Source organism: Lagenorhynchus albirostris, chromosome 2 (genome assembly GCF_949774975.1).
Source record: "Lagenorhynchus albirostris chromosome 2, mLagAlb1.1, whole genome shotgun sequence".
In the NCBI taxonomy this organism is placed as follows: domain Eukaryota; kingdom Metazoa; phylum Chordata; class Mammalia; order Artiodactyla; family Delphinidae; genus Lagenorhynchus; species Lagenorhynchus albirostris.
The window spans coordinates 56,502,365-57,593,039 of NC_083096.1; the positions used below are offsets into that span (position 1 = coordinate 56,502,365).

Consider the following 1,090,675-nt stretch of genomic DNA (forward strand, 5'->3'; position numbering starts at 1 on the left):
CTTGAGGCTCTGCCTTTGGATTCTCCTTGCTTTTTCATGAAGTACCATGTGTTTGTAGCTAAATACTTTTATCAGCCTGTTTCCTGCCTGTAGAGTTTTAGAAGTCCAACTATCTTCCATTTTATTCTCTATCTATTCACTTCAGTCCAAGTGGACAGTGTTTCTGTTGGTATAAAACTTTCCGGAAACTCGTGTTATCTCCTCTGTATGTCAGGGGATCTACTCCATTATACAAGAGACCTCTCCATAGATCTTCCCTAGATAATCCTATTTTTATTTTTGGCTTCTGCTGAGGTGGCTGAGGCACTCCAAAAGTCACACCTCTAATTTCTTCAGTGACCCCTGTATGACTGAATACTGTGATATCTGATTACTTTCAAGGCACTAACAAAAGGTTGCCTAGCCACATGCTTGGCTTTCTCACCAGAGTAGGTTTTCCTGACAGTGACTCTTCTCATTTTAGCATATTTGTCAGTTTGGACAGACTGAGAATTTCCCAAATCATCAAGTCTTCTTTCCTTTTCAATTAACAGTTCTTCCCTTAATTTATCTCTATCCTCACCCATTTTACTATAAGAAGCCAGAAGAAAAGAGGCTGTACCTCCAACACTGCTTGGAAATCCCAGCTAAATTTCCAAGTTCATCACTTACAAATTCTGCTTCCCACATAACTGCAAGGACACAATTCAGCTAATCTTACTGTCATTATATAACAAGGATCCCCTATTCTCCCATTTTCAATAACATGTTCCTCATTTTCATCTGAGTCTCACCAGTAGCACTTGTAATATGCATATTTCTATGAAAAGTCTGTTCATGATGATTTAGGTATTCTCTAAGATAATTAATGTTTTTTCTACCATGCTCCTCACTTCTTTCTGAGTGCTCATTAGCAGAGTCATTAAAATCCATATTTCTACTAACAGTCTGTTCAAGGCAATATAGGTTTTTTCTATTATGTTTCTCAAAATTCTTCCAGCCTCTGCAATTGCCCAATATTAAAGCCACTTCCACGTTTTAAAGTATTTGCTACATCAGGATCCCAGTTTTGGTATTAAAATCTGTGTTAGCAGCAAAGGAAACCATAAACAAGACCAAAAGACAACCCTCAGAATGGGAGAAAACATTTGCAAATGAAGCAACTGACAAAGGATTAATCTCCAAAATTTATAAGTAGCTCATGCAGCTCAATAACAAAAAACAAACAACCCAATCCAAAACTGGGCAGAAGACCTAAATAGACATTTCTCCAAAGAAGATATACAGACTGCCAACAAACACATGAAAGAATGCTCAACTTCATTAATCATTAGAGAAATGCAAATCCAAACTACAATGAGATATCATCTCACACCAGTCAGAATGGCCATCATCAAAAAATCTAGAAACAATAAATGCTGGAGAGGGTGTGGAGAAAAGGGAACCCTCTTGCACTGTTGGTGGGAATGTAAATTGATACAGCCACTATGGAGAACAGTATGGAGGTTCCTTAAAAAACTACAAATAGAACTACCATATGACCCAGCAATCCCACTACTGGGCATATACCCTGAGAAAACCATAATTCAAAAAGAGTCATGTACCAAGATGTTCATTGCAGCTCTATTTACAATAGCCCGGACATGGAAACAACTGAAGTGTCCATCATCGGATGAATGGATAAAGAAGATGTGGCACATATATACAATGGAATATTACTCAGCCATAAAAAGAAATGAAATTGAGCTATTTGTAATGAGGTGGATAGACCTAGAGTCTGTCATACAGAGTGAAGTAAGTCAGAAAGAGAAAGACAAATACCGTATGCTAACATATATATATGCAATTTAAGAAAAAAAATGTCACGAAGAACCTAGGGGTAAGACAGGAATAAAGACACAGACCTACTAGAGAATGGACTTGAGGATATGGGGAGGGGGAAGGGTAAGCTGTGACAAAGCGAGAGAGAGGCATGGACATATATACATTACCAAACGTAAGGTAGATAGCTAGTGGGAAGCAGCCCCATAGCACAGGGATATCAGCTCGTTGCTCTGTGATCGCCTGGAGGGGTGGGATAGGGAGGGTGGGAGGGAGGGAGACGCAAGAGGGAAGAGATATGGGAACATATGTATATGTATAACTGATTCACTTTGTTATAAAGCAGAAACTAACACCATTGTAAAGCAATTATACTCCAATAAAGATGTAAAAAAATAAAATCTGTGTTAGTTTCCTATTACAGCTGTAACAAAATTATCACAAACTTAATGACTTAAAACAAGACAAATTAATTTTCTTACTGTTCTGTAGGTTAGAAGTTTCATGGGTTAAAATCAAAGTGTCACTAGGGCTGCTTTCTTTCTGGAGGCTCTAGGGGAGAATATATTTCTTTGCCTTTTCCGGCTTCTAGAGGCACCTGCATTCCTTGGCTTATGATTCCTTCCTCCATCTTCAAAGTCAACAGCATAGTATCTTCAAGTCTCTCTCACTGACACTTCTGACTCTCTTTTATAAGGACCCTTGTGATTACATTGGGACTATCAGGATAATTTTCCCATCTAGATATCCTTAACTTAATCACTTCTACAAAGTTACATTTGCCATCTAAGATAACATGTTCACAGGTTCTAGGGAGCCATTATTTTGCCTACCACAAGATGGAAGCTTAGATTATTTATTTGAGATCTTGTTTTTTAACCTTTTCTGAAGTATTCATTTAGTGCTATAAATTTTTCTCTCAGAAGTGCTTTAGTTGTGTCCTATAAATTTTGATATGTTGTTATTTATGTCTCACTCACTTTAGTGTGTTTTTTTTAAATTTCCCTTGAGATTTCTTTCTGACCCATGGGTTATTTAGAAACGTGATGTTTACTTTGCAAGTGTTTGAAGACTTACCCTTTATCTTTCTGTAACCAATTTCTATTTTGTTTGCTTTGTGATCAGAGAACACATTGTGTATGAGTTAAATTTTTTTTAATTTATTGAATTTGCTTTCTGGCCCACGATATGGTCTATCTTGGTATATGTTTCCTGGGTACTTGTAATGAAGCTATGTTGAGTAAATTGTTCTACAAATGTCCATGACAGCCTGTTTGTTGATGGTGTTGAGTTCTGTACCTTTGCTGATTTTCTGCTTAGTTGTCATACAGATTTTTGAGAAAAGGATGGTGAAGTTTCCAACTTGTAACTGTGGATGTGTCTATTTCTTCTTTCAGCCCTATCAGTTCTTGCTACACATATTTTGCAGCTCTGTTGTTTGACACATATATATTTAGTGCTTTTATGTCTTACAGATGGATTGACTCTTTACACACCCTTTCTCTGGTAATTTTTTCTTAGAAGTCTAATTTATCTGATATTAACATAGCCACTCCTGCTTTCTTTTGCTTAATATATGCAAGAAATTTTTTCATTCTTTTACTTTTAACTTGCCTATATCATTATATCTAAATTTCCTGTATGAGTTTCTTATAGACAGCATATATTTGGGTTATAATTTTTAATACACTCTGGGAATCTCTGACTTCTAATTGGTCCATTTAGATATTTACATTTAAAATAATCATGTATATTTAGGGCTTTATGTCTGGCAGTTTAATTTTTGTTTTCTGTTTTCCTCTCTGTTTTTATCTCCCTGCAGGTTGCTTCAGAATTTTTTACATTTCCATTTTGATTATCTATATAGTTTTTTATTGTATATTTTTGTATAGCTTTTTAGTAGTTTCTCTAGGTATTACACTATACATACATAATTTATTACACTGGCATAGTGTAATAAATGACTACACTGGCATAGTCATTTACCAGTTCAAATGAAGGGTGTTAGAGTTAAAGTGTTAGAGTTCTCCAGAGAAACAGAACCAACAGGGTATATAGATATAGACATAGATATATAAGAGGAGATTTATTATAGGAATTGGCTTATGCAGTTATGGAAGCCAAGAAGTCCCACAATCTGTTGTCTACAAGCTTGGGACCCAGGAAAGCTGGTGGTATAATTCAGTCTGAATTTGAAGGTTTGAGAAAAAGGGGGCCACTGGTGTAAGTCCTAGAGTCTAAAGGCCCAAGAACAAGGGGCTCCAATGTCCAATGTTAGGCAAGGATAGACGTTCTACCTTAAAGAAGAGAGAGAATTTGCCCTTCCTTCACCTTTTTGTTACATTCAAGTCCTCAAGAGTTTGGATGATACCTGACCAAACATGGGAATTGTGAAGAGTGAATATCTCTACTCAATCTACTGAATCACATGTTAATCTCTTCCAGAAATACCCTCATAGGCACACCCAGAAATAATGTTTACTAGCTATCTGGGCATACGCCAGCCCAGTCAAATTAACACATGAAGTTAACTGTCACAATTCTTATCTCCCTTTATGTTCCATTATCCTCCCTAGTTTATACTTTAGTTGTCTTAAATATTTTCTCTCCATACATTTAAAATGTTACATTTTTGGCTTCAATTTTCAAATATAAGTTACAAAATTCAAGAGGAGAATAAATGTCTAATGTATTTACCCATATTTTTGTTTACTGTGCTCTTTCTTCCTTCTTGATATTCCAAGATTTCTTTTTGTGCTATTGCTTTTATGTTTAGCGAACTTCACTTAGCCTTTCTTTCTTCTTTTTTTGAGGTTTATAAAATAATCATTTAAAAATTTTTTTCTTGCTTTACTGAGGTATAATTGACAAAAAATTGGAACACAGTTAAAGTGTACAATGCGATTATTTCTTATACATATATATTGTGAAATTATTTCCTAGCCTTTTTTGTACAGTAGATCTACTTAAAACAAATTCTCTTAGTTTTCCTTCATCTGAGAATATCTTGATTTATCTCCTATTTCCTGAAGAATATTTTCACTGGATATAGGATACCAGGTTTATAGCTCTTTTCTGTCACCACCTGAAAAATGTACCACTTCCTTCTAGCCTATGTGGTTTCTGATAAGAAATCCATCATCATTCAATTCTTTTCCCCTAAGGCTAAGGTGTTGTTTCTTTCTTTCTGCTTTTCAACTTTTTCTTTGTCTTTAGTTTTCATAAGTTTTACTATACTGTGTGTTGAAGTGAATTTTTAGAGGGTTCATCCTGTTTGGTACTCCCTTTATTTCTTGCATCTGTAATCTTTCTTCTCCTGGGGCTCTAATGACATGAATGTTAGATATTTTGTTATAGTCCTACAGGTATCTAAGGTTTTGCTTGTTGTTTTTCTTTCAGACTTTTTTCTCCCATTTTTTTCAGATTTGGGTGATTTTTATCATTCTGTCTTCAAATTCCCTGATTCTTTCCTCTGTTCCTTGCAGTATGTTACTGAGCCCATCCATTGAGATTTTTTTGTTGTTGTTGTTATTGTATTTTTAAATTCTAAAGTTTCCATTTGGTTCTTCTTTATGTTTTCTAATTCTTTGTTGAGAGTTTTTTGTTTGTTTGTTTTGTTTTTCTTGCTAAAGCTCCCTATGTTTTCATTTGGTTCAAGCATGTTTATAACTGCTCACTGAATAATTTTTATGATAGTTGTTTTAAAATCTTTGTCAGATAATTCTAATATCTGTCATCTCAGTGTTTGCACCTATCCTTTTTTTCTTCAGTTTGAGATCTTCCTGGTTCTTGTTATAATGAGGGATTTTTTATAAACATGGCCATTTGGGTAATTATAAGACTCTAAATCATATTTAAACCTGGTGTAGCTAGCTTCCATTGATACTAGTCTAGTAAGGGAGGAGGAATAATCCACTTTACTATTGCCAGGTGGGAATAGAAGTTCAGGTTGTTCACAAGGCCTCTGTTGATACCCAAGCAGGGAACTCCTCATTACTGATGGGATGGCTAGGAGTCTTGCTCCTCAGTGGCCTCCACTGATATTTCCCTTGCTAGAAGTTGTAAAGTGCCTTATTACAGTTTTTCTTGTGGTCTCCATTAACACCACAGGGGAGAATATGGTCTTACTTCTGCCTGATAAAAAGTCTTGGCTCCCTGCTCAGCTTTCCTACTATATCTACTACTCAGCCTCCCTAATGCATCTACTAATCCCTACTACACCTACTACTCAGCCTCCTTACCCCCAACCCTAGGGAGAGGATGGTGTGTGAGGGTGGTGTGATGTGGCAGTGGTAAGGAAACCTGATGTGGCAGTGGTAAGGAAACCTTGCTACAGCCTGATGAGTGTTTCAGCCTAGGCTCCCCATTCAGCGTTTTTTCTTGTTGTTGTTGTTTGGGGGAAGGCCACAGTTTTTTCTGTGATATTTGGCTGGAGCATAGCAGTTATTGTACAAAAGTTTTCTATATCACTAGGTTGTCCCTTTCTATTCCTTTGGATGAAGATAGCAGGCTTTTCTTGGGGCTTTTTTGTCTGTGCCCCTCAGCATTTGCAGTTTACTGCCTTCTTCAATTCCAAGTCTGGGATATATAAGGCAAGGGAAAAAACCCTGGAAACTTACCACTGTGACGGACCTTCCACAGTCCTGAGGTTTCCACTAATTTGCCTTCTTTTCTCAATCTTTCTTATGTTTGCTCTATATATACTGTCCATGGGTTTTAGTTATACTTAGAGGAAGGAAGAGGGAAAATTATGTCTACTCCATCTTCTCAGAAATTGAATTACTAATAAGCAATTTCATAGTTATTAAAAGAAAAAAAACTCCAAATTGAACTTTTACTACATGGAAACTACTATAGATGTTCTTTCACAAGTACAATTTAAATAACTGAACTTTATCAAAATTTAAAAATTTGCTCTGTGAAGAGCACTTGTAAGCAAGTGAAAAGATAATCCACAGTCTAGGAGAATTGAACCATTGCATGACCAGATAATAATGAATGTCAATGTCTCCATAGAAAATTAATCCAAGATAAAATAGACTTTAAAATAAAGAATGTTACAAGAGACAAGAAAGGACACTACATAAGGATCAAGTGATCAATCTAAGAAGAAGAAATAACAATTATAAATATATATGCACCCAACATAGGAGCACCTCAATACAGAAGGTAAATGTTAACAGCTATAAAAGAGTAAACTGACAGTAACACAATAATAGTGGGGGACTTTAACACCTCACTTACACCAATGGACAGATCATCCAGACAGAAAATTAATAAGGAAGCACAAGCTTTAAATGACACAATAGAACAGATAGATTTAATTGATATTTATAGGACATTCCATCAGAAAACAGCAGATTACACTTTCTTCTCAAGTGCACATGGAACATTCTCCAGGATAGATCATATCTTGGGTCACAAATCAAGCCTTGGTAAATTTAAGAAAATTGAAATCATATCAAGCATTATTTCTGACTACAACACTATGAGATTAGAAATAAGCTACAGGGAAAAAAAAGTAAAAAACACAACACATGGAGGCTAAACATTCTACTACTAAATAACAAGAGATCACGGAAGAAATCAAAGAGGAAATCAAAACATACCTAGAGACAAATGAAAATGAAAACACAATGATCCAAAACCTATGGGATGCAGCAAAAGCAGTTCTAGGAGGGAATATTATAGGAATACAATCCTACCTCAAAAAACAAGAAAAATCTCAAATAAACAACCTAATCTTACACCTAAAAGAACTAGAGTAAGAAGAACAAACAAAACCCAAAGTTAGTAGAATGAAAGAAATCATAAACATCAGAGCAGAAATAAATGAAAAGGATATGAAGGAAACAATAGAAAAGATCAATAAAACTAAAAGCTGGTTCTTTGAGAAGATAAGCAAAATTGATAAACTTTTAGCCAGACTCATCAAGAAAAAGAGGGAGAGGACTCAAATCAATAAAATTAGAAATGAAAAAAGGGAAGATAAAATGGACACCACAGAAATACAAACCATCATAAGAGACTACTACAAGCAACTCTATGCCAATAAAATGGACAACCTGGAAGAAATGGACAAATTCTTAGAAAGGTATAACCTTCCAATACCGAACCAGGAAGAAATAGAAAATATGAACAGACCAATCACAAGTAATGAAATTGAAACTGCGATTAAAAATTTTCCAACAAAATTCCAAGACCAGAGGCTTCACAGGTGAATTCTATCAAACATTTAGAGAAGAGCTAACACCCATCTTTCTCAAACTCTTCCCAAAAATTTCAGAGGGAGGAACATCCCCAACCTCATTCTATGAGGCCACCATCACCCTGATACCAAAACCAGACAAAGATACTACAAAAAAATTACAGACCAATATCACTGATGAATAGAGATGCAAAAATCCTCAACAAAATACTAGCAAATAGAATCCAACAACACATTAAAGGGATCATACATCATGATCAAGTGGGAATTATCCCAGGGATGCAAGGATTCTTCAATATATGCAGATCAATCAATGTGATACACCATATTAACAAATTGAAGAATAAAAACCATATGATCATCTCAATAGATGCAGAAAAACCTTGTGACAAAATTCAACACCCATTCCTGATAAAAAATTCTCCAGAAAGTGGGCATAGAGGGAACCTACCTTGACATAATAAATGCCATATATGACAAACCCACAGCAAACATCATTCTCAATGGTGAAAAATTGAAAGCATTTCCTCTAAGATCAGGAAAAAGACAAGGATGTCCACACTCACCACTATTATTCAACATAGTTTTGGAAGTCCTAGCCACAGCAATCAGAGAAGAAAAAGAAATAAAAGGAACACGAATTGGAAAAGACGAAGTAACACTGTCACTGTTTGCAGATGACATGATACAACACATAGATATTACTAAAGATGCCACCAGAAAACTACTAGAGGTAATCAATGAATTTGGTAAACTTGCAGGATACAAAATTAATGCACAGGAATCTCTTGCATTCCTATTCACTAACCATGAAAGATGAGAAAGAGAAATTAAGGAAAGAATCCCATTCAAATTTGCAACATAAAGAATAAAATACCTAGTAAACCTACCTAAGGAGGTGAAAGACCTGTACTCAGAAAACTATAAGGCACTGATGAAAGAAATCAAAAATGACACAAACAGACGGAGAGATATACCATGTTCTTGGATCGGAAAAATCAATATTGTGAAAATGACTGTACTACCCAAAGCAATCTACAGGTTCAATCCAATCCCTATCAAATTGCCAATGGCAGTTTTTACATAACTAGAACAAAAAAATCTTAAAATTTGTATGGAGACAGAAAAGACCCCGAAAAGCCAAACAATCTTGAGGGCAAACAACAGAGCTGGAGGAATCAGACTCCCTGACTACAGACTATACTACAAAGCTACAGGAATCAAGACAATATGGTACTGGCACAGAAACAGAAATATATATAAATGGAACAGGATACAAAGCCCAGAGATAAACCCATGCACCTATGGTCAACTAATCTATGACAAAGGAGGCAAGGATATACAATGGAGAAAAGACAGTCTCTTCAATAAGTGGTGCTGGGAAAACTGGACAGCTACATGTAAATGAATGAAATTAGATCATTCCCTAACACCATACACAACAATAAGCTCAAAATGGATTAAAGACCTAAATGTAAGACTGGACACTATAAAACTCTTAGAGGAAAACATAGGAAGGATACTTATTGACATAAATCACAGCAAGATCTTTTTGACCCACCTCCTAGAGAAATGGAAATAAAAACAAAAATAAGCAAATGGGACCTAATGAATCTTAAAAGCTTTTGCACAGCAAAGGAAATTGTAAAGAAGACGAAAAGACAGACAACCCTCAGAATGGGAGAAAAAAGACAACCCTCAGAATGGGAGAAAATATTTGCAAACAAATCAACAGACAAAGGATTAATCTCCAAAATATATAAACAGCTCATGCAGCTCAATATTAAAAAAACAAACAACCCAATCAAAAAACGGGCAGAAGGGCTTCCCTGGTGGCGCAGTGGTTGAGAGTCCGCCTGCCAATGCGGGGGAGACGGGTTCGTGCCCCGGTCTGGGAAGATCCCACATGCCGTGGAGCGGCTGGGCCCGTGAGCCATGGCCGCTGAGCCTGCGCGGAGCCTGCGCAGAGCCTGTGCTCCGCAACGGGAGAGGCCACAACAGTGAGAGGCCCGCATACCGCAAAAACAAAAAACAAAAAACAAAAAACAAAAACAGGCAGAAGACCTAAATAGACATTTGGCCAAGAGACATTTGGCCAAGACCAGATGGCCAAGAGGCACATATACAGCTGCTCAACATCACTAATTATTAGAGAAATGCAAGTCAAAACTACAATGAGGTATCACCTCACACCAGTTAGAATGGCCATCATCAGAAAATCTACAAACAACAAGTGCTGGAGAGGATGTGGAGAAAAGTGAACCCCCTCGCACTGTTGGTGGGAATGTAAATTGATACAGCCACTATGGAGAACAGCATGGAGGTTCTTTAGAAGACTAAAAATAGAGTTACCATATAACCCTGCAATCCCACTACTGGGCATATACCCAGAGAAAACCGTAATTCAAAAACGTCATGTGCCACAATGTTCACTGCGGCACTATTTACAATAGCCAGGTCATGGAAGGAACCTAAATGCCCATTGACAGATTAATGGATAAAGAAGATATGGTACATATATACAATGGAATATTACTCAGCCATAAAAAGGAATGAAATTGGGTCATTTGTAGAGACATGATGGACCTAGAGACTGTCATACAGAGTGAAGTAAGTCAGAAAGAGAAAAACAAATACCATATGCTAACACATAATATGTGGACTCTAGAAAAATGGTACAGAGGAACTGGTTTGCAAGGCAGAAGTAGAGACACAGATGTAGAGGACAAATGTATGGACCCCAAGGGAGGAAAGCGGGGGTGGGGTGGTGGGGGGTGGGATGAATTGGGAGATTGGAATTGACATATATACACTAATATGTATAAAATGGATAACTAATAAGAACCTGCTGTATAAAAATAAATAAATTAAATTTTAAAAAATAATCCAGCTAAAAATGAAAACAAAATGATATAATTAGAGCATCGTTTTACAACCTTCAGTGTACTAGTGAATATAGGTATCTGACCATTAACAGCTGCTAATATTGGAAGAGAATAAAAACAAAGGTTAGATTCATCCTGATGAAAGAATATAACGTTATCTATAATCTTGCCAAGCTAAACAAACCTGAGTTTTATCAAGCCTCTGGATCCAACAACCAAATTTCAGAAAATACAAAAGAAGAGAAATGTTGAAATACACCATCAGTGTGTAATCAGCAAAATCTCATCTATAGGAAAATCTGCAGGTCCATGGCCCAAGTTCTGCAACAAATACATTTTAAAAGACATATCAAAAGGACAAAGGGAGAGGAGAAAGCAGAACAAAATTTTGGAAGCTGAAAATTAGATGAGTGAGTCTTAATCTATGGTAGACAAGAAGTTTAAACTTAAACCAGCAGTGGGCAAACTGGTTCAGAAATTAGTGTTATTAAGCTATCCCTGAAACTGGGGATGTGGATAGGGCCGAAAATAAGAGGACTGGCTGAAAAATCTGTTCAAGAAGCAGTAAAGTCCAGGTACCCTCTCATACTGCACATGGATGGGAGCCAGCCCCTTGTCTCTTCCAGAAGAAAAGTAGATGTTTATTCTCTGTAAAAAGTTTAACAGAAAAGATGGATGATGGATAATAGACATGACTGAGTGTTCTGTACTAGCTCAGAGTTGAGTAAAGGTCTACATCTTGAATGATGAATCCCCATCCTGGTTTTCCATACACCTCCCCAAATGCTAACAGCCAGGCTTATACAGTAAGTCCCCTACATATGAACCTTCAAGTTGCGAACTTTCAAAGATGTGAATGCGCGTCCGCATGTCCAATCGTGTTAGATCATGTGTCTCGCATACATTGTCACGTGCGTGCATCCTCTACAAGTGGTTGTGCTTTTGTGTACTTTACTGTACAGTACTGTATAAAGTACGGTAGTATGTATCTTTATTTCAAGCTAGATCTGCAAGAGGACAACTTCATTGAACTTCCTTGCTGTGCGACACAAGAGGCTTACTAATGAAGACCTGATGGAATTGGAGGTCCAGAGAAAGGACAAAGAGAGACAAGAGGAAGAAGTAACTGAAGAACCAAAGAGATTCACGACACAGGAAATGGCAAGGGGATTTTATTTATTTGAGGAGGCACTGTTAGTTTTTGAGGCATAGGACCTGAATGTAGAATGGTACACGAAGGTTGCAGCAGCCGTTCAGAATGCAATCCAGTGCTACCGTGTCATCTACGATGAGAAAAAAAGAGCTACTTCCCAGACATCACTGGATCGTTTTTTCAAGAGGGTAAATAGAACTGAATTCAAAGAGGAACCAGAACCTGTGCCATCAACGTCAGCTGTGAGTGAAATTGCAGCTTGCCCGGCATCTCCTGTTGCTGACGATCCTTCACCTCTACCATCTCCCACCTCTTCTCCCTCCTCCAGTCAGTAACTCTTCTTGCCTGTTCACTCGATGCCAGCCCCTGTATGCCAGCTGTTGTACTGTACTTTTCAAGGTACTGTACTGTAAGATTAAAAATTTTTTTAAAATTTTTTGTGTGTTTGTTTTTTATGTATTATTTGTGTGAAAAGTATTATAAACCTATTACGGTACAGTACTATAGAGCCGGTTGTGTTAGTTGGGTACCTAGGCTAACTTTGTTGGACTTACAAACAAGTTGGACTTATGAACTCACTCTCAGAACGGAACTCATTTGTATGTAGGGGACTTAGCGTATGCTCTATGTATAAGAGGAGAAGATTCTTAACTGAATATTCAACCCAACCCAATAAAAAGGATCTAAAAGTACTGACAGTTGGTGGGTCCCCCAAAACACAACCAGGTCAAGTCACCAGGAAGTGAAACTGAATTGTCAACAAACCCCACCAATGTCCAAAGAGCTTCCAATCAGTTTGCTAGTATCCTGTTCAAGACACTAGACATCCAAGAATTATCAGATATTTAAAGAAAGCCTTCAACCTCCAAAACAGACATCAAATAATTTGGAAGAAATCCATTTCAAATCATCACTAATATTCTCTGAAATATAAAAGAAATTATATACAAGAAGCATGAAATGATGCTCCAAAAAAAAAAAAGAAACATCTGGGGGGAAGAGAGCTCTTTGAAAATTAAAAACAATAGCAGAAACAAAAAGTGCAATAGCAAGTTTACAGGATAAATTAAGAAAACAGGAGAGAAAAGTTTAGAGTTAGGAGAAAAGTAAAAGATGCCTAAAATCTGAGTAGCTTGAATTCTAGTAAAGGCAAAATGAGAAAAGAGTGGAGTGGGAGTATTATCAAAGAAATAATTCAATAAAATTTCCCAGTAAGTTATATGTTTTCAATTTGACCTGTCCTACCAACTACTCAGCAAACATTTCAGAAGAAATACTCCAAACTAAGACGCATCACCATGAAACTTCAAACTCTGGCTGTAAAGAGAACACTCTAAAATCTTCCAAAGAGAAGAAAACCAAAGGTCACATACAGTAATTTGATATTAAAACAACATTGCATTTCTCAACAACAAAGCTGAAAGCTAGAAGACAGTAGAGTAGTAATCTCAAGTTTTTGAGGGAAAATGATTTGTAACCTGAAATTTTAAACCCAGTATAAATAAAATTTGTAAGGGTAGTACTAGCTACTGTAACAAATAAACCTCCAAATTGCAGTGGCTTAATGCAATAAAAGTTTACTTCTTATTTATGTAACAGAGCAATATAAGTGTTCCTGTTTGGAAAATGGCCTTCCATTTGTTGATTCAGAGACCCATCATCCTAAAATTTTATGATTTTTTCCCTCCTCATGGACTTTGCAGTCCTCTGCCTTCAGACTGTGGATGGGAAGAGGGAAGAAGTGGGGGGGGGAGGAGAACACAGACTTATTAAATAAGCTCATTGACCTGGAAGTGATGCACACCACTTTTCTTCACATACTGTAGGTGAGAACTAGTCATCTGTCACCTCCTAAATGCCAGGAGTCAAGAAAATATACCTCCTGGGTAGCCAAGAACTTCCATCAACGACTCTTCACAATGAAAGGAAGAGCACAAATTCCTGGTGGACAGCCAGTCATTTCTGCCACACCAGCCAAAATGTCAGTTGAATGTAAAAAGATAAAAATATTGTTTAGACATATGAGGTCTCACGTAATCTTTCTTCTGTGTACTCAGGAAGCTCCTTATAGAGCTACTCCAACAGAGGAAGGAAATGAAGACATGAATGGTAATCAGGGATTTAATGCAGAAGAGAGGTGAAGAAAATCCCCAGGGTAATAGGAAAGGAAGATCCCAGGGTGGCAGGTATGCAGTAGGCTTAGAGAACAACTAGTACAGATTTGGGCAGGCATTCAGAGGGCTCCAAGAAAGAGATTTCCAAGAAGATAAAACTAATAGAAAGTTTGATGGTTTACAATTATGGGGAGGATTTATATTTATGGTGGAGAATCTTAGAAAACCAAACAAACATACCAAAAAAAGACAATTACTAACTCTAGGGAAAACAGAAACCAAAAAGTTGTACAAGAAAAGAGATGTATTTAGTCGCAGTTTCCTACATGGAGTGATATAATAAGAAATACATTTGATCTTTGTCCGTGGTTCCTGGCACAGAGCTTCCTGAGAATTTCCTTAGTGATAGGAGTATTTTTTGTCATTCATAATAATCCCCTTTTAACCATACCTGAGCTTACACTAATGAGGTGACTATTGGTGAGTCTCTAGAGAGCTTCAGGATGGTGGTTGGTAGCCAGAAGATCCAACCATTTGATTAGAACGTTAGAATTTTCAGCTGTACCTCCCAACCTCTGAGGAGGGAAGAGGGGCTGGAGGTTGGGTTTAATCACCAATGGCCAATGAATTAATGATTTGTGCCTAGGTAATAAAACTGCCATAAAATTCCCTGAACAACAGGGTTTAGAAGGCGTCTGGGTTGATGAACACGTGGAGGTGCTGGGAGGGTGGTGCTCCCAGAGGGGCATGGAAGTTCTGCTCCTCCACTCTTCTCCATACCTTGCACTATGGAGTTCTCCCATTTGGCTGTTCCTGAGTGCCATCCTTTTTAATAATCCAGTAAGGGTAAGGAAAGCACTCTCCTGAGTTCCTTGAATTATTCTAGCCAATTATCAAGCCTGAGGAGGGGATTGTAGGAACCCCTGGATTTGTAGCCAAGTTGGACAGAAGTAGAGGTAACTTGAGGAACCTAATACTTGAGACTAATGTCTGAAGTGAGGCCAGTACTGTTGTACTGAGCCCTCAAGCCTGTGAAATCCAATCCTAACTCCAGGAGGTGGTGTCAGATTTGGCTGATGTCAGGAAGGACAGAACACCAGACACAGCTTGGCTTTGAATAGTGTTCAAATAATTATAATAACATAAACTGAATATTGATTTATCAAAATTACAATATAAATATATAAATACAATTATAATACAAAAATAATCGAAAGAGAATTTGTGTGTGTGAGTGTGTGTGTGTGTGTGTGTGTGTGTGTATGTCTGTTTGTGTTGGAGTGGAGCCTCAGTAAGAAAGCACTAAATCCTCATCTTCCAAGGTGGAAAGTCAACAGATAATGCCTGAAACTGAAACGAACAAGACATAGCCATATATGAATGCTTTTAGAAATATGAAGGTAATGCAAAAAAATAGCCTGTGAAATGCAGGAATGGGGTTAGATAAAGGAGGGAGTGGCAGAACCTACTTTATTGTATAAGCAGTTTTCTAGAATGTTTATGTCTTTTAAACTATGTTATATGGGTAACTTTGATTAACATGAAAATAAATTTATTTTTGAAAACTTACCTACACAATATCACCCTACAGATATCCAGAAAGGAGAACAGATTGAAATCATAGGAGATGGAAGGCAGAGACTAGTTAAAAGCCTACAGCAGCAGTTCAGGAAAAGAGATAATCTGTACTGAATGAATGCAGTTTCAGTGAGAACAGAGGAAAAAGGACAGATATAACATGTTCACAAATCAATTAGGGAAGAAATAAAAGCAAGAGAGGAACATGTAATAACTGCAACATTTTTATCTTTTATAATTGCATCTATGGCAGTGCCATTCTTAGAGAGAGGAAATGTAGGAGCAAGAGCAAATTAAAAAGAAAGATAATGAGATCAGTTTTGGATGTCATGGATATGGGAAGCTGACTTCTAGAGCCCAGAAGAGAGATTAGAGGTATGGATCTAGATTTGCCAAGAGCAGAATATCAGTGTTAAATAATTAATGCCAAGGTTGACACAGTAAAGATTGCTCAGGATAGAGCTTTCAGAGTGATAAGGAAGTCAACAACTCAACTCTGGTGAATGCCAACATTCAAGAGCAAAGAAAGAAGAGACACTGCACAAGAGAATGAATAGAGATAGAGGGAGACGCAGATGCCAAAATACAGTGACGTCTCAGAGTCCAGGAGGAAGAAGAGTGTCAACGTGAGATGAATCTGCAACGTCAGTGTGAAAGAGAAGTTAGTAAAAAAAATCATTAAAGAGTGTTATGTTTGGCAGAAGTGGTTTAAACATAGTGGGAAGTTCAAAGTAACATTCTGTTGAAGAAAGTAACTATGAAGGGAAGGCAAGAGAAATGACAGAACCCACATGGGGAAAAGGGTCCAAGGAGGGCTGTTTGTATGTTCACTCAATATCTTTTTTATCTGATTACAAAAGTAAAATATGCTTTATAAAGAAATTCTGGAATGTTATTCAGCCATGAGAAAGGAGCATAACCTGCCATTTGCAACAACACGGATGGGCCTCGAGCACATTATGATAAGTGAGATAAGGGAGACAAAGAAAGACAAGCGCTGTATGATATCACTTATGTGGAATGTAAAAAAAAGTCAAACTCATAAAAAACAGACAGTAAATGGTGGTTACCAGGGGATGGGGGCTAAAGGGACAAAATGGATGTTGTTTAAGGCTATAAACTTGCAACAAACAAAGCCATAGAGATCTAATGCACAGTATAATCAAGGTAGGCAACAATAGTGTACTGTAACTATATAATGTGATAAATGTCACTACAAGGGCAATCATGTTACAATATACAAATGTATCAAAGAAACATGTTGTACACCTTAAATTTACACAATGCTATATGTTAAATTTATTCAAAAATAGAAAAAGACAAAAATTTATAAATAAATGCAGAGGTCATATTTTGATATACATATTATCAATGTATTTTTCACTTCCACTCCTTGTTAACTATGTCTTTTTCCTCATTTAAACTAAAAGGCAACATACACATTTTCTCAAGAGAAATAAAATACTTTAGAAATGGAGAGAAAATTATTTGGGGTTGGTTTGAAAACTAAAGATTTTGCAAGATTTTTTAAATTGCCGAATATTTTGAGATTCAAGAACATTTTGCCTTACGGAATTCAATGCATCTACCTTGTGCCATAACTAAAAAATTTGGGAAAATATGTGATATATAAGAATAAATTTTTCCCCATCCCCACAACAGATAAGCCTCCAGACTTGGAGAAAGGAAAGGAAAAATTAAAGAACTTTCTACCTTTATATATCCCTGAGACAGGGCCCTCCCCAGGAGCTGCATCTAGTTCAGAATTGAGGGAGCGGGACATGACAGAAAATCCAGGTGAGTGTGAGAGATCCCAGAGAAGAGGAAACCGGTGCCTGGTTTTCTACATGTAACCTGAAAAAATGGTAAGTTTTTTGGAGTTTCCCTGGGCCTAGCATGGCATGGGAGCAGTGGAGGAGACATGGCTACATGGACATTTGGGATTTACACAACCTTATCAAATTTCTTGTGCTCTGGGTGGCACAGGAACACCCAAGAGGAGGCCTTGCAGCAAGAAAGCACAGCCATGAGCTGTGTGAACTAACACCTGGAAGCCAGACAGGAAATGATAGCCAACCTTCTGCCAATACAGTCAGATGATGGCAGAGAGCCAATTGGTCCCCAGAGTCCACAGCCTTGGCCTGCTGAATATCCCTGGAACTTAGTCACAGATCCAGGAACACTATGAATAAATTTCTACCTCCCAGTTCAATTGAGGGCTTGAAATATAACTTAGGTTTATTTGTAGAAAAACTAGAGAACGTTGTATTTTTTTTCTTCCCTCTGTTTATGGACTGAGATTTGTGCCCACTACCCAAACAAAACCATGAAAATGAAAATAGAACCCCCCCCCATAATGCCAGCACCGAGAGATACCTACTGTTAGCATTTTTGGTGTAAGACAAAAAAAAATCACCTCTTATTTTAATGTAACAGTGTCGGGGGAGATGGGCCCTGCCCTTTGATGGTAGAGATGGGACAGGGGAGAGGAGATACTTATGAGAGTATCAAGCTGTGGTCATACGGTTAGACTGCTGAGATACATATCCTTCTTGCTCTGCATTCAAACATGCATGAACTCTTTGATATTGTTGGGAACCCAAATTTTTAATGGAAACTAAACATAGTGTAGGAAAGGTCACTAATACCACATGTGGTATCAGCCACATATACCTCAAAAGTTAATGACCCAAACCAGGAGACCCTCCTACTTAGAACTGAAGAAAAGGTATTAAGGATGGTGGGCTTTTGGTATTACTGCTTCCTTCTTTGTTTTACCACACTCAATACATAGAATCTCTCCTTTTCCTAGGACCCTGCGTTCAATTTGAAATTGGCTCATGCAGATGGAAAGGGTAGCCATTTGTTCCTCTATTCCCCCATTTCTCTCCAATAATATCCTCATTTTTCTTTGGAGAATTCAGTCCTCCCCATTCTCAGTCATACTGCTTAGATAAGATTGACTCCAGCCCAGGTCCAGAAGTGGGTCCTAATTGGCTTAAGCCAATCAGCACTTCATTTCATTAAGCTAAGGAATTAATTTAGAATTTATGAAGTAGCTACCAGAAGAGATACTCCCTTGTTCCCTGGTTCTATAGTGTGAAGAAATGAAATATGCACCATGGATATGCTGGATGGGGAAACACTGTGATTTCTCAGAAAAAAGCTGACACCATGGAAGACAGAACAGAAAAACAGAAAGAAACAAAGTCTGTAGAGACACAATTCGAGCCACTGTATCAGGCCTCAGCTGAAACCAGTTTTGATGTTTTCCATTATGTGAACAAGTATCTTTAAACTTTTAAGCAAGTTTAAGGTTGGATTTTCTGATCCAAACAATGAAATAATACCTAACATCAATGATTTAGGGAGGATTTGGATGAGACATTTCCATTGGACTTTACTTTCTCTAGCTGACTGAGAACCTCCTTAAACATGGATTACTATCATTTACTAAAAGAATCACACATTGACATTTAGGTTTGGAAAGAGACACAATTTTTTTTAATAGTAAAATTTCCAATTTTCCCCCCTAAGTTATATTTCAAGATAGAGGAGAGCTGGGGGCTAAAAGAAGAGTCATGGACATATATACACTAACAAACGTAAGGTAGATAGCTAGTGGGAAGCAGCCACATGGCACAGGGATATCAGCTCGGTGCTTTGTGACCACCTGGAGGGGTGGGATAGGGAGGGTGGGAGGGAGGGAGACGCAAGAGGGAAGAGATATGGGAACATATGTATATGTATAACTGATTCACTTTGTTATAAAGCAGAAACTAACACACCATTGTAAAGCAATTATACCCCAATAAAGATGTTAAAAAAAAAAGAATATTTGCATATTGTCAAATTACCTTCCAGGAAGGTGGTCCCCATGGCCATTTATAAGTGGGTATTGCAATTCAGTGAGAGGGAGTTGTTTATGCCTGTAGCTATAGTTGTTGCTACATATTGGAGAGATCTGAACGTTTGTAGGCTTTAAAGATTTAATTCACAGAGAAGGAGACATTGAAAATGCATGATGGGGAGGATGCGACTGATGAATAAAAGATCCAAGTCCTGGAGGAGACAGAAGAGGGGATTTAGAGTATAGCAGCAAGATTACCATTAGGCAAATTTTTAGACAGATGCCTCCTACTCAAGAGTAGTAGGAATGGAGTCAAAGATGTAAACAGAAGTAATGAAGTTTCAGGTTGAAGGGATAATGAAAATTGAATAAATATCAAATTATCACTTTCCTACAGCCAAGGCCATCAGCTCTGAGTAAGAATGATGAGTGAGGGTTAAGAAATTTAAATGAAAAAGATACGAAATAAATTCCTTTAGAGCAATACAAAGAAGGAGCGGGTCAAGTCCACAAAAGAAGATTGCTAAGCCACACTCAGCTCCGTGTGAAGAACAACAGTTGTGATTTTTTCTCCAGCTGAATGCAATAGCTCAGGGGAAAGTGGTGGATAGATCCAATGTCAAGGAATTTTGAAAAACAATGGAAAAAGGACAGGGCAATGAGGATGGTGGGTTTTCTGGCAAGATAGCAACTGAGGTGATGCATCCCGGGGTCTAGGCCAAGTCGGAAGGAGACAATTTGAGAACAGGAAGTCGTTAGGGCCTGAATGCTGGGATCTCTGTAAAGTTTAGAGACATGAAAGGAAAGGGGAAGTTGTGAAAAACTAATGGAAAGAAAATCCTGAGGTACACCAAAATGCAAGGAGCAGAGCAGCCAGAGGCAGATCAAGAAAGAAACAAAGTCATAGAAAACGAATCAAGGAGAAATGAAGTCACAAAAGTCAAAGAGGAAGAGAAGAGAATGGTCAACAGTTTGAAGAATGAAAATAGAAACCTGGATTTGGCAATCTGGGTATTAGTAATTGAAGGAACAGCAATTTCAGCAACATGGGAGAGTAGAAATCAGATCAGTAAGGGCTCGATAAATAGAAACAATTAGTGGAAACGACTGGTTCAAGAAGGTTCCTGGTGAAAGGTGAAAGAATGGAAGTGTCATATATTGAAAAGCAGGTAGTTTTCAAATTCTTTTTCAAATTATTTTCCCAATTAGGTTGTTACAGAATATTGAGCAAAGTTCCCTATAGAGAACCTATACAGTAGGTCCTTGTTGGTTATCCATTTTAAATACAGCAGTGTGTACATGTCAATCTCAAACTCCCTAACTATCCCTCCCTCAAGAATAGATACATGTATAACTGAATCACTTTGTTGTACACCTGAAACTAACACAACATTGTTAATCAACTGTACTTCAATGTAAAATAAAAAGTTAATAAATAAAATACAAAGAAAAAAAATGAAAAGCAGGTAGTTTTGAGGTAGAGCCTATCTAAGGAGGGGCAGAAATTGAAAGGCTGGTAGGCTGAGAGGAAAAACCTAGTAAAGATGAATAGACCAAAGATACAGGTGGCAATGGGGCTTGATGAATGAGCAAGATCTCAGGAGAAACAGAAGGCATGGCTTGTAGTCACAGATGGGAGTTTAGCCTCGGAGAAGATACACCTTTCCCTGAGACAGGAAAAAAGGACTCTATAGGTAAGTTTGGAGGTAGAAGAAAAGGAAGTTGAGGGAGTCCTGACATTTTCCTCCTATAGGAAAATGACTCATAGTAGGTGCTAAATAAAAACGATAGTGAATTTCTGAGTTAAGAGTTTCTAAAATATCTCTTCAAAATAATAGTATATTAAGTTTATTAATATTCTTTTGAGAGCTGGCATTAATCTCAGAAATCATGGAGTAGAATAAATTTATTTGTTCACTCTTTGACTAATCATTACATAATTATTTTGATATCTCCTCATATTATGTAAACATAAATATTTTATTATAACTTACATGTCAAGCAGACTATCAAAATATGTAAACTGATTTATTGCAAATGTCTCTCATTCAATCATATCTAGCACTTACTGTTAGTTTCCCAGTTTTTTACAGAAAGCTTTTAAAAATCCATACACTTTGTGTCTGAGTGGTTTGCCAAAATAACTTCCCAAGTATGCCACATTATAGAAAAAGAAAAAAATTATATACATTAACAGAACATCAAATTCAAGACTCACAATAATTCTATTTTTCTCATCAAAATATCTTAATTCAATCAGAATTAAAATTTCATATTTGTAGCTGGGTGAAGACATCATAATGGTGAGACTGAAAACTTTGAGCAACAGTTTTTGACCTTCAAAAGCCATCAGCAGGCATTGTCTATAAAGGGGCGGGTAGTAAATATTTTAGTCTTGAGGGGCAGTGGGTGGGCCATAAAGTTTCTGAGTGCTCAACTCTGCAATTATAAACAGCTGTAAACAATACTAAATAAGTGGGCTTGGCTGTGTTCCATTAAACCTTTATTTACAAAACAGGCAGCAGGTCAGACCAACCTCCGTTCTAAACAAGAATACTTTCCACAATCACTTCACTTTTTTTTATGCTGATGCAACCCTAGAGTCAAACAATGTGTAAATTAGCTTAGATGTACAGCCTTAACCTTTGACTTTATTTCATAATGTCCTGTGCAACTACTGATTCCTTTGGCACACGCTCTATGACAGCACAGTCATTTTATAGTCTTTTACAGAAGAAACTTTTTCTAACATCTTTATGGGAATATAATTGCTTTACAATGTTGTGTTAGTTTCTGCTGTATTATAAGGTGGATCAGCTATATGCATACATATATCCCTATATCCCCTCCCTCTTGCATTTCCCTCCCACCCTCCCTATCCCACCCTTCTAGCTGGTCACAGGGCACTGAGCTGATCTCCCTGTGTTATGCAGCTGCTTCCCACTAGCTATCTATTTTACGTTTGGTAGTGTATATATGTCCATGCTACTCTATCACTTCGTCCCAGCTTACCCTTCCCCCTCCCCATGTCCTCAAGTCCATTCTCTACGTCTGTGCCTTTATTCCTGTCCTGCCCCTAGGTTCATCAGAACCTTTTTTTTTTTAGATTCCATATATATCTTAGCATACGGTATTTGTTTTTCTCTTTCTGATTACTTCACTCTGTATGACAGTCTCTAGGTCCATCCACCTCACTACAAATAACTCAGTTTCGTTTCTTTTTATGGCTGACTAATATTCCATTGCATATATGTGCCACATCTTCTTTATCCATTCATCTGTTGATGGACACTTAGGTTGCTTCCATGTCCTGGCTATTGTAAACAGAGCTGCAATGAACATTGTGGTACATGACTCTTTTTGAATTATGGTTTTCTCAGGGTATATGCCCAGTAGTGGGAATGCTGGGTCATATGGTAGTTCTATTTTTAGTTTTTTAAGGAACCTCCATACTGTTCTCCATAGTGGCTGTATCAATTTACATTCCCACCAACAGTGTATGAGGGTTCCCTTTTCTCCACACCCTCTCCAGCACTTTTTGTTTGTAGATTTTTTGATGATGGCCATTGTGACTGGTGTGAGGTAATACCTCATTGTAGTTTTTATAACAAATTTCTTCACTGTAGCACTGGGAGCTGTACCTCTGACAACAAACTTGTGTCTCCTTAATTGAATATTGACTTGAAAGAATTAAACTTGAAAGATAGTACCAAAAGAATTAAACTTGAAAGATAGTACCAAAAAAAACCTTCTTATAAAAGATCCTATTAATAAGTTGATTTAAAAAAATAAAATCTGTATCTTAAATAAATAAGAAGCCAAAGCTTAAAGAGATAAGAAGCTTAAAATGATACAGGAAAAGATAAAAGATTACGATTAAAAACATTCCATCAATAATGTAAAAGATTTAAAAGGTGAAAAAAAATGGTTTTACAAATTAAACAAAATTGAAGGCTAACAAAGGAATTAAATAAGAAAAACAGGTTAGATTAAAAAATGGAAAGTAAATATGAACAGAAAGTTTAAAGTTTAGAAGTCTAGGTGAAGGAGGAAGAGGAAGCCAGATGGAAACTGTCAGAAGTGAAGGTCTGAGGTTTCCTTGAGACTGGTCTTCAGCTCAAGCAATGAGAGTGGGAGCTGGGGTCTCCCTATAACTTATCTCCTTTCTCCAATTCATAATTTATACCACCCTCAAATAAATATTCTGAATAAACCAGTTCCATTAAGCTTTAAACTACCTACATAATAAGATCCAAAGCTCAATAGCTGGACATTCAAGACCCTCTGGAATCTGTCTTGAGATAGGACTGTCTTTCTAATCTTATCTCCAGTCCTATCTTTCATGTCTTCCCAACACAAACCCTCTTCTCTGTGAGGCTTTAATTTCTCATCACATTACCACAGCCATGTCGTGCTCACATCACCTCCCCTGCATGGAATAGACTCTATATTCTTCCCAATAATTTCTTGATGAACTTGTTCCTCCACTGCCCTCAGTATCCATGTTTCCTACTGCAGTTACAAGGCTACAGAAAGTGACTCTGAGGGACATGCCTCCTATCCATGGACAACTTTTGCATCACGGTATATTTTTACTAACTATACCACTCTCTTTTCTTGAGTACTCCAGTGCTCTCATTTCACCATCTTTTCAACTCCTATAGTTTCAGCATCACCTGGGAACTCATTAGCAATGCAAATTCTCAGGCCTCACTCAGACCTACTGAATCAGTCTGTGGGTGGGGCTCAGCAATCTGTGCACTAACAAACCTTCAGAGGATTTTGATGATGCTAAATTTTAGGTTTTTAAGACAGAAGAGGAGGGAGACAAGATGGTAGAGTAGAAGGAGTTGAACTCACCTCCTCTAACAAAAAAACCCCAAAATCACAACTAACTGCTAAACAACCATCAACAAAGACTAGAACCTACCAAAAAAAAGATATTCTACATCAAAAGACAAAGAAGAAGCCACAACCAGACTGTAGGAGGGGTGCACTGGTGATATCATCAATCCCATACCCTCCGGGTGGTTGACCCACAAACTGGAAAATAATTACATCACAGAGCTCCTCTGACAGGAGTAAGAGTTCTGAGCCCTACATCAGGCTCCCCAGTCTGGGGGTCTGGCATCGGGAAGCGGAGCTCCCAGAGCACTTGGCTTTGAAGGTCAGCACAGCTTGATGGCAGGAATTCCTCAGAACTGGAGGAAACAGAAAGGAGTGTGCACACAGGTCTTGTGCACACTGGGACCCTGTGAAAAAGCAGTGACTTCATAGGACCCTGGGCCAGACCTACCTGTTGTCCTTGGAAGCACTACTGGGGAGGTAGGGGGGTGACTGTGGCTCACTGTGGGGACAACGACACTGGTGGCAGAGGTACCAGGGAGTACTCATTGGCATGAGCTCTCTCAGAGGCTGCTATTTTGACACCAAGATCTGGCCCCACCCAACCGCCTTTAGGCTCCAGTGCTGGGATGCCTCAGACCAAACAATCAACAGGGCAGGAACACAGCCCCACTGATCAGCAGACAAGCTGCCTAAAGTCTTCCTGAGCCCACAGCCACCTCTAAACACAGCCCTTGATATGGCCCTGCCCACCAGAGGGACAAGACCCCCCAGTGGGCAGGCACCAGTCCCTCCCATCTGGAAGCCTGTAAAAGCCTCTAGAACAGCCTCACCCACCAGGGGCAGACACCAGAAGCAAAGGGAATTATAATCCTGCAGCCTGCAGAATGGAGACCACAAACACATAAAGTTAGACAAAATGAGATGGCATAGCACTATGTCCCAGATGAAGGAACAAGATAAACCCCTAGAAGAACAACTAAGTGAAGTGGAGATAGGCAATCTACCCAGTAAAGAATTCAGAGTAATGATAGTAAAGGTGATCCAAGATCTCAGAAAAAGAATGGAGGCAGAGACCAAGAAGATACAAGAAATGTTTAACAAAGAGCTAGAAGATATAAAGAACAAACAACAGAGATGAACAATACAATAACTGAAATGAAAAATACATTAGAGGGAATCAATAGCAGAACAAATGAGGCAGAAGAATGGGTAAGTGAACTGGAAGACAGAATGATGGAAATCACTGTCATGGAACAGAATAATGAAAAGAAATAAGGACAGTTTAAGAGACCTCTGGGACAACATTAACCACACCAACATTCACATTATAGGGGTTCCAAAAGGAGAAGAGACAGAGAAAGGGCCTGAGAAAATATTTGAAGACATAACAGCTGAAAATTTCCCTAACATAGGAAAGGAAACAGTCACCATAGTCCAGGAAATGCAGAGTCCCATACAGGATAAACCCAAGGAGGAACACAATGAGACACATGTTAATCAAATTGACAGAAATTAAAGACAAAGAGAAAACATTAAAAGCAACAAGGGAAAAGCAACAAATAACATGCAAAAGAATCCCAATGAGGTTATCAGCTGATTTGTCAGCAGAACTCTGCAGGCCAGAAGGGAGTGGCAGGATATATTTAAAGTGATGAAAGGGAAAAGCCTACAACCAAGAATACTCTACCCAGCAAGGCTCTCGTTAAGAGTTGACAGAGAAATCAAAAGCTTTACAGAGGAGCAAAAGCTAAGAGAATTCAGCAGCAGCAAAAAAGGAATCCAGGGCTTCCCTGGTGGCGCAGTGGTTGAGAGTCCGCCTGCCGATGCAGGGGACACGGGTTTGTGCCCCAGTCCGGGAGGATCCCATGTGCCATGGAATGGCTGGGCCCGTGAGCCATGGCCACTGAGCCTGTGCATCCGGAGCCTGTGCTACACAACGGGAGAGGCCACAGCAGTGAGAGGCCTGTGTACCACAAAAAAAAAAAAAAAAAGAAAAGGAATCTAAACACAACACTAAAGATAGTCCTCAAATCACAAGAGAAGAAAAGAGAAAGGAAAGAAAAAAGACGTACAAAAACAAAGCCAAAACAACTAACAAAATGGCAATAAGAACATACATATTGATAATTACCTTAAAGGTAAACAGATTAAATGCTCCAACCAAAAGACATAAACTGGCTGAATGGATACAAAAACAAGACCCATATATATGCTGTCCACAAGAGACCCACTTCAGATCTACATACACACACAGACTGAAAGTGAGGTGATGGAATAAGGTACTCCATGGGAATAGAAATCAAAAGAAAGCTGGAAAAAAAAAAAGAAAGCTGGAGTAGCAATACTGATATCAGACAAAATAGATTTGAAAATAAAGACTATTAAAAGTGACAAAGAAGGACACTACGTAACGATCAAGGGATCAATCCAAGAAGATATAACAATTGTAAATATATATGTGCCCAACATAGGAGCACCTCAATATATAAGGCAAATGCTAACAGCCATAAAAGGAGAAATCGACAGTAACACAATAACAGTGGGGGAATTTTACATCCCACTTTCATCTTTAGACAGATCAGCCAGAGAGAAAATCAATAAGGAAACACAGGTCTTAAATGACACATTAGACCAGATGAACCTAATTGATATTTCTAGAGCATTACATCCAAAAGCAGCAGAATACACATTCTTTTCAAGTGCACATGGAACATTCTCCAGGATAGATCACATGCTGGGCCTTAAATCAAGCCTCGGTAAACTTAAGAAAACAAATCATATCAAGCATCTTTTCTGATCACAATGCTATGAGATTAGAAATCAACTACAGGAAAAAAAAAACTGTGAAAAACACAAACATGTGGAGGCTAAACAATTTGTTACTAGACAACCAATGGATCACCAAAGAAATCAAAGAGGAAATAAAAAAACTGCCTAGAGACAAATGAAAACAAAACCTATGGGGTACAGCAAAAGAAGTTCTAAGAGAGAAGCTTATAGCAATTCAATCTTACCTCAGGAAACAAGAAAAATCTCAAATAAACAATATAACCTTACACCTAAACCTTACACCTAAACCAAAAAAAAACAAACAAAACCCATAGTAGAAGGAAAGAAACCATAAAAATCAGAGCAGAAATAAATGAAATAGAGATGAAGAAAACAACAGACAAGATCAATGAAACTAAGAGCTTGTTCCTCAAAAAGATAAACATAATTGATAAACCTTTAGCCCAACTCAGTAAGAAAAAAAGGAAGAGGGTTCAAATCAATAAAATTAGCAATGAAAAAGAAGTTACATTACGGCTGACACCACAGAAATACAAAGGATCAAAAGAGACTACTACAAGCAACTACATGCCAATAAAATGGACAACCTAGAAGAAATGGACAAATTCTTGGAAAGGAACACTCTCCCAAGACTGAACCAGGAAGAAATAGAAAATGTAACAGACCAGTCACAAGTACTAAAATTGAAACTATGATTAAAAAATTCCCAACAAACAAAAGTCCAGGACCAGATGGCTTCACAGGCAAATTCTATAAAACATTTAGAGAAGAGCTAACACCTGTCTTTCTGAAACTCTTCCAAACAAATTGCAGAGGAAGGAACACTCCCAAACTCATTCTATGAGGTCACCATCATCCTGATACCAAAACAGACAAAGATACCACAAAAAAGAAGAACTACAGGGCAATATCTCTGATGAACATAGATGTAAAAATCCTCAACAAAATACTAACATCTGAATCCAACAATACATTAAAAGGATCATACACCATGATCAAGTGGGATGTATCCCAGGGATGCAAGGATTTTTCAATATCCACAAATCAATCAATGTGATGCACCACATTAAGAAACTGAAGACATTAACATATGATCATCTCAATAAATGCAGAAAAAGCTTTTGACAAAATTCAACACCCATTTATGATAAAAACTCCAGAAAGTGGGCATAGAGGGAACGTACCTCAACATAATAAAGGCCATATGTGACAAACCCACAGCTAACATCATACTCAACAGTGCAAAACTGAAAGCATTTCTGCTAACATCAGGAACAAGACAAGGATGTCCACTATTTCCACTTTTATTCAACATAGTTTTGGAAGTCCTAGATATGGCAATCAGAGAAGAAAAAGAAATAAAAGGAATACAAATTGGGAAAGAGGGAGTAAATCTGTCACTGTTTGCAGATGACATGATACTATACATAGAAAATCCTAAAGATGCTACCAGAAAACTACTAGAGCTCATCAATGAATTTGGTAAAGTTGCAGGATGCAAAATTAATGCACAGAAATCTAACACTAACACTAACAATGAAAGATCAGAAAGAGAAATTAAGGAAACAATCCCATTTACCACTGCATCAAAAAGAATAAATTACCTAGGAATAAACCTACCTAAGGACATAAAAGACCTGTGCTCTGAAAACTATATGATGCTGATGAAAGAAATCGAAGATGACACAGATGGAAAGATATACTATGTTCCTGGATTGGAAGTATCAATATTGTCAAAATGACTATACTACCCAAGGCAATCTACAGATTCAATGCAATCCCTATCAAATTACCAATGGCATTCTTCACAGATCTAGAACAAGAATTCTTAAAATTTGTATGGAAACACAAAAGACCCCAAATAGCCAATGCAATCTTAAGAAAAACGGAGCTAGAGGAATCAGGCTCCCTGACTTCAGACTATACTATAAAGCCACAGTAATCAAAACAGTGTGGTAGTGGCACAAAGATAGACTTATAGATCAATGGAACAGGATAGAAAGCCCAGAAATAAACCCACACACCTATGGTCAATTAATCTATGATAAAGGAGGCAAGAATATACAATGGAGAAAAGACAGTCTCTTCAATAAGTGGTGCTGGGAAAACTGGACAGCAACATGTAAAAGAATGAAATTAGAACATTCTTTAACACCATACACAAAAATAAACTCAAAATAAATTAAAGACCTAAATGTAAGCCTGAACACTATAATACTCTTAGAGGAAAACATAGGCAGAACACTCTTTGACATAAATCACAGCAATCTTTTTGGATCCACCTCCTAGAGTAATGAAATAAAAACAAAAGTAAACAAATAGGACCTAATTAAACTTAAAAGCTTTTGCACAGCAAAGGAAATCATAAACAAAACAAAAAGATAATCCATAGAATGGGAAAAAAATATTTGCAAACAATGCGACCGACAAGGGAAAAATCTCATGCAGCTCAATATCAAAAAAACAAACAACCCAATCAAAAAATTGGCAGAAGATCTAAATGTCTAAATGGACATTTCTGGACATACAGATGGCCAAAAACACATGAAAGGATGCTCAACATCACTAATTATTAAAGAAATGCAAATCAAAACTACCATGAGGTATCACCTCATACTTGTCAGAATGACTGTCATCAAAAAGTTGACAACAGGGCTTCCCTGGTGGTGCAGTGGTTGAGAGTCCGCCTGCCGATGCAGGGGACATGGGTTCGTGCCCCTGTCCAGGAAGATCCCACATACCGCAGAGTGGCTGGGCCCGTGAGCCATGGCCGCTGAGCCTGCGCATCTGGAGCCTGTGCTCCACAACAGGAGAGGCCACAACAGTGAGAGGCCCGTGTACCACAAAAAAAAAAAAAAAAAAAAGTTGAAAACAAATAAATGCTGGAGAGGATCTGGAGAAAAGGGAACCCTTTTGCACTGTTGTTGGGAATGTAAATTGGTACAGCCACTATGGAGAACAGTATGGAGGTTCCTTAAAAAACTAAAAATAGAGTTACCATATGATCCAGCAATCCCACTCCTGGGCATATAGCTGGAGAAAACCATAATTCACAAAGATACATGTACCCCAATATTCATTGCAACACTATTTACAATAGCCAAGACATCTAAGCAACCTAAAAGTCCATCAGTGAATGGATAAAGAAGATGTGGTACATATATACAGTGGAATATTACTCAACCATAAAAAAGAATGAAATAATGACACTTGCAGCAACATGGATGAACCTAGAGATTATCATACTAAGTGAAGTAAGTCTGACAGAGAAAGACAAAATATCATATGATATCACTCATGTGGAATGTAATTTTTAAATATAATATAAATGAACTTATTTACAAAACAGAAACAGACTCACAGATTTTGAAAACAAGCTATGGTTACCAAAGGCGAAATGTGGCGGGGGGGGATAAATTAGGAGTTTGGGATTAACATATACACACTACTATGTATAAAATAGATAACCAACAAGGACCTACTCTATAGTCCAGGGAACTATCCTCAATATTTTGTAATAACCTATAAGGGAAAAGAATCTGAAAAAGAATATATATATATCTGAATCACTTTGCTGTACACCTGAAGCTAACACAACATTGTAAATCAACTATACTCCAATGTAAAATAAAAAGATAAATACTTCAAAAAAATTTTTTTAAATAAAGTTTAAGAGTGACTAAAGTTTAAGGTCCACATTATCTGCATTATTTCACTTTCACTTAATCAAATATGCTAGAATGTAGGCTCTAGAGTCAGACTACCTAGGTCTAAATCCCACCTCTACCCTTTTATGACCTTGACAACACTCGTTTACCTCACTACACCTTAGGTTCCTCATTTGTTAAAGGGAGACAGCATCCTAGCTCCTAGGACCCCTGCCTTCTGTCTCTTCCCTCTCCACCCCTACTTCACAGAGCCAGTAGAGTTGTATTTCTTAAATGGATTTTTGTATGTACTTCACTGGCTCTCCTGTACTTTCAAAAACCATTCAAACTCTCAGTCATGGCATTCAAGTCAAGTCCCTCTTGACTGTTCAGCACATTTCCTACCATTTGCCCTCTCGCTGCTCTATTCCAGCAGAACTAAATCCCTTGCAGCTCTCCAAATGCCCAGGACAGCCATATAATTTCACATTGTTATTGTTCAGATATGCGGCTTGCTCTGGAACCCATCTCTACCACTCTGAACATAACCAGCAATCCCTTCTAGACTCACCTCTTCAGTGAAGCCCTCCCTACACCCCTCCTCTCTCTCCCCCCCCCCCCCCCGCTCCATAAATGGTCAATTCTTTCTCTGAATTATCATCTTATCTGACACATAAACCAGTTGTGTGTCAGAGGAGCTTCAGCTCCTCGAGGGGAAGTGGCACTCGCCTGGAACTCTAACATGAAGCACAGTATCTGACACATGGAAGAACATGCTCATTGAGCTCTTCCTAAGTGGGGGGAGAAAAATGGAGGGTGAGATGCCAGTTTGCTTGCCTGAATCTCCCACTAGACGATAAACTCTGTGAGAGCAGTGATATTGTCTATCACGTTTCATCACTGTATCTCCAATCCTACCCCAGTGCCTGCCCCGTACGCAGTGCTCAAGTGTTTGCTGGATAAATGAACAAGTAGAAAGCTAACAATCAACAGAGAAATAGAGTAGCTTCGTCATAAAAAGGTAGGAAATAGAAATGGAAGAGAAATATTACCTGTTGTGACATCAAGCACTGTCTAAAATTATCTCACTGAACCTCACAGTATGTGAAACTTGGAATGTATCATCCCTCTTTAAAGAGAGGATAAAGCTGAGACTCAAATCAGTTGAAGTAATTCACCCAAGGTCAAACAGCTAGGGTCAGAAGTCACATATGAACTAAGGTTGGTCTGATATCAAACATTCTATTAAACGGCTTCGATTTCTTTTTTCCTTAAGAAGCTCGTTACTTAAATAATAGAAGTAAGGGACAATGCCAATAACTGGGTGCCAGAGGAAAGATGTGACAGTGATGACAAAAGGAAGAAAGTCAGGGGAGATCTGGGTATTTGGGCAGAGAGGTAGTATGGCGGAAAGGAGACATAGAAATGGAATGGGGAATGTCATAGCATGCTAATGAGTAACATTGAGAAAGAAGACTGTGAATAATCAAAATGAATAATAAGGAATAAGGGAATGGAGCCCAGGAAGGACAGGCAATGACCAAAAAAAAAAAAAAAAAAAAAAAAAGAGTTCAAGGAGACTATTAAACAAGGGCAGGAAATGCTAAACAGTTTTGGAAACAATGTGAACATTATCAAAAGCAAACCCACAGGGCCTTTCTGCATCTTCAGCAGCTCCAGCTGCTAAGTGAGTTACAGTAAAATCCAGAAGTAGGGCAGAAGAACAGCTCAGCGTGGGAGTTCAAACCACGTCAGCTCCAGGCCCGGGGGGATTGCCCTGGGGCACAGCCAAGGACCTCTCCATGGTTTGAGAGTTTCATCAGAAGCAGGCCGTGACAGGGTCCCTGTGGGGGCAATCAGCTGGAGCTGCTGGCCATCTTTACTTGAGAAGTCTGGAGGGACTCACTGGAATGGTGAAGGAGCTTGTAAAAGGAAAAATAGAAAGTGAAGGTGATGTATAGGCAGCAGCTTTATGATTCTATGGCTTCAAATACAACTTAAGCAAAGCTTTGAAGGGTAGGAAAGATGTAGGTGAGCAGAGAGGGAAGGAGAGGGTATTTTAGGAGGGGAAACTCCCTGAGCAAAGACTCTCAGGCAGGAACTGGCATGCGATTGTGTGTGTGTGTACATTCGTGCAAGGAGTGGGGAGGCCCAATAAAGGGCCACTCTACTTGTACTGGGAAATAAAAGGAGATAGGATTGGATATATATATTTTTTTTCTCTAGTTAAGTCTGGACTGAAGTTCTGCTTGGAATATATCTTTCAGATCACAGCATCATTTTAAGACCAAAGAATCTCCTCACAGACCACCCCCTATAAAATGGAACCAGTGGGTTTATGTAAATTGATCGAGGAAGTATGAAAAAATAAGACCGACAGCACATTTTCTGTTGTTAAATGATACATAAATTCAAGGATAATGCAATTTATTACAAGGACATTTTTGAGAAGTACAAGGCCTCCCTCCATCCCTCCCTTCCTGCATACCTGGCTATCCTCCTGCCTCCCTCCTTCTTTCCATTACTACTTACTAAATACCAACTGTATGCCAAGCACAGTGTAAATGAACATGACTGACATGATCCTTGCTTTCATGGAGCTTACATTCTGTGGGGAGAGGTGAGAGGGTGGGATCTGGGGAGACAGAAGGGGCAAGGCTGCCTTGGTCTGGTTCAGTAAACTGGGCCTGATTCTTTTGTCCCGAGTAAAAAGAAATCGAGTGGTTTGTATTCAGTTTCTTCTATTTCCTGAGTCCATTTCTAACTTTTCATAAAGATAGCTAAGTCTGACAAGAATTAACATGATATAAGTAGTTTATAGATTAGTAAACATAGTGACAAAACATGTGGGAAAGTTTCAGCCTTTGTAATAATTAAAGAATATAATTTAAAACAAGTACAAGGCACTACTGTATATTTACCAAATTAATGTAAAAATACATTTATATTTCATAAAATAATGAAGTCGTTCAATCACTTTGGAGAGCCATCTGGCAGTACAGAATAAGAGCTATAGGATTTGTCTTATATTATGATTTAGTCTTCTAATTTTGACCTATATATTTCAAGAAAAGAGTCTACAGAAATACCTACTGAAATGTCACCAGATATAACAATCAAAGTTCTTTTAAATGACTGACAAGGTAAAGAGAAAATAGGATTTTAGGATCCTATACAGGGGTTCCTCATCCTGTTATAACAGGAACAGCTCATGGTGAGAGTCGCCAAGGCTATGCACATGGGGAAATGAACCCTGAACCTGTATTTTTCCTGAGGTTGTTATGCAGACAATAGTTCTGGGAAATGTTAACAGGTGTCTCTTGGGGAAAGGATCTGGGCATCAAATTAGTCTGAAGAAAGCTGAGAAGTACAAAGGAAAAAAGGTTTTATCCCATAGGATTTTATGTTCTGTACATTTCCAAGAGGGTAATTTCTATAGAAGCCGTTCATAAACTAATTTGATAAAGAAATCCTGTTTTCTAGAAGCATCTGGAGAGTTAATTTTGATAGAAGACATGTAAGGGAACATTGAAGTTTGTTTTTAATTAACTTTTTAAGAAAAACATCCTATAAAAGTTTAAACAAAAGTGAATTGCATTATTCAGTTCTGTCCTTTGGTCCTTAATATTTTACATAAATATAGTCATTGTATACATATTATTTTATACTGCATTACTTACTTCACATTATCTCCATTATTTCCAATAATTGACACAGTTGACATTATCATCTGATGCAAATGATTATCTATCTATAATTTTGAAATACCATGAAGCACACAACCAATTCAATTCAATTAAACAAATGTGCAATATTACTGTTTCAGATCTGGGGTTCTCAACATTTTTCTCACGTAAAAACATCTCAGGGATAAAATACATTCTCATCAGCAATTATGGCTCATTTTGGTGATTGTTTCAGAATCTTCCGGGAGAGGGGGATTGGGGTGGGGAAGGTTGTAATTGTGAGGAAATTCATCCATGATTTTCATTGGCCCTCCCCACCTCTGTCCTTGTTGGAAATCATTGTCTTAGACCCTGTGAATTAGACACAGTTCTAGTCCTTAAGAGGCTTACCAAAAATCATCAGTTACACGTGCACACACATACACACATAAAATAAACTATAACATAAGGCTGGAGGTGCAATAAAATCATGCCATAAAAAAACAAAAGTCCTAGGAGGTTACACAGAGAAGGAAGACGATTTATGCTTGGGAATTCTGAAATTCATTTTAAGGAAAACCTAGTCTTTGCCTTGTCCTTTTTCTTCATCTGACAAATCCAAGTCATCAGCAAGATCTATAGGTACCACCTCCAAAATCTGACAATAGAGAACACTTACTGAGTGTTTACTACGTACCAGAGACTTTCTTTTCTTTTTTTTATTGGGGTAGAGTTGCTTTACAATGTTGTGTTAGTTTCTGCTGTATAATGAAGTGAATCAGCTATATGTATGTATCCCCTCCCTCTTGGAACTCCCTCTTCCCCCCAATCCCACACATCTAGGTCACGACAGAGCACCAAGTTGAGCTCCTTGCACTATACAGCAGGTTCCAATAGCTATCTGTTTTACACATGGTAGTGTATATATGTCAATCCCAATCTCCCAATTCATCCCACCTCCCTTTCCCACCATCCCCCATGTCCACATGTCCATTCTGTACGTCTGCATCTCTATTCTTTATTTAGTACTCACAATATCCCTATAAGTACATATTAGTAGTCTAAATGTATAGAAAAAAAAACTGAGGCACAATGAAGTTGTTACCAAAGTTCCCACAACTGGTAAGTGTTCGAGCCAGGATGATGAACCCAGGGAGTCTTGATTCCAGAACCTGCATCAATCACTATGCCACCCTGCTCCCATCACTCAGAACCCTCTGCTTCTCCTCAAATCCACTCCCTCTGCTCTAAATGAAGCCCCATCATTTTCTGTGGACTTTGGCAATGGCCTCCTAAATGCTCTTCTACTTTCTCCCTTTGTGAATCCATTCTCCCTACATTGTCCTGAGTGATCTTTCTAAAATATAAATCAGGTGTCCCTCCTCACCTAGAGTAAAACCCAAAGTTCCTGCCAAGATAGAGTGAACAAAGCCCTGAGTGATCAGGCCCCTACTCAACTTTCCCACCTCATCTCACACTAGGCTCCAGGCACTTTGTCTCCCTTTCTCTTCCAGAACTTTCTGTCCTCAGGGACTTTGCACTTGCTCCTCTCTGCCTGGAGTAATATTCCCCAGATTCTTCAGCTGACAGGCTCCTTTTCACCCTCCAGGCCTCAGCTTAACTGTCCTATCTCCAATAGACCTTCCCTGCCCTTCCAATTAGAAATGCTTCTCTGTTTTCCACTCTCACAATATCATATTTCCTCCATAGCACTTTTCTCTGAAAAATATTTATCTCTTCACTTATTAATAAATTGCTCCCATGAAACTAAAAGCACCCTGAGGACAAGATGCTTGTCTGCTTATTCATTCCCGTTTTCTCAGCAACTCACACAGCTCCTGGCACAGATTCAATGCTCAAACAGTATTTGTTAAATGAATGAATGAATGAAGAGTAGAAATCTATAAATAATATGCCAAATTGAAATCTCATGTGCCCAAGTGGCTTGTGACTGCCGCAGATTAATATAATATAATGTAATATAATAAACAAGGTGAAAAGACAAGAAATGCAGCAGTCTCACAGATGCTTCTAGACTGTGTTGCATAGTGTTGTCATGGAATAAAAAGGTAAAATGAATGTTGGAAACCTAGAGCTTCAGGATTTGCTTGGTCATTGACTTACTTTAGAAACTATAACAAATAATAATAGGAAAATGAAGAGGAAGGAGAAGGTGAATGTGCAGAAGAAGGGAAAGATATGCTAACATTTATTAATTAGGCCATGTTCTAAATGCTTTTTATGTATAAACTCACTTAGTTCTCATAACAACTATGCAGGTTCTCTATTGCAGCATAATTAGCTATCTCCAAACTTAGTGGCTTAAAACAAATAACATTTGGTTATATCTTACAGTTATTTAGGTCAGGAGTTTGGGCATTTGTCTGTTTCACATGGCTTGTTTAACTGGTGGTTTGATTGTTGGAGGGTCTAGGACAGCCTCACTCATGATTGGTGCCTTGGCAGTGATGGCTGGGAGGCTGGGCTCTGCAGACCCTTTACCTCCCCCCTCCCCACGTGGTGTCTCCAGAGGGTAGTCGAACTTTCTACGTGGAAGCTCAGAATTCAGAAACTTGGAAGAACATGTCAGTTGTCTAAAAGGCTTGGGTCAGAGTTCACATGCCATCACTTCCAATCTACTCTATTGGTTAAAGCAGTCACAGACCAGCCCAGATTTAAGGGAAGGAGAAATAACCACCAGCTGTTGATGGGAAAAGCAGCAAAGACTTTGTAACCATCTTCCATCTGATATAATAACCCTATGAGGAAAGGGTACCATCATCTCCAATCTTCAGCTAAGACCACTGAGGCACAGAGAGTTGGCAGACCCAGACAGGTCTCTGCCTTAATTTCTATTGTAAACTGGTTAAGCAGGGATAGTTAACACCTTTCCTAACTATGTTTTACAGAGTAGAATAGTGAATGACCATTGAGTAACAATCATGTACAAAACACTGTGCTCACCATTGTGAGAGGGAAAAAGAGGAATAAAAACCCCAGTTTCTTGTTCTATATGAGAAAATTATTTGAAAATAAAAAACCATAATGGGGCTTCCCTGGTGGTGCAGTGGTTGAGAGTCCACCTGCCGATGCAGGAGATGCGGGTTCGTGTCCCAGTCCGGGAGGACTCCACATGCCACGGAGTGGCTGGGCTCGTGAGCCATGGCTGCTGAGCCTGCACGTCTGGAGCCTGTGCTCCGCAACGGGAGAGGCCACAGCAGTGAGAGGCCTGCGTACCGCAAAAAAAAAAAGCAAACCTCTACTGGATGTATGGATAGATAGATAGATAGATAGATAGACAGACAGACAGACAGACAGATAGATGTAGACAGAGATATGAGGAACTGTTATCTGATGTATTCCAAGTAACCCCGTGGAAGCAACACCAGATTTAGCTTCAGATCAAGGTGCTAAAAATAACTGTTAATGACTATGGGACCAGGAGAAGTCACTTAACCTTCTTGGATCTATTCATCCATAATGAGGGATTACCCTAGATAACTGCTAGGTTTCCTCCCAAATTTGAGTATCTATGATTCAAGATTTTAAAAGTGCTTTTGTGATACTATATACATGTGTTATGGTATAGCTCCCCTCACCTGAAACAGTTATTTGATCCTGGTTCCTGCAGAGAAGTCTTATCGGCTGTTCTAGGTTGGAGCCACCCTTACAGGAGGAAAAGTTCTCTGATTTCCCCTTCATGACAGGTACACTTCATTCAATACAAGGTGTCTGTCTTGGTCAGCTCAGCTGCTAGTGGGTTATCTCAGCACAGGAGGTGTATGGTGAGAAGAGGGATAATAGTGTTATACCAGTGCCAGAGTCAGAAAGTAATATTCTTTCCTATGAGTCTATATATCCTGGGGAGTTTAAATGCCAAAGCAGCTCATTCACAAATAGCAAACACCATCTTCAGCAGTTGCTATAACAAAATACCATAGACTGGGTGGCTTTAACTGCAGACATTTATTTCTCATAGTTCTAGAGGTTGAAAAGTCCAGGGTCAAGGTAACAGCAGATTCAGTTCTTGGTGAAGGCCCTCTTCCTGGCTTGCAGACAGCCACCTCCTCACTCTGTGCTCACGTAGTCTTTCCTGGGTACATGAGAGACAGCTCTCTTCCTCTTCTCATAAAGGCAGTAATCCTATCATGAGGGTCCCACCCTCATGATTTCATCTAAACCTAATTATCTTCCAAAGGCCCATCTCCAAATACCGTCACACTGGGACTTAGAGCTTCAACATATGAATTTTGGAGGGACACAAACATTTAACCCATAGGAGTGTTTTTGTCTAATGGCACCAAAAGTCAAAACATCCCCAAGAGCTATGGAATCCTCATTATCTCAGGAAATGTGCACTACACAAAATTCTCTGTTTCCTGCTTTTCCTCCTCTCTCAGGAGTATAACATTGGAAGATCAAAATAATTATCACAGAAAAACAACATCAAACTTTCATTTTCCAAGCTAGTCACCACAACAAACACACATTCTTGCCTTGGGCTTTGAAGAGCTCCCTTCATTTCCTCTGTTACTGGCTATCAGTGGGTTTGGGTATGACATGGTGATGGTTGCACATCACCCCAAAAAGCCTTAGTTATCACCTCCACCCCAACCCCAGCTCCCAGCCTCCAGCCCTTGGCAACTGCTAATCTACTTTCTGTCTCTGTAGATTTGCCTATTCTGAACTTTTCTTATAAATGGAATCACACAATATGCAGTCCTCTGTGTCTGATTTCTTTCACTTAGTGTAATGTTTTCAAGGTTCATTCATGTTGTAGCATGTATCAGTACTTCATTCCTTTTTATAGCCATATAATATCCCATTATATGGAAACAACACATTTTGTTTATCCATTCATCAGTTGATGGACATTGGGGTTGTTTCCACTTTTTGACTATTACACATAATACTAATATGAACATTCATGAACATATTTTTTCAGGACATAGTTTTCATTTCTATTGAGTATATATCTAGAAGTGAAACTGCTAGATCATTGGCAGATGGGGTTTATATATGGAAATATTTTAGCTTACAGGGCATTTGTTATGATTTATTCAGGAAATGAGACACACTAATTGAAACAAGATCTGTCTCACATAAATTGTTGCCAATTCCTCCAAGGAGGAATTTATCAATCTCGGTTGAACTGGCTTTAAGTCAAGGGCCAGTCCTTGTCATTTTCCTGTTGTAGACCTCCCCATATTTCCCTGGTACACCTCTCCCTCTACTCAGTAAATCCAAGGAATGATTCTGAAAATGCATATTTAATATGGGGAACTTCATGGAAGGAAAAAATCTCTGCTTATCTATCTATCATCTATCTATCTCACTTCACACTTCCTGAAACAGGTTCTTAAAGAGATTTGAGCCACCTGGATAATCTCAACAAAACTCTACATTCTAAAGTTCTGAATAAAATTACTAATTATTATAACCAGCAGATTGTTTTAGGTCAAATGTAAGAAACAGTAGAGATATAATTTATGTGTTATAGAGACACTTTGTACTCTATTGCAATCTTTTTCAGATTCAATGTGAACCCTACTTTGGGTCCATTTTATACAGCCTAGAATGTGGCCTATTTTTTAATTATAATAGAACTTTATAGTTTATATACCCCTATTTTCAAAAATCATCTAGTAATATGTTAGACTTAGTTGATATTTAGTACTTGATCAGTAGGACAACCTTCACCCCTCAATGTGTAGCATTGTTAATTTGGCAAAATAAGATCCACTTCATATGCTTTATGTCTGCTTTATGACATAATTTCCAGGAACTCATTGTGGTGAAAACTGGGGACTTTCTGCACCAGTGTGTTGGACTGTACCCTCCTTGACCTCACCATCAGCTATGTTAAAGTTGACTCTCCCCAGTTGTGTTATCAAGGTAGCACTGGTAAGAATGTGCTATGGTGACTCCCAGAATCACGGCCAGACTCTCAGCATTCTGCTTCACCAAAAAGCACCTGCTAGTGATAAGACTGTGCTCTTCATATCTCTCTCTTCAGAGAAAAACTGAAGGTCTATGTTAACTGCTATTTACCAGGTTCATTTAAGCCCCCAGCTGTTGATCTTCCAAATTTGATAATGCAACTGAAAAGTCAGTTACTTTTCTTTGCATTTAATCCTCTGAATGGCAGACTAAGACCCCGCTGATTCCTAAACTCTTAGTTCAATTATGTTATGACTTTTACACTAATTATAACCCCAGTGCCTGATAAACAACTAGAACCTACTCTACAGTGCAGGGAACTATATTCAATACCTTGTAATAACCAATACTGGAAAAGAATCTGAAAAAGAACATATATATATATATATATAACTGAATCACTTTGCTGTACACCTGAAACTAACACAACATTGTAAATTAATTATACTTCAATTTTAAAAATGGTTTAAAATAAAATAAAAATAAATAAAAATAAACTTTAAAAACCCCAGTGCCTTCTCAATTATAAACGTATAAAATATGATCAGTCAGCCCATTTTATGGTCAGGATTATTATATTCAATTCCAAGGTCATGTAATACAGGGAAAGATGAGGACTTTGGAATGCCTAGACTCAACCCCTCGCTTTTCTATTTGCAAAATGAGTAGTCTGGATAAATCATAATCTACCAGAAGCTCAGTTTACTCTTTTATAAATTGGAGGTAATTATAGTATGGCAGAGCCAACACATGTGTTCCCCAAACCCTATCTTATTTTTCTCTTCCTAATCAACAGAAAGATTGCATTTTTCAGTCTTCCAAGGAGTGACCTAGAGGCCATTAGAAGTAGGATGTGGACCCGGAGATGTGAACTTTAAGAACATCTCATGGGTACATCTGGCTCTCTCTTCTTATGCTATAGTAAACTCAGAGGCCATGTGTTAAGATGTGTTCTATGCTTTCTTAGAGTCTGTATTTGTCAATGTGGTATCCATTAATCAGAACCAAATGAATGGCCAAAGTTGTTTACATCTCCCCTGTGACCCAGCTTTTGTGGGTGCACAAAAATCATATTACAAACCCTCCAGCCAATCCCAAGTCCATATCCCCAACTGCCTTCTTTATCTAACTCTCACATACCAAGCCAATATTTCCCCTGCCCTAAAACACTCAGGGCCAGGTACCAGATAACTAGAGACCACCCCTATAGCCCAGAGCCCACCAACATTATTCAAACCAGTCCTAAGCAGTTTCCCTGCCCTGCCTTACCCTCCCCACAGAAAATACCCTAAAGGGTCTGGACCTATGCTTTTTCCCTTATTCCTACTTCTGCCTTCTAACTAACTCTGGCGCTTCCCCATGTCGGGGGAAAATGGTAAGTCATGGTAAGTCATGCCTCTTATTTCTAGGGGAACTGGGAATAAGCCCTTTGTATTTTGATATGGGTTTTCGTTTGAATTCATTGTTGTTTTCTGTCTGTGATGTCTAGCACAGGGAATGCCCCTCCCAAGGAATGAGTCTTTTGTTCGTCTGTTCATGTTTCCAGTTTCTGAAGAGGGTGACTCCCTATCTCTTAGAACAAACTGCCAAAGTGTATTTTTTGGTACATCACAATCCCTGTTGTGAGTCAGTATTTCAATCGTATGCTCCACATTCGGTGAAAAGCTGTTTTGCTATTTTCACTTGATGGAGTAATAAATAGATCATACTTGCTTTATTTTCATACATTACTTTTAGACATTGCTGAGTCATCATCATAACAACTACCTTTTTTTTTTTTTTTTTTTTTTTTTGCGGTACGCGGCCCTCTCACTGTTGTGGCCTCTCCCATTGCGGAGCACAGGCTCCGGACGCGCAGGCTCAGCAACCATGGCTCACGGGCCCAGCCGCTCCGCGGCATGTGGGATCTTCCCAGACCGGGGCACGAACCCATGTACTCTGCGTCGGCAGGCAGACTCTCAACCACTGCGCCACCAGGGAAGCCCTTATGTAGTTTTTTGACATAGAGAGAACTGACCAAACAAACAGACCAAAACATTCTAGCTCACCAGCAATTGCACCTTCCATTATAACTTAATACATTGGCTGCCTATTTTTAAAATCAGTTGATTTGAGTGCTTAGGACAAACAAATATACCTGAGTCCACTATGAATCCAATAATAAACTTTGTTTTTCTGGACACTGATGACCACTTCCTAAGACACATGACCGTGAGGTTATGGTAGAAGGCCAACATGATATGTCTGGATAATGATAACAAACACTTATTAAGCACTTAGAGCAAATAAATGTTTGTCTCTATTAAGTAATTTAATTCTCATAAGTCATATTATTATTCCCATTTCACAGATGAGAAAACGAAGGCAGAAAGTCATTAAGTAACTTGACTAAGTTATGAGGTGACAGAAATAGGGTTTTAATCCAGGCAGTCTGGCACGAAAAGCCACCTCTCTTGACCACCTTGCTATATTTCTTCCATCCTGTCTCTCAATAATTGTTACATATTAGCCTCTTCCTCTCTATTTCCCGCCCCCATCATTTTTGGATTAAATTCAAAAACATTAACAGACCTAAAGTATCAGGAACTAGAGGTCTTGGTATAACCAAGAGATTAAAGCTCCAAGCCTCAGTAAGAAACTCTTTCACCTATGTGGCTGAGGATGCTCCCCTGGGGCTTACAGGTTAAACCACAGATATGCTAGGTCCTAAAGAGATATTCTCTACTTTGCACCTCCTTGGATTTTCTTCCCCTGGTATTGAGAATGGAATGGCACAGAAGGTAAGGCTGGATAGGGCCAGGGAAGGGGCAGGAGACAGAGGTGACTTTGGTGGGGGCTTAGGCAAAGAGGAGTCTGTAACTCCTTAACAAGTAGCAGTATTGGGGTTTGAGCCAACAGTTCTATAGAAATACTAAACGTGCTTTGCTTTACTTGGACCTCCATGGATATATTTCTCTTGGGACCATCCAGGAAAGTGGCTGTGGCCACAAAGAACTCAAGGATTTGCAACCCTAGATCTCTGGCCAAATACCAGTATTATCCACAGGACGAGCACAACAGAAATAGCATGTCATTTTACAGATTAAAAAAAAAAAAACTGGTAAACTGTAGAATAAAGATCTTTACCTCCATTCCTGTGAGATGGGCAGAATGAACCCGGAACAAGTTCTCTAAGGCGTCTCCTAGAACCTTTGCAGTCCTCTGCTACAGATGACTAGGATTGTCCAGTGACTTGTCCTTGTGACATCAGATAAGTGATTTGCAATCTTTTCTCTGCCTGCCCAGCACACATTTCCATAGGCTACAGTAATACTTCAAATGAGATTTGTATAAAACTACACAACTTCCTCAACTTCAATGGGGTAACATCCCCATAAATCCATCATAAGTTGAAAATATCCTACGTGAAAAATGCATTTAATACACCTAACCTACTGAACATCATAGCTTAGCCTAGTCTACCTTAAATGCACTCAGAACACTTACATTAGCCTACAGTTGGCAAAATCATCTAGCACAAAGCCTACTTTATAATAAAGTGTTGAATATCTCATGTAAGTTATTGAATACTGTACTGGAAGTGAAAAATAGAATGGTTGTCTGGGTGTACAATGGTTGTAAGTGTATTGGTTGTTCACCCTCTTGATCGTGTGGTTAACGGGGAGCTGTGGCTCATTCCCACTGCCCAGCATCATAAGAGTATATTGTATTGCATATTGCTAGCGAAGAAAAGATCCAAATTCAAAATTTGAAGTAAGGTTTCTACAGAATTCGTATCACTTTTGCACCACTGTAAAGTCGAAAAATTCTAAGTTGAACCATCGTAAATTGAGGACCGTCTGTACATGTTCCTGCTCCCTTCAGTACAAAATAATGAAGTCATGTTGCTCAGTACTTTTAAGATGCTTTTGGAAATATGCTAAATACATGTCATTGCCCCAGGGAGAAAAAAAACAGTTCAGTGAAAATGAGCAGCAGTGTGAGACTTCAGTATAAACTTAAACTGAACTTGAACATGTAACTAGTTCTAACATGTCTAATGAATAATAACTGGGCTTTTTTTCCTTCCTTGTTCTTAGCAATATCAAAGAGACAGAGACTGATCAACAAGCAGTAACTAATAACTGCAGTGACTTACCTCATTCTATGCTTGTTAGAAAAGTAAAATAATTTAGTTTGTTATATATTTATAATTTATTTAACGAATCTCCCAATGTTTCCAAATATTGCTATCTATCTATCTATCTATCTGTCTGTCTATCTATCATTATCTAGAAAACATTAGGATACCTTCCCAAGAGTTAGGAGGGAGTGGTTTCCATATGATCACCCCAGCAAATAAAAATAGTAACATTTAGTGTTAACTAAATTCTTTATAAGTACTGATCATGGCAGTTGATGGGTTTATTCACTCTTTACAAGGGATTGTACAAGCCTCTAAGTGTGTATTTACTTAATATTTTTTAGAAACTAGATTTAGAATTCTCAAAAACGTAAAGTTAAACAAGTCGAGCAAGACTGTTAACCATGTGTGTCCCGAATGCCCCTGTTCCAGGCTTTGGCCCCTAGAGGGGGAGGTACAGTTGGGGAACACTGTGGGCAGGAGGAATTGCTTATTGCCTGCTCCCCACTCAAGACTTGGAGAATAACTACCTCTTGCACCAACCTGGCACACAACCATATCAATTAGGAAGCCCAGAGTGGAGGGAATCTCAAAAGTTCAGCTTTCCAAAGCAATCCTTGGTTCCCATGGGCTGTGGGGGGCTGAGGCAAGATCCACAGATCAGACACTGATTCCACAGTGGACAGTGACCTTATTACAGAGACTGATGTGGACCTGTGGGCCAGTGGACCAGCAGGAGGATATGGTGTAGACCCAGGCCTGCAGCCAGTGGGAACCAAGCCCAACCAAAGTGCCACGGCCGGGTTCTGAGCAGCCAGGAGAGAAATGGGGCAGCAAGATACTAGTCACCGACTTCACAGGAAAATGCCAGCAAAGCAAACAGCAGCCAGGTAAACAGGAACATCACCTGGCTCCAGAGAACATGGGACCCAAAGACACAAAGTCTTCCTCTCAGACCTTCTTCCTCACAGGTATATATATCAGCTCTGGGAGAAACACAGGAGAGGGGAGCAATCAGAGAGAATGCATTTACCGCCCCCACTAGAGAGACTGAGCATTACCTGAAGGAACTGATTAAATTATCAAATATTTTTTCCCCCCTGATAGCCAGCAGATGAGTCCCACTAAAGATCAGATGAGCTCTAGGCAAAAGAAAGAAAGAATATTCGGGAAGGATCCAGGTTAGGGGCTAAGGTGGATGATTTAACACACACATCTATTTTCACTCCTTCCTAAAATCAGAACTGCAGAAAAGGAAGCTTTGAAGAGACACAAATCCACAAGAATGGGAGAACAGAAGAGACCCCAGCAGCACATTCTGGAAACTGGAAAGAGATGGGAAAGTGACAACTAACTCACTAGGTCTGAGAAAGCTGAATCCCAGATGTAGGCCAAGCTGCAGAGAACCAACCCAATTAACATCACAAAACCTTCAAAGGTCTTGGGAACTGGAAGTCCCAAGATCTCTGGAACTTGAAGGGCCTCTGAAATAAGAAGGCCCGAGTGAATACTATTTCAGAAGCAGTTAGAGTCCCTAGATTCCCTCGTCTTCTCTGTGTTTCCCTTTTCCCAGTTTGACAGAAGTCTGAAGATTTGTTCTCTGAAAAGGGTGATAGAGGAATTCTGGATCTGGAGGACACAGGTGCAGTTGCGGGTGTTGGTACCTGATCCAAAATATCGAGTGAGGGGCTGTGCATAGTGAATGCTGAATGTGACAAACTCTTGGCATCTTCCCCCGGCTCTGCTTTGAAAACTCGAGCAGAAAGACACTTACACTCCTGGCAGGAAGTTGGAATCCAGCCAACTAGTCTAATTCAAGCAATGTGGTGCAAGACGCAGACATGATGAGGACTGTCTTCACTACGTCTCTCATCTCAATTGAACCATCTTTTTAAATTGAGTAGAGACTATGCTAGGGAGCCAGGTCCACATTCATTCATATCTGTCCCTGGCTTGTCGTGACCTTGAGCTGATCAAAGTTCCTACGATCTCCTCTACTCCTTCAACTTTAGCCAGCTGAGGATGCTTCTTTCATACCAAAGAATCCCCCTGCATTGCCCTAGTCCGGAGGGCTACACGTAGGTGGTGAGATGCAAAGCAGAAGATACAAAGCAGCTATTCCATTTGACCACATTTCTATCAGATGCCCAAAGCCTGGTCCACATGACAGCCCTGCAGATTGTGGTGACTATGGGGTCAGCTATGTGGTTACTCCTACGTTTCTCACTCACGATCTTGCCCATTGACTTACCCAAGGGGATCTTATAAACTCTCAGGAAAACTAAAACCAAACCATGATCCAGAGACTCTACTGAGCTTTTCATCTCCTGGGAACAGTCACAGTACTGGCAATATGGCTCTTTCTATACACCAATAGATTTGTGTGTACCACTCAGATTTTCAAAAACTACATGACGCACTGTTTATGGATTCACACACCATTGTGAACTATAAACCTTAGTTGCCACAGGAAAGTAAAGATATGAATGCGTGCAGCATGGTGGCTGCTGCTGAGGTCGCACCTGGTCTAGCCCATGCATTCATGGCTGTAAGTCAAACCGAAGACTTAGCTAACCCTCTGGGAAGCATGAGGGCACAAGCAATACCTCTCCGGGGTGCTTCTAAAAGAGAGGAATACAAAGAAAACAGAGGCCTTCTCTTCCACATTGATGAAGACCACCCAGCTCCGCCACCTAAGGGCTTCGAGGCCCTAGTTGTGTTGCTACTTGACAAGAACGGGATTTCTCTGTGTGGGAGCATATAGGAAACATCCCTTAAAAATTGCCAAGTGTACTTAGGTGACAAGAGTGGTAGAGAAAAATGGTCAAGAGATTGGGCTCTCAGATGAATTCAAACCGAGACTCCAAAACCTACTAGCTCTCGCCTTAGTCAATTTACGTAACATCAGAATTCAATCTCTTTATCTGTATAATAAGATGGTCACACATTTTTTTTGTTCAATCAATACCATTCACACATTTGTTGAAGAAATACTTTTTGTGCATTTATTCTGTGCCAGGCACTCTATTGGCACTTAGGATGCATCAGTTAAAAAGAGAGAGAGATTTATCAAAACATTCCCTGCCCTTACAGTACTTGTATTCTAAAGGAGAATATAAACAAAAAGTAAACGCTAAGTAAAGGTAGTAAATATGTAGTATATTAGAAGGTAAGTCCAAGGAGGAGAAAAAGCAGGGAACTGGAAGTTTGGCGGGGTTTAAATAAGAGGTTTAAAGTAAGCTTCAACAAGAAGAAAACAATTGAGCAAAGACTTAAGGGAGTAACATAGGGATTACATGACACAGTGCAATTAAATGCTCTTACCATACACCTCTCCCGGCATAGCAGGTGCTCAGCGAATTATGACAGTGATGTTGGGAGGAAGAGGAGAAAGAGGAATGGCAAGAGGTCAAGGTTCCAAGTGGGCAGATGAGTGGGAAGAGCAGGATGTAACATATGGACTATTCTTGTGAAGATGACACTCTTTAATAATAGTAACTATTATTTATCGAAATTTGCCTATGTGCTAAGCATAGTGCTAAATTTTAAAATATTTTATCTCATCTAATACTTGTAAACAGCCCTATGAGGGCAAACTGAGGCTGACAGAAATAAGTCATTGGCTCAAGGTCACACAGCTAGCCGGCAGTAAATTAGAGGTCGCCAGAACCTTGGCCAGGTGCTTCTGCTACTGGTACTCTTGGTCCCCTTAATGCTCTGCTTCCCAGGTTTGTTCTCAGGCACGAGTGAGACTAGTGGAAGCGTGGGTCACAAGTAAGAAACGGAGGCATGTATGGAGTGATGGGGTCAGGACTATGCCGCTCTCTGCATCTGCACTGGATGAGCTGCCTGGCTGAGCACTAACACCATAGAACTTAGAAAGTCTGCTAGACAACAATCCTCCCTGAACAGAACAGGGAAAGACACTGTGGAACCACCTAATTGGGGGGGGGGGTTAAATAATAGATTAGAACTTCTTCAAGCCAGACAGCCTCTCCCAAAGTGTGCTTCTTAGCAGCCCAGGCCCCAAAGATGCTACACAATAAAAGAATAATTGGTAGTCCAGTAGGCATGAGGCCCCTTGTCTGCAGCATCCACCCAGGGTCTGGTCATGGAAAGACTCAATGACGCACATGTGTTGACTGACTCCAGAGGAAGCTGTGCAATTGGGTTAATCCAGTGCTCCTCAGACACAGTTGATTACAGAAGCCACCTGACCTGCGGGAAAGCTAGTCTGCAGCTCTGAGGCATGCCCTGCACATGGAGAGGAAACCAGTGGTGTTTTCAAGATTCCTCTCAAGCTAATGAGAAAATATAGTTTAAACTTAAGTTCAAATCTATGCTCAGAAAGCAAGCCCTCTCATGCATTAAAATGTTGAAGGGAAGAGAGAAAGGCCTTGGAACACGAGAAAACAAAACTGAGAAATTTTACACCATGCCTTGGTTTCACAAAGAGCAGAAACTGAAACCAACAGACATTTCTGTTAAAGGGTTCACCTTCTGGAGCCCTGCAACCTGGCAACGATCTCATATTATCTAAAATAAGCAAGAGGTTTCCCACCACAAAGCCAGAGGGCAAAACAAGTCGGCCAGGCCCTTCAACGGACACAGCAGCCTAAAGGGCTCACATCAACACAGGCACATTTGAACAGAGAAGGGGAGACAATGCGAGCCACCTCCTCTACCACTTTCTCTGAGGCTGTGAAGTCTGCCACTTGCCGCATGAGTGGCAACATGAACCTGGGCAGCTCCAATATACCAAAAAAAAAAAAAAAAAAAATGGGGGAAGTGACACTGGGTGACATTCTCCATGAGAGAAATGAGTAATAGTGTCAAAATAGTGCATGGTCTACTGCCCCTAGAGACTTTAGCATGACACCTCCCCCACCGAAACAGTGAGCCAGCAACAAATAGCAAATGTCACAGAAAACAAACCTCTTGTTTTTGGGTCCCCCCCTCAGCTGAGGCTTGGAAGGGAGGAAGCCAGCTGAGAACACAGAGGTGGTGAAAAGTCACACTATGAAGCCCCTGTAGTGCTTTTATTCACAGGCAACATAATTGAGCATCCCTATGTGCCACGGTCATGCTAAGTTTTCTTAAAACTATTTTATTGCATTTAAATGAATATCCAGGGTAGCCACAATCAACTTTGTTATTAATCTAAACATCAGAAGCCACACACATCTCCCTTCCCAATCTACTGTATTATAAATAAAGAGGAAATTTAGAACAGGTTCAAGCCAGCCTGCCTCGCCTGAATACCAGTAGAAGCAGAAAGGATATGCTGAAAACAGATAAGCAAATAGGTCTCTTCTAACATTATCCCCATCCCCCCATGGATGGTACCACCTTCTCATTTCCCCTTCTGCTGCCGCTCGAGTCACTGCACAGCTCTGATCACATGACCCTGAACGTGGCAAAACCAAACATGGGGCACCAGGGGAAGCAAAGTTGTAGCAACTACAAAAGAATTTTGTCAGGTCAGGGCTTCATTATAATATGGGATTAATAAGGCTATCCCTGTGATAATGCTTCCATCTTTACTACCATCTGCACTGCCACAATTTCCTCCTTGTCCCCAAACAAAGAGACACAAGTTAGAGGAAAAAGATACATTCTATTTCTCCTATTGTTCACTGACTAGATCCCCAGTGCCTAAAGGACATATCTGGCATATAGTAAATTAAATATCTGTTAAATAAATTTGTTGCTAAACAAAAACAGTCGTCTTTCCCTAGGAGGTAAGATGGGTAACAAATCACTTGAAAATGTGGTCAAGTTTTTTACATTTATGTAAATAAATGAGATGAAGAGATGGGTCCTATGAATGTGCTTCAGAATGGGTCTATACGTTTTCTTGCTTTGTTATTTTTGGTGTGTTTTTAATTAACCCTTATATGCCATTAACTAGGAATCCATAGGTTGTATATGTTATTCTTACCAGGTATTTATTCCCACAGCACCTTGCTGCACACGAGTATTAGAATACTACTCCATAACAGAACAAGGTGGGAAGGGAGAGAGGTCCTTGGATAGAACAGAATTCTTGGAAGAGTTGTTATAGGAAGAGATACTAGGTGCCTTTAGTCTCTCTCCCTTGTTAATCCTTTACCTCACTTCATAAGCTAACAAGTCTGTGCTTTTAGCTTGTCTTCACACAGATCAGGAGCCAAAGACATTTTTTACTTTCATGTCACCATAATCCAGTGACCATTTTTCTCCCAGTCTTCACCCTTTTCCATCATTGACTTTTGATCATTTCCTCAACCATTCCTTCATAGCTGCATAATATTACACTTTTCTTCTTTCTTTTCATTTTTTCAAGGTCCTCATCTTTTGCTCCTACCCTGTGCATTTCACAGCCCCATTTGTTCATCCCATCTTTATTTCACACACTCATTCTTACTCATTTTGACTTCTGTGTTTGTTCTCCTTGTGGGATTATTCATATTTTCTCTTACTTTCTTCTTTCCATCCTCTTCCAACCTCCCCCACCCTTTTTTTAAACCTTTTTTTTTTTTTTCTAAAGTTCCACTTCCTTGATCTTCTGTCTAGGTTACTGCCCCTCTCAAATTATATAAAGTTTGGCTTCTGCATTCTTATTTAGAAGGAACATTTTATAATTCTTAAATGTCCATTACTTGTATCCTCAGATTTTCTCTCATACCCTTTTGGTTTCTTTTAGAGTTTGTATAGACCAACACTGATGTGTAGCAAGATCTCCTTGTTTCAAGCTTCTTCCCTTCACCTGTAACCTTTTATTCACTATAATAAAGGAATACACATAAGCCTTAACAGGTTAGGAGGGGCAAAGTTGGCAAAATTCTAGAAGAGTCACCTTTTTCTTCCTCTTCTATCTCCCCCTTCCTCACAGTTTCTTCTCTGGCAAACTGTGCACACATTTTATCTACGTGAATTCTGATAACTGGTGACTATTATAAAAATCTATATTCCTTAATGACTATATGTTGATTAAATATATAAATTTTTGTACTTTCCTTTTCCCTATGTGTACTTGTATTTGTATATACTTATGTATATAGGTCCCAGTGACCAATAAGTGGAGCTTTGGAAAATCAAGTGTAGAGACAAAAAAACAAATCATTAAAAGGAAAAAAAAGACTACTACGTCTATCTAATACTCAGTAGATGGTATTGAAAATGACTAGAAAAATGATACCATGATATCAACTCTAGAGGAAGCTATAGAATAAAATTATAAATTAAAAGAGTAAAAAATTTTCTTGGGAATCCAGAGAAGATATGGAGCAAGCTGTACAAGTTTCAAGAACAAGATAATTTCAATTTTTTATTCCATGTTTAGGGGAACCCAATACTTGTCTCTTAAACAGGCCAAAGCTGAACAACTTACCTAATTTGTAAAATATTATGTAGTCTCATAGATCTTGACACCTATGGCTAATTAGAGTACACGGTGTGGACTGGCATGTGAATAACTATTTTTAAAAGATAGGGAAGTACAGCAAATGAAGGATAACCTACGTTTTCTTTCTCCATACCATTGTTTCTCTTATTATCTGACCACATCACTTCATAATTTACTACACATGATCTTTAATTATTGCATTCCTTCTTCTCTTGTCCTGACATTAACCATATAGTTCTTGAGAAAACAGTCTGTATCATGTGGGAGGGAGAACAGAATAATAATTGTTTATTAAGTGTTTACTATATTTCAGGCACTATGCTGCATGCTGTAACGTTGAGTTGGCTCATTTTACACTGACAATCATCTTGTGAAGTACATATTGCTGTTCCCACTTTACAAAAGAGGAACTTGGGCTACAGAAAATTTAAATATCTTGTCCCAGATCACGTGGACAGAAAGTGGAGAGACTGAGATTCAATCCCAGATTAATCTCTCTACTATCCTAGTCTTCCTACCTGCATAGTCTCTATCTCACTTCGAGGCATGTGGTAGGTATTCAGAGAATGATCCCCAACATTTAAGGTAATAGCAGTAAAGCCAAGCAAAAGGTCTCTCTCCTCATCTCATATTTTAGGACTGCCTCAAAGCTTACTACTTTTTATTACTACTTGTACTGCCCCTCTCACAACTGGCACTAGGGCTTGGTATTCCCATGCTTCCCTTGTGCAACAGTCCTCACTTGAAAATTCTCTTCCCAGCATCCCTTGACCTTAGGATATCTGGGCCTTCTTGGGGGCCATACAACTAATACTTTATACATGTGCACATGAAGGGAGAATCTCTTCTGTGTCCCTTGTTTCTCCCACTGCATCTAGCATAGTACTGTACTGCATTTTCATCATTATTGTTGTCGTCATTGATGGTTACACTGGTGTGTTCACTTTGATGTGTATACTTTTCTGTATCTAATAGATAGTTCTATTTTAAAAATTTGCCTAAAATATTAAGAATAAAGGATATGTTTGGACACCCTGTTCAACTCAGCATTCACCCTCATGTAAAACTGAAAACATGTGTTAACAGGTTTTAATACTAAAAAGTATAAAAGGAAACTTTTAGGAATTTATCCTAATGAACTAATCAGAGATACAGGTTAAGGATGCACAAGGAAATTTGAGGCAATATTTTTTTAATTTTTTGGCTGCGCCTCACAGCATATGTGATCTTAGTTTCCTGACCAGGGATCTAAACTGTGCCCCCTGAATTGGAAGTATGGAGTCTTAACCATTGGACCACAAGGGAAGTCCCTGGCAATAGTTTTATAATACTGAAAAATTGGAAATTGTGTAGCTGTCCAATGTGACAGAACTGTGTCTTACTAAAATATAACTACTTGATGGAAACATGGGCTTCCAAATTAACTTAAAAACATTCAGAAAATGTTCATTATATAAGGAAAAAGCATAAACCCCCATATGATAGCAATTTGTTTAAAAATACACTCACACACAGACACATGTATGTCTGTGTGTATCCATATAAGTGTGTATGTGAATGTATAGCTATAAGGTGTATATTTTATAGACATATTCATAGAAACAACAGAAAATAAAACACCTCAATATATCACCAGTATTTATTTCTGGAGGGTGGAATTAGTCATTCTAAGTTTTTTCCTTACATTATTCTGCATTTTTCAACTTGAATTTACTTCTTCCTCAACTCTACCTTCTCTCCAGCCACCAAGTACAATATTCTCCTCTCCTCAAACTTCTTTTCTACTCCACCCTTCATGACTACTTCATTCAGGGAAAAAAATTAATAAATTTATGGAAATATATAAAATAAAATCTAGAAGGAAAGATGCTTAAAGTGGTGATGAACTTATATTTATAGGTGACTTTTTAATTTCTTCATGCTTTTATGTACTTTCTAAATTTTATTCTATAATCAGGAGAAAAAGAGAGTTTGAAATATTAGGAAAAGGGAACATTTCCAGGATGGCATTGCAAGGGCACCCAAAAATCTGCTCCTCCATAAAAGCGATGAGACTTTGGGGGGAAAATGTCAAAATCAAATTTTTTGGAACTTTGGAAATTAACCAAAGTTGTACAACAATCAGAGGGGCATTTATTAAAAAAAAAAAAAAAAAAAAAAAACAGCTGAATCTCAGTAAGAACAGTGAGCTTTGTGACATTTTAACTTATTCTATTCCCATGGCCCTCTCCACAGCTCCAAGCTAGCCTTGAAATCCAGCAACCCTAGAAGCATGGTAGCTGTGAGAACCAGCAGCCCAGCAACCACTGGAGGGAGCAGAATGGTTTTGAAGTTCCCCAGAAAGCCCCAACCCCAGAGAATCATCATTATTTGACCTGTATGGCAATTCCTCGGAAAAGTCCTATTCACAAGGTTTGTTGTTTTTTGACCTCAGTGCTCACTCCTTAACAAAAGTCCTATCCTCAGGGCATTTGCTGAAAGCAATCTGGTAATTGTTTAACATTGAAGTGGCCTGTGGCAGTGATACCAGCTGGGGCAAACAAGATGCTGGTCAGAAAATCTGGGGAATGAAATCTCTATAGGGGGCTTTAAAAATCTCCAACATGTTCCTGGGGGTCTAGAAGGATGCTCACATTTGAGGACGATGTGCATACCTAAGAAAGATATGAAAAAGGCTCTAATACCTCACCTGTCCAAACTAGAAGATCAGCACAAGCAGGAAGAAAGGGCTAAGGCAGAGTCATAAACTTTCAGAGTGTTGAAGGCCTGTCCCAACACACACAAAGAACCTCACAGTAAAGTGTAGGAGACTTATTGATTCAAGGAATTTAAGGACATTTTCACCAAAATCTTAGCTGATCGTTAAGCTAAATAAATAGATATACATCAATTACTTCACACAACAAAGGATACAGACTTTATAGAATTCATCCAGGAAAGTTAATAAGCAAATAGCAGGGGGAAAAAAAAAAAGGAACAACAAGAACAACAACAACAAAAAACTAGGGAAGAGGGGAGTCTGATTTCCAGAATTGTCACATTATATTATTTTTAATGTCCAATATTCACCAAAAAAAAAAAAAATGCAAAGAAACAGTAAAGTATGGCCTGAACACCCAAAAACAGCAGTCAATAGAAAACATTCTTAAGAAAGCCCAGGAATTCCCTGGGGGTCAGTGACTAGGAATCAGTGCTTTCACTGCTGTGGGCCCAGGTTCAATCCCCAGTTGGGAAACTAAGATCCCACAAGCTATGTGGTGCAGCCAAAGAAATAAAGAAAGAAAGAAAGAAAGCCCAGATATTAGATTTAGTAGACAAAAACTTTAAGTAAGCTGTTTTAAATATGTTCAAAAATTAATGGAAACCATATCTGAAAAACTAAAGGAGACTGTAAATGATTGTCAACCAAATAGGAAATATCAGTAAAGATATAGAAAGTATGCGGGGGGGGGGGGGAATCAAATAGAAATTCAAGAATTAAAAAGTACAATAATAAAAATAAAATCTTTAATAGAGGGGCTTAACAGAAGATTTGAAATGACAGCAAAAAGAATCTACAAATTTGAGATAGGTAAATTGAGATTGAAATTCAGGTATTCAGTTTGAAGAACAGAAACAAAAAAGCATGAAGAAAAATGGACACAGTCTAAGAGTTCTGTGGGACACCATAAATTATACCGCGTACATATAATGGGAGTCCCAGAAGGAGAGGATAGAGAGAAAAAGACATAAAGAATACTTGAGAAATAATGACTGAAAACTTCTTGAATTTGATGAAAAACATTTATTAGCACACTAAAAATGTTCAACAAATTCCAACTAGGATAAACTCAGAGATACACATCTATGCCTATCATAGGCATACTATAAAAAGACAGAGAGAATCTCAAAAGCAGCAAGAAAAATAGAAGCCTCATCACAACCAAGGTATCTGCAATGAGATTAATAGCTGACTTTTCAACAGAAACTTTTATGGAAGTCAAAAAGTGGTGAGACAACATATTCAAAGTGCTGAAAGAAGAAGACTCTCAAACAAGAATTTCATATCCAACAAAACTTTCCTTCAAAAAATAAATGAGAAAATAAGATATTTTCAGAAAGCAAAAACAGAATTAATTGCTATCAGATCTATACTATAAGGAATAACAAAGGGAGTCCTTCAGGCTGACTTAAAGGACACTAGACAGTAACTCCATTCACACAAAGAATTAAAGAACATAAGTAAACTTAAGTATATAGGTAAATATAAATAGCAATATAAATGTATTTTTGTTTGTAATTTTTGTTTTCTCCTATCTGCTTCAAAAGACAATTGCATAAAGCAGTAATTATTAAATTGAGAGGTGGGCTAATGATATATAAAGATGTAATTTGTACAATAACAGTACAAAGGAGGGTGGAGGGAATGAAGCAAGTTTGAACAAGATTGTTTTAAGTTAAGATATTAATTGTAAGCCTCAGGGAAACCTCTATAAAAACAATATGAAAATATATAATCAAGAGAAAACGAGGAATTAAAATGGTACACTAAAAAATAACATATAAAAAACAAATAGTGGGCTTCCCTGGTGGCGCAGTGGTTGAGAGACCGCCTGCTGATGCAGGGGACACGGGTTCATGCCCCGGTCAGGGAAGATCCCACATGCAGCGGAGCGGCTGGGCCTGTGAGCCATGGCCGCTGAGCCTGCGCGTCCGGAGCCTGTGCTCCGCAGCGGGAGAGGCCACAACAGTGAGAGGCCCGTGTACCACAAAAAAAAAAAAAAAAACAAATAGCAAAAGGACAGATGTAAATCTTACTTTATAAGTAGTTATAGTGAAGGTAAATGGATTAAACATTCAATTGAAAGGTGGATACTGGAAAAATTGATTAAAAAAACAAAAACATGACCCAGCTATATGTAGTAAACAAGAGACACATTTTAGATTAAAATACATAAATAGGTTGAAAGTAAAGGCATGAGAAAAGATACACCATGCAAACAGTAACCAAAAGAGAGCTGGAGTGCTATACTAATGTCAGACAAAATGTATCCTGTAAAAAAAAAAAAAAAAAGAACTTTTTATAATAATAAGGGTCAATCCATCAGGAAGGTGTAACAATTAAAAACATCAATGCATCTAACGATGGAATACAATAAGAAAAATATAACACAAAAACTGAGAATTGAAGGGAGAAATAGAAAATTCAACAATAGTAGTTGAAGGCTTCAATACCACCTTTTCAGTAATGGATATAGCAATAAGACAGAAGAACAATTAATTAGAAGGCTTGAATAAAACTATAAACCAAGTAGACCAATCAGACATCTATAGGATACTCCTCCCTCCACCCTGCCATCAACAGCAGAATACATATTTTTCTCAAATTCATATGCAACAGTCTACAGGATATACCACAATATAGGTCATAAAACAAATGTCAATAACTTCAACGGGTTGAAATTATACAAAGTATGTTTTCATACCATAAAGGAATAAAAATAGAAATCAATAACAGAAAGAGATTTGAGAAAATGACAATACATGGGAATTAAACAATGATTTCCTAAATAATTAATAGGTCAATCACAAAGTCAATTTGAAAATACTTTGAGATGGAATGATAATGAAACACAACATACCAACATTTATGGGATGAAGCTGAAGTAGTGCCTGCTGGAAATTAATAGTTGTAAATACCTATGTTAAAAAAGAAGAAATCTTTCCCTAATCTAACCTTCCATCTTAAGAAACTAGGGGAAAAAAGAGCAAATTAGATGCAAAGCAAACAGAAGAAACAAAATGGTAAGGATTAGAATGAAAATAAATGAAATACAGAATGGGAAAATTCAATGAAACCCAAAGCTGGTTCTTTGAAAAGACCAACAAAATTGACAAACAATTAGCTAGACTGACAAAGAAAAAAAAAAGACAATACTAAATCAGGAATTAAAAAGAAAACATCACTGCCAACTTTACAAAAATAAAAGGATTCTAAGGGATTACTGGGAACAACTGTACACCTACACACTAAATAACTTAAATGAAATGAACAAATTCTTAGAAAGATACAAACTACAGAGAGTGACTCAAAGAGAAATTGAAAATCTGAATGTACTATATCAAGTAACGGTACCAAATTAGTAATTTAAAAACTTCTCTCCACAAAAAAGCCCATGTTCAGAGGGCTTCACTGCTGAAATCTATAAAAGTTTTAAGAAATAATTAATACCAATCATTCATAAATACTTCCAAGAGACAGAAAAGAAGGGAGCACTTTCCAAATTATTGTATGAGGCCCATGTTACACTAAAACAAAAACTAGACAAATATATCACTAGAAAAGAAGACCAATATACCTCAGTAATACAGAATCAAAAATACTCAGCATAATACTAGCAAACCAAATCCAGCAACAAATAAAAAGAATTACACACCACAGCAATGTTGGATCTATCCAGGAAGGCAAGGTTGGTTTAGCATAGAAAAAAATCAATGTAATACATCATATTAATAGAATATAAGACAAAAGCCAGATGATCATCTCAATTGATGCAAAAAAATTTGAAAAATCCAACATCCATTCATATTCAAAACATTCAATATACTATGCATAGAAGAGACGTTTCTAGATCTGATAAAGGCCACCTATGAAAAACCCACAGGTTACATTTTAACAGTGAAAGGCTGAACGCTTTACCCCTGTGATCTGGAACAAAAAATATCTGCTCTCACCAATTCTATCCTACAGTACACTAGAGGTTCTATCAAGGCAATTGAGAAAGAAAAAGAAATAACAGAAATCCAGATTGGAAAGGAAGAAGTAAATCTATCTCTATTTGCAGATTATATAATATTGTATATAGATAATCCTAAAGAGTCCCTGAAAAAGCTATTAAAATGTATAAACAAATTCAGAAAACTTGTAAGAGACAAAATAAATCTGTGAAAATCAATTGAATTTTTATACACTAACAATAAACAATCTGAAAAACAAATTAGAAATAATTTCATTTATAATAGCATCAAAAACAAAACATTAGGAATATATTTAACAGAAGAAGTGTAAGACTTTTACACTGACAATACAAAACATTGTTGAAAAATATTTTTAAAAGACATAAATAAATGGAAAAACAACCCATGTTAATGGATTGGAAAACTTAATATTGTTGAGATGGCAATAATCCCTACATTAATCTACAGATTGAACACAATGCCTATCATATCAAACACAGCTTTTGGAAGCATGAATTAACAAATTGATTCAAGAAATTCATGTGGAGGGCTTCCCTGATGGCGCAGTGGTTGAGAGTCCACCTGCCGATGCAGTGGACACAGGTTCATGCCCCGGTCCAGGAGGATTCCACATGCCGCGGAGCAACTAGGCCTGTGAGCCATGGCCACTGAGCCTGCGTGTCCGGAGCCTGTGCTCCGCAATGGGAAAGGCCACAACAGTGAGAGGCCCGTGTACCGCAAAAAAAAAAAAAAAAAAGAAATTCACGTGGAAATAAAAATAAATCAGAATAGACAATTATCAAAAACTATCCTCAAAAAGAAAAAGGCAAAGAAGAACAAAGTTTGAGGACTCATGTTTCACAATTTCAAAACTTACTACAAAGCTACAGTAACCAAGACAGTGTATTAGCATTAGGATAATAGGGGTTCCAAGAAGAGAAAAGAGAGGAAAGGAGATCAAAAGTGTATTTGAAGAAATTATGACTGAACATTTCTCAAACCTAATGAAGGAAACAGATATCCAGGTACAGAAAACACAGAGGATCCCAAACAAGATGAATAAAAACAGAACCACCCAAGACATATTATAATTAAAATGGCAAAAGTTAAAAATAGAGAGAGGATTCTAAAGGCAGCAAGAGAAAAACAAAAAGTCAGTTACAAGGGAATCTCCATAAGACTATCAGCTGATTTCTCTGCAGAAACTATGCAGTCCTTTTCAGATTTTGATATATTCAAAGTCCTGAAAGTGAAAACCCTGCAACCTAGGATCCTCTACCCAGCAAGATTATCATTTAGAATAGGAGAGAGAAAAAATTTCTCAAGAAAAAAAACTGTAAAAGAATTCAGCAGGGCTTCCCTGGTGGCGCAGTGGTTGGGAGTCCGCCTGCCGATGCAGGGGACACGGGTTCGTGCCCCAGTCCTGGAAGATCCCACATGCTGTGGAGCGGCTGGGCCCATGAGCCATGGCCGCTGAGCCTGCGCATCCAGAGCCTGTGCTCCGTGACTGGAGAGGCCAAAACAGTGAGAGGTCCACGTACCGAAAAAAAAAAAAGAATTCAGCAATACTAAACTTAACCTAAAAGAAATATTGAAAGGTCTTTTCTAAATAGAAAAGAAGCAAGAATCTATATGAAAGCGAAAATCATAATAGGAAAGGCAACCATACAAAAGGATTGAAGATCACTTAAATAAGCCAGTATAAAGATTTAAAACAATAAAAAAGTTTGTAAAAGTGATTATAACTACAATTAACAGCAAAACAATAAGCATGAAGATGTAAAATAGGACATCAAAATCAGAAAATGCGGGGGAGAGGAGGAGAAACATGTAGATTTTTTGTGTGTTTGAACCTGTATGACCATCCGTTTAAAGCAAGTAGATATAGTTATGCGTGAAACATACTTGAACTCCTGGGTAACCACAAATCAAAAACATAAAATAGATTCACACAGAAAAAAAGAAAGGAACTCAAGCATACTACAAAAGAAAACCATCACACTACAAAAGGAAAAACAAAAAGAAGAAATGAGCAAAGAAGAACTACAAAAACAACTGGAAAACAAGGTTTAAAATGGCAATAAGTACATACCTATCAATAATTACTTTAAATTGCAATGAACTAACTGCTCTAATCAAAAGACAGAGTGGCAGACTATATTAAAAACAAAACAAAACAAGAATCTACAATACGCTGCCTACAAGAAACTCACTCAGCATGAAAGACACACACAGACTGAAAGTAAGGGCTTGGAAAAAGATATTTCATGTAAATGGAAATAACAAGAAAGCAGGGGTAGCAATACTCACATCAGACAAAATAGACTTTAAAACAAAGGCCATAAAGATAGAAAAAAAGGACATTACACAATGGTAAAGGGATCAGTCAACAAGACGATATTACACTCATTAACATACATGGCACCCAATATGGAGCACCTAAATATATAAAACATATTAATAGACATAAAGGGAGAAATCGACAGGAATACAATAATAGAAGACTAGCACCCTACTGACATCAATGGACATATCATCCAGACAGAAAATCAGTAATGCAACAGAAGTCCTAAATAACACAATAGACCAGTTGGACTTAGTTGATATCTATGGTCAACAACATACAAAAAAACAGACTACTCATTCTTTTCAAGCATGCATGGAATATTTTCTAGGATAGACCCATACTAGGTCACAAAACAAGACTCAACAAATTTAAGAGGATACACACTTTTTCAAGCATCTTTTCTGACCACAATGGTATGAAACTAGAAATCAACCACATAAAGAAAAATGGGAAAAGAACAAACACAGAGAGACCAAATAACACGCTAAAAAAAAAAAAAAAAGAGTCAATGATGAAATCAAAGAATAAATCAGAAAATACCTAGAGGTAAATGAAAATGAAAACATAACCTTACAGAATCTATGGGATGCAGCAAAAGCAGTTCTAAGAGGGAAGTACATAGCAAGAAATAAGAAAAATCTCAATTTCTAATCCAAGAAACAAGAAAAATCTCAAATAATCAACCTAACCTACCACCTAAAAGAATGAGAAGAAGAAGAATGCACAAAACACAAAGTCATCAGACGGAAGGAAATAATAAAGACAATTTTAAAAATTAAAAAGCAGAGATCAAAAAATAATAGAAAAGATCAATAAAACCAAGAGTTGGTTTTTGAAAAGATAAACAAAATTGACAAACCTCTAGCCAAGCTTACCAAGAAGAAAACAGAAAGGACCCAAATAAACAAAATAAGAAATGAAAGAGGAGAAATAACGATACTACAGAAATACAAAAAATCATAACAGAATACTATGAACAGTTATATGCCAACACATTGGACAACCTAGAAGAAATGGACAAATTCCTAGAAACATACAGCCTGCCAAAACTGAGTCAATAAGAAACAGACAATTTGAATAGACTGATCACTAGAAGTGAAATATACTCTGTAATTAAAACACAAACAAAAAACAAACAAAAACTTCCATCAAACAAAAGTCAAGGACTGGATGGCTTTAATGGAGAATTCTACCAAACATACAAAGAAGAACTTATACACGTTCATTTCAAACTATTTCAAAAAACTGAAGAGGAGGAAACACTCCAAAATTCATTCTGTGAAGCTACCATCACCCTAGTACCCAAACCAGACAAAGACACTACAAAAAAAAAAGAAAATTAGAAGCCAATATATTTGATGAATATAGATGTGAAAATCCTAAACAAAATATTAGCAAACCAAATCCAACAATACATAAAAAGGATCATATACCATGATCAAGTTGGATTCACTCCAGGGATGCAAGGATAGTTCAACATACACAAATCAATCAATGGGATATACCATATTAACAAAAGGAAAGGAAAAAAACACATGATCACCTCAATAGACACAGAAAAAGCATTTGACAAAATTCAACATCCATTTATGATAAAAACTGTCACCAAAGTGGGTATAAAGAGAACATATCTGAACATAATTCAAGATATTTATGACAAACCCACAGCCAACATAATACTCAACAGTAAAATGTTGAAAGCCTTCCCACTAAATTCAGGAAAAAGACAAGGATGCCCCCTCTCACCACTTCTAGCCAACATAATATTAGAAATCAGCCACAGCAATCAGACAAAAAGAAAGAAAGGAAGGAAGGAAGGGAGGGAGAGAGGGAGAGAGAGAGGGAGGGAGGGAGGGAGGAAGAAAAGTTATACAAATTGAAAGAGAAAAGGTAAAACTTATTATTTGCACATTACATAATACCACACATAGAAAACCCTAAAGACACCATCAGAGAACTACTAGAGCTTATCAATGAATTTGGTATAGTTTCAGGATACAAAATTAATATAGAGAAATATGTTGCACTTCTATACACTAACAACAAATTCTCAGAAAGAGAAATTAAGGAAACAATCCCATTTACCATTGCATCAAAAAGAATAAAATATCTAGGAATAAACTTACCTAAGGAGGTAAAAGACCTGTACCCAGACAACTATAACACAATGATGAAAGGAATTGAAGATGACACAAACAGATGGAAAGATATACCATGTTCTCAGATTAGAATAATTAATATTATTAAAATGACTATGCTACCCAAGACTAACTACCCAAAGCAATCTGAAGATTCAATGCAATCCCTATCAAAATACCAAGGGCATTTTCACAGAACTAGAATAATTTTAAAATTTGTATAAAAAGACAAAAGAGGTTGGATAGCCAAAACAATACTGAGGAAAAAGAACAAAGGGGGAGGAATCACACTCCCTGACTTCAGACTATACTTCAAAATTACAGGAATCAAAACAGTATGGTACTGGCATAAAAACAGACACATAGATCAATGGAACAAAATAGAGAGCTCAGAAATAAACCCATGCACTTATGGTCAACTAATCTACAACAAAGGAGGCAAAAATACACAATGGAGAAAAGACAGTATCTTCAATAAGTGGTGTTGGGAAAATTGGACAGCTACATACATGTAAAACAATGAAATTAGAACATTCTCTAACATATACAAAAATAAACTCAAAATGGATTAAAGATCTAAATGTAAAACCAGAAACCATAAAACTCCTAGAAGAAAACATAAGCAGAACACTCCTTGACATAAATTGTAGTAATATTTTTTTGGAACTATCTCCTAAAGCAAAGGAAATAAAAGCAAAAATAAACACATGGGACCTAATTAGGCTTAAAAGCTTTTGCACAGCAAAGTAAACCATCAACAAAATGAAAAGACAGGGCTTCCCTGGTGGCACAGTGGTTGAGAGTCTGCCTGCCGATGCAGGGGACACGGGTTTGTGCCCCGGTCCGGGAAGATCCCACATGCTGCAGAGCGGCTAGGCCCATGAGCCATGGCTGCTGAGCCTGTGCAGACAGAGCCTGTGCTCCGCAACGGGAGAGGTCGCAACAGTGAGAGGCCCGCGTACCGCAAAAAAAAAAAAAAAAAAAATGAAAAGACAACCTACTGAATAGGAGAAAATATTTGCAAATGATAAGACCAGTATGGGGTTAATATCTAAAATATATAAACAGTTCATACAACTCAACATCAAAAATAAACAAACAACCTGATTACAAAATGGGTAGAAGAATTAAATAGACATTTTTCCAAAGAGGGCATGTAAATGGCCAGCAGAACACAACAAATGTTGGTGAGGATGCGGAGAAAAGGGAACACTCATACACTGTTGGTGGGAATGTAAATTAGTGCAGCCACTGTGAAAAGCAGTAGGGAGGTTTCTAAAAAAACTTAAAATAGAACTACTATATGACCCAGCAATTCCACTCCTGGGTATATATCTGAAAAAAGCAAAAACACTAATTCAAAAAGATACATCCACCCCAATGTTCATAGCATCATTATTTAGATTTCCATCAACAGAAGAATGAATAAAGATGATGTGAGACACACACACACATACACACACACACACAAAATGGAATACTACTCAGCTATAAAAAAGTAAAATTTTGCCATTTGCAACAACATGGATGGACTTGGAGGGTATCATGCTAAGTGAAATAAGATAGACAGAGAAAGACAAATACTGTATGATATCACTTATATGTGGAATCTAAAAAATAAAACAAACTATTGAATATAACAAAAAGGATACAGCCTCACAGATGTAGACAACAAACTAGTGATTAGCAGTGGGGAGAGGGAAGTGGGGAGGGGCAAGATAGGGGTAGTGCATAAAGAGGTACAAACTATTATGTATAAAATAAATAAGCTACAACATAGGGAATATAGCCAATATTTTGTAGTAACTATAAATGGAATATAACCTTTAAAAATTGTGAATCTATATGTTGTACACCTGTAACATGTAATACTGTACAACTATACTTCAATTTAAAAAATTAAAAATTAAATTAAATCAAATAGAAAAAACCCCAGCAATTCCTAAGAATTTAAAAACAGAAACCAATTTTACTAATTGCTTATTGTTTGTGAAAGTAATTATCTTAAGTGACTTAAGAACACAATTTTTTAAATATAAATCCATTTTTGGAATACATTCTGAAGACAAATAAATGTACAAAGAATCAAAAAAAAAAGTCTACAGATAATAAATGCTAGAGAGAGTGTAGAGAAAAGGGAACCCTTGTGTATTGTTGGTGGGGATGTAAATTGGTGGAGCCACTATGGAAACCAGTATGAAGCTTCCTTAAAAATTAAAAATAGACCTACCATGTGATTCAGTGATCCCACCCCTGAGTATATATCCAGAAAAGACAAAAACTCCAATTTAAAAAGATACATACACCCCAACGTTCATAGCAGCACTATGTACAAAATAGCCAAGGCATGGAAACAACCCAAGTGCCCATGAACTGATGACTGGCTTAAGAAGATGTGATACATATATACACACACACACAATGGAATAGTACTCCGCCATAAAATAGAATGAAATATTGCCATTTGCAGCAACATGGATGAACCAAGAGAATATTATATTTAGTGAAGTTAGAGAAAGACGAAAGTCACTTATATATGGAATCTAAAAAAATAGTACAAATGAATCCATATACAAAACAGAAACAGGCTCACAGACATAGCAAACAAACTTATGGTTACCAAAGGGGAAAGGGGGGGATAAAGTAGGCATATGGAATTAACAGATGCAAACCACTATATGTAAAATAGATAAGAAACAAGGATTTACTGTACAGCACAGGGAACTATATTCAATATCTTATAATAACCAATAATGGAAAATAGTCTGAAAAAAATATATATATAACTGAATCATTTTGCTGTATACCTGAAACTAATATAATATTGTAAATCAACTACACTTCAATTAAAAGAAAAAAAACGAGGGACTTCCCTGGTGGTCCAGTGGATAAGATTCCATACTTCCACTGCAGGGGGCATGGGATCAATCCCTGGATGGGAACTAAGATCCTGCATGCCCTGTGGCATGGCCAAAAATTAAAAACAAAAAAAACAACCCAGTGAGATAACATCTCATTCCCACTAGGATGACTAAAAGCAAAAGGACAGAAAGTAACAAGTGTCAGCAAGAATGTAGAGAAATTGGAACTCTCACTCACGGCTAGTGAGATTCTAAAATGGTTCAGTCATTTTGGAAAAACCGTTTGGCGGTTCCTCAGAATATTAAACACAGAATTACACATGGCCCAACAATTTTATTCCTAATTACATACACAAGAGAAATGAAAACATATGTTCTCGTAAAAACTTGTATAAGAATGTTCCTAGCACCATTATTCATTATAGCCAAAAAAGTGAAAACAACCCATATGTGTATTACTAATGGATAGACAAAATGTGATTTATCTGTGCAATGGAATATTATTCAGCAGAAGAAATGAAGTACTGATACATGCTATAACGTGGATGAACCTTAAGAACATAATGCTAAGTGAAAGAAGCCAGGCACAAAAGACCATATATTGTATGATTCCACTTACACAAAATGTCTAGAATAGGCAAATTTATAGGAACTGAAAAGAGATGTGTGGTTTCCAGGGACTAGGGACAGGGGAGAATGGGGAATGACTGCTAATGGGTAATTTCTTTGGGGAGGGGTGATAAAAATGTTCTTGAATTAGACAGTTGTGATTGTTGCACAACTCTGTAACTATACTAAAAACCACTGAATTATATACTTTAAAAGGGTGAGACTTATGGTGTGTAAATATCACTTTAAAACTGTTATTAAAAAAAATATTAGGGGGGCTTCCCTGGTGGCGCAGTGGTTGAGAGTCCGCCTGCCGATGCAGAGGACACGGGTTCATGCCCCAGTCCGGGAAGATCCCACCTGCCGCGGAGCGGCTGGGCCTGTGAGCCATGGCCGCTGAGCCTGTGTGTCCAGAGCCTGTGCTCCAAAAATTAGGAAAGACGTAACAGGCAAAAATGCCCACACTTCACTCTCCCCCACCCAGTCCCCTGCATTCCCCTGCGCTCCCTCCTATTCACACTTCTTTGCTCTCCCCATCTGTGCTTTCCTTCCTCTCTCTCTGACCTGTCCCTTCCATCTCACTCACTCACTCCCCTGGAATTTGTGGTCTGGCTCAGACTGGGATTAGAAGGTCCCCTGCTGCACACCCTTGCTTGGCATATGACGACTGCATTGATGGGAGGAGTAATGAACAACCCAAGGAGTTAAGGAGTGATAGTGCCAGGGAATCTACAATGAACAGTGTTCTCTCTGTGGCCCCTTGGGGCTTTCTATTCAGCTAAGAGAGGAAAGGTCTTTCTATTCCCCTCCTTCTGGGACTTCCTAACCCACAAGTTAACTTCAAGTTAACCTTTCAACCTGGACTTCCTTATTCCTGGGCTCCCTCTTCCTCTCTCCAGCCCCCCATTTCAATCCCCCCTTCTCCCCAAACCTCTCCTCTCCCCTTCACCCTTTCCCACCACCTTTCTCCATCTTCTAACTCTAGCAGCTTTCCTTGAAACCACTTCTCTGCCCCATTTACCACCCCCCATCCATTCCCAGGGTCTCTGCTGCTGCATCCCCAGGGCCCAGCCTCCCACATCTGGTCACAGAGCAAGAATATATAGGCCATCTGAGCCATGTGGTAGTCTCTCAAAGAATTAAAGTTCATCATCAAATTTCCCTGCAAGATATAAAATCGATAAAAGGGTATGGATACAATGGATATAATGGATAACATGCATTGTTAGCTCCTGAAGACTGAAATATCTTTATTGCTCGCACACTCCTCATCTTCCTCCTAATGCCCTCAAGCTAATATGAGCAGTATCTAACAAGGGAAGAAGGAAGGTCAAGCTTTTGCTTCTCTGGTAAGTGAATAAAAGAGGTAGATAAATCCTCTTAAGAGCTTAAAAGTTTGTTAAGCAGAAGAAATTAACTGAGACCATGAAAGTGAACATTTTGCAGCATTACAGACCACACTCATACCCACAAATATTCTCTAATGATTAGTATTACTATACATTTTCTCCCCTGTGGGTGACCTTCCCTCCTACAATTATGAGGATTTCCTACAAACTGATCAAATTGATTGACTGGGTTAAACAGTTCTAACCCAATTTCTCTTCACCTCCCTTCAGAGGTGGGGCTGTCTGACACTTCACATTCCCAGTCTCTAGGCTCCCAGGGAGCCCTGGAAGTAAACCCACATGGCTCAGTTAGGCTCAGAGATGGAAAGAACAGACAAGTTGGCATCAAACCAACAACAGAAGGGGCTTCAACACTTCCTCGCTCCCACTGCCCTAGGGCTGGCAGCAGGGCCAGCTTTACAGCTTTACTGTGAAGTTGCAGAGAGCCGTGTGCTTGGTTTAATGCTCTGATGTTGCTGTCTTGAAATTCTTAATGACGTTTGAACAAGGGGTCGTGAATTTTCATTTTGCACCGAGCCCTAAAATTATGTAGGCAGTCCTGGCAGGCAGTTACCCATGAGAAGAGTGGACATGTGCTAAGTCAGCTTTGGTCATCTTTTCCTTCCCTTCCTGTCTGGCAACCAGTTTCCCTGGTCTTCTGCTCCTGACATGGGGGATAGAAAGGGAAAATGTAAGGGAGAATTGAAAAGGATTATTTTTCCCAAGTACATAAGTAATTGGTTCAGGGTCATTATTCTGCACTTCCCTAGGAAAGATGAAGGTTTTTCAGGTTTTCTTTTTAAGGAGGGAAGAGACAATCATGTAAGATGCAAGGACATGTGTGTTTGTGTGTGTGTGTGTGTGTGTGTGTGTGTGTGTGTGATGTGATGTGTGTACATGTATGAAAGAAGTAGCATTTACTGTGTGTCAGACCCCCCTTGCATCAGGAAATGTATGTAAATCATCTCATTCATTCCTCAGAACAAACTATGAAGTAAATACCACTATTATCACAACTTACAGATGGAGTAAATGATGCTTAGAAGGATTAAATAACTTGCCCGAGATCACACTGCAGGCGAGGAGCACAGCTGGGTTGACTGTAGATCCAGTCTAACTGTGAATCCCATGTGCTCCATCACTAGGCTGTGCAGCCTGGGCTGCGGGGTAGTTTGCATGTGATTTCCATGGGAAATAGTCATCAAGTGCTGATGATGTGCCAAGCATTTTGTGTCTATGAACTCACTTAATCCTTGCACTGTTCTGTGAGTAATGCTTTTATCCAGATGAGGAAACTGAGGCAGAGAGAGGTTAAGTAAACTGTCAAAGACCACACAGCTAGGAAGTGCTGGAAACGGATTTTTTAAATCACACTTTCTGGCTCTTGATTCTGAACTTTTAACCACTACCTTATTCTGCCTCAACATAGGAGAAATTACCTAATAGAAAATAACCCAAGTTCTCTCCTGATCATAAAGAAGTATGGAAAAATTACCAGATTCTTCACTTAAAATCAGCCCTTTTCCTAAATTCACTAAGGGATATAGTATTCTGACATGAGAATGTCCTGATGTATTTCCCAGGACCCACCACTCAGAGGCTGACAATCAGCCTACCTCCCCCCACAAACAGTCGCCATGTCTTTATCTCACTAATTCCCCTCCAGAATTCCTGTACTATTCCATGAAGATATGCCTTTTTCCCTTCTCCCTCAGTCTTCAAGGGTCTCTTAGCAGCAATACTTGGCTCTGTTAATATAAGAGACACAAGAAAATGGGTATCCAGCCCACATATGTTGATGGCCATCTCCTCACTTCCTGCCACCAAGCCATACCACCCTTCCTCAGCCTGGAACCTGCTCAGCTAGAACAGGTCCAGCTTACTCAGAACAAGAGCCTGGAGGAACAGTGGCCAACAGGAGAATTTCCAGATGAATAAGATGACCTTCAGGTCCTCCTGTGTTTTCTCAGCCCACCCTCTCTACTTAGTCTTTTCTTCAGCGAGCACCTTTTTAAACAAGAAAACAGTGTTGATTTCTCTCCCCAGAGTAGCCACAGTGGAGGAAACCACACACTGACCTATACATAGAGAAGACCTTGACATATGTGGTTTTGAAATGCACTAGTTAAGCAGGGGTTGGGTCACTAATCTTAGCAGTATCGCTGGATTACTTCACTGGTTCTTCATGCAAGTTCTAGAGATAGGAGGGGTTTTTCCCTGACAGGGTGTGGAGGAGAAAGAAGAATGAGGAAGGGGAATTACTTGTGACATTAACCTTCCCACTCTATCAGATGATTTGGTAAAATAATTTCAAAGAACACCGCTCAATAATATTAAGAGTTCTGATGCCCAGAATGGACTGAACTGCTATAATGTAGTATTCAAAAACAAGGTTGGATTACTTTTCCTGCAAAACACCTAGAGTATGCCTAAAGAAGTTTCTCGATAAGTATCTGAATTAGTACCGACTTGTATTTGTTTGTATTAATTTCATAGATGGACTTTTTCTCCCTACCTCCCCAGCTAGACTATAAGCTCCTTAAGGGGAGGAACACTTTCATAATTCTGTTGCACAGTTAGTTACACATTTCACAATTCTGAGCATATTACAGAAATCCACAATCAAAAATATCCAAGAAAAATCTAGGAGAAATAGATTTCACTAAGAGAACATCCTTCCTTGAAGCACTTGGGATAACAGAACTTTTTCAGATTTCCAGGGGTACAAACTATTAGTTTCCTAAGCTATCTTGAGATGGGGCAATGCTGTGTTTGGGGTTTACTATAAGAAAAGGAAATCACATATTAGGTTCTTCAAATCAGACATTTAACTGTATATGAATTATAAGTGAATAAACAAATTTAAGTATGTGTACCCTTTAAAAGGGAAATATCACCCAGAGAAACTTGGATTTGGCAAAGTTCTGTTCTCTTGAGGTGTACTCTACATCCTTGGGACCTAAATGAATTTAAAAGAAGTAAACGTTAACTCTCACATCCTACCTTTTTATAAAATTATAAACTCTGGGCTTCCCTGGTGGCGCAGTGGTCGAGAGTCCGCCTGCCGATGCAGGGGACACGGGTTCGTGCCCCGGTCCGGGAAGATCCCACATGCCGCGGAGCGCCTGGGCCCGTAGCCATGGCCGCTGAGCCTGCGCGTCCGGGGCCTGTGCTCCGCAACGAGAGAGGCCACAACAGTGAGAGGCCCGCGTACCGCAAAAAAAAAAAAAAAATTATAAACTCTTATATTTGCATACAATTTTCTATTTTTCAAAGTGTTTTCATATCCATTATAAAATTTGAGTTCATGGGGAATTCCCTGGCAGTCCAGTGGTTAGGACTCCATGATTCCACTGCAGGGGGTACAGGTTTGATCCCTGGTCAGGGAACTAAGGTCCTACAAGCTGCATGGCATGGCCAAATAAATAAATAAAAATAAAATAATTGAAATTGAATAAAATTTTTAAAAATAAAATAAAATTTGAGTTCATGTTGATCCAATGGCTAGGGCAAGGAAACACACATCCAGAGAAATTAACTTGCCAAATGTCAGAAAGTTCAGGGAAACTAGGATAAAAAACCCAGAGGGCTTCTAGGTGAGTATTTTTCCTCCATGGTCATCCACTTCATTGACAAGCATTCTTTTATGCAACCTGTTGACAATAATGCTTTGAGTCTGAATTTCAATATTTAATAGTTTACAAAGAACATACATCATTTCATTGTACATTCCAAAGTATAACTGTGTTAGTTCATTCTTATTGCATTAATCTCCCCAGATTCCAATGCATCTTATTTCTTTTCTTCTTATTCTTGACTGTAGTTCACAATAACTTCTAATTTACCATCTCTCATCTTACTTATAATTTCTATTTTCTGGCTTTGTGTTTCAGTAAGTTCTTTGTTTTTACTCAAGTTATCTTCCACTTGTTTAGACCAATCTGAGTGTGGGATATGTGTGTTTCTATGTGTATGTGGTGTTTGCGTGCGTGTGACTTGACAGCTATCTAGGTTTTTTAATTTGGTTTTTGGCTTATTTATGGTTTCTCTTCTTACAAAAATATGGATTCTTTTATTTTCAAATAGTATGAACACATTTTGCATTAGATTTTCATGCCCCAAGGGGCTTTTTTTTAATGGTTCTGTCTTAGTTTGGGTTACGTGGAAGCAGAAGCACTTAGGTACAGGTAGTTTATTTGAGAAGTGATCCCAGGGAAAGTGAGGAAAATAAGACAAGAAAAGGAGAAAAGCCAATAAAGAACGTGTTAACAAGTGGGTTATCATTGTGAGCACCTGGGGCTGATCTCCCCTGAGGACTTGCTGAGAAAACATGTAATGCATCTCAGGATCATACCCCTTTCCCTAGACACATACACACATGCATGTGCATGTGCACGCACACACACACACACCTCTCTAGGTAGCACTTGTTTGCTGTGAAATGAGCTCAGAGATAAGGAACAAGGCCAAAGTCAGGAATCCAGATGGTGCTCATATTTGTCAAAGAAGAAGTTCCAGTATGAGCTAATAGGTATAAAGAAAACTTTACCAGAACTGGAACATATCTGCTTCTTCCCTCAAAGCCTAAATGTCTTACATGGCGATAGAAATACTCAATGCTGTTTTATGACTCATGAACAGAAATCTGCCCATTCTCAGACTCAATCTTCAAGTGGTAAGCCAAAATCAAGATCAAAGAATTATTGAGAACTACTTAAAGCCAAACCAAGCGCAATACCATTTAAAAATAAACTCACGGTAGAGAGGAGCTTCAAGACGGCAGAAGAGTAAGACACGGAGATCACCTTCCTCCCCACAAATACATCAGAAATACATCTACATGTGGAACAACTACAGAACACCTACTAAACGCTGGCAGAAGACCTCAGACCTCCCAAAAGGCAAGAAACTCCCTACGTACCTGGGTAGGGCAAAAGAAAAAAGAATAAACAGAGACAAAAGGATAGGGACGGGACCTGCACCAGTGGCAGGGAGCCGTGAAGGAGGAAAGGTTTCCACACACTAGGAAGTCCTTTTGCGGGCGGAGACTGGGGGTGGCGAAGGGCAGGGAAGCTTCGGAGCCGTGGAGGAGAGCGCAGCAATAGGGGTGCAGAGGGCAAAGCGGAGAGATTCCCACACAGAGGATTGGTGCCGACCGGCACTCACCAGCCCGAGAGGTTTCTCTGCTCACCCGCCGGGGCGGGCGGGGCTGGGAGCTGAGGTTCAGGCTTCAGTGGATCACAGGCAGAGGACTGGGGTTGGCAGCGTGAACACAGCCTGAACACAGCCATAGTGCACCACGGCTAGCCAAGAGGCAGTCCGGGGAAAACTCTGGAGCTGCCGAAGAGACAAGAGACGTTTTCTTGCCTCTTTGTTTCCTGGTGCACGAGGAGAGGGGATTAAGAGCGCCGCTTAAAGGAGCTCCAGAGACGGGCGCGAGCCGCGGCCAAAAGCACGAACCCCAGAGACGGGCATGAGACACTAAGGCTGCTGCTGCCGCCACCAAGAAGCCTGTGTGCGAGCACAGGTCACTATCCACACCTCCCCTCCCGGGAGCCTGTGCAGCCCGTCACTGCCAGGGTCCCATGATCCAGGGACAACTTCCCCGGGAGAACACACAGCGCGCCTCAGGCTGCTACAACGTCCCGCCAGCCTCTACCGCCACAGGCTCACCCCGCACTCCATGCCCCTCCCTCCCTCCGGCCTGAGTGAGCCAGAGCCCCCGAATCAACTGCTCCTTTAAGCCAGTCCTGTCTGAGCGAAGAACAGACGCCCTTCGGCAACCTACACGCAGAGGCGGGGCCAAATCCAAAGCTGAACCCCGGGAGCTGTGTGAACAAAGAAGAGAAAGGGAAATTTCTCCCAGCAGCCTCAGGAGCAGGGGATTAAATCTTCACAATCAACTTGATGTACCCTGCATCTGTGGAATACATGAATAGACAACGAATCATCGCAAATTGAGGAGTGGACTTTGGGAGCAATGATTATATATTTTCCCCCTTTTTGTGAGTGTGTATGTGTACGCTTCTGTGTGTGATTCTGTCTGTAAAGTTTTGCTTTTACCATTTATCCTAGGGTTCTGTCTGTCCTTTTTTTTTTTTTTTACTTAAAAAAATATTTTTTTCTTAACACTTATTTTTTATTTTAATTATTTTATTTTATTTATCTTCTTTCTTTCTTTCTTTTCTTTCTCCCTTTTATTCTGAGCCATGTGGAGGAGAGGTTCTTAGTGCTCCAGCCAGGCGTCAGGGCTGTGCCACTGAGGTAGGAGAGCCAAGTTCAGGACACTGGTCCACAAGAGACCGCCCAGCTCCACGTAATATCAAACGGTGAAAATGTCCCAGAGATTTACATCTCAACGCCAAGACCCAGCTCCACTCAGTGACCAGCAAGCTACAGTGCAGGACACCCTATGCCAAACAATTACCAAGACAGGAACACCACACCATCCATTAGCACAGAGGCTGCCTAAAATCATAATAAGGCCACAGACACCCCAAAACACACCACCAGACATGGACCTGCACACCAGAAAGACAAGATCCAGCTTCATCCACCAGAACACAGGCACTAGTCTCCTCCACCAGGAAGACTACACAACCCACTGAACCAACCTTAGCCACTGGGGGCAGACACCAAAAACACAGAAACTACGAACCTGCAGCCTGTGAAAAGGAGACCCTAAACACAGTAAGTTAAGCAAAATGAGAAGACAAAGAAACACACAGCAGATGAAGGAGCAAGGCAAAAACCCACCAGATGTAACAAATGAAGAGGAAATAGGCAGTCTACCTGAAAAAAAATTCCAAATAATGAGAGTAAAGATGATCCAAAATCTTGGAAACAGAATGGAGAAAATACAAGAAATGTTTAACAAGGACCTAGAAGAATTAACAGCAAACAAACAGAGATGAACACCACAGAGATGAAATTAACAATTCTCTAGAAGGAATCAATAGCAGAATAACTGAAGCAGAAGAACAGATAAGTGACCTGGAAGATAAAATAATGGAAATAACTACTGCAGAGCAGAATAAAGAAAAAAGAATGAAAAGAATTGAGGACAGTCTCAGAGACCTCTGGGACAACATTAAATGCACAAACATTCGAATTATACGGGTCCCAGAAGAAGAAGAGAAAAAGAAAGGGACTGAGAAAATATTTGAAGAGATTATAGTTGAAAACTTCCCTAAAATGGGAAAGGAAATAGTTAACTCCAGGAAGCACAGAGAGTCCCATACATGATAAGACCAAAGAGAAACACGCCAAGACACATATTAACCAAACTATCAAAAGGTAAATACAAAGAACAAATATTAAAAGCAGCAAGGGAAAAACAAGTACCACATAAGGGAATCCCCATAAGGTTAAGAGCTGATCTTTCAGGAGAAACTCTGCAAGCCAGAAGGGAGTGGCAGGACATTTTAAAGTGATGAAAGAGAAAAACCTACAACCAAGATTACTCTACCCAGCAAGGATCTCATTCAGATTTGACAGAGAAATTAAAAGCTTTACAGACAGGCAAAAGCTAAGAGAATTCAGCACCACCAAACCAGCTTTACCACAAATGCTAAAGGAACTTCTCTAGGGAGGAAACACAAGAAAAGGGAAAAACATACAATAATAAGCCCAAAACAATTAAGAAAATGGTAATAGGAACATACATATCAATAATTACCTTAAATGTAAATGGATTAAATGATTCAACCAAAAGATATAGACTGGCTGAATGGATACAAAAACAAGACCTGTATATATGCTGTCTACAAGAGACCCACTTCAGACTTAGGGACACATACAGACTGAAAGTGAAGGGATGGAAAAAGATATTCCATGCAAGTGGAAATCAAAAGAAAGTTAGAGTAGCAATTCTCGTATCAGACAAAATAGACTTTAAAACAAAGACTATTACAAGACACAAGGACACTACATAATGATCAAGGGATCAATCCAAGAAGAAGAGATAACAATTGTAAATATTTATGCACCCAACATAGGAGCACCTCAATACATAAGGCAAATACTAACAGCCACAAAAGGGGAAATCGACAGGAACACAATCGTAGTAGGGGACCTTAACACCACACTTTCACCAATGGACAGATGATCCAAAATGAAAATAAATGAGGAAACACAAGCTTTAAATGACACATTAAACAAGATGGACTTAATTGATATTTATAGGACATTCCATCCAAAAACAACAGAATACACATTCTTCTCAAGTGTTCATGGAACATTCTCCAGCATAGATCATATCTTGGGTCACAAATCAAGCCTTGGTAAATTTAAGAAAATTGAAATCGTATCAAGTATCTTTTCCGACCACAACGCTATGAGACTAGATATCAATTACAGGAAAAAAATTGTAAGAAATACAAACACATGAAGGCTAAACAAAACACTACTTAATAATCAAGAGATCACTGAAGAAATCAAAGAGGAAATCAAAAAATACCTAGAAACAAATGACAATGAAAACACAATGACCCAAAACCTATGGGATGCAGCAAAAGCAGTTCTAAGAGGGAAGATTATAGCTATACAAGCCTACCTTAAGAAACAAGAAACATCTCAAGTAAACAACCTAACCTTACACCTAAAGCAATTAGAGAAAGAAGAACAAAAAAAACCCAAAGTTAGCAGAAGGAAAGTAATCATAAAGATCAGATCAGAAATAAATGAAAAAGAAATGAAGGAAACAATAGCAAAGATCAATAAAACTAAAAGCTCATTCTTTGAGAAGATAAACAAAATTCATAAACCATTAGTCAGACTTACCAAGAGAAAAAGAGAGAAGACTAAAATCAATAGAATCAGAAAAGAAAAAGGAGAAGTAACAACTGACACTGCAGAAATACAAAGGATCATGAGAGATTACTACAAGAAACTACATGCCAATAAAATAGACAACCTGGAAGAAATGGACAAATTCTTAGAAATGCACAACCTGCTGAGACTCTACCAGGAAGAAATAGAAAATATGAACAGACCAATCACAAGCACTGAAATTGAAACTCTGATTAAAAACCTTCCAACAAACAAAAGCCCAGGACCGGATGGTTTCACAGCCAAATTCTATCAAACATTTAGAAAAGAGCTAACACCTATCCTTCTCAAACTCTTCCAAAATATAGCAGAGGGAGGAACACTCCCAAACTCATTCTACGAGGTCACCATCACCCTGATACCAAAAGCAGACAAAGATGTCACAAAGAAAGAAAACTACAGGCCAATATCACTGATGAACATAGATGCAAAAATCCTCAACAAAATACTAGCAAACAGAATCCAAGAGCACATTAAAAGGATCATACACCATGATCAAGTGGGGTTTATTCCAGGAATGCAAGGATTCTTCAATATACGCAAGTCAGTCAATGTGATACAGCATATTAACAAATTCAAGGGGAAAAACCATATGATCATCTCAATAGATGCAGAGAAAGCTTTTGACAAAATTCAACACCCACTTCTGATAAAAACCCTGCAGAAAGTAGGCATAGAGGGAACTTTCCTCAACATAATAAAGGCCATATATGACAAACCCACAGCTAACATCGTCCTCAATGGTGAAAAACTGAAACCATTTCCACTAAGATCAGGAAAAAGACAAGGTTGCACACTCTCACCACTCTTATTCAACATAGTTTTGGAAGTTTTAGCCACAGCAATCAAAGAAGAAAAAGAAATAAAAGGAATCCAAATCGGAAAAGAAGAAGTAAAGCTCTCACTGTTTGCAGATGACATGATACTATACATAGAGAATCCTAAAGATGCTACCAGAAAACTACTAGAGCTAATCAATGAATTTGGTAAAGTAGCAGGATACAAAATTAATGCACAGAAATCTCTGGCATTCCTATACACTAATGATGAAAAATCTGAAAGTGAAATTATGAAAACACTCCCATTTACCACTGTAACCAAAAGAATAAAATAGGAATAAACCTACCTAAGGAGACAAAAGACCTGTATGCAGAAAATTATAAGACACTGATGAAAGAAATTAAAGATGATACAAATAGAGAGATATACCATGTTCTTGGATTGGAAGAATCACATTGTGAAAATGACTCTACTACCCAAAGCAATCTACAGATTCAATGCAATCCCTATCAAACTACCACTGGCATTTTTCACAGAACTAGAAAAAAAATTTTCACAATTTGTATGGAACACAAAAGACCCCAAATAGCCAAAACAATCTTGAGAAAGAAAAACGGAGCTGGAGGAATCAGGCTCCCTGACTTCAGAGTACACTACAAAGCTACAATAAACAAGACAATATGGTACTGGCACAAAAACAGAAATATAGATCAATGGAACAGGATAGATAGCCCAGAGATAAACCCATGCACATATGGTCACCTTATCTTTGATAAAGGAGGCAAGAATATACAGTGGAGGAAAGACAGCTTCTTCAATAAGTGGTGCTGGGAAAACTGGACAGCTACAAGTAAAATAATGAAATTAGAACACTCCCTAACACCATACACAAAAATAAACTCAAAATGGATTAAAGACTGAAATGTGTGGCCAGAGACTATAAATCTCTTAGAGGAAAACAGGCAGAACTCTATAACATAAACCACAGCAAGATCCTTTTTGACCCACCTCCTAGAGAAATGGAAATAAAAACAAAAATCAACAAATGGGACCTAATGAAACTTCAAAGCTTTTGCACAGCAAAGGAAACCATAAACGACACCAAAAAACAACCTCAGAATGGGAGAAAATATTTGCAAATGAAGCAACTGACAAAGGATTAATCTCTAAAACATACAAGCAACTCATGCAGCTCAATATCAAAAAAACAAACAACCCAATCCAAAAATGGGCAGAAGACCTAAATAGACATTTCTCCAGAGAAGATATACAGATTGCCAACAAACACATGAAAGAATACTCAACATCATTAATCATTAGAGAAATGCAAAGCAAAGCTACAATGAGCTATTATCTCACACCAGTCAGAATGGCCATCATCAAAAAATCTACAAACAATAAATGCTGGAGACGGTGTGGAGAAAAGCGAACCCTCTTGCACTGTTGGTGGGAATGTAAATTGATACAGCCACTATGGAGAACAGTATGGAGGTTCCTTAAAAAACTAAAAGTAGAACTACCATATGACCCACTAATCCCACTACTGGGCATATACCCTGAGAAAACCATAATTCAAAAATAGTCATGTACCAAAATGTTCATTGCAGCTCTATTTACAATAGCCAGGATATGGAAGCAACCTAAGTGTCCATCAACAGATGAATGGATAAAGAAGACGTGGCACATATATACAATGGAACATTACCCAGCCATAAAAAGGAACAAAGCTGAGTTATTTGTAGTGAGGTGGATGGACCTAGAGACTATCATACAGAGTGAAGTCAGTCAGAAAGAGAAAGACAAATACCGTATGCTAACACATATATATGGAATCTAAAAAAAAAAAAAGAAAAAAAAGAAAAGAAGAAACAAATGATCAGAAGAACCTAGGGGCAAGATGGGAATAAAGATGCAGACCTACTAGAGAATGGACTTGAGGATACGGGGAGGGGGAAGGGTAAGCTGGGACAAACTGAGACAGTAGCATGGACATATATACACTACCAAACGTAAAATAGCTAGCTAGTGGGAAGCAGCTGCATAGCACAGGGAGATCAGCTCGGTGCTTTGTGATCACCTAGAGGGGTGGGATAGGGAGGGTGGGAGGGAGGGAAACGCAAGAGGGAAGAGATATGGGAACATATGTATATGTATAACTGATTCACTTTGTTATAAAGCAGAAACTAACGCACCATTGTAAAGCAATTATACTCCAATAAAGATGTTAAAAAAAATTTTTTTAAGTAAAATAAAAATGAACTCACAGTAGAAAAACCTAACAGTGAACTTAGCAAAGTCATCTTTAAGATGTTTGACTTTATGGAAAATAGCTTGACTCGTCCCAGCCTGGACAATGTTTTCTTGATACCTATTAGCTAGTGCTAGAGCTTATACCTGACTAATATGAGCACCATCTGAGTTTCTGACCTTGATCTTTTTCCTGACATCTGAGATCCTGATGGATGATGTGGAGTGATAAATTTAGTTGTTCCTAGTACCTTTTGCAGATAATGTATAATCTTGGTAAATATTGCCTTGTTAGGTTTTTCAGTAGTTAAGTTTTACCCTGCATCACCCATAGATCCTTATGTGAAGCCCCTTCTGTTAGAGAGCCTATTGTTTCTAATAACAAGATCAGCTGAGAATCTTGGATTTCTTTTCTAGAACTTATGCTGGTTTCTATTTGAAAAGTGACATTTATTTACCCCCTGTGGAGCTCTAATCTTACTATAATATCTCACTGCCACATTAACATAAAGGTCAGCACTTAGGGGGAAAGGCATGTCACAGGTATCTGACAAAAAGCATCAAAATAAAAGAAAAATGCTGCCAGGACAAAAACCATTTCCCTCCCAGAATTAATCAGAAAATAGTAACAAAGAAAGTAACCAGATGCTAACAAGTGCTTACACCCACAGGTAGCATTTACACAAAAAAAGAACTTTGCCATCTGATGTAATCCAAGGCATTTCAGGAAAATATGTAAGTGTGAGCTCTGCCTTAGAGGACCCTACATGAGCTACCACATGTCTGTTTCAGTTTCTAAATCTGATTAATTACAAACTGAGTAGCAATCTACTGGGTAAGGTATTTTTCATAAATACCTTATATAATCCTCATAAGAACTTCATGGAGTAAATTTTATTGCCTTGATTTTACAAATGATAAAATGAAGTTCAAAAAAGTTAGATGATTCACCTAAAGTCACACAGCCTATAAGAGGAAAATCTGGAACTTCCTCTGGGATTTTGAGATCCAAACTGAATTCCCTTCCTAATGAACTAGGACTGGTTTCCACACATGAGGGCACAGTTCCTTTGTGTCCAGACAGATGTAAGCAGACTACTGCTCAAGTTGTGACTGAATAATTTCAAATACGGGCACAAGAAACGGAAGAAAACGAGTAGAAGAGGGAGCAATGTGGCAGAAAGGACTTTTTTAAGTTTAAGAACAGTAATTAATGGTTTCTAAAAAGTTGAATTAAAGATAATAGCAATTTTCTTAAAAACTTTCTTTGTAATAGTTCTACATACTTCATTGTCTTTATCTGTCTTATTTATTCAAATTTCAGATCTTTCCATTTCTAACCTGGTACACCAATCAGGAAGTAACTGGTATCAATTCTTAAGTGGAAAAATATTTATACAGTATGAAATTTAGATCATCATATACTTGTAGAACTGTACTAAGTTTGTCTGGAATTAAGTAATTCTCACTCTTGGATGGGTACAGGTTGAAGTTAAATTAAGCTCTCTGAAGCCTACTTTGATAACGTCAAGTAACCAAACTTGGCTGAGAATCATTTCTTTTATAGTTGCCCCTAATTTCTTCCGTTTCTTTAATCATTTCCACATGAAAAAAATTTTTCTTCTGGTTTTTAATGATAGAAAGCATCACTGAATATTAACATAAAACATCACTGAATATTAACAATTTACTAGATATGGTGCTATGAATAGAAGGAAAATAAGAAAAATTGGAGAGAAGATAGATTATGAAAGATCCAACTCAAACTACACTCTAAAGCTATGTTCTCTTTACTGCATCGATGCATCCTTCAAGGCTGTTATGCCCGCATCACATCTTTTGTCTGATTTCTCTACCCCTGCATATCATAGTCACTTCTCAGTCATTTCACCCCCACTTCCAATTAAAAATCACAAAAGAATCACAGAATCTAATAGTTTTGAGTCAAAAGGGACCTCTGAGATGTTATCCGCTTCCATGATGCATATAAAGGTAGCAGCGATAGCTATTTGTTGCAAGATTTGTAAAGTTGGGATTTGAATTTTCTTCTTTTAAAGAAGGTGTAATTCAGAGATGGCAAATTAGGGTGAATCAAGAATCCCTCTGAAAACCCTCACATGTAAATTCAGCTTGTTAGAAGGAAAGGGATGAGATAAAGGGAAGGGAAAGAAGCATATCCATAATTTCCTTACATGTCGTGAGTTACTATAAAGTACTGAAGGAGGGGAGACGTGTGTATCATATAGAGAAATACCTATTATAAAATGGCCATTAAGAGACTTCATGGCTATAAGTAATGTTTTAAGTTTGCTTTTGGCTCTGCTCCCCCTTTCTGTAGGATACTGTTTCTATATTGATCCAGACAATGAAAAAAAACAGCTTGTTGACAGCTGTCAAGTGTGTGGTAATATAGAAAGGAGAAGAAAATGTTTACATAGCCCAAGCCAACTCTCATATTTCAAAAGGAAAATAAAAAATATAACTTTCAATCAATACCTCATCCAAATCCTCTCATCTAGCTTCTCAAGTAAAAGTACACAGTCCTTTCAAAGACTATTTTAGAATACCTCACTTTGATTAGGCCTCTTTCCACCAAGAAATGCTCACAGAATACATCTGCTGGGTATGCAGTGTCCACATCAGATAAATGACAATGTTTATGAAGCTTACCATTTTGAAGGAGTTGGACACCAGATGGTCTGTTATTCCTGGAGTCAGAAGCCCTGTGTAGTGATCAGCTGGATTCTTCCCCTCTGCCGCCCTTAACAAGAAGAAAAGTCTCTTCCTTCTCAGCACCACTCTGACGTTCTCTCTTCCCTGGTTCTCATCACCACCTCCCCATCTTATTTCTCCATCTTCACTCTTTACCTTCTTTTCCGCCTCCTCCATTCTCCAAAGCAGCCACTACCTTCTTCTCTCTGCCAAAACTCAACTGACACACAATATTTCAGTGAAGTCCATATTGATTACCTGGTAACAAAAAACAAAATATAAACAATGCAGTCATGTTCCATTCTAGAGAAGTTAGGTCATTCATTGAATTTCAGCAGTTTATGAGCTATGCCTCTCCAAATGTCTGCGGTTACTTCAATCTCAAATGTTAGAAAGAAAACAAATCTTTAGGGCTGGCCTTGCATGAAAGCAGTGGACCCCTTCAGTGTGATTTGGGGCCCTAAAAGAGATGGTGGGGATTGTGGGAGGATGTCATGGATCTGAAAAATGGAAGAATAAATAATGTGGAATCACAGAGCTACTAGAAACTTCAGAGATCACCTGACCCAACTGCTTAATTTTTACAGATGCGAAGACAGAGTGCCACAGACTTTAAGAGATTTTTCAAGATCACCTTGCTGGTTAGAAGTTGCCAACTCTACAGCAGAAGCTAACACAACATTGTAAAGCAACGATACTCCAATAAAAATTAATTAAAAACAAGAAGCTGCCAGGAGTTAATTCTCCAATGCAGCAATATTTAGGCTTATTTTTTAATGATATTACTTCTGCAAAAAAAAAAAAAAAGTTATACTATTAATACCACACCAACCATATGCTATATACCATAAAATCAAATTCCTTTTTCTTTTACCCTAATAACTAGACCTTGTTTTTGACCCACTTTATATCTTACCATTCTCTCTTTTATCTGGAATACATGTGACCTCCTAATCTTCTCATTTCATCTCCTTGGTTTAATGAATTTGGAAGTGACATTCATTCCCACACTGGGCTCTGACCTTGTCCCTGCTATTCATTCACTCTCTGCTTAATCTTTCAGCTCGACATACAATGCCCCAAACAGCTTCCATTTTCCATCTCCAACTTTGTTTCTCCATTCACCTCATGGGGCACTCAGAAATAAGTTAGGTAGAGCTCTGCTTCTCTACCAATCTCTGTCTGAGCTTGCAGAAAACCTCATAGGATGGGCGCTACATTTGAAAGGATTCAGGGAGATAATGATCAGCGTGGATTCCTTGCACGGGAAACAGCTCCTGGATTACAGACCCCTCAGAACAAGGACCTCTACCCAGAAGTCCTAGTGTAAGTTTGTACACCAACAACTCTGACCCCAGAGCCAATGCAATGGAGACGCACAAAAATCTGAGTTGCCACACCCTCAAAAATGTAACCTATCCCAAGCTGTGACTGACTCTAAAAGAATGCAAGTGCCTCTTCCCCACAGGTGTCTCTCCAGAAGGCATCTTGGGAACAGTTATCTTCACCATACTGCAGCCCACCATACCTATCATTTTTGGTATCCTCTCTTGTGTCCTAAGCCCCTTCATGATTTAATCTCTTCTATACCTCCATCATTGGAACTGCTCTGTGCTTCCCCTCCTTTGTGCCTTCCCTAACGAGCCTTTCCACAGGACCTCTCCTCATTGTCAGTCACTACCTAGGCACATCCACAACTGTGTCCCTCAGAATTGCTCCAGGTTCAAAAGATTAAAGTCAGTCACCCCAGTCTCTTTTACTCTTCCTTCCATTTCTCTCACTCAGTTACCCTCCTTATACCTGCTTTTTATCCTAACCAGATCCACCAATCTAAAGACCCTCTCAGCTTTCTCCCAGTTAGCCTTTCCGTCTCATGTCCTTCCTTATCGGGCACATTGCTCTAAGAATAAAAAAACATTTTTTAAATGCAGCCCACTATTCCTGGGCAATCCCATCCATTCCTATTGGATGAGACAATATCAAATATTTTGTCTCCAGCCCAGATATCCCTCTTAAACTCTAGGTTGATGCATTAAACTAACTGGCCTTTTCTTGCTGAAGATTTCATAGACACCAAAAATTCAACATCACCATAACTGAACCAAGTAATTCCCTAATAGACTTGTTTTCCTGAAATAGAGTGAGGATCTGGCATCCAATAGGGAGAAAACTGCTTTCATCAATACAATGACAACTGCCTGCCTGTTGAATAACGTAAATAGAAAATCCAAATCATAAAGTATGCTTCATGACTGCCTTCCACCGCTGCTCATACCTCAAGAATGCACAGACTCAGATCCTTAGACAGTTATCGCAATAACTCTTAAGTAGGGCTGCTTTCAGACAATAGTGATAGAATTAACCAAAAAGATTGCAACTGTAGGGCTTTCCTGGTGGCGCAGTGGTTGAGAGTCCGCCTGCCGATGCAGGGGACACAGGCTCGTGCCCCGGTTCGGGAAGATTCCACGTGCTGCGGAGCAGCTGGGCCCGTGAGCCATGGCTGCTGAGCCTGCGCGTCCAGAGCCTGTGCTCCGCAACGGGAGAGGCCACAACAGTGAGAGGCCTGCGTACCGCAAAAAAAAAAAAAAAAAAAAAAAAGAGTAGTTATGTAAGAAGAACAGGGAGAGATTTAATTAGGTGGGCCCTAATCTGACTGGTGTCCCTATAAGAGGAAGAGTTTAGGACACAGACATGTACAGAGGGAAGACCATGTAAAGAAACATGGAGAAGATGGCCATCTACAAGTCAAGGAGAGAAGCATCAGAAGAAATCAACCCTACTGACACCTTGATCTTGGACTTTCAGCCTACAGAATTGTGAGAAAATAAATTTCTGTTGTTTAAGCCACCAATCTCTAGTACTGTTTTGGCAGCCCTAGCATATTAACGTATCATGTAAACAAATTTTTAAAAAGAAAAATTTAGATGGTGAAAATTGCTATGAAGGAAATAAAACCGAGAGATTTGATAGCAAGGACAAAAGTTCAGAAACAGGGACCAGCCTAGCACATTCTAGGGGGGAAGAAAAAATTGGGATAGAAGGTCAAGATGGCAGGAGGTGAGGTCAGAGAGAGAGGCAGGACCAGATCCCAAGAGGCTTTTTTGCCCATTTTTCTACTTAAGGTTTTCATCTTTTTTGTATTGTTTTTAGGATGATTTGAATATTAATTGTATTAATTGTCTGTTATGACAGTCAAACCCAGCCATCTTTTTCTCTGTGGATTCTGAATTTAGTGCCAGGCTTAAGAAGTCCTCTGTGTTACCCTAAGATTATAGAAATATCCATAATGCTGGTGACCAGAATGGGCTAATCCCTGTCCCCAACCCTTCTATGGGTTGTAATCATTGAGTAAATTCATGGTGAGCCGAATCAGGAGCAAATATTTATTAATGAATGCCCAATAACTCCCACAGTACTGAGCTCCCTGCCAAAACACTCATCTTGGACCTGAAGCCCAAACGGGGCTTTTCTAAGTCCAGAGCTTGGGAGAGTCAATCAAGTCTGTTAAGAAGATGACATAAATTCTTACCCAGCTGCCAGCTGCTCCACAGGCCCATCAACTGTAGGACAGAGAAGCCAAGAAAGCCCAGGAGAGCGAAGGTATCTCTGGGCCTGCTCCAGAAAGCAAACTCCAGCACTGACCCAGCTACAGCTGTTATACAAAAGGGGGAAGCGGAGGGAGCACACTGTCCTTACCTACCCATGTTGTAGTCAGTGCAGGAGAGAGGACCCAGTCCAGAGGACATCAGACTCTTACCCGTAAGATTAGCTACTCCTCCTCCCTTGGAGATGAGCATGTAAGGGATGGAAAGAAACACAGAAACCCCCTCTCAGGTACTTCCCAGAAAGGATGGAAGGGTTGGTGGTACTTCCTTTTCAGAGGGGCCACAGAAGAATATGGAGCAGGGAGTAAAAGAGTCTTCTGCTAGAATCCACCTAAATTTTCTGTTATTAACTTCAGAAATGATCACACTTTCAGGCTTTATGCTAATAAATAAACATGCAGGCACATTCATCCCACTCCACAAAGCTGCGGTTACCTGGTAGGTTGAGGCTGATGGGTGGGAAAAGGTTGTGAGCCATCCTGAAGGGCCATTTCTATAAGCTAGGTGAAATTGGCTATTTTAAAAGACTCTGCCGCACATAGAACATCACAGGCCCTCAGAATCTGCTTGAAACTTACATAGACTTGAGCCTATGTGGTTCATCAGCAGCCATAGCCAGAATAGCAACAGCAGCAGAAACAGCAGTAAACTTTTATGGACCATCGACTGGGCGCAGGTGGTAGGGTGCTGGGGAGAAAAGAGTGTCAAGTTCTGTCCCCAGCTTCAAAGTCTAGTCAGGGAAATCAGTGTGCTCGCAACCTGCCTTGTTTATAGATTTTTCTCTCTTAGGAAGTAGTTTTTTTTATACCAGCAAACCTACTGGCCTTTACTACAAGATGAAAGGGTGCAAGGCAATTTTCCAAGAAATTATCTGGTGCACAGATGTAACTGAAATCCATATGGTAGGTAGAATTCTAAAGATGTGCCTCCTCCCACCCCAAGATCCATCCCCTGGCTATTCGACGCTAACTTAGGCACTGCTATGAAGAGATTTTGCAGATGGAATTGAGTTTATTCATCAGCTGACCTTAAAATAGGAAGATTATCCTGGATTATCTGGGTAGGCCAAATGTAATCCCATGAGCCCTTAAAAGCAGAAGTGGAGGTAGGAGAGTCAGAGAGGTGTGGCGGAAGAGGTAAGCAGAGACCAGATGACGCAGAAGGGAAGGTCAGAGAGATTAGAGACATGAGAAGGACTTGACCCATGGTTGCTGGCTTTGAAGATGGAGGAGGGGCACCATGAGTCAGAGAATGCAGGTGGCCCCTAGAAACTAGTACACACTCTGTCCGACTGCCAACAAGGAAACAGATACCTCAGGCCAACAACTACATGCAACTGGACCTGGCCAAATCCTGAATGAGCCTGGAAGCAAGCTCACGCCCAGAGCCTCCAGATGCTTGCTGATGCCTTGTCTGAGCCCTGAGAGACTCAAAGCAGTCTTGGATGCTGTGACTGGATCTCTGTGCTACAGAACTATGAGATAATAAGTGGGTGCTAAGCTGCTAAATTTGTGATAATTTGTTACGGCAACAGGAGAAAACTGATACAGCGCAAGAAAGTTACTCAACCAACCTAAACCCAACCCTAAGCTGGGTTTATCTGGAACCCAACTAAATCTCTCAGTGTTGGTCAGGATGGGCCCCAGGATGTCTGTGTATGTGAACGAAAAGAGCTTTCCGCTAGAGCCATATCCACAGAGACCAAGTATAGATGAAGAACCACTGCAGAAAATGGAGGTGTCTGGACCACCAAGGGCATCACTGCTGCACTGGACAAGCAGCACTGCAGAGATGTGCAGGACTGGTCTTCCACAGCAATCCTGAGTAGTCGTGGGCAAGGAACTGACCAGACCCCAGTTCTCTCTATATTTAGCATTGGAAATGGGCTGAGTCCCTCTTTGCACAGAGCTAACCCTGAAGTTCCTAGGCAATTTAAGTAGGAGAACCTCAAAAGAAAAATTTTGGTCTTCTTGCTGAGAAAATGTGTAGCAGTTCAAGCAAACAATTAAAAAGCAAAACTATGTCCCACATTTGAAAACAAAGTTTGTTGAGTAACCCATTCTGATGAACTGAAGAGAAAGATAGTAGGAAGATAATGGACAGAGGAGAGGAAGGAGAGCTTCAGAATGGAAGAAATCTAACATGAAAAAGTAAACGATTTATTTATGCTAATTTTGATTGTTCTTTAATCAATAACCCCCAGCCCTGCAGCAATGCAAGCCAGTTAGGTCATCTGGCCAGGAGAGCAACCACTGAGAGGTAGATGGTTTTATGTGAGGTGATTCCACTTTAGAAATTCAGAGCCTGGAGAACAGAGCAGCATTTCTGCTCTGTGTACTGAGTCATGGGCGGGGGTGAGAGGATACCCTTCCAGTACGTAATTAAAGCACCGTGGGGGTGTTTGATCAAACTTCTTAGATAAACAGGATCTACATGTGAGAACACTTTCAAAGCTTGCATGTGGAGCTGTGCTAGAGGCAGAGCAGCAGGTGGGCAGCCAGCCAACCACTCACACGGGACTGGAACTGATGATGTTCTGAAGTCTATGGGGCTCCTTGCAACTTCTCCCATTCGCTCAGCCCACTCAGACACAAACCTAAGTGAGGTGCCTCTCACCTGTGGGCTGCTACTACACAAACCCCAACTGCACATCTGATCTAATCTGCAGAGGGCCTTTCATATAGAGAACACGCTTGCTCAAGCACACCTCCCTCATGGGAAAATGGCATCTCTGCTCAAAAGCATGATTTTCTCTTGGGAACTCTCAAATTGTCTGCTCTCACTACAACGATAGAATCATGGACTTGTTTAGAAAGCTGACAGCCATCTCTATCTATTCATCAAGTCAACTGTTTGACCCAAGGGATCTATGAGTATTGTGATCATCCAGTTGTACTCCAGGTCCCCGTCTGCCCACGACGGATAGCAGTTAGAGTGCCTTTGATCTCCTCAGCCCCTGAACTTTGTTGACGTGGGCTCCAAGCCCTCAAGTCTTACCCTTTCCCTGGTACCCCGGGGTCTCCTGTTCCACTGAATGGATGCTGACCTCTCTCTCACTGCAGACTCTATCATTATAGTTGTTGCTCTGCTCAACACAAGTGTGACCACTTGACAGTGAGCCCTTGCTCCCACCAGAGCTAAGAAACCAGCCCTTGGCAGCTGCAAGCCTGGCCATTATGACTTCTACTTCCCTACCCCTGTCATTGCTGATTCACTGCTCCAGCTCAGAGTCAATCCCCAAAGAAGGCCTGGTATTGTAATTCACAGTGTTCTTTACCAAAGAACCAGGGAAATGTTTCCCAAGGCTAGGCCAGAATGCAGAAAGTAACACCATCTTGAGATCAACCCCAAAGTGATCCTCCCGGACACCCTAGGGAAATAGCCTTCCTTTACATTGTACCAGGCATTGTTCTACTCTTGTCTAAAAGTGGTAGGCATTCATGCCAACGAGCAGGCAACTTCTTGAGCAAGCGTGGTGTTAGAGATGCTCTAGATTACAGCACAAAGTAAGGACAGTTTTTGGTAAACCATAATTGTTGGAAAGAACCAAGGAATTCCCCAGCTGGGATTAGGGGGAACACCTCCTAAAGCCTTACTGTGGATTCTTTTGATTGAGCTTAAAGGAAAGGGAAAAACAGAACTGTTCATTTGGTTATTTGGTTTTCCCTTCTGACAAGCTGCCAGATTACTTTCATGAAGCATTTGCTGTCCCAAGGTAACTATGCTTTCTGTGTAGAACCCTAGAGAGTGATAAGTCTAACTGCAAACAAAACAAGAACCTTCATGGAAAAAAAAGCAAAAAATTAGCTGAAATAATCACATTGTATCAGCAAGCAAGTTTATAACCTAAAACAGTAAAGGTTGAAAGCAAAATAATATATTAAGTTAATAACATGGAAAAGCTTTGAAGTAGTTTAGTCCTGACAATGCCCCAGGGTACTCTATTACAAGAAAACACCTAGGTTCTTTAGAAATTTCCCAAGGTCAATGGCAGAACCAAGAAAAAAACCTCACTTTTATCATTTATGCATATGATAAATCTGGGAAATACTGGATCAAAAACCTTTCACATCTCTTCCTTCCTCCCACCTTCTTAAGATGTAGGTCTTATGGAAATAAGCATGTTTGGAAGGACGTGGCAGTGGATGGATGGACCTGAGTAACCCTGAAGGTCTTGTTTGTTTTTCTGAAGGTATCTGAATATGCCAGTGTTTTCCTAAACTGAGTGGGAAGCTAGAGGAGCTATGAATATAGCTAGGAGGAGAGACGTTGGTATTGATCAAGACTGGCAAAACAAATAGATTTCTCAAGCCTATGAAACGTCCTTGGACTACTGATCTCTGGAATTCAACTGCAGGTCACCCTATTGTCCTGCTTAGAGTTTATACATGGCTACTAAATGATTCTCCCTAGACAATATGGGGTCTCTGTTAGGCCATATCTAAGCTTCCCCTATTACGGTTTCTCTGCTACCTCACCACATGTTTCTTCCATTTAATACAGAACACTCCACCTTCTACTATAAGATAAAGGTCAGAGTCAAAACCAAAAAGTTTCACAAAAACAATAATTGCCTTGTTCCCCACAACCTCTATCTACCCCATAACCTCCCCAAAGGGAAAAAAATGCAAGAAGGGAGCTTGGTTTGAATGGAAATTGATTAAACTATTTTTTCCAGTTTCAACACTATTTTTTTTTTTAAACTCTTGGTTTCTGGTGACCTTTCAAATACAGAATAATTAAATGCTGAAGTTGTTATAATTGAAAAACCTAAAGTTAAAAGCCATCTAACAATTTTGCCAACTCTTATTTATGAGCCCCCTATTGGATGCCCCTTCCAGGTATGTCCCCCCATCTTTCATTTTCTGAACCTCTCTCCCAGGCTATCTACAGATCAGGCTATCCTCTCACTTTGTTATTCAGAGTAATTCACCTCTCCCTTTGTTTTCCCTCTCCCCAGGATACTCACCAAAAAGGCCCACCAAGGTAATTTTTCTAAGCAAGACACTATTTACCTAAGATGGACTTTTGCTATGCCAGGGAAGGTAGAAGTGGCTGTAGTTGTTTTTTGTTTTGAATAACATTCTTTTTCTTTTTTTACTACACACACAAGCATTAAAAAATATATATGTATACATATATATTCAACTATTAAACATATATTCAGCTATTAAAGATATTGTCCTTGACAAGTGGAATTTAAAGTGAGGAGCGTTTCTTTTTCTACAGTGTGTGTCTGTGTATGTTGTATGAGACTGTTTTTAATGATTAGGTTCTACTTTACAATTAAAAAAGAAAAAAACATTGTCAATGGAAACAGAAATCTGGGACTAATCCTTCTTCTTCTTCTGTTTCCCCACATCCTATCCATCTGTAAGGCCCACCTCCAAAATGTCACACCCCATCCACTTCTCTCTTTCTCCACTGCTACCCTCGTTTACGACCCACCACTTCTTTTTTCTTTTTTTAATTTTTATTGGAGTATGTTTGCTTTACAATGTTGTGTTAGCCTCCACTGCACAACAAAATGAATCAGCCGTACACATACAGATATCCCCTCCCTTTTGGACTTCCCGCCCACTTAGGTTATCACAGTGCCTCAGGTAGAGTTTCCTGTGCTATACAGTATGTTCTCATCAGTTGTCTATTTTATACATAGTATCAATAATGTATATGTGTCAATCCCAGTCTCCCAATTCCTCCCACCCCACCCTTTCCCCCTTGGTATCCATACATTTGTTCTCTATGTCTGTGTCTCTATTTCTGCTTTTCATATAAGATCATCTACACCATTTTTCTAGATACCATATATATGCATTATTATACGATATCTGCTTTTCTCTTTCTGACTTACTTAACTCTGTATGACACTCTCTACAACTCACTACTTCTAACTTGGATGGCACAATAGCTTCCTAATGAGTGCACGCTTTCACTCTTACAATTCATTCTCTGCATAGCAGAGAGATTTTTAAAACATGCCATGACACCTCCCTACTTAAAATTCTTTGGAGGCTTCCCAAGAAAACCCAGACCCCTTCCCAAGGTGCTGCAGGACCTGGTCCTCACCTCCTCTCTGCCTTCACATCCAGCCACGCTCCCTCTTTTTCACTGCGCTCTAAGCACACTAGTTGGAGCACATCAAACGCATTCCTTGCTTATCCTGCTTCATGGGGCTGGTTTCTTCTTTACATGTCTTAGCTTCAGTGGCATCTCCTCAGTAGGCCCTCCCTAAGCACACTATCTGAAATAAGTCATGATATTATTCTCTACTGAGGTACTAATAACAACCTCTAACTACTTGATTACTCATTTATCTGTACCTCCAATGGAATGCAAGTCCCATGGGGTAGAGACCACGTTTGTTTTGTTCTCTGCTGTATCCTCTACAAACTAATATAACATGTGGCTAAGAGCAATGTATGGATGAATAAATGAATGTATGAATCACCTTCTCTTTGGAAGTTGTTGTGCTAGGAACTTTACATATAGGCACCCTCAAACAGGAGGAATAAGACTTGTGATTAAATAATGACAAAATGTTGTAGGAACTCAGAAGAGGAAGAAATGCTAGCTAAGATAACCAAAGGCTTTGTGGATGAGTGGGTAGTTGAGATGATGGGTACTGAGGGACGGGTAAGATCTCACAGGATGCAAATTGCAATATTCCAGGCAGAATGAGCAAAGACACAAATACATAAAGTACAAAGCACACTTGTGTAGTGTGGGTTAAGTGGGGAGAGGCAGACTGGGGCCAGATTTTTGAAGGTCATGAATACCAGAATAAGAACTTTAAACCTTCAGTTTTTCAAGAGGATATTGACATGATCAAAGTAAATTTAAGCAAAGGGAATCTTGCAGTGGCATATAAGACCAACTGGAAGGTATATTCATTTACTGGAGCTGCCATAAAAATGTACCACCAAAAAGTACCACCTACTGAATGGTAGGTGGTACTTTTTTATGGGAAACAGAAATTTGTTTTTTTCAGAGTTTTGGAGGCTAGAAGTCCAAGGCCAAGGTTTTGGCAGGTTTGACTGCCTTCTTGCCATTTCCTCACATTGTTGTCTCTCTATGCATGCAAGGGATGGGCCGCTTTCTGTGTGTTCTAATCTCCTCTTATTAGGACATCAGTCCCACTAGATTAGGGCCCACCCTAATGAACTCATTTTAAGTTAATCACTTCCTTAAAGGGGTCCTGTTTCCAAATACAGTCACATTCGTAGGCTCTGGGCATTAGGACCTCAACATATAAATTTTAAGGGAGAAACAATTCAGTCCATAAGAGAAGGTAAGGGAGGAGAGGGAATAATCTGGGGAACTGAGCATCAGGGTGTGTCATCTTTCCTTTCCTGGTGTCATGAGGCCCCCTCTTCCCTTGTTGATGATGAAGAAATCTTGGAGGGGTCTTGGGTATATTCAAGTAGGAAAGAAACCGTATAATTCTAAAGTAAGGAAATTGAAGACCCTGGTTTCTGATTAGTAAACATCCTCCTGCTTCCCTCCTACGTTGAAATTCTTACAAAAGTTGAAGTCAAATTTTTAAATTCTGAATCTTTATCTATGAAGACACTGAGGAAAAAACTTTCCATGGCCTTAGTATTAGGAATGGTTACTTTCCTCCTACACCACAGATTGATTGTTGCCTAGGGAATCCTATAAATTTTGTCAACAATCATGTTCGCTTTTCTGATTAGTTCCTAGGCAGGCCCAATTCCAATGAATGTAGTGAACTTTGTAGCATAAATTTTATGTTCTAACTTGACTCCTGGCTTCATCTAGTATTCCCACCCTTCTTCTCCCAGTGTCTCATTTGTCTCACTCATTTACTTTTTTTTTTTTTCACTTTGTAAGCTTTGTAAGCTTTCTTAAATAGTCTTTGCATCAAGGTTGGATTTTTTTAAAAAAATAAATGTTGAATTAAAAACAATGGCAAAACCTGACATTAAATTTAATAATTTTATTCCATAATAGAAGTCTTGCAAACTTCTAGTTCTCACTAGATATTTGTCCATAGCCATAAAACTAACAGTAAATTGACAGGAAGAAAGTGAGAGAGAGGAGAAAGAGGAGATTCTCCTATTCTTAGAGCCTATGTCTACTGGTCAGATTCTTCCCCACTCCCCAGAGCAGCTGGTTTCTATAATCCTCCAATGATCCCCAACTACTAACTCCATTTATATGCTAAATCATCTCCTCTCTTCATTGCCCCTCACTATCAACCCTGGGCTCATTTTCCTGGATTCCTTTAGCCAGGATCTATCTCTCTTGGTCAGAGCCTAGGGCCTAAATCCTGGCAGTGGTTACCTGGGTGACATTCCAGTGAATACTAAGAAACCACCAGATCACATTCTGATTATACCTAACCTTTAGAAACATCCTGTCTAATGTTAGGGTCTGTTTTATGATTATATCTTGTCTCTCCAAGTAGATCATCAATTTGAAGGAAAGACTCATCTTACTTTGTGTGAGCCCCTCAACTACATCACAGTGCTAAGAATATAGTAGTTCATCACTAAACACTTGTTAGTATAAATGAATTCAGTGCCTCTAAAAAGGGTAGAAATAGCAACAGCAAAAGGAGAAAGGGAAGCTGCAGGTCCAAGAAATACCCTCAGTTAACTGTGTCTGTTTGGGGTCTTTGCCATGAGACCAGAGCAGACTGAGTGGGGCTGACCACCGGACACTTAAGAGAAAGGAATCATGTGGGAGGAAGGAAAGGAGTTATCGCTTTCAATGCTATTTGGAGAAATATTCAGCCTCAAAGAAAACTGGAAGTCACAAAAAGTCATAGCCTATAAAGGTAGGGAGAACATACATGAAAAATAAAAAGGATGGGGAGAAAACACACATTAACGGAGCACCAGAGCCAGGTACCATGCTAAATGTTTTACATATACTATTTAATCTTCTCAACTAGCATGTGAGGTAGGCACATAAGGAAACAGGCTACAAGAAGATAACAACTCCCCTGAAGTCACACAGCTTGTAAGTTACAGAGCTGAGAGCTGGGGCTCAACCTATAAGAAAGCCCAAGCTCATGATTCAGTACTGTACACTGGGCATTAGACATGAGGGGTTCAGACAGCAATGTAAACGGTAGGAGATCAATAAGTCAAGAGGGAAGGATATTAAAAGAAAGTAGTGAAGTGAAAGGCAGAAGTTTCAGGATAAAAAGTCATGAGCGCCAGACCTGTGCAAGAATATACATGTCCCACTAGTATGCGGCTACTTCTTAGAAGACACCAATCACCCCTATGATGTCCACTTTATTCCATGAAATTTGATATTCACATAATGTTCCTTTTAGTCCCTGTGATAATTCTCTTTCAGTTCTCATAGTTCAAAGAACTTAACTGTTATCACCAAAATAAAATGTCCCTGTCTTCCTCTTTCATAACATTGTAACTGGGCACTCCCAGAAAACGAAAAAAACTACTTATTTGTGTAACACACCTAGTTTTAAAAAGACAATCCCTTAAGGGATTGAAAAGACAAGCCACAGATGAAAAGAAAACGTCTGCAAAACGGATATCTGGCAAAGGAATTATATCCAAAATTTATGAAGAACTCTTTTTTTGCGGTACGCGGGCCTCTCACTGTTGTGACCTCTCTCGTTGCAGAGCACAGGCTCCGGACGCGCAGGCTCAGCGGCCATGGCTCACAGGCCCAGCCGCTCCGCAGCATGTGGGATTTTCCCAGACCGGGGCACGAACCCGTGTCCCCCGCATCGTCAGGCGGACTCTCAACCACTGCGCCACCAGGGAAGCCCTGTAAATGTGTAATTATACTACAACTAAAGTCTATTAATTTAAGAAAAGAAAAAATGATACCTAAACATGTATGTCTACTAGGCTCAACAGCTAATGGTGTGAAAATTGAACCTGTAAACTTGTATACATGGACATTTTGGTAAACTTTGGCAAATTTAAATTTTCCTTTGTCCTTTGAGGCTGTGTTTTACATTTGAAACAAATCTTAAAGCTATCTGTCACTTTAAAATGCTGCTTATGATGAATGCATCTTCTTTTTTATACGTAGTGAATCTACCAAAATTAACTTTCGTCTTACTCCAGATTACTAGAAGTTTAATTTTAGTGCTTCAAGTTGTTTTAAGACAGAGACCACATTCTATTTCACAATCATGTGAATAAAGGGTTGTTCCTCGCTGAAGAAAATTCATCTTTTTCTTGTTTAAAAGACAAATACCTCTTTTGAAAATCATCTCATTTCATCCTTATCCATCAAATTTGTCACTAAGGTTCAGGAACTAATTACCTTTGTAGTACCAAGACAAAGAAAAATGAAAAAATGAATAGTGATTACATAGCTCCATTAGAAATACAGTAAACTTGAGACAAATTCCACTACACCCTTTCCCAAGACACACAGAAAGAACATAATTCTAATGTCCACGCTGGAGAATTATCATTGGCTTGTTATGACTTTATGTGGTTTTATAAAAGGCAAGGGAGAGTCATTGTGTCGCAGTGTTTGTAAAAACAGGGAAGAAAGAAGAGGAAGCAACAGAGCTCCAGGAAGCTACAGCCCAAGTGGGGAGTGAAACTCAGTGGGGGCTGGGATGCTGGGGAAATTCCTCCAAGTCTGGAAAGCAAAAACTGAGAGGACACCAGATTTCAAATCCATGGTTAACAGCACATTCAAGTTAGAAGTAGAAAAGAGTGCTGGTATAGCAGTGAAATATTTGCGTTCAGGAGTCCTCTCTCACAATTCACTCCTTTGGACAGTTTTCCACTAATGATAGATGTTTACTTCCTAGTTCATGGTGGTGTTCTCAGCTGTATGTAGTTAAGTGATAAACAGAGAGAGATTGCAATTCAACATTCCATTGAGAGTAGTTAAAGCTCTGTGAGACCATTTGAATTGAGACTGTCAATCCCTTTTATAATTCTAATCCATTCTAGCAGGTTCCAGTGAGATGATCCATTTGTCTCTGGAACCAAGAAGCCAACTAGGCAAAATATCAAGAGATCCACCCTAAGAATCATAAGTCTCTACATTGTTCCCGTGAACAGGAGGAGCTAGATAACAACTGGCCCTCCTCAGCCTTTCAGTAATGCCCTTGACTCAGCTCCTACATCCCCATCAGGTAGCCAGTCTATCTGCCTCCCACTCAAGTCTCTGGGTACCCAAGGTTTCTCCATTTTCTCCTCCTGTCTCAGACCTCTGTCTCCCCTAAGGAACTCTATGCTGTATTCTAGCCAGCTGACTAGGATCTACTGGATGTCTAGGTACTGCCAGGCATTGCCTCCAAATTCTTTGTGTTCATTCTGAAATAAGGAAGTGTGAAGTAATCAAGTACATGGAAAGAAAAGTAACTCCATAAATATTAAGCAGCAGATTGGGAGGAGTAAAATAAAGAATGCAAGGGCTAAAAAAAAAATAATTTAAACTGGTAGTTCTCAAAATGGAAAAGCATCTCTAAAATAAATCTGTTCAGACATCATCCCAGGTCCAGTGAATAAAAATGGCAGGGGGTGGAGAAAGGGGTGTAATTTTTAAAAAGCTCCACAAGTGATTTTGATTTGCAACTGTGTTTAAATACAGATAGAATTTGTAACTGAGCCAGAGCATTTATTTTTGCAGCTATTTTCTTTGTGTTCATTTGGAAATAAGGTGTGAAGTAATCAGGTACAAAGAAAAAGAAGTTATTCAATGCATATGATGCAATGAACTACCACTCCTGTACATTTTTTAACTGAACACATTTTCTTTTTGGTTCAGTAAAACTGCTTCTAAAACTGTCTTTTTAATTTAAGAAAATATGAGAATACAAGAAGTTTTACATTAAGAAATCAATTAACCCAAATACATAGAGAAGAGAATTACCAAGTTAATTCTATAGTTGATCTACAGTTAACTCCTCTTCATTTAAATTTTTATTGCGCTAATATTTCTGGCATTCAGAAGTATAAAACAACCAACAATCAACTTTTTTCAGGGTTATCAGTCTGAATATTAATGATCTCATATATTGACCATACATGTAGGAATAGAAGGTTTGGAGAGTGAACTGAATCTGGATTGATCCCCCGGAAGTTTAATTTTGTCAGTAGGCTTTTTCTCCTAAAAATGAAATGTCTCCAAAAATGAGTTAACTGATAATTCTTTTTTGGGGGGGGGGTACGCAGGCCTCTCATTGTTGTGGCCTCTCTCGTTGCGGAGCACAGGCTCTGGATGCACAGGCTCAGCAGCCATGGCTCACGGGCCCAGCCGCTCCACGGCTATGTGGGATCTTCCTGGACCGGGGCACGAACCCACGTCCCCTACATCAGCGGGCGGACTCTCAACCACTGTGCCACCAGGGAAGCCTCTGATGATTCTTTTAAGTTGCATACTTATTCATGAGTATTTACTGCAAATGAACTTCAGAGGGAAGCTGCCATATATATGTGAGGACTGCTGGTGAGTACAAGTCAGTTGGCACAACATCTATAGGGGCTGCCCCCATAGATGTTTTAATACCTGTTAAACATTCTGAAAATCCCATAGGGCTTTTAGCCTCCTATAAGGTGTGATCCTAGTCAGAGGTGAGTTTACTGGCATCACCCAGACAAAAAAGGCAGTTTCTGTGTGGGAGTCGAGGGGTAATTGTCAAGTATAACTGGAGACTTGGGGGGCTGAGGAGTTAAAGCTGTGGTTTAACTAACAGTTTCAGTTTTGAGTTGTTGGGCACCCCCTGAGCACTAGAAAAACTATACTTGGGGGAGAGAGTCTGCCAGGCATTAGTTCTGAAGACCTCCCACCAGAACCCTCAGATCACCTAGAAGCAGGAAATGCTCTGGTAGAAACATTGGCACCTAAGAGTCTCTGGCCAATTTCTTAAAGGCCACATGTTACAGCCTGAGTCAGGCTTCTCTAATGTTTTCTAGTTCTCAACCTAAGTTTTCTTCTCCCCCAAGTCTAATCAAGGTAATCAGAAAAATAGTTTAGTCTCTGCGACTTCTAACACTTATTTCTCGGAGTACGTTGAGTTTTTAATTTATAATAACCCAGCTGTCAGACTTTTATTCAATTCTCTAGGACTCTGTTCAGGTTTCACCCACAGTCTAAAGCTTCCTCTAACTACCCCCAGTAGCTAGGCTGTTGAATTTATGCATATCTTCATTACAGAAAAAAAAAACACACTACATTGAAACTTATCTCTATCCCCTTGAGGCAAAAGTCAGGTTTTATTCATATAACATCTCTATTCCTTGGTTGGTTCTAAGCTCAATAAACATTTCTTGGGAAAAATAAAATGTGATAGAAAAAGGGAGCAAGGAGGGGAGGAAGAAAAAGGAAATTACTTCTTTATCTTATATTCAAACAATTATTTCTAGATGACAAAAATTCAGTTCACTTCGTACTCACACAAATAGTTACTGGAATGAATCAAAATACACTTTCACACAATATAGGAGAAAGACTAGGTCAACTTTTCTTCCCTTGAGGCCATACCCCAGTAGTAGTTTCTGTCTTAGAAATGCCTCAGATCACCATATCTGGTAATTTTGTAATTCTCTCCTTAGGTCTTTCCAGCCTAAAAGCCCTGAGGAATAGGCATCCAAGTAAATAGTAGTACAAAACTCTACATTTAGCACCTGCTCAATAAATACTTACTAGTGTCACACAGGAATGCCTTGAAGAAAGAGAAAATTATGCTGCAGGGAATTATATTTTCTCTTGAGTTTAAAAAAAAAAAAAAGGCATAGCAACTGGTCTAGAATGACTGAAGATAAGCCTGGACCCAGCTCCTCAAGTCAGAACTGCTGGCTGCTGCTCTTCCAAGGAAAAAATGAATTCACAGCGAATAAACAGCTGGTTTTAGCAGACCTGAAAAAATAGTTTTAGAAGAGAGTGATCTTCAAAAGTTACGACCATGAACTTGTATCTGAGCTTCTGAAGACAACTGGATAGAAGTTCAGAAACTTAGAATTCTAGTTCTGTTGTTGACAGAATATAGATGGCCGACTTTAGCCAAGTCATTTCCATTTTCTTTGCCTCAGTTTCCTCATCTCTTCAAGAAGGATAATAATCTCTGCTGTTTCTCAGGGTTGTTGTAATTCCAAACTGGTATGTGATCTACTTCTCATTGCTACTGGGATCCGGTCGTGGTGACTGGAGCACAGTGATGAGAAGTGTCTTGAGGCTACATCCTGGCTCAGCATGAAAGACTGCTTATTGAGGGCACTGAAGTGGTGACATGATTGCTTCCTATCTTCCATCCTGGCTTTACATATTTTCATGAAAAATTAACCAAAAGGAACCACAAAGCAGAGTTAGCCTAGAAGAAAGCCCTTCTTCTGTCTCTTGGTTGACTCTTTACGAGTTCAATTTTGATTCTCAACAGGTGTGCCAAGATTTCTTAGGACCTTCATGAGTGGCCCAGTATCATGAGCTTGTTAGTAGACACAAGAATTAAAGATGTAATAATAGCAAATAACCCTCTTGGAAAATTCCCCATCAGGTACCAGCTGATCAAATGTAAATTTATTTGAGTCCATCTAGAGATCCTGAGCTCTTTAGCCATCAGCATCACGCCAGTTGATGAGTGAGAATAAAGAAAGACTTCAAACCTTGGCAAATATTCAAAGATTCACAACCAAATGTCTCTTCCTAGTTTACCTTGCTTACAGAGATGACACATACCACTCCCAGAAACTAGTGACTACCTACAGTGGTAAACACTCTGGCCCTGGTGGCCTCTGGTGTTTCTTCTTTCTAGTCATATAGTCCTTTTGAGCAAGGGTCACTCTTACTCCCAAGAGGAAAGTCAACATGACTCACTTGCAGAAACTGAAAGTACACCATGTCCACATGAGCAGTGCTGCTTACTGTATAACCACAAAACCACATCAGAAGTAGTAGTCAGCTGCTTAGGAAGGAGAAGAGGCAGTGGGCTGAACAAACTCATCCCCCATTCCAGACAGCCAGGCTTCTGGAGGACCCATAGGCTCTTTTGCTAAGACTTGGAGCAGAGGACAAATGTTACCAGCAAATGCAGTCAGGGTCCTTGGCTTCTGGTTACTGAACATAGGGAAACACGGGCCCTCCCAAAGCCCTGTTGTGAAGCAGTGAGGGTTTGGCCTCATTCTTCTTTCCCTTTCCTTGGGCATGTTCTTCTCCTATTCTATCCTCTTCCTAAGCATCCGGTGCTATCTCACCAAACCCTGTGTTAGGTGATTTATGAGGAGGATTTAAGGAAGCAAGGCCTTGGTCTGGATGGGATGCTTTCAGGATTCTATGATTGGGTATCCTAATAATTCTTACCTAGAAGGTACGAGTAATGAAATATGGCCAAAGCTTTAATTGGCAAAGAAACGGCACTCACTCACTCATATTAATCAGAATAGTGGCATGTTTGGTCACTTTTATGGTCACTTTTAGACACTGCTCTCATTTTTATCTGTGTTCAGATGTGATTATGGAGTAATGTTATTTTGCCTCGCTCCACTGTGGTTGCAAACTGGCCTTGTCAGATGTCGGGAGTTTTGTCCAATTGTTTCTGTTCAACCGGAGAATACCAAGGCCCAGCCGAGAGCACAGGGTCAGTCCCAGCAACACCAAGGCCTAGCTGATAGAGCCAAGCCAGCTCCTGGCCGTCAGTCAAAATGATGAGTGACAGTTTGCCCTAAATCCCGATCCGGTGGTATAGACTCTAATTCTTCTGATTAGTTTATGCCACTTTGAAAGAGTGAATTGTCCCAAGGAGGGAATGAGAAACAGAATAGTTTTAAGCCAAAGGTGGAGGGAAGGATAAATCTCAGTTAACAAGATAACTGAGAAGATTTCCCTCCCTTTCTCTCTTCACTGGAGAAGAGAGAAAGGAAGGGAAAGAAACTTCCTGTCCCCTTCCTGAGCCCACATCCTGTGCCCCTCCATCCTCCATTTCTGAGGCACCTTAGTGCCCTTGAACCAGATTCCCAGATAAATCTCAGTTAACAAGAGTTAAATTTTTGTCCCAAAGGGGTTGGAGAGATGTCCTGTACTTACAACAGTGACCTTTTACAGACAAAAGCTAACCCAGATGAGCCATAACGGTGAGACTGGGCTAAACTGTGGAAGAGAACCCCTTCACGACTTCACCAGGTAAATCAGACAGGCAACTGGTTCCTCTGCCAACATACAGAGCTGGCCTTGCATTTCATTCCCACGGTTGAACTTCCACATAACCAACTCAGTGAGGCACCTTCATGTCACTCCTGTGTTGATTTCTCCAAGCATCGCTCCCCTCACACTGAATCTCCTCTTGTCCGGCTGACCAGACTCTGCTAGTTTTTACATGGCGATGGTTTTTTTGAACTCATGTTGGAGCTTGACTTGCCAGCTCTAATGAGTTGCTTTCAGAATGATAATGACTGTCCTGAATAACCCACCCTCTCTCTCTTTTTTTAGTTACCTTACTCTTTTTTTATTGAAAAAAAAGAGTAATTGATTAACAATGTTGTGTTAATTTCTGCTGTACAGCAAAGTGATTCAGTGCTGCATACATATACATTCCTTTTTATATTTTTTTCCATTATGGTTTATCTCAGGATACTGAATATAGTTCCCTGTGCTATACAGTAGGCACTGTATAGCCAACTACAGTGTTTTTCCATTTTATATGTAATAGCTTGCATCAGCTAACCCTGTCGAAATACTCATGTCAGACAAAATAGACTTTAAAACAAAGGCCATAAAGAAAGATAAAAGAGGACACTATATAATGATAAAAGTATCAATACAAGAAGAGGATTTTACACTCGGCAACATATATGCACCTAATATAGGAGCACCCAAATACATAAAACAAATACTAACAGACATAAAGGGAGAAATCGATGGGAATACAATAATAGTAGGAGACGTTAACACCCCACTGACATCAATGGACAGATCTTCAAGCCACCCTCTCTTGCCTGTCTTTCCTCTATTCTGCCCGCTGAGTAGGACATTGAATCCTGTGATTTCTCGTCATAATACTCTGCTGCCACCTGGTGAAAACTCATAGCTGAACAGGACACGAGTCACCATTGACTTTCAACCTCTACACATGCTCATACATACACACACGGGAAGTATTTATCGCTGTGGTGTAAGTGAAGCTGGAATTCCTGAGGACATCTTGTTGATTCTTCAGTTTTGTCTATAACTGGTCTTTAAAAATAAATGCTGTGGCAACATTCATATTAAAGAAACACACACACAAGAAACAAATACCCATCTGTTTACCTTCTGCTTACATTGGTTCATTTTATTTAATCTTCAAAATTGCTCTATGAGATAACGTATTAATATCCCCACTTCACAGGTGAGGAAACTAAGGCACAGAAAGGCTAAGCAATGTCCACAAAGTCACCTCGCTTGTTAGGAGAAGAACTGGGATGGAACCTCGGAGAGTCTGGCTTTAGAAACTGTTCTTTTCTGCTGTAATTTTCTGACTCTTACTACGCCTCCTGGAGCTCTGATCACTGGAGAAGACAGAAAGGGAGGGAAAGAAACTTCCTGTCCCCTTCCTGAGCCCACATCCTGTGCCCCTCCATCCTCCATTTCTCAGGCACCTTAGTGCCCTTGAACCAGATTGCCAGCTTCTGTGGACTCAAGGAATATGGAACACTGATCACCCTTTGTGATTCAGATAGCTATAATAAGGCATCAGCAAGAGAAGCGCAAAATCCCAATTCTTCCCCAGTTCTAGTAAGAATAAGTGATTAAAATCTGTATGTAGATATGTAAGTAGACTATATTTAGACTATTTTAAATGTAACCTAAAAGCTTAAAGAAGCAATAGATTGAAAAAGAAAATTAATTTTGAAGACCAGAGTAACTTCTGAATGATATCTTCTGAGCAAAATGAACCATCAGGGTTATCGTTAAAACTTGTACTGATGCACGTGAGACATAAGAAGGACACCAGGAATAGAGTGCTTTGCATGCTGGCCACCTCCCCCGGGTGGCTTTCACACAGAGGAGAAGGTAGAAGGGTGGGGTGGGCGGAGTTGCTCTGAGAGACACTGTTGGGAAACCTTTCTACACACGGAGGGGGAAATTAGGAAAGAGGAACTCCCTCCATAGACACTTAGGTCTGGATCTCAGCCTTGCCAGAGACCAGGAAAGGAACCCGCAAGCTGACTCTCCGGAATAGAAGTCACGAAGTGACTGCCCAAGGGCCCATTCCAGCCCACAGATTTTTGATTTTGTTTTGATTGGCTCACTCGGTGCTTTCTAAACCATGAGTCAGTTCCAGCATTTACAAATCAGGAAATTTCACATAAATTTGGATTTCCGACCTCTCTTTAAAAATTGGAAGACCTAGTGATACTGGGCCCTCATCCCCACATGGTAACAAGCTGAGTTCATCCAGGCCCTTCAGAGAGGTCAAGTCTGGCAGGGTGCCCACCCAGCCAAAACACTCATGTAGCCTCCCTCTGGGACCCTAGAGCCTTTGAGTCTTTAACTTCTGATCCAGCAGTGGTTGCCCAGGGCCCTGGGACAGGATGCTCCACCACAGAGGACTGTGGCTAAAAACTGTCAGCCCACCCAGCGCTCAGCCCACAAATGGGGCATGAACACAGGACTTAAAGAGACCACGCCCTTCACCCATATAAGAGCTCCCATAATGTGATGACGACTCAGCTTCCCAACTTAAGTTCCCATGATTTCCTTCATATACCCTATGCTGCAGCCACACCTCAATATTTACTGTTCTCTAGATAGTCTTCCCAAATTTGTACCCTCTATTTGGAACACCTCCTCCTCTCTACCCCCCGCTTCTGGGTCCAGCTCAAAAGTTGTCCTGTGAAGGCATCTTCAATTTTGTAGTCAGAATTAATCCCTCCCTCTTGTCTTACTTTAATATTAGTTTGTTTCTACTGTAGGATTACCATAATCTGATTTATATGATACTCTTTTTTTTTTTTTTTTTTTTTTTTTGCGGTACGCGGGCCTCTCACTGCTGTGGCCTCTCCTGTTGCGGAGCACAGGCTCCGGATGCGCAGGCTCGGCGGCCATGGCTCACGGGCCCAGCCGCTCCGCGGCATGTGGGATCCTCCCGGACCGGGGCACGAACCCGTGTCCCCTGCATTGGCAGGCGGACTCTCAACCACTGTGCCACCAGGCAAGCCCTATATAATAGTTTTAACTTGTGAACTCCTGAAAGGCAGAAATTGCCTCTTTCTTATCTTTGTGCCCACCCCCTCTCCATAACCACTCCTCTCAGCTCCTAACAAAGTACCTAATCTATAGTATATTGTCAATAATTGTTGAATATGTTTTTAAATGATCACGAAGTAGGCATTGGTTTCTACTGCCATCTAGTGACCGTAATGTAGAATTATGCCTAAAACCATTTCCATTTTATAGGAACCAAACATTCCAAAACCATCCATCCGTTTTCCTTCTTTCCTATATTTCTTCTTCCTTCCTTCCTTTTTCTCCTTTCCTTTTCTCCTTTTCTCTTTCATTTTTTATTCATTTATCCTTTCATTCAACAAATACTCTTTGAGCACCGTCTAGGTGACAGACACTGAGCAAATAAGAATCAGTGCAAATGTGAATAGATGTGAAGGACTTCCATTGCCAGCCAAGGCGGAGCAAGCCCACTGCAGCCTGTATCTCCCACTGATTACATAAAAACTGTGGACAAAACACACAAAAGCAACTACCTGACAACTCTGGAAAGTTAAGAATGCAAACAGATTAGGGAGGAAATCTAAACTTAAACTCATTTAGGGGTGAGTTTCCTTAGTATTTTTCCTCTTTTGTTTTCCCACTTTGACCCAAGGGATTCCCACTGGTTTCTTCTATTTTTTCTTCCAGTCCTGCACCAAGGGCAGCCCAAATTATGAATCTGTAATGTAGTAGCCATTACTCCAGCACCAAAAACCCTGAGAAAATCCACGTTTCTGGCCAGAGTAACCCCCCAAAAAAAGGAACCTTGTGGTACAAAGAGTGGGGAAATGACTTATGTTTTTTCCTCTCTCCTTCTCTTTCCTCTCACCACTTGTACTGAGGGTTGCCCCAGTCATACAGAATTATGGGTAATACAATCACTAGAACTTCAAGTTAAACCTTATCTTTCTAGTCAGATGATCAGGAAAAGGAGTTCTTGGAAGCCAGAGTTCAGGGGATATACTGCGGAGAAAGAGCCAGAGAGGAAGATCTCTGAATTCTGTGGATAAAGCAACATGTCCTGAATTCATCTCTGAGCACACAAGCTCAGGACAGACCTGAAGCAGGATAGCAAAGACCTTAAAAGGCCATCCAGAGAAGAAGAAAGAAAACTCGCAATCTAAACTTAATAATATTGATTAACTACAAAAAATAAAACAATAACAAAAAAATCAACCTTCTCCAGAGGATTTTAATAGGACCTGGAGTCTCAACCTTTTCCAGAGGATTTTAATAGGATCTAAAGTCTAAATATAATATCCAAAATGTCTGGATACAATCAAAAACTACTGACAAACAAGGAACCAGAGAAATCTGAGAACTTCCTATAGGAAAAGAATCAATGGATGTCAATCCTGAGATGATACAGATACTGGAATCAGACAAAAACTTTAGACCGGCTATTATAACCAAATTCCGAGAAGCAAATACTCTTGAAATAAATGTAGAGATAGAAGCTCTCAGCAGAGAAACAGAAACTACAAAAAAAGAGGAAATTTTAGAACTGAAAAAATATCTGAAATACAAAATTCACTGGGTGGTCTCAAGGGAGATAAAAGAGGGAAGAGTCAGAAAGTTACTACAGATCAACAGAAACTATTCAATCTGAAGAACAGAGAGGGAAGACATTGAAAAAGAATAAACAGAGCTCCAGGAACCTATAGGAAAATATCAAAAGTTTAACATTTATGTCATTGGAATCACAGAAAAATCTGAGAAAGGGATTGACACAGAAAAATTATTTGAGGAAATGATGGCTGAAAACTTCCTAGACTTGGTGAAAGAAATAAATTTATAAATTCAAAAGGCTCAGGAAAACCCAAATATGTCAAATTCAAAGAAAATCATACCCTCGTACATCATAATAAATTTGCAGGAAAGCAAAGATTAAAAAATGTTTTGAAAGTTACCAGAGGAAAATGACACATTACAAAGAGAGGCAAAATTATACAAATTACTGTGGATAATGAAAACATGGAGGCCAGAAGATAGTGGAACAACACCTTTAAAGTACTATAATAAAATAACTAGCAAACCAGAATTCTGTATCTAGCTAACAAAATACCTATCAGGAATTATGGTGAAATGAAGACATCTTAAGATGAAAGAAAACTAAGCGTTCGTAGCAAAACTGCTCTAAGAAAAATGCTAAGGAAGTTCTTCAGCCTAACTGAAAATGATACAACAGGGAAATTTGGAACTTCAGGATTTAAGGAAGAGCAATGATACAATAAATAATAATGATAAATATCTAGATAAATATAATAGCTTATTTTTTCCTCTTAGATTCATTAAAGTAGGTATGACTATTAAAAGCAAAAATTATAATATTGTTTGATGGGATTTTCAATGCATGTAAATGTAATACATATAACAACTCTAACATAAAGTGAGGGGAAGAATAAAGGAAACTACATGATTAAAACTTCAACCCTTATTTTAGGTGGTAAAATAATAACTCTACGTAGGCTTTGAAGGTTAGATATGTATATTGTAACACCTAGAACAGCAACTAAAAAATACAAAGACATAAATCCAAGAGATAAATTAAAATATAATATTAAAAACATTGAAATAATCTAAAACATGACAAAATGGTGAATGGGGAATAAAAACCAGAGAAAGGAAAATCTAAAATAAATAGAGGGTAGATCTAAATCCAACCGTATCAATAATTCCATTTAAAGTAAGTGGTCTCAGGGCTTCCCTGGTGGCGCAGTGGTGAGAGTCCGCCTGCCGATGCAGGGGACACGGGTTCGTGCCCCGGTCCGGGAAGATCCCACATGCTGCGGAGCGGCTATGCCCATGAGCCATGGCCGCTGAGCGTGCGCGTCCGGAGCCTGTGCTCCGCAACGGGAGAGGCCACAACAGTGAGAGGCCCACGTACCGCAAAAAAAAAAAAAAATTATATATATATATATATATATATATATATATAAAAAGTGGGCTCAAGATACCAATTAAAAGACAAAAGTTGTCAGATTGGAAGAGCAAAAAGGCTCAACTATATGCTGTCTAAAAAACTCACTTTAAATATAATGATATATAGGTTAAAGTAAAAGGATGGAGAATGATAAACCATGATATCACCTAACTAAAGAAAGTGAGAATGACTATGTTAATATCCAAGTAGATGTCAAAGCAAGGAATATTATGGGGGAAGAAGGAGGGGGTCAATACACCTAGAACACATAACAATCCCGATATGTATGCTCCAAACAACAGGGCTGCAAATACATGAAGCAAAAACTGATAGAACTAAAAGGAAAAAGTACACAAATCCACAATTATTCTTGGAGACATCAAAACCCCTCAGTAATCAACAGCACAGTAGAAAATCAGCAAGAACTGAGAACACCTGAACAACATTAATGCTCAGTTTGACCTAATTAATATTCATAAAGTATTCTACCCAACAACAGAATATACATTTTTTTCAAGTGCACATGGAACATTCACCAAGGTAGATCAAGGATCAGCAAACTATGACCTGCAGGCCAAACTCGGCCCACCATCAGTTTTTATAAATAAAGTCTAATTGGAACACAGCCATGCCTATTTGTTTGCATAGTATCTGTGGCTGTTTTTGTGCCACAAAGGCAGAAATGAGTAGCTGCAAGAGAAACTATATGGTCCTAAAAGCCAAAAATACTTACTATCTGACACTTCTTTAAAAAAAAACACATTGTAAATCAACTATACTCCAATGAAAAATTTAAAAAAGATAACCTACTGACTTTACCCACCCACCCCCAAAATAAAAACATGTTTACACGAAAACCTATTTGCAAATGTTTATAGCAGCTTTATTCACAATCACTAAAAACTAGGAAAAAACAAATGTCCTTCAACAGGTGAATGGATAAACAGATTGTGATACATCCATATAATAGAACACCATTATTCTATTCTGCAACAAAAAGGTGCATATTGCTGATACACACAACAACATGGATAAATCTCCAAAAAGTGAATTATGCTAAGTGCAAAAAATGCCAGGGTGAAAAGGCTACGTACTGCCTGATTCCATTCCTGTGACTTTCTGGAAGAGGTAAAACTGGGAACAGAGTGGTTGCTACGGGCTGACGATGGGAGGAACAGTTGACGAGACATGAGTTGTATGAGAAATTCGGGAGGCGAGGAAAGCATTCTGTATATTGATTGTGATGGTAATGATATGACTTCATGCATTTGTGAAAACTCAAAAGTATATACTAAATAGGGTGAATGTTAATGTTTGTACATATAAGTAAAATAGGGGAAAAGGGAGCGGATATAATTGTATCACTGAGTTTCTTCAATATTAGAAAGAAACTTATCACTGGGATTTGAACAATCTTTATTAAATAAAATGAGCTGGTTTGAATACATAGTCTTTAGTGTCCATTTTAGCTCTGAAATTCAATTATTCTATAATTTGATATTGTATAGTGACACCCTCCCCCCACCATGAAGGAGGACAAATCAAGGAGATCATTATTTTTACTGATAATGATGATGAAGATGACATATTCTCTCTTTGGGTAAAGTAAGTACAGCAACTCTTAATAGATCAAAATCTTTATTATTCAGAGTGGCTTAGAACCCGCACAATTATTCTACTCCACATTTTTGGGTCTTTCTGTAGAATTTTTCCAATAGTTTTTATTTAAGAATTTCCTTCTTTTATCTAAATAAATATAATTTGGAAAGGGTATCACTTTTTTTTCTGGGTAAGCATTATATTAGTCTAAGACTCCTATATAATATTTTTGAAATACTGGGTATAGAGATAAATTAGACCAACAAACATAGCTTCTACATAATTCTTGACAAATTGTAACCTCAATAAGAACTCAGTATAAAATATAAGAAAGCATTTAATCTACTTGTGATTATAAGCCACATTATTTTACATAAGACATTTATGCAGTTTTGACACTAGTGTTCAGAGGATGTGTAGAAGAGTTCCCAAAAATAAATTTAACTGTGAAAATGAGCTGTGAACCAAAGAGAACCACAGAGAATCATGCCAACCTTGATGATTATCTGGTTCAAATGCTTCGATTTACAGATCAGAAAACTGAAGCCCAGAGAAGGAAAATGACTGTTTTGTCAAACTTACACATTGATGGCACCAGAACTTTAGAAATCAAATCAAACAGACAAGCGCTTGCAAATTTTAACAGCTCAACATAGGAATCTCAAGACAGCTTCAATTAAATTGACCAAGGCACTTCGAAATTATTAGTCTTAATTTTTGATTTTAAAGTCAAATCACCAACAATATCTAATAACCTCCCTTCTTCATCACCGTAAGTATAAATCAGACAAAATCACTCAGAACTCTTAATGATCACGTTAAAATGATCAAAAACAAGATTCTGTGTGACCTTATTTCACTTTAACTCTTGTTTCATCCATTTACCACATATTTTCATCTGGTGATCTAGCAGGTAATTAAACTCATATATCCGATTGTTTTTTGTGTTTTTTTTTTTTTGCGGTACGCGGGCCTCTCACTGTTGTGGCCTCTCCCGTTGCGGAGCACAGGCTCCGGACGCACAGGCCCAGCGGCCATGGCTCACGAGCCCAGCCGCTCCGCGGCATGCGGGATCCCCCCGGACCAGGGCACGAACCCCTGTCCCCTGCACCGGCAGGCAGACTCTAAACCACCGCGCCACCAGGGAAGCCCTGTCCGATTGTTTTTAATGCTCTCTTTAATTTCAGTGCCCTCTTCAATTTCCCTGAGCTGCCTCATTCATATGATGGAGATAATAATTCCTACATACCAAGGTCACAGATTAATAGCCTCAGTTGTATTCATGCTGAAAGTCACTTCTGTCTGAATATATCTGTAGAATCTACCAAGTAACCTCAAATACAAGGGAAGGAAGTTATCCAAACACAGAATGACTCCATGTGCCTGAGCCTGGTGCACGGGCAGGAGAGACAGAAGTGTGTGTCTGCTAGTCGGGTGACAGGTCATGCCAGAGTCTTTGAGGGAGGGCTCTAATAAAGAGAGGGTTAAAAAATGTATCATTTCCCCCAACTCTCTGCTGTTTCACTGAGAGTACAAAAGATTCTGATTTGAAACCCATGAAACAAAACAAGGATAAAGGGGACTTTCATAATCCTTTTTTAATTGAAAAATACAATAAAGTAAAAGCCACTCATAATTTCATCACATGAAAATTATATAAATAATTAAAAGACGTCTTGTGTTCCTCCCATTCCCAACACCCTTTTAGCCTACCTCTATCCCTACTTGTTCCAAGTACATTCCTTGAGGAAACCATGGTTAACAGTTTGTTGTGTAACTTCAGACATACACACACACACACACACACACACACAGAGTTTTAATGAGATCATGTTATGCTATTGAACTGAAACTGCTAAAAACATATCATAGTCATGTTTTCAGGTCAGTATTTATTTTTAGCAGTTCCTAGTATTTTGTAATTTATTCAGTCATTTCTCCATTGATAGACACACGGGTCATTTCCAACCTCCTAACTAAAGGTTCTGGCTAAGGAGGAGGTTCCTAAAGGTTCCTAACAAGGTTCTAGTTCCAGAAGAGGAATTAGAGAAGCCCCCTCCTGAAAGGAGGTGTTTGAAAGCACACACAAAACACTCATGAAATGAGCAAATGGTGAAGAAGAATTTAAGGAAGGCTGAAATGTATTAAAACCAGACCTAACTCTACCTCAAGCTTTTTTGTGAGTAATAAATAAGATTACATATACAAAGCATTTAGCACATCTAATGTTCAGCTACATTAGTGGTTCAAAAAATGTCAGTTTCCTTCCTGATTCTTTTTTTTCAGTGCCTACAATTCTTTTCTTTCAGCCTAGCGTGTAGAAGTTTTTAAATTCCTGGGTTTGGGGCTGGAGGGGATTGAGGTACCCTAGGACCATCCTGGAAGCCACTGATTACCAACAGATAAAAAGTGTCCCAAGATAAAACACATGCCCTCTTTCCACACAACCACGGCGTGATTTTCTTACCATCCTGGGGAATTCCCCACCAACCTCAGAGATGGACAAAGATATCCTTTGCCTCAAGTCTGTTTCTCAGGATTTCCATCTTTATGCCCCAAGAATCGTGATCTCTTTACAATTGTTACCTGAGGGGCCTGGGGCCACCATACCAGGAGGATTCCTGGGAGCTTTCCCTGTTATTTCAGAACTCTGAAAATGATCACTGCTGTATATATACATGAAAAGGTTTTCTATCAAGTTTTCCTTAACCCCCTTTAGGAAGAATAAATTGTCTCTTCAAATGTTTCCCAAAGAACGTATACTGCTTACACGTTTATTATATCTCTCATCACATTTGTTTAGTAGAGCTGGTTAGTTTCCTGTTTCCTCCGCTAGACTATAAAATTCTTACTGGAAAAGACCTTCCCTACTCTTCACCCCTGAACTGCCGAGGGACTTGAATAGGGCCAACCAAGCCGTATATCTGAAAGAACATGGGGTGGGGAGTAAGAAGATCTGGATTTTACTCCTTACTCTGTTAATAACTTGCATCTGATCCCAGAGAATTCTCATCACCTGTCTGGATCTCAGTTTCCTCACCTTTAAAACATCTTCACAGTAAACGAATGGAATGGATCGTGTACTTTACGGCCCCTTCAAGCTCTAACATTTGATACTCATATCTGATATTTGCCACCAGGAATCATGATAGCAAAGAGAAAAATGCTTACTATCTTGATATACTTTTTGACACTAAAATGTACATTTTAATCTGTAAAAATGAGTTACATTTAACTTTTCTTATTTGTACTTGTATATTTCCTAAAGTCACATCAGCAACACAGAAATTATTCCTCAGAGTGGGCTACTTTTACAAATGGCTTAGCAAAGTGTAAAACTTATCAGTTGACTTTCATTATTTTCTTTTTCCAATGGTGACTTTTCTTGACCTTCCCCTTAATTATAGGTGTTTCTATACTCTACATTGGCTAATTATTCTACAATCACTTCAAAGTATTACTACTAAGACTACTAATAATAGTACTTTTTTTTTTTTTTTTTTGCGGTACGCGGGCCTCTCACTGTTGTGGCCTCTCCCGTTGCGGAGCACAGGCTCCGGACGCGCAGGCTCAGCGGCCATGGCTCACGGGCCCAGCCGCTCCACGGCACGTGGGATCCTCCCGGACCAGGGCACGAACCCGCGTCCCCTGCATCGGCAGGCGGACTCCCAACCACTGCACCACCAGGGAAGCCCTAATAATAGTACTTTTAGTGTATATATGTCCATGCCTCTCTCTCACCCTGTCACAGCTCACCAAACGTAAGGTAGATAGCTAGTGGGAAGTAGCGGCATAGCACAGGGATATCGGCTTGGTGCTTTGTGACCGCCTGGAGGGGTGAGATAGGGAGCAGGGGAGGGAGGGAGATGCAAGAGGGAAGAGATATGGGAACATATGTATATGTATAACTGATTCACTTTGTTATAAAGCAGAAACTAACACACCATTGTAAAGCAAATATACCCCAATAAAGATGTTAAAAAAATAGTACTTTTAATAATAATTGAGATATTTACATGATGCTTTAAAGTTAGTGATCTTTCACACATACCTCTTTTGATTCTTAGAAGCAGTATGTTAGAGGGATATAGTAGGTAATATTACTTTGATTTCACTGCCTAAAAACCCTCAGCTAGAGAGATTGGATAAATCACCCAAGTTACAAAGCTAATAAGAAGAGCCACTGCACCAAGTCCCAGGCTCTTTGCACAACAAAGAGTTACAACTTCCCCACCAGTGGCAGTTAAATAGAGCTGGATTGTTAAAGAAAATTCAAATGACGAAGCTTAAGCAGACAAAGGACACAGTAGTAGTGTCTGATCAACATCACAGTCACAGGGTCTCACAGAAAGGGGCCTGGAGAAGCCATGTGCCGGCTCTCACTGTCCTCCCTCCCTAAGGGCTGTGGCCGGATGCACTTTCTCTCTCCAATGACAAATGCACAGAACAACTTGGAAATAATCTCAACTGAGATTTTTTTTTAATATTTTGCTGATCACTTGGACATATTCCTGCTATGTAACCAGCCCAAGTTACAGGTGCAAATCATCAATCTCACTCTTATCAAATGCTGATAGGCCAGTACAAACTAACCCAGAACTCCCTCAGAGCAACACCAGTAATCAGTGTGTTCCATGCCTCCATCAGGTTAGTGTCTCACAGAAACCTTTTAGCAAAACAGCTCAGGCTACTTCCAGGCCTGCTGGAAATAACCCTCAGAGCACACGTCCCTCTGTTGTATTTGCCACCTAGAGGGCAAAAAGAAATGCTGACTGTCTTGGAAAACTAGAGCAATCCTGCGTTCTAGCCTTTCTATTACCAAAGTGCTTGGACTTGGGAAAGGATTTATTCCTGTTCCAAAAATTGATAGGAATGCTATAAACAAGTACTATTTCAAAGTCTTTGGAGCTTCAGTATATTATCAAACTTCTACATTCATGCAAGCACTGAGATACTTCTTTGGACACATTTTTGCATCTGAGGATCTGACCAATAATGGTCCCTGTTCTTGAAAAGCTGGGGAGCTGTCTTATTTGTCAATCTCATCTATCAGCTCAATAACCCCCACTCTCCATCTTATGCTCCACTCAGTTTTTCGGGCTCATCTGACCAGCTCATTTTAGCTTGTTAAGGTAATAATGACTAATTTGTTATAAAATTCCAGTCCCTGGAACCTGGTTTTGCCCATTAAGCTTCCAGGAGGCAAAAGAATTAAAGCACTATCAGTTCAGGTTTCTTCTGAGCTCCCTCAACATTGAGCCTCACTCCTGATGCTCTAGAGCCGGATTGAGGCAGAATTTCAACTTCCAGGACTCAGTTTGGTTTCAGGGATTGGACACTTCCTTTAAAAACTGGTGCCACCCCATTTTGATTACTGTAGCTTTTTACTGTATTTTGAAATCAGGAAGTGCAATGCCTCCATCTTTGTTCTTCTTGCTCAAAACTGCTTTGGCTATTTGGGTCCTTGAGATTCTATATGAATTTTAGATTTTTTTCTCCTTCTGTAAAAAAAAAAAAGTTATTTGGATTTTGATTGGGATTGAATTGAAACTGGAGATTACATTGGGTAGTGTAAACATTTTAATAATAGTAATTCTTCCAATACGTGAACATGGGATGTCTTTCCATTTACCTGTGTCTTTTTAAATTTATTTCATCAATGTTTTATAGTTTTAAGTGTACCAGTCTTTCACCTCCTTGGTTAAGTTTATTCCTAAGTATCCCACTCTTATCTTGAAGAGGTATCTGCATTCCCATGTTCACTGTAGCATTATTCACAATAGCCAAGATGTGGAAGCAACCTGAACGTTCATTGACAGATGAATAGACAGATGGATAAATAAAACTTGTGGCTTTTACATACAATGGAATATTATTCAGCCTTAAGAAGGAAATACTGTCATTTTGTGACAACATGGATGAACCTGGAGGACAATATGCCAAGTGAAATAAGCCAAACACAGAAGAACAAAATACCACATGATCCCACTTACAAGAGAAATCTAAAATAGTCAAACTCATAGAAGCAGAGAGTAGAATGGTGGTGGGGAGCCATGGGCTGGTGGGGAGAGGAAAATGGAGAAGTATCAGTTAAAGTTTCAGTTAGGCAAGATGAATAAGTCCTAGAGATCTGCTGTACAGCACAGTACCTCTAGTTAACATTGTATTGTATACTTAATTTGCTAAGAGGGTAGATATTATGTTAAATGTTGTTAATCATAAAAAAAACAAATAAAGAAGACAGGAAACTTTTGGAAGTACTGGATATTTTTATGGCATTAATTGTGGTGATGCTATCACAAGTAAGTATATACGTTTCTCCAAACTCAGATTATATACATTAAATATGTACAGCTTTTTATATGTCAATCATACCTTAATAAAATGGTTTAAAAAAAAAAAAACTAATGCCACTATCAAGCTTAAGCAATACCTGCAATTGCCACTAGGTAGTACCAGCAAGCCAAACATGTATGCAGGAGCAGAAAAAAAATGAAAAGAAACAGAGAAGAAAAGCATGAATGGATATAACGAAATTAGTTGAATATTTACAAATTATTTATAACAGACCTATATGAGATAGAATCAATCTGGTAGGGGAGGGGGAAATGTGCCCTCTGATTTCACATTATGATATATCCATGCACATCCTCCTAATTTGACTTTCAAAGCCCTCAATTTAATCTCTCACTATCCCTGAAGGAGAAATGTATGTAGTCATCAGACAAGTGAGAGACATTAAAAATGAGAGCAGATGAAATCACCAGCATAGATTTCTAAATACAAGTCACTGTTCTATTGACTCTACCACTGTATAAACTTTAACTTGTGCCTCACTCCAACTCTATCACATTTATGTAAGTCAAGCTTGAAAGTCAGATATTATTTACCACTCCTTCCCTTGTATAGTAAAGGGGGTTGAGGCTTGAATAAAGTTGCCCACAATCATAGCACTAGCAGAGCTGGAATCCAAATCCAGATCTGTCTGACTTTAAAGCCTTTTGTCTTTAAATTAAACCATGAAACTGGGGGACAGGGTTCCTGAATCATGACTACCTTTATGTAAGGTTTCCTGGGGAGGGGGATGCAAAGAAAGAAAAAGGCCACTTTATTTCTAGAAAGGTACCTCAGCTCATATTTCGTCTGAAATTCATTTCTGACAAATAGGAAATGAGTGACTTGGCCGAGACCACCCAGCAAGTCACACACACAGCTACAGCTGCAGTCCAGTTCTCTAATCTTGCTAAATAGGAGAGGCAGGCATCACAGGTGAAAGAAGAAAAGGTGAGGCAGCACTTCTAGGCAGAAAGTGATTTTTAGTATGACACCAACATAATAATCATTGCTTATATTTATCTATTCCTTCCAATGGTCAGGAATTCTGCTAAGACCTTTACAACCACCATCTAGATACTGTTGTTGGTTGCCTATCCTAGAATCATTTTCTCCCCTTTTCCTGGAACAATAGGCATATTTTCCTTTGGGGAATGGCCTCTGCTATATAGCCTTTGAGTGGTGGTTGATGTGGGTTTGACCTCACTCTCAGCTCTAGAACTGACCCTTATATCTATCATCCCACCCCTTTTGCCCAGTGATTGTTCAGAGTGTATTCATGAGCGAATTCAGGCCTTTGAGACATAAGGAGACATCTGTTGAGGGCTTTTTGGAAAAAAGGTTCTTCTCCGTTCCATGGGAACTACCAGAAGAGAAACTCTCTTCTTTTAGATAGTGGGATATGAGGATGTAAGGTCTAGAACTGCCACAACTACTGTTGATCCCCTGAGGTAAGACAGCCTGAGGGCACAGCTGATGCAAGAAGGAAGACACAGCAAGAGAATTGTAATGAAATACAACTAGAGGCCCAATGAAATTGTATCTGGACCAAACCACACCTGAAGCTGACATACTTCAAGACTTCACAGATACACAGGCCAATACATTTCCCTTAAACTACCTTGAGTTTTCTATTATTCACAACCAAAGGCATCTTAACTGATTTGCATAAGTACTAGTATTATCCCTGTTTTAAGAATAAGAAAATGGGGACTTAGAAAATTGCCCAATATTATACCGTTTGTAAGAAGATTTGACCCAGAACTTTGTGAACTGAAAACCTTAGCTACTAATCACAAATTACAGCTTTCACATGCTAACATTCCAAAGGGAGGAAAACGCCTCTTCCCCTCTGGCTTTAGCTAGGAGCTCCTCCTTAGTCCTTCTCCTCAATCCTCACTTTCTATGGAACTTTGTTAAATAGCCTCAACTAGTCACACATTCACTGGACTAAGATGTTACTAGATTGATAATGTGAGCTCACAGGAGCAAATAAGATTGTTCTATTTGATTTCAGACGTGAGATATTAGAATGACTCCCAGCCCAGGTGTCTTCACTATGGATTTCTGATTGTTTCCTATACTTAGACACAGTCATTTCGGTGTCTAGTCATTGACATTGCTGGACAAAGCAGAGTCAAAGAAAACATTGTGGCAGTGGCTGTGTAAACACACTACTGCTCAGAGTACACTTCCCCAGAGGGTGAGAGGGTGATCACAGACAAACCCACAGCATCATTGCAACACCTGTGTGATGCTGGTTTGGAACTTCTGTCTCCACTCAGATTCCACCTAGAAAAGATTCCCAAATGTCCCCACCCCCAACTATGCTCAAATTGGTCTTTGCCCACTTAACCAAACCTATAAAATCACCCTTTTCAGTGGTACCAAAAACAAAAAGCCTGTGGAAGGGAAGATCATCAAAACACTTTCCAGTGGGATCCACCAGAAAGACATTCCAGAAGTATCTTCTCACAAAGTAAAATGCCAATAAGAGGTCACATATGCCTCTTGGAAGCTAAACTCTCCATTCTCTGTGATGGAAATACTCTGTCTCACTCTCTCAAACTTGGTATTCAAGTTGCTTTTTTTTCACTACCAATCTGACCTTTTCTATCTTTCTGTAAAGATCTCCGCCTCTATAGCCTCCTCCCTGTACATGGCCTCCCCAGTTAATAGAATTTGAAAGGAATACTCCGACAACTGGGCTTTTGAGGTGGGTTTTGCTACATGGTTTTCTTATTGACTATTCAAAATAATTTCAGCTATTTTTTTCAATCATTATATCTGGTTTTCTGTTTGTACTTTAGAATCGGTTTCCCCAGAGAGTGGCAAAACAAGACGAGTCTGCATTTTTCCACCACGTGACAGCAGGTCGCAGGGAGGGAGAAGAGGGGGTGAGGATAGGAAACCCTGCAGAGGCATGAGTGGAGGAAGATGAAAGATAAGGCTCTAAATAGCACCAACACAGCTTATGCCAAGAGGGAAAGAAATAATGCCTCTTAGGGGTTTTTATATGGCTCTCTGGAGTAAATCCCAAAGTCTACAAATCAGTAACTTACCCCTCAGTAGGCTAAGTGATACTCTATAAGAACAGTTACTGCAGTATATTAAGAAGTTCAAATGCTGAATCATGGGCAAATCAGTTGACTCTAACTGTAACTTTCACGACAAACCCTGGATGTAGTCCGTGTCTGCCAGTTGACCTTCAGGACTGTTCTGACTCTACCTCTTTCCAGAGCCCTACTCTGATGAAGTAGTAACTGGATTTTGCTTTAGACGCACTGCCCAGGTGTCTCCCTGGAGGCACACAGAGGAGTCCATCAGGAGAGGTCACTGCTGAGCCTCTAAGCCCCTAGGTGAGCCATGAAGAAGTGATACTATGGAGGCAGACCTCAAATAGAAGAGCAAGATAAGGGTGGACTCCTTAAAATCACAAAACCCTTATTTTCCAGTTAAAGAAATGAAGACCCAGAGGTTAAAGTGACATGCCTATGGTCACAACCCTAATATATTCAAGACCAAGAGCAGAACCTAAACCCACATTTTTCCCACCATGCCTTGCTTCTTTTTATCAGTTTTGGCAAATTTCTATAAATCAGATTACAAGACTGAATTTCCTAAAATATAATCTGAAGTTTTGGAAAAGAACTTAAGGTCAACTGATCAAACCTTCCTTGCTGGAGTCTATTCTATAACATAACTCTTAATTTCTGTCCTGTTTGTGCTTGTATACTCTCAGGGATGGGGAACTTATTACATCCCAAAGCAAAATATTCTGTATACAGAGACTTCGAGTTGGTTAAAAATAATTCTTCCTTGCACTGAAGAGAAATCTGACTCCTTGCAACTTCCCCCTGTGAGCCTTAGTTTTGTTTCTGGGGTTACATGGGGGCAAAACTAAACCTTCTTACATCACAGTCCTTTAGTTACTTGAAGAGGTCTATAATGTCTCCCATTACTCTACTCTTCTCCAGGCTATACCCTCTAGTTCTTTTAAACACTCTACCTACCTAAGGGTTCCAAATCTCATCATGTATCCTGATCATTCTCCACTGGACATGCCAGTTTGTCCAGGACACTCCCACATGGGACTTACTGAAACAAATGTGAGCTCCAAGTACAGTCTAACCAGTACAAAAAGGAGAAGACCACTTCCCTTGTTCGGGTCAACAGAGCAGCCCCTGGAACCACATTTGGGTCAGCAATATAAAAGTGCTCTTTCTAACTTCCCTCCACAGCCTTCTCCCACAAAGGCGTAAAATATCTAAATGTTATCATCCACTGAACTGATATGCAGTTGTCCTTAGTAATCTTTCAATTCTAGACCAACCAAATCCAGATCAGGAGAGAACTGGCAGTCTATGGAGATTATAAGAAAAAAGGGGAAGCCAGTCAACAGCCATTTAAGACAGACTTTCTTCAGTTTCGCATGGTTAAAAGACAATTGATAAATGAAGGAACTTATCAAAGAAACCTTGAACATCATGAAATAACAGAAGCAACTAGGAGTGATGTTTCTGGGGATCAGTTTCTGGGGATTTATTAAAATATGAACTGATACCCATCTATGCATCATCACTGAGGCAGTGTGTGTAAGAGGATGGATGCTGTTATACTTCTCAAAGTCTCTTCCAGCCAGTTTACAAATGTCAAATTGGTAAGTCATACTTCAAGACACTATACTTTGAAGTGATGCTACATTAAGTCCAAAAAAATGACAAAGGTTTAAGGATAATGTAAATTGACTAATTCTTAGGATGAAGAGTCTAACCTGTAAAAACAGGAAAGCAGACCATTCAGATGACTGATAGAAAGGAATTATTATCATTCTGAAACAGATGGTTTCTCTAATATTTAGGCCTCATCCCCCTTTAAATCCCAATGGTTCCAAGAAAATGGTCAGTGCCTGAATTAACTGCTCTATAGACAGTTTTTAAATTGTTGAAATGTCAAATGAAATGCTTTTCATGTGACAAATTCATACCACGTGTCTAGAAGATAAGCTGAATGGTGGTGAAAAAGTTCAGCCCTGTGTGGTTTTAAATGTTGACTTTGTAGGTAAAAGGGAGACCAAAGAGGAACTCTAAAGCCATCAATTATTTTGGCTTCAAAATAAAATTTCAAAGTCTACTGTTGTGTTTTTAAATTTTTATTTTATTATTAGGGGGAGGTTTTTAGTTTACCTCTATCTCATGAATTTCATTGTGTGTTCAAATAGAGTCATACCTATCTAATTTTGTTTTACTTTTATGTTTACATTTAAGGAAGCTTCGTTTCTGATCATGGTGTGTGGAATATGACTAGAGAGATGGCTGGATAGGGAGGGATCTTTCAGTGTAGTTTGGTATGACCTGGGAATTAACAGAAGTATCATGGACTGAAAAATAGCATGGAAAAGTGCTCTAGAAAATATCTAGGTGAGTGAAACTGTTTTGGACTGCTTAACTCAAGCTTCACAGAACGTCTTCATAAAATGGAAAAATGGATTTTTACCATGGCCAAAGTAAATTTTGCTGACAAAAGAAAAGGCAATATCATAGAGAACTTGCTTTTTGAAAGCCAATATAAATTATCTGGGAGTTGGTTTTATAGTTCTTCCTCTCTGGATAACATAAATGACACGGCATATAGCCGTGGATAAAAAGCTCCCCCAACACACTCACATACTCAGGATGAGCAGGAGAGCTTGCTTCTACCCATTCTCTTTCTTTTAAGCTGAAGAGAAGAGCATGAGGCCCCTGCAAATTAACTCAGGAGTGCTGCCTACCATGCTTCCTTGCTAATAATTGCCTGAAAGGAAGAAAACATTTAACCTATTGCTTGGCCAAATGTTAAAATTCCTGAATTCCAGTGCATTAAGTATATTTGTGAGTGAAACAGCAGATTTTCTTTCTAGCGTGGGGGGAATGGAATTAGATTTACCTTGCCTTAGCAAAGGTCAAGCAAGTTTTGCTCTCTCATCAAAATCAGTGGTTCTCCAACTTTAAGGGGCATTAGAACCACTTGGAAAGCTAGCTAAAATGCACAGTCCTGAGTCCCACAGGGATTTTGACAGAGTAGGTTGGGAGAGACGCCCAGAAGACCGTACTTGAAACAAATACCACAGATGGTCCTTGGTCCATACTTTACAATAACCCATTCTAGAAACCCCACCACTCCACAGATATACACAAAACAGCTCCAAGTGGTCCATGAATGATGGCTTGACAGTGAATGTTCAGCACAAATAGAGATTACTTTCCTTTTTCTCCTCCCACTCTTCCTTCTCACCACCCTTTCTGCTTTCCCCTTTGTTTCCTTCCCCTCTGTCTTTGCATTCTCAGCTATGAATCATGGAAAAGCAGAAGAAAGGGTGAAGAAGAAAGGGTAAGCAGAAAAAAGGCCTCACTCTGCTTGATTTTCTGAGCACCAGACTGTCATTTGTTGGTGTCCTTCTTAAATTCAAGAATTGTCCATGAGTCCGGTACTGATGACACAACTTCCTTATCTTTCAGATCCATGATTTCTCCTTTCTTTTTCCACTGATAAAAGCTTTGGAATCTCCACAAGCCAATAAATTGAGAGGTAAAATGAAAGGAAATTCCATCTAATACATTTTATTTATTACAATACTTGTTAGCAGCTCAGAGATTTACTGAAAGAATTGAAGCTAGAGAACAAAAGTATCAAGAACAAATTTGTTCATTCATTCTTTTATTTATTCTAACATCTATCTTTTGCCAGGGCATAAGAAAATTAGGTAAAATAGTTTTCATTGTTGTTAAAGAGCTGTTCAGGAAATAATTAAAAATAAAGACATCGAAGAAAATCAACCAGAAGACTGAAAAATGCTTTCATAATATAACATCAACTTTGTTTCTCATTTTCTAAAGATGATGGATCTCCCTTCATTTACAAAGAATATCTTTACTTAAGTCAATCAATCTTGGATTGACTCATTAAGCTCCTGACAAAAACAAATGAAGTTGAGTACTTTCCCTATTTTCAATTATTCTAAGTCATTGGTCATTAACATGGTGTCCTTGGATCCCAAGGAGCCCGTAGATAGAATACAGGGGATTCATGAACTTGGATGAGAAAAAAAAAATGCGTCTTGATTTTCACTAACTTTGAACTGGTATTTAACATATCTTTCATGAATGTAGGAAATAAGCCACAGTAATATTAGCAGTATCTGTGACTATTAATAGAGATCACAGATTTTTCTTATATTACAGTTGCACAAATGTTGAAATAGTGTTTACATTCATCACTATATTAAACTACAGTAGTTTGTTGACCTGCTGATATATTGTGTTACTTATTATTAATGCAACACAATTTTTTGAACGTATCAATCTGTACTTCAATATAATTGATTTCATTATAATCCTATGTACTTCATTTCACGTATATAAAACAGTACTTTAAAAATAGGTCTATAGCATAAGAAAGGTAAGAACTCCAGCAATAAACTCTCAATACTCTAATTCTGTGTCAAATTAAATAATCTTTAAACAAAACATATTAGGTTAGGACTCCATACAGGTTCCTTAAGTGAGCACAACTTAATATTATGCCCTTGGATTCTGAAGGATCTTGAATGTAAGAGACATTTACTCAGGACATTTCTGCAGACATGCCCATTTCTTTATTCATTATCCTTTATAAAGAAACCCACTAAGTTAATTTCTCTTAGGAATTCAATACCAAAAAAAAAAAATACTCCAAATGGATTTTTATGATTCCCTTTATCAAATAACAAGAACTATGTCTCTGTTTTTTAGTTGTTCTTGTTTTGCTAAGGCTGCTAAGAAGATCAGAACCAAATTTAATATCTGATTTTATTGACAATATCATCCCAGTTTTGGTGTAAAATTACCTCCTTTCACTTAAAATAGTTTGCTGTGCTGTTTTAGCTGACCTATGCTGTAAGGTCTTTTTTTAATTATAAGTTGACATAAAACATTTTTTGAAGCAGGAAAGATGAGAATTATGAAAAATGGTTTCAAAGAAATATTTTAAGTCCTTCCATCTAGATATTTTCCGAGTTCTCTCTTATCCTGGGGAAAGGAAGATTTTTTTAATAGGGACTTTACTTCCCTCATGTAACTTCTAGATGCATTCTGAGTCAGTGTTCATGAGCTCTACAACCTCTAATCAACTGCCAGAAACGAAGGCGCTTCTGTACCGGATGATGGAAGTTGTTATGTTATGGGGGCTCAGCAGGCCAGGCCCACCACAGAAAGATTCCACCAGTCTTGATAGAAATAAACTGCCCCCATGACATTCCAGTGATTCAGTTCTCCCAAGCATTAACGAGCTGTTATGCAAATACTCATGAACTGCAGAAAGACTCTGTCTTATAAGGAGTTACTCTTGAAAGCAGCATCTGATTTTTTAAATCAATGTAATTGTCACCCACCCACTATACTGTTCCTCCCTCTCCCATCCTCACTTCCATCGCCCCATAGCCCAGGTTCACTCACCTACTCATGTAACCTCCCAGAGGCTTCCCAAGCTTCCAGAAAAGTCAAAGGAATAAAGGTTCTGAGAGAGAAGTGTGAACCTATTTGGGTCACTTCAAATCAGGCATGAGATTCCTTGAGATTTCACCCTAAATGAAGCACCCATTCTCTCCACGCACCAAATGTGGACCTTGGCCTGACCCGCTGTTATTGAGAAGAAGAAACAAGTTTTCTTAGTGAGTTCCTGATAAAGAATAAAGAGAGCTAAGGGCTGTAACTTCAATTCTGCCCTTGACCCTCTGAAGACCCTAAACTATTTTAGGCAACAGTTTCCCAACAGATGCTAAATGGTTGAGCTCTCCTTTGAAAGTACCCTGACCTCTTGAGACGAAAAACCATAATCACAACCCACATAAGGGCTTGACTTATGGTAGCAAAGCGTAGGAATGATTTTCTGCTTAGGGAGTAGTGGTCAACTGAAAAAAAAAAAAAGAAGGGGAAAAAAGGCAAAACAAATCAAAATGCTAAGGCTGAGGCTTAATTTCAAAATTGTCCTTGCACATTGTGTTTGAAGTCTATTTATCACAATGATTTGAGTTGCATCTTAGAGTCATAATTCCTCAATAAAAATGCCATCCTTGAGTAATTGACAGATGGCTCTCAGGCATTCAGAACAGGGAAAAGAACATTAAATCCTTCAACAAAGAGATAATAAATAGCTACTGTGTGTCAAGCCCTGAAATAGAAATCAGGTATATTTTAGTAAATAAAACATGGACAACTTTTTGGTCACTTTTTAGAAGGTTAAATATACATCTACCCTGTGACTCAGGAATTCCCCTTCGAGGTACTTGCCCAAGAGAAACGAATACATATGAGCATAAAAATACTTGTACGAGAATGTTCATAACAGCCTTATTCCAAAACAACTCAATGTCATCAACAAGAAAACGGAGAAACAACTTTTAGTATCTTCATACAGTAGAATGTTAGTCAGCAATAGAAGGAGTGAACTGATATCTGCAGCAACATGAGTGAACCTCATTAGGCATTACATTAAAAGAAGGCCAAGAATAGGCAAAACTGAACTAAAATATGTTACTAAAAAATAGTCATGTAGACCAGAAAATGGTTACCTTTGGTGAAGAACTAACGAGAGAGGAGCATAGAGGGAACTTTCATGGATAATGAAAAGACACCATCTTATTATGAGTGGTGGTTACATGGGCATACATAATTGTCAAAGTCATCATACTGAACATTTAAAATCTTTCCTCCTTGTTTTATGTAAATAAATAATCTATAATGAATTATTTCTTCTAGATCATCTCAAAAAACAAAAGAAAGAAAAACGAATAGGCATAGCCCTTGTGGTACAATAGGGAGAGACTGACAATGCCCGAGCAAATAAGCAAGTTGATAAGTACATGAACAGGATGCAGTAGTAGTAAATAATAGAGGGACCTCATTAGTGTGGCTGTGGAAGAGAAGACAGCCTAAGAGCCAAAGGGTGAAAAGAAACAGCTGTGTAAAGAGCCCACAGGAGAAGCATTTCAAGTAGAAGAAATGGTGTGTGCAAGGGCCCTGAGGTAAGAGAGGGTGATGGTTCCAGGAAATGAAGGGGCCAGTTTGGCTGAAACGTAGTGGATGCTGAGGAAGCTAGCATGGGGAGGTAAAAAGGGGTCAGAAGATATTGGTCAGGAAGGCCATGGGCAAGAGTGGATTTTTAACTTTAGAGCATTGGAAAGTTATGGAAGGATTTAATACAGGTGAATGGTGTGATCTAATTTATGTTTTTAAAATATCACTCTGATTGCTAGGGTGAAAATGGAGGAGCACATGAACTATGTAAACCAATTTCTCTCTTAAAAGCTATTAACCTGTTTCAGAATGAATTTTGTTCAATTATACAGAGCAATTTTACTCTATCCTATCAGTCTTCAAGGCTTGGGTGTCGAGTGTAAAAGAAGGATAGTTCTCTACTAAATGAAACAAGTTTGCCTTTTTTTATCCTTTCATTTTATCCTTCAACCTGAAGGGAAAAGTACTCAAATATTCTTCACTACAGAATGAAGCTTGTCTATTGGGAAAATGCAGCCCCAGCTGTTGAGGTTGAAGCTTCAGGAGGGGGATACAAAGAGCAACTATAAACAAAGAAGTTACCCCAATCAGCCAGTCCCACCTGCTGAATCAATGAGTCCCAGAATCAATGAGTATGCATGTGGGGAGAGGCACAGACATCAAAGCCAGATTACCCTCTCAGGCATTCTGCAGCTATCTTTTAAAGGCTAGGTTAGCAGAAAATAAAAAAGCAATTTTCTCATCTCTTCTCCCCCACACCTCCACCTTTCAACCTCACAAAGAGGAGACAGCTCAACCTGCAAAATTAACATGAAAAATACCCATCAGACCTGCAGCTAAGGAGCCCCAGAGACACAGTTATTTTCATCACCTAGGACTCTGCAAACATTCTCAAGTTATCTGATTATGCACTACTTGGAACAATGAATAAGATTCCACCCCCATGGGGTTGCCTGATTAAACAAAAAGTAAAAGTTGACAAATAGAGGGAAAGAGTGACACACTCAGATATCTTCTATCTGCAGTGGAAATCAATGCTCAGCAAATGAGGTGGGGAAATACTTCATAATGGGAGCGATCAAAAGAAAAAGCTCCAGCAGTTTACTTTGTTTTCAGCCTGTCAGCTGAAGCAGGTGCCTTCTCACTCAGAAATCAGTAGAGCAGGGAATACCCATGGTGACCCCCGCCTCTTCCTCCCACTCGGAGAGAAAACTTTTACTTGAGAAGAAACAAATTTCCCCAATATCTTTAAAGCGCTGAATTGTTTTAAAAACAACAAAATAAACACAGGTAGAAAAGAAAATGCAGTCTAATCGAGTTATAAGCAGGAAAATTTAAAAACTGACAAGTCAGAGAGAATGAGCTCTAATTATAGACATATTCAGAACCTGATTCCCATATTTCTGGCCAGGAATACTTTTTTTTTTTTTCCGATAATCCACCAAGCAAGGATCTTCATTTACTCGACTATGTTATTGTCTGAGAGTAAGTCATTCAATGAGAATTAAGTCTTAGACACAGTACTTGCCACTTTTTTATCCCTAAAGCCAACTGCTGATTTACTATTGAGATCTCCCCACCCCCCTTTCTCACCTCATATACAACTCTTTTTAATTTAAATGTTTTGCCGAAGTAAAGGATCTGTACGTTCGGTAACTATTGGTTCCAACAGACTCTTGGAAGAGCATTAAGTCTCTTCTAACTTAAAACATGACGCTTAAACTCAGTATACTTAAATTCGAAGTATTTTGAATTTACCTAAAGGAGAAAATAAATGCTAAGTACTGCTTGTTTCGATTTAGAACCTAAGCATCTCCGTATGATTCTAAAACGAACACACCATAGTATTTTAAGTGTCTAGAGCAGCCAAACATTCAGGAAGCCTCCGTACCTCTTTCAGGAAAGGTGAAGCAGGCCAGTGACGGAGAAGGACACGGAGGGGACTTAACCATCGGCTGATCTGGAAAGTAGATCCGGGCGGTCAAAGACTCTTCACCCCCTCCCCTGCCCTTGCAACTTATATCCGCCCACAGTTCCCACAGCTGGAACCGTTTTCAAGGACGAAGCCTTGAAAGGGTAAGGTGTTATTGAGACCATCTGGATTGAATACGTGACTGCACCTCATTAAGGCCTCATAAACTTTTATAGGACCTAGCAGGGAGGCGAGAGAGCTACTCAGTTGCAGCCGTCCAAGACAAGTCTTGCAAGTTCCCTTGCTTATTAAATTAAACCTACCGCCTACCAACCTGGAGTGGTCTGTCTCTTTCCTCCGTCTCCCCTTTTCCAACGTGTAGGGGGCCTGTTTATAAACGAGCAGTCCATTAATAGCTCTCCTTGAAAAGAGAAATTTCTCGAAAGTGCTTGAATTTGAATCCTTGGGAAGAATGGGAGCAGCCTGAGGGGCGAGTTTGCTGTCACACTCATTTTCTTTCACTTTTAAAATTTTAATTATTTTTATTGAGGTATAATTGACATACAATATTATATTGGTTTCAGGTACACAACACAATGATTTGATACTTGTATGTATTGTGAAATGATCTCCATGAATTATTTATTTGATAACAGGGAATTTTGAACTTTGTGACCCCCCTTCACCTATTTCATCCATTCTCTATCCCCCCGACCCCGACCCCTCTGGCAACTACAAATCTGTTCTCTGTATCTATTAGCTTGGGTTTTTTTGTTTTGGGGGGTTTTTTAAAGGAGGTCTGAGAAAGCCCTCACTGAACGAAGAAAGTGATGGTCAACACTTTATTTAAAAGATAAAGGACAACATCTAAGTGCTAGTTTTTATGGAATCTTGTCAGGGGGGCGGTCTTTGAAACCATAGCTGAATTAGCAGCACAGGAGGCAGGGAGCGCCATGGTCAACATTTGGAGCTATTTCTACTCTGGAGGTCCCAAGCCTGGGTTCCCTGTAAAGTGTCCATGATTGTGGTCACTTCCTTCTCAGCCTGGCTGAGCAGCGAGGCAGACTCTGGGAAGTATCTGACAACCACACATGGCAAGTGACCCAAGAAGAAGCCCCACAAGATAGGAAGCAGAGTGGAGAGGTCACTTACGACCCATTTGGGCTGCTAAATCAAAACAAGTCTGAAGGCTGCCCTGACTCTGAACGTTCTAATACGTGAAAGAATTACAAACCGTATTTTAAAGGGACATTTGAGTCTGGGAATGCTGCTACTTGCTGGCAAACCATCCAGATACAGGGTGTCAGCATTAAGCAGAAGATGTTTTTTTTGGTTCTTCCTGTGTGTCAGGCACAACCCCAGGCACTGGGTCCACAGCAGTGAAAAGTAAAGGAACTCCCCTTTATGGAGTATACAGTCCAGTGGAGAAGGTACAGTCTAAATACACAAACACAATTCAGAAAGTTCTGATGTGCAAATACTGGGGCCTAGAGGAGCTAATAACTAGGGGGCCTAACAGTCTGAGGAATCAGAGAAGTCCTTCCTGAAGAAAGTGATGTTTAAGCTGAGCCCTAAATAGCAAATGGGAGTTATTTAAGCTGAGAGTGTATGTGTGTGAAGCTGAGGGGGAGGGAGTAATGGTTGATAATTTCCAGGTAAAGGGAGGCCTGGAGGCAGTGAGAAACTATCTGTCATCTGTCATATTTAAGGAATTGATAACCATCAGGTACTGCTTGGAGCAGAGAGCCTGGGAGATTCACCTGGGGCTGGAGGGTGATAGTGTAGCTACACAGGGAGCCGGAGACTCGAGCAGTAGGTAAGCCGTGTTAAGAATTTGAAGCTAAACTCTAAGTCAGTGAAAAGCCATAGTAAAGGAGTGAGTGGCACAACCAGGTGTGTGATTTTAAAAGAATGCTTCAATAGTAGGGTGATGAATGGCTTGCTGGAGTTCAAGAGTGCAGGAGAAGGACTTCCCTGGTGGTGCAGTGGTTAAGAATCCACCTGCCAATGCAGGGGGCAGGGGTTCGAGCCCTGGACAAGGAAGATCCCACATGCCACGGAGCAACTTAGCCCACACACCACAACTACTGTGCCTGTGCTCTAGAGCCCCTGAGCCACAACTACTGAGCCCGCGTGCCACAACTGCTGAAGCCTGCGTGCCTAGAGCCCGTGATCTGCAACAAGAGAAGCCACCACAATGAGAAACCCGTGCACCGCAACGAAGAGTAGCCCCCCGCTCGCCTCAACTAGAGGAAACCCGCGCGCAGCAACAAAGACCCAACTCAGCCAGAATTAAGTAAGTAAGTAAGTAAATAAATAAATAAAAAAAAGAGTGCAGCAGAAGAGCAGGGGAAAAAGGACCATGAGGGGAAAGTATCTAAAGGGATGGAAAGCATATAAATGGTGGACTTGATAATGGGTTGGATGTAGGGGTGATGGAGAAGTAGTCATCAGAAATGACCCCAAGATCTCTGGCCTGGGCAAGTAGGGAGAAGGCAAGGCCATTTACTGAAACTCAGGACAGGGAAAGTAGAGCAGGTGACAAGCAGGGGGAGGAGGACCTGAGCTCTGTTAGAGGTGCATGAGAGACAGTAAAGTTTATTCTCTCTGTAGAAAACTACGTTGATCAAAGATTAAGGGGGCTCAGAAATCTGGGGACCTAATTTACAACAGTGAATCTGGGTACTTGGGTTAGTTAGACACAGAACTGATCCCCCCGATCAACCCACCCACCCGACCCTTGTGGATTTCCAGCTGACGCAGCAACTCAGCTGGGTGTGGGGACCCGTAGCGTGCTGCACGTCCTCTTTCCTGAAGATCATCGAAATGACCACAATACAGGGACTCTGCACTGCTGAGATGACTGCAAGTGATCTTCAATGAGGTCAAAAATTAAAAAGGAACCTAAAATGGACTCTATCCCACTGCCTGAGCTTCTCATGTTCAATACAGGTTATTTCCCTCCATGAAAGTCACACCATCTTGACAATCATTGTTTATTCTGTTCCAGAGGGCATCGCAGGCCATCTCAGCATGTTACCTTTCATTGGTCCCACTGTTCAGATCCACACAGGAAGACAGAGTAGCCACAGAAAATGGGGTGGACACTTCACACTTTCTCTTGGGAGTGTTCACTGGCACAGTTAAAGAACATGTCTATTGCATCAAAGAAACTCAGTTTCTAGAAAAAAAAAATTTCCCAGATTTAAAAAGAAAGTTCGTTTATCAAATAAAAGAAGCAAAATTGTAATATTTGACCATGCTAGTTTTTCATTACTCACATAATTATACATATGGTTTTTCAGAAAAGTGATTTCTAAGATTAAAATATTTACACCCAATTTCTATAATTAGTTTCTCTAAAGAAATGAAACCATAAAAGTTACTATTTCGAAGATAAATGTTCAGTTTCTAGTAACTGGAGTTGCCACATCTATTCTGGCTGAGAAAAGGAAGTATAGATTAAACACCTCATCTAGTTTTAACAGACTTTGTGTTTTAATAGCAGGTCAGTTTACTGGGATTTATTTAAAATAAAATTATAAAGACAAATCATTAATTTTATTCGCAAATCAACACTTAGATTTTTTTTCCTGTGTGTTTCCAGAAGTATTATCTTATGCAACCATTCAGAGCATCTTCATGCATAAAACAAAACAAAAGAAACAAAAAAAAATGTCTATACTCTCAGGTGGGGAAAACCTATGTCATTTATATTTGCCGCTGTATATATTTAATAACTATTGATCACTACACAAGGCACAGGGACACACAAATGACCTGAATTATGTTTTCCTTGAGAAGGAAAAAATTGAAAACAACCATCAACCATGTTAAAGTGTTACAAAATTCCTCTAATCTAGCCATCTGAAAGGAGTATCCTTATTTATGGCGTATGTTACTTGGAATCTAATTGGGTTTTTGTTGTTTTTTGCGGTACGCGGGCCTCTCACCGTTGTGGCCCCTCCCGTTGCGGATCACAGGCTCCAGACGCGCAGGCTCAGCGGCCATGGCTCACGGGCCCAGCCACTCCGCAGCATGTGGGATCTTCCCGGACCGGGGCACGAATGTGTGTCCCCTGCATCGGCAGGCAGACTCTCAACCACTGTGCCACCAGGGAAGCCGGAGAGATACTTTTAAAACACAAATCAGATCATATCACCCTATGATCAAAAGTCTACAGTGGCCCCTATTTCACTCAGAGCATAAGCCAAAGTGCTCACCGAGTCCCACAAGGACCTACCTGAATAGTTCTTCGCCTGCTCCCTTACCTCTCTGACCTCACTTCCTATGACTTTCTTTCCTCATCCTTTATTTCACTCTAGACACACTGACCTCCTTGTGGTCCCTGGAGTATTCCAGCCACTCTACTGCCTCAGGTCCTTTATACCAGCTGTTGCCTCTGTCTGGCAACATGCATGCCCCCAGATCTGCCTGGTTTACTCCCTTACTCCTGTCAAGTCTCTCCCCAAATGTCACTTTTTCAATGAGACTTGCTCTGGCCACCCTATTTAATATTATAACCTGCTTCCACCTCATAGTCCCATATTTCCCCGACCTCATTCTACATCTCCTTTTTCCTGAGCCCTTATAAACTTGTAGCATATAATATACTTATTTATTTAATTTACTATTTGTCTCCACCAGCTGCAATAAAATCTCTATGAGGATAGAGGTCTTCTTTGTTCACCAATGTATCTCAAGTCTCTGGAATGATGCTCCCACAAATACGCTGAATGAATGGATGAATGTGTTCAGGAACCCCCTCCATTCCAGAGCAGTAAGGAACTGTCTGCTGCATATGGCCCTAAATGAGAAAAGTCAAACCCAAAAGAGACTTGACTGTTAATCAAAGTAGAAGTTCAAATCTTAGGCTTTCATTTTCCCTTTTCTTCTCCCACATAGGTGGCCTATCACTCTCTTCATGTGGGTAACTATACAGGAAAGAATTTTTACTTTCCTGGAATATGGACTCCACTCACTTACCCCAGAACTGGGAAGGAATGAAAGACTGAGACTATGAATTTTTACCTACGCTCCCAAGCAAGGACCAATTCTCTTCCTTCAATAATCATTGAGCTCAACTCTGTGCCAGGAACTGGAAACGTGTTGGTGAGAAGGACAGGAAAGGACCCTAATCTCCTGGAGATTAAATTCTAGTGTAATTACATATCCATACCAAGGTCTGTGCCCAGATGCCAGTTATAGAACTTATTTCCCTTCTTGGGGAGAGAAGAAAAACCTAGGTATTCTACGTTACATTCACCCCTTAGAACATGCAGCTCATAGTGTGGTCCCCAACTAGCAGCATCGGCTCACCTGGGAGCTTGTTAGAAATGCAGACTCACAGACCCTATCCCAGGCCTATGAATCAGAAACTGCTCTTTGAATAAGAGCCCCAGGTAATTCTTATGCACAGGAATGTTCGAGATGCACTGCCTTGGAGCTCTCCACTGACTGCGAGCCCATCGGTATCACATGAATTGTGGCCAAAGGAATTGGAGGCAGAGAAAGGAGAGAATTCAGTTCATTTTCCCTTTTGCTAATAAACAAGGACTATCACTTGATGCCATGGATGATAGTAGGAATTGTAGTAGAAGATTCTAGATTAATGTCCTGGATTATTTAAAAATCCACAGCACACAAAGCTGATCTGAAATAAATACATGAAAATCATTTGCTCACACTTTGAGCTTTCAAACACGTTCAAGAGGCAGTAATTAAAAGTCTTCAGTAAATATGTTTGAGTAGAGGTTCTGAAGCCAGACACCCTGATCTCTAAGCTGTCACTCTATCATTAGTTGTGTTTCCTGGGCCAATTTGCTTAGCTTCTCTTAAGTTTCAGTTTCCTCTTCTATAAATTAGAAATAATAATAGTACTTACCTTCTACATTTATTATGAGGCCTACATAAGGTAATGCGTATAACGAAGTAAGCATGCAACATACATACAAACTTTCAGTTATAAGATGAATAATTTCTAGAGATCTAATGTACAGCATGGTAACTGTACTTAATAGTGTATTGTATACTTGGAACGAGTAGATCTAAAGTGTTCTCACCACACAAAAAAAAAAGGTAAAGAAAAGAAAGAAGCATAATGCTAAGCATACAATAAGCACTCAATAAATTTTAGCTTTTATTATTATTTTGTTATTCTGATCAACATTTATTCAATAAATATCGAATATGAGTATGAAGAGCCTACTTAGATTAGCTGATCGAACAAGACCTCTCTGGGGAAAGAAGGTTTACATGGAAACCTGGAGGATAAGAAATAGCCAATCACATTAGGAGTCATAGAGTCAAGCCGGGCAAGGGAAGAGCAGTTCAAGAAAGATGCAGATCATATGGGGCTTCAGAGTCCAGAAGAGGGGGTTGGAATTTATTCATCATCAGTGGAAAGCTACTGAATCCTTTCAGACAAAGGAGTGAATTAAATAAACATAAATGTCTATTGAGGTGCCACTGGGGGCAAAGGTCCGGGAAAAGTCCCTGGGACATATGAAGATGAATCAAACATGGGGTCAGCTTCTAAGGAACTGTCATTCTAATAGTCTGACTGGAGACTTAATGCCAAAGACTCCTCCTCTCATGTCCTCCCGCCCTTCCTTTTGCTCCTGAGCCTTCCTCATTGAACACTTCCAGGGACCCGCTCACACTTAGATCCTTTCTGGAACTTGGGCGGACCTCTGTCGCCTGCACCCCTGGTTCCTCCGTCTGATCTCTCAGAGCACCTGGCACACACCTGTGGAATAGAGCGTCTATCTCGTGTGGTTGTAATTAGCTGCATTCCTTTCTATATTTATTTAAGGCTAAATCTACGCTTTCCATTTCTGTAGTCTTACTACCTGTTATGATGCCAATTGGACATCTCCATAGGAAAGTCTCCCTGAACCTCAAACTCAACGTGCTCAAAGCCAAACTAATTACACGCACTTTAAAACTGGACTCTGTGCCCTCAAAACTCACTAGACTCTGAAATTCAATATTTCTAAAATTAAATACATCATCTTCCCTCATAACTAGCTGTTTATCAGAACTTCCCCCTTTCTGTTAAAGGTCTGAACTAAGTGGATGAGTGTCAAGTCATAATCTCAGCAAAGGAAATAACACTATCTTTTTCCTTTCTTGTTTGCATAAAGTAATTCATTCTGGTTTGTTCCTCATGAGAACAGGAAGTTGCTCTGAAATGTTGGTTGGGAGAGAGAGCATCAGCAACCACTTCATGAAGTTTGGTTTACATGCAATTCTGTGGCTGTCTCTACCTAGACTTAGAGCAGAGGCTCCAGGCCCCAGTAGAATGAAAGCATTTTTGTGGTCAGTGATGCTACTGTGATTCTGGCAGTTAACAGGAACCATGGCATTTAAAAGATGAACACTGTATCACTGTGTTGGGACACAAGAGCAAAAACAACTGTTAACCCTCTTCTTAGTACCTCAAAGAATTAGAAAGTGTCATTAAAAAAAGGAGCAGAATGGTGGAGTTCAGGCAGAAGAGTTCAAGGAGAAGAGAGAGGAAGAAGAAAAGGAGAGGAGAGGGAGTTGGGAGGAGGGAGAAGAGGAAAAGAGAGAATGCTAAAATAAAACAGGAACCTCCAACTTTGCAGAACAAAATTGATTTTTCAGTGGCCTAGAGCAAAAAAAATAAAATCTTCTCATCTGAATATTGAGGAAAGAGAAATAGAAAGTGACTAATCAATCTCAAAGATTGACATACAGAATGGTTTCTAATGGAAATTGACCTGGAAGTCTGGAGAGATGTTTTGTTATAGAGGCAAAATCCAGCCAAGCAAAGAAGCTGGAATATAAAATCAAAAGAAGTAAGAGCGAGGCCTCCCTAATGGCGCAGTGGTTAAGAATCTGCCTGCCAATGCAGGGAACACAGGTTCGAGCCCTGGTCCAGGAAGATCCTACATGCCGCAGAGCAGCTAAGCCCTTTGCCACAACTACCGAGCCTGTGCTCTAGAGCTGACATGCCACAACTACTGAAGCCCACGTGCCTAGAGCCCGTGCTCTGCAACAAGAGAAGCCACCACAATGAGAAGTCTGTGCACCGCAATGAAGAGTAGCTGCCGCTTGCCACAACTAGAGAAAGCCCGCACACAGCAACGAAGACCCAACGCAGCCAAAGATAAATAAATATTAAAAAAAAAAAGGCAGCAAGAGCAATTTACCTTTAAAATCAAAATATTAAGACCTACATGGGAGAGAAAGTGTCTTATTCAGAAAAAAAAATTACAGATTGGTATTTTATTTTATCTGGGTAATCCAGAGTCCATGTGTATATTACAGCTCTAAGTGACTGGGTAGCATATACAGATAATTCTTATAGTAATATATATCCTCATGTATGTTTTAAATTAGATAATATCATCACAGAGCAAAATATCTTCAATACTCAGAACGAAGCATGTCCAAATGACAAATTGTCAGTATGTTAATAATTCCCAGGGTTCTGTCTTTGGTCTTTCTTTTATTCTATTCTTTTTCCCTTTGTGATCTTCTCCTCATTTTGAGAACTGCATATCTACATCCATACTGTGTATTTTCATGTGTGTGTCCCTCAGGGTTTTTGTTTCCATCGTATTGCCACATAACAAACTACCATACATTCAATGGTAAAGAAACATTGATTCTCAGGCTCATGAATCTGCAAATTGACTGCAGTTCAGCTGATCTAGAATGGGCTTGGCTAGGCAGCTCTGCTCCAAGCTGAGGGTTAGGCTCAGATCTGCTCCATATGGGTTTTGTTCTGTGACCCAGAATGAAAGGGGTTTTTATTTTCATGGCAGGCATTAGAAGCTCCTTCTCTGAGTGGTGGAAATATACAATGCCTCTCATGGCTTAGGCTTTGAAAGGGCAGCTATCATTTTCATTCACATTCTGTCCGTCAAAACAAGCCATGCACCCAAGCACACCATCAAAGGCTCAGAGAAGAGCAGTTTTCTCATAGAGGCTGAGAAAGAGGAAGTGAATATTTGCTGAATGATATTTAATCTGCTAAACTCAAACTCACTGTCTCCAAATCTCTCATCCTCCTTGTTGTTCTCCTTTATCTAATGACTGGCACCATTATCCACCCAGTTAGAAAACCAAGAGTCGGACTTCCCTGGTGGCACAGTGGTTAAGAATCCGCCTGCCAATGCAGGGGACAGGGGTTCCAGCCCTGGTCCAGGAAGACCCCACAAGCCATGGAGCAGCTAAGCTCGTGCGCCACAACTACTGAGCCTGTGCTCTAGAGTCCGTGAGCCACAACTACTGAGCCCGCGTGCCACAACTACTGAATCCCGCATGCCTAGAGCCAGTGCGCCCCAGCAAGAGAAGCCACCACAATGAGAAGCCCACGCACTGCAACGAAGAGTAGCCTCCACTTGCCGCAACTAGAGAAAGCGCGCGTGCAGCAACGAAGACCCAACTCAGCCAAAAGTAAATAAATAAATAAATTCTTTAAAAAAAAAAAAAGAAAACCAAGAGTCATTCTAACTTCTGCCTACTCTCAGTAACTGTTTATCAAATGTTATTGATTCTCATTTTTACATTTTTAAATTATCTGTACTTAATTTAGGCCTGTAGTGAAAACTATAATGATTTCTCTGATTACTCCTACTGTCTCATTTCATAGCTGGTTGTTCTATTACCCTAAAATGAAAAATATTAGAGAAAGCAAGTAAACCTAGATGATCATTAAAAGCTCTTTTTTAGAGAATTCCATCTAATAAATGTGGAAGAAATGATAAATTTATAAATCCTTATGAGCTATTGACTCAAGGAAAGATCATCAATAGTTGAAGCCATTAGATCAGGGGTTCTCAACCTCAGCACTACTAACATTTCTCATCATCAGACTTCTAGTCTTTTTTCAATTAACTGACAGCACTCAGCCATCTAAGTTCATTGTCCTTATAATTTCACATCCCTTGGACTTCTCAAATGCTTGAGATACTGCACCTGCCAGCACATTCCCTTCACCTGTATCCCATCCCAGTTCCCAGAAAAAGTTTTAACAATTCTACTCACCACATGCCAGAGTCTATCAGAACACTAGCGATGGGATCCTTATTGCCAGCTGGTCGGTGGGCTGTCCAACTCTAAAATCCCATTTTGTAGTCTGCTTTCTCAGACCAACTTTCTTAGGTTGAGTTCTCTGGGAATAGACACCAAGAGAGAGATCTGTGGAAGATCTATTTGTTAGGGTTAGCTCTCAGGAGCACCACATTTGTGGGATTGAAAGAAGCAGGACTAGACAAAGGGAGCAATCAAACTGCAATGAAGTTGCAACAAAGGCCACTACCTATCCCCTGGGAAGTTCTAGAAGCAGGATGGCCCTTCAAAGTTGTTCTAAATTGTGGCAGTGACATTGTACCATCACATCAGCCAGTCACTGGATGCAGGCGCCTACAGGGAGGGTGTGAAACCTTGCACAAGGCAGCAGCCTTCAGCTGAGGGCAGTTTCTCTCAGCTGTGAACCCTCAGTGGCCAACATTCTCACTGCTGGGAAATGAGTGCCTTGGTCCTGAAGGGAAACGGGGGCAGTGCACTGCATTATCCACAACACATGTAAGCGTGCTGTAAGGTTTGGACAGAATCAGATTCAGCATGTTTTGGGGGGCAGGGGTGAAGGGCATATTACATCAGGACAGCTGAGGCACATAATATCTGCTTGTTCCACCCTAAAAACCTTTTATCTCATGCACTGGTTCTCTACAGTCAATTTTTCCCCCACCAGGGAACATTTGGCAATGTCTGGAGACATTTTTGGTTGCCACAACTGGGAGGGTGGGAGTCGAGGTTGCTACTGGCCTCTGATACAATGCTGCTAACCACCCAATGGTAAACAACACAACACCATCCCCAACAAAGATTTATCACGCTCAAAATGTCAATAGTGCTAAGGAGTGAGAAAGTCAGAGGACCTACTGGGCAACATCAAAGAGACTCTAACCCCTGAAGCTGGAGGGCAGAAAAATCTGAGAATCAGGTTCCAGACTTAATTAGTATCTTGCAGAGCAGTTTAAAATCTCTGGCAAGTCCACTATGCCAGAGGAAGGACGCTGGTTAGAAAGGAATGGTACCTTGAGACTGGGAAATGGGACATTTGGGTCAATGCACTCAAAAGCCTTGAAATATCAGATTCTCTTGACCTTTCTGGGCCTGCAGAAGAGGCCCACTCCTCTGTATTAAAGGTTAACATCCCACATTGCTTGAAGATGACACAGAAGCCTCTGCCTTGCAAGAAAAAATTACTTTCAAAAATCAAAATTTACTTCCACCTCCACCTCTTAGCCACCATCATCAACAACTAGGGTCATTCACAACATGGCATATTATGGTGGGAAGACCAAACTCTACCACCATCACCCTTCAGCCAAGATAGTAAATCAAAACAATCTCGCGTGCTAGTGGGTGGAATGGCAGGGGTGGTATTCCTCATCATGTTTCCACTGAATTCACCAGTCTGACTCATAAAGAAACCATATGGAGCCTAGAGAATGACAATGGACTGCTACAAACTCCATCAATACTACCTGTAAGTGCAGCTGCCGTGACAGATATGCCATCTTTGTTAGAGCACATTAGCACTGTCTCAGCTACAAAGTACATACCATTGATCTGGTCAATGAATTCTTTTCCATCTTATCAAGACAACAGAGCAGAAACAGTTCATGTTCCCATGGAAGAGACAATAGTATGCATTTATGGTTTTCCTCTAAGGCTATATTAACTCTCTCCCTCTGTCATAATATAGTTTAAAGAGACTTGGACCATCTGAACACACATTAGTGTATTCTACAGATGGCACCATATTAATCAGCCAAGATGAGCAAGAAATGGCAAGTATCTTGAAGGCCTTGGTAAGATACATGCACTCCAGAGGGTGGGAGATGTATCCCATGAAGATTCAGAGGCCTGTCTCATCACTAAAAACTTGTAGGGGTCTGGTGGCCTGGGGGATAATTTAAACAACTCCTTTACTAGGATCTTCATCTCCCCTTGTCCTTTTATCCTTCCACCACAATTCATGCAGACTTCCAGTCACCTCTGTTCTTTGTTTCATGAATGACACCAAAAGCTATGTATCCAAAACTGAACTCATAACTTTCCCCAGAGACCCTGGCTCCACTCCTGTATTGTATCTCTTGGTGAATGTCTCTACCACCCATCCAACTACCCTATATGCCCCAGCTTTATCTCTCCCTTTACCCCAAATCCAATAAATCACTGAGTCCTAAACATCTCTCAAGTCAGGCTTCTTATCATCTCCTCCACTGTTATTACTCTAATTCAGGCCTTCAGCATCTCTTTCCTGGTCTGACACTGGAGACAAATATTAGAGTGGAAAGAAAACCAATTTTGGAAACCTGTTGGTCTATCGACCTAGGTTTTAATATTCACTTTACCCATTCTCTGCCTATATGAACGTGGACAAGTAAATTAACCTAACACTTAGTTTCTTCATCTATAAAAAGAGGTAACAAATATCCACCTCATAGGTTGGTATGAGGAGAAAAAGAAACTAATTTGTAAATTGCCTGCCATAGAGGTCAGCATATTTTCCTAGAAGGGTACACTTCATAGTGTAAAGCAGTCATATTCCCCCAAAAAATAAATTATAATAAATTTTATGTAATTCCAATCAAAAGTCCAGTAGGATTTGGCAGGGAAGTGGGTGGGGGGAGAGGCATTGGAGGAGTTGATTATAAACTCTATATGAAGAGTATATATATATATATATATATATATATATATATATATATAAAGTGCCAACACAAAAAAGTCATAAAGATGCAGTTATTAAAATACAGTGACTAGTCCAGTAACAGAGAAGAAGATCAAAGGAACAGAAGAGAGAGTTTAGAACTGTTAAAAAATAAAATTCAACTGAGTAAATTTGCTTTCTAATTAGCTTTATTCAACAACTCATGAATTGGGCAGCATACCATCTAATAAACAGAAGGATTTTCCAAGAAGCTGTACGAAATGGAAGGCTTTTACAGAAACAGAGCAGTACAAGGAGGTTATTAGCAAACGAAAAGAAAGTTTCAGGCAAGGTTACCTCACTAGTACTGACCAAAAATTTCCAGAAATTCCACTCCTGGGAGAAGCGGAACCTGCAATTAAGTCTTGGTTTGCTGTTCTGGGGACAAGTGGTTCCACCTTGGGCCTATTGATTCTTTTTCCTTCCTTTTTATTTTTTTTTTTAACAGAAACAAACCCAAGCATAAAGGGAGCTTTGTCTAAGATTGTGCTGTCCTTTCAAATAAGTGTGAAATTAAAAGATGGTGTTGCTTATGTTATCCACTATCTATTTTGAAAAAGTTGTTTACTACTTATCTCACACTATATAAAAGTAGATTTTTAAATACATTGTGGAGCTAAAGCACAATGAAAGTTTTATATTCTAAGAAAATAGAGAAATATATACCTATAAGCATAGGGTGAGGGAAGTCTAAGTGTGACAAGAGCTATACAGGAAACAATACATTTGCTTTTAAAAATTAAATATTTTTGGGCTTCCCTGGTGGCGCAGTGGTTGAGAGTCCTCCTGCCGATGCAGGGGGCACGGGTTCGTGCCCCGGTCTGGGAAGATACCACATGCCGCGTAGCGGCTGGGCTCGTGAGTCATGGCCGCTGAGCCTGCGCGTCCGGAGCCTGTGCTCCGCAATGGGAGAGGCCACAACAGTGAGAGGCCCACGTACCACAAAAAAAAAAAAAAAAAAAAAAAAAAAAATTAAATATTTCTGCATGGAAAAAGTTAACAGACAGATGACACAATGGGAAGAGGTCTTTGTAATACATGTAACTGACAAAGAGTTACATTCATACCACATAAAGAGCTGCTATAAACCAGTAATAAAAAGACAGCAGCTTAATTTTTAAGAGTAAATTATATGAGGTAATTAACTGAAGAACTACAAATGGCAGTAAATAAAACCAAAAATAAAAGAGTTTCAACTTCAAAAAAAATATATATATATATATATATATTTTTATTTGCGGTACACGGGCCTCTCACTGCTGTGGCCTCTCCCGTTGCGGAGCACAGGCTCCGGACGCACAGGCTCAGCGGCCGTGGCTCACGGGCCCAGCCGCCCCGCGGCATGTGGGATCTTCCCGGACCGGGGCATGAACCCGTGTCCCCTGCCTCGGCAGGCGGACTCTCAACCACGGCGCCACCAGGAAAGCCCCCTTCAAAAATATTTTAATGAAAATTATGGAGACCGTTTTTTGCCTGCTGGTGTTGTAAAAATTTTTACAAATGATCATATAAACAGGGCTTATAGTATAGAGAAAAGGCACTCTCACCTGGTGTGGGTAGGAGTGAAAATCAGTACAACTTTTCACAGAGCAATTTGATAATACTCATTGAAAGTCATAATATATAGCTTATGCCTAGACCTTCCAATTCTATTTTTCTATCCTAGAGAAATACTAGCAGAAATACACAAACATGTATATAAACATAGTCATTATAGCATTTTTTTTTTGAAACAGCAAAACTTGGGGAACAAATTAAATGTTCCTTCGTAGAGACATGACTGAAGATGTGCTGATGGTCTATGCGCCCAGCCATTAAAAAGAAAGAGGTAGGTCTGTATGTATGGAGGAAGAGATATTCATATTGTTCTATTCAATCATTTTCTCAACACACTTTCATTGAGTGCCAGAAGAAAAGCAGACATGGATCTAATTGGAAAAATACACAAAGGAAAAAATGTCTAGGAAATCATTACAATAGGTGCTGTAAAGGAAACAGAGTAGAAAATAGTAGGTGTAGTCCTTGATTCATCTCTTTTCCATGCACCCAACACCCAATCAACAGACCTGAAAATTCCACTACCAAAAGTAATAGATCAAAATTTTCCACTTCTCTCCAATTCTCCTTCTACTATGCTTTTCAGTGGCTTCCACTAGAACTAACAATAAAATCTAAAGCCCTCACTGCAGTTTAGAAAGCCGTATGTGATCTGAGTCTCTATTAATCTCTCTAGCATTATCTCTTGCTGTCCCCAGACTCCAGCCCTGTGGTCTTTCATGCTATTCCTGCTACATGCCAAGCTCATTCCTATTTTAGAGCCATTGCTTTTGATGCTGGTTTTCAACAAGCAGGGAGGAAGGAGCCACCACAGAGGGAAGTCTGGAAATGTTTGGGGGCTATATTTGGTGGTGTGAAAGGATTTCAATCTAAAATGGAACTGGAGGGTATGCAATGAAGAACCTCACCTATGCGCCCTCAATGGAATGGAACTTAAGAACCGAGAGACTGAGTTCCTCTAAATGCCTGGTTTATGGAAGACTGAGTCTTGTCTCCTGACCAATGAACGTCTGCCGAGAATCTCTCTCCATCCTCAAGCCAAAAAACGTACTGCTTGGACTCTGCCTGAACTTCCTCCTCTTTGCACTGCTTGCTCATAAATACAGCCCACCCCAAACCCTCGACAGCCTTGCCTGTAACTTGCTACAGCACGTGTTTCCTGAATAGCAATTCCTCCACTATTCTCAAATAAACCCGATTTCTGGTAACTTGAGTTTGCCTCAGTTTACCTCTTTATTTAGGTTGACAGTCGTCACAGTGACTAGTGGACCTACTGGCATTTAAGCTCTTAAGAAAGCTCAGCATATTGCTAGGTGTATTATGGTTTCAAAATACCATAAGCAAGCCATAAAAAGTTGTTGCCGGGGCTTCCCTGGTGGCGCAGTGGTTGAGAGTCCGCCTGCCGATGCAGGGGACACGGCTTTGTGCCCCGGTCCGGGAAGATCCCACATGCCGCGGGGCGGCTGGGCCCGTGCCATGACCGCTGAGCCTGCGCGTCCGGAGCCTGTGCTCCGCAACGGGAGAGGCCACAGCAGTGAGAGGCCCGCGTACCGAAAAAAAAAAAAAGTTGTTGCCTCTGCTTGCAATGCTCTTTAGCTTAATCTCTGCATTCCTGGCTCTTGTTACTTTAAATGGTACCTCCTCAGAAAGGCCTTCCCTCTGATGTAGTTTTCTAGGCTCTCTTTACCTTATCACCTTATTTTAATTCTCTACATGGTGCTTATCTGATAATTTATGTATTTATTTGTTTGCTTGCCTGTTTATTTTCTCCACCACCCACACCCCCAATTAGGATGTAAGTTTAAAAGAAGCAAGGAACTTGTCTGTCGTGTTCACCACTCTATCCCCTAAACAATGCTTGGCACCTAGTAGGTGCTTAATAAATGTTTGTTGAATGAATGAAGGGTATGGGTATTATAATGGGGTAGTATGACTTTGCTTTAGGTAAGAGTCCTTGGATCGTAAAAGCTTGGTCTTGAACCCTGGCTCTGTTACCCTGTGACTTTGGGAAAGTGACTTAACCTCTCTGAAACTAAATCAGTTTTTGGTCACTTTCAAAATGGACTTGTGGAGCTGTTGTGGGGATTAGTAAACATAAATGTTGGGTGCTTTGCATAATCCTCACAAAAAGGAGTCAATAAATTATAACTACTGTGGCTATTTATATACTTCATGGTTTGGCTTAGGGCAAGAATAAGTCCTGTGACAAGCATCCCATTATTTTTAAATAAAAAGTTGGGTATTCTTACCCAAGATGGGCATCCACCTTGTGAGCCATAAGGTATGACAGTGTGGACTTGGCTGTAGAGCAGAAAAAAACATATTCATCCCCTCTTCAAATGTTCTTCCAGCTACCTGGCCACTGACTGTACTCCCGCTTCCTTCCCAGAGCAGAGCAGTCTTTCCGTGTTCTTCTGGAAAGTAGGAAAGAGCCAATTTGCCATCCTAAAGGAAGTATCAACCACCTCAGCCCCTGCCTGGTGTTCTTCTCTTTGCCACCCTCCCAGACCCCTGCAGAAGCCTCCGGAATTTCTTAGAAGCCAGAACACAACCCACCAAATGATGCAAAGAGGATGCTGAGGTTTGAGCTGTCTTCCCTTGTAGCTCACACTTTAGAGTTCGTTTAACACCTTCGTGTCTCTTTCTCACCATCTGAGGCAAGGCTGTTTTCTCTTCTCAATGAAGACACGGGGTGAGGAGAAAAAGATGCATTGCATGTTATAGGAATCCCCAGTTTCTTCAAGCTGCAGTCTTTAATCTGTTACGAAGGTCTAGAATCTTAGTTCATTTACTTAAGGCCAGAGACCTTTGTAGCTTCCTGAATCTTCCACCTGCCTTCTCTTCCAATCAGGAACAACTTATAGAAACTTCCCTTCCAGAAAATGTGTACCAAGTTCCCTTCCACAGACTGGAAGTAGTGCAGGCGTGCTGCTGCTAGGGTGGGGTGTGTGAGAAAACTGAGATCTAAACCAAGTGAAACTAGAAGATCCTTTGCCCAGAGAAACTTTTGAGACACCAGTGATGCCTCTCCAACTCTCCAGTCTCCTTTGCAAAGGTTCCTGTCTTGCCTACGGTGTCTTACATGTGCGGACACTTTCAGAGTTCGATAACGTCAAGGGTGCTTCTTACTAGCTCATGGTCTTTGAAGTGGTTCACCCACAGAAAGCCAGGGCTACGACAGAAGAACCAAGAGGTTCTATCCCCTCTGTGATGAGCAGCCAGAGAAGGTGGATTTCCTTAGTGGCTCACATCTCTTGAGGCAACCCTGAGTTAAGCAGAGGGTTTTAGCTATAGATAAGGATAGCAAAGAGCTTAAAGTGTTATATCTCACCAGTCAAAAGTTTACACATCACTCTATTTCATTGTATTTCAGGATTTAAAAAATAGGCATCAAAATGGATCACACTAGGCTGTGAACATAGTGAGCACAGACTATATTCGATATATTCAAATAACTTTTATAGAGAACCTGACACATGCCAACTGCTTTTATGTGTATTACGTCATATATTTTTTAAAAACAATAAAAGCAAGAGGCATGTGAGAAAATGTTTTAAAGGCTATGAAAATGTAAGATATTATTTCATTTTTATACCTCAGAATGAGATTTACCTACATGTTGTTCCTCATTAGTAGTTTTATGTGTGATGGGATTCATACAAAATATAGTAGGATTATGAATAATCGATTTTGTAAGGATTTTTTTCACAGTGACTTTATCAAGAAAGTTGCTGAGGGATATGACAATTCCACTGACTAACCGTCAGGAGCGATTTTCCAAGTCACAAAGTAGCCTCACTCCATTTGCCGTTAACAACATTCCAAAAAAATCATAGGAAAAGGAATTGGCATCCTTATTTTACAGAGGAGACAACTGAATCTCAAGATATTCATGTCACTTACTTAAGGGCCCACATACAGCTAGTTGAGCGGCAGAGGCTGAACTCAACCCAGACTTTCTGACCCGAAGCTCAATCTCTTTCATTCTCACCTTATTAATACCAGGATGCTATTTGCTGGTAGAGGGACAATAAGGGCAATTCAGATGGAACACAGTAGAGAGAAGAAACAAAAGAAGAATCTAAGAGAAAGTCTCAACACTGAAAATCTGTGACCTCTATCTATAGAATTACATCTATATATATATATATGTTATATATAATATAACAATAAATATAATGCAGAGTATTGGTAATAGGCAAAGTGAGACTCACACTGAAATGCCAGGAGCTAAGGAAACACTGAAAATTAATGGGATGAGGCTCATTTTGAGCACCATTATATAAGATACAGTTCTAAGAAGTCTCTTTGCATGTGGAAAGAACATAAGACATACGGTTAGACAAATAGAGTTAAGTCCCATCCACCATTTCTTAGCCACATCACCTTGAGCAAGGCTCACAACTTTTCAGTGTTTCAGTTGTTTTTTTGTGTAAAATGAGGATAACAATCTACCTTACAGGGTTTAGTGAAAATTAAACAAGATAAGGTACATGAGAGAGCTTGACAAGCCATAAAATTCTATAGGCGTATTAAGCAGCAAAGACTTATGACAAATGTGTAGAGGATTTCAATTAAATCTAAGAAAGAACTATCTACAATGTGATATAGGCCAGTACAGAAATGGGTTCCCTCACAGTTCAGGGAGCCCTCTCTTCCAAACATTTTCAAATAGAGAATATGTTGGAAATGGGTTCCACTTGTTGGAAATATGGCAAAGAGGACTTCTACCTTAGAATAGAGGTTGCCTTATATTATTTCTAAGATTACTTATAACCCAAGATCTGTGATGAGTAATTTTTGGCAATGGGGGCAGTCTCAGGTTTATATATGGCAATCTTAATACACACAGTTTCCTTCCTTCTTAAGGCTGGTATAGAGAACTTCTATCCATGAGAAGAACTCAAGCAGAACTCTAAGGCTGGTTGGACTCTGTGCCTTTGGCTATTAGTGAAGAGTTGGCCCTTGTTGGTACAAACCCAAGGATGTGCAGCAAGAAACAAGAGTTTTCTTCCTCTGTCACAGACTGTGCCTCTTACATGACAGCAGCAAAACTATAATACAGTAAATGGCACCACCAGCCCCCCAATTGCTCAGACCCAAAATGAGAGAATCATCATTTCTCTCATGTCCCACATCCAATCCATCAGCAAATCCGTTTAACTCTAACATCAAAATGACTCTCAATACCCTGGTTCAAGCCATTGCCATCTCTCATCTGGAGTGCTGAAGCAGCCTTCTACTGGTCTCCCAACTCAGAGACTGTTCTCCATAAACTAGAGTGTTCCTTTTAAATTGTAAATGAGGTCACATCACTCTCTGTTCTCTGTTCCCAGCCCTCTAACAACTTTCTATGACACTTAGAAGGAAATCCACACTCCTTTCCGAAGCTTCCAAGGCCCTACATCATCTGGCCTCTGGCTACCTTTCCAACCAGTTTTTATCAAGCTCATTCCACTCTAACCATATACCAAACATACCAACCACATCTTTGCATTTTCATTTCTCTACTTGATATGCTCTAAGTGGTGTGCCCTCACCACTTATCAAATAATCCCCTCCTTCTTTACCACTCTCTACCACCTTACCTTGCTTAAATTTTCTTCATTAACACTTACTACCATATGACTAATTAGGTATTTATTTGCTTCTTTTTTGTTGTCTATTTACCATCTCTCCATTAAAATATAACTCCATATGAGGCTTTATTTTTCATTGTATTCACAGTACCTAGGGTAGTTTCTGGTATATGGTAGATATTAAATAAACCGTTTTTGAATGAATGAGCTTATGCTTCCTTTCAAGTACTAGGGTTTTGGGTGACACACTTATGGAGATAATTGTGGCAAATTTGGGGGATGATAGTGATGTCTAACACTCAATTTTAGGTATAACTTACACTGTGTGTGTAGTGTAATCTCTATCCATTACCCCCAAACCATCAATAAAATTTGTCTACACCCAGCAAGTTGTGGTAGTAGTGCCTTGAGGGAAATACAGGTATTCCACAATGGGAGTACCTTAGAGAACATCCACTGCCAGAAACCAGGTGAGAGCCAGGAAACCCATTATCATGTGGACTGCCCAAAGAACGGAAGTATTTCCTGAAAATTTCAGAAAACTTAGAGAGAAGACAACTTTCAACAGAATGTGATTGAGGTTCATGTCGTTTTACTGAGAAGGAGAAAAAATGGTGGCTCTGTAGAGCTGAGGGAACCTCCAAATGAGAGAGGAGAGACATGTGCATTGCACTTTTCTCTAAAGATGTATCAGTCAGAATGGTGAATAAATGTCTCCCAGCAAAGGGAAAGCTTTAGCAAAAGGAAGAAAGTCATCACTGAGGTGATGCTTTTCTACCCTCTGGGTGAATTGTAAGGAGCAAAAGATACCCACTTAGCTGTCTGTATTTCCAAGGCTGGTTGGCTTCTAGATGAATCCCAAAGATTCCTGGCTACTCTCAATAGTTATATTATTTCTGAATAAGGTCCATTTTTGAGTCTGAAAACCCTAAGGAATTGGCTTTAATTTGGCTCTCCTAGGATCGCCTCATTCTGCCTCTGGATGATCCAAAACCCGGGGAAAGAAACACACACACACACACACACACACACACACAGAAAAAATTTATCTCTACTGACATCACAACTTAACCAAACTCCTATGAAAAAATGTTATTTAACATGTGTAATTTAACATGTAATTTAACAGCACACTTTCTTAGATAAGGACCAGGGAATGTCTACGGCTTAACCTCCTTAAGGAAATCTTATAGTCTGGCTTTGAGGAACCAGGCTTCTCCCCACAGTTCAACCTCTTCCAATGATCTGTTGTTTCAAATTAGTCATTCTCACAGTGATGATTCCAGTAAAGCTTTTTTTCTGTTAAGCTGTGGTAAGTCAAAACCTACTTCAGAGAATACAAAGTCACCACTCTGGGGGGCGGTGGGGGCTAAGAAAAAAACATGGTTTTCTGTGTTTTCAGTTGTTTAAAAAGAAAGAAAACCTCAAACTACTAAACCAGAAGTGACCTTTTTTTTTTTTAAGTGGTCTACTTTGGGTTTAACATTTCATAAAGGAACAATGATTGACTCTACTTTTGATGAGCACATTCAAAAGGTTTTGGGGTTTTGACATTCCTTGTGTTCCCTCTTAAAGAAAAATAACTCAAGGAACTGTTAATATCTCTTCCCTGAAACCAGTACTTAAAGCATAGTAAGCTACAACCCTGTGTTCAGAAAATCCTGAAGGCATCCTAGCAGAGCTCAGAGTTAGACAGATAAAAGTACCAGTAGTACCACAACTAGCTAATGGCATCAGTCATCACAGGATGCCCAGCACCGTTCCTACTCCTCTTTGCTCTAATACCATTATCTAGGAGGGCCCACTGACCCAAAAAAATGGTCCCGCAAACTTCCTGTGACCATTAGAACTGGTGTACTTGGATGGATGGAGTCATATGAAGAAGAAATGGATGAGGAGAATTTCATTGTGAGGGTTGGGAATACAGACCGTCGGCCAAAAGAAGGGTGACTACCTCTCTGACTTTCTCCATGAAGTACCTGGTCAGAAACCTGACCACATAGAGCAGATTAATCAACAGAAGAGTTTCAAGGAGAGCAGGTGACACATTCCAACCTGGACTTTTAGTTTTGTTCATTAATTTATTCAACAAACATGTATTGTGTATCTTCTAAACGACAGTTTCAGCTTTAATTACCTAGAATTTTTCCTCAACAGTCTCCCAAAAGCTCCTGGTAATGCTAACGACCAAATAGCTCTTTCTTTTTTTCTAATTCTATGAGTTAGGGCGCACTATATTTTTTCATCTGTAGCCTCAAACCCCCATTGAATAATCTAGTCAAAGCTGGATAAACAAGCACACACGTCCTTGAGGCAACACAATTATAGATTCACTACTCTGAGAAACATACCCATTGAAAGACTTTTGCCTTATACTGAAAGTTATTTAGTCAACAAATATTTATTGAGCACCTAATATGTGCCAGGCACTGGGTTAGGTAGTGTGAATACAGTGGTAAACAAGGCAGAAAAGGTCTTGCTTTTGGAGTTTTTTTTCTAGCAGAAAAAAAACCCCAGATATTTTTAAGTGGTTAAATAAATAACAGGCAGATTCCTGGCTTTAAAAATGGAGCCCATGTGTGTGGAGAAAACCTTCTCAGTTGTTTGTCTCTATGGGGAAAATGAGAAATGCAGCCATTTCTGGAGGAAGAAGAAGGCTAAAGAAAGGTTTGGGTTTTTTTTTTTGGTTTGGTTTGGTTTGGTTTATCTTTCAGTGACAGGGGATACTTGAATATATGTACATGCCGGTGGAAGTTATTTCATAGAACTAGTTTGAAGATTTAGAAGAAAGAAGAAAATTTTTAAACAGGTAAAATAAGGAAGAGGAAATTAGTGCACACAGAAGGTCCTCTTCCTCCACGTATCAGATGGAAGAAAGAGATCATTCAGATACAAGTGGGTTTGTGTTTTGGTGGTAAAGTGAGGTTCCATGGTGGGAGGAGGGGAGGAGGTTGGTTTATAAAAGGAAAAGACATGATGTAGTTGTCTCAAACAGTGAAAAAAACATGCTTACCAGGGAACTGGAGGAAAAGTGCTGGGCTGTGTTGAATGCCTATTTGAAATCTGTGATCACTAATGTAAAGCAGTGGTTCTCAGTCAGGAGTGATTTTGTCTCCCCACCTTCAGCCCGGGGACATTTGGCAATATTTGGTGACATTTCTGGTTATCACACATGGGGGCAAGGGCATGCTACTGGCATCTAGTCGGTAGAGGGCAGGGTTACTGCTAAACATACGACAATGCACGGGCAGGACAGCCCTCACAACAAAGATTTGTCCAGCTCATAACGTCAATAGAACCGAGGCTAGAAAACCCTGATGTAAAGTGATGTCATATTTATGTATAGATCATCTCGGAAAAGCTACAGAAGGAGACAGTGATCCTCCTTGTGGGCAGAGATGGAGCCACAGGACAGGATGAGAAAAGGACTTATTTTCATCCTATATCTTTGTGTACCTTTTAAAATTTGTGCTATGTGCATGTATTACCTATTCAAATCTATCAAAAGACAGAAATAATTCACTGATAAATAATTGATTTGGCCTTCCTTGGTGGTGCAGTGGTTGAGAGTCCGCCTGGCAATGCAGGGGACACGGGTTCGAGCCCTGGTCCGGGAATATCCCACATGCCATGGAGCAACTAAGCCTGTGCGCCACAACTACTGAGCCTGCGCTCTAGAGCCCGCGAGCCACAACTACTGAGCCCATGTGCCGCAACTACTGAAGCCCGCATGCCTAGAGTTCGTGCTCCGCAACAAGAGAAGCCACCGCAATGAGAAGCCCGCACACGGCAACTAGAGAAAGCCCGCACGCAGCAACGAAGACCCAACGCAGCCAAAAATAAATAAATTAATTTATTAAAAAAAATTGATTGGATGACTTAAGTAGATGATAGATAAAAATAAAAATAGTCAATCGGTTTGTGTCATTTTTCTGCAGCAACATCCGGCTGCTAGGATGCCAGCATAAAGAGAATGGGATTTTTACAAGAGGAAAACAGGGACGGTAACAGAGTATTTTGGAATTCAGGGTCTTTCCAAGGTTCTGATTGTAACGACAGATCGTGGAACCTAAGCTGGATAGAGAAAAGAGTGAAGATAGAGAAGGAGCTGATGGATATATAAGAAAATGATAGCATTTATTAAGTAGATGTCACAACACAGTAAAATATATATACATATTTTTAGGAGAGAAAATGTTGGACCAACTGAGTTGGAAAAAGGACATGATGTTGTGAAAATAAGGTGTCTGAAATCAAATTCCAGAGGAGATGTTGTTATTTTTAATGATGAAAAAGTCTAGGGAGAAGTCATGGTAATGAGCATTTGGAGAAAATAGGAAAAGGTTATTGTGAGACCAAGGTGAGAAGGCAAGAAACCAGGTGTTTGAATGGATCCCTCAGAGCAGTGGCTTCTTCTGGAGAATGAAGTGCCTCCTATAGAGTGGCTTATTAATAATGGCAGACACTATTGTTTGACATTCTACGATGTGTTAGATACTATAAGTCCATATCAGCCCCTTTTTGTCCAAAAAAGTCAAGTGATCTGCCCAGTGATTGCATAGTTAATAAGTAGAGGAACAAAGATTCAAATTCAGGTTTTTTAGTCCAAAGTCTCTGCCCTTTCCACTATGCCACATCTCTGCCCCCAAGGAAGAGACAAATTGTCATCAGATCTATGGGAAGTTGGGTGAGCTTAACACTGGCAATAATATTGGCAATGGAAACTCTGGATAGTGGGAGATGGAGGGGAAAGAGAATATAGTGAGGAGAGGAGAGGCTGGCGAAGATGCAAAGATTTGCCTCACAGCTCTTCTCACCCTAGTAAATTCTTCTTAAAGTGGGCTTAAGTCATAATGAATGAGGAGGCCATGGAAGAAAGAAATAATAAGGAAAAACTCCAGATCTTAGTGATTTCCAAAAAGGACACTCATAATGTTTATCTGTATTTTAACATAGTTTTTGTTACATGTATTCTGTTCATTAAAAATGCACAAAATAGGGCTTCCCTGGTGGCGCAGTGGTTGAGAGTCCGCCTGCCAATGCAGGGGACACGGTTTCGTGCCCCGGTCTGGGAAGATCCCACATGCCGCAGAGCAGCTGGGCCCGTGAGCCATGGCTGCTGAGCCTGCACGTCCGGAGCCTGTGCTCCGCAACGGGAGAGGCCACAACAGTGAGAGGCCTGCGTACCGCAAAAAGAAAAAAAAAACCCACAAAATATATATAAATATTAGTTATATTATGGGGAAACAGCTTTAATAACTGACAATCAAAGAGTTTTGAGGACTATTAGAGTTGGTTGCCCAAAAAGCATTCAAAATCTACCACCAAATGCAGTCCATATTTTCCTAACATGTCCTTCCCAATCTCCACGTTCTCTCTACTTACGTAACTCTTTTAGTCACACGCGCGTGCACACACACACACACCCCTACAATTGCACTGGAAATATACATGCTGTATAGGGAATGGACTGAGTCCTCAAAAGATCTCCCTTGCTTCTCTGTTAGCATCACCTGATGGCTCAGGCTATGCATTTAGAAGTAAAGATGCTGCCAGTGGGACACTGGCCTTTTAGTCTCTTTAGCTTATCATGTAAGCCTAGTCCTCTTTTCCCACCCCTTATACACTCATGTTGCATCCATATACGTGAAAGACAGCCTCCCCTGAGGTAGACAGTAGACCCACCCCAAGAGGTGAGTTAAAACGTGCCATTTTCAGTGTACCAAAGTGTGCTAGGCCACTTAAGATGAGTGTAGAACACCCTGGTAGCTGCTTTTCCCTGTCTCTGCAGCTTCACATGGCAGCCCAGAGTTTCGTGTTCATGTCCTCCTCCTGTCTGGCTCGTGGACCTTAGGTGAGATGAGGAGCTGTAGAACTGCTGGACCCTGTGGTCTCAAGATCCTCTTGGTTCATGTCTTCTCTCTTGACCTCAAGTGGACTTAAGAAGACCCTCATTCAAGACAACATTCTCAGTGCCTATAACAAGAAACCATAATGGAGAGAATCCCAAAGTGCTTTTCTTAGAGCTTATATAAGCCAAAAAATGTCTTAGATTCCTCAAAATTGACCAGAGAGGGCTCAGATACATTGACATATAAATGGTCAGCATTGGTGAGGTTGAACACAGCCCCCAGGTAGCTGCTGCGGGCCCACATCTGGCCAGTAGTGCAGTAGTCCATCATCTTCCCCTCCATGAGCACCAGGTCCTGGGGGTACCTAAAATTCCTCATGTAAACCTTGTGGTTCAGGGGCTGCTTGTTGCAGGACTGACCCCGGAAGTACACTTTGGAATACACAAAATACAGCCCAGTTTCATTGATCACAAGGCTGCCTTTCTTATACTTCACCCCAGAGACCAGGGCAATTCCATAAGTGTCTTCCCATTCCAGAGGGATGGATCTTGAGTTGGGCTTGCCTGAAACCAAACCAGAGAGGAGCTTTCAGCCAGGAATGCTCATGTATCAACAAACCAAGCTTCCAAGGCAAAATTGTGGACCATGCCTTGAGCAAATGCTTTTTACCCCAAATGACATAGCCCCTATTGAGCCAGGTGACGGATCAGGCCTGACCTGTTACTGAATTTCTTCACACCTTTATCAAATTGACGTCTTCAATTTTATCATCCACACAACTGGGACAATAGCATATACCCCTAATCAACTGCAGTGAGAAATGATTGGGATGATTTTAGCTCTCTGGAACAAAGGTTCAGAACTAGTACCAAAACTACTAGGGTTTGAGGTCCCTTCATGAGGTGAAAAATCAAATCCAAGGAACTTTGAAGTTCTAAAGTTGGGAAGGACCTTAGGGATCATCTAGTCCAATCTTTACCTGCACTAAGGATTCTTCAGTGTGGGCGAAAATCCCCTTTCATTTGTATCCCCACAGCATTATGTACATTCTTAAGCAGAGAATGCTGGAATTATTGCTTGTGCACCTGTCTTCCCCTGTTAGATTGTAAGCTCCTTGAAGGCAGGAGCCGTGTGTGGTTCATCTCCATGTCCCCCAGGCTTGGCACACAGCATGTGCTCAAGAAATGTCTGTTTATCTAAATTGGATCATTTTACAGCCTCTGCTGAAATAATTTCAGGGACAGCAGCATATCACTTTCCATGATACTTATCCACTTTTCAGATATTTGTGGACTTTACACTGGGAATGCCCATACCACGTTGCTATCAAATCGTTTCACTCCACTACACGACCACTAGTGCCAGGACTGGGCCTCCCCTCTCCTTTTTCTACTCATGGAGAAAGCAGAGTAAAGCTCTTACAGAAAACCAGGGAAACACGTACTAAAATAATTCATCATTCCCCATCTCCCCAGCTCTCACCGCTTGGATCTGTGCCCCAAATTCCCTAAGGGTCATTGGAGTGAGTGAAAAGAGTGAGCTCCTTATGGGCAAGGATCACGTCATAAGCAGCTCCATTTCTCCAGTTTAGAACAGGGCCTTGCCCAGAGTAGGGGCTCAATGTGTGTGTGAGGTTGACCTGACTAGAAAGATGTAACTACTCTTGGGTTTCAAATACTGTCACTGGAAAGTATCAACTACTGCAGAGCACAGTCATGGAGACCAACCAGCTCTTCCGCTTTCTGCCAAAGGCTTTCCCAAGCCCATCTTCCAGATACAGACCTGTTAAATGAGCTGCCTTTCTCAGCTCCGTTTTCTCAGAGGATGGATTGGGGTGACCTGTTTCATAGAGAGATGAAAGATATATGTAAAAAATGACATAACGACTATTCTTTCTGTGGGACTCTAAGCAGGGCATTTAAATAAAAGAAGTTTTATAAGCATAAATGGCAACAGTCTAACATAGCCAACTCATTCAGGTCCAAATTGTAGGAATTACAACAGCCTGTATTTCAGAAACAGAGAGGTAAAAAGGAACTAAATTAAAATAGACACATGCATAAATTATAATGCTACAATAAAATAATAGAAAGCTTAGTTTATAAAGATGTGCCATATAAGCTATTGCATTTATAACTGGCCACAACTCTTTGAGGTAGAGATTACTGTCCCATCTTATAGACGGCAAAACGAGCTTAAAAGTTGGGTGACTTGTATACGTATAACTGAATCACTTTGCTGTACACCTGAAACTAACACAACGTTGTTAATCAACTATACTCCAATATAAAATAAAAAGTTATTTCCTGATAAAAAAATAACAAGTTGGGTGACTTATCCAAGAAGACCTGTTTACTCAGTGTCAGAGTGGGACTGACACTCAGGTCTCCTGAGTCCAGATCCAAGGCTCTTTCCTCTCTGGCTCAGCTGCCCTTAGGACTCTGCAGGACAAAGCCTGAAGACTGCTAATCTCCAGGCCACTAGGTCTTCCCCAATGGCATTCTACAATCTGCCCCAAATAAATTATCCTAAGATCTCAAACACCTCGAATGCTCCTCATTGAACGTGTAATTATGTACAAGTGTCCCCAACCATGTGATCTCTGCCTATCTGTCCAGCCTTATCTTGCTTACTCACCCACACTAGACATAGCTGTACAACAGTTCTGAACACACCCAGCTTCCCTGCCTCTGTGCCTTTGCCCATGCTGTTCCTTCTGCCTGGGATGCCCTCCCAAACAGATCTCTGTGCTAAATTCCTATCAACCCTGCAAATACCATCTAAAATACCTCTTTTCTTGCGAAACATTCCCAAGCCTTTCTAATCAAATATGCTTGTTTCCGCCTTTGAAACCTAGAAGCACTCTGTCGTCACCTCTCTTGTCAGTTTTGACTCCCCTTTTTCTGTGGTAACTGTATGATTCATCTTACTCCCCAAATAAATGGCAAATTCCTTACTATATGTTTAATCCACCAGAGTAATTAGCTCGGTTTCTACCACAAGGCATGTGATCAGTACATGTTTGCTAAATTAAATGGAAAAATTTAAAATAGACATCAGTTCTCAAAATAGGTACTAGTTCTCTGACTTTAGATATTTCAGTGGAATAGCTCTACCACTTAACTAATGAATTTAGCTAAGATGTTCAAGAAAGTTTCATAGAAAGGCACTCATCCACATCAGGCTCTTCATGATTAGCCTGTAAAACTCTATATGGCCTGAGAGTGCTCCAATCAGCTGAGGATATGATGTAAGCAATGATTACCTCTGTAGCCACCCAAGACCACCCACCATGAACGAGGTGAGGTGTTAGTGAACAGGAAAGGCAAAACTGAGTCTCTTCTATATTCCTACACCACAAACCATCTGTGCAGCTGATCTGGCATTCAGCCATGAACTGACAGGAAATGGAACAGAGAATCACATGTGATTATTATGAGTGTTATTCTCATAGAAGGTACTCAATAAAAATATCTGCTGGATAAATGATGGAATAAATAAATGGATAAATGATGGAATAAATAAAGTAGAAATATATCCTATATATATATATATATATCTCCTATATATCCTATATTTTGGTGATGACCGTAGCCTGCTCCAGGGTCTCTGCACATGCCATTCTCAGTGCTGGAATGATGTTCCCAGTCTCCTACCCACCCATACACATACACACATCCACATTAACAACACCTCCTTAGAGGGGACTTTGCAGACCACTCAATCTTAGGTCACACTTAGTACAACTTAAAAGTTTGTTGTCTGTTTGCTTGCTTTTGTTTATCTTCTCTAGCATGCTAAGAGCTCCATGAGGGCAAGCCACTTGTCTCTCATTCTGTCATCACCCACTACCCAACACCCAGCCTGGCACACAGGAAATACTCCAAGAACATTTGTGAATGAATAAAAGATTTAATGAGTTAACTGTGGAAAAATGAAAGTGAACCAAATAAGAAAGTTTAAATAACCTACAATAGTACCTTCCAGAGAAAAATCACAGTTAACCTGTTGGAGTATAAATCCTTCTAGATGTTTACTAAGAATATAAAAATATGCATATGTCAATATTAAACTAAACACACTGCTTTATAACTTGTCTTTTATCCAACAATATAGAATGCACAATCTCTATGGCATTAAATGTCCTTCTAACATATAGCTTTTAGTTGCTGCGTATTATGCTCTCATCTGAATACACTGTAATGTATTTAACTAATTTCCTATTAAGAAGCATTTAACTTTCTTCTGACTGGTTTATTATAAATAGCCTTATAAGGAAGTGATGAACATCCTTATTATAAATTTTCAGGCACATTTTGATTATTTTCTTAAATAATAAAGCCTTAGTGATGAGATCACAAGGTAAATTAACAGTTTTAATCCTGTGATATTTTTTTCCCAACTACTCTTTAGAAAGGTGTAGCAATTTACATGCCCACTGACTCTCAACTGTTGAAGCAGACCCTTTTCTCTCACATTTTTGCCAAGCTGGGGTTTTGTGTTTTTTTTTAAACTTCACTAATTTGATGGATAAACCTGGGTATCCCCCTTTTCAAATTTGCATCTCTTAGCTCATTAGTAAAGTTGCTAATTTGATTTCTGTGTGATAATTCACCAATTTCTGGTCCATCTGGGTTGATCTAGGAAAGATACTTGATACTTGTTTAGTGGGACAAGTGGACCTGACTTATCTGTTCACTTGACTTTTAATTACTAAAATGACTCCAGAAAGTGGGTGAAAGATGAGTAATTAGGTACCCATTTTACCAGCCACGTTCCACTGATTTTCAAATCTATCTTATTTTAGAAATCCTCCAGAGGCTTTATTTTTCTAACTGACGTTTTTACTCTGCTTGGGTATATCTGGAATTTCTAACTCTTTAGGGACTCAGACCCAGAACTGGAAACCAGAGGATTCTATGGATGGCTCCTACAAGAGCCTACCTGCTAGGGCAATAGGGTGACTTGGGTCTCTCAGGCATATCCTAAGAAACTGGAACAGCCTCCCCTTACTGGGTAGCCAGTGCTGTCTTCTGTTTTCTTCCCAATTTCTAAGGATGAGATTTAACTATTGTCTTTGCAGAGGCATCTTGCTTGTCATCTTTATTCTCATTCCATGGCCATCAGAAAAAGACAGGAGTTTCCCTGTGTCATGAGGCACCAGAGCATGTACTGGGAAGCACTGTAAGTGACAAGGCATTAGGAGCCTATGTTCCTTCACACCAGTAGTGTTGGGCACATCACCTAATCTATCTGGTGTTTTGTTTCTCTTCTGAAAAATGAGATGACTGGACCAGATGTTCTCTAAGCTCCCTTCCAACTCTTACCAAATCTAAAGTTCAGTGAATCTTAGTTTAATGAGTTGCAGTATTCTAAATCTATCTGTCCACAGTTTCCAAAACTATGTCCTGAAACTTTAGAAGGTCAACGTTCAACATTTTCATCTTCTTCCCGTCCTGGATCTCATACACAGGGTTTTCCTTTATTATCAAAGGTAGCTCACGATTGCCTCTGTGAGTGAAGTGGGACTACCCTTTGAATAATGGCAAAAGTCTTCCCCCAAGCTTTCCAGTGGATGCAAAAGAACCATCCTAATGGGGATGATTGGTTGCCCACTTTTTAAAAGCTTAAATATATCCTATGGAAAAATTTTAAATAAGGTCTGACTCTTAACTAATCTCTTATAGAGATTAAATAGGAGAGCACGGGTCTTTCCCAGCAGCAGCTTTCTCTGCCTTTACCCCCCCTTCTCTCCCGAGAAGTTATAGCCACAGCCCTGTGCATGGGAACCAGGAGGCCTGAGGAAGGGGACAGGCCCGGAGCCAACTGCTAAGGGGCAAAGGTCCAGGGTTGTATATGTGTGTTGCTTTTTCCAAATTCAAGCAGAAATTATTTTTACTTTTGTGTGATACTCAGCTACACTAATTTTGAACAATTAAATTCACTTCATATTTTAGGGCAGCTCAAAGAACCAAAATGACCAGAGATTCAGCATTGGTTAGGATTCCTCTTTCATAGTATACATATGCCCAGGAATGAGATGGAATTCAAGGCATTCCCCCAACATGGTTCAGTGCTAAGGACTATCTTTCTAACTCATGTACATGCATGAAAGGACTCACCTATTTGCTTCTCCAAAGACGATTCTGTATGCCTTTGGCTGGTGGACTGGTGAAACAAAAAGAGAAAAGGTATATAATAAATATGAAGTTCTTTAAGCAAAGGAGGCAGAATTGTCAAATAAACTAAGCACTGGAAAGGGAATCTAAACACCTTAGAACCTCTGCTAACTCAGACTCCGGCCAAGTTGTGCCTCTCCATGCCTCAGTTTTGTGATTTGGAATAGTTCCAATATTTTTAAGTATTTTCAAGGAAATTTAGTTTGTCCATTTGAACAAATTCACTTGTAAGCAAGATTCCAAGTTCCTTTTCTTTCTTGAATCACTGAGTATAAGGTAGGTAGCAGCCAACTGAGAAAAGAAGAACTCTAGTTACCAGTCCTAATTTGGCTCTGATCCTTCCCAACATAGATAATATTCCTTCTGCTCATTTGAGCCCCCATTTCTCTGCATAGAGAACAGGATGGCTAGAGCGATTCATTTCTAAGACAGGAAAAAAGGATTGTGAAGTACTTTGCAAGCAAGACTGTGGTCCACATGGATCACTGTTACCTTCCTCCCTCCACTACAGCAGGGCTGTCTCACACCCATGCCTTCAGGGCACAGCAACCCACAGGGCAGCTTACCTCTCTGAGTTCGGCCAGTTCCTTCTGCAGGTGGAAGAGCTGAAATAGTCCCAGTCCCAATCCAACCAGGGCCACCAGAACCATGAAAAACATCACAAGGAGACACAGGCCTGTGTTGTGGCCCCTCCTCTTCTTCAGAGGTGGTGGTAGTGGCGGTGGCCTCCTTTGCCCGGGCCTTCCTGGCACAGAGGACGGACAGGGGAAGACTGACCCTGGAGAAGCCCAGGGGGAGCTGGCACTGCTGTCCACCCAGAAAATCTGGGGGTACGGGTAATTCAAGGGCTGCTGCATGGCAGCCAGTGCCTCGGGCCAGCCCCCAGCCAAGGGTTTTTCTCCTTCTCAATCCTGGGGAGTCCCGGGTGTCAAGGACGGGACTCCTGTTTCTGACTGCTCGAGAGAGAGGAGCCGGCTCTCTCTTTATAGAGTTCCCAGAACCCAGGGAAACACCTCTCTTTTGTTCTGTCTTTCCCCCTTTCTGCTTCTCAAAGAGACACCCACTCGCTTTGTATCTGAAGCTGAGAAGCCTCAAGAAGCTCAGAGCAAACCCGGGGCAGTTTCCGCCCACAATCTACTGATAAAAGCTTTCAAAACCCCAATTGCTGCTGCCTTGCTGCCTGAAAGGCTGGTAGGGCAGGCTCGTCTCCTCAGGCCCCGCGAGAGCAGGTAGCAGCAGCACAGCCCTGTCGACTTCGGCCATTGCCCGGCTATGGGGAGAGTGGCCAGTGGGGCTCGCTCAGGCACTGAGGGGCGAGAGCACGGAGTCGTGGCCAGGGAAGCCGCTTCTATGTCTCACCTTTTGCAGGAGGGAATCGTCCCCCTGCTGCCAGCCCTTCCCCACACCCAAATACTATTCACCCCGACATAGCAAAGCAACATAATTTACAGGTTACAAACCTGCTCCACCCACTTTGTAGAGGTCAGATCAGAGGTTACAAACCCATCACCCATATGCCTTACGGAGCCCACAGACCTGCTTTGCTTATGCCTCACAAGTGTTCTTTCTACTGATTGTCCCCTTTAAAAATGTGGATATTCCATATATTTTTAAATTTATATTATCTTTGTATTATGTTTTGAACCGCTAGACTATTGGACCGTCTGGAGACCCTCTCTGCACAACCAACCAGCTGGGCAGCAGCTGCTCTTGGGGATGGGACACAGATGTTCCAGGCTGCCCAGCCTGCACACCCTCCACTATATTTCTCACGCACCTCACTGTGTGAAACGGCTTTCCTGGTCCCTGTAGGCCTTTCAGTTTGCCATATCTGTTATGGTCGTCAGATGGCGCCCAGTTAAATTTGGATCTCAAATAATAACTAGTTTTTAGGATAAGTACGTCTTAAACATTGCATGGAATATAGTACAAATGACTCCATTTTTATCTGAAGTTCAAATTTAACTGGTTATCCTAATTTTTTTTTTTAACTAAAGATGGGACTCTACCTAAACTTATTTCACATTTTCTCTGGCTTCAAATACCATTTACAGTAATTTTCAAGTGCTCAGCTCCACATAAATCATATAAACCTCTCATAAATCCCTATTTTCCATTTTATTAAAGGGTTCTGCCTTTGAAGTTTCATCAGTTGTTATATCATGTTTTGGCATTTCTATGACTATCATTCTGGCTCTCCACCTGAACCAGACCAACACCAAACTTATTTCCCTGCCCCATTCTGCCCACCCCCGTTCCCAATACAACCCGTTTCACCTGAGGTCACTCTTTATGGTGACAAATTCCACTCCACCTCTTCCCCTCCTCCAGCACTGCACTAGTCACGCAGGACTGTCGATTTTACCTGAGCCATGTTTGTCACATGAGCACGCTCCCTCCCTACTGTCATTGCCTGAGGTCAGACTTTTATTATCTCACCTGAAATATTGCAGTGATACTCTAACTGGTTTCCAGGCCACCAGCCTTTCCCAAGCCCAAGTCACCCTGCATAATGCTGCAAGAATGATGTTTTTAAAAACATATTCAGTTATCTCACTTCCTTGCCTAAAACGTTCTGTCAGAAAGTTTGATTCTGGGAGTGGTCCAAATGCCTTAGTGTGACACACAAGGCAGTCTGTTGAAATCAGACTCCAACATCTGTCACTATCCCCTCTCCAGGCACTTCTGCCCACATCCCAGTCTCCATGCATGAAACAGGGAGACAGATGAAATCAGAATGACTGCACAATGTTCTCACTCTCTTTTACAGATGGGCAGAGGTTACGTGTTTTAGAACTCACATACGGCTTTCTTCATAGTCGTGAAAAATGATGTTTATAATTAATAATCAGAAAATATAATTTTAAGAATTCCACCATATGTACAACCAAAAGCACAACCCTTAAAGTATCCTGAAATAACTCTTAATAACAACTGAATAGAATCATATTTTTTAAACTATAAAAATTTTCCTAAAAATGACAAATATTCAGATAAATGGAAAAAATACACCATATCCTGGATGAGGAGGATAGAAGGAAAGTGTCACATGATGGTTAGGGTGTGTGCTTCTGGAGTTAAACTGCCTGGGTTCAAATCCCAGTTCTTCCATTTATTAGCTGTGTGAACTGGACAGGTCACTTTCCCTCCTCTGTGCCACAGTTTTCTCATCTATAAAAATGGGCATGATCACAATAGTACCTATTTCATAGGGCATTATGAAAATTAAACGAGTCAAAACATTTGATACACTTAAAATAGTCCTCAACATCAAAGTAAGCACTCAAAAAATGTTGCTGTTCTTGTTGTTGTAAATACAGTGTATCTTCCCACAAATGATTCATCTGTAGACTTCATGTAATTTACCTTCTTTCACTAAGGATAAAATAAGGTAGAGGGGGTGGAGATGGGGGAGAGATGTTGCAGGGAAAAGTACAAGTCAATGTCTGACATCAGTATCTAAGTGGTTGAGTCCCTTGACACCATGATGATCTTACCCTATGTCCTCATCTCTACTTGGTATTATCCACTTTTCTAATTTTTACCAAGTGCTAATATTTTTTCTGATTCCTTGTGAGGTTGAACATCTTGTCATATTTTTGTTATACAAATGTTTTCCCTTTTGTGTATATTTCCTGTTTTGTACACCATGCCCATTTTTCAATTGGGTTTCTTATCTCTTTGTGTTTATTCACAGGATTTCCTTGTACTTTATATTCTAGATATTAATCTATTGTTACTTTTAGACATTGAAAATATGTCACACCATCGCAGATTTCATGTATAGGCTTTAACCTATCTGGAGTTCATCTTTGTTTGTGGTATAAAAGAGTTCATCTTTGTTTTTCTCCATGTATGAACCAGTTTTCCCAACACAATCTATATTTTCCCCAACTGAATTACAGTGGTATATTTATCATATATGAAGTTTATACATGTAGTCAGGTCTTTTTCTGGGTTCTTATCTCTGTTTCATTGATTTATTTCTCTATTCCAGTACTAGGGTCACACAGTTTCACAATTATGGCTTTCTAAAATGTCTTGAGAGCTAGAATGGTAAAATTTTCCCTCTTTGATCTTCTTTTTCAAAATTGACATAACTATTTGAGTATATTTAATCTCTCCTATATGTATTAGGAAAAGAAAAACTATCATGGTCTTAAAATGTTCTACTGGACTATTAACAGTAATTGCACTAATTTAGGGGAAGTGTTTTCTTTACAATGTTTTTGCCCTATCCACAGTTTTCCATGTGTTCTTTATGACTTTTAAAATTTTTCTTCAGGATGGTCTTATCCATTCTTTCTCAGATTAATTGCTTGATACTTTGTAATTTTGTTGTGATTATAAATGTTGTAATTTCCTGTGGCATTTTTAGATTCTGCGGTAAGCAACCTCTAAGATGACCCCAGTGACCCCCCCCCCACCGCCTGGTATTCATGCCCTTTCATAATTCCCTCCTCTTGAGTGTGGGCTGGACCTACTGACTCACTTCTAACTAATAGAATACAGTAGAAGTGTTGGGATAGCACTTCCCAGATTAAGTTATAAAAAGACTGCAGCTTCTGCATTGCAGATGGCTGCCTTCTCATTGTATCCTCACATGGTGGAAAGAGAGAGGAAGCAAGCTCTCTCCTGGCTCTTATAAGGGTAATAATCCCATTCATGAGGGCCCCACCTTCATGACATCATCTAATCCTAGTTATTTTCAAAAAGCCCCACTTCCTAATACCATCACATTGGGACACAGAATTTTAAGTTATGAATTTGGGAGGGACACAAACATTCAGTTCCATAACACCCACCTAAACCAACCTTGAATTCCTGACGACAGGAATTTTAAGATAAATATTTTTTATTTTAAGCCATTACGTTTTGGGGTCATTTGTTATGCAACAATAGATAACTATTACAGATGACTATAACTGGTTTAAATAAATGTTCTTCACTTTGTAACAAATAACCTTGAATCTTACAAACTTGTGGAACTCTCTTTTTATTTCTGATAGTGTGTCTATTGATTTCTGGGTTTTTTTCTATATAGATATACATTATCAGTGGACAAAATGAGAAGTTTTAATCTTCCCTTCCAATCCTTATGCCTCATTCTTTTACTTTTGTTTTTGTGTTGTCTCAAACCTCAAGAAGAACTATATAAAACAGTAACTGTGATTGTGGGTATCTATGTCTTGTCCCTAATCACAAAGAGACTGTACCTAAAGTTTCTCACAGTAAGTATGATGTTTTCCTAAGGATTTTGCTTTTTATATATCACTTTGGTCAATAAAAGTTTCCTATTGTATCATCAGCATCTCATCAGCACACAGATGAAACACAAATTAGGATAGCTTGAGAAGGACTTAATAAAAAGGACTGTTTACAAACATAGAGGTAAGGTGTAGGGAAATCAAAAAGGATAGTATAATATTCTAGCAATATTATAAGGAACAGGGTCGTTATGACCATTAGTCAAGGGGAAAGGTAAGCTACTGGAACCTAAGAAGGAGAGAATTGTGTGGAGAAGACAGCCTAAACAGGAATTGTGACTTCCAGTCAAGAATTGCAGCCAGCCCTAGATGAGCCTGGAGAATAAATACCCTGTCCTACCACCTTCCCCCTTCCCTCCTGCTGGGGCTCCACACTAGGCAAATTCAACCCAAAGCCAGAAGGTGAGGAAGTCCATTGATGTAGTCCATACAGGGTAAATTCACAGGAGAGAGAGCAAAATAGAGTCCCATTCCCCACCACCACCTTCATCATGTTCGTACTGCCTAAAATGTTAATTCTGGCTTGTGATAGAGTCTTTTGGTCCCTTTTTACCAATATTTAAATGGTAATTTAATTGGATATATATTTCCGAATCTGATGTTCTTTATCTCTCTTTTTTTCAAAATTTTGCAAATATTACTCTTTGTCTTCTCACATCCAGATTAGTGAGAAGTCTGTGGTCAAACCAACTCCTATTCTTTTTAGGCATTTTTCTTTTTCCCCTCCAGAAAGTTTCAGAATATTCTCTTTGCATTATTAATTTCACTAAAATGAATATATATCACTTGGTTTTTCCAATATAGCCTATGTGGTACTTTACAAGCCTTTTCAGACTAAGGTCTTTTACCTTTCTTTAATTTGGAGAAATTGTTTAAATATTTCTTTCTCTACATTTATTTTGTTTTCTTCTGGAACTCCTATTACAAGGATGCTGACACTTCAATTTCTACTCTCCTCGCCTCTAAGCTTTTCTTTCAAAATACTTTTCTACTTTTTTGATGCTTTGCAGCGTTCAGAAATCTTCCAGCTCAGTAATACATTCTTCAGCTGTATCGTTTCCACAACTTAACATATCCATTAAGATTTTTATTTCAACTATTACATTTTTCAAACCCAATATTTCCAATTAGTTCTTCTTTGAATTGTTTTTCTTGACTAATGTTATCAGTATTTCACCTTTATATTTTTTGAGGGTATTTCTCCTGCTTATTTTAAACTTATTTTCTCTGGTCTGTTCATTTTCTCTGCCTGGTGTATTTTGTTCAGTATGTTGTCTTTCTTATAGAGCAGTGTGCTCCTCGTGTGTCTGATCACTTTTCCTTGCGAGCTTGTACTCACTCTCCTGGGAATGTCATCTATCATGGAGGATAACGTGCAGCATGTATGTGGGAGTTGGAGGTCGGGAGAGGTGAAGGTGGCTAAAGCCCAGGGATCCAGGAGTACCTTGTGCCCTTCCTAGAGAGCTTAGGGAGTTGGCAGATGGTCACTCCTTCGGAGGAAGAGCCTCTGGCATTGTACTCTGGGGTCAGTCATCCCCTGTTTGTCACCTACCTACCTTACCAAGTAAAACTTCCCGAGTTTCTGCCTGGCATTGCTCTTTTTCAAGAGATTTCTTCCTCAGTTGGAGTCACCTGCCTATACCTGCTGTTGACTCTTCCTCATCTCAGCCAGATTCCAGCACTATCTTGATATTCCCCCCCAGTGCTGCTGGGCAATCACTGCTGTTTATCTGCCTCAAAATGACGACCAAGCAAGATAGGAAAGAGAAACACACAAAACCATAAACCTCTGGCCCAACCTATCTTCCTATGACATCTGACCCCCTTCTCCCGTGTGCTGCTGTAAACATATACCCACATGTACACTGAGAGCCAACAACCATCCTTTTCCCCTCACGAGTTTCTCATGCTTATGTCAGTTTTTCAGGCCCATCAAGACACATCCTCTTTCTTGGAGTTGTTTCAAGGGACAGAGTCAGAAACTCATGTTCATATGTCAACTTGTCAGGCCTGCTATGTTCTTTGCATCCGTTGCCTCTAGCATTACTGTGGGGATTAATTAAATGAGTTAATTCTCGTGAGGCACTTTAGGAGAGTGTTTGGAATATAGTACATGCTCTATACCTGTTAGCTGCAATTATTATTTATCATCATCATTATTAATATACATAATAAGTCTATGAAAATGAGTATATTATCTTCATAGATGAGTAATTGGATTCAGAGGAGAAAAGTAACCCTGGTAAGAGTTTGAACCAGGGTTCAGTCACATCCAAGTCCATTGGATCTCCAAAGAGTGTGCTCTTCCTACTGTTCTTTTTATAGATGGCCCTTTTCTACTCCCACCTCACAAGATCTGATTGGCTCAGGAAAATTTGCAAGATGTTGAAGGCTTTTTAATTCACTTTCCTAGGTAGATGACCACAACTTTCTTTGTGCTTCAATTTGATCTCTTGTCTCCAAGAGAAAGGCAACTTTGATGTTCTTTTCTAGTATAAAAGAATGGATTGGGGAATAACCTATCAAGGGGAACTCTTGTTTCTCCAGGCCACAGCAAGTTGAAGGGGGAAAATCAGGAAGCTGTGGATGACAGTAGCAATGGGGCTAAAATTATCCTTCAGCCCTGCCACCCCATGCAACACTATTATTGGATGTCAAGACTACTGTACTGTCCTTTGTGTATCAGTTGGAGTCTGGTCAGGGAAACAGAAGCCACTCTAAGTACGCAAAGTGGGGAAGGATTAATACAGGAATTAAAGACTGGACAAGCAAAGGTCGGGAAGGACAGTTTTAGGAAAATTTGAAGTGCAAAACCTATGCTACAACCAATAGTTTCAGCTTCCAGCAGCACTGAAGTTGGTGATTCTTAGGAGGACAGCAGAAAGCTGTAGGAAAACCCCACACTACCTCTGTTGTCCCCATACCACACCACACATCAGTAGCTGCTGTGACAACTAATGGCTTCTCCTTTACCACCTTCCAATTCTCATGCAGTTGTTTCTCATTGGTGGAATCTAATTGGGATCCCACTTGCAATGGAGTGTAGGAATTGTAATTTCTAGGCTTTATGCTCCTAGGAACAGAAAAGAGGGTAAAAAGACAGGGATAGTACTGAGTATTAACAACTTACATGTGGTACACTGTGTCTATCTTGTTCAACATCACTGGGTAAAAACTCAACGAACATATACTGGCTGAATTAATCAGTGCAGGAGGGTCCCAGGGCAGGCAAAGCACTCTTTGGTGGGAACTGAGATGCTTCTGCCACCTCATTCAGTGATGCTATGGGCTCCACCTCCTGATGATACTCTGCACGTGCTATTGGCCTGCTCCTGACTTATTGTAGAAGCATGGCAACATTGTATTTCTTCACCTTCCACTGAGGTGGGCCATGTCACTTCTTCAATTGTCACTGATGCAAATGTAAATCTGATCATGTCAATTTGCTTCTTAAAAGTATCACTTCAGTGGCTGCCTATTGCCTTTAGAACAAAATCTGAACTCTTTATCATGACTTCCAAGCCCTTGCATTATCTGGGTTCTTCCTAACTCTCCAACTTAGCTCTTTCTACTTTCTTCTTCTCTCACCACACTAAGGCCACACTGACTTTTCAGTTCATCAAATATGGCCAGTTCTTTCCTACCTCAGGACCTTTGCCTGCGATGCTGCCTGGAAAGTTCTTTGCCCCACTTATATTTGACCAGGTGCTAGAACGCTTCAATCCTAAACTAAATATCACTTCCTCAAAGAGGCCTTCACTTGTCACTCCATCTAAATTAGATAATTACTATTTTCTTAATAATACTCTGGGGGTATTTTTCCTCTTCTGGTACTTATCACAATATCATAGGTATAGATATAAAATCCTGTCTATACTCTGCACTTGATTGTATACCCAGCCCAGCACAGTGCCTGACAACTAATATGCACTCAATAAATAAATGTTGAAACTCTTTGCAGACTCCTCATAAAGTAACTTTACAGAATGCTCAAGTTACAATTTACTTCCTCAATTTCTCTTCAATTGTTGGCTTTTAAACCCTGAGACAAGTCAGAAGGCATTTGAAAGGAAAAACAGACTTACTCCTAAAGTCATCTACTACCATTAATAATCCAATTGGATCCCAAGCATCCTTTGGTCTTTCCTGCCTCCAGATGACCTTCTTCACACCCAAAGTATGTCCCAAGAAGCCAGGAAGATACTCTTTCCTCCCTCCTGGCTCAAACGTTTTAATACCATTCAGTGCATTACTATTTCTCTCAGGAGGTTCATCATGTTCTCCTGCAGTTAGAACCTGGGTGGCTGACCTTGACATGGTAAGTTAGGTATGGCCTTGTAGATTGACCATCTTTTATTCTCAGTCCTTGTATGCGAGCATGATAATACATTGTGTACAACAGGGAACAGTGTCAGAGGTCATACATTGGTTACCTAAATTTTGTCAGTGACTAATTGTTTTAATTTCTCGAAGAGAAATGGCTAAACATGAATTCTAAGCCTAGAATAGTGCCTTGTATTAGGGGCATTCAATAAATATCTATTGATTATATGAATATAGATGAAGAAACTGACACTTAAATAGGTTAAGTGACTTGCCTAAAGCCACACAGACTGTTGGTGTTTGAGCCAAAATTCTAATCCAAAAAGGACACAATGTGAGAGGGATTATGAAACAAGAATACTCAAGACTACACTGTGAGCAGTATTCCCAAGTATATAGGTCTGGGAACCCACTGTCTATAGGGCAGTAAGTAAGCAGGATAGAGACAATATCTATTAAGAATGGAAACGTCTGAAGAAATGTAAAGATCAGAGCAGAAATAAATGAAATAGAGACTGAAAAAACAATAGTAAAATTAAACTAAGAGCTGGTTCTTTGAAAAGATAAACAAAATTTATAAACCTTTAGCCAGACATCAAGAAAAAAAGAGAGAGGGCCCAAATCAATAAAATCAGAAATAGTAAAGGAGAAGTTACAATCAATACCACAGAAATACAAAGGATCATAGAGATTACTACAAACAGTTAGACACCAATAAAATGGACAATCTCCCAAGATGGAACCAGGAAGACATAGAAAATATGAACAGATCAACTACCAGTAATAAAACTGAATTAGGAATTTTTAAAAAAAACTGGATGTGATGGCTTCACAGATTAAATTTACCAAACATTTAGAGAAGAGTTAATGCCGATCCTTCTCAAACTATTCCAAAAAGTTGCAGAGGAAAGAATGCTTTTTAACTCATTCTATGAGGCCAGCATCACCCTAATACCAAAACTAGACAAAGATATCCACAAAAAAGAAAATTACAGGCCAATATCACTGATGAACATAGATGCAAAAACCCTCAACAAAATTCAACAATACCTCAAAACAAATTCAACAATACATTAAAAGAATCATACACCATGATCAAGTGGGATTAATCCCAGGGATGCAAGGATGGTTCAATATCCACAAACCAATCAATGTGAAACACCACATTAACATATTAAAGAATAAAAATCATATGATCATCTCAATAGATGCAGAGAAAGCTTTTGATAAAATCCAACATCTATTTATGATAAAAACTCTCACAAAGTAGGTATAGAGGGAACATACCTGAACATAATAAAGGCCATGTATGACAAGCCCACGACCAAAATCACACTCAACAGTGAAATGCTGAAAGCATTTCCTTTAAGATTAGGAAAAAGACAAGGATGCCCACTCTCACCACTTTTATTCAATACTGCTCGAAGTCCTAGGCACAGCAATCAGACAATAAAAAAAAATAAAAGGAATCCAAATTGGAAAGGAAGAAATAAAACTGCTACTGTTTGCAGATGACATGATACTAGACACCACCAAAAAACTACCAGAACTCATCACTGAATTTGGTAAAATTAATATACAGAAATCTGTTGCATTTCTATATACTAACAACAAAGTATCAAAAAGAGAAATTAAGAAAACAATCCCATTTACAACCACATCAAAATAATAAAAATAAATCTAAGGAGAAAAAAGAACTGTACTCAGAAAACTACAAGACACTGATAAAAGAAACTGAAGGCAAGACAAACAGATGGAAAGATATCTCATGTTCGTAGATTGGAAGAATTAATATTGTTAAAAAGAGTATACTACCCGATGCAATCTACAGATTCAATGCAATCCCTACCAAAATATCAATGGCATTTTTCACAGAACTAGAACAAATAATTCTAAAAATTTTATGGGAACACAAAGACCTTAAACAGCCAAAATGATCTTAAGAAAGAACAAAGCTGGAGGTATCGTGCTCCCTGATTTCAAACTATACCTCAAAGTTAGAGTAATCAAAACAGTATGTACTGGCACAGAAATAGACACATAATTCAATGGAACAAGATAGAGATCCCAGAAATAAAACCACACTATTATGGGTAATCAATCTATGACAAAGGTGGCAAGAATATGATAGAGAAAAAACAGCCTCTTCAACGAATGATGTTGGGAAAACTGTACAGCTACATGCAAAAGAATCAAACTGGACTACTCTCTCACATCATGCACAAAAATAAATTCAAAATGGATTAAAGACTTAAAAATAAGACCTGAAACCATAAAACATCTAGAAAAAACCATAAAGCACTAAGCTCTTTGGCATTAGTCTTAGCAATATATTTTTGGATGTGTCACCTCAGGCAAGGGGAAAAAAAGAAAAAATAAACAAACAGGACTACAGCAAACTAAAAAGCTTTGGTACAGTGAAAGAAACTATTGACAAAACAAAAAGTCAGCCTACTAAATGGGAGTGAAGGTGAGAAGATATTTGCAAACAATATATCCAATAAGGGGGTAATATGCAAAATATATTTTTTTAAAAAATCATACAACTCAACATCAAAAATACAAACAACCCAACTGAAAATGGACAGAGGATCTGAACAGACACTCTTCCAAGGAATACATACAGTTGGCCAACAGGAACATGAAAATATGGTCAACATCACTAATCATCAGGGAAATGCAAATCAAAACCACAATGAGATATCATCTCACACTTGTCAGAATGGCTCTTATCAAAAAGACAACAATGGAAAGATATACCATGTTCTTGGATTGGAAGAATCAACATTGTGAAAATGACTCTACTATCCAAAGCAATCTACAGATTCAATGCAATCCATATCAAACTACCAATGGCATTTTTTACAGAACTAGAACAAAAAATTACACAATATGTATGGAAACACAAAAGATCTCAGATAGCCAAAGCAATCTTGAGAAAGAAAAACAGCTGGAGAAATCAGGCTCCCAGACTTCAGACTATACTACAAAGCTACAGTAATCAAGACAGTATGGAACTGGAACAAAAGCAGAAACATAGATCAATGGAACAGGATAGAAAGCCCAGAGATAAACCCACGCATATATGGTCGCCTTATTTTTGATAAAGGAGGCAAGAATATACAATGGAGAAAAGACAGCCTCTTCAATAAGTGGTGCTGGGAAAACTGGACAGCTACATGTAAAAGAATGAAATTAGAACACTCCCTAACACCACATACAAAAATAAACTCAAAATGGATTAAAGACCTAACTGTAAGGCCAGACACTATAAAACTCTTAGAGGAAAACATAGGCAGAACACTCTATGACATAAATCGCAGCAAGATCCTTTTTGACCCACCTCCTAGAGAAATAGAAATAAAAACAAAAATAAACAAATGGGACCTAATGAAACTTAAAAGTTTTTTACAGCAAAGGAAACCATAAACAAGACCAAAAGACCACCCTCAGAATGGGAGAAAATATCTGCAAATGAAGCAACTGACAAAGGATTAATCTTCAAAATTTACAAGCAGCTCATGCAGCTCAATATCAAACAATATCAAAAAAGCAAACAACCCAATCCAAAATGGGCAGAAGACCTAAACAGACATTTCTCCAAAGAAGATATACAGATTGCCAGCAAACACATGAAAGAATGCTCAACATCACTAATCACTAGAGAAATGCAAATCAAAACTACAATGAGGTATCACCTCACACGGGTCAGAAGGGCCATCATCAAAAAATCTACAAACAATAAATGCTGGAGAGGGTGTGGAGAAAAGGGAACTCTTTTACTGATGGTGGGAATGTAAATTGATACAGCCACTATGGAGAAAAGTATGGAGGTTCCTTAAAAAACTAAAAATAGAACTACCATATGACCCAGCAATTCCACTACTGGGCATATACCCTGAGAAAACCATAATTCAAAAAGAGTCATGTACCACAATGTTCACTGCAGCTCTGTTTACAATAGCCAGGTCATGGAAGCAACCTAAGTGTCCATCAAGAGATGAATGGATAAAGTACATATTCCATGTATACAATGGAATATTACTCAGCCATAAAAAGGAATGAAATTGAGTTATTTGTAGTGAGGTGGATAGACCTAGAGTCTGTCATACAGAGTGAAGTAAGTCAGAAAGAGGAAAACAAATACTGTATGTTAACACATATATATGAAATCTAAAAAAAAAAAAAAGGTTCTGAAGAACTTAGGGGCAGGACAGGAATAAAGATGCAGACATAGAGAATGGACTTGAGGACATGGGGAGGGGGAAGGGTAAGATGGGACGAAGTGAGAGAGTGGCATGGACATATATACACTACCGAATGTAAAATAGATAGCTAGTGGGAAGCAGCCACATAGCACAGGGAGATCAGCTTGGTGCTTTGTGACCACCTAGAGGGTTAGAAAAGGGAGGCTGGGAGGGAGACCCAAGAGGGAGGAGATATGGGGATATATGTGTATGTATAACTGATTCAGTTTGTTATAAAGCAGAAACTAACATACCATTGTAAAGCAGTTACACTCCAATAACGATGTTAAAAAAATAAATAAAATATAAAAAAATAAAGTTTGGAAGAAAAATAAAGCAGATATAATTAAATATGTAAAAAAAAAGACAACAAATAACAAGTTCTTGCAAGGATGTGGAGAAAAGGGAACCCCCCACCATGCACTGTGGACAGAAATGTAAATTGGTGCAGCTCCTATGGAAAACAGTATGGAGACTCCTCAAAAAGTTAAAAGTAGAACTACCATATGATCCACCAATTCCACTCCTGGGTATTTATCTGAAGAAAAGGAAAAGACTAATTTGAAAAGATATATGCACCCCTATGTTCATTGCAGCTTTATTTACAATAGCCAAGATATGGAAACAACCTAAATGCCCAGCAAGAGATGAATGGATAAAGAAGATGTATATAATGGAACATTACTCAGCCATAAAAAAGAATGGAATCTTGCCATCTGTGACAACATGGATGAACCTGGAGGGTATTGTGATAAGTGAAATAAGTCAGACGGGGAAAGGCAAATGCTGTCTGATTTTACTTATTATGTGGAATCTAAAAAACAAAGCAAATGAACAAATATAACAAAACAGAAACAGAGTCATAGATAAAGAGAACAAAACAGGTGGTCGCCAGAGAAGAAGTCAGTTGGCGGCCACGGGGGAAGAAATAGGTGAGGGAAATTAAGAAGTACAAACTCAGTTGCAAAATAAATGAGTCACGGGTATGAAATGCACGGTGTGGAGAATATAGTCAAGAATTATGCAATATCTTTGTATGGTGACATATTGTAACTAGACTTACCATGGCGATCACTTTGGTATGTATAGAAATACCAAATAACAGGCACTACCATAATGTTGTAGGTCAATTATACTTTAAAAACAAACCAACTCATAGAAAAAGAGATCAGATTTCTGGTTACCAGAGGCGGGGGAGGTTGGGAGTGAAATTGGATGAAGGCAGTCAAAAGGTACAAACTTCCAGTTATAAATAAGTCTGAGGGATGTGATGTACAACATGATAACTATAATGAACACTGCCATATGTTATATATGAAAGTTAAGAGAGTAAATCCTAAGAGTTCTCATCGCAAGGAAAAGAGCTTTTCTATCTCTTTAATTTTGCATCTATATGAGATGACGGATGTTCACTAAACTTACTGTGATAATCATTTCATGGGGTGTGTAAGTCAAATCATTATGCTGTACACCTTAAACATATAAAGTGCTGTATGTCAATTATAATTCGATAAAACTGGAAGAAAAAAAGCCTGGAAAGGCCTGGGTCTTGTGGGCTCTTTTATTAACCCATTATTGATGTTTGAAATGTTTCTTTGCAAAAACATGTGTCTTGGTAGGTTTGTGGGAAAGTCACATGCACTAAGGACTGACGTAAATGTCAAAGTCGTTGTTTTTGTCACCCACTGTTTCCTTTGAGTGTCTACCAGATGTGAGTTAGGTCTCTGCAGCTGGATGCCTCCAGAGCCTTCCATCCTCAGGGTCTGATGAGAAGAAACTTTTGAGCACACAGCCTCTGATCCTGGGATGTGGTTCACTGTCTGTTACGGACCTTGAGAGAGCCCCAGTCCAGTGAGTGAAGAGCCCTAGGCCTTGTACCAGTTCGTTATTTGACAAATGAAACGTTGCCCGCTGAACTTTATTTGCAAACTAGCTGCAGTGCTGTCTTACCAACCTAAAACCTTACAGGGCTCTAGAATCTCAGTGCCGGAATAGGGAAGAGATCACTCTGTCGTGTCCCTAATTTTACAGATTTGGACCTGGGCTCCAGAAAGGTGAGAGGATTCTCCCGGGGCCACAGCCAGTGTGTGGAAGAGTTGGGAAGAAAACCTGCTCTATCTCCTTAGTGTTTCTCCAGCACAACTTTCACATGTGGAAATGAAACACAGTAAACATTTGTTTCTGTTCAATTCCATCCATACATGTCTTGAGCACCTAACAGGTGCCACGCAGCATGGAAGGTACAAGGACACAGCCGTGGTCACACACAACTCCTTTAGGAGCTCTTAGTTTGGTGGGTCCTGCCCCTGGTGTCATCTTCACATCCCCTGAAATTCATCCAGTCTTTTCTGTCCCACCCTGGTCAATCATTAATGTTCTGTTGGGATGGGTGGGAAGGAAAAGGGGAAGGAAAGAAACATTTACTTAGCAACTACATTGAGCTAGGAACACTATACATTACCTTATTTGACGCTCAAGCAGCCTTCCATGATTCTTATCTCCATTTTACAAGTGATTTGGAGAAGCTGAAGAACCCACAAGGAGGCTGAGCCTGGATTTGAATTCAGGTCTTCCCACCAGACCACACTGTCCCTCTAGCTTTTACTTCACCTCACAGCTGTCTCCTCCTCCCTGAAAATTCTCACGTGCCTTTAGAACTCCTTCAACAAATAAGTTCCCCTCCCCAAACACATGCCATCAAAATCCCTACTTGTCATTCTAGGGAAACTGAATTCCACATGGAAACTTCTCATTGTCACTTCCCAACCCCTACGCTCCCAAGCCCACACTCCTCCATGCCTCCTGGGTTTATGAGGTCCACCTGCCTCTGAAGCCACACTCTCAACTCCTAGCTCTACTTACCTCCCTAAATGCACTGTATTCTAGAACTGAGACCTGGACTGAGCTACTCAAACTCTACCCTCTACCCTCCCTACCCACCACCACAGGACAGGCAGCCCAGTATTGTCACTTCCTCTATCAACAGAAGAGGTAACGGGAGCCCAGCAAGGCTGTGTCCTTCCACAGCAGGAACTCCTGGACCCCTACACCTCTACTCCTCAGGGTGTCTGCTCCCAGACCTCCCTGACCCACCCTGTGGGGAGGGGTCCCATGTCATGTTGCATGTGATTGTTTTTTCCATCTCCTGGGGATCTCTCTATCATTCCAGCCCATTTCTTCATTCCCTCTATCCGCAGTTAACTCTATTTTATCTTAGTCTAGCATCCTGGGTTAGCCCAATATCCCCGAGTTATGCCTGGTGAACTCTTCCTTCCCAAGTCAGCTCAGACATCACCTCCTCTGTGACGCCTTCCCAGGCACAGCAAGTCCCTCCTTCTTCAAGGCTCCTGTAGCCCGTTTATTACAGCACTTCACATACCAAATCATTAGAAATCTCTTCTATTTCCTAAACTCAAGCATCTTAACTCCTGGGACACTTTCATGTCAACTTCGCAATCTAATCTCTAGCCCAGAGGCTGGTACACAGAAATGTTCAATAAATATCCCGAGTATTGCTTGTCTAGATAGACCCTGTGGAGTAGAACTAGAACCAAACAGTGGAAGGTTCTGCTCCACTAGACTCCAAATGCCTCAGAGGCGGGGGGGAAAATCTTCTTCCATCAGTGGGTCCCTACCGTGTTTACAGTCACAGCGCTGCGAACACAGCACGAGCCACCCTGGGCTGGGGTCAGTTCCCAGTTCAGGAGATGCCTAAGCTCGGGATAATGATACATCAGCAGAGATTTGGGGCAAGGGCTGCACTAAATGTTCTGAGGTCCCTTCGAGCTCCAAAACCATGGTTCCATGATGAGGGAGAGGTTGGTTAAAAGATCAAAAGACAGATAAGAAAAGTGGTAGACAGAGGAAGGTAGAGGTGTAAGAGGCACAGGGCAGAAAATAAGGGTCAGTGAAGAAAGGGAGGCTGAAAACTGGAGAAAGAGAGGGGACTGGAGGGACTAGGCAAGAAGGAGGACAAAATGAGGGAGTGGGGCCTCACTAACCTCAGGTAGGTGCTCGCACACTGGGCATGATCAGATTCCTGAGATCCCACTGCCCGTAGGCACAAAGTCATAGAGAAAAGCTGAAATGCTGAAAGCTGCTGCACTTGGAAATCAGTCTGAAATGGACTTAATGTCTCTCCCACCCAAACGGGAAGCTAAATCCTAAGAAAATCAGCTTCAATAGACAAAAACCAAGCCACACGGGAACACAGTTAAAGCACTTACTGCCCTGCGCCATCTGGCCCTTCTCCATGTGTCGCAGCCTGGCCAGCCCTCAGTCAGCATGCCGGGAGGACCAGTCCTCAAGCAACGAGGCTGCAGGGAGGGCAGCCCACCCCGCCAGCTCTGGTGACCCACTGGCTCCATAACCCATCCACCCCCTTTGCCCAAAACTTATTGCACGTTACAAATGGTGACACTGCAGGCCGAGCTCTGGGACCAGACCGATTTCTGAATGGGAAATAACAGGCGCCCTGCACTCTGGTCACCCTGGGGCTGAAGGTCCTGCTCTAACTTCATAACCTGGTTCTTATCAACAAGCAACCATCTGGTGCCCCTAGGAATGTTTACCAAGAATCATGAGTGTCAATATTTACAGAATACCCATGCCGTCCAGATACTGAATCAGATCCTTTATGTGGATTACCATGTCAATTCCTCAAAATAACCCAGTGAGGTTAAATATCCCCATTGGCAGATAAGGACACCAAAGCTCAGAAAGGTAAAATAATTCTTCCAAAGTTATACACACAATTATTAAGTGGCAGAGTCTGGATTCAAACCCAGGCTGTTGAGCTCCTGTGTCCATAACAAACTGCATCCAGCAATAGGATTTTGTTCCTCTATCCCTGAGGCCCTGCCCATGTGCCTGTTGCTCTCATGCTCGGGCCCTGCTTTGCTCACTACTGTCTTCCCCAGGCCTGCTCCCCTGCCCCAGACTCTCCACCCTGGGCCATGAGCCTGGCACCTGTGCTTGTGTCCCCTGACGCAGCCCCGTGACAGATGCCCCATCAGCCTACCGAGGCACCTCCCCGGCTGTCTCCTGTCCCATGCCTCACTGCAGTGGAGGCCAGCCTGCCTGCCTTTTTATTGCCAGCTTCAGAAACCCGCCCCCATCACCACTACAGAGGTTAACCTCTGCATCTGTCCGTCCACAGCAGGTCTGTCCTTCCTCTGACAGACTGGTTTTCACATACACTGAGACACCTAAATGCATGCCCAGGACAGTGATCGACAGCTGGCTGAATCAGCTTCCTCTCTGCAGATATCTAACCCACAGGAACCCGGATCCTACAATCCACATCATCTTTACACATCTCATTGCTCACACATCAAGGTAACTTGACTGTAAGGAAAGGGAGATCTCAGCCCTGGGCCTGGCACTCCTCAGGCTCCAATCCTCAGGGTGGGGATTTTGGCTGAGTGAGCAAACGTGTTGGGGTTTCCTTCATCTCGCAGCTCTGCACCTCCTTATTCTTGCACAGCAAGTACTGCTCTCACAGCTGCATCCTAACCTGTGTGTGAAACCTACATCCTGACGTGTGTGTGTGTGCACACATGAGTGTGTGCAACAGCTTGCAAAGGCACTGCTAACTCTCCCTGGGCTCATGTAACCCACACAGGACAGAGGGAGGCCCCAGAGAGGGTCAGGCAGAGCATAAAGACACCGACAAGGACCCAGTGACTATGGCCACTAAAGCAGTTTCATTTCCACGGCTCCTGCAGTTGATTCTGTTTCAGCTCCAACTCCATAGAGCGAAGAGTGGGGAGCAGTGGGGCGGGTGGGACACTGAGGAAGTGGTCAGCGTGGCAGGAAGCATTTCCTTTCACAGGCCTTGGGGGCAGAAGCTAAGCATCATGACCTCTTGGTTCAAAAATCTCTTCTCCTGCCCCACAGCCCCTTTCTCCAGCTTATAGACACATATTTTCTGTGTTCTCCATTTCTTCACATTTTCCTCGACCTATGTACTGTCTTCCCTCCTGAAGACAGATCCCTGTGTTCATGGTCACAGAGCTGCAACTGAAATTCATCTTAGCACTCAGCCATCAGTTCATTCATTCATTCTTTCTTTCACTCTGCTTCTACCACGTGCCCCTGTGCCAGGTATGGACCCTGCCTTGGGTTTTAACACAGTGTGATCATCCAGTATAACTTTCTCATTGTCCAGTTGGAAATCTGAGATGAAAGACCTTCCCAAACTGAAATGAGCATCATGGTTGGCAGCATATCATTTACATTAATTAAATATCTCAGAGCGCTTAAATATGATATATGTTGAATTCAGAGGTTTCCTGTACACAGATGTCTCTCTCCTCCCCTGCTTCATGTCCTCCAGGCTTCAGGCGCACAGGAGGCATCTGCTTATTTCTGTGGGGCAACTTCATGTCACAAGGTCAGTGGAAAATTAAGAGTTGGTTGACTGTGTTCCAGAAACTAAGTCTAGTCCACACTGGATCTGAAGATATCCGTGACCTAGTGACCTCTCTTGTCCTGAAAGAAGGGTTGAACGTTATTGTCACTTACACTCCTCTTCTTGAATCAAGCAGAAAGGTCTTCTTTAAATTTAATCCTACAGTGCCTAAGTTGTGCCATCTACAAATATGGGGGATGTGCAACCCAGAATATTATGGATTTTGAATGTCAGCCAAAAATCAAATACTTTAGAAATAAAATGGAGTACACTAGAGAGAAAACATCTAGTTGTCCAAACCTAACATTAAAGGTGAGAAAACCGGGCTTCCCTGGGGGCACAGTGGTTGAGAGTCTGCCTGCCAATGCAGGGGACGCGGGTTCGTGCCCCGGTCTGGGAGGATTCCACGTGCCGTGGAGCGGCTGGGCCCGTGAGCCATGGTCGCTGAGCCTGCGCGTCTGGAGCCTGTGCTCCACAACGGGAGAGGCCACAATAGTGAGAGGCCCGCGTACCGAAAAAAAAAAAAAGATGAGAAAACTGAAACCCAGGAAAAAAGTGAATGACTCAGTCTCACCCAGGTTATAAGTGGCAGAGCCAGGGCCAAAACCTCCAGTCTTCCAACATCCGTCAAGGCCAGGTGCAGGCTCCAAACACTCTGATGGCCCTGGAGATAGGGCTCAAACCACATGACTTATGGGTCCCATTCAGATAAATCTATGATGCTCTTTTGTCCCCAGATAACTGGTTTTAGAAACTTTGTGTTTGCCCTCATTGAGGAGCAGAGATTGTGCTTCTTGATTGTTTCACTGGATTGAAAAAAAAATGAAATGTTATTTTTCCTCTTGATGAATGCCCTCCACAAGAAAATATTCAACTATCTAAAAAAAAAAAAAAAAAAGAAAAAAACCCAGCTCCTATATGGAACCAGGAGGGTTTGAGGAGAATGGGGAGACCCAATTTTAGAAGCCCAGCCCTTAAAGCTTAGATGGAGAGAAATGTTTCTGTATGAACACTCTTGCTTGTAGGAAGGATGCAGAAGTCGTTATAGAGTGACTGCACTTGTTCATTGTGAAGTAAATTTGCCCTGCAACAATCACCCCATTTTTGGTAACAACGTTTCAATTTTCTTTGAGAAGTTTTCCTCCCTCTCTGTCCATGTGGTTCAGTTGCAGCCAATCCCATCTAGATGCCGTCCTGCTCCAGGACTCAGACTCGGTCAATAAAACCATGAATCTCGCTGGCTTCAGTGACTGGGTCAGAGCTGGCCAAGGGCCCCAAGCTGGGCCATTACTGAGCATCTCTGGAAACTTTGCTGGTGCTGCTGGGAAAGAAGCGCTCTTGTTCCGCAGGGCTTGTTAATAACGCAGAGGGGAGGCCTGGCCCTGCTTGTCTAGTCATCTACATGGGAGCGTCTAAGACAGCTGAGCTGAGAGACGGGCAAAGATAGGTACTTGACAATATCACCTGAGTATATGATTCCAGCGGGGCCTAAATTTTATAAACTGTGGGGGTCAGAACATTTTCTTTCTTTCTTTTTTTAGTGTAAGCCTATTGGAGTTGGGTTTCTGTCACCTGAAACCAAAAGAGACCTAATAAACCCACAGCAAGGATACTGAGGGGATGCTTAAAGAGAATAAGAGTTTTAACGAACGGGCACTGACAATGTGTGGGGCAACTGGCCTGAGTCTGGCCAGCCCCTGAGAAGAGGAAAGGTCCACCCCACTCAAATAATCAGGGCTGCCGGGTGGCAGAGCAGAGCTCACCCGGAGAGAAGAGCTCATCCTGGGCTGACATCTAGACCTCCACCCACCTAACCTTCCAATGAGATTCAATGTGAGAATATGAAACTGCTCTCGATGAGGTTCACCTCCTTTAACTCCCACAATGCTTTCCAGGTCCCCAGAACATAATTTTTATTTTAGAGGCACCCAAAGATGTCTGCTTTATTAGGAAAAAAGCTAAACGGTGGAAAGGGGGAAAGACTGAGAAAGAACACTTGTGTGTGTGTGTGTGTGTGTGTGTGTGTGTGTGTGTGTGTCTGTGTGTCTGTGTAAAATGAGGATGGTGGTGAAGGAATCCTTCCCAACCCTAAGTTCCATGAATAAGAGGGGGGCAAGATGCTGCAGCTCTCGTGACCCTGGTCAGACTGGCAGTAAAGGAACCGCTAAACTGAAGACATATGGAGGGCAGAGGTCAGGTCTACCTTATTCGCTGTTGTATCATCAGCACCTAATTAGAGAGTTTAGCAATCAGGAAATATTTGTTGAAGACAGGAAGGCAGAGCTTGCTATATGCCAGCCAATGATGGGGGTGTGGGGGGAGGGAAGAGAAAGCTGAGACAAAGGGAAGGAGGTAGGAATCTGAGAAAGAAAGAGCACCAATGGTGGTGAGATGGGACTTGAAGAATTACCGCCACTCACTTATTTTAATTTGATGTCTTTAAAAAAAAGTTTGGGTCCATTCAACCGAAAGCTCATATGAAGCAAGTAATCAATTCAAGGAAATTGCAAATCTGATCTGTGACCTGAATCCTCCTTGCTCCGTGTCATCAGAATCCCCCAGGCATTCCTGCCAGCCTGACTCAGCCTGTTTCCTGAGCAGTGAGATCAGCTGCAGTTGCATCTCTGACCGTCCTGTCCATGACCAGCCCTCCTCCTCCGAGGTGAGGCACACACAAGTGATGCCCGTCGGTGGGCCTTTCCCCACAGCCGCCCTTCCAGGGCACAAGCTTCCCAGACAGCCACCTGTTGCCCAAGGCTTCGTCTCCCTCCTACTGCCACGCACAGTTCAAGCCTGGTCACTTTCTTCTGGAGCGGCTCTGACACAGCTTGAAAGTCAGGGTTTCCAGAGATGAGACACATCAGAGGCTGCTCTGCCCACAGCCCTCTGTGGTCTGAACTCTAGATCTCAAGCGTTCCAGAGTGCAGTGGAACAAGTGTGTGCTCCGCCTCAGAAACAGAAAATCAATCCTCATCTTGTTCCAGGGGGTGGCAACACATGGGTAGAGGGAGCCCCAGCTCTGGGTCCTCTAGAAAACGAGCCAGCCTCCAGGCACACGGGCCAGGGTTCTCAGAATGTTAGACAAAGGAAGCTTTAACCACGGAAACTCAGGCGGCAGGAGCCGTATGGAACCGCAGTGGCACAGCAAGTCAGAGATGCTGGTCAGTGATGGGGCTGTGCCAGGAGCAGCTTTTCGTGTTTGATGCTTGTCAATCATAAATATGCATCCTGTTTACCTAAGTTGTGTAGCGTAAGTTCACATGGTTAAGTCCCAGCCTGTAGGCACAGGAGATATATTCCTCATCTGCTGATGTGTGCATGAATACGCGAATATGCAGATAGGATGGGTATATCAGCATCTGTTTCACAACCAGGTAAAGTCAGCTTTGGCTCTTTTGACCCACTGATAATACAAGACAATATTTTACACTCATTAATAAGCTGTCCCTAAACCAAAGGACACAAACAATGTCCTTTAAGTTGGTTTTCCAAGTAATCACATGCACTGTTCTGTGTTTTGACAACAGAAGAAAGTGCTTTTCTTACTGGAAAAGGGCATGAAGAAAACAGAGCAGGAGAATTCCCCTCCCACCCAGTGGCTTCCTCACTGAAGATCTTCACAAAGATGTTCCTTTGATTGTCAAAGATTTATAAAATTTTAAGGAGGGGCGCAGTGGTTGAGAGTCCGCCTGCCGATGCAGGGGACACGGGTTCGTGCCCTGGTCCGGGAAGATCCCACATGCCGCGGAGCGGCTGGGCCCGTGAGCCATGGCCGCTGAGCCTGCGCGTCCGGAGCCTGTGCTCCGCAACGGGAGAGGCCACAGCAGTGAGAGGCCCGCGTACCGCAAAAAAAAAAAAAAAGCCCTCGATTTACTACACACTATCTGGTGGGAGATATTGAAAAGTAAATACAAACTTAAAAAACAGTTATAACCTCATGGTGAGAGTACGCACAGTGGCATGGAAGCCAGGAGAAGGGTCACCAATCTTCCACAGGCAGGATGGGGGTCAGAGAAAATATTTCAGAGGTTGTGATGCTCAAGCTAAGTCTCAAGCAGCTAAGCCGCAAGGGAGGGAGCATCATTCCCAGCAGACGAAGGAGCAGGACAGGAAAGCAAGGAATGTCTGCGACCCGCCTCGCAAGAGCTCGCCCTGCTTTGTTTCTCTCTATAGTACTTAGTGCCATCTGCCATTTTATACCTTTATTTGTGTATTGTCTGTCACCAGCAACTAGAACATAATTCCCCCGAGGGCAGGGACTTCGTTCTGTTTTCTGCGATAATCCCTGCACCTAAACATGTTTAGCATGTAGTAGGAATCAAATACTTGCTGAATGCATGGATGTTGGCAGGAGTGAGAAATGAAGCTGGACAGTCAGGCAGGGTAGCCTTGCCATCATGAGGGCCTTGTATGCTCTGCTAGTGAGTGTGGACATGAACTTGGAGACTTAGTGCAATATTTACAAACTGGCAGCCCATAATTTACAAACAGTTCATGCAGCTGAATATCAAAAAAACAAACAACCCAATCAAAAAATGGGCAGAAGACCTAAATAGACATTTCTCCAAAGAAGACATACAGATGGCCAAGAGGCACATGAAAAGATGCTCAACATTGCAAATTATTAGAGAAATGCAAGTCAAAACTACAAAGAGATATCACCTCACACCAGTCAGAATGGCCATCATCAAAAAGTCTACAAACAATACATTCTGGAGAGAATGTGGAGAAAAGAAAACCCTCCTACACTCTTCGTGAGAATGTAAATTGGTGCAGCTACTATGGAGAACAGTATGGAGGTTCCTTAAAAAACTAAAAATAGAGCTACCATATGATCCAGCAATCCCACTCCTGGGCATATATCCTGAGAAAACCGTGGTTCAAAAGGATCCATGCACCCCAATGTTCACTGCAGCGTTGTTTACAATAACCAAGACATGGAAGCAACCTAAATAAATGTCCATTGACAGATTAATGAATAAAGAAGGTGTGGTATATATATATATATATATATATATATATAATGGAATATTACTCAGCCATTAAAAAGAATGAAATAATGCCATTTGCAGCAACATAGATAGACCTGGAGATTATCATACTAAGTGAAGTAAGTCAACAGAGAAAGATAAATATCATATGATATCGCTTGTATATGGAATCTAAAAACATGATAAAAATGAACTTACTTACAAAACAGAAACAGAGTCACAGACTTAGAAAACAAACTTATGGTTACCAAAGGAGAAACCTTTGGGGGGGGAGGGATAAATTGGGAGTTTGAGATCGACATATACACACTACTATATTTAAAATAGATGACCAACAAGGACCAGTTTTTAAAAAACTGGCAGCCCTTGGGCCAAACACAGGAGTGTTTTGCTTGACCTATACTGTGCTTTTTAAATTAGGGTATTTTTAAAAATTTTTATTGGAGTATAGTTGATTTACAATGTTGTGTTAGTTTCAGGTGTACAGCAAAGTGAATCAGTTATACACATATATATATCTACTCTTGGACATATACATACTATATATAAAATAGATAGCTCATAATGACCTACTGTGTAGCATAGGGAACTCTACTCAATACTCTGTAATGGCCTATATGGGAAAAGTATCTAAATTAAGGTATTTTATTTAAAAATAAAACCTAGATTTCTAGCTTCCCTTTAAAAATCAGAGGGTACAGTAATATGGGCCCTGTAGTCTTTCCAGGCAAAGTCAGCTTATGCTGATAGCAGGTAGCCTCTTAGTAAGACCTGTGCTCTCAAGTTCACCGGGTTCTTCTCCAGTCTCAATTGTCTTGTGAGGGCTTCCTTCCTCACATGTCACCCGCTGTCCCATCTAGATAAATGAGTTTGCAGCCTCTAGCCTGAGTTCAGAATGTCTGGTTTAAAAATTCCAACATGATAGCAAGTCTCCAAAATAATCTCCCAATGGCCCATGCCTTGCAGTAGTTATGACCTCCCACAGTGAATCTGAGCTGGTCCTGTGTAACGAATAGAATGTGATGGAAGCAACACTTGTGTGGCTTCTAAGGACAATTCATAAGAAGCTAGTCACCACACAAAAAGTCGGACTCCTCTGAGGCTTCAGTGCTGTGAGGAAGGCCGAGCTAACAATGGGGAGAGGCCATGTACACAGAGAGAGTCCCCAAGTGGTCTAGATATCCCATCTGAGATGCCAGACATGTGAAAGCCATTTGGACACCCAGGCCAGAACCCATCTAGCTCCATACAAACATGTCCATCGTACGAGAGGCTCCAAGAGAGACCCATCCAGCTGAACCCTTTCAACCCACAGAACCACGATAAATATTAGTAAATTGTTTTAAGCCACTGTGTTTTGGGTGGCTTGTTACAGAACAAAAGGTAACTGAGTCACATACACTACCACTTATACAGAATGTGGCCTTAAGCATATTAGTTAGCATCTTTAAGCCTCAATCTCTTCATCTTTAAAATAAGGAAAATAATAGTACTGACTTCAGAGTTTTTGAAATTCGAATTATATTATGAATGGGATGTACTCAGCCTTGAAGCTAGCACATCAGAAGGACTCAATGAATACTAACCATTATTTAATTTCACTTCTCATTATTACTGCTGTTGAAGTCTGCCTAGTGGGTAGCATATTTCACAACCAGAATACTGAAAAGGGAGGAGACAGGGAAGGTAAAGATGGGCAGATCAGGGTCAAGGAGAGTGTCGTGGAGAAGACATTTCTCAGTGTGGTAGGTATGTCTTGCTCTCCCAAAGTCTAGAGTGCCAGGAAATTGGCTATTTTCCCCACTTGGGTATCTGCAGTAAGGATTCTGGAAACTCCTATCGAGTCAATTTATTAATTCATAACCCATTCAAAAAGAGCACTGACTCTATATGTCAAGCTCGGTACTGAGCATACAGCAGTGCACAAAACAGATAAAGGCCCCTGCCCTCATGGAGCTTCCATTCTAGTGTAGGAGAAGATATCAAACAAATAAATAAAAGACGTAGTATGGTAGATGGTGATAAGTACAATGGAAAAAAATAAGTAAGTTAAGGTGATAATGAGTGTGGGGTGGAGGAAACTGGCTTGTAATCGTAAGTAAGTTGGTCAAGGAAGGGCTCCCTGAGTGTAGTAGAAAGTGAAAGAGGTATCTGGGGTGGGGAGGGACTATCATACAGAAAGATCCATACATAAAAATGAGCTGAAGTCTCATATTGTTACATCTACTATCAATCACTGATGAATATATGTCTTCTCCCAATAATTCTGTGAGGCAAATTTAATATATGTTATCCTTAATTTACTCAGTTACTTTTTTATCCTATTGCGCTCTATTTCTCTTTAAGCTACTTTAACTTCTTTTTGGAACAAGGCAAGATGATGTATTAGTCATGTTAAGTTAGGTTAAGCAACAAACACTCCCCAAATCTCACTGGCCTCACACAACAGCATGAGTCCACAGTGGCTGGGCTCCATCATGTCTTCATTCAGGGACTTTGGTCAGCTGAGGCATCACCATCTACACTGTCAATCACAGCACCAGGGAGAAGGAAAGATGGAACACTGGCACCAGCTCTTCAGCACTTCTGCTGGAAGGGACACAGGTCATCACCTCTCCTCATTTTTCACTGGCCAGAGCAGGTCATGTGTAGCTGTGTATGAGTGTGTGTGTGATCGTCCTAAATGCATAGAAGTAAAAGGAAATAGATATTGACGAATAGTTTGTCTACCATAGATAGATGGAAATGATAGATGATAGCGGGTAATAATTGGTGAAAGAAAGAGAAGAGAAAGACAGAGAGAGAAAGAGAAAGATAGATAGATAGATAAAGTAGATAAAAGAAAAGAAAACCGAGGCTTAGAAATGGTCATTTGCCCATGGTGAAAAAGTTTGTAAATAGCCAGGTCAAGATCGGAACCAAAATCTACCTGGGTTTCATACTGGTTTTGGAGACAGACTACCTGGATCTCTGGTGCTGAGCAGAGTCCTTTGGTATAGAGTCAGATGTTGTTTCATATCAGGTCAGGCACTGAATGTGCCTCTCTGACTGGGCGTTAAATGTATCTCTGAATTTTGCTTTCATGAAGCACAATTTGAGACCCTCTGCACTTTTTTTCAGCAAATTTTAAAGAATATCATTATTCAATAACCACCACAAAGGACCTCAGTCAGCTCCACACACACTACTGTCCCATGGGAACATGGTTTGAGAATCACTACGATGAAAGTCTCACTCTGGGGTATTTTCTAACACCAACAAGCAATTCTCTGAATCTCCAGACACCAACTGGGTGTTCAACAATTCGGTTAAATTCTGACACTAACTTCCCAGAGTGCCTCACAGTTTAAGGTCTCCATCCCACAGACTGCCCCCGACTTCAGGTGTCAGTCAAAAGTCCTGGGTCTCCCATACTTCTGACTGACTGGCTATAAATCAGGGGTTCAAGCTTCCATGCCGTGTCAGGTTACACCACCCTCCTAGCACCTTGATGTGTCTACCAACCTGCAAGCTCTCCAAACTCCGTTGTTTAGGGGTTTTTATGGAGGTTTCATTACACAGGTGTGACTAAGTAAATCACTGACCACTGGTGATTAATTCAATCTCCAGCCCCTCCACCCTCCCCAGAGATTGGGGGTTGTCTTTCTGGCACCAGCCCCCATCCTGAAGCTACCTAGGGAACCCTAGCCAGAGTCACCTCATCAGCATACAAAAGATACTCTTATCATTCCAGAGATTCCAAAGGTTTAGGAGCTGTATGCCAGGAACCTGGGATAAGACCAAACATTTATTTTTTTATTATATCACATTCACCGTGCTCAGACTAATTTCATTCTAGAATAGTCAAAACTTGCAGCTTTGGGCTTCCCTGGTGGCGCAGTGGTTGAGAGTCCGCCTGCCGATGCAGGGGACGCGGGTTCGTGCCCCGGTCCGGGAAGATCCCACATGCCGCGGAGCGGCTGGGCCCGTGAGCCATGGCCGCTGAGCCTGCGCGTCCGGAGCCTGTGCTCCACAACGGGAGAGGCCACAGCAGTGAGAGGCCCGCGTACAGCAAAAAAAAAAAAAAAAAAAAAAAAAAAAACTTGCAGCTTTGAATGTGGAGACAATTTGTAACTCTCAAGAAATGGAAACTAGGAGTGGGAGACATCTGAGAGAAACACATGTCCTCAATATTTTAAAAATTGTTCAATTGAATTTATTCTGGATATTACTGAAACTATATTTCAATATCTGGATGATATGATTTTATTAATAGGTGGTGTGTGCATGGTTTCTAGAAAATACTTTATTTGTTGAGTTGCAGAGATCTGTGTATATATATGTGTGGAGATATATATATATGTGTGTATATATATATATATATAAAATACAGATGTACAATCCTTCTTCCATAAAGGCCTGAAAACTGGAAGTTTTTCATAACTTACTTGGCAGTGGGCCCTAAATTGAATTCATTCGGTGACAATATTTGACCTGAACTGCCATGAGGCTATTTAGAGTCGATATATAAAGTCTTTGTACAGAGTCTCTTTTCCCACTAGTGTGAATATTCATAGAACCGTCAAAATGTGAATTTTGATCAAATATTAGTTTGATCATGGAAACCTGATCCAGACTGGGGATGTCACCTCATAGCAAAATATGTACTATGTTACCTTTCTAAAATGAAAACATTTTTAAATTTTGAAATACTTTGGCCCTACAGATCTGAATCAGAAATTGTAACCTAGATTATCATCTTTCTTGCTGATAAAAATCATCAGGTATTTTGCCCATTGAACCAGTTTGAGAGCCATACTCTCCCCTGTGTAGGGACGTCTTTTCTTACCTCCCCAGGCTGAGACAAGACACAGTTTTTCTGCCGGCTCTCTGCCACCAGTGAGCTATGTCACTTGTTGCTGGTGTCCTGATCTCGTTTGTTTATCGTCCTTTAGGGAAAAAAAAGAGGTCATTGCAGTTTGATGTTGCACTTTTGCAAGCTTTGCCTCATGGTTTCCTCTTTGCTTTGGCCTTTCTTTTCAGAGTCATACTTATTTGTGTCACTCTTCTGTGTTCGTGCACAAAACCTCCCGCTTCTGTACGGGTTCAGTTTGTATCCAAGCTAGTATAGAAATATGGGCCTCTGTAGATGTTGTCTCCCCATTTCTTGCTCATTAGGATAATTCGTGAGTTATTGCCAGAATTTTGAAAGCAGCCAGGTTAAAAGGGTTCTGAAGTGATTTTTCCTGGTTCCTTCAGATCTCTCTTTAGGGAGATGTGATGTAACATCAAAGGGAAGCTCCACCAGTTTTTGTTCCCACCACCAACCCCCCCACCCCCCGCAAAAAAAAAGGTGGGGTGGGGGAAGGAAGGACTTAAAACATTGTATCAAACTTGGGGTTTTAAACATGCTTGAGAGTGACAGACTCCTTTGAGAAATTGACAAAAGACAAAGACAAATAAGAATAAACTCAAAATTTTGCACAGAATTTCAGGTTCCTCAGACTCCTTCTCTAAGCCCAGATGAAGAACTTCCATCCAAGACCAGTGCTTTCCAAAGGCTAGGGGCCCTGGGAGATCCCTCAGATCCCTGGGCAGAGAGGTTCAAATTCGACACCACACGTCCCCTTACTCACCTGGAGCCACCATTGAAGAAACCTTTGGAATAAGGGGAAACGGGTCCCACATGTGTCTTCAATCTTGAGCTACTCAAGAAAAATAATTCTTCCAGGTGAGTCACCTCTTTGATGTGAAATATTTTTTCTGCAAGCGAGTGTCATTATGGAAGAGGGAAATTTTCCTGAAATAAATACCTATCAGGATTGATCTGGTCCATGATCCAGACTTCTGAACTCAATCTTCCTGGTCATTTTGTGTCTTTAGTTTTTTTCCATGCCAATTACTATTTAAAAATTAAGATTTTTTCTTATTTTACTTTGGAATTTTTTTTTCTTTGGCCTCCATGGAGAAAAGCAATGAAGAATATGAGGAAGTGACTCGCTTTTCCCTACCCCTTGCCTGAAAGGGATTAAAAATGCCTGGGTTGCCCATAGGGTATAGATATATGTTAATTCAGTTGATTAGCCCAGAAGAGAACCAATAAAGACCCATAAGGATCCACTATCACAGCAAAGCCTACTTTCTTAATCCCAGCTGGTCATCATCTCAAACATAAGCCTACAGCAACAATGTAACTGAGCAGGACCCTATGGGGCCTTCCCAGGACAGACCCCCTCCCCCATATCCTCTGCTTTAGCTCATCTCCGAAGTACCTAGGTAACAGTATCTGACGCACATTTTCTGAGTTGTTTTACAGAGGCCAAATCCACCACCAGATGGAAGAAATTAACTACTCAATGATCATAAGCACGTAGGCCCCAGACCTCCTGGCACCTAAGGATTGATGATGTTAACCCCTTTGACTCTGCCCTGTTACCTCACCATCAACCAATCAGAGAACTATGCATGAGCTGATCACATGTCCGTGACGCCCCTCCCTCAATTTGCCTTTAAAAATGCCTTACTGAAAGCCATCCGGGAGTTTGGGCTTTTTGAGCACTAGCTGCCCTGAACTCCTTGCGTGGAACCCTGCAATCAACACTGCATTTTCCTTCACCGCAACCTGTGGTCTGGAGATTGACTTTACTGTGGCAGGCAAGCGGACCCAAGTTTGGTTTGGTAACAACAGAGGAGAGACGGTATTTGGAGGTCCCACACCTACTAATTAATCTCCATGAGCAGAAAAGCTCTTAATGATCGTTCAGTAAAGGCATCTTCATATCATGAAAGAAAGCCAAGAGTACAGGTAAGAATCTGATGATCTTTGCCCTGGGAGAGAAATTGAAATCCATCTGATTAGTGACCAGCTGTGGTTATGAAGCTCGTTGCACTTTATGCCTCTAGGCTTTTTAGGGCTTTTTGTGGATGAAATGCCCACCTGACGGCCAGTCTTAATTCCTACCCTTCCCCAACAGTGTCTACCACCACTGCTTCCATTGCCTGGTAAACTCCTACTCATTCTTGCAGACACAGCTCAAAAGGCAAAGAAATTTCTCTCTGAAATCTGCTCTGCCCAGGCAGTGGTATACCCTCGGTGTTCCTACAGCTTTTCATCATGCCACTACTAGAGCACTTAAACATGATATTATATTAATGGCTGGCTGTTTGCATTTCTCTGTCTACCCCTGCTCACTAGACTATGAGGTTCCTAAGATTAGGGGCTGTGTTAAAACAGCCCTGCCTGGGCTTCCCTGGTGGCACAGTGGTTGAGAGTCCGCCTGCCTATGCAGGGGACGCGGGTTTGTGCCCCGGTCTGGGAATATCCCACATTCCGCGGAGCGGCTGGGCCTGTGAGCCATGGCCGCTGAGCCTGCGCGTCCGGAGCCTGTGCTCCGCAACGGGAGAGGCCACAACAGTGAGAGGCCCGCGTACCGCAAAAAAAAAAAAAAAAAAGTAAAAAAAAAAACAGCCCTGCCTGGGCTTCCCTGGTGGCGCAGTGGTTGAGAGTCCACCTGCCGATGCAGGGGACGCGGGTTTGTGCCCGGTCCGGGAATATCCCACATACCGCGGAGCGGCTGGGCCCGTGAGCCATGGCCGCTGAGCCTGCGCGTCCGGAGCCTGTGCTCCACAGCCGTGAGAGGCCCGCGCACCGCAAAACAGCCCTGCCGGAAGCCTTTGCATTTGTTCTTGGGGGAGCTTCAGAATTGCAAAGTAACCCAAATAAAGATGTTTCAGACAGAGATCTTAATTAGGAAAACATTAGTTAAGATTTGTAACTGAACTAGGCATATCCTTTGGCATTACTCTAAGACTTCAATCGCAGAAACCTCACAGTTCTAGTGAGGAAGAGGAGACACAGATGTCTAAGTAAATTGTTGTCATTATGCTACTATGGTCAAATGTTAGAATAGAGGAATAAGTGGAGGGATGAAGGTTGTTAGAACTTTTTCTAAATGTATACTTAACCTTCATCTGAAAGTTATGAGGTTTGTTTCCTGGAAGGTACATGTACGTGCACAAGCAAGTGTGTGGATGCCCACGTGGACTTGTCCAAGCTGTGCCCATGGGAGACTGGAGCAGGCCCAGACTAAGGTAGGAGGTCAGGTAGACCTGACCTTTTCTTCTCAGGCCACACCATGAAAGAAAATGAAACAAGACTTGACACAGCCCAGCAGCACCTGGATAGGGTCTGCTTGGCCCTTCCAAAGGGTTCCTTATGTTAGGAGAGTGTATTCTTGGATTATGAAGATTTTAAAGAACTGGATGCTGTGCTACTCAGGAAAAGTTTTGAAATGGGTCAGGCAATAAAGGATCTTCTGATGGGTCCTTTCTGAGCTAAGGGTAATAAATCAGTTAAGTTATTCGATTCCACAGAAAGAGCCCTAGACCTATAAAACTTGTGATGAAAGTCAGTAGATTACAGGTGTGGGGGGAATTAGTCCATCTAATTACCAGTGGAAGTTTGTGTATCTGTAATTCCTCTTGTAGGAAGTATGAAATATATTAGCAATTAATGTTCCTCAGTAGAAGTCTTGAGGGCAAATCATTTCCTTAAATTTCATTTAATTGTCTTTTAGTTATGACTCCTCTTTCATGAATATCGCAGAATGGAAATACCCACAGCCACTTTTCAAAGACAGATGAATTGATCATTTCCTTACTGTAAATAATAGTCTCTGAATTACTTTACAGAGTCACCCTAGAATTGACTAAAACTGAGCTCGTTAGTACCAGGTTCAGACTCTCATTCCTGATAACATACAAAGAGGCTTACCTATTTTTACAATCAAATAGCTGTTAGAGATAGCTCTAAACTGATCTATACTATAGGAAAAAAAAAAGAGTAAACACTAAAATGCCCAGGTTTATCTATTTGCTATAACTATAATTAGGCAAACAATGGCCAGGTCTAGCCTGGGATAGGCAATATGGCCCTGTGGTAAATATTTAAGGTATTTCTGAGTGACTTGATAAACTTGGTCAATCTGGGATTCACAGAAACATGCAGATCAGAGCTAGCAAAACCCTAGTGGGGCTCATGCAATACATGTGAAGGGTGCTATGGGGTTGTAGGGGGAGATCAGAGACTCTTGGGGGAGAAAAGAAGAGCCACAATTTCCATTCTCTGCTGTGCTACTAGTTGTTATTTTTAAGCAGAGTCTCTTTGATGTGATACACATTAGCATTTCATGCCCCCTCAAATCAATATTCTTTTTCATGTGGGGATTTTGAGTCATTTTTGTACTTGTTCTTTTAAAGTTCCATAAACCCCAATAAATAAGAATTCTGATTGCCTGCTCCTGGGGAGAGCAGACTTTTCTTCACCAGTGATAAAAATACTGTTCATTTCTCCTAAATGCTGCATGGTTCTTAGAATTAGACTGTGTAAACTTCCTTATGCCTTACAGTTAAGGGTTGTGGCAGTCCATCCCTAATACATGATGATCAAAAAATACTTATTTTACCTCGTTGAATAAAATACCTCTTTGAAAGGACTCATATATCCTTTTTTTATTCTTTTATTGAAGTATAGTTGATTTACAATGTTATGTTAGTTTCAGGTGTATAGACCAGTGATTCAGTTATACATATATTCTTTTTCAGACTCTTTTCCATTATAGGTTATTACAAGATATTGAATATAGTTCTCTGTGTTATAAGTAGGTCCTTGTTGATCTATTTTATGTATAGTAGTGTGTATCCCTTAATCCCAGATTCACAGTTTATCCCTCTCTCTACGTCTGTGAGTCTACTTATGTTTTCTATAGGTTTATTTGCATTATTTTTTACATTTCACATTTAAGTGATATCATATGACATTTGCCTTTCTCTATTTGACTTCCTTCAGTTAATATGATAATCTCTAGGTCCATCCTTGTTGCTGCAAATGGCATTATTTCATTCTCTTTTATGACTGAGTAATATTTCATTATATATATTATATATATAATATATATATATATTTACAGTCCCACCAACAGTGTAGGAGGTTTCCTATTTCTCCACACCCACTCCAGCATTGATTATTTATAGACTGTTTAATGATGGCCATTCTGATCAGTGTGAGGTGATACCTCATTGTGGTTTTCATTTACATTTCTCTTAATAATTAGCAATATTGAGGATCTTTTCAGTTGCCTATTGGCCATCTGGGAGTCTTCTTTGGAAAATGTCTATTTAGGTCTTGTGCCCATTTTTTGACTAGGTCGTTTTGTTCTTTGATATTGAGCTGTATGAGCTCTTTTGTATATTTTGGAGATTAATCCCGTGTTGGTGGCATCATTTGCAAATATTTTCTCCCATTCCTTACGTTGTCTTTTAACTTTTTTTATGGTTTCCTTTGCTATGCAAAAGTTCTTAAGTGTAATTAGGTCCCATTAGTTTTTTGCATTTGTTTCCATTACCCTAGGAGACGGATTCAAAATATATTGCTGTGATTTATGTCAGAGTGTTCTGCCTATGTTTTCGTCTAGAAGTTTTATAGTATCTGCTCTTACATTTAGGTCTATAATCCATTTTGAGTTTAGTTTTGTGTAAGGTGTTAGACAACATTCTAAATTCATTCTTTTTTTTATCATATGGTAGTTTTATTTTCAATTTGTTTTTACATCTTTATTGGAGTATAATTGCTTTACAATGGTGTGTTAGTTTCTGCTTTGTAACAAAGTGAATCACTTATACATATGTCCCATTTCTCTTACCTCTTGCGTCTCCCTCCCTCCCACCCTCCCTATCCCACCCCTCCAGGTGGTCAAAAAGCACCCAGCTGATCTCCCTGCCATGCCGCTACTTCCCACTAGCTATCTACCTTATGTTTCGTAGTGTATATATGTCAATGCCTCTCTCTCGCTTTGTCTCAGCTTACCTTTACGACTCCCCATATCCTCAAGTCCATTCTCTAGTAGGTCTGTGTCTATATTCCTGTCTTACCCCTAGCTTCTTCATGACATTTTTTTTTCTTTAATTCCATATATATGTGTTAGCATATGGTATTTGTCTTTCTCTATCTGACTTACTTCACTCTGTATGACAGACTCGAGGTCTACCCACCTCATACAAATAGCTCAATTTCGTTTCTTTTTATGGCTGAGTAATATTCCATTGTATATATGTGCCACATCTTCTTTATCCATTCATCCGATAATGGGCACTTAGGTTATTTCCATATCCTGGCTATTGTAAAAAGAGCTGCAATGAACATTTTGGTACATGACTCTTATTGAATTATGGTTTTCTCAGGGTATATGCCCAGTAATGGGAATGCTGGGTCATATGGTAGTTTTATTTGCAGTTTTTTAAGGAACCTCCATACTGTTCTCCATAGTGGCTGTACCAATTCACATTCCCACCAGGAGTGCAAGAGTGTTCCCTTTTCTCCACACCGTCTCCAGCATTTATTGTTTCTAGATATTTTGATGGTGGCCATTCTGACTGGTGTGACATGATATCTCGTTGTAGTTTTGATTTGCATTTCTCTAATGATTAATGATTTTGAGCATTCATGTGTTTGTTGGCACTCTGTATATCTTCTTTGGAGAAATGTCTATTTAGGTCTTTTGCCCAGTTTGGGGTTGGGTTGTTTGATTTTTCATTATGAGCTACATGAGCTGCTTATAAATTTTGGAGATTAATCCTTTGTCAGTTGCTTCATTTGCACATATTTTCTCCCATTCTGAGGGTTGTGTCTTGGTCTTGTTATGGTTTCCTTTGCTGTGCAAAAGCTTTGAAGTTTCATTAGGTCCCATTTGTTGATTTTTCTTTTTATTTCCATTTCTCTAGGAGGTGGGTCAAAAAGGATCTTGCTGTGATTTATTTCATAGAGTGTTCTGCCTATGTTTTCCTCTAAGAGTTTGATAGTTTCTGGCCTTACATTTAGGTATTTAATACATTTTGAGCTTATTTTTGTGTATGGTGTTAGAGAGTGATTTAATCTAATACTTTTATATGTACTGTCCAGTTTTCCGAGCACCCCTCATTGAAGAGGCTGTCCTTTCTCCACTGTAGATTCCTGTCTCCTTTATCAAAGACAAGGTGACCATATGTGCGTGGGCTTATCTCTGGGCTTTCTATCCTGTTCCATTGATCTATCTTTCTGTTTTTGTGCCAGTACCATACTGTCTTGATTACTGTAGCTTTGTAGTATAGTCTGAAGTCAGGGAGCCTGATTCCTCCAGCTCCGTATTTCGTTCTCAAGATTGCTTTGGCTATTCGGGGTCTTTTGTGTTTCCATACAAATTGTGACATATTTTGTTCTAGGTCTGTGATAAATACCAGTGGTAGTTTGATAGGGATTGCATTGAACCTGTAAATCGCTTTGGGTAGTAGAGTCATTTTCACAATGTTGATTCTTCCGTACCAGGAACATGGTATATCTCTCCACGTATTTGTATCATCTTCAATTTCTTTCACAAGTGTCTTATAATTTCTGCATACAGGGCTTTTGTCTCCCTAGGTAGGTTTATTCCTAGATATTATATTGTTGAAGTTGCAGTTGTAAATGGGAGTGTTTTCTTGATTTCACTTTCAGATTTTTCATCATTAGCGTATAGGAATGCCAGAGATTTCTGTGCATTAATTTTGTGTCCTGCTTCTTTACCAAATTCATTGACTAGTTCTAGGCGTTTTCTGGTAGCATCTTTAGGATTCTCTATGTATAGTATCATGTCATCTGCAAACAGTGACAGCTTTACTTCTTCTTTTCCGATTTGGATTCCTTTTATTTCCTTTTCTTCTCTGATTGCTGTGGCTAAAACTTCCAAAACTATGTTGACTAAGAGTGGTGAGAGTGGGCAACCTTGTCTCGTTCCTGATCTTACTGGAAACGCTTTCAGTTTTTCACCATTGAGGACGATGCTGGCTGTGGGTTTGTCATATATGGCCTTTATTATGTTGAGGAAAGTTCCCTCTATGCCTACTTTCTGCAGGGTTTTTATCAGAAGTGGGTGTTGAATTTTGTCGAAAGCTTTCTCTGCATCTATTGAGATGATCATGTGGTTTTTCTCCTTCCCTTTGTTAATATGGTGTATCACGTTGATTGATTTGCGTATATTGAAGAATCCTTGCACTCCTGGCATAAACCCCACTAGATCATGGTGTATGATCCTTTTAATGTGCTCTTGGGTTCTGTTTGCTAGTATTTTGTTGAGGATTTTTGCATCTATGTTCATCAGTGATATTGGCCTGTAGTTTTCTTTCTTTGTGACATCCTTGTCTGGTTTTGGTATCAAGGTGATGGTGGCCTCATAGAATGAGTTTGGGAGTGTTCCTCCCTCTGCTATGTTTTGGAAGAGTTTGAGAAGGATAGGTGTTAGCTCTTCTCCAAATGTTTGATAGAATTTGCCTGTGAAGCCATCTGGTCCTGGGCTTTTGTTTGTTGGAAGATTTTTAATCAGAGTTTCAATTTCAGTGCTTGTGATTGGTCTGTTCATATTTTCTATTTCTTCCTGACTCAGTCTTGGCAGGTTGTGCATTTCTAAGAATTTGTCCATTTCTTCCAGGTTGTCCATTTTATTGGCATAGAGTTGCTTGTAGTAATCTCTCATGATCTTTTGTATTTCTGCAGTGTCAGTTGTTACTTCTCCTTTTTCATTTCCAATTCTATTGATTTGAGTCTTCTCCCTTTTTTTCTTGATGAGTCTGGCTCATGGTTTATCACTTTTGTTTATCTTCTCAAAGAACCAGCTTATAGTTTTATTGATCTTTGCTATCGTTTCCTTCATTTCTTTTTCATTTATTTCTTTCTTTTAAAGCTTTGATGTAATAAGTTTTATTATGTACATATTACATGAAAAATGTGACACTTGTACTCCCAGAGTAAGACAGATAAAGAATCTTATGAATTATTTTAGACGAAATTATCTTGAAAAGGACATTCTCAGTGGATCTTGAAATAAATTCATTTCTTTTGAGTGGGATATTCTATTTCTGCTGTGACAAATTATCACAAACAAAGTGACTTAAAACAATGCATTTACTTCAGGTGTTCAGCAAAGTGTATCAGTTATACATGTACGTATATCCACTTTTTTTTTTTTGAGCTCTTTTCCCATACAGGGCATTACGGAGTACTGAGTAGAGTTTCCTATGCTATACAGTGGGTTCTTTTTTTTAAAAAAAACCTCTTTATTGGGATATAATTGCTTTACAATGGTGTGTTGGTTTGTGCTTTATAACAAAGTGAATCACTTATACGTATACATATGTTCCCATATCTCTTCCCTCTTGCGTCTCCCTCCCTCCCACCCTCCCCATCCCACCCCTGCAGGTGGTCACAAAGCACCGAGCTGATCTCCCTGTGCTATGCGGCTACTTCCCACTAGCTATCTACCTTACGTTTGGTAGTGTATATATGTCCATGCCTCTCTCTCGCTTTGGCACAGCTCACCCTTCCCCGTCCCCGTCTCCTCAAGTCCGTTCTCTAGTAGGTCTGTGTCTTTATTCCTGTCTTACCCCTAGCTTCTTCATGACATTTTTTTTCTTTAATTCCATATATATATGTTAGCATACGGTATTTGTCTTTCTCTTTCTGACTTACTTCACTCTGTATGACAGACTCGAGGTCTACCCACCTCATTACAAATAGCTCAATTTCGTTTCTTTATGCGGCTGAGTAATATTCCATTGTATATATGTGCCACATCTTCTTTATCCATTCTTCCGATGATGGACACTTAGGTTGTTTCCATATCCGGGCTATTGTAAATAGAGCGGCAATGAACATTTTGGTACATGACTCTTTTTGAATTATGGTTTTCTCAGGGTATATGCCCAGTAGTGGGAATGCTGGGTCATATGGTAGTTCTATTTGCAGTTTTTTAAGGAACCTCCATACTGTTCTCCATAGTGGCTGTACCAATTCACATTCCCACCAGCAGTGCAAGAGTGTGCCCTTTTCTCCACACCGTCTCCAGCATTTGTTGTGTCTAGATTTTTTGATGATGGCCATTCTGACTGGTGTGACATGATATCTCATTGTAGTTTTTTTTTTTTTTTTTACATCTTTATTGGGGTATAATTGCTTTACAATGGTGTGTTAGTTTCTGCTTTATAACAAAGTGAATCAGTCATACATAAACATATGTTCCCATATGTCTTCCCTGTTGCGTCTCCCTCCCTCCCACCCTCCCCATCCCACCCCTCCAGGCTGTCACAAAGCACCGAGCCAATATCCCTGTGCCATGCGGCTACTTCCCACTAGCTATCTACCTTACTGCGTTTGTTAGTGTGTATATGCCCATGACTCTCTCTCGCCCTGTCACAGCTCACCCTTCCCCCTCCCCATAACCTCAAGTCCGTAATCTAAGAGGTCTGTGTCTTTATTCCTGCTTTACCCCTAGGTTTTTCATGACATTTTTTTTTCTTAAATTCCATATATATGTGTTAGCATACGGTATTTGTCTCTCTCTTTCTGACTTACTTCACTCTGTATGACAGACTCTAGGTCTATCCACCTCATTACAAATAGCTCAATTTCGTTTATTTTTATGGCTGAGTAATATTCCATTGTATATATGTGCCACATCTTCTTTATCCATTCATCCGATGACGGGCATTTAGGTTGTTTCCATCTCCGGGCTATTGTAAATAGAGCTGCAATGAACATTTTGGTACATGTCTCTTTTTGAATTATGGTTTTCTCAGGGTATATGCCCAGTAGTGGGATTGCTGGGTCATATGGTAGTTCTATTTGTAGCTTTTTAAGGAACCTCCATACTGTTCTCCACAGTGGCTGTATCAATTTACATTCCCACCAACAGTGTAAGAGGGTTCCCTTTTCTCCACACCCTCTCCAGCATTTATTGTTTCTAGATTTTTTGTTGATGGCCATTCTGACTGGTGTGACATGATATCTCATTGTAGTTTTGATTTTCATTTCTCTAATGATTAACGATGTTGAGCATTGTTTCATTTGTTTGTTGGCACTCTGTATATCTTCTTTGGAGAAATGTCTGTTTAGGTCTTTTGCCCACTTTTGGGTTGGGTTGTTTGTTTTTTGTTATTGAGCTGCATGAGCTGCTTGTAAATTTTGGAGATTAATCCTCTATCAGTTGATTCATTTGCAAATGTTTTCTCCCATTCTGAGGGTTGTCTCTTGGTCTTGTTGATGGTTTTCTTTGCTGTGCAAAAGCTTTGAAGTTTCATTAGGTCCCATTTGTTGATTTTTGTTTTTACTTCCATTTCTCTAGGAGGTGGGTCTAAAAGGATCTTGCTGTGATTTATTTCAGTGTTCTGCCTATGTTTTCCTCTAAGAGTTTGATAGTTTCTGGCCTTACGTTTAGGTCTTTAATCGCATTTTGAGCTTATTTTTGTGTATGGTGTTAGGGAGTGATCTAATCTCATACTTCTACGAGTACCTGTCCAGTTTTCCCAGCACCACTTATTGAAGAGGCTGTCCTTTCTCCACTGTACTTTCCTGCCTCCTTTATCAAAGACAAGGTGACCATATGTGCGTGGGCTTATCTCTGGGCTTTCTATCCTGTTCCATTGATCTATCTTTCTGTTTTTGTGCCAGTACCATACTGTCTTGATTACTGTAGATTTGTAGTATAGTCTGAAGTCAGGGAGCCTGATTCCTCCAGTTCCGTATTTCGTTCTCAAGATTGCTTTGGCTATTCGGGGTCTTTTGTGTTTCCATACAAATTGTGACATTTTTTGTTCTAGGTCTGTGAAAAATGCCAGTGGTAGTTTGCCAGGGATTGCACTGAACCTGTAGGTCGCTTTGGGTGGTAGAGTCATTTTCACTATGTTGAATCTTCCAATCCAAGAACATGGTATATCTCTCCATGTATTTGTATCATCTTTAATTTCTTTCATAAGTGTCTCATAATTTCTGCATACAGGTCTTTTGTCTCCTTAGGTAGGTTTATTCCTAGATATTTTATTCTTTTAGTTGCAATGGTAAATGGGAGTGTATTCTTGATTTCACTTTCAGATTTTTCATCATTAGCGTATAGGAATGCCAGAGATTTCTGTGCATTAATTTTGTATCCTGCTACTTTCCCAAATTCATTGATTAGCTCTAGGATTTTTCTGGCAGTACTTTAGGATTCTGTCTGTATAGTGTCATGTCATCTGCAAACAGTGACAGCTTTACTTCTTCTTTTCCGATTTGGATTCCTTTTATTTCCTTTTCTTCTCTGATTGCTGTGGCTAAAACTTCCAAAACTATGTTGACTAAGAGTGGTGAGAGTGGGCAACCTTGTCTCGTTCCTGATCTTACTGGAAACGCTTTCAGTTTTTCACCATTGAGGACGATGCTGGCTGTGGGTTTGTCATATATGGCCTTTATTATGTTGAGGAAAGTTCCCTCTATGCCTACTTTCTGCAGGGTTTTTATCAGAAGTGGGTGTTGAATTTTGTCGAAAGCTTTCTCTGCATCTATTGAGATGATCATGTGGTTTTTCTCCTTCCCTTTGTTAATATGGTGTATCACGTTGATTGATTTGCGTATATTGAAGAATCCTTGCACTCCTGGCATAAACCCCACTAGATCATGGTGTATGATCCTTTTAATGTGCTCTTGGATTCTGTTTGCTAGTATTTTGTTGAGGATTTTTGCATCTATGTTCATCAGTGATATTGGCCTGTAGTTTTCTTTCTTTGTGACATCCTTGTCTGGTTTTGGTATCAAGGTGATGGTGGCCTCATAGAATGAGTTTGGGAGTGTTCCTCCCTCTGCTATGTTTTGGAAGAGTTTGAGAAGGATAGGTGTTAGCTCTTCTCCAAATGTTTGATAGAATTTGCCTGTGAAGCCATCTGGTCCTGGGCTTTTGTTTGTTGGAAGATTTTTAATCAGAGTTTCAATTTCAGTGCTTGTGATTGGTCTGTTCATATTTTCTATTTCTTCCTGACTCAGTCTTGGCAGGTTGTGCATTTCTAAGAATTTGTCCATTTCTTCCAGGTTGTCCATTTTATTGGCATAGAGTTGCTTGTAGTAATCTCTCATGATCTTTTGTATTTCTGCAGTGTCAGTTGTTACTTCTCCTTTTTCATTTCCAATTCTATTGATTTGAGTCTTCTCCCTTTTTTTCTTGATGAGTCTGGCTCATGGTTTATCACTTTTGTTTATCTTCTCAAAGAACCAGCTTATAGTTTTATTGATCTTTGCTATCGTTTCCTTCATTTCTTTTTCATTTATTTCTTTCTTTTAAAGCTTTGATGTAATAAGTTTTATTATGTACATATTACATGAAAAATGTGACACTTGTACTCCCAGAGTAAGACAGATAAAGAATCTTATGAATTATTTTAGACGAAATTATCTTGAAAAGGACATTCTCAGTGGATCTTGAAATAAATTCATTTCTTTTGAGTGGGATATTCTATTTCTGCTGTGACAAATTATCACAAACAAAGTGACTTAAAACAACGCATTTACTTCAGGTGTTCAGCAAAGTGTATCAGTTATACATGTACGTATATCCACTTTTTTTTTTTTGAGCTCTTTTCCCATATAGGGCATTACGGAGTACTGAGTAGAGTTTCCTATGCTATACAGCGGGTTGTTTTTTTAAAAAAAAAACCTCTTTATTGGGATATAATTGCTTTACAATGGTGTGTTGGTTTGTGCTTTATAACAAAGTGAATCACTTATACGTATACATATGTTCCCATATCTCTTCCCTCTTGCGTCTCCCTCCCTCCCACCCTCCCTATCCCACCCCTGCAGGTGGTCACAAAGCACCGAGCTGATCTCCCTGTGCTATGCGGCTACTTCCCACTAGCTATCTACCTTACGTTTGGTAGTGTATATATGTCCATGCCTCTCTCTCGCTTTGGCACAGCTCACCCTTCCCCGTCCCCGTCTCCTCAAGTCCGTTCTCTAGTAGGTCTGTGTCTTTATTCCTGTCTTACCCCTAGCTTCTTCATGACATTTTTTTTTCTTTAATTCCATATATATATGTTAGCATACGGTATTTGTCTTTCTCTTTCTGACTTACTTCACTCTGTATGACAGACTCGAGGTCTACCCACCTCATTACAAATAGCTCAATTTCGTTTCTTTATGCGGCTGAGTAATATTCCATTGTATATATGTGCCACATCTTCTTTATCCATTCTTCCGATGATGGACACTTAGGTTGTTTCCATATCCGGGCTATTGTAAATAGAGCTGCAATGCACATTTTGGTACATGACTCTTTTTGAATTATGGTTTTCTCAGGGTATATGCCCAGTAGTGGGACTGCTGGGTCGTATGGTAGTTCTATTTGTAGTTTTCTAAGGAACCTCCATACTGTTCTCCACAGTGGCTGTACCAATTCACATTCCCACCAGCAGTGCAATAGTGTTCGCTTTTCTCCACACCCTCTCTAGGATTTATGGTTTCTAGATTTTTTGGTGACGGCCTTCTGACTGGTGTGAGATTGTAGTTTTGATTTGCATTTCTCTAATGATTAATGATGTTGAGCATTCTTTCAGGAGTTTGTTGGCAGTCTGTATATCTTCTTTGGAGAAATGTCTATTTAGGTCTTTTGCCCACTTTTGGGTTGGGTTGTTTGATTTTTCGTTATTGAGCTGCATGAGCTGCTTGTAAATTTTGGAGATTAATCCTCTGTCAGTTGCTTCATTGGCAAATATTTTCTCTCGTTCTGAGGGTTGTCTCTTGGTCTTGTTTATGGTTTCCTTTGCTGTGCAAAAGCTTTGAAGTTTCATTAGGTCCCATTTGTTGATTTTTCTTTTTATTTCCATTTCTCTAGGAGGTGGGTCAAAAAGGATCTTGCTCTGATTTATGTCATAGAGTGTTCTGCCTATGTTTTCCTCTAAGAGTTTGATAGTTTCTGCCCTTACATTTAGGTCTTTAATCCATTTTGAGCTTATTTTTGTGTATGGTGTTAGGGAGTGATCTAACCTCATAGTTTTACATGTAGCTGTCCAGTTTTCCCAGCACCCCTCATTGAAGAGGCTGTCCTTTCTCCACTGTAGATTCCTGCCTCCTTTATCAAAGACAAGGTGACCAGATGTGCGTGTGTTTATCTCTGGGCTTTCTGTCCTGTTCCAGTGATCTATCTATCTGTTTTTGTGCCAGTACCGTACTGTCTTGATTACTGTAGCTTTGTAGTATAGTCTGAAGTCAGGGAGCCTGATTCCTCCAGCTCTGTATTTCGTTCTCAAGATTGCTTTGGCTATTCGGGGTCTTTTGTGTTTCCATACAAATTGTGACATTTTTTGTTCTAGTTCTGTGATAAATGCCAGTGGTAGTTTGCCAGGGATTGCACTGAACCTGTAGGTCGCTTTGGGTGGTAGAGTCATTTTCACTATGTTGAATCTTCCAATCCAAGAACATGGTATATCTCTCCATGTATTTGTATCATCTTTAATTTCTTTCATAAGTGTCTCATAATTTCTGCATACAGGTCTTTTGTCTCCTTAGGTAGGTTTATTCCTAGATATTTTATTCTTTTAGTTGCAATGGTAAATGGGAGTGTATTCTTGATTTCACTTTCAGATTTTTCATCATTAGCGTATAGGAATGCCAGAGATTTCTGTGCATTAATTTTGTATCCTGCTACTTTCCCAAATTCATTGATTAGCTCTAGGATTTTTCTGGCAGTACTTTAGGATTCTGTCTGTATAGTGTCATGTCATCTGCAAACAGTGACAGCTTTACTTCTTCTTTTCCGATTTGGATTCCTTTTATTTCCTTTTCTTCTCTGATTGCTGTGGCTAAAACTTCCAAAACTATGTTGACTAAGAGTGGTGAGAGTGGGCAACCTTGTCTCGTTCCTGATCTTAGTGGAAACGCTTTCAGTTTTTCACCATTGAGGACGATGCTGGCTGTGGGTTTGTCATATATGGCCTTTATAATGTTGAGGAAAGTTCGCTCTATGCCTACTTCCTGCAGGCTTTTTATCAGAAGTGGGTGTTGAATTTTGTCAAAAGCTTTCTCTGCATCTATTGAGATGATCATGTGGTTTTTCTCCTTCCCTTTGTTAATATGGTGTTTCACGTTGATTGATTTGCGTATATTGAAGAATCCTTGCATTCCTGGTATAAACCCCACTTGATCATGGTGTATGATCCTTTTAATGTGCTCTTGGGTTCTGTTTGCTAGTATTTTGTTGAGGATTTTTGCATCTATGTTCATCAGTGATATTGGCCTGTAGTTTTCTTTCTTTGTGACATCCTTGTCTGGTTTTGGTATCAAGGTGATGGTGGCCTCATAGAATGAGTTTGGGAGTGTTCCTCCCTCTGCTATGTTTTGGAAGAGTTTAGAAGGATAGGTGTTAGCTCTTCTCTAAATGTTTGATAGAATTCGCCTGTGAAGCCATCTGGTCCTGGGCTTTTGTTTGTTGGAAGATTTTTAATCAGAGTTTCAATTTCAGTGCTTGTGATTGGTCTGTTCATATTTTCTATTTCTTCCTGACTCAGTCTTGTCAGGTTGTGCATTTCTAAGGATTTTTCCAGTTCTTCCAGGTTGTCCATTTTATTGGCATAGAGTTGCTTGTAGTAATCTCTCATGATCTTTTGTATTTCTGCAGTGTCAGTTGTTACTTCTCCTTTTTCATTTCAAACTCTATGATTTGAGTCTTCTCCCTTTTCTTCTTGATGAGTCTGGTTCATGGTTTATCACTTTTGTTTATCTTCTCAAAGAACCAGCTTTTAGTTTTATTGATCTTTGCTATCATTTCCTTCATTTCTTTTGCATTTATTTCTTTTTTTAAAGCTCTAATGCAATAAGTTTTATTATATACATATTACATGAAAAATGTGACACATGTACTCCCACAGTAAGACAGATAAAGAATCTTATAAATAACTTTAGACAAAATTATCTTGAAAAGGACATTCTCAGTGGATCTTGAAATAAATTCATTTCTTTTGAGTGGGATATTCTATTTCTGCTCTGACAAATTATCACAAACTTAGTGACTGAAAACAACGCATTTACTTCAGGTGTTCAGCAAAGTGAATCAGTTATATATGTACATATGTCCACTCTTTTTTCCTTTTTTTAAACTCTTTTCCCACATAGGCCATTACAGAGCACTGAGTAGAGTTTCCTGTGCTATACAGCGGGTTCTTTTTTTTTTCTTTTAAACATCTTTATTGGGGTATAATTGCTTTACAATGGTGTGTTTGTTTCTACTATATAATGAAGTGAATCAGTTATACATATACATATGTTCCCATATCTCTTCCCTCTTGCGTCTCCCTCCCTCCCACCCTCCCTATCCCACCCCTCCAGGCGGTCACAAAGCACCGAGCTGATCTCCCTGTACTATGCGGCTACTTCCCACTAGTTATCTACCTTACGTTTGGTAGTGTATATATGTCCATGCCTCTCTCTCGCTTTGTCACAGCTCACCCTTCCCCCTCCCCATATCCTCAAGTCCATTCTCTAGTAGGTCTGTGTCTTTATTCCTATCTTACCCCTAGCTTCTTTATGACATTTTTTCCCTTAAATTCCATATATATGTGTTAGCATACGGTATTTGTCTTTCTCTTTCTGACTTACCTCACTCTGTGTGACAGACTCTAAGTCTATCCACCTCATTACAAAGAGCTCAACTTCGTTTCTTTTTCTGGCTGAGTAATATTGCATTGTATATATGTGCCACATCTTCTTTATCCATTCTTCCGATGATGGACACTTAGGTTGTTTCCATGTCCGGGCTATTGTAAATAGAGCTGCAATGAACATTTTGGTACATGACTCTTTTTGAATTATGGTTTTCTCAGGGTATATGCCCAGTAGTGGGACTGCTGGGTCGTATGGTAGTTCTATTTGTAGTTTTCTAAGGAACCTCCATACTGTTCTCCACAGTGGCTGTACCAATTCACATTCCCACCAGCAGTGCAATAGTGTTCGCTTTTCTCCACACCCTCTCTAGGATTTATGGTTTCTAGATTTTTTGGTGACGGCCTTCTGACTGGTGTGAGATTGTAGTTTTGATTTGCATTTCTCTAATGATTAATGATGTTGAGCATTCTTTCAGGAGTTTGTTGGCAGTCTGTATATCTTCTTTGGAGAAATGTCTATTTAGGTCTTTTGCCCACTTTTGGGTTGGGTTGTTTGATTTTTCGTTATTGAGCTGCATGAGCTGCTTGTAAATTTTGGAGATTAATCCTCTGTCAGTTGCTTCATTGGCAAATATTTTCTCTCGTTCTGAGGGTTGTCTCTTGGTCTTGTTTATGGTTTCCTTTGCTGTGCAAAAGCTTTGAAGTTTCATTAGGTCCCATTTGTTGATTTTTCTTTTTATTTCCATTTCTCTAGGAGGTGGGTCAAAAAGGATCTTGCTCTGATTTATGTCATAGAGTGTTCTGCCTATGTTTTCCTCTAAGAGTTTGATAGTTTCTGCCCTTACATTTAGGTCTTTAATCCATTTTGAGCTTATTTTTGTGTATGGTGTTAGGGAGTGATCTAACCTCATAGTTTTACATGTAGCTGTCCAGTTTTCCCAGCACCCCTCATTGAAGAGGCTGTCCTTTCTCCACTGTAGATTCCTGCCTCCTTTATCAAAGACAAGGTGACCAGATGTGCGTGTGTTTATCTCTGGGCTTTCTGTCCTGTTCCAGTGATCTATCTGTTTTTGTGCCAGTACCGTACTGTCTTGATTACTGTAGCTTTGTAGTATAGTCTGAAGTCAGGGAGCCTGATTCCTCCAGCTCCGTATTTCGTTCTCAAGATTGCTTTGGCTATTCGGGGTCTTTTGTGTTTCCATACAAATTGTGACATTTTTTGTTCTAGTTCTGTGATAAATGCCAGTGGTAGTTTGCCAGGGATTGCACTGAACCTGTAGGTCGCTTTGGGTGGTAGAGTCATTTTCACTATGTTGAATCTTCCAATCCAAGAACATGGTATATCTCTCCATGTATTTGTATCATCTTTAATTTCTTTCATAAGTGTCTCATAATTTCTGCATACAGGTCTTTTGTCTCCTTAGGTAGGTTTATTCCTAGATATTTTATTCTTTTAGTTGCAATGGTAAATGGGAGTGTATTCTTGATTTCACTTTCAGATTTTTCATCATTAGCATATAGGAATGCCAGAGATTTCTGTGCATTAATTTTGTATTCTGCTACTTTCCCAAATTCATTGATTAGCTCTAGGATTTTTCTGGCAGTACTTTAGGATTCTGTCTGTATAGTGTCATGTCATCTGCAAACAGTGACAGCTTTACTTCTTCTTTTCCGATTTGGATTCCTTTTATTTCCTTTTCTTCTCTGATTGCTGTGGCTAAAACTTTCAAATCTATGTTGAATAAGAGTGGTGAGAGTGGGCAACCTTGTCTCGTTCCTGATCTTAGTGGAAACGCATTCAGTTTTTCACCATTGAGGACGATGTTGGCTGTGGGTTTGTCATATATGGCCTTTATAATGTTGAGGAAAGTTCCCTCTATGCCTACTTCCTGCAGGCTTTTTATCAGAAGTGGGTGTTGAATTTTGTCGAAAGCTTTCTCTGCATCTATTGAGATGATCATGTGGTTTTTCTCCTTCCATTTGTTAATATGGTGTTTCACGTTGATTGATTTGCGTATATTGAAGAATCCTTGCATTCCTGGTATAAACCCCACTTGATCATGGTGTATGATCCTTTTAATGTGCTCTTGGATTCTGTTTGCTAGTATTTTGTTGAGGATTTTTGCATCTATGTTCATCAGTGATATTGGCCTGTAGTTTTCTTTCTTTGTGACATCCTTGTCTGGTTTTGGTATCAAGGTGATAGTAGCCTCATAGAATGAGTTTGGGAGTGTTCCTCCCTCTGCTATATTTTGGAAGAGTTTAGAAGGATAGGTGTTAGCTCTTCTCTAAATGTTTGATAGAATTCGCCTGTGAAGCCATCTGGTCCTGGGCTTTTGTTGTTGGAAGATTTTTAATCAGAGTTTCAATTTCAGTGCTTGTGATTGGTCTGTTCATATTTTCTATTTCTTCCTGACTCAGTCTTGGCAGGTTGTGCATTTCTAAGAATTTGTCCATTTCTTCCAGGTTGTCCATTTTATTGGCATAGAGTTGCTTGTAGTAATCTCTCATGATCTTTTGTATTTCTGCAGTGTCAGTTGTTACTTCTCCTTTTTCATTTCCAATTCTATTGATTTGAGTCTTCTTCCTTTTTTTCTTGATGAGTCTGGTTCATGGTTTATCACTCTTGTTTATCTCCTCAAAGAAGCAGCTTTTAGTTTTATTAATCTTTGCTATTGTTTCCTTCATTTCTTTTTCAGTTGTTTCTAATCTTTTTTTTATGATTTTTTTCCTTCTGCTAAGGTTGGGGGGTTTTTTGTTCTTCTTTCTCTAATTGCTTTTGGTGCCAGTTTAGGTTGTTTATTCGTGATGTTTCCTGTTTCTTAAAGTGGGCTTGTATTGCAATGAACTTCCCACTTAGAACTGCTTTTCCTGCATCCCATAGGTTTTGGGTCGTCGTGTCTCCATTGTCATTTGTTTCTAGGTATTTTTTTATTTATTCTTTGATTTCTTCAGTGATCACTTCGTTATTAAGTAATGTATTGTTTTGCCTCCGTGTGTTTGTATTTTTTACAGATCTTTTCCTGTAATTGGTATCTAGTCTCATAGTGTTGTGGTCAGAAAAGATTCTTGATACAATTTCAATTTTCTTTAATTTTCCAATGCTTGATTTGTGTCCAAGATATGATCTATTCTGGACAGTGTTCCATGACCGCTTGAGAAAAATGTGTATTCTGTTGTGTTTGTATGGAATGTCCTATAAATATCAATTAAATCCATCTTAATTGTGTTTCCTTATTTATATAATATATATATTATATATATAAATAAGGAATAAATATTCCTTATTTATTTTCATTTTGGATGATCTGTCCATTGTTGAAAGTGGGGTGTTAAAGTCCCCTACTATGAATTTGTTACTGTCGATTTCCCCTTTTATGGCTGTTAGTACTTCCCTTATGTATTGAGGTGCTCCTATGTTGGGTGCATAAATATTTACAATTGTTGTATCTTCTTCTTGGGTTGATCCCTTGATCATTATGTAGTGTCTTTCTTTGTCTCTTATAATAGTCTTTATTTTCTAGTCTATTTTGTGTGGTAATGAGAATTGCTACTCCAGCTTTCTTTTGCTTTCCATTTGCATGGAATATCTTTTTCCTTCCCTTACTTTCAGTCTGTATGTGTCTCTAGGTCTGAGGTGGGTCTCTTGTAGACAGCATATATATGGGTCTTGTTTTTGTATGCATTCCGCCAATCTGTGTCTTTTGGTGGGAGCATTTAGTCCATTTACATTTAAGGTAATTATCGATATGTATGTTCCTCTTCCCATTTTCTTAATTGTTTTGGGTTCGATATTGTAGGTCTTTTCCTTCTCTTGTTTTTCTTGCCTAGAGAAGATCCTTTAGCATTTGTTGTAAAGCTGGTTTGGTGGTGCTGAACTCTCAGCTTTTTCTTGTCTGTAAAGGTTTTAATTTCTCCAACAAATCTATATGAAATCCTTGCTGGGTAATCTTGGTTGCAGGCTTTTCTCTTTCATCACTTTAAATATGTCCTGCCAGTCCCTTCTGGCTTGCAGAATTTCTGCTGAAAGATGAGCGGTTAACCTTATGGGGCTTCCCTTGTGTGTTATTTGTTGTTTTTCCCTTGCTGCTTTTAATATGTTTTCTTTGTATTTAATTTTTGACAGTTTGATTAATATGTGTCTTGGCATGTTTCTCCTTGGATTTATGCTGTATGGGACCCTCTGTGCTTCCTGGACTTGATTAATTATTTCCTTTCCCATATTAGGGAAGTTTTCAACTATAATCTCTTCAAATATTTTTTCAGTCCCTTTCTTTTTCTCTTCTTCTTCTGGAACCCCTATAATTCGAATGTTGGTGCATTTAATATTGTCCCAGAGGTCTGTGAGACTGTCCTCAGTTCTTTTGATTCTTTTTTCTTTATTCTGCTCTGCAGTAGTTATTTCCACTATTTTATCTTTCAGGTCACTTATCTGTTCTTCTCCCTCAGTTATTCTGCTATTGATCCTATCTAGAGTATTTTTAATTTCATTTATTGTGTTGTTCATTGTTGCTTGTTTCAACTTTAGTTCTTCTAGGTCCTTGTTAAATGTTTCTTGCATTTTGTCTATTCTATTTCCAAGATTTTGGATCATCTTTACTATCATTATTCTGAATTCTTTTTCAGGTAGACTGCCTATTTCCTCTTCATTTGTTAGGTCTGGTGGGTTTTTATCTTGCTCCTTCAATTGCTGTGTGTTTTTCTGCCTTCTCATTTTACTTATCTTACTGTGTTTGGGGTCTCCTTTTTGCAGGCTGCAGGTTTGTAGTTCCCGTTGTTTTTGGTGTCTGTCCCAGTGGCTAAGGTTGGTTCAGTGGGTTGTGTAGGCTTCCTGGTGGAGGGGACTAGTGCCTGTGTTCTGGTGGATGAGGCTGGATCTTGTCTTTCTCGTGGGCAAGTCCACATCTCTTGGTGTGTTTTGTGGTGTCTGTGGACTTATTATGATTTTAGGCAGCCTCTCTGCTAATGGGTGGGGTTGTGTTCCTGTCTTGCTAGTTATTTGGCATAGGGTGTCCAGCACTGTAGCTTGCTGGTCACTGAGTGAAGCTGGGTGCTGGTGTTGAGATGGAGATCTCTGGGAGATTTTCGCCATTTGATATTATGTAGAGCTGGGAGGTCTCTTGTGGACCAGTGTCCTGAAGTTGGCTCTCCCACCTCAGAGGCACAGCACCGACTCCTGGCTGCAGCACCAAGAGCCTTTCACCCATACGGCTCAGAATAAAAGGGACAAAAAGGAGAAAGCAAGAATTAGTAGAAGTAGAAAGAAAGAAGGAAGGAAAGAAAGAAAGAAAGGAGGGAGGGAGGGAGGGAGGAAGGAAGGAAGGAGGGAAGGAGGGAAGGAAGGAAAAAAGAAAAAAGATAAAGTAAAATAAAATAAAGTAAGATAAAATTAAATAAAGTTATTAAAATAAAAAATAATTAAGAAAAATTTTTTTTTAAAAAATGGTCATATAGAACCCTAGGACAAATGGTGAAAGCAAAGCTATACAGACAAAATCTCACACAGAGGCATGCACATACACACGCACATACAGACTCACAAAAAGAGGAAAAGGGGAAAAAATCATAAATCTTGCTCTTAAAGTCCACCTCCTCAAATTGGGATGATTCGTTGTCTAAAGGAGGAAAGGAAGGAAAGAACAAAAGAAAGAAGATAAAGTAAAATAAAATAAGCTAAAATAAAATTAAGTTATTAAAATAAAAATAATTATTAAGAAAAATAAAATTAAAAAATGGATGGGTAGAACCCTAGGACAAGTGGTGGAAGCAAAGCTATACAGACAAAATCTCACAGAAGCATACACATACACAGTCACAAAAAGAGGAAAAGGGGAAAAAATCATAAATGTTGCTCTCAAAGTCCACCTCCTCAATTTGGGATGATTCGTTGTCTATTCAGGTATTTCACAGATACAGGGTACATCACGTTGATTGTGGAGCTTTAAGCCGATGCTTCTGAGGCTGCTGGGCGAGGTTTCCTTTTCTCTTCTTTGTTCTCACAGCTCCCGGGGCTCAGCTTTGGATTTGGCCCTGCCTCTGTGTGTAGGTCTCCAGAAGGCGTCTGTTCTTCGCTCAGACAGTATGGGGTTAAAGGAGCAGCTGCTTCGGGGACTCTGGCTCGCTCAGGCCAGAGTCAGGGAGGCGTACGGAGTGCGGGGCGAGCCTGTGGCGGCACAGGCCGGCGTGATGTTGCAGCAGCCTGAGGCATACCGTGCGTACTCCCGGGGAAGTTGTCCCTGGTTCCCGGGACCCTGGCAGTGGTGGGCTGCACAGGCTCCCCTGAAGCAGGGTGTGGATAGTGACCTGTGCTCGCACACAGGCTTCTTGGTGGCGGCAGCAACAGCCTTAGCGTCTTATGCCCGTCTCTGGGGTCCGCGCTTTTAGCTGCGGCTCGCAGCCGTCTCTGGAGCTCCTTTAAGCAGCGCTCTTAATTCCCTCTCCTAGCGCACCAGGAAACAAATAGGGAAGAAAAAGTTTCTTGCCTCTTTGGCAGGTCCAGACTTTTCCCCAGACTCCCTCCCACCTAGCCGTGACGCACTAACCCCCTGCAGTCTGTGTTCACGCCGCCAACCCCAGTCCTCTCCCAGCGCTCCGACCGAAGCCCGAGCCTCAGCTCCCAGCCCCGCCCACCCCTGCAGGTGAGCAGACAAGCCTGTCGAGCTGGTGAATGCCAGTCGGCACCGATCCTCTGTGTGGGAATCTCTCCGCTTCGCCCTCCACACCCCTGTTGCTGTGCTCTCCTCTGCGGCTCCGAAGCTTTTCCCCTCTGCCTCCCACAGTCTCCGCCCGCGGAGGAGCTTCCTAGTGTGTGGAAACCTTTCCTCCTTCACAGTTCCCTCCCACTGGTGCAGGTCCCATCCCTATCCTTTTGTCTCTGTTTATTCTTTTTCTTTTATCCTGTACGTGGGGAGTTTCTTGCCTTTTGGGAGGTCTTCTTCCAGCGTTCAGTAGGTGTTCTGTAGTTGTTCCACGTGTAGATGTATTTCTGGTGTATCTGTGGGGAGGAAGGTGATCTCTGCATCTTACTCTTCCACCATCTTCCTGGAAGCCTCCTAAATTCATTCTTTTATATGTAGCTGTCCAGTTTTCCCAGCACCACTTATTGAAGGGATTGTCTTTGAAAAACCACTGTATATTCTTGCTTCCTTTGTAATAGATTGATTGACCATAAGTGCAGGGGGTTATTTCTGGGCTTTCTATCCTATTCCATTAATCTATGTGTCTGTTTTTGTGCCAGTACCATACTGTTCTTATGACTGTAGCTTTGTAGTATAGCCTGAAATCAGTGATTCCTACAACTCTGTTCTGCTTAAGATTGTTTTGGCTATTTGGGGTCTTTTGTGTTCCCAGACAAATTTTAAAATTTTGTTCTAGTTCTGTGAAAAATGCTATTGGTAATTTGATAGGGATAGCATTGTATCTATGGATTGCCTTATGGATTGGGTAGTATAGTCATTTTGACAATATTGATTCTTCCAATCCAAGAATATGGTATATCTTTCCATCTGTTTCTGTCATCTTCAGTTCCTTTCATCAACGTCTTATAGTTTCAGGAGTACAGGTTTTTTGCCTCCTTAGGTAGGCTTATTCCTAGGTATTTTATTCTTTTTTATGTGATGGTAAGTAGGATTGTTTCCTTAATTTTTCTTTCTGATCTTTTCTTGTTAACGTATAGGGATGCAAGAGATTTCTGTGTATTAATTTTGTATCCTGCATCTTTACCAAATTCACTGAGCTCTAGTAGTTTTTTGGTAGTGTCTTTAGGATTTTCTCTGTATAGTATCATGTCATTTTCAAACAATGAAAGTGTTACTTTTTCTTTCCCAATTTGGTTTCCTTTTATTTCTTGTCAATTTCCATGGCTAGGACTTCCAAAACTATGAATAAAAGTGGTGAGAGTGGACATCCTTGTCTCATTCCTGATCTTAGAGAAAATGCTTTCAGCTTTTCACCATTGAGAATGATGTTAACTGTGGGTTTGTCATATATGGCGTTTTATTATGTAGAGTTAGATTCCCTCTATGCCCGCTTTCCGGAGACTTTTTATTATAACTGGATGCTGAATTTTGTCAAAAGCTTTTTCTGCCTCAATTGACATGATCGTACAGTTTTTATTCTTCAATTTGTTAATGTGGTATATCACACTGATTGATTTTCAGATACTGAAGAATCCTTACATCAGTGGGAAAAATCCCAGTTGAGTGTGGTGTATGATCCTTTCACCAAATTGTTGGAGTCGTTTGCTGGCATTTAGTTGAAGATGTTTGCCTCTATTTTCGTTAGTGATATTGGCCTGTAATTCTCTTTTTTTGTGGTATATTTGTTTTGTTTTGATATCAGCATATTGGTGGCCTCATAGAATGGGAGTGTTCCTTCCTGTGCGAGGAGTTCCAAATGGATAGGTGTTAACTCTTCTCTAAATGTTTGATAGAATTTGCCTGTGAAGCCATCTGGTCCTGGACTTGGGTTTGTTGGAAATTTTTTAATCACAGTTTTAATTTCAGTGTTTGTGATTGGTCTGTTCATGTTTTCTATTTTCCTGGTTCAGTCTTGGAAAGGTGTACCTTTCTAAGAATTTGTCCATTTCTTCTACGTTGTCCATTTTATTGGCATATAGTTGCTTATAAAAGTCTCTTATGATCCTTTGTATTTCTATGGTGTAAGTTGTAACTTCTCCTTTTTCATTTCTAATTTTATTGATTTGAGCTCTCTCCCGTTTTTTCTTGATGAGTCTGGCTAAAGGTTTATCAATTTTGTTTATCTTTTCAAAGAACCAGCTTTTAGTTTCATTGATCTTTGCTATGTCTCTATTTCATTTATTTCTGCTCTGGTCTTTATGATTTCTTTCCTTAACTAACTTTGGGTTTTGTTTGTTCTTATTTCTCTAGTTGGTTTAGGTGTAAGGTTAGGTTGTTTATTTGAAATTTTTCTTGTTTCCTGAGGTAAGATTGTACTGCTATAAACCTTCCTCTTAGAACTGCTTTTGCTGCATCCCATGATTAGGTTTTGGTTTGTTGTGTTTTCATTACCATTTGTCTCTAGGTATTTTGTGATTTCCTCTTTGATTTCTTCAGTGACCCATTGCTTGTTCAGTAACATATTGTTTAGCCTCCATGTGTCTGTGGTTTTTATATTTTTCTTCCTTCTGATTGATTTCTAATCTCAGTGTTGTTGTCGGAAAAGATAGTTGATATGGTTTCAATTTTCTTACATTTACTGAGGCTTGACTTGTAGCACAGATGTGACCTATTCTGGAGAATGTTCCATGTGCACTTGAGACGAATTATATTCTGCTGCTTTCAGATGGAATGTTCTATAAATATCAGTTAAGCCCATCTGGTCTTATGTGTCATTTAAGGCCTGTGTTTCCTTATTGATTTTTCTGTCTGGATGACCTGTCTGTTGATGAAAGTGGGGTGTTAAATCTCCCACTATTATTGTGTTACTATCGATTTTCTCCTTTTATGGCTGTTAGCATTTGCCTTATGTTGAAGTGCTCCTATGTTGGGTGCATATATATTTACATTTGTTATATCTTCTTCTTGGATTGATCCCTTAATCATTATTCTTTTTCTCTTGTAAGTCTTTATTTAAAAAAATATTGTTTACTTTATGAGTAAACATATGAGTATTGTTACTCCAACTTTGTTTTGATTTCCATTTGCACGGAACACATTTTTTCCATCCCCTTACTTTCAGTCTGTATGTGTCCCTAAGATCTGAAGTGGGTCTCTTGTAGACAGTAAATATACGGGTCTTGTTTTTGTATCCATTCAGCCATTCTATATCTCTTGGTTGGAGCACTTAATCCGTTTACATTTAAGGTAATTATTGATATGAATGTTCTTATTGCCATTTTGTTAATTGTTTTGGATGTGCTTTTGTAGGTCTTTTCTCTTCCCTTCCTCTCTTGATTTGATGACTATCTCTAGTGTTGTGTTTGGATGGGTTTTTCTTTTGTGTGTGTGTATCTATTGTAGATTTTAGGTTTGCAGTTCCCATGAAGTTTTGATATAGCAGTCTGTATAGATACAAGATAGTTTTAACTTGGTTATCTCTTAATTTCAAATGTATTTCCAATATCCTGCATTTGTACTCTCCTCTTCTCATGATCGCTGGTTTTGATATCATATTTGTGTGCAGATGATTTCATACCTTTACTTTGTTTGCCTTTACTGGTGAGCTTTTTCATTTGTAATTTTCTTGTTTTTAGTTGTAGCCTTTTCTTTTCCTCCTAGAGAAATTGCTTTAGCATTTGTTGTAAAGCTGGTTTGGTGGTGCTGAATTCTCTTAGCTTTTGCTTTTCTGTAAAGCTTTTCATTTCTGCATCAAATCTGAATGAGAGCCTTGCTGGGTAGAGTATTCTTGGTTTTAGGTTTTTCCCTTTCATCACTTTAAATATATTGTGCCACTCCCTTCTGGCCTGCAGGGTTTCTGCTGAAAATTCAGCTGATAACCTTATGGAGATTCCCTTGTAATTTGTTGCTTTTCCCTTGTTACTCTCAATATTTTTTTGTCTTTAATTTTTGTCAGTTTGATTAATACGTGTCTTGACGTGTTCCTCCTTGGGTTTATCCTGCATGGGACTCTCTCTCCTTCCTAGACTCGAGTGTTTCCTTTCTCATGTTAGATAAGTTTCCGGTTATAATCTCTTCAAATATTCTCGGGCCCTTTCTCTCTCTCTCTTCCTTCTGGGACCCCTATAATGTGAATGTTTGTGTGTTTAATGTAGTAGTCTCTAAGACTGTCCTTATTTCTTTTCATTCTATTTTCTTTTTTCTGTTCTGCAGCGGTGGTTTCCACCACTATGTTTTTCAGCTCACTTATTCCTTCTTCTGCCCCATTTATTCTGGCATTGGTTCCTTCCAGTGTGTTTTTCATTTCAATTATTGTATTATTCATCTGTTTGTTTATTGTTTAAACCTTCTAGATCTTTGTTATACATTTCTTGCATCTTCTCAGTCTGTGCCTCCATTCTTTTTCTGAGATATTGGATTATCTTTACTATCATTACTCTGAATTCTTTTTCAGGTAGATTGCCTATCTCCACTTCACTTAGTTGTTCTTCTGGGGTTTTATCCTGTTTCTTTGTCTGGAACATATTTCTCTGCCGTCTCACTTTGTCTAGTTTTCTGTGTTTGTGGTCTCCTTTCTGCAGGCTGCAGGATTGTATTTCCTCTTGCTTCTGGTGTCTGTCCCCTGGTGGGTGACGTTGGTCCAGAGGCTTGTGCAGGGTTCCTGGTGGGAAGGACTGGTGCCTGCCCACTGGTGGGTGGTGCTGGGTTTTGTCCCTCTGGTGGGCAGGACCATGTCAAGGGGTGTATTTAGAGGTGGCTGTGAGCTCAGTACAACTTTAGGTGCCTGTCAGCAGATGGGTGGGGCTGTGTTCCCCCCTGCTGTTTGTTTGGCCTGTAGTTATCCCAGCACTTGAGCCTGCAGGCTGTTGGGTGGGGTTGGGTCTCGGTGCCAAAATGGAGACCTCCAGGAAATCTCATGCCGATTAATATTCCTTGGGACTTCCGCCACCAGTGTCCTTGCCCTCAGTGAGCCACAGCTGACCCATGCCTCACCAGAAGACCCTCCAAGACCCACAGGTAGGTCTAGCCCAAGCTCCTATGGAGTCACTGTTTTGTGCTGGGTCCCAGTGCACGTAAAATCTTGTGTGCACCCTCCAAAAGTGGAACCTCCGTTTCCCCCAGTCCTGTGGAGCTCCTGCACTCAAGCCCCACTGGCCTTCAAAGCCAAATGCTCTGGGGGCTCCTCCTACTGTGGCCAGACCCTCAGGCTGGGGAGCCTGATATGAGGCTCAGAACTCACTCCTGTGGGAGAACCTCTGCAATATAATTATTTTCCAGTTTTTGGGTTGCCCAGCTGGCGGGTATGGAATCTGTCTTATATCGTGGAAGTGCCCCTCCTACCGTCTTGTTGTGGCTTCTTCTTTGTCTTTGGATGTGAAGTACCTTTTCTGGTGGGTTCCAGTCTTTTTTGTCAATGGTAATTAAGTTGTTAGTTGTAATTTTGGTGTTTTACTGAGAGGAGGTGAGTTCACGTCCTTCTACCCCTGCCATCTTGTCTGGAATCAAGGGGCTGCTTTTAGTTTGGATGATTGTTGCCTCTTTCCACAGTGTGTGTGCTGGCTCTTATCCTCTTGATATGACGTGTGCAGGCACGGTGGCCTGTGCACACTCCTGGTATGGCGGGGGCATTGATCAGCACCCGCTCCCGGGTCTCCCAGTGGCAGCAGTGGCCCATGCAGTCCCAGGACAGTAGGGGCAGCAGATGGCACCTGCTCTTGTGTCTCTTAGCAGCAGCAATAACCTACCTACTTGCAGGACAGTAGGAACAGCAATTGGTGCCTGCTCATGGCCTGTGCGTGCTCCCCATATGGTGGTGGCAGCAATCGGCGCCCACCCACGGGTCTCACAGTGGTAGTGGCGGGCTGTGCAACTCCCCCCGCCAGGACAGCAAGTGGCACCTGCTTGCCGGTCCCTTAGCTGTGGCAGTGGCCCATGTCTGTCTCTGGAGCCCAAGATGGTGGCAGCAGCTTGCACCTGCCCCCAGAACTTGTGTAAGTGGTGCCTTGTTGCCTGAGAGCCCACAGGTAGGAAAAGAAACTCCTATGGCAGTCCTGCCCATCTTCTCAAGTGGTGTTTTGCCTCTCTGGTGGGCCCAGGTCTCTTCTGAGTGCACACTCAGTTGTCACTCTCCAACCTTTTCAGGCTGTCTGCATGCAGCTAACCCTGGTCCTATCCCTGGGTCTGACATCTGAAGCTCGAGCTTCAGCACCCAGCCCCGCCCACACCAGCATACAAGCGTCCCAGGCTGGGGAGCACAGGGCAGGGGTACTGACCATCTGTGCAGGTCCTTCCACAAACTGGTTGCTGCACTCTCCTCCGAGGCTCTATGGCTCCCCCTCCATCCAGGCTGGTCTCCCCACCATTGAGGGGATTTCCCATGGTGGGGGAACCTTTCCTCCTTCACATCTCCCTCCCACATTTCCCATGGTGGGGGAACCTTTCCTCCTTCACAGTGCAGGTCCTGTCCCAATTCCTTCTCTTTTTCTTTTTTCTTTTGTCCTACCCGGTTACATGGAGTTTTCTTGCCCTTTTGGAAGTCTGAGGTCTTCTGCCAGCATTCAGTAGATATTCTGTGTGAATAGTTCCACTTGTAGATGTGTTTTTGCTGTATCTGTGGGAAGAGGTAAGCTCCACATCCTACTGCCCCACCATCTTGATTCCTCTTCCATTGCTGTTGACTTTTAAGGGTGTTGAGTTGAAATGGTAAAAGGGAAGTCCATCATTCAGCCGTTCTTGGAAGTCAAGGACAAAGATAGGAAGCATTGCCTTTGCCCTAATGAAGAATAAGGTTCATTTGAAAATATTTTGAAAGTCTCATTTTTTTCCCTCCCCTATAGGAAAGAGAATTTTCTTTTGAGTGAAAGAAAAGTGATTTGGGAGTGGGACAAGAAAGACCAGGGTGTAAAGGGAACTTAAGAAAGCCATCATCGTTTTATTGTTGTAGGGCATGTCTCATGACTATTGCATGGTTTTGTTTTTAAGGAAGCCTGCTTGGTTTTGTGGTTAGGCAAACCTGCTTTCTTGAGTGATCATTAACTTACAGGGGTCTCCCATACATTTTTCTTATGCTCCCTTAGTGGGATTATCTATTTAATTACCTACTTTGTCCCTTTACTCTGTTCTTATCAGTATGACCAATGGACTGTAGGATTCGGTGAAATCGAACAATTGTTAGAGTTAGGGTGTGAGGGGGCATGAGCTAGAAAAATAGGAGGTGTTCAGAGTTGGGTGCTTGAAATTGGTATTAAGGATTATGGATATTGACAGTGATAAACACTAGGATTTAATCATGGGAGTTAAGTGGCTAATACAGGCTGGAGAACAAGATCTTAGGGGAAAGAAGGCAAAGAAGTGAGAAACTAGAAAAAATAATGTGTAGACATTGAAATCAAGGATTATGACAGAAACAGTATTAGAATGACAGTGACCCCATGAATGAAGATGAGAGAGGGTGAGAGAAAACAGGGGTTCACTTGCAACAAGGAGAAAGAGTAGATGCTAGAGTTTGTCAATATAAGATACAAAGTGAGGCGTTTTAGGCACTGAAGATTAAGGAGACCATCTATTCTACCTCTAGGTCGAGTGGTATGAGGCAGTCAGGAAGAAAAAAAGTGACCTCCTGGAAAGGATTCAAGGAAAGTAGTTTCAGTTAGAATAAGGAGGTGAAGAGAAGGTTGAAAGAAGTTAAAGATTTAGGAAATTTTACTGATGACTGACTTTTGAGTTCCAGAGGGCACAGGGGAAGTGTTTTTAGGCGTCGGTGAAGGAACATGGGTCCAGAAAGAAGGATGTGAAGAGCCATATGGGGTTTCTTGTGGTGATAAAATTAATAGGAATCAAAGGCATATGAAATTTGCCTTAATGGTTTTGAGGCATAAAATTGTGGCAAGGCCTTATAACAAGGGGTAGCAAGGTCTTTCCAGGGGCTCTGCAGAGCTCTGGAGTGACTTATTGACGCCTGCAATGGAAGCACTGAGGGTGGAATCTTACTCAAGAGTACATCCGGCTCAGAGCTCCCTGCTGACCCTGCTAATGGATGGTGGTTGTAGACTGAGGCTGGAGAGGACAGTCTTACACCTGCTGGTTGATGCTCAGAGACAAAGGGATGAGATCTCACTCTTGAGCATCAAAACATTAATAGCTAACATTGTGTGTACTACATGCTAGGCACATGATAGTTTTACATGTATAAGCATGACTGATCTTCAGAACAATTATCTGAAATAGGTGCTGTTACACATATTTACAGGTGAGAAGTCTGATGCTTAATGAGATTATGACTGATTGTGATTTTGTCTAATGCCAAACTTAAGAGAGAACAAATATGAAACTAGGCAGTATGATTTAAACACCTGCTCTTAAGTGGGATAGTACACCACCTACATGGGGAACTATTCTGGGTGTAAAACTTGTGATTTTTAAGTTTATAAGGGATAAAAACCAAATGCTTCTGTTTGCTCAAAAAGACTTATTTTACAAGTTTTATAACAGAAGGTATTTGTTTGGGTTTTCAATATCTTGATTTGTCAAAAAAATGGAATGCCAAGTTGGTAATCTAGGGTGTATGACCTTATAAATGCAAGTGATGAACTCTGTTGTAAACAAATATTCTAAAGATTAATTTTGAAAGTAATAGACTAAGTGGAGTATAGTGCAGTGGAGTATAATACATGTTCCAATAGGATTATTTTTAATGTCTTAATGTCATATAAATGAATACTTGTGGGGTGGGATAAAATTTATAGTGACAGTGTTGATACATCACTAGAAAAGCTCTTAATAGCCACTTTGGTAGCTCAGACACTAAAACTGGAATGATTCAGAGAAAATAAGTATGGCCCTTACACAAGGAAGACATGCAAAGTCATAAAGCAATCTGTACATTTTAAAAGAAACTAGACAATGAAACCAAATCAAACTTGACTGGCCCTTGGTAAAGGAAGAAGGAAAGGAAAAGGAAGGAAAGAGTATGCATGTGGACCTGTGGAGAAATCTGATCATGGAGTGTGTATTAGATATTAGGGAATTACTGACTCTCAGGTGTGATACTAGTATTATGGTCATGTAGGTGAATGTTCTTATTCTTAGAAAACACATGCGTAAGTATTCAGGGGTTAAGAGCATGATATCTTTTAACTTTCAAAGGGCTCACCCAAAAAATGTGTTTAATACATGTGTATGTATGTATAAAAAGAAAACTACAAATGCTAATTGTTGAACCTGGGTAACAGTGCATGGGAATTCACGTTTTCTATGGATTTGAAATTTCTCAAGTTAAAAAGTTGGGGAAAAGCATGAGGCTTTTAAGTAACTTTGTTCTATGAAATAGAGAGTTAAAACATATTTCTAAATAGACATGTTGCTTATTATACTGTGATCTTAAATTTGTTCAACCAGGTTAACAAATATAAGTTTATATCTACTTCATATTCGTGCCGACAAGTTTATATATTCACACTGGGGACACATCAAAAACTGGCAAATCAGTAAGTGGCAAAATAAGCACAGTAACTGGAGATACAGAGTTGAAAATGGTTGCTGCTGGGGAGCAAGGAACCCTTGATGGGGGAAAGGCTGGGGTGTGAGGGACGTGTAGTGGCAGAGAATAGAGAACAGCTGTCTTTCTGTGCCAAACCTTACCTTATAAAACTATTTCATTCCTCAAATTATATAACTCTATTTTTAAAAATCCAATTATAAGAACTTTACTTTGTGTTCTTGCTCTTACAGATCCCTTCGTTTCTTCTTATTTCTTACTGTTTTAATGCTTTACTTAATATTAGAAGAAATAAAATAAAGTTGACTACCAAGGAACATTGAAAGCCTATTACATATATATACACACACACACACACACACACACACACACACACACACACACACGTATAGCTTTGCTTCTCGCCAGTCACAAATCTATTATTGGCAAGAATTTTCATGTTTTCCCCTCATGTAAGTATAATCTCAGAGAGGAAAAATAAACCCCAAATTGTAAAATGTTATGCCATGTTTATATATGGAAAAAATTAACAATTAGTAGTCTTAAAGATGGCACCTAATAAGAGAAAAGCACATAAACGTAGTCTACTAAATATTCAAAACGCTCATTTCAGTGTTTGAAATGGTGAAATTCTGACTGTATAGGGAACAAAATGTTTCTGTCAAAGTTCAATCAGTTTGTAGTTGGCTGAAATGTGACTAATTATTTAACAGGATGCTGCTGTATTTAACTTTAAAAGTGGCAAAAACAAATCTGTTCAGAGTAACAAGTTTGTAAAAGTTCTCCTTCAAAGAACAGAAGAGCCAGTAATTAATAAAGACAAGTGTTCAGATTTATTTGGAAATTCACAGTTTCTAATGGCACTACAGCTCCGTAGTTACATATTGAAAGTCTTCTTTCCACAACCCTGGATGCTGCACACAGATGGTGTAACTTCCCGCTCTACCTCTGCTCTCATCTGGACCTCTTTTCAATGGGTTTCTATACAATCAGGCCCTCTTGCTCTGAATGGCTAATTGTACAGATTGGAAAAAATTTTAAATCATCTAAAACATACTGTTAACCTAAAGCAGCAACTTAAACAAAAGAGGCTTTAAATAAGTCACATTACAACCAATACCCCCAGAAAGGTATTAGACAAGTTGAAAAACAGTTATTACTAAAAGTGCTCAATAACTTAAATCTTGCAACACAAAACGGTCAATTCTCTCCCTTTCAAAAAGAAACTTTCCACTTTCACTCATTACTGTACAAACACATACTTAAGAAATCATTTGATTCAAATACAGTCACTGCCAATTATTTTTAAAGAAAAAAGACGAAGACAAACCCATTGACATCACACATGTATATCTCTGCACATTTGTAGCCAGTACAAAGCAAACATCAAGGAATAATAATCCCTTTAGACTTGACCAATTAGACAAGGCTTGACAAACTCACTAGCTGGTTCTGTGCATATATACATAGGCAGTGATTATGAGACCTGGACTCATTTGACGAACCTTTGAATTTTCCATTTGTAAGAGAAAACAGTGATCTGAAAGTTGGGAGGATTAGTGCTTATTGTGAATGTTGAAAATGTAATGTAGCTAAAGAAAACCCTTAAAAGTGGCTAAATGTGTTTAAAAGGTGAGTTTATAAAACAATTATTTGCAAGTACTAGTTATTTTCAAGAAAAGATCCTGTCGTTTTTTTCTTCCCCTTCTCATTGAATTAGTAACCAAAGAAAACTAGTGTGAATAAGTTAAATGAAAATAACATCAAAAGCATCACCACTTACCTAAAAAAAAAGATGTAAAAATTCCATCAAGTGTCTGTTTCAAGTGAGTTTGCTAAACAGAGGTCTAGTTGGCCAAGTCTTTAGGATCTTTACACTGTCTTTACTGATCTTTACTGAACTCCAGGCGCAGATCACATTAAAGCCTTGTAGTGTTTGCAGCTTCAAAAAACTAACAAAGTTATAAAAGAAATCAAATGACAGGAAAAGTTCTCCCTCCTCTTCCAGTGGCATTATAAATAGACAAAAGGCACATAAATATGGGAAGGTGCAAGAAGTAGGAACAAAGCTAAAGGAAGAGGTTTAGGCTTTCATTCCTATCCCACCCAAGGAACTGGGCTTCCGAATTACTTTTGTCCCAGTAATTAATCTGTGAAAAAAATCTTTATAAAATGTCTACCATTGTCCTTGTAGGAAGTGATCAGCCTTGTAAAACTGCAGCTCACTAACCAAGATTGACACAATCCCACCTACTTTTTAAAAAGGCAGGAATCATAATTTCTGAATACTTTTCCCAGTAATATTTTCTCCCTCCCCCAAACCCTTCAAATACCACAGACTGTTCTTCAAAGAACAACAACAAAAGTCTCCAGTATGAAAAGTTCGATTAATTTTAAATATGTCCCGAGACTGCTGTAACACCAAGTGTTCCCACGGTGATCTCTTTGTTTCCTTTGATTATGTCATGCAGGCTTGGCAATGATCCTGACTTAGTCTGTATGAGAGTTTTTATCAATTTTCCTTGGTCTTGGACTTTAGACCGCCTTCGTTTCAAAGCCCTCTTCTCAGTTTTTGTCTTTTGGGACTGTCCATTGCACAGACTTGTGCAAGCTGAAATGCCACAAAAATAAGACTCTTCTGACTGTGATGAAGTTTCTGAGCTTCCTTCAGACGGAGGACCCTTATAAGAAGAGTGATAAACTTCTCCCATATTAGAAAAATCTCTCTGGTTCGTAAAAGGCTTTCTTCCTTTTATGTCGCCATTGGCTATAGGGTGCAATGGATGTGCTGGCTTTATGGTCTCAATTTTTTCAGTTTTGTACTTGCAGCGTTTCTTCTATAACACAAGGAAAAGAAAGGGTAGGAATTAGACCTCCAATAGTTACCTAACCAAATTCAGAGAGCTGAGCTATTGGAGTAAAGCGCCCTCTCCTGGTGGAAAGTAAAAGAGTATTATAAATAGCAAGACATACTGTTATGTTCTTTACAGATACCATAATTACCTTTTCATTTTGTAAATACTACTCAGTCAAACTCTTATCTGCCACCTCTGAATATAGATTAGGGGGCGATAACTAAAATCTGAATGCCTATTATGTGCCAGACATCATTCTAGTTGCTTTCATGTGTATCTTACTTGCTAACCCTGAAAGGTGAGTATCAATATTTTGTCCCTGGTTACCAAATGAAAAAACCAAGGTTCACAGGTTTAATTCCCTCCCCAAGTTACAAGGTAGTATGTGGTGAAGTTAGGCTTGAATCCTAGGCTATTTCAATCCTAACTTCGCCACATACTACCTTGTAACTTGGGCCAAGTTACAAGATAGTTAAGTTCTAATGGCCAAGTCCTTTCACCTGGAGACAGTTACCTCTAATCAAAATGAGGACAACTTACTTTAAGAGGCAAAATGGAAAAAGCACACACTTTGTAACCAAAAAAGCCTAAGTACAGTCTGATTTTTGCCACCTATTTAATGAGTCATTTAAAGAAGATACAAACTCTGAGTTTCAGTGTTCTCACTTAAAAAATGGGAGAGTATCGTCTTCAGGTTGATGTGAGGATTACAGGAATAGCACACACACTGAGTCATTCTTTATTATCAGTGCATGTCAGACAATCAGCCAGGGGTCAGCAAGTTTTTTCTGTAAAAGCCAGATAGTAAATATTTTAGGCTTTTCAGGTCACATACTCTCTCTCTGCATATTCTTTTTTATTTTACAACTCTTTAAAAATGGCTTCAGGCCCCTATAAAACAGGCCACAGGCCATATATAGCCTATGGGTCATAGTTTGCTGACCCCTGTAAACATTTACATCATTATCATGATTGAAAATAAACAGTAAGTTTAAGGACCATTTAAAGGTTATATTAAAACTTTCAACCTATTTCTTCATCTACACCCACATAACACACCAATATACTTAAAAGGAAACAAAACATTACCTTTTTTTCTGGAGAGAACTTGAGGGGTTCTACAATGTACAGATCATTTGGGTCTACTATAAGTAAGAAAAAAAGCAGACATAAAATGTAGATTATACTATGATTAAATACTATAAATATTATCCCTTTATGATTTTCTTAACAGAACCAATGAATTTATATATATATATATATATCTCATATATTTATACACTTGAAATTAGTAAGCCAAAAGCAATAAGTTAGGAGAGGGCACCATTCTTATTTTGGGCTTCACTGATCATCATCAAATAACTTAAGTTTTTAACTTACTGTGTTGGCTATCAGCTATCAGCCAACACAGTAAGGATCCTTGTTTGGGCCAGCTCTACCCTCTTATATGTAATGAGAAAAATCACATTCCAGGTAAGCTAATACCAAACCTATAGATCATCTGAATATTTTTCCAGAAGACTATACTGTGTTGCAAATATGGGTTAACTGTGCAACAAGCAGTTGTGACTGTATGAAAGCCAGTTAAAGGAACATACAATAAGAGATCTAAGAAGTTTTTTCTAATTGTTTATTACTATGATTTACTGCGATCAAAACTATGATTTATTGTGATCAAAACTATGAACTCCAAAATCTTAAAATAGCTTGAATATGCAGTATCAGCGATCAAGCAATAATAATGAATGAACACTCTGGCATGGTGAGTAAATTAGAAATACTGGCCTTAGGTTGCTGAAATTTCATTACTTTAAGCACATTCACGACAGCTCTATGCCACCCCCATCCTGACAAGATAAATACGCATATAAAAGAGGCACTCTGAGACTTCAGTCCTATTCAACCCACTAAAAGTAGATGATTTATAGTCTGATGTAGGCAGAAGTTTCTAAGTAGCAAACTCATTATAAAAGTTCATGTACCAGAAATCTACTAATAACATGATTCAACGAATTATAATTTTTTACATTGTCTTAGAAATTTGTTGAGAAAGTCATCAAATATATAAAAGTATCCAAAGATTCCTTTAAATAGTCATTTCTATCAGATTACTAATCTCATTCAAATTGCTTTTTTAAAAAACATGACGTGTACTTCTAGGAATGGTTGTTAATGGTTTTCAGATCAACCTCAAGCAATTAAATGAATTTAAAAAAAAATCACTAACAGCACTGAAGGGCTGTCAAGACTAAGTAAGTAATTCCAGGCCACAATTGAAGGAAAAAGTAGGAACCCAGACAGTCAAGTGGAACACAGAAGTCATTTCTGTCCTGAGAGTTTGCTGCCACTGCCCAGCATCACATATTACTAGCCTGGGAAAGGTCAAAATTCAAAGCACTATTTTAACTGAATGCATATTGCTTTCACACGTCGTGAAGTTGAAAAATTAAGTCAAACCATCATAAGTTGGGGACCACCTGTACATTATACTCCCCTTTCAACAAAAAATTATAAGGCATTTAAAACGGGGCAAACACAGTTTGAAAAGACTAAACGTGCATTAGAACCAGAGTTAGATATGGAAGGAATGCTTAAATTATTAGACCAGGAATTTTTAAAAACGATGATTAACCTAAGGACTTAAGTGGAAAAAAGTATACAACATCCAAGAACAGATAGATAATGTAAGCAGAAACATTCTAAAAAGGAATTAAAAAGAAATGCTAGAGATCAAACACAGTAACAGAAATGAAGAATGCCTCTGATGGGTTCATTAGTAGACTGAACACAGCTGAGCAAAGAATAACTGAGGCTGAGGATATGATAATAGAAATTTCCAAAACTAAAAAATAAAGAGAAAAACGAATTTTAAAAAATGAACAGAATACCCAAAAACCGCAGGACAACTACAAAAGGTGTAACATATGAGTAATGAGAATACAGAAAGACAAGAGTAGGAGAATGGAACAGAAGGAATATTGTAAGTAATAATGACAGAATTTCCCCAAATTAATGTCTGACAGTAACCACAGATCCAGGAAACTCAGAATACCAAGAAAGACAAATGCCAAAATTACTACACCCAGGCATTTCATATACAAATTTCAAAAATATCAAAGATGCAAGCTAAAATTGACGAATTGTTGCCAATAGACCTGCTTTTGCAAGAAATGTTAAAAGTAGTTCTTCAGAAAGGAAAATAATACAGGTCAGAAACTCCGATCTGCATAAAAAAAGGAAGAGTATCAGAGAACGAGTAAGTGAAGGTAAGATAAAAACTTTTCTTAATCCATAACATAACAACTTGTTCAAAACAATAATAGCAACAATGTATTTGGGTATGCTTATGTAACTATACATGCTTATATAGAAGTAAAAAGAATGACAAATTATATAAGGGATTGAAGGGAGGAATTAGGAATATTTTGTTATTATAAAATATTCATACTACCTGCAAAGTAGTATAGTGTGATTTGAAAGGGGACTTGTGGGACTTTCCTGGTGGCGCAGTGGTTAAGAATCCACCTGCCAATGCAGGGGACATGGGTTCGAACCCTGGTCTGGGAAGATCCCACCTGCCATGGAGCAACTGAGCCCATGCGCCACATCTACTGAGCCCGCGTGCTGCAACTACTGAAGCCCGCGTGCCTAGAGCCGGTGCTCTGCAACAAGAGAAGCCACCGCAATGAGAAGCCTGCGCACTGCAATGAAGAGCAGCCCCCGCTTGCTGCAACTAGACAAAGCCTGTGCACAGCCACAAAAGATCCCACGTGCCACAACTAAGACCCAATGCAGCCATAAATAAATAAATATTTTTTAAAAAGACTCCATGTAAAATAGGTTGTCAAGAGTGAAATAGATATCTACATGAAATAAGATATCTGCAACATTTAACCAACTAACAATTAGAATCCAAACCTTAAAAATAACTATAAACCAGTATGAAAGAGAGAAACAACCCAGTAAAAGAACAGGCAAAAACCTTTAATGCCCAGGAAAGTCAAATGAATAAACGGCATAAGTAAAAATGCTCAGCCCCACTAGTAATCAGGTAATGCAAATTACAATTGCAATGAGGTTAAACACTTTAAAATTTGACAATTCTAAGTGCGTGCTGGTAAAAACATAGAATAATGGGAATTCTCATGGTACTGGTGGAAGGATAAACTGATATGACCACTTTGGAAAAGTTTGCCATTATCTTATAACTTGTAGATAAGCATACCCTACAATCCAGCAATTTTACATCTAGGTAATATTCTTAGAGAAACTCATGCAACTATGTGCCGGTATACAAACAAAGGGAATGTTTACAGCAGCATTATCTGTAATAGCCCCAAACTGTAAACAACACAGTACAATGGATAACTACATTGTGATTTAGTCAGTTACTGAAATACTATACAATATTGAAAATGAAGTATAATCATGTATATGAACCTCACAAATAGAATGCTGAAAGAAAGGCAAAAAAGTATATATGGTATGATTCCATTTATCAAAAGCTCAAAACCAGGTAAAAATCAAATTATATTGTTGAGGAATCCAAACATTGATGGTAAAACTATTAAGAAAATGAAGAATATGACTATTTCAAAAGTCAAGGTAGCTATCTCTACAGGAGCAATGCCAAAAGTGCTGGCCTTGTTCTATTTCTTGATCTGGGTGTTAGTTACACAGGTGTTCACTTTATAATTACTTTGCATGTTGTACATTTCAGTTTTGTGCACTTTTTTGTATTTCACTTATTTTATAATAAAAATGTCTTACAAAAATCAAAACAATTTTGGTCCACCTGGCTGGTCAACAAAAGTGAGAGACGTAAATCAAAGTATAAACTACAAAACACTGATGAAAGAAATTAAAGAAGGTACAAAAAAATGGAAAGACATCTCACATTCATGACTGGAGAACTTCATATTGTCAAGATGTCCATACTACCAAAACGATCTATAGATTAAGCATAATCCCTATCAAAATCCTAATAGCATTCTTTTGCTGAAATGCATCCTAAAATTCATATCAAATCCCAAGTGATCTTAAATAGGCAAAACAATTTTTAAAAAATAAAAACAGAGGACTCACACTGCCTGATTTCAAAACACATCACAAAGTTACAGTAATCAAAACAGTGTGGTACTGGTATAAAGAGACAGACAGACCAATGGAATAAAAAAAAAGAGCCCAGGAATAAATCCTCTCACAAATGGTAAAATAATCTTCAACAAGGGTGGCAAGACCACTCAATGGGGAATGAATGGTCTCTTCAACAAATAGGGCTGGGAAAACTGGATATCTATATGCAAAAGAATGAAGTTGAACCCTTATCTTACATCATATACAAAAATTAACTGAAAATGGATTAAGAACCTAAACATAAAACCTAAAACTATAAAATTCCTAGAAGAAAACACAGAAGGAAAACTTCATGACATTGGCCTTGGTAATGATTTCTTGGATGTGACATTTAAAGTATAAGCAACAAAAGCAAAAATAGACAAATGGGACTATATCAAACTTAAAAAAATTTTGTCCATCAAAGGACACAATCAACAGAGTGAAAACGCAACCTACAAAATGGGAGAATATAGCTGCAAATCATATATCTGATAAGGGATTGATATCCAGAATATATAGAACTCTTATAATTAAACAAAAAATAACCTGATTTAAAAATGAGCAAAGGACTTGAATAGACATTTCTTCATAGATGATTTATAAATGGCCAACAAGCACATGAAAAGATGCTCAACATCACTAATCATCAGAGAAACACAAATCAAAAGCAAAATGAGGTATCACCTCACATACATTAGGATGGCTACTATCAAAATAGAAAACAAGTACTGGTGAGGATGTGGAGAAATCTGGAACCATTGTGCACTGTTGGTGGAACTGTAAAATGGTGCAACCACTATGACAAACACTGTAAAGTTTCTTCAAAAAATAGAACTACCATATGATCCAGCAATCCCATTTGAGTACATAGTTGACCCTTGAACAACGTGGATTTGAACTGCATGAGTCAACTTAAACGTGGATTTTTTTCAACAGTAAATACTACAGTACTACACAATATGTGGTTGGCTGAATCTGTGGATCCAGAACCTCAGATACGGAGGAACCATGGATATGGAGGGTCAACTATAAATTATACATGGATTTTCAACTGCGCAGAGACTCAGTGCCCCTAACTCCAGCACTGTTCAAGGGTCAACTATATATCCAGAAGAACTGAAAGCAAGGTCTTAAAGATTTATTTGCACACTCATGTTCACAGCAGTATTATTTCACAATAGCCAAGAGGTAGAAGCAACCCAAATGCCCATCAACAGATGAATAAACAAAACATGATTATATCTGTACAACAGAATATTATTGTCTTAAAAAAGAAGAAAATCCTGTCACATGCTACAACATGGATGAAACTTGAGGACACTATGCTAAATGAAATAAGCCAGTCAGAGAAAGACAACTCATATAAGAGGAATCATATTATTTATCAAAATATTCAAATTCATAGAAACAGAAAAAACAAAGAAGGTTACCAGGGGCTGGGAGGAGAGGAAAAAAGGGATTGGTTTAATGGATATAGAGTTTCAGATTTAAAAATGGAAAAGTTCTGGAGATCTGTTTCACATCATTGTGAATATACTTAACATTACTGAACTATACACTTAAAAAGTAAATTTTTAAGAGCAAATTAAATTTCAAGATGGTAAATTTTACATGTCTTTTACTACAGTAAGAAAACAAAATAAGACATGGACCCTTCTCACTGAGCTTAGAATTAAAAATAAGGCAAGTACAGGATGGCTAAAATCAAAGTAGACTATAATAAATGCCTTAAGAAGAGATTTAATTCAAACAGGAGAAGAAATAAATGAATTAACAAACAGTGGAATCAGAATTAAAGCCAGCTTCCTGCCTACTGTACTCAACTTTTTTTAACTGCAAAGATGAACCAAGACGACACAGTTGTTTAAAACAGAAGTAATTCTATTCTCAGGTACAAAAGGCTATTCTATCTGGCTTTGAAGAGTGACATAGAGAAAAGAAATAGTAAAATAGGATTTCAACTAATTTGAAATGAGACTAGAAATGCTGAGAAGGAAAAACATCTCAACATATTTCCTAATCACATGAACACAGCTCAAATAAGTAATGCACATACACCCACCACAACAGCTAAAAGACCAACAATACTAAATGTTAATAGAGATATGGAACAAATGGAACTCTCAAAAAGAGCCGATGGGAAGGCAAATTCATACAACACTCTGCAAAACTGTGTGGCAGTATTTACTAAGGTGGCATATACACAATCTTATGATCCAGCAATCCCATTTCTAGGTATATATCCAACAGATGTGTGTTCACGTGTTCGCCAAAAGATATGTAATAGCCTCAAACTGAAATAATCCAATGTAAATGAATAATGTATGTTTGTATAATGGGATACTATACAGGAATAAGAGTAAACAAACTACAACTATACTCAATGACATGGTGAATCTCACAATATCAAAATATGTAGTGGCTATACTGAGAGGGGATGGGCAGTGTAGAGCACAAGGAAGTTTCTGGGGTGCTAGATAATGTTCTGCTTCTTAATCGGGGTGTTGGTCACACAGGTATGTTCAGTTTGTGAAAATCCACCAAGCTTCACATACGATAAGTACACTTTCCTGTACAAGTTACACTTCATTTAAAAAACTCAGTTATAAAAAGACACATCAGCCAAAAGAAGAAAAAAAGAGAAAGAAAAAGGCAGGAACTAGGATGAAATTTACTAGTCAAAAGTAAACACACATGTAATGGATTAAGTCTGTAAAGTTTTGTGATAACAGTAAACCAGAGAATCTCAGGAATGATTGCTTAAATGATTGATTGAAACATGCTGCTCAGTTACTAAATCCTAAAGAAAGAGAATCCAATGATTAAGAAAGCACTAGTTGAAATATATCATTAATTTGGTTATTTTAATATTGCTATAAAGATAAGTCTCTCAATAAGCACTAATTACAGTACTAATTATAAAAAGTACTAATACAGGAGAACAACCACTCAGTACACACCCATTCATTTAAATTTAAGTATTCATTAAGTGTTAGACAATGGAATACTATTATAGACCCTGGGCTATGAAAAAGAGAAAGACCTGATTTATTTTTCGGAAAGTGCCTCACAGACCTGAACTAGAGACAAAAGGGGTCCTACCTGTACAGGAAGAAAAGGCAGATAAGCACAGGATACTATGGGAGCACATTCAGGTTTTCCATATCTGCTGAACTTTCTCAAATACCCCTTTCTAAAAAGAAATACTTCTAAACAGGAGCATGTGCAAATAAGGCTACCAATGGCTAATTTCACTAAGCCCCCCACCCCACCCTCTGGGCTTTTAGGAACAAAGATAGATTTAAAGTGTGGAAATGGTAAAGTGGCTTTGACACCGCACAAACAAAGGCTACTTATACCCACTGTCTGTTGCAGATGGTCTCGAACACAACATTGACATTATGCTTCTGCTAGAAGGAAGCTAGATTCACATTTCTATACACATAGTACATATCCACAAAAATCTACCTTCTTTCCCAGTTAATTGTAGAGACTTGGATCTGATAAGTGGGAATGAAGTTCTCCTTTTCAAACTCATATCATCATAGGAAGAGAAACACCTAACATTAAGAAAAAACAACATTGGGCACAATGAGTAAAATACATGTAATTTACTCTGTAGTTGGGGCTAGACAGACGCTAGAGAACTGTACATACCACATAGGACTAACCTCTAAAGTAACACTCCAGTTATTGATAACACATGTAAAAAAAATTTAAGGATCATTCTCTAAAAGGTGTTGTATTAGAATACCTATTCTCCTCCTCCCCCTTTAAATTCCACATTGAAGCATCTTTCACAACCATTTCAAGGGTTTTTATACACTTACTATCAGTGTTTTCTCTATTAGAGTCTATAGAACCTTCCAGGCATGCATAGGACCATCTCACTAGTTCCAATGATGTTTTTAACATTTTGGTTTCAGGATAATCATACGGGGAAAGAAATTATCTCAGTATCCTTTATTTGCTCAAATTTCTCAAAGGTATAAGAGGAACTGGACTTCCCTGGCGGTCCTGTGGTTAAGACACCGTGCTTCCAATACAAGGGGCACGGGTTCGATCCCTGGTCGGGGAAGTAAGATCCCACATGCTGCGCAGAGTGGCCAAAAAATAAAAAATAAAAATAAGAGGAAAACTGAAATATAATGCTGCCTTACCTTTTAGGGCTTGGATACTGGTTACTTTTAGGAAGTTTTGAAATATAATCTCCATCAAATTGAGAAGTGTTTCGACAACGCTGCATACAAAGCATCAGTCCCAAGATAACACAGAGAACCAAAGATATGACAAGATAGCTTTGTCGATCTGAAACCTGAGATGAGAAGAGGGCTTAATAATAATAATAATTTGAAAACCATATTAGAAAAAAATACAATGGGATCTAAAGTTCAAAGGACAAATCATTTTAAACATTTTTTTTCAGAGTGCTTCAAAACTGTAAATGCAGGGCATGCTCTTTGAAAATGTACTACAAAGGCAATGTTTTACTTTTTCTTCTCCCCCCTCCATTCTTTAAAAATTTTCAAACCTATGGAAAAGTTTTTAAAATAGTATAATACAATTAATATAATATGACTTTCACCAATCATTAACATGTTCTTCAATCATTATTTGCCACATATGTTCCATTTTTTCATTTGTACTATCTTCTCCTTGGTAAGAAAAAAAAAAAATCATGCTCTTACCTATCTTTCCCACCTTACAAAACTAAACCACTAATTGCCCAGTGATTTAAGCCTGGGGATCACCCTTAATTCCTCATGTCCCACATCCAATCTTTCAGCAAGGCATGTCTTTCTACCTCTAAAATGTATCCTGAATTCAGCAACTTCACAATGTTCTCCACTTCTAAAATCCTAGTCCAAGCCAACATCACATCACCCAGGCTACTGCAATTGCCTCTTTAATTGGTTTCCTCCCCACTTCCACTCTTGCTGGTCTCTAAGAGGCAATTCTCTATAGAGCAACAAACAGGGAGTTTCTCAAAGTGTTTTCAATGAGATGATCCATGTTACTTCTTTACTGAATACTTTCAATGACTTGCAGTGATTAGAATAAAATTCAAACTCTCTATTGCCTACAAAGGCCTACATGACCAGGTCTCTGCCAATTTCCTAAACTCATTTCTTACCCTTACTTCTCTCATTCACTCTGCTCCAGCCACACCAGCTTTCTTTCTGACCCCAAACACATTACACTGTTTCTAGTCACAGGCCTTTGCCCTACTTCTGCTACTAACAAGTTTGTTCTGACCCCAGGCTCTGTGTGGACGCTAACTCCTCTTGAGCACTCAGTTCTAATGCCACCTCCTCAGGCAAGCCTTCCAACATCACCGTAGCTAAAGGAGCAACACTTAAAGCACCACCAGTCCACACACACAAGTTTCACTCTCTACCCCACTGTCCGTCATATATATTTACTGTATGTATTCCCTCTCTCCCCCAGGTGAGAGGGCCCTGTGAGGCTAGTGACTCTTCACTGCTGTATGCCTCAACCTAGAACTGGACAGCTCATGCTTCACACACACCGGTAGCTCAATAAATACTGCTTAAATCAATGAAAAATTTGTTTCATTAAGCAATTAATAAGCCTATTTGAACTGAAAATGAAGTACATATTGCAACTACCAATGGTTTACAAAAGGCTTAACAGAATTGCTTTATAACTGTAATTTAGACCTAAACTATGAAAGCCGTGTTTTCCAAAAGTTTATGATAATTAATATATTTCCAAAACTTTAAAATGCCATATTCTGGTGTTCTGAAAAAGTTCTTTATAAATGACTATCTTCTTCGATTAAAGTTCTTAGATACGAAGCCTGCCTTTATGACACCATTTCCTACAATACCATCAATAACAATTACCTCATGTTTTAATTCTGCTACCGTTGTTGACAAATTTGAAACAAGCTGTGTCATGTTGGTCAGTTGTGCCTGTAGCAACTGGATGGCTTCAGTTTGCCGCTGATCCTATAATAAAGGAGGAAATAAATATTATTTTCCTTTGTGTTTCATGTGTACTTTAACTGCATTATAAATTCAAGTAAAAAATCTGGAAAAACTGTTAAATTCCTCAGGGCGGGGGGGGGGGACATGTTAATAGGAAGCTCTTAATGAATGAATACTGTAAACTTGGACCAGAAATTAAAAAAAAAAAACATAAAACACTTCAAGAATCTAAGACTATTCAACCTTCCTCCCCTGCCCTGAGCCAAAAAAAACAAAAGCCAAAAACCAAAAAACCTTTCACCATTCACTGCTACCATGTAGAATATTGTCTAACAGACGATAATAAACTGCTTTTCAAGTTAATATGGGCTCCATATGTATAAACCAGTATATAACCAGCTATACGCAGAATAGTCACTTTGTCAAGCATGCTTTTTTTTTTTTTTTAAACCAAAGCAGTCAATACAAAGACGTGTTGAAAAATTTTTGAAGAATGTTTCTGGATATCAAGCAGGCTCATACCAAGAAGGTTTTAAAAGTTCTATTTCACAGCATATTAGGATGGAACTTAGGATGTCACATAGTCAAAAAACTACAACAGATCCTCTAGTCAACCAGTGAAAAGAAATTCATCAAAAACACCCATCTTTCCAGCTCTGAATTTTAGAAACTTTTATAATCAACAGACATGTCTTTATTTAAAATATCGCATGCATATTTTAGAGACTTATGCAACATAGTCATGGTCATGAACCTACGTTAGGTAGACTGTACTGAAAATTTCAACTAACTAGTGAATTTAGGAAGAAGGAAAAGAGGGCAGAAAGAAGTCAAGGAAATCTAACACTCTAATTTAGGACCCTCTATGAAATAGCTACATAACCATTTATTATTCTAAACCTAAGTTTTTCAAACTTAGATTTAAGTAATCTTTAAGTCTCCACTGTGTATATGGGGTTGAGTAGGTGGATGTATAAAACTGTAACAAGAAGTTTCACTTACTTCCCTCACTGTGATCCACTGTGGTACTTTCTATCCTACTTCATATTTTTAAAATGCTGAATGTGATTCATTAAACTGTTTCTTTTGACTCACTTTTGACAAACACTGAGAAATTCTAGACAGTTTTAAAAGATAAGTTATTACAGTTATTAAATTGGTTAACACTTCTAATCAAGATTTACTTCCAATAGTGTTAATGATACACAAGATTATTTAAAAGTACTTAAACAAGTCATTAATAAAGCATAGATGTTAAATATAAAGAGAAAATACAGAGGGAAAATGTTAATGAAGAACTAAATAAATACTGTGTTCATGGGTCAGAGGGCTTAATACTATTAACATGTGAATTCTCCAAATTGATCTCTAAGTTCAACACAAACCCCATCAAGATCCAAACAGGTTTTTGTTTGTTTGTTTGTTTTTGGTAGCAACTGACAAGCTGATTCTAAAATCTGTATTAGTCAAATCCAGATTAGCCAAAACAATTTTGGACAAGTGCAAAGTTGAAGGATTCACTCTACCTGATTTCAAGAGTTCCTATAAAGCTACAGTAATCACAACAGTGCAGTATAAGCAAAAAGACAGATACAGATGAACAAAACAGAAGAGAATTCCAGAAACAAATCCACATGTATATGGTGAATTGATTTTCATCAAAAGCGCAAAGGAAATCCAGTGGAGAAAAGGTAGTCCTTTCCACAAATGATGCTGGAAGAAAGGAATATTCATGTTTCTCAATCCCCTCCCTCACAAAAAAGGAACTTTGATCCATACTCTGTGACACGTAAAAATTAAAATGGATCATAAACCAAATGTAAAACTAAAACTATGCAAATTCTAAAAGAAAACAGAGGAAAACAATATTTGTGACTTTGAGTTAGGCAAAGAGAAAACAGGTAAATTGGGCTTCAACAACTTAAATTCAGCTCTTCAAAAGATATGTTTAAGAGAATGACAAAACAAGTAATGGACTGGGAGAAAATACTTGCAAAGCCTGTCTCTGATAAAGGACTCATACTAAGAATATGTAAACAACTTTCAAACCTCAATTTCAGAAAGAAAAAAAAAGAGGGGTGGGGAAAAACTGTGTGTAGAACCACAATTATAACATGTCACAAACTGGGAGTAATATGCAACTAAACTCTGCAACCTGAGGCCTCCTCACCTCACCTCACCTTCCCTTAGTCCCAAATAACCTTTTAGAAAAGTTAAATATAAAATTTCTTCATGATGGTAACACACTATAAAAACTTATTAATGAACATCACATTTAATGCTGCAATACTGAACTCAATCCCTTAAAATCAACAAGACAGGGGAATGGCCACTATCAGTCCTATTGCATCACTGTACAGCTCTAGGCAAGAGATAAGAGGAAAAAAGAAGAAAAAAAAAGGTATAAGGATTAAAAAGAAATAGAGCTGTTTATTTGCAACCAATAAAACTGTCTACACAGAAAACCACAAATGATTTTAGAGTTTAACAAAGTTGCCAAAAAGTCCACTGCACTTCTACACACATACACATACATACAAATCTTGAAATGTAATACAAATAATGCTCAAGAAAATTTTCTCTTGAGCAGATACTGATGCTAACAGCTAGAAAACATCACATTACAGCTTAATCATCAGCTATCAGGGAAAAAGTGAACCAACATTACTTATCCTTCTTACCAGAGAGATCCTTCAAAATTCAATGGAAATTTATATAAAAATTAAATAAGATATGAAGATGACCAACCTGCTCCTCTGCTATTCTTGAAGTATTCTGAAGTTTTACTATTGTCATATTGAAAGCCTTTTGCATTTCTTCCATTTGTTTTCGGTACCTATGGAGTAAGAATTGATTTTAATTGGTTTTAATTTCTTATTTATTAATTTATTACTGGAAACACACTTCTGATTTCAATATATAAGATAAATCCGTATTTCTGAAAATGACTCTTACTGAACCCTGTGCGATACAGGAAAACTTACAAAGGTAAAATAAAGAGGTCCCTTGAGGTATTTGCTACCTCAACATCAATTCTATGTTCCTCACTGCTATAAAAGACTAGTCGCATATATAGTCAATAATTTATGACAAAGGACCCATGAATATACAGTGGGGAAAGGACAGTCACTTCAATAAATGGTGCTGGGAAAACTGAACAGCCACATGCAACAAAATGAAACTGGACCCCTATCTTATACCATACACAAAAATTAACTCAAAATGTATTAAAGACTTGAACATAAAACCTGAAACAACAGAACTCCTAAAAGAAAACACAGGCGGTAAGCTCCTTGACATGAGTCTTGGAAATGTTTTTTGGATTTAACACCAAAAGCAAAGGCAATAAATGCAAAAAAAACAAGTGGGACTACATCAAACTGAAAAACTTCTTACAAAGCAAAAGAAACCATCAACTTAATGAAAAGGCTACCTAGAGGCCTGCGCTCTAGAGCCCACGCACCACAACTACTGAAGCCCGCACGCTCTAGGGCCCGCGTGCTTGCAACTACTGAGCCCGCACACCTAGAGCCCGTGCTCCGCAACAAGAGAAGCCACTGCAACGAGAAGCCCCGCACCGCAACAAGAGTAGCCCTGCTCACCACAACTAGAGCAAGCCCGCGTGAAGCAACAAAGACCCAATGCAGCCAAAAATAAATAAAACATTAAAAAAAGAAAATTGGCAGAGAATCTCAACAGACATTTTTCCAAAGAAAACAGATAGATGGCTAACAGGTAATAGATGAAAAGATGCTCAACATCATTAATCATCAGGGACATGCAAATCAAAATCACAATGAGTTATCACCTCACATCTGTTAAAATTGCTATTATCAAAAAGAGAAAAAATAACATGTTGGTGAGGATACAGAGAAAAGGGAACCCTTGTACACTGTTGGTGGGAACGTAAAATTGGTTCAGCCACTATGAAAAACAGTATGGAGGTTTCTCAAAAAATCAAAAATAGAACTGCCATATGATTTAGCAATTCCACTTTTGAGTATTTATCTGAAGGAAAAAAACACTAACTTGAAAAGATATCTGTACCCCCATGTTCAATGCAGCATTATATACAGTAGTCATGACCTGGAAGCAAACTAAGTATCCATCAATAGAAGAATAGATAAAGAAAATGTGGTATGTGTATACCAAGGAATATTATTCAGCCATAAAAAAGAAGGAAGTCTTGCCATTTGCAACAACATGGTTGGACCTTGAGGGCATTATGCTAAGTGAAATAAGTTAGACAGAGAAGGACGCATATCATATGATCTCACTTACATGTGGAATCTAAATAAAAGGAAAAAAAATCTTGAACTCATAGATACAGAGAACAGATTGGTGATTGCCAAGGTGGGGGTGGGCAAAACTGATGAAGCGGGTCAAAAGGTAAAACTTTAAATGAATAGTAACAGGAATATAATGTACAGCATGTTGACTATAGTTGATAATATTGGATCGTATATTTGAAAGTTGCTAACGGAGTAGATCTTAAAATTTCTTACCACAAGGAAAAAAGAAAAGTTGTATGTGGTGATAATATTAACCAGACTTATTGTGGTAATCATTTAGCAATATATACAAATATCAAATCATTATGTTATATGCCTGAAACTAATACAATATTATATGTCAATTACATCTCAATTAAAGAAAGATTTATTAGTGATTTCTGTGGTTCCTTTAGTGGGGCAAATAGGTTGGGGGTGGGGAGAGGCAAGAACAGGTATGATGTAGGCATGCACACACACCCACAGAAAATTTGCCAATAAATTATATGTATGAATTAAGAAGAAACCCCTTTTAGGATATAATGATGACCGTAGTGACATTTCATCAGCAGCATTTTAATTTAAGAAGATTATGAAAAGGTAGCATTTCAGAAATTCTGGGCATTGAGTGCCTAGGTGGTTACAAAATGTTGGAAAAGCCCTAAGGACGCTGGATACTTAAGGAATAAAAAAAAAAAGTAAATAGGCTTAAAAAGTGGAGAACTGTGCCTGAGATCTTCATCACTGCATAAGCAAACTGGCATGGTCTCTGGCATTTTTCTAATCTTCACTTATTTAAACTCTTAAAAAATATCTGGTCATGTTCCACATAGAGCTTTAAAGTCTATAGACTAATTTTTCCCATGAGTGCTCTGGGAATCAAACAGCAAAAGTGGCTAAAGTTAAGCAACAGAAGAAAGGAGAAACTGATTATAGATAATTCAAACTTGTTATCAGCCTAATAATAGTCACTCAGTAATACTTCCAGAAAAGGAAATCAATTCTTAAGATCACTGATCAACATCCAAATAACTTTCTTTCTCTCTCCAGCTAAAATGGTGCTTATTACTGTTATACCATGAGATAATTAAATCCTCTCCTTCTCTAGTCACAGATTATACTTTGCTACTTAACTCACCGTGCAAAGTGTATTGTGCTAATTCATAATAAAGCTTACCTTTGGCTAAGTTCCTCCAGATAGCGACCACTGAGAGACATGTTAACTTCTAAGGCTTTAATACGGTTATTAAGTCTCATAAACACTGATTCCTTTTGGTTTGATCCATGTATAAGATTTCCATTAGCATATCCTAGATCTGAAGAATTTTGTAATTCAGCATAAAAATCTGTAGCTGTCCTCTGTAACCCTCTTAAAAGGGCATCTTCTGGAGACTGTTCTTCCTCTTTTGCTTCAGGTAATGAAGAAGAATCCACAACAGGAGTCAAAATTTGCTTTGGTGTGTCAGCTATGTTCATTTTGGCTTCCCCGTCTTCACTGTCTGGCACAATAGCTGTGTTTACAGGTGACACTATTGTTTCGGATAGCTTTGTGATAATTTGCATGGAGTCTTCTTTTACAATATTATCCATTACTTCATCAAGTTTTTTTGTTTCATAGATCACAGTTGGTTTCTCTATAGAACTAAAACTGTCAGACCTTTTTTCTGTTTCATTATCAACCTCAACAGAACTCTCTTGGGGAATCACTTGTGATGGTGTACGCCCTGCCTCATATTTAATAGGCTCAGATACTTCTATTTTAGATAATGAATTGATTTCTGGAGTAACATCTAAGAGAAGAGACTGAGAAAGAGTTTGAGGATGGCTTGGTTCAAGTTCAATTGCATCTAAAGTGTGATTAATCAAACCTCCCTGGTGCACACTACTTAAGTCTCCTAGAACAATAGTTTCAGCTTTCTTTTCCTTACTCTTACTGTCTGGTTCTCCAGCTGGAGGCTGCAATACTGAAACATCTACTGATTCTTCAGGAAGTACTAATGGTGATTGAGCTGACACAAGATACTCTTTTTCTTTACTCACAGCAGTTCTGCTGCGTTGCCGATAATGAGCAACTCTAACTGAACACCATTTATATATGTATTCCGAAAAACTAGAAATACAACAAATTGTGGTCAGTTCACTGCAAAATATTTGTGTCTCTGACTCAAACCAAGGTGACGTTTCATCCTCTTGTTCACCACTACCCAGAAGGGTCACTGTAGAAGGACTTGCCTCCTCTTCCTCTTCTTGAACTAGTTGTACAATGGGACCCTCTTTTGTAGTATCTGGCGATGATGGCTCTGTGTCATGTACAAGTCCTTCAGTAGTTACAAACCTAGAAATACATATCCATAATTATGTTTAAGGAAAATAAATGTATCATACATAAGGTAAAAGGAACGCTGGAAATACAGAAAACCCTCAATTTACTTTGGATGAATTATTTCCCTTCAAATCACTTTCATTATAAAAACAGTATTATTCAGAAATGGTAACAGAAAGATAATTTACCAAGTGAACAGCCAGATAATTCACCATATTTACCAAATCAAATTTTTCTTTAAACTCTGTTTAAGAGTTGTTTGTATGTGAATATTTCCATTTACTGAAAGTTTCATGTAACTTTCCTCCCATAAATATTCACCAATATTACAAGCCTCATCACCCCTTATATCAGAAATTGAGCTACCCAGAGCTAGTCCCAGAGCTAGAACTAGAAGGCAGGACTCTTATTATGAATGCACTTTGTGCTGGAATATCCTACTTTCAAAAGGCAATTACTGTTGACCCTTGAACCGTGCATGGGGAGTTAGAATTGTCGGCCTCCATGCAGTATAACTTAGTCAGCCCTCTATATCCACAGTTCCTCTATATCCACAGTTCCTCTATATCCACGGTTCCTCATCCACAGATTCAACCAACCAAAATCATCTGTACTGTATTTCATTAGTATTTACTAATGAAAAAATGCCATGTATAAGTGGATCCGTGTAGTTCAAACCCATGTTATTCAAGGGTCAACTGCAGATTTCTCAGAGATTATTTCTCTATGGATGATTTGAGGAATTTCAACATGGCATCACACACACACACAAACAATTATCTGCAAAGGGAGAAGAAACATATCCCCACTCCCCCCAGATAATCTCAGTATCACCTTGGCTAACTTTCAATTGTTGAAAGCTAAATACTTAACCATTTTAATGAAAATCCTGACTAATAATAAACTAGTAGTGCCACTAACCCAGTCCTATCTTTGGGCTCTGGAGTATGTGTGTAGGGTAGGGAGAGTGAGAAATGGAGCAGGTGGGAACAGTGTTATAAATTATAATATCTGTGGTCCCTTCCAAGATAAAGATAATGAATTTCCGGGTGCAGCCCTTGCAGCACCAAAGGTATAATTTGAGAAAAGAAAGTAATTTCAAAACCAAAAAAAAAACCTTTATATGCAAATTTTCCTACTGTGAAACACTACTAAGAATGCCAGGAAATGTCTTCAAACAAAGCCTAATATCAAAATAGCAAAAGTAAGAATAAAAAAGACAATATCTAAAAGCAGGACTTTCATCTTGTTGATAATAAAATAGTAAATGGACTAAACTAAAACATAATTAGGCTATGCTTCCCTAAATAGATGATATAGATACAGATATCAATATATAGTCACTATACAACATTTCTTACATACTCAGGTGGTATACTGCTTATTATCTACCAAATAAATTATAACAGTAAAAAGGAGGAATGTCTGAAGAAGGGGAGGGAAAGAAACTAAACTGAATTAATTTGGTAAAAATTAAGTTATATAACATATATATATATACACCCTAATCAGAGTTACACTTTAAAAAACTCAAACCTGGGAAAAGAAAGTAAGTCATCTTTTCATAACTTTAAAAGTGATACCCTATCATGGATTCTTTTATTTTCTTCAGAGGACTGCCATATAACCATCAAAAAGAATTTAAGAAAAACATACATGAAGAAACATTAAGTAAAGAAACAAACAATTATGCAAGAATATCTATTAAAAAACTCTAATATAGAAAAGTAAAAACTGCTACATTAGCCTGATGTGATACCTTTCAACAAATATTCATACATATGTATGAGGGGTGAATGTGTATAGGTATATATGTGCCTATGTGTGTATATGTGTGTAAAATGAAATTAATTTCATTTAGTTTTGAAAAATAAGACATACTATTGATATATGTTATTAACTAAAGAATTCAGTTACAAAAACCGGTCAGCTCCACATAACTAGAAACACCAAGAATCTCTATCCCAAAGAGATTTCTTAGGACCTTCTAGGAATCAATAGCACATAATGCTATATATTTCACTCTGATCACCCAATAAATATCTTTAGTCACTTTCAGGATTAATACAGGAAAATACAAATTTGACACTGTGCACTTCAAAGCACAAAAATCTCATTTTTTAATTAAGATAGTACTTAGGAATTACAGCTTGAAGCACACCCACTGGAGGTTTCATTAGTTATAACCCTGAACTACCTGCTTCTTGTTCAAATATCTTATCCCATTAAGTAGAGTTCCTCTGAGAGAAAGGGCTGTCAAAGTTTACAGGGAGTATATCCAATGAAATATATGGAAGTTACATTTGTAATAACTATATCCAAATTATCCCAATTATTGTCCCAATAACCCAAATCATTAATGAGCCTATCTATTATAGATCAGAAGTTGAGGTACCGACAAACCTTAATCACCTCTGGTATAAAGGACCAAATGAGGTTATTTCATATGTTACCTACATATATACATCCCTGCCCAAAGTGCCCACTGCACCCTGGGAAAAGACCTATATCATTCGATTTCAGAAACTGAACACTGTAAGAGTATGCTGTGTGGCAAACAAATCATTTAAAAATCACTGCTCTAAGTATTTCAGGTACCCTTTTTAGCTTTCTAGGCATAGCACAGATACTTAATCAATGCTTTTAAATTTGAACTTAATAAAAACAGGTCTTTAATATTTGTCCTCAAACTTATACCTGCAGAGTTAGGTTAATTATGTGCAACAAGGAAAAGAGTAAGTATTGTAAATAACAAAAGTAACACATAAAATCAAAACAACAAACATTTGGTCTGGAGTGAAGTGAATTCCCAGTACCCAAAAAGCAACTCAAAGATGTTTTAAGTGGCTGTGGAATATCTGTCCCATGATCCAGAGCTTTCTATAGATAATCATTTCCCACAAGTTACAAGTACCCTTTTATGTACAAGTATACTTAGCTTTCCATTTTAATAGAACTCTAATATCACAATATAACTTACTCATGTGATGGAACAGCAGTTGAAACAGGAGCTGATTCAGGCATTTTAGGTGCAGTTGTGGCAGTGGCATTCTCAGATATACTTTTATTTCCTATTTTAAGAAAGATGCCCATATTGAGTTTAATTTTAAAAAGCTGTACCATGAAAATATTTCACTATAACAAATAAAGGACTTTAGTTTCTCGAGGGAGAAGAAAAAAAGTCAAATACGTTTACTACTGCAGACTTTGTGGGTTTTTTTCATCAAAGTTCTTTTGGAAAGAAATAATCGTAGAACGTCACAACTACAAGTAGTGCATATTCTTTCTCAGCTTCTCAGATAATTAAAGCAAGTAAGATGACTACGAAATTTGTGTAATCTTACATGATTAATAAGACACCTGAGTTACTAAAAGAGAATGAGAAGAAATGGGTCATTTTAAGTTTGCACTTGGAACTAAATTTTTTTTATTGAAGTATATTTGACATACAATATTATATTCATTTCATGTGTACAACACAGTGATTTGACATTTGTATACACTGCAAAATGCTCACCACAATAAGTCTAGTTACCATCTGTCACCATATTGTACTTCCCATGTTGTACATTACAACCCCATGACTTACTTATTTTATAACTGGGACGAAGTATTTTTGAAAACAAAAAAGGCAAGATTGTTTCCCGTTGCTAATAATATTCTTATCTGACATTCTTTAAGGAAATAATTGCTTTCTTAATTGAATAGCTGTTTGATAAATAAAAGCATAGTTGAAGTACCTCTAGAGCACCAAAACCTCAGGAAAGAGATAAGGGATAAATCATTACTTCTACAGCAGGGAAGAATCAAAAAACAAATTCATGATTTTATATAGACAGGATCCTATTTATTAAAGAGAACTTGTGAAATTCAAATAAACAATGAATAATAGAAGACTGGTAAGTTCCTTTGAATGGTTTCTATATTTCTAAATGAAAAATCAAATTGCTTGGCTTATTAATTAATTTTACTAACTAGGAAAATCCCTGGAGTATCATATATTTAAAAGACCCATAAAATGATTAGGTACCTTCTGTCAGGTCTTCAGTTTTTGCTCCCAGAATATTAGCGGCAATATTCACCATATTTAGAATGGCATCTAAAACAAAATTCAATCAGAGAAAAATACCAATACACCTAAATATTTTCATAAAACTCAATATCAGATAGTCAAAAACCATTTGTAATGGTCTTTTTTCATTTTTTGGACTAATTACCTTTTTGCTTGCCTTACTATGTAAGTCCAATATAGGACACAAATTTCAGGCAAAAAGTATTACGCATAAATCTGAATTTTTATGTTCAGAAGGATTTTAAAATTTAATTATACTTTTTTGTAAAACTTCCCCAAACCTTTTAGCAAACATTACCTTCAGCATATTATAAAATTCAAGTATAATTCAACATATAGCCTGTACTGAGATAGGAAAGAAATGTGACAACCAAAATTTGTATTTTATAGAAAAGTCTTTTTTTCTTTAGAAAGGGGTTTTACAGTTTAAATCAAAAACAAGAAAGCCTGAAGAAATAAAAGGTTTTCCTAAACATGTGACTATCATAGGTAAAAATAAATGAAATGGGAAGATTATTATCCAAAGGGCAGCAGAAAGACTTTATTTTCAACTAAAATATCTAGGTAATATGCTTAAATCCAAAATGATACTGCAAGAATCATGTATTTGATAACTTTTAACAATGTTTTATGGCCAATAAATGACATAAATTCTTTAGTGAACTGGATGAGTATGGGCAAGGGCAGATGAATTGAAAGTCAAAGACATAAAACTTAGCTGGCTGGGAACAGAAGACTTCCTTCTAGTAATATAATGTAATTTCAAGGGAAATTAACTTGCAACTCCAATCTAATCTCTGAAATTCTATTAGAAGTTAATTCACCAGGTATTTATCCTATTTAAATACTAAGATCTGGCAGGGGCTACATATTAAGCCTCATCAGTTTTTTCCATTTTAGTTTCCTTTCCTAAAAGAGATCCATAGAGTTTTCATCACACTTTCATGAAAACCATAGATGTGAGAAGTACAAAAGGATCTAAAGAAGTAAAAGCTAGCACATCAGGAAGGCTAGGAACAAGCCAAGCACTGTCACCTGGCACTGATACTGTAAAGATATGCTTTATGGCAGGTAAAAGTAGTATATTTTAGACTTTTAAAAGTGCTATCTGGTAGACAGTTATTAATTTTAATCTTTACATTAACTATGATTCTATATTCTGAAAGACAATAAGCAGTGGTACTTTGTTTCCAATCATCAGTTTGACACACAAAAGCTTTATATTTGCTTTTTAAATATCTAGGATTACAGGTCAACCTTGCCCTTTGACCTGGCAAACTGTTAAACAGAGAAGCAGTCTTGGATCTTAGGCTAAAGAGATGCCTCAGCATGAGATAAAAACAGGAATGGAAACTCTATTTTCTTACAAACCAAGATAAAGTAGCAAAGGAAACTCTGTTATTTCCTCATAAATACAATTTTAATGTCACCCAATACTGCAATAGTACTATGTGATCCTCTCTTAGCCTGACAGCTGAAGTTCAGTCAAAACTGATGGCTTGGGCTTCCCTGGTGGCGCAGTGGTTAAGAGTCCACCTGCCGATGCAGGGGACACGGGTTCGTGCCCCGGTCCAGGAAGACCCCACATGCCGCGGAGCGGCTGGGCCCGTGAGCCATGGCTGCTGAGCCTGCGTGTCTGAAGCCTGTGCTCCGCAACGGGAGAGGCCACAACAGTGAGAGGCCCGCGTACCGCAAAAAACAAAACAAAAACCGATGGCTTCACAGAACCCAAATTTTGTAACCAAGTCTATATTCTAAGTCCCTTGTGCTTCAAAGGGCAATCTTACCACAGGTTTCAAACTTTCTGCATTAAAATTTTCTGGTATTATTAACAATTAAAAAAAATCTGTTATCTATTAATCTGTGTAGAGAAAGAAGCTTTAGAGTATTACTTTTTAACCTAAATTTTAATACTAGTACCTATAATAAGGAAGATTTATGCTACCCATCATTTTAAAATACTATTATCATCATTTCAGGGGGCCACTTGATAACAAAAGCAAAATCTGGCAAATTTCTTCTTTCTCAGCCCATCTAACCTGTAAGAAAGAATCTTGCTATGTTCACAGAACAATGACAAACACAACCTTTTTCTTTTGTCTTTTGAGAGAAAGGAGCTTTGTGAATTTTCTTAACCATTCTCACTTTGCATCCGAACACGTGACTGCTTGTCAGGACGATAATCTGGCCACTAAAAAGCCTTCAGAAAGGCTAAAGGGTAAAAGTATAATTTGGAATATAGTGCCAAACGAGATATCCATCCTTAATTTCTCATGGATTAGCCAACTCCTTTCTCTTTGAGTTGGGCAACTATTTATCCCATCCCATTCCTTTAGGGATGAAATTCTCCTAGGGACCAAATATCAATATGTTATACTCAGTCTCCAGCACACCAATGGTTCTTTTTGAGAGAGGAAACAAACTGCCTACGCTACAACACAAGACAAACCAATGAAAAAACTACTTCCTCCCATGTGTACTGAGCATGCCTACCTTCATTCTCTTTTCTTTCTAGGACCTTAAAATATAAAAAATACTCTGACTTAAAACAAAAACTATACTTTGTCTTAAGCATATACAGAAACATAAACAGAAACCTGGACTTTAGCAAATCTGATGATTCTAATAAAATGCAGACCACATATAGGAGTAAAGGCAGACTTGCAAGAATGTCAAGGTAGAGAGTGGTCAGGAAGAGCCACATGACCAAGCACAAGTAGAGCAAAGTGATACAAAGAATTTCTGGTGATATAAAATATTTAAATGTTCTGGTTCAAGAATGTAAACAAAAGATTCAGGCAGGGGCTTGCCTGGTGGCGCAGTGGTTGAGAGTCCGCCTGCCGATGCAGGGGACACGGGTTCGTGCCCCGGTCCAGGAAGATCCCACATGCCGCGGAGTGGCTGGGCCCGTGAGCCATGGTTGCGCGTTCAGAGCCTGCGCTCCGCAACGGGAGAGGCCACAACAGTGAGGCCCGTGTACCGCAAAAAAAAAAAAAAAAAGATTCAGGCAGAAGAGTTGCCAGAACTGGCATATGTAAAAGCCAAGAATGCTGCTCTAAAATAGTAGTTTCTCCCTTTCTGGCAGTTCAGTAAATTATGTAATATCAACAATGTCTAAATATGCAGCATGCATGCTCTTTGACAACCAAGTCCAATCAGAAGCAACATACTCTGGTGAGGTATATTTCCTATGACTACTAATTGCTCAACAACAAAAAGAAAAAAAGAGTTTCTCTTTAGATTAAAGCCACAGGATTCTGTTTTGGAGACATTACATAAATACTGAAAATAAATTAGGTGCAAAATTGGCCAATTTCAAGCTAATTTAGCAAGTGGTGATGATTATAGTCAAATTCAGGCATTCCAGTGCCAGAGACTAGCTCTTTGGCCTGATTCCACATTGTTATTTACGCCTTAAAGTTATACTACATTGGAGGCAGTAACTAGGTCAGGCTCAAAACCAGTCCTAGACTGTTCAGAGAAAACTAGAAGGATACAGGTATATAAGGCAGCAGTGTTAGGTCATGCCTATAAACTTTATGACAGCAGTCTTATCACTCAGTTACTACTGCCTCTCTTGTTCTGAAACTTCAAGAAATAGAGATCTTTTTAAACCCCATTTTTCATGCTTAGGCTCAGCTGACATCCTCCCACCCATCTTGTCTCACTACACAAAATCTTTCAACATCTAGAACACTGGAAGGTAAATGGACTGTCCTAGAAAGCCACAAAAAAGAAAAATGATGTGTTACCAAGAAACACACCTTCGAGGAAAAAGATCCAAAGAGTAGGATCTAAAAAAATTCTATGTCTCATTAATTAAAATAATATATTAGTCAGAGAAGTGATTACAAATAGGGAAATGTCCTCCACTGAAAACGTGTTAATGGTGTCTTGGAGTTAATCCCATAGGAAGATAGAAAAAGAAAGCAAGAATATCAACAGTTTTCCCTTATCTAAAACTTCTAAGTCATTACTTCTGGAAGGTGCCTCTTCCTTCCCAGTAACCATTGGATACTAGAGAGCTTTTAGTCTGGGGCTATTTTCTGACCCCATAAAATAAAAATTCCTCCTCACAGCTAAGTCAGCATTACTGAGCTATGATATGATGACTATTATATAACATAGAGTTTTTTATTACAAATTTAAGGACATGAACAATAATATTAATATCCAGATAAATAAAATAGCATCATTTTTTCACTCCTAAAAAACTATACACCATAGCAGTGAATGAGGCACCTGTTTTAATGCTATCATCAGCTAGATATAGCTAAGGAACCTACTTAAAAGTAGTCTATAATATCTAAAATGTCAGTTGACTAGCAATAGAGTAAAACAAAATATATTGAGCTAATCTGTAACAAGGCTAAATAGTACATAAAAGCATTCCCTTTATGCAGGTATTTTTAACACTCTTCTTCCTATTCCCTAAAAAGTCCACTGAAATCTATAGTCTTCTATGGAGAGGAAGAGGACACGAAGGGAAGAAAGGGAAAAAAAGATGAAAAGAAATAGAAGTGACTCAACTCCATATACTGTAGCCACCCAAATATCTACCTAAACTATATGTACTACTGGTTGAGTATCTTAAAAAGTTATAAGGACAATGTACACAGTGAGACTGGGATTCAAGCAATTCAACTCACTAAAAGAGAAATGCACAAATAGTTTTCTATTTTACTAAGACTTACTTTCATTAAATTCAATTATTAATCTCCAAATAAAAAGAAAATTCCTTCAAGTTCCATATTCTTTAGGAACAACCAAAGATAACAAACATAAAATATACCTACCTGCATTCTAACAGTAAAACTAAAGTGTCAGTCGGTAATGGTCTTTCAAGGAGTCTACTTAGTTAGCCTACCACTAAGTTCGGATAATAGGTTGGCATGACAAGAAATTAAACAACTAGTATGTTAGTCATTGTTTTTTTTAGTTTACAAAGAGTATATTGTTATTGCTATTATTGTTACTGGTTGGGAATCATCATTATTATGAATAAGAAACAGCCTTTATGTTTTATAATTAAGTAGGAACCTAACCATACCCATACATTAACAAATCCTCATTTGGTAGGATTTCATTGATGAGTACCACCTCTAAAACTAATTCCTTTCCCATCCAGTATGATTACCCAGATGCTCTTACTCATATGGTCTAGGACTTCTTTAATAATTCTTTCCCCAAGTAAATTCACAGCCCATTCTTCACTGTAAGGAATTTGCCTAAAAATATAACTGCTTAATTTTAGAAGAACCAACTTGTGCTTGCATTTTTCCCTCTCTTGTTTTCATATATTCTTCCTATTTTATTTCCACGGAAATACTCTTCAAAAGTATTTTCTTTGATTTCAACTCAAAGTTTAACACTGGGAGAGTAGGAGCCCCCTAAACTATACCACAACAAAATGTTCACATATGCCAGGAAAAAAAAGTTGAGAAATACTTTAATTTTAGTGACTGACAAAACCCAAAATACTCACTTGTAGCAGATCCAAGAAGATTTTTTGAGGATTTATCCTCCCCAGTATTATAATCCAGTGGGTAATCTGTTCAAAGAGAAAATGAAGGTACTTATGCCAAGAACTATCTCCAATATGTTTAAAAGCTCAAATTATATCCCGTCAAAGTCAGCTGACATTTAAAACAATTTTATAATTTTTATTATACATCTAAAACACATTCACAAAAAGAAAATGAAATTCACAAGCCATTTATCAAACAGATGTAAACCAAGGAAAATATTTCTACTGCTTACCAAAATTGTAATCACATTTGTAAGACTTTTATTCAACCTTTCAATGTAGTTTACCAACCCCTAGTAAATGTCTTCACTTCACTTATGGGAAAACTAGGGAAGGGAAAAATTAGGTTTTTCAGACTACAGTTTAAGACATCTTAAAACAAGAACTGGATAAAGTAGAAAGGGAGGGTATCATAAAACCTTCTCCGACCTCTGCAGGTTCATGGGAGTTTCTCAAAAACTCAGGCCTCAATATGCTTGCTCTGAGGCTAAAGGCAAATCAAAGAAATTAATTTTCAATTCTACTATTTCAGTTGCCTTATGAGTAACAGGTTTTGGGGGCTGGCATTGGGATATAACCATAATTTATAGCACTGATGTTATGGAAGGGAGTTCCAGTCACAAATAACTGATTGATAAGCTTGGAAAACAGCTCAATTTACAAAGCAGAAAATTATTTTAGAAAATAGGTTTAAGAAAAAATTAGTTACTAGGGTTAAAAACAAGGAAAAAGGGCTTCCCTGGTGGCGCAGTGGTTGAGAGTCCGCCTGCCGGTGCAGGGGACACGGGTTCGTGCCCCGGTCCGGTTAGATCCCACATGCCGCGGAGCGGCTGGGTCCGTGAGCCATGGCCGCTGAGCCTGCGCGTCCGGAGCCTGTGCTCCGCAACGGGAGAGGCCACAACAGTGAGAGGCCCGCGTACCGGGGGGGGGGGGGGGGGGGGGGGACAAGGAAAAAACTAAAGACAACCATCACATTGATTTTTTTAAGTGACCTACATTTACCCATTACCATTAGATTTTAAAAAGCAAAAAATAATACATAAATAGTCACTGTTTTAAAGTCACTTACCATAGTCCTCATCAAATAGTTCTTGACGTTCTGACTGGTACTGGGAATCAGCAATCTCTTCATATTCTTCCACCATGCTAGTGCCAAATACCCTATTAACAACAATTTCATTAAAGTCTTTCAAAACTAAACAGTTGTTAACACTCATCTCTTCATAATAAATGACAAAATATAATAACTTTGGTTATGTTTTGAGGGCCATTAACTTCTGGACTCAAAAATAATGACCACTGTTTCTCAATCCACTGTTCCCATTAAAATGTTAATCTATTTAAGGCATTTAAAAATACAATGACTGGGGCTTCCCTGGTGGCGCAGTGGTTGAGAGTCCGCCTGCCCTGCCGATGCAGGGGACACGGGTTCGTGCCCTGGTCCGGGAGGATCCCGCATGCCGCGGAGCAGCTGGACCCGTGAGCCACGGCTGCTGAGCCTGCGCGTCTGGAGCCTGTGCTCCGCAATGGGAGAGGCCACAACAGTGAGAAGCCCGAGTACCGCAAAAAAAAATAATAAAAAATAAAAAAAATACAATGACTAAGTTTTCTATCAGTCTAAAATGTTTCCATATATTTTCATCACATCAAGCAAGCTAAATCGAACACATGAAATGAAGGTTCTTTTTTCTTAAAGGAAATTTTTATATTTTTCTAAACGGTATTCAAGAGTAAGAAAGGTATAGTAGCTTATATTTCTTTTTTGTTTTTTTTTTAGTAGCTTATATTTCTATGGTGCTATCTTCACATATTAGAACATTATTTCTTCACTTTAAATATAGTGGGATTTTTATGTATCCCTTTTTTTCTTTTTAAACCACTCAGTAAATTTTTTAATTCTGTATTACCTTATAAGGCTTAATGGACAAAAGTGCTCTGATCCAAAATGTGATACCAACTCCACCTAAAGAATAAAAGCACATGAAATGGGAAGCCAGTACAGTGCATGCGAGATTATCTAACAATATATTCGTTTTTTCATTATAACATTTCTAAAAATAAAGTCCTCATTTCCCCAAAAATCAATACTTGTAAAGTTTTGCTTTTTGCCATAAATAATATGCCATGCCCTGTTATTCAATATTGCAAAAGAGAAGGTTGCTAACCTTTATGTACTTGATGAACATCTGAAGCAAGAGAAAGGAAAAGAAAAAGAAATCAGTTCCAAAGTCTGGATAACATACCATAAGCAACATTTAATATTTGTAAATTATTGTATAATTAAGGAATAGAAAGCAATGTACTGTGATGGATAACATTGTAGTACTCTTATTTCTTTGCAGAAACCAAAGCAATGATTTAAATTTTTACCAACACAACTAGAAAGTATAGTCTAACTATAATGAAATAAATTAACTATAACCTAAAATTCATTGCTGCTGTTTTATTTATCCATTAGATATGAAAGCATTCTAAAAGTAATTATAAAGAGTATCTAGAAATAACCTGTCTTATATTACTTTAAATATTATAGATATGTTATCATGTATATACCCACATATGAATTTATATATTGATACATATGCAGCTACACATATCTATGAACATTCATATTGATTAAAAAAAATTAACTAGCATAATATGAAATATTTATTCTTGCACAGTACTGTATACAAATTGTTTTAGGGAAAGCATGAATTTTTGATATGCTATGCTATTTCAAGTATAACTTATAGAAGTAGAAGATATTTATCAATACATTTTTAAAATACAAATTATTAAAAAGTATTTTGTAAATCTGGATTTAGTTCTTTTGGGATGAAGAAAACCCAGGTAAACTTACATAACATTTATCAGTATAAAATAAGAATCAGAAGTAAATATTTTTTGCTTTCAGACTTAATTCTACCAAAAAGGGCTTTTAAGAAAACCAATCATCAAAATGCTCTATAGTCTCCCATCATAAAAAGGACAAAGTAGGGAGTTTTATATGGCATTTTTTGTATCACCAATAAAATGTTTTTCCATTATTAACAAAGTAGATGATATAAAGAATGATTCTTGGAACTATTTCATAACATGTCAGTTGTCTTAATTGTAAAATTAGGTACACTTGTTATCACCTGCCAAATTATTTTTAACTTTTTTTCCTCATCACAGTGTAGAAACTGTGCTATATAAAAAAGTCATTAAACAACTGTTTCAGTATTCACTTTAAAAGAAACTGAAAATGTACCTCTGACTTCTCTGAACACAGCTGAATCATTAACTGAGAATATCAACTGTACTTTAAAAACAGCATTTTTATAAAATCATTTTTATACGGAGACTAGGAATACTACAAGTTTACCCATTTACAGAAGCCAATTTAATACATGCTTAAAAAAGACATAGACAGTAAAATCCCAAAAGACAAGTAGGTAGCTATAAGTTTTCACACTTAAAGAAGAAAAGATTAGAAAGAAAATTAGAGCTGCTGTCATTCCAAAAGGTCTTATTATTAACACAGTTGTACTTTAAGGTATGGCTGTATTATTTTAAAGAAAAAAAGGAAGAAATAAGAGGAGTAAGAAATTCCCATATTTTGTCTAAATTCAATTCAAGAGTAATTAATTCTACTTTGGTAGATAATTCCACCTCTACATTGGGGCAGGAAGCAGCAGGAATTTATTTATTTATTTATTATTTTTATTAAGAGTATAGTTGACTTATAATGTTGCGTTAGTTTCTGCTGTACAGCAAAGTGTTATCAGTTATACATACATCCATTCTTTTTTAGATTCTTTTCCCATATCGGTCATTACAGAGTATATATAAGAGTTCCCTATGCTATACAGTAGGTCCTTATTAGTTATCTATTTTATACATAGTAATGTATACGTGTCAATTCCAGTCTCCCAAGTTTTCCCTCCCCGCACCCTCCACTTTCTCCCCAGTAACCAAAAGTTTGTGTTTTGTTTCTGTTTTGTAAATAAGTTCATTTGTAGCATTTCTGTTTTGTAAATAAGTTCATCTGTACCATTTTCTTTTTTAGATTCCACATATAAGTGATATCATATGATATTTATCTTTCTCTGTCTGACTTATTTCACTCAGTGTGACAATCTGGAGGTCCATCCATGTTGCTACGAATGGCATTATTTCAGTCTTTTTTATGGCTGAGTAGTATTTCTTTGTATATATGTACTACAACTTCTTTATCCATTCCTCTGTTGATGGACATTTAGGTTGCAGCAGGAATTTAAATGGTTAAACCTTTATTTGAAATTGTTACTTAGACATAATATTTCACTTGAGTATACAAAAGGCAAAAAGCTATAATGATAAATAACTAGATATGAAAATGGAAATGATATTAGATTCTAATAATCAGAACTGCTTTAAAGACTGCAGTGACTAACTGATTTGGGTTTTAAAATATAAAGAAATATAATACTATAAAAATGACATTTTATATCAAGACTCCAAAAATATTACGAGTTATAATTTGGAATTTCATGAGAGCCACAGATATCAAAAAACTAGCCTAGGTTTCCAGTTATACAAAAGGGACTTTATTAGTATTTGTCCCATAAAATAATATATCAAGTAAGAATTGTTTTATTAAAAGGAATATTGCAGTAAATTTCCTCTTAATTTTTCTTATTTCTAAACAGGTGAGGTACAAAGTATGAATAACAGGTATGTTTCATTATAGAACATAGTTCTGCAAATATAAACATACCTTCACATATTTTGCATACATCTGTTCATCTAAAGGGAAACTCTGGACATTCCTCTCATCTCTACCATGGAAAGTACCCAGCTTAATCCATTTATTTGTGGGGTATCTAGAAAATATAACATATAAATATTCCTTTTTAGAAAATCATAAATCACATATTGAGAGGTTCCATCATATTTTCAAAAGAGATCCTATTGCATTATTTTTCCCCTCTCCAGGTAAACACACTCACTTAACATAGTTTAAATATGAGTTAAGCATCGAGTTGAATAAATACATTTTTCTCTTCCAGCTAAACTCTGACAGGTTCTTCCTTATGAGGAAAGATGGTCTTGAAAAATTACACCATTATCAAATAGAAGACAGAGGAAGACAAAAGTAGGACCAGGACTGCTTCTTGGGGTTTGGGAGGGCTTCCAAGTAAACTGGAGGTTTTAAAACAGAAAGTAGCCAAGAGATTGTTTTGGAAGAAAGAGGTACTATTATTCTTCATGTACCGATAAGTGTGTGATGACATGAAGTATAAGTACTGGTGGAAAGAGAAAAAGAAAAAATCCTTTACTATATTTGAATTTCACAGCTCTTATATAGCTTTTCCCCCTTTAAAAGGAAATCTAATGTAATAGTACAAAACTATTATTTTTACTACAGCATTTAAAGAATCCCTCAAAGTAACAAGTGTTCTCTCATCACATTAAAAAAAACACTTAAGCTGTCAAAGCTGAATATTCATTTGACATATAAGAAAATTACAGCTTAGAGAAAAGGAAATCATTTGAGCAAGATTAGTAAAAGAAAAATGAAGGAGAGATTTTGAGAATTCATTTCAAAAACTGTATATTGGCAATGCTAAGTGTGGGGTGAGGGAAGAAACACCACGGAAAACCCTTAATGATCAATGATAAAAGAATGGTAGGGCTTCCCTGGTGGCGCAGTGGTTGAGAGTCCACCTGCCAATGCAGGGGACACCGGTTCGTGCCCCGGTCCGGGAAGATCCCACATGCAGCGCAGCGGCTGGGCCCGTGAGCCACAGCCGCTGGGCCTGCGTGTCTGGAGCCTGTGCTCCACAACAGTGAGAGGCCCGTGTATCGCAAAAGTAAAACCAAAACAAACAAACAAAAAAACCAGCTTCCTACATGGTATATTATGGGCACTCAAAAAGGATTTATGGAAGGAATAAACACCTCCACAGGGAGGAAAATATCAAGTATTCATTAAAAATAATGTGTTTAAAACACAAAAGGATATTCTCAAGATGTAAGCATTAAAAACTGACTTTTTTGGTAGAATAAATGTGTAGAAAAGACTGGAAGGAATGTATTAAAATGCTAATACAGTTATCTATGGTTGACGGGATTGGGGTTCTCTACCAAATTCCTTACAACATATGTTTCTCTTATAATCACACATATATACCAAAGATTTTAAAATATACTTTAACAAAAATATACCTCATGATATAAAATGCTCATGTATGTTTTTAATAACTTTTTAAAGAAATATCTGAAAGCAATAGGTCATAATATATTAAAAGTAAGGACTTTAAAGTCATACAGATCTACATTTGAATCTTGGTTGTCCAAGTCACAAGTCATGTGATCTAGGCAAGCTACTTAATCTCTCCTTGTCTGTTTCCTCATTTCATAAGGGAATAATATCAGAGGGCTGTTATAAGCACTACATAAGTTAATGAAAGTAAACTAACAAGTGCCTTTCCTACAATAGTATTACTACTGTTCTTACAAATTGATACAAGTTGATTAAAATAAAAAATAAAATAATTAAAGTTTTAAAATGTGACCTGTTTTTAAATTTTTATTCTGAAAATCCAATATAAACTCTGTAGAAACCAGCTTTAGAATTTACCTGTCACTGATAGAAACCAGAAAGTCTTTAGGAGTAGAAGAAAATAATTCATAATTTGCAATATCAAACTGTTTTACTTGAATTGGTTCACAGAGTTCAATAACAAACCTTTAAAAAGAACACAAGACAATTATTTAGATAAACCAACCAAAATAACAGTTCATATTAAACATGACATTAACAGCTTACATAAACTAGACATGAAGTTACTCATGAAGTTACTCATTAAAAAAAATGTAAGGAAGGAAGAGGATTAGCAACCTTGGTTATAAAAAAGGAACACCCGTAAGTATTTCCCAGCCATATCATTAGTGGGAAAAAAAGATACTGATTTTGTCCTATAATATTGTTTTAGAAGATTCTTTTCTAATGACAAACCTCATTCTTGGAGAAGGAATGACTTGACTAAGAACAGCTAGTACGAGTAACCTGACCACTCTAGAGGGCAGTTTGGCCATATTGTCTCAAAAGGTACCATAGCCTTTGATTCAGCAATATACTTTTAGAAATTTAATCTACGGATACACGTCACCAAATGATCACCCTTGAATATACATCTTAATAAATATAACAAAGCACAGTTTATAAGAGCAGGGGGGGAAAGTCAACCTACATGTTTAGCACAGAGCATTGATTAACAAATTATGGCCCCACCCAGACAATGAAATACCAAACAGCTATTAAAAATGGTACTAAAAACCATACATTCCATTTACATAAAAATCTAGAAAATATAAACTAATGTATAGTGATATAAAACAGATCTTTAATTGCTATGGGGTTAAGGCTGGGAGGGAAAAATTATAAAGGGGCATGAGGACTTTTGGGGGAGACAGACATGCTTGTTATCTTCATTGTGGTGATGGTTTCATAGATGTATAAATGTCAAAACTTATCAAATCGTACACTTTAACATTTCACAATTTATTTTACATGCAGTTGTTTATGCCAATTATTCCTCAATAAAGCTGTTTTTAAAAATAAACTAGTAAATAAAACAAAAAAGCAGACTCACAGATATAGAGAACTAGTGGTTACCAGTGGGGAGAGGGAAAGGAGGAGGGGAAATAGGGGTAGGGAAGGGGAAAAAAAGGGTTATTATGGGATTATATGAAATCATGTGTATGAAATTTTTGAAAAAATGATACTTGAGATATATATATTTATGGACATGGAAAAGATGCCACAAAATATTGCTGTTTAGGAAAAAATTAAAAGTATGGTTCTACATGTGTAAAATAAAACTGCATAAAGCATGGCATTTAGGGAAAAGAAATACTCATGACATCTAGCACTCCAATACTTTAATAAACTAAGTATTATATCAAATGAGATTACATACACTGACAATTAAATGTTAAATAAATTAAAGGCACTGAAATTAACATATTGTGTTAATCCTGGAAAGCAACAGAACTGAGTTCCAGGAGATGGTAAAGACAGCCATGATTCAGAGAAAAGCTCATGAAAAAAAGGAAACTAACATTAGCTGAATGCTTACTCTGGGTCAGATACCATGGTAGATGATTCATATCCATCCTTTGATTTAATTCGTACAACCAAACTGCATAGGACACTATCTCCATTTTATAGAACCATTCAATAATCACTAATTGGTTACTTCACATTTTTCCCTTCTGCCTTTTTAGTAACAGAACCTGTCCCCCCCTCCAAAGATGTAGCCAAGCATACGGCCACCCATCAAAGACTTTTTCCCAGACTTGGCAATGTTTCTTAGTTATGAGTCATGGGATGTGAGCGGCGTGTCCAGTGCAACTTCCAGGTCAAGCCTTTAAAAAGAAGCTGCTACCTCTCCATTTGCTTTTTCCTACCTTGCAGGCTAGAATGAGGGTGTGGTAGGAAATCATCTCAGCAATGCAGGCAGAGACAACATCTCAGGGGTGGTAGAAAAACATGACAGAAGGTGTGTGGGTCCTTTCATTGTTCTCTGTTCCCTGCACCATCTACCAGCTTGAGGTTTTTATGTCAGAGAAAATTAAATACCTATCTTTTTTAAACCACAGTTATCTGGTCTCTGTTAAAGCAGCAGAATCAAGAGCCCTAACTAATAGTCATTTAGCCAATACATAGTAAAGCTAAAAGTCAAAACAAACATCTATCTGGCTCCAAAGCCTAAACATTGTCCATACCACCACAACACCCTGGGGAGAGGAAACTAAAGAAAATCAGACTCAAGACTTTGCTTTTTATTTACAATGGAGAAAATAAATCTAAAAGAGCATTAAGAAGAAAAAGCAAATTCTCCTCTACCTCCTTTTTTTGCATACAATGTGTTCTCAATTTCTAAGAAAATAGAAGCTATATTACTAACAGTTAAAATAAACTTTTGGACAAATGTATTTCCAGGTGTAAAGAGTCAATTCACTGGGCAAATTTAACAATTCTAAAACTTGTATGAAACTAACAGACTCATAAACATTAGTACATATGTAATTATTCCACATGAAAGTTGATTTTAAAATGCTTTCTTATCTTACTGCCTCACCTTTTCTATTTTCTTAGAGGCAGACAACACTGTAAATTAATAGAACTACATAAAAAGCTGACAAATCTAATTTCAACATACTTCCCTTTATTATTTATAGGTCAGGAATTTTAAAAGATCAGTAAAGTAGCAGATCTAAACATAATAGTTTGATAAAATACCATGTGTCAAAATTTAGATATGAACATACTACCCAAGGCAATCTACAAATTCAATGCAATCCAATGGCATTTTTCACAAAACTAGAACACATAACTTTAAAACGTATATAGAAACACAAAATACCCCAAATAGCCAAAACAATCTTGAGAAAGAACAGAGCTGGTAGAATCACATTCCCTGACATCAGACTATACTGCAAAGCTACAAAGAAACAATAAGAGAATACCATAAACAGCTTTACTACAAAAACTTTCAAAATGGATTAAAGACAAATTCCTAGAAAAATGTAATTTACCAAAACTAACTCAAGAATAGAAAACCTATATAGTCTCATAATTATTTCTTTTAAAAATAATTTTTAAAACTTCCCATCTATTCACACAAGTATAAAACAGTACATGCACAAGCTTATTTATAATAACTGCCTGTCATGGCAAAAGATTATAAACAACCCAAATACCATCAACAGAAGACTAGTTAAATCTTGGTACAATCATATAATGGATTTTCATGCAGCTATCAAAAAAAAAATGAGAAAGTTTTATATGAGTGAAACAGAAACATGACCAGATATTTTTAAGTTAAAACTTAATTCAAGGTGAGATAGTATAATATGCTACTGTGAAAAGTGAGAGATAAATTAAAATCTCTAATTTTTTGCATAAAGAAACTAAAAAGATACGTAAAAATTTAACACTGAATAGGAAGATAGATGACAGACTGGAAGTATATTTCTCACTGTAACTCCCCTACCTCTTTTAAATACCTTTTTGGGTTTGAGCCATGTGACTGTACTAAATATTTATTTTTGAAATCACATACTTAATTTAATTTAAAATTAACATCTTCCCAGAGGCCTGGAAGGTTTTACAGTTGAGTTCCAAACACTGAATCTTGAGAAAAATGAACAAAGCTGGAGATATCATGCTCCCTGACTTCAGATTATACTACAAACCAACAGTAATCAAAACAGCATGGTACTGACACAAAAACAGACAACAGATCAATGGAACAGGATGGAGAGCCCAGAAATAAACCCATGTACTTATGGTCAATTAATCCATGACAATGAAGACAAGAATATACAATGGAGAAAAGACAGTCTCTTCAATAAGTGGTGCTGGAAAAACTGGACAGCTAAATGTAAAAAAAATGAGATCAGAACATTTCCTCACACCATACACAAAAGTAAACTCAAAATGGATTAAAGACCTAAATTGTAATAAGACCTGAAACCACAGACCTCCTAGAAAAGAACATAGGCAAAACACTCTGACATAAATCACAGCACTATTTTTTTGGATCTGTCTCCTAAGGCAAAAGAAATAAAAGCAAAAGTAAACTTAAAAGCTTTAGCACAGCAAAGGAAACCATCAACAAAACAAAAAGACAACCTGTGGAATGGGAGAAAAAAGTTGCAAATGATGACTGATAAGGGGTTAATATCCAGAATTTATAAACAACTTATACAACTCAATATCAAAGAAAACAAAGAACCCAGTTTAACACATTATTTATTTTTATTTTTTGGCTGTGTTGGGTCTTTGTTGCTGCAAGCGGGCTTTCTCTAGTTGTGGTGAGTGGGGGCTACTCCTCGTTGTGGTGTGCAGGCTTCTCATTGCGGTGGCTTCTCTTGTTGCAGAGCATTGGCTCTAGAGCTCAGGCTCAGTAGTTGTGGCGCACGGGCTCAGGTGCTCCGCGGCAGGTGGGATCTTCCCGGACCAGGGCTTGAACCCGTGTCCCCTGCATTGGCAGGTGGACTCTTAACCACTGTGCAACCAGGGAAGCCCAACACATTACTGACCGGGGGATTTTTGCAGAAACTAACACCTGTGGCCATAATACGTCTCTGGTCAAAAATGTGTTAAAAATGGTCAGAAGACTTGAATAGACATTTTTCCAAGAATATATACAGATGGCCAACAGGCACATGAAAAATGATCAACATAGCTAATCATCAAAAAATGCAAATCAAAACCACAATGAGATATCACCTCACATATGTCAGAATGGCTACCACTGAAAAGTCTACAAATATCAAATGTTGGCAAGGATGTGGATAAAAGGGAACCCTAGTACACTGTTGGCGGGAAACCTAGTACACTGTAAATTGGTGCAGCCACTATGTAAAACAGTATGGAGGTTCTTCGAAACATTAAAAATAAAACTACCATAAGATCCAGCAATTCCACTGCTGGGTATAAAACTGAAGAAAATGAGAACATTAATTTGAAAAGATACAATACGTGCACCCCAATGTTCATAGCAGCATTATTTACAGGAAAAACTGGTGCATGAAAATATGTTCAATCTCATTAGTGATTAGGGATTGACACCTTTCTAGGATCTCAGCCTAATTCGTGAAACAATGTTATTTCTAGTATCAGCAACCTCACATAACAGGTGCTCAATAAACATAGAAAGAACGAAAGGAACAAACAAATGAATGAACAAATGGACAAACTATCAAATGAACAAGAAGGCTCAAAATCCTAAAATATCAATTATCCTGAAATTCATCTAGACATTTGATACAATGTCAATAAAAATGCCAGCATGATTCTTTTTTTAGAATTCAACAAGATGATTCTAAAATTTAAAAGAAAAAACAAAGGGACAAAAATAGTGAAGATACATCTGAAGATGAGGTATAAACTTGTTCTACCAGATATTAGGATTTATAAAGCTATAATGAGACTGTGGTCTTAATATACCCTTAGGTGGGTCAACCCAGTCAAATCAGGTGAAATCAGTAAAGGTGTTCTGAGGTTTTTTAATTATACAATGAAAAGACGCATAAATAGATGAGCAAAAAGTAAAATATACAGTAAACACATATACACGAATACATGCTGTCTGCAAAAACGTTAAAATACAGGGCTTCCCTGGTGGCGCAGTGGTTGGGAGTCCACCTGCCGATGCAGGGGACATGGGTTCGTGCCCCGGTCCGGGAAGATCCCACATGCCGCGGAGCAGCTGGGCCTGTGAGCCATGACCGCTGAGCCTGTGCATCCGGAGCCTGTGCTCCGCAATGGGAGAGGCCACAACAGTGAGAGGCCCGCGTACCACAAAAAAAAAAAAAAAAAAAAAAAAAACGGGTAGCTATGATCACTTATTCTGTAAACCAGAATAAAACAAAATGATTGCTTCATATAACTTCATCCCAGCATGTCTTTGCTTAAAATACAAAATTTTAGAGCATAAAAACTGAGTTGTTACTGACTACAGGGGCTTTTACAAACAAAAACAAAAGCCAAAAAATAACATTTTGATTATGATCTCAGATAACTATTTCCTCAAATTCAGTTTCCAGACCAAATGGCATATGGGAAAATTAAGTTTTTTAATATTATCCCTTAATACTCTTAACTAGCTTGGTGTTAATTTTCAAACTGAACTTAAATATGTATATTAACAAAAGGAGTGAAAACCAAAGGTAGAAAAGAATAAGCATTATCTTTAAAGAGTTTCTCTTTAAATTAAAAAAATGTATATATATATATCATATATATTAGTTACTCAATTTGATGGTGGTGATTTACCTCAATTCTTTTTTAAAACAGCTGCTTTTGATCAATAAAATCAAGTAATCTAATAAAATTGTTGGTATATCAATTTATTTCCCACATAAATCGGTTCCTTTGCCTATATTCTTAGTTAATGGCAGAATCATAGATCCAAGCAGGGAAGCCAAAATCAAGGGAGATTAACAGATGCCTCTCTCTTCATATCCAATTACTAACCAAGAGCTGTCAATTTTATCTGCTATACAAATTTTTCAGATTCCCCTCTCTTCTTTATCCAAATTGCCAATGTCTTAAAGCCCTCATTTCTCACCTGAGCTATGACAACAGGTTCCTAACTGGTTTCCCTGCTTCCAACGGCATTATGCTGTAGGCCATCTTTTAAGGATAAGCCTTCCTAAAATGCCAGTGAGGTCATGTCATTTCCTTACTTAAAACAAACACTATGCTCCACGGTCTTTAAGATAAACTTCAGAAACTTTTAAGCTGGGTATGTGTAGCATGGAATGGCCTGGTTATTGCTAAACTGACTCTGCTGTCTCATCTTCCATGATTACTCTAATTGTACCTCTATTCTTGTAATCACTAAAATAACTTCTTCAGGTTGCTTCTACTTATAGTTGCCCAGAAATATGCTCCTTTTAGTGCTATCCCCTTATTCTTATAGTTCCTGAATACCTCTGCCTCCCTCATCTGTGACTTCCTATGAATTCAAGGAATTCATCCTTCAGCTCATGAACTACCTCTTCTAGCAAGCTCATCCTCTTCTGCAGTTATATATCATCTCTTTTCCTATAATACCTTTGCAGCAGTACTTTTTATACCATTTGAAAACTGTTGAACTAGATCTGTCAATTTTTTTGTGTGACGTCGTCCTTAAAAGGAAAGACATTTTTGTCTTCAATTTTGTACCCCAGGACCTAAGGTAAGTACAGTACCAGCACCAACCAATCATAAATGCTTATTAAGTGACTATATGAACAAATCAATCTAATCCCAAAATAAAAGCTGAATATAATATATGTATAGAGTACACTTTATTAAATTTTATATTACTTACCAAATTTTAGTGCTGCAGGGATTCAACATATAAAGATCCATATTTTCTATAAGAATAGCAGATGTGCTCTATTTTTAGAAAGGGGGAAGGGAATAAATTACTTAAAGAAAAAGATTTATTTCAACTATCAAGCTTTCTAGGTTTTCTCTATTTTTAGATCTTAAAATACACCTAAGACTCTGAAACATTCACTTTGGGAAGAAAGCATAAAAGTAGCTAAAATTTATAAGTTTTGTCTATACTGTGCTAAGTTAGCCTTATAACAAGACATTTAAAATTAAATGTCTGTTACTATAGGGGAAAAATTACTTTTCTATTAGCTATTTCCTTCTGTAAATTTCACACAGGTTTTAAGTTTAAAAACAGAGTGTATGTCCTTCAGTAGGTGAATGGATAAACTGTGGTACATCCAGACAATGGAATATTATTCAAGACTAAAAAGAAATGAGGTATCAAGCCATGAAAAGACATGGATGAATCTAACATGCATACTAATAAGTGAAAGAAGCCAATCTGAAAAAGCTGCGTATGGTATGATTCCAGCTATATGACATTCTGGAAAAGATAACACTAGGGAGATAGTAAAAAGATCAGTGGTTCCCAAAAGTTGGGGGAAGGAAGCAGTGAATAGGTAGAGCACAGAGGATTTTTAGAGCAGTAAAAATACTCTGTATGATACTATAATGGTAGATACATGTCATTATACATTTGTCCAAAACCACAGAACGTTTAAGAGTGAACGCTAATGTAAACTATGGACTTCAGGTGATAACAATGTGTCAATATAAGTTCATTAACTGTAACAAATGTACCATTCTGGTGGGAGATGTTGATGATGGAGGAGGCTAACAGGCGTGGGGACAGGGGGTATATGAGAAATCTCTGTACTTTCCTCTCAATTTTGCTGTGACCCTCTAACTGCTCTAAAAAAATTGTCTTTAAAAAGAAAAAACAAAAATAGGGTGCAATGTATCAACCAATACACTAAGAATCCATGCAAGAAAATGTCTTTAAAAGCATAATCCTGCATTTATTAGTGGATTAGGAAAATAGCTCATGTTAAAATACAGTTCCCAGGAAACCACTGCTTACATTTAATAAAGTCACTAGTTTTCTATATGTACAGAAGAATTTTACACTTCAGTACCTTGGCTTCTGGGTTAGCTGCCAAAATTTTGGCACCACATTCTACTGAAGCATAATTATTTCGATTTTTCTGGACCTTTTTTGTGGCATGTAGACCTCCATTAGAAGATGGATGCATTGACTGACCTGCAGACAAACCTTATTATGAACATATATATATGATGATTATGATTGAAAATACCCAGAGCAAACAATCTCAAGAGCAACAGGCTGCCATCTAGAGAACAGGTTTTAATGCTTTAAATACTTCAAATACTTAATAAAATTCAAATACTTTAAATACTTAATAAAATTAATGTTTTAATTTTAAAAACCCACATGAAAATCAAAATGCTTCAGCTCAATAACTTTAAAATATCCCCAATAAACAAATTAACTACAAAAATCCACATTACTCGATTTATGCCTAGTACAATTCACAAAATGAAGCTTATCCATGAAAATCAAAACTTTTTGCATATACATTGTATTCTATTAAGGACGAATGCTATCCTTCTATCTCTAATCCCAATCATAATAATTTTTAACTCTGAGATTTAATTTACAACAAAAAGAGAGTATAATAATTTAGTTCAATTCTGTTTATAGTTTAAAGCTTTATGACTCAGAACTTTCCATGCCTCAACTTTCCTCTTATAAACTGAGATGAAAAATCACTGCTCTGCCTACTTTATTTTAGCCTCATTTAATAATTTACAATAATGGATTTTAATCAGGATTAAGACATATGCACAGGTAAATTACATGTGGGTAATCAAAGGCATCTTGGTAAGTTTCACCTTTAAAAAGTTTTCAAAAATGTTACTTTGTTTTACCAATTAAAAAGAGAACTACATATTTAAACCAGTCCCTTTAAAAAAAAGAAAAAAAGAGTCACAGTGCTTCCTTACTTTTTTCTTTTTCTACTTCCATAACTTTCTTCTTCCATTCATCAAATGTTGGTATATCTTCTGGATCTTTGGGATTTGTTACAGATGCAGGGTCAATTTCTCCTGGTTTTGTATAATCAGAACTCTGACAGAAATGTCAAAAATAAACAGATTTCAGATTTCAAAGAATATAGAGAAAACAGATTAATAAATTATAATAGTAAATACAAATGTTTCTGTCAAATAAAAGTCCAATTTTATAATGAAGGATAGTATTTTGAAAACAAAAACAAAAAATGTAAAAAGAAAAGTTTTGGTTTAACTTAAAAGTTGAGTTTCTCTTCGAAGAATTAAAATCTTCTACCTAAGCACCACAGGATGAATCCCTTCACATGTTAGCAATATTAGCACAGGCTGTAAAAAAACCTATATAATATCGTAAGCCAAAAATTACCATACAAAAACTGTACAAATACTATAATTTTAATGCATCCATCTTAAAATCTACATTAATATATACAATAAAGGAAGCTAACTAATTTTAGATGTCATATATTGTTTCTACAAAATCCTTAACAAGAAGTACCATTTACATAACTAATAAAGACCTAGTGTATAGCAGAGGGAACTCTAAATACTCTGTAATGACCTATATGGGAAAAGAATCTAAAGAGTTGATGAAGCAACTGACAAAGGATTAATCTCCAAAATTTATAAGCAGCTCATGCAGCTTAATAACAAAAAACAAACAACCCAATCCAAAAATGGGCAGAAGACCTAAATAGACATTTCTCCAAAGAAGATATACAGACTGCCAACAAACACATGAAAGAATGCGCAACATCACTAATCATTAGAGAAATGCAAATCCAAACTACAATGAGATATCATCTCACACCAATCAGAATGGCCATCATCAAAAAATCTAGAAACAATAAATGCTGGAGAGGGTGTGGAGAAAAGGAAACCCTCTTACACTGTTGGTGGGAATGTAAATTGGTACAGCCACTGTGGAGAACAGTATGGAGGTTCCTTAAAAAACTACAAACAGAACTACCATATGACCCAGCAATCCCACTACTGGGCATATACCCTGAGAAAACCATAATTCAAGAAGAGTCATGTACCAAAATGTTCATTGCAGCTCTATTTACAATAGCCCAGAGATGGAAACAACCTAAATGTCCATCATCGGATGAATGGATAAAGAAGATGTGGCACATATATACAATGGAATATTACTCAGCCATAAAAAGAAACGAAATTGAGCTATTTGTAATGAGGTGGATAGACCTAGAGTCTGTCATACAGAGTGAAGTAAGTCAGAAAGAGAGAGACAAATACCGTATGCTAACACATATGTATGGAATTTAAGAAAAAAAATGTCATGAAAAACCTAGGGGTGAAACAGGAATAAAGACACAGACTTACTAGAGAATGGACTTGAGGCTATGGGGAGGGGGAAGGGTAAACTGTGACAAAGCGAGAGAGAGGCATGGACATATATACACTACCAAACGTAAGGTAGATAGCTAGTGGGAAGCAGCCGCATAGCACAGGGAGATCAGCTCGGTGCTTTGTGACCGCCTGCAGGGGTGGGATAGGGAGGGTGGGAGGGAGGGAGACGCAAGAGGGAAGAGATATGGGAACATATGTATATATATAACCGATTCATTTTGTTGTGAAGCTGAAACTAACATACCATTGTAAAGCAATTATACTCCAATAAAGACGTTAAAATGAAAAAAATACAAAAATAAAAAAGAGTTGATATATGTATAATTGATTCACTTTGCTATACAGCAGAAAGTAATACAACATTGTAAGTCAATTATACTCCAATAAAAATTAAAATAAAAAGAAGTACCATTTATATAAAAATTTTACGGTGGATATGAAAACCTAAATGTGAAAAGCAAAGCTTAAAGAAAGTACAGAAAAACATCTTCATGATTCAGGCTATAAAAGGATTCAACAAGATGAAGAAAGAAATCATTTTAAAAAAGGCTGATACATTTGGATAGATTATAATTTAAAAATTAAATATATCAAAAGACCATAAACCACATGGTTCAAATAGCCAGAGACAGAAATAAATACCTGCAACACATTCAGCCAACAAACAATTATTACCAACTATAAAGACTGCCTACAAATCAATAATGGGGGAGAGTAAAGGAATAACAATAAACTAAGCAAAGAGAAAATACAAAATGTTCACTCTCAGTATAATCAGGGAATGCAAAGGAAAGCTAAAGATACTAAATAAATTATACTAATCTGTGGTTAAAGTGTGACAGCCTATTGAGCCATGGTACATCTATTAGACAGCTAAAGTGAGTTTCACATTTAGGAATATTAAATAAAGATATACATACCCTATGACTCAATAATTCCACTCCTATGTATAAATATCAGTGAAAACACACATATGTGCCTAAGAAAATATGCATAAGGATACTTACTGCAGCACTATGGATAACATCAAAAAAATTAGAAACAACCTAAATATCCATTAATTGAAGAATAAATTGTGGTAGAATTGAACAATGAATAGACAAAACTTAAAAACAATGTTGAGTAAAATGATACTTAAGACAAGAACGATACCATTTTACATTGTTTCAAAATATGCCAAATAATAGTATGTATTGTTTGTAGCAATGCATATTTGGTAAAAGTTAAAAAACATGCTCTACCAATGTAAAAAACACCAAATTCAAGATAGTGGTTATATCTGAAGTGGCGAGAAGAAATGTAACTGGGAAGGGCATAAAATTCAATCTGTAATTTTTTTCTTAATTGGAAGAATGTATGCAATGATGTTCATTCCATTTTTAAATTATTTCTGTACTCCTAAAACAACACATAATGTACTTATTAACAGTACCTTGAGAAGTGTACAAAACATCTATTTAGACAGCGTACTTTGGTAAATAGCACAAATCTCATACAGTATATATTTGCTGTATTAGGGCACATTTTCGAGTACTAATACTAATTAGTGTATTAGTGTAATACATCAATACAAATACCTATTATCTCCCTTTAGGAAGACTTATTAGCCAATTGGTTCCTATACAACCTCCACGTCGGAGCGTTTTGCAGAACACACTATCTTATCAAAGAAAGTATGTGGCTATTAAAAAAATACATAGCAGAAAATAAAATTAAAGAAGTAGCATTATACTAATTTAATTTAAAAATTAAATAACAAAAATCTAGTTTGAATAAGAAAATAAACAATTATTTATAAAAATTAATATAATTGAGATACTTAAGAGTAAAGCCCCAATACTAAAAGAAATACATAAGAACGTACACACACTCTGTGAGACTCAGGCAGAGCAATCACTATCGCCTCTTAGCAACAAATAAGAGAACTAAACAACACAATAAAATTACTTTGTAAAGCATTATAACAGGCAAAAGAGTGGAATTTTTAACTGTATTAATTACCTCCTAAATAACTTAATATTCCAGAAAAATTGTCAGATAATGAGCATATTATAAAATGTCCAGTAGTTTTGTATACTATCCAGTTCAGAATAATTCTGCCCTGTTAAGTTTGTGTGAGTAGGAGAGAGTTTATCCCTGTTATCTCAAGGATCTGCAAGACACTGCTGCAAATGGTTAAGGAGAACAAGCACATCTTGGACAAAACTGGCTGCCATGCTTGAGTTTTACGTTTGATACTTAAGTAGCTCAAAGAGGACATTTTTGTAATGTTTGTCTAATTTTATTTATGCCTGTGGTATTTGACAACTGAACTGTAACATATGCTTGATTTGGTTTCACTGGGAAAATTACTTCCTTCAAGATGTTGGACTAGGAAATGGGGACCTTCTATATTTATAAAAAACATCAAATAAACAGCTGGCCCAATGATAGTAAAGTCTCCAGAATGAAGTTTAGTTAGTTATGAGTGCAGATTCACAGAAAATATGTGAAAGAAAAGGTGGAGAACAGAAGATCCAAATTATAAAGAAATAAATGTGGATGTGGTACTCAGTATTTTAAAATACTCTGATTCCACGTGTTTTGAAGTGCATAGAGTGGCCTTCATCTCTTTTATTTAGCTATTTCTTAGCTGAAGGGAGCAGACTTCTCTGTCAACATTTCTTCAGGAAATTCTGTACTGGCCTCTACGTGAAGTCAAAGTAGAACTCGAAAGAAGAAAAGAAAGTAAAACTGCTACACAGGAATGAGCCCTGTCTTTATTTTAAGAACCATATTCTTTAATATAAGCTGGTCTAGTTGTAGTCTGCACACAAATAACAAAGGGTATAAAATGTCCCTTTAAAATAATTCTGGTTGAAGAGACTAAATTTAATCTTGTATTATTGAGTTAAATTTTTATTCTGAAGATACTTAACAATCATAACTTCTTCTATATAGCTCTCTTAACTGCTTAAATAAGGACTTTATGTATCTGGTTATCAAATAATAATCAATGGTGGCAAAAAACCTTTATAATTAAATATAACCCAAGAGAGTTCATACTTGGGACAACACTATGTATAAACAGTATACTGGCAATAGTTCTGTGAAGTAACCACTTGCTATCTGGGAGCACAGTTCACCTCAGTTCCACATTCATCACTAACTACTGATCCCCTGACTTTACGGCAAATACGGATAGCAAATTACAAGATTAGCTAATAACAAAAATGCATTGTATAATAAAGTAGGATATAGTGCAAGTTATTTACCTACCTCACTTTTTAAATTATCTGAAGCATTCAATGCAGATTTTGGGTCACCACCACCCTGATCACTTGATGAAACTTTTGATTCAAATTCCGATTTTGTTATCTTTCCTTTAGCATGCAAAGATGACACATTTTCTATATGCTGGCTGACAAGGCTATTTGAAAGCAAAAGGCATATTAAATAAACAAATTTTAGCTGAATAACGAGTATATGCAATCTAAACTATTATAAGTGTACATGCGTACAAAGTAAACCAAGAAAGGAGTACAAAGGGATCAGTTTCCTCTCAGTCATAAAGTGGAATTAAGCATGCACCAAAGTCTACTCAAACGTGACACTGCTGTTTATTACAGAACCATACAAAGGGCAAACAACTGCTCACACCCACCTTTCAGGTGGACTGACAAAGGATGGCTGGTCAACTGGAGTATTTGCATCAAGGGCCTCACCAACATCACAATCAGTTTCAGATTGCTCAGTTTCACTTGGCTTGGCTATAGGAACAGTACCAGATTTTTCTATTTCACTAAAATAGAAACAAAAAAGACAATCTGACAATTTAATGGATATAATGAACCATAAGTTAAAAGTGATATTACTGATTTCCAAAACAAATCTAAGCCAGAAAAGAATGCTTTAGAGCTCTGCAGACGATTTTCAAGAATTCAGATATTTTAAATCATGTAAAGATTTAAATTACGTAAACTGTTGACTCAATCTGTCAGTGCCCTTGCTTGGCCTTTAAATATTGGGTTGGCAAAAAAGTGCCTTCGGTTTTTAGGTAAAAATAAAAGACACATTTTTCATTTTCACCAAGAACGTTATTGAACAACATATTCACCCTTTTGTTCCACTACCTTCTGCCATTTTTCAGGCAACTTCATAATTCCATCTTCCCAAAACTTTTTAGCTTTTTGAGCAAAGAACTGTTCCAGGTACCTTTTACAGTCTCCCAGGGAACTGAAATTTCTTCCATTAAGAGAATTTTGTAAAGACCAAAGTAAATGGAAATCCAAAGGTGCAAACGCCTGGTGAATATGGCACATGAATCAGAACTTCCCAGCTAAGCTGTAACAGTTTTTGCCTGGTCATCAAAGAAACATGCAGTCTTGCATTATCCTGATGGGAGATTATGCATTTTCTGTTTACTAATAACAAAATGCTAATTAACAATTCCAGACGCTTTTTGTTGAGTGCTGCTTTCAGTTGGTCTAACTAGGAGCAGTACTGTTGGAATTAATCATTTGGTTTTCTGGAAGGAGCTCATAATAGAGGACTCACTTCCAATCCCACCATATACACAACATCACCTTCTTTGGATGAAGACCAGACTTTGGTGTGGTTGGTGTTGGTTCATTTCACTTGCCCCATGATCTCTTCCATTCCACATTATTGTACAGTATCCACTTTTCATTGCCCGTCACAATTTGTTTTAAAAACAGAATGTTTTCATTACATTTAAGTAGAGAATCACATGCGGAAATACAGTCAAGAAGGTTTTTTCCACTTAATTTATAAGGAACCCAAACATCAAAGCGATTAACATAACCAAGCTGGTGCAAATGATTTTCAATGCTTGATTTGGATATTTTGAGTATGTTGGCTATCTCCCTCGTGGTATAACGTTGATTGTTCTCAATGTCTCAATTTGATCTCTATCAACTGCAGCTGGTCTACCCGACCGCGGAGCACCGTCCAGCGAGAAATCTCCAGCATGAAACTTCGCAAACCACTTTTGACATGTTCGATCAGTCACAGCACCTTCTCCATACTCTGCACAAATCTTTTTGTGTGTTTCAGTTGCTTTTTTACCTTTCTTGAAATAATAAAGCATAACAGACCGAAAATGCTGCTTTTTTTCTTCCATCTTCAATATTAAAATGGCTACACAAAAATTCACCAATTTTGATGTCTTTTTTTAAATGCACACTGATATGACAGCTGTCACATACAATCTAACAAAACTGCTTCAAATGAAGTTAAAGACAACTAAGTGCTACTAGAGTCATCTTACAGAAAAAAAATGAACGAAACTTTTGGCCAACCCAATAGCTAATTACCAAATTTTAAAACAAAATATTATAGGTTAATATCTGATCTTGCCAAAAATAAGATTTTTAAATTATTTATTCTAAATGCATATTCTCTAATGTTTCATTTCTATTAGTACAGTCTACCAATATTAGAATTGTTGCCTATAGTATCAAGAAATCATCTATTATCTCAAAACGCTTCACTAAAATTCTTAAAGCACGTCTATAATTTCATTTAAAAAATATATACCTTAATATTTTTCTTTACCTCACTCCCATTTCACTAGACTGTCATGTTCAATATAATGAGAAAATAAGATGTACTGTTCAGATACACAGTATCTAGCCTTAAATTCTTTCTAAGCATTTAATATTTAAAAATGTTAAATACTATCATTATTTCTAAGCATGTCTTCTGTTACCTTGTCCCTTACCAGGGCAAACTCCTAAATGGTAACTGTAACATCTTTGTGTACAACTCCTTCAACCCATTCCCTTACATTCTTGAAGAGAATAGGTGGCTAAAAAGTGCTTGTGGTAAAAAAAAAAAAAAATAGTAGTGATGATAAAAATGATGATATTAACTGACACATGTATTTTTACTATGTGCCAGATATTGTCCTATACATTTTATATAAATTAACTCATTTGATAAAGGATATGTTTAATGTAGTATTAAGAGAAGGGAATTTTGTTTTGTTCTTTGTAGTGTTGCTGGAGCTAGGAGTATAAAAGAGATTTTCTAAATTAATGAAACCTTCAACATCACTAATCATCAGGGAAACGCAAATCAAAACCACAATGTGATATCACCCCACACCTGTCAGAATGGCTATTATCAAAAAGTTTACAAATAACAAATATTGGCAAGGATGTGGAGAAAAGGGAACCCTTGTACACTGTTGGTGGGAATGTATATTGGTGCAGCCACTGTGGAAAACAGTAGGGAGGTTTCTCAAAAAACTAAAACTATGACCCAGCAATTCCACTCCTGGGTATATACCTGAAAAAAACAAAAACACTAATTTGGAAAGATACATGCACCCAATGTTCACAGCAGCATTATTTACAATTTCTAAGACATGGAAACAACCTAAGAGTCCATCAACAGATAAATGGATAAAGAAGCTGTGGTGCATATATATATATATGCACACACACATACACACATACCCACACAAACAATGGAATACTAGTCAGCCAAAAAAAAGAATGAAATTTTGCCATTTGCAGCAACATGGATGAACTTGGAGGGCATTATGCTAAGTGAAATAAGTCGGAGAAAGATAAATACTGTGTGATATAGCTTATATGTGGAATCTAAAAAATACAACAAACTAATAAATATAATAAAAGTAGCAGACTCACAGATACAGAGACCAAACTAGTGGTTACCAATGGGGAGGTTGGGAAGGGGCAATATAGGGGTGGCAGGGTGGAAGGTACAAAGTACTGTGTGTAAGACAGGCTCAAGGATGTATTGTACAACATGGGGAATATAGCCAATATTTTGTAATAACTATAAATGGAAAGTAAACTTTAAACAATGTATAAAAATAAAATAGGCATTATTACTTAGATCTGCTATATAGCCTAAATGCCAAATTTGAGAATCAAAGAAATTTTTCTGTCATTATCTAATCATATTTTTTTTTCTTTGTAATGACTTACTCAAGCTTTGAGATTGGAGTGATCTCTGAGGTAGATGAGCTGGAAATATTTTCCACGTTTTCACTGTCCACAACTACACTGGAAGAATCTTCATGTAGATCAACTGTAGGGAGTGTTTCAATCACAGATGGACTTAACTTTTTTGACTCCGTATTCTGTTTTTAAAAAAGTCAGTTATATTTAATGTTGGGATTAATTATCTCTTTAGCTGAAGAGGGTATCATAAAATGTATGTCTCAAAAGTAACAATATAAATAATGTTCACTAAAAAAGTACTTTTATAAAAATCCTTTCTTCCAACATTACCACCCTAAGGAATCTATTTCATATTAAAATACAGGCTCTACACATTTTTCATGGCATTTCATAAAGTAGGACAAAGGAGCTTGTCTTTCTTCTTTCCTATTTTATACCAGGACCCACAAAATTTCCCTCTTACTGTAATTAATTAATGCTAATAGCAACACAGAAATCCTATATAAATATATAAAATAGTACAGCGCATAGTTTTTGCCCCTGAGCAGTTTAGAAGACAATGTGTATCAACAAATAACAACACAAGGCATGTATAAATAACATTACAAAGCAATACATGATTCTTGCTGCTCCTTCAAGGCTCATATGCTCTGGGCCATTCACTCCTCCAAAACACAAACTGAAACGTACTTAATACCTCCTCATGTTTGAAAACCTCTTATCAGTACCTCCTCCCCCACAACTAACCCTAAATAGAATTAGCCATTCCCCTTCCCCTATGCCTCCACTTGTTCTCTGTACAGACTTTAATCACAGGATCTATAACACCTCAATTGCCCTTATTTATTTCTTTCTCTTCAACTACACTATAAATGTCTTGAGTAAGGACTACGTTTTCTTGCTTTGTTTTTTTTGGTTTTTTTTTTGCGTTACGCGGGCCTCTCACTGTTGTGGCCTCTCCCATTGCGGAGCACAGGCTCCGGACGCACAGGCTCAGCGGCCATGGCTCACGGGCCCAGCCGCTCCGCGGCATGTGGGATCTTCCCGGACCAGGGCATGAACCCGTGTCCCCTGCATCAGCAGGCGGACTCTCAACCACTGCACCACCAGGGAAGCCCGACTATGTTTTCTTGATCTTCATGTTCCTAGTGCCTAGCACAGTATCTAGCACACAGTAGACATTTAATAGTTACTAAATGAATATCAAGTGAGAGGTACTCATGCTCAGTTCAAGGTAAAGAGAAACTAAGGATTACTCTGGACTAGAAGAACCAGGGTTCTGAAGAATAGGACAGCCAGTACAGCAGCAGAAAGAAAACATGAGGCAGTCAGAAGAATACAAAATAAAATGTCATCATTTGGGGAATTATTTACACTGGAACGAAAAATTCACAAAAGAGTACAAATAGTTTGCATTTTATGATGGAGACTTTTAGAAAAGAACCATTACAATATTATCAAATACTGCATTATCATTCAATATGCATTCAATATAAAAAAATTAGTAAGATATTTTACACTTTTTTTTTCTTTTACTAAGTCTCCAAAATCGATGTGTATCTTATACTTAACGGCAAATCTCAACTTCAACTATCCACATTTCCAATGCTCAGTAGCCACAGGTAGCTAATGGCTACTATATTGAACAGCACAGGTCTCTAAGATGCAGTAAGCACTTCAAAGTATTTGAACAAGAGAATACCATAATAAAGATTCAGGAAAAGAACAACGGCTGGACTGTTCAGGATACTCATAAAACTGAAGGGCTACAGAGATCACTTTTCTCTTATTCTTATGCACAAATCTTTTCCAAATGTCCTCCAGAATCCAATAAAATGAAACTTACTCTATCTCCTTAGATAACCCAATTAACTTATAAGATAACTCTGGCTACATTTTTTAAAGAGAATTCTCCCTCCTTTTAAGCTGAAATTTGTATTTGTTAATATTTGAGATATTTAGTTTTTCCTTAGTCCTACTTCCCTCCAGATCAAATATCCCCAGTTCCTTCAGTCGCTCCTGATATTAAATGGTTTCCAGATGCTTCAGCATTCTGATCAGCTTACATTCTGGTCTAGTTTTTAATATCTTTCATAAAATCTGGTATACAAAATGGAAAATAACATTTAGGATGTAATATGAGAGAAAAAGGAAAAAACACACTCAACCTATTGTTTATTAATCCATATTCCACACTAAGGGGTAAAATTTTGGTATCAAAATGCTCTGTGTTCTACATACAAATATGTTAAGTCAGAATATAATTTCCCCTGACATCTGAAAAACTGAAGAGACAAGATAAACTACAGAAAGCCAAAATGGATCTAAAAGAAAGAAGGACTTACAACCAAACCTATACTACAGAGAAAAGTCACATTTACTACTAAACCTGTAATTCCGAATTTTCTCAAAAGTAGTATTCTTAGGGGCTTCCCTGGTGGCGCAGTGGTGGAGAATCTGCCTGCCAATGCAGGGGACACGGGTTCGAGCCATGGTCCGGGAAGATCCCACATGCCGCGGAGCAACTAAGCCCGTGCGCCACAGCTACTGAGCCTGCGCGACTGGAGCCTGTGCTCCGCAACAAGAGAAGGCCACAACAGTGAGAGGCCCGTGCACCGCGATGAAGAGTGGCCCCCGCTCGCCACAAGTAGAGAAAGCCCTCGCACAGAAACGAAGACCCAACACAGCCAAAAATAAATAAATAAATAAATTAAAAAAAAAAAAAAAAAGTAGTATTCTTAGCAGGTAACTAGTATTAAGGCCAGTTGCATGGTACTACAAAAAGAAAAAAATAAAAATACACAATATGGTGACCAAACAGGTTTTCTGTTTCGTGCAGCAGTTTGAAAAGGCATATCATTAAAAATCAAAGCAACAAAGCTTACTTGTACATTCACAATGTAGTCATCTTTTAACTTGTGTTCTTCTGGAGGAACAGGTAAGCTTGAACCCACTTTTCCCGATAATTCGGCATTGATAGGTCCCTCTCTTTCATCCTATATTGCAACAAAGAAAAGGTCAACGGATAAAACTGTTTCACAAAACAGTCCTGAAGCAACATTAAAGATCATCTTTCTATACTTTACAACCAAAACACTTTACTGTGACTTTAATGTCTTTTATTTGTTTCCATGCTTATTGTCTACCTTCCTGCATTACCCTCCTTACTGCTTCACTTCAAATGTATACTACATGTGTGCGCTGGTGGTATAGTGATGAGCATAGCTGCCTTCCAAATATACACTACATCTGATTTCTTAATAAACACTTTAGTCCTACTACCCAGCACTGTGTGTCAGTAAATACTTGATAAATGAATGTACTTATAGTTCTTTGTGTCATCTCTCTTGACACTGAGTTTCAAATTAGAATTTCAGATATATTGTCCTTAAATTTATCTTCTGGCATATAAGCTTCATAAAAGCGAAGTTCATATTCATCATTATCTAAGCCTGTATAGCATATACTAGGTACCCAAATGTTTGCTGAAAGAACGTTTCCCCTTCCTTAATGCTTTGCTTAAACTCATTCTTACATTTAAGTTTTCAAATTTCTCATCAAAGAAGATATTAGCTCTAAATCTTATAGGCTGTAGATAGAAGCACACAATTATACTTTATTCAGAGAGATACCCAGCAATAGTCTTCAAAATTTTAACTGCTCCATCCCAGAAATATATCCTGTGTAACTCAGAAATTTAAATAATCTACTCTAAACACAATATCATGCCAAAAATAAAAACAGCCCAAGCATGTAATTATAAGTTTGTGCATTCACACATACACACAAACGTACACACAAACATGCATGCACACACACAGCTGAGAAACAATGCAAAAGTCTATCAATAAATAAATGCTTAATAATTGTGATATACCCAAATGACAGAATAAAAATGTAGCTATTCAGAAGAATACAGTAGCATGCAAAGGTATCCATGAGATATTACTGGGGAAGAGGGGAAATAAATTTGTACAATATTTTTTGAACAAAAATTAAAACATTAATTTGTGTGCTATAAAATGATATATCTATAACCACAGATAATGGTCTGAATGTTTTCACAAGAAACCGTAAATTGTGGTTCCTTTGAGGAGGGGAATGGGATATAAATATGAATATCTTATAGTGGGTATAAATTATATCTGTAATTTAAAATAAGTATATTGATTTGGGGGGAGGGGGGAGCCAAATCTAGCTAAAGTCAATACTCACCTTTCATCATTTAAAATGATAAAATAATAAATTATTTAGACACCATCAAATTTTTTGGACTCTGTCTATTCACTCCACACAATTATATAAAACAAAGTACATAGCCACTAATTGCAGACTTTCCCTACAATCCTCATTTCTAATAGTTTTTAATTTATAAGACTGGGGTTTCTTTAGAAACCCTTTGCTAGTTAAAGCATTAAAAAGAGAACCCTAGTTTTCTCTCTGAATAGGCACTATTTTTTCTCCTTACTATAGGACTAAGGATGTTATTACAACATTCCAAATATAAGCAGTAAGAATAAATATATAAATATCTCAGAGTCACATTAATTTCAGAATTACCTAAGTAACTCCTCATATTACAGCAAAGAAAATTACAAATCTTCACCAAAAATTATGTCATAGTATTTTTGAAATACTTTTATTCCAAATGTTTTGAGGAAGTCTCAGAAAGCTAATACACAAATTACAACTTCAACTTCATTTAAGGTACCTTTTTCTGGAATTGTACATCTTCATTTTCTAGTGCACAATTGTCATCTTGAGAGTAGTATGATGAAGCTGAAGAACTCTCTTTGCAACATACATGCCAACTGGGGAGCCTGTAAAACATCCACCGTCACCACCACCAAAAAAAAAAAGAAGAAAGAAAGAAGAAAAAAAAGTTGTTAAGCCAACATATTCCATACCTGGACTAGAATTTGAGGCAATAAACAGATGGTTCTTATCCTAATGCCCTTGAGAACTTAACAATTTAATGATGAAGACAAATGTACATAAGATAAAGATTTTTTATTTAATGTCCTAAGAAAACCATAAACAGTGTTATCAGCACTCCAAGTAAGGCATCATGAATCTCATGAAGGTAAAACAGTAAAAACTTCACAAAAGGAGTATCTGATAATTATCACAGAAGGAACAGAGAAAGTTGTCAAAGAGCTAACCTCCTCAGAAAGCATCAAATGCCAATGATATTCTAAATTCTACCAAATATTTAAGAACAGATAACTCTAAAGCTACCTAAACTATTGATATTTCAAAGCACAGAAGCCTCCAAATTATTTTTATATAGGGAACATAACAGTGATATCAAAAATTAACAGAAAGAGCACATACATATAAATACTATAGGTTAATAATATGAAATCAGACACAAAACAGCTAAAGAAAATTTTAAAAAGTCTCCAATAACATACCAAAGATATAAAATACCACTGTTTCGGTCAAGTAGAACTTAGCTCCGATATTCAAAAATGGTTCAATATAATATAACCTATTTAGTTTGCCATGCAAAAATATCAAGGAAAAACATCTCATGATTACCGTCACCAAAAGACATCTGATAAATTTACACAACCATCAAGATTTTTAAAGTCAATAAAATAGTAATAAGTAGACATTTAACATGGGAAACATATGCATAACACATAAGCCTAAAAGCCAGTATCATACTCAGTGAAGAAACCAAAAAATACCCCTATTTAGATCTGAAACAAGACAAAAATGTCCATTATCACTAGTATTACATAATATGAGGACAAAAGCAGTGTAAAATGGGAAAGGAGACAGTAACATTATCATTAATTGCAGATAATGAGTTTATATAGGTGGTAAACTAAAAAGAAACACCTATTAAAAGAAGTCTTGGGAAAAAAAAAGAAGTCTTGGGTATAAAATTATATTCCTAGGTATAAAATTTAGAAAGAAATCAACAGACTCTCTACTCAAATCATCACCACCAGTTATAAGATTTAACAGAAGAAAAGTCCCCGTTTATAATAGAAACAATAAAATACTAAATATTTTATTTAGTATTTTATAGTATTACAATATAATACTATTATTTTGTATTTTATAGTATTTTATAGTATTACAATAAAATACTAAACTTAGTGAGAAATGTTCTATACATATACTAGTACATATTCTATGTTGTTAATAGTAGAAATGGTTGAAATTGCCATTACTGACAATTCTTTAATTTGAAAAAAAGACGTCAATTTTACACAGTTTAAGGTAATATGTATGGAAGATCTGAAAACCACATACTGAAGTGGCAAAAAAGGAAACTTAAAAAATTAGACAGACTGACTCTAAACTTTATATAAATAGAATAGTCAAGAAGATTTTAACGTGGGGAAACTATAGACATCTAAGAAACCACAATAATCACAACAATATGGTAGTGAGATGAGAGAGGAAAAGGGAATCCCCAGGGTGACTGGAAAGAGAATTCCTAGGATGACAGCTGTACGTACACAAAGAACAGAGGGCAACCATACTAAATTGGAGGTCATCAGAAGCTCTGGAAGAGTCTTCTTTAGGAGGATGAAATTAACAGCACAACTGATGAGTCTGAAAATCTCAAGAACAGATTTACATAACTGGCAGATAATTTGTAATTAAATAGAAAAATAAGCAAACATAACAAAACAAGTCAAATATTAGTACCATGAAAAAGGAAAAGTAGAACAGAAAAGGGAAAAGTAATCATGTTTTACTACACAGCTCAGTTGTATCATTTATAGTCATAATATAAACACTGAATACTGATCTAACCCAAATTATGACTAAACTGTATTACTAGCATGTGCTTAAGAGAATCTGATCATCTGTAGTAAAATACCTAAAACTGACATTAAAGCAATTGTTTTAGAGACAAAGAGGTAAACATAAAACTCATCAGCCAAGAGATAAAAGTGGTTTCCTTGAAAGAAATAATGGGGAAAGAGGGATGAGGGAATGGCTTATTTGCAAAAGCAAACAAACAAAATCCTTTTAGAGCTATCTGACTTTTTGATATGAATACATCATTTTGATAAAAATTAAAACCAAAAAAAAAAAAATAGAGAAGAGCAAAGTACATAATAATATACACATATAGTATGCTACCATGTGTGCATATGTGTACTAAAGGGACCTGTATGTGCATAAATTTCTCTGGAAGAATTAAAAAGAAAAGAAAAAAAAGCACCACCTTGGTTGCCTCCAGGGTAGAAAACTGAGTGACTGGGTGACAGGATAATGGATATTCTTCACTCTATAATACTCTGTCTTTCGAACCACAAGAATATATTACTAATTCAAAATTTCATACAGATATATCATTATTTATTAAATATTTCTTTACTGATAGACTTTTGCATTGTTTCTCAGCTGTGTGTGTGTACACATGTGTGTTTGTAGGTGCATTTGTGACTGTGTATATATACACATATTTGGGACAGCAAAAAGTTTCAGATATTCAAAACTGTGGGTGTTAGAATTTTCGAGATTATACCCCCTTATTTTCTATATTCCTTTCTATACTTTCGGAATTTCTACCATGAGCACATACTAGTTTTATCATCAAGAATTCTGCATGTGTATGTGTATATGTGTGTATAAATCCTAATATTCACAGTTAATGTGAAGATGTCCAAAAGACATTTAAATCTCATGATCCTTACTTTTACTATCATATAATCAAATCCCATTACCCAAAGTTAGGAGTTTTTTGGGTGAGATTGGCATTTGAATCAGTGGACTCAGTAGACTGCCCTCCCCAATGTAAGTGGGCATCATCTAATCCTTTGAGGGCCTGAATTGAACAAAAATCAGATGAATTTGCCCTTTTTTCCTCTGCTCACTATTTGAGCTGAGGCATCTCATCTTCTCCTGCCCTTTAACTGGGATTTATATCTTCAGCTCTACTGGTTAATAGGCCTTCAGACTTGGCCTGAATTAACCACTGGTATTCCTCGGTCTCCAGCTTTTCAGATTGCAGACCGTGGGTCTTCTCAGCTCCCATAATCGTGTGACCCAATGCCTCATTTTATATATATATATATATATATATATATATATATATATAGAGAGAGAGAGAGAGAGAGAGAGAGAGAGAGAGAGAGAGAGAGAGAGAGAGAGAGAGAGAGAGGGAGAGAGAGAGAGAGAAAGGGAGAGAGAGTTGGTTCTATTTCTCTGAAGAACGCGCATACACCTGACATTAATACAGACTACATTCTTTACCTATCTACCCTATTCCTCCAGCTTTATCAATAGTATCACTTAAATACCTCTAACATATCAGTCCCTATTTAAGGACAGATATTAATTAAGGACAGACCTGTAAAGATAACCTTAATTTTGTGTATAAGAAAAAGCCTAAAATAGATAAAATTTATCACCAACTAATAACTGTCAAGGAATTTTGAATCACCAAAGTAAAATGAAATACCCCAAACCCACTCCAACTCTACTGAAGAAGAATGAATCTCTATAATGGGGTCTTTACTTTCAACAAGTTCCCCCAGGTGAATTAGATATGCATGCCCCCTCATTAAGAATCAGTGGGTCACATTACAATGGCTGAGGGCACTTTGTTGCATGATTAAATGGGTCTCATTCCATACTACTTAAGCAAGTTTCAAAAACTGTACTATGAAAATCCCAAGCCTGATGAGTTTCAAAACTTTTAAGAAGTTCAGCACCACAAATCACATCAAGATAAATGGCAGTCTGTGAGCCTCTGACACTCTCCCTCAGTTCAAAATGAGTACTCCCCTCTACTATTTGTAAGTTGATTCTGTGCAATGTATATCCTCTCTTACACTTAAACTCTTTGAGAATCAATTCCATATTCCTAACTATTGATACTTTAGCCCCTCCCTACAAAGCCAAAACCTGCAAACATTATGTGCTTAATAAATACTTATTAAATGAATAAGGGTTCTAAGGGGAACTGTTTTGTAGCAAGTAGCAGAAAGGAAATTAGGTCACTTTTCATTCCTCTTCCCATCAGCCCCATCACCTCCACCACTACCACTCCCCAACTCGCCCACCCACCCACCCACCATCCCCTCACACACACACAAACTCAAAAAATAGAATCTGTAAACTAAGAGGACATTTATCCCTTTTTGCCAATTCCTCCCCAATAATGTGGCATGGATTCACCATTCATATAGAAAGGTATTAACTTTCTGAGTAAATGTAATTTAAAGTCTTGTAAAATTCACATTTGAGTGTCATTTAGGATAACAACAGCTAACATTCTAAAGCCTGGAAACAAAATTATGCAGCAGAATAATCCTTTGGTTAAAGAGGAAACAATAGGGAACATTACAAAACATTGTGGCAGAGACTACAGGTAGAAATTGGTGGGATGCCAGTAATGCCGGTAAGAGCAGCAGGAAAACTGCTTCTGAGCACATTTGGAGACACTGAATACAAAAGAGCTAATCTTTCAACTCAAGAAGATAAAGGACTGTAAAAAGAAAAAAGGAAGACTATAAGGACAGAAATCACTGAAATAAAAAACAAAATCAGAAAAAAGCAAAGAAGATTAAGAAAACCAAAAGTTAGTTCTTCGACGAAAATATTAAAAAGATAAACCTCTGGAAAAACCGATAAAGGAGAGTTGGTGACGTGAATTAACAAAATATGTTCTAAAAGCATGAAATAACCACAAACAAAACAGATTTTTTTTAATTACAAAATATTACCAGCTATATATACTAATACATTTGAAAACTCAGAAGAAATGGATGTTTCTAGAAAAATAACAAAATTGGCACAAAGTATACAAAAATTGGAATTAATTGATGATAATTAAAGAAATTTGAGTGGATTAATCAACACCATACACAGAGAAAAAGGAAATCCCACTCTTTTTTCCCCCACTTTTTATTTGGAAATAATTTCAAACTTTCAGAAGAAATGCCAACATAGCACAAAGAACATCCACAAACCCTTTGCCCATATCAACCTACTGTTAACATTTTGACCCACTGGTTCCATCATTTGCCATTTGCTCCTGGCAAGCACATAGCCCTCCCTCTCTCCCCACTCCATGTAATTTATCTCTAAATATCTTCTGTATGTATTTCTTCAGAATAAGGATATTCTCTTATACAACCATGCCACAATTATCAACCTCAGTAAATGTTACATTGATACAATAATCTATGTCCCCAGTAGTGTCCTTACAGCATTCCCCCTCTCCCCACCTCAAGTACAGAATCGAGTGTAAGACCATATCCTGCATTTTTCATGTGCCTTCAGCCTCCTTTAACCTGGAATAGTTCTTGGCCTTTACCTTATGTGGCACTGACATTTTGAAGGACATAGTCCTTTTATTTTGAAATAATATGGTCCTTTTTTGAGGTTTGTCTGATGTTTCATCACGACCAGATTCAGGTTATGTATTCCTGGCTGGAAGCCTTCATAAGCGATGTTGTGTCTTTCTCAGGGTATGATATCCAGAAGCATGCAATATCCATCTGTTTTGGCGCTTGCAATTCCACTTTTAGGTACTTCTTAAGAGAAATGAAAACTATGTATACAAAAATGTCCCCTGTAGCTTTTACTCCTAATAGCCAAAAACTGGAAGCAGCTCAGATGTTCAACAGGAGAATGTAAACAAACTGTAGTATATTCATACAATGTACTACTTCTCACAATAAAAAGGAATGAATTACTAATGAATGAAACAAGATAGATAAATCTTGGAAGCATTACACTGAGTGAAAGAAGCCAGACACCAGAATAAATACTGTATAATTCCATTTAAACAAAGTTCCAGAATTAGCAAAACTAACCATGGTGATAGAAATCAAATCACCGGTTGCTTCAGGGAATTCTGTAGAATGGGACATGAAAAAACATGCTGGAGTGATGGAAATGTTCCGTATCTTGATGGGGTGTGAGTTACACAGATGTATGCATTTGTCAAAACTGATCCAACTATACAGTTGATAACATATGTGCATTTCACTGTATGTAAATTATTTCAATTTAAAAATATAAGCAAAAAAGTCAGTATTTTCCTCCCCAGCAATAACAAAATAGAAAATAAACTATTAGCAATAACAAAAATTATAAAATAATTTATAGAAATTAACCTTAAAAATTACAAACACTTATAGAGAAAAAGTGTTAACTCTAATAATGACCATAAAATGAAGAGACAAATAAATGAAGATCTAATATGTTCATGGATGGAATGCTACTAACAGCAGAGTAAAGACAGCAATTCTCCCCAAAGTAATTCACCACTCAAATATAACTCCTATCAAAATACCTGAAGGGGGACTTCCCTGGTGGTCCAGTGGTTGAGAATCCTCCTTCCAATGAAGGAGATGTGGATTCAATCCCTGGTTGGGGAACTAAGATCCTACATGCCACAGGGCAATTAAGCCCGCATGCTGCAACTACTGAGCCCCCACGCTAGAACGAAAGATCCTGCGTGCTGCAACTAAGACCTGACGCAGCCAAAACAAAGACAACAAAAAACCCTGAAGGATCCTTACTGTATAGGGCAGGAAACCCTACTCAACACTCTGTAATAACCCATATGGGAAAAGAATCTGAAAAAGAATAGATACATGTATATGTATAACTGAATCACTTTGCTGTACACCTGAAACTAACACAACATTGTAAATCTACTATACTCCAATATAAAATAAAAATTAAAAGAAAATCCTAAAAACAAACAAACAAAATAACCTGAAGGATCCTAATGTTCTAAATATGATATGGAAAAACCGGTCTAAGAATAACTACATTAACAAAAAAAGCAAAGACAAGTGTTTCACCTTGCCAGATAATTAAGATTTACTACAAAACCACCCTAATTCATCTGTAGTACTGGGAGTGCAAAAGACAAGCAACTGAAACAAATACTCCCAAATGCATTTGTTGGCATAAAAAGTCTCTCATTAGAAGCAGCCTGCACACAAAGGGCTTGATAAATACCCATTGAATGAATGAATAAATGACATCAGGCCTTCCTGAGGCATCTGCCACATCATTAACTACGTAGAATTCACTTGATGATTCTAGTAACTAAAACAAGCTTCTAAAAGTGTTCAGTGGAAAAAAGTAGGAAAAAGAATGAGATTAATAGCATTATACCCTGTATGTAAATTTTAAAACATATAAACAAAACATTATTTTGGAAGAAAACACAAATATATGAAGTAAATACCTGAAGGTCAACTGGAAAAACACATCAAATATACTCTAGGGTAAATGCCTAACATGGGGGAGATAGGAGTGAAAATGAAGACAGAAGATAAAAGAGTAATGATGTAAAATGGAGGAAAAAGGGGGACCCATACAGAAGGTGGCATAAACAGAGTATGATCAATCCAATCCTAAATATCTGATGTCTCTAGAAGAAAACAGTCTTTTTTTTTAGTGTGTCAGGCAGTTTAGATTAAAATATTAATCTAACTTTTACAAATAAACTAAAGCTCAGAAGTTAACTGGCCCAAAGTCACTCAATTTGTGACTACAAATCTAGACCTACCTCTCCAAAGCCTACGATCTTTCTCTAGTGCTACATTTCTTATTTAATACTCTCTGGTCAATAGATAAATGAAAAGAAAGGTGAGAAAATAACACTAATCCATTCCCTTAAGAACTGATGATGTTAGTCATGGCTAGTTACAGCAGAACATAAAAATATAAGAACTATTACAAGGGAGGGGCAATATTTACCTCTTGATTTAGAAAGCAGCCACAAGAGATAAATACAAAGCTTTGTAGTGTAGTGGCTAGGGCATGGACTTCAGAGTCAAAAGACCCAAGTGTTAATCCCAGGTGCATTCTCTTGGACAAATTATAAAACCTGTATGTCTCCACTGTAAAATGGGAAAATGAAATAATGCATGTGCAATGCTTAGCCCGGCACAGAATATGCACTCAAATGTTAGCAATTGTTATCAGCTACTATCCTTATCTTCTTTCATTTATCAAATTCCAGAGTAGTGTAAACAGTTGTCCCTAGGTATCTTGGTTCCAGGATCCCCTGCGGATAGCAAAATCCACAGATGCTCAAGTCCCTTGCAGTAGGCCCTCAGTATCCCTCCTCAATCGAAACGGGCTGAATGGTTTGAAACATACAAGTATGAGGCTACTCCAGCTTCCTGTATCCCTTCTGGCTGCGAAACAAATGTGTACGAGCTCACACTTACCACTCTCCAAATACCTTCTATTTCCACTCACAAAAACTTATCAATCACCTCTCTTGAAAACAAGGCCCTTCTCTCAATTTTCAAGCTCTTCAGGCTATCTGAGACTTTTAAATTGCTGACCATTCAAATGACCTCCTTAAACCTCTTTCCACCTTCCCTAGTTTCCGCTCTCAGAGCTTTACTTTGCTTGTCACCTTTGTTTGTTCTAGGCATCTGCAGAAACTCCATGTTCAAAGGTTCTGTTTCAAAAATGATCCCCTCTATGAGGACAGCTCCAGCCCAAATCTCATTTTCACTTTAGTCTGCATTTAAGTGCCTACGTAACGTTTCCACTAGGGTATTCTACTCGCCTCAACTAACATCTCCTTCTCCTTTAAAACTCTTTGCAACTCTTCCAGTTCTTTTTTAACACCTCCAATTCTTCTAGTTGCCCAAGTTAAAAGAAAAAAAATTAACTCCTCTTCTCTCTTTGAACTTTACTTCACAGATTCATCATTTTAGACCCTAGAATTTATTCTCTCAACCACAGTAGGCTCCAAGAAAGCAGCTACTTTTTCTGTTTTGTCTGCCAGAATCTTGCACAGAAGGCAGCACATAGAAAAGCCTCAGTAAACATCTCTTGACATTGAGATGGACAACAGAAAGGTGGTGTTGAAGACAAAGAGCTGGTTAGAGGCAAACTAAAACCCAGTTCTTCTGAATCGTAGCCCAATGCTGTTTCTACTGTACTGCATTGCCAACTTGCCAACCTATCACCAAACCAGATCATTTACTTCCTCAAAATCTCTGCTCAATGAACCCTCTTCATTTCTACTGCCAAGTCCTTGTTACGAAAAACTTCAACTATTCCAATTGCTTTTCATTTAGTATTCATCCCTCCAGCCTTTCTCCTGTAACACATGATGTCAAAATAACACTCTCCAAACACCACTTCTTTTGCTGGATCTTTACTGCCTTACTCCTTGGTTTAGCTTGCAAAACCCATCACAATTTCCAGAATACACTCAGCCCTCCGCATCCACAGGTTCCACATCTGGGTAGAGGGAGGGCTGAGTGTACTACGCCATTTTACATAACAGACTTGAGCATCCAAGGTTGGGTCCTGGAACCAATCCCCCACGGATACCAAGGGATGACTTTAGCTTTTATTTTCTACTCAGGCTTGTCTGCTATCACTTCCACCCATATCAAGTACATCGTCTCTTTTACTCATAACCTTTCTCATTTCTCCTGACAATTAAGTACTATCTGCCCACTGCAGGCAGGCAAGCAGACACACACACACAAACTAGGTAAAGGCCACTATTCATATTAGCAGCACCAGTGTATCTTATTTCAGTTCATGAAGCACCTGTATTCCACAGAAGTAAGGTATATGAACCACACATGTCATTTCTCTTAAAACCACGTCTTCCTTGACAACTCCAGTCCAGTTTTTCCCTTTTTTAAGAAACTACTGAACAATTCAGCTCTTTGTATTGTTCACTAACGCTCAAATCAGATACCTTAAAATATTAAAAGTGCAAAAGAAAAATCTCAGAATTCATTTAATTTAGCAGTAATGACTGGAATGCACAAGAGTATCCCAAACTTAACAAAATCTCCAAGGTAAGTGCTGTAGGCATGTTTGTTTTTTTTTTAAAAGCTTCATGAGTAATTCTATTATTCATTCCTTGTAGAGCCAATCCAGTCAGCCTCATTTTTTAGATTAAAAAATTGACAAAGAAAAGGTAAAGAAACTTGCCTAAGGCCACCTCCCAGCCTACAGGCAGCAGAGAGTAGTGGTTAAGAGCACAGGCTCAGATTCAGGCTACTTAAATTCCAGCTCACTGCTTACTGAGAATGTAGGCAAGTTGGTTAATTTCTTTGTATCTTTATTAATCTCTTTAAAATGCTGTGTGTATCTCAAAAGAGTTTAATTAGGACAAAATGAGTTAGTGTATATAAAACACTTAGAACAGAAATAAGTGCCCAGAAAAGCTGCTCAACATCACTAATTATTAGAGAAATGCAAATCAAAACTCCAACGAGGGGCTTTCCCTGGTGGCGCAGTGGTTGAGAGTCCGCCTGTTGATGCAGGGGATAGGGGTTCATGCCCCAGTCCAGGAAGATCCCACATGCCGCGGAGCGGCTGGGCCTGTGAGCCATGGCCTCTGAGCCTGCGCATCGGGAGCCTGTGCTCCACAACGGGAGAGGCCACAAGAGTGAGAGGCCCCCGTACCGCAAAAAAACCAAAAAAAAACTCCAATGAGGTATCACCTCACACCAGTTAGAATGGGCATCATCAGAAAATCTACAAACAACAAATGCTGGAGAGGGTGTGGAGAAAAGGGAACTCTCTTGCACTGCTGGTGGGAATGTAAACTGATACAGCCACTGTGGAGAACAGTATGGAGGTTCCTTAAAAACCTAAAAATAGAATTACCATATGACCCAGCAATCCCACTACTGGGCATATACCCAGAGAAAACCATAATTCAAAAAGACAGATGCACCCCAATGTTCACTGCAGCACAATTTACAACAGCAGGGTCATGGGAGCAACCTAAATGCCCATCAACAGACAAATGGATAAAGAAGATGTGGTACATATATACAATAGAATATTACTCAGCCATAAAGAGAAACGAAATTGGCTCATTTGTAGAGACGTGGATGGATCTGGAGACTCATACAGAGCAAAGCAAGTCAGAAAGAGAAAAACAAATATCGTATATTAACGCATATATGTGGAACCTAGAAAAATGGTACTGATGAACCGGTTTGCAGGGCAGAAATAGAGACACAGATGTAGAGAACAAATGTATGGACACCAAGGAGGGAAGGTGGCCATGATGGGGGGGGGGTGAATAAGGCGATTGGGATTGACATGTATATACTGATGTGTATAAAATGGATGACTAATAAGAACCTGCTGTACAAAAAATTTAAAAAAAGAAATAAGTGCCCAATAAATGTTCACTGTCAATACTGGAAATAAAGGATTACAGCCAAGCTCTAACTTAGTTTCATGCCCTTTCCACTACACCAGTACCTACCTATATTTTGACAAGCAGCTTGTATACTCCTGAGGGCAGAGCTCAAGTCTCCTGCTTCTTCAGCCACCCCCACCACACCAAATACATTGTTGGCAACAAAATAATATTGATATTTTGAACAGATGTATGGATTCCTACTTCTAAACTCTGATACCTCAGCCTAGGATCCTACTTCTGCCAAAGCACCCAGGATGAATGAATAATAAGAACTTACATAATAGGGCTTACTGTGAGCAAAGCACTGTTTTAAGCACTTCACACATTTTCTCCTGTTATCAATTTCAAATACTCCATAAAAAGAAATACAGGGCTTCCCTGGTGGCGCAGTGGGTGAGAGTCCGCCTGCCGATGCAGGGGACACGGGTTCGGGCCCCGGTCCGGGAAGATCCCACATGCCGCGGAATGGTTGGGCCCGTGAGCCATGGCCGCTGAGCCTGCGCGTCCGGAGCCTGTGCTCCGCAACGGAAGAGGCCACGACAGTGAGAGGCCCGCGTACCACCAAAAAAAAAAAAAAAAAGAAATATAAAATAAGCTTACTACTTATGAGCCATGTTAATGCTACAAAACATTTTCTACCAAAGCTAGCTGTTACTTTTACGGAAAATATAAAATAATTTTAACTAGTGATTCATTACAAAAACAAAGTCCTAAAATAAAACCAAATTTTCTTTCAAAAAATTCGGCATTTATGAAACTAGTCTATCGCAAAGGATTGACATTCCTATACTACAAATACTCAAAAGCAATTTCCATTCCCTTGAGACAGGTACAATTTTATTTTTGGAATCTACTTTAAAATATGGTCTTGAAAACAAAACAGGTAACATACACCTGGCACTAAAGTACCATCTGCAACATGTACGTTTTCAACAAAGAGTATTTAGTTTCTTACTAAAGTATTTTAAACATATAAATGTTTCTACCTAACAAAATGTTTGTGGATATCTATCCACAAGATATTGTGGATATCTATCAACTCTCTCCTAGTATGACTGCCACTTTAGGGCTCCCTGTCTCTAATGTCTGTCCTTTCCAATCCACTCTATCCCCCAGTGATCTAACTAAAAGATCAATCTGACCTCACTCTCCGGTTTCTCCTATTTAAACTAATTCACTAATTCTCCTCTCAGTCAGGTTAAAATCAGAGTTCACCTGCACAATAATCAAGTCCCTTCAAAACCTGGCTCTAACCTCCCTTCCCATCTCTCTCCACCAACAGGAATCTTTCCTCTGCCTGAAACAAAATTCTCCCATCTTGAACTAGACATTCTGCAAAGCATTTTATGGATGAGAACTGAGGCTCATAGAAATAATCTGTCAGAGGACACACAGCTAGTGATAGACGGTTATCTAGAATACAAAGTCTTCCTTTCGAGTTTCTAAAGACCTTTTAAACTATTTTTGGTACCTATTTGTCAAATGTATGAGAATTGTTTGAATGTCAGGCTCCTCTCATTAGCTCTATATATGAGCTTCTCCAAGATGATCCTTTCGGGTTCAGGAAGAAAAAAATAGATTTTTTTAGTCTTAAAAAATAAATTAAACCACTCTGCTGGGGGATGCTGATAATGGAGGAAGCCGTGCACGTGTGGGCACAGAGAGCAAGTACTAAAGGTAATCTCTGTACTTTCCGCTCAATTCTGCCATGACCTAAAACTGCCCTAAAAAATAAAGGCTATTTTTTAATTAATTTAGCTTTATCAAGATCAATATAAGGATTCACACTTGATCTGAAGGTCAGCTGGTCGTAACAGCAGAGACTATATAGTCAGAAACCTGAGGAAAGAACAGAAGTTCCACAAACAGTGGGCTTTACTTCCAGCACATTGTGAGGCACTGCAATTTATGTGTGCTCAATGAAGGAAATTTAGGGATTATATTATTTAGTTTTAACTAAACTGACTCTCACAACATGGAGAAGTAGCTTTGAAAAAATTCCTGCAAAGACTGCAAAGATAATAATAATGCAAGCACAAGCCAACAAGAAAATAGCAGCGCTAAGTACAAGCTATTTCATCCACATTCTGATGTAAAATAATCTAGTCAGTCAATCACACACCTCTCATCAAACTACTACTTTTTAAATAAGAACAAAAAGGTCTGTTAACATAAAGTTTTAGACTGTTTATTTTCTTTCTCATCTTTCTTAATCATCTAATTTGTGTAATTTATTATGTATACCAATATGCTATTAGTATACTAATACCATATTTACATATGTATAAATCTTATAAACAATTAATTACATATTAAAGGTGCATGCACAATGCTTTTCTGATGGGGGGGGAATACAAAAAAATTTGAATATCCACCACTTAAGGCACTTGACCAAGTCTTTTTTTTTCCTCTTTAGGGTGGTCATCAATCTTCCTAGTTTGCCAGGACCAAGGCGGGGTATGCTAGGCTTCATAATGGCCCCTCCAGAGATGTCTGAGTCCTAATCCCTGAATATGTTGCCTTACATGGTAAAAAAGGTCTTTGTAGAAGTGATTAAATTAAGGAATTTGAGATGGGGAGATAATCCTGGATTGTCTGGGTGGGCCCAATGTAATCACAAGAGTCCTTGTAAAAGGAGGCAGGAGGATCTGTCATTAGTAGATGTGGAGACTGAAGCAAGAGGTTGGAATAATCTGAGGAAGGAGCCACAGAATACAAGCAGCCCCTAGAGGCTGAAAAAGTCAAGAAGCAGACTCTTCCCTCAGAGTCTCAAGAAGGAACCAGGCCTGCTGACACCTTGACTTTAGCCCAGTTAAGACTTATTTTGGACTTCTGACCCCCAAAACTGTAAGATAATAAATGTGTTGTTTTAAGTCACTAAATTTTTGGTAACTTGTTACAGCAGCAATAGGAAACTAACATAGGGGATTCCTGGGACTTAGGACTTTCACTGCTAAAACCAGGATAAGTTGGTCACCCTATTTTCACATTTTCAATGCCCATAACAACATCTGGTACTTAATGAACATGAGAAAAATTTTTGTTGAATGACTTTATGATGAAACATACAGATAATGTACCCTTACTATTTTACAAAGATCTACCATATATGTTATCTCATGTTATCCTCCTAACAACCCTGTGGGGTGTGAATGGATTAGTTTTCCCACTTTTAGGATATAAGGACTAAGGTTTAAAGAAATTACAAAACATGTCCAAGGATGCAGATCTAGTAAGTGATGGAGCCGTATCTACAATATAGGTTTCCTGACCTACAGTCAAAGGATTACAGTAGTCAGGATCCCATGAATCAGGCGGCCTAGGTTCAAATCCAAGCTCCAAAACTTAACAGCTGCTTTACCTTAGTCAAGTTATTTAACTTTTCCACTTCCTTAACTATAAAATGTAAAAGTAAATTATCAATAATACTAATAGGGTTGTTGTGAAGATTAAAGGTGCTAAAATGTGCAAAGTACACACCACAGGTTTGTCAATAGTTGACAATAAATAATAGCTATCATAATTATTCTTGCCACAGCTATAGTACACTTATGCCTAAAATACTCTGTACTATTTGATAAAGAATCACATTAAGTATGCAAAAGGAAAAAATAGCAACCAGAATGAATAATAAGAAGGATAGGATGAGTCTTTTGTGAAAGTAATCTAATGTTAGGACTCCAGGCTGGAAAGACAAAAGGAGAGGGGAGACATAAGCAAGATCTATAAATATGTGACAGTATAAATAAAGTGATTGCAAAATTCAGTAATATTCGTAGGATGAGGAGTTTAGAAACTTATAGAGTATTGTAGTATAAACACATAGCACTCATAAATCTACAAAATGGTACGGCTTAAAAAAGAAATGGATCACAAAATCTTGGAACACTTTATAAATGACAGAAACAAAAATGACTCTTTGCAAAACTTGTCGAACCCTACAAGGGCATTAGGCTAAGGGAGAATGGAGATGTTGAGAAGTGACCTAACAGACCATCTTGTAGCAAGAGTTAGATCTCCATCTGAGTCAGTGACATAATTTAATTATTCCAATTTCCCAAGGAAGAACAGCCTCAAAAGACACAACATACCCTTTGCCAATCACACCACACACCACTTCTCTTCCCTGATGTCATCATCACCCTTCCAAAAAATTCTCAAGACTTAATATCCTATAATGCCTTTCCACGGCCTCAGTAAAGAACAATTAAAATATCTTAAAATTTAGCAGTGCAAACAAATCTCAAAACAAACTAATCCAATTGTTTCTTAAACAAAAGTTTGTTAAACTTTGCACTATTTACTTAATCCCTCAACATCCATTTTTCACTGTGAAAGTCAACAAACTTTACAGAACTTTATGACTATTATTTTCAATACTAGCCTGATTTTTTTTCTTCCCCAACAGGTCATGATCTCCTCACTACTTCCAATGAATAAAGTTGAGAAACCATATTGAGGTCAGCTTAAGCAAAAGACAGCCCGAAATTAAACAAAGTAATAGAAGTATGGTTAATTTAAATCTGCAAATGATTTTAAAAACCACACTGTAATGCTTGATTTCACTGCCACCAGCCAATTAATTTTTTTTAAATCATGTTTAAGGGTAGAAACTTGCAACTGGTAGATAAGTTAGTCCTGGAGATCACAGTATAGTGAGTATAGACAACACTATTGTATTATAATTATCAACTTGCTAAGAGACCAGATCTTAATTATTCCCACCACAAAAAGAAATGATTATGTGATGTGATAGAGATGCTAACTACTGCTACAATGGTAACCGTATTACATTATGTAAATTCATCAAATCAACATGTTGTACATCGGAAATTTACACAATGTTATATGTCAAGTATATTTCAACTAAAAAAAAAATCAGAGATCCTGGTGTTTTAAACTTGAATCAAAAGTGTAACCTCTTTGCTGTCTCAACCATTTCAGAAAGTGATGAAGAATAACATGGCCTAAAGATGGGCAAGATCAAGTAGAAAGAGGAAAGAAAAAACATATAACCTACAAACAACTAAACAGCCCCCAGAAAGAAGTGGATATGAACACAAGGTTTCTGTATCTCATGTACAAATTTAAATTTAAAATGAGGTGAGTGGACTCATCTCCTACATGCACTTCTTGGTAACCAACATGATACTAAAAAGTAGAAGGTGAGATAACATTGGTCTCATTAAAGGGTTCGGAATGAACGTCAAGAGACCAAATTTCTTGTTCTCTAAAACGTCTATCAACCTGCCAATCAAAATTGTTCAGCCAGGCAAGTGTTTTCTGTTCTTCTTATTTACATATTATTTTCTATGAACAACAACTCTACAACTTCAGTGTCTTTGGAATCCATTAGGCACCCACATAAATGAAAAAAAATTGTTGGTGTTTTGCAGAAATAAGCTGAACAAGAAACTTAGTTTATCTAGATTTTAATGTAACAGCAAATCACTTTGACTGAAGAAGCATCTTTACAGTCAGCAAATGTCACACATCTCTGAAGAAACTCCCTCGGAGGGCAGAATGGATGTTCCAAGTATCGTAGTAGCGATCCTTTGACTGACAAGCTTTCTCTTCTCCTTCAAAAAACCCCAAATGTGCCAGGGACTAACAGAAACTCCACAAACTTATAGACAAAGCACTCTTCCCGCCTTCAAAATGCAGGACTTATCCTTCCATTACTACGGGGCATTATCCAATCCACACTACCAGAAACCCCTGTACACACTACACCCTAAGACACTGTCTGCTAAACAGCTTCTTATCATCTACCCCTTGAAAAAGTGCTTCATAACGCCTCCCAAAAGTCTCGAAGAACAGCAACCCCAAGTGTACCCGAGGCCAAAGACTAGGAGAGAAAGGTCCAGGAAAACCAGTGCTCGTACATTAGTCACCTTCACGACAAGTCGCGTTTTTAAAATTGCCTGTGGGGAACACATCACATCCGACATACCTTATGCCCTTCCCACACCATGAAAACAAGTGGCTGCTACTAAGCCCGAGCAACTTGCCCAGCCTCTATCTGAACACTTCCCACACACAACCCACCATCACCAAGGGCCAGGGTAACCGGGTACAAAGGCACCCAGGCGCTTCCCTCTCCCACTTAGTCTCTGTAAATTCCAAAACGCACCACGAAAACCTCCGCAGAGAGGGCTGCCTGGCCAGCCCGCCGAGGAGTCACAGAGAAATCGGTTTGTCGCTTCATAGGAGCCTTGGAGACCCGCACCCTAAAAGCCGGGATGATTTGGGGGTGTGACCTGGGCCGCTCCCTGCTCCCCTCTCCCCTCACGGGAAACTCCCGTGTGGTCGCGGCTACTCACCAGACCAGGGAACACAGAGAGAGGAAGGAGACTAGGGCCAAGGCCCGCCGGTACTTCTTCATCTTCTCCTCCTTCTTCCCCCTGCCAGAAGGCGGCACATCCTCTCGGCAGCTGCTACTGCCGAGGCCAAGATGGAGGAGCCGGAACAGGAGAACGAGGATGAGACCGAGAGTTCGAAGGGCTGCGGCGCTGGAGGAGCGCCTCCTGAGCGGCTCGCGCGCTGGCCGCTCTCTCCCAGGGGCCCACAGCGGCGCCGACGGGTGTGCTTCACAGGAGGCTTCCGGGGACCGCCGTTGCTGCCGCGGCCGCCAGCTCGTCCGCGCCCGCCTCCTCCAGCCGCCGCCGCCGCTGCCGCCCCATATCCCCCCCGCCCTCCCCGGTTCTCGCTCCGTGCTGCCGGCGACCAACGGCCGCTGCGTACTAGCCTCTCAACAACCAATCACCGGCGGGGCCGCGACACCTCATACACCGCTGAGCTGGAAGAATACGCGTCACCCACGTCCCGCGGCGCTCGCACCCCCAACTAGCCTCCGCGCGGGCCACACCCCCTCGACGTCTCAGGCGGCTGAGCCAGAGGGAGGAGGACACAAAGCAAGAGAGGCGGGGGTGGCCACCGCCCCGCCCATCTCAAGTCCCGCCCACTTCAGGAAGTCCGACAGGAGCCTGGTGACCCTCAGCCTTCTTCGTACGATGGCCCGCCCTCTAGCCCAGGGCGCGCCGAGTCCGTGCAAGGGCCCTTGGGAGCTGTAGTTTTCTCTCCGGAACCCTTCCCTTTCCCTTTCCCTGTCCTTCCCAGTATAACTGTTTTGACGAAGAGGTCTGTGGTTTCCCTTCTCACTGCAAGACTGGCCAGCTTTGGAATTGTTACATCCAGTTGTCCTTTTTTGACCACAGTTTGTGGCAAGGCCTAGAATGACGTTGGGGGAAAAGCTATACTAATAAAATTTAAAAGACGTTTTCCGGGTGTCAGTGGGCCGGGCCCATCAAGCTAGGTGCTGATTGGCTAGCGGAAAGAGGTGTGCCAAGAATTCCTCTCATCTGATTGGTTGGAGTGAGAAGTCTTCCGCATCTTTTCCGCCTCTTGGAGAATTTCGCTCCCCGCCAGATTCCTCCATTGGGATCGGCTCGATTGGTCTTCAGTCTCTTGGATTCGTGCTTTGGGTTCGCTGCGGTGGGGCCGGAAGGGAAAACTGCGGCTCCTTATGGGGGAGCTCCAAGTTCTGAGGTTCACCGAAAGCGGGGAAGCTGGTCGCGTACACACGTCTGTTGCTACAGTCTGAGACAAAAAGTGACCGCTTCTCAATCTTTAAAACGAGCAGTGTGCCCCCCGCCGCGAGATTTTTATGCCATTGAGGCCCCTAAAGATCTCTCAGAAGCTAGTTTAGGGACCCTCTGCCTGAAAGTCCACAATGCTTGACCGCTTTTCTTCCCAAGCGCCTCTTGACGTAGTTCTCTTCTATGAGGTGTTATAGAGGAAGACGCACGAGCTTTTGCTCGGGAGAAGACGTCTGGCCTCTGGCCTCATGTGTTCCTTCTTCTATCTCTGGTGATGTATTTGACTCTTGACACTAAGAGGGAAGTTAGTGTCTACCGAGTGATATTTCTTTTATAAAATAAGAAATATAAAAGTATAACTCAATGGTGTTTCCCTTTTTGTCTTGGCTGTCAGAAACTCAGAACTACCTTCTCCAGAAAGCAGCCAGACATATGGGAGAATGGAGACTCCAGTTGTCTGTGCCGTGGAACATGGCACAATGTCTAGTGTAAGAAATGTTCAAAGCAGGTGTTATTAAAGCGTGGGCCACTTGGTGCTCATGTGGTCGAAGGAAAAAAGACTCAGTAAAGTGCCCATCTAACACTTAATTTTGAACCACGTAATTTCCTTGTAAACCTTCTAAGTTGAATTAGTTGTTAATTGTATTCCCAGGGAACAGAATGTTTTGACTCATTCTAAAATTCTTACTCTAAGTCAACTGGATATTAGAAAAATTCTACATAGGATGATTTGGTTTTAGAAGAATTCATCCTAAACTAATTTTTCTGGCAATAATTAGGTAACAGTTCCAATGATCTGTTCATGGCACTTTTAGTATATGACAATAAAATCACTTCATCTCTCTCACTGCAGTAGGCAAGCACTTAACTCGCCCAAGAGCAGTATCAAATGATTAATATGTAAATTAAAAGGAAGGTAGGGGCAACAGAAGGATGGGGATTATTTTACATTCATTACCATGTGAGGCACCCTTTTCCTTTCACTCCAGGAAATAGGTTATTCATGGCAAGGAACAGGTGCTCCTGAGCTGATCCTCAGTAGATCACAGCAAAGAAAGTTCTGTTAGAATACATGCTCAACTCAAGCCTGGCAAGTTATCATGTGCCTCTCTTGTATCCTCTCCTTCTCACCCCAAACCCACAAGTCCACCCACTGCTTTTCCACTAAGTCTCTGCAATGATCTTTTGGAATATACAGTTAGTAGATAGAATTTTTCTTCCTTCTTTCCTCCCTTCCTTCTTTCCTTTCTTTCTTTTTTTTCTTTCTTTCTTCCTTTTTCCTACAGTTGGGGCTTTATTGTGACCCCTGTGGTAGGGTTGTCATTCACCTAATTATTAATCAATCATTAGCTTTTATTATTTCAATCAATAAATATCTTTTTCTCTTTTTGCTAGTTTCATTTCCATTGCTTCATGTTAAGGTGTAATTTTCAGCCCTCTGAGCCTTTTCATTTTTCTCTTGGATATTTCATAATTTCAGTTCTCATCTATACTGTTGACTCCCTGGTCTATATCCCAACTTCTCTTCAAGTAGGTGCTGGACATAACACTTAGTCTACAATCACTTCAAATTTTACCTGCATAAAATAGAACTTGTTTCCCCATAAATTAACTTCTTCGCTTGAGTTTCTAGTTGTGTTAATTCTTCTTTGTTTTAAGGCTTCAGATAGTGAGAATAAGAGAAGTTCCATGGAGGTGACATTTGAAAAACTGGTAGACATTTTTCTGCATGGTTGGTAAATATAATGAGAAAAAATAATGGAAAAAATTATATTATAATGAAATAGATAAATATAATAAGAAAATGAGTAAGAATTATATAAAATAGAGTATAGATAAATGCCACCATACTCAAAAGTATAACATATGCCAAAGAATGGCAAGAAAGTATATAGAAAAATCAAAATGTGTATATAATCTTTAAGGCTCACGCTAAGTAATCACCATTTACCACCTCTTAACTACACTACAGTGATTCTCAACCAGGGACAATTTTTTTTCCCTCGGGGGAAAATTGGCAATGTCTGGAAATTTTTTGGTTGTCACAACTGAGGTAATGCTACATCTAGTGGGTAGAGTTCAAGGATGCTACATCCTACAATGCAGAAGACAGCATTACATAACAAAAAAATTATTTGGCCTGAAAAGCTGAACGTACCCAGCTTGAGAAACTGTGCCATAGCAGAATCTCACAATTCAATAAAATCTATAAAGCACTGACAACACACAGGATAACTCATGTGACTTGCAGACCCTTGGATTATTCAGGAAGTCACCAAGAACTAAAATGCATGATGAACAGGAGCTCTCCCATTCCTAAAAGGTTAAAGACACAGAAACTCTGGACAGGTTGTCCCTGCCCTGATAGAGATCAGATACTCTGTTTGCTGATGGTGAAGAAGAAGAAGAAGCAGATCTCAGAAAAGAAGCCAACCACTCTAGCCATCTCCTTTGTCATTTATCTCATATATAAATCATACTTTCAAAGCACAAGAGAAGAAATATTTGTCTAATTTAAGTTGGTGATATTTGATGAGCAAGCTCTGACTTATTTTTGAATTTGTTGAAAAGTTATTTGCCCTTTTCAATATTATAAAATGCTGAGATACTATGTGTCTTAGAGAGGAACAGCTGAGGCTCAATGAAATTAGATGCTTCTAGAGTAAAAGCCATTTAGGACAAAAGTTCCCTGGAAATCAGTGAAAGAAATGCCAGGGAACTGAGAAAAGACATATACAGAGACAAGAAAAGGGACTAAACCAGATGGAAGGAAGGGTGAATGTGGTGATCAGCACTTAAATTTTTAACTACATATAGATACAGTACAGAGATTTCTTACTGTTTGTCTTCACTTGCTGCTGCTTCTTTGAGTGTGTGTAGATATGTACATAGAATAGCACATACCTGTTTTATTCAGTCACTCCTTGCCTGAGGGGAGCCTAAACTACTTTGCCAAATCTACCCTAGAGCACTGATAATGTGGCCACTGGAGGAGGAAAATGTAGAACTCAGAGGGAGATAAGAAAGTGAATTGCTTCTCTAGGACAGCCTGTTAAGGGACAGTCCCTTAACAGAAGAATCACAAACTGCAATGTTGGTTTGTTCAGTTCTGTTTATACTGCAAATAACAAAAGATAAGAATTCCCCTTAAAATTTTTGTACTTTATGATCGCCAATCTAATCTTCTATCACTGGTTACAAATGTCTACTTTGAAAATACATGAGTTTAGCAGGCTAGTAATGAAATCAGCCAGAGGAAGGATTACTCAGGAGGTGGGTGATGGAGAGGGAGAAATCTAAGACAGTTTCCAGGAGGGTGTGTGGTCATGACATGAATGGGAAAGTCAGGAGTCACGGGTTTGTAGGAGAGATTAGTTTGATTTTAGGAGCATAGTTTTGAGCTTGAGGTCTGGTGGAAGGATCTAGCAAGCATTTATAAATACATATTTCCAAATAGGGAGAGAAACGAAGCAACTGATGATGATGTATTAGGAGTTCTAACTGCTGTGCCCTTCAGTACCTCCTGTACAATGCTCTCAGATGAAGCTTCCTAAAACATTACCTTCATCACATCCTTGCCATGTCCTGAAACACCTGTGTTCTTAGTTCTTGTAACGTCTGTCTCCCCAAGCAGCGTGTAAATTCCTTATGCAAAGAGGTCATGTGTTATATATGAAAAACACAATGCTTTTTTTTAATTATTATAGGGGCCCAAGAAATAATTTTTTACTTAACTACTATTTCATTTGTCTAATCATACCACATTACAATCTGCCCTATATATATATATATATATATATATATATTTTTTTTTTTTTTTTTTTTTTTTTTTTTTTTTTTGTGGTACGCGGGCCTCTCACTGTTGTGGCCTCTCTCATTGTGGAGCACAGGCTCCGGACGCGCAGGCTCAGCGGCCATGGCTCACGGGCCTAGCCACTCCGCGGCATGTGGGATCTTCCCGGACCGGGGCACGAACCCATGTCCCCTGCATCGGCAGGTGGACTCTCAACCACTGCGCCACCAGGGAAGCCCTGCCCAATATTTTTAATTCCTAGGAATAGCAATGCCCTAAGCTGGGAAAGTTTTATGTAACTGACTAGTCTAGAGCCCCTAGCCAGCTATCTCTTCCATTACAAATAGCCAACTTACCTTCTTAGCATAATACTGTTTGACTTGTATGTGATTAGATTTTTCTGGGCTTAAATTATCCCTGAGTAATCTGGAGAAATAACGTGTTTAACAAATACTTACCGAGCTTTTCTTATATGAAAGGTGCTGCAGCAGATTGCCTCCAGGAAACTCACATTGTCCTAGCAGGTTTCTTAACCTTCTTCCAGACTGCACCCCTTTGGCAGTTTGGTGACACACATGGGACCCTTCTCAGAGGGTTTATAAGGGTATAAAATAAAATAATAGATTACAAAGGAAACCAATTAAACTGAAATACAGTTGTGAAAATATTACAAAGCAAATTTGTGATTAGTAATACACGTGCTTTTTTATTAACACATTAAATAATAAGACTTAACAGCAGGTCTAGTAGCTTCAATAATTCCAAAAGAGTGATGAGTTTAAAAGGTATTTCAAGATACTTACAGGGACTTCCCCTGGTGGCACAGTGGTTAAGAATCCGCCTGCCAATGCAGGGGACACAGGTTCGAGCCCTGGTCCGGGAAGATCCCACATGATGCAGAGCAACTAAGCCCGTGTGCCACAACTACTGAGCCTGCGCTCTAGACCCTGCGAGCCACAACTACTGAGCCCATGTGCCACAACTACTGAAGCCCACGCGTCTAGAGTCCGTACTCTGCAACAACAGAAGCCATCGCAATGAGAAGCCCGTGCACTGCAATGAAGAGTAGCCCCACTCACCGCAACTAGAGAAAGCCTGCGTACAGCAACGAAGACCCAACATAGCCAAAAATAAAAAATTAATTAATTAATTTTTAAAAAGATACCTACAATATGTATCATGTGATATAAAGATTTCCATTAGTGACAAATTTATAGATATTGTTAGTACTACTAAGGTTACTTACCTACATTTGTAATAAGAGAGAATTATAAATTTCAGTAAAAGGTTAGTGAAAATAAAGACATAATTACTTTTCTGTCCAAGTTCATGGACCAGTGAATTATATACGTGGATTCCAAGTTAAGAAGCTCTGCACTGAGGCATTATTTTTAAAATTGTGAGTCACAATTAGTTAGAGAGTCAAGAAATCAATTTTAAGGGACTCCAGGGGTACTTTTTAAAAAGTAAAAGGTAATAATTTATAAAATATCTTCAAGAGGGAAGGCATATGGGAACATATGTTTATGTATGACTGATTCACTTTGTTATAAAGCAGAAACTAACACACCTTTGTAAAGCAATTATACCCCAATAAAGATGTTAAAAAAAAATTTATAAAATATCAGTGTCTCAGTAAGGGGTAGTATTATCTCAGTTACTGTTGTTTCAGTGACATATGTATTGTGTATGTGTACATGTGTATGTATGTGTGTGTTCTGTTATATATGTATATGCATACTGAGTTGCAATGTAAAATATATGTTTTAATGTGGATTGCAGTAAAAATAAAGTGAAAGCCACTGCACTAGGGGAAATAAGATACATAAGACATGGAACAAATGCCACAAATAATACAAATCATGTGTGTCACAAGATTTTAGAGGAAAAAGAAATTACTTTTTCTTTTGAGGAAACTATCAAGGAAGACCTAAAGGTGGAGGCAGATTTGAGATTAGTTTTGAAAGATGAGTAGGATTTTCACAGATAGAGATGTGAGGAGAACCTATTTCAGGTATAGGGAACAGTAAACCCTATAATCTAATTAAAAACTACCTTTACAATTTTTATCATGTGCCCTCTAGTTTTGGTTTGCCTGACACTTATCTGGTATTCTGCGTTTGACACAAACAGTGATAGTGAACTCTAAACGACACCAAAAAAATAAAGAAAGAAACAGATATTTATTGAATATTTACATAAAATACTTCACTTTAGGTCATGTGATGACTTTAAAGACTAAGCATTAGAGATACTATCTTCTTTGAAACAAAGCCTTCAAGAACATTAAAATAACAAAATGCGGTGCCAAGTACAAAGTGATCACAGTGAGTTCAGGATCATTAAATTGGGTAAAGATAATGCAGCTGAACACATGCAATTACCTTACTCACAAAACCCCATAAAACAACAGGAAAGTTTTGTTTGTTGTTTGTACATAAAGCCACAAGGATGGGGAGATCAGGAGAGAGAATCAGAAGAACAAAACTTTGAAACTGGAAAGCATATCTGTAAGGAAACGACTTCTTAAAGTGACCATATGCTGGTCTTCCAAGGACAACTCTGGTTTACCCTTATTAATCGTCCTAGCATAATTAATAATAGTGCCAACTTTTACTTTCAAATATGTTCTTGTTTGAACAATGGATAATAATCCTCAACATAGCAGACATGAAAAAACTGAACCCTAATTTAGCAATAGGAAGTGGCAAAAATTGACCCAATTTGTGACAGGAAATCCCCAGAAAGCTCATTCAGGAAAGGCCAGCCCAAAGTACGACGGAAAGTGAGGTTAACAGTACATGTGTTTGGTGGTGGTAGTAGTGAGAGGGGGTTGCAAATTAAGAAATAGTTAGAGACCCTCCACAACTCTACATGGCTAGGTGACTGCCCTTCCCCCATCTCCCTCAAAAAACTATAGATTTATTATCAGGGGAGGAAAAAGGTAAAGCTTGGACTTGGGAACACCTGGCATAGTTTAAGGCAGAAGTATCATGCAAAAAACAAGAGTATTTTTGTGACAGCCGGTTGGGGAAACTTAAATTAGGACTGGTCATTAAATAATAAATTATTTTTCTTATATATGATAATACCATTGTAATTATATAGGAAATGTCCTCACATTAAGGAGATGCATGCTGAAATATTGAAGAGTAAAATGTCATAGTGACAGCACCTTACCTTCAAAGATTCAGAGAGAGAGAGAGAGAGAGCAAGAACAAATAGGCGCAGCTGTTAACTATTGTTGAATCTAGATAGAGGGTATTCAGGTAGCCATTGTACTATTCCTTCAACTTTTCTATGTTTAAAATTTTTATAGGGCTTCCCTGGTGGCACAGTGGTTAAGAATCTGCCTGCCAATACAGGGGACACGGGTTCGAGCCCTGGTCCGGGAAGATCCCGCATGCCGCGGAGCAACTAAGTCCAGGAGCCACAACTACTGAGCCTGCGCTCTAGAGCCCACGAGCCACAACTATTGAAGCCCACGTGCCACAACTACTGAAGCCCTCGCGCCTAGAGCCCATGCTCTGCAGCAAGAGAAGCCACCGCAATGACAAGACCGTGCACCACAGCGAAGAGTAGCCCTGCTCACCGCAACTAGAGAAAGCCCGCACGCAGCAACAAAGACAAAGTGCAGCCAAAAATAAATAAATAAAATAAATAAATTTATAAAAAAAAATTTTATAATAGAAATTTGGAGGGAGTAGGCACACATACTTGATGCTGAGACCCCAGCCATCTTCCTGCACTGGCAGGCAGTCTCTCATTCTCCAGGTGGGAGACTGGAAGAGTCTTCTCTGGGCAATTTGATTATCCCAAGAGAAAAGACCTAAAAGATACTGAGACCTGAGTTTTCCCAACTAGTTCGCCCTATGAGAAAGTGTAGTCAAGTCCCAGCCATGTACTCGGAGTATCCAATCAGCTTTTTAATGCCCCATTCTTTAAAAGGAGTAGATAACTAATGACTACCAGGCATGAGAAAATACTCTGACATGATGGATAGAGACTAAAACAAACAGGGAAAAATAAACAACTTGAAGTAGAAGAAAAAGACTATGCAGTGAGAAGAAATCTTAAAATAAAAAAAAAGAAAAAGAAAGAAATTCTAACATTGCCATATATTGCCACCATAAAATAGGAGCAGGGTACTATAAAAAAGGAACCTGTCAAGAACAACAACAAGATCTCTTATAAAGTAAAGCTATGAAATAAAAAACTCAATAGAAAAACTGGAAGATTAAGTTGCAGAAATAATCTAGAAAGTAGACCAAAAGATAAAGGACCAATCCAGGAGGTCCAGTATACCTGCAATAGAAGAAGAGAGAAGGCAGGGATGGGGTAATAAACAATTCTGAAGACATTTTTCTACAGTTGGGAGTTTCCATATTGAAAATTCCTTAGTCTAAGTGCCCAGCACACTGGATAAAAATGACCAGCAGTAAGGTGCATCATTGGGAAAGTTGAGAACACTGGAGGCAAAGGGAAGATCACAGAAGTTTTAGAGATAGGAGAGAAAAATAGACCATGCACAAAGAATCAGGAATCAATAGTTTCAGGCTTCTCTACATTTACATGGAAAGCTGAAAGGCAGTAGTGCAGCATCTTCGAAATACTGAAGGAAGGTTATTCCCAACCAAGAATTATATGCTCATCCAAGCCATTAATCAATCCCCAAGTGTCAGGGGGAATAAAGACATTTTGAGACAGGCAAGTTCTCAATAAATTTACCTGCTGTGCATTTCTCATGAAAAGAGATTTTGCTCTACCAAAACAAGGTAGGAAACCAAAAAGAAGAAGACACTTGATATAGGAAACAGGAAATCCAGTACAGAGGAAAGAGGTGAAGGGGATCCCCAGCGTGATTGTGAAGGAAGAACCCAGCATGACAGCTGAGTATCAAGGCATAGGAGGCAGCCACTGTGGACTGGGGCAGGTCAGAAGACACTGAGAGAGACCTCTTCAAGAAGATGACAGCCACAGAACGTCTACTGCATCTGAGTGATTTGGAGGGAAACTTAGACACTTTTGAAAAGATAGTTGATTAGTGAAAAGCACTTTTAGAAAACTAAAATAAAACAATTTAGAAAACAGCTCTGCAGGCAAGTTTCATCTGTGAATAGCATTTACATGATCTTAAGAACAATGAAATTAAATCTAATCAAAATTATGATATAACTACATCAGGACGATGGGAGGATTGGAAGGATTATACGTCTCGGGTAGGAGTGATTGGTCAGGAAAAAGGAAAAAGAGCAAAACCCTCAGCTTCCATAGCAGAAAGTCAAGCAATAATGCCTAAAACTTGGAAAATCAAAAACAAAGAATAACAACACATGCTATTTAGGACATGGAGGTAAATATCAAAATAACTGACTTTAAGCAGTAAAAGCAGTTGATTTTTGAACAGGGAGAAAAAGAAGGAGGGCAGCAGGGAACTGCTTTTCTTCATAACTTTGTTAGAACTAGTTGATTCTTATGTGCATGTATAACTTTGAATTTTAAAAACTTAAGATACTTTATCATGATATTTGTGATTTGTGGCAAAATAAATTCATATTTTTCATGTTTTAATATGTTTTCCATTTGTCTATCCTAAATCTGTGGAACAAAGTAAACTATTTGCTACGATGTGTAGATTTCACAATTGTTCTATTCAGTCCTTAGACTTGAAAATCTGAATGGAATGGAAGAAGATAATAAAAAGTGGAGATGTGGGGCAAATGAACATTTTCCTATTGATTATTTTTCTCTCTTAGAATAGGAAAGCGTTACTAGAACTCTCCCCACTACCCCTGCTTTCAGAACCACCTATTTAGTGTTTTAAATGTAATTTTTTTCCAGGCCTGAAAATTTCTCCTCTGTTACCTATATCTTTTTTTTCCCGTATGCAGGCCTCTCACTGTTGTGGCCTCTCCCATTGCGGAGCACAGGCTCCGGATGCGCAGGCTCAGCAGCCATGGCTCACGGGCCCAGCCGCTCCGCGGCATGTGGGATCTTCCCGGACCAGGGCATGAATGTGTGTCCCTTGCATCGGCAGGCAGACTCTCAACCACTGCGCCACCAGGGAAGCCCTGAACTGGTGTTTGAGAAGCCTTGGTGAGTTTCTACCATCTATAAGACTGGCAGCTGCAGGATGAAGGCCAAAGTAGAGAAAGAGAGAGAGAATTAGCACAGCTATGAGAGAGGACTAGTAAAAATGGGTTCTGTAAGATAAGTGACCAGGACCAGGAGGTGATACTTTATTTTCATCACTCCTCTCATCTCTGTATTCATCATCTCTTCTTCTCACCCTCTCAGCCTTCAGCTTCTTCACTAAGACACACACACGCACGTACATATACACACACATCACTTTTTCAAAGCCTGATACATTTTATCAAGAACATCATATTCAGTTTCAGTGCCAATGTGTTTTCATCATGGAGATTAACTTTTGCCTGACACAGGTAAGTGCTGTAGGTGTTCAGAGAAGAAAAGAAGGGATGGAGCAAGGTGAGCTACTCAAGAAAGGAAGAAAGGAAGAGATGGGCCTAGGACTGGGCCTTCAAGGATAGATGCACTTTCCCTGGCAGAAGGAGCATGTGAGGCACTGCGTGTGTGCCTGTCATGTTTCAGGTATGGGATGGTGCTTTCCAGGCAGTGGGAAGAGCATATAAGCTAAGGTCTGGGCCCTGCTTCATATACTAGGGGAAAAGAAAGAAGTTCAGTTTACCTTGGGAGAAGGCTACAGGCCTGTCAGGGATTGTAGGAGACAAGGCTGAAAAGGTAGTTTGGGGCAGATTATAGAAGGCCTTGAATGTCCCCCCACAACCTCCCTGCAATGGTACTGCTCTCCTCTTCACCCAAGGACAGCAGCCCTTGGAATTGTTTCCATTTCCTTCCCGCAAGGAGCCAATACAGATCCTTGGCCTTAATCTTGGGGGAAAAAAATCGCCTAATGAATGGTTAACTTGTTGGAGAAGAGCTAATATGCTTGCTGGATGAACAGTTTACTCCCAGAGAAGACATTAGTTATGAGAGAAGAAGGAAATCCAAAGAACCTTCCTTGGAGGTCATCAGAACACTCAAGTATTACTTCATTAATCTTAATATTCTAACCATATTAAAAACCTGTCCAGATAAAAGAATATAAGGGAGAAAAGGGAGGAGGGAGAATATGGACAAGGGACAAGGAGAGAGAAAAAGAGAAGAGAGCGGGGAGCTGGGGGAGAGAAGAGTGATTAAAATGGGTTGAGTCATGCAACTTTGTGGGCATCGAGGTGACCCTCCTGAAGCTATTTCTCTGTCCTCCTGCTTGTTCGCAGAAAAACAAGCTTGGAAGGGTTGACCTATAGTCGAAGGAAGCCTAGTGAACAGTGGAAAAGCTCCTATATCTTTTTTGTTTTTCATTGCTTTTACTGGCAGCAATGAGTGTTGCGTTTTGAGCATGACCTTTCTTTTGTTTTGTTTGGTTTGGTTTGGTTTCTTAATTGCCTAAGGATGCTTGAAATGGGATTTCTGTCATTTACGACTAAAAGCAACAATGAAAATGCGATCAAAAGCTAATAGATAGGATAGGATTGGGGAGACATGGCCTAATAGTTATTTGTGTGGAAGAGGCTCTTAGGAGAAATTCTTACTCATATTAATTTAAAATTCTTTTCTTTTTTTTTTAACATCTTTATTGGAGTATAATTGCTTTACAATGATGTGTTAGTTTCTGCTTTATAACAAAGTGAATCAGTTATACATATACATATGTTCCCATATCTCTTCCCTCCTGCGTCTCCCACCCTCTTTCTTTTTTTTTTAAAGAAAAAAAAGGGATTTATTTAAAAATGTAAAAAGCTAGAAGCTGAATAGTGATAGGAGCAATGGGCTGACAAAAGCAATGCATCTTAGGAAATAAGGCCTAGCCTCATGGCTTCCTGTTGCAGTTACTTAAGAAACTGAAAATGCATGATCAGGAAGCAGTCCCTGTGGTTTGCCTTTTGTACCAGAAATGACTGGGGAGAGCCGGGCTACAGAGAAATGGGTCTTCCTTAGCACACTTATTTTGTTCTTAGTATGTTGGTTTGAACATCTAGACACCACCAGGGAATGCATAAAAGGACAAACAAACACCATGCAACCATACTGCTGAGGGCCATGACCCTGCACAATAAAATACAAGATCAGGCATTCCAACTCTTGCAAACTGTCATTCTTCAAAAGAGATCACAGGAGCCAAAGTGATGCATCTTAAAGACAGTGATGTCCCCAGGAAGGGAATACACAAGAATGAAATTAGTTTTATTATTAGGGTGATGTGTTCAGGAATAATTAATTTTTGTTCCTTAATAATCCACTGGATAACTCTATTTTAATTTGAGGTAAAAATACCAGCATGTACCCATCCTACATTTCCCTAAGAGAACCTTTTTATTTGCCAAAGGACATTTCATGTGAAGTTGGCAAATTGTGTATTGACTGGGACAGACTGTGCAGGACTGTTTATCTTAAGGTCCCACATGGCTACATGACCCTCTGATATCACCAGTGTGATATCGCTTCTTCCAAGACACAGCTATCTTTGAACACATGCTACACAAGGCTTTCAATCAGTAAATAAAATTCCATGAGTGGGGGGGATAGCTCCTACCCATACAACCCTGTAATTCAAACCTGCTGTGTTTCATCTTTCACGCCTTTCTGCCACACAGAGAACTTGGTGACACTACAGAAAGCAAACAGACACACACGCAGAAGACATGGGAAAGAACAGATGGTTTTATATCATGCCTCATGACTACTCAAGCTATGGTTGCTCTATTCTTTGTTATTTCTCTGCAAACGGCTTGATTTTTTTGTTCATAAAATTGAAATTAGCAAAGAAAGAATATTTTTCTTCTCACTCCCATTCCTTTTGCTGTTTGATATCTAAATGTTGATACAACTCACTGACTCTGATAAAATGGAGACAAGGGTCAGAGGAAGGAGCACAGGTCATGGTATCTGGAAAAAAACAGATTCTGATGCCAGAACCCCAGCTCCTCACTTAACACTGATCAGGCCTTACTTAAGGCTCTTAATTTCCCTAAGTCTCTGTAAAATGAGAATGCTGAGACTCCTCAGGAAGCTGAAGTGAGAATCAAACGAGGTAACAGGAGCATGTAGCAAAGTGCCCGAACAAAGCAGCCAATCACAAACAGTTAGTTGAATCTGAATCTGAATGAGTGGGTGGCAGAGAAAAGGAAACACTTGAAAAATATCCATTAGGACTAATTTTAGTCCTAAAAGCCATTCTGCTAGTTAAGAAACATGTTTTGTGTATTGTACTTACTAATCTGGAGGTTAATAGAAAAGTCCCTTTTATTTTCTCAACACTGAAACAATGAATTGAGTTTTTCTCAATGAATCTTTCAGCATTCCAGCCAAAGATCTGCACAGAATAAATTAGACATAAGCATTATTCAAGTTCACGTTGCCTTCTTTTCATGTATATGTATTTCCAAGAGCTCTGCCTACAATGATAATCCTTATGTTCTGCTTTACTTCTAAGTATTCAATAATTACTTTTGCAAATTCCTTTCATTAATGAGGGGAAAATTATCCTTAAGCTGTGTGAAATATGCCGACTCCTTTAAAATATTTAAAGTGAAGAGATACAAATTGGACATGTCGTCCATATTCTAGAATGCCTAAATGTCTATATTCTCAGGACTGGGAAGGAAGCAAGTCCTCACTTTAAATGAACTGTGACAAATGAAATGATAGCTCAAAGGCTTGTGTCCGCAGACCAGATGGAGCTGAAGTTTCCTATTTCTTAGCTCACTCATTATGACTCTGCAGGTGGGGCTCTTTCTGAGAGCACCATGAATAACTCAGGTGAAGACAGGCCTGAATCAAGCAGAGTCTTGGTGGCCCAAGGTAAATTTTTTATCAGTATTTTCCTACTACTTTCTGTGGAGAAGAGAGAAGCTGACTCTTGAGGATATATCCAGAAATACGTACTCCTAGTCACATACTGCTCTTTGCTTACAAAGAATACAACTGGGGAACAGCAATCATTACGACCAAAACCAAATCCAACTTTTAACACAATAGCCAGAATAATTTAGCAGCAAGATTAATAAAAAGAACCGCATCTATTGTCCGTTCTTACTCAGGAAGACTCTGAGTTGATTTTCTAATGCTTCTGTACTTCACTTTCCCCATCAGTAAAAGAACTGACTACACTTAGGCAGTAGATTTTTATTATTTGTTTCTGACCATCATCCTTTCTTTCTTCTGGAAACAGCATTTCCTTATTTTAGAAGAACTGAACTTCCCCACCTTGCACCTGGCTGCAAGTGGTCTGGATGGCAGCTGACCTCACTCCTCTGGTCAGTGATTGGCCCCATGAGTTGGGAACATGACCCAGGTTAATGCACTCTGAGCCTTTCCCTGGGATTTTCACACTGGAGTTTGGGAAAAGTGTCTTTCTTTCTTTCTGGTAGGGAAGGGATGGAGACTGAACCCAGGAACAGCTTGTAGCCTGGAGTAGGAGTGAATGAAGTTAGTAGCAGAGAGAAACAGAGATAAGGGATAGAGAAACCTGCTGCTATTCAAGCCCCATGTTCCTGTTCTCCCAAGGCTGGCTACATCCCTGGGGTCTGGCTGTGTGAGACAAGGCAATCCTCTTTTACCTAAGTTAGTTCCAGTTGGGTTCCTGACCCTTGAAATCAAAAGAATTCCAATTGACATGCCCTACCTATCCAGAGACTACCTGAGGAATATGATTTCTCAGATGAATGGAGCAACGTAAATATTTTACATGATGGAGTACTGATAAATTGTTTTTCATCATCATAATCAGTGTCTAGAAAATAATTAGAAATGACAGGCAATGCTGTTGTTGACTCTACTTGACAGGGTGCATAACTCATCTGAGAAATAACTGAATATTTGTTAACAACTGACTTCCTCTGTAAAATCTAAGTTTTAAAGCTATTGCAAACAAAATTATTTCCTGATCATCAAACCCAGTAAGCATTTTCTTCCTTTTCTTATGTCTTGTTAAGTTTTCCAGCTGTGTTTGTAATCAGAGCTCTTTCTATCCTTGGGAAATTCTATCCCATCAATTGCACGTTTCCATTTAGTAGACTCTTTTTATATCTTCAACCTCCATCTCCAGTGCTCCTCTCCCATCTGCTGACATATATCCTTACAGCTTCCCTGTCTTAACAAAAAGTTCCCCCAAACCACATTCTCCTCATGAGATACAGATAAAACTATTTCCTTCCTCTGAATCAAACAAATCTAGAGTGAGAATCACAGTAAGCTGGCAGTCAAGAGTTGAACAGTTCTGAGTTTGAGCTGAGCTTCATCAGCTCCAGATTATGGGTAATGTATCATAGTAAATTAACTTGCATATATTACTGTCCAGTCTGTGTTACAATTTGCTCATCTAAAATGGGGATAATGGGGCTTCCCTGGTGGCGCAGTGGTTGAGAGTCCGCCTGCCGATGCAGGGGACACGGGTTCATGCCCCGGTCCGGGAGGATCCCACATGCCGCAGAGCGGCTGGGCCCGTGAGCCATGGCCGCTGAGCCTGCGCGTCCTGAGCCTGTGCTCCGCAACGGGAGAGGCCACAACAGTGAGAGGCCCACGTACCACAAAATAAATAAATAAATAAATAAATTAAATAAAATGGGGATAATGATAGTGCCTACTTAATAGGGTCTCTGTAAGTAGATAATACATGCCAAGCGGTTTGTGGAATTCTAGACACACAGCTAAGGTGCCCAATAAACATTGGTTATCATCATTATTTTTATAACCCTGTCTCCATTTCTTCACGGGCTGATTTTTTTCCTTAACGTGCTGCATTCTGTCTTTTCTCCCCTCATTCTACTCAGCTCATCAGTTCTAATCACTAAATCCAACTCTTCTCAGTTGTCCAATACCGCTCTTCAGCATTTGGCCTAATGGTTCACCATCTCCTTTTTTAATCTCATTCCTCTTTTGGCTTCCCTTTTTCCCTTCCTAGCTCTCTAAATCCATCTCTGTCTCTGGACCAGCTCCATTTTCTCCTTTAATGGAGGCTCTATACTGCTGTTGATTCACTGGCTTTTTTTCCTCAGTGGAGAGCAGGGTCATGTTGAAATTACATCCAGAACGCAAGTGCTGATGGTGTGTGTAGGTCAGGGAGAGGTTTAGACAACAGGGTTCTCACCTAGGTAGGCAGGTTTTCTCTGGCGCCCAAAGATGCAGGGAAATAAAGGACTAAAAGGGGTTTTAGAAGAAAAGATCAAGGACAAGTCTTTCTCCATTCAATATTCAATGTTACCAGACTTAGTCTTGGCCCAGGTTATACTTAGACACTATAAAAGAAGATTTAAACAAACTTAATAACACATTAATAAAAAACTTGAAATGAATCTAGATGTCACCTTTTTAAATTCTTTCATTTATATTACCTTCACACTAATCAGTAACATAATTGCTGCAAAGTGAATACACAGTTTGTTTAGTTCATGCCATGATCTGCCATCCCTCTTCCATTACAAATTCCCCTGAAGTTGCCTACCCATTTCTGTTATTTTCCAATGTTCTCTCTATCATTTGGTTGCTTTCCAATGTCTTACTCCACCTTGATTATTCTCGAAACCTCACATCTGAGAAGGTTTGGGAATAAAATCCAAGGTACCTCCAAAGCAAGCAAGAAGCTCCATTATTCTGGGTGATCTGTTGTTTCACTCTAGCAAATGAGATCTGATGCATCTTGTCCAGTTATGAGAATAATTGTTCAGCTTTTGTTTAAGCATATCTTCTAAAGTTTCAGAATTAATCTTGACCCTGATAAAATTAACTAATAAAGATCTCCCTTTCCATTGTCTGTTTTGTGAACCATTCCGCCCTGAAGCTTCTAGGGGTCGCTTCCCATCTCAACTTTCCCTGAGAGCAGGGACTATACCTTTTTCATCTTTGAGGCCCATTGTCTTTCGTGAGGTACACACAATAAATGTTTGATGTTCCAGGCAGAAGCAGGGAAATTTGCTACAGGGTTTCTGAAAAAACCTGCTTCTCTTGTATCAAAGGCTAGTGATTCACTGAGACTAATACTCAGGGAGATGGTGAGCCAAGAAACCACATTATCTACCTCTTCTTCCTCTCTCTTCACAGGGTTTCACCAGGAAAAAGCAGTCCCTTTAATTCACTTCCCTCCCTTGAAAGTGGACTTGTGATGTTGATTACTGGGTAAGGGGAAAAGATGGTGTCTACTTCTTTAATTCTCATGATCTCATTTGTTCATCAGCTCCAACCAGTGAGGTAGGTAGATGAGCTAACCATATTTCATAAGCAAAAAAGTCTAAAGCTTAAAAGGGTCAAGAAAATTCCAAATTATTATTCTTAGTGGCTGATTGGTCAGGTCTCCAGACTCATATCCAATCACATGAAATTCCCACAGTCACAGATTTTTAGAGTACTGTGTATCAATAACAACAGCTGTGTCTTCCCTTTACAAATGGAAGGGTACTTTCATATGTATTGTCAACTGTCAATACTGGAATAAATTATCAAGATTCCTTGCCACCAACTCTGCCTGTCAGGAATTGATTTTTCTAGTAAGTAAACATGCTTACCTGATGTATTCATTCTGCATCTCAGTAATTGCTTTATAATTTTCCTAAAATTTTAGGTGATTTTAAAATTAAAATAAGTGTATTTGAATCTAAATCCCATAGCACTAATTTGATCCTCTAAGTAGGCAACCTCAGTGGTTGGATGTATTCTGATTTGAATGAAACCAAAGGACTTTTTTTTTTTTTTGCGGTACGCAGGCCTCTCACTGTTGTGGCCTCTCCTGTTGCGGAGCACAGGCTCCAGACGCGCAGGCTCAGCGGCCATGGCTCACGGGTGCAGCCGCTCCGCGGCATGTGGGATCTTCCCAGACCGGGGCACGAACCCGTGTCCCCTGCATCGGCAGGTGGACTCTCAACCACTGCACCACCAGGGAAGCCCAAAGGACTTTTTTTTTAATCGAAGTATAATTGACATATAACATTGTAAGAATTTAAGGTATACAATGTGTTGATTTGATACAGTTATATATTACAACATGATCACCACCTTAACATTAGTTAACACTTCTATTGTGTCACATAATTATCACTTCTTTTGAGGTGGGAACAATTGAGATCTAGTCTTTTAGCAACTTTGAAGTTTAAAATACAGTATTGTCTATAATGACTATGCTGTGCATTAGATCTCCAGGAATTATCTACTAGTTACAAATTTGTACCTTTAAACAACATCTCCTGAATTCCCCCATCCCCTCAGCCCCTGGTAACCACCAAATGACTTTTAAAGTAGGAATTCTACTAAATCATAAACTTGCAATTCCACTGAAGTCTCCAGTAGACTAAAACTGCCTTGAGGGTAGAGAAATGTCTTATCTATATCCTTAGCCCCTAGCACTCTGCCTAGCATACACTACATATTTGATAAATGTTGGATAAATGAATGAATGATTTTAGTCATCTTCTATAGAAGTTCACTCTCAGATCCCCTAGTTCACTACCTAATCAATTTCTAAGCTTGGGGTTTTATGATTGCTTATAATTCTGGAGCCCAAATGCAGGATCATTATAATTCAATAAGGGAAATCAAAAAGAGCTACAATAGCAAACTCAGGGGGCAATAGATTAGAACCCCAAGAAAGGTTTAATCTCTAGCAAAGACCATAGTCACAAATACACTTAGGCCCAGCTTGGACTAGAAAACATGTAATTGATCTAAAGCCACAGAGCATCGAGGGAGGTGGCCTGCCCATAGAGAAGACTGGAAAGAAAAGACAAGCGTTATGGCAACTGGTATGCTCTGAGATTGCTATTTATTTTCTGCTTGATAAGAATAGGAAGTTTCAGTTGGTATATCACCTCTTATTTTGCCCAAGTGGGGAAAAGTGCATTTTTATTAGTTGTATTAGGACCCATTTGTGCTTAATTTTGTTGAAAGTCAGTTCTAAAAAGGAGGCTTGGGACCCAGCCAGGATGGGAAATTCAAATTCCATGAAAAATTGACAAAGATATATTTCTTTTTTATAGGAGGAATTTCCCCAAGGAAGAAGGAAAATTCTTGTATTTGACTGCTCCACAAGGAAGCTTAAAGAACGTACTGGTTACTTGAGGTCTGCCCTTTACAGAGAACCATTGCTTGAGAAGCAAGAATTCTGAGGAATTGGCAGATTCTAGTCCACATTCTGCCACTAATCAGCTGGTGGCCAAGGAGGAGTTAACCAGGGACGGCTGAATGACATAGTGGTGAAAATCGGGCTTAGAGTCAGGCAGACCCGTGTTCTCATCCTGACCCTGCCTCTTATTAAATGTATGAATGTGGACAAAGTCTTTCTAAGCCTCTTCTCTTCAGGTTTATTATTTCCACCAAAAGTGACCTGTTCTTTCATTCTCCCACAAAAAGAAGCCGCTTCAAACTTGTTCTGAGCCTAGATCTGCTTTCCAAGCAGCCTTCCTGGCTGAGAAATTTAGCTCATACAGGGGACCACTTGTTTATTGTGCAAATAAAGCCAAGCTATTTGCCCAAAGCCTTGCCTCAGCAGAATGTTAGACTCTGCTAAACCCTTTGTAGCAGTTCCTGGGAGTAAATACAGTTTATCTATATTCATTTCCTCATTGGATCCTTGACCTGCTTTGTATAGCTATCGAGCCCAGTAACTCAGCCCAGTTCAATCATGCCTAATGTACTCAGAGCCAAGCTACAAAATACTCCCTTGCTGCTGTCCTTGAAGTATCTTTTTACTTCGGACTTAACTATTTCTCTAAAATGGGTACCCAGGGCCAGGAAATACATATCGAGATTATCAGGTCTGAGCCAAGGCCGACTGTGATGGCAACTCATCACCATTCATTCACTGATTTATCAAATACATTATTGGGTGCCTGCTAGCAGCTGCTTTGTTCCAGGCACTGTGCTGGACACTGAGGATACAGAGATGAAAGATGTGGCCCCGCCTTCAGGTTGTACACAGCCCAACAGGTGAAAACCAGACATGTTCTCATCCTGACCCTGCCTCTTATTAACTGTATAAAGGCAGACAAAGCCTTTCTAAGCTTCCTTTTCCCCATCTCTAAAGTGGGAATAACAGTCCTACATCATGAGGTTGGAGTGAGAATTAGTGGCTTAAAATATAGTACCTGGAATATAGACAGAGCTCAATAGATGGCATCTATGATCTCACTGTCATCATCATCTTGGGGACGGTCAATTATGATCTTAAATTAACAAATACAATATCCCTTGTGTTGTATGAAGATTGGGAGAAGGTCTTAAAACAGCATAGTCTGGGATGGTGATGAGAAAGAAGGCTAACAAGAGAAGGAAAATTAATACCTAGCTGAGCCCAGAAAGATAAGTAGTAGGAAGTCAGACATGGGAAGGGAATCTAGGAAGACAGAATAATAGCATAAAGAAAAGCCTAGAGGCAAAAAAAAAAAAAAAGGCACTTTCAGGAAATTGCAAGCAGTTCAGTATGCCTGGATCTTGGCACATATGTGAGGAAGCTGTGGGAGAGCAAGTAAGGAAGGGAGGGGCCATGCCATTATCCTTGGAACATCCTTGCTGCTCTTCCATCAGTGCTTCCGTATAAATACCAGATGGTGCCATGTCCCTTAGCAGCCTTCTCACGTGGCCTTAGCTTTAGAGATAGGAGTGTTTCTTTCAGTTTTCCATTTCTTCCTATTCCAGTCACTGTTGATGTCATAAGGGAGCAACAGGGCTCTGGTATAATCTTCAGGAGTTTCCCTGAGAGTGTGACCCACCCTCCAATACCAGACCAGAGAGTTCTCCATCAGGTAGGAAGAAGTCCTGGGAGAACTGGAAGAGGAAAGAAAGTATCAACTAGTGTTCAGCTGCTGCCAAAGCCATTCCTATGACCACTGTCTCTTTTGCTCCCTGATGACTTTGACCTAGCTACAGTTTGGGAGGTGAAGCTTTAAACTTGCTGTGATGTCCTATAGGCAGGTCAGTTACATCAAGTCCACAGGAACTAACAAAGGATGTACTTTGTGTCTAGGACTCTGCTAGGCACTGAAGAGAAAGACTAAAGCAGTGTACTGAGACTCAAAGGGGTTATCTAAAGATTCCAAGCAAGTAGGTGCAGCAGAACCGGAAACCTAGCAGGACTCCAGAGTTCATGATCTTCCTGATAACACTCTGCTGCTCTTTTGGCATTAAGTACGGCCAATTTAGCTTGGGGACAGCCAGGAAAGAAAGTACAAGCCATGGCCGACCATGTCATTGCACATCTTGTTGACGTAACCTGAATGAGCCTGACACAATAGAGGTCTACATTCAATCAATGGGAGGAATATTGATTGGCTTTGTAAAGCAGGAAGAAGTAAAATATGATTGGGAAACTCTTGGCAAGCTCAGGTGACCTTGAAGAGGTCAAAGGTAGGCTGCTATTCAACAGAGCTCCGGGAAAACCAAGAGAAGCCATAACTGACCCTTGCATCTGCCCTAGGGTAAGTAAAATAGTCTCTAAGGAGCTCTTGGGTCGGAGATCCAATCAGTTACTGTGGGCCATGAAGAATAAAAGGCAGTAACTGGAGGCTGAGGAGGTTTGTGGACCATTCAATTTTTTCACTAGATTTGGTAATCAGTGTCTGAGATTATGTATCATGTCTTATCAGTGGTAAAAGTGGGGAGAGGGGCAAAGGAACAGCCTAAAGAGAGAGAACTTGATGGAATTCAAAGGCAGAAGACTCCAGTAGACAAACAGAATGAATGTATATTAGACTGGAAATTCACTTTAAAACCCATGTGTCATTTGGCTCTATTAGCTTTAGACACAAAGATTTCATTTTAGGTGTCAGTGAGAAATATCTGTATCCCACTAAAAGAGAAGATGTAACCAGTCCACCTTTCCAAGGGACAAGGTGGAGAAGTGGCTTTAAGTCCAGTTAGTTGCCTGGAAGAGATAAACATCTACAGACTTACACAGAATGGGAATTGGGACACACATTAACAACGGAGACTGGCCCTAGGAAAGGTAGCTGAAATGGGGCGACTGCATTTCAATGAACGCCAGCCTGCTCACTATAGGGATGTGGAATTAAGACACTACCTGCCTCTATCCGCGTTTCCTTATGCGTATAATAGAGATGATTGATAAATTCCCTGAACCTGTCTCACAGAATTATCAAGAAGATGAATAATGCAGCATGGTAACATGCTTTGAGACCTTTGAAAGATGCCTTGTATAAGTTCTGGGTATGATTTTGTCATTATCATGATTACTTTATCACCTTACCATTGCAAAAACACATGCTTGGAGAACTGTGTTGGCCATTTTGACATACATTTCAGGCCAACTTCTTTTTCCTCCCTTCTTTCTTTCCACACTAATGGGCATTAAGCCAAAATAACTGCTCTACTCAATCTCCCCAGTATATTATGAGCATATTAACCTTTGATTCTCTGCTCATATCATGCCCCCTGCCTATTCTTGCTTTTCCTCTCCAGTTTTCTAAATCCAGTCCTTTTTTTCAACGTCTAACTCAGGTTTCCTCTCCTCTGTGAAGTGACTCTCTTTGTCTTATTCAGCACTGTATTAGGCAGGCTTCTCCAGAGAAATAGAACCAATAGGAGATATACAGAGATATTTTAAAAGAGATTTATTATAAGGGATTGGCTCATGTGATTATAGAGGCTGAGAAGTCCCACAATCTATCGTCTGCCAGTTGGATGCCCAGGAAAGCAAGGGGTGCAGTCACAGCCAAAGGCCTGTGAACCAAGGGAGCCAATGGTATAATTCCAAGTCCAAGTCCAAAGGCCTGAGAGCCAGAGCACCGAAGTCTGAAGGTAGGAGAAAATGGATGTTCTAGCTCAATGAGAAATCAAATTCACCCTTCCTCATCCTTTTTATTCTATTCAAACCCTCAAGGGATGGGATGGTGCCCACTTGCATTGGTGAGGGTGATCTTCTTTACTCAGCTTTACTGATTCAAATGCTAATCCCTTCCAGAAACACCCTCACAGACACATCCAGAAATAATGTTTTACCAGCTATCTGGGCACCACTAAGCCCTGTCAAGCTGACATCTAAAGTTAACCATCAAAAGCACACACAGTCAACAAATATTTATTGAATGCCTACATATAATATTGAGTGCCTGGACCCTGGGACTGTAGCCCTGAGTAAGGACACTGTCCTTGTCCTCAGGAAGCTTATGGTCCAGCTCACTCACTTCCAAAATTTCTTAATGGTGTTCCAGTAAGAAATATATTTTACATCACAGCCCATTACACACATATAGACACAAGAGTTTCACAATATAATATTTATTATGTATGCTGCCTTCTGTATCTTCTATTTTGTTTTAAATGATGCTGGTTGTGACCTGCTGTTATGATTTTATAGCCCCCTAATAAGTCTTGACTTACAGTTTAAAAAGCACTGGTCCCACTGAGATATAGAAAGGGAAACAGTCATGTAAATAGGTGATTGCAGTATTGTGTTAGAAGCATATACTTCTTTTTACTGTTCACCATTGTTATCTGTGGGATACTTATTCAGTGAAAGGCTCCCTGAGAGTAGGGACTGTGGCCTGTATCTCTTTGTATGCTTCCTCCATCCCTCAGTCTTGGTAGAGTACCCTCCACAGAGAATGCAATAGATATATTATTGTTAATGATTGTGCTAATTCAGGTCCTCTTAACAGAGCCAAGAGAGGATTAGATGTGAAGGAGATTCACAGGGTCGGTGCCTGTGAAGGTTAAAGGGGGAAGGAAGAGAAGCTGGGAAGAGCTTTCAGACCATGATGCAGCTCTGGTAACTGTGAAGGGGAGGCGGAAGGAAGGGGAAATGGGTAGGAAGAATCATGGACTACAGCACAGTTATAGGAAGGGTTTGGCCAACCTGATAGGATGTCCCTGAGCCAAAGTCACCTACTGGAAGAGTCTTGCAGGAAAGGGCCTGCCTCATTATGCCCTGTGTGCTTTGTCAGTGGCTGGGAGCAGCCCGTAGGAAGTGTGGCCTCAGCAGGAGCGCGGTGGAAGGTCCAGAGGAGCAGTGAGGTTGTCAGTCAATTATGCTGCCTACATAATTGTGTGAGTGACAATACTTTTGACATCATAGGCTAGGTTTTCCTTTTCAACTGGAAGCAAGTAGTAAAAAATTCTAGTTAAGCATGTCACTTTGCAACTGTACTTTGTGGTAGGTTCTTTCCCCACACCCCCTTTGGCTGTAGAGATGAGGCCCTCTCCAGCTGGCCCTCCCACCATCTAGCTGTCCTGCTATGGACTAAGCTTTAGGAGTTTCTTTTGATACTGTCGTTCCAGGTTAGTGTTCCTCAGGGGTGGGGTGCTCAAGAAAGTAGGTAACAGGAGAACCTTGAGAAAAGCTGCCAGCACCAGTGAATACTTACAGCCCAAAACCCAGAGATTTAAATGAATTATTCCCTGGCTAGTGACTCAGTTCTCTTCCTCCACTCCCTGTCCTTTACATCCACTGCAAACCACAGGGAAGATTTTGGGACCTAGGAGAGGTCTCTTCTCACTTTTTTTTTTGCGATACGCGGGCCTCTCACTGTTGTGGCCTCTCCCACTGCGGAGCACAGGCTCTGGATGCGCAGGCTCAGCGGCCATGGCTCACGGGCCCAGCTGCTCCGCGGCATGTGGGATCTTCCCGGACCGGGGCACGAACCCGTGTCCTCTGCATCGGCAGGCGGACTCTCAACCACTGTGTCACCAAGGAAGCCCTTCTCCTCACTTTTTAATTCAGGCACTGCAATTTGTGAAACAAAGCTTTCTTACATCTTCAACAGATTGTGAAGTTGTTGGTAAGCTGGGATTGGCTCTATTCTTTCTAGTTCTTTTGTCCCCCATCTTGGGACAAAGTGGCCCAGGCTGGGGCACTGACTGAACACCATCTGATGACCACTCAGGCAGAGAAAGTGGCCTCTCCCCAGCCCACCAGGAACAGGACCTCTTAGTGATCTGAACATAAATGTGATATATGTTATTTACAGCTGTCAGAGCAGACTGGCAATATCTCATTCTGTGACTACCTTTTTAGGTAAAGGGGCATCCCCTGATTTTTGTGGCTAGACAGCTCATAGCTGGTCCAGTTTCAGGCCTAGTTCTCAAGATATCACTATTCATGAGTAACTATTAAAAGAAATGTCGGGCTTCCCTGGTGGCACAGTGGTTGAGAGTCCACCTGCCGATGCAGGGGACACGGGTTCGTGCCCCGGTCCGGGAAGATCCCACATGCCGCGGAGCAGCTGGGCCCGTGAGTCATGGCTGCTGAGCCTGCGCGTCAGGAGCCTGCGCTCCGCAACAGGAGAGGCCACAACAGTGAGAGGCCCGCGTACCACAAAAAAATAAAAAACAAAAACAAAAATACAAAAACAAAAAGAAATGTCAGTTGGGTTAAATAATGACTATGTTCAGTATTTGTTCAGCATTCTACTTCGTAGGAACTCAAGCCCTGTACAAGCATAATCTCACTAATCCTCACAAGAGTCCTTTAAAAGAATTGGCAAATTGTCCATTTTGCCAGCCTGAGGAAAGGAGTATTGCAAGTTAAGACTGTCTCAATCATTTAAATAATGGGGGGTCATCATTAGTGACAGTGTAGTACTTGGAAGATTGGGGAGAAAGGGACAAAGTCTCTGAATGCATCCCATTCAGGCCTAATTAGGTTGGCAACTGCTAGACTTCACCTCTGGTCATTTAGAAGATAATCAAACTGAAATCTAACCCATATGTTCTTCACTTGATTTTGACAGATCTTTTTCTAAGATCCTTATTACCCCAAACTAAATGGATCTCCCTCCCCTCTGTAGTTCTGTACACCTAGTACTTCTCTTATGACATTTACCAAATTTGCTGTATCAGGAGTAATTTAATATTTTATTAGTAATTATGAAACCCTTGTATTTACATGATGTTTTATGGTCCATGAAGCTTCCATTACACATACTATTGTACCTGACCCTTCCAACACCTTGAACAAGTTACCTAACCTTCATGAGCCTCATTTTCTTCCTTTGTAAATCAGAGTCATAGCAGCCTTTCTTAAAAGAATTGGCAAATATGCTCATTTTGTCAGTCTGGGAAAAGAAGACTCATCTAAATTAAGACTTACTAAATCACTAATCAAATAGTGCTCTTAGGGTCATTGTGGGGAGCAACTGAGCTAAGGGAGGTGACAACTGATTTGTAAAATGCAAAGGCATGTAGGGGTAGAGAACAACAAAGACTCTAAGATTTCAAGCTTTTGAGGCTAAATATCAAAACAAAGACTTGCAGCAACACATGAGAGGGAGAAGGTTTACATGTTGTAACTGAATATTTGATAGGTTATCTATCTGTCTGGCCAGTCAGGCTTTTGAGCTGGTGCCCAGGGGGAAATGTCAGGCCTAACAGGTGTAAGAGGCAATGGCATGTAGGCAGTAACTGAAGACAGCAGTGCAGATTACATCACCAGGGAGGGAGGGTAGCACAAGAGGCCAAGAACCTTTGGGAAGGCCTGCGTTAAGGGCTGGAGTGTATGGAGAGGTGATGGCTGAGGGGAAGCTGGAGTGCCTTCTCCAAAGGGAGGAAGAGATTCTAAGTCAGATATTAGAAGGCAAATGGAAGGGAAAGAGACTTTGGATTCGCAGCCTAAGAGGCCATTGGCGTCTTTGAAGAGGGTGGTTTCAGTATGGGAGTGGGTAGAGGAATGAAAGACATGAGGAAAAGGAGGCAATTAGTGGAGAATCTGCAACGTAAGCCATCTTTTTGAGAAATTTGGTGATAAAAGGCAATAGAGAGATTGGATGGTAGCTTTAGGAAGAAATAAGACCAAAGAAATGAAAGAAGTAGTAATAGCTAATGCTTAACAATTATATATTTTAATTAACAATTGCATAGCATTTATAATGTATCAGACATTGTTCTAAGTGGTTGACAATTAATTTATTTCATTGTCAGCTCTGCATGATGAGATAGTTGTTATTATGATTATCCCCTGAGGACTGAGGCATGGAATGGTTAAGTAAGTTGCCCAAACCCACAGTTAGCAACAATAGAACTGTATTATTTAAACTATAGGCAATCTTTTTCAAGAGTCCATGTTCTAAGTCACTTTTCCCTGTGGAATGAGTTGGTAGTAGCTTGAGGAAGAAGTATCAGGATTTTTTCTTATTTTTAACGGGGAAGACTTCAACTCGCTGGGATGCTAAGAAGGAGCCAGTCCTTTAAGAGAATGAACAGGAATTTCTGGATAATGAAAAGAACAAGATGCCGGAGTCATGAGCAGCCATGGTGGGAAAGTGTAGATGAAACTGTTAGTCTTGAACAAAGTCAGCACTAATTCTTCTTAAAGAAGAAGATGATGAAAGTATAAATTACATTTTGAGGAGAGGGAAAACTGAGCAAGTTCATATCAGATGGAGATTCTGCTGAGAGAGCTTGGGGGAGTGGTTAAGGCTTGAGGAGAAAAAGCTGCGGCTTCCTGGAAGGGAGAGAGAAGTCCTCTCCTAGCAAACTGCACTGAAGCCACTTAGTATGATGACTGAAGGCATCCTATATTCAAGGCCGTAGGCTGAGAGCTCAGCCTCCTTCTTTTATAGCTTTGCACAAGTTGAGAATGCTACTGAAGAGACACTTACAGAAGACAAGATAAGATCAAGTAGCACTTGGGACTTCCCTGGTGGCGCATTGGTTAAGAATCCGCCTACCAATGCAGGGGACAAGAGTTTGATCCCTGGTCTGGGAAGATCGCACATGCCTCGGAGCAACTAAGCCTGTGAGCCACAACTACTGAGCCTGCGCTCTGGAGCCCGCGAGCCACAACAACTGAGCCCGCGTGCCACAACTACTGAAGTCCGTGCACCTAGAGAAGCCACCGCTATGAGAAGCACGCGCACCGCAACAAAGAGTAGCCCCCGCTCGCCACAACTAGAGAAAGTTGGTGCACAGCAACAAAGACCCAACACAGCCAAAAACAAAAACAAAAACAAAAAACAGCACTTGCATGGCTTACTGTTTTTACAGAGCTCAGAGAAGGGACAGATCTGTACACTTCAGAGGAGCTGCGATAAGGCTGGGCTTGAGCTGGACCTTGAAAACCAGGAGAATTTGAAAGATAGAGGAAGAGCCAGGGTATTTGGTGGTGGAGGAAGGGTAGGAACAGAAGGATCAAAAGAAGAGAGGCAGGCATTAGAAGGAGCTCTTGGTAAGAGTGCAGGAGGTGGGGTGAAGGGAGCTGTGGCATTCAGGCCAAAAGACAACCCCACCCAGTGACTCACTCCTGATTTGGGTCCCCCTGGGTCCTCATGTCTCTATCAGTCTCCTTGGTTATTTCCTACCCCGTTGTGCTTTTTTCCACAGCAATCATCACTTCCCAATATACCATATTTAAAATTTGTGTTTTATTTATTTATATGTACTACTCGATTGGCCAAAAAGTTCATAAGATGTTACGGAAAACCCAAACGAATTTTTGGCCAAGCCAATAGATGTAGGCTCTGTGAGAGCAGGGATAAGGGTCTGGTTCATTGGTATTTCTCTAGGGCCTAGATCAGGCCTGGTGTGTAGAAGGTGCTCCCTAAAGATTTGCTCAGTGAATGAGTCCACCAGCAGTTTCAGGGTTAACGTGGGGTGCTTCCAATGTAGGCTCAGGGATCCCTGGGCTCACAGACGGACTGTGGAGGGAAGCCTGCCAGCCTGCTTCTCGAATGGATGGTCTTCAACATCAGGTGAAAAGCAAGCTCTCAAAAATGAAAGGCAGAAACTTCTGGGAACTGGGGACGGAGGAAGACATCTTCCCTGAGGAGGTGGGAGAAGATGTTTAAGGACTGATGGATTTTAGGCTAAATGATCCAGAATGGTTTAGGTAGGAGGATGAGGACCCTGGTGGGGCTTGACGACTTTGGGAGGCCCCACTGGCTCTTCCAGCGCTCAGGTTTTATTCATCTGTTCCCTCAGCTCTCACTGGGGGCTGTGCCAGTCCTGGTGAAAGGAACAGTTTGTTCCAGAGTCCTCTTCTGGGTAAGGAGCATTTCCTCAGATCCTGGTCCAGGTGACAAGGGCTCCTTGTATCCTTGCCAGTATTTTTATACTGTCCAATAGCAAAAACATGATTTTTTTCCCCTACATACATTTAAGTTTAAAATTGGCTTCAAACAAGGAAACAAAACATGCACTGTTCAGAGGCCAGGAGTTACAAGTCCGAGCACTCATTGCCCAGCGACGGAGTGGATCCATGGTAGGCATTCCTGTGTTCAGACAGCGTCAGCAGTGTCACGGGTCTGCGCCCACCTCAAGCTACCAATCCCCTCACGCGTCAGCAGGGTCGTTTAATGTGTCAGCCCCTCTGTGAAGGGGTGATCCAAATATCCTGCTCTGTGGAGTAGGCTTGAGAGTCCTCCGTGTTCCTGCGTCTGAAGAGCAAAGGGGATCTGCCCCCACCTGTCAAAAACACCTTGTGTTCCTTAAAAAGAGGCAAATTGCTCTTAGTCAGTGGCACTGTTGTTTTGGAACTCGATTGGCCACTTGTCAGGAGAGGTCACTTGTCGGATCAGGTGAGCTGGCTGTTTCCTGGGAGCCTTGGCATGTGGCTGCAGTCCCCCAGGGAGAGGCCTGCTGGCTTTGAATTCCTTTCCCCCAGAGAAAACCTGAAGGCAGTCCTCCCTCCCTCTGAAAATGCCCAGGAAGAAAGACTCACAGTGAGAAACCTCCTACTGTCTTCTAGGAAGGGTGGGCAGGTGAGGGAACACCTGGCGACATCTGTCAGCCCGGCTTCCTCAGCTGAAACAGATGCCATGGAGTGACAGGCCCTTCCCTTAGGCCAGGACATCCTGCGCGGAGCCCATTCCCTATTGAGCAGAGAGGCAGGCAGGGCCTGAGCAAAACTCCCCAGGGCCAGGGCAGCTCTGCCGGGTGCCCTCCTGAGCTCTGGTCTCAGTCGGGGTAGGTGTAGTCCAGCGCTGGAGGTGGACTTTGATACCTGTCTCGGGATGCTCCCTGGCAAAGGACTGCATGTGTCATTGCCACCTGACTCTGATGAACGGGGTGTGGGTGTCATACTCCAGGCCGGAGGACTGATGTGGCAGTGGCTGGCTGAGGCAGTGTCAGGGAGGGAATCTGGCTCAGGGATCAGCTGAGGGCCTCGTGTTTCTGACCTGCTCTCCTCCCCACTCCCCTTCTTTTCCTTTTCCCCCGGCATGGGCACAAACTCTCCTGAAGAGGAGGAATCACATCGTAGGGCCTGCTCTGTTCCAACAATGCCTGGGTTCTAACCTGAACTCCACCGCTGGGTAGCTGTTTGTCCCTAGGTAAATTACTTTATATCTCTGTGCTTCAGTATTTTAAATCCATCTGTAATAGGAGGATGAAAAAATGATACCTATTTCAAGACTTATGAGAATTAAAAGAGTTAACACATGCAAAATGAATAGTGCCTGCCTCAGGGTACATGTTCGAAAAGGACAGGATTAAGTCATCACCATAATGCTTCTTACAGCCCTCTAGAAGTTGCTGCTGCAGACTAAGCCAGGTAGAAGACATTCAAGAATGTGAAGTTGCTAAAGAATGTGACGAAGCCTGATCCCCATGCCCACCCATGGGCCAACCCTTCTCCTGCCCTGGTCCTTGGGGAAATTGGGCTACTTTTGTAAATTTTATGAACTCTCACCCAGATTTTAATGCTATAGAGCCTAGAGCTTGGTTATACCTCTGCCCACCCCTACGCCCCATAGATACACTCCCCAAGGGGAAGAATTCATTTGGTCACTTTTTAGCCTTTCTGGCCCTTAAATTCTACTTTCAGTCAATTTTGGGGGGAAATCAATAACCACCACCAAAACCTGGGTACCAAATCTGTTTTCTCCACTGCGAGACCTAGTGTTTCCCAAAACTGAGGCCTCCATGTGCTGTGGCCATGAGGCCACATTAATCCACATTTTTAGAGGTCTGTTTCTTCAGAGGATTGTTTCTTTAACTGCTGGAGGGAATATCAGAGAAGGTGAGAAAGTCCCACTGCCATCTGCTCTCTGACAAAAGACCGAGGGCAGCTGGGGCTTCCATGAGCCCTCTGTGGCCAGCTCTCAGCTAAGCCTTTTCTAAACCTCCGCCTGGAGTTGGGTGAGGGACAGTTCATCATAATGTGGTTGAGAGCCACGTTCATCTGTGGAGCCTAAGAGCACATTACGTATGAGATAACTGAGAGTTGAGAGTCTACACCGGTGCTTCTGGGGTTCTAGTATGCCGCGGAGTCACCGGGAGAGCTCCTGAAAGCAGAGCATGCTGGTCTCACCCCAGAGCTTCAGATTCAGTAGCTGGGGTGGGGCCTGAGAGCATGCATCTCTAACAAGTCCCTAGGAAATGCTGAGGATGCCACTTGGGAGCAGATTCTGAGAACCACTGATTTACCCAGCCAAGGGGGTTTTCCAGCTTCTCTCTAGCAAAACCCAGAGTCACGGGTTCCTTGTCATCCTTAATCCTTCTTTGGAGCAGAGCCACTGGGTGGATAGTGCTGCCATTAGGAGGTCAGGCTCGGGGGCCAGGCTGGCTGGATTTGAATCTTGGCCTCATTTTGTCAGCTGCGTGATCCTGGCCAAAGTACTTAGCCTCTGTGCCCCAGATTCCTCACAATAATAAATACATTTTCTGAGAGCTGGCACAGCTCTAATGTCTTTATTATTTGTGTGCTAAATTCTTCCAAGACTATGAGGTAGGTGCCATTATATCCCTAATGAGGACACAGGCACAGGGAGAGATAATAATAGCAAACACCTCGTAAGATTATCATTTGGATTGAGTGAGATAATCCACGTCAAACTTTCATTTGAAGATCTAAGAATGTTAATTACTTGCAATGTGGAAACAAAGATTTGAAGGTCCTTTTCCTTCTCTTGAGATTTTTAAGGATTTGCCTAAGAGGATGACCCATCCCACTTCCTCCTGGGTCCTAAGGAAAAGACCTACAAATCACATGCACATCTCCTCCCGTGCTTAGGTCCTCCCACAGGAGATCGGGCTGCCCTCTTGCAGACCTTCTGTCTCTGGAGAGCGGTCACGGTTCTGAGGGCCCCAGGGCATGCGTGGTGGGGAGGTGGGCATGGGGAGGGCTGCAAGAGGATGTGTGCGGGAAGCTGTCGGGTGTGTGCGCCTGATCAAGCAGGGAGTCGTGTATGAGACCTGATGGGGCAGCTCTGAGAATGCAGACTGTTTTCAAGCTCACCAGACCAAAAGAGGAGAGAAAGAGAGAGGAGAAAGAGCTCCCCAAACCCTGAGCTGCGCCAGCACATTCCAGCAGGACAGACACTTGCTAGTGGCCTTTGTTTTTCTACCAGAGCTGGAGGGGCGGGGTTAGAGACTGGGCCTTTGCTTTTCCTGACCTCCACACTTTTTAAGCTGTCCTTTCACAGATCAGGACAGAGGGCTTTTGTTAAACCTAGGCTGAACATGAATATGAATTGGTATCAATCACCATCACTAAACTGAGTGAAAAGCGGATGATTAAACCTTCAGAACTTTCCAGCTATAAGAAACTATTCTGAGATGCAAGGATCCATCATTCAGTTCTAACCTATGCTCTCTCACCTCCCAGCAGCTCCACTGGCTCCTGAACCTCCTCTCTGTGTGCACACCCGGCCCTGTCTTTGGGTCACCTAGCGCCTACTCGACAGGTGGGGCGTGACTCCCCTCGACGCTTCCTAGACTCCCTTCCCCAGCCCCTCTGCTCACCAAGGCTGGATTCGGTGCCCATCTCAGTGCACTCCCGGCCCCGGTTCTCATCGCGGTTCTCTGTACCATGCGTGGCTTGCTAGCTTGTCTGCTTCCCTCTCTCAACGTGAAGGCAGAAGCATCTCATTCATCCCTGATCTCCCAGTGCCAAGCACAGCACCAGGCTGATGGGGGGTAATCACTGAATATTCACTGAGTGGTGTTTTGGGCATGCCCACCCTCTCCTCGCCAGGCTCAGTGCCTGCTGTGGGCCTTCCACAAGGGGAAGGCCTGACTCCTACCCTCAAAGAGAACAATAAAAGGCAGGAAACACTTGCTGAGTCGTTCAGCTTGGTTAGTGGTAAACACTGGGGTGAGAACACATTTGACGTGCTCCAGCTTAAAGCCGGGCTGAATTGATTGAGCTGGGCAAAGAGAGATGCTGCCAGCGTGTTGTGAACCGGGCCAGAGTAGACAGATGAACGAGTGCCTGCACTGAGACGAAAGAACACGGGCTTAAACAGAAGCACTTACTGTCCAGTTTCATGCCTTTCTAGATACCTAGCTCCTCCTGTGTTTACAGTGCTGCTAAGGTAAGCCAAGGCTCTGGAAGACCAGCTTTCCGGACAGGCTTTACCATGCTGTTGAGGGGCTCAGGAGTGCCACAGGTGGGCTAAGGGAGACATTATAGGATTTGCCATCTCATAGGGGTGAACATTATTCTGGCCTGAATCTGAGCCTTAAAGATATCCCTCTGGCAGACAAACCTCTCTGACTACTCCTCAAACCTCATAATTGCAGACTTTCTCTTCTACTCCAGTCAGTAGATCCCCAATGTGTACCTTAGCCATAAGGGAAACCAGGATGAAAAGGTATTTGGGTAGGTGGGGGGGTACCTCTTTCGCAACTGGACAGATATGTCAAAGGTCATTCCCTAATAGGTCAGTAGGGTCCTTTTTCTGTAGAAGAGAGGAAATGAGGACAATATTCAGGTCTGGGAAGGCATATAATCTGTGAGGGGGTTCCTGTGTGTGCACCTGCTACAAAAAGACTCCATGGGCTGAATGCTGCCCCCGTGACTAGTTACTCTCTAGCCAAGTCTAATCGGTCTTGTATTCTTACTTTATTGCTTTTGTGTGCATATAGCCTTCTCAGGATGAATATATGCTCTTGGAGGGCAGGGTACATATCCTGGTGCTTCCTTTGTATTTTAGCACAGTTCTGGGGACTTGGGATGGAGCGGGGAGGGGAGACAATACTTGTTGAAATGATAATAAAAATCGAGAAAGGGGGCTTCCCTGGTAGCGCAGTGGTTGAGAATCTGCCTGCCAGTTCAGGGGACACGGGTTCGAGCCCTGGTCCGGGAAGATCCCGCATGCCACGGAGCAACTGGGCCCGTGAGCCACAACTACTGAGCCTGCGCGTCTGGAGCCTGTGCTCCACAACAAGAGAAGCCGCGACAGTGAGAGAGGCCCGCGCACTGCGATGAAGAGTGGCCCCAGCTTGCCGCAACTAGAGAAAGCCCTCGCACAGAAACGAAGACCCAACACAGCCAAAAATAAATAAATTAATTAATTAAAAAAAAAAAAGAAAGGCATTGGGTACAAAGCTCCATGTTTATCCATTGTCTTTCCAATCCAAGAACAGTGCGCTTAAATTTAGTCCCGATTTTATTGGCTTTATAAACTTCTGGATGAAATCCTGTGCAAAACTTCTGTGTTGTGGAAATGGGCATTCCCTTGCCCCCAAAGCCTTTGCAATCTATTACAGAAGCTCACGAAACTTTTCTGAGGCTCGTAGGAAATGTCCACTGTCAAAGGGAGCCTCTCTTTCCCTCCCCTCAGGCTGCAAAGGTAAGGCCAGAGCTACCTCTTTATTTTGGAGTAAAATTTGGCTCTACCAATCCTTACCCTTCAGTGAGCAGTGGAGGCCAGATTCAACAAAACAGCACGAGGGAAACTCATCCCTGGACCAATTTCTTTTTTTTTTTCCCCATAAATACTAAAATTCGTTTTTTTTTCCTCCAGTGCTTCTAGCTGAGAGATCTGATGTAGCAAAGTGGGTGACCTTTCTGTCCTTCAAGAAGAAATGACTAAAAGAAAGTAGAATGATTGTCTTCATATATTTGACTTTTTTATTTTTGATGCTAAAGAGGGGTTGGCGGGTTCTGTACGACTCACTAAGAGGGATGGGTAGAAAAGTAGAAGCGACACAAAGACTAATTTCAGCTCAGCAGGAGAAACTACTGTCTGCCAATGCCAGCCATCTGAAATGGAATGATCTATCTGCTTTGTGGTGTAATGGGTTTCATCACACTAAAGGTATTTTCAAAATACCTAGTTCACTGTTTTTGAATAGGCAACCAATGCAACAGGATGAAATTTAAAAGGAACAAAAAAATATATTATGAAAGGTTAGTCCCCTTCCCATCCCTGTTTCTCAGACATTCCTTTTTCTTCTGAAGAGACAACCTCTGTCATCTGGTATTTAATCAAAGGCCAGACCACTCTTTGAGGAACACTGTAAATGGGCTGTGGCTTCTGGCATTGGGCAAGATGACCTCTGATGACCTTCCATCTCTTAGATTTGCTGGTCATAATACATAAAGTTCTTCAGAAAATTGAATTTGAATTTGTAAAATACAAATTCACTGCTCAAGGACAGGGCTGAGGACTTGTGACTTGACAGTGGAAGTATTGGATGGGCTCTGAGCCCCCCTTATAGCAACAGGCAGGTTCCAATATGTGACAAAAGAACTCTCTGAGGGAAATGGAATATAGACCCCTGTGCAAAGCTTGTAGGAACCTTTTTGTCAAATGTAGCTCCCCCCACCACCGCCATTTTGAAATTGAAGATTGGAACAGGACGGCAGGCTGGTGGGGAGGAGGCCAAGAATTAGAGGAAGGGGTTTGGGGGGGGAGGGTGGAGACAGGCTTCGGGTAGAGTGGAACGCAATGGTCACAGTGCTGTCAGGAAATGCTGGGAGTCCTAACACTGCCGACCCTGGGCAGTGACCTTTCCTGCTCATTGGAAAAGCCCAAGTGCTCCTCTTTGCCTTTATTCCTGGCCATCTCCTGCCTTCTCCAGGTTTCTCAGACTCTTGTAAAGTCTATTGTTGGAGTATCTAGAAGGCATGGTTTCATTCCCTGACATATAGGGTGGCACATGACTGCATACATGGAATCTCTTTTCATGTATCTTGGAAAATTCAAAGGTACTTTTGACCTTGAAGGTAAACTCAAACCGCCGATCCTGACAGATGAGTTCAACTGCAGTTTCAAGGGCTTCCAGACCTGAAAAATCCAGGCAGCATCTGTCCTATTTCAGGAGCTTGGCTGTTTCCCCAGGATAAATGGAGGGAAGTGAAAAAAGGTGGGGCTTTCAAGCAGGACTCCAGACTGATCTTAATTACAGGTGGTATAAGAGGCCATCTTACCCATCCCTGGTTCAGCTTCTTAGAGGGGGAACAAACAATAAAACCATTTCATTCCTGACATTGTTACAATGGTCATTATTCATTTTAAAGGTTAAGAAGTCAGTGTTTATCAAATTAAATTTTTGAAAAGATGTATGTTTTCTAGACATAATTTTGTGTCAGCAATAACAAAGCACATGGCAAGCAAAATCAAAAAGTCATTAAGGATTTTCTTATCCAAGACAAACTGGAAGGGCACGTCAAGGGACAGATTATTACCAGGCTCTGTGCTTGGAGGTAGATTTGGCATCACTTTCACAAGCACCTCTGCACGGTAAGCGTATATCAAGACTTCTCTCAGGGGACTTCCCTGGTGGCGCAGTGGTTAAGAATCCGCCTGCCAATGCAGGGGACACGGGTTCAAGCCCTGGTCTGGGAAGATCCCACATGCTGTGAAGCAACTAAGCCCGTGCACCACAACTACTGAGCCTGAGCTCTAGAGCCCGCGAGCCACAGCTACTGAGCCCGCACGCCTAGAGACCGTGCTCCACAACGAGAAGCCACCACAGTGAGAAGCCCGCGCACTGCAACAAAGAGTAGCCCCCGCTTGCTGCAACTAGAGAAAGCCTGCGCACAGCAACAAAGACCCAATGCAGCCCTAAATAAATAAATAAATAAATAAAAAAGACTTCGCTCAGGGACCTTGGCCATGGGAACCTCTGGGGCTGCAGTGTGGGCCTCCCCCAAGGCACTTGGGGCAGTGTTGTGCCATGGAAACATCACTTCCACTGATGACAACAATAATAACAAGGACGGAAGTAATGTTCACAAGAGCTAACCTGTTTACGTGTCTACCACCGAGATATTTGCTGGGAATTTGGCATGTATGTCCTCATTTTCACCTCACGACACTCATAAAATAGGGACTTGTAGTGACCTGGTTTTGCGTATGGGGAAGCTGAGGCTTAAAGAGGTCAAGTCACTTTCCCAAGGTCACACCGCCAGCAAGTGAAGGGGTCAAGGCACAAACCCAGACCACTTGACTTCTCAGATTCTGTGCTATCTCTTATGCTAAACTGAGTGGAGCCGACCCAAACGCACAGGGTAATTCCAAAGAACGATCTTAGGAAAGGAGGAAGAGAATAATAGCAGACTGAATGTGATAAAGACCAAGAGTAGGATCAAGGGACAAGTAAAAAGATTGCGGTGAGTGATGTTTAACTAAATCTGTGAATAGAAGTGCAGGCTGGGGCTCGTCTTTTACATAATGCCCGTTTGGGTGGTGGGGGAAGTGTGTGTTTTGAAAGAAAGCCCTGCCGGTCTGGCTCTCACCTTCCCGGGCTCTACTCAAGGCTCCCACCTCCTGGACAGGGCAGAACTGGGGAGGAGGGACATGTGCTTCAGGTGGGACCTGGTCCCAGCTACTTTCCTGAGATCCACAATCAGAACCCCTGTGTCAGGCTACGGCTCTGTCCAGAGCATATAGTGGAGAGGATGAATTGGCTGAAAGAAGTCATACTGGCTACATACATGTGTTTCTGAGAAACACCTGTCACCAAGCACTCATCCTAAGCACGCAAGAGCGGGAAACCCTGTTAATTCAGCAGCACGACAAATGGAGAAACTTTGAACAAAAACTATATGAATGATGTAAATTGTGAGGGAATGGAAATAATGATCTACTTATTGCGATGAAGAATGCTTATTGCCAATCACACACAGAAAATATTCCTGGTTTCGATAATTAGAAATAACCCTCTTTGGTCTAATCCACATTACAAAGACATCTTACATTGGTAACTGTGATCTGAGTACACTCAGAGCTGGATTAGTGTTTTTTAATTGTTCACACAAACCTCAGCTCTATTAAAGAGGGTTTGGGAATTCCAAGGGTTTTTTTCTTCTTTGCTTAGAGGAAGAGGCATGCAGAATGCAGAGGCGTGTTGGACATGCACTTCTTCAATGTTTCACACTAAGCTAAAGACATAAAATTATTCTGGTCCTTGGCAGTCCCCCCAGGACACGACTGATGTGCTTTTCTACGTGGGAGGCCTCATCATGCTGCAGAATTTCTGTTCCCAAGCTACCTCTGGCTTTATCTAGAACCCCCTTTTCCTTCTGAAGGCTAAATATACTGAAAACATTCAGTACTGCTCTGCCTTTGTATACATGGGGAGCCAAGAATGTACTGCCACAAGCATGGGTGTGCTGGATTGACTCCTGACCATCACGAGAGCCAATGGCTAAATTTCTAGAAACTTTGTGAGCTTGTTGTTAAGCCATGGGTAACTTGAAAGTGGCCTGGCTGGGAGTATTTACACCACAGTAATTGGCAAATGCTATAAATCAGGGCTTTTCTTTCTTTGAGAACTGAAAATAAGAGACCACTATCCCTTCACCAAACATGCTATGCATTCACAATTTTTTTCAGCAAAATTTGTTGCGCATCTGCTAAATGACAGACCTTATACTAGAATTACTAGAATAAGAGCCATAATGATAGGTGATATATGATCTCTGGGCCAGAAGAGACTTCATTAACTTGGAGAAGCTCCCTGACTATTTTCCTGTCTACTTCAGAGACAGGTGAAAAGCTTTGGATCTATTCACACTTGAGATTGAAATAGTCTGAAGTCTCTTCCACTTTCCATGATCAAACATCCTAAGAAAAAGATTTCAGAAGCTTGTAACCAATTCATCTCAAAATAAAATCTTTACTAAATGGCAGAAAAATCAAATCCCTGATTCTTTAGAAATATTTTTCTTCCTCTTTCTCTTCTAACCCTTACTCTGGATCCTTGGGGGTTTTTTCATGCCAAAGAAATGAATATAGTAGGGTAATTCCCTGGGATAACTTGGGGTATTTGCTTTTGCTAATGCTTTCCAGATTGCTGGGAATAGGTTCATAGGGATTCCATAAATTCTATTTATCATTTATTTATTTTTAAATCTTGTTCAAATATATAATTTTCTCATTAGCCTGCCCCCTGCTCTGGTTTTAATTCTGTAGCTCTGTGTCCAGAATTAAAAATGCCAAAGGGAAAAGGAGACTGACTTGCGTTATATGACCCCAGTACCACCTAGTTCTGCCGCTTAACTGCTGAATGACCTTGAGCTATCACTTTCCTAATCAATGTGTAACAGAATGGTGTTTCCACCCACAGGAGCCTTTAAAGGATTAACTGTGGCCCTCTAGGATTCTTAGAAAAGAGAAAAGCAGTTGATTAGTATTTATCCAGTGATGGTAGTCCAAAAGACAAGCTCTGCATTGTCTAGATTATGGAAAGCCTTGGTTCCCTTACCTCTAAGAACCATAATCAGCTTAGAAGGATCTGAAACCGTGGTTGCTCGGATTTTCCATTGAGCATCAAGAAAATAAAGTGAAATGCCTTGCAGAGTTATCTTCACTAAGGGACCATGAAACCACCACAGAAAGGTGGAAACAGAGTCCAGTCAGCATGGAATTCTCTTTGCTTTCCTTTCAATTTGTAACCCCCCTAATTCCCGTGCACAGCCTGTTTTGGTTGCACAACAGGAAATAAAGCAGGATCAGGTGGCCCTCAAAGGCATGGGTCATCAGAGAATGTAACTCCTGGCCTTCTCTTCAGGGCAACTTGAGAACGGAAGACAGCAAAGGAGCAAATCCCAGGCCTGCAAATGTGAGGGTGCAGGAGTGGGTTGAGACGTGAGGGAATTACAGATTTTCTCTATTTCTCTTTCTTGTGGGCTTCAGTTCTTTACCTTTGCTGATTTTTCTAGAAGATTTCATTTGTAAGCCTCCTCTATTCTTAAGAGACCAAGCATTTTTTGGAACACCTGCTCTGTGATACATGCTGAGGATACACTGGACAACAAGATGTCATTTCCTTCCACAAAGGAGCACATGGGAGAGAAAGAGAAGGAAAGATGTGAGCAGAGTATGTTAGGGAATGCAAAGCAGTAGAACAAGGGGATTGAAGAGCTTGTGGGAGGGGTCCTTAAGCCAAACTAGTTAAGTTAGAGGGAGCTTCCTGGAAGAGGAGATATCTAGGCTAGTTTAAGGACAAATAGCTATTAGCCAGGTGAGCAGTAGGGAGATGGTGTTTCAAGCAGAGGAAAGAGAACATGTGTAGAGACATAAGAGGACAAGGCATATCAAAGAACTCAAATCCTAAGAACAGAGCTTAGGATTTGATCAGAGAGGAGAGGCAGGGGATGAGTAGGTAGAGGCCAGCACTGGAATAATCTGTTGGCCATGCTCAAGAACTTGCAGTTTAGGGGGAAAACAAGAAACCATTCAAGTATTTTAAGCAGGAGGATAGCCTGATTAAAATTGTGGCTTACAAAGCATTTAAAAATAATATCATAATAGTAAGATTCGTTGATATTTATTGAGCACTTATTATGTACGAGGCATATTTTGAGCACTTTTCTTGATATAATACATTTCAGTCTCACAACAATCTTGCCCAAAGCCACATGGCAGCAAGAAGGTGTAGTGTCAGGACACAGACCCAGACAGGCTGCCACTAGCGGACCTGCTCTCAGCCACTAAAATATAAACATCTTACGTTGTTGTTCTTCATTAACAAATGTCAATTCTCATTGCTTACCTTTTCCTTGCTGTTTTTCAATTTTAAGCCAGTTTACTTCAGCAATTCTCAAGCACAAATAAGAGGTCTAATTGTGAAAAACTCCAGATTTCAATTATCTAAGGTCTACGGGGGTTACAAATTGAAAGGAAACCAAAGAGAATTCCATGCTGACTAGACTCTGTTTCTACGTTTCTGTGGTGGTTTCGTGGTCCCTCAGTGAAGATAACTCCACAAGGCATTTCACTTTATTTCAAACTCGAGTTTTGCTGGGAATCCACAGGCATTCCTATCCTCAGCTCAGTTTCTGGATCTCAGAATGAGTTGCTCCTCCTTTAGAGGATGATGAGAGAGAAAACTAATTCCCTCTATTTCACTCAGAACCAGTTTTGGGGAATCAAATTCCTAGTTAACATGGAGCACGATTAAGAAAAATCCATCAGAGTTAAATGAGTGATAATTTAAAAATTTAAAAAGGATGACTTTTACTTCTAGAGAGCAAGTTTGGTGCTTTTAGGAAGCCCCAGATTCTGCATAGCTCCTGAGATACGCTTGCAAATACCACATATTACTTTTAATCAGTCCATCAACCAAAACTTACTGAGTACCGGCTCAGTGCCAGGCACCATGCTAGCTAGATACAGGGAAATGGTTAAGTCATGGTTTCTTCCTTCAAGCCTAAAGGAGGAACTCAGAGTCAGTCACTGACATTCTTACAATACGGATGTTTATCAGCTTCATCTCCCTGAACACTTCCATCTCCTCTGTGATGCTTGCCACATGTGTCTCTTAACTTGAAAGAAATCTTAACACACTCCTTCCCCTGAAATGCTCCAGTTCTGGACAGTCACTCTAGTTCAGGGAAAAGAGAGAAGATTCCTGACTTGGGCTGACTGGCTGAGTCAGTTGTCACCAATGCATTACTTCCTCCTACTTTCCCGTTTGACTGACAAATGAGCAGGCATACTCTAGCCCGTGCTGTTCTTATAGGCCTATTTGGGAGTTAGCGGGCTGCGGCCATTGCCTAAAGGGAAAAGTGAAGAATTTTGATTTCAAGTCATTTAGGAAAGAATTACTATTACTTTAAGCATTGAAAACAGAAATATTTCTAAAAGATACATCAGCCCTTTGGAGAATCTCTGAAAAGCCCAGCTATGTGACCAGAAGCCAACTCCATCCCTTCCGCAAACCTACAGAGTCCTCCTTGGGAAGGTGTGACTTAGAAGGGCCTAAATGCAATGCTTGAGGATCAGTTGTCATGGAAACAAAGCTAGGACAGAAATAGCTCATTCAGTCTCATACCCCCTTTCCAACCAGGCACTGCTGGGGCGGCGGGGTGGGGGGTCGGGGGGGCGGGGCTGAGGAGACACAGCCACAGAGTAGAAGGGACAGTCTGTGATCAGAGACTCCCAGATCAGAAAGCTTTACACTCTTAGTATTTTCCAGGAGAGCTTAACTTTCTCATTCCTCAATGGAGGAACACATGCAGAACTACGAGGAAGTGAGCTTTGGGGTTAATTTGACATTAACCCCATTCACAACACTCTTCTCCTGTTTTCTCTCTTTCTTTCTCTCCATCTACTCTACTTGATCATGCTCACCCCCAAGAGTGTCACAGTGACCTCTTCTGCAGGTTCCCAAGTGTTGACAAACCAGTTCCTTAACCATCACCTTTACCTCCACTGTCATCACTAGCTCCAAGGGACAGGTCAGACTTCTGAACTGGAGAGACAAGGATACACCTTTTACAAGGAAATTGTAGGCTGCCTTCTCGGAGACAGGCACCAAACTCAGCTGCACCCAAACACAGCACCACGTCAGACTTCCCGGTGATATTGCTGCCAGCATTTTTGTGTGCTTCAGTAGTTGATGACACCTTGGTTTTACAGGTATAAAGCCTCAGTCACCTTTGACCAGTGTCCAGCACGGTGCCAGGCCATAATGAGTGTATGTGGCATTGCCTGCTCAGCCCCACCCACTTCCTTTAGAAACTGTTTCTCTCTCCCCACCACTTAATCTTTATGGAATTCTAATCTAATCCCATTGCAATGGTCATAATTGAATGCCTTGATTTGATAGTGTGCGTTTTCAAGTTGGGCTAGGTGCCTTCTTTTAGATTTTTCAGCTTGGAACCACAGTGGCCAAAAGCTATAAGGCATAAAGCTTAGAAGATGCCTGTTGTCAGGTTTTCCGCCATGGGGAAATAGGCAGTCTGCAGCAGGGGAAGGAAAAAGCTAACACCAGGAAGAAGGGAAAAGGTAGAGAAAGAATCCACACCATATTAAGTTCCGGGCTCCAGTGGTTCCTAGGGTCTGCTACATCCCTGCCCTTTTAGTGGGTTTATTGCTCTGGGAGAAAACCCAGTATCCTTCAAGCATACGTCCTTTGTTTTTCTTTTCTTTTCTTTTTAAATTGTATGAATTGAGTTTCTGTCACTTGCAGCCAAAGGATCCTGACTCTTCTCTGGCACTTGGAGGCACTTTGTAAGTGTTTGCTGGATTACAAATGAGTAGTTTCTCAGTGTCCAAATTCAGAGTATCATGAGGCTGGAAGATGTTGGAAAGGCTGCTTGGTTTATCCCTCATTCTGGGGGCACTCCAGTCAAGGAGAAAGTGCTCTTAGTTTTTATTATTATTATTTTTTGCGATACACGGGCCTCTCACTGTTGTGGCCTCTCCCATTGTGGAGCACAGGCTCCGGACGTGCAGGCTCAGCGACCATGGCTCACGGGCCCAGCCGTTCTGCGGCATGTGGGATCTTCCTGGACAGGGGCACGAACCCATGTCCCCTGCATCGGCAGGCAGACTCTCAACCACTGCGCCACCAGGGAAGCCCAGTGCTCTTATTTTTAAAGCCCTCCTGGAAGATTTTATAACCTTCCCGGGTTACTTAACAAAGGAGATGAGAGGAACATGGACAATCATGACATCTTGAATTTCTCCTTCTTCCTTAAAAGTCCCCTGCATTCCATTCCCAGTCTTAATGATTTTCCACTTCTTATTCTAAAAATGTTATTTTAAATCTTTAAATCTTTCATCTCTTTCAATCTTCATGTCATATAAAATCTATTTCTATTTCCCAATATTTTTTTTGGTTAATAAGATTATATGTTGTTCCCTGATTACTCTTCCTGGTAATTATAGCAGCTCATCATTATGGGGTATACGATACACATTCTTTCACCCAGCAAATATTTCCTGAGAGCCTTGTATGTGGCAGGCACTATGCTAAGAGCTGTGACACAGAAACATTATAGCTAGTTCCTCAGAGAAAATGAATCACTTAAAACCTAGTCTAAACCTGATATGGAATCTTATCTGTCTGAGTGAAATAATTACAGCTTCTGTCCTTATTTTCTTCATTGATTCATTCACTGTTCAGTCATTCAACAAATATTTTTGAGTTTCTATTTTAGGGGTATTGTTCTGGCTCTGGGTTTACAGAGTTGTTTGAACCAGGTCTCTACATTCTAGTGGGAGAAGAGAGAAAAAAAGCAAGTTGACAATTAACTAATCATTTCAGACAGTATCAGATAGTGATAACTGCCATGATTAAAAGAGGCAGAATAAAGTATTAAGCGTCCTGGATTGTAGGTAGGCTATTATAGATGAGATAATCAAAGGGGTTTTCTCTGCAAAGGGGGCATTTAAACAGAGTTTATGCAAAAGGTTGAGCCATGCAAAAATCTGATCTGCATAGCAGCCCTGCCAGATGGCCTGAGGAACTGCACTAGATGGTCTCTGGAATTCCTTCCGGTTAAAAAAAAAAAAAAGCCCAGAATTTTACCCTTCCTACCTAGTTCCTGTTTTACAACAGTTTTTATGTTTCTTCTCAAAACCTTTACCAGCATCTGTAACTTCCAGATGCGGAGCCCAGAATTAGTCTCTAGTGAGGTTCTGTCAACATTACGACTCATGGCTCCAGCAACTTATGTTCATGTCTGTAAATGCCAACATGATACTTAATAAAAGCTACCATCTAGCCCTCCCTCATTCCAGGAAGAGCCTAAGATGCCAGACACAGACAAGTTATGATCTTTCACAGAAAAAGAAGTAGTTTTGGGGAGCACTAAATGAGCACCCCAGTGCCATGGTTATATATAAACCTTGGTTTCTCCATCTGTAATTTGGAGTGGTCTAAATAGACAAAATATTACCTTCATAATTTAAACTCACAGGAAAGAGACTATAGTCCAAATCCTTACACAAGGAAGTCTACCAGATGCTCAGTGTCCTTTGGTTTCAGTAGAATGTACTGATTTTGATTACTGCTAGAGTTGGTGGACCATCATATGGGCCTTGAGGACCTTGGTTGTGAGGATTTAGTTCTTCTTCTACTGGTCACTGTGACACGACTACAAATTAAATTCTGAGATTGAGAATATTTGGGCCACACTAGCAGTGTGACCTTAGACCGCTTGTATGAGTGCCAGCTTGTAGTTTCATTTCTCACATGAGATGTTTTTCACCCTCTCTCCATCGGTGCCGAGACCGGGGCACGCAAGATTTTTTGCTGTCTCTCTCTGTGTGGTGAGTTTATTTCTTGTTTACTTCTGTATGGAAAGTGTGGTCCTTTGGTGTCTCAGCTTTATGTAGGGGTCTCCCATTAGATTCTTCATCTTGGGCATTAAAAAAAAAAATTATGTATTTATTTGGCTGTGTTGCGTCTTAGTTGCGTCACACGGACTCAGTAGTTGTGGCACAGGGGCTTACTTGCCCCACGGCATGGGGGATCTTAGTTCCCCGACCAGGGATGGAACCCGCATCCCCTGCATTGGAAGGCAGATTCTGTACCACTGGACCACCAGGGAAGTCCCTTCTTTATTGGCATATAAAATAATGGTGCATCTTTTCATGGATGGCATCTTAGATAGGGTAACATATAGTGATTAATTAGAAAGTCTAGCACTTTGGAAATGGAATGTGAGATGGTATGTGGAATGAGGGTGCCACAGCAGGGGAGAAAGCCACTGAAAAGGGATGTGACAGCAAATGAAAATACTACTTCATTTTCTACAGTCAGTCAGAAAAGAATAAGAATCTGACTTGACTGATACAGTGCCATTATTATAACTATTGACTGTGGGAACACTGGGAGACTGAATGCCTGGGGAAGAGATATGATACTAGTGAGACCTTGTACTTTAGATAGATGTCAAAGGCCCAAGCATAGCTAGGAGAGTGACTCCAAGAGTTTACATTTCATTGGTACCCGTAGCTTCAAATACCACCTTTAGACTGATGACTCCTAGACATGACCCTCCAGTCCAGATCTCTCTTCCTAGGGCCAGACCATATATTCAGCTAGAAACTACCAAGATTTACCAACCTTGCCAGATTATTGCAAAAGCCTCTAACCGATCTCTTTCCAACTGGTGTTTCCTCCTTCCACTCAGCTGCCATTGTTTGTTCTTTCTCAGACCCAGTTCTGATCATGCTTTTCTCCAGCTTATTCAGTTAAGTATTACACAGCCAAATAATCCAAATAATGTCATAACCGGTATTTTGCACATGACTTTATGATCACACTTATATGGTGTTGTAATGCTTTGTTTCCATGTTGTCTTTCTCATTGGACTGTGAGTTTCTACAGAAAAGTATTATGTTGGAATCTTTTTTGTAAGCCTTCCATAGAGTACACAATAGGAACTCAAGTACTGAATGAATGAATGAGAGCAAATGTTGGATTGGGCTGAAGTACCTTCTTGTTAAACATTATTAACTCTTTTTAAAACCACCACTGTGGAACTTCCCTGGTGGTGCAGTAGTTAGGAATCTGCCTACCAGTGCAGGCGACACGAGTTCAATCCCTGGTCTGGGAAGATCCCACATGCCACGGAGCAACTAAGCCCATGTGCCACAACTACTGAGCCTGTGTGCCACAACTACTGAAGCCCATGCGCCTAGACCCCGTGCTCCGCAACAGGAGAAGCCACCACAATGAGAAGCCCGTGCACCACAACGAAGAGTAGCCTCCACTTACCACAACTAGAGAAAGCCCACGTGCAGCAACAAAGACCCAAAGCAGCCAAAAAAACCTCCACACTGCCACATTTCTAATTAATTTATCAACTCCTTAATATATCACCACTGTTGACTCTTGTGTAATATTCTACAAGAAAAAAAAAAAGATTTCTAAGCACAGAATTAACCCTAAAGTAAGAGCCCTCCAAACACAATTTCAGATCCATCAGGTAATACTGCATTTAAAGTGAATTAATAATTTATATAGGGGTGGGATAGGGAGGGCGGGAGGGAGGGAGACGCAAGAGGGAAGACATGGGAACATATGTTTATGTATGACTGATTCACTTTGTTATAAAGCAGAAACTAACACAAAATTGTAAAGCAATTATACCCCAATAAAGATGTTAAAAAAAGTAATAATAATTTATATATACTGAGAGCTAGGTGCTAAGGTGCTGTACATAATTACTTCCTTTAATTATATGGCAATCCTATAAGGTATATTACTATCTTGGTGTTACAGATGAGGAAACTCAGCCAGCGTGAGTACAGAGTCCAAGCGTATAACCACTATAGTTCCTCACCCCCTTAGAGGCTGCCCTTTTGCACTAGATCCAATATCGAGTGCTCTTTAAAATCAGCTTATAGACAATTCTCCTAGGAAACCCTCTCTTCACTTCCCCACCCCTCCTAGTACCCTGTGCATACCTCTATCACAGCACTTCTAACGTTTCATTGTGATTATCTGTCAACCTACCTCTGCTGCCCAATTAGATCACAAACTTCTCAGGAGCAGAAAACAATGATACCCACTGTTGGATCTACAGCACCCAACACAATGCCTATTGCTCAGTAGGTTTTCACAGAATGTTCATTGAATTAAATTAAAGTAAATGACACAGGTCAATGGAACAGAACAGAGATCCCAGAAAAAAATCCACGCATACATGGTCAATTAATTTACAACAAAGGAGCCAAGACTATACAATGGGAAAAGGACAGCCTCTTCAAGAAATGGTATTGAGAAAACTGGGCAGCCACATGCAAAAGAATGACACTTGGACCACTATCTTACACCATACCAAACATTAACTAAGACTTGAATGTAAGGCCTGAAACCATAAAGCTCCTAGAAGAAAACATAGGCAGTGAGCTCCCTGACACCTGGCTCGGTGATGATTTTTTGAATCTGATACCAAAAGCAAAAGTAATAAAAGCAAATTAAACAAGTAGGATTACATCAAACTAAAAAGCTTCTGCACAGCAAAGGAAACCATCATCAAAATGGAAAGGCAACCTGCTGAACAGGAGAAATAATTGCAAATCATATATTCAATAAGGAGCTAATATCCAAAATATGTAAAAAAGAAAAAACTTATACAACTCGAAAAAAAAAACAAACCCAACAACCCCATTAAAAATCTTTGTCTGAGAAGACATTTTTCCTAAAAAGACATACAGATGGCTAACAGGTAGATGAAAAGATGTTCAACATCATTAATCACCAGGGAAATGCAAATCAAAACCACAATGAGATAAACCTCACACCTGTCAGAATGGCTACTGTCAAAAAAACAAGAAATAACAAGTGTTGGCAAAGATATGAAGAAAAGGAAACTCTTGTGCACTCTTAGTAGAAATGTAAATTGGTGCAAACACTATGAAAAGCAGTATGGAGTCTCCTCAAAAAACTGAAAATAGAACTATCATAAGATCCAGTAATCCTACTTCTGGATATTGATCTGAAGAAAACAAAAACACCAACTTGAAAATATATCTGCACAGCCATGTTCATTGCAGCATTATTTACAATAGCCAAGATATGGAAACAACCTAAGTGTCCACCAATGGATGAATGGATAAAGAAATTACATACGCACACACACGAACATTATTCGGCCATAAAAAGAATGAAATCTTGCCAACAACATGGATGGACCACAAGGCAATTATGCTACGTGAAATAAATCAGACAAAGACAAATACCATATGATCTCATTTTTTTATGTGGAATCTGAAAAAACAAAACAAAGCTCAAACTCATAGATACAGAGAACAGATTGATGGTTACAAGAGGCAAGTGGTGATGGGGAGTAGAAGAAATAGGTGAATTTTATTTCATCTTAAACAAATTGGATTTAAAAATTTTTAAATGACCATATCTATGAACTGGTTACAGATTCATTCATTTGGGTTATCTTCATAATCAGTAATGACTGCTAGAATGAACAAAATCAAAAAGAAATGTTTTAAGTCAATGGAAAAATTACTCCTGTCCTTTGTGCAGCTATATAAGCAGAGAACCCCTCACTTCTTCTTTTTTTTAACATCTTTATTGAAGTATAATTGCTTTACATTGTTGTGTTAGTTTCTGCTGTATAACAAAGTGAATCAGCTATATGTATACATATATCCCTATATCCCCTCTCTCTTGTGTCTCCCTCCCACCCTCCCTATCCCACCCCTGTAAGTGGACACAAAGCACCAAGCTGATCTCCCTGTGTTATATAGCTGCTTCCCACTAGCTATCTATTTTACATTTGGTAGTGTATATATGTCCACGGCACTCTCTCACTTTGTCCCAGCTTACCCTTCCCCCCTCCGTGTCCTCAAGTCTATTCTCTACGTCTGCATCTTTATTCCTGTCCTGCCCCTAGGTTCTTCAGAACCATTTTTTCTTTTTTAAGATTCCATATATATGTATTAGCATACTGTATTTGTTTTTCTCTTTCTGACTTACTTCACTCTGTATGACAGACTCTAGGTCCATCCACCTCACTACAAAACAGCTCAATTTTGTTCATTTTTACGGTTGAGTAATATTCCATTGTATATATGTGCCATATCTTCTTTATCTATTCATCTGATGATGGACATTTAGGTTGCTTCCATGTCCTGGCTATTGTAAATAGAGCTGCAATGAACATTGTGGTACATGACTCTTTTTGAATTATGGTTTTCTCAGGGTATATGCCCAGTAGTGGGATTTCTGGGTCTTTTCTACCTCCATTTCCTCACTCCTTTCTCACTTTTTCCTTTTTCTTTCAATTTAAGGAAAAAAATCTCATTTTACCTTATTTAAAGTCTTTTAAGCAATAAAGTCTTGGTATAATATAAAATGCTCAAAATGTTGCACATTTACCTTTATAGGAGTTTTTATATTTATATATTATAATAATTTATGTATTGTTAGTTTTAAGTAATCTAGAAATAGTGCTGGTGAATCTTCATTTCAGTGTGGAACCCAAAGACTGAAAGAGTGACCCCAACTGTTCCCTGTTATCAAAGATCATCTGGTCCCCACTGAACTCATGGACTGCACAGATCTAGCCCATCTATCAGATTCTATTTTTTTTTTTTTTTTTTTTTTTTTTTTTGCGGTACGCGAGCCTCTCACTGCTGTGGCCTTTCCCGCTGCGGAGCACAGGCTCCGGATGCGCAGGCTCAGCGGCCATAGCTCACGGGCCCAGCCACTCCGCGGCATGTGGGATCCTCCCGGACTGGGGCACGAACCCATGTCCCCTGCATCAGCAGGCGGACTCTCAACCACTGCGCCACCAGGGAAGCCCTACCAGATTCTTAAACCTCTTCAGGGAATGAGATTCTAAAATTTAATAGTCCATTGAGTGGAGAAAATTGTCTTTCTTTTCCTAGTGAGAAAAATGATTTTTACATTTCTTATAACTCAAATGTTTCTGCTGAAATAAAAGGAAGCTTATTTTCTTTTGTTTGGTTCTCAGCCAAGTTAGAGAATAGATTTTAATATGCATATTAACATAATAACTCCCTTCCATGAACTTCACAAAGGGCATCAAAGAACAGCATTGTCAATTCCCCCTGGATCCTAGACCAAGAGGTTTAGTTACAACAACAAGATTTTAAAGATCAGGTCTGATTATTAGTAAGATTATTTGGCCATCCACACATATTCCTTTAGTTCCACTTTGGAATGGGTATGAGACGAAATTATCACTGCACCAAACAGTAGATAGAATAAAATAAATGAATGAATGAATTAAATAAAGCAAATGGAGGGAAGCCCTAGGCTAACTCATTGCCCTTGGGGGCAACAAAGCCTGCCCCCAGAACTGGACTCCTTATTTCTCTTCTACTTTCCAAAGGTTTCTTAATATTGAAACTGATGCCCTCTCTTTTAACACAAAAATTTCACAACCTCCTCGAAAGTCACTAATATGCGCAAGATAACTAATAGTTTTTGGCTAGAGTCTAAGTTTCTGAACATCCTCACCAGCTAAAAAGACTTTGTTCAAATTTACTTTCACTATGTTCTATTTTAACACAATAAGAATATTTTATTTTAAATATGTGTACATGCAAAATATTGAAATATTGCATGCACTTTCTAACTACACTCCTCCCCCATAGATCATGATATGTTCCTCCTGGGAATCCCTGGGCTTTCTAGTTTTGCTCTGGCCAGACTCCCTTCTATGGGCAGCTCTTTGAAACTTGTTCCACGATGGGGTTTTGCCATAGGTAACCAGACTTCCAAGATGATGAACTCCTGCCCGTGACATTTTCAAGTGTCTCCTTTCCCCTCCATACACACTCCTGCACCTCCCTCCCCACTGCTGCTGTGCTCCACTTTGGGCTCCAGCTGTGGACTGGAACACCAGGGCTGACTGCTGTTAAGACTCGTTCACTGACTTTGCCACACTCTTGGGTCTAGTCTGCTTTCCTACCCTCTACCATCCACCGCCCAAGCCCTGTCTATCCTTGTGGGCAAGTTTCATGCCAGAGCCTGCTTCCCATTCCAAACACATGACACACGCCGATAACAGGCTGAGAGAACAGAGGCCTCTGCCTGGAGCAAGCACATGGCATTCCTTACCCTGAGAAAACACAAGACGAGGCTTGGCCTGGCTTGGTTTGGAGCCATTTTTATCCCTCAGAAGGTAGAGGATTCCACAGAGGAATTGCTACTTTGGACTTAACTCTAACAAGGTTGAGGTGATTGATTGCAAGGAAATATGAGATATACTGTGCTGAATAAGAACTGGGCACTGTTTACAATCAAAGAGGCAGAGTAGGGTAGTGGAAAGAGCTCCAACTACATGCTCAGAAAGACCTCAGTTCAATTCCCAACTTGGTGTGAACCTGGCGAACTTATTTAACATGTGTGAGTTCAATTTCCTCATTCATATAATGGGGATAATAACTCTACCTATTTTGTAGGGTTGCTGTAAAGATGAAATGTGAATTCACAGTGTCCAGCATGTAGTAGGGAACACAATAAGTGTTCAGCTGATCATTTATGAGCATACAGTATGAGTTTGATAAATGTTAGTTTAAAAAGTCAGCTTTCCAAATGTTAAATGAAAATTTGTTTGCTCCTGCGGTCAGAGACTCTAAATGGAAACCATGAGTGCTATTGCATCAATCCTTGTAGGATTTTTTTCTTTTGTGCCATTTGGCTAATTAAATATTTTATTCTTTAAAAATTAATGGGTCAAGGACTTCCCTGGTGGTGCAGTGGTTAAGAACCTGCCTGCAATGCAGGGGACACGGGTTCAATCCCTGGTCCGGGAAGATCCCACATGCCGCGAAGCAACTAAACCCATGCACCACAACTACTGAGCCTGCGCTCTAGAGCCCGTGCACCACAATGAAGCCCGTGCGCCTAGAGCCCACACTCCGCAACAAGATAAGCCACCGCAATGAGAAGCCCACATAGCTCAACAAAGATCCAATGCAGCCAAAAATAAATAAAAATAAATTAATTAATTAAAAAAATTAATGGGTCATGATAGTAAAATAAGTTTAAAAGCTGAACAATTTACCAAAAAATATATAAAAATGACTCTTAAACATATTGCAAATATGTCTGATCTCATAATTTGAGAAATACAAATTTCAATTACACAGAGATATAATTTCTCTAAAATTGATTTAAAAATAAAAACTACTACCACTGTTGTTGAAGCTGAGGGAAACAGGCACTTGCATACATTTCTGGTGATAATATAAATTAGAAAACTCTCATAAAGGGATATTTTGCAATATCTAATAAATATACATAGCTTAAAAAATATGGAACGCTTCACAAATTTGCATGTCACTCTTGTGCAGGGGCCATGCTAACCTTCTCTGTATCCTTCCAATTTTAGTATACATGCTGCTCTTATTATTGAGACAGATACTTTTATCTTCATTATAGAGCACAGGAGACCAAGATACACAGGGGTTAAGTAACTTGACCAAAGTTACACAATTATAAAGTAACACGATTCCGAGTTTATCCCTGTGATTCTATCAACCTGATATGGTCAGAGTGTTATCTCATGCTTATCAGAAGTTCTTATTGGTAGTTACATAGGGATTTGATTAATAGACAAGAAAAATTAGTAGTTTTTCAATAAATCGTTCACATCCGGTAGCAGCATTTGAAATTACCAACATGAAGACAGACAGTATTTAAAGAGGTCTTTAGCATTCTAAAACACAATTATCTTTGTCTCTTTGACAGGCAATTCATTGAAAAAAAGAAGTTGAGGAATTGTTTTTTTAGATTAAAAGAGCCAAAACTGCAATGTGTCACTTGATTTAATTTCGTTTTGTCAAAGCCATGATAGACATGTTGGCAACAAATTGGGGAATTTGAATATGGACGAAGTGGAGGAAACAAGCAGGAATTATTGTTCATTTTTTGTTACTTTTGATAAAGGTGCTATCCTTTGAAGGAGAATTTTGCAGGGGTGGGGTGCAGAGCTGCAAGTGGTAAAATGAACTATTAGTGGTAAAATGTCATGTGTTTTTATTTTTAAATGGTTGAGCTAAACAATATGTAAATAGAGGAAATGTGACAAAATATTGACAATTGTAGACCCTATAGGTGGAGGATACATAGGTGTTCTTTGCGCTACTAGTCCTACTTCTCTGTATATTTTAATCTTTTCATAATAGAATAGAGATTTAAGAAAAGGCCCTTGAAAATCACTGATCTAAAGGGAGGGCTTTAAAGTCATGCCATGGGGTTTGGCTCCTGACAAGGTTTGTATCAAAGACTGAGAGGAAGACAGAGGACCAGATAGTCAAACTTGGGAGAACTAATGATTGATGGAATCTAGATTTGAAAATGGCTGGAATCTAGCCAGGGGAACCTTAATAAGGAAGAATATAGTCATGTATATAGGTTTTTAAAATATTAGCAGCCTGAGGAAAGCAGTCAGAACAGCTATTCTCACTAAAAGGACAAAAAGGCTTTAGTTGGTGGCAAGTCAATGTGAGAGAATGAAGTGATGTAGCTGCTAGGACAACTAATGCCCTTTTAGTCTCATTTCTGGAAGCAGGAGCTCCAGAACAAGGGAGAGTGATGGTCACACAGCCACATCCGGCCAGGTCACATCTGGAGTTTTAGATTCCACTCTAAGTCCCTTGTTTTGAGTGGCACTGGGATAGGTCCAGAGAGGATGACTGGGCCACATCATACTAGCCAAAGAACCTGGGGCTCATAAGTTTAACATAAGCCTTAAGGGTTAAAAAGTCCACAAATAATACATGCTAGAGAGGATGTGGAGAAAAACATTTGTATGCTGTTGATGTGAATGTAAATTGGTGTACCACTATGGAAAACAGTATGGAGTTTCCTTAAAAAACTAAAAATAGAACTACCATATGACCCAACAATTCCACTCCTAGGCATATATCTGGAAAAGACAAAAACTCTAATTCGAAAAGACACATGCACCCCAATGTTCATTGTAGCACTATTTACAATAGCCAGGTCATGGAAGCAACATGAATCTCCATTGACAGATGAATGGATAAAGAAGATTTGGTACAAATGTACAATGGAATACTACTCACCCATTAAAAAGGAATGAAATAATGCCATTTGCAGCAACATGGATGGACCTAGATTATCATACTAAGTGAAGTAAGTCAGACAGACAAAGACAAATATTATATATCACTTATATGTGGAATCAAAAAGAATGATACAAATGAACTTATTTACAAAACAGAAATAGACTCAAAGACATAGAAAACAAACCTAAGGTTACCAAGGGGGAGGTGGGGGAAGGGATAAACTAGGAGTCTGGGATTAACAGATACACACTACTGTATGTAAAGTAAGTAAACAACAAGGACCTACTGTATAGCACAGTAGTAACCTATGAAGGAAAAGAATTGGAAAAAGAGTGTATACATAACTGAATCACTTTGCTGTACACCTGAAACTAACAAAATGCTGTAAATCAACTATACTTCAATTACATAATTAACTATTCATTTATTTTTAAAAAGACTAAGGAGAACATGGTCATGCCACCAAATATTTCAAGGGTTTTGTGCAAGAGACTAGTCCCATGTAGGCAGTGCCATAAAAAAGAAGCAGGTGCACTTGTTACAATAAAATGAAGCATTTTTGTAGCAGTGCCCAGGAAAGGACTGTGTTTGTTAAAGGGACAGCTTGCGTGGATCATTACTGCTCCTGTTTAATGTAAGGAGAACACTGGGGAACTGATGCAAAGAGAGAGGAAAAATAAGTGAAAGTGTTTGAAAAGCTTAAAATGCTACATAAGCTTGAGACATTTGTTACTACTTGCCAGAACTAGCATTTCAGTAGCAGAACTTCCAAGGGCCAGAGATAAAATTTATCTTTGACCTGGATGCTTGCCTGAACCTTGTATATAGTATCAAGGACTCCTTTGTCTGTTTTTTCAGGAAGATGAGTAATTATGTTGATAGTTTATCAGATTTCCAATTCCAAAGCTAGAAATCTCCCTGGCAACTCTTGAAGGGTTTTTTTTTTTCTTTTCTTTTCTTCATTTCCTCTTTTTTTTGTTGTTTTTGAGTCAATGAAAAACGTTCATGTGGTTTAAAACTCAAAGAGTAAAGAAGGGTGTACTATGAAAAATCTCCTTCTGTCAATTTCTGTCCTCTAGCCATTCAGTTCCACTCCTAAGAGCCAACTGATGTTACCCAGTATCTTTCTTGTTTTTTAGACACTCTTACTCTTCATGTAGTTTTCTCCATGTGAGAATCTAGGAAGCAAGGAGAGAGTCCTCCTCTCTGTCCTCCTCCTTGCTCCTCTCAGATTCTCAGCAAGGAATCTGAAAGTCACTGACTCTCTGGCCATGTGACATCCCATAGGATGGTCACCGTTACACAGGACCCAGGGGAGGCCAATCCCAAGAGGTTTCGGAACAAGTTTTCCTCGAAACTGCAAACATTTGCCAATGCCTTATTTCAGCATTCTGCACTCCACTGGCCAGGCAGTTAAACCTCTTGCCAAAGACTCTGCAAGGAACAAGAGATAACATTGTGTGTGGGTGAATATGTCTATTTCTCCTCTGACCAACTTTCCTGACGAGGTCACACAATTGCACCTTTGTTCCTGTCCAGAGGGCTGGACAGTTGGTGCTATGAGAACGTTATTGCTGCAATCACCAGGGTTCAGTTTATAGCAGAGAGTAACTCATGCTTATTCCCATACTGGCCTGTACCCATGCTCTTCATTTGTGTATATGTGTGTTGTTTCTCCAATGATAAGTTAGTCAAAGGCAGGGTCCTAATACCTAAACCCTTTGTATCCTCAGATCCCCGAATATAAGGATCTCACCTCTTATTTTTTTCATATTGCTTAGCAACTGAGAAATGGATTTTCTTCCTTCTAAGTATCTCTTGCGTATGTGTCTGGGTAGCTCCCATGGGGATATGGTGGGAGCATGAGATATTGTTCTCATCCTCATGAAGTGACACATTTTTCTAGAGAGGCAAGAATTACACGTATGATATAGGGACAGTACTTACTAAGGTGAGAAATTAAGATGGGCTTGAGGGGGGACATGGTTGAAACATGATTGATCATCTCAGTTTTTTCTAGAGATTAGTTAAGTTTTATCCATTTCTTTAATCTTGATTCTTAAGACTGTAGTTTATAGATTCATTAACAGAAACAAGGTTGTGCTTCCTCTTCTTCCTGGACATTTTCTATATTCTGTTGGGCAGGGCCGTCCTCAGCCTTCAGACCTCCCCCAACTGGAGTAGCTACATCCACACAGGACATTCTAGACAGGGCTTCCTTAGGAGGAGACAAGGCCATTCTGCCAACCCTGTTACACTTCTGCTCCCTGGAGTTATATGATTCTTGCACATTTTCAGGTAGATGGGCAGCTCTAATGTGTAATACCACAGGGCCCAGGAGCCAACAGACCCTTGACAGGCCTCCCATGAGCTTTGACAGTCGGGGGCCAGGGAAAAGATGAGTGACCCTGATGAGGGCAGAGGCAGTAAAGGCCTGTGGGATTTCCCAAGGTTAAACTGGGGACTGGAGGTGACAATGGCTTTGTGTTACATACTTGATTTTTTGCATGGATTCTCCTAAATACAGAATTTCTCTCCATTTCTGGCAGTAAAAGAATTGTGCTGAGGGGCTTCCCTGGTGGCGCAGTGGTTTAGAATCTGCCTGCCAATGCAGGGGACAAGGGTTTGAGCCCTGGTCTGGGGAGATCCCACATGACGTGGAGCAACTAGGCCCGTGAGCCACAACTACTGAGCATGCGCGTCTGGAGCCTGTGCTCCGCAACAAGAGAGGCGGCGACAGTGAGAGGCGCGCGCACCGCGATGAAGAGTGGCCCCGCTCACCGCAACTAGAGAAAGCCCTCGCACAGAAACGAAGACCCAACACAGCCAAAAATAAATAAGTTAATTAAATAAAAAAAAAAAGAATTGTGCTGACTGATTGCTTTTTAAGTTCCCTGTTGGGGTGAAAGAAGATAAAAAGTAGGAGTAAGTCTGACTCATGTCTGTAGATTTTTATTATAACAAGCGTCATTTATTTTTAAAACAGCAAAATCTGGCTTTAGCCTTTAATCAAACAAGTCTACCCAAGATTATCCATGTTAAAAAATAAATCTGAAGGGCTTCCCTGGTGGTGCAGTGGTTAAGAATCTGCCTGCCAATGCAGGGGACACGGGTTCAAGCCCTGGTATGGGAAGATCCAGCATGCTACGGAGCAACTAAGCCCATGTGCTACAACTACTGAGCCTGCGCTCTAGAGCCCATTAGCCACAACTACTGAAGCCCACGCACCTAGAGCCTGTGCTCCATGACAAGAGAAGCCACCGCAATGAGAAGCCCACACACCGCAACAAAGAGTAGCCCCTGCTCGCCGCAACTAGAGAAGAAGCCTGTGCGCAGCAAAAAAGACCCAATGCAGCCAAACTAATTAATTAAAAAGTCAATACCACCAAATTTTGAAAAACTGCTGCTGCCTTCTCTCTAATCTCTGCCAAGGGACCAGATTTCTCAGGTAGGTGAGTTACGCATCCTGGCATCCCTTTCCCTGGAAGGCTGGAGATGCAAGGGTATATGCTGTATACTAGATGTTCTCAAAGCATGGTCTGGGGACCCCTGGAGTCTCTGAAATCCTTTTTGGGATTTCTGTGAGGTCAAAATTATTTTCATAATAACACTGAGATGTTATTTGCCTTTCTTACTTTTCTTGCCTCCCAAGGGTATGGTGGAGTTTTCCAGAGGCTACATGACATGTGATGATGTTATCACTCTGATAGAAACTGGAAGGTGTACTGTGTATGTTTGTGTTTTTAAATTGCTCCATTTTAATTTATAATATAATTGTCAGTGGATATAACCCACTGTTTAGGAGTGCAAAAGGTTCCTAAGATCAAAAATTTTAAGAACCATGATATAGACCAGGAGTCCCCAACCCCCAGGCCGCAGACTGGTACCGGCCTGTGTCCTATTAGGCACCAGGCCGCACAGCAGGTGGTGAGAGGCGGGCTAGCGAGCAAAGCGTCATCTGTGGCTCCCCATCGCTCGCATTACTGCCTGAATCATCCCTCCCACCGCCTCACTGCCCCAGTCCGTGGGAAAATTGCCTTCCACAAGACTGGCCCCTGGTGCCAAAAAGGTTGGGGACTGCTGATATAGACCATCATTCTCAGTCACCATGCTAGAACACTAGCAAACACCATAATGTTATTCTTTTTGATGAGAGTTTGGAAACACCCAAGTATTCTAGATGAAGACTTCTTAAGGAGATTTAGGAAGCATTCTATCTGTCTAGGTACATAATATTCAGATTACCTCAAAAGCTCTAAATAATTGTGCTGGGGGCTTGTATCCTCCCCTAATGTATGGGTATAGGTGCCCCAAATCCTTTTACTGGATATGCTAATTTGCAAAAAAAAAAAAAAGAGAAGGAAACATCTTTATCTGTGATTTGTCTGTCCTTTGACAATCATCTGAAATGGGATCATAATTCACGCATACAGCCTTCACCTTGAAAGGCAGTGCGTGCTATTTTTGGAATTCCTGAACTCTAAATGAACTGAAACCAAGAATCCATGGCCTACCAGGAATATAGGGCAATCAAGCAAGTTTTTCTGGTTTGGGAGTCTGTGTGTGTGCCTGTTCGTGCCCACGTGCGCACAAGAAATGAGGTCAGTTTAGTCACCGGGCCATTTGTTAGATATTTCTGAATCCCATTCTTCAAACACAGTCAGCACAGAGGTTGGTTCTCACATGTTGGTCCAGTGCCCATTTAGTCAGGAGCTTGAGATTCCATAAGGCCACTGCCTCCTAAGCAATGGAAGGGACCTTTTTGTTTTTTTAATATATTTATTTATTTATTTATTTTTATTTATTTATTTTTGGCTGCGTTGGGTCTTTGTTGCTATGTGCAGTCTTTCTCTATCCGCAGCAAAAGGGGGCTACTCTTCATTGCGGTGCGCAGGTTTCTCATTGCGGTAGCTTCTCTTTCTGCGGAGCACAGGCTCTGGGCACGTGGGCTTCAGTAGTTGTGGCACGCGGGCTCAGTAGTTGTGACACACGGGCTTAGCTGCTCCGCGGCATGTGGGATCTTCCCAGACCAGGGCTCGAACCCGTGTCCCCTGCATTGGCAGGCGGATTCTTAACCACTGCGCCACCAGGGAAGTCCTAGCCTTTTGTTTTATACAAGCCCTCCTGAAGCTGGGCATGGAGCATGTGTGCCCATAAATATAATAGTTACAAGCCTAGACTCTTCCTTTGTCTCCCTCACACACATGGACTATGACAGAGTTGGAGATATATATCCTCAAACTAAAGTAACCAAACTACCAAATACAAGCATTTGTTTTGGATTCGACTGAACACAGATTAGATGAACATCTGTTATATGCAAGGCACTAAAGAAGGCGGCATGAGGAAGGCAAGACAGACACTGTTCCTGTCCTCAAGGGTGGCAACAGCTAATCACCTGTCATTTTCCAGTTACTGCATCCCAGTATCCTCTGTCATCTATCAGAGTTAACTGACAGAGATAAGGACAGAAGGGTGACCTCCATTTCTCTCTTTTATTCTTATTAGGCTGAATTCATGAGGGACCTCCTGGGGCCATCTCTAGCCCCCTGCCCTGAAGGAAGAAATAATTTTCACAGATATTTCATGTCTTAGAAACAGAAAGATTTTGTCTATTATAAAAAATCTTTAGCAAAGTAAAATGAACGACACTCAATATGTTCCATTTTAATCAACATATCTTTATAATCATGGACATTAAACCATTTTGTTTTTAGGAAAAATGAGTGATAAGACAATGGCAAGAGCTAGAATTCTAGCAACAGTTAGGAAAGCAAAACTGAGTCATCATTTTTTTTTTTTTTTTTTTTTGCGGTACTTGGGCGTCTCTCTGTTGTGGCCTCTCCCGTTGTGGAGCACAGGCTCCGGACGCGCAGGCTCAGCGGCCATGGCTCATGGTCCCAGCCGCTCCGTGGCATGTGGGATCCTCCCGGACCGGGGCATGAACCCATGACCCCTGTATCGGCAGGCGGACTCTCAACCACTGCGCCACCAGGGAAGCCCCTGAGTCATCTTTTTCATGCTAAGAGGAAGTGATGAGAAAGCACTAGTGTCAGAAACTGGCTTGGTGAGGATGCTTTCTCTCTGAGAGTCTGGAAGGGGATGAGCTCCGACCACTCACTGCCTCATTGTCTTGCCCACTGGTTCCTTCCTGGGCAAGGAAGAGAGTTGCATGTCCTGCAGAGTGTTGTAGGCATCTGATAGCAGTCCACGGGAGACAGCTGTTCTGGGGCCCAGAATGGGCAGTCTGTAGCGAGCGCCCTCTGGAGGACAGTGTAAGAAGGAAGGACAAGGGCTCCTTAGAGTCTATTTTTAAAATCTACTCAAAATAACCGATGTCACCAAAGACTTCTTTAACCTTATAAAACAGCTTCAAAGTTCACTTGAGAATCCATTTTACTAGAACCATCTTAGCCCCCACCAACTTAAGCTTTTACAAATCTTGACAAAGAGGCCAGAAAGGAGTGCTTAGAAACATAACTCAAATATTTGGAGACATTGCCAATTAAATTATAAATGAAGGGGGCTTCCCTGGTGGCGCAGTGGTTGAGAATCTGCCTGCTAATGCAGGGGACACGGGTTCGAGCCCTGGTCTGGGAGGATCCCACATGCCGCGGAGCAACTAGGCCCGTGAGCCACAACTACTGAGCCTGCGCGTCTGGAGCCTGTGCTCCGCAACAAGAGAGGCCGCGACAGTGAGAGGCCCGCGCACCGCGATGAAGAGTGGCCCCCGCTTGCCGCAACTGGAGAAAGCCCTCTCACAGAAACGAAGACCCAACACAGCAAAAATAAATAAATTAATTAATAAAACAAAGGACTAGTCTTTGCCAAAGAATGATTGAAGTTTAAAAAAAATATATAAATGAAGATAAAGTGTGTCTGGAGTTGTAACACAGGTCAAAGGGAAAAGAGGATTCAATTCTCAGAAGACTTTTCAGGGACACGTATATGGTTCTGCTCTTCAAACAAACGTGATCTTATGAAAGGCTACAGTAGTGGAAAAGTACTTGTATTTCAAAAGGAACCTTCATTTTATGAAATAATTTATTTTAGTGCTCCTTGAAATCCTTACCATCCTGACCTCTTCTTTGAATATGAGTTTATATACAGGAAGTTGGTTAATATTCAACTCTTCGAAAATACTCATTGTGCAGGAGAGTAAATCAGTGCATAAAATAGCATCTTCCCATTGGAAATCACTGAGTGACTAAGGGAACTGGAGTCCTGAATTCTCTGGAAGAAGCTCTTTAGTCCAGCTGAATGAGAGCTAAGAGATGTCACAAGATCACAAACCTAGGACCCAGTTCAGTGTCATTGCTGTAATGAAGAGGAAACAGGTCCAGGGTCATGATGGACTGAGGACCAGAACCCAGATCTCCTTAATCCTAACCCTCTGTGCCATATCTCAGCACTGGGCCAGGTGGTAGACCTAAGTCAGGTGGTTAGCAGCTCTACCAATGTTTATGGACAAGAGCCTGTGAGTGTCATAGAACTCTGGACTCAAGGCCAAAGTCAAGATAAACAAATCCAGAAGAAACCCCATCACTTACTAGAGATAGGCTCTTTCCATTTACTTAGTTCTCACTAATAATTATTGAGGACATATCAAGTTTAGCTGAATCCAGAAAAATACTAGAGATTACTGTCATGATCAACAGAATGAGTTAGACAGTCACTGGCAGGGATGGTCGCTGGGATGAGTCAGCCATTTGGTGTTTGCAGCATGTCCACAGGCTACGCAGCACAGGGACGTGTCTAAACTGTATAAACCAGTGGGGCTGGGGCAGTGTCAGCAGGTTTTCTGGGTCAGTCAAAGGTGAAGGCTGCTTGTACTGAGCGTCTGGCTCTTGCAGGTGGTGGTGGGCAAAATGCTTCTCTGGTTTTAAAGGTGGGAACACAGAGACCCAGATAGTTTCAACAATATGGCCAAACCTGTCTAGCAAGACTAGGATGTGAATGCAGGTGTCTTTGCTCCTAGGATTTTTCTTTGACCTCAGAGAGCACACACAAGAGCAAAGCTCAGCTCAGAAGGGTTGCAACTGGAATCAACTGCAGATCTACCAAGCTTCAGCTCCATAAGCACGCTCTCTGAAGTCTCACCTCCAACACTGCTGCCCTTGAATGAACTCTATGGGCAAGAACGAGGTCTGTCCAGAACATAATGTGCTGATCTATGTGCACTGAGTCTAGTTCTCACACTGGTAATTGAAATACACTCCCAGGGTTAATAAATTGATGAAAGGCATCTTATCACACTGTCCTGTAGAATCAGATAATAAACATTCCTGCTGAGGGAAGGGCATGTAATTGTGTGTGAGTGTGTGTACACGTGTATGTGTGTTTTATCCTTTGGGAGGCAGACCTGAAAAAAATTCAGGTTTAAGGGAAACTCAGAATGAATGTATGGCTGGTACGGAGAACCCTGAAACCAACTGCACATGCCTGTCACCCAGTGTTCCCTAGGCTTCAGGAGAATGAAGTGGTTGCAGGCAGACGGGGGCAGCTTTCATTGGGAGGATGCTCTTAGCTCTTGGAAATTCAGTCCACTTTGGCTAAATGAAAGTCACAAGTGAGGCCAATATTTTTGGATACATAAGAAGGGATTGGGACTATAGCAGTCTTTCACTCCGCTAGAGTGGTTATCTCCTAACCTCAGCTGTCGCCTGAGTCTCTGGTCCTCCCTCTTGACATCCCTTCAAGATATCCCTTCTACCCTCAAATGTCCTTTCTTGATGTCCTCTCAGTTCAGTTCTGGCTCTAGCTTCTCTGCAACCACCCAGGATAGAGATTAGACTTTCCCATCAGTACAAAGTGAACTTGATTTTCCTTACTGTGTGTATCAAATAAGAGAAAAACTGAAAGTGGCTTCAGTTAATCTGGGAGCAAATGAGAAGATGGACAAAGTTACTAAAGTGGCAGCCTATACTGCATTAAACCCTTGAATCATATCACTCCAAAGAATGACCCACCTCCTCTTTGCCAGCCCAGTGTTGGCTTCTCTAAAAGATAAGACTTAGGTCAATGCTGAAGCTGGAGATAGAGTCGTGCTGTCCTTTTTTTCCATACCAGCACATGAACATAAGAATAGCACTGGGCAGCTGCCAGGGGAAGGCAGGTGTTCTAGGGAGCCTGTGGAAAGGAGGGCTCAGGGCTTGGCGAGGCCATGCCTTGGGTGTGGGGACACATTTCCCTTCCCAGCTTAACTGGTACTATCAAGACTGCCTGAGAAGGGAATTATCTACTTTGTGCCCCATCCCTACAGACATTCTCCAGCAAGTGGATTATGGGGCTCTTTAGAAAGAATGGGGCAGAGCCCTGTGGCGTGGAGAGGACCTGGGAAGGAACACACCATGGATAAATGCAAGTGAGGCCTGAAGAGGGGACAGGTAGGGCTGGAGTGAAGGGAGGGCTGTGGACCTGGCGAAACAGGTCAATAATAAGCAGTACGTGAAAGAGAAGGGATGGAGAATGGGAATTTGTTCAGAAAATTTAGAAATTATCTTAGGTGTTACTCTGGGGGTGGTATGTCTCCCACTACAAGTACTCCAAAAGAAAGCAAACCTGTTGGGATGTCATCACGAGGACGTTTGGGTACAGTCTGGGCCTTTGGTGGATGAAGACTCATCATTCTGACTGGAAGAAGCAAGAATACACATTAGTGATTTGGCTAGAGCTTGGTGGAAAGGAATGTGTCATTGTACATTTTAAAACACAGGTGGTCTCTCGACCCCAGCACCTGTTAACCTGGTGCTCAGACCACTTGGGAGCAGTGTGAGATGACTGGCCAAAGACCACCACTTCTGAAGCTCTTTTTACTTTAGTAGTATTTTCATGGATTTTGATAAAACCTTCATTTAAAAAAATGTTTTATTCCACTGTCAGATAATATATGGTCTGAAAATAGAAGGGATTAAGGAGAGAATCTTCCAGTTCTCAGAAAAAAAAGTAACAACACTTCCAGATCAGTGCAAAACTGAGAATATTTTTTTAGAACCTTCCAATTCTCAAGAAAAATGTCTTGATCACTCCCTATTTCTCCTGGTGGCTGAGACTGTGGAAGTGACCTTCAACCAAAAGGTATATAAGCTCAAACCATTTCTACATTATTTTTAATTGTTTTATTTCTAAAGACTGACCAATCTGTAAACTTGTATGGGCAATCTACGTCTCTACATTCATTTCCTGGTATCTACTTCCACAGAGATTTTCCAGGATTATTTTTACTTTGCTACCAAAAATGTGGTCAGTCCAGTCAGTTAATTTTATTAAATTGCCATTGGAGGACTCACTGGGACTAAGAAAAAGAAAAATCCCTTCTATTACCCATTTTGGGCAAACAAGAAGGTGGTATTTGTAAGATTGAATACTTGAAGATCTGTCTACACTATAATTCAACAAATATATATCTATCTGCTCATACTTATTTCCTCTTTCTTTTCCTCCCTCCCTCCCCTTTTTCCTTCATTCCTTCCAGTCAACAAACGTCATTTAATTCCTACAATGGCTATAATTAAAGTCACTTTAAAAATTATTTCAGGGCTTCCCTGGTGGCGCAGTGGTTGAGAGTCCGCCTGCCGATGCAGCGGACATGGGTTTGTGCCCCGGTCCGGGAAGATCCCACATGCCGCGTAGCGGTTGGGCCTGTGGGCCATGGCCGCTGAGCCTGCGCTTCCAGAACCTGTGCTCCGCAACGCGAGTGGCCACAACAGTGAGAGGCCCACGTACCACAAAAAAAAATTATTTCAGTAAGGACAATTCCAATCTGCTTATATATGTAGTGAGATTTAAAAACTGTGAGGACAGATTTTATAAGCTACAAACAGAACGAGGACCTGACTTTAGAGTCACACTAGCTAAATCACAAACAGAAGTAGGATGTTTTCCTTCACTACACTGAAAAAAAAAAAGACCAATCTAATGATACTTCTGTCTGGAATTGACATGATTTTAGGATTTGTTCAAACTTCGGTCTTAGCTTTAAAGGAATAAGAGCTTGTTTTAAAAACACACACACACAATTAATGACTCAGGATTTGAGACTTTCTTTAAAGTACCAAACTTGCAAGATAAATAAATTGGAACAAAACATTTCAAAAGTCTCTTTCATAGAAGAGTACCTTTGGCTCAGAAATTCCAGTTTTCCATTTAAAGTCTGTAAGGAATATTTTTTAGAATGACTTTTATTGTGATCCAATATAAGAGCACTTAAATAGTATAGAGTCGGGGGGCAGTAAATGTCACTAGTGCTGGAGTCTGTAATGCTCAAATACACATTTCTTCCATGGCCCTGTCTGCTTGGGCCAGGACGTGGTTTTGGTGTATCTGAGTCCATATGTTAGTTTGTACAAATGGCTCTGAGCTCATACAGGGAAATATAACAACTCCTGCTGTCATCTAAGGTTACAAAAAGACCTATTTATTTTCCCACGTTACTGCTCTCTGTAGAGGAAACAAATTAAAGATTGCCATTAGATCACATGTAACTTTTCTGTTTAGTCATATGGAAGGGTGACTGTATGTTTACATTTCAACCATCTACCGCAAGGCAAGTCCACCTATCTTGGTGACTTATCCAGGGTGACTCCACGTTTTGAGTTTTTTAATAAAGTGAAAACTTAGTCCTTCTTCCCGGTCTGGTAGTTAAATGCAGAAAAAACCCTGCAATCCAACTAATCCAACTTTGACTGGATTTTATTTTTGATATATTTGATCTTGATAAGAAAGCAGCAAATGACAACAAACTGATAACAGTAATTTTAGTCAATATAAAGTAGCAGAGGCTGTCTTAGACTCAAGAAAATTTATGTGCAACCTCCCATACTTTATGAATTAGATATGTCCTCCACATGGAGAATTGGTATTTAGTTCTGCCTAAGTTTTATCAAAGAGATCTCCTATCCTATGCCTTGTACTATTCTTATGAAGGTAGAAAGGAAGATTATAGTTTCTACAGTAGTTTCCATAGCTGTTCAGGCAAAGAGGTTAAAAACAACTTTTTTTGTCTAACTGTGTACTATAACCAGAAAATGAAACCACTCAAGAAGCTCATCCCTAAAGCATTCCCTAAGCATTTTACTTATTGTATTTCTCAATCCACAACCGATATAACCAGATACAAAGCTGTGTCCTAATTTAAATCTTTGAGTTACCTATGACTCATAGTATTTGCTATGGACAGTTGCTAAAGGATAGTTTCAGATCATCTGGGATTATCATAGTTCTTGGTTGCACCAATGGAAGAAAGTCCCATGTAGAACAATGCCCCAAACTGCATTCTAATTTAAAGAAATAACATACTGCCTTAGCAAACTCAGGTTGTATTTAATATGAGTCATTAATAAATCATTTTCTGCTTTCTCCTTTCTCTTGTTAAATTTATTCCTAAGTAGTTTACTTTTTTGATGCTTTTATAAATGGAATTGTTTTCTTAATTTCAGTTTTGGATTGTCCACTGTGAATATCTAGGAATCAAATTATTTTCTGTATATTGATCTTGTGTCTTGTGACTCTGCCATACTCATTTATTAGCTCTAGTAGATTTTTTTATGGATCCCTTAGGACTTTCTATATATAAAATCACATCATCTGCAAATAGAGTTTTATGTTTTCCTTTCTAATCAGGATACCTTTAATTTCTTTTTCTTGCCTTAACTGTCCTGACTAGAACGTACAGTACAATGGTGAACAGCAGTGGCAAGAGCACACATCCTGGTCTTGTCCCTGGTCTTAGGGGAAAATATCCAGTCTTTCCTCACTAAGTCCGTTGTTAGCTGTGGGTTTTTTGTAGACACCCTATATCAAGTTGAGGAAGTCCCTTCTATTTTTAGGAGTCTTTTTATACTTTCCCAGTATCTCCGCTCAACCCCCTGCAGAGAATGGAGGGGTCTCAGTGACAACAGCAGACAGACAGCCCCTCCTCTCCCCAGTCCCCGCCCCAGAAGGAAGGGGAGCTGTTACTGCACATAGTGAGACAAGGGTATTTCACGCTTATTTTCTATCATTTCCCACCAGGGTCTGTGAGCTCCGGTTTCGACAATGGTAGGGAAGGGCCCTTGGGCACTTTTGTGTCTGAGGCCCTTCCTTTGGGCATCTGCAGGAATGGTAAAACCACGGTGTGTGCTTCCACTTGGGGCAGGTTTGGGCAAGAGTAAAGGTCAGAAAAGAGGTCTTGAGAAAGAGAACATGTGACAAGGTCCCAAGTGAGCCAGCTGGCCAGGGCCCGCTTAGGCCTGGCGTCAGGGCATTCTAAATGTGGACACAGTGATTCCAGGAATGAGACCAGGAGAAATCCCAATCCCAGCTTCTCAGTCCCAGTCAATGCTAATATTGAACACTGTGATCCTAATTATGCAGAACATGAACAGAGGTCGGAACATCCAGGTACACCTTTGATGGTAGCTTCAGTTAAATTTCCAAATCCCACGTGACAACCCAGAGAAGTGCTTGCTGGTTGGAAGCAGTTTTGCCATGAACTCATCAAAGGAGCCTCTCTCATGTCTCCTGTTTATCTTCCACTCCTTGTCCTTCCTCTTTCTGTACATCTAGCCCCACCTTCCTCCCCGAGTCAAAGCAGAATCACAGGCTATTAGAATTGGAGAGACTCTTCCCAAACCCTAACCTAACCGTTTAGCTAAATTAACCTTCCACCCAGCCTGGTGCTCGCTCTGAAGGCCCCTAACCCTACCCCCTAAACTGACCCAAGTCCTAGCTCCAATATGTACAGCACCCCCCAAAACACGCCTCTTTCCTCAGCAGCTCTGATGGCAGAGCTACGTAATTGTGGAGCCCACATCCCTCCGATAGCCTTTCTTTTCCTAAAACTCCCCCCACCCACCATCCCCCCCACCAGTTACAAACGACCCCTATAGCCAGGAAGAACCAGAGAACCTCTCCCCAGCTCCACCACCACTGTGGTCGTGTCTGAATTTACGACAAACCCCAAGATGAAGCTGCTTGTTTCATGGCTGTGATGCTGGAGTGTAGTGCTGGAGACATGGTAAGGGGGAGAAGAGGCTCCACAGCCTCCGGCACCTCTGTAAGGCGCAGTTACCCGACGAGCCCAAAGCAGTATGGCTCATCTCGTCTCTTCCCCTCTGGCCCAAGCTGCCTTGGTTCATTTATCATTTGGTTTGTTGTAAATGGGGAGATTTACCATATCGTGTCAGGAGACGGTGTGCCCAGGACCAGCAGCTGCTCATCTGCAGCCCTTCCTGCAAAGCCCCGTCATGGTCTCTCTGCTGGGCTTTGGTGGGGAAGGGGTAGAGCTGTGCCCTGGGGATGCTCACGCCCATGTCTGCCATCCTCCACGACTACCGTTTTCATTTCTCGACACGTGGAGCACAGCTGCTTGTTTCTGATCAGTGTGGGGTCTCTCCGGTTCCTCCCGGCCTGTGCGGAGAGAGAGAGACAGAGAGGTGAGGAAATGGTGGGGAATCTGGGGCAGCAAAGAAGTGGGTAAGGGGTGGAGGGGTGAGAGAAGTAACCGTTATTTCTTCCATGAAACAGAGATGGACACTTCGGTCTCAGCCCCATCTCGGTGGATATGAAACCCAGGCTTGTCTGTGGCTGGTAAATTCAGAGAGGGTTTAGGCAGAAGGGGTTGACCCACAGACTAAATGGTGACCTCAGGCCCCTGCGTGCAGTGGAACAGGAATAAGACAGCTGGCAGTGGGGATGGGGCTGGGGGCTGAAATCCAGCTAGGTCCCTCTTTCCAACCCGAGCACGCAGTCTGAGGGGCTGCGCTCTCTCGTGGGTGACACACTTCCTACATTTCATACAAAAGTTCCACCATCTGGACTAGTTGAAGATCTCTGATGGCCTGAGAAAAATGAATAGGAGACTTCTGCAAACCTCCCTTCTCTGGTCCCTCTGAAATCCGACCCTCTTTTCTCACGCCTTCACTTTGGCCTGACATCAGCTCTCAAGCCTGCACTGCCCAGCACCACGTGGCCCTTCTGCACCTCCCCGGAGCCGCCGATCAAGCCCTAGGCAGAACTGGAGCTGGTGTGTGGGTCCTGGGCCCGCTCCCTCCCCTAGAGGAGGGAGGCAAAGAAACCACCAGTGCAGGGAGAGTGGGGCACCCCTTCTGCTCACTGGAAGCCCTGCTTCCTTTCTGACTCCATTTCTGCCAAAGGGTGGAAGAGTGGGCTTCGGGGCATTTCCACCTGAAACACAGGCTTCTCATTCGCATGACTGATGACAGCTTGGTTAGGGAGCAAATGGCAGCTTGAGGTTAACATTCCGTCTGGGGATTCTCTTACCCTTCCCCATCCACACTGACACCAGAGTCGTGAGATAGGTTCTCAGGAAGCATAGAATTCAGGGGAGAGGAGGGCCCACAGGGACAAGCAGACAGTCACTAGGAACTGAAGTCTCCTCTTTCATGAGGTCGAGTTGGTGACCTAGAACTGCAGGTGTGCACGCCTGTGCCCTGATCTGCTCCTGGGCTGCCCTGTGGGGTGTGTGCAACAGGAAAGGAGGAATATACCTGTGCAGCGTGGGGAGTGAGTGCCTGGGTTGTGCTCCTAAGGTGACTTTTGCTGGATTGTCTCGTAAGAGACACATGGCGCTTGGGTGCGGCATTATTGGGGATCGAGGACTGTAAACGATGTACCACGTTGGATTCTTTTGACAAATATTCAAAATACATTTCAAACGTACAGGCCATTTTCAAAGAATCAACTCAGTATCCCCACACTGTGGGCTGGCACGGGAAAGCATGAGTGGGAACGGCTAGATTTATCATTCAGCAACAAACCTTCTTTGTGAGGCCACCACGTAGAGGGCGCTGTGATGGAGTCACAAAGGTGAATAAGAAGGTTTCTGGCCCAAAGGAAGGCCAGGGAAGAATGCAGACTTATGTATTTGTCCATTCGCTACGTACTGGGGACACCAAGATAAAGAAGACACAGCTTCTGACTGCAAGCTGCTCACCACCCAGCAGCCTGGGTACCAAGAGGTGTGCTGGTGTTGAAGGGCAGAAATATACTGAGGCCACAGGGGAGTGGAAGGGAGGCGCTGAGCTCATCTGGTGGGAGTGGGGTGTCAAGGAAAGGGTCTGAGGAAGGTTGAAAGAACAGGCGGTGCTCAGGTAGGTGTTGGAGGTGGTGAGCAAGGAGGGGGGTGGCATTCCAACCTAGGAACACTGTGCAACAGCATGGAAGAAAGACCTGGCCAACCCGCTTCAGGTAAGTGCGGACAGCCTGGAACGGCCAGTTGTCTGTGGGAGGAGGGAGGAGGGAGGAGGGAGGCTGGAGAGGACCCCCACCCCCACCCCGCCCACCATCAAGCCCATCAAGCCCCCCTACCCACCCCCCGGGGATGACTCCTTTACTCTTCTGGGCCGATTCAACCTCCTACCTTATCTTCCCTGTACCCTGGGGGTAGGATCTCCTGGGGCCCAGGCTTTTCCCACTGTCCCTCACATCTTTCAGTTCTGAGACTAAGACACTGGTCTGAAATTGCGATTCAAGGCTGGATGTGCCAGGTATCACTGAAGAAGCAAGGATGCTTCTGGGCCTTCAGCAAAGAGAGCGACTGCATCCCACGTGAGGAATCAGGAATGGCTTCTGGAAGTGGCATCTTTGCTTGGTCTGAAAGGATGAGGAAGGCCTGGATGCTGGAGGTGGGGTGGGAATGTTCTCAGGCAGGTTTGGTTTTAGTCGAGTTAGAAGCGGATGCTTGTCTTTCCTGCAGTTGGTTCTGCCACCTTTTCCGGACTTCTGGTTTCTGCATAAGAATACACCAGACCCGACAGGGACTGGAATCACGGGGTTCATGGCAAACCAAGCAACAGACACGCATGGAGCACGGCAGGAGCTTGCTAGGTGAATGACAGCTGAAACTGTGACTCCAGAGTCCCCCACCACGGGCTTCCCTGGTGGCGCAGTGGTTGAGAGTCCGCCTGCCGATGCAGGGGACGCGGGTTCGAGCCCTGGTCTGGGAAGATCCCACATGCCGCGGAGGGGCTGGGCCCGTGAGCCATTGCCGCTGAGCCTGCGCGTCCGGAGCCTGTGCTCCGCAACGGAAGAGGCCACAACAGTGAGAGGCCCGCGTACTGAAAAAAAAAAAAAAACACAAGGTGCCCCACCACGATGACTGTCATCCTTTGGAATCTGAGGGAAAAAATGCCATATATGTTGCCCTATCCGGCCTTGTTAACTCCTTACCCTTTATGATATAGCTTAGATGTTTCTTTCTCAGAAAATCTTTCTCCTGACCCCCTTACCTGGGTGCCTGCCTCTCGGGTTCCATCACAGATTTGGTATAACTCTTGTTGCAATTTGTACTGTTATTCTTTTTTTTTTTAATGTGTTTGTTTCCTCCTCCAGGCTGAGAGTTCTTTAAGAGCAAGAATGTATCTCACACATCTTTGGATGTATAAGAGGCTGACTTCCAATTTTCTCACCACCGAGAACTCTTTTTATTATTTCTTTCCGCTTGACTCAAGTTTTCAAAGCTCGTGATCACCACAGGAACTACCCTGCGTACTCCTAAGTCCTTCTCCTGTTTATGTTGATCAAACATGTATAACAACAAGTACAAGTTTCCAAGGGAAGTACTGATGAACACCACTGACCCGAAATAGGACAGGAATCTAGAAGCCGTCTCGGAATCGGCACACAGTAGGCATTCAACACATGTTGGCTGAATGAATGAATCAATGTAAGCGTTTTAAGCTCTCAGGTATAAACAGAGACATGACCAGCATACATGTATGTCCATAAATCCCTATAAGACACACATGTGTGAAGATCACTATTATAACAGCACTGTGCTCAGGGAAACATTACAGGACATTTGTGTGCAACAAATTCATCTGTACCAAATTCTTAGGAAACGCAGAGGCTGGAAGCAAATTGCTCGGCTCTAGACCTGGCGCTGAGAGACTTGGCCGTTGTCAGTCACAGATACGCCCTGGGCCTCCCATCCCCCTGGTGCTGCTGGTTTCTGCAGCCAATAGGCCAGAGGCCAACTCTAATCCTGCCCACGCTGTCTATGTAGAGAAGAAAAAGTCTTTGATGTGTGGCTTCAGTCACCTCTGCCAGGAAAGTGGCAGTGACTCCGCCTGAGACTCGCTGTCAGCCAAAGCCTCATCCCTGAGAAGAGCCACTGCATCCCTCCTCACTTGGAGAGGCGGGCAAGGGCCCTGGGGCTGTCTGTGCAATGTGTTTGTTAGGCAGCTGTGATGGGCAATCCTGCCTGGCCTGTCTACAAAGCAGCCGACGCAGACAGTTTGGGATTCTGTGTTCTCCCTGGGCCTCAGCTTCCTTCCTCAGCCCTGAAACCAAGGCCTTTTCCTTCCTCAGCACGTCCTTCTCACTCCCGGTTTCCCTCGGGCCCGCTCAGCACACTAGCAGGAATGGAGAGTGAACTGGCCGGTGGTTCTGAGCACAGGCCCCCCAGCTGTATCATCTGTACAGTCAGAGCCACCAAGAAAGGAGGCTCAGAAATGTTCATGGGGTTCTCGTTTCCCGAGCAGCTGTCCCCAGGAGAGCAGGTGGCAGTGTGACAGGACAGCCAGGACAAGGCATGACGCAGAGCTCAGCTGGGCCCCAGAAGCCGAAGCCTGCTCTTCAACTTCACACCTGGAAACAACTTCGTATCTGAGCTCAGTGTCTGCTCAGGTGCCTAAGCTCCGGCTCGTGGCCCAAGTCCTTGGCCTCCTTGAATCTTTGAGAAAGAAACAGAATTGTTTCTCCCTCTCCCTCCCTCTTCCTCTCCTCTGTCTCTGTCTCTCTCTCTCACACACACACACCTGTCCACATAACAAAAACTGAAAAATGGAAGCACCAGATGGCAATTTTAAAAATAGGACCACAAGCATGAGTCGAGGGGCACCAACAAATGTGCCTCTGATCTCGCCCAAGGCCTCTGCTCCTTTCCTCCTTCCCTCTCCTGCCTTAACTGGGAGGCACCTCATCAGTCACCTACTTCAACTCTTTCATTGAACACAGTGAGGAAACTGGCCCAGAAAGGTCCAGTAGCACATACATTTAGTTTCCATCAGCCAGAAAGTTCTTTGGATAAAGGGTCAAAGAAAGACTACCTTTTCTCAGGAAGAGAGTGGACTCTTAGGGTCCATATCAGGACATAATGATTCCTGTATCCCTTAGGATCCAAAAAGTAGTGGTCAGAGAACTATTTTCAATATTCAAACAAAGAAAACCCTATCATAATTACACATTTTCCTGCTCTCTGACAATACCAAGCATCTCAGTTAAAGAACAAAGCTGAACACAGTTTTAAAAATACTCTTACTGGGCTTCCCTGGTGGCGCAGTGGTTGAGAGTCCGCCTGCCGATGCTAGGGGACGTGGGTTCGTGCCCCTGTCCGGGAGGATCCCACATGCCGTGGAGCGGCGGGGCCCGTGAGTCATGGCCGCTGAGCCTGCGCGTCCGGAGCCTGTGCTCCGCAACGGGAGAGGCCGCAACAGTGAGAGGCCCGTGTACCGCAAAAAAAAAAAAAAAAAAAAAAATACTCTTACTGTTCACTAGGAAAAATTTCAAACATACATGAAATGGTCGACAGCCATGTACTTCCCATCCAGACTTGTTAAACTTGGTTTTTATTTCATTATTTATATCATTATTTACACTTAGATCATTATTTCAGATCAGTGGTATTCATCAGTACTTCCCTTTAAACGTTGTACTTGTTGTATGTGTTTCATCAACAGGAGAAGGGATGGGGAGTATATGAGGATGTTTCCCTGGTGGTCACGAATTTTCAAAAACTGAGAGTCAATGAGAGAAGAATAATAGAGTTCTCAGTGGTGAGAAAACCAGAAGCCGCCTCCTATATGTGTTCCCAGCCACATCTCCACTGCACAGTGTTGTCACCCAGGGCTTTTTGTCACAGGTCTGCCCAAAGCAACAATAAACAATGCCCTCCTCTTTCCCCTGACTCGTTAAGACTGGAACAACATAGCCAGTCAAGGAGAGTAGCCGGGGCTGGGGGCAGGAATGGAGGGAGTGGGGGGCACTTTATTCTCCTCAAAGAATTGGTCACAGCCAACCCTGCAAGCAGGCAAAGGGGCTCCAGGGGCTCCCGCTACAGTTCCCAGATCAGCCCCACGTCGGCTCTGCCTGTCCGTGAGCTCTAAGTCACCTCCTGACCTCAAGTATCCAATTATCATGGTTCGCTTTCTTCTTTCACAGCATCGGGAGGAGTCCTTTGTCAAGGCCTGGAAAACGCAGGTGAAAGTCCTGCCTAGTAAAGAAGCTGCTCCACAGGTGTTTAAATGGGGACGTGTTTAGGTCTCATTTCTCTGTCTGCATTTTCTGTTTTTCTTCTTTGGTAGCTCCGACTCTCCTCTTCTGTTTCCTTTTTGGTGTCTGTTGTCCCCTGACCTCTCTATGTGTCTCTGGCTTCTGCTGTCTTGATGTTTGTCTCCCTCTCCCTGTCTTTCTGTCTCTGAGCCTCTGTTTCTTCTCTGTCTCTCTGGCTGCTCACTAAGGCATCGTGCTCCAGTCACACAGAGACTCGCCCCTGCCCTGGGAGGGCTCCTGGGCAGGACAGAAAGGCCATTTGGAATGTGGATGTTCGAAGTTCTGCCTTTTGACCTGTGATGGTGAGGAGGACAGGTGCCAGGTGGCAGGACCTTTGCACCTGTGCCCTGGGGCCTGGACCTCTAGTTGGCTGCGGGGCTACCACAGCTTCCTGACAGGTCCCTGATTAGGAGGAGTAGAAAGAGATAAGAGATAGTGCATTCCACTCCCACAAGGTACAGCAGTTTCTCTCTAGAAAGGAGCAGCGCACACATGCAGGCCTCAAGCTCGCAGCTGACTCTGGGGGCTGGATTCAGATCTGAGGAGGTCTGTGTGGCAGGCAAGGATCTGATGTGAGGTAGCTGCCAGGTGCCCCAACGGAACAGGGATCCCAGGTCCCTATGAAGGGTGGCAGAATATGCCTCCCCCAAATCTGCCACTTTGGCCTCAGCATCATTTTGAGCTAAGACACTTGGAAAAAACAGCAGGTGTAAGAAGGCTGCTCTGACCCTCCTCCTTTTCTTCTGAAAATCAGGAGAAAAAACCCCAAATGGGAGATGTCCTAACACCAGGAGGAAACCATCATTCTTATCTTCAAGGACAAGAAGTTGAAGCCAAGAGAATTCTGTACAAACAGACCTTTTCAAAATAATTCTTATCCTCCTTTAGCCTCCCCACAGTTTAGTTACTTTTCCACAATTGCCCCTCTTTTTTTAACCTACTATAAAAACATTCAGGTTTTGCCACTTTGGGTCTTCATTTCCTTATAAAGGGTCCTGTGTCACATAAAACTTCTAGTAAATAAATTTACATGCTTTTCTCCTGTTACTCTGTCAATTTAATTCTCAGGCCCAGCCCCAAACCCTAAGACAGCAAAGGTACAGTAAACTTTTGTCTCCCCTATGCCTGTTAGCCCTTCCAATCAGCAAGAGCGACTCTCTCTCTCTCTCTCTCCTTCTCTGGTGGAGGGTCAGCCCTCGACAGGGTGATGGTGAGGGTTAGGGGTTCATGAGGTACCTGAGTCTCCTGTCCCAGCAGGAGCGACGGACTTGCGAACTCCTGGGTCCGCCTAGAGACCATTCCCCGCGGGCCCAGCCTATTGGCCAGGCCGCGGAAGCTGTTGCTCTTGGCTTCCATCTAGTGGCCGCATGTGAGTATTGCAGCCGTGAAATTCTAAGCTCTGCTGAAGTGGGTGCCTCTCGCTCGACCCGCTCATTAGAGACGCTTTCCTCCCCGGCCTCAGAACCTCAGTGCCCAGGATGGCACGGTGTACTGAGACCCAGAACAGACCCGGACGAGGAGGCGCTCGGTAGCAGGGGAGAGCCTATCTCAGTAAGAAGTTCAGAGACGAGTGACTAGTAGGCTCCTTGCTGGCTCTGCAGCAACAGAAGGATCAGCCCTGTCTCCGCCCAGGCCCCTCGGTGCATTTCTTACCTACTTGCCCGTTCAGTCTAGGGTGTTAGGGGGATTCGTGCTTGACTCTCAAGCACAGCCCTGACCCACTTCTGTGCTTGTGAACCGGGAACGTTCGCACGTCCCCTCTGTGCCCGGGCGGGGTCCACCCCTCTCCTTAGGTCCCTCCCACTTCAGCCAGTGCTCCTGCCGGCCTGATTCCTTGATGTTCTGCCCGCCCGCTGTCTCCCTGTCTTTGCTCCCCCGGCTGTTCCTCCGCTTGTGGAAAGAATATCTTCCAGACCCAGTGCAGATGCCGCTTCCTCTTGAATCATTCCCTCGCCCCATCTCCGCTCGCCCCGCCCCCAGCCCGCAGGTGACCTTTCCTCCCACCTCCTCTCGCCAGTACTTTGCCCCCTCTCTCTTATTCCGCGGTTGCGTACCTGGCCGTCCGCCCACTCATTTGTGTGGGTGGCATCTGACTTATTCTGTATCTGCGTTCAGCCCAGCGACACGAAGACTCTGTAAGCGTTTATCCCCTGACACGGGGGCTCGTCCCCACCGCGGCTCACCCTTGGCTCTGGCTGCGAGTGGGCAATGCGCCGGCTGCTCTCGGAACGCCGCTTCGCGCGCTGCCTTCAGTGGCCCTGGCTGTGACTTGTGATCTTTCGGGTGGAGAAACTGCTCTCATCCCCGAGAGTCCTCTGTCTGCCTCCACCTGGGGCAGATGCTCGCTGCACAAACACCCCTGATGTGGGTACCCCCCCCGGCCCCTGGAGCGCAGCGTCCCGGAGTGTCACTCGGCAGCCAGTCGTGGCAGGTTTCCGTGAGGTGAAGGGGAGATCACGAGCTCTTAACGCGAAATTCCATGGGTTTAGGGCGTTGTAGGTGGGAGACAGAGGGGTTCATGGTGGGTGGGGTAGGGGGTTAGAGACTGCAGAAAAGGGTTCGTTCTGGACACAGGCTAGAAGCAGTCTCTGAAGGTCTCAGGGAAGATCCCTCAATATGAATTTTTGGGGGGGTCCCTTTTTGATGATTCTAACCTGATTCTTAGTTCTAGTGGACGGAGCCCTAAGACACTCAAGACAGGGTGCAGGAGAGGGGTTCATTCACGTCTTTCAACAAATCTCTGTTAAACACTGACGATGATCCAGACTCAGGGCTGTGTTAAGGAGATAGGAAATGACTCTGTATCCAAATTTTCTGTCATTCTAGAACTAGCTATGGTGTTTTCTTCCTTTTTCTTAATTTTTATTTTGGCTGCACTGGGTCTTCGTCATGCTGCGTGGGCTCCAGAGTGCGAGCTCAGTAGTTGCAGTGCATGGGCTTAGTTGCCTGCAGCGCCATGTGGGATCTTAGCTCCCCGACCAGGGCTCAAACCCACGTCCCCTGCATTGGAAGGCGGATTCCCAACCACTGGACCACCAGGAAAGTCCCAGGTTTCTTTTCAATTAAAAAACAAAATTGAGTACCTTAGATAAGACATCTGGAACTTGGAACAAAATTGGCAAATTCATAGCCTTCTTGGATGAAACCAGAAAAGTGGCAGAGGAATGAGGATATCTGAGGAATCAAAACAAGAGCAAGTTAGAACCGTAGTCGCTGGTTTGAAGAACCAGGCTCTTGGCTGTTTCAGAGAGGACCCTAGGGACACCCAAGGAGTTGCTCCCCACTCCGATCCTGGAGGGCCCAGGTCATTTTGGAGCTGCCACAAGATTTTCCCTCTTTAGTCACTCTGGCTTCTCTGTCCCTTTGGTTTTGAACTAACCAATGCCAGTTCTAGATTGTCAGAGACAGTGTGCAAACAAGGCAAGAAAATAATTGTTCAGAAAAGCAGATGGATATTTAATTGATATTTAACAAAAGCAGTCCTCTCCTGCCTGCCCTGCTTTCTCAGTTTCTGTCTCTGCAACCTGAAACAATCCATCCATTTCCTCCCATGAAACATCTCCTTCCAACTACACTTTTCCTCTGGAACACTCCTTCTTTCCGGGCAGAAGGTGAGGCAGAGATGCTGCAGAGATAACATCAGTTCTCTTCCCAGGGTGACCCACCCTGCTGGCTGCTGTAGTGCATTTTATTACAGCGTAAGGAGCCAGGGTGTGCAGGGGGCCTGAGCATTGTAAACAGCCTGTGTGTACAGCCCTGTGCCTGGCCCGTCCTCCCTAGAAATGGAAACTCACTCGGAACGCTGGTAGTTCTGCCAACAACACCTCTCCTCTGAGGAAAGATTTCACTGTCCCTTGTTCATTTATAACAAAGGCATGCACAGGGAGTTTGGTGTCCATGAGGCATTTATTGTTTTATTTCTCCCACCATTTTCCTGGGCCCTGGGAGAGTGGGGAGGCAGGTCTGACCCAGGTCTGACTTCACTGCCTTTGTCTTTGATATGTGAACAGTTGGCCTTGGACTTGACACCCAAATGCTGACCAGGAGAGACCACAGGCCACTTTGGAACTGCTTCAGCACACAACAATCTCAAACAAACAGGACCTGGTGTGACCTGAGGGCTTTTGAGACTGATGATGGGTGTGGCTCAGCACAGTCAGGCCAACCTGAGAGAGACCTCCTGGAAGGAAGTGGTCTGTAGGCAGTGATCTTCAGACCCAGGTCTCACCTCCTCCAAGCCTGTAGGTGTGTTTCCAGAGCTCACAATTAGGGGTGCTCTGAGCACATTTCGCTAAATGTTCCTTTCTCTTTTTCAGACTGTTCTGTGTTGGAATTGCCTGTCCAAAGCTAGGTAATACTTAAAGCACATTCAGAACTTTCTAACCAAGTTCTCAAAAAAGGGTTTTGCCGAAAATAAACAGCTTGGAACTCAGAGCTTTGGCCACATGAAGAGTTTCCAATCCTTAGGAACTGTTGATACTTAAAGCATCCTTCCAAAAGACTTTCCATTTCTATCTTGTCCTTCTGAAAGCTCAGGGCACCTCACAGGTGCTGTCCAGTCGTCTTAGAATTCTTGCGAGGTAGATAAGCACCATGTCTCTTAACAAGAGTTGAGATTGCTGCCCAAATCCTCCCAGTACAGACATGAGTAGAGCTTCAGCAGACCATGTGAGGTTATTTCTCCTTGCAACTAGCTCAAGCATGTCTGGCTGCAGGAAAAACTACTCTTTCCCTTCTCAGCTGGCCATCCCCTCTGACACTCGGGGGTCTGGCTGTGAAAGCGAGCAAGTTCTGACGGTGATCAGTTGTGCTCTGGGCCTGCCTTTTTCAAGCCCCCCACCCTGAGTCCCCTCCCCACCCGCTACCAGAGGTTTGTACAATCAAGGAAAAAGGGAGCTGGGGGTGAGAGAGCCACGCATAGGGATGCTTTGCTCCTGGCTGCAGGGGCAAGTCTAAGGGGCTGGGGTGGGATGGGATAGTGGAGTGTTACCCTATTTCGATGTCAGACACGAGCCATTTCACATGAAAATCCAGATTTCTGCTATTGTTGGAAAACCCAGCAGATCTGGCCACTGGGGTCACATACCTGCAGGCAGTCCCAATCCTGAAGGGAGGTGATCTCCCCTTCACTACAGTTCCCTTTGGCCAGCTCTATTCATTTATGCCGACCATCTGACTACCGTTGTTAGGTGAGTTTGTACCCTGCCTCCAATTAAAAGGTGCTAAATTGTCATTACTCATGGTGATCCTTGAACTGCTAACAACTCTTAATAAGAACTATGTTACCTGTGTTTTTATTTAGTAAATAAGCCTTTGGGTTTATTCAATCTCTGATTGCCTGCTTTATACTAAGACATTAGCTAGAGTTTAGATATATTCAAAGTTATGGAAAAAAGAAAAACCCAGAATTGAACAACAAACATTTCATAGGTGCTCTGAAAATACACAAAATTGTTTAGCTGCTTACTGAGAATGTGGTGTTTTAAACTGCAGCAGACAAAGCAAAGGTACATGTTATTGAAGTGGGGATGTGGAGGGGATATCCCTCATGGAGAGTCATTTATCCATGGGCAGGAGGGTACATGACAGTTACCAACAGGAGGAAAGACTGTTTTCAGAGAGCATAATCTTTCTAGCTTTCACACTCACCCTTCCTTTCATCCCCCCTTGGGGTATATCACTACACCTGGGGATCAAAAAGGGGGGAGGAATGAGGAAACCCACTTATTTCAAGTGGCAGCTCCCTACACATGAATTTCCCCAATTTTGAAAAATAGAAACGTGTTCCATAGCAGTTAGTTTGAAAGGGCAGGACTGGTGAGATTGGAGGAGATTGTCTCAAAGTTTAAATATAGGAAGTTGCTACTCTGTAAAGACAGGAATTTATGGTTCTAGACTTTTGGTGGTTAAAATTTTAAAACTTCAAGCTAAAGCAGGGAGAAAAGATGATGAAGAGGACAGAAGTCTTTTGAAAGGCAGTGTCCATGGGCAAAATTCTCTTGCATTGTTAAGTGGTGGTGGTACAGAGAGAGGTTAATTGAGGTCTTATCTCCTCCAGCCAGGCCAATTCTCAGGGCTCGCTTTTGTCTTAGAAACCCTGGCCCTTTCTGGGTTGTGAGCACCTGACTAATGTCTCTCAACTGATCAGCTGTGCCCCTCAGATGATTGCCCTTAACCCTTAAGAAATCATCTTCCATGAGACCTTGCTTGAAACCTTTGCCCTCAGCGGCTGAGCTATTACCTTTTCGGGAGGCTGAGCACTAATGGCTTGTTTATGAGGCTGGCCTCACTAAACCACGGAATCTTGTCAAATCTTGGAACAGAAACCTGGAAGGAAATGGAAAGAGATCATTTTGCAGGGTTTATTGCACTTGGCTATTTCCATCATTAGGATGATCAAAGTAAGCTAATAGCAGCTACACAGCAGTCAACACTTTACAAAGCATTTTTATGTTTCATATTTGACCCTGTTGACTCTCCCATTAAGTAGCCAAGAGGAAATAGTGTTATCTCCATTTTACAGATGAAGAAATCAAAGCTTAGACAGTGTGATTTGCTGAGTCACACAGCTAGTGAGTGGATTTAGGTTTTCTGACTTTTGTGTCCACTACATCTTGTATTCTACTATATCCCTTTGCTTCTTCATTACTCCCATCTGTTCATGCATCTGCTTGTATTTCCATGACCTCAGCTGAACATTAGCACCTATTCAAAGTGTCTGGCTGTTTTCAGTCATGGGGCCCTCCACCCTCATCCCTTCTAGGAGGCAGAGGAAAGAACTGCACTTTGAAGCTATAGACAATTGGATATTAATCTTGGTTAATCCACTTCCCAACTGTATGGCCTTGGAAAAATCACAACCTCTCTGAGCTTCAGTTTTGTCTTCCATGAGAGGAGGACGATATCATCACTTTACAGGTCAATGCACAAGACAGAAACCTTCATGAGGGGAGGGATTTTTGTCTGTTCTGTTCACTGCTGTTACCACTAGCACCTAAAACAGTGCTTGGTACCTGTAGATATTTAGTGAATATGTGTCCAGTGGATGCACGGATGCATGGGAAGTCCCCAGCTGAGGGCCTGAGTTCATAATAGGAGCTCCATCAAAGTAGCCGTTATAATCTCTCTTCTCTCAGCCCAGCCTCTCTCCCTTGCCCTTCGGACGCTGGGTCCCAGTCTCCCCGTTGAGCATCCGCTTTCCTGGCTCACAGCGTTCTTTCCGGGATAGAAGCCGGAAGTTCCTCTGAGCGGCCAGGAGGGAGCAGCAGCGGCCGCGAAGGCCGAGGAAGGGCGCTCTAACCGCGGAGGTTGTGGCAGCCCCGGAAATGCTCGGCCGCCGACCCGACCCCGGCGCCCCGGATGGGGAAGGAGGCGGGCGGCTGCTCTCCCGCTGCCGCGTACCCCTACGCACTCGCGGGCAGGTGGGTTCCGAGTGGGAGTCAGTGTGTCCGGGCCTCCTCCGCCATCCCCCGCAGGCCCGAGGCCGGGTGAGGGGCGGCGGCGGGCGGGGGAGGCCCGGGAGGGGGAGTAGGGCGCCCTCGGGGACGCCCTACCTTGCCCCACCCCCGCCCCCTCCCCCGCCCTGCGGGCGGGCGTTGCCCTTTTCGGTGCCTCTGACCCTCCAGCCCCCGCGGCGGCCGTGAGATCCCCGGGCTGGGTTCCCTGCTGCAGTGAGGGGGGCTCTCAGGGTGTCTGGCTTGTGATGCAAAACCTGTCGTGCTCTCTATGGAAGAAATTAGGTCGGGCAATAAGAATTTTCCTCGCAGACTTGCTGGATGAACTTGGTATTTCTGACTCATAGTTTTCCCATTGTGAAAAGGGTATCATTATCTTTGATCCTCCCGAGTTTCGGCGTTAATAAGTAGGATGATAGCTCTTTAAAGGATGTTAAGCTCAGTTAACGGATTAAGAATCTTGAGTCCTTGGTTTTGGTTAAATAAACCATAAAGCACATATCTTTCTGTATTGTGAGGTTTACTTTTGTCTTTAGACCGGTAGCTTTTTTGTTTTTATTTTAAGTAACATGCCTTTGAGAGCCCAATAAAAGCTTGGAACCTAATCCTAGAAATTTGCATAAATTACAACTACAAGTATGCATTGACAGGGTTTTTGAACGGTCTGAAGCCCATCTATAGACCTCAAGGATATGTGAACTCCTGAGTTAAGAACTGGTTTAGAGGCACAGGCTTTGGGGCAGAATTTTCATTGAAATCTGGATCCACTATTTACCACTGTTAACTTGGGCTAAAGTTACCTAAGCACTTTGAGTCTCAGTTTCTTTACTAGTTACAGTGAGGTTGATACTAATTTGCAAGGTTGTGGAGATTAACTGAAAGAAGCTACGTAACACTCTTAGCACATAGTGAGCACTCCATAAGTGATAGCTGACAAGGGATTATAATGTAAAATCTGAAATGAAATTTTAATATCCATAATTATAAGATGGCCACCGTGTGTATTCTGTTCAGACTGCTAATCAACTTCTAATAAAGCAATAAGTTGGTTTGATTTTAACTCAGTCCTACCCTTGACCTGTCACAACTTTCATAGATTCATAGTCTCTCTTTTTCTAGGAACTTAGCTGTATTGTCCTGCCTCAGAGAACAAACTCATCTACTGTAGGCCTAGCCTGGGTTGCTGCCTTTGAAAGCAAGGGAAAGTCGGTACAATATCACCCACAGCTCAGCATGGAATTTCCAGAGAGGTTTTACTTCAAAACTTTATAAAGATCGAGAACCACATGGACTTCTGCAAGGGAGATTGAACTGGCCTGAGTTTGAGCGAAAGGATAATGTGTGCCCAGCCTGTAACTAACACCAAAGAGGCCAGATGGCACAAGGTCTTGTATGAGCGACAGCCTTTTCCTGATAACTACGTGGATCAGAGTTTCCTGGAAGAGCTCCGGAAGAACATCTATGCCCGGAAATACCAATATTGGGCTGTGGTATTTGAGTCCAGTGTGGTGATACAGCAGCTGTGCAGTGTCTGTGTTTTTGTGGTTATCTGGTGGTATATGGATGAGGGTCTTCTGGCTCCCCATTGGCTTTTTGGGACCGGCCTGGCTTCTTCACTGATTGGCTATGTTTTGTTTGATCTCATTGATGGAGGTGAAGGACGGAAGAAGAGTGGGCGGACCCGGTGGGCTGACCTGAAGAGTGCCCTAGTCTTCATAACTTTCACATATGGCTTTTCGCCGGTGCTGAAGACTCTGACAGAGTCCGTCAGCACTGACACCATCTATGCCATGTCAGTCTTCATGCTGTTAGGCCACCTCATCTTCTTTGACTATGGTGCCAATGGTGCCATTGTATCCAGCACACTGTCCTTGAACATGGCCATCTTTGCTTCTGTCTGCCTTGCCTCACGCCTGCCCCGGTCCCTACATGCCTTCGTCATGGTGACATTTGCCATCCAGATTTTTGCCCTATGGCCCATGTTACAGAAGAAACTGAAGGCATGTACTCCCCACAGCTATGTGGGAGTCACACTGCTTTTTGCATTTTCAGCCTTGGGAGGCCTGCTGTCCATTAGTGCTGTGGGAGCCATACTCTTTGCCCTTCTGCTGGTTTCCATCTCATGTCTCTGCCCTTTCTACCTCATTCGCCTGCAGCTTTTTAAAGAAAACATTCATGGGCCTTGGGATGAGGCTGAAATCAAAGAAGATTTGTCGAGGTTCCTCAGCTGAGATAGGGACATCCATTCCGTTACTGAGACAAGCTGATAGACCAGCCTTCCAACTAGTAGGAGATTTGAAGGCAGAGTTCCATTCTGGAAGTGGCATAATGATGTGTGGGTGGGAGATCAGAAATCAAAAGAAAAAAATTACCCATAGGCTTGGGCAGTGAAGGTGCTTCTCGTTTCTGTTACTTTGTTGATGAAAAAGCTTCCTGGGGCCCTCTTGAATTATTGCCTCTCATTATTATTCTCTGTAACAAATGAAATGATGTGGTTTCTATTTATTAAAAAAGTAACACATCCATCAAATTGTCTTATGATTTTTCTGTGAGCAGAAGGCAGATAGAAGGGACATGAAGAGAGAATAAGAGAATGTGTGTGCATATAAAGTCACTTTTACCTTTTTCAGTGAACTAAATGCAGGCTCTGTTATTTATCTACAGCTCAAATCCTAGAACCCTGGATGCTGTGTCCAGTTTTGTGGCCTGAGATCACAGAATTGGTCACTTAACCTTGACTCACAGGTTCCACTTAGTTCTTAATGAAGCATGGATGCAACTAGCTACAAGGGGCGTATGATGTGTCATAATACACTAGCAAAATGTTGGGGGACTTCAAAGAGGCTGGAGGTCAAATTAGCTGGAGTAATGAGGAAATACTTATTAGAGGAGATGGCACTTGAGCTTAGGCTTAGACGTCAGGTGGGATTCAAGCAAGCAAAAGATGGTTTGGGGGCCAAGGTGGCAGAGACCTTTAGGAGCCAGGTCAACAATACGAGCAGCTGAAGCTGGCATGCTTTGTGGGACTAATGGCAGCTAGAACTATGGGGAGAGTGTGCCCAGTCCAAAGAGGGTAAGCACTACTCTGCATGCCTGGACTGACCAGAATTGGCTCATAATTATTATTTAGTCCACATCAGAAATGGGGCCAGGGCTTAGTGGTTGAATATAGTAAAGAGTTGTATAAAATAGCTTTTGCTTTTTAATGTTCTAATACACTTTCCGTATTTGAATGGATTTCCAATGATCAACTTTAGGGAACTCACATAGCAACTGCATCCACGTTGGTGAGCAGAGAGTTGCCCACATTTGAATCCCTTTCAAAAATACTTCTTCAGTGGGATGAATGAATGTGCCTGTGCTGTCATGTTCAGCTCTTCCACACAATAGTATTTGGAATTACCTGAGGCCTGATCCTCTGCAGTCTGATGGTTGTAGAAGTTCCCCGTGGAGGTGGCAGGGGATGGGGTGTTATGGGCTGGATGTGAGGGTGCAGGGTGGGGCAGCAGATTCAGTTCAAAGAGAAAAGAGGTGACTGTGGGGAGAAGAATATTCCAACCGGAGTGAACAGTGTGTCTGTCCAGGTGCACAGGGCCTGACTCATCCTGGCAGGAGAGGGGAGTGCAGAATAGACGGGCTGCAGTGAGAGGCTGAGGTCTGAGCGTGAATACCTTGAATTCCTGGATCCTGGAGTCAATGGCAAATTAAGGAGCTTTTGAAAAGGGATATAGGGCTCCCACCAAACACACTTTTGTGTGTGTGTGTTTATAAAATTCTGGTAGCAGGATTCAGGCTGAACTACACAGGCTGAGCATGGGAAGCTCTTGTGGTAAGAGTGAAAAATGAGGGTCTAGACTAAGGGTGGTGACTGCACCAAGGAGGTGTCGATTCTGATTAGAGAGATTTTCAGAACTTGGTAAATTCATGTTGGACAATGGGAGGGAAAGAGAACTGGCGGGGTGGGGGGAGGCTTCTGCCTTGAGTGGATTCTTTCTAGTAACTATACCATGAGAAAACAGATGTGAGAACAGGTTTGGAAGTAAAGTAGATAAGAAAATAAGAATGAAGCATGTTAAGTTCAAGGTACCTGAGACGGTACACCCAAGCTAAGGTGTTCCATGTGTAGTATCTGAAGGACATTGGTTCAGAATTCTGGGCATTATCTAGAAGGTTACTGAGAATAGAATCCAGTGCTTTTGTGTTTGGAATTCTTTGTACAGAATTGGTTGCCTCACAACCAGGCTATAGTGGAATTAGATCACAGAAGGATAACTGCAATAACCAAAATGGTAGGAATCAGAGGGAAGGGAAGCTGGTCTATGAAAACGGATTAGAGAATAGAACACCACAGCCTGGAAGGAAGCCTCGAAAGAGATACAGTCATTTCTATAAAACTATTAAGGGTGAAAGTGGATGTTATTTGCCTACCAAATCATGACTTATAGGAGGAGACACCCTTTGAAATTTGAACAGAGCAAATTTAAGACAAATGAAAAAATAATTTTATACACTGTCTACATGTAAGTCTAAGAAGTTTCACAAGCCAGGGATATAAATGGGTTCCAAAAAGTTTTGGGAAAAAACGCACATAAAAAAGCCATAACTGTCTTGTAAGAAAGTGTTAAGGGACTTCCCTTGTGGTCCAGTGGTTAAGAATCCGCCTTCCAATGCAGGGGATGTGGGTTCGATCCCTGGTCTTGGAGCTAAGATCCCACATGCTGAGGGGCAACTAAGCCTGCGTGCTTTAGGGTCCACGTGCCACAACTAGAGAGAAGCCTACATGCCACAACTAAGACCCAGCACAACCAAACAAACAAATAAATAAATGTTAAGAAATCCCAAGCCTTTAGGTGTTGCTACCTGAAGGATGATGAGGCTCACTTATGGCATGCTTCTCTGGGTTGCTGCTGGCATAGGGATGCAGGCCTACTTAACAATCGGTATGACCTAATGTGACAGTTCTTGGGAGAGTTACCTATCACTTAAATATAGTAATCCAGTCAGTCTTTTAAATTTAAACCACACTGAAAGGGTACAAATAGGATATTAATGATCTAAATTTCCAGAGAGTATTACGGTGTGTGTATGTGGGTAGCTCGGGGAGGGCAGGGAAGGGGAGAGGGTTAGGGTAGCTTTGGAATTAAAATCCCAACTTGTCAAATACTTGCCTGTATAAGAAGATGTACCCCTTCCTCCCAGCTCTGTTTCTTGTCACCCTAAGTTATAAGGAAGGCTGGAGGGTGGTGGTGGCAATTGAGAGCAAGGAGGGAGGAATGGGAAGGCAGTGTTGCCCATCTTTCCAAAATGGTACCAGGGATTGTAGTTGAGATGGAAGGATGAAGGACAGGTAGAGCCACAAGGCAGCACGTGTGCTTGATATTTTGGCGTGATGCATGACTGGCATGTGACTAGAATGCGTCGCAGGGATCTGAGTGTCACCACACCACAGTGGTTCTGTGTGGCAATCAAATCGGTATCAGTGTTACGCCTGTATGCTGTGTCAGTACTATAAACTTTTGAGTGTGCTTTTGGCCAGCTGGCTTAAATTATGGATGTAAGAATCACACTGAGCATGTTCAAGGAAGCATATGGAGCCATCGTTTACATCTTTAAGCCAAAGGCTCAAGGTCCAGAAAAACAAAAACAAGCCAGCAGAGGGCATCAGTCACACAATTTTACGATATTTCAAACCCTTCGAATGTGGGAAAACAGGACTGGACACAGTGCCATCTTGTGGAAGTTATTGATGTTCCCTTTTACAATGAAATTCAATGTGTCTTGAATTTGCTCCTAGGGCTAAAGGCTAACTGGTAGGCAGTTGCTTTTAATGCTTTAGCAAGCCCCTCATCATCCCCTTTATCCCTTATTCTCTTCCTCCAACATCTATTTATTAAAAAATGTATTGTCCACCTAGGACCACCTCTACTCACTTCTACCATTTGCATTTTATTATGTTTAGCCTCAGAAATTTATTCATTCAACAAATACTTACTGAACATTAACTACATGACAGATACTGTTTGTCCTGCGTGCTTGAGATACACCTACGAGTAAAAGGGACAAACTCCCTTGACCTAATGGAGCTTACATTCTAGCAGGAGGAAAGAGACAATAAACATAAGCAGAAGGTAACAAATGCTATTGAAAAAAGAAGAAAAAAGTAGCAATGGTATTCAGTAAGGGGGTCAGGGTAGGTCTTATGGAAAAGGTAACATTTAACCAAAGATTGGAAGGAGGTGAGGGAATTATTCAGATTCTCAGGGGAAGGGAGTTCCAGGCCGAGGGAAGAGCTGCTGCAAAGGCCCTGGCAGAAGACTGCATGGCATGTTTGGGGAATAACCAGGAGTGGCCAAGGTGGGGTGATAAAGGAGAGCAGAAGAGGAGGCTACAGAGGGAAAGTGGGAGGCCGGGTCACCTAGACATTGTAGGCTATTAAAAGGACTCTGGCTTTTACTCTGAGATGGGAAACACTGGAGGGTCTTGGAGAAAAAGAGGGACATGATCTGACATAAATTTTAACAGGCTCATTCTGGTTGCTGTGGGGAAAAGTAGAGCAGAAATAAGCATTAGGAGGCTCTGATATTAATCCAAGCAGGGGATGACAGTGCCTCAGAGCAGAGTGATAGCGGAGAAGTGGTGAAAAATAGTCACATTCTAGATATAACTTGAAAGTAGAGTCAAGGTCTTCCTGACATATTAGATGTAGGGTATGGATGCAAGAGAAGAATCGTAAGTGACTCTTACGGTTTTTGGCCTGAACAAATTGAAAGATGGAGATGCCATCAATTGAGATGGGGGCCAAGGGGATATGGATAAAGATTTTGGGGAGGAGGACTGGGAATTCAGTTTGGGGCATGTAGGGTATGAAATGTAGACATCCAAACTGAAATGTTGAGTAGGGAGTTGAAGATATGAGTTTGGGTTTTAGGAGCAATGTATGGGATTGAGATATAGATTTAAGACTTGTTGGTATATAAATGGCATTGAATGCTATGTGACTGGATGACATCACCAAGGAAGTTTATATATACAGAGGACTAAGAAATCCAAAGTAAAAGGTTGGAGAGAAGAATAAGCAAAAAGATTTGGAAAGCACAACCACTGAGACAGGAGGAAAATCAAGAGTTTAGAGTCCTGGAAACCGAGTGCAGATGACTCAAGGAAGAAGGGGTGATCAACTGTAATCAGATCAAAATCTGAAAAATCAAGAAAGCAACCCAATACTGCAATAGTAGTATGTGATCCTCTACTTAGCCTGACAGCTGAAGTTCAGTCAAAACTGATGGCTTGGGCTTCCCTGGTGGCGCAGTGGTTGACAAAGTCCGCCTGCCGATGCAGGGGACATGGGTTCGTACCCCGGTCCGGGAAGATCCCACATGCCGCGGAGCGGCTGGGCCCGTGAACCATGGCCGCTGAGCCTGCGCGTCCGGAGCCCGTGCTCTGCAACGGGAGAGGCCACAACAGTGAGAGGCCCGCGTACTGCAAAAAAAAAAAAAAAGAAAAAAAGAAAAGAAAGCAAGGACTGAGCATTGACCATCGGATTTAGCAAGGAGGAGATGATTGGTGTCCCTTAAAAGAACATTTTTTTTGTGGAGTTGTGGGAATAAAAACTATATGAAGTGGATTTAAGCGAGAATAAGAGGAGAGAAATTGGAGCAGCAAGTACAGGCAAATCTCTGGAAGTTTTACGTCAAAGGGGAAACAGGAAATAGGACAGAAACTGAAAGGGGAGGTGAGGGCAAGAAACCTTTTTATTTTTAAGATAGGAGAAATGACAGCATGTGTGTATACTGATGGAAATGAAACAGTAGAAAGTAATATTTGATGTGAGAAAGGGAAGAATTAATTGCTGGGGCAATATTCTTGGGCAGGTGAGAGGTGATGGGATCTATTGCACAAGTGGAGGGACTGGCTTTAGGATGGGAAGGGATAGTTGATCTATGGTAACATAGTGGGAAGGCAGAGAATATAGATACAGATGCTGGTAAGTGGGTAGATGGTTAGTGGATAAATGAGGTGATGGGAATCTTTGGAAATTCTTTTCTGATTGCTTCAATTTTCTCAGGGAAGTAGGAGGCAAAGAATCAGCTGAGATGTGAGAGTAAGGGGGAAGTTATGAAGTGAGGAGGTATGAAACAGTTCAGGACATTGGGAGAGTGAATGAACTAGGGATGCCTAGTATAATTGCCCAGCAGTAGTAAGGGCTCTCTTGAGAATGGTAGTCATGAATTTAAAGTGAAGCTTGGTTGTGTGTGGGTTGTGTGTGCATTTTCCTAACCATGTACAGCTACATGAGTGCAAACTAGAGTAGACGGAGAATTGAATTTACCCAGGGTTGTGATTAATCAGATTGAGAGAAGGGCAAGGGAGAACGGTAGCTATGCATGGGCCTGATTATAATGGTTGACCATGGAATTTAAGTTAGGTGAGAAGGAGAGTGAACCTCAAGAAGGGTGAAGGACAGGGAGGTGAGGGACAGGGCAAAGGTCAATGGATTGGAGGTTCAAGGGGTTTGAAAGACAGGAAGTAAACGTCAGAGAATAGATAAAGACAAGGTTATGACTTTGGGAGTGAGCAGCTGAGGTAGGGTGGAGGGCAACGTCACTGGAGGAGTGAAGTCCAAGGAAATGAGAAGTGAGATGGGGGGCGGTGTTGGAAGGAATACCTACACTTAGGTAGAAATCCCCAAGAATTAAGACAAGAGTGGTACTGGAAAGAATGACAGGGAAACAGGAGCTAAAATCATCAAGAAATAAGAGAGAATGAACTGGAGATTGGTAGATAAGTGCAACATGAGGGGTATGTGCTATAATCTGGTGCATGAGGTTCAAAGCTGAAGATTTTATGGAGGAGGAAGGATGAATGGTCTGAAAGCAAAAATGAGAAACAAGGATACCTACCCCACGTGAGGCTCAGCAGTACAAGGGCAGTGGGAGACAAGCACCCCCTTTGGAGAAGGCTGCCGGAAAGCAGTACGCTTAGAGCTGTCCTGTTAGAGAAAGAAGGTGACGGACACATCCAGAGGACAGGTTGAAGATTTAGGGGAAGTTTACTGATCATGGGCAGCGAATTATAGAGGGTACAGGGTAAAGGTTTCAGAAGTTGGAGAGGGGGGGAGAAGAGCATGGAATAGATATGTACTCCAATCTCCATACAGGACAGCGACCCAGCAGTCTAGGGCTTTTTGGCAGACTGACCTAGGCTGGGATAAAGAGCTATGTAAGTCCCGGCGGGTTCAAGGCAGATGATGAGAATATGAGTGTTGGTGGGTAGGGCTGGGGAGATTTCTGGGGGCCTCCTTTTTACCTCAGAGGAGGTGTGGTCTTAGTGTGCAGGCATCCTCATGTCATCACGAACATGTTCTTTATTGTTCCCTGATGGAATTCATGTGCTGATTCTCTGAGTAATGGACATATTGACAAGAGCCTTGTGGGGCTAATGACTAATTTCCCGAGAACCATGTCAACTTCCAACAGTGGGGCAGGGCCATTTGTAGTGTTCTAGAAAGTTGGATTCTGGGGAAAGTGATCAGAGCTAAAGCGAGAGCCAGGGTTTGACCAAGGTCCTGGGAACCATCAGGCCTGAGGAGGGCCGCTCCTCTGACCACTGAGAGGGCTCTGGCGAGCTCAGCTGCAGGCAAGAGGCAGAGTAGAAACAGCTGAAGTTCTGTAGGAGTGAGCTAGCTTAGACCATGCCACTGCTTTTGGTGTCTTTCTTCTTTTACAACTCACAGGTTGGCAATTAATGTTGGCTTGTTTACCTTGGGAACAGTGGCAATCACCAGCCAAATCAAAACACCATGTTCTTCCCAGATCTATTACTGTGATTAACAGGAGGACTCCCCAGCGATAAGGTAGTTCTGTTTCCCAACAGCCCAACATTTGCTCGGCACCTGGGGCCTGGCAACTCCACGGTACTGGTGCCTCCTCGCGCCGTCAGGTGCCGCAGGGCTAAGAGTGCCAGAGGAAGGGGCTTAGAAAGGCAAATGGCCTTTTCTGTCACCGTCCAGTGCCAATTGGCACCTGGGTTTCAAGTGACACCCAGGATCAGCCTGAGTGAGGTCTTGTGCCCTAAACAGACTAGCTCTCCAATCTCTTGACCATACTTTTGCTGGGGTGTTGGAGCACATTGATTTTACCAGTGCTGAGGTCGAGGGATACTGTCTCCTCGGGCCCCTGAGAGAGCTGGCTTGAGGAGTTGCTTCTGCTTTCCCAAGCTCCGCTGGTACACGGCTCACGCTCCAGGACGGCCCCGTGGCCTTGTGCGGGGCCCAAGGAACATTTGGACTCTGGTCGGTGAGAACACCGTGGGCCTCCCACTCTTTCTAAATTGCAGAATAAACAGATCTTTAGGCCCCAGGCAGCTATTGCGTATGAGGCTGAGAGTATTTTTGTCTTTAAAAGAGAAAAAAGCAGCAGGCAGAGGTAAGTATCTCCTTGGCTCTAACTGAAATACAGCCACAGAGAGGAGGGCTGGGGGAAGAAAAGCTAGCCCTTAATAATCCAAAAGACTAAAAAACAAAAACAAAAAAAGACTCTGAAAGGCTAGTTTTTCCACTGTGTTATATGGAGCTTCAAAAATATCCTCTGTTAGTCTGTTAGCAGCTGTTTTGAGACGGAGGACCCACTTCAGTGACTTCTCTGTTACTGTCTTGAGGATCCTTAAGTCTCTTTGGCTCCTGGGGGCCACAGGCTAAAGGCTTTCTTTCTTCTCTGCCTGCTCATGGCTCGTGTTCAAGAGGATCACTGAAGACGTGAACTGCAGTGAGAATCAAAACCTGATATAAAGTATTGTAAAATGTGATTAGATTAAGAACACTTCGAGAGTAGCAGTTTATAGTCTTGACTCATCCAACAACCTGCCATCCGATCTTAAATGTTGACAGTATTGCGATTCGATAGAAACTTGTAGTATTAAACAAACAAACAAAAATAGGTATATATGATGGTAGTGGAGGCAGCTGGTATGTCTCTTTAAATGGGGGACATACAGTGGTGTGGTAGCATAAGCTCCAGTTGATTTATTCAGATATAGACTCTGTAGTATTATAAAGGGTATAGAAGTTTTTTTTCTTTTTCAGCAATCTTTTCTTTCTGTGGATGAGGTTCATGTCTTTAAGATGGACTTACAGCTGTGAAGACTGTGAATCTCATGGAACTGGACTAAAGATTGCAACATCCATTTTCTGAGTTTTTTTAAAGAATCATACTTAGTGCTGAGTTATAAAACAGACATTGGCAAGTACAGTCTTTTTCAAACTCTGGGATAAAGAGTACTGAAGGGTACAGGATCTGAACCCACCGAAGGTATCCATGTTTGTACATGAACAGCTGAGGTTATTTCCTTATCTACTCTTGGATTTCAACTTCTAGGATGTTTGTTGAAACACCCTTCACTGTATATGTGGCTCCCAAGGCTTACAGACATTTATTTAACAGTGGAACTCCCCAAGGAAAGCATGGGTCGTTTTGTTTATTTTTTCCTACCTTTAGTTCTCTTTTCTCCATCTCCTAGGTGTCCTGGGTGTTTCTAGCTGGAGACTCGGGGATTCTCATTCCCTTCACTGCATCCAGTGGGAGACTGCTACAGGGTATCTTCTAAATCAAAAACCTTTTTGTTAGAAGCCAAAGCAAAGTTAACAGACTACTTCACTTTCAATAGCACTATGTCTTTCTCAACCAACACTTATGTGATTCAGAGTCTTATACTATTCCATTAGAAATGAAAAGTTTGGTTTCTGATTGGCTGAAATGAGCTCTATTGTTCCCTTCTTTGTCAGAGGTCAAAATCACCACATTCTGGAATGTTAGCAGGCTTTGGGTCAAGCAGATAATCTGGTTCTAGGACTCAAATAACTGCTTCAGCATGGAAGTCGGTAACAGTTCTCCCTGGAAAAAAGGACCCAAATTTTCTCCTGTCATAGCTTATATTGGAATTGCTTATTTAGGTACTTTGTCAGCTACTTTTATCCTGTTTCTTCTCTAGTGTTCCCAGTAACTAGGACATTCTTATGAATTCAAGAAATGTTTGATGAATAAAGGGATGAGAATACTTAAGAAATATTGTTTACTAAAGATATAATGGTTTGTTTCTCCCGAAGATCCTGAGTCAGTACAGTTCAACTATACTTCTTCAGTTCTCTATCCAATATTGAGGGTGGAGGTGGGAGAGCTGAGGAAGGGGATATTATGAAACACAGAAACACGATGAGCAGTAAATATGAACAAACCTCAGCATAGTTTAATTTTACTCCAGGCTGCTTCCTTCCCCCTCCCATTCGAAGAGGAGGCCCCCTTTCTTCTCGCCTATCGAATGTGAGGAAGGGGCCATACCTAGTTGTTGAGGAGACCGAGTAAGATCGCCAGGGAATCATTTCATTCTGCCATGACTCGAGCCTTACGTTCTCATGGTCATCAGGTCAGTCTAAGGTTTAAACATCTAAATGGTGTAACACTGCGCATAAAAATAAGTTCAAGGTTAAGACAAAGTGGAAAAGTACCAAACACTTAAAAAAGATAATTGGCAAAAACCTTCCTGTTGACAACCTCTGTTTTGTGTTTGCGGAGATGGTGTGATATAATCCAGGAAAACCGGGTCTGTTGGGATGAGCATGCTATCAGATGAGAAAGCTACCCGATAAGAATACTGATTAAAAGGAATTAAACGCCTGGACTGAAGGTGAAGGGAAGGGCAACAAACCGCATGCTGTGTGATATTTTGCATCAGTTCAGCCGCCTCCAGGTAAACTTGAGCTTCTGTTGATCCCCAGCTTTGGCGCCTTTGAATTTCCTTAGTCACGAGCGCTTCTAACTCGCAGTCACTGAACTTGAGATGCAAGTACACACCAATGTAACGTGCCATATGAAAGTTTTCACCTGAGAAATAAACCGCTTTTCCATTTTGGGGAGGAGAACATAGTCCTTAAAAAAGATTTTTACAGCCCAGAGAAAGGGTATTGGTAGTGAGGGTCCCCCATTGTTGAACTGAGGTTCCTGCCTACATCTCCGGCGCTGCCTCTCTTTGCCAGGGCTTGTCTAAGTCAGCCAGGAAGTGAGTGGACCACCAAGTCCTGATCAACAGTACTTTACTTTCCTGTCCTATAGTTTTTTTTCTTCATATGCTAAAGTGAGGCACATTCAGAAGTGATCTCATCCAAGATGAGATCCTTTAAAATTTTAATTTAGACCAAGTAAATCTTCAAAAAGAAAACTCTGAATTAAATCTCAAACCTTTAGGGAGGCTTCAGATCACATATTTGGCAGGATGGATTACATTACCTTAATAATAAACATTTTATTTGGATAAATCTTTGGGATTTGTTTTTAACGATAGCTTAGAATTTCACTGTTGGAATTACCATTCGAGGATTAAAGTATAAAAAAGGTTGTCTTTTCCCGAACACTCATAAAGATTCTATTCTTCCAGTATTTTACTGACATCATTAAGAATCTTCCCAAGGTGGCAACATTTCCTTGTCTTGTACTTTTATTCAGATGATGTGTTTTTCCCCCTGAATTTGCCAAAGTATGAGATTGATGTGTTTCAGACCAACAATTTCTCCCATAATCATACATATTTTATCTCCTAGAAAAATAATGAAAATAGAAAAAAGGTCTTGGTGCAATCATAATTATTAATGGGATTCCTGGGGGCAGAGTGAAATTATTCAGTCCTCTGTGTCTTTTCTAGACACCCAGGATTTTTACTTGTTTCACTCTTCTGTTGGACAGACATTTCAACTGAAGATAGATTATTTTTCTCCACCAAATGGCATTCCAAATCACAATGCTTTAAGAACTTAAAATCAATCATTTTCAATTTAAGCACCTTAAAAGGTCAAATTATGTATTTTTCACCTTACGTGGTTTTAGTTGAAACAAACTCCTATTTTAACTCGGATCTTCTTTAGAAAAAGAAACAGAACACATTTCATTTTTTATATAGAATAAACTTTGTTTTTATTATAGACATGGATCAAAAATAAAAGTTTTTATGTACATATGACATATAGTGCAAATGAAAGGCTTTTAAATACCAAGTATAGACATATTGTCGAAAACAAAAGGAGATGAATGATGGGGGTTAGGATGGTCGTCCGGGAACTGCAGGAGGGGGTCGCCTAGTGAAAACAAAACAACAAAAAAACAAAATAAAACAAAAGAAAAAGAAAAACACAGATGCAGAGGAAGAAAACAATGTTTAAATTAGAAAATAAATCCAAATAACAGCATGCATAAATATCCCACAAAAATCAAACTCAAATCAGACAGAAAACATGCAGATGCAGACATGCAGGGGAAATGAGAGAATATCACATGGCATAGTGAGCAGCTCCTAGGATGTTTCCTGGCTTCCAGCCATGTGCTAGGTATGAGCCATTTGAGCCCACTCCAAAACCTTGTTATTTTGTACCATGGAATGATAAATCCATGCAATCATATTCAGGAGAACTGGGAACAGTACAAGAGCCGCATACCTTTATAACTTGAGTATGTTTCCCAACCCTGATTTTGTGACATTCGGTTATTTCCAAAGATTTCAGTAAATGTTGTGAAATCTCCATAGGGGGAGAGGGAGTTGATATAGAAATATGACATGTGAGATTTCTTTAAGATGAGGGAAAGTAGAAGGCGGCAAGGGATCAAATGAGCAATGTAATCACAATGCAGAAAATAACTGGGGTCGATCTTGGAGAAAAGGATTTGTAAATAAGAATTTCCTTCAGGTGAAATCCTGATGTGATAGCCTTTCCAGGCCCAGGCAAACTATGAGGCTATGTCTATTCCATGGTGACCCCAAAGCTTTTGGGTAAGGTTTCCCTCTGTCTTAGAGTTAGGTGCAACTGAAGTTCTTATTTATTCTGAACCAGGTCCAGGGTAAATGAAATTTGGTTTGCTGGCTCTTTCTCCATATCCCTAGCCTGGCTTGCATCTTGTCAGGCCCACTGGTGGTGAAAGAAGGATCCAGAGTTTTGCTTCGTTTTGACAGCAGCCTCTCTCTGGATGATGGGCTGCTAGGGAAGATACGGTAAACGCTACATGGCAATGGACAGCTCTGTAAGTAGGAAAACAGCAGGCCCAATGAAGCTTTCCCACGGGTTTCCAGCAGAAGTCTACATTTAATTTCCTCTTTCTAACCCAACTGGTAATGAGCTCAACATTACAGCAAGCCATAGAACGGCAGGTTAGTTCAGTACCCTACTCCCTGTGGGACTCCTTTTTGGCTACTCATCCAGGTGTTCAACAACATACTCACTTCCATCTTACTTCTGTAACACTTCAGTGAGTGGTGCAATGAAGTCTACAAGAAAACAAAAGCAAAAACAAAAGCAAACTTCTGTTTCATCTTCTATGAGATGTTAATGGAGCCATACTGACTGGGCTATTTCTGAGTAGCAGTAAAAAACGACCTTACCTTCCCCAAAGTCCAAGACCAATTTTTCTTTGGTCCAATTTAAGCTGGCTGAACTTAAGGAGGCCTCCTATCCATTTAAATGATGAAAAACTTGTTATTGGTCTGTAACCTTTCAACTGCAGGGGGCGGGTGGGGGGGGGGGTGGTCTGCAAGATCCAGGTAATGGTTATCCCTGGTGTTTTCATGAAGAAAGTGTAATGAAATTCCTGTCAGGCTCAATGAGATTTATCACCTGCCCAGCAAACCGAAACTATTTTTGAGTTCTGAAGGGGCTTTAGAACACTTTAATTACCTCAGCAGGGTGGGGAGGTGAGCTATTAAACTGAACAGCAAGTCCACAGTGCTAAAGGGACGTTTTGTCAGCATATGCCAAAACACTTTTCTGTTTGAGCTAGTTTGGTGTTATAGTCTAGAAACAGGATCAGAAACTTTATGTCTTGGAATATATTTCATGGACAGCTAGAATGTTTGCTTCAAACAGCAGAGTGACATCTATCCCCTTAGCTCTTTTCTTTCCCTCTTCACTCATCCTGTATCTAACTTTCCTCTCATTGCCAAAAAAGCATTGTTGGTGATGACACCGTACACTGGCTCAGAGTTACTTCTATTACGGATCTCGGCAGTTTGGGTTTTTACTATTTCTTTTCCAGAATTTTCCATACTACTTAACACAGTGCTGAAGTGCTTGAAGGTCACGTGCTGAAAATATTGGGGCTTTTTATATGAAGGGCTACAAAGTTACCTTATACCGTTGCCACTTCTAACACAAAACTCGAAGTATTGAGTTTGGAACACTGAGTTGGGATACTGAGTTGCTAACACATATTAAAGCTCATCATACTAGCATTCACCATAGAAGCAAATTCTACCTACTCAAGGTTATAATTGCAGGTTATACCTCCTTAAGCTTTCTTAAAAACAACTTCGGAGAATCGTTTGGCAGAAACAGGAAGGTAAGGTGGTAGGAAAAGCTGTGTGTGGAACATGGGCATAATTCATATATAAAAGTCTCCATTATTAAGAAGAATGATGGATTACCCACATTCTCTTGGATCTACCTCAGTGCTGCAAGCTGTTCCTAGGGTGACATTCCTCTGGCAAGAGCCCTGGGAAGGTCTTCCTTATAACTTTTTTCTTTTCTGTTACAATCTCACAAAACATTCCCTGCTTGTTTTCTTTGCCCATCACTCAGATAACTTAATATCCCAGAGCAGTTGGTAAGCCTGAAGGCTTGGGAAAGTGAGACAACAAAGGCAGTAAGAATAAGCGTTCTTCTCAATGCTTTCCTGCTGATCTTCACTTTTAAGTCAACCTAGATCCCTTCCTTTACAAGAATACAATGGGGGTAATGTAATTAATTCAAAGGAGCTCTTGTTTTGGCAAGTGAGAGAGAAAAGGTAATATTGAAAGTGATCTGAGTCCTCCACAATACCCCCCTAGGACTCATTGCATGTCTGTCTCTATCTGCTTTCATGCCCCCTGTTCCTATGCGACCTACCTCCTTGGATCTCCCCAAGCATCAGAGCTCCAGGAGGATGGTCCTAAGCTGGGAGCTCCAGTTGCCATGACATTTGATTTTATCACCCAACTTTGTGTTAGTGACAGTCTGTACTGGGACAATCTCACTCAATGCCTTTCCCCTCTGGCCTAAAGCCACTAAAGCAGTGTTTCCTAAGGCATGTACCTCAGAGCACTAGTCCTGTGAGATGCTCTATGAACAAAGCATTGATGGTCAAATAAATCTGAGAAACATGGAGACACTAGCCCTGCCATCTGATATTAAAGCTTCTATAGAGTCTTCCAGTAAAGAAACATCTAATTTTTAGTCATCATTTCCCAAGTATAGTCAGTCAAGAAATCCTTGGTGTATGTCTGTGTAAAACTTACTAAAATCTCATGGAATGGACTTTGGGAAGCTTCAAATTAAGGTTGTAGTTTTAGCCAACATCTCTTGCATGTACTCTAAGTATCAGTCTGCCTCAGTGTGAAAGAACACCAAGAAGTGGTCTTAAAAGTGGCAACGCCAGGTGTGTGATGAAATTAGTACTTCTCAGTACGAAATTTAAAGGTTTCAGCTGAAAAACAAGAATCTTGAAAACTAATTGAGTAGATCTTACACTGATGTCAGAACTATTTTTAAAATACAAATGGAAATTTGCCAGATAGTTACAATAAGGTCCTTTGGTTTTGGTAATTTCTACCAGGAACTATTCTGAATACAGAATCATGCGGTAAGACACACACTCACAGCACAGTGCACAGAATGATTCGCATCCTGACTCTTTCTTCCATTAAAAAGCTTCCTTTGAAGGCATTGATGGCTCCACTCATGGAAGATGTATAGACATGAGAAAGAAATCACAACAGAAAGTGTGAATTAACCCAACAGTCTTTCCAATTCATCTTTTCACAAAGAGCATACCCTGAACACAAAGGGAAAGTAAACCAACATTTCTCCCCTCCCACTCCCTTCTTGTCTCCTGCTTTTAGACGGCACAATCTGAGTCTATGTATGTTGATAAGGGACCTATCATCAAAACTCTTGTAACAAGGAATCTTTCTCTATTCTCTGGAAACTCAGGATAAGGACGTGTGTAAGAGTGAACACTCTTCTGTTCTCTTAATATTGGGGAAACTGAAAGGGGTAACTTCTCCCCTCAACGCCGAATGAATAAACAATGGAGGCCAACTGTTGAGTCAGGAACTTAATTACTTTCTGTTAGAAATGCCTTCTGTAGACCTACCATTTGGGCAGAGTATTCTTCAACTTTCTGTTTCCTAGCTTTTCAGGATCACTTCCTTTTCAATAGCAACAGGTCACGGTGCTTCTTGGCAAGTGTCACTTTGTACCCTCCAGCTGCCTAAGGTTTGTGTTCTTCTTTAACTTAGTACAACGATGACTTCAAATCAGGAATAAAATGTTTCCCACTCTCCTGCCTTTGATTTGTCCAATTTGCTCCCTTTAAAAATCTCATCCTTCCCCAAATTAATGACACTAATGCCAAATGCTATCGTTCTCCACATTGGTACCAACAGGATCGAAAGAGTTACAAATATTTACAAGTCTCAGATCTTACTGATAAGCATAGACATGACTCAAATATATACAAGAATGAGGAAGGGGGGAGTCCTTCAAATGTTATCATTTATTTCAGGTTCAGAAATACAGCTTCACATTTTCACAACAGGTACACATGACCTTCAAGAATGATACAAGCTTTAGAAACTTGCTTCAAAAATTCCATTCATAGAGTCCATCCATATCTCAGCATTAAGAAAGCCTGAAAGTGCCAAGAAGACAGGGGAAAGTTCTCTGGCTCCAATTAATTAAAGAATCAACAGAGAAGGCAAGATTTTGCTTCTGTACACTGCTTCTTAATATAAAAAGGCAAAAGAGGAGTTTGATTCAGAAAAGGGAGAGAAAAGAAACATACAGGCAAGCAAAACAAAGGCTGTACATGTAAAATTAAACACAAATCAAGTAATGGTGGAATTTCTGATTGGAAGGAATCATTTTTAGCAAATTGGCAACATACAATGCAAGAGATTAGACAGAGTAATTTTATCGTAATTTAAAAAACATTACATTAAGGAATTTGAGGGTAAAAATTAAAAAGGAATGAAGCCTTGAGCTGAGCCATGTGTGAAACCCCAGACCAGAGAGGTGAAAAGTCTCACCAATATACCAGCATGAAAAGGTCTTAAGACAAACAGGAGACTCTTCCTTGAGTTTCCTCTCTCTTGCTCTCATACATACATACATTCTTACACGTATATACAAATAGCAATGCATATACTACATATGCTTCAAAATACTCTTAAAATTTCACCATACAGAGCACCACGTAATGTTAAACATACCAACTAGACAGGATGACTGAAGGTTCTAGAAGACACATTTGAGCTTTTAAGAAAGGAATGAGGGATCTAGTGAACCAATAACTGTTTCTTAGAAACCATCTAGCTTCATTCACATTAAACTCTGAGCTCACAGCTTGCAGTCCTCTTAGTGAAATGATATAAAACTCATGGCTTGAGTCTCAAATATTATCTTCTTTCATCGAGTTCCATAGTTTAGAGACCTACTATTTAAGCTTTATTCTTAATGTTAAGGAGATTCCTGTCCATTTCAAATAATTACATTGTTTGACAAATGAAAAATGTTTACCTGAAAAAGTGGATGGATGACCTGCCTCTGAGGTGTTACATAACTTCTTCCCTGCATTTTAAGCAAACTTACTCAGAAAATCCACTACTTGTATTATACTGCTGTATCCCTCTATTTTTATTTTTTGACAGTTACTGTAGAGAAAGAAAATGACTATGTAGACAAACAGCTTTTTAAGATTCACCTCAGCAATCTAAGAATAATTTATAATTCTAATCAGAGACCTTAAAGGTAGGTTTCCAGATCTTACACTTACTATGAGCTAGCTATATTGGCAAAGATAATTTCTTCTTCGATAGCAATGCTGTGAATTTAGATGCAAATGCCTGTAGATGTTATTCTACCATGTTGTCATGGAAGTTCTGAGCCTTGTGCCTCTCAGAATGAATGTAATCTGGAGAAAATTTTGTACACCTCGTGTATGTTATGAGAAATGAACCACTTTTATCACATATTGTGGCAAATACTCTAAAGCTAACTCTTGTATTAACACAGTTTAAAAAATATATTCATACCCACACATACACACATGTATAAATATTTACACCCAAACATATACATATATATACAATACACACACAATCACACACATGCTCATGGCATTTTAACACGTGATTTTTAAAGCTACTTACCCACAGGGGCACAAAATACATGTACTTACACAAATTTACTATGTATATACTGTATACATAGGGACACATGCTTAGAAAATACGTGTGTGCACAGAAAACATCAACATTTATCACATACTGGTATTAGGTCCCATTTCATATTTGAGAATTATGGCTACAGTCTATTCTAAAAAGTCATAAAATGAATCTATATGATTACTCTTTAATTCTAAGGTCAGAAGGCTTATAGTTATATCACAGGAACTTGGTTTCATTATAATGTTTTGGAATAGAGTGAGTTTGTATCTGAACAAGTAGGCAATTTGCTAACTAAACAGACCCTACTGCTCTTCTATGTTACAAAACACAGCTAAAAGCAATATTCAGAGGAGTAATCTTGGTAGATGATTTCTGGAAATTCAATATATCTGTTCTAAATCAATACTATTTCAACCATCTGTCCACAATTGAGTAAATGGCTATTCCAGTTAGTCAATAAGCATGCAAGAATTAGCATGTGACAATAAAATAGGTTTACCCATCAAATAAACATATACAGTTTACCTTTCCAAATCCTAAAAACACTGTACGTTTTATTATACTAGACATGATGGAGCTACATCTGTTGTGTAGACAACATCAGAGCAGTCAGGATGAAGTTACACAAAAGATCTGAAGTGTGTGGGAAATACTTAGAAAGCTCATTAAGCGACATTCCCATCTTAAGGCCTGATATGAACGCTGTACTTCACACTCCGCACATCCTAGGGCTTCTGACTTCATTTACATTGACATCTCCTTTTAGCAGGATACAAACCCTTGGGGAAATGGGATTAATACTAATCATATGACACAATACTGCAGTAAACTGAAAATATTCTCCAACATGACTGCTGAAATTCCAGGGGAGGCTGGGTTCTATTAGAAATAACTTAGAAGTAAAATAAAACAAAAATGTACACACAAGAAGAGACAATTGGGACAGTGAAACTGTGGGGTGATAATCTGAGAGCAAAAGCCAAAGGTGACGAATGCCATTGTTTATGATGTATAAAATCGGTGCAAAGAAACCTGGGAAAAAAATCCCCAGTTTTCTTTGACATGGTTTGTGCTGATCTAAGAACACATCAGTGGTTATCCACAACATTTTCCTTTAACCAAAGGAAATTTTTGAAATACAGCAAAACGCAAAACCACATACAGCACAAAGCCAAACCCTGAAGTATATAATCTGTTAGATGCCTATTTTAGAGAATTCAAAAGAAGGAGCAAAGGGGATCCTAAATAAGAGGGAATTTTGTGAAAAGATATCACTTTAGACTATTCATTTTACTATGGATGTTTACTTAACTTATTTCCACTTAGCTGCAACACTATTTTAAAAATACAGTATGTATTTTGCACATCTGTTCCATTCACAAAGAGTTAATTTTTTTCCATGAGAAAAAAAAAGATATGAGAAAATTTAGGGTGGTGATTTAGGGCGGCGTTCTTATACAATCACTTGCAATTTAAAAGTTGAAATGCCCTTTTGTAAATCTTGTATTCTCTGATTTTTGCCTAAGTGGACTACTTTTAACCCTTTAGAATAAGTTCAAAACAATGCCATTCAACTTGGCAAGGTCTCTTTTTAATAATGGTTAAAAGTTTTACTTCATACTTTATGGGCGTCTGCTTTGGGTATAAACTACACAGGAAATTAAAGTTAACATACAAATCATGTTTGCTGCTTTCAAAGGGAGGTATTTCAGTTGGTTAAACCTGATTTAGTTCTGTAGAATATGAAATGGTGTCATGGGACACAACTATGCAGTGAATACTTGGTCTGCTGTCTGGGAACAGTTAGCAGACAAAATTCCGGTTGGCTTCTGGCTGTTTCCTACATGCTAATCATCTAGTTCTAGGTAGTCCAAAAGTCAGCCTCAAGACTGAACTATTAACCCTCAGGCTAAGCTGCTCTTATAAATTTTAGAAATGTTAGAATTTGCCAATTTGCTTTAAATCTCGATGTCTTAATACTATTTTCTGGAATGACCTGGAAAGAGACTCTGAAGTTGTCCGACTGTAGGAATGTGAGCTCTGCTCTCAAACTAGGGCATCTTTTCTTTCCATTCCAGGTCCCATTCTTTAAATATGGCTATCCCATAGTAAGGCTCAGGATTTATTAAGAAAGCCTAGAACTGATTAAAAAGTTACATTAAACTGTTTAAAAGGTAGGCTAAATTTTTATATTAGGAAGTTACATATTAGCATGGAAAGGGAGACATATTTTTGCACTAACTAACTAACTAAATCAACTGGAATTAGTGTCGAAGTATAATTAGCCATGCTTAAAATTAGATCAATATAAAAAATTAAATATTTTCCATATCAGCCTTCACTGTAACTTGTGAGGAGCTAAGTATATACGTGAATAAAGAAATTACATTTGTACAGACACTTCTAGAGATGTGATATTTTGCTTCTTCCTTGAACTCTGAAAGTAGCCCAATTTACTGACTGACTACCAAAAAACAAGCTTTAATTCACTGTTGAATATGCTTCTAGCTTGAAGCAAAACACATTGCCATGAGAAGCCCTCTAGAGCAAGCAATGCATTAACTTTTCCTTTGCAAACTACCTCATGCTTCTGGAAAAGTTTTATTTTTAAGGAATCCTAACTTTTAAAAAATCACTTCTTAGCAGTTTTATGAAATAAAGAGGAAGGAGAAAGGATCTAAATAGCTAATCATGGCGTAGGCGGAAACATGTATAATAGACAACATAATTTCCGTCAGTCAAAACAGAATGTGGAAAAATAAATATGTATCATTTAGGTCTAAGCCCACCATCTCTTATCTCTTAGGAATTATATTAAATGGGCTATCTGGTAGGTAACCTGGGAAAGTTGTCAAAGCAATTCCAAATATATGCCAGGGTAGGCCAATGGTCCACAAAGTAGCGGGCTGCTATACAATCTACTTTGGTTGATACAACATATAAAGCCTCAAAGAGTCAGCAGTTTTCAAGAGTCAAACCCCAAAAGTTTGACATATCATGAGCAATGAAGGTGAGTGATGAATGCATTAGTAAAACTGGTTACTTGCCGACTGATATCCACACATGCGACTACTCATGATTTACTGCAACGGTTACCAAATATTTTGCTTTTGCATAATTCATTAGTAATTAATTGCCATGCCAGACACTTCGTTTAGTCTAACAGGGAGGATTCTAGTGGACGGATTATAGTGGGACGAGTAGGTGATGGGGGTGGTCTCCGGCTAGAAAGAGAGAAAGAGACAGGTAAAGACACAAGTAGAATATCTAGCAGAAGGTTATCCCAAAGACACTGAGAAAGAGCCGTCACGCACATGCTCATGCACAGACAGGTCAGCAGGAGTGGCTGCCATTTGTAATAATTTAATACTGTCACCTTTCATTCACCTAGCATTTTTGTTTTTAAATGAGGTATTTTTTCATATACAAATGTTGCTAAAAACTGAAGTCGTCCCTCCCAATACTAATATAAATATTAAGTCATTTAAAAGCCATCTGAAATACACGGCATTTTTCTCAGTCAACAGAGTATGAAGTGTACTATATGATGCCCACTCCAGGAACTAATAAGGTATTTAGGCCTCAGAGACTGACGGGGTTTGAATTTTTATTTCCCTTTAAGTAATCTTCTTCTTATTTTTTCTCCCTGTCTGGATGTTAATTATCACTTCTCATTGTCTTTAGCAGTAGCTTTCTCCAATTTATTCTGTATTTTACTTCTAATTTGCTAAGCAGTAGAAAGAAAAATTAAGGTTTTTAGAGTTCTCCACAATAAGTGTAAACAGGCTCAAGGTGAGCGCCTGAGTAGACTGCATGAGCTCTGGTTCCTATTTTGGGTCCTAAAAGTTTTATTCTTAGCAACAGTATTGCTCACTTTCTGGTTGGTAATGGTGTTTCTAATAGCTAAGGTTGCTGAATAAACTCCAGATAACGAAATATTACTATATCTGAGAATCTCAGCTTTACCAACTAATACTCTTTATTCCCTGAACCCATACATTTATTTCCTAAATGTATTAATAAGCTTTTTTGGGTGTGTACGTGACTTTATATGTCATATCTCGGAGAGTAATGTTTATAGTCAACAAAATTCAACAAATTCTGCAAACTGAAACCTTTCTTCTTGATAAAACTCTCCCATTGATTTTTTTCAGAAAGAACCCTTCTGGAATTACAGTCATGTCATGAAATTTTCTTCTGTATTGGACACACTATATTAATCAAATCAAATATTTTTTCTCAGGATGAAGGAGTGAAGTTAGAAAAGTTAAAGAAAATGGTTATGAAATGTTAAAAAATTACAGAGCTATAAGATAAAATTAGATGGTCAAGGAAAGATCAAAGCAAAAGAGATATTGTTGATTAATGGTACAAATACTGACCACTTAAGCACAAACTCATAGATCTTAGTAGAGTTTCTTTTGCCTCCTGTACTTGAAAAATGTCCAGGAGGCTTGAGAGGAAAGGTTTCCTTGGGAAGGTGCATTTCAGTTTAACCTCTTATACTAAGTCTCATTATTACTAAGCAGGCGCTCAGTTTTTGAAAGTATAATTAGAGATACTTTATAGGCACAGTTATGAAACTAAACCAATCCCTACTAGCTCTTTAATTTGAGTAAACAAGTAAGTCCTTTTCCTGCAGAAAGGCTACCTGCTACCATGACCACCTGAAATGTTTCGGTAATTTCCTGCCGGGAAAAATTCTCCTATAATTTCCTTTTCACTTATGACCATGTAAAAACACCTGTGCTTTCACTAGCATACTGCTCATTTTCATTTGAAATGGCCATATTTGTTTAACTTATGTCCTGGATTTGAACCTACATCATTTTCTCCTTTGATGTGAAGTTTCCAGAGGCCAGAGGTCATGTCCACTTGAGCTGTTTCATAGAGTGTTTAGCAGGGTGTTGCCTTCAATTATGTTCTCAATGTTCTCTTGTTTATCTGCTGGAACCTGCTATTCCTCCCGCAAGGCTCACCTTGGTGAAGTCTTCTCTGACCTACCTTTCCCTATCTTGATGCTTCTGTAGAATCTCAACATATTTCTAGAATTAGGTTTATATGCTTATTGCAACTGATTAGAAATGGGCTGTTTCTCACTCATCTTCATTTTCTTGTGGTGTCTAGCTCAGGGCTTGTCATTCAGCCACTGAATGTTCGACAAAATGAATAAATGAAAGTTACTCCTAGAAGTAAGAAACAACTTATGAATACTTGTGATAACCATTGATCTTTACATTATATTAAGGGTTTTTTTTTTGTTTTAGTAAATCATTCCTCTTGCAAAAAAAAAAGCTACAATGGCATGTAGGATTTAGACTCTTGGAAACTCTACCTACAGGGTATTTGACTGCTCAGTTGTTCAGCAGATGTTTGGAATAAATAGTAAATCATAAGCTCTTCCTCAGGGAGTTTGACAATTAGTCACATAACCTATAGAAATATATTCTTAGCATTTAAGCAGTTACAGGAGGGGCAAGAGAGTTGGCCAGAATTTGAACTTGAAAAAGGGAAACTCTACCACAGGCTTAATAATGGGATGGACTTAATTAGGGGATTTTATTTGAAAAAAGTGGATCTTAAATGACAATCGCAGTGAGGGGCAGAGTACAGTGTGGCATGGTGGGTTGGAAATTGTTTCATGCATGTGTGATAGCTTTGACCAAGGGTTGTAGCCAAGACAAAAAGGAATGCAAACTGAGTTCTCTTCTGATCCTTTTGTTCTTGGCTTAAATGTCATTCCTCAGCACTTCCTGACCATCCTATAGTTTCCAACCACCACTCCTCATGGCTTCATAGTTTTATGTTTTTCATAGCACTTAACTCTGTTTACTATTATGTATTTATTTACTAGATTATTGCCTGTGTCCTCCAGTAGATTGCAAATTTCTTGAGTGCAGAGACGACATATTCTGTATTTATTATGTATATTCATCATTGTATAATGTGGTTAGAAGGCAGTGAATAAATATTTATTAAGGGCTTCCCTGGTGGCGCAGTGATTGAGGGTCCGCCTGCCGATGCAGGGGATGCGGGTTCGTGCCCCAATCCGGGGGCATCCCGCATGCCGCGGAGCGGCTGGGCCCGTGGGCCATGGCTGCTGAGCCTGCGCGTCTGGAGCCTGTGCTCCGCAACGGGAGGCCCGCGTGCCGCAAAAAAATAAAATAAAAATATTTATTAAATAGTAGACAAACAAATGAATGACTGAAAAGTACCTACACAAGGATGTTTAGCCAGGTTAGAGTACAGACCAGGTCAAGGTGAGCGGGTTCAATGAGGCCAGAAATGCAATCTTTTGAAGCATTTGTCAGAGGTTTATATTTGAGGCAGCAAGTTTACACAGAAGTCAAAAGATGTGGATTCTAGCTCCAATTGCCAGTATGTATAATCATTAATCACTAAACTTCTCTAAGCCTCAGTTTTCTCATCTATGACACAGGAGACTCAGACTAGGTGATCTATAACATGCTTTCCACTTATGCATTGCATGTGTTATTTATTGAGCATGTACTATGTGGACTGTATTATGCTGCATGATTTTTAAAAACTCAAAACCTATTATTCATAGTGGAAGATGAATGGGATAAGAGAAGTATGCAAGTGGTTTTACCATAGCATCCCATTTATGTGGAAAAAATGAGGCAAAATTTTGTAAGTCAGACTCTGAGAATATATTCTCAGAGCCTGAAAATACAATAATGTGGTCAAAGCAGGGGCAAATATGATTTTAACTGTGACACATAAAATGTGAAAGTCATAAGAGAATGAAGGTCTATAATGAGGTTAAAGAAACTAGAAATTAAGTGACGAGGTGGAATGGAGGAGTTCAATGATGGAGACAGAGAATAGAAAGATTGAAATACTCTGATGGAACAGCAACTTCTCATTAATCTCCACCCCAATCTTTGGACCATGCTGATGGGACACAACAAGGTCAACGGTAATGGGCAATTGCACATAGAAGGCAAGGCAGGAGACCAGAAAAGTGTAACTTTCTGCTATGTGCCAGGTCTTTTGTTTGTCTTGTTTACCACTGTATCCCAGAACTCGGCGTTGCCTTTGGCTCATAATATTTTTTTCAAATAAATAAATCAGGAGAACCTATCCATTATGAGCACTTTTTAAAAAAAAATAAATTTATTTATTTTTTGTTTTATTTATTTTTGGCTGTGTTGGGTCCTCGTTGCTGCGCGCGGTCTCTCCCTAGCTTCTGTGAGCAGGGGCCACTCCCCACTGCGGTGCGCGAGTCTCTCACCGCGGCGGCCCCCCCCTGCTACGGAGCTCAGGCTCCAGGCGCGCAGGCCTCAGCAGCCGTGTCACACAGGCCCAGCAGCTGTGGCTCGCGGGCCCCAGAGCGCAGGCTCAGCAGTTCTGGCGCACTGGCGCAGCTGCTTCGCAGCACGTGGGATCTTCCCGGACCAGGGCCGGAACCCGCGTCCCCTGCCTTTGCAGGCGGACTCCCAACCACTGCGCCACTAGGGAAGCCCCCCATTATGAGCACTTTAACGGAGTCCCTAAGGCATTGACTAGGCACTGCACACCTGTGTGGTGAATTAATGATAAAAAGAAAAAGAAAGATAAAATTTCCATCATGTTCTCTTAAAATAATTATAACATCTTTAAAATATGCTTGGTTTCAGGTTAAAGTAACCCATATATGTACTGAGTAATTAAAAATCCTAGAGTGTGTCAACCCTTGACTGATGGTAATTACAACAGCTTGCTTAGGTAACTACAATAGCATAACTGGCCATTATTTCAGGGAATAAAAAACAACCCTAAAAAGTGTGTTCAAATGCTTCACTGTCTCGGTCTTAGAATGTTTAAGTAAAGATTACAGTGTTTTGGTGTTTTGTTGTGTTTTTTTTTTTAATGTGTCAGTGTCATAGATTATGAAAGCTTATGATTACTAACTTCTTCACTATTTATATATAAATAATTTTACTTATAAAAAAAAGTCTGTCAACCCTACTGGAAGAAATGAGCATCATCTTATTTCTAAAACAATAATCCCCCAATAATCTTTATAGAAAGCAATTCAAGAGAAGCATTAAGTTGTTCAGTGTGAATTTTCTTAATAAGTAATGCTAAGATGTTTGCCAACTTCAACACCAGAAAAACATTTAAGGTTTACTGTTAAGGTTCATTTCATTGGTCTAGGTCCTAACCATTCAGAGTTTCCAAAGACATTCACCTCATAAGACAGTTTATTTTGGGCCAAGCAGAGTTATTTGTTTTGTACCAAATTTTCCTCTGTTACTTTGTGCAGTGATGGGCTTCATTAAGTTACCCATTACATTGCAATGGAGCATCTTGCATCACTTAGTGTTTATTGAAACACTGTTGTGTGTGGGCGGCTCATGGTTACGATAGAAAAGCTATGTTTCTGCTTCCAAATCAAAGGGAAAGATGTAATACTTGACGTTGCATTTGTAGCTGTAGGGATGGACCGTTTGCAGTATTTTGGACAATGACAAATTTTGTAAGAAAGTCAAACGGTCACTTGGGGTGGGACGCATGGTGGGGGAGCAACTGGCTACACTGATAAGAGAGAAGAATGGTCAGCTGTCTTATTGTTTTGTTCGATTCTCTTCTAAGAATGGAAGAACTAAATTCTCATCTGCTCTTCTTTGGGTTAACTGGTTCTCGGTATTCATGACGGGAGACTGTCTTAACAGGGGTGCATCAGAATGGGGGTGAGGATGGAAGCTACCTTTCTTCTAGCTCCCTGCTTCCTGGTAATCAGCATAACACTGATTACTGAAATGGCTTGGTCTTTCTGCCCCTGCCCTTATTCCTCTTCAAGATGGGAAGTGGGATTTATCTATCTGGCAAGTATGTGAGCCAGCCTGGGTCTATGTAGCTCAGGCTCTGTCCTTTCCTGTGCTTAAAACAAGATATCATGACTCCCAGGCCAGGATTCTTTCTATTGGGCAGTTATGTTGGCATGTTCTAAGGCTATGGTCCTCAAACCGGACAGTGCATCAGAATTCCCCAGAGGACTTGTTAAAACACAGGTTTCTAGGTCCCACACAGAATTTTTAAAGGGGTGAGATATTTCTAGCAAGTTCCCAGATTATGCTGATGCTGCTGGTCCTGGGATTGTGCTTTGAAAACTGTTCTAAGACATAATAAATGATTTTGTCCTTGCTTCATTAGCAATTCATTTCACTTGCCAGGTAAAGTAAAAGCAAAAAGAGAAAGTGCTGGAAAAACATCTTAAGAAAGATGAAGAAATGGTTGTAGAAATACTTTGATACCTTTGGAAATTAGACTCAAGCATGGGTCAGTTTTAGGTTTATTTTATAAAGACAAAGATATTATGCTATGGTAGTTTTCTTGTTAGTCATCACCAGAAGAATAACTACTTGTTTAGGGAAGCTTGTATTTGCTCATGAAAATGGCAGTAGGTATAGAAACTAAGCACATCTAACCATGCATTCCAAACTCTCATCTTTGGAGAGGGTATGATTGAAATCCAACCTAGTTAGCTAGGTGGCCCCAAATTTAAAAAAAAAAAAAAAAAAAAGGAAAACCCTCAAAAAAATATTCAAAGATTGATACTTCTAGGGGAATGCTATCTGCCTAAGAGGATAGTTATTTGCATAAAAAAAGGATATGCAATAGGCTTCATTTATACTGTAAGTTCTACTTATTAGATATAGGTGAAGCTTTAAGATATAACTGTCTCAAAATTTAATTTACAGATAATTGCATTTAGGATCATGACAGAGTTATACATCTCAGGTTACTAGGAGCCATGAGAATCTAATACCAACTTGCACATCTTTATTTATTTTTTTTGGCGGTACGCGGGCCTCTCACTGTTGTGGCCTCTCCTGCTGCGGAGCACAGGCTCCGGACGCGCAGGCCCAGCGGCCATGGCTCACGGGCCCAGCCGCTCTGCGGCATGTGGGATCTTCCCAGACCGGGGCACGAACCCATGTCCCCTGCATCAGCAGGCGGATTCTCAGCCACTGGGCCACCAGGGAAGCCGTTGCACAACTTTTTAATTTTATTGATGAAACAGATCCCCCCCCCCAAAAATGAAGGTTTTTCTCTACCTAAGCACAAGAAGTAAGGCACCTCCTTTTTGAGGGCTACATTGGACGAATTTCTTAGAAAAGAAAAGAGAAAAAAAGCAAAAACTGCTTCTGAGTTTTCTAAAATTGTGAAGAGAGCCTCCCACAGTGCACTCTGCTGCGTTCGGCTCTAGAGTGGCTCCAGGCAAAAATGGCTCTGGTGGCGTCAGAATCAGTTGAGTTGGGAGATGCCCATAGTATCTCCTTCCCAGGAACTGAAACGCCTTTCTTCTCCACGACCCTCTTGAATTACTTAATCCTTGCATCATTTTTCAAAGTTTAAGGCATCTGAACAACGTTATAAACTTTCCTAAAACCTGAGATTACTCCTTACCCTGCCTGCAGCCTTCCACAGCACCTGCAGGGGGCAGTGTCCCAACCAGAAGTTCAAGAACATGAATGAGTGAACATCCCCAAGGATAAATCAGACAGGAGCACACCTCCCGGTGAAATGGAAAGGTAACTAACTATGACCCAGGACTTCCTCTTGCTAATGTCTGCTCTAAGAGAACAGGTTATGGGACACAGCATTTTAAATTTCAGCATTGTGTTGTGCTTTGCTTCTTGATTTGAGCATTTATTCAAAAAACAGGTTTTACACGTCTAAAAAATCTAAGGCTAATAAGTTCAGAAAAATGCTATAAGCAGTCATGATTTTGTCCACATGGAAGATAATATTTTGTAATTTATTATCAAAAATACTATAGGATGCTATCCAGCATATTTTTGGCCTTTTAGCTTTAGTAACAGAATAAGCCGATACTGTCCAAGAATAGTTTACAGTAGATGTTGGAAAGAACAGAGAACTTGGAGTCCATTTAAAGGATTCAAAAAATTCTCTAATATGATTCTTGCTACATTTTAGAGCCAGCATTTCTTTCCCCTGTGAAAATGAACCCACGATTTTATAATGTATGCTGTTGGGAAAGTATGAATCAATTGATAGACTTTGAAATAAGAACATAAGGAGAAAAACAGTCCACAGTTTTCATTTGATGATGCAAACATATAGTATACTGTATAACTTAGTCTCTGAGATAAGTGCTAATATAACCTACCTTGCCACACTTTCCTTACTTTATTTTAAATATCTGACTTGGATTTCACCCGTAAGGATGGTACTGATAAACCCACTTCTGTGGCTGCAGCAAAAAGGCAGCTTAAGGCATGATTCACCCACATTAAATCTGCTCAGTTTATGAGCCGTAAAAAGAATTAGCCAGGCAAGGTTTTCAACAGAACAGAACAAGAGAGAAAGTGTGTTTAAATTGTTCCTTAAAATACACTAAATATTGGGCTAATTCTAAAAATAAACTTTGATTAAACACCAAACATCAACACATTTTGTTTTCTTTCATTACCTCAATAAGCCCTGTTTATGTGCTAGGTGCTGTATTAAGAGTTAGAGGTACAGAAGTAAAGACAGTCGCTGCCCAGGAGTTTCTACTTGAGCTGGGAAGAGAGACAAGTAAACAGTGTCCACAGTTGGGTAAGTGCTACGGCAGGATTATGCCTCAAGAGTTTCAGGGACACCTGGAGTCTTAGCCTGGGGATGGAAAGAGGTTGGAGGATTGGAAGGACTTGAAGAAAACAAAACAAGTTGAGGGGACTGGCATTCCAGGAATAGGAGATAGTATGTATGAAGGGAAAAAAAGCTAGGAAAAGTACTGTCAGTTTGAGAAATCAAGTATTGTCATATTCTTTAGCACAAGTGGCAAAATTACTTGTTTTGCTCCAAGTCCTAATTCATAAAACAAATAACTTTTGGAGGGCTTTTAGTTGTTTTAAAATATGATTCCTAAAAAGCATTACTTCTGAGATTAATTTTTATATTTTAGCTTCTGTACTGTATCACTGACGACAGATAAGTTGGGTAGAGAAAAAGACTAAAAGGTATGCAGAGAAGCAGAAGGTAAGAGGAATACAGTGATGAGAAAACTACATAGAGAGAGAGGATGTGGCTTTTAAAGAGATTTACACACACATGGCTATTGAAAGAAGTTAGGCAGTGTCCCCTCGGAAGACTTTCTCTCTCTCTGTCTCTCTCTCCCCCTCCTTCCCTTCCTCCCTTCTCTCTCCCTCTCTCTCTCTTTTTCAAGAAATGCCCAAAGAGATCTAAGAACTTACATGCTGTATGTAGAAACCTACTCCCATTGATGGTAGCTGGGGTAAAACTATTTCTAACCCTCTTCATCTTCTTCTGTCCTCTTCTCCCTGCCCTTCCCCTCACTCCCACCCCAGGCACCAGGGGAAGGGGTTGGCCAACTCAGACATCTGGGGGAAGGAGGAGAAGTTGGGAAGGAGGTGCTAAGGACTAGCTACTGGGAGAGGCAAACTTCTACTTCTGAGATGCATATTCCTTTGTCATCTCAAGTCAGGGAGAAGAAGCAAAACAAGCAAGGATGGGGAGGGAAAAGGCAACACTGGATCTCTATAAGAAAGTGTAAAATTCATTTCTGCTTTGGAAAGGTGGAAAAGACCTTTTGCCCCTTTCTGATAGAGAGCAAGAAGCTTTCGGGCATGATATCTGACTTGAGGCCTTATCTCAAAGAGGGTAAATATGTAATTAGGAATACTGATGCAAAAGTTAACTTTCCAATTCCTCTTATTTTTGTAAGAACAACAACAAGAAAAAACTGAGCACAGGGAATTTGAAGACTTACAGAAGATTTACGTTGTGCCATTGTTTCATTTCTGCCTGACCTGTGATACCCGGTGAATTAAAAGGCCAGTTTTAAATGCACCATGTGGTATTTTTCCGGTCACTCGTATCAGTCAGAGTGGAGAAAATGGAGACGAGTTACTGTTTACTAATTAGAATCCCAGTGATTAAAAAAAAAAAAATTCCAGCAGGAGGAGCTCTAACATGCCTTAGAGTTCAAATTTTAAAAACAAAAAAGTTGAAAGCAAACAGAAAAACAGAGAGGCGGTGTGCCTTGCAAGCTGCCATGTCAGTGAACAAATATGTGACCGAGTCCAATTAAATGCTTAGTGCGAAGCCAAGTGATGATACTGGTCGAGACAGAACGGCCCACATTTTCTCCCTTCCACGAGTCTCCTCGTCCTGATGCAGTTAAACTGGGAACGGATCTGCGGTGTTAGCTCTTACAAAAGAGGGAGCAAAAGGCTGCTTTCTGGGCAAGTCTAGAAGTTATTCTTTTTCTCTTGAAGTGTCATATTGTTGCTAAATGAGTCTTTGATGCCGGCTCAAAAACCGCATTTTAGAATGAAATTTTTCATTGGTGTTCGAAGGCACTACAAAAACTCCTGTATGTTCGTCTCCTTTACTCAGTGGCTTGTTGGGTGTTTTTTTAAAATGAGGGAAATGCTGTGTTTGTAAAAACTGGTGCTAAAAGGGCAAGGAATCATATGTCCCCTGGGCCACGTAAAGAGTCTGCAGAAAGAATCAGAGCTTTCTAACACACTCACATACATCAACTGGAATACAAAAAATTTACTCAGGAAAACAGTGAGAAGTATATGAATTTAACAGTTACCGGATTTTTAGGGTAAGCCTTTCCATTTTGGACAGTGTTGTGGGAGAGGAATAGACGAGTGGGCGTACAGTATGATCAGAATTACTTAACCTGAAGGAAAGTTTCAACCAATCCCTTTTAATCGCTCGCCAACAAGAAGTCAAACTTTTTGTTTTACACCTTAGTGGTATGCCCACGTTTAAAAATTTTATACAAGCTCCTACAGAAAATTTAACTGGACCAATTCAGACCGAAAGTCACTAAATAAAGCGAGTCTAGACGGAAAAATCTATGAAAACCATATGTCTTTTAGGCATCTGGCTTACAAAAACTGCCATCATCTTGGAGAAATAGTTCACAAAATATGCTTTTAGGAAAACACGACTGTAACGACCATGGGAGCTGTGCTTAAGAAGATGGCTGGACTTGGAGAGAGTAAAGCCAGAATGTTTACAAATGAAAGGCTCTCATTTCTACATATATCTGTCTGTAAACATCAGTGAGAGGATGGACAAAGGCAGGTATAATTTATATTTCCACTATTCTAGAAGGGATCAAAAAAGTTTACAGTTTTGTTCCTCCACATCACCACAGAATGTTAGACCAAGGGACCTCAAAGCAACTCTATTCTCACTCACAGAAAACTGTTTTGAATAATGTTGTACATGGATGAGGCCAAAGAACCAGAACATTTTCTTCTGATTATTACCTCATCCTGCTGGCCTGCCAAACACAGCTAGAAGGCAGGTGTCAGACAGAAGTAACCAAAGGAAGACTGTCCTGTATAACTGGGTGTAGGGCCCAACTGACAGACAAGGGGAATCAGAAGGACTGGGGTACAAAGCAGGAGTGCAATGAGAATGCAGTAAAAAGAAATGTCCTAAAACCTTGCCTTGCCGATTTAACATTGCTTTCTGGACTGGAGACAACGGTCAGTGCTACCTTCCTTATTCTAGCTTCATATTTTTGTACCTCAAAATGCACTTTAATAAGTGGTATGAAATCTATAGACAAAAATAGAAAAGTTAACTCTAATGATAAAAATGACATCATTTTGACAGAAACCTGAAGAGTCTCCGGAGACTGTGAAAGTATTTGTAAATTGCAAAGATTCCTTGGGACCATCAAGAATATTTTGCTGAGACTTCTTGCTCTACAGGGAAGGGAACAACACAGTAACAATGGTCATTGGTATGAGTGCCCCATGTGTTGTTCACACACCTAGAAGACTGGATAAACACTATATATCAAATAGAAAAGGTCCCGGGTTGAAGGAGGCGAGTACAGTAAAAAAAAAAAGAGGGAAATCTACAAGGTGGCATCAATCACACACCAAAGTTTTAAGCAAAAGCAAGAAACACGATTTCAACATGTTTATTCAAAGATACGGTGCTTTAAAATGAGTTTTCAAATACTCATCAGTTTTCGAGTATTAAGATGGTAATGGGGTAGAGTGTTTGAAATATTAAAACAAATCAAGCAATCATATCAACAACCCTCATTACAGATCCCTAAACTGAACTGTAGAGCATTTAAGTAGGTTAATCAAATTCTACTGATGAATCACAGGGATTTTTATGGTCCATTAATTTCAGTCCTGAGTATTCTGATACTACTATTGTTAGAGCTAAAACTGTGAGTCTGCTTTCTTTTAAGGGCTATGTACAGTATGGATTTTATTGTGACCTTAGACCCAGATACATGCAGGGAAATTAGTGCAGTGGTTTCTCTAGTTAACACACTTACTAATGTTTCCTTAATTTTCCACCCCAAGAGGCAATAATTAATGTAGAATTGGCCTCACATGAAGTTTTATTATTTTAGTTATTAAAATATTTTCCAATACTACTAAGAAGCAAGAAGAAATTCTAGTTGTTTTAAAAATAAGTAGGCGTTTTCCTCAGTTTTTATAGCTTTCCTCCATGAATGGTGGTCTAAAGGCAAAGCAGTGTGCAGACTTTCTGGCGGAGACTCTTGAACACGAGAGTAGGAGATTTATTTGAGGGAAAAACTTCATTCACTTTTAAAACTGGCTTTGAGAATAATCCTAATACAAAGTTAAAAAAATACACGTGGTACAGAATATATCTTACATAATTATCCATTCCCAAGTGGAATAATTCCATTTTAGGTTCTTGGGCTGCAAAATACCTTGGAAAAGGCTTTCCTGTCTCCTACTCTCATAAAAGGTCTCATTCTAGATGAATGCAAAATTCACTGAAATTTAGATAAGGCTGATCATGAAAATCTGAAACCTAATACAGGTAGTATTTACATGGTGGAGGCAACTGGCATATTTGATTGTAAAATAAGATTATTTTCCAAATCATATTCAAAGCCACCTGAGGTCTCCTTTCTCTTGGTTTTCAACATTGCCGCAGAAGCTTGGGGATTCACTTGTGGTGGTATATCTACTTGGTGGTTATCTAGCCTTTAGCTTATTCTCTGTCTCAGTTGGTTCATTAGCCTTTCTACAAAAAACAAAACAAAACAAACAAAAAAAATAGGAAAGGGATGAAGCATATTTCTAAATTTTATATTAACTTGCATATTTACTGGGTTCCCATAATAGCAGCAAGAACAGTATTATCCTGTTTTTCAGTGTTTAAACTAATCCCAATGGGGGAAAATGCTGACGTCACAAAGATTTGGAATTCTCCACGTGTCTGAGCAATTAAAATCAAGAAGGTCTGGCCTTGTCATTGACCATGAATGATTGAGAATTTTGCTATTTGCCATTTTGATTAAGGATTTTTTTCCTGATCCTTGGATGGAATGTGTTCTTTCTAGAATTCATGTGAGCAGATAATTTTGACTGGAAAACAGGAGTGGACATTTCCTGGTGTTCATGGGAATGGTTAAAAAATAATTTCAGAAATTAGAGCACTTGTTATTTGCAGGTTTGCCTATCATGTGGCTCTGACGCCTGAAAAGTAGCCAGAAAGAAAAGAAAGTACTGTGCCATGATGAGGCTGCCTCAGTTCCTTGTGGCTTTGGACTTTGCCCTCTGTAGGAATTCTATTTCTGGTCAGAGTTGCCGTATGATCTAAACTTCACCTAAATCCCGGTAATGTGGCATCAGGACACATGCAGATTCTTGCAAACCCAATGCATTTCCAACACCCCAGCCCCCTGGTCCCCTGCATTTAAAAATACTGGCCAGACCAAAAGTGTAATATTCTTTGGGAAACAGCATTGGGTAAGCCAGGTGGATTTCATTTGGCAACTAAAGGGTGTAAATATGTGTTTCGATTCAGAGGTTCCCCTAGACAATGGTTACAATATGTTGGCTAGAGTAAGCTAAAGGTTTTAACATTGTGCATTTAAAAATTCTATGTTTAAGCAGCAGTAAAGTTATGACAAGCAGACAAAAGCCGTCAAACCCTCAGTTAAATCCTCAGCTCCTTTCTCATTCTGCTGGAGGGAGGCATGTAAAGCACATTCTGAGAGAAAGATGCAGCATTCACATTTTCATGTTTAATTTCCTGGCTATCGGCTAAAGCAGCTCCGGTAAGCTAAATTTCACTTCTAATTTCTCCTCGTAGCTGATAAGTCAGAGGGAGGAAGAGGCATCCAGCAGCTCATTCTTGGAGTTTGCTGCTTATATAAAATTTAGAGGTGAAAGAGCCATGGATCATGTTGTGCCATGAATCTCTCAAGTCATTGAAAAACATGCCATCTGACCACAACTGCCTGAAAATGAAGATTTTCCCTGTAAAATCATTCTTTTCTTACAGTGAGGGAGACAAAAGAGGGCAGTGATGAAACAGAAGTACTAGCTTGTGTGCGTCTGCAAGACTGTGGGTCTGCTTACACTGGGTAGAATTCTTTTCTCTGAGCTGACATCAACTTATATATAGGAACATTCAGCAGATTCCAACTGGTGACAGTTTGCTGCTGAGTGGCTGCAGGAAGAATAACAATTATTGGCCGTGCGTTTTTCACTGGTCAGTGGCTCTTGTGCCAGACTCCCGTCTTGGCTGTCTTCCTCAATCAGGTGAAACCAGGGGCAGGATTAGGTACCCTGAAACTCAGAAAGGCTTTCCCTACACTGTTGAAGCTTAGCAATTTAGAGTGCCAAACGAGAACAATGACAGAGCTATTTGCTATTCTTGGTCGTGGGACATGGAAGCAGTTGTTCCCTTAACTCAAGGCCAGTTAGCACGGGGCTGGTATGGTATATGCTATATTGTTATATTTACTGCCCTGCTGCCTGTCTGCATTTCTGCTGTTTGTACTTTGCCTCATGCAGATCCTTTCTTATTTTCCGTTTTCTTGTACCCTCCTGCACCATCAGAAGTTTGGAAAAGTGAGATAAGGGGCACATTGAAAACTGAAAGGCAATCTGAAATCTACCTTGACACATCTGCAAAGCTCCCAAATTCCTGGGCTTTGCCTAAACAGACTGCCAGTCATTCTGGACTGTGGCGGGAGGCAGATGTTTATGTAAAGTAGACTCAAGTTTGCTATACCCAAGAAGGAAACCACCAGGCTAATTTTACTTCCACTTGAACCCGAATGAAACCAAGACCTGAAGAATGAAAACCTTTTGACATTAACCATTGATTCACTTCAGTGAATTATTATGTTACAACCAGAATCACTGTGGCATTTGAATGATTTTGATGAAATATCTAATTGTGAGGCTCAGATTAAATTGGACGCTTTTCTTTAGTGAGCATCTTGTGGCCAAATTCCCATTTTCATTACAATATGTTAAGCATCGTGACAACTCATGTTAAACCTGCAACAAATTATTAATTACATTTGGGGTTTCTGTAACTAATTTTGTTACATAGTAGCCTCATGAGATGCCTTAAATATTAAGAGTCAGAAAGAACGCCTCAAAGTTGTTTCTATTCTCAGCAATTATACTTTGTAAAAACCCTTGCTTGACTTTTAAATCCAGTTGCTAAATATAAAAACTGTTCCCTGAAAAATCAGAACACCTAATCATATTTTTATTTGTTTGTTCTTTAAAGGAGAAGGATGTCGAGGAAAATAGAAAGCTCATGGCTGAAATCAGAAATCACAAGATGAATTCATCACTTGTCCAAAGACACTCAGCTGCTAAAAGAAGTCGTGCTCTTAGAGGGCTGTTGAGGAGGAAGTAAGTCAGGGTGTTTCCAGTACATGACTGCTGGGGAGTCAGACAGGCTAGTCCCACAAGTCGCTTAACTGTCCGTGAACCCTGAGCCCACAACTTCAAGGCTCGGCAGCTTCGTCCTTCATGGCACCAAACCTTGATATTAGGGATGCAAAGACACACTCATAAGAATCATGGGTTTGCTCTTACTCAAAATTCGGGGGACTGGCTGAAAACAAAACAGGGAGACCTTATCTCTAGCTGAAAGGGATTCTGTGTTAACTGTCAATTAAATCAACATATAAAATATGTAAAAGAGATATGGTACAGAAGAGCATCAGGGTCAAACATTTAAAACCAGATTAAGCTAAACTGTAGAGAACCAAATGGCTTTTACCTCTGTAAAAAAAAGAACATGAGTGCATGGATTGTCTCTTCACGTAGAGAAACTGATGTACCTTTTGCCATGATTGGTTGAGTAGTAAATTACTGAGAATGTGGGGCTGTGATGAGACTCTCAAAGTGTGCATGTAAAGTCAGGGAAACTTCGTAAGTCATGGAAGGAGCATAAGTGGGAGGCCCTGGGATAATCTCTTGATGCTATTCCAGGGTTGTCTCTGCAGTGCAGGGACCCCAGTTTCACCACGGGCCTCACCAGAGAGTCTTTCTGTGGAGCATTTCTTGGTTTCCATGCTGTGTTTCTGTCATGTGAATGAGCTGGAGTAAAAGCTAAGTCCTTTCCTCTGATTCACTTTTGTCATTTTTAAAAGACACCATCAGACTTGGTGACAGGGGTGGTTAAAAGAAAGGACTTCTATTTTTCAAAAAAAAAATTTTTTTTAAATAGAAGACTGGATGATGAGGTAAATGAAGTTTGCTTTTCCTTGGATAGAGACCCTTCCTCCTACCCTTATCCCCTTTTGGCCGTTGCAAAATAGCCTAGTCCAAGGAAAGGGGAGAAGACAAATGAGTGAAATAATGCCAGAGTCGGCTGTTGCCAGGAAAAACACACTCTGATTCAGTTAATTTGTTCTGTTAATGTCAAAGGCTGTGATTCCCAATTAGCTAATTTTAAGAAGCTGTAACCGAAAATAGCTACATCAGCCCTAAAGTTAGTGTTTGGTGAAGATTAGGATCTTCAAGTAAGAGAATAGGGCCCCTAAAGAGGTACTGATGTCTGTTTAAGATCATGTTGCTCAACAAGGACACGACTGGCTGGGATTTTCCAACTGGGTTTCAGACGCTTCAGAGAAGTTGATAGAGGTGAGAGGGGAGGGGACACACCAAACATTCCGGCAACAGAGAATGTTCCACAAATCAGATTTGCGTAGTTAACTTTCTAATGGCAGAAGCATACATGCTGGTGAGGCTCTTTGGGATAGAGATGCTCCCCTAGTTCAGGAGGAGTTAATTAAAACAGGCATGTAGTTTGCAATATTTCTAGCCCTCACTGAAAATCTCCGTGCACATAAACCAGAGCAGCTTGAGCAGCTGAGAAAAACTGGGCCAAAAACCACTCCACCAGCCTCTCTCCTTCCTCGTCCTTTACATTGGAATGGAAAGATAGAAAAATCATCATTTTTTTTCTAAAAAGCAGAACACTCATGGTTTCTGTACAATTGCAGGTGCTTTCATTACATCTGAATAGGGTTATGATAAATCTACGCTCTTAAAAGTGAAGATCACAACTTGCTAATGAAATCACAAATTACAGAAGAAAACTGTGCACAGGCACACGCTGAGTGGCAGAATCTTTTGCCTCTAAAAGTTCAGTTTTTGCCTTTGTAATATTAAAGCCCAGCAGGGAGCCGGCAGGACACTGCTTGTGCTGTCTTGTCACGTTATGAGTTTCTGGTTTCAGATAAAAGGGGAGAAAGGGCCTTTAAGAAAGCAAAAAACTGGAGAAAAAATTAAACTTCCTTCTCGGAAACCTAAGGGTTGTTTTTCTGGAGATGATGGATAATGGCATTTCGAGTTATTTTAGTTTTTAATAGAGAAAATGGAGGCAAGTCATGGAGGGAAAAGAGAGTATATAAATAAATAGAACAAGGTGAAGTTTCAACAAGAGCTTCCCTCAACTTTTTCTTTCTTTCTTTCTATCTTTGTCTCTCTTTCCTTTTCTCTCTTTCTTTTTTTGAAATCTTAAACCCTATTTCTGGCTTGCATTTGGTAGGATTCCTGCCCTGGCTTTTATTAAAAACAGACTTTACGTGGTCAGAATTCTCCATCTAAAGCTAAATTTTAATAGGCATAAGGATTCTAACAAAGTCTTTCTTGCTCTCTCTCAGGTGACCCCCCCTCGTCCCCCCAAGGATTTCCCTCCCAGTGCGCTGAACTGGCGCTGAAACTGGAAGGCTCAGCAAAAACCACCAATTTTCCTTTTTTACTCTGAACCCTCATTTCTGTTTTACTTTTGAGACTCTTTGCAAGGTCAGATCAAGTTAAGTCTGGCTCTAACCTGAGAATACTCCAGAAATTTTGAATAACACGCTGTTGTCCTATAAATTCCCCAAAGCAGGTGCCTGAAACCTGGCAGTTTCCCTTCTCCAGCAGAGGCTCCAGAGCCCGATTCCTGCTGCCTACCTTGTGTGTGTGTGAGCTGGGAAATAACCAAGGGCGACTCCACCCGGCTTAACAAATCAATTTAGCATTCAACAGTTATCTCTGAAGGGTACTGGCAAGCCAGCTTATCTGAAACCCAGAGGTAAAGCAGCCAAGCGAGCAGGCAAAGACATGCACTTTCATTCTCGAAGACAGGCGCCACCAGGTTGCTCTAGTTCCTTCTTATAGCTAAACAGACAAAATAGCCCACTTTAAGGCTCCTGTATGGGACTCCCGTCTTCCCATGCTTAACACCCCCCCACCCCGCCCCACCAATGGCCTCCACACCTTCTTGGCACAACTGCAGACCCTTTCCCAGTCAGTTTTAAGTTTCCTAAAACAATAATTTAATCTTGTGTGTGGTGAGGCTCAATGCTGACCTTTATGCTTGTTTACATGGAAGGGACAGTCTTTTGAATACTGCAGTGCAGTGGTTCTCCAGGGGAGGGTCCTCAAGCCTTCTCAACCCTAACCCTAACCTCTCCCCGTATCCCCCCACCCCCCCCCCCCCCCCCGCCTCTCTCCCAGCCGCCAGTGGCAATGTCTGGAGACATTCTTAGTGGTCACAACTGAGGGAGTGCAGCCGACATCCACTAGGTAGATGCCAGGATGCTGCTGGACATCCTAAAACACATAGCACAATGTCCACAACAAAAATGTCAGTAGTGTTGAGGTGGAGAAACCCCGACATGGTTAGGAGACTGCTTGGGATTAAAGCCCAGCTCGATTCGGGCCTGGCTGAGCAGCCTTGGGCAAGTTGCTTAACCTCTGTGCCTCGTCTGTAAAATAGATAATAACCTATCTCATGGGGTTGCTGTGAGCATTAAACAAAAATGTACCTGCAAAGCTCTTAGGACAGTGCCTAGCATACATTGAGAGCTCAATAAATACTACCTGTTGTTACTATTATTACCAGAAATTCAGCTCAGTTCCAAATAAATTATAAGCCAAACCTATTGAGGTTAGAAAAAAAAAAATACATAGGTTTGAGAGTACATATATCCTCTTTGATGGGGACCAAAATGATGATGGCAGTAACAACCACAGTGCTTTACAGTTTGTGAGACTCTTTCAAATACCTTGTCTCATATGATTTGGGCCACATCCTTGTTATATCTTTATTTCATAGATGAGGAACTCCTGGCTCAGTTAAATGAGTGGCCCAAGGCCTGTGGCAAACCAGGTCTTCTGATTGCACATCTCCTTCTATTCCCCCTACACTTCCCTTTGTTTAGTGGGTTAAGATGCCCCTTCTTCTCTTCATTATACCCAACAGCCTGAAGATCAAAATAGATGTAAGTACTGAAATCAGAGGGTGAGGTGACTCAGGCTTCATGGGTGGGCAGAACTCACTTCTCTTTTTATGGTACCTGCATAGTAAGGTTTTTCTTCATGGAGTATACAAATATTTTAACCCTCTGAATTGAACTTCTAAAAAACTAACTTTCTGTATGGGCTATTTTCTTTCATTTTTAAATTTCTGATGTTGAGGGAAAAAACCCTAATTCCCTCTATTTTCAAAATCTCTAATTAGTATATTGACCATAAATGTATGAAGGTTAGAATATAGCTTCAACTATATGTATACATATTTCAAGTCCTACTTATTTATTAGCTATTCTGTTTCACAGTTAAGCCTGACAATCTGCTTACAAATGCCAAATGTATTATTCAAATGTACAATGTTCTATCTTATATGTGATCAGTGACTGCACACAGCAATTATATGTCTGTATTAAAATTTCTATGCATAGCTTTTTAAAACACAATCACAGATTAACCAGCCAGATTTTTACTCAGCCTACATTAAAGTTAATAATATTGGGTTTAAGGGTCAAAGTTCAGAGGGCAGATGGATAATATTCCTTGAAGTCAGTGGTTTTCTAGAATTCCTCTGGTAATAGAGAAGGCCAGGCCTTAGCTGGTGATGCTCTTGTGACCTAGGGAGCACACAGCTTGCAGCAACCCAGCCACGACTCTTTCATTTCAAAGGTCTCCGTCAAATTCTACAACCAGCTGCCAAAACGTCATTCATCTGGACCCAGGTTTCTTTGGTCCCATTTAGTTTGTGCCAGTTGAGAAAGGAGAGGTTTAGGCCATATACTGGTTTCTAAATGGTGTCACAGGCTCAGCAATCTTCCCATGATCCCCCTTCCGGAGGGAAAGCTGAAAACGTGTATGACAGAATCTTTACCATTTTCTTTTCCAAATCAATTTTGTCTGTCAGGCTATGAGAAGAGAACCGATGAGCATGGCCCTGCTTTCGGCCTCGCGCAGAACACTCACCTTGGGACGCTCGGAGGGGCCCTGGTGGGCCGAGACGGAACCTGTGGAGGCGCCCCGAACGAGTCGCTGCTGTTGGGGAAAGGAGGCAATGGCCCAGGCCGGAAGGGCACTGGAGGCGCTGCCGAGTGGGGTCCCGGGGAGGGGATGGCGGGTGCGGGCCCGCGGCCGGACGTGGGCCGCGGGAGGGGCGCGCTCAGCGTCGGTCTCCGCTGGGTGGGGCTTGGAGGCGGGGACCTGGGGGCAGAGACCGACAGCAGTTTGCCCATCCTCCTCTCCGTTGGAATTCATCCTTAAAAAATATTTTATAACTGCTTTTTAAAAAGTATTTTCTGACTAACTCAGACACGTGTTAGGGATGTTAAACGGTAATAGAAGGGTAAATAGTGAAAAGAAAGTTTCCCTCCTCTCCCCCCTTGCTCTGTGGAGACAACCAACATCTTTTCCCGGGTATCCTTTTTAACTATATTCTACAATATCTTCTCTCTCTCTCTCTCTCTCTCTCTCTCTCTCTCTCTATATATATATATATACATACATTGCTTTTTTGTACACAATGTTCTACAACTTAACATTTTTTTTTAAAGCTTCACATTAACTGGCCTGTGTTTTCATTCCACTACTTAAAGAACTTACTCTTTTTAATGGCTGTATAACGTTCCAATGTAAGGATATATTGTGCTTGATTTTCTTTAAGTGCAAAGTTTTTTTTTAAATTATGTGTAACACAGTTATTTAAGTCAATAAATTTTTAAGGAATTTCACATGTTCTGATTCTTTCCACTGCCAATCACCTTAGTTCCTCCAAACTCATAATCTTCAAGATAAAATAGCCCTTTCAAAAAGAAGTTATCATGTAAGTCAGCCCACAATTCTTTTAGTTAGGCTTCTTTGATCTCCAATGAAATATGGACACACTTCAAAATTCCCCACCTGTAATCTTTAGGATCCAATTTCCTCAAGCGATTTACTTTAGGACCATGTTTAGGGTCAGGAGATGGATCTGCCCGGTTCTGAATTTGACACGCTCTAAAAATGTACTAGGTTCAAATCATATTCACTCCTAAGCCATCACACCCTAGAACAGTACAGATCATTGGGATATGCCAATACCTAAGATAAAAAGTTTGTTAGGCTTTTCCTAGTTTACTTGGCAGCTCTGTCCTGTAGTTCTTTCCCACAGATCTAACAAGTAGTTCTATAAGTAAAGGAAACCACACAGTTAATCTATGAGGCGTTTCCAACGATTTTGTGCTTGATTTTGAAAGCGGTTGGGATCATCTGACCTTCTCTCTCGCTCCTGGACTTAAATATCTTTTTTCCTCTTTTTTCTTTAGGTTCATACTGGTTTAGGGAAGCACATTCAGAAAATGACACTGGACAAGCTGGGAGGCCTCCGGTGATGTGGAGCCATCTTCCTACCTGCGGGAATGCTGGATCCAGGAGTCGTCCACTGGCGGCGGTGCGGGCGTGAACGTCGTGGATGTGTTGATGTCACCGATGACCACGAGGGCTTCTTTAAGGGCTTGGTACATTCGAAGCATCTCATCCCGGCGCTGAGCCTGTTCCGCAGATTCCTCCATCAGAGTATTTTGGTCCTCTGAAGAATATAACTGTGCTAGGAGCTCAGAATTTATGAAATCTTTAACCTGCCAGGTCACCACAGAAAAGTAAAAAATGGGAATGAATGAGTGACTGAATGATAAACTGGTTCATAGCCTGTGGACAAAGGCCACAAAAGTCCACTCTGGGAAAAGGGATGCATTGTGCATCTATTTACGCTTATTTTCTTCATTATCCTTCCAATGCCAATAATAGTTTTCCTCTCAGTTTTATGGCTGTTGACAGTAAAGAAAAACATAGATTAGTTGAAAAGAGGGCCAAACCTCACCATCGCCAGAACAGGGCCTGTTGGCTGTACAAGCATTTCTGCAATGTTGTCTGAGGCTGCTTGGCTTATATATAGACAAGGGAAGGTACCAGGAGATAAGCAGTGGTATTTTCAACAGGAAACAATGACACACAGAAACCTATGTAATAACACAAGTTATTCCTTCCTTGGTATTCCCAGCCCTTTACCTAGCTTTTACCAAAATCACTGGAATACTATTAAGACCCCAGGTTTCAGTGTTGTTTCAAAAGTGGAATTAGCACCAATAAGTGAGTATTTATTAAATACAGAATTGTATATAATTATGCAAGTTGATTTACCAAAAAAAAGTGATATATTCTCTGCTTTCTAGAGCTTAACAGTGATGAGGACTGACATAAGGTTCCATAGTTAACAGATATATGAAAACAAACTAAAATATGAAAAATTCGTATGAGTCTTAGGGGAGGGGCATTTTGTGGCAGGATGAGAATGGAGAGGATGCATATATTGTGTAGCCCTGAGGGAGAGAGAACCAATCATTATATTTCATCAAGTCTAAGGCACCACTGATTTTAAGACACACCAGTCTTTTATGTGCCACTAAGAAAGAAAAAACACCATCAACTAAACTACAACAGAATGCCAAGATGTCATTGAGTGTAACATGCATCTTCATGTTAGAAATGTTAAATGTGAAAAAAGTGAATGTGAGAATCAATGAAATCCAATGTGCCTTTACAAGTTATCTGATTTAAATTCTCACTGCATACTTATGAAATGTATATTATTATCCCAGTTTTACAGATGAAGGAACTGAATGGACTTCAGAGAGTTTAAGTAACTTGCCCAAAGTCACACATTAAGTTGAACCCCAAATCTTCTGACTTGAAGTCCAGTGCTCTTTCCATTAACCCCCTTGCCTAACTTTGAGTGCTTAGAAAAGATAATTTATGTTTAAGCATCATTATTTTAGTGTGGCGCACATGTATGCCAATTAACTTAAGCCTAGAAAAATAAAGCAACTTGGATTTTTCAGTTTCTCTGTTAAATGAGAAAGCTAGTGCTTATCTAGAGTCACTGGCTCTAAGAAAGGCCAAAGTCCAGTATATTTAATTGTTACTAATTCAAGCAGACAACAGAACACCTGTCAGATGCTCAAAATTCCTGGGTTGTAGTTACATTTGTAACTCAGAGATGACAAGACTCTAAAACACATAGCTTCACTATTTTTTAAAGGTATCAAACCATGTAGATAATTCTACTAATCCGAAAATTCAGCTAAATCACAGCTTTGTTGTGGTGAAATAAAAAGTGTTCTCTGCACATATTCTGTAAACCAGGAGTGATTTAAATGTGGAAGCAATCTAATACACAAGATGTATTTGGGCAACTGTCTGGTGGAAGGGAAGGTTTATGTGTGATAGCTGTGGAAGGTAAATTTGGCCAGATAACCCTGGGCCAGGTGTCAAGGCCTTGAATATCAAGGAAAAGTGCTTGAACTTTATCCACTTGGCAATGGGAAGCCATGGAAGGCTTTTAAAACAAGTAAGTGAAATAATAAAAGAGAGTTTTAGGAAAATCAATCTGGCTGTGATTGGAAAATAATTTGCAAGTGTGGTAGTAGAGATAAATCTGTCAGAAGGCCATTGCAGATCATTTATGAGATGATAAGGGTTTAATTTAGTAAGTGGCATAGAAAATATGGGCAGATATAAATGACATTATAAAGGAAAAACCAACAGGACTTGGTGCTGTTTGGATGTGAAGGGCAACAAAGAAAGGAACAAAGACACCTCAAGCATTGAGGTTTGGGTGAGGGGAAGTCAAAGAAAGTCAGATTTAGAGAAGATAGTAAATTTGGCTTAAGAAATACTTCATTCCCCTCCTTGAAGATTTATTTACTGCCAGACACACTTGCAGGTACCCAAGGAGTCATGCACGCTTGCACAAATCTTCCACTGTGAGGTGTGTGTATCCACTTGGAGAGATGATGCAACTCCAAACTCAAAACCAGACAAGTTTCCTGGCATTGACCATCAGTTGGGTTAAGCTCTTTTGAAGCTTTACATCTTCCTGGAGTATCACTTAGAATCTATTAAACACAATTTAAAAGAAGATTCTTCCAAGAATAGATTTAAAGCAGATCTGAATTAAGAAGCAACTGTCAAACAAACCACAAAATAAAATAGTAAGAGCCTGCTTCAGCATTTTGATCAAAGATCTGCCTTGAATCAACTCTTCCACATCAAAATGTTACACACTAAAACTGTAACATAGATGGATAGTTGGATAGTTGCCTACTATCCAACAGATTTGGCAATGTTCCGAAATAATATGAATAATTTTAGCATGAGAGAAAATGGCAATATAGCACAGTGGTTACGGGCATATTCTTTGGAATCAGACAGCTCTGAATTTGAGTCCTAGCTCTAACACTTATTGTTCTTGGACAAATAATTTAACCTTTTTGAGTTTCAGATTCCTGATCTGTAAAATGAGGTTAAAGGTAGGAGCTGCCTCAAGAGTTGGTGGAAGGAAAAAAAAAAAAAGAGTTGGTACAAGGATTCAGTGAAAGAGTGAATATAAATTGCCTAGCATGATGCCCAGCATTTAGTCAGTGCTCCAACAACTGTTCTTTTTACAGTATATAGTCTAACTTGGCGTTAGGTATGAAGGGGTAGGAGGTTAGTGCAACAGTGCTGGCATCAAGTGACATAGTTCAACATAAAGCATAAGTTAACATTTTATTTTGCACTTAAGAAAACTTCTAGAAAGACTCTTCCCCTCCTGCTAGCCTCACTTTCTAATGCTACAACTGGAACAAAGGTGGGGGACTTCGGGGAGTTTCCAGACACTTCAGGGACTTTCTGAGCAGTTCGTATGTCAATGGTACAAATATTTAAACCAAGGATTCTGCACAATTGGAGGGCAAGTGGATCCATTTTACATGATAGCATTTAGAAAATACCTCACAGAACATGACATAAACTAATTATACTTGGATGTGAGATTTGAAATAATATTTATGCCTTTAATTATAACACCTTATAACCTATACATCTTTGTGTGGTTCACCAAAAAATTCTCACACACAAAATCTCATTCCAGTTCAAACTCTACAGGCTAGATAAACAGGCATTACTGCACCATGTCGTTCTGCTCAGTGTAAAGGAATGTGAGGTCATTAAAAACGTTCCACATGTTTTCCTCTCTTTCTTACTTTAACCCTTCTCTGGCAACCTGCAGTATTTTTGGATCTGTAACTTTGTCTTTATTACTACAACCATTTTAAAGCCTTCACAAATAGGAGAGGCATTTATAGAGTTTTCATACAATTCAGTTTACTAAGGAGACCATTTCCTTAAAATCTGTTTTGAGACAGGAGGAACTACAGAATGGGACAGTGATAACTCTCATTCATGTGAATATGCACATAAAAATTTAATTGAGAAGTTTAATTTTGTTTAGTTTTAGAGACGGACTTGGGTAGAATTTTGTGATTCTTTGAGATCTCACAATTCTCTCATTTCCGCTTAAGGCTGCTTTACATTTCCGAGGGTTTTCATTTTGCTAAAGACCAACGAAGTTTTCCTTCTTTAAAAAAAAAAAAAAGTAACATCCTTTGACTCACAAAGGTCGAGAAAAGAAGATAGATGCACAAAAAAGTACGTACTGTATGATTCCAAAGTTCAAGAACAGTTAGAACTCATCTACAGTGTAAGAAAGCAGGAGTGTTACCCTTGGTGGGGAGTGATAGGGGAGGGGGAGAAAGAGTGGGGCTTCTGGGTCCTAGTCAGGATCTGTTTCTTGAGCAGGATGCAGAATTCTTGACCCGTGGAAACAAATCAGTGCTCTGGCATTTAAGATGTACTTTTCCCTCAAATAATGAACATTTAAAATAACACTCTACTTCACACACATTAAAGTTACAGTAAGTTTTGAAACTAGGGCACATGTTACTAATTTTCCACCAAAGTATCAATGGCCAAGGAGAGTGAACCTGGACCTCCAGGGGTCCAGGGGCACAGGCTCCAAGTGTGAAATGCCTCTAGGTTTCATGTTTGGTTCTTAAAATGTTTCATAAAAAAACTTTACATTCTATTTTGTATTAGCTGGGTTTGTTTGAATATGAGGAACAATGTTTTAAATTACTTACTAGTTAAGATACAAAACATTGTTTCTCATATTCAAACAAACCCTAATTAAATCTTCAAGTAAAATGAACCCTCTGGGCGAGTCACTTAAACCTCTTGGGGCCTCAATTTCTTCATTTGGAAACTGCACAAAATCATGAGTACCCAGCAGGTGGCTATTCTGTTCAAACACAGAATTGTGTGCCCCTTAGCCAGTAATACTTTTCGAATAAAACTGGATCCACTTTCTTGATTCTCTGATGGAGAACTTCTGGTGGTGTGAGCTACAGAGAAGAGGCCATCAAAATATGCTTGCTGTGGGGCACTACATGTGTGTTTTCTTTAATGTACCGAACAAAACTCTGTTTCTTTGCCTGTAGCCTGTCTAGAACAACCGCCTGTCGTAAGCTTGCTATTTCTTTGCGCTGCTGTTACCTGGTATGTTTAAGCAATGAAACAGCTGCTGCATTTCAATAGACAAAGGCTTACAGTATGTCTGAGGGGAGGCATTTATTGCTGGCTTTAAATTTCTTAAACAATTCCATATGGAGACTTGAGTGGCAGAACGCTTAATGTAAACTTTCAAAGGAAACTGCCCACCAAATTCTGAACTTTATGAAAGTTGGCTGGAACATATTCTTTTTCAGAAGGCAGAGTAGTCACTCCCATTTCAAAGAGGAAGGGCCACAGCACCATTTTCAATAGTGATAGTCAACAAATAGAGGACCCGGCTTTAGGCATTTATTGGTTCTGGAGGAACAGCTAGCTTTCTCACCCACAACCATTTGTAGAAACAGCAGGGTTAAGTGGATGGAATTCAGAATAAGGAGTCAAAGTATGTGTTTTCTTGTTGTGATTCTATGATTAATTCTCTCACTTGAAGATCTCTTCACTTTAAAAAAAAAAGTCAACACATATGCATGACACAGTGCTGGGTGTTCACTGTGTTTCTGTTCCTGTACTCAACAGGAATGAACAAATTCTTCTGGAATGAACAAAAAGGGCTCAGACGTTCTGTACAATAAAATGCCATGAGAATATGAGTACATTTTTAAAAAGGGATTTGTATTTTTACATATACATAATTACATATATAGATTTAAAATATATATATATAACTATATACTCTTACATGTATAGTAAAAAAGTGGATAAAATAATACCCAAAGAAAAGCAGTCATCCTAGATGTGTAAAACTATTTTCTGGTAGATATGAAAAGCTAAATTCAAACAAAGATAACCATAACTTCATAAGAATCCAGCATTACATAATGTTTTTGCTTTCTCCTTATTCCTATTAATCTCTACTTCAAGGTTTGACCTTGGAGATCAGATCTTAATTGAAGTCTTCTTTCTCATGACTCTTATGTGAGGTCTCCCTGGAGACAATTAGCAGAACTTTACTTCCATGGATAATACCCTGTAGGTGGGGCTTTCGCCATTTCATGAAGCAAGTGAGCACACCAGTGAGGAGTGAGGGCAATTACCCTCACGTCTCTCTGTGTGTGTGTGTGTGTGTGTGTGTGTGTGTGTGTGTGTGTGTGTGTGTGTGTGTGTGTGTGTGTGTGTGTGTGTGTGTGTGTGTGTGTGTGTGTGTGTGTGTGTGTGTGTGTGTGTGTGTGTGTGTGTTCTTGAGAAGGTGAAAGTAGGTTAGATCTGCAACAGGTTTTTTTTTTTCCTTTTAACTAATTTATGTCAAGCCACTCCTCACAGCTGTAGACAGGAAGTGCTATTTCCTGTGCTGATGATATAATATAGTGCAGAGCAGGGCAGCGTTTGAACTGATGGCAGCACTAATGACTCTCAGTAAAACAGTGAAAAGATAAATGATACTTAATCAGGAAAATGTTTAAATAAGCAAGTGCCTGGATTCCACAGGCAAAACAACCTGAACTCATTTAAGTGAAGTTAAGAGGGTAATTTAAAAAATAGACTATTTGCTTAGGACTTTATATTTTTCAAAATGGCATATAGTCATACTTATGATGTTCTCTGACAACTCTGTGGGGTAGTTCAGGGTTCTTAGTGTAGTTTTAGCAGTGACTGAGTTCAGATCAGAGGGGCCAAATGATTTGCTTCAGGTCACACAGCAGGCCATTGACCAAGCTTAAGTATATAATTTATAGTTTCCAATATATTTGCAATACATTGCTTACCTGCTGATGCATCAAAGCATCCTACTAACCTTGTTTGAATACACGGAATGTGTACAAAAACAGAGTGAGTTAAAAACAAGATTGCTCCCGTGACCGTTTGGGGCTTCTTAAAGTCAAGAAACTCATAGATCATGAATAACAAACGGATTGTCATACTTAGAATTTTGAAAGGAATCTTTATATATGGATAATGGCTATTTACAATTCTTAAGTAGGCAGCCATATTAGTTTCTTACAATTATACTTTTCATAGTACTTCCATATATACTATCTTGTGGAACAAATCCCTAAGCCAGGTACTTTTTCTATGATTCATATTTCACATATGGAGGAAATAGGTAGAAATAAGTTAAGGATTTGTCTTAGGTTAACAGAGTCGGTAGCAGAGCCAAGCATAGAATCCAGGTTTCTCCTAAATTCTAGTGTGGGGCTCTTTTCAGTACTTTACCATCTAATTTTTATTTGTTACAAGCAAATGCTCATAATATATCATTGATTTAAATAAGAAGGTGTCCTTAGAAGATAACTAGGAATAAAATCGTTGGTGTCTCACTTTTCAAGAGTCAGAAAAGCCTGCTATAAAACACCTCATTATAGCCTATCTTATCTAAAAGATAAGTTCTCAAACAAATTGTGATGTTATTTACACTTTAACAAAGTAGCTAACAAAAGGACCAAACCAGACCATGTAATTTAAGTATCATTTTCTGACTGCTATAAAAATAACCATGAAAAGGGAGAGATTCTATGCAATATAGATCAACAGATGGCTAGTCTCGCAGGCACTTTGAGATCCGTGGCTCTTTCATCTTTACCTTAGAAAAGAAAAGGTAACTGACTTTGTAGCCAAGGGCACAGGGCAAAAAGCCCTTTCCCATGTTAAAATAGCATTCCATAGTTTTTAGAAGGTGAAAATAATCATATTACCATATTCAGTATGTGTGTGTATGCAGAAGAGAATAAATATCTTTTGCCTTTAATCTCAAAGTCTAGGAGCCAGGGTATCTGGTTTTATTGCTGGCTTTGCAACTAATTTATACCCTGACTAGAGTATTTTTGCTCTGCTTTATTGTAAGCAAATTCACACCCTTCTAGAGGAGACAGCCTATAGGGAATACCACTGTACTGTATCTAGAAGTTTTATGTTTTCTTTCTTAAGTTCTCTTCCACTCGTCAGTCACTTACCACTTGTAATGGAAAATGATAAGCCTAGGTGATAGGTATTTCAACCATCCAGAAAATATCACAAAGAAGCTGAAGAGAATGTGAGCAATTTCCACACTAGGATGGGTTAGAGGTTAAAATGAGACAGTTTATAATCACTTACATTATTGATCATAAGATGCATTATCGTTTTTGGAATTAGGTCTCGGATACATTTGTTGATAATAGACATGTAGGAGTCTACGAGGTTGCGAATGGTCTCCACTTGCCTCTCCAACTGTGGGTCCATGGAAAAGTTTTCTGCTTGGCCATTCTCATCATTTTCAGTCTAACAGAAAGGAAAGCCAAACATGGATTATTTCACATTTATTCAGAAGAGAAAAATACCAGACATTATCAGATGGAAGACTTCTGTTTACTGAATTTGGAGTTGTACTACTAGATGGTAACATCTTTATCTTATCAAACAGCCATTAATTCTGAAAAGAGATCAGAACCATGCAGTTATTATGCTACCTTTAGCCTGCCACAATTGAGGAAAAGCAAGTATTGTAATTCTGAATGAATGTTTAGATGGATGACCAGATAAACAGAGCACCTAACAACATACCTCCAGAGAACAATCTAATCTTAAGCCATTTGCAAGCTGGCCAAAGAACTGAATCCAAACATATGATGCAGATGTACACTTCTGGGAGGCGTCTCCAGGGATCCTATAGATTAGAAATAACCTTGGTGTTGTTCTGGAACTCCTAGGTCTGCTCTGGAATGGATCAGCACTTGGATCAGTCCAGATTTAAAACTAAATCTCCTAGGCCTGGCCTGGAGCCAAAGTAAGAGATATAGGGGATAATTCATTTTTCCATGCTCTTGCTGGAATTTGTTATATAAATTCATGCTTCTGTCATCACTACTAAAGGCTGGCTCAACTGTGAAAAACTTACAATTTTAACTTCTAACTTGTTATTCTTTGAATAAAACAGAACACATCCACACACAAAGCATTTATTTCTGCAGCATGAGAGAAGCATCTGTTTTCTATACTATGGGACTTGAGTTAATTAATTTTGGCTTATCCACCAGAGGCTGGGCTGGAATGGCATCTTCATCATTAAGGACTGACCTATTGGCTTGGCATCGAAATCAGTTTAGAACAAATGGTCTCCATTTCAAGTCAGGTTGAACCATCTAAGCCCCAGAACATGATACAAATATTGTTAGTGGTCTGGCTACTTTCTAGCTTTGGAAAGATTTAATTATGAATGCAAAAAATAAAAGGGGAAAATAATTTATTGCTTCCAATGTGGACATGAAGTACTTTTCTTTCGAAATGTACATACTTTGATATGCCGGGTTTTTACTCATCCAATCAGTTCTCGGCAAAGCACCGTGCTGAATCGCTTAAAGACATCTATAAATAAGCCTTAACTTTCGATCAATATGCATGTGTGAAAGGCATATTTGTAGGCTACAAAAATCAACAATAACAAAGGTAGAAATCAGTTCTAAACATTTATAAAGGCTTCTGTTGCTCTTCTAACACCTTAAAAATATTAAAATAATATGTGCTCACTCTAAAACACAGTGGTCACTTTCCAATCCTGAGAGTCTGGCCCCATACTTCAGGGTGACAACTGGAGGACATTTCTTTTCTTTTTTTTTAACATCTTTATTAGAGTATAATTGCTTTACAATGGTGTGTTAGTTTCTGCTTTATAACAGAGTGAATCAGCTATACTTATACATATGTCCCCATATCTCCTCCCTCTTGCGTCTCCTTCCCACCCTCCCTATCCCACCCATCTAGGTGGTCACAAAGCACCAAGCTGATCTCCCTGTGCTATGCGGCTCCTTCTCACTAGCTATCTATTTTACATTTGGTAGTATATATATGTCCGTGCCACTCTCTCACTTCGTCCCAGCTTACCCTTCCCCCTCCCTGTGTCCTCAAGTCCATTCTCTATGTGTGCATCTTGATTCCTGTCCTGCCCCTAGGTTCTTCAGAACCATTTCTTTTTTTTTTTAGATTCCACATATATGTGTTAATATATGATACTTGTTTTTCTCTTTCTGACTTAATCACTCTGTATGACAGACTCTAGGTCCATCCACCTCACTACAAATAACTCAATTTCATTTCTTTATATGGCTGAGTAATATTCCATTGTATATATGTGCCACATCTTATTTATCCAATCATCCGATGATGGACACTTAGGTTGCTTCCATGTCCTGGCTGTTGTAGATAGAGCTGCAATGAACACTGTGATACATGACTCTTTTTGAATTATGGTTTTCTCAGGGTATATGCCCAGTAGTGGGACTGCTGGGTCGTATGGTAGTTCTATTTTTAGTTTTTTAAGGAACCTCCATACTGTTCTCCATAGTGGCTGTAACAATTTACATTCCCACCAACCGTGCAAAAGGGTTCCCTTTTCTCCACACCCTCTCCAGCATTTATTGTTTGTAGATTTTTTGAGGATGGCCATTCTGACTGGTGTGAGGTGATACCTCATTGTAGTTTTGATTTGCATTTCTCTAATGATTAGTGATGTTGAGCATTCTTTCATTTGTTTCTTGGCAATCTGCGTATCTTCTTTGGAGAAATGTCTGTTTAGGTCTTCTACCCATTTTTGGATTGGGTTGTTTGTTTTTTTGTTATTGAGCTGCATGAGCTGCTTGTAAATTTTGGAGATTAATCCTTTGTCAGTTGCTTCATTTGCAAATAGTTTCTCCCATTCTGAGGGTTGTCTTTTCGTCTTGTTTATGGTTTCCTTCGCTGTGCAAAAGCTTTTAAGTTTCATTAGGTCCTATTTGTTTATTTTTGTTTTTATTTCCATTTCTCTAGGAGGTGGGTCAAAAAGGATCTTGCTGTGATTTATGTCAGAGTGTTCTGCCTATGTTCTCCTCTAAGAGTTTTATAGTGTCTGGCCTTACATTTAGGGCTTTAATCCATTTTGAGTTTATTTTTGTGTATGGTGTTAGGGAGTGTTCTAATTTCATTCTTTTATATGTAGCTGTCCAGTTTTCCCAGCACCACTCACTGAAGAGGCTGTCTTTTCTCTACTGTATATTCTTGCCTCCTTTATCAAAAATAAGGTGACCATGTGTGTGTGGGTTTATCTCTGGGCTTTCTATCCTGCTCCACTGATCTATATTTCTGTTTTTGTGCCAGTACCATACTGTGGAGGACATTTCTGAGGCATCTAACTGCTACTACAGCAAGAGAGAGGATTGGAAGTTTCAAAAATGACAGTCGTTTCCCTATACCATTTCTTTTTAAATGGTCTTTGGTCACTGAAAGAATTAAATCAGGTAGTTCCTTATTTTTATTATTAATTTGTAATATAAGCACAATAGGATCTGGGATAAATAGGTAAAAAACTAAGGTCATAAATTGGTAAAGTGATAGAGGGAAGGTCAGCCATGGCAGTGAAAAACCAATTGTTTTCCCAAACTTCTTTCCAGGGTATAAAAACCACTGCAGATTGTGTTCCATGCTGAGCCCAAATTCTAAGAATCAGTGGTAACTGCAATGTTGTTTTAAGGGTATTGTATTTGAAAGTAAAAACTTTAGGTTCAAATTCAGGCTTTATCATGTAGTGGTTGTGTGGCCACACCTCACTTATTTAATGTAACTGAGACTCAGCTTCCCCATCTTTAAAATGGGAATACACTTCTCTGGAAAACTTGTGGAAGTTAAATGAGATAATGCATATGAAGTCACCTAGCCAAGGGTCTCGTGGGTGCTCAATAATGTTAGTTTCTCTCTTTCCTTTCTGAATATTCATGGAATGAGTTAGAGAGCCACTTGATTCTCAACACACATTATGGAAATTTAAGTTGAAAAATTTGAGCACAAAACATTTTCAATTCCAACCATATAAAAATGGCAAACGTATTTTTTTATACCACCATGTTTTCTGCAAGCTAGTCCCTTTGCCTGGAATCCCCTCCTCCCATCTGTGAAGATCTTTCATCTTTCAAAACCCAGCTCCCTCATCACCTCTTCTAGACAAACTCCCGATGGCCCTCAGACCCTCCACCGCTCCCTGTACTGTACTTCATCTGTGTCTTGTACTACTGTTTATTATTTTATCCAGCCTAATTTTATGCTTCTCCACTATTAGACTCTGGGGTCTTGTTTCTCTCTCCCTTCTCAGCACCTAGAACAGAGCTTGATGCACCAGAGAAAGAGGAGAAAGAGGAGGAGCTGACACTACAAAAGGGTTTACCTAAATCAAGAAAGCTGCCTAGAGCTTCCCTGGTGGCGCAGTGGTTGAGAGTCCGCCTGCCGACGCAGGGTACACGGGTTCGTTCCCCGGTCCGGGAAGATCCCACATGCTGCGGAGCGGCTGGGCCCGTGAGCAATGGCCGCTGAGCCTGTGCGTCCGGAGTCTGTGCTCCGCAACGGGAGAGGCCACAACAGTGAGAGGCCCGTGTACCGCAAAAAAAAAAAAAAAAAAAGAAAAAAAGAAAGCTGCTCAGTGCATTTCAGGATCTCCAAGAGTGTCTACTTGTTACAAAAATTGGAGATGAGAGAAACCGCAAGTTGATGAGTTAGGATCCACTACTACTTGATCATAGTGAGGATGATAAAATGATGATGAAATTATGTATATAAGTGAGAACACATGACCTACAGCTTTGTGATGAAAACATCTTTTACATAAAGCAATATAAACCTCCATAATGGATAAAGTACAATTCAGTTTGTCTCTCTGATCTGAAACATACTGGGATTTTGCTGTTGTATTTAACAGAAGGAGATGATGGCATTTCAGCATCAACATACTACCTCTCCCAGGAACATTTATTGAGCACTTACTGTGTTCTAGGTACTGTGATAAGCACTTTACATAGAAGATCCACACCACAACCTTAGGAGGTGGGTACCATTGTTACTGTCAACCTAAGAGCACACTGAGGCTCTGAGAGCTGACACGCTTTCAATAAGTGTAAGATGAATATAATGTGAATCCAATTTCTGATTTTCCTTAGGTATAAAAAAATCAAGAAGTATTATGAAACGGGAAAATCTATAATATATCAAGTTAGCTTCACAGATAAAATGATAAATGTAAAAAGAGTTTCTAGGAAAAAGATGCCATTTTAAATACTGATATTTGTTAAAAAAAAAAAAAAGTGATTGAGCCAAAAGAGAAAACCAGAATAAATAGCATTTATTAAAAGAACCTCTAGGAACATGAAACACCAGGAAAATTATACCACCATTCTTATTTTCATATAGAACACTGAATTTCCCCACTTCACACTATTCTTAACATTTAGCCTTGCTTTAATTTCTGCATATAAAAATATGCAAAAGACATTGACATTCACTTTCTGAAATCAGATGCAAATAATAAACAAAGCATTAGAGTGAATGGAGAACACTGAACGGTTTAATTCTCAACATTAAAAAAAAAAGAAACATTCCAGAATAACCAGTAAAACAATTAGAAATTCTCTTTAGTTTTTGGAAATACTAGTAGACACGTAGTCACATGCAAATCTTAACTACTCTGATAATACCATGGGCATGATGGGGACTCACAGAATTCAAAATGCGAATTTAATTTCTTTTCTGATTTTAGAAAGAAAGAAGGAGTAATTTCCCCTTCCAGTATGTCTAAGATGAATGGGGAAAATGTACATATGTGGAAATTATCTTTTAACTGAGTAACTGCAGAGAGCAAATACTCCCTTTTCTCTAACTCCAGTCTTAAGCAAATTCTCTATCATTCTCTTTTCTGTATGAACACTGGGTATGACTATGTATTTTTTTCTTTGTTTAAACTATAGGATTGCAATAGGATTCTTTGCAGTCTAAGCACTGAAGTGACAGCTGTTTATCATTATCCTCATCAAGGGAATGTAAAATAAAAATAGTAATTTGTCTCTGATCTTTGAGGCAAAAAAGAATGGTCTGCAAACATTTAACCTTTTATGTGCAGGTTCATTGATGCTGTTTACAAAATGTGAATAATATTGTGAAAACCAGCTTTCTTCTGAAAAATAACAATGGACAGCCTTCCTATTGTAAATTTTTTCTAAATAGCTTTTGAGAAATCTAATGCAATTTAAACAATCAAAAATAGCAACTTAGCACTATAAATGTAAAATTGTTTATAAAAATTAATATTATTTGCACGTATTCAAGAAACAGCCTGCTTTATAAAATTTTAATTTAAAAGCTTTCTCCTAAAGACTTGAAACTTTAACAAGTGAAAGAATGATAGAGCCAAATCAGAAATAATTCCCACAATACCTCAAAGCATCCACTATAGAAGCTCTGGGCTTGATCAGGATATCTATTTTTCATATGTTTTGTTTCTGTCTCCTTCCTTTCCTTAAAGCTCTTACTTAATTATGTCGTAGGCTTCTTTGAGGATCATTGAAACCGTCTAAATAAGGCTGGTGACTGCAACTCTTTAAAAGTGGAATAATAGAAATCCGAAGTATCCTGGCAATAATATGCACATAAACATACTATTGAGCTAAAGGGGAGTTGGCTGCATCTCTTCTCAGCAGTGGAGAACTTTGGGAGTTAATGTACAGATCTACACAAGTGATTTTTCCAGATAACCAATGCTTGCCCCTTTTAAAGCATCTTATTACTGTTATACAATTCTCCACTCCCTTTAAAAAAAGGGTAAAAAAATCATTTAACTTTTCTTAGTGAAGCAGGTTGTCATTCTGAAAATACTGTTTCCATGGTAATGCTGCTTTGAATTTTCTAGCCCCAAAATATGGAGAATGTTTCACTAAGAACCTTTCCCCACTTCCAGTCATTCACTTCTGATTTGCAGAGGCCAGAAAGATAGGCAATGAAACTTGTAAAAAATAAAAACAACAATGGGAGAAACATGCTCCAGGAAGCCTTTGAGGATAGTCTAGGCTACAGTCTGGTACTTTGGGGCAGGTATTTCATTATTATTTCAACATAATAAGTTTATTTTTATGAACTTACCTGTTCTCTGGAGAATGCTAATACACAGTCTCACTATAGATTATAAAATAGTAAGTGATTCAGTGTTACATTGCTTAGTGGAGTTTATAGGTGCTGTAAGAATTCAGAGAAGCAGAAGATCAGGGAGGCTGGGATGGGGAGTTACAATGGTCTCACTCTAATGATTTAACTTTACTTCACAGCATTCACTAATAATTGAGAAATCTAATGCAATTAGATTAAGGGAGAGAGAGATGAGTCAAAAAATGATCCATCTTCATCCTCTCTATTCTATCACAGGTCTTGCCATCCCTCCTCTGTTGGTAGACCAAATATAAATTTGGGAAGCCTCCTCTCCCCCACTCTCAGTCCTGGTGGTTAGATGGGACCTTACTGATAGGGCCAAGTCCCCCCAAATACCCATCTGGCCTGGCCTCTGCGATGGTAGACGGCAATGTGACCAAGCAAAGCCAATCACAGCACATTTGTCAGAACTGTTAGGAAGGAGACGTTCCCTTTCAGTTAGGATGAAAACTTTTTAAGATGTAAGCCTGAGGGCTAGCCTGTCTCAGAGCGAAGAGGGGTCAAACCTGCCAGTGAATGAAGTCAACAGAGAAAACTGCATAGCTGAGACACGGAGAGGGGCAGATATTTAAAGACATTATTGGAATGTCCAGATCCAGCTGGGACAGCTCTATCTACCTCTGGATTATACAGTTATACCAGTCAGTAAATGGTTTTGTTATTTTTAAAGAGTACACTTGAATTTAATTTCTGTTACTTATGCCCTAAAGAGCCCAAATGAATAAAACACTTAGATATTCATGATGTTCTCTCAGCCTAAAACTTTTTTCTTACACCTCCTCCTGTTCGTCCTCAACGGTTTAGCGCGAATGTAACACACCTTTGAATGCTGCAGCTAAAACACAACACCCTCTGAACATTCAGTTTAGATTTTTTATCCTTTGTCTTGTATCTTTGTTAGGTATGTAAATGTCCATTTCCCTAACCAAAATGAAAGCTTCCTGAAGGCAGGGATCATAATGGTTGATGGCAAATCCACAAGAAAAAGGTGAAAGTTATAGGGCTAAAATGATGCTCAGATAATCCTTAGAGGATACCATTACTACATTGATGCATTCTTGTTACATTACTACATATACTAGTTAATGGGCTATATTTTTCTTTTTTTCTTCAACCAAATTGGTAGACTGACTTCTACCATATGGAAACATTTCTACATTGAAAGTTATGATGAAAAAAAATCTCACTAAATGATAGGAAAATGTCAGATAGTTTTCAAACGGATGTACATTCACTGACCCATTTAATCCTACAGCAAGCTTATGAAGTAGATATTATTATTGTTGTTGTTATTGTTGTTATTTGCATTTTACAGATGAGGAGACTGAGAAGTAAACTCACTTGCTTAAAGTCACTTAGTTAATAAGTGGTAGAGCGGGGATTCCATACAGATATTCCAATTGCAAAATGTATTCTCTTAACTGCTATACAATATTACCTCTTCTCCATTCTTGATTAGGGTGGGGTTGATACTCACCCCACCAACAAAAGTGATCTACAAATACCTTGAAATGAAAGATGTACTTCCAAATGCTACTAGGATGACCAAATATAGTCCTGTGAGAAATGCCTTATAGAAGTAAAACAATTCTTCATGATGTTGGTCACAATGAAAGCTCTTCTGTGATTCAGAGTGATTCTTTTGATGCTGCTAATTCTATAACGTCACTATCATCACAAATGTTTTATACTCAAGTAACCAAATATTATGATCACAAGATAAATCTTAGTGGTTTCATTTGTAAGAAGATAATACCTGAAGACTAGGAACAAAAATGACCATCTCAAAAGAGTAATCTATGCTTTTAGAATTCTACTTTTCTTATCTAAAATGCATAACTGCAGGGAAATTTCAAGTTATTACATCCATCATACCATTTGTTTAACAGATATTCTTAAAGCTCATTCATTTTAGAATCAGGGTATTAAGGGATTATAAGGTCTATGCAAGGAAACATTGGGTCTTGTTATAAAGGCTGAAAGATGGACAAAGATGTGAAAGAAAAATCATAAATATTATAAAACAAAATTTATCTATTGTTTCATTCTTCAGAAATGTTTACATGGATGAGTACTGATACATCACAGTAAAGTTAATAAAGTCCTAGAGAAAGCAGGGGCAATAAAATTCAAGTATTATGAAAACACTAATTTAGTTCTTCCTTATATTATGAGGTAAATAATCTTAAAAGTTCAATATAAATACAGTATCACTTGCTTTACATGCAAAAACATGTAAAAAACAAACGAAAAAGAATACAATGGATTACAAACACACAATGGTAAAACGCTTTAGGTAGAATCGTTACTTCCTTCAAGAGTGTAGGAAAAAAAACGAAGCCTTTAAAGAAGAAGCTACAGTCAAGGGTTTTAAATTTCTCCAAGGTCCACTGAACACTGTAGTTGATAAAGCTGTCAACCACAGAATTCTACTGCAGAATTCCCAAAGGCCTCAAGATAACTTTTTCATCCATCCCTACAAATGAATTAGTGAGTACACCTTGAGGGCCCAACAGCCTTACCAGACGATCCAGGTAAAACATCTAAAAGCTGTTTTAGACAATTTAGATTCATTTCTGTTAATATGAGAGATGAAAGTAAAATCAGAAGAAATTCGCCATGTTGAGATATTGCAAATTTCTTGTTTCCAACGTTCAAAGGTAGAACATTTCTGGTGACAGCACTGGACCACATCTGTCTGGGTCATAAAATAGACAGCACATACATTGGAATTGGAAAGTTACTTCCAAAGTTGCCAAAAACAGAACTCCTGTCTTTGTAGATAGTCGTTCCCAATTAATACTCTAAAATGTAAGCAAGTTCGTCTCAATTTAGGCAAAATTTCAGTTTGCAGAAAATAGAAATTCATGAAGATGATAAAAATAAAATATACTGTAGATGCTGAAACTACTGATATTGAAAGTAAGATTGATTGGACAAAGAGCTATATAGCAGAAGTTATAACCATTTAGTCTGGAGTTTGTCTTTTGTTACTTCTCTCCATCCCTCTTCTGAAACTCTGTGTGTGTGTGCGTGTGTCTGTGTGTGTGTTGCCTGCTTACCAATATGGAGGATGGAACATATATTTTAAAAAAAACTTACTTTGCTTCACCTTAATACTGATATTTGCTTCAGCTATCAAATTTTGTCTACTTTTCACAGAGTGGTGAAAGTTAAGAGAGACAAGATGACATAAAGATCATGGGGCTTCCCTGGTGGCGCAGTGGTTGAAAGTCCGCCTACTAATTCGGGGGACGTGGGTTCGTGCCCCGGTCTGCGAAGATCCCACATGCTGCGGAGCGGTCCGGGAAGATCCCACATGCCGCGGAGCGGCTGGGTCCGTGAGCCGTGGCCGCTGAGCCTGCGCGTCCGGAGCCTGTGCTCCATAGCGGGAGAGGCCACAACAGTGAGAGACCCGCGTACCGCAAAAAAAAAAAAAAAAAAACCAACAAAAACAAAAAAAGATCAGCAACTTACGGTTTCATTTATAATAAAAATTAAAACTCTTCTAAGGTAAATTTATGAAAAGGTGCAATTACTATGAGAAAAATTCTATAGTATTTTAAAGTTTGTATACATGAGATTGTACTGAGGGCTGTGTTAATAAAATTTGTAAACACGACTTGAAGTATAAGAGAAAAATTGATGTGGTTTCTTAAAAACTTTCTTCCCCTAGACTGTTTCAAAAGTAGTTTAGGAGCAGATATCAGACTACAATCACTAACAGATGTTGATCAATCAATCTACGGTTCCAAATAATGTTTTTTATGACCAGATCAAGTTGTTCCTTTACAGAATAACAAGGTAACTTTAGATTAGAGATGTAAATATTGCTAAGAAAATGTACCAATGCATGTATTCACAGTTTCCCCTGAATTTCCCTTTTTCCTAACCATGGCTTCAAAATTCCTAGAAATGTTATTATTAGTGAGTACTATGATATTCCCTCTGCCAATTGTTTACGTCTACTCAATCCATATAAACACTTTCAAAGTAAAATAGATATAATGATTTCTGAATTAAAGAGTTGTGTTCAATAATGTATTAAAAACACAGACACAGTCACTTCTTTTAGCTTTGAAATGACCAGGCAGTCAAGGAAGATATACACATTTGCTGATCAAAAGAGAAACACATAGCTTTATCTGCATCATTTCTAGGAAAACAGACCAAAAAAATAACTGTCGATAATTTTTAAATGCATTCACAGACACCATCTCAGTTGAGTCCCAAAACAATCTTATGAGAAAGAAGTATGGGAAGGAATAAAGGAGGTGATCAAGTTAGACTACTTGGTTCTACCACTTACTAATTCTGTGTCCTTGGGCAGGTTAATTAATCTCTGGGCGCTTCAGTTTTCTGTCAAATAGAGTAATAATGGTACCTATTATAATTATTACCTATTATAATTATTACCTTTCAAAGGGTTGTTGTGTGGATTAAATAAATTACTAGGGTAGAATTCAGAAGAGTGCCTGGCACATAATAAACCCTCAATAAATTTTAGCCATTATTATTCACTAAGGAAGAATAAATTAAAGCACAGAGAGGGAAGAAGATGTACCTGAGATCATAAAGAGAGGAAGATCCAAATGGAACTCCGACCTAATTTTCCTTGTATACATTTCATGATCTTTATATACCATCTCACTGCTTTTGCTCATTAGCAATACCTCAGTAAAACGAAGTATTAAGGGGCTTCCCTCGTGGTGCAGTGGTTGAGAGTCCGCCTGCCGAAGCAAGGGATGCGGGTTCGTGCCCCGGTCTGGGAAGATCCCACATGCGGAGCGGCTGGGCCCGTGAGCCATGGCCGCTGAGCCTGCGCGTCCGGAGCCTGTGCTCCGCAACGCAAGAAGCCACAACAGTGAGAGGCCCGCGTACCGCAAAAAACAAACAAACAAAAAACCTGAGTATTAAAAGTAGAATTAAATAGAAAGTGAGAAATTTATTCATAATTATAACTTTTTCTTACTCCTCCAATAGGTGATGGATACAGTGTTTTAACACTCCAAAGAAATAAAATAGTGTCAACCAATAGAAATATAATGCAAGCCACATTTCTGTAGCCACATTAAAAAAAGTAAAGCAAAATAAGTGAAGTGCATTTGAACAATGTTTTATTTAACAAAATATATCCAAAATATTATCATTTTGACATATGTTTATGGGATAAGTTGGATCTCCTCAAACTTCCTTTGTTGAAGTCCTAACTCCCAGTATCTCAGAATGGGACTGCATTTGGAGATAGAGTCTTTAAAGAGGTAATTAAGTTACAATGAGACCTTTAGGGTATGCCTTCATCCAATATGACTGTTGTCTTTCTAAGGAGAGAAAATTTGGACATAGGCATACACAGAAGGAAGACCAGATGATAACAGAGGGAAGATGGCCACCTATAAGCCAGTAAGAAAGGCCTCAGACGAAACCAATTCTGCTGACACACTGAGCTCAGATTTCTACCTTCCAGAATTGTGAGAAAATAAATTTCTGTTGCTTAAGCCACCTAGTATGTGGTAGGTTGTTATGGCAGCCCCAGCAAACTGATAAAATGTATCATTAATATAAACATCATTAGATAGTTTCCTCCCTCCTTTCTCCCTCCTTTCCCTCCTTCCTTCTTTCTTTTTCTGTTTTTTTTTCCACCTAGTCTTTGAAACCCAGTGTGTATTTTACACTTACAGCACATCTCAATTTGGACTAGGCACAGTTCAAGTGCTCAGTAACCATAGTGGCTACCTCACTGGACAGTGTAGACACAAGTGTAGGTACATGGTATTATATTTTCCTAAATAAAGGTTTCTTTTTAAGCTCTAAAGAAATTCTGCTCATTTAGAAAACTTTATAAATGGTTACACATTAACAATCCTGTTCTTAAGTTCCAGTTCTACTGTTAAACAATATTGCTGACTCATGCTGATAAAAATATTCACATTAGATTGATAGTCTCAGAATGGCCCCCTGATAAATCCTATGTTTCCTGGTTAAGTGTACAAAAGTTTTATTTCCTTTTGGTTATAGTGTCAAGTGAGACTTTGAGAGAGCATAAAATGGTCTCATTAAGGTAATCAGTTGTGCACTTAATTTTAACTTTTATTGAGATACCGTCAGTATGGGGATGGAGTTTAATGAGCATTTACGGCTTTAAGGTGACAAGAATAGAGAATAATATGCTTTACAGATATCCACTTGAAATAATGAAAGTATTGGTATCACACTCCATTCTCATTCATCCATGAATGAGAATTTTCTAATCTGTGGATTTTCCAGATAGTCAGCTGGGATGTGATTTTAGTTTAATGACCATTTTGTTGCTCATGAATATCCTAGTCTCAGAGCCAAGACTCTCCTTCTTCTCCAAATCAGAGAAATTTGTTAATCATCAGTGTTTCATTGAAAAATTTGTCAGAGAGCTAAGATTGAATTTACTAATTAAACTGATAATGGGGAAATCCTGTGGAATTTTGTTTTCATCCAGGACTGTTTTAGTACATCTCAATGCAAATCTACTGAAGGCTGATGTTAACTGGAATATAACCAAATGGTTTTTAAAGCCACTACTCTTGTGATAAATCCTACATTGCTAAGGACTATATCTACTCACACCCGGTGTTTGGTGGTTTTTACTCTTCTGTATGCACTCATCTACAGAATGTACAACTCACAGTTTTACTTGGAAACTGGCATAATCTTTAGGTAAAAACAGGTAAAATACAGAGCAGAATTTACATAACTTTCTAAAGTATTGTTTTTCAACTTGGGGTTTGTGGCTATATTCCTGAGGAGAAATTTTTTCAATGACAAAGTAAAAATTTTGTGCTTTTGCTTTACTATAATTTAAAAAAAACTGCAATGATCTCAATGACTCCATTTTTTTTTACCATTTCATGCATTAATATTTCAATTGGTATTTCTAAAAGATTAGGACTCCTTTTCAAAAATATAACCATAGTACTATTGTCACCTCAAAAATATTTAACAAGAATTTCTTAACATCAGTGACTTTTAAAAAAATCTATTTATTTGGGAAATTTTAAATACGTGTAAAAGTAGAGAGAGTAGAGAGAATAATATAAATTAACCTGGAGGTGCTCATTACTCATCTTCAGTAATTCACCACATGCACATCCTTGTTCTATCTTCCTCAACTATTTTGAGGCAAACTCCAACAACATATAATTTTATCTGTAAATATGTCAGTGTGTATTCCTAAAAGAAAAGGACCCTTAACAATCATAACCACAATACTATTATCACACCTAAAAATATTAATAATTTCTCAACATTACAAATATTCAGTGTCACATTACATTTCCCCAGTTGTCTTTGCAAAAAAATTTTTTAAGTTTATATCCAGCGTAGAAGACTGTGAGATGGTTATCTATGTGATAACCTTCCCTCGACCATCAGAATTGATCTCTCCCTCCTACACATTTATTGCTTATTTAAATGTTTCTTCTTCTTAAGAATTTACATTTTTTCCTATGAATTATTATTAATTGCTTTCTAGTAGGTCTTTTCCACTGTATTATAATTCATTGCACATGGTTAGTACTCTATAGTGTTTAATAAATGGAAATGGAATTTTTCTTCTCGTAGATTGAAGGGAATGGTAAGAATAGAATGGGGGGAAGGATGAAATAAGGGTATTGGGCAGCTTCATCTGGTTGGTCTCAACATTCTCCCCAAAAAAGAGGAGACATGCCTGCCTAGAGGCATGTGAGGGACTGATGTGAAGAAAGATCATATTTGGAGCAGGTACCATATCAGTCAACAAAGAGATGAGTAAAAGGAGGTGAAGGTCCTATAAGTGTTGGGTATCATAAATTTGCAAGGGACCATATTTTTGCAGTAAGTTTTCTTTTCCTAGGAGTTCCCAGTTGGAAGGACAAAGAAAGCAGACAGCATAAAGGTCCAGCGTTGTTGACTGGTGCAGTGAGCTTCACCAAAATCACTAACGAACATTTAACATGGGAGGGTGGCAGGGGGGTTGGGGTGGGGTGGGGAGGTGGGGGGTGTGGCCGAATGATGCCTCAGATGGCACTGAGATGATGAGCAGGGTGTGCAGGTGGAGGAGAAAACCTAAAGCAACCCGTCAGTCCAGGCTTTCAATCTGGCTGCTGAGAATAGCCTGGGATGATTTTGAAGAATACCCTTGACTGGCCCCACCCACACAGACTGTGATTTACTTGGTCTGGGATGAGAGCACCTGCGATTTTTTAATTGTCCTAGGTTGAGAACCCCTGCAGATATAGATCTGGGAAAAGCAGAAGGGGTGAGGGGATTGAAGGTTCTACTGAGGATAGAGTACAGGGTGAAGTAAAAACACTATTTATGGTCTGATGCCTGAAAATTCCCAGGAAAAAAGAAAGGTCTGACTTTACATAAAAGAAAGTATCTATGTTTTAAGATCCAAATGTGATCTCAGCTAGTTTCCACTGGACAGACGTCACCATTCCCTGACAGTCATAATTGGCACTGTGGTAGACAGAGGGTTGACGGTAAAGGAAAAGTTACCAAAAAAATGTTATTTCAAAAAGAAAGTTGCCGATCCCAGAACAGGCCTGTAGGGTCTTTCTGAGCCTCAGTGAGACCAAGGAGAGACAAGTACTGAGAGGACACGGGATGCTCGGGAGATCCCGTAATGGGCCACACCCAAGGTCAGCCAACTTAACAGATCTCAAGAGACCTCTCCTGTAGGAAGGCTTGGAGCAACTCTCTGACTTCAACTGTAAAAATCAGGCAGAGCCCTGGTTTTCTTAGTAGCCATTGTGGCTCTCATTCATAAATTTGGCTAAGAGGTTTTTTAATTCATTTACCTTTCCTGCCAGCACCACCTTTGGGAACTAACGAGTTCCATAAGTTTATAACCCGCTATGTGAAGTAGATTTCCTTTCATTTACCCTAAACTTACTTCACTCTGTTTTAAAGAGTGCCCTCCTTGTTCTAAAAAGAAAAAGTAAATAAAACTGTAAGACGAGGACAGATTGACTGAAGTAACCAGGGGAGAAAAAGAGCTAGGTGTTATAAGGAACCGCAGACTACCTTAAATTCTTAGTATAGTTTTAAAAGGCAAAACGTGGCTGGAATGCATGACCAAGAGGGGAGCTGAGTGTGCCAAACAACAACGGCTCCATTGTTCTTAGTATGGTTAGACCCTTCCAGGGGTTCTGCAGCCTGCTCAAATGAAAGGGAGAACTTGAATGTTTAGCAGACATCAATAAAACGGATTAAAACACTGAAAGTGGACTTGGAAGAAAAATTAAACAAATTTGGATTTTTCAGGTTAGAGAAAAAAAGTCAGTCTATACCAAAATATCTAGGATACTACGTATAAAATGGAAAATAGTTGTCTGATCTTTCAATTAAAAGACAAAGAGAAGGAGTCAAGGTGCATCAGATGGTTATCTAGCTTTGCCATAAGAAGGAACTTTCTGGCACTGGCAATTACACATAAGATTAAAAAAACTGTGTGGTTTATTTTTCTTGAAAGTTCCTATTTCCAAAATGATTTGGGGTTCATCTTGCCCTTATACCTGCCTCAGTGGATTATAAAGACAGCTAAATAGGTTTTTACTCAGAGGGATATGGCAATATTGGATTAGGTAAAGGTATGAAACCAATGAGGATATAAGCATCTTAGAAAAGAAAGGAATTTGTGATTAAAATATTAATATGTATAATTTTTAAAACCACAAGGAAACAACAAATAATTCAAAAACATATTTAGTGGGCTGAATAGTAGACCAAAGTATCTGTTGCATTCTTTCCTCTAAGGTCTTAGTACAGAGTTGATTATAGGAAAGTCTTGTGTTTTAATGGAAAATAGGGCAAAGGTTATGTGTAACAGGAATCCAGTCATGTGGAGCTTGCAGAACGCAGGTTAGGCTCATAAAACTGCTCATTAAAATGCTCTGTTCTAAAGCAAAAGTAAATAAATGAGCTCAAGGAAAAGAGCCACAGAAATCGTCTAGAAATAGTTCCATGAAAGACTGTGAAAATAGTCCTCCCTAGTCATAAGAAATGTTCGGTTATTGCTTATACAAATAGCCACACTTAAAAGACTTTTAAATACCTTCCCTGCAATGCTGGTTTTTGACCTTCTGCCAAGAGCTACTTAATGTTGTTTTTTGTTTTTTTTTAAATTTTTCTGAATAGACTGTACGATGAACAAAAAATAAAAAGGCACACACACCAGAAGTTTTTAAAACAGCATGAGCAGAATACTTTAGTATTAACCCCTATCCCCAAATTCTGTATTAAATTTAGCAAATTTACAAGTTCTACACTGGCTTAAAACCCCTATCCCAAATTATAGAAATGAAGATCCCCCCAAATCTTGAAGATTTAAAGCACTACTGTTTTCTACACTTCACCATCTTATAGACTGAGTTATTTTAAATTAACAATAGTAACAGCTTGCTGGCAAAATAATGAACAGCAAGAGGACTTCTAAGAAGGCAGTTAGCCCCGAAGCAGTTCAGACAGACCATGCTTACACAATGGCTGGCTGGTCTATAAGACCTCAAAGCCAAAAACAACACAAACAGCCAGCAGCGCCATCAGTATAGAGGGAAGTGCACAACTTGATGCTTATTAAGTGTGTGTGTGTGTGTTGGGGGTGGTGGTGGTGGTGGTGGTGGGGTGGTGTCCAGACGCCAATCTGATTTTTAATGTAAATTCAGTGATGCCCCAGGCTCTGTCTGAGTCACCAGAGGCACAACCTGGTGGAATCTCACCAGGCCAAATGATTAACCAGAGGGAAGCCGGCTCACTCAAAACAGACTGCTCCAGAAAGAAGCGCAAGTAGTGAGGCATGTGGTCTGTATTCACACCCGACTATTCTAACTGTAGCTTTGCTTTGCACATTTCCATAGCCTGTTAGAGCCACGAGAAAGTCAACAGGAGCATGGAAATTTTGCTTGCTTTTTTTTTTTTTTTAAAGTAGAAGGAATTACCAATGGCAATATTCTCTTTTCACTTCAATTTATTTTATCGTAAGAAAAGCCATCAGGAGTTATGAGAAACAATGCATCAAACTGAGAGAGATTCCTTCTAAAAAGCAAGGCTGGATCACAACAGGCTTCCTGCCAACATTTACTCTGCTGTTTCAGTGTGTTTTGTTGTTGTCCTTGTTGCTGTTTTTACTCTGTTGGGGAGGGAACTGACTGAGTCTTGCTGAGTTTTGGCTAAAATAAAAACACAGAGCTATTTTACACAGCTGAACCAAATTTCACATCCTGTGAGATGGCCTAGACATTTGATAAACACATCTTGGCAACAACAGCTCATCTCTTTAGAGTTAGCTATGAAAAGGGTATTTCCTAATTCACCCAGCCCTAAACAAAATCATCTGCTGTTCTTTTTCTCACTGGCCTCTAACACACCTTATTCTGGAATAATGCTTTCTTTTGCCTTAGTAGATTTTCAAAATCAGCATTATTCTTCCCACAGTGGTAGTTTATATTTTTATACACACACATACACACACACATACACACAGGGACACACACACACTTGCACTAGTTAGCAAGATTAAAAGCCTCTCATTTTTTTATTCCTGAAGCCCCAAAAGGGAAAGTGTTATTCATGTGCCAAGGAATACAGCCGTTCATTATTTTTCCTTTCTTTCTCACTGTATATCCTCCCAATAGGATTAAAAGCAGTCTGGGATGTGGAGTATTGAGGTAGAGGAAGAGAGAGAGGAGTGGGAGGGAGAAAAAGATGGCATTTTAATAGCCTCAACCATGCTGACTCAACACAGTAGGGACCTTGTGCATACTCAAACTGCTTCCTTCCTTCTTAGCCTTGCACTTGGCCCCGTTCTACTGAAGCCATGCATTGATGTCTCTGGATAGAGCTGGGAGGGGAGACACCTAATAGATGGGCCTTCTGAGAATGAGGGAGGTTGGAGAGGCCTAGGAAACTATCATAACCCTATCTTTGATTTTTTTTTTTTATTTCAAAGACAACACAGACAGATGGAGAAATATACCACGTTCTTGGATTGGAATAATCAATCTTGTGACAATGACTATACTACCCAAAGCAATCTACAGACTCAGTGCAATCCCCATCAAACTACCAATGGCATTTTTCACAGAACTAGAACAAAAAATTTCACATTTTGTATGGAAACAGGAAAGACCTCAAATAGCAAAAGCAATCTTGAGAAACGGAAATGGAGCTGGAGGAATCAGGCTCCCTGACTTCAGACTATACTACAAAGCTACAGTAATCAAGACAGTATGGTACTGGCATAAAAATAGAAATACAGATCAAAGGAACAGGGTAGAAAGCCCAGAGATGGACCCACGCACATATGGTCACCTTATCTTTGATAAAGGAGGCAAGAATATACAATATTCTTGCCTCCTTTATCAAAGGAGGCAAAGACAGAGGAGAAAAGACAGCCTCTTCAATAAGTGGTGCTGGGAAAACTGGACAGCTACATGTAAAAGAATGAAATTAGAATACTCCCTAACACCATACACAAAAATAAACTCAAGGGCTTCCCTGGTGGCACAGTGGTTGGGAGTCCACCTGCCAATGCAGGGGACATGGGTTCGAGCCCTGGTCCGGGAGGATCCTGCATGCCACAGAGCAGCTGGGCCCGTGTGCCACGGCAGCTGAGCCTGCGCTCTGGAGCCTGTGTGCCACAACTACTGAAGCCCGCGTGCCACAACTACTGAAGCCCGCGTGCCACAGCTGCTGAAGCCCACACACCTAGAGCCCATGCTCCACAACGGGAGAGGCTACCACGATGAGAAGCCCATGCACCGCAACAAAGAGTGGCCTCCACTCACCACAACTAGAGAGAGCCAGTGCACAGCAACAAAGACCCAACTCAGCCAAAAATAAATAAATAAATAAATAAATAAATAAATAAATAAATAAATAAACTCAAAATGGATTAAAGACCTAAAAGTAAGGCCAGATACTATAAAACTCTTAGAGGAAAACATAGGCAGAACACTCTGACATAAACCTCAGCAAGATCTTTTTTGACCCACTTCCTAGAGTAATGAGAATAAAAACAAAAATAAACAAATGGGACCTAATGAAACTTAAAAGCTTTTGCACAGTGAAGGAAACCATAAACAAGACGAAAAGACAACCCTCAGAATGGGAGAATATATTTGCAAACAAACCAACTGACAAAGGACTAATCTCCAAAATATACAAACAACTCATGAAGCTCAGTATCAAAAAAACAAAAAATGGGCAGAAGACCTAAATAGACTTTTCTCCAAAGAAGACATACAGATGGCCAACAAACACATGAAAAGATGCTCAACATCACTAATTATTAGAGAAATGCAAATCGAAACTGCAATGAGGTATCACCTCACACCAGTCTGAATGGCCATCATCAAAAAAATCTACAAACAATAAATGCTGGAGAGGGTGTGGAGAAAAGGGAAGCCTCATGCATTGTTGGTGGGAATGTAAATTGATGCAGCCACTATGGAGAACAGTATGGAGATTCCTTAAAAAACTAAAAATAGAATTACCATGTGACCCAGCAATCCCACTACTGAGCATATACCCTGAGAAAACTATAATCCAAAAAGATACATGTACCAAAATGTTCACTATTTACAATAACCAGGACATGGAAGCAACCTAAATGTCCATCAACAGAGGAATGGATAAAGAAGATGTGGCACATATATACAATGGAATATTACTCAGCCTTAAAAAAGAATGAAACTGTGTTATTTGTAGTGACATGGATGGACCTAGAGACTGTCATACAGAGTGAAGTCAGAAAGTGTAAAACAAAGATCATATATTAACACATATATGTGGAATCTGAAAAAACTGGTATAGACTATCTTATTTACAAAGCAGAAATAGAAACACAGCACAGACGTAGAGAGCAAACGTATGGATACCAAGGGGGAAGGGGTGGGATGAACTGCGAGACTGGGATTGACATATATACACCATTGATACTATGTATAAAATAGATAACTAATGAGAACCTACTGTATAGCACAGGGAACTCTACTCAGTGCTCTGTGGTGACCTAAATGGGAAGGAAATCTAAAAAAGAGGGGATATATGTATACATATAGCTGATTCACTTTGCTGTACAGTATAAACTAACATAATATTGTAAAGCAACTATACTCCAATAAAAATTAAAAAGTAGAATTAAAAAGTAACCTTATCTTTGATTTTTAAATAAATTTTCATCTTGAAAATCTGTCAGGAAATTTTGAAGAGTATTGACCAGTTGTTTTGCAAAGTGCCTCTCAGTTTGACTTTACCTGAGGTTTCTTCATTATTATTCCAGGTTATACATTTTTGTCAAGCAAACCACATAAATGAGATGTCCGCCTCAGTGAATTACAACAGGAGACACATGTCGTTGATCTATCCCGTTAACTAGTGAGGTTAACTCTGAGCACTTGGTTAAGATGGTGACTACCAGGTTTCTCCACTGTAAAGTTTCCAGTTTTGCCTTTTTGGAATTAGTAAGTATCTTATGGGTGATATGTTGAGGGTATGCAAATATCCTGTTTCTCATCACATTTTCACCAACTAACTTCAGCATCCATTGATGATTCTTGAAAGAAACAAATATTACTGTGCTGTTTTGCAAATGCTGGTTTTCTATTTCTACTTTCTCTTCTAAATGTATTAATTGGAATTATATTGTAAGGAAGAACTTTCCCTTCCCCTTCATTTAATTATTTAGTCAAATATTTATTTATATAAATATGGATTCTACAGGATACAGTCCGTTACTATCATTATTCTTTTGCTGAAATTGTCCCAAATTTAGTCATTGGAAGCCTCCTTCAAGTTGCCTCCTGTATCCTTAAGATGTCCCCCATCATTCTTTGAGTACTTACTTTCTGGCACCATATGTATTCCAGGCTCATTTTGTACTTTCTATGCTCCAGTCCTAGAATTTCTCCAAAGAGTCCTGGTCCTTTTATTGGAGACTAGTATAAAATAACCCTTTTTTTGTGAGTTGGAGTGAGTACGTAACTCTCCTAGTGGTAAAAAGTCACCAGTGCGCGGGTAAGAAGAAACAAAGGCTCTGAACTTCCAGTGTTCTGGGGATAAACTTTTTCACAACCATAAACTTCAGTAAAATATGTTTTTCCCAGTTCACTCTAAATTGGAAATCCTTGCTAGATAATGACATAGGACTCACAAAACTGATTGCTAAAGATCAACAAGATATAAATACACACACATATATATATATATATTTTTAACATCTTTATTGGAGTATAACTGCTTTACAGTGTTGTGTTAGTTTCTGCTGTATAACAAAGTGAATCAGTTATATGCATACATACACCCCTATATCCCTCCCTCTTGCGTCTCCCTTCCACCCTCCCTATCCCACCACTCTAGGTGTTCGCAAAGCACTGAGCTGATCTCCCTGTGTTATGTGGCTGCTTCCCACTAGCTATCTATTTTACATTTGGTAGTGTATATATGTCCATGCTACTCTCTCACTTCATCCCAGCTTACCCTTCCCCCTCCCTGTGTCCTCAAGTCCATTCTCTACGTCTGTGTCTTTATTCCTGTCCTGCCCTTAGGTTCATCAGAACCTTTTTTTTTTTTTTTTTAGATTCCATATATATGTGTTAGCATACAGTATTTGTTTTTCTCTTTCTGACTTACTTCACTCTGTATGACAGACTCTAGGTCCATCCACCTCACTACAAATAACTCAATTTCGTTTCTTTCTATGGCTGAGTGATATTCCACTGTATATATGTGCCACATCCTCTTTATCCATTCATCTGTTGATGGACAGTTAGGTTGCTTCCATGTCCTGGCTATTGTACATAGAGCGGCAATGAACACTGTGGTACACGACTCTTTTTGAATTATGGTTTTCTCAGGGTATATGCCCAGTAGTGGGATTGCTGGGTCATATGGTAGTTCTATTTTTAGTTTTTAAGGAACCTCCATACTGTTCTCCATAGTGGCTGTATCAATTTACATTCCCACCAACAGTGCACGAGGGTTCCCTTTTCTCTCTCCAGCATTTGTTGTTTGTAGATTTTCTGATGATGCCCATTCTGACCGGTGTGATACCTCACTGTAGTTTTGATTTGCTCAGGACACTTACATTAGCCTGCAGTTGGGCAAAATCATCTAACACAAAGCCTATTTTATAATAAAGTGTTGAATATCTCATGTAATTCATTGAATACTGTACTGAAAGTGAAAAACAGAATGGCTGTGTGGGTGCAGAATGGTTGTGTGTTGGTTGTTTACCCTCATGATCCTGGGGCTGATGCGGAGCTGTGGCTGCTGCCCAGCATCATGAGAGAGGATCATAAAGCACATCGCTAACCCAGGAAAAGATCAAAACTCAAAATATGGTTTCTACTGAATGTGTATCGCTTTCCCACCATCCTGAAGTCGAGAAATCATAAGTGAGTCATCATAAGTTGGGGACTGTCTACAGAATAGTGTGAGAGTACAAGAAACACACAAAAGAGAGTGTTCTCTTCCCACAGATATTGATGGATCTTTCATTACAAATTAAAAACCTACCTAAATAGTATGTTTAGCAAAGTGTAACTTGAACTAAAACAAGTAAATTTTTTACCACAATGTTTAACATTTTTTCCTGATTTTTTAATAAGTCAAAGTGAACGAAAGATGATTAAAACTTCTAAGTGGTAATATAATTAAATTAAATGCATAAAAAGCTGTTTAGTATTTGTGGGAAAATAAAACTCAAAGTTCACGTGGTCTTTAATTATTATTGTTTTTATGTCAGCTTAGATTTACCTAAATGTTTACCTATTTCTTTGTCCATATTCCTTTCAGATCATTTTAGTTCTTCCTAAAGTACTTCTTTAAGAAGTTCCTTTTGTGTGCATCTATTGGTGATAAACTCTCTGCTTTTGTTGTTTGAAATGACTTTATTATACCTTCACTTTAATATTAAATAATAATATTTATATAATATAATTAGGTTAACTAGTTCTAGTTAAGTGTTTCTCTCTGTACTTTGAAGATTATTCCATTATTTCTTTTTTCCATTGTTGCCCTTGAGAAGAAGTCTTAATTCTTGTTCCTTGGTAGTTAATCTCTTTTTTCTCTGGATGCTTTTGAGATTGTCTTTGGTGTTCTGCAATTTCATTACAATGTGTTTCTGCATGTTATCTGTGGTGTTCCTAGATCTTACAATTCATGACTTATATTAATGATTGACTTACGTCAGACTTTCTCATGCTATCCTTTACGTCCCATACACATTTCCCATCTCTCTACCTCTCTATGCTGTATTCCAGGTACCTTATTCAGTTATACATCCAGTCGTGTGTAGGAACTGGCTTGTACAAGCTTACAATAACAAATTGGGCATATATTTTCCCAAGTCTGTGTTCACTGCCATCACATTGGTAGCTTAAAATGGGCCATGGTGGGAGTAGGTATACCATGGGAATTGGCAAATACTACATAAAAGGGTTTTCTTCCAGCCCCTGGAGAGCCACTTATTAAACATTTATCAGCACACCACTGTATACAGTCCGTTTTACTTAGTCTTTCTTCAACTGTTTAATTCACTCAGAAAGTTTTAATTTCAATAATTGCATTTTTCATTTCTAAAAGTTCTATTTGGTTCTTTTTAAAAATATGGCATTGTCTTTAAAAAAAAAAGGTGTTCCTTTATCAAGTTTGTGATTTGCTTTTTTATTTCTGTAAACGTTTTAAACATAGCCCAACAACTTTTCTATTGTTTGTTATTCCCTTGACTCACTCATGATGGCTTCCTTTTAAATGTTGGATTGTGTATTTATATATATTTTTATTCGTGTTAATCCTATTAGGTCTGATATGAGGGTGTGTTCCTCCAGAGGATATTCATGTTTCTACAGGCTCCCAGAACTGCTTTTAACCAGGGTCCACTTTAAGTTAATTTCTCAGCTTTCGATCCACTTGACCATGTGAGTGGTACAAATTTGAACCCTAAATCACATGACAGTGACAAAAAGGATTCTCAAGGAAGACTTTTCTTCTACCCAGAACCCAGGCTGAGATAAATAATTTTCTTTGTTTTCTTCCATTATTGGCAGGTAGATTTTTCTTGTTCTACCATTTCACTGAAGGTGTATCTCTTTGAGTACCCTGCTTACTGCCAGGGTCTTGGTTTCAATTTTCCAATTTGTTCTGGCTGAAGTCTTTTCTCCTATCCCCATATAAGTATGTAAACCCAAAGCTCTTGGGTGCAGTGATGGCAAATGCCCCACGGACAGCTGTAGCTTCACCACAGGCTTAACCCTCTGCTTTCCAGCCTCCTCTTTATTTCTGCACCCCGGGTTTTCTCATCTTTCTTGTGAGCTCAATCAGGAATAAAAAAGGCAATTCTCACACTCTCTTCAATATTTCTGGATGTTTTGAAGTCAAGATAACTAGTCTAAAAAACTGCTGGAAATAAAGGCCACATGTCTTTCAAAAAGATCTTAAGATTAGTATAGTTTAAAATAATAACCATTTGAGAGCTCTGATTAGTGCTAAGTCTTCTCTTTTTCTTCAGAATATTCTATAGCAAAAATGTTTTATATACCACAGATACAAAGACACACACATCAACATATTACGTATTACTACTACTATGTGTTGACTGTTATTAGCTATTTCAGAATAGCTATTGATCCTTACAAAACATTTTGCAAACCATGAATAAGTGGAATCAAAGGTTGATACTAAAAGCAGTTTAAATCCTAACCACCATTTGTTTGTCAAATTTTTATTTGGCGTCCACATAATTTAGACTTCTAGTTTCCTTTGATGTTAGTAACAATGCTATGTACTATTTGTAGAAATATGAATATGTACTTTGTATAAATGTGAGGTATACAATTTTGAAATTGTTTTACTTACATAATTTGTTTTGAGCTTTTGATCAAACTTGTGACATAGGTATACTTATCTCCTTTTTCAGAAACTAAGAGTCAAAAAGATGCACAACTTTTCCAAGGCCATACAAGATCAGTTGAAGAGCTAGAATTGAAATGCAGCTTTCGAAGCTCTAAGTTCAGTGTTCAATAAGCACGAATCAATCATAAAAACAGGGGCATTTTCCTATTGCCATGGGGAAGAAAATCCTATTGGAATAGAAGACTCTGTGATCAGGGCAGAGGGATATACATACATAAAAGAGTGGCTCAATTTTAGTACAGTTTTAATTATTTATGTTTTTGAGATTTTTTTTTTTCTTTTCCTGAGGGTTATGCTGTAGAAATTTAAGGAACCTTTAATTCAAAAAAGTTCCGCAACATAGACCCTGGTGCAGAGGACTGGTACGTTGAAGGACTGCTCATTCCTTGCCTTTCTATTTCCAATTAACATTCATATAGAAAGAAAAAAAATGTTCACATTACAAATAGTCAACTGAAAAATATCAATATCAGGAGTTCATTCACTGAAATGATTTTTTTCATATTGTATGCGATAACAATTTTAAGACACAATCTCTTGAACTTCATAGGCAAATCCTTGCAAACCAATAAACTGGAACTCTTCATGAATTCTTGCACTCACGGTGAGATTTGTGGTGACAGTTTTTGGTTCAAAAGTGCATTCCTGTTGTAAATGGACTGCATGGGATCATTCAGTGGAATGAAGTCCAGTATCACACACACAGCTGTACTCTGAGAAGTAATTTTAGATGTCAAGATAATGTATGTTGAAGCTGTGCAAAAGCACAATCCACCAGTGGATCCCTTTTGGCAAACTGCTGTTTATTGTATTAGTCTCTGGCTGTACAATGATCTGGGAAACTGAGAGATTGGAATTTGTCACTTAGGCCATTCATCCTCAGCTGCCAAGAGGTGGGCATATTCTGACCTCTGGAATTAATGTTGGGCAGAGTTCCATACACCACCCTGCTAAGAATGCAGTCACCAAGCTCCAGTAAAGACATCCTGTTTCAGCAATACGGTGTGAAGAAAAATTCACGACTATCAAATTGTTTAGATGGTTCCCATTCATTTTAGTTGGGTAGAAGTCTGTTTTCTTTTTACCTATGTACAAACTAAAAGTGTATCTTGAAATGGTATATTAGATTTTTTTTTTTCCTATAGCTCTAACTTAAAAACAGCTGAACTTATTTTCCTGAATACATATAAAAACTCCTGAGCTGGGATCTGATATATCAAGTTTCAGCCTGAAGCATTTTTTTTTAGCCGATGGTTTATGCTGAAAATGCTGACAGATGTCGAACAGCTTCAGCAAAGCAATCTTTAAGGGAGTCCTGGGTAACAGACCATGTGGCTGCTTTGAAAGTGCTAAATTCTTGTTGCCAAACAATTTTACTTAAAAAAATCCTAGCATTTCTTAGAGTAAGATTTTAACAGATATTTGGAGAAAGCCATCCATTACTCTGTAGCTGAATTTTTGGAACCTGCTAGTTCCCATTTTGCGTTTCTCAGGGCACAAGAAATTCTATTAGATTTATCACTCTCAAGGGTCAGATAAAAGCCAGACTTCTAGAATTATGACCTTTAAAGCACAAAGTAGATATCTAAAATTTTTAAATTGCTGCAGGAAGTCCCTAAAACCAAGAGAATCTAGATGGTAAACATTTGGTATATTTCTGGCCGTGATTTTTCTTTTCTGGGATACTAAAATATGAGTCAGGGGAACTACAAACAACACAGGTCTGATCAGAAACAACTGAATGTTTATAAGTACTCTACAGGGGGTTCAGACTTTCCCAGGAGGGTAATAATTTAAAAGATGTCAGTGGATGCAAATGAATTTCAGCCGTAAGAAGGGAGAAGAGGTGAATAGTACTTTTGTCTCCGGGAGACTTGGAATTTCAGACAGGCTCCATTTTGGATAATTCTATTTAGCCTGCCTACATTTTCTGATGTTGTTTCAGTTGGGAATGATAGAATGATATTCCTTATCCCTGCATCCTGAACTGTTCAGCAGTGTTTTGTCATGCTGTTAACAGCCGTCAGGTTCCATGGCTATGCAGATAGATGAGTTCCCTGCTGATATAAAAAGGTCTTATGAATTACATTTTGTGTAAAAGAGAGCAAAATTCTTTTTACAAAGTAAGTGTAACATGAGTAAGAACCAAAGCTTTTTTCTTCTCCTATTGGTCCTCTAGCATACCCTGGTCTCTGATAGCCTAATAGATTATCTAGATATTTTATTGTATTGCTGTGCTCTTTGGAGAACTGTTTTCACATTAATTTTTCTCCAAACCTAAGTACATCCTTTCATCCTCTCTAGTTATACCATGATACTTAAGCAATCTTCTAAAAGTCTGAATACTACATAAAGTGGCACAGAATGCTGTTTTGCAAAGGAAAAAAGTCCACCTCTCTGGATTCACGAGCATATTCAGTCATTAGCAGGAGGAAGAGTCCACCTACAAGAAATATACTAACGAGATAAAATGGAATGGTATGAAAAATGTAAGCAACTTTATGATGTTATTACCATACCAAAAAGTCATAAAGGAGAACAGAAATGCCAAGTCAACTGACATAATCAAGTAGAAAGAAGATATTCTATAATAGCATTTATTATCCTCTTTGAAAAAAATGATAGAATGGTTAGTTGAAAGGTAAAATATAACACTTTCTGCCTATTAGGTTTATCAAATTTGCACAATTTGAAAAAAACAATAGGCATTTTATTTCCAGAAATCGACACCAATTTAGCATTTTGTATGTATCACAGACATGCATCACACAATGTACATATTTACTGATTCATTTTAATGTTTTTTCTCCTGCCTCTCCTCCTCCTTCTGGCCTCAGAATGAGTTGTTTATATACATGTGGATTTGGTGCTCTTCTGTTTCTAACTCTCCACAGTATAGCAATCGTCTTCATAAATCACTGTATCATTAAAATGATTGTGCATAACCACTTAATTCAGAAAAATAAATCCTGGAGGCAAAATTACTCTTTGGCCAGACTAACTTAAATAACATGTATATTCTTTAGAAGCTTAGTGAACACTGTTTTCATTTATTCCATTCTAGTGAATTCAACTAAGGGGATGAACCTTTGGGATTTAAAAAAAAATCTTAATTTAGAAAATGGCTATCTGTAATATATCACTGTATAAATATTACCTCAATGTGAAATTCAGAACAGAATATTTCATAATTATTTTCTTATTAAAATGATATAAAATTAATGACAACTAGGTCAAGACTGTATCAGAACACAACCAGTAGACTAAAGATGGATCACTTACTCTGAAGCAAACTAGGAAAGGAAAATGAGTACCACTGACCATAAAAGCCATTTCTGTACCTGTACAGGACATAATAATAGCAGCAGCAATCACTTACTGAGAACTTCTAAGTGCCAGGAACGGAACTAAGGGCTTTATTGATTTTATTTTCTCATTTAGTCATTACAATAATCCTTGAGGGGTGTGTGTTTCCTAATTTGCATATGAGGAAACTGAGGCTCACACAGATTCAATAATTTGTCTAAGTGTGTAGGCCAGGATTCAAAACACTTGCACTATTAGAAAATAGTGAATATACTTTTAAATGGATGACCAAATATGTAGTGGAGGGATTGGTAGAGTATCCAAGAAGGAAAAAAGTCTAGAGAAGTGAGAAGGGAGAATTGATCTTCCCAGGCATGTCTCTGGGGTCAGGAACCCTTGATATTAGGAGTGGTAGTATTGGAAGGTTATCCAGAAAGTGTGACACCTTAGCTAATACAAATTACATTATTCATTTATTGAAAATGCTACTGGGAAGATGCGGAGGTTGGGCAGGGCTGATGGCATCTCTCCAGAATCTGAATTTACCATTTGCCAGCTCTGTGAAATTGGGTAAGTTATTTAATCTCTCCAAGTCGTGGTCTCTTCTACCACAAAATGGAAATAAGAACTGCAACCCATAAATATTTGTTGTGAGTACTGAATGAGATTTTTAAAACACCAGCACAATGCCTGACACATATCTAGGCATTAAACAAATGTTACTTCCCTCTTCTCTCTTGTACTTACATAAGTTTTACAGACATTTTCATATGTTAAATGGATTATTACTAAGCTTTTTCCCAGCTTTTCAAATTTTGGGGTTTCTATTTTCTGTTATTTTTCTGGTTTGCATTCGTATGGTAAACAAAATATTCTATACATAGATGTGTGACAAATTTTGGTAGACTCTGGACTTGAGTCTTGGCTCTACCATTTACCTAGCCAATGATATTTACATGTTAATTGATCAACAGTCAAGCAAATTCCATTGTCTTTGTAGGTGATCTATTCTGGCTTCTTTTAAGATCTCTTTGTCTTATAGTTTCATTATGATGCACCTAAGTGTATATTTATTGTCATTATTACTTAATTCTATTTAGGACTTGCTGTGCTTTCTGAATCTGAGAATTGGTGGACTTCAACAATTTTAGGAAATTCTCTGTCCTCCTTCCTTTCTCTTTCTCCTCTCTCTTTTTCTCTCTCTCTCCTCCCATCTCCCTCAATATACTTCTAGTATACAGAATTGGATTAACCATAATTCTTGGTTCATGGCACACTTTCATCATTGGTCAATGTATGAATCAATTTTACTTATTTACTTAGATTTTAAATTAGTTATTTTTATAATGTAATTAGCACCTGTGAATTCATTACCCAAAACAAAAGCTAGTACTTTTTACATAACTGCATCTACTCATAGGGGACATTCCACCAACTCATCTCCCTGTCTCTGTCACCCAAGTTAACCATCTGTGAAAACAATCATCATTCCCTTACTTTCCTTTCATTATTGTTTTATTGTATCTATATGTAGTTTTAAAGAGTTCTTTTTATCAGTTATTTTAATTTCATAAAAGGAATACACTATACATAACTTTTTAAATTTATATTGCTAATTCATGCATACTATTACATGTACTGTAGTTTGGGATGCTGTATAGTACTCCACTGTGAAAATATACTACGATTTATGCATTTCCCCTTCTATTGATGGACATTTAGATTGTTCCAGATTTTCATTATTATAAACAGTGCTATCGTGAATATTCTGCTATTCCTTTTTTGAATACTGCCTTTTCTCCATTCTGTTTCCTTCTAGAACTCTGATTAGACATATGTTAGACCTACTCAATCTATGATCTCAGTTTTTTTCTTTGTGGGTTTTATTCTGGTCTGAACTTTATTTTGGTCAGTGTATTCATGTCACTACAGATTTTCCAGTTCACTAATTCTTTATTCAGTTATATCTAATTTGTTTCTTTGAATCTTTTGATTGAATTTTTCATTTCAGTGACTGTATTTCATTTCTAGAAGTTACTCCTTCCACCCCACCAATCTGCTTGCTCTTTCTTGCTTATACTTAACAAGCTTCTCTTTTACTCCTTAAAAATATTAAACATTTAAATTTATTTCTGTGCCTAATAACTCCTATCTTTTCTTAATGGTGTGATTTCCCTGTCTGTTGTTTCTCTTGGTTCTCAGTAGTGGCTTGTTTCCTTATGTCATTCCTTTCCTTGTTCCTTGTGAACTATTCATTTTCCTTGGAACTCTATCTGAGGGAGTTATTTAAGAGCTGGGTTAAACTTGCATTTTTCCAGAGATGATTTATGTTTGCTTCTGCTAATTTGTCTGGGGTACTACTAACCCAGGAAAATTAAATTCTGTATTCGAGGTTTTCCACAACACACATGTAATGTCAATTCAGACCTTACACTCAAATGAGGGCAGATTTGGTGTTATATAGTCTAAAGGCAGATCACCACCACCACCGTCCTTCCATTTAGTGCCAAGGTCAATAAAGGATCATTTCCTTGCTTCACCCTTCTGGATACTGGGTCTATTTCTAGTTATGCCCTTATACTAAGGTTGCCGTTTTTTTTTTTGTAATACCAGCCTGTATGACAGTCTCCTGTTAGATTCCTTAGAAATGGTAATGTTCTAAGCTTTACACCTGTTCCCCAGGCCTTCTTTGGCCACCATGATGAAGGCTCAAGATCTCTAGAGTTTGGGTGAAACCCTCAGAATGAAAACCAGTTCTAGTATTTGCTCACCTCCCAGGTTTCTTGCTTTTACTTTATTTTATGGTCTTTGTGAATTCTTTCCTTCAATCCATTTGGCAATGCATTTAAAAACAAATTTTACGTATTACATTCAGCATTTTAACTATAATTGTGTTGGGGTGTCCATCAGGGTATCTGGTCTGTCATTCTGTTTAAAATAGAAGTCTGCCTGTACCCATTTCAACATTCATTTTCTATTGCAACAGTTTCTTAGTCTCCAGTCCTATATCTTAATAGATTAGATATACTAATACTCACTCCTAGTATAACACTCTTATTAAATAAAGATGATCCCATGTTTAAATTTCTTTAATGACTGCATAGTGCTCTTAGGATAAAGTCCAAACTCCTGCCCATGGCATACAAAACCCAGCAAGATTTGTCCTCTGTCTACTTCCCCTGCCTCTCAGCCTCCTTTGTACATCGTCATTCAAACTTCATGCAGTCATAGCCATCTACCTTCGGTTCCCCCAGTATATTCTCATTCCTCTGAATTTTTACTTATACTGTTCCTCTGTCTGGGATCTACTCCCTTTTCCCCAGCCTTCTCCCAGATTCTTACTTGTACCCTTCAAAACTCATCTCAAAAGTCACTTTCTTTTCAAAGCACTTTCTGATCCACATCCTTGCTTGTCAGGAAAACATAATTAGGCACCTCTCATCTATGCTCTCTAACAGAAATATTACTGTTATGATCATAAAAGGTGATGATAAATGATTTTCTTATCAGCCTCCCTTACGAGGCTGGGAGCTCTTTGAGAAGAGGAATTCTTTCATGCTTTATACCCAGCACCAAACATAGCCGGACACATGGAAGGGGCTAACTAAATGTCTGTGGGATGAATCAGTGAACCAAGTGGTTACAGCTACACTTACAAGTTTGGTAAATGTGATGAGGAAGACTTATTCTAATGGATAACAGGGTGTGTGTGTGTGGGTGTGTGTGTGTGTGGGTGTGTGTGTATGGGTGCACGTGCACATGCGCGCGCTTGCTGTGCAATTTAGATTATCTGCTCTTTAAAATTATGCATAATTTCCAACTTCCATCAATAGAGAAAAATGAGAGCTAACTTCCCATTCACTCTGCCCTATAGAGTTTGAAATACTTGACTTATTGCCATCCTACCCCAAATGTGTTTGGAGCCAAATTAATAGGGAGAAAAGCCATTAGTTCACTTAGGAAACCTTTAACTCGCAAGTGTCAGAGAACTGCTTGGCTTCTAACATTATTTTCTTTAGCATAATCAATTTCCCTTTCCAAAGGAACCTCAAATAAGAAAGCAATATACAGCTGAAAAAGTACTTTTAGAGAAACAAACATTTTTAAAGGTCATGAAACTAAAGCTTTGTGTTGAATTTTTTTCTATGAAATGGAGAGATAACTGTTAGGGTCTCAGGCTAACTCCTCTGAAACTCCCAGAAAGGGAATTCTTATTCCCTCTATGCATACAATAATGTTTTTTTTTTCTCTAAGGTATATTTTAAAAGGATGCCAGTTTAGCAAAAATTCTAGGCACATCTGATTTGGACATGAGACCTTACACGTTAGTCATCAACAGACAATGGATTAAAACCTTTATCAGGTTATAAAATGTGAAGTATTCTGAAAGCCTTTGGTATTAGTGTATTAGTGGAAAATAATTAAAAGAAAGCCAATGTTTTCATAAAAATAAATTTTGTGATATGTTTACATGTATCCTTTTGTGTACACATAGACACACACACACACAGGCAATGGAATTAGAATTCTGATGGCTATTTTTCTCAAAATTTAAACCATCATCCATTAATATTTTGAAGCAATTCCTAGTCTATTTCTAGTTTGAGCTGAGTCCATCATAAAAACACTGTGAGAAAGGAAACAAACTGCATAGATTCCATTTGGCAAATCAGGGGCCTGTAGATCTGACTGTGGTTCAGCCTCTGGCGCCATCAGTTGGGCTCAAAATCAAAAGCTGTGGAAGGAGGTAATTAGCAGGCATTCTAGACCACTCAGCTGGCATCAGCTGGCTTCTTATAGCCACTGGGAAAGTGGGTGGGAAGGGGTTCAGAAATATTCTCTAAAATAATATTGTTCCTTTAGAATACATGATTGCAATTATAGGGCTATTTTTATGGAGAAAAAGTTAACTTTGATTAACGTTCATATTGACACATTTGTTAAGGTGTCAATATTTAATTAGGAAGTTCAGCTACTAGCAAGGACAATCGTTAGTGTCATATACAATAAGAACACGAGAGTAGAAGTCAACATCATCTAACCCACACACAAAGGTAAAAAGGTAAGGTCACCTGGGCATAGCGACCACCACCAATTCTTGGTGAAAAGGGGTGCAATTCCCCATTTCATTAATTCCTGCAGAAATTAAACCAAGGAGAGGCATTTTGCCAAAGCAATGAAAATATAATTATGCAGGTCACATTCAGAGGATAGAGTCCTCTGAATCTTGCCTGATCAGGCTGTTGATTTCTTAAACCTGAGTGTTAAACGGAAAGAAATTGGCTACGTTCAAGCCACTCGTTTTGGCTATAGACGTGATTATTTACAGATGAAGGTGAAGCAGCCCTGAAGTGAACAGAATATCGGAAGACTGTGTTCCAAATTGACCAGCTGAAGGAAAGTTTATATTTTAAGAAAACAATCACTTGGTCAGTGACTCATGGGGAAAGAATTCTTAAGCTTTCTTCAGGGAAACCCCAGTAAATAACATGTGTAATAAAATGGAGATGGTGTTGTCTGTTTTGTTGGGCCGTTCAGTCCACATAACAAACCTTTTGGCAAAAAAAGGAACATTCTGAACCCGATTCTCTCTGGGAAACCCCTAAACAGCAAGAACTACTGTGGCTTCCTTACAGTTTTACAGAATATTTTGTATCTCAGACTTGCATGTGAAATAAAAACTTGGAAGAAATGTGGAAAAAAATCTGCTTTTTGTTATAGGGTTGAGGATTTTTCAGTTGGTTGCTTCCATGATTCACACTGCACTCCACTGCTCTGAAACTCAAAACCACATATCATAAAAAGCAGCACTGGCTCGAGTTAATTCTTCCTGCTTTGTCCCTAGGAGAACCAAAAGCTCGAAGTGTGGCCCACATGACACACAAGAGAAATGAATGAAAAATTCTCGGCCTGCTTCAATTTCCTGGAATATGGTGTAAATCATGTGCTTTAAAAGAGATCTGGAGCTCTACTTTTTTCTTTTCTAATGTGGGGTTTAACTGACATAATCTATAACAGTTTCAGTTCCTCTCTTTTTAATTAGCAAAAGCTTTTGGAATTTTGTTGTTTTTGGTCTCTAAGAACATTGTGCAAGGGAAAAAACAAGGTTGAACAAAATAAAATGTGTTTCTAAATGATTAAAGAAAACCCTGTCTGTTGGGGATAGGAATGGTCAAAGTTCTCTATTCCCCAACCCCCTGCCCAGAATGCTTTGTTCAAGCCACATGGTGTCTAATCAGCATGTCTTTAGATTATTTTATGTTAATTAAAATTATGGTTAGTTTCGGAGGTTAATGTATACATGTGCATGTGGCTTCAAAGGCTTCCCAAATTACTGGCTGAGCCCCTTGCCTTGGGCAGGCCTGATCTGTGATAAAACTGACCACATTAAACCAAGTTTATTGCTGTGGAGTTTTTTAACTCAATGTAGAAAATACATTTTGCAGGTCTCTTAAAGAATTTCCTTTGAAACCACTCTCTCAGGATCTCAAAAGAGGAAAAGGGGAAGCAAAGAAGAAGAAATGTAAAGGGAAAAGAACAAAGGAATTGGCTCATATCAGGAAAAAAAAAAAACCAAACAGCTTTACAGATTACTGAGAGGCAACAAATGAAGCACAGACTGTAATAGGTCACAACTTCTACAACATGCTTGCTTTCATTTTTAACTAGAGAAATGTTGCAATGCATTGATTGAGTGAGAGGAAACCCTACCCCCCCCCAAACAATGAGAAATGGTTAATACTATATATTCTAATTTATTTTTCACTTTTTGTCACACAGATGGTAAAACTCATGCCAAGTGCTCAATGTTTATCAGAGACTGTAATTAGGAAAAGCTCCTAAGAGCGGTCAGCATAAGCCTTAATGGTCATAGCTGCAGAGAAGCCCAGTGGGAGTGGGGCAGGGGACCTGTATGGGAGATGGGAACAAACAAACAGAAGTTGGGACCAGCAATGGGGACAGAGTGGTGCTTCCTCTGAGAAGAGGAGGCTGTCAACCCACAACTTATAATATAAGGAAATGTGTCAACCTAGATCTGATTCTGATGACATACTAAATTCCCAGAATAAATCTAACCCCAAAGATTTGGAAGGGGCATATTTTTCATTTACATCATCATCTATTCCTTAAAACTCTTCTTGGTTCAGGCCCTCACATCCTCTCTCCTTGACTACTGTGAGAATCTCCTGACGGGTCTCCTGGCTCCCATTAAATTTATCCTTCACACTGCTGCTAGACTAAACAGTCTAAAACACCACTCTGACCTTTCATAGCTTCTCAATGGCACAGGATGAAGTACATTATCCTCAGTGACTTGATCCCCTGCCCGCTGTGAGGGCATCAGTCCCGCCACGCCTGACCTCAACAGTTAGGTGTTGCCCATTAGGATGCCTTCCCCTCCCATCCCAAAGATTACTGGGCACTCCTTAGGAGCCACTGAACCCTGAATATACCTTTTATCACCCTCTATTGTAAGTTTCTGTCAGATAGTGAGCTCCTTAAGGAGAGAACTCATGGACCTAGTAATTTTTGTATTCTTGACACCTGGCAAGTGCTCATAAATGTTTAGTGAACTGAACTGATGTGAAATGAGAGAAACAATAAATCACATCAAACTACAACAGACAGGACAAGCAGGAATGATGCATAAAAGAAGGCTGGCTCTCAGGTTGCCCTCACCTATCGGACACTAGGAAGTTACCTGGGGAAGTCTAGGCAAGTACACTGGCTCCCTAAAGTTAGGGGGAAGATTCAGGAAGCTATTGCCTTGAAATATGGCTGAACACCAAGTGTTTGCTGTACCTCTGGGTGCTTTGACCCCTAAGCATAGCATGCAAAGACTACTTCAGACTGCAGTACTTTGATGGAGCAGATAACCTGCCAGGCCAGGGCACCATTCGTTTCTCAGCAGATGACAATCTAATGCTAACAACAGGTCAAGGGCAAGAGTGATTGGCAGAGGTGAAGTTCTAAGGCAATATAAGCCACTGCAAATGTCTAGAAACAGATTGGTGGAAACACAGATGGAAATAGATAATACAGTTTGAGTTAACATTTTCAAGAATAGCATCACCCTGTCCTTGTCTTACAAGGGCAGCAAATGCAAACTTTCAATACTGTCAGAAGTCAGGAAGGAAATTTAGTTAAAGGTAGACTCCAAAGTGATACCAAGAATGGAATAGTCTTTTACACATTGAAAAGGAACAACTTAACAACCAACATATTTCATGACCAGAGGTTATTCTCAACTCTCCTTTGAAATCAATCAAACTTTATTTTCTATTTAGAAAAACAAGTGTCAATGAACATCATGGGCAAATTTGGCAGGGTACAAAGTGTGGAAATCACCAAAGAGGGAAAATGTGGACATACCTTTTAACGAGTTAATATTATTTAGCAGAACAGTTCTAATAAGCAAAAGGTAAAAGAAAGAAAGAAAAAACGAAAACTATAAACCTGTACAAATAAACTTTCTGCTGTTTATGTGTGTCAAGTTCAGATCCACTTTCACTCTGGACTTAAAACCAAAATGAAGTACTAGTTATACACTTTGGCTCATCTGGAAAACTCCCTGGAAATTTTCAGAGCTTCTTAGCACAGAAGTACAAAGAGATATGGTAATGACTTCCCTGAACAAACAAATATACAGAAAAGAGTGAGCTAGTTTGAGCTCTCAGGCACACCCGGTGGTGGCTCTGATCCTGCGCCATGAAGAAATGTATTGGGCCTCTCTAGATCTTCCTCCCAGTCTGGGGACTGCCAACGGTCATTTTCAACGAGGAAAAGTAATAATTCCTCACCATCAGTGTCAGAGCTGTGAACAGAATCCATTCACAGCCTCTCTAGCTACTGGCAAACTGATTTGCTATTGCTCACAGCTGACAGGGACTTGGGATGGGGTGTGATGAGAAAACTGAATTTCTGGTAAACTGGGCTTAGGGCATATGATTCTTAACATTACATCAATATACCTCACAGTAAAATCAAAGGCTATGAGTGTAAAAATCTTCCTCGATGTGACAGAAGGGAATTATTAATAGTGTTTGCACCTTGCACTATGGCTGCTGTTAGTACCTACAGTAGTAATTCTAAAACTTTAGATGCTATATAATTACCCTGGCAGTTTATTTAAAATGTTATTTAAAATATTCCCAGGGGGCATCCTCAAATATTCAAATTCAGAAGACTTGGGAGTGGTCCAGGAGTTTGCATTTTTAATAAGAAACTTGGGTGTGCCTGGTGCAGGCCAGATGGACCATGCTGAGAAACCCTGAGTCAGAGGTCACTCCTAGTACTGCTGCCTATTCTGCAACAGTGTTCCCCGTCAAACAAGATGATGACAAGTGTTGTTTTAAAAAATGGGGGGGGGGGGAGGTTATTTGATAAGTTCAAGAATTGCAGTGAAACACATTTACATATTTCTTTATTCCAAGACTCTCAAATTTTAAAAAATGCTAATGTACTCTGTGTCTCACCAGAAGAGAGACAAAGAATACAATGTAACCAAAATATTTTTGATCATCAAAACACTTCCTTCTCCTTTAAATAGGCTGAGCATACTTTGGGAAATGCTGCTATTCAATATATAGAACTTTCATGTAAGAATACATAAAAGCAGAGAACTACTGAGTAGGATAATCTGTAATACCTAGACAGAGATGGTTTATAGTCGGGCATATGAGAATACCGTGGAGCAAAGATGAGGCTATGAACAAATTCTGAAGGTAAAAGCCAAGCAGTAGCTCAGCAACAGTAGCCCAACTGATGCTTTTCAGGGCGTTAGCAATAGTAAGGCTTTGGTAAATAGTAAGCTTGGAAAAGGGATGATATTTGGAGAAAAAGGATGGTATTGGGAGTCAGCGCAACTACTGGGTCCAGAACCATAGCACTTTAACAAAGCTCAAAAAACCACGTGAGTACAAAAAACAATATTGAAGACAGCCAACACCTTTTGAGAATTGACTTTATCCCTGGCACTGTTCTACATACATCACAAGTATTATTAGCTCACTTGGTCGTTGTGAGGTAGAGATTGTCATCAAGCTCCACTTAACAAGTGAAGAGAGAGGCTCTGAGTAGCTTGCACAAAGTCACCCTACTATTAAGTGGCAGAGCTGGGATTTCAGCCCACACTGGAGCTTTAAAACTCTGCACTTCTTTGTTGCCCTAATCAGGAGGGTCAATAGGTTTGCAGTTAAAGGAAACTATTTGAGAAGAAGGGATTTTTTTTTTTTAAGCGAAAGGCAGATGATCAAATTGGCAAGGATTAAATATGAAGGTAAAAGAAAATTGTAATACTCATTGTAGGTTACGGTTAGGTGAGATGTTAGGAATGTGAATCACTCTAGCTTTGAGGAAAGTAATCAAAAACTCTGTAATTATTCATTCCCTTTGATACCAGTTCCACTTCTACAAGTCTACCCTAAGGAAGTAATCAGAAATGAATATGAGGAATCATGCACTAAGATGTTTACTCTAAATTTACATACAATAAAAATTATATTGAAATTGAGTATGTACATCAGAAAGTTCATGAACTCTAAATTCAAAACTGGGTTTGAATTAAACCCTGACTCCTTCACTTATTAGATATGTGATCTTTGGCTAGTTTGCAAACTTTACTAAGCCTCATGTTCTTCATCTCTAGAATGGAGAAGATAGTGTTTACTTTACAGCAGGGATTCTCAACAGCAGTACTATTGACATTTTAAGCAGGATAATTCTTTGTTGTAGAGGGCTGTCCTGTGCCTTATAGGATGTTTAGTAGCATCCCTGGCCTCTACCCACTAGATGCCAGTAGCATCCCCCAACCCAGCTGTGACAGTCACAAATGTCTCTAGACCTTGCCAAATGCCCCCAGCTGAGAAGCATTGCCTTACAGGACTGTTGTGAGGATTAAATGAGCTAATTTAAAGATATCTAGCGGTGAAGGGAAAGAGAGAAATACAGTTTTTGAATGGGGAACCAGGTAGAAGAAAGAAAAGTCTATATATCTATAGACAAAGACATAGATAGAGATTATCTATCTATCTATCTATCTAGAGAAGAAAAAGCCAGTAGGAGAGAGAATAAAAATCCAAGACATGGAAATAACTGATAAAGCAAAGCCCCAAATATATGCTGAAGAGATGGCCTTGTCAAAGAAGAGGAACATCCTCTGACCTGGGAGTACAGAAAGAAAGGATGAAGAAATGAAAGAATCCTGAGGATTTTCCTTTTTATAGTAATGCTATTATCCCCATTTTGAGAAAAATTAAGACATAAAAAGTTCTCTTTCTCAGGGTACAAAATATGTTGATAGAGTTGGGAATAAAACACAATTAACTTATACATACTGGAAAAAAAACCTTAGTAATTTATTCATTAGCATTTTATTGTGCCTAGCCCTGAAGAATGAGGTGTATAAATAGTCTGGCAAAGTAAAAATTTTAATGTACATGGGAGAAATTTCAGGTGAATGAATCATGGTGACAAAGCTAACGACTAGAGGTTTTGGAAGCTACTTCTGTCTGTCATTACCTTTTCTTATCTATTCTTTCTTTTTCCCTCCTTTGCACTTTCACCTACCTCTTCCCTCAAAACTCTATGTCTAAGGTCACAGTGTGTGACTTCTTTCTTCCATCACTTATGTCCATTCATTGAATCATTGCACAAATATTTACTCACTACCTATTATGTCCCAAGTTCTAGGGATATAATAAGTTAACAGAACCACAGAGGGGATCTTGTCTTCATGGAGTCTGAAGTACAGTTAAGAAGACAGACAATAAACAAATAATAAACCAATAAATGTAACACAGGAGAATATCACACAAATCAACCAATATACAAAATGCTGTTCTGTCAAATTTCTGCCTAATGTTCCCTGTCTAGTACTTAAAATTTAAATACTGCTTTTTCACGATTTGGGAGGCCTTTCTATTTAGTAAGCAGTTGTAATACACTGTCTTTGTTAAAGAACTATTCCTGGACCACAACCACCATGTCATGTCATTTTATAGAATCCAAGCTGAAATTAATTAATTAATTTTACTTTTTGTTCATGCCACGAGGCAATGTGGGATCTTAGTTCCCCGACCAGGGATCGAATCTGCCCCCCTGCACTGGAAGCATGTAGTCTTAACCACTGGACCGCCAGGGAGGTCCCCAAGCTGAAATTTAGATGTCTGCCACTCTCTGATGTGACATTTGTATCTACAAATCCATAATACTATAATCTTTATACTTCTGTCCCTCTGTAATTCATTATAACTATAACCCTCTCAGCACTTCACATGAATTGGAAATGTAAAATTGTTAATAGCCTTCATAAAACTTGGCTTCTATAACTGACTTCAGTAATTTTGTCACATTTTAAGAAAATCAAAGTATCAAAGTTATGCTTCAATGCTTGACAAACTCTACCTTTATATGGGCTGAGCAAATTTATATGACTGGCTTTATCTTTGGGTCTGGATGTCGCCATCTTAAAGTGACTTAAAAAAATCTTTATTGGCAGACAATACATTCCATACCTTACCCCAAAAAAGCTTCTGCTTACAATCCATGAGTTGGATTGTTGGACAACATGGAAAGGGAAGAATAAGCTTAGGGTAAAACATTAGAAACGTTTTTCTTGATAAAGACTCAGATTTTTAACCATACTTTACTGAGTCTCTTTTTATGTCTCGTTCTAATGCTCAAATATAGAAAGATTTTGACTTTTTTTCCTATTTTCATGGAATTCCAGTTTTGAAATAGGCTTTTAGTGGTAGCACATAAAAGTTACCCAAATTTAAAAAAATTGGGCTTTTCTTTTTGTTTGTTTTTTAAATTTTATTCATTTATTTATTGGCTGTTTGGGGTCTTCATTGCAGCACGTAGGCTTTCTCTAGTTGCAGTGAGCAGGGGGCTATGCTTCATTGCTGTGTGTGGGCTTCTTATTGCGGTAGCTTCTCTTGTTGTGGAGCACGGATTCTAGGAGTACGGGCTTCAGTAGTTGTGGCACACGGGTTCCAGAGCACTGGCTCAGTAGTTGTGGCGCACAGGCTTAGTTGCTCCGCGGCATGTGGGATCTTCCCGGACCAGGGCTCGAACCCATGTCCCCTGCATTGGCAGGCAGACTCTTAACCACTGAGCCAGTGGGGAAGTCCCGGGCTTTTTTTTATTTAATGAAAGACATATGTTCACAACAAAGTTCTGGTGAAGGCAATTCTTTGTAACACTCACAGTCCTTGACCTCATACCACTTGTCTAGGTATACAAGCTTAAGTTTGAAAATCTTTTCAGTTATTGTCATACTTTCTAAGGCAACCTATCAAATCAAAGGGTAAGGAATATTTTTCATATGAAGCAGATACTCCTGAAGCATAATGGGAAGTGTAAAGTGCTTATAAACCAGAGTTTGTAGTCTGAACAGATTCCAGTTCTTCAACCAATTTTAGATGAATTTGACTCAGTTAATGAAGGTTATAGGTCCAAATCTTCATAGGCTAAATTGGGTATGAGAGGTCCTTGCATACTTATTTCAAGCTAGGTCAGGGTTTATCAACTTCAACACAATTGACATGTATGACTAAATAATTCTTTATTGAGGAGGCTATCCTGTAAATAATAGGATATTGGCTTCCACCCACTAGATTTCAGAAGTATCTCCCCAGTCCAACAATCAAAAATGTCTCCAGACATTGTCAAATGTCCCCGGGGAGCAAAATCACCCCTAGTTGAGAACGACTGATCTAAGTGGAAAGAGTACTTTTTTCCAATTTCTTACTTGAGGGAATAACTGCAGTGACAGAAAAATTTCAACAGGCTGATCCTTTTTTTAAAGCTCTATTTTGCTCCTTGTATCAAATTGTCATTTTTTTTTTGCCCAATTCCTTGAAGTGTCACTAATTCTTCCTTTGAAGCCATGTGACACAAAATGAGAAAATTTGAGACTAATGGCTAATTACTTCAAAGAGGAAAATGAAAATGTCCAAATTAGAAACTTTCTTCAATTAAAACTTGGTCAATAATAATAATTTTTGCTGAAGAATGTGTGCTGTCGTTATGTAAAGGTGGTCTTTAGTGTTCCATTTTGCGTTATATCCCCAAATAACACTAGCCTTTTCTATTTTAGGGCTGATTCAATTAGTTGGCATATAATTGAATATATCTTCTAAATTCTTATTTAAATACTATTCTGTTTTCATTTTAGAACTTTTACTAGATTCTGCTCAGCCCAATAATTAAGGGAAATGCATTCCTAATTCTGGATTAAAATAGCATGTAGCAAGTTGAGGCAAACAAAATGCAAATGCTTTAGAAAAAGAACATAGTTTTAAGTTAAAATATATTAGTCCTCTTTATCATTTCTTAAAAACTAGAGTCCTGAGTGACTTATTTTAGGTTTTGTTCTGGGATACTTGCCTACCTGCCCCATCCATTCAGAATGCTTAATTTTTAATATGCAAGTATATGGCTTCCATGTACTAATTATCATTACCAACTGGGTTCAGGCATATGCTCACCTGGCCTTCTTCTAGCTTCCTACAAATTGCCTCATACTCACTTGCTCAGTCTACCTAAAAGTTACTGCTCTCTCCCCAACTTCCCCCCATACACTTTCTGTATAAATTTTTTTCTTATCTTATTGTATTTCTAAGTTTATAAAGAAAATACATGAGTGTTGTAACAAGTCAACATATGGATGTCTAAAGAAGTTAAAAATAATTCCTGGGCTTCCCTGGTGGCTCAGTGGTTGAGAGTCCGCCTGCCGATGCAGGGGACACGGGTTCGTGCCCCCGTCCGGGAAGATCCCACATGCCGCGGAGCGGCTGGGCCCGTGAACCATGGCCGCTGAGCCTGCGCGTCTGGAGTCTGTGCTCCGCAACGGGAGAGGCCACAACAGTGAGAGGCCCGCGTACCGCAAAAAAAATAAATAAATAAAATAAAATATATATAATTCCTAACTTTTCTCCAAACCCATTTCCTACACCTTTCTCTATGCTCTTATAAACACATACAGAAACGTGTATGTGTACGTACGTACGTATACACACACACACACACACACACACGTTCTTTCTCAGTCTCCTTTACTGATTTCTCCTCTTCTGTTATCTTTCTAAAGAATAGATAATTCTGTCCTCAGCTCTGTTCTTTTTGCTTCTATACTTTGCTTCTTTCTCCTTAGGTGCCAAGATTTTAAATATCTAACAACTCCTAAATCTCTGTCTAAAGGCCTCTCCTCTGAGCTTAGATTTATATATTTAACTGCCTAGAAGACATCTCCATTGGGATGTTTAAATAGACATTCAAATATTTGATTCTCCCCTCCAAGATACCTGGTAAGATGATACTTCCTGTCCATTTGAATTTAGGTGTGGCCATGTGGCTTGCTTTGGGCAATGAAAAGAGTACAGAAATTACATGTCACATTCAGATAGAAGCATTAACAGTCAGTGTATGACTCTCCACTCATTTCCTCTGCCATGGTGATCAGTAATAATCCTATCAGCTTGAGTCCTGAAGTGGGAATAACAAGGAACAGAGTCCCAGGCAGCTTGAGATGCACATGCAGCATGAGCAAGAAATAAATTTTGTAGTTTGCAGCCACCAGATTTTGTGGAGTGTTTGTTGCAGCAGTATAACTTAACCTATCCTGACTAACCACCGATGGGTACTAGGATCCCAAATTTAACATGGTCAGAATGAAATGACCCACTCCATTTTCTCCTTTCCCCATCTTACTCATTTTATTAAATGGCACTAACACACACCCATCATCCAAGATCCAATAATCTTTTTTTATTTTACTCTTTCTCTCACTTTCCAAATCCAATCCATCAGTAAATCTTAAAGGTGTGGCTCTACTACCAAAATATATCCCGAATCCAACTACTTCTCACTATTGCCACTACTGTGACCCTAACCCAAGCCATCATCATCTCTCCTCTGCACTGACTCAGCAGCCTCCCCATTTTCCCTCTAAACACCAATTCTCTCTTTCATCTTTATTACTGTTTTTTCTTATTGATTTCTTAGAACTCTTTAATTTTGGCAAAGGTATTAATTCTTTACCTTCCATATGTGTTGCAAATGTTTTCTCCAATTTTAACTTTTTTTTTTTACCCTGTTTATTTTTTAGAGTCAGATTAAGTCACTGGCTTTTATTACCATCAGCCTTAGTCTCTTTGTGCTTAAATATGGTACAGGGGGACTAGATACTTTACACCTCTAAACCTTTCGGTTCTTGTTCAAACTGGAGGTGTCTGGTAGGGAGCTAGCAACACAGAGTAAATATTCAAAGGTCAACATAACTCTCTGAAACCAAAAGGATGATTTTCCCCCTCAAGGGGAGTATTTCTTAGTAGGGACTCTAATGCTAATCCTAGTATTTCAATTGTCATCTGTTTTTCAATTTTCAGATGATACATTTTGTTACATAAATGAATGGATTCAAGGCAAATGAATCAACTCTTAAATTTAAAATTTACAGAATTCTTTTCATTAGCCTAATATTATATGTTTTCATCTTTAAATCTCAATTAGATTTTTTTAAATAGCGGAGGATCAAGGGCCAGATATTAGGCCATGGAATGGCTGATAATCCTTAGATAATATACATTATTTGTACATTATGCACAACTCAGTCATAGACGGCAATAGTGCTGACAGTTACAAAACTGCAACTTCAGGAAGAATGATTGGTCCAGGAAGATGGGAAGGCTGGATACTATGAATTGGAGCATTTGAAACAATGACATTATTTGAGACTCATAGGCAACAGGGCGGGGGGGGGGGCGGATGTGGGCGTTCAGAGACTCATAACATGGTCCTTCAACAATATGTTAATTCAGTGAGGAAAACAACATATTTGCACAGGCAGGGGAAAGGAGTTGACAAAATCTGTGTATTAATTTTAAAAAAAATAAACAAGATTATATAATTATGCCAAGTTTGTAGTCTTAGATGATTAATTTCCACTATTTATTTATATTATCTTTTACTTTCCTGTAAAGTTTAATCCATTTATGTAATATATCTCTCCTTCTGAATACTATTTTCATCATTTTATATTTGTTTCTTTCTCACCATCCTCCATTTAAATATCTTCCTTTTTCATTTTTTCTGTGTGTTTTAAAATCTTTTTTTGAAAATTGCACAAAAGACAGTTATTAAGAAAATCACATGGGAACAAAATTTAAAATTGCCCATACAAGTAACATTTTGGTGTGTATCTTCTCAGGATTTCTGTGTGTAAATATATATACATATAAATATCATCCTCTACAAAATTTTAAGGCAAAAATGGGATTATGTTATCTGTGGTGATTTTTTTCAGTTAATTTATCATGAAAATTTCCATTGCAATTGATATATTTATATCTTTATGTACCTATATAAAATATATATCTTTAGTTTTCAAAATTTGCTTCATAGCATTTCATTGATGTACCACACTCTACTTAACCAGTTATCTATGATGGATATTGATACAGTTTTTAAACATTGGTAATTATGAAAAATGTTTCCAAATAATTTTTGAACAAATACCTTTGCACAACTATCAAGTTATTTGATAAAAATAAATTTTTAGAAGTGGAATGGCTTGGCCAAAAGGTTGGCACATAACCAAGGCATTTGATGCACATCACCAAACTGGTGACCCTCCAGGAAGGCTGTGTGTATACCCTGCCACATGTAGCAGTACATAAGAAGGACAGCTTCCTCATTACCACCTATCATGACCGTTCTTTCACATTTCTCATGATCTGAAGCTCAAAAATGATGTTTGGGGCTTCCCTGGTGGTGCAGTGGTTAAGAATCCACCTGCCAATGCAGGGGACACGGGTTCGAGCCCTAGTCCAGGAAGATCCCACATGCCAAGGAGCAACTAAGCCCGTGTGCCACAACTACTGAGCCTGCGCTCTAGAGCCTGTGAGCCACGACTACTGAAGCCCGCACGCCTAGAGCCTGTGTTCCGCAACAAGAGAAGCTACTGCAATGAGAAGCCCGCGCACCGCAACGAAGACCCAATGCAGCCAAAAATAAATAAATAATTATTTTTAAAAAAAGGATGTCTGGACAGCTATTTTAATTTACAATTCCTGGCTGCTAGTGAAATTGAAACTTTTTCTCATCTAGTTATCAGTCTTTTTTCTTTCTGTTTTTTGGTCTTAAATGATTATGTCTATTGATTGGCTGGTTTTTGTTATGTTTTAAATGAACTGAATAGAAACAATTCTATTTTGAGGACATTTAATCCTTTGTATGTCATACATACTGCAAATATTTTATGAATTTGTCATTTGCCTTTTAACTGTTTACTATCTTTTGTCCCATACAAAAGCTTTAAATTTGCATGTAGTTTAAGTTTGCATTTTTTTTCCTATTTTCTAATTCATTAATTTTTACTTTAATTTCTTTCTTTCCTTAGTTTTTTGCTCTCCTTCTGACCTTTTTTTTTTTTTTTTTTTTTTTGCGGTACGCGGGCCTCTCACTGTTGTGGCTTCTCCCGTTGCGGAGCACAGGCTCCGGACGTGCAGGCTCAGCGGCCATGGCTCACAGGCCCAGCCGCTCCACAGCATGTGGGATCTTCCCGGACCGGGGCACAAACCTGTGTCCCCTGCATCGGCAGGTGGACTCTCAACCACTGTGCCACCAGGGAAGCCCCCTTCCGACCTTTTAAATTTATTTACTTCTATTAAAATAAGAATTCTATTTAAAGTTATTGATTTTTCTCTGTGAATAACACTGGGTATATTTTATAATATTTCCTGTATAGTATTTTTACTGTTATTATATTTCAAATAGTCTGTAAATTAAGCATTGATTTCCATTTGGATCCATTCTTGGAGTGTATTTTTTCATTTCTAAGTAGATAGGTTTTCACATTTAAAGTTTGCTATGTAGGGCTTCCCTGGTGGCGCAGTGGTTAAGAATCTCCCTGCCAATGCAGGGGACACGGGTTCAAGCCCTGGTCCAGGAAAATGCCACATGCCACGGAGCAACTAAGCCCGTGTGCCACAGCTACTGACCCTGCGCTCTAGAGCCCGCGAGCCACAGCTACTGAAGCCCGCGTGCCTAGAGCCCGTGCTCCACAACAAGAGAAGCCACCACAGTGAGAAGCCCGTGCACCGCAATGAAGAGTAGTCCCCACTCATTGCAACTAGAGAAAGCCGGCACGCAGCAACGAAGACCCAGGGCAGACAAAAACAAATAAATACATTTATAAAAAAAATAAAGTTTGCTATGTGTCTCTAGTTTTCTAAAGCTTATTAGATATCCAATATTAATATATATTTTAAATATACACATACATATCTTTTGAATCCACCTTTTTTCTTATACCAATCACATTTTTTTTTTCATTTTGTTTTTTGCCCAGCTGATCTGGTAAAGATAGGGAGAAGGATTTTAAACTCTCATAACTACAGTGATTCTGTATGATTTCACTGTACATTGTGATAACCACATTCCTATAAATTAACAAAAGAAATAAATTTCTACTTTTTGATTAAAAATGCTTCTGTGAGGGCTTAAATTTCAAAATAAAACTTATCACAATGAAACTTCTAAAATCATACTTGATGACAACATGTTTTCAGAACAGAATCATAAAGAATTCCTTTTACTTTGGGGCAGTGTTAAACCAATTCCTTTGAAAAATGTCATAGGGCATACAAAAAGATGTCTAAAATTTTGTGAGAAAAAATACAACAAAAAAGCTACGACATAAGACATCATTATTCTCTTATTTCTCATTAACTAGAGAGAAGTCACTTCTTTTTAGATACAATAGGGAAAATAAAAATATAAAACAAGCCCCAAACATCCTTCAGAGGTCCCTGTCCTATCACCCACTGTGAGCTTTCTAAACAGCAGATCAATTCTTGCTTACTTATAGAGTCTATTTGGCAAGATTCATAAATTTGGGAACACAATATAGATTCCACCTCATTTATCAAAGCTTTTTGCCTTCAACTGAACTATCCTTTTTTCCAACTGTTTAAAATTAAAGTTGGGGGTTCAAAAACTAAGCATTCATTAGCAACGCTCTTTTAAGACTGGTTTGCCAAAAAAGAACCAAAGGTTTATTGGTGTTGCAGTGATTGAAACAGACAATTCATTTTTATATGCACATAGAACTAAAATAATACTTTGAGGCTAGTGAGTTTTCATCCTTTCTTTTAACTTTAATGGTATTCTTATTAGTTTATGCATAAATTAAGGGAACCAGATGGGCTCTCCTTAAATCCCAGGGAAATACATTCACTAAACTTCTTTAGGAAAATCAAGGAAAGAATGTACATTATTCAAAGAAAATAAATAACCCTAATGGAGTTGACTATACCTAAACTACATACAATGTTCTTTCAGTCATTTTAAATACTAGAGAGGAAATATATTGGGTTGGCCAAAAAGTTCGTTTGGGTTTTTCCATAAGATGTTATACCTTCTGACACTGTACTGTCTGCTCCTTCATCTACTAAGATTTTAACACACAACACCAATAAGACATTTCCAGGTTTGATGATGGATTTTCAGTGCCTACTTATACTCTCTCACATATGACCAATTTAGGAGTTAAAGATCTGGCATAAGAGGCAAAACAAATTAACATGGATTTAACATCTGTGTTCTTCAGTGTAATATATTTTGGTGACATTAGATTTGGCACACTCTGTCTTTGCAAATGATGGCCAGAATCCAATGGATTACCAAATCAGCACTTTAGGTAATAACTATTTTTCCCACTAATGGAGACTGACAATGTACAGTTGTCTTGCTGAATGTGTTAGAAAATTACTAGACAAAGTGTTTTTTAAATGTTGTTAAAACAGGTGTTCAAATCAGATTTTCTTTCCTTCTTCTTTCCTTAAATATCAAAGCCCTCAATTCTCTATAAATTATTGCATTTAACCTAACTAGAACTTAGTAAAAGCTTAGTTATTTTTATTTATTTATTTTTTTGCGGTACGCGGGCCTCTCACCGTCGCGGCCTCTCCCGCTGCGGAGCATAGGTTCCGGACGCGCAGGCTCAGCGGTCATGGCTCACGGGCCCAGCCGCTCCGCGGCATGTGGGATCCTCCCGGACCGGGGCACGAACCCGTGTCCCCTGCATCGGCAGGCGGACTCTCAACCACTGCGCCACCAGGGAAGCCCAAAGCTTAGTTATTTTTAACATGGCATGTTTTTAACATGTTTTAGCATGTTTCAGTTTTTTTTTCTATTTTTCCTTTTCAAATGCTCCTTCTCTCCAGTCAAGGCAGTCAACTTCATATTTTTGCTGGGGGGCATACAAGAATCCTTTAGTTTTTAAAACTAAAGTTTTAGACTGAAATTAAGTAAGGTGATAGTAAATTTCTCTTTTAAATGTAATAAAAGATTCATAAGAGAGTAAATGTAGCATTTCTGTATAACTTAAAATTTTTTGAAGTATTCATTTCTGAGCCTAGGTTTCTTTTCAGTTTTCATTTGTGTTTCTGTACCAACATCATTAAGAAATTTGAGAGTTTTTATTATAGTATTTTATTCTTTATATTTTAAGGGCTGTTTCTACCTTCAATTTGCCTAATATATCAAAGATACCTGAAACTCAAAGTCTTTAACAAAAACATAACACTAAATGTTTATTAAATTTCTAGACATGCCCACCAAGCAAGGGCATCAAATTAAAGAAGGAAATTAAATGTCTTCTCTCTAGGACAAAGCATGGAGATTACTTTTTACCTGAAGGCCTCAGTTCTGAAAATGACATTCTGATTTACATTTGTGTTTAACCAACCAACCAACCAATCAAACAAACAAACAAAAAAAGCCCCAAACCTCCCTGTTACTGTATTATATTTGTTCACATTTCCCAAACTGATTCAGGGAGTCCTAGATTATAGTCTTACTATGGAAGACACTGACTTGGAATCCAAGATCTAGGGAAACCCCTCTAAGGAGGAGACAGACTCTACCCGAAGCAACTTAGGATATCACTATGCCAATAGAAAAACATTTTCAAAGGAAAAATAAGTAATGGGCCTGGAAGGAAAAATTTTCCTGAGCAACTGTGAGCTCCTCACAAAAGGAAAATTTACTTTTTAAGGACAAATAAAATACATATAATTGTTCAGGGAAGAATGTGACCCTTGGTGTTTTGCCCCATCATGCATTTATAATATAAATCTGTGTGTCTCTTGTAGAAGTTTTTTCTTTCTGGGAGTTTAGAGAATTAGCTCCTACACTCTAAGCATAATCTAAAGGTGGATGAAGCAGATCAATTTAGCTGTCATTGACAAAATGAATAGTAGGGTTGCTCCATACACCTTATAATATACGTGTGTGTATGTATATGTGTGTATGTGCACTATACTTAATGTATGTAGGAAGATGAATCCATTCATCCTGCTCATCTAAAGAAACATTAATTGAGCAGGCTTCATTCTCTTTAGTGTCTGGTTAGTTATCATAAACAATGAAATACCATTCACTAAATAAACAATTAGCCTTTGTGAGTCTGAAATGAGTCACCTTTTATAGCTGGCTCATGTATATGGCAGGCAACAAGTCAGGTATGTTGCCTTGGGGACAACTCAGACAAGCATTCTAGCATGAGAGGGAAAAGTGAATCTCATATTCTCCTTTTGAAGACTCCAGATCTATACTCTGGAGACAGCACAGCTTGTATTCCAGTGTTTTTCATTTATACTGAAATTCTAAGCTAAAGGAAAATAGCATGCAGATGTGCTCCTTGTGATTTGAAGAGGCTCTTTTGTGCCAGAGTCCATGGTCAGTATAATGATCATATTTTAAAAGTATTAGCCTTCTATTTTTTCACAAACTATGACTTATTCATAATATAAGCAACTAAGAATTAAGGCATAGGGGCAATAAACATCAGCCCCTCCAAAGCAGCTGCTCTTTAATTAAAAATCAAAACAGTTAAGTACTTGCATCTTTGGCACTCTTCAACCAACACTCTAACTGGCACCCAAATATCTCCCACAGCATTGTACCAAGTGTTTACACTGCAGGTGGGGGCTCCAGGTGCCAGGAGACCCTGGAAGGCCTTCTGCATCATCTGAGAGGTGGCCTTGAGGAGCAGCAGCTTAGAATGTTTGAGTTTTATTGCTCATTGTATAATTATTTGAAAAATCAGTAAATTCTGTTAAACTGAACATTTTATTACCCAGAAGAACTTGACCAAGCAAGACACAACAAATGGATGACTCCTATTATGAAGAAGAGTTTTCTTTGGGGAATTTTACAAATGCTTTTAAGTCATCAGTGAATCACTAGTGAAAGAAGCAAATCATAAATGCTTTTTGAATGGCCTAAGGGTTAGCACCTCCCTAAAATGTCAGCAGCTGATTCCCTGATCCTCAGCATGTATAGGCTTGCTGTTAGTGCACTCACATAGCTCAGGCTATTTAAACGATTAAGAGATGCAGCACATGCAATTCTAGACAGCGACTCAGTGTAACCTAAGTGACCAGGATCAGAGATACTTACTATTCAAGAATCAAAATACATTATATGGTATAAGAACTAAAATTTTGTCCAAATGTTTTTTCCAATAGTGGTATATTAGTTAGAAATATTATCTTTTACTTTGTAGAAGAAATCTTTAATTGATTTCATAAGTTACCTTCTGTTTTAAAAAGTAAACTATTAGTGGGCTGAGTTTGCCCCTCTGGTCCTTCACAAATGTCTATCTTGTAGTTTTCTTATATTATTTTTAACTTTATTAAATATTATTACTTGGGTCATAAGCAATTATAGCAAGATATAAATTTATAAAGTGACACATTTTCAATACCAACCATCTCTATCACCTTATTCCATAATAGCACATTCCATCAAATTAAACTCCAAGATTTCCCACATTTGTTTTAAATTCTATATGTATGGCTTATGAATAGCAATTTTGATGAATTCCAGCTGGTTTAAATATGCAGGCAGACCCTTTATAACAGAATCCTTTCAATTCTTATTGTATTCAATGAGGCCTATTTTAAGTGGGCCACCTGGTAGGATAAAGCACTAATAATTCTCCACAGAAAAAAAAAGAAAAACAAATCACCCTGCTAAACTTAAGACCATCTTCCCCAACTACACTACTATTACATACCTAATATAAGTGAGAAGTAGTTCTAATCTTCTGGAAAAGTTGAATTAAAGTTTTAACAATCTAGCCACCCTATGAACTACTAAATTACTCATTTACCTATTATAACAACATTAAAATAATTTCCACCATTTGTGTGCGTTGCCTGGTTTCACAAATCTACCATACACATTTCAGTCTCCCCCTCCATTCCCCACACCCTCCTGTTTCCATCCAGCTGGAATACATCAAGGGTGCAGAAGCCAAGGCAAATGTTGACCCCACCCTCCTCCATCCATTTTAAGGCACCTTCAAAGCCAGAGCACTGATCTAGCTCAGTTTCACCAGCAAAGCCAGCCATCCTGCTATTTAAGACACCAGTTTGGTGTTTTTATAGCTACACATTAACATGAGAGCTTTGATTTTTGGTCAAAAGCTTCAGCTGCACTGAGTTTCATCAGACTGTCTTCCCCTTTCTGCAGAAGAGTCCTCATTATTAAATCTTCATAATCTTTGCTCTCAGTGTTGCTCTCTTTCCTTATAATAACAACCTCTCTGAACTGTCCAATAACCAACCCTGAGGAACATAATATTTCCCTTCCGAAAGGTCAAAAATGAACAGCCATGATGGTAGTCCAAGCTCTGTTTTCTCTGACATTTGCACACCCTCTGTGCACTGTCACAGACATCGGTCATTTCAAAGTGCACAGAAACACTCTCGCCAAGGCACATGAGGGAGGGGAGTGGGGGCTGGAGAGAGAGGAGCTGCAGTAGGACAAAGAACTTACTTTGTTGTTCCCCTGTGCATGTAGCCGCAAGGAAAAAGAAACAAAAAAGAAATATGTTAAACATAAATTTATTTTAAAATCATGAGATTTTTCATGCTAGAGCAAAATCCAAACAAATAACTTAGCTATTCACTGACATCCCATTCATACGCATACAGCACCCAAAGCTCATGGACAAGTCAGAGATTCTGCTTATATTAAGTGAAATCATACATTTATAACAGTAGAAAATTATGACAGAGATTTCCCCCTTTCTTTCTACTTGAAATACTTGAAGTACGGGAACCTGGCCAAAAAGCATTGGTTTGAATTGGTAATAAGTGAACTGTTAGCATGAAAGGCAAAGTATTTAGTATGTCAGCTTGCCCTTTCCTGACAGCCCCTCCTCCAACGTGCCAAGCAGTGGAAAATTTCATCAGCCAATGCATTTTTAAACAAACACTGCATCCTTGGTTTCAAAGAAGGTAGGGGAAAAAAAAAATGAGTAGAGGAAAAGAGTGGGTGGCTCTGGGGAGACAGGGTAAGCAGACCAAGTTACGACCTCCATCTGTACCATTCCTTTACTTCGTAAATTATGACTTTTGTCTTGGGTTGGCATGGGAAGCGAAAACTGTATAGTGGGTATGCAGCCAAAATAAACACTGGTCCACATTCAAGAAAATGGGTCTGGAAAGGTTAGTCACAAAAATGTAGTCATTTCTAAAAGGGACACTCTGGATAGAGACACAGAGAGCTGCCAGCCACAGGCGGCAGGCAAATGGCTCTCCTGTTTCAAACTGGAGCTGCAGGAGTATGATTTATATCAAACAATTTAACTCACATATGGCTTAAAAAAATAAAACGGTGATTCATTACCCCCAGGGCAGCCCGAGTCCTCGCAAGGTCAGATCCTGTGAGGGAGACGTGATGGGATATGGGCAGGGAACAGATCTGAACTCTTCTCACAAGGGGCCTAGAAGGAATTTCTCTCTCCGCTGAGATGCAGAGTGGAAGAGAGCTGCAACTGAAGTGTGTGCATCTGTGGAGGAGCCTGAGCACGGGTGGAGTAACAGGTTGAGCTGGAGATCTGGCATTTAGTTTTAAGAGAGTAAGTGTGTGCGGGGAAGTAATACGTACAAAAATTTTCTGGAGAGCAGTAAGGGAACCATCACAGGAGAGTATATTTTCTGGAAAACAATGCCAGTTGGTGACTGGGGAAATGTCTAATTCAAGGACCATCGAGGCCATCCATCATATTTAATAAAAGCATAAATTTAAAGACACTGGTAAAATAGTGTAGAGAAGCTTCTTGACATTGTGAGTTGCCGTGATATAACCGTTAACATCACTGGCTTACGTGAGACATAAATAACAGTACAAGAATGAATGAAATCGGGGGAAAAAGAGTCTTTTGTAAAAGAATATGCCAGTGGTTCAATAAGGCAATAAAGATCCCCAAAGAGAATTTTATCAGGACTAAAATATTTTTTAGAGAATAATGGGACCTCGATTCTCCAAAGAAGTGCAGTATTGCTGAAAATACCTCAAACAGATGGGGTTTATTGCATTCCACAGCAGTGCAGCTTTTGATCTACCAAATAAGTTTCAGGAGTTCAACCAAGTATTTTTGCACATTAGGGAATGACTGGCTTCCCTGCTCGGTGGCAGATGGTTCTGTTTGTAGTGGCAACAGTGATGTCACAGAGTAGGGGGCCTTAATCCTTAAATATGAGAAACATACAAGTGGAGGACGTGGTGTGGCTTTGCGATTTCTTGTTTCCTTCAATCATTTCCCAATTGTCTATTCTGAGTGAGGCATAACAGTCATGACTGGTGAATTGTAAATTCTCTATAATTCCTCCACCACTCTGTATGGCAGCATTTATATTTAGAAAGTACCTCCACTGAAGAAAAACTAAACTCTTCGAAATTGGTCATGGAGCTGCTCTAATTTCTGTGGGAAGCACTGTTGGATAAGCTAAGAATAAAGTTATGTACAGCTGGACTAACATGGGCATTTTCTGTCTTGTACAAAAGACTGCTGAGTAAATGCATGGGAGTGGTTATCACCATATTAATAAATATTTATGGGGGTCTGTGTCCATCCCTCTTCTCCCCATTTGTCATTTGCCACAGAGAAAAGTTCAGTTGCAGAGTCTATCCAAAAGGACTTTCTGATGTCCCTAAAAGACTTCATTACGCGATGGTTTCAACCTCCAAGGCAGTCCTTAAAAGCATGAATTATGACTGGGAGAGTCCTGGGAGAGTCCTGAATTCAGAGGTATAGTGAAGTTCCAGGGTGCTTCACTTTCTACTGTCATTTTTCATCTCTTAAATCATATACTAGAGGGGAGGACCATCTATCTAGATAGCTGAAAAAAACCCTTGTGAAAAGTTCTGAGGTATATGACTTAACAAATACGCAAAACTGAATTTGCACCAAATTTATTTCAGGGCATGCACAGATTTGCAAGCTGCTTTTTTCGGATAGCCAGTTAACCAGCAGCTGAGGGTAGGCTTGTGGATTCTCACTTACCCTGACAGCCTCTATGGCTCACTCCTGACTAACTGATGGAGCCTTTGAGGCCAGCCTGTCCACAGGGCAGCAATCTGGTACCCTGAGACAACAGTTGGGGAAATTCTCCCCAGATCTCACTGATAGTTTCCGAAGAAAAGGTAACTACTAAACTGAGAATTACAGCTTCATGGACACATTAATGATAGTCAATCACAATAATAAAGGCTACATGGCATTGAATGCTTTCATCCAGTTGCAGGCACTGAGCTAGATGTGATTTGCAACAGTATTCATTTAGTCCCATAAAATCACTCAGAGGAAGAGATTATTATTTTGTGTTTAAAAAAAGAATAAACAACTAGAGAGTGAAGTAAGTTGCCTGAGCCACACTGCACATAAATGGAAGGGTCGGGATTCCAATGCGAGTGGATTTGACTTAAAGTCTATTTAACTTCAATGCACACAGAATGTTCCAAAGAATTTGGAATTCCTTCATGTTTATATATAAATTAAGTCTTACTGTGAGCTGACAAAACTGTGTCAGAAAAATCAGTCATTTGTTATACCACATTCTTTAGATATTTAATTAAATTTGCACTTATTTGTGTTCACACTTAGAGGAAAAATTTATGTACATGTGTCATAAAATATTTTAATTTTTTAAAAATTTTTTAAATTTTTTAAAAATTTAAAAATTTAAATTTAAAAATTTAAAAATATTTTAAAAGTTTTAAAATTATGACTTGCCTAGCTATTGATACACACACACACACACACACACACACACACACACACACACACACGCTTTTTGATGCTCCTTAATTTTGAGGGGGAAATGGTGTGGAGCAAGAAAGGGAATAAAGTTTTGGGTACAGAGGTTAGTTATAAACTTAGCAGAGGAACTCAGTTTCAGGGGGACTCGGTTTCAGTCCCCACTCCTGTTTCAACTTTCCCCAAATCCTTGAGGGAACATCTCGTCAGTAAAAAACAAAACCAGAAAACTATTAATTAATTCAATTAGAAGCATCTTTACTTTGAAACTGTGTAAAATCCTACACACTTATTTAACAATTTTATACTAACTATAATTTCAAGTTAATGGCCAAAGGAAATAGAAATAAAAAATAAAATTCTGCCTAATCCAAATTCAGATTTAAATATATTTAAAAAGTATTCTGGCTGCTCAGAAAGCTCAGGTGATGGTAGGGTGACAGAGTTGTGGCTCAGAGATGCTATGTCTAAGTTCACTGAGTAAGTCAGTGGCATCATGGGAAACAAAATTCAGGACTCCTCATTTCCATTTTAGGGCCACATTCTATTACAATACAATGCTCAGATAAGAAGTCTACATTTAGCATTAGATCCAGAAAGTTTAAGGGAATGAAGGTAATTAGAAAATGCACATGGGAATATAGTTGGGCTGTTGTACTTTATATAGCTATCCACTATAGTTTTTTTAATCACACTGTAGAGTGGTTATTTATTTGCATCTCTCTCTTCCACTAGACTTGGAACTCCTATAAAGTAAGAATTGCTTCCTTTTTAATCTTTGAATCTTTAGAGTCCATCATAATAGTGATAGATGAAGGTAAGGAAGGAGGTGGGAGAAGACGGTGGAAGGGAAGGAAAGAAAGAAGAAAAATTTGTAGAAAACTCCAAGAGAAATGACCTAAGAGACAGAAGGAACAAGGTAGCAGAACACTGTGATATGAGTGACATAAAAACATTCCACCACGTGGACACGAAAGAAAAAGATATGATGAGGATAAACATGTTATAAAAAAGTATGCAACCTTAGTTTGGACAAAAAAATTATCCAAAATGTCAATTCATTCAAATTTGGGTTATAGCTATTTACCTAACTGAAGCCAAACTTACACAATTTAGAAAAATGACCTATGTAGAATTTTTCCCAGTTAAAATAGAGATGTCTCATGTAGAGTTAAAATAGAGATGTTTCATGTAGAAAGCAGAACTTTATCTAGACTCATATCCATGTATGACACATAAATGTTTCATTATTAGGGTAGGGATTGACTGATTTGCTGTTGACTCAATGGTTTATTGATACAAAAACAAAAACACCAGAAGTCCTAAAAATTTACTTGGAAAGAGACATCTGTTATTAGGTTACTCTGACTTCTTCATCAAATCTTTCTAAATTAGGAATAACTCTACCTAAAAGTATCGCTTCCCCCAAACCTAAGAGTGTTCACGAAATGCAATGTTTAGATAAGCATTCTACTTAGATTGCTTTCAGTATTTAGCTTCCATTTAAACATCCGAAAGTCAAGCAATAGTGTAATATAACCTGCAGAACTACATGGTGCATAAGAAATGCAAATATTGTTTATGATGAAAACTGAGAAAAGCGATGCTCATGGCACACTGCCAAGTTTAATTTCCTGTCATGTCTTTGGCATGTAGTAAAAAGCCCCTTTGTCTCGATTTTCCAAGCAATTGTACAAAATGTATGTTAATAAGCAAATAAAAATGATGTGAAAAGAATCAAAACAGTTTGTGTAGGACAACTCTAGATTTGCTTCAAATTGAGCAGCCTAATAAAAATAAATAGCAAATATCTCATTGAGCATCGTCTTTTGTGTAGAGCTATGGATACATGAAAATTCAGATTTATAAAAAGAGTTCACAGAGGGATGGGTAATTTTGCTTTTCCAAGACAGTTTTTTGCTCACAAGAGATGCATTACATAATTTTTTTTTAAAATAGCAAACTTGTGTAGTGCATTTAAAATAAGTTTAGTTGACAAAATTATGATGTAAGAAAACATTTTCACAAACATTACAGTTCCTTGGAAGGAAGACACACACACAAACACACTGACATTTTATATAACCAAACATATTTGGAAGACAAAAAATATCATAAAGTATTTACAATCTCATTGGGCTGTATTATAAATATCCACAATGTTTTAACTCTCTTCTACTTGCTTAAGTAAGTAGTCTGTGATGAAAATAATTATTATTCTCATCGTCATCATTATAAATAAAAATAGAGTGCTTACTTGTGTTTAACCTGTCCAGTGGTTTCCCTGCATTATCTCATTTAATCCTGTCAACCACGCTATAGCAGACTCTTGTTATCTCCATTTTAGATGTGGGAATCTTGAAAGATAAAAGGGCTAGGAAACCTTCCCAAGATCTCACAGGTTGTATGTGAGCCTCAGGAATTTCAGTCTATGTAGTTTGATGCTAATGCCTGTGATTTAACCCACAGGCTGTGCTGGTTCTTGTAACAATCCAGCCATAACAATCTTTTAAAAACATAAATCTTATCATGTCACTAACTGGCTTGAAACCCTCCAATGGCTTCCCATCTCACCCAGAATAAAACTCAAATGCTGGCCACCTCCTTCAAGGCCTACATAATCTGGCTATTGACCACTTTTGGAAATCATCAACTACTTTTGTTCTCCTTCATTGTGTCTAGACACTCTGACTTTTTTTGCTGCTCTTCTAAGACACTGAGCTGGCTTTGTACTTGCTAGCCCTCTGCCATGAACACTCTCCATCAGACGTTCATAGTATTTATCCCCCGCTTCTTTCAGGAGCCTACTCAAATGTCAACTCTTCAAAGGAGCCTTCCCTAATCACCTTACTAAAATAAAGCTCACTTGCCCCTCATTCTCACTATCTGTCCCTTTAATTTAATTTTTTATAGAACTTATCACTCTAACAATCACACTCTACAATTATACCGTATCCATTCAATTATTTAACGTCTGTTCCTTGGTGGGGCAGGGCCTCACCGTTCACCTCTGCATCGCTAGTGCCTGGAAAGGTAGCTGGCAAAAACCACGTGCTCAACAGGCTTTTGTGGAATGAATGAATAAAACATTAAGTATATGTGCATTTTTAATACAGAACGTTTAATATAGAAATTAAACACACTACCGTCAATGGATAGGAAAGAGCAATAAGTAATGATTAGAATTAACAACAAAAATAGAAGTGGTACAGAAGATACCTCTGTACTGCATAGCACCTGGAAAGAGTCTGGTTTCACCTCATTTGGAAGGCACAGGGTGTGTCATGGGGGTGCACTGTTTTAGGTGTTAACCAGACAAGTGGAGGTTGAGATAGGGTTAAGAGGTCTACGTGAGAACTAAAATAACAGCAACAAGGAGAATGTTTTGGCACAAATCCTCTATCCTTTACCCCTGGAACTTTGGAACTTTGTTAAATTCCAGTGTAACCTCAGGGATATGGTCAGGTCTGAAATCCACCCCGAGATGCTTCAATTGTCCCACATGTGCTCACATCTCAGACTTTCCCTTGAGAAGACTCTATCCCTATTTGGGGCCTAGAAATAACCCAACTTATACATGGTCAGTCCTATAAACTAATCTACAGCCAATCTAAGCACCACAAAGGTCAAGCTGGAGTAAATCCTTAAAGCTCAGTCTCATTGCTTAACTTCTGGGGGGGAACCTGCATAGTACAATTCTCAGGGGTAGCAAGTAAGCAGTGAGAGCCACTCATCTGAAGAGTCTGTTTAATGGTGTGTGTACATACGCTGGGTGGGAATTCTGAAGTTTAAATCCAGACTAGTCTGTGTAATATTACATTTTCCAAAGAACACAAATAGAAGGTCTGTTTATTAACTTGAATGAGAGAACTGTCTCTAAGACCCTTGAAGTATATTAATAAAGATAAGTGGGAATAACTTACCTTTATTAATATAGCAATGGTAATATTTTTTTGTTCTTTTATACTCACAATGACATTAACCAGAGTTTAATTTTGGATATAGGTACCACAGACATAATGAAAGGAGGTAGATTTTTATAAAAATAAGTACATTTTAAAGAATATGAAATAGTGTTCTGATTGATGATATATATACTATGACTATATGAAGAATGTTATAACCTGCTTATATGAATACTATAGAATAGTATACTGTAGAACAGCATATAAAGGAAAATAAAATTTTAAATTAAAACAAAGAAGCTCTCTTGCTTTGAGATTACATATATTATGTTTCATGGCAAAGTTGGGCATTTTCTTTAAAAATATACTGATAAACTTCTTATAATAGAAATCTAATGGATAAAAAAATATATAAGCAAAGTAGCAGTTAAAACTATGGCAAATTAATTAAGTCAAACAAGAACTAGCTTTTCCAGCATATAGTATGTAGAATTATGCTTTCTTAAACATGGTTAATAATTTTAAAATAAGAGATATATCCAACTTACTAAAGATTTATCTGGATAAACCCCAGCTCTTAGTAGAGATGCCTTCCAGCTGTCTACATCCTCCTGTGAATCACATGCCAGCTCGAGAAAGCGATAGTCTTTGTATACATTCCTGGAGTCAAAAAAAAAAATCATGCTTTTAGTTTTGAACCAAATTCAAAATGATTTCATATCCCTGCAGATGATGATACAAATGACAGTCCAAACGAAGGGTTCTCTGACAGTCACTGAAGAAAAACAAAAACAATCTATTGCATTTCAAATAATTCGCAAATTCCTATATGTATGTATTATACAATTAAAAAACCCTCCCATTAAAGAATTTAGAGTTATCTGTACTGCTAAGCAATAAGAAGGGAAGGAAATAACAAATGTTCTCAGTATGACACACTGAGTGCCAACTGACAGGGAGTTGTTCTGAGGGGAATGGATTTGCTATTGTCTAGTAATCAGATCAATTTTTGAAACTAATTTACAAATCTAAATGGCTCATAAAACTTTAAAATTATGGCAATAATCTCAAAAAACTAAAATATTATGCTGGATTCAAATCACAAATGCTCATCAATATTGTGAAAAGGAAAGAACATTAATATTTAACAGAGTAAAGTGCCTATGAAGTGCATATTGACAACTGGACAATACTATAATTTTATATTTCCTTTCCTAATAATAAAATAATACACAAGATGTAATAATGCCCATTTAGAATAATTTAGAAATTAGATAAAAGTATAAAAATGTATACAATCAACCATTTTCTACTATTTACAGATAAACCTATTTCTTTATATTCTTTTGTTCTATGCATTTTTTCACAGTTGAGTTTCTCTCTCTTTCTCTGTCTCTCTCTATTTTGTGTCCTTTTCACTTACAATTGTATCATGGTCATATACTTATGCCATTACATCTTCATAAACATCAAATTATAATGTTATAATATTCATTAATATAAATGTATGATAATTTACTTGACCTCCTAATATTAGATAAGTAATTTACTTTATTTGCAATCATAAATAAAGCTCAAATAAATATTTTTATCCATAAGCCTTTGTCTTTCTACTTTAATTTACTACTATTATTTTCTGAGGATAGATTCTTACAGATAGAGTGACAGAATCAAAGTTATAATCATTTTTGAAGACAATGATACAGTTCCAATCATCTTTCCAGAAAAGATAATCCAATTTAGACAGATACTAGCAGTGTACAAGATTAACAATCTTTTTCTCTTCTTTATCTCTTCCAAGGTGTTCTCATTCATGGCTAAGAGTTTCAATTTACACCTAACTCAGATGGCTTACATATTTACATCCCCTGTCCAGACCTGCCCGATTCATACTGCTTATTGACTTCTCCACTTGAGTATCTCAAAGGCACTGTGACATGGATGACTGAATTGGTGATTTCCAACTTGATGTTCCCATTTCATGCAGCATCAGTGTAATGCAGATACTTTGGAGGTATCTTAGACATCTTCCACACTCTCATACACCTCCTTACATTTTACCACTTAAAAGTGTACTTCCTGTATATTGACCATCATGTTATTATCATCTCCCTTTTGGGTTATTACAACATCTCTTTAGTCTTGCTGCATCACACGACCACTTTAAATTTGCTCTCTAATCCTTATTATCTTCTGAAAATGTGAATCAGATATTCACATAAATATATCTGGTTATACCAGTTAAAACCCCTGGTATAAAACACTGCAATACTACATGCTTTTAGGAAAAGACCACACTCACTATGATGGCCTACAAAGTCCTGCACAGTCTGACCCAACATTACCTTACTCTCTAGCTTCTTTTCATACTCTGTTCTCCCTTGATTTTTTTTTTTTTTTTTTTTTTTTTGCGGTACGCGGGCCTCTCACTGCTGTGGCCTCTCTCGTTGCGGAGCACAGGCTCCGGACGCGCAGGCTCAGCGGCCATGGCTCACGGGCCCAGCGGCTCTGCGGCATGTGGGATCTTCCCAGACCGGGGCACGAACCCACGTCCTCTGCATCGGCAGATGGACTTTCAACCACTGCGCCACCAGGGAAGCCCTCCCTTGATTTTTAAGCCACACTGGCCTTTTACTTCTTCATATATGTCATGTTTACTCCCGAAGTCTTTGAATATACTGCTCTCTCTGTCTGCAGCTATCTGTCCTTCCCTCATTGCACAGTTAACTCCTGTGCCTTCCCACACTCATGGGACCAGTCCACTTAAAGTACCCAGCAGTTGCACGTGTGCCACAACGAACAAAGGAAAATAAAAGGACACCCAAAGAGGTCTAACAGCCAGAGAGACAAAGAATAAAGAAGGCAATCAGAACAGTCTATCAACAAAAGAGAAAGGTTGGGGGTAGCAAAAGAATAATAAGTATTTGAAGAGGTACAAAAGGGCATTAAAAAAGACTTATAGAACTAAGAAAAATAAGATTTTTAAGTTAATATATTGAGTAGATAAGTTGAAGGAAAGGATGATCAATCTTGAGATTAGAATTAGTAGATGTTAAGATCCAGTAGGAGAATTAGAAAAATAAAGAGAGAAGTGTGGAGGAAAGACCCAGAACATCTAACCTGTAAATAATAGGAGTTCCAGAAAAAGAAAAGGAAGATGGGAGGAGAAAAATAATTATGAAAAAAACCTATTTTTTAAAAAAGAAACGTAGGCTTCCCTGGTGGCGCAGTGGTTGACAAAGTCCGCCTACCGATGCAGGGGACACGGACGGGTTCGTGCCCCGGTCCGGGAAGATCCCACATGCCGCGGAGCCGCTGGGCCCATGAGCCATGGCCGCTGAGCCTGCGTGTCCGGAGCCTGTGCTCCGCAATGGGAGAGGCCACAACAGTGAGAGGCCCGCGTACCGCAAAAAAAGAAAAGAAAAGAAAAAAAAGAAACGTATCCTGATTTTTAGAAAGATCCAAATCTTTACATTAAAGTGCTGTTTCAGATAGAATTGATGAGAAAAATTACCACATACACACACGCTAGTATAAATCTTGAGCTCTGAGATAAAGAAAAGTCTTCTGTAAAGAAAGAGAAAGTTGCTTACAAAGGAAAAAGAATTAGACTGGCACTGGACTGAACATTCAAAAGGTAGAAGGCAATGAAATAGTATTCATGGATTCTTAAGAGGACTTCAGACTCAGAGTCCCACATCCAGCCAGGTTAACACCATATACCCAATCTGAGGGAGATGCTAAGGCAGTATTAGGATTACAACAACACTGAATGTACCTGCAGAGAGTGTTCAAGGGTGAAGAAAAACTAAGAGAAGAGAAAACAGTGGTAAGCAACAAAATTTGCCGTATCCATAGAGTCAAATCAAAATAAATAATGATAGATCATCTAAGAATTGCAATATAAGGACTAAATAAGAAGTCTTAAAGAAGAAGAGACACATTGCAACAGAAATTCAAATAGTCTAAAACTCAGGGGAGGGTGGAAGGAAAAAAAGATGCTCACAAGTTCTCCTCTGATGGGTATAGGAGTGAAGAGTAGGGAAGCAAAGGGATCCCAGAGTTCTCATATTGTTGGAAGAAGTGGGCAAGGAGAGAAGTAGGAGAAGAAAGTGTCTTGGGAGAGAAATATTTGATAATTTGCCTCATGGAATAATAGGTTTATATACTGGTGAGTGTAAATATTAATAAAATAAAAAGTACAGGGGCTTCCCTGGTGGCGCAGTGGTTGAGAGTCCGCCTGCCGATGCAGGGCACACGGGTTCGTGCCCCGGTCCGGGAGGATCCCACATGCCGCAGAGTGGCTGGACCTGTGAGCCATGGCCACTAGGCCTGCGTGTCCGGAATCTGTGCTCCGCAACGGGAGAGGCCGCAACAGTGAGAGGCCTGTGTACCGCAAAAAAAAAAAAAAAAAAAAAAAAGTACAGAACTCCCAAATTAAAAAAGAAAACATAAAGAAAATTAATAGCCTCTTGATCAAATCAGCAAAAAATTAAGAAAAGAAACAACAAAATAAAATAGGAAATTTTAACGATAGGAATAAAATCAAGTATATTAATTATTAAATTAATAAAAGTGAACTGAATTCTCTCAGCTAAACAGTTAATTTAGGTTAAAAAAATAAAACCCAATTATATGTTATTTGCAAAACTAAAGGAACAGGTAAAGATATATCAGACAAACACAAAACAAAGAAATAAAAATTCATGAATGGCAATATTAATATAGGCAAGATAGAATTTAAAAGTACTGAACAGGATAAACAATTTAAAAGCACTAAATAGAACAAATAGAAATATTATATAATGATATAAAGTACAATTTATGAAGACTGGAAAATACTTATAAACCTGTTTGCACCAAATAATATAATAGACAAATAAATGAAGCAAATGTTACTTTAAAATGTAGGATAAACTTGACATAACTATTGCATATAATTAATTAAAATATAAATATGGAAAGTTTTTAATATGGCATTTTTCGAATTAGATATAGTGGACAAAAAATAAGTAAGCACATAAAAGAAATAAATAGTACAACAGATGAAGTAAATTTAATAGGTTCCTTTATCGCTTAAATAGAAGATAAAGATGTTTTCACCATCAACAAACCATTTACAAAAATCTGTCATATACTTGGATCTGCACACACACATAATATCAGTTTTAAGAAATTAAAAAAAAGAGAGATTTTATGAATCCCATGCTTTGGTCACAAAACAAAAAAAAAAAGAAAAAATGAATTTCTAAAAAAAAGACTCAAAAAGAAAATAAAAAGCAAGCACACTCCTCGATAATTCTTGTATTACAGAAGAAACCAAAACAAAATTGTAAATTATTTAGAAAGCAATAAAAAATATATAAACACATCATATCCAACCAGTGGAGCACAGCAAAGGCTATAGGAAAACTTATGGCTTTAAATATGTTCATCATTTAGAGAAAAAATTTAAAAAGTTAATATTCATCTATAGAAAGTGTTAAATTAGGATAAAAAAACAAAATAAGCCAAGAAAGGAAATTAACATAGATTAAACCAAAACTAATGAAATAGGAAATATTAAGATAGCATAAAGGATAAAGACATCCGTGAGTATTTTCCCTTTAGTAATAGATAATAAATTTATAATCCTAATTAGGGGAGAAAACAAAAGTATACAAGATCACAAATGAGAAAGGATAGAATACATACCCACAAATATATAGGAGATTGAGAAAATTACAATCAAATACTTTATGCAATCTTATGCCAAAACTAAGAACCTAGAGGTAATTAATAATATCCTTAAAAAAAATCAACAAAATTAACTCAGAAAGAGTTGGAAAACCCAAGTTGCTTTTACAAAACACTGCTAGTATTAAGATACTTGCTTAAAAGACTAACAATGACTGCAAGACAAATATACAAAAATCATGGAGGGACCCTGAAGATGGCGGAGGAGTAAGCCATGGAGATCACCTTCCTCCCCACAAATACATCAGAAATACATCTACATGTGGAACAACTCCTACAGAACACCTACTGAATGTTGGCAGAAGACCTCAGACCTCCCAAAAGGCAAGAAACTCCCCACGTACCTGGGTAGGGCAAAAGAAAAAAGAAACAACAGAGACAAAAGAATAGGGACAGGACCTGCACCACAGGGAGGGAGCCATGAAGGAGTAAAGGTTTCCACACACTAGGAGGACCCTTCGCGGGTGGAGACTGCGGGTGGCAGAGCGGGAAGCTTCGGCCGGGAGCCATGGAGGAGAGTGCAGCAACAGGGGTGTGGGGGGCAAAGCGGAGAGATTCCAGCACAGAGGAGCGGTGCCGACCAGCACTCACCAGACCGAGAGGCTTGTCTGCTCACCCGCCGGGACGGGCCGGGGGCTGGGAGCTGAGGCTTGAAGGGCTTCAGAGGTCAGAATGGCCATCATCAAAAAAATCTACTAACAATAAATGCTGGAGAGGGTCTGGAGAAAAGGGAACCCTTTTGCACTGTTGGTGGGAATGTAAATTGATACAGCCACTATGGAGAACAGTATAGAGGTTCCTTAAAAAACTAAAAATAGAACTACCATATGATCCAGCAATCCCACTACTGGGCACATACCCTGAGAAAACCATAATTCAAAGAGTCGTGTACCACAATGTTCATTGCAGCTCTATTTACAATAGCCAGGACATGGAAGCAACCTAAGTGTCCTTCAACAGATGAATAGATAAAGAAGATGTGGCACATATATACAATGGAATATTAGCCATAAAAAGAAATGAAATTGAGTTATTTGTAGTGAGGTGGATGGACCTAGAGACTGTCATACAGAGTGAAGTAAGTCAGAAAGAGTAAAACAAATACCATATGCTAACATATATATATGGAATCTAAAAAAAAAATGGTTCTGAAGAACCTAGGGGCAGGACAGGAATCAAGATGCACACATAGAGAATGGACTTGAGGACACAGGGAGGGGGGAGTGTAAGCTGGGCAGAAGTGAGAGAGTGGCATGGACATATATACACTACCAAATGTGAAATAGACAGCTAGTGGGAAGCAGCCACATAGCACAGGGAGACCAGCTCTGTGCTTTGTGTCCACCTAGAAGGGTGGGATAGAGAGGGTGGGAGGCAGATGCAAGACGGAGAAGATATGGGGATGTATGTATATGTATAGCTGATTCACTTTGTTATATAGCAGAAACTAACACACCATTGTAAAGCAATTATACTCCAATAAAGATGTTAAAAAAATACAAATCAATGACTTTCCTCAATACTCCCAATAACTTTGAAATGGAAGAAATACTCCATTCACGCTAGGAGAAAGGCTATAAAACACATAAAAATAAATTATTTTAAATTAAGAAAATTATAAGATCTTCATAAATGGGAAGGCATATTTGGATGTGTTAATTTGATTACACTATACTGCTAGGTCTTACTAAGTGAGTAGCACTAGTAGGTATTCAATAAATACTTATTGAATAATGAGTACCATCACACCCTTAAAAATAATGACAATCGGGCTTCCCTGGTGGCGCAGTGGTTGAGAATCCGCCTACCAATGCAGGGAACACGGGTTCGTGCCCCGGTCTGGGAAGATCCCACGTGCCGCGGAGCGGCTAGGCCCGTGAGCCATGGCCGCTGAGCCTGCGAGTCCGGAGCCTGTACTCCGCAACGGGAGAGGCCACAGCAGTGAGAGGCCCGCGTACCGCCCAAAAAAATAAATAAATAAAAATAATGACTATCATCTTTAAAACACCTTTTCAAATTTTATAATTTAAATGATTCTCGGGGTTTCCCTGGTGGCGCAGTGGTTACGAGTCTGCCTGCCAATGCGGGGGCCTGGGTTCGAATCCTTGTCCGGGAAGATCCCACATGCTGAGGAGCAACTAAGCCCATGCGCCACAGCTACTGAGCCCATGTGCTGCAACTACTGAAGCCCACGCACCTAGAGCCCATGCTCCGCAACAAGGGAAGCCATCGCAATGAGAAACCTGCACACTGCAATGATGAGTAGCCCCTGCTCACCACAACTAGAGAAAGCCCGCGCGCAGCAACAAAGACCCAATGCAGCCAAAAATTAATTAAGTAAAATAAATAAATTAAAAAAATGATTCTCCATCAAAGCTTTAATATTTTTGCAAAGGAGGATGAGCATTTTTATATATTTATGGAAATGATGTTCTTTGTTCTGATTTCATTACATACTTTTTGTATATTATTATAATAATTTCTCATTTTTTATTTGCTTTTGCCTGACATATCTTTGTCTCTTTTACTCTTTTGCTTTTATCCATTTGTTTTAGTTTTTAAAAAGAAATATCTGTTATAAATGCTAACTGTAAAGTAGGCTTTAATTTTCATCCCAATTTGAAAATCACCTCCTACAATTAGGAAAGTTTTAATCATGTTTATTTCTCGCCTTTTTGGTTTCTATATTATTTTAGTGGTTTTCAGTTCTACAGGTAAATGACCATCTTAAAGTTTTCCAAATTATTCTTGAATTCATTTTTGTATATAAAATTCCTGTATATAAACTTTAGGAATAAAATAATAAGTTTTGGCTTCTTGGGAGATTTAGAAGCTTTTACTTTTCACATTATCTCATGACATTTGCAAATCTGTCTAGAAATATTAACCTAGAATATTATTTCTGAATTATTGTTTTCACATTTCTTTGAGGCTCCTTTTTTTCTCTTTTTACTTTTGTATTCAATTTTGTTACACTTAAGCAATTATTTAGATGGAACTCTACATGTTTAACTTTAATAAAGATTTATCATCAGGCATTTTCTACCTGGACTTCTCAATTTGTAAATTCTTACTTGGATTCATTTTTTGAGCTGGCTCAAACTAGAGTTAGCTATCTAAATTTCTGGTTGGGGCAGTCTCTACATTTCTCACATTGATTCAGTGAGTAAGTGAAGAAATTTCTTATTTTTTTTTACTGTTTAGCCCAGTTTTTCTTATTCAGGGTAATGCACGCAATGGTCACTCAAAGGATTTCAATCTAGTTCACTCTGTGAGTCTTGCAAATAGTTGACTGACATTTCCACTTCCCAGTGCTTTTGAGACTTTCCATCTCTGTTGTATATGAATTTTTGGATATAGCAATGGATGGAGAAGGGCAAAAGAGAAGCTTCTAATTTTTCACCATCTTATAAGAGGTTATCTTATTTAACCTTCATAGCAACCCTGCAAAGTTGGTTATAGAGCTGTTTTACAGTTGAGGAAGCTGAGATTCAGAGAGATTAGGTGACTTTCCCCAAATCACATAGCTAATTAACGGCACAACCTGGGCCTACCATGTTCCTTGGCATATAGCCTCTGTAAAGCAAATATTAGTTGAATGAATGAACAAAGGAGTCAATGAATAAATGAACTATGGAATGAACTTGGACTGTGCTCATTTTTAAAAACCACCTTTTTCATTTTTGACTGGACCCTTAACTTTCTACAGAAAACCTAAGATTTAAAAAGTTTGAAGAGACAAACCATAATAAGTAGAATGAGTAATTTTAATTAAAGTGGGACATATTTAAAGGAAATATATTTTCCTAGTATGAGAGTTTATTGTTGGAAAATTTGAAAGGTCATATCTTTGCTACAGAGCAGAAAGGGTAATGGATTATCTTGACGGAATCAAAATTCATCAGTTTTTAATTTTCTAATTACCTCTCTACAATAGCTTTTAACTACCACGTAGGTTTCCATCTGAGGCATTTCCACTACACAGTATGAGTTTCTTTAAGATGTAAAGGTATGGGGAAGGCAAAGCTGGACAAATGCCATGGGAGCTCTTGGCCAGCTGGAAAGCACGAAAAGTAGAGGGTACAGACTTTCCACACTCTCTAAGCAGATCTGAAGAATTCAGCTTTGGCCCACTCTTACTGACCTTTCTCCAGAGTATTTTCTTTCAGGGGCTCTTCAAATGGAAAATCTTGATTTTTTTCCCTCAAAGGATAGCCAAATTCTTGAGAGGGAAAATAATTATCTGGTTGAAACATTAGAAGAGGGTCAAAGGCTTCTGGTGGCTTTGGCTGCTTCATTTTTACCCATTTTTGAAGCCTCGTCTTAGGCTGTGTCTAGACATCCAAGGAGAGTTGGATACAGGTCTAAAACACTAAACTGAGCTGATTTACTGGAAGTCTCATAAATTCTGTGGATGCAGCTTCCAGGTTCTCACCACATGCCGTAGCTATATAGATAACCCACAGCAATTTGTACTGACTGCATTTTTTGTTGTTGTTTAGTCTATTTCAGCTGCAATCACACAGATATGGGCTTCTGAATGATTTCACTATGAAATCAAGCTGAACTATATGTTTTGCAGTTTGAAAAAATAAAATTCATCTCAGTATTAAAAATGACCATAAGAAATTTTATCCCATAAGTAAAAGGCTTTTAAGTGTTACACTGTAGAGAACATGACCACATGATGAGCCCATGTTTTGATTATATACATAACTTTCATTCACATCATAAGAATGTCTTTGGGTGTTAAAAATGTGAGGTTTAATTTCTTTGCCTATGACAGTTCTTCAACATCTGAGACCAGATATTACGTGTCCCACAAGTCTTCTAGTCCCCAAGCCAACACTTTTGCCAACTTTTCCAAATGTTTCTCATATGAAGAGGTTTCTAGATAACACTGCATCCTTCTTGCATTCTTGTGAATTTGCTGTATTTTAAATGGATTTTCTGAAAATGAGATGCCAGCAACTGATCACAAATCTCCAGATGCGATATTATTCATATGTAAGGAAGAAGTCTGGCAGAATTTTTGCCTGCTTTCTGGACAGAAAACTTTTACTAATGTAAATTTAAGTAAAACACAGTAGAATATAGTAAAGACCATAAACACCTATTGAAGTCCTGGCTATTATTATCATTTATTATCTTATATGACATTGGAGAAGGCAACCTCTTTGAATTTCAGTTTACTCATCTATAAAATGGGGATAATAGCATTATCTATCTCAGGCTTACTATGATAATAAAATAAGGTTATATGCATGAAGAGCTTATTCCACACCATGCCCAGCATCGGCTAAATGTACAAGTAAAATATATAAAGTACAAAAATTATTATTATGCGTTACTTTCACTGCATTTAGGTCCCTTACAATTGATGTCCTATAAAACCAGACCTCTCTTGGACTGAATGCATATAGACTTTTTAAAACATGAGTAAAATTTATACTTAACATTATTACATTTCATCTGGTTAGTTTTGGCCCATTTACCAGTTTGCTCAGATGTTCTGAATCCAAATTCTGGCACACAATATATTCACAATTCTTCCTGTTTTGCATTATCTGCATATTTATTACATAACATTCCCATATCATTATCAGAGTCATTGGTAATCATATTATAGACCTAAAACAGAACTCAAAGGATCCCATACCAGAGTTACATGTTCCATTAACTTGTACCCATTGGCTATCAACAATAAGACTTAAGATGTAATCATAAGTCCATCATAAATGGACTATCAAGTTATGTCTATTTCCCCTCATGCATATTTCAAAAGACTATATCAAGGTCTAAGTATATTATATCTACTCCTTCTATTAAAAATTTGGAGTCAGTTTGGTTCAACTTGTTTTTCAAGATTCAGAGAAAGTTCCTATTGATCACTGATATCCTTTCTAAATAATTATAAATATCAATTTCATAATTAATTATAGATGTATATAGCAGGGCATTGATGATAAACTCATCGATCAAATTTCCATTTTGTTTTCCCTTTTGAAAATCTGGACAACACCCTCCTCTGTGGACTTTTTTTTTTTACTGATCCGCTGATCCTACCACATTCCCACTCATCATCACCCTGCTATGTCTTCACTTCTGTGCACACTCAGTTTAGCACTATAACTACTACCTTGCAAACTTTTGAGTCCCTTTCCTGTCTTTTCCTTCACCATTTTATTTACCTAATAAAACTCCAACTGAATTACTTTCTTACTCAGCTCATATATCCAAGTTGCTAAAGAATCCAAGAGAAAAACTATGCAACTGTGATGACTATACTCACTTCAAATATCAAATGGGCACCTAACTTTTCCAGACTTCCCTACTATAAGTCTTCAATCAATATACTTTCTCACTGTACTAGAGGATTACTTCATACCTTTTTTTCCCTAAATCTCTAATACACCATCTGCCACTCACACTTGACAGATAATTCTGCTTCATACTACACAGGAAAAACAAATACAATCTGATAAGAATTGTATCTTCTTTCCACCAAATCCACCAGACTACCTGCATTAGCAACCACAGGTTCTGCCTTCCTCTTGTACCATGGAAGACCAAACCCTCAACTTATACACTGGGTCCCATGTCTTCTAATGTCTTCCTGAACTTCCTGCAATTATTTCTTTTCTCTTCCATGTCAACAATTTCTTCCTTTCTACTATTGGATCACTCATATGGCATACTAGCATGCCTCAAAAGCAACCATCTTAAAACACATACACACACAACACACACACACACACACACACACACACACACACACATACTTTCACTTTCACTCCCTAAGAACTGCCTCATTTTTGTTTGCTTTTACAGTGAAATTCCTTGAGTTATCTTGAATCATTTTCTCCATTCTCTCTCCTCTCATTCTTTTGTCAATCCACCCCAGTGAGATTTGTGGTCCTGCTACTCTATAGATACTGGTCTTATCAAGTTTATGTGATCTACATTTTGCCACAGAAAATGCTCAATTCCTAGCCTTCATGTGACTTGCCTTCACTGCAGCATCTGACATTGTTGACCACTCCCTCTCTTCAATCACTGTCTTCTCAAGACTTTTGCAATATCAAACTCTCCTGCTTTCCACACTTCTACCCTACTGACTGCAGCTTCTTAATCTCTTTTGCTGTCTCCTCTTCCTTTGTTAGACTTTTAAATTCGGGAGTGCCCCAAGCTCCTTCCATGGTCTGTGCTTTCTCCAAGGTGATCTCTGTCTGGTGGCCTTAAATACCATTTAAATGCAGATAACTCCAGACCTCTACACTGAACTACAGACTCCCACATCCAAGCCACCATCTTCTCTCATCTGGTTGATTGTTACAGCTTCCTAACACCTCCTTGACACCTCTCTTGATCCGCTCTCCACAAAGAAGCCACAGTGATCATATATTATATCACCACCCTGTTTAAAATCCTCCAGTGACTTCCCACCATGAGCAGGAAAAAAATTCAAACTTCTTGCCATGAATGATCTACCTTTCCAACCTTGTTTTCCATTTATGTTCTTCCAACTGCAACATAAGTTCATTGATGGAATGCTAAATGTTGATCAATGTATTTCTAGCATCTACATTATATGCTGGGTGCTCAATAATATTTGTCGGCTAACTAACTACTCTTTCAGTCTTTTCTCAGCATCCAAAATTCTTCAAAGACTATTGACAATGAATCAATGATACCAAGACGTTACATTATTATAAATTGAGAACCAAACCTGTGATTTCAACAATATGAATTTAATAAGCTAGGACAATGAATTATTCTTATATCTTACAGAGAATATTCCTGATTTCATGTACTTGTAATAATAAGAAGCAGTGCAATAAAACTAGAAATTATGATAAAAGTTAAGCAGAAAAGAACCATAAAACCACTTAAAGTAACCCCCCACCCTCACCAAATTTTGTGTCAAACAGCAACTTAAAGGTGTAATTATACACTATTTGCTAAATAGACAAAATAATACCACACACCAGATTGAAACTCAGGATTCTATTCAGAGGCAAATTCTATTCAGAGGCAAAATCACAGTCACATACATCTTATTATTTTTACAAAAAGAAGCAAAAATACATTGTCAGCATTTAACAAATTGGAAAATGATAAAACTTAGCAGAGCAAAATACAGGATATAATAAATTGGGAACTAATTATGGAAAACTGAATTATCATTGATAAATTTATGAGTCTGTTCTTTGATGAATCAAATAATGAAACAGCTCTGTAATTATAGTAAATAAAAGATAAGAAAAATAATCAAAATCAGAAATGAGACATGATTTAACAGGGAGAAGATTAAATTATTTTAAGAGATGCTAAGTATACTTTTATGATAGCAAATTTATAAGTATCAATGATGGGTACAATTTCTAGGAAATTATGAAAAAAGAATCATAAAATCCCAACTGACCAATATCCACAGGATAAACTGGAAAACAAAACTTTTCTTCAAATTAGTTCTGATCTCAGAGAGTTTATAGGTCTTTCTTTCCAAATTTTAAGGGAAAGATTCTTTTATGCAGGGCATCTCAGAAACATTAATAGGCCAATACACACTGTAAATCTCCAAGAAAAGAACATGCTAAGCAGAATTCCCCATTTATTTGACCCTAGATTCTTTTTTCCTTGAACTTCTCACAGGGCTAGTGTGTACTTTAAGGACCAAACTTTGGGATATTTCTCTATAAACCAATCTCACCTATGAATAAAGATGTAGAACTCCTAAAAAATATGTTAGGAAATTGAGTGTCATAAAATGTTTAAAAGTATGACCTTGAATAGTCAAAGCAATCTTGAGAAAGAAGAACAAAGCTGGAGGCATCACGCTCCCTGATTTCAGACTATAGTACAAAGCTATAGTAATCAAAAACAGTATAGCATTGACATAAAAACAGTCACATGGATCAACAGAACAGAATAGAGAGCCCAGAAATAAACTCATATATACATAGTCAATTAATTTCCAACAAAGGAGCCAAGAATATACATTGGGGAAAGGACAGTCTCTTCAATAAATGGTGTTGAGGAAACTAGACAGTCACATGCAAAAGAATAAATCTGGACCACTATCTTACACCATATACAAAAACAAATATAAAATGAATTAATGACTTCAATTTAAACCTGAAACCATAAAACTCCTAGAAGAAAACATAAGCAGTGATCTCCTTAACATGGGTCTTGGTGATGATTTTTTAGATTTGACACCAAATACAAAGGCAACAAAACTACATCAAACTAAAAAGATTTTGCACAGCAAAGGAAACCATCAACAAAATTAAAAGGCAAACCATCAACAAAATGAAAGGAGAATATATTTGCAAATCATATGTCTGGTAAAGGGTTAATATTCAAACGTAAAAAGAATGCACATAACTCAACAACAAAAAATCTGATTTTAAAAATGGGCAGAATAGACATTTTTCCAAAGAAGAGATACAGATGGCCAACAGGTACATGAAAAAGTGCTCAATATCACTAATCATCAGAGAAATACACATCAAAACCATGAGATATCACCTCACACTTGTTAGAATGGCTATTATCAAAAAGACAAGAAAGAAATGTTGGCAAGGATGTAGAGAAAAGGGAACTCTTGTACACGGTTGGTGGGAATGTAAATTGGAGCACTCACTATGGAAGAGTATGGAGGTTCCTCAAGAAATTAAAAATAGAACTACAGTACAATCTAGCAATTCACTTCTGGGTATTTATCCAAAGAAAAGTAAGACATTAAACTCAAAAGACATGGAAACAACCTACGTGTCCATCAAAGGATGAGTGGTAAAGAAAATGTTATTTATGTGTGTGTGTGTGTATAATGCTAGGTAAAATAAGCCTCACAGACAAAGACAAATATTGTATGATCTCTCTTATATGTCAAATCTTATAAAGCACAAAACAAAAAACTGAGTTCATAGATACAAAGAACAGGTTGTTGGTTGCCAAAAGCAGGGCATGGAGTGGTGGGCAAGAGATACAAACTTCCAGTTAAAAAAGAAATAAATCATGGAGATGTAATGGTGATCAGAGCATGGTGATCATGGTTAATAATACTGCATTACATATGTGAAAGTTGCTAAGAGAGTAAATCTTAAAAGTTCTCACCACAAGAAAAAAATTTGTAACTATGTGTGGAGACAGATGTTAACTAGACTTGTGGAGACCGTTTCACAATATAAACAGATATCGAATCATGTTGCACACCTGAAACTAATATAAAGTTATATGTCAATTATACCTCAATAATAGAAAAAAAGATCCAGCCACCACTACCAAGTAGGGTTTTTCCTAAGAGAAGTTTTTGTGAGGAATACTGTAAAGAGATCACTTGCATTCAGTACCATGTATAAATTGACCACTCACAAATCCCAGATTTCTCCTCCAAGCTACAGTTAAATTCTGGATATTTCCACTTTCAAAATCTTGATTTACTCTCAAATCTTCCCTTCCTCCAAAGCTTCCTCGTATTAGTAAATGGTGCCCCCTTCCAACTAGTTGCTTGTGCTAGATACATGTCATTCTGGATGTCTCTTTTTCCCGCACTTCAGTTTCAATCAGTCCGTCTGTCAACACAGCCCCCTAATGAATCTCCTTTATTTCATCTCCACTGCCTCCATTCTAGTCCAGGACACCATCATCTTTCACCTGGATTGCTACACAAAACTCCTAACTCCTAGACCTGCTTCTCTCCTACTCTCCATTCTGTAGCCAAACGCAACCCCATCAATGGCTCCCCACTGTATTAGGATAAAGATCACCAATTTTGATATTCAGTCTTTAGTATTTCCTTTCCTTGACCCAGTGAAGAGAAAAAGGTGAAGAAATAAAAATTTTAAATGAAAAAAAATTAATTTTTATAAAAAATATTTTAAAATATAAGAGCATTGCAAAACACATTTACTGTAAGTGCAGCTGCAGAATCAGCTGAGTCACCAACACTCCTGACTTTCTCTGGCTGCCAACGGCCATGGTGCCAAGTCCATGTCAGTGTTAATCACTGACACAATAAAAGAGCTGAAAGCATGAATTTTGGTTATAACTGTGGGGTCTTATTTATGAAGAGAAAGGTCATAAAGAAGGCAGATTACAATTTAAGTGGTGGAAATTCTTAAAATATAGCATATTTTATATCTAAATATTCTTCCTCATACCCAAATGCTAAAATAATCTGATGTCACACAATTTAAGAAGGTAATCTAAATAAAAATAGAAAGTTTGGATTCCTTAGTAGAAACTGGAAAGACCTGGTTTCTTGAAAGACCTTCTGCTCCTGGCCCCTTTTCCCCAGACTTCATTGTTTCTCCTGCAAAAGAGGAGGAGGACTGATAGATTTGATTGATGGGTTATAAAAGAGAAATTGAGCAAGCCTGTGTCCATAGGACACATGCATTTCTCTCTCATTCCAAGATGCTCTGGTGAGTTCTGCTTTGTGGGAGAGGTCTGTGGTTGCTCAGCTTTGTCTATGATTATTGGGGGCTGAAGTATTAGCAAGACACTTGGCCACAGATCTAGATCCATTTGTTTCATGACTTATCTGTTTGTTTCCTGTGCTTCCAAAAACAGCAGCAACAACAACAAATCTGAACTGGAGAAGGGGAGAAAAGAGTGTGATTTATTGGCCCCCTAAAACTCCAACAGTGAGGGGTAGCGTTGAAGAGAGGTTAATAGTTTTGGTTTCAGATGGGTCAAACAGGAAGTGAAAGTAGGCCTTCTGAGTGAAAATGCCCAGTAGGCAGCTGGAGATGTGGGACTGTTGTCTCAAGATAATAAATAATGACCATACTACATGTGGCTGTGATGCTATGTACCATATGAATTTCTTTATTTTATTTTAATACAGCTTAATAGCCTCATTAAGTATTTCCCATAGGAGGACAAGCCAAACAACCACAGGTCATGTGTCTACTTGGGCATAACCAATAGCAGGCAAATTAGCCAATAATACAATAGCATTTTAAAAAGTTGTTGCAATCCAATATTTATGCAGAATGTGTTGATGATGATGGTGGTGGTTCTATGACCAGGGGTCCCACGGCATGCCTTTTCATCCTTCAGGCCTTTTCATTCAATGCTGCCTATGTCCTCCTACCTTCTTTACCACCTGGCAAACTTCCGCTCATCCTTAGAGCCTCAAGTCATATATTCCTTCCTCTGAATCTTCCCCAGGTAGCATTAATTATCCTCTTCTCTATGTTCCCCTAATGACTTACTTATACAGCATTTGAGTTGAACTACATCTTCTGTTTAAGGAATTTATTACTTCTAGAGGTGGTAGAAATATAAACAATGTCAGAGATGATTTACATAAAAATCCTGGGTAAAAGATCCATAAAGGACTAATAAAAACAGTAGAGATTATGAGATACATCTTCAACCTCCAAGTTTCTATTAAGGAAGATTTCCACACCAAGTGTCTCTGTAAAATATAACAGACGGATGGATGAAGTATGTAACTGGTTATGTGACATGTCATTCTGTATAATGGTTCTTGTGGCATTCATTTATTGATTTACTTGTCTAATAAACATTTGTTGAGAAGCTATGTGCCAGTTATTGTGCTAGGCCCTGAGGGACACATGGCGAATAGGACAGACAAGGTCCCTATTCTCATGAAGCTTATATTCTGGCAGTACGTATAAAAATTGATGGTGAATGGAATCCTAAGATACTAACAATAATTTATCTAGACTTCACTGTCAAGGTACCAAGTAAGTCCCGATATCCCAATGACATTTCCCCCTTTTGCCTAAACAACAAAAGAAAAAACAGACATCTGTTTTATTCCAGTAAGTTTCATCATTTAACAATTACTCAAAAGACTGAAAATAATTCATAACCAGATAAAGGAAATCTTTACAAAGCTCCTAGTGGTTTTTAAAAATTGCTGTTTAAAAATGAACACTACAAAGGAGTTTCTGACCAGACAGCTGTTTGAAAGAATAATGATTTCATGTTTTAAGAGTAACTTTAAAATTGAGATGTCTTTCCCTCCCAGGAAAACTCAGCAGCTGTGAAGATTATTTCACTTCTCTTTCTTTCACATTTTACTGGATTTAATTTTAAAGGGGAAAAAAGGTATAAAAGAGAAAATTGCATACAACACAGAAGAAAACCTATTGCAAAACAAGCAACTGCGCCTTTTTAACCACAAGGAAAACATAAAGGCAACCCCAAATCTCTTTTTAGCTGAGGAAGAAGAAAACACAGCCCTTTCCTGGTGAAGTTCACCTCTTTCCCTGCTAAACTTAGAAAATGACCCCTCTAAATCTCAATAAAATCAAGGTTAAGTTGGTTTTCTATAAGAATGGAAAGGAATAACTAAAACAACTTCAGGAAGTAGCAACGGAGAATCAGTCACAAAGAATATAAGTAATTGCTGCCTTGTATACTTCATTGGTCAAGTCCCGCCAACCACTGTGCCCAGTTTTGGAACCCAACTAAAGCAATGGAGTCCATCCATGAGGGAGGTGGAGAGAGCCTCCAAGGTGATTAAGAGGAGACAGATGAGGTTAAAAGGCTAGGGGAAGATGTTTTCAAGATGAAACTAGCAGGCAAAGCACTCTTTGCAGCACTCTGAAGCCCCTTGCATTTAATTAGCCATTGCCACTGATGGAAAAGCTGAGAGAAAATGTGGCGCAGAGATATGAGGAAGAATGTTCCAGTAATTCAAGTGAACCTCTGATAATCAGGTCTCCCTCTGTAGCTAGAAGGATATAAAGTGGCTGATACCTGGGAAGGAAGAAGATCTGGAGTAAACAGGTGCAAGTTGATGCCATGTGGCTGGAGCTGTGTGGGCATAAAAACAGGCCTGACCCAAAGGTGAAACCTGCCTGAGACGCCCCATAAGCTGTCCAGGTACCTGGGCTGGAGGACTGTCCTTTTCTTCTTCCTCCATATGAGGAACACATATGGGTTTCTACTGGCTGTAAAAGTTACCAGACAAGAATGATGAACTGTATCAGCAAATAAGGAATCTGAGACTATCTCCAAGTAGACTTAAGCCTAACATTCCAATGGTCTAACAAAATATGCTTCCTGATAGAAATAAATAAAGTGGCTTTTCAATATGTGGAGTAGGTGAACAGTTTTATCCTACCCATAATATCCTTATCCCATATCAAAACCTTCACCAACCAGTTTTGTTTCTGGCAGTTTCATTCTTTTGAGTCTTGAGATCTTTAGGTTTCTGCACTAATCATTGTGTGATGGGACAGAAAGAGCATAGACTTTGGAATCAGAGAAATTCTAACTCTGGAACTTGTTAATCATATGTTAGTTTTGTGACTTTGGGCAAATTACTCAAGTTCTCAGGGTCTCGATTTCCTTGTTGATAACTGAAGATAGTACTATCTAAGAGGGTTTTAAAGGATTTGAAATAATGTATGAAAAGCATTTAGCATGGTGCCTGGCAGTAGTTATCATTAAAATGCAAATGTTCCTGGAGAAAGCTATTAGCTCACAAGGCAATATCTAAATGATGTAACTAACTGAGAAAGAATGAAGAAGAAGGTAGACAGAATGAGCAGTGAGGATGAGCAATGGACAAGATCAATCACAAATTCCAGCTCCTCCATAGCTCTCTGTCCTGAGCTTGGTAAAAACACTGGGATAAACAGTCATTAAATTTACAATAGCCAGGACATGGAAGCAACCTAAATGTCCATCAACAGAAGAATGGATAAAGAAGATGTGGTTACATATATACAATGGAATATTACTCAGCCATAAAAAGGAACAAAACTGTGCAATTTGCAGAGACATGGATGGACCTAGAGGCTGTCATACAGAGTGAAGTAAGTCAGAAAGAGAAAAACAAATATTGTATAATATCGCTTATATGTGGAATCTAGAAAAATGATACAGGTGAACTTATTTGCAAAGCAGAAATAGAGACACAGATGTAGAGAGCAGAGGTATGGATACGGGGGTGGGGGAAGGAGGGTGGGATGAATTGGGAGATTGAGATTGACATATATACACTACTATGTATAAAATAGATAACTAATGAGAACCTACTGTATAGCACAGGGAACTCTACTCAGTGCTCTGTGGTGACCTAAATGGGAAGGAAATCCAAAAAAGAGGGGATATATGTATACGTATAGCTGATTCACCTTGCTCTCCAGCAAAAACTAACACAACATTGTAAAGCAACTATACTCCAATAAAAATTAATTTAAAAAAACAGTCATGGAAGGAAGTATAATAGATTTTCATCTTCCTAATATATTTTAGACATGGTCTTGCCTAGAGATGAAATATGACATCTCTTGGTCCCTTTCAATCTCGATGTTATATAATTCTAAAATTTCAGAGCAAAGAAATGGGATGAACAAAAGTACATCATATTTTTCAAAGTATCACTGAAGAAGAAACAATACTGCCAAACAAAGAAGTTAACATTCAAGAACAGAACTGTAGTAAATTACAGTTAGGTCTGCAAATCAGCTTGACTCATAAAGAAAATACTAAGATCCAGTTTGTTAATACACTTTGAAAATGAGTAATAATTACTTATATTGAGCACGATAGCTATTTACAAAGTAATTTACAGTGCTAAACAATAGGCATCAATACTTTGGGCTCTAAAACACTTTGTGGAAGCAAAGTTTTTTTGTTTTTGTTGTTGTTGTTGTTTTTTGTGCTACACGGGCCTCTCATTGCTGTGGCCTCTTCCGTTGCGGAGCGTAGGCTCCGGATGCGCAGGCTCAGCGGCCATGGCTCACGGGCCCAGCCGCTCCGCGGCATGTGGGATCTTCCTAGACTGGGGCACGAACCCGTGTCCCCTGCATCGGCAGCCGGACTCTCAACCACTGCACCAGCAGGGAAGCCTGAAGCAAAGTTTTAAGCTTGCTTACACTGAGGAAAATGGGGATGTTGGCTCACAGGTTACCTAATCTCTATTTGGGGTACCATTTTTCTGGTAACTCTGCTCTTGAGACATTGCCGTTATGATGATTAATTTGTGGACCTTGGAGAAAAGAAACCAATTCCAAGTGGATAGTCCATCTGGAACTCTGTCATTTTACCATCTCTTGGAACATTCCAACAACATCCCAGGCTCCTTTCCGTGTATTTCAACTTTCTTCCTTTCAGCCCACACTGTGGTTCATCAGAAGTATATTCCTCTCCATACTACTGTCAACTCCCTTCTAAAAATCTGGAGTCCCTTGTTCCCTAGCTTCAAAACTTTTTCAGACCAGCTTCAAAACTTCCTATAATTTAATTCTGTTAACACATTGTTCCTCTCCATCATCACATACACAGAAAATCTTAACATATTCAGTTTTCATAACTGCCAGTTATAAATATCTCTTCCTATCAAAGCAAAACTTGCTGTTCTCAGAACACAATTTTCTATCTTTGACCAAGACTTCCCATATTCCAGTCTTTGTATGTAGAATTCTATTTCAATCCGTCCTTTTACCTCATTCACAAAAGTATTTCATGAAAACTTAATTAATAATGCTTGGTTTGAACTATTCCTTTCATATCTCACTGTGTTTGTGCGTGTGTGTGTGCGTGCCTGTGTGTGTGTGTATCCAAAACTTGGATGCTATTAATTTCAATAATTTTGGTTTTAGTGTCTCTCTTTACAAACTTTTCATGAATGTTTTATTTCCTTCGATTATTAATCTGGAATCTCTTTTGGATGGCTACCTAAATGTTTAACAAAATAAAGGAATATATGCGAAAATGAATTGTAAAGTAAAAAGTTCTATATAATTATTCAGTACCATTTTTTTATATCCTCACAGAACATGCAGTTACCATTAAATAAATGTTGACTAATGCTTAAAACTGAGGAAAAAACCCAGCAAGCAGCAAGCTCAAGGGTAATAATAAGCAATACCAAAATCTATTCAGTCACTCATCCACTCACTCACTCACTCTTTCACTGCAGAATAACTACTCTATGCCAGGCACTGTTCTGGGCACTGAGGATAAAGCAATGAACAAATGAGATTAAATTCTTGCTTTCACAGAACTTACAGTCAAATGGGGAAGATAGAAAACAAAAAAGAGTAAACATATCAAAAAGTAATGTGTTATGAACAAAATAGAGCAGGAGAAGGGGACATAATGATAGAAGTGCCTTTTTAGAGAGGGTAGTCAGAAATGAGGTGATGTCATTTGAAAAGAATCAAGAATTGAAGAGGGGGATGTGACTCATGAGAATTTCTGGGGGAAGAACATTCCAGAAGAACGCAAAGGCCCTCAGACAGCATGAAGCTCAACATACTCAAGAAACAGTAAGGAGGACAACAGCAATGCAAATGCACCAAGGTCATGAGTTTGCTAGTGGTTTTGTGCTGATTTAGAAATTATTCAAGTGCAAATACTCACATGCTATACCGTGACTAGGCAGAGAAATAAAAGACCCTGCACTGGGTATTATACTATTCTATTACCCAAAGTTAATCAATTAAACATTTTTTTTAAGCTTGTGTATTTCAAATGAATAAGGTTTTACTATCAACATCAGTCTATTAAAAGGAATTTAAAATGTCCCACATTAGTTTTCAATCCAGCATAAAATTATTATCCTCAAGCTTTCTCAAAAATGAATTGCACCCTCCAAAGGTGATGAAGCATCAATCCTTTTCTCAACATGCACACTCATTCATTTCCTATATTGAAAGGAGAAAAATGATACACAGTCTGGCAGGATTATGTTTATAAAACCAGATTGCTAGTTAAAATAAGCAAAACAAATTTCAGCAACAAGAAAACTGGCCTGCCTCCCCAGGTGAAGCATGGGGAGACTGACCTCATAGCCCAGAAAAACCACAGTGATAATACAAACTACCAGAGAAAGAACATTCTAACCTCCAAATTAAATCAAGCACTCCGAGCTGCTGGGGTTCTTCTCTAGTCAGCATGTGCTGGGGTTCATTATGGAAACACAGCAGAATATGAAATGCAGTGAAGCCAATGGTGCAATGTGACACAGGCTGAGTTTGTATACTTATGCAATAACTCACATGCTGATGCTCCTGATTTGTAACTGAAGGCAGGATAAAGCAGGGATGTTTATGAAGAAAAGGGCTAATGAATCACAGAAACTTGCCTTCTCCTCCACAGCATGTCAAAGAACGAGTAGTGAACGTTTCCCCGAAGTCAACTGTATGTGCTGCTTATTATGAAACAGTAATGGTAACATGCATTCCTGCAAAGTGGCCATAAATTATAAATTGTGATAAAAATTTAGGAAATATTGACCCTGGGCAAGGAAAAGAGCCATTTATGCATCTAAGGAAAATAGACCGTAGAATATTTTTATAAGCACTTTGCCATTTTAAGTCTACTGTACTTTGAACAGAGTAAAAGAAAAACATAACTCTGGGTCAAATCTAGGAGCACCACAAGAGCATTCCATATGTGAGAGAGAAAGTAGGAAACATATCAGAAAAGGCAAAGAGGTCTCCCTTGCCATCAATTTCTGAGCTCAGAGATGCTTTTCCTCAGGAACAGGCTAATTTTTGATGCAGCCATAATTTTATATAAATTGCTTGAGATGTATCTGCACCACCTTTTGGGGCTAATGTAATCTATTAAGGTCTATGATTGACAGGACTGTAGTGCAGCCTATATTTTTATCCAAAGATCTATCCAAGTTCTAGTAGTTTAAAATTTCATGGGGGAAAATCATAGTAACATAATCTAATGACGTCAACACTTTAAAAACATTTCTCAGTTTTACAGAATAAAGCACCCTAATCCTCTTGCTAAGATATGCAAGGTAATTCTCCTAATCTCATCGATTATTTTAATTTTCATTCACAGGATCTTATCTTTTTATATTATACCTTTTCTTGCAATTGACTGAAAAGTTTTTAATGTAATGTTTTAGGTTATAAAACAACATGGTTTTGTATAAAAGCAGAACATTTTCAATTCTTGATGATATCCACCTGACCATATCAACATGTTGCTAGATACTTTCAGGGCTAGTCTACAGAGATTCCTAGGTCCTTTTCACTCAATGCACTTAACCAGATTCCAAGAGTCTTAGGCAGAGTTTGGATCATTTTCCTCTAATACGTGACACCTCATGTTTTCTCACATTGCAATTAGTCTGCCATTTTCTTACTCACTACTAAAGCCCTGTGAGGTTTTCTAAAGATTGTTTTCTCACTGCCCAAGGGAGATGGATCTACAGAATTTGAGTTTTTCGCAATGTATTTCAGATTATTTACACAGATGTTAAGACTAGGTTGTGCATTGGAAACGTAGGAAATTAGGATGCTGGGAAATCTCAGTTATTATACTATGCCATTGACAGAAATACCCATCTCGTCCCAATACTCTATGAAAATCATGAATGCAGAGAACAAGGACCATTTTTGTTTCTTCTAGCCCCTACCACAGATCCCAGCACATTATAAGTGTTCAATAAAGTGCTGATAAGTTGGCTAATTTCCACCCTCAACCTACTTTCTTGAAGAGTTTCCTAGCCACATTAAAAAAAAACCCAATAAACCCACAATTTCATAAACTTTATAGTACAACTTTGCTAATGATTATTTGAAAACTTAAATGTGTAGTTATTCATTGATTATTCTTTTTTAAAAATTTAATTTTTAAATTTTTTTATACAATTTTTAAAGGTTACACTCCATTTACAGTTATTACAAAATACTGGGTATACTCCCCACTTTGTACATCCATTGATTATTCTTTATTGCCATATATTTAACTTCCCAACGAGCTCATAGAATAGTTAGGCATGCTTTCTTCTCAAAGAAACTATCTTGCTTTTTGTCTAACTTTTAGTTCTCACACCATTTATTATAATTTATACCAGTTTACCTAATATGAAAGTGAGAATCCCCATTTCTGATTCTGGAAATACTCTGATCCTCCAATTCATAAGAAGAATCCCAGGGGCAGGTTGAAGGCATCAGTTATAAATATCACTTTCGAGACTGGAAAATTATAATTAGCATGAACTCTTACTCATAAAGGACAATTAGGGAATGGGCCATTATACTAAGTAATTTAATTTATATATAAATTAGAATATGTGTGTATGTAATTTCTGTTACAAGATTTAAAAGAAGTACAGCACAATTTACACAAAAATCTTGCCAAGCATAGTTTAAACTTCAATGCTTAATAATGTACTTCAGACTCCATCCTATTTAGGGAATACTAACAAAATAAGTAATCATAAAAAAACTATAGGAAAATAATTGTGCATAAAACAGGTTTATGTAGTTAAGGTGGCATGTACCATAGAGGTCATCTAAGCCAAATTCCCCCATAAACAAGGCAGGACTCTCCTCTATGACATCATCAACATGTAGGCTTGACCATTTATCCTTTTTTTTTTCCCCCAGACCATGTCGGTTTACTGCTAGCTATTTTTCTAGCATAATTATCAATAGTGCCCCCTTTTACTCCCAAAAGTGAGGATACATTATGATCACCCTACCAATATGTTTTTAATCTAGCTTCTGCTCAAAGTGCTCTGGCAATGGGGGAGGCTTGCTAATTCACAACTTGCTCATTCTATTTTTAAAAGGCTATAATAAAAATATAAAATATATATGTAACATATAAAAATATTAAAAACACTAGACATCTCTTTCTAATGATGAGCTTATATCTTTTTTCAGAGTCACTTTTACCCATTACTATTTTGACCCTCTTGGAAAGGCAATACAGAACGTGAATCCTTCAACTCTATAAGACAACTTTCATGCTTTTCTTAAACATAAAAGGTTAACCATAAAATGCCAGGTTAAACATAAAATGATTCAATAAGGAAATACCCTTTGGGAAGAAGTTTGTTGGGAAACAAAAATTATCTTATAACAATATATGATTTTTAAGGAACTATATTATAGGTGTTCTCATGGAGCCAGGAAATCTAAAGGACAAACAGCAGCTGACTGTTTCCCTTCTCAGGCCTCTGGCTCGAATGCACTATCTGGATTTCCAAGGGCTGGAAATCTATATTTTTCTCAGAGTTTTACACCAGTCAAGTCATGTGGAAGAAAAAATAGACAGCTCTATGGAGAGGGGCAAAAGAAGTCAGCAGGACAAAGTATTAATAGTTTAAAAAGAACAGGAAAGTTGAAGTATCAATAAGTGCATCTTTCTCAGGTTGCTTTCTCCTCATTAACAATTCAGGTATAAGAAGAAGCCACATGAGAACAAATTAGTGGTTACCAGCAGGGAGAGGGGAGGGGGAAGGGGCAATATAGAGGTAGGGAATTAAGAGTAAAAACTACTACGTATAAAATAAGCTACAAGGATATATTGTACAACATTGGGAATATAACCAATATTTTAGAATAACTAAAATGGAGTACAATCTTTAAAAATTGTGTATCACTATATTGTACACCGGTAACTTATGTAATATTGTACATCAACTGTACTTCAATAAAAAATTTTTTTAAATAGAGATGAGTTAATTTGACCTAGCCAGTAATTTAACACCATTTTCTGTTTTATAGGAAAAGCCAAAATCAGCATCTGGACCATGGGCACTAATCCGAGAGGTAAATGACATACACTTTGAATGATTCTACCTGGTGAGCCCACATTACTGTAACTAGCTCCACTGTGTGTCTAGCAACAGCTACACAAATTACAGGCCATAACTGTCTAGAAATAATTAATCTCTACTAGGGAGTGTGTTTGGCAAATTCAACCCCCTATTTGTGATGGTCAACAGCAGAGCAGTACTTGAGGTCTGAGAACTGCTTGTTACTGGTCTACAATACATTTAAAGTACAGAACCTGAGAAAAAGCAGCTGGAAGTTTTTGTAGTTGTCAGACACTGCATGACATCCAAGCCATGATCAGTGGATGAGTCTTACTGAGTAGAGTTCAGACCAGTTTGGGTGTTGTTAAACTCATGAGGGGAGTCACATGCAGTTTAAGTTGAATACTGGCTGTGCAGTGGGACTATATATTGTTCTGAAGAGACTGAAAAAAACCTTTTATTTAAAAGTTCTTTAACACAGAAAGCTTGAAAAGCTGTGCTTTAGGAGAAAATTCTCTACTTTAAATTTCTGACTGTTTTGATTTAAGATGAAGGATATTGACCAAATAATCCTTTACATATACAACATTTAGTAAAAACCCACCTAACAGTAGCTCAATATTTCCTGTTTTTCATCACTTCTCAAACCTACAGTGGAAGGGAAGGAAAAAGGATATATTTGATATCTTTCCCCAGATTACCAGAGGAGTTCTCTCATTTGAGACTGAGGCCCTGGATCTTTTCACTTTTGGACAGAATTAGAGATCAGCGGAAATGTCTATGTTCTTGGTGATAGGGCTACTCTCTTTAGTCACATCTGCATTTCCACATATGCTTCTCGGAAATCAACACATTTCCAACATCTTCACCTCCTTTTCAACCCAAAGCTATTTGATGATTTCTCTCGTTGTCACCCATCTTCCTCAGTATCATCACTGGTAAAAGATCAATGACAGATAAGGGGAGTAAACAAATGTTCTGGAAATTCTATAACTGTTTTGGATTTTATCTTAGGAGATGAGTGGGAGGAGACTGAATGGCATGGCTTTGATTGCTAAAATAAACCTCTCTATCAACTTGGCCTGAAATGAGTTTGACTTTCCATATGTGTTCTGTTTTCACACTGTTTTAATACAGTGTGTAGGGGACATGTAAAAATCTAAGCTGGTAATCAGTGGATTCTTGGTTCTTCAAAACTCTTAGTTTTGAAGCAACTAATAGAGATATTTATGCAACAAGTACCTCCATCACAGCATGAAATAAACCTTAAATTGATGTCATACCACTAAATCATTATATCATGTATTGCCTAACTGCCACAGTTCTCAGAGTATTACCTGGGGACTTCTGGGGTCCCCAAGACAATTTCAGGGGTTTTTCAAGGTCAAAACAATTTTATAATAATATTAATTTTTTTCACTTTCATTTGCTATGAATGTACAGAGGAGTTTGCTAGAAGCTGTGATGACATGTGATGATGTCATCACTCTGGCAGTTAATGGAAGATGAGCTGGTGTACTCTCATGTTACCTAGAATTTTCAGAGGAAGTATGTGCTTTTCCAGAGATTAACTCATGTGTTCTCAGTGTTTCTATTGTGCTCTTAACAGCTACTTTTTATTGATACCTGCTATAATCTTTGTGACTTCATTATAATCCAGTAAATTGTTATTTTGAAATCCTAAAGTTTCCTTCATGCCTATGTGGAGACACACAAACCTATATGTATACATTTTTGTCTTGTATAAATACAAAATAAAAATAGAATTAAAGCTATTCCTTTTCCTTGGCTTTATTAATGTTTATAATTTACCTTACTGTCTTATGCAATTAAACACTTTTGAAGAGCATTATAATGCCAGTTAAGTTACAGCATCATTTTAAGGCCAATTATTGGACATTTTAAAAAAAGAAATCACATATTTTAAACAGAGATATGATATATTCTTTGAAGTCCAAATATTGTTTGTTAGAGTTTTTCAAAGTAGCAGTGAAAAAGCCCTTGAAGCATCTTACGAGATAAGTCACTGTACTGCAACAGCTAGAGAAGTGCACACTGTAGCTGAGAGGCTAATAAATAAAAAATTTGCACTTGATATTGGTGAATACCTGCTGGATAAAAAGTGAGTACAAAGAAATTACTGTCGGGCTTCCCTGGTGGCACAGTGGTTGAGAGTCTGCCTGCCGAAGCAGGGGACACGGGTTCGTGCCCCGGTCCGGGAAGATCCCACATGCTGTGGAGCGGCTGGGCCCGTGAGCCATGGCCGCTGAGTCTGCGCTCCGCAGCGTGAGAGGCCACAACAGTGAGAGGCCCGCGAACCGCAAAAAAAAAAAAAGAAAAGAAATTACTGTCATTTTCCAATGATAGAGTAACTTGTCCAATTAAAGATTTGGTTGCTAACATGGAGCATGAATTAAAAATCTCATCCGCAGAATCATACTTTTGCCTTAAAATGGACAAATCTAAAGAATGACTACACTTGTTTTTGTTATATTTGTCCGGTATCAGTACCAACTAATCCTTAAAGACCTTCATTTTAATAGAAATACTTATTAATTAATAAGTGTTGCTGGTAGTCAAAGTACAAATTTTTCTGAATCTCATGATTTATCTGCAATAAATGTGTCAACATTTGTACTGATGGTGCAAGAGCAAGATTGGGTGACTTAGCACCAGTCAAGACAATGTCATGAAGCTGCACTGAGAGTCATTGCCAAGAACTTACAGTTCAAAAAAAAAGCCAGTTTCACTTAAGGGTATTCTGCTGAAGTAGTAAAAAACATTAATTTTTTAAAATCTAGACCCTGAGCATACATCTTTCCAATATTTTATGTCAAAAACGGGAGGTCTGCATAAGCACTTCTGCTGCATACTGAAGTGATTTTCTCAAGCAAAGGGGGCAATTAAACTGTAAGCTGAAATACCTAGTTTTTTCATGGGACGCCATTTTTACTTTAAAGTCCAACAGTCAATCTATGGTTAACAAACTTGAGTTTTGGCAGAAATTTTCTCAAAATGAACAAAATGAGCCTATCACTTAGAGGAAGACAACTGACAGCATTTATAACCAATGATAAAATTGAGCCTCCAATTTTGGAAACCTTGTATCTCCCACCATGGGCTTGACAGCTCCCCCGTTTCTGATGACATTGGTGGTGATATTAATGAATATAATTAAAATACTGTATAATGAAATGCAAAACATTGAGAAGATCTGTATGAATAAATGAACCAATATTTTCCAAATGACAAAATGTGTGATGTTACAGAATCACTCATAAGTAAAAGATCCATTTAAAGTGCACGGTAGACCAGTGGATTAATGTAACAGAATATAAAAAGTTCATTGACATGATTTCAGATTCCACACTGCAACTAACTTTTTGGAAACTATCACTTGTTGCGTTTTGCTGAGGTATCAAAGAAGAAAATCCACAGAATGTGAAAAAGCTGTGTGAAAAATATTCTTCCCTTTCTAACTACAGATCTGTGTGAGACAAGAGTTTCTTCATATACTTCAACCAAAACAACATATTCCAATAGATTGAAAGCAGAAGCAGTTATGAGAATCCAGCCACCTTCTATTAAGCTACACATAAAGAAATTTATAAAATTGTAAAAAAAAAAAATGCCACTCTTCTCACTGATATTAAAAAAAATATTTTCCATAAAAACATACTATTTATGTTAATATGAAATTGATTCATTACTATTATTTTTAATTGATATAATAAGTTAATTTTTTCTAATGTTTAATTTCTAACAATGGATATAATTGGCAGTGTGCTAATAAATATGTATGGATTTAACAAACACACGGATAGAAAAAGCAGATTCTGTGTTTTTTTTTTTTTTTTTTTTTTTTTTTTGCGGTACGCGGGCCTCTCGCTGTCGTGGTCTCTCCCGTTGCGGAGCACAGGCTCCGGACGCGCAGGCTCAGCCGCTCCGCGGCATGTGGGATCTTCCCGGACCAGGGCACGAACCCGTGTCCTTTGCATCGGCAGGCGGACTCTCAACCACTGCGCCACCAGGGAAGCCCCCAGATTCTGTGTTTGAATACTCAAAACTACTCTCTGTGACTGCATTTTTTGAGACAGTTCCTTTAAATGAACAGTATTTTCCTCAGGTTCTAAGAAATAAACATAGGCAGTTTAAAAATTAGGAAAAGAAAAGAAAAGGAAAAAACTTTCTCCAGTAGGCTTTGCAAATATTTTCTTTATGAAACCATGCATCTACTCAGAATTAGTTGCAGAGTGTGACTAACATTTCCTACCAAGGCTTGTGCCGTGTCAGTTTCCTTTACTAAGCCTATGTGTGTTAATTAAAATTAATTACACATGCCAGTAAATAGTTTCCCTCTGAATGCAGCAAATTGAAGCAGAATAATATAATTTATATGCAAGGTATATAATTAAAACCTTCACAATATTTTCTCTCAGTAGGTATAGTCACTAAGGACATTCTTTATGGGTAAGTTGGTTTCACAGTAAATCAACTGAGGAAAAATAAAAATATATTAAACATGAAATGTTAGGTTACAAAAAGATTTCTGATTTATAAATTGATATTATAAAAAAACAGTCTTATAATTAATATTCTTAAGTGCATGAGTTGAGGGAGCTCAGTGATCTCTAGAGAGCTTTATATATATGTGTGTTACTTTTATTTAAAGGATTTTTTTCCCCTTCAAACTCAAGAACTAGGCAAGGTGTTACTACTTTAGTAACTGCTTTAATAATCAGGATAGTATATGGTAACGCTGGTAATAATGGAAAACACTGTGTTTGCCAGTGAGAACCATGGATACATTGTTCAGTGTAACAGGATTTCAACAGCAACAGATTTGAATAATAACCGTTTTGGACTTTTTCTGTTTATTCTTCTATTTGATGTAAGTTTCTTTTTCAACAGGTTGATTGTTATACAATATTCTACAGGTCATCGCTAAAAACCTGACTATTGCAATAGTAAAACATGCCCATAGTTTTCTTTATTTTTGTTCTTGGGAGGCCTCTAAGACTGCCAAAGAAATTTAAGTGCTTAGAAGTTTCCTTCAGGCTAGACCCAGCTAGGGAAATTTTCACACCCCTGCTTATTCATTTCTTAAGAGCTCTCCCCGCAGGTTGCTGACTGAAATACCTGCATACTTGGCTTTCCCCCTGCTGGCTTTATTGGGGGTGCCCAGCCATCACAAGCCGCAACACACAACTCACTTTATTTCCACCCTTATCATACCCTTATCATAAATAACCAGAAGGTAAACTCACTCATCCTTTAAAAATAAAAGCCTGAGACAAGCTAGTTAATATCTTGAATCCAGTTCCTTAGCATGACTAACTAGTTTTCAAAAGGGAATATTCATTTTTTAATAAAAACTAGCAATACAATCTTATTTATAAACAATCACATATTTAAAGATATCGGGTCATGGGTACCAGTCTCTTATAATGATGATCTGTTACTTTCACTTGCAACTTAACCACTACAGCACCTCTTTTAAAGACTGTATCTTTGAACCAAGCATATATTTTTCCGTAGTATGTTTGCAACTAACACTAATGAACACAGTTGGGGCCGTTTTATGGTCCCTAATGGAGGAGCACGTCCGTCCCAAGCCACAGTGTTTGTCTGCAGGGGGTGGTAGGGGGAGGGGACTGACCATCAGCAAATAGTTGTTCCGGGAAGTAGGTGGGGAGCAGGCAATGTGTTTGTTCTGAAATCTTAGAAGAAAAGTAAACTTGCTGTGAAGGACATAATTTCTTTTTGTTCTTGAACTTACACAGCCATGCTGCACTCATTCATCAGATAGCCCTTGGACGGAAACCTCCTGAACATGAATGCCTCAAAAACTGACCAAAATCCCTGCTAGCGCTCCCATTGGCTTAAGATAAACTCCAGTTGAAATTCTAGTGAAGAAAGGAACTGAATCTAAGTGGCTGAGTCTATCCTATCAATCCCTTTGTTTGAAATACGCAAGGGCTCCCAGAGAGCACAATGCCTAATTCCCCTAAAAAAGTGGATACGGACTACACACAGGTGTTTTAAGCATGAAGAATTTCTCCAAAGCCTTTTAATGACATTTGAAAAAGCTGAAAAGCACTAACTTGCTATTTTTTCCTTCAGAAAAGGCAGAAACAGTCATCCAAGTAGGGCATCAGACTCCTATTTCATTTCAGAGTTTAATTTGAAAACCAGTAAGAGAAGAATTTAAATTGATTGCTTCAAGCCACAGATATTTCATACCCAAGCAATCATGTTGACTTTCATGAGAATTTATCTTAGCTGTGAAATCAATTGTCACAGGCTTAGTTCACAAAAATATTACCAAATTATATTTGATGTCTGTCTTGGTGTGGTTGGTGAGTCAAATAAATCAAATGGGCAGACAATTCTGGTTCTCCAATCCATCTCCCTCCAGGCTCCCCTTTGAAAATACTTTTACCCCTCCTCTTTGATGTACCTAGGATTTCCTAATGATGCTATTTCACAACCAAAGAGACACTCTTAAAGGGAAAAGATGCAGTAGCAAGAATTGAGAAACCACCGTAATATGCAAGATCAGAACCATATGACAACAAATATCTTTGCAGTGAGAGTCTCGAACAAAGAAGACAGTGGACACAAAAACAGAGTTCTCTGATTCAAAGATCTGGATTTAACAGCTTTCAAAATATAAAGTGTCCTTTTATTGACTTGCTAAACATGTACTCCTATCCAACTCCTTGACAGGGAAAGCACAGGGTTTATCTTTATAGATTTGTAGAGGAAAGTAAACATTACTGTCATATTGTGAACTTATAATCAATAACTCTGCAAAAGTCCTCAAATCTCTGTCTGACTCCATGAACTTAACAGTTCTAGCAGAAACAAGAAGGACCAAAAACTAATAAGGACCTACTGTACAGCACAGGGAACTCTACTCAATACTCTGTAATGGCCTATATGGGAAAAGAATCTAAAATAGAGTGCATGTATGTATATGTATAACTGATTCACTTTGCTTTACACCTGAAACTAACACAACATTGTAAATCAACTATATTCCAATAAAAGTTTAAAAAAAAACCCAAAACCAGCCTCTGCCACATGTAAAGTAATCTAGCAGTGGAGATAAACACTGATGATATGAATTACATTTTTAATTAATTAATTAATTTACCATTGTGTTAAAACTAGAAAGAAGTACAAGGTATTAAAATGTTGACTTAACACATTCTGTTACTTAAACACATTGTTTAAGTGTTTCTCACAGCGATACCACTGACACCTGATTAATACCAATTTACTTATGTGTTCCTCAGGGCAATGCATCAGACTCCGGTTGATCTCATACCTAGCAGAAATTTTTTATACCAAGAATAAAGTATGGGGAAAACCACATCTTTATACCAGACCTTATAGAAGTTACAGAATGGGTACAATGAAATGGATAAGTCAATTGAGAGTGATAAAAAGTTTTTACTCTCAACCTGATTTTTTTCCTCCACCAGGTACTCATAGTTAGAGGGTATTACAAAGACCCCCTCTGTGGAAAGATAACCCACCTACACTCCATGAGAAAGTGAAGGATGACACATACTTCATTACTCAGCTTGGGCTGAAACACTGGTTACTACCTGAATCTTCATCTGATGAAGAAAAATCTTCTTGAACCAGAATATTCAGAAGATAAATAATCCTCAGTATTCTATGAAGCAAGAAGAAATGTCTTAAACATTCTGTTGACAACAGTGGAGGATAAAATGAAATAAAATAACTTCTCCAGGTGTCTTGTTTATGTTCCAAACACAAGCTTAATTGCATTGTATTCTCTACACAATATTTCATTTCCTAGTACCAAACACTATATGTTTTTACTCTACTGGATTTTCAATAAATATGAGCCTCTGCCATCCATATTTATGGAAGAGTAATTGCTTCCCTTTTAATATAGATTTGACCACCACACCCAAGTTAGACATAACCTTTTAGGCAAGGCACTTCATACTCCCTCTTGCCCAGCATATTTGTTTAATTAGGCACTTTTCCAAACAACTTAAACTCCAAGCATGTCTGAATATAGAAATATAGCCATAAAGGTATATAAATGGAAAACCTGACTCCAATTCCTTTCCAGCTAACAATTGAAAAAATACACCACTCAACAATGAGAATAAAGAGCCATTCTTTTCAGAAATGCCTGAAGAGCCCACACTCACTATAGTGCAGCATTATTTGACATTTATTGAGTGTCAACAATGTGCTAGGGCAAAGGAAACCATAAACAAGACCAAAAGACAACCCTCAGAATGGGAGAAAATACTTGCAAATGAAGCAAGTGACAAAGGATTAATCTCCAAGATTTACAAGCAGCTCATGCAGCTCAATAACAAAAAAACAAACAACCCAATCCAAAAATGGGCAGAAGACCTAAATAGACATTTCTCCAAAGAAGATATACAGATTGCCAACAAACACATGGAAGAATGCTCAACATCATTAATCATTAGAGAAATGCAAATCAAAACTACAATGAGATATCATCTCACACCATTCAGAATGGCCATCATCAAAAAATCTAGAAACAATAAATGCTGGAGAGGGTGTGGAGAAAAGGGAATCCTCTTGCACTGTTGGTGGGAATGTAAATTGATGCAGCCACTATGGAGAACAGTATGGAGGTTCCTTAAAAAACTAAAAATAGAATTACCATATGACCCAGCAATCCCACTACTGGGCATATACCCTGAGAAAACCATAATTCAAAAAGAGTCATGGGGCTTCTCTGGTGGCACAGTGGTTGAGAGTCCGCCTGCCAATGCAGGGGACACGGGTTCGTGCCCCGGTCCGGGAGGATCCCACATGCCGTGGAGCGGCTGGGCCTGTGAGCCGTGGCCGCTGAGCCTGCGCGTCTGGATATTTACAATAGTCAGGACATGGAAGCAACCTAAGTGTCCATTGTCAGATAAATGGATAAAGAAGATGTGGCACATATATACAGTGGAATATTACTCAGCCATGAAAAGAAATGAAATTGAGATATTTGTAGTGAGGTGGATGGACCTAGAGTTTGTCATACAGAGTGAAGTAAGTCAGAAAGAGAAAAACAAATACTGTATGCTAACACATATATATGGAATCTAAGAAAAAAAAACAAACAAAAAAGGTCATGAAGAACCTAGGGGTAAGATGGGAATAAAGACACGGACCTACTAGAGAATGGACTTGAGGATGTGGGGAGGGGGAAGGGTAAGTTGTGACAAAGTGAGAGAGTGACATGGACATATATACACTACCAAATGTGAAATAGATAGCTAGTGGGAAGCAGCTGCATAGCACAGGGAGATCAGCTCGGTGCTTTGTGACCACCTAGAGGGGTGGGATAGGGAGGGTGGGAGGGAGGGAGAGGCAAGAGGGAAGAGATATGGGAACATATGTATAACTGATTCACTTTGCTATAAAGCAGAAACTAACACACCATTGTGGGGCAATTATACTCCAATAAAGATGTTAAAATACACACACACACACACACACACATACACACACACACACCCACACACACACACACACACAAACAATGTGCTGGGGATTGAGCGGAGTAGTGAAACATCCTAAAATCACTTTCTGTAGGAAAAAGGGGGGAGCAGTGAATTGGAACACTTGGTAATACTGATAAACCATATCCTGAATTGAAGCTACAAAGCAGTGTCAAAGAAAGAATGCCTTAATTTAAAAGAAAACAGAGCTGGACAACTCCAAGGGGTGCTCTGAAAATACCATGTGGCTGCTCTACAACCCCCCTGGACAGGCACAGATCTCTGCTGGCTACCAGAGCTGACATACCTGGGACCAAATGGGCCTTAGCATGACCTTAAAAGCCAATGTGTGCCTGGGGAGAGCAAAGAACAGCACAGTGAGCCATTATCTAGAGGTGTTTCTACCAGAGAAAACATGGCGTTTCTAACAAAATCAAATGGAACAAAAACCCGGGGGAACATTCCAATCTTCAGTTTAGACCTTGCCACAAAGAAGTTAAGGAATCTTTTAACTTAGATTTTGTAAATGATATGGTGATACAATGAATGTGAGATCTAAATATTGTAACTTATCAGTCTCCCCAGGTATCTAAGAGGCCCTCTTTGAAAGGCTCAAAGGAGGGCTGAGGGTGCATATTCTTACCTGGAGTTTTTGTAGGCCAAATCAGTCTAGGTGTGAAATTTACTCTCTTCAAGCACTGAAGCTACTGCAACTAGTAACAATTCCTTCCATTTACAAAAATCTTAGTGCTAAAACTCTGTTTAGAAGGGCTCAAAAATCTGGTCACCAGACTCATAAAGATCATATTAATTCACCAGGACACTGAAGGCTTTTTAAAGAAGGATGTTAAATGTATCAATTCCCACACACCTGATGATTGGGAATTACAGAATAACTGTTTTAAACTTTATGGTGGAAAGTTGAAATAGCAACTGAATGAACTCTTAGGAATAATGCTGTGATACAAGTAGCAGTGGCTAATATATTTTTTCAAGAACTGTAGCAAGGGTACTGGTCAGTTCCATGTCAGGCTTTGCAAATGAGACACAAAAGTGTTCCATGGAAATCTGTAAGACCTAACAGCAAATTGAAATTCCTTCACAAGAAAGTAAAAATGTTTTCACTGTCGCTCTTTTAGGAACAATTCCAATTAAATTATTAGGTGGAATTTCCTTTCCATAGTTAATATCAAAACTACAGTATCAGAAAGAGCTCTGGATCAAGGAGACATTAGACCTGGGTTCCAGTTCTGGCTCGGTCATAACTACTTTTTTTGACATGAGGAAAGCATTGAACAGTTATAGCTCTCAACTCCTTAATCTGTGAAGTGAGGAGGGCAGACAAGATTATCTCTAAGGTCTCAGAGAACCCTAAAAAGCCATGATATTTTACATTTACATTAGTGCCAACCCTGATGTTCACACAGAAACTCTAAGTCCTAGGCCAGTGCACCTTACATGGGTCAGCTGAATGGCTAAATAAGTTGATCTAAAACACTGCAGCAGAACACAGGGATGAGGAACACAAAGCAACAGAAGCATTTACAAAATCTCTTCTAAATTAATCAAGGATAAATTCATCTAAAGGAAAGGAAAGAGAACACTTCTTTTAAGATCTTGTCTCAGAAGAAAGAAAAAATATAGAAACATAACCTCAGAATCAATGTAAGTGGTGAAAAGAATATCATTCACGTACAGTTAAAAGAATTATGCTAAGTATATGGGATTTTGATAGATGCATGATTTTCCCTTTACATGAAATATTAAATACATAAACTTACATGGGTAAGTACAGTTCATTAAACCCTATGGAAGACAAAGGAATGTTTTTATTTTTTTTAACTAGGGCCATCTTGCCTTTGAAACTAACTTCTCATCCAGAAAAGGCTGGCGAAAGATTAAGCAACATTTTCCACCCATTTGCTTTGACTAATACTATTCCCTCTTTGGGATATTCCTTTCTATTTCCTCTGCATCAATCTATGCCAAACCCAATGAGAGTCATCTTCTACAATGCTAAGTATTGCTTGTGGCTAGATCCTATGCTCTCTGCTCCTCCAGCACTCAAGTACTGGAATGGAATACACTATCATATAGTCTGTTTAAATGTTACCTTTTACACTATAACCCATTTGTTTCATGTATAATATCCTCTCAACTAGACTACCTTTTCTTCCTTTTTAATCTCTTCATTGATTTATTAAATTTTATATCTTAAGATCGGGAAAACAAATGTTATATACAGTCGCTGATTACAAAAGTCATGCAGAACAAGAGCACAACAAGATCACACCTTATATTTCATTTAGAGTACCGATACTGATATGCAGGGCTAGTAATGCTGAAATGTCTAATAAACATTTTGGAATGAATAACAGAATAAATATTTATTTATTGAGAAAATGAATGAGAGAATAGGAGAATGACAGTTGTTTTTCCCTACTTGATTTATAAAACATTCATGCTTGAAAACACAGAGAACTCCCAGGTTGACTTTTATCACTTTTATCACAATCCTCCCTCCTAGGGGAAGTCAGGAACATAGTTTTTTGTTTCAATAATCTAATGGTAATAAAAGACATTTTCATTTCAACGAAATTGGCAGAATGGAAAATTTTAGAATTCGTTCCTACAAGACAGCTAGAAGTGCTGAAAAACAAGCCAAGAAGAACTACATCTTTTATCTCTTTGGCCACTGGGTCAGTTTTAGTGACCAAAAGGCTTGAATTTCAGTGGTCACAAAAGAATAGGAAACACAATCTTGGGATTTATGTGAGAACTGGGACTCTTCAAAGGCCTCATCCTCAGAAAAAGAATAGATTGCAAAAAAGAAATCTGTCCGCTAGAAAAGAAAGATGACAGGCAAGTTTGTTCTGGCCTAGTCACATATGAAGAAGGTGCAAGAAACTAGAAGATAGAACTAAAAAAATGTCCCAAAACAAGTCACAAAGAGATAAATACAAGATTGAGAGTTAAACACATGAAGGCCAGGAGTAAATGTTTTAGTATGTATATGTCTAATAGGAATTCTAGAAGGAGAAACAAGAAAGAACAGAGAAGAGACAAAAGAGATAATGGAGAGAGATCAAGATGGTGGAGAAGAGGGATGTGGAGCTCACCTCTCCCTACAAATACATCAAAAATACATCTGCATGTGGAACAATTCTCACAGAATACCTACTGAAAGCATGCAGAAGATCTCATACAACCAAAGCTACAAGAAAGATCCCTATGTAACCAGGTAGAACAAAGGGAAAAGGGAGAAGAATTGGGATAGGACCTGTGCCCTGGGAGGGAACTGTGAAAAAGGAAAGGTTCCCTCATCCTGGGAACCTCCTTCACCAGCTGGGATGTCCGCCAGGACAGAAAGGGAGCTTCAGAGGCTCAAGAGGAGAGTACAACACCCAGTTTGCAGTAGGTAGGACAGAGAGAGACCAGCACAGACAGTTCTTGTGACCCCGTTGCACTTCCCAGCCTGAGACACGTGCCTGCTGGTGTGTGCAGCGACTGGGTGCGAAACTTGGGCTTCAGCACACAGACCCAGAGAGAGGACTTGGTTTGGCTGTGCAGAAACAGCCTGAAGAGCCTGGACTGTGGTCTGGGCCACAACTGGGGGTGCCTGCAGGACAGAGCAGGGATCCGCCATAGGAGACTCATTGTCAACATGGGAAGGGAGGGATGTAGATCCGCCGTAGAAGGTGCATCATCAGCATGCTTACAGCGGGGCGAAGTTCCGGCCACCACAGGTTTGCAAATTTTGTGGGCACAGACACGCAGAGGCAGGGCTGAAATCTGAGTCAATTACCTGGGCTCTCACAACGGGCCTGGAGATGTGGCTTCGGTGGGTTTTCCACACTGGCAGCTTTGTGAGCACACACATACCTGAGGGACATCTGAGCAAGTTATAGGTGCTCCCACAGCAGATATGGGTCCAGGCAACAGCAGCATAAAACTTTGTGGGTGCACACATGCACAGGTGGGGCTGAAATTTGAGCCAATTGCCTGCTCTCTCACAGTGGGTGTGGAGACATGGCTTTAGTGGATTTTTGTGCCAGCAGGTTTGTGAGCCTGCATACACACCTGAGGGTTTTCCGAGTCAATTATTGGCACTCCCACAGAGGACCTGGCCCCCGAGACGAGCACCATCAACAGTGATCTTTGCGGACGGTGGTGTCACAGAATCATAGCAGACAGCTCCTGGGGAAGAACACGAAGCAGCTCCTTCCACAAAGGGAGAGCTCCAGTCCCACCTACCTCACACCACAGCTTGAAAATGGATCTGGGGTCTTCTACACCAACAGCTGTAGAGCAGACTTGCCCCAGACAGGGCTGTGATAACCACAGAGCAAAGAGGAGGCCCTGCCTAACAACCAGTATGGGCTCTGGACACCACAACACCAAACACATGCCCTATTAAGGGGACAAGGGCCAGCACACCCTGAGGAAAGCTGTGGCAAGCATCCACACCAAAAGCAACCTTTGCACCAAAAATTCTGGACTCACACAGACTACACGGGGTCGCTCCCACAAAAAAAAAAAAAAAAAAAAAAGCAGCCCTTCAAGACCACAGCAGATAACTGTTTCTCTTAAATTCATAGGGTCAGAGAAATATAAGTAAAATGAAAAAGCAGAGGAGCTACTCCCAGTTAAAAGAACAAGAGAAAATCCCCTGAAAGAACAAACAATGAAACAGACCTTTCCATTCTACCAGGCCCTGAGTTCAAAAAGAAGGTAATAAAACATCTGAAGGCATTAAGAGAGACTATCAAAGAAATGCAGATCACTGCAACAAGGAACCAGAAACTATAAAGAGGAGCCAATCAAAATTAGACAACTTAATTGCAGAGATGAAAACCAAGCTAAAGGCAATAAATAGCACATTAAATAATGCAGGAAAAACAAATACATGATCTGGAAGATAGAATAATGGAAATCACCCAATCAGAAGAGCAGACAGAAAGACAAATGAGAAGTGAAAACAACATACAAGATCTATGGGATAATATAAAGCATGCCAGTCTATGCATATAGGAATCCTAGAAGGAGAAGAAAGAGAAAAGAGGATTGAAAATATATTTGAAGAAATTATGGCTGAAAACTTCCCAAGCCTAAAGAAGGAAACAGATGTCCAAGTAAGGAAGCACAAAGGGTCCCAAAGAAGATGAGCCCAAACGGACCTATATCAAGACATATTATAATAAAAATGACAAAAGTTGAAGATAAAGAGAGGATCCTACAGACAGCAGGAGAAAAACAAAGAGTTAATTACAAGAGAACCCCATAGGGCTATTAGCTGATTTCTCTACAGAAATGCTGCAGGTAAGAAGTGAGTGGGAAAATATATTCAAAGTCTTGAAAGAGAAATATCTGCACACTTATATACTCTATCCAGCAAGAGTACCATTTAGAATAGAAGGAGAGATAAAGAATTTCTCAGACAAGCAAAAACAAAAAGAATACAGCAATACTCACCTATCCAAAAAGAAATATTGAAAGGGCTTCTCTAAATAAAAAAGAATCAAGAATTTATAGGAAAGAGAAACTCACAATAGGAAAGTAAATAACTTAAATAAACCAGTACACAGATGTAAAAAAAAATCAAAAAACTTTGTGAAAGCAATTATAACTACAATGGACAGCAAAACGATAAACATGAAGATGTAAAGGAGGACATAAAAATCATAAAATGGGGGGTAGTGGAGTAAAAAAACACAGTTTTTTTAGAATGTGTTTGAGCTTATAAGACTACCAGTTGAAAGCAAGTAGATTTAGTAATGGGTTAACATACTTGAAACCCAGGGTAACCACAAATCAAAAACATACAACAGATTCACAAAAACTAAAAAGTAGAGAACTCAAGCATGATACAAAAGAATATCATTGAACCACAAAAGGAAAAACAAAACAAAAAAGAAAGGAACAAAAAAGAAATACAAAGTCAACTGGAAAACAAGGCTTAAAACTGCAATAAATACATATCTATCAATAATAAACTTAAATGTCAATAGACTAAATGGATCAATGGATCAAAGACATAAAGTGGCAGATTGGACAATAGAATAAGAGCCTAAATAGAACACTCCATGACAAAAATCACAGAAAGATCCGTTCTGACCTTTCTCCTAGAGAAAGGGAAATAAAAACAGAAATAAACAAATGGGACATAATGAAACTTAAAAGATTTTGCACAGCAAAGGAAACCATAAACAAGGCGAAAAGACAACCTTCAAAATGGGAGAAAATGTTTGCAAGTGAAGCAACTGACAAAGGATTATTCTTCAAAATATATAAACAGCTCATGCAGCTCAATATCAAAAAAACAAACAACCCAATCCAAAAATGGGCAGGAGACCTAAATAGACATTTCTCCAAAGAAGATAAACAGATTGCCAACAAACACATGAAAGAATGTTCAACATCATTAATCATTAGAGAAATGCAAATCAAAACTACAATGAGGTATCACCTCACACCAGTCAGAATGGCCATCAAAAAATCTACAAACAATAAACACTGGAGAGGGTGTGGAGAAAAGGGAACCCTTTTGCACCGTTGGTGGGAATGTAAATTGATACAGCCACTATGGAGAACAGTACGGAGGTTCCTTAAAAAACTAAAAATAGAACTATCATACGACCCAGCAGTCCCACTACTGGGCATATACCCTGAGAAAACCATAATTCAAAAAGAGTCGTGTACCACAATGTTCACTGCAGCTCTGTTTACAATAGCCAGGACATGGAAGCAACCTAAGTGTCCATCAACAAATGAATGGATAAAGAAGATGTGGCATATAGATACAATGGAATATTACTCATCCATAAAAAGAAACAAAATTGAGTTATTTGTAGCGAGGTGGATGGACCTAGAGACTGTCATACAGAGTGAAGTAAGTCAGAAAGAGTAAAACACATACCGTATGGTAACACATATATATGGAATCTAAAAAAAAAAAAAAAGGTTCTGAAGAACCTAGGGGCAGGACAGGAACAAAGATGCAGACATAGGGAATGGACTTGAGGACACGGGGAGGGGGAAGGGGAAGGTGGGACAAAGTGAGAGAGTGGCATGGACATATATACCCTACCAAATGTAAAATAGACAGCTAGTGGGAAGCAGCCACATAGCACAGGGAGATCAGCTTGGTGCTTTGTGACCACTTAGAGGGGTGGGATAGGGAGGGTGGGAGGGAGATGCAAGAGGGAGGAGATATGGGGATGTATGTATATGTATAGCTGATTCACTTTGTTATAGAGCAGAAAGTAACACACCATTGTAAAGCAATTATACTCCAATAAAGATGTTAAAAAAAAAAAGAATAAGAGCCTACAATATGCTGCCTACAAGAGAACCACTTTAGGGAGAAGGAAGCATAGACTGAAAGTAAGGGAGTATGGAAAAAGATATTTCATGCAAATGGAAATGACAAAAAAGCAGGGGTAGCAATACTCACATCAGACAAAACTGACTTTAAAACAAAGTCCATAAAGAAAGATAAAGAAGGACACCATATAATGATAAAAGGATCAATACAAGAAGAGAATATTACACTCATTAACATATATGCCCCCAATACAGGAGCACCCAAATACATAAAACAAATACTAACAGACTTAAAGGGAGAAATTGATGGGAATAAAATAATAGTAGGAAACTTAAACATTCCACTGACATCAATGGACAGATCTTCCATACATAAAATCAGTAAGGCAACAGAGATTCTAAATGACACCACAGTTAGACTTAATTGATATCTACAAGACATTATATCCAAAAAACCCAGACTATACATTGCTTTCAAGTGCATGGGGAACATTCTCTAGGATAGATCACATACTAGGACACAAAACAAACCTCAACTAATTTAAGAGGATAGAACTTATTTCAAGCATCTTTTCTGACCACAACGGCATGAAACTAGAAATCAACCACAGAAAGAGAAACAAGGAAAAAACGATAACATGGAGACTAAACAACATGCTACTAAAAAAAAAAAAAAAAGTCGATGAAATCAAAGAGGAGATAAAAAAAACCTTGTGACAAATGACAATAAAAACACAACCATACAAAAGCTAAGGGATGCAGCAAAAGCAGTCATAAAAGGGAAGTTCATAGTGATACAGGCCTTCCTCAAAACATAAGAAAAATCTCAGATAAACAACCTAACCTACCACCTAAGAGAATTAGAAAAAGAACAAACAAAACAAAGTGAGCAGAAGGAAGGAAATAATAAAGATCAGAGAGGAAATAATGAAAAAAGATTAAAAAATAGAAAAAAAATCAATAAAACCAAGAGCTGGTTTTTTGAAAGGACAAAAAAAAAAAAAATCAACAAATCTCTGGTCAGGCTCACCAAGAAGAAAAGAGAAAGGACCCAAATAAGCAGAATAAGAAAGGAAAGAGAAAAAATAACAACCAATACCATAGAAAAAAAAACAAAACCATAGGAGAATACTAAGAACAGTTACATGCCAACAAATTGGACAACCTAGAAGAAATGGACAAATTTCTAGAAACATACACCCCACCAAAACTGAATCAAGAAGAAATGGAGGGATTTCCCGGGTGGCACAGTGGTGAAGACTAAGCACTCCCAATACAGGGGGCCTGGGTTCTATCCTGGTCAGGGAACTAGATCCCACATGCATGTTGCAACCAAGAGTTTGCCTGCCACAATTAAGGAGTCCTCAAGCCACAACTAAGGAGCCTGCCTGCTTCAACTAAGACCTTGCCCAACCAAGTAAATTAAAAAATATTTTAAAAAAAAAGAAGAAATAGATAATTTGAACAGACCAATCACTAGAAGTAAATAGAACTTTTAATTTAAAAAACTCCCTGGAAACAAAAGTCCAGGATGGCTTCACAGGGGAATTCTACCAAACATACAAAGAACTTACACCAATCCTTCTCAAACTCTTCCAAAAGACTGAAGAAGAGGAAACACTCACAAAGTCATTCTATGAAGCCACAACTACCCTGATACCAAAACCAGGCAAAGACACTACCAAAAAAGAAAATTACAGGCCAGTATCTTTGATGAATATAAATGCAACCATTCTCAATAAAATCTTAGCAAACTGAATCCAACAACACATAAAAACGATGATACACCATAATCAAGGCGGATTCATCTCAGAGTCACAAGGATGGTTCAACATACCCAAACCAATCAATACAATACACAACATTAACAAAAGAAAAGACAAACACCACATGGTCATCTCAATAGATGAAGCAAAAGCATTTGATAAAATTCAACATCCATTCATGATAAAAACTCCCACCAAAGTGGGTATAGAAGGAACATATCTCAACATAACAAAAGCCATTTATGATATACCCACAGCCAACATATAGCTCAACAGTGAAAAGCTGAAAGCCTTCATTTTCAGCTAAAATCTGGAACAAGAGAAGATGTTCACTCTCACCACTTCTATTCAACATAGTATTGCAGGTTCTAGCCACAGCAATTAGACAAGAAAAAGAAATAAAACATCCAAATCAGAAAGGAAGGCATAAAATTGTCATTATATGCAGATGACATGATAATATATACTAAAAACCCTAAAAACTCCACAATAAAACTATCAGAACTGATAAATAAATTCAGCAAGGTAACCAAATACAAGATTAATACACACAGTTCTGTTGCATTTCTGTATAGTAAAAATGAAATATCAGAAAGAGGAAGTTAAAAAAAAAAACTTCTTTAAAATCACATCAGAAAAATATCTAGAAACAAATCTAACCAAGGAGGTGAAAGAGTTATATGCTGAGAAGTACAAAACATTGATAAAGGAAATTGAAGATGATTTGAGAAAATGGAAAGACATCCCATGCTCTTGGATTGGAAGAATTAATATTGTTAAAATGGCCATACTACCCAAAGCAAGCTACAGATTTAATGCAACCCCATTGATTTCCCCATGACACTTTTCACAGATCTAAAACAAAGACTCCTAAAATTTATATGGAACCACAAAAGACCCATAATTGCAAAGCAATCCTGAGGAAAAAGAACAAAGTTGGAGGCATAACCCTTCCAGGCTTCAGACAATACTACAAAGCTACAGTAATCAAAACATCATGACATTGGTACAAAAGCAGACATATAGATCAATGGAACAGAATACAAAGCCCAGAAGTAAACCCACACACATATGTTCAATTAATCTTCGACAAAGGAAGCAAGAATATACAATGGAGAAATGACAGCCTCTTTAGCAAGTGGTTTTGGGAAAGCTGGACAGCCACATGTAAACCAATGAAGTTAGAACACTCTCTCACACCATACACAAAAATAAACTCAAAATGGCTTAAAGACTTAAATATAAGTAAGGACACCATAAAATTCCTAGAAGACAACATAGGCAAAACGTTCTCTGGCATAAATTGTAGCAATGTTTTCTTAGGTCAGTCTCCCAAGGCAAAAGAAATAAAAGTAAAAATAAACAAATGGAACCCAATCAAACTTCTAAGCTTTTGCACAGTAAAGGAAACCATAAACAAAATGAAAAAATAGCCTACAGAATGGGAAAAATATTTGCAAAAGATGTTACCAACAAGGGCTTAATTTCCAAAATGTACAAACAGCTCATACAACTCCATATCAAAAGAACAAACAACCTAATCAAAAAATGGGCAGAAGACCTAAATAGACATTTCTCCAAAGAAGACATACACAAGGTCAACAGGCACATGAAAACACACTCAACGTCACTAATTATTAGAGAAATGTAAATCAAAACTTTAATGAGGTATCACCTCACACTGGTCAGAATGCCATCATCAAAAAGTCTACAAATAATAAATGTTGGAGAGGGTGTGCAGAAAGGGAATCCGCCTACACTGTTGGTGGGAATGTAAATTGGTGCAGCCACTATGGAAAACAGTATAGAGGTTCCTTAAAAAACTAAAAATAGTTACCATATGATACAGCAATCCCATTCCTGGGCATATACCCAGAAAAGATGAGAATCTGAAAAGATAGATGCACCTCAATGTTCATTGCAGCACTATTTACAACAGCCAAGACTTGGAGACAATCTAAATGTCCATCAACAGATGAATGGATAAGGAATATGTGGTGTATACACACACACACACACACACACACACACACACACACACACACACAATGAAATGTTACTCAGTCATATAAAAAGAATGAAATAATGCCATTTGCAACAATATGGATGGACATAGAGATTATCATACTAAGTGAAGCAAGTCAGACAGAGAATAACAAATATTATATGACATCATTTATATATGGATTGTAAAAAATAGTACAAATGAACTTATTTACAAAACAGAAACAGACACACAGACATAGAAAACAAACTTATGGTTACCAAAGCAGAATTTGGGGAGGGATAAATCAGGAGTATGGGGTTAACAGACACATAGTACCATAAATAAAATAGATAAACAACAAGGATTTACTGTATAGCATAGGGAACTATATTCAATCTTGCAACAACCTATAATGGAAAAGAATAGAAAAAAAAAGTGTATGTGTGTGTATACACCTATATATTTGAATCACTTTGCTATATATTGGAAACTAACACAATATTGTAAATCAACTATACTTCAAATTAAAAAAACTGTCAAAGAGATGATATACAGATTTTCAGATTTTATGAAAGTCATGAATCATAAGGTTTACTAAACACAATGAATCTCAAGAAGCAAATATAAAGCAACACACACACATAAACACGTTGTATCAAAATTTCAATATATCAATGAGAAAAGTGATCTTAAAATCAACCAGTGAGAAAATACAGATTAACTTATGAAAGGAGCAATAATTAGACTGGCAGTTGACTTCTCAAAAGCACAGCTGAAGTCAGAAGATAAGGAAATAATGACTTCAAATTTATCGGGTGAAAGAACTATCAATCTGTAATTTAATATCCAACTAAAGTATTATATATATATAATAAAGTATATATAATATACTATATATTAGTATATATTATACTATATATATACTATACTATACTATATATATATACTATATATATATACTATATATTATACTATATATATATATACTATATATATAGTATATATACTATATACTATATATTAGTATATATTATACTAATATAATAAAGTATATAATATCCAACTAAAGTATTATTCAAAATTGAGGGCAAAATACAAACAACACCAAACTGAGTTACAATCAAGTAGCACCCACTGAAGGGATTTCTAAAGGGTATACTTTAGTGTGACAGAGAATGAAACAAAATTAAACACTGGGATGCAAGAAGAAAAGTAAACAAAGAAATTGGAGATCACGTCAATATATCTAAACAAGCATTGAGTTTGTGGATCAATTATAATATTGAGTAAGGTGGTAAAAAGTAAGGTGGAACTCAAATACTGGGTAAAAATAACATGGAAATCAGGAGAGAATTAGTGGAGCTAAAGTGTTTTGAAGTCATTATGAAAAAAGAGTAGAATGACTAACTTCAAGCTTTAAGTCAAAAATATTAAAGGGATGCCTAAAAGAATAAAAATAAGGTGTATATTGTAAATTCCAAGCCAAGGAAAAAAATAAGTTAACCTGAAATGAAGAAAAATGAGTCTGGAAAGAAGGGGGTAAAACAAGTATACAAAAGGCAGGGTAGAAGATGGCATGGGAGGATGTGGAGCTTGCGTCTCCCCACAACTAGCGCACCTTTTGGACGCTGGTGGGGAACCTTGATGCTCAAGGAGATGGGAGGAACCTCTGAGCGACCGAGTAGGATGTGCGGGGAAGTGAGGGGGTAGAAGTGGAGGCCAGACAGGACCAGTGCTCCTGAGGGGTGGCTGGGAGAGGGGAGGGGTTCCCACGCCTGGAAGGACCCTTGGGGGCTCTGAGGATCAGGGGAGGTGCAGAGGGTGTTTCTCCCACCATATCAGGCCCCAGGAAGCCTGCTGGGCTCCAGGGCCTGGTCCTCCGCCCTCTAAGGACCCTCCTGGTCATGTGGGTCCTACGGGCATAGGAGGGAGGTAGTGGGAGAGAAGAGGAGAGGCAGATGGGAGGGGCCCTCTGAGATCAGAGGATCAGGGGAGGTGCAAAGGGTGTTCGTCCCACCCAATCGGGCCCAGGGAAGCCTTTTGGGCTTCCGGGTCTGATCCCCTGCTCTCTGGATCCTCCTCTGGCCGCATGGGTCCTAGGGGCATAGGAGGGATGGAGAGGGGGAAGAAGAGAGGCCAAGGGGGAGGAACCCTCCAGGAATGGAGGATCAGGAGGAACGTGCCTAGCATTTCCACCGCCCACTCAGACCCAGAGAACTTGCTGAGGTCCTGGACCCGGTCCTCTGGCCTCTAAGGCCAGAGGCACTCCTGGGCCCCTCCTGCTGCACTGAGCCTAAGTGCCCCCTCCCACCATGCCAGGGACTTTTCCGGCCCTCTGGGTCCTAAGCATAGGCCCTGCCCATCGCCTAAACCCCACCCCTGCCTAAGCCTTGCCCCCCACAGCCAAGGCATTTTCTGGCCTTTTCTTTTTTTCTCCTCTTTTTTGCTATTGTAGTTCTATTTTACCTTCCAGTTGTTTCATTTTTATATATATATATTTAATTCTTTCTAACATATCTGTTAGTTTTCTAATATTATTTTATTTTTTACACTTTGTTATTGTTCTGCATTGTTTTTTTGTTTTTCTTTTTTTTTTTTTGGCCACCCTGCACGGCTTGTGGGATCTTGGTTCATGAGCTGGGGGTCAGGCCTGAGCTCCTGTGGTAGGAGCTCTGAGTCCGAACCACTAGACTAAAAGAGAACCTCAGACCCCAGGGAATATTCATCAGAGTGAGGTCTCCTGGAGGTCCTCATCTCAGCTCCAAGACCAGCTCTACCCAACAGCCTACAAACTCCAGTGCTGGAAGCCTCAAGCTAAACAACCAGTAAGACGGGAACACAATCCCACCCATCAAAAAAAAAAAAAAATGAGATGACAAAAAAGTATGTCACAGATGAAGAAGCAAGGTGAAAACCTACAAGAACAAATAAATGAAGAGGAAATAGGCAACCCACCTGGAAAAGAATTCAGAGTCATGATAGTGCAGATGATCCAGAATCTCGGAAATAGAATGGAGGCATGGATCGAGAAAATACAAGAAATGTTCAACAAAGATCTAGAATAACTAAAGAACAAACAAACAGAGATGAACAACACAATAACTGAAATGAAAAATACACTAGAAGGAATCAATAACAGAATAACTGAGGCAGAAGAACGAATAAGTGAGCTGGCAGACAAAATGGTAGAAGTAAAAGCTGAGGAGCAGAATAAGGAAAAAAGAATGAAAAGAATTGAAGACAATCTCAGAGTCCTCTGGCACAACATTAAACACACCAACATTCGAATTATAGGTGTCCCAGAAGAAGAAGACAAAAAGAAAGGGTCTGAGAAAATATTCGAAGAGATTATAGTGGAAAACGTCCCTAACATGGGAAAGGAAAGAGTCAATCAAGTCCAGGAAGTGCAGAGAATCCCATACAGGATAAACCCTAGAAGAAACACACCAAGACACATATTAATCAAACTAACAAAAATTAAATTCAAAGAAAAAATATCAAAAGCAGCAAGGGAAAAGCAAAAAATAACATAAAAAGGAATCCCCATAAGGTTATCTGCTGATTTTTCAGCAGAAACTCTGCAGGCCAGAAAGGAGTGGCAGGATATACTTAAAGTGATGAAAGAGAAAAACCTACAACCAAGATTATTCTACCCAGGAAGGATCTCATTCAGATTCGACAGAGAAATCAAAAGCTTTACAAACAAGCAAAAGCTAAGAGAATTCAGCACCACCAACCAGTTTTACAACAAACGTTAAAGGAACTTCTCCAGGCAGGAAACACAAGAGAAGAAAAAGACCCACAAAAACAAACACAAAACAATTAAGAAAATGGTAATACAAACATACATACTGATAATAACCTTAAATGTAAATGGATTAAAGGCTCCAACCAAAAGACACAGACTGGCTGAATGCATACAAAAATAGAACCCATATACATGCTGTCTACAAGAGACCCACTTCAGACATAGGGACACATAAAGACTGAAAGTGAAGGGATGGAAAAAGATATTCCATGCAAATGGAAATCAAAAGAAAGCTGGAGTAGCAATACTCATATCAGATAAAATAGACTTTAAAATAAAGACTGTTAAAAGAGACAAGAGACTACATAATGATCAAGGGATCAATCCAAGAAGAAGATATAACAATTACAAATATGTATGCACCCAACATAGGAGCACCTCAATATATAAGTCAAATGATAACAACCATAAAAGGGGAAATCAACAGTAACACAATAATCGTAGGGGACTTTAACACCCCACACCCCACTTTCACCAATGGACAGATCATCCTAACAGAAAATAAGTAAGGAAACACAAGCTTTAAATGACACAGCAGTGGGGGGAATGTAAATTGGTATAGCCACTATGGAGAACAGCACAGAGGTTCCTTAAAAAGCTAAAAACAGAACTACCATATGACCCAGAAATCCGGTGACTGGGCATATACCCAGAGAAAACCATAATCTGAAAAGATACATGCACCCTAATGTTCATTGCAGCACTATTTACAACAGCCAGCAACATGAAAGCAACCTAAATGTCCATAGACAGAGGAATGGATAAAGAAGATGTGGTACATATACACAATGGAATATTACACAGCCATAAAAAAGAAAAATAATGTCATTTGCAGCAATATGGATGGACCTAGAGATTGTCATACTGAGTGAAGTAAGTCAGACACAGAAAGACAAACATTATATGATATCGTTCATACGTGGAATCTAATTTTAAAAAACAGTACAAGGGCTTCCGTGGTGGTGCAGTGGTTAAGAATCCGCCTGCCAATGCAGGGGACACAGGTTCCAGCCTTGGACCAGGAAGATCCCACATGCTGCAGAGCAATGAAGCCTGTGTGCCACAACTACTGAAGCCCATGTGCCTAGAGTCCGTGCTCCACAACAAGAGAAGCCACCACAACGAGAAGCCTGGGCACCTCAACAAAGAGTAACCCCTGCTTGCTGCAACTAGAGAAGACCTGCGCACAGCAGGGAAGACCTGATGCAGCCAAAAATAAACAAATAAATTTATAAAAAACAAAACAATACAAATGAACTTATCTACAAAACAGGAACAGATTTACAGATATCAAAAACAAACTTATGGTTACAAAGGGGCTGGTGGGGAGGAATTAACTGAGAGATTGGGATGGACATATACACACTGCTATATATAAAATAGATAACTAATAAGAACCTGCTATATAGCACAGGGAACTCTACTCAATACTCTGTAATGGCCTATATGGGAAAAGAATCTAAAAAAGAGTGCATGTATGTATATGTATAACTGATTCACTTTGGTGTATACCTGAAATTAACAAAACATTGTAAATCAACTATATTCCAATAAAAATTAAAAAAAAAAATAAAAATAAAATAAAATAAAATAAATGACACAACAGACCAGATAGAGTTAAATGATACTTATAGGACATTCCACCTGAAAGTGGCAGAATACACTATCTTCTCAAGTGCGCATGGAACATTCTCCAGGATAGATCACATCTTGGGTCACAAATCAAGCCTCAGAAAATTTAAGAAAATTGAAATCGTATCAATCATATTTTCTGACCACAATGAGATTAGAAATAAATTACAGGAAAAATACTGTTAAAAACACAAATACATGGAAGCTAAACAGTACACTACTAAATAACCAAGAGATCACTGAAGAAATCAAAGAAGAAATAAAAAAACACAGAAAGAAATGACAATGAAAAAACGATGACCCAAAATCTATGGGACACAGCAAAAGCAGTTCTAAGAGGGAAGTTTATAGCAATTCAATCTCACCTCAAGAAACAAGAAAAATCTCAAACAATCTAAGCTTACACCTAAAGCAACTAGAGAAAGAAGATCAGAGCAGAAATAAATGAAATAGAAATGAAGAAAACAATAGTAAAGATCAATAAAACTGAGCAAAGCAATGAAGTTCTCAAAAAGTTGGTTCTTTGAGAAGATAAACAAAATTGATAAACCTTTAGCCAGACTCATCAAGAAAAAAAGGGAGAGGACACAAATCAATAAAATTTGAAATGAAAAAGGATAAATCACAACTGACACCGCAGAAATACAAAGGATTATAAGAGACTACTACAAACAACTATTTGCCAATAAAATGGACAAATTCTTGGAAAAGTACAATTTTCCAAGACTGAACCAGGAAGAATTAGAAAATATAAACAGACCTAACACAAGTAATGAAATTGAAACTGTAATTAAAAGTATTCCAACAAACAAAAGTCCAGGACCAGATGGCTTCACAGGTGAATTATATCAAACATTTAGGAGAACGGCTAACACATATCCTTCTCAAACTCTTCCAAAAAATTGCAGAGGGAGAAACACTCCCAAATTCATTCCTTGAGGCCACCATCACCATGGTACCAAAACCAGACAAAGATATCACAAAAAAAGAAAATTACACATCAGTATCACTGATGAACATAGATGCAAATATCCTCACCAAAATACCAGCAAACAGAATCCAAGAACATATTAAAAGGATTATACACCATGATCAAGTGGGATTTATCACAGGAATGCAAAGATTCTTCAATATATGCAAGTCAATCAATGTGAGACACCATATTAACAAATTGAAGAATAAAAACCGTATGATCATCTCAATAGGCAGAAAAAGCTTTTGACAAAATTCAACACCCATTTATGGGCAGAGGGAACCTGCCAGAAAATGGAAATAAAGGGAACCTACCTCAACATAATAAAGGCCATATATAACAAACCCACAGCCAACATCATTCACAATGGTGAAAAACTGAAAGCATTTCCACTAAAATCAGGAACAAGACAAGGATGTCCACTCTCTCCACTCTTATTCAACATAGTTTTGGAAGTCCTAGTCATGGCAATCAGAGAAGAAAAATTAACAAAAGGAATACAAATTGGAAAAGTAAGACTGTCGCTGTTTGCAGATGACATGATACTATACATAGAAAATCCTAAAATGCCACCAGAAAACTCCTAGAACTAATCAATGAATTTGGTAAGGTTGCAGGATACAAAATTAATGCACAGAAATCTCTTGCATTCCTATAAAATAACAATGAAATATCAGAAAGAGAAATTAATGAAACAACCACATTTACCATTGCAACAATGGTAAATGTGGTTGTTTCATTAAGAATAAAATACCTAGGAATAAACCTACCCAAGGAGACAAAAGACCTGTATGCAGAAAACTATAAGACACTGATGAAAGAAATTAAAGATGATACAAACAGATGGAGAGATATACCATGTTCTTGGATTAGAAGAATCAAGATTGTGAAAATAACTATATTACCTAAAGCAATCTACAGATTCAGTGCAATCCCTATCAAACTACCAGTGGCATTTTTCACAGAACTAGAACAGAAAATGTCACAATTTGTATGGAAACACAAAAGACCCCGAAGAGCCAAAGCAATCCCGAGAAAGAAAAACAGAGCTGGAGGAATCAGGCTCCCTGACTTCAGACTATACTATAAAACTACAGTAATCAAGACAGTATGGTACTGGCACAAAAACAGAAAGATAGATCAATGGAACAGGATAGAAAGCCCAGAGATAAACCCACACACGTATGGTCACCTAATTTATGACAAAGAAGGCAAGTACCTACAATGGAGCAAAGACAGCCTCTTCAATAAGTGGTGCTGGGAAAACTGGACAGCTACATGCAAAAGAATGAAATTAGAACACTTCCTAACACTATACACAAACACAAACTCAAAATGGATTAAAGACCTGAATGTAAGATCAGACACTATAAAACTCTTAGAAGAAAACATAGGAAAACACTGTTTGACAATGAACCACAGCAAGGTCTTTTATTACCCACCTCCTAGAGAAATGAGAATAAAACCAAAAATAAACAAATGGGACCTAATGAAACTTAAAAGCTTTTGCACAGCAAAGGAAACCTTAAACAAGACGAAAAGACAACCTTCAGACGGGGAGAAAATATTTGCAAATGAAACAATGGACAAAGGATTAATCTCCAAAATATACAAGCAGCTCATGCAACTCAATATCAAAAAAAAATCAACCCAATTAAAAAATGGGGAGAAGACCTAAACAGACATTTCACCAAAGAAGATGTACAACTGGCCAAGAGGCACATGGAAGATTCTCAACTTCACTGATTATTAGAGAAATGCAAATCAAAACTACAATGAGGTATCACCTCATACTGGTCAGAATGGCCATCATCAAAACATCTACAAACAATAAAGGCTGGTGAGGGTGTGGAGAAAAGGGCACCCTCTTGCACTGTTGGTGGGAATGTAAATTGATACAGCCACTATGGAGTATGGAGGTTCCTTAAAAAACTTAAAATAGAATTACCATATGACCCAGCAATCCCACTACTGGGCATATACCCTGAGAAAACCATAATTCAAAAGGACACATGTACCCCAATGTACATTGCAGCACTATTTACAGTAGCCAGGACATGGAAACAACCTAAATGTCCAACGATAGATGAATGGATAAAGAAGATGTGGTACATATATACAATGGAATAGTACTCAGCCATAAAAAGGAACGCAATTGGGTCATTTGTAGAGATGTGGATAGACCTAGAGTCTGTCATACAGAGTGAAATAAACCAGAAAGAGACAAACAAATATTGTATATTAACACATATACGTGGAATCTAGAAAAATGGTACAGATGAACCTATTTGTAGGGCAGGAGTAAAGATGTAGACATAGAGAACGGACATGTGGACACAGTGGGGGAAGGGGAGGGTGGGACAAATTGGGAGATTAGGTTTGACATAAATACACTACCATGTGTAAAACAGATAGCTAGTGGGAACCTGCTGTATAGCACAGGGAGCCCAGCTAGGTGCTCTGTGACGACCTAGATGGGTGGGATGGGGGTGGTGGGAGGGAGGTCCAAGAGGGAGGGGATATAGGTATACATATAGCTGATTCACTTCATTGTACAGCAGAACTAACACAATACTGTAAAGCAATTATACTCTAATAAAAAAGTAAAAAATTAAATAGTTAGAAAAATAATGATTTTTGTGAGATAATTTGAAATGTGAACACTGAATGGACATTGCATAATAAAAAAAAGAAAAGGCAGGGTAAAGAGAAAGACTAAAATAGAATGTTCAAATTAATTCAATAAATCAGTAATAATAATAAAAAATATAAATGGGCTAAACTTACTAGTTAAAAGAAAGATATCTCACATTAGATTAAAAGCAAAGAAACAAATCTGCCTACATGTTATTATAAGAGAAACACTTAATAAAAATACAGGAAGGTTGATGGCAAAAGGAAGTAAAAAAGATAAACCAGGTAAATATTAACCAAAAGAAAGGTAGTGTAGCTATATTAAGATGAGACAAAATAAATTTTAAGGCAAAGAACAATGTTAGAAATAAAGAGAGTTTCCACAAAATGATTTTTTTTAAAAGGTCACCAGGAAGAAACAACAATTCTAAACTTCTAAGAATCTAGTAGATTCTTAGACTGGCCTCAAAATACATAAAGCAAAAACTGACAGACTTCCTAGAATAATCAAGCTCACAATCATGAAGTGTGATTTTTTTAAAACCACTCTATTATAAAGTAAGATTCATTATGGCTTTTATCTGTCTCCTTGCCAACACTCCTCTCTAGAATATAATCTTAAAATGTATCATCTTTCTCTGTTTTATTCAAGATGTATTTTAAGTATATGCCAGTGCCTGGCATGTAACAGCTGCCTAATATATACTTGTTAAGTTTTTTCATTAGTAAAGATTTAAAAAGATAGTAACTATAGAGATTGGATAATATAATTAACAAGTATAATCCAAAGAACTCTCATGGAACCCTATACTCCTAAATCAATACATTCTTCTCAAGCATACATGAAATATTTATGAAATTTCACCATGTGGTAGACCATATTCTCTGACTACAATACAATTAAGTTAGAAACCAACAACAAAACAATAAAATTCCATGCACTATAAAATATAAAACACAGTCCTAAACAACTCAAAGAAAAAAATCATAATGAAGATTATGGAAACAGAAGATCGGAGCAAACAGAACTTAATGATAACAAAGTATTATATTACAAAGTTTGTGGTGAGCAGCAAAAAAATATGTAGAGGGAAATCTATACATTTATATGCATATATAGGAAAAAATAGGATAAAAATTGATGAGCAACACATCTAAATTAAGAAGTTAGAAAAAAAGAGCTACAAAGTAAACACAAAATACAAGTTAGGAAATGAAGAAGGGAGCAGAAATTCTTGAAATAGACAAAATATATACAATTGAGGACCAAAATCAAAATCTGGTTCTCTGGAAATAGATACAACTCTGGAAAGAGTGATCAAGTTAAAAAAAAGTAAGGCTTAATATCAGAAATAAAAAGGGGTCATATTTCACATACAGCAGAGATTTGTAAAAATAGAATGTTAAGAAATACTTGATGCTAATATATGTTAAAATGAACAGAATGACATTTCCTAAAAAATTACATAATTTGTCTAAACTGACTCATGGAGAAAAACAGAAAACCTGAACAAATCTATAATTATTAAATCACTAGTCAAAAGTCTACTTATCAAAACTGTCCACAGGGCTGGATGATTTTACAGGTGAGATCTACCAATCAGTTAACAGTTAATCCCTACCTTACACAAAGTGTTCCAAAGAAAAATAAGAACTTATTTCCACTTCAATTATGAAGCTAACAGAACCTTGATATGAAAACCAGGCAGGGAAAGTACAGAAAAGAACATTTATGGGCCAATTTCACTTTTGAACATAGATGCAAAAGTCTAAATAAAATGCTGGCAAACTTAAGCCAGGAACACATAATAGATAATAAAACATCATAATTTAATTTAGGTTTAATCCCAGGAGATCAAGGATGGTTTACAATAAGAAGGTCTATTAATATATTTCACCACATGAACGGATTAAAGAAGAAAATCACAGAGGCAAAAAAAGCACTTAAAAGAGTTAAACACCCATCCATGATTAAAACAGAAACCTTAGCAACTAGGAACCCAGGGAATCTTCTTTACCTGATATCAGGTACCTTAAGAAAGTGCTTAAAGTCCATAAAGTTGTGAAATAATTTTCCTTAAAATCAGAAACAAAACAAAGATGCCCAATTGTGCTTTAACATTGTACTGGAGGGCCTAGCCAGTACAAAAATAATTGAAAATAATCAAGATTTCAGAGGAAAAGACAAATGGCAAATGTGCCTGTAGATGGGACATTCTTGCACACACAGAGGTCTTGAGAATTGGTTGAAGAGTTCAATACCTTCTGACAAGTCCAGAATTCCAGAATACCTAGATTTTTAGAATCCCAGAGTTTTCTTATATTTGTGTTTTTTGCTGTCTTTAAAATCCATAGTTGTATTTGTCTAAATAGATGCTTTACCGTTGTCTGATTTTTTTACTTTGTACTCAGCCCTTTTATAACCTGAACTTTCTAGGTTGATCAAGGATTCAAATTTAGTTTGACCTCCTGTGTGGTAATCATACTCCCTGCTCTGCATCCAGACAAGAAGGCTGAGCATACCCCTGAAGATTCCTTTAGGACCTCCCATCTCCCCGCTGCTCTGAGGAAGGTATGTAAACAGTACTGAGCTTTGCCCTAGTGGAAGACACTCTACTGCTCTCTCCAGGAAACCTTTTTCTTCTTTATCATTTTCAGTGTCTTTTTACAAGCTGCTCTCAAAAACAATACTAAGTCTTTAATAAAATCCCATCACAGTATCTGGTAGGGAGTTGTATTTAATTTTCTTTTCCCTTGATTCTTTAAATGCTCACTCTTGTGGTTTTTCTAAGTATTTTTGTATAATGAGTCACTCTGAGCAACTGACTGGGAATGTAGGAAGAAGGGCTTTTTTTTTTTTTTTTGATTTACTGTGTGATTGACCCTGGACCAGTCATTGAACCTAATCAAGGAACTTCATTCATTGCTAAATAAAGATAAAAGGCTTTGAGATATGGGTTAAAATTAGATCCTGCCACCTAGAGACTCAGTCTCTTAATAACTGACTCATAGAAATTAATTAGCTTGTTCCTATAACAATTCCATTTGGAAAAGATCTCCTTTATTATTTTTGCCTAGTTGTAGCCTTTTTACATCTATCTATCCAATTCTCTGTTGCCTCCCCATTTGTTTACTTAACTTTACTGCTTAGTTTCAGTGAACAACCATGGCACTCCATGATAATCAGCCCAAAATTCAGGGCTAATTTTGTTATCTTAAGAAAGTCTCTGAGCTACATTTCTAATTTAGGAAATGGTAAGCACAGTACTCTATCTTTTACCTCACAGACAATTGTTACAAAAACCAGGCAGAGTTTTTGCCTGGTTTTTGTAGAGAGTGCTTTGAAAAACTGTAGAGAGTGCTTTGAAAAACTGTAAAGAACAATGTATTTATATTCACATTAACTGAATAATTCTATTCACCAATGCAAGAATTGAGTCATAATACATAGGAGAAGGTCTTAAGTGATATTCATCCATGCTAGACAGAGACTATTAAAAATTATAGCTGAGTAATTTATTTATAAGTATGTAAACAATAAATTCAGGACAAAGAAGACTTTAAAGTAACAAAATGTAATTTAAGAATGGAAGCAGCATGACATGGGTGCCTGCTGGAAAAGCAGGAAATAAATTAATTAATACTTGAAGATCCTCCTTATTCTAAGTTTAAATCTTTTGAATCCACAACCTATGGTAAAAGCTAAAAATACAAAATAAACAAAAGGAAAACTGAAGAGTTGACAAATTTCAAGGTGGGAGCAAAAGAAATCTTGCAAATATGGTCTCTGGATCATGTAGAAATTCAAGGAAAGACAATGTGAAGACAAAAGTTGCTTCATTTCCTTACCTTTGTTCGGTATTAAAGAGTGCAAAGATGTGCTTGCTAGACATAAAGCTTTTTTCCACATCCCGAACTTTCAGGTTGTCCAAGGGAAGCATATACTTCTTTTCTTTTTCCTAGAGAGAGAGAGAGAGAGAGAGAGAGAGAGAGAGAGAGAGAGAAAGAGAGAGAGAATTGGCTTTAATAAAAGATCTTGAAGCATGCCCATAGCAACACATCACCTGAGTTGGTCAACATTTAATTAGAATATTTTGATACCATCACACACTACTTTGATACCAGCTACCAAGGAACAAAAATTATCTGAGATAGGAGACTCCAATGGTTCTCAACACGTGGGTCAGAAGAATGAGGGGAGGGAAAGTGCAGAGGAAGGAAGGGCTCAGGGATGGAGAAAACACATGGTCCTCTATCCTTTCTTCCTCATGTGGGTCCCCTTAGATGTTTTAAAATGTTAGTTTGATATTAAAAATTTAGCCATCTGTTAATATTTAACAAAAATGTTCTGGTCCTAATTCAATGAGAAATGCCAGATGGATTTCATTTCATATTTTATTTGCAGCCTAAGCAGTTTTGATAGCCAGAGCTGGCAAGAGCCTGGAAGCACAAGGACCCTAGTATGAAATACCACCTATAAACTATGATAAAGCACAGAAAATACTTCCTTCCTTTGAGTCTAGAATAAAATGTGGGTCCAGAAAGAAATGATTCCATTAAATTGTCAAACTCTTTGAGAAAAAAAGAACCCATTAGAAGTGAACTAATATTAACTAGAACAAATTCTCTTAAAATTAACAACACTTTAGGAAGAAAATGCACATTTGAGAGGGGAGGTCTGCAAATGGGATCAAACTAATCTTGGTAAAACAAAACATATTGGATGCCAAAGAATTATTAGAAACATTTACTTTTAAGGACTGGCCCAGGGACAATATTATCATATGCATAAATGCCTAACAACCAGTATAATAGTAGAGAGCCGAATACTCAGTTTAAGAAACCTAGTCGATATCTATTACCTGGGGCACTTTTGCACAGTCCTTGTTAAACAGTAGTCCTCTGTATATCTCGGGTGACAGTCCTGAGAAAAACCAGGCCTAGACTCCAGAGGAGGAGAGCATGGAGATCTAGCCATGACTTTTAATAAACAACTATTAATGCCTGTGGGAAATACATGTACCATACAGATATGTTGACATAAGCCTTTTTGTTCCTGAAGCTCCTCCAGCTCTTGCTTGAGAATTGGTCTAGGCTCAGTAGTGTGGGGCAGAACTCTTCCATGCTCCCTAGCCTGCTTGTGGGGACCACACTCTCTGCAGACATCAGAGAGTGTTATTGCAAGAACTATCACTGGATTTGCCACTTCTCACTCCTAAATTAATCAGGGAAAGTTGGGCAGAGCACTTTAGAATAGTGAGGCAGAGAGAAATAGATGACTCAAGAAGTTGAAGGAAGCTGGTTGGAGAACAAAATGGCTGTCCTGGCAGACAAGGTCTTCAAAGAAGAGAGCAAAACAAAACAAAACAAAAACATAAAAGAAACTGAATGGCAGTGAGAGAAGCCCAAGAATAAACATGAAAAAGCAAAGCATTGTAAGAAGATTCCAGTGTTTCTTGTACAAAAATTAACAGTATATTAGCAAACACAAGGATATTCTAAATAGCAAAATACATAATTTACATAAATGAAGCATTATAGTTGGGTCTAACTTGTTTGAAAGACTTGTCAGACTATTTTAGGATAGCATTCTAAGAGGCAAGATCACAGACTGAATGAAAAGCTACCCAATACATAATCAAATGAAAATGTTTGAGACGCAGGGAACATTTTTTTTACTGGTTGTTTTTCAATGCCCTAAATTTAAGCAGCTGGATTTTTTTAATGCATCATCCTATTCAACCTTTTGAAATGATGGATTCGCCTTTAATGGAAAATCTGCATTTCATTGTAAAGATGGAATACAATGTCCTTGGCATGTTTTCTATAGAAGTAGGCTCCCTTTTGTACTGCATTCTTTAGCATATAGTGAAGACCAGAACTCCAGCAACTTTACATCAGATATTAAACACTGGAGAAATACACACATATGCAGACAGAGAAATATTAAAAATGTAGTTTCATTTCCAAAGGACTAAATGTCATTTATCTAAGAGTTTTGAGGACTTATTGCTAAATTATTTCATAATCAAGAGTTATTTTTTTATTTTTCCAGTTTTATTGAGATGTAATTGACATATAACATTGTGTACCTTTAAGGTATACAACATGTTGATTTGATAAACATATACTGCAAAATGATTACTACCATAGCTTTAGCCAATGCCTTTATCATCTCACATAATTACCATTTTTTTTTGTGGTGGGAATATATAAGATCTACTGTCTTGGCATCTTTCAAGTTAAGAATACAGTATTATTAACTATAATCACCATGCTGTACATTAGATTGCTAGAACTTATTTGTCTTGTAAGTGGAAGTTTGTGCCCTCTGACCAATGTCTCCCTATTTTTCCCACACCCCCACCCCTGGTAACCACCATCCTACTCTCCGTTTCTGAGTTTCGCTCTTTAAGATTATACAAATAAGTAATATCCTATATTATTTTCTCTTACTCTGACTTATTTCACTTAGCATAATGCCCTTAAAGTCCACCCATGTTGTTGCAAATGGCAGGATTTCCTTCTTTCTCATGGTTGAATAATATTCCATTGTCTGTGTATACCATATGTGTTTTATCCATTCACCCATCAGCTGTCACTTAGGTTTTTTCCATAACTTGGCTATTGTGAATAATGCTGCAATAAATATGGGAGTGCAGCTATCTCTTCAAGATTCTGTTTTCATTTCTTTGGATATATACCCGGAAGTGGGATTGCTGGATCATAAGGTAGTTCTATTTTTAATTTCTTAAGGAACCTCCATACTATTTTCCATAATTTATATTCCCATTAATAGTACATAAGTGTTCCTTTTCTCCACATTTTTGCCAACACTTGTTATCATGTCTTCTTGATGACAGCCATTCTAACAGGTGTGAGGTGATATCTCCTTGTGGTTTTGATTTGCATTTCCCTGATAATTAGTGATGTTGAATACCTTTTCATGTACTTGTTGGCCATCTGTATGTCTTATTTGGAAAAATGTCTGTACACTACTGTATTTTTTTTTAACATCTTTATTGGAGTATAATTGGAGTTTATATATCCAATTTATTGGAGTATAATTTACAATGGTGTGTTAGTTTCTGCTTTATAACAAAATGAATCAGCTATACATATACATATATCACCATATCTCCTCCCTCTTGCGTCTCCCTCCCACCCTCCCTATCTCACCCCTCTAGGTGGTCACAAAGCACCGAGCTGATCTCTCTGTGCTATGCGGCTGCTTCCCACTAGAAGAGTTTTAAGACTGACAAAAATGGAAGAAAAAGAAGATTCAGACTGATTTGTTTAATTAAAGTTATAAGTCAAATGGAGAATTAAATGAGAGAGCAATGAAATGACATATTGTGGATATTTCTAAAATTCTTGGTGCTTTTGGGAAAGTATGACATTCTGCTAAAAGGACATCTTGAATATGAAATAGCTAAAATAAACAAAAGAAATAGAGGAGGAGAAAGGAAAAACAGAATTATAATTTCCAAAATATAGTGAATCTTAGCACCAGCTTAATTGAGACATTTGCTACATATTCTTTTTAACTCCATTAAACTGCCTAAACATAACGCAGTGTTCAATATGGCAGCCTATGGTAGCTAAGGGGACTACCAAGTATTTGAAATGTAGCGAGTCAAATTGGGATGTGCTTTAAGTGTTAACCTCAAACCAGATTTCAAAGATTTAGTATGAAAAAAAGAATGCAAACTATATCATTAATACTTTTATATGGATTATATGTTGAAATGATAATACTTTGAATATATTGGGGTAAATAAAGTATTATTAAACATAATTTCATCTGTTTATTTTTACTGTTTTGAATGTGGCTGCTAGACAATTTTAAATGGCATACGTGACTCACATTAACTTTCTATTGACAGTGATGAGCCCATGTACCTATCATCACTTTCCTTCCTCTCATCCATTCAATTTTCCTCTTGAAAATTGATAAATACACCTTTCTGCCATCAGGTGTATTTATCATTCTCCCAGTCACCCAGTCTGAAACCTCACTATCATTTATGATGTATTGTCTTCCTTCACCTCCTTTATTACATCAAGACTACGCTGCATTGTGTTTGAAGCATTTGTCAGAACTCCCATTGTTTGACATTCCCACTACATTAATCCAGGTCCCTGGCATCTCACAAGCATGCAGTTATAAATGGCCTCCTTTCTAGTCTTCTAATTCCTCTAACATCACCAGGGAGGGCAATTTTCTTAAACCACCCTGTCAAATTCATTACAGTCCTTCAAAACGTTCATAGCTCTCCATTACTTACGGAAGAAATTCCATGAAACTCCTTAATGTGAAATTGAAAAACACCTACAAATTGGTCCGATCCTTATTTGTCAATATCTCCTTTACTCTTCCATAGGAAGTCTCCATTTCAACCAAAAACACATTTGCCAACAGCCTTTTCCCAGCTTGAGACACCCTGTCAACTTCTCCCTATCATACCAGTTTACTATTTAGAGTCCAGCTCAAGTTTCTATATTCTGTGCAAAAAGTTTTCCCAGGTTTTTAATTGTCTGTCTCTCTGTGTCACTTCCCCATCTCTCTCCTTTCAATTCATACAATAGGTATTGTTTATTCTATTAATTTTTAAATTATAGGCATACCTTGGAGATATTACAGGTTTAGTTCCAGACCACCGCAATAAAGCAAATATCACAATAAAGCAAGTCAAATGATTTTTTTTGGTTTCCCAATGCTATAAAAGTTATGTTTACACTATACGGTAGTCTATTAAATGTGGAATAGCATTATGTCTAAAAAAACAATGTACTTACCTTAATTTAAAAGTACTGTGTTGCTTAAAAACACTAACCATCATCTGACAAGGTAGGGTTGTTACAAAATTTCAATTTGTAAAAAAAACACATTATCTGAGAAGAGCAATAAAGTGAAGCACAATAAAATGAGGTATGCTTGTATACCTTATATGAGACACCCTCATCTTGTAAATGCATTACATTAAAAAAATTTCTGTCAAAGTTGTTCATTTGGAACTCAAAATGTTCAGTAAATTTTATTGTTCAAGTAGGTTACATTTGCAAAGAAAAGAGAAAAATAGAGAATGTTTTTTGTAATATTTGTAAATAAATAAGAAATAGAACTTGATATTTTAAACATTTTACCTTTAGTAGACATTTTGGAGGAAGCATTTGCAAAATTCTAGAGAAAGATTTTTTAATGGAGATTCATAAAGAAATTTCTGTATATTTTCAAAAGCTTCAGAAGCTGATGTCACTCATTCAACACCATTATTTTCTTCATTTTGAAACATGGTACCTTTCCTTTTCTCAATATAAGGTGGTTACCAGCACTATTTGTATGGGAGGCATCAAAGATGACAGGGATTCTTTGTTCAAAGAGAGAGGGAATATGAGAGTGTGTTTTTTCCTTGCACTAACTTGGTAAGAGTTAGAAGAAAGAGGAGAAATAGAATAGGCCGAAAAAGGGAGGCATTAATGTGTGAAAGAGTTTGGTCTGAGGTGGAAGTAACTAAATTATGAGTGGTAAATGCAGAGGAATCAAGTTGGAGGGAGGCGGGAATTAATATATAGCCCCACAGTATGTGTTCACTGACTTTGAAAGGAAACAAAAGGATCAATGAGGGACAGATGTGGGGTCAGCAAGTGCCCAATGATAACCTTTAGCTGGCAGAGCACCATCAATATAACTTGGTTGCTAGAAGGAGCTACAGTGGGTATGAGGAGAGGGTTTGGTGTGTGGAGGAATAGTTCCTGCATATGCAAAGGACTGGAAAGTCTTTCATACAATTGATGACTCATAGGTAGAGAGTTTTATAACTTGGGGAATATTTGAGTGGCCTTGGTTTGATGACTACATTGAATCATTTTATTTCTGCATCATTCTCACTAATAAGGCAACAAAATGTTCAAGGATAAGATCACAAATCCTTCCTCATTTCCACATATACCTAGCATAGTGGTCACTGAAATTTCCATAGCATATATTATAAATATTTGTTGAATTGACTTTAGAATGTCTGATAACCAAAGCCAAATACTGCATAAAAATATTGATAGTCACATATATTTTGAGAATCAAATAAAAATTCTATGGGAAAAAAAACCTGTATAAGATACTTAACTGATTGGCATTGCTTTTGATCATTAAACTTTTATAAAGTTTAGGCTGACTGCTGTGTTTATTTTTACCTATGCCTTTGTTTGTATTGCTTCTACTCGCTAGGAATGCCTCTTCTCAGCAAGAAGGCAAATACTAGTGGCCTTGAAATTTATGTCAAGTGCCACCTCCTCCATGAAGTCTACTCTGATTACAGCAAGTCATAGACCTCTGTATAGCTCTCAAATTTCCCATAATTTTTGTCATAGGCTATATAGAATGCCATTCCTTATTTATGTTCAGTTTTCTTCTTCAAGTAGATTGGAAGCTCCTTGAAGGCAAGGACTGTGTTATGATTCTTTTGTGTTTACATTTAACAGTTATTACACTGCTGCATATACAGATGTTGCTTAGCAAACCTTTGATTGTTGATGATGCATCACAAATAAATACCAAAATGATGGAATTTTACTCTTATGGTGTACCTATACTATTTTTACTATTATGTCTACCTATACTATTATGTTAAAAATGATCTAACCAGATGTGATATGAAAATTTATTTTAAATTCCTCAAAGATTGATTTTGAATTAATTTAAGTGTTTTGCTTAGTATCATATAGTTTATTAAGTGAAATTGTACTAACCTAGACCAACATACTTGATTTGATTAATAAAAAAATCTCATGGCCTAAACATATAAATATACTGTGACAATCCAATATACTTCAAAACAGTACAAAAAACAAAATGCAGCAGATATGCTGCTCTTAAGAGGTAAGAACTGATATAAAGTTTTAAAATTTTTAAAATTAAAAATTGACAGAACATAAAAGAGACTAGATTATAAAAGACAAGAGAAAACTATTTTAAAAAGCCAGTAAAGGCACCAAATATATCTTTGAAATATGTAATAATGATTCCAAATTTATTTTTTAAATATGTGAGATTTGTTATAATTCTTCACTGCCTTGCTCTAACATTTTAAAACATCATGGCAATTTCTCAGGCTAATAAATAATCAGATTAGAAACAGATTCCACGACAGACTAACAGAATATACCATGTTGCTGAGAATAGCTGTGCTTCAGTAGAGCAAAGATTCCTGGTTTTGACCACTCCTCTTCTCATACTCAATAATATTTCATGTGCATTCTCTATTATCACATTTGCCATATTGTATACTCCTAATTTCTTAAATGTCTCTTCTCCTATTGAGAACCTGACATATATTTGTCCTCCCTCAGTGCTGCACCATTCTGCTAGCAATGAATGCGGCATTCGTAGGACACAACAGCACCGATGATGTGTGTCGGGCACAGAGTGGGTACTGCGGTGCCAGCTACAGTAGGAGACAATATGATGAAGCGACCGAGAACCTGGTCCAAAAACAGGGCAGTAGCCCACAGATCAGTCCAAGCTGAAAAAATCCCTCATCCAGGGGCTATAAATGCTTTTGCAGAATCCTGAAAACTCATGAGATACTGTGGGACACTCAATTATTATAATTTGCTTGCTGCTCAAGAGACAATGATGTTGATCAATATTTTTTCTCGGACAATGTTTTCTTTTTTCCTTGACACACTATGACCAGAATGTTTGCAAACAGGGAAACTGCAGACTTTATCCTGGGTTTCTGGGTGGGGATCAGGGCCAAGAAAATTGTGATGCCCTCATAAATTAACATAAACCTTTCATGCTTTAAATAACTGACACAATTATGAAAGCATACATACTCATCATGCTTCCACCCTCACCTCACCTCATTTTCCAAGATGACACTGTATTGCCCTTCAGAGTAAATTCTAATTCTTCAACATACCCACTGCACCAACCACGGGACTCCTGCTTTCCTGGAAGTCAATGTATTTTCACTTTCCACACAGAACACATCCAATCATATCTTGTCTTCATCTATACTGTTTCCTCCACTAGAAATACTGCTGCCTATTTGCCACTCTGTTTCTCTCCCCTCAAAATTCCTGCAAAAGATTACTCCATCTAGCTCAATGTACTTTTTTTCTTCAAGTATTATAGGTCTCATTTTTCTGTCTTCTTTTCCTTCCCCACCCTATTTGTAGACATATTATTTTCAAATCAGTGGGATCCTTTAAAAAAATTCTGACACTGAAGCCCATTACATTAAGTAGATTAAAAAGTGTAGGTCCTCAATTGAAGCAGGAGTGGGGATATGAGAAACCTGCCCATTAAGACTCATCCTCTCGCCCTAAGAAATGCAGCTGCAATGACTAAGGACTCTAGTACACAGGCCTGGATCTCCGGATCCCTCTTCCAGAGTCTGGTTCACCTACTAGTCTTATTCTCCAGATGTTCCCACAGTGCCAGGGCTCTGCTCTCACTTCCAGTCTGCCTGGAACTTGATTCGTCTCACCCCTTTAAGTCCACTACACCAAGCAGCTCCATGTAGCTCCCTGTGATTTCTAACTGAGCAAACAGCATCTCTGAGAACCATGGATACAATCTAGCAAATCCTTCCAGTTCAAACCACTCCTGCCATGCTCTGCCTGCCTGATTGGGCACTTTGATGTGCCCACCAAAAACTCACCCAAGTATGCAGTGCTCCTGAACCACCACAAGTTCCTGCTATGGCCAGGCATGGCACGCAGGCCTCCTGTACCATTTCCGGGATTCCTCCCACCCAAGTCTGATCCCTTGACAGAACCTGTGTGCTTGGTTTGTACTACATTACTTTGTACTTTTGTCTTATTTTCTAAGTGTCCAAATGTTTCATCTAAGTGTGTGTATGTTCTGCCTTTCCAACTACCAGGTAAACTCCTAAGGGAAAGAGTGAACCCATTACTATTATTACCTTTTTAAATTGTTTTTGTTATTCGATGTATCTTGCTCCCTTGCTACACTATAACTATATCCTGACTTCCCCATCAAAGCATCAAGTCTTTGAGGGAAGCAACTGCTTCCTTCTTACTTTTGGTTGCATAGTTGACATTCTACAAAGTGTTGAATGCACATATGCCTGAGTTCCCTCATAGGCTGGCATGGTGCTTTGCCTAGATTAAGGACTCAGAGATGATGACTGACTTATAAAATAATCAAAATATCAAAGAAAAAAGAGCCTATAAAAATATTGAGAATACCAGATTACTAGTTCCACATGCTGTTGAAAACTAAAATCTGGTGTTTATTGCTATTAAAAAGTTATAACTATAGAGATGTACAAGTATGAAACTCATAAACTACCCATCTTTTTAGTTGGGTTTTAATACCCTGCTTTAATCAGAATTACATTTTGAGTAGTAAATAGCATCTGTGAGCCAGCACATTGCTAGTAAATAGTACTTCTTTAGATTTTCCTCTTGGGCACTGAAGAAACTGTCTATGTGTGCCTTTGATGGGCTGTCCTAGTAGGCCCAAGAAAACTCCATGGTTTATATATGCTATTGGCTTCATGGCTACCCCCTCTGCACTCACTCAGATCCTTAAATGGAGCTACACACTGGCATATCTCTACTGGGTAAGGGAAATACAGTCACACTTGTCATTACCCAACTGGAGACACTGCTTTTTTCCTGGCTCCTTCTCTCTCTTCAGAGTCCAGTTAAATCTCCACCTCCTCCAGGAAGCCTGTCTGGCCATAAGAGCCCACTGGAGGGCTCCCTCCTCCCTTCTCATGGCATTCTTGGGCAATACCACTTTTTTTTTTTTCATTTAGTATATATATATTGCCCTATAATTTCAGGTACATCTGATACCCTCAAAATGTGGACTGCTCTTACCCCCGATTAAAAAGGTACTTTTATAATTTGAAAGTGAGAACATTAATGATTTTATTCTTAAATGTTTATATTTAATCTATATTAATCCTTATATTTAAAGCAATATTCATGAATATTTGTACATACACTGACAATGTAAAAGACAGATATAATAAATGCACTAAAGAATAAATGTAAAGGACGTAATGGTTAAGCATGGTAGATTGATTGCATGCATATATAGCCTTTCCCTCCTCCAAACCCACTATATAACAGTAAAGGAATAAACAGATATTGATTCACAAGGACAAAGAAAATGGGAGGGGAGAAAACAGTGGACAAGAGATTTCCCAAAAGCTTTAGAAGAGAGAAAGCAGACAGAGGAGCATTCATTAACTTAGCATACAGATAGGAGTTATCACCTCCTAACACCTACACGGAGAGAGAATGGAGGAGAAGCCACCCCACTTGGGTCCTGTCTTCCCCTTGGAGGCACCTGGTACCTCACATGAAGGGATACAGTTGTGGGAGTTGTGGGAGTGAAAGGGCAGGATCAGATACAGCCATACACAGAAGTACACAGAGCAACTGATGACTTCCCTCTAAATATGGCAGCCCATTCCTTAAACCCAGCAGGAGACCAGAGGCTTTTCCCTAGAGAAAAGATTATACAAAAGAAGTTTTGGACCCAGATATACCAGGCAGGGTGGACAGCAAACATGGGTTAAAAACAAGAGAACTTAGTGAAAGTCTTTATACTGAAATGGTATCCCTCAGCCCCCTTTCCTGCCCTTCCGGACCCAGAATGCCAGCAACCAGATGGATTTCTATTCCTCTGTCAGGCAGGATATTGGACTGTTGTTCTCTGGGAAGCTAAAAAGATTCAGAGAAAATGCCCCATATCCTAACATTTCAAGAAAAAAGCCAGCTTTCTACCTGATCGCCTTACAAGGAGATCCTATATTTCGCAAGCCTCACTCACACATAGAATTTCCAAGTAGCTGAGTGGCACAGAATTACCATAGATTATATATATCACAGCTATTAACTGAAGTGGATTCTGAGGATGGACTATCTCAACACCCATTCCAACCTCCTTGTGACGTTTGAGTTCAATTCAAAACTCCCCTTCCCTTCCCAATCTTGCTCTTACAGTGAGGGCTCCAGATGAGACATAGTTTCAGCCAATCTGATGTGCTCATGCCAGACTTTGATTCAGAAGTGAGTCACACTGAAAAGAGACAGAGGATGTGGCACCTGTTTTGTTGGCCTGGATCATGGCAGAGGTGCTATGGCTCTGAATCCAGAGGCTATATAATATAGGGTGGCTTCCTGATTGTGTTGCCTCCGGATTGGTGGAGGAAACAGCTCCCTGGCAACCCAGGTTCTGAAATTTAATTTGCAGAACCATTCCTGGAAACTCAGCCTATTGCTGTAATTTTTCCCTCCTAAAGCTTCTTTGAACAGTATATCTCCCTTAATTAACGTTTTGCTACTTAAAGTAGCTAGAGTAGATTCTGTTGTTGATAATTAAGAACTCTGAAAATACAGTAACAATATCTAGTCATCATGTACTATTATGTCTTAGCAAAAATGAATATCCAGTAAAGTAGAAGAATAAACATTTCCCATTTTAATAGTCGTTTTAAAAAAACTACATGAACTGATTATTAGCAAGTATGTGAATGTGAACGTGAGTGTGAGTGTGTATGAGTGAGAGAGAGAGAGCGAGAAAGCTATGCAGTTATGAATTTCCAGGGCTTTTCACTCAAGGAAAGAGTCTTTAGCTAGGAAAAATTATATACATAGGAGAAATAACCTGTATGAGAAATTTTGAATTGAAAATTCAGGGGGTAGGTGACAGCATTTGAGCAGATTTATAAGAAACAAAATAAGGCAAATGATGTGAATAAAACAGAAAGAAAAATTCCTGGTGGCATGTATATTCATAAACTATTACCAACTACCTCTATAATCACAGTGAACTTCATGAGTTAAATTTTCTCTACTAGTAAGCTAAGTATAGGGACTTTACTTAGCATGGCAAAACATACTGCAAGCACTTTAAAATTAGCATATTTCAAATGTTTAATGGTCTCATTTCTTCACTTCTTTCTGTGTTCCAAGGCATCACAATTTATATTTTTTTAAAAGAGAAAGTTTCAAGTTTGGAATGGTGATTAGTTTACATGAAAAGGTATGTGATATAATACAAATTCCTGGTGGTAATATCCCTCAATTTTGACTTCTGTGGCTGCACATTAAATTACAAAGTGAATTTAAGAGATCCCACAAACTCTGAAATTATGCTTACTTTGTAACGCTTTCAAGTGCATATTAATCGTACAAAATTCTACATGCATAGTCCTTTGAGTATAATTGTATTAAATAAAAGTGTTATTTTGGCTAAATGCACCATACATTTGTAAAAGTTCAACTCAATAAAAGTAACTTGTTTACGAATTCAGCATAATTTTTACTTATTTTAGAAAAGTGGGTGTCAGGAAGGCATGTACAAATAAAATCCTCTGACAATTCCCAGAACTCAGTAGATGAACGGTTTAAATTTTACTCCCATCATTTGTCACCAAGCTTCAGACAAAAATCAAGGCTCAATTTTTCCCTCTCTCCCCTATCATTTCAGCAAAGCAACATTCAAAAAGAGGCAGCGCTAAGGAAAAAAGCAACAGGACTGAGCATTCAACCAAACCAGTGAGCTTTTCTGAAGTCCTTTGAATTGACCATTAAGCTACCCCTCCCACTCCTCTGCTGATATTAACATAATTCAATGAGGTTCCTTCTGAAAGGGAAACAACTGTTTGAAAAGGAGACCTGAGTATCATGCCCTCTGTACTTTACTGAGAGCCCTTCTCCCTGTGTTCCAGGGAGTGTAGGCTCAAGATGGGAACAGGGAAAAAGGGGGCCCTTCCATGTGCCTTCTGAGATGCAGCCCTGGACTTAAAATGACATTTGGCTGGATTGCTCTGAGCACAGCTGGTGGCCTGTGTACTGCTATTGGCTCAAACACATGTCCACCCAGAAACAAGCTTTGGACAAGGGAAAAAGAAGTGGAATAGTTCTTCTCCATCAATCCTAATCCTAGCTTGCCCACTGCTTTCTTGGGGAAGGGTGATGAAGAACAAAAGTAGCACAGAGAAACAGAAAGGAGCAGGTGGGGGGAAGACAGAGAAAGGGAGAGTGAAGTGACCTGTAGAAGGAACCAAAAGAAACCAAAAGCTACCTAAGCTAGAAGTGCTTTCTGCTTTCACTGCATGCACAGGTGGCCCTATCCCCAGTCTCTGAGAAACAACGACCAGTGAGTCAAGGACAAGGACACACATGGTTTGGAATTAAGACGCAGGGGTTCACATATGAGCTCTGACACTAGCCATGTGAACCCAGGCAAATTACTTGATTTCTCTAAGCCTTATTTTACCTCTATATAGAGGTGATAATTCTTGCTTCATAGGGGGTGTGATGATTAAATGAGATCATGCAGAGGTCTGTGCATTTAGGGATTCCTAATGTTTGTTTACCTTTCCTTGGGGACAGTTTATTAGCCATCATCTTCCCATCAATAAAAACAGAAGGTGGGTGTTTCTTCAACATACTTACAATAGTAAGCTTTTACACTTGTAAGCTATAGAACTATGAGGGAAATGAGTTAATTACATGCCCAGTAGATAAACACACATTAAACACTGTATTTATCACATGAACAATATCAAGCCAGGAGGGTGACAAGCAGTGAAACAATATCAACAACTTTCAACTCTGCGTTCTTATTCAAGCAAGGTTTGTAAGAAACCCAGAACTGTCGGACTATGTCCATATCCAGAGAGAGGAAATGTGACTACAGGCTAAAGGGTGATACTAATTCCCCTCCTTCACTCCCACAATGGATTGTACCAAATAGATCAAGGAAATTACTTGGAGGGAGTGCAAGTTCTGAAGGAAATACAAAAATGAAATTCAATATTGAAGAATCATCTACTTTTTATTACAGATATATTATGATACTTTAAAAAAAATAAGCAGGAGTCTCAAGACTGACTAGGAAACTAAAAAGTAGGAAAGGCTTGTTTTCTTTCTCCAAACATCTTCCATTTAGGCAGTTTCTCTTCTCTGTGGATTCCACACCAAGATGGCCTGGGCTGGCTGCTTTGCTGCTGCCTAGTTTGTAAATTTCTCCCTCTGCTATGTCCCAAGAAAGATCCCCCTCTCACTCCATTTGTCCTGTATATTACCAACTAGATTTTAAAAGTCAAGAGTGGGGAAATCTGTTTATCTCTGTAGATCGCTGATACTAGTAGATACTTAATACACGCTGATTTATGATGATATCAAACTCACCTCTACTCTGCCTCCTTCTGCTAGGCTTTGTTTCATGCACAATTACATTTATAATAAATTAATGTCACTAGAAAATCAATTGCTATTAATTATTCTTCCCAGGAAATATTTTTTTTAGAAATGTTTTTTAAAGATTTTTTTGATGTGGACCATTTTTAAAGTCTTTATTAAATTTGTTACAATATTGCTTCCGTTTTATGTTCTGGGTTTTTTTTTTTTTTTGGCCACGAGGCATGTGGGACCTTAGCTCCCAACTCAGGGATGGAAGGGCACCGCCTGCATTGGAAGGCAAAGTCTGAACAACTGGACCCCCAGGGAAGTCCCTCCCAGGTAATATTTTTGCATTTAAATTGGGTACTTCAATCCTTTCACCTGAAAGGACTGAGTCATTCAAGTGCTTTGGCCACCTGGTAGGCCTGAGATCCTTGGGTTGCCCTTAAATCATCCCAGTATGTACCTGCCTAGTCCAAGCCTGGACCAGAAAACCCTGACTGCTTCTCCATATCTTAAAGCAGTATGCTTAGAGTAGTGTTTCTGCAATTAGAGTCTCCTGACTCCCAGAGTCTATGAGGTCTTGTGAGAATTAAAACAAATTTTGTGTTGGTATTTAATAAAACTAGTATAAAGGATTTTCTGAAATGCCACTCTATAAGTGAACACTGACATTCAGTTTCAGTGCCCATGTTTGTGTATGCACTGAGTAAGAGTGCTTTGCAGAACACTGATGAAAAAAAGAGCAGAGACAGATGTCAATATACCAGTTACGTATTTTCCTCTAATGACATCACAGTACCATGGGTGGATGGAAGTTTCATTCCAACAGGATAAAAGTGGCAGGAGGATGGTGGGGTCATACAGCACAGAGTATGCCAATCTCAAAATACACTATGCCTGGCAGCCAGAACACATTCCTGTTGACTAGCTAAAGACATTTCCTAAAAGGACATCATCTCTCCCATTAATGTTGTTGATCAAGCGAAGTTTTTTGGTAATATAGTTCTGTTTGAATTTGACTTTCTTTGCTTTTTTAAAGTAGAATGATAAGCATAAGGTACTTATATATTTGTAGATATTTAAAATAAAATAATTTTGTGTTCATACATAAATAATATTACAAACAAAAATAGTTTGCCTATGTTTATAACTGATGAGAATTCTTTTCTTTAAAGGGTGTTTGGACATTACCCAAGTTTCAGAAACACTGATTTAGGGAAAGTGTATTTGGAATTCTCTTAAAAGGGTCGACATGGTCAAAACAGGTACAAACAAATGAGCCTGACTTATAAATAACTTGGAGCATAGCTTAGGAATTGCTTTAATTTCTAATTGCCCTCAGCAGGACCAGGAGAAAAAACACTCTGGCCCTCAGAACCTGGGAGGCCCAGCCTTGGCTGGAGCATACATTGAGGGCCCTTGGGGGGACTGTTTTCCTGCTCTGCACTTAACTTTCACTATATGTAAAGCAGGGATAATAATACACAAACTCAATCCTTAAATTGAAAAATGAAAACAAATAAACTTAATGTTATGGGAACAAAGAGGCAATAGATGAAAAAAGCATTTTCATCTTTTGAGAAAAAGAAGGTACTATTTAAAAGAGTAACTCTTGAAAATATCTCAATAATATGTGTCTAATTCATACTGACATGTGTAATTGAACCTATGTTTAATTTTTGCTGCAAATTATCTGCTTCCTTTAAGAAGCCGGGTTGGTAAAATGCTGAGTTGTATGGTTCAAAAATAGAGTTGTGGAAGAATTAGGGATACCTGGGAAAGACAAAATAAGGTTGGGCCCTTAACAAAAGAAGAATGGGTGAATCAAAGGAAGAGAAAGGGAGAACACAGCAGAAAAAGGTGGTGCTAAGGGTAAGAAAAGACATCATCAAGAAGCTTGTAGAAAGTAACAGAAGTAAGTGGGGGTTATGGAGATTTTCACACCTAGACCTCATTAATAACATAGAAAAAGTTTTACACAGACAGGACCAGACAAATAAAGACCCACAGCAACCCAAAGAGAGATAAACAACATAAATACAAATACTGAGTTTTCTTTTTTTTTTTTGCGGTACGCGGGCCTCTCACTGCTGCGGTCTCTGCCGTTGCGGAGCACAGGCTCCGGACGCGCAGGCTCAGCGGCCATGGCTCACGGGCCCAGCCGCTCCGCGGCATGTGGGATCTTCCCGGACCGGGGCACAAACCCGTGTCCCCTGCATCGGCAGGCGGACTCTCAACCACTGCGCCACCAGGGAAGCCCCAAATACTGAGTTTTATCCAACTTTAGATGACAGTGTGTCATCCTCTTTTCTGCCCCATGCTCCTCACCCCCCTCCTCCCACTCGTCCTCCTTTTCTTACTCTTGCTAAACTTAAATACTTACTGAGTTATTTACAATTAGATTTAATGGTTACTTATAAGTTTAATTACTCTTTTATTATTCAGAATAATTATATTTCAATATATAAAAAGATAAATCTCACATCCCTTATTTTAACTGTGTTAACATATTTAAAATAAAATTTGAGTGATGAAAACTATATTGCTTTTCTAAAAATACCAGGATCCTCACCTCCCCCCCACAAAAAAAAAGAAAAAAAGCAACCTCAGTTCTTTAAGTATAACAGAAAAGTTGCAAGACATTATTTTTTTATAGGTTCATCACAGAAGCCTTCCTTGACATGGGAAGTGATATGTATGATTTAAAAGATCATTTGGTCACTTTGTGGAGTGTGAATTAGGGAGGGCCAAGAGTAGGAGCAGGAAACCAAATAGGAGACTAATGCAGTAGTGCAGGAAAGAGACAGTGGTCTTTACAGCTAGGATAGCGATGGAAGAGAGAAGTGACTGGGTTTGGGAAAAGGTTTTAGAGGAGAGCAGTTCTTGGCAAACTACAGCCCAGAGGGCTAAATCTGCCCTTAGCTTATGTTCATGAGGCCCTAATAGCTAAGAATGATTTTTACTATGTTAAATGGTTATGAAAAAATGAAAGAGAAGAAAAATACGTGACAGAAAACACATGTGGCATACAAAGCCTAAAATATATACTATCTGCCTCTTACAGACAAGGTTTGACAGTCCCTGGAGTACAGTCAGCAAATCTTGAACCTGAATCAGATAGAAAGAAGAATGAAGTAAAGATAGGAATGAAGGAAAGCACCTCTGTTTTTAGCTTGAGCAGATGGGTGACGGACACACCCTCTCCACTGCAGTCAATCACACCCTCCTGGCTGCCTCCACTTTATCTTCTACATGTCTTTGTTGTTGTACTTCTTTCACTATCATATTTATTTACTTATCTGTCTGCCTCCCCTCCTTGGCAGTGACTTATTTAAGTAACTCTAATTTTTCTCAGTATTTACAAGACCCAGATTTGTAGAAGACACATGTTCCATAATTACCGAATTTAACTGATACATTAGCTTCATTTTCAGTAGTGCTAATAACATAAACTTCTTAACTAATAAAAAATTACAATCGGTTTTTTTAGTGTGTAAGAGTTTATAAACCATTTTTGCAACCTCTTCGTTCCTTACTACAACATTACACATTGGTATTACAGTAGGCCTCAATGATAAGTTCTCCTTACAAAAAATTATATTTTATATTTATTTACTTATATTTAAAATTTTAAGAACTATAACCATCTTTTAATGTGAATTAAAATCCATCACTTTGGAAGGAATGATTAGAAAAAGGACAGGCTGAAAAAAAACTTAGTGATGGAGTATTATGAAAAATAAAGGGGTGACTCCCTCTTGCGAGAACACCGGAATTACAACTAACTGCTGAACAATCATGGACAGAAAGACACTGGAACCCACCAAAAAAGACACCCCACATCCAAAGACAAAGGAGAAGCCACAATGAGACGGTAGGAGGGGCGCAATCACATAAAATCAAATCCCATAACTGCTGGGTGGGTGACTCACAAACTGGAGAACACTTACACCACAGAAGTCCACCCACTGGAGTGAAGGTTCTGAGCCCCACGTCAGGCTTCCGAACCTGGGGATCTGGCAACGGGAGGAGGAATTCCTAGAGAATCAGACTTTGAAGGCTAGCGGGATTTGATTGCAGGACTTTGACAGGACTGGGGGAAACAGAGACTCCACTCTTGGGGGGCAAACACAAAGTACTATGCGCATAGGGACCCAGGGGAAGGAGCAGTGACCCCATAGAGACTGAATCAGACCTACCTGCTAGTGTTGGAGGGTCTCCTGCAGAGTTGAGGGGTGGCTCTGTCTCACCGTGAGGACAAGGACACTGGCAGCAGAAGTTCTGGGAAGTACTCCTTGGCATGAGCCCTCCCAGAGTCTGCCATTAGCCCCACCAAAGAGCCCGGGTAGGCTCCAGTGTTGGGTTGCCTCAGGCCAAACAACCAACAGGGAGGGAACCCAGCCCCACTCATCAGCAGACAAGTGGATTAAAGTTTTACTGAGCTCTGCCCACCAGAGCAACAGCCAGCTCTACCCACCACCAGTCCCTCCCATTAGGAAACTTGCACAAACCTCTCAGATAGCCTCATCCACCAGAGGGCAGACAGCAGAAGCAAGAAGAACTACAATCCTGATAGAAAGATAGACAAGATGAAAAGGCAGAGGGCTATGTACCAGATGAAGGAACAAGGTAAAACCCCAGAAAAATGACTAAATGAAGTGGATATAGGCAACCCTCCAGGAAAGGAATTCAGAATAATGATAGTGAAGATGATCCAGGACCTCGGAGAAAGAATGGAGGCAAAGATCGAGAAGATGCAAGAAATGTTAACAAAGATCTAGAAGAATTAAAGAACAAACAAACAGAGATGAACAATATAATAACTGAAATGAAAAATACACTAGAAGGAATCAATAGCAGAATAACTGAGGCAGGAGAACGGATAAGTGACATGGAAGACAGAATGGTGGAATTCACTGCTGTGGAACAGAATAAAGAAAAAAGAATGAAAAGAAATGAAGACAGCCTAAGAGATCTCTGGGACAACATTAAACGCAACAACATTCGCGTTACAGGGGTCCCAGAAGGAGAAGAGAGAGAGAAAGGACCCGAGAAAATATCTGAAGAGATTATAGTCAAAAACCCCCCTAACATGGGAAAGGAAATAGCCACCCAAGTCCAGGAAGCGCAGAGAGTCCCATACAGGCTAAACCCAAGGAGAAACATGCCGAGACATATAGTAATCAAATTGGCAAAAATTAAAGACAAAGGAAAATTATCAAAAGCAGCAAGGGTAAAACGACAAATAGCATACAAGGGAACTCCCATAAGGTTAACAGCTGATTTCTCAGCAGAAACTCTACAAGCCAGAAGAGAGTGGCATGATATACTCAAAGTGATGAAAGGGAAGAACCTACAACCAAAATTACTCTACCCAGCAAAGATCTCATTCTGATTCGATGGAGAAATCAAAAGCTTTACAGACAAGCAAAAGCTAAGAGAACAGAGCACCACCAAACCAGCCCTACAGCAAATGCTAAAGGAACTTACTGAAGTGGGAAACACAAGAGAAGAAAAGGACCTATAAAAACAAACCCAAAACAATTAAGAAAATGGTAATAGGAACATACATATCGATAATTACCTTAAATGTGAATGGATTAAATGCTCCAACCAAAAGACCCAGGCTTGATGAATGGATACAAAAACAAGACTTATATATATGCTGTCTACAAGAGACCCCCTTCCGACCTAGGGACACATACAGACTGAAAGTGAGGGGATGGAAAATGATATTCCATGCAAATGGAAATCAAAAGAAAGCTGGAGTAGCAAAACTCATATCAGATAAAATAGACTTTAAAATAAAGAATATTACAAGAGACAAGGAATGACACTACAGAATGATCAAGGGATCAATCCAAGAAGAAGATTTAACAATTATAAATATATATGCCCCCAACATAGGAGCATCTCAATACATAAGGCAACTGCTAACAGCTATAAAAGAGGAAATGGACAGTAACACAATAATAGTGGGGGACTTTAACACCTTACTTACACCAATGGACAGATCATCCAGACAGAAAATTAATAAGGAAACACAAGCTTTAAATGACACAATAAACCAGGTAGATTTAATTGATATTTATAGGACATTCCTTCCAAAAACAGCAGATTACACTTTCTTCTCAAGTGCACATGGAACATTCTCCAGGATAGATCACATCTTGGGTCACAAATCAAGCCTCAGTAAATTTAAGAAAATTGAAATCATATCAAGCATCTTTTCTGACCACAACGCTATGAGATTAGAAATGAATTACAGGGAAAAAAACGTAAATAACACAAACACATGGAGGCTAAACAGTATATTACTAAATAACCAAGAGATCACTGAAGAAATCGAAGAGGAAATCAAAAAACAGCTAGAGACAAATGACAATGAAAACACGATGATCCAAAACCTATGGGATGCAGCAAAAGCAGTTGTAAGAGAGAAGTTTATAGTTATACCAGCCTACCTCAAGAAACAAGAAAAAATCTCAAATAAACAATCTAACCTTACACCTAAAGGAACTAGAAAAAGAAGAACAAACAAAATACAAAATTAGCAGAAGGAAAGAAATCATAAAGATCAGAGCAGAAATAAATGAAATAAAAACAAAGAAAACAATAGCAAAGATCAATAAAACTAAAAGCTGGTTCTTTGAGAAGATAAACAAAATTGAGAAACCATTAGCAAGGCTCATCAAGAAAAAGAGGGAGAGGACTCAAATCAATAAAATTAGAAATGAAAAAGGAGAAGTTACAACAGACACCACAGAAATACAAAGCATCCTAAAAGACTACTACAAGCAACTCTATGCCAATAAAATGGACAACCTGGAAGAAATGGACAAATTCTTAGAAAGGTATAACCTTCTAAGACTGAGGTATAATCTTCCAACCTTCCAAGGAAGAAATACAAAATATGAATAGACCAATCACAAGTCATAAAATTGAAACTGTGATTAAAAATCTTCCAACAAACAAAAGTCCAGGACCAGATGGCTTCACAGGTGAATTCTTTCAAACATTTAGAGAAGAGCTAACCTTCTCAAATTCTTCCAAAAAATTGCAGAGGAAGGAAAACTCCCAAATTCATTCTATAAGGCCACCATCACCCTGATACCAAAACCAAAGATACTACAAAAAAAGAAAATTACAGACCAATATCAGTGATGAATATAGATGCAAAAATCCTCAACAAAATACTAGTAAACAGAATCCAACAACACATTAAAAGGATCATACGCCATGATCAAGTGGGATTTATCCCAGAGACGCAAGGGTTCTTCAATATACACAAATCAATCAATGTGATACACCATATTAACAAATTGAAGAATAAAAACCATGTGATCATCTCAATAGATGCAGAAAACACTTTGACAAAATTCAACACCCATTTATGATTTATATATACTAGTATATATGCTATATATATATATATATATATATATATATATATATATATACACACACACTCTCCAGAAAGTGGGCATAGAGGGAACCTACTTCAACATAATAAAGGCATAGACGACAAACCCACAGCAAACATCACTCTCAATGGTGAAAAACTGAAAGCATTTCCTCTAAGATCAGGAACAAGACAAGGATGTCCACTTTCACCACTAGTATTCAACATAGTTTTGGAAGTCCTAGCCACGGCAATCAGAGAAGAAAAATAAATAAAAGGAATACAAATTGGAAACGAAGAAGTAAAACTGTTACTGTTTGCAGATGACATGATACTATACATAGAGAATTGTAAAGATGCCACCAGAAAACTACTGGAGCTAATCAATGAATTTGGTAAAGTTGCAGGATACAAAATTAATGCACACAAATCTCTTGCATTCCTATACACCAATAATGAAAAATCTGAAAGAGAAATTAAGGAAATACTCCCATTTACCACTGCAACAAAAAGAATAAAATACCTAGGAATAAACCTACCTAGGGAGACAAAAGACCTGCAGTAGAAAACTATAAGACACTGATGAAAGAAATTAAACATGATACCAACAGATGGAGAGATATACTGTGTTCTTGGATTGGAAGAATCAATATTGTGAAAATGACTATACTACCCAAAACAATCTACAGATACAATGCAATCCCTATCAAATTACCAATGGCATTTTTTATGGAACTAGAACAAAAAAATCTTAAAATTTGTACAGAGACACAAAAGACCGCAAATAGCCAAAGCAGTCTTGAGGGAAAAAAACAGAGCTGGAGGAATCAGACTTTCTGACTTCAGACTATACTACAAAGCTACAGAATTCAAGGCAGTATGGTACTGGCACAAAAACAGAAACACAGATCAATGGAACAGGACATAAAGCCCAGAGGTAAACCCACGCACCTATAGTCAACTAATCTATGACAAAGGAGGGCAGGCTATACAATGGAGAAAGACAGTCTCTTCAATAAGTGGTGCTGGGAAAACTGGACAGCTATAAGTAAAAGAATGAAATTAGAACACTCCCTAACACCATACACAAAAATAAACTCAAAATGTATTCGAGACCTAAATGTAAGACTGGACACTATAAAACTCTTAGAGGAAAACATAGGAAGAACACTCTTTGACATAAATCACAGCAAGATCTTTTTTTATCCACCTCCTAGAGTAATGGAAATAAAAAGAAAAATAAACAAATGGGACCTAATGAAACTTAAAAGCTTTTGCACAGCAAAGTGAACCATAAACAAGACGAAAAGACAACCCTCAAAGTGGGAGAAAATATTTGCAAATGAATCAAGAGACAAATGATTAATCTCTGAAATATATAAACAGCTCATGCAGCTCAATATTAAAAAAACAAACAACCCAATCCAAAAATGTGCAGATCTAAATAGACATTTCTCCAAAGAAGACATACAGATGGCCAAGAGGCACATGAAAAGCTGCTCAACATCACTAATTATTAGAGAAATGCAAATCAAAACCACAATGAGGTAACACCTCACACCAGTTAGAATGGGCATCATCAAAATATCTACAAACAACAAATGCTGAAGAGGGTGTGGAGAAAAGGGACCCTCTTGCACTGTTGGTGGGAATGTAAATTGATACAGCCCACTATGGAGAACAGTATGAAGGTTCCTTAAAAAACTAAAAATTGAACTACCATATGACCCAGGAATCCCACTAGTGGGCATATACCCAGAGAAAACCATAATTCAAAAAGACACATGCATCCCAATGTTCATTGCAGCACTATTTACAATAGCCAGGTCATGGAAGCAACCTAAATGCCCATCGACAGATGAATGGATAAAGGAGTTGTGGTACATATATACAATGGAATATTACTCTTCTCTAAAATGGAACGAAACTGGGTCATTTGTAGAGACGTGGATGCATCTAGAGACTGTCATACAGAGTGAAGGAAGTCAGAAAGAGGAAAATATCATATATTAATGCATATATGTGGAATCTAGAAAAATGGTACAGATGAAACGGTTTGCAGGGCAGAAACTGAGACACAGATGTAGAGAACAAACGTATGGACGCCAAGGAGGGAAAGCGGCAGGGGCTGGTGGTGGTGGTGGGATGAACTGGGAGATTGGGATTGACATGTATACACTGATGTGTATAAAATGGATGACTAATAAGAACCTGCTGTATAAAAAATAAAAGAAAAATTAAAAGTTAAGAAAAAGAAAAGAAAAAATAAAGGGGCAGGAAGGAAAATCCAGGTATTAGAATGACAATCAGGGCAGCTGAATTAGGTGTAAGGAGAGTGGTGAGAATAATAAAGGAATCAAAGGTGGACACTTATGTTTTCCTGTTGCTAAGATAAAGAGGAGTACGGGACATGTAGGTTGAGTCCTGTCTTGGAAAGTTATATTTAAAATGCTGATTAGACATTCAACTATATATGTCCAGAAGGTAGGTAAATATCCAAATTTGGAGTTCAGAGTTAGAGATATAATTATGGTAGTCATAAAAATAGGGCATACAGATGGTAGTTAAAGCCAAAAAAACTAGATGAGTTCAGCTAGTGTGTGTGTGTCGACAGAGAAGAGGACAGGGCCCAGGTCACTCCAATATTTAGAGGTGGAAGAGTGGAGAAAGAATCAGTTAAAAGATACTAAATAGCTAGTAAGAAAAATCAGGAAAAGAGGAGAACGTGTTCTAAGATGGAGGGGGAAGTGAATTATATTTAGTCTTTCTAAGAAATAGGTAAGATGTGGTTAGAAAAGTAACCATTACATGTGTCAAGATATAGGAAATTGATAACCATGAGAAGTGCTCTTTTGGGGGAGGGTAGGAACAGAACCTTCTTGAACTGGGTTGAAGTGGGTTAAAGAGAGAATGAAGAAATAGAGGAAATACTACAGACATGTCTAGGAGATATATTCCCATGGACATTTAACCTTCAAGCTGTAAAAAAAAAAAAAAAGAAAGAAAGCGAACATAAGAAAATAACATTCACTTAAAGGAACATTCTAACTTTATTAAAACATTCTATTAGTATGTATATTTTTCCTACTTTTCAAATAGCATGTGTCCTGTATGATAGTAGGTGTGAAGTGGTTTAACAAAGCGTTCTTTCCTGGAGTCAAGGGAGCACCAGAGTGCTGGGGGTTCCCGGCAAACCAATCAATTGCCTGAAACAATATGCAAACTTTTGTATATGCACACATATTGTGTGGAGGAGGGGAAGACATAGCTTTAGTGGAATTCTCAAAAAACAACTGGGTTAAACAGTAATGAGCTTCTGCCATGATGAGGAAGGCAGGACTATAATTCAATGGAATTCCATAGGCGTGTTATCCCATGCACAATTTTGTCCAATGGAGAAAAGGCAGTTTTTGAGCTTGGATACCAAACAAGTGCTTTGTTCCCATAAACTAAAAATTCTAGCTCATTCTCACAGGGGGCAGAGCTCAGCATACACAGTGTTCTCAGAACAGAGGCAGACCAAGAAACATCACAACATGGCAGAGCCATCACCAGCATGACAGGTCAAGCAGGCTCATAGTTTTGACTCCCCCAGTGAAGGAAGTAAAGAACAAAACAAAACTCTAGTAACACTGGAGATGGATCTTTGAACATGTGCAAAAGCAAAGGATGAGAGTTTCCTGTACATAGATAGTGAACTTATGCAAGAATGTGATGTCCTAGCACAGATCAGCACAGGATGAGAACACTGGCGCATACAGAGAAGAATCAGCACAACTTGGACAATGAAAGAAGCATTCTCCTAACCAGTTTCTTAGTGAGGAGAAGCAGGAAGTTTATATAAGAACCCCAACATGCATGCCTGAGTCGGTATATTTTATTATACTCTACTTTATTGTAATATACCTACATGTCTATGTAATAAGAAGGATACAGTTCTGGGACTTCCCTGGTGGCGCAGTGGTTAAGAATCTGCCTGCCAATGCAGGGGACATGGGTTCGATCCTTGATTCGGAAGATCCCACATGCCATGGAACAACTAAGCCCATGCGCCACAACTACTGAGCCTGCGTGCCACAACTACTGAAGCCCACGTGCTCTAGTGCCCTGTGCCACAACTACTGAAGCCTGCTTGCCTAGAGCCCATGCTCCGCAACAAGAGAAGCCACCGCAATGAGAAGCCTGTGCACCACAACGAAGAGTAGCCCCGGCTCACCGCAAATAGAGAAAGCCTACACACAGCAACCAAGACCCAATGCAGCCAAAAAAAATAAATTAAATTAGAAAAAAAGGATATAGCTCTTATTCTGCACCATGAACTCGATCATTCTCCCCATATCTTTTTTTTTTTTTCGGTACGCGGGCCTCTCACTGTTGTGGCCTCTCCCGTTGCGGAGCACAGGCTCCGGACACGCAGGCTCAGTGGCCATAGCTCACGGGCCTAGCCGCTCCGTGGCATGTGGGATCTTCCCAGACCGGGGCATGAACCCGTGTCCCATGCATCGGCAGGCGGACTCTCAACCACTGCACCACCAGGGAAGCCCCCCATATCTTTTTATTAAACACTTGAGTTTTAAAATTCAAAAAGTTATTGCTAGAGTTAGGACTTATAAATAGCGTATGTCTAACCTGATTATTATTGACAACATTTTTGTATGCAGAGTGGGAAAAAGAGATAGCAGTTACACCTTACAGAAACCTGCCTTAGCCAGGCATATTTCTGCCTGAGTGTGCTATTCACTACAAATAAGTGCTACTAATGCATGTGTGTGCACATACACGCATACACAGTATCCATTAGGTAATTGTCATTTGATTTCGAGCTCTTATTGATTTTTATCAGATTTAATCGTTCAGAATATGTATTTCAATTATTGGTCTCATCTCTGTCTTTCCTACTAGACAATGAGTCTCTGCAGAGTAGGGAAAGTTTTCTGCTTCTAACTTTGAACATAATAGGTCTCAATAATTGTTTGCTACATGAATGGGAATTAAGCATAATGGCTGTTTGGCTGAATTTAGAGTATTTATTTTTTAACCCTAGTGAGTTTGCAAACTCAAGGACTTTCCAGTTGTGTTTCTTCTTTAGGTAAGACTAGAAAAATAATGAAAACATAACTCTTTGAATAATTTATAGTAAAATCTTCGCCAAATAAGTTGTTTTTTTTTTTAATGGAAACTGCATGTAGGTGAGACATGTTATTCAGAAATGACCTATTGTTTAAAGGATTCTGAAATATAGTTTGAGCTCCTTTGGAAAACTGTGCTCCATATTGGAAAATGGCAAAAGGAGAGGCTTTTGGTGACAACTGTTGATGGAAATTTTTTTTATGTTTATACTTTTATTCACTGAATAATGTTGTTTCTAATAGCATAAACAAATTTACTTCTTTGCTTTATCCTACAACACAGGATTTTCAAACATTAAAAGTGTGATGGAGGGCTTCCCTGGTGGCGCAGTGGTTGAGAGTCCGCCTGCCGATGCAGGGGACACGGGTTTGTGCCCCGGTCTGGGAAGATCCCACATGACACGGAGCGGCTGCGCCCGTGAGCCATGGCCGCTGAGCCTGCGCGTCCGGAGCCTGTGCTCCGCAATGGGAGAGGCCACAACAGTGAGAGGCCCGCGTATCGCAAAAAAAAAAAAAAAAAAAAAAAAAAAAAAGTGTGATGGAAATTTTAAAAAAATTATATTCACACTGTAGACTCACTTTGTCAGATGGTACTCCAAATCAATCATTAAATAAATGTAGGGTATTCACTAGAAAATACCCGGGAATAAGTTTAACAGGAAATGTGCAGTGCGTTATGAATAAATTTATAAAATTATGCTGAAGGACAAAGCTAAAATAAAATGAGAAACAGATCTTGAATAGGAAACTCTAATATTTAACGTTGTAAATTGTCCTAAAATTAAATACCTATAATGTAATCTCAAAGAAAAGTTTCAAGAGGTAACTTGAAAAAATGATTCTAAATTTCATTTGGCAGAATAAACAGTTGAATAAACAGGAGATTTCTAAAAAATGTAATCAGAAGTCATATACCCTTCAAATATTAAAATTTTAATTTAATATAAAAATTACAGTGATAAACATCACATGCCTGTTGTAAAAGTCCACCGGCAGATTAGTTGAATAGAAAAGAGCATAGAAAGAGTGAAATATATGAGAATTTACTTTGTGATAAAGGTAGCATTACAAATCAGACTTTTGAGTATTTTTTTAAATTAATTTTTATTGGAGTATAGTTGCTTTACAGTGTTGTGTTAGCTTCTTCTGCACAGCAAAATGAATCAGCCATACATATACATACACCCCCGCCCTTTTGGATTTCCCTCCCATTTAGGATACCACAGTGCATTAAGCAGAGTTCCCTGTGCTATACAGCAGGGGTCCCCAACCCCCAGGCCTCAGACCCATACCCAGTCCGTGGCCTATTAGGAACCAGGCCGCACAGCAGGAGGTGAGCAGTGGGCGAGCCAGTGAAGCTTCATCTGCTGCTCCCATTGCTCCCCATTGCTCACAGTACCGCCTGCACCATCCCCCTGCTTCCAAGGAGAAACTGTCTTCCACAAAATCAGTCCCTGGTGCCAAAAAGGCTGGGGACCACTGCTATATAGTATGGTCCCATCAGTTGTCTATTTTATACACAGTATCAGTAGTGTATATGTGTCAATCCCAATTCTTCCCACCCCACCCCTTTCCCCCTTGGTATCCATACATTTGTTCTCTACATCTGTGTACAAATCAGACTTTTGGAAAAATGACTTTAGAAGAACTGGCCTCCGTTCCCCACCCCCCCAAAAATAATTTTTAAGTGGGTCGAACTCGAAGTCCAATAGTACAGTTTAAGTGATAATTTTGGTAAGATTGGTGTTAAAAACAAAAAAACCCCAACTTTTGATATGTGACACAAAACCTGAAGCTATATAATGTTTTATGGATATGAGATACTTCTTCATGGCAAAATAATGGACAAAACAGAAAAACAGATGACAATTTGAGAAAAGGTACTGGAACATATATGGCTAAAAATTAATATTCAGAGAGCTCCAAAAAAACTGTTTTTAAAAGAAAACAACACTAACAGAAAAGTGATCAAGGATAGTTTTAGCAGTTCTCAGATGACGAAAGACAAATGGTCAAAAAAACATAAGACACCAAACCTCACAACTGATCAAAGAAACGCACATTAAAACTACATGTGTGTAAATATTTGCACATAAGACTGATAATATCCTATACTGAGATAGATATTTTAAATACTCTTGGTTGGAATATTAATTAGTACAGTCTCTTAGAAGAGGGGAGATGTGAAAAGACCAAAATTTTAAATGTATCTGTCCTTTGACCCAGTAACTCCATTTTCTATTTTAGGAATAGAGCCTAAATAGTACTTGCACAAGTGGACATATATGAAATGTTATTTGCTTTGTTACTGTTGAAAAGCTGAGTTGTCCATCAACTGAGGACTAGCTAAAAAATTACAGTACATATTAATAACAGCTAACAGTTGTCAAGTGCTTATTGTTCTAAGCATTTTACCATATATTTAGTAATTTAATCCTTCCAACAATATTATAAAGTAGGTACTGTTATCATTACAGTTTAAAAGTCAGCAGAAAAAAAAAAAGTGAGCAGAGTATGGTCGATAAATCCATACAAAAGAACACTGTGTGACTATGAAATAAAGTGACATATCTATATTCAGTGGAAAAAGCACCAAGATTTTTCTTGGCTGAGAGAAGCAGGTTATAGAATAGCATGATAGTATAATTATATTTATATTAAATTCTATAAATTCATGCATTTACATTCAAAAGAGAGGTGTCTAAAGGAAGGGTTAATAGCGGTTTTTTCCCTAGATGGTGAGATGTTGAGTTATTTAAAACTTTCTATTCTTGAACTTTTTCAAAAACAAGTTCTTAAAAGAAAGTATTTTGACCATTTTAGAAAACTCACATGAGTGGAATCATGTGGTATCTGTCCTTCTGTATCTGGCTTATTTCAATTAGCATAATGTCTTCAGGGTTTACCCATGTTGCTGCATATTGCAGGATTTCCTTCTTTTTTAAGGCTGAATAATATTCTACTGTATATATATATATATATATATATATATATATATATATATATATACACACACACACACACAACATTTTCTTTATCCATTCATCTATTGATGAACATTTAGGTTGTTTCCACATTTTGGCTATTGTGAATAGCTATCATCAGGATGATAATATCTCTTTGAAATCTTGACTTCAGTTCTTTTGGATAACGCCCAGAATTGGGATTGCTGGATCCACTTTATGAAGTATGTAAAATAGTCAAACTCATAGAATGAGAGAGTAGAATGGTAGTTGGGCTAGGGGTGGGGGAAATTGTAAATCGCTAACAAACAAAGGCATAAAGTTTCAACTGTGCAGGATAAATAAGTTCTAGAGATCTGCTGTACAACAGTGTACCTATAGTTTACAATTCTGTTGTACACTTAAAATTTATTAAAAGGGTAGCTCTCATGTAAGATGTTCTTACAACAATAAAACCAAATTTTTTAAAAATGAAGTATTTTTCATTTGGGGAAATGTGGAGTTAATAAAACTTTTTCTAAGTTCCAGTTGGTCTTCCTATTTAAAAAGTCCTGTATATTTCCCCTCTTTTTAATCCTGTCTATTCTGGCCTCAAAATTATTAGCCCTTTACCCTTATTTACCTTTATTATCCCAAGTTCCCCTGAATGCTGGGGTGAAACAGAGTTCTTAGAATTGCCTGTCAACATGCTACCGACTTAATGCATCTTTATATAAAAATATGGTACTTGGCCATTTGGTAATAGTTGCTAGTTAAGGTGTTGAGCAGAAGTTATCAAAACACTCAGAGAAGAACTTCAGAGCTCTTTGTTCAAATGTGCTGCCACTGGGAAAAATAAAGACTAAACTGAGATGACTAGAAGGAGGTATGTGCCACTAAAGAAAACAGCATGGTGAAATGGGAGGAGAATGTTGGACTGGATGGCAAGAAACCAAGTTCTAGTCCTGGCTCTACCATAGCTCAATACTGTAATTCTGGGCATGCCATGTAATTAATCTCTCTGAACCTGTTTCCTCATGTAAGGAATGAAAGGGGAGAACAGATCCTTCCTTTTCAAACTTAGATCACCAGTATTCTGGGGCTTCTCTAGATGTGCTTCGGGGGCCACCATGGAAGTTGGAGAGCCCTGAGGCAAGAGGGCTGGATCCTGGTCTCCCAGCCTACTTTAACCAAAGCAACTCTATTTTTATTTATTTCACATAATGGGATTTCACAGAAGATTTTGATTGAATAAAGGGTTCCAATGCTTAAAAACAAAAAGGAGAGAGAAAAGTTTGAAAACCACAAACTAAGCTGATGTCTGAGGTTCCTTATAGCTTTAAGTTCTTGTTTTGGAATTAATCTATGCCTCAGAATGTATGTGAGTAAGCAGTGAAAATGCAGTTTGCCCTGAAGAGAATTTCCAAGTCACTGAACATCAATCATGAAGAGTCTCTGTTGCTAACATGTGGCAAGTTGATTTTTTTGTTTGTTTGTTTGTTTCCCATGGGTCAATTTACCATCTGCCTCATCTTCATTAAAACACTAATTTCAGCTTAATCCCCTTTTTTCCTCTCTGTTGGTAAAAGGACCTGGCTCACTTTGAAATGAAACAGAGTGAAGCTATGCTTTTATATGCAGGGTGGTTTCCATTTGATTATTATGGAACTCCAGAATACTAAAATGAATAAAGTAATTTAGTTCTTTTCTGAGATTCAAGGTCTAAAAGCTATTCAAATAAAATGTACTAAAATTAATTAAATGTATTGAGTATTTACCATATGCAAGGGACAGTGCAAGGTTGTCTGGGGATATAAATGTGGAACTCTGCTCTCAGGGAAGTCTGTATTCTATAGTAAGAGAGGACATCAGGTCTATGTGAGTTCAGACTTGCCTCATCAGGCTTAAGGGAGGTCAGGAAAAGCTTCAAGAGTCTCAAAAGGTGGGCAGGATTTTGATAGGCATAAGTATAAGAAAAGGGTATTTCTGGTGAAGAGAATGCTAAACTAGTAGGTCTGGATCTAATTCAATAAGCAACAGGGCAGTTGGGAAATACGTATGCTCTATGAAGATTAAACTGGTATTAGAATATACTGTAAATAGAAGAAGGCAGAGACTAAAAGTTGGGACAGCAACTGGGATGCTAGATGCTCCAATGGCCCAGATAAAAAGGTGATGGAATGAGATAATGGCAGTGAAAACAGCAAAGAAGTGACTGATGGAGCGACACCTTGAGCAGACTCCCAAGAATTTAGAGAATGTCTATGAGAAGCACACAGTAGAACAGGTAGGAAGCTGTTACAAGAGTCAAGGAAGAAGACAACAGTAGCTTGGGCTAAAGTTGGAGAGTAGAGGAAGTACATATATATTTGAAAACTACTTAGAAGACTAACAGGGTTTAAGTAATAGATTGGACATGGAGATGATGTTCACTAGATAGGAAATAATAGATGGAGATAACTCATGGGTTCAGTGGGGCCATGAGTTCCATTTTGCATATTTTGATGCTGAGGAGTCTGAGACATCCAAGAGGAGCTAGGATAATGGGAAAAAGAGAATTCTCTATTTGATATAGTTTTGAGGATGTAATATTCTCAGAAGAAATTTTGATTTCAATGAATGCAAAGAACTGTAAGAATTGATGGGTGAAAAGTTAAAGGATATATGGGAATTTTCACAAAAGAATGGGTATACAATGGGATGTGCAGATGTGTCTGGAGAGGTTGCACAATTTAGATAATTTGATTATGATGATCTGCTGATAGAAAAAGAAATTTATACTTAATATGAAAAAACAAGGAATATGACTACATCTTTTTCTGCATTTTGTTTGTGTACTAGTTTAATGAACGAGTGAGTTATGTCTCCTATGAGATTTTTGACCAATGGAATTTTCTTTCCATCACATGATTGAATGTTTAGAACTCTCTGTTCATGTTCTATTTAGTTCAAGTGGTTGTATGTTGGTTCTTTGGCGTCATTGTCAATAATAAAATTCAACAAAACAAACCCCTAAATATGGCTTTGTTTTTCTCTTTTTAAACATATCTGATTCTCAACCCAAACCAAGATCCAATTTTTTCTTCTCATGTGGGAGACAAGTATAAGTGACTGACCACCATTAAAATTACTTTACTCACTAGACCCCACTGCCCTTTTGCTAACCTATCTCTCTGCTCAGCCTCTTAAATTCTTGCCCTTCTCTGTTACCAACTGTCACCTACTTGATATAAACCTCTGCCCCTTTATCAACTTCCTGCTATACTCTCATTCCTTCCTATTTTTAACAAGTAACCTAAGTGATTTTTGAGCTTAGGTAAATTTGAGAAAATCTATACGGAGTCTCTTCAGGGACCACCTTAAGGATGCTGGAGAAAAGCAGGCTGAGCCATATTCCTTTCACCTGCTTCACTCAGACTAGGTCTGTGCTTACTCTTTTTATAAGAGGCTCTACATAAGTTTCCATCTGAAGCAAAGATCCTATTGCTAAAAACACTTGAAAATTACAGTCATGGATCCATTACAATCTCTGACTTTCCTAGTCTCCCCATCCATTCTCACTTCAGCAATATACTCACAACCAGTCTAGAGTCCCTCAGCCACTTGATCAAGAATTTGACTTTAATGAGGGTCGAATATGTGATAAGCTCTATTTTATGTGTTAAATACACAGCATTGAACAAAACAGACAGATTCCTTGCCTTCATCTTACTTTCTAGTGGGAGATATAAATAATAAAATAAACAAGTGCAGGGCTTCCCTGGTGGCGCAGTGGTTGAGAGTCTGACTGCCGATGCAGGGGACACGGGTTCGTGCCCCTGTCCAGGAGGATCCCACATGCCGCGGGGCGGCTGGGCCCGTGAGCCATGGCCGCTGAGCCTGCGTGTCCGGAGCCTCTGCTCCGCAGTGGGGGAGGCCACAACGGTGAGAGGCCCGCGTACCGCAAAAAAAATAAAAATATAAATAAACAAGTGCAATTTTTTAGAATATTAGAAAATGAGGAGTGCTATGGAGAAAAATAAAGATTAAAATGGGGAATAGGGAATTCCACAGAAAGGGTGTGTGTGTGCGTGTGTGTGTGTGTGTGTGTGGTGTGCATATGCATGTGTGTGCACAATTTTAAATAGGGAAGAAGGAAAGTCTCATGAGAAGAGAACCATTAAGTGAAGACCTAAAGGAGGCAACAGAATGAGCAATGTGGATATCTGGAAGAAAAACATTTCCTGGCATAGAAAATCACAGTAATGTTTGATTAGCATTAGTAGAATGAATGGATTAAAAATGTAGGAACTCCTTTATCAAGCTAATTTTCTGCCCTTGGAGCCACCCTTTCCCTTGCTGTTATTACAGTGAATGCCATCTGCTTTAACTAGAATCACCACTTAGACTCTGGTATTCAATCCACCAAGAACATTCATTACTGACATTATCTCAGGTTTCTCTCTACAGCTGAAGAAACTGACAGCCAAAGAGGGCATATGACTTGCCTGAAGTCACAGTGCTAACTAGGAGTAAGCTAGAACTAGGGGTCAGGTCTTTCAAATTCCAGCCTCAAGTTCTTTCAGTTGAAAAGATCTTTAATATGTGGATCAGAAATCTAATTGATTACATTTCTTATATAAATGTTTTCTTAGTGAATATATACTCATATAAGAATAACGTGGGCAATATCCTTAGTAATAAATTTTCTTTCTTCGAATACCGCTTGTGAGCTGCCACATGGGAGTTCCCACTTCCACGTGTCGCAATAAGGAGAAAAGATGAAGAAATAAAGGAAGAGAAGGGAAGTGAAATGAGGGGAAAAAAATGAATGAAAAGTAACATGTGATCCAATCAGCTCTCAACCCCAAATCTTCCTAAACCCTAGTTCTTTCCAACAAATCGCAAAAATACTTTCAATTTCCACCAATTCTGAAATGGAGCAATATACATATATTTAAAAATTGAAAATTTTATTTTCCTTAATGCCATTTGCAGCAACATGGATGGACCTAGAGATTATCATACTAAGTGAAGTAAGTCAGAAAGAGAAAGACAAATATATGATATCACTTACATGTGGAATCTAAATATGAGAGAAATGAACTTATTTACAAAATAGAAACAGACTTACAGACATAAAAAACAAACTTTTCTATGGTATGGGGGGTATCAAAGGGGAAAGAGGGTGGGGGAAGAATAAATTAGGAGCTTGGGATTAGCAGATACAAACTACTATATACAAAATAGATAAACAACAAGGTCCTACTGTACAGCACAGGGAACTATCAATACATTCAACATCCTGTAATAAACCATAATGGAAAAGAATATGAAAAAATATGTATATACATAAAACTGAATCACTTTGCTATACACCAGAAACTAACACATTGTAAATCAACTATATTTCAATAAAAGATAAATAAATAATTTAATTTTCTTATCCTCTATGGAGCTATTTTATTAATAAAGGAAGCACCCATAATTGTCATCAATTAATGGAATCCCAACCAGATATATTGTGATAGCTTGATGTTTACTTCTATAATATGATATCTCATCAAAATTCTGTTTCACATTCCACCTGGTCATTCCATCCAGTGCCGTTTAGAAACACTGCTTTCCTTTCTCATCTTATTTGGTAATGTGATCTCCATTTCCTCTACTATTTAATCTTCCCTGAGAAGCACTGCTGTTTCTGACATCTGTTGCCTTCCCATCCGCCTCTGTGAACTCTGAGATAAAGACAAAGTTTCAAGAAATGTAAAGCTCATCTGTCAACTTACTTCCCCTGCCACCTGTCAGAGGCCTCACTGCCACTCCCATGTGCACTCTTAACTCTACATGTACTTGAAGCATTTTTTGTTGAGCTCTCTTTGGAGAGTTGTCCTCATTCTCCATTTTTAAATTAAGTTTTTGTATATTGTATTTATTCCCAGTGTATCTGATCACTCCCCACTGTAATCATTTTGCATACAGCTCCCATGCCATTGTTTCTGCTGCATCAAAAGCCTGATATTTCAAGAAACTTCTACCTAGTTCTAAAACTCAATGGCTCAACTTGACGGTTTAACCTATAATCTGGGTGTTTGAAGAGATACCACAGCTGCTACAGCTGCCAAGATGGGTATGGAAGCAAACAACCCTTTCTCATCAATGACCTCATCATATTTGTTCACGCCCTTAAAATATTTAAGCTGGATTAGTGCAATGAATTCTGGGTTTAGGGCTGTCCTTAAAGACCACCTGGGAGATTTAGTTAGTTTGCCTACTTTAGGATCCTGGTCAGATGAGCCATGTTTCACTTACGTCACATATTTAATTTGCAATCTAGAAAAAGTTGACTTTATACTGAGTTTCTTGAAAAATTTTCCTGCTTATGTCTCACGGTTTTCTATGTTGAGAGTAAAATTAAGACACAGATTTCCTACGTAAAATGTACCTTTCTCCCCTCCACCTTCACCCCCCAAGAAAACAACAACAAACTATCTGAACAGCTTCCTCTTTGCCAGGGAAGACAGGTCTAAATTAAGGAGCTGCAAGTTGGTTTTCCCTGGCTACAGGGAAGGCATGGATAAGTGCTCTCCATTATAAACTTTTCCACATCTTCTCCCCCATTTCCATCTCCCTCTTACCTCTCTTGGATTGAGACCTTTGGGTTCTAACAAGTCGTCACTGTGACGACTTCTCTGCCTGACTTCCCTCTTCTTTCACCCACAGTTCACCAGGCTCATCACCTTCGTATACACATAGATGCACACAGTCCCTTGCATCTATTTATACTCTCTCTTAGTTCTAGAAACAGTAGTCGCTCTCTTCTCTGTATAGTTAGATTATCACTTACTTTTTTGTATTATGCTTCACTGTTTATAGTCTATTTTGCATATTACAATTCTTGAAGGTTTTAATTTTTACATTTTCAAATATAGTGCTTAGCACATTGTGCAAACTCAGAGCAAGTTTCTATTTTTTTAAACATGTTTATTGGAGTGTAATTTCTTTACACTGTTGTGTTAGTTTCTGCTGTACAACAAAGTGAATCAGCTATACGTATACTTATATCTCCATATCCCCTCCCTCTTGTTTCTCCCTCCCACCTTCCCTATCCCACCCCTCTAGGTGGACAAAACACAGAGCTGATTTCCCTGTGCTATGCGGCTGCTTCCCACTAGCTAGCTAGTTTACATTTGGTAATGTATATATGTCCATGCCACTCTCTCACTTCGTCCCAGCTTACCCTTCCCCCTCCCCGTGTCCTTAAGTCCATTCTCTACATCTGTGTCTTTATTCCTGTCCTGCCCCTAGGTTCTTCAGAACCATTTTTTTTTTTTTAGATTCCATATATATGTGTTAGCATACGGTATTTGTTTTTCTCTTTCTGACTTACTTCACTCTCTATGACAGATTCTAGGTCCATCCACCTCACTACAAATAACTCAATTTCGTTTCCTTTTATGGTGAGTAATATTTTATTGTATATATGTGCCACATCTTCTTTATCTGTTCATCTGTCAACGGACACTTAGGTTGCTTCCATGTCCTGGCTATTGTAAATAGTGCTGCAATGAACATTGTGGTACATGACTCTTTTTGAATTATGTTTATCTCAGGGTATATGCCCAGTAGTGGGATTGCTGGGTCATATGGTAGCTCTATTTTTAGTTTTTTAAGGAACCTCCATACTGTTCTCCATAGTGGCTGTATCAATTTACATTCCCACCAACAGTGTAGGAGGGTTCCCTCTTCTCCACACCCTCTTCAGCATTTATTGTTTGTAGATTTTTTGATGATAGCCATTCTGACCGGTGTGAGGTGATACCTCATTGTAGTTTTGATTTGCATTTCTCTAATGATTAGTGATGTTGAGCATCCTTTTATGTGTTTGTTGGCAATCTGTATATCTGCTTTGGAGAAATGTCTATTTAAGTCTTCTGCCCATTTTTGGATTGGGTTGTTTGCTTTGTTGATATTGAGCTGCATGAGCTGCTTGTATATTTTGGAGATTAATCCTTTGTCAGTTGTTTCATTTGCAAACATTTTCTCCCATTCTGAGGGTTGTCAGAGCAAGTCTGTTGTAATAATTAATTTGATTTGTTTAAACCTAAATAATACATGCATGTGCTAACAGTTCAAAAAGTTCTGGAGAGCATGTGATGAGAAGCAAGTCTCCCACTCCATCCCTCTCCACTTCAAAGGGAAATTTCTTTGAATTTCTATCTAAATCATCTGGTCCATAACCCTATATAATATGCATATACTTTTACATCTTGATTTAACCATTTTACACCCGAGCTACTGACTCTGCCTATTAAAGAGGAGTTTTTAGCTCACTCACAATTCCCCTTCCAATTCTCCTCCCAACAGTTGATAATTATACAAAAGTTCATAATTCCGTATCTGAAGTTCTTGGAACCACGTTTCAGAATTCAGATTTTTTCAGAATTTACAAAAGTAATATTGTGTATATGTATCATATGCAGCAAAACCCACACATAAGTGTTTCCACAGTTAAATATATGAACAGTCACATTAAGTGGGATATATAAAGATTATAAATAACTTCACATTAGGTGCAAATCACGTTTTTCCAACAAAAATTTGTCAAAATTTATCTTCTTTAGCTTGTGACAATGAACCCACAAGTTGCATTAATTGCTCAGTCCTCTTTATACTTACTCAGATTAATTTTAATCTTACTAGAGTAACAAAATGCATAGTTCTCTCACGTTAAAAAAAAATTTCTTCATGCACTTAATCCAAACCCAAACCATCCAATTAATTAGTTTCTATCAGTTTCAATATTTAATTATGATTCAGCTACACAGCTATTTTCTTAGTAATTGCTTCTCTTAAGAGGCTGACTCAATATGCTACTCTCCTCCTTTTACTCTCCTACATCATTGCTGACCACAGTATCTCTCTGTAATTTATGCCACGGTGGTTATGTCTATAGAATAAAAAGAAATTTTACAAGTTAAAGGATACCTCTGATGCCTTCAAACATGCAGGAATCATTTCAATTAGCATATGACCAGATGTTATCATTATAGTCCATAGTCTCTTTCAGTAATATTAAAAATACTCTAAAAATTTTCCCTACCCAATTACCTAAAATATTCTGAAATCATGTGTGTGTGTGTATATGTATATGTGTGTGTGTGTGTGTGTGTGTATATATATATATATATATATATATATATATATATATATGTATATGATTTGTCTCTTTTTTCCAAGGGGAAGTCAACTACAGAATAAAGTTTGGTTGTTAGGTTGCGGGGATAAAAGCACAGGGAAAATAGAACATTGCCTGACATATAGTATATTCTAAAATGAGTTGAATTTTCAGAGACAAAATTAGTCAGGAGAAGGAGAAGAAAAAATAAAGAACAAAAACAAAATAAACAAGTGATGTAATCAGAGGCAGTAAGAAGAAGAAAATAAAGTGTGAAGCCAAAATTCAACCAGGCAACACATCTCTCAAGGAAAAGAGGCCTCCAGCATATTCAAAGATTTGTTCTATTGAATCTTCACTCCTACACCAAAAGAGCCACCAGGAGCTTTCAAATATCTCAGAGGGTAAAGGACTGAGCATAGTTGGTTGACAGGCCCTAACCACACCTAACACATGGCTTCCCAACCACCGTATTGGTTTCGGACTTCTGAAAGTAGCCCCTGCTGCTCCTGTAAGAAAGGGTGGCAGCAGCAAATAGAGAGTCAGAGAAAGCACTCAAGCTCAGAAAGAAGTTTCTGCCTCTCCACATTTCAGGGAATAGTTGTGATGTTATAAGGATGGGTGTAAGAAGACAAGTAAAGTCAGAATGTCTATAAGTATCACTGTATGGGTGACACTGCTTGCAGGCTGTAATTCTAATCAGAACATTTCTTTTTTTCTAGGAAGGATTCCATTTCCACTGGAACAAATAATCATATAGATGTGTCACCTCAGTTAATAAAGTAATATTCTTGTGAAGTTTGAAAAGGATATGGTGAAAAACAATAAATTATGATTTTCTAATAGTGAAATGAAATTTTAATGTCATGTTAAGAATCCATTGTTATGGAAAATATCTAGGTATGTATCTAATTACAGAGGGAAAACATTTAAGTGAAAAACTTGACTTACCTAGGACTTGAAATCTGAGCATAAACCAAGTTCAAAGACATATTCAATAACTGCTTTGTGTGGTTGGAGCGTGAGATTAAAAAAAATCTATACACAAATATGTGTGTGTGTACATATATATATTGTTTCCCTTATTTCTTCTCTAAAGAAACTTTGGTGATCATAGAGGTGAAAAGGATGTTACATTTTCCCAAGGAGTTAAACCCCATTTATAAGAAAGAAACATTTGACAGGAATTAATAATTTTTCTCTAATTTGGCTTAGCATGTCTATGAGTCATTTTAACCTTTTGAACTTGGAGACCAACAAGATAAATTTGCGGCTTCGCATGTAATCTGATGAGTTGAAGTCTTTTGGCTGATCATGACTAAAACATCCATTACCAATGAAGAAGCCAGGTTTTTGCCTTGCTTTTTAGAATTGGGGTGGGGAGAAGATTGGGATTTTTCAGGAATAAGCAGATCAATGTCCCGGGTAAATATGCCAGATAATCACTGCTATGGGAGAACATGTCTGAGATAAAACACTGATAAGGGCATCAAACTACTTTAAATTTTATCATGGAGTTGACTCTAAAATCTCTAAAAAACATTTTTAGGGCCAAATTGCATAAGATATACATGAATCTTCCAAGGGAATTATGCCTTTGAATGGAGAAGCCATTCTGGAATGATTTCCCAATATACTTAAGAGACTATATTTGGATGAAATCTAGAATTCTGAATCTTATTATACAACTAACTGGCTAAATTTCTTGATTTTATTCAGGTCCTCCTATGATTCTTTGATTTCTTTGACAGAGAGCTTGAAAAGTATATTTATATCTGCAATTTTGTACAGATGCGGCTCTTGCCCCTTCCTTCATTTCTGTAGTATTAAGTGCAAATTACCAATTGAATTATCAGGTATTTTAGAAAAAAATGGCTCAAGGTTTTATAACTCCTCAGGATTTATAAGAGTCAATGCTGCTAAAAACTAGAATTAAGTCATAGGAGTAACAATTCTCACAGTGGTTTTATGGTTAGGTTTCCGATGAGCCAGTCACCCTGGCTCTGTTTCACAAGCAGTCATAAGGATTAACTCCTAGTTTCCATTAGGAAAAGATGACCAACTATTAAGCCCAACTAGTAGATATGTACAGTTTGAAGGGGAAATTTTCAGTTTTATCCTTCTTAAAATGTTGTATTATTTTAGCTATTATTTCATCCCATTTGGTTTTATTTAGTTCATTTGTTAATCTTTCAAATTTTGCTCACTGCCTCATTTTAATTTCCTTGGATAAGCAGAGTGAACATTTTTTCCCAGCTGTATATATGACACTCTTATAATCTTCACTAAATCAGCAAACCAATACAGTTATTTGTGCTTATAATACATATTACATACTCTAAATACTTCTGTGGCAGACAGTACAAGAATTACCCCTGCAAATAAATACTTTGGAAGAACTCTATAGTCCATCATATATATATATAATATGTATAATATTTCCATATATATAATATTTTTATATATATATATATATATATATTTTTTTTTTTTTTGCCGTGCAACTTAGTTCCATGACCAGGGATTGAACCTGAACCCTCGGCAGTGAAAAGTCCAGAGTCCTAACCACTGGACTGCCAGGGAATTCCCTGCTCTGGTAAACTTAAGTGTCCCTGATTTTTTACTTTTGGGTTGCTTCTTAATCTAAAACACACATACTTAATAAAGACTGGAGCTTGAAAACTTCCCTAAGTCTATGTCTTCCCCTTTGGGTTCATGTACATTCAGAAATCATTCTATCTTCCAGTAAGTGTGATTTATTTGATGCACGTAGAGATCTGTGCATGTAGACACAGGGGCAAATGAACAAACTACTGTAACCAAGAATTTAAGTTTGCACTTCAAAGAAAAGTTACCAGATGCCAACATTTCCAGAGAGCATTGTTATTTAACATGTGCTAAAAGCTAACAGGATTCAAACTGCTATTCAAAACTGTGGAAGAAATGGTCCCTGCCCAATCAGCTTGGAAATAATTACTACTAAAAGAGTCTACTCATATTAACCAGTTACCAGGCACATAGGATCAATTTTAAATGTGCTTGTTACTTGATATCTGCTGAGTAGCTACATTTGAAACATAAAAATATTTGCATATTGTTTATGAAATTGGTATCAGTTTCTTAATAGTATTTAATTCCTCTCAACATAGGTGAATCTTTATTAGGTAGGAACTGACTACTCAGGCACCTTATGCCATAGATCTCCTTTCTGCATTTTTGTCTATTTGGTCCTTTTTCTGATTAATATGCCCTCCACTGGAAGCTGGAAACAGAAAAGAAGACTAATTTCAAAATGTACTGATTTCAGGTATTCTTTCATTTTCTCTTTTATACTACTGAAAAGAATGGCTGATTTTCAATAAATAATAAGTTCTAATTTACTCAGCAATCTCTCTACAGCTACACTGTTATGCATTAACTTTAAAATTTACATTCCAGCATGTTCCCGGCCATTTTTCATATCCGCAGGATATTAACTATAGTATACAATATTTAAAGTGCTATAAGATACTGAAATGCTTCTGACTCATCACAAACACATTCATTTATGTCCAGTGCAGCTTTAGTGGTAAAGTATATTTATCATATTCCAATTCTTTGTGTTGTGTGTGTGTACACATATATGTCTGTATATGTATATAAACATTGCTTTGTTAATGACAATAGTTAAATAACTAGAACAATATTTTATCCAACCAGGACAACTTCTAAGTTTTCTTTTTCTCCATAGGAATTATAATGGGATACCATGAAATTTTGAAATCAATTTCCCAACTATTTAGACATAAATTACAAGTTCAAATGAAGGTGAGAAAAAAAAGCTTTGCGTTAGCTGTAATTTATAATAGTGAGAAGATGTAGTAAGCATCTAATAGATTTTTGTTGTTAAATGACATTTTTAGCAGTTACACATTATGAAGGAAAGATCCAGCATCCAGAAAAAGTTTTTACCTGAAAAAATAAATTAAACTTGCTTTACAATAACAACTCTGGTCATGCCAAACAATGACTGTTTTTGTTGAAATTTTTGTTTTAACTTTTTAAAATATGTGTGTTAATAATTTCCAGTGATATTTAATTCCTTTGATGCCAACATGCTTTCCTTAACAATGAATTTTAATTGTTCTATAAAAATTTTTAACTTTTTGTTGAAGTATCCAGAAATGCATAGCTCACAGAATTTTCACAAACTGAATATTCCCATGTAACCAGCACCAGATCAAGAAACAACATTATCAGCACCCTAAATGCCACCGTCCTTGTAACCTCCTCTAACAATGCCTTTTAATTCACCTTGTCAAAGCATTTTCTCTAAAAAGCAATTTCTGAGGCAGATATAGAATAAAGCAAGGCTAGCCAGTCATTTTTAGTTCTGTTGACCTGAAGTATAGTTGGTTTGTGGGCAAGGGGCTCCCTCTAAAAGTTGACATTTACCTGCCTGGATGATGGTGATGATGGAGATACTGCTGCTGCTCTCTTGTCGTTCAGGGGGAAAAGTTAGGTGCAGGGGACAGTGTGTGGGAAGAGAAGAAAGAATCCTGGATTTGTCAGGCTGCAAACCCACTGCTTGAAATTCAGATCTTCCTTCTCAAAGTGGTTATTTGACCTGGGGCAACTAAACTAATTAACCTTTCTAGGCCTTAATTTCCTCTATCCATCAAAAAGGATGTTTGACTATATGATCTTTAAGGTTTGTTCCAAGGCTAAAAGATTATCATTTCATATGGAAGTATGGTTGGATACACAGGTGAGGTATAAAGAAGTAAATTCTCTCCTCTTCAGTACTGATCTGACTAGGGGGACTTCCACCCTTTATCTTTCTTATTTCTGGAATCGTGTGTTTAGCCTAAATTAGATTTATTTGATCTGCCCTTCTTATGTACTAAAATCAGTCTGTGATGTTAAAAAATAATTTCTAAGACCACAAGTTAAATGTATAATTTTTTGCTGCCTTTTTAGTCTCTCATGACAATATAAGATAAAATCTGGGCTTCTTAAATAGCCTCTCACACCTCCTCTTGTGGTAACTTGTGTACCATACGAATAAGAATTTCATCACACATATACGTGAAACATGAAATACTCAGAAAATGTGACGCTCATGAATGAGCAGATGATTTTTGAGCTAAGCCTTGTTCAAAGATAAGGAGTAGATTAATCTTTCTGCAAAGCTATTTTGTATCATATGAAATATTTTCAGCAACTGCACAACAGTAAAAGACATACATCAGCTTTTATTTAAGAACTTCAAAACTTCTGACAATTGGCTCACATGAATCATTGTCAGGAAGAAATCTTCCAGCAACAGTGACTAGCCTTAGTTTGCTGTCTGGCTAAGGTATGATTCATACCAGAGACAAAGCAACCTTCCAACTTCTCACAAGAATATGGAAACTGCCATGAAAACAAGAATTAGAAATCTCATTATTGATGTCCCTTCTGTCCATTCTTTATTACGATCCCAGTATCTTCCCTGCACTTTCCCTTCTCTTGATTCATCAGACTTTTTCTATGTGACATTAGAATAAGTCTGACGACAGTTCTGCTGCAATTTTTTGCATTAGGTGAAGGAAACCCAAATTATTGCCTGTTAGCTACAAATTCACTCTTTTGCTTCACTGCAATGAATAGATAGCATTAAACAACTTGAACAATTCGATCCTGATTATGTAAAAACATTACAACAAGCCCTCCCACCCCCTCTTCCATCCTCATAAATACTATCCTTACAAGACAGACTCACAAAACTCCAGGTTCCATTTTCTTTTCAATTTCCATCTATTCCTTGAAAAGCCATTTCTTCACATTTATTCTCTGACCTTATTTCGGTATCTGCAGCAGGAGAACTGGATAGAAACTCAAGTTTTAGTAATCAATATACAACTTTGGATGTGTAGTCTTCATAAATCCTAGAGTCTTTCTTTTTCCATTCACCTAAACCTATCAATTAAAAAAAATGTAAACTAGACCTTGTATATCAAACTCAGAGCAGCAACTTTCTCCAGTCATATTCAGTCCACATGAGATACTTAAGGATGTAATAAAATATTAAAAAGCATATTCTAAATGCTCGCTATTTTAAAAAAAAGGAAAAAAATCCTTTCAGACAGTAATCAATTTCATCGTGGCGAGATTTCTGCAAAATGCATTAAGAAGTTCACGCCTGTGGCAATGGTCACTGCACATATTTTGGAATGTCTCCCAGACTCTAAGACTTTTTCCAGACATCCAGGAGGGACTTTATTTAGTATGACAGAGATCCTGCTCTGGGTCTTAAAAAAAAGGTAGAAGGAAAACTTTTGAAGGTTCAGTTTCAGCTGGATTTTGTTTCTTAGATACCGAATTGCCTAGGTTATGGAAAATACTAGTAATTATCGAGTGACGATAATAAGAAAAGTTTCCCCCTCTTTTTTTTTTTTGTCTCAAGCCTTAATTAGTTAATCAAGGTATTGGTTAAGCAATAATGCTACTTTGCTTCCTAAGTATCTTTATGGGCAGAGTAGAGTCTATCCTACCCTAGATACTGAAATCCCCAAAAGGTATTATGATAATATTTTTTAATTTTTGGAAACAATAAGATGTAGCTCTGTTTACTCAACTGCCCTTTTACTGCAATAGCAATCTCAAATTTGCTCAGGAGTTATGACTTAAGGGAGGGCAGCTGAAATCACTGGATTTAACAAGTGCTCTTTAACCATTTCTTATTCTATCTAGTCTAGCTTTAAACCCTTCCCTCACGAGGGTCTACTGCTGTGGCTAGGAGTGAAACCTGAGTATAGAAACTGACAAATAGTTTATATTGTTAAGGACATACTGATGTATGTTAGAGACTCAGATTTTGCCAAGACATATGTTATCCTCTTTCCTCTCTCTCTCAAAGGCACAACTTTTGGGGGGACATATTTTATCTCCTGTAAATCAAATTCAACTTACAAATGAAATAAATAAGTGAAAGAAAGTTTTCCTAGTCTTTTTATTTCACGTTTTATCCATTTCCTTTATAGTTTTTCTGATTTGTTCAGATGTAACTTTATAATTTATTATTCTCGTATTGGCTTAATATTCCCCTTTGCTTTAGTTCCAGCTTAGTTTTATTCTGTCCTCCAGTCCATACAGCTCCTGGTGTGCAAGACAGTGTGCTTCTTGGACCCTGTTCTTCACTCCCCGTCCTTCCTGCAAGGCCTGAAAGTTAGTAGTCCTTTAGGGAGGCAAATGTCATTTTCCTTATCTTACTGATTCTCACATTTCTTTGTTCATAACCTAAGAAGGCAAAAAAAGGCATGCTTGCAAGCTCTTGATTATGTTTATAAAATATTTGAGGCTATTTACAGAAAAGTGGTTTGGAAAAAGCACTAATTTAGGAATCTGAAGAACTGGATTATACTTCAAGCTTTGCCATATACCAGCAGGGTGACCTTGAGGAAACCACTGAACTTTCCTGAGTCTCAGTTTTCTCATCTACAAAATGGGAATAATACCTGCCTTATCTAACTCACAGCTTTATTACAAGGATCAACTGAGATAGTGTATGTCAAAATACTGCTACGTATTTTATAATTAATATTAAAACTGCAAAGCACCAAATAAGTGATCACTGACTAGTGCATTTTTGATGACTGTATTATACTATCACATAACTCATAATGTTTTTTAAAAAATAATTTTAATTTTATGAATCTAGCTATTTAAACTGAGACTTCAGTAAATACATGTTCAAGGTGGTAAAAAATGGCCTCAGAAATATTAAGCTGAAAAAAATCACTGGGCTGTTGGAGATGCCTGTGGCCTGAGCTGACACGACTTTTCTGGAGCTGCAGCTATAGATGGGCAAGGACCCAGGCAGGAGCACTGCAGACTCAGGACTATGTTTCTGTAGGGCTCTTAGGAGAGGTACTGGAGTCCCCTTCCTGCTTCAATGCAAATAGCAACAAGTAGCCTGGCCTTTCTTAAGCCAGTCAGAGACCAACACTTCCAGCCCAGCCAAGACAGTTCTTGAGATCCACTGACTTGGCTTCTGGGTGGACAGAAATATCTAACACACCAGGATCATGCCCTGCCCTAGGCAAAGTTGAAAATCATTAACGTTCACCCTTGGGACCTGTATTAGTTTGCTAGGGCTGCCGTAACAAAATACCACAGACTGGGTGGCTGAAACAACAGAAATGTATTTTCTCACGGTTCTGGAAGCTGTAAGGCCAAGTTCAAGGTGTCAACAGGATGGATTTCTCCTGAGGCTCTCTTTGACTTGCAGATCACTGCCTTCTTGCTATGTCCTCACATGGTCTTTCCTCTGTGTGCACCCTTGGTGTATCTTTCTATGTCCAAACTTCCTCTTTTTATAAGCACACCACTCATATTGGATTAGGGTCCACCCAAATGGCCTCATTTTAACTTAATCATGTCTTTAAAGGCCCTCTCTCCAAATATAGTCATAATCTGAGGTACTGAGGGTTAGAGCTTCAACATATGAGTTTAGGGGGAGGGGACGCAATTCATCTTATAATAAGGCCTTTCCTCCTATTATTTCTCCCACCAGTATCAATGTTTCCTTTCTACCAAGGTCCATGTAGTTCAACACATTTTCTTTTCTCTATGAATCCCTAGTGCTCATCACTTCTGAATACTTCTATAGAAACAGTTTATTATGCACAAATGTTCAAGTTCTTTGAAACCTGTACTGTGATCTGAAACATTATATTATTATGATTTCTAAGCCTAAGCTTTGCAGTGTCAAGGATTAGAGAGTATGCAGGGCAGGATCTTATTCCTTAGACTAAAATAAGACCAAAAATGTGGACAAGCCAGCTGTATTGGTTAGGGCTCTGTAGAGAGACAGAACCAATAGGCTCTGAATATGTGTGTGTGTGTGCACGTGTGGAGAAAGAGAGGGGGAGAGAGAGAGACAGAGAGACAGAGACAGACAGGGAGACAGAGACAGGGAGAGATAGAGACAGAGAGAGATTTATTTTAAGGAATTGGTCCACACCATGGTGGAGGCTGGCAAGTCCAAAATCTGCAGAGCAGGGTGTCAGGCTGGAGGCCCACAGAAGGGCTGATGTTGCAGCTCAAGTCCAAAGGTAGTCTGGAGGCAGAATTCCCTTGTCCTCAGGGGAAGTCAATCTTTTCCTTAAGGCCTTCTACTGTTTGGACGGGGCTCACCCACATTATGGAAGATAATCTGCTTTTTCAGGTCTACTGATTTAAATATTAATCTCTAAAAAAATACTTTCAACACAACATTTAGACTGGTATTTGAGCAAATATCTGAGTACTCTGGCCCAGCCAAAGTGGACACATAAAATAAGGCATCACGGGCTTCCCTGGTGGCGCAGTCGTTGACAGTCCACCTGCCGATGCAGGGGACACAGGTTTGTGCCCCGGTCCGGGAAGATCCCACATGCCGCGGAGCGGCTGGGCCTGTGAACCATGGTTCACGCTGAGACTGCACATCGGGAGCCTGTGCTCCGCAACGGGAGAGGCCACAACAGTGAGAGGCCCGCATACCGCAAAAAAAAAGAAAAAAAAAAGGCATCACATCAGCAAAACATGATCTAGATAACAATACATAGGGACTAACTTTGGAATTCGGTCCTTAAACTCAAAGAGGAAAGCCAGCAGCCATACTGTGTCTACTTAGCAGCCTCCACTACTTTTGGCTTCCTCTCTGCCCAACCTTGGGGAAGAACTACAATTTGTAGTTCAGCCATTCTCAATCATAATTCTTATTTGGATTGGTAGAAACTTTCTTTTTTTTTTTTACTTGGTATATCTCCTCATTAAATAAACAGTAATAGTCTTTGGACAAGCTAGGATTATTTTTTCCACTTTCTGCATAAAGCTATATATATTCTGAGCAATATTACTATATAATTCTTAGTGAAAATAAATGTAGGATGTTTTAAAAGGGATATTACACTTAAAGAAGTGCATACTTTCTTTGTTTTGCTAAAAAGCCTGAATCCAATACAAAGTTTAAATTTAATGCTGAGATACTGTGATATATCTTTGTAAATGATATGTTAAGGAATGTGATTTTCTTTATTCTAGAAGTCTTACCCTGAACCTCGAATTTCCAAACAACAAACTCAAAACTATTTTAAATACAGGGAGAGAAGGACATCTACAACTGAAACATCTAAGACAACCGTTACAATTTAGCTTTTATTCACAAAACATACTTTTAAAAATCCCTTAACTCTCAAATTACAGAAAATAAAAGCACTATAATCTGAGAACTAAATCCAGATGGCTTTCTCCCATCCCTCTATTATATCACCTTGAGGGCAAGGTTATGTCCTGCTCATCTTTGTATCCTAAGCACCTAGCATAGCACCTGGCACATAGCAGATGCTGAATAAATGTTTCCTGAATAAATGTAAGCCATAGAAGTTTAAGAAAATATTCAAATAAAGTCCCATCAAAATGATCTAATAGGAGACTAATAGATCCAAGGATAGCTTAAGTTAGGGTTGAGTTACTAAAAATTATCCCTTGATCTGTATCAAGGTTTGGACCAAAGGACACAAGAAAATCTTTTATGCCCTTACTGAACAGAAATGATTTTGGTGTTATCTACATCAGTGTCACGATATCAATACTATAACATGGCCCTGGAACCCTAAGTATTGTATCAGTTTTTCCTCACGGATATGTTGGCAAAATGTTCCTGCTTGCCTCAGAAAATAGAAGGCAGGTAATTATTCCCTTCTGACTCGATGCCAGACTTGAGGGAAAATAACAAAAACCAGCCTCCAGCCTGTGTAATAGGGTGAGCAGGCTTGCTACTCGTTAATATATCCGCAGCGCATACCAGTCATTGTAGGGTGGTAAAGAAATAAGACTCAGCCCCTACCGGAAATACTTCATGGACAAAGGGAAATGGAGTAAGGGCTATAATAGGAACTCAGAAGAAGTGACAAACTAACCTGGGGTGCTTCAGGAGGCTTCACCAAGGACATGACTTTTGAACCTTATCTTAAGATTTTAAGACAAATTTTCCAATCAAATAATGAGCTTAGGGAAGATTTCGAGACAACTGTTCTCAAAGTATGGACCTTGGAGTAAGCAGGACCCCTTTCAGGAGGCCCACATGGTCAAAATTATTATTATTTTATTTTATTTTTATTTTTTTCGCAGTACGCGGGCCTCTTACTGTTGTGGCCTCTCCCGTTGCAGAGCACAGGCTCTGGACGCGCAGGCTCAGCGGCCATGGTTCACGGGCCCAGCCGCTCCGTGGCATGTGGGATCCTCCCGGACCAGGGCACGAACCCGTGTCCCCTGCATCAGCAGGCGGACTCTCAACCACTGCGCCACCAGGGAAGCCCCCAAATTATTTTTATAGTAACATTAGTGCATTATTTGTCTTTTTCACCATATGGATATTTGCACTGATGACACAGGAGTAACGATTCTAAAAGTGCTGATGTCTTAGCACAAATAAAGGATGGGACACCAAACTTCACTAGTAGTCATATTTTTCAGTGCCAGGCACTTACAGTTAAAAAAAGAGCTAGATTTACTTAGGAATATCCTTGATAAAGCAGTAAAAATTATTTCTAAAATTTTGACCATTAGGTATGTGGCTTTTTAATGTTCTCTGTGATGAAATGGGGAAGTATACATAAAACACTTCTGCATTCTGCAGTTCAATGGGTATTTCAAGGAAAAGCACTTGTGTGATGCTGGAGTTGTGCTTTTTTCATGGAATATCATTTTTACTTGAAAGAATCACTGCCAGACAAACTACAGTTATTCAAGTGTATCACAGGCAGTAAGGTTGCTGTTCTGTGAAACTTTGATTCAGTTGCATGACATTTCAGGAAAAACAAGTAATAATATTAGTTGCCAATCATAATATTAGTGCTTTTATGTGAAAATTAAAACTTTAGAAAACTTGTATCTGCCACAGTGAACTTGCCAGCTTCCCAATACTTAAAGACTTATTTGATGCAATCCATGGTGATATTAACCAATGTGACTTTTTGACATTGTATAATAAAGTAGATGAACATTTGGAAGATCTATACATCATTCAAAAAAACAATATTTCCCAAATGGCCAGTGCATAGTATTGCAAAATCATGCATGGGTAAAAGATTCATTCAAAGTGAAAATGAGACAAAGCAACGGATTTTAATGTCATAGATGATGAAAAGTTAACTGGTATGATTTCAGATCTACATTGCAACCAATCTTAAGAAATTACTGCTTGTTGAGTTTCGATGTAGTATTAAAGAAGAATATCTACACAATTATCTGAAAAGGTTATTAAAATACTCAAACTTTTTCCAACTACATATCTGTTAGAGTCTGAATTTTCTTCATATCCTTGAACCAAATAACACACAACAGATTGAATGCAGAAGCAGATATGAGAATACATCTGTTTTCTATTAAGCCAAACATTAAAGAGATTTTCAATATTGCAAAACAATGTCATTCTTCTAATTGTGTTTGTTTTGGAAAAAACAGCTATTTTTTACATAAATATACTACTTAGGGCAATGCATAATGGGTTTACTATTATTTTTAATAAATTAATATTTTTTAAAATTCTCCATTTTAATTTCTAGTATGTTACATATCAAGAGATACAGTCTATAGTCCACATATACAAAGGTTTTTGGGGAATACTTCAGAGTTTAAAGAGATGCTGACACCAAAACCTTTCAGAACTGCTACTTCATTTAAAGGAACTAGTTTGTATAATGGCAAAGTTCATGCAAAGGAATATGGTGAGTTCCTGAGTAGAAATAGGCATAGGCTTCTCTGAAGAGTTGGCTGGAGTTGATAGTAGGAAGGTAAACTGAGCAGATTATAAAAGTAACTATAAGCCCTGATAAAAAGCTTGAACTTTATTCTCTATACTGATGGCTTTTAAACTTTCATGACTATAAGCCACAATCAGATATACATTTTACATCTTAAAACAGTACCCAGACACATACATGTTTATATAGATAAATACAACTAGAACAATATCGTTATAAAGTGTGATGCACTCTGCTATTTTCTTTATGACATTTTTAAAAGTTCAATGTAAGTCACTAACATTAATTCACTACTCATTAATATCTTGCAACCTATAATTTGTAAAACACTGCTCTATATTATGGAGAATCAAGGGGCAACAGAGGTTTTACCCAGGGAAATGACATGATCACATTTGTGTTTGAAGAATCACAATGTGGTGTGGAAGATGGAACATTCAGGAGACTGTTCTGTTTATCCAGGGGAGTTATGGTAAGAATATGACCTGAGCCAGAGGACTGAGAGGAGGGGCAGTATTTGATTTAGAAAGGACTGTCAGGATTTGAAGACAAGTTGATGTAGGTCCTGTAGAAGATCTATCCATGATGACTCTGAGGAAGTTTATAGTTTGGGAGAACTGTGCAGCTGCTGAGGCTATTAGCTAAGATAGAACATGTAGGAGAGTGACAGGTTCACAAGGCATGTAAGTAAAGGCGGAAATAAACAAATTGAGTTTTGGATGGGCTGGATTTCAGATGCCTGCAAGTCACTCAAATAGCGATGCCCAAGAAAGGAATAGAAATTTGATTATAGTGAAGTGGAAAGAATTCAAGTCTGAAAATACAGAAATAATTGACCTTGGGTCTCCATACTGTCATTTTAGGAACACTGTATTAGTCCCCTCAGTCTTGTATTAACACTATTAAGTATGTTCCTTTTGAGCATAAATAACACACCATTTGTATCAGTTTATGCAAAATAGTTATGGTCCTAGAAGACACAGTGTCATTAAAAACAATAAAACAAAAAAAAATACTAGTTTCAAGTTTCAAAATAAATTTGCAGAGGCCATTATATTGTGAAATTTCCTCAACATGGCTCAATTATACAAAAGAAAGGCAGCACATATGGTCCTTGTCAAAATGTGCCATAGCACTGGAAGATGTTACATACTGCTAAGAAAATCTTTTTCATGACAATAAAACCTCAGCATGCAGAAGGATATAAACACGTTATGAGCCAACTGTAAGAGAGTGCTACACTCATTTTTTTGTAGAGATCTAAGGAGGAAGGACACAAAGATCATACAAGTGGAGAAATGTTAAATTCATAAGCATTCAAAATTTAGGGCACGAACCCCAATTCAATTAGTTTCTTTTTAGATGCCTCATGTCAAGCTTACTTATTACTAAATATGTGTTTAATGGCAACAAAATCCTTGGTACAAGACATTTTACTTGAAAAATATCAAAGATCCTTATGACCATTAAAGAATGTGGCACACAGTTTGATCCAGTTTATAGGGATGGAAATCAAGAATCAAACTGGTTAAGCAGCCTTACAAACATCACACACTATATAAATAACCAATTTAGCAATCAAACATATCAGAATTTATCCATTATACCACATAGCTTTGCAACTGAGGAACTGCATACATTATATTCTGGTACCAACCCATATAGAACACTATTATTTAATAAAATGCTGGGACTAAGTATTTTTTTAACACACGTGGATTATTTTTAAAAACGTGTTATACAAAAGCAAACTTCACAGGCTATAAAGAAGAAATACATATAAATAATGTGATAAATTCTATGAGAAATAACACAAGAGTCAACTTCACCAGGAAATCTGGTTGTTTACCATAATCATCCCAAGTCTCAAAAAACAGATTCATACAGTGTTAAACACATGCAAAATGTCTGGGATCAGATATCATATAAACAACTTGCTGCTACTGCTAAAATTTTGTTCCCTAATAACCTGCTTGGGCAGTTCAGTGACCAAAAACCACTCCATGACCTGGACTTGTCAGCGCTATGTTTATGCTTTGGTTTCTCTGACCAAAAGAGCCTGAACACATCAATGAAATGCAACACTGAGTCTCAGCGGATGTAGCACTTGAGGGCTTGCAAGCAATCTAAACATGGGGTCTGGAGAAAGCGGCCTGTGGCTCACCCTTTGGGGAACACAAGGTACCTCAGTTACACAATAGTAGTTAGCACATCAGAGCAGAGATTAAAGAAACTCTCCAGCTCACTTTTTGTCCTGAACATTTAATCATAGCCAAAGACTAAGCAGAAGTTTAAATTATGTCTAACTTCCTGTTTTGTAATTTTTAATTTTCAGTTCTCCCCAGTGGAGCTCAGGTTTTATGGTTATTGTGTCTACTCAGGTGTGTTCTGTTTTATGGAGTAGATAACTTCTAGAAATAGGGAAAGGGGTGAATCGCATTCTTATAATTCTATTTATACTTCCTCCAACGACAAATGTCATCATTTTAGATAAAACTCCTTTAACTTTAGATTTCTCTATCAGTCAGCCTTATCTCAAACAGTAAATTGGCTATAGATTAACATTAAAATTCACCACAGAACCAAACCAGTTAAAAGGACCTGGTAGATTAGTCTTTTTTAAAGTGAAAATGTTTATGACATTAAAAATAATCTCATGTTCTTCTTCTTACAGCTATGGTGTTCTTATATCCATTTATGTATTTCTTATATCCATTTGATATCTTAGAGAATTTCAGGTCATCTCATTCAACCTTCAGTGAAATGGCCCAGTCACTGTACCAAGTCTTAGGGATGCAAAATTTAAAAACATGGTCTGTATTCTCAAGAACCCCACACTTTAGCAGAAGAAAACACATATATAAACTAATAAAGTATAAAATATGCCATATAAAAATACATGGTTTAGAAATAGAATATTTGAGTGGTTATCAAATTCCTTGAAATACACAACCTACCAAAACTCACACAAAGAGAATTGGATAATCTGAATAGCTTATATCTGTTAAATAAATTAAGTCAATAATTAATAACTTCTCCCCAAAATTAAAGCGCTAGGCCTAGATGGTTTCACTGGTGAATTCTACCAAACATTTAAGGAAGAAATGATATCTGTTTCTTACAACCTCTTGCTAAACATAGAGAGAGGGAACACTTCCTAACTTATTCTGTGAGGATAGCATTATTCTAAAATCAAAACCAGATAAAGCCATTATAAGAAAGGAAAACTAAAGACTAATATCACTCACTAACATAGATGCAAAACTCCTCAACACAATATTAGTAAAACAAATCCAACAATGTTTAAAAAGAATTATGCACCATGACCAAGTGGGATTTATTCCAGGTATGCAAGGTTGGTTCAACACTCAAATATCAATTAATGTAATCCCTTAACATCCACAGGTTAAAGAGAAAAATTATCCTATGATCATATCAATAAATTCAGAAAAAAGCATTTGACAAAATCCAACTCTCATTCATGATCAAAACTCTCAGCAAACTAGGAATGGGGGGGAACTTCTGGAACTTGACAACAAACATCTACAAAAACATACAGCCAACATCCTACTTAGTGATGAGAAACTAGATGCCTCCTCCTAATATCTGGACCAGGCAACAATATTCCCTTTTATAACTCCCTATTCCATATCATGCTGGAATTCCTAGGTAATGCAATAAGACAAGAAAAGGAAATTAAAAGTATATAGATTGTAAAGGAAGAAATAAAACTGTCTTTGTTTGCAGATAACATGATGGTCTATGTAGAAAATCCCAAAGAATTGACCAAAAAAAAACTCCTGGAGGGCTTCCCTGGTGGCGCAGTGGTTGAGAGTCTGCCTGCCAATGCACGGGACACGGGTTCGTGCCCCAGTCCAGGAAGATCCCACATGCCACGGAGTGGCTGGGCCCATGAGTCATGGCCGCTGAGCCTGTGTGTCGGAGCCTGTGCTCCGCAACGGGAGAGGCCACAACAGTGAGAGGCCCGCGTACCGCAAAAATCACCCCAAAAAACTCCTGGAACTAATAAGTGATAAAAGCAAGGTTGCAAGATACAAGATTAATATACAAAAGTCAATTGCCTTCCCACACACCAGTAATGAACAACTGGAATTTGAAATTACAAATACATCATTTACATTAACACCAACAAAAGAAAGAAATACTTAGGTATAAATTTAACAAAATATGTACAAGATCTATATGAGGAAAACTATGAAACTATGATGGAATCAATTAAAAAACATAAATAAATGGAAAGATGTTCCATTCATAGATAGGAAAACTCAAAATTATTAAGATGTCAGCTCTTCCCAATTTGATCTATATGTTCAATGCAGTCCCAGTCAAAATCTCATCAAGTTATTATGTGGATATTGACAAACTGATTCTAAAATCTATGTGGAAAAGCAAAAAACCCAGAATAGCCAACATGATACTGAAGAAGAACAAAATCAGAGGGCTGACACTACTCGACTTCAAGACTTACCATAAAGCTACAGTGAACAAGAGCTTATGGTATTAGTGAAAGAATAGACAAATAGATCAGTGGAACAGATAGAAAGCCCAGAAAAGGACTCAAACAAATACATTTAACTGACCTTTGACAAAGGACCAAAGGCAATTCAATGGAGAATGGATGATCTTTTCAACAAATGGTGCTGAAATGACTGGACATACACATGAAAAAAAACTGCATCTATACACTAATCTTACATTTTTCACAAAAATTAACTCAAAATGGATCATAGAATTAAATGAAAAACAGAAAACTATAAAACATTTAGAAAATAATATAGGAAAAAATCTAGGTGACCTTGGATTGAGTGATGAGTTTTTAGAGATAACACCCAAAACACAATCCATGAAAGAAAAAGATACTAAATTGGACTTCATTAAATTAAAAACTTTCTGCTATGTGAAAGACACTGTTAAGAGAATGAAAGGACAAGGCACAGACTGGGAGAAAATATTTGCAAAATACAAATCTGATAAAGGACTGGTATCCAAAATATATAAATAACTCCTAAAAATTAACAATAAGAAAACAAACAACTAAATTTAAAAATAGATGAAACATTTTGAGAATAGGCTTTGGAAGCTAACTTTCCATACCAACTGATATGGAGGCAGAAACCAAAATAGAATTATTGGTAACTATAGTTTTGGGAGAATTTTGGGTTGGCCTGGCCCAAGTGGCAACTAGTAAGCAAATAAAACGGGTGTAGTGATCCAGGCACAGCAATTGCAGAGGTAATAAATAAATAAATAAATAAAAATAGGTGAAAGATCTAAACAGTCTCACCAAAGAAGATAATACAGATGGCAAATAGGCATATGAAAAGAGCTCAACATCACATGTCATTAGGGAATTGCATATTAAAACAATGAGATACCACTACACACCTTTTAGAATGGCCAAACTCCACCCCTCCCTCCCCCCCAAAAAAACTTGACAATATCAAATAGTGGTGAGGATGTGAAGCAACAGGAACTCACATTCATTACTGGTGAGAATGCAAAATGGTACAGACCCTTTGGAAGACAGTTTGACAGTCTCTTACAAAACTAAACATACCCCTATCATATGATCCAGCAATCACGCTCTTTGGCACGTACTCAAATGAGTTGAAAACTTATTTTCACACTAAAACCTGCACACAAACATTTATAGAATCTTTTTTCACAATTGACAAAATTAGGAAACATCCAAGATATTCCTTTATAGGTGAATATATAAACAAAATGTGCCACGTCCACACAATGGAATGTTATTTACGATAAAAAGAAATAAGATATTAATTAAGCCACAAAAGGACATGGTGGAAACTTAAATGCATATTGTTAAGTGAAAAAAGCATGTCTGAAAAGGCTACATACTTTATGATTCCAACTATATGATATTCTGAAAAGGAAAACTATAAAGACAGCAAAAAGATCAGTGATTGCCAGGGGTTTGGAGGAGGGAAATGGGAGGATAAATTGCTGAAACACAGGGGATTTTTATAACACTGAAACTGTAATGGTGGATACATGATATTATGCATTTGTCAAACCCATAGAATGTACAACACAAGACTGAACCATAATGTAAACTATATACTTTAGTTAATAATAATAGTTATTAATAATATAGCTGATAATGTACCAATATTGGTTCATCAACTGTAACAAATGTTCCACACTAATGAAAGATGTTAAAAATACGGAAAACTGTGAGTGAGTAAAGTGGTTATATAGGAACCCTGTGCTGTCAGCTCAATCTTTCTGTAGACTTCAAACTATTCTAAAAAGTCTATTAATTTTTAAAACGTAATTTTATGGTTCAAAAGTAGAATATTTAACAGAGCGGTTAACTCTTGGAAGAGGGAGGGAAGAGCTCCAGGACACAGAGACAGTAACAGAGATGGTGAGTAGGGTCTTGAAGAGTTCACTGGAGTTTGCTGTTCATTTGGTAAAGGACATTCCAGGCCAAAAGAATAAGAAACTAGAATAAGACTCTAAAGTTGAGAAAATATTTCTATATTTACAACAAATTAGGAAAAGAGTTATACTGCAGAAGAATCTGGAGGTATAATGACAAGCACACCCACTTTTGAGATTAGAATCTTGTTTCTGCTGTTGGGAGGTAACACCATGATTCTGGTACCAGGCTACTGGGATTTTAAGTTCCTTCCAACATTTACTAGCTGAGTGATTTTAGGCAAGTTACTTAGCCTCTTTATGTCTCATTTTCCTCATCTGTAAAGTAAAGATACTAGTTTGTGCCTCAAAATGTAATCGGAATTAGCTTACATAAAGTCCACAGACCAGTGCTTGGAACACGGTAAGTGCTATAAAAGTGTGAGTTGTTATCATTCATTATCATCCATACTAATTACTAGCTATGTCTTTAAGCAATTCCTTTCAGCTTTCTGAGCCTCAGTTTGTATAACTGTAACCTAGGATGATAGGTGTAAAGTGCCCCAAACAATGTCAAATCATTCAATAAGATTAATAGCTGCTATTCTCAATATTCTACTATAATAATGTATAATGGTGAGGTGAAAAGAATAGAAATCTGGAGACCTCAGTCTGCTACTTGAGATGTCGTTTAGACTTCCTGGCCTTGGTTTTCTTATCTGTCAGATAGGAGTAAATCGAGACTGCTAAGAGGGACAAACTGATGTATTTTAGAAGTGTATAAGCATAGAAGGTAAAGCAACAATATTTGGGGAAATAAAATGAATTTGTGTATTTAATCACATATTACATATATTTTATACTATCTGTAAAGTTCAAGGTAATTTAAAGCAAGAGTATTTCCCCGACACCTACAAATAAATAAACTGAGACACAAGGATAAGAATCATGCCTGTTATAAGGAAATGGGAAAAGTGAAGAGCAACAGAATACCAAGAGGAATATAAAATTTAGTATAATATGAGTTTTATTCTCTGGAAAGAAGAGAAAAAATAGGAAAGAATAGAAAGTAGTCTTCTGAAATTCCTGATAAAAAGATGCAAACTATCTTTGAGGGCCAAGAATATGGAAGAGAACCTTAAAGTGAAGCCAAGTAATCCAACATGCATGCATTTATAGTCATTTATTAAGGACCCTGAGTACTGAGCCAAACATTGTGGGACAAACCAAAAAAAGAATAAGGTTATTATCTGTTCTCAGGAATTATAGTCTCATTGGAGAGATCAGACCTATACCCAGGAAAAAAAATTTGGGGGGAAGAGTAAAGGATGAACCATGCCTGGCTATGACAGTGGTTAATGCTGGGGAGGGAAAAAGAGGAAGGGTTTCCAAGGGCAGGGTAGTAGATCTTCATTATAACTGTAATTATTATTTTCAAGGATCTGATGCAATATGTCATAATGCTAAGATTTTATTAAAACAGGTAGCATTTCTATTCTCCATTCATATATATGTATATATTTAGTAAAATTACTTTAAAAATAAGAGAGAATAATGAGTGAACATCATATGGCTGGTACCAAGTGTGAATGGTATTAGAAATCACTGCGAGAGTGGTCACTCTGGGCTGCTGGTGAGGGAAGGCAGGTGGGAGAGGAGAATACATCAGGTCAGAAGATGGGTAGGAGTCTGATGCAAAGAAAGGAGGAAGAAAAGGAGACCTGCTCAGAGCTCAGAAAAAATGATGACGTAAAACTGTTAGGTCCCTCTGGGGAGGTCTTCTGATACCTCAGAGGAGAGGCAGTGATGGACAGAATATGAAGAGAATAGATTACAATGCACAGATGTTTGCTCTCTCCATTAAGGTGACTTAATGGCCAAGAGGAGTAGCTCCTCGCTTAAAGAAGATGATCTGGATGGTGATGTTTTCAGAGTTTAGGGAAATTAACCCCGTAGAGATAGGGCTTATAACCTGTGGTTCATGGTTGGGCCTCCAGGCTGGAGAACTTTTGGAAGTCATTTTATGACTGTGTGCAATACTCCAGGGAAAAGGACCATAACTCTTATGATGTTCTCAAATAGGTATGTGACCCCAAAAGTTGAAGAACCACTGGTATACATAGAGTATACTTTGACGTTGGCGAAGGTTGCCCCCAAAACTTTTATTAACTGAGTCTGATTTCTTCAGCTGGGTTGACCATCACTAGAGGACAAGAAATACCTCAGAGAGGCAGGAGGTAGCAACATTTGCATCAATAGGCAAGTGCCTGGATCCTAGACCTCTCAGAAATGGCTGAAACTTTGTTCTAACCCCTTATCATCTTCAAAAAAAGGAGGTATTGTTCTTCCATATTATTCCCCAGAAAAACAGAAATAAGTATTCTCTATTTTATCTCCATTTGGGACTTCCTTAAGTGGGGCGGGGGGGGGGTCACCAGAAAAAAGCTGTATTTCAACACTTCGAAGTTAAAAAAAAACTGACACAAGGTCAACATCAGAGTTCAGCTCTCTAGGTCATACTGTCTTTCTGGTTTATATCCCCACATTTCTTGGAATTTGTAACCGACATTTAAATTAATTCTTATGGACTCTGCACTTTGAGGTAAGTTTGATTGTAAGCAAAAATAACTTCAAAAGTCTGAAGTCCTTACTCCCTTTTGGTCCCTAACCACCCAAAAGATGTTCTGTCATCCCCCAAACCCTGAAACGTCTTCCCAGAAAGTGAGTTAAAGTGACACTCTTGTTTATTCCCGTTTTCACTGTAGTTACTGATTAACAACTTTTGGTTTCCTTGCTTCTCACATCTTTGTCCTTTTACCTTGCAAATGAGTTTTATTAAGCACCAGAGCCAATTATAAAACGATGTAAAATTCAACAACTGTTCATAATAAGACCACTTGGAATTAAAGCACAATTATTATTTGAGAATGGGCCAAATTCCTCAGACCAAAAAAAAATCAAAATATGGCTTCTTAGACATTTCTACAAGTTTATTGTGATAGTGGAACTAATCAATAAACCCTTCTACATTACCTATTTTTAGTTTCAAAACCAGCTATAAAGTCAACCAAGTTAAACTTGATTAAATTATTTAGTAGTCTTTTTTATCTGGCTCTGAAGCGGTGTTTGCAATACACGTACAATAGAACTTCACAGAATGGTTAAACAATTACAATATTCTAGAAGAATGATTCCTAAGTACACAAACACATTAACAATCCTCTGTTCAGGCCAGGTTGCTATATTCTAAATTCTGAATACAGTGTGACCTTGCTTCCCTTAGAGACCCTTTGGAATTTGGCTCTTATTTCTGCTTTTTCTCTGCCAAGCATATAGAATGAATTAGGTGAAGCTCTGTTACAAACGCACTCCACCCACAATGGTTTCCCATAGAGAGCTGCATGTTTTAAACCCACAGTTTAACTTAAATGTAAAAATGGTTCTGCTTTCAAACTTGAGTTTCACTTCCCTTTTGAGTCTCTTTGCCTTTTTTTCTCTTCAGTCCAATTTTACTTCCCAGTGAGAGAATAAAGTAAACAGGAAACCTAAAATAAACAGTCTAAATGCCTATTTGTAGTCTTTTAATTCCAGGTATTCACACACCAAGGGGGCCTTTCAATCTCACTGCTGATGCAAATAAAGAAGGACACATCAGGAGCTTCCTTAAATATCATTTTACCTTTGGTTCCCAGAGTCCATCTGAGCCCCTTGAGGCACACAGCAAAACCCCCGGATAGGCAGGGCCCAGAGGAGCTGCTCCTTAGGGACTGAATGACAGGACTCTCCAGCCTCATTTTCTGCTCTCTTGTCCCCACCCCCCTTTTTTTAAATCATGGCTACTTCTATTCCAGATGTTTAGTACACTCTTGCTGCTCAAATTTTCATCTGTTGAGGAAAGCATCTCATGAATTAATTTACTAGAAGGTGTCGAGCATGCAAAGGAGAGAGCGTGGGTTTACAGGCAGACCAACTAGGGGGTCAGATCTCAGCTCTACAATTCATTCATGAAAAAGAGTACTCAAGAAGGTTACTCAATCTCTCTGAGGCTTGGATTCTGCATTTGTAAAATGGGGAAAACACAAGATTGCAAGGGGAATGTGCATGCCAAGTACATGGCCCAGATTCAGTATTCGGTAAATTCTAAGATGTTCTCCTCCTTTCCTACATCCAGACTTATACCTCTCAGAAGGATCTGTCTTATAAAGTAGACAACATGAAGAGAGCAAGTGTTAACTGGAGACAAGGAATTTCTAAAAGAGGGATTTGGTCCTTAGCACCTAGCCTGGGGAGATGTTCTGGGGTATCACCATGCTTTCCCCATCATGCTGCTCGATACTGTGCTGAGGGTGATGTTCAGAAGGGAGAATAAACATTTCTAAGTTTCTCAACTTCTAAACAAAATTAATTCTAAATTCCTATTTTTCAATGACTAGCTTCCCAGTCGTGGAAAAAAACTGCTGTGCCTCTGAAGATAGGTTTATTTTATGCAGTAAGTATGTTTTAGAAATGTTGTACAATTTAAACTGCTATAAAGGTAATATTTTCCATATTTGTTTTGTGACCATTTTCTTTATTTAATAATTGAGGTTGTATGATGCTAAATTTGGACTACGTATCTAAATCCCGCATCCATGTGCTTGGAATCACTTGGGTTCTTAGGCATTTTTAACATCCTTTTAAAATGGGAGGATTTTAAAAGATTGCACAGAGTTGTGTACGTTCACCCAGCTCACTTTATACATACTCTGTATTGGAAGAGACGATTCTTTCAACCTATTCTTTTTTTAAAAAATTAATTAATTTATTTATTTTTGGCTGTGTTGGGTCTTTCTTTCTGTGCGAGAGCTTTCTCTAGTTGTGGCAAGCGGGGGCCACTCCTCATTGCGGTGCGTGGGCCTCTCACTGTCGCGGCCTCTCTTGTTGTGGGGCACAGGCTCCAGATGCGCAGGCTCAGTAGTTGTGGCTCACGGACCTAGCTGCTCCGCAGCATGTGGGATCTTCCCAGACCAGGGCTCGAACCCATGTCCCCTGCATTGGCAGGCAGACTCTCAACCACTGTGCCACCAGGGAAGCCCCAACTTATTCTTTTTTTTTAAAATTAATTAATTAATTTATGGCTGTGTTGGGTCTTTGTTTCTGTGCGTGGGCCTTCTCTGGTTGTGGCAAGTGGGGGCCGCTCTTCATCGTGGTGCGCTGGCCTCTCACTATCACGGCCTCTGTTGTTGCGGAGCACAGACTCCAGACACGCAGGCTCAGCGGCCATGGCTCATGGGCCCAGCCGCTCCACGGCATGTGGGATCTTCCCAGACCAGGGCTCGAACCCGTGTCCTCTGCATTGGCAGGCAGATTCTCAATCACTGCGCCACCAGGGAAGCCCCCCAACCTATTCTTTATATCCTTTTCTATATCCATATTAGATTGCAACATCTCCCCCTCGACATTCTGCATTCTCCAAAAAGGATGTTTTCCCTCTCATAGAACAGAACCTTATGGATAGAAAGTTCATACACACATGGATACACATACAGATTCATACACAAATGCACACAAAAAAAGAATGAACAGCAAGAAATGCTTAATACAAGCTAGCAAATTTTCTGGTTTAGTGGTAGATTCCACTCTAAATATATAATGACACTCCTGTCTAAACCAATAGTAACTAATTAATGGCCTGAACTGTTAATGCCCCTTCCAAATGAGAAGAGACTTCTCTTGTCATGAGAATGCTTCTGTATGATTGCTTGAAATATACTCTTTTCTCTGATCTTAAAACTCATTTTTAAGAATTTCTCTGAGCTACAGAATTACAAATAATTCCTGTTCATTTTTCTTTCTCATGAAGTGATGGTGAGTTTCTTGAGGCCAGGGACTGTGGCAAAATGAACTTTGCATTCCCAGCACTCGGCAGAGTGCCATTCAAGAGCCTCTGTATGCAGGCAGTATGTCTGCCTTCAGGATTCAGCAGTGAACACTACAGACAAGGCTCTTGGCCCCCTGGGTTTAGCACCAGGGAACAAATACACAAATAAATATGTAATTATATATTGGAATAAGTGCTCAAGGGAAAAGAAGGTGCCATGAGAGAGTATGACAAGGGAAATCTAATTTAGACTAGAAGGTGAAATCAGAGAAAGCTTCTCTAAAAAAGGCCACATTTATGTGGAATCTTTTTTTTCCTTTGGCTGCGTTGGGTCTTTGTTGCTGCATGCAGGCTTTCTCTAGTTGCGGTGAGCGGAGGCTACTCTTTGTTGCAGTGCGCGGGCTTCTCATTGCAATGGCTTCTCTTTGCTGTGGAGCACAGGCTCTATGTGCACTGGCTTCAGTAGTTGTAGCTCCTGGGCTCTAGAGCGCAGGCTCAGTAGTTGTGGCACACTGGCTTAGTTGCTCCACGGCATGTGGGATCTTCCTGGACCAGGGCTCGAACCCGTGTCCCCTCCATTGGCAGGCAGATTCTTAACCACTGCACCATCAGGGAAGCCCCTATGTGGAATATTAAAGCTGAAAGGATATAGGCCCTAGAGTGGGAAGGAGTGCTACTCAAAGGAAAAATGAAAAGGGGTTGGTGTGGCAAGAGTGCAGCCCCTGAATGTGGGGAGAGGGAGGGGCAAGGAAGTGCTGATGAAGGCAAAGAGGCAGGAAGGGACCAGGGTGTGGGGGTCAAATTAAAGATTTTATATTGTGTCCTAAGGTCAACTGAGGCCACTGGAATGTTTTAAGCAAAAAAAAGTGAAAAGATCTGGTTTTTGCTTTTAAAATATTACTCTGGGATGTGATGAGGTGCAGAGGGAAAGAGTAGAAGGAGACACTGACAGGGCACTGTGGCCATCCAGATGAGCAATGACCAAGGCTTGGACCAGGCTAGTGGCAGTGTGGCTAAAAAGAAGGAGGTGGATTTGAGATATATTTTGAGATGGAATCAGCAGGACTTGGGGATGAATTAGAAAGGGTGGAATGAGGAGAGGATGGAAGATTACTCCTAGCTTTTTGACCTAAATAAAAAACAGATAAAGTGGTGTTTTCCAGATGAAGACCAGAGCAGGAGCTGATTTAGGCAAGTGGTAGAGAGGGGTAGGGAACTTTGCAGGGATACGACAATAAATGTAATGACCTTCACAACATGTGAAGTGAGCAGGATAGAGATCCCAGTCTCATTACAGAGAGAGAAAATAGGCTCATAGAAGTAAAGCAACTAATCCAAGGTCAAACTGCTGTAAGTGGTACAACTGAGTCAAGAACCCAGATTTTGCTGTCACTGTTGTGGTTGTTCTTGTTTTGAACACTAGTCATTCCTACTACACTGCTCTTGGGTTCTCTAGCAAGAAAAATGTTTGAATGCATTGTCAAATAATTGTCAATGATTTTAAGCAACTGATGTGTTTTGCCATTCTAGTAAGTGAAGATTTTATCATCTGCCAGACCAAGTACAACCCTTACTAAATAAGTCCATAATGTTTACTGTATTTGAGTTTTGAAACCCAGAATCACTGTTTTTTTCCTTAAACTGCCACAGAAGTAGTTCTAGAGTATTTATTCACCAAGTTTTCACTTAAGACATCAAACTGTAATTTATGTTAATTTAACTGCTTTTAAAAATACTGTGGATAATATAGAATATTTTCAACATCATGAAATTATATATTCATAAGGTATATAAAATCAATATATCTAACTCTCCCAGAAATTATTTGCTTTTGAAACCCAAAGTGAATAACTGAAATATATCACAATCAGGTAGTAGGTGGAGACGATCTGGAGGGGAATAATAGGCATGGTATAGGGATAGGTGCTATATGTATACATATAATTATTAAACAAGTGATCTTCTCATCTACTTTCCCTCTCTGGGTCCATCGTTTCCCACTTATTTCCTGGCATCTGGCACAGGACAATGCCTCTCTGCACTCAATTCCCTTTGGTAAAGGAGCTGAGAATATGGACTAATTCCTTGTTTACGGAAATTATTTCCAGTAATTACAATATTAAAATTAGGCTTTATATTGGATAATTATCTGCACAATTGGAATGATATTAGATAATCAATGCTTATCCTCAAAATGAAGTGCTGACACTGTTCTAATATTGAAGTTTTATGATAAAAATCTGCCACCCACTGCAGAAACATTGAGAACTGGGGTCTTTAATCCTTTCTAAAATAGGATAAAAAATTGGGTATTTAAAATATCTCTAATATCTCTACTTCGTTTTCTCTTTCTGAATAAAACAGAAATCCAGTCTCGAGACTGCCTAATGAGGCTGGGAATTCTAATCCCCTGGGAGAGTCTCTGAGACTGCACAGGGAGGGGCATGCAGGCAGGAGGTCTTTATATGCTCTGTCTTAATGAGTACCTCTAAGCAAGTTCATTACAATTTAATTTCATCTTTGTTTTTGTTCTTATGCAGAACAAGAGAAAAGCAAGTCAATGAGAAAACTCCTTTATTGAAATTAGGTGGATTTATTATTGGATTTGGTTATTGCTTTCAAGGAACTATTTCTTGACATTTAAGCTAAAAGTGTATCTTATTGCTTCACCTCTGGTACATTAAGATACATATGATGGTCAGATACCAACATGCAAAGGTTCTTACTCAGAGCACCCCTGTTCTCTAGGGTTTTTTTGTCCAGTGATGCCTGGTCCTAAATTAATTTCATGTATGCAAGGTCACTATTACCTCCATTTTTTTTTTTTTTTTTTGGCGGTATGCTGGCCTCTCACTGTTGCGGCCTCTCCCGTTGCGGAGCACAGGCTCCGGACGCGCAGGCTCAGCGGCCATGGCTCACGGGCCTAACCACTCCGCGGCATGTGGGATCTTCCCGGACCGGGGCAAGAACCCGTGTCCCTTGCATCGGCAGGAGGACTCTCAACCACTGCGCCACCAGGGAAGCCCTTACCTCCATTTTTATGTTTTATCTAGTGAGCTAAGCACCATAGAGACAAATTCTTTTTTATTTTCCCTTTAGTTCCTCTGGCTGGTCTTGGACTAATAAACAAACAAACAAACAATCCATAAATGCTCTCACACTTCTTTTCCCTTGTAACCAGATTTCACTGCCTATCTTAAGTACCTCCTCCACACTAGACAATTTAATGTTGCCCATTTCTAATAGTAAAAAGTTATAGGGCTTCCCTGGTGGCGCAGTGGTTGAGAGTCCGCCTGCCGATGCAGGGGACACGGGTTCGTGCCCCGGTCTGGGAAGATCCCACATGCCTCGGAGCGGCTAGGCCCGTGAGCCATGGCCGCTGAGCCTGCGCGTCCGGAGCCTGTGCTCCGCAACGGGAGAGGCCACGACAGTGAGAGGCCGGTGTACCGCAAAAAAAATAAATAAATAAAAATTTAAAAAAGTTATAGTTTATGACAACCCCAAATTCAAGAAAATTAACATTCCTGAAAACTCTTACATATTATCCTCAGATGGAGTACATGAAATTGTGGCCATAGCTACGAAGAACAGCCATAAGGCAGATTGATTCATAGCATCCAACGAGTCAATTAAAAAACAAAGACACCAAGAACATACACGATTATGTTCAGCCTGGCTTTGCCTACTCAGTTTCAGTCAGGGACCACGACTTCTTTCAAATAACCTCCGTTTATTTTTGAAAAAAGAAAAAGAAAAAAAAATCCGGTCTTTAGACAGGATATGGGGGAGGAGTTAAGGGGTGATGTTTTACACATGCACATCTGGATACAGTCCAATTATTTCCCTTAAACATTCCCCCAGTTGTTTTCATTTTGCTCCATGCTTTGGCATTCATAAATTTGTGAGACTGTGTGTCAGCAGTCTGCAGGCCTGTAGCTGGGCACTACTTTATTAGCAAGACAGCTACAAAACAACTCTATAGAGAAATACATTCACATTTTTAAGAAGGAAAGCACAGACACATATTTCATTTCTGTTTAATACTGTGGCACTGACATTGTGCATAAAGAAAGTAGTATAATCTTTCAGAGAACTGCCCTACTAGCAAGATGTATATATAAACTCAACTGTTCTAAAGCATAAGAACGGATTCAACAAGAGTACAATGGAGAGTCTGTGGCTTGGCATTGTGTGCCTTGTTTTCATCTGATCGTTTTGAAAGGAGTGTCAACAGAGTGTGTTCCTTGTCTTGGAAATGTGCCAACAATTAAAATCGCCTTTGCCAAAAGAACAAATTTATCTTAGAAATGATGGAAAAGCATCTTTTTAAAAACTATATTTTGAGAAATCTCACATGTTTTCAAAACTACTGTTAGAGACTAAATGTTTGTGTTCCCCAGAATCCATATATTGAAATCTAATCCCCAGTGTGATGGTATTAGGAGGTGGGGCCTTTGGGAGGTGATTAGGTCATGAGGGTAGAGCCCCACTGAATGGGATTAGTGCCCTTATAAAAGAGATCCCAGGGAACTCCCTCACCCCTTCTGCCATGTAAGGACACAGAGGGAAGACAGCTGTCTATGAACCAGGAAACAGGCCTTACCAGACACTGAATTTTCTGTGTCTTGATCTTGGTCTTCTAGCCTCCAGAACTCTGAGAAATTAACTTCTGTTATTTATAAGCCACCCAGGCTTTGGGTTTTGTTATAGCAGACCAAACACACTAAAACAACTACTATGTGAAAAATGAAACTTGAAACCACTTGTCCTGATGTTTGGACTTCACAATCTAGATTATGAGCCAAATGAAGGAAGATCTGTGTTCCTTAGAGTCTGGCGTTGCAGCTGGTTGACAATGAAAAAATGATTTTTAAATGTTGGCAACTGGATAACTTATCCTTGTTTGATGTAATCTTACATTACATTCATGACTAGGAAACAAACCTATCACACGTTATGATCTTTTCACAAGTAAACAACACAGGCCACAGGTGGACAAATTTCCATGCACATATATAACCCAGCAGAGTACTCTGGGTCACAGTCCTAGGATTGGTAATATCACTATGGGAAGCATATAGGTAGCTTCTCTTTTAACTCTTCACAAAAACACACAACCACTGGAGAAGTATGCAGCATTCCTCTGGGTAATAATTAGGGCTCAAATAAGCAGTATAATTTCCCTGCAGAAAAAGGAAGGAAACTTTTTATACTCTCCTGTTTTCCTCAGTTATGCTATATGATGAGAAGTTTTACCTAAACTAAACTATAATCCACAATAAACTCAGATACATAAGCAATAAGATGTATTGCCGTTATTGCATTGGATCCAGTTGTCCTTAGACTATTTATCTATCAGAATCCTTTTTATGTAGATGTATTTGAAGTTTGCTGAGAAAATCACACCCCCTCCTTTACCCTCCATTTCCTCTGCAGTAAAACGAGGTGAAAAAAATTAGGCCTATCTTTTTCACAGGGTGATGGCGAGGATCAAATGAATGAGATAAAGGACAGCAAGAAGATCAGTAAACCATGAAGCATAAACAGATGTTGGATTCCACAAAACATCACTAACCATCTTATCCTCTACTCATGGCTCTATATTAAAAACCCCAAATATATAATAGCTTATCTTTTACATATATTAGGTTACTAATAAAATTCCTACATGGCAAACTGTCATGTGTTCATGCTGAAGGTGAGAGAGATCTGGTGAAAGAGACAATGCTGCTTTGAAAACAATGCAAATTTGACTCAGAGACATGATACGGTATTGATACAATATTTACAGATACAATTATGTTTTAACTAAGTAAACTGATTTTCATCGCCTAAGTTTATATCTAAATAACTGTGGTGCTCTAGTTGTAGATTAAAATCTCTGCTACATACACCATGGGCAAAAAGCTAATGAATCTCTCAGAGCCTTAGTTTCCTTATATATGAAAAGGTAATAACACCACCACCTGAAAAGGTTACTGTGAAGATTTAGATGTGACATATGAAGAAGTATTTCTCACATAGTAACTCAATACTTACTAGTTATACCTAAAAAATTATTGAATCCATATTTCCAAAACTATGTTGGGAAAATCAGTCCAGAATTAAATAAGGCTGCAAACAATCCAAATGCAAATGATTAAATAGAGCATCATTAAAATATATATATTTATAAATATTGCCCACACACATATTTTTCTTAGACAGTTCATGTAATTTATACAGAAGCTGAAATAAACCACAACAAAAACTTCTCCGTCTCCTTTCATTATTAATTAATAATAATTAAACATTAATAGAATAATACTTCCAATCGTTTTCATAATGATGGTAAACATAATTAATACTTAAATGATCCTTTACCTTTTCAAAGCATGGTCATATCTATTATTTTATTTTGGTTTCCTGAATGACACAGTGAGAGTACTAATATCACACTGAATTCTACATCTGATTAAAACCTAGTGGGAATAACAACCTGTCAAAATTGAGACCCAGCAGGACTAGTCAGAAAAACTTTGCAAGACCACCAATTACCAAATTCCACCTCATAACACACAAACCAAAGGTCACAGATGACAATCAGGCACCACTAGTAATAAACAAAAATTCCAAATTCCAGTCCACACAGGGGATGCTTTATACTAATGCAAAATTAGAGGTGACAATCTAAAAGTAGACTCCACAAACCAACTATTTCAGTAATCAATCCTCAAGTCTAGTTTTATTCAAAGTACACACTGATAACTACTATTAATATCCTGTATTTACCATATATCACCCAGAACTCAAAGCACTCCTTATATCTTGGGCAAGAAGGAGATTGCTACTTTTGTTCTGTTTTATAGACTGAGACATAAAGTGATGTAGCCACGCCCAGGGAGCTGGAAGAATGACTTAGAGTCTGCTGATTCCATTTCATCTCCAGAAGGTCCCCCCTTAACCCTCTGCAATCTGGCTCCTATCCTTACCATCATATTGACAATGAAATCCTAAATATCCCTGATGATCAACTAATGATCAAACCCAGTGACCTATTCTTGCTTCTCATTGATATCTCCTTAACATCAATTTGATGCTACAGTAAACCAGGATGTTTCTCTCTCTTTCTCTCTCTCCCTCTCTCTCTCTCTCTCTCTCTCTCTCTCTCTCGCCACCATTATGACTGGCACTATTTACAATCTTGTTTCTCTAGCTGCTTCATCTCTGTTCATCTTTGTTCATTCCCAGTCCTTGTGAATTCTCCATAACTTACTGATCAACCTCCTTCTCTTCTCTCCTGTCATCTTCACTAGTACTATATATATAAAATTCCTATTGTACTCTCAGAATTTCACACAGACCCTAACACACAGTAAATACTCAATAAATATTTTGGAGTGAATGACTCTCAATCACCTTCTCAAGATTTAGATTTATTTTTTATCACTAATGTTTTGGACCTAAAATCAATTTGTTTTTATTTTTATCTGACCATTACACTCAGTGGGTACATTAAGAAACATATCAAGAAAAAAATCCTATGAAAATAATTATGTTTACCATAGGGCAATGCTGAGGATGCATGCACCTTTTAGGATGACCCAAGGAAGACATCCTCTCAGTTTTAGTCCTATCAGTACTGAAACCATGCTATCATCAGCATTTCCTCTGGGTTGGCTGCAAGAACACTTAGAGTCAAATTGCTTAGGTCTCTATACATGCCATTGTGTATCTTGTAACATTATACCCCTTGCTCTTACTGTCTCATGTCCCAGTTTCATCTCTCACTTATCCTACATTTCTAAGCCCCCACAGGCAGGTAATGAAATCTTTTATCCTAAATTTCTTTTTGAGCATTTTCACCTATCCAACTTAATTTCAGAGAGAATAAGAAACTTTCAAAAACTGGTTCTTATTTTAAATATCCCATTTTCAGAATTATACCACTGTTCTCTTAAACTCAAAACACACCATCTTCCACTTTTCAATTTCCCTTTCCCTTGAGTCCATTCAGCCACCAAGTACTACTGAGTTTCTTTTGAAGTTTTACCTGTGTTCTTTCCTTTTCCTTCTTAAATTCATAGCCCTGGAACAGGCTTTCATTGCTACATCTAATTTTACTATCCCTAATATTACTATATCTATTTTTCTTCCCTCCAGTCTCCCCTTTCTCTAACATATCCAACCCCATAAATTTTGCTATTGTTTTGAGTTGTTCACTTCCCAGTTCAAAAACTTTCAAGGGTTCCCTACTGAGCAGTCAATTAGGAGAGCATTCAAACCTTCAACAATCTCTCCTCAACCCATTTCAACTCTGTATAGTTGTCCTTTGGTGCATAGAGAATTGCCCCCAATCTAAGCACCTTAAAATAATATATATTTATTATCTCATAGTTTCTGTGGGTCAGGAATCTGTGATTGGCTTAGCTAGGTGATTCTGGCTCAGCGTCTCCCATGGATTGCAATCAAGCTGCTGCCTGGAGCTGCAGTCATCAGAAAGTTCAACTAGGGGAAGATCTGCTTTCAAGATCACTCACATGGTGAATGACACCTCTCATTTCCTTGCTGGCCACTGGCTGGAAACCTCAGTTCCTTGACATGGGCCTCTCCATAGGCTGCCTGCTGTGTGTCCTCATGACATGGCAGCTGACCTCTCCCACAGTGAGTGATCCAAGAAAGAGAGAGCCCAAGACCGAAGCTGCAGTCTTTTATAATCGGATTACCTGAGAAGTGATATACCTTCACTTTTGTCATATTCTGTTGATCACTGTATTGGTTTCCAATCACTGCTATAACAAATTACCACAAACTTGGTGGCTTTATGTGACACAGATTTATAGTTCTGGAGATCAGAAGTCTAAAATGAGTCAGCAGGACTGCATTCCTTTTGGAGGCCCTAGGGGAGAATCCATTTCCTTTCTTTTCCAGCTGCTATAGGCCACCCGTATTCCTTGGCTTGTGGTCCTTTCCTCCATCTTCCTCCAAATCCAGTGAGTAAGGTAGAATCCTCTCTCCTCTCTGACCTCTGCTTCCATCCTTATATCTTCTTTCTAACACTAAGTCTACTGCCTCCCTCTTATAGGGACCTGTAATTACATTGAGTTCACCCAGATAATCCAAGATAATTTCCCCAACTCAAAATCCTTAATTTATGCACAAATCACATATGCAAAGTCCCTTCTGCCATATAAGACAACATATATACAGGTTCTAGAGATTACGGCATGCACATCTTTGGGCTGGGAGGGTAGGGGAAGGAGCTTATTGAACCTACCATAGTCACACAGATCAACCCTGCTACAGTGTGAGAGGGGATTATACAAGGGTGTGTAGAGAGATCATTGCGGACTGTACCACAAAACCTGTCTGTTACTTTTTCCCCACCTTGAACACACTTTTGTCTTTTATTTTATTTATTTATTTAATTTGGCTGCATTGGGTCTTCGTTGCTGTGTGCAGGCTTCTCATTGCAGTGGCTTCTCTTGCTGCGGAGCACAAGCTCTAGGCACATGGGCTTCAGTAGTTGCAGCATGTGGGCTCAGTAGTTGCGGCACACAGGCCTTAGAGTGCATGGGCTTCAGTAGTTGCAGTGCATGGGCTCTAAGGCACATGGGCTTTAGTAGTTGTGACACACGGGCTCAGTAGTTGTGGCTCGCGGGCTCTAGAGCGCAGGCTCAGTAGTTGTGACACACGGGCTTAGTTGCTCCGCAGCATGTGGGATCTTCCCGGACCAGGGCTCAAACCCATATCCCCTGCATTGGCAGGCAGATTCTTAACCACTGTGCCACCAGGGAAGTCCCCTTGAACACACTTTGATCCTTTCAGCGGGACCTTTTTTGCTTATCATTAAAATATATCTATGGGTGATAAAGCAAATATTGAAAAAAAGTCAATGGTAGTGGTAAAGGGCATACTGGTACTCACTGTAAAATTCTTTTACCTTTTGAATGTTTGAAACTTTTCATAATAAAACAGGAGAAAAGTACACCTCAGCTCCCATCTCATTCATGCAATCTTCTTTACCACTATTAGTTCTCAGAGGATTTTCTTTCCTCCAGTCTCTTATTTGTATTTATTATGTATATTACTCACTTGGTTTGAAATAACATGGATTTTCTAACATCACTGAAATTATATATATGAATGGAAACTTCCATATAATATTGTTAGATCTTCAGGAAATAAGGTCTACACCTTACATCTTTACTCAGTTTTTCCCATGGCACAACCTGTAACTATAGTAAGCACTCAATAATTATTAATGAGTAAATCATTATGAATAAGTTTTGAGTAGCCAAATATATGAGTTGCCTGCTATGTTTAGTTTTAATCACTTTTAAAATTAAAGAGGAAAATCAAGGTACACACACAATGGGTAAGAAGATTGTTGTTTGCAAATAAGGATAGTACTGTTTCACAGTCAGAATACTGTTGTTTTTCCAAAAGTGGGAATACATTTGTGCTGATCCAGTCATAATCTTTACCATATCTCCTGCATAAGCAATGATAGCAATTTGGAAGATATCTGAGCAAAGTCAGGAGAGAGTGTGTGGCAATGAAACAGATAGATTGCTATTGTGATAGATTGTTATTGTGAATATAATTCCCTGGCAGTTGTCTTATTAGAATGCAGCATGCTTTAATGAACTGCATTTACTCCATGTGGAAAAAGATAATAATTGTTTAAAACTCAGTACTTCCACAACTTGATGCTGATCTCGCTATTAATGTATCTCTTCTTCTTCTTTTTTTAAATTTATTTATTTTATTTATTTACTTTTGGCTGCATTGGGTCTCTGTTGCTGCCCGCGGGCTTTCTCTAGCTGCGGTGAGCGGGGGCTACTCTTCGTTGTGGTGCGCAGGCTTCTCATTGTGGTGGCTTCTCTTTGTGGTAGAGCACGGGCTCTAGGCACATGGGCTTCAGTAGTTGCAGCACGTGGGCTCAGTAGTTGCGGCACACAGGCCTTAGAGTGCATGGGCTTCAGTAGTTGCAGTGCGTGGGCTCTAAGGCACATGGGCTTTAGTAGTTGTGACACGCGGGCTCAGTAGTTGTGGCTCGCGGGCTCTAGAGCGCAGGCTCAGTAGTTGTGACACACGGGCTTAGTTGCTCTGCAGCATGTGGGATCTTCCCGGACCAGGGCTCAAACCCATGTCCCCCGCATTGGCAGGCAGATTCTTAACCACTGTGCCACCAGGGAAGTCCCCTTGAACATACTTTGATCCTTTCAGCGGGACCTATCTTTTTTGCTTATCAGTAAAATATATCTATGGGTGATAAAGCAAATATTGAAAAAAAGTCAATGGTAGTGGTAAAGGGCATACTGGTACTCACTGTAAAATTCTTTTACCTTTTGAATGTTTGAAACTTTTCATAATAAAACAGGAGAAAAGTACACCTCAGCTCCCATCTCATTCATGCAATCTTCTTTACCACTATTAGTTCTCAGAGGATTTTCTTTCCTCCAGTCTCTTATTTGTATTTATTATGTATATTACTCACTTGGTTTGAAATAACATGGATTTTCTAACATCACTGAAATTATATATATGAATGGAAACTTCCATATAATATTGTTAGATCTTCAGGAAATAAGGTCTACACCTTACATCTTTACTCAGTTTTTCCCATGGCACAACCTGTAACTATAGTAAGCACTCAATAATTATTAATGAGTAAATCATTATGAATAAGTTTTGAGTAGCCAAATATATGAGTTGCCTGCTATGTTTAGTTTTAATCACTTTTAAAATTAAAGAGGAAAATCAAGGTACACACACAATGGGTAAGAAGATTGTTGTTTGCAAATAAGGATAGTACTGTTTCACAGTCAGAATACTGTTGTTTTTCCAAAAGTGGGAATACATTTGTGCTGATCCAGTCATAATCTTTACCATATCTCCTGCATAAGCAATGATAGCAATTTGGAAGATATCTGAGCAAAGTCAGGAGAGAGTGTGTGGCAATGAAACAGATAGATTGCTATTGTGATAGATTGTTATTGTGAATATAATTCCCTGGCAGTTGTCTTATTAGAATGCAGCATGCTTTAATGAACTGCATTTACTCCATGTGGAAAAAGATAATAATTGTTTAAAACTCAGTACTTCCACAACTTGATGCTGATCTCGCTATTAATGTATCTCTTCTTCTTCTCTTTTTAAATTTATTTATTTTATTTATTTACTTTTGGCTGCATTGGGTCTCTGTTGCTGCCCATGGGCTTTCTCTAGCTGCAGTGAGCGGGGGCTACTCTTCGTTGTGGTGCACAGGCCTCTCATTGTGGTGGCTTCTCTTTGTGGTAGAGCACGGGCTCTAGGCATGTGGGCTTCAGTAGTTGCGGTTCGCGCACTCTAAAACACAGGTTCAGTAGTTGTGGCGCATGGGCTTAGTTGCTCCGCGGCATGTGGGATCTTCCCGGACCAGGTCTTGAACCCGTGTCCCCTGCATTGGCAGGTGGATTCTTAACCACTGCACCACCAGGGAAGCCCAATGTGTCTCTTTTTGGAAGAAATAAAGCAATTTAGATAAATGGCCCCTTTCTGAGCCTTGTTGTGATATCTCATTAAGAAAATGTATAGCACAGTGAGCTCAGCTTGGTGCTCTGTGATGACCTAGATGGGTGGGATGTAGAGGGGGATGGGTGGGAGGGACGTCCAAGAGGGAGGGGATACATGTATACATATAGCTGATTCACTTTGCTGTACAACAGAAACTAACACAACACTATAAAGCAATTATACCCCAATAAAAAAAAGAAAGGAAATGCTTATTAATATCCAGAATGAATGCTTATCATAAGTACCTTTACTATCAGAGAATAAACCTGGAACTCAGCAATATCTTTCACCCATTTATGAAAACACAAAACAAAATAAAAAATAAATTATCTACTTGCAGTCTATGTGCCATCCATAGGATAGTCTACCAACCTTTCATCATTAGACATTGCTCTTTCCAGATACCTTAGCACACTTTCTCTGATATAAGGAAAATTAACAAGTAATATTAAACACTACGAAAAGGAAACATTAAGCACAACACCAACTCTAAGTATAACACACTAAGGGATTTGTTCAAAAATGTCAGCCAAGGAAGATAAATCACCAAGGTGTAACTTGTCAGTCCCTTCTAAACCAAACAGTGAAAATCAAGAGTTGGTATCCAAGTCTCAGCTGCTGCCAAGGAAAAAAGTGTTTTCAGCCTCAAATCTTCTCCATTCACTTATGGACATATTTATTTCAAAATAGAGCATATTCATTTAACAATGGACCCACAGTTAAGCAGGAAAGGTCTTAAAACCTTGTATTTAAAACTTAAACTTACACTCCATTAATTTATATTTCCTTCCTGAGTTGGTGGACTCAAGCCCAGAAAAAAAGAAAAAAAAAAACCTCATTTTATACTCAATCATCAAATTTGTTTAAGGTTCAACTATAGTACTTATAAGAAATATTCTCTAATATTTGAAAGCATGATAGTTTCCCTTCATTTTCCACAGAGCATACGTTATAAAGAATTGCATCGTTTTAAATATTTCTAGTCAGTAAAATCAGTAGATCTAGTTTTTCTTAGAACGTAAGGTTATGGCACCACTACTGCCTCGTCATGATTTCAAGTTCAGCATGTAAGACGCTAATTTCCTCTGAGGTATGCGGACTCTAAATACCGTCATGCTGGCTTGGTCCTGGACATAAAGACTTAAACTGTAGGTATCTCCACTTAAAGATGAATACTTTTTTATATTCATTTTGCAAATATAAAAGTGTAGTCCTAGCAAATTTAATGAATATTAAACCTTTGAAAGACAAACATGAATGCTATGAATTATCTTCACAGTAAACTCTCAACTTCAATATTTTTAATCACAAGTAAATCTAACCACAGTTTTATTCCTTTTTAATTTATCCTGAAATCATCCTTGGTATAATACTTCTCCCTGGCTAGCTTCAGGATTAAAAGCTCTCTTTTGAGACTAAATTCTGCATTTCCAATTGGACATCTTTGCCTGGATGGCTCACACATTTGTGAATCTCAATTTATCCCAAACTAAAGTATTTATTATCCTTAACATTCCTACCACTTCCTGGATTCTCTGTGTGGTTACTGATACTGCCATTCTGCCCATTTTCTTAAGCAAAAACCTTGGAATCAGCTCTGACCCTTCTCTCTCTCAGCTCCCTCATCCAATGGCTAAATCAAAAGTTTGTCAATTCTACCATTTTAATACCTCTCTTTCTTCCCTATCTCTCTGTCATCACTCTCAGTGCCTTAGTTCTGGCATCCATCATCTTTCACACAAATAACACTCACTTCTTATGTTCTCTTTATGTTCAGTTTTTCCCCCATTTCAGTCCATCCTCTACATATCTACTAGAATAATGTCTCTAACACACAAGCCTGACCAAATTGTTTCCTTGCTCAACCCTTTCAAGAGCTCTCCACCACCTGTAACCGTGGCTCACCATCTTTTTACATGCATAGCTGTATCCTTCTCTATACTGAATCACACAATCCACAACTCAGCTTAAGGCTGACAGATAGCAGCAGAATAGCATGTATTCACAGATGTGGAAAAATGAATAAGTGAAGTCTCAGAAGCCCACCTATGAAGGTGGTCTTCCTCACTGAGAAGCAGGAACACGCCAGCTATGAACCACTTACCAGAAGGAATGAGTTTCAGCTCTTTAGCAGGCTCCCTACCCTGCTCCCCTTTACATTCCACACGCGTTTCCCATCATTCTTCTCAAGGCAACCTGTTTATTTCTTCAACAAATATTTATTCATCCATAAATAGCAGGCACCTCTTATTCGCCAGGCCCCAGGTGCTGTTCTGCAGTCACATGTAAAGTTCCCTGAACATATCATTCTTTCATGCTCCCAAGCCTCTACACTTGAGATTATTTCTTATGTCTGGAATACAAATCCACATCCCCTCTTCTTAACCTTCCTCTACAATGGAGAGAATAAAGACTCAAGTACTGTTATTTACAGGATTTTTTTTGGGGGGTGCACTACCCTATCTATTTATATCTATCATCTGGATACAGAAATCAGCACAACTCAAGATGACTCTACAATAAATACTGGTTAAGTCAATTTAACAAACACTGCTCAATACTGTCATCAGCCCAACTCTTCTGTCTAAGGTTGAAATGAGTACATTTTCCAAAATATGTTTGCATCTCCTCACTTGCCACCAAGGAGAAGCTGGTACTGAGGTCTTGCAGAGCACTGACAGACAGTATATAGCTCCTCTACTCAACCATTTTAAATGGAGAATGACATATAAATAAGAATTTCAGAAAAAATATATATCCAATTTATTTCTCTTCCTTCTACATAGTCACACCCCACCCCAAGTGGTAAATTTTGACTCAGGTAACCTCAGTCTTATATTCTACTTATAAACCTTTATCATATAACATTAAATTCTATGTTTAAATAAAAAGTAATAAATTATTCACTACCATGATCATACTGACCTGAAAAAAATCGTTCTATCATTTATAGGTTTCCAGAAGTCAAAATAGCTTAACTTGAATAAAGAAGATAATACAGGGACTTCCCTGGTGGCGCAGTGGTTAAGAATCCACCTGCCAATGCAGGGAACATGGGTTCGATCCCTGGTCTGGGAAGATCCCACATGCTGCGCAGCAACTAAGCCTGTGCACCACAACTACTGAGCCTGCGCTCTACAGCCCGCGCGCCTAGAGCCTGCGCTCTGCAACAAAGACAAGCCACCGCAACAAGAAGCCCGTGCACCACAACAAAGAGTAGCCCTCGCTCGCCGCAACTAGAGGAAGTCCACGTGCAGCAATGAAGACCCAACGCAGACAAAAATAAATTAATTAATTTAAAAAAAAATTGACCTCTACAGTGTTTGCTGTGCTACCACGGTGCTAAATGCTTGAATTTCCCTTCCATGAAATATTTAGAGTTGTTCAATAAACTCCATTAAAAAAAAAAAGAAGATAATACAGAATAAGTATGAGGGGAAAGAATCAATATCACTAGTTAATCATTACCACTTACAAACTCTCTTCTCTTTGAAATTATGTGCTGTTCCTCACAACTTCTTTGGGACTCATTAGAGCAATTGGAGGTATGTCCTTTGAGGCACAAAACTAATCAACCTCTATTTCTCAGAAGTTATGTTGAAAAGGAACAGAAATACCAGACCAGGATATAGAAAGAGACTGTGAATTCAAAGATGGGCAGAAGTTAAAATTCCAGATGAATAATAACATTACTATATTCCCAACAGTATAGAAATATCACCTGTTAGATCTTTTTCTAATTTTAGTTTAGCATGAAATGAAGACAGATTTGACAAGATCCCTCGTAACTCAGAAATTCAATTTTCCTTTTTAATGTTTTGGTTACAAAAAAGGTATAATACACCAGGCTTCTTCAAATGCAGACTCTAGGAATTAATTCATGTGAGGGTAGATGGCCAGACTCAAATGGCTTTCTGCCAGAAAACCGAAGCAAACAAGAACATTATGATGTTCCATTAATGAATTCTAAACAAATCACCCCAACGTGACCATCTTTAGAAAATAATTATAATAACACTGACAATGAAACCACCAATTAACAATGAAGTCCTTATCATATTCCAGGTGCTATGTTATGAGCTTTACATATATTAACTAATTTAATCCTATTTTCATTCACATTACAGATATGAAACTGAGGAGGTGCAGAGAGATTAAGGCCCTAGGTCTCACAGTTTGTAATGGCAGCCTAGCTCCAGAGTCAGCCCCATTCACCTCTACCCTCCCCATTAGTTGTTAAAAGCTCAAGTCCAACACACCTGTTTTCAAATAGCAGCTTTGCCATTTATTAGCTGTGAGGTGCCTGACCTCCCAAGTCTGTTTCCTCATCTATCAAGTGAGAATATTAATGGTACCTCCTCTTGAGACACTTATTATGAAGACATAAAAAATAATGCATTTAACATATATCAAATGCTTAATGTATATGAATTTAAACATAAATAGAACAAAACCAAAAAGCTCTCTAGTTTCTCTTCATGTGATACTCTTCTGCTGTCTAATCCTTCCCCTCTGAAAACATTTATGCAGAAGCTAATTTGCACTACACAGATTTCTAGCTCCTTCCAAACCTGCTTCCTAAACATACTTAGAAAAAAATGCAACTAAGTTTATAAACAGAGCTGCAAGGGAATTTTCTTCTCATACTACAAAACAACGTATTACTGGATTTTGCTCTCAGTTCTTTGATGCTATAAAAACTGAAAGTCAAATTTCTTTAAAAGAAGAAAAGAAATTACAGGTATTTTATTTAAATATCACCACAAATAATTTCACAGTTATGGAAACTGATGTTCATATCAAATAACAACTAGTCCAATGTCACCCAGTCAGTAAATGGAATAATATGAGTCTATGTCCATAGCTGCAAATACTCTGTTTCTACTAAGTCAGGCTTATTCATGAAGTTTTCTCTCAAGTCACGTAAGACCTTTCTTAAGTTTCTTCTTATCCCAAAAATCAAGGTAACAATCTCCAGATTAACTTTCTATCCCCAAGACTCAAGTTAACTGGAATATTTTAAAGGACAGTTTGGACAAGGCTTATTGGCATTAGTGGTCATTTAGAGAGTTTACAAGCCAAAAAGTCAGCGAATATTTAAACCACTTGAAAACTAAATACCCTTAGGCAATAGTCGTTTTTCCTAAGATTTAAGCTGAAATGAGAGAACAAAAAGATTATATGATTCTTCATGATTTCGTGAAAATAACATAGAGAGTATTTTTCTTCTGAGAAACAGCAGTCATGGAAATGTAGCTAGGAAGATAGGACTTTGAGCAACTAAGAGCCCAAGGGGCAAGTAAAGGAGTGTTTGACCCACTCAGCGCTGGGAGTGCCTAACCTCAGCCCACTCAGGTTGACGGAGAATTGAAAGAGACTATTTTTCTTAAAAGTATTTGGAGGGAAATTCCACTTGATAAAGAATTTCACCCCAGACAAAGTGCAGAAACAGGGAAGGAGTCTGTCTTGTAACAGAAGTCTCATGGTGATGATAACTGAGCAAGACATAATATGGTGAAACCTTGTCAGTTAGGTGAAACCTGAACTAAGGGAATAATCATTTAACAGAAAAGAGAGGCAAAGACTACTACTGTTTTCACCATCCCTGACTTTTTATCAGTCACTTATAAACATTTGAGCCACTAGACTTTTGAAATTCAAATGCAAAAAACCATATTCATCCCAAAATGTACACCAAGTTTCATCTCTTGGGGCAGTAGCATAAGCCCCGTACTTGTGGATTTATCCACCTGCATTTATTGCAATTTGGCTTGTAGAACTTGATAAATGATACCTGATTTTTAAATGTCTGTAAGTGGTCATCATGGCAGGTCTCTACAAGCAATAAGACTGTGAAAAGGGCTTGTCCCATGTGGAGTTGGCTGGGGACACCTTGCAAACCTACTGTCTGCATTAGGGCTTCCTGTGCAGAGATCTGCTGTGCATTTAATACTTCCAATGAGGCAAAGAAGGCTAGAACAGGAAGAGAACACTTTCAACTAAGTCATGTCTCAGGGATCCCATACACTTCAACTACTTTGTGGAGATCAGCCAGGTCATTGGTTGCTCATTAGCAATTCTAATTACTCCAGCACCCTGTGGTAATCCAGACACATACTTGGAGTTCTTCCAGAGAGCTGTTCTCAATCAGGCAGTTGTCTTGATAATAGAACAACTATATACTCTGCCCTGTTTAAAGCATCCATCCTGCCATGATCACTGAAACTTTTGTTAAAAATATGCAAGGTTCCTTCTATCATCTGTGTTAATACATACAGGAAGCTGTGATGGACTATAATGAGGAAACAGAAGGTGTGCTTCCTTATTTTTCCTTTATATTATAGTTAACCTTTCAAGACAAGACTGGGAAAAAATGATAGGGAGGCCATATTCAACAACTAATAATCAGGAAAGACATTCATTTATTCAATAAGTATTCACCTAGCACCCACTGCAAGGTATCGCAGAGTGAACTATAACATATAGGTGGTTAATACCATAAGGAAATGTTTGTTTTATACTGAAATAGAGCAAAGCTGTTCTAATGTGCAGGGGAACAGTATAACATCCATGAAATCTAAAGAGTATAATTATTCCCGGAGGTGGCATGTTCATGTTTTCCCTTTGTAGTCTTTTATCTGAAGAACCCAAACCCTCAAAGCATCAGGAATTAATCTCCACTTTGCAGGAAATTGCACTTAAAAAAAAAAAATCTTACTGTGGTAATATGAGTTATCAAGACAAGTTTAAAAACTTAGAGTCTCTCTACTTCAACTTCTTTTGAGGTATTTTGGAGCAATGTGAGCTAAATAACTGTAGCTGGATTTAAATTTTCAGTACATTGACTTTGATAAATTCTTCTAAACTATGTGCCTGTTTATTCCTAGAAATAATTGAGGACCCCCAATTACGTAAAAGAATCATGAGGTTTTTCTTTGTTAGTAAGTAATGAGCAATTTTCAGTTTAACATCTAATTAAAAACTCAATCCTTTGACATTCATATAGATCTGAAAATGAATTCCCGGATCACAAAAGTGATTTTTGCTCCTTTTCATTCTCGGAGCTGCCACTTTTAGTCATTTCAGGATTTTAGAGCACAAGAGTAGGGAGAGTAGAAGGAAATTCAAGTCAGTAAGTTCCATTCTTAGCAGCTCTGATAAAACCATAAGAGATTAAAAAGGCTAATGAAAAAATGATGTAGGGTGGGGAGAAGAACTGTAATTATTCATATTATTGCTTCCACAAACATTTATTAAGCACATACTCTGTTCTAGGTACCTGGCTTGTGTTAGACATTTGTGATACAAAGATGGATTAAAATCCAAATTGGATTCCTTGCCTTCAAGGAATTCAGGTCTAATGCTGACTTGATACCTGTTGCTAGAGATTATTATACAGTTAGTTGGTAGCACACATTCCTGGAGTTCAAAAAGTTTGTATATCTGTAGATTTGTAAAGTGACCACTATGATGGCGGACGTATCCATATAACTGTGTGTGTAAATTCTGTGTCATAAGGCACGCTAGTAATGATGCATACATCATGACTAAAATTATACATTGATTGAAGAGAGTATCAAAAAAAATCCAAAGAATGTGATTCTCAGGCAGCTTGCTTAAAAGCTAATTACCTATTTAAGTGAGGGCCTCAGTCATAACTATCCCACCACGACCTTCAGCTGCAGTTTCTTTCTAATTGTCTCATTCAGTGCCTATATACTGAGCACTACTACATTCACTATTCTTAGTATGAGGGATACAATGAAAAAAGACTAAGCGCCTATCCTTAAAGTGCTCACAGTCTAGAGGAAGAGACAGCCACACCATCTAACAAACAACACTGCATGATACCTCTAAGTAAGATAGTAGTAAAGGCAAGATGCAATGGGAGCCCAAAAGAGAGACCCTCTGATTAAGCTGGCTGGGGGAAACAAGAAAGGCTTCCTTAAGAAATATTTAAATATTTAAACTTTGCTTCGTTTTCCCAGAACCCAGCATAGTGCCTGGCACATAAAAGGTAATTGATAAAAGTTTATTGAATGAATAAATATTCTGAGCAATGTGGGGAATTCCAAAAATATATAAAGCCCTGACTTTGAGCAGCTTAAAAATTCTAGTAGAGAGATGAGACATATACACATAAAACTGACATTAAAAATAAGGAGTTTTAATAAATAGAAGCATTAAAGTTTTAAATGCATTATTTGCTTTAAGAGTACAGAAGAACAAGGTATTACCATGGGCTGAGGGTATTTAGGGAAGGCTTCCTGGAAGAAGGGAGATTTTAGGTACCTTGCAGGGTTGTAGATTTCATGAGCTAGAAGGATGGAGGGCATCCTATAGGGAAATCCTCACTGAAGGTCAGCAAGGAGACCAATTTGGCTAGGGATTTGGATTAGGGTAGGTGATAGTAACTTATTTTACAGGGAAGGTAGACTGGGGCTTAGGTTAAGAGATTTTGAATTCTAAGGCTAAAGAGTTTGAATTGCATTCTATAAACTACAGGAAGTCATTGAAAGTTTTTGAGCAGTGTGTTACCATAAAAGCTATTTTTTTTTGTATATTCAACATATAAGAATATCTTTATTTCCTTAAAGACATACACTTTCATCTATTTTTTTTTTCCTGAAACACATTATTGTCTTGGTCTTTCGTTTTCTACTTTTTAAAAAACTTTCTATATTGAGATAATTTTAGACTTACCTAAGAGCTGGAAAAACAGTACAGAAACTTCCTGTCCATTCTTCACCCAATAAAGCTGTACTTTTGAAAGATTAACCTGGTTAAAGACCAGTTAGGTCTTTAACACATACCTACATATAACCAGACTTAACTAAGATTGCTTCTTGGATAGACTGTAAGGCCAGTCACTGAAACTAGATCATGAGCCTACATTGTAAACTTGATTGAAATAACAAGGTTGCATTTCCTCCAAGTCCTCAGCCTCAGGACAAAGAGTTGCATGTGCTGTTAGCATAAACATGAGCAATGTGTGCCTTGGACTTTGAAACAAAAGCAGCAGCGTGGCTCATTTACTTTCCACCACCAACAGCATTGCCAAGCCTGTTGCCCTTAGGAGAATGTGCCCTTTAAGACCACTCTCCCCACCACCTTCCTCACACACCACTTGTCCCACACCACCCCCAGGAGGAGAAGGTGCTGTGGTTTGATAGACTGGGCTACTTTTGCTTAAGGGTGAACAGGAACCCAGCAGCATACACAGTCGCGGCTTTCCCAGTGGTTTACATCCTCCCCCTGTGCTTGGCATCTTTAGGGTCAAGGTTCATTTCCCCCAGGCCCAAACACATCACTCTCCCTTGATTCTTTCTTACATGTGGTTGGAGTGTGATAAGAGGCAAAAATGCAGTATGGACTTTAGGACAGAAGAGGCCTCCTTTGGTTTGAAGCTGCTAGGCCTCACCACCTCAAGTAGTTGCTCCAGATAGGTGGTCTGGCCCATCTGGCCAGCATTCTTTGTGCTGGGGTTTGGGGCCAAATCCCCAGGAAATAATGAGGTGTTATTTTGCTTTTCTTTGCCATTATTCCTTCTTCAGAAACCACGGGGGGAGTGGTTGCTGTGGTCTCCAGAGGATTTGGGTATTTCTGGTCCTCTAGTCATAATACCAAGTAATAGCACCCTAAGCTGAACACAGCCCTTAACACTGTCTATTGCTTTAACTTGTATTTTATTATCTTGGTACATAGAAAGTTCTCAACAACAACAAAAAAAACTTTAAAGAAAAGAAAAAAGAATGCCAGTTCTCTCCCTTGTCACTTTATCATGATAAGAAAAAGGAGAGGTACTGTTCAATTGTTTCTAACTGTATTTTCTTTTCTTATTTGAAAAAGTGGTTAATTCAATATAAAGTCTCAAGGACACCTGTTTGCATGAAGAGACAGAATCCTACCAGATGCTTGCTTATGTTAAGTGCCTTGAAAAAGATACATGCTTCTCCATCAAAGTAATATTTAAAAGCTTTGACAGGTATTCATTCTCAGAATGTCCTCTATGTCTATTATTCAGGCCACCTTACTTGAAGCCCTGAAAACAATGAAAAGAGTAACACTCTAATGCAATGATCTGAGTATAGGTTAAAATAGATTAAATTATTCTGTGGATGTTGATGTGTTTTTCAGTTTCAAAGAAGAATTTGTAAGAAATTTTAAGACAAAACTGAAGTATTTAAAAATATATTTTTTTATATTATAAGGTAACATTTTAAATGGGCAATATACTCATACAGTTCAAAATTCAAAAAATATAAAGATATTTTTTAAAAAGTATCTTTCTCACTCCTGACTGGAGTATTTTTAAAGCAGGAGAAATACATTAGAAAGCCATCTTTAAAAAAAAAAAAGAAAGCCATATTTTATCTGTTTTGCATATTTGTGTTTCTGAGTAATTGTTACTATAACAGCATCTTACATTAAGCTACCTAACATTAATCAGGAGGTCAGAATTTATTGCCAAATGTTTGGAAAGCAGCCTTATGTCTATTATGTGACCTAAAATGATACTTTTTGAACTTACAAATCATGAATTCTCTTAGGGAAATCTGAAAGCTGATAAGCAAGCAACAACAGATATGCCATTATATTATACAAGCTTTGAAGTATTTTCTTTACATAAAATTCCATATAAATAATCAGAAGCAAAGTTTAGGCAAGAGATTATGTATTGTTTTCCAGGGACAATAATTGCATGTATTGCTGTTTCCTACCATTATAAAAACATTTGCTAACATAAGTCCATGCCCAATATATATTTGTCAAATGAATGCTTTGAAGTACATGAATAGCAAGAAATTTAACAAAATGATGGAAACAGAACTAATTTTTCAATTCCTTTGCTAATACACTTCAGCCAAAATATTGCCTTAGAGAATCATGCTTTTAGGAAACAGGGTAAGCAATCATCCAAGCAAGATGAATAAATCTCATTTTAAAAGATAATCACAGAGAAAAAAATCCATAACTTATCAGTACCTCCTGGAGTTTAACAGCAATAGATTCCATGGAGTTCTTTCTTTTGCTCAATCTAAGTCTCTGGTAGCAATTTACACTAATTTATTTTGTCTACTTTCCCTTAGAAGATGAAGTGTGGGTGAAAATCCTTCTTACACTGAAATCTAATTTACTTAAAGGCAGTTAAGTCAATTTTAAGCTTCTTCCCCAGTCAAAACAATGCCTTCTTTCTTAAACTTACACCCCTGGACCTCCCTCCATCTTGCCAGATCCCAACCCTGAATCACTTTAGTTGCTCATCTATGGTACCTTCCTCAAATTTTTCATACCTCTTAGAATATGGACATTAAATGGGATTATATCTCAAATAAATATGACCAACACTGAGCAGAGGGGAAGCATTATTCTTGACTGATACATAGTGTACCTTCTCTCCACACCATTCCAGCAATACTTTATTGATCTGGTTCACATCCCTCTTGAGAAAGAAAAACGGAGCTGGAGGAATCAGGCTCCCTGACTTCAGACTATACTACAAAGCTACAGTAATCAAGACAGTATGGTACTGGCACAAAAACAGAAAGATAGATCAATGGAACAGGATAGAAAGCCCAGAGATAAACCCACGCACATATGGTCACCTTATTTTTGATAAAGGAAGCAAGAATATACAAGGGAGAAAAGACAGCCTCTTCAATAAGTGGTCCAAGGAAAACTGGACAGCTACACGTAAAAGAATGAAATTAGAACACTCCCTAACACCATACACAAAAATAAACTCAAAATGGATTAAAGACCTAAATGTAAGGCCAGACACTATAAAACTCTTAGAGGAAAACATAGGCAGAACACTCTATGACATAAATCACAGCAAGATCCTTTTTGACCAACCTCCTAGAGAAAGGGAAATAAAAACAAAAATAAACAAATGGGACCTAATGAAACTTAAGCTTTTGCACAACAAAGGAAACCATAAACAAGACCAAAAGACAACCCTCAGAATGGGAGAAAATATTTGCAAATGATGCACTGACAAAGGATTAATCTCCAAAATTTACAAGCAGCTCATGCAGCTCAATATCAAAGAAACAAACAACCCAATCCAAAAATGGGCAGAAGACCTAAACAGACGTTTCCCCAAAGAAGATATACAGCTTGCTAACAAACACATGAAAGAATGCTTAACATCATTAATCACTAGAGAAATGCAAATCAAAACTACAATGAGATATCATCTCACACCAGTCAGAATGGCCATCATCAAAAAATATACAAACAATAAATGCTGGAGAAGGTGTGGAGAAAAGGGAACCCTCTTGCATTGTTGGTGGGAATGTAAATTGATACAGCCACTATGGAGAACAGTGTGGAAGTTCCCTAAAAAACTAAAAATAGAACTACCATATGACCCAGCAATCCCACTACTTGGAATATACCCTGAGAAAACCATAATTCAAAAACAGTCATGGACCAAAATGTTCACTGCAGCTCTATTTACAATAGCCAGGACATGGAAGCAACCTAAGTGTCCATCGACAGATGAATGGATAAAGAAGATGTGGCACATATATACAATGTAATATTACTCAGCCATAAAAAGAAATGAAATTGAGTTATTTGTAGTGAGGTTGATGGCCCTAGAGTCTGTCATACAGAGTGAAGTAAGTCAGAAAATCAAATACCGTATGCTAGCACATATATATGGAATCTAAAAAAAAAAAAAAAAACGGTCATGAAGAAACTAGGGGCAGGACGGGTATAAAGACGCAGACCTACTAGAGAACGGACTTGAGGACATGGGGAGGGGGAAGGATAAGCTGGGACAAAGTGAGAGAGTGGCATGGACATATATACACTACCAAATGTAAAATAGCTAGTGGGAAGCAGCTGCAGAGCACAGGGAGATCAGCTCGGTGCTTTGTGACCACCTAGAGGGGTGGGATAGGGAGGGTGGGAGGGAGGGAGATGCAAGAGGGAAGAGATATGGGAACATATGTATATGTATAACTGATTCACTTTGTTATAAAGCAGAAACTAACACACCATTGTCAAGCAATTATACTCTAATAAAGATGTTAAAAAAAGATTTTATCAGTGGTTTGCTTCTATTGACTAGAAACATTTTTTTTTAATCAGGAGAAACTAAAAGTCCTCTGCCTAACTTTTGGGGTGCTCCAACATCCAATACCACTCTATTTAACCAATCTTGTGTCCCTCCCTCCCCCACTGTTCACCCTCTGTTCTGGACGGACTACTCAGATGCAATCAAAACGTACCTCCTCCACTGTCTGTGCCTTCACTCTCATTCCTGTTCTTTCCCTTAACAGGAATGTTCTCCTTTTTCCATGCGCTTCTTCATAGTCCATTCATTTCCTAGGTCTATCTTCCCCTCTAAGAAGCCTTCTCTGGTATGTTCCTGTTCCCCCTTCTCTATGCCTGTCATTGTATCATTCAGATCTTAAGCAGGTCTCTAGTACCAACTTCACCTCTTCCTACTCTCTCTCATTCTATTCCAGGCCCACTGGCCTCCAGGCATACTCTTGCCTTGGTGTCTTTGCATATACTGTTCTCTCTACCAGAAAGGCTCTTTCCCCAGCAGTCTGTGTATTCATACCTTCACCACTTGCACGTATTTTCTCCAACATCATGTTTCCTAACCACCCTATTTTACATTGCAACCCATTTCCTAGGTTCTCTGCTCCCTTTTCCTATTTTAATTTTTTTTCCAAAGCACGGGTCTGTCAGGAGGGCAGGGATTTTTGTCTGTTGTATCCCCAGGTCCTAGAATAGTATCTGGCAAATAGTAAGTACTCTAAATATCTGCTGAATAAATTAAATAAAATTATTGAATCGTAGCTTTTTTTTTTGCAGTACGCGGGCCTCTCACTGCTGTGGCCTCTCCCGTCGCGGAGCACGGGCCCCAGACGCGCAGGCTCGGCGGCCATGACTGACGGGCCCAGCCGCTCCGCGGCACGTGTGATCCTCCCGGACCGGGGCACGAACCCACGTCCGCTGCATTGGTAGGCGGACTCCCAACCACTGCGCCACCAAGGAAGCCCCTAATCCTAGCTATATTCTAAGTGCATGATAAGCACAATAAATTAAATGACTATTGAAATTTATGTTCTAAGTGCCTGATATGTATTTCCTTGTTTAATCCTCACAACATCTATGAGAAACGTTGTTAGCATCCCATTTTAACAGATGGAGAAAATGTAACAGACAGATCAAGTGAATTAATTACAGTTAAGCAACTAGTGTCAGTTGAAACAACAATTCTCCAAACTGCTGCTGTATGCATTGTTGAAGAATGTCTTCAAAAACAACCCAGTTTATTTTGTCAGTATCATCTAACTCAGACCTTCTCCCAACCACCTCTCCTTTGACAAATGAGAAAATGACAGTCTTTTGCACCTCATATGTCTTTTAACTTTCCCCAAATGCTTTTATATCCATTCTACCCTTACCACAAACTACTGACCCGTTACTGTAAAGAGTAAATTTATGCATGGTATACATGTCTTTCTTAAAAAGAATGTGAGGCAACTAGCTTTAGATATTATTTTCTTCTTATAATAAGAAGGGGGGGAGGAAAGAGGTGGAGGAAGAGGAAACGAGGAATGGAGAGGAGAAAAAGAAGAAGAAAGGAAAAAAAAAAGAATAAGATCTACACTATCACAATTACCAATCAACATTAGGGGAAAGAAATAGAGAATTCAAGGCTTGGCTCTGATGTCTTTCTCAAAGTTATTAGTTAAGAAAAGCATCCCAAATTGTCTGGAACATGAAAATAAGTCTATACTAAGTCTAGCTACTTAAAAATAAAAAGATATAAAAAATACGAATTGCAGGCACCTAGAAACTCCAGGACTATGTGCTCCACAGAGCCTGGCCCAGGGTCATGGTCCATAGGATGGGATGGGGGTGAGGCATAAAGCTTGGTTCAGAAGTTTTAAGTAGAAACAATAATAACAATAGAGGCTAAATGAGCTGATCTGGACCATACACACTGGTGTGGTCATATCAGATTTTATAGCCAATAGCAGTTCTAAGTGTTTGGTGCTTCAACTATACAGCTTGTTGAATATCTTGAAAATCATCCCTGAAGCTAACATTTATTAAAGTGCTTAATAAACACCAGGCACTATGTAAAGAGCTTTCATCCACAAATCACAAGAATGGCAAGTAATATCCCCAAGGTCACATAGCAAAGTAAGTGGTAGAGCTGGATACATACCCAGGCCATCTAGCTCCATAGTTTGTACACTCAACCACTATTCTACTGCTTACCCAAAAACAAAAAAAAAAAACAAAGAAAATCTAGTTCTGCACTGTTTAAACAGATAACAGCATACTGTTAGATAAACCTGAGCATTTTTGTAACTATATATTTATCCAAAAGATTGAAACCATTCTTTCGTCTTAACAATGGGTTTTTTTTGTTTGTTTATTCGTTTTGCGGTGCGCGGTCCTCTCTCACCGCTGTGGCCTCTCCCATTGCGGAGCACAGGCTCCGGACGCGCAGGCTCAGCGGCCATGGCTCACGGGCCCAGCCGCTCCGCAGCATGTGGGATCTTCCCGGACCGGGGCACGAACCCGTGTCCCCTGCATCGGCAGGCGGACTCTCAACCATTGCGCCACCAGAGAAGCCCTTAACAATTGTTTTTGCCCTTTAAGTAATCTCAAACAAACTCCTAGAAGGCATGAGTTTTATGTTATTTATCTCCAGCACAGTGTCTGTAACATAGTAGAAGTTTGATAAATGTTTACAGAGTAAATGAGTGAATGAGAGAACAAATGAATGGAGTGACTGGAAGTTTATTTTTACATCTTATCTAAAAAACAGCACTTTCTAAGGACACAAGACACCTTGGCTATAAATGTAGGCTTAGACAAATTATGTATTAGTTATTAAGTGTAGCCAGCTAAAAGTTTTCAGATTGGAAGTTAAAATAGTAAAAAGCAAAACAAAACAAACCCCCAAAAAACATCATGTTAAATAAGAGTATATAAAATAAACCTTAAACAACTCAGCCTCCCTTTCCAACATAAAGTGGGAAATTAAGTTGTGAAAGGAAAAGTTTTAATCTATTCAAGCATATAATCAACTTGATTTTGTAACCTTGATCCCATGTTTGTTTGTTTGTTTTCAAAGCACAAGGCCCACTGAATTCAGAAATGCAGGTGTGTTACTCCTAAACATGGGTATGTATGATCTGGTCACGTTTATTAAAGGGAAATGACAACTTGAATGATTGGTCTCTATATTTTAAATGTTAATATTTTTATTATTCACAATCTACTTTATCTTAATCGTGTTTATTCTTCCTTAAATGCCAACTTCATAATATATTTAAATTATATAAATTATAAATTATTTATATTTATTATTTAAATTATAAATATATAAGGGCTACTAAATAGAAAACTTAAAAAAGAATCTCCAGAATATTTTTCTGAAAATTAAAACAGTTGAACCCTCCTACTCCCAACTAGCCCATCCATACACCTATTCGTATCAAGTTTTACATAGCTAAATTAAAACACTACAGTAAAATTCCCCTATCCCTAAAAGGGATGATCTAAAACTAACCAAAAAAAGAGGGTTTTTCTGCTTTCTTCCCTTTCTCACTCTCAAAAGAATGTCTGCTTACCAAAAACCAGAATGAGACTTTCGTTTTAATTTCAACTAAGACAAATGTTAGAGTATTACTACTCATCAACAGGAAGCAAAATTACTCATCCATTCCACTGAGATATCTAAGACTAGAAGACTCAACATATTTTCTCCCTTCTTAAAGGATCCTATGTGATGGGATTAAATTTCACAAATTCCAAAATACATTTACGATGCAGGATTTTAAAATTTAATCCCTTTGCTATTCACTTTAGTTTTAAACAGCTTGTTTATCTTCTTCCTGCTAGCACAAAATGAGGTGCAGAAATGGAAACCAGATTTCTTTATGTAGTGAATTTCATGTGGTTTCCACATTTCTCCTGGCAGTCGTTTCCCAGCAGACATTCATCTAAAAAATTCTTCCTTGAGTGATTTTTAAGTAAGATGGCATCTGTAGCATTTTGTGGCACATTCTAAGCACACTCTCAAATGCACTACAAATGGCCTGTGCATTATAGCGTTCTGCATTGCAGTTTACATTTAAAGTCTTTGTAAAGGTAAATAAAGACGTTAAAAATGTAATTAGGAAGGTGATTTTGGGTGGCCTTGATTCTTACTTAAGAAGGAATCTCCTTTCTTTGACTCTTCACGTTCAGGAAAATCTCAGATTGATCAATATATGTTTATTAGCCTGATTCCATTTGGGAAGCCATTGTGCAGCACATAGCAACTACAGGTGTGGCCCCTGCCCTCAAAAAGTTTATAATCAAGTGAAAAAGATGAGACATAAATGCCAGAACAAGTCAAGCAACAGTTTGAGAAGAATCAGCAAAGCACAAACAACAAATGGATGAATGAATGGAATGGACAATGAGGTCTATAAGGCTATCTGGAAATACCTGATATGCAATATTCTCTGGAGCCATGAGAAAGCCAATTTAAAGCAAAATGGTATGGGGAATTTTCTGGCGGTCCAGTGGTTAGGACTCGGCACTTTCACTTCCGTGGCCCAGGTTCAATCCCTGCTCAGGGAACTGAGATCCTGCAAGCCGTGAGGTGAGGCCAAAAAATAAAAAATCACTGCCTGTGAAGAAGATTATTTTAAAGGCCACAAGGAAGTATAAAAACAATTTAGTTTAGTTTTGGAGCTATTTGTTTTTAAGCAATGCATACACAGGATTAAATTTATCTGATTGAAAATTCAAGGAGAAAAAACAAAATCTCATTAAACAGTCTAATACATATTTTTACTGGTAGCTCAATTCCAACTCTGTTTCCTAAAGAAGAATCAGGAAGAACTGTGGGTGGAGAGGAGAGGGAAGAGCTACAGAAAGTCTCACACTGAGCAGAGGAGGGGCAGAGAAGGAAGACAGAACAGTAGGAAAGAGGAGGAGAAGAAAGGAACAAAAGTTAGTAATAAGCCTATTCTCCTGAATGCCCTTCGATCACTTTGGTAGAGATACAGTACGGTGCAATAACACATACCACTGCCTTCTGACGCAATAACTAGTTTAACTAATATTCTCAGATCTTCCTCTCCTTAGACATTCAGCAACACCACAAAAGTTACCAAGGGTGGAAATGGTATCTGCTAAAGCGCCACAACCACCGGCCCCAAGGCAGTGCCGTGACAATTCTCCAAGCTGTTGCTATATGAATTGTTGAAAAAGTCTTCAAAAATGTCCCAATTTATTTTGTCATATTATCTAAATCAGACCTGCTCCCAAGCACCCCCTCCCAACCACCTCTCATTTGACCAATGAGAAAATGGCAGAGCTGAACTAGAATCAGTCAATTTTGGTACTCCTTCTCTTATACCTCAGTTGTATCCAAGAAAGCAAAGGTTTAAATTAACTTCAAAGAAGGGGAATTTGGACAAGAAAGATGAAATTTTGAAATCAAATACAATTAATTTAATCTCTATGAATACTAAATCACCAAACATCTTCTGCTCTAGGCACTGAGCAACTTGGCTATAGTTGGCTATAGCAGTTTCACTATAAATGTTAATTTGAAACTTCTATTGATGTAGGTAAGCAAAGAGAACTGTATTATGGAAATCTTACAAAGAACAGTTTTTCACAGGGTCTTTCCAAACAGATTCCATCAGTATGCACATACACAAAAAACTCACTAAAAGTCTCCTATACTTAATGTGAAGGAAATATGTACCATGGGAATGATAGTTTTTAAGTGGGGAATTCCCTGGTAGTCCAGTGGTTAGGACCTTCGTGCTTCCATTGCAGGGGGTATGGGTTCGATCCCTGGTCAGGAACTAAGATCCTGCAAGCTGCACAACCAAGCCAAAAAAAAAAAAAAAGAAAGAAAGAAAAAAAGTGGGGAATTTGATACATTCAGAAAACCCTGCATATACATACAACAGACAAATGCACTGAAAACGATACAGTATAGGAATGCAACAGAAGTGGCATTCATCTAAATGAGTCTGAATATACAAAATACTGTCGAAGCAAAATAAAATTAAACAATAATAAAATAAAGTTAGAATTAACTTTAACAAATTGGATCCAACCTAATTGCTCATAACCAGTATGAGCATTATTGGAAGACTAACACCAATTATTTTATGATCTGAAGGCAAAGGTGGAACTAAAATTAAGATTGATTTAGAAAACAGGCAGGGCAAAATTTACTGGAAAATAAACTCCCATTAGCTTTCTTGTCCTTTTTAATGGTTAAAAAAATGAGGGAGTCAACTTTCTAAAAATTAACCAATTGAAATGTAGTACTGAAAATTTCATGGACTGAAATCATGAAATAAGGGAGGTAAGTACAACTATCTTCACACTGGCTTCACTACTGGCAGAAGGCACTTACTTTTAGAAAAATCAAAAGATTCCTCTTATACAGCTTATTCTGGTTCTTGTTTTCTCTGTTTAGAAAACTTGAAGGAAAAAAAAAAAGAACTTTAAGTTCTTTTCATTCTTTGATGAGCTTCTCAGTAATAATTTCATGAGGCCCTGAAAACGCAGAGTGAACTCTAAGCATCATCTCCAGTGAGTTGATGCACACAGTGGGCCGGACAGCACCTAAGGCTACCCTCAAACACTTTCAGTGGAGTCCAGATCCCTTGAAGAAAACAAACTATTTAAAAAACTACTAGTTCCCCAACAAAACAAGCCAATATTTCAAAAGCAATCATAATCCATTCTAGCCAATAAAATCCAAGACTAGTTCTTTCTTGAAAAGACTAAGATGAAATGGAAATGAAGCAGCATGCACTGAAGGAAAACTGTTTGTTACAAGGTGGAGGGTTGGGAGTAAACTGTTACCAAACAAAACCAAACCAATACTACACAAAGTGTGCGTGCAGTTTTTAAATGCAGTCAGTGATAGCTCCACCTGTAGAGGAATCAATCCCCTTAAAATGTTGCATTTGCAAAATTACAAAGGCATTTACTACCTAATTTTCACTTATTAACCTTCAACTGGTGCTATAAAGCTCTGGCAGGCACAATTTTTTAAAAAAAGAATGAAATGTGCACACACTAAAACTAACGTCTAAGATTACAAAAAACATTCATGTGCTTTAACTTTTAAAAGGGGAAAAGAATTGATTTTGATGTTGGTAATTCTCATATTGAGATCTGGTTTAGTTTAAAAGTATATATAGATATAGATATATAAAAATATTTATAAATTATATAAATATTTACAAAGTATATATACACACATATACATAGATGCACTTACACATGTTTATGCATGTGTAAACACATGTGTTTTAATATATACATGCAAAACTATAATAAAAACAGATACACTCAAAGGAGAAGAAGGTCATTACTGACTTTTCAAAGAGATTCTCCAAAAGGTTATCTTAAGGAGCCTCTCCCACTACAGTGTTTTTTAAAAACCCTGTTGTCTTTCTTTCAGAATCAAGTATTTTCTTCTATTTTTACTTGTTTTACACACAGATGATTTATTTACCCAATGAGATTATAAACACCTTGAGGAAAATAACACTTTCTTCCTGAACAGTACTTGCTGTTGCTTGTGCTTTGGAGTCACAGGACCTGGTTTTGAATAGACGATCAGTAATTGAATCAAGGTGGGGGCCTGCCTGTGCCCTCCCAGCAGTACCTAAGCTGCATGAGGCCCTCCTGTGCGCCAGGCCCTGATCCAAGCTTTTCTCACACATTACCCCTTTTAGTCCTCAGAGAAACCATATTTTACAGATGAGAAAACTGGAGCTCAGAATACTGTAGTTAAACGATTGCCAAGGTCACCAAATAATGAGTTGTGAAGACAGGATTCAAACCCACGCCCTCCAGCTCCAAAACCCTTATGCTGCACTGTCTCCTGCTTCCACTTCATCTGCAGCCTTGGAGAAATCCTACCTTTCGGGGTTGTTGGATTAAATTATATCACATGTGAAAAACTAGCATGGAGGCCTGGTATAAAATAAGTCTCAAAAAAAAATTAAAAAGAAACAAAACAAACATTTAAAAATGGAAAACAGTACACTTTCCTTTCTCTACAACTTTTGCACTGTAGTCCTGGGAGTCAATGAAGTTACATAATCTGATTCTGCATGGCAAATTGAAGCAACTTTTGGTTAATATGCAAATAAGTGCTTTCATAAAGATATGTGATTAATAGTCACTTGCAACATGGAAATAACCTTTCAACATGAACTAATTTATACACCAAGTGCTTTCATTTGTCTATAAAAGTAAAGCAAATTCTCATGGTGGCATGAATAGAAGTATTTTAATATGGTCTCATATGTCCCTTAAATAAATTCTCTGGAGAATGAACAGAACTGGGAAGCCAGTTAAGGTAACTATAATATTCTCAACTAAACAGATTTATGTCGGATTTAACCCTTTTAGCAATTCAAATAATTGTGTTTCCCTTCTGAATATAACAAAAGATCATAAATCCTAAAATAAAGATACTGTGCCATGTATTATGGAGGTATGTGTATCATCACTTAAAGACTTGGAGCTTCTGTAACAATCTACTGCATAATTGCAGATATCCTGGATAAAGCAGAAAGCTCTCTTCACACACATATTTCCTTGTAGCCAATATGCTTCACTTGCACCCCTAGCCACAGAAAGGATACTTTTTCTACCCCTGCAAAAACGTGCTTTCTGAGTCTTTATGTGATGCACATGCAGATTTTCTTTCCCTTTTTGAAACCACGCATGCTTGTTTCTGAGTCGTACAAAGGAAATAAACTATTGGTGATGCCAAAAGACATCAGGAGTCAATATTCTAAAATTGTCAGTGACCCGAGTACACCATATTTCTCTTGTCCAAGTGAGCCAATACTCATTTTAAAGTCTGATTGTAACGTGGAATTCAATAAGAGTCCATAGTACATAGCATTCAGATGATGCTCGTCAGCTTTTGGGGGCTGAAGCAGGCAGCAGACTGCATTCCTAGTACGCTCTCACTTAAAATCCGCCTGAAAAGGCCAGCACCAATTTTCCAACCCCTTTATCTTGCTTCCCCCTAAAGATTTCAAGACAGTACTTCAAATTTTACTGGAGTCATAAATCATATATTTACCTTCATGCAACTGGTTTTCAATAGAGCCAGAGTTTGTAAGGTTTGTCTGCCGGATGTATTATGTTACTGGAATATAGAAATGGCTGCTGTGCACGCCAGTGGTTAGTAAAACTCAAAGACGTAACATTATCTTTCTCAATTGATTTGAGGAAAGAATGTTCATAAAATATATACTGCTTTTGGTTAGGGGCTGATTTCTAAATAAACAGACTCATCAATGGAAATTCTAGAGACGGGCAAAACAAAACATGCATTAGTAAATGTACGTTTTAAAATCAACTCTCTCACAATCTTTGCCTTTTTGCAAGCTTTTTGAAGATTGTAAAATCAGTTGCATTAAGCTTATGATTTATAGCTGTTCTAATCTAACTTCTTTTTCAATTGTTGAAAGAAAATCCGTTAACTCTTCTGGACTATTTCTCCTGTATTTTACAGCCTCTGATGTTGCATCTCTGGCTAAGAAGGCACTTCTCTCCAGTAATCTGTAGGCAGCCATTTGTTTGAGAATCAGGGAAGGAGAGAAAAGGGGAAAGCTTTGCTACAACAAATTTCCCAGTCCTTTCGGGCCCTGACAAAATAGGAAATGCTGGCAATCAGAAGACAGCATTGCCTCCAATTAAAAAAAAAAAAAAAGTGCTAATCCACACAACATAAAGCCAAACTAAGTGGGGCTATCTTCCCTAATTTGCAATGAACTGGGGTCAACTAGATTTTTATCTCAAATACAAACTGGGAAGGAGAAAACAACAAGAGAGGAAACACTACATCTTGGTTAGATCCTGCTTTTCACACAAGATGGTATGACCGATAGTTACACAGGATGCGTCCAGAAGATTAGAAGCCCAAAAATAAGCAAGGAAATATGGCTGGCCCAATGTTCACAACTATTTCTAAAAGAGCAGTGCAATCTGATACATAACTGCAGTACACATATATAAATGTTAAAATTGTACCATGTTTTCCATTTAAGATAAAAAATAAGACAGCTTTAATTCCTGAATTATTATCATGACAAATGTTTGATCAGAAAACACATGCATACTATGTAGCTTTTACTCATCCTTTGATAGTTTACTAAATGGCCTACTTTAGACTAGTTAAAGAAAGTATAAAGACACCATTCCTACCTTCAATTAACATATTCTATTTTGGGGAAAAAATCCAAATATGTGAAATAGTAACAACATTTCAGTATAAAACTAAAAGAAGGCAGAAGATAATTGACAAGTTATTAACAGGAAATGTAAGTGCTATACAAATTCAGTAGAGGAAAAAATTTATCTGTATGGGCTGACAATATGCTTCTGAGCACAGGCCTTTGACTTAGAAAAATTTGAGTTCTTCTATTTACTGTAATTCCACAAAGCAATATGCTTAACCTCTCTGAGCCTCAATTTCACCATCAATAAAATGGGAATGATGGTAATATTTACCCCCATAAGGTTATTATAAGAAATGGATACATTGTATATGAAAGGATTTGGGCATCTATAAAGAAGCTATAAAATGACCATTGAGAAGGTGGTAAAAGGAATCACATCAAACTGTTACCATTAATTTGAAAAAGCAGAGAGGGTCAGGATGTTGGAGGGAAAGATTATTAACTTTTTCTTTACATACTTTCTATTATTTGAACTTTTATAATGCTCATGCACTAGTCTTGTAACAAAAAAATTAAAGCTATATAAATACTATCTGAAGTATGCATACCTGGATGTCACAAAATATTCTAACTGTAAACACTGGTAACACTGTTCCTTTATAAATACATAGAAACGAGACTCAGTCCTGGTTTCAATTTGAGAATTTCTAAAATTATAAAAATTTGCCAAGCTTGGGAATGATAACCAACTGAAACAGTGTTTCCTATCCATGACATTTCCAAAAACAGCAAATTCTGTAGTCACCCAAAACCATCCATTGATTCAAACAATCACTTCGGTCAATACATTTTGAAATAACCAAGGTAAATAACATTAGTTCTCAAAGGCAAGCCTTTGTCATGTCTAACTGCTTTTTAGAGCCCATCACATTTTAGATATTTAACTGGTAACTTTATAGACATAGAAAAGTCCTTAGGCCATTTCCAAGTGAATGCCAAGGGCTTTCCATAAAGCCATGGCAGACTTTTTAGATTGAACTTGATCACAGATTAGCATTCCTAACATTAGAAGTAAGTGTGAGCTCTTTGAGGGCAGGAATCATATCTTTTTCACCTTAATGTCCGTCCCTGGCCTTGTGACTAGCACATGAGCAGGCAAGAATAAATATCTGTTGAACTATTTGGAAGAAAGATAACTCTAAAACATTTTCCTCACCTGGAAGCCCAATGAGATGGGCATATATGCTAAGGGGAACACAACCTTTACAGTTGTTTCCATAGGAAAATCACTTAAAATGCTTCAAAAGCAGTAAAGGTAAGTATAAAATTGAGTTCCTTGAATAAAATGTCATAAAAACACCTATTTGAGAAACAGATCTCTCCTATGTTTGAAAAAGTATAGATGTGTGAACTAAGATGAAATCATGGAGCAGGCTGATCAGAATCACCTTTCAACTGCCTTACAAAAATTCCCAAGGCATGTTTCCTCAGTATAAATAGAAGAGGGCAGAGGAAAGGCTTTCACTATTTGTGGCAGGAACAAGCCCACACCTGGAATGCTGGATTCCTGGCTGACTATTGTCCCACTGGCTCATGGCTCCTCTATGATGATTCCTGAATAAACATATAGATACTCAAAAAAGACAGAGTTGGTATCCACATGTAATAAGACTATTAAGTAGTATATAGTCACACTTGCATATTTCCAGTATTATGTAATAGTGTAAAGCAGTGACAGGGAAAAAAGGAGTTGAGGCACACTGGGCTTGCTCAACCACTATGGAATAGGCCCTGAAAACACAAGTATGGAGGCAGAAGTACAGTGATATCAAGTAATTCTTCTGAATTTCCATTTATGAGTTAAATCTCTCTATGAATGATATACCTAATGCTAATCTCTTAATTCCATCCTAAACTGCTGGATAATTCATTTTTATCTTATTTAATCTTCCTCCCCAGGTGAGCAGGGCTTATAATAACTTTTGAACACTTTAATGGTATGTTAATTCAAGAGAAGACATTTAATGAAAAGCAAATGCTTTAAGACACTTCTCACTTGAAGCCTTTGGAAATATTCAACCCAACACATTTTAAAGAGAGATTTTTCTGCTTCTAAAAAGTATTGCAGAAGGTCAGTAGAAATGAATTGCTTTGGCTGTAATTCTTTAAAGAATTCGAAGTTTCTTAGTTTGGCTACTCAAATTAAATTTGGAAGCTACCTAGAAATTTTTTCACATTTTGATCTCTAGAAGGGCTATTAATCAAGCTCTTGTTTGAGGCAACTCGAACTTCAGTCAGAATACTATTGAGTGGAAGTCAGAGAGCTGTATAATCAGAATACGCAACAGTATATATAATTGAAAACATCACCAAAAGAAGAAAAGTAGATGCCAGCAGACTGGCATCTATGTTATAACATGTTGTCAAGCGGTGCTTGGCAAATTTCAACAGATTTAATTAACCAGCGATGAAACTAAGCAGTAGAATACCATTAAAACAAAAGTATTAACACAGAATCAGGAATTACCAGTGAAAAACGGTGCTGCACCTAGTAGCATGGATCTACCAGAGGCAATTTGTTAGGAGACCAGAGTCATTATTTCATAGTGGAGGCTTGAAATCAAAACTTTTAAGTTTCTTTAGGTCAAACTATAGCACAGCATTCAGAGAGCCAGCCAAAATAGCTGAGGAAGGCCACATGTGGAACTAATTACTCATGGAGAGGCCATGACAAAGAACATTTCTCCAGACTTTTCATGGGGGCTTCACTTTCAGGAAGTTGCTATAATTACTGTTCAAGTCTAGATCAGCCTGCAAGCCGCTGACAGATCCAACAGACAGGAGGAGGAGGGAAAGAGAGAGAGAGAGAGAGAGAGAGAGAGAGAGGGAGGGAGGGAGGGAGGGAGGGAGGGAGGGAGAGGGGGAGAGAGAGAGAGAGAGAGAGAGAGAGAGAGGAAAAAAAAAAAAAAAAGAACTTATCTGCCCTTTCTGAAGAGTGAATTACCAGAAAATAAAGTACCACAGGAAAGCTCAAAAAAGGTTTCCAAATGAGCTCTGGCTTCCAGAGTTCAACTTTCTGTTTACTTTTTTATCTACCCTCTATCTTCAAATTACTTTTCTAGCCTGGATCGGACAGCAAATTTGTACTTCTACACTAACTCACTTTCAGTTGGCCACAGCAGAACTGTACATCTCGACTCTTTTTTTTCAGCTTTTCCATACTGGGGCCCACTTCCTGCCCAGTTGAGGAAAAAAATCTGGCCTGAAGATGAAATGACTGCTTAACATTACACTAAAACATCTGGTACCATTTTATGCACAGACCCATGTCTGAGAGCAGGCGATTCTAGCGGTCTCTCCAGCGGCACAGCGCATACCCAAACCTCCCCAGGGTGACATCATCCCATATATGGACTCTCCAGCCCAGCCCTCCCCCTTTTCCTGGTCCTAAATTCATTGCCAGTTCCCCAGTCTGCAGCAAATGTGCCACGTCAAGACTGGAAATCACAGCCCTTGAGTCTCAGTCGGGGCAGCAGAATTCAGGGGGGGAAGCCGAATGCAACCCCTTTTTCCCAAAGACCGGAGAGGATTTTAAGTACATAGATGGAAGCTTCTGGAGATCCTGCTCCGTCGCCCCAGTGTTCAGACTACCTGTTCAGGACAATGCCGTTGTACAGTAGTCTGCACATTGGTTAGACTGGGCAAGGGAGAGCAACGCCATGGACAGCTGGGGACAAAAGTTGCTGTTTCCGAGGAGAAGACATTTGTTTGCCCCTTTTTTGAATCTCATATACAGTGTTTTTCTTCACAGGTTTTGCACAGTAGGGACCAGGAAGCCCTCGGGACACTGCCGAGAAAGGACTGCTCGAGGGAAGACCTGTGGGTAAGGCCTTCTTGACTGCTCACCTGGGCTATGACCAGGAGAGCCTAGGTGGGGAGCCAATGATTTGCTTTCACATGTGAGAGAAACTGAGGTATCTGCATGACAGATAGGTCTGCATTTAATTTTAAAAGAGCAACAATGTGTGGTACATAGTGATTTACTAGATGTTATTCAATTTCTGAAGAGTTTAACTATTTTCTTAAGTTTAAAGGTTTTCCCACTTCAAAATGAAATATGAAACACACCCCAAACACTTAAGAATAATTTAATGAGGCTGGTTTTCAATTGTTGAAATTGATAATCCAGAGACCTAAAAACTTATTCGAATGAGGGCTGTAGTATAACTTTTAGCATCCCAGGATTGAATCCATTTTGCCCCAAAGAATACTTGCTATTATTAAAATGCTACTTGAATAGTGCTTTTCTTAAATTTTATATAATATAAACATCAGAAATAATAGTATCTAACAATAAAAGAAGAGGCTGCCAAGTTTTTGCCTACCAGACAATGCAGATGGGACTGGTCCAGAAAAGAGCACCAACCCAGAACTTATTGAGTCAGCAATAAATAAATCGGAGAATAAAAACCTCTATGTTCAGATATCACAATATATATCTCTGTATTGCATTTTTTAAAAAATCCAAGAATGGTTGATAACTGCTGGTCAGCTGAGCCCTCGTGGCTATATTTTACAAGGCTTCTACTTCTCTGAGCACTTAAAATGATAAGGTACTTTGTCTAGAAACCCACTGATAAAAAAGGAATTTGTAAACGAAAGCAAAGTTTTCTTTGGTCAGTTTCCAGCTGTCCTGGGGGTGAAGGAGGGTGGGAGAGGGGGAGGAAGGTGGGAGGGAGGAAAACCCTCAAGCTGAATGAAATCCCAATAGAGAGAATAATAGAGAAAGTCTGGGTTGCAATATGATCCATGCTGAACTTTAGAGATGGGTTCCTTAAAGAACGTTCTGGAAAAAAATGTTACTGCCTCAACCCCCATTTATATCTACCCCCAAACAATTCTATATAATGAAAACATCTGTTCTTTAGGCTTTTGTGTGAATCTAACCCCTTTTGTCCTCCTTTAAATTCTGTAAAGTTACATTGGTTCCTTAACAAATCCTTTTCTAAATCATACATTTTGCAACAACAATTCAAACATTGTCACAAGTTCTCTTTGGCAAAACGTTGTATTACCAAAGATTCCCCACGTTATCTTTGGTCAAGACAATTTATTTTAAAAATTACCCCTTTGATCATTCCAAAACTGGTACAAAAGTTTTCTCTTTTATTCATGGTTTTTAGTTAAAATATAAAAAGCAAGGATTTATTTTAGCTATTTTCTCCAGTTAGATGATACAATGTCATCCTTTTTTTTTCTTCTATTGTATCTTGGAGGCTTCCAGATTAATTATTTTTAATAAAACAAGTAAGATTTTAAAACTCTATATAGTTTTTTTTTACATAGGAAAATTGAAAAAATCTATTAGGTAACTTTATGGGAGCTTATTTTTTTAAGAAATATATTTTTACTAATTGATATAGTTACTAAAGAAGATAGCTATAAGGTACTTTGGCAATATTTAAGATTTTTCAAATTTGGGGGTTTTGTTTGTTTTTTTACTCCATAGAAATAACTGAATTTCCTAACTTGCTTTAATTTCATGTTTATTTAATTTAAATGTCTTTCTTCATATTAAGTGGTCTTTTTGTTTTAATGAAACAAACCCCCACTGGTTCCTCACCTATTTTCTCCCTCAGGATTACTTTTAGTCTGGAGACAGAGGGGACCCGATGGTGTCCTTGGCATAAGTACAGGAGTAGGAACATAAGAATTAATTTGCAAAAGGGATAGCCGAGGAGCCCCTGCACGTGCTCAGTGAGCCCTGGCAACTCATTTTTAATTCAAGCTTTTAACAAATGGGAAGGAATAGTACATCTTTTTAAATTCATGAACTAAATTAAAAATCAAAAGTAAAAGCTCACTTTATAAACCACTGCTGACTGAAGGAAGGATGGTAGTTTATGCGCTGGTATACATACTAACATGTATACACACACATATCGTAAAATAACCTTATCTATTTCCAGAGTAATTAGAATAATGTTTAACTTTCTTTTGATATTACTTTGTAAGGAAATATACAAATGTTTTAGGGATCATGGGATCTATTCCAGAGGAAACTAACCAACAATGAACAACTTCTACTAAAACTACCCCTGGATGTAATGGTAAGTGTAAGTATTAAAATTAAATATTGTACATCGTCAGAAAGAGAAAATTGCAAGGCCTGTCCAAACTGTACTTCATAGAAACTTAGTAGTTTATTTTGCATTTTAGCGCATGGTGATTGATAAGTTAGACCAGGTACTGAGTTAAAATGAAAAATTTTTCCGCTAAGAGAAGGAAATTCAGAGCCTTAGCTTTAACACCATCATTTCTTAATTGGAAAAGGATCAACATAAAACAGTTTATTTACATTTTCAACTCCCACTGCTTTTTTAAGCCATAGATCTCAAAACCAAAGAAAATTTATTTACAGTGGGACGAAATTTCACACTGATCACTTTCTTGCAATTAGTTAATAGGTTTAATGTCCTTCCTGCTTGGTATTTGAGCTTTCGGCCAAGATAATGTGTTTATATTTTTTAAAAACCAAAATATACTATCTACCCCCACCTCTCACCCTACAGACCACCCAAGTTTTTCACTTTGTGGGAAAGAGTTCAGGCACAAAACTCCTAATGAAGGAATTTTCTCCCCCCACCCCCTTTTTTTTCCCCCCGGTTGAAGTCTTAAAGCTGTTATAGGACATAAAAAGAAAATACAACTTGGTAATGTAGAAAAGTTCACTCACCCACCAGAGTCCATCCTTACTAAAGAGAAGCCAAAGCTTTTGATTACTCTACAAGAGATTTGCTCTTCTCTGAGGAGACTATCCCACCCATCTCAATAATGTCTAAATAATAGCTAAGAGACCATCACTCATAAATCCCAGCTTAAAATAACTAGAAGTCAGGCTTTAACCTAAGAAAAGACAGGAAATTCCTGAGTAAAGATTGAAACTTTCTTACTTGGTTTCTTCTACCTTTTTAACCTCGGTGTGCTACAAATTATTTAGGTAGAAATATTTATCCATTTTTTGAAGATCTCTTATTAAGAATTTTTATCAGTTTTAATAAATAGAGATAAAGAAGTAAATTAAAGAAAATAAATCTTAATTTTGAATTTCCTGACTTAACTGTGACAGCCAGTTTTCTGGAGTTGATTTGGTTTAATTTTGCTGTAGAAGACTTAGAATATGATTCTATTTTTGCATTTCTTTCTTAAGATAATAAACAAAAGACAAAAAGGAGGTGTAATAACCATATTAAAAAATACATGGTATGATAATAATATAAATAGCTTTTTTATATTTTACCTAGTATATTAAGTGATAATGAATTAATATTTACTGTACAGTTTAGAAGATAGAAAAAAATCTTAAATGTTTTTTCAGTCTTCCATCAGGTTCAACATAACCAAAAAGTGTGCATATGCCACATACTTACTAAAATTGTGTTTTTAAAATCTACTAGAAACATAAATTGTCCAAAAGTCTTATGAGTAGAATAAAATCATTTTTCAGCAAGATTTTTTCCCCCCGAAAAACAGTTATGGTTTTTCAGGCTCAAATACATTGGGTATCTTGGTTTAATAGAACTGCTTCATATTAAAGGATAACATGAACTCACAAATATTTCTTTCTATTTTTTCAGGTTGCATGCATCATTCCTTTAATTGAGCAGAGTTAACTGGATCAAATTATTTATGGGAGAGAGAGGGAAAGCTATACAGAATTACAGTAATTTTAAATTTCCACCAATATACTCTTTGTAAGTGAATCACTCCATAAATATTTTCTGTTGCACTGAATGCAGCAACAATAACAAAATAGTTTCTTAAGGTATTTGTTTTTGCATACTCTGGCCTTGTAATTATTTAAACAGCAGCCAAGTTTAGTGATGTTTTTGATTCTGTCAAGAAAAAAAAATAAGTCCTCTACTCAGAAGTGATGACCAGAAACAGAATCTGACATTTATTTTTTGAAATTAAATAAATAAATGGAAAGTTGCATTTATCAACTCTTTGTTAAAACTGTACCATATCTAATCACTGCATAAAAGTTCAGATGTGTAGAATACTGTCATTTTTTTCAGTCTCTAAAAACTATTTTGCTCTCCATAAACTTTCTATTTGCTATTTTCTCAGAATTTTACAATTAAAGGAAAATAACAAACTACTTGTTTTCCTTAAAATTCTTTGAAAAAATCCCTAAGTACACATTCCTTGGACAATAAGGTTTTGTTTTGTTTTTTAAAATTCTATTTATTGGAATTTTGACTATCTGGATATTTTATTTTTTAAAGGGCAGGGAAATTTGTTAAATACCTCTACGGAAGTGAATTGATCATTTATATTAAAATAACCAGTAGAATTATTCTCAAGTCACCAGAATTAAATTTTCTAACTGTATATTTAACAACATTAATTCTTTCTTATATGAATTTTAAGGAAATTTTCCAGAGGGTCTGGCTTTACTTTTTAGATACGAAATGAAGCTTTCTCTTCTGTGTTTAAGGTACTATTTTGTAACTGCACTGCACTAACAATGTCCAATACACATTGTGAGCATCCCTGTGGGTAACAACTTTTTAGTTTATACCCTTTTGATTCATGGCACAGCCCTGTAGTTAATTAAGAGGAAGAAAACTTAAGCTCACAACTGCTTTTTATTTGGTTTTCAAATCCATACTTTAAAACTTTGCATTAAAAAATATGAGAAATTTATATAAGTTCCTGTTGCTTAATAAAATATTGATAAAAATACATCCCCTTGTCAAAATCCCACTAACAAAGCATCAGATACCAAAGTCCGTTTGTTGCATTGTCAAATACATTAGGCTCATTGATTATTTTGAAAATGGCTGCCATTTCCATGTAAATGACAAGTTTCTTTTTCATGGGCTAGATTATGGTACTTACCTATTACAAGAAACATGTATAAACATAGTCTTTATCTTTAACTTCAGTTTTAAAATATGCAGAGTTTTGTGAAGAGGAAAAACATCTGGTTCAATTACTCTGAACTCTGACTGCATGTGGGCCAGTAGTAATATGAACTGGATTTAAGAATAAACGTTGTGTTTAGTCTTTTTTGTTGTTGTTTTATCCTTAAAATTTCAATGTGAGTTTTCTGCTCTGTCAATTATCCATGTTAGCACATTTGGAATGAATGTATAAGTGTACTTTCTGAATAAAGTCAAAAGTCTAACTTGTTTTTAGTTCCATAATGTTTTAATGTTTAATTCTATTGTGTGTTTTTCTCCCTTTCCCCTGACCCTCCAAAATCACCAAATCTGGAAAACAGACTGATTGTATCTGCCCATGAGCAAAGGAAACCTGAAGGAACCAAGGGCCTGGCTGGACGGAGTTGTCATGTGTCTGCCTGTCTACACTTGCTGTGCAGAACATCCGCTCACCTGTACAGCAGGCACAGACAGGCAGTCACATGACAACCCAGCCTGAATGACAACCAGCCATTGAAAGAAAGCAGCCCTCACACCATAGCATCTACACCAAGAGCTACAACCAAAATGAGGGGCGCGGGGGCCTGGGGTTTTAATTTGTTGGTTTCTTAACTCTTATGTATTATTATTATTTTTGATTCAAATATTGAAACCCACCAAAAGTAAAGTGAGTGGTGCTTATGAAATATAATAAAACCCATTTCTGAAAATGTTCCTGTGCTTTCTATAGTTCTCTTTTCCTAATCGTTGTCAGTAAATTACTACCCTTGACATTTATTGTACACAGCTTTTGAGCAGCACCCCCAAAATGAATGTAACAAAACAATATAACCTCAGTCTGATGTTTGACAGAATAAGTGATTCTAACAATTCTACTCCAAAAACTAAGTTTAGTTTTCTATATCATCATGACTTTTTAAGACACAGAGATGAAGAAAAGAAAAAGAGTGAAGAGATAATATTCCAGGGAATAATGTATTTTGAGTTAACAAACTCCGCCAGTTTGGGCCTGGGTAAAACACAGTGAAGAGAGTATTTATCTCCAACATAATTTTCAAGTGTATTAAAATATTTGCCTCTCTTCTTTTGATATATACAAAGCTGAAATTGAAGCTTTGATATTTCCAAATGTCATGATGTACATGATTTATTACTGCCATTGTTAAATTAAGAAATTAAGAAGGAAGTACAGTTCTAAGGGTGGAATTTACGGGGCCAATGCATTCACTTGGAATACATGCTCCCATTCACTGTAAATTTTCAAACTCTTGAAATGTTCAGGCAATTTAATTATTTTCAAAAAGAACAAGGAAAGCTATTACTGGATATGCAGTGTATAATTTTGCCATGTCTTTTGAGGATATGTCAAAACTTTATACACTGTGAACTAGGGTGAAATGATCAGGGTTGGCTTGTTTATATGAATATTTCAAATATTCAAGGGTAAAAAATGGGGAGATGGGTAAAATTAAAAATTTGTCAACTTTGGTTTGGTTCACTAACATGTCAACTTCAGTATTTAAAATTAATTTTCATCTTTCTTAGAAAGATTCTGGTCAAACTTTAAAATATATTGCACAAGGCTACCCAAAATTTTTGCTTTTTTAAATCTAACTAAACATTTCAAGTGTATATTTTGGATTAAAGCAAATCATTTTTATTCAGATATTTCATTTTTAAAATGAAAGATTTAGTCATAAGGATAAAAACTCCCCGAGGTTCAAAATTTTTATTATTATTTGATATTTTACCAAACCTGACACCATAGTTTCTTAAAAACAACAACAAAAACAAAAACAGTGATTGGGTAAAACTAATAAGTAAAAATATGATTAAGGCTAAATTCTTGCATTTACAATCTGGCCTAAGGAAATATGTCATCTGCTAAAACATGCTACTGCAAAACACATTATGAAATGAAGGTTTTTACCTTAAAGAAGAGTCCCATGACTAGCAAATAAAGTCCTGAACAATAGTTCACAAAATGTAAAATATAAACAGGAAGACAATATAAAAATGTCTCACAATATTTGCATAAAATCACCCAGTTGTAAATGCTTTATACAACCTGTAGCAAATGCCTCCGACAGGAGTCCGCATATGGATCATCCTATTGGACCCTGCAAGGCAGTGCCAGGACAGTGCTTGAGAGCTCTCTGGCTGACACGATAGCTGGGTCATAACATAAAGGAGACTGTTCCATTACACCAAGCTCCAAAGGGAAAGCTAAGGAGGCCAGGCCAGCGCAGTCATCCTGTAGTGAACCACTCCAGGATGACGTTTCAAATAATTTTCCCTTAAAACATGAGGTTAACATATTGGTATTACATTCTTTTTACTTAGCTTGAAAGAATGTCATATATATATATATATATATATATATATAAATTCATTAAATGAGGTACATTTAAAAATTTTACTCTTCCAGGAAACGGTAATATAAAGGGTAATATTTTTCTTCCAATATAAACTTCTGAGTACAACAAATAATACATATGAGGGAATGGGTGTGGGTTTATAAGTATTTTTAATAAATTTGAAATAGCATTTACCATTATGGTTTGTTGAATATGTTTTTCAAAAGTATAAATCTTTGCATAATTCTAGAACTTGGAAATGTTTACATGAAATAATCCCACATTAAAAAGCATAACACAAGATAGCTTATGTATATGAAAAAGCACATGCACAACTATGATCATGAAGAATTTAAAGTAACATAAATGTTTTAAAGTTTAATATTTATTGAGACTTTTTTAAAATAAAAAATATCTAAATTTTGGCTAACTAAAACAACTCAGCAAGGAGTGTGACTAGTGTTCACAGGGTCAATCCTGACCTCATCACAGGGAGCATGCGGACCTAACAGGAAACAGAATCTTGAAAGTCTAAGTGCAAATGGAAGGAGCTGAAGATTTCTGTAACTTCTCCATCTCACAACTTTCACCATCCAGGGACATAGCTGTCACTTCGTTTCCTATTACCAAAGTTACATGTGTCATCTGTTACAGTTACATAATAAAAACAATACTAAGTAAATATCCCTATAAGGGAATTATATAATCTCCTTATCAAGCTTTCCAAACACATCAACCCACAAAAATGAGGCCTGTAATTTTTTGAGTCCGAAGAATGTCCTTATTTCAATGCAGATTTTGGATTTTCTTCAATACTGTAAGGTTAGTACATTTCCACTGGAAATGCTTCTGTTGAATTACCCTACTTTCCTAGGAGTATTCCATTATGATTTTAATCTTCATGTTGGACTACCTAAATGGAATAAATATTGGCTATGTACTATCATTGTTCATAAACTAGCAATCCCTTTTTTTTCAGAGATTTCAACTACCATTTACACATTTCTCATTGATACTAAGAAAAATAAGACTCTTTTCTCCTTGAATCAGAATATTCTATTCTTTTAAATTTTGTATTTTGGAATAATTTAAATAAAAGCCATCACATTTTTTTTTCAAATCTGTTTCTAAAGATTAATGTAGAGCTATCTAAATCCACAATCTTTTTGAAATGATAGTTTCTATTTTATTCCAATGCCTTGCCCTTTTCTAAATCCCTCCAAAGAACTGTGCAACAGGGAGATCAGCTTGTGCTTTGTGACCACTTAGAGGGGTGGGAGGGAGGCTCAAGAGGGAGGGGATTGGGGATACATGTATACATATAACTGATTCACTTTGTTATATAGCAGAAACTAACACAACATTGTAAAGCAATTATACTCCAATAAAGATGTAAAAAAAAAGAACTGTGCAAAATATATTTATAATGTATGAAAATGACACTGGGAAATTTATTTTCTGCTTAAATTATCTTCAATCCAGGAAGTCATATAGTCAGAGGGAAAAAAAATCCATTAACCTTCAATCATGAAACTTAAGAAAATTTTAAGATAATCTACATCTAAGGGTAATTTTACCCTGTAATTCAATAATTTGGTTTAGCCACTTGTGATACCAGGACATGATGAATTACTATGCTGCACTTAATTATTTATTTGCTCAATCACATCTTCACTTGGCCAATATTTACTTAGCGTCACCTCTCAGAGCCATGTCTACTGGTGGTAGAACATGGAACAAGACAGTGGCTCCTGGGCTCAAGAAGCTTACAGTTCAGCAGGAACTTAAAAGCATTCAACCAATACTTAACACGTGTGATGAGTTTTGTCAATTTTCTCCTTTTGAAAAAATCTCTTAAATTCATCCATTTCTATCAATTTCCCTCAACCCATCCAGCCCAAGCTACCATTATCTCTTATGTATACCACAGCAATAGCTTTCTACAACTCCCCAATTCAGTTTTGCCCTCCTCCAATCCAGTCTCTACAAAGCAATCACAAAGATCTATAAAACTTTCAAATCCTATTATGTGACTCTTCAGCTTAAAAACTTCAAAGGCTTCTCATCATTCTTTGGATCAAAATCCTTAATCTTTATAGAGTCCTTTTCTCTATTTGTTCCAGTCACAGTGGCCTAAATTCAGTTTCTTACATTCATCAGGCTCTATCTTGCCTTAGGCATTAACACAAACTTTCTCTGACCACTCAGTTTAATGTCCCCCCATGCTGTGATTACCATCCCAGATACTCCTTAAGTCAAACACATCATTGGATTTATCTTATTCACAGTTTGTAATCTGAATCTCATAGTTGTTCCTGATTGTTTATGTTTTCTTTATCAGAAAATATCCTTCCTAAGGGTGGGTACTTTGCTAACCACTTTATCCTTAGTGATTAGGATAGTGTCTGGTACATAACAGGTGCTCAGAATATATTTGTTGGGAAATGTTCAGGTGATTAAGAGCACAGCACGGATACTTAGTAGCTGGCTGAATTAGTCTCTTTGAGTCTCAATCTTCATTTCTAAAATGGAGAATGTAAATAAAGTATTGACTTAGTTCAGTGCCTGATAAACTTTATTATAAATAATAAATGTTAACCATTATCATGATGATCTTCATCAAGATCATCATTCAGACTGAAAGCTGGCCTTCATGAGCTTAAGCAGGTAGAATGAATAACAGAGATATTTTTTACAACCACAATTACTTTAGAACTAGGGAGCATCTTGTTAACTGAAAGTCCATTTGGCTTGGTTGAGCATTTTGACTAATTTGGATATACAAAGGTGAGCCTGCAATGAAGGCTGGACTAGATGCTAAGAAGAGCTGAGTGGATGTACATAAAAGAATGAGTAAACACCTTGAGTTTGGGGCAATCCAGACTGACAGCACTGAGGGGAGAGATGTGAAGGGGAAGAGAAAGAGAGAAGCCTATGTACTTTCCTTGGGCTGGGCCAGCACATGGCTAGAGCTGCCAGTGACACACCCAGTGCCCACTAGTTAAAAACTGCTGTGCAGAGGGTTATCTAATATGCTATTTGAGGTTGTTTGAATTGCTGTATTTCTTCCTCAAATCCTTAGTAAATATAAGTACTACAAATATCTTTATATTATTATTTTGATAGAAATCAAAGGAGCTGAGTATCATTCATCCAAGATCCCAAGGGATATATGTGGACACACAATCCTGCATGTCCAAGCTCTGTCCTCACCCCCATAAACAGTTCCCCCTTGACTTGGGGTATGCACAATGACAGAATGCTCTGGAGAGGATGGACCCAGGAAGAGGTCTATGCAACCCCTAGAAATGCATTCAGAGCCACTTTTGTACAGAATTTCAGAGTCTGGGGTACTGGAGTATGATTTGGAAGGACAGCCAGGTTTGGGTAAATCCCCTTGGTGATTAGTTATAAACTATCTAACCACGTACAAGATGGTCTATTTATTTTCGTGTTGCAGAAAGCCCCAATTTTTGAGTAACGCTAAAGGATAACATATAGTCAAGTACATAGATTAATTATGTTTTCCATAACCACTTTGTATTATATAGATTCTCTGAAGATAACACATTGAAATAACACTGCCTGGGACACAGGTGGAAACCTTTCCATTAAGATCATCTGTCAGTAACATTACAGATAACATTACTGTAATGTAGAATAATGGTTCAAAACATGAGGTCCACAGATGTCTGAGCGTGTTCACGAACCCATCTAAGATTTAAGGGTAGGGAGGATAGTTATATTAAGGATGGGGAGAAAGCAGGAAAAATGATGGGGACCTATTATTACCATCATGCCAACTCTAGCTTAAAATTATTACACAGGGTTATCATGCTATTGCCTCTGCCAGTTTGGATAGGAAATCACATAGTTTGATATTATCATCTCTAACCCATAGGCTGGTGAGGAGGCAGCATAGAAAAGTCCCACTGAAGGAACAGGATCTGAGTTCCATTTTACTGCCTGAATCTTACCATTGTCTGCTGAAAAATCCCAGATCCCATACATCCTATCTCACAAAATGAAATGACCAAATTGGAAATTAGAAGACATGTGAGTGAAAGAATGACATTATTGTAGGAGGGCATAGTATTACTTGAGACAACAAGAATAAATATATAAATGTGATGCCTAAAAGATTATAAATGCACTTGTTAATATACGATTTCTTAGAGTCCTACAAACTCCCTTTGAGGTGATTTGGTCAGCAACAGTCCCCATTTGATAAGCTAAAACTGAGGCTCAGAGAAGTCTGACTTGTTCCAACACTGGCAGTTAGTCGTAGCAAATTCACATCCTCCAGCACCTCACCCTTTTCATTGCACCAAGCATATGGTCTACAGGGTCTTTTGTTCAATTAATCGCATCTTGAAAACAGTTTGAACCATTGTTCTTTAATCACAAATACATTTCATAAGTCATTTATATTTATTACAAACCTGTCAAAAGTTAAATAAAACCATATCTATTCATGTGCCATAATATGCTATTTATTCAACAGCCAATTAGATTGTAATGAAAACATACCAGTCTAATTACACAAGAAAGCAGGAAGATGAAAGAACATAGAAACAAATAACAATTCTCTATGAAAATCTGAATATAAATTATTAAATAAATGATAAATCTATAACTAACCTAATAATATTTATGGTGTCACACTTGCTTGACTAAGAGAGATAAATTGCTATGTAACAGGATTTCCAAAGTGTGTAGATGCTGATGTGACAGATACCATGGCAACAAAGTACAAGCACTCAACTTACCAACAAACTGACTCCAAAAGTTGGGTAAGGACTCATGCTTATTTTCACAAAGGAAAATTGTAGATTTGGGGTTTTCAAGGTTGCCCACAGAAGCATCTTTAATCCATATCCAGAAGCATAGTTAAACTATGACAGCAAGGCATGTATGAAATCTAAGCATCATTTAAAACACTGCTAATAAAGGATGGGTATTCAGGGTACAAATTCAAGGGGCCAAAGAAAATTCACTACCTCTAAGCCCCACCCTCCTGACATTTCTTCTGACCTCCTTTCCCCATACCCTCCCTTCCAGCCTTGGCTCCCAGCAGACGCTAATAACTATTAGTTGAATACTGGTAAAGAGCAAGGAACAGTGCTGACCCCTCCCTTCTGCCCTGCCCGCAGGCTCAGAGGTGGTCTGTGGTGGTAGGAAGTGCTGGCAATAGAAATGGAGCAGGATGGTGAACCAGAGTGGTGGTTACCAAGGGGTGGTAAGGTGGGGATGAATGAGGATGGCTTCAGGGAGAAAAGGCTCTGCCCCACTGACACATACTTTGAAGACAGGGGTCATGAGTCAGGCATTACTATTTGGAAAATTTCCTATCTGGTTTCTTGAGCAGAGTTTTTCATGAGAAACAGTAGCTCATGACTACAGTGTAGCTGTATGTGGCCCATCAGTTTGCTTTACCCTGAACTTGAGCTCTCCTCTCCAGCCAGTACAAGCCACCATCTTCTCTTGCCTGAACCACTGATACAGTCTGCTAGCTGGTCTCCCTTCTTTTATTCTTGCCACCCCAACTCCATCCACACACACATTCCATCCCACAAATCATGCCCAACCCAGCAGCCAGACTGATCCTTCTAAAACGTAAATCCAATCAGGTCACATCCTATTGACACAGGCCAATGGTTTTCAATTATCCTTGGAATAAAATCCAAATCATTGGCCTGACAAGGTACCTCTGATTCTATATTTCCTACTTCTCTCTCCTTCTCCTCCTCCACCTCAGCCATAAGCTTCCTGCCCACTGCCACCCTGGAATGTTCTTCAACATAATCTTCTACACAGTTCGTCATTCCAGTCTCTGCTCCAATGTTACTTCTTCGCAAACACTCAATCTAAAAGTCCCTCCCCCGTCAGTTTTTAGCTCACTGACCTATTTTCTTCAGGGCACTTACTATCCGATATTGTATTGTTGTTAGCCTACTTGTTAGCTCCATAGAGCAGCATCCTCATCTGTCGTTTTCCCTTTCTTAAAATGATCTAAACTAAGAAAACAACACTTTTCTAAACTTTTTTCATCTAAATCAGTCCAATCTATTTTAAGGGTCATTATGACCTACCCTTCCCACCCAACACACACACACAGCCCACCACCTTCCACACACATACCTTTAATAAAATGTTCTCTGGCACTTGGTTAATATTATAACTGCACACATGTATTTTCTATCTATGGTAACCAAGTGCTCATGAGGGAGCTTCAGCAGCAGAGATTTTGTAAAAATTTTTTCTGAGTTTATAGCAGAGAGAAAGGGCTGACTGGTGACCATGAGCTCACCAAGCTCTCAAAGCCTCTTCCTTCCCTACAGGGAGCATCATGTGCCTTCCAACAGGCTTGTTTCAGAAACCCTAAAGCCATACTCCGACAGCAGTGGCTAATCCCAGAGTCTTCAGGGCCCCTGATACTAACACTCAGGGAGAGGTCAATGCTGGGATGCCTGGTACTCATCTTAATAAATCCTCTGTGGGATGAGGTTGACTTGGAAAACTCCAGCACCTCGGAGATTCTTGCCTCCATTTGTGGTTGAAGTCATAAGCTCTGGAGCCAGACAGCGTGTGTTCAAATTTCTGCTTTGCTACCAAGTAGCTATGAGACCTTGGCAAGTTAGTTATCCTCACCAACACCAAGTGTTCTACCATAAGGAAAACTGAGTCCTATAGAAATGACTTTTCAAAAGGTTGTGTTTTTTCTTCATTTACTCACCTGAAAAATGGGGATAATAATAGTACCTATCCTTATGGTTGTAATGTGGATTAAATGCCTTAATTAATAAATATAAAACACTAGCTATTACTAACATGATTCCTCAGCAAAATCTTTTGCTTTGCCTAGAATAACTGAGAATGGCCCATAGACCAATATGTATTTAAGTGTACATACATGATCACCTACTTGTGAACACTTGTAAACAAATACTTGTAAACAAAATGCATCTAAGAGAAGATCTAGTAGGGCAACTGAATACAAAAGAAGATTATGTAATTACTGATGTTTATATCTAGAAAGGCATCTCAGAGCTCCTGAGGCTGTTGCCTTTAAACACTGGAGCTTCCACAGAATGAGAGAGAGATCTAAGCAGCCAGCACAGGAAAGAAACCAATGCTAATCCTCAGACTCACAACAACCAATTCCACGTTTGACTGAAGTCATTAAAATATGTGACAAAAATTTGAAATAAAGCTTTTGAGTAGAAATTTTCTTTGGACCTTTCTATAAGATCTGATTTCCTTTACTGCAGAAAATTTAGTGCCCATCAACTGATCATCTGATATTTATTAAACACATTATTTGCACAAAGCATTTAGGAAAAAGAAAGAACTACATAGGACATGAAGTTTTTCCTCCAACAATTTACAAAAGCACCTTGCAGTGCTTTCAGAAGATATCAAGCCAAGAGCGGAAGGACTTTTAACTCTGAAACGCGTGCCTTTTATAACCAAATACAACTGACACAATCTCACCTGTATATAGTTTTGCTATCACAGAGTATTCTTATCCAATGTTTGCATCTGCATTATAAGCCCCCCAAATTTCTCAAGTCAGACCAGAGCTATTAAAATTTCCAAAACACTGCTTAATTTCCATCCATGCCCTCCCAAATTTACCAGTATCACTTTATAGCACTTTAATGGCTCTGTAAGACTGATTTTTTTGTGTGTGCTTTTCTATCAGACTTAAATGAGTAATAAGTCACAGGCCCAATATTATTAACATCTAACATGAACCAGAACACCATAATTATCATAATTCATGCTTTTACATAGATATCAAATTCTCAAAGAAAAAATTTGTATAAACAATTATCTAGTACTCACTTGAAGACTAGTGATTTGGACATTTTCAAAAGCCTGTCATTTGAGACAGATGTCACAGCAACAATTCCAAAATGCTTTATTAACTCTGCATCACTGCTATTAACTTTGCTCTTACGATGCTCTATTATCTTGAGTATTTTCAACACATTATTGAATGAAAATCGCTTTCACTATATCACTACCTTGCCATTATTACAAAGAAGGATCCCTAACTCCATTTCTTCAGGGAAATAAATGTGACTACAAATAAAAGATATTTGAGGGAACTATCGTAAAATTTTAAATCTATGAGGAAAAAACAGTGCTTCTTCAAACATCCCAAGCTAAGTCTTACTGAAAAAAAACCACTGGTGCCTTAAAATTGTATATCACAATACTATCAATTAATTTGAAAGAGAAACATTTTAATTTTAAAAATTCTGTCACTTCTGTGGCTCACCTCATCATCTTTGTACCAGGATAAGCTTTCAGCAGTAAGGACGAACCAGTATCCCTTGGAGCCTCCTTTCATGATGCCAATGTTGCTGATGGTTAGCCATCCCTTGCGAATCACCTTCAAGAGAGCACAGATCAGCAGAGACGTTTAATTTAACATGAGCCCATGGGGAATGCACGTTTGCACTAAGTTAAAAACAAGATACAAGTTACAATAAGAATAGCATTGTTCCCTCAAAGCTCACCTTCTATTAAACTATTCAGAATAATATATCTTCATGGTTCCCTGGTGGCGCAGTGGTTAAGAATCTGCCTGCCAATGCAGGGGACACAGGTTCAAGCCCTGGTCCGGGAAGATCCCACATGTCACGGAGCAGCTAAGCCCACATACCACAACTACTAAGCCTGCGCTCTAGAGCCAGAGAGCCACAACTACTGAGACCACGTGTCAGAACTACTGAAGCCCGCGCACCTAGAGCCTGTGCTCCGCAACAAGAGAAGTCACCTTAATGAGAGGCCTGCACACTGCAACGAAGAGTATCCCCCGCTCGCTGCAACTAAAAAGAAAGCCCACGCACAGCAACGAAGACCAAATGCAGCCAAAAGTAAATAAATAAATTTATTTAAAAAAAAACCAAAATAATATATCTTCCAAAAGCACAGATAAGCAGAGGGAAGTCTCTCCCATCAAATGAACAAAAATCAGAATCACAGACTTGTATGGATGGTGGAAGCAGAGAGACTGAAACAGGCAGGCTAATAAATAAGGCAGACTAATAGGCTTGTGCCAGGCCTATTTATGGCAGTGCTGCTACAATTAAAAGATATTTAGTTGACTGGACAAACAACAATAGACTCTCCATGTCCACTGTCTCTTATCCCCTTCCAGCCCACTGGCCCATTTGTTTGCCTGGTTTGCATCTCGTTAGGATTTCTACCAGAGACTGGCCACCAAATGGTGAAAAGAAAAAACAAGCCAACCAATTAGTTCCTTGTTAACAGCTCTCAATAAGCTGAATGGGGGAGAAAGCTGAAACAATAAGCTAAAATAAAAGTTTGGAGGTTTTTAATGGTCTAGGTTTATCCATCTACCTCTGGTTGTTATTTGCCAAGCTAAGAAATACATAAGAGTCTTCATAAAAATATTTAAACGGCATTTAAATTTTTAAACATTAACAACTTGGAAAGAAACTACCTATAAATGGCATTTAAGTGAAAATCTGTTTTTTCTCACAGCTTTTATGAAGTTAAATTCTGTTTTCCATATGGCATAGTTTACCATCTCCTCTATGTTAGATAATTTTTGTTGTCATAGAAATGAAATGTATATGGAATTGTATATTGTTCTAAATGTCAAAAATCACCCTATACCTACAATGTCCATTATCCTAAACATTCTGAAATATTTTTTTTTAAAATTACTTATTGAATGACTGAGTGTCACTTCCTAAAGGAAAATGAAAATAACCTAATAATAATCAGATTTTATGTTTATATTTATATTTTATTTTTCAGCTTTCTAGTTGAAGAAAGTCAATCCTAGGGAATATTGTGAAGTAAGCCAAGGTCATTATTGATCTTCCAAGCCTCTTTCCACAATCCTAGTCTCTGTCACCCTTGATTCCCTGTTTCAGTATCTCCTAGCATCGCCCATTTTCCTTTTTAACTCTTTAACTTTTACAGACCTCCAGGTAGAAACCCATTCAGGCCCAGAGTAAGGCAGTTCTCTCCATTGTTCAAACTCAACTCCTTCTTAACCCTCTGCTTCAGAAAGAAGGAAACAATACTTCTCAAAGTATGGTTTCTACCAGCTAATAAAATAAAATAGTTATAATAAATAACCATTGGGATGCTTTCTAACAGTACAGATTCTTGGGATACCTATAAGTCCAAAGGAATCAGAATATGTGCATATGAAACCCAGGAATCTACATTTTAACATTTCCCAAAGTGATTCTTATTCATACTGAAGTTTGAAAGCCGTTGCATGTATACATACGATCAAAACTTCATTCGTCTTAGAGCAAATAATCTCATTTAATTTTTTAGTAAGAAGGAACTGGTTATTTCCCAATAAGATTGTTACCCACACTACCAGGGCTTACAAATAGCATATTAATTATAGTACTTAATGAAAGTGTATTTACTATTTCATTCTATCAGGCATCTTTGGACAAAGAAGAAGTCTTCCAGATACTCCACAAATTGCAATAAGAAAATCACTATTTCACCCATTGATAGAACAGGCTGGCTTTCATCAAGGAGAGCCATGAATTTAGTTCAACAAACATTTGTTAAGAACCTATCATATGTCAAGATGAAAAAGCATGATGATGCCACACCCCTGTCCTCAAGAATTTTAGTTTTGTAGGGAATGAAGATGCATAAGGAGACAATTTCAACATAACAGTGTAGTAAGAGAGGTATCCTTAACAAGAGAAGGAGGACTGGACACAACTTAGGTAATGTTAATAGGCTTTCCTTGGAGACATGATAGCTTGAAAGAACCTGGCAGAGAATTAGAGTTAGGTCAGGAAGTAGCTCGTTTGCCTATTTATTTGTTTTCCATGAAGAAGGACAAACAAGAACAAAATATAAAGGAGCTACTTCATGCAGAAAATGTGAGGTGGGATGAAGAAATTGAGACTGGAGAGGCAAGTGGGGTAAAGCCAGAGTCGATCCAGTTCAATAGAGCACCAATTTTAGCGATAAAATTTGGCAGTACCAAAATAAATTTCAAGTACACATGTAAATTTATTAAGTAGATATGACCAATGTATTACTAAACTGTGTACATCTATAGAAATACCCAAAGAAATTCTAAAGTATTATATGAAGATGAAGTAAATATTTTAAGTTTTTTATTTTGTGGGGGAAATGTATTTTATTTGTTACATTTATAACTTTATTATTGACTTCTCTGTGATACAAAGCGAGGGCACTGGCATCAATATATATATATATTCAATACTAATAAATCTTAACTGTTTCCTTATTTTCTAGATAAAATATGTATGTAGATGTTCTACTATATCCTCCTGCATTCCAACGAATTTTGCATGCTCCCTGAGACAAACTAGGTTATGTAAGCTATTGCAATAAACCAAGTGAGACATGAACAAGGTGTGAAGTAAAGCCACGAGCAGAAAGCATGAAAATAAATAAACCTACTGGAGAAACACCTAGGAGACAAAATCAATAGGACTTATGACTGGATGAAAGGGAGATTAGTGAAAGTAAAGACTAGAACTGCATTGTACAGTAGCCACTAGCCACATATGGTTATTGAGCCCTAGTAACTAGTTTAAACTCTGATGTGTGGTAAGTGTAAAATGCACACTGGATTTTGAAAACTTGGTACAAAAGAAATGTAAAATATCTATTAAATGGTTGGGTTTTTTTTCTTTTTTTGCGGTATGCGGGCCTCTCACTGTTGTGGCCTCTCCCGTTGCAGAGCACAGGCTCCGGACGCACAGGCTTAGAGGCCATGGCTCACAGGCCTAGCCATTCCGCGGCATGTGGGATCTTCCCGGACCGGGGCACGAACCCGTGTCCCCTGCATCAGCAGGCGGACTCTCAACCACTGCGCCACCAGGGAAGCCCTATTAAATGTTTTAAAATGATAATATTTTAGATATATTGGGTTAAATAAAATCTATTCTTAATATTCATTTCACTTGACTCATTTTATTTTTTAATGTGGTTACCAGAAAATTTTTAATTTACACATGTGGCTTACATTTTATTTTTATTGGACATTGTGCTGTTCTAGAATGATTCTGAAACTCATGGGGCTACCAAATCAGAAGGAACAGAGAAAGAGAACCAAGTTTTAGAAGTAGGGGAGTTGATGATGAATTCAGCCAAGGCCATGTTGAATCTGAGGTACCTGTGGGAGACACACATAGACGTGAACTGACCTCTGAAGCAAAATGGAAATGTTAGGACTGGACATGCAGACTTGCAAGTCATCAGCCTATATACATAGGTGGCAGTTAAAACTGTGTGAAAAAGCAGTGGCTCACAGTGGAAATCCTGGGGAAAAGACCAACTTTTAAGAGGTGGTCAGGAATGTCAGAAAAATAAGAGCAGTGAGGTTATGGAAGCCAAAGGCAAGGGGAATTTCAAGGAATGTGCCATTGGGAGTGTCAGATTCAGCACAGAAAGGGACATATAAAGTGCAATGCAGACATCATAGTGTCTTTAACTATGCAAGTTGAAGTGAGGTGGTGGGATAAGTCAGACTTCACTGGGTTGAAAAGTGAATGGGAAGTGAAAAATGGAGACAATGACTAAAGAGAGCTCTTTACAGAGGAGGATGAAAGCCAGTTGAAACCAGAAGAAACACAGGGTCAAAAGAGGTGCTTTTGTCATTGCTTTTGTTGCTGCTGCTGCTGCTGTTGTTTTTTGGTTTGGGGATTTTTTTTTTTTTTTTTTTAGTATAGGCAAGAATCAAGCATATTTATTGCTTGAGGAGAACTAATAGTACAGAGTAAGAGGTTGGTGATATAGAAAAATGATACAAGGACAACGAAGATGGAAATGAATGAGATGAAGAGCACAGGGAGGGGGCTGTCTTTGAACAGGAATGTGAGCCTGGGAGGTTGGAAGAATGAGGGTAGATGTAGGTTCTCTGAATGGGAAAGGTTATAGTTGACCTTTCCATTTCACTGGATAAGAGAATAGATAATTATCTGCAGGAGAGTGAGGCTGAGAAGTTGGAAAGAAGGTTTGAGGATAGTGTTAAGCACTGGGACAATCAAAGAAGGTTTCAGGATAGTGTTAAGCACTGGGACAATCAGTAATTGAATGAGACAACATAACTGGAATTAGTAAAAAAAAAAAAAAAAAAAAAGGTTGACAAAACACAACACTAAAATCTCCTAGAAGATAATATAGGAGAAAATCTAGATGACCCTGGGTATGATGACACCTCTCTAGATACAATACCAAAGACACAATCTATGAAAGAAATAATTAGTAATCTGAACTCCATTAAAATTAAAAACATCTGCTCTGTAAGAGACAGTATCGAGAGAATTAGAAGACAAGCCACAGATTAAGGGAAAATACTTGCAAAAGACATAATTGATAAAGGACTGTTATCCAAACATACAAAGAACTCTTAAAACTCAATAGTGAGAAAACAAACAACCCAATTAAAAAATGGGACAAAGACTTTAACACACCTCACCAAAGATACACAGATAGCAAATAATCATATGAAAAGATGCTCAATATCACGTCATCAGGGAAATGAAAACTAAAACTACGAGATACCACTACACACCTATTAGAATGGCCAAAATCTGAAACACTAACAACACCAAATGCTAGTGAGGATGTAGAACAGCAGCAACTTATATACATTGCTGGTGGGAATGCAAAATGGCACAAACACTTTGGAAGACAGTTTGGTGCTTCCTTACAAAACTAAATGTACACTTCCCATGTGATCCTTGGTATTCACAATCACAATCCTTGGTATTCACCTAAAGGAGCTGAAAACTTAGGTACATATATGCACGTTTATAACAGCTTCATTCATAATTTCCAAAACTTGGTAGCAACTGAGATGTCCTTCAGTAGATGAATGGATAAGTAAACCATGGTTCATCCAGATAATGGAATATTATTCAGCACTAAAAAGAAATTAGCTATCAAGCCATAAAAAGACATGGTGGAATCTTAAATGCATATTACTAAGTGAAAGAAGCCAATCTGAAAAGCCTACATTCTGTGTGATTCCAACGATATGAAATTCTGGAAAAGGCAAAACTATGGAGACTTTAGATCAGTAGTTGTCAAGGGTGGGGTAGGGAAAGGGAGAGATAAGTAGGCAGAGCATATAGGATTTTTAGGGTACTGAAAATACTCTGATATTATATGGATACATTATACTTTTTTCCAACCTAAAGAATGTACAATACCAAGAGTGAACCCTAAGGTAAACTATGGACTTTGGTGATTATGATGTGTCAATGTAGGTTCATCTTTGGTTTTAAAAAAAATGTACCACTCTGGTGAGTGATATTGATAACAGGGGAGGTTGTGCACGTGTCGGGGTGGGGGAAGATGAAGAATCTCTGTACCTGCCTCTCAATTTTGTCGTAAACCTAAAACTGCTCTAAAAACATAAGGTCTTAAAAATAATGGCTGGAAGCTAAGAATGAAGTCCATAACTTGCAGGGACACAATCAACATAGTTGTATTATTGCCTCTAGCAACATTCTGCACACTCGACATAGAAAAAGAGAAGGTAAGTGGGAACTGATCCAGGGCTCTGGACCCAAGTGACCTAAGTACCTGGGTGTAAAGATGTTGAAGGTTTGGGGCAAGAGAGTAATTTGGGTGATCATCCATTTAATCTAGGCCAGGCAGAGAAATGAGGCCAGGAGGGGGCTAATAGAGAGGCAGAAAATGCAAGAAAAAAAAAAGTCAGCTACTATGTAGATAAAGGCAAGAATAGAGTTTGGGGAATTTAAGAGGATGTGAAGCAATAAATTGCCTGATCTTATTGGCACCACTGGATTCACCTCTCAAAGATGCAACACTATTTCTAGAAGTATTGAACATTATAGCAAAACAGATATTTATTAAATATCATTTAGTCCAGCGAATATAGTCAAGTAAGCTATATGGAAATTATGAGCTACTAATAACAGTTAAAATGAAATTTGCAAAGAATTGACATAAAAGTAATTAGAAGAGATTATTATATTCTATGACATTAGTCATTTTAATTGCAATAGGCTTTCTCACTTGGAGAGAAAAAGAGGATTACAGCTGCCGTGCTATGAGTACACATGGCCTAGATCCCTTCATAGGAATCCATGGAAGTGTGTTCAGCACTGAAAGCTGTCAGCAAGTAGCTGTCATAAAAAAGTTTAAGAAGCTCTGGTCCAATCCCAATCCCTCCTGGGGGAAAAAAAGAAGCATATTTGCCAAAAATGGACTTTTTTCCCCAATGACAAACAGCTCAAAATAAGAATTAAGAAAAAGTAATTCCTAATGTACTTTTTCACAGAAGAACTGAGGGAGAGAGAAATCACAAAATCAAGGAGAAACAGTGGAACAAAATAAGAAAAGGCAAGCATTAAGGAAAAATGATCAGAACACAAGAGATAACAAAACTAAAGCGGGGTGGGGGGCTTCCCTGGTGGTTCAGTGGCTAAGACTCTGCGCTCCCAATGCAAGGGGCCAGGGTTTGATCCCTGGTCAGGGAACTGGATTCCACATGCTGCAACTAAAGACCCCACATGCCACAACAAACATCCCACACGCGGCAACGAAGATCCTGCGTGACACAACTAAGAACCAGCACGGCCAAATAAATAAATAAATGAATATTTTAAAAATAAAAAAGAAAGAATACTAAGGGGAAATTAATATAACAAAACAAAGGAAAGTAGGGAGAAAGAGAAGGCAAAGACTAAATAATAAAATTTGAAAAGAATGTTAAGCCAAATGTGATTATAGTCTCTTCATAGAGAAAGATACGTTAATTTTATATTCAAATCTAAAATTCCCAAAATAAATCCATCAACATTTAGTACAATAGCCATTTACAGCCTCTTAGTGTTTGAATGTCAAATTCTGTCTTGAGTGTCCAAGTAAACAAGAGCATAATTATATGACTGGAAGGGATCTTGAGAGCTGAAAGGCCATGTCTTACTTGTAAGGCTTGAGGCAAACCAGTTTTTAATATGTATTGCTGTAAATATCACCCAAGCTTCTTTTGCCAGATATAGATACTTTGAAAGTGGAATAGGGGGAGGGGAGTAGCTCAGCCTCTCCTCTTAAAGGCAAGCCTATTCTAGAGAGTATATGTTCTAGTTAGGTCCTCCACACTATGAAAAGTCAGGCCTTCTCAGGCTTGGCAAAACCTGTATGTTAGGGACAAATTCAGACTTCAACATCTGGCCAGCACACTGGATCATAAAATTAATACACAGACAAGGAATAAAATTATGGGAAGAAAACAGTACATGTGGAAAAGTTATAATGTGGCCAAAGCTTTGGGCCTTGAACTTTGTGAGCAGGGCATTTTGACCTTGGCCTTATTTATGGTAGACCATACAAGTTTTTCTCAGGTTTGCAGCTGGCTTTTAACTGTTGCAGCCTGTGTGTGGAGTTTGTAACCACAGACTATTTGATATTTTGATCTTGGTAGATTACAAAAGGCTTTAACCATAGGTGAGTAGCTGCTTCCATAAAGGTAGTTCACACACCGCAGGGCTGACGTTGGTGGATCTGCAGAGCTGCATAGGCTCAGCAAGGGCACAGGCCAGGCAGGTCACTCAGCTGGTTGGGAGGGACCTACCTTTGCGAGCACAGGCATCCACAGGAAATAGGCTGCTTATCCTTGAATTTGGCCGGCAGAGATTTTCCTAAACAGGTGTGCCTGGGGCAAGAGTTCAACTATAGGGAGAAAAGTCTTTCTAAATACAGGCCTGATAGGCCTCAGGAGGGAGAATTAGATTTACTATGTTTAAACTGTAAGGCAACTGAGATCCATATGTATATCACAGAGCACTCTTGAGGTTCTAGGTTTATTTTATTAGGTGGGAAGTAGGAAGGGTTAGATTAGCTGCCCTTAGTGCCATACTTTACCCTGGATCAGGGCAAGAAGGGAACTGTGGAGAGCTATACTTAACTTGTGTTGCTTACTGACAGACTCAAGAGTCAATCCCACCTCCCACCCCAGCACATGTTTTCAAACTCTCTCTGGATTATATAAGCAGGAGAAAGTCTCCTTAGGAGGCCCAGGCTTCTAGATGAAGAAATGATGTAACAAGAGACAGAAAGAGAAACACAAAAGCAAAAGGGAAGTAAAAATTACAAGGTTTTGAATATGCTGCACAGGAGAGGAAGGTAACTCAGACAAGACTTGGTGACTGGGGCTGCCATGGCTGCAAAGTCCTAAACTTTGCAATAGCAATGTTTCAAGTGTTTTTCTCCAAGACTGGATGGATGGATGGCTTTCCCCCTTTATGGTAAGTGCATAGTGGCAAAATTAGCCTTTTAGGGAGAGATTTCCCCCAATAAATTTATAGGTTCACAAACTAGAAAAAACTGCTTGACAGCCAGGTAGGGCTAAAACCAGGCTCTGTCTACCCTCTCTCATTCATACCTCTGAATGTTTGCTATAGTAGGTGGCTATATCTAGGAAAAGGGTCTGGGAACATAGTGTAGCCTAAAGACTAGGGAGTCTATTTGTCTTATTAAATTTGGTTGCTGTGGAGCTGGTGCTGGGATTATCTTTTGTGTCCCACTCTTTGCTTTATTCATGAAGTAAGGAACATAAGAGATTATTTCAACTTCCAAAGCCCAGAAGGAACAACCCATTCTTATGGAGGCCAGCTCAGAGTATACAGCTGCTAAAAGAACCCCAACTCCACCTGGACAAGAGAACCACTTTGGCTGAAACCCAGAAAGTAAGAATTGGGGGAGGACTTTAATTTGATGTTCCACAAGTATCTTAGACATTGCAAATTCCTTTGGAAATGTAATCTTTGGACTTTAATTTCTGAGAATTCCATAGTATGAGGGGGTTCATAGTCACATTGAGGACACATCTTTTTTCTTGACATTTTATTACTGGGTGTAATGTATTAGACTATATTAATGATGTCATGTGATCATTGCAGAATCTCTGATAGGCTAGGGGAACAAAATGGCTGCATGTAATTTGAAACAGGAAATAAAATAGGGAGGAAACATGACTGGGGAACAAACCAGCCTTGGAGTGAATTTTATCGATGCACTATTCTGACCCATTTGAGAGCCCTCTATCCACTAGTGGTCCTAGCAGGATGCCCAAAGGAGCCATGATTAGCTTTGGAGGAGAGGCTTCTAGACGGTAGGAGCAGGACTGATAGACTGTTAATCTCTTCCCCCAAAGCGGTCTAGCTGCACCTCTAGTTAACCACTAACTTAATGATTAAACTCAATGAAATAAAAAGTGGAGGAAGGCTGAGGAATACTGTCAGGGGGTGGGGGATGAAGAGGCCCTCCTGTTGCTTCCTCACTCATTCCACTCGTGGAACAGGAAAGTGACTTCTCAGACCAGTAAATCTAGAAGGATAAATAGAGGAGTGTAGTCTAGGGCCATTCCCTCCCCCATCCTCTCCCTTATTCAACTTGGGAGCTAGCCTGCCCACAGACAGCACACACTCTGAGAAGAAAGGGGTTCATGCCTGCAGTTTTAAAAGATAAGTTTAATTCAGGAAAGTGTTCAAAGGTTTTTCTCCCCTAAGACACTTGATAAGTCAGCCAACCAATATGCACTGAATGCCTATGATAGACCAGGCACTGTGCTAGGTGCTCTGCCCATTTTATCACAAATGAGAGCAACCATAACTATGCACAATGGGCTGACATAATGTGAAAAATAGATTTTCATAAGCATTGAACTTATGATTGGGATAAAGAAGCTGTGAAAACAAACAAATAAGGTAAAGCATATCTAAGGAGATTTAAAGAGTAATCAAATTAAGATACAAAATAATCAAATATTTGATGAAATATTGTTTGTTTTGTTCTTTAGACTCTATAAAATACTACCACAAATGAATTGGCTAAATGACATTTTTATGTTTGGATGTTCCTTTCATGGATTTAACTTTCTAGGAAATCAGAGCACAGAGTTTTGTAAGTATCTGAAATAGGCAAAGAATACAGTTTGACTCCATTTCTAGGAATTCAAGAAAAATAACAATAGCTAGCATTTACTAACACTACTCTGTACCAGGAGTTGTGCTAAGAGCTCCATGCACATTATTTCTTTTAATCCACATAGTAATCCTTTGAGGGGGGACTTCTCTATGTGACAGGTAAAGGAACTACAGTCAGGCTCCTATTGCACTGCTAACAGGCTTTCTTACATTTTGCTCTGCTGTGCAGAGCACACTCAGAGGATTCAGCACCTTAGCAGCTGAATAAAATAGAGTCTCTCTGGTGGTCCGACTTCAGAGCCCTAGCCCTTAATTCACAACACATACAAGGATGTTGGTGGCCGTACTGTTTTTAACAGCAAGCAATTGGAAACAACCTATCTGCCAAACTGGAAACTGGTTAACAGATTATGATATACTCATCTGATGTTAAATTAAGCTGAGGACAAGCACCTATGCTATGATGTGAGATAACATTTTTGCAAGGGAGTGCTAACACTGGGCAGGACTCTGGAGTCAGACCATCTGGGACAGCCTCCTAGTTCCAACACTTGCTAGCTGGATGACACTGAGTAAGTCTCTGTGCCTCAATTTCCTCATATGTAACATGGATAATAACACCTGTAATAGCTGTTGTGAAAAATATGAGTTAATATATGTAAAGGACTTAGATCAGTACGTATTAGTATTATTAAATATGGTATTATTTTGGTTATATGTGTTAAGATAAGGATAGAAAAAAGACTGTAATATATGCCAAAATGTCAACTGTGATTGAAAATTAGTGGCAAGATATAAAGTTATATTTATTTCCTCCTTCAATTTTCCTATATTTTCCTACAATTTTCATGGTATTAAAAATGCAAATTGCCATCACATTATTGCTTGCTTTGAACAGGCGATTTCTTAAGATTCCCTTTAATGTGTAATGAACACAGCATGTTGGAAAACTGAGGCAGATTCCCAATAGTCGGGTAGTGAAATAACTCCACAGCACAACAGAAAAAGAAATAGTTATGGAATATAACGTGGGAAATGATCATGATGAAAGAAGCTTGACTATTTTAAATAAGGAGCTGATTTGATTGACTGAAAATATATTAACAGTGTGCAATAAAAACTGACTGAAAATAAGAAACCGATGCTTAATATTCATATCAAATCCCCTTTTTATTTGAAGATACAGCTCCCCAAAAGATAATAACTTTTTGGTTTGTCTGTAAAAATCAACCTTTACCTAAAAACACTGGTATAAGTTTAAATCTTAACCACATAAATAAAATTTTACAGGTTAAGTAGAACTCTAAGTTATTTTTTTCGTAAAATAACCTCACCAGGTAACACAAGGAGCCTCCTTCCCACTTTATTTTGGACCACCCCAATCTACAAGGACTACCTCTATGGTGTCTCCATCAGCTTCCATGCATTCTGTCCCATAAAAGCACCTGAAACCCTTTCCATCGAGTCTCTTCCAGAACATTAGCCCATGCTCACATAATGAGTACGTTTTTCATGCCTCTATGGCTCACAAAGCTATTATGTTATCTTGATTCTCAAAATTACTCCTGAGGAATTTCTTCCCCTCTCCTTGTTTCCCAGAATTGTCCCAACTGCCTGTTTATGCATTATTTCTGCCACATGCACAGCTATTTCTGAAGAATTCACTAAGAATGAGCTGTTTATTCTCAGAATTTACTCACCTAAACCTCTACAAGATCCAGGCCATTAACCATGATGAAAATCAGGGCTCTACTTTTTTCACTTTTTTCCTGTGTATCTTTTCCATGTGCAGAGCTTCCTTTGAAGTTAGTGGGAACCCTCCATGTGGAAGAGATTCCAAATGATACAAAACAGAATGAGAACTAAGCTTGTCATCTATTTCTCACATTCAAGGACAAAAATACACACACATACAAAGGAAAAGATACCACATAATTAGCAAGCTCTGAGTAGAATCTGGATATTTTACTAAAAGTAATCCAGAGAGCTTCTTTAAGAGAGAAAGGAAAAGCACGTTAGTCATTATTTATTATAAAATTAGTGAGTACCTGATATATGTCAGGCAGCACACTAAAACTACAAGGATAAACAAAAACCAAAACAAAAAGGGGTCCAGTCCCTGAACTTCATGGAGCTTACGGACAAATGGCGGAATAGACACTAAATGAAGAACACACCTATCTACCTAATAGACACTAAGCAAAGACGCACACAGATAAATACAGAATTACTGCTGTGGCTGGTGCAGCTGCCAAGAAGTGGTTCAGTGCGTTAACAGAGCTCTGACCTGCATGGGGTATGTGAGGAGGCCTCCTTGAAGACTTTAGCACTTGCACTAACATGAAGGGTGTGGGCCAGGAGTAGGGATGGGATGGTCATAGCACAGAAAGCAAGAATGGGCCTTATGCAGGATAAGCCTGGAGAGGAGGTGAATCATGCTTAGCCATGTAATTTATGGGAAGAAATTTGGTCTTTATCCTGAGAGGAATGGGAAGCCTTTGAAGTGTTTAAAGTAGGGCAGCAACATAAGATTTGCATCATGAAACATTTGCTTTTCTATCTCTGGTCTGATAAAGAGGATAGAGAGAGGAGAGAGAGAGGGGAGAGAGAATGCAGGGAGATCAGATAGATCTCCTAAGTCATAGACAATAATAACTTTGACAAGAGTGGTAAAAATGGGCAGAGAGAGAAGTGGACACATTTGAGAATTGTTTAGAAAGAAAAATTTAAATGACAAATGATAAATTGGAGATAAAAGAAAAGAGAGAATGAGGTGTCAAGGACAACTCCCAAGGTTTAAGTTTCTGGAAACTAGACAGACTGTGGAGGCCAATTCTCTAAGAGAGATTAGGAGGAATATGTTAAGGGATAAGTCATGAGTTCAGTCTGGACATGTGAAGATGTGAACATGCAAAATAAACTACTGGCTATACAGAAGTCATCATAAGATACACAGATTTGTGAATTGTTGATTATCAGTGTGATTAAAACCACACGTACGAAAAAAATGACATGAAGTGAGAGTTTGAGTGAGAAGAAAAGAGGACTAAGGACTGAACCTTGAGGAAAGCCAATATATAATGGCTGGGAGGAGAGAATGGACCTACAATGGAGAGAGAAGAGTGGCTATAAGGTGGGAGAAAAAACAGAAGTCAGTAGAAGAGAATGTTTTAATAAGGCAAAAGGATTGAAAAAGTCATATGATACCATGAGGGAAAGTACGATTCAAAGTAAAAAATTATTCACTGGTTTGGGTAACATGGGGGTTATTGAAGAGAAAATATTAAAAATAATTAATAACTAGTATGGCATTATACTAGTATGACCAATCTGAAGGGGTGTGGGGGTCAAAGTACTAGGGTAGGGTACTAAAAGTCCCCTTCTGTACCAGAACTTTGCCTTCAAAGTCTGGATAAGGGGGAAGTTGTAGGGATTCTGAGAGAGGAACTTCAGCATCTCTGATGATAGGCAGGCACTTGGGGGAGCAGCCAGTTATTTTGGGGTTTTTTTTAGTTACCTTTTTCCTTTAATGGCTGGAACATTTAAAGTGTAAAGATATGCTCAAAAGGGATATCAGTTATATGTTTTTCAGAAAGTGTGTTAGATCACTCTAGTTTCAGAAAAACAGCGACAGAATCTGTTGATATATTTTTTTTAAATTTTCCTTAAATTAAGTATTCTCATCAGTTGACTTTTTAAAATTAATTTTTATTGGAGTATGGTCACTTTACAATGTTGTGTTAGCCTCCACTGCACAACAAAATGAATCAGCCATACACATACACATGTACATACACATCCAAAAGAGAGGGGATATCCCCTCCCTTTTGGACTTCCCTCCCATTTAGGTTACCACAGTGCATTAGGTAGAGTTCCCTGAAAAGTATTCAATATTTGAAAAACCACTGTGGCTCCACAGATACAAGCTGGAGGTACAACCTTACCAAGCATTATTTCTGTGGCTTGATGGAGAGGGGAAGCAGCCAGATTGGAATGGATGGGGAACAGAGTTGAAGGTCTCCCATGCAACTCTGATTTCATGTAATGAATCAATACCTGCACAACATCTTCTAGATGCAGAAAAAATTTCTTCCAAAAAAATGTTTTTAAGTAAATAATTGGCCAGGGAATTCCCGGGCGGTCCAGTGGTAGGACTCTGTGCTTCCACTGCAGGGGGCACGATTTCAATCCCTGGTCGGGGAACTAAGAGCCTGCAAGCCGGGCAGTGTGGCCAAGAAAAAAGAAAAAAATTTTTAAATTTTTTTAAAAGTTAATAATTGGTCAATGAAGAAAATATATATCAAACAGAGAACCTGTTTTTAAAAAGTTCCTGGAAATTCTGGCCCATAATGAGAAGCAAGAAGATGTGTTGTCCTTCAAGGATCCAGGTTAAAGTGTGTTGAAGAACAAAGCACTTAACACACTACCTTATACAAAACAGCCACTAAAAAAGTGGTAGCTAATTTTATGACATGATTATTTAAAATTCAAATATACCAGAGTAATAGGTAGAAGTACAAATACATGTAGCAGTTTCTGGGTAATATAACACTCTAAGGAAAAAAAGGAATTAATCTGTGATACTATTTTAATAAATAATAAAGAAGCTCCAGTAGTCCATATGGATCTCTTCCTTCTCTGAACATTTATTTTGTTCATTATCTGAATTTAGCACTTACATCATCTTGTTTTGAATTACTAGCAATTGTGTCTGCCTTGCTCCCATGATCACAATAAGATTATAGCTTAGTTGAAAGCATGGACTTTTGGGATTTGTATGTCAGTTCTGCCATTTACTAGATGTATGAACTTGGGCAAGTTACTTAGTCTAATCAAGCCTCATTTTTTGATCTGAGAATTGGAGCTAATAGGCCCAATTTCAAGTAGATGTTGTGACTATTAAGTGAGATGAAGTCTGGCATCTGGTAAATGTTCAATAAATGGTAGATATTATCAAAGTAGAAACTGTACTTTATGCTCCTTTGAAATAGTTATACTTTCCCTAGATCACAGATTAGTAATAAATTATCAGTATAATGGCTCTAAACCAGGGGGAACACCACCACCAAGGGCTTTTTGTAAATGTGTAGCAGGCATACTGTACTGTCACAATGCCTAGGAGATATCTACCACGTAAAGATCAAAGATGATAAATGAAGAACACACCTATCTAAAATGACAACAGCATCTGCTGGAGTCCAAATACAATTCATAATTGGGTGGTTAGCTCTAACTGTTAATCAAGTTTAAATCAGTTTCTTTATAAAATTGGAATTTATTACAATCAGAATCACACTTTAGAGTTATATGTAATTATTTTTTGAGTGATGTATTTAGGTGGAAAACTTGAATAATCACCATAAGCAAGCCTGAAATGACAACTCTGAGTAACAATTATAAATTAAGACCCAATTTTTTCCTCTGGATGACAAAAAGTAACATTCAAAGTTAATAAGCTGCTATAATATATTCTAGATGTTCCTTTCTGAATGTTAACCTCATAATATTTTAGAGGTCATTTACATATTTGGTCATTTACCTCCAGATTTTAAAATGCATAACTCTCATTCAACAGTTTTTTGGACACCTATCATGAGTAGGCACTACGTTAGACACAGAACATAGCAGTGAGCATGGCAACTACTGTCTCTGATTTCACAGAGCTTACAGGCAAACAGAGAAGAACAATATTAAACAAGAAAATACACAAACATTCAATGAGAAAGGGACAGACTATTATGGGAACATACAGCAGAGGACTGAAAATACTATAGAGGATAGGGAAAGTACTCCTAAGGAAGTGATAAACTAAGGAAAATGAGAAGCTGTTACTCAGGCAAAAATGAAAAAGAAGCTATTCTAAAGCACAGGAAGGAGCACATCAAAAGCCCCAGCAGGGAAAGAGTTTGGACCACTGAGGGCACTGACTGAAGGTCACTATTGCCAGAGCACAGAATTCAAGAGTGCTAGTGGCAAGAGAAGGAACTAGAAGCAGGCACGGAATGAATAATGGATGTTAAAGTTTAGACTTTATCCTAATTGGAAAGAAGTACTTTTGAGTGGTTATAAGCAAGGGAGTGGCAAGTTCAGATTTTTTTGTTTGCACCAAAACAGAACAAATGAAAATCACATCAGATGTTTTACTTGCTTGTAATTTCAGCAAAAAGTTTTAGGAGAGCGTGTTGAATTCTGGTTAAATAAGTCTTTTAATTATTTGTGGATTTTAATTACCCATATTCTTCCTGACTTCCTTAATCATGGCTAATTGAAAATTGGCTGTAACTTAAGATACTCTGTGAGGAAACTTAATAAAATGAGGTATGTAACAGATGAAATCCTGATTTCTGTTGAAAACTGAAGAACATATAAATAACAGGCATTCTAATTTCTGATGGGAAATGGAGAGGCCCTGGTAAATATCAGTCATCCAGAGCAGCTATTTTGCTTAATCCTGTAAACTAGTTGCAGATGTTGGCTCAAACACTAGGCTTTGCATCTGTAATTTTAAAATTGTCTCATATTTCTAAAACCTGACTCCGTATGCACCGGAAATCAGTGACATGAATTATGAACTTCAGGAAGAGGAGAAGTACAAAAAATGCCAGAAGTGATAGAAGATAATATTTGGAGCAGTCGTTGAGCTATGTGCACAGGATGAGTGAAGGATGACACGGTTCCTTCCTCCAGGACATGGATCCTGTAACCAGGCACTTGAAAATGAAACCCTGCAAATGGATGTACCAAACAAAAGGAAGTCATTTATAGATAGTTGAGTTCTGAAAAACAAATCCTCCTTTTCCTTTTCCCCGCCTCCACTTTACAGCAGGTCAACAGGAAGACCAGAGTTGCTGGAGAAGGAAAAGGTTTTTGAAGAGAAAAAAAAAACTAAACACTAAACACTAAACTAAAAACTAAACACTAAAAAACTAAACGCTGAGAATGGTACGTTAAAAATGTCTTACCTTAATTAAGATTATATTTAGTAGACTGGGGCAGGAAACAAATGACTTGCTATTAAACTCATGTTTTAGTTATGATAGTGCATTCTCATAAAAGACATTTATAAAAAGTCAATAGAGACTTGAATTAAAACTCAGAAAAGGAGCTGGAAGTGGTAGAACTCCATATATAAAGAATTCATACTATACTGCAAACAAAGAATAATCATAGGCATTAGAAACAAATTATGATGATGACTGAATTTCCTATTCATATTTGTATTTCTAAAACTCATTTTTATTTATGTACAGTATTCCCAAGTAGTGCTCCATCCAGGCAATATAAATGGCAGCACATAGCACAATCTACCCACAGGGACCATCCGTCACAGGCCAAGAGTGAAAATAACCTCACCAGGAAGCAGGACAAAAACTTCAGCCAATTATTTGGTGAGGCAAGAGCACCGTACAAAGCTTCAAGGAACTTAGGTTCAATTATGAAGCCAGGACACTCATTTCCTGGAGTGGAAATACTCATCCCATAGAATTCAGCCTAATGGAATTCCCTGAGGTGGGAATGGATTGGCTGCTGAGTCAAAGAGATTTCATAGTTACTTTGGGGGCAAGACAGTTTATTCCTTTAGTTTAAAGCTCTACAAGTTTACATTTTGCTCAAGAGATCATCTCTGATAAGTTTTATTTTCTGCACTTACATAATTAGGAAATATATGCTACTAGGAAAATAAACCATATTGGTCTTTCCACGATTTTTCAGATAAATCTGAGACCAGCATTAACTCTTTCAATCTACTAGGACTACTGTGATTAAATCACAATCTTCTTGTACCACTCAAACTCCTCCTGAGGAAAAGTTAATATGATTCTGCAGAAGCTATTAGAGACCTGTTCATTGAACTGCCTGGAGAAAGAAGAAAAGGAGGTACTTCACAAAGGGGTGGGGAATTCAGGGCAAATAAAATTTTGAACTGACATATAAAGCTACTATCTGGGAAATCTGAGACCCTAAGATTAGAAAATATATTTAAATTTTTGAGGGAAAAAATAAGATTATTCTCAAATGGAATTATCCCATTACAAAACAAAATTTCTTAAAATTATGATAAATTATCCCAGCAATTTACACTAATGCCGGGATAAATGCTCCGACATTTAGGTACCTGACAATGAGACTCAAAATAAAGCAGTGAGTTGGGAGTGATGCTGAGAATGGAGCCCACAAGGCTGATGACCAGGTCCTCCCCTGTCTAACTGACATGGTCAATATGAGCATTCTTTTCTATAAACATACATCTCAGGACTCTCAATGAAAGTTGACTCTCTCTGTCTTAAGAATGTAAAGATGTCTCTGTATTTTGAGGCTCCTGGGCTAAACATTATGACTCAGGAAAAGTTCTTTAATGTTACTGCACTGACTATGAAATGATTCGTGCTCAAGGGACAGAAACTGCAATTTGCCTTGGTCATGGCAAATTAGGGACATACTTATGTTGGGTGGATTTGATTTCAATATGGGAAGCAACGAACAAAAATAACAAAAGAGCTCTATTGGAAATACATACAAGAATTTCTCAGCTTCGATTTACTTCTATTTTCACTGTGATGGTGAATCAGTGGCACCTTTTCAAAAGGACCTTCAGATACAGGACATGGATATCATCACTAACAAAAGATCCCATGGCACCTTTGTTGTCGGTGAGGTTTTACGATTTGTTCTTTGATAATCCCTTAATTTCCTAAATTGAAAGGACTGGGATTCTCTCAGTATAACAAATAGAGAAATTAGCATCTCTACACTGGAGTCTCAGCATCTGAACTGGTAGTGAGACCCCAGCATGGCCAACAGCTGAAAGCCCTTTTGCTGCTCTTTACATTCTACTCGGTACCTATACTGAGTTTCACTATCTTCTTAAGACTCCCATGTAACATTTAACTCCCACCTCCCTAGCTCTCAACAAACAGCCCAACTTCCTGTTTTATCAAGTAAATTGAGATAATGAGGAATGAGGCATACAATATTCTTTTCTCCTCAGTTTCTGTGATATTTTTCTTTCACTAGGAATTTTAATAGCATTGCAAAATCATTCATTTTTTATTTATAAATACATTCATTTATTTTTATAAAGAATAACTTTACTTCATAGGTAAAATATATTAATCTTAAGCTAAATAATAGGAAAACTAATTCAACGGTAAAAGAATCACCCACTAATGACCAAATTGGGCTTACACTAGGAAAGCAAGGATGGTTAGTAAATCTATCAGTATAACAAATTACATAATTTGTTCAATATGTAAGACCATGATCATCTCAACAAAACTCACTTCTCATTTGAGTATATCAGTTGCAGAAAAATAGAGGCATTTCTTTCTTTATCACAGTAAATATATTTTAAACCAAAAGTCAACATCAATTGGTTGTAAACATTCCCATCAAGATAAAAAGAAAAGCTAAGAAAATCTTCTATAATTTTATAATGTTCTGAAAGGAATAATATATGAAAATAGAAATAAAAGATACAACTCCATAAATGAGATTAAAATTAAATTAAAAAATACTAGATAGGGCTTCCCTGGTGGTGCAGTGGTTGAGAGTCCGCCTGCCAATGCAGGGGACACGGGTTTGTGCCCCGGTCCGGGAAGATCCCACATGCCGTGGAGCGGCTGGGCCCGTGAACCATGACCGCTGAGCCTGGGCGTCCGGAGCCTGTGCTCCACAATGGGAGAGGCCACAACAGTGAGAGGCCCGCGTACCGCAAAAAACCCCCAAAAAACCAACCAACAAACAAAAAACAACTACTAGATAATACAGTAAATTCCACAAACCCAAAATAAATGCTTAAAAATCTATAGTTTCATTTTATAGCACTAAATAATTAGAAAATATAGTTGAAAAACACTCTATAATTACAACATAAGGATATTCCAGTTATTTTATATTTTAACAAGAAATGTGAATTTACTTATACTAAGGGAAAAAACCCAGGAAATTATAGTAAACAGAAGGAATCATCATCTGGTTGGATGGGATAAAAGGGTATGAAAAATGTGACTTTTTCCCACATTAGTTTATAAGCTTTACAAATATCTCATCAAAATTCAAACAGAACTGTAGTTGGAATATGAAAATATTTTAATCTTCAAATGAAAAATCTACAAAAGCAAAATGCATTTTTTTAAAAAGTAATGAAAGAAAATGACCAAGCAGATATTAAAATATATTAGACATCTGCAATAATTAAAAAGTATGTCATTGTACAAAAATCAACAGATGGAGGGATAAATAATCCAGATCCTAGGATAAGAACTCGTCCATGGCCTGGACTGAGGCTAGAATTCTGCCACTTATCCATCCTATGACCTATGGTGAACTACTTAACTTTTCTAAACTTCAGTTACATCATTTATAAAATAGGAGAAATAATGGACCCAACTTCATAGGGTTGTCGTAGAACTGCATACATTGACGTAAGGAACACAGTGCAATACCCACCCATAGACTGAGCTTTCAAGAAAGGTAAGTGGCTATAATTATTAAAATTATTGTTGCCATTATTATATGATCACAGAAGTACTGCAAACCAATTGTGATGGTATGAATCATTAAAAAAATTATATTTAGACATTCGCTCCTGTGGAATAACATTTTAATAATTATTATTATATTATTATTGTCATTGTCAATAATCATTGAGCTGTTACAATGTGCAAAGACTGATCTCAGTGCTTTACATGAACCAATATGTTTAATCCCATTAACCCTAACAGGCAGATACAACAGTCACATCCCTTTTGCAAATGAGGAAGCTGCGGCACAAAGATGTTAAGTAATTTGCCCATAGCTGATGAGTGGCAAAGCCAGATATTAAAGCCTAGCTGTCAGACTTCAGAATCCATGCTCTTAATGCCTACACTCTGCTCCCCAGGCTAGTGCCTTACCTTCTACCATGTGCCATGATAAATCCTAAATGGATTACAGAGACAAATGTCAATAATGGCTTAATAAAAATGCTGTAAGTACACGGGTGAATATTAAATTGCTTTTGAGGTGAATACTACCTTTCTAAACATAAAAGCAGTGGAAGAAATGACAGGAGAAAAGAGTAATAGATTTTGCTACAAAAACTTTTAAACTTGTATCTCAAATACCTGTTAAGTAAAATTAAAACATACACAAGAAAATGAGAAAAATACTTGCTAATAAATATGGCAAAAGAGCAATATCATTATTATATAAAAATTCTATTATAAGTCAGAAAAGTAAAAGAAAAATTTCAAAGAGTATATAAGCAAAGGCATGAACAGCTTATTCAGAAAAGGAGAATACTACTGGTCAATAAGCATGAAAAGAATTTCTGTCTCTAGTAAGTTATAGACATAAGTGACTGAGGTTTAAAGAATAGAAGTATGTGATCAACAAGAAAATAATTTTCTTTTTCATATAGCTATATACAAAAATCTTATTAGAAGAAAATACGAGATAAAATATAAATGCCACAAAATTTTTTAAATTTGTCTAAATCAACATTATAACTTTTGTTTTATAATATACAATAAAGTCAAGTGATAGATAAGCATAAAATATTTGTACTATATATAATACACATAAAATTAATATCAAAACTATAAAAATCCTAAAATGTCAATGAGAAAATAACACGACAGTCCTTTCAAGGACAAAGGACATAATCAGACATTTTATAGGAGAGAGGATACAAATGTCTATTAAATATTTGAAAGGCTGCTCTATAACTTGCAATAAGTGAAATGCAACTCAAAATAATATATTATTCTTCCCATCAGATTATTCAAAATTATATAAAATATAATTATCCAGTACTGAGGATTCCGGTACTCGCATAGTTGTTAGGTTTATAAACTGGTTCAACTGTTTTGGAAAAACTGGAAACAACACAAATACCTATCCTTAGGGGAATGGTTAAATTTACATTGGCACATCTGCACTGTGGAATATACAATAATACTATGTGCCAGTAAAAGAAGTCTTGTGTTCTGTCTGTGTACTTACATGAAAAGATCTCCAAGACATATCATTAAGTAGATAAAGTTAGTTCATCTTCACATATATTTACTGAGCATCTACTGTATACCAGGTTCTAGTCACAGATATATCAATGAACAAGAGACAAAAGTCGTTGCCTTTGTGGAGCTAACAACTATAGTGTAAAATATGTACAAACCTTTTATTTTTTTAAATCAACAAATCATGTGTGTATGTACATACGTGTTTGGGTATGTATGTATATGTGTACATATGCTCCAGAGTGATAACAGTAGCTATAGCTATGAAGGTGAATGAGACTGGGTAAGGGTCAAGGGTATATTTACTTGATCTGTATTACTTTTTTCACAGTGAAAATGTGTTTATGTATTTCTTGTGTAACAAACAAAAAGTAAGCTTCAAAAATCATACATTACACTGAAACTCTGTGCTAAATAAGCTATACAGTGCACATAAGGGAAGGGCTGAAGCAAGAACTAAAGAAAATTTGAGCAGAGATTTCTGCTTTTTTAGAGTACTAGCTCTATCTATCCTTGACTAACTACTTAAAAAGTCACTGTGGCCAAAGGATTAGATGATAAGCTAGCTGGTAAGGGATGGAAATGGGAGAAACTCTACTACAGTGAAGCTGTAGGAGACTCGAGTGAGACATCTAGCAGCTAATCACTGGCATTCCCCAGGCTTGCAATCAGGAGCAGTAAGGGGTGGAGTGGGCAGTGTTGGGGGAGGGAGGGGCCTGGGTGGGTCTATCACAGGTTTGGCTTATGACAGACCTGCCTGAGAGAGAAAACCAGCAACTTTTGGTATTGGGCCAAATAGTAGCAACCCATGTGGAGTTCCTCCACCACCTGGGTGGCTGTGTAGGAATAAAATGGAAACCTCTTCTCTAAGATATAGAGTGGAGATTAAAGAAGTGAAAATTAAAACAGTGAGAGTTAAGTATCCTGGAACAAGGGAATGATACAATTCCAATGTCCATGAACACTGAAAATAGTCATAAACAGGAAGACACCAAGATGTCATTTATCTGATAATTCAGAGGAACATTCAGGCCTGAAATTACAGTGGTTAATAAAATAATAGTGGGAGAAAATAAAATGTTACATGTTACAAAAATTCCAGGGAATTCAAGTCACACAGGCACTTAATTTACTTGGAATGAAATATATCATGTTAAAGAGAGAGAGAGAGACAGGTAACTAGGACAAAAGAGACAGAAAGAAGAAAAGAGGGAAGCAGGGAGGGAGGAAGGGTAGCTGTGAGATAGCAGGAGAGAGGCAGGAGGGGAAATCCTTAGTTTGCCCAGGTGCCCATTTCCCCTGGTGAAACAAGACCAGGCCTCAACTGCCCAGAGGAAAGATCACAGCTGAAAGGTAGGGCTAGATTCTGCCTACTGAAGGGATTTTTCAAGGTAATTCTGAATACACAGGGTTTTTCTCCTCACTGATTTTTAGCCCTAAACCTTCAATTAAGATGTAACTTGGCTGTAAAATTACAGTAAGCACATCTGTGTATTTTCTGGAAAAACATCACGAGACATACATTAAGTGCTATTTCAAGTAGAAGTCTAGATTTAAAAGATACAGAACAAATTAGCAGTCCATACATTTCACTAAGTGTGGCTTTCATGGACTCCATCCTCTGTTGATTTTATTAAAATAAGTTGGTTGTATTTTATAAGCTATTGATTGGCCCCTCTGGAGATACTTTCACAGAATTAAGGGATAAAAAATGAAACACATTCTAACAGCTATTATAGTTTTTCATTGTTGATCAGTGCAGTGGACTGAATGTTTATGATCCCCAAAAATTTATATGCTGAAACCCTAACCCCCAATGGCATGGTATTAAGAGGTGGGGCCTTTGGGAGGTAATGAGGGTTAGGTGAGATCATGAAGATCTCCCCACGATGGAGTTAATACCTTATAAAAAGAGAAGGAGACATGGGATCTCTCTCTCTTCATATACCATGGAAGGCCACGTGAGGACATAAACAGGAAGAGGGCCCTCGCCAAGAACCCAACCAGGCTGGCATCCTGATCTTGGACTTCCAGCTTCCAGAACCACAAGAAATAAATGTTTTTTGTTTAAGTCACCTGGTCTATGTTACTTTGTTATAGCAGCCCACAATGACCAAATCAGGTTAATTTATACAAACCCAAGTTCATTCTATTCAGGATCAATCCACTTTAGATTAAGAAAAAATGTAAGTAATAAATAAAAATAATAGTGAATGACTGAAATGATGTGACTTGCCGTAACTGAGACTATTAAATAAAATTCTTTGTGCAATTTACAAACTATTAGAAGCAGTGGTTAACACCGTAATTAAGAGAAAAAGGTCTAGAATCAAACTGCCTGGATTTGAATCCTGGTGCTGTCAGTTATCTTTATGACTGGACACATGACTTGGCCTCTCCATGCCTCACTTTCCTTATCTGTAAAATACAAATAATTAGGGTACCTACCTCTTAAGGTTGTTGGGAGGAGTAATGAATTAACGTGTGTAAAGTACCTATAACTACACCTGAAACACTTATAAGTAATCAGTGTTAACTGTTGTGATTTCTACAGAATTGGTGGGAGTAGACAGTCTTTCACTCTGTTACATCTTTTTTACTAAATAAAACTTTCCTACTTGGTAGGTTTTGAAAATGGAAATTCCCAAATCTTATATGGATTTATAGTTCCACAACATGTCTGTGGAACTTCATGGGTCCATTTCTCTGTCAGTTTTTTCTCTCTGCCATCCTCTTCCCTCCCACTCCTGCCCTTTCTTGAGGGTGGGGTGAGACTGGAGAGAAGAGTAGATGACATAGAAAATGAATAAGGAAAAAGAGAGTGTGTGTATTACCATTAAAAAAAGTGTTAGGGCTTCCCTGGTGGCACAGTGGTTGGGGGTCCGCCTGCCAATGCAGGGGGCACGGGTTCGCGCCCCGGTCCGGGAGGATCCCGCGTGCCACGGAGCGGCTGGGCCCATGGGCCATGGCCGCTGGGCCTGCGCGTCCGGAGCCTGTGCTCCGCGGCGGGAGAGGCCGCGGCAGTGAGAGGTCCACGTACCGCAAAAAAAAAGTGTTAAATGTTTCATTTTTTCCTCATGATAAATTATCTTGTAAGCTACAGAGTTTTAAAGAAAATTAAAAAATTCTCAGGAAGCAACCCTCAAAAAAACTAATCAAAATAATATTTTAAGAATGGTACCATGCAGAAGGAGAGAATAGCTGTGATTTATCTCAGTAACAGAAGCTATTAGTATTTTCTCAAAACAGAATAATAAAGAAAATACCTTTTAAAGTTCCAATGGTCCAAATTATAAATTTAGTTTAATAAACAATTAAAGTGCAGTGATAAATTATAAAGCTAGATCCTAGGTAAAGTTTATTATAATAAGCCATTTTAAAAAGAAGAAGAAAAAGAAAATCTTCAAGTATCCAAAGTATAGTTTGTTGAATAGTGTCTCCCACAATGTCCATGGAACCTCAGAATGTAACCTTATTTGGAAACAGGGTCTTTGCAGATGTAATTAGTTAAGACGAGATCATACTGCATTAGAGTGAGCTCCAAATCCAATGACTGGTGTCCTTAAAGAAGAAGAGAGGACACATGGGCAGACACACATTGGAAGGAAGCCATGTGAAGATGGGGGCAGAGATTAGAGTCAGGCAGCTACAAGTCAAGGAATGCTAGGAGCTACCAGAAGGCAGGAAGAGGCAAGGAAAGCTGCTTCCCTAGAGCCTTCATAGAGAATATAACCCCAAACACACCTTGATTTCAGACTTCTAGTCTCCAGAACTTTGAGAGAATAAATTTCTGTTGTGTTAAGCTACTCCAGTTTGTAATACTTTGTTACAGCAGCCCTAGGAAACTAATACATCAAGGAAAATGGAAGTCTCAGAATTAGTTTATAAACTTAAAGACTTCCCTGTCAGACTAAGTAGCAACAAGCAACGCTATATTATCCTAACAGGAAAGAAACTCAGCTAAGAACAATAGATCTCATTTTACAGATAAGGTACATGCTAGAACAGTTGTGATATATGCATGTATTGGCATGACAAATTATATTCCCACGAACTTGAACTGCATAATTTTAGAAATGTGTTTATACGTGTAATAAAAATTACATTTACACTTGTTTGCTGATAAGGGACATCTATTTAATGTATCATGAACACAGATAATCATTTATATTCTTAAAGGTATATATAATACCTTGCCACAAATCTTTGAGAATTTTTAAATATTCAGTTATTTCTTAATAAAAAGCACAAACTCCTGTTAGAGCATTGATAGAGGTTTCATTAAAATTGGCTACCTTGTAGATTAACAGAGAGATGGAGCAAAAATTTATACAATTCTTCCTACAAAAATGTTTTTTAAAGTACTTTTAATTAAAAGAACTTGATAAAGAAACTGCTGATTGGTTCTAAAAATTTATAACATCTATTTAAAAATACGTGATATAAATTGCTTATTAGAATATTGGAGTGAAGCCATTTTTCTTGTTCTGTACTCAGAAAGCTGCCCTCAAAAATAAGTCCACGATGCAGAGACAGGAACACTCTCAAACTCATTCTACGAGGCCAGCATCGCCCTGTTACCAAAACTAGACAAAGATATTACAAAAAAAGAATATTACAGACCAATATCACCAGTGAACATAGACGCAAAAATCCTCAACAAAATATTAGCAAACTAAACCCAACAATAAATTAAAAGGATCATACACCATGATCAAGTGGGATTTATCCCAAGAATGCAAGGATTTTTCAATATCCACAAATCAATGTGATATACCATATTAACAAACCAAAAAATAAAAACCATATTATCACCTGAGTAGATGCAGAAAAAGCTTTTGACAAAATTCAACATCCATTTATGATAAAAACTCTCCAGAAAGTGGGCATAGAGGGAATGTACCTCAACATAATAAAGGCCATATATGACGAACCCACAGCTAACATCATACTCAATGGTGAAAAGCTGAAAGCATTTCCTCTAACACCAGGAACAAGACAAGGATGCCCACTCTCTCTACTTTTATTCAACATAGTATTGAAAGTCTTAGCCACAGCAGTTAGAGAAGAAATAAGAGGAATCCAAATTGGAAGTGAGGAAGTAAAACTGTCACTATTTACAGATGGCATGATACTATACATAGAAAATCCTAAAGACACCACCAGAAAGCTACTAGAGCTCATCAATGAATTCAGTAAAGTCACAGGATACAAAATTAATATACAAAAATCTGTTGCATTTCTATATACTAACAATGAACTATCAGAAAGATAAATTAAGGAAACAATCCCATTTACCATCACATCAAAAAGAATAAAATACTGAGGAATAAACCTACCTAAGGAAGTAAGAGACCTGTACTTGGAAAATTATAAGACATTGATGGAAGAAACTGAAGACAACACAAAGAGATAGAAAGATATACTGTGTTCTTGGATTGGAATAGTTAATACTGTTAAAATGACCACACCAGAAAAGGAAATCTACAGATTCAATGCAATCCCTATCAAAATACCAATGGTATTTTTCACAGAACTAGAAAAATTCTAAAATTGGTATGAAAACACAAAAGACCCCAAATAGCCAAAGTAATCTTGAGAGAGAAGAACAGAGCTGGAGGATTCACACTCCCTGACTTCAGACTATACTACAAGGCTACAGTAATCACAACAGCATGGTACTGGCACAAAAACAGATGCGTAGATCAATGGAATGGAATAGAGAGCCCAGAAATAAACACATACTTATGGTCAATTAATCTACAACAAAGGAAGAAAGAATATACAATGGAAAAAAGACAGTCTCTTCAATAAGTGGTGCTGGGAAGATTGGACAGTTACACATAAAAGAATGAAATTAGAATTTTCTCTAACACCATATATGAAAATAAACTCAAAATGGATTAAAGACCTAAATGTAAAACTGGAAACCAGAAAACTTCTAGGAGAAAATGTAGGCAGAACACTCTTTGATATAAATTGTAAATATTTTTTTAGATCTATCTCCTAAAGCAAAGGAAATAAAAGCAAAAATAAATACATGTGACCTAATTAAACTTAAAAGCTTTTGCACAGCAAAGGAAATCATCGACAAAATGAAAAGACAACCTACTTGAATGGAAGAAAATATTTGCAAATGATATGACCAGTAAGGGGTTAATATCTGAAATATATGAACAGATCCTACAACTCAACATTAAAAAAACAAAAAACCTAATTAAAAAATGGGCAGAAGACCTGAATAGACATTTCTCCAAAAAAGGAAATACAGATGGCCAACAGGGACATGAAAAGATGCTCAACATGGCTAATCATCAGGGAAATGCAAGTCAAAACGACAACGAGATATCATCTCACACCTGTCAGAATGGCAATCATCAAAAAGAACACAAATAACAAATGTTGGCAAGGATGTGGAGAAAAGGGAACATTTGTACACTGTTGGTTGGAATGTAAATTGGTGCAGCCACCAATACTTGAAAACAGTATGGAGATTTCTCAAAAAAACTAAAAATAGAACTATCATATGACCCAGCAATTCCACTCCTGGGCATATATCTAAAAAAAAACAAAAGCACTAATTTGAAAAGATACATGTACCCCAAAGTTCATAGCAGCATTATTTACAATTGCCAAGATATGGAAGCAACCTAAGTGTCCATCAACAGATGAACAAAATAAGAAGGTGTGCTATACATACACAGTGGAATACTATTCAGCCATAAAAAAGAATGAAATTTTGCCATTTGCAACAACACTGATGGACTTGGAGGGTATTTTGCTAAGTGAAATAAGTCAGACAGAGAAAGACTACTACTATATGATAATACTTATATGTAGAATCTGAAAAATATAACAAACTAGTCAATATAACAAAAAAGAAACAGACTCACAGATATAGAGAACAAACTAGTGGTTACCACTGGAGAGAGGGGCAATCTAGGGGTGGGGAATTAAGAGGTACAAACTATTACATATAAAATAAGCTGCAAGGATATATTGTACAATACACAGACTGTAGCCAATATTTTATAATAACTATAAATGGAGTACAACCTTAAAAAATTTAATCCATGAACCATTACTGGATATGCAGATTTCATTGTTGCTTTGTAACAGTCTTCCCACTTCCAAGGGAGAAAAGGTTCAATTTGAAAATAAAAGCAATTATTTTACTATCTTTCTTGAAGACTAACAGAATAATACAAATAGATAACAACAACAACAATAATAATAGGAAGTACTTTACATAGCACTTACTATCAGCCAGTCCCTGTTCTAGGTACCTAACTTGTATTATCTCATTTAATACTTACAAAAACCTTATGAAGCAGTTCCAATTCTTATCAGCTTATTATAAGTTAGAAACCTGAGGAACAGGAAGCCTAAATAATTTGTTCCCAGAGTGGCTTCACAATTCCAGCTCTGAAGAACAATTGCACTATATTACTTCTCAACTTTGTATAGTCAATAAAATTATTTTTTAAAAAGAAAGAAAGAGGAGGAGGAAGGAGATAGAAAGTCAGAGGATGAATTGGGAAAATTATTAAATTTAATCAATAAATGAAAATAGGATTTTATTAATGAGGTATTAAAAATCTTATATTCCTTCAAGAAGACAAAACATACAAGAATCCTATTACCCAAATTAAATTGTTCTGAAGACAAACAATGCTCAACAAGTACCTGTAGCCGTCATCTCTGATGCACCTCCTCCAGCCCCTATTCTCTCTTCTTCTAACAACAGCTCTGACTTCAAGTGGAGAGGAAACCACCTCCACTTTCCAGTCCATGTGATCTGGCCTAAGCCAATCAGTATATCTCTTTCTCTGGCCACAGTGATTGGTTCAGGAATGAGCACATGATCCAAGCCTGTCTAATCAGAGTGCATCTCAGGAGTTTTTCTGAGAATCTGGGAGAAAGACTCATTTATTTCTGTGGGATTCAAACCAGGAAGGAAACCCCCTGGCTGCCATATTGCAATTCTTTGGGGCCGAAGAACAGAGCCAATAGCAAAGAAGCAGAACCAAAAACAGGAAAGAGTTTGTCTAGTTCATCATGGTTTATCAAATCAGTTCATCTTGATACTGTTTGAGCCATGGATAAATAGTACTTAACTATGAAATGTTCAATCATGTAAACTAATTAATTCACTTTCTTCCAAGGTCATTTAAATTGAGTTCTTCTGAAATTTATATCTGAAAGAATCCTGATATAGATATTGGTACCAAGAAGTCACATGAGTGTGGGAATTAAAAGTGACAGACCCTGAAAGGTGGAATTAGCTGAGTGGACAAAGAAGGAGAGAGGGCTGTTAGAAGCCCTCTATGGTAGCCTAGGAAGTTGGCAGTCTTTGCTATCCAGCTGTAAAATAGCTGATTAAACTCTCACCTCTTTTAACAGTGGTCTCGAACTATTACTTACGGAGATGGAAGAACTAGGGAACTTGGTAGGAAAATTTTAGAATATTGGAGTGTGTTGATCTTTTTGGACCTGTAGGGGGTCCTAAGGGAAAGAGACTACTGTCTACTGAAACTAGCTTTCAGAAAGTAGGGAGGGAAGAGACCCTTTGTTGATAAGAAAGGTCTTTTTACCTTACAGCCTACAATTCAAGAAGGTTGAGAATCCAGTTATCTGGAGACTTGTAGGTTTGGGAAAGCCAAATTTCACACTTGATTCTAAAGTTAGAGCAACAGAAGGCACATTGGTGGGAAACAAAATTGACAATAAGCCTAGTACTAGAAGGTACCCTGATAGCCCGGAACTAGGAGGTATCCTGCAAACACCTGCTCTGCTCCCTGCCAAAGGAAAAGGTCTTCCTAGTTACACAGTTGCAGTTGGATGCAGTCTGGGCCAAAGAGCACATCAGCACTTCCTGCTGTAGATTTTTACAGCTAAAGGAATGGATTATCAGTCATGTAAAAGCCACATCAATCCTCCTGGTCTCAATATATCCTGGCCCTTAACACATTCAACTCCAGAAAACTTCATCCCTATTTCTCTTTACTACCCAGACTTTCTGAAGACAATGTTCCACAAATATCTGTAGCTATCATTTGTCATTTCCCTCCTCCAGCGTCTGTTCCTTCTTATTCCAATAACATCTATGACTTTAAGGCGGCATTCTCTTCCCTCTTAAACCTTGAGATACAATATCCCACTCACTGACTTCAACCTCCAACCCTACCATTTTCCCCCTTAATCCTGGTACACATTTTCTCTAATTTCAGAAAAACCCCAGTGCCCTTGTTTCCCCATTTCCTTTCAATTTTCAGTCAACATCATCTTTTGTCTTTTCTTTTTTTCTGGGCCCAATCTCAGATTATATTTTCCTGTTTCCTTTGCAGTTAGGTGAGGCCATGACTGAGTTCTTCTGGTCAGTGGAATGGAAATGGAAAAGATGTGTGCCACTTCCAGGCTGGTCCTTACAAACCTCCCTCACTCAGGCTTCTTTCTTTTTCTTTATTTTTTTTATATCTTTATTGAAGTATAATTGCTTTACAATGTTGTGTTAGTTTCTGCTGTACAACAAAGTGAATCAGCTATATGTGTACATATATCCCCATATCACCTGCCTCTTGAGCCTCCTTCCCACCCCCTCCCTATCCCACCCCTCTAGGTGGTCACAAAGCACCAAGCTCATCTCCCTGTGCTATGCAGCAGCTTCCCACTAGCTATCTATTTCACATTTGTTAGTGTATATATGTCAGTGCTACTCTCTCACTTCATCCCAGCTTCCCCTTCCTCTCCCTGTGATGCTCAACACCACTAATAATCAGAGAAATGCAAATCAAAATCACAATGAGGTATCACCTCACACTGGTCAGAATGGTCATCATCAAAAAATCTATAAACAATAAATGCTGGAGAGGGTGTGGAGAAAAGGGAACCCTCCTGCACCGTTGGTAGGAATGTAAATTGATACAGCTACTATGGAGAACAGTATGGAAGTTCTTTAAAAAACTAAAAATAGAACTACCATATGACCCAGCAATCCCACTCCTGGGCATATACCCTGAGAAAACCATAATTCAAAAAGACACTCAGGCTTCGTTCTTTCTCATCTTTTGGAAGAATGAAGAGAATTCGAAAGTCCATGACTGACCACGTGAAGCAGGGTTGCCTCACCCCAGCCCCATCTAGATGACTTGATTGAATTGCCATAGCAGGGTGAATTAAATTGTTATTATATTAAGCTACTGAAATCCTGGGATTGTTACTTGGTTAACCTCTCCTGACTAATGTCATGACTAGTACACTAATCAGAACCATTAATATCAATCCTTTATTTCAAACTGTCTTCAAAACTTTAACTCATCTGCTCTTTTGACCTTACATGCTGCTTCCCTGGAAAAACTTCAGCTCAGGGTATTAATTCCATTGTCTGCTTTCTTAGCTTTGTTCTACCTTCCAGCTGTGGAGTAGAAAAGCAATTCATAAGACCAAGAGGACTGGTACTACCTCGGTGGTCCAAACAATGTGCAGGACCTTCTACCAGTCCACCAATCTGACAACTTCCCCCGTGCTTCTTGAGCTCTTGGAAATATCTAATACTATTTGACCATTCCCTCTCTGAAACATTCTCTTCCCTGAGCTCTCATTCTACAACTGTCCAAGTTTTCCTACTTCTCTTATCACTTCTTAGACTCCTTTTCAGTTCCTCGTTCTGTCCCAACTCTTCTCTTTTATCCTTTAAATCCCACATTTCCTTCTATGCTTTCATCTTCTGGAGGTGATCTCATCTACTCCCATGGCTTCAACTACAATGTACACATTGACAACTGTAAAGCTTATATCTCCAGTCTAGACAAGTCTTGAACCTCAAACTCTACTGACATCTCCAACAGGCACAAAAAATATATCTGAAACTGAAATCACCACCACTTCTCCCACCTCCACTGAAATCTGCTCCTCCTTCACTTGTACTCCCTTTGTCAGTAGACCTCTCTAGCCCTAGACTGGGAGAATGACTTAACACCCCCCACCCAACTCCACAACTATTTATAACTCTTTCTGTCCTCTAAATATATTTTTGAACCTTTCTCCTAGATACCTCCTGCTATTGACATTTGTATTTTCTTACCTGAATTATTTCAGAAATGTCTTCACCAATTTCCATATATCTAGTTTTATTCTTCCAAATCATTTCATATGACTAATACACAGATCTTTCCAACATATAAATCAGATGATACCCCTTCCCTACTGGAAATCTTTCAGTGGTTCCCTACTTTTGGAATAAATGGTTCTCTGTCTCTTCTGAACTCTAGGCACTTTCATCCAACTTCCCACTGGATATTTTTACTCCAATCTTCCACAGTGACTATATTCAACATATCTACCCTTCCTCACTATGTTTCTTTCTCCATGAAGAGCACCACCATCTCATCTGTGCCTAAATCAGATGTCCACACTGCATTGCTGACAATCCCCAGCGCTCTCCTCAACATCTAATTCATCACAATCCTTTAGATTCTTTCTACTTAATATCTCCTGAATTCATCAGCTTCTCCTCAAATCTAGTACAGAGAGCTTAGCTAGCCCAAATAATCATAACCTTTTGTCTGCAACAGACTCCTAACTGTTAGGAGGCTAGACTCCTAGACTAGACTCCTAACTAGTCTACTTTTTCTAATCTCGTCCTCCCTTCAAAATCTTTCTCCACACTATAGGCAAAATGATCTTTCTAAAGTATTATTATGATTGCACTTAAAACCTTACAATGATACTCCACTGCTTTCACCATCACACACACAAAAAAAACAGCTTTGGGACTTCCCTAGTGGCACAGTGGTTAAGAATCTGCCTGTCAATGCAGGGGACATGGGTTCGAGCCCTGGTCCGGGAAGATCCCACATGCCGCAGAGCAACTAAGCCCGTGTGCCACAACTACTGAGCCTGCGCTCTAGAGCCCGCAAGCCGCAACTACTGAGCCCACACGTCGCAACTACTGAAGCCCACACGCTCTAGGGCCCAAGTGCCACAATTACTGAGCCCACATGCTGCAACTACTGGAGCCCACGTGCCTAGAGCCCGTGCTCCACAACAAGAGAAGCCACTGCAATGAGAAGCTCATGTAGCACAACAAAGAGTAGCCCCCGCTCACCCCAACTAGGGAAAGCCCATGTGCAGCAACAAAGACCCAGCACAGCCAAAAAAATAAATAAAATTTAAAAGAAATAGCTTTAATGGAGCTTACTGTCCTAGTGAAAGAAAACAAAAAATAATAAATAAACAAGATAGATAATAATGACAAGATTTGGGGGAGGAAAGGTGACTTTAGATTCAACAGTCAGGGCCAGCCTCTTACTGAAGTGATGTTTCAGTGAGGCCTGAAGTATCAGAAGGAGCTAACCTTGAAAAGGAGGACAGACTTCAATTACTCACCATAATCCCCACTGGGATGTGAGCTCCCTGACAGCAGGGCCCATGATTTATTCATCATTCTAACATCTATCACAGTTTTTCACTCTCAAAAGTTTCAAATACACAAGTGATGAGTGAAGGGATGAATGAAGTTTATGTTGAAACTTCTGGGCAGTGCAACTTTAGGCTAATTGTGTGCTCACATTTTTTTCATACGTTTGTTGACACCAGCACATAGAACTTCTAAGCAGACAAATTTCTAGGCAGGTGAAAACAAATGGGGATTTAGACTTTAAGGAGGAATTTTTCTTTCTTCAAATTCTTCTAAAGTATTCAAAATAGATTCTGCACAGCCATCTCTTATAATCAGGAGCGCTAAGAGGATATCAGAATGGATGAAGCCTTTGCTAGGATAGTGCAGAGTATCTTAGCCCCACCAACCATTAAAGCTGGCTGACATCAGTTAGCAGGCTGAGCTCCAAGGCTCCCTGTCTTTTGAGCTTCTTGATTTTTGAATACAAACCCAAATCAACCTCAGTTATTCAGACTCATAAAGAAAGGGGTTTCAAGTCATTATGGTTCATTTCTGCTAAGCAGAAAAAAACAATAAAGGATTCTTTAAAATATACTATATCATGTTTAATTATTGGATTTGGTTCTGAAAAATAAGATATTCAGATTCATAACCTCTTACTTGCAAAGTGAAAGGTTAAAACAACAGCAACAACAGCAACAAATGTGGCAGCAAAACCTGACTTGATGTGAAAATATTTATGTCTTTCATTTAATCTACTTGGTGTGATTATCATTTGTTTCACTGCAGAGACACAATACATTTAATTACAGGGTGCTGCCTCTGACCCCACAGGAATACTGGGTAATATATAATATATGCAATATTTTTCTAAAATCCAGAAAGTTCTGACCTTCAAGGCACATCTGGCCCCAGAGGTTTTGGATAAGGGATCTGTATTCTATTATAACACTCACCCCAATTCTATTATCTTGAGTTATAAAACTTCCACAATGTATGGGCTTTGAAGTACTCAGTGAAAGTAAAGGCACAGAAACACAATTAACATGATTTTAGCATTTGGAGGCAGTATAATTGAAAACTGTTCTGAGTTTCCATCCAGATCTGATTTAAAGTATGCATTTATGCCACTATACTATTGCTTTTCCAATAAGTATAAACTTCTATGAGCTAGAATTCTGACCATGAGGAAAGTTTTATAGGTAAATCCATTATACCACACCCTGGCTTAATCTGGCCATTGTAATCTACAGAATAATTGCCATAGCTTCTAATTTTCCCAAATGTCTCATTGTTCTCATTTAATAACTTTTATAACTTTCTTATACTCCATATTGTTTTTCTCCCCAAAGTTCCAAGAAGCAGCACCTACCTACCGTCTACTCTTTATAGGGCACGTATCTAGTACCCAGCTGCAAACCTCATGATGTGGGTTATTTCTGATTCTCACAATCACCGGATAGAGATATTTTCTTCTTCCCGTCACACAACTGGGCAAACTCAGGTTCAATTTGTCCAAGGCCACATGGCTACTACGTGACAGAGGAGAATTTGAACCCAGGAATATCTCGCTCCAAAGTTTGTTTCTGCCAAAGCATCATGAGGAAAATAAATGACCCATCTTCCGAGCTCATTCTCAAGTTGTGCATAGCTGGAAGAAAGATTTTAGGGCTGCCTCGCCCATGGTAGAAATGTATATAATTGCTTTTTTAATGCTAGTAATTTGACAATATCTTTATACTTCCATTAAGTGAAGATATAGCATCTGGTTTTAAAAGCTTCAACTCTAAAGCCATATAAAATGTCAGTCAGTGTAATTTTACTTTTTGTTTTATTATTTTAAAAAAATACAAATAATTGCTATTGGATGGTATCAACAGATATATCAAAATCAGTTGTTTAATAGTCACCCACCTTTTAGAAGTGTCACCTACATTTATTGGAAATATTATCATAGAAGGGGAAGAGAAAGGCTTACATCTTATAACAACATAGCATAAAAGGATAGAGATGAAGGTCATTAATGATTTTAATTATTTTAAGGCCCATTAAAATTAGAGAAATATCAAAGCACCCACAGTGTTAAACATTTATTATTACAGCATTTTAGAATTTACTAGTTCATACCTTTCAATCACAGCAAGTTATTAGCAGTGAAGGGATGAACCCTCTTAAGAGGATTTTTATTTCAATGATAGGGTGTTATGGACAAGACAATCTAAGTTTAAAAAAATTAGTAGCAAGCGCTAGTTGAGTTAATCAGTTAAAGACAAACTGTGCCCTTGGGACGCTAAATGAAAAAGCAACAGTAAAGCTTACAGAACTTAGCTCGTACAATTTGCCTTGAAGGCGGAAGATTGGTTCCCTGAAATAGCAAAGAATTATATGCTTTAGTTCAGAAAAAAAGTTTTCAAAATAAAGTCTATTATTACCTCTTCTCCTTTCAAAACAATGGAAAAAATTTTAGAGCAGAGGTTTCAATTTGTTCAACAATTGTACCTCTGAATTAAAAAAAAAACTATAAAACCATCATTGTTTTGACTTGAAAAGAAATAACAATGCAAATATTCATTATCACATAGAACATAAAAGAAACAGCAAACTGTCAGAGTTAATGCAATCTCTGCAGAGCGCTATTAGTCAGAGACAGCTGGCCAGCCCAAAACACAAAAACTTAAAAGATCAGATCTTCTTAGGAATTAACATCTTCATTAACCAACAGGATGTGGTGTGGCAGAGATTAAATCTTAAATCCCAAACTGCCTTCTTTATGAGCTGTCCCTTCACTGTTACCAAGCTGTGCAAATGTGTGAACTAGTCAGCAGCACCAGAAAGCTCATGCAACTACTCACCATATTTTAACCTTGAACTGACTCACAGATTCAATGTTAAATCAAATTTAGGGGTAATGTAAGCAAGCAAAGCAGGACACAAGGAGGCAAATTTGAAAAGCAGAGCAAATAGCAGAAAAGTTATTTAAAATAAATCAATAGGGTTAACTGCATAAAATAGCAAAAAAAAAAAAAAAATGCAATTCACTCCAAAAACTTTAAAAGCAAAAACAAAACAAAAAGTTGCATTTCCAGCAAAATTTGCACATGATTAATTTGCATTTAAAAAAAGTCAATCAAGCAATTTAGTTCAAATTCTTTGGGACATGCATGCTTTAATTCTTTTAAACAATTCCTACCTGATTTCCAATTGTGTTTTTCTTGTGAACCTGACTGCTCCTCTGCTGAGCACTGAGAAAAGCAAAGGAGAGAAGCACTGAAGAAAATCATAAGATTTTTTTCTGAGCGCGTAACAGATACTAAAATAAATACAGGCATTAAAAATATATCAACAACTGAGGCAGAGCTAATATAAAAAATCCAGGTCAGTTTAATTCTGGAAGCAAAACCAACTCAATGGAACTTCTAGAACCAATTAGTAATCACAAATCAAAAATAATATACCACAGGAAGAAAACCTGTATTGCTGCATTAATAAGTCAAGGTTAAGTATTAGTGATATCCCACAGGTATATAAGATTGTACTGAAAATTGACAGCACTTTTTGAGTATATGCCATGTTCTAAGTGGTTTACAGGTATTAGTGATTTTATTTTAATTTTAACCCTGTGAGGTAATATTCATTCATTTTACAGATGGAGAGACTGAGTCACAGAGAAGCTGAGTGGCTTCCCCAAAATTAGTCAGCTAACAAGTGCTGGTACTAGGTAGTCTAATTCCAGATCCCAAACTCATGATATCATCTAATCTCATTGCTCTGAATTCCACTGTATTCTGACAACCCTCATAGTGCATCGTCAGCTTGGACCCATCTCATCAATTCTAGACTCAAATATGTTTTCAACAACTCAACATTTCCACTTGGATGTCTAATGGGCATCTCAGACTTAATCTGTGAAAACTGAATTTGTGACATCCTCCCTAAATCCTGTTCCACCCACATTCTTTCCCTTTTTAATTAATGGCAATTCCATATTGCCAAGTGCTTAAGCCAAAGTCCTTGGTTCCTCTTTCTCTTACTTCCACATCAAATCGTCAGAAAATGCTATTGACTCTACTTCTCAAAATGTCTTTAAAATTCAACATCTTTTTATTCCATTGCTACTACCTTGTTCCAAGCCACCATTATCTCTCACTTGCACTGTTGTCATCACTTACTGTTTGGTCTCTTTGGTCTTACACGCTTGTCCCCCTAATGTCTATTCTCAACACAGAAGCCAGAGTGATCCTTCCCCCGCCCCCCCCCGCCCCGGTATGCGGGCCTCTCACTGTTGTGGCCTCTCCCATTGCTGAGCGCAGGCTCAGCGGCCATAGCTCACGGGCCCAGCCGCTCCATGGCATGTGGGATTTTCCCGGACCGGGGCATGAACCCGTGTCCCCTGCATCGGCAGGCGGACTCTCAACCACTGCGCCACCAGGAAAGCCCCAGAGTGATCCTTGTAAAGGGGGGTTCCTGTCACTCTTCTGCTCAAAACCCTCTACTGCTATGCAATACAATTACACTCAGGGTAAAAGTCAAAATTCTTGCAATGGTCCACAAGGCCCTTAACCCCCACTCTCCACCTCTTTGACTCATCTCCTCCTATTCTCCACCTCTTTCATTTGAGAGGTCCAGCCATACTGATCTCCTTTTTTTTTGATCCCACCATGCACACTCCCACCTCAAAGCCTTTATGCCAGCTGCTCCATCAGCCTAAAAAATACACTTCCCCCATATATCTGCACGGCTCCCAACATCACCTCCTTCAAGTCTTTATTCCGATTTATCTTTTCAGTGAGACCTACCACGACCACCCTAGTCAAAACTGAATCCCTCCCTTCCTCCAGGATTCTCATCCCCTTTATACTGTTCTGCTTTTCTCTATGGCATTTTTCACCTTCAAACAGACTATATAGTTTACTGATTTTTTGTGTGTTTATTATCTGCCTCCCTCCATTAGAATGAAAGCTCCTTGTGAGCAGGGGTTTTTGCCTGTTTCATTCACTGCTATAACCCCAGTTCGTAGAAACTACCTGGCACATAGCTGGCTTCAACAAATATCTGTTGAATGAGAAATCCGATGAGGGTGATACTATTATAACATGAGCACAGAGGGGATAAGAGCCAGATATCACCCCAACAATTTAACCCCAGAAATCTCAAGATTAGGCAATATGTTACTCTATCTCTCAAAAGATTGAAGGCTTTCTTTTGGTGAGTCCATGAGTAAACATATATCAATATAAGAAAATAAAACTCATTTTGGTTATTCTGAGAAGACTAGCAATACTGAACCCTCTGATTGTTTAGTTGTTTATAGAAGCTGTTTTGGAGATTAATGAAATAGTCTAAAACATAAAAGATTAAGGTTATCAATCAACTGTTTAAAGTAGTGGGATATTATAGCTCAACAGCACATCAGAAATCAATGCCACACTTAGTTGCTCAAAATGGCAATCTTTTATAATCTCCCATGATGTATTTAAGCTGCTTCCCTTCAAACTCATAAAAAAACTATATACTACCTTCAACTGAGGATGGGGAAGAAGTGGGTGCTGAAAGGCCACACTGTATTTCATTACTAAAGATATTTTGTGTCTCTTTCTTTTTCAATTTGCTAATTTCAGAGTTTAGCTTTTCTTCTCTCCTGGGTTCTTATTATTTTTCTAGTCTTTAGTTAAATGCTTAATTCCCTTAATTACTATAAAATTCATCTCTCTCCAACCTTTTCTCTGCATAATCCAAATCTACATTATTCAGGTTTTTGTGGTGAGGTTGTGAATGAGGTGAAGGTTGTGTCTGTGGCCAGGGGTCTGATGAGCCCACACTGCCCTCTGGCTGCCCACCATGCCCAGATGCACAAAGTGTGCCTAAAGTACAACTCTTCCTGGGGCTTCAGATCCCATGCTTTCCTCTCTTCTAGGAAGAAATGGGAAAACTACTATTATAATGTGGTCATGCCTTCTTCATGGATATGACCATCTCTCCCAAGCATCATACTTGTGTTTTAGAGGGTTTTTTTTGTTTTTTTTTTAAACAGGAACTATTTTAAAATAAATCACTGACTAGTAGTGGTAACTTCGAACTATGGCAGACTTACAGGTGTTTACTTTGAAGTAGGTGAACTACTGGGGACCCTCAAATTATGTATAGGTCCCCTTAAAATCATATAAAAGAAAAGAAACTGAATATTAAGCAAAAAACACAGAGATTGTTGATGACTCCTTGTGCTACCTTAGGCAAAGAGTATGACCTAAATGGACCTTAGTTTCTTGGCTATAAAGTGTGTGTGTGTGTGTGTGTGGTGTGAAGAGTCAGAGAGACAGAGACAAGCGCTGGGGAAATGTTTCTTAAGTTTCTTTTACATCTAAGATTCCTTGAGATGCAAAGTTACTCTCAGATGCTTGTGATATCCACTAGGTGAAGAGATTTTCCACTGACATAGAATGTTCATCTACTAAATAATGCATATTTAGGATCTACCACTTGTAAGAATATGCAGGGAAAAAACAGATTTATTTTATAAGCCAATCTCAAATATTAGTGTTAGAACAAATACTAAATTACCTTTACTTTTCACCTAAAAAATAATCTTTTTTGCAGCAACTGTCCCCATAAATCCAAAGATACTGCTGTTAATGATGTATTTAGGTACTTAAAGTTACTCCATAAGTAACATAATAAAAAATAATCTGCCTAGATAGAAAACATCCTTTATCATAATTCTTAGGAATGCAATGATAACTGAACTGAAAATATTTCAAAATACTTATTTAAAAATGTGTTCACAGAAAACCATGTAAGGACTTGCAAGTTAATTTGAGTCTTTAGAGGTATTCTTGGTAATAGGTCTTTAACTGGTTTTATCTGCAATATTGTAAAACACACCTATATATAATGTTTTAATTTGACATAAGTCAAAACTTTTAGGGCACCAACTATCTGAAAGGAACTCTGTGGAACATATAAACATAAATAAGGTATGGTCCTTGTAAAAAGAGCCTACAATTTATCTAGTGTGGGTAGTGACATACAAAACACAAATAACAAAGGAATAAGCTCTAAAAGAATAAATATGTGAGGCTGTAATAGAAAGCCAAAAAAGCGCTTCTGTTTCAAATGTGGGATATAATTAACCCCATATCTGTGTGTACGTTATTAATCATATAAAATTCCTACTACACACAAGTCACTGCTGAAGAGTTCGCCAGAACATTAAAACACATAAAACCAAATTAGGTTAATTAGTTTAATGCTCTGAGACATAATGATTTTGAAATTATATAACAAAAGGTTTAAATTTTTATAAAAATAAGAGCACATTGAAAGACATTCAAAGAAAAATAATCCATGTTACGTCTTAGCTCAAAAATTTTTTTTGCATATTTGTGTCTATCCATGACCATGTGCATAAGCAATAAGACTATAATGACATAAGAATGTGGCAAGGGGTATGTGTGACCATTTATCAGATAAATCCTGTATATGGTAATTGCTCTGAATGTTCAGAGAAAAGAAAGATCATTTTGGTCTGATTTGATCTGAGATTTTCATAGAAAACTTAAAGAAAAGTAAAATTTTAATAGAGGAAGAAAATCAACCGCATTCCAAGAGAATGGAGTAGTATAAGCAAAGCCAGGAGGTAGAAAGCTGGGACATGTAGGGAAGTTGTGGAAAGTAAAACTATTATAAGAAAAATTGTATGACCATAGACTCAGGTTTGTATTCAATAAATGATCTTAAAAGCCACCTAGTACAATAATAACTCTATGTTAGGGCCAATTATGGAGAATTTGGTCATTATACTGAAGGCAGCAGAAAGTATTCAAAGATTCTAAGCCAGAAAATGGCATGATCAAAGAAGTGTTTTATTAAATATTACCTCCCTGAAATAGTCAGTGTCAACTCTGAACCAGGGAAGACAGGAAGCAGCCAGCCTTGACCCCCTCCCTCTGACTGTTGGAAGTCCTGCCCAGCCTTCAGAATCAAAGCAAGTACCATTTCTGAAATATGCCTTCTCAGAAACATCCAGTTATCTCTCCTTCCTATGAACTCCGCTAGCTCTTGGTCTGTGCCTGTATTCTATAAACAGGATTGTGTTATACACAGGCCTGTAACTCCCCTCCAACAAGGTCTGCTGCTTGATGGCCAACGGTGTGTTGCATTAATCAGTATCTCTACCTCTCTCAGCACTGACATTACCTCGCAGTGTTTAGTTTCTTAAGAAATATTTATGGAATTGTATTTTGATACCAGGGTTATATACAACCAGATTCTTAATGTTTATCTGCAATAGGAAATTTAAATAATTTAAAGAAGTGTGCCATAAACATGTGCTGCAGCGAGTATGGTACATTTAGGAATCCAAAAGTGGCCAGTCTGGCTACAGCACAGAGTTAGGGGCTGGGATAGAGAGGAATAGTAACAATAGAATAGGCTGAAGAGGTAAGCAAAAGACAGATTCTACAGGGCCTTGGAAACCACACTAGTGAGTTTACATTTTATTCTGAAAGTAATAGAATTCCAGAAGGAATGAAAAAGAACATGACAAGGGGCAAGGAGACCATTGTAGCAACCCACCCAAGAGAAGACTAACTTTAATAATAGCAATGATGATAGGAAGAAACAGAAAAAATTCCTAAAATATTATAGAGGTAGAATCATATGGACCTGTTAAAGATGGAAGAAAACAAAGGTGAGGGGAACAAGGAGTAAAGAATGACACTCAGGTTTCTGGTTTGAGCAACTGGGAGTTACCATCCACAGAGAGTGGGAACAATGGAGGAGGCATGAATTATAAAATCAGATGATGAGTTTAATTTGGGAATACTGGGTTGAGGCTTCCCTAGGATATACAAGTAGAGATTCCCAGTATGTAGCTGACTATGGTAACAGTCCAAGAAAAAGTTCTGGAATGGAGATCTAGATTTAGAGGCATCAAATAAAGCTGGTAACTGAAACCACTGTGGTGGGTAACACTATTGGACAGGGATAGTGCAGTGAGTGAGAAAAGAAAAGGGTCTACAGAAGAATACTGATAAAAAGAAGTTCTTAAGCCATGATCAGAGGATAAAGAGCTCCAAAATAAAAACGAGAAGAAGTGGCTAGAGCAGAAAGAGGAAAGCCAGGAGACAATGGAGAGTTATTTCAGCAAAGGGATAGGATAGGTCTCTTCAACAAGGAGTGGTTAATGATGTCAAACAAAGGACTCAGAGTTGTCCATTGAATTAACTGTTCGCTCCTGGCCGAAAGCAGTCTCAGTAGAGTGCTAGAAGTGTGGTAGAAACAAGGCTACGGTGAGCCAAAAAGTAAAAGAGAAGTGAGAAAGAAGAAAGAGGAGTACTGACTCTAAGTCAAACCCAAGAGGACTCAAAGGAATCAAGAAAATGGAGTCCCTCAGAGATGCAGATTCCACGGCAAACGTCAGAGCGTACCTCTCCCTCTACTACTATGTTTAGTTTGTAGAGGAGATTTGAAATTAAAAGAAACGTCAGTTGTGCTATGATGGAGGAATTACTAGAAAAATGGCAACATACACACTAAGGCAGTGGAAGAGAAAAGTCTATCCTTTATACTGTAGTGACAGAGCATTTAAAAAGCTGACTGTATATTCCTGAGCCCTGGGGTTTGTTTAGAAGGAGCTAACAGAGTTACCTCTTTTTTCTCTTCTTGAAGCCACCACTGTAGGTTACCACCAAGTTGTCAATAAAGTATAGCCTGCTAAAGGACCCAGAGCAATCAGCTGGATTCACCATATTCTAGAACTGTGCTGTCCAGTACAGTCGCTGGTAGCCAGAAGTGGCTGTTTAAATTAAAATTTTAATTAATTAAAATTTAATTTTCATTTCTTCTGCTTTACTAGCCACATTTCAGCTACTCAATAGTCACATGTAGCTAGTGGCTACTGTATTGGACAGCACAGGTTATAAAATATTTCCATCATCTCAGAAAGTTCTATTAGACAGCACTGCTCTGGGGTAAAGAATCTCTTTTAGAATGTTTTTTTATATTACCCCAAGATTATAAACAGTTGCTGAGAGTCCCAAGAGTGCAACTTATCACATGTAGGCTTGGCTCCATCCAATCAGATTGAAGCCAAAGGAAGAAGAAAACTACATGATGTCGACTGCCCCTGTAGGATCTTTAGTGAAGTCTCAAGCTAAATATTATGCAAGAAAACCCTACAGAACTTGGGGGCCTATAAAAGAAAGATGACTCATCTCCTAAGACTCATTTTAAGGATGAAGATAAAGTTCAAAACAACAGATTTGAGAATGAAAGAGAAAAGTGGAAGTCCACTTATTTTTAAAACAGTGCTTGAAACATTAGAATTTATAACTTATTTAAATAGATGATACTAACGAGGTCCTTGCAAGTTGCTCAAATCTATATTTCTACCAGTCCTGGTAGGAAACCAAGCATTTAATTCCTAAAGTAGCGTATAAGGATCTTGCTATAATCTAATACCTAAGTTTTAATTCCACAAGAGAGAGAACATTCTCATGTAAGAATAGGAACTAGATACACCATTGCAATGGAATATGATTATGTATTAGGGACACATAAAAAAAGAATGTAAAAAAAAAAAGAATGTAAAGGTAAAGACCAAGATTGTTTTGGAATTTGGTGCCAAGGTTCACATATACTGCCTTTAGTAAAATGGTAACAGAGACATTCCAGAGGATCAGGAAAGAGATATAATGAATGCTACCACCCTTAGAATTTTCATGGTGCTCACATAACAAGAACTGAAATCTGCACACTATCATTTCAACTGTGAGAAAACAGGTGGGGAGACCTACTCAGCAGATTGAAAAACAGACTCGGTCTGCTGTTTGTGGCATAGACATGTTATTCTAACGGTGTGTATCTGGAGCCCATGTTTCTTAAACCACTGGACTGCAAAAATCTTAGTAACTCAGAAGGCAAACTGTGCCCATGAAAATGGAGAAGAGCACAAGAATTTGAAAGTCCATTCCCCAAGGCATTCAGCTAACAAGCCTGCCTTTCTGTTCAGACAACAGGATTACTGAGAAAGAGAGGAAGTGAATGAAGAATAATTAATTGGAATAGCTCGTTTTCTTAAATAACAAAAACTAATTATGTTGTGTTAAGAAAAATAGAATGTTGGGGTTTTTTTAACCAGGAAAGAATGACAAATTAAAATCCTTAAGTCATGAGGAAAGTTGACATTTCCTTCTGAAATACAAAACTTTTAGGTTCAGAAACTATATTACAATTGAAAAACCAAGCCTTCAGAAATTAAATTCCAAAGCAAGTCTACAGCAGCGCTTACTTGGACACATTACACATGGTACATATTTTACGGTCCATGTTTAACAAATAACTGGGAGATGAAAAAAAAGTTTCACATATTCAACATGGCAGAATAAATTCTATAGCAAAAAGAAGAATTTTGAGTTGTTTTGAACACTACTCTGAGACATCACTTTCCATTAATCTAATTTTAGCAATTTGTATTCCTTTCTTTTTGGTAATTTTTAGAACAAAATGTCATCCCAGTTGAAAAACAAACTACATGTGTAAAATACTCTATACATCACCATCCTATAAATCTGAGGGGTGGTCCTCCTCTTTCGGTAAATCTCTAAAAATCTCATGAAACTAATGCTTACTTTCCTCAACTCTAGACTTTAATTTTCTATCTTCAGAACTTAAAAATACTTACATAATTGTCTTCAAATATGGCTTGACTTTTCTTCCTTGATGGAAACAGCATTCCTGCCAACTTCAAAATTTATAGCTACAACCATATTTTTTTAATTTTTAAAAGCACAAAAAATACCACAACTCCTCAAAGTGATTTTGTAATGAACATTTCTTCATCATCATAATTATCCCATGTCAAATTGAAATGCACTCCAACTCAGCATACAAACAGAAAGAACATTTACCTCTGAGTCTCAGTGCAAAATATTACATTTGGAGATAACATCAGCAACTAAAAAAGTCTTTCAGTGGCAATCATACTCCAGTCATTAAAAACGTCATAAATGAAGTAAAATGGTACATCTCGTAGAATCAAGTTCCCCTGTGTGTGTGTGTGTGTGTGTGTGTGTGTATAAGTGTGTACATATGGTACTTTCTCACTTTTACAGACTGCACCACAATTTTCAAAGGCACTTTCACATAACTTCATTAATTTGATCTTCCAACAATCCTGAAAAGTATACAAGACAGGGATTTTTTTATTATTCCATTTGACAGAGCAATAAACTGAGATACAGAGAGACTAAGTGGCCAAAACCCAAACCTCATCAGTGGCAAACCCTGGAAAAAGAATTCAGACTGTTGACTCCCAGACCAGTCCTTCAAAAGGAAGTTTAGGTGTGCAGTTTAAATTAGATGAGAAACGTGCAAAGTTGCTGGGTTTCTAAAGCAGTTTGAACAATGATTCTTTTTAGTCCCCTAGCATCATAAAGGTTCACAATCTATCTCACTGCTGGAAAAATGGGACTGTCACCTGGATTACAGAGAGACTGTACCAAAAGGCTGCAACTGAAGTATTTTCATTTGCAAAATTATACGCCTTTGAAAACCTAGTCAACCTAATACTTTAGTTCAACAGTTTCTGAGGTAGAAAATATTAAAATTTACTGGAGAACATAAACTCTGGACCATTTATCTTTAAAAATAAGTAAAAGGATAATCTAGGGGGAAAATGTTTCAAGCAGAGTATAGGGGTGAAATTTAAATTTAGTGCTGGTTAAAAAACATGTTCAAAACTTGAATCTTTCCATACTGATTATGATTTTTTTCTCTGTTTCCTCCTTGAATCAGGATACCATAACAGGACAGTGCTGCAATATCCTTTTCACTTTTAAGCTACGGTGTCAAGTTTATATCTGCATCTGCTACATTTTTACAAAAATCTAACTGGCATTTGTAACCAATAAAAGTCAACATGAAAGGCAGTATTCCTGGTTATTTCAAATGACTCAAGGATTTCTTTTTCTTTTAAATTCCTCAAAGAAGCAAGTGAAGTAAATGGAGAATACATCAGTTTAAATTTTTACCTGCATTTCTCTATAGTTTTCAATTATTAGGCAAGCTCCTAAAAGGCAATTTTTTTTTCCTTTTCTTTTTCTTTCCCCCATAGCAACTAGAGCAGAGCTCAGAACAGGCCACAAAGATTTCACTGACTACACAGAAAACCAGGTAGAAATTCTCAGGTCCACCCTTCCAGGCCTAGGGACAAGAAGACACATCAGAGTCTAGGTTTCTTGCCACTGGTGATTTTGCAGAGGGAAATGAGCAGAACAGATGATGAGAGCCATAGGGGCTAGAAGACAGGGGAGCAGGTCTGTGTGAAATGGCTGTGGAGTAAATCCCTATCTAGACGTTGGAGCGGGCAGTGCCGGCTAAAAAAGACAACTGTCTAAAGAAACATATTAATCACTGAGTTCTAACAATTTTACACATAAGTCACAGACAGAAAACAGTTGAAAAAACTAATGTACCAAAACCAAAAACTAGTGTACCACACAGTAGTAATAACTGCTGGATGCAAAATGTGTATACACTGTTCGTTAGGCTATGTTCAGAATGAGACAATTTTCTGTTGAATAACTGGGACTTTCCTCTCTAAAACATGCCTATAAATTCCTCAGGCCACTGTTTAGTTTAGATCACATGATCTAGATATCTGTTTCTTCTAAGTCAAAATGTAAAACTAAGTCAGGCTAGTTTTACATTTTCTTGTGTTTCATTTTTTATTTGTTCCTATTCTTGAATACATAGTAAAGTAACAGTACATAGGCCTCTTTACCTTATTTTCTATATAAAATAAACTATATTTTATATACTTGAGGTTTGAACCGCTTACATGCCACAGGTATATTTTAGAGTTAGAATCAAAATTCTTTAAAAGCAATAAAAAACTGATTCCACTAAAGGGCAGGAAAAAATGGTAAATTCAGGGTCTTGAAAATGTCACACAATAAATAACCAACCTTGAATACTTAAGCATAATGTTTACCTGACAATATCTGTGAATATAGCAACAGAATATTAGAATACAACAGAACACATGTATGATAGAATAGCAATATATAGACAAGCCTATATAAAGTATATATACTTCATAGAAAAGAGAATGTTCATCCAAAAAGATTACATCTAAGTTCACAAAGGACAGTTTTTTTAAAAAACAGGCCACTATAGTCTGATTTAGGGATGGCGAAATAGCTTGTATCCTGTGAATTGCACTTGATATTTCAAATTTATGTGAGAAATTGTTCCCTAACATATTTTAAATGTGCATCTGTTACTGCTTATCTATGGGAGCTCAAGTACAAACTGCAGATCATCATCCAAAAACAAGGAGTATCTGAGCTACATATGATTTCACATGCTGTACAATAAAGAAGCCAACTCCTTTATTCAGAGAAAATGGCCCCATGGCCACGAGGCTCAGATCTCCTCAGTAGGTTGACTCAGAGTTAATCCTGACACAGAATGCTGGGGTTGTTGTAGAAATTCACATGTGTATTTGAGACAAACCAGCAGGAGGAATGCATGTGACAATCAAGGATTTCACGTACTTTGCGAAGCCAATGAAATCTTCGTGGTTGGTGTTGATGTAGGAGACTTGGATGTCGATCAACAGCAGTACCTATAAGTCCAAGAGAATCACTTCAGTGAAAACCCATCTTAAATATTCTCAAACACTAAATTCAGTAATAGCCTACAAATCATTTATCTTTATTTAATTTTAAAAAGGATGCTTCAGTTAGAATGAAAAGTTGCATTAAATTTTTTCATTAGACTCTCATTTTTACTCTAAACTCAGAAACAAAAGATCTATGTGAAAAGTCTGAGTCCCACATGAAGACAACAGCATTATAGTTTATAAGCATGTACTTAACATGCTTACTTAACACAGAGCCAACTTAACACAGAACCTAGAATTATTCTATTCCTCTAAAACGTAGGTGTAATGTTCAAAAGGACACATGTATAAAAATACATGTGGCACGAAGGCCATGGAGGAGCTGCTTAGAGCTTCCTGCTCCTGTAGACATCATATGTTGTTAGCCACAAAATAGCAATATCACCTCTTGTTTTTCCTCTTTCTATCTCTTTAAGCTCCCTATAGGCAAGTAGAAGTATCTCATCAACCAACTCAAAAAGGCAATATACAAATAAAAAGCCTCCTTGAAATCAATAGGCTTCACTGAAGGTGAAATCTGAGTGCATCCAAGCATTTGTGGTAACAGTTCATTGGCACAGTCTATATAATGCCCCCCAGGAGGTGCGTCCTCAGGAAAGCCTTCCCTGATCCTCACCCCACACCCTCACCCAAGACCAAGTTGGATCATGCTATTACTCTCATATAGTCTATAAATCATGATAATATTTTTATGTATTATACCCTATGCTTTTTCTTTGTGGTGTTTATCACAAATGTAATTAATTATTTATATTATATTTTGTTTAATGTTTTGCTTCCCTGCAAGACTATAAGCTCCATGGAAGCAGAGATTATATTTATCTTGTTCACCACTTTATCCCCAGAACCTAGCATGATACACACAACAGGTGCCTGAGAAACATTTGTGGCTGTAAATTCTATGACTATCTACCAGTCTTGAAGAATAGTTTATTTTAAAGGGAGAAATTTATTCCCATATAATTAGTACATGGCCAAGTATTATTGTTTCTCACTCATTACCCAATGCTATGGTCTCTGAGGCTTTGCTTTTGTGGCTAATCTCAGTTGGTCATCCGACCAAATCTTGCTGTGAGCCCCGAGGAGCCCTACCGAAAAAAAGACTAAATCACCCCAAACCCATCCCCACTACCAACATAAAGCCAATGCCCAGGCACTAACTGGGTCAACAATATCATACTTGTATGAAAAACTTTCATATCATCAGATAATAGTTTTTTTTCTTCTCTTAATGAAGAAAACTGAAGAGTTAGGAGGAGTCATCACTATTAGATTATCTGTGGCATTGCCACTATTCTCCCTACAATAAATCCAGATTCTATTAAATTTTATACCCCAAATCCATTTGGCTAGGAGTTTGGATCAATAAACCATAATATTTAAGCACAAATTAGTAGTTGCCACCATAAAGAGCAAAATATCTACATAATTCTCAACATTGCCAAAGGTTGTCGTGAATATCTTGGACGTTCACACACATTAACTTGGACTGCAGTACGGGGGAAAAGTGGAAGAAAAATAACAACTATGGCTGCTCTCATTCATATTCCTGGAAACTGGGAGTCTGTTTTCATCCTAGGAAAAGAGCCAGGTCGCATGTGGGGGATGAAAAGGAAAAAAGTACATTTTTTCTCTTTTTTCGCTCTCTCTCACTGCCTTTCTCACCCACAGTTATTGAAAATTTAGTTGAAGAAATGTACAGCTACCCCTGGTAGCAGTTATCACCCACAAAGCCAACCATTTCAACATGTAATTACATGTATGGAAGCACCTGGAATAACAGCAGGCACACACCGAAGCTCAAAAAACCTTTGTTTTAGAAAAACGTTCAGAGAGATTTATGGTTTTTCATATTTTTAATTCTGAAGAATTTCCCCCCCACACAAAGTTTCCAGAGCAGAGGTTGGTAATAATTCCATTTTTTAAAAAAAAACTGCAAGAATACCTCAAAGCAGTACTGGCACAGAAGTCTAAGGAAATGGGTCACTCTCTGACCAGCGACTTCAGAAGTACCATATGGCCTAAAGCAGCACAGAGTTCAGAACTCAAATGTGAAATCTATGCAAACTGACATGTTCACGTTACCAAAAACATGCATGTTTTTACTATGCCACACAGGTCAATATTAGCAGTGGCAGGCACCAGCTTCTTCAGGCAGTTGATTAACTGTCAAACCAGGCTACCTGAGATGGTCACTTAGGAGAGAGATGCTCGCTCCCTCCCTTAACTCCCACTTGGGGAATGAAGTAATCACTACATCAGAGGTACAGATGGAAGACAGTCTCCCTTGAAATCAGAAAAGGCAATCCTTTCTCATGTCTACTATGTGTCATAGCTCTTTAGGAATACAAAAACAACTAAAATTAATGAAGAACTAAGAGCTATATCTGGATTACTTCATTTCATCCTCACAAAATACCTGTGAGTTAACTACCATTATTATTCCACTTTCAGATGAGGAAACTGAAGTGTAAAATTAATAAATAACTTGTTCATTTACACAGAAAGCAAATGATAGAGCTTGGATTCGAACTCAGGCAGTCTGAACCCAGAACACACAATTTTTTTTTTTTTAATAATTTTTTTCCTTATTTTTTTGGCTGCATCGGGTCTTAGTTGCAGCACATGGGATCTTCATTGAGGCACGTGGGATCTTTCATTACGGTGCGTGGAACCCACGTCCCCTGCATTGGAAGGCGGATTCTTTACCACTGGACCACCAGGAAGTCCCTGGAGCCCACAATCTTAATGACAATGAAAAATGTGAGTGTGTCATTTCAGTAAAACAAAAACTATGAAACATGAAGAAGTTAACTGATTTAGATATGAACACAAAGATAATTAAGATAAGAACTGTACAACTTTTTCCTCAATACTGTTTTTACACAGGATCCCTAAGAGTTAAGTAGAATGTATTATCATTTGAACTTCATAGAATAAAGACACAAATTAAAATGGTTATCTTAGTTACTTAAGGTCAGGAGTACAGTTGATAACAGAACTCGTTTTCTTGGTCCAGCAGGAGCCATGACATTAGGTGTGTGGGGGAACTTCTGGTCTCGGGTTGTATACCTGGACCCAGGCTTGACTTCACTGGCTCATGAGTTAACACTGATTTGTTTATCTCTACTAAGTCACAAAGCCTATTTTCTCCACTTTTGGCTATTGTGACTACTCCAAGAGTGAGAAAGTTGCGAAATAAGTGAAAACTATGAATAATCGTTAGTTGACTTTCAAAACGCGATGATAGGGCTTCCCTGGTGGCGCAGTGGTTGAGGGTCCGCCTGCCAATGCAGGGGACACGGGTTCATGCCCCGGTCCGGGAAGATCCCACATGCCGCGGAGTGGCTGGGCCCGTGAGCCACGGCCGCTGAGCCTGCGTGTCCGGAGCCTGTGCTCAGCAACGGGAGAGGCCACAACAGTGAGAGGCCCGCGTACCGCAAAAAAAAAAAAAAAAAAAAAACCACGCGATGATAAAAAGTAGCAGCAATGAATCCCAAAGCTCGAGCAGAGAGCAGCAGGTTGTTACCAGAGTCACTCACAAATATCCCAACCTGCCAGGCCTCCATCCCTCTGTCTCTTCGCTTTCTCCTTCCACGCCCACCCCAACCCTACAGCACCCTCTAACACATGTTGCATGTGTCTCTCTCCCCGTGGTTTGTCTCTACCTCTCTCTCTCCTATTCTGCCTTCCTCCTTTTCCCCAGTTCTTTCTCTACTTCTTTCCAATTCACCTAAGAACCACAAAATCTTGGAATTCTAACTTATAGAGGACTTCAGAGATCATATAGACCAACATTTCAACATTGTACATGAGGAAAAAACAGTCCTGAGAAGTGATTTGCTCAAGAACATGCTGTTACTCTGTGGTGAACACATGGCTTCAGTCCAGTGTCCTCTCCATGCTGTCACACTCGCAGCTGTGTCCTGTAACTGAAGAGCATCTGAAAACCTTTGTGTTTCCCATTATAATATTTTATAAGTAACTAAGAAAACATCCACCTAAATTTAAGAAGCTTTAATTATTTTCACGTAGTCCTTAACTTTTTTCAATGAATTATCCTCACTTGAAAATAATCGTTCATTCGTAGTTAGCCAAGATTCGAAGACAATTTCAAAGCCACTCCTTACAAACCATGTGTATTTACAAAATAGTTAGAAATGCTTAAAAGAGCTGTTCTTAAATGTTTTTATTTTTTTAGTCATAGGTTCCATGGATAAGCTGATGAATAGCTTTATCCATTCTCCTCAAGAAAAAAAATAAAAACACTAAACATTTTGCAAAACATTTCAGCAATTTATGAATATCCTGGTGCCCATCTGTGGGCCTGATCTTAAAGAAAATATGTGATATGTTTCCAGATTAGTGGTTTTCAAAGTGGGGTGTGTACATGCTAGGGGTACACATGATGATTCATGAAGTGTTGAAAAAAATAATGGAACTCCTATTACTGCTTTTTAAATGTTATCCTTCTAAGGTCTTTATATATGTTTATATTTTTAACATATGCAAGATGTTAGTATAGCAACACATGTATAAAATTCATAAATAAGTAAAAATAAACATATGTGGTGGTGTTCTCAGCTCTTTTTTTTTTCCATTCAGGGATACGCCAACTGTTGGAAACCAAACAATCCTGGAGAGGTCTTCCACTTCCCACAAGGACCCTGCCCACCAGGGAAGGCCTCTCCTCACCTGGTCCTTTGTCTTCCCTTCTCGCTCACGAATGTGGTTAGCAACAATCCTTTCCGTTTCCTCGCAGAGTCTGGGGAAGTTTGCCAGCTGTCAAGAAAAACAGATCTGAGTGTTAATACTCAAATATATACTGCCAAAAAAGAAACAAAAATAAGTTATGTTGTATTCCAGAAGACATGCATTACCATTCTGGAAGCAGAAATGAAATATCCTAAAGAAGAATGGCAGAGTGACAGAAAAGACTGCACAAACTACAATCAGAAGTTACTACGTTATCTGAGAAGAAGCACTTCAAAACCAGCAGAGAAATTCCCTGCAAAGAAAACAGAAAGCCAGATACCATCTAGCTCTATGCTGTACAGAGTTAGCACTTAATAAAGTTCAAAGATGAAGAAGACAGAAATGAGGATGAAAAGGAGGAAAATGACTAACATTTATAGAGTGCTTACCATGTTCCAGGTTGTGTGCTAAGCACCACATGAATTACCTCATTCGAAATTCACAACAATCATAAAAGACAGATCCGATTATTAACCCCATTTTACAGAGGAGGAAAGCAAAGTGCAGAGAGGTTAAGTAACTTGCCCCAGACTACACAGTTCAAAATCGGTGGGTCCAGGATTCCTACCCAAGCCCTCAGACTCCAGAGCTCCTGGTCTTGTCCATCACTCTTTGAGGATGATTCACATTCCATGAACCACAGAGACCATTTTTTAAAAATTCTACCCTAACAGATGTGTTTTTATATACATATTTTTGGCAAAACTGCAGAAATAATGCATGTCAATCACTTATCCCATCTCAATTATGCAGGTAATTGTCCAAAATTTAGTTTGCAAAAATGAATGAATTATAGTTGTTTTCAGTGTAAGGAAGAAAAGAAAAGGATGCTATCAATACAAGGATGTTCAAGGAAGCCTAACCTAAAAACGGGGCTTAGTCGGGTAAAGTCGGTTGTGGGGAGAATGGAGCTTACCAAGCACAGGAGAGGACAGGGACAATGAGTGGTCAAGGAAGTAAAGGAAGGTCAGTGCAGAGAGCAAGGGGATGGTCTTTAGGCAAAGCTAGAATGGTAAACAGGGGCTTGATCCTTGTAGACCTGTTAGGAATTTTGGCTTCTGAAGCAATTCAGACGGAAAATAAGGGGACTTGGACAGGGATGGCAGCAATAGAAAGGGAAAAAAGTGGGCAAATTCATGGTTTATGACAGGCAAAGATGAATTCCATTTATTATAAAAAGCACTTGCAAATTAATAAGATTAACACTAATATCTCACATAAAAACAGGCAAAAAACATGATTTAATTTAAAAAGAAATTTAATGGTCAATAAGAGATATTAAACTGCACAGAGTAATACAAAGAAAGATAATAACTACTATGTTGTCAAGTTACTATAATCATTTTTATAAGACTTAATGCAGGTGAAGGTGTACTGAGACTAGCACAGTTTAAACTTGCTGAAGGGACGTCAATGAGAATAATCTTTCTGTTAAGCAATTTGGCAATATGTTTCAAAAATTTTAAAGACACACACACGTCAGTCTAATTACTTCATGGAATTCTGAGCTAAAATAATAAGGAAATTCATCACAGCGTTACTTGTAATAGCAACAATAAGACAAATAGACATAACTCTATAAGCCACCTAAGTATCCAATGATGTTAAATAAATTAAGGTAGGTCCACCAATGGGATGTAATAAGCCATTCCAAATAATAGCTAATATTTGATATAATACTATCTAATTTATAAATAATATCTAATAACATGCTAAAGTGTCTATGACACTGGGTGAAGAAAATCAGGCTACTAAATATAAAATGTGATTACACACAAGCATATACACACACTCATAGTCACAGGCTACCATATACACTTGATACTCTTTGAGGATATAGCCAAAAACCTTAAAAACTCCAAAATTCTTGAGTAATACTGTAGCACATAATATTTCCCCTAACTTGTATGCTAGGCCTCCCTGAGATGTGACTGCTCCATGGTCATTGGAGTCACTGTGCGCACCTACTTTATAGCATGCATGATGCACATCAGTGTCTTAGCAAGACAACAAACTGCACTACTTCATGGAACCACTGTGATTACAAATCACATATAAATGTTAAATCACCTAATGCTGTAAGTCTGCTGTCTGTGCACAGAAAAGAATCTGCACAAATACTACAAAATGTTAATGGCAACAACCTCTTTGAATGATGGGCTTATGCATAATTTTACTTTTTTTCTATATACATGTCTGCATTTTCCAAATTTTTCCACAACGAACATACTTTTTTAAAAAAATTTATTTATTTTTGGCTACATTGGGTCGTTGTTGCTGTGCGCGGGCTTTCTCTAGTTGCGGCGAGAGGGGCCTACTCTTCGTTGTGGTGCACAGGCTTCTCATTGCAGTGGCTTCTCTTGTTGCGGAGCACGGGCCCTAGGCGCTCGGGCTTTGGTAGTTGTGGCACACGGGCTCAGTACTTGTGGCTCGCAGGCTCTAGAGCGCAGGCTCTATAGTTATGGCGCACGGGCTTAGTTGCTCTACGGCATGTGGGATCCTCCCGGGCCAGGGCTCTAACCCATGTCCCCTGCATTGGGAGGCGGATTCTTAACCACTGCGCCACCAGGGAAGTCCTAGAGTACTTTTATTATAACAACATCATTAGAGCATAGAAACCTGGCTGCCTTGGTCACCTCAAAATTCACAGCCCAGTGTCTGTTCATGAGATCACCAAACCATCACCCCCTTACTGAGACTCCTAGCTGAATCCTGAGATCTGTGATCATTTAGGTGCTTACTTCATGAATAACTTCAAGACACAAATGAAGCTTCCATTTTGAGTTTTGGAAACATTCTTCGGGGACAGTTCTATCATTCCAGAAGCCGTTTTATACTCTGAGAATACTGCAAGTTATTTTTTGTAAGGCCTATAAAAAGTCTCTAAGTATGGAAGGGATAGCTGATGAATACTTGTCCTTCTTCTTGACTAATGCAAAACTAGGTGGCACATCCGGCACAAACCACTAGCCTGCACTAGGCCACCAGAGCAATTGTTCCTCTTCTGCACTCAGAGAGTACCCCAAGCTATCATTGCATACTTGCTTTTGATGATAGCCACACTAACATAGAACCACACTCCTGCAGAGAAGTGACTACACAAGCAATAGCGGTCTACTAAATAGGATGGGGATGGCAACAGCATTTAGAAAATGGATTATAGCAGATTATTTCTGAAACACCAAAGAGTGGCAATATAAATATTTATTCAGAAACTAAATACTTGATAGCTGAAGGACCACAGACTAGTATGCAGACATCAATAAGTCAAGGAAAGGCCAAAATGATAAGAGCATCCCATGAAGTAGAAACATCTAAGAACCCTCCAATCTACTGCCCTTGGCAGGAGGATTGATTTTTTTGTGTGTACCTCCTGATCTTTCCAAGCTCAATTTCATCAGGAAAGGAACCCGCCAGAGCCATATTTTTGTATCTACAACTGAGAAAACTGGATGTAAATGAGCCTAAATTCTAAGTGGGATAAAATGGAAAGAGAATACACTAGAAGAACTGCCCTCAGAGAAATATTGAAGGGGACAGTAAGCAGGAAAGATCTAGGCATTACTGAAAGGCAGTAATTAAGCCAGTACAGTTTCTAATTGGTTGATCTTAAAAGGTTTGTAGGAGTGTAAAAAATGTTGTGGGAGTATAAAACTCAAAATGATGGTTTTAATTGCTGGCTCCCAAATGTAATGCTCCAGTCCCAATTCTTCATAATACATATAGGAAAAAGGCAAAAAAAAAAAGTCCTACTGACATTCAGAATGACTTCTGAGTAGGCTTTCTGCCACTCATTTCATTACCTCATTCAGCAGAGTCCCTGCTCAGTTTGCATGACATTCTACTTAGCTTTAACAGATACTCAGCTGATTGCTCACTTCAATTCCTTGCCTCTCTTCTACGTCTCTTACTTAAGGTGCAATCAGTTTTCTCAACCACTTAAATCATTATAATTTTCAATCTCTTTTGCTCTGGATGTTGAACTAAAAGCTTACCATTGTAAGAACACAATTTTTTTGTCAAAGTCATCAAAATTTTAATCATGTGTGCCAAAATAATATTGACCTAGAAATCACCATCATTAGATTTTTATTCTTCTATTAATTATTTAAATATTCTGCAAATTGATTTATACAGGCTCAAGGAATTAAGGCTTTGCTATTGGATATAATAATTTTATATTCTTAAATTTATTTCACATCAGTCATTCATTTAACAAACATTCTTTGGGCACCACTATAGGCCAGCTCTGAGCTCAGTTTATGTCAAAGCACCTGATATTGGAAACCTCACAGTCTTGAGTGGCAGGTTGACTATACAGATAAATTGTTATGCGAGAGAAATATTTCACAAAAATCAAGGAGAAACACAAAGAAGTAAGTGGCTAAACCTGCTCTGAGAAGGCCTCAGAAGATTTGATGCTTAAACAATGACAGCAAAGCTTCCAAAGTTGAACATCTATTAAATGATAAATTACTTCTAAATAGCTTATGTTAAAATTATGTTGAATATTCTTAAATAATAAGGAAGATTAAATGGAGTAATAATATACCTGTATTTAGGAATCAAAACGTTAAGTATATAATTCTAAGAGAAAACTTTATACTTGTTTTGAGACAAAGTAGCACCATCATTTTTTTAAATACAAAAACATGTTTTAATAAAATCCAATATTTTAAGTATTATTTAGGGTAGTGTTTAATTATTTTGATGGGACGTCAATATAAAAATTTAATTTTAAGCATGGAGCACATTTTTCCCTAGAGGAAAAAAAATCACTTGAAAGACATTTCTACTCAATAAAAATATACACTTACAAAATGTATTAACCATTGATTAATCCGATCATGAGAGCCATACTATTAGGTATCTCTTGGAACAGGCACAAGGCCAGGCAAGATTCTATACCTTCAAGAGTTACTAGTTCAATGCCTTAAGCAAAGACTCAGGTTCTTAGGTAACCATCTGTTCACAGTTCCGTTGCAAACACCACGGAGAAAATGAACTAAAACCAGAATAAAATTTCTTTTATGTGCATGACTTGAGTTGATGGTTTGGCTGACCTAAAGATATGGGCTCTATTTTGATCAAAATGCTATAAACCAACCACTGTTGGCCACGCACTACAAACTCAGTAGCCATAATGATTTCACTGCTTATAAAAGCATGCAATAATTTTATTCTATTTATGTGAATTAAAATCTGCCCTTAGGGCTTCCCTGGTGGCACAGTGGTTGGGAGTCTGCCTGCCGATGCAGGGGACACGAGTTCGTGCCCCGGTCCGGGAAGATCCCACATGCCGCAGAGCGGCTGGGCCCGTGAGCCATGGCCGCTGAGCCTGTACATCTGGAGCCTGTGCTCCGCAATGGGAGAGGCCACAGCAGTGAGAGGCCCGTGTACCGAGAGAAAAAAAAAAAAAAAAAAAAATCTGCCCTTAAAACCCCTAGTGATTTTTAATTTGTGTGTAGCATAATGGTGGATTTATTCAGGAGATGAGAGAATATTTATTTGGGCACAACACATTTGTTATGAAAAAAGGAAAAACAGAAGTATTCACATTTACAAAAGTGATCAAAAATGAGAAACAATTCTAGTAAAACAGGTCAAGAAACTTCACAAGCGTAAGTTGGAAAATTCTTTATTGAGAATTCTATATTTTAGGAGTGGCATATAGGAAGTCTAGGAAGATCTAAGTGAAGTTGGTAAAAAGGGGAAGGATGCCAGATCCCACCCGGGTGGCCTTGGGTAAAGTAGTCAGAGAGAAAGAAATACTGTTAGTCCTCCTTCTCCAAGTGGGCAAATCCCAAACCTCAAATATTTTCTACAAATGATGGGAGGAATGGTGAGCTCTGTGAAGGAAGAACATATATGGTAAGTTGATATGTTCTCCATTACATATCTGACCTTATTATTTCTTCTAAACAAAGAAATGAAGAGAATGTTAGTGTTATTTAGCAGATGATAAGGAATTAAAAGAAAAAGCCCAACCTTAAGTGAAATAAAGCTGAAAGGTAGTCAGAAGAGCCATAATCTCATTAAGTAATCAGAAAACATCCAAACAGGAGGGCAGGAGGGTGTTGGTGCTGGGTCAAAACAATACCTGAAGACAATAACCAGGTTTTCATCACCACTCTTTCCACATTTATCTCTGGTAAACATTATTAAGCAGTTAAAATGGAACAAGAAAAATCATGCAGAAAGTAAGAGGAAAAGCAGGGGCCAGGGTAAATTATAAATTAAGAATTAATTGCAAAGATCATGAATCCTTTAATGAAGTGTGAGATTAAAAGGTGAGATTACTATCTCTTGAATTTTAGTCAAGTCCCAGGACTGAATTTCATATAAAACCCAACAAATGATTCAAACTTTAATACTCAGCCTGATTTGAAACCTGAGTACCATGGCCCATTACATGAGGCATCTGCTGTATGAGTAGCACAGCACAGAGTGTTTGACTGGACAGCCAGCCATTAGAAGAGATGAAATGCAAATCTTTATGTACAGAGTGAAAACCAGAGCAGATCTATCCAGACCTAAAAGAAAATCCTATTTGAGCATGATGCTTTGTAGTTATTCTCTTTCATCCTACAAGCTTTCATGGAAGTTACTCAAATGTCTACTTTAGCCAAACGGAAAATCACCTGCCAAGTCAATGAGACATGATTCATGTATTCAATTATTCATTCAATAATTATTATTGAAAACCTGGATGTTCAGGGGTTATAAATAGAGTAATGAGCTTAACAAACCAAGTCCCTACTCTCATGGAGCTTACATTCTTCAAGTCCCTTTACTGTCCAACAATCACAGCAAAAATAAAAGACGTATGTAGTATAATTCATGTGGTCGTATGTGCCACAAAGAAAAACAAATTTGGTAAGTAGATGAAGAATGGTATGAGTGTGTGTGTGAGTGTGTGTGTGTGTGTGTGTGTGTGTGTGTGTGTGTGTGTGTGTGTTCGAAGGAAGCATGTGAAATTGCTGATAGAAAATAATAATTTTCTGTCAGAGAAAGACTCTGATTATGTGGCATTTGAGCAAAGACCTGAAAGAAGCTAGGATGTGACCCATGCAGACATCTCGAGGCAGAGCATTTCCAACACTGAGAATGAGAAATGCAAAGGCCCTGCACCACATCTCCTTGCCTGTGAAGAAACAAGGAAACCAGTGTAGCTGGAGTGGACTGTGGGGAGGGAGATGGGGAGGAGTTTAGAAATGAAAAGGAGCAAGATCATGCAGGGCCTTGAAAGCTGCGGTAAGGTCTTTGGATTCACTGCTTAGTTATGTGTATTCAGGGTCAGATATCTACTTACCTAACATGCCACAAAACTCAGCATTTCTTCTAACAGCACTTTTTAATGAAAAATCTTTCCCAGTATTTCTAATAACCAACTAATGTATCTTTTTTATTTCCTTGCAAAGCGTTTTTTCTTTTTTCTAAGCAGGGGGAAAAAAATCAATTAATTGGTATGATGGTGATCCAAGAATGTGGCTTCCCAAGAGGCCAATAAATGGCACAGTTGCTAAACTGTGGTTAAAAAAACAAGATGTTCCTCTCAGTGCTTCCTGCAAAAAAGCTCAGGACCCTGCAATGAAGCACTGGAGAAGAGGCAGTAGAGAAAAGCAGCTGAAAGATGATGCCCACCAGAAAAATTCCAAAGTTGAGATGTCCCTGGAGTGAAGCCAAATAGCTCATAAAACTCTAATGTCCCTGTCTTGTCCTCCAGTGCCCCAGAGACCAGTGAGAAAACATGCGAGAAGAAGTGCATTCCCCCAGGTTAGCTTTGTGCCTTGTTATCTGAACACACATAAATCCCATGTGTTTCACTGATGTTTATTTATGTGGCTTAAGGAAAAGAAACGTTAAGTATTTTACACATAAGAAATTCAACATGAGCAATTGTAAGTGAAATTATTGTTTTAAGTTTATATATATATATTCACATATATATATTCACATATGTATATTCACATATACATATTCTTATATATATATATATATATACATTTCAGATTGCCTGGAGCAGTCTTGGTTTACTCATACTATTCCAGTGAAAGTATTGATAGCTCCCCCTTTTAATCTCAAATCTGTGTTGGACAATAAATTATATGGTCACTTTATCTATGGGCTGTGTTCAAAAGGGGTCAAATAATTAAGTCCTGGCATACTCAACTTTAATTAGGATTATTTTGCTTTACAAAAGACTTGAATTAGACCAGTTTTAAAGTAAAAAAAAAATTGAAGGTAGACATAATAAGGCCAAATATCAAGAACATCAAATTGAGGAATAAGGAAAAGGATAGATACTTGAAAGAAAACCTGTCCAAATTTTATCATTTTAAAAGGAGTGACTAGAGGAAGTGGCAAGGTGGTAGAGTAGAAGGACATGAGCTCACCCCTTCTTAACAAAACACAACTAACTACTGAACAACCATTGACAAAAAAAAAAAGAAAAAAGCTGAAAACTACCAAAAAAGATATCCTACATCCAAAGACAAAGAAGAAGCCACAATGAGACAGTAGGAGGGGCACAATAGCGATAAAATCAAATTCCATACCCGCTGGGTGGGCGACCCACAAACTGGAAAATAATTATACCACAGAAGTTCTCCCACAGGAGTGAAAGTCCTGAGCCCCATGTCAGGCTTCCTAGCCTGGGGGTCTGGCAATGGGAGGAGAAGCCCCCAGAGAATCTGGCTTTGAAGGCCAGCAGGGTTTGATAACCGGAATTCCACAGGACTGGGGCAAACAGAAACTCCACTCTTGGAGGGTGCACACAAGGTCTCATGCGCACCAGGACCCAGGGAAAAAAGCAGTGACCTCATAAGAGACTGGGCCAGACCTACCTGCTAATATTGGAGGGTCTCCTACGGAGGTAGAGGGTGGCTGTGGCTCACTGCAGGGACAAAGACACCGGCAGCAGCAGTTCTGGTGAGTACTCATTGGTGTGAGCCCACTTGGAGGCTGCCACTTCCTCCCCAAGACCTATCCCCTCCCAACCATGCTGGGACGCCTCAGGCCAAACAACCAACAGGGCAGGAACACAGCCCCACCCATCAGCAGACAGGCTTCTTAAAGTCTTCCTGAGCACAGCCCTGCCCACCAGAGGGACAAGACCCAGCTCCACGCACCAGTGGGCAGGAACAAGCCCCTCCTATCAGGAAGCCTGCACAAGCCTCTTAGACAGCTTCATCCACCAGAGGGCAGACAGCAGAAGCAAGAAGAACTACCATCTTGCAGCCTGTGGAAAAGAAACTGCAATCACAGAAAGTTAGACAAAATGAGACGGCAGAGGAATATGTCCCAGATAAAGGAACAAGATAAAACCCCAGAAGAACAACCATGTGAAGTGGAGATAGGCAATCTACTGGAAAAAGAATTCAGAGTAATGATAGTGAAGATGATTCAAGATCTCAGAAAAAGAACTGGGGGGAGGGATAGATTGGGAGTTTGGGATTGACATGTACACACCACTATATTTAAAGTAGATAACCAACAAGGACCTACTGTATAGCACAGGAAACTCTGCTCAATATTCCACAATAACCTAAATGGGAAAAGAATTTGAAAAAGAATAGATACATATATATGTATAACTGAATCACTTTGCTGTACACCTGAAACTATACTCCAATATAAAATAAAAATTTTTTTTATAAAGGAGTGATTAAAATGTTATTTTTAAACCAAGTACAGATTTCTTTGCCATCAGGATAACTTTAAAATATCTAAATTATTAATAAGTATTTATAGAATGTCTCATGTAGGATTAGTCATGGGTTAGGTGTCAAAGATAAGATAAAAGACAGCTCTTTTTTGAAAGGAGCTTATCGTCAGCAAGAAGAGGCATTCACCTAAACAAATAAATTACAAACAAATTGCAGTGCAGTATCATAATTGTTATGATAGAAGTAAATACAGGGTTACAATTAAAGCACTAAGAAGGGAGTGAGGATGGAGACCAAGAAAGGGCTCACAGAGGCCCTTCAGGAAAAATGATGACTGAGCTATATCTTAAGGAGACTCTAAACAAACAAAACCACATGTACAAATATTAAAGGCACAAAAAATCTTTGTGAATAGTGCAAATCACTTAGAAGGGCTGAAGCAAGCAAAAAGTGACAACAGATGTAGCTGGAGAGTTATTCAGGGATCAGATGGTGAAAACTAAACACAATCACAAATGATTTGAACTTTCTTAAGGTATAAGGAACCACTGAATAATTTTGAGGGAACAGGCAAAAAATATGTGTGCGTATTTTAGAAGGGCCATTTTGACAACAGTGAGGAGGATGAATTTGAATATGACCAGTCTAGAAGCAGTAAGATCAGTTAGGAGGTCACTGTAGTAATTTAGTTTGCGGGGGGAAAAAAAAAACAAACTGTTTAGAGCCTTAAGTAAGAAGAGAAGGTAGTTGTACTAGACTAGAGTAGACAGTTTCAGTTAAGAAGCTTGAGCTGGTGGTATAGATTTGGGAATCAACAATGTTTTAAGTGATAGTTGAACTATGGGAGATATGATCTGCCAGGGAGAAAGGAGAGAGAAGAGAAGGAAACCAGGAGCAAGTTCTGGGGGACTCCAGTGTTTAGAGGCAGGCAAATGTGGATAAGCTCTTGAAGGAGACAGAAGAATCATGAGAAAGATGGAGGAGAATCCAAGAAAGAGAGGTGTCAGCTTCAAAAAGAGAGTGGAATTCAATATCGGGAATAAGTGTCCCTTCAATTTGGCAATCAAGTCTCTGGTTAACCTTTACCATAATTATTTCAATAGAGTGGTGGGTGGAAGCCAAACTTCAGAGGGTTAAGGAATTAACTGGAGATGAGACAGTAAAGATATAGCAAGCACAAACTACTTTTTTCCCCAAGAAGGTTGGCCATGATGAAAAGGAGAGGAATAGGACAGAAGACAGGTTTTTGTTACTTATAAGTCAGGAGAGACATAAATATATTTATACATTGACTTATTTTAAAATGTGACGGAGAAGGCAATGATTCAGGAAACAGAGGAATCCAGAGAGTAAGTTCCTTAAGTAGGTGAGAGTACAAGTAGAAGCCCAGCCCTGGTCAGGATTAATACTTCAACAGAGACAGAGAAGGATGGGCATGGCTGGGAATACACATAGGTTTGGGGGCTAGAAATTAATGTTCCCATTTATGGCCTCTATTCTCTCTGTGAAATCATTGCTGAAAGTGATGAGCAAAGCATCTTAAAAAGAGTGTTAAAAGTTTAACATCACTATGGTGGAGAACACTGCAAGTCACTAACTAATGAGATGCTGAAGACAATGGGTATATTATGTGGCACTAATCCACACAGATAGAGGGTTGTCTCCAAGCTCTTCAGCAACCTGGGGGAAAGGGAGATAAAACACAAATAGTAAATTCAACCAGCCTTAGAGTTTTAACAGGTGGCAAAGTTAATCCAAGAAGAATTAAAGTAACAGATCAGAAAGTTAAAGGTAAATGTACTGCTTGTCAATTTATTGCCTCTCAGCTCCAAATTCAACCTGCTTGCCCACTCTGTGAAAATAATCCTGGGCCCTCTAAGTATTTTTCCTTTGCTGGCTGGCACCAAGTGAAGTTTTGTCAGGAGAGGCGGGGCCTGGAGAGACACTGAGGGAGGAAAAGGCAGACTAAAGCAGGCTACTGCAGTACAAGGCAGCCACTGTCCCCACCTTGAACAGTTTGCAGCAGAGTGTCTCCAAGGAGACACCTCCCCATGGACACCCTTTCCCTCCCAGCACAGAGGGCAGATTTCACTGCAGCATGACACTACGGCAACTTTTCTGCCACCCAGTGAGCCACATCCAGGCCCACTTTAAGGAAGTCCCAGTCTTAGCCCTTGTCAGGGGCCCTCTTTCCTGCATGTTCCCCTAAAGGTGGTACCTTAGCATCTGCTCCTTACAGCTTCTACCCCTATATTCAGTTGTTCTCTTAACTTCTTACTAGCCAATCCCTCATTCCTCTAAGCCCATGTTATAGTTAATACATTTTAAAAAATTTTTATTTTATTTATTTATTTATTTTTGGCTATGTTGGGTCTTCACTGCTGCACGCAGGCTTTCTCTAGTTGCGGTGAGCGGGGGCTACTCTTCATTGCCGTGTGCGGACTTCTCATTGCGGTGGCTTCTCTCATTGTGGAGCATGGGCTCTAGGCATGGGGGCTTCAGTAGTTGTGGCACGCAGGCTCAGTAGTTGTGGCTCACGGGCTCTAGAGCACAGGCTCAGTAGTTGTAGCACACGAGCTTAGTTGCTCTGCGGCATGTGGGATCTTCCCGGACCAGGGATCGAACCCGTGTTCCCTGCATTGGCAGGTGGATTCTCAACCACTGTGCCACTGGGGTAGCCCTTAATACATTTTTATAGTAACTGTTCCCTGTTCAAACTGCTGTGTGGTTTCTCTCTTCTGGTTGGACCCAGACTGATACAATGGTCAGGAAATATAATAAAATCTGGAAGAGACAGGTAGCTAAGAAAAAAAAAAAAAAAGAAGCCAAAGGTCTGAAGGTCTCTTTGAGTTTAAAGACTGGTTATAGGGAGAGTAAAGGAGTGAGAGAGCTGGAAGGGTTGGACCCTGTGGCAGAATTTAGGTATAGAGAAGAACGGCTCTCTCCCTTCCTCCTCCCCAGCACCTTTCACACCTCACTCATAAAGTAGGAACTTCCACCAACATTTCTTCTCTCTTGAGAAAGTACTACAGGAGAAGCCCTTGTCATTTTCGTCACCTTGCAGGAAAGAAAAAAAAAAAAGAGAAGACAAAAGAAGACCTGTGAGCCCCTGACCTGTGTTGGCTCACAGCTCTCTGCTTCGTGGAGCAGGTGCACTCCATCCCTGCTCACTGTAGAGGCCCGTAGGTGTGAGGTTAGCCAAAAAACGCTGTGCTCCTTCTGGGTGCACATCTCACTCTCTCCGCCACTGTGGACTCTGAAGTTAATGGCTGGAAGAGGAAGTAATGGGAGATTCCCACTTCAGCAGGAAATCCCAGCCATGTTTTCCAATCTAGATTTATCAGCAGCAAAGCAGATACTAAATTTCAATTCTCCTTTAAGCTTTCCTACTAATTTTCCAACTGACTTAAAAGCTAAAAGAGGGTAGAAGGGGGTAATCAGTGCTCTGAAAACCCTAGATTTAGAGTTTTAAATTTCTGAAGAATCTTTTGGTAGAACATTTGTCCACCATGACAGGGACTGGAAGAGGTCACAAGGAGTGTGATGCTAGTGTGGAATGAATGGAGAACCACTGCAGTCAAAGATCTCCAAGAGCAGCAGCTGCTGGGTGTTGGACATGACCTCTACTGAAGTCATCCAAGTTGAAGGTGAATTTAGGATGGAGAAGAAAAATGTAAGCCAAGTTCTAAATATCTTGATGAATACAAGGCAGTGACCAGGACCTGATGGTGACAGTGAATAGAAGAGAGAAGGGTGGCAGAGCTGGTAACACCCGGGCCTTAATGGAAGACTTTTTATAGGAAGGTGAAGGAATAATGTTTGGAAGCCACAAATGGAGAAGTACACAAATGTCATGCCTGATCCAGGACCTAAGATTCTTTGAGTTTGGGCCAATAAATATCCTTCAGTGAAGGGAGCTGAAGGGTAAACAATAATCTCAGGGAGAAAGCTAGGTTTTATTCAAGGCAACATATAAAATGTTTTGAGAAGACAGTACAAATATACAACCACCACTGGTCTAGAGAGCTTAATGGAAAAGGAGGTTCAAAGGGTGGAAAGCAAAGAATAAAAGCCAAAAAGTGTCCAGGAAGAAGCTGTCTCGTCCCATGCCATCGGCACCAACTGGTGGTTTTCCAGTAAGCTGGATACAATGGGAAGTGATTAAAAAAAAAAAAATGATTCATACATACCATAAACACTTTATATAACTTAAAACATAAATGTACACACATGTGCCAATCTTTTGATGTAAGGCCAAGGCCTGTTCTCTGCATATGGATCTGCTGATTGGAGTTATGTGTCTTCTGTCTTACATAAACCACATCCTTCATCTGTGATTTCCAGCTTTGCTTTCTTTAAAGTGGAGGGGAAACATAAAGACACTCGGGAAATCATCTGAATGCAGAGCGCATCTAGATTTTTATCACTGCCCCCCCCCATATACTTTTAACCTTGTCCTACCTACACGTAATCAATTGCAAAGCTTTTGTAGCTAACCTTTATTAAGTCATTCCAAAGCTGGATTTTTATGGAAACAAAATTCAAAGTCTTTCCTGCATTTGATCAATTTATTTACTCTTCACTTAACCTACATAATTAAAATAAGAAGGAAAACTGGCTAAACAGGTTTGAGGACAAACACAGCACAACTGGCCATTGGAAAGAAGACCACTTAACTGGTGGAAGCAGGAATGCATGGGCAACCTAAAGAGAAGCTTTTGGCTGAAGAAGACATCTATGTGCTGAGGGCGGCAATCCATGTGATTAAATAGAGAATGCAGTTTCAGTTAGTTCAGAAAGTCAGTTAAGAGGAGGCCAATATACAGGTGACAAGACTAACTGTATTTTGAGGTATAGGCAAGGACAGGAGGGATGTGAAGTATTATTAAATGGCTTCAAGTTTCCAAATGAAGAGCTGGCATAAAGACATTTTTTTCTTCCCCATGTGCATTCTTTTCCCTTTCCTCAGTCCCTTAATGCCTATGGCGTTTTCCTATTTTAGAGAAGAGAAAATAGAACTTTAAGGAACAAGGTAGAAGAATAGTAAGAAGTCTAGAGAAGGGATCTGAAGCGCCAGAGCCACTTCTGGGCCCCAAGCTAGTTCCACCTAACTTCTTTTCTTTTAGCATTGACAATCCTGAATTCCTAAATTTAGATTCCTTTCCTCTTTCACTACTTATATCTTTCCTTCATCTGAGTTTTTCTGTAAGGTAACTGGGAACCAACACTCATACTCATTCTCTCTTTCTTCTCACTGGTTTTTCAGGAATGTTACTCATAGTAACCATACAGAAAGGGAAGGGTAACAAAACTAACAACATTGGAAGTATCTATACTTTCAAGAAATAACCAAAGTAACAATAGTAACTGCCATAGGGCTAGGCCTACCCTATCCTAACACCATCAGTAATTCCCTTCTTATATTTTCCAATACAGGGTACCCCTTTCATGTCCCTATGGAATGGATGGAATCCAGCACAATTCCTCCATGTTTCTCAGTGAAGAGCCCCCAGATTGGGAAGTCTCTTGCCCACTACTCTCCATCAATAAATATTACAATAAATATTACAAGGTAGGGAATATTGGGTGCTACTAAAAATGGCCATTTATAGATTAACCACCATTTACTGAGCACTTACTATGTTTAATCAATGTGTTAATTGCCTCATGGGTTTCAGGCATCATCTTGTTTAATCCTCACTGAGGTGATATCATCATCATTATCATCATCATCATCTCCATTTTACACAGAAATTAACAAAAATATAAAGATTAAGTATGATGCTCAAGGTCAGACAGCAAGTAAATAGCAAAGCCAGGATTTGAATCTAGATAACTGCCTCAGAGGCTGGGCTCTTAACTACTATACCACAGTGCCCCTTCCCAGAACATCCAGGTTCAAGTGGAATTCATTTAAAATTTTGAAGAATTACCTTTTTGTTACAAACAATATCACTGATTCCTTTCCCCTAACAATTACTTCCATCCATGCATCACAGGAAAAATTGGTTTAGGGCATTCACTTAATTGTTCTAAAGTGATGTTTACCTGATTAAGACAACACTATTTGGAATGGGGTGATAGAAGTCAATATGCCCATATATCATGAAAGCAATTCCCATTCAGTACTTTTCACAATCCTTCCCCTTGAGCAAACACACAACCTTCTATGACAAAGTGGAGAGTCAGGGAAAGAGAGGTATGTAGCAGGGTAGGAAAGATGGGTAAACCAAGTAGTTACTGGTTGCAAAGTTACATAATTCAAACTTACTTTTTTGGTACACTTCTTGACAGTGTTGATTAATTCTTGTATTACCAGATCTACACTCTTCAAGGAAGGCCCTTTCAGCTTTACAATTTGTTTTTTGACTATTGCTTCGAATGCCATGTCTGGAGTAAACAACCCTGTCCTGAACATAAGAAAGAAAGCAGCACATTAGATATTTTAAATTGAATGATATGCAATACTCTTTTTAAAAATGTTTTAATTGACATGCTACTTGAAGCATGCAAAAAGCCTAGTTTAAAAGTTACATAGTGATTTATTCTATCCACAGTATCGTTTGTAATAATATCCTTAATACATTCTATAGATGATTAACATTACCTAAAAACAGTTCCCAAAATGTTTTCAAGGCTCATAATGTGACCCTCAATATTTAACTGTCATTTGTCTCAACTCACTGGTTCACAGCAATACAAAGGAATGCTACAACAGAAATGGTGTCCTAAATTTACATTTCTATTTCTAAAGTATTCCAAAAGCAATCCTCTCTTCTCCTTCATGGAGTAGAAAATTATCTTCACTTTCTGAACACTGAAATAGTAGCATTCCTGGACTACACAACATATTATTTCCAGGAGAGCTGTATTATAGTGAGCTCAGTGGTTCCCAGTTTGAGGTCCTGGGGTGCTGAAGGAAAAGGAAGGCAGTTAAGTGGAACTAGCTTAGAGCCCAGAATGCCTAAATTGTGAATTTACAAAAATGACAAACAATAACCAAAGTAGCAAGTATCTTTTCATTTGGATGGAATTAATTCAAATTGATGTCATAACAATGCTTTTCTCATGCTGTACAGAAGCTCAGGAAAGCAGGTATGTGTATGCATGTGTGCGTGTTTCATAAAAAAGTAAAAAATGATTACTCATATTTAAACAAAAGGTCAATGGAGAAAAGCTACAATAAGAGGGATCCTGAGCCCTGACATATGCCACGCCCAAAGACGTGCAGGCTCCAGATGTTGGTGGTTGATCCTCCCCATCCTAGACCCTCCTCCCTCCCCCTTATTTGGTTACCTTCTCTTCCTGAAACACTCAGTGTTATGGTACCTCTTTTGGGAGAATTCTTTTTTTTTTTTTTTTTTTTTTGCGGTACACGGGCCTCTCACTGTTGTGGCCTCTCCCGTTGCTGAGCACAGGCTCCGGATGCGCAGGCTCAGCGGCCATGGCTCACGGGCCCAGTCGCTCCGCAGCACATGGGATCTTCCCAAACCCGGGCACGAACCCGTGTCCCCTGCATCGGCAGGCGGACTCTCAACCACTGCGCCACCAGGGAAGCCCTGGGAGATTTCTTTAACACTTCCATTTTAGCAGCCTTATTCTATGTCCCTTCTTATTTACTTAGCACCCTGTGCCCACCTCCATTTCTAATTGTACTGTAGTAATCATATTATATTGTAATTGTAATTTCTCCACTTTGGATACAGAATAAAATCCACGTTGTTTAGTCCGACGTTAAAAATTTTCCCCCGTCTGTCCCTAATCTTCCTTTGAGGTTATTTTCCTCCTTCCTTTCATGCATGCTATGTTTCAGCCAAACCAGACCATTTGCCTTTCCACAAACATATTCATACTAATATTTTATGTCTTTTCCTTCATGTATGATGTTCATTTCACCTTTCCCACAATTTCAGCCTGTCCAAATCCCACCTGTGCTTCAAAGACCAGACCAAAAATAACCACTTCCTACAGCTCGCCTCCTCCAGTCCTGCCGCTGACTAGGTCTTCCTTCTCTGAATCCCAGCGTCCTACTTTGCACTACAGTAGTCTGAGCACATATTTTAGTCCTGTTACTACACTGGTAGGGAGAGTCGTTATTGTCTTTATCTTTGTTTTCCCCACAAGGAGGGATCCCTTGCTTGTCTTTATCTTTGTTTTCCCCACAAGGAGGGATCCCTTGCTCATCATTGGCACTCAGTGTTAGCAGAATGAAGAAGGACCATAAGGTAGGTCCCCAGTGGGCAAAGATGCTTTCTATTATTCAAATATCTAACAGAATCAGTTGGGAACAAAACTCTTCAAATTAAGTATATTTAAGGGCATAAATAATCACACCATCAATATGTCTTATACTCAGGACATTGTGCACTTCTTATCATCTTATAGGCAAATGAACTCCAGAATAATAGTAACAACCAATCTCTTCTGTTGGTATGCATGTAAATCAGAAATCTACAATCCTGAATTACTGAGCTTTTGCAGTTACATTCAACGAAAATGTAACTGGTAAGGAGTTTTAAAAGCCAAGTAAAACTACTGTATTTGATTAAGTAAAATACTTTATGACCCCCCCCCCACAAAACGTCATTTGGTTCCACTGTATTTATCAGATCTGTATGTTCACATACTAGCTCTGCCCAGCTAAAGAGCAAGACATAGTTTCTGTACCAAATGTATTCTGGATTTGACGGACAGGGAATAGAATTAATAGGGAACGAGAAACCCTGTTGAAGGTTAAGAAAAAAACATTGGATGTGGTTATAGATGTTGTCTCCTTTTCACTTTGTGAATGCATATTTGCCCATACTATTTGAGACTTGTAGAGGAGATTTTCTAAATTTTGTAAGGATAGATACTTCAAATGTCATAACTCCTTTGGAAAATCACCCATCACATGCACACTCAGGGTCAAGTTTTGCTCTCTCAGCCTCTGTTTCCAAAATAGTCTAAAGTTGGCCCTATTGCAAAAGCTGAGATACAACCGGCCAATGGACTGGGGATCCCTCCTTCATGTAAGATGATCATGAAGTAGGCAACCTGTTTTCTTACCTTGAATTCAGGATGCCTCAGTTTAACATATGCTCCATTACATTGTATTTAGCCCTCTATACATGAACTCAAGAAATGTGTGTTTTAAATCCATTTTTTTAATCAATTATTTTTATCAATTCATTTATTTTTTATCATTTATTTCTGTGATGAAAGTAAATGAAAATAATCCCACTTCATACAAGGGTGAATTCAGGTACAAGTTCTCCTCCCAGCCTCATGTCCCTCCGCTCTCCTGTCTACATTCCTAACTCCAGTCCAAATGTATGGCTTCCTGCTCCACAAATACGTGCTGCCTTTTGCCACCTCCATGCCTTTGCTCACATTACTCCCTCCACTTTAAGCCCCCTGTTTTCTCCTCCAGCCTCAACAATCTCCCTCCTCTCACACCTCATTGCATTGCCACCTACCCCATACACACACAAACAGACACACACACACACACACAAGCACATGTATCCACACAGACACCTTTGCTTGCTGAAATCATTCTTGTTCTCAAAACAGGCAAGGTGTGACTCTAAAGCAACCACCTTCATTAATCTTTCCAAATCTTGCTCCATAAATCCAGCCAAAATTAATCTATTTGGTCTCTGTGTAAGTAATGATCACTTATGAGCAAGTCTGGCCTCTGTCCCTGAAATACAGAGCCCTGAAGAACAAGGTCTTGTTCATCAGTAAATCCCTGATTGTTCAGAGCACAGTGCTGTGAGGGCAGAAAGGGTTTTTGTTTTTTTAATTGTAAACAGACAGTATGCCAATACTAGAAATTACCATTGAATCCAAACGAGGATTTCCTATTTCTTACTCCCACCTCTATATTCTACTCTGCTCAGATGATGAAAAGGCTACTTCACTAGCCATTCATAAACATTAACTTTTTTTAGTAGCTTGAACTGAAGACAAGGAAAATGTGAAGCACTTGCCTGATACCATGTATGTTTTTGATTGCATAGCTTATTTCTCTTCGCAGTTCTTTCTCATTGAACTCCATCTGCAGATGCAAAATGAGCCACAGTTATGACAATTCCTTTGAATAATAATATCGTTGAATATTAAAAAATGAGAATAACTTGACTTCATTATTAATAAAGACTCATGTCTTTCCTAACCTAAACCCAGATGGTCAAAACATCTGTTTATATAAAGTTCAAGGCAACACACACAGAACATTAGGGATTTCTGGGAGTTTTAGTGTAGCGGATTTTAACTCTATTATAGATAAGGAGTGCTGTGCATAAAGGATGACTTCTGGACATAAATCTGGCTATTCATTTGAATATATAATTCTTCATTCTTTTGCTGAATATAGTAAATGTATTCATATATGAATGCATAAATAAGAGTGTCACCTGATGTACAATAGCAGTCCAGCTGTGCTGAGATTAACAATGGCTGTCTTTTCTCCCTGGCCATTTTAACCACCTGAGTTCAAAGCCTCTTTAAAAGAGGAAATTAATAATATTTTGCCAATCCAACACAGGATAGAATACTGTATAAAAATTTCCCATAAGTTCTAGGTATCTTAAATTTACTTGGAAGTAGGATCAAAGTGTCATAGAGCTTAGACCTGGAAGGGACATCAAGAGAACATTTGATTCAGCCCCTAACTTTTGAGATTTGGCCTCTCCAGCCTCATTATCTGTCCATTTTCCCCCTCACACTTTATGCCATAGAGCAATGAACTGCTTTAGTTCCACAGCTCAGCCTTTACCATTCCTCCCTTTCTGTCTGGAACAACCTCTCCCTCTACTAATCCCACCTCTTCCTGCTTAACTAGCTGCTCATCCTTCTTAAGTCAGCTCAGAAGCCAGTCTCCTTTACACAGTCAGGCTGGAATTCATGTCCGTGGGCCTTGTTTCCATAACACCCTGTGGTGAAGTTTGTCACTTTACCTAGCACATTTTAATGAAATTGTCTATTTACCCATCTGCCTCCCACATCAAGAAATAAGCACCCGCCTCTGTATGTGAGGCAAGTAAAATAGTCCCTAAAACTACCTAGCTGCCTATTGGGCATTTCAAACTGAACATAACCAAAACAAAACTCTTGATTCATACTTCCACACTGAACTTTCCCTCAGTTCCCCTCATCTGATGGGCACTAACACTTTCTCAATTGTGCCAGCCAAAACCTTGGGAGTCATCTTGAATCTTCTCTTTTTTGCATCTCCCATATCAATCCAACCCCCATTGACTCTACCTCCAAAATCACAAATCCATCCACTTCTCTCAAGCCTCTCTTCTGAGGCATTTTTACTATAAAGCTAAAGAAGTTTAAGTTTCAAGACTTCTCCCTTGCATAAGCTCCTTCCAAGACATGTGTCTGTGTTTATAATTTTGTATTCTTCTCCTTCAAGGGTTCCCCAAAATTGTATAGGCTTCAGGCCCCACAGAAAATGGATCCACCCCTGCTCTGGCCCTACTGTTTAACTCACCTTGTCTCCCTCAGTCCACTCTTGCCCCTTAACAATCCAACCCACACAGTGTTCTTTTAAAATCACCAGCCAAATCCTTAAAACTCTCCCTTAACTTTCCATTGTTAAATGTAAACACTTCACAGCAACACAGAAAGCCCTGTGTAAACTGGGCACTTCCTTCCTCTGAATTCATTTTCTTCCCCCCGACCCATTCATCAGCTCTACCCCAGCCTCAGCTGTTCCTCACCTGCTATACAGGTGCTTGTTCTAGGGCTTTGTCCTTGGCTTCCTGCCTTGAACAACCTTCTTCTTCCAGATACTTACAGGTAGCCTCTTCATGCCATTCAGGTCATGCTTTAAAGGCCCCGTAGTCAGAGAGACCTTGTCTGAATATTCCATCAAAACTGGCTTAGCCAATGGGGAACTACGGATAATTGTTTCCTGGTAGTGCCTGAGTTATCTACCAAGTTTTATCATTTGTATTTTTCACAAAATGTTAATTCCAATGTGCTTACACTTATATTCTACTTTTTTAATTACGTTCTTATGTGAACAGTTTCTGATTATTAGTCTTTAATTTTTTTCATCTTATATAATCCAATAAATTGATATTCCATAAAAAAATTTTAAATAAATGTTAGCTCTTATGCTTGACCAAAAAAAAAGTGGCTTATGCAACTACCCTTTCTCTCATATTATATTACATAATAATACTTGATACTTTTTTCCTTTTTTATTTGTTAATTTTCTGTCTTTTCCCACCAGACAGTATCTCTGTCTTGATCCCTGGCATGTAGACCACTGGTACACAGTAGGTACTCAAGAAATATTTTTAAATTAACTAGACAACAAATAAACCAATTAGTCATTGTTGAATTATTGAAATATCATTAGATCCCATTAAATAAAATCAGAACCATCAGTAAGAAAATAACTTCTCTCCTAAATCTCATTACCTGAGTATGGAGCCTTTGTTTAAAGAAAACCACTTACCACTCATATAACATTTGATGAAAAGTTATGTAGAACAGAATACAGAAATGAAATGAAACAAAAGGAAAAATAACATTTGGTACAAACCTTTACTATCTCAAAAGGAAAACGTTCATGGAAAATACGATTGATTTTAGCACCCCCTGAGAGCTCCAGGGTATCTACTTGATCCCCTGACCCTTCAATTCTCTTCTCAAAGTCCACAGCGAATTGCTGAACCATCCTATAATTGTGAAAGAGAAATAAATTCAAGTTAAAGTTACAAGGTTTCGCATTTTTCATTTTAATTTGCTATGGTTAGCAATTCTTTTCCTGGTGTTCTTAGCGGCACCTACTGGCAGAATTAACATTGCACTCTATTCATTACTCAAAATGTAACTATATGAAATACACATTACTAAGATTTATTTCAGACATTTAATTTAAAATATATATTTTAAAAGTAAGGAACCAAGATGGCGGAGTAGAAGGATGTGCTCTCACTCCCTCTTGCGAGACCACCAGAATCACAACTAGCTGCTGGACAATCATCAACAGGAAGACACTGGAACTCAGCTGAAAACATACCCCACCATCCAAAGACAAGGAGAAGCCACAAGGAGACGGTAGGAGGGGCGCAATCACAGTAAAATCAAATCCCATAATGGCTGGGTGGGTGACTCACAGACTGGAGAACATTTATACCACAGAAGTCCACCCACTGGAGTGAAGGTTCTGAGCCCCAAGTCAGGCTTCCCAACCTGGGGGTCCGGCAACAGGAGGAGGAATTCCTAGAGAATCAGACTTTGAAGCCTAGTGGGAATTGATTGCAGGACTTTGACAGGACTGGGGGAAACAGAGACTCCACTCTTGGAGGGCAAACACAAAGTACTGTGCACATCGGGGCCCAGGGGAAGGAGCACTGACCCCAGGGAAGACTGAACCAGACCTACCTGCTAATGTTGGAGGGGTCTCCTGCAGAGGTGGGGGGTGGCAGTGGCTCACTGTGGGGACAAGAACACTGGCAGCAGAAGTTCTCGGAAGGACTCCTTGGTGTGAGCCCTCCCAGAGTCTGTCATTAGCCCCACCAAGGAGCCCAGGTAGGCTCCAGTGTTGGGTTGCCTCAGGCCAAACAACTAACAGGGAGGAAACCCAGCCCCACTCATCAGCAGACAAGTGGATTAAAGTTTTACTGAGCTCTGCCCACCAGAGCAACAGCCAGCTCTACCCACCACCAGTCCCTCCCATCAAGTCTCTTAGATAGACTCATCCACCAGAGGGCAGAGAGGAGAAGCAAGAAGAACTACAGTCCTGCAGCCTGTGGAACAAAAACCACATTCACAGAAAGATAGACAAGATGAAAAGGCAGAGGGCTATGTACCAGAGGAAGGAACAAGATAAAACCACAGAAAAACAACTAAATGAAGTGGAGATAGGCAACCTTCCATAAAAAGAATTCAGAATAATGATAGTGAAGATGATCCAGGACCTCGGAGAAAGAATGGAGGCAAAGATCGAGAAGATGCAAGAAATGTTTAACAAAGACCTAGAAGAATGAAAGAACAAACAAACAGAGATGAACAATACAATAACTGAAATGAAAAATACACTAGAAGGAATCAATAGAGACTAACTGAGGCAGAAGAATGGATAAGTGACCTGGAAGACAGAATGGTGGAACTCACTGCTGTGAAACAGAATAAAGAAAAAAGGATGAAAAGAAATGAAGACAGACTAAGAGACCTCTGAGACAACATTAAATGCAACAACATTCACATTATAGGGATCCCAGAAGGAGAACAGAGAAAGGAAGGACCCAAGAAAATATGTGAAGAGATTACAGTCAAAAACTTCCCTAACGTGGGAAAGGAAATAGCCACACAAGTCCAGGAAGCGCAGCGAGTCCCATACAGGATAAACCAAAGGAGAAACACACTGAGACACATAGTAATCAAACTGACAAAAATTAAAGACAAAGAAAAATTATTGGAAGCAGCAAGGGAAAAAACGACAAATAACATACAAGGGAACTCCTGTAAGGTTAACAGTTGATTTCTCAGCAGAAACTCTACAAGCCAGAAGGGAGTGGCATGATATACTTAAAGTGATGAAAAGGAAGAACGTACAACCAAGATTACTCTACCCGGCAAGGATCTCACTCAGATTCGATGGGGAAATCAAAAGCTTTACAGACAAGCAAAGGCTAAGAGAATTCAGCACCACCAAACCGGCTTTACAACAAATGCTAATGGAACTTCTCTAAGTGGGAAATATAACAGAAGAAAAGGATCTACAAAAACAAACCAAAACAATTAAGAAAATGGTCATAGGAACATACATATGGATAATTACCTTAAACATGAATGGATTAAATGCTCCACCGAAAACACACAGGCTTGCTGAATGGATACAAAAACAAGATCCATATATATGCTGTCTACAAGAGACTCACTTCAGACCTAGGGACACATACAGACTGTAAGTGAAGGGATGGAAAAAGATATTCTATGCAAATGGAAATCAAAAGAAAGCTGGAGTAGCTATACTCATATCAGATAACATAGACTTTATAATAAAGAATGTTACAAGAGACAAGGAAGGACACTACATAATGATCAAGGGATCAATCCAAGAAGAAGATATAACAATTATAAATATATATGCCCCCAACATAGGAGCATCTCAATACATAAGGCAACTGCTAACAGCTATAAAAGAGGAAATCAACACTAACACAATAATAGTGGGGGACTTTAACACCTCACTTACACCAATGGACAGATCATCCAGACATAAAATTAATAAGGAAACACAAGATTTAAATGACAAAATAGACCAGATAGATTCATTTGTATTTATAGGACATTCCATCCAAAAACAGCAGATTACACTTTCTTCTCAAGTGCGCATGGGACGTTCTCCAGGATAGATCATGTCTTACGTCACAAATCAATCCTCAGTAAATTTAAGAAAACTGAAATCATATCAAGCATCTCTTCTGACCACAACACTATGAGATTAGAAATGAATTACAGGGAAAAAAACGTAAAAAACACAAGCACATGGAGGCTAAAGAATACATTACTAAATAACAAAGAGATCACTGAAGAAATCAAAGAGGAAATCAAAAACTACCTAGAGACAAATGACAATGAAAACACGACAATCCAAAACCTATGGGATGCAGCAAAAGCAGTTCTAAGAGGGAAGTTTATAGCTATACAAGCCTACCTCAAGAAACAAGAAAAATCTCAAGTAAACAATCTAAACTTACACCTAAAGGAACTACAGAAAGAAGAACAAACAAAACCTAAAGTTAGCAGAAGGAATCAAATCATAAACATCAGAGCAGAAATACATGAAATAGAAATAAAGAAAACAATAGCAAAGATCAATAAAACTAAAGGCTGGTTCTTTGAGAAGATAGACAAAATTGAGAAACCATTAACCAGACTCATCTAGAAAAAGAGGGAGAGTACTCAGATCAATAAAATTAGAAATGAAAAAGGAGAAGTTACAACAGACACCACAGAAATACAAAGCATCCTAAGAGAATACTACAAGCAACTCTATGCCAATAAAATGGACAACCTGGAAGAAATGGACAAATTCTTAGAAAGGTATAACCTTCCAAGACTTCCAAGAAGAAACAGAAAATATGAACAGACCAATCACAAGCAATGAAATTGAAACTGTGATTAAAAATTTTCCAACAAACAGAAGTCCAGGACCAGATGGCTTCACAGGTAAATTCTATCAAACATTTTGAGAAGAGCTAACACCCAACCTTCCCAAACTCTTCCAAAATACAGACGAGGAAGGAACACTCCCAAACTCATTCTCTGAGGCCACCATCACCCTGACACCAAAACAGGACAAAGATACTACAAAAAAAGAAAATTACAGACCAATATCACTAATGAATATAGATGCAAAAATCCTCAACAAGGGCTTCCCTGGTGGTGCAGTGGTTGAGAGTCCGCCTGGCGATGCAGGGGACACAGGTTCGTGCCCCGGTCCGGGAAGATCCCACATGCCGCGGAGTGGCTAGGCCCGTGAGCCATGGCCACTGAGCCTGCGCGTCCAGAGCCTGTGCTCCGCAATGGGAGAGGCTTCAACAGTGAGAGGCCCCCGTACCGCAAAAAAAAAACAATCCTCAACAAAATACTAGCAAGCAGAATACAACAACACATGGAAAGGATCATACACCATGATCAAGTGGGATTTATCCCAGGAATACAATGATTCTTCAATATATGCAAATCAATCAATGTGATACACCATATTAACAAATAGAAGAATAAAAACCATATGATCATCTCAATAGATGCAGAAAAAGCTTTTGACGAAATTCAACACCCATTTATGATAAAAACTCTCCAGAAAGTGGGCATAGAGGGAACCTACCTCAATATAATAAAGGCCACATACGACAAACCCACAGGAAACATCATTCTCAGTGGTGAAAAATGAAAGCATTTCTTCTAAGATCAGGAAAGAGACAAGGATGTCCACTCTCACCACCATTATTCAACATAGTTTTGCAAGTCCTAGCCACGGCAACCAGAGAAGAAATAAAAGGAATACAAATTGGAAAAGAAAAAGTAAAACTCTCACTGTTTGCAGATGACATGATACTATATATAGAGAATCCTAAAAATGCCACCAGAAAACTACTAGAGCTAATCAATGAATTTGGTGAAGTTGCAGGATACAAAATTAATGCACAGAAGTCTCTTGCATTCCTATACACTAATGATGAAAAATCTGAAAAAGAAATTATGGAAACACTCCCATTTACCGTTGCAACAAAATGAATAAAATACTTAGGAATAAACCTACTTAGGGAGACAAAAGACCTGTATGCAGAAAACTATAAGACACTGCTGAAAGAAATTAAACATGATACCAACAGATGGAGAGATATACAATGTTCTTGGATTGGAAGAATCAATATTATGAAAATGACTATACTACCCAAAGCAATCTACAGATTCAATGCAATCCCTATCAAATTACCAATGGCATTTTTTACAGAACTAGAACAAATCATCTCAAAATTTGTATGGAGACACAAAAGACCCCAAATAGCACAAGCAGTCTTGAGGGGAAAAAACGGAGCTGGAGGAATCAGGCTCCCTGACTTCAAACTATACTACAAAGCTACAGTAATCAAGACAATATGGTACTGGCACAAAAACAGAAATATAGATCAATGGAACAGGATAGAAAGCCCAGAGATATACCCACGCACCTATGGTCAACTAATCTATGACAAAGGAGGCAAAGATATATAATGGAGAAAAGACAGTCTCTTCAATAAGTGGTGCTGGGAAAACTGGACAGCTACATATAAAAGAATGAAATTAGAACACTCCCTAACACCATACACAAAAATAAACTCAAAATGGATTCGAGACCTAAATGTAAGTCCAGACACTATAAAAATGTTTGAGGAAAACATAGGAAGAACACTCTTTGACGTAAATCATAGCAAGATCTTTTTTGATCCACCTCTTAGAGTAATGGAAATAAAAACAAAAATAAACAAATGGGACCTAATGAAACTTCAAAGCTTTTGCACAGCAAAGGAAACCATAAACAAGACGAAAAGACAACCCTCAGAATGGGAGAAAATATTCGCAAACGAATCAACAGACAAAGGATTAATCTCCAAAATATATAAACAGCTCATGCAGCTCAATATTAAAAAAAAAAATCCTAATCCAAAAATGGGCAGAAGACCTAAATAGACATTTCTCCAAAGAAGACATACAGATGGCCAAGAGGCACATGAAAAGCTGCTCAACATCACTAATTATTAGAGAAATGCAAATCAAAACTACAATGAGGTATCACCTCACACCAGTTAGGATGGGCATCATCAGAAAATCTACAAACAACAAATGCTGGAGAGGGTGTGGAGAAAAGGGAACCCTCTTGCACTGTTGGTGGGAATGTAAATGGATACAGCCACTATGGAGAACAGTATGGAGGTTCCTTAAAAATCTAAAAATAGGATTACCATATGACCCAGCAATCCCACTACTGGGCATATACCCAGAGAAAACCATAATTCAAAAAGACACATGCACCCCAATGTTCATTACAGCACTATTTACAATAGCTGGGTCGTGGAAGCAACCTAAATGCCCATCGACAGATGAATGGATAAGGATGTTGTGGTACATATATACAGTGGAGTATTACTCAGACATAAAAAGGAACAAAACTGAGTCATTTGTTGAGACGTGGATGGATCTAGAGACTGTCATACAGAGTGAAGTAAGTCAGAAAGAGAAAAACAAATATTATATATTAATGCATGTATGTGGAACCTAGAAAAATGGTACAGATGAACCGGTTTGCAGGGTAGAAGTTGAGACACAGATGTAGAGAACAAATGTATGGACACCAAAGGGGGAAACCGCAGTGGGGTGGGGATGGTGGTGTGCTGAATTGGGCGATTGGGATTGACATGTACACACTGATGTGTATAAAATTGATGACTAATAAGAACCTGCAGTATAAACAAACAAAGCAAACAAACAAACAGAACAACTAATACTAAACTTTCTTTGGGTTATTTGTATGGCAATATGTTAATATAAATGTTTCAGACATTACGTGAAATTTCTAAAACAACAACAAACAACAACAACAAAAAACCCTCTAGGATCCACCCACCTCTGTTACTTTTTTCATTAAGGTCTCTTGATTCCAGGTTTGAACTACACTCTTTTTAAAAAAATTATTCTATTGAAGTATAGTTGAGTTACAATGTTGTGTTAATTTCTGCTGTACAGCAAAGTGATTCAGTTATACATATATACACATTCTTTTTCATATTCTTTTCTATTATGGTTTATCACAAGATATTTAATATAGTTTCCTGTGCCAACTACACTCTTTAGAGTTCATCAAACAGTACCACAATTGTCTAGCGCCTGTCTCTGGTCCCCTCCTCTTAATTTCCCTGTCTGAGCATAGATCCGGAAGAGACCTTCCTCTTTCTTCCCCATCTTTCTGCTTTCCCCATCCTAAGTCCCCACACGCTCAGGTGCAGGTACTTGGCCCATGACATTGCCCTTTCCCTTTCTCTCCACCAAAAACTCCTGGGGTTCCTTGGCTCTGATTCTACACTGCAGTGACTCACTCTCCTTTTCTTTTTAAAGTTCAGTTTCTTTATCATGGCTTTGAGTTCCCTTCTCCCTTTTAGGTCCTGAAGTGCCTCCCCAGCTTCATCTCCCACCCCTCCAGTCTACACTACAACTGCTCCACCCTTCCATCCACCTGACTGTTCCCAGGCATTCTCCACTCATGCATTTTTCCTTGTCTTTGCTCTGGCTGTCCTCTGCCTTCAGTGTCCTTTTTACCATCCTTTACCCATGGAAATTCTACTTCTTCTTAAAGCTTTGCTGAGTTCTAACAGCCCTTCCTCTGTAAAGCTTTCCCTGCTTCCCCAGTTAGAACAAATCAGAACTGACTGCAGTTCCCCACTCTGCTTTTATTTTCCAGTGCTATCTGCTCAGGATATCTTTCTTCATGAAAAAGTTATCATATTATGTAGGTAAGGACTGGATTCTCAGCAAGGTATCACATTGGAAAACAATTGCTAAATTATTTGATCCAAGGTGTTAATTAGCTGATAAAGTTTAACTTACAAATATAGGAGGCAGGTAATTACAGTAGACAGACTATATCATTGAGAGTCATGAGACCTGGATTGAATCTCAGCTCTGATTCCTCCCTTTATCCCTCCCTACCTCCCTTTCTTCCTTCCCAAAATGAGGTTGGCAAAGTAAACACCAGCCAGGTCATGCAGGGCCTTGCAGCCCATGCTAACTGTAAACAGAAATCATTAAAAGATCCTAAGGAGAGGATTGAGAAGATCAGGTTTCTGCTTTGGAGGGATTTTTGGTTTGTTTGTTTTTGTAAAACATACATAACATTTACCATTTTTATTATTTGTAGGTGTATATTTCAGTGGCATTAAGTACATTCACATTGTTGTGAAACTATCACCACCATCCATCTCCAGAACTTTTTCACCTTCCTAAAGTGAGATTTGGTATCTATTAAAAAATAACTCCGGGCTTCCCTGGTGGCACAGTGGTTGAGAGTCCGCCTGCCGATGCAGGGGACACAGGTTCGTGCCCCGGTCCGGGAAGATCCCACATGCCACGGAGCAGCTGGGCCCGTGAGCCATGGCTGCTGAGCCTGTGCGTCCGGAGCCTGTGCTCCCCAACGGGAGAGGGCACAGCAGTGAGAGGCCCGCGTACAGCAAAAAAAAATAAAATAAAATAACTCCCCATTCTCCTCTCCCCCTACCCCTGGCAACCACCATTCTACTTTCTGTCTCTATGAATTTGACTCTTCTAGGTACCTCATATGAATGGAATCATACAATATTTGTCCTTTTGTGTCTGGCTTATTTCACTCAGCATAATATCTTTAAGGTTCATCACGTTGTAGCATGTGTCAGAATTTCCTTCATTTTTAGGGCTGAAGCATACTCCATTGAATGTATATACAAAAAAATCCCTCATGTTTTGTTTATCCATTCATACATCAGTGAACATTTGTGTTGTTTCCATCTTTGGCTATTGTGAATAATGCTCCTATGAATGTACAAATACCTGTACAAGCCTTTGCTTTCAATTCTTTTGAATACATACCCCCAAGTAGAAAATAATAATAATAATTTTTAAATAATAATAAAATATATATTTTAAATATCTGTGTATTAAATGCATTCGCCCATTTAGCTGCAACCATAAAATGGTATTTTAAAATACTTAAATTAAGAATTAAATTTAAGCAATAAAACCTTATATATAATAGTCAAATGAGCCACAACTCCTGTGACATTACAATCACCTAGTGTTCCAACTGCTCCAGCTGAGCCCCCTCATACTTCATGAGCTACGCTCTTCCCTGGGCCCAGCATCACAGACCTCATTCTGCCAGAACAATATAAATTTCTAACTCCCCATCCATGCCCCTCTACAACTAGGTCTAGCCTTGTTTTCCAGTGACTCCTCAGAATTTAATAAAATTACAACTCCTTACCCCATCACCTAAGATTCTCCGTGGTCTGGCCCTGGACGCCCCATCTCTTACTTCTCATCCCCACTCACCTTCCAAGCCAACCATGAAGAAGCTATTTGCAGTTCCCCACATGTACCAAATCTCTGTGCTTTTACACTTGTTTTCCTTTCTGATCTGCCTTGTGCTTCTTTGTCCGGCTAATTTTTATCTGTCCTTCAAGACTCAGTTCAAGCATTAGTTTTTACAGGAAACTTTTCATGATCCACAGCCCTATTCCCCACCACCACTCATTGCCACCCAGATGAAGGGCCCCTCCTTGGCTTTCTCAGAATATTTTCAGCATAGCACTTAGCAGAGTACATCACCATCGTGCATCTATCAGTCTCTCTCCAAAGGGCAAGGACCATGCATTTTATTTATTTCCCCCTGCCTGGCATACGAGTGGTACTCCATAAGTTCAAAGAAGGAATGAATTACCTTAAGGCAGTTGGTAAAAAAACAAAGAAATATATTATAGAGAAAAAATGACTACTTGTATTTGTGATTAGTAGGTTTAGAAACTCTAATTTTGACATACTGGAACACTTTCAAATTCAGAATCTGTTAGATTGGGAAAAAAATTCAAACCACCTAAAACCTGAACCTTTTATTCTCTTTCATCAAAATCATGGATGAATTATATTTAGGCCAGAAAACTTAGAATATAATTAGATGTAGCTATGTTCATGCATATGCTAATATTAATCTAACTTTAAACACCTGGAAAGGTATGAAACATTGGGTAACTTTAGAAAATTCACCTCCATTCCCCATATCCTACAACCCAGCCACCTGGCCCACTAGAACAAGCTGTACCGAAGTTCACACTATTCTCTTGACCTCCTTCTTCCACCTGACAAACTCCTCCCATACTTCGGGGTCTCATTCAAGTATCTTTTTCTCTGTGAATTCACACCCTTCCTCGCATGTAAGTGCTCTTTACCTGGGTTCCCTTAACATTTTATTCTTACCAGAAATGTAGCATTTAACAAATTTTAACACAGTTGTTTATATGTCTGTTTCCACTGCTCTACTGTGGCCACTTTTTGAGGGTTAAAATCTTATTCATTATTGAATTCCCAGTAGTTAGCACAGAGCCAGCCATCAAATAGGATACACAGAGATGAGAGCAAGGCAAGAAGGAAGTAATGAAGAAAGGGGGTGAGGGAGAAAGGCAGGAAGGAAGGCAAGAAGGAAAAAAGGAAAGAAGGAGCTGAATCAGCTCCCTAACAAGGAAAGAAACCAGCTGTGGAAAAGTGTAATCTGAGTCCAACAGAATTACAGAGGCAAGACCCAGTCTTTGCAAAGAGAATAGTTTCAGTTGGGTGTTAGGATGATGACCTAGTGCCTAAACAGAAATAGCTTTCCTTTCTCTGTAACTTAGAGAGTTTTTTATAGGAGCTTAATCAAAGCCAAGAATAAAAAGAAAAGATAAACTAGGAAAGAGATGAATCCAAGAATAAAATTCTTTCCTCCGTATGATCTTATTATTTTTTTTAATGGAGGAATATAAGATAATGCATTTAATATGTTACTTAATTTGAATATTTAGAAACTTCCCCACAAACAAAAGGAATTATGTTGTGTATTTTAAATGCCAGATTAAGGGTATTTTGATTACAGGATTGCAGAGGGAGAAAGGGGCCATAAGAAGTGGCAAGCATCATCTTTAGAGATGGACTTCAGATGTCCTGGAATGTAAGCTGGTCAGTGGGGGTCTTTTGGTGGAGAGAGAGGCAATTTGAGGCACAGGGATAAAAGAATAGATGAGGCTGAAAGGGGATGAAAGAAGGAATGAGGATAAAAGACATAAGGGGCTGGTAATTCTCCAACAACTCTGCTATCCTAACCCAAGAACCCTCAGGGATAAATCTAATAACCCAAGGATAAGATGGGAAGATCATGAAGGAGTAGAAAGATACTTGGCAGTTTTCACATTTGTGTTTCTAAAGGGCTACATTAAAATCATTACCAAAAAGAAAAATAATTTAAATGTGTCCTTACTGTGTGTACTTTTTTTTTTAATGAAATCCTTGGTTCTCATTGCATTGAAAAATACACAGAGATAGATGATATGAAATGACTGAAATAAAAATATAATAACTACAAGTGACAATAATAGAAACAGTTGCTTTTCTATAGGAACTTAGCCCACTTTTAAAGACTAAGGGCAAAAAAACCCTGCTGAGTTATCACTGTTGGTTTTGCTCATTGACTGAATCCAATTATAAAAGCACAATATAAAACTGGGCATAGGATTGGGCATTGGTTAAATTTATAATAGTAGAGTTAATATCAACAATTATTCTTTTAGAAAACAAAGATTCAAGGCTCACTGTATGACATATACAAAGCCTCACTCATATACTTTACTTTTATGAAAAAACCTAGAAAACGGCATGACAAATAGACTAAGGAAAAAGAAAACTGAAGAGTTAGTTTAAAATGGTGAACAAGAGAAGGGAAAGGTAACTCACTGCAGCAATGCTTTGGTCTTCCTGGTGGGGTCTTCTGGCCTGAAGTTTTTATAGGCTTCTACTTCGTGTTCTATGGACAGCAACTGTCCCTGCAGTTTGTTCCTGAAGTTAGGTAGGGTGTCTCGAATGTGGTTGGTAAGTTGCTAAATAAAACAAAACAAAATCATACAACAGATTGAAGATCAACGCATAAGACAAAAATCGCCCTTCACTGTTTTCCAGGTCATTCAAAACCTTAAAAAGCCATACATACATGTGAGACTGACTGTGTAGACAGATAACTCCAACTCTCTCATCCACTGCCCTACGGCGAAGCTCAAAATTCCTTCAGCTAAAGTCACTTGCTCGGACAATCTTTTTACGTCTGGGGTACCCTGTTAAAAGGCAGCTAATGTTACTAATGAAGCTGCCTAATAACACCTTAACATGGATTGATTTGTCAAATCAGCTACCTTGTCGAAAGGAACCTTAAGTTAGAATGTGGTACAAATGAAGGAAATGGAGAGTTACAGGTGCTGCCTGAGTTCTCAGGACCAAATGGCTTACCACTGGTGGAGCTCAGAGGTACCTATCAGCTGTTAAGTTCCTCTCCATTCCATAGCTCAGGCAGGTGTTTCCTCTCACCTTGCACACAAGCTTTCTTGTTGATATCTCTACCTTACCACCTTCTTGGCATTTCCACTGAAGTCATCTGCTGGCACCTCAAGCTCAGTCTGATAAAAAATTCTCCAAGAGATTTTCTAAGAGGGACACAATTCATTCAGAACAAAGGTGGGATATAAACCCAGACTGGTTAGCTCCCTGCCTGATGTTCTTTCTATTACAGTGTAATTAAGGAAAGTCTGAATTAAAAGGGAAAAAAAAAGAGCACCTTCTTGAACTGCTTAAGGAATAAACTCAGAATCAAGAGAAAGAATATCAACTTCATAGTAATGTAGGAAAAAGAATAATAAATTTAAAGTAAGGGGAATAGGGGCTTCCCTGGTGGCGCAGTGGTTGAGAGTCCGCCTGCCGATGCAGGGGACACGGGTTCGTGCCCCGGTCCAGGAAGATCCCACGTGCCGCGGAGCGGTTGCGCCCGTGAGCTATGGCCGCTGAGCCTGCGCGTCCGGAGCCTGTTGCCCCGCAACGGGAGAGGCCACAACAGTGAGAGGCCCGAGTATCGCAAAAAAAAAAAAAAAAAAAAAAAAAAAAAAAGTAAGGGGAATAAATAGACCCAGACTGACTGAAGAACCATTTCAAATCATTTTTATGTTCATCTGAGGTTACCTGGATATATCTATTCAATAAATCTATAGTTATTTAATTGTCAATAGTTCATACTATATTATACCCTTGTCCACAGTTATGACTTATCATGTTATTCCCCTGGCATGTGCTGCCATTATGGCTCTGAAGCAGAAAACAGAAGAATAGAGAAGACTGCATTCCTAGTAGCAATTCCACAAGACACAAACCCCCAAATCTAAGAGTAACCACGAGAAAGTAGTAGCCCCCTGACTGCCATGTGAGTGGTAAATAATCAAAATACTTGGTTTCTACCATTTGTTTCTCATATATCTCAATAGCAAAGCAATACTGTGGACCACTCCTAGCTTTCTAAAACACTTCTTTCCTTAGCTTTCGTGACCCCAGCTCCTGGGGTCACCTTCTCCATCTCCTTTGCCAAGTTGTTCTCCTCTGCCAGACCTGTAAATATTGATATTCCTCAAATGTGGGTCCTACACCTCTTCTTTGGTCACTGTCTGTTCTCTACTAAGGCAATCATTTCATCCATGGTTTCAATAAATATTCAAACACCTGTGGCTATGGACATGTTATCTAAAGACCAGACTTCTTATCTTTGGTCAGGGTATATGTATTAGACCACCTGCCTGACTTATCCTCTTGGAAGCATCAACCTCAGCATGTCTGAAATAAAGTACCTAATATTCCCTTCAATGTTCTCCATTTTGATGACTTCATAACAACCTGGGAACTTGGGAGTTATCCTTGACTTTACCTCTCCATCACCCACCAGAGCTAATCTACTACCAAGTTCTCAATTTTCCAAAACATTTCTCAAATCTGCTTTCTTTTCCCATCTCCACTGGCCCTAACTGAGACCAAGCTACCATCATTTCTCACTTTGACTCCTAAGTGGTCCTCTCATCTCTACTCTTGGACTTCCTATCTGCAACCACCATAATCCTTTTTAACCCACAGATATGATTGTGTTATTCCCCTTTTCAGATTCCTTAAACAACTGACTTCCCACTGCTCTTAGGATAAGAGCCAAAATCCTTAACTTGGCCTACAAACACTGTAGGACCCAGCCACTGCCTGCATCTCCAAATTCATCTCTTACAACTCATTCCCTCATTTTCTGCCCTCCAGCAACAATAATATTCCTTTCAATTCCTCAAAAATGTCCAGTTCTCTTGCAGTTTTTGCCGCAGTAACTGTCTCACGGTCAGAGGTGTTGGTGCACATTAAATCAGCAATAAAATTATCTTAATTTCAAACACAGTATGAAGGTCCTTGAAGCAATACAGAAACGGATTATGTAGGAAATGAAAGATCTTCAGTATAACATTTATTCAATTTTCAATCAACCAGAATCAGTTATGCCATAATTTAGGGGTCACCTGTAGTAACCAAATGATCAATCATATCCATCCAGCATTCACAACTTAATTTATTTCTAACTTTACCTTTCTAATCATCTTAGTGATATTTCTCTAAGATATTTTTTCTTAGACCAATACAGGCATGAAACCAGTAATCAAAAAGGAATTTTACCAGAGCTAAATATATTGATAGACTATCATGGTTCATGCATGACAAACCAGTGTTCCTTCTCTAAACCATGTTCATAATTTTTAAATGACACAACTATCACTGCTTCATGGCTTCCAAATACTCATCTACCCTTAATTTAAAAGTACAAATTTCACATTAAAATAGAAGTACTATGTCGCTTAAAATAGAAGTACACCACTGTTTTTTATTTCCTAAAACTTCTTCAATTGTTTTGCCTAAATGGTTCAGATATAATGTAACAAGCAGCCTATTACTGTGTTAGCCTCTACTGATACCTTCTAGGAGGGAACATCAGAACTTTCGATAATTACTTGACTGATTTAAGTTCATAGATAAAAGTTACAAAGTGCTTTTATTTTCTTAAACTTAATTGGAGTATAATTGCTTTACAATGGTGTGTTAGTTTCTGCTTTATAACAAAGTGAATCAGTTATACATATACATATGTCCCCATATCTCTTCCCCCTTATGTCTCCATCCCTCCCACCCTGCCTATCCCACCCCTCTAAATGGTCACAAAGCACCGAGCTGATCTCCCTGTGCTATGCGGCTTCTTCCCACTAGCTATCTATTTTACGTTTGGTAGTGTATATATGTCCATTCCACTCTCTCACTTTGTCCCAGCTTACCCTTCCCCCTCCCCGTATCCTCAAGTCCATTCTCTAGTACGTCTGTGTCTTTATTCCCATCTTGCCCCTAGGTACTTCATGAACATGAATTTTTTTTTTTTTTTAGATTCCATATATATGTGCTAGCATACGGTATTTGTTTTTCTCTTTCTGACTTACTTCAGTCTGTAGGACAGACTCTAGGTCCATCCACCTCACTACAAATAACTCACTTTCGTTTTATTTTATGGCTGAGTAATATTCCATTGTATATATGTGCCACATCTTCTTTATCTGTTCATCTGTCAGTGGACACTTAGGTTGCTTCCAAGTCCTGGCCATTGTAAATAGAGCTGCAATGAACATTGTGGTACATGACTCTTTCTGAAATATGGTTTCCTCAGGGTATATGCCCAGTAGTGGGATTGCTGGGTCGTATGGTAGTTCTACTTTTAGTTTTTTAAGGAAACTCCATACTGCTCTCCATAGTGGCTGTACCAATTTACATTCCCACCAGCAGTGCAAGAGTGTTCCCTTTTCTCCACACCCTCTCCAGCATTTATTATTTGTAGATTTTTTGATGGTGGCCATTCTGACTTGTGTGAGATGATATCTCATTGTACCTTTGATTTGCATATCTCTAATGATTAATGATGTTGAGCATTCTTTCATTGTTTGTTGCCAATCTGTATATCTTCTTTGGAGAAATGTCTATTTAGGTCTTCAGCCCATTTTTGGATTGGGTTGTTTGTTTTATTGATATTGACCTGCATGAGCTGCTTGTATATTTTAGAAATTAATCCTTTGTCAGTTGCTTCATTTGCAAATATTTTCTCCCATTCTGAGGGCTCTGTTTTCGTTTTGTTTATGGTTTCCTTTGCTGTGGAAAAGCTTTTAAATTTCATTAGGTCCCATTTGTTTATTTTTGTTTTTACTTCCATTACTCTAGGAGGTGGGTCTAAAATGATCTTGCTGTGATTTATGTCATAGAGTGTTCTGCCTGTGTTTTCCTCTAAGAGTTTGATAGTGTCTGCCCTTACATTTAGGTATTTAATCCATTTTGAGTTTATTTTTGTGTATGGTGTTAGGGAGTGCTCTAATTTCATTCTTTTACATGTAGCTGTCCAGTTTTCCCAGCACCACTTATTGAAGAGGCTGTTTTTTCTGCACTGTATATTCTTGCCTCCTTTATCAAAGATAAGGTGACCATGTGTGTGTGGGTTTATCTCTGGGCTTTCTATCCTGTTCCATTGATCTATATTTCTGTTTTTGTGCCAGTACCATATTGTCTTGATTACTGTAGCTTTGTAGTATAGTCTGAAGTCAGGGAGCCTGATTCCTCCAGCTCCGTTGTTCTTTCTCAAGAATATACTTGATACGATTTCAATTTTCTTAAACTTACCAAGGCTTGATTTGTGACCCAAGAATATGATCTCTCCTGGAGAATGTTCCATGAGCACTTGAGAAGAATGTGTATTCTGTTGTTTTTGGATGGAATGTCCTATAAATATCAATTAAGTCTATCTTGTTTAATGTATCATTTAAAGCTTGTGTTTTCTTATTTATTTTCATTTTGGATGATCTGTCCATTGGTGAAAGTGGGGCGTTAAAGTCCCCTAGTATTATTTTGATTTACTGTCGATTTCCCCTTTTATGGCTGTTAGCATTTGCCTTATGTATTGAGGTGCTCCTATGTTAGGTGCATAAATATTTACAATTGTTATATCTTCTTTTTGGACTGATCCCTTGATCATTATGTAGTGTCCTTCTTTGTCTCATGTAATAGCCTTTATTTTAAAGTCTATTTTGTCTGATATCAGAATTGCTACTCCAGCTTTATTTGATTTCCATTTGCATGGAATATCTTTTTTCATCCCCTCACTTTCTATCTGTATGTGTCCCTAGGTCTGAGGTGGGTCTCTTGTAGACAGCATATATATGGGTCTTGTTTTTGTATCCATTTAGCCAGTCTATGCCTTTTGGTTGGAGCATTTAATCCATTTACATTTAAGGTAATTATCGATATGTATGTTCCTATTACCATATTCTTAATTGTTTTGGGTTTGTTATTGTAGGTTTTTTCCTTCTCTTGTGTTTCTTGCCTAGAGAAGTTCCTTTAGCATTTGTTATAAAGCTGTTTTGGTGGTACTGAATTCTCTTAGCTTTGCTTGTCTGTATAGGTTTTAATTTCTCTGTCAAATCTGAATGATATCCTTGCTGGGTAATCTTCATTGTAGGTTTTTCTCCTTCATCACTTTAAATATGTCCTGCCACTCCCTTCTGGCTTGCAGAGTTTCTGCTGAAAGATCAGCTGTTAACCTTATGGGGATTCCCTTGTGTGTTATTTGTTGTTTTTCCCTTGCTGCTTTTAATATTTTTTCTTTGTATTTAATTTCTGATAGTTTGATTAATATGTGTCTCAGCATGTTTCTCCTTGGATTTATCCTGTATGGGACTCTCTGTGCTTCCTGGACTCGATTAACTATTTCCTTTCCCATATTAGGGAAGTTTTCAACTATAATCTCTTCAAATATTTTCTCAGTCCCTTTCTTTTTCTCTTCTTTTTCTGGGACCCCTGTAATTCAAATGTTGGTGCATTTAATGTTGTCCCAGAAGTCTCTGAGACTGTCCTCATTTCTTTTCATTCTTTTTTCTTTATTCTTTCTGCAGTAGTTGTTTCCACTATTTTATCTTCCAGGTCACTTACCCGTTCTTCTGCTCAGTTATTCTGCTATTGTTCCCTTCTAGAGAATTTTTAATTTCATTTATTGTGTTGTTCATCAGTGTTTGTTTGCTCTTTTCTTCTAGGTCCTTGTTAAACATTTCTTGTATTTTCTCCATTCTATTTCCAAGATTTTGGATCATCTTTACTGTCATTATTCTGAATTCTTTTTCAGGTAGACTGCCTATTTCCTCTTCATTTATTAGGTCTGGTGGGTTTTTATCTTGCTCCTTCATCTGCTGTGTGTTTCTCTGTCTTCTCATTTTGCTTAACTTACTGTGTTTGGGTTCTCGTTTTTGCAGGCTGCCGGTTTGTAGTTCCCATTGTTTTTGGTGTCTGTCCCCAGTGCCTAAGGGTGGTTCAGTGTGTTGTGTAGGCTTCCTGGTGGAGGGGACTAGTGCCTGTGTTCTGGTGGATGAGCCTGGATCCTGTTTCTGGTGGGCAGGTCCACGTCTAGTGGTGCGTCTTGGCGTGTCTGTGGCCTTATTATGATTTTAGGCAGCCTCTCTACTAATGGATGGGGTTGTGTTCCTGTGTTGCTAGTTGTTCATCATAGGGTGTCCAGCACTGTAGCTTGCTGGTCATTGAGTGGAGTTGAGATGGAGATCTCTGGGAGATTTTCCCCGTTTGATATTACGTGGAGCTGGGAGGTCTCTTGTGGACCAGTGTCCTGAACTTGGTGCTCCCACCTCAGAGGCACAGCCTTGACACCTGGCTGGAGCACCAAGAGCCTGTCATCCACACGGCTCAGAATAAAAGGGAGGAAAAAAAGAAAGAAAGAAAGAAGAAGATAAAATAAAGTAAAATAATATAAAGCTATTAAAAATAAAAAATAATTATTAAAAAAAATTTTTAAGTAATAAAAAAAAGAGAAAGAAAGAAAGAAGAGAGCAACCAAACCAAAAAACAAATCCACCAATTATAACAAGTGCTAAAAACTATACTAAACAAACAAACAAACGGACAGACAGAACCCTAGGATAAATGCTAAAAGCAAAGCTATACAGATAAAAATCACACACAGAAGCATACACATACACACTCACAAAAAGAGGAAAAGGGAAAACAATATAAATATCGTTGCTCCCAAACTCCACCTCCTCAATTTGGGATGATTTGTTGTCTGTTCAGGTATTCCACAGATGCAGGGTACATCAAGTTGATAGTGGAGATTTAATCCGGCGCTCCTGAGGCTGCTGGGAGAAATTTCCCTTTCTCTTCTTCTTCGCACAGCTCTTGGGGTTCGGCGATGGATTTGGGCCTGCCTCTGCGTGAGGTCACCTGAGGGCGTCTGTTCTTCGCTCAGACAGGACCAGGTAAAAGGAGCAGCTGATTCGGGGGCTCTGGCTCACTCAGGCCAGGGGGAGGGAGGAGTACGGATACGGGGCGAGCCTGCGGTGGCAAAGGCCAACATGATGTTGCACCAGCCTGAGGCGCGCCGTGCGCTCTCCAGGGGAAATTGTCCCTGGATCACCAAACCCTGGCAGTGGCGGGTTGCACAGGCTCCCGGGAGGGGAGGTGTGGATAGTGACCTGTGCTTGCACACAGGCTTCTTCTTGGCAGCAGCAACAGCCTTAGTGTCTCATGCCCGTCTCTGGGGTCCTCACTGATAGCTGCGGCTCGTGCCCGTCTCTGGAGCTCCTTTAAGCGGCGCTCTTAATCCCCTCTCATCGCGCATCAGGAAACAGAGAGGCAAGAAAAAGTCGCTTGCCTCTTCGGCAGCTCCAGACTTTTACCCGGACTCCCTCCCGGCTAGCCTTGGCGCACTAGTCCCTTCAGGCTGTGTTCACGCCGCCAACCCCAGTCCTCTCCCTGGGATGCGAGAGAAGCCCGAGACTCAGCTCCCAGCCCCGCCCACGCCGGCGGGTGAGCAGACAAGCCTCTCGGACTGGTGAGTGCTGGTCGGTACCGATCCTCTGTGCGGGAATCTCTCCGCTTTGTCCTCCGCACCCCTGTGGCTGCGCTCTCCTCCGCGGCTCCGAAGCTTCCCCCCCCCCCGCCACACGCCATCTCCACCAGTGAAGGGGCTTCCTAGTGTGTGGAAACCTTTCCTCCTTCACAGCTCCCTCCCACTGGTGCAGTTCCCGTACCTGCTCTTTTGTCTCTGTTTATTCTTTTTTCTTTTGCCCTACCCAGGTACGTGGGGAGTTTCTTGCCTTTTGGGAGGTCTGAGGTCTGCTGCCAGCGTTCAGTAGGTGTTCTGTAGGAGTTCTTCCACATGTAGATGTATTTCTGATGTGTTCGTGGGGAGGCAGGTGATCTCCGTGTCTTACTCTTCCGCCATATTGAAGCTCCCCTACACAGTGCTTTTTGTGAGAAAAGCTGCTCACTGTTTGAGTCAATGTGATCAAAACTTGGTGTGGGAGCTCTACACTCAATGACAATGACACTTAACTCCACTAAGGGCAGGAAAATATGTGGCCAAGCCTGCTGAATTTTTATGCAAGAAATGTGTATGTGCGTGGGACAAGGGGAGGCAGAGGGCCTAATTCTATCTGTCACAGGGAAAGGGATTATCTGGAAAAGCTTCTTAGAGGAATGTAGATCAATAATTGCTTATGTATTTTCAAGATTGTAAATTAAGGAACAAATCAATCCTAACAAAACCATACAGAAAATTTAACCTAACCATCACAGACTGATATTTCAAAAACAGATGCCAAGAGACTGACTTTTCAGAGATATACAAGTTTCACTCCTTAAGATAACTATATATTATGAGCAAACGTGCTAAAATGTATTCCCCTGCTCACTGTTCCAAATAAATATGTATTTCTGCTTTGCGTGCTGTTTTTTCAATAATATTAAGGTGGAGTCTGGTCACTTAGAATAGTAACAGTCTGGATCCCAGTATTCATATTCATCTTTTTAATTTCTATCATTATGCTAAATGTCTTAGTTTAGAAAAAGAGTATAAAAATAAGAAATATGGATTCCAATAGTCATTTACATATTTTATCATTGTTCTTTTTGCTTGGAGAAAACATCTTTACCTGATTAAGGACCTTCTGAAGGTGTGGGGTCCCCATCCGATCAGCAATATGTCTGTAAGCCGGGTGTGAGAGAAAAAATTTCCTTTCTGCCAACGTGGCAGCCTTTATATCCTTCTTCCCATCTATGTCCTTCTGGCTCCTGTTTACCACCCCAATGTAACCTAAAACAAAACACACACCTATGGAGTTGGGACACCTTTGATTTATTCTGGGGAAATTTTAAAGCTCTTGAAGAGGCTGAATAAGAAAAAAAAATTATTTCAGGGCCTGAAGAATAGATCCCTTTACAAAACTCAGTTTGAGATATCAGTATTTAACAACGGCTGGATGACTTGGCTAACGTTGATTTTTTTAGCATTAACTAAGTACTGTCTTTTGTCCTTAAAAGATCTGTGCATTTAAATAGAGTAAATCTCTAAGCAGTTTTGTCATATAGCAGGCAAGTAAATAATTCAGACTTAAACAGTATACATGTATGCAATCTATGATGAATATTTATACCCTCCCTTCAAACACCTTCCTTTTCCTGTTTTCTTATTATTTGAAGGAATAGTTCTCCCTTTGGATAATTTTTAATACATCATTTGGGAACACCATGCCATTCCATAAAATGTTTAACTAATCATCAATCCATTCCTCACAACTGTGGAGGTGTTAAAATCCAGCTTCCCATTGTTTTCCCAGTTGTTTCTCTGCCACATCATCAAAGGAAGTCCTGTACAGGACACAGTACATTACCCCTGCGAAGCGGCAGCAGCTTATTCTCTAGGATATCCCTGGCATCCGTTCCCTCATCCATAAGATCCAGTTTGGTGATGACTCCAATGGTTCTGAGACCTGCATCACAAACAAACCCCACATTACACAATTTGCAGAATACTAACAAGTTTCAGAGACATATATGTCTCAATGCTAATTACAAAGCACTCATATCCTGGTTCTTTCCCTGTTCCTCTCCATCTTAGTTTGTTTTCTAATCCACTACCCCAGTCTGGTGAAGGTCAACGGGTTGAGGCAGAGAGTTGCAAACCACCCATCCATAAGATAACCCTTGATTCAGGAGAGAAAAAAAACAAATAGCTGCTTCACCAAAATACTTTCAAATGTATGAGTTTATTTTTGTACTACGCATACATGGAAATGATACATTTAAATTTTCCTCCCAGGGACTGCACACAATATGGATGTTTTAATTTTTTATGTATCACATTACTAAAAACAAAAAAAATAGGCTACACATGGACCAATGATATGGGTGTGTCATAAACCAAAGCTTATTATTGATCCAGTTCTGAGTACCTGAGGTCAAAAACATAAAAAGAAGAAAACTACGTATAGGATACCATCATCCCCAAAAATAAACTCACAGAAAAGGAAATATGACTTAATAGAAGCCTGAAATAGGAATTCTGAGCCTTGGATTCCAGTCTCAAGGCAAGTCATTTAATTCTCTGGGTCTCAGTTTCCCTTATCTGTAAAATAAAGCATTGGAAGTTATTTAATCTTAAAAAGTACTCCAACCACTAATTTTTTTAAGATGGGGAAACTAAGGCAGAGGGAGATTAAATAACTTTCCCAAGGTCATATAAGAAGTGGATCTGGGCAGTCTGGTTCCAGAGTCCATGCTTTTAACCAATATACTGCTTATCGTGGTAAAAAAAAATTTTTTTTTTAATTTAAAAGGCTTAAACCAAGAAAGTCAAAGAAAATGGGAAAGGAATGCTGAAAATTTTTTAAACTGTAAATCTAGCTGGATGACTGCTAACCAACTTAAAATATCAGAGAAAGAGGAAAACTGCATCCAAGAAAGCCAACAAAAGGAGACGTCCAGAAACTAAATAATTTACATCACAGCATCTCAGTAAGATTCAAGACCTGGGGGACAGAAAGCCCTGAAAACTATGGAGAGTGGTGGTGGCAGCTGAAGCTGAAAATAGAAATACTGGATGGAAGCAGTCAGATTTCCATGGGTAACATAGCTAGGAGCTGCCCTGGTCCATCCTGACAGGACAGTGAAGGTTTACTCTCTGGAAAGACTGAACTAGAAAAAACTCTGAACTCATGGGTACCTGGCCCAGTTTGGATGGATCTGGTATTAAAAGAGGATGATTAAGTAAAATTCTACATAGAGAATGGCAGGGACCCCCCTCCCCAGGCCAGTTCCCTAATTTGACTTCAGGAAAGAGGTGGCTGGCAGACTTTAACCCCCCAAGCAAGAGATTGGAACAATGGTCTGGGGATACTAACCATTCCAAGAGAAAAACGTATATATTGATATTCGAAGGAACAATAATTAAAATAGTCCAATAAATCATTCTGCTGTGAAGTCTATCATTCCATAATTCAAGAACACCCACACAGAACTCCAACCACCTGATAATATTTCACCCTTAAATATCAATGGACAGCCAAGGAGATTCACTAATATGAGACCAAAACAAATAAACATTATAAAGCTGAACTTAAAACAAAGATAATGCAAAATACAGACGAAAACTATTATTTGTATTAATATCCTCAGACAGAAAGGAGAGGTCATAGCATTCATGGGACAAAAATAGAATGCCATAAAAAGGAAACTTTTGAACAAACAAAAATAATTTTCAATAATTAAAGATATGAGGGCTTCCCTGGTGGTGCAGTGGTTGAGAGTCCGCCTGCCGATGCAGGGGACACGGGTTCGTGCCCCGGTCCGGGAAGATCCCACATGCCACGGAGCAGCTAGGCCCGTGAGCCATGGCTGCTGAGCCTGCGCATCCGGAGCCTGTGCTCCGCAACGGGAGAGGCCACAACAGTGAGAGGCCCGCGTAACGCAAAAAATAATAATAATAATAATTAAAAATATGAGAGCAGAAATAATAATGTTGGAATACAAAGTTAGGAACCCCCCCAGAAAACAAAAGAAAAAGAAGTAAATAATAGGAAAGGAAAAACTTTTTTAAAACTAGAGAAATGATTCAGAGATACAACATCTGAATGATTGGCATTCCAATAAGAGAAAGAATGACAAACAGAAACAGTTGGAGATGTGGGGACATACTATTCAATGAGATGTCCTATAAGTGAAAGATGAATTTAGGGATTGAATTAACTCATCACGTGCCCAGCACAATATGAAAAACATACACATACCTACACACACACAATATGGCATATAAGATTTCATAATACTGGGAACATTACAGCATCAGTCTTCCCAGCAGCAAACTGGAAACTAAAAACCCGCAGAGCAATGTTTTCAAAATTCTGAGAGAAAGATAATTTCTAGACTAGAATTCTAAATTACCAATAAATGTGACAGTAGAAAAAGATATTTTCAGACATGCAAAATCTCAAAATATTTTACCTCCCTTTCTCCTTTTTTTGTGTGTGAGGGGAGGGACAATTACTAAAAGATGTGTTCCACCAAACATGGGAACAAACTAACAAAGAAGTAGACAGGAAATCCAGGAAGCAGGGAATCCAATCTAACCAGAAAAAGAAGGAAATTTTTAGGATGATGTAGATCCCGGTTTAAGGCCAGGAGAGCAGTCAGTATCTATTAGAATAAGAGGACAAAGATTACTGAAGAGATATCTTCCCCCACCAAGAAAAGAAAATGAAAGTGATAGGATACTTAAAGCCTAATGCTTTTGAAGGTATTAAGAGATTTAGACTTCTGTAGGAGAGGTTGGGAATGCACTGGTGACAGATACGTAGACTATGCAAACAAACAAAAAAAGAGACAACTATCAACCTCAAAGACAGCAGTATCACTCAAGAAAGGAAATTTAATCATAATTTAACACATGGTTCAGTTGTGAATAATATTTTTAGAATCATAAATATTCATTTAGCAAAATATGATATAGTTATATTAGTAGAATTGGGGAGGTAAGTGTATATATGTGTGTGTAAGTATATGTGGGTATGGGAGGCAGCCAAATCCTTAAATATGGAGGTAAATAACAAAAGAAAGTTAGAAGGGTTGAAAGTAGTATTCTCTGGAAATCAGTAATCCAGAGTCAGGAGGAGTGGGCAAGGGACTAAAAGTTTTTATTAAAAGCCTTAGAGACTGGTTTTTCTGAAGTGATGTACATTTATAACATTAATAAAAATAAGAGTTAAATTTTAAAAGTATTTTCTTCACTACTCCCTATTTCTGAAAAGGCAGAAAAGTCTATGCTTAGTGGTGTCCCAGAAATGGCCAATGAAATTATTTTCTTTTTCACTCTTAGTTATACAAGTAGGCAACTGAAATAATCAACGAATGCCTGCTGGCAGGCTCAAGACCTACGCTGTTAGATCTCAAAAAGACATTGCCTGAAGAGATTCAAAGGCACCATGTTTTTAAAAGCACTTCACTGGAAATATATAGATTCAGATAAAAATAATAATAGAGACCATTTGTTCAGTCCTGATTATGTGCCAGACATAGACCTGAAACAACTCTGAGATAGGTACTATTATTTCTCAATTACACTTTCCTCAAAGTGAGACTTGGAAAGGAAAAATACACTTGCCCAAAGGCTTGCAGGCTGTAGGGTGTAGAAGGCAGGCAACCTAATTCCATTTTTAATCACTATCTTTTTCTGCCTCTCAATTCTTAGCTAGATTCTACAAGTGATTAGCTGTGTTATTTGGCAAGTTATTTACATCATCTGGGCCTTTTTATCTACAGAACTAAAGGTTTAACTAGATGTCTCTTTCAAGTCCAGAATTCTGGGAAGGAGAACAACTTCCAGATTCAGAAGAGGTTATGTAGAGTAGTATGTAAAGTAAAAAGTAATGTAATAAAATTCTTGCCCTCCAACTAAAAGGAAAATTTTAAATAATACATTAAGAGCTAATAAATAATGTGTGATACTTTGTTTCAATTATGTTTCTCTTCAGTAAAGAATAGCCACAATGATGAGTACTGACAAGTCCTGACGAAGACCTAGAAAAAACATACAAGGCACTTCAAAAATCTGATTCTTATATATAGCATAGATCTAAGAGCATTGAGTCAAGGATTGGACTGTTTAGATTCAAGTCCCAACCGTTTCCCTTGTTAGCGCCGAGACATTAGTTTCCTCATCAGGTATAACTACATCAAAAAGGTAATCATCACAGTTTACATTTGATGTCTGGGATAATTATTAATAGCATCCCCTTTAACTCTCAAATGACTTCAAACAGAAGAATAAGTTACATGTTTACTCTAACTCAACAATAAAATGAGGAAATAACAAACCTATGTTTTAAAATTACATAATAGGACTTCTGGTTTCTGGTCCACCACGTAAGGGGCTTGGAAGTTGCCACTGTGTCCTACCTAACAAGTGAACAACTGAAAAATTAACAACACTTCTGAGATTCATCAGAGAACTGAAGCCACAGAGCAAACCACTGTCCCCCAAATTTGGAGAGACAGATAGGTGAATACAGAGAATCACAACTTACTGGAGCAGAAACACAAAAGCAGAAAACTCTGTGGGAACCAGGGCCTAGGCAGAAAAACCTAAACTGCAATTGATGAATTGCTGGAAGCTCAGTGTGGGCAGTCTAAGAGTTAAAAACTCCAGGGGGACCCAGTCATAGAGGGTACCCATACTTTTGTGAGTTTTGCTTCTAGGAGCTCAACCAGGTTCTCACAGTGACTATCTGAGAAAAATCTCCCTGTGCTTCAGAGAGGGGGAGAAAGAAACAACTTGATTTAAAAATGGGTGAAAGATCTGAACAGATATCTCATCAAAGAAGATATACAGGTGGCAAGTATGTACATGAAAAGATGTTCCACATCATACACCATTAAGGAGTTGCAAATTAAAACAACAGTAAGATATCACTGTACACCTATTAGAATGGCCAAAATCCAAAACACTGACAATACCAAATGCAGACAAGAATGGGGAGAATGTTAGCAACTCTCATTCACTGCTGGTGGGAATGTAAAATGGTACAGCCACTTTGGAATATGGTTTGGGAGTTTCTTACAAAACTAAACATAATCTTACCATATGATTCAGTAATTGTACTCTTTCGTATTTACCCAAAGGAGCTGAAAACATGCCCATACAAAAACTTGCATACAGATGTTCATAGCACCTTTACTTATAATTGCCAAACTTCAGAGCAACCAAGATGTCCATCAGTAGGTGAATGGATAAATGAACTGTGATACATCCAGGCAATGGAATATTATTTAGTGCTAAAAAGAAATGAGCAATCAAACCATGAAAAAACATGGAGTAACCTTAAATTCATATTACTAAGTGAAAGAAGACAATCTGAAAAGGCTTTATGGTGTATAATTCCAACAATATGACATTCTGGAAAAGGTAAAACTATGGAGACAATAAAAAGATTAGTGGATGCCAGCAGTTAGTGGAGGCAGGAATGAAAAGGTGGGGCACAGAAGTTCTTAGGGCAGTGAAAACTATTCTGTATGATATTACAATGATGGATACATGTCATTATATATTTGTCCAAACCCATAGAGTGTACACCACCAAGAGTGAACCCTAATGTCAACTCTGAACTTTGAGCATCAATGTAGGTTCATCAATTGCAACAAATGTACCAGTCTAGTGGGCGATATTAATAGTTGGAGAGGTTATGCACGTATGGGGACAGGACATACATGGAAATTGTACCTTCTACTCAGTTTTTCTGTGAATATGTAAAATTGCTCTAAAAACTAAAGTCTATGAATTAAAGACAATTAAATAACATAACACATGTAAAGTATTTGGTACATAAAAACCACTCAATAAATGAAAATTGTGATCTCACCAATTTTGTTTTTCACCACTACTCCCACTCTATTCCAGTCCTAAGCTCCTGTGACACTCAAGTCGTAGCTCTCCATGTGATCATGCATTCTTGCCTCTTCACCTTCACAATGCTATCCCTCTCAGTTTCAAATATCCTTCCCTCTCTTCTTTTTTTTGTTATTTCCTACTCATCCTTCAAAATACTTTATAGGCCTCTCCTGCAGGTCCTTAATCAGGCTCCCACAAGTGTAAGTGTGGAACCTTTTCTCTGTGACTTCAGAGCTCTCTGCATACACTGTAATCATAGTTCTTACATGACACTAGGAATCTGCTTATTTGTCTGTCTCATCCACTAAGCCATGATCTCTTCAAGAATAAGGACAACATCTAATCTACATATTCCAAGCAATTCATATAAGGTGCCAAACACAGAGCGGGAACTCAATAAATGTTTATTTATCAAATGAATAAATGAGTAAAAAGCATGTTTACTTTTCTTAGGTTTAGACAAGAATTGAAATACAAATTCCAAAAAAGAAACATGATACCATTCTACCATGTTACCTAGGTTTGTTGTCAATACAGTGATTTTCCTATAAGAACACTGCCATTTCTTCCATTTATATAGGCAACTGAATTGTAAGCAGTGTGTTGTTTCATCTAATTAAGAAATGGGACAAAACCAAGCCACGAACCACATTAGCAGTTGCCAGAAAGGTAATCTGGAACACTGTGTACACTGAAACGGCAGCAATGAAAAACAAAATCAATGAAGAATTAGTGTAAACATGTATACAGCAAAATTAAAAACAGACTTAGGAAATTAGATGTCCTTCAGTTAATGCATCTTTTTTGTTGTTGTTTTGGGCTTTGGTGGTATTTGAGTTGGGGGTGGTTTGAAGTAAATGCTGTTCTTTCTGTTTGGCAAAGATTATGGAATATTTTACTTCTGAAAGCAATCAGTGATGAATAGGAATAGTTTCATCTTTTTTTCCTATAAGTTTTCCATTAACATTATTTTCTTGTTATTTTCCAACAGTTCTGAATAACACAGTTCTCATTTTCAAAGTCATCAGATAATATTACTGCATGTGATACTAGGTAAAATATTAAGTAAATAATAGAAAACATAAAAATTACTGTTGCTATGGTAACAGAGACTATTTTACTCACCGATTTATACCCAGAATCTAGCGCAGCACTTGAAAGATTTAATATTTGTGGAAGGAAGGGAGAGCAGAAAGAGAGGGCAAAGGGAGACAGGATATAAGAGAGGGAAAGGAAAAAGAATTACTCCAAAGGTAAGAAAATTTAGGTATAGAGTGGTTCTTTCACTGAGAATCTGTACTCCAAAACAGACTAAGGCATGAAGGAACAAAAGAAAAAGAATCCACATACAGTAGTTCCCACCCCCATCTGCAGTTTCACTTTCTATGATTTCATTTACCAGAGATCAACTGTTGTCCAAAAATCTTAACTGAAAAATTCCAGAACTAAACACTTTATAAGTTTTAAATTGAGCACCATTCTGAGTAACTTGATGAAATCTCCCACCATCTTGCCCCATCACCCTGGATGTTAATCATCCCTTTGTCCAGCGTATCTACCCATTAATTACCTAGTAGCCCTCTTGGTTATCAGATCAACTGTCACAGTATCTTCATGCTTGTGTTCAAGTAACCTTTATTTCACTTAATAATGACCCCAAAGCACAAGAGTAGTGATGAGGGCAATTTGGATATGCCAAAGAGAAGCTGTAAAGTGCTTCCTTTAAGTGAAAAGAAACAAGTTCTCAACTCAATAAGGAAAGAAAAAAATCATAAGCTGAGGTTGCAAAGATCAATGGTAAAAATCAATCTTCTATTGAAACTGTGATGGAAAAAGAAATTCCTGCTAGTTTTCCTGTCACACCTTGAATATATATGTATAGGGAAAAAACATAGAATATATAGGGTTTAGTACTTTCCACGGTTTCAGGCATCTCCTGGGGGTCTTGGAACATATACCCATGTATTAGAGGGACTCCTGTATACTTATATCTCCCTGCTTTTTCTCCACCAAAATCCATTTTCTTTCTCCTCCTTGGCACACAGCTTAACTATATTTTCAAATCTCCCTTACAATTGAGTTACAATCTCCCTTATAATCTGCCTGTACTGAGTTCTAACCAGTGGAGGTGGGTGAAGTGATATGTGCTACTTCTAGGCTTGGTCTGTATAACTTCCCACGTATTCTTCTGCCAGCTCTTTCACCTTCTACTTGCTGGATCTAACCATAATAAGTCCCTAAGTCGCTATGGGTGACAAATATAAGTATCTGGGCATCTATGAATGATGTCATAGACAAGAAACATCACACTACCCCACACTACACTGAAAATCAACTCAGCATAGACATTTCTACTGTTTGCACCACTACATGTTTCAGTCTATTTATTACTGTATATCAGTACAAACAATGGTACTCTGAAGACGAGAGCTGCCATAATGAAAACTTGGCTTAGCAAGATTAGGTAGCAAGGGAACAAGTATTGCAACATGGAAAGATGAAGATTCATGTTATACAGTAGCTGTGTATTTTGTAAACCTGCCGCATGTGATAAGTTGTAAGGCAGACTAAGTGCCTACTGAAAGGAGAAGCTATTGAAAAGGGCCTGGATGTTAATTTGTCTTGATTGTTCCTTGCTGCTTAAAGCAAGGTATTTAAGAAAGAAATGAGTTCACAAATTTATTATTTTGCAAGCAGAAAAAGAAAGGATTAGAGAGAAGCTAGAAATCTGGGTCTTTTAATGGTTGAAAAAGCCAACTGTTCTTGTAACTCAAATAAGAAAATAGACTGAAAAGGCTCTGAGCAGCGAACGTCCACTAAGAATTTCAGTTAAGCAAAGGAGCTCAGTAATTTCTCTTTCTAGCTTAAAAGCGTAATAGGGTTCAGACACACATTTCTGCTATAAACTAGAAAACTGATAAAATATATAAAACAATAGTTTTCAGACATGAAATAATAGGTTGTACAGGACTATGATGCTTGAAAGAAGAGAAACAACAAAATAAGTCATACAATTATTCAACTACTACTTGGAGGCAATTTCTGGACAACAACGCAAGGAGGAAAAATCCAAAGAGATTCCAGCAGTCCTGCTTAGTTGAAGGGACATAGATTGGATTTCAAGGAGGCCAAGGCTGCTAGAATTTACAGGATCCTGTGCCAGATAAAAGGGAGCTATGAATAGAAAGAGCTCTACAAATGTGCATAGGGGTCTCCCCCAGTCTTTGAATGCATGCATGCCTAAGGTAAAACTCCACAAGGCTAGGCAAAAAACAACTTCCAGGGAGCGCTAAACCAAACAATTCCCAGAGCTCACATAGGGCTGGGAATCATTAAGTCCCACCAGCCAAAGGGGAGAAACCTGTTGAATTAAAGATACCAAAAGGATCGAACCTCAGTAAAGGTTACTGTAGACCCACCCTTTAAAGAAACATAAAAAGGCCCTCTCCACTATGTGAGAGAACACAGCAAGGTGGCCATCTGAACGCCAGGAAGAAAGCTTTTAGCAGAAACCAACCCTGATGGCCCACTGACTGGGGACTTGCAGCCTCCAGAACTGACCCCTTCCAGGAGGCCACATTACAGTGGATCATCCTGTCTCCTTGGGTTCTCTTGGCTATGACAGTTTCTCAGGCTTTCCTTATTTTTCAAGACCTTGATAGTTTGGAGGAGGACTGGTAAATAGCTAACTGGGGTGGGGGCGGGTGGTACCTTCAAGATGGTAGAGGAGTAAGACATGGAGATCACCCTCCTGCCCACAAATTCATCAAAAATACATCTACAGGGAAGAGATATGGGAACATATGTATATGTATAACTGATTCACTTTGTTATAAAGCAGAAACTAACACACCATTGTAAAGCAATTATACTCCAATAAAGATGTTAAAAAAAAAAAACATCTACATGCAGAACAACTACTGAATGCTGACAGAAGACCTCAGACCTCCTAAAAGCTAAGAAACTCCCCACATACCTGGGTAAGGCAAAAGAAAAAAGGAAAACCAGAGACAAAAGAATAGGGACAGGATCTGCACCTCTGGAAGGGAGCTGTGAAGGAGGAAAAGTTTCCACACACTAGGAAGCCCCTTCACTGGCGGAGACAGGGAGTGGTGGGGGGAAGCTTCAGGGCCATGAAGGAGAGCACAGCAACAGGTGTGCGGAGGGCAGGGCGAAGAGATTCCGGCACAGAGGATCGGTGCGGACCAGCACTCACCAGCCTGAGAGGTTTGTCTGCTCATCCACTGGAGCGGGTGGGGTCTGGGAGTTGAGGCTTGGGCTTGGGAGTTCAGATGCCAGGGAGAGGACTAAGGTTGGCTGTGTGAACACAGCCTGAAGGGGGCTAGTGTGCCACAGCTGGCCGGGAGGGAGTCCGGGAAAAAGTCTGGAATTGCCTAAAAGTCAAGAGACCATTGTTTCGGGGTGCGCAAGGAGAGGGGATTCAGAGCACCACCTAAACGAACTTCAGAGATGGGTACAAGTGATGGCTACCAGGGCAGACACCAGAGACAGGCATGAAATGCTAAGGCTGCTACTGCCGCCACCAAGAAGCCTGTGTGCGAGCACAGGTCACTATCCACACCTCCCTTCCCGGGAGCCTGTGCAACCCGCCAGTGCCAGGGTCCCGTGATCCAGGGAAAACTTCCCCGGGAGAACACACAGTGCACCTCAGGCTGCTGCAACGTCACGATGGCCTCTGCCGTGACAGGCTTGCCCCGCACTCCGTACCCCTACCTCCCCCCGGCCTGAGTGAGCCAGAGCCCCCCAGTCAGCTGCTACTTTAACCCCGTCCTGTCTGAGCGAAGAACAGATGCTCTCAGGCAACCTACACACAGAGGTGGGGCCAAATCCAAAGCTGAACCCCGGGAGCTATGCGAACAAAGAAGAGAAAGAGAAATCTCTCCCAGCAGCTTCGGGAGCAGGGGATTAAATCTCCACAATCCACTTGATGTACCCTGCATCTCTGGAATACCTGAATAGACAACAAATCATCCCAAAATTTAGGTGGTGGACTTTGGAAGCAACTGTAGACTTGGGGTTTGCTTTCTTCACCTAATTTGTTTCTGGTTTTATGTTTATCTTACTTTAATATTTAGAGTTTATTACCACTTGTCAATTTGTTTATTGATTTGGTTGCTCTCTTCCTTTTTTTATATATAGATAAATATATTATTTTCCTTTCTCTCTTTTTGTGAGTGTGTATGTGTATGCTTCTTTGTGTGATTTTGTCTGTATAGCTGTGCTTTTACCATTTGTCCTAGGGTTCGGTCTCTCCATTTTTTTTTTTTTTGGTACAGTTTTTAGCACTTGTTATGATTGGTGGATTTGTTTTTTGGTTTGCTTGCTCTCTTCTTTCTTTCTATTTTTTATTACTTTTTAAATTTTTTTAATTATTAATAATATTATTTATTTTAGTAACTTTTTAATTTTATTTTTTCCTTTCTTTCATTCTTTCATTTTCACCCTTTTCTTCTGAGCCATGTGGCTGACAGGGTCTTGGTGCTCTGGCTGGTGTCAGGCCTGAGCTTCTGAGGTGGGAGAGCTGACCTCAGGACATTGGACCACCAGAGGCCTCCCAGCCCCACATAATATCAGACAACAAAAGCTCTCCCAGAGGTCTCCATCTCAACACTAAGACCCAGCTCCACTCAATGACCAGCAAGCTACAGTGCTGAACACCCTATGCCAAACAACTAGCAAGAAAGGAACACAACTCCACCCATCAGCAGAGAGGCTGCCTAAAATCATAATAAGGTCACAGACACCACAAAACCAGAGGTGGTCCTGCCCACCAGAAAGACAAGATCCAGCTTCACCCACCAGAACACAGGCACCAGTCCCCTCTACCAGGAAGCCTACATAACCCAATGAACTAAACTTACCCACTGGGGGCAGACACCAAAACTAACGGGAACTACGAACCTGCAGCGTGTGAAAAGGAGACCCCAAACACAGTAAGTTAAGCAAAATGAGAAGAAAGAAACACACAGCAGGTGAAGGAGCAATGTAAAGACCCACCAGACCAAACAAATGAAGAAGAAACAGGCAGTCTACCTGAAAAAGAATTCAGAGTAATTATAGTAAAGATGATCCAAAATCTTAGAATGGAGAAAATACAAGAAACGTTTAACAAAGACCTAGAACAACTAAAGAGCAAAAAAACAATGATGAAGACAATAAATGAAATTAAAAAGTCTCTAGAAGGAATCAATAGCAGAATAACTGAGGCAGAAGAACGGATAAGTGACCTAGAAGATAAAATAGTGGAAATAACTACCACAGAGAAGAATAAAGAAAAAAGAATGAAAAGAATTGAGGACAGTCTCAGAGACCTCTGGAACAACATTAAACACATCAACATTCAAACTACAGGGGTTCCAGAAAAAGAAGAGAGAAGAAAGGGACTGAGAAAATATCTGAAGAGACTATAGTTGAAAACTTCCCTAATATGGGAAAGGAAATAGTTAATCAAGTCCAGAAAGCACAGGGGGTCCCATACAGGATAAATCCAAGGAGAAACATGCTGAGACACATATTAATCAAACTATCAAAAATTAAATACAATGAAAAAATATTAAAAGTAGCAAAGGAAAGGCAACAAATAACATACAAGGGAATCCCCATAAGGTTAACAGCTGATCTTTCAGCAGAAACTCTGCAAGCCAGAAGGGAGTGGCAGGACATATTTAAAGTGATGAAAGGGAAAAAGCTACACCCAATATTACTCTACCCAGCAAGGACGTCATTCAGATTCGGCAGAGAAATTAAAACCTTTACAAACCAGCAAAAGCTAAGAGAATTCAGCACACCAAACCAGCTCTACAACAAATGCTGAAGGAACTTATCTAGGCAGGAAACACAAGAGAAGGAAAAGACCTACAATAAAAAACCCAAAACAATTACGAAAATGGTAATAGGAACATACATATCGATACCTACGTTATATGTTAATGGATTAAACGCTCCACCCAAAAGACATAGACTGGCTGAATGGATACAAAAACAAGACCCATATATATGCTTTCTCCAAGAGATCCACTTCAGACCTAGGGACACAAACAGACTGAAAGTGAGGGGATGGAAAAAGGTATTCCATGCGAATGGAAATCAAAAGAAAGCTGGAGTCGAAATTCTCATATCACAGAAAATAGACTTTAAAATAAAGGCTATTACACAAGACAAAGAAGGACACTACATAATGACCAAGGGAGCAATCCAAGAAGAAGATATAACAACTGCAAATATTTATACACCCAACATAGGAGCACCTCATTAAATAAGACAAATGTTAACAGCCATAAAAGGGGAAATCGAAAGTAACACAACAATAGTAGGGAACTTTAACAGCACAATTTCACCAATGACAGATCATCCAAAATGAAAATAAATAAGGAAACAGAAGCTTTAAATGACACATTAAACAATAAACAAGATGGACTTAATTGATATTTATAGGACATTCCATCCCAGAACAACAGAATACACTTTCTTCTAAAGTCCTCATGGAACATTCTCTAGGAGAGATCATATCTTGGGTCACAAATCAAGCCTTGATAAATTTAATAATATTGATATCGTATCAAGTATCTTTTCCGACCACAATGCTATGAGACTAGATAATGAATCAAAGGAAAAAAATCTGTAAAAAATACAAACACATGGAGGCTAAACAATACGCTATTAAATAACCAAGAGATCACTAAAGAAATCAAAGAGGAAATCAAAAAATACCTAGAAACAAATGACAATGAACACACGATGACCCAAAACCTATGGGATGGAGCAAAAGCAGTTCTAAGAGGGAAGTATATAGCAATACAATCCTACCTCAAGAAACAAGAAACATCTCAAATAAACACCATAACCTTACACCTAATGCAATTAGAGAAAGAAGAACAAAAAACAACCCAAAGTTAGCAGAAGGAAAGAAATCATAAAATTAGATCAGAAATAAATGAAAAAGAGATGAAAAAAACGATAGCAAAAGCCGGTTCTTTGAGAAGATAAACAAAATTGATAAAACTGTTAGCCAGACTCATGAAGAAAAAAGGGAGAAGACTCAAATCAATAGAATTAGAAATGAAAAAGGAGAAGTAACAACTGAAACAGCAAAACTACAAAGGATCATGAGAGATCACTACAAGCAATATATGACAATAAAATGGACAACCTGGAAGAAATGGACAAATTCTTAGAAAAGCACAACCTTCCGAGACTGAACCAGGAAGGAACAGAAAATATAAACAGGCCAATCACAAGCACTTAAGTTGAAACTGTGATTAAAAATCTTCCAACAAACAAAAGTCCAGGACCAGATGGCTTCACAGGAGAATTCTAGCAAACATTAACGGAAGAGCTAACACCTATCCTTCTCAAACTCTTCCAAACTATAGCAGAGGGAGGAACCCACCCAAACTCATTCTACGAGGCCACCATCACACTGATTCCAAAACCAGATAAAGATGTCACAAAGAAAGAAAACTACAGCCCAATATCACTAATGAATATAAATGTAAAAATCCTCAACAAAATACTGGCAAACAGAATCTAACAGCACATTAAAAGGATTATACACCATGATGAAGGGGGGATTATCCCAGGAATGCAAGGATTCTTCAATATATGCAAATCAATCAATGTGATACACCATATTAACAAATTGAAGGAGAAAAACCATATGATGATCTCAATAGATGCAGAAAAAGCTTTCGACAAAATTCAGCACCAATTTATCATAAAAACCCTCCAGAAAGTAGGCATAGAGGGAACTTTCCTCAACATAATAAAGGCCATATATGACAAACCCACAGCCAACATCATCCTCAATGGTGAAAAACTGGAACCATTTTCTCTAAGATCAGGAGCAAGACAAGGTTGTCCACTCTCACCACTATTTTCAACATACTTTGGAAGTTTTAGCCACAGCAATCAGAGAAGAAAAAGAAATAAAAGGAATCCAAATCAGAAAAGAAGAAGTAAGGCCATCATTGTCTGCAGATGACATGATACTATACATAGAGAATCCTAAAGATGCCACCAGAAAACTACTAGAGCTAATCAATGAATTTGGTAAAGTTGCAGGATACAAAATTAATGCACAGAAATCTCTTGCATTCCTATACACTAATGATGAAAAATCTGAAAGAGAAATTAAGGAAACACTCTCATTTACCATTGCAACAAAAAGAATAAAATGCCTAGGAATAAACCTACTTAGGGAGACAAAAGACGTGTATGCAGAAAACTATAAGACACTGATGAAAAAAATTAAAGATGATACAAACAGATGGAGAGATATACCATGTTCTTGTATTGGAAGAATCAACATTGTAAAAATGACTATACTACCCAAAGCAATCTACAGATTCAGTGCAATCCCTATCAAATTACCAATGACATTTTTTATAGAACTAGAACAAAAAAATCTTAAAATTTGTATGGAGACACAAAAGACCTCGAATAGCCAAAGCAGTCTTGAGGGAAAAAAAAACGGAGCTGGAGGAATCAGACTCCCTGACTTCAGACTATACTATAAAGCTACAGTAATCTAGACAATATGGTACTGGCACAAAAACAGAAACATAGATCATGGAACAAGATAGAAAGCCCAGAGATAAACCCACACACCTATGGCCAACTAATCTATAACAAAGGAGGCAAAGATATACAGTGGAGAAAAGACAGTCTCTTCAATAAGTGGTGCTGGGAAAACTGGACAGCTACATGGAAAAGAATGAAATTAGAACACTCCCTAACACCACACCCAAAAATAAACTGAAAATGGATTTGAGACCTAAATATAAGACCAGACACTATAAAACTCTTAAAGGAAAACATAGGAAGAACACTCTTCGACATAAATCACAGCAAGATCTTTTTGATCCACCTCCTAGAGTAACAGAAATAAAAATAAACAAATGGGGCCTAATGAAACTTCAAAGCTTTTGCACAGCAAAGAAAACCATAAACAAGACCAAGAGACAACCCTCGGAATGGGAGAAAATATTTGCAAACGAAGCAACTGACAAAGGATTAATCTCCAAAATATACAAGAAGCTCATGCAGCTCAATATCAAAAAAGCAAACAACCCAGTCCAAAAATGGGCACAAGACCTAAATAGACATTTCTCCAAAGAAGACACACAGATGGCCAAGAAGCACATGAAAAGCTGCTCAACATCACTAGTTATTAGAGAAATGCAAATCAAAACTACAATGAGGTAACACCAGTTAGAATGGGCATCATCAGAAAATCTACAAACAACAAATGCTGGAGAGGGTGTGGAGAAAAGGGAACCCTCTTGCACTGTTGGTGGGAACGTAAATGGATACAGCCACTATGGAGAACAGTATGGAGGTTCCTTAAAAATCTAAAAATAGGATTACCATATGACCCAGCAATCCCACTACTGGGCATATACCCAGAGAAAACCATAATTCAAAAAGACACATGCACCCCAATGTTCATTGCAGCACTATTTACAATAGCCAGGTCATGGAAGCAACCTAAATGCCCATCGACAGATGAATGGACAAAGAAGATGTGGTACATATATACAATAGAATATTATTCAGCCATAAAAAGGAACAAAACTGGGTTATTTGTTGAGACGTGGGAGGATCTAGAGACTGTCATACAGAGTGAAGTAAGTCAGAAAGAGAAAAACAAATATCGTATATTAACGCATATATGTGGAAACTAGAAATATGGTACCGATGAACCGGTTTGCAGGGCAGAAATTGAGACACAGATGTAGAGAACAAACGTATGGACACCAAGCAGGGAAAACTGCGGTGGGGTGGGGATGGTGTTGTGCTGAATTGGGCGATTGGGATTGACATGTATACACTGATGTGCATAAAACTGATGACTAATAAGAACATGCTGTATAAAAAAATAAAATAAAATTCAAAATTTTTTTAAAAAAAGGAAAATGATCCAGCTACATTTTTTAGATTTATATTAGTTGTGACTTTATAATGTAATAGAATATTGAGATATTTTACAATTAGCTTGCTTTTGAATGTTACTTATGTATGTAAGTGCTTCGTGTATTTGATTTTGTCCTAGTTTTACTATTTTTGTATTGCATCTTTTCCTACTGGGTCAAAAGTTAATTGGTGCCTCAGTTAACACCATTTGGGTTAAGCTTTTCTGAATAGTAATAAAAATTTTAAGAGAACCAAAAATCTGAAACTACAAAACTTCTAGAAGAAAACATAGGACAAAAATCTTTGCACACTTGGATTAGGCAAAGATTTCTTAGAGAGGATAAAAAAATGTGGATCATATTCTAAAAATTAAAATTATACACCATCAAAATTAAAACTTGTTTTTAAAATATATAGAAAGGATATAGACTGAGCGAATATATTTGCATTACATAATAAAATCTGCATCAGCATTTTTCTTAAGCTTCAGAACTTAATACTAAGAAGACAGTTTAAAATAGGCAGACACTTCACAAAAGAAAATTTACAAATGACCTATTAGGACATGAAATGATGCCAAGCACCATGAGTCGTAAGGGAAATGCAAATCAATACCACTACACAGACATTACAATGACTACAATTAAAATAGAACTAATAATACCAAGTGCTGGTGAGCATGTGGAGCAACTGAAGCACTCACATATTGCTGCTGGGAATAAAATTTGTAGTGGTTTCTTAAAAATATTAAACATACACTTACCCAGCAATTCCGCTTTTTTTTTAATTGAAGTATAATTGATTTACAATTTGTGTTAATTTCTGCTGTACAGCAAAGTGATTCAGTTATATATATGTATACATTCCTTTTTAATATTCTTTTCCATTATGGTTATCAAAGGACATTGAATACAGTTCCCTGTGCTATGCAGTAGGACCTTGTTGTTTATCCATTCTATATATAATAGCTTAGATCTGCTAACCCCAACCTCCCACTCCACCCCTCCCTCAACCCCGTCCCCCTTGGCAACAAGTCTGTTATGTCTGTGAGTCTGTTTCTGTTTCGTAGATAGGTTCATTTGCGTCATATTTTAGATTCCACATATAAGTGATATCATATGGTATTTGTCTTTCTCTGACTTCCTTCACTTAGTATGATAATCTCTAGGTCCATCCATGTTGCTGTAAATGGCATTATTTCATTCTTTTTATGGCTCAGTAGTATTCCATTGCATATATATACCACGTCTTCTTTATGCATTCAGCTGTCGATGGACATGTAGGTTGTTTCCATGTCTTGGCTATTGTGAATAGTCCAGCAATTCCACTCTTATTTTCCCAAGTGAAATGAAAACATATAAAACTTGTACATAAATGTTTATGGCAGCTTTACCTGTTTATTTGTTATCACCCAAAACTGGAGAAAACTAAAGTTCCATCAACAGGTAAATGAATCAACAAAATGTGGCATAGCCACACAGTGAAATACTATTCCCCAATTTAAAAGAATGAACTAAAACATGCAGCAGCATGGATGAATCTCAAAAACATTATGCTGAGCAGAAGTACCCAGGCACCAAGAGTACTTACTGGATGATTCCATTTTATATAGAACTCTAAAGGCAAATCTAACAGATTGCAACAAAAAGCAGATCAGTGGTTTCCTGGCACCAGGACTAGGGGACCAGGGTGGGACTGACTAGAAAGGAACACAAGGGAACTTTTATAGGTGATGGAAATGTTCTTTATCTTGGTTGTAATGGTAGTTGCATGAGTGTATATGTTCATCAAAACTCATCAGACTTTACACTTAAAATACATACCTCCCTACCCAAGCCAATAGTCTCAGGTAGCCTGAAGATAACCGTAATAAGTTGAAAGAGAGAGAAGACGGGTGGGGAAAGAGTATTGGTGGCAAGGAAACAAAAGAACAGATTTAAGATCTTTTAAGATCTATGCCTAGGAAAAAGCTTTTGGTGTAGTTGTTTGTACCTGGAATTAACTAGAAGCAGATAGTTAAGGCTTAATGAGTTTTTTAAGAAATTGTATTCCCAAAGAAACAAAAAGCCTGCCCTGAAAAAGCCTTTCATAGTTTGAGTCTTAAAACCTTTATGACCCCAAGATTTTACAAGTAGACAACAGGCTGTGAAAGCTATGCATCTCCAGAGAAGGTTATAATCCCTCATTTCCACTTCAGATATGTCTTAGAGGATAATGGACAAGGAAGAAACTCCCAGAAGGTGGAGCCCTGGACAGCAGACAAGGAAGTTCCTCCCCAAAAGTACACTTAGGATTTAATCAATAAACTTCTTTCACTGCCAGGCTAGGAAGTCTTCACAATGCCTGCCCAGTAGGACTCCATCATTGCTGTAGACCTGGGACTGTTATATATTTCCCACTCTTACCTTTCTCATACAGGGGTTTTAACTGCAGACAGTAACTAATAATGCTCCACTCATAGCCCTCAGCAAACTATTTGAAATCCTGAACAGATAGCTCAGACTGCTGACTACAAAATGGTCTGGTTCAGAACACCATCCAGGGACTCTGTTGGCAATAGCGTGGAAACACTTTTAACTGAAGTTGCAGTTGGTTAACTTGGAACTGGCTGATAGCACCAGATCTCTTTTAATGTCATCCTTCACTCCCAAATCAAATCCAAGCTTCTCGGGTCATCTGTCCTTCATCTGAACAGGAATTTCTCCTACAGCAAAAGTTTCTATTAAGTCCATCAGCTCCACTGGGACCTACTAAATAGGGAACATGATTTTCATTATATAGATCACTATAGGCACCATCACCAGAAACTGTGTTTCACACACACACACACCATGCACACAACTGTATAGGTAACCCAACTGGCTCTGGCTTTGTGCATCATCATGGGTTATAAAGGTGACAACACATGAATGTGTAAGGGGCATTAGACAAATGATAATGTTGGCAACCCTAAGAAGAGACAAGCAAGAAGGAAGTAGAAAGCAAGGGTTAACTTTGCTGAGTAAGACTTTGGTTTAACAGATATAAACTTCATGAAAATACAGCAACTATTGGCTTTTATCACAGAAATTCCTGCAGGAAAAATAACTTTGTTAAGTCTGAAACTCAACAGCCACAAACCTACTTTCTAACCAACGAAGTATGTTAATTTTATGTAGTACTTTTACAGGGCTTATTAAGTGCCAGGCACTTTTCTAAATACTATGTGGATATTAACTCATTTAATTTCATAACAATCTTATAAGGAAGGTAGTATTATTATCCCCATTTTACAGATGAGGAAACTGAGGTATATAAAGATTAAGAAATTTGCCCAAGATCACACAGCTAGTAAGTGGTAGAGCCAGGATTCAAGCCCAGGAAGTTTGGCTCCAGAGTTTGTGCTATTAACCACTAGGCTGTACTGTTTTAAAATGTAATTTTTATATGTCTTATGCTTTTATTAGTGTACTTTCTTTATTAAGGCAACATTTCTTAAGAATGTTTCCTGGTTATTTCAGCAGAACAGCTTGTACTTTCATTTCGACATGCTTCCCACTTCCTCCCTTTGCTGCCTTTCTGCCAATCCTTTGCACTATGCCACCTGGAACTGTCTTTATTGTCACCATATTACTCCAACACACTCATGCTCTGGTCTAAACAATAGCTCTCACCTCCTTGCCTTCATCTAGTTCTTTCCTTCATGCCCCTCTGGTGGAAGAAAAGAGAATGAAGGTTAATGTTCTTACTCCTCAGTTCTGTTCCAAACCAAAATCTTCCACCTTCATATAAAATATTGCTTTGGAGGCTTACACCATCTGGTTATAGCACCCTCTGTTCCTCCTTGTTGCCGTCATCTACCAAATGCCCAAACACCCATCTTCAACACTCAGACACAAACACACACACACACAGACACACACCCTCTTTATTGCAGGTTTCAGCATCAGGGTCTTCTTCACCACCCTTAGTTCCACCATTATACCGGCAGCATCAATGTATGTGAGGACGATGTATTCATTTCTCTTCATGTATTTAGTTTCTTGAAAATTCAATGATTTTCACCTGCATGTCATTTTAGCAATTTCCTCCCATGACCACATCCTGGACATTTATTATCTGGACTTGTTTCAACTGTTAATTATAAACTCTAATATTCTAGTCTCTAACCACAAACTCCTATTCTTACAATTTTTTTACTCACCTACTATGAATAATGCATTGATATTCTTCAGTCTTATCTGGAACCTCATCCCTGAACCATCCCATTTTCCCCAAAACTTATGGGTCCTTTTTGGCTTCCCTTTCTTCCCTTCCTCCAAGGATTTCACAGTTCATCTTTCTAACTATTATTTTTCCAATATCTTCAACTCTTTTGCCTTCCATCCAATGGATCCCGCAGAATTCTGACCCAAAAGCAATCCAAGTATTTGCCTCTCAAAATCCTTTGCTGCTGAGTGTTCCTGGGAATCATAAAATCCTGAAGCCTTGGTGCAGATGGCTCTGGCCTCAGTGGAGTCCTTTAATGTTGCCCACTTTCTCCTTCTCTCTTTCCCCACAGTGGCTGTCCAAAATACCTTTCTCCTCAAACATCTTACACAACTCCCTTTTCTCCTATTCTCCTTACTGTCCCACCACCACCACCACCCTGACTCCCAGTTCCTTCTCAGCCTATAGCCTTGCTTCTTACTTAAGAGAAAAAAACCTAAGTCAATAGGCAATAAATTCTTCAAATGCTTATCCAGATATCTACAGATGAACCTCTATCTGCATGTACTAAATTTCTTACTTCATTCTTGTCTCAGTGGAAGAAATAATTCTCCTTCTATTCAAGGATTATAACAAGCACTCAAGAAATGTTAGACGAAGAACAGAGAGAAGAGAAAGCAAAGGAAGATAGAGCTGGAGGGAAGGAGAGAGAGATTCTGAAAGCCATGGAAAATGAGGGTCTTATAGAAATTTAGAAGAGTTTTGTTTTAATGATATTTTTATTTATACTGTCAATGAAATAAATATATAGATCTGGTTTGGACAGATATTCTGGAGATGGATTATAGAATATGTTTCTATCTACGTTAACGGGAATGTTAGAAGCTTATGGTCATATCAGAATTCAGGAGTAAGTTTTAATTGCATAGGTAACTATTACTTGTATTTTAAATATCTTTGAATTTTGAAACAAGAAACACATGAGAATACAATTATTCTATAATGCTAAAGTCACTTTAATTAAACACTTCCACTTTGAATAGCAATGCAACACATACATATATCAATATAAACAGAAGTCTTAAGAAAGATTCAGATCAGTAATATGCAATTTAGGGAACAAGAGAATATGTCTTATTTCTTTCTTATATATATATTTTTAGTCTTTCTAATAAATAGTGTTTCTTTTTCACATTTAAATTTCTACATTCAAATGCCACAAAAGGAAATTTTAGACTTGTTCAAGCAACGTCTTTACAGTGACCCCCAGTGGCAAAAGGAATGAACGTGTCAGTTTTAGTAATCCACATCTTAGTGGCCTTTCGTACTGATACAATCTTGATGACAATAACAAGTTCCATTTTAATAGAACATTCACTGTTACCAACGTCTTCATGTTTTTCTCTTTTATTCCTGTTTTTTAAAAGAATTAAATTTATTTATTTATTTATATCCTTATTCAAATTCTAAATCTATTCTCTTTCTTTCACGGTGAATTTCATAATCAAGGTTATTTTATTTTTCCCAACAAAAATAGCATATCAAGAAGTACACACTTTTGTAAAAAATCTTTTTAAAGCCTATTAAGATGAAATTTTTTTGTTGTCATGTTTCCAATTCTAAGATTCAACATACTTTTTATGACATACATAAATCTAGATGTGATTTATATATGACATATAAATCTAGATATAATCTTAAATATAATTCTAAGACAACATACTTTTTAAAGCTCAAATGGAAGTTCTTCTCTACACTTAGGCAAGCCTATTTATCAATCTTCAGACGAACTACTCTCTTTGCAAAGAGGCTGATTTCTAACATAAGATTTAACAAACTTATTCGAATTGTATACACATGAAACTCTTGAAATTCAAGTACAAATGTAAAATAGCAATATGAATTTGAAATATGCATCTGTAATTCTCAGGCTTCAGAGTATAATATTATGATGATATATTCCATACACCTCCTATCAAAGTTCTGATCACACAGGATTGTAAGGTCATGTATATCTGTGGTCCCTGCTTTCTTTAGAGCAGATATCTAATGTATTCCTTGTTCAAGCTTAGTACATAGTAATGTTTAATTTAAAAGAATGATTGATTAAACAGAAAGAATGTAAAACAACTTTTTCAAAGACCAGAAATATTTTGGTTTTAGCCTTTGTTCCTAGCATTTCCTCCATTTGAAAAAAAAAACAAACTAATTGATTTTAAGAGTCGCACTCATGCTAAATATAAGCTCAAAAATATATCCCTTAAGAATTCAAAACATGCCTTGTATGAGTTAACACACTAGGTTATTTCTTCTTAAAGAATCAGATAGCTTCACAAATATTAATTGATTCAATTAATATCCGGTAGGGTTTGCACTCTTGATTTAATTACTTAATATCTACAGTCGACCCTCCATATCTGCTGATGCAAAACCTGCAGGTGAGGAGGGTGAACTGTATTCATTGCATTATGCCATTTTATATAAGGAACTTGAACATCCATGGATTTTGGTATCTGCAGGGCCTCTTGGAATCAATCCCCCAGGGGCACTGAGGAACAACTGTATTAATTGTTTTTAATATGGTCAACTATTTAAGCTAAGAATTTCAAGGTAAAACGAGAATCCAATTAGGAAAAAAGAATAGCTGCAGAGAAAGAGACACTGACTGGAAAATAGGTTTTCTCCATGGATTGCTCTTACATTTGCATTTTATAAACATATTCATCATATTCTGAATGCTGACTTAACGCCTGGATGCTTGAAGCTTCTGTTTAACCTAACAGCACCTCCAGCACCTCCATGACCAGATAGAAAAGTAAGGTGCTTTGGCAACTGCTAAGTGCTGCCAAAGGGCAATGAGTATCAGCTTACATCACCTATGAACTAACTTTTTCCAGATTGAATACGGAGACTTGTGGAAAGGCAAAACCTTGAGGAGGTAGGTTGGACACACCTCCACAAAACAAATAAGGAAGTCTGCCTCCAGCCTCCTGGTAAATTCTCACCAATTCACAAATTTCATCTCAAGAGAAAATGGTGCCCTCTTTCCCAACCAGAGGTCTAACATTCCTCTTGGAGTGTTTTTTATACTTCCGGAAGACCTCTGGTCATGCTAGATTTAGAAATGAAATTTGTTTGCTGTGAAATAAATCACCATGAAAGGAATTTCCAGACACATTTGCCTCCCTAGTGAGGCCTTTAAACACCCCTCTATTGTAGACAACAAGCTTGATGGGTAATGCTAAAAAACTGCTGTGCCTAGAAGATAAAAGGCACAATGAGAGTCTTCATGGGTAATGAACTCATGCTCAAGTAATAAATCAGTACCACTGCTGGGACTGACTCTTCTGCTTTTATACAGAAAATGTGAGTGCCTCTTTAGGATGAACTGCTCAGCGAGGGTATAACAGTATCTATAAAACACAAAGATACTAGTGTCACTTCTAGTCATGTTGAACAGCAGTGTAAACATGGCGTCTTTATTATATGACCATTAGAACCTATCAAGATAGGTGGATATTACACCAACATAAATAAACTCAATATGTTGAAAGCTATCTCTCCACCAATCAGTCTAACCAGCTAACCTCATCTGTATCCATATCCTCTGCCTTTTGTACTCTTAAAATGGAGAACAATCTAATTCTCTTCTATCTATGGCAAGGACTCCCACAGGTGCCCCATGTAACATTCCCACTCCCCTTAATCAAGGATTTTTCTCATATATTTATCCTGTCTTTATCCTGCTTCTCCTATATTTATACCATCTCTATTCTTCTTTAACAATTTTCTCTCTCTTCTGGTCCATTCTCATCAACACACAAACATGGTATGAATATTGCCCATCCTTCAAAAACGTTCTCTGATCTTACACAACTAGTGTCCCATTTTTCTGCTTCCCTCTATTGTGAATCCTGAGAAAGCTGTCTGTATTCTGTCTCCACTTCCTCACATCCAAGTCTCCTTTGAACCTTCTCCTAGGAGACTTTCCTACCAAACCCTTCTTATCAAGGTCAGCAATGACTTTCATGTACCAAATCCAAAGGTCAATTCTCTACCCTCATCTCCATTACATGAAAATATAAAAGTCTGGTTTAGATACAAAAGTTGAAAGTAATGATGACTTAGAGTTCAAGGCTGCTTTCCTTCTGTTTACAACTGAATCTTCCAGGAAGCAGTGGAAAGAATTCATGGGCTAAGAATACAAGCAACTGAATGGATGCAGCTTCTCAGCACTTCCCGGGTTCCTCACAGAGAATTACTATAAGTCTGAAGCTGAATACAAGCTGTGAGGACTGGGGAAATTGCCAAGTCAGAGGGGCAAAGAAATATAGATTCACTGCCGTTTATGCCATTAGGTTGGGTGCACCACTTCACTACAATGTAAGGGAAATCCCACTTTCCCGTAGTTACCAGCTCCTGTGTTTCATTTCTTACTGTTATTGGGCTTCCTTACAATGCCTGAGCAGTAGAATCGGCCTTGACCTACCAAATCACCCTCTTGATCTCTCAGCAGCATTTGACACAGCCCATGACAACACCCTTCTTGAAATCCTCTTTTCCCATGGTTTCAGGAATACCATACTCACTTGGGTTTCTACCACTTCTCAGTCACCTTTGCTTTTTCTCCTCCCCTTCACCACTACTAAAATACAGGAGAGCCCCAGTGCTACTTCCTTGGCCTTCCTTCTCTTCTCTATCTACATTCATCTACGTGCTCTCAACTCAACTAGTCTCAAGGAGTTAGATATTATCTGAATTAGTTCCCTAAGGATGTCACAACAAATTACCACAAACTGGTGGTTTGCTCCAATCTCTGCCTCCATCTTGGCATGGCCTTCTTTGTGTCCCTCTCAAATCCCCCTCTCTCTTCTCCTACAAAGACACTAGTCATTGGATTTAGGAAGCGCCATAAATCCAGGAATATCTCATCTCAAGATTCTTAACCTAATTACATCTGCAAAGACCCTATTTCCAAATAAGGACACATTCACAGGTTATCAGGGGTTAGAACTTAGATATATCTTTTGGGGGGGATATAATCCAACTCAGTACACCACCTCTAGGCTGATATCTCCCAGATTCATAACTCCAGCTTGAAACTCTCCCTTGAATTCCGGTCTCTAACACCACTACTTAGGTGACTAATAAACATCTCAAATTTTATATGTCCAAAAGGGAACACTTGATTCTCCCAACCATGTTTCTCTTCTAATATTCCCAATCCTAGTAAATGGCACCACCATTAAAACCCTTGGAGTCAACTTTGACTCCTTTCTTTTACTCACAGCAAGCCATCAGTAAACTATCAGCTTTACTTTCAAAATATATCTTGAGTCTGACAGCTTCTTCCCTCTGTACCATTACTCTCTTATTCTATGCCACATCATCCCTCTCCCCACTGGACCTCTTTGAAGGAGTAATCCAACTGATCTCCTTGTTTATGCCCTCTTTTAGTCATTTCTTCTCACAGCAGCCAGACTGACCTATGAAAACATAAATCAGATCTTGTCTCTCTACACTCAAAATGCTCCAGCGGCTGCTCATCACACTTAGAACAAAATTCAAAGTCTCTGTCACGGCCTAGAAGACCCCACTTGATCTGGGCCCACCTACCTCTCTGATTGCAGAAAGTACTTCTCTTCCTCTCACTGAGCTCCATCCTCGATGGCCTCCTTGCTGTTCCTTAACAGTCAAGCCAGTTCTCCCAGTCCTTTGTGCTTGCTGTCCCCTTTACCTGGAATGCTGTACCTCCAGATATTCACAGGGCTTGTTCCCTCACTTAACAGTTCTCTGCTCATATGCTGCTTCCATGGACCATCACTCTCTCTTCCCTTACACTATTTTATTTTGCTTCATAGCACTTATCACTACTGGACATTAAAATAATCATTTATCAGACATCTTGGCTGTTTCCCCCATTAGAATGTGAATTGCGTAAGGCCAAGATATGCTTTGTTCTACTGTATTCATGCTGCTCAAAGTGGTGTCCAGCATATAGTAGTTGCTCATTAACTACTTGTTGAATAAATGAACAAGTAACTATAATCATCTTTTAATATTAGTTAAAGCAATGTAGCCATATTTAAAACTGATATGAAAAGTAAAAATCACATTAAACCAGTTGAAGGTAATATTCACTGAGTGCTTTTGGGAAATAATGAAGAAGCATTCAGGTGAGAATGTAAACATGAACTCTTTAGCCAGCATTTATAATATTTCCTTGAAAAGTTCAATCCTTAAGTTTGTCAATGAGTCTGTTTCTTATACAAATTGATACAGAGATATTCTAGTAAATCTCTGCCTTAAAGAGAAGAATTATGAGGCAAAACCTAATTCAACATAACTTTAAAAATGCTTCACCATGTTTAGTACCATAAAACTACTTTATCAAGCAGGTATTACTCAAATTTTATAAAAATCTAAAGTGCTCATGATTATCACTGAACGAAGTGTTTAAAACACAGCTGGTGTGAGAAAGATAGACGATACAGTGGTAGACTACACCTACTGGTCTCAGAGATAGGTAGGCTCATATCATGCTTTTGCTACTCACCAGCTGTCTAACCATGAGCAAGTTCCATAGCTTCTCTAAGCTCAGTTCCTCTTATATAAAACTGGGCAATGCCACCTACCTGACAGGATACTTGTGGTTATAACATACGACACACAGTGTTATTACACAACCCATTTCACTTGAATTAATATATGTTGTGAGCCAAATCACATCCCCTAAAATATGAAAATGTTCATTTCATAAAGCAGATCCTCTGTAAACCTTTTTCTGGGGACTTTTATGACCTCACACATAAGACAAGATGCCATGCAAACAGCTTATTTTTTTTAAGTAGTGGAAAGTCACAAAAATAATCAGAAATATGTAGTGTGTATCTACCTAGCCTAGGATCCTACTAGGTGGTCCAGCATATAGAATTAACGCTAAGGACCACAAGCACTTTGCCTGGCTCAATAGATGCCTGATAAATGTCTGCTGAATAACAAATTAATGGATTAACTAACAAAGGCAGTGATTGAATTCTTAATACACCTGATTAGAACTTCTAAATAGCTGGAGGAAATGTTCCTTAGAGAAATCAATGCAGTCTCCATGGTAAGAATCCTACTCTGTACCTGTGAGTAGCAGCTGGCACAATGCCTTAAACACATCAAGCAAAGCTAAGGACAACCCTCCTTCCACCCTATCCCAGCCTCAACCCAGCTAAGGTCTTCTTTTACCTACAGTTAATCTAGCAATTTGCAGGTGAATCTGAAATTATTTTAATTTTTATGACACATTATTAAAATATTCAAAATAATTCTATTACAATTCTGTTATCAAGCCTTATTAGTTCACATTAGTGTAGGCAGCAGTTTGGATTAGAGAATGCTACTGATTGTTTTATAGGTTTATTACTACTATAAATGATATACAAAAAATAAAATAACAAAGTAGTATACTGTAAATATTTTCAAGAGGAAAATAATTGCTAGCATTTGGCCAGCCATCTAGATTTTGAGTTGTCTTTACAGGCAAATTTATCTTATTTAATTATCAGAGCAACCTTTTGAGGTTTATTATAATTTCATGTCATTTTAGAGTTGAGGTAATAAAGTTCAAAAAAGTTAAATAACTTGCCCAAGAATATACAACCATGAAGTGACAGATCAGTTTCCAAATCCTGTGTTCTTTCATCTATTTAATAAAGCAATTAATTGAAGAATGGTCTGATGAAGTAGAAAGAGCACTAGATGAGGAGGAGGGGGCTATCACAAATGCACAGTGTGGTTGCAGGCATGTTATTCAATACTGTGTACATAACCTGAACAAATTTCCTCATCCCAAAATACGACCTCAACGCAGCCAACCTCAAAGTATTCTGGTGAAACTAAAACCAAAGTACGTAAGAGTAATTTGAAAATTTAAGACCACTATACTGGGAAAAATATTTGTAAAACATTAAATAATTCTGATGATTAGGAGTTTGAGCTTTGAAATAGCATAGCCATTCCCCTTGCAGTTTTACTGAAAATCCTCATTTAGTCAGAAAAACATTTTTCACAAATAATTCAAAAGATAAGCTCAACCTTTGTCTAGCTACAAATTTGTGACATTCTACATACACTGGGAGAATAATTCATCATGAACCTTATTTTAATATAAAAAAATGTATAACTCTATCCCAGCATTTTAGTAACATTTATTTTGTAAAAGCTTTAACTTTTAAGATCATTATGCAAATAATTTATAATTAACTTATCAACATAAACTTCCTTCTCAGGTACATATTCGAATATACCCAAGTCCTGCTAAGGTGAAAATGGCCTATCTATGTCAAATAGGCTTAATTTAGTGCAAAGTAGCTACTGCCTAAAATAGACCACTTCTCAGAAAACTATATAATTATGTACCTTGGTGGATAAGATTATAATCTAGATACCTTGAATAAAGAATGGTCCTCTATTATCTAAATAGGTAATCCTCATTAGCTAAAGGCAAAACTTCAGGAAGAATGTACATGAAGTGATAAGAACAGGTCACTTTCAAGCCAGCCAAATCAATCCTGAAGACTAACAGGGTGACAGATATCACAACCAGATTATCCTCATCATCTCAATTCAGATGTCTTTTATATGAAAATGTCCTGATTATTAAAGTTATATAGGATTAGGATAAAGAATATTGGAAAGGAATAACGAATGGTGGAATAGAACCTCTGAAAAGGCCATTCCTCCATAAAAGCAACAAGAATACTGGCAATAGTTGTCAAAATCAACTTTTTCAGAACTCTCAAAATTAACCAAAGGTTTCCAACAATGTGATTGGCATTTATTCAACAAAATCACTGGATCTCAGGAATAACAGAGAAATTTGTGGTGTTTGGACTTTCCCTATTCCCATTCTCCTCTCCTTAGCCCTGCAGTAGCCTTAAAAACCAAAAATCCCACAATCACAGCAAAAATAGCAGCCAGCAGCTATTGGAAGGGAAAGAATGGGGTTGGAATACACCAAAAGTACCACTTTCAGAGAACTGTAATTATTTAACCTGTCTAGTAGTTCTCTAAAATTACCCATTCATAGAGCTTTCTTTATTTGGCCCAACTCAGAGCTTACTCAGTGCATTTGCCTTTTCCCCCAGGTAGCATGTGGAAAACAATCAGTGGCAATTGTTCAACATAACAGCTGCCTCAGGCAGCAATAACAGCTGGGGAAAAAAAGATGACAACCAAAAAAAAGAAAAATTGGGGGAACAAGATGGCCATAAGGGCCTGTGAATTTTGTATAATCTAGAAGGCCACATGCATGCCTGGGGCTGTGCACATTCTCAGGAAAGATCTCAGAAGGCCCTAAACTCTCACCTCTAGCTAACCTTAAGGCTCTACACAAGCAGGAAATGAAGACAAGCAGGAAGTGAAGACTAAAGCAGAGTTATAAACTGCCTGAGCATTGAAGGCATATTCCAAAATGCACATCAAATCCTTCAGCAAATGCTGGGAGACTACTTGGCTCTGAGCATTTAAGAAAATCTCTGTCTAATAACTAGCTGATCAATGAGAAAACTGAGTAAAGACTTTAATGACCACAAAGAACAAAGAATACAGACCTTACAGAATTAGCTCAGGAAAATTACTAAGCAAACAAATAGCAACAACAACAACCAACAACAAAAACAAACACTGGGGGAGGAGAGGAATCTGATTTTGAGTGGTGCCACATTATATTACTTAACATGTTCTGCTTTCAACAAAATATTACAAGATGTGTGAAGAAAATATGCCTCATACACAGGAAAATAAGCATGCAGTAGAAACTGTCTCTGAGGAAGTCCAGACATTGAGCTTACTAGACAAAGACTTTAAAAAAGCTATTTTAAATATCTTCAAAGAGCTAAAGGAAGCCATATCTAAATAACTAAAAAAGTAAGAGAATGATTTTTCACCAAATATAGAATATCAATAAAGATATAGAATTATTTATTTATTTATTTTTTGTGGTACGTGGGCCTCTCACTATTGTGGCCTCTTCCGTTGCGGAGCACAGGCTCCGGCCACGCAGGCTCAGCAGCCATGGCTCACGGGCCCAACCGCTCCGTGGCATGTGGGATCTTCCCGGACTGGGGCACGAACCCGTGTCCCCTGCATTGGCAGGTGGACTCTCAACCACTGCGCCACCAGGGAAGCCCCTAGAAATTATTTTTAAAAAATAAATTCTGGAGGTGAAAATTAAAATAATAGGAATAAAAAATTCCCTAGAAAGGTTCAACAGCAGATCTGAGCAAGCAGAAAAAAGAACCAGCAAATCTTAAGACAGGTCAGTTGACATTGTTCCCCTCATCTGAGGATCAGAAAGAAAAAAGAATAAAGAAAATAAAGGAGCATATCAAGTGTACCAACATATATTTAATGGGAATCTCAGAAAGAAAAGAAAGGGGAAGAAAGAATAGTTAAAGAAATAATGGCTGAAAATGTCCAAAATTTGATGAAAACTATCAATCTACACATCCAAAAAGTTCAACAAACTCCAAGAAGGATAAAAAAATCAAAGAGATCCACATCTATAAACATCAAAATCAAACTTTCAAAAGACAAAGAAAAAATCTATAAAGCAACAAGAGAGAAGAGATTCATGATGTTGAAGGGATCCTCAGTGAGATTAACAGCTGATTTCTCATCAGAAAACTACAGAGGTCAGAAGGTAGTGAGATGGCATGCTCAAAGTGGTGAAATAAAGACTATCAGCTAAGAATTTTCCTTCAAAAATTAAGGAGAAATTAAGAGAATCCCACATAAATAAAAACTGAAAGATTCCCTTACTAGCAAATTTACCCTACAAGAAATACTAACTGAAGTCCTTCAGGCTGAAATGAAAGGCCACTAGACAGTAACTCTAATTCACACAAAGAAATAAAGAACACTGGTAAAGGTAACTACAGCTGATCCTCCGTATCCACAGTTTCTGCATCTGTGGAGTCAACCAACTGTGGATCAAAAATATTCCCAAAACAATCCCATAATGTTGCCAAAAGCAAAACTTGAATATGCTACACACCAGAAACTATTTACATAGCATTTGCATTGTATTAGGTATTATAAGTAATCTAGAGATGATTTAAAGTATATGGGAGGATGTGCATAGGTTACATGAAAATATCATGTCATTTTATATAAGGGACTTGAGCACGTGCAGATTTGGGTGTGTTTCCACTGGGGATCCTAGAGCCATCCCCCACAGATACCAAGGGACAAATGTACATAAGTAAATGTAAAAAAACATAATGTATTTGTGTTTGTGTGTAACTTTTTTTCTCCTATCTGATTTAAAAGAGAACTACATAAAGCAGTATTTATGTCTGTGTTGATGGGCTCGTGATGTATAAAGGTAATTTGTAGAACAATAATAGCACAAAGGAAAGGGAGGAACTGGAGCTATATGGAAGCAAAAATTTTGTATACTATTGAAATTAAGTTGGTATTGATCTGAACCAGATTATAAATTAAGAGGTTATAAATTAAGAGGTTAATTGTAATCCCATGGCAACCACTAAGAAAACTTTAAAATACTAAAATAAATGACAAAGTAATTAAAATGGTACACTAGAAAATACATTTTTAACAAAAAACAAGGCAATAATAAAGAAATAGAGAAACAAAAAGATTTACATACGTAAAATAGCAAAATGAAAGTCATAAATTCTATCTTTCAGTAATTACGTGGAAATGGACTAACACTCCAATCAAAAGGCAGATATTAGTAGAATGGGCTTTATAAAAATTGATCCAACTACGTGCTATCTACAGGAGACACATTTTATATTTAAAGACACAAATAGGTTGAAAGTAAAGAATGGAAAAAGATATACCAAGGAAATAATAACAGAAGAGAGTTGCAGTGGCTACACTAATATCAAACAAAATAGAATTTAAGACAAAAATTGTTACTAGAGACAAAAAAGAACATTTTATAATGATCAAAAGTTCAATCCATCAAGAAGACATAACAAGTATAAATATACCTAACAACAGAGTCCTAAAATACATAAAGCAAAACCAACACAATTGAAGGGAGAAATAGATAATTTATCAATAATAATGGGAGACTTCAATATCTCATTTTCAATAATAGAAGAACCAGACAGAGGACCAAGAAGGCAACAATATTTGAACAGCATTATAAACCAAATAGAACTAAAAAGCATCTATAGAACACTCTACCCAACAACAGCAAAAAATACATTCTGCTCAAATGCACATGGAATATTCTCCAGGATAGACCACACGTTAGGCCATAAAACAAGTCTTAATAAATTTGAAAGGATTAAAATAGTACAAAATATGTTCTCCAATCCAATGGAATGAAATTAGAAATCAATAGCAGAAAGAAATTTGGGAAACTCAAAAACATGTAGAAGTTAAGCAACACATACCTAACTAACCAAAGTTGGTGTCACTGCTTTTTTACCAAAGCTGTAATTATAAGGAAAACTAGACCTCTGAATCAGATATTAGAATGATTCAGTCTTCCCACAGAATGACTGGGAGGACACAGAGGGTAAATAAAGGTATTGATTTGTCAACCCGAATATACCATGTCTCTATATCTCATATTCTAAGCTCAAGTTGCATTGAGTCCTACAGCTTCTTCTTTTCTCTATTTTAATTCTTTTACTACAAATGTGAACCTTATTTTGGGCAAGAATTCACCCTCTTCCTTTGGAGCTTCAGTGATGTCCAGGACCAGCCAAAGCCTCAGGATAGCAGCACACAAAAGTGGGTCTCTGGTGGAGACCTAATCACCATGCAAACCTGAGGGTTCTCAAGTACGACAGTGTTCAGAAGTTTCAGAATTGAAACTAGGATTCTAAAACAAATAATAAACCCTGAGGTTAGCAAGGAACTTCTAGTAACTAACACAAGAATTGTACTTATAAGCCTTCAGGCAATGAATTTGTCCTCCTTAGCGATCACCATGCAAGAGTAGACAAAGAAGTAGCATACAGTGGCATTGAATATTTTCTCTATTTCTGTAAAATTATCAATTATTTGCAAAGTTCCCTGTGAATTATCTGCAAACATTCAAAAATCTGTTCTTAGGACTACCATTTACAGAATATAAAAAATTGGGGTAACGAGGGCCTATCTTTGACAAAGCAGGAGTTAAAATGAGCCGCAAGAAATGAGGTTCATTTGGGGTAAATTCATGGCAATGAATTCATGGCAATGAATTCATGGTAAATTCACATGGCAATTTCTAAGTGGCAGCTAATAAAATAAGCCAGGTCTATAGCAGAAAAAAAGTCTCATTTAACTTTCTGGATACAGATTTGTGACAGACAGACTGGGGATATCATTTGTACTCCTCCATGAAGTTTCATCTGAAGTAAGTGTGGACTTCTCAGGGATGTGATTGTGCTGCACTCACTAGAATCCACTGATGGAAGTGTTAATCTCTCTCTGTTCCAATCAGATAACCTGGTTTTGTCTCCTTCAGAACAAGAAGGCTTCTGAGACAGGGGTGTTTTAGTATCATTTTTATAACTAGACTCCAGCCCTAATCCATAATCTGGCTCTCCCAAGTTACTGAAGCTGAAGAAGGAGTCCTGGTGATGGTCCCCATGTAGCCATCTGGAACTTCCACCTACTTTGTTTCAAACCCCAATCTCAGGTATGTTGGAAGAAGCCAAGAAGAAGAAAACCAGTCACTACTGCAGAACTCTGAAAAGGTTCAAGAACTGAAGGCACCAAGGTTAGTGAAGAGGAGCTGAAAATAGAAGAACTGGCTGAAAGTTTATATGGTTTACTGTTAGGCCGCCAGACTCTTTTTCCCATCTTGCACACCCACACAGTTACTCCTCCTTGACCTCAGCAGAATACTGAAGATTTACTGTCAGAAGAGGATGAACCAGGGCTTCCCTGGTGGCGCAGTGGTTGAGAGTCCGCCTGCCGATGCAGGGAACACGGGCTTGTGCCCCGGTCTGGGAAGATCCCACATGCCGCGGAGCGGCTGGGCCCGTGAGCCATGGCTGCTGAGCCTGCGCGTCCGGAGCCTGTGCTCCGCAACGGGAGAGGCCACAACAGTGAGAGGCCCGCGTACCGAAAAAAAAAAAAAAGAAGAGGATGAACCAGAGGGACTTTGGACTTAAGAAGACCTTCAGGAATGTCATTATGAAAGCAGAGGGATTAATGAAAAGTCTACATGCTGAATAGTGAGAATCACCTCACCTTCCCCTACCAACTCAATTCTTCCTTGTAGCTCTGAGACCACTGGACATCAGGCTTATACCAAGTCAGCTCAAGAGAAAATACTTGAATCTAACAGCAGCTGAGGAAGTCTCCCCACAAAATGGCCAGGTCCCAGCCCAATCGCCCTATGGAAAAGCCCATTAGTCAATGAATCCCTTTCAAGCACAGGCAGACCTTCCATCAGCTTTTTAGTGCTCTACTCTTAAATCTACGAGAGCAGCAAAAGATCACCAGTCATTTGAAAAAGGTCTCTAACATCAAAGATAATGACCAAAACAAACAACCAGAAAAAAATGAACTCAGAGATATTCTAGATTACAAAAAGAAAACCTCAAAAAGCTGTCATTAAAATCTTTACAGAAGATACTGCACTTGAGAAGCCAAGAGCACAATGCTATTTTAAAAAATAACATTCACAAAATAAGAAAATGCTGTTGGAATTTTTAAATGATATCAAAAATGAAAAATTAGAGGAGCTAAAAGTTGAGTAAAGATTGCAAAAAGTAGAACAAAGAGACAAACAGATGATAAATGAGATTTTTTTTTAGAAAAAGAGGATTAATCCAGGAGTTCTAAGATGTCAATAATAAGAATTCCAGATAAAGAGACCAGAGAAAATGGGGCAATTAATTATTTTTTTAAAAAAAAAGAATTCCTAGAATTGGAGAAGATACATCTGCATCTTGAAAGGACACATCACTGAGTGCCATTCATAATTTCTTTAAACAGACACACACAAAGACCCATCATTGGGGTCCCTGAACATAAATTATTACTCAGCTCAGAGAAAGAAAAAGTCAAACATCAGCATAAATAAGGGACTTTTTTGGATTCTGAAATGCCAGTAACAAACATATATTATGAAAGCAGGGATTTAAGTCAAACATTATAAACTAAATAATATCTTACATGCATTAAAAGGGCCTCCTATTTTAATGAAAAACAAACAAAAACAGAAAAGATTTTTTATTTGGAGTATATTCAGATAACTCATAAAAACTAAGGGGAGAATCTGAATTCTGTATCAGAAATTTCTTTTATTAGCTGTTAAAATAAGTAGTTCATAACAATTAGAAAGGTCTATTTTCCTAGATCTCAGTTAATCTTACATTTATTTATATAGGTTTAGACTATATTCCCCAGTTATTTTTCTTTCAGCATCTTAAATATGAAAGAGCTAACAATATTAATAATGGTGAATTTAATTAATAATAAAATCAACTTATGAGAATTTGTGTTACCTTGAAATATACCCAAACTCTTGACATTTTAAACTAATTCCCGTTCATCTTATGGGCCATACACTCACCTTGAGGATCAACTTCTTTAGCTAGTTTCAGTGCATCTGAGTTTGCAAGATCGGTGTTGGCTGGGGTAACAGCCAAAATCAGACAGTTCTCCCGTGTGATGAACTGCATAATCATCTCTCTGATCTGGTACTCAATATCTGGTGGCTGATCTCCCACGGGCACTTTAGTAATTCCAGGCAGGTCGATAAGGGTTAGATTTAACACTGTGGAAAGGAAAAAAAAAATAAAGTTTTACATATACCATCAATGCTGAAAGATATCAGCAATGCAGAATCATGTGTCACTTTAGTAGAAATAAAACAAGCTGAGCTTTACGTATTGTGTATCTGAAGAACTTCGACTCGTGCATAGAATAAAAAGGACAGAATTCAAAATGGCTTTTCAAGTTTTCTCTATTTTTATAATATGATTGTGCTAGGCCAAATGATCATTTTAACATAATTTAAGAAGCACTGATTTGCATATCTAACAGTTTTCTCAGAGAGCTGTCACATTTGTAACTGGGGGCTATAATTCAAACACTGAACAATAAGTGAATATGCTGTCTGCCAATCTTGTACACTGCCTTCAAATGGTGTAAAAATTCTCTGGGTAGGGTTTGCCCTTCCCTTTAAAAACATCATACATTATTTACAGAGTGTTAGCCACTTAACCTATAGGAAAGCTGTTAGCCATTCATGGTGCCATGAGGTTAGTGTGCAGGCTATACAGCCAGACTCATGGAGCACCATTTTGGGAGCCCAGGAAACTACTGAGTCAGTGACTCCAGTCCCGACCTGGCTATCGTTCTCTCTGCACGCTACGTTATTGGCACCAAGTCCTCTTGGGAAGTTGTAATTGAGCTTATGTCACTCATGGTCCATTTTAAAAGCAACAGAGCTGGGTAGAAGATAGGAGATTAAAATCTGCCCCACTAACATCTTAGTCAGAATGGAGGCTATTCTGTATCACACACCAGGAACTGGATATCTGACAAGTTTCTGCCGACAGTCTGGGGGAAAAAAAATCACAGTTGATTCCTCAGGAAGAGATTAAAGAGGAATATATAGGACTGAAAGAAAATTCATTAAGGATAACTCAACCATAGTACCATGCACCTCTAAGATTTTTGCAAAAACTGAAGATATTAAAAATGGAAGTTTTCATGCATACCTCTTTGGAATTCTAAAAGTTTAAGATAAACATAAAGAAAACATTTTAAAATGACTTGATTCTCTTTTAAAAGTTATCTCCTCCTGTCTCCCCATAAATAATTTTATGAGCTGTTTGGATCATACCATTTACTGAAGTATCTAAGCACAATCCTAGAAACTCGGTATTTTTTGAGAGAAAAAAACCATCTTCTATAAATACTGTATGTTAATTAATATAGTAAAAATTTTTGAGGACAAGAATTTGGAATTTTGTTATTTTACTTACCATGTGGGGAATAGACTCGTAAATTAATGGGTATGGAGGAAATCCCTTTATTCATTCCGGTTACTCGATCTGTTTCTGCTTCAATCTCATGGCGAACTTCATCAAAATCTGTAATTTTTCTTCCTTTGCAATGTAGAAATTCTGCATATTCTACAAAAGACAAATTAATACAACCTAAAATTCATGTACTCTTGCAATAATAAGGAAATAATGCTTCTTTAATTACAAGTCAAAGTATCCAGTATTGCCTCTTCAGCCATCACAATGAGAGAACACAGTAGTTAACAAAAAGCACAGTTAATACTTTAGAAATATTAAACAGTTCAAATACTAAGGCTGCTAAATTTGCTAATTTTCAGATAAGCAATTAAGTATTATAAGCAGTCTTTAAACCACCTAGCCTACTAAATAAAGAGAATCCTGGCCCTCCAAATGATGAAACAAATAATAGCAACCAATTGTCAAAGAAATTAGAGCTAGGGTACACAAAAAGCCTACTTACTAATCCTATTAGAATGTCCTTTTTCAATATCACCACTTTATCACGATGGAATGCTAAATTATATAAATATAGCTTCAGAAGGCAAAAAGATTTAGAAACAATGTTTGCTTTATCTTTAAAAAGAAATAATATATGGAATATTTTAGCTTTAAAATATACTATTCAAAATACCACACCAATTTCTTTAATTAAAAAGATATTTTCTCAAGAAAAAAAAGATAGGATATTACAAAGAAACTATTTACCTGCAATCTAAAAAAAAAAAAAAAATCAGTATCTGTAGGCAGAAGGAAAAACTCTAAAGTAACTATATAATAACAGAATATTAGTTATTGTTAAATTTCAGTAACATCTTGAAACTGTTGTGCTATCAATTTCTATATCTGCTTCCAGAGATATCAAGTATATGATAAACAACACAACTCAGAAAAGGAAACTGATACTATTAGACCTAAAAATTTTATGATAATTTTAACAAGGGAACGAGTCTTAACAAATACTTTAATTTCTCTAACAACTAGCTGAAGAACTGCTCCACCAAACGTAGACTAAGGCTAAGTATCTTGGGACAGATAGCGGCTGAGAGAATTATTGGTAGTCTTTCTATGATTCCCCACCATAAATATTTAACCTTCACCCACTATATGGCAAGGCCAACAGGGAGACAACTACAAGATGTGGCTCATGCATCAATGGTGGAAGTATACACAACAATTAAGCTTCAAAAGGCTTCAGAAGTCTGGCCTGAAGAGACCACTGCATCATTTGGCATTTTCTTTCACACATTTACCCTCATTGGTGCTGTTTTTATTAGATTATAAATTCTTAGACGATAGAGCCTTTATTTTATTTACCCACTCAGTGGCTAGGCCAGTACCATGTAAGAGTTTAAAGATAAGTAGAGGATAAAACAATAAGAAAAATAAAGAGGAGCAATGGATGTCAGATCCTAAAAAATAAGCAAACAAAACTTAGTAAACATGAGCCATAAATAATTTATAATAAACAGTACTTTTCAATTCAACATGTTTTGTGGAAATTACAAATCTGAGAACTTTTTGCTATCGTAATTATTACGTTCATAGAGTTAAAAAGCTTCTGGATCAGGGACTACATTTTCAAGTATGTTACTAATCAATAATTCAAGTAACACAAATGTGTACTTCTCTTGTTGCCACTAGATGGCGCCTACTTGCTTTCTCTGTAGGAAACTAATGCCCTTCCAGAAAGCTGCAAAATCAATGCAATTTTCAAATTAGATTTAAATTCATTCCTGGACTTCTGAAAATGCTTTTATCTTGGAATTTAGAGATTGGAATTGTGCAGTACCATCTCAAACCTCTGTGTCTTTTTAGGGATAGGGTTCCACAAAGAGATTTAGGGATGTATTTACTGAGCTCCTACTACTTCTCAGGCACTGTTTTAGAAGTTGGGGATACAGTAAAGTGAAAAAAATAGTCTCTAGCCTCATGAAGCTTAAATTCCAGTGAGATAAAATAGTAAACAGTGTGTGTGTGTGCCAGATTATAAGTGCTATGGAGAAAATTGAATACGGGGGATAATAAATACTGGGGAAGGGAGGTTGCTTTGTTATATGTGTCGGTCAAGGAAGGCTTCTCTGATATGATAAAGTAACATTTGAGCAAAGACTCAAGAAGCCATGCTTTACATAAGAGGATCCCAGTAGACTGCCTGAAGCAGGCTATGCTTGGCATATTGGAGGAAGAGCAAGGAGGCCAACGTGCCTGGAGCACAGAGCATGGGGGAGAGAGGCAGGAGATGAGGTCAGAGCTGTGGTACAGACCTGGATGGTGTAGGGCCTGTGGGCCATACTAAGGGCTTTGATTTTTACTCAAAATGAATGGTAGAGCACTTGAAGCATTTTGGGTAGAGGGGAAACATGAGGTGACCTAGGTTTTAAATAAAGAACTGTACTGTTGTGTTAAGAACAGACAGAGAGGTATAAGAGAAGAAGCTGGCTAACAGAATAATAAAGGTGAGCTAATGAGGCTTGGACCTGGGTGAGAGTGGAGAAGTGGTTACATTCTAATGAAGTTTGAAGGAAAAACCAGCAGGATTTGCTGATGGATTAAAGGAGAGGTATGGGAGAAAGAAAGGAGTTAAGAATAACTTCAAGGAGGCTGACCTCAACAATGAGAAGAATTTTGAAGTAGAAAAGACTGACAGAAAGAAAGATGTTGGGGAGATGGGGTTGGGGATCAAGAGATCAGTTTGGCAACCCAATAGAAAATGGGCAGAAGACCTTAATAGACATTTCTCTAAAGAAGACATACAGATGGCTAAAAAGCACATGAAAACATGCTGAACATCACTAATTATCAGAGAAATGCAAATCAAAACTACAATGAGGTATCACCTTACACCAGTCAGAATGGCCATCATCAAAATATCTACAAACAATAAATGCTGGAGAGGGTGTGGAGAAAAGGGAACCCTCCTACACTGTTGGTGGGAATGTAAATTGGTACAGCCACTATGGAGAACAGTATGGAGGTTCCTTAAGAAACTAAAAACAGAGTTACCATATGATCTAGCAAGCCCACTCCTGGGCATATATCCAGAGAAAACCTTAATTTGAAAAGATACATGCATCCCAATGTTCATTGCAGCACTATTTACAATAGCCAAGACATAGAAGCAACCTAAATGTCCATTGACAGAGGAATGGATAAAGAAGATGTGGTACATATATACAATGGAATATTACTCAGCCATAAAAAAGAATGAAATAATGCCATTTACAGCAACATAGATGAACCTATTGATTACCATACTAAGTGAAGTCAGACAGAGAAAGACAAATATCATGATATCACTCATATGTAGAATCTAACTTTTAAAAAGATACAAATGAACTTCTTTACAAAACAGAAACAGATTTACAGATATCGAAAACAAACTGATGGTTACCAAAGGGGAAACGTGTGGGTAGCAGGGAGGGATAAATCAGAAGCTTGGGATGAACATATACACACTACTATATATAAGACAGATAACCAACAAGGTCCTACTGTATTGCACAGGGATCTCTACTCAATATTCTGTGATTACCTATATGAGAAAAGAATCTAAAAAAAGAATGAATATATGTATATGTATAACCAAATCACTTTGCTGTACACCTCAAACTAACACAACATTATAAATCAATTATACTCCAATAAAATTAAATTTAAAAGTTCAGTTTGGGACCTATTAAGCTTGTGATGCCTACTACACACGACCCACATGGAGAAACAGAACTGCCGCTAATGGTTGAGAATCACGCAGCTGAAAGACACACAATTCGCATTCATCTCATCTGATAAGTGTATATCTATTCTGAAATTTTTACAGAAGATGGCAGTCAAGGGCTTGAGGAAAGGTTAGCCTTTTCTAATTAGCACAAAAATGCCTTGGGGCTGGATCTGTGAGTCTTTCATCTAGGGAAAAATCCAAGCTAGATTTATATGTATTTGGAATTCATTAAAGTTAGTCAAGTAGATGAGATCACTAAGTGAGAGATAAGGAAGAGGTCAGAGCACTGGGCCCCAGGTTTTCCAATGTTTAGAGGTCAGGAAATGGAGAGTAAGCCCGAGTGGTCAACAAAACCCAGAGAGAAAGGTGACCTAAAGCCAGTTAAAGAGAATGTTTCATGAAAGGAGACTTTCCACTCCATCAAATACTGCCAACATGTCAGGTAAGATGAGAACTAAGAACAAATCATAGGTTCCCTGGTGGCGCAGTGGTTGAGAGTCCGCCTGCCGATGCAGGGGACACGGGTTCATGCCCTGGTCCGGGAGGATACCACATGCTGAGGAGCGGCTGGGCCTGTGAGCCATGGCCGCTGAGCCTGCGTGTCGGGAGAGGCCACAACAGTGAGAGGCCCGTGTACCGCAAAATAAAATAAATAAAATAAACAAGTAAAAAATAAAAAAAAATAAAAAAAAAGAACAAATCATAAAATTGGGCAACTTGAGGGTCATTCAGGATGTTGAAAAGGGCTGTTAGAGTGGAGTAGGGTGGGTGATAGTCTGATTGGAATAGACTTTAGAGAGAATGGGAGGAGAGGAAGTGGAGACTGGTTGCAGACATTTCTTTTAAAAAGTTGTGTTGTAAAGGAGAGGAAAGAAGTGAGAGGGCAGCTGGAGAGGGTTATGAAGTCAAGGGAGGGTTTTATAAAGATGGGCAAGCTAATAGCATGTTCATAGGCTGATGGTATTAATCCAGTCCTGAGGAAAAGCTGATGGTGCAGAAGTGAGAAGGGACAAGTGCTAAAGTGATGTCTCAAGGAAGAGGGGATAGGAAGCACTAGAAAGAAACATGCCAGTTCATCCATAGGAACAGGAAGGAAACAGAATAATGAGTACTGACGGACAACACAAGTCGGTAGAATTGATGGTGGTGGGAGCATGTGAAATTCATCAGGTGAGTGGGGATTTATCATTTTGTCGAGTCATTTTACGCCTGTAGAAAACATTTCTGTATTCTCACTGATTAAACCCTACAAAGACTATTATTTTTACCACAAAATACCACACACACACGCACGCACACACATACACACACACATACACACGCATACACATAGAGTGATCCTAAATGACCTAAGAGTAACCATAGCAGGAATGTCAACTTGGGTCTCAACTATGTCCATCACTGGGATTCAGACCTGCCCAGCATATCAGAAGGACTAATGGACAGGAACCACAAAATCCCTATTTCTATGGGTCTCAAAGAGCTTCCTGGGAAATAATTCATCCTACAGGATAGAAAATTCAGGGAAAACCTAATCTAAATTGTCAGAAGGGAGCTACCTGTAGTCCATCCTCTACTCAGGTCCAGAGACTCATAGGTCTATGTCCCCTTCATCTCTAACAGTACAGTGATAATTGTCAGACCACATATCCTACTTTCTTATTAGAAAAACATGGCAACCATAACTACATTTCAGAATTTATAGCTACAGGATTATATTGTCAATAAGATGAGTCCTCCTAGCAACAAGATAAGCCACTCCTGTTATGGGATCCCAGCTCTCTAGCAAGCAGACTATAAATAGGTGGACAGCAGAGGTGGCATACATGTTTTTGAACAATTGCCCATAGTTGCTATTGAGGAGGATCATCAATCAGCTTATCATCACACAATCCCTGAATAAATCTTGATTAGCAGTGCAGAATTTAAAGGTCACAGCTTTACTTCCCTGCTGTCCAAAAATACAATTATAAATGAAAATCTTATAAAGGATTACCACAAGAACAATGAACCATTTACTATACTCACGTCTGAAGAATGTTCACATGAGTTTGGGGATGAAGGAAATTCTAACACCTGAGCCAAACCCTACAGAACATGCTGCACCAGCCAATCAATAGTTAGACTTTTTAAGAGCTTATTAGTGTGTATCTTCTAAGACTTTTATACTGTTGTAAATTAATATGCCTAAAGGTCTAACAAACCTCATCTTACGGTGCTGAGATAAATTCTTTCTCATAGAAAGGTACAGTTTCCAGTGGCACAAGCTCTCTTGGCATGTTCTCAGTGTTCCTTTCATTCTAAATGCTTGGTAGTTGGGCACATGGAATGATCTCTTTCTCAAACAATTCCAGGCTTCAGCCCAAGTTCAGTCTGAATGGAGAGTGATTAAATTTCTTAGCCACAAGCTCATATAAAGGTTGAAGGCTATGTGTATATAAGCAATGAAATCCTAATAATGCATCCATGAAATTCTTTTGTGTGTCAGTATAACCTACCTTGCTGAAATTCATAGTATGTTTTCAGTTTCACAAAATAAGACTCTAGTTTAAAAAATCTTTCCTGTTTTCCCAGTATTAAAGCAAAGGTTAAGATACATTTTTATATCAAAGAATGATTTGGGAGAAAAAAGAGGATATTAAAAAAAAATCAGAGCTATCATTCTATTTTATTTTTATTTCCCTATAAAGCATTTTAGCACTGTCATTTCTGCTGATCATGAAAAACAAATTACGCTAGGTTAAACAGCTGACAAATTGTTTGGGGGCAGGATGATATGGTTTGTGCCTGGGCAGAATTCCAATCATCTGTGAAAAGCACAGCATGACCATAAGAATTTAAATATTCCCAATATGCCCCTTCCATGGGGAAAAACATTCATATGTTTCAATTAATCAAGGTTAAGTAGAAAGGAATTATTATGGAGCACAGGCATATAACCTCCTGTCAATCTTTATTCTAAGAACTAGGGTCCTCAATACTTTAGCTGGAGTTTTATTTCTAAAGTGTTTTAATAGCAATGTTTTTAAGCACGGGGCTCCAATGAAAATGGAGTACACTGGACACATAAACAGGGAATGGTTTTCAATGCAACTAGCTAAATCCACTGGCTGTAAAGACCATCTAGTATGACTACATTTAAAAACATATTTCCTTAAAGGCAAAGGCTGCATTTTATTCATCTGTGTTTCCCTAATGCCTATCATATTTAGAGAAAAGAAAACCTGTACATTTCTTCCTTCTTCTTTAAAGAAGTCCTCTTTGCATACCATTGAGCAATTTGGAAAAATGCTTCCAGAAAGCCTTCATGTCATTCCAAATTGAAGGCAAGAGCCTGGAACGGTGGTTAACTAAGCAAAAAGGCAAGTTAGATATGAATTATACAGACCCAGATATACAGCAGAAGTCAACTGTGTCCTAAGGTAAACAGGGAAAGTTTAGTAATCAAAAGAAAAGAAAATCTAAAGAAACAAACAATTAACCTGAGGGAGTCCAACAGTGGGTGAAAGGTGGAGGTCCCAGTCAGAGGGTAAAGAACAATAGGGTGGGAATAAGAAGGGCCAAGATTTCATAGCAGACAAAAGGTGGGTGCTAAGCAGGTATCAGAGACCAGCTGCAGAGACTAGGGGTAAGCATCAGGGCTCTGGTACTCCTGAGGCAGAGGAGGAGGCCAAAACAGAACTCCAGACCCAAGTGAGCCAGATGGTCCAAGGCAAAAAAACAAGGTGAGAATTCAGTCATGAAAAGGGAGGTAGAGCCTTTTTCACAGGAAACAAAGCCAAAGCCATCCACATACACCTCAGTAAAGAGAGATTAATAATAGTACTTCCTTGATATTTACTGCTCAACGACGGCCTATACAGGTTGCTTGCCTAAGAGTTGGGCTGGGTCTAAATCCTGGGTGAGGCTAACCCTACAGGTGAGGATTCAGTGGCCACAGAACAGTGCTGGCATATGAGACCAGGACTAACATTTGGCAGAAATCCATCCAGCAATAGGAATTTGTATGGAATTCTACCACAAGTGCCAAAAATAACAATCAGAGAATCAGCAGCTGTAATACTTACATAGCGCAATTTAGTTCCATATTTTTTCAGAAGGAGCTCAAAAAGTATAACAAAAATTAACTCTATTTCATAATCCTCGTTTCCACGTAAAACACAATTGAGAAAGGAGACCTTCGAGATGGCGAAGGAGTAAGCCGTGGAGATCACCTTCCTCCCCACAAATACATCAGAAATACATCTACATGTGGAACAACTCCTACAGAAGACTTACTGAACACTGGCAGAAGACCTCAGACCCCCCCAAAGGCAAGAAACTCCCCCACGTACCTGGGTAGGGCAAAAGAAAAAAGAAGAAACAGAGACAAAGAATAGGGTCGGGACCTGCACCAGTGGGAGGGAGCTGTGAAGGAGGAAAGGTTTCCACACACTAGGAAGCCCCTTCGTGGGTGCAGACTGCGGGTGGCAGAGGGGGGAAGCTTTGGAGCCACAGAGGAAAGCGCAGCAACAGGGGTGCGGAGTACAAAGCGGAGAAATTCCCGCACAGAAGATCGGTGCCGACCGGCACTCACCAGCCCAAGAGGCTTGTCTGCTCACCCGCCGGGTCGGGCGGGGCTGGGAGCTGAGGCTCGGGTTCGGTCGGAGCGCCGGGAGACGACTGGGGTTGGTGGCATGAACACAGCCTGAAGGGGTTAGTTCGCCACAGCTAGCCAAGAGGGAGTCCGGGAAAAGGTCTGGAGCTGCCGAGGAGGCAAGAGACTTTTTCTTCCCTCTTTGTTTCCTGGTGTGCGAGGAGAGGGGATTAAGAGCGCTGCTTAAAGGAGCTCCAGAGACGGGCGCAAGCCACGGATATCAGCACGGACCCCAGAGTCGGGCCTGAGATGCTAAGGTTGCTGCTGCCGCCACCAAGAAGCCTGTGTGCGAGCACAGGTCACTATCCACACCTCCCCTCCTGGGGGCCTGTGCAGCCCGCCACTGCCCGGGTCCCATGATCCAGGGGCAACTTCCCTAGGAAAACACACGGCGCACCTCAGGATGTTGCAATGTCACGCCGGCCTCTGCCGCCACAGGCTCGCCCCGCACTCCGTACCCCTCCCTCCCCCCGGCCTGAGTGAGCCAGAGCTCCCAAATCAGCTGCTACTTTAAACCCATCCTATCTGAGCGAAGAACAGATGCCCTCAGGCGACCTACACGTAGAGGTGGGTCCAAATCCAACTGAACCCCAAGAGCTGTGTGAGCAAAGAGAAAGGGAAATTTCTCCCAGCAGTCTTAGGATCAGCAGATTAAATCTTCACAATCAACTTGATGTACTCTGCATCTCTGGAATACTTGAATAGACAATGAATCATCCCAAAATTCAGGCGGTGGACTTTGAAAGGAAGTGTAGACTTGGGGTTTGCTTTCTGCATCTAACTTGTTCCTAGTTTTATGTTTATCTTAGTTTAATATTTAGAGTTTATTACCACTGGTAGATTTATTTATTGATTTGGTTGCTCTCTTCCATATATATATATTATTTTCCTTTTTCTCTTTTTGTGAGTGTGTATGTGTATGCTTCTTTGTTTGATTTTGTCTGTATAGCTTTGCTTTTACCATTTGTTCCAGGGTTCTGTCTGTCATTGGTGGATTTGTTTTTTGGTTTCATTGCTCTCTTCTTTCTTTCTTTTATATTACTTTATAATTTTTTTAGTTTTTAATAATTTTTTTAATTTTAATAACTTTATTTCACTTTATTTTTTTTCTTTCTTTCAATTTTTCTCCCTTTTCTTCTGAACCGTGTGGCTCACAGGGTCTTGGTGCTCCTGCCAGGTGCCAGGCCTGTGCCTCTGAGGTGGGAGATCCGAGTTCAGGATCTCCTGAAGGAGTCTCGTCCACCAGAGACTTCCTGGCTCCACGTAATATCAAACAGCGAAAGCTCTCCCAGAGATCTCCATCTCAACACTAAGACTCAGCTCCACACAACGACAAGCAAACTACAGTGCTGGACACCCTATGCCAAACAACTAGCAAGACAAGAACACAGCCCCACTCATTAGCAGAAAGGATACCTAAAATCATAATTAGGTCACAGACACCCCAAAACACACCACCGGACGTGGTCCTGCCCATAAGAAAGACAAGATCCAGCCTCATCCACCAGAACACAGGCACCAGTCCCCTGCACCAGGAAGCCTACACAACCAACTGAACCAACCTTACCCACTGGGGGCAGACACCAAAAACAACAGGAACTACAAACCTGCAGCCTGTGAAAAGGAGACCCCAAACACAGTAAGTTAAGCAAAATGAGAAGACAGAAACACACAGCAGATGAAGGAGCAATGTAAAGACCCACCAGACCAAACAAATGAAGAAGAAACAGGCAGTCTACCTGAAAAAGAATTCAGAGTAATGATAGTAAAGATGATCCAAAATCTTGGGAATAGAATGGAGAAAATACAAGAAACATTTAACAAAGACCTAGAAGAACTAGAGAGCAAACAATGATGAACAACACAATAAATGAAATTGAACATTCTCTAGAAGGAATCAATAGCAGAATAACTGAGGCAGAAGAATGGATAAGTGACCTGGAAGATAAAATAGTGGAAGTAACTACCACAGAGCAGAATAAAGAAAAAAGAATGAAAAGAATTGAGAACAGTCTCAGAGACCTCTGGGACAATATTAAATGCACCAACATTCGAATTATAGGGGTCCCAGAAGAAGAAGAGAAAAAGAAAGGGACTGAGAAAATATTTGAAGAGATTATAGTTGAAAACTTCCCTATTATGGAAATGGAAATAGTCAATCAAGTCCAGGAAGCACAGAGAGTCCCATACAGGATAAATCCAAGGAGAAACACAGCAAGACACATATTAATCAAATTATGAAAAATTAAATACAAAGAAAAAATATTAAAAGCCACAAGGGAGAAACAACAAATAATATACAAGGGAATCCACATAAAGTTAACAGCTGATCTTTCAGCAGAAACTCTGCAAGCCAGGAGGGAATGGCAGGACATATTTAAAGTGATGAAAGGGAAAAATCTATACCCAAGATTACACTAGCCAGCAAGGATCTCATTCAGATCCGACAGAGAAATTAAAACCTTTACAGACAAGCAAAAGCTAAGAGAATTCAGCACACCAAACCAGCTTTACAACAAATGCTAAAGGAACTTCTCTAGGCAGGAAACATAAGAGAAGGAAAAGACCTACAATAACAAACGCAAAACAATAAGAAAAGGGTAGTAGGAACATACATATTGATAACTACCTTAAATGTAAATGGACTAAATGCTCCAGTGAAAAAACATAGACTGGCTGAATGGATACAAAAACAAGACCTGTATATATGCTGTCTACAAAAGACCCATTTCAGACCTAGGGACACATACAGACTGAAAGTGAGGGGATAGAAAAAGATATTCCATGCAAATGGAAATCAAAAGAAAGCTGGGGTAGCAATTCTCATATCAGAAAAAATAGACTTTAAAACAAAGATTATTACAAGAGACAAAGAAGGAGACTACATAATGATCAAGGGATCAATCCAGGAAGAAGGTATAACAATTGTAAACATTTATGCACCCAACATAGGAGCACCTCAATACATAAGGCAAATGCTAACAGCCATAAAATGGGAAATCGACAGTAACACAATCATAGTAGGGGACTTTAACACCCCGCTTTCACCAATGGACAGATCATCCAAAATGAAAAATAAGCAAGGAAACACAAGCTTTAAATGATACATTAAACAAGATGGATTTAATTGATATTGATAGGACATTCCATCCAAAATCAACAAAATACACTCTTCTCAAGTGTTCATGGAACATTCTCCAGGATAGACCATATCTTGGGTCACAAATCAAGCCTTGGTAAATTTAAGAAAATTGAAATCATATCAAGTATCTTTTCTGACCACAACGCTATGAGACTAGATATCAATTACAGGAAAAAATCTGTAAAAAATACAAACAAATGGAGGCTAAACAATAAAATACTGGGACTTCCCTGGTGGCACAGTGATTAAGAATTTGCCTGCAAATGCAGGGGACACAGGCTCGATCCCTGGTCCTGGAAGATCTCACATTCAGCAAAGCAACTAAGCCCGTGTGCCAAAACTACTGAGCCTCCTGCTCTCTAGAGCCCACGATCCACAACTACTGAAGCCCGTGAGCTGGAGCCCATGCTCTGCAACAAGAGAAACCACCGCGATGAGAAACCCATGCAGCACAATGAAGCGTGGCCCCTGCTCACCACAACAAGAAAAAGCCGGGCACAGCAACAAAGACCCAATGCAGCCATAAATTAATTGATTAATTATTTTTTTTAAAAGTTTTCTGAAGAACCTAGGGGCAGGACAGGAATAAAGATGCAGACGTAGAGAATGGACTTGAGGTCATGGGGAGAGCGAAAGGTAAGCTGGGACGAAGTGAGAGAGTGGCCTGGCCTACTCTCACTACCAAATGTAAAATAGATGGCTAGCGGGAAGCAGCTGCATAGCACAGGGAGATCAGCTCAGTGCTTTGTGACCACCTAGAGGGGTGGGATAGGGAGGGTGGGAGGGAGACACAAGAGGGAGGGGATATGGGGATAAATGTTTACGCATAGCTGATTCACTTTGTTATACAGCAGAAACTAACACAACATTGTAAAGCAATTATATTCCAATAAGGATGTTTAAAAAAAAAAGAACATTCCACCCAAAAAAACAAAACAAAACAAGACACAATTGAGAGATAAACCATACTCCAAATACTGAAACCAAATAGGAAGCAGGTCAAGCACTTGGCCAAAAATTGCAAAGTGGATAATTAAGTCTCAGCAGCATCTGACATGATTTTCCTCCTCTTCCTTGAAACATTCTCTTCTACTGACTCCCATTATTCCAACTTTCCTGACTTTTTCTTCTTCCTCTCTTACGTCTCCTTCACCATATCCTTTGCTCATTGTTCCTTCTCTTCACCACTTCTAAATACTGGAGTGCAGCTAGACTCCCTCCTAGACCTTCTTATTTTCTTTGTCATCTCTCTCTCCCTAGGTGGATATCCTATCCTCTCTTATATAATCTATTGGCCTTTAAAAAAGTATATATATATATATATATATATATACACACACATGTGATATATATATCAAATATATATATATCACATATATATCTCCCCAAATTCATGTCTCAAGCATTCTAATTCTAATGTTTAATTGACATTTCCACTTGGATGTCTAATAGATCTCAATATTAACATGTCCCAAACCAAACTTTTAATCCCCCATTGCCTTCCCCTCTCATCATCCACACTTCCTCCTCCTCCTGTCTTCCACATCTCAATTATTGATACTACCATTGAATCAGGTCCTCGAATCAAACAACAGCTATTTCTGCATCCTTCTTTTCCTCCGCTCTCTCCCAGTCATCTTCTCACTGCCTCCACTGTGGCCATCCTCCTTCTAAGCTGACGCCACCTGTTACCTGGACTACCGTAAAAGCATCCCAACTGGTCTTCCTGGTTCCACTCCACTGAATCCATTCTCCGCATGGCAGCTAGAGAGGTCTTTCTAAAACATATGTCAGATCATGTCTCTTCCTTTTTAAAAAATTTTTACTGGTTTTCCAGATCAGTCAGAAATATCCAAATTACTCTCCCCAGCCTACAAAGTCCTAGACAGTCTGAACCCTGTGTACCTCTATCTGTAACACTATTTCTACCCTCTGTGCTCAAAACACTTTAGCTGCAACATCCTCCCCACCCCAGGGTCCCTCTACAAGGTGCGCCTCTTCTGGAATGTCCTTCATCCAGATCTCTGCATGTGTGGCTCCATCCTGTCATTTACTTCTCATCCAAAATATCATCTCTAATTTAGAAAGCCTTCCTTGATCAGGCAAAGTAAAGTCACACTCTATCACATCATCTAATTTACTTTCTTCTGTGCACATAATCATTATGTGAAGATTTTGTTTTTTATTGCCTGTCTTCACCTACTGGAATACAAGCTCTATGAGAACAGGAACATTATCTGCTGTATTCCCAGTACCTAAAACGATGAATTTCATCTATTGGGCATTCAATATATATTTTTTGAATTAAAGAGCAAATAAACGAATGAGTAAATGAGTGAATGAATCAACAAATAAACACTGGCGGACACTTGAGGTTTGTGGGTATTGAGAAGAAAATGATCATAAATATACGGCTTTTGACATGTTGAGTTTGATATCTTTGAAATATCCAAGTAGAGCTTCAAGCAGTCAGCTGGAAATACATGTCTGGAGTTTAGCCCAGGAGCTATAAATGTGAGATTCATAGGTGCATGAGTTGTAACTGAAGTCATGGCGTAGAAGCGATTCCCTAAGGGAGAATACGAAATGACACAGAAAGAAGCCTTGGGTAGGTACAAACTTTAAAGGCCAGGTAGAAGATAATGCATCAGCAAAAAAGACAGAGAGAGTTGGCCAAAAAGATAGAACAAAAACTAGGAGTATTTGGCATCATGGAAGCTAAAAGAATAGTGTATGTTTTAAGGAGAGAATAATTAATAATGTTAAAAGCTGTTGAAAGGGCAAGGTAAATACTAGCAAGTGACTATTGGCATTTATAGAAATTGAGTATGTATTATATAGTTTCCTGTATGCTTAAACAATGTTCTATACATAATTTAAATATTTCTTGTTATTTCAAAAGTTTTTGCTATTGATTACTTTGCTAACTTAAAAATTGTTTTATCTTTTGTATGCTTTTCTTTTTATTGTGTCTCTTCTTCTGTTTTTAAGGCATATTCCCATTCTAACTGGCAGCGTTATATTTTATTCTAGACTGAGAAGTCCAATAACCTAGTATGTATGGTCTGACTCTAAATTAAGACTGGAATTGCCCAGAGTAAGGCCACGACCCTGCAAAAATGAACTTTAGGTCATAGTCTTTGTAATATTAATTTTGGCTGCCCAAGACTCTTTTTACTTCCTCCTGATAATCAGCTAAGTTTAGAAACTGAAAAGAGGTTTCCAAATAAGTGAGTTATTACAGTATTATTAAAGAGTAATTAATGTACAATTTCAGAAACAGCAAACATGTCAATGTTATTTCTTGTTTTAAAAAGACAAAAATAAGGTGATCTGCCAAGTAAAAATCTGTGATTAAAGTGAAATCACTAGACTTTGTCATGAAAGTTCAAGTAATCAGACTGCTATACAAAAAATATAACAGAAAGTCTAAAGTTTACAAAATGAAAATATTTTCCCATAGAATCTTATACACAAGAAATGAAGTTTATAAATGAAATTTAAGTAGTAATCATATCAGAATTACAAGTGTATAAATACGTAACTAAAAAAATTCTCAAAATATCAAATTACAATATTCATTGCTGGATATATTTGCAGCTGGACAAAGAAAAATTTTTCTATGAGTGTGAGCTTCTACACACAATTTGTCAGCAACACTATTCCATCTAAATATTTTAACAATATCTTAGTGTATTTGGTAAGCTCCTCAAATGTGTTCATGAAGGTCATTATCAGTTAGAAACAGAGCCAACTTAACTTTTTATGTGGTGAAAGGTATAAATAGAAGTTCATTTCTTACACATGAATATTCAATTTCTGCAAAACTGTTTTATTGAAAATACTACCCTTTCTCCATTGAATAGTCTTTCTACTTTTATCAAAAATCAGTTGTCTATATATCTGTAGGTCTATTTTTGAACTCTGTTCTGTTCCAATGGTCTATTTGACTATATTTATATCAATGCCACACTATCTTGATTATTGTAGCTTTGTAACAAGTCTTAAAATCAGGTAGTGTTCATTCTCCAACTTTGTTGTTATGTTTTAAAGTTGTTTTAGCTATTCTGGGTCCTTTGCATTTCCTAGGAATTTTAGAATCAGCTTGTCAATTTCTACAAGACAATTTAATTTTTTTAATCTTTATCTACAGCATTCTTTACAGTATTACTAAAGAATAGTTTTCTGGGCTTCCCTGGTGGCGCAGTGGTTGAGAGTCTGCCTGCCGATGCAGGGGACACGGGTTCGTGCCCCGGTCCGGGAAGATCCCACATGCCACAGAGCGGCTGGGCCCATGAGCCATGGTCGCTGAGCCTGCGCGTCTGGAGCCTGTGCTCCGCAACGGGAGAGGTCACAATAGTGAGAGGCCCACGTACCGCAAAAAAAAAGGCTCAAGCTTGCACATACACACACATATGCACACACACAGCATGTTTAGCTAAAAGCATAAGAATTTTCCCATGAATGCCTACTCTGCTAAATGCACTAAATTTTAACAAAAGTACATATTCTTAAAAATGAGAGGTACATCTCCTCTAAATTCTGTCTCATTAGAGCAAATCACTTCAGTGCTGTAGAGAATCATACAAAAATATTTATTATCAACTGTGGCCCAATCACTAAGCAGTCAGAGTCAGTATGGGATAGCTTGGTAATGAGAGTACATATTTTTGCAACGAAGTCTGCATAAACGAAAAATTATGAATGTATGAGAATTCTTGGGCATAATATTCAAAACTGATTGCATAAAACTAAAATGCAAAGTAACTCTTCTGACAAAAGCCCTTTGCTTCATAAATTACAAAAATTATTCTATGACTCAGACAATAGAGCCAATCTAACCACTTCCTGAAAACTTAAAAAGGGGAGAAAGGAAAGAGGGAGGGAGGAAGGGAAAAAACTAAAAATTGCCCCTAGTATGAAGAAAACTCAATTAATAGAACTGGTCAATTAGTGTTTGAATTATCTAAATGGAGATAAATAAATTTAAAATATTTTTAAGGCCACCCTTAAATAATTTTTTATTTCATCTCAAGGGATTCTCATAAGAACACCCAACACTTAGCAAAACCCAATGCATTATGTGTTTCAGTTTAAATGATGCTAAAAGAAATGTACCTATAAAGAAAAACAAAATAAAGTTCTCATCTGAAACTCAGTACTATGGTTTTTGCCAATTCAATTTGCTTGTATATTAATGCTTAGCTGCAGTAGTCATCAATTATCTCAGTAGGAACTTAATAAACAGAAAATTCTCTCACAAGGACACTCACCTCCTTGAAAAGGGGCTCAAACATGGAAGCAAACAATTACTTTTGCAAAATAGATAAAATTCTAAGAGTTGAAAAAAGGATAATCAGTAAAAAACATGTAAGAAAAAAATCACCTTGCTTGGAAAGTAAGTGCACTCATTTTAGAGGGTCCTCAGATATGAATATATCACATGGATCACAATGAAGAGTGTAATCTCAATAACAATGTATTAACTACTGGATCATCCAAATGTGTCATCATACTAAAGACTGATTTGAAAATATGGCCTATTACTTGATAACCCACTTAGTTAGTTCATCTATCACATTAGATGAGCCCATGAAAACTATCTGCATCCTTCCTCTTTCAACCACAAAATCTACACATAAATCATCCCTAAGGTAGGTTTCCCCTTGTTAACATTCTTGCAAAGTCAGTCATGCTGTGCAATATTCTATAGTTGAGAACATGAGTGTTTAAAACTTTGGAATCAGACCTGAGTTTGAAGTTTCTCCATTTCTTTATCTCGTGCCTTGGAAAGTCATTTACATTGCCCGATCCCTAGTTTCCTCCTCTGTAAATGGTATCTCATTCATAGGTTGCTGTGAGGACAAAAGCATGGCCATGTCTGCTTCTTTCATAAAAGTTCTCCCAGTGACTACTCTCCCAGTAACTAGTTATATGGTCTCAACAAATGTATATTATTCAATACATACATCAAAGAATACATCATACACATTTACATACACATATCAAAGAATAAATGAATGAAGGCATTTAACACATAGTAAGCCCTTAATTTTAAAAATAACCAAAGATCATCAAGAAATCTACAAACAATAAATGCTGGAAAGGGTGTGGAAAAAAGGGAACCCTCCTGCACTGTTGGTGGGAATGTAAATTGGTGCAGCCACGATGGAGAACAGTATGGAGGTTCTTAAAAAACTAAAAGTAGAGCTACAATATGATCCAGCAATCCCACTACTGGGCATACACCTGGAGAAAACCATAATTCGAAAGGATACATGCACCCCAGTGTTCACTGCAGCACTATTTACAATAGCCAGGACATGGAAGCAACCTAAATGTCCATCGACAGAGAATGGATAAAGAATATGTGGTACATATATGCAACAGAATATTACTCAGCCATAAAAAGAATGAAATAATGCCATTTGCAGCAACATGGCTGAATCTAGAGATTGTCATAATGAATGAAGCAAGTCAGAGAAGGACAAATATCGTATGATATTGCTTACATGTAGAATCTAAAAAAAGGCTACAAATGAACTTATTTACAAAATGGAAATAGAGTTACAGATGAGAAAACAATCTTATGGTTACTAGGGGAGGGGGGAGGGATAAATTGGGAGATTGGGACTGACATATACACAGTACTATATATAAAATAGATAACTAATAAGGACCTACTTTATAGCACAGGGAACTATATGGGAAAAGAATCTTAAAAAGAGTGGATATATGTATAACTGATTCACTTTGCTATACAGCAAAAAGTAACACAACATTGTAAATCAACTATACTCCAATAAAATTTTTTTAAAAAAATAACCAAAGAAATTTTAAGTAAATATGTAACAGCTAATCTAAATAGCAGAGGTCTTGGTTTCAGAGAGGATAAATAGGTTGCCTGAGGTCACACAGCTAGGAGGTGGCAGTCCAGAATTTAAATCCAGACAATCTGACTCCTAAGGACAATCTGTTAACCATCCCAGACTAACTGCTTCTCACTACTTCAAGCTTTCACCTCCCAGGAGCATCCAATTCTCAGCCTTTCACAGCTTCTTTGTCCTCAGTAGATCCTTCTTTCCACCTGCCACCCACCTATGTGTGCATTTCTCAAAGTCCAGGAATCACATGTGCTACTCTCTCTACCATGGTTCGTGTTTCTGGAAGCTCTGGAACCTTTCCCCATAAAAATGTACAAACTTACGTATACACAGAATTTTCAGTATAATTTCAGGGTATTCATACATAACTCTGCAGTACCCTCTTCCTCACAGGAATATGTGTTTAAAGCACCTAATATACTGACTCCTTCATAGCAAACACTCAATAGATGATTTGTATCATGATTATAATATGTGCCTATCAAAATATTAGCTAACAAGGTCCTGCTCAAAGATCATTTCCACCAAAAACTTCCTTTGATCACTTCACTGACTGTAAGGAATGTTTTTCTCCTCTGTGAATGTAATTTTACAGGTAGAAAGAAACTTAAAGATTCTCTATCCAAAGTAACATGTTTAAAAATATTCATATAACATGTATTATACATTCCACAACACAGGAACTATTTATTTATATGTCTTATCTCCAGTACTATAATGAAAGTGCTAAGAGAGTAGGGACTGTTTCACTTACTTCTTCAACTTAACATTCCTTAAAGATACAGGAATGATTAAAAAAATAAATGAGTGAATGAATGAATAATTCCAAGTTAAACCTGAATTACTGTTCAGTATTTTTCAAAAACACATGAGGCCTAGAATGTCTCTTTCAGTATTTTAGAACTTCCAGTATTTTTTTTTTCTCATTCAGTATGAATCGACATTATGGAGCAAAATCTTTTTCTCAGCAGATCTCTTTAGAATCTTTTTACGAGCCATCTTCTCCCGTTCTGGTCTAATCAGTTATAGAGACAAGCTCTGGATAAGACTCTTGAGAGTATGTTTTTGCTCTCTGGTCTTCATTTTAGTGAGAAATTTAACACCACAAAAATATTATATTTTCAGTCTCCCAAAAACCTCTGCTTTTGTGATAAGGTTTTTTATTCCCTTAGTGAGCAAGCCTTCAATTACACACTGTGCTTCTTAGGTGACAGAATTGAGACTGCTTTCCATTCTATAATATAATATATCCTTTCAACTGGGAGTTGAGTTTCTGGCGAAAATCTACTTATTAAGCAACTAATACTATAGGCGACACAGAGTGATAAGCTATAATTCACAATCTTGAAGAACTTACCCAAGTTGGAGAAAGAAGACAAACTTGTGAAAATTAAGCACAAGATTTAAATAAGATTCCAGAATAGAAAACACCATCATGAGTAATTGACAAATAAATGGTGCACCTTGGTGTCATGTGGATTTAGAAAGGGTGGGGGTCTTTTTAGGCTGGGGTGGATTTATGGAAAGACTTGAGTATGAACTAAATTTAGGAGAATAGATAGAATTGAGGGAAAGCCAAGAGACCATTTAAAACTACAAACAAATGACAAAAAAAGCACCAACGTGGAAAAGCAAAGGGAGTTGAGGATGAACCAACCAGGAAAATAACAAGAAATATTCAATTTAAAAAATATATTTGAGGGACTTCCCTGGTGGTCTAGTGGTTAAGAATCCTCCTTCCAATGCAGGGGATGCCGGTTCGATCCCTGGTCGGGGACCTAAGATCCCACATGCGGTAGTGCGGCACTAAGCCCGAGTGCCGCACTACTGAGCCTGCGCGCTCTAGGGCCCACACACCACAACTAGAGAGAAGCCGGCTCACCACACGAAACATCACGCATGCCACAACGAAGATCCCACATGCCGCAACTAAGACCCAATGCAGCCAAATAAATAAATAAATTTCAAAAATAAAATTAAAAAATATATTTGAGGGACTTCCCTGGTTGTCCAGTGGTTAAGACTCCATGCTTACACTGAAGGGGGCACAGGTTCGATCCCTGGTCGGGGAACTAAGATCCTGCATGCCGCATGCACGGCAAAGAAAAATACACACACACACACACACACACACACACACACACACACACACATATATAAAATTTGAGAAATGAATGAATGAAAGCATAAAGCATTTATGGAGGAGACAGAATGCACCCCTCTTTGTGGGTAAATGCTAAATGAGGTGATGCACATAAAGCATTCAGCACAGTGTCCATTCCATACTATGAATGTAAAAAATGTAGGTTATTATTATGGTTATTATTTTTCCAAATGAGCAACATAAAAGTAGTAGCTGAAATTTGACATGCTCTTCTTTTGATTTTTATGACCTGTTGAGGAAAGAAGTTTCCTCAGAAAACAAACTGAATTCTGATAACAGCTACTGGATTCTTTCTTGTTAACATCCTCAAAGAAGATATTAAAGAACTAATTGAAGGCCACTGATAAGCACTGAGCGGTGAAAAGTTACAGACGATAGTTGTGGCTATATATATATATATATACTGCACTTTGTAGTCCTAATGGTGATTTTTGACCATAACACATCATGGTCTTAAAAGCTGATTTAGAATGCTGTGCCTGTAGGAGATGGAAGCGCATTGCATATAAAAATTCATACTCACCTTCAAAGATAAGTTGGAGGGTAATTATATATCTTACCAAAAATCTTTTCATTTATCACATTTAAAATAGAATTTGAATCCAAAAACTTATTTTATACCCATATTTTAAGACATATCTATTGCATAAGTCAGGACATAAATTAACACACATTAACTCCTGTTAATACCCACAATAATCCTGGGAAACAGATATTATTATCCCAGTTAAACTGTAACTTCTCTGTGCCTCAGTTTCCTCCCAAGTAAAATGATAATACTAATACTACTAATAATACTATCTCATAAAAGCTAACAGGTCAAGGTTTACCAAAAGAGTTACCCTTACATTTTTTTTTTTTTTTTTTTTTTTTTTGCAGTACGCGGGCCTCTCACTGTTGTGTCCTCTCCTGTTGTGGAGCACAGGCTCCGGACGCGCAGGCTGATCGGCCATGGCTCACGGGCCCAGCCGCTCAGTGGCATGTGGGATCTTCCCGGACCGGGACACGAACCCGTGTTCCCTGCAACGGCAGGCGGACTCTCAACCACTGCGCCACCAGGGAAGCCCTAAAATTTTTAATATATATGATCTCACCTTTATTATTCTTTAATAGTTCTGAGTTTGTTACTGGATTCCTTTAAAAAAATTATTTCAAGATATAATGGGTTGTTTGGGCTTCAAAGTAATCCATATATAAAGTGAAAATAGAAATAAGGAATAAGGGGCTTTGTGCCTCAATTTCTACTATGTAAAATGGGAATAATAATATCAGCTACCCCACAGGACTGTTGTGAACATAAGTCAATATATGCAAAGCACTCACATAAGTGCCTGGTAAGCATGTACATGCTAAGTGCCATATAAATGTAGCTTGTAAAATAATGATAATAATAATAATTATTATTTCTGTATAACTAGAAATACTACTTTTCTCCATCAAAGCTAAATGATCCAAATGCAGGCAGAATCTGAGACATGTCCCTAATAGCACCAGTTGCAACCACCAAAGTTCACACTTGGACAATACAACATAATTTTGCATTTGGTACTTCAAATTTACATTGACATAGTAATCATTTATGTGTTCCAATAGAAAAATTAAAACAATATTTAAATCAACTCCCATTTTTCCTCAGTATAGTTTAGTAAACAAATGTAACATAAGAATGGACTTCCACTCCAACTATAAGAGTCCCTTGAGACTAACATTTTTAGTATCAGAAGAAAAAAAATGTAGTTCTGAGTTTCATGATCACAGAATCATGTTCATCAGAAGCCTCCATAGCAGAGAAAGTCTTCTGAACTAACAACAGTGCATTTTGCACGTGTCTAGCACATGTATAGTGTTCAAAGCACCTCCGGGTGCATTAAGTCATTCAATCTTCAAAACCATTTTATGGAAAGTGATCATCAAAAAGCTTAAATGACTTCCTTATAGAGTCACAAAACCAAAAAAATGGTGGATATACGAGACCTCAAGTTATTTCATCCCTGGTCTCTAGTTCATTTCACCATACCAAGCTGCTGCAACCTCATGGAAGAGTATTTTAGTTACAGTGGAAACCTTCAGGTATGAGATCAACACCATAGGAAGAAATGTCACAGGATATGACTCAGATATGATTTTTTATACCTCTTGGGTCCCCTTAATGTCTCCAAAAATATAACAATAAAAGGATGAGAATAAGTGTGCATTTGCGAAGAGATTTCTTTGAAGAAATTAATGGCCAAGCCCCCCAGGTCCCGCATTTTTGCCATGAGGGACAGGGTGGGAAGATGCCCTCTTCCATATCTCACACTTAGTGAAGAACATTTTAAGAACCTAGTGCCTGGTCAAGCCAGGGAAAGCTCAAGCCTGTGGTTAGTAGACTATGCAGACTGCACAGCCACAGTGACAGGGCAAAGGACAGGATGCTTGAACGCTTCCCATGGATCAGATGTGGCCACATGGGGAAAGCAGCAGCCCAAGAGACATTTTAGTGTTGTTGACGAGGGCCACTTGGGAGGGCAAGGACTCCAACAGGGAGTGTCTGTGTGGACCAGATGGTCAGAAAAACAACAGACTTCCTCCTCCAAAGGGCACCACAATGGAGGTTCCCAAGGAAGAGAAATCATTGAAGGGACCAAGTGAGACGAGGCCTTTTTGCACTCTTGTGTCCTGCTTATTCAACTCTTACTGGTTACACTTAAAATAACATATACCTCAAAATACAAAGTACAGTTTTTAATTATGTGATAAAATACCATGAATCAAGGGATTCTTAATAAAATAAACAGATTTGAAAAAAGTCTCTTTTGTACTTTTAAGGTTTGGTTTATGTGTGATGAAATATACATAACATAAAATTTATCATTTTAACCACTTTTTAAAAATAAACCTTATTTTTTAGAGCAGTTTTATGTTCAGAGAAAAAATAAGTGGAAAATACAAGGTGTTTCCCTATACCTCCCATCCCCACAAGCTCACAACTGCCTTCAATATCGACACCCCCCACCAGGATGGTAATTTATTACAATCAATGAACCTACATTAGCACATCATAATCACCCATAGTCCATGGGTGATTAGGATTCACTCTTGGTGTGTGCATTCTATGGATTTGGACAAATGTACAATGACATGTATCCATCATTATAGTAACACACAGAACAGTTTCACCACTCTAAAATCCCTCTGTGCTCTCCCTATATTCATCCCTCCCCTCCCCACAATGCTTGGCAATCACTGATCTTTTTACTGTCTCCATAGTTTTGCCTTTTCTGGAAGTTATAATTAAAATCAGATAGTATGTAACCTTTTCAGATTGGCTTCATTCACTTAGTAATATGCATTTAAGTTTCCTCCATGTCTTTTCATGACTTGACAGCTCATTTCTTTTTAGCACTGAATAATCCATCATCTGGATGTGCCTCAGTTTATTTATCCATTCACCTATCTTGGTTGCTTCCAAGTTTCGGCAATTATGAACAAAGCTGTTATAAATATCATGTATAGGGTTTTGTGCGAACATAATTTTTTTACTCCTTTGAGTAAATACCAAATATTGTAATTGCTAGATCGTATGGTAAAAGTATGTTTAGTTATGTAAGAAACTGCTAAACTGTCTTCCAAAGTGTCTGTACCATTTTGTACTCCCACCAGCAATTATGAGAGTTCTTGTTGCTCCACATCATCACCAGCATTTAGTATTGTCAGTGTATTTTTCCATTCTAATCGGTGTAGTTTTAACCATTTTTACATGTACAATTCAGTGGCATTAAGTACATTCACGATGTTGTACAACAATCACCACTATTTCCAAAATTGTTTCATCATTCTAAACAGAAACTCTGTACACATTAAATAACTCCCATTTCTCTTTTCCCCCAGCCGCTGCTAACCTCTATTCTACTTTCTGTCTCTATAAATTTGCCTATTCTAAATACCTCATACAAGTGGAATCATACAATATTTGTCCCTTTGCATCTTACTGCACTTAGCATAACATTTTAATGTTTATCCATATTGCAACGTGTATCAGACTGCATTCCTTTTTATGGCTGAATAATATCCACTGTATGCATATACTACATTTTGTTTATCCATTCATCTGCTGATGGACACTTGAGTTGTTTCAACCTTTTGGCAATTGCCATGAATATTGGTTTACAGGTATCTGTTTGAGTCAATTCTTTCAATCCTTTTGAGTATATAATCCAGAATTGGAATTGCTGTATCCTAAACTTTTTGAGGTACCACCAAACTGTTTTCCAGTGGCTGCACCATTTTACATTCTTGCCAGTAATGCACAAGAGGTCCAGTTTCTCCACACCCTTGCCAATACTCATTATTTTCCATTTTACTTTAGTTTTGAGTATGGTATAAGAGATGTTAAACATTCACAGATGACAATGGCCACACTTTGTCAAAAATGCAGGGATCAAAAGCATATATTTCTATCAAATATCATGACAGCTCCTGTTAGTTACCCTATTCTTTCTTTAAAGTCTGTCACTCCCTTCTGTCCTCTAACTCTTCCTTTCTAGTCAGTCTGGAGTCCACTGCTGATCATTTGACCCATCCGCTGACCGGCATCCACTTCTCTTCTCCCTTGTACTTCTATCCCTCCAATGCACCCATATTACAAAACCCCAACTCCAGAAGTTATCTTCCTCGCCATGACACCTGTGAGTCCAAGCACTGTCTGAAGCTATCTCACAACAGTACAGGTCATCTTTGGTACAAATTAACGGTCTCTGATCTAGGCATCGTCAATCATAGTTTGTCTCTGATCCCAGCTACCTCATCCTTAATAACTACTACAAACCTCCACTACTTCTTTTAACTTAACCTCCCCCCACATTCCCATGTCCAGCAGAATTTACCTCTTTAAGAAAACTGAGGTCATCATAGATACTCTTTCTTATCTTCCTGTTCTTATTTACAAACGTAACTACTTGCCTCACTCAACCCTGCCTTCATTCTTCTGGTCACAGAGTACAGTTTACACTTCAGAGTCAACTCTTTACCTGGACCCTTGACCCCTTGTCCTCTTGGGGCCTCCAGGACAGGGCTCCATCAAACATTTCCCACCCCTCCTTTATCTGTATCTTTTCCCACTCTCCTGACCCCACTTATTCTGAAAATATGCAAGTCTCATCCATCCTATAAAAAGCAGAGCTCCCTCAGCTAGATAACACTCTAGCTATCACTTATTGTATTTGTTTCCTAAGGCTGCTGTAACAAAGTATCACAAACTGGGTGGCTTAAAACAATAAAAATTTTGTGATTTCAGTTCTGTAGTATCTAAGTCCAAAAGTCAGCACAGCCATGCTCTCTCTGAAGGCTCCAGAGGAGAATTTGTTCCATAACATTCTCTTTGCTTCTGGTGGCTGCCAGCAATCCCTGGCATTCTTTTGTTTTTGGGGGGTTTTTTTTTGAAGCTAAAAATATATTTTTCCAGGTTCTTACAGCACATATGACTCATTAACGGTGTTATACAGAAACATACTATAAGAAAAGATACAGCATATTTCTTAATTATTGTGATATATGAAGTCCCCACAACAACGTTTTGAAAATGGACATGTAAACTGGTGAAAAAACAGTTATTTGTTATCTAAATCAGGTATACCATTTCTTGCCTAGTCCTTGGCATTCTTAGCTTGTGGCTGCATCATTCCGATCTCTGCTGCTGTTGTCACATGACATTCTCCCTGTGTGTCTGTATCCAAATTTCTCTCGTCATGTAAAGACACAAGTCATTGGATTAGGACCCATTCTAATCCAGTGTTTGATTCCTCACCTTAACTTGATTACATCTGCAAAGACCTTATTTTGAAATATGATCACAATCTGAGGTTGGCATCAATTTGGAGAGAAAGAATTCCACTCAGTGCAATATTTCTGCAAACATTCCTTTATACCCTCCGTACCCAATGTCCCTCCACTGCAGTTGGTTTCTGACCCCACTGCTCTGAAACAGAACTCACTAAGGTCAGCAGAGGCTCTCAACTCCAGGCTTCACTTTAGTAAATAGCCCAGCTGTACCTGACACTGATAATCACTCCTCTTTCATGAAACTCTACCCCACTGGCTTCCTCCATGATTTCCTCTCTAGGTTTTCTTCCTGTCTTTCTATCCATTCCTTTTCTGCATGGGTTTCTATTCCTCCTGACACTTAAATGCTGGTGTTCCCTTGTACACCCTTTCTACTCACTATTTTTCTCATTCCCCCTGGGTAATTTTATCCACTTTTTGGTTTGAAAAACAACTGTGTGACTTCTATATCTACATTTCTAGCCTAGATTTCTCCCCCAAACTGCAGGCTTGAATATCCATCTGCTTGAATGTGCTTCAAGCACTCAGCTTATCATCTTCCCTGAATAAACTGTCAGTTTTATCTGTTTACTTGATGTCACCATCATTGATCCAGTAATCCAAGCTAGAAATCTGGATTTCTTGCTCTTATTTCTACCTATACATCTATTTTTTCCTTTATTATCTTTTTAATGTAATATTTCATAATGCAAAAGAATACATAGGTAGTAGATGACATGCATATAATGACTAATAGTAATAAAACCAGCATCCTTAAATCCACCTCCCATACAAGAACCAGAACTGTCCAGTACCATTCCATCCACGTACGTACTTCCACATTTCATATCCTTTCCCTCACCTCCCCCTCTGTAAGAGGTAACAATCATCCTTAATTTTGTTTTTAATATTTCCTTTTCTATATTGATTGATAACACATATGTGCAACTCTAAACAACACCTCAATATTTAGTTCTGCTTGGTTTTTGGGTTTTTTTTTGGTTTTTTTTGCGGTACGCGGGCCTCTCACTGTCGTGGCCTCTCCCGTTGCGGAGCACAGGCTCCGGACGCGCAGGCTCAGCGGCCATGGCTCACAGGCCCAGCCGCTCCGCGGCATGTGGGATCTTCCCGGACTGGGGCACGAACCCGTGTCCTCTGCATCGGCAGGCGGACTCTCAACCACTGTGTCACCAGGGAAGCCCCCAGAAAACATAATTTTAAAAATATATAATTTACAATATTAATAGAAACTATATGTTGCCTACAAACAAACTTAAAAGATATGTAAGATAGGTATATCTATCGCATTTTACTTTCTAAAAATTTATTCACTCTATTCTAAATCCTTTTACCAATGCCAAGTAAGGGAAGCTCTTGTCTTGTGTCACCTGGGCAGCTTACTCCAGAGTCATGCTCTGAGTCTTGTCCTGTACTATCCACCCTCCTCCTCATCATCAAAGCTATCCATTTAGTATGTAAAGCTCACTACACTATCCCCTTGTTCTGACATGTTGGGGGTTCTCCATTGTCCATGGGTTCACTAGCTTTAACTTAAAGTCACCAGATGCATTAGCCCCTAACAATAGAGTCAGCTTATCCTTTGAAGCTTTGAAGTCAGGCACTGACTTCTCCTCTCTAAGAGCTATGAAAGTCTTAAGATGACATCTCTTTCTAATAGAAGGCTGTTTTGTCTACACTGAAATCCACTTAGTGTAGCCACCTTCATTAATTGTCTTAAATAGATCTTCTGAATAACTTGCTGCAGCTTCTACATCAGCACTTACTGCTTAACCTTGCACTTTCATGGAGACGTCTTCTTTCCTTAACCCTCATGAACCAACCTCTGCTAGCTTCAAACTTTTCTTCTGCTGCTTCCTCACCTCTCTCAGTCTTCATGGAATCAAGGAGAGTTAGGGTCTTTCTCTGGATTAGGATTTGGCTTAAGGGAATGTTGTGGTTGGTTTAAACTTCTATCCAGACCACTGAAACTTTCTCCATACAAACAGCAATAAGGCTGTTTCACTTTCTTATTCATGTGTTCAATGGAGTAACACTTTAAATTTCCTTCAAAACTTTTCCTTTGCATTCACACGTTTGCTGTTTGGCACAAGAAGCCTAGCTTTTGGCTTATCTTGGCTTTCAACATACCTTCCTCACTAAACTTAATCATTTCCAGCTTTTGATTTAAAATGAAAGACATGTAATTCTTCCTTCACTTGAACATTTAGAGGCCACTGTAGGGTTATTAATTGGGTTAACTTCAATATTTTTGTGTCTCAGGGAATACAGAAGTCCGAGGAGAGAGAGATGGGGTAACGGCCAATCAGCAGAGCAGTCAGAACACACACAACTTTTATCTATTAAGTTCACCATCTTTGGGCACTGTTTGTGGTGCCCAAAAACAAGTATAACAGTAACATCAAAGATCACTGATCATAGATCACCATAACAAATAAATAATAATGAAAAAGTTTGAAATATTGTGAGAATTACCAAAATGTAATACAGAGACGCAAAGTGAGCAAATGCTGTTAGAAAAACGGGGCTGAAAGACTTGCTTGACACAAACTTTCAATTTGAAAAAACACAACATCTGTGAAGCACAATAAAATGAGATATGTCTTTGTGGTGTCACATGAGATAGTTATAGTTATGGTTATTGTTATGGTTATGAGAGTAGCTTTATCATTTTATTAGCCATTTGTGCTATTAAGTCTCTGAGCTCCTATGGGTCCAAGATTATCTCATATTCATCTCTGTCTCCTTTATATCTGCCATAGAGCTGGAAACATACAATACACTCAGCATATATTGAAAAAATGATTTATTTTATAATTGTTCCGTATAAGTTAGGATCTTATTTTAGAAAATTATATTTTTGAAATGATCTGATTTATCGTGTTTTATATATAAATGGATATTTCTCAAATTTTCTAAAGTTCAGCTGTGCATAACTTTCATGCCATTAAGCCGTTCATTCATGCAGACAATACATTTATGGTAACTTCTCCCTGACTAAGAGATAACACTTATTCAGCAACTCACTGACTCAAGAGAGTAGAGCTAAGAGCCCACCCAGCTGCAACTACAAGTTGAAGTTTGCTATTACATAGTAGTACTATCCATATATGTATTCAAATTTTTATTTTAACATGCTGAGCCAGTGTTTAAAAAAAGAGAATATCAATTTAAGCTGTTCTAACAGAACTTCTCTACCTTCAAATTGTAACATTTTACTAGTAAGCTAAATATCCCTAATTAAAACAGAACTGCTTGGCATCAAATCACTATAATTCATTAATTCTCCACTGAGAGCACATTTTTAGCTATCTCAGGAAAAATCACATAACAAAGTGTTGCCCCAGTTTCCTCAGTTCTGGTTGTCCTACTTGAAATGTCACAGTATGAAAATACATTTTCATTAAAAATTATTCTTCTTCTGGTGGTGTTTTCCACTGGTGTGATTTAGAATCTTCTGGACTCATCACTAAGGACTAAACCTCTCCTTGTGGGAATGAGTAAGCATGCTAATTGAAATGAAAGGTGATCAGATATAAAATGTCACTGCTCCCAGAGGGAACTGCATTTCGATGGTGACAGTACTAAGCAGCAGAGCGATTTAAGAGCATTAGGGTTGGCAGTCACTTTGCTGTCCTAACAGGATTTCATTTTCCATTTTGTCATCAAGGAGTAGGCACACAGAAGTCAAAGATGGTTAAGAAATGTGTGAGGGGGAACAAGGTCTTTGGCTATTTCATAAGGTCTTAGAACCTGTTCTGACAAGCATTATTCCCTCCAGTGATTTGGGAAAGGTTAGATGATAAGTTTATTACAACGACAAATGAGGAATTGTAACTAAATTGGAAAAGAGAATCAGAACCCAAAATTACCTCAGTAGGCTGGAATCATCGCTGAAATTTAACAAAAGAAATTTACTATCATAATAGATGTAAAATCCTGCTCTTAAATCAATAACACCAGAAGAGGATCCAAGTAAAGTACAAGAATGAAAGATTTGGCAGTTATAGTGAACTGCAAGTTCAATATAAATCAATAATAAAATATCCCTGCCCCAAAACTTAAGTGATCTAAAAGTGCATTAATCGCAGGTTTACGTCCAGAACATGAGGGGCAACTGCCTCTGAGTTATGTGCTGGGTAAAGCCCACATGTATTGCATGCAGTTTGGGATGTCATGCTTCATCAGCTTTCCTGGAAAACTGGAACATATGAAAAAGGATACTGTCCATAATAATGAGGAAACCCAACCCCACATCCCATACTTTCGTAAAGAAAATTAAAAGCTTAAAGGGGATTCAATGCTTTTTATTCCAAAGACATTTCTTACAAAGCTACATATTCTTGGGATCATTGCTGGTTATTAGCATTCTTCTAGTTAAAATTTAAGAAAAATAAGGAAGCAGAAAGTTATTGTAAATAATAATAAAGAATTCAGCGTAGGGTATACTGAATGCTTCCCTAAATTTTCATCTATTTTTTTAATTTTTACATCTTTATTGGAGTAAAATTGCTTTAAAATGCTGTCTTAGTTTCTGCTTTATAACAAAGTGAATCAGCTATACATATACATATATCCCCATATCTCTTCCCTCTTGAGCCTCCCTGCCTCCCACACTCCCTATCCCACCCCACCAGGTGGACACAAAGCACCGAGGTGATCTCCCTGTGCTATGCGGCTGCTTCCCACTAGCTATCTATTTTGGTAGTGTATATATGTCCATGCCACTCTCTAACTTTGTCCCAGCTTACCCTTCCCCCGCCCCGCATCCCCAAGCACACTCTCTAGTTGGTCTGCGTCTTTATCTCATGGTAGTTTTGATTTGCATTTCTCTAATGATTAGTGATGCTGAGCATCCTTTTAGGTGTTTGTTGGCAATATGTATCTCTTCTTTGGAGAAAAGTTTACTTAGGTCTTCTGCCCATTTTTGGATTGGGTTGTTTGTTTTTTTGATATTGAGCTGCATGAGCTGCTTGTAAATTTTGGAGATTAATCCTTTGTCGGTTGCTTAATTTGCAAATATTTGCTCCCATTCTTAGGGTTGTCATTTAGTCGTGTTTATTTTTTCCTTTGCTATACAAAAGCTTTTAAGTTTCATTAGGTCCCATTTGTTTATTTTTGTTTTTATTTCCATTTCTCTAGGAGGTGGGGCAAAAAGGATCTTGCTGTGATTTAACTCATATAGAGTGTTCTGCCTATGTTTTCCTCTAAGAGTTTTATAGTGTCTGGCCTTACATTTAGGTCTTTAATCCATTTTGAGTTTATTTTTCAGTATGGACTTTGGGAGTGTTCTAATTTCATTCTTTACCATGTAGCTGTCCAGTATTCCCAGCACTACTTATTGAAGAGGCTGTCTTTTCTCCATTGTATATTCTTGCCTCCTTTGTCATAGATTAGGTAACCATAGGTGTGTGGCTTTATCTCTGGACTTTCTATCCTGTTCCATTGATCTATATTTCTGTTTTTGTGCCAGTACCATACTGTCTTGATTACTGTAGCTTTGTCAGGGAGCCTGATTCCTCTAGCTCCGTTTTTCTTTCTCAAGATTGCTTTGGCTACTCGGGGTCTTTTGTGTTTCCATACAAATCGTGAAATTTTCTGTTCTAGTTCTGTGAAAAATGCCATTGGTAGTTTGATAGGGATTGCACTGAATCTGTGGATTTCTCTGGGTAGTATCATGATTTTCACAATGTTGACTGTTCCAATTCAAGAATGTGGTATATCTCTCCATCCCTTTGTATCATCTTTAATTTCTTTCATCAGTGTCTTATAGTTTTCTGCATACAGGTCGTCTCCTTCGGTAGGTTTGTTCCTAGGTATTTTATTCTTTTTGTTGCAGTGGTAAATGGGAGTCTTCCCTTAATTGCTCGTTCAGATTTTTCATCATTACTATATAGAAATGCAAGAGATTTCTGTGCATTAATTTTGTATCCTGCTACTTTACCAAATTCATTGATTAGCTCTAGGACTTTTCTGGTAGCATCTTTCGGATTATCTATGTACAGTATCATGTCATCTGCAAATTGTGACAGCCTAATTCCTCTTTTCGATTTAGATTCCTTTTATTTCCTTTTCGCCTCTGATTGCTGTGGCTAAAACTTCCAAAACTATTTTGAATAAGAGTGGTAAGAGTGGGCAACCTTGTCTTGCTCCTGATCTTAGTGGAAATGCTTTCAGTTTTTCACCACTGAGGACGATGTTGGCTGTGGGTTTGTCATATATGGCCTTTATTATGTTGAGGAAAGTTCCCTCTATGCCTACTTCCTGCAGGGTTTTTATCATAAATGGGTGTTGAATTTTGTCAAAAGCTTTCTCTGCATCTACTGAGATGATCTTATGGTTTTTCTCCTTCAATTTGTTAATATGGGGTATCATGTTGATTGATTTGCATATATTGAAGAATCCTTGCATTCCTGGAATAAACCCCACTTGATCATGTTGTATGATCCTTTCAATGTACTGTTGGATTCTGTTTGCTAGTATTTTGTTGGGGATTTTTGCATCTATGTTCATCAGTGATATTGGCCTGTAGCTTTCTTTCTTTATGACATCCTTGTCTGGTTTTGGCATCAGGGTGATGGTGGCCTCATAGAATGAGTTTGGGAGTGTTCCTCCCTCTGCTGTATTTTGGAAGAGTTTGAGAAGGATAAGTGTTAGCTCTTCTCTAAATGTTTGATAGAATTTGCCTGTGAAGCCATCTGGTCCTGGGCTTTTGCTGATTGGAAGATTTTTAATCATAATCTCAATTTCAGTACTTGTGATTGGTCTGTTTATATTTTCTATTTCTTCCTGGTTCAGTCTCGGAAGGTTGTGCTTTCCTAAGAATTTGTCCATTTCATCGGCATGGAGTTGCTTGTAGTAATCTCTCATGATCCTTTGTATTTCTGCAGTGTCAGTTGTTACTACTCCTTTTTCATTTCTAATTTTATTGATTTGAGTCTTCTCCATTTTTTCATTGATGACACTGGCTAATGTTGTATCAATTCTGTTTATCTTAAAGAACCAGCCTTTAGTTTTATTGATCTTTGCTATTGTTTCCTTCATTACTTTTTCATTTTTTCTGATCTGATCTTTATTTCTTTCTGCTAACTTTGGGTTTTTTTGTTCTTCTTTCTCTAATTGCTTTAGGTGTAAGGTTAGGTATTTGTTTCTTGAGGTAGGATTGTATTGCTATAAACTTCCCTCCTGGAGCTGCTTTTGCTGCATCCCATAGTTTTGTGTCATCGTGTTTTGTCATTTGTCAAGGTATTTTTTGATATCCTCTCTGATTTCTTCAGTGATCTCTTGGTTATTTAGTAGTATATTATTTAGCCTCCATGTGTTTGTATTTTTTAAAGATTTTTTCCTGTAATTGATATCTAGTCTCATAGCATTGTGGTTGGAAAGGATACTTGATACAATTTTAATTTTTTTTAATTTACTGAGACTTGATTTGTGACCCAAGATATGATCTATCCTGGAGAATGTTCCATGAGCACTTGAGAATATAGTCTATTCTGTTGTTTATGGATGGAATATCCTATCAATATCAATTAAGTCCACCTTCTTTCATGTATCATTTAAAGCTTGTGTTTCCTTATTTATTTTCAGTTTGCATTATCTGTCCATTGGTGAAAGCAGGGTGCTAAACTCCCCTACTATGATTGTGTTACTGTTCATTTCCTCTTTTATGGCTGTTAGCATTTGCCTTATGTATTGAGGTGCTCCTATGTTGGGTGCATAAATATTTACAATTGTTATATCTTCTTCTTGGATTGATCCCTTGATCATTATGTAGTGTCCTTCTTTGTCTCTTGTAACAGTCTTTATTTTTTTGTGGTTTTTTTTTTTTTTTGAAGTACGCGGGCCTCTCACTGTTGTGGCCTCTCCCGTTGTGGAGCACAGGCTCTGGATGCGCAGGCTCAGTGGCCATGACTCACGGGCCCAGCCTCTCTGAAGCATGTGGGATCTTCCCGGACCAGGGCATGAACCTGTGTCCCCTGCATTGGCAGGCGGACTCTCAACCACTGCGCCACCAGGGAAGCCCCTGTATTTAGTTTTCGATAGTTTGATTAATATGTGTCTTGGCGTGTTTCTCCTTGGATTTATCCTGTATGGGACTATGCACTTCCTGGACTTGACTATTTCCTTTCCCACATTAGGGAAGTTTTCAACTATAATCTCTTCAAATATTTTCTCAGTCCCTTTCTTTTTCTCTTCTTCTTCTGCGACCCCTATAATTCGAATGTTGGTGCATTTAATGTTGTCCCAGAAGTCTCTGAGACTGTCCTCAATTCTTTTCATTCTTTATTGTTTATTTTCGTCTGTGGTAGTTATTTCCACTATTTTATCTTCTAGGTCTCTTATCCCTTTTTCTTCCTCAGTTATTCTGCTATTGATTCCTTCTAGAGAATTTTTAATTTCATTTATTGTGTTGTTCATCATTGTTTGTTTGCCCTTTATTTCTTCTAGGTCCTTTTCAAACGTTTCTTGTATTTTCTCCATTCTATTTCCAAGATTTTGGATCATCTTTACTATCATTACTCTGAATTCTTTTTCAGGTAGACTGCCTATTTCCTCTTCATCTTCGGTCTAGTGGGTTTTTACCTTGCTCCTTCATCTGCTGTGTATTTCTCTGTCTTCTCATTTTGCTTAACTTACTGTGTTTTAGGTCTCCTTTGCACAGGCTGCAGGTTCGTAAGTCCCATTTTTTCTGGTGTCTTCCCCCAGTGGGAAAGGTTGGTTCAGTGGGTTGTGGAGGGGACTGGTGCCTGTGTTCTGGTGGATAAGGTTGGATATTGTCTTTCTTATTGGCAGGACCACGTCTGATGGTGTATTTTGGGGTGTCTGTGACCTTATTTTGATTTTAGGCACCCTGTATGCTAATGGATGGGGTTGTGTTCCTGTCTTTCTAGCTGTTTGTCATAGGGTGTCCAGCACTGTAGTTTGCTGGTTGTTGAGTGGAGCTGTGTTAAGCGTTGAGATGGAGACCTCTGGGAAAGCTTTCGCCATTTGATATTATGTGGATCCGGGAGGTCTCTGCTGGACCAATGTCCTGAACTTGGCTCTCCCCACTCAGAGGCACAGGCCTGACACCCGGCCAGAGCACGAAAACCCTGTGAGCCACACGACTCAGAAGAAAAGGGAGAAAGAAAAAGAAAGATAGAAAAATAATAATAAAATAAAGTTATTAAAATTAAAAATAAATTATTAAAAATAAAAAATTTTAAAGTCATTAAAGAAGGAAAGAAAGAAGAGAGTAACCAAACCAATTAACAAATACACCAATGATAAACAGCGCTAAATACTATACTATTTAAAAAAAAAACAGACAGAACCCTAAGACAAATGGCAAAAGCAAAGCTATACAGACAAGATCACAGAAAGAAGCCTCCACATACACACTCACAAAAAGTGAAAAGTGAAAAAAAATATATATATATGTTTAAAAAAGGAAGAGGGCAACGAAATCAATAAACAAATCTATCAATTGTAATAAGCTCTAAACTAAGATAAACATAAAACCAGAAAGAAATTCGATGCAGAAAGCAAACCCCAAGTCTACAGTTGCTTCCAAAGTCCACCGCCTAAATTTTGGGATGATTTGTGGTCTATTCATGTATTCCACCGATGTAGGGTACATCAAGTTGATTGTGGAGATTTAATCCACTTCTCCTGAGGCTGCTGGGAGAAATTTCCCTTTCTCTTCTTTGTTCGCACAGCTCCTGGGGTCGAGCTTTGGATTTGGCCCCGCCTCTATGCATAGGTCGCCTGAGGCAGTGTGTTCCCCGTCCAGACAGGATGGGGTTAAAGGAGCAGCTGATTAGGGGGCTCTGGCTCACTCAGGCCGGGGGGGAGGGAGGGGCACGGAGTGCGGTGCGAACCTGCAGCGCAGAGACCAGCGTGATGTTGCAGCAGCCTGAGGCACGCCGTGTGTTCTCCCAGGGAAGTTACCCCTGGATCGCGGGACCCTGGCAGTGGAGGGCTGCACAGGCTCCCAGGAGGGGTGGTGTGGCTAGTGACGTGTGCTTGCACACAGGCATCTTGGTGGCTGCAGCAGCAATGTTAGCATCTCATGCCCGTCTCTGGGGTTCATACTGATAGCCATGGCTTGTGCCCATCTCTGAAGCTCGCTTAGGTAGTGCTCTGAGTCTCCTCTCCTCAGACACCCCGAAACAATGGTCTCTTGACTCTTAGGCAGGTCCAGACCTTTTTCCGGACTCCCTCCCGGCTAGCAGTGGTGCAATAGCCCCCTTGAGGCTGTGTTCACACAGCCAACCCCAGTCTTCTCCCTGGGATCCGACCTCTGAAGCCCGAGCCTCAGCCCCCAGCCCCCGCCCGCCCCGGCGGGTGAGCAGACAAGCCTCTCGGGCTGGTGAGTACTGGTCGGCACCGATCTTCTGTGTGGGAATCTCTCCACTTTGCCCTCTTCACCCCGGTTGCTACGCTCTCCTCTGTGGCTCGGAAGCTTCCCCCCCTGCCCCGCCCATCCCCGTCTCTGCCAGTGAAGGGGCTTCCTAGTGTGTGGAAGCTTTTCCTCCTTCACAGCTCCCTCCCAGAGGTGCAGGTCCCATCCCTATTCTTTTGTCTCTGCTTTATCTTTTTTCTTTTGCCCTACCCAGGTATGTTGGGGAGTTTCTTGCCTTTTGGGAGGTCTGAGGTCTTCTGCTAGCATTCAGTAGGTGTTCTGTAGGAGCTGTTCCACATGTAGATGTATTTCTGATGTATTTGTGGGGAGGAAGGTGATCTCTACGTCTTACTCCTCTGCCATATTGAAGGTGTGGACTCAGCGGCGGCAGAAGCTCAGCAGGTCCTGGTGTGCGGCAGTCGGGTCTCCATCTCCGCATTCCCCAAATGCTCCAGCTTCATGCTCCACCACGGTGATCGACGAGGTCGTCCCCGGTGCAGAGCCTGGACCAGAGTGGCTCTGGCTACAGCACTGGCTGTGGGCACGGGAGGGGTGGGGGTGGGGCTCATCTATTTAAAGCTCAGATAACTGGTATCATTGAAAGGGCAAGATAATTTACCTAAACTTCTAAAGCCATAAATAATTATTATAATTGAAGGTGTAAATATGGCATTAATTACAAAGGAAAAAATAACAGCCAAGTTTGCGATCTGTAGATAATAGCAACTATAACAGTCAACTAGGATGTGTTGTTTGAAAGAAATACATCTTCTGGAACTAGATATGAGTGTGAAGGCACAAATATGTTAGTCTTCTAGATAGCCGCATATAACACAAATTAAATAAGCAGACCATTTCTTATATTATATAGCAATTTTTACTTAATTGGAATTTGAATGTTTTAAAGCTCTGAAAACCCTCTCTCCAAAAAAAGAACCATTATGTAAATGGCTAGAATCATCAGCCATTTCTTACCAAAAGCCATAATAACAACCTCTCTGAATGAGAGAATAAAACAAAGTAAAAAGGAGAGTGTTTTATTCATATACTGGCAGTTAAATCAGTGCTATTAATAATGAGAAATAGAAATTATAACTCCCTAAGAGAAAAGAATCATAATTTGAAATACAGAAATGTATTACAGTCCAGTCATAGAAAGTCCTTTGCTTTCTATAGCAGCAAAGTAGTAACCGAATAAGTTATCTGGTGATTCACATTGTAAAATAACTCTCTTCAAAATAACCAATAAATTTTTACTAATCAACCTATTTAAGTTTCATGTACTAAATTTCATGTCATTAAGTTTTCATGGAACATAAACTTCCACTGTATTTTCACCCACTGAAGTTTATACTGGGTAGGATCTCACAAGACCTCAAATTCAACATTCAGTGGAGATGTAGAGGGACCAACTCATTCATTCAAGAAGCATTTAAACAAATGCCTACCATTTTACTGGAGCTACACTTAGGTGCTTGGTATACAAATATAGTGGCCTCTGCCCTCAAGATGTTCACTGATTACTAGATAAGAGAGTCAGATAAACACTAAGTTACAGAACAATGTGATCAGTATTGTTAGAGTAGCCTCTGTAAGTGCTACGGCACATAAGGAAAAGCAAAATTAATTAAGGAAAGGATGATGTTATAGAAGGGTGATAGAAAGGTGGCATCAGAGCTGAAGCTTACCAGGAAACAAAAGTGCATCAGAAAGAGAGGGTGACAGAAGGAATTCCAGTCAGAAAGAACAGCCTGTGAAATGCTGTGCTCACTATTGACTGAACAACACAGAAGAAAACGAGACTGGAAAGATAGAAACAAACTCTGAAGGCTTTGGGAAGAAATATCAATATCCAGGAACCTCAGCAATCTTAAATAATCTATTTATATTTTAGGTAAAACAATTGTCCACTGCCTTGTCAACACCTCTATCACTTGAACTTGTATTGCTGCAGTCTTCAAGATTCTTAAAATTTTTTTTTCACGTATTATATTTCCCTGCTCAGAAATCTACAATGGCTTTCTGTCTTTAACCACGAAATTCCGAACTCCTCTATCAAGTTTTCAGTGTTCTCCCTAACCTGGCCTCACCCTGGCAAGTCAGGCTCATTACCATCATGAAAGGAGAGGTCTGCTCACTGACTCCTGTGTAACCCACCCTCAAGACCTAATTTTAATTCTGCCTCTCCCCAGCTTACCCTCCATTTGTCTGAAGTATACATCAGATCACAGCACCTTCTCTAATGACTCAAACCAGTTTGAACTCCTTTTGCATTGAGAGTCACAACCGCACAGCTTATCACTGAATTGTCAATTCTGCCCTGTGTCTCTCCACTACAGAAGCTATGGCTTTACTTGAATCATATGTCCATGAGGCCTTGCAAGTACTGGGAAAACTGTACAAGAATTACGTGGTGATGTATCAAACAAACAAAAGTTCTAGCTGACATGGGGAGCAGAGAACGTATTTTTTAATCTTTTAAATGGGGAGCAGAGAACATATTTTTTAATCTTTTAAATGAGTATGGAAATCTTGATTTTTGTATACTAACTTTCAGAGGACATCAACATTTTGATTATTTTAATGTCCTCTTTCTAGTTAGTCATCACTGCCATTACCATCCGAGTCATCTCTATATGGTACAACACAGTATATGAGAAAGAAAAGACACTTTCTGAGCGAAAAATGCACAACCTAGCAATGAAAGAGAGAATAGATTGGGAAACTACTGCTTAGAAATTCACAATGTCAGCTTATAGTACTATGCTTTGAACACCACATATATTTCAAAGAACAGAAAACTAAAGATCACAGTGCATTGACCAAGGTCACACAACAAATCAGCAATACATTTTCTTACACCAAGTTTTGCTGCCTTAGCAGAAAATCTGCCTCTTCAGAAATATGATTATTCAGAAGCACATTTCTTGAAAAATAAATTAAAACTTCAGAGAATCATAATGCTTTTGCCAAATATAAGCACACTTCGGGAACAGAAATGCAAACAGATGACAAATAAGGCTTTTAAAATGCAAGGCATTGCATGTAAAATATTTCCAGGTTTGGTTTCTATTTCGGTACTTCACCACTTATAACCAAGTAGGCACCAAGTCCTACATTCATCAAAAGAGGTAGAGATACAAAGATCTGCCTGCCTTGAGGTCAAAATGTGAGTTCTATCAAAGTAGCTATCATGTTTTAAGTGAAAAAAACAAAACAAAAACAAGAAAGAAGATCAATCACCAGGATCATCACAATCAATAAAGCAACCACCAAGTCTCATTGTTTGAACTAAGGACTCAGCAAATATGGGACTCGTAGAGTTTACAATATCCTAAAGAAAATTTAACCTTAGGAAAGTATGTATGTGATTAGTCCAATTGTGTTATTACCTAACATTTCTGGGAAACAGTGCATAGAAACCAAAGCATGAGTAGGATGGCATGGCATACCCTCCATCCCCCATCCCCCAAATAAGCAGCAGCTTCTGTATATGACTAAGCCACAGATTGAGAGCAATTGGGTAGATGGACATATAATATTTTTAACAGCTTTACTGAGGTATAATTGATATACAATTGTATTAGTCAAGGTTCTCCAGAGAAACAGAACCAGTAGGATACAGATACATAGAAAGAGATTCATTATAAGTGTTTGCCTCACACAATTATGTAGGCTGAAAAGACCCATCTGCAAGCTGGAGGCCAGGAAAGCTCGTAGTTTAGTTGCAGTGCAAGCCCAAAGGCCTGAGAAATGTGGGGAAAGGGGGAATTCCCATCCACACTGGTGAGGGTGATTTTTTTTACTCAGTCTATCAGTTCAAAAGCTAATCTTCTCTCTTCGGGAGACACTCTCACAGACACACCCAGAAATAATGTTTTACCAGCTATCTAGGCATCCCTTAGCCCAGTAAGGATGACATAAAATTAACAATCACAACAATAAACCACATATAGTTACAGTATACAATTCGATGTTTTGACACATGTATAAGCCTATGAAACCATCACTATAATCAATATAAAGAATATATCCATCTCCCCCCAAATTTCCTCATTGTAATCCCTTCCTTTGGCCCACCTTCCCCCCAAAACCACTGCTATGCTTTCTGTCACTATAGATTAATCTCCATTTTCCAGAATTGTAGAATCATATAATATGTACTATTTTGGTCTGGCTTTTTTCACTCTGCATAATTATTTTGAGATTCATCCATGTTGCTGAGTGTATCCATCGTTTATTCCCTTTTATTGCTGAGTTGTATTCCATTGTATGGACATTCCACAATTTGTTTATCCATTCACCTGTTGATGAAACCAACTTGGATTGTTTCCATTTTTTGGCTATTTGTGTACAAGTCAAAAAGACAAATACATCAGTTTCTCTTAAGTAAATACCTAAGAGTGGATTGGCTGATCATACAGGTAGGTGTGTTTAACTTTTAAAGAAAGTGCCAAACTGTTTTCCAAAGTGGTTGCACCATTTTACATTAGATACCAAAGAGCATGAGAGTTCCAATTCTTTACATGCTAGCCAACACTTTGTATGGCCAGTCTTTTTAATTTTAGACATTCTAATAGGTGTCTAAAATAGTGATACCTCCATCTGGTTTTAATTTCCACTTCCCTAGTGACTAATGATGTTGAGCATCTTTTCATGTGCTTATTTGCCATCCCTCCTTATGCTTTCACTGGCAGTTCCACTCTCACCACCCCACCCTCGGTAAATTACTGGTCTTTGTTGCTGGATGGAGAACCACATCTAACATTTCTATTCACACATTTAGATAAAACTAGGAGCAAATATTGGTAGGATAATGTTCTTCCATTACTGGTACAATTAGTAATATCTTACAATATTTAAAATATATTCTACAAGGGCTTCCTTGGTGGCACAGTGGTTGAGAGTCCGCCTGCCGATGCAGGGGACACGGGTTCGTGCCCTGGTCCGGGAGGATCCCACATGCCGCTGAGCGGCTAGGCCCGTGAGCCATGGCCTCTAGGCCTGCACATCCGGAGCATGTGCTCCGCAACAGGAGAGGTCACAACAGTGAGAGGCCCGCATACCGCAAAAAAAAAAAAAATATATATATATATATATATATATATATTGTACAACTTCCCATATTAATATCATTTTATAAATGCAGCAGCTATTTATTTCATGAAATAAATTCTTGAGATTTCCCTTTAATTACAAAAATAATATGATTTTTTAGTAACTTTGATGCTTTTCTCTTTTGAAAATAAGAATATTCTGTTTAATACAAAAAACAGATAAAATCTAAGTGAGGTAGCTATATTTTCACTTCCTAACCAATATGCCTAAACAAATTACATAATTGAGGAAGTCACATAATACTGCATTTTTTCAGAGCTCTTGAATGCTTGAATACTAGGAAGCAGAATAGTTTTCATAATTTAGTTGTAGTTTACAAATCTTGACCTTAGTACTTCCTCTATCTGGATTCTGTTTTAACCACAAGAGTTACTTATAGTGTTTTGGTCAGATTACCATTTAGGAATTTGGCTCCTTCAGGAAACTCATCTTTTTTAGGACGTTTAACAGGAGTTCCAGCAGAACCAGTAACATGTAGTAGCTGTTTTCCTTGGCAGCACTTCTTTCAATTCCCCATGTTATCAGAGAAGAGCTGCCTTCCTTTTTCTAAAAGTAATCAGATCAATGAGAAGCTCATTCAGATGTAAGCTTATATATATATAAGGTGGACATTTTCATCTTGGCGTTGGTCATTTGACAGTCTATCATATTACCCTTCCATGCCCAAACACCCAGAACTCTAAAAAACAAAAATGACGGTTTACCTTAGGCACTCAAATAAAGAAATATAAGAGTTCTTAACCCAGCTCATTCTTAAAACATCTCAGTATTTACTTCTCCTACTTTCCTTATCCATTATAAATTAGTACCTTGATTAAAAATTTAGTGACACTGCTTAAGTTGTCAGGGCTGAAGCATTTTACCAATAAAAACGTATGTCTGTATAATGTGTTAACACTTTTCCAAGTATTTTCAAATATGCTATTTTACTTCTCTGAAATATTGTATTTGTTTCATCACCTGTCAAGCATATTAAAATACTGTCTGTTCACTACAAGTGGAATGTTTTAAAGATTAGAAATAATTTATAAAGCACTCCTAACTAACTGAAGATGGAATTACCTTAAGGTGCTAAACTTGGGGAGAAGCACAGCTACAGCCACCTAACTGGTGTGGTTTTAAGAGCTTGAAAAAGCCCCTATAGATTAAAAACAAACAAACAAAAACCCTTCCCCCCCTTCCCAACAGAAAATTCCGCTGGTAGAGATTAATTTCTATAATGTAAGGCTTCTCATTTTTTTCTGTTAAAATGCAAAGACCTTTGGGATATTAACACTTTAAACTGTATCAGTTACTTGTATCTGAGCATAAGTGAACTTATCAGATGCTCTTGGAAAGGCTTTCCAGGTGCTAATAGGATTTGAAACCTCAGGGATCTGGGAGAGATGAGATAACATAAGGAGTAAAAATGAATGTAGATATGGCAGGTTGGAGCCAAAGGAAACAAATTTAATTTGCTTAAGTACTTTATTATTTTATCTTAGATAAATTTTGAAATTCTACATAAACAGTAAGGAAAGTAATTATTATTAATATACCTAAAATTATTGATAAAACTTCTAAAGTCAAATAAAAAACTCGAGTATTTACTATGAAAAACTGATTTTTCTCAGCCTGTTATAATGAAATTAAAAACACTTAAGCTATGAGTAGTACCTTTTTTTTGTTTTATTTTATTTATTTATTTATTTTTTTGCGGTACGCGGGCCTCTCACTGTTGTGGCCTCTCCTGTTACGGAGCACAGGCTCCGGACGCGCAGGTTCAGCGGCCATGGCTCACGGGCCCAGCCGCTCCGCGGCATGTGGGATCTTCCCGGACCGGGGCACGCACCCGTGTCCCCTGCATCGGCAGGCGGACTCTCAACCACTGTGCCACCAGGGAAGCCCTATGAGTAGTACTTTTTAAAAATATCTAGGTCCAGTGAAATTAGAAACCTTGATGGATAATGCACACCCCTTTCCCCCAACATACACATACACAAAACTTGCCATATTAACCTAAGGACAGTATAGCATACACACACACAAAAGTCCTACCAACTACAACTCTTGAGCTGAGAATAAGGCCAGAGGCATAAAGGGAAGAAATGAAGCCTCAATCCAAATGCAGCCCCCTGATCCACACATCCCAAGAACTACAAACCCCACCTGTCTACCACTGTGCTGCCATCAGAGTAACAGGTATCTGCTCCCTGTTCCTCTTGTCTCACTTCTGATAGATGTCATTGCATGGTAATCCCACCACTGCTACCAACTGAAATGGACATGTAATGGATAGTTCACTGAACTGCACAGTATTCATATTCACTCACACATTTGTCACAAGTTCACAATTACCTTATTATCTAGCCAACAAGTCAGCATGGAAAGGATACTTATCAATCAGCATTAGTTTAGCATAGTGCCGCTAATCTCCCTCAAGCCTGTGGAAATACATGGGTGGGAACCCCAGGTACCAATAGCCTACACAAGATGGCCCTTAAGTAAGGGGCTATTCACTTGCTTTCTCATCTCTCTAATAATCTCTTTCTTGGTTAATTAGCTAAAGGTATTTAGTTAAAATAATTTAATTTTAAATTAAAATTATAGATGTGCACCACACATTTATGTAATGTGTTTAAACAACTACCCTTGTGAGGTTCTTAGTCTTGGTATCATCTAACATTTAACTCCCACTAGAGTTAGAATAATTGAAGCAAGGACACCTGTTTTAGGTAGATATATAATCCTTAGAGCGAGGAGAGGCCTCATGAACTAATTTAGCTTCCCTACTAGTCATGCCATTATTCCTTAGGAGACCAACTTTGGGATCGTCTTTTCAACAGCCAAGAGCTGATAAGTAAGTACCAATAAATACTCCTGATGATATTCTACTAAGATTGACCTCTCCCCTGACAAACACAGCCATATTAGTGGTAACCATCTGCAGAGTCTAATGGAGGTAAATTTTAAGGTGAGGTTCTAAACATGACAACTATAAATCCAAGTCCTTTCTCAATTCAAAGCCCTTGCTAACACATCTACCTTGCAGCCTGGTAAAAATTCCCTCTGTTACCTAAAAATATATGGATTTTACATCCTTATAAATAGCTCAGAGGCATCATCAAGATTCTAGCAAAACTGGTGTTTTTAACTTGGGAGAAAATGCCTCACTCATTTGATACTCTGTATTCCTTTGGTAGCTTCCATAATTGGGAGACATATTACAACAACAAAAGAGGACAGGTGAAATAAACAGTTTGACGTAAACTCTTTATCTGGGAGGTACAATTGTAAGATTTTCTTCATGACCTCAGAGCCATAAACCAATGCCCAAAAATAACCCTCGCAATGTTTTCATAAGCAGTGAAAACCAATGTGATCTCAGTGTTGATCGTTAACAAGCAGGGCTAATGGTTAACTGAGTCTCACCTCCACTTCCAGCCATGATAGAGTATCAGGATTCAGATTTACTCTCCCACCTTAAACAATTAGAAAATATGATCAAATATATGAAAGAACAATGTTCAGACACTGGACAACAGGCAAACAAGACAGTAATTCCTGAGAGAAGGGAAATCAACAAGGTGAGTGCTTCAGCTGCTCCAGGGCATTGCCTGGAGACCACAGCACAGAGAGGAAGAACCCAAACAGACTTCAATGGTCTCACTAAGATAAAAAGACAGAATTCAGAGTTCAAGGAGGCCAAGGCAGCTAGAATTTTGTGCAGTGACATACTGATGAGAAGGGGGCTAAACAGCGAGACTGTTCGAGACCCTTAAAGGAGTCCCCCAAGTACCAATCAGTGAACACATGTAAGGACAGTACCTAGGTTGGAGGAAAGAACCACTAGAAAGGAGTAGAAGGAATGATATCCAGAGCTCACAAAATGCATGGAGTAGTTGGTGTTCCAATGAGCAAGAGTGGAAATGCCTACTAGTATCTGGGACTTCAAAAAGAGTCAATAATGAGGTCAAGTTTGCCCTTGACTAAAGGCTGCTCTGAAGCCATCCTAACAAATTTTAAAAGTAAGCCTCGGGCTTCCCTGCTGGCGCAGTGGTTGGGAGTCTGCCTGCCGATGCAGGGGACGCGGGTTCGTGCCCCGGTGTGGGAGGATCCCACGTGCCACGGAGCGGCTGGGCCCGTGGGCCATGGCACTGGGCCTGCGCGTCCGGAGCCTGTGCTCCGCAACGGGAGGGGCCGCAGCGGTGGGAGGCCCGCGTACCGCAAAAAAAAAAAAAAAAGTAAGCCTCAAGAAGATCAAATGGATGCCTGTTAACTGTACATGAGAACCAAGTCCAAAATTACTAAAACAATATCCAGCACAACATGAAATTCACAATGTCCAATATCTAGTCAAGATTACCAAGCATGAACAAAGCAGGAAAATATGACGCATAACCAGGATAAAATTCAATCAAGAGGAACAGAAGCAGAAATTACAAAGAGGTATTCCATATGTTCAAGAGGAGTGAAGAAACCATGAAGTTGATGAGGAGAGAAATGGAAAATATTTTTAAGAGCTTCTAAAGATGAAAAACACAGTAACTCAAATGAAAAATACACTGGAAAAGTTTAATAGCACACTATTCCATTGCCAACTCCCATTGTTCCCAATCTTATCCCCTTGTTTCAGAGCAAAATGAAAATGAAAGTTATTTTAGAAATGTACTTTTTAGTAGTCTTTAAACATGAAAAAAAAAACCTCTTAGGCCACCAATCCAACTTCTACCAGTTCATTCTCTTTGCTTCTACTGTCTACTCCCTGTACTCCTCCACTGTTGAATAAATATATACCATGAATTTTAAATCTTTGTAATAGCCTCTCATAATTACTCACTAAGATCTTTAAGAAACTGACTTTAATAATAAAGTATGAGTTGAAAAAATTCATTTTCTGAAATCCTCCTTTATGAAACATTTGAATTTGTCCACTTACCAAATTTTAACACTTTTTCTAATGGTTAATTCTTCTGTTTCTGAACTGTTTATCTTTCATCCATATATCTCTGCTGCATATTATCTATTTAATAAATTCTTACCTAAATAAAACCCTTTGAACCAAAAAATGCAAATAATTGGATTTTTTTTCCAATTTTGCATCATCCTTTTTGAAAAAGAAGACGCAATAGGGCTTCCCTGGTGGCGCAGTGGTTAAGAATCCGCCTGCCAATGCAGGGGACACGGGTTCAAGCCCTGGTCCAGGAAGATCCCACATGCCACGGAGCAACTAAGCCCGTGCACCACAACTATTGAGCCTGTGCCCTAGAGCCTGCGAGCCACTACTGAGCCCACGTGCCACAACTACTGAAGCCTGCGCACCACAACTACTTTAGCCCGAACACCACAACTACTGAAGCCCGCACACCACAACTACTGAAGCCCACGCACATAGAGCCCGTGCTCCGCAGCAAGAGAAGCCACTGCAACAAGAAGCCCACTCACCACAACAAAGAGTAGCTCCCGCTCGCCACAACTAGAGAAAGCCCGTGAAGCAACGAAGACCCAACGCAACCAAAAAAAAAAAAAAAAAACTAAAGTGAGAAAGACAATTCCATCCACTGTATTACTTATACAGAGATTAAAAAATCAGCTTCTGGGGCTTCCCTGGTGGCGCAGTGGTTGAGAGTCCGCCTGCCGATGCAGGGGGACATAGGTTCAAGCCCTGGTCCGGGAAGATCCCACATGCTGCGGAGCGGCTGGGCCCGTGAGCCATGGCCACTGAGCCTGCACTCCGCAGCAGGAGAGGCCACAACAGTGAGAGGCCTGCGTACCGCAAAAAAAAAAAAAAAAAAAAAAAAAAAATCAATTTCTTTAAACAGTAATCCAGATGAGAATAATAGGAAAACAATTGAAGAAACATCCTGTGCAGGAAACAAACTGGCGACTTCTCTGTGTGGCACACTGTGGCCATTAAAATCTGTTTAATGAACACATGAAATGAATGAATAACTGCAAAAACATGAAGATAAAAATTTACAAAACAAATACACTTTGGGGAAAACAATGAGAAGAAATTCAACCAGACTTGCAGAAGATTGTTAAAATTAAACTAACACCATTAATTGAAAAGTACTTAATGTGAATTTAGTTCATTTTGCAAAATAAACACCTTCAGTTAGTACAAAAGCATCTTATAAACCAGTAGAGTAGCTCAACTATGACCTGTTCCTATGGTGTTCAGACAACAGAACAACCAGTCTCTTCCAGTTGGAGACCATACCATTCAACAGTAGCAGGGTCAAGTGACTACTGAAGTCAATGTTACACAGAGAGGAGGATGCAGGCTGTGGCAGCAGGGAGGGTAAAACAAGCCCCACAGAGGAGAAGACAGAGAAAATGCATTCTAAAACTACTTGACTCATCTAACAAATGCAAATACAGAGGACATCCTTGATCTAAGATTACTATCGTTAGAAGCCCAAAGGGAAAAAATGAGAGTGGGAAGGGGCGGATAAGTAATAATTATTAGTTGACTATAGCCATGGTCATGATGTAAAACAAGTCTATTCGTTTTCTTTCTATTAAAAAAAATCATACCTCCTCCTCTCAGATTTAAACAGGTATTAACAACTCTACAGTTTACCTTTTGGTCCTCTTCAATATCAATTACTTCAAGAAAACCCATTTTTTAAAAAATGGAAGCAAGGAGAGGAATAAAAAGAGAGAAAAGCCCCAAAATTAGGAAACCTGATGTCTCTCTTCTATCTAAACACTTTAAGCAGACATAAGCTGAGAGTAAATATTAAATGGACCAAAAGAGTCTAAGGTTAGAGGACTATAATTTTTGGTTTGGAAACTCAAGGCATATAAAAGCCTCAATACTTTCTCTCTAAAATAGAATAGAGACCTAAAAAACAACAAATTATTGCCAACTCAAAAGTCATTTAGCCTCACAATCAGGAGTAGTAATTCTACTGAAATGTATTATTTCTTCATTTTCTTTGAGGAGAAATATGTAATCTTTTATTTACTTATTTTCTTCCTAAATGTAAATGTATGTGTTGTTAAAGGGCAGTCATCTAACCGTGAAGAAATAAAATTTGGGTCAGGTTTGCTTAGAGTAGCTCTTTGACTTTTCTCTAAATTTTGAGAGTTGAGTGAAAATTTCTCGACTTTGTATTGGAAGGTACATAACTGAGCTACTAGAAATTCTAAGTCTATTAATAAACATATAGCCAATATTTAAACTGAGAAAAAAAGGGTAATGAGAAAATTGGTAGAAAATAACAGTTTCAGAGTTGCCAGCAAAGAAAGAGAAATGAAAAAAGAAAAAAAAATTGAATATAACCAGTAATTCACAGTGGAATTCCAATAACTACACATAAGGACAAGTTTGATTTCTTGAGTTACACAAATATTGAAAGAACCAAACCAGATTTAAAGTAGGTCTGGTTGAAAGTCCTAAACAGTACTAACTACCTTATTTCCTCCTCAAAAATAAAGTTTATAAGAACCCTGAAAGAGAAAAATTTGGCCTATGAAATAGGTTATAAATTTGGGAATATTTCAACACAGCCCTACTCTAATACATGTTTATAGCCTCTACATCTATCCATTTAACAAGAATGTTCTTCTACCTAGGACTTCTGGAAGCTCATTTATTATATTATGTCCAATATTCATGGAATAATAACCCAAAGCATCCTCCAGAAAGGTAAAACCCTTTGGTCCCTTCTATGCCAGTGATCCTCAAACTTCTTAGAAAACTTAACATCCCCCCTCTGTCCAACTCCCCCACCAAATATTTCTAATTTATTTTTGATAGTTACATTTTCCAGAATTAAGATTATGTGCTTGATAACTATGTGACATTCCATGGGGTCAGTGGGAATTCCTGGGCTTATCAGAAATCAAGTAGGAGGACCCCAGCTCCAAGGGATGAGTGGAGATTTCTCCTGGATGGTTCTTATATTTCTACATTTACACCTGGAAGGAAAGTCAGTTATGTTAACAACAAAACTTGGCGTTCTTAGAACCTCAACCTCTGATAGTCTTTGAAGATGCTGGGGTTCTTAAAATACCAGGGCCAGATGTGCTGGTGTTTGAGCTAGATGCCCAGGCAGCAGGAGAATACAATACAGCATTGAATGAATGCCTGTTATATTCAAAGCACAGAGCTTAGACCTACAGAAAGACTCCATGACCAAATATTTAGACAACTTATTAAAGAACAGTAGGTAATTCCTCAACAGAAAGATCCTATTAAAAGGAAGCAGGAAAGGTATTTGGAGAAACAAAAGATAACAACAGGAAAATAAGTAGATGAAATTGTTATAATTGTTTCTCAAAGTGTAACTCAAAGACCAACAGCTTTAGAAGCACTCTGCAGTAGTTCTTTAAAATGCAGAACCCTGGGCCTTACCCCACACCTACTGAATCAAAACCTCTGAGGGTGATACCCAAGAATCCTCACGGTATTTTGTGCACATTAAAATTTAAGAGTAACTATATTCAAGGGACTTTAAACTATGAGTCTGCACTTTTTGTGGTAACCTGTACTTTATATGTAAAGCAACAGGGAACCAGCACTGGAGCAGAACAAGGTCAAACCTGTAGTTAAGAAAGAATGTTTTCAGAATCACATTTGTTTTCACCATGTGGTTAACTTGTTATGATGAAAAAAAATAAACGTTTTATCCTCTGCAAAAGCAGACTATCTTATGCTAAAATAATCAACCTTAATTAAATACAGATATTTAAATGCAAACAAAATGAGAGGTAGTTTTAAAATATTTTCAGTGTTGTTATTCAAAACAGTACTTGAACTTTTCCACTAAGTATGTGTCAGTCTAATTTATGAAACTAGAAAACAAGGTCTGGTCACTGTACATCAATCAGGATTTTAAAGTCTAACTAATGTATGAACTTTTTAAAAATACCTCACCTGTGAAAAGTTGACATTTTTCTCTAGAATTAATTATTCCCTGGCTATTGTAGTAGGAAACAGTCTCCTCAAACACCCTTTGGCTCAGTTCCACTGGGACTCACAGTACTCTCCATGCTGACCTGAAGATGGACTCCATTGTGCAGCTCATCACTCAGAACACAGTGATTCTCCACCTTAAAGCCTTCCAGCTGCTTCTCAGACCTGCTGCCTGAACTTTACGTCTCCACCTCATCCTGTTAGTTATGTGGTGCCTTGGAAACAAATTTTCTGTTACTAAGCATCTTTATTAAAATGCTTATTTATACCAACTCTAACCAAGGACCCAAAATACTGAATAGTAATAAGTTTTTAATAAATTACAAGTCTCGGGCAGTTTTTAAAACATGGACACATGTTATATTGTGCAGCAGATGCAATACAAAGGTGGTAAATCAAATTTTGATGAATTATTATACTTGACACACATAGAAGTACCAAGGAAATTTTCCACAAAAAAAAGAATACTTCAGTAATTTGAACAATTACCTTTAATGTATCCATTTTGTAATTTCTGATTTTTAATACCTTCTTTTCTTACATTATTGTCATTGAAGTAAAGGAGAATGAGGGAATATAACAGCATTTAGAGAAATATTTTAACAGAAAAGTTCTCCAGGAGACAAAATCACTTGTCCTTAACCATGACCTACAGGATTTACTTGTATAAGTCCTTAACAGTAACTTTTAATGCAGAGAATGACTTGGATTCTGATGTCTTAAAAAAACACCTCTCCTTCAGAGGGCATATCAAACTCCAAATGGATCATTTCTTAAAGTAGTGACACTTTCAGCATACTCAGTAGTTCATCAAAGTATTACACTCAGACACACTTGCTTTCTCAGTCTGACATGTCATTTAACCAGTAAACAGTAAGATCAGGTGTTGAAAAGAAGGAAACCAGTGGTATGCTGGTAAATGTTTAATAGCTGGCACCATAGGGAGGAAAAGTCCTGATTTGTAGCATTTGACCATTTCTGTACTGTAAATATTCCCACCATGACCAACTTCAAGCTACCACCATGATGTCACTGATTACAGAGATGGGAAGACAGGTGCACAGCCTGATCGTGGGAGCTGGCGTAACCCAGTTTCAGCACGGCACTGGAGGAAACCCCCAGGCACTGAAAACTGTCTTCTTGTGTTATGAAGACCTTCTCCCTACTTCCTTGCTCTTGACACTGCAGTCCTCACCCAACACCTTACCAACACTTTGTCCAAGTCTTGTCCTTCCAAGCCATACCTACAGAAATACCTCTCTCCGAAACCAAACTACCACGATATCACTTAAAACTGTTAATAAAATAGAGGTGGTGATTTTGCTCACCTTTCTCACCACACTGAGTGATTTCTTGGAATGCCCTCTGTGATAATTACTAAATGTCCTAAAACAAATTATGCAGAATAAGGCATAGCACCTATAATTAATTTTTGACTTGGTTTAGCAACTAATAAAACAGCAGGTGGAGACAAACAGTTAAATATTACTATATGGGCATTATGTTGGAAATTAGATGCTAATTGTGAATTAACCAATTTCTATATTTATTATTCATATATTTATGCTCCTTTACATTAAAAATACCCTATAAAAATATAAAGTGTGCCCTGAAAATATAAATCAAGCAGTTCAAGTTTCTTATTTTAAAAATGCAATATTAACAGTGTCAGGAAGATACTAATAACAATCCCCACTCCTACCAACAGTGTAGCCTTGGACAAATAGATTAACCTTGCTGGGGCTCTTTTTCTAAAATGGGAATCATGATATGTATCTCAGAAGTTTCTTGTAAAGATTAAATAAAAGTATCTTCAGGGACTTTCCTAGTGGCACAGTGGTTAAGAATCCACCTGCCAATGCAAGTGACACGGGTTCGAGCCCTGGTCCGGGAAGATCCCACATGCCATGGAGCAACTAAGCCCGTGCACCACAACTACTGAGCCTGCGCTCTAGAGCCCGCGAGCCACAACTACTGAGTCTGCATGCCACAACTACTGAAGCCTGTGCACCTAGAGCCTGTGCTCCACAACAAGAGAAGCCACCGCAATGAGAAATCTGCTCACCACAACTAGAGAAAGCCCGCACACGGCAATAAAGACCCAATGCAGCCAAACATAAATAAAAAAAATTAAAGAAACATAATAATAATAATTTTTTTTAAAAATTATCTTCAAAGTGCATAGTGCTGGTACATAATTAATGCTCAAAAGAATAGCAGCAAATTATTATTATAGTTTTCTCCATAGTCACTGTCCTGGGGTAGCAATCCTTTTATAAAAGTTTCTAGAGTTATGGCAGGAAAATCTCTGCATTAGAACACTAAGCATCTACATCATTTTGAATATTCCCCATGTGCATGACACCCAGGCCTCAGGACCCAGTGCAACCACAGCCTCAAGTCTAACCTTGCCCAGGCTCTTACTACCCATAGCTGCTGAAGTCCTGAGGTGAAGGCATAACCCTTTGTAATAAGCCAGGCTAGAAGCCCTCCTTAATTGGAAACAGAAACCAAAATGCATTTTTAAGAGTATCCAAAGCTAATAGAAGAAAGTCAAAAGACAGAGAGAGTGTTGCTCAATTTATTTCATGCTGACTAGTATAGCTTTTACTTGATAACTCTATAACACCAACAAGATAGATGAGTATAGAAAAAAATGTAAATAACCTAAATAAATTAGTGAAATTTAACAGTACAGTAAAAGAATAAGGTACTGTAATCAAGTATACCTTGGGAATGCAAGGACGCTTAAATAAGAAATCTATAAAGGTAAGGGTGAACATATCTGAGTTTTTTAAAAGATAATCTCAATAACTGCCTAAATGCATTCAATAAGATTATATACCTATTTATTTATTAGATTTTAAGATCTTTTAAAAATTAGGAATAAAATAGTTCCTTACCAGGAAAAACAAATAGCATATACATAATTTAACACAAGAGGCATTTTCATCAAAGGAGCACAACATGGTTCTGGAAGCCTTGATCAATGTAATAGGGCATTAAAGAGAAATGAAAGACATACTAATGGAAATAAAAAGATAATCATTATCAGCAAATACTTTGTCTCCTACTTCTCCTAGAGAAAATAAAGTCATCAAACAAGGAATCCACTACAAGTACAGACTTATCTGCAGTTTCCCCCATATTTTCCACTTTCCATTTGGTTGCAACAAAAGAGGTATCCCTTCACCCTCTTCATGAGAAAAGAAATTATCCTACCACTTTTCAATCTCTGAATCACTCTATCATTTCTTTCTCTTACATTCAATGACACCTACTTTAAGGCTCTAATCCTCCTATCATGTTCTCTTTTGAGGTCCCTAGCCCACAAGACCCTACCCAATGAGCTTTTTCCCTGTTTCAGCAACATCGTCTCTCTTTACCCCATTTCCTACTCCCCTTCCTCACTCAATCCACCTCCAGACCTACTGGTCTCCCTGTTAAACTTCAAACAAATAAGCAGCTCCCACCTTAGAATCATCTAACGTCCCTATGCCTATACAAATATCATCACAGCTTGAATGTCCACTTTCTTCATCCCCTAACCTTCTGTGTGTTTGTTTTGCTGTTTTTTACACTTCCTGTTGGTTTCTCCACAAGAATAAAAGCTCCATGATGACAGGGATATTTGCCTGGTACACAGGAATCACTCAATAAACACTGGTTGAATGAATGCATCTATCAAAAGAAAGTAGTATTTATGGAACTTATCCCAGTTAGGATATGAAGGCACAAGTAAATTGCATGAACAGTGACATATATCCCCCCCTTGCTTCTTTTTGCCATTTTGTTAGCCGTCCATCAACCCAAGCCTATAGTCATACCCCAGACTTCCCTGTGAACAGTGTGCCTTTAGGGTAAAAAAAAAAGGAGGGGGGCAATTCTTAGCTGGTATCAATTAGAGTAGAGTACTGAAATGCAAAAGCCCCATTTTGAGGTTCCTGAAGGATTGTCGGGATAGTAAGTTTTCCCTGAGGCGAGAATTTCTAGTCCACTTCACATGAAGAGAGAGGAGAGGCATGAGGTATGATCCTCACTGATTAATGGGAAGTAGTGAAAGAACGGTCAGGAGCTTAGAAGGGACAAGATTGGGAGACTGTTGACAAAAGGGTATATGGAAGAAACATGTGATGTTCCTTCTCAAAGGAGTTCAATGTGTAAGAACATCTTTCCCATGTCAGTACTCAACAAAAAGCCCCCACTGCAACAGAGCTTATTAATATTCTGGTCAATAATTCTCTTCTCTAAGCCATCCCAATATTTGCATAAGTATTTGTTGAATAAATTAAGAAATGCAAACAAAATTACCATATAACTAAAATACCCAAGAGAATCAATTAAAAATATTTTAATCTGTCAAACACAGACTAAGATGGTTAATTTAAAAATTAAAAATAGCAGCTTTTACATAGATCAGCAATTAGGAGTCAGAAAATATAATGAAAAAAATATTCAAACTACAAGAACAAAAATAAATATGAACACCCTAAATAGAAATGTATGGACTCTGTACAAAGACCATCAAGAATTTTACCAAAGTAAAAGAAACCGTGAGCAAAGGAAAGAACATAGCATGGTCTCTGTATTGGAAAAAAAATAATAATAATACTTTAAAAATATTGATTATTCTCTAATGAATCTATTGAAGTTAAAATAATTCTAGTGGCAAGGGTTTTGCCTTTACAAAATTATTCTAAACTTTGACACAAATAGAAAAGAACCCCTAAATAAAAATAAATTATGGGAATAGAAAACTATCAACAATGCATCCATACATGTGTAGATTTGAGAATCTGGCATTTTAGTCCTTCACATAAGAGCCTTCCATGAGCTTTTTCCTGTTACCCTGTTTTTATTGTGGATTTACCTCGAGGAGAAACGTGCCGCTTTTTTCTTCTTATCTGAAGATGCTGAGAGAAGATAATTTATAAGATGGACTCATTCTCTTCCTGAACCACACACCTGTGACAATTACTGTAATGGACAGGACCTTATGTGTATATGTGTATGATAACTGGAGCTTTGCTCTCTCAATCTGTTGTGCACAAAGCAGTCAGGGGAAAAAAAACACAAAAAACAAAGTCCTGAGAGGACCTTCAAAATGGAGTAGGAGTAAGACATGGAGATCACCTACCTCCAGAAAAATACATAAAAGATACGTCAACGTGTGGAACAACTCCTAAAGAACACCTACTGAATGCTAGCAGAAGACCTCAGACCTCCCAAAAGCTGTGTGGCTGACAGGGTTTTGGTGCCCCAGCTGGGTGTCAGGCCTGAGCCTCTGAGGTGGGGAAGCCGAGTTCAGGATATTGGACCACCAGAGACCTCCCAGTCCTACGTAATATCAATTGGAGAGAGCTCTCCCAGAGATCTCCATCTCAACGCAAAGACCCAGCTCCACTCAACGACCAGAAAGCTCCAGTGCTGGACACCCCATGCCAAACAACTAGAAAAACAGGAACACAGCCCCACCCTAGCAGAGAGGCTGGCTAAAATCATAATAAGTTAACAGACACCCTAAAACACAGCACTGGAGATGATCCGGCCCACAAGAAAGATAAGATCCACCAGAACACAGACACCAGTCCACTCCACCAGGAAGCCTACACAACCCACTGAACCAACCTTACCCACTGGCGGCACACACCAAAAACAATGGGAACTACGAACATGCGCCTGTACAAAGGAGACACCAAACAGAGTAAGTTAAGCAAAATGAGAAGAAAGAGAAATACACAAGTGGGTAAAAACCCACCAGAACAAACAAATGAAGAGGAAATAGGCAGTCTACCTGAAAAAGAATTCAAAGTAATGATAGTAAAGATGATCCAAAATCTTGGAAATAGAAAGGAAAAATTACAAGAACCATTTAACAAGGACCTAGAAGAAATAAAGGGCAAATAAACAATGATGAATAACACAATAAAAGAAATTAAAAATTCTCTAGAAGGAATCAATAGCAGAATAACTGAGGCAGAAGAATGGATAAGTGACCTGGAAGATAAAATAGTGGAAATAACTCCTGCAGAGCAGAATAAAGAAAAAAGAATGAAAAGAATTGAGGACAGTCTCAGAGACTTCTGGGACAACATTAAATGCACCAACATTTGAATCCTAGGGGTCCCAGAAGAAGAAGAGAAAAAGAAAGGGACTGAGAAAATATTTGAAGCGATTATAGTTGAAAACTTCCCTAATATGGGAAAGGAAATAGTTAATCAAGTCCAAGAGGCACAGAGAGTCCCATAGAGGATAAATCCAAGGAGATTTACATGCCAAGATACATATTAATCAAACTATCAAAAATTAAACACAAAGGAAAAATATTAAAACCACCAAGGGAAAAGCAACAAATAACATACAAGGGAATCCCCATAAGGATAACAGCTGATTTCTCAGCAGAAACTCTGCAAGCCAGAAGGGAGTTGCAAGACATATTTAAAGTGATGAAAGGGAAAAACCTACAACCAAGATTACTCTAACCAGCAAGGATCTCATTCAAATTCAACAGAGAAATTAAAACCTTTACAGATGAGCAAAAGCTAAACCAGCTTTGCAAAAAATGCTACAGGAACTTCTCTAGGCAGCAAAAACAAAGGAAGTAAAAGACCTACAATAACAAACCCAAAACAATTAAGAAAATGCTAATAGGTACATACATATTGATAACTACCTTAAATGTAAATGGATTAAAGGCTCCAACCAAATGACATGGACTGGCTGACTGGATACAAAAACAAGACTCATATATATGCTGTCTACAAGAGACCCACTTCAGACCTAGGGACACATACAGACTGAAAGTAAGGGGATGGAAAAAGATGTTCCATGCAAATGGAAATCAAAAGAAAGCTGGAGTAGCAATTCTCATCTCAGACAAAATAGACTTTAAAATAAAGACTATTACAAGAGACAAAAAAGGACACTACATAATGATCAAGGGATGAATCCAAGAAGATATAACAACTGTAAATATTTATGCACCCAACATAGAAGAACCTCAATACCTAAGGCAAATGCTAACAGCCATAAAAGGGGAAATCAACAGTAACACCCCACTTTCACCAATGGACAGATCATCCAAACAGAAAATTAATAAGGAAACACAAGCTTTAAATGACACATTAAACAAGATGGACTTAGTTGATATTGATAGGACATGCCATCCAAAAACAAGAGAATACACATTCTTCTCAAGTGCTCATGGAACATTCTCCAGGATAGACCATATCTTAGGTCACAAATCAAGCCATGGTAAATTTAAGAAAACTGAAATCATATCAAGTATCTTTTTCAACCACAACGCTATGAGACTAGATATCAACTACAGGAAAAAATCTGTAAAAAATACAAACACATGGATGCTAAACAATATGCTACTAAGTAACCAAGAGATCAGTGAAGAAATCAAAGAGGAAATCAAAAAATACCTAGAAACAAATGACAATGAAAACAAGATGACCCAAAACCTATGGGATGTAGCAAAAGCAGTTCTAAGAGGTAGTTTATAGTAATAAAATCCTACCTCAAGAAACAAAAAAATCTCAAACAAACAACCTAGCCTGACACTTAAAGCAATTAGAGAAAGAAGAACAAAAAAAAAAACCCCAAAGTTAGCAGAATGAAAACAATCATAAAGATCACATCAGAAATAAATGAAAAAGAAATGAAGGAAACAATGCAAATATAAATAAAACTAAGGGTTGGTTCTTTGAGAAGATAAACAAAATTGATACACCATTAGCCAGACTCATCAAGAATAAAAGGGAGAAGAATCAAATTAACAGAATTTGAAATGAAAAGAAGTAACAACTGACACTGCAGAAATAAAAAGGATCATGAGAGATTACTACAAGCAACTATAGGCCAATAAAATGGACAATCTGGAAGAAATGGACAAATTCTTAGAAAAGCACAAACTTCCAACACTGAACCAGGAAGAAATAGAAAATATAAACAGACCAATCACAAGCACTGAAATTAAAACTGTGATTTAAAATCTTCCAACAAACAAAAGCCCAGGACCAGAGGGCTTTATAGGTGAATTCTATCAAACATTTAGAGAAGAGCAAACACTTATCCTTCTCAAACTCTTCCAAAATATAGCAGAGGGAGGATCACCCCTGAGATCATTCTACGAGGCCACCATCACCCTGATACCACAACCAGACAAAGATGTTACAAAAAAAGAAAACTCCAGGCCAATATCACTGAGAAACAGAGATGCAAAATTCCTCAACAAAATACTAGGAAACAGAATCCAACATCACATTAAAAGGATCATACACCATGATCAAGTGGGGTTTATCCCGGGAATGCAAAGATTCTTCAATATACGCAAATCATCAATGTGATACACCATATTAACAAATTGAAGGATAAAAACCATATGATCATCTCAATAGATGCAGAAAAAGCTCTTGACAAAATTCAATGCCAATTTATGATAAAAATCCTCCAGAAAGTAGGGATAGAGGAAACTTACCTCAACATAATAAAGGCCATATATGACAAACCCACAGCCAACATGGATCTCAATGGTGGAAAAGTGAAACCATTTTCCCTAAGATCAGGAAGAAGACAAGGTTGCCCATCTCACCACTATTATTCAACATGGTTTTGGAACTTTTAGCCTCAGCAATCAGAGAAGAAAAAGAAATAAAAGGAATCCAAATCAGAAAGGAAGAAGTAAAATTGTCACTGTTTCCAGATGACATGATACTACACATAGAGCATCCTAAAGATGCTACCAGAAAACTACTAGAGCTAATCAGTGAATTTGGTAAAGTAGCAGGATACAAAATTAATGCACAGAAATCTCTTGCATTCCTATACACTAATGATGAAAAATCTGAAAGAGAAATTAAGGAAACACTCCCATTTACCACTGAAACAAAAAGAATATAATACCTAGGAATAAACCTACCTAAGGAGACAAAAGTCCTGTATGCAGAAAACTATAAGACACTGAAGAAAGAAATTAAAGACAATACAAACAGATGGAGAGATATACCATGTTCTTGGATTGGAAGAATCAACATTGTGAAAATGACTATACTACCCAAAGCAATCTACAGATTCAATGCAATCCCTATCAAGCTACCAATGGCATTTTTCACAGAACTAGAACAAAAAACTTCACAATTTGTAAGGAAACACAAAAGACCCCAAATAGCTAAAGCAATCTTGGCTCCCTGGCTTCAGACTATACTATAAAGCTACAGTAATCAAGTTAGTATGGTACTGGCACAAAAACAAAAGTATAGATCAGTGGAACAGGGTAGAAAGCCCAGAGATAAACCCACTCACACATGGTCACTTTATCTTTGATAAAGGAGGCAAAAATATACAATGGAGAAAAGTCAGCCTCTTCAATACATGGTGCTGGGAAAACTGGACAGCTACATGTAAAAGAATGAAATTAGAACACTCCCTAACACCATATGCAAAAATAAACTCAAAATGGATTAAAGACCTAAATGTAAGGCCAGACACTATCAAACTCTTAGAGGAAAACATAGGCAGAACACTCTATGATGTACATCACAGCAAGATCCTTTTTGATCCACCTCCTAGAGAAATGGAAATAAAAACAAAAATAAACAAATGGGAGCTTCCCTGGTGGCGCAGTGGTTGGGGGTCTACCTGCCAATGCAGGGGACGTGGGTTCGTGCCCCGGTCTGGGAGTATCTCACGTGCCGCGGAGCAGCTGGGCCTGTGAGCCATGGCCGCTGAGCCTGCACGTCCAGGTCCTGTGCCCCACAGCGGGAGAGGACACAACGGTGGGAGGCCCACATACCGCAAAAATTAAATAAATAAAATAAAAAATAAACAAATGGGACCTAATGAAACTTCAAAGCTTTTGCACAGCAAAGGAAACCATAAACAAGACCAAAAGACAACCCTCGGAATGGGAGAATATTTGCAAACGAAGCAACTGACAAAGGATTAATCTCCAAAACATACAAGCAGCTCATGCAGCTCAATTATCAAAAAATAACAACCTAATCCAAAAATGGGCAGAAAACCTAAATAGACATTTCTCCAAAGAAGATATACAGATTGCCAACAAACACATGAAAGGATGCTCAACATCTCTAATCATTAGAGAAATGCAAATCAAAACTATAATGAGGTAACACTTCACACCACTCAGAATGGCCATCATCAAAAAGTCTATAAACAAAAAATCCCGGAGAGGGTGTGGAGAAAAGGGAACCCTATTGCACTGTTGGTGTGAATGTAAATTGATCCAGCCACTATGGAAAACAGTATGGATGTTCTTTAAAAAACTAAGAATAGAAGTACTGTACTACCCAGCAATCCCACTACTGGGCATATACCCTGAGAAAACCATAATTCAAAAAGAGTCATGTACCACAATGTTCACTGCAGCACTATGTACAATAGCCAGACCATGGAAGTACCCTAAGTGCCCATTGACAGATGAATGGATAAAGAAGATGTGGCCCATATATTCAATGGAATATTACTCAGTCATAAAAAGAAATGAAATTGAGTTATTTGTAGTGAGGTGGATGGACCTAGAGTCTGTCATACAGAGTGAAGTAAGTCAGAGAGAGAAAAACAAATACCGTATACTAACAACTATATGTGGAATCTGAAACAAAACAAAAAAAAGGGTTCTGAAGAACGTAGCTGCAGGACAGGAGTAAAGAAACAGACGTAGAGTATGGACTTGAGGACACAGGTAAAGGGAAGGGTAAGCCGGGACGACGTGAGAAAGTGGCATGGACATATATACACTACCAAATTTAAAACAGATAGCTAGTGGGAAGCAGCCACATAGCACAGGGAGATCACCTCTGTGCCTTGTGACCACCTAGAGGGGTGGGATAGGGCGGTGAGAGTGAGACGCAAGAGGGAGGAGATATGGGGATATGTGTATACATACAGCTGATTCACTTTGTTATACAGCAGAAACTAACACAACATTGTAAAGCAATTTTACTCCAATAATTATTTTTTAAAAAAAAGCTCCCAAACTGGGAATGCCTAAAATGTAGAAGAAGCCTGTATCAGTTTTACACAAATAAAATTTTGTTATTCAAACTCTTCAAATTAATAAAAATAATAAAAATTATAAATAAATAAATAGATAATGCGGGGAGGACTATAGCCCTGATAGATAGATATTAAAGCAAATTATAAACCTGTTATAAGTAAAACACTGTAGGGACTTCCCTGGCAGTCCAGTGGTTAAGACTTTGTACTTCCACTGCAGGAGGTGCGAGTCAGGGAACTAAGACCCCATATGCTGCATGGCACAACACTATAGTGTTGGCACATTAAAACAAAAAAGATATTCAGAAATAGATTGCAGTAAGAGTGGAATATAAGATAAAGGAGACTGGGGCAAGAATTATTTCTTCATACATGAAAATAAATTTCTGAACTAAATGCTAAAAAATTTTAAAAGTATGGAAAGGAAAAAATTATGCTAAATATTTACTTTTTGTTAAATGTATATGTATAGATTTTATAACCAAAAAGAGTAAACCTTCTATACATTAAAAATGATATAACCAGGCTATAAATCACCAGAAGGGCAGAGACTTTGTCCTAGTCACTGCTATATCTCCAGAGCTTCAAATAGTATCTGGTACATTGTAGATTTGTAAGCAATTTACTTTTTTCAAATGACATCATTCAAGTCCATTCCTTTGGATCAAACTTCTATTTTTTTACATTAAGAAATGGTTTAAAATGTCTACAATTTCTACCCAAAAAGTGAGCTGAATTGTGATAAGGATTGCATTGACTCTATCAATCAATTTGGGAAGTACTGCCATCTTACATTAAGTCTTCCAATCAGTGAATATGGGATGTTTTTCAAATTATCTAAATAATAGTTTGTAGTTTTCATAGTATAAGTTTTGCTCTTCTTGTTAAATTTATTCCTAAGTAGTGTATTCTTTATGATGCTATTGTAAATAGAATTGTTTTCTTACTGCAAGTTTTTGATCGTGCGCATTGCAAGTGTATAAAATTACAATTGAGTTTTGTATCTTTATCTGGTATCCTGTAACCTTGTGGAGCTCATTTATTAGTTCTAATAGTTGTTTAGTGACTTCCTTAGGAACTTTTATGTACTTGATCATATCATCTGCAAATAGAGATAATTTTACTCTATCCTCTCCAATACGGATGTCTTTTATTTTTTTTCTTTTGCCCAACTGCGCTGGCTAGAACCTCTAGTACAACACTGAATAGAAGTGACAACAGTGGACATTCTTGTCTTATTCCCAATATTAGAGGGAAAGCATTCTGTCTTTCACCATTAAGTATGATGTTAGCTGTGACTTTTTCATACATGTCCTTTATTAAGTTGAGGAAGTGCCTTCTATTCCTAGTTTGCTAAGTGTTTCATGATGGAGTATGGGATTTTCTTAAATGCTCATTTTAAGTCTATTGAGACAATCCCGTGATTTTTGTTTTCATTCTGTTGATATGATACATTACTTGATTTTCAGATATTAAATCAATCTTGCATTCCTAGGATAAAACAAACTGATTCTCAAATTCACATAGAATTTTAAAGGACTCAGGATAGCCAAAACAACCTTGAAAAGGAAGAACAAAGTAGAAAAACTCATACTTTTGAATTTCAAAACTAAGTACAAAGCAAAGGTAATTAAAAGAGTATGGTACAGGCACAAATACAGAGATATAGAATAACTGAATAGACTTGGGAGTCCAGAAATAAACCCATATATCTATGGCCAATTTATTTTCAATGAAGGTGCCAAAAAACATACAGTGGAGAAAGAATAGTCTTTTCTAAAAATGGTGCTGGGACAATTGGATATACACATGCAAAAAATGAAGTTGAACTCTTACTTTGTACCACTTATAAAAATTAACTCAAAATGGATCAAAGGTCTAAATGTAAAATCAAAACTGTAAAATTATTATAAGAAAACATAAGGGTAAACCTCCATGACCTTGTTTTTGCAAATTATGAGGCATGAACTTTACAAGTGCTTCAATCTTAAGCATTCAAAGAAATTATTAGGAAAAGTAGTAAAATCCTCAAAAAGCAATAGGCAAAGATTAAAAAAAACCAGCCAATTCACAAAAGAAGAAATACAAATACCAAATAAACGCACACAAAAAATTCCACACCACCAGTTATTGAGAAACAAAAATGAAAACAAAGCTCATTTGCCTATCAAATTACCATGGTGTTAAGGAGAGGGCCAAAAACAGCACATTAGATATAGATCCAGATATGGATATAAACATAGATATAGATACACATACACTATACATATTGATAAATGGAATATTGCCTGCCATATCAGTAAACAAAGGATGTCACAGTTATCAGTGATTGCAGCCACCACGGAGGGTAAGCTGGTGAGCCCTGAGGAAACTCAGGATGTGAAAACACAAAGATACTGACCTCAGACAGCTGAGGTACATATCAAAGAAATGATTTCATTGAGCCTAGACTCTTGCATCTTCCCAGTCTCAGAAAAGTGATAAATTCCTTGAGATATCTAGTTTTCTTTTATTAACAGTAATCTTTTGTTCCTACTACCTGCCCTTTGTTGCAAAACTCCTATATATCCTAGCTCCCCCGTTGCCTCCTCAGAGCAGGTCTCTCAGGGTTACTTGAGATGCTGCCTCCCGGGCTTTAAACCCTAAAAATTCCCACTGAATAAAACACAACTCTCAACTTTTAGGTTGCACTTTTTTTTTTTCAGTTGACAATATGCATACAGGTGTTAGATGGATGTTAAATTACTTTTAAAAAATTCCCAGACACACACACACACACACACACACACACACACACACACACACACACAGGAAGGAAGTATACCAAAGGGGTATTAGTGGTTATGCCACACTGTAAAATTATAAATATATTACAATGAGAAATGAGACTTTCCATTTAATGTAATAAAGGGAATTTAAAAAGCAATGAAGAAGAGGGCATTTTGGAGAGAAATATAGGCAGCTACCCATAGCAGAGTGATCACAAAAACGTTTCTGTTGCTACAACCCAACAGCCAGGAATGGAGACAACAGGTACCATAGGATACACTCATCGTGGCAAACATCCTCATTCATTACCTGCTTTGGAAGTAACAAGCTGCAGCACAAGAGGCCTTCTCGTTACAATGCCTGACCCTCGAGGGAGAAAGTCCCTAAAAAAAAAAGAAGGAATAGATTAAGGCATATTAAGGAATTCTGATCACCTATAAATTTACAAATCAAGTTCCACAGAAATTCTAATTCTCAACCTTTCAATGCATCACATATCTAAAGAATGCTAGACCCACCTTATAAAAGAGACGTTTTCAAAATAAAAAAGGGGGTGGGGGTGGGGAAGGGCCCTTATAATGAATATTAACCCACGTGCATTATCATAATGACCTCACTGGAATATGTAATTCATTCATTTAGCTGGAATTAATAAAAGTTTGCATTAAACTACTGTGTATTGTCAATTCATTTTTATTTTCAGAGAACAAGGATTTACAAAAATATTTGCTGTGGAAGTTAATCCTTAAACTCTTTGGTAATTAAAAAATTCATCACTCCGTCCAGCTTCAAGATGAATATTAACACCATGAAATACTGACCATTATAAGAGGTAATAAAGGCACATTAGATTGTATCTTCTAAATACCTAAATTTTTTCTCCAATAAAAGGTCATACACAAAATGTGGGATTAAGCGGAGATAAATATTGCATATGTAGAAATTAACAGCAGAAAAAATACTGCAATTTGATTTTTGTTTTTTCTCATTCCCGATAGGAGCTTATAAAAAAGGAGATTTTTCAAATAAATATTGTGTTTAAAATGGCATGTTAATATACACTAAACCAATAAAACTGCAAAGAAAGTATTTTATAATTACATCTATAATGCCACATAAATCAGTACTGATTCTGCAATTTCAAAGAGAATTCATAAACATACCTATAACACTATTTTTAAAGACATTTAGAATGACTCACAACTTTTAGAAGATCATTATTTTAAAAATCACAGAATTCCATTCAAAATAAATTTCTGACTCAATGGCAATGTTTCCCAAAAAGTGGTTCCAGGACCACCAGAAAGTGTTATAACCACAGACACCCAGGATCCATTCTGAACCTACAGATTCAAAATGTTTGGGGAAAGATGTGGCATCTATACTCTTAACAAACTCCAGGGGATTCTGATGTTCACCATGGTTTTTTTATTGAGTCCAAGCTCGCTCTGCATGCCGCACAACAGGCTAGTGAATAGGAGATGAGGTGTTGAGGCAAGGAACAGCAACTTTATTCAGAAATCCTGCAGACAAAGAAGATGGCGGACTAGTGTCTCTGAAAAACTATCTTATCAGGGTCTGGATGCCAGTTTCTTTTATAGAATCAGAGAGGGGGAGGTGATGAGGAAGTAAAGTAAAATGGCCATAAGTTTTGCAAATATCACCTGGAATGGCCAGCCTCCAGGAGGGGATGTGTTAATTTCTTCTTTCTTGCAGCCATCCACAGGTGGACAGGGTCAGGATGTACAAAGGCACTTTGGTTTAACATTCAGGCAGAGGGGCAAGGTTACCTGAGGGAGGCCGTTATGTATGATTATAATAACAAAAACAACAAAAAGCGGGCTTCCCTGGTGGCACAGTGGTTGAGAGTCCCCCTGATAATTCAGGGGACACGGGTTCGTGCCCCGGTATGGGAAGTTCCCACATGCTGTGGAGTGTCCAGGCCGGTGAGCCACGGCCGCTGAGCCTGTGCGTCCAGAGCCTGTGCGCCGCAACGGGAGAGGCCACAACAGTGAGAGGCCCACGTACCGCAAAAAAACAACAACAACAAAAAAAAAACGAAAAGCAAAGGTTAAAGTCAAAGAAACAGATCAAACATGGAGTCCAATTTAGCTCTTCCCTGTTACAGTTTGAGAACCACTGGCCTCAAGTTAGGAAATGTTACTTAACGATTTAGTGGGTAATAATGGCATGGGATATACTATGAGTTTTGTAGGAAAATTGACAGAACACAGCTTCAACACAGATGGCATTTCAGTAAACAACAGCTTATACAATTGGTAATGGTCAGTGAGAATGCTGCAAAATCCAAGGCTTTAGCTCCACTAATACTTTGGAAATAGAGAGTTACAGAGATAAAATTAAGCAAAATTTCCCCTAGTTACAACTAATTTATTTTGCAAGTGCTAGTGTAAATTCTGACAGCCTCTTAGCTAAGTTAATGACTTTACTCCTTGACTCCAAGGGCTAAGTTTCATTTGGAATGTCACTATATGTAACTAAAATAGAGAATAGTGAAATTACAGACTTGTTTTTGCTCTTTAAAAAATGCCACCTGAATAAATAGTATGATTTACTTATCAAAAAATTCACTGATAAACTAAGAAGTGCTAGGAAGATGCTGTGGGCATGGGCCTGCACTAATTAGACACCAGGAGTATGAAATCTAATGGGAAGATAAAGACATACATACACAAAGAAAACCATTAAGAAGGGAGCAGATAAATTACACTAGAGTTCAGAAATGAGAGAGACACTCTCCTTTTAAAAACATCCAAATACATGTAATCAGATACTCTTAATATTCTTCAGGAACTGTATCAGGATATTTGTTAGTTTGGATGTTTTCAGTAATCACTTTAAAAAAAACAAGGAGAGCATCTACTCTGTGCCTAGACCTAAAAAGGAAAAGTTAATTTGAGAATCAAAATGGATAAAGGGAAAATGAAACAAAACTCCAGAGCAAAGCGCTGGAGGCCATCTGTTTGAGTTATTAGAGCCATGAATGAGGTTTTAAGATGTATAGATGCCAAAGATAAATATACATGTCTTAAATGTCTAAATAATGGCATTTAACAAATCAATAAAATATTTTCTTTAAGAAAAAGATGTAGAAAATAAAGGAGAGAAGGAAGAAGGAAGAAAGGAGGTTTAGTTACTTAATACCTTCGTGCTGGGATCTGCTTCAACTCATGCTTGTGACCATGTATTTATGATGTAGATTTAGTAACAATCATTTGAACATTATCAAAGCAAAAGAGAAGGTATCAAACATCTTAAATAACAAATAATTATCATGTGTTTGGCTAAAAAGTAAGCCGACAGACATAGCTAACACTTTTCTCTACATTTTTATTAAGCAAACAGAACTTTGCTTTAAGAGTAATAAACGTTTTCAAGTATCCCCTTCATGGCTCTCACCAGTCCTACCTCCAACACATACATTTTCACCAAAAGTCAAAAGATTTGGTAACCAAATCCTGCTATTTTGAAGTCTCTCCTGACTTCACAGGAGTATCTGAGTGCCACAAAGCACGAGAGAGAAATTTCTCTCTTCTGAAGACTGAGTGACTAATCTGGCACCCTGAAGATTCATGTCATTCTGATGACCCAGCAGCATGAAAACCATATGCCCAGCACACCCCTGCTGTGAGAGGTAAGGGGGTGAGCCCTCAAATGAAACACAGAGGACTTCTCATTGAACCACAGTTCTGCCACTGAATGGGCAAAATTCTCTAAACCTCAGTTTCTTTTTCTACTAAATTGAGATAATCCTATGAATTAAAGGAAATGCAACACATGGGAAATTTTTAAAAACCAAAGCACCACAGAAAAAAGTAGTACTATTATTATTGCTACAATACAACCACAGGGTGTTTTCCCTGATATTTTAGCATCCTCTCACGTAAAGAAAAAAAGCCTTGACAATTTTTAACATTTCATGAATGAAATTTGGAGGTGAGGAGGCTCAGATCCCACCTGAACTGTCACCTTGATATTGACCAGCTGCATTGGTTTGGAAAGCTCAGTTCCTTATTCCTGCCTCCATCAACAGGGAGCCAAGGCACTGATACAAACAATCATGAATAATTCATTAGCCATTGAGTACAACCATCCATTTGAATGTTATTATTTTCTGTGCAATAGGTGGTTGGTTCTTCTGTAGGTAGATCTTACAGAAAAATTACTTTGCTAAATTAATGCAGAAAAAAAGACTGTGCCTTTAGTATTACTGTGGATTTAAATTTGTGTGCCATTTTCCTGAAAAATGGACCTTCAAGGTAGAGCAAGAAGAGTAATCTGGAGACTAAGCAGTATTAAATTGACTCCCTTCTTTAGCCTGAATGCCTCATCTATGATTGGACTGTACAGATTTTAAGGCAGGAGTAGTGCTTCCCTCTCTATGCCACATAGCAGCTACGATTCAAATGTCTTTCTTCTCTCTCAACCCATCTCAATAAAGCATTAATCTACACCGTCTTAACCGCTAGTCTTCAGACAAAAAGTCAATGCTCTTTCATGGTTTCCTGATTCCTGAACAAAAAGGAGAGAACAGTTCCCATGCTATGGTCTAAGAACCACCTTGATAACATTTCTTATTGGCTCTTCCAGAAACTTAGTTATCAAGAAATATTATCATTGCTCAATTAGGAAATGATTGATCTTTGGAAGCCTAAAAAGAGAGCAATGGCTGTATCAACAAAGCTAAAAGGAATTTCCCCCCCTTAGCAGAAAATAAACTATGGACATGCTTTTGTTCAATATAGATGTAATGATGACTAACCAGGTGATCTGTTCAGTAAATAAATGTCTAACATCTGCTCTTGACTGAAGCGAAGAGATATAACTCATACCCTCCAATAAGTTAATGCATGTAGCTGATCCATTCAAAGCCAAATCATCTTAGTCTTGGGGAGGGGAGTGGGAAACAAAATGCAAATGACTACAGTAAGCATGACAGACTCTATGGTTAAGCTCCACACAAGTTGAAGTATCAATGCAAAGCAGGGAATAATCTATTCTGCTTGGGGGACCAGCCAGAAACAATTTCAGAGAGACATAAGATAAGGAGGCATTCCCACAGGGGATCCACAGGGAATGTGTAAAGACATGGGAGATCTACATAACACAGAACATTATGGAACTGTAAATATTAAAGAAAGGTCAGAATGAGGTGGAGAAGTCTCTGGAGAAGGAGGCAGGAGGAGACCTTAGATGCTTCACTTGTATTTTTTTCTTCCTATGAAAACAGGAGAGCACTGAAGAGTTTTCAGTGATCAGATTTACAGTTCACTGGGGGACTCTACAGAGAATGTTGAAAAGGGAAAACAAAAGACAGGGAGGCTAGTCACTAACCAGTCTAGGTCACTGAGGAAGAAGATGATAAAGGTTATTCAAGGCAGTGATAGTGAATATGGAGAGAAGACAACAGAGAGGATGAACAACTGACAGGACTTAATGATCACTTTGATGTGGAATGAAATGATATGAAGGAGTTAATAGCCACCAGGATATTTCTGGTTTGGGAAGCTGATTGAATAGTGGTGCCATTAATCAGAATAGGAAATACAGAAATATCTGGTTATAGCTGATATATATATAGTATCTACCATGTGCCAGGCATCATTCTCATTTGATCTTCATAACAACCCTATGAGGTAGATACTATTGTTATTCTCACTTCACCAATGGGAACACTGAGGCACAGAAACGCTACATAATTTTCTCAAAGTCACAAAGCTAGTGACAGATCTAGGACTCAAACCTAGAAAGTGTGACTCTAGCATCTGTGCTCTTGAGCATTAGACTATGCTACACTGTAAAAAAAAAAATGGGAGAAGATGAGGATATGTTGACCTTTAGATACCTAGAGAATATCTAGATTAAGACAACAAGTACATAGTTAGACTGAGCAACTGGAACTTAGGATAAAGGTCCTGTGCAGAGATAATAATTTGTGAGTCTTCATTGGAGCAGGTTGTTAAAGCCAAGAGAACAGATGAGTAGGAACAGAGTGGAGAAGAGTGATGAATATCACTCTGATGAGTGATGAATATGGAGAAAATATCAATACTTAATGAGCACCTGAAAGAAGTAGAACTAACGAAGAGATTGAGAAAGAGTCCCCAGAGCAATAAGTTAAATACCAGAAGTCAGAGGTATCCCAAAGTCACACTAGCCTCTTAGACATCTCCACTTAGATGTCTCAAAACTATTCTCTACAATTCAACTCATTATCATCTATCCAACATGTTTCTCCTCCTTTATTCTCAATCACAATCCACATCATCAGCATCCATACATGTCAGCCAAACCAAGTACATGGAAATCATCCATCCACCATCATCCTCTGTCTTCATGCTCCAAAATGGCCACCAAGTCCTGCTGATTCTACCTTAATATCGCTTAAATGCATCCTCTCTTCTCTATTTCAATCCCTGTTCCAGGTGCCTCCAACTCTCATACAGACTACCACAATAATCTCCCAATTAATTTCCCTGCATCCAATTTGAGCACCCTCCAATCCAACCTCAAGAGGAACATAAGTCCCATCACAACATTCACAGACTCTAAATCATTAAATGAATCCCCACTGTCTTTAGCATGAAATCCAAACTGTAAACAACAACAAAAAAAGTGTGCATCCTAGTGGAAGTTTCAGTGTTCACCTGTGCTCTCGGGCACGTTCCTTGGCATATTCCATGCTTCCCTCATGGGATGCGCTCTCCCCACTTCTCCATCTAGTCAACTCCTACTTAATCTTCAATACTCAGCTCCATATCACATTCTCCAAGAAAATCCCCCTGTACACCTTCTTTGAAATCCCCCTGTACACCTTCTTTGAAATCCCCCTGTACATGCCTCTACCTAAACTCTCAACACACACTTGTCATACTGGTCTATTTACACATCTGCTCCCTCATCCCTGTGTTCCTTCCAGTGCCTCCTTCAGTGCCCAGGTATTATTTTTAACACTTTCCACCTACTCTTTCAGGATGTTTTCTTATTGCCCCATATATTCAAAACATGGAAGAAAAACATTCTCATATTTGATTCTCAACAAGCAGACAACTAAGTGGCATTTTACCATGGACAGAAAGAACAGGCAAGATAACTTTTGATTTGCCAGTAATCTGCTGAGGTCATTGAAATTAATATTTTATTTATGAATGTTTAAGATCTAACAGTATTCACCAAAGTACACAATACAGAACATCAGGGAGGCAAATATTACTGAATGTCTGAAGACACAGAATAGAATTTGAAGGAAACAATATTTTTAAAAATCCAAGGGCCAATATACTTTTTAAAATCATTCCTTAAAAACAGAGACGTCTCTTCTAAAAATTATCCTCAAAATGTAATTTTATGTGTTCCAAAACAGTTCCGGTAGGATTATTATCTCACAGTCTTTCAAAATGATAACTCAATTTTAAAGAAAGAAAGGAAAAGAGGAAAAAGATGGAGAGAAATAGGAGAGAGAAACAGAGATAGGTCACTGCCAAATACTGTTTACTCCCTGCCCCAAGAAGGACTGAGGTCATGTATTCCACACACTGAACACAATGGCGCTGTTAAAATGGCTTTGTGTTTGCATGCCCTAATCTCGAGCTTTGCCAGCCATTACAATGCCACTTTAATTGCTGCAGGAAGTAATTATGCCAAAATCCACACATTTAATTGGAAGTTTTCCACCACAGTTTCCTTTTTCCCCTAAATTCTTGGCACACAATAAGAATATTAGCATTTACTGATTTGTAAAAGATCACATTTTGGGGCTATCATTTACTCTATAATTTGTGGTATTCAATAAATACCACCATCATTTTGTTTGAAAAACATAGTTGCAAATCCAAACGCAAGAAACACAGTGCTTTTATTTTTTTTTACAAACATCTAAGAAATTTCAATATTTACCTTTCATTCACAAAACTCAGAATTTCTAAGCAATATGTTTTCATTAAATATAATTAACCAATAATTAATGGTTCCCATTGCAATATTCAAAATGCAAAAGTTTCTGAGTCAGAGATCTGTAAACTGAAGGAAGAAGCCAGTTCACAGTTTACAAATACCATGTGTTCTCCCCACTAGGAAATGCTCTCAAAAATTTAATGCCTTCATATGTAATCCACTTTAATTACTTATTCACAAAGTCAGTTCAAGAATTTAAAGCACCAGATTAATGAGTCCCAGCATCAAGTAGAGGCACTTAGCTGTCATTCTATTTCAAATCACAGATTATACCTTACCCTGGGTAGCTGCCGTGCAAATGAATGACAAAGGGACAACTAAAGAGACTGTTAGTTGCCTACCCAATAACCATTTGCCCATTATTTCTTATTAACAGAATCCCAATTTTGTTGAGAATGGCAATGTGCCCAACTTAAATAGGTAAATAAATAAATAAACCTACACTTCCCAGCCTCCCTTATAAATGGGGTGTCCACACAATTATATTTTAGTCAGTAAGATATAATTAGAGGTTGCTGAGTGACATCACAGATAGTTCCTTTGAAAGGACCTAATTTAACTGATGTATACCTTTGGCCCTACCCTCTCTTTCTTCTCCCTCTCAGTTATACATGATAGCAGAGCTGCAGCAACCATCTTACATCACAAGGCAACCTTGAAGAAGAAAGCTATGCACTAAGAATGGCAGAGAAAAAAAAGACAGAGTCCAGAATAGTGATGGCATTATGAGTCACTGAACCAGCCTTGCACTGCCTAACAAAGAGAATGAGAAAGAAAAAGAGAGACAGCATGGTTTAGACATGTTTCTCAACTTTCTTATTTACTACTGTGCACATAAGAAGCCTTATTAGACATTTTCCGCATTAATTTCCTCCCATTAAATTTAATACCACAGCTGTACTATAGTATATGTACAGCATGTACATCTATGCTTTATACATAAAAAGAGTAAGATTTTTTTTGACCCCCAAGAATCAATTTTTGCCCCCTCAGGGGCAATCTCACCCCCATTGAAAATATGTACTACAGATCAAAGAAAAATAAGAGAACCCAGGGTGCTAAACATTCAGTTCTGTTGGTCACCCCTTCCTGCAGGGTTTTTAAAAGAGATGTGTGGAAAGGACAAGGTCAGACAGCCTTTGCCTCAAACCCCAATACATTCCCTTCACAACCCTGAAAACATGGGCTGGATCATATGTAACCTTCATTTGGCCAAGTTAAGAGGCAGGCCTAAAGCCTGGCTATCAAAGAAACTGAAAGGTGTCCCGTGCCCCTTTTTCCATGAATCCCATTCATGAACCTCAGACCTTTGTACTTTGACACCACAATGGCTAGGAAAGGCCCATGTGTGGAAGACCACACTCAGTGAGAAACAAGGGCGAGAGAACACTTATCCAATGACTAGGCAAAGCTGGTCTAGGCAGCCCACTTCAACCCCTCCCCTACTAAGGCATAACTTGGAGAAATGTGGCCCAATTACTGTCCTTGGTCCTGAATGTGTACTACGGGTTCCTTGGCAGGGTGACGGAAGGAAAGTATGAATAAGGGTAGAAACTTCCCTAGCCAATACTGTACTCTCTGTTTTCACTTTTTCTGAGACACTGGAAGAAAAAAATAGCCCAAAAGTATAGGTCATTTTCTCCATGAAAACAAAACAGAGAGCCACAGCCACACCGTATAGTGTTTTTGTCAATGGGAACAAGATTTCCAATTGTCAAGGACAGCTTTAAGTGGATCCTTGAATCCAGTTCCTCCCTAACACTCTAGAAGCTTCATCCATTATTCCCCCTCACAAATCTTTTATTCCCAGAACATCTGGTTCTCAAGTGACTTCACACTAATTTCAGAGCCTTGTGTTGACTCCTCTACCACAGAAGCCCTTACCCAATGCACCTTTCTTTACCCATCTCACCCTTAAAGATAGAATGTTGGCAGAGCTTCCTATGCATGGCAAGTATTTCCTGATACGACAGTATATTTAGATGCTCCTCCTCTTTATTCCAAAGTACCACGAACCCCAGTCACATCCCCTTGCCTAGACAAGCTCCCTACGACAGGAACCTCATTTCTATAACGCCAGTGTTTGGCATAGCACCTGGCACAAAGAACGTGCTCAGTGGTGACTTGGTAAACACATAAAGTCAGCATTCTAGGAATGAAAATTGAATTTATTGGGAAGATAAATTTTAAGGGGTGGCTTTTAAAAAATAAATACACATTCATAATTAAAGATATAGGTATCATGTATGTGGTCTATTGTTTTATTTTCTTACCTGAAATGTGTTTTTTCTTGTCTGTTTAATTGACTTTTTCCTGTGATCCTATATCATTGATTACGAAAATTTTAAAGATCAAAGAACTAGGGAAAAAGGAAAAGCACTCAATATCTAACAGATGGTTATATATATATATAAACATGAATATATATATTTAAAATACACACATAATAAATGTTTAGTTATTTCTTATCTTAGAAGTTACCTTTGAAACTATATTCCCAATAAAAGTTTAGGAAAAATACTTTTAATAGCTCCAAGTCCTGAAATGTACTAAAAGTAGCCAGTGGAAACACAGAGTTCAAATAATTCCTTCTTACTATTCAATAAACTCTGCTGACTAAAGAAGGCATATTAATGAATAAACTTAAGAATTATTTTCTCTATCTATACTTCTCTGAGTATACCCATTAGACCATATTGCTCATTCGTATATGTCAAGAATAATATGTAAACTACATGTCCACCAACAATCAGTAAACTGAGAGTATGTAACTAAGGTGGCCATTTTTTTTTTTACTGTCCAAATTATTTGCTATACTAAATTGCTTGGTGGCTTCCTTCTTTATTTAGAGTATAAAGCACCTCAAAGTATCATTTGCCTCAGCAGCAATGTTTCCTCTTTCTTGTAAGACCCAGCAAGCTTTATTTTTTAATTAATTAATTATTTATTTTTGGTTCCCTTGGGTCTTCGTTGCTGCACACAGGCTTTCTCTAGTTGCAGAGAAAGCGAGCAGGGGCTACTCTTCGCTGCAGTGCACATGTTTCTCATTGCGGTGGCTTCTCTTGTTGCGGAGCACAGGCTCTAGGCACACAAGCTTCAGCAGCTGTGGCACGTGGGCTCAGTAGTTGTGGCTCACGAGCTCTAGAGCACAGGCTCAGTAGTTGTGGCACACGGGCTTAGTTGCTCTGTGGCATGTGGGATCTTCCCGGACCAGGGCTTGAACCCATGTTCCCTGCATTAGCAGGCAGACTCTTAACCACTGCGCCACCAGGGAAGTCCCCCAGCATGCTTTAAAAAACGAGCACACAAGCTTTTGAAAATTTAAGAAGTCCAAAGGAGAACAGACCATTAGGTTGAAGATAAAACAATCAAATCTGACAGAATCTACTAAAAAAATGAATGTTTAAGATAGCATTTAACATAGGAAGCAGAACAGAGAGATATAAATGGAGTAATTATTTTCAAATTTGAATTTATCTTTACTGGAGTTTTATTAGATAAATAATATAATAATTATGTCTGTGAAATGCTTTTAAAGACTTATTTTTAAGGCAGTATAGCATGGTGGTTAAGAGCACAGATTCTAGCACTAAAATGCCTGGGTTTAAATTCAAAATCCATTGCTAACTGGCTCAGTTTCCTCATCTGTAAGTTGGGGTGTAAGTTTACCTGTTGTTGGCCAAATATGATAACGCAACTCAATTTTTTTCTGATTTGAGAAACAGACTCCCAGACACAGAAAACAAATTTATGGTTACTAAAGGGGAAAGGGGGTGGTAAGAGTTTGGGATTAGCAGATACAAACTACTATATACAAAATAGATTTAAAAACAAGGTCCTACTGTATAGCCCAGGGAACTATATTCAATATCCTGTAATAAACCATAATGGAAAATATGAAAAAGAATATATATATGTATAACTGAATCACTTCACTGTATACCAGAAACTAACACAACAATGTAACTCAACTATACTTCAATTTAAAATTTTTTTTTAAATTTTTTCTGATTTGAGAATGGTAAAATCATGCATGAAACTTACATTGTGTAATGAAATCTGAAGCAGCACCCTAAAATCAAACAGGCTAATATATCTAACACATATTTGCTACTAGTATATCTATAGCAAAACAAACGAATATTCACACTAACAGAGATAAAGACAAACTGTGAATAACCTCACATCAGTCAGGTAAAGCTTGCCAGTAAATGAATTTAGGTCAATATAAGTTTTGCCAGATGAATTACAAAAATATTTAATTTTCAGAGGATTCTGCATTTTGAAATCACAGACAGGAAGACTGAAGTACTTATAGTAACACCCAGCACATAGTAAGTGGTCAAAAATATTAGCTGCTATCATTATAACCGTCATCATCATCATTATTTTTAGCAAAAATAGTAGTAGTGGGCTTCCCTGGTGGCGCAGTGGTTGGGAGTCCGCCTGCCGATGCAGGGAACGCAGGTTCGTGCCCCGGTCCGGGAGGATCCCCCGTGCCGTGGAGCGGCTGGGCCCGTGAGCCATGGCCGCTGAGCCTGCGCGTCCGGAGCCTGTGCTCCGCAACGGGAGAGGCCACAACGGTGGCCGGCGTACCGCAAAAAAAAAAAAAAAAAAAAAAAGTAGTACTAGTAAGTTATCCTGAAATCTATTTAGTAATTAATTACCCAAATTTGTTTCAGAACATATATATATATATATATATATATATATATATATATATATCCATAGCAACAAGTATCTTTGATGATCTTCTGCTAGCCATAGGCATGTGAATTTAGGGTAAACTAGATTCAGTTTGTCATACTGAAAAGTTTTGGGTAATATGAAAAGGAAAATATATCAAAATAAACACCTATAACTTTAACCTTTTCAGCTGCTTCCTGGAAAGTCATCAGCTACCTAAAGACTATTCTCTAAGAGCTCTCAGTATTGTTCTACTGTTTTCCATAATAAAGGTTAATGCAAAACATGGAATGAAAGCTTAAACCAACAAACATTCTCCAACTACAATGTGCTCAATTCAAATGCAGAATGAAATGAATCCCCTGGCATCTAGAGTATTCCACAAGCGTATTGCAAATTTTATTTCTAGCCACTTAAGAGCACCAGTGAAAAGAGCTCAAGCTCAAATACTTAGAAAAGATTTCCATTCTCATAAGGAGAGGCATTTATTAGCACTTAATGGCCCCCTTTCATTGCCTTTCCACAGATGTATCTCTAATAGTTCCAATTATAATTTCAAGAAACAAAACCAATAATGGTATAAAAGTCTTTAGTTCAGTGTGTGCATTATGAAAAGAGATCTTTAACAACACAAACCACATATAAAAGTATATGACAACATGGGATCTGGGTAGACAATATCACAAAAAAGAGAGGAGGTGGTATAAAAGTACTGGTCAAAAACCCATCTTAGGTTCCAGCTGTGACTTCAACACATCATTTAATCTATAAGACTCAGTTTTCTAAAACATCTTTAAAATATGAGGACTGAACTAATGTCTGAGAACACCTCTGCCACTTCCAATGCTCTATCAGTCTGATGGTAGAAGTAAATCAAGATACACAGAATCTAATCCCATCAGTGGCTTTCTAAGCAATCTTAAGGCTTCCTGTTTTCACTTCCACAACTGGAGATATTTGTATCCAGTTTAAATCCAACGAAGGCAAAGGATTATGTCTTTTATGTTCTCCCTACTATACCATGCATGGCACATAGCAGGTACTCAAAACTATTAGAGGAAAGGACAAAAGGGAGGAAGGAAGGCAGGCAAGAAGAGAGGAAGAAAGAAAGAAAGAAACGGATTGGCTAAATAATTTATTGTGGCTGGAGCAGGGCATGTAAGATGACAATGATTAAAGACAGCTTGGAATATGGGTTTCTTACTTTTAATAAAGATCATATTAGGAAATTTTAAATTTAGAGAATATACTATATCAGTAAATATTACAGAGATAATACCTATTAAATGTTTTCTACCCTCAGAAATAAGATGCTAAAAAATTTAATGTGTGATAGGCTATGTAGGGTTATGTATTTATGAATTATTGTTGTAATACTTTATGGAGCATAAATTATCAATATTTTTTCATTATTGAATATTTTTCCTCATTGTTAGTTTTTAGTATCAATATAGGTAGAAAAATAAATGCCAATCAACTGAAAATGAAAATACTGAGATTTGGAAGTGAGGGAAGAAAAGATAGAACGAAATCTCTTGATTATTAGGTGGAAAGTAGCATGTAGCACAAGAGTTCTAACATTAGTACACAATATTAACAAAATAGAAGCACTTCAAATCATTTAATTACATATTTATGCAACTAAATCTATTACTTTTGTTAATGTGAATATCGTAAATATTCACTAATAGTCACATGCCAATAACTCAAAACTAAAGTGAAGTTTCAGCTGTCACTCTCTACAGTTTATATTTTCATGAAGTCAGTGCTCAAGATTCATATCTTAACTCCTGAGTCAATGAGATTTGAGATGCAATAAGCCAATATTTTTTACACTATGGGATCTGACCAATAAGTAGGTGATGAAATCAATTTTATAAATCATAACCAACATACTTTTTATAATGGAAAGGAATATAATTCAATAGAAAATATCCCAGTATATCACATGTAGAAATGTTAAGTATTTCACAATACTTTTGTTTCAATTTTATAAACATCCACTGGGTCACAATGTAAAATGTATCTCTTACAAAGAGATATAGTCAATGTTTGAAAAACACTAGGTGCATCTTCACTATTCCACTTAAGGCTATATATGTTTGCGGTATTTTACATATATTCCAATTCTGTATTTCAACATTTAAAAAGTTATTGTTTAACATTGAAGCAAAGAATTTGAGTTTTAAGAACTTTATCAAGAGCTGGAAAATCCTAGATTATTGTATATTAAGTCCCTTTGGGGTTACAGTTTTAAATAGTCGGTCAGGGTAGGGCTCAATGAGAAAATGACTTGAAGGGGTGGAGTGAATTAGCTGTGCAGATCATGCTAGAAAGGAATTAGCAAAGGAAAGAAATCAGAGATTAGGTCAGAGAGAGAAATGTGAAATCAGGAACTATTAATCTGACTTATTTTAAAGGATCACTTCAGCTATTAAGAATAAACTAGAGTCCATAGAGAGAAGTATGGAAAACAGAAAATGTTAGAATAAAAAAGAAGCAAAACATCATGGAGCATTGAACCAGGATGGTAACAGTGAAGGTGGTGAGAGGTGGTCAGATTCTGGGTATGTTTAAAAACAGAGCCTGCCTGGAATTATTTCTGCCTTGCAGCACAATGTGGTGGGACACAAACAAACTTTGTTTCCAAAAAAGACTTGGGTTCAAATGGCAGCTCTACTGCTCATTAAGTCTATATTACCTTGGCTATCAGCTCTCTAAATCTCAGGGTGGAGGTCTATAAAATAAAAATAGAATTATATACTCTAAAGCATTGTTGAAAGGATTAAATAATAATATGCATAGAGCACATAGCAGGACTTCAATAAACGTGAGCTCTTTTTCTTCCTATTATTATTACTTGTTGGAGACATATTTAAAATACAAAAGGCCCAGGAAGTCACATCTGGTGGACATTTCCTGGAAGAATTTTTAATAAAAATAAGTTTCCAAAATAAAGTGGATATCCATAAAATATGAAAGATTAGTGCATCTTTTGGTGTTCTGAAACTCAATTTCCAATGTGTATGGGGTGGGTGAGGGGCTCCCCACACTAACGACAATTCTGACATGAGCAGAGTTCCCAAGAATTCAACTGAATTCTGATATCATCTACACAGAGATCACATAAGATTCCACAAGAGTTCAGTCCTATAAGACTGCCCCCATCTCCCTAACACTTCAGATGCCAATTGTAAGCCCATGTTATTACCTGTGCTTCTGACTGATGGGGCTAGAGATTGGGGGTTCTAACATTGCAACATGGTATTGTTACCTGTACTTCTGACCAACTGGCTATAAATCACAGGTTCCCGCAACCTTCTCCTTGGGTTCAATTAATTTGCTACAGGGGCTCACAGAACTCAGAGAAACATTTTACTTACTAGATTACTGATTTGTTATAAAAAGATATAACTCAGGAACAGCCAAATGGAAGAGATGCATAAGGTAAGGTATGGAGAAAGGGCACGGAGCTTCCATGCCCTCACCAGGTATACTACTCTCCCCAAATCTCCAGGTATTCACCAACCTAGAAGTCCTTTTGGGTTTTTGTGGAGGCTTCATTATATAGTCATGATTGATTAAATACTTGGCCACTGGTGATTGATCCAATCTCCTGCTCCCTCCCCTCCCCAGAGGTCAGGTGGGTGGGACTAAAGTTTCCAATCCCCTATGACTTGGTCAGTTTCCCTAGCAATCAGCCCCTATCCTTAGGTGGGGTCCAAAAGTCACCTCATTAATCTAACAAAAGGTACCTTTAAGGCTCTCATCACTTAGGAAATTCCTAGGGTTTTGGAAGCTGTGAACCAGAAATTGTGGATGATGAAAAAAATATATATGAGAAATATATTTTGGTTATCTGAATGACCAAATGTATATTTCTTATAAATCATAATATCACAGTGCATTTTTATTAAAAAAACAAAATAGTAGATTCAGAATCATGTCAGACCCTGGATTTTGTGCAAAAGTTTCTTGACACTCAGGTTCATCATTTCATAAGACTGACCTAATGGTGGAACACGAAGAGCAGCTTCTTGGTCTTTGAAATGGGGAATGGTTATTTAAAAACAAACTGTCTTAAAGAAGGAATTAAAATATTTCTTTTTACAAAGTACAATGGAACTACAGCTTAAAATATCTTACTACTGTTTGACAAGTTACTTCATTTCTTCAGCTAATCTCTGAAAGCTATGATGTTGCCAGCACTGTGAAAAGATTGAACAATCCAGTAACAGTCTCTTCCCCCAATGAATTCAGTCTAGTACATCCATCCTTCATTAAACCATCACACCCTGAAATCATACTCTACCAATAAATTTAGAAGGTGAGTCACCTACTACAATTTAAAACTCTCTACTTCAAAAGCCGCCCATTATACTTTCAGTCTTGAGGTTGTGCTTTTAAACCTGTTCATGATTTTTGCCCTCACAATCTACTTGTATCCACATTGATTTTCCTGTCTCTCCAGGCTCTTCACCCTTCAATAAAATTAATTTTGTGTAACACTCCCAAGCTAAATTGACTTGAAATACTCCCTTACCTATTAAGAAAATGTTTCCTGATAACCACCTCATTGTATTAAAAGTCCTCTTCCTGATTTTCAAGATCCTCCCCTAAATCCAGTCTCACACTAAGTATTTTTTTGGTTATTCTCCTCCCAGCCACATACACCCAGAGATAAAAAAAAAATTAAAAATAAATCTTCAGCTCCATCAAGACAGGTCTCCCTAGTGCCCTGCCTCTATGCGCACCGAATTCCTCTACTCCATGCTTTTGTATGGCTCCCTCAGTCTTTAATACCTTCTGTCTCTTTACTATGTCATTTAATAAAAATCTCACAACCAGTCTGTGATTTAATTAAGGCAGGCATTATCTCTATATTGCAAATTAGGAAGCCAAGAATTATTTTTAGACTCCCTACTCTCTGCTTATTCAAAAAGAAGTGGTATTTGACATGAATTTTGAATGATGAGTAAGCATTTTCCAGGTGGTGAAACAAGGGAAGAAGACATTTCAGGATGGATGCATAAATGCCAGGGAGGTATGAAACAGATGCATATATATATTCATGTGCATATGCATATAAAGCTATGAACTGCTCCACTACACTAGAGATGCAAGAAATATCACATCTTTTTGTTTTTAATAAATTTATTTATTTATTTTTGGCTGCATTGGGTCTTTGCTGCTGCACACAGGCATTCTCTAGTTGTGGCGAGCGGGGGCTACTCTTTGTTGCAGTGCACAGGCTTCTCATTGCGGTGGCTTCTCTTGGTGTGGAGCATGGGCTCTAAGCACACGGGCTCAATAGTTGTGCCTCGTGGGCTCTAGAGCACAGGCTCAGTAGTTGTAGCGCATGGACTTAGTTGCTCTGCAGCACGTGGGATCTTCCCGGAACAGGCCTCGAACCCGTGTCCCCTACATTGGTAGGCGGATTCTTAACCACTGCGCCACCAGGGAAGTCCCTCTTTTTGTTTTTTTCATATTCAAATCAGTTCAGACTTCAAGGACATGATTCAGCCATGTCAGTGAGAAATCCGACATGTTTAAAGGCTCTTTGTTCCCTCACCCCTTAAGTTGTATCAGACCCTAAAGGTGACGCTGGGAATTCCCTGGCAGTCCAGTGGTTAGGACTCAGCACTTTCACTGCCAGGGCCTAGGTTCGATCCCTGGTGGGGGAACTAAAATTCCACAAGCCGAGCGGCGAGGCCAAAAGACCCAAAAGGTGATGCAGTGAAGAAAAATGAAGGCAAGGCCTGAAGTCAGTGGCCCATGGTGAACACCCCCTCCCGGAAATGCTCATTGTAAACCCTCATGGCCCTGTTGAAGGTGACTTAGCTCCATTGGTAGCATCCATTGCTTACTCTATGCCACATTAGGCATGAGGACCTTCACTATGGATGTCAAAGTTGTCTCAGTGCTCAGTCCTCCCTAGCACCCACATAACCATACCCACTTCGGAACCTCCAAGGAACTGCTTCAACTAGAGTACCAGCTTCAACTGCCCACAAAAATTGACCACCTCTGATTTCCACTCCCTAGAAATTTCTTTCTTCCCTGGAAGAGGATCAGCCAATCTTCTAAAGACAACTAGCATTTCTTTCCCAATCTCTTTCAACAATAATAGGATTCAGTTGTTCTTTCAAAGACTTTAGACAAAAGATGGTCCTAAAAGCCTGCACCATGAATTCTAGGACCATCCAAGAGCATGTTTACCTTCCTTGGGAATAAGAATTCCATCTTGAGGAATGGAGTAAATAGTCTCCCATTCCTAAGGATAAAATGCATGCTTCTCTTAAGGCTGCAGAACAAAAAACGAAGTTGTGTTTCTCTACCATGCTACAGTGAATTCTTGATAAGTTGCCCTATTAACATATATGTAAGTAACATTAAGTCATCCTTCTCCAACTAGATCACAGGCACCTAGTATAATTGCCACAGTTCGCACTCATATATATTCTGGATATATTTTAGCTATTACATAAATCCATACTTTTGACATATCACAAACCAATCTGTCCCTTAAAGTATAGCTAGGTGCAACATATGTTACAAAACTTATAGAATAGATATAAGGATTATCCTTTAACCCCAGCATTAAAATACAGTCACATTATCTATAAGTGTAAATCAAATCTGTGTCTCTGACAGATTCTAAACTTGGTCAATAAAATATTCTCCAGAATTATTCCTCTACTAAGCACTAGTTAGTTATAATAAATGCAGAGCCTATGAACCCATATCTAGTGGATAATGAATTCTAGTTCTATGATGATTTTGCCCTTAATAGACCATTTTAAATAGTTTGTTTTTTTAATTTTATTGGAGAATAGTTGATGTACAATATTATATAAGTTACAGGTGCACAATACAGTGATTCACAATTTTTAAAGTTTACACTCCATTTAGTTATTATAAAATATTGGCTATAATTCCCATGTTGTACAATATATCCTTGTAGCTTATCTTATACATGCTAGTTTGTACCACTTAATCCTCTCTCTTCCCTCTCTCAACTGATAACCACTAATTTGTTCTCCATATCTGTGAGTCTGCTTCTTTATTATATGCACTAGTTTGTTGTATTTTTTTAGATTCCACATATAAGTAATATCATACAGTACTTGTTTTTCTCTGTCTGACTTACTTTACTTAGCATAACACCCTCCAAGTCCATCCATGTTGCTGCAAATGGCATTATTTCACTCTTTTTTATGGCTGAGCAGTACTCCATTGTACATATATACCACATCTTCTTTATCCATTCATCTGTTGATGGACACTTAGGTTGCTTCCATATCTTGGCAATTGTAAACAATGCTGCTATGAACATTGGGGTGCATATATCTTTTCGAATTGGTGGGTTTTGGGGGGGGGTTTTGGCTATATACCCAGGAGTGGAACTGCTGGGTCATATGGTAGCTCTATTTTTAGTTTCATTTGAATAGATTTTAAGCAAAATTTTGAAGTGTGTAAGACTTATGTAGAATTTTTAGCTATTATCTTTTTAATTTAAGGTTACTTAAGCCTGCTTTTCCAAAAGTGACAAGTCTACAAGTTAAATTTTCAAATTCCAAGCTCAGTTAAAACCTCCAGCCAAAATATCTTCCTCATCGATTCTCACATTAACAATGTGCTACAAATAAAGGACAATGGAGGTGGTGGAATGAATTGGGAGCTTGAGATTGACATATATACACTAATATGTATAAAATAGATAACAAATAAGAACCTGCTGTATAAAAAATAAATTAATTAAATTAAATTTAAAAAAAAAAAAAAGGAAAATGGGTTACAAGGAAGAAAGTGTTTTGTCCTGACACTAGCTCTAGGGCCTTAAACAAGTTACTAAACCCCTTTTACCTTAAACAAGTTACTAAACAAGTAAAACAGCAATAGTATACTTGCCTTCCCAATTAGTCATGTCATGTATTAATAAATAAGATAGTGCTTGGGAAAGCTCTCTAAAAATTATAGCATGAAAAGTAAAAAAATTTAAGCCAGTATTATTGTCAACATCCACCTTGGAGCATAAAGTTAAATGAAAAAAGTTACCTCCAGAAAAATAAAATTCAGAAAGATAGCATCAAGTACAAAGAAGAAATCAATAATAATTTTTTATCTTGTTTCCCTCACTTAGAACTTCTCCTTATGGTATCACTCCATTTTCACCCCAGTTCAACCCGTTTCTTAGAGTAGGTTGTGATTTATTCATACAGTGGAATATAATACACAGCAATTAAAATGAATAAACAAGATTTGTAAGAATCAACATGGATAGCTTTTAACAAAGTAATGTTCAGTCGAAAAAAAAGGTGCAGAATGATAGCTTTTATGTAGATTTTTTAAGCATACAAAACAATTCTATATTTTGTTTACAAACACATATATGGAGTAAAAGTATAAAAACAGCCTTGAAGGATAAACATCAAATTTAAGTTGGTGATTAGTTCTGGGCTATGGAGCTGAAGAAACAAAGAAGACATTACCATACATGTAATATTTATTTCTATCATATTTGTAATGTCATTCATATCTGTAAAGACAAAATATTAATAACTTACTAATTTGGGGTGATGAGTACACTGGCATTTGTTGTAAAAGTCTTTGTATTTACTGATTTTTAAACTTTTTCAATAAAATCAAAAGTATTTTTTTAAAAAGACTTTTCTTAACATAACTGCTGTAGAAAATTTCCACTCAGAGAACAGAAAAATACAAGTAGTTTTTAACCACTAACGGTACTTTTATATGTCCAATCCCTGACAAACACCTAACAACCTGTCACTACCAGCAGATAAGTCAATCACCAAAATATATTGCTTCTGACACAATAACTTTGTCTCAAGCTTATCGAATGTTCAACGAGTCAACTTCAATGTGAAGACAGTAGCAAATGTTCACTGAAACAACTGTTAGTAAAATAATGAGAAATGTAAGTCTTTGATCAATTTAAAAAATAGTCTCTCCTTTTTAACACAGATTATCACTCCTGAACACATTTCTTCTGAATCAACAGCATTCCAGGTCATTACTTTGATTTTAAGCCATTGTCCAGATTTCAGACTCTTGCTTATAAAAGACAAAAACATTTCTCACGGCAGGAATTTTGGATCTTAGAAGGTTTCAAGGTTTGTCCTTCCTGAATGTCAACAGGGCTACCACAATTCAATAATAAATGTTTTTACTTTCCTTTTACAGAAGGCTGATTTTGATCACTGGCAATTCTCAAAGGATAATTAAAATACTCATTTAACTGGTAAAAGAAATATAATGAAACTTTCATATTTGATGTTTAGTCATTTCTATTATAGGTTACTATTTCAATTAAAGATATTAAATGAAAGAACACTATATCTCAGAATTAGAAAGATGAATAATTGCTACTCCAAAGCTGATAATGTGTTCTCCAGGGTCAGAATATAGTCTGGGGTAAGGTTATTTTATTCTTGAAAAATCCTGAGTATGGATTAACCTTCTTATGATCCCATGGAGCACTACAGACTCAAAATGTTTTTTAAAATGTGCTATGGAAATATAAGCTTGAACTGATAATATGAAGCTCCCTTCATCTATAATCAGGTTTTGTACACCATCTACCATCTACATGAGAGATAGATACCAGCTCTATCTCTCAGCAATTTATATAAGAAGCAGTAACTCATGGGCATCCTACAAATAGAAGAATGAGACCCTTTGGAAAAGGCCCCAGCTGGCACTTTAACTGTCAAAATTTTATTTTAATGAAAAACTATAAATATAGTTGATATTTTCTTCTTGGCATTCTTAGCATACAGTATATCAAGTATTTAAATATTTCTTTTATAAAGTCCCCATTTTAAACATCAACAATTGTATTATGCTAAAACATAGCTATGCCCACATTAAATCTTTAAAAGGCCTGATAATCCTGCACAAATTGTGAGCTTTTATTATTATTACTGTTCCCTTAAGAGGTATTTTACGATAGGTACCACATCTCCCTGCCATAAGTGTGCCTGCTCTTAACCATTCCTTTCCTCCTAGCTCCTAGTCTGCCACTCCTACTCCATAATGGGTGTAGATGTCAGAAAACGCAACCTGTGAGAGTTGTGAGGAAGTGAGTGGGTTCTGGGCAACAGCCTGCATTGCTCACCTGAGGGTAGTCTAGAGGAACACTGCTACATCACCATGGCTACGCAGAACCTATTTAATTCACCTCTTGTCCCTTTACAGGTGTCTTCTTTCAGGGTTACATGGAAACCCAAGGATGTGAAAATGCTTTCTACCACATAATGCACGATGTCGTTAAACTGTCACTACTAGGGACCAATGAATTTTTGGATTTCTGAATTCTGGCCAGGTAAGGCACAACTATGATAATATCATCTTTCATACGCACTGCATTCTATACATTTCAAAGCATTAATAATATACATATATTAGTTCTCTCAACAGTACAGGAGGTAAGTACAATGGCACTTAGTACTCACGTGTTACAAGTGAGGAAAGAGACAAAGAGGGGTTAAGGGACTCATACCCTATCACAGGAGCTCACTAATGACAGAATTGGGGCTGGAACATGATTTCCAGTCCTGTACTTTTTCTAAAAGAACTGTCTCCCAAAGAAGTTGCCTTACCCATGAAGTTCTCTCTCCAGGGACCCCCACCACTTGAGAAGAGCATGTCCCTAATAGGTCGAGAGGAATATGTCAAGAAATTTTATTCTTTACTTTTACAGAGGTCACTCAGTAGGTATTAGGGGAAAAAATGGTTTAGATCATAGGTTAAACTAGAGAGAGGAAGAATATCGGGATGACAAGGAAGACTAAATGGCTAATCTCATACGTTTTTTCTTGGGGGGACATAAAATAGTAAAGCCTTTGAAATAGGCTAACACTACAAACACACAGAGACAGAGTTAAGGCCCACTTAGAATAAAGTCTGTGTACTAGTATGTGTACCTTTAACATCACTCAGACATCTTTGAAAGAAAGATCTCCGTACAATTATGCATTTGTGCTCATAACCCCCTTCCCTCCTTCCTCCTCGGAGAACTCTCTCCAGCAATTTACATCCTCCCAGACTCTCCTACATTTTCAACCTCCCCTCTCAAGTGGTTCTTATAAAAATATTCCAAAAAATATATATATATATATTCCAGTTTTCCATCTTCGGGGAAAAAACAAGCAAACTAATACCATCATCTCTCTCCGTCCTTGCTCCACTCATCCCCTCCCACCTCCTCTTACCCCTCACCACTCCCTCTACAACCAAGTTTCTTAGAAGAGGATTCTAAAATCATGCCTCCAGCTTCCCTGGTGGCCCAGTGGTTAAGAATCCGCCTGCCAATGTAGGGGACACAGGTTCGAGCCCTGGTCCAGGAAGATCCCACATGCCACAGAGCAACTAAGCCTGTGCACCACAACTACTGAGCCCACGTGCCACAACTACTGAAGCCCGCGTGCCTAGAGCCCATGCTCCACAACAAGAGAAGCTACCACAATGAGAAGCACGTGCACCTCAAAGAAGAGTAGCCCCCACTCACTGCAACTAGAGAAAGCCTGCGCACAGCAACGAAGACCCAATGCAGCCAAAAATAAATAAAATAAAATCATGCCTCCTTGACCTCTAATGTGTGCCTCAAACACTGAAATTCAAGTCAGTCTTCTACTTCACCCTTAAAGCTGCCTTCATCAATATCACTATGACCTTCTTATTTCTAAAAACAATGGGACTCCCAGAATTTATCTTCCTTCTTCTTTCAGGAACACTTGATATTGCTGACCTCTCTCTCCTCTCCTCTCTTTTCTTCTCCTCTCATCCTCTCCTCTTCTCACTTCTCCTTTCCTGATGCTTTCTCAGCTAATTTCCCTCACTCCATTCCCTCCTGGTTTTACTCCAACCTCTTCTCCTTCTAAGTGTCTTCCATTGTCTAGTCCTTTCTGGGTTTTTATCAGCCCTCTTCTCACTCTACATGTTCTCCCTCAGTGGTTTCATCCACTCCCTACTAATGGTTCCCAGTCAAGTATCTGCAGTCTCGCCTCTCTTCTGAGCTCCAGACTTCTACTTGTACATCACAAGCACCCCAAATTCAACATGTCCCAAGCCAAGCACAGTGATGTCCCAATCTACTTCTCCTTATCTCCTGTAACAGTGAATGGCAGCACCAACCAATCAACCAAGTAAAAAACTGGGAAGTCATCCTTGATTTTCTCCCCATCTGTCTTTTTTTTTCTTTTTTAATGTGGACCATTTTTAAAGTCTTTATTGAATTTGTTACAATATTGCTTCTGTTTTATGTTTTGGTTTTTTGGCCGCGAGGGATGTGGGATCTTAGCTCCCCAACGAGGAATCGAACCCATACCCCCTGCATTGAAAGGCGAAGTCTTAACCACTGGACCACCAGGGAAGTCCCTCTCCCCATCTGTCTTAACTCAAGCCCTCATAAATTACTTATTGCCAATCCTCCTCCACTTTGCAGTATCTTCTTTTGCTGTACACAGGACTTCTTGTAGTATCCTGTAGATTCCATCTTCTTTCCTTGCATCCTTGCTTTTGCACATGCAGTTTCCTCTACCTGGAGTACCCTCCCCCTTGCCTATAGGTCCTTCAAGACTCAGCTCAGGTATCAGCCCTCCAAGACTTTTTGTTACTTTGCCTAAGCTGGGCTATGACATCCCTACTCTGAACTCCATATTATTTGTAGAAATCTATATTATAGAGCCAACTATATATGCTTATATATTTTCCACCTTCCCAACCACACTTCAACTGCTAGGAAGAGAAACCATATCTAATTCATCCTTGTGTAAGCAACGTTTAGTATAATTCCTGGTACATCATAGGCCCTGAATTAATGTTTTATGAATGAATTAAAAAAACCTGAGTAACTTCCACTATCCACATTTCTGTGCTTCTTGTTATCTGTTTCTACTCTCAAAAACCGTACCCATTCTTCATCACCCCATTCAAATATCATTTCATTTATGAAACCTTCCCTGATTCCCACCCCCACTCTCTTATTTCTCACTTCTCTCATAGTGATTAACTGCAATGCAAAATAGAGAAAGAAATATGAGTACTTACTTTTCTATTACATTACCATTCTACCATAGGAGGCTTGAAGGGAAGGATAATTTAATTCATCTTTTAGGTGCTTTCCTTACTTAGGATTCTTTAGAGGAAGGCACATTCACATTTGAAAGAAACCAAAAGCAACACGCTAGCAAAAACCTCCTCTGCGTTAAAACTCAGCAGCATCTCACAATAGAGCTTTCAAAAGGAGTTACAGATCCTGTGTATAGTGCTGCTTACGAGCCATCACATGGCAGCAGCAGGGACAACACACCAGCACCAAATCTGAGACAAAGAGCAGAGATGAAGCCCGCTCTGTTCCTGCTGACACAACTGAGGCCACTGCCCTCTCAGCTGGCTAACAGCAAACAGGCCTCAGCAGGCCTGCAGCCCAGCTAGGGAAGCAAGCAGACCAAATTCCATAGCAGTGATTCCAAGCACTTAAGGGCATTGCTGTCCCACAACTTCACTTTAGTTTCAACTACAACTCTTCATCCCTTTCTCCTAAAAAGGCAACAGCATAATCTCCTGTCGAATTAACAAGAATTAAAGTGAAATTGTGATTGGAAATAATACAAACACCCAAAAAGAGGGGACCTATCACACAATGGAATACTATTATTATAGTATAACAGAATAGTTAATAACATGAAAAAAATTCATTTTCTACAGAAAATAAAAACATATAAATTACATTTTTAAATCATATGACATAACAGTACAATATAAGCTAAATCTATGCCAAAACATGGCTAACTTTCAGCTGACTATAGGTGATTTTTGTTTTCTTATCATGTAATCTGTGTTTTCTAAATATTCTTCAATGAACATATTTCTTTAAGAGAGAAAAACTAGTTTCAGAGAATGAAGTAGTCATCTCTTGATTAAGTTTTATAAATCTCTATATCTTCATAAATATATTCAATTTTTATTTATATCCTAAGGACTTAAAACAATTTTTTTATTTCAGCCTTATTAGGTCTTGGAAGTGATGGTACAAGATTTGTAGGATCACTAAATCCACAAAATGCTGTCTTGTCATGTCCAATGAAATGCTTACTTGTGAAACTAGGTTCAAAATGAAAATGAGAATGAGAAATGTACTAATTTTAAAATGATTTCTTATTATAAAGAGATTAAGACAAAGTCAGAAAACCAAGGCTAAATTCTACCAATTAGAATTAGGCCAATTAGGGCAAATATTTTGTTTTTATTATGTTCACGTATAAAATGTAGAAAATGCCAGATTGTTATAGCAAAGGAAGTTCTTGTCAGATGCTGGATTCTGTATCCCCACATAATGAATGAGACGATTTGAGAAGGTTCATTATTTCATTCAGTTAGCAGATATTATTAAGCATTCACTATGGAACAGCATGTGCTAATCTAGGTTTCCAACCAAAGCAGCAGTTCTCCACAGCATTTCCCTTACTTAGAATCAAAATATTGACAAGAGATAGACATGATTATTCACAACTGCCAAAGTTCTGACATCTGTTCTTCTCATTAAAGGTCTACCCTTGACATCTGTAGAGTAGGATAATAGCTGAAGTTGTTTAAGAAAAAAGCCTTCAAATAAAAGTGGATTAGGGTGAAAAGCTTTTATTAATTAAAAAACATAATATGAAATTTAAATTTGACATTCAGAAAAGGCAAAACAAATCCTGCCTGATCAAAGTCTTGTTTGTTTGTTTGTTCATTTTTAATGTCCAGGCTTCACAAAATAAAAAGGTGGCAACTCTGCATCCATGCCATTTTTCTTTAACTTTCTCTTGAAATTTAGCAGTCTGGAAGCCACTGGTTCCAAGAGCATTTTAGCCACCCAGAAGGTGGCTGATCTACAATATGGAATGCTGCCCCTAACACAATATCACACATACAGAAGATGCTCAAAAACATATTTGTTGAATGAAGAAATGTAATCCTGTTTCACACAGATGATGTGGCTTGAGGATAATGTTAAGATGGTCCCAAACATCTACGACTCTAGGACGTTTCAAAAATGAAGTAAGAAGCAATACATGAAATTATAATTAAGGGAGGTTGGCACTAGAGAGCAAGATTTCCCTACCCTGCCTACAAGTTTTTAAGTCAAGTCGTTAACACTGCCTAAAACTCTAACACTCGATAGGATATATTTGAATTATTATGTACTCTTCTTTGAAAATGCAAATATTTGGAGAGGATTAAGGAATGTAACCATTTAACATAACTTTTATCAGACAAATTACAGGAGTTTTATCATAGTGTTTACCCAGTATGTAAAATATAACTATATGTTTAAGATTATAGTATATCTTTATGATAACTTAAAACTTAATTGAAAGTTTCAGCTATTTCATGTAACTGTAAATAATCACTGGCTTACATTTCAAGTGATATTAGATTGAATCACCCCAAACTGCTGGAATTTTTTAGTCAAAAATAATCAAATATTAAACAATTAAAAATAATTTGGGGTATATGACACTGCAGTGGTGAATACATGACACTATGTACTATCAAAACTTAGAAAACTTTGGGGCTTCCCTAGTGGCGCAGTGGTTGAGAATCCGCCTGCCAATGCAGGGGACATGGGTTCAAGCCCTGGTCTGGGAAGATCTCACATGCCGCAGAGCAACTAAGCCCATGTGCCACAACTACGGAGCCTGTGCTCTAGAGCCCGTGTGGTGCAACTACTGAAGCTCGCATACCTAGAGCCTGTGCTCCGCAACAAGAGAAGCCACCACAATGAGAAGCCCGCACACCACAACGAAGAGCAGCCCCTGCTCACTGCAATTAGAGAAAGCCCGTGAGCAGCAACAAAGACCCAACACAGCCAAAAAATAAAATTAATTAATTAAATTTTTTAAAAACTTACAAAACTTTACAGCACAAAAAGTGAACCTTAGTGTATGCAACTAAAAAAAAAATCATTAAAGACATCAGAGGATTCCAAAATGGAATGAAGAGTATGACAAAACAATCTAACTGTATTACAAATTGTTCTTACAATTGTTCTAACTGTATGAAACTATTTACTGACAGGGTAGGGTACTTACCTAAATAACTTTGGAAATGAGTGAAATCTGCAAGACGTAAGACAAAAGGAACTGTATATAACCACTGTACTATGGCTGATAAAGCTGTTACCCCTGGGGGTACAAGTTAAAAATTCTGATAATGTTACACATGTATAATATAACTATGACAGTTTATCAGACTTTCCTTGTTTTGGATGATATTGACAATTTTGAGGAGTACTGTTCTATTATTTGGTAGAATATCTCAATTGGGATTTGTCGGATGTTTTTATCATGGGGTTACGTGTTTTGGGGAGAAAGACTACAGAGGGAAATTGCCATTTTTCAGAAAAATTACAGGAGTTTTGTCACAGTGTTTACCAAGTATGTAAAATATAACTATATATTTAATATTATGGGATAGATTCATGATAACTTAAAATGAGTAAATAAATGAAAGGTGGGAGCCAAAGTTCTCACTGTTGGAATGGGGAAGTTACAAATAAGCAAGAGGAAGAGGGTAAATTATCCACATGGTAATGGATTAGAGTGAAGACATGAGTATGAACTCATGTTTAGTTTAACATAGGTACAGATGGTCGCATACAGAAATATTTATATTTATGTGTATATACATGGGTTAGTATACACATATATATTTCCTTGTTCTGTAAGCTGAGAAGGCCTAGAAGCAACTATATCCCAGTAACAATGATCACAACTAACATCAGATCTTGTTTCCTAATACCATTCTTCAGGGTTCCTTGGAGAAACAGCTGATTCTGAGACTAGCATGTGAAATATAAAAGATGATCCTGGAGCATTTTACAGCGACAGAAAGTAAGGAAGTGCTCAGAACACACACACACACACACAAGATGGAACAAATGATAGGTAAAGGGGACATTGAAACCAACTGAAAGAGCTCCCAAGGGAATTGTGAACAAAAAAATAAAGTATTGATAGTATTGGCTTGTACCCCAAAGTATAAAATAAATATCCATGAGTCCAACTGATATAAGTAAATGGTTGGGTGAAGAAATAAACAGAGAACAAACCAATCTGCCATGCAGGAGAATTCCTAGTAATTTATGGAAAGAATCCACCCTCAGGGAAGTGGAATAAAATTCCCACTTCTTAAGTGCAGGTTGTACAAAGTGACTTATTTCCAAAGAGGACAGTATGGAAAGGGAAACACTATCTCAGGTGATAATGGTCAACATCAACAGTAATAAGTCATGTTGATAGTATGTGCCCTTGACATGATGTGATGAAAAAGGCGATTTCCCTCGGTAGTCTTTCTCCCAAAAACACATAACTCCAGGATAAAAACATCAGACAAATCCCAATTAAGAGATATTCTACCAAATACTTGATCAGTACTCCTCAAAATTGTCAATATCATCAAAAACAAGGAAAGTCTGATAAACTGTGAAAGTCAAGAAGAGCCTAAACAGACACAATGACTAAATGCAGAATGCTATCTTGCATGAGATCCTGGAATAGAAAAGACCATGAGATAGGAAATCTAGATAGAATACAGACTTTAAATAATAAAAATTATATCAATCTTGGTTTGTTAATTATAACATACCATACTAATGTAAAATTTTAATAATAGGGGAAACTGAGTATAGGGTATATGAGAATTCTCTTTACTATCTCTGCAATATTTCTATAAACCTAAAACCATTCTAAAATTAAAAGTTTATTTAAAAATAATTAGGGAAGGGCTTCCTTGGTGGCGCAGTGGTTGAGAGTCCGCCTGCTGATGCAGGGGACACGGGTTCATGCCCTGGTCCAGGAAGATCCCACATGCCGCGGAGCGGCTGGGCCCGTGAGCCATGGCCGCTGAGCCTGCGCGTCCAGAGCCTGTGCTCTGCAACGGGAGAGGCCACAACAGTGAGAGGCCCGCATACCATAAAAAAAAAAGTAGTAATAATAATAATAAGGGAAGAGATGGGATATTTACTGCATGTGATTACCAAATTTACGCCTCCAGCCCCATCTTTAATACTATCCATTGACATCAGCCACTTCCAGCTTTCTAAATGGGAAACTCTTAGATCTGACATTTTGACCACTGTGGCCTTTTCACTTTGATGCTCTTCCTCTCTTGGGTGGGCTGTTGGCCATCTCAGCACAATTTGGTTGCAAAAACCATATAAAGTCAATTATATGGGAAAATTTTCAGAAACAAATACATTTTTTATTTTTTTAAAGAATTACTGGGGTTTTTATTAATTAATTTAATTATTTTTGGCTGCATTAGGTTTTTGTTGCTGCACGTGGGCTTTCTTTAGTTGCATCAAGTAGGGGCTACTCTTCGTTGCAGTGCGCAGGCTTCTCATTGCAGTGGCTTCTCTTGTTGCAGAGCATGGGCTCTAGACATGTGGGCTTCAGTAGTTGTGGCACATGAGCTCAGTAGTTGTGGCTGATGAGGGCTCTAGAGTGCAGGCTCAGTAGCTGTGGAGCATGGGCTTAGCTGCTCCACAGCATGTGGGATCTTCCTGGACCAGGGCTCGAACCCATGTCCCCTGAATTGGCAGGCGGATTCTTAACCACTGCACCACCAGGGAAGCCCCCAATACATTTTTAAAATCAGACTTCTCAATAACCACATGGAGTGACTCTTAGAAACCAGATCCATTGTTATTTTACCTTCAATTCAAGATTAATGACTTTATTTTTTGCTGATGTGATCGGTATCTAAAAATCAAGACCAAAAAGATATCCTTCTAGATAGAGTTATACACGCCCTTCCCCTCCACACACACACATACAGAATTGGAAGTTATTATTACTATTCTAGCATAAACTATGTCACCTTTATAATTCTCAAACTTATTTTTCAGGAGCAGTGTCAAAAGAAAAAAGGGCCAATTTAATGATTTCTTTCCCCACTGGACATTGCTTATAAGTTAATTCAACTGACATCTAAAACTTCATATGAATTCTTTTTAATACGAGAGGCTCAGGGAGTAGCTGGTAGCCATTGTTCTAACTTTTAAATACGTTCTGTTAAATGCATATTGTAAAGCCAATTTTACTATAGGAAAGTTACCAACTCAACTATAAATAAATTTAATTACACTTTATCTCTAGGAAAGCATCTGTTAGTTTTCTAGGAAAATGAACTAGTCATTTTTTCTACTTGGCTAGAAATGATACTTATATATAAACTCACAGAATAAGTACTTCCATTTAAGACTGAAGATAGTTTTAAAAAGCCAAATCTTAAAATAAAACTTGAAAACAGATCCACTATGATCATTATTCTTAGCATTCTTCTTACAGTACAATATCAAACAAAGTTTTAAATATGTCCTCACATAAGGGGTTGCTGCCCAGGCTCCATTCTTCTCTTTTGACATGAGCTGTAAAGAATTTGAACACAAAATGTAAACGAGAAAGCACAACCAAGTAAACAGCTCATTTTAAGGCACTACATATCAGCTTTGGAAGAGAGGTTTGATTAGGGGTCCCCAGCAAGCTACAAAGTACCCTTAATGTTCTTTCTCTGGCCCTCAACTTGGTAGATCCCATACTGTTTGAGAATAGTTTTTTGAAGAATTGTACCCAAGAGCATCCTTTGATTCACTGAGACTACTGTAAATAATTAGGGGTGGTTTGGATAATAGAGGTTGGCACACTTGTAGCTTTTCTCAATTTTTCCATATACCCTAGTTCTCAGCACTCAATATCACTACAAATCTGTACTACAAATGACCAATTAATCCTAATTAGAAGAACACAAAATGAGGCTTAAACTCTATCATGATGATGACAACACATCTAGACATCCATGCTGCTACACTGAATACATTAAGTAGTAATGCTAGAAATAAAGACATTTAAACCCAAATCTTTCCCCTTCTTCTGCAACTATCCCTGGTAAATGCTCAGTCTCTGTTAATATATTTGCAGTAAAGACTAGCTTTAAGGAGGCTTTCCAGCCTTCCTAATAAGTGGCCTTATCCCCTTCTCTATCAACTGGAAGGAGCTTTAACCTTTACAAAACAAAGAGCCCATTTTCCTATCTTTAGCCTATTTTTGTTTGTTTGCTCTAATCTTTTCATAAACTTCAGCTAATTCTCAGTTTAAGCCTAAATGACACTATCCTGCCTAAACCTTCTTATGAATTCTTTTCTACTCAGAGAGTTAAGGAGTAGCCAATAGCCATTGTTTTAATTTTAAAATATGTTCAGTTAAATGCATATTTTAAAGCCAATTCTACTACAGGAAAGTAACCAATTTCATTTTAAATAAATTCTATGCTTGTATTTTTCCTTAGTTACATTCCCCTCCCTTACTATTTGTTATATTTTCCATACACTTTGTGCTCAGAGAGTTGTCTAAATCACTGGCTTTGTTAAGATAAACCATCTTGCCCATACACCTTCCTCTCTTATTTAAATAATTTACAAATAAATCATTAGAATTTCACTTTTTATTATGAACCATCGTCATGAGTCACTGTCCCTTCTAAAATATCTACTTTTTCTCTAAATTTCTTAAAATCTACTTTAAAAAAATTATACCCAGTAGTGTCTTGCCTTGACATTATAAAGTCAAATAAGGTCACCTTTCCCAGAATTCCTTTTAAGGCCATATCACCAATACATTCTTTATCAGTCATTAAAAGACACAGAATGGCAATTCTCTCCACTGCTTCTTCCAACATCAAAGAGATGACACTGTTGGCAATACGAGAGAAGAATACATCAGAAGTTTTAGCTTTATGCTAACTCACACCTGTACAGTACTGTTTTCAATACTTTCACAAGCTTTACGATATTTGATCTTCATAATAACCTTACAAGTTTGGAAAGAAAGGTGTTAACGTTCCAAGGACAGAAACTGTTAAATGATTTACTCAAGGTCCTTCAGCCAAGCAAAAGGAAATTGGAACGTATTTCAGGGTCCCTTCCATTATGATGCCTTGCTCTTCATTTAGCAGAATTAGACTTCCAGCCAACATCAGGATACTAGAAGTTCCCCGTCACTACTATTTCTTGCATCTATACCAGTTTTAAAATCTATATTAAGAACTCTTTTCATTGTTTCTACTAGCTACAGAGTTTGTTCTCTGGGGAAATGACATTATTTCCTCCCCTCTAAAAAAAAAAAAAAAATGAATTTCATAAGACCTTGGTTTTATTCCCAGCTCCACTATCGTTTCACTGTATAGCCCTGGGAATTGGCTTCAAAACTCTATTGCAAATATAACGTCACTAATTTTTCACACTTCATGAACAAATGATTTTTCTAATCATAAAAAGAACCAAAAATTCCTCTAAATTCTTAATATATAACAATAACTAGTTGATTTCCACCTATAGAAATAGAAGAAGAAAAAAATAAAATCTAAGAAAAAAAAGAAAAATTTTTAACTAGGAGGTAACCAAGAACTTCTTGACTATATGGGTATTAAAATACTAGACAGGTTGACATTCATGGAAAGATAGACAAAATGAAAAGGCAGAGGACTTGGTACCAGATGAAGGAACAAGATAAAACCCCAGAAAAACAACTAAATGAAGTGGAGATAGGCAACCTTCCAGAAAAAGAATTCAGAATAATGATAATGAAGATGATCCAGGACCTCAGAAAAAGAAGGGAGGCAAAGATCGAGAAGATGCAAGAAATGTTTAACAAAGACCTAGAAGAATTAAAGAATAAACAAACAGAGATGAACAATACAATAACTGAAATGAAAAATACATTAGAAGGAATCAATAGCAGAATAACTGAGGCAGAATAACGGATAAGTGACCTGGAAGACAGAATGGTGGAATTAACTACCATGGAACAGAATAAAGAAAAAAGAATGAAAAGAAATGAAGACAGCTTAAGAGACCTCTGAGACAAAATTAAACAAACCAACATTTGCATTATAGGGGTCCTGAAGGAGAAGAGAGAAAGGACCCAAGAAAATATTTGAAGAGATTATAGTCAAAAACTTCCCTAACACGGGAAAGAAAATAGCCACCCAAGTCCAGGAAGGGCAGAGAGTCCCAGGCAGGGTAAACCCAAGGAGAAACACACCAAGACACATAGTAAGCAAACTGACAACAATTAAAGACAAAGAAAAATTACAGAAAGCAACAAGGGAAAAAGAACAAATAACATACAAGGGAACTCCCATAAGGTTAACAGCTGATTACTCAGCGAAACTCTACAATCCAAAAGGGAGTTGCATGGTACATTTAAAGTGATAAAAGGGAAAAACCTACAACCAAGATTACTCTACCTGGCAAGGATCTCATTCAGATTAGATGGAGAAATAAGTGGTGCTGGGAAAACTGGACAGGCACATGTAAAATTATGAAATTAGAACACTCTCTAACACCATACACAAAAATAAACTCAAAATGGATTAAAGACCTAAATGTAAGGGCAGAAACCATCAAAGTCTTAGAGGAAAACATAGGCAGAACACTCTATGACATAAATCACAGCAAGATCCTTTTTGACCCACCTCCTAGAGAAATAGAAATAAAAACAAAAATAAACAAATGGGACCTAATGAAACTTCAAAGCTTTTGCACAGCAAAGGAAACCATAAACAAGACCAAAAGACAGCCCTCAGAATGGGAGAAAATACTTGCAAATGAAGCAACTGACAAAGGATTAATCTCCAAAATTTATAAGCAGCTCATGCAGCTCAATAACAAAAAACAAACAACCCAATCCAAAAATGGGCGGAAGACCTACATAGACATTTCTCCAAAGAAGATATACAGACTGCCAACAAACACATGAAAGAACGCTCAATATCATTAATCATTACAGAAATGCAAATCAAAACTACAATGAGATATCATCTCACAACGTCAGAATAGCTATCATCAAAAAATCTACAAACAATAAATGCTGGAGAGGGTGTGGAGAAAAGAGAACCCTCTTGCACTGCTGGTGGGAATGTAAATTGATACAGCCACTATGGAGAACAGTGTGGATGTTCCTTAAAAAACTAAAAATAGAACTACCATATGACCCAGCAATCCCACTACAGGGCATATACCATGAGAAAACCATAATTCAAAAAGAGTCATGTACCAAAATGTTCACTGCAGCTCTATTTACAACAGCCAGGACATGGAAGCAACTTAAGTGTCCATCAACAGATGAATGGATAAAGAAGATGTGGCACATATATACAATGGAATACTACTCAGCCATAAAAAAAAACGAAATTGAGTTATTTGTAGTGAGGTGGATGGACCTAGAGTCTGTCATACAGAGTGAAGGCAGAAAGAGAAAAACAAATACTGTATGCTAACACGTATATATGGAATCTAAGAAAAAAAAAAGGGGGCATTAAGTACCTAGGGGTAAGACGGGAATAAAGACACAGACCTACTAGAGCATGGACTTGAAGATATGGGGAGGGGGAAGGGTAAGCTGTGACAAAGTGAGAGAGTGGCATGGACATATATATGCTACCAGACGTAAAATAGATAGCTACTGGGAAGCAGCCGCATAGCACAGGGAGATCAGCTAGGTGGTTTGTGACCACCTAGAGGGGTGGGATAGGGAGGGTGGGAGGGAGGGAGGGAGACGCAACAGGGAAGAGATATAGGAACATATGTATGTGTATAACTGATTCACTTTGTTATAAAGCAGAAACTAGCACACCATTGTAAAGCAATTATACTCCAATAAAGATGTTAAAAAAAAGATTAAAAATAAATAAATTAAATAAAATAAAAGAACAAAAGCTTTACAGACAAGCAAAAGCTAAGAGAACTCAGTAGCACCAAACCAGCTCTACAACAAATGCTAAAGGAACTTCTCTAAGTGGGAAACACAAGAGAAGAAAAGGACCTATGAAAACAAACACAAAACAATTAAGAAAATGGTAATAGGAACATACATATCAATAATTACCTTAAATGTGACTGAATTAAATGCTCCAAACAAAAGACAAAGGCTCACTGAATGAATACAAAAACAAGACCCATATATATGCTGTCTACAAGAGGCCCACTTCAGACCTAGGGACACACACAGACTGAAAGTGAGGGGATGGAAAAAGATGTTCCATGCAAAAAGAAAGCTGGAGTAGCAATATTCATATCAGATAAAATAGACTTTAAAATAAAAAATCTTACAAGAGACAAGGAAGGACACTACAAAATGATCAAGGGATCAATCCAAGAAGATATAACAATTATAAATATATATGCACCCAACATAGGAGCACCTCAATATATAAGGCAAATGCTAACAGCTATAAAAGAGGAAATTGCCAGTAACAAAATAATAGTGGGAGACTTTAACACCTCACTTAAACCAATGGACAGATCATTCAGACAGAAAATTAATATGGAAACACAAGCTTTTAATGACACAATAGACCAGATAGGTTTAATTGATATTTATAGGACATTCCATCCAAAAACAGCAGATTACACTTTCTTCTCAAGTGCACACAGAACATTCTCCAGGACAGATCACATCTTGGTCACAAATCAAGCCTCGGGAAATTTAAGAATACTGAAATCATATCAAGCATCTTTTCCAACCACAACACCATGAGATAAGAAATCAATTACAGGGGAGAAAACGCAAAAAACACAAACACATGGAGATAAACAATACATTACTAAATGATCAAGAGATCACTAAAGAAATCAAAGAGGAAATTAAAAGACACCTAGAGACAAATGACAATGGAAACCCAATGATCCAAAACCTATGGATGCAGCAAAAGCAGTTCTAAGATGGAAGTTTATAGCAATACAATCCTACCTCAGAAAACAAGAAACATCTCAAACAATCTAACCTTACACCTAAAGCAACTAGAGAAAAAAGAACAAATAAAACCCAAAGTTAGTCGAAGGAAAGAACTCATAAAGATCAGAGCAGAAATAAATGAAACAGAAACAAAGAAAACAATAGCAAAGATCAATAAAACTAAAAGCTGGTTCTTTGACAAGGTAAACAAAATTGATAAACCTTTAGACAGACTCATCAAGAAAAAGAGGGAGAGGACTCAAATCAATGAAATTAGAAATGCAAAAGGAGAACGTACAACGGACAGCACAGAAATACAAAGCATCATAAAAGACTACTACATGCAACTCTATGCCAATAAAATGGACGACCTGGAAGAAATGGACAAGTTCTTAGAAAGGTATAACCTTCCAAGGCTGAACGAAGATGAAATAGAAAATACGAACAGACCAATCACAAGTAATGAAATTGAAACTGTGACTAAAAATCTTCCAACAGGGACTTCCCTGGAGGCACAGTGGTTAAGAATCCACCTGCCAATGCAGGGGACATGGGTTTGAGCCCTGGTACAGGAAGATCCCACATGCCATGGAGTAACTAAGTCCGTGCACCACAATTACTGAACCTGAACTCTAGAGCCCATGAGCCACAACTACTGAGCCCGTGTGCCACAACTACTGAAGCCCATGAGCACAGAGTCTGTGCTCCACAACAAGAGAAGCCACCACAATGAGAAACCCATGCACCGCAACGAACAGTAGCCCCTGCTCACTGCAACTAGAGAAAAGCCCTCGCGCAGCAATGAAGACCAAACGCAGCCAAAAATAAATAAATAAAAATTAGAAAAAAAAAAATCTTCCAACAAATAAAGTCCAGGACCAGATGGCTTCGCAAGTGAAATCTACCAAACATTTAGAGAAGAACTAACATCCATCCTCTCAAACTCTTCCAAAAAACTGCAGAGGAAGGAATACTCCCAAACTCATTCTACGAGGCCACCATCACCCTGATACCAAAACCAGACAGAGATACTACATAAAAGAAAATTACAGACCAATATCACTTATGAATATAAATGCAAAAATCCTCAACAAAATACTACCAAACAGAATCCAACAACATATTAAAAGGATCATACACCATGATCGAGTGAAATTTTTCCCAGGAATGCAAGCATTCTTCAATATATGCAAATCAATCAATGTGATACACCATATTAACAAATTGAAGAATAAAAACCATATGATCATCTCAATAGATGCAGAAAAAGCTTTTGACAAAAAGCTTTCAACACCCATTTATGACAAAAACTCTCCAGAAAGTAGGCATAGAGGGAACCTACCTCAAAATCATAAAGGCCATATAAGAGAAACCCACAGAAAACATTAGTCTCAATGGTGAAAAACTGAAAGCATTTCCTCTAAGATCAGGAACAAGACAAGGATGTCCACTGTAGCCACTCTTATTCAACATAGCTTTGGAATTCCTAGCCATAGCAATCAGAGAAGAAAAAGAAATAAAAGGAATACAAATTGGAAAAGAAGAAGTAAAACTGTCACTGTTTGCAGATGACATGATACTATACATAGAGAATCCTAAAGATGCCACCAGAAAACTACTAGAGTTAATCAGTGAATTTAGTAAAGTTGCAGGATACAAAATTAATGCACAGAAGTCTCTTGCATTCCTATACACTAACAACAAAAGATCAGAAAGATAAATTAAGGAAACAACCCCATTAACTACTGCAACAAAAAGAATAAAATACCTAGGAATAAACCTACCTAAAGAGGTAAAAGCCCTGTACTCAGAAAACTATAAGACACTGATGAAAGAAATCAAAGATGACACAAACAGATGGAGAGATATACCATGTTCTTGGATTGGAAAAATCCATATTGTGACAATGACTATACTACCCAAAGCAATCTACAGATTCAATACAATCCCTATCAAACTACCAATGGCATTTTTTACAAAACTAGAATAAAAAATCTTAAAATTTGTATGGAGACACAAAAGATCCTAAATAGCCAAAGCAATCTTGAGCGGAAAAACAAGGAGCTGGAGGAATCAGGTTCCCTCACTTCAGACTATACTACAAAGCTACAGTAATCAAGACAATATGGTATTGGCACAAAAGCAGAAACATAGATCAATGGAACAGGATAGAAAGCCCAGAGATAAACCAACGCACCTATGGTCAACTAATCTATGACAAACAATAGTTGAAGGATATACAATGGAGAAAGGCAAGGACATACAATGGAGAAAAGACAGTCTCTTCAATAAGTGGTGCTGGGAAACTTGGACAGCTATATGTAAAAGAATGAAATTAGAACACTCCCTAACACCATACGCAAAAATAAACTAAAAATGTATTCAAGACCTAAATGTAAGATCAGACACTATAAAACTCTTAGAGGAAACATAGGAAGAACACACTTTGACATAAATCACAGCAAGTTCTTTTTTGACCCACTTCCTAGAGTAATGGAAATAAAAACAAAAATAAACAAATAGGACCTAATGAAACTTAAAAGCTTTTGCACAGCAAAGGAAACTATAAACAAGACGAAAAGGTAGCCCTTAGAATAGGAAAAAATATTTGCAAATGAATCAATGGACAAAGGCTTAATCTCCAAAATATATAAACAGCTCATGTAACTCAATATTAAAAAAAAAGGGCTTCCCTGGTGGCGGAGTGGTTGAGAGTCTGCCTGCTGATGCAGGGGATATGGGTTCATGCCCCGGTCTGGGAAGATCCCACATGCCGCGGAGCGGCTGGGCCCGTGACGGCCACTGAGCCTGTGCGTCTGGAGCCCGTGCTCTGCAATGGGAGAGGCCACAACAGTGAGAGGCCCGCATACCGTATTAAAAAAAAAAAAAAAAGAATGGGATCTTTTTGCAATAATAACTCTGGCAATAATAAAGGCAAACCAAAGAACTTTAAAAACAGGCTAAGAACTGGCTTAATTGTTCATGCATCTGTGAAAATTATAGAAAATCTTTTAAATAATAAACAATTTTTTTAAAAGACCTTGCCTCCAGAATGTGTACCTAATATGAACAAAGAGCAGACAATTTCTGTATTTAGAAGTAATGGTCACTAGCTCAGGGTTATGGTCCTTGGGTTCTGACTACATTGTGACCTTGAACAAGAGAACTTTCACCTCAATACCTTTTTTTTTTTTTTTTGCGGTACGTGGGCCTCTCACTGTTGTGGCCTCTCCCGTTGCGGAGCACAGGCTCTGGATGCGCAGGCTCAGCAGCCATGGCTCACGGGCTCAGCCACTCCGCGGCATGTGGGATCCTCCTGGACCAGGGCACGAACCCGTGTCCCCTGCATCAGCAGGCAGACTCTCAACCACTGTGCCACCTGGGAAGCCCAATATCCTTATTTTTTAAATGAGGGTATTGGATTAGATAATTTTTAAAATCTTATCTCTATAATTCTGTGATTCTATGAATATCAGCAGAAGTCTACTGGCTTGAATCTAATCAATTCTAGTCCTCCAGCAGAAAATAGGAAGCACTCTGTCTACAACCAACAGGCAATTGGGTTTTCCCTCACAGCAATTACATCTCCAGTAATTCAATTGTCTGATAAATCTACCTTCTCTTGCCCTTTTATTTGATGATAATACATTACTATCCAATCACAACACATTAAAATATAATTCTACTATAACCAATAGGAAATAACTTTCTAGTAAGAAAGTGTATAATGACTCTTTCAAACATTAAGCCAGAAAAGATGATAACTCTGTGTGCTAACTTGCAAAAATAATTTGGCTTTAAGAGAGCTATGTGAATCTGAAGAAATGTTTATAGTATAGTCATTAATCAAATGTCTTGTAAATGAAATTACTAGACATATGTTCACCACTAATAACTTAACCTAATCCTCACATTTTAAAGATTAAAACTTTTATGTTTGCCCTTACTTATTTCAAATTCAATCCATAGCCAGAAAACAATAAGCTTTGATTCCAACTCTTCTGTTAAGACTCCTACACCATTCTAAATTCCTAAAATCATAAGGTAAATAACAAAGGCAAAGGTAATTTTCCAGGCAGGCAGTGACTGACCATGGGGATTTTGAAGAAAAAAAAAAGAAAAAAGAGCAGGGGAGAGGGAAGGACAAAAAAAAGGCATCATTATACCATAATGATGTAATGATTACTTTACACAGCATTCACTTAGACCTCAAAAGATTTTATTATTGATCAAGGAAAAGTAGCTTAACAATTTGACAGTTTTCCTAAAAGAAAGAATACAATCTCATAATTCTGTCATATATTAACAGGAACCAAACTTTCAGCTCATAATCTCACAAAAGAAGAAACAAATTCACTTACTGCCATAAAATGTAGTAGGTTAAGCAGCTATTTAGCAGTGTTTAGCTCATTATATTCCAGAAGTCATTTGATTTTTAGCAAAACTCCCAGAATTCAAAAAAGACCAGTCTATGCAGCCACTGTGGAAAACAGTATGGAGGTTTCTTAATAAACTAAAAATAGAACTGTGATTTGACCCAGCAATTCCACTCCTGGGTATGCATCCTAAAGAAAAAAAAAAAAAGAAAACACCTATTTGAAAAGATACATGCACCCAGATGTCATAGTAGCACTATTTGCAATTGCCAAGATATGGAAACAACCTAAGTGTCCATCAACAGATGAATGGATGAAGAACAGGTGGAATACTACTCAGCCATAAAAAACAATGAAATTTTGCATTTGCAGCAACATGGATGGACTAGGAGGACATTATGATGAATGAACTAAGTCAGAGAAAGGCAAATACTGTATGGTATCACTTACACGTGGAATCTAAAAAATACAACAAACTAATGAATATTTTTAAAAAAAAAAAGGCCTTTCCCGGTGGCGCAGTGGTTGAGAGTCCACCTGCCGATGCAGGGGACATGGGTTCGTGCCCCGGTTCAGGAAGATGCCACATGCCGCGGAGCGGCTAGGCCCATGAGCCACGGCCGCTGAGCCTGCGCGTCCGGAGCCTGTGCTCCGCAACAGGAGAGGCCACAACAGTGAGAGGCCCGCGTATCGCTAAATAAATAAATAAATAAATAAATAGGGCTTCCCTGGTGGCGCAGTGGTTGAGAGTCCGCCGGCCGATGCAGGGGACACGGGTTCGTGCCCCGGTCCAGGAAGATGCCACATGCCGCGGAGCGGCTAGGCCCGTGAGCCATGGCCGCTGAGCCTGCGCGTCAGGAGCCTGTGCTCCGCAACGGGAGAGGCCACAACAGTGAGAGGCCCACGTACCACAAAAAAAAAAAAAAAACAAATAAATAAAAGAGCCAACTAACAGATACAGAAAACAAACTAGTGGTTACCAGTGGGGAGAGGGAAGGGGGGAGGGGCTACATAGGGGTAAGGGATTAAGAGGTACAAACTACTATGTATAAAATAAGTTGTAATAAGGATATATTATACAACACAGGGAATATAGTCAATATTTTATAATAGCTATAAATAGAATATAACCTTTAAAAATTATGAATCACTATATCGTACACCGCTAACATATAATATTGTACATCAACTATACTTCAATTAAAACAAACGAACCAAAGAGACCAGTCCAGCTCTTGCTCCCCTGGAATATTCCACTAGTGACAACAAACAGCCTTTCAAGATTCCTGATCAGACAACCCACAACCTTTGCAGTCCAAGGCAAAGTGGCCCCTAGCCTAGGGCCTGTCAACATCTCATCATACTCCCAGTTCCAACCCGCACCCTCAGAATCCTCCAAAGCAAGGTTATGGGTACCCCAACCCAAAGTCCAAGATCCATCTTCTCCCTAACCCCCACTGTGCAAATGCTACTCCTTGGACATCTCTTGCACCTAAGGGGAACACATTGGTGTGGTGTGCCTTTAGGAGAAAAGCAAAGAGGCCCACACAGGTCCTGAAAGCAACTTAAGGCCACTTAGGCAGAAAATTTTGGAGTCTGAGTTACCTGGAACATAATTTAGAAGGAGGAAGGGTACAATCTCTAGGTGAGCATGTGCCCCCCCAGCACATCCTTGACCCCTCCAACTCCTAGCCCCATAAAGCCAGAGGAAAGATAGAGTAAGACCCTCTACAGTTTGAAGGCTACGACAGAGGTCCCCATTGCATATAACTAAGGGAGGTACTCTTCCTAGTTATTTGAAATTTCAAGAATTCTTCAGAGGCCTTGACTCTAGAGGATACAGTCTAAACACAGCTGTATGCTCTCTTCCTAATAGTTTTACAGAATAAAATCAGATTAAAATGAACATCAAGGGCAATCTTTTAAGAAAGATAAGAGTACAAGATAATTATAAAAGTATGCATGTTTTGTCTAGGAGATAAAGAAGGTTATTAGGATTCCACTAAAAATCTGATTTTTTAAAAAAATACCAAGTGTTTACCCACCTTCTTAGACACTCCTTATCAACTAACTGATCAATAGCCAGAAGCAGAGTCTCCTAAAGCTTGGCACCCCAGAGCATTGCCTTAATGCTCTCACTGTACCCTAGAATTTGGGGAGATGCTAAAGGAGTCAAGTAACTATACAGATCAGTTCAACATTTCTTTCCCAGGCAACTAACTTGTGCCAAACGCATGATACAAGCTAAGCGTAGAAAGATGTGTAAATTCAACCCTGACATCAAGGAACTTCTAGTGGATTAACTGCAGAAATGGCCCCATTTGTTGACATATCTACACCCTTATATAGCGCCCTCCCACAGTCACTCTGGGGTCAGCCATATGACTTGCTTTGGACAATGGGTCAGTAGCAAATGTACCAGAAGCAGAAATTTGAAAAGTTCTTGCACTTCAGGGTTTGCCCTCTTAATGCTCTTGGGAACCCTGTGGCCATGAGTCAACAAGCCCAAGTAGCTTGTTTAAGAATGAGAAACCCCAAGAGAATAACTGAGGTGTCCCAGTCATCAATCAGCCAGCCCCCAGCTGAACCAGTGGCCATCCATAAGAGTCCATCCCAGCAAAAATCAGCTGAGCCCTGCTAAGCACAGCCCAAACTGCTGATTCCACAGAATCATGAGCTACATTAATGGCTGCTGTTCTAAGCCACTAAGTTTTAGGGTAGTTCATTGCAGGGAAAAGTCTAACTGATAAAAAACTCAAAGCTTTGTGGGTAAGCCAGTCTTGTACACAATACAGTATGAGGGCTACAGTAACAGACCTAAGGACAAGATTCATGGATAACTCAGAGGTGAGGGTGATTAACCATGCTGGGTCCAGTGTGGAAGGCTGGACAGGAGCGTCAAGAAAAGAATCACAGAAGAGATGATGCATATTCTTCATTCTGAAGAAAAAAAAAAAACGTTTCAGGAGGTGACAGACTCAGCCAACCTCTGCTTCTTTCATCGTTGATACAAATCCCCAAAGAGAACACCAGAACCAAACTGGAATCCATGGGCTGCTGTTTCCACTGAAAAACTGTGGAGTATTCTTTCAGCCAGAAGCTCTGTCTGTCTCTCAGAGCCCAAGAAGCTTCTTCAGGACTGGAATAAGACAAGACCTTGAAGATGCATCCAAGTTGAACATCTGCTTGACTCAGCTATATTCAACTCCCTGTGATCTCCCAGCAGGCAGACTGAGAAAATGCAGATGGTGTGACAAACACTCTGAACAGACAGGTACACTGGCACATTGGGAGAAAGCAAACCTTACTCAAAAGTCAGACTGGGAATGCCCTGAGCTTCTGAAACAATCTAAATGTCCAACAATAAAAGAATATTTAAATATATGTTAGTGTATCTGTAATAAGAAATACAAGGAAGCTACTAAAATTATGCTTTCAATGAGCATTTAATAAGGTGGAAAATTCTCATAAAATCAGCTACAAAAATCGCATATACAGAATGATCTCAATAACGTAGAAAAATATATTCATAGGGGAAGAAAGGAAATATGTCAACTGTATCCTTGGATAGCAGGATCATAGGTGAATGTTTTCCTTCTCATATATTTCTATGTTTTTCAAATTAAAATATAAAGTCATTTATTTTTTAAAAATTGAATCATACAAGCCAAAATTAATGGTTAGTCCATAAGACAACTGGCTTATACTCTTCAGCGATATGTGTCATGAAAGAAAAGGAAAGGCTAGGGAAATGTTCCAGATTAAAGGAGATTAGAAAGACATGACAACTAAATGCAGTATGTGATCTTGACTTGGTTGCTTGGTCAAGGGGAAATACACTTTAAAGCAGGGTTCCCAACCCCCGGGCCATGGACCAGGCCACACAGCAGGAGGTGAGCGGCGAGTAAGCGAGCGAAGCTTCATCTGTATTTACAGCTGCTCCCCATCGCTTGCATTACCTCTGAGCTCCACCTCCTGTCAGATCAGCGGCAGCATTAGATTCTCATAGGAGCGCGAACCCTACTGTGAACTGTGCAGCGAGGGATCTAGGTTGCGCGCTGCTTATGAGAATCTAATGCCTGATGATCTGAGGTAGAGCTGAGGCAATGATGCTAGCGCTGGGGAGTGGCTATAAATACAGATTATCATTAGCAGAGAGGTTTGACTGCACAGAGACCATAATAAATCGCCTGCAGACTCATATCAAAACCCTATCAGTGAGTGGCAAGTGACAAGCTGCATTTGGTGGCAGGCTTTATAGTGGCAAGTGAGTTGATGTACTTCAATTGTACAGCTGCATCTGGTGGCAGGCTTTAAGTCAGAACCCAACCCTTATTTTAGTCTGCATGTGCCCCGCCCATTATTTTATTTTATATTTTCACCCATTATTTTATTTACCACCTCTGTCTGCGCCTCTCTCCCATACTGTGCACTTGTCTCAATCACAGTTTTGGTAAGCCCACAAGCTAACCCTAGCCAAAATGAGTAAAACACAAACGTCACTGGAGGGCTTCTTTGAAAAGGGGTAAAGACCCAATGATGAGACAGCCGAAGACTCTAAGACTGTCAACAAAAAGAAAGCTGCATTTAAAAGAGAATACCAAGAGTCCTACTTAAATTACAGGTTCATTGCAACAGGTGATTCACATTCTCTAAGCCCACTTTGTACAATATGTGGAGACCTGCTATCCAAGGAAGCCATGAAACCTTCAGAACTGCTTCACCACATGGAGACCAAGCATCCCGCATTAAAAAACAAGCCTTTGGAGTTTTTCAAAAGAAAACAATATGAACACGAAGAACAGAATCAATTATTGAAGGCTACCACTTCATCAAATGTGTCTGCACTGAGAGCATCATTCTTAGTGGCTAACTGCATTGCTAAAGCTAAGAAGCCCTTTACTATTGGTGAAGAGTTGATCCTGCCTGCTATTAAGGACATTTATCATGAACTTTTAGGAGAGGCTGCAGTTCAAAGGTGGTACGTGTTCCTCTTTCAGCTAGCACCATAACTAGAAGAACTGATGAAATAGCAGAGGTTAGTGAGGCACAATTGTTAGAGAGGATTAATGAGTCACCGTGGTACGCAATCCAGGTTGATGAGTCTACTGATGTTGACAAGGCAACAATGCTTGTTTCTGTGCGATAAATTTTTCAGGATGCACATGAGAATATGTTATGTGCACTTCTGCTGCCAACCAACACCACAACTGCAGAACTATTCAAGTCTTTGAATGATTACTTATCAGGAAAACTGAATTGGTCACTTTGTGTCGGTATATGTATGGACAGAGCAGCTGCCATGACTAGATGGCTTTCTGGTTTCACTACTCGGGTCAAAGAGGTCGCTTCTATGCACTGTGTCATCCATAAAGAAATGCTGCTAGCTGAAAAATGTCACCTGAACTTAACAATGTTTGGCAGAATGTGATTAAAATTATCAACTACATTAAAGTACATGTCCTTAACTCACGTCTGTTCGCGCAGCTCTGTGAGGAGATGGACGCAGAGCACACACATCTTCTCTTATACACAGAAGTGAGATGGCTTTCTAAAGGTAGATCACTGGCCAGAGTTTTTGAGTTACAAGAGCTGTTCCAGAGATTTCTTTTAGAAAAACAGTCACCACTGGCAGCACATTTCAGTGACACAGAATGGGTCACAAAACTTGCTTACTGGTGTGATATATTCAACCTGCTCAATGAACTCAATCTGTCACTTCAGGGGAGAATGACAACTGTGCTCAAGTCGGCAGACAAAGTGGCTGCATTCAAAGCCAAACTGGAATTATGGGGGTGATGAGGGAACATTGGGATTTCTGACATGTTTCAAACATTGGCAGAGATTTTGAAAGAGACTGAGCCAGGGCCTTCTTTCTCCCACCTGGTGCATGATCACCTATCTCAGCTTTCAAAAGAGTTTGAGCATTACTTCCCAACCACAAAAGACCCCAGAACTGGGAAGGAATGGATCTGTGCCCCATTTGTGAATAAGCCAGGTGAATCGACATTGTCTGTGCTAGAAGAGAATCAACTGCTTGAGATCGCAAGTGATGGTGGCCTTAAAAGTATGTTTGAGACAACTTCAAATCTCCATGTGTTCTGGATTAAAGTCAAGGCGGAATACCCTGAGATTGCCACAAAAGCACTGAAAAGCCTGCTTCCATTTCCAACACCCTATCTTTGTGAGGCAGGGTTTTCTGCAGTGACGGCCACCAAAACGAGATGACGGAGTAGACTGGACATAAGCAACACACCTCGGGTGCCACTGTCTCCCATCACCCCCAGATGGGACCATCTAGTTGCAGGAAAACAAGCTCAGGGCTCCCACTGATTCTGCATTATGGTGTGCTGTAGAATTATTTCATTATAGATTACAATGTAATAATAATAGAAATAAAGTGCACAATAAATGTAATGCACTTGAATCATCCCAAAACCATCCCCCACCCCAGTCTGTGAAAAAATTGTCTTCCACGAAACCGGTCCCTGGTGCCAAAAAGGTTAGGGACCTCTGATCTAAAGAATATTATTGGGACAATTGGTAAATTTTGAATAGGGACTATATATCCACGTGGTTATATAAGAGAATGTCCTTGTTCTTAGGCAATATACACAGAAGTGTTTAGGAGTAAAGGGGCATGATATCTCCACTAACTCTCAAATGGTACAGGAAAAGACATATACACACATGTGTGTGTGTGCAAAACATTAAAAATTGGTTAATCTGGGTGAAGGGTGTGCAGGAGATTTTTATATTATTCTTGCAATTTTTCTATGTTTGAAATTATTTCAAAATAAAGTCAAAAATAATAATTCTAGACCTGGAAAAAAATCTATTTAAAGAGAAATAATATTCAGTTGGTATTGCAAATTTATTGTTTCATAGAAAATTCTAAGATTTGGTTCCTAAAACATTATGTAACATTCAGGTCAAATAACAAAACTGTCTCCTTGGAGAAATTGAGGTAGGAGATGGACAAATTCCGAAATTAATCCTGTTGTTCTCCTAACAGATGTTTAGACTGAGGCTGGAATCTCTCCCACTCAGCACCCACTAGAGGCCAAAGGAGCTTGGCAACACATCAAAGTGGGGCTCTCTGGGTGCTGGTATTTGCATATCTATACTGTATGGAGAATGCTGCCATTTCAACGACATACGCAGAATAATAGTTCACCCATGGCCTTCATCCAGACTCTCCAGCTCTTTCAGGCCCTGCCTGGCTCTATGGTGCCACTTCTGGCTCAGCCTGGCCCTCTGCCTGGAATCTCCTATTATCTCATCTGAAAATTTACCAGTCATGTAAATATTCCCAAGTACAGCTGAAAACCACACCCCTCAGTCCCTCTGCTTAGTTCTATGTGAAAAGACAAAACTGGAAAGAAGAATTTTCAGGTTAAAAAGCATTATACATTGTCCATTTCCTTAAATGTTAAGTTCCTGAAAGAAGGAGCTCTATCTTAAGTATATTCTACACTATACTTAATGTATATTCAATATCATGATCATAAAATTAAAGAAGTTAGTAAACTAATACTGTTTATGCTCCATTTGCTCTACTTATTGCTCTCTATGGCAAAAAATAATCTCAATTAAATGCACTAGCATAAGCACCAGTCGGAAAAGTTCAATTTCAAAAAATAGCCAAGTTCTAAAGAGAAGACATATGTAATACAAACTATAACTACACCTATAGATACTTGAACGATTACAGTTGACACATCTGACCATGTAACTGCTGATTACTAGATACTCTTCTGAAGAATTAGATTATAAAAACAAAAAATCTATTTAAAAAATCTACATGAAGACCTAAATACAAAATACAAGGTCTATATCTGAAAATCGTTTCCCTTATTTAATCAGTCAAATTCTAAATTTAAGATTATTTTCTAGAAGTCACAGGGAATAACACAAGAGCATTTGTGGTAGAGACAGCAACCAGCTAGCTCAACTTCTGTTCCAGTCTCCTTCTCTGCCTTCCTATACTGCAGAAGCTAGAATGCCAAAATCTTTGTTTTCCAGAATCCCTTGTAACTAGCATTCTCAGTGCAATTTAGGTTTCACCATTAGATGCACTTCCGTAAGAACTGAAATCAGAATCAAGTTAAGTGGGAGAGAAGCAGCACTCAAGGTGTTTTTTTGCTGGTATAAATCTAGCAGGCAGCAGACAGCTTTGAAGCTAACAGTTCAGGCAGCAATCTGATTGTGAATCACAGCTAAGGTAGAATGTCCCAGAAGACAACAGGTGGTTCATGACTCTTGGTGGTGACTAAAGTGGTCAAACCAGAAGTTGGCATAGAGATTTCCTGAGTCCCCAGCTTTCTAAACTTATTAAAGGTAGCAATTCCCTTGGCAGATACTTTTTTTTTTTTTTGCTTATATAGCTAGAGTGGTTTCCATTACCTGCAACTGCAACATTCACCTGTCTGAATGCTTTCATGCTTTCAAATATCCAAAGTAATCTAAAGTGGACAGCACTAATTGCATACATCATATAATTCTTCATTCTCTTCTCTGAGCTGTAACAACAACAAAAAAAACCCTAGATTTTAAAAACACAGCTACTCAACACAGTGAGTCATTTTTCATTAAAACTCATTATGATTTGATGTTTGAAAACTGTAATAAAGAAAGGACTTTCTAACTACTTCCAACCCTTGCTTCTTTGAACAACTAAAATGGAGCCTTTCATATATCAGACCCTGAATACATGTTAGCAACTGAGTATGGGCAGAATGATACAGGTGATTCAAACTAGTAGATAAGCCAAAAGTACATTAATTTTGATTTGGGGGCAGCAGATTGAATTATGAGAATGTTACAGATAAAATTAAATGTATTAGCATGAAATCTATTTACTTTATTGTACAACTAGAAACACTCTGACAGAAAATATAGGAGGCTCCATGTTAAAATCTTAGTAAATTTCTATAAAGGTTGTAATAGTCAAATTTCCCAGAATGACAGAGGATCTGATCAGATGGATAATTTCCTCAGGTTATTTCTGTTTTTTCACATATTAATGTTTTTTTTCCATTTAAAAAAAAAGAGAACTTGATCTCAAAGGTCAGAAATACACTCACTGAGGTAGACAGAATCTGCTTGATGAAAGGTCCCAACAGTACCAAGTACCTCTAGGGATCAATGTAATATTCTTCTTCCCCTAAAGTACTAATGACATACCTTTCCATGCAAAAATATAATATAAAAGAAATAAAGCCATGGCCACCTGGCTCTCCCCTGGATGATAAATTGTCCAGTCTGGGTTCACACCTCTGCAGAAAAGCAGTGGAATAAATGGGGCTTACTTTCACCTCTGTCACTTAACACAAGTCTCTTCTCCAGTTCATGGGAGAAACAGGTGGTTCAGCAGATCCTTTTACCAGAAGCACGTTTAGTATAGGAGAGAAGTCCGCTTCAGTTGCAAGCATTTTTCATAAATAAATTCCCACAGTCCTATCAACTTGCCAACAGATTTGAGTTTTTCCCAACTACCAAAAAAAGTAATTTTAAATTAATATTTCCTGATTATTCAATTTGTGCAAAGCATTTTATTAATTGACAATGAAGGATTCAGCAGAATAGGGAACAAGGTCCCTATTCCCAAGAAAGTATGAGGGAGAGAAGTTCTCACACTGTTTTGTTTAATCTATGTGAAAAGCAAAAGAAAAAAATTCATTAAAGCTTCAGCAAAGGGTTAGTAATCCTTCTTTGCAGGAGTTGCTGGACATCTTATCTTCAATACTTACTCCTTCATTCTTCTTAATAATTTCATGTGGCATATTTTTAAGTGAAAAATCTATTCTTAAATTGTCTCAGAACCTCATTAGTCAGCCAGAGATAGCATGATGTGTCACAATGACTACACTGAGAATCACTGTCCTTAGTGCTACGGAAAAGCTAAATGAGAAAATGAGTGAATGAAACAATACAGCTTAGCAAGCGCAAATCCTCACTAAAGGACACCCACTCTCACTTGCAGCCTGTTCATCAGACACCCCGCCTAAAACTTAACCATGATTCGAACCTTGCAGATATGAATGAGGCAATTCAATTCTTGCGAATTTGAATTCTTCAGTGCAGTAGCTAAAGGTCAAGAAACTGGGTTAATGAGAACATGCCACTGGGGTGGCAATGCAGCAGGGAGTGGAGAAAATCAAAGTCAGAGACTCTTTAATCTCCACTGCAAGTGAGAAAATCAAGGCAATAATGCTGTTAGGCAATATAACCTCACTTCATTTTTTTTTTAGAAACTTGATTGTTTAGTTTATAGACTGCCCTGTCCTTTAGTGCTTCTTTTTGCTGTTAGCATCACCTTTTAACTATTTCACTGGTGATTAGCACCTCTATAGAGGACGTAAATGGAAAGGAAACTGAAGTGAAACTCAAGGTGGCCCAATTTCACTACTTGGCAATATATTCAGCAAGAAAGATTTATTGTAAAGAAAAGGCTAAGATGAATGCAATCTTCACCTTGGGTAAGTTCAACTTATAAACAAGCAAACTTGTTTATAAGGTTAATTATAATCCTTTGCTTTAAAATAGCCTCTGCTTTATAAAAATGATTCTAGTTACAACTGTCTAATAGACATAAAATCTTTGGGTTTAAAATATAAATTAAAATATACCATTTAGCAAACTGTATTTTACATATGGTGTTTCAGGAATACACCTAAAGAAAACCTTACCTGCGTTACGGGCAAGAGTTGGGTGACTAAAATTATGGTTGTTTTATTTCTATGATTGCAGGGCCTATCCAGAAGCAAAACAAAGTTCTGTGATTTAGGTTTTCAACATTAACTTTTCCCAATTTCGTACTAGACTCTTCTTTGAATCATTAAAGTCTATAAGCAGAAAAAATAATGTGGGTCCACAAATGAAAATCTTACTTTCCATAACTATAAAATGGAAAACAAGTATCACACATATTCAGAATCCCAATATTCTAGAACTAGATGAATATTTATTTCTGTAACTTAGCTAATAACCTGAAACAACATTAACTTTCCAAATGAAATCCTGGAAAAGATAAAAGGAAATACCCCAAACAGCAAAAATAATATAAAGCCACAAGTATTTCTATTTAGAACTACCATTATACAATCCTAATAATAATCTTTCATTCAGAAACACGGTATTTTAGTAACAAGAGTGACACAAAGTTTTTTACACTCCTTCTCAATTACAGTCAACAAAGGCCATTTGTTCTACAAAGATGTGAAGTGTCAGGTGTTTGCTATGGGAATTAAACAATTATTCTAGCCCCCATGGAGTTTAAGGCTAGAAGAAAAAACAGTCATATGCGGGAATAATCCCAGAGCCATACAGCATACAGGAGGGCCTAAGAAAGGCCCAGGGGCTACGTTAGAAAGAAGAGAAGAGATGGTATGTGGCTGGGGTTATCAAGGAGGGCTTCATACTAGGTGGCATTTGAACTACACCAAAAAAGACAGAAATAGTATGCCAGATTTGGACGAGTGATAAGGAATAGGGAGGCAGGGAGGGGTGGAGGAAGGAAAGAAAGAAGGGAGAAATGGAGGGAGGGAAGGAAGGAAGGAAGGGAGGGAGGGAGAGAGAGAGAGAGAGAGAGAGAGAGAGAGGGAGGGAGGGAGGGAGGGAGGGAGGGAGGGAGGGAAAGGAAGGAAGAAAAAAAAGAAAGGGGGAGAGAGAGGACGTTCAAGATGGCAGAGGAGTAAGACGCGGAGATCACCTTCCTGCCCACAAATACATCAAAAATACATCTACATGTGGAACAACTCCTACAGAACACCTACTGAACGCTGGCAGAAGACCTCAGACTTCCCCCAAATCAAGAAACTCCCCACATACCTGGGTAGGGCAAAAGAAAAAAGGAAAAACAGAGACAAAAGAATATGGATGAGGGCTTCCCTGGTGGTGCAGTGGTTGAGAGTCCGCCTGCCGATGCAGGGGACACGGGTTCGTGCCCCAGTCTGGGAAGATCCCACGTGCTGCAGAGCAGCTGGGCCCGTGAGCCATGGCCGCTGAGCCTGCGCGTCCGGAGCCTGTACTCCGCAGCGGGAGAGGCCACAGCAGTGAGAGGCCCGCGTACCGCAAAAAAAAAAAAAAAAAAAAAAAAAAAGAATATGGATGAGACCTACACTTCTGGGAGGGAACTGTGAAGGAGGAAAAGTTTCCCCACACTAGGAAGACCCTTCACTGGCGGAGACAGGGGTGGGGGGAAGCTTCGGAGCCACGGAGGAGAGCGCAGCAACAGGGGTGCCGAGGGCAAAGCAGAGAGAATCCTGCACAGATGATCGGTGCTGACCAGCACTCACCAGCCTGAGAGGCTTGTCTGCTCACCCACCAGGGCAGGTGGGAGCTGGGAGCTGAGGCTCGGGCTAAGGAGGTCAGATCCCAGGGAGAAGACTGGGGTTGGCTGTGTGAACACAGCCTGAAGGGGGCTAGTGCGCCACAGCTAGCCAGGAGGGAGTCCAGGAAAAAGTCTGGAACTGCCTAAATGGCAAGAGACCATTGTTTCCAGGTGCGTGGGGAGAGGGGATTCAGAGCACCGCCTAAACAAGCTCCAGAGACGGGCGTGAGCCATGGCTATCAGCGCAGATATCAACGCTGACACCAGAGACGGGCATGAAATGCTAAGGCTGCTGCTGCAGCCACCAAGAAGCCTGTCTGCAAATACAGGTCGCTATCCACACCTCCCGTCCCAGGAGACTGTGCAGCCCACCACTGCCAGGGTCCCCTGATCCAGGGACAACTTCTCCGGGAGAACACACGGCACACCTCAGGCTACTGCAACGTCATGCTGGCCTCTGCTGCCACAGGTTCGCCCCACATTCCGTACCCCTCCCTACCCCTGGCCTGAATGAGCCAGAGCTCCCTAATCACCTTCTCCTTTAACCCTGTCCTGTCTGGGCAGGGAACAGACATCCTCAGGCGACCTACATGCAGAGGCAGGGCCGAACCCAAAGCTGAGCCCCAGGAGCTGTATGAACAAAGAAGAGAAAGGGAAACTTCTCCCAGCAGCCTCAGGAGCAGCGGATTAAATCTCCACAATCAACTTGATGTACCCTGCATCTCTGGAATACCTGAACAGACAATGAATCATCCCAAAATTGAGGCAGTGGACTTTGGAAGCAACTGTAGACTTGGGGTTTGCTTTCTGCATCTAATTGGTTTCTGGTTTTATGTTTATCTTAGTTTAGTATTTAGAGCTTATTCTCACTGGTAGATGTGTTTATTGATTTGGTTGCTCTCTTCCTTTTTTTATATATATAGAATTTTTTTTCCTTTTTCTCTTTTTTGTGACTGTATGTGTAGGCTTCTTTGTGTGATTTTGTCTGTACAGCTTTGCTTTTACCATTTGTCCTAGGAGTCTGTCTGTCCTGCTTTTGTTTTGTTTTGTTTTGTTTGTTTTCTTGGTATAGTTTTTGGCACTTGTTATCATTTGTGGATTTGTGTTTTGGTTTGGTTGCTCTCTTCTTTCTTTTTTTATTACTTTTTAATTTTTTATTTTTAGTAATATTTTCTTCTTTTGATAACATTATTTATTTTCTTTCTTGCTTGCTCTTTCTTTCTTCCTTACTTCCTTCCTCCCTCCCTCCCTCTCTCTCTCTCTCCCTCTCTCTCTTTCTTTCTTTCTTCTTTCTCCCTTTTCTTCTGACCCATGTGGCTGAAAGGGTCTTGGTGCTCTGGCCAGGTGTCAGGCCTGAGCTTCTGAGTTGGGAGAGCCGACTTCAGGACACTGGTCCACCAGAGACCTCCCAGTCCCAGGTAATATCAAACGGCAAAAGCTCTCCCAGAGATCTCCATCTCAACCCTAAGATCCAGCTCCACTCAACGACCAGCAAGCTACAGTGCTGGACACTCTATGCCAAACAACTAGCAAGAAAGGAACACAACCCCACCCATTAGCAGAGAGGCTGCCTAAAAGCATAAGTTCACAGACACACCAAAATACATCACCAGATGCAGTACTGCCCACCAGAGGGACAAGATTCAACCTCATCCACCAGAACACAGGCACCACTCGCCTCCACCAGCAAGCCTACACAACCCACTGAACCAGCCTTACCCACGGGGGGCAAACACCAAAAACAATGGGAATTACGAACTTACAGCCTGCAAAAAGGAGACCTCAAACACAGTTAAGTTAAGCAAAATGAGAAGACAGAGAAATATACAGCAGATGAAGGAGCAAGGTAAAAACCCACTAGACCAAAGATGAAGAGGAAATAGGCAGTGTACCTGAAAAAGAATTCAGAGTAATGATAGTAAAGATGATCCAAAATCTTGGAAATAGAATGGAGAAAATACAAGAAACATTTAAAAAGGACCTAGAAGAACTAAAGAGCAAATAAACAATGATGAACACACAATAAATGAAATTTAAAATTCTCTAGAAGGAATTAATAGCAGAATAACTGAGGTAGAAAAAGGGATAAGATACCTAGAAGATAAAATAGTGGAGGGCTTCCCTGGTGGTGCAGTGGTTGAGAGTCCGCCTGCCGATGCAGGGGACACAGGTTCGTACCCCGGTCCGCGAAGATCCCACGTGCCGTGGAGTGGCTGGGCCCATTAGCCATGGCTGCTGAGCCTGCGCTTCCAGAGCCTGTGCTCCACAACAGGAGAGGCCACAACAGTGAGAGGCCCGCGCACCTCAAAAAAAAATAAAATTAAATTAAAATAAAATAAAATAAAATAAAATAGTGGAAATAACTACCACAGAGGAAAATAAACAATAAAGAATGAAGAATGAAAATAATTGAGGATAGTCTCAGAGACTTCTGGGACAACATAAAATGCACCAACATTCAAATTATAGGCGTCCCAGTAGAAGAAGAGAAAAAGAAAGGAATTGAGAAAATATTTCAAGAGATTATAGTTGAAAACTTCACTAATATGGGAAAGGAAATAGTCAACCAATCCAGGAAGCACAGAGAGTGCCATATAGGATAAATCCAAGGAGAAACAAGCCAAGACAAATATTAATCAAACTATCAAAAATTAAATACAAAGTAAAATATTAAAAGCAGCAACAGAAGAGCAACAAATAACATACAAGGGAATCCCCATAAGGTTAACAGCTGACCTTTCAGCAGAAACTCTGCAAGCCAGAAGGGAGTGGCAGGACATATTTAAAGTAATGAAAGGGAAAAACCTAAAACCAAGATTATTCTACCCAGCAAGGATCTCATTCAGGTTTGACGGAGAAATTAAAACCTTTACAGACCAGCAAAAGCTAAGAGAATTTAGCACCACCAAACCAGCTTTACAACAAACGCTGAAGGAACTTCTCTAGGCAGGAAACACGAGAAGGAAAAGACCTACAATAACAAAGCCAAAACAATTAAGAAAATGGTCATAGGAACATACATATTGATAATTACCTTATATGTAAATGGATGAAATCCTCCAACCAAAAGGCACAGACTGGCTGAATGGATACAAAAACAAGACGTGTATATATGCTGTCTACAAGAGACCCACTTCAGACCTAGGGACACATACAGACTGAAAGTGAGGGAATGGAAAAAGATATTCCATGCAAATAGAAATCAAAAGAAATCTGGAGTAACAATTCTCATAACAGACACAACAGACTTTAAAATAAATATGATTACAAGAGGGCTTCCCTGGTGGCGCAGTGGTTGAGAGTCCGCCTGCTGATGCAGGAGAGACGGGTTTGTGCCCCGGTCCGGGAAGATCCCACATGCTGCAGAGCAGCTGGGCCCATAAGCCATGGCCGCTGAGCCTGTGTGTCCGGAGTCTGTGCTCCACAACGGGAGAGGCCACAACAGTGAGTGGCTCGCATGCCACCGAAAAAAAAACAAAAAAAAAACAACGATTACAAGAGACAAAGAAGGACAATACATAATCATCAAGGGATCAATCCAAGAAGAAGATATAACAATTGTAATTATTTAGGCACCCAACATATGAGCACCTCAATACATAAGGCAAATGCTAACAGCCATAAAAGGGGAAACACACAGTAAAACAATCATAGTAGGGGGCTTTAACACCCCACTTTCACCAATGGACAGATCATCCAAATAGAAAATTAATAAGGAAACACAAGCTTTAAATGACACATTAAACAACATGGACTTAATTGATATTTAAAGGACATTCCATCCAAAAACAATAGAATACACTTTCTTCTCAAGTGCTCAAGGAACATTCTACAGAATAGATCATGTCTTTGGTCATAAATCAAGCATTGGTAAATTTAAGGAAATTGAAATCATATCAAGTATCTTTTCCAACTGAAGCGCTATGAGACTAGCTATCAATTACAGGAAAAAATCTGTAAAAAATACAAACACATGGAGGCTAAACAATACACTACTAAATAAGCAAGTGATCACTGAAGAAATCTAAAAGGAAATCAAAAATTACCTAGAAACAAATGACAATGAAAACACAACAATCCAAAACCTATGGGATGCAGCAAAAGCAATTCTAAAAGGGAAGTTTATAGTAACACAATCCTACCTCAAGAAACAAGAAAAATCTCAAATAAACAACCTAACCTGACACCTAAATCAATTAGAGAAAGAAGAACAAAAAAACCCAAAAGTTAGCAGAAGGAAAGAAATCATAAAGATCACATCAGAAATAAATGAAAAAGAAATGAAGGGAACAAGAGCAAAGATCAATGAAACTAAAGGCTGGTTCTTTGAGAAGATAAACAAAAGTGATAAACCATTAGCCAGACTCATCAAGAAAAAAAGGGAGAAGACTCAACCCAACAGAATTAGAAATGAAAAAGGAGAAGTAACAACTGACACTGCAGAAATACAAAGGATCATGAGAGATTACTACAAGCAACTCTATGTCACGAAAATGGACAACCTGGAAGAAGTGGACAAATTCTTAGAAAAGCACAACCTTCCAAGACTGAATCAGGAAGAAATAGAAAATATAAACAGACCAATCACAAGTACTGAAATTGAAACTGTGATTAAAAATCCTCCAACAAACCAAACCCCAGGACCAGATGGCTTCACAGGAGAATTCTATCAAACATTTAGAGAAAAGCTAACACCTATCCTTCTCAAACTCTTCCAAAATATAGCAGAGGGAGGAACACTCCCAAACTCATTCTATGAGGCCACCATCACCTTGATACCAAAACCAGACAAAGATGTCACAAATAAAGCAAACTGCAGGCCAATATCAGTGATGAATATAGATGCAAAAATCCTCAACAAAATACTAGCAAACAGAATCTAACAGCACATTAAAAGGATCATACACCATGATCAAGTGGAATTTCTCCCAGGAATGCAAGGATTCTTCAATATATGCAAATCAATCAATGTGACAATCCATATTAACAAATTGAAGGAGAAAGACTATATTTTCATCTCAATAGATGCAGAAAGAGCTTTTGACAAAATTCAACACCGATTTATGATAAAACTCTCCAGAAAGTAGCCATAGAGGGAACCTACCTCAACATAATAAAGGTCATATATGACAAACCCACAGCCAATATCGTTCTCAATGGTGAAAAACTGAAACCATTTCTACTAAGATCAGGAACAAGACAAGGCTGCCCACTCTCACTACTATTATTCAACATAGTTTTGCAAGTTTCAGCCACAGCAATCAGAGAAGAAAAAGAAATAAAAAGAATCCAAGTCGGAAAAGAAGAAGTAAAACTATCACCGTTTGCAGATGACATGATAATATACATAAAGAATCCTAAAGATGCTACCAGAAAACTACTGGAGCTAATCAATGAATTTGGTAAAGTAGCAGGATACAATATTAATGCACAGAAATGTCTTGCATTCCTATACGCTAATGATGAAAAATTTGAAAGAAAAATTAAGAAAACACTCCCATTTACCATTGCAACAAAAAAAATAAAATACCTAGGAATAAACCTACCTAAGGGGACAAAAGACCTGTATGCAGAAAACTATAAGACACTGATGAAAGAAATTAAAGATGATACAAATAGATGGAGAGATATACCATGTTCTTGGATTGGAAGAATCAACATTGTGAAAATGACTATACTACCCAAAGTAATCTACAGATTCAATGCAATCCCCATCAAACTACCAATGACATTTTTCACAGAACTAGAGCAAAAAACTTCACAATTTGTATGGAAACACAAAAGACCCTGAATAGCCAAAGCAACCTTGAAAAAGAAATACGGAGCTGGAGGAATCAGGCTCCGTGACTTCACACTATATAGAAACTGCAGTAATCAAGACAGTATGGTACTGGCACAAAAACAGAAATATGGATCAATGGAACAGGACAGAAAGCCCAGAGATAAACCCACACACATATGGTCACCTTATCTTTGAAAAAGGAGGCAAGAATATACAATGAAGAAAAGACAACCTCTTCAATAAGTGGTACTGGGAGAACTGGACAGCTACATGTAAAAGAATGAAATTAGAATACTCCCTAACACTATACAAAAAAATAAACTCAAAATGGATTAAAGACCTAAATGTAAGGCCAGACACTATCAAACTCTTAGAGGAAAACATAGGCAAAACACTCTATGACATACATCACAGCAAGATCCTTTTTGACCCACTTCCTAGAGAAATGGAAATAAAAACAGAAACAAACAAATGGGATCTAATGAAACTTCAAAGCTTTTGCACAGCAAAGGAAACCATAAACAAGATGAAAAGACAACCCTCAGAATGGGAGAAAATATTTGCCAATGAAGCAACTGACAAAGGATTAATCTCCAAAATATACAACCAGCTCATGCAGCTCAATATCATAAAACAAACAACCCAATCCAAAAATGGGCAGAAGACCTAAATAGACATTTCTCCAAAGAAGATATAGAGGTAGCCAACAAACACATGAAAGGATGTTCAACATCACTAATCATTAGAGAAATACAAATCAAAACTGCAATGAGGTATCACCTCACACCAGTCAGAATGGACATCATCAAAAATCTACAAACAAACAAACAAAAAAAAAATCTACAAACAATAAATGCTGGAGAGGGTGTGGAGAAAAGGGAACCCTCTGCACTGTTGGTGGGAATGTAAATTGATTCAGCCACTATAAAGAACAGTATTGAGGTTCCTTAAAAAACTAAAAATATAAGTACCATATGACCCAGCAATCCCACTACTGGGCATATACTCTGAGAAAACCATAATTCAAAAAGAGTCATGCACCTTAATGCTCACTGCAGCACTATTTACAATAGTCAGGTCATGGAAGCAACCTATGTGCCCATCAACAGATGAATGGATAAAGAAGATGTGGCACAGATATACAATGGAATATTACTCAGCCATGAAAAGAAACAAAATTGAGTTATTTGTAGTGAGGTGGGTGGACCTAGAGACTGTCATAGAGAGTGAAGTAAGTCAGAAAGAGAAAAACAAATACCATATGCTAACACGCATATATGGAATCGTTTAAAAAAAAATGGTTCTAAAGAACCTAGGGGCAGGATAGGAATAAAGACACAGACATCGAAAATGGACTTGAGGTCACGGGGAGGGGGAAAGTTAAGCTGGAACAAAGGAAAAGAGTGGCATGGACATATATACCCTACCAATTATAAAGTAGGTAGCTAGTGGGAAGCAGTCGCATCACACAGGGAGATCAACTCGGTGCTTTGTGTCCACTTAGAGGTGTGGGATACGGAGGGTGGGAGGGAGGCGCGAGAGGGAGGAGATATGGGGACATATGTATATATATAGCTGATTCACTGTGTTATACAGCAGAAACTAACACACCATTGTAAAGCAATTATACTCCAATAAAGATGTTAAAAAAAAATATTTCCAGAAAAAAAAAAGGAAAGGGGGAGAGAGAGAGAAAGAGGAAGGAAGAAGGAAGGAAGGAAGGAAGGGAGGGAGGGAGGGAGGGAGGGAGGGAGGGAGGGAGGGAGGGAGGGAGGAAAGAAAAGAAGGAAAGAAAAAGAAAATGGGAAGGGGCAAACTGCACTTTTTTGTTGTTTTGACTTTTTATTTGCGAAATTCCAAGCTTAATTAGAACGAATAGTGTAATAAATCCACACACCTAAATTCCACTTCAACAATTATCAACACATAAACAATCTTGATTCATCCCTTTTCTCTCTCACTCCCATGTCCCACTCTCCTACCAGATTATTTTGAAGCAAATCCCAGATACCACACCATTTTATCAGTAAAGATTTAAGTATATTTATTTAAACGATGAAGACATTTTTTTTACTTACTGTGATATCTATTTTTATATTTATGTAACAAAATATCCTAAGTGCTTTACAAATACCAACTCATTTAATCTTCAAAATGATCCTAGAGGGCTTCCCTGGTGGCGCAGTGGTTGAGAGTCCGCCTGCCAATGCAGAGGACACGGGTTCGTGCCCTGGTCTGGGAAGATCCCACATGCCGCGGAGCGGCTGGGCCCGTGAGCCACGGCCGCTGAGCCTGCGCGTCCGGAGCCTGTGCTCTGCAACGGGAGAGGCCACAACAGTGACAGGCCCGCGTACCGTAAAAAAAAAAAAAAAAAACTAAATGATCCTAGAATGTAGTTACTAATATTCTTATTTCACAGATGAGGACACTAAAGCCCAGAAGGTTAAGCAACTTGACCAAGACTGGCCACCTAGTAAGTGGCAAGACAGGATTTAAATCCAGTGTTCAGGCTCAGATCAATGCTCTTAAACACTACACAACACTATACTGCCAGTAAATACTTGGTTTACTCCTTCAGAGTCCAGCCATAACTTACACAAGAGTCATTTTTACATCCTATGTTCCAACTTGTCTTCAAAAAGAGACACTGTTAGTCCTTCAACCAAGCAGGAAAAGGTACAACTGCATGCTTATTTCAATGGAATAACACTGGTTTTTTTAGTAGCTTTAGTACATACAATTTAGAAAAAGCAATCATGAACTCTAGAACTTGCTGAATAAATGCAAGAATAGCAAGTCATCCAGGCTCACTAATTATATATGTGCATTTGACAAGTAATGAACTATTTGAGTATCATATTTTCATGCTAAAAGCATGGAGTTCTCAAGGTATTTTTGAAAATCCTATATTATCTATTATACCACTGTATACCTTCTCATTGCAACATCGAAATATAAGAACTATCACAGACACCACTGAAACATTAAATTATTTTGACTTGTACAAATTCCACAATTAATTTAATTTTAAGGGAATTTTAATTATAAAAACTGATGGTTTCCCCAATTCTTTCAAACAATTAACAGATTAATCAAATTAATTTAATTACTAAAATATGCTTATGTGTATATATACATATCTATACACAATATATACAAATATATTTATGGCATCTAAGTTTATACCTGAATATCTAGATATATGAAAAATACATGTTTGTATATATGTATATGGATGTGACATATAATTTTAAAATATAATAGAAAAACTGACATCTGATTAGGAATTGAAAAAACTGAGTTCACATCACATTAAGTTTTCAAATGAGTTCCAGAAAAAGAACTGTCTACCATAAAGTACTAAATAATGTACTTTAGCTGTGGTAAGAGGCCTTCTCACATTCCTTTCCTGTAATCAAGTAACATTCAGGAGAAAAATAGAAACATTCTTACTTCTGAAAACACAGTAATAATGTCATATAATGAGAGGTTTAACTTAAACGTGCCTCTGGTTTGAATTAGAGCAAAATCCTTTAGGAAGTAAAGGAAACAGCTCCTAAAGGAAAAGATTTAATAATACTATTAGGAAAGCTTATTTTATTGTCATTGAAGGAAAAGATAAAAGACTTTTTTTTTTTTTACTTTCTGGAGAAAGGAAAAGAAAACATATGTAACTTTTCACAGGTTTTAAGCCAATAGTTAAGAACATCAGGTATTTCCACAGCTTCTAGAGAGTAACAGCTGTTCTTTAGAACAAAGGGGCTGAATACTTCTTTAAGAGATGTCAGCTTCTCACTCCCAAAACTACCTATTCTTTGCTTGGGACCAATCTCTCCCACCTTAAGTTATTTTGCTATTTGCAATACCGATTCTCGACTCTGGAGACACAATTAATGCTGTCATCTCCAAGTCTTCGTCTCTTCCTCCTGAACATTACTGATCCCCCGTGCCATGCTTTACCTTTACTTAGGTCCATAGTCCTAACCATCCCATAACATAACATATAATTTACTTATTTATTATGCCAGTTGCTTATCCACCTCTGCAGTTAGAATATGAGTTCCTAGAGAACAGTAATCTTTGATTCCTTCATTGGCTTTGTTCTCTAGTTTTTAAAATACTGCCTGACACATAGTAGGTGTTCAACAAATATCTGTTGAATTGGGGATTTTAAATAACTCTTTTAATAATAGTAATATTCTATAGCAAACATTTATGGAAATGGAGAACCTATCACAGGCCAGGCACCAAGCTGTGCCCTTCATACCCATTAAAGAAACTCATAACAGGATGGGGAAACACATACCATTTTACTGATGAGAAATGTTTCACCTACATAGATTAAGTAACTTCACAGCAAGTGAAGCTCATTCAAGATCTTTTCATCTTGAGTATGATTCAACTTGATTCCTTAAAGAACTACACCATTATATCTTTAAATATCCAAACACATCCAATAAGTACAACAATAAAATGTGAGTCAACAAAGCTTACCAAGTGTCTTCACAAATTATGGCAAACACAAGACTCAGACCCTAAAAGTAATTATAGAACTATTTTGCTCCTCCTTGCTATGATTATATTCCTCCCTCAATCTTTTGTTTGTTTGTTTTCGTTTTTGTTTTTTTTTTTTTTGGCGGTACGCGGGCCTCTCACTGCTGTGGCCTCTCCCGTTGCGGAGCACAGGCTCCGGACGCGCAGGCTCAGCGGCCATGGCTCATGGGCCCAGCGGTTCCACGGCATGTGGGATCCTCCCGGACCAGGGCACGAACCCGTGTCCCCTGCATCGGCAGGCGGACTCTCAACCACTGTGCCACCAGGGAAGCCCCTTCCCTCAATCTTAATAATAGCAGCAGCAGAAGAATTTCTGTAATGCTTTCCAGTTTATAACATGCTTTACAAATATTATCAAATTTATCTAAACTATTAAAAAATATATCTATAATTCTTACTTGTCAACTGACTCCAAAGTGAGAAAGAACATCTTGTCCAAATTAGACCTGAATGAGACATGAATATTCATAAAGAGACCTCCTGAGTGGCAATTTCTATAAAATTCCAGAGCAGATATTAGTTTTCCAAATTTTCTCTTATCTAAGGAAAGAGACTAGGAGAAAAACAACATGGTTCTACAAACTGAGACAGAGTACACCTGGGGCCTACTCAGCGTGCCAAGATTGGTGGAGGCTAGGCTGTCCTCCTACTGTCCCAATTATTAACATCTTGACTTCACTTTTCCTAGGAAATGCTAATAGGAAAATAAACTGAAAATTTTCCCAACTAAGAATAATCCCTTCATTCGTACATAAATTATTTTGACAATATCTAAGTTCCAATATTCACTGAGTGGCTACTCTGTGCTCAGCACTATGGGAGATCCAGTGAAGTGTAAGGCACAGTTTCTATCCTCAAAAACCAGCTGGGAAGATCAAGATACAAAGATGTAAAGACAAACAATAAAAAAGTTAACAGCAAAAAGAAAAAAAGTAGAAACTGGGGGATAGTTTATCACCTCAAGAAATACTTGGCATTTGGTAATTCATTGCAAAGTCTGTATAAGTAATATGACTTGAAAGGTCATGTCAAATTCAACTTTCTGTTACAAAGTAGTACACTCCTAAAATCCTATTAAAATTACACTTATTCCTTAAGACCTAACTCAAATGTGACAGTCTCTGTCATTTCCCCTGACCTTCCCTCAATCCTCTACAAGGCTTTATCATTTCTCAAATTCTCCACACACTCCTTGTCACACTGACTTTCCTGATGGGCTATTAGCCAGCCATGTGAGAGCAGAAGCCATAGCCCAGACTTGTATGGTACCTAGCTTAGCAAATGTTGGCTAAATTGAATGGAATAAAGAATTTACTACTTCTAAAATCCACAGAATCTATCTTTCTGGAGAAAACATTAAATTAATACATGACCTCTGTCTTACTAGAGGATTACAGTTTAAACGTTCTCTTCAGCAGATAAAAACAAGCAAAACAACAACAACCAAATATTTAAACAAAAAAGGGAAATTAGGACATATAAGTTACATAGTCACTGATATTACACTAGGGCACTGGTTGTCAAGGGAGTGCAATTTGGAAATTCATGAAGATGTTTCACAGAGACTGCAGAATCAGGAATGTTAACCATCCTGAATTTTGGGGAGAGTTCTGTACACTGAACAACTACCCTGCATCCTGCATAATTTTCTAATCTTTTGCTACACATCCATGTAGATGAAGTTATCTGAACTGGAGCCTAATTCTGTTTTACATATAAACAAGAATTCAGGTAACACATGGAATTTTGTCAGAATAAAACTAGCATGTAAACTGAGAGAAGATTGTATTATACTTTGTTTTTCGGAAACTTATGAAAAATTGTGCAGCATTTGGTAAAATCAGATCCCTAAGAGCAATGTATCTGTCTGTTCTTGTGACTCTAGTCATTGAGCACAAAGTGGTGAGCACATACATGATTGTGTACTGTATCACTCCATCTCTAAACAATGGGCACTGGTTCCTCCCTGACCTCCCTGATTAGTGAAGGAAGCTGAATATCAGATATGAGCTGCTGTAACTAAAATTATAGGACATGTCAGAACTTCCCATATTAAAAAATTAACTTGAATTAGCAGATAAAAACTACTATATATAAAATAGATAAACAACAAGGTCCTACTATATAGCACAGGGAAATGTAATATCCTGTAATAAACCATAATGGAAAAGATTATGAAAAAGAATACATATACACATGTATAACAATCACTTTGCTATACATCAGAAACTAACACAACATTGTAAATCAATTATATTTCAATTAAAAAAATTAACTGGAGTCCATGTAAAAGTTATCAGTTCCCACCTTTAACAAGCTGAAGGTTAAATTAAACTGAAAGTAATTGGTAATAAGTTGATTTCCGTCTTGAGGTAGCATGAAACATTTATCACCTATAAGCATTAGTTTTAATTTCTCAAACAATAAAAATAAGGTACAGCAGTAAAATATTTTAGTGATAATAACCCAGCATCATATCTCAGTGAGAACTAATGATTATCAGTCATGACATGAATCCATTTATAATTAAGTAAATGGAAAAAGAGAAAATAAACAACCAGAAAATTTCAGGTCAAGAGCTTAAGTTTCTTTGTGGATATGGGTACAGGAAAAACGTGGTTAGTATAAACTAGAGAAGAGGAATTCTACAATGAAGCAGCACAATTCAACAGTTAACTACATATGACAGATATAACTACCTGCTTCCCTTATGAGGAAATGCCTCTGAAGAAACAAACTCGAGCAAGAGTGAAAATCACACACTGTAGATCTTGGGAAACTTGAACTCTGCTAAGATCCTACGTGGCCAAGCAGTGAGTAAGGAGATGACAGTTCCTTGGGCATGTGGAGGATAGTACCAGATGGGGGAGTGCAAAGGAAATAGCACTTGGGCAATGTGCCAGGTGTTTTCACATACCTTAATTCAGAGGGGAAAGCAATAGCTTGTGCACAAAAGCATTCATTCACTAAATGGTTTTCTCCAAAAGACCAAACATATGATGTTCAAATACACATCCTTAAAAAAAGCACACGCAAGAATAATTAGCCCTTGCAACTGTAGTCTGATAAATTATATAAAGGACACCAAGAAGCTTCTTTTGTTTCTTCTCATACGGCAATTGCTCTATCAATGAAAGAAAACAAAAAATTATGTTTTTCAATAGACAGAGGCTACTCCTTGCTTCATAAAGCAAGCCAGAGTTGCCAAGAAGCACTGACTTCGAAGAGAGCTAATTCTCCTTTCTTTCTGCCTGAAAAATTGCCTAAGTTGTGACATCTCTAACTCAATTATGCATCTCTATGAAGACACCACTAAATAGGTAGATTTGAGTATTTCAAATAGATCTGGCAAGAAGCCATTTTTTGCTCAAAATTTTCCACTCGTTCATGCAATGCGTGAACAGTGTCGGGGTTGAAAACAGGAAAAATCACTTGGCTTGGCACCAAGTTCTTCAGGGTGTTTCAGTTTCTGCCCCTTGGCCTGGGCAGACCAGAGAGAAGATGGATGCCTGGCATGCCAGAAGCTGTGATCAGGAGACCACTGGACACTCTCACCATGGAGGGTGGGTCACAGGGCGTGAACCAAAGAATTCTAAAACTGATCAGCTCTAAAAGATCCTGTCTCTTAGGAAATAACATTATTCTTATTCAATCAAGAAGTACTTTTTAAAGAAACACTTCACCACTAACACTCTAAACAGTATAGGGGATGATATTGGGTGGAAAAACACAATCATCAGTCATGCACTGAAGAGTAATTCATGAGTTGGACCCAATGTGAAGAAGTTTGGGGAATAATTAACCAATTTATTTTATCAACATCTTACAACTTAAGTATACATAAGAGTGACATATGATAAAAATCTATTTCTAAAGTCTGAGAGCTTTTCCAATAACTATAAAACATAAGAAAGCATGTATTTATTTTTTTAACATCTTTATTGGAGTATAATTGCTTTACAATGATGTGTTAGTTTCTGCTTTATAACAAAGTGAATCAGTTATACATATACATATGTTCCCATATCTCTTCCCTCTTGCGTCTCCCTCCCTCCCACCCTCCCTATCCCACCCCTCTAGGTGGTCACAAACCACCGAGCTGATCGCCCTGTGCTATGTGGCTGCTTCTCACTAGCTATCTATTTTATGTTTGGTAGTGTATACATGTCCATGCCACTCGCTCACTTTGTCACAGCTTACCCTGCCCCCTCCCCATATCCTCAAGTCCATTCGCTAGTAGGTCTGTGTCTTTATTCCCGTCTTGCCCCTAGGTTCTTTATGACCAGAAAGCATGTATTTAAATGACAGTGGATTTTTTTTCTTTCTGAGCTTATATAAAATAATGGTGCATCTTAAAATTGTGGCATCTTTGATAGATAAAATATGGTAAATATATAAACATGCGATATATGATTAAAGGTACCACTGAAGTAGAACCCACAAAGTAGAACCCACAAATACTGGGATGATAAGAATTCCCTTCAACACTCAAGCATGTAAATTTGCAGCCTGTTAATAATTTCCAAAGTGGACTATAAATGTGAAGTATACATTATTCCAAGCAGAAGTTAGGTTTAAATAAAAGTAAATTCAAAGGAAATGCAGAAAAAATATAATATGACAAGTATACGAAAATACTTTGGGCGCATTTAACCTCCGTTTAAGATTAATATATGAAAGTGAGACCATGTGCCCAGCGTCTCTCCAAGGCATGTTACTTGACTATGTGTTAGCAGAAGAATCATGGATTGGATGAACCATGGATGCGACCTACTATAGCCTAGCACAGATGTGACATCTATATTCCAAATATTTGAGGTTCAAAGTATGAACAGCCATATTAAAATATAGGTTTTTTAGGGTAATTCCCTGGCGGTCCAGTGGTTAGGACTCCTCGCTTGCACTGAAGGGGGCACGGGTTCCATCCCTGGTCAGGGAACTAAGATCTCACATGCCGTGCAGTGCTGCCAAAAAAATTTAAAAATAAAAAATAAAATAAAAGTTTAAAAAAATAAAATAAAATATAGGGGTGTTTTTAATGAAATAAAGTAATCATGGTAGGGGCAGGGAGAGGGGTGTTCTTCAATTACTTAACCAGTAATTGGTTCCACAGCATTTCCACAGCAAACTAATCAGAGTTATATCAAATTTCAAAAGCCATCACCTCTCATGTGAATACAGGTTTGCTTCAAATCTGTTCCAAACCTGATCTTCAGCCCACTTGTCCTTGGGGGAGGCCTGCCCTGAAAGTCTGACTCCTATCCCTGCCCAAACCATTTCAGGCTCTTCTCCACATGCTGTGTAGATTTCCTGCTGACTTCAAAGGCTGCGCTCCATGTGTGGTTACACACATAGCGGAAAACTTTTTAAATGTTTGGCCTTTATTAGCACTTACATGCACCAAAGCTTTTAAGATAAGACCTAAAAGCAACTTTTCAAGCCAGACCCCAAAAATACATTCTGTGAGTGTTTTGACAATGATACCTACTTCTTAGGATCTATGTAACATCTCAGCCAATTGACCATGTATGCAGCCCTGAAAATAGTTACTGAACACTTACTGTGTGAAAGTTATAATATGGCATGCATAGGGACCTAAGGATGCAGGTAATGTGATGCATAGAAGTTTATAATGGGGCATATAAAATAATATTTGGAATATCCATAAGGCCTATTTAAAATATATGAGAGATACAGGGTACAAATAAGTGGTTACCAGTGCAGGGGCAGGAGGGGGCGAGGCAGGCAACAGGGGTAGGGAAGTGAGAGGAACAAACTATTGGGTGTAAGATAGGCTCAAGGATCTATTATAAAACACAGGGAATACAGCCAATATTTTGTAATAACTATAAATGGAAAGTAATCTTTAAAAACTGTAGAAAAGGGCTTCCCTGGTGGCGCAGTGGTTGAGAGTCCGCCTGCCGATGCAGGGGACACGGGTTCGTGCCCCAGTCCGGGAAGATCCCACATGCCGCGGAGCGGCTAGGCCCGTGAGCCATGGCCGCTGAGCCTGCGCGTCCGGAGCCTGTGCTCCGCAACGAGAGAGGCCACAACAGTGAGAGGCCCGCGTACCACAGGAAAAAAAAAAAAAACTGTAGAAAAAATTTTAAATGAAAAATAAAAAATGCAAGTAAGGGCTTTAAAAAAACATGAAAGAAAGTAAAATCAATTTAAGCTAGGAAATTAGAAAGGCTGCATAGAGGAAACAGTAGGTAAACTTCAATTTACTAATTCCTCTGAATACAATTGTGAGATCTCTGAGGGAAAGGGTAAGCATTCTATCTCTGAATCCACAATAGCTAGCACGACCCTTTGTTTATGGCAAAGACTCAGGAAAATTTTTATAAATTGAATTAAAATGGGAGGAATAGGAAGAGCAAAAGCATTCTAGATTGAGGAAACAGTATGGGTAATGACACAAGGGAAAGAAATTTGCACAAGGAATGTTCCAGAGAATGGTACCTACAGTGTGTGAAAGGAATGGAAGATTATGCTGGAAAGTAGTTGGTGACCAGATCATGGAAAGCTTTAAATGTCATGCCAAGGAGTTAGGATTTTATTATGTTGGAAAAAGGAGCTGATGATGATTAGAGTTGTGCTTTAAGAGAACTCTGGCAAGGGTATTTACGATGATTTAGACAGGGGTTGACACTGGAAGAACTGAGGCTATTAAACAAGCTATTGTAATAGAGCAGGCAAGAGGAAAATAAGTTCAGAACTGAGACAACAGCAACAGAAGTGGAAAAGCACTGAGAGAGTAAGTACAAAGGCACCCTGAAGTAGAAACCCTACATTTAGTTGGTGTGGGGAGTGGAGACTTGAAGAAAATATGAAAGTTTTAAGGCTTGTTGATTAAGAGAAGTCCATTAATACACATAAGAAATGAGCTATCTGGGGAAGATGATGAATCTATTAGTGAAAGTATGAGCATTTAAGTTGAAATTTCAGCATGCATCCGCAATATGGGAATGGGATCCAGGCTCAAGATTCCAAAGTCACCTGCCAAGCTGAACCCTGATAATGAATAAGATCACAGAGGAAGGAAGCTACTACAGGTTGTTATAAAATATGAGAAATTGCTCTTGCCTTAGCTCTAGAGGAGACTTTGTGAATATGAATGTTTCTTCCTCCTTTCTGGTAATAAAACTAAGTGATCATATTTCGCTTTTGCCCCTGACTACCAGGCTGTTTACATGCGTTCAAGTCCACTATTACGATAATTTTTATGTTTGCAAATTTTCTATTCTCCATTCTTTGATCTTACAGTAGTTACTTTTTCTTTTGTCCTGCTTCTTCACTTCTAATCTTTATTGTTTCATTTTATGTGTCCAATATCTCTATAAATATTTGTTGAAAAAATGAATGAATATAGGAAGCCACCTCAAATCCTCAGTGGAAAAACAGGATATAAATAAATCTAAATTTAAAATGGTTTTATTTGCAGGGATGATAACTAACTTCTTATAAATTAAGGAAATGTTTCTCTCCAATGAAGAAAACTTGCTAGATTTTAAACATCTGTGTTTTAAAAGGGGAATTAATGAATGATCAATTTCACTATAAAACAATTTAGCCTCGCAAAGATTCTCACTCTAAAAATCCAAGCTACATGCTAAGAAAAATTTTTCAAGAATTAGAAACTTTTGGCAAGCAAAATCTGAAGATTAAAGCATCTCTAATATAGTAATGCAAAGTGTTAAGAAAACACTATTTACAAATATTCAATTTATATACCATTTTTTAAAGAGAGAAGATACTGAATAAACAAGCCACACAATGACAACTCAACAATAAATGTTGTACCCCATTCCAAATTGAGGTGTTTGTACACGTATATTATGTATATTAGCTGTGATCTCTTTGTGCTTTTCTTGGTTCCAGCCTAATAGAAAAGTCCCTTTTCCAAGCTCAGGGGCCTCCACTTAACACTATGTTTCCACAAGTCCTGTCTGTTCTATGGACAACTGGGAGTTTGTCCTCTGCCCTGGCAAGCCTTATCATAAGCTCTGTTAGCTCCTTTCAACCAGTTACCAGGTCCTGTCCTCCTCACTGGCACAACTCCTTAATGCTCAAGCAGCTGGAGACCTTAATGGAAAATATGCAGGTTAGGTCCAAATATACATATTTTCCTTCTACGCCAAATGTATTCCTCCATTCACCCATCCATGGGTCCAAACCAGGGAACCTACAAGTCATTCTGAAGAAACATTACCTTTTGGAAAAACAGCTTTCATTATAGGTCTTTCAAAATCTGTCTTAAATGTTATGCCAAAAAAAATGCAGCATTTTAAATAAAGCAAATGTCCTTGTGATCCTTGCATGGAGACCATCTCTTGGGCATGTTTTGCTACATGTAACTCTTTGCTTAAGCACTATTTTTAAAGCTCATTTATTGAGGAGTCTATGTCCTATGTCCTAGACATTTAGACTTTTTAGACTTTGAAAATGAAGACTTTGCAAATGCAAACTTAGAAAGCCACAAAAGTTCAAGAGCCCTTGGCTTTTTGTACACACAACACTGCCTTTCTGGATAATTCTTCGTTATTCAAAGAGCTCATCATCAGCTCAACAGAGCTCTAAGAATCTCCAGTCTTTCAACATACATTTAGTGAATATCTTCTACCTGTGAGTTTAGTGAAGGCTTCCAAGAAGAGATGAAAGCTGTATCTTGAAAAGTAAGTCAAGTTAGGCAGGCAAAAGGAAACCCAAAGAGCTTTCCAGGTAGATAGGAATATGTGTTAAGCTATGGAGACATGAAAGGCCTTGATGCTTTTTCTAGGAACTCTAAGTAGTTCAGCAGGACTGAACACCACGGTGAACAGGAGGAGCAGCAGGAGAGGAGAATGGAGAGAGGCAGATGGCAGATCATGAGTGAAACAGTGTATCATGCTAAAAAGCTGGGTAACAGAGACTTTAACAGTAGAGTAACGACAAAACTTGCATTTTAGAAAATCCACTTGTTTTTGACTTATGAAAAGGACAATTTCATATACATTTTGAATATAGTTCTCTACTGAACTCACACTCCCATTCCCTCAGATATTCTTTGCCTACATTTTCCCTTCTTCTTTCTATTCCTCCCTCTCCTTCCCACTCTACCATCAGCTAATGCTGTCATTTATCAAATTGGAACTTCCCTATCCTCCCCCTATCAACTCTATGCACCAACTTCTTTATCCTTTAGTTCCAATGGATGAGGTGCCCCTCCTCCTCTTGTAAGAGGCTTTCCACCACAGAACCTCTGGATTCCATCCCCCTGCATTTTCCCAAGGCTTTCCTGACCCTCCCTCCTGTCTTTCTTCCCTGTATCATCTATGTTTTCTCCTGGATCATTCCCACTAGCAAACAAAAATGCTCTAATACAGGGGTACCCAACCCGGACCGCACAGGAGGTGAGCGTCAGTGAGCGAGCGAAACTTCATCTGCCGCTCCCCATTGCTAGCATTACCACCTGAACCATCCCCCCCCCACGCCCCCCGGTCCATGGAAAAATTGTCTTCCATGAAACCGGTCCCTGCTGCCAAAAATGTTGGGGACCGCTGCTCTAATATCTCCCATCAAAAAAATGTACCCTCCCAAACCCTGTTCCAGCTTTTCCTCAGAAGAGTTGTCTATGCACTCTGTCCCCACTTACTTCCCATTCCCTTCTCAACTCACTCCAAGTTGAGATTCCTACCCCTCCAATAAAACTGCTCTTTTCCCTCAGTTCTAAACAGCCTCTTGATTTACCTGCTACATCTTTGGTCTCTCCTTGGCTCCCTTTGCAGGGTGCCTTTCTTCGGCTTTTCTTCTTTTTCCCCTCTTTCACATATCCTCTCCTGAAGTGATTTAATCTAATCCCTAAGGTTTTCTTTTAATTGAGATATAATTCACGTACCATAAAATTCACCCTTTAGAAGTGTACAGTTCAGTCATTTTTAACATATTCACAATATTGTACAATCATCAATGCTATCTAATCCCAAAACATTTTCATCACCCCCAAAAGAAACCCCATACCCACTAGCAGTCATTCTCCATTTCCATACCCTGCCTTAGCTCCTGGCAACCACTAATCTGCTTTCTGTCCCTATGGATTTGCCTATTCAGGACATTTCATATAAATGGAATATGATATGTGGTCTTTTGTGTCTGGCTTCTTTCACTTAGCATAATGTTTTCAAGGTTCATCCACATTGTAGCATGTATCAGTACTCTATTCATTTTTATGGCTGAATAAAGTTTCATTTATGGATATATCACATTTTGTTTATCCATTCATCAACTGATGTGTATCTGGGCTATTTCTACCTTTTGGCTATTATGAATAATGCTGCTATAACATTCATGTACAGGTTATTGTGTATACTTAGGTTTTCATTCTTGTCGGTGTAATGCATAGAAGTGGAATTGCTGGATATTATAACTATATTTAACTTTTTAAGAAACCGAAAAATTGTTTTCCAAAGTGGCTTTACAATTTTACACTCCCTTCAGAAATGTATGAGGAATCCAATTTCTCCATATCCTCATTGAAACTTGTTATTGTCCATCTTTTTCTTTTAATCATACCCATCTTAGTGCATGTGAAGTGATATTTCATTGTTGCTTTGATTTGCATTTCCCTAATAGCTAATGACACCGAGCATCTTTTCATGTGCTTATTGGTAATTTGTATATATTCACTGGAGAAATATCTATTCAAATCCTTTGCCCATTTTTAAATTGGGTTATTTGTCTTTTTATTAAGTTATAAGAGTTCCTTATATATTCTGGATACTAGTCCTTTATCAGATACATGCTTTGCAAAAAAAAAAAAAGTCTCCCATTCTATGGGTTATCTTTTCATGTTCTTAGTAGTGTCCTTCGAAGCACAATAGTTTTTAATTTTGATGAAGTCCAAGTTATCTTTTTTTTTTTTTTTTGGTCTCTTGTACTTCCAGTGTCATAGCTAAGAAACCACTGCCGAATCTAAAGTCATCAAGATTTACACTTGTGTTTTGCTCTAAAACTCTAAGAGTTTTATTGTTTTAGCTTTTGCATTTAGGTCTTCAATACATTTTTAGTTAGTTTTTGTATATGGTTTGAGATAGCATTCCAAATTCTTTTGCATGTGGGTATCCTGTTGCCCCAGCACCATTTGTTAAAAAGGCTACTCTTCCTACCCTGCACTGAATTGTCTTGGCATTCTAGTCAGAAATCAACTGACCATAAATGTAATAGTTTATTCCCAGACTCTCAATTCTATTCCATTGATCTGTATGTCTATCCTTATGCCAGTACTATACTATTTTGATTACTGCAGTTTTGTAGTAAGTTCTAGAATTGGAAAGTGTGGGTCCTCCAACTTTACTGTTTTTGTTTTTGTTCTTCCAAGATTATAATACCATTCTTATAAAGGGGTCCACATGAAAAAGGCAAAGAAATGTGAAACACATGGTAAATGTGTGTAGGGCATGAATCACAGTTCAGTCAAAGCACAACAGATAACCTGGAGAAGCTGGGCCATTCAGGGCCTTTTATGCCATGCCAAGAAGCTTAAATTTTATGCTATTGGCATTAAGAGCTGAAAAGTTTTCACTAAGATAGTGACACCATTTAATTTTAATTTCATATCAATCATGCCATGGCTGTGTGGAAGTTGGATTGAAGGGTTACAGATGGGGAAGGCATTAAGTATATTGCTATAGTCCAGAAGATGAATGATGATAACTTGAACTCAGTTAACGGTTGTAGGAATTAAGCATCACTGGTAATAGGAATTAAGCATACATAGGTGATTAACTTCAGAAATACTTAGAAAGCAAATTAAGCTGTTTGGAGATCATCAGTGACCTTGGCAAGGGCAGTTTCAGTGTACTGATGGGAAAGGAAGACACATTTCATTCCTTATCCACAGCTGCAGAAATAATAGAACTGTGAAAGTAGTGATTAGTAGCTCCCAAATCTGGCTGCTTATCAGAAGCACCAGCAGAGCTTCTGGAAAAACACTGATTACTCTGGTTTAACTCTAGACCCACTGAGTCAGTCTCCATGAGTGGAACCCAGGAACCCATATTTTGACAAGTTCCTCAGGTAAATCATACACACACATATCTATATACTTGTTTTGGGAAATGTTGAGATGGACCATTCTTTCACGTATTAATTATCCCTTGTAATTCAAATCTACTTGGTTCCTGGGTTCAGAGAACAAGAGTTCAGATAGTAAAAGTTGGAAAGATAGTAAGGGAAGGAAAGAGCTAAGCTAACACAGCTGAAGAGGGCAGATGTTAAAACAGAAGAATCATAAGTACATTTATATCATTAAAAAAATGGAAGGGAATTACATCTAATATCTTATAATAACCTATAATGGAATATAACCTGAAAAAAAAAGAATCACTATGCTGTACACCTGAAACTAATGCAACATTGTAAATCAACTATACTTTAAAATTTTTTTAAATAAGTAAAAATAGTAGAGAAGTACAGGTGAGAGAAAGGATAACTCAAAAACTAAGGCACATGGGCTATAAGTATTAGTTTATCAAGCTAAGAGCATTATTTCAAATACAGTCAATATTATCTCATAAGTGTCAAATAGAAGTATTTCTAAAAGCCATGATCTTTATGCCCAGTACCAACCCATCTTAAGTTGGGTCAACAGTTTTCTTAGTGAAAATTCAATAAAAATTAAGTACATAAAACAGAATTGTGCAAGATACCATGGGGAATACCAGTAAGGAGTTTGCAGTCTGCCTCAGGGACCACAAACTACAATAAGTCAGTCAGAAACCTTGAAGAGTTAAACAGCATGGAACTAAACTTAGGGAACCATCCCTAAGTCATCGAGAGGTCAGAAAAGGCTGCAATCTGTGACTTTTGGCCCCATCTCAACTTATCAAATTCTTAGACTCTCCTGCTCATCTCAAACCCTACCTCTTTGATGAAATCTTTCCTGGACTCTCCAAAGAGATGTGATATTTTCCTTTAACCATTCAGACCACTCTGTACCTCTAAAGACACCCAAATTCTATCTAAACTTCCATTTCCAATAATAATCATAAACACATAACTGTTGCTATGTGATAGCAAGAATCTTCAAAGTCAAGAACCTTCAGAGGCTCCACCTGCCTCCCTTCTACGCCATGCCAAGAAGCCAGTCAGTCTTTAATCCCCAGCCTCTATCCTTCTGGTGATGGAATACTTACTGCTTCACAGGCAATTCATTCCATTTCTCAACCGTTCTGTTGAGCAGTCTCCCTTACGTTAAGTTTAAACCTGCCTGCCTATAACTTTCACCCATTTGTTCTAATTCAGTCTTCCAGGGACATAGAGTCAATCTCCAATTAACAGGTCCTCAGATATTTGGAGATATCATCCTGACCCAGCCAAGTACTTTCTAACAAATGCCTTGCATAAAAATTGTTAGCCTGGTTACCCTGATAACGACAGCATGGTGCATATTAATCCTGTACCCTTCTGAGTCACCAAGTTCTTTGAAGGAGCTGTTATATACATAGAGCCTCACACAGTTTCTGGCATGGAGTGGACTCTCAAAATATGACTGTAAATGACTCAGTAAGTGAACAAATCCACCTGCTATTAGAATTTTCAAACGTATCCTTTCACAACTGGTTTAATCATCTACCTACAACCAAACAAGTTTATTAAACTCTCTCTGCCCTCAAAAATCAAATAAATGTAATATAAAGAAAATATAAACTCAGACATAATTTGTCAGATATGCAGGTTAAATGAAACATCTTAATAAATAAGAAACCTCAGTGAGAGAAAGACAATTTTTACTATTTCTACTATACGCACTCTTGAAATGTCTGACTTTTTATCACATATACATAATCCTTTTTCAATTAAAAGACAGTCAATTTAACAAAATATTAAAATTTCTTCATTTTAACTCACCTAGAGAAATAGTATAGTGTGAATTTTGCCTTCCATGATACAACCTACTACTGAAATATAGAATTAAATAAATGACTAGAGGTAACATTAATCTAGTCCAGAGGCATTCAACAATTTTGAGGACAACCATAGTAAGAAATACATTTTATATTGCTGCATGGTAAACATATACAAATACACAACTAATACAAAAGTTTCACCGTACAGTGCTTATCATCACTACCTGGAAGGTACTCTGATACTTTTTTAAGGCTGTTGCAACCCACTAAATTGATATCACATCCCACTAGTAGGTCACACCCACAGTTTGAAAACCTCGGATCCAGTCCAACATCCACCCCATCCTCAACCAATTTATTGATGAAGAACATATGCTTCAGCTTGGATAAATGTATAGAATCACGTAGTTAGTTCATTCATTTAGCTCCTGCTATATGCCAGCATTGTGTTATGGAAAATGACCGATGAAACACAGCTCCTGACTTCATGGAAGCTGCAAACATTTGGACAGAGAGACAAGGCAACCAACTGTACAGTAAGATCCCTGTTCAGTGAATTATGAATGAGGACCACTGAAGAGGGGCTCTAAATCAGACAGGGAGAGCTGCAGAAGACCAGTGGGGTGACAGTAAAGACCAGACTAATCCTAGCTCTCCTTGCTTTCTGCCATGTTGCCTCAGCTTATCTGCGGTATTTCTTTAACAAACATCCAGGGAACACCTACAGTGGGTGTAAATCAAATCCACCTCAAACTAGATAACTCACAAATACTCCTAACTCCCTCAGCAGTAAGATTCCACTGTGTTCTTTCTTCAAATCTTTTCTCCTCCTTTAAATATATGGAAAGAATGGACCTCAGTTTTATTAACTAGGTAACAGAAACAGACACACATACACACAAAGCTCTAAGCCTCCTCTGGATAACCCAAAGCTATTCTTACACAAAGCTTCTGAGGCATACCTAGCAACACAAAGATAATGTAATACCAAATGGAATTAGTTAACTAGCTCAGAGCTAAAATTGGAGGTTAACAGTTGTGGAAATGTCAATCAAGTCAGGATATGAAACTTTCCATTGAAAATAGAGTCACTGGGTATTAGTTCAACACCTACTGCAAGAATTTTGATACTTCTCTAAGGTCTAATAGCACCAGACACTATTATTTTTCTATCTTACCTCCTGATCCCTTGTCTGTAGATCATTTCTGCTCCTTGGTCTTAGCTCATATTCTTGCTAAGTCGTCCTGCTTCTCCAATCAGACTCTCTCAGTTGTTTTTGCCACTTCTACCTCCATCTTTGCCTACAACTTCATCTAACATTTCCAAAAGATAAAGATATGCTAAGGATGGTTTATTCCACATCACAGAATCAAATACTTTGCTTAAAATTCATCCTCTAGAACATATGAAAATAATTTCAGCAAGATTCATTTTAATTCTATTATCTCTATGTTATTAATTCTACTTATGTTCATTATCTCTGGTATTTGCCATTTAAACTCTAGCATGTCACTTAACTTCTTCTAGTTCAATCTTCTACATTTCTAAACTGAAGTTAATAAAACATGCCTTCACTATGCTCTCAGGGATATTGTTAGGATTAATAAAAGAATAAATGAAAAGTACTTTGGAACTCTTGGGAGGGAAGAGTATACAAACGGGATTTATGTTGTATATATCTGTTTAAAGAAAAAAAAATACCCTGGGGTTATGCAAAATGTGGACAATGCTTTCTTTTAAAAAGGTCCAAATATACTTTAAGTTAGTCTGATCTAAAAGTTAGTATTTTGATGCAGCTGTGATTTTTCCCACATGCACAAAAAAGAGAATTTGCAAATACACATTACTATCTATTCTCTCCTAAATTTGCTTTTGTTTCAGAAAATACCCAGTCTAGATAAAAAACTTAAATAGCTATCATTTATTGATTGCATTATCATAGACCAGGCACAGTACTATCTATCCTCTCTCCTAAATTGACTGTTATTTTTAAAATAGTTGGAAAACGTCCATTCTAGATAAAAGACTAAAGCTAATAACCATTAAATGGGTTCTGGTAGCAATTCCAACATGGGGAGGTGGTTTTCCACACCGACAATAAGCAGTACGCCGGACACCAGCTGGGTATCCTACAATTCAACTTAATTCTGACACTATCTACCTGGAGAAAGCATCAGATTTCACAGGTTGACAGCTCAGTTCCACAAGACCACTCTCTCCTGCAACTTCGGGCACCAATCACAAGCCCAGGTTGTTAGGTGTGTTTCTAACCCACCAGCTACAGATTGGATGTTCCCATGACCTCCTCCTTGATTCAGTCAACTTGCTAGAGCAGTTCAGAGAACTCAGAGAAGCATTTTACTTATTATATTACTGGTTTATTATAAAAAGATATCTATAAATCAGGAACAGCCATATAGAAGAGACATACAGGACAAGGTATGGGGAAAGGGTGAGGAGCTTCCATGCCTTCTCCAGGTACACCACTCTCCCCAAATCTCCACGTGTTTGCCAACCCAGAAGCTCTCTGAACCCTGTCCTTTGGGGGGGGTTTTATGAAGGCTTCATTACAGTTATGATTGATTAAATCATTAGCCACTGGCAACTGATTCAACTAGAAGCCCCACTCCCCTCCCTAGAGGTTGGGGGTGGGGAATGGGACAAAGTTCCAACTCTCTAATCACGTGGTTGGTTCCACTGGTAACCGGCCCTCATCCTTGGGCGCTTTCCAAAAGTCACCTCATTAACCTAACAAAAGACACCCTTATCACCTTCAACACTTCGGAAATTCCAAGGGTTTTGGGAGCAGTGAGCCAGGAACTGTGAACAAAGACCAAATATATTTGAGAATTACCATGTGAATGACATGTCATGTGAATGACAAAATATATTTTTTTCTTATAAATCACAATATTGCAGCAATCATTTATTAAATGCTTATTATGGGTCATACGCTTTACATCATCTTACTTGGAACTCACACGCACATAAAACAATGAAGTCTGTATTATTGTCCCTATAATGCAAATGAGGAAATTAAGTCTCAGTGAAGTTCAGTGCCTTGCTGAGGAGCCATGTGTGTATCCAGTATAGAGTCAGCAGTGGGACGGACACACCTACCAGCAAAGTCGGCACTCTATCACCAGAATATGATGACTCCTTTTCAAATATTGGCTTTTTGAGGATCTAAGAAAACAAATATCTTAAGTAAGATTAGGTACCCATCAAATTACTTATTTAAATGAATTAGTCTTTTCAATTTCAAGCCAAGGAAATTATAGACAATGAGGTCCTTCAGAAGCCCTACTAACTTCTAATAGGTGTGTATGTGTTATTCCCAGGGGATATCATGACCTTGAAGCTCCGGGAAATGAAAATAAGACACTGTCACAAAGAAGCACTGAGACACACACACTTCAAACTCCTGGAAATAGAGAATCTTCAGCAGAGATGTTAGAAGAAAAACAAAATCTAAAGCAATCCTGTATCATTCATAAAATTCATGGACCAAATAAGTCATCCTTTTCCTCAACAATTATCTTGCCTTTCTTGTTAACATTAAGAATTTAACGCAACATTAATGCTTGTTGAAACTGTTAAAATAATTTCTGTGACATTGATGGGCCTCACCCAAAGAATACAAACACAAAAAAATATTAAACAGGCAAACTGAAAGGTAAGGATTTGCTACCCAAATATATATCTTATTTATTATTTCTTTTAAAGCATGCTCACTTGTTTTGTTTTTTATAAATTTATTTATTTATTTTTATTTTTGGCTGCGCTGGGTCTTCGTTGCTGCGCCTGGGCTTTCTCTAGTTGCGGCAAGCAGGGGCTACTCTTCGTTACAGTGCGTGGGCTTCTCATTGTGGTGGCTTCTCTTGTTGCAGAGCATGGGCTCTAGGCACGCGGGCTTCAGTAGTTGTGGCACATGGACTCAGCAGTTGTGGCTCATGGGCTCTAGAGTGCAGGCTCAGTAGCTGTGGCACACGGGCTTAGTTGCTCCGTGGCATGTGGGATCTTCCCAGACCAGGGCTCAAACCCGTGTCCCCTACATTGGCAGGCGGATTCTTAACCACTGTGCCACCAGGGAAGCCCCAAATATATATCTTAATTCTAAAAAAATCTCACCCATTTCTTTAAATAGTAACCTTTCCATTTATATTACTTATTCATACACAACTTTTCAGAAGCTTTCCTCGGTTTAAGCAAGGTCAATCAGTGACCAACCCAGGCACAACTTTCTAGATATGCCCACCTGGTGTGAAAATATTAATATTGTGTGAAAGGGCTTCCCTGGTGGCGCAGTGGTTGAGAGTCCGCCTGCCAATGCAGGGGACACGGGTTCCTGCCCCGGTCCGGGAAGATCCCACATGCCGCGGAGCGGCTGGGCCGGTGAGCCATGGCCGCTGAGCCTGAGCGTGCGGAACGGGAGAGGCCACAACAGTGAGAGGCCCGCGTACCGAAAAAAAAAAACAAACAAACAAAAAACAAATATTGTGTGAAAACATCCACTATTGCATGTAGTCTTTTCCTGGGCCCATCTGTTTCCTAAAAGTTACAATTTACTCTAGAATATATTATCTCAGCCAAATTACCTGGTCTAAGCCTGAGAAAAATCCTGTTCCCTGTCTCTTTACCCTATTGTGTATGGGGGGAAAAAAATCATTGCTGGTCTACCATCAAGAAAAGTAATGGAGGGGAGTATCAAGGAGGAGGAAAGAGTGGTCCAATGGAATGGAATGGGAAAAGGAGGTGGAGAGGATGAGAGGGAGGCACTTCAAAACAATAAGAGGAGGAAGAGAAAATGATGAACTGCCATGGGGCTCCCAGTTCTGAACACCAAGTTCCAAACTCAACTGTGATTCTATTTCTGACCTTGGGCCAATCTCTTGTTTCTCTGCATCCCAATGTAGCTCCAAGAAGTGACCAAAATTAAACCAGGAGAAAGTTTTTTACAGAACCTAATGAAAAGCCAGTCCTCACTACTGATTTTAAAAAAGCTAAGCCAGCTATGACCAAAAAAACCAAAATTGCCAACCTGGTATTAATAAACCTTCTAATTTTTTGGAACAGTTTAATTCAATAATACAAATCATTTAGTATCAACCTTCCCTTTGCCTTTACCCTCCTTTCTTTCTAAATACCTTCTATTCTCAGGTTTGCCTTTAGAACATTTTCCCTGACATTTTGTCTTCCACTTGCTCTACTACTTTAACTAAATGCCTTATTCTTAAAGAATAGAATTCCATCTCCTTAAAGATCCTTAGTGAGTCTGATCCATCCCACCTATCTCAATGCATCCAGTTATATTTTTAATCTCTCCAACCTCTTTTCTTTCCTGCTACTCTTCTCTCAGGCGCTCTCCAACATACAGTGTTCTTTGTGATTAAGTGACAGTCTAAATTCAATGCCTTGTTGTCAAGTCAGACACTGAGACACAGATCACCAACTCCCTGCTTTGACATCGATACTTCAGTACATGCAGCCTTGAGCTAAAATGATACCGACTGCCAAATGACACCGAAATCTCAAATACTGTCTGCTTTCCACTATATCACAATTCATTTTCAGAATTGTAGTTTTTCAGAGTTGTTTTTTTTTCACAAAAATAAAGTGACATAGTAAAAATTTTGTCCCATTTAGTTTGCATTATACCCAACTGCCTTCATTTTACAAACTCTTTGAAAGTTGTGGTCTCAGAGCTTATGCTGTCAGTTCTCTTTTTATATATACATCAGCTCCTATACATTTATACTTCCTTCTATGTTCTTACCCAGTATACTTAGAACTCAGTAATATATGCTCATTGACTTCCCTTGCCCACATTTCTCAAGAGTATCAATAGGAGTCATATCCAAGGCTAAATTCCAGCTTGGCACTTGCTAGCCATGTGACCTTGTACAAATTATTTGTCTCTCTAACCCTGAGTTTCCTCCCTCATTAACATGGGGATGTGAAAACAAGCTACAGAAGGCATGGAATGTGTATAACAGAATCCATGCCTGCAACCAAGTAAGGCGAAGCAAATATTGGTCTCCTTCTTCCTTCCACTTTATAAAAATGTGTTTACTATAACATAATCCTTTAGAATTTTTAAATGAATGCTAACTGTGAGAAAAAGCAAAGCAGACTTAGAGATAGGCAAAACTTTGGCCATATAGAAAATAAATTGAATTGTTCTATACAGTACATTAGCTCAGAGTTCTCTTGACTTGGCTCTGGTGGAAGAGGAAAAAAATCATCTATTTCTTTTAGCTGCTTGCAGTCCTCTCTTAAAATTAATCATAATAAGTAAAACAGCATAATTTAACTGTACTTATGAGCCCTAGCACCAAGTACTTACTACCTAAGACAAACACTAATATACTAAATGTATGTCCCATTGGTAGAGAGCCCAATAGCCTACCTTCTAGAACAGCTAACTACTAAGTTTCCATTCCTCCAAAGTTTTGGATGACGCCTGCCCAACTTCATTCTTAAAGAAGTTAATGGAGTGCATTTTTTTGATATCTGTTAATCATAAGTAAATTTCAAAACAGAGATATCCTATGAAGTCCAGTTCACCTAGGTATATTGTTTCTAACGAATTATTGATAATTAAGTTGATTGTTATAGTTAAATCCTACCAATTGAATTTATGATAACCTAAAAGTATATTACATAATGTGAATTCAGCAAAAATATCTTTGTAATTTCAGGTTTTAGCAATTCATTGTTGGATGAAACAAGGTTTATGTTTCTGACACTTCAGTTTAATAGACCCTTGAGAACCATGAAGTATGATTTTCAACAATTATCACATTTTAATTGTTAGCACCCATTTATCTAATAACTTTAATACTTGGAAGCCATTGTTGAAAAATAGTCACTAATTCAGATGCTTTGATATTTTTAAAAATCTTTTCCCTCAATACAAACCTATTTCTGAATTAAGAAGTTTACTAATATGCATGCTCTGTGCCTAATCTTACTTGCAATTAGAGAACTCTTACCTCAATTTTTAATACTCTCTTGAAATCAGTCAAAGGATTTAAGAATAAATTAGTATCTATCGGGGGCTTCCCTGGTGGCGCAGTGGTTGAGAGTCCGCCTGCTAATGCAGGGGACACGGGTTCGAGCCCTGGTCTGGGAAGATCCCACATGCCGCGGAGCAACTAGGCCCGTGAGCCACAACTACTGAGCCTGCACGTCTGAAGCCTGTGCTCCACAACAAGAGAGGCCAAGATAGTGAGAGGTCCGCGCACCGCGATGAAGAGTGGCCCCGGCTTGCCACAACTAGAGAAAGCCCTCGCACAGAAACGAAGACCCAACACAGCCCCAAAAAAAAATAAAAGAGCCTACAGAAGTGGTTATTCTTTAAAAAAAAAAAATTAGTATCTATCTAAGACATATAAATGACTTTGGATTTTTGAAAAATTATCTGGTCACGTCCATTCAACAATAGCATTAAATGGCTCACTTTTAAGGTTCTCCTGTGAAACAACTCTAATTTGATAATCAACATACCCATCTTTAGAAACCTCACAACTAAATAAATAAACCTTATATGACATTCCACATTGAAATGTACTCCCCTCAACATAGTCACTTTATCCTTTATTTGATCCCCATTAGTCAAAAAAACCTATTCTACTTGTGCAAAATTGAAAGTCTATTTACCATTTAGGTTAGAAGAAAATAATGTGAATCCTCTGGCTATATAATAAGCATTGAAGAACTAATGTTTCTAACAAGTATGTCATTAAAAAACATTTACACTTTAGCAACTAGTAGTACAGTTTTCACTTAACACCTCTATAAACAAGTTATATTCCCTATCAATACATACTTAAATAAATAACCCAATTATATCGGAGAGCTCCCTTCAAGAATGTCTAATATGAAGAAAAAAACTTATCTTTTAACTAATGTTGTTTCTGCCTAAGGGGTTGCCTCAAATCCTCCGTGAAATGAGGCAAGATAGACATACATAAATAAATATGAATGAAATTATTAACATAGCAGTTTCTTATTATTTTAGGTGGTGATTTTAAGTGTGATCAAAAAAAGAAGTTAAAAGTATTTATCAGAGGAACTGGTAAATCTCAATATGGAGGGGGTTTAATACAGCACAGAGGTTTTAGAGCACAAGTATAGAGCCCAGATACCTCAAGTTGAATCCTAGCTCCACTGTTTTTATGTTAAATTTACCTTCAGCAAGTTACTCAAAGTCTCTAAATCTCAATTTCCTCCTCTACAAAACAGAACTCTTAAGAGTACCCTCCTTGGGCTTCCCTGGTGGCGCAGTGGTTGAGAGTCCACCTGCCGATGCGGGGGACACGGGTTCGTGTCCCAGTCCGGGAAGATCCCACATGCCGCGGAGCGGCTGGGCCCGTGAGCCATGGCCGCTGAGCCTCCGCGTCCGGAGCCTGTACTCCGCAACAGGAGAGGCCACAACAGTGAGAGGCCCGCGTACCGCAAAAAAAAAAAAAAAAAAAAGAGTACCCTCCTCTTCAGGGATTTATGAGGATTCAATGAGATTATCCATGTAAAAGCACCTAGAATAGTACCTGATACATAACAAGTACTCCATAAATGTTGACCATTATCATCATCAACGTCTCACTGCACTGTTAAAAAATAAAGAGGGGTGTGTAAAAGTAGTTGAATAAATTCTTCTGTACACAAACCAGACCAATGGGCAGACCCCAAGCCATCTAGTGAACCCCTATATTCAGACCATGAGTCTCAGCTTCTATTCATTAGACCTTAAGCTGCCTCTCGCTGAGAGCATTATATCTCATCTGAACACCCAAAAGAACAATCTGGTTACTCACACTATATTACATTAATATGTAAATTCATCACTTCAGCAAGAAAAATCACAAACAAGTAGTTCATTCATGATTCATTTTATTCATAATAATCTCAAACTTGTCACCCCAAAATTGGATTTTAGAGCTACAGTTAAATAAACTAACCCATTCACATCCAAATTCACTCAGTGGTGTCAAAAAAATCAATATAAACAAACAAACTGAGAGGAGAAGAGATGTTTAGTCCACTAAACATGAAATGTTAAATATTAAGGAGAAAATGCATCATTATTTTGAAGACCAGCTTAAATGATGAGCAAATGCTTAATTTATACAAGTAATGACCCCTTGTTTTATGACTGTGTTCAATAACTGCACAGAGGTCAGAGTCTTAAAATGAAAACAGCTACATGTAAAAGAGGAAAGTTTCATTCTTAAAGAAAAGAACCTTATCTTTATTGGAAAATTTCTGGATAATAAAAAGATAAAAGGTTATAGTAGAATACGAGTAGCTTTTTCCACCTAGGATGAATCTCCTAACAAAATAGAGAATTCCTTTTTCCCCAAGGTTGGTTTATAATTAGAAATTAGATTCCTCAATAATTCAATGACCGAAAACTTTATTAAAGTCAAATGACCTTTTTAATTAATTTTCTCGTAATATATAAGCTCTGCTGGCAGGTGTCATCTCTACAGATAATAAAGCATTGCTATATTTACTAAATGAGTTTTTCCCTTTATGTCCATCCTTTTCTTTGACTTGACATTCTTACAGTAATTAATTATTGGTAAAGCTTTAAAAAGTATAATAAATTACTAGTGTATTCTGGTAAATGACGTCCCTATTTTTCATTCTATCATAAAAAATGTTCAAGCTACAATATTTTACTCTTCCAGATTTTTTTAAATTCTCATTTGAAATGAGGATAGTTAATGAGGAAAAATGTTTACAATTTTATTACAGCATTAATGAATATATTCAGGATTTGAAAATCTGAAGAACAGAATTAAGATACATGCATAAAATTGACATTAGGTTCAAAAGCTCTTGCCACAAAAAGTGCATTTATAAAACAGACTCATCCAACTAAATATATGAAAGATGCATAAAATATGGTCACTGCATTTGAATTACAATTTTAATCTTTAAGTATTTGTTTAAAAAACAAAAGTAGCTAAATGACAAGTAAGGCATACTGTTAAATGCTCTAGAGTTTGAAAACCCAAAACATGTTGTCATCTAAACCTCACCTTCCCTATAGATACCACTTTAAATTTAGTGAATTTCATTGGCAATAAATCAAAGAGAGTAAAACCCTTAAGTATGTGACTGTTCTGTGTACATGTTTTAAATCACATATTCATCCATCACTTCACCATAAGTCTATGATGACGTAGGCAAAATGCTTTACCATCACTTTTCTCATCACTCAGATTAATGATAAAACCAAGCAAAGTGATCAAGTGACTTAGTCAAAGATACCAACCGTCAGCAATTTTACTTTTTTTTAGTTGGGTTTCTTAGTTTTCTAGTTCAACAGAAAAACAAAAAACAAAAACCCTAAGAGTATCATCTGAGAGACAGAGCATCATCTGAGAGAAAAGAATATACACTTTATGGATACTAGCATTCCCAAAGGAGATATAGGAATATCTAAATTTTACACATCACCAAACACTAACAAAAAAAGAAGGAAAAAAAAAAACCCAAAAAACAGGAACTTTCTGAATACCAAATAAAAAGAGTAAAGTACAATCTCTGTATTGTACCCTCTCTGGCCCACTCTCTCGGCTGTTGTACATTTCTACCTGGTTTACTGCTAGAAAACAGATTTCGGCTTTCATAATGCTTTCTAATGGGCTTTTCTTAGCAAATGTCTACACTGCTCAGGCAAGGCCGTTAAGGTAACTTAATCTCTCGTGAATTGCTCAATGGAAAAAATGCTGATTCCCAATTTAAAAATTAATTCTTTAGCTTTTTCTGAATTAAGAGTAACTACGAAACCTGTAACTATAATTTAGATTCAGCGTGTTAACTTGAAGGCTGGCAGGACAAATAAAAGCTTAAGGAACCGAAGATGATGCTGGGGGAGGGGGCGCAGAGAGAGTGCGAGAAAGATGCTCGTCCCTTCCGAGATGATGCAGGAATGACATGGCACCTGGACAACACAAGTCCACGTCCACCCCCCTCAGAGTCTGTGCCTCGGTTTCTCTGACATATGCCTGGATCTGTGAATAGGTGCACACGCGAACACACCACCTTTTATTCTTCGACTTCTAGAGAGGAGAATGGTGGGGAAGCGTCGCGGGTTAAAGCCTCACCACAACAAACGATTTCTTTCTCCTCGTACCCCGCCTCCCCTGCTAGGGGCAGGCGACGACTGTCCCGAACAGTAGACAGCTGACAGGGGCCGAGAATCAGGGCAAGAAGGAAAGCATCTCCGGGCGGGGGGGGGGGGGGGGGGGCGCGGGGGGGAGGGGCGGGGAAATATACCCCACAGCCTTGCCGAGAGCCTCCGGGAGGCTGACTAGAAAAGGAGGAGGATATTGAGCTGGGAAAACAGAGGGGGACTGCGAAGCTCCCGGGCGCGCGACGCACCCAGGCTGCCCGGGGCTGGTGCACATCGGGCGGGGGAAGTCGATCCCGGGGCGGACCCCCTCCCCCGACTCCCAGACCGGAGGACCAGGAGGAAATGGCTTTGTATAGCAGGATGAAAGGCAGACAGGAGAACCGCCAGGCAGGGAGGGACAGAGGATGCCCGGAGCCGGGACGACCCCGCCCGCCTCACAGACACCTCCGCTCCTCCCTCCGTTCCGCCGCAGCCCCTGGTCCAGCCTCGTGCTCCCGCCGTCCACGCTCGAACGGCCCGGAGTGGGGTCGCCCCCACCCCCACCGCCCCACCCCCGCGCCCTTTACACTCACCTGCCCACGAAGTTCTCGAGCACCGAGCTCTTGCCGGCGCTCTGGCCGCCCACCACGGCGATCTGCGGCAGCTCCAGCAGACAGCTCTGTCCCAGCGAGGAGAAAGCGTCCTGCAGACGGTTCACCAGAGGGATCAGCTCCTCCATCTCCCGGTTCCCCATTGTGCCTGCGCCGCCGGCTGCCCGCTAGACCCTGCTAGTCTCTGCGACCTGGCGGGTAGCCGGGGCCACGAAGCCCTCGCCGCCGCTGCCGCGCTCAGTTCAGTCAGCCGGGTCCAGTCAGACGTCGGATCCCGCCACTGTCCGGCCTCTAGTGCGCTCCTGACAGAAACGGCCCCAAAGCGCGCCTGCGCAGGCGAGCGGGGGCGTGGCCTGGCCCCGCGGCAGCGCCGCCCCGCCCGCGGCGCGCTGGGCGTCTGCTTTGCCCTAGTATTCCCAGCCAGACATCCCAGCGCGGCGCGCACGCACTGCCTCCCAGCTGCGGCCAGATGCCACCGCCTCTGTCGTCTGATTTCAAGGCTCAGGAGCAGAGTTACAGCACTTGGTCAGGGAATGGCATAAAATCAGCAGCAGCCGGCGGCACTGTTCCCTTTCAGTAGCTACAAAGCCAAAGTCCAGTGGAAAGCCCTACCACCGGTAACAAGTCAGCACTGTCGCCTGCGGCAGCACCTCGGCTGCCTCCACCAGTGCACCGCCTCCAGAGTGCACCTCCCAGAAGGAAATCTCTCGTTCTCACGCCCCACTTCAGAACCCTGGCTCTTCCTGGGGTAGCCGGCCTTTTGGAGTCTAAATTCTTCAATCTGACATCCATTTCAGGCCCTGCGTAGTCTGACCCTACTTAATCGTTCAACTTTAACGGCTTGGTCCTCCCGGCCCCATCTAAGGAAAGGTGGAGTCCGTCGTGCTTACCCCGCACCACTCCTCCTCTTCAATCTACCAAGCTCAGTCTGTCCTTTGCGACCCCTCATGCCATTTATCCTCTGATCTCCTTCTATAGGCTCTATCAGTAACCATGCACTCTGCACCCATTCTCTTAAGTTTAGCGAACTGAGACTGTACGTTGGGTCCTGTGCCTTGTGATGGCGACACAAAGGATAAATGCATGCTTCCCTTAGCCTCCTTAGAGGGATCCTCTTTTCAAATACTGATACTCCTCAGGATTTAATTCATGGACCTTTTAGTCTACCTGAGGACTTCCCATGGCTTTAACTACACATAATGGCTAGGGACTACAGAATCTAAATAACTAGCCCACCTCTCTCTTCTGGGCCTTAGACTATATTCCCGTTGGTCCTAGACCTCACTGCCTGAATTAATTTATCCTCACTTCTGACTTAATTTATTCAAATCTGAACTCATCTTTTCTAGTCTCAACACTTAATGCTATAAATTTTCCTCTAACCATAAAAATACTTGTATAAAAATGTCCATTATAACCAAAAAACCAAGGACCCAAATGTCCATCAAAAGGTGAATGAATAAACAAGTGGGATATATGCATTCAGTGACAGATTCTCAGCAACAAAGAGGAGTGGATTCTGATACAGCAACAACTTTGAGTCTCAGATGCATTATGTTGAATGAAAGAAGCCCAAGTACATATTGTATGATTCCATTTATGTGAAGTTCTGGAACAGGCAAAACTATTCTACAGTGACAGAAGTCAGAGCAGTGGTTGCCTTTGAGGGGTGGGGATTGACTGCTAGAGGCATGAGAGACTTGTGGAGGTGATGGAAACGTTCTATATCTTGATTTGAGTGTGAGTATACATTTACCAAAACTCATCAAACTAAACATTTAAGATCTGTGCATTTCACTGTAAATTATACTTCAACTTTAAAAAAAAAAGAAGAAAAGAAAAACAAAACAGAACACATCATCTTCTCCAAGGTAAGTGGGATGTCTGCCCAACAGACAGCAATGTCTGCTTTTTCTAAGAATCACTCCTCCATCTACCATACGGTTGAAGCCAGAGCAGTCATAAAAATAAAATGGCATTAGGGCAACTAACTGTGCTGTGGCCACAGCCTGATGCACCAGGGGAACACTGACTCATGCTGTATCAATCAGAGACCTTTCCAAGTACTATAGAATTCAGAGAGAGAAAGAGAGAACTATGGAACTATGGTTAGTAATGTTTTCATCTACAGAAGGGAGATGCAAAAGATGCTGGTCTTCAGAGAGAAAAATTTAAAAATACAGAAAGAGAGGAGCAGAGAGAAATCCTAAGGTACTTATGTCTTCATTCTAGTTAATTTCTGAGGCTCAGCTACGAAGAGTACCACCCAGTCCCAGTCCAGAATCTGGAAGTCATTCTAACTCCCTTTCTCTCTTTCTCCCTCATCCCCTACCTCAAGTTGGTTCCCAAATCATGCCCTTTCTACCTCCCTGGAACACATCTCCTCCTCCTTTTTGCTGTCAGTGCCTCATTTTTACTGTGATTGGTTGAACAGACACCTTCTTCTATGCTTCCCATGTACAGGCACCTTGAATAGATCTTCACATTGCACTTGACACGTTGCATTGAGTCTCTAATTTGCATCTTTCTCTTCCACTAACATAGTAGGCAGAATAATGCCCCCCAAATTATGTCCACATTCTAATCCCTAGAACCTATGAACATCTTACCTGACATGGCAAATGGGACTTTACAGATGTGATTAAATTAAATAGCTTTGAATGGGGAGATTATGCTGGATTATCTGATGGGCCCGGTTTAGGAAAAGAGAATCTTTACCAGCTATGTCAGAGGGAGACATGACTACAGAAGAGTAGTTACAGAGATGCAACTTTGCTGGCTTTGAAGATGGAGAAAGCGGGGACCACAAGCCAAGGAATGCAGGCAGCCTCAAGAAGCTGGAAAAGGCAGGAAACAGATAATCCTTATCCCCGAGAGCCTCCAAAAGGACCAGAGCCCTGCCAACACCTTGGTTTTAGCCCAGCGAGACTAGTGTTGGACTTTTAATCAACAAAACTGTAAGATAATAAATTTGTGTTATTTTGAACCACTATGTTTGTGGTAATTTGTTACAGCAGCCATAGAAAGCTAATACAACTAATGACAAGCTCCTTGAGGGCAACATCCATCTTTGTGATTCTCAATGCCTAGCACAGTGCTTCGCACCTAAGACGACCATAGTCTATTGCAGACAGACATAAATTATTACAACAAAATGTAATAAGTGTTCTAAGGGTGCGACGGACTGAACTGTCTGCTCAAAATCCGTATGTTGAAGCCCTAACCCCCAGTGTAGCTGTATTTGGAGTAAAGAATTAAAATTAAATAAGGTCATAAGAGTGGACCCTTGATCCAATAGGATTAGTGTCCTTCTAAGAGGAGACACTAGAGAGCTTGCTCTCTTTCTCTTTCTGCCATGCGAGGACACAGTGAGAAGACAGCCATCTACAAGCCAGGAAGAGGATCCTCACCAGGAACTGAATCAGTCAGCACCTTAATCTTGGACTTCCAACCTCCAGAATTTTGAGAAAATAAATTTCTGTTGTTTAAGCCACCCAGCCTATGGTATTTTGTTATGGCAGCCCAAGCTAAGACACAGGGTTTGTTTCAAGGAACACGAGATGGAAATCTGAGAGTAACAATACTGCCTGGAGAGGGTCATGGAAGTTTCAGAGAAGAGGTGACTCTTGAGGTGAGCCTTAATGAGTCTGTCCTGCACTCGGCTATGTGCTGTGAGGAATATAAAAGATTCAGAAGCACTCATCCTTGCCTCGAGTATCTTGCACTCCACTCTAGGAGACAGTGCTACCATGCATTAGACAGAGAATGTATCATCCTTAGATAAATTTGAATTTCATGTGCACTGAAGCAATGCCTGTCATCTCTATTCTCTAGAACTTAGGAAAAGTCAGTCCCACCCACCTCCTTCAAGAAATCATCCTGAACTAGTCTTGTTAATTGCTTTCCTTCTTTACTTCCCATTTCCAGAATCAGTCCTACAGTAACATGGAATCGAGAGAAGTTAAACACACACAGACACACTTGATTCCATTTGCTCATAAATTACTTTGGATAAAACAACTAGCAAGGGAAAACTTGAAAGCAAAAAGCAGGGGGAAATTTTTGACAGAAAGACAACCTACACCTTTGAGAGTGAATGCAAAGCTGAAAAGGGGAGCCTGGTCAGGCACCCCAGCTTCCTGACTGTACCACACGATCATCTCAGCCCTGTTTCAACACCAAGTAATTAACGCCAACTCTTGCCCTCTAACTATTACACTTGTTTCCACTCCATCTTCCTAGCAAGGCAGAAGATTCCAAAGGTTAACAGCCTTTTCTAGGCGTGGCTCTCGAGCTAAGAAATTAGAACTTTTGATAAACACTTCAGAGTTCTTATATTTAAATGAATATTTTCCTTCAGGGTCATTTTGAGAAGCAACAAACTTACTGCAATACCTCCACATTTCATACAATATCAGTGGAACTCCTTTGAAATTGATGAACCTTACCCCAAAGTTCAAACTCAGTCACACATCATTTTAGATGAACAGAATATTATCCACATTGATCTCCTACCTCATTCATAGGACTTAGCACCAAATAACTTTGGCTAATTTTAAGCATATATATCTATATACACAGGTATACACATATTACATTTATAGATAGATTTTTTTTTAATATGCTACAGGCTTGAAGGAAAGCTCTAAGAGAGGAGTTAGAAAATTTTGACGTGGTAAAAACATCCCTAGAAAAATGTTTAACCTCTCAAAGAACAGCACGTACTTGAATATATGAATTCAAGAATTCATTTTTTTTAAACCAGTCAGATTACTGCAAAGTCATATTGCATATATTTCTCATAGTGCCTAGCTTGGTGGTCAATAAATATTTATGAAGCAGAACTGAATAAAAACTTAAGCAATGGGACTTTCCTGGCGGTCCAGTAGTTAAGAATTTGCCTTCCAGTGCAGGGGGTGCGGGTTCGATCCCCCGTCAGGGAGCTAAGATCCCACATGCCTTGGGGGCCAAAGAACCAAAATATAAAACAGAAGCAATATTGTAACAAATTCAATAAAGACTTTTTTTAAATGGTCCGCATCAAAAAATCTTTAAAACAAACTTAAGCATTTGTCATAAACAATATTATTACAATATTGTTACTCTATGTACTATTTAAGACCTATTCAAGGCCTTCAGTTCTTTCTCTAAAGGTTATCTCATGGATAGATTTTAGATCTTACTGCAAATCTTCTTGTCTGTGGGCATCTTTTGAATTCTGTAAACCCTGTGAACATCCAATATAGATATACAGACTTTCAATACTGTAGCCATTGTAGTTGACACATGCCTCTCAGGGCTTCTCTCCTTTAGTCTGGGGTCGGGGGGAGGGTGGTGCTGAGAGGGCAAAGACTCCCAGTTTTATTGTCCATATTTTTCATCAGCTGTCATCAAGAAGCAAAATAACTCTGGAAGCACCACTCGGTATGACTTCTGTCAATGTGAGATCCGACAGATGGAAACTCACCAGTAGTCTCATGGAAGCATGGATAAATCTACACACATGCAGAGCACAAATACCAGTAGACAAGTGTAAAGTATTAAGAGAGAGGGTTAAGGAGAACTCTCTATATCACTTAAGTCTGATTTAGCAGCCAATTTGTGCTTCTTTCTATCAAGTAGGTATAACTGTGTTCTCCTGTAAACATAATCCATATATACTAAAGTTAGATATCACATAGGACTCCTTTTAAAGGTGAAGGTCCCTCTAGCGCTTCTTAATTCTCATTTATTGAATTATAAATCTCTCTCTGTGTGTATATATATATATATATATATACACATACATCTATGTATATATATAGAATTATAATAAAATAATATCTATTTGGTAAGCTATAAATGGCCGTTTAAAATGTTTATGAAAACTTTTTAATGACACAAAGAAATGGTAAAAATGAAATATTAAATTTAAAGAGCAGGGTACAAACTTTTATATAAAGTATTACCATATCTACATAAAAGGCCATGTCTAAGAAAAAGAACTGGAAAGAAATATACCCAGAAATTTAATGTTATTCCCTATGAGAAAGTATGGGGGGAAAATTACTGTCCTTTTCCTTTTATTTCTCAAATTTTCTACAATGAGCATGTATTACTCTTAAAATTTAAAAGGATGAATAGGGACTTCCCTGGTGGCCCAGTGGTTAAGAATCCACCTGCCAATTCAGGGAACACGGGTTCGATCACAGGTCCAGGATGCCGAGGAGCAACTAAGCCCGTGCGCCACAACTATTGAGCCTGTGCTCTAGAGCCCGAGAGGCACAACTACTGATGCCCAAGCACCTAGAGCCCGTGCTCCACAAGAAGAGAAGCCACCACAATGAGAAGTCTCTGCACCGCGAGGAATAGTAGCCCCCGCTCACCGCAACTAGAGAAAGTCCGCGCACAACAGTGAAGACCCAACACAGCCAAAAGTAAATTTTAAAACTTTTAAGAAGAGTTAAAAAAAATTAAAAGTTGAATAAATGCCATTTGATTGACCCATAATTGGTTTACATACACAACAGCTTATCAAAGACAAAAGTGTTGCATAATGTAAGGTTAAAATACCTTTGCAAATAGAAGCAGGAGAGTCCTCAAGCTTCCCTATCCCCAAAACTTTGCCACTCAATGGCAGTGGATAACTAGCTAACTATAACTAATATTTTTAAATGGGAAATATTTCTGTCTGATTTAAACAGTAAAAATGTGAGATGCCCAGGCCACCATGATCACATGGACTATCATTAGCCAAGAGTTCATTCAGTTCACAAAACTGCAGACTATTCACAGGTGTAGGAAAGTAGTTACATGTACTGAATTTTGTTTACTTAAAGCATAGGCCATAATCTATGGAGTCAACAAGCCAAACATAGAATCTTACATGAATACATTTATATGACATTCTAGACAATCTGCGTTGACAGAAGGCAGTCTGGAGCTGATGATGAGGATGGGGGACTAGGGAACATGGAAACTATGTCTTGACTGTGGTGGTAGTTATGTAGTTGTATATGTTTGTCAATACTCATTGAACTGTACACTTAATATTATACTGCAATAAAAATAAATAACCTCTGGCATTTACATAACAGTAATACATGAAATGGTAATACAAAGTATGATATTCTGGGGACAACTTAAGTAATAGTCAGCCACAATCCATAATAAAAATATACCTAACCCCTTCCCCAAGAAGCTTGTAATGACTCTAAAATTCTGCCAATGTAGAGTTATTCTTATGGGATCTCTGAGTATTATGTTAATGGGAAAACATCACTTGGAAAACAGAAAAAATTACCTTAAGCCATTATCAACTATCTCTTAGAAAAGATTACATTACAGCAGTGCCAGCTTAGAAACGGGGGTCTGGGACTGGGGCAAGGGGACAAGAATGGGGAGGACCTCATACACACACCACAGTGAGAGTGCCCTAAGACAATTTTGCCTGTTTCACCAGGTCTCCTCTCTTTTATTTTACAGAAGTATAAATCTCAGAAAAGTACATCCATGGTGATACTCTTGACACCCAACTGAACCCCCTCCCTCCTGGACCTTTTGCCAAAGACAGTGGTGATGAATAACACTGAGAGCTTTTGTTACTGCTTTATAGCCTCAAACCATTTTCACATCAGTTATTTCATTAGATCAACACAGCTACCTTTGAAGTAATAACTAACAGTCAGATAGCAACACCATTCCCTCTTCTAACAAGGAAACAGAAATTGGAGAGATTAGGTGACTTGGCTAATGCCACACAGCTAAGAACTACCAGAGATGCTCTCTGATGTGCTTCAAGGGGCCATACTTGGATCCCTGTGTGAAAACATTGAACCCGGGAAAACATAGTACCTGCATTTGCCAATCTAATATTGAGATTGAAAAATACATGGTAAACTTATATGTGGAATCTTAAAAGTGCAACAAACTAGTGAATATAACAAAAAAGAAGCAGACTCACAAACCTAGGGAACAAACCAGTGGTTACCAGTGGGGAGGAGGACAGGGGCAATATAGGAGGTGGGAGAGTGGGAGGTGTAAACTTCTGGGTATGTATTGTACAACACAGGGAATATAGCCAATATTTTGTAATAACTGTAAATGGAGTGTAACCTTTAAAATTGTATAAAAAAACTAAAAATAAATATTTTAAAATGCACAGTATTGTTTGTGAACAAACACAGGTTTTATCTTTACATAAATTATTTCAACTGCCATGACCTTAAGTCAGCAGACTGGGATTCAAGTTCCTGCTGGCTGTGTGATTCACTCTCCTAGCCCTTAATTTCATCTATAAAATGGATATATTAATGTCCATTCCTCTTAATGCATGGAACTGTTGTGAAATCAAATAAATAATGAACACTAAAACATTCTAGAAACTGCACAGTGCCAAATGACTATTAGACGTTTTATCTATAATTATCCAAACCTACACAGGGATTGTAATATGTTTTATTAATAACCAAAAGGTTTTTAATTAATTTTTAAATGATTTATGTGCTAAAGATCTATGTGAGAAAATATCTTCAAGAATCTTACTATTCATGGATCTCATCAATTTTAGGATTCTTTCATCTAGTAAATAAGAATTGTTGAAGAGTTCACTCTTAGGAAGAGCCCAGAAATAACCAAACAGAAAGTGCAGGTGAAACTAACAATTCACTAGGAATCAAGCATGACAAAGTAATGGAAAGCAAACTGAGTTTTCACAAATAGGTAAGAACATCCAGGAAGCAGCGAGTTAAGAGGTGGCAAAAGTGAGCCAAGATTGACTTTGATGGAGCAATTACAATTCAGCTTAATTCCTTTACAAATTTTGTGTACTCCATGTATAGCTGAAAAGGGCTTAAAGTATTAATAGAATCAAAGTAGCCAATGACACAAGTGTAATTTTCAGATTCTCAGTCAAAATTAGGCAAAGGAACCCAGTATCTCTGGAACCAAGGATCTCCAAAAATTCCCACTCCCTGAGGAAGCCTCCTTTTTACTTTCCTTGGTGACCATTCAAGCAGGACTCCCACTCTACACTGTTTCCCTCAGCCTGCTGACCCTCCTCCCAGCTAGCACCTTCATTCATCTTTGAAAAATATTTGCAGATCTAAGAATTAGTCCTGTATCAAGTCTGCCAAAGAGCAACTCATTGTAAGAAGTCAGTACCCTGAGGTCTCAGAGCTGAACCTGGGAAAAGCATCAAAACAGTAGACCCTTGATTTTACCACCACTTCACTATTCCATGCACCAGTCACTAGGATAAAATCTTCTCTGTGCAGCCCTATAAGACCTTCAAAATCTTCTCCTTTTAGAGTAGCTGGAGGAAATTTTTTTTTTTCTGTTTTCTTCCATTCTCACATTTTAGGAGTATAAATGCTGGCTGATATGTGCTGAGAGAATAGAAAGAAAATCACATAAAAGGTAAGAGGCAGCTTTGACCCCATCTCCCTTTTATGCAATTTATTTCTTTTTATTGGTAAACATTTCCAGAAAACACCTTATTGCTGAAGAAATCTGTTCTGAAAAATAAAAATTCAACTGAGAAGACTGAATCCCAAACTCAGTGTACAATGCCTCTGATTCCATTAGGGCATGCTCTACTTATATTTTACTGCAGGACAGGAATTTTTCACACACACACTCACACTGAGAGAGTCCCTTCAGGCCACTGACATCTGCAAAATAACAGCTCTGCCAAGGAGGCCATGGCAGCAGCAAGAAAACAATTATGTTTTCTGTGAATGAGTGTGCATATGTTTCAGATGAGCCATTTATCACCTATACTAATACAATATTTTTTCTTTTTTCCTTTTAAAATCAATGTTCAGCAGTGGCTAGTTAGAGAAGGATCTGGCTGCAGTGTTGGTCCTCCATCCACTGACACAATTTCTCTCACAATCCAAAGGGGCTAGACACTGCCATGGAATGGAAAAATTTCCCATTGCCAAGTCTTTCATGCAACCGGGATGGGTTCTTCAAAGATTTTTCTGTCCTACCCAGATGTCTTGATCCAAACAGAACAAGAAAATCAGAGAAGTCTCTTTCAGGGCAATCAGTTAGAGAGTTGATGGACAGTTATGTCTAATCTTGCCTTGTTGGCTGAGGGCTCTTTTATTATCCGCTTCTCCTCTCTGTTCCAAAAGTTAGATCCATTTTAGACAGGGGAGAACTAGGACACATACTACCTACTGCAGACAGAGCCCTAGTTCATGGAAACAGTCAGTCAGAAGCAGACAAGGGAAAGAACTTTCTCATACTATCATTAATAACCTCTGCATTGGGGCTTCCCTGGTGGCGCAGTGGTTGAGAATCTGCCTGCCAATGCAGGGGACACGGGTTTGAGCCCTGGTCCGGGGGGATCCCACATGCCGCGGAGCAACTAAGCCCGTGCGCCACAACTACTGAAGCCCGCGCACCTAGAGCCCGTGCTCCGCAACGAGAGAGGCTACCGCAGTGAGGGGGCCGCGCACCGCAGCGAGGAGTGGCCCCCGCTCGCTGCAACTAGAGAGAGCCCACGCGCAGCAAAGAAAACCCAACACAGCCAAAAATAAAAACAAACAAATAAATAAATTTATAAAAAATAAAAAATAAAAATAACCTCTGCATTAAATATGGGGCCAGGGCCTCCCTGGTGGCACAGCGGTTGAGAGTCTGCCTGCCATTGCAGGGGACGCGGTCCGGGAGGATCCCACATGCCACGGAGCAGCTGGGCCCGTGAGCCATGGCCGCTGAGCCTGCGCGTCCGGAGCCTGTGCTCCGCAGTGAGAGAGGCCGCAGCAGTGAGAGGCCCGCGTACTGAAAGAATAAATAAATAAATAAATATATATATATATATATATATATAGGGCCTATGTTATTTTCTTCAGTCTGGTCATCTCTCCTATCTCCATCTCCCCCCTACTGCTGAACCCCCTCCACTGTGCCCTCTGCACCCCACAGTCTATTAGCAGTAAATTGTCTTCTATCCTTAACTTTTCTCCAAAGTTACTAACAGAAACCTGGTTCTTCCTTGAGGACCCTGTCTGCAGACTACTGGAGTAGTCTCTAGTGGTAGCTGTTGTCTCCTTCATGTGTCCTAAATTCTTAGGACTAAAAGTGAGGTAGGTATACTCTGTGCTCCTCATTGCTGTTTCTAAATCATTCTCTTTCCCTTTCCCTAAAATTTTCCAGTTTTGAATCTATATCTCAGTATATTATCACCCCCCACCTTGCTGTAGACATCTACCAACTTCTTGGTCATTCTCACTCATGTTTCAAGGCCACTGCCACTCTAACAACATGCTTGTCTTAATTCTTAGTAATTTCAGTTCCATGCTGATGATACTTTCAACACTGTTCTCTTTGTTCTTCCATCCTCCCCCCTCCAATGATTTTGTCCTCTACCCTATCTCAGTCCATCTCCCCTGGGCCAACCCCTAGTCCTTGTCATTACCAAAATCTACAGTCACCCATAATCTCAGATTCAAACATCCCACAGTCAGATGTCCATCCACTTCTCTTTCCAGGTCACTCTCTATAGTGTCTACCTGCAATAATCCATCAGCCCCACTAGGGTGTACAACCAATTAATTCTACCATCTGTTCATTGTTCCTCACCCCCATCATGTCCTCACTTCCCTTACCCTGTTTAAAAATGCTGTGATTTGTCATTATAAACACTGTCTTACTTATACCCTCCACCCTCTTGCTTCTCTCTCAATTTATAACACTTAGCAAAACCCAGCCCTGGGAAAATCCAGCTCTCCTCCTATTCTGTGCCTGCACCTGAGAAGCAGAATATGGCTAGAAAAAAAAAAATGCACCATTATGTTGATAAGGAACCACTTTAAGTTAATATCACTGAACCTCAAATAGACCTGGCAATCCTACTGCCTTTCCATAGTCCATTCACTCTCTCACTCTCCTAGACGACAACTTCATATTTTCTCCTTTCTCCTCAGACCTCCATATCTCTTCTCACCCTCATTCTCAAATGATGAATTATATCCTATTTCTAGGCCATATATTCTGCCTTCCCTACTTTTTTTTTTTAATAGATGGACTACTGAAACTCCTAAGACAGAATCTCCACATACACACTAGATTCTACTCTGTTATTCAGTTACAACGATTCTCTCTTCTTTACTGCATCATTTATTTCTCTATTGGATCATTCCATCAGCATATAATTATTTTTTTCTTACCTATTTCAGTTAGTGGCAGCTCCCTCCTTCCAGTTGAGTACACCAAAGAAACATGATCATTCTTGACTTCTGTCTTTCTCTCACACCATATAATCAGTCCATCAAGAAATCCTATTGGCTCTACGTTCAAAATAGACCTAGAACCTGGCTACTTCTCACCGTCTTTGCTGTTACACCCTGGTCTAAGCCACCACGATCTAGTACCTAGATTATTACAACAGCTTCCTATCTGGCCTCCTTACTTCTATCCTGACCCTCCTACTAACTATTACCAATGCAGCAGCCAAAGTGATGCTTTTAAACATAAATCCCATCGTGCCACCCCTTTAGTCAAAAACCTCTCCACTCGTTTCCCATCTTACTCAGACTAAAAGGGCCTTTGTTACTGATCCCCCGGCTCCCATCCCGCTTCCCCTCTGCCTTTATCTCCAACTAATCCCTTCACCCACTTTGCTACAGCCATAGGCTTCCTGGCCGCTCCTTGAAAACACCCAAAACATTCCTTTGTGGGGGGTTTTCACTTGCTCTTCCCTCTGCTTGAAACACTCTTTATTCAAATGGTCCCCAGGCTCATCCTCACTTCTTTCTAAGTCTGTGCTCAAATGTTACTTTACCTGATCATTGCACCTAAAACTGTACTCCCTCACAGACAATTTCTATTCTCCTTTCCTCTTTTATTTTTCTCCATCACATGTATCTTCTAATATCCTAATTAACTTTTTAAGTTGTTTGTTAGCTGTTATACACACACACACACACACACAGCTGAAAGTAATCTCCATGAAGAAAGGAATTTGTCTATCTTGTTCACAGTTATATACCCAGGTCCTAGTACAGTGCCTCGTGCTTAGTAGATGCTTAAGTATTTTTTTGTAACATTTTTACTGCAGTATAATTACTTTACAGTGCTGTGTTAGTTTCTGCTGTATAACAAAGTGAATCAGCTATATGCATACGTATATCCCCATATCTCCTCCCTCTTGCGTCTCCCTCCCACGCTCCCTATCCCACCCCCATAGGTGGTCACAAAGCACAGAGCTCATGTCCCTGTGCTATGCGGCTGCTTCCCACTAGCTATCTATTTTACATTTGGTAATATATATATGTCAATGCTACTCTCTCACTTCGTCCCAGCTTACCCTCCCCCTTCCCCGTGTCCTCAAGTCCATTCTCTATGTCTGCATCTTTATTCCTGTCCTGCCCCTAGGTTCATCAGAAGCTTTTTTTTTTTAGATTCCATATATGTGCCTCAGAATACAGCATTTGTTTTTCTCTTTTTGACTTACTTCACTCTGTATGACAGACTCTAGGTCTATCCACCTCACTACAAATAACTCAATTTCATTTCTTTTTATGGCTGAGTAATATTCCATTGAATATATGTGCCACATCTTCTTTATCCATCCGTCTATGGGCACTTAGGATGCTTCCATGTCCTGGCTATTGTAAATAGTGCTGCAGTGAACATTGTGGTACATGACTCTTTTCGAATTATGGTTTTCTCAGAGTTTATGCCCAGTAGTGGGATTGCTGGGTGGTACAGTACTTCTATTCTTAGTTTTTTAAAGAACCTCCATACTGTTTTCCATAGTGGCTGGATCAATTTACATTCACACCAACAGTGCAACAGGGTTCCCTTTTCTCCACACCCTCTCCGGGATTTTTTGTTTATAGACTTTTTGATGATGGCCATTCTGAGTAGTGTGAAGTGTTACCTCATTGTAGTTTTGATTTGCATTTCTCTAATGATTAGAGATGTTCAGCATCCTTTCATGTGTTTGTCGGCAATCTGTATATCTTCTTTGGAGAAATGTCTATTTAGGTCTTCTGCCCATTTTTGAATTGGGTTGTTTGTTTTGTTTGTTTGTTTTTGCGGTACGCGGGCCTCTCACTGTGGCCTCTCCCATTGCGGAGCACAGGCTCCGGAAGCGCAGACCCAGCGGCCATGGCTCACGGGCCCAGCCGCTCCACGGCACGCGGGATCTTCCCGGACCGGGGCACAAACCCGTGTCCCCTGCATCGGCAGGCGGACTCTCAACCACTGCGCCACCAGGGAAGCCCCAAATTGTGCAATTTTTTGTTCTAGTTCTGTGAAAAATGTCATTGGTAGTTTGATAGGGATTGCATTAAATCTGTAGATTACTTTGGGTAGTATAGTCATTTTCAGAGTGTTGATTCTTCCAATCCAAGAACATAGTACATCTCTCCACCTGTTTGAATCATCTTAAATTTCTTTCATCAGTGTCTTATAGTTTTCTGCATACAGGTCTTTGTTTCCCTAGGTAGGTTTATTCCTAGGTATTTTATTCTTTTTGTTGCTGTGGTAAATGAGAGTGTTTCCTTAATTTCTCTTTCAGATTTTTCATCATTAGTGTATAGAAATGCAAGAGATTTCTGTGCATTAATTTTGTATCCTGCTACTTTACCCAATAAATTGATTGGCTCTAGTAGTTTTCTGGTAGCATCTTTAGTATTCTCTACATATAGTATCATGTCATCTGCAAACAGTGACAGTGCTACTTCTTCTTTTCCAATTTGGATTTCTTCTTCTGATTGCCAAAGCTAAAACTTCCAAAACTGTGTTGAATAACAGTGGTGAGAGTGGGCAACCTTTTCTTGTTCTTGATCTTAGAGGAAATGGTTTCAGTTTTTCACCATTGAGAACGATGTTGGCTGTGGGTTTGTCATATATGGCCTTTATTATGTTGAGGTAGATTCTCTCTATGCCTACTCTCTGGAGAGTTGTTTTTTTTTTTTTATCATAAATGGGTGTTGAATTTTGTCAAAAGTTTTTTCTGCATCTATTGAGATTATCATATGTTTTTAGCCTTCAGTTTGTTAACATGGTGTATCACATTGTTTTGTGGATATTGAAGAATCCTTGCATTCCTGGGATAAACCCCTCTTGATCATGGTATATGATCCTTTCAATGTGCTGTTGGATTCTGTTTGCTAGTATTTTGTTGAGGATTTTTGCATTTATGTTCATCAGAGATATTGGCCTGTAGTTTTCTTTGTGACATCTTTGTCTTGTTTTGGTATCAGGGTGATGGTGGCCTCGTAGAATGGTCTCAGGAGTGATCCTCCCTCTGCTATATTTTGGAAGAGTTTGAGAAGGATAAGTGTTAGCTCTTCTCTAAATGTTTGATAGAATTCTCCTGTGAAGCCATCTGGTCCTGGGCTTTTGTTTGTTGGAAGATTTTTAATCACAGTTTCAACTTAAGTGCTTGTGATTGGTCTGTTTATATTTTCTATTTCTTCCTGGTTCAGTCTTTGAAGGTTGTGCTTTTCTAAGAATCTGTCCATTTCTTCCAGGTTGTCCATTTTATTGGCATATAGTTGCTTGTAGTAATCTCTCATGATCCTTTGTATTTCTGCAGTGTCAGTTGTTACTTCTTTTTCATTTCTATGTTAATTTGAGTCTTCTCCCCTTTTTTCTTGATGAGTCTGGCTAATGGTTTATCAATTTTGTTTATCTTCTCAAAGAACCAGCCCTTAGTTTTATTCATCTTTGCATTGTTTCCTTCATTTCTTTTTCATTTATTTCTGATCTGATCTTTATGATTTCTTTCCTTCTGCTAACTTTTGGGGTTTTTTGTTCTTCTTTCTCTAATTGCTTTAGGTGCAAGTTTAGGCTGTTTATTTGAGATTTTGTTTCTTGAGGTAGGATTGTATTACTGTAAACCTCCCTCTTAGAACTGCTTTTGCTGCATCCCATAGGTTTTGGGTCATCGTGTTTTCATTGTCATTTGTTTCTAAGTATTTTTTGATTTCCTCTTTGATTTTTTCAGTGATCTCTTGGTTATTTAGTAGCGTATTGTTTAGCATCCATGTGTTTGTATTTTTTACAGATTTTTTCCTGTAATTGATATCTAGTCTCATAGCATTGTGGTTGGAAAAGATACTTGATATGATTTCAATTTTCTTAAATTTACCACAGCTTGATTTGTGACCCAAGATATGGTCTATCCTGGAGAATGTTCCATGAGCACTTAAGAAAGTGTATTCTGTTGTTTTGGGATGGAATGTCCTTTAAATATCAATTAAGTCCATCTTGTTTAATGTGTCATTTAAAGCTTGTGTTTCCTTATTAATTTTCTGTTTGGATGATCTGTCCATTGGTGAACGTGGGGTGTTAAAGTCCCCTACTATGACTGTTTTACTGTGTGTTTCCCCTTTTATGGCTGTTAGCATTTGCCTTATGTATTGAGGTGCTCCTATGTTGGGTACATAAATATTTACAATTGTTATATCTTCTTCTTGGATTGATCCTTTCATCATTATGTAGTGTCCTTTGCCTCTTGTAATAGTCTTTATTTTAAAGTCCATTTTGTCTGATATGAGAATTGCTACTCCAGCTTTCTTTTGATTTCCACTTGCATGGAATATCTTTTCCATCCCCTCAGTTTCAGTCTATATGTGTCCCTAGGTCTGAAGTGGGTCTCTTGTAGACAGCATATATACAGGTCTTGTTTTTGTATGCATTCAGCCAGTCTATGTCTTTTGCTTGGAGCATTTAATCCACTTACATTTAAGGTAATTATTGATATGTATGTTCCTATGACCATTTTCTTAATTGTTTTCATAGGTCTTTTCCTTCTCTTGTGTTTCCTGCCTAAAGAAGTTCCTTTAGCATTTGTTGTAAAGCTGGTTTGATGGTGCTGAATTCTCTTAGCTCTTGCTTGTCTGTAAAGGTTTTAACTCCATCAAATCTGAATGAGATCCTTGCTGGGTAGAGTAATCTTGGTTGTAGGTTTTTCCCTTTCATCACTTTACAGATGTCCTGCCACTCCCTTCTGGCTTGCAGAGTTTCTGCTGAAAGATAAGCCGTTAACATATAAGGGAATCCCCATAAGGTTATTTGTTGCTTTTCCCTTGTTGCTTTTAATATTTTTTCTTTGTATTTAATTTTTGATAGTTTGATTAATGTGTGTCTTGGCATGTTTCTCTTTGGGTTTATCTCGTATGGTACTCTCTGTGCTTCCTGGACTTGACTATTTTCTTTCCCACATTAGGGAAGTTTGACTCTCATCTCCTCAAATATTTTCTCAGACCCTTTCTTCTTCTCTTCTTCTTCTGGAACCCCTGTAATTAGAATGTTGGTGTGTTTAGTGTTGTCCACAGGTCTCTGAGACTGTCCTCAATTCTTTTCATTCTTTTTTCTTTATTGTGCTCCCTGGCAGTTATTCCACCATTTTATCTTCCACATCACTTATCCGTTCTTCTGCCTTATTCTATTATTGATTCCTTCTAGAGTATTTTTAATTTCAGTAATTGTGTTGTTCATCACTGTTTGTTTGCTCTTTAGTTCTTCTAGATCCTTGTTAAATGTTTCTTGTATTTTCTCCATTCTGTTGCCGAGATTTTGGATCATCTTTACTATCATTACTCTGAATTCTTTTCCAGGTAGGTTGCCTATTTCATCTTCATTTATTTGGTTATGTCTTTTTTTCACCTTGCTCCTTTATCTGTGACATTTGTTTGTCGTTTCATTTTTTTTTTTTTTTTTTTTTTTGGATGGGTGGTGCTGTACTCCTGTCTTACTGGTTGTTTGGCCTGAGATGTCCAGCACTGGAGTTTTCAGGCAGTGGATAGAGCTGGGTTTGGTGCTGAGATGAGAACCTCCGGGAGACCCCACTTCGACTGATACTCCCTGGGTTCTGAGGTTCTCTGTTAGCCCAGCAGTTTGTATTTGGAGCTTCCACCACGGGAGCTCGGGCCCAACCTCCATCCTGGGAACCAAGATCCCGCAAGCTTTGTCACGCAGTGAAAAAAAAAAAAAAGGAAGGAAGAAGAAAAAGGAGCAGTACAATATCAAAGAATAAAAAACAAAATAAAATTAGAAAGATAAGAAATATATTAGGAAAAATAAAACTAATTGAAACAACTGCAACAAGGTAAAATAAAACACAACAGAAAAAAGAAAAAAAAAGGGGGGTGCGGGGAACAAGCCAAAAGGAGAGAACAATAACAAAGTATAAAGAATAAAATAGGGCTTCCCTGGTGGCACAGTGGTTGAGAATCCGCCTGCTGATGCAGGGGACACGGGTTCGTGCCCTGGTCCGGGAAGATCCCACATGCCGTGGAGCGGCTGGACCCGTGAGCCATGGCCGCTGAGCCTGCGCGTCCGGAGCCTGTGCTCCGCAATGGGAGAGGCCAGAACAGTGAGAGGCCCGTGTACCACAAAAAAAGAAAAAAAAAAAAGAATAAAATAAATTTAGAAAAATAAAAGATTTATTAGGAAAAATAAAAATAAAGAAGAATCTACAATGAATCAACAAAGTAAAACAGAACCCCAATCTAAAAGAGGAAAAAAGAAAGAAAGAAAAAAAGCCTTAGTTAGGGGGGCAGAGTTTAGGTGGGGGTGGAACTTAGGCAGGGACAGATTTAGGGTGGGGCAGGATCTAGGCAGGTGGGTGGGTGATATTCAAGTGTGGGGCGGGGCCTCTACTTAGGACCTGCGAGGAAGGGGAGAGGCAACATGTCCAAAGCAGGGACTCTGGAGTATGGAGTTCCGGAGTTTGGAGGTAGGGCCCTGCGTGAGGGTGTAGCGGCGGGGCTTGGGCTCTGCAGGAGGCTCAGAGGGCAGAGAATTAGGCCCTGGAGCCCAACAGGCTCCCCGGTGCCTAAGTGGACAGGGAAAGCGCTGGCTCGGTTCCCTTCCGTTCCTTCACACTCCTCCCCCACCGTCTCCCCCAGGGTCTCCCCTGTCACCACTTGACCCCTAACCGTGCGTGGGTCCCGCTGGGTGTAGGAACGCCTCCCCTCCCCCAGCCACCCCTCAGGGGTCCGGGTCCCGGAGGTCCGGCCTTTACTTTTGCTCCGCCTTCCCTCCCCCTCCCATTCCCTCCGGACCCGCGCGGCTGGAGGGGGCCTAGGTGGGCAGAGGATCAAGCCCAGGATCTCGGCAGGTTCCTTGGGGTCCAAGTGGGCAGGGGAAACCTGGCCACACTCCCTTTTGATCCTCTGCCCTCCCAGTGGTTCCCCAATTTCCCCCTTCGGGAGTGGGATCCCTTCCCCTCCCCCAGTCGCCCCTCAGGGGCCCCAGTCCTGTCCCACCTCCACTTCTCGTCCCCCTTCACTCCCCCCACACCCCACATCCTACCCGGTCACTGGGGGTTCCCCCCGTCCCCTTAGATGTCCGTGGTCTCACACTGGTGCATGGTAGGTGCCCTAGTTTTGAGGAGACGCCAATTCCGCGTCCTCCTAGTATGCCATCTTGACTCCGCCCCCCAAGAATTTGCTGAATGAATGATTTTAACACGTTAACTAAGTGTTCTATATTATTTTGTACCTATCCATATGGGCAAGTCTGATAGTATTGCAAGCTTCCTGATGGTCAGAATCATGCCATCTACTTTTCTGACTTCCCTCCACAGCACAAATCATGGCTTCCATAAGATGAGTTTCCACATTCAATACCGATTGAATTGAACTTCAGTATAAATAATATCCTGATCAGCTGAGCCCTTCCCAAATTCCTGACCCACAGAACCTGAGAGATAATAAAATGACTGTTGTTCTCGTAAGCCACTAAGTTCTAGAGTTAATGATTACATAGCAAGAGCCTACTGGCACTTTTGGAAGTTAAATAATTCCAAAAGCACTGCTTTTGGAAGTTAAATAATTCCCATATTATTCAGTTAGCTGTTCCATACTAAGTTCTCTCTTTCTCTAGCAATTTAGTCACCAATAAAATTACTTAACCCCCTGCATATATTTATTGGTTAAGTAAACTATTCATATAACAAATATAATAGATCCCAAAATGCATAATAGTGCAAATACAATAAAAATTCATTTTTTGCTCACATAGTGCAGAAAAGTGAATAAGTAATGGGGTGGTCTTCCTCTATGCAGTCAGTAGGTCTCCAAATTCAACATGCAGTTTCCAAAGTCACCCTAGAAGTTTTCTCCATTCTAGCCAATTACTAAAAGGAAAAATCATGCAGGAACGCACATGGGAGGTTTTTATGGGCTGGTCCTAGAAATGGCACATCACTTCTACAAACATTACACTGGTAGAACTCAGTCCCATGGCCACCCCCAAGTGCAAGGAACACTGAGAAGTGTAGTCCAGCTAAGTGCCCAGTAAGTAGAGTTGCCAGATTTAGGTAAATTATGAAACAAAACAGGATATCCTGTATTTATCTGCAATCCTACTAGGAAGAAGAGAACATTTCTGTTGAATAAATAATACCCAAATAAGAAGGAGGAATGTGATCTCACTATATATTCTTAATATGTCCCAGTCTCGATTGACAAGTACACACTACTATATTTAAAATAGATTACCAGCACGGACCTACTATATAGCATGGGGAACTCTGCTCAATATTCTGTAATAACCTAAATGGGAAATAAATTTAAAAAAGAATAGATACATGTATATGTGTAACTGAATCACTTTGCTGTACACCTGAAACTAACACAATACTGTTAATCAACGATGCTCCAATATAAAATAAAAATTAAAAAAAATATGTCCCAATCTCAGAACACTCAGGACCAGTTACAGCAACTCAAAATCAGTGCAATTGCAGATTGCATTTGAGGACTCACAGAGGAATGTTAAGATCCAGTTATTAAAACACAGAGGCAGGAAACTACAGAGAAATGGAAATGAAGAAATCTCTAGCTCTGCTAAAGATAATGGTCATATCTGGAAAGACCTTGCAACTCATCCATAGTAGCCTACTCCACATGACTCAAAGATAGCTAAACAAATCTACACATGAGAATTTACCATCTAAATTATACTACAGATCCCCTCAAGGGCAGAAACTTATAGCTTTAGAATATTTCCACTGAGTTAAAATGAAACCGGGAATGAAAAGATGCCCAGTATTATTAGTCACTACAGAAATGCAAATCAAAACCACACACTAAGATGGCTAAAACCCTTTCTTTAAATGGGAAATAAGTGTTGGTGAAGATGTGGAGAAACTGGAACCCTCCTACATTGCTGGTGGGAATATAAAATGGTGCTGCTGCTATGGAAAACAGTTTGCTGTTTCCCCAATAAGCTAAACACAGAATTATCATATTGCTCAGCAAGCATTTCTACTGCTAGGTATATAGCCCCCTAAAACTGAAAATAGGTATTCAAAAAGACCTGGTACACGAATTTCATAGCAGCATTATTCACAATAGCCAAAAGGTGATAACAATCCAAATTTCCATCAGCTGATGAGTGGATAAACACAATGTGGTATCCTCATACAATGGAATATTATTTAGCCATAAAAATGAATGAGGTACTGATATATGCCACACCATGGATGACCCTCGAAAACTTTAAGTGAAAAAGAAGCCAGACATAAAAGGCCACATATTATAGATTACATTTATATGAAATATCCAGAATAGATAACTCCATAGAGACCAAACCCAGACTGGCAGTTATCAGGGACCGGGCAAAGGGAGAAATGGGGAATGACAGCTTAATGGGCATGGGGTGTTTTTTTAGGATGTTGAAAATGTCTTGAAACTAGATTGTGGTGATGGTTACACAGCATTGTGAATGTACTAAAAGCCACTGAACTGTACACTTTAAAGTGATTAATTCTATCTTATGTGTGTTTTACCTCAATAAAAATAAATGGAAAAAAAATTCAACAGACAGGGCCCACCTAGGCATATATACACCTCATCATCTGTGGTCCTTTGCCAGGGCTTGGCAGTCTTGTGTTTAGGTTGAGGTGTGGCACAAGTTGTTCTTTGGTCATCGGAAGCCTGACACCAGTCTCACACACCCGCAGCCCTGAGCCTGGAGGAGAGCAGGGGTTGAAACAAACATCCTCTGTGGCCCTCAAGCTTCTGAGTGGGTGATGTTCTCCTCTTTCTTCTTCAGGGAGATGATAGGAAGGGCAAGCTGTGCTTTTATTCCACAATATTCAGCCAGTTTCAAGAGCTCCTACCTGCTACAGACACATCTCAAAGCTCAAGAAGCCTTGGCATGGCTCCAGGGCTCTCCCCTGGGCTCAGAGCCAGTGATTTCTGAGTTCACAGCAGTGTTTCTGAGCAGTCCCACACCAGTATCATTTCCACTGATATTTGCTCAAAGAAGTTTGGATAATGTTACTTTAACACTCTGTCGCATTGCTACATCCTGAGTCCTTGACTAGTAACATTTATGGGACAAGTGCTTGAGGGCTAACCACTGTTTTTAAGCTTTACAATAACGTGACAACTATTTGAGGAGACTATCACCACCCTTACTCATCTCTTTCTACTGAGTCCCAGAACTGAAGAAGAGGAGAAACATGTCTGGCATGTCACAGGCTCTTAATAAACTAAACATCTCCCAGAGAGCAGTCTTTTTCTGTCTGGAAATTTCCAAGATTGCAATCTATGCACACAGTAATCATATGCAAATCACTTATCAAACGCATATGCTAAGCTCACTCACTGTGGGTTCTTTTGCGTGCAGTGGTTTTTTTAAACACCCTTGGAAGAATTCTCATAGAGACCAGTGCTGAAAAGAGACACTGTTATCATGTGAATTCTCTTCTCTCACTTAATAAAACAGCACAAAGTGCCAGATCTTTTTTACTGATTCAGTTAACAAACATTTCTTGAGGACCTTCAGAATACCGTGCCTGACATTGGAGATAAAAAGAAGAAACAAAGATGTAAGTTGAAAGAACTCAAATATTTCCTCCTCTTTTTGAAAAAGTCTATTTCTAAACATGGAAGGAGAATAATAACTCACCAACCTGGACAGGCCAAAGGCTGGCACCTCAAGATCCAGTTTCCAGCTCAAACTCCATTCTTCTGAATACCTTCCTGACTGTCCCTAACCAGCTCTAATCATTCCTAACTGTATTGCTTCCTTTTGCATAAGTGACTGCATTATTTTGTGCATGTATGTGTATTCACGTGATAGACATAGTTATCATCCTATCTTTCTATTCATTTCATATGTAGATGAAGGAGTATACACACATGAACACACACCTTCATATCTTTCTAACTATAGTACAGGCTTTTGAGGGAGAAGTGGCTATGCCTTGTATCTGTCACCACCTTTTTTTATAGCCCACCCATCTTGCCCATGTTCAGCCTCAGGTGTGGGCTATATACTTAGTAGGGTCTCAAGAAGGGCTGGTGCCATTAAAAAGAATGAAACAATGCCATTTGCAGCAACTTGGTTGGACCTGGAGATTATCATACTAAGTGAAGTCAGTCAGAGAAAGACAAATATCATATGATATCACTTATGAGGAATCAAAAAAAATTATACAAATGATCTTATTTACAAAATGGAAACAGACTCACAGACTTAGAAACAAACTTACGGTTACCAGGGGGAAGGGTGGAGGGGAGGGTTGATTGGGAGTTTGAGATTGACATGTACACACTGCTGTATTTAAAATAGATAACCAACAAGGACCTACTATATAGCACAGAGAACTCTGCTCAATATTCTGTAATAACCTAAATGGGAAAAGAATTCGAAAAGGAATACATACATGGATATGTGTAACTGAATCACTTTTCTGTACAACTAAAACTAACACAACATTGTTAATCAACTATTCTCCAATAAAAAACAAAAATTTTTTTTAAAAGGGCTGGTAAACCAACTTGGAAGCAAGGCATTTACTCTGGTCACTATGACATTTTCTTCCTTGAAAAGTAGCAGCTACTCAGCAACTTCATGCTCAACATTCACAAAACCCTTTGGGGCTTTTCAAAACATTTTACCCACATTATTTCATTCCATTCTCAAAGCCCAGTAGGTAGAGTGATTTTCCCATTTTACTGATGAACAAAACTGAGAACCAGAGAGGAAACTAGCATATCTATGCAGGAAGTAGTACAAAATACTTTCTGTTTGCCCCCCAGATCCTCTCTCTCCCTTTTCCACCCACCCCTCTCCCCAGGAGGCTGACCTCTGTGACCTATATCAATAGCCCCCTTGCTCACTGGCTTCCAGTTAGAGTTGGCCAGTGGAAGGATCTAAGAAGGGAGAGTGGAAGGAGAGTAAGGTTGGGTATTTATTCCTCTTGCTCCCTTCCTGTTGGTTGACTAGAAGTCAACTGTAACCCTTAAATGATGGCCACAGCTCCTCTCAGGTGACCCTCTCCATACTTTTCCTCCCTCCCAACTCCAGTAGCCACTCCCTCTCCTTGCTCCTTCAGCCTAGTAATGGCTCCCCACTCTTGCTTTCTGAGAGACCCTGCACCATCCCTTGTTGTTTCCCTGAACCCAGCCCACACCTTGTAAATAGTCTTTCTATTAAGTGCTCTCAATTGCCCAGTGTGAATGTGTCGTCTGTCATGCTAGGATCCTAAGTGATGTAATTAGTGCTATTCACACCTTCTACCTCTTGCTCAGTCCTTTGGGTTCCCAATCTAAACACTTGCTCACTACAATATCAAATCAAAGGGAGGAGCATTATCACATCACATAGGGTTGCCCCTACCACCTGTTCTACATCAGGACCTTCCAGGAGTGCAGAAGCTCTGGAATCAAGCCTGTTGGCTCTTCTGGTGAGGTCTGGAGCACAAGTGAGTCTGTACCTGCAGACAGCTGTAGCTTGCTCTCAGTAAACAAGTCAGCCCCAGCCACCAGGACATTAGTGTAAGCAAGACAATGACTCATCAGAGAAGCTGCAGTCACTTGACCTCCTGTGACTCAGACACATATTGTTAACAGGCTGCTGAGCTGCATAAAAGCTGAATAAACCAATGCTCTGCCTCAGCCAGGTGCCTGGCAATCAATGAGTTAAAAAGCACAGGAATCTTGGTCTATTTGGTTCTGTCCTCAAATATTCTCTCCCATCAGTCCTCCAATATCCTTCTGTCATCCCTCCTCTTTCCATGCCACCCACAAAAAAAGTACATTTCTGAAAATGAATCAGATAGAGGTGCATAAGGTCTGCACTTCTGAGATAACAAGCATGAGGCCACCAGCCAACACTGCACTTTGTTCTAATCATTTTGTCGTGCACAAAATCCATGACTCCAAGCCTGGTTTCTCTTGTCTTCCAGTTATAGCTTCAGCAAGGAACTCAATTTAAAGATGCAAGTACCCTCTGCTGACAGGCTTCTAATCCAATCTCTCCTCCTCAGCTCCTCTCTTAGTTAAGGCTCTTTCACGTTTCGTAAGTTTGAGACCTGTACCATTGATCTGACCTTGCAGAAATTTTGTTATAGTAACTAGATATCATATTCAGCAATAACACGTTCAATGATACAACACTGAGCAATTACTAGGTGCCAGGCATTGTGCTAAGGCCTTTACTTTTGTTATCCCATTCAATTGTCTTACACACCATCTGAAACTGGTGTGCGTGTGTGTGCGTACCCGAGCGTACACGTTTCACAGATGAAAACAGGTTCAGAGAAGTTAAGTGATTTAGCCAAGGTCACATAGTTATTTGTAAAAAGAGGAATTTGAGCCCAGGTCTACCTGCCCCTCAGCTTCGCACTCTTAACCATTTTCCTGCTTCTGTGTATATTGCATCATTTAATTTTCAAAATTCAGAGTTCTTCACCTCCATACAAAAATTCTTAAGAGAAGGAAGGACATGCCCTATTAGATTTTTTTCAATTGAGTTTGGCACTCATTTACTGAGCACCTACTGTGTACCAGCCACTGTGCAAGGTACTGGAGCCACAAAAGTAGAAAAGACAAGAGCCTCTGCTTTCCAAGAGCTCACAGTCTAATTAGAGAAACAGCTTCTGAATTTCTTTTAAGGCTTCTGGTTTCCCTTTGGCTCTAGTATTATGCAAAGTTGAATTTTTGCCCTTGTTTATGTCAACCTCATAGCTGAAGGATTTCTGCTTATTACTTAATAATTGCGATTAAGAGGCCAGAATAGGTGATATATGTATATATTTTAGAAAGAAAGAAGGAGGGGAGGGTGGAAGAGGAGCAGAAAGTAAGGAAAGGAAGGAAAAAATAAGTCAACCAAGGTAGAAGGGAAGTTGGGGGTGGGGGGAGGTTAGGAGGAAAATTCCAGAAAAGATGTGGGTTTTGTAAAGGCAGAGAGGTGTAAGAGCCCCAGGACTTTTGATGGAACCCATTGGACAGCCTGAAATTCACACCATTTAAGTCACCCAGGATTTTTTTTTTTATTGAAGTATATTTGATTTACAATGCTGTGTCAATCTCTGCTGTACAGCAAAGTGACTCAGTTATACACATATACACATTTTTTTATATTCTTTTCCATTATGGTTTATCACAGGATATTGAATATAGTTCCCTGAGCTATACATTAAGACCTTGTTGTTCATCATTCTAATTTTTTAATTTAATGTTTTAAAATAGTCATGGTTCAAAATTAGGACAATATAAAAGGGTGCACATTTTAAAATTTTGTTCCCATGTCTATATTCATCTTCCCATCCTCCCTCCCCCCATCCCATACTCCCATCTCCATCCCTTAGGTACTTAAGTCTGTTGTATATCCTTTCTCTGTTCCTTTATGCAAATATAAGTGAATACAACTATACAAACACACACAATTCAAGACTTTCTGAAGATGCATGCATGCATTTTTTTACTATGCTAAAGCATATGTATTACTTGGGAAAATAAAATATTATGCATTTTAACATCTGAAAGATGTTATTGTTAGCCTTCATGGATGGAGTACCTCCTACATACCATTATATCTAATAGTCATAACAGTTTCATTTTATGGATGAAGAGAAATGAGACTTGAAAAGGTCAAGTAACTTGTCAAGTTCAGTTAGTGGCAGAAGCAGCAGAATGCCTCCTCCTTCAACATCCTATTTTGGGGATATGGCCCTTCCATTCACCTAATTACTTTAGCAAAAAACATGTCTCCCTCACTGCTCATATCCAGTATATCACAAAGATATATCATGTCTTATTGATGTGAACCTCTTATTATCTTTCAAATCCATCCCTTCCTCTCCACGCCCATTACCAGCTCCCTCGATGACCCTCATATCTCGTACCTGGTCAAAAAACACTGGCTTTCTCACTGGTCTTTTTCTCTCTAGGTTGATGTCCCCTCAAATCTATTCTCCATTCTGCTCCTAGAGTGATCTAACACAGAAATATAACGGTGTCTCTCTGCCTCAAATCCTTCCATGGCTCCCAATTGCTAAGAGTATGAAACCTAAACATTTGCATGGCATAGTTGGGTCCCAGGCACATCTCCTGACCGTCCTACCACATTGATACAGAAAAAACCAAAGCACTCTAATTTTCTAGAACCCTCCAGCTCTCTCCTGCTCTGAAGTTTTGCCCAGCTGAATCTTCTGCCTAGAACATACTTTTCTTCCTTGGCAAATTCCTCATCCTTTGGCTCATGCGATGCCTTTTCTGGAAGCTGCCCTTGCCTCTCCCAAACAGAACTAGATACTTTTCCCCTGTGCTCCCACTGCTTTTTGTTCATGCCGCATGAAAGCAGTCACCTCATGGTAATGAATGGCCCAGAAATTTTCCTTTTCTAAACAAGCAACCCAAGTAATGTTGCAGTAGTCTCCAAACCATTTTTTATTATGCACTTCAAGCATTTAATTTTTTAATTTATAAGTTAGATCATGTGTTTTTGTACTTATAAGATAAAATGCACTCAAAATAGAAATGTTAAAAAGATACAAATAAATCTAAATAGAATTTCCAATATTTTCTTTTCACACATCAGTGGATCATCTTGCGCATCCCCACTATGGATTCTGCCCATCAATAAAGGGAGCATCTTTTCTCAGTGGTCTCAAGGACCACATTTAGGGGATATTCAACTACAAAAATCAAAGATACATCTATTGAGGTCCTTCTGTGTACCAGGCAATGTGCTGGACAACTTCATTCATATTGTCTCATTTAATCTTTCCAAAAGCCTTGTAAGATATGTATTATTCATGTCAGTTAAAGATAAGATTGACATTTCGTGAGATCCATGTAACTTGCCTAATGTCGCATAGATAATAATGATGAAAAGGAAATTTGAACCCAGATGTTTTTCACTATATTGTATATATCAGTTAAGAGTGTATTTGGCTGCAATTAACAGAAATTCAATTACAGTGAGTTAACTAAATAGTGGTTTATTTTTTCCTGTGACAAAAATTTCCCGTGTGTGGAATCGAGGCTGGTAAAGAGTATCTAGGATGGCACCAGAGACACAGGTTTCTCTTCTTTTTCTGTCTCGCTATCTTTAGCTAAGTGGTTTTTGTCACAAAATAGCTATTCCACCTCTAGACATCATAGCCATGTTCCTAGCAGAAAATAAAAGTTGGAGAGGGGACAAAAGGCAAAATGTAAAAGCTGAAAAGGCTCTTAGCAGATGACTCAGCCTCGTTTAACAAGGTTTCTCAGAAGCCCCACTTGGTGACTTTATCTTGCATCTCACTGTCAGAACTATGTAACAAGGCCACCCCTAGTGGCAAACTAGCTGGGCATAATCGGGACAAACTTGGATTTCTCTTAGGAAAGAGAGAATAAATTGAGGGGGAGGCAACCAGGAATATCTGCCACGCTGCTTCTGCCTTAATGCCAGAACTACCACAACATTGTAGCTGCTGAGTGAAATAATAGTCTTAGCAACCCAGGAAGAGAATATTTTCAGGTCATGTAGTCCATGTCCCCATCCTATGCAAGAATTCAGTCATGACCAGGTGGTTATCCAGCCTCTGCACGAAACTTCCAGAAAAAGGAAAGCTCCTGACTTTACTTTGTAATCTATTCTAATTGAGGGAGGCTTTAATTGCTGCAACTTCTATTCTGGTAATAATCACAATGTATCACATTTACATTTTTACATTAGACTTAGGGGCTGTTTCTTATTCATCTCTGTACCTGGTACAGTTGATAACCATAAAGAGGTGACTCAAGACAAGATTTGAGGAATAAATTGAGAAATCTTTTTCTTATTGAGATTAAATGATTCTTTTAGCTATTAAAAAATCTTTTCTCTCCCAGGCCCATCGTATTCAACTATGCTGTCATGTTCAGTTAATAAGCAGTGTGAAGAATGAATTATTAGGGTCACATCCCAGGAGATGGTTAGGATGTATAAGAAGCCCTACAGAGCTCTGGAAATAAGCACTGTTCCAGGAAGAGGTGAATGTGCTTTCGGGAACAGCTTGTGATCTTGACCCACAGTACTGAGAAGAAATGGGGCTCTTGCAGGGCAGTCCCCAATCCAAAATTTACCACCCTCCCACTGCTCTCTGCTAATCTGGGTTTCCATCACTTCCTTTGGTAAATTTTTGCTTCCATGATGACCAGAGAATCAATGAACATGAGGTGTGTGTGTCTGTCTGTCGCTAGGATTGTGGTCTTTCTCCACTTCCTCTTCTCCAGGGCAATAACCTCCTAACCCAGATCACAATACCACATACCCTGGTGTGTTCACATACAGAAGTAGTTTTTACTCCAAAGTGAAATATTTGGAGGGAAACAAACTAAGTGGAAACGTAAGTTCACAGGTTTCAAGAGAGTAGGACATATTGGTTGAGAGTTAGGATCTGCAGTCAGGCAGAACAAGAGCTGATCTTGTGATGATTTAACTCCTCTAAGCTTCTGTTTCTTCACCAGTAAAGCAGGGATAGCAGTATCAGCTACCCAGAGGTTGTTGTGAAGATTAAATGAGATACAGCCTGGAAAATACTTACCACAGTGCCCGATGTATATATGCTAGGTAAATAGCTAACCATTGGCACGTGGACCCTTGAATTAGCACAGGTTCTACTCCTTCCATGGGCTCTTTCTCTAGCTCTGACCCTCAAGATCATACCTGTTTCTTGCTCTTCCATCACACATCCCCAAAACCATCTTAGCTCCCTCAGTATTCTAGGACTCTGAAAAAGCAAGCCTTTTTTCTGATGAGGACACTTTTCTGCACTTGGCTTATAAACTTGCCAGTATCTTCAGGTGCCCTTCCCCAAAACTGTCTCACTCACCTTTTTTCCTTGACTCTAGATAATCACAATTTGGGCAACAACAAGTTAGCTCTCTTTTTATTCACTTCATTTTACCCTTCTCTGCCTTTTATAAAATAGTAAAAACAAGGATCCAAATCCTTCTTAATAAAAATAATTTTTAAAAGATTTTATAGCACATCACCATTTACTAAATCCTTGCACTTAATAAAGCTCATTTTATCTTTATAACAGCCCTGCAAAGACCATTATCCCCATTTTTAAAATGAGCAAACAGATTCAGAGGGCTGATAAAACTTGCTCAGGGACCCAAAGGTAGTCAGAATTGATGTAAGACTCAAAGTCTATGCTCTGAGACTTGTGGTTTGGTCTCACTGCCACCTTGACTCAGTGCATAGGTCACTATGGGTCGGGCAACCTGGAGAGGCAATACATAACCGAAATCACCAGTCTTGCTACAAACAGGTATGATTGGACATAGGAAGGCTGCCTTTATCTTCTCAGTCTGTACAACAATATGAGCTGGACATGTTAGTACAAGCCAGTGGCACTGGGATACCCTGCCTTCTGCTTTCTACTGTGACTACAAGACTTACTCCCCAAAGAATCTAAGCCATCGCACTCCATCAAGTATTTACTGCACACCTAGGATGTATTCAATACCATAGCATATACAGAGATCTCAGACCTAGTCCAATGGCTCCCCAAAGCTTCCAAACTAGTCAGGGACTAAGACTAAGAATATAAAACAGGGCTTCCCTGGTGGCGCAGTGGTTGAGAGTCCGCCTGCCGATGCAGGGGACACGGGTTCATGCCCCGGTCCAGGAGGATCCCACATGCCGCGGAGCGGCTGGGCCCGTGAGCCATGGCCGCTGAGCCTGCGCGTCCGGAGCCTGTGCTCCGCAACGGGAGAAGCCACAACAGTGAGAGGCCCGCATACCGCAAAAAAAAAAAAAAAAAAAAAAAAAAGAATATAAAACAATAATTGCCAAATTGAACAATAGAGGTTGTAAATAATGAAGTAACTCAGAAAAGATAGATTCACGAGATCCGAAATAATAAGGGAAGATTTTATGGAATGAAGCTTCAAGTGGAATGAGAGGATGTATTGTGAAAGAAATGAGAACTGTATGGTTAGTAATAGTTACTCCCAGTGTATTTAGTGTGCCAGGCATTTATATACATAATCTCTCAGAATATTCAAAACAACCACCCTGAAAGGCAGGTGCTTTTATCCTAAAGAAACTGAGAGTCAGAGAAGTTAAGTAGTTTGCCCAAAGTCACAAATCTTTTAAGTGATAAATCCAGGATTTAAAATAAGGTTTATCTAACACTAAAATTAATAGTGAGCAGCATAGGTAGAAGAAAAAGCACTAACAGGTAAATTCAAGATCTAAAACAAAAGTTATTGGCCCATAAAGAGGTCCCTCTGAGAGGAAGGGGTATAGCGAGAAGAGCATTGGAACTAGAATCAGCCGATCAAATTTTAATTAAATTTCAGTTTCTAACTTGTTTGGTAAATACCTTAACCCTTTTCAGTTTCCACATCTGAGGAAAATGGAGAAAATGCTAGCACCTATCTCAAATAAGTATTTATAAAGACAAAATGGATAAACATGTAGATATGACTAACATATGTAAAATATTCACTTTTAAGTATGAATTTTAATAAGCAATTAAAACACAAATTGATTTCATTGGACTTACCTGAACTAATTTCTAAACACTGCATATTCAAGCCTTTCAGGGGATGGGAATAAGTAGGGGGGTGGGATCAGAAAGGGCAGAGAATTTTCTGGGCATTTCTATAACTATCAGAGACCCTTAATCTATCAGAGCTACCAGTCTCTTTGCAGAGCTGATCCTCCCAGGCCCCAGTGTGTTACTTCTCAGCGTTCTCTCTTCAGAGCGAAGGATTAAGGAGTGAGATATCTGCCAAACTGAAAGCTAAAGATCACCTCGATAAGAGCACCGAGCTGGGCACACAGCTTATGCTCCATAAACAGCGGTTAAATTTAACTGGATTCCCAAGGGTCCTAAAAGCCAGCGTCTGAGACTAACCATTTTGTGGAATCAAACAATAAATGGGGATGTCACCATGCCTGAAGGACAAAGACACGTGTGGGGCCGTTGAGCAGAATTTTCTATTCCGGCCCCTCCCTCTTTGTTCCGTAGCCCACTGGGCTGCAAAAGACCTCCTAGGAGGCAAGTGCTCCTGGTAATGGCCAAGTGTTCCAGAAAGGGGCCTGGACTCATCCCATCACCTGGTCAGCAGGAGCTATTTAAGCCAGAGGGATCTTAAGAAGAAAAGTGCCCTTTTATGGAATTTCATGACTTTCTTGCTGACAGGAGACATTTACAGCCCGAAACCGGTACCATCAGAATTTCAGACTTTGGTTTTTAAATTGATGGAACAAAAAAATTACCACCTTCTGTTTACGTAACTATAGTTAGTGCCTTTTTTCTCCAACAGTTCAAAATACTTGGTAGTTATTCCTTCATGAACTCTTAAAAATTCAGAAATACTGTTACCGGGTGCGGGGGGAAGAGTTTCAAGAGAGCTAAAGGGCCTGCTTGACCGAGTGGAACCAGATGCTGGGAATTGCTGATGTTAATGTGATTCCACTGGTGTCCAGGAATTACAGGGGCCTGGGACCCTCCTGCTGTGGTTTTTAGGAGAAGGCAAGGAAGGGGACAGTACCCTTCTCTTCAATCATGCATACACCCATTTATTTACTCACTCAATAAGCATTAATTGAGGACCTTTTTGTGTGCCAGACTCTGCACTAGGCACTGGGGGGAGAAAGGAGTTTTAAAGGAAAATAACTGTACAAGTAGGGTCATTGCTTTAAAAGGGACAGAAAACCAGGCTGAAAATATGTGGCCTATAAGAAAAGTCAGTCAGGGCCTAAAGAGTAGCCTTGGAACAAAGCAATCGAAAGGTTCCCTTGAGTTCCCTGACACAGAAAATTTGCTTGACTTGACTAAGATCGTGTATATCATTGAAGTCAGAGACTGAGCTAAAACCAAGCCCTGACTGCCATTCAGACAACACCATGAGCCTAACACAGTGAAAAGAACTCAGACTTTGGAAAGAAACGCCTGGATTTAAGCCCTTGGTTTACCTTTAATTATCTTAGAACGAAATCTCTCTGAACCAAATTTTTCTTGCATGAAAAATAGGGATAAAAAAAAACTCATTGGAAAATGAAGTTATTAGGATTAAGTAATTTCCATTTCCGGTAAAATGGAGTATTAGGGACCAAATTTTACCTCCCACTTTCAACAACTGAAATACAAGACAAAATATATAAAACAACTATTTTCAAGGCATTGGACATCAGGCAATAAAAGACAAAGTCCCTGCCAAGGAATACTCCAGCTCCAGCTGGGGCCCACCTGCCTGCCGGCTCACCCGCTCGAGACTGATGGTAAATAAGTGATGTGAGCCCTACGACTGAGCCAGCTTACTGCCATAAGAGAGTTCCCAAGCCATGGAATCAACATGAAGCCTGGTCAACTCTGAGCTGAAGACACACAGATGAGACTCCAGAGAGATCAAGTGGCCAGAGTTTGCAAGGCAGAGGGTCCCTTCAAGTATTCAGTAAAGGACTGTAAAGATTAGGGAAAATAATACCCAGAGTACACACAGGATCTGGAATAGTTCTTTCATCCTGAGTAGAAAACTTCATGATTTCTGGGGCATTAGGTAGGGTATTCAGAAGGATTTTGCCTCAAAGTAAGGCAAAAATCAACCTTACACTAAACACTTCTGTGTTTCTGATTAACAAAGCTTAAAAGCAAGACAAAAGTATCACATTGTTCCCACATAACTTCACTATGTCCTGAAACAAAGCTTAAGAATATAAGTATACATATATACCCAGCACTCTAAAAACATAAAATTCACAATGTGCAGCATCCAATCAAATATTAACAAGCACTCAGAGAAGCAGAGCAACACAACCCATAATGAGAAAAAAAGTCAACCAAAATCAACCACGAAAAAAGACAGCTGATACAATTAGTAGACAAGGACATTAAAACAATTATAACTGCATTTCACACATTTAAGAACTTAGAGGAACATTAAATATGTTTGAGATATGTATGATATAAAAAGACCCAAATCAAACGTCGTGAGATGAAAACCACAGATCTGGGATAAAAAATACAGTGGATGGGATTAATGGCAGATTAAACATGGCAGAAAAAAAATAAGTGAATTTGAAGACCTAACAATAGAAATTATCAAAAATAAAACAGAAAGAGAATGAAAAAAATAAATAGAGCATCATTGAGCTGTAGAACAATCTCAAGAATCCTAAGATGTATGTAATTGGAGCCACCAAAGTAGGGGAGAGAAATTCCTTTAAAGACAGAAACTACCAAAGCTCACTCAAGAACTTTTTTTGAAGCCTGAATATCCCTATATCGATCCAAAAAATGGAATTAATTTGTAGTTAAAAACCCTTCCACAGAGGAAATTCCAGACCCAGACGAATTCACCAGTGAGGTATACTAAAGGAAGAAAGAATTCCAATGCTGCACAAATGCTTCCAGATAGTTAGAAAGGGGGGAGTACTTCCTAATTCATTCTACAAAATGAGCATTACACTGAAACCAAAACCAGCAAAGACATTTCAAGAAAGGAAAATTATTAACTCATTTTTCACGAACATCAATGTAAAAATTCTTAAGAAAATTTTAGCAAAACCAGTCAAACAATATTTTAAGAGGATAATCCATCACAGTAAAGTGGGCTTTATCCCAGAAATGCAAGGTTGTTTTTTTTTAATTAACTAATATAATTCACCATATTAACAGACCAAAAAGGAAAAGAAATCATGGAAAAGTATTTGATAAAATCCAACATCCATTTATGATTTTTTAAAAAATCTCAGTAAACTTGAGTAGAAGGCAAATTCCTCAACCTGATAAGGGGTATCTATGAGAAACTTACAGCCAACATCATACATAATGGTGAAAGACAGAATGCTTTCCCCTAAGTATGAACAAGGTAAGGATGTCTGCTCTCACCTTTTCTGTTCAGTATTGTAATGGAGAGTCTAGCCAGTCCAATAAGGCAATAAAAACACTTAAAAATTTTAAATTGGAAGGGAAGAAATAAAGCTGTTTACCCAGGGTGACATGACTATCTATGAACAAAATCCTATGAAATCTGGAAAAAAAAAAAGCTATTGATACTAGAGTAAAAGAGTTTAGCAAAGTTTCAGGATACGTTGACTTTTGTATATTGGCCTTGTATTTCCATATGCTGGCAACAAACAATCTGAAATTGAAAATTTGAAACACTATTTACAATAGCACTAGACTTCCCTGGTGGTGCAGTGGTCAAGAATCTGCCTGCCAATGCAGGGGACACAGGTTCAAGCCCTGGTCTGGGAAGATCCCACATGCCACGGAGCAACTAAACCCGTGCACCTCAACTACTGAGCCTGTGCTCTAGAGCCCTCGAGCCACAACTAGTGAGCCCACGTGCTGCAATTACTGAAGCCCGTGTGCCTAGAATCCGTGCTCCGCAACAAGAGAAGTCACTGCAATGAGAAGCCTGCACACCGCAACACGGAGTAGCCCCCACTCGCCGCAACTAGAGAAAGCGCACACACAGCATGGAAGACCCAACAGCCAAAGATAAATAAACGATTGTTAAAAAAGATTTACTATAAAGTTATAGTCATCAACACTAATATTGGCATAAAGATGGACAGTTTAATGGAACAGAGTCCAGAAATAGACCCACACACATCTGAACAACTGATTTTGACAAAAGTGCAAAGGCAATTTAGCGAGAAAAAGATAGTCTTTTCAGCAAATGGTGCTGGTAATTGGATATTTATATATATATATATATTTCAAATTGATCTATACTTCATACCATCCACCAAATTAAATTGAAATGAACCCTAGACCTACATATAAAATCAAAAACTATAAAACTTCTAGAAGAAAAGGGGAAAACAATCTTTGTGACCTTGGGCTAGCTGCCAAAGATTTTTTAGATATGGATCAAAAACACAATCCATAAAAGAATTGATAAACTGGACTTCATCAAAATGTCTACTTTTTAAAAGATACTGTTAAGAAAATGAAAAGATAAGGCACAAAGAATATTTGCAAATCTCTTATCTGATAAAAGACACAAGTAACACAAAGTATAGAATATATAAAGAACTCTCAAAACTGAATAAGAAAACTATTTAATTTTTTGAACAGGCAAAGGATTTGAAAAGATACTTCACCAAAGAAGATACATGCATGGCAAATAAATACATGAAAAGATGCTCAATACCATTAGCTATTACCACTACACACATACTACAATGTCTGTAATTTAAAAGACTGGCCAGACTTAAGTGTTAGCAAAAACATGGAGAAATTGGAGGCTCATACACTGCTGGCAAAAATGTAAGATGATACAATCAGTTTGGAAAACAGTTTAGTAGTTTCTTAAAAAGTGAAATATACACCTACCATAGGACACAGCCATTCCACTCTTAGGTATTTACCTAAGAGAAATGAAAGTACACAGCCGTTAAAGAACTTGAACATAGCAGCTTTATTTTTAATCACTAAAACTGTAAATGACTTAAAGATTCATCAACAGGGAATTCTCTGGCGGTCCAGTGGTTAGGACTCTGTGCTTTCACTGCCGTGGACCTGGGTTCAATCCCTGGTTGGGGAACTAAGGTCCCACAGGTCCCACAGCACAGCCAAAAAAATATTAATCAACAGATGAATGGATAAACTTGTGGTATATCCAAACAATGGAATCTCCTTCAGTAATGAAAATGAATTAACTATTGATACACACAATATGATGAATCTCAAAGGATGCTGAGTGAAAGTAGTCAAACAAAAAAGAGTACATACTGTATGACTCTGATAATATAAAATTCTAGAAAATGTAAGCTAATCTATAGTGACAGAAAACAGACCATTGGTTGCTTGAAGATAAGACTTGGGGTGGGAAGAAATAGGGCCAAGGGATTACAAAGAGACAGAAGGAAGTTTTTGAGGGTGATGGCTTGATTGTTTCATGGGTATATACAAATTTTAAAACTTATCAGTGTATGATAAGTTACACATGTGCAGTTTGTTGTTTGTCAATCATACCTCAATAAAGCTACTTCTTAAAAATTATACAATATTTGTATGGTACCCCACACATAGTAAGTCATAAGTAAATGTTAGTTCTCTTTATGTTAACAACTATGTTTTACAGCTATGAACTAATAGGATCTTAATTCCTGGCTAGGGGAGCTCTTCTCTCACCAGAAAAAGGGCAGAAACAATTTCTGAAAAACTAAACTGCTCAGTCACCTTTGCTTTCAATCTTCCTAAGCTGGCAGCTCTGTATCGGCAACGCCCCCAGAGAGCCAGGAAGTGAGAAAGGCCAGCCTACCTTCATTCCTCTCCACCCTCACCTCGCAGGGCCATCACCTTTGGCAATCTAACCCAATTTGGTAGCTTATCAAAATGTGAAGTTCTTGATTTTTGTACCCTACTGCCCCAGCACAGTGTTTGGTATGTGGCTAGTGCTTGATAAACGCTGAAAGGAGGAAGATATTAAGGAAAAGATCAAAGTTTCTATTCCTGTTCTTGTGTCCCTGCATGGTGACTTCTGGCTCCCCAGTCTAGTATAGGTCCCGGAATAATGTCAATAAAGAGGATACTGAGGAACCTGAGTATGTCTGATAAAGGTGTGGAGCTCAAGGCTGCAGACATTGCTTTGCTTGTGAGGGGAGAGTAGGTCTGTGAGGGTGAAGTTGGTGCCACCTGAGGGCATTCCAGGCAGAAGCTGATGAGCCCCTGAAAGGCCTGGCCTGGACCCCAGCAGCATTGCTTTAGAAGATGAAGAAATAGAGCTGAGAACAGGAGAAAGACAGGAATCCTCCCCATTTCTGCACAGGATCAATTTACAATAGCATTAAAATCATAAAGTATTTAGACAGATATCTGACAAAGGTGTACAATAATTGTGGATTAAAAGTTATAAAACATTGCTGAGAGAAATTAAGCTTGAAAATTGCACTTGGTGGCTTCTGTGAACTAGTATCTTTCAGGGAGAGGTCAGCTTGGGTTCTCGGCAGGACATTTTGGCATAGGTGCCTTTAAAATTAATAAATTAATATAATCCATATAACAAACATGCTTTCTATGAAAAGCACCTGCCACATATTAACAAAGCTCTCTTTTTAGTTTTCATCATCAAATATAAGGCTCATGAGAATAGAGACTTTTATTTTTATTCACTGCAGTATTTCTAGGGCAATAGAACAGTGCCTGGCACATAGTAGGCACTCCATGTTTATCGAATAAAAGAATCATTTAATAAGATATTTGTGAGTTGAATTTGTATGCAATGCTTTGGAGAATCGCCAAATGTAACCTTCCTTGATCAAAATTGTGGTAACGACTTCCTTTAAATACCCTCGTATTTCCTTATTCATTCCTTTAGATGGTCTACGAGCTACCCCAGGAGCCTCGTAGAGATCTGGGCCTTATATTAAAGAAGAGAAGCTGGAAATATTTGTTTCAGAGTTGTAGATTACGTCTCAACCTAACCAGTACTATCCCTGGAAAATGGTACTCTGCAGGCCCCATCAGCAGGTCAACAAGCCCTATGGAGCATCTTCTCAGCTTGTTCCCACTGATGACCAAAACAGAGAGAAAAAAGGTTTTATGAATATATTGCCTGGATAAAATATATCACTATAATATTAATTAGCTGTCTGTTTCTCTGCTCTTATTAAAAGGAGCTACCTTGTTTGGCCACTTTTCATTTGTAGATACTTAAATACAAAGAATTTAAATGCAAACCCTTAGGTCTGCAAAATATTGCAAATCATTCCAATTTTATTGAGAAAAGACTTTTTAAAAACAACATGCTTCAAAGATCTCCACTGGGATAAGAACTTCACACTCCATTTTTTAGTTCTAGAAGATAATATCCTGTAGCAGCTGTTCTATGGCCTGTTTATTATCAGAATCACTTGGGAGCTTTTAAAAATGGAGATTCCTAGTCTCTACCCCTGTCCTCTATCACCCCATACATATATCCAAGATTCTGATGCAGTTGGTCTGGGTTACGGTCCAGAATCTGTATATGGAAAATGGTCTCCAGGTAGTTTTATTAAGCAACCAGATTTCAGAACTACCTCTTACACTGTTCTGCTTTATAAAAACCCTCCAAAACTACTGACTGCAAAATCAGGGGCTTCTTTCCTCTTATTCTAAAGGAGAGGATTGAGTCTTTTAATCTACCAATCCTGATGCATATATAGAATCTACAACCTCAAATGCCTACAGGACCAGGTGTGTAACAAATGCATGAAGGAGGCAGATAGGGAGCAGTGGGGACTGCAGCAAATATGATTGATCTAAAATGGACAGATGTTGACCAGTTCTAGCCAAGTGTAAATGTGAGCCTGATATCGCCAGAGCTTCTAAGTTTTCCAAAGAAGCCAGAAATCCAGATTTTATATAAACTGTCCTGTGAGGGCTAAACTAAACGCACCTGTGGGTAGCACATTGCCCAGAGACCATACAACCTCTGATTCTGTGGAGTGGCGTGGACAGGCAGTGGTATTCATTTACTGAGGCTGCCAAAACAAATGACCACAAACTAGGTGGCTAAACTACAGAAATTCATCCTCTCGCAGTTATGAGCCAGACGTCCTCAATCAAGGTGTCGGCATTGTTGGTTCCTTCTGGAGGCTGAGGGAGAATGGTTTCATGCCTCTTTCCTTGCTTTTGGTGGCTGTTAGTGACCCTTGGCATCCCTTGGCTGTGGTTACATCTCTCCAATCTGCCTCGGTCCTCACATGGCCTTCTACCCTGTGTGTCTCCCCTGTCTCAGTCTGTTTCCCCATCTATTCTAAGGCCTTGTCATAGGATTTAGAACTGCCCCAATCCAGAATAATCTCATCTCGAGATTCTTAATTACAACTGCAAAGACCCTTTTCTGAATAAGATCACATGTGTAGGTTCCAGGGGTTAAGACTTGGATATTTCTTTTTGGGAGCCACTGTTCAACGCACTACAGGCAGGCTTACATGAAAAAATATCAAAATCCATTATTTCAATCAAATTTTACTTTTACCAACCTTTCTCTTATCTTCTAATTTACTATGATAGAAATGACTTACATCTGACAGAAAATTTGACTCAGGCCCAGATGCATGTTGTTACATTTTTCTTTCTTATACGCTTCCTAGCTTTAAGCTCTATTAGAATTATCCCATTGCTCTACTTCCAGCCAGTGTTTCTAAAATCAGGGATGTGAGGCAAGCCATTGTAGAGGTTTGATTGGAGAAAAAGCATACTCTTTTTATATGCATGGGAAGGACAAAAGAATGATGATGAAAGAGCAGAGGGGCTAGGATATTGGGTAAAGAGAGAGAAAAAAGGAGTCTGTCCTCAGACATGAGAGAAAAAAGCAGGAAGTATGGTTCAGGTGAAACAAGTCATTGAAAGAGTTCTTTCTGCCTCTCCCAAGGAAATTTTGTAGAAACCCCAGCACTTAAATGTGTTTTCTAGTGCCATCTACCGGGAAACATAGGAACCAGGTCAGACCTGAGCCAGAAAAACAAAACAGTTCGTCACACCTTGAGTCACTTTAAGGGAGCCATTTTTTATTGAGACTTGACCCTTTCCTGTCTGTTCTAACAGGATCTAAGAAGACTCCTAGCAAACACCTGACCATCTTCTGTGCATTCCTCACAATTAACATGGGGGGAGAGGCGGTGGTTCCAGAACTCACCCAGGTGTTGCAGTTTGTCAGTGAGTCCTGTAACAGCAGGAATTGTCTCTCTTTCCTGCATCTATCCTCAACACAAGCATGGTGTCTGGCACATAACACACTCTCAAAAAAATGCCTGTTGAATATTTTTAAAAAAACAAAGAATTCTGCTTCTTATTGACCATTACTTATTGACAAATGTGTAGAAATGAAATGGCAAGCCAACCCACAAGAGGGAAAGCGGATTACCTGTGATTTACTCTGCTGAAGTATTTGGCCTTCACTGAGCAGTCCCTTAGGATGCACACCAGGGCCCAGTTATGGCGCGTGTGTGTCCACGGTGCGCCACGGAGGAGATCACCCCATACCACAAGCTGACCTCCCCACCCTGCTGCCATCCACTGAAAGGGCAGGGGGCTGGCGTGTGCAGCAGCGCATAGGTGTGCGAAATGATTATGTGTGTATAGGTCTCTGACCCCAGTTCCTGACATAGAGCTCCGAAAACTCCTGCAAAACATCTTTTGTTCTAAGTGGTCACTCTTGGTAGGCTCCTGGATGAAAGCTGGCCGTCAGAAAGACCAAGCTGAGACAGGCTGAGACCTGGGACCCTTCACTGCAGTGCTTGCACCTGGACAAACAGCTCCTCGAGCAACAGACTACAAAGAAACTATAAGGGACTAAAAGTAACTGCCTGCATGAGCAGTTGGGGCAAATTATTAACAAGATACAAAAAGACCAAAACCCAGCTGCCACTTCTGAGGTGCCAGGCAAAAGCAGGGTACTGCACATGACGCCTGCACACGGCACCACCAAGGAGATGGGCAGACCACCTAAGCTGCCCCTACGGCCCCACCCACGCATCTGCCCCAACCTCACCCCCTTTAAGGGAGCGCCTTGCCCCAGCGCCCCGCCACGGGGAGCGAGCAAGGGCACCTGTTACTTGTTCTGGCTCCCTCATGCCGCAGCACTAGTCCCAATAAAGCCTTGCCTGAATTCCTCATCTGGCCTCTTACCAATTTCTATTGATTAAAGAGTCCAAGAACCTGGGTCGCTCACAAAGCCATGATTAGAATCTAGGGGCTTTCATCCCCACCACCCACCCCCATTCTCTGGGGAAGGGAGAAGGGCTGGACAGAGAGTTAATCATCAATCATATCTACATGATAAAGCTCCCACGAGCACAGGGTTTTGAGAGCTTTCGGGTGGGTGAACACATGGAGGTACAAGGAGGGTGGCACGCCCAGAGAAGACATGGAAGCTCCACACCCCTTCCCACATAGCTTGCCATGTACTTCTTCTATCTGGCTGTTCTGAGTTGTATCCTTTTATAATAAACCGGTAATCTAAGTAAACTCTTCTCCCGAGTTCTGTGAGTCACTCTGACAAATTATCAAACCCGAGGAGAGGGTCATGGGAACCTTGGATTTACAGCCAGTTGGTCAGAAGCACGGGCAACAACCTGGACTTGCAGTGGGGAGACTGGCGTCTGAAGCAGGGTTTGGGGGCAGTCTTGTGTGGTCTGCACTAACCCCAGGAAGAGAGTGTCAGATCTGAATTGAATTGTATGACCCCTAGTTGGTGCCAGAGAGAGGTGGAGAATTGCTCAGGGTGGAGGAAAAAGAACCCACACATCTGATATCAGAGTATTCTGTGAGTAAAGGCAAACACAGTGTGTTTTTCCTAGACAAGGTGGGAGAGCATATTCCAATTATCAAGTGGCTGTTGCTGCTTGCATCTCAGAGCTAAACTGATATTCACTGATGGGAATAACAGCTCCTTCGCCCCATCTCCTAATGAAACGGAGCAGGACCCTATGGTTCCCCCCACACACAAACCATGTCCTTCGCCTGCCTTTTGTCTGTGGAAAAACTTTAGCCAAAGAATAAGTTCAGTCAGAGAAGTGAGAAAATGCAGAAACAAAGGAAAACAGTCAAAAGAGACCAAGTAATAATAGTTTAGTCATTAAGTAAAGTCAAGGACCTTTAGCTCCTTCTCAAGGGCTATAGATGATATTCTGAGCCATATCCTGTGAGCTGTCTTGCAGATACTGAAACCTCCATTAGGTAGAAGAAGTTAACTACATGAGGACCATACTTTAGCCAAGACATAAGCTGCCACAATTCTGAGAATTGGCCTCAAGGAAATGGGAACAAACCGACCCTGGAACTGAAGATTAACTGTACCTAAAACAATCAAGACGACACTGGCCAGACTACCGATGACCAATTTCAAGATGACTGTCAGAGCTGACTGTGCTGTGTCTACATATAGCTCCCTCCGTCCATCTATAAAAGCCCTTGCCCACTGATTGTCAGTGGGGGAGAGTCGGCCTTTGGACAGGTGTCCACCCTCCCCGCCTCCCCGCCCCCAAGTTGCCGGCACCCAAAATAAAGCAAACTTTCCTTTCCACCAACCTTGCTTCTTTACTGGCTTTTGAGCGGTGAGCAGCCAGACCCCACTTTCAGTTACAATAACACAGCTACCATAGAACCTCTCCCTCAGTGGGCCTCAACTTTGGCTGCACAACATTATTACCTAGAAAGCTTTTGAAAATTCTTGAGGCATAGGCTGAATCCCAGACCAATTAAATCAGAATCTCTGATTTAACTTAGGCCCAGGCCTAAGTTTTTTTGTTTTTTTGTTTTGTTTTTTTGGCTGCAACGCACAGCTTGCAGGATCTTAGTTTCCTGACTGGGGATTGAACCTGGGCCATGGCAGTGAAAGCACCGAGTCCTAACCACTGGACTGCCAGGGAATTTCCAGGCTCAAGTATTTTTTAAAATTTCCCAGGTAGTGCACTGTTGGTGGGAATGTGAATAGGTGCAGCCACTATGGAAAACAGTATGGAGCTTCCTCAAAAAAAAGTAAAATAGAACTACCATACAATTCAGCAATTCCACTTCTGGGTACTTATCTGAAGAAAATGAAAACACTAACTCAAAAATATATGCACCACCATGTCCACTGCAGCGTTATTTATAATTAACTAACATGGAAACGACCTAAGTGTTCATCAATGAATGAATGGATAAAGATGTGAGATACATACATACACACACACACACAATGGAATATCACTCAGACATTAGAAAAAAAGAATGAAGTAGTGCCATTTGCAACAACAAGGATGGAACTTGAGGGCATTACACTAAGCTAAAAGTCAGGCAAAGAAAGATTAACACCATATAATCTCATTTATATGTGCAATCTAAAAAGGGGAAAACCTAACTCATAGATACAGAGAGCAGACTGGTGGATGCCAAAGGCAGAGGGATGGGGGAAGAGGGGGGTTGGTGGCAGTGATAGTAAAATGGGGGTCAAAAGATATAAACTTCCAGTTAAAAAATAAGCAGGTTTTGGGACTTTGTGGTGTAGTGGTTAAGAATCCGCCTGCCAATGGAGGGGACACGTGTTCAAGCCTGGTCCGGGGAGATCCCACATGCCGCGGAGCACCTAAGCCTGTGAACCATAACTACTGAGCCTGCGCTCTAGAGCCCGCGAGCCACGACTACTGAAGCCCACGTGCCTAGAGCCCGTGCTCCGCAACAAGAGAAGTCACCGCAATGAGAAGCCCACGCACCACAACGAAGCATAGCTCCCGCTCGCAGCAACTACAGAAAGCCTGTGCACAGCAACGAAGACCCAACGCAACCGAAAAAAAAAAAAAAAAACCAGGTCATGGGGATGTAATGTACAACATGGTGACCCGTAGTTAATAATACTGTACGGCATATTTGAAAGTTACCAAACGAGATTTTAAAAGTTCTTATCACACACCTTTCCCCTGTATATTAGTTTTCTATTGCTGCTGTAACAATTTACCACAATTTTAGTGGCTCAAAAAACACAAACTGATTATATATGTCTATAGTGCAGAAGTTAGGAATTTCACTGGGCTAAAATTAAGTTATTGGCTGATTTGCATTTCTCACTGGAGGCTCTATTAGAGAAACGGTTCTCTTACCTTTACAGCTTTTAGAGGCTGCCTGAGTTCCTTCCATCTTCAAAGCTAGTCGAAACTTTCTCACATCACATCACTCTGACACTGGCTGTTCTGCCTCTCTCTCCCACATTTAAAGACTCTCGTGATTATGTTGGGCCCACCTGGATACTCTAGGATAATCTCCATATCAGAGTCAGCTGGTTAGCAACCTCAACTCCTTCTGCTACCTTAATTCCCCTCTGCCATGTAATGTAACATATTCACAGGTTGCTGGGACTGGGATGTGGACATCTTTGGGGAACTTTATTTTGCCTATCATATCGGATGACGCCAACATGCAGCTGAGAACTACTGGTCTACCTGTAAGAAGATGGACTCAAGCAGCAGCCCAGTTAGTGAGCTGAGCCATGAAGGCAGATTGGAGACACACAGTGAAAAACTGGTGTGAGGGGGGAGGGGGAGGAACAATAACCAGTCTCACCAGTTCTACATTGTTGCAGAATGTGTCTTGGTGGTGGGGGGGTGGGTCGTGTGATATATTTTCGTTCAGTTCTCTGACAGTCCTGGGAAGTAAAATTGTACACTATCCCAAAGGTGGTGGGACAATCCCCACTCAAGGATAGCCATTACAGAAAATGTAAGTCATAACACAAGATGGAACTTTTCCAGACTTTTGAGATTGGTAGCTATCAGCTTGTTCCTTGTTTTACGCTCATTTGGAGCCTGGGTGTATGCCAGATTCTCAAGTGTTCTGAAGGCTGTCCCCTGTAGTGGAAGATGACTGGCCAACTGGTTGAATATGGCTTGAAGAGGTGTTCTGATTGGCTAACACTTTAATATTCACACACACACACACACACACATCCACTTGGGATTTCTGGCTTCTCTTAAAAAAATCTAGCACTCCTGCAGAACAACTCTCCACTGGAAGAAGAGCTGCTGCTTTTCTACGGGGCATATATTCTCTGGTTTACGGCAGGCTTTATCCTAGCCTTTCTGTTTCACACCTGGCTCACTTCACACTTTTGTTACTTGCCTGGTCTAGAAGGAATATGACTTTACAAGCTTCCCTATCCTCCAGAGTTCATATGCCTAAAGTCAGGCAAAATTCTCACGAAGAGCCATTTGCCTGTCATCAATGCAAAAGTGAAGAGCATACTGTGATCATTTCACAATATATACAATTGAATCACTGTGTTGTACACCTGAAACTAATATAATGTTGTGTCAATTACACCTCAGTTTTTAAAAATATGAAATAAAATTAAATCCCCCACCCCCCCAAAAAAGAAAAAGTTAATAGTTCTCCAGTAGGAAAGATGGTATACAGGCCAATGGCATTGCCTTGTACACACATAAAACCCTTTCCTCACAAGTGAGCACACCGAGCAGTTAGACTAGGGTTTGAGTAAAAGCCTGAATCGCCATGTGTCCTGGTAAACACAATGGTCTCTATCAGCATAAACCTCTTTGTAGGAAATTAAGCTGAAAGCTGCCCGGTCTTTCTTCAACCTTTGGAGGCACGTGTAACCAACCTCACTCTTCTTACATACCCACAGTCTTCCAAAAATTTTAAGACAATTATCATCACCCCTGAGTGCCTCTTCCTACATCCAAAGGCTTCTCTGCAGTGAACCTAATTCCTTCAACTACTCCTCATAAGAGACACAGTTGAGACCTTGTCAGCATTCTGGTAATTCTCTAGCTTGGCTATACCACCAAGTATGCTGTTTCAAAGTCTGCACAGCACTAGATCCTCCAACTCAGACCCTGTGCCTCTATAACCTATCCTAACACTGCATAAGTTTACAAATTAGAAAACAATGGAGGATTCCCAAGCTGAGGTCCTTGGGGTGCAGGGCATGCTAAGCTTTACGTTAGCTTCCCTTTACACGGTTCCAGGGAAGGCCCCCCCCGCCCCCCGCTGAAGAAGACCCAGTATTTCTAATGGATACCATCTAAAATCATTACACAGCCTTCTCCTCAACGGGCTGCAAATTTTGTAAGGATGACAACCTAGTTTTGAAATATGCTTCACCTCAAGAGGTCAGAGTTCATTTTAAGGGCCTGTGGAGAGAGGTGCTGGGGTGGTGGATTTTCCATGGTGCTGCTCATTAAGTCAGCCTTGGCTTACTACTATTAGGAGAGGTGAAATTCCAGCCAATTTCTGAACTGCTGGCATAACAGTTTCAATAGGTAAGATTGATACTTCTAGCCAAGTGAGATTTGGGGTTAGATGCAGTTTTGGTTTAACTATCCTTTACCTCAGATCAAATGAGACAGTGTATTGAATTACTTAGAAAAGTTCCTGGAACATGTTAATTTTTATCACTAATTCGTGGTTTTGGGCAATTCTTAAACATCTTTACTCCCACTACAGCTCTTTACAGTGGGTCTGGCATGTAGCTGCCACTCAGTAAATGTGAGTAAACCAATACTGGAGACTTCAGCCTGCTAAGTCTCTGACACATGCAGTCATGGGGCCAGTTACATCCAGTCCCTCCACTGGAACAGAACAGATGGCTTAGGCTACAAGGAAAGTTGTTAAGCAGAGGAGTGGGTTAGCAGATTCTCAAAACTTGGGACCACTGGGCTTCTCTGGTGGCGCAGTGGTTGAGAATCCGCCTGCCAATTCAGGGGACACGGGTTCAAGCCCTGGTCCAGGAAGATCCCACATGCCACGGAGCAACTAAGCCTGCGTGCCACAGCTACTGAGCCTACGCTCCAGAGCCCGTGAGCCACAACTGCTGAGCCCACGTGCCACAACTACTGAAGCCCACACGCCTAGAGCCCATGCTCTGCAACAGGAGAAGCCACTGCAATGAAGAGTAGCCTCCGCTGGCTGCATGGAAGACCCAACACAGCCAGAAATAAATAAATAAATAAATTTATATAAAAAAAAACTTGGGACCATGTCAGCAGCTGTTCCATCTGTAGGGAGACAGCGTAGATGTTCTCTTAAATGATCCTACTCTATTTATAGTCTTTTGGCACAGAATGTTCTGCTACCTCACTTGAGATTGTTCCTTTAGGACCAAGAGGAGGAGAAAGCAAAGCAAACCAGCAATCGCATTTGATTGTCTCCGGTCCTAAGGAGCTTGGGGCATGCTCGTTAAGGCATAGCACCTGATGGGGGCTCCAGCAGGGACTCCTACTCAAGGACACAGTAAAGGAAGTGAAGGCAATCAACCCAAGCAGTACTGAAGAAGACAGGATGGAAAGGACTTTTTTATTTTCCCAGATCTTCAGGCAACCTCACCAAGCAGGAGGTCGCATGCAGGTGAGTATGAAACTAAGAAAAATACAAGGCTTAAAAAGTATTGTGCATTATATTTCTTCAATCTCTGGTAGGCCAGGAGCCCAAGGTCAGTCTGGCAGGAAGCTGAGAGGACTGCCTGGTCCTGACAATCACACAATCTTCACAGTTTTGAGCATGTCTGACAGGACGTACGTGTCATCCCAGCCCTTTCCAGGCTTCCTCAGGGTTTGCTCCAAGGCCTGGGCCATTTCCAGCAGCTCTGGCGTGGCAAGTTTCCGCTCAGGGTGCGGCTGACAGAACAGGATCTCGTTTACTTCACCCTCAATTCGCCGGACATACAGGAGGGGGAACACCGCCTTGAGCCCAGCCAGCACTGAGTCCTTTAGCCCTAGGTCTCGGCACACGAGGTTGAGGATAAAGACACCTGTAGGGTGGGGAGGAAAGGGTCAGAATGACTGGTTCAGGGGACACGTTGGAGACAGGGTTCAGCTCTGAGGAATATAGCCATTCCTGCCCCAGGGAGGCTGGTGGACCAAAGAACACACCTACAGCGGCAGTGACTTTGCAGAGAACACACAGCATACAAAGGCAGGAAGAGAAAAGCGTGGGGAATGTGTGAACCATGAGAAAACTTCAAGCTAATTTCTTGCTCTTTTGTGCTGCTAACAAATGTTACCATTCTCCATGCTTCAGTTTCACAAAGGATTGCTTTGAGAAAGAAGTAATTAATACCCCCAAGTAAGAATGTAGCAATTCCACAGAGAGATTATGTACTTGACATATAAATCACATGCCTTCACTGGTGACAATTAAGGGTTCTAAATCAACTCTGTTCACCACAGTACCTTAGCCAAATCAAAATACCTGGGAGGCAGTGAACATAAGGATTAAGAGCTCCAGCTTTCAAATCACAAGGATCAGGGTTGGAGCCCTAGCTCTTATCTTGTGTCACCTTGGCAAGTCTCTACTTCAGTTTCCTCATCTGAAAACAGGCTGCTATGAAGATGAAATCACATACTGCCCAGTCCAGGGCACATGGGAAGAATTCAAATGGTCACTAGCGCCCCATGCTGGTGGGGATGTGAATTGCTACGACTACTTTGTAACTGTGTGGCAGCATCTACAAAAACTGAACATATGCATAATCTGTGATCCAGCAATTATAGCCCTACATCTATGTCCAACAGACCTGCACACACATTTAACCAAAAAGCATCTACTAGAACGTTAATGGCAACACTTCTTATAAAAGCCCCAAATAGGAAACAACCCAAATGCCAAAAGCAGAATGGAGAAATAAATTGTGTATCACTCAGTGTCAACACAACACTATGGGTGAATCTCACAAACATCATGCTGAGTGAAAGAAACAGAGAACATTCCGTATGGGCAAAACTAAGCTGTGCTGATAGAAGTGAAGACAGTGGTTATCCTTGAGAGGACAAGTTACTGAAAGGAGGTAAGAGGTGGACTTCTGGGGTACTGGAAATGTTTGGTGCTGGTAAATGAATATGTTCAATTTGGGGAAACCGATCAAGGTACACACTTATGATACATGCATTTTTCATTAAAAAGAAAAATTTCCTTAAAGGGCCCATCCCTTCTCCCTCCCCAACCTTCTGTTCTTCATACCTTCAGGAGTCAAGATGCTTTTGACCTTCTGCAGGAAAGGCTGGGCCACAAACGCTGGGGGTGGACAACTCATTCCCAGGGTTGGGTCCTTACTGTCCACATCAAACATTATGACATCGTAGTGACGTCGTGCTGGGAAAGAGAAGCAAACGAGTCTTTGTCTCTGCTGGATAAAATAACGCCATTTACATTCCTCCACCACATCTCCTCCGTGGTGGACACAGGTGGCTAAGTCAGAAGGATGGCATGGAGTATGCGGTTTGCTTATAAGGGCACTAATGTCACAGTCCAGAGGAGACACGTCATCAGCGTTCTGCCGTGAGTACTCCACGTCTAAGATGGAGCCTTCATCTCACCTTCTTCCTCCACATTTTAAAGCCCTTTCCACAGACACACATTACTGGGGTCCACTCCAGCAGGAGTACTGCTTGGTTAAGAGTCCATCTATACCAATGATTTTCAATCCTGACAGACCATTAGAGTCAAATGGGAAAATTCTAAAGATTCAGAGAACCTGGGCTCCACTCCTAATCAACAGAGTTAAAACCCTGGGGTGGTAAGGAACAGATGGGAGGGGAGATGGGAAGCCTCCGGTGTACTTTTCTTAAGCTCCCCAGGTGATTCGAAATATAGTCAGAGTTGAGAACCATTGATCTAGACAAAGCAGCTGCCTCTGCCTTTAAGGGCTGACCCTGCAAATGGTAACTTTAACTGAACTCTGGAAACAGCATATGTTGCCTCCTAGGAGAAAGTGTTCTCAATTAAAGTTAGCATATCTTTTCTAGCTGCTTGAACAATTACTGGCTCAAGAAAGAACTGATTTTGCTCAATGAGTGAGAAAGAACTGACCATGAATCTGATCCACTCCTTACTATAATGTTAGTTTTTACAAGGGGTAGGCCTGCGATACTAATGATGTGTTTTGGGCAAACTTCGAGACAGTGTTAATGATTATTCAATACGTATTTACTTAGGACTACAGCATGTCCATCACTGTTCACAGCACAGATCTGATTTTGGTTTCTTCAAGAGCAGAACATGTTGGCTCATCAAAGTCCAAGGACAACCAAGGCCCACATTTGTGGCACTGAGCCCTCCAACAATCCGAAAGGTTGTTGTTAAGACGAAGGCCAGGGCTGTTCAAAAATGACTTAGAGGTAATAACAACAGCAGCACATCATGGATTGAGTACCTACCATGTGCCTGGCACTGTTTTATGTGCTTCACATGTATCAGCCCTGGGCCCCCAGACTGGTCCCAGCCTCAGAGAGTGAACCTGTGAAACTCTGATAGAGTTAAGTTCAGTTTGCTATTACATAAGACAGCATCTGTCCATTCCAGCACCAAAACACTTACCCCAGGCAACCCGTTTTGCCACACCCTTCCTGGAAGATACTCTAACCCAGCGAGAACCAGAGCATCTATTATAGAATGAGCAGACCTGGAAGGGTGTGTGGTCTGGGCTCCCCAGGTTCACGTAGGACTGAACCAACCTAACTGAATTCTCCCTGAGGGGCTCATGTTCTTCAAAGCATCAGTCATCAGAAGCCTACATATTAAGCTGCAGAAGGATCAGGGGAGCTGTTGTAAAACATTAATATGCCTTTTGTCCAAGTCTGGGATACAAATTATTATAGCAAAATGGAGCCTTAATTCCAGTAGCAGCAAGGCTACTGGAATTCCCACTAACACCTGCATCATGGTTTAACCTCAGCACTACTGACATTTGGGCTAGATAATTCTTTATCATCAGTGGCTGTCCTATGCATTGTAGGATGTTGATCTTGGTCTCTACCCACTAGATGCCAGAAACACCCGTACCTAATGGTTACAACAAAAAAGTGCCTGCGGACATTGTCCCTGAGGTTTAGAACCACTCATCTACATGAATGCTGTTTTGCTGTTTCTGGCTTCACCTCTAGCTGAAAGATTTACAAAACAACTTCCCAACACACCCCCCCAACGTGCCTTCCCCTTTTCCTCACTCAGATACAGATTCTGGGTTTCTTGGGATGATGAGAAAGTGGCAAGGTTACAGGGTCAGAAGAGATTCAGAAGGGAAGCCCACTCGTTTGTTAGCGTCATTAGGGCAGGAAACGGTCTGTTTTGCTTGTTGCCATAGCCCAACCCCTAAGAGTACTGAGCATGTGGTTGACACTCTATATTTACTGAATAACTATCAACAAATGAATGAACAAACGAACTGGGATGATGCGGATGCTGCCCTCTCAGAGATGAGTTCTAGAGGCCCTTGCAGGCCTGACAACCTTGGATCAATCCTCCCTCAACACCCCTCCAAATTCTCCAATAGCAGTACCTTCTTCTTCTGCCAGGCTGGTAATATAGTCCAGGCCATCTGCGATGTGGACCTTCATACGGTCGCTCTGGGAGAAGCCAAACCACTGAGTGGCCACTTGCAACATGGAGGGGTCGATCTCCACAGCATCGATGCAGGACTTTGGGAAATGATCGTGGACAAAAAGGGGGAGGCTGCCCCCACCCAGGCCTACCACCAACAATCCCAGTGGGGTTTCTGTAATAAAGAATAAAAGCATCGTTTTACTACCTGCTCACTGTAAAGTTTTGTACCACACTTGGGGAGGGCGAAAGAGGGAGTCAGATTGTTGGTGCTGCCCAGGGGAAACAAGATTTAGAGACCTGGCCTCCCTTGTCTCTGTCTAGAAACTCGGGAGTCAATTTAACATCTGAAAACTCAACCCTGGCCTCACAATCCTTCCTCTACTAGATCCAGAAGATGAACCAGTGTATTATTATTATGGCCCCTTAAAGATCCCAAAGCACTCAGCTGACATTACAGCAATAACCCCCACCATAAGCATTATTAAACCCCCCTAGGAAACGGGAGGGACAATGGCCAACATCTTGTTTATGGTCACAGGGAATGTAGATGTGATGCCCTCTGCTCAGCTTTCAACTCAAAGGACACACTGCCTTCTCAGACACAGCCACCAAGTGAGGGCAATCCACCCAAGTTCCAGAAACCACAGGAAAACAAAGGCCCAAATCCTACACACAAGCACAGAAAAACCACAGCAACCACAGGGGATGAAAGGAAGGTAAGAAAAAAGAAAGAATCACCAAAAGGAGACAGACCCTGAGGATTAAATGGAAGACCTGAGACTCTAGGGACATACATCAACACCAAGATAGATCAAATGTACAGCGTGTTCCAGTAAGACATACTTAGGGACTTTGGGTGAAGACAGTTACAAGAGTAGAGAGAATCATGAACATTTTTGCTACTGTGGTCAGATCCAAACCTATTATTAGTGATAAGGCTATGACTGTACTATCTATACTATGTTGTTTTTTTTTTTTAAGTAGAAATTCAAGATAGAATTACATCTAGTACTCAAATAATGCATCACTGAAAAGCCAGAAATTCTCCTAAAGTGCACAGGTATATTTCTCCGGAGATGTGATTTTTAAATATTCCATCTTGTTACATGGGTAAATGCATGTGCAAAAATTCATCAAGCTGAACAACTTAAGATCTGTATACTTTACAGATCTCATTGAATGTATTTTATACATTAACTTTTTAAACTGAGTATAGTTTATTTACACTGATTTTTTAAATAAATGAATAGAGGAAAAAAATTTAGGTATCAGCACATGTAGGTGTTTCAAACAATTTGAGTTTGAAGGAAAAGTTATTTGGATGTTCATGAATGTAGAAGATGGTTGGGAATAAGAAAGACATGACTATATGTGCATCTGTTGGTCTATAATCATGGTTCTTAAACTACAAGGCAGCTGACACTGATTACCTCTGTAATCTTACATGTTCCCTCCTGTGGAAGGCAGTGGTGACCCCCTCACCTAGGAGCAGCTCCGGGTTTCTCAGCAGGGCAAGGCCAGCAATCATGGCTTTATGGTGTTCACAGCACAGGTAACTCTTATCAATGGACTGCCCCGGAGCTGCAGGGAGGTCTTCTGGAGTATCAGCAGGCCGCTGCTTCTTCCTGTCCTTTTTCCGCTTCTTCTGGGCTAGATCACAGACAGAGATGAATGAAGTCATATGCGTGGTACACTACTCCTTGGAAAGTAAGGCACACCAGCAGCAGTATGCTGCAACTGGTTTGATGAGACTCGAGAACCCAATTGTGAAATATGCAGGAATTTTGTGAACTGGTTGACATGTTGGTGGCTTGAAATCTGGCCATGGTGGCCATTTTTATGCCACAGAAATTGGCAAACAGTGCATATCATGGCTTTTTTCCCCAAAGAGACGGTTGTTAAATATTTAACATACACCAGAGAGTCAGAAAAGGGAAGTGGCAAAGAAACACCCCAAAACTCAGAACATTGGGAAAACTCAAGTGAGGAGTACTAGTACCTCTCCTCTGGGAAATATAAAGCCACTAACAGGTGAGAAGTTTATTCATCAGTTCTTTTAGGGGAAAAAGGACTTAGTTTCCAACTACCTCCTCTATGCCAATTACTATACTAGGACTTTTACTCTTGTAGCTTTGAAACAACCCTATATCAATGCTCTTATTCTAATTCTTGGCAGATGGAAAGACTGAAGATCTGAAGAGTTATTAATTAGGCCCAAATCAGTAGGCAGTGCAGCCAGGATTTGAACCTGGGACTACCTGTCTGCAGTAGAAAGCTATCACCTTTCTACTACATCACACAGACAGTAATTCATACCACCCCATTGGACAAGGACATCACAAATGTTCACAGAAGGGGGGAAATCGTACAAAAGGCCCCTCTACTCTCCCTCTACCTACTCCCTCAACTGCTCCAGGAGAGAGTGAACAGATGGCTCTGGGGTTTCCCTAGGGACCAGCTGCACCATTGGGCACTGTAATGTAAGTGGCAGCATGCTTTTCAGAGATGTTAAATTGCTTTTTAACACATTCTTCTTCTTGCTCACCAATACTTCCATGAGGGAAATCATTCCCCTAAGAATTAAGTGATACTAAGAAGGCTTGGTAACAGTGGGGAAAAAACCAAAACCCAAATTGGAGGGCAAAATGTTCTTTGAAGCACTTTTACTGAGCTCTCAGTGAGATGAAACTGAACCAACCTGCAGCCCAAGTGACCCAATGACAGCACAGGAACCCAACAAATACGGGTGCACATGACCAGGGGACACCCCTCAAGAGGAGACCATCCTGCTGAGAATAACCTGATCCTGAGCTGTGGGCAAACCCATGACCTCATGAGGTTGTGAATTCTCTCTTTTCACCCTCCTTCCAGATGGCCTTGCCAACAGGACAGCATCATCAGGCAAAGGGAATGACCGGCAATCAGGAGAGCCGATTTCAGATTCCAAGCCTGACTCTGTGTGCCTCTAAAGGGAAGTTATACTGGAGAAGCGGTAGGGAGGAATATTTTTCTACTCTATACATGTGATCTGTGATTGATTACAATGAGTAAGTATTACTTTTATAATACAAACATATAATGCCCCAAGAAAATAAACAAACGATTGCTCTCCCCATTAGTGGGTGTTTCTGAGCAGCACCTGGGAGACCACTTAAAAGAGAACATGGTGGGGGGCTTCCCTGGTGGCACAGTGGTTAAGAATCCGCCTGCCGATGCAGGGGACACGGGTTTGATCCCTGGTCCGGGAAGATCCCACATGCCGCGGAGCAACTAAGCCCATGCGCCACAACTACTGAGCCTGCGCTCTAGAGCCCGCGCGCCTAAAGCCCGTGCTCTGCATCGAGAGGCCACCGCAATGCGAAGCCCAGGCACCACAACGAAGAGTAGCCCCCGCTCACCACAGCTAGAGAAAGCCCACGCACAGCAACAAAGACCCAACACAGCCAAAAATAATAAATAAATTAATCAATTTTAAAAAAGAGAGAACATGGTAGAGATCTACCCTGTTGACGCCTGTAGCCACGCGCCACTTGTGGCCATTTAAATTTAAATGTAAGTTCATCAGAATTAAAAAAGATTAAAGATTCAGTTCCTTAGTCACACCGGCCATGTTCCTAGTGCTCGGTAGCCACATATGGTTCATGGCTGCCACCCTGGGCGGCTAACTGGGTATTAAACATTTCCTTCACTGCAGAAAGTTCTACCAGACTAGGTGACCTCTAGGGCACCCACCAACTGTACAACCCTCTAAAACAGGTGCTAGGAGGTGGCCCCATGGAGGAGGGCAGGCCTACTGAATTAACATACAGACGTATATGGAGCAACTTGTAAAACACGTGGTCTTTGAACTGCAGGCATTAAAGTGATTATCACATTTGTCTGGTAAACCACCACCCCGGCTCCTTATCACTGCAGAGTCAGGCTTTGCTCAAGAACAGAACATCGACCTCCCTTCTGTTCATCGCCACTCACACCCTAAGAGCCCAGATGATAAGAGGACAACCCACAGAGCCGTGTGCCTCTGGTCACAGGTATCCGGGTCTGTCCTACAGCTCCGCCAAGCTCCCAGGTCTTTCTGACCACCCCAAATTGTCCATACCACATCCACGTGGGCCCCACCACTGTGCCCACGACGCCTCACCTCTGTGAGACACATCCTTCAGCAGCCTGGCTTCTGACTGCACCACGTTCCTGTTGCTGAGGAAGATCAGCCGCCGAAAGTAGCGCTTGTCATCCCCCTGCACATCCTCGATGACGTAGTCACCACTCAAAGGGCTGCAGTCCTGGTGCTGAACAGTCCGGACCCCGATGTCCCCACCAACAGACAGGAAGGGTACCTGAAGGAAGAGCAGAGATGTGGTGAAAACACCAGCTCAACTGAGAAATACGAGAAATTATAATCCCTTCCCTTTGTGTGTATGTGAAGAATCCCCACACCAAGGTTCTGAGCAGGAACAACTCCGAAGATTTGCCATTTTGTTAAAGTATTCTTCTGGGGCGTTTGACTAGATCTCAAAAGGTTTAACTGACCTTTTTGAAAACCAACTGAACAACTAAAGATTCCCCAAACATTCGTGAAATGCAGTTGGTGCTCCACAAGAAAAATATGAGTTTCTCAACAGTAATCCTTAAAAGGACTTTCAACAGTCCAAGACAATGAAAGCTAGAAGGAAGCCTCATGAAGGGACTAGAATCATGAGAGAAGGAATCTGAATAGGGATAAAGATATCAAAATCCATGGGGAAAGTAACCACTCCAAATTTGGCGAAGTGTCTCCCTTCCCCTAGTTATTCTCAACTTTTTTCTGCATTCTTCTAAACAGAAGAAAAAATTAGGAGGAAAAAATACATTTTCCTCTAAACTTTTCCACTCCCTTCCCAACCTTCACATTTATTTATTTTTAAAGAGTTACAAGAGTATTTAATAATCATGAGGGACTCCTGACTTTGCGGAGATGTAGGCACTGTTGAGAGAAAGTCACAAACGAGCCTCCCCACAGGATCTGGGTCTCTCTGATGGGACACCAACCCCAAAGTCTTCCAGAAAGCATCAAATACATATTCATCTGTAAGCACAAGCCAGCCTAGTGGGCAGAACCACAGGCTGGGAACCCAGGAGCCTTGGTTCTTCTTTTCAGTTCTGTTACTACAGCATCAAGCTTCCAGGTACCTTGTCTTTCCCACCTATCAAGAAGGATAAACTCCTTTCTATAAAGCCCTTGCAATAAAGTCACCTATCAATTACCCTGTCTTGTGAGCAGGATAGTACAAGACAGATGGTGTCAACTGGTAATACCATATCACCGTTTTGGCAGAGACCTTCAGTTTCCTTCCCAGTGGAACATCAGACCAGCAATGTTAATATCCTGAAAATTAAGCTGAGCTGTTTTGGCCCTTTCCCATTCTACCTCACATAATGATGGTTCTAAGAAGCAAAACGGCCAAGGAAATCCTGCACAAAGTGAGTTAGGAGAAATACAGCCTGAGTAAGCTGCAGTGTGCAGAGCTGGAGCCTGCAGGGTGGAGAGCACTTCCTTCATGCCATCCGAGTGGCCCCACAGGCACAGATGCTACTGGGGTTCTCAATAAGGGCAACCGCTCACCTTCCACTCACTGCCTGGGACATAACTTCTGCTCACTTAGCTCTCAGCTGCTGACATGCCCTCCAGGAACAGACTAGGGTCACAGACCCTAGTCCTAGCTTCTGCCAAGATACCCTCTGCCTTCCTGGCTACTAATATGACTTCTCCAGAGACCCTGAAAGCTGCTACCAAAGCTTTGTTACCTGCTGCTGGGCGGGCATCCCGGCCGGGGCCAGCTCCATGACTCTGGCTGACAGCTCGGCCTGGATGCTGTCCATGCCTTCGTACTGCTGACCTCGGTGAAGGGCCACTGTGATCAGCCTCCTGAAGCCCGCACTGGCTGCCAGCTGCTTCCGGCCCTCCTCCATGCCAAAGAGCCACTCGGTCTCCCGACCCTGGGGGACTAGAAAGAGGCATTTGTTGACAGGGAGTCCTGGGAAAAGTTCAAGCCCACAACCAATACGCCCTACGTGGCAGAGAGCCAGCCCCTACCCAAGCCCAGCAACCCTTCCAACTGTGACCTACTGAGGGGCTATCAATCCCCAGTCAACAATGTCCACAGCAAAGCGGCCATCAGACCCATGGCAGGACCCAGCGTGGAAAAGTGTCAGCGTGTATGTAAGGGGAGGGAGGCAAGTACCTAGTGCAAGAAAAATAGCAATAATGCTAACACTTCTTAATGCCAGGCATTATTACAAGCAGTTCACAAACAGAAACTAATCAAATCCTCACAACAGCCCAAGATGCAGGGAGTATTATTATTATTCCCATTTTATAAATGAGGAAATTAAGACACAGAAGTTACATTATTTGCCCAAGTTCACAGAGCTCGTAACTGGCGAAGCTAGGGCTCAACCCCAGGCAGTCCAGCCCCAGACTCCATGCTTGTATCCTCTGTGCTATTAGTTCTAACAGGTGCACAGTTAGGATAAGGCAATACTTGGAAAAATGGATTCAATGTCAGGGAACAAATTACGAGCATGATGTATCACCACCTCACGTTTGTCTAGAATATTCTACTTTTGAAAGCATTTCCTCATACTACCTTTTTTGATCATTACTAAGGTGAATCTGGTATCATTTACCCCTTTCAATAATAACACTAACATCTGTAAAACTTATCATGTGCCAGGCACCATTCAAAGAGCTTTTACACTTCTCACAATTACACAGTTAAGATCTCACTTTCTAGATGAAGAAACAGAGGCACAGAGAGAACACTAACTTGTCCAATACCACCAGGAAGCGACTGAGCCAGGACTGGAAACAAAATAGTCTGGTTCCAGAGCTCACTTTTTTAGCTACTACTCTGTACTGCCTCTGAATTCAGCAGAGATGCACAGAAACTTCCCCAGGTCACACAGCTTACGGGCTACAAGGCTGGGACTCCCGGTTGCTTCCACTACTCCTTGTTACAAAGTGACTAAATAACATCTCTACAAATGCGTGACCTGCCTAAATGTATCTATATTACTTCAGGCCTTTGCAATGGAAGATGAGAAGAAATAAACCTCAAATCCAAGCAGGCAGCTCCCCCTTCCTCATGCCTTGGCCAGTCTAACCTCTTCAAGCACCGCCCCCTGCAAGATAAAACCAGCCAAGGCATACCCATCCGCCAAAGCCCCAGCCCCAGCCCCTGCAAGCCAGCCCCCTCCAGGGAAGAGAGGGAGCAATCCCAACTCACTGATGAAAATGGCAAAATGACTGTCCCGCGATGGTTTCACAGTGGGGCTGTCCACCACGTGGAGGGTGTAGCGTGGCTCCCCCGTGTCCCCACTGCACAAGTCCAGAGACACACTCCCCAGCCCGGCCTTGCGGTACAGCTGGCTGCACAGCCAGGCATACTGCTGCCGCTCCCGCACCGCCTCAGCCAGCCGCTCGGCACTCTCCAGCCGCACAGGCTTGCCCTGCTCCTGAGCACACAGCTCAAAGATCTGAAGGGCAGAGCCAGGGACCGGCCTGAACTTGGTCATGATGAAGGCAAAGACAGGCAAGGAGAACCGAGGCTCTGCTTCCAACAGCTGGTCTTGGCTGTTGGCCACCTGGTGCACCCTCACCATCCACCCCTCCCGAGAGAAGTGACCCACTGCTTTCTTCAGGACGTGAGCCTGAGCCAGGGAGATGCAGAGGTAGCGACCGCCCACCTGCAGGACACGGCCAACCTCAGCCAGCATCCTGTCCACCTGCTGCAGGGTCTTCTCCTCCTCATCTGTCAGGACTGCGTCCAGGGTGCCCTTGTCCAACACCACCTGGAATGAGGCGTCGGGAAACTCCATCTCTGTCATGTCCATCTTCAAGAAGCTCATCTGGGGCCGTCGGCTGGCATTGCGTTCTTTCATTTGCTTGATGACGATCTCACTGATGTCAATGTTCACTATATCCTGATAGCCCACGTCATACAGCTGCTCGCTTAGCTCTGAGTTTCCACACCCAATCACCAGCACCTAGCGGGGGGAAAGAAAACAAGATGGAGGTGATCAAGGCAAAGGAATGAGCTTCAGACACTTCAAGGAATCAAGTCTCACCCTGGCTGCTGTATGTTTTCAGAGGGCGAAGATGCTATGCCATGAGAGAGCACCATTACAAAGTGGATTCTAGGCTCCATCTTGAAACACCACTGATTAGAAGAACTCACTAGTAACAAACCACATTCCCCTATAACAATGCAAGTTATGCAGAAACAAACTAACCGGGGTTGTTCTTTTCTCTGAATCAAGCGTTTATTAATCAACTGCAGGAACAAACTAATCATGGTTGTTCTTTTCTCTTAATCAAGAATTTATTATTTAAGAATTGATAGGAAGTCACAGAATCCAAATACAGTAGTTATAACTGAAATCTCCTATTTGTTTTACTGTTGAAAACCTAGGTCTGGCATAATCCTATTCCACTCATGCCTTTGGCTCCAACTCACGATATTCTGCTATTTTCTGAAGCCAAACTTAAAACACAGGTTGCTGCCTCCCTCTCTGTGGAGGAATCTCCCATTGATCCTTCAAAATTCTGCCCTGATATCACCATCTCTGGAAAAGCATCGTACAATGACAAGTGCATAAGCTTTGGAGCTAGGTGGATCTAAGTTTAAATCCCCACACGACCACTTACTACATGTACGATCTTGGGCAAGAAACTGGCTCTCAGAGCCTCAGTTTCCTCACCTGTAGAATTCGTGTATTACCACTCACCTCAAGGTTTATTATGAGAACTCAATGACTGAGCAAACACACACACACACACACACACACACACACACACACACACACACAGCATAAGGTTTGACTCTTAAAGCTTCCTCCTCAAATCTTCATTTTCTACCCTTCTTCCTTCCCTACTTCCACCTCTATCAAACCTCCTATTACTGTACTTGGCACTTTTCACTTCTGGAACTTGCCCAGGATTTATATGTTAATGCTCGTGTGGCTTAAGGGCTGAACACAGTGCCTGAAAGTCAGTGGGCCCACAACAACTATTTGATAACAGATTCATTTATCAGTAAAGCCACGGGTGCTGCCAGCACCCGTGCCAGGATGCACAGTGACAGAAAAGCACACTATCCTCACTAGGAGTAGATGTCTAGGTTGCACTACTAAAGAAGTGAGGTTATTCTTAATAACCTCACTCATTCTTCCAGTGAGGTTACTAATTCAAGAAATGATCTGGGGGTGGAAGCTCTGTTATCTGAAAACCTTTAAAAGGATATTTTGTAATTACCGTTTAGCTAGAATGTTGCATGGAATCCTGAAAATATGGGCCTGTTTAGGGCCCCCCACGCCTGTCACCGTCTACCAAGTGCAGGATTTCTGTTATCAGTTCCTACTTTCCAGGGCACACACAGGGCTGCCAGGCCGCGCTTACCTTTTCCCTGGGCTTGATATATTTGTGCAGCAACCCGCACAGTTCCAGGTAGGTTCCATACCACTCGAAAGCTTTCTTTCCCCGCTGCTGGAAGAACTTCTCCCAATAGTCAATGGAGCCAAACTCCTTAGGGCTTTTAGGTAAGAGATTCATATTCCCACTGCTCGAGCTGCGTCTTCAAGACTCTCCTACTCCCTGTGCGGTACCATCCGAGGGGTTTCCCCACGCGCTGGTTCTGGAACACCGCAGCGGGAATTCTTTCCACGGACAAACAGCCACATTGACTTGTCCCTCACTCAAAACCCAAAGAGATGATCCTTACACGCCCACCGGACACGTAAGGCACTGAACCTAATAAACGCTCACCCCCCTATTCCATCTCAAAGCCCCAGACTCATGTGGGGAGGCCCTCACACTTTTTCTGAGCTCGGTTTCAGAACCGGCAATTATATCCGGGTGCGAGGCTTCGCGATTGGTTGGCTGGCCACACCATCTCAGCAGCTCATTGGTCAGTGATTTTCGTCCTGGCACGTCACTGGCTGCAACGCGCTCGCCTCACGCCGGCGGCTTCGTCGCAGGCGCCGCGCTTTTATTTACGTGAGCCGGAGCGGAGCGGAGCGGGGCGGCGCTAAGGGCCGGAGGCAGGGCGGGAGCTGGGCTGTCCCGGTCCCAGGCTTACGTCGGAGCACCGAGCGGGGGCAGCCTTCTCAACTCTGGGCTTTCGGCCTTGGAAGAGAGCTCCCGGGTCCCAGGCTGTTTGTTCCTTTCGTCTCTGAGCTCCCATTCTGATCACGAGCCACATAAGGTCTGAACGCTGACGGCGGTGGGCACACTGGAGGAGGGGGGCCTCGGAAAAGGAAAACTTGTAGATTAGAAGGAAGTGAGGCAAGGGATGAGTAGAGCCAGTCCATCGCAGAAGAAAGCTGCCCAACCCAGCTCTATCTTCTGCATCTCCCGCCCCACCCCCGCCTTACTTTAACCACTTTACTTGTACAATTCAGGTTTAATTTGGAGGAAAGTAGCACTTAGCTGTGCTCAGCTTTCAGGATCTTAGTTTCCCGAGCAGGGATTTAAGCTGGGACCCCAGCAGTGAGAGCGCCTAGTCCTAACCACTGGACTGCCAGAGAATTCCCAGGGTTTCACTGTTAATAATTAACAACATGGAAATTCAGGGGAAAAGAATAACAACCAGTTATTCAGAAGTGCGTCCTCTCCCTCTTCCTCCTTGCCTCAAAGCACAGTGTGCAAAACTTAAGGCTCATTTTGGTAATTGGCCTCCTCAGGTTGTCATTTGGATGTCATCTGAAAGTAGTACTTGGGACTTCCCTGGTGGTGCAGTGGTTAAGAAGCCGCCTGCCAATGCAGGGGACACGGGTTCGAGCCCTGGTCTGGGAAGATCCCACATGCCGGGGAACAACTAAGGCCGCGAGCCACAACTACTGAAGCCTGTGCGCCTAGAGCCCATGCTCTGCAACAAGAGAAGCCACTGCAATGAGAAGCCCGCGCACCACAATGAAGAGTAGCTTCCGCTCACTGAAACTAGGGAAAGACTGCGCACAGCAACGAAGACCCAAAGCAGCCAAAAAATAAATTAATTTTTTTAAAAAAAGAAAGAAACCTCCTAGTATCCTTGGGGCCATCCACTGTTTGGCGAAGAGGATGAAATACTTAAATCAGGGAACTCTTGAAGACCATGGATAGAATTCAGAGGGTCTGTGAACTTGGATGGGAAAGAAATTACGTCTTTATTTTCGGTAATCTCTAACAGATATTAGCATTTTCTTCAACTATAAAATGGAGCCCCCCAAAACCCTCAGCAGTTCTAGTGATAGGAATCACTATGATTTTCATATCACATTACAACCATAGATATCTTGAAATATTGTTTATGCTATTACTAATTCAAAATCATGGTAGATGTTAGGCCTGGCACTAGATTTTATTTAATGAGTTAATATATCTTAGTGTATCACAAATTTTCTTTTAAAATATTTTATAGCATTATAAATTTCCTTCCTTTGTAATTCTGTATTTTGATGCATTTAGAGATATTATTTTAATAAGAGGTTCCTAGATTTCACTAGATTGCCAAGGTTCTTGGTACATAATGTGTATGCACAGTGCCTGTCACTTAATAGGAGGGCCACGAAGGATGCTTCATGGTCACGAGAATTTTTCCTGTGCTTTTGGTGCTGCCTTAAATCTATCATTACGTAAAGAATAAACCACATAGGCCGGCTTAGTCCATAGAGAAAACTTGACTACATTTTTTAAAAATATTGTTAGGGAAAGATTTATTATTTCACTTTTTTTTCATCCTCTGAAGAAAGTTTGAAATGTATCTATTCAAGGTATTTTGATGACATAATTTCATTCCTTGTAAGTAACTGCTCATATGCCATTTGTGACCATAGAACCTAAAGCAGGGAACTATGATAATGGAGCCCTTGTGATTTGCGATGTCAGTGAAGTGTGACTGTGACTCTGAGAACAACTTTATGGATTGTGTTATAGGCTTTGAAATGAGTGTGAACAGAGGATGTGATCATTTCTTTGCTTAAAAAAAAGATTAAAAATGAAAAACGAATAATTCACTGCTGTAATAAAGGAAAATAGGAATGATAAATGTGTATGTATCATGCATAAAAAGGTTTAGATACAGCCTATATATAAAGAGAAATATAAAGTAAAAGGAGACCCTACTTTTCTTTCTACCAACTCTGTAATATGTGGCCAAAGGGGAGCTGACCCAAGTATTTCTGAATAAACGATGCTGATTGAATGTGCCTTCATTGCCTGAAGAAACCAGGATCTTCTCACTCTGGCTCACCACCCAGCCAGAGCCTATAATAAGTAATGCACTCTAACTACCCGCTTGTATGTGGGAGGACTTAAGAAACTCTCCCTTTCAGAAAACCCCTCCCTCCCATTTTCTTGTGTAGTCACTGCAAGTGAGCTTATCTCTTTATAGTAGTTTCAGAGTAGCTTGAATATAGTTCTACTTTCAGGTCTGATGGAGTAAACTGAGCCACACCAATTCTCCCTCTAGGAATAAATGGAAAAGCCAGATAAGTACCAAAAGCATCTCTATAAAGCAATCCAAGAGCTATTGGAGCAACAAGACTAGAGGAACCAAGATTCCAGAGGAGGAACTGCAAAATGGTGAGCTTTTTCCTTTGCCAGCTGGAGGTGCTTATAGATTCTGGGTACAAGGCAAGATGCTGAGCATCGGGGCTTCGCCTGGGTCAAGGGTCATTGTTGGGGAACAAAACAAACAAAGCACTTACATTTTGGGTTCTCACAGGACTGAAGAGACAAAGCTGAAATCTTGGAGAGCCAGGATTTCAGGGAGAAGAGAAGAGTGAATAACTGAGCGACACAGATGGTTTCCCCACAAAATTTTGCTGAATGCTGAAGCTACTTGGGGTGGGAGGTTAGGATGAGAAAATCACTGTTTTTCAGAAGCTTTCTGCTTAGCATCTTTATCTATCCAGCAGAGATGAGAGTGATTCCACCTTGGAGAGGGATAACATCACATAGATGTTCTTTCTTATACTCAATTTTTTTCTTTTCTTTTTTTTTTTTTTTTTGCTACACCGTGCAGCTTGTGGAATCTTAGTTCTCCCATCAGGGATTGAACCCACACCCTTAGCAGTGAAAGCGCAGTCCTAACTGCTGGATGGCCAGGGAATTCCCTCTACTCAATTTTTAATACTTGGTTATTTTATATTCAATAATCAATATCGAATGAATATCAAAAACTATTAGGTATACCAAGAGACAAGAGTCATATCACCAAAATCCAAGAAAAAAATAGATAATAGAAACCAGTAATTCAGGTATTAGATTAGCAGACAAGGACTTTGATTAAAATATTTTTAAAATATGATAAAAAGATAGAGAATTTCCCCAGGGAATTAGATCTATTTTTAATGGAAATTCTGGAACCAAAAAATACAATAACTGAAATCAAGAGTAGCCTGAAAATCAAGAGCACGTAGGGAAATATGTCTGTGCACATAGATGCTGACACAGGCTCGGGATGTGACTCAGTTGCATCTCTGGAGCCCTCTGTCAGTGCCAGAACCCTGAGATCTAGTGCAGACTCAAAGGATTTGGGCACACGTTTAAAAAAAAAGAAAAACTTTTAAAATGTAAACACACATTTTTCTTCAAGAGTATATACTCTTAGAACTGTGTTGCAGTAAACAAGTTTCAAAACATAATGATGAGTTCTTTGGTTACAAAAACTTCCTCAAGAATTCTCTCAAAATAATTCTAAGCACAGGTACATTATTAAATTTACTACCATGACATTTTAGAAAATAGTTGCAAAACTTGTTATTTATCTGTAAAGGATTGAGGGAGAAAGGCAGCACGGTGATTGCCAAAAACTTTTCTTAAAATTATTCCATAGGGATGATTGTCATTGAGCTTGAGGCCAGTTAGATTTCCCACAGTTAATCTCATATGCCATGGTTCAGACCTGGACCTGCCTGACATTGAGGCATTCACTGTAATGTAAGCTAACATGATGAATTCAGAGTCACAGAAAAGATGCTATGAAGTTTTCTGGTTAAATAATTGTTTTTCTTTTAAAGTGGGGGAGAGTTGGATGCGTAATAAACTCAAAATAACAACATAACCAGAGCTGGAAGGAAAACTGTTCTATTATTAATTATTAAAAGAGACGTGATCTACTACAACATAGGGAAAAACTGAATATGATACAGCAAGCTATGGATGACTTAGGTGTTTTCCAGTTAACATTTTTTTTTAAATTAAAGCATTTTGCTTGTTTACACTTTATGAGTAAAATACAAAGAGAGAGTGCCTCCTAGAAATAGATTATGATTTTTTTTAAATTTATTTTTGGCTGCACTGGGTCTTCATTGCTGCATGTGGGCTTTCTCTAGTTGCAGAGATCAGGGGCTAGTCTTTGTTGCAGTGCACGTGCCTCTCATTGCGGTGACTTTTCTTGTTGTGGAACACGGGCTCTAGGCACGCAGGCTTCAGTAGTTGTGGCTCGCGGGCTTAGAGCCCAGGCTTAGTAGTCGTGGCACACGGGCTTAGTTGTTCCGCAACATGTGGGTAGTTGCTCTGCGGCATGTGGGATCTTCCCGGACCAGGGCTTGAACCCGTGTCCCCTGCATTGGCAGGCAGATTCTTAACGACTGTGCCACCAGGGAAGTCCAGATTATGAAATTAAAGTGCACTTCAGGTAAACTGATAAGGTGAAATGACTATGGAATCCCAACATAAACATTTATTTAAATACTTAAAGACAGTGATATTGACTAATTAGACTTGGAATCAAATTGCCTCTGTTTCCTTTCTTCATTTTATTTTTGTAAGTCACAAATTTTCATTTTTCATACTTTTTGTTTTGTTTTGCAGTACGCGGGCCTCTCACTGTTGTGGCCTTCTCCCGTTGCGGAGCACAGGCTCTGGACGTGCAGGCTCAGCGGCCTTGGCTCACAGGCCTAGCCACTCCGCGGCATGTGGGATCTTCCCGGACTGGGGCACGAACCTGCATCCCCTGCATCGGCAGGCAGACTCTCAACCACTGCGCCACCAGGGAAGCCCATTTTTCATACTCTTTTTTCTCACTTCTGTTTTCTTGAAATGCCAAAAGAAAATCAATGGCAATAGGCCAAACTCTCACTAGCTAACTTTTAATAATAATAAAACAGTACAGACAAAAGAGCAGGAAATCTTTAAAAATGGAGAAATTGTATATTATCTTGTTTATAAGGTGAACAAAAGAATATGTAAATATTATTTTACTAAGAGCTTGTGATATTCTTGGAAGACAATAGGAGGTGGAGATTACTCATTCTTTTGCTGCCTGGGAAATGAAACCAGTACTATTGAAAGTAAGTGACTTTGTGAAGGTCAGTAAGCAGGCAAAGTGCTTCTAGGAATCCCACGCACTGGCAATATAAAACATTCTCTCATGCTTTCACTTCCCTTATTTTCTTTTTTCTCGTCTTTTCCTCTCATTCAAAAGCAAACTTTAAAAATTAGAATCATCAATAAATATTTATTGTGTGCTTGCTCTGTGCAAGGTACCACGGAGGATAAGAAGGAACCTAAGACAGAGTCCTTGATTTAAAGGAGCAGTCAAAAATCACGATTCTAGCCTGATCTTCACAGCTGCTGAAAATTTCCTTTTGTTCACCATTTCACCATGGTTAAAGCAGCTATTCCAAACCGTCTCCATTTTCTTTAAGCTTCCAACTCCAACACTGCTTTCTTGACCCTTCACTTAAGACCTTGCTTGCCTTTTACTGATCATTTTGAGTCTATGAGTTTCCTTAACTTCTCTCTTTTCCATTTCAAAATCTCTTTATCTTCATCATCAGTCACTTCTTTCCCCCTTGCCTGCAAGAAGGTATTCTCTCTCCATCTTGTCCAGAACTCCCCTCTGCTACTCTCAAACACTGATCCCCCACCTCTTCAGAGATATCACTCCAATGTCTGTTGGTGTTTTTTCTTTTTTTGATTTGCATTTTCAATCTCATTCTCACACTGGCTCCTTATTCCCCATTCCTAAATATAACATAGTTATTTCTGATGGTACCTTAACTCTATTGCTGCTTTGAGTTGCAACTTCTCTTTACAGCTGAATTCGTTGAAAGAGGAATATATAATCTGCATTTCCCCTAAAACTCAACTCTTACAATACGGCTTCCACTTCCACAACATTACTGAAACACTTCCTGAAGATCAGTAGTGGTCTGCGAGTCAACAAATCTGATGGCTTTTTCTAGCCTTCATTCCCCCGACCCCTGCCCCCTCCCCACTCCCTCCCCACCCCCAATTTCTCTGAAGTCTTTGGTGCTAATGACCATTCCTCCTTCTTTTACACTGTCCTGTCTCTACTGTTTTTCTGTGTACTGCTCTGGCCACTTCTTATTGAACACCCCTCATCCTCTCACCCCTAAACACAGACATTCTCCTAAATTCTGCTTTTTTTCCTTATATACACTCTTCTTTGGATTCTTCTTCATAGAGCTAATAGTTGAAGCTGAGGATTCCCATGCTCTGGGAATGCTAAAACACTTTCCCCAAAGAAAAGTGCATTTAAGGGAAGGGGCAGACTTTATCACCTTCCTTTTGTCTTTCCATGGGGTTCACTTAGTTGGCAAGAGAAGTGGGAGGCGAATAGGTCAGAGCTGTCTTAGCAATGGCTAAGATTCCTCTATCTAGGACCATGGCTCCTGCCAGATAGCCCCTCTCCTACAACTGTGGCTCTTGCTTTGTTCTGTTGTCCCTTCTCTTGCCTTTTCGTACCTGGGAATAGTAATGGATTCCTCCTCTTGCTTGTCCTGAGGTGTATCAGCATGTCTGCCTGATTCCATTTGTGGTTTTAATTTAGACTCCTACAAGTAATTCAGTTTTGATATTACAGTTCACCTTAGGCAATTCTATTTGCTAAGATATCCATATATGTGTGTGTACATATAAGTATATATTCCATTGTTCACTTGAATCTATAATTAACTTTACTCAGTTTTCAATAGTTGCTTAGTCTTGTGTTTCTATGTAAGAATGTGGGTTCTTGGAGGACAAAAAACACTATTTACCATCCTTATATCACCAGACTTTAACAGAATACTTGTCACATAGCTGATAGATGAATTTATTCACTTTGATATAACACCCAAGATTAATATTACTATCTTCAGCAAGAAATTAAAGTTGTGTTTGACCTTCAACAGACTAAAGCCTCCTTAGTCATATAAGATCATCACAAGACATTAAGCCTGACAGATTCCACCTTTACCATGCTTTAAGAATAAATTGTCTAATTTCTATTTTAAGGGCAAAGCATGCAACCCATTTCAATAAAATATTTATCTCATCTTAATTTAAACTTATAGCTCTGCAATATTTACTAATGTGCCCAATTTTACCATACTCTTACCTTGGACAAATTACATAATTCATCTCAAAGCCTTGGTTTCCACATTGATAAAATGAAAAAAATGATACATGTTATCAGAGGGTTGTTGTGCTGAAATAACATATGCTAATCACTGAACATAGTGTTTAACAAAATGAGCATTTAATAAGTGGTAGCCATGTTTAACTTTCAGAGAGGTAGCAAGTAAATTTATAATACAATTAGAGCATATTACTACACAGGTCTCTGTTGTTGCCATCTTTGTGGGAGGCAACTTCTCTGAAATAAAATGCTTATAACATGTCACATCAATAAACAAGAAGTTAGGAGAGGAACAAAGCATCTCTATGAGTCTATCTTATAATGTTAGATCTAACATTCCATGAGGAAAGCATAGGGGACATTCCATTTTATTACATATTTTTTAACAAAAATTAAACTACCACAGAGTCTATCTTTAAAAACCAGACTCCACTTAACCCACTTGCTCTGTTACTCATTACTGTACATTCTCTCTGTGAACTGTACTCACTGTTGCCACAAAGGACACAACTGGCACTATTGGCAAACTTTGAATATGGAAGCTTTATTAGAAAATAGTATTGTATCAATGTTAAATTTTCTGAATTTGAAAACTGAATCATAGTTATGAAGAGAATATTCTTGTTCTTAGGAATAGCCACTGAAGTATTTAGGGGTAAGGATGCATGATTATGTAACTTTTAAATACTTAGGTGGGGAAAGAGGTGGGGAGAGAATAAAGCAAATGAAGTGAAATGTTAACAACCCCCTTGAGTTAAGTCGAGTATACTTTCTGGCCCTCTGTTCCTTCATCTACTAGGAGAGAGAGATTGGGCTGAACTCTTTCAATATTATTCACACTGTGAGCCATGAAATTCAATGAGGAATGGAGCCTGGCATCAGAAAATGTTAACCAGTGAATCTGAATAAAGTGTTTGCAAGAGTTCTTTGTATTTATTCTTTGGTAAGTCTGAGATTCTTTCAAAATCAAAAGTAAAACAAGCTAATTATATTTACATAACACCAAGGCCCTCTGAGCACTAACAGGTTAGAGGCTAACAGGTTAGCTATATGATATACCTGTGTACTTCCTCACCAAAACAGTTGAGCTGTATGCTTATCAAGAGTCAATTTGGGGCTTCCCTGGTGGCGCAGTGGTTGAGAGTCCGCCTGCCGATGCAGGGGATACGGGTTTGTGCCCTAGTCCGGGAGAATACCACATGCCGTAGAGCGGCTGGGCCCGTGAGCCATGGCCGCTGAGCCGGCGCGTCCGGAGCCTGTGCTCCGCAATGGGAGAGGCCACAGCAGCGAGAGGCCCGCGTACCGCAAAAGAGTCAATTTGTATTTGTAACCTAAAATATTTATGCCTCTTATTATACTTATGGAATTTAAATATTCAAACCAATGAAATACCAATAAAAAGTTGTTTCCATGAAAACTAAATTGATGAAGGTGAACAACAAATAAATTACTATAGAACAAGATATGGGTAAGAAAAATCTGTAAAACTTTGGAAAAAAATTGTACAAAATCTAGATTGACTTGGCATTCAAATTGCTTCAAATGTGTCTTTAAGTTCTTGCTTTGCTTTGAAGAAAAAGAAAATGTAAACAAAGTAATTTATAATAAAAACAATGAGGTGCTCCAACAAACAGATTCAGGCTCAGATAAAAGGTCTTAGCCCTACTTCAAAGATTAGTGAGTGAATGTATAATTACACATTTGAGTCAAAAATTTAGAAGTTAAAGTATATCTGCCATTTTTATGACCTATTGCTTTAACTGACTTTTTAAATTAACTGATCAACAATTGGTCTCTATAATCAATCCCAGCCCAAGGACATCTTGCTAAAGGAATTCAATAGGTACAAACTCTCCTGCTAGTAAATACTAGTTTGTAGCCAGGAAGTCTGTTATTACCATACTTTTAAGATTTGCATGCTTGCTTGCTCTCGTAGGAGTATTTCCCTCTAAAGGGAGAGCACTGATTGTAGATCTGCTGCTTAACTCCTTCCTTCCCAGTCATTGATAGATTAAAAATGATATTTCATTGTTTATTTTGATTTACATTTGGACTGATGCTGAACAATTGTTCACAGGCTTATAACTGATTTGTATTTTTTTTCTGCCTCATGGGAGAGAAGATAATAGCAACAAAATATTGAAACCTGGAAAGTATATGAGTTAGTGGCAATTATCTTAGCCAACTTGAGAGACAGGAATCCTAAGCAGGTCATGAAGCAACCTAATTCACACAGCTAAACCCCACATAAGGGAATTGAAAGCACCAGATACCTCTGAGCATGGTGTGGGCTAAAAACAGAAGGAATAATAGAAAGCCTATTTAAGAATCAATCAGAAGTCCAGAGATTTAGTCCTCGAAGAAAGGATCTCTGAAAAGAAAGAACAAAGCATCTCTGGCGAGGAGGATATTAGGCCCCACTAAGGGTGAAGGTCTAAAATTGAAAGGGAAATAAGAAAATTAGAGGACCAACATCTGAATAATTGGAGCTTAAGAAAGAGAAAATAGGGTAGGAGATAATCAAATAATTCAAATTGGTGAGACTGGAACCCCATTCTGACTTTACATCCAGTGCTATTTATATTCTTTCAGGATAGCTGGTATATCTGATTCATATTAACTGTAAAAGGACATATTCTAAGCTTTCAGAAATGTTTGGGATAGTCAGAGACTTTGTTCAGGTGATTAAAGGGTGAGGCTTGCATTAGCCTTCCCCAAACCAATTATACCAAAATATTTGGCAGAACTAAAGAACTATGGTTAAAAAAAACAAAAAGAATGGTTTATTCATGCAAGCTATGCAATGACATGCCAGTACAGCTCAATAATCATATTGCCTTAAGTTGTTCTGTAAGAAGGGCAGAGGCTGTAACTGGCTAAAGCTCTAACTGGCTAAGGCACCAATGCAGGGAAGCAGCCATAGCAAGCAGATATGCAGATATAAAGTCAACTGTGGACAGGAAAACACAAACCAAAAAACTTCTGGGTTATCTGTGGATGGGTAGTCTCAGCATCATGCCCAAGCAGAGAAACATACTATAAGCAACTTCCCTTCCAGGTGGACTATTTCAGCCCAAGTCAACCTGGATCCGAGTAGTGGACTCACAGATGATGAGCGAGTCTAACATCAGGCTTTCAGAAGCTTCAATTGACAACCTATGGCTTACTGTTTCTCAACATCCCAGGCCAATTAAATCAGAATCTCAGAGTAGTGCGGGGGCATCCATTTCTAAAGCTTTCCAGGTGGTTCAACTCTATGTAATTAACTTGAGAGTCATTGCCCTAGCCAAGGTATCATTCAATTAGTGTTTGTTTGGCTTAAATATGCACTAAATCAAAACACTGTATTAAACAAAGGACCCAAAGATATTTAGTAGAAATGACATGTAGCAAAAAAAATGGATAGGAAAAAAATGATAAAACAATCCAGCTGGGGCGTGTGTGGGAGGAATGGATAAATAAGACAAACAAGAGAAAGCAAAAACGAAACTGGAATTGTTTTGGATTACTATGCCCAGCCACTGCAGGCTTAAATATGCTACTAACTTGGGGGGAGGGGAGGTAGGCGGTGTCAAGAGAACAGTGGAATGGACGTGCAAGAGTGAATTCCCACCTGAAATCTGAAGGCTCTGGTGTCTGCCTGGTGTCTGGACCCGGTTATTTTAGGTTAGAACTCTACTGCATACAGGGGAAAGAATGAGTCCTTGTCCCAAACCTGTCCAACTAGCTGTGCAACGTCAAGTAAATCTCTTTGGACGAGAGATTCCTAATGTCTAAAATAAAGAGCTTGGATTAGTAACCCTGAAGATCTCTCTCCTGATGATCTCTCATCAGTCTAACTCTGATGCTATAAACAAGGGATCACACACATCTCCTTACTTCAGGAAAGGCCCAAGACGAGCTGAAGCCGGTCGTCAGGCTTCGAACCATCCTCATTTTTCTGCTAGGCTTCCTTAGCCCGGGGAATGGACCAGGCACAAAGCACCACGTTATTAAGGCCTCATCAACCCCAGCCAGGAGCAAGCCCTAAGGTGCCCCACCCTGCGTGACTTCTCAGAGCTTCCACCACCTCCCCTGAACTTCCGACCTCCGCTTGGGACCTCGGGAGCCCGCGGCTGTTGTTCCTCCCTTAAAGCACAAAATCATCCCGGGGATCCAAACTTCGCGTCCGCTAGGGCCTCTAGGTAGAGAGCGGAGGGGGGAATCGACTCCCTCGACGATCTCTGCGGCCTGGACCCGCTCCCTCCTCCTGGCGCCAGGCTGCGGAGCGCCGAGCGGCTCGATGAGCGGGGGTGCAGCTGCGGCGGAGCGGCAGGCGCCGGGTCCGCGCCTACTGTCTTCCGCCTCCCCGCTTTCTTCCTCCGCTTCCCACTCCTTCCTCCGCCCGCCCAGTCCTGCCCGCCCCGGAGAGCTGCCCGGAGCTCCCCGGGAGACTCAGGTACGGCCGCCCGCCTGTTCCCGACGGGAAAGGGTGATGTGCGGAGAAAGGAAACGGAGACGAAGTCCCTGCACCGCCGCCCCCAACGTCCGCGTCGGGCAGGGGGACCGGCCTCGGGGGCAGTGGAGGGAGCCCAGAGTGGGAAAAGGCTGGGGTCGGACCGGGGGTTCCCAGAGGAAGGGCGACCAGGACAGGGGTGTGCGATGGGGAGCGGTTAAGGGGGAGAAGAATGGAAATTGTAGGGTGCTCTGGGGAAATGGGAAGAGAATAGTGGCGGGGCTGGGGAAGATTGGAGAAGAGTGGGAGGCAGCCCGGACTGCGAGTGGGGATCTTGGGACAGAAAGGACTATAGAGTTAGGAGATGTCGGGGGACGTGGCCTGGTGCGACAGATGGGGTGGGAGGGGGGTGTGTGAACGGAGCTGCTTGCTGGAGGGATGGATTTGTTTCACCATGAAAAGGTTTGGGAGAGAGAGCACCAACCCCGCTGTGTTTATAATGACCGGAAGGTGAGGTGAATCATTACACTTTGACAGGTTTTGTGAATAACATCTCCAGGCTGTGTCCATCCAAGTCACTTATTTCCGTGAAACTGCACCAACCAAGACTGCTGATGAGAGATGAGGAAGAGGAGTCAGAAAGGGAACGCAGGCTGGGAAAAGGGAAGCCTCTGCCCAGATTCAAGCTTTTTGTGAAATGAAATACTAGGGGGGTTGGTGTGCTTGTTGTTTGCATAAAGCAAAAAAGAAGCCAACATTTGCTAAACAACAGGTTAGAAGTTTATTACTTGTAAAGCCATTGAATTCAGAACGTACTGCCTCTTCAAAAAATACAGACATGAAATTGTAAACATATGATGATGGCATAAGCGTATGGTGATGTGACATTTTAAAAATGTATTGGTGATGTTGAAATACATCATGAAGGTTCTCTTATTTACATACATACCTAGACACAAACACCTGAATTCATATGTATTTTGTACAGGAGAACTCTTAGGTAGAATATGTATAAATCTAATTTCTGAGCATTGTTTATTTCTACTAGTCATTTGGTGCAAATACCATCATTTACCCTGTGCTTCCTCAAGCACAGTTAATTAATCTGCCTGCTGCTTTGCTGATGGCTTTTATGTTTGTCAGACAGTGATTTCTTGCCTTCATGAAGCTGATTCTTGGATTATGGGACCTGAATTTGGGTTTGCTCATCATTAAACTTGTAGCTTTACTGTATATTTCATAAAGATGTTATGTAAGTTGGCCTGTTATTTGCTTTTGGATATTGAAGCAGACCCTTTGTAGGGTTTAAAATATAAATAAAATACAGGTATAATTAAAAGCTCTAGTTCTTCGGTTGCTTACTTTGTCATCTGTTTCTCCATGCATTCTGTAACATTTCTGCATGAATGAATTATTCTGAAATCAAAGTATGAGGAATAAAATGGGTCAGATGCTCGATGTACGTGACAGAAATATTGTAGAATGAAGAACTCTAGAGCTGTTACTTAGGTAGCAAGTATTTGGTTTTTGTTACAAGTGGTTAAGTTTCTGGTGTGGAAAATTATTTCTTATCAAAGAAAAGTATCAATTTGTTTTGATGGGAAGTCAACTTAAAATTTTACTTTATTTTGTTTATGAAACTGGACTCTGGGCTTGTTTATTCTTTTTTAAGTGTATGATATTAACCAACAAATGTCTAATTACACTTAAAATCTTAGAGGTTCTTCTCGTGGAAAGGGAAAGAGGACTGCTGGATTGTTACAGGGAAGTGGTCTTTCTAGAACAGAACTGTATAACCTGATAGACAACTAATTGGATAAATATTAAAATGGATCATGCACAGCCATTAATAATTTAGGCCTATGTTTCTGATATTTCAATCAGTAGAGTGACTAACACTATTAGTTACTTATCTTTTACCAAGCCTTAGTTTACTCTTAGTTTCTTTGTGCTTACTTTGAAGGAGTGTTGTAGTGAGTAAAAGAAAATGTGTGTAAATCGCTGAGCATAGTGCCTGACACATAGTAAAACATTCAGTACACCTTAGCTATTCTTATTATTCATCCATCTTCTAGTCCAAGATGCTGAAAACTCGTATTTGCTTGTCAGCTTTTTCTCAAGAAAATTTTGAATATGTTGCATATTCAAGCATTTTCCTGGAAAATCATAATGCAAATTAGTATATAAAAGACTGTGAGACTTTCTGTAGCAAACCAATTAAACAAAAAACCTGGCTTCGTTTAACCCAGTACTTTCCAAACTTACCCCTTTTCTTGGAGCACCTAGTGTTTGCATTAGAACAGGACGTTGTAATTGACAGAATGTTTTTGCATGTGTGTATTAATCTCATTTGACCATCCCAACTCCATGCAGAAGCCTAGAAATCACTATTTTACAGATGAGGAAACAGAATCATTGTTTAAGCAACTCCCTAAAAGTGAGAGAATTAGAAGTGTTCTGCCGTCTTCTGACTCCAAGTTAAAATCTTTAAGCATTTGATGTCTCACTTGCAAGGGGACAACTCCTAATTTTCCCCGTCTCCTGTACAAGCTGCTCTTTGATTTTATAAAAATATTTTCGCTAATTTCCCCCACGTGTTCTCTAAAAGTTACCTCCATTTTCTCTTTTTAACTGTTGTGTATTTAGGCCTAGCTTGGAGGCCAGGGTCACTGGAGTGGAGCAGGTGAGAGGGAGCAGCTGCAGTCAGAGAAGTGGAGGGGCCCCACCATATAGGGCCTTGTACGCTGTTTTCAGTACTTTAGCTTATACCCCAAAGTCTCAAATCTTATGAAATTTATTTTCTCCTTAAGGTGGTGAAGACTTATTCTGCTGAGAAGTAGAAGAGTACTTCTTCACTAAAAAAGATGCCTCCCAAGTTCAAGCGCCACCTAAATGATGATGATGTCACTGGTTCTGTGAAAAGTGAAAGGGTAAGTTCAGAATCTTAATCTTTAAAAAAGAAAGATTCAAAATATCTTTTCTTTCCTTTGTAAATAATTTGTTTTAGAATAATCTAATATTTATGGCTATATTCGAATCCTATTTGTTTTCTTCATAGTAAACATCAAAAAATATATGTTACTTAGATTGCGACTCAACCAAATTCTATTTCCATTATTGACCAAATTATGTTCCCAGCTTCTTTCTAGTCTTTCAAAGGGAATTTTATACAAATACACAATATCTTATTTAGTACTCTGGAGCCAAATGTGGTTGGAGTTCCTCAGAAATTTTCAGATTTTACAAAGGTAGTTAGTGCACATTATACAAGAGCCTTCTGGGGGTCTAGAGCAGCACCTCCAAACATATTAATATTTCTCAGTGGCATGTCTGATTATTCTAATTAAGTATATAAATTAGCTGACATCAATTCAGGTAAGATTTTCCTCCAAATGAGTTTTCACTCCAAAGCTTATAAAATCTCTTGGTTTTCAGAACTTTTTAGATTTTGGAATTGCAGATAAAGGATTCTTGTCCTGCAGTTGCCACAGAGTCCAGAGTAGCTTTTATATAATGTTCAATTTTTAGTTTATTTCAGAACATTCTGTGCAGGATTATATAAATCTAGAAATTATGCAGCATTTTGGAAGATAGCATTGATATGAGTATTGTAGATAGGCTACTTTTTTTTTTTTTTGATAGGCTACTTTTAGAATAAGTAATCAATAAGTATTTATTGAGGGAAGGAATTAGAGCTATTCTTTTTCATCCAGCAACCTAAAACCCTCCCTCACTTCCTATCTTCTTGCCATTCCTTTATTTTCTGATTCATGCAACAAATGTTTATTGACTACCTACTATGTGCTAGGCATTGTGCTAAAAACTAGAGGGCATGGTCTCTGCCCTTAAACAGCAGATAGTCTGTTTGACTTCATTTTACATGCTCCTTTTTTGCACAACCTTAGAACCTCTGTCTAACATCTTATGATTTAGGAGTATCTTGAAATACAGTACAGGAATCATTTGTCATCCCTTTATTCTAACTCTTTATTCAGTGTCTGTTTTTGTTTTGCTTGAAGGGGGATACAATCCACCAACAGACTAACTGCTAGTAAACTTTTTAGAATAAGCTTCATTTACTCAAAAATATAAAATATACAGTTTCAATCAGTTCTACTTCTAAGACCATAACTGTGTCACTTTCTTTTTACATTGTTGGTTGAATACTACCGCAATTTATTGTAAAAATAGGATATTAGATAGCAGAATTGAAAAAAAATTGGCTGTTTAAATAGAGTCCTCCTTTTGAATGTTTATCAGATCATGAAATTTGATAACTGATTGGTTCTAAGAATTTATAAATTACTTTTATAAAACTTTAAAAAATTTTGTTCCTCTTTCCTGTAACACTTTTCTGATAACAGCTTTATTGAGATATAATTAACATGCCATACAATTCACTCATTAAAAGTGTACAATTCAGTGGATTTTAGTAACTAGTATTTAGTACCAAATTGTGCAACCATCACCACCATCAATTTTAGGACACTTTCATCATTCCAAGAAGAAACTCTGTACTTTTTAGCAATCATCCCCCGTCCTCCTCATCCCTTCAGCCCTAGGCAACCACAAATCTATAGATTTGTCTATTCTGGACATTTTATATAAATGGAAGCATACACTATGTTGTCTTTTGTAAATGGCTTCTTAGCATAATGTTTTCAAAGTTCATCCATGTTGTAGTATGTATCAGTACTTCATTCTTTTTTATTGCTGAATAATATTCCACTATATGAATATACTACACTTTCTTTATTCATTCATCAGTTGATAGACATTTAGGATTATTTACACTTTTTGGCTACTATGAATACCACTGCTATGAATGTTCACATACAAGTTTTTATTTTCATTTCATTTCATTACATATGTTTTCACTTCTCTTGGGTAAATATCTAGTAGTAGAATTACTGGGTATTATAGTAACTCTATGTTCAACCTTTTGAAGAATTGCCAAGAGTGGCTGCACAATTTTTATATTCCCGTCCAGCTGTGTATGAGAGGTCTAATTTCTCCACATTTCTCCTCACCACCAATTTCTCCTCACCAACACTTGTTATTATCTGCCTAGTGGGTGTGAAATGACATCTCATTGTATCTCATTACCCTTTTTTGGTAATGTATCCCTAGCTCTTGTGTTTTTGTTCAGTGAATAAGTGTAAAGACATTCGTTTTCATTGTGTTTCTCATTGGGCAACTATAATAAACACACTTTAGTATCATCATCCTCTAAGGCAAATAAACTGTATTGTAAATGTAATGATTGTTACTTATTAGCTAGAAATATTTGTTGAAGGAAGTAATGTATCTTCCTGAATATTATTGACTTTGAACATGTTTTCATGTGGTCATTGGCCATTTCTTTTTCTGTTAGGAATTGTCTATTTCTCTTCTTTGATGATTTTTCTATAGTGTGTCTTTTTCTTACTAGTTTGTCAGTGATCTTTATATAAGATACCAGACCCTTTAGTCTGAAAGTATGTTGCAGATTTCTTTCCCAGCCTGTTACTTGTCATTTAACCTTGTGTATGATATTGTATGTTCTTTATGTTTTAAATTTTTATGTAATCAAATTCATGAATTTTTTTTCTTTAGAAATTCTGGGGTTGTTTGTGACTTAGGAATAATTTACTCATCTTAATAGTTAAATACTTATTTTATATATTTTCAGGCTTTGTAATTTCATAAATAAATGGATTTAAGGTCACATTTTCCTTTAGGTACTGCTGTGACCATACTCTACAGATTTTGTCTTGTAATGTCCCCAGTGTCATTGATTTCTAAATAGTTTGTTAGGTTTGCATTTACCTTTTAACATTTTAACAGAAGAGTGTTTTAAAATTTCCTTTTATTTGTTTTAATTTCCATTGCATTATGTCCAGAGAATGTGGCCTGTGTAATTTCTAGTTTGGGCTATTTATTAAAATTCTTTTATTGCTTATTAATTTCTTGGATATTTGAAAATAACATTTGCTGAGTACACAGTTCTGGATTATTTATTTTTTTGTCTTCCTGGTTTCTCCATCTTTGAAGGATATGTTAAAGCTTTCCTATGATTTTTGAATGTATCCATTTCTTCTTATAATTTGAGCAGCTTTTGCTTTATGTATTTTGAAACTATATTGTTACACATAAACATTCGTTGCTGTTAAATCTTGGTGGATTGTGCATTTTGTCATTGTAAAATCTTATTTGATAGTTTAATGCTTGTCCTAAAATAATCTCTTTATATTACTTTTGCTAACTCTAACATTCTTTTTGTTAGAATTTGATAATATATCTCTTTCATTTCTCTTTTTTCTTTCATCCTTTATTTGACATTTATTTTAGGTAAATTTCTTATAAACAGATATTGGCTGCAATTTTTTTGAACTCTAATCATGTGTAGTTTTTACTTTGAGTAGGAGCATTCAAACCATTCACATTTATTAAGGTAACTGATACATTTGGACTTTTTCTGTACTTGCTAGTCCCTCTGCTGGCAGTGAATGCTCTTCACCCTGATCTTTGGTTGGCTCTTTGTTATTGTTTGGATCTCAGCCTAAATTTCACCTTTTAAGAATGATTTTCCTTGACAGCCTAATCTTATTTAGTCACCCTGTCACTTTTTATCCCATCACTGTTTTAATTCTCTGCATAACATTCATCACCATCAGGTGTTTTTCTGTAAGAGTTCAGACCTTGTCTGTCTTGTCCAAAGCTGATGCTTGGTACTTAGAACAGTGCCTAGTACATAGAAGATGCTCAGACATAGTTGTTAAATGAATATTGAACACATCCTCTTTTCATTTTCTTACTCTTTGTGTATTATTTGTTATAATATATAGAGATAATGATATTCATTGTATTTCTTATGTTTTCCCTATTTTCCCTAACTTCTTTAGCTAGATGGATTATTTTTCCTCACTTTTTCCCTGCCCCCAGGACCACTAGGCAGTTAAAAATTTCCTCCCTTTCTTTCTCTTTCCCTCTCTATTTTTAATTAACTTTATATGTTAACAATAATGCTTAAATTTGTGTTCTCTCTCAACATGCCAAAAACTATGCCCCTCCACACTACTTTTTCATTCTAGGCCTCTTCCCACTTCTCCACTCCTCTCCCCACCAAGATGAGCATGTTACTTTGCTTTTAACCTCCTCATTTTACTCTCCACTTCCTGCTTTTGGGTTTTGTGAGAAAAGTTTTAGATTCTTGTAGAATTTTTCTTTATATTATGCATTTTTCTCTTTCAAGTTATAGTTCACAATCATCTTCCATTTAGATTTTTTTTTTTTCTTTTTTGCGGTATGCGGGCCTCTCACTGTTGTGGCCTCTCCCGTTGCGGAGCACAGGCTCTGGACGCACAGGCTCAGCGGCCATGGCTCACGGGCCCAGCCACTCCGTGGCATGTGGGATCTTCCCGGACCAGGGCACGAACCCGTGTCCCCTGCATCGGCAGGCGGACTCTCAACCACTGCGCCACCAGGGAAGCCCTTCCATTTAGATTTGACCACACATTTTATTAGATGTACTGAGTATGTCAATCTCCATCTTAAGATCTTTGTTCTGATTTAATTTTCTTTTTAGCTGGTGTAATTCCTTAAGTAGTTACTTCAGAAAAGGTACATGGGTGTTGTATTTGCTTCCTGTTGCTGCTTTAACAAATTACCACAAACTTAAAACAACACATATTTATTATCTTATAGTTCTGGTGACCAGAAGTCCAAAATGGATCTTGCTGGGATAAAATCAAGGCATTGGCAGGGCCATGTTCCTTCTGGAGACTATAGGGAAGAAGCTCTTTCCTTGCCTTTCCCAACTTTTAGAGGTTGCCTGACCTCCTTGCTCATGCCCCTTCCTGTATCTTTAAATCCAACAGGATGACATCTTCCAACCTCTGTCCCTCCCTCCCTCCCTCCCTCTCTCTCTCTCTCTCTCTCTCTCTCTGTCTCTCTCTCTCTCTCTCTCTCTCTCTCTCACACACACACACACACACACACACACACACACACACTTCTGCCTCTCTCTTTTTTAAGTACTTTTGTGATGACTTTGGGCCCACTATATTGATCTTCCAACCTCAAGATCCTTGATTTAATAACTTCTGCAAAGTTCCTTTTACCATTCAAGGAAACATATTCACAGGTTTCGGGGATTAGGATGTCGACATCTATGGGGAGCCGTTATCCGGCCTACAAGTTGTACACTGTTGGAGTTCTTGCATGCTGAAAAGGTCTGGGTTTTGCTCTTCTTCAGCCTCCTTTTGGAACTTTATATCTTCCCCTTTTGGGTAGAAGGTGAGACATTCCTCATTTTAATAAAAACAGTTGTATCTTATAAGGTAAAAGTATAAAGTTGTTTTTGTTTGGAAGTTCAAATATGTGTAGAGGGCTATTCGTAGGCCGAGTAGCTGTTAGGTGGACTGTGCCAGTTAATAAACCCTTGTCTCTCAGCTCCAAACCTACCTTCTATACTCTTCTCTCTGATGCTAGAGTTGGACTCTGCAGCTACATTTCTCCTTTGCCCCCAGCTTCTTCTTAGGTTCTGCTGATAGAGAGACACTGGAAAGCAGGGGGAGGAGGAAGGACTTGCCCCTCCCTGATTGCCTGCATCCCTTACTCCCATGCCAGCTTCAGTGACCTCTCTACCTTGTGGTCAGTCAAAGGATTCCGGGCTTATAAGCATTTTCTTAGAAAGTCTGCAGTGTGGTTCCATATCTTTTAGCTTCCAGTGAAGCACCTGTAATTACTCTTCCCTGTGTCTGGAAGCTTGGAGTTAAGAAATTTCACCAGGATAGAACTTGTTTCATTACTCTGCCCCTGACAGTTTGTAAGCCCCTTGGAATCTAAAAACTCAAGTCTTTTTCTTTTTTTGACAGAGAAATCTTTTGGAAGATGATTCAGATGAAGAAGAGGACTTTTTTCTGTAAGTTTTTTGTTTTTCTTTTTACAGCTTTATTGAGGTGTAACTGGCATACAATAAAATACATATAAAGTGTACAATAAGAGTTTTGGCATATCCACTGTACACCTGTGAAATCATCATGAAATTCAAATAGTGAACATAGCCATCACCTCAAAAGTTTCCTCAAACCTCTTTGTAATCTGTCACTCTCCCAGTCCCAGGCAGCCACTGATCTGCTCTCTATCACTGTGGTTTGTATTGCCTAGATTTTTTTTTGGAAGTGGAGTCATACAGTATGCCTTTTTTACTGGCTTCATTCACTTTGCATAATTATTTTGAGATTCACCCATGTTGTCGCATGCATCAATAGTTTGTTTCTTTTTATTTCTGAGTAGTGGTCCGTTGTATGAACATACTGCAATTCATTCACACATTCACTTATTGATGGATATTTGGGGTGTTTCTAGTTTTTAGCTGTTACAAATAAAGCTGCCATAAACACTCATGTACAGGTTTTGTGTGGACTTATGCTTTCATTTCTCTTGGGTAGATAGGAGTGGAATGGCTGGTGTATGTTTACAGCTGTTTCCCAAAGTTGTGTACCATTTTATATTCCTACCAGTACTGTATGGGGGTTCTAGTTGCTCCAGATCCTCATCAGCACTGCATATGGTCAGTCTTTTAATTTTAGCCACTCTTGTGGGTGTATAGTGGTATCCCATACGGTTTTAATTTGCATTTCCATAATTACAAATTATGCTGAACATCTTCTTTTGTGTGTATTTGCCATCCTTATATCTTCTTTTTATTTATTTACTTTTGGCTGTGTTGGGTCTTCATTGCTGTGTGCGGGCATTCTCTAGTTGCGGCGAGCGGAGGCTACTCTTTGTTGTTTCAGTGGCTTCTCTTGTTGTGGAGCATGGGGACTAGGTGCTCAGGATCCAGTAGTTGTGGCACATGGGCTCAGTAGTTATGGCTCGTGGGCTCTAGAGCACAGGCTTAGTAGTTGTGGCTCAAGGGCCTAGTTGCTCCGTGGCATGTGGGATCTTCCTGGGCCAGGGCTCGAACCCGTGTCCCCTGCGTTGGCAGGCGGATTCTTAACCACTGTGCCACCAGGGAAGCCCCTTATATCTTCTTCGATGATGTACATGTTAAAAATCTTTTGCCCATTTTTAAGTTTGTCTTATTAAGTTGTGAGTTTTTTACATATTCAAGATACAAGTTCTTTGTCAGATATATGTTTTACAGATATTTACTCCCAGTCTGTAATTTAATCTTTCCATTTTCATAACTGTGTCTTTTGAAGAGCATAGTTTTGATTTTGATGAAATTAGTTTATTAAATTTTTCCTTTCATTGTTTTTGTTTATTTAAGAAATCTTTGCCAAACCTAAAGGTTCTAAGATTTTCTTCTTTGTTTTCTTCCAAAAGTTTTATTGTTTTGACTTTGACATTTAGGTCTATAATCTAAGTTAATTTTTTTATATATGGTTGAGTTAAGGGTGAAGGATCATTTTGGGGGGGCCAGGGAGCATATGGATATCCAACTGTTCCACCACCATTTGATGGAAAGATTATCTTTTCCCTGTTGGATTGCCTTGATGCTCTGTCAGAATTAATTAACCTGGTCAATCCTTTGCAGTTTTGATTAGAAAGGGCCTCGGTTTTATTTGCAAAGTCAGGAAGGATGACATATCGTTGCAGGAGTTTTCTCTAGAGGCTCATACCTCCAGAAGGGTATGCCTGGGAGGAAACATTTACCTCCCACTTTGCTATAATGTTGTGGAGTTTTTTATAGAGGCTTTTTTTCCCCAAATAAAAAACATTGTATAAAACATTTTATAAAAAGTAATTGACAGCCATGAAGCAATTGGCAAAAAGAGCCTGCAGGATGGAAATCAAATCCAATAACAGGAAATAGTATCATTTTTGGCAGGAAAGTCAGATGAGGTGGGAAGATAATTTCCTACAGGTAACAAGGTTTCCAGAGTCAAAAAGCTAATTGCTTATAGTGCCAATTACAGTGAGAAGCCTTAGACTAGAGCAACAGCTACCTGTCAACAAAGGACTCAGTATTGAAAAGGTCAGATGCTTTGGCTAAACAAGTGATCACCCGAATGTAAGTGAGAAACAAAAACTTTTCAGGCTAACTGTACACACTGGAGGTTCACTCCCAAATAATGCTGTACATCTTCCAAAGGGCCTGACGACAAAACCGGCACACTACCACACCCTGTGGTTCTGTCTGTGTATTGAAAGGGAGACAGAGCTAATAAAATTTCTGAAATAATTTTTAAAAAATTAATCAACACGGGCTTCCCTGGTGGCACAGTGGTTGAGAGTCCGCCTGCCGATGCAGGGGACGCACGCAGGTTCGTGCCCTGGTCCGGGAAAATCCCACATGCCGCAGAGCGGCTGGGCCTGTGAGCCATGGCCGCTGAGCCTGTGTGTTAGGAGCCTGTGCTCCACACGGGAGAGGCCACAACAGTGAGAGGCCCACATACCGCAAAAAAAAAAAAAAAAAAAAAATTAATTAACACCTGTTGATTATTATGAACAATAATCCTGTTCATAGCAGGATTATTCATAATTGCCCAAAGGTGGAAGTAACCCAAGTGTCCGTCAGTGGAAAGATAGATAAACAAAATATGGTATGTACATACAATGGCATAGTACTCAGTATTAAAAAGGAAGGAAATTCTGACACATGCTACAACATGGATGAACCTTGAAGACATTAATTATGCTAAGTGAAAGAAGCTGGTCACAAAAGGATACATTTTACATGATTCTTCTTATCTGAGGCCTAGAGTAATCAAATTCATAGAGACACAAAGTAGAACGGAGGTTGCCAAGGGATGGGAGGAGGGGGAAATGGGAAATTAGTGTTTGATTGGTACAGAACCTATTCTTTTTTGAGTTTTATGGTTTTACCTTATTTTCTATCATCAGAAGATGGAAAATTACTTAAAACATCCAAAAATTTTAATTTTCAGATTATTAAAATGGATTGGTTTAAATGATACAACACTCGACTATAATGGAGAGATAATAATTTGAGAAATGTTAATATTTTCATAGACTCTTAAATTTCCCTTTAGTTATGTTGCTAAGTTTTAAGATGAGTAATCAAAAAACATACTTGAAAAATTTTAGTGTTTTGAATGGATTTTTCTCTACATCCATCCCCCAAATCAGCATTTCATTAGAGCCTAAATTCAAGGTAGTTGGACTTCTAGATAATTGATCATAAAGTTATTCATAGTCACTGGCACTTTAGTTTTATGGTATTTCAGAGTTTAATTATTAAAACTACCTGTGTATAACTAACAATTATATTAAAAGTGATAACATTCAGAAGAATTAAGTTGTGATGGCCTGCACTAAGTACCAATGAAGTACAGACATGGTTAAATATCATTAGGTTCCATCAGTACCAGTAATATGTGGTTCCTTATGATAAATGATCCATGTTTAGAATTCAGCAAGTGTGTGTGTTTTCTGTTTTGGGGTTTGTTTTAATGCTCTCATTAATATGTACTTGGTGTTTTGTTTTCAGAAGGGGACCATCTGGACCAAGATTTGGACCTAGAAATGAAAAAATTAAGCAGTAAGTTTGTGAGATGCTCATTTGTTTAAATGATTATCATATTTCTACAAGGACCAGGGGTTGGCAAACTACAGCATATGAGCCAAATCTGGCTGCCACCTGTTTTTGTAAAGTTTTATTGAAACACAGCCATTCCTATAGATATATTGGCTGCTTTCAAACTACAGTGACAGATTTGAGTAGTTGTGACAGAGACCTTATGGCCCACAAAATCTAAACTCTCTATTATCTGTCTGGCCCTTTACAGAAAAATTTGCTGAGCCTTGATGTAGACTAATATTACTACTAGGTTGTAAAAACCCAGTCATTCTTTTCATTTTCACAAAGTTACCTCTTAATTATAGCTAAGGAGATGCAATTCCTGGTTGTTGGTTTTCTTAATTTAATTATTATATATCAAATTCATTTATTTAGCATAATCTCAAGGTCTATTTTGGTTTTAAATCTATAGCTTGATTCCCATTTTCAGCATGATAATAAAAGTAATAGAATAGATTTAGTTTTCTGAAGTACAGTATCTTGTTTATATACTTCCAGAATTTGTTCATATCTATTACTTATCCTAATCCATTTATTGATCTAAGTTTTATGGCTCATTAATTTTCAGTTTAGAGCTTTTCTGTATATATTGTTGATGGTAGCTGGTGGATAATGCTGTAGTGAATGTATCTAACATTAGAATCATATGAGTCCTGGCAAGAAGGGAGAAGGAATGAATGGAGCAGTGAAATAGGCCCGGAAACTTACCGAGCTATGAAAGATAAACTGGAAGATAAACTGAATGGCCCAGGTTCAGGATCTAAGGAGGGGTAGTTGCTACCCTAAGTCTGGATATAGATGGCACATAGTGGGAAGGGTACTGTAATGGGATATCAAGTTATTGATGAGGGACTTTCCTGGTGGTCCAGTGGTTAAGACTCCACGCTTCCACTGCAGGAAGCATGGGTTCGATCCCTGTTGGGGGAACTAGGATCCCGCATGCTGCGTGATGTGACAAAAATAAATAAATAAATAATAAACCACAGTTTAAAAAAGAAAAAAGTTATTCATTAGATACTTGGGCTTTAGTCAGGTAGTGGTTGTTGTGTAGAAATAGGTCCACATTTATCCTGATCCTAGCTAATGGATTCTGTAATACAGAAGCAAGGTACCAACAAATTGATTTGACTACTAAATGGGATGTTTTCATTTTCTATTGCTGTATAACAAGTTACCCTGAACCTAGCAGCCTAACACAGCAAACATTCATCATCTCACATTTTCCATGGGTCAGGCGTTCAGTCACTGCTTAGGTGGGCCCTCTGCAGGGTCTCACAAGGCTGAAATTGAGGTGTCGCCAGGGCTTTGATCTCATCTGAAGCTCCTGAGTAAGCTCAGGTAGTTGTTGACAGGATGCACTTCCCTGCACCTGTACAACCCACAGTGCTTGCTTCTTCAAGGCCAGCAGAAGAGAGTCTCTGCTGCTTCAAGTGTCTGATTCAGCCAGTAAAGATACAATGAGCCACTGAGATTCAGACAGTTTATTACTCACATAGATTGTCAAAGGAAGAGTAGCCAAAGGTGCCAGCTCCCTGGGTTCTTGTCCTAAACACCAAAAATGATGATATCAAAATAGAGGGGCCCAGGTGGCTACAGTATGAAAAGTGAGATGCCCTATTACAAAGGAGCCAGTTCTCGCCTGCAGCTAAGTGGTTTTATAGTCTGCAGGTATATCCTGCTGAAAGCCTTATATGTCATCAGAACCTGGGAGGTGATAAGAAACTGTCTCATGACAATCTCCTAGGGGAGGTGGGGAGGTGAGTGGGAGATGGCCTCAGAAGCCACTCATCCTCATCTTTGGAAGGATCACAAGGCATTCAAGGTTGCGAGGATGCCATGGCAGAACGGTTGCCCTTCTGAGCCAGAGTGACTTCTCTATTCACCCACATATATACCTCAGCTGCCACAGGAGAAGAGGACTCCATTGATGACACACCTGTTTTTTTCCCTGCCAATGTGCTTCATTTCCTGTCTGACATCCTCTGCAGAGTGAGCCTGGTACTGAGTGTGGCCCAGAGAGTCTTTTGAGTATGACTTTCCAGCTGTACAGAAAGTCAGCTGACTTTCCAGCTGTACAGTTTTGTACAGTTTTGTACAGCTGTACAAAACCAGTGCCAGTTGTACAGAGTGGGCATTGCAGGATATGTCTGTGTTAGTAAGTGCCAAGCACACATGCACGTGAATGTGTATATGTGCATATTAAATTACCATAATGTTGGTGATCACAGAATTTTAGAACAGTAAGGCACTATTGAGGAAGTGTAATGGCTCTTACTCTAGAGCTGAAGGCTTATCATACGTACTCAGAAAATGGTCAGTCATCAAAACACACAAATTAACCTTTGGCACAACCCCATGAGTGTTCATCTAACCAGGGCATGACTCAGGCATGTGCCCAAAGTGGCCCCAAATGGTGGAGCACAACCTGCTACGCTACTTGCCCAAGGACAGATTCCTGGCATTTGTTTAGTAACTAAAATTGGGAGCACTGGTGAGTTTCTTTAAGGTGTGTTGTCACCGCTTAATGTGTAACGTTTCCATACAAGGTGGTTTTTTTTTTTTTCTTCCCGGTACGCGGGCCTCTCTGCCGCAGTCTCTCCCGTTGCAGAGCACAGGCTCCGCGCGCGCAGGCCCAGCGGCCATGGCTCACTGGCCCAGCCGCTCCGCGGCACGTGGGATCCCCCCGGACCGGGGCACGAACCCGCGTCCCCTGCATCGGCAGGCAGACTCCCAACCACTGCGCCACCAGGGAAGCCCCAGGGTGTTTTTTTGATGTGTGGATCAGCAACATTGTTGCTTTGTCTGCATTTGATTGACATGTTGATAGCAGATTAATCCCAGTGTCACTTTCTTTTTTTAATTGAAGTATAAGTTGATTTACAATGTTTAATTTCAGGTGTACAGCACAGTGATTCAGTTGTACATATATATGTATTCTTTTTCAGATTCTTTTCCATTATAGGTTGTTACAAGATATTGAATATAGTTCCCTGTGCTGATACAGTAGGTCCTTTTAATGGGTTCTTTAGTATTCCAATGTCACTTTTCAGGGAAGATTTTTGGGAAAGATTTTAAATAGTCACATGCCTATATAAAAAATTTATGATTCTCTTTGGAATGTTTCCTTTGCTTTTAAATTAAATAGTAGCATTATAAATGCCACTCCAATGAATTGTAGACATTCTCTGCCACAAGTAGGAAATCTCCTATCTATAGCCTTGGTCCAGCAAGTTTAACTTTATTCCCCCAAGGAATGTTCTATGATGAACAGATACACATATATACACATATATATGTATATATGTACATATATACTATATGTGTATATATATAATTGCAAAAATACAGCATATATACTACATATAGTATATATGTATGTGTGTGTATATATATATATGTGCAAAAATACAGCATATATTTAAAACTTTTTGTCAACAGTACCTTAAGAGGCCACAAGATGGGGGTGTTAACTGTGAAAATAAATATTTTCTTTATAAAATAACAGATGAGTGTGTGTTGCAGAGCATGAGCTTTTTTTTTCCTTAATGGAAGAACACTGACATTAAACACATGCTAAGTGTTAGGAACCGTGCTAAGTGTTTAAAACACACTTGTCACATCTAATTCTCATAAGGGAAAGATTATCATCTTCATTTCAAAGGTGAGAAAATATGAGGCTCAAAGAGGCTTGCAAAATGACTTGCAAAGCCACATACATAGTAAGTGATAACGCTGAATTGCAAACCCAGATCTGTCTGTGTCCAGAGCCTGGCCTCTCTACACTATACCACGCGGCTTCCCTGTAGTGGTGATAATTAGAATAGAGACATCTCAGGAACACAAGTGCTGTCAGACTCTAAGCAGGATTTAAAACAATGTTAAGGGCTTCCCTGGTGGCGCAGTGGTTGAGAATCTGCCTAATAATGCAGGGGACACGAGTTGGTCTGGGAGGATCCCACATGCCGCGGAGCAACTAGGCCCGTGAGCCACAACTACTGAGCCTGCACGTCTGGAGCCTGTGCTCCGCAACAAGAGAGGCTGCGATAGTGAGAGGCCTGTGCACCGCAGTGAAGAGTGGCCCCCGCTTGCCACAACTAGAGAAAGCACTCGCACAGAAACAAAGACCCAACACAGCAAAAATAAATAAATAAATTACTAAAACAATGTTAAAATGTCTTTTCTCTACATGTCTTGATATTTTCCTGGGTATGTTCTCTCTTGTGTCCTTTCTTCTACTATATGACTCTAACAGGAAATGATATCTCTAATATCTCAATATAATGATATCTCTACTATATGACTCTAACAGGAAATAAATCTCCACCCCCTCCTTCAAAAACTTGCTTTTTCTTTGAGTTCTTAATTTTCTATTTCAGTTAATGACCATCATCTACATCTACTCAGTTGCTCAAATTATAAATCTAGAAGTTCTCTACCCTTTTCTTGCCCCAGCTCCATCACCCATATCCAGGTAATCATTGGTTCCTGAAATATCCCCTCCTGTTATTCCTTTAGCCTAGAACTTTCCCACCATCCATCACCTTTTTTACTCTGCCCAGTTCACTCTTAACCTCTCAAAACTCAGCAGCAGGATCTTGATGCCATCTCTGGTCCAGGCTGGATTCATCTAGGCTGCACGACTGATACCATGTGTTTCCTTCCATTATGGCACTTGACACATGGTAATATAATCGTAGCTACCAGTGTTCCCCACTAGAGTGTAATCTTGCTGAGGATCAAAACATTCACATCAGTATCCTCAATGCGTAGGATAATAATAACTCCTTAATATATATTTTTGAATAAATGAAATACTTAATTCAGATCAGAAAATATTTGTTGAATGCCTATTTTCTACTAGGCACATTTCACATGACCTGGGAAACAGATGAGTGGGACAATCTCTGTTTTTAAGGCATTTACAGTATAATAGTGAGGATAAGACCAACATAAAATAGAAATCAAAGTATTGTAACTACTATGAAAATATAAAAAATCATGGGGAAATATGTTTTCACTTTTAAAAAAAATATTTATTTATTTATTTGGCTGTGCCGGGTCTCAGTTGCGTCACTTGGGATCTTCATTGTCACATGCAGGATCTTTAGTTGCAACTTGCTGGATCTTTGGTTGTGGCATGTGGGATCTAGTTCCCTGACTAGGGATCGAACCTGGGCCCCCTGCATTGGGAGTGTGGAGTCTTAACCACTGGACCACCAGAGAGGTCCCTTTCCACTTGTTTTTTTAAAAATTATCCTTTATATTAAAGTAAATAAGTAGATGATTTTCTTTTTTTTTTCTATAAAAGTTGTGTTCTGGGCATGAAAATATCTTGAAATATAGAAGCACAGTCATGAGATTTTCCGTTATCTTAAGATTGAATGACAGTTATACAGTAGCTGGATTAAGAGGGTTATACCAGTGGATAGTAATATGTGAAGGAGAAAGTAACAGTAATTTATTAATCACTTGGCAGGAAAAATTAAAATGTTGGGTGGTTTCCATTAGCCATAGAGATTACATGTGTGTCATGTTGTTGAGGTAATAGCCCTAGGTTTATCATAATCTAGTAAGACTTAATCTGTAATTTTATGAATTCTATTCCAATTAATCTGCCTGTATTATTCATGGAGTCTTGCTTATAGGGATTCTGGGACCATAATGATTCCTTCAGTTATTTTGGTTTTGTTTTAAAATCACATGTAGTATAGGTATATTAATATCCATAATAGCTATAATCTGATTATGTGTAGGTGCTGCCGTACATTCTGTCCATTTCCACTGTGCTGCACCTTACTTTAGGCTATTATCTCTTGCATATGATGGAAAATAACTACCTAGGAATTTCAAGATTGGCCCTTGATAAACAATAGCTCTGCTTCCATTATAGTTAAATGGAGACCTCTACATTCTTATATCTGCCTTATAACTCTTTCTTAAGTAGCTGGATGTGCTTTGCAGGACTTATACCCAAACTGTTCACTTATTCAGCTGTTAAGTATTAAGTGCATACGCTTTCCCAAGCAATGTTACAGGTACTGGGGCTACAAAAGTGAACAAAGTAGGCAAGGTCTCTGCATTTGTTGAACTTACCTTCTAATGGGGAGAGACAGGAAATAAGCATGTAAATAAATAAATACTTTCGCTTAGTGTTAAATGCTGTAACAATATACAGTAATGGGTTAGACACAGACTGTTAAACAACTCTGAAGGTTAATGAAGTGCATTCATTGCACATTTAAGCATACGTTCCATGAGAGCCACAATTATTGTCTGCTTCGTTCAGTATTGTTTTCCTAGTGCCTAGAACAGTACATAGTAAGCTCTTCTTAATTATTTATTGACTAAATTGCCTAAGTATTTGTGCCATTGTTCTTGTATAAGATTTTACATCTTTAGCTGTCTGCTTAGGAGTTGCAACAAGACCTCTTAGACACTTGGGGGCTCTTTCAGATCTGTGTGGGCAGAAGGGAATTCTCCATGTCCCACTTTAGTTGTGCTTCAGTTTTATACAGTTTAGTAGAATAGTGTGTGAGAGGCACAGAACTCTAGGAAGCTATGATGAACCCTGAAGTCTATGTGTGGATAATCAGTGGGTGCTTTTAACATGGGAGGGGGGGTGACTATCATCAAACGTAGTAATTCTACTTGAATCTGAGGATGCTTCTTACGAACCCGTATGTGTCTAAATGGGCCTTCATTTGTTTTTAAAGCAAACTTTTTGAAGATATATCTTCGTGGCAGGGAAGGGATAGAACTCTTTTTCAAAATTACACATGTCCTGCCTTACTCCCAACTCACTATAGAGTAGAGGGGCAGTGAGGAGATGTGTATTGTGAAATTTTTTTAAAAGCTTCCTAGGTGATATTTGATAAATTGATACACTTCCCCGACTAGAAAGAATAATTGCATATCCTTATTTATTTAAAACATATATCTACTTATAGTTGCTAGTAATCCACTTTAAACAGTTTTTATATTTTAAACAGTTTTTGAGTTATAAGAACTGTGAGTTCATTTTATTTCTCCTTTTAAATATTGCTCTGGCATGACTTATTCCATAAACTAATTTAAGGTAACATTTTGTCAAATGATTGAAGTAACAGGGGAAAACTAGACATTTGTCAAATGATTGAAGCGACAGAGGAAAACTAGACACTTAATCATTTCTATGTTTATGTACTCTGGGGGTAACTTCTGAGTGAGAGTAGGCAGCTGAGGTCCAATTATTAAATTTTTGAATTTAGTTTAAATCTTCATTGAACATGGGACTTCCCTGGTGGCGCAGTGGTTAAGAATCCGCCTGCCAATGCAGGAGACATGGATTTGACCCTGGTCCGGGAAGATCCCACATGCCGCGGAGCAACTAAGCCCATGCGCCACAACTACTGAGCCCATGCACCTAGAGCCCATGCTCTGCAACAAGAGAAGCCACTGCAATGAGAAGCCCGCGCACCACAACGAAGAGTAGCCCCTGCTCATTGCAACTAGAAAGCCCGTGCGCAACAAAGACCCAATGCAGCCATAAATAAATAAATTTATTTAAAAAAAAAAATCTTCACTGAACAGTCTGAAGTTTGGTTGGAACAGGCTCTCATCACCTGATATAAAGAAGAAAATCATATTTTCATTTTGAAGAACAACCAAAAATGTTTCCTCTTTGCTCCTTCGTGGGTGCTTCAAAACCCTCCCAAGTGTTGCTCATTGTTTTAAACCCTGTTTAAGAGGAAACTGATGAGCTGTGAAGAGTTATACCCACTGAGCCTTAGTGTCCTAGAGCATACTGTACCTTTCCATTTTGGAAACTGAATATTTTTCATAGGCTTCTAACATACCTGGGCAAACTTTTGTTAGCCTTAGTGTGTGAACTATATGTATAGCAAAAGTAGCTTATAGCTGTGTCTATGTGATGCCTCAGTGGCCTATTGAAAAGAAAATGAAACGGATTATGTAGAGTCAAGCTATTTGACTAAATTCTGCAGTTACTGAGCATTCTGACAGTATATTTAATTTGAAGAAACAGGGTTAAGAATAAACTATAAGTTAAATATTACTTTATTTGTATCATGTTGTCTTTTAATTGCCTGAGTAATCAAGCCCACAAATGGAAGGACTGTTGCTACAAGCCTTAAACTTAAACATTTTAGAGTTGAATAACTCTGAGAACTTGCTGTTTTCTATCATGTCTAATGAAAGTCTCAAAAACTGTAAAATTCTCAAAAGAATGCATTATTTTTTAATCTTTTTTTTTAAACTAGTGTTCAGAACCAGGTGGATGAAGTCATTGATGTCATGCAAGAAAATATTACAAAGGTAATAGAAAGAGGGGAGAGACTAGATGAACTACAGGACAAATCAGGTACAGATACTTCATATAATTCTTGATGTTATAAATCTGTATTTTGATAGTTTACTTCTTGCATTTTTCTAGCCAAAGTTTAGGAATCTTGACTTAGGAAAAATGGCATTTATGGTTTTAATGTTTTTAACTTTAGCTCTCTTTACTTTATTTTTTTTATATACAATTTATTTTATTCAAGGATAGTTGATTTACAATGTTGTGTTCATTTCTACTGTACAGTAAAGTGATTCAGTTATACATATATATATATATTCTGTTTCATATTCTTTTCCATTATGGTTTATCACAGGATATTGAATATAATTCCCTGTGCTATACAGTAGGACCTTGTTGTTTATTCATTCTGTGTATAATAGTTTGCATCTGCTAATCCCAAACTCCCAATCCATCCTTTCCCCCACCCCGCCACCCCCCACCCTTGGCAACCACAAGTCTGTTTCCTATGTCTGTGAGTGTTTCTGTTTCGTAGATATGTTCATTTGTGTCATATTTTAGATTCCAAATGTAAGTGATATCCTATGATATTTGTCTTTCTCTTGCTGACTTACTTCACTTAGTATAATAATCTCTAGGTCCATCCATGTTGCTGCAAATGGCATTATTTCACTCTTTTTTCTGGCATAGTATTCCATTGTAATATGTACCACATCTTCTTTATCCATTCATTTGTTGATGAACATTTAAGTTGTTACTATGTCTTGGCTATTGGAAATAGTGCTGCAGTGAACATTGGGGTGCATGTATCTTTTTCAATTATAGTTTCCTCCAGATATATGCCTGGAAGTGGGATTGCAGGATCATATGGCAACTCTATTTTTAGTTTTTTGAGGAACCTCCATACTGTTTTCCACAGTGGCTGCACAATTTACATTCCCACCAACAGTGTAGGAGGGTTCCCTTTTCTCCACACCCTCTTAAGCATTTGTCATTTGTAGACTTTTTAATGATGGCCATTCTGACCGATACAAGGTGGTACCTCATTGTAGTTTTGATTTGCATTTCTCTAATCATTAGAAATGTTGACCGTCTTTTCATGTGCCTGTTGGCCATCTGTATGTCTTCTTTGGAGAAATGTCTATTTAAGTCTTCTGCCCAGTTTTCAGTTGGGTTGTTTGCTTTTTTGTTATTGAGTTGTATGTAGCTCCCTTTGCTTTGAATCATCTTATTGTTGTATTATTTCTTTAATTGATCAGTTGAGAATGGAAAGATTAAAAATTCATTGTTGAAGAGTTAGATTATTTTTTTCTTTTGTCCTGTTACGTTGATGTGCTTTGTATTTCTCCTGATCTCAGGGAGGATAGGTCTAATCACTTCTTTTCAAACTTATTTCACACATATCTAATATTTTTATCTTATGCTTTCTCTGATGACTTAGTAACATTTCTTTACTGACAAATGTTAGTCTCTGTTCTTATAACAGTCCATGGCACTTATTAGGCACTCACATATTTTTTAGATGATGAATGGCTGAGTGAATATCTGATTAATCCTTGACAGACTTTTTTAACCAAAAAACTTAAACACTTAAAAAATATATTGTTTTGCTTCAAAATCAGTCACTTTTGATATCTTCTAAGAACCTAGCCTTCTCCATGTGTAAATTTTTTTTTCTATAGTTGTGCCAAGTATTTGAATTTTTAAAGAGTATTTCTACCAGAATTCATAAGTTTATTTGAAAGCATTGAGGCCCTGGGAAGACTTCTCTTACTCTTATTGTAAAAGTGGATTGAGCAAACTGACCTGCAGCCATTTTTTACTTTTTGTTTTTTTTTTTTTTTAGAATACAGAATGCCAGAGTTTGTGGATAGAGGAAAGGAAAGATGTTTTCATGCTTAAAAGGGAATAGATTTGCAGAAGTAGAAATTAATGTTTTCTTGTCTTTGTGTGACTAGATAAGAGTGCTGTTATGTTGATTAATCCTTCTCTCCATCCTCTATGTGATATAGAAAGCCTGTCGGATAATGCAACTGCTTTTAGCAACAGATCCAAACAACTTCGAAGGCAAATGTGGTGGCGTGGATGCAAAGTAAGTAAATTGGAAGATATTGGATAGGTCTGTCAGCATATCCAGTGGTATTCAAAGACATGAAGAAAAAAGGGCCTCTAGGGGATAAGCTCTGTGGGGAACGGGACTACAGCTGTCTTGCTTATTATTATATCTTCTGAACCTGGGACATGGTGGAACTCAGTAAATATTTGTTGAATTAATATCTTATGGGTCAGAAATAACTAAAGGAATCAAGCAGTGCCTAAAAGGATGTTTTCATGGATTTCTTCTTAGAGAGTAATCCACATTTTATTAATAATTTAGCTTCCTCTAGATTTATCTTGTAAGAAGTATTAACTTGTAATTTATTTTTAGTACCTCTTTGGAGCAACCTATAGCATTACATAGAGATATTTAAAAGACAGAAAGCAAGCCAGAGAAAAATACAATTTTCTGTTGGATGGAGAAAAAAATAAAAGCAGTTTAATGTGTCAGAATCCATATGGCAAATGGGGCTAAAAGAAAGTCCCACTGTCCCTCATTATTCCAGAGAAATAAGATACAGTCTTATGCCATACCACCCTCAACCTGCCTGATCTCAGAAGCTAAGCAGGGTCAGACCTGGTTAGTACTTGGATAGGAGAAATAAGATATAAAAGAAAAATTTGTCATTTTTGGCTTTGTTGAAAACCTTGGATATACCACATTGTTTTTAGTCTCTCATTTTCAAGTTTAGCAATAACTTTCAAAACTTGATGTGGACATATGCCAAGGATTTCATTCAAGAGTTGCCTTGGATTTGCTTATTTCTGTCTGTTGACCTGTTGAATCCTCTTACTTTCAGAAGTAGAACTTAGGGAAAGAAACAAGTTTCATTGCTCCTCTTATGTAGAATTTAAATTTTCTGTTTTTCTTTAATGAATAAATTTTCTATTTCTATAGAAATTTTCTATCCTGCAGACTAGTTTGGAAGAACAAAAGGTCCGTGAGCTACCTCCTCTCCCCACATGACTCATTCATGTGGCCATTAACAAAATGATAATGTGCATTTTGCCTAGCTTTTTTTTAGCTATATCTAAAGAGTTTCATTTTGTACTTTATGGGGTCCACATCAAAGGAATAGTATGCTTTTAAGGGGAAAAATTGAATTCTATTTTTAATTTATATTTTTAAATAGTCTCTATATCACTACCATTTTCTTGATTAACTTCATAATGATTATTTGGGAAGAGCTAAGGAAAGGGATATAGGGACAGAAAAGAGATCAGAGGTTGCCAGTGGCTAAGGATGGAGGGGTGGAGATTGACTACAGCAGGGCATGAGGGAACTTTTTGAGTGATGAAAATGTCTTATGTTTGACTATGAAGGTGATGGTTGACAACTGTATGTATGTCAAAACGCATCAAAATGAACTTTAAGAGGGTGAATTTTATTGTATGTAAAGTATATTTTAATAAACCTGACTTTAAAAATAAGTAAGTGAACAGAATTATCCAATGGGTGAGGAGAGAGAATCAGTGACACCTCTCAAGTATCTTATGGGGCTCTGAGGCTCTTATGTGTTTAATGAGAAACAGATTTTTGTCTATGTTGTTTGGAAGAAGAGAACTTTGTACATGCATGAATACATTGCTGCCATTTTTGGTTGTAAACGTTTCCTAGCCAGCGTTAGAAACTCCGTTTACTTAGGTATTTTAAAATTGGTATTGATATTTCCATTTAAATCTTCTAAATGTTAACGCTAGCACAAATTAACAGGGCAAATTAAGATATATTTTTGGTAAAGTTGAAAAGCTATTGTAAAATTCCACATTACTTTAGAAATGTTTTCAGCTTAAAAAAAAGATGCAGAGCTTCCATATATTCTCTGGATCACTTGGTCACTAAAGTACTTTACAGTGTAAAGTACTTTCTACATTTTTTGGTTATCATAATTAATAATTTTAATAGGCACCTGGTATTCAAATTGGAACGCCTCCATGTATTCTCTTGGTCACTTTGTTCTCATCATGAGTGTAATGCCACTAAAATGCAGCCAGTAGTTTTATTTTAGAAACATTTCATTAGCTACTTCTAGTTGCTGTTTGTGATATTCATCAGAGTGTTTTATGTGTTTATAATAACTGGGTATCTTTTTTCTGAATGAACCATCTTAATCAATTATCTATGAAAATGTTTGGTGAAAACAAGACTCATTTGAATTCATCAGGAAAATCAAGTCAATTTATAATTTATGCATTTTAGGATTAGATGAGGAATGTGACAATTTTATGGAGAGAGGTGATGTAGACCTAAACTATTAACTAGCTAAGGACTAATCTTAAGGTTTCTCTTCTCGACTGTGAAACTGACACACAGAATGCTCTTAGGCAAGTTATTTATTAAATGAGGTTCTTCACGAAAAGTATAAACTATATTCCTCAAAATGAAGATAAAAATGCTAAGAAGAAAGTAAGGGGAGCAAAAACTAACAGAATTCTAATATACTTTGAGAATAAGTGCTATAAAAAATGCTGCCTTATACTATATATATTGAACCATCTGTATTGGATGCTAATCTTATTCATAATATCCTGACACTTCTGAACAGAGTTGATAAAATATTGTTCTTTTCCTGGTCTTAGATTAGAAATGTGTGAGAAATCATAGACAAAAAAGAGCAGGCCCATAAAGGCTTTGATTATTACTGTTTACTCTGCAGCCTTAAACAATAAAATCTAGGCAAGCCAAAACCCTCAAATTTGGGGAACTCTGATTATTACAGAAAGATGCAAATAGTCAGAAGTTGATATGAGAAAAAATTTGGAAACCTTTCAAGGAATGAGCCTGTCCAATGATGAGTTAGTGTAATGTGGTAAAAAGCACAACAGATAGTCTTTATTAACAAGTCAGACATTAATCTTTCTCATGCCTTTTTGTGTGTTGTAGATAAAAGCCATCATGGCTTTGGTTGCTGTTATCGTTTTGTTAGTGATTATCAGTAAGTATTTACTGGATTATTAATTTGGAGGGGGTGTCATTTGTTTTGAAGTTCATTTAAATTTCCTTTTTAATTTATATTCAGTTGACCTAGTATGACTAATGTCAGGATTGAGTAATGACTTCTGACTCCAGTAAGGAGCTCTTAACCTAGAATCTGTAGCTCTCTGAAAATGCACATAAATTGTATGTAAAATTTTATGTGAATGTGTATATGTACAGTTTTATGGTGAGAGTATATCTATCTTTCATCAGATTCTCAAAGAGAACCTCTGTCCTACCCTCCACCCCTACCCCTGCAAAGGCAGGGCTAAGTGATTTGTTTGAGGCCAAATATGGCTACTATTAACGCTCAGGACCATAACACACATTTTCTATTTATTTTTAACTTTTAGATATGGCAGCTTGCATTTCATAATATTGTGTTTGAAGGAAAATCCAGATAAATTCTCCAGATGATAATTTTTCTTTTGGATTTGAGCTTCATTTCAGTCATTGAAACATAACTCTTGCCCTTCCTTTTTCCCCTTAATATTCTTTTTAAAATCAGATCATTCAAAAAAAATTTTTTTAGTGTAGTTGATTTACATTGTTGTGTTAGTTTCAGGTATACAGCAAAATGATTCAGTTATATATTATTTCAGATTATTTTCCATTTTAGGTTATTACAAGATACTGAATACAGTTCCCTGTGCTATATAGTAGGTCCTTGTTGCTTATCTATTTTAAGTATAGTATCTTGTATCTGTTAATCCCATATTCCTAATCTGTCCCTCCCCCCTCCCCTTTCCTCTTTGATAACCAGAAGTTTGTTTTCTATGACTGTGAGTCTGTTTCTGTTTTGTATATGGATTCATATGTATTACTTTTTAGATTCCACATACAAGTGATATCATATATTTGTCTTTCTTTGGTCAGATCATTTTTAATATCTCCTTTTCTCCAAAGCTTCTTTATCTCTGTTTACAGGGATTTTATAAAGATTTGGAAAGTATCTCAGAATAGCCATTTGAAAAATTCCATGGTGATACTCTTTTTAAACAGAAAAAAAGATTTTGTTCTAAAGAAAAAGTCAGTCCTCATCATTTGTGGATTCTGTGTTTGTGACTTCACCTACTAGCTAACATTGATCAGTTACCCCAATGCTTTCAGAGTCATTGGCAGATGCGGTCAGAGAAGCGAATGTTAGTGCACAGTTTCTCACATTTTTGTGTGTCTTGTTGATGCTTTTGCTGTTTAAAAAGGCCCCCAAGTATACTGGTGCTGCAGTGCTGGCTAGTGTTGCTGAGCACAGCAAGGCTGTGATGTGTCTTATGGAGGAAATACACGTGTTAGATGAGCTTTGTTCAGGCGTGAGTGACAGCACTGTTGGACAGGAGTTCAGTGTTAATAAGCCAACAGTATATAGTAAATAAGGTGTCTTCACACAGAAACATGTAAAACAAGGTTATGTATGGATTGGTTGTCAAAAATGTTGTAGCCAGAGGCTGGCAGGGATTTAAGCCTGTGTCTCCCCTCAGAGCAGTGGTTCAGTGTTTACTCAGTCAGTGTTTGTGATGACTTTATAGAACATAACTACTGCCAGTACCAAGAATCAACCCATGGAATGTTGAATAACATAAAGAAGAAAATAAAATCCAACTGTTCTGTTATCACACAGAGATAGCTACTATTAATATAACTATTGTATATACTTTAAGTCTTTTCCTATTAATATATAAACATGTTTTTCAAAAACTAAGATTATATGTATACTTTCTAATAAATATATTGTGAATATTTTCCCATGTTATTAAATATTTAAAAAGTATTTTAGCTGCTTTATGCTATGGTTATATATTAATCTATTTGATCAAAATTCTAATGTTTGTTAGACATTTAGGTTGTTTCATATTTTTGCTTCTCCATTCCCATTTGTTATCTATCATTTCAGATAAAAGTTGTCCTCATTAACTATTTTCAAAATGGACACAGCTACATTTAGGAGTATTGTTTCTAACATAGCATATGAATCTGACTTTGATGTTTCTTTTTCATTTTTTTCTCTTACAGTTCTTATAGTTGTGAAATACCGTACTTGATTTGATGACAGATCTTCATTAAACAAAATCTGGGACAATAATAATAAAAGATTGCTGCATAATTTAAATGAAACCCATGTATATAACTTTCAAAGCTTCTTTTTCAAGAAATTAAGAGGCAAGTATCACTTCAAATTGGAGCATTGAGAATGTCCCATTATCTTCTTCCCTTCCAACAAAGTGTGCTTTTAATAATTATGTTTAAGGCGGGGCTGCCCTGGTGGCGCAGTGGTTGAGAGTCCGCCTGCCGATGCAGGGGACACGGGTTCGTGCCCCGGTCTGGGAGGATCCCACATGCCGCGGAGCAGCTGGGCCCGTGAGCCATGGCCGCTGTCTGCGCGTCCGGAGCCTATGCTCCGCAACGAGAGAGGCCACAACAGTGAGAGGCCCACGTACCGCAAAAAAAAAAAAGAAAAAAAAATTATGTTTAAGGCAAAGATAACCAGCCTCGATTTTGCAATATTCCAAAGGTCTAATTTGAAACTAGATACTTGCCAGTTCATTATTTGTATATATAGTTAAACACTGATAATGATATTTCATACTGCTATTTTAATGGCATAAGGACTTGCATTTGTTGCATCAAGGTGGGGGTCAGGCTGGTGATCAGGGAGCCTCTGTAGAGTACCAAATCATTATGCCGAAAGACGTGTGTAACCATTCCATTGATATTTGCAAGATTCTTCTCATATTACAATTGCTTTGCAAGCAATTTTCACATGTTTATGGGTGTAACAAAAGCTAAATGTAAATGTTGCTGCCTTTAGCTATAACTAACAACATTCCAGTAAACCTATTTTTGACTGTATAAGGGAATGTAGTAATTTTTGGCATTTGGATTATAGAAATGGGAAATTTAAAGTGTGAAAAGCATAGTATGGTGTCATAAAACTGGAAATAATAAAATTATTGGAGAGTGTCATTGGAGTATTTGAAAGTGACCAACATAAAGCTAGAAGTCATGGTCTGGTCTGTTTTCAGTTAGCCTCCAATAAGGAGGACCAGTGCAAATGTGAGTAAATGAAATCCACAGGTATCTTGTCCCCTACTTTTCTTTTTGTTAATAGCTTTCCTGTTTAACTTCAACTAGCCCTTTTACCAGAAGTGCTAAAAGTAGCAAAATCATCTGCTTAGAATTTGCGTTTTTTGTATTCCCTCTTTATCTCCTGGAAAATGCATGTGATACGTACAATCCAGTGTCACATTAGCCAACAATAATGATATAAAAAGTCAGGAGCCTAGCTAATCAGTCAGTCAGAGTAACCAAATGCTAGAGTCACCATTGATCTCAGTCTGTTTTTATGATAAAAAGTGTTGTTAACTTTAAAATATGCCACCTTCTTGGGTTGTTTAAACATGTGAAAGTGAACATACATAGTTCTCTAATGTGTGTGAGGAAGAAGTTTTATAATAAAATTGGAGGTTCTGCAGAAACTTGTGTACATGGACATCTTCACAATGTATATATAACTCTAAATTTGAAATAGGGATAATAGAAAGTACCAGTATTTAAATAAGAAAAAAAATGATCCTTATTGCTTTGGTAATTTTAATTCAAAATGTATGAAACATAGAATCTTTGTTTTTTTGTTTTTTTTTAATTCTACAGGATTAGTACTAAGATGCAAAAATGTTCTCTTTAGAATGGAAAGAATTGGAAGGGAGAAAGCAGATTAAGAGGTATTGAAGACACCTTCAAGTCATGAAGATCTAAATATAATCGCTTAGTATTATAGTCTGCTAAGAACATTTAAAAAGAGATAAAGGTTTTACATACTCTGGAGTGTTTTCTCTGGTCTCTCCACTTTTCGTAAATGTCAATTACTGTAAATAACATAATAAATAATAAACCCTTTGACAAAAGAGGATACCCAGGAAATGAGCATTTTTAGAATTTCAGTAGCTAATCTACTTCAGGAATGGGAGTGTTTTAACTGAGTGGACAGAATCAGTACTAACATGTGTGTCCTTGATTTGGGATTGGAACTAGACTCACCAGTGGTTAATTTTCCATTAGTTGGTATAGAAATCTGGTTTCTTCATATCTGTCGGTGAAGAGGAAGATTATTTCTCAAGAAGAATCCACATTTCCAGTGTTTCTTTAATAAAGTATGCTTTTAAATAAAGAAATAAAATTTAAAAAATTTTTAACCATGAAAAATAAAGGAAATATTTATATGACAATACCATGTATACGTAGTTCTCTTTGTATTTAAATATACTGCTGCTGAGAATACTGGTGGCGGATATGTTACTCTGTTAGAGCTTTGCACTAGTGGTGGCTTGGCTCACAGTTTGTCATTTCATCTTTCTTGGTCTTCATTAATCCTGAGACCCTTGAAGTGGCTGGCATGTTTATGACTTTATTATCATAACCTTGGAGACATGAGCCTTCAGAAAAAGAAAAATGTGTTCAAATTGATGCCAGGCCTACCTTCCTCCCCTCCCTTAATCATTCTTATTCAGCTCGGATCATCCTGCACTTGAAAAATGAAGTTTCCCCACCATCAGAACTCTCATTATTTAATAGCAATGCAGAGCAACAGAAAAATTCAGGTAGCTTTGTAAATACTAGTTGATACCCAGTGAAATCAGGTCACTATTTTTATAATGCCTGCAACATACCCTCGTGATTTATGTTTAATTACTGAAACCTATTGCCCTGCAGCAGTTTCATGATAATGCTGATTAATTAGTTCCTCCTACTGATTATAACCCAGTAATACCTGTGGTCTTTTGGCCCCTCTATCCTGATAAAGCTCACTGGAAATTGCTCTCAGGTTTTATAAACGTGGGGATTTCTTGACTAAAGAAAAGTTCATTGTTGAAAATGGAACGTTATCTAAAAATGGAGGAAGGGTAATTAGTACACACCAAATACAGAAATACCTTCTGTTAGCGCTCCTGTAGATTGCTTATGGTAGTCTTCCTGTGCAGTCACTCTGCACTAGAAAATTATAACTTCATTTTTTTAATAGAAAAATTGGGCATCTTTCAATTCTGTGTAGCATGTGGGTATCCTGGAAATGATTATACGTGTACAAACTGAGAAGGAAAAAAAATGGAAATTTCTCATCAGAACAATCTTAAACATGCTTAATGGCCTGTCAGCATTGTTGCCCACACTATCTACATCTAAATGTGTATATACTACAATTAGAAAATACGCAAGAAATTATCTTTTCATGTTGAGAATGAATGCCTTTAGAAGATGTCTAACTGTATTGCGTCAGTATTCCTAAGTCTAGGAAAACCAACTCATATTAGTCTAAGGTCGTGTTTTCACATTGAAATGTGATTGGAGTCAATTTTATTTTTCCCTGAGTGGGAAGTAAGAGCATGCATGGATCAGTCCAGAAGCATTTATACACTTGTTTCAGAATGCAGCGTAGTGCTGATGTTTCTGTAGGAAGTTGCTGCAACGTAAAGATACTGAGTCAGAAGGAGCTGGAAGGCGCCCTGCTTCTCAATCCATCCACTGTTTCTTCCATGTTGTAGACAAAGTGGAACCATTTCTTAGACTGATGTAGGACTTGAGCCTTCTGTATAAGTTTGTCTTACTCTGACTTTTTCTGGAAATCAAGTAGAATAAGGGATAGGGGGACACAAACTTTTATTCCTGCTCCTGTTTTATTTAAGGAGCTGTTTGGGACAGGTCAGTAGGAATTGAAAGCATGACCAACCCAGCATAGTGCTGTGCACCTGGCCAGATGAGTGTGCCTAGGAAAACCACAAAGACACCGGTGTGCTTGCTCATAAAGTGAGTGTTGGTGTCCATATTCCTCACTGCAGAGATGGCACGATTGACATAATAGTGGGTCTTTTGCCTTTACCAGGAGATAGTAGTGCTCTTTTATAATAATTGGGTAAAGAAAAATTCTGATTTTCAGTATTTCATTAGGTTCTTTTCATTTGAAAAGGTCTTGAAATCAAATCATCTGTTAACTATTTGAAGGCTACAAAGTAAATTGCATAAATCAGAGATTTTAGTCAGTAAAATGTCAGAAATCAAACTCTTAGAAAACTCAAGCCCTTGATTTTATGCCTGGGGTATGTGTCATTGTTTTAAATTCCACACTCCTTTATTTAAACATTTTGATAAGTGCCTTTGATGTTTTAAGAGGTATGGTGGGAGATGAGCAATGAAAAAGATGCGTACACTGTTCTCTATTTTTTTTAATTTGAATTTATGTTTTATGCAGCAGGTTCTTATTAGTTATCCATTTTATACATATTAGTGTATATATGTCAATCCTAATCTCCCAATTCATCCCACCACCCCCCACCCACCCCCCACCTTCCCCCCTTGGTGTCCATACGTTTGTTCTCTACATCTGTGTCTCTGTTTTTGCCTTGCAAACCAGTTCATCTGTACCATTTTTCTAGGTTCCACATATGCATTAATACACGATATTTGTTTTTCTCTGACTTACTTCACTCTGTATGACAGTCTCTAGGTCCATCCACGTTTCATTCCTTTTTATGCACCCTGTTCTCTAGACTGTCAAGTCTTCATAACCATTTCTACCAGTGTTGCAAAGTTTAGTCCTTGGTGTTCCTATCAGATATGTATTTGTAGCCCCTCCGTAGTAAACAGTAAAATAAACTATTTCATAGAAAACAAAATTAAGCACTTTCTTGGCTCATTCAATATGTGTTACCTGTTGCCTTAACTTTAAAGCATAACTTATTTGAACTACCATCTGGCTAATCACCCTGATTTAATTCATCCCAGTTTTCCAATAAAGTACATGGAGGAAAAATAAGAAATAAAAGGTGTTCCGTCACCAAAAACCATGCCCAATGCCCAAGCTATTAAGAGAATCTAGGAAGAATGTCTCAGTGTAAAATTACTGAGTCTCAACTGCAGAAAAAACAATTGCTGGAATACTCATGCTTTACCTCAGTGATGTCTATTTGAAAGGGAGGAAGGGGGACCAATTTCTCTCATGCTTTGTGTTCCAATCAGAAAACCTGGCACCTCCCTCTCAGCTGCATATGCTGCTTTTAGAGGCAACTAGAGTAGTGTTCATTCTCTTCAACTTTCCTCCACCCATAAACTAAATTTTGTCTCTTTAATTCTCCAAAAACGTGTGGGAAGGGGATGATACTGGGGGCATCATTGTACCCAGAGGTATATAGTCTCTATAAATAGAGGGCTGTAGTCAGGAATGGAGATGGGAAGGACCCGGATATGTGCATTCTGAGAATGATGGTATTTAATATAATTCAACCAGTCATTTATGAGAGAACCAGGCAGGAAGGTCAGATCCTACCTGAATTCAACAGTCACACTTTGTGAACAGCTACTGAATGCTAGAAACGTCTGTGGAGCACAACACCCTGCTTTTCAGCTGCAGGTATAAGAAGAGCTTTGACTAGTAGCCAAATGTATAACTGAGCAGGGCCTGGGGTAGTGCACTTACCCTGTGTATTGAGTAAAAGGACTGGATCTCGTCCAAGGATGTGTAAAAAGCTGTGCGTGGAGCCTATGAGCACACGGTAAGAAGCGAAAGAGAACATCCTCCCGGGTCATCCCCTGTAACATACAAAAGCACTGTTGTTTCTTCCTTCTTAAAAAAACAAAAACCAGGGGCTTCCCTGGTGGCGCAGTGGTTGGAAGTCCGCCTGCCGATGCAGGGGACACAGGTTCGTGCCCCGGTCCAGGAGGATCCCATGTACCGCGGAGCGGCTGGGCCCGTGAGCGATGGCCCCTGAGCCTGTGTGTCCGGAGCCTGTGCTCCACAACGGGAGAGGCCACAACAGTGAGAGGCCCGCGTACCGCAAAAAACAAAAACAAAAACAAAACACCAACCACCTTTCCTCACCACTTCCCCTGTCAGCCTCCACCTCATATCTTTGCTCTTTATAGCAACAGTCCTTGAAAAAATGTGTCTATGCTTATGGTTTCTAGTTCTTTTTCACTCATTCTCTTAAATGCTTCAGTAAAACTTTTGCCTCCACACTCCAAACTTAAACTCTTGTCAGGATCACCAATGACCTCTGCTTTGCTAAAGCCAGGGTTCCAGTCTCAGCCCTCTTCCCTGCACATCAGCAGCATTTGATGCAGCTCATTGTTCTTTTCTCCTTAATACACACTTCCTGGGCTTGGTTTGTTCTTACCTCATTGGTTGCTCCTCTTCTCCCCAGCTCAACATTGGACTGCTCCGGGATTCAGATCTTGGTCTGAATCACACATCTCCACACACATCCCCTTTGGTAATCTTATCTAATTTGAAATAACATTTATGTGCTGACAAATCCCAAGTTTATGTCTCCTGCTTGACTTCTGAATACAGACTTTATTCAATATTCTAGAGGACCTTGGCCAAGATGGCAGAGTAGGAAGGCCCTGAGCTCACCTCCACTTACAGGCACACCAAAATCACAACTATTTACAGAGTAACTTGATCTAGCAGAAATGATCATCTACAACTAAAGATATAAAGAAGGAACCACAGTGTGGTGGGTAGGAGAGGTAGAGTTGCAGTATGGTTAAGACCCACGCCCCTGGGTAGGCGACCCACAAATGAGAGGATAGTTACAATTGTAGAGGTTCTCCCCAAGGAGTAATGGGTCTGAGCCCCATATTGGCTCCCCAGCCCGGGCATCCTACACTAGGAAGATGAACCTCTAGATTCTTGGCTTTGAAGGCCAGTAGAGCTTACATTTGGGAGAACGAGAGGGCTGTGGGAAATAGAGACTCCACTCTTAAAGAGCACACGCAAAAATCACATGCTCTGGGATCCAGGGCAGAAGAAGTAATTTGAAAGGAGCCTGGGTCAGACCTACCTGCTGTTCTTGGAGAGCCTCTGGGAGAGACAGGAGGTAACTGGAGCTCACCCTGGGGACAGAGATGCTGGTGGCAGCCACTTTTGGCAGCTTGTTCTATCATGTGGACACGGGTGCTGGCAAGCACCATTTTGGTATCTTTCCTCTAGCTTATTAGCACTGGGACCTGGCCTTACCCACCAGCCTGTTGGCAGCAGTACTGGGACACCTCAGGCCAAGCAACTAGCCAGGTGGGGACACAGCCCCACCTACCAGCAGGAGACAACCTTAAGAACCCCTGAGGCCACAGCCTGTCTAGGACACAGCCCTGTCCACCAGAGGGTCCAGGATCCAGCCCTACACACAGTGCATTGGCAGTACCACCGGGACTTCCAAGGTCCTGCAGCCAGAGACCCCAGGACCTGGTGCTGCCCACCAGTGAGCTGTCACTAGCCACAGGAACGCCATCTCACATCAGTGGGCAGGAACCAACTACCCAGACACCCTGGGCCCTAGCCCTACTGACCAGCAGGTGAACACCAGCCCCAGGATGACCGCAGCCCTGCAGCCTGCCATGACAGGACCCAGCCCGCACACCAGCAGGCCAGCACCAGTCTGGGGACTCCCCAGGCTACAGCCCCACCCACCATCAGGCCAATACCAGTTCCAAGACACATTGGACCCCTCAGCCAGCTGCCCCAGGATCCAGCCCTTCTCACCAGTGGGCCCGTACCAGCTTTGAGACACACCAGAACCCACACCTAGCCATGTCAGGAACCAGCCCCAACCATCATCAGGATGACACTAGATCCAGGAACCCTGGCCCTGCGACTACCTACTTCAGAACCCAGCTCTGTCCACCAGCAGGCCAGCACTAGCCCTGCCCACCACCCAGGGTTCCACAGCCAGCCACCATGTGACCCGGCCCAACCAGTAGCTGCACCCTCTGCACAAGGTAGGGCCTGCAACCTACCGGACTGGGAGCCAGCCATGCCTACCAGACCACCTACAGTAGTCAGCCCGCCACAATAGAAGGATCCATACAGCCCACAGAGGGGGCACCTCCAGAGCATACAGCTCTGGTGACCAGAGGGGAGTGCACTGCTGGAATGCACAGGACATCGTCTACAAAAGGCCACTTATCCAAGGTGATACAAACTCATAGAAATAACAGCAAATTAGGCAAAATGAGGCAGTAGAGGAACATGTTCCAAACTAAAGAAGAAGATAAAACCCCAGAAGAAGCACTAAGTGAAGTTTAAAGGCAATCTACCTGATAAAGAGTTCAAGCTATTGATTGGAAAGATGATCAAAGAACTTGGGAGAAGAATGGATGAAGACAGAAGTTTAACAGAGATTTAGAAGATATAAAGAAGAACCAAGCAAAGCTGAAGAATACAATATCCAAAGTAAAAGACACACTAGACGGAATCAACAGATTAGATGATGATACAGAGAAATGGATCAGTGGGCTGGTAGATAGAGTAGTGGAAACCACTGAAGCTTAACAAAGGAAAAAAAAAAGAATAAAAAGAAATGAGAATAATTTAAGAGACCTCTGAGACAGCATCAAGTTTACTAACATTTGCATTATAAGGATCACAGAGGAGAAGGGAGAGAAAGGGGTAGAGAACATATTTGAAGACATAATAGCTGAAAACTTCCCTAACCTGGGAAAGGAAACAGACATCCAAGTATAGGAAACACAGAGTCCCAAAAGGATCAACCCAAAGAGAATCATGCCAGGACACATTGTAATGAAAATGGCAAAATTAAATATAAAGAGAAAATATTAAGCAGTAAGGGAAAAGCAACAAGTCACATACAAGGGAACTCCTATTAGGCCATCAGCTGGCTTTTCACCAGAAACTCTGCAGGTCAGAAGGGAGTGGCAGGATATATTTAAAGTGATGAAAGGGGAAAACCTACAACTAAGAATACTCTACCCATCAAGGCTTTCATTTGGATTTGATAAAGAGAGCAAAGGTTTTACAGACAAACAAAAGCTAAAAGAGCTCAACTTTATGAGAAATGTTAAAGGGACTTCTCTGAGCAGAAAAGAAAAGGCCACAGTTATAAACCTGAAAATTACAGAAGGAGAAAACTCTTTGGTAAAAGCAAATATACAGTAAAGGTAGTGAATCAACCATGTGCAAAACTAAGTAGGAAAGTTAAAGACAAAATTAGTAAAATCATCTATGGCCACAATGAGTAGTTAAGGGATACACAAAACAAAAAGATGTAAAATATGGTGTCAAAAAGAGTAATCGTGGTGGGGAGGGGGATAAAAATGCAGGGTTGTTAAAATGCATTTGAAATTAAGATCTCAACAACTTACAATAATCACATATATATAGGTTACTATATATAAACCTCATGGTAATGACACACCAAAAATCTATACTACATACACATGCAAGAAAGAAGAAGGAATCCAAACATAAACCCTAAAAATAGTCATCAAATCAAAAGGGAAGAGAAAAGAAAGGAACAAAAATAACTAGAAAAACAACCCCCAAACAATTAACAAAATGGCAATAAGTACATACCTATCAATAATTATTGTAAATGGAAAGGGACTAAATGCTCCAATCAAAAGACAGAGTGGCTGAATGGATGAAAAATAAAAACCAAGACCCATATATATGCTGCCTACAAGAGACTCATTTCTGATCTAAAGACACAGACTGAAAGTGAGGGGATGGAAAATGGTATTCCATGCAAGTGGAAATCAAAAGAAAGCTGAGGTAGCAGTACTTATACCAAACAAGATAGACTTTAAAACAAACACTGTAACAAGAGACAAAGAAGGACAGTACATAATGACCAAAGGTCAATCCAAGAAGAAGATGTAACAATTGTAAATATATATGCATTCAATATAGGAGCACCTAAATACATAAAGCAAATATTAACAGACATAAAGGGAGAAATTGACAGTAAAACACAGTAATGGCAGGGGACTTTAACACGCCACTTACATCAATGAACAGATCATCTAGACAGAAAAATAAGAAAACACTGGTCTTAAATGACACATTAGACTAAATGAACTTAATAGATATATAGAGAGAATACTGCATCCAAAAGCAGCAGAATACACATTCTTTTCAATGCACATGGAACATTATGCAGGATAAAGTATATCTTAGGCCACAAAACAAGTCTTAGTAAATTTTAAAAATTGAAATCATATCAAGCATCTTTACCAATCACAACACAATGAAACTGGAAATCAACTACAAGATAAAAACTGCAAAAAGCACAAACACATGGAGGCTAAACAATATTCTACTAAACAGCCAATGGATCACTGAAGAAAAGTTAAAAATACTTGGAGGTAAATAGAACAACACAGTGATTCAAAACCTATGGGACACAGCCAAAAGCAGTTCTAAGAGGGAATTTTATAGTGATATAAGCATACCTCAGGAAACAAGAAAATCCTCAAGTAAAAAACCTAACCTTACAACTAAGGGAACTAGAAAAAGAAGAACAAAACCCAAAGTTGGTAGAAGGAAAGAAATCATAAAGAGCAGAGCAGAAATAAATGAAATAGAAATTTTAAAAAGTAATAGAAAAGATCAAAGAAACTAAGAGCTGGTTCCTTGAAAAGATAAAATTGATAAACCTTTAGCCAGACTCATCAAGAAAAAAAGAGGGAGGGCCCAAATCAATAAAATTGGAAGTGAAAAAGGAGAAGTTACAACATATATTTCAGAAATACAAAAGGATCATAAGAGATTACTACAAACAATTATATGCCAGTAAAATGGACAACCTAGAAGAAATGGACAAATTCGTAGAAAGGTACAATCTCCCAAGACTGAACAAGGAAGAAATAGAAAATATGAACAGACCAATTACCAGTAATGAAATTGAATCAGTAATTTTAAAATTCCCAACAAGCAAAAGTCCAGGCCCAGACGGCTTCACAGCTGAATTCTACCAAACATTTAGAAAAGAGTTAACACCTATCCTTCTCAAACTACTTAAAAAATTGCAGAGGAAGGAACACTTCTGAACTCATTCTTTGAGGCCAGAATCACCCTGATACCAAAACCACACAAAGATATCACACACACATACACACAATTTCAGGCCAATATCACTCATGAACATAGATCCAGGAATCCTCAACCAAATATTAGCAAACCAAATTCAACAATATATTAAAAGGATCATAACCATGATCAAGTGGGATTTATCCCAGGGATGCAAGGATTTTTTATTTTATTTATTTATTTATTTTTAATTTTTTTCCCTATGGACCAATTTTTTTACTTTTTTTAAAAAAAAATTTTTATTGGAGTATAGTTGCTTTACAATATTGTGTTAATTTCTACTGTACAGCAAAGTGAATCAGCAATACATATACATATATCCCCTCTTTTTTGGATTTCCTTCCCATTTAGGTCAACACAGAGCACAGAGTAGGGCTCCCTGTGCTATACAGTAGGTTCTCATTAGTTATCTATTTTATACATAGTATCAATTGCATATATATGTCAATCCCAATCTGCCAATTCATCCCACCACCCCACCTTTCCCCCTTGGTATCCATACATTTGTTCTCTACATCTGAAGGATTTTTTAATAGTCACAAAATCAATGTGATAAACCACATTAACAAACTGAAGAAGAAAAACCATGTGATCATTTCAGTAGATGCAAAAAAAGCTTTTTACAAAATTAACATCCATTTATGTTTTATCATAAACATAAATTATAAAGAGTTTTTATACTCTCAATAAGTGGGACAGAGGGAACATACCTCAACATAATAAAGGCCATATATGATAAGCCCAGAGCAGACATTACACTCAATTATGAAAAGCTGAAAGCATTTCTTCTAAGATCAGGAACAAGACAAGGATGCCCACTCTTGCCACTTTTATTCAACATATTATTGGAAATCCTAGCCACAGCAGTCAGAGAAGAAATAAAAGGAATCCAAATTGGAAAGGAAGAAGTATAACTGTCACTGTTTGCAGATGACATGACCCCATACATAGGAAATCCTAAAGATGCCACAAAATACTACTAGAGCTCAATAAATTCAATAAAGTTGAAGGATACAAAATAAACATACAAAAATCTGTCACATTTCTATACACTAACAAAAACTATTAGAAAGAAATTAAGAAATAATTCCATTTACCATCACATCAAAAAGAGTAACATACCTAGGAATAAATCTAAGGAGGTAAAAACCTCCTTGGAAAACTATAAGACAATGATGAAATAAATTGAAGATGACACAGATAGTTGGAAAGATGTATCGTGTTCATGGATTGGAAGAATTAGTATGGTTAAAATGATCATATTCCCAAGGCAATCTACAGATTGAGTGCAATCACTATCAAATTACCAATGGCATTTTTCACAGAACTGTAACAAAAAATTTTTGACACAAAAGACCCTGAATAGCCAAAGAAATCTTGAGAAAGAAAAATGGAGCTGGAGGAATCAGGCACCCTGACTTTAGACTATACTACAAAGCTACAGTCATCAAAACAGTACAGTACTGTCACAAAAACAGAAATATAGATCAATGGTACAGGATAGAAAGCCCAGAAATAAACCCATGCACCTATGGCCAATTAATCTATGACAAAGGAGGCAAGACTATAAAATGGAGGAAGGACAGTCTCTTCGATAAGTGGCTGGGAAAACTGGACAGCTACATGTAAAAAAATGAAATCAGAACATTCTTTAACACCATACACAAAAATAAACTCAAAATGGATTAAAGGCCTAAATGTAAGACCAGATAGTATAAAACTCTTAGAGGAAAACACAGGCAGAATACTCTTTGACATAAACACAGTAATATCTTTTTTGATCATCTCCCAAAAATAAACAAATGGGACCTAATTAAACTCAAAGCTTTTGCACAGCAAAGGAAACCATAAACAAAACAAAAAGACAACCCACAGAATGGGTGAAAATATTTGCAAATGATGCAACTGACAAGGGAGTAGTCTCCAAAATTTACAAACAGCTTATTCAGCTCAATATAAAAAAATTAAAAAAAAATTGGCAGAAGACCTAAAGAGACATTTCTCCAAAGAAGACATACAGATGGCCAAGAGGCACATGAAAAGATGCTCAACATTGCTAACTAACTATTAGAGAAATGCAAATTAGAAGTACAATGAGATACCACCTCACACCAGTCAGAATGATCATCATCAAAAAATCTGCAAACAATAAATGCTGGAGAGGGTGTGGAGAAAAGGGAACCGTCTTACACTGTTGGTGGGAATGTAAATTGATACAGCCACTATGGAGAACAGTATGGAGGTTCCTTAAAAACTAAAAGTAGAGCTACCATATGATCCAGCAATCCCACTCTTGGGCATATATCCAGAATAAACATGGTTCAAAAGGATACATGCACCCCAGTGTTCACTGCAGCACTGTTTACAATAGCCAAGACATGGAAACAACCTAAACATCCATCAACAGATGAATGGATAAAGAAGATTTGGTACATCTATATAATGGGATATTACTCAGCCATTAAAAAGAATGAAATGTCATTTGCAGCAACATGGATGGACCTGGAGATTATCGTACTAAGTGAAGTAAGTCAGACAGAGAAAGACAAATATCATATGATATTGCTTATATGCAGAATCTTAAAAAAATGATACAAATGAACTTATTTATGAAACAGAAACAGACTCAGAGACTTAGAGAACAACCTTATGGTTACCAGGGAGGAAGGGTGGGGGGGGGGAGGAATAGATTGGGAGGGAGTTTGGGATTGACATGTACACACTGCTATATTTAAAATAAAATGCCTTTCCATGAAAAATAAATTATATATATATACATACACACACACATATATATATTTTTATATATATATATATATATATAGCTCATATAACTCAATGTCAAAAAGCAAACAATCTGATTACAAAATGAGTAGAAGACCTGAATAGACATTTTTCCAAAGAAGACATACAGATGACCAACAGGCACATGAAAAGATGCTCAACATCGCTAATCCGAGAAATGCAAATCAAAACAAAATGAGCTATTACCTCACACCTGTCAGAATGGCTATCAAAATGACAACAAATAACAAATGTTGGAGAGGATGTGGAGAAAACAGAACCCTCGTACACTGCTGGTTAGAATGTAAATTGGTACAGTCACTAGGGAAAACAGTATGGAGGTTTCTCAAAAAACTAAAAATAGAACTACCATGTTATCCAGTAATTCTGCTCCTGGGCATATATCCAAAGAAAAGAAAAACACTAATTTGAAAAGATACATGCACCCCAATGTTCATAGCAGCATTATTTACAATAACTAAGATATGAAAACAACCTAAGTATCCATCAACAGATGAATGAATAAAGATGATGTGATGTATATACAATGGAATACTACTCAGCCATAAAAAGAAATTTTCCCATTTGCAACAACATAGATGGACCTGGACAGCATTATGCTAAGTGAAATAAGCCAGACAGAGAAAGACAAATACTGTATGATATTCTTATATGTGGAATCTAAAAAATACAACAAACTAGTGAATGTAACAAAAAAGGAAGACAGGGCTTCCCTGGTGGCACAGTGGTTGAGAGTCCACCTGCCGATAATATAAAAATTTTGAATCACTATATTGTACACCTGAAACTAATATGTTGTAAATCAACTATATTTCAATGAAAAGTAAATAAATATTCAATGTGACATTTTCATTATTCTTCATTTCAAATTTAACACATCTAAAACAAAATTCCAATCTGCTCCCCCAGACTTACTCCACAAGCATTTTCTCCCATCTCAGTTGATGACAACTGAATCCCTCCAATTGCTTAGCCCCCAAATCATGGAGTTATATTGACTCCTTAATTTCTTTCACAACTCACATTTGTCAGAAAATCCTTCTAGTTCTACCTATAAAATATATCTGAAATATGACCAGTCCTATTACCTCCACTGTGACCATCTGGTCCTTAGCTACCGTCGCCTCTCACCTGGAATACTGCAATGGTTTTCTAACTGTTCTCCATATTCTACTTTTCCTTTTCTCCCCTTAACTTGTTCTCAATAGAATGGTGGAAAAGATTCTTTCAAAATGTAATCAGATCATGCCTTTGCTCAAAGCTGTCCAAAGAGGGCTTCCCTGGTGGCGCAGTGGTTGAGAGTCCGCCTGCCGATGCAGGGGACACGGGTTCGTGTCCCGGTCCGGGAAGATCCCACATGCCGCGGAGTGGCTGGGCCCGTGAGCCATGGCCGCTGAGCCTGCGCGTCCGGAGCCTGTGCTCCGCAACGGAAGAGGCCACACCAGCGAGAGGCCCGCATACCGAAAAAAAAAAAAAAAAAAAAAGCTGTCCAAAGACTTTCTATCTTCTTTAGGGTAAGAGTCAAAACCCTTTAGGGTAAAAATCAAAAACTCTCAGGATGTATCCCCAGGTTACCTTTCTGACCTCTTTGCCTGTCTTCTTTCCTTTATTCACCGTGCTGCAGTCTCACTGGCCTCCTCACTATTCCTCAGACACACCAGGCATGCTCCTGTCTTAACAGCCTTGCACTTGCTGTGTGCCTATCTGAAAAGCTCTTCCTCAGAGAGCTGCATGAACAATTCCCAGGCATCTTTCAAGTCTTTGATCAAATTTCATCTTCTCAATGAAGTCTCCCCGAGTGCACTATCTAATCCTCTTACTAACATCTCTATTTTCCCAGAACATTTAGCCTTTCTAACATTCTGTAGTTATTTAATTAATTATGCCTTTTGTTTATTGTCTTTCTCTTTTCATCCAAATGTAAGCTTCACGAGAAGAGAGATTTTTGTCTCTTTTGTTCTGATGTATCCCAAGGTACTCACTACAATAGATGAATGAATGAGTCAATTATCCTGAAGCAAAAGACAACCATAATTTTTAAAATGATGTACTACAAGAACTACATTTTTAGAGTACCTCGGCATCATGGCCTCCGTAATTCAGAAAGTCACAGATAAAACAGTTAAGGAGTTATAAAGACAGTTAGATCAGCTAAAAGGGGGGCAAGTTAAATAAGCAAGGAGTGCCAGGAAACAAATTCCAATGCAGTTATCACACCCTTCACTGAAGCGGTAAGGAGCAGAATTGACTGAAGAAAATCAGAGGAATGGAAGAGAGGCCAAAAAAGCTGGCACAGAACACAGAGGAAAAAGACCAAAAATGTAAATGGAGAGGAAAAAAGAATAAGATTACTAATAATTACATACTATTCCTGTGTAATAAATCCAAAAAGAGTGGAGCAGAAGCCATCATCAAATCAATCAATCAAAAAAACTTTAAAAAAGTCCTGTAGGACATACAGGTTTTGTCAAATATAAGAAAAGACACATTAAGATACCCTGTGGCAGAGTATACAACCATAAGTTTAAGGGGGAAATCCTGTAAGTATTGAGGCAGGAACAATGGGATACCTACAAGGAAGCAAAAATAAAGCTCATCTCTGTCTTCTCTTACACTAAATTCTAGAATCCTAGAAAGGCATCTACACAGTTGGGAGGCTAGAACTGTTGACTCAAGAATTTTAATACCCAGCCAGTTATCACTTATGCATGAAAACCACAAACACACATGCATACTCAGAAATATGAGGGTTCAGAAAATATAACATTCTTGTCTCTTTTCTTGAAAAGAATTACTGGAAAACCTACATGGTACAGGCAACTAAGAGAAAATTGAAAGTTCAAAAAAAATCAGATTATTTCACTCTTCTACTCAAAAACCTTGGATAGATGCTCTGTGTACTTGAGTAAAAAGCAAACTTTTTATCTTCCTGATCCCATCAATTGCTGTCATGGTGGCATACTGCATTAGTCTCCACAGGTCACAACACACTCAAAATAATTCAAGGAACGTTTAATAAAGAGATTGTTGACAAAATATGGATGGGGCTTAAAGGAACTAGAAGGGGTAGGGCAACACCCAAGTTTGAAGGGATGAGGGAAGGGAGAGTTTACCTGGAAGGAACCTGGAAGTAAAAAGTCACAGGGACAGGGCTGTCTTGACTTGGTCAAGGGATGTAGCCAGCCTAAGATGATCTTACAGGGAGGAAGCCAAGTGCATAAATACCTTGACCTCATTCCATTTTCTGTGTGATCCAGTGCTAAGGCTCCCAGGTTTTTTTTAACCCAACTAGAAAGTAGATGGCAAGGCGTCCTACTGATATAGTCCATGCCGGTCACCATCCAAAAGTAGGGTGGAGAGTACATCTGATGCCCAGATCCCATTCCTCAGCTATTGTAAATGGTAGCTGCTAATGGCTCACAGTTGCCCCCTTCTCTGGGAGAACTGCCCTCAGCCACTGGGCACTGCCTCACCTGGAGGTTATGCCCTATCCCTAAGGGTACCCTGGAGCCAATGACTGACTCATACTGGGGTTCAGAAGGCTGACTCTGTGTCTGAAGGTGAGAAAATTTATGTTGTGATATATGCTTCAGAGCTACACACACACACACACACACACACCCTTTTGGCTCAGTGGAGACTAGACTTTACCCAGAACTACATCCTTGCTTAGCTTTCCTTATCCTGCATCCCTTATCAGGGTGCAGATTTTCTCCTGAAAAGCACTCCCTCAGCAAAACAAATGGGCCCGAATCCCTGGGCCCAACTGTTTCTAAGGGACCCAATTAAAATGGCTGGTACCAGGAGTGGTCCTAGAAAACAAGTTCTAAGGATGAGATTCTGGAATTAGATCACCCACTGATTGGAGGGCAATATGGATCTCATCACTGGTGGGAGGTGGGGTATTGATAGTTCCTGACATGCAGTAGCAGTGCAATTGCTAAAATGTTCCCCTCTGGTGGAGAGGGAGTGATACAGGTAGAGGGGATGCATAAATTCATGCAATATCTCTGGCATTTGAGAGGAACGGAGTATTTATAAGGACTTTGGAATAGGGTGCCTACTGCCAAAAACCCTCCATAGCTTTGAAAAGGAAAACGACAGGTGCAGGGCAATCAATCATTAATTTAAAGCAAAATGTGAGAATCGGAGTCTCCTTGGAAGTATTTAAGGAGACCTTCATTTCCTGAGCCTAAAGAACAGAGAGCTGGAGACCAGGCCCAGGACTTAACCATAAGAGTTGGCAGAACTTCAAAGAAGGATGACTCCTTAGCCTAGGCAGGTCTATACCAAAGAAGTGTCCTGGTAGAGAAGGAATAGGACCTAGAGACTTGAGATGGGAATACTTGCCTGGATGCACTTGAGAAACTTGAATCCTCAGATCCCCAAACTCTCTGGGCCTGCAGAAATGGCCCAACCCCCCTTGTTGACAGATAAAGCTCCCTTTCTTCCTTCACTCTTGCTTGCTTGAAAGCCATGCAAGCGCCTCAGACAAGGCAAGTGCCCTACAACACAACGCTGGCCCATCTCAGGATCTGCCCCTACTGCCCTGCCTGGCCGATCAAGGCACAGAGAGAGATTTAACAATTAACCCGGCACTTGCACAGGTGATGCGTGACAGCCAAAGCTGAAATCCAGCGTGAAACCAACCACTGGATCCTTTACATCAAGCTGCATCACCTTGTGCTAGGCGGTTTTCCTTTATGAATAAATCTCTGAAACCTTCACTAAGTCTTTTTTCTCTATTTCCACAGTCAAGAGTGATGGGCAACAGGTGATCAACATCTCCTTGCAAAGAGATTTCATAAACTCAGATTAAGTTTCTGCCCAGCTCGGGCTTCCCTGGTGGCACAGTGGTTAAGAATCCGCCTGCCAATGCAGGGGACACGGGTTCGAACCCTGGTCCGGGAAGATCCCACATGCCGCAGAGCAACTAAGCCTGTGTGCCACAACTACTGAGCCTGCACTCTAGAGTCCGAGAGCCACAACTACTGAGCCTGCGTGCCACAACTACTGAAGCCCGCGTGCATAGACCCCGTGCTCCACAACAAGAGAAGCAACCACAAGGAGAAGCCCGTGCACTGCAACGAAGAGTAGCCCCAGCTAGAGAAAGCACAACTAGAGAAAGCACAGTAATGAAGACCCAACACAGCCAAAAACAAATAAATAAATAAATTTAGTTTAAAAAAAAATATATATATTTTATTAGTTATAAAACATAACAGGGTCAACGTCAATAACCATTAGGGAAATGAAAACCAAAACCCCAGTGAGACACCAGCCTACTCCTATTAGGATGGTTACTATCAAAAAAGAGAAAATAACAAGTATTGGCAAGGAAACATTGTGCACTGTTGTTGGGAACGTAAATTGGTACAGCAACTATGGAAAATATTATGGCATTTCCTCAAAAAATTAAAAACAGAATTAGCATATGATCTAGCAATTCTACTTCTTGGAATGTACCCAAAAGAATTGAAAGCAGGAACTTGAACTGGTCTGTGTACACCCACGTTCATAGCAGCATTATTCACAATAGCCAAGAGGTGGAAGCGCACTTGTCACATGCACATCGAGCTGACCCAGCTCATTGACCACTCTCCCTTGGAGCATTTACACGTTCTCAATGCCTATCCTAACTATGGGGCCCAAGTTGAGCTCAGTAGTGTAAGTTTAGTAAGATGGAGTATAGTGAGAGAATTATCTCATAGAGCTGGGTTGTTCTGCTAATACCAGCATCATGTGAATTTTTTTTTTTAATGCCTGAACCCTGTTGCTGATTTTATTCTCTGTTCATTATCTTTCATATCCTCTAAAATACCAGACCTTTCTCTGGCCCATCAATTCCTTGCTGCATACACTTTCTCATTTCTCAACCTTACTTTCTCCTCTTAATTAATAGTCTTTGTTTGGACCCAACTTTGTATT

The 1,090,675-nt window shown here is 38.9% G+C and overlaps 7 protein-coding genes and 3 non-coding genes across 22 annotated transcripts; 3 read left to right on the forward strand and 7 right to left on the reverse strand.

Annotated features, from left to right (window-relative positions):
* Window positions 1-154,052: 154,052 nt before the first annotated feature.
* Window positions 154,053-160,958, reverse strand: FASLG (Fas ligand). Of its 2 annotated transcripts, XM_060142185.1 has the most exons (4): window positions 160,668-160,958; window positions 160,045-160,090; window positions 155,705-155,761; window positions 154,053-154,485 (listed from the first exon to the last, which is right to left on the reverse strand). In XM_060142185.1, the coding sequence occupies exons 1-4, from the start codon at window positions 160,956-160,958 to the stop codon at window positions 154,091-154,093; spliced, it is 789 nt and encodes a 262-aa protein (XP_059998168.1). In that variant the 3' UTR covers window positions 154,053-154,090. The 2 variants fall into 2 exon arrangements, with proteins under 2 accessions (XP_059998168.1, XP_059998169.1); XM_060142186.1 differs by lacking the exons at window positions 154,053-154,485; window positions 160,045-160,090 and having other exon boundaries at window positions 155,726-155,761.
* A 62,181-nt stretch (window positions 160,959-223,139) lies between these two features.
* On the forward strand, window positions 223,140-223,244 carry LOC132516540 (U6 spliceosomal RNA). Its single transcript, XR_009539367.1, has one exon. It is a non-coding gene; the product is annotated as a U6 spliceosomal RNA (small nuclear RNA).
* Window positions 223,245-224,665: 1,421 nt separating this feature from the next.
* SUCO (SUN domain containing ossification factor) lies at window positions 224,666-300,909 on the reverse strand. The gene is made up of 23 exons (XM_060133125.1): window positions 300,698-300,909; window positions 282,933-283,041; window positions 281,107-281,217; window positions 278,246-278,400; window positions 274,930-275,067; window positions 274,545-274,695; window positions 269,850-269,973; window positions 268,961-269,085; window positions 267,814-267,881; window positions 260,562-260,669; window positions 258,696-258,801; window positions 256,138-256,158; window positions 255,880-255,935; window positions 255,042-255,133; window positions 253,931-253,996; window positions 247,354-247,444; window positions 243,228-244,385; window positions 240,528-240,615; window positions 237,696-237,800; window positions 235,989-236,143; window positions 235,297-235,388; window positions 227,800-227,855; window positions 224,666-226,692 (listed from the first exon to the last, which is right to left on the reverse strand). Exons 1-23 carry the CDS (start codon window positions 300,757-300,759, stop codon window positions 226,249-226,251), a joined length of 3,681 nt encoding a protein of 1,226 aa, XP_059989108.1. The 5' UTR covers window positions 300,760-300,909; the 3' UTR covers window positions 224,666-226,248.
* A 53,533-nt stretch (window positions 300,910-354,442) lies between these two features.
* LOC132516518 (U6 spliceosomal RNA) lies at window positions 354,443-354,546 on the reverse strand. The gene has a single exon (XR_009539351.1). It is a non-coding gene; the product is annotated as a U6 spliceosomal RNA (small nuclear RNA).
* Window positions 354,547-362,269: 7,723 nt separating this feature from the next.
* Window positions 362,270-383,144, reverse strand: C2H1orf105 (chromosome 2 C1orf105 homolog). Its single transcript, XM_060141841.1, has 8 exons — window positions 383,124-383,144; window positions 382,740-382,825; window positions 379,582-379,672; window positions 370,543-370,615; window positions 368,404-368,460; window positions 367,244-367,252; window positions 365,789-365,860; window positions 362,270-362,490 (listed from the first exon to the last, which is right to left on the reverse strand). The coding sequence occupies exons 1-8, from the start codon at window positions 383,142-383,144 to the stop codon at window positions 362,345-362,347; spliced, it is 555 nt and encodes a 184-aa protein (XP_059997824.1). The 3' UTR covers window positions 362,270-362,344.
* A 614-nt stretch (window positions 383,145-383,758) lies between these two features.
* PIGC (phosphatidylinositol glycan anchor biosynthesis class C) lies at window positions 383,759-386,482 on the forward strand. Of its 2 annotated transcripts, none has more exons than XM_060142187.1 (2): window positions 383,759-383,919; window positions 385,072-386,482. In XM_060142187.1, exon 2 carries the CDS (start codon window positions 385,290-385,292, stop codon window positions 386,181-386,183), a length of 894 nt encoding a protein of 297 aa, XP_059998170.1. In that variant the 5' UTR covers window positions 383,759-383,919; window positions 385,072-385,289; the 3' UTR covers window positions 386,184-386,482. The 2 variants fall into 2 exon arrangements, with proteins under 2 accessions (XP_059998170.1, XP_059998171.1); XM_060142188.1 differs by lacking the exon at window positions 383,759-383,919 and adding an exon at window positions 384,132-384,282.
* An 11,426-nt stretch (window positions 386,483-397,908) lies between these two features.
* DNM3 (dynamin 3) lies at window positions 397,909-969,652 on the reverse strand. 6 transcript variants are annotated; one of them, XM_060133163.1, is made up of 22 exons: window positions 969,336-969,652; window positions 879,528-879,601; window positions 814,612-814,761; window positions 813,192-813,395; window positions 776,478-776,576; window positions 775,740-775,900; window positions 766,615-766,757; window positions 755,156-755,291; window positions 752,583-752,650; window positions 748,880-749,018; window positions 732,881-732,967; window positions 728,058-728,128; window positions 716,693-716,744; window positions 715,838-715,867; window positions 678,432-678,545; window positions 559,079-559,188; window positions 498,884-498,995; window positions 437,202-437,366; window positions 429,135-429,361; window positions 427,716-428,004; window positions 399,208-399,252; window positions 397,909-398,071 (listed from the first exon to the last, which is right to left on the reverse strand). In XM_060133163.1, the coding sequence occupies exons 1-22, from the start codon at window positions 969,494-969,496 to the stop codon at window positions 397,943-397,945; spliced, it is 2,766 nt and encodes a 921-aa protein (XP_059989146.1). In that variant the 5' UTR covers window positions 969,497-969,652; the 3' UTR covers window positions 397,909-397,942. The 6 variants fall into 6 exon arrangements, with proteins under 6 accessions (XP_059989146.1, XP_059989181.1, XP_059989164.1 ...); XM_060133198.1 differs by lacking the exon at window positions 399,208-399,252 and having other exon boundaries at window positions 427,716-427,784; XM_060133181.1 differs by lacking the exon at window positions 399,208-399,252 and having other exon boundaries at window positions 427,716-427,949.
* Window positions 428,870-429,004, reverse strand: LOC132516600 (small nucleolar RNA SNORA18). Its single transcript, XR_009539420.1, has one exon. It is a non-coding gene; the product is annotated as a small nucleolar RNA SNORA18 (small nucleolar RNA).
* A 47,638-nt stretch (window positions 969,653-1,017,290) lies between the features above and the next one.
* On the reverse strand, window positions 1,017,291-1,031,221 carry METTL13 (methyltransferase 13, eEF1A N-terminus and K55). Its single transcript, XM_060142189.1, has 8 exons — window positions 1,030,781-1,031,221; window positions 1,028,610-1,029,369; window positions 1,027,129-1,027,328; window positions 1,025,486-1,025,681; window positions 1,022,827-1,022,994; window positions 1,021,301-1,021,516; window positions 1,018,984-1,019,115; window positions 1,017,291-1,017,775 (listed from the first exon to the last, which is right to left on the reverse strand). The coding sequence occupies exons 1-8, from the start codon at window positions 1,030,931-1,030,933 to the stop codon at window positions 1,017,501-1,017,503; spliced, it is 2,100 nt and encodes a 699-aa protein (XP_059998172.1). The 5' UTR covers window positions 1,030,934-1,031,221; the 3' UTR covers window positions 1,017,291-1,017,500.
* An 11,780-nt stretch (window positions 1,031,222-1,043,001) lies between these two features.
* VAMP4 (vesicle associated membrane protein 4) lies at window positions 1,043,002-1,073,293 on the forward strand. Of its 6 annotated transcripts, XM_060133253.1 has the most exons (9): window positions 1,043,002-1,043,169; window positions 1,043,704-1,043,938; window positions 1,045,977-1,046,096; window positions 1,052,025-1,052,071; window positions 1,055,609-1,055,659; window positions 1,063,957-1,064,057; window positions 1,066,007-1,066,086; window positions 1,068,976-1,069,027; window positions 1,071,079-1,071,434. In XM_060133253.1, the coding sequence occupies exons 3-9, from the start codon at window positions 1,046,031-1,046,033 to the stop codon at window positions 1,071,105-1,071,107; spliced, it is 426 nt and encodes a 141-aa protein (XP_059989236.1). In that variant the 5' UTR covers window positions 1,043,002-1,043,169; window positions 1,043,704-1,043,938; window positions 1,045,977-1,046,030; the 3' UTR covers window positions 1,071,108-1,071,434. The 6 variants fall into 6 exon arrangements, with proteins under 6 accessions (XP_059989236.1, XP_059989203.1, XP_059989220.1 ...); XM_060133220.1 differs by lacking the exons at window positions 1,068,976-1,069,027; window positions 1,071,079-1,071,434 and adding an exon at window positions 1,073,134-1,073,293; XM_060133237.1 differs by lacking the exons at window positions 1,068,976-1,069,027; window positions 1,071,079-1,071,434 and adding an exon at window positions 1,073,134-1,073,293 and having other exon boundaries at window positions 1,043,704-1,043,826; window positions 1,045,974-1,046,096.
* The last annotated feature ends 17,382 nt before the right edge of the window (window positions 1,073,294-1,090,675 follow it).

Coding starts and splice junctions, on each gene's coding strand:
- SUCO (XM_060133125.1), bottom strand. CDS start 300,759: ATGAAGAAGTACCGGCGGGCCTTGGCCCTAGTCTCCTTCCTCTCTCTG. Junction 278,401..281,106: donor ACTACATTGTGAATGTACAA/GTAAGCTTTGTT, acceptor TTTTAAAAACAG/AATACGGAGTCAAAAAAGTT. Junction 269,974..274,544: donor CAGATAATTTAAAAAGTGAG/GTAGGTAAATAA, acceptor CATTTCTGTCAG/AGTTCTGATTATACAAAACC.
- C2H1orf105 (XM_060141841.1), bottom strand. CDS start 383,144: ATGAAGAAGCAAAGGGATATA. Junction 379,673..382,739: donor GTGCTCAGCCTCCCGAAAAG/GTAATAGCTCAG, acceptor TTGATTCCTCAG/ATATCCTCATTCCTCTGCCA. Junction 370,616..379,581: donor TTCCAGATGTCTTATCTAAG/GTACTCAATTTT, acceptor CTCTCCGCACAG/GCCGGGAGGAACCGGAGAGA.
- PIGC (XM_060142187.1), top strand. CDS start 385,290: ATGTGTGCCCAGCCTGTAACTAACACCAAAGAGGCCAGATGGCACAAG.
- METTL13 (XM_060142189.1), bottom strand. CDS start 1,030,933: ATGAATCTCTTACCTAAAAGCCCTAAGGAGTTTGGCTCCATTGACTAT. Junction 1,029,370..1,030,780: donor ATATCAAGCCCAGGGAAAAG/GTAAGCGCGGCC, acceptor TCCCCCCGCTAG/GTGCTGGTGATTGGGTGTGG. Junction 1,019,116..1,021,300: donor CAGCCTGGCAGAAGAAGAAG/GTACTGCTATTG, acceptor TCTCTTTCCCAG/CACGACGTCACTACGATGTC.
- FASLG (XM_060142185.1), bottom strand. CDS start 160,958: ATGCAGCAGCCCTTGAATTACCCGTACCCCCAGATTTTCTGGGTGGAC. Junction 155,762..160,044: donor GTCTTTGGAGAAGCAAATAG/GTGAGTCCTTTC, acceptor TCTATGAAACAG/GTCACCCCAATCCATCCTCT. Junction 154,486..155,704: donor AAAGGCAGCTCATTTAACAG/GTCTGTATCTGG, acceptor GTTTGGTTTCAG/GCAAGCCCAACTCAAGATCC.
- VAMP4 (XM_060133220.1), top strand. CDS start 1,046,031: ATGCCTCCCAAGTTCAAGCGCCACCTAAATGATGATGATGTCACTGGT. Junction 1,055,660..1,063,956: donor AGAAATGAAAAAATTAAGCA/GTAAGTTTGTGA, acceptor TTTTTAAACTAG/TGTTCAGAACCAGGTGGATG. Junction 1,066,087..1,073,133: donor TGTGGTGGCGTGGATGCAAA/GTAAGTAAATTG, acceptor TAGTTGGTATAG/AAATCTGGTTTCTTCATATC.
- DNM3 (XM_060133207.1), bottom strand. CDS start 969,496: ATGGGGAACCGGGAGATGGAGGAGCTGATCCCTCTGGTGAACCGTCTG. Junction 728,129..732,880: donor AAGGGAAGACAAAGGACCAG/GTGAGGAGAGGC, acceptor TTGGACTTATAG/GTACTGCTGTTGATCGACAT. Junction 422,985..427,715: donor GCCCCTCCGAGCGTCCCAAG/GTGAGTGTTCTG, acceptor CCTAATATCAAG/GTTTGGTGCCATGAAGGACG.